At 40.3% G+C, this 1,153,433-nt stretch overlaps 10 protein-coding genes and 1 long non-coding RNA gene across 24 annotated transcripts; 5 read left to right on the top strand and 6 right to left on the bottom strand.

Moving 5' to 3' along the window:
- Positions 1–31,517: 31,517 nt before the first annotated feature.
- On the bottom strand, positions 31,518–42,120 carry c17h16orf87 (chromosome 17 C16orf87 homolog). The gene is made up of 4 exons (XM_073070082.1): positions 41,817–42,120; positions 40,522–40,621; positions 33,567–33,749; positions 31,518–32,388 (listed from the first exon to the last, which is right to left on the bottom strand). The coding sequence occupies exons 1-4, from the start codon at positions 41,883–41,885 to the stop codon at positions 32,270–32,272; spliced, it is 471 nt and encodes a 156-aa protein (XP_072926183.1). The 5' UTR covers positions 41,886–42,120; the 3' UTR covers positions 31,518–32,269.
- Positions 42,121–42,598: 478 nt separating this feature from the next.
- On the top strand, positions 42,599–58,688 carry LOC140740679 (uncharacterized). Its single transcript, XR_012101905.1, has 3 exons — positions 42,599–42,732; positions 44,028–44,954; positions 56,181–58,688. It is a non-coding gene; the product is annotated as an uncharacterized lncRNA (long non-coding RNA).
- Positions 58,689–70,203: 11,515 nt separating this feature from the next.
- On the top strand, positions 70,204–127,786 carry gpt2 (glutamic pyruvate transaminase (alanine aminotransferase) 2). Its single transcript, XM_073070081.1, has 11 exons — positions 70,204–70,623; positions 101,765–101,854; positions 110,051–110,159; positions 111,016–111,149; positions 111,303–111,546; positions 115,617–115,696; positions 115,807–115,943; positions 119,380–119,554; positions 122,070–122,225; positions 125,709–125,821; positions 126,982–127,786. The coding sequence occupies exons 1-11, from the start codon at positions 70,348–70,350 to the stop codon at positions 127,070–127,072; spliced, it is 1,605 nt and encodes a 534-aa protein (XP_072926182.1). The 5' UTR covers positions 70,204–70,347; the 3' UTR covers positions 127,073–127,786.
- A 20,323-nt stretch (positions 127,787–148,109) lies between these two features.
- Positions 148,110–164,257, top strand: LOC140740987 (borealin-2-like). Its single transcript, XM_073070624.1, has 10 exons — positions 148,110–148,683; positions 151,165–151,293; positions 153,796–153,836; positions 156,938–156,995; positions 157,077–157,159; positions 157,696–157,751; positions 157,882–157,956; positions 160,103–160,190; positions 161,785–161,871; positions 164,059–164,257. The coding sequence occupies exons 1-10, from the start codon at positions 148,557–148,559 to the stop codon at positions 164,119–164,121; spliced, it is 807 nt and encodes a 268-aa protein (XP_072926725.1). The 5' UTR covers positions 148,110–148,556; the 3' UTR covers positions 164,122–164,257.
- Positions 164,258–176,126: 11,869 nt separating this feature from the next.
- dnaja2a (DnaJ heat shock protein family (Hsp40) member A2a) lies at positions 176,127–201,176 on the bottom strand. The gene is made up of 9 exons (XM_073070079.1): positions 201,038–201,176; positions 197,417–197,476; positions 194,576–194,799; positions 194,417–194,497; positions 189,296–189,429; positions 187,881–188,077; positions 179,983–180,127; positions 177,315–177,442; positions 176,127–177,157 (listed from the first exon to the last, which is right to left on the bottom strand). Exons 1-9 carry the CDS (start codon positions 201,113–201,115, stop codon positions 176,966–176,968), a joined length of 1,239 nt encoding a protein of 412 aa, XP_072926180.1. The 5' UTR covers positions 201,116–201,176; the 3' UTR covers positions 176,127–176,965.
- Positions 201,177–239,717: 38,541 nt separating this feature from the next.
- On the bottom strand, positions 239,718–286,553 carry neto2a (neuropilin (NRP) and tolloid (TLL)-like 2a). Of its 3 annotated transcripts, none has more exons than XM_073070076.1 (9): positions 285,934–286,553; positions 281,863–281,916; positions 261,837–261,977; positions 261,318–261,566; positions 255,895–255,939; positions 255,658–255,785; positions 250,389–250,617; positions 249,314–249,427; positions 239,718–240,886 (listed from the first exon to the last, which is right to left on the bottom strand). In XM_073070076.1, exons 1-9 carry the CDS (start codon positions 285,968–285,970, stop codon positions 240,303–240,305), a joined length of 1,581 nt encoding a protein of 526 aa, XP_072926177.1. In that variant the 5' UTR covers positions 285,971–286,553; the 3' UTR covers positions 239,718–240,302. The 3 variants fall into 3 exon arrangements, with proteins under 3 accessions (XP_072926177.1, XP_072926179.1, XP_072926178.1); XM_073070078.1 differs by having other exon boundaries at positions 286,168–286,553; XM_073070077.1 differs by lacking the exon at positions 285,934–286,553 and adding an exon at positions 282,674–282,852.
- Positions 286,554–288,108: 1,555 nt separating this feature from the next.
- itfg1 (integrin alpha FG-GAP repeat containing 1) lies at positions 288,109–552,211 on the bottom strand. Of its 2 annotated transcripts, none has more exons than XM_073070074.1 (18): positions 551,958–552,211; positions 512,444–512,522; positions 512,227–512,354; positions 510,559–510,616; positions 504,593–504,673; positions 490,403–490,497; positions 472,997–473,055; positions 466,050–466,140; positions 447,567–447,661; positions 430,333–430,481; positions 387,633–387,783; positions 371,979–372,087; positions 352,424–352,467; positions 321,808–321,886; positions 301,066–301,190; positions 298,738–298,820; positions 296,376–296,493; positions 288,109–288,764 (listed from the first exon to the last, which is right to left on the bottom strand). In XM_073070074.1, exons 1-18 carry the CDS (start codon positions 552,139–552,141, stop codon positions 288,705–288,707), a joined length of 1,788 nt encoding a protein of 595 aa, XP_072926175.1. In that variant the 5' UTR covers positions 552,142–552,211; the 3' UTR covers positions 288,109–288,704. The 2 variants fall into 2 exon arrangements, with proteins under 2 accessions (XP_072926175.1, XP_072926176.1); XM_073070075.1 differs by having other exon boundaries at positions 512,227–512,351; positions 551,958–552,210.
- A 2-nt stretch (positions 552,212–552,213) lies between these two features.
- Positions 552,214–816,626, top strand: phkb (phosphorylase kinase, beta). Of its 3 annotated transcripts, none has more exons than XM_073070072.1 (32): positions 552,214–552,452; positions 553,545–553,631; positions 561,002–561,088; positions 568,408–568,546; positions 609,703–609,802; positions 619,583–619,690; positions 619,833–619,913; positions 633,355–633,470; positions 636,103–636,166; positions 639,274–639,369; positions 640,901–641,098; positions 646,976–647,033; positions 653,153–653,230; positions 674,775–674,933; positions 677,458–677,552; positions 730,410–730,465; positions 730,697–730,790; positions 748,114–748,197; positions 748,677–748,781; positions 750,758–750,840; positions 750,941–751,031; positions 765,489–765,550; positions 765,634–765,796; positions 770,441–770,522; positions 779,381–779,438; positions 797,750–797,840; positions 799,511–799,713; positions 802,905–803,039; positions 811,228–811,357; positions 812,303–812,410; positions 814,562–814,702; positions 816,120–816,626. In XM_073070072.1, exons 2-32 carry the CDS (start codon positions 553,574–553,576, stop codon positions 816,252–816,254), a joined length of 3,258 nt encoding a protein of 1,085 aa, XP_072926173.1. In that variant the 5' UTR covers positions 552,214–552,452; positions 553,545–553,573; the 3' UTR covers positions 816,255–816,626. The 3 variants fall into 3 exon arrangements, with proteins under 3 accessions (XP_072926173.1, XP_072926171.1, XP_072926174.1); XM_073070070.1 differs by lacking the exon at positions 797,750–797,840 and adding an exon at positions 783,301–783,391 and having other exon boundaries at positions 552,215–552,452; XM_073070073.1 differs by lacking the exons at positions 553,545–553,631; positions 797,750–797,840 and adding an exon at positions 783,301–783,391 and having other exon boundaries at positions 552,215–552,452.
- Positions 816,627–849,589: 32,963 nt separating this feature from the next.
- abcc12 (ATP-binding cassette, sub-family C (CFTR/MRP), member 12) lies at positions 849,590–1,031,098 on the bottom strand. 3 transcript variants are annotated; one of them, XM_073070064.1, is made up of 30 exons: positions 1,030,934–1,031,098; positions 952,795–952,934; positions 951,818–951,976; positions 951,581–951,728; positions 945,501–945,734; positions 943,500–943,673; positions 928,395–928,542; positions 927,888–928,036; positions 927,667–927,774; positions 927,284–927,547; positions 927,101–927,172; positions 925,839–925,963; positions 918,493–918,565; positions 917,392–917,595; positions 915,501–915,635; positions 911,577–911,676; positions 910,823–910,912; positions 901,464–901,553; positions 900,264–900,367; positions 884,235–884,435; positions 870,853–871,079; positions 868,012–868,149; positions 867,705–867,891; positions 860,369–860,458; positions 860,088–860,277; positions 857,197–857,356; positions 852,912–852,990; positions 851,005–851,118; positions 850,202–850,366; positions 849,590–849,928 (listed from the first exon to the last, which is right to left on the bottom strand). In XM_073070064.1, exons 2-30 carry the CDS (start codon positions 952,887–952,889, stop codon positions 849,836–849,838), a joined length of 4,116 nt encoding a protein of 1,371 aa, XP_072926165.1. In that variant the 5' UTR covers positions 952,890–952,934; positions 1,030,934–1,031,098; the 3' UTR covers positions 849,590–849,835. The 3 variants fall into 3 exon arrangements, with proteins under 3 accessions (XP_072926165.1, XP_072926164.1, XP_072926167.1); XM_073070063.1 differs by lacking the exon at positions 1,030,934–1,031,098 and adding an exon at positions 974,534–974,870; XM_073070066.1 differs by lacking the exons at positions 945,501–945,734; positions 1,030,934–1,031,098 and adding an exon at positions 974,534–974,867.
- Positions 1,031,099–1,031,472: 374 nt separating this feature from the next.
- lonp2 (lon peptidase 2, peroxisomal) lies at positions 1,031,473–1,102,161 on the top strand. The gene is made up of 15 exons (XM_073070067.1): positions 1,031,473–1,031,815; positions 1,035,167–1,035,392; positions 1,036,672–1,036,803; positions 1,038,720–1,038,842; positions 1,039,946–1,040,133; positions 1,042,455–1,042,549; positions 1,049,150–1,049,408; positions 1,055,248–1,055,389; positions 1,056,539–1,056,689; positions 1,060,244–1,060,370; positions 1,071,663–1,071,778; positions 1,088,217–1,088,356; positions 1,091,933–1,092,140; positions 1,093,388–1,093,578; positions 1,096,645–1,102,161. Exons 1-15 carry the CDS (start codon positions 1,031,586–1,031,588, stop codon positions 1,096,864–1,096,866), a joined length of 2,550 nt encoding a protein of 849 aa, XP_072926168.1. The 5' UTR covers positions 1,031,473–1,031,585; the 3' UTR covers positions 1,096,867–1,102,161.
- On the bottom strand, positions 1,070,283–1,146,196 carry LOC140740672 (E3 ubiquitin-protein ligase SIAH1). 7 transcript variants are annotated; one of them, XR_012101901.1, is made up of 8 exons: positions 1,146,017–1,146,196; positions 1,131,312–1,131,518; positions 1,113,903–1,114,715; positions 1,084,169–1,084,293; positions 1,083,460–1,083,535; positions 1,078,074–1,078,148; positions 1,077,431–1,077,491; positions 1,070,283–1,075,461 (listed from the first exon to the last, which is right to left on the bottom strand). XR_012101901.1 is itself a non-coding variant. In XM_073070068.1 (4 exons), exons 2-4 carry the CDS (start codon positions 1,131,382–1,131,384, stop codon positions 1,112,167–1,112,169), a joined length of 978 nt encoding a protein of 325 aa, XP_072926169.1. In that variant the 5' UTR covers positions 1,131,385–1,131,518; positions 1,146,017–1,146,196; the 3' UTR covers positions 1,111,123–1,112,166. The 7 variants fall into 7 exon arrangements, 2 of the variants coding, with proteins under 2 accessions (XP_072926169.1, XP_072926170.1); XR_012101900.1 differs by having other exon boundaries at positions 1,083,490–1,083,535; XR_012101902.1 differs by having other exon boundaries at positions 1,070,283–1,071,727; positions 1,083,490–1,083,535.
- Positions 1,146,197–1,153,433: the final 7,237 nt, after the last annotated feature.

The raw sequence follows: 1,153,433 nt of genomic DNA, 5'->3' as shown, positions 1-1,153,433 counted from the left end.
CATTTTCATGTTTTTCCACAATTCTATTTAGTCCTGCCGTACTAATTCTTGGAATTGGAGCAGATTTCAATTAATATAATTGAGAGAATAAACTTAAATTGAGAAAATATCATGAAATGGTTAGCTATCTGGAACAAAATATTCAAAGCTAATAAGCCATATATTTAAAATCTTTTAAACTGAGTGTTCCTTCATATCTTTCTTTAAACGGGCAATATATTCACTCTTCCTTTTCACCAGCGCCAAGGATTTGGTATTACGAAAGGCACCACCTGCTGGCCTACAGTTAGACAAGTTGAATTCATTCCAAGCAGCTTGAAACTGTATTCTGACGGCACAAGTGGTGGATGTGGGGCCCACTTCAATATTTAAGAGAAATTTGGAAAGGTGCATGGATGGGAGGGATATGCAGGGCTATGGTCCGGGTGCTGGTCGATGGGACTAGGAAGATCAATGGTTCAGCACAAGACAGATGGGCCGAAGGGCCTATTTTTGTGCTGTAGTGCTACATGACTCTATTCAGTTCTGCTGTAACAGAACATTTAGGATTAAAAATTCACTCATACAGTTCTCTATATTTTGGAACGACCTGATCTTAAAAAGCATTTTGGATGAAATGCTACTGACTATTTCCTAGTCATTTCACACCCTTCTGGAAATTCAGCTGGGTAATCCCCGGCACCTGTGCATCTGAAGCAAGCTCAGCATCGGGCTTGCATCAAATGACATCATCCCCTGTGCAATTGCCAGGGAAATGGTTAGTATTACTCCAAAGGGTGATCGTCGTTGGACACTTGGAAGAAAGCCTTATTTTTATTGCATAGCACCAGTTCTCAATGCCAGGAAGCCAAACACTCTATTGTAGGTAATGCTTCCCCCATTCCACTGATCAGCTCATTTCCTCACTCAAAGGAACATAAGAAATAGGTGCAGGAGTCGGCCATCTGGCTCGTCAAGCCTGCTCTGCCATTCAATAAGATCATGGCTGATCTGGCCATGGACTCATCTCCACCTACCTGCCTTTTCCCCATAACCTTTAATTCCTCTACTATACAAAAATCTATCTAACTTTGTCTTAAATATATTTACTGAGGTAGCCTCCACTGCTTCATTGGGCAGGGAATGCCACAGATTCACCACTTTCTGGGAAAAGCAGTTCCTCCTCATCTACGTCCTAAATCTTCTCCCCCAAATCTTGAGGCTATGTCCCACCACTAGCTCTTCTGTTGCTCATAACTTTAATTTCCAAACCTCCTTTTGACCAAAGCCTTTTATTGGCAATCAGCTCAGCCCCAGTTGCCCATATTGTCCAATCCCACCCTCTCCAAATGCACCAAGCATCCAAATTCCACAGGACAACTGTTTACCTGTGCTTTCACACCAATCAACACACACCTCTCACCCCTGCTAATCCTACAATTGGAGTCAACCCTAACTCCTGATCAGAATTTCCCCCAGTCACCACCACAAATGTGGCCAGTGGTATTGTCTGTAATCTAGACATTGGTTCGTGTCAGAGGACTGGTACACTGCCAGTGTTATATCCCCACACCACAAAAAAGGGGTTGCTGAATAACTGCAACCCACCTCGTTTAACATTGGTGAAAGAGAAACCTCTAGAAATGGTAATCAAGTACATGATTAGCAGTCACTTGAGCCGGTCTGGGTTGGTTTGGAAGATCCAGCAAAGATTTGTTAAAGCAAATTCATTTTTCATTAGCCTGTAAGCCTTTGTTTATAGACCTGTCACAAGAACCAGCAGCAAGAGCTCAATAATTATGCAAATTATAAATGTTAATTCAACCATGCTTAACAAAACTAAGCTTCAGCCTGCCTTACTTCCCTTCCCAATTATGCAGCCAAGCTATTCAACTTCATCCCCGTTTGCAGGTTCCTAAGAATCTTTTAATGCCAATTGTATACTTTGTGGGTGCATAGTTTACTTGGCTTGTCTAGTTGACAAAGAAACCTATAATAGACACATTAGCAATATTCAGACCTAAATTTCAAAGTAAATTTATTATGAAAGTCACCATATACTACCCTGAGATTCAATTTTTGCAGGCATTCACAGTAGAACAAAGAAGTACAATAGGATCAATGAAAAATACATACAAAGACTGACAAGCAACCAGCATGCAAATGAAGACAAAATGTGCAAATAAAAAAATAAATAATACTGAGAACATGAGTCACAGAGTCCTTGAAAGCGAGTCCATAGGTTGTGGAATCAGTTCAGTGTTGAGGTGAGTGAAGTTATCCACGCTGGTTCAGGAGCCTGATGGGTGAAGGGTAATAACTGTCACTGAACCTGTTGGTGTGAGATGTAGGAACCAATGGAATAAAAGACACAAACCGCATCAATAGAAAGAATCATACTGTAGGGCCTTGTTTTGAAATGGAAGAAAGTATTGGGCAGCTTCCCCCAACCACCCGGGGATCAATATTAAAACTAGTATTTAGATTAATGTATATTTTAAGGACATGGATTTGGGTTACCAGGGAAAATTTCCAAATTGCAGATGACAAACATTGGAAGCAAGGTCAGGAAGTTAATAATAGACTTCAATAATATTATGGAGAGATTTGTGAAATAGATGGACATGTGGCGAGTAAAACCGAGCAGAAAAAGACAAAGTGTTACATTTCAGAAGGAAGAATAATTGGAAGACAATTATAAAAGGATACAAGAACAAAGTGACTGGAGGTACGTGTACACACATAATTGAAAGTGGCATGACAGATTGAGAAAGTTGTTAAATAAAAACATGTGGAATTCTGGACTTTTTAAATAGTGGAAACAATGAACCTTCGTAAAACATTGGTTCAGACCCAACAGTGTGACACAGTTAGCTTACGGCTTTGCTATTTGGCAAAGATGTGAAGGGCTTAAAGTGCATGTAGTTTTACCAGAGTGATTCCAGGCATGAGGGACATCAATTATATGGATGGCTTGGATATTTCTTCTTGGAATGGAGGAAGCTAAGAAGGAAGCTGATAGAGTCATTTAAAGTCACGCAAGATCTAAACAGGGTAGGCAGAGAGAGACTGCTCCCCTCACTGAAAAGAGATTGGCTAAAGAAGTGAAAATTACAAGTTTTTTTTAAAAGAGGGAAAATGGTTCGTGTCTGTCATTCATGACCAGGGAAAGCTGGAAAGACCTGGATAAATGCTTAAATGGGAAAACAAAACTGTGGTGCTACAGAAAGAGGTTGAGAGAGTGGGACTGGTTGAATTACACATGCTTAGAACTGTCTTCCCAGAAAAACCGAGAGTACGGGTGGCAGAGGGCTGCGTTCCCAGAAAACCATCTCCCATAATGCAGAGCAGCATCCTCATTGGTCATGTACAAAGAAATGTGAGCTGCAAACAAAATAGAAAGTGAGGCAAGTTTTTTTCTGAGTGAATTTTACTGCGTATCTCAGATTTTCTGATAATGATTTGTGAATTCTGTGAAGAAAATTTTCCATTATTTGGACAACCATAATCTGAAGGTTGCCTATGTAAAGAATAGAAAATGTATTGGGCCATTTAGTCCTACCACTATTCAGTAAAACCATTGCTTTTTTTTCCTCTAATCTCCGTTTTCTAGTATTAACCCATTCAATTTTATTCCTTTAATATCTAAAATTTATTACAACTCTGGTCTCTCTTTGCCCACTGTAACCCTCCTCTGATTTATCAATATAACTGCAAGCTCAGCTCATTGGCTGGGAAGCTACTTTGTGTTGTGTTAGAAAGGGGTTGTTAAGTAAATTAACGTGCTAGTGCTCATCGTCTCACTTCCGCCTTGTCTATTAGATTGGGTTACAAATCAAGTTATGGCGCAGTGCGTACCATCGAGGTCAAAGGACGTGTGTTAATAACAAACCATAAAAAGTAAAGTTTTTTTTAAACATCAAGAACTATTCATTCAGGCAACACGCTCAAAATGCTTGAGGAACTGAGTAGGCCAGGCAGCATCTATGGAAAAGAATAAACAGATGACGTTTCAGGCTGAGAGCCTGAATCAGGACTGGAAAAAAAGACAAGAAGGTGGGGGTAGGGGAGGAAGAAGTTCAAGGTGGTAGGTTTAGGTGAAACCCGGAGGAGGGGGAGTGGTGAAGTAAAGAGCTGGGAATTTGAAAGGTGAAAAAGATAAAGGGTCGGAGGAGTGGGAATCTGATAGGAAAGGGTAGAAAACTATGGAAGAAAGGGAGGGGGAGGAGCACCAGAGGGAGGTGATGTGCAGGTAAGGAGATGAGGTGAAAGAAGAAAATGGGAATGGTGACGTGGGAGTGCAATAAGTGGAAGCTCGAGAAATTGATATTCATGCCATCAGATTGGAGGCTACACAGATGGAATGTAAGGTGTATTATAATTATTCATTTATAATTTGCATTAACATTTACAATTACAATCATTTACTATCATTGCAATTATTCATTACTAGGGTGCTGTTCACCCTTGTACTTTGTAATAATCCGTAAATGGCTTAAATGCCTCTTGACTAGTTTCCTCTGCATATAAAAAATAGCTGTAGCTTGCAATCATCTTTACTAGGAAAAGGATGAGTTCATATTTCATAATACATTTGATATACCCTTGTTAGAAATTATTATCTTTGATTATTTTTAAGTCAAAGGCACAAGGATCCAACATCAAGGCAAGGCAAATAGATTTATGCTCCTTTTTTGTCTCCCCCTTTACAAGGCCTCTCTCTCTTGCAATTCCTTCTCTAAGGCAAAACATTTAAGATTGAATACTGCTGAAAAATGTTGTGTAATTTCAATTAATTTATGGACACCAGTCAAAAGAAATATTCCAAATCCAGTGAATTAATACTGAGAAAATTCAGGTAGGATTTTATGAGAAAACAGGAACACATTACTAAAATAAATTATGTCTTGCACAGTTCCTTCATTGGCCTCAGGCCATCGCAAGGCACTTTCAGCAATGAAAGACTTCTGAAGTGTAGTCACTGTTATAACACTGCTGAATCATCTCAATGTGGGTTTGATCACTGCGGAAGAATGGTGCGGAAGTGAGCTGCATTTTAACAGTGTTGGCTATAATAAAATATTTTTAAAATTAATTTTGAAGTATTTTTACCCACCACTTCCTATGGCAGCTCGTTTCACACTCACACCAGACCTCTGAGTGAAGAAGCTTCTCATCAGGTACCCCTTAAATATTTCACCTTTTACCCTTAACCTATGACCTCTAGTTCTGGTCTCACCCAGCCTCAGTGGAAAAAGCCTGTTTGCATTAACCCTATCTATATCGTTATAATTTTGTATACCTCTATTAAATCTTCTGTCATTCTCTTATGATCCAAGGAATAAACTCCTAACTTACTGAACTTTTCCCTATAACTTAGATCTTCAAGTCCTGGCAACATCCGAGTAAACTTTCTCTGTATTCTTTCAATCTTATTGATATCTTTCTGGTAGGTCAGTGACCAGAACTGCACACAATACTCCAACATCGTATACAGCTTCAACATAACATTCCAACTCCTGTACTCAGTACTCTAATTTATGATGCCCAATGCGACGTATTCTCTCTTTATGACCCTATCTATCTGTGACACCACGTTCAAAGAATTATGGATCTGTATTCCCAGATCTTTTTTGTTCTACCAAACTCCCCAGTGCTCTACCTTTCACTGTTTAAGTCCTACTCTGGTTTGTCCTCTTAAAGTTCAACACCTTACACTCGTCTGCATTGAATTCCATCTGCCATTTTTCAGCCCATCTTTCCAGCTGGTCCAGATCCTACTGCAAGCTTTGATAGCCTTCCTCACTGTCCACTGCGCCTCCATTCTTAGTTTCCTATTGAATGAAGTTAGGGCAAAATAACATGCAAATGTGGCTCCCATTCTCAAAACTCTGGTTCTTTAACTCTTCCTTGCTCCACGGGCACTACCTGACCTGCCAAGTATTTGCAACAGGTTTTGTATATAATCTCAGGTTTCCAAACTCTGTTTATGCTCCCATTGCCCTGCATTCATCTGCTATTTCTCTAAGTTTGGTACACAGCAAAGATACATTGACCCATTATCTTCCACTGCTCCGAGATACGGTACCTGCATACAGGAAAATGAAGTTTCTTCCCCTATGGTTTCAGGTGCTGCCCTCTGGTGGAAGATAGTGGTCAGTTAAGCCTAAGCTCAGGGCAGCATAGAGGCAAGAGGCCTGCTACATTGGCAGAACAGCTCTGATAGTCAGTACATTCCCATCTAAAAACTCACCAGCTATCAAAACTGCCCTTTAACATGAATATTTGTACATTTATAAACACACAAGACCTGCTAATTTTCAAAATAAAATTGTTTAATGACCGTTGAGTTAAAAACATAAAATTTCACTTCAAAACTAACCTAAATGCATTTACAGTACTTATCTTCTGTTAGTGATCCATCTACCCATTAAGCCACTGTAGTTATGTCCTCAGTTACCAGGCTGGCAAATCCACCTGGCATCCAATCACTTGGTGGAATTCTCAGCATGATAAAATGAGAGATCCAGGGAGGTCAGCACCATAAGACAATAAGGAGGCTGTTCAGCCCATCGAGTCTGCTCCGCCATTCTATCATGGTTGACTTAATTTTCCCCTCAGCCCCATCCTACTGGCTGCTACCCATAAACTTTGATGCCCTGACTAATCAAGAACCTATCAACCTCTACTTTAAATATACCCAATGACTTAGCCTCCACTGCTACCTGTGGCAATGAATTTCACATATTCACCACTCTCTGGGTAAAGAAATTCCTTATTTAACTCTATGGCAAGCCCGGCAGCTGAATGGAAAGTAACACTATAGCCTCTGCTTATCTGTGGCAGGTCTGGGCTGATCCTAGCAGGAGAGATGACCCAATGTAAAACCTCAAACCCTGACAGAAAATCTGTGGAACATGGAGATCTCTAAGAAGCAATGAGGAAACCTCATGTTGTCCATTATTTGGGTGGGTGGGTAGAGAGGGTGACAGCATCCTATATACTTACACCTTATTAAATATACAATCTCAAAAAGTGAAAATTACGTCCAGCAAACCAGCCCTCCCGAAAGATCTCCACTGATTTCCACTGCCCTAACAATGCCATCTAGAGACAAATGGATCAGTTCAGAGCCAGATCTAGGGCTCCAAGCTACTCAAGAGCATTTGCCATCTCCTCTGCTCAACACTATCAGGCTTTCATTATCCATCCCCAGTCACTAGGATGGCACTGCCCAGGATGACCAGGACTGGAAAAGATACAGAGACCTGGAGTGTTCCTTTCATGCCAGCTTTTATTGTTGAATTATGGCCAGTACCTAAGGAAAGAGTAGACAGGAAATCCGACATAGAGAGTTTCTAGGTAGCTGCAATCGTGCCCGTGGACTGTGCTAACGTGGGGAGTTTGCTGATCGGCCTTTCTGTAGGTTGGTGTATGGGCTCAACGAGATTGTCCAGGCAGCATATGCACCGTTTCAACACACCAATGGTCTGTTCTGTCTGTCCGTGGGTGAGAAGAGCACATGATGCGCTGAGGCATGCTAGTCGCAATCATGAGTCCGAGCCTGAATGTTCAGGGAACAGGATCCCCAGCAGTCTCAATGACAAGTGGTTCCCCCCATCTTCATCAAGTCAACTTTTATTGTCATTTCGACCATAACTGCTGGTACAGTGCATAGTAAAAATGAGACAACGTTTTTCAGGACCATGGTTTACATGACACAATACAAAAAACTAGATTGAACTACGTGATAAAAAAAAACAGAGAAAGCTATACTAGACTACAGACCTGCACTGGACTGCATAAAGTGCACAAAAACAGTGCAGGCATTACAATAAATAATAAACAGGACAGTAGGGCTAGGTGTCAGTCCAGGCTTTGGGTATTGAGGAGTCTGATAGCTTGAGGGAAGAAACTGTTATATAGTCTGGTCGTGAGAGCCCAAATGCTTCTGAGCCTTTTCCCAGACGGCAGGAGGGAGAAGAGATTGTATGAGGGGTGCATGGGGTCCTTCATAGTGCTGTTTCCTTTGCGGATGCAGCGTGTAGTGTAAATGTCCGTGATAGCGGGAAGAGAGACCCCGATGAACTTCTCAGCTGACCTCACTATCCGCTGCAGGGTCTTGCGATCCGAGATGGTGCAATTTCTGAACCAGGCAGTGATGCAGCTGTTCAGGATGCTCTCAATACAACCCCTATAGAATGTGATGAGGATGGGGGTGGGAGATGGACTTTTCTCAGCCTTCGCAAAAAGTAGAGATGCTGCTGGGCTTTCTTTGCTATGGAGCTGGTGTTAAGGGACCAGATGAGATTCTCCGTCAGGTGAACACCAAGAAATTTGGTGCTCTTTACGATCTCTACCAAGGAGCCGTCGATGTTCAGCGGGGAGTGATCAGTCTGTGCCCTCCTGAAGTCAACAACCATCTCTTTTGTTTTGTTCACATTAAGAGACAGGTTGTTGGCTCTGCACCAGTCTGTTAGCCGCTGCACCTCCTCTCTGTAAGCTGACTCGTCGTTCTTGCTGATGAGACCCACCACGGTCGTGTCATCGGTGAACTTGATGATGTGGTTTGAGCTGTGTGTTGCAGCACAGTCGTGGGTCAGCAGAGTGAACAACAGTGGACTGAGCACACAGCCCTGGGGAGCCCCCGTGCTCAGTGTGATGGTGTTGGAGATGCTGCTCCTGATCCGGACTGACTGAGGTCTCCCAGTCAGGAAGTCGAGGATCCAGTTGCAGAGGGAGGTGTTCAGGCCCAGTAGGCTCAGCTTTCCAATCAGTTTCTGAGGGATGATTGTGTTGAATGCTGAACTGAAGTCTATGAACAGCATCCGAACATATGTGTCTTTTTTATCCAGGTGGGTTAGGGCCAGGTCATGCAGACTTACAACCCATGCAGAGCTGTGTACTATCCCCTATCTGTCTGTCTCTGCAGGAGATATTGAGAAGTTACTTCTCTGTTTAGAAAGCACCATGGCTCCTCGTGTTCAACAGTGGACAGGGACCAAAGTACTGCAAATACCTCCAGCTCGATCCGCAAAGGAGCGTTCCACAACTGAGCAAATATTCAGTTGCCTTGAGCTTATTGTGCACTTGCATTGCCTCAAACCATTCTCGCGGGCGTGATTTCTGGTACAACCTTCTGCTCAACGTCCCAACCTGGGACTGGGAGCCAGTGCTGTTCAGTTTGCCACATCAGGCTCTGGGTCCACCAGTGAGGAACAGGAAACTGATTTCCACTGAGATTTCGAAGCAGTTCCCTACATTGTCACTGGCATGGAGTCGTCAGTTCTAGGCCATAAAATTCACTTCTGGTGGCCACCAGTACACTCCTTCCTCTGCTAGTTTGCAAGATTTCAGTTAAGATATCCTTTCTTACACGTTACCCCTCGTTGGCGTTTAGGTAGAAGAAATACACTCTAATATCATAGACAAATACAATGTTGGCCAGAGAGAAGATCAGTGAATCAAATGCAACAAGGACAGTGGAAGCAGACTGACCAATGGCCTTTGTTCTTGCTGTGCAAGAGGAGACAGAAGCTGCCATTTTATGAAGAAGACTGGGCTCTCCATTTTGAGAGTCAGTCGCTTTGCTTGATCAGTGTTTCGAAAGTAGACACAATGATGCTCCAGATAATCCGCTGGACTAGGGATCATCCAGAGACAGAGAAGCAGTTTCAGCGACAGGTTACTATTGATGCAATGCTCCTCAGACAGGATGAAGAGGTCAATACTCCCCAATGCCATTAGGCTTTACAATTCTACCGCCAGGACTTAAGAACTTTTTAAAAGCTATTATTAATGCTTTTTGAGATAGTGATTTAGATGCATATCATATTTTTTACTGAGTTAAGTATTGTATGTAATTAGTTTTGCTACAACAAGTGTATGGGACATTGGAAAAAAAAGTTGAATTTCCCCATGGGGATGAATAAAGTATCTATCTATCTATCTATCTATCTATCTATCTATCTATCTATCTATCTATCTATCTATCTATTTCCAAATCCGAAGCTATTTGTGAGGTGTTCTTTGTTTGGATATAACGTGCAGGTTTGTGAATGCTGGTCCGTGATTCAAGCTGGTGCCTGATTGAGAAAAAAGAGCCATAAATGACCAATTGTCACTTGCTGAGAAGAGGGCAGTTAATGGATGCAGAGCCAATAAAAAGATGTTAAAGGTCAGACACATGACCTACAGCCAATGACGCTGGAATGCAATATTTGAATTGGTAAGGAATGAATATAAAAGAAGATGCCCCAAGTGTGCTGGCAGTGGTAACTCTGTATGAGAACAACTATCGTAGATGTCAGGCACCCCAGAGACATGTGGAGATTTAAGTCGGGAGTACCAGCAGCAGAAACTCCTTTTTAACTGGTAATATCTTTTCTGTTCTTGGAAAGTCAGGAAAACTTTGTTGGTGTGCACACAAGATATTCAGTGTATGAATTCACATACTTGTTAGTTGAGACAATAAAGGTACTTGCCAGTAAATACAGATCTCTCTGTGCCTCTCTGATCATTATTACAAGGGGTGATTCTTGTAGCAACAAGAACCCTTATTCCCCTTCCCACAGACTCTCTCTTCCAATACATCGTCCTACTCTGCTTACGTTTAATTATTCAACCAGTCAAGCTTTGGTGCAAAGAAGAATGTGGGGGGATCTCATTGAAACCTGCTGAACGTTGAAAGGGTGAGTTGTCATTGGAGAGAGTCCACAGGAGGTTCACAAGGATGATTCCAGGAATGAAGGGGTTTACATATGAGGAGCATTCCACAGCTTTGGGCTTGTACTCACTAGAATTTAGAAGAACGCTGGGGGGAGGGGTGGGGATCTCATTGAAACCTACTGAATGTTGAAAGGACTAGACAGGGTAAATGTGGAGAAGATGTTTACTATAGTTGGGGTATCCAGAACTAGAGGGCAGCCTCAAAATTGAGAAGCGACCCTTTAGACAGAGGTAAGGAGGAAATATTTTAGCCAGAGAATAGAAGATCTGTGGAATGCTCTACCATAGACTATGGTGGAAGCCAAGTCCATGCATATATTTATGGCAGAAGTTGATTGTTTCCTGATCGATCAGGGCATCAAAGGATATGGTGAGAAGGCACTTGTATGGGATCCGGGATCAACCATGATGGAATGGCGGAGCAGACTCGTTGGACCGAATGGCCTAATTCTGCTCCTATGTCTTATGGTCTTAAAGAGGAGGCCTACAGGAAGCTATAGTCTGCATGGATGATCAATATCTTTCAGCACCTGTCATGTCAGTCTTTTTAAGGCACGAAATGGCTCAGGAAACCCGACACCTATAGACTCATGGTCTTAGCCTGAGGAAATTATTTTGTGGTTAACCAACTAATCCATTATTGATGTATAAGCATTTCAAATTAACACAGGCATTTAGGGTTGGGTGGACATTAGCTGGGGCGTTGAGCTGGCCTACTCGTTTGCCTGACCTCTGTACCACCACGGAAATTCCAGCGTGCATGTGTGAACAGCTTCACCAACGCAGCATATCATCCCATGAACGTGAGCACGCGGTACATGCTCCTTTCCCGCCAAAACACACCCAACAGAGCCAAACAATGTGCACTGCTAGTCCAGGCTTGGCAATGAAAGGCTTTTATTCAAGGAGAACAGGTAATTTTATCAGAAACATGTTTGTTCAGCAATCAGTACTCCCAAAGAATTGAACTGTCTTTGTGGAATTCTAACCATAAATCATAAACTGCTGAAAATACCAATACAAACAAGGCCATAAAATGTACTTCGTATATGAGTCATTGAGAGATTTGAAAGAATAAATACATCATTCAATTTCTCCTAATATTTCTTTCCAAACAAATAATTGTTCTTTATGAATCCAGGTGGATCCCATGCAACAAATATACCTTTCAGGATGTATCATGTGCCAGAGGAGATAAGGAATCGGGTTCTGCAAAGGCGGCATCTCTCTTGGGATGAAGGCAGGTCCATGACACAAGAACGTGAAACCTGCTCCTCCTCGTGATTACACATGACCACTTGTTGAAGACTATCTAAACCAAGAGCAAGAGAAATTTACAATTTACGCCCACGAGACATTTCAGCTTTTAATCATTTTTAGTTTACGTTACTTTGGAGGACTGAAAAAGGTTATTTTATATGTTGTCCATTTTTTTTTTCCATCAGAAGCTGACCACTCACATATGAGCATTACATTGTAGCGAGGATTCACATCTTTGCTTATTTTAATGATTTGCTGCTCCTCTCCGGGCCTTGTGGTGCATTGAGTGACAACCTTACCATTTCTTTAGCAACTTTTACAAGGCTGAATTGCCAGCTCAGCACTCAACCCAGCACAGATGGAAAGCGTGCAAGGAACCGACCGGATTTGGACCTGAGACCACTCGCATCAAAGTCCAGTGCAGATGCCACTACACCACCAGCCAGCCTTTAATAGTCTGGAATTAATCAAACCTGTGCAATTACTGATAAAACCACAATGTTTCTTCAAGTTCTTTTTCCTTTAGTGATGTTTCTCCAGATTTTAATATACTTCTCTACAACTGATATGTATATATTTTAATAATAATAGGTAGGTTATTAACCAGGGGAGAACAATTAGTTTCAATACCAGACTACAGTGTTTCTGCTTCCTACCCATTAGTGAGAGAATCCAATCTTCTTCCACAAGATATCAAATCATTTGTCAATGATTAGTTCAGTGATTGAGGGGGGAATTGAAAATCTTATGTAATTCCTGCCCTTTCATAAATTAATCTGTCTTTTTAATAGATTGTACAAACTCAGCCCAGTTTCAATCTGAAGTGGAGTGCAGGCTGCAAGCTTAAACCTGCAGAGAATAATGCAAGCCTGTCTGAGAATTAGATTTAGTAATGTTGAACACAGGGTAACGTCAATCAGCGTACAAAATGCCTGATGCACCATCAATAACTCTCGGAGACTGGAAGTGAACAATAGGCTTTTATTAGCAGCGGAGCACAGCATCTCGGAGACTGAGGGAGGAGCAGTGCCTCCAATCGCCTTTATACGGGGGTCTGTGGGAGGAGCCACAGGAGCAGTCAGCAGAGGGGCGTGTCCAGACAGGTATACATAGTTTACCACATTCACCCCCCCCCTTTGTTTTAAAAGAGAGTCCCCACGGGGCAAAGTTTCTTACAAGTATATTTACAGGTCAAGTCTATCAGGTGGTCGAGTCTGTCGCTGCGATCTACGTAACACCGGTGGTGATTGCACAGGTGCCGGTGGTGATTGCACCAGTGACGGTGGTTGTGCTGGCTCCGGCCTGACTTGAGGTGCCAGCCCGTTAGGCATCAGTAATCCCTCATGCGTGTGCGTGGCGCCCAGTATGGGAGTGTCGTGAGGAGACTGTGTAGGGCTTGGTGTGCGCGGTGTCTCGTGGGTATATACATCGGTGGGTACGGGGTTCATAATCACTGTGGAGTGTCCATGGTAGTGGTCTGCTGCTCCTGCGGGCGCCAGGTCGCGGACGGAGACCGTGTCCTCCCGCCCATCAGGTAAGACCACGTAGGCATACTGGGGGTTTGCATGAAGTAGGTGAACCCTCTCGACCATCGGGGAGTATTTATTGCTCCTCGCATGTTTCTGGAGCAGCACTGACCCTGGGGACGTCAGCCAAGCCGGTAGGGTGGTCCCAGTGGCAGACTTCCTGGGAAAAGAAAAGAGTCGCTCATGAGGGGTGGCATTGGTGGACGTGCATAACAGGGAGCGGATGGAGTGGAGTGCCTCGGGGAGGACCTCCTGCCAGCGAGAGACCAGCAATCCCTTTGACCTAAGGGCTAAGAGTGTGGCCTTCCACACTGTGGCATTCTCCCTCTCCACCTGTCCATTTCCCCGGGGATTATAGCTCGTGGTCCTACTAGTAGCAATACCCCAGCCAGCAGGTACTGGCGCAGCTCGTCACTCATAAAGGAGGACCCTCTATCACTGTGGATATAGCAGGGATATCCGAACAGAGTGAAGAGCTGGTGCAGGGCTTTTATGACAGATGTGGCAGTGGTATCGGGGCAGGGGATGGCAAAGGGGAACCGCGAGTACTCATCGATTATGTTGAGAAAGTAGACATTGCGGTTGGAGGGAAGGGGGCCCTTAAAGTCAACACTCAGTCGCTCAAAGGGGCGGGTGGCCTTGATAAGTTGTGCCTTTTCAGGACAGTAGAAGTGCAGTTTGCACTCAGCGCAGACTTGGCAGTCCCTGGTCATCGTCCTGATTTCCTCAAGGGAGTAAGGCAGGTTCCGGGCTTTCACGAAATGGTAAAGTCGGGTGACCCCCGGGTGGCAAAGATCTGCATGGTCAATATCTGCATATAGCTGGTCGAGCTGTGCGCTGGCACACGCTCCCTGGGATAGGGCATCAGGGGGCTCATTGAGCCTTCCAAGCCAGTACAGGATATCATAGTTGTAGGTGGAGAGTTCTATTCTCCACCGCAAAATTTTATCATTTTTGATTTTGCCCCACTGTTGGTTGCTGAACATGAACGCAACTGAGCGCTGGTCAGTCAGCAAGGCGAACCTTTTGCCGGCGAGATAGTGCCTCCAGTGCCTAATAGCTTCCACTATGGCCTGGACTTCTTTCTCCACCGCGGAGTGCCGAATTTCAGGGCCCTGAAGGGTACGAGAGAAGAATGCTACCAGCCTTCCTGCCTGATTGAGGGTAGCAGCAAGCGCGAAATCGGAGGCGTCACTCTCTACTTGGAAGGGAATGGTCACGTCCACCGCATGCATCGTTGCTTTGGCAATGTCCCCTTTAATGCGGCTGAAGGCCGCGCGGGCCTCGGGAGAGAGGGGAAATGTGGTGGACGACCAGGGGGCGGGCCTTGTCTGCGTAATCAGGGACACATTGGGCGTAATAGGAAAAGAAGCCCAGGCACCGTCTGAGGGCTCTGAGGGTGGTGGGAAGAGGGAGTTCTAACAGGGGGTGCATACAGTCGGGATCAGGGCCAATGATCCCGTTCTCGGGTGGTTCCGAACACACACTTGTCCCTGTTATAGGTGAGGTTAAGAGCTTTGGCCGCTTGGAAAAATCGTTGGAGGTTGGTGTCATGATCCTGCCAGTCGTGACCGCAGATGGTGATGTTATCCAGATATGGGAATGTGGCCTTCATTTGGCACTGGTCCACCATCCGGTCCATTTCCCTCTGGAAGACAGAGACACCATTTGTGACACCGAAGGGGAAGCGCAGGAAGTGATAGAGCCTGCCGCCTGTCTCGAAGGCGGTGTAGGGGCGGTCCTCCGGGCGGATGGGGAGCTGATGGTAAGCGGATTTCAGGTCTATGGTCGAGTACACCTTGTACTGAGCTATCTGGTTGACCATATCCGCGATGTGGGGTAGGGGGTACACGTCAAGCTGTGTGAACCTATTGATGGTCTGGCTATAGTCCACAACCATCCTATTTTTCTGCCCGGTCCGAACAACAACCACCTGGGCCCTCCAAGGACTTGTGCTTGGCTCAATGATCCCCTCCCTGAGCAGCCACTGCACTTCCGACTGAATGAAGGCCCTGCCCCCCGCGCTGTACCTCCTGCTTTTAGTTGCCACAGGTTTACAGTCGGGGGTCAGGTTGGCGAATAGCGGTGGGGGAGGGATCTTGAGGGTGGAGAGGCTGCAAGTGGTGTCAGTGGCGCAGCTGTCGGCATGGTGCTGGGCGGGATGTGTGGTTCGGTGTGTGTGTGTGGTCAGTAGCGGGGTATATGACAAAGCCCCACAAAACTGAGGATTTCTGACTAGTGATTGGTGGGAGGGGCCCGTCATACTCCATTGTCACACTTTTCAGGTGGCTCTGGAAGTTGAGCCCCAATAGCACAGGCGCGCACAGTTGAGGCGTGACCAGTAACGCAAAGTCCCGATATTCTGGGCCCTGCACCACTAGTGTCGCTACACAACCCCCCCGGATGTCTGTGGAATGCAACCCGGAAGCCATGGTGACCTTCTGGCTTACCGGCTGTGTCACGAGTCCGCAGCGTTGCACCGTGTCCAGGTCAATAAAACTCTCAGTGCTGCCCGTGTCAAACAGGCAGCTAGTCCTGTGCCCCTCCACCAGGATGTCTATCATTGACCTTGCGAGCTCGTGTGGGGCGCTTTGGTCGAGGGTCACAGAGGACAGAGTTGCATCGCTGTCTTGGTGCCTGGTAAGCACCCATGGGTCGGGGGTGGGGCGAGGTGGCGCCGACAAAGATGGCTGCCCCCATGCCTCGCATGCGGTGGGCAGGCAAGATGGCGGTGACCAAGATGGAGAACCCCATGCCTCGCATGTGGCGCTGCTTGACCCCGCTCATCATTTGGGCTTACGGGCCTTGGCGAAGTGGCCCTTCTTTCCGCAGCTGGAGCAGGTAGCTTCTCGGGCTGGCAGCGTTTTCGGGGGTGCTTTTCGAGTCTGCAGAAGTAACACTGCGCGGACTTGCGACTGGCAGCAGCCGTGGTCGACTCGCCGGCGGGTTGTGGGGAGTTCACGGACTCGCGACTGGCAGCAGCCGTGGTCGATTCGCCGGCGGGTTGCTGGGACTTCACGGACTCACGCCTGGCAGCAGCCGAGGTCGATTCGCCGGCGGGTTGCGTGGTCTACAGCGTCCATGAGGCCGGCGGGAGGTCGCGCACCTGGACAGCACAGCATCGTGCAGACCAGCCTCCAGCGTGTCGGCCATCTCGATCGCCGAGCGTAAGGTAAGATCGGCGTGTTCCAGCAGCCACTGGCGCACGTACACTGACCTGATCCCCATAACGAAGGTGTCTCTTACTAGCAGCTCTGCATGCTGTTCCGTCGTCAGTCTCCTGCAGTCGCAGGCCCGCACAAGTGTCTGTAGGGCCCGGACAAACTCAGTGCTCAACTCTCCGGCCCGCTGCCGCCATGTTGCTAAGCGATGTCTTGCGTAGACGGTGTTCACCGGCCGCAGGTATTGTGTTTTGAGGGCATCCAGTGCCCCTTGGTAGAACTCTGTGCATCGTGGCAGGCTCAGTCACTCGAATCTCATCCAGGTACGATTGGAAGCATACAAGCCAGAGTTCAAAAGCGATGCCGGCTTCTGGAGATTGAGGGTCAGTATCCAATCTGTCTGGTCGTAAAATGCTCTCCATGTTTTAAAATTGCTGCTAATAAAATTGATGCACCATCAATAACTCTCGGAGACGGGAGGCGAACGATAGGCTTTTATTAGCAACAAAACGGAGCACAGCATCTCGGAGACTGAGGGAGGAGCAGTGCATCCAGTCGCCTTTATACAGGGGTCGGTGGGAGGAGCCACAGGAGCAGTCGGCAGAGGGGCGTGTCCAGACAGGTATACATAGTTTACCACAATGCCTTAACACATAAAAAATTAAAACAGATAAGGAGATGAAATGCACTACAAGTGAAGCCTGAAAAATCCCAAAGGTAAAAATAAGTAAAGAATTAAAAACGATGTTAGATTAACACAAAATTTTAAAATGAAGATCTTATCTGATGGGCACAAGTCTAGAGATTGCTTGCTTTTAAGAACAATGATCATAGACTGTTCATTGTGGCTGGATGGAGCTCTAAAGAGCTTGCTAGGTAGGCCACACCACAACCTGTGCAGCCGCTTTGGACACAAATAAAATGAATTTGGCACCAAGGAAGTGGTTCCATTGAGGTGGCCAAGTGAATGGAGCCCAGAGGGGGAAATGGGAACAGGGCCGAACATTCACCCCGTGGAGGAAATAACTAGCAAACAAAGCTTCAGAATGAAGACAAATTCTTATTTATTACAATCTGTGAAGATTAATGTGTGTTTAATGATCTATTGGCATTAATTACCTTGCTTTAATAGACTGTATATCTTCAATGAGCTAATACTTTTAAAAATGTATTATAGGGAGTTCGCTATATGTTAATTACCGTACATGCAATTAGCAAGGGTTAATCATTTTGTGGCTTGTTCAAAAAAAGCAAGATCAAACAGCTTCAAATATTTGCAGGGCAGAAAATTAAAAACAGTATGTTTGTCTATTGTTGGGCAATATCTCCACAACTTCACAGAAACAAGGTTTTTTTGGTAGCAAAAACAAGCAGTTCAAATTATTAACAGAATTCCAGAACTTTATATTTGTCTTTCAAATGTTTACTTTCCCCACCCCCGGAAAAAATGGTGTAAATTTAATTTTCTTCTCCGCTGCAAGTGTTATCCAATATATTTATATCTCTCTCTCTCTCCCTGCAATCCAAAATGTTCCATTGAAAGATTTTTTCAAAAATATACCGTGAATGTGAGAGGAGCCCAGCCACATATGGACACTGAAGTTCTTTGTCGGCTAGGGCTAAAAGTTTATAGCAGTACCAGCAACGGTATAAATTGCTGGAGGAGACATTGTTAATCTGTTTTCAAGAATTAGGCCCCCATAACGAGCCCTGCAATTTTAATGCAAAACTCCCTTTCCCTAGAGATACAAACCAAGCTGACACAATACTCATGATTGTTTTTTGTTTTCATTCTTCGTAAAACTCCTAGTTTGAGGTGATTTCCACTTGGTAAACGAAACGTAATCATTAACCAAGTCATAACGTTGCAATGTGAAACTGGTAATGGCACAAATCGTAGCTAAATTACTTTCTGTTCTAACCAGTTGTAGAGTTGTTTATCCAATAGAGGTAATGTTACCTGTTTAAAAATGTATTATTTTATCCAACATTCTCTTCTCAAATTATAAAAATATTTGATCTTGCAAATGATGCAGTAGTTGGATATAGTCTTCAGATATCTCAAGGTAATTTGTGTGTTGGGAGAAGTCCTTTAGTTTATGACAATAGGTAAGTACAAAAGAAAACAAAATTAAAAGGAATTTAGCTCATGTATGGGGATACAATACTAAAGATCACAAACTAGGAATGTGGTTTATAGTTGCTAACAGTTTATTTTGTAAGTGAGCTGTGATTTAAGTGAACATGAAACGACTAGATTGCCATTAAAAACCCATCCATTGCACTAATCTCCCTTGGGAAAGGAAATATCATATTCACACTTGGGTTGACCTGTATGTGTTCCCAGACCTATTCACACTTGTGATTCGGAACTGCCATCAGTTCAGTGGACTATTAAGGACATAAAATGCTGTCTTTGCATGCACCATTGTTACCTTGTGAACAGCACGGTAGCACAGTGGTTAGCGCAATGTTATTACAGTTTTGGACGTCGGAGTCCAGAGTTCAACCCCGGCATCCTCTGTGAGGAGTCTGTACATACTTCCCATGGAATACGTAGGTTTTCTCCGGATCCCACAGACCAAAGACGTCCTGGGTAGGTTAATTGGTCATTGTAAATTGTCCCATGATTAGGTCAGGATCGAGGTTGTCAGGGGTCGTTGGGCAGTGCAGTGTTGGCCTATTCCACATTGTACCTCGAAATAAAATAAACAAATAAATTCAGAAATTCTGATAGCACTGGGCCCCAGTACTGACTTGAAATTGTTAAGAATGATTTCAGCTGAATCGAAGTTAAACCAGGAAATTGCTAAGATTCCTGGAATCATGTTTGAACAATGTATTAAAGATTTCCCGAATAGATTTGTTATACAGATCTTATTAAACCATTAATGTTATTATTTTTGATGGATTTTAAAACAGTTTAAATCCTATTTAAAAGGTTTTGAAGTGTAATACAATTAGACTGCCATTTGGATAATTCTGTTTTTGTGCAATTTGTTACAATGTGTTGCCTCTTTTTTGTACAACACAGACATTTACCTGAAATCAGCTATATTGAGAATACAAAGTAAACTATTATATAATAGCAGGCAACAGTAAATGAGCTTAATTTGTATTCATTGCAATACATTGTGCCAAAATTAACGTATTGTTGTCATAGAATTGTTCAAATACATTTCAAAACAACCTTCAACAACATAGCTGTCTTAATAAAGTAGGAATTTTGTTATAAATTAACAAGCATAAGAAACTATAGGGTTAAGCATAACTATACCCTCAGAGAGATGGTGTTTGTAAACTGCTTACAGCCACCGCAAAATGCTGGAAAAACCACGAAAACCATTTTTGAAAAAAAAAATCAAAGGAAATTGCCCCCTCCACAAGAAACTAAGTTACCAGAGCTCATTTTCTGGATTAAGTAAATGCTCGACCAGAACTTCTTTCCTCTGCTAAATCATAATGCTAAAATCATGATTACAGCTTGGCCTACTGAATTCACAGTCCAAGTTATCTTTAGATAAATAAAAATACGACTGTCAGCAATCTGAAATAAAACAGAAAATACTCCAAAAATGCAAGTCAATCTGCAGCTGCATTGTTTCTCCATATCTGCTGCCTGATTTGCTGAGCATTTCCAGCATTTTCTGCTTTTATTTGCAACTAATTCCATGTTCTGCTCATGATTTTTGGGGGTTCTCTTCAGATCTAAGTAATTGCAAACACTCCCAACATGTTATCACAATGCCCATTGGCTTAATTTGTTGCCTTTAATGCCCACCAGCACCAACCAATAATAAATACTGAGTGCACCCTCTATACCACATGCCTGACCCACAAAATAGCCTCAGTGGCATATCCTATAAGCTCCACCATCAGAATGCCCTCATGGTCTTTTGACAAATCATCTATGTCATTGGCATTTGAACTGTTTTTAAATTATTCTACCTTTCTTTTTAAAATAACAAAAATGTTAAAAGCAGCCTACAGAGTTTTAAGAGATCATTTAAAATCATAATAAAATGGAATACATATGTGGATTTACCGCTTAACTCTAGACCAGTGATTATTCAAATCTGTGAGCTCTGATTCATTTATCTGCTGGCACAAGACTAAAGGGGCAAGATGCAGAATGCACCCTACTCCTATGCTAAGTTAAGATGCTCTGTTACCAGGCTTATTGGTGAGCCCATTGGAGTGGCTGATGTTCTAGCATTTGATGCCTATGACATCTCCAGTCTTCAATGTATAGACAAAGATGTCGGTAGTTCTCCACAAAAATTCTGACCAAAGACAGACAAGATCCAACCCAATAACGCAATTTGACTTGTTCAGTTACTTCTAAATTTTGGCTCCGTCACAAGCCCCTAGACCAGAGGAACAAGTTTTCCTTTCCAGTTGTCTGATTTAAAGGATCTAACAGCTGTTTACTTTTTGCAAATTGGCATACATGATAGATACTGTAACTGTAAGCAGCTCCAGCCTGCAGATTAGTAAACTGGGCACAAACATCAGAAGAAAGTTAATAAAAAATACATACAAAGAATGGTTTAAACATGTGCTCTAAGCAGCCAAAGTGGCAAGGAAAAGATTTCCAAAGCCAACAATTCAGACCCTAGACTTGCAGTTTGCTGTCCCTAATCCCCACCACATCAGTTAAGAAAAGCTGCAACAGTATTCCCTCCTCACCAATTCTGGAGGTTGGCACAGGAATGCGAAGATTTAGATGAATTAGCTGCATTCACCTTCAGTCAGAAATGCTGAAAAAAATTATCCTTTGTTGCCACTTCCCAAAGTTCACACCATCAGAGGCCAGTCTGCAGCCAATTCCTTCCCTTATTAAGTTATGAAATTGCTGAGATCACTGAACTTAAGAAACTCAACTGGAACAGGAGTAAGCCATCATTCTCTTCAGCCTGTTTCGCAACTTAATATGGATACAGAGAAAGAGATTAAATCATCTCATTGTCAAGTTATGGAGCTGAAGCTTGTACTGTAGAAACAGCTCCTCATTAAACCAACTGTTCCAATATCACTGCAACAACATTAGAGCCTGATGTTATATACATAGGGGAAATATTAAGAGTTAATTACATTGCTGTGTGGCTGGAGTCTCACATGGACAAGACCATAAAGGTTATATAAGTGAATCAGATGGATAATCTACACAACAATGTGGTAAACTGTCCAGAGAATGTCTCCTATACAATAAGTACAAACTAACTTTTAGTTTATTTGTATTTGATCATGGAGTGTAAATGTCACTGGTAATTGCCACATTTATTGTCCATTCCTAAAGTCCTGTTAAGGTCAGGCGTGATTAAACGCAAGCCACATTGATGGGCCTTGAATCACATTCAGTCACACTGATCATGAACACATTTCTTTCTCAACAGGACATTAATGAGCCTGATGTTTTCCAGTTGAAAGAAATCTAAGTTTTGTAGTTATTGCAACCAGGACTAAATATTAAACTCCAAACCTATTTAATTCTAAATCTATCACAGTGGGTTTCAAACTTGTGCCTCTAGGTCAACAGCACGTAACTCTGGCTGCTAATAGGAATCAATTGGAAAAGTCCCCACTGGTTAAATTCATTTTTAGTATAGAGAGTGATTGAGATAGTTTGACAACTGCCTTGATGTCTTAGCTCCTGGATATCAATGCAGCAGTTCCTCAGAGTGATGCCCTAGGCTCAAATGCCTTCAGCTGCTTCACGAACGACCTTCATCTCCATCATTAAAAGGTAAGAAATATGAATGTTTGCTCAATTCCATTTTGATCTCCCAAGATCAATGACAGCAACACATCACTGCCTTCTCAGAGACAAGGAAGAACTGGGAAGGAAGTGCACAGTTCATAAATATATTAAAATAAATTCAAACGCTCACCAATCTTTAAATTTACACTTGTAAGTCAGAAAACAGAAAACTTATCTTTGAAAAGTAGAACATAGAAAGTACAGAGTAGACCCTTCAGCCTACAATATACTCAAAGATCAATCTAACCTTTCCCTTAGAGTGGCCCTTCATTTTCCTTTATTCCATGTGTCTATCTATAAGCCTCTCAAAAGTCTCCTTAATGTTTCTGCCTCTACCACCACTCCACACAGCACCTACCATTCTCTGTGCGAAAAAACTACCACCGACATTCCCCCTATAATGTATGTTCCTCCAATCACCGTAAAATTGTGCCTCTTCATATTAGCCATTTCTGCAATGAGAAAATGTCCACTCTATCTATGCCTCTTATCATCTTCCACAACTCTATCAAGTCATCTCTCATCCTCCTTCAACCAAAGACAAAGGCCTTAACTCATTCATTGCATCCTCATTAGTGATGCTCTCCAATCCAAGCAGCAACCTGGTAAATCTCCTCCACACCTTCTCTGAAGCTCCCAAATTCTTCCTATAATGAGGCAACCAAAACTGAACAGGATACCCTCTGCAGCACCAGAGGACCAAGAAGGCATGGACAAGAGAGGTGGAGGAGTGCTTACAGGACTGGACAATATTCAGAGAATCATTTTCGAGTCTGAATGAATATGCCACAGTTGCCACCAACTTCATCAAAACCTGTGTGGATGAGTGTGACTGGACTTGAGAACTTACCGGACATACCTAAATCAAAACTTGTGAATGAACCACGATTTTCATTGTCTGCTGAGGGCAAGATCTGTGGCATTCAAGACCAGTGAAGCAGAACTATATATCAAGTCTGGGCATGATCTACAGAAGGCTATCAAAAGAGCAAAAAAACAATTCTGATTGAGGTTAGAGATGGAACCAGATGGACGTTAGCTCTGGCAGAGTTTGCAGGCCCTTACTTCCTACAAAGCAAAACTTAATATGATTAGATTATGATCATCACAATGATTGTGATGCTTCACTCCCAAATGAGCTCAACATCTTATATGCACGAGAATAAAATCACTGGAGCATCCGGTGATCTCTGTCTCAGAGGCCTATGTCAGAAAATTTTTTAAGAGGGTGAACCCATGAAAGGCATCAGGCTCTAATGGTGTACCTGGTAGGACTCTGAGAAGCTGTTCCAACCAATTAATGGGACTATTCAAGGACAAACTCTCATTGCTGCAGCCAGAGCTTGCTTCAAAAGGGCGACAATCATATCAGTGCCCAAGAAGGGCAGGGAGAGCTGCCTCAATGACTACCGGCCAGGGGCACTCATATCTATAGTGATGAAGTGCTTTGAGAAGTTGGCCATGGCTACAATCAACGCCTGCTTAAGCAAGGACCTGGACACACTGCAATTTGCCTATCGCCACAATAGGTCTACAGTGTAAGCATTCTCACTGGCTCTGCACTCAGCCTGGGATCACCTGGACAATAGTAAAACTTATTGACTACAGCTCAGCGTTAAACACAATCTTACCCGCAGTTCTAATCAACAAACTCCAAAACCTGGGTCTCTGTACCTCCCTCTACAATTGGATCCTTGACTTCCTCACCGGGAGACCACAGTCTGTGCAGAATGGAAATAAGATCTCCATCTCACTGATAATCAACACTGGTGCACCTCAAAGATGTGTACTTAGTCCACTGCTCTACTCTCTCTATACCCACGACCGTGTAGCTAGGCACAACTAAAACGCCATCTACAAATTCACCAATGACACAACTGTTGCTGGCAGAATTTCGGACGCTGATGGTGTACAGGAATGAGATAGATCAGCTGGTTGAGCAGGGATGCAGCATCAACCTTGCACTCAACATCAGTAAGACCAAGGAATTGATTGCAGACTTTAGGAAGGGGAAATCCTCATCGCGTAATCACATGGATAGAGTGAGCAGTTTCAAGTTCCTAGGTGTCAGCGTGTCTGAGGATTGACCCTGAGCTGAACATATTGATGGAATTACAAACAAGGCATGAAGGCGGCTGAATTTCATTAGGACTTTGAGGAGAATTGGCATGTCACCAAAGATTCTCTCAAATTTCTACAGACATACTGTGGAAAGCATTCTAACTGGCTGCACCACCAATTGGTAATGGGGGGGGGGGGGGTGCACTGCACAGAATTGGGAAAAATTCCAGAAAGTTGTAAGCTCAGTCAGCTCCATCATGGGCAGTGGCCTCCCCAGCATCCAGGACACCTCCAAAAGGTGATGCCTCAAAAAGGCAGCATCCTTCATTAAGGAACCCCAGGACATACCCTTGTCTCTTTGCTACCATCAAGGTGGTGATACAGGAGCCTGAAAACACACACTCAACATTTCAGGAACAGCTTCTTCCCCTCCACTATCAGATTTCTGAATGGACAAAAAACCCATGAACACTAGCTCAGTATTTCCCCCCCTATTTTTGCATGACTAATTTAATTTATTATGTACGCCTACTTATTGTAATTTATAGTTTTTGTATTGGAATGTACTGCTGCTGCAAAACAACAAATTTCATGACATTTGCTGCGAACGTTAAATCTGATATTCCAAGGGTGGTCTAAGGAGAGTTTTATTGAGCTACATTACATTGTGGCTCTTGAATTTAATCTCCCAACTAAAGAAACCAACACACTAAATGCCTTCTTAACCATCCTACAACGTGCAAGTCAACTCTGAGGGATCGATGTATATGGACTCCAAGATCACTCTGTCTCTCCACACTGTTAAGAACTCTGCCATTAGCTCTGGTACTCTTCCTTCAAGTACAACCTTCTAAAGCGTATCACTTCATATTTTCCATCTGCCCCTTCTCAGCCCAGCTCTGCATCCTATCAATGCCCTGGCATAACCTATGATAACCTTCAACACAATCCACAACGTCACCAATCTTTGTGTCATCTGCAAACTTATTAACCCACCCTTTCACCCCCTCATCCAAGTCATTTCTAAAAATCACAAAGAGCACAGAACAGATCGGATCCCTGCAGAACATCACTGGTCACTGACCTCCAGGCAGAATACCATCACCCTCTGCTACCCCCTTCTGGCTTCAATGAGCAAGCCAATTTCAAATCTCACAGTCAAGTTTCCCTGGATTCCACAACTCCTGAATTTCTGAATGACCCTACCAGGGAAAACCTCGTCAAATGCCTCACTAAAATCCATGTACACCCCATCAAGAGCTTTTCCTGCATCAATTTGTTCAGTCACTTCCTCAAACAATTCAATCAGGCTTGTGAAGCATGACTTGCCCCTCACAAAGCCATGCTGAATATCCCTAATCAGACTTTGCTTCTCCAAAAGTCGGTAAGTCCTGTCTCTAAGAATCCTCTCCAATAGTTTGCCCACCTGGATCTTTAATTCCCATGGGTATGCCTATTACCTTTTTGAACAAAAGAATAACATTTGCCACCGTCCGATCTTCTGGTACTACTCCTGCGGCTAATACAAATACAAAGATCACCACCAAATGTGAAACAACCTCATCTTTAATTTTCTAAGGCATCACCCATCTGGTCCCAAAGACAGCTATTCTAATGTTTTTCATAATTTTCAGCACATCCTCTTTCTTAGTATGTTTTATGCTGTCCTCACATTCGTCATGGTTCCTCTCCCTTACCTCCTCTGACTCGAGGCAGATGTTTCTTTTTCAATCACTGATTGGTCCTACCCTCACTTTAGTCATCCGCCTGTCTTTTACTTACATGTAGAAGGCCTTGTGGTTTTCTTTAAATCCTATGTGCCAAGGCCTTCTCAAGTTCCTTCTAGGCTACTTTGTAATTAAATAGAGCCATATCTAATCCTTGAGTCTTAAGTATGCTTCTTTCTTTGTCTTGACTAGATGTTCTAATTTGTAATCTACCAATTCCCATGGATATCTTGACTGTCCTCACCTACCACCCCATGAGCCTCCACATGCCACATATCATTCTCCACAACATCAGCCATCTTCAGCGGGACCCTACATCTTTACCTCCTCCAACTCTCTGCTTTCTGCAAGGATCTCTCACTTCTATTTTCCCCTGTCTATTCATCCCTCCTGGCACACATCTCCACAAGCAGCAGAAGTGCTACATCTGCCCATTCACCTCCTCCTTCACCTTCATCCAGGGTACAACCAATCATTCCAGGTGAAACAACACTTCATCTGTGAATCTGTTGGAGTTGTCTACATTGGTGAGACCTGACATAAATTGGGAGACTGCTTTGTCAGATACCTCCACTCCATCTGCAAAAATCAGAATTACCCGGTGGCCAAACATTTTAATTCCCATCCATATTCCTGTCTCACATCTGCCCATGGCCTCCTATGATGAGGCAGATCTCACATTGGAGGAGGAACACCTCACATTCCATCATGGTAGCCTCCAACTTAAAGGCATGAACATCGATTTCTCCATCTTCCAGTAATTTTTTCACCCCTCCCCTCTTCAATTCTTCATTCTGGCCCCTTACTTCTTCTCACTTGCCTATCACTTCCCCTGGTGTCCCTTCTCTTTCCCTTTCTCACATGGTCCACGCTCCTCTCTTATATTATTTCTTCTCCAGCCCTTTAACTTTTCACCTCTCACCCCCCAGCTTCTTACTTCATCCTCCTCCCCCAAACACCTGGCTTCATCTATCACCTTCTAGCTTGTACTCCTTCCCCTTTTGCCCACCTTCTTATTCTGGCTTCTTCCCCCTTCCTTTCCAATTCTGATGAAGGGTCTCAGCCCAAGACACTGACTGTTTATTCATTTCCATAGATATATATATATAGATATATATATATATATATGTGTGTGTGTGTGTGTGTGTGTGTGTGTGTGTGTAGATGTTGCACATTGCTTGTCAACCATGGCACCTTAAGCTCTTTCCCTGCTTCAACGCGACAAACCTATCCAGAAACCTATACAACCTCCACATTTCTGTTGTGCACTCCCAAGTACATCGTTTCCCAAGTTCCTGCCTAATAAATATAATTCACTCCCAACTAAATACTTTCCCATGCTCTCTACTTTTATCCCTGTCCAAGGCTATGATAAAGGTCGAGGAGTTATAGTCACTGTCTGTGAAATGCCCACCCATTGAGAGGTTTGTCACCTGACCAGGTTGATTGCTGAACACCAGATCCAATAGGACCTCTCCTCTGGCCAACCTGTCTACGTAATGGGTTAGGAATCCTTCCTTGACACGTAACAAATTCTATCTAAAGCCTTTTGCACTAGGGAGAGCCAATCAATCTAGGGATGTTGATATAACCATTGACAACAGCCCTGTTATTTTTGCACTTTTTCAAAATCTGCTCCAAGCATCTCAGTTGCTATTTGGGGGGGGGGGGGGGGCGGGGTGGAGAGGGGAACACTACAGAATACTCCAATAGAGTGAGTGTTCCCTTCCCATTTCTGACATCCACCCACTCTGACTCAGTAGATGCTCCCTCCATAACACTCTCCCTTTCTACAGCTGAGAACTATCCCAGATTAGCAATGTTACTCCATCGATTTACCTCCTTCCCTTGTCCCTTTTGAAATATCTAAACCCCAGAACATTCAGTAGCCATTCCAGCCTTTTGTTAGTCAAGTCTCTGTAATGCCCACAATGTCACAGTTCCATATAGTGACCTATGCTCTACATTCATTACCCTTTCTGTGATACTCCTTCCAGCAAAACAAACACATTTCAACCCATCCAACGTGACTACTGTTATGTTTTATCCACTATCTATCCTTCCTCACAGTCTCTTTATGCATTGCATAAATTGCCCCATAATCTGCCCTATCACTCTGGTTTCCATCTGCCTAGCAAACTAGATTAATTGCTTCCCATCAGCTCTAGCAAACCTGCCTGCAAAGGCGTCCCCCCCATTTCAGGTGTAACCCATCCCTTTTGTGCAGGTCATACTTTTCTCAGAAGAGATCCCAGTGATACATGAATATGAAACCCTGTCCCCTGCACCAATACTTCAGCCATACAGTCAACTGCAAATCATTTTGTCCTTACACTCACTGGCACATCCAGAGATTACCACCCTTAAAGTCTCACTTTTCAACTTCCCACCTAGCTCTCCATATTCTCTCTTCAGGACCTTCACTCTTTTCCTACCCAAGTCATTGGTACCAGTGTGTACCACAAATTCTGGCTGCTCACCTTCTTCCTTAAGAACACTGTTGTCCCGATCTGTGACATCCCTGACATTGGCACCTGGCCAGGAGTCTCTCTCACATCCACAGAATCTCCTGTCCGTTCTCCTGTTATATTCCCTATCATCTCCGCTCTCCTCTTTTCCCTCCTTCTCGTCTGAGCCAGAGCCAGACTCAGCACCATAGACCTGGTCCCTGCACCAAGAACCTGATAGGTCTTACTCCCCAACAGTATCGAAAGCGGTATCCTTGCTATTGAGGTTAATGGCCACAGGGGTTCTCTGCACTGATTATTCCCATTCCTTTTCCTAACAATCTCCCTGTTACCTGGCCCCTGCAACCCTCCAGGTAACACCCATCACCTCCTCACCCTCTCAGAGGAGCCGAAGGTCATCCAAGCTCAGCGCCCTAACACGGTCTGCAGGGAGCTGCACCTCTCCCGGATATAGCAATCAGAGGTCGCCCTGATCTCCCACACCTTACGTATGGAGCTTATCACTGGCCTGGGATGAATTCTCACTACACTGGCTAGGCACTAGTTAAAGTCTCACTAATTAAAGAAAGAGAAACTTGATGGAAACCTCAACATAGTCTCTGCTTCTCCTTGACAAAATAACGAGCTCAGTTCCCCACTCTAACTCCGTCGCAATAAGCTAATTTTAGAGTTAATACAGAAAAAAATCAATACACTTTCAACTATGCAAGAATATAAAACAAAGGCCAGATAAAAGCAATACCTACACAACCTAAGTATCCTGACTGGCTGTGTCATCGCCTGGTACGGGACCTGTACTACCCTCCGTCGCAGGGCGCTGCAGAGTGTGGTGCGGACAGCCCAGGAAATCTGTGGATGTGAACTTCCCTCCATTCGGGACATTTATAGCAGCAGGTGCATAAAAGGACCTGGAGGATCATCAGGGGCTCCAGCCACCCCTACCACAAACTGCTTCTGTCTGGCAAAGAGTACCGCAGCATTAAGGCCAGGACCAACAGTCTCCGGGACAGCTTCCCTCACCAGGCCATCCGATTTATTAATACACATTTACCTGATTGCATAGCTGACTGTACATTGTATCAGACTGTATATATGTACTTTGTGTTTGGGCAATATCCTCCCACATTTCCCTTCCTTGTTGCTTGTACACAGCGATGGAGATGCAACATGAAGATTTTTACTCCTTGATATTGTGGGATGGAAGTAAGAAATAAAATTCTAAATTCTAATTATACGATGCATATTTATAACATGTTGGGTGTGCAGTTACTAATGTGTGTGGGATCCTGGGCTTTATAAACAGGCGGACAAAAACAAGTTAATAAATATTGAACCTTGGGCAACAGTAAGGCTCTGCTAGCTTTAGAAATCAGGCCAAAGTCCAGATGGATTGGAGAAAATTTTAGTTGCTAGGATAAGGCATTTACACCCAGAAAGCTGGAAGTGTTCTCCCTGGAATTAAATTTTCTAGGTGTACAAGATCAAGCACAAACTCTGTGACCATTTTACAGAACACCAACGTTCAGTCCATGGTGGACATCCTATGCTTCCAGCTGCCAACCATTTCAATTCCCCTTCCAAATCCCACACTGCTCCATGCTTCTCCTTCTCTTCTGCCGGGATGAAGCTCAACGCAGGGTGGAGGAGCATCATCTTAAATACCGCCTGGCTAATCTACAACTCAATATGACTATAGTATTTCCCAATTTTAGTTAACAACCCATCATTTTTCCTCTCTACCACCCCCACCCATGTATCTCCTTTTGATCCAACAGTCCTCCTATCTTTGTCACCCTCCCACTCCTCTATCTACCAACTTCACAGTTCCGTCCCCCCAACCTCCTGGTCATCTCCCACGAGCAGCTGTCTCCATCTTCACAGTTCCTCCCCCCCACCTTGCTCCATCTGTTGCTTTCTTCTTCCACTTTATTCATCTGCCTCCACCTACCATTCACCTGCCACAGTCTTTCACCTCCACTCGTACTCACCTGCCCTATCTGCCAATATCTTCCCGTCATCTTACACCCCTCCTCAGTCCACCAAACACCTCTAAGTCCTTTCTTGTCACTCCCCATCTCCCCTCGATGCTGGCCACCTTCACGTCTCCACTCTCAGTTCTGATGCAAGAGGGTTCAGCAGAAAATGTCAGTTATTTCTTTCCTCCTGACAATGCTGCTCCACCTGCTGAGTTCTTCCAACAGATTGGATGTTGTACAAAATCGCGACAGGTTCAAATAAAGAGAAGCTGCTCCCATCAGATATTTCGGGGAATGCAGATATGAAGCGACAGACAAAAGACAAGTCAGGGCATGGGGTGGGCAGAAGGAAGAAAGGTTACAGGACAAATTTGAGCAATAAGGTTTTTTGTGAAGACAAACTTATTGTGACAATACACTTGTGTCTACAGTGGGAGATGAAAGCAGGTCAATCAGGGCTTTTAATATTGATTTGAAGAGGATAATTTGCAAGTCATCAAGAGCAGGGTAATGAAACTGATGGACTTCTCTGCAGATGTATGATTTGAATAACCTCTTTCTGTTTTATAATGATCCTATAATTAAGGAATTCCCAACCTTTTCCATGCAAAGGACGCCTACCATTAACCAAGAGGTCGGTGGACTCCAGCACAGGGAGCCCTGTTATAATTGTATCATCTCTTGAAAACCATTTGGTTGGGCCCTGTTTTATGCTCTCAGAATCCCACTACATGTCTACTTCCCCCACTAGCAATATCCTCATATCTGTGATGTGAAATGAAATGAAATGAAAAAATTAAACATCAAGTAGTAAATTGACAATCAAGTTCTTAATTCAGCCTCAAGTCAAAAGTCTATTTATACCACACATTATTATATATAAATGCATTTATTACAGAGAAAATTATCAAAATAACTCCAAAAATTGTACGCAATACATTCCTGGGATTAATTTATGCTAGTGTCAAACCACAAAAGTTAAAATTCAGAAAGTTAACATTTAAAATTGAAAAGGATCAAAAGATGTATGAAACTTAAGACTTTATTATAGTATTTTATGATTCTTTGCAGTGTTTAGACTAATTACACCAATTGGAACAGAGAATACATCCAAGCATCCATGCACTCAATGTCATAAATAAGATAAAATACAGATAGAAACGTGCATCTGAAACAAGAATTAATCAGTTCTGGAATCTTCCAAATATACTACAGGAACAACTTATGTTTCCTTTCTTGGTTTTAACCTAACAACTGCTGAATCTGATTGAGGAAGATAATATTTCCTATAGTTCACCCGTTTCTTGGTCAATGCATCAAACCACGTTACTCTTCTAAATTCAATGTAGCATTATTTTTGTACAAAGTGAAACTGGAATTTAAAGAATTGCCTTCTTCTTTGGTGTACAAGTTCAAACTACTGCATGTCCACGTCCACGGCCTCTGAAAGTTCTGCTGTTAGATGCAGTCATCTGACAATTAAGCAAGCTAACAGAAGTTAACTTGACAGCAATGTTCGGGCTTCTCCAATATTGCTAGAAAATGCAAGGTCCATATTGGTGAAATAAACTGAGCAAGAGTGAGTCCTGAGTTGCAGTTATATCTCACTTTTGCATGCTTTGTCAAAGAATTAATTTCTGATTGATTATTTTTCTGTTTATTTCTGCCAACGCCACTGAAAATACAAAAGCTCTTTCATCTGAAAGAGTGGCATACACATCAACTTCTTTTTCTTGCCTTTCTGTAAAGGAAAAAGGAGAGAGCAATAATGAACCAGTGCAGTCTCCCCAAGGTCAAAAGCTTACGCATCAACTTTATCATTTAACCCCACAGTCTCCCAAAGAAATTATTCAGAATCACATGAAGAACCAGACATCCAGCACTCATTGCATTTCCTTTCATAACCACCATGGGACCAAAGGTTGTCGATGAAGAATTCAAAAACTGTGGGAAATTGCAAAATAAATACCCATTTGAAAAAATCTCCCTGGTTTTAATACGTGGATGTTTTAAAAAAATACATGATTTGCATGTGGTTAGAATTGTACATTTTCGTGGCATTGTTCAAAGAAAAACAATACTTTGTGTGCAACATTGCACAATCCTAGGGTTTACTAAACTATTCATACCGGTGGAATTCTGGTTTTGTTTAATGAGGTTTTCCTTACATTTTAGCTACAAAGCTATTGAATGTACCCTGAAATCTTTAGAAGAATGGCTAACACATGGCAATATGAGAACTAGATCCTTTCTATTCTATACGCATTCTTGTCCATTTTACTGACCGGCTGAAATCCCAAACTCCCAAAGAAATTCAACATTTTAAATCTGAAAACACAAGAGCGCTGTGTTACACATAGGCCAGCAGGGCAATGGTTATTTTTATAAAATGTAACCTTTCTGTTGCCCACTTGTTAACCACTTCACTGGTTGAATCAACATTCAAGAATAAGGAAAATGTAATCTCTAAGTAGCTGATAATTAGCTGATTAATAAAAGATATGCCTCAAGATGGAAACAAAAATAATTATCAACCAAGATTATCACTCTAATCTAGTTTTTTTTTGCAGCAAAATACAAGTTTGTGGACGTGTGAAGGCAGAACATTTGTTCCAGTACCTCTTGCCTTCTCATCACTAGCACTCAGTTCCTGTGTACATGTTGCAGATGAAACGAGCCACTTCAAGGAAGGAGAATGGTTAAACAAAAGCAAAAAAAAAAGTGCTATTCACAAAAGGCAGATGCACTAATGGTAAAAATATACTGAATGACAGTTCAAAGAATATTACGATTCCTCTGGTAGAGCTGGTTTTCTGCATGAGGGTAGGAAGAGCCCAGCTGAACCCATTTCCCTCGCTAACCGCAATCAGCAATGAATTTTAAAAAAGCGTGAAACTTCAATTCACTCCAGTGTTTTACCTTTATCATCGTCGTGCTTTTTGCTTGGGCCAGTTTTTGGACGCCCTCGCCGCCGTCGAATCTGCTCGGAATGACTCTCTGATCTAGAGCGCTTCCTGTTTTCCAAATCTTTGGTTAGAGGAGAATTGGCTTTCTCTCGACGTGCTCTCTCTGTTCTCCTTCTCTTAGCTGCTGACTTGTTGTCTATCCACAAAATAAGAGTTTGTTATTCTTATCAAGCGTATAAATCAAGTCTATGATCACATTCCACTGAAGTGGTACACAAAAGGAAACAGTCCATCATGAATAATAGCCCAAAGTCTTTTCCAAAACCAAAGTGTCCTGTTAAATGTCAATCTGGAACCCATGCCCATACTTTGGAAATGCAACTAAACTGGTGTTGATTTTTGTTTCAAAGTAGATGCGATTAAAACAAAATTCCCCCAGGAGTTCAAGTGCGGATTTGGAATAGGAAGTTCACTCACTATCATCTTGTAATAACAAAGCAGAAAATTTGTGAAGACAGGAGGAATGATTATTTAAACCCTGTTGTGTTTTTTTTGGAATCTTTACCTTTGTCAAATTTAAAACAATAAGTACCATCTTCTCTTGTTGAATGACTATTTTCAGTGGAGGTTTTTCATTAAAATGATTTTAAAACTTTGTCTATATAATTGAAAACTTCAATGCTCAATTCCTGTTACCTTTGCTAAATATAATCACAGACAAATTCTTGGTGGCACAACCTTTACAAACCCGCCAAGTTAGAAGAGATTCTGCAGATGCTAGAAATCTTCAGTAACACACACAAAATTATGGAGGAGCTCAGCAGGTCAGGCAGAATCTTTGGAAGAGAATAAACAGTCTATTCCCCTCCATAGGGGTGGGAAAACAGTTTATTCACATAAATGATGTGATAAATGTTAATAAATGAAGTTTATTCCCTTCCATAGATGCTGCCTGAATTGCTGAGTTCCTCGGGCATGTCCATCAAGATCAAATTTTCGTATGGAAGTGCTGAACACTAACACTGCTAGGAGCTTCTAATTACATGTCACCTTCCATTACACATGTGCATGCAAAAACTGAAAGGAAACACTATCATTCAAATACAATTAATAATAATTGCAAAACTGGTCCAAATATACAACGTCCTCTAACCTCATTTCACTTCAAGAGAACTAAGTTATGAATCATGTGCTACATCTTGCAGGCTCACAAAAAATCTCTAAAGAGGCAAAAGACACACAAGAACACGAGGATCTTAAAGCACGTCAACTTTTAATAAAATATTTCCACGAGGAATAAGCACATTTGCACTGTCATGTGAAAGGATGTTAGAGAGGATAGTGAAAATAGAAAACCAGTAAAGACTTGAGAGCCAGACTGTCAACAGTCAACAACTTAGACCAGAGGAAATTACAAAATATTGTTTTGGCTCACTGACCATGACTAATCAAGTTCAGTTTGAAGTTATGGCTTCTTGTCATCATCCTGAATAATCCAAATAGTCAATATCGTGTAGAATGAATAGCCTCTGCATGCAACAAATGGAACAGTGAATATAATTTTCTGATCATTGCCTGGTGGAAACTACAAATTAGCTGGTAAACATTGGCATCTTATTTGATAATACTGTACTACCATCCAAATTCTATATCAATGGTCACCTGCTGAATTTCAATATAGAACAAATCACTAATTGTTGTGCTACTGAAACAAAGACATCACAGGTTTACAGAATTGGATAGCATCATACCAGGCCCTTCGGCCCATCTAGTCTATGTGGACCATCATGCCTATCTATATCAATCCCACTTGCCAGTATGCCTTGCTTATACAAGAACCTGTCCAGAGGTCTTTGCCACCTCCTCTTGAGAGCTCATACCAGATATCAACTCCTCTTTATGCAAGCAAAAGATTTACTTCTCAGATCCCTTCAAAATGTCCTCCCTCTCACCCCAAACCTACAGTTTTAGACACCACTACCATGTGCTGGTTACCTTCCCTATCTATACTTTGTATAATTTTATGTTCCAGTGTCACATCATCCCTCAACCTCCTCTCTCCAGGAAAAACATATCCAAACTATCCAATCCCTCCATACAGGGCAAGCCCTCCAATCCAAGACTGACAAATCAAATCACATCAATTCACATAATTTTCATTCTAATTATGAAGTTTGGAAATCATCAAATTTTGTAACAATCCTCATTTATTTTCTGATCAAATCAACTATGAGTTATAGCAACTTCAGCAGTAGAATAGTAGATTTGCTTATCATGTTTCAACATTTACAGACTCATGAGGAATTAGAAATTCTTTCAGTCCATCACCATAAAATGCAAGTGTCCAGACATAGTGTAAAAGAAAATCTTAGCCAGCCTATTCAAGCACGATGGTGAAATGAAAACAGTAGAACTGAGCGTCCTGGCCTCTCAGGTCTACCTCACCATTGAATATGATCTAGGCTGATCTGCCCCAAGCATCAATTGTCCTGGTTTTTCATACCCCTCAAATCTACCTCTCTTTAAACACATCCAAAGGTCTAGCTTCCACAAATCTCTGAACATCAAAGGTTCAGATCAGAATCAGGTTTAGTATCGCCAGCATATGTTGTGACTTTACTGCAGCAGTACAATGGAATAAACAGAGAACTACACCTTGAAGAAGAGATTTTTGAGCATTTGAGTTGTATATCTGTCCCTTATATTGCAACTACATCTCCTCATTTAATGTCTGACTTCTCTGTACTGTCCCAGTACAATCGTTTCAGTAATATGATCCCTCAGCTGTCAGAACTCTGAAGAATACAAATCCAGCTTTTTTTTAAGCTACTCATGTGCCAGGAATAAGGTTAGCAAATCTTTTCTTAAATACTTGACCCAAAATCTGCCCCGCACTCTAGGTGTAATTTAGAAGCACCCTGCACAGTTTTTACAAAACTTCCCGACTTTTAAATTCCAACCTGCTTGCAATCAAGGCCATCATGACAGTTGCCTTCCTAACCACTTGATGCAAATGCTTGTTTTCTTTTGCGATTCAAACACTAGAAATGCTAGATCCCTCTGCATTCATTTGCAGTCTCCCTACATGGCCTATTTACAGTAACAAAAAAAAGGATGAAAAGAGAAGACTCATATAGCAAGTTAGATCAGCTTTTTTTCATTATTTTGTAATAGGAATAGGTGCAGTCGTTCATTGATTCTAATTTGGTTATTACTCTATAATGGATTTATTGACAATGCTCAGAAGAAAATGGATCGTAAGATTGTATATGTTGGCACATATGTACATTGATAATAAATTTACTTTGAACTTTGATATAGCCTTCATGGTATGACTTAGCAACCCAGAAGTCGTTAATTCAAATGCCAACATGGTGGACACACGTAGTTCGAGGAAGAATGCGAAGGCAAGAGATGAAACACTGCCAGTGCAGCAAGATACAGATGACGAGAGGAAATACCGAGAAAGCGTTAAAAATTAGAAATGCTTCAGTTGGAACTGAGAATCGAAAGGGATTATTTGATAGGAAGTGCTCAGTGTCAAATAAGAAATGGATAATTATATTTTTTTCTCCAAGCGATTAAGTAAGAGATTTAAAGCAACCAGGAAAATGTATTTTGCACCGAGGTTTGTGAAACTGTGGAAAGCAAGACTCAGTTTATGAAAACAAATTGCACAAATGGTTGAATAAGAGAAACATAGGATTAGATTTACTGCTGTGTGGAAGATGTGTCAATACACCAAACAGCCTTTTACCAAGACAAACAAACTTCCAGTTTTATTTTATTAGTCTTTAATAAGCATTTACTATAAAAATTCTTGCTGCACTAAGTAATACGTGGTGCAGCAGCTTTCCACTGCTACCTGTTTACTTTTTACTTGGTGTTATATTGTACCAGCCATAAACCAGGTCTACAGTTGGAAATGATTCTCCATTGCCACCAGGAGGAAAATTAGAATATTTACTTTCAAAGTGTTGTTGGTCAACCTTGTACACCATCTGCCTCAATTTCCATTCGTGATTAAAGAAGATACCGAGGAAATGAAAAACAGTATGCCACTGAAACAGAAGAATATGCAGGCGCAAATTCATGAATGTGAATAAACACATGCATGATGTTACACTTCACTATAAAGATAAAGCTACTTTTTTCCAGAAAAGGGGAAAAGCTGATTAATGCATCTAATCTGGAACTAAAACCTATCAGAAATCATTTGCAAAGTTTGATGATTACGCAACAAACTGACTTTAAAAAAAAAACAAGTATTTTATAAAAGGGCAACTATTTGAAACACTTCCACCTTGGCAGTAGAATAATATGCACATAACAAGTTTCATACAAGTCACCATTCTTTTCACCATGAGTAATACTGGAAAAGATCCATTAAAAATTAGTGTATCCTCACAGTGCATAATCAAACTTACTTCACAATTTCAGTGGATTCCAGTTAATTGGGCAATCGATTTATTGTACCATCTGCTTATTTGAGACAACTCAAAAATTAATCAAGAAAATAGTCAGGATTCCTGCTGTTCACTTGGGTCACTACGCTACTTAATTGGGATAGGAGACTGTTATTCAACAGTTTCTAACTAACATCAGATGTGTGCATTTGTGTGGCCATTAGACACTACACCACACTGATAGAGAACAGTTTTTAAAATAGCATCAGTACTTGTGCTCAAAAAGCAGCGATAGTTAGCGAGACATAAGCTGTAAGATGATTCAGAACTGTTTTGCTCACTGTGGTTTCAGGCATTTGGGCTTGGAGATTCCAGAAACAACTAAGAGTGAAAATGAAACCATTTCACTACTTCAACAAGTTAGGAATTACAAAGAATTTGAAAGTATCACAAATTATCTTGAATATTACAATGAAAATGAAGATTTGGAAGACGTAATCATTGAAAGCATTGTATGAAGGCAGTCCACCATCTCCACCAGGTGCCTGCACTGATTTTGTCAAGTTACAGTCAATCAAAAGAACATATCAGTGTGCACTGAATGAATTCCTCTGTCAATAACTATAAGGAACTAATTACACAGCTTTATCGTACTGTAGTAGTTTCGGTAGTGTTCTAATTTGTACTAGGTTTCATTTAAATACTTAATTTGTTACTCAGCTAAATGGTAGTATTTTTTATATATCTTTTTAACTATTTCCATTAAACTTTGTCTAATTGGGACAGCCCCTTAATTGGGCCAAGATGTACTGGTCTCGATGTGCTCCAATTAACTGGAATCCACGGTAACCTAGCGGTTAGTGCAATACTATTACAGCTCGGGGTGTTTCAGATTTCAATTCTGGTGCCGTCTTTAAGGAGTAGGCATGTCCTCCCCATGGAATAGGTGGGTTTTCCTTGGGTTCACCGCCCCCCCCCCCCCCAAACAGTCCAAAGACATACCGGGTAGGTTGACTGGTCATTGTAAATTGTCCCGTGATTAGGTTAGGGCCAGTCAGGTTTGTCCGGAGTTGCTGGGGCTGCACAGCTCAAAGCACAAGAAGGGCCTATGCCACACTGTCTCGCTAAATAACTAAAAAAATTATTTAAAGGGAAAACAAATGCCTGATAAATACCACACAAATTGAAACTGAGTAATTCTTCCCTGACAAGTCATTTACATAAGACCTTTAATGCAGATAATATTCAAAAGTGCTGCCAAGCAGGATAATCAGATGGAAACTGATACCAAGCCAAAACAGATAATACATTTGGTGACTAAAATCTTGGTTAAACAGAGAAGCTGGAAAGGAAAGTCTTGAGGAAAATGAGGATAGCAAAATCTAAGATGTTCAGCATGTAGAGCTTCACTGGACAAAGGCATGGATTCCAATGGCAAGACAAAATGGAACTGGATTTGCAAAGGGAGTCAGTATGTGAAAGTTTGACGGGTAGATTGAAATAGCCATATGCTAGAAGCTTGGAGACACAAGAGAATGCAGATACTGTGTCCTAGAGCAGCACTTTGTGCTAGAGAAACTCCGAATCAAACAGCAGTTATGGAGTGAAATGGATAGTTGACAATTTGACAGCAAAGGTTTAATTAAAGCAAGCTTTCCCTAATTCATAACTAAATTTTAGCCAGATTGTCTGACAATGGAAGGAATAAAATACAAAAGAGAACATTGAGAAACAGAACTATGTACAAGCCATCCCAAGGAAAGAAATGTGTTCCACTTCTACTAATGTCCATAAGTTGATTTTATCCATGTTGGAAAATACACACAAAAAAAACCACTCAACATGGTATCCGTACTTCTAATGTAATAATGAATGCCATCAAAACAATTTAAGTCTGATGAGAACAATTACTAAAAGTGGAGTGGGGAAACTAGACCATACGTATGTACATCATACTATTAATTTAATAACATTATGGGAGCTCATACGGGTATCCATAACGTGGGCATTCTTAATAGCACACATGGCCTGTACCCGTCTACATGTGATTGGTATTGCTGAGGGAGCATATAGATCAGACAACAATTGGACAATGAGAAGAAAATTCTTGTGCTTTATTAGACCTTGATGTTTAATTGATAATATATTCTTCATTATATGCTAAGCTATACCATTACAAAACAATACAGTGTGAGAAACACGACAGATCAATTTACAATATTACTTTGTTAATACAAAAGAAAATCAAAATGTCTTTCACATTAAGTACTCATTTTAATTCACAACTAAAAATTCAGATGTGGTCTAATATGCAAAATCATCAATAATTATACAATAATTAGTTCATTCAGCTCAAGAATCATTAAAGGAGGAAAAAAAAGACAATCTGTATCCCCATAAAACCACTGCTAAAGATTTTCGATCTATACACAAAGTAAAATTGCCAATACAGATACCAATTTGTATTCAAAAAATGGATGATAAATTTGTATTGCTTACTCATTTCATTTCTCCCCACTATAGTTATTTTGCTCCAGCTTGACAGATTTTATCATTATTTACCTAAATTAGGTGGCGGTGATTTTTCAGTCTGTTTAGCATTCAGCAGTCTTCTACTTATAAAAATGAATCCACAAGGGCATGATTTACAGGCAACAGGAATCTGAAAAATTAAACATTTGAAATTGGATGACGTTTTTTCTGTCCTACGTCTCGGTAAACATTTTAATCAAAGGATATGATTAAGTTCACATATGTAAAGTCTTTACTCTATAAAATATACATTTAAATTGTAAACACGCAGGCCAGCCGAAATCATTATAAATTGTGGCTTATTTTTAATATCCAAGTGGCACTTATAGGATTGCATAGTGCCGAATAAAATAATTAAATGAATCAGAATTTCCATTGTTTGAAAGATTATACATCAGACAAGGCAGTTTGCCAAGATTGCAGTATTTTGTATTTTCCGTTTCAACGATGAACTGACATAGCTTATGCAAATATTTTTAAGAATTGGCGTCCGTCCTACATTAAACTACTGTACAATGTCGACATAATCGAACTGCTTTAATAGCACCGAGTTAAAGCAGAAATTCACGGGCAATTGAATTTCAATATAAATGGCTGCGTGATTTGCAGCATGAACTCAACGCTTTAAAAAAGGACAAATGTGTATTTTGAAAGTACAGGCGTAAGCCCATGAATGTATTGATTGTGATTAAGCTTTTGGTAACTCGGTATCACTTCACCAGCATTCATATTTGTTAGAACTGCCCGCATTGCATACGCCACATGACAAAGCTTAAATTCTAAATTCAAAAATATCTTAAAGTGCTTAATTTCCTCACTAAAAGTTATTTACTTCTTTGTCGAATAGGAGACTTAAAATACGGCTGCTAAATCAACGAGGAAGTAATATGTAATTTTACAAATGTGCGGTATTCGGCTGACGCCAGAACAGTTTAATCACTTTCAGATGAAAGACATTTCAGTAAGGGCTGTATTCCAGTCATTAACAGTCTAAATACTATCATTTTATTATCTTACAAACCCAAATAGAATTCGTAACTAGATCGTAGTTAAGGGAGTGGAATCTGATATCATGCAATATTCCCCACGCTTAAAGCATGCAATAATCATCCTAGATGAAATTTCAAAAATAAAAAAAACATTTTTGTCAACTGCGAGGTCATGCAATAACCAAAAATATCAGGGCAAAGTTTCTGAACAATGTTTCAAAAATGTAACCTCAATAATATACCCTGTCAAAAGCGCACAAAGAAAGACTCGATCCTTGCTGATAAACCTGAAATGAATATGAAATGCACAAATATTTATAGTCTGATATTTCCCACCTGTTGGTCACAATCTGGACAGGCTTTCGTAGCCATTTTTGTAACTTTCTTCGCCTTATTAGCAGCCATTTTCCCAGTTTTGTTGCAGTTTCTGATCCACAAGGACCGTCGGTGATAAAAAGTTCGAATGGAACTTCATTACAACTTCAGAGTAACAATGTATCCGGCTGCCATCGCCCACGAGCCCTGCAGCGACCTGCGCGCGCCCCACACTGCGGGCAAGAGCACGTAACCCCGTGCTCAGTGACACGAAGACGTAACGCCGTCCGCAGGCACGGGCTCGTAACGCGACTCCTCCGCGTGCGCGCGCATTCTGCGCAGACTCCAGGAAGTATCTTGTAACCCCGTTGTTTTCTTTGGCAACAAATTTCTTCTGTGATTCTTCCTTTCCTGTTGAAGGCGCTGCTTTTCTACTCAAGTTGCTCCAGAGACTAGACCTGATGCATGAGCGATAAGTATAAAAACCATACTGCATCTGCTGGAAAAATCAGTGGAGAAAATAAGGCGTTATGGATGCAGATTTAAAGCCCATGGAAATGATATGCCACAGAAGGTACTCATTGAGCCAATTTCTGCTTTTGGTGGAACTAACCAATAAACCCTACTTCTCGTACCTCAAATCCTTGTATTTTCCTCCTCATCCGAAGATTAGTCGTGACCCAGATTCTGCATCACAAACTGAAGCGATGGCGCTTGACGCTGAACTCAAAAGTCCTTCCGAAGATCTTGCAGTTCCTACGATATGGAGGTTTCCTGTCCGAGCCAGTCTGGCTCCTGCTGGGGGAGTGGGGGAGACATCCAAGCACGTGATAAGCTCCCAGACGACAGACTAAGCAGCAAAGTGAAGCCCATGGGATCTAAGGGTGAGGTGCATCCAACATTCGTTCGAAGGCTGGATCAACAGTTTTTTTTAAAAGTGAGTGAAGTTCTTTAATTGGATTCTGGAGGACTCAATACCACGTCGAATACCCATTGCGGAGTATATTAATGTTTGCACCCACGTAAACATTTGATGAGGAAGTTTTCAAATAATCCGGAAATGGGTCATGTGGTTCAAAATGAGGTGGGGGTGGGAATAGTAGAAACAGTGAATAGACTAGTTTGATTGGCGGAAAATGGCAATTTAATTCAATCTCAAGAAATAATATGCAGTACTCGGAGAGATGTACGAGGATGCAGAGCTGGAGAAATTTATTATGAGGTAGTATTAATCAGGCAGGTATCAAAATTTCCCAATTCCCAGATGTGCGTAATGAGAAAGTTCTTTGTAAGATACTTCCAGAGATGCAATATGTCATCCAGATCAGACTGTTGAACATTTCCTCACAGATTATGGATTCAAGTTCTACCAGAAACTTAGCAACACTCCCATGTATATTACAGGAATACTGTATATTGTTGAAGGCATTATAGGGAATTAGAACACTACAGTATAGGAACAGGCCATTCAGCCTATCTAGTCTGTGCTGAACCGTTATGCTACTTAGTCCTGTCAACCCGCACCTGCACCGTAGTTCTCCATAACTTTCCTATCCATGTACCTATCCAAACTTCTCATAATTGTTGCAATCAAACCTACATCTACCACCTCCACTGGCAGCTCATTCCATACTCTTCACCACCCTTTGAGAGAAGTTCCCCCTTAGGTACCCCTTAAATATCTCACCTTTCATCCTGAATCTATCATCCAACCTCTGAGTTATAAAGCTTGCTTGCATTTACCTTATGTATACCCCTCATAATTTTGTGTACCTCCATCAAATCTCCCCTCTCACTCCAACACCCTAGGGAATAAAGTGCTAACCTATTCAACCTTTCCAGTTAACTTAGGTCCTCGAGTCCCAGCAATATCCTTGTAAATTTTCTCTGTGCACATTCAATCTTATTGAAAAAGTACAGAGAATTTGATTAAATCTTACTTATATTGTTCCTGTAGATAGTGGACCAGAATTGCACACAATATTCCAAATACGGCCTCATCAAAGTCTTATACAATTACAACATTACATCCCAACTCTTGTACTCTGCTTTTTAAAAGCTAATGTGCCAAATGCTCTCTTTATAGCCCTATCTACTTGTGAAGCCACTTCCAAGGAATTGTATATCTGTACTGCCAGATCCCTTTGTTCTATCACACTCCTCAGCACTCTACCATTCATGTGCAAGTCTGCATTAAATTTCATCTGCCATTTTTCAACCCATTTTTTCCAGCGGGTCCCAGATTCCACTGCAAGCTTTGCTGCAAGCCTTCCTCACTGTCCATTACTCCCCAATCTTGCTGTCATCTACAGATTTGCTGGTCCAATCTACCACATTACCATTCAAATCTTTAATATGGGAGACAAACAACAATGGACCCAGCGTCGATCCCTGTGGCACACCCCAAGTCACAGACCACCACCTCTCTGGCTTCTCCTGCTAAGCCATTGTTGAATCCAGTTTATCACTTCATCCTGAATCTCAAGCAACAGAATCTTCTGGACCAGCCTCCCATGTTGGACTTTGTCAAAGGCCTTACTAAAGTCCATGTAAACAACATCCGCCACTTTTCCTTGATCAACATTCCTGGTAACCCCCTCGAAAAACTCAGTAGGATTGGTTGGACTTTGTATTGACTTTAGATACGATGGCAAAATGAGATCTCAATTTCTCTCAGCACATGTTTTATCGATAAAATAGATTTGGCAAGTGATCGTTGGAATCGTGCGGAACTTTAATCATCAATGACTGAAAATTGTTCAATATCACATTGGTATTTGCGGGAAGTGGCTGCGTAGAAATTAATTCTTGCTACATTATAGCAGTAATTATCGAAATAAAAAGTACTTGACTGCAAAGTGCATTGGAAGAAACTGAGGGAGGAAAGTTGCTTTGTCGTTGTTAAAAGAAACTGAGCAAATGAATGATGATTTGGTGTTGTTCATCTGATGAGAACAAGGAAAATAAGCACCATATCCCTGACATTAATCAAGTTGGTGAATTTCCACATTTAAAATTATTGGGAATTTTAAATATATACATTGCAAAATGAATATTTATATTCATTATTATCACCTGGTTTCATGACTTGCATGTAGCTCATCTGTTAAAAAGAATCTTTGAACAAGTTTTAAGAACCATATGTTGGAGTTGATACTGGTGAGTGGCCATAATGTTGAAATTAACTGCCAAGGTCATATCTTTAGCTGAGCTTGTTAAACACCTTGACAACATTATAGATATGCTTTTAGGAGTTTTATTGTTTTAAATGTATGCATTTTTGTGAAACAATCTGGGATTCTCATTCTTCGGGCAGAGATAATTACATATATTTGCTTTCTTGCTGGTATCAATCTTTGCAAGTTATTTCAGATACCTCAGTAATGATTACAGATTTCTTTCTAAGCATGTTGAAAGTGGAATAGATTAGAATCAGGTTTAGTATCACTGGCATGTGTTGTGAAATTTGATAACTTAGCAGCAACAATTCGATGCAATACATAATATAGAAGAAAAAAATAATAATCATAAATCAATTACAGTATACGTATACTGAATAGACTAAAAATCGTGCAAAAAACATCAGAAATAATATATATTAACAAAGTGAGGTAGTGTTCACAGGTTCAATGTCCATTTAGGAGTCAGATGGCAGAGGGGAAGAAGCTGTTCCTGACTCACTGAGTGTGTACCTTCAAAATTCTGTATCTCCTACCTGTTGGTAACAGTGAGAAAAGGGCATACCCTGGGTGCTGGAGGTCCTTAATAATGAACGCAACACACACAAGATGCTGGTGGAATGCAACAGGCCAGGCAGCATCTATAGGGAGAAGCACTGTCGACGTTTCGGGCCGAGACCCTTCGTCAGGACTAACTGAAATAAAAGATAGTAAGAGATTTGAAAGTAGGAGGGGGAGGGGGAAATCCGAAATGATAGGAGAAGACCGGAGGGGGTGGGGTGAAGCCAAGAGCTGGAAAGGTGATTGGCAAAAGGGATACAGAGCTGGAGAAGGGAAAGGATCATGGCATGGGAGGCCTAGGGAGAAAGAACGGAGGAGGGGAGCACCAGAGGGAGATGGAGAACAAGCAAAGAGTGATGGGCAGAGAGAGAGGAAAAAAAAGGGGGAATAAATAAATCAGGGATGGGGTAAGAAGGGGAGGAGGGGCATTAATGGATGTTAAAGAAGTCAATGTTCATGCCATCAGGTTGGAGGCTACCCAAACGGTATATAAGGTGTTACGCTTAATAATGAATGCTGCCTTTCTGAGACACAGCTCCTTGAAGATGTCCTGGGTACTTTGTAGGCTAGTACCCAAGGTAGAGCCGACTAAATTTACAACATTCTGCAGCTTCTTTTTGTCCTGTGCAGTAGCAGTCCCCCCTTCCCCCATACCACACAGGGATGCAGCCTGTCAGAATGCTCTCCACGGTACATCTATCGAGGTTTTTGAGTGTATTTGTCGACATACAAAATCTCTTCAAACTCCTAATGAAGTATAGTTGCTGTCTTGCAACAGCAGCATGTTAATGTTACTAGTGTCCAGTGTCACCATGGTAGTAATGATAGAAATATCATTCATTACCTCTCACCTTTGATAATACTAGACTCAATAAAATGGACCTTACCCAAATGCCCTTCTCAACCTGTCTAGGTAAATTAACAGAAGACAAAAATCTTATGTTATAGAACGTAGAATAGTACAGCACATTTATCAACTGAAACAAAGTCAGGTTTTTATAACCACATACTATTGCGGTTCTAAATAATTTTACAAAATCCAGTCCGACCTTTATTTTATGAAATTTTAATTATCTTATTCATCTAAAGCAGTGCGAGTTTATCAAGCAGTAAAAATGATTTTTTTAAGTACACAATTTCAGGACTAGCAAGTTTATGCCCAGTTTAAGTAAGCAAAAATAAGATTGTAAGTTTACAATTTAATGTTAATTTTTTTAAAATTATTTTATCCAGTGAAATTTATTCCTTTTGAATTTTTAAACAAACACATTACGAATGACATCTCACTCTGGTCTCATGTTTTTGCAAAATAACGTTGCTACCACTAATAGATTTTGTTTCCATAACAACAGCACTCCAAGGTTAATAATTTATTGTTTCTGAAGCACTTTGAAATATTTCCTAGTAGTAACTCAGTATGAAACATATTATTAATTTAACTTCAGTTGCAGAACACAGTAAGCATTGGTTGCATATTTGGCAAAAGCCTAGAGAAACCAAATTAATAATTCTCTGACAGTAGGATTCTCTGGAGAAAAGATTTCAGTTATGCTTTTAAATAGAATGTGGGATAGATTTTGTTATTTTTTAAGAGTTTTTTCTAACAAGGATATGTATCTGGAATTCAGGCACTGATGTCATCAAGCCTAATTCATGGTTCACATGATTTGCCAGTTATTAGTTTTAATGGATGAAAACTGTGCATAAAATCACACAACCCTATAAAGTTAGAGCACAGAAGGAAACCATTACGTTCTTCAACTCCGTGCTGTACAGAAAAAGTAATTATGATAATCTGGCTTTAAAACTTATATTGTTTGTAAGTAACAACAGACCAAATATTCACCAAGGTGCTTGATAAACTCCCTGAGGGTTTCTGCCTCTATCATCCCTCATGTCCTTCTATCAATTACTTTAAACGTTTCCTTTTGAAATGGTGTGGCTGATGAAGTCCTTTTTGTTCACTGTGCATAAGTCTCCCTTCATTTTTGTGCCTCACAATTAAATCTCCATTTGTGCAAAGAAGCACCAAAGTAAACATCTCATGCTCGGTCAATCTTTTCTTAGAACCAAACTTTAGCATTCTCTATATTATGCTCAGAATTTTCCTCCAAACCTTCGCCTGTGGTATCACACCCTACCGGTAATGAGTTGACAAGGAAGGCATGCCCTACTGCAGTTGTGGTCAAAATCTCTCCTGTGGTATCACACCCTACCAGTAATGAGTTGTCAAGTAAGGCATGCTTTACTCCAGTTGCGGCCAAACTGATGTGTACGGATCAGCCACAACCTTCCTAGCTGTATATTATGTGTCTCACCTAAAAAATAAAAGTATCCTGGATGATTTTTTAAAAAATCATTCACCTAAAAAGACCAAGGTAACATGTCTGAATGACTGGCATCCTGTTGCACTCACCTCAATAACAAGCAAATGCTTTGTGAGGCTGGTCAAGGACTACATCTACAGCATGCTACCACCCACACTGGACCCCTTACAATTAGCCTACTGACACAACTGATCGACAGGTGACGCAATAGCCACAGCTCAATACATTATCTTTACACACCTGGAGAAGAAGGATGCTGTTCTTGGATTACAGTTTAGCATTCAACACCATAATTTCCTCCAGGCTTGACAAGAAGCTCAAAGACCTCAGCCTTCACCCTGCTTTGTGTAGCTGGATCCTGGACTTCCTGTCAGATCGCCGGCAGGTGGCTAAGAGTGGACTCCCTCACCTCTGACCCTCAACACAGGTACCCCTCGGGTATGTGTACTAAGCCCGCTCCTTTACTCTCTGTATACCCATGACTGTGTCGCCACCCACAGCTCCAATCTGCTAATTAAATTTGCTGATGACACTACACTGATTGGCTTAATCTCAAATATTAATGAGGCAGCCTACAGAGAAGTCATCACCCTGACACAGTGGTGTCAAGAAAACAACCTGTCCCTCAATGTTGCAAAAACAAAGGAGCTGGTTGTGGACTACAGGAGGAATGGAGACAGGCTGACCCCTATTGGCATCAATGGATCTGGAGTTGAGAGGGTGAACAGCTTTAAGTTCCTCAGCATAAACATCACCGAGGATCTCATGTGGTCTGTACATACAAGCTGAAAAAGGTTCAGCAGCATCTCTTGCACTTCAGGAGGTTGAAGAAGTTTGGTATGGGCCCCCAAATCCTAAGAACTTTCTATAGGGGCACAACTGAGAGATCACTGCCTGGTATGGGAACTGTACTTCCCTCAATCACAGGTCTCTGCAGAGAGTGGTGCAGACAGCCCAGCACATCTGTAGATGTGAACTTCCCACTATTCAGGACAGGTGTGTAAAAAGGACCCCAATCACCCCAACCACAAACTGTTCCAGCTGCTACCATCCGGGAAACAGTACACAGCATAAAAGCCAGGACCAACAGGCTCCAGGACAGCTTCTTCCACCAGGCCATCAGACTGATTAATTCACGCTGATACAGTTGTATTTCTATGCTATATTGACTGTCATTACAAATTACTATAAATTGCACATTGCACATTTAGACTGAGACGTAATGTAAAGGTTTTTACTCCTCATGTATATGAAGGATGTAAGTAATAAAGATAATTCAATTCAATTCAAATTCAACATCACAGAGAGCAACGAATCTGTTGGCCAAAGTTACATGTGGCAGCAGAAGCAGGATTGGCTGGTGTTACTGTAATCAGGGAGGTTGGTGAGGTCATGGACCAGGAAGGAGTAACCCGGTAAGAGAATGAACATAGGGAAGGGCGGTAGCAAATACTAAAGGGTTTTTTTTGTTATTAAAGCAGTCACCAGAGAGGGACGAGGGATTGCAGAAAGTGTTGAACAACTATGGGCCCTGGAATGAGGGGCTGTTAGTGTGTTTCATACTCTTTGCTCATTTCTAAATCTGGAAAGCCACATACAATTGGAGAAGAACTGATTCAGCCAGCAGTAAGAGGCTATGAGTGCAGTTTTGCATAAGTCACCAGAACAAATAATTAAAATGATTCTGCTCAGCATCAGCTCTGTTCAAAGACAAATAAATGAAATGTCTGAGACTGTGGAAGACACATTGTGCAACTTAGTTAGGACAACAAAATTGGATCTGCAGTTGATTGAGTCAGCTTTGCCAAATAACAAATCTTTCCTTCTTAGTTATGTTTGCTTCATAAAAGATGAAAGTATGGTTCAAGAGTTGTTATTTGCAAGGGTACTAGAAACAGATACAGAAGGGGAGTTAATATTCTGGGTTGGTAAGCAATTTTTCAAAGAGAAGGTTATTCTGTTCACGAACAGGCTTGCTTGTGTAACAGATGGGGCACCATCAATGACAGGATGCCACTGTGGGGTTATTAATTTCTTGAAAAAAGCTGTACTGAACATATTTACCATTCATTGTGTAATTCACAGACAACATATTGTTTGATAAAACCCAAGTGACTGGCTGTATAAATCATTAAATACTGTTATCGCAGCAGTTAATAAAATCGTCCAGTGCTCTTAATTGCCAACTATTTTGGGAGCTTTGTACTGAGAATGGTGAACAGTTTGAATGCTTATGTGTTTTTTGAAACTGTGATGAAATTCTTTGCTTCATTCAGTGATCAACTCCAGAATATTAGGCATAATATAGCTAATCTGACAGAATTATTCGCAAAGTTTAATGAAATCAATCTTCAAATGCAAAGAAATTATGTGAATCTTATCAAAATCAAATCATTCATCTCCACATTTCTGTCCAAGTTAACCGTATTTAAGTGCAACATTGGCCATTGCGACCTTTTCCAATTTCCGAGCCTCTCTGAGTTGAATGAATACTAGATGATGATCTTAAAAGTAAAATTTGCCCAACTGGGTGAGCTGCATAAAGACTTTAGAGAGATTTCAGGATCTTCTCAAGATCCAAATTCCAGATTGGGTATTAAATCCATTTCTGAACACTTGGAATGAGGAATTAACAGGAAGAATTGGGGAAGAATGGATTGAGCTACAAAATGACTTTGAGCTGAAGCCGAAGTTCAAAGAATTATGTCAAGACTTTTGGTTACAGAAAGAAATCTCTGAATGCTATCCTGCACTGTGGAAAATGGTCAAGGTATTATTTATTGTCTTTCCAATATCATATTTAGTGGAGCACAGTTTCATTGCAGTCACCCAACTTCTTTCAAAGCAATGAGCAGACTGTAAATTACTGATCTGAGGCTCCCTCTGAGTGATATACAACCTGATATTGAGAAGCTGATATCACTGCACCAAGCCCATCCATCTCATTGAAAGGTGATAAAAGCAATGAAGTTGTGAATAATTGAACTTCTAATGTACACCCTAAAATTGTTGAAGAAAATTGTTTTTACTATAATTAAAGAAATAATTTTATTTGTAGCTTTAAATAGATTTGAATAATTTTTGCAATTACTTGTCATTGTAACTTGTAATTCCTATTTTCTTTCACTATGCAATGTAAATCAAGGGATGTAGTCTGGGAGCCAAAGGGACATTAACCCAAAAAAGTTTGGGAACTACTGCTCCAATCCATTTCATTTTTGCTCCTAATTTTAATATCACTTAAAAGAGACAGGTAGGAGATGGAAGGTGCTGAACAGAGCATTGTAAAAAGCACGTTGAATACATACTGTCAGATATTAATGAAAGTTGTGGCAGATACTGCAATGTACTCTGAAAATTCTGGAGTTTTAAATCAACATTTAACCCTCTCCATTGACCATCTCTAGGTAGGAAGGTCTGCTTTAAAGACTGTCTTCCGATAATTCTCCATTGGCTGTTCCTCTTCTTGGACAAGATTGCACAGGACATGGGCCACTAAAAGAAAATATTGCAATGCTTATTAGACAGAGCTGCAGCATTCCCTTTGTTCAGACTAAGCACTGAAATTCTTGTTTTAACATGTTAATTCGTACTTGATTAAGACTGTGCCATAAATGCTACATTCTATTTCAACATCTCAGACTTTGTGTTGCCAAACAAGGCTATGTTGTTTACTTGAAGGCACAGGGGACTGCAGATGCTGGGAATCTAGAGCAACAAGCAATCTGCTGGAGGAATACAGAAAAAGGAGCCTCATAAAAAGAAGGGAAATGGTGAGACCACTTCCCCCTTCCTCTTTATACTCACCTCTCCACACTCAGTGCTGATGAGGGGTTTCAACCCAAAACATCGACAATTTCTTTCTTCCCACAGATACCACTTGACCTACTGAGCTCCTCCAGCAGATTGTTTGTTGTGTTATTTAATTAGTCCATTCCTATGTTCAAAGGACAAGGTCTCTATCCACAGGTTGATGGCCTCATTTTCTTGATTGGGGTAAGATTACCAAACTTGATTACTAAATAGATTGAGTTAAAGCTGAGGTTGTTACAAATGTTTTGTGCAGTCTAATTCCTGATACTTTGTGCTTTCCAAAGGTATAGTGGGGAATCCACTAACCTTAAAAGAATTCTTGTGAGTAACTCACTACTATGCACTGAAGCTTCCTTGGTTATTTGGGAGAACAAAATACCTACCCAATTAAACAAAAACACAAGATATTCTGCTGATGCTGGAAGTCCAGAGCAACACATACAAAATGCAGGAGGAACTTATTTGGCCAGAAAGTTCAATTCTTTATTCCTTTCCATAGATAATGTGCTCTGACAGTTCTTTTGGTTTGATTTTTGGAAAAAGTGAGGCGGCATGCAAAGCCTTAGCATATAGTTAGACTGATAGCTAGTATTTAATTATTTGGTTTAGTGGCTGGGCATGTTTGGAAATAATGATCCTCATCAATACGTCAAGTATCTTCAGATTTGGCCAGTAATGTTCTTTAATCAGTGCTTCATTTGCATTACCTGGACATCCCTTCATTTGCATAAAATAGAGATCCGGATGAGTCTAGTATAACTGGAATGTTATGAGGGTACAAAGATCATCTATATTCTAAATAGGATAATTCTTAAATTTGATTTCTAACCTTAAGTAATACCAAAGCACCTCTGATTTTTAGCGCTATGGACGCCAATGAGGAATATCAGTAATAATTGTGCATGCCCACGAAGACAAAGATAATCCATTTCTCCTTGTTCTTCTTGACACTTGTGCAGACTTTGATAGGGTTAATGTCCTCTTTCAACATTCCATCGGGATGGGATTGCACTAGCCTAGTTCTACACTTAATCTTCCAGTCACTAGTCACACTAGTGGATATTGTTAAAGACAAAGGGTTTCTCTTCTCACACCACACCACGATCTCCCTCATTCCCCCAAGAACCTAAACTTAGTCCCTATCTATTCTTGCATGTCAACAGAAAAATGTGAGAATGGTGATCTTCTACCTTAATATTACGTCCCTTTCCTCACCTCTTGATATATTTAATGTCTAGAAAATTGATTTCCTTTTTAAATATATTCAGCAACATAGCCTCTACAGCTTTCTGAAGTACAAAATTTTATTTTTACCACTTTTTGAATGAAGAAATTACTCCTCATCTAGGTCCTTAATACTTTACCCTATATTCTGAGACTGTCAACCTTGTTTTAGAGCATCGACCAAAGGACACTTCCTCCCTGCGTCCAGTGTGTCAGATTTTTATATGTTTCCATGAGATGTTTATAAGTTTCCATCTGTCTACTTTGACTATTTCCTCATTACCTTCTTTCTTGACCAAGTCTTTGGTCATTTACTCTAATAACTTTATTTTGTTAAGGTCGTTTAGGACATTTCACTAACTTAAATCATGATTAACGACTCTCTTAGGAGTTTTTCGAAGAAGTAATCAAGGGGATAGGTGATGATGATAGACTAGTGGATATTGTTAATAAGGACTTTAACAAGGCCATTAATAAGGTCTCAAGCGGCAGGCTGGCCTGGAAGATTAGATTGTGTAGCATCCAGAGAGAAATACCTAATTGGATTCATAATTGGCAAAATAGTAGGAAGCAGAGAGAGATTGTCAAAGGTTGTTTCTCAGAGTGGAGGCCCGTGATTAACAGTGTGCCACAGGGTTGGTGCTGGGATTTTGATGTTATTTATTTATACCTATAAACAATTAGGATGTAAATATACAAGGCATGGTTATTAATTTTCTAGCTAGCACTAAAATAGGCTTCATAAAGGTTCTCAAAAATTATAGGGGTGTCTTGATAAGCTAGGTAAGTGGGCTGAAGATTCAAGATTTAAAGCACATTTATTATCGAAGAATGCATAAATTATACAATCTTGAGATTTGTCTGCTTACAGGCAGCCTCAAAGCAAGTAACCTGAAAGAGCCCAATTTAAAAAAAATTAAAGACCAACACACAAAGCGCAGAGAAAGGGGGAAAAACACAAATTGTGCGAACAATAGAAGTGAACAACCACATTTCAGACCAAAATGAGTCCTTAGATCCAAACCCCGGAGCAGGCCCAAGCCTGAGTATCAGTCCATCATATTAGCGGGTATGGAGCACAGCAGCCGGGGCAGTCTTTATAGCCTCAGTGCCATAGAGAGAGCGATGGAGTGAACATTGTGGGACAGCAAACAAAATCGGCTCTCGTCTCTGATCTTGATGCCATGTCTTTCCCGTATATCGTTTTAAATTATCCAAACAGTGTATGGTACCTCACACTAGGACCTGGGCACCTCTGCAGCGAAAGGCTCCGGGCCTAGAACACGCCACCCAGTGACTTGCTTCAGGGTCAGATTTTCGCGCTCAGCCACTCTTGATTTCTCCATATTGGCTTGGTGCCCAGAGCGATCCAACCTTACACCAGGCCAATTGTACAGGCCTCAAAACTCCTGTGCCTCAACATTTCCTGTCCAAGTGGCTCACTCCATCTGTATCAATTCTGCAACATACCAACATGATTCATCCCTCGATTTCACTTTGCCTGCCTCTTCATTGTTTGCGGTGATAAATTACTACAATTTACTTCAGAAAAGGTGTTTTAGTTATATTTTTAGTCAAATTCTCTGCCTTTTGAACTGCTAGTGAGCTGTCACATGCATTCGGTGGTGCCATCTTTGATTGGTAGATTGGTAGATAGCTTTCAAATTGGATCAGTACAGTGTTGCATTTTGTGAACTCAGACCAAGGTAGGAGTTATATAGGTAATGTTGTTGAACAGAGGGGCTGAGGAGTACGAGTACATAGAGTAGTTGCTGGAAGCAGCATCACAGGTAAACAGGATGGTGAAGAAGTTGTTTGGTACACCAGCCTTCATCAAGTAGAGCATTGTGCGTAGGAATTAGAATATTATATTGCAGATGCAAAAGACATTGGTGAGACCACACTTGAAATACACAATTTTGAATGTACAGTTTTGGTTGGCCTGTTATAGGAAAAACATGATTAAACTGGAAGAAGTGCAGAGAAGATTTAAAAGGATAATGCCACACATCAAGGATTGACTTATAGGGAACAGTTGGCAGGCTAGGATTTTATTCCTCTTTATTCCTCGGAATGTAGCAGATTGAGGGGTGACCTTACAGAGGTGTAAAACATAGTGAGTAGCACAGATAGGGTGAACACACTTAATCTAGTTCCCAGTGAAGAGAGCTAAAAACCAGAGGGCACAGGTTTAAGGTGAGAGGGGAAAGATTTATAAGGAATCTGAGGGGCAACATCCTCATGCAGAAGTTGGTGCATATGTGGAATGAGCTGTCAGATAAAGTGATTAAGACGAGTACAATAATAGCCTTCAAAAGACATTTTGATAAGTACAGTATATGGATAGAAGGACTTTAGAGAGATATGGGGCAAACATGAGCAAATAGGGCTAGCTTAGTCAGCATCATGCTAATATGGACAGTTGTCCAAAGAGCATGTGCCAATGCTGTACTCTATGGCTAATAGAAATGGAAATGCTCAAAATGTTAGCAGATGGTTTATAGACTGTTATGTGCTGAAAGGATTACATGGTTTGTTTACTGAGTGAGAATAATATTGGATTAAGGTATGATGCAATGTACAATTTTATTGCCCTGTCAACATTCACTGTGTAGGCTCGCATGTGGAAAATAATCTTCAGTGGTATTTCCCAATCCTGTTGATGCCAGGAACTGGCTGGCTATGTTCCTAAGCTGATATGGGACTCTCTTAATATCCCAGCCACTTTTGCCCATATGTTGAAGTTAAATGAAATACATTCACTGGGGTGAATTTACATTGAGTAATCTGAAATTCAATCTATTTATTAGAGATAACAATTTTTCATTTTGAAATTTAACATTTTGGAGTGAACATGCTCATGCATTTTTAAAATTTAAGTCTTATCACTGCGGTTGAATTGGGGAGTGCACTTTAATTTTGGCACATATTCCATTCGGAAAGTAAACTTTAGATGTAAGTAGTGTATATCATTTTCATAAAACATGACTAAAGATCAACTTCCCTCCAAATTTCTCAATATTTCCACATTACAAATAGCCTAGTTTAAAAAATGATTCAGTCACCATTCCCTATTGAAATTTCTGAGCTTGACATGTGATACTAGCTTTTCAATCTGGATATAGGAACGTTAAGAGTGCAATACTCAAAGAATCTTTTCAGTGTTTCATCTTCCAGTAGTTTTAGTTGTATTCATTGGTGAAAATCTAGAGAAGTAGATTAAAATGATAATTTTTGACTGCAATTGCATTAACTTTTAAATATATTTGTCTTTAATCCAGAAAACAAGAAGTCAGGTTTTGAAATTGTGACATCAGGATCTTATCACTTGGCAACTGCAGCAACTTGACTTGGTTCCAGGATCTACCAGTTAAGAATAGGACATGAATCCAATGCTTTTTATTCCATGGATTAGAAAGAGGCAAGAAGTACTCGGAACTTTTGAAGAGTTAATTTCAAATAAAATGATGTTATTTTTCCTTTAGACTAGAGTGAGATTGACGACTTTGTTGTTATTAATAGCCATCTATTCAAAAGATGGGAACAAGTCTAGACAATCTTTATTTCTTGGAATTCTTTCTTTCTAGACTAAGCATTTTGTTAAATGCTGTGATTTTTGTTTGCCAGTTCAAATATGCTGATTATACATCACTGGAAGACATACTTAGTAGAATGAAGAGATCAAATGTATCTGTCTGATATGCAAGCTTGACAAGCCATTGTGAATCCTGAAAATATCCTATCAAAGGAGATTTGCTTAAAGTTTGCATTGTGTACACATAAGTATACAAAAGGAGATCATGATGAACTGCCCTCATTTCTTCACACAGTGATAAAGATGTGAGAGTTGCAGGCATTTAGCTTTAGAAAATTTACTATTTTAGTTATTAATAATGAGGACATTGTTAAGCTCTGTTAACAATTTCCTGGCTGCCAACACCAATGGATCAAACGACGTGTTAACTTGAGTATTTGCTGCAACTTCTATCACTCTTATTTTGCTACACCTAAGTGGCTGCCTATTTAGGCAGTGAAAGTATCAATGTTATGCCCTATCATGTATTTGCACAGATCTAATCTGCACTGGTTATATTTTGTGGCAATTCTTAAAAGTCAAGTAAATCTTTGTGGAAGGCTCCTTAGTTTGGTACATGTAAACAATAAGAACCTCAGCATTAAAAATGTCACCCAAATCATCCAACTGTATCACAAACCAGGTTGAGATTTTCCTCTCAACCAAGTGAGATTCAATGTCTTCTGCAATGTCAGTAATTCCACATGAGACTTTATCATTTCATATAGGAATGCTACTAATTTTCTTGTCATCTGGATTAATCAAAAGTGAATGACAATGAAAATCCTCACAAAATGGTGATTTGCATTTGGTATGTAGTGAACCAGGAGATAAAATACTTTTGACATTGTAGAATATAGTACGTTTTGTTTTATCCCCCTTCTAGTGGAAAGCATTCACTGAATTATTTTAAGCTCAGTTATGTAGTCTGAAGATGATGAATCAGGATCTAGTGCTTTCCCGACCTATAAACTCTTCTTGGGCTTCCTGTACCTGGCTAGAAGCCAGAGGAAAGTTTATTCATGATGAATCATTTTGGAAATTTTCACAACTGTTACTGAAAATCACACTGTACATAATATATTCAGGTTTAGGGGAGTTTTTCCTCTCCGCTTGGAATAAATTCATGCTTTATGATTGTAACATCATATTTTTGTTGAAAGCCAAACCCTTTCTTGACTTTTCCAGCTTCTCTTTATTGCATTGTTCATCACACACCTGTTAGATTTCTCCAAACCTTTACTTGTTCCAAAAATGTAACCTAACAATGCCTGCTTTGAAATACTGCAGGAGAAAATGTAAATCCTTGTTTAACTCGCTGGTACTCCCTGTTAACAGTTGTTGGAAGTTGTCTCTGCATACGAGGGGTGACTGATAAGTTTGTGGCCTAAGGTAGAAATTGAATTATTAACTTCAAACTTCTCTGCATAATCACTTAAAGAGTTGACCTGCATGTGCATGTAACGAGAGCTGTATAACTCATCTCCTTCTACCTTAGACCACAAACTTATCAATCACCCATCGCTGGACACTTTCTGGAGGTCCAAGATCCATATGCTCTACAACCATTGGACTAAGTGTGTACACGTAGGAGGGGACTATGTTGAAAAATATATGTGCTAGGTTTTCTAATATTGACTCCTTCTACTCTTAGGCCATGAACATATCAATCACCCCTCATAGTTCATTTTAACATTAGGTACTGCATGCACCTGACACATTGAGACCTTGATCCAGTGGCAAGGAGGGTGAAAAATCACTGGAGACAAAGTTCTGCTTCATGTGCTTAATGTTCACACAGAGGTACCATCCAGCATGCAGGTACTCTTTCACACACGATTCACACTCTACACAGGAGCCCTTGCTTGTTCCCTTCTTGTTTCTTATCCCACTCACTCACCCTCTCAACTATCCTTTGGTCTCCAGCTACTGACCCTGGGCTTAAAACTGTCCCACAATACTATACTGACTGTAACTCCAGCCACATAGCAGGTCCAGTTCCCAATTCCCGACTCTAGCCTCACTCTTTATGACCCTGGCTCCAGCCCCACTCCTGGTGCACGTTCGCACCTTGGTGTTTCTGTCCAATTATTCACGGAAGACCTGAAGCCGCAAAGCACCGGATTGCAGACTTGGAATGAGAAGTTGAGGATACTGGAAATTTTAGCTCCATTCAAAAATCTACAAACCCCATTTCCAGAAAAGTTGGGATATTTTCCAAAATGCAATAAAAACAAAAATCTGTGATATGTTAATTCACGTGAACCTTTATTTAACTGACAAAAGTACAAAGAAAAGATTTTCAATAGTTTTACTGACCATCTTAATTGTATTTTGTAAATATACACAAATTTAGAATTTGATGGCTGCAACACACTCAACAAAAGTTGGGACAGAGATAAAATAAGATTGAAAAGAGCACAGAATATTCAAGTAACACCGGTTTGGAAGACTCCACATTAAGCAGGCTAATTGGTAGCAGGTGAGGTATCATGACTGGGTATAAAAGTAGCGTCCATCAAAGGCTCAGTCTTTGCAAGCAAGGATGGGTCGTGGCTCACCCCTTTGTGCCAAAATTCGTGAGAGAATTGTTAGTCAGTTCAAAAGGAACATTTCCCAATGCAAGATTGCAGAGAATTTAGGTCTTTCAACATCTACAGTACATAATATTGTGAAAAGATTCAGAGAATTTAGAGACATCTCAGTGCGTAAAGGGCAAGGTCGGAAACCACTGTTGAATGCGCGTGATCTTCGAGCCCTCAGGCGGCACTGCCTAAGAAACCGTCATGCTACTATGACAATTATAGCCACCTGGGCTCGGGAGTACTTTGGAAAACCATTGTCGCTTAACACAGTCCGTCGTTGCATCCAGAAGTGCAACTTAAAACTGTATTACGCAAGGAGGAAGCCATACATCAACTCTATGCAGAAACGCCGGCGAGTTCTCTGGGCCCGAGCTCATCTCAGATGGACCTAAAGACCGTGGAACCGTGTGCTGTGGTCAGATGAGTCCACATTTCAGCTAGTTTTCGGAAAAAACGGGCATCGAGTTCTCCATGCCAAAGATGAAAACGACCATCCTGATTGTTATCAGCGAAAGGTGCAAAAGCCAGCATCAGTGCTCATGGTATGGGTGAGTTGCATGTATGTGAAGGTACCATTGACTTTGAGGCGTATATTAGGATTTTAGAGAGACATATGTTGCCATCAAGACGACGTCTCTTCCCGGGACGTCCATGCTTATTTCAGCAGGGGCAGAACCACGTTCTGCACGGGCTACAACAGCATGGCTTTGTAGACACAGAGTGCGTGTGCTTGACTGGCCTGCTGCCAGTCCAGATCTATCTCCTATTGAAAATGTATGGCGCATCATGAAGAGGAGAATCAGACAACGGAGACCATGGACTGTTGAGCAGCTGAAGTCTTATATCAAGCAAGAATGGACAAAATTTTCAATTGCAAATCTACTACAATTAGTATCCTCAGTTCCAAAATGATTAAAAAGTGTTATTAAAAGGAAAGGTGATGTAACACAATGGTAAACATGCCTCTGTCCCAACTTTTGTTGAGTGTGTTGCAGCCATCAAATTCTAAATTTGTGTATATTTACAAAATACAATTAAGTTGGTCAGTAAAACTATTGAAAATCTTTTCTTTGTACTTTTGTCGGTTAAATAAAGGTTCACGTGAATTAACATATCCCAGATTTTTATTTTTATTGCATTTTGGAAAATATCCCAACTTTTCTGGAAATGGGGTTTGTAAGTAGCTAATCATTTTCTTGGAAAAAGTATACATTTTTTATCTAAACTAGGTGCTGTTGCATGCCAGTATGAGTCCACCAGGTTGTTGAGAAACACTGACCTAGAGACTTATATTCTGTGTCGCTTCCCCCACCCCCAACATGAATAGTCAGACTTCAGAGCAAGTGTGAGAAAGATGGTGCGACAAAAAGAAAACAGTATTCAAAGAATTCAAGTCTTTGGGATATAGTTTTGCATGCAAGTACTTTTCACATGTCAAAACAAATGTATGCTTTTATTTCTTTATAATAATTATTAAGAAATTTTATACTCCACATGGGCAGAGCTGAAACAAGAAAAGAATTGCAGAATTCCAGTGAACTGGTAAAGTAATTCAAAAGTCCATATCCAGAAACACACTGCTGTATGAATAAATAATGAAATAATAACTAGGGAACATACAACTGAGATGTAAGTCATCAGGCATTTTGAACTGTGTTTGGAATGATCAATTACTCTTATAAACTGGCTGTGTCACATGTTATTCTTACATAACAAATATAACTAGATTTCAAGAGTACTTAGCACTTTGGTACATTCTTAAATTGTGGCGAGAGTTGTAGAAGTGCAGGTCTTTATAGGAGTTGAGTTACACTGGGTAATATTTATACAGTAGTTGGACTTTGCGATGGTTGGACATGCAGTACTATCTTTTCTTTCTAAGACCAGATCAAGCCTGCATGAAATAAGGCTTCAGTTTTATTCCAGAAAAATATGAACGCCTGGTTGAAATAGTTGTGATCAGATTCAGTTAGCTCAATTCCTACACAATAAAATGAAAATAAAGCTTTTGATCATCTGTTCTGTATAAGTGGGTCAACTTGCTTGATTTAATCAAATTAACTCCTCCACATCCTGTTCACCAGCCTAAGGCAGATTGTTGCAATTCTTTAAATCCCCTTCTTTTACTGTCAAGGTCTCTAGCATTCCCTTTCTAAAGGAAAGCTTACTGTTTGTGGCATTCAGCATTCTTTATTTAATGCCAATTCACTGTAAAAAAAAACTCCAAACAATTGATGTAGAAACAAACTATATATTTTCTGAATTTAATTTCAACCTACTATCTTAGACCTCTTTTCTGTTAAATACAATAATATTTTATTTCTAAAATGCAAAATTTAGTATTTCTTTCAAAAGCACTTAGAAATCATAAAACATGGCAAACAGTGAGTGCTCTGGAATAACTTGAGAGAGAACCAACCAAGAATGAATCTCTCAGTAATAACAACATTAAGAAGAATATATATATCTTTCTATTTATGCATTTCTCCACATAGTGTAACAAAGTATTTTAATTGTATTTTAATGAAGTTATTGTTTTATTTGTAGGCAATTGCAGTGAACAATTTATATATGGTTGAAGCCATGAATAGTACAAAGATTAAAAAACAAGTTGCTGTGTTTTGTAACTTCAAAACATTAAATTAATTCAAGGAAGACACAAGAGTCCGGGAGTATGAGTCTGGCTTCATCTTACCTTTCAGCAAGGCGCACATGTATGGTATGTGCAATTAACATATTTTTAAATATAACCCAAAATGAATTATTAAAACAAACAAAAATGCTTTATCAAGCAATACAAGATTACTGAAATATTAAATACACAACACAGGTAACTTCTCTTGTTGTTTGATGGATGATGGATGTTGTATGTCAGGAAAATTCCCCCAATCTTCAAAAAAAAAGCATTTTTATTTCTACTGAACATGTCTTTCAGGTGTATTATTAAACAAAGACAACATATTTGACAAAACTGCATTCTAGTATGGATTAATGTGGATTAAATGTTGAGGTTCTGGAATAGGACAAAAGAATATAGTGAAACTCTAGCCCTAATGTAAGATAAACAAACAGAAACAGGTTATCATCAAAAACTGATTTAAGATGGATGTTAACAAGTTATTAACAAAAGTGTGATTAATACCTGGGATATTCTTAATTGAAAATGGCAATTGAAATTTAAGATTCTTTGAAGAGGGAGTTGGATAATGTATTAATAGATTAAATAAAAGGGGCCCAATGATTTCCCTTTTTTGAATGTATCTGTGGCAATAGTACCCATTTAAAAACTAAAATTCATCAATATTATGTTTACTCTTTATACTGCTATGCTAATAGTGAGCAAAAGAGGGCACTAACAAGACAGGAACTCAGTCTTCCACCAACATCTCTTGAATGGGCCAGTTCTTCCAATATGTAAACAGGGAGTCGCTGCAGTAATTGTCTGTTCAGCAGTTACTTCAAGTTATAATGAGGGTAGATCAGTGCAGCACTTCAGTGATCTTTCTACAGCACAATTAGATCCCTCACCATGCTGCTTATTTATGTGAATTCATTGTTTTACTATGAATAGAAGTATAACAGACATTAAAATAAATGAAGCATTTTAGAAAACCTCAAAATTATTAATATTAATCTTTTAAAAAGAAAATCTAGAAATGACATTTCTAATAACATGTCATTTATACGGTAGACTTAAATTAACTCGCATGTAATTTGTGTAACAAATTAAACACAATGACATTAGTGCAAGTTGAGAGAAAAATAAACATATAGCTTGAGATAGTGATGGAATTTTCCAAATTGTTCAAGTACCTGATGGCAGTGGAGGAAATAGCTGTTGTGAACCCTGAGGTGTGAGTATTTGGGTTTCTGTATCTCCTGCCTGATAACAGCATCTAGAAGAGGGCATGGCCAGGATGGTGGGGTTTTTTGATGATTGCTGTCACCTTCCTGAGTATTGGCTCTTGTAAATATCCTCAATGGTGGGAAGAGCTGTTCCCATGATGGAACTGGCTGACTCACCACTCTCTATGGTCTCTTGTGTTCCTGTGCATTGGAGTTCCTGTACCAGACAAATACACCACCAATCAGAATGCTTTCCACTGTACATCTGTCGAAGTTTGTCAGTGTCTTTGAAGACATGCCAAATCAACCTAAACTTATAAGAATGTAGAGACACTGCACTGCCATCTTCATGGTTCCGTCTAAATGCTGGGTCCAGGATAGAGATGTTGGCATCCAACATCAGGAAGCCACTCACCCCTTCCACCTTTCATCAGAACTGGAAAGAGCAAATCTGTGTTTGATGTGTAACTGCAGCTCTAAAGGTACTGATCAGTTTACTAAATTGTTCTTGATTTTTAATGTATCATCAGATTGCTTCTATATACACTTATAAAATGATGCAGAATTCAGTATCTTATTCTATTGATCGTACCTGTGCAGTATCTTTGTAAAACTACCCAATACATTTTGCAAATATTTAACCTTCAAGACTTGACCAGCTTTTTGAAATATGCCATTGGAATTACAGCGGAGCACGTTAGAGATAACAAAAACTTACCTTGAGCCCCAATCCATTTGCCATGGGGAAATGTTTCTCTAAGAAAGGTATGTCATAGTTCTACAACAGTTATAACTGCTGTCTCCCAGCTCCAGGGGCCTGGGTTCGGTCCTGATCCCAGGTGTTGTTTGTGTAGAATTGCAGTTCACTCCATGTGTTTTCCTCCCACATCCCAAACATGCTGGTAGTTAATTCGTGGTCAGTTGCAGCTGGTGTACATATGTAACCAAAGAGTCAAAGGGGGGAGTTGATGGGGCATTTGAGAGAATATAAGTTGCAAGGTTACAGTGAAATGAAAACAAAGAATGAGACTGATGAGACTGCTCTGCTGAGAGCTGGCATGGATATGATGGGCTTTTTTGCTGAGCTTTAAATGATCTATTAAGGTAAATAATTGTTACTAATAAATTGATATATTCTGTAACACACTTATGCAATATGTATAAAATTTCATTCAAAAAATGTTTTCCCTGTTGTAGTGCCATAAAAGAACTTTCCAAACCATGGCCCCTCATTCAACTGTGTAATGCTCATGTTGCACATTTATCACTTTGGTTTGAGTTATCTTGTAGTTACATACTTTTCAAGACATATATAACAAGAAACATCCTGTGTTGTGATAAATAAGTTGGTAACACCTTAATATGACCATTTCTTAACTTCGTCTGCTCTCAGCTGCTTCAGTCTTCTCATATAATTGCAATACCTCGATCTTGGTGCCATCTGAGCAAAATCCCTTTAGCATCCTCTTTGTGACTGTGACATAAGACCATAATACAAAGGTCATTCAGCCCATTGAGTCTGCTCCTCAAATCAATCTTGGCTGATTTATTATCCCTCCCAACTCTCCTGCCTTCTCCCATAATGTTTGACATCCTTACTAATCAGGAACCTATCAATCACAGCTTTAAATATACAGGTAGTCCCCGAGTTACAAACGTCCGACTTACGGACAACTCGTACTTACAAACCAAGGAAGGAGAATGCCGTCCGCCATTTTAAGACATTGCTATTGACACTGTGTTGAGTGTTTAACTTTGTATTTGGCTTAAATTTTTTTTAGTAAGATTCACCCTGACCCCACCCCCTTTTCCGGTCGGCTGGTGGCACAGTGATATCAGTGCCGGGCTCGAGGTTCCCGAGTTCAATATAGTGACAGACCGCTCCCGTGCCGGGTTGATGTCGATCCAGTGACTCCTGTACCATCTGTGCCGGGTTGATGTCGAGCTCTCAACTAGACCTCGTAAAAAAAAAACACTGCCACCTCTAGTTTAAATTCCCACACAGAATATTGTGGAGGATCAAATACCCAAACCCAGCACAGCCCCCACTTGTCCCAGTTAGCCTGTCTCAGTGCGGTGGAGTTTCGGACCCGGGGAATTCAGTGTGGTGGTCCTTAGAACCCAGCAGACCTTGGGAGCCGGCGCAGCTTAGGACCCACCACTTGCAGTGTTTCTGTTCCATTGATGGGAAGCGATAACAATTGAAAATAAAATGGAAATAATAAAGCGTTTGGAAAGAGGTGAAACACCATCGGTCATTGGAAAAGCGTTAGGCTACAGTCGGTCAACGATCGGAACGTTAAAGGATAATGGATAAAGTGAGAATAATGGAGCATGTGAAAGGCCCTGCCCCGATGAAAGCTACAATTATTATAAGCAACGCAGTGGTTTAATTATTGGAATACATACATTTCTTAGGTGTTTTATATGCATAGAAAGGTAAAATATATACTATATACTAAGACAAACGTTTGACTAACTGACATTAAATAATACTGGATGTACTTGTTCTGACTTACGTACAAATCCGACTTAAAGACGGACTCAGGAACGGAACTCGTACGTAACCCGGGGACTGCCTGTACTCAATAGCTTGGCCTCCAAAGCCATCCATAGATTCACACCCTCTGGTAAAAGATATTCCTCATCATCTCTGTTCTAAAGGAATGTCCTCGTATTATAAAGCTGTGCCTTCTGGCCCTAAACTCCTCCACTATTGGAAACATACTCTCTACATCCACTCTATCTAGGCCTTTCAATATTCAATAGGTTTTAATGAGATTTCCCCCTCATTCTTATAAATTGCAGCAAGCACAAGTCCAGAGACATCAAACATTCCTCATACTCTAACTTTTCATTCCTGGAATCATTCTCATGAACCTCTTCTGAACCCCATTCAATGTCAGCACATCCTTTATTAGATAAGGGGCCAAAAAGTGCTCACAATACTCCATACGGTCTGACCGATGCCTTATAATATCTCAGCATCACATCCTTGCTTTTATATTCTAGTTTTCTGGAAATGAATGCCAACACTGAAACATAGAAAACCTACAGCACAATACAGGCCTTTCGGCCCACAAAGCTGTGCCGAACATGTCCTTAACTTAGAAATTACCTAGGGTTACCCATAGCCCTCTATTTTTCTAAACTCCATGTACCTATTCAGGAGTCTCCTAAAAGACCCCATCATATTCGCCTCCACCACCGTCGCTGGCAGCCCATTCTATGCACTCAACACTCTCTGCATAAAAAACTTACCCCAACATCTCCTGTGTACCTACTTCCAAGCACTGTGCCCTCTCATGCTAGCCATTTCAGTCCTGGGAAAAAACCTCTGATTATCCACATGATCAATGCCTCTCATCATCTTAAACACCTCTATCAGGTCACCTCTCATCTTCCATCGCTCCAAGGAGAAAAGGCCAAGTTTACTCAACCTATTTTCATAAGGTGTGCTCCCCAATCCAGACAACATCCTTGTAAATCTCCTCTGCAGCCTTTCTATGGTTTCCACATCCTTCCTGTAGTGAGGCGACCAGAACTGAACACAGTACTCCAAGTGGGGTGTGACCTGGGTCCTATATAGCTGCAACATTAGCTCTCGGCTCCTAAACTCAATCCCACAATTAATGAAGGCCAATGCACTGTATGCTTTCTTAACCACAGAGTCAACCTGCGCAGTAGCTTTGAGTGTCCTATGGACTCAGACCCCAAGATCCCTCTGATCCTTCACACTGCCAAGAGTCTTACCATTAATGCTATATTCTGCCGTCATTTTTGACCTACCAAAATGAACCACCTCACATTTATCTGGGTTGAACTCCATCTGTCACTTCTCAGCCCAGATTTGCAACCTATCAATGACCCACTGTAACCTCTGACAGCCTCCACACTATCCACAACACCCCCAACCTTTGTGTCAACAGGAAATTTAATAACCCATCCCTGCACTTCCTCATCCAATTCATTTATGAAAATCACAAAGAGAAGGGGTCCCAAAACAGATCCCTGAGTCACACCACTGGTCACCAGCCTCCATGCAGAATATGATCTGCCTATAACCACTCTTTGCCTTCTGTGGGCAAGCCAGTTCTGGATCCACAAAGCAATATCCCCTAGGATCCCATACCTCCTTACTTTCTCAATAAGCCTTGCATGGGGTACCTTATCAAATACCTTATCACAGCATTTGCCTTCCTGATCAACCTGCAAGTTACCTTTTAGGAATTCTGCATTAGGACTGCTAGGTCCCTTTGCACCTCTGATTTCTGAATTTGCTTTCCATTTAGAAATAGTCTATGCCTTTATTCCTTCTATCAAAGCGTATGACCATATATTTCCCTACACTGTATTGCATCTGCCACTTCTTTGCCCATTCTCCCAACCTAAGTCCTTCTGCAGACTCCCTGCTTCCTCAACACTACTTGCCCCTTCATCTATTGTTGTACTGTCCACAAACATAGCGAGAAAGCCATCCAGATCATTGACATATAAAGTGAAAAGAAATAATCCCTGCAGAACACAACTAGTCACTGGCAGCTACAGAAAAAGCCCCCTTTATTCCACTCTTTGCCTCCTGCCAATCAGCAAATCTTCTGTCCATGTTTTCTGTATCCTTCTGTAACATCTTGGGCTCTTGTTTAGGAGCCTCATGTGCAGCACCTTGTCAACGGCCTTTTGAAAATCTAACTAACAACATCCACTGACTCTCCTTTGTCTATCCTGCCAGTTCCTCAAAGAATTGCAAAAGATTTGTCAGGATTTGAAACCATCTGTTAGTCTTTGCTAGTTTTTGGTGACATTCCAAATCTTCTCAAACTCATAATGAAATACAACTGTTTTATCAATAATGTGTTCAGAAGAGATCATTTAAAAAAATCAAGCAACACACACAAAATGTTGGTGGAACGCAGCAGGCCAGGCAGCATCTATAGGAAGAAGTACAGTCGACGTTTCAGGCCGAGACCTTTCGTCAGGACTAACTGAAAGAAGAGATAGTAAGAGATTTGAAAGTGGGAGGGGGAGGGAAGATCCAAAATGCTAGGAGAAGACAGGAGAGAGATGAAGCTAAGAGCTGGAAAATTAATTGGCAAAAGGGATACACAGCTGGAGAAGGAAGAGGATCATGGGACGGGTGGCAAGGGAGAAAGAAAGGGGGAGGGATGCACCAGAGGGAGATGGAGAGCAGGCAAGGAGGGATTGTGAGAGGGGCAGAGAGAGAAAAGAAAAAGGGGGTGGGGGGGGGTTAATAAATAAATAAATAGGGAGTGGGGTAAGAAGGGGAGGAGGGGCATTAACGGAAGTTAGAGAAATCAATGTTCATGCCATCAGGTTGGAGGCTACCCAGACGGAATATAAGGTGGTGTTCCTCCAACCTGAGTGTGGCTTCATCTTGACACTAGAGGGGGCCGTGGATAGACATATCAGAATGGGAATGGGACGTGGAATTAAAATGTGTGGCCTTTGGGAGATCCTGCTTTCTCTAGCGGACAGAGCGTAGGTATTCAGCAAAACGGTCTCCCAGTCTGCGTCAGGTCAAATCAATATGGAAAATATTTTAAAAATTAAAAACCTGCAAGATGCAGGAAGTCTAAAATAAAACAGAAAATTCTAGAAATACTCTGTAGGCCAGGCTGCATGTGTGGGAAGAGAAATGTTTTTTTCCCCCAGTGTTAATTCTCTTCATCAGAATTCTAAAGAAACTTGTTAAGCTGTGGGTAAGTTGGAGGAGGGAGGATATTTCTGTTAAGACAAAAGCTGTGTAACTATATAGATAAGCTATAAACAAGGTTATATACTCAATTAGTTGATAGGAGCAAGTACATGGACTAAAGAAATATGGAACTTGTGAAATGCAGAGCAGTAAGACTACCGAGTAATTTGGTGTGAACATATTGTCCACTTCCAGGGGTGAGAAGAACAACAAATAAACAGAGCAATGTCACAAATGGATGACTGATACAGTGTCAACTTACCTGAAGCTGTAATGTTTAATATTAGCCTTTTGGACTTGCTATTGAACTTAGTTATTTTTCCCCTCTGGGATTTAAGTACATTATCAAAAATCAGAAATTCCTTTATAGAACTACCATTCTCCAAACCAATCTTCTATAAGAATGTGGTTCTATCCACCCAGTTTCTTACCCTCTATTGTTTCTGATCTTATGACACCTTCAGACTTGATACATTTAATATCACTTATCCTCAGCTAAGATTAATGGGCCAAGTGCTGCCATTGTCCCGTCCCTCTCAGAACTACAGTAGGGTTTCTCTAATCCATTTTATCAGTCTTAACTTGCAATAGATCTTCATACGTCATTTTCAGTTCTAAATCCACCCTTGTCTTCCTTTTAAGCCTTACAGAGAAAGTGTTCCTTCTGAGATAAGTTAGGTCGGATTAGGTTAGCAGAGCGAAGGGCGCTGAGTAGGCTACGGTCAATTATGGAAAACCCTGAACATCCTCTACATAGCACCATCCAGAGACAGAGAAGCAGTTTCAGCGACAGGTTGAAATTGATGCAATGCTCCTCAGACAGGATGAAGAGATCAATACTCCCCAATGCCATTCGGCTTTACAATTCAACCGCCAGGAGTAAGATATATTAAAGTGCCGGGGTTAGGACTCAATGTATTTAAGTAAACTACTTAAGAACTTTTTAAAAGCTGTTATTAATGCTTTTTGAGAGGGTGATTTTAGATGCATATCATATTTTTACTGAGTTAAGTATTGTATGTAATTAGTTTTGCTACAATAAGTGTATGGGACATTGGAAAAAATGTTGAATTTCCCCATGGGGATGAATAAAGTATCTATCTATATAGAATAAAATCCATCAACCAATGCAAAGAGCGTTTATTTTTTCTCATCACCCATAAGGACCCAATTAGGGAAGCGATTTATTTAACTTCTATCAATTTAATGTATGCTACTCTTTGCACGTGGCTTTATCTTCTCTACAGTTTGTGAAACATCCAGATCTCTGGCCTCCTTAATCCTCAGCCACTTTCACCTCTCGTGGTGGCTACTATACGCCTATGACACAGCGAAAACTTGAGGGAGGTCGCTCATTTCTCTTTTCAAACGACAGGAAACCAAATTATAGTCCTCAGTTTTCAGATCAGAAAACATTGTTCCCATTTTTTTATACACACAGCTATAAATAACCTTCCTGTTATTGGCACATCTCGAGAATCTTGTTTTTTACTGAATAGCTTCTGCGCATGTCTGTCCGCCAGATGGTCTCCGGGAGTAGTAGTCTTTTCGCGATAGGTACGCTGTGCTGGCCCGAGAGGTGGGAGAGGTTGGACTACTATACCCAGAGTAGCTTGCGCAAGGCTTTGGCGGTTGGACTGAAACCAACGGTTCTGTATGTTGGATGCGCCGATGTGAGGGGCAGCTGTGTCATGGTGGCCAAGTGGCATCCCGGCGTTTGAACAGCCATGTACCGGTTGAGTACGGTGGGGAGGCGGGCAGCAGCCGGCGGCTGTGCGCGGCATGTGGGCGCCGAGGTGCTGCTGGGTGGTAGCGGCTTCACTGCCAGGCTGACAACGGTGGGCACGGCCTCGGCTTTGCGGGACAACCGAGCCGCCCCAGTCAGGAACGGTGAGAGGGTCCTCAACATGGGCAGCCTGAACCCGCAGGTCCGCGCGACCGAGTACGCAGTCCGGGGACCCATTGTCATTAAAGCAGGAGAGATCGAGAAGGAGCTGCAACAGGTTAGTGTGGGGTGGTGACAGCGACTGGCACTGGTACAATTGTGATGAAGTTGTGTTTGAAAATAAAGGAACGGCTCGGGGAGCTTGTTCAGCCCAATGTCTCCTTCAAAGAGGCGTTTCATCAGTCCCTATCCTTTCCTTGTAGCCTTTACAATTGATCTTCACATAACGTGGCCGCATTTCTTTGGAAACCATCCATTCTTTGTTTGATTAAGACAAGTGCCAATCAGTCCCCCTTCCAGTGGTCATCGGCAGAAAGATAACTGAGGGCAGCTCTTTGACAATATGATTTTTTGTGAGGGTTACGAATGTAGAAAATGATCTGTGATCTTGACAACACCTTACTAATATTGGGGCTAGCTCAGTAGGCTTCGGCTAGGAAGAGGCGTCGGTTCTGTGTAAAGCGTCTGTTATTTCCGTTTTGTTTTCCCCCCTCTCTTACTGTACCATTTAAATGGTTGTGGTGAGCTCTTCGTCCTGGATGTTGGAGAACTGGGAGACCCAGAGTCTCCCGGGGAACTATATCTGCATGAAGTGCATCCGGCTGCAACTCCTTGAAGACCGTGTTAGGGATCTGGAGCAGCAACGGGATGACCTTCGGCTTGTACGGGAGAGTGAGGTTATAATTGATCAAAGTTACAGGGAAGTAGTCACCCCAAAGTTGTGGGGGGCGTATAGCTGGGTGACCGTCAGGAGAATTAGAAATAGGCAGTTAGAGCAGAGCACCCCTGTGGCCATTCCCCTCAAAGTAAGTATACTGCTTTGGATACTTTTGTGTGGGATGACTTCCCGGGAAAATGCCACAGCAACCAGGTTACAGGCACTGAGCACAGGTCCGTGGTGCAGAACGGAAAGAGAAAGAATGGAGCGGTCGTGATAGGGACTCGATAGTAAGGAGAACAGACAGGAGATTCTGTGGACATGAACGGGACACCCGGATGGTATGTTGCCTCCCAGGTGCCAGGGTCAGGGATGTCTCAGATCGCGTTCACAACATTTTGGAGAGGGAGGGGGAGCAGACACGTCTTCATACATATTGGTACCAATGACAACGGGAAGGGAAAGCAATGAGGTCCTGAAAAGAAAATTTAGACAGCCATGTAGAAAGCTGAGAAGCAGGACCTCCCGGGTAGTAATTTCTGGATTGCTACCTGTGCCACGCACCAGTGAGGGTAGAAACAGGATGATTTTGTAGATAAATGTGTGGCTGAGAAGCTGGTGCAGGGGCAGGGTTTCAGGTTTTTGGATAATTGGGATCTCTTCTGGGGGAGGTATGACCTGTTCAAAAGTGCCGGGTTGCACCTGAACCCGATGGGGACCAATATTCTCGCGGGCAGGTTTGTTAGAGCTGTTGGGGAGGGTTTAAGCTAACTTGGCAGGGGCATGGGAACTGGAGTGAAGGGACTCAGGAAAGGACAGATGGTAAAAAAATAAAGATAGCGTGCAGTCAGACTGTCAGGAAGGGCAGGCAGGTGATGGGACTTAGTTGCAGCCAATAGGTTAAGTATTCAAATCATTAGGGATGCAGAGTCAGAAAGGACAGCAAATACGTACTCAAGGTGTTGTATCTAAATGTGCCTAGTAGAAATAAGGTGAATGATCTCGTTGCAATATTACAGATGGCCAGGTATGATGTTGTGGCCATCACTGAATCGTGGCTGAAGGATGGTTGTAGTTGGGAGATGAATGTCCAAGGTACACGTTATATTGGAGGGATAGGAAGGTAGGCAGAGGGGGAGGTGTGGTTCTACTGGTAAAGAATCGCATCAAATCAGTAAAAAGATGTGACGTAGGATTGAAAGATGTTGAATCCTTGTAGACTGAGTTAAAGAAACTGCAAGGGTAAAAGGATGTTGATGGCAGTTATATACAGGTCTTCCAACAGTGGCTTTGGACTTTCAGAAGGCCTTTGACAAGGTGCCACACATGCGGCTGCTTACCAAGTTAAGAGCCAATAATATTACAGGAAAGTTACTAACATGGTTAGAGCATTGTCTGATTGGTAGAAAGCAACAAGTGGGAATAAAAGGATCCTTTTCTGGTTGGCTGCCAGTGACTAGTGGTGTTCCGCAGGGACTGGTGTTGGGACCACTTCTTTTTATGCTGTATATAAATGATTTAGATGATGGAATAGATGGCTTTGTTGCCAAGTTTGCAGATGATGCGAAGATTGGTGGTGGGGCAGGCAGTGTCGAGGAAACAGGTAGGATGCAGGACTTAGATTAGGAGAATGGGTAAGAAAGTGGCAAATGAAATACAATGTTGGAAAATGCATGGTCATGTGCTTTGGTAGTAGAAATAAATGTATTGACTATTTTCTAAACGGAGAGAAAATCCAGGCATCTGAGATGCAAATGAACTTGGGGGTCCTTGTGCAGACCATCACTGGAATATAGAAGAATGACAGAGGATCTTATAGAAACATATTCATCCCTTTCATAATTTTTATAAGGTAGAGGCAGGAAAGTTGTTTTCACTGGTAGGTGAGACTAAAAGGGATACAACCTCAAATTTTGGAAAAGTAGATTAAGGATGGAGATGAAGAGGAACTGCTTTTCCCAAAGAGTCACAAATTTGGAATTCTTTGCCCAGAGAAGCATTAGAGATCATAATGAGATTACAAATGTATCTACTCTTAACTTGTAATTAAAGAGATTTGAATTTTTGTTTGGCTGATTTTTAAAAAATTAATCTTGAGTTTTGGACAGGAAGGCTCTACAACAGGTAGTCAAAACTGCCCAACACATCACTGGCATTAGTTTACCTGCCATCAAGGACATATGTATAAAAAGGTGCTAAAAAAGGGTCAGTAACATCACAAAGGATCCCACCAGCCTGCTCATGGACTGTTTGTCCCACTCTTATCAGGGAGTAGGCTATGTAACATCCATGCCAGAACCACCAGACTCAAAAACAGTTACTTTCTCCTCTACACATGAACCCACCCCTCCATTCACCCCCACCCTCTCACCACCACTACTTTATCATTTCCTGTCAGCCACCTTATGTACAGGCACTCCTATGCTATCTTATGCACATACACTCCTGTGCTATCTTATGCATTTATATTCATTGTGGTTTTTATTATTATTGTGTTCTTTATCGTGTTTTTTTTTGTGCTGCATTGGATCTGGAGTAACACTTATTTCGTTCTCTATAGTAATGTACTGGAAATGACATTAAACAATTTTGAATCTTAACAGTATATTGTTTGTCCATTTTTTATTTTTATATATTTTTAAATTAGTTTAATATTGAAAGAATAATCACATTATCTTCCAACAGAGAATTAATTTGGACATTTTGTTTTGTAGAATAATTGTCAAGTGTCAGATTATAGTAGAGAATGCACAAATTCTTTGCTGGCAGTGGCAGGAATTGAACCCAGATCACTGGTACTGTAAGGTGTTGTACTAACCACTATTCTACTATGCCACACCCAATCATGGAAGACTCTGTCTTCAAGAAAGATATCTTGGAAATTATGTAAACCAAGTAAGCAGTAAAAGTGTGTTGGGTAAAATTATGGACTGTATGAGAGGTTCTCAACCCCTGGTAGCTATGGAGATGAAGTCATTGAATATATTTAAACTGCAAAAGAGCAAAGCAGTGGGGGAGGAGGTGGGGTAGTGGAAATGTGAAGCCTAGGTTGAATCAGCCATGATCTTACCTGTGGGTTGAAGAATCTTTGAAATATTGAGAGGCTCAGTATATTGAAAGTAGGGCTTGATAGATTTTTACATACCAATACAAGAAAACATTGCTGAGGTAGAAAATTATTCATGATTTTGTTGAACGACAAACCAGGTTGAAGGGACTGAATTGACAAACCCTGCTTCTGTTTCTTATATATATTGTGGAGGGAAAAATTGGTTGAACAAGAACTCAATTCACTGAGTATAGGTTGAGGATTAACCACGGCAGTCAATTGCTGGAAAGATTCACTGTTATTTTAGTAGATAATTTGGAGGAGGTGGTGTTGAATAGCGAGAAGAGCTTGGAGGGTCCTGCTGTTGAGGTATTTATTACCGTGGCTGTTTCAGCCACATTGTTGGCAGAACCTCAGATGGAGGCGAGGGCATACAGGAATGAGATATACCAGCTAGTTGAGTGGTGTCACAGCAATATCCTTGCTCTCAACATCAGTAGGACAAAAGAACTGATTGTAGACTTCAGAAAGAGTAAGATGAGGGAACACAAACAAACCCTCAGAGGGATCTGAAGTGGAGAGAGTGAGCAATTTCAAGTTGCTGGGTGTCAAGACTGCGACTGATGAAGCACCCGGGCAACAGTTGTTGTACGTGCAGTCTCTACATCTTGGGCACTGAGGCTTGTAACTCCTCCAGAGTTGTCATAGGTCTCGTGGTGGCCTCCTTCACTAGTCCCCTTCTTGTGCAGTCACTCAGTTTTTGAGTATGGCCTTCTCCAGTCAGATTTACAGCTATGCCATATTCTTGCCATTCCTTGATGATTAACTTATCTACTCCAAGGGATATTCAGTGACTTGGAAATTTTCTTGTATACATCTCCTGACTTTAGCCTTTCAAAAACCTTTTCATGGAGTTGCTAGGAGTGTTCTTTTATCTTCATGGTGTAGTTTTTGATAGGATACTGACCCACCAGAAGTTGGACCTTCCAGATACAGATGTACTTTTGCTCCAATCAATTGAAACACCTTGACTGCACACGGGTCTCCAAAAGCAGATTTTCATTTAACTAACAATGTGCCTTATAAAACCAATCAGCTGCACCTATGATTTGGTGTGTCATATTAAAGGGGATAGGTGAATACTTATCGATTATTGTGTGTTGTAGTGACTCCTTAATTTCTTTTGTCAGAATTCACCCAGACTGTTGAGGGTTAAGTTTGCCGTGTATGTTACGTTGTACATTATTGCATTTTGAGGTGGGGTTTTACATATATATATAACATCGCCATTTGTTTGCTGGGATAATAAAGTGTACGTTAGAAGTAATTATACTCGTATCGATTTTTGTTGAAATGCCTACATTGATGATCCCGACGTTCTGCTATTTGAATCTGGAGTGATTTTGTTTGTTTTATAATCATGACTGCAAACACCATTGCTCTCAAGCTCCCTGAATTCCGGCAGGAACATGCAGCAGTTTGGTTCACTCAAGCAGCGTCCCAGTTCACAAGTGCAGGGAACCTCGCAAGATGACAGAAAATATTACTACATCGTCCCAGCCTTAGACAGCTGTTTGGCAACCAGGGTGATGAGCACCCTGCTGCACCTGCTGTAAGTCAACAGGTAAGAGACTCTTAAACTACTCCTTCTAGAGACCTTCAAACTTTGAGTCTGAACGCGCCCATTGGCTCCTCTCACTGCCCGGCTTAGGCGACTCCAAGCCGTTGGAGTTGATGGACCACATGTTGTCCGTCCTTGGCAGACATCAGCCACCTTTCATTTTCAGAGAGCTTTTCTTGCGACAACTACCTGGCGAGGTACAGTTGGCTCTGGCTGGCTCTCCCCTCAAAGACCTCCGGGCTCTAGCGAGAGAGGCTGACGGAGTGTATTCTGACATAGTTTATTATTCGGCCAAGGAGTCAGAAAATGGAACAGCTGGTGCCATTAGCTGCTATGGGCATTGGTAGGTCAGGCAGTTTGTTGTTTGTTCCAGACTCTTGTTTCTGGGCCCTGTTCCTCTGTGATACAGGCGCTCAGGTGAGTGTCCTGTACACGCCTAAATTGGACATATGAACTGGGGAATGTGGACCAACCAGACTTTTGGTAAGCGTGAGATGGCATTGTGCTTTGGCGGGCAGAAGTTGTGCTGGGGGCAGTGTCTACACCCCTGTTGGGGGTCAACTTCCTCTGCACCAGCAGCCTTCACATTGATGTCCAGAACTGGCGCCTTGTCAACACAGAAACTTTCTACTCCCTCTCCAGTACACTCAGCACCACCAGCACTTCGAAGTTGCCCGCGCCCTTTCTGCTTCCAACGACTTCCTTCGCCTCCTTACTGAGTTCCTGAACCTGACCGAGCCCACTTTCTCCTCCTCCACTGCTAAACACAAGGTGGAGCACCACATCCTTGCCACGAGCCCGCCCATTCACGCCTATGCCAGGTGCTTCAACCTGGCGAAGCTATCTGTCACCAAGACTGAGTTTAATGCCATGGAGCGCCTGGGCATTGTCAAGCAGTCCAGCAGTCCATAGGCTTCCCCTCTCCAAATCGTGTGAAAACCAGGGGTGGGTATCCATGTGGCGATTACCACCAACTCAGTGATGCCACAAGCACTGGCCGATCACCCAATCCCACACCCCCAGGATCTCTCTGCCAGCCTGGCAGGAGAAATTACTTTCTCGAAGGTAGACTTTGCTTAAGGTTATCACCAGGTCCCTATCCACCTAAAGTGGCATTCAGTTGTTATTACACCATTTGGTTTGTTTGAGTTCCTTCGAATGCCATTCGGGCTGAAGAATGCAGCCCAGACCTTTCAGCACCTCATGGACAGTGTTCTTGGGGATTTGCCATTCCTGTCTGTTTACCTCGATGACGTTTTGGTAGCCAGCTTTTCTAGGGACTAACATCTTTTACACAATATCCATTTCGAATGCCTTAGTTAGCACAGCCTTATAGTCAACCCAGCAAAGTACCAGCTTGGACTGACTGTGGTCGATTTCCTCGGACACGCGTCAATGCAGCAGGGGCAGGTCCCCTGCCGGCTAAAGTTGAGGCCGTTAAGTGCTTCCCTTGGCCCGTCACTGTTAAGACCCTGCAGGAATTTTTGGGTGTGGTGAACTTTTATCACCATTTTGTCCCCAAGCAGCTCAGCTCATGCCTGCCCTCTACGAGGCCCTTAAAGGACAAAGCAGCGGACATTGTCAAATGCAACGATGCTGGCACAACACACCCCATCCCAGACTCGCTGATCACTCTCACCACGGACACATCGGATTGAACGGTGCATGAGCACTTGGTCAATGGCTTTTGGTAGCCTCTCACCTATTTTAGCCAACAGCTTCACACCAGTAAACTCAAGTACAGCATGTTTGTCCATGAGCTTCTCGGCCTGTACTTGGCAGTGTGACGTTTTCACTTTCTCCTAGAGGGCTTTTGGGGATCAGAAGCCCTTAACATTCGCTATGGCTAAGGTCTCTGAATCTTGGTCTGCTCAACAGCAGTGCTATCTTTTATTTCAGAGTTCACCACGGACATCCAGCATGTCACGGGGAAGTGTAACCTTGTGGCTGACTGCCTTTCCCGGTCCTTCACCGGTGCTGTCCATTCGGGCATGAACTATGTTCAGATGGCGGCAGACCAGGTTTCGGACCCGAGCGTGCAGGCACTGTGTTTGGCAGACACAGGGTTGAAATTGGTGGACGTTGCTTTTGGTGACAGCGATGTTTCACTACTGTGTGATGTGTCAACGGGGTGACCCAGGCTGGTTGTGCCAGCGAGCTGGCGGTGGTGTGTTGCAATGCGGTCCACGAGCTTTCTCACCCGGGCTAGATGGCATCACAGAAACTGGTGACAATAGTTTGGGACGTCAGGGACGTCAGTGTTTGGCGAGTTAACGCAAGAAGGTGCATCGACACGCCAAGGCTCCTTTGGCTCCTTTCGCGGCCTCTGAGCATCGTTTCAACCACGTGAACATGGATTTGATTGCTCCCATCTTATGGAGGACCACACGTTGGCCAGGGGCAGTGCTGCTGTTGTCCATTTCAGCTGCGGAGGTGGCGCATGCGTTTGTTGGCTCATGGATCACTCAGTTCAGTGTCGGTCAGATATCTCTTTAGACCAAGGAATGCAGTTTACATCCTAGCTTTGGTGTCCATTTGCCCGTGATCTGGGGAACAGATTACACTAGACCACGGCTTATCACCCTCGGACCAATGGTCTGAGAGAGTGGTTCCACCATTCAATGAAAGCTGCTCTCCGTGCATTCCTCAGTAATGGTTGTTGGGTGAACAGACTGCTGTGGGTCATGTTGGGCCTGAGGATGGCCCCTAAAGCGGACCTTCAGTTCTCTTCTGTGGAGCTCAATTTCAGGCAACCCCTGAGGCTGCTATGAGTGTTCTCACAATATCCACGGTCTCGTAGTCCGCTTCACAGCAGCGGTTGGCTTTTATGAGCAGCGCCAAAACTTTTTGCTCCACTGCCCAAGACGCAGCATGGCCTGTTGCCGGGTCTGCGAGAGACAAATTATGTGTTTGAGCCCCGTGATGGACATCAGGATCCCCTGCAGCCACCTTGTGATGGCCCGCTCCATGCATTGGAAGTAGAGGATAAGTTTTTTTACACTGGACTTTGGAGTTATCCCGGACAGTGTTTCTGTGGATTGTCTCAAGCCTTCCCATTTGGACCTGGACTCTCCAGTGTTACTGGCACAACCCCAGCAGAGGGGCTGGCCTCCCACTTCCAGACCTTCTGACATTGACTGTTCTTCCTCTCAGGCACCTACCCGTGTTTTGCTCATTAGAATTTGTCTGCTACGGTGAATTCTGGGGGTGGGGGAGGCACGGTATAAAATATGACGTTGCCATTTGTTTGCTGGGATAATAAAGTGTGTGTTAGAAGTAATCACACACGTGTTGATTTTTGTTGAGGCTCCTACAGTGTTTTATATTTGTAATTAAATTGGATCATTTTGTAGAGATCTGTTTCACTCTTACACGAAAATGTCTTTTTCTGTTGATCAAAAAGGCCAATTTAAATCCACTGTGATTTAATGTTGTAAAACAATAAAAAGTGAAAATTTCAAAGGGTGGGTGAATATTTTTTTATAGGTACTGTTTGTAGTTTTTCTATATTATCATGCATTGCATTGTACTGCTGCGGCTAAGTTAACAAATTTCACGACCTATGCTTGTGCTGCTAAGCCTGGTTCTGATTCTGATTTTGTCAAGTTTCTATTCAAGCATATCCAACATAGATATGCTTGAACCTTGAAGAGCATTATGCCCTTGAACCCTGTTTTAATATAGTCATGAGTGATCTGCACCTCAATCCAAACTGTCTTTGATTATGAGACCACGAGACATAGGAGCCAAATTAGTACATACAGCCTGTTAAGTCTGTTCCGCCATGCCATCATGGCTGATCCCAGATCTCACTCAACCCCATGCACCTGCCTTTTCACTATATCCTTTGATTCCCCTAACCGATCAGGAAACAACCAACTTCTGCCTTAAATATACGCATGTACTTTGCCTCTACCGCAGTCTGTGACAGAGCATTCCACAGATTTACTCATCTCTGGCTAAAAAAAATTCCTCCTTACCTTTGTTCCAAAGGATTGCCCCTCAATTTTTGAGGCTATGCCTTCTAGTTCTGAATACCCCCACCATAGGGTGGATGTGGAGGGGACGGTTCCTATCTAGTCCTTTCACCATTCAGTAGATTTAATGAGATCACCCCTCTCCCCCACATCTTCAAAATTCCAGTGAGTACGGGCGCAAAGCTACCAATCACTCCTTCATTCCCAGAATCATCCTGGTGATCTTCCTCTGGACTCTCTCCAATGACAACATATCCTTTCCGAGATATGGGGCCCAAAACTATTGACAGTACTTCAGGTGCAGCTAGCTAGTGTCTTATAACAGCTCAGCTTAATCTCCTTGCTTTTATATTCTATTCCCCTTGAATTAAATACCAACATTGCATTTACCACCTTTATCACAGACTCAACCTGTAAATTGACCTTCTGGGAGTCTTACACGAGGACTCCAAAGTCCCTCTGCACCTCTGATGTTTGAACCTTCTCTCCATTTAAATAATAGTCTGGACTATATTACTCATTTTATCAAAATGCATTATCATACATTTCCCAATACTGTGTTCCATCAGCCACTTTTTTGCACATTCTTCCAATTTGTGTAAGTCCTGCTACAATCTCATTGCTTCCTCAGCACTACGTACCCCTCCATCTATCTTCGTATCATATGCAAACTGTGCCACAAAGCCATCAGTTCTATTATCTAAATCACTGACAATGTGAAAAGCAGCAGTCCCAATACTGACCACTAGTCATTGGCAGCCAACCACTGGCTGCCCCCTGCCTGTCAGCCATTCTGCAATCCATGCCAGTAACTTTCCTGTAAAACCATAGGATTCTATCTTGTTAAGCAGCCTCATGTGTGGCACCTTATCAAACGCCTTCTGAAAATCCAAGTAATTGACATCCACTGCCTCTCCTTTGTCCACCCTGCCTGTAACTTGGTCGAGGAATTCTGACAGATTTGTCAGGCAAGGTTACCCTTTACCGAAAGTCAACGTCAGGATGATTATCATTTGTCTCCAAGTACCCTGAAACCTCCTCATTTATAATAGACTCCAACACTTTCCCAGCCACTGAGGTCAGGCTAACTGGCCTATAATTTCTGTTCTTTTGCCTTCCTCCCTCTTAAAGAGTTGAGTGACAGTTGCAATCTTCCAGTCCTCTGGGACCATACCAGAATCAAGTAATTCTTGAGAGATCATGACCAATGCATCAATTATCTCTTCAACAACCTCTCTCAGGACTGTGGAATGTAGTCCATCTGGCCCATGTGACTTATCTACCTTAAGACCTTTGAATGGCACACATTCCTGCTATCTGCCACTCACAGGCCTCTGGCATACTGCTAGTGTGTTCCAAAGTGAAGACTGCTGCAAAGTACCCATTAAGATCATCTACTGTTTCTTTGTCCCCCCATTAGTACTTCACCAGCATCATTTTCCAGTGGTTTGATATCAACTCTCACCTCCCAGTTATATAACTGGAAAAATCTTTTGGTATACTGCTTTATATTATTGGCTAGTCTGTCCTCGTATTTCATCTTTTCCCTTGTAGAATTTTTTTTAGTTGCCTTTTGTTGGATTTTAAAAGCTTCCCATTCATCCAACTTCCCACTCACTTTTGCTCCTTGTATGCCCTTACCTTGGCTTTTATGTAGTCCTTAACTTCCCTTGTCAGCCACAGTTGTCTAGCCCTGCCATTTGAGAACTACTTCCTCTGTGAGACATATCTGTCCTGTGCCTTGTGAACTATTCCCAGAAACTTCAGCCATCTCTGATCTGCCATCATCCCCACCAGTATCCTCCTCCAATCCATCTGGACAAGCTCCTCTCTCATGCCTCTGTAATTCCCCTTATTCCATTGTGATACTGATACATGTGATTTGTGCTTCTCCCTCTCAAATTGCAGTATGCATTCAATCATTTTATGATCACTGCCTCCTAAGGGTTCCTTTACGTTAAGCTTCCTAATGAGATTTGGATTATTACACAAAGCCTAAAGTTGGGCTTTCCCCAAGTAGCCTCAAGCACAAGGTGCTCTAAAAAGCCCTCATAGGCATTCAAAAAATTCCCTCTCTTGCGATCCAACACCAACCTGATCTTCCCAATCCCCTTGCATATTGAAGTTCTGCATTACAATTGTGACATTACCCTTATTACATGCCTTTTCCAGCTCCCTTTGCAATCTCAGCCCCATATTTTGGCTACTATTTGGAGTCCTATATATGATTCCCATAATGGTTCTTTTACCCTTGCAGTTTCTTAACACCACCCACAAAGATTTGACATTCTCTGACCTATGTTACCTCTTTCTGAAGATGTAATTCTATCTCTTACCAACAGAACTACACCACCGCTTATGCCTTCCTGCTTGTCCTTTCGATACAAATTATATCCTTTGATGTTAAACTCCCATCTATGACCTTCTTTCAGCCCGCAGCGTCATACTGAAGAACGTTTAATTTCACCACAAGTTCATCCAGCTTATTCCGAATGCTATGTGCATTGAAATACATCACCTTCTGTCCTGTATTCTTTGCCCTTTTGAATTTTGCCTTTCTGGTACAATTTAACTCTTTGCTCTGTCTGCATTTGTACCCAATCATTGGCTTGTCCTTCCTTATAATTATTTTACACCCATCATCTACTTGTAAACCTGCTGGCTCACCCTCAGCTCGATCATCCTGGTTCCCATCTCCAAAATTCTCAGCTGAAAAGCAGATGTGCCCCAGAATTCTCATCTGTAAAACAAAGATTCCAATCTTTAAAATTTCAGTCAAATCCACATCCACAGTATTTAAGAAGTCAGAGCATACCAGAATTTGACTAATATCTTGTGATCAATGTTTCCTGTTTTCATCCCCAAATGACATACTTTATCTTTTAGATTGTTTAATCTAGTTTCAGCTCCTGTCGTCAAAGACAAATGCTTCTCCATATCTGTCCTCTAAATCCCTGAATCTTTTTTAATGGCTCAATGAAATCAACCTTCGGTGGTCTAAAGTAAGGAATTACAAGATAGTAATTTAACATTTTCAACTAATTACCTGCTGAAATATTAGAGGAGAAAGATATAAATAAAATAGCATTATCAAAGCTACTATGCATAACAGAAGGGCAATGCACTGGATTTGGAGGTTAAAGCCTAGAAGCTTGACACATTGGATGAAGTAAAGGCTTCAACTTTGAAACTCATAACATAGATTGTAAGTTTTTTTTTTACCTGATTTATGAGAGCAGGCACAAAAAATTACTGATTTAATTTTATTTCCCTCTTAAGTAAAATGTATGGCTTGGAAAACAGTTTACTGAGGATGAGGATGTAATCTTTGTATCATCAGAGATCTGGTGGCTTCTGTGGAAGGAGAAACTGAAATAACATCTTCGGTTAATGACCTTTCTACAGAACTATAATGTTGCCTTTGTGTCTGTGGCATTTTCTGTTTTAATTTCACACTTGAGGTATCTGCAAGGTTTTTTGCTTTTATGTTTGTCTGTGTTACACAGAGGAGCAAGTCACCTGATTATATAATGTTTTAACTTGTTAACAGAAATTTTCTTCAACCAGAAGCAGCCTTGAACCATTCATGTTGCCAAAAACTGACTCATTTGCCCATCTTGTGAGAATAAGCTTTTCATTCCATAATGCTCAGGATTACAATTCAATTGTTCTTCAGTGATTAACACCATCAGAATTAAGAAACATTACCTCTGATTTTAAAATACACTTCCAGGTTTGATATTTTTCTCCCTATTAATCTCCTTTCTGTAATTTGGTCTCTTAAGGTAAACAGGGCTTCTCTAATTTCAAAAACAAATTCTTGAAAGGTAATGAGGTAATCTTATTATGTATATCATGTTTCCAGTGTGTGGTTCAGAAAGATTTGTGTAGCTTCAGGTATTGTTGGTGTGCTTTTAATAACTTGAATAAAGCCAAGATTAATGAGTAGTGTTTTCATTCAATTTCCAATCAGTGGACACTTATTGTATTAGACTATCTGACTTTAGTGAGTACTTTAAAGAGGCTTTGTAATTTCATTTTAATATGCATTTCTGACATTTTATCGCATTAAATCTAAATGAAAATCTAAATTAATGCAGATGGTATGAATCCGAAACAAAATGGTAGAACCATACCTCTATATTTATTCCTTCACCACCTCCCCCACACACACTACCTGTCATCAAACTTTGTTGTTAGTAATGCAGTTATTATCTACTGCTGCTGTCATTCTCAGTTTTTCAAATATGTAATCTCACCACTTTAAGTTGATGCATAATTGCCTTTCACCCTTGCTCTGTCAATTTTTCAATGGTCCTTCTCTATATACCCCCCTTGCCCTACTCCATTTCTCACCTTGTCTCTCCTTCCACTCTAGGCACATACTATTGTTCCATTTATACCTGCAGAATTCCTTTATGTAAGCAGGAATTTTAAAGCACTTTGAAATCATTGTTAGGCTTAATTCGATTGAGTTAGAAGCCACGAGATACTTGCATCCATCTGATTCAGAAGGAAAAGTACCATTAATCTCTTTATTTTTTCCCCCTTCTTTCTCCTTCTTCCTTATGCCAAGCCATAAACAACTGTAGGAATAAGTAGTTTCTGTTACTCTGCAGCCTAAACCTTCTCTTCGGCTTCCTCCCATTCTCCAGTTCAAAGTGAATTTATTATCAAAGTACATACAATTACCATATACAACGGGGAGATTCATTTTCTTGTAGGCATGCTCAGTAAATCCAAGAAACCTAATAGGATCAGTGAAAGACTGCGCCTAACGTGCAAAAGACAATGAATATGCAAATACAAAAGAGAAAAAAAAGCAATAAATATCGAGAACATGAGATGAGAAGCCCTTGAAAGTGAGCCCATAGATTTGTGGGAACAGTTCAGAGATGGGGGCAAGTAAAGTTATTCCTACTTGTTCAAGACACTAATGGTTGAGGAAACAAAGAATTCAGAGTAGCATGGGAAAGGAATATCATAGATCCACTAATGTCTCAGCTCTTGTATTCATTTGGGTTACACCCTTTCAAAGAACTGATGTTGCACATCAACCACTATGATTACAAAATGTTCATTACCCAAGTTCTTTGATTTGCATTTGTTATTGACCATAATGTGAGTATTGTGTGTCTTAACTGTTTGGTGCTCTGGTCCAAATTAACTCTCCCACTTTCTCTCATTTTTGTAAATTCAAATGTGTTTTGTGCTGTCATAAGTAGTACTGGTAGTCTGAAGCTCTTCAAACCATCTACATGGTGTGTCTCATCATCATGGCCAAATATTCCTACACTCCAGAAGTATTCTAGGCTATCACTCTCAATTGCTTAGTCTTTTCTAATATTTCCCCATTCTCATGCCTTCAAACTAGAATGCTGCAATTTTTAATATTAATGATTTATTACATTTATCTTACTATTGGGCCTGCCTTAATGATATTCCTTGGCTCTTCATCCATTTAAATACTTCTGCGTATTCAACCTTCCTTTCCTATATATATTCTTTAAGTAACTTTATGGAATAATTTACTAAACTAGTATAAATTCTATACTTAAGTACCTAATACTTAAATAATTTCAGAAACTTTCATCTAGTTTCTTCCTGTGAAGCACACTAGAATAAATGATAATGCTGTTGTTTTTTTTCTGCTGAACATCTGCATTTTTTAGCACAGATAAATATGCCTTTTTTTAGGAGCCACTCTTAGCTAGTTCATTTTCGAATTCAACCAAGCGATATGTTTCTCCTCACCGTTCCTCCTAACTACAGTCATTTCCTAGGTATTGCATGATTTCAATCTTTTAAGCAGTTTGTTAAGAGATTAACTATCAATCTGTGCCTTGCTTGAGCGATATATAGTTGCCTGTCACGCAATCTGCTTCTTTGTCACATAACACAATCTCCCTACCTATAACCTTAACATAACCTCTTGCAAATTACACATGCTGCATTGCTCAATCCGTAGGTTCCTGTATAGTTCCCTTGGCTTAAGGTTTTTTTTTTGGCAAAACTTGTAACTTTTCTAGTTTTAATATGTGGAGTTTTTTAAGTTAATTATCTTCTTCCTTGTTCCTTTTTTTGTGTAAATGCTTGTAAGTTCAGCCTCCTTTTCTAAACTCTCTGCTGCCTAGTCTACTATGATCTCTGTTAAAGCTTTTGGAGAGTGCTTTAACAATAATAGGCACAGTGAGACAAAATTTTAATACAAATATCACACAAACTGCTGGACAAACTCAGCAGGCCAGGCAGCATCTATGGAAAAAAAGTATAGTTGATGTTTCAGGCCAAAACCCTTCATCAGGACGGGAAAAAAATGATGAGGAGGTGGAGTTAGAAGGTGGGGAGAAGGAAGGAAGAAACACAAGGTGAAAGGTGAAACCAGGAGGGTGAAGTAAAGATCTGGGAAGTTGATTGGTGAAGGAGATACAGGGCTGGAGAAGAGGGAATTTAATAGGAGAGGACAGAAGACCATGGAAGTAAGAAAAGTGGGAGGGGAACCAAAGGGAGGTGATGGGCAGATGTGCAGGAAAGGTGAGAGCGGGAAAGGGAATGGAGAATGGTGAGGTTGGGGGGGGGGGCATTACCAGAAGTTAGAGAAATCGATGGTCATGCCATCAGGTTGGAGGCTACTGAGACGGAATACAAGGTGTTGTTCCTCCAACCTGAGTGTAGCCTCATCGTGACAGTAGCAGCCATGGACTGGCATGTCAGAATGGGAAGTGGAATCAAAATGGGTGGCCACTGGGAGATCCTGCTTTTTCTGATGGATAGAGTATAGGTACTCAGTGAAGCTGTTTCCCAATCTACATTGGGTCTCGCTGATATACAAGAGGGCACACCAGGAGCACCGGTTACAATAGGTGACCCCAACAGACTGTCAGGTGAAGTGTCACCTCACCTAGAAGGACTGTTTGTGGCCCTAAATGGTAGTGAGGGAGGAGATTTGGGGGTAGGTGTAGCACTCATTCCACTTGAAAGTGTAAGCGCCAGGAGAGTGATCAGTGGGGAAGGACGAATGGATAATGGAGTCGCATAGGGAGCTTTTTCTGCCAGAAAAAGCGGGGATCTCCCAGCGGCCACCCATCTTAATTCCAGTTCCCATTCCCATTCCAACTTGTCAGTCCATGGCCTCGTTGACTGTCACAATGAGGCTCATTCAGGTTGGAGGAGCAACACCTTATGTTCTGTCTGGGTAGCCTCCAATTGCCCCACCCCTTTTCACCATTCCTCATTCCCTTTACCCTCTCTCACCTTATCTCCTTACCTGCTCATCACCTCCCTCTAGTTCTCCTCCCCCTTTCCTTACTTCCATGACCTTCTGTCCTCTCCTATCAGATTGCCACTGGGAGATCCCACTTTTTCTGGCGGAAATAGCCCCCTACGTGACTCCCTTGTCCACTTGTCACTCCCTACTGATCTCTCTCCTGGCACTTATCCTTGCAAGCAGAACAAGTGCGATTGTGTGAGGGGATCCGTATAGGATTGGGAACTTGAGGCTTTGGCAGGGAGGCACAGGTAAGTAGCGAGTAAGGCTTTTGTAGTGGTTGAATAAAAGGTCACTAAGTTACAGCTACAGTCAGCCCTGCTTATCTGCGAGTTCTGCATGCGCGAATTCAACCAACTGCAAATCGAGAAAACCCGGAAGTGCTCTTCCAACACGTTGTTCGATCCTTCGATGGAACGAAGCTTCCGTGTCACCCGAGGGATAACAACATGCCTACAACCACTGCAAGATTTGTTTGATGATGCAAAGAAAAAGAGACAGCTTCCTATAACAATGTTTCTAACTAAAGCACCTGCAATTCTGAAGTCTCAATGTTCAACGCTTGAAGATCCTCAGCCCTCAACCTCCACAGTTCCTGACTTTAGTTTTATTGAGCCTCCTCCAAAGCGTCCTTATTCCTTAAACAAGACAGTGTAACAACTACTGTACAGGTATTACAAGTTTTACTCGTTGTTTGGTCATTGTTCACCTCGCGTCTCGTTCGTTTGCTGCTTGTGTTGTGAGCGAGAGGAACATGTACAGTTTTTTTTTGTTATTATTCCCTAAACATTACAGTATAACAACTATTTACATAGCACTTGCATTGTATTAGGTATGATAAGTAATCTAGAGATGATTTAAAGTGTACGGGAGGATGTGCGTAGGTTATTTGCAAATACTACGCCATTTTATATAAAGGACTTGAGCATCCGCGTTTTTTGGTATCTTCGGGGTGTCCTGGAACCAATCCCTCACGGATAAGGAGGGCCAACTGTAATTAAATAAGGGATGATGCAGGATCAGGTGACATCCTGTAGCTGCATGATGTGGGAGCTGGTGGACCCCATTGTGGTTCCTGGTGACCATATCTGTAGCAAGGGTTGGCTGTTCAAGGAACTTGGGCTCAAAGTTGATGACCTGGAATCTGAGCTTCAAACACTGTTGCAGATCAGAGAGGGGGAGAGTTACCTGGATTGTCTATTTCAGAATATAGTTACACCCATTAGACTAACTGCCTCAAATTCGGTCTGTGGTCAGGGACAAGAGGGTGTGACTATGAGGAGGCAGGTAGTGGGATCCAAGAGACAGTGCTGGAGGAGCCTCAGCCCTTGAGCCTGGCCGACAAGTCTGAGATTTTTGCTCCCTGTTTGGATGACAGTGGGGGTTATAGGAAGGATGAGCAACTTAACTGTGGCACCGTAATTCAGGGAGCCTTTCAAGAGGGGGTAAAGAAGAGAAATGTAGTGGTGATTGGTGATAGTATAGTCGGGGAATAGACAGTGTTCTCTGTCGTGAGAATAGAGCATTCCAAAGGCTGTGTTGCCTGCCTGGTACCCAGGTTTGGGACATCTTATGTGACCTGCAGAGGAATTTGCAGTGAGAGGGGAAAGATCCAGTTGTCATGGTCCATGTAAATAGAATGAGGAAATTTGAGCAGCTAGGGACTAAATTAAAAAGCAGAACCAAAAAGGTAGGAATCTCTGGATTACTACCTGAACCACGTGCAAATTGGCATAGGGTCAAGAAGATTAGAGAGTTAAATGCATGGCTCAAGGATTGGAGTGGGAGAAGTGGGTTTGAATTCATGAGAAATTGGCACCAATATTGGGGAAGGAGGGAGCTGTGCCAATGGGATGGGCTCCATCTGAACCATGATGGGACCTGGATCCTAGCGAATCACATAACTAGGGCTTTAAACTAAATGGTAGGGGGTTGGGTTCAACAGATTGGAGAAGTATGGATAAAGTAAAAAAGAAAAGTGTGGATGAGGATAAAGAAAAACAAAACAAAAGATAAAAAAGAAAAGTAAGGGTGAAGTAAAGAAAAATCAAGTGCACAGGTGTAAAATAGTGGTCACCAACCTTTTTAAGCCCAAGATCCCCTACCTCGGTCTCAGTGAAAGGCGAGATCAACCCCAAAGCAATTAGTTACACGCATGCGCACTGGGGCAGTAAAGACCGGAAGTAAAACCCCGCAACCCAGAAGTAGAAATAATGCATAAACACCATGGGTACCCACCGTTTTTTGCACTGGGTGGCCGGTTTAATATTGACAATATTCTTGCGGACCGGCCGACAGGTGGCGGGGGGTGGGAGGGGTGGGTGTTAAACACACAGGAATACAGTGAAACTCGAAGCAGGTTCCTTATGTCCAGTCTATTCCACAATTTAGTTTTTGCGGCTCTTGGCACTTAGCTGCTGTCCCGCGCTGCTCACGTTTTTTTCCACTTAAAAAAACTCAGCAGGTTCGTCTTTAAGTACAGGGTGCTTGGACTCATACTGAAGCAGTTTTGAGGGCTTCATTGCCTCATTAGGCAGCCTCCCGGCCTGAACTCCAGCCTCTGCCCGCCAGACACCCTGGCCAAGTGCGGCTGGTCGTGGGTGGGGTGAGAGGACAAGGTCAGGGCCAGAGGTCCCCGTACCGGGGCCGCGGCGGTCGCAGTCCAAAGAGAACGACCGAGCAAGCGAGGAGAGCAACAGGCCCACACCTGCCCCCCTCTTAGGATCTATCGGCCAACAAAAGTTTGTTTCAGTAGATCGCAGCGAGGCAGCTGCTCAGATGCTTATGAAACCTTGAGCCCGAATTAGATCGTCTGCAAATATTTTAGCACCGGGTTCCCCATGAACATTCGGTGTGCTAAACAGGTTCAGAGGCGGCACCCATCTGTCTGCGCTCCAGGCCAGTAGTGTCGGCACTTCCCGCCGGCTGCGCTCCGGGCCAGTAGCATCGGCACTTCCCGCCAGCCGATCTCCGGGCCAGTAGCATCGGCGGTTCTCGCCAGCCGCGGTCCGGGCCAATAGCATCGGCACTTCCTGCCGTCCACGCTCCGGGCCAGTAGCGTTGGCGGTTCCCGCCGGCTGCGCTCCAGGCCAGTAGCATCGGCATTTCTCGCCGACCGCGCGAGGCGAACACTGGCGCGAAGGTATCACTTCGTTTAGGCGACTGATGACCTCACGTGGGTTCAAGTTCAACAGCGAGCGTGACAGGGAGTGAGGAAAGGTGCAGCTGACTAATATTGTTACCTCGCGGCCCGGTGATTGGGGACCACTGAAATACACTGTGTAGTACAGGGGAGCTATGTGCATGCGCACTGGGCAGAAAGAACGGAACTAAAACCCCGCAACCCAGAAACAATCTCTCAACAGTATTTGTGTATTTTTTTGGGGGATCTACTGGGAAAGTCTCAAAGATAGACCAGTCGATCGCAATCGACGGGTTGGCGACCACTAAGATTACAAGATTTTAAAAGCTCAATGAGTGTAAGGGCACTTTATTTGAATGCCCTGGGTTTTCGAAACAATGTCAGTGAACTTGTGGCTCAAATCAGTACAAAGAGGTATGATTTAATGTCCATTTCAAAGATGTGGTTACAGGGTGGAGATTAATGGGATTTAAATATCCAAGGATATCAGGTAATATAGAAGGATAGGCAGGAAGGTGTAAGGGAGGTGGGGTAGCGTTCTTAATTAAACTTGAGATCAGGGCAATAGTGAGAGACGATATAAGATCCAAGGAGCAGAATGTTGAATCCATCTGGGTAGAGATTAGGAATAGTAAAGGAGAAAAAAAATCACTGGTGGCAGTTGTCTATCGCCCACCAAATAGATAGATAGATAGATAGATACTTTATTCATCCCCATGGGGAAATTCAACTTTTTTCCAATGTCCCATACACTTGTTGTAGCAAAACTAATTACATACAATACTTAACTCAGTAAAAAATATGAGATACATCTAAATCACTATCTCAAAAAGCATTAATAATAGCTTTTAAAAAGTTCTTAAGTCCTGGCGGTTGAATTGTAAAGCCTAATGGCATTGGGGAGTATTGACCTCTTCATCCTGTCTGAGGAGCATTGCATCGATAGTAACCTGTCGCTGAAACTGCTTCTCTGTCTCTGGATGGTGCTATGTAGAGGATGTTCAGAGTTATCCATAATTGACCGTAGCCTACTCAGCGCCCTTCGCTCAGCTACCGATGTAAAACTCTCCAGTACTTTGCCCACGACAGAGCCCGCCTTCCTTACCAGCTTATTAAGACGTGAGGCGTCCCTCTTCTTAATGCTTCCTCCCCAACACGCCACCACAAAGAAGAGGGCGCTCTCCACAACTGACCTATAGAACATCTTCAGCATCTCACTACAGACATTGAATGACGCCAACCTTCTTAGGAAGTACAGTCGACTCTGTGCCTTCCTGCACAAGGCATCTGTGTTGGCAGTCCAGTCTAGCTTCTCGTCTAACTGTACTCCCAGATACTTGTAGGTCTTAACCTGCTCCACACATTCTCCATTAATGATCACTGGCTCCATATGAGGCCTAGATCTCCTAAAGTCCACCACCATCTCCTTGGTCTTGGTGATATTGAGACGCAGGTAGTTTGAGTTGCACCATATCACAAAGTCCTGTATCAGTTTCCTATACTCCTCCTCCTGTCCATTCCTGACACACCCCACTATGGCCGTGTCATCAGCGAACTTCTGCACATGAATAATGACATTACAATGGCACAGGCAATAAACAGAGGAATATCTGAGGCATGTCAGAATGGAACAGCAGTTATCGTGGGGGAACCTTAATTTCCACATAGATTGGGTGAATCAAGCTGGTCAAGGCAGTCTTGAGGAGGACTTCATAGAATGCTTTCTTGAATGATGGCTTTCTTGAACAACATGCTACTGAATCTACAAGGGAACATGCTATCTTAGATCTGGTCCTGTTCAATGAGACAGGTAAAATTAGTGATCTTGTAGTTAGAGATCTTCTTGCAAAGACAGCATGATTGAGTTTCTCATATAAATGGAGAGTGCAATAGTTCGATCTAAAACCAGTGTATAATGTCTAAACAAGGGAGACTACAATGGGCTGAGGGAGGAGTTGGACTGGGAACACAGGCTATATGGTGAGAGACAGTGGAAGACTTTCAAACAGATTTTTCACGATGCTCAACAAAAGTATATTCCAGTTAAAACCAAGGACAATAAGTGTGGGGAGAGCCAGCGTTGGATAACTAAGGAAATAAGAGAAGACATCAAACTAAAAATTTGTGCATATAAAGTTGCCAAGAGTAGTGGGAAACTGGAAGATTGGGAAAACTTTAAAAAGCAACAAAGTACCATTAAGCGAACATTAGCTAGATTATGAAGATAAACTAGCACAAAATATAAAAATAGATAGTTTTTATAATTATACAAAGCAGAAAAGGGTGGCTAAAGTGAATGTAGGTCCCTTGGAGACGTGAAGGGGGAATTGATATTGGGTAATGAGGAAATGGCCGAGACTTTGAATGACTATTTTGTGTCGGTCTTCACGGTGGGGGACACATTTAACATGCCAAAGAGAGATGTTATGGATGCAGTGGGAGGTGAGGACCTTGATATAATAGCTATCACTAAAAATACAGGGCTATGGGTAATCCTAGGTAATTTCTAAAATAATTACATGTTCGGCACAGCATTGTGGACCAAAGGACCTGTATTGTGCTGTAGTTTTTCTGTGTTTCTAAAGAGGTAGTGCTGAGCAAATATGTGGGCCTAAAGATAGACAAGTCCCCTGGTTCTGATATATTGCATCCCAGGGTACTGAAAGAAATGGCAGAAGTTATAATAGAGGCTTTGGTGATAATTTACCAAAATTCTCTGGACTCTGAACAGGTCCTGGCTTATTGGAAGACGGCAAATGTCATGCCACGGTTCAAAAATAGTTGTAGGTGAAAGGCAGGTAACTATAGGCCAGTTAGTTTAACATCTGTAGTTGGGAAAATGCTTGAAGCTATCATTAAAGAAGAAATAGTGAGGCACCTGGAAAGAAATGGATCCATCAGGCAGACACAACATGGATTCTGCAAAGGCAGGTACTGTTTAATAAACTTACTGGAGTTCTTTGAGGATATAACAAGCGCAGTGGATTGTGAGGAACAGATGTATGTTATTTACTTGGATTTCCAGAAGGTGTTTGATAAGGTGCCACATAAAAGACTTATCCATAAAATAAGGATGCACAGAGATGCATAAAATAAGATGTATTAGCATGCATAGTGAATTGGTTAACCAATGGAAAGCAGAGAGTTGGGATACATGGGTGTTACTCTGGTTGGCAATCAGTGGTGAGCAGTGTGCCACAGGGGTCGGTGCTGGGCCCACAACTGTTCACGATATACATTAACATGCTGAAAGAGGGGGCCGAATCTAAGTTTGTTGATGATACTAAACTGAGGGGAAAAGCAAATTGTGCAGATGATAGGGAGAGTCTGCAGAGAGAAATAGATAGGTTAAGTGAGTGGGCATGGGTCTGGCAGATGGAGTACAATGATGGTAAATGCTAGGTCATCCACTTTGGAAGGAAACATGAAAGAGCAAATTATTATTTAAATGGCTAAAAAAAATTGCAGCATGCTGCTGTGCAGAGGGACTTGGGAGTGCTTGTACATGAATCACAAAAGGTTGGTTTGTAGATGCAGCAGGCTATCAAGAAAGCAAATGGAATGTTGGGCTTCATTGCTTGAGGGATTGAATTTAACAGCAGGGAGGTGATGCTGCAACTGTATAGTGTACTGGTAAGGCCTCATCCAGAGTACTGTGTATACTTCTGGTCTCCTTGCTTGAGGAGGAATATACTGACTTTGGAGGCAATGCAGAGGAGGTTTACCAGCTTGATTCCAGAGTTGAGGGGGTTAGACTATGAGAGGAGATTAAGTTGCCTGGGACTGTCCTCATTGGAATTCAGAAGAATGAGAGATCATCTTATATCATATCATATTATTACTGAGTTAAGTATTGTATGTAATGAGTTTTTGCTACAACAAGTGTATGGGACATTGGAAAAAAAATGTTGAATTTCCCCATGGGGATGAATAAAGTATCTATCTATCTATCTATCTATCTATCTTATAGAAACATATAAAATTCTGAAAGGGATAGATAAGATAGAGGCAGGGAAGTTGTTTCCACTGGTAGCTGAGATTAGAACTAGGGGACATAGCCTCAAGATTCGGGGAAGTAGATTTAGGATTGAGATGAGGAGGAACTGCTTTTCCCCAGAGAGTGGTGAATCTGTGGAATTCTCTGCCCAATGAAGCAGTGGAGGCTACCTCAATAAATTTATTTCGGATAAGGTTGGATAGATGTTTGCATAGTAAGGGAATTAAGGGTTATGTGGAAAAGGCAGGTAGGTGGAGATGAGTCCATGGCCAGATCAACCATGATCTTATTGAATGGCGGAGCAGGCTCGATGGGCCAGATGGCCTATTCCGGCTCCTATTTCTTATTATCAGATTCCTCCATCTCCAGCCCTGCCCTCCCCACCTTCCCGGTTTCACCTTTCACCTTATGTTTCTCCTTCCTCTCCCCCTACCTTCTAACTCTGACTCCTCATCTTTTTTTCTCCAGTCCTGCCGAAGGGTTTTGGCCCAAAATATCGACTATACTTTTTTCCACAGATGCTGCCTGGCCTGCTGAGTTCCTCCAGCATTTTGTGTGTGTTGCTTGGATTTCCAGCATCTGCAGATTTTCTCTTATTTGTGACTGAAAACAAATATCTCATTTTTCTAGAAGATTTAATAAAATTAACCACTGAGGATCCAGTTACATTTTAGAATTCACATAGTATTTCAATAAATGTTATCTTGTGCAAAGTTATTCACTGCTGTTTTTGTTTTTTAATTCTTTGCCACAGTTTAAATCTTATGAAGTTGCTAATCTTTTAAAGAATGTTTTTTGTAATGGACAAACAAAAGTGTGTCAAATGAGGAAAATAAATTCCTTGTAGAGTAATGTAACATGGAAACAGTCCCTTAGGTCCAACTCATCCATATTGACCAAGGTGTCTGCCTACCTAAGTACAGGCAGTCCCCGGGTTATGAACAAGTTCCGTTCCTAAGTCCGTCTTTAAGTCGGATTTGTACGCAAGTTGGAACAGGTACATCCGATATTATTTAGCATCAGTTAGTCAAACGCTTATCTTAGTATATAGTATATATTTTACCTTTCTATTCATATAAAACGCTTACGAAACATATATTTTAATAATTAAACCACTGCATTGCTTAGTAATAATTGTAGCTTTCATTAGGGCAGGGCCTTTCACATGCTCCATTATTCTCACTTTATCCTTTAAAATTGTTCTGATCCTTGACCGAATGTAACCTAACGCTCTTCCAATGACTGGCGTTTCACCTCTTTCCGATCGCTTTATTACTTCCACTTCGTTTTCAATCGTGATCGTTTTCTGTCAACAGAACAGAAAACTGCTGATTCAGCAGCAGCCACGGGTCCTCTGCTCCCCAGGTTCCTAAGTCCACCCACACTGAGACACGTTAAATGGGACAAGTGGGGGCGGTGCTGACTCAAAAGGGCGGGGGGGTCAGGGTGAATCTTGCTAAGAAATATTTAAGCCAAATACAAAGTTACACACTCAACACAGTGTTAACGGCAATGACTTAATGGTGGACAGCGTCATGATCCGACTTAAAATGGTGGACGGCGTTCTCTTCCCTCCGTTCATAAGGATGAGTTGTTCGTAAGTCGGACATTCGTAACTCGGGGACTGCCTGTAGTTCCATTTGCCTGAGTTTGGCTTGTATTCGCTAAACTCTGATTCTCCAAATGTCTCTTAAATGTCATGATTCTGCCTATCTCAACTACTTTCTCTGACGGCTCATTCCATATGTGCTCCACATTCGGCATGAAAAAGCTGCCTCTGAGGTCCTTCTTAAATCTTTCCCCTCTCACCTTAAATCTGTCTTTTAGCTTTAGGTTTCCTTTTCCTGGGGAGAAATAACACCATGTGCATTCACATTTTCTATCCCCTCTTATGATTTTGTACATCTTTATAAGGTCATATCTCAGCCGCCTCTATGCTCCAGGTAACAAAGTGTTAAGCTGTCCAACCACTCCCATCAAGTAGGAATGTTGAATCCTGGTAACATTCTCATATACCTTATTTGCTGCCTTTTTTGAGTTGAATGATGCGCTCCCTATACTAGGGTGACAAAAGCAATACACCATACTGCATGTGTGGCCTCACCAATCTCTTATACAACTGCAAAATAACATCCCAACTCTTGTATTTGATGCCCTGACTAATGAAGGCCAGCATGCTAAACACCTTCACCACCTTCCCTCTGATGTCACTTTCAGTACCTGTACTCCGAGGTCCCTCTGTTCCAAAATACTCCCCAAGGCCCTAACGTTCACAAAACAAGTCCTGCCCTGATCTGACTGCCCAAATGCAACAGCTCACGCTTAATTGGATTGAATGCCTTTTGTCAATCCTCAGTCCATTTACGTAGCTGATCAAGATAATCCTGTATTTTTTGATAACTTTTTTCACTTCCTTTGATGCCACCTATTTAAATATGAACCACGAATATAATAAAAGTGTAAATTCTCATCCAAATCATTTTTGAAGAGACTTGTGTTGCCTTTAAGGCATTTGTTTAGTTTATTATATTTTTGCTTTAGTAATTCGTTTGTAATCGTTTTCTAGTTAAAGTTGTTTAAAGTAAATTCGTTGTCTGTGATATAACACGGCATGCGATGACGTCACACCCGGGTTCTCCGTGTCTTGTGGGAAAATACCGGTTTGGAGAAACGGGAAGGAGGGGGCTTATGTGTGTGCAGGATCAGTGCGAGAAAAGTTTTCTTTCTACGCACTAGAAACATCAGAGAAGCAATGCCGCAAGTTCATAAGATAATCGATATGTTGAATTAAAAATGTTAATGCTGATTCTGTTAAAAGTAATGACGGTTGATAAGTTTATGTTTTTTGTTATTTAAAGAGTTGCGGATAGTTTGTGTTGATGTATTTAAAGCCAGTCGATGGCGTAGGTAGATTCTGACTGTACGTTGCACTTTAATGTAATATAGTTGTTGTAGTTTTACTTTTGCAAGTATTTATGATGTAAATGTGATGTCAAGAAGGAAACAAATACTGTATATATTTTGTATTGTTTTATCAACAGTTTTCACCATACGTTAATGTGGAAGAGTGAACAGTAAACAGTTAATCTTACTGGGACCGCCTCATTGACTGGTTTATGCTTGGTGTTTAGTTCAGAGTTCTTTTACACCTGTGCGAGAACACTACAAGACTATTTTCCATTTGATATTTATATTTCAGCTAACTCCTAATAATATTTATGAACAATGTTAAATGTTTGCCTCATTAGTGGTTCAAAGCCTAGAATACATTTTTTATACTTACTATAGTCCCATAATAGCTGAACCAAGTGAGTTTTACTGGGGTGATATGATTACTTTGTTAAAAATATAATGCATTTTAATAAAAATTGATAAACAATTGACCATTGATCTGTTACAGATTTCAAGTTTCAGGTTTCTGTCCTCTTCAACACACCTCTCAAATACTTGTTATTATTTTTGCTTTTAAATTGATGTCATCCTTCTCATTTACTGACTTCATTCGTAATGACAGTTTTCAGCTCCTCAATTTCTAGTAGATTTCAGCTCGGTTTACTGTTGTGGCATGGGGAGATTGATTTTGTTCTATCCTGAATGACCCACAACTTGATGTATACAGGATATCTTCTCCCTCTTGCTTCCCACGGTAATTTTTTGTTGCATTTAGAGGTGTGTTCCTGTTTTATTCAGATTGATCAAATTTAAATGTGATTTTTTTCCCAATGTGCACATTTGGTTGAGAAATACACTTTAGTAAAACTTAGTTTATATTGGGTATAAACATAATTTCCTGCATCTTGCCTCAAAGATGTCACAATTAGAATATTATTAATTTTGAACTTCTAAATGGAATAGAATTACCTTTATAGCAGCAGTGACATTCAAAGAGGAGCTTCACAGCAATAATTGTTTACATAAAAGGGATATGCTTGAAAATATCAAATTTTAATTATTGGCTGCTTTAGAAACTAGCCAAATTAAACTATCTCTTCTGCCTCTTAAATGCCAACATCCTATCTGCTTCCACCACTACTTGGCAGACTAATCCAAGCACCAATCACTCTGTGCAAAAAACAAAATTTAAAAAAAAAGGCTTGCCTTGCACATCTCCTTTGAACTTTCCCCTCTTAAGGATCAAGGATCAACTTTATTTGCAATATACACTTCATTAGGTACAGGAGTGGAATCCTGCGTGGTCTTTTGCTGCTGTTGCCAGTCCACTTCAAGATTTGATGTGTTGCGCATTCAGAGATGCTCTTCTGCACATCTCTTTTGTAACACAAGGTTATTTGTGGTGCTGTTGCCTTCCTGTCAGCTTGAACCTGTCTGGCCATTCTCATCAGTACTTTATTATTAACAAGGCATTTTCACCCTAGGAACTGCTAATCACTGGATTTTTTTTTAGTTTTCTACACCAATCTCCGTAAACTCTAGAGCCTGTGGTGCTTGAAAATCCCAGGAGATCGGCAGTTTCTGAGATACTCAAACAACCCCATCTGGCACCAACAAACATTCCACTGTCAAAATTGCTTAGATCACATTTCTTCCCAATTCTAATGTCTGGTCCAAATAGCAACTGAACCTCTTGACCAGCTGCCACATGATTGGCTGATTTAATAAGCAGATGTACCTAATAAAATGGCCACTGAGTTTTACATTTGCTTGTATTAAGAATTTGCTGTGGTGTTTTGGTGAAGGTGCAACATGCAAAAATAATAAAAAATTGCAAAAGACAACATTCAACAATTAAAAAGATTTATATTAAAAATAAAGGTAGAGCTTAAAATCTGGATATGGAATAAAAGGTGTTTAAATACATAAATACGAGCATGTGGTGGTTGTAGTTGTCCGTCATATCCAACAATGACAATGAAACATGTGTGGGAGAGTTTTTAAAGTGGAAAATCCATTGCAGTGGGGCAGTTTCACTCTCTTGACCTCAGAAGTCCATGTCCCGTCATCACAACTGAGGCCTTCTTTGATTGTAGTGGGTGACCATGACTATTTCTGTGCCTTGTCATGCTCTTCGCTCTCCACAAAGCATTGCAGAACTGTATTCCTGGCCATTGGATTGCACTGTTGATCTCATCCATCCAATGCAATGGAGCTGACTTCACAAATTAGGACAAGCATGTCCCTATCTCACTGGAGTACGAGGTCCACCAGCTACCCTCACCTAGTTTAGTTTGCTTGTCAATGCAGTGTACTGGGGTGTGGCCACTGATGCATGCAAACAGCTACTTGGAGCCACTACATTATCACTACATTATGGGCAGTGCATTGACAGGAGTAATAGATAGAGGGGAGTTGAGGGGTGCTAACTAGGATGGTTGGTTAGGTTAACTATCTGGGGGAATAAACTTCTAAGATGGCATTTTTCTTCTTTTAATAGCCCTATAGTGCTTTCCAGCAGAAAACTTTTGGAAAAGGCAGTTTGGAGGGTGGGTAGTGTTCGTAATGGCATTTCCTACCTACTGGAGAGTACTAGTATATTAGTCTAGTGGTAACAGAAGGTTAATGTAGGAGTTGAGGTTACCAGGATACCTGATGAATGCTGGATTGGGGGCTAACTCCTGTCAGTGCTGTGCTCCAGTGTTTGCTAGGTGGAAAACAAACTGGATTGCATGCATTCATCTGCAGACTGCTAAAGGCTTGTTATTGTCGCCAACACCCATGGGCTGTTAATTTACAGGACATAATACTCAGAGACTTGGGCTATATATATTTTTGTGTGACTGTATGTTTACTGGTACCTTGTGTGTGTAGTGCTGTGTATGATTATTGATAATGTTTTGCACCTTTGCCCCAGAGGAATACAGTTTCATTTGGCTGTATTCATGTATGGTTGAATAATAATTAAACTTGAATGTTAACGTGACTTGGCACACAGTGATGATTTGTAGATGCTGTGGTCCAGAGGAGTACAGTTAAAACTGGAATTGGTGTGCAGTACCTCTTTCATGCACAGTGGGTTCTGGAGGATGAAAGAGCATGTGTATTTTGCTTATTCTGTGCATGTGTGCAAAGGAAAATGCTTAAAAGATTATGTTTGTCTCTGTTACGAACCCCATAACTGGGTTACTTACCAGCAAAGATAGAGACGTCCGTTGGAGTCTGATGATACTATTTTTAACAGTATTTATTAGTAAAAATACACAAAAATAATATCAATGCAAATATACAGATAATATACGTCGTCAATACTAAACCTAAAAGTGCGGGTATAATAATAATCAATAAGAAATAAGCTCTATCGTTGTCTAGGGGATAATGAATTGTCCGATGGAAATATACAGTTCGCTGCAGTTCACACAGGCTGCCGCCGTTTGTTTGTCGCTGTGCTGCAATTGTTGGAGAGAGAGAGAGAGAGATAGGAGAATGGGAACATTTACCGCTACGGGTTTTTCCAACCTTCCTTTATGATTTTGGTCCGTCGGTGTCTCGTTGGTGTGGCCGTGCAAGTGTGACCTCTCCTTTAACTAAACCGTTCTTCTGTGATGAGCCCGCCAACCCAGGCAAGGGAGGACGCACACGAGCTCTCACCGGCTTTCGCTATAAAACGCTGTCACTGGATTTCTAGCGTTTCTCCTGGTGCGTCTGAGGGGTGTTTCCCCAGACCCTCCTTTTATCCTCACTCACAGGGTCTCAGATGTCAGTCAGGTTGGGATGATGCAATCCCTCAACCAGACCACTCTGGTTGTCCCCTGAGGGGTTTCAATGAATAGTACAGTACTCAATACACAATTCCTTCTCCAAGAGACAATAGCAGTAGTCAGTGGTTCCATTCCGCTTATGTCAGGAGGCATTCCCCTACCTTGTGTATTCTGCGTTGTCTATGGCAACTGCCTTTGCTGTGATCCTGCGTCTCGCTCTGTCATTATTGACATGATGTGTATCTCTCTCATTTCCTGGGTCTCATACCTGAAATACTAGCGATCTTGCGATTCTCAAAAAGGAGGGGGTGACTTTGTACCCTTCAGCCCCTCAGAGTTGCTCCACGTTCGTAACATCTCTAAATGTTAACATTGGGAAAGGAGAGTTTACTCTCCTTTCCCGTAAACTATTCATTTCATTTTTTCATTCAAGTTGTTTGGTTTTAGTGAATTGGCTTAATAATTTTCTTTCTCTTGCCCTTTGTTGCAGACATTATGAGATACAAGCATGTATTTGAGATCTGAGGGTATGGTCTTAAGCAACTTGGATTGACTGCACAGGATTATATTTTTTGGAAAAAAGTATCTACCTCATAAAGAGATACATCTGTAGTGGGTTTTACTGGGGTACTTAAAGATGCTATATAGCTGCAATCTCTTTTACTCATTCTAGTAGCATATTGGCAAACTTTTGGTTGAACCATCTGTTCAATTTATTTCCCTTGGATGATAGTTAAATTAAATTGCTAACATAATCGGTTTCTCTTCAGGAATGTATAACAGTAAATAGCTACACATGACTATAATTACATTCTTCTGTTTTCCTTTCACCCAGGGAGCTCAGAAGCCTTTCACAGAAATAATCAAAGCTAATATAGGTGATGCTCATGCTATGGGGCAGCAGCCAATCACATTTCTGAGACAGGTAGGTGTGGGCATGACATATTCTGCAGTACCTTCTAAAGGGAATTTTAATCTATCTTGTCTTCAAAGAGAAAGTTAATACCAAGTGAGTTTTACAAATGATTGTATTCTTTTGCTTCAGATTCCAGATCTGTAGTCTCTTGGTGTGCTATTGTCATTTAATTAACTGCATTCCACTATTATTGTTTTATTTATGGTAACAATTTTGTAGTATTGTATTCAGCAATGCAATATGTGTAACCCCACTTTCAATAGTTGAATGAAGGGACTGATATTTAGTATTTCATTGATTCATGGTGCAAACTGTTTTTCAGGAAGGTCAGATTTGGATTCCAAACCAATTTTGACAGTCATTTATAAGATTTATTTTTAATTTTAGAGACGTGCATAACTTTTCCACTCCTTATTTCCTGGCGGTTCAATTTACAGCCAATTAGCCCCTCCCTCTGTGAACCAATGAATAATATATTTTATAGCCCTTGCCCTCCCTCTACCCCCATCACCTTCTCTACATGTAGAACTCAGGAGCCGTCAGGAAAATGCAAATAATATCTGTTTGTATTAAATCATGAAGGCTCTTCACATTCTCTTGAACCATGGCTGCACCACCACCGTAAAATAGCAGCCTGTACATTGTCCTGTCTCCAATTATTGTAACTCAGAATTAGATTATGCCAGTCCACAGTGTGATGCAGGGATAGTCCAGTGCACACTGTTCAACACTGGCAGACTTAGCTCTGCCTGTATTGAACTTCCAATGTAGTACAAACTGTGTGTGCACTCATGACCCTGGGTTCAACTGCAATCCAGGTGGACAGTGGAGTGCGAGAAACAGCTAAATCCTACTGCCCTGTTTCGAGCTGCCTTGCCACTCGTCTTGGTACATACATGCTGTATAAGCATCTACAAGGTACTCCTTTAAAGAAATTGGGCTGTTCTGAGGAATTTTGCGAGCTGTCAGCAATCCCATGGCCAAAATTGGTGGTAAGGTAATTGGTGAGTCGATATGGAAGCTGAATCTGTGAGTCGTAATGTTATAGTGATGACATACCTTTTGCACCATGGAGCTGGGAGACGAAAGGCATTTGATCAGTCAAGGACAGGAGTCACACAACTCCATAAAGCACTACAACTCCTTAAAGCAAACAAGAGGTCCAGAGGAACATGTTGTAAACTCTGGATCTAAGTCATAAACAAAGATTGTGAATAGTTGAAGGGCCAGATTTAATCCTTGCAAATATTTTTTTTAAAAATAATAAAAATACAACTTAGTAATAAAATAAATTACACTAATTTTCCATAGCCTTCAGGCCAAAATTCCATTTCTTGTGATACAGTTATGAAGTGATTCACTTTGGAAGGTTGAACTTAAAGGCAAAATACAGGGCTAATGGCAGGATTCCTAGCAGTGTGGAAGAACAGAGGGATCTTGGGGTGAACATCTGTAGATTCCTCCAATTTGTAGTGCAAGGTGATAGGGTTGTTAAGAAGGGATGGCAGTTGAGGCAGATATGTTACAGACATTTAAGAAACACTTAGATGGGCATATGGATGATAGAAAAATTAGGGCTATGTAGGAGGAAAGGGTTAGATTGATCTTAGAATAGGCTAAGGTGTCAACACAACTTATAAACTGAAGAAAATAAAAACACAAAATGCTGGCAGAACTCAGCAGGCCAGACAGCATCTATGGGAGGAGGTAGTGACGACATTTCGGGCGGAAACCCTTCATCAGGAGTGAAGTAACACGGGATGGTGGAGAGGGGATAAGAAGTGGGGGGAGGGATGAAGTAGAGAGCTGGAAAGTGATAGGCTGGAGGGAAATGGGCTGGGGGAAGGTGGAGAATTATGGGAAATAAAAGAGCAAGAAAGGTAGGGCTGGGGGGGAGAATATAGTGAGGGGGGAAAAGAGAGAAAGAGAACCAGACTAAAATTATAGATAGGGATGGGGTAAGGGGGGGCAGGGGTATCAACGGAGGTCTGTGAGTTGGATGTTCATGCCGGCAGGTAGGAGGTTACCTAGGCGGGAGATAAGGTATTGCTCCATCGACCTGCGTGTGGCCTCATCTTGACGTTAGAGGAGGCCATGGACAGATATGTCGGAGTGGGAGTGGTCTGTGGAATTGAAGTGTGTGACCACAGGGAGAACCTGCCACTGCTGGCGGATTGAGCGCCGGTGTACGGCGAAACGGTCTCCCAGTCTGCGGCGGGTATCCCCAATGTATATATGACCCCATCGGGAGCACCGGCTACAGTATATCACTCCAGTTGACTCGCAGGTGAAGTGGTTCCTCACCTGAAAGGACTGTCTGGGGCCTGGGATGGTGGTGAGGGAAGAAGTGTGGGGGCAGGTGTAGCACTTCTTCCGTTTGCAGGGATGAATGCCCGAAGGGAGGTCGGTGGGGAGGGATAGGGGAGATGAATGGACAAGGGAGTTGCATAGGAAGCGATCCGTCATGAATGACTTCATCTCGGCAAAGAAGATTGAAGCATCGAGGTGAATGCAGAGAGGTCAGTGATAGCTTGGCCCGAGATGGTCAGCAGCGTTTGGACTTAGGTCGGTGGCATTGGTATCCAGGCCGGCGGTCAGTATACGGAAGGACTGAGTTTGCATGGCTGCTCTCCACGTATGGAGCAAAATGGGATTTCCCCATATCCTGAGATTCATGTGATTATCGGACTGTACTTTTTGTTAGTTTCCTTTAGCTTTTCGGTGTTTTCTTGTGGATGATTAGCGGGTGGGTGATTTGTTAATTTTTTTGTGTGTAAGAGGTAGTGGGGGCGGTTGGTGCTACTGTCACTTCTGTAAGTGAGGGGGCCAGGGATAGTTATGTGTAGACAGTCATTGATATTGTGGCTTTTTTGCTGTGGGTGAGGGGGGAATTTTGGGGTCTGCAAGTTTTGTTTCTTTTTCGTGCTGATTGGGGGAGGGGAGTTGATGTCCTTAATCCATACCCATGGTCTTTCTGTATTTAATGACTATCTGGAGTAGACAAATATCAAAGTTGTATCATAATGCATACTTTGACAGTAAAATGAACCTTTGAACTTAGCTGTGAGCAGCTGAAAGTTGGTAGTTCCCTTTGTTACTGAGAGTCACAGATAGCATGAGAAAAATCAGCTTTGATTTTTCTTTTTCCATAGGTGCTGTGACATCTAGTATTTCCTGTGTTTCATATTGCCCAGCTCTTCTTTGCAATGCTATTAACTGGCATTCTCTTGCCTAAAAAGTGGTAAATTGATGTTTTCTACTTATTGTTGCAGTTCTTCCTATTCTTCTTTCGCACTTCAAAGCAATAAGTTAAAGTTGCTGCATCATTAAACAGAGAGGACTAACCAAAGTTAAGACCGTAAGACATAGCAGAATTAGGCCAGTTGGCCTATCAAGTCTGTTCCGCCATTCAGTCATGACTGGAACATTTTTCCCCCACTCTCGGCCTTCTCCCCATAACCTTTGATGCTGTGGTGAATCAATAACCTATCAATCTCTGTCTTAAATACACCCAACGACCTGGCCTCCACAGCTGCCTGTGGTAACAAATTCCACAAATTCACCACCTTCTGACTAAAGAAATTTCTTTGCATCTCTGTCTTAAATGGATGCCTCTCTAGGACAAGAGGGCACAGCCTCAGGTAGACTCCCCCACCATGGGAAACATCCTTTCCACTTCTACTCTGTCTAGACCTTTTAATATTTGAAAGGTTTCATTGAGATCTTACCCCCGCCATCTATTCTAAATTCCATTGAGTACAGGCCGTGAGCCATCAAGCATTCCTCATTTGATAACCCATTCATTCCCACAATCATCTTTGTGAACCTCCTTTGAACCCTCTCCAGTGCCAGCACATCTCTTCTTAGATGAGGAGCCCAAAACTGTTCACAGTACTCAGGTAAGCACTCACTAGTGCTTTATAAAGCCTCAGCATCATATCTCTGCTCTTGTATTCTAGACCTCTTGAAATGAATGCTAACATTGCATTTGCATTCCTCACCACTGGCTTTACCGGCAAGTTAACCTTTTGGATGTTCTGGACAAAGATTCCCAATCCCTTTGTAACTCAGATTTTTGGATTTTCTTCCCATTTTAAAAAACAGGCAGCACATTTATTTCCACTACCAAAGTGCATGACAGTGTATTTTCCAACATTGTGTTTCATTTGCCACTTTATTGCCCATTCTCCTAATTTAAGTCCTTCTGCAACCTACCTGTTCCCTCAACACTACCTGCCCCTCCACCAATCTTCATATCATCTGCAAACTTGGCAACAAAGCATCCTCTTTATCTATCCTACTTGCAATCTTATCAAAAAATTCCATCAGGTTTGTCAGAAAAGATTTTTGCTTAAGGAAGCCATGCTGTGTCCTATCTTGCCCTGTGTCACCAAGTACTCCGTAACCCCATGCATGAGAATTGAATCCAACATCTTCCCAATTACTAAGGTCAAGCGAACTGGTCTATAATTTCCTTTCTGTTACCTCCCTTCTTTTCTTAAAGAGTGGACCGACATTTGCAATTTTCCAGTCATCCTGAACTATGCCAGAGTCCAATGATTCTTGAAAGATCATTACTAATGCCTTCATTATCTCTACCACTACATCTCTCAGAACCCTATGGTGCAGTTCATCTGGTCCAGGTGACTTGTGTACCTTTAAGTCTTTCAGCCTTTTTATCACCACCTCCTTTGTAATAGTAACTGCAGTCACTTTTCTTCCCTCACACCCTTCAGCACCTGGCATACTGCTAGTGTCTTCCTCAATGAAGACTAATGCAAAATACTCATTTAGTTCATCTACCATCTCCTTGTCCCCATTGTTATTATTTCTCTGGCCTCATTTTCAAGCGGTCCTATATCCACTCTCATCTCAAAGCTTTTTCTGCCCACCTTGATATTGTCTGCTAGCTTGCTTTCATATTTCATCTTTTCCCTGCTAATGATTATTTTAGTTGCTTTCTGTAAATTTTTAAAAGCTTCCCAATCCTCTATCTTTCCACTGATTTTTGCTTTGTTGTATACCCTATCTTTTGCTTTTACATTGGCTTTGACTTCTCTTGTGAGCCACAGTTGTACTATTTTGAGTATTTCTTTGTTCTTGGAATACATCTATCCTGCACCTTCCTCATTTTTCCCAGAAACTCACACCATTGCTGCTCTGCTGTCATCCCTGCCAGCATCACCTTCCAGTTTACTTTGGCCAACGCCTCTCTCATACCACTGTAATTTCATTTACACCACTGAAATACTGCTACATCAGACTTTACTTTCTCTTTATCAAGTTTCAAGTAGAACTCAATCATACTGTGATCACGGCCTCCTAAGGGTTTCTTTACTTTAATCTCCCTAATCACATAAAACCCAATCCAGTACAGCTGTTCACTGTCTTGAGATCCATTAACAACCTGATTTTCCCAGTCTACTGTACCTGTTTGTTAAAATCTCCTATGACTATGTGCCTTTTCTATTACCTAATCTGTAGTCCACATCCAGCTACTGTTTGGACGCCTGTATGTAACTGTCATTGCAGTCCTTATACCCTTGTAGTTATTTAACTCAACCCATAAGGATTCCACATCTTCCAATCCTATGTCTCATCTTTCTCATGATTTGATGCCATCCTTTACCAGCAGAGCCACGCCATGTCACTCCCTCTGCCTACCTTCCTATTCCTCCAATACAGTGTATAGCCTTGGATATTCAGCTCCCAACTACAACCATTCTTCAGCCACAATTCAGTGATGGCCCACAACATCATACCCAACAATCTGTAAAAGTGCAACGCGATCATCCACCTTATTTCTTGTACTCTGTGCATTGAGAAATGACATTTTGAGTGCTGTATTTTCTACCCTTTTTGATTCTGCATTCCTACAATTTTGTCCTGACATCTCCCTGCCTGTTGTGATGGAAAATAACTGGTTCTTTGAGTCTCAACAGTAGAGGCCTGGACACACACAGTTTTAATAATAAGGAATTTATTTACAAGGGGAAGTCGGGTCAACACAAGCAACTACAATACACAGGAAGCGGTGTGGGGACAGGGTACAGTTACACAAACAAAGAACAAGGGAAAAGCACTACAACAGCTATCCCCCTTGACCTTGGATAGCTGCGGCTCCCTCACCAGGACCAACGATAGACCTTCCCAAGCATAAATCAATGCACTTACCTCCAATGTGGTGGTCTGTAAGAGAGGGCAAGCCAAGGGCAAGTCTCACCTTTTAAAGCATGGGGGTGGGCGAGATAATCCAATTAAGGTGACCAATAATTTAGGTGTGCATTGATTAGTTGGGAGGGACCAAATGTTGATTGGTATGTGGTGTGCCCTCCGACCAGCCAGGTGGCAGTGCGTCTGTCACGTGGCCCGTATCTCTGGATACACTGCCCTTCTTGACAGTATGACTGCACATTGTCTTTGCTTTTTTTTAAACCATCCCTCATATCCTGAGGCCCTTCACTCCGGGTTCCACCCCCCTCCCAACAACTCTAACAAACCTGCCTGCGAGAATATTGGTCCTCCTCAGGTTCAGGTGCAACTCTTCTCTTTTGGACAGGTCATATTCCCCCAGAAGAGATCCTAATGATCCAAGAACTTGAAACCCTGTCCCCTCCACCAGCTTCTCAGCCACACATTTATCTGCCAAATCATCCTGTTTCTACCCTCACTGGTGCATGACACAGGTAGCAATCCAGAAATTACTACCCGGGAGGTCCTGCTTCTCAGCTTTCTACCTAGTTCTCTAAATTCTCTCTTCAGGACCTGTTTGCTTTTCCTTCCTATGTCATTGGTATCAATATGTACCAAGACATCTGGCTGCTCTCCCTCCCCCACCAAAATGCTGTGGACGCGATCCAAGACGTCCTTACACTGGCACCTGGGAGGCAACATACCATCCAGGTGTCCTGCTCACATCCACAGAATCTCCTGTCAGTTTCTCTGACTGTTGAGTCCTATATCACCACCGCTCCACTCTACTCTCTCTTTCCCTTCTGCACCACGGACCCATGGTCTGTGCCAGTAACCTGATCTCCATGGCATTCCCCTGGGAGGTCATCCCCTCACAAAAGTATCCAAAATGGTGTACTTAATATTGAGGGGAATGGCCACAGGGGTGCTTTGCACTAATTGCCGATTCACCTTGACATTCCTTCTCCTGACCCAGCTAGCCACCTCCTGAAACTTAGGGGTGACTACTTCCCTGTAACTCCAATCGGTGATCTCCTCACTCTCCCGAGGGTCATCTAGCAGCTGCTCCAGATCCCTAACACAGTCTTCAAGGAGCTGCGGCTGGATGCACTTCACACAGCTGTAGTTCCCTGGGAGACTCTAGGTCTCCCAGGACTCCAACATCCACATGAAGAACACATGACGGCCATTTAAACAGCGCTAAGTACCTCTGACATTTTTTTTTAAAAGGGAAACTGAACAGAAACTTACCCAGACAACCTACTCAGAGCCAATGCTTTCTATGAGCCAAAGTTTGATACTCCCACTCTCACCACTGGCCCACTCCCAACCCTGCTTGTCCCTTCTGTGCTTTTATTTACTTCTCTCTGTGCTGCTCCTGCCACTGATTGGGCCATTGGAATGATACTGATCACCTGCGAAGCTCTCCTTTTAAAGAAGCACTGCCAACCTGTGAGAAGCTTCCTCTCTGTGCTGCTCCTGCTGCTGATTGGGCCGCCGGAATTAATTTAGAGCTATTTCAAAATCTTGTGCATGTTATAAATATAAAATTTGAAAAATAATTGATTTGTTTTAAAGGATATAAATTTGGTTAAAACAGTGCCACCAAACTCAGCTAACAGATAAATTAATGACTACCATAATCAAAGAGACAAATGGGAATAGAAGACCAAGTTTAGGCATGTCAAAAAAAAATGTGTTTGATCTCCTTTTCAATCTTTGATCTCCTGCTTACGTAAAGTTGAAGGAATATCAAAAGCATCATTTTGTTCAACAAAAAAATAACACTTTGAGGCCTTTGAATGCCACATTTCTGAAATTCTAAATCAGTTTTGTCTTCAGTAAATTATTTTGTAGTTCCTGATAAGTATTCTTAAGAAATGACTGAAATGAGTGATTGTTTTGAAACCAGTGATTAGATTTGTAGCTGGTTGGTTATTAACATTTTTGGAAGTAGGAAAAATACTAACAAAATCCATTTGAATGTTTACTTATGTTTCTTTCCCGATTCAGGTTGTTGCTCTTTGTACTTGTCCTGAACTGATTGATAGTCCTGACTTTCCTGCTGATGCAAAAGAGAGAGCCCAACGTATCTTACAGGATTGTGGAGGACATAGTCTAGGTACATCTGCTTATCCCTATTTGTGCTACTGTATTCACATTTAGGCAAGTGATGTTCAGGAACCCTGAGGTCATCAGTGAATAATGAGTATGAAGATTTATGGCAAATCTGTAGTGGAACTTTGTATGCTATTAAAGATCCAATTCGGAGTCCAATTTATTCCAAAGATCTATTCATGGGACAAGGAACAATTCTGATAATGGCTGTGCCCAGCTTTCAGTGTGTGCTACGTGAGTTTGATAAAGCAGGAAGCATTTTCCTGAATTATTTTTTTATGAGTACTAAACTTCCTCGAATTGTAAACTGGGCAGATACTGGCGCACCTTGGATTGTGTGGATGAATAGTTTACCATAGATATGGTTATCAATTAGAATGAAAGCTAACAGATAAAATGCTAAAACAGGATAAGTGATTTCTGCAGATAATCATCACTCAGCTATCATTTACCCAGACTTTGACAATCTCTCACAAATGAGTGAGCAGCAAGTTGGAGTCTACAGCCAACCCACTAATGAATGGACAATTAAACAGATATTTTTTGAATTCTGGCCAATTGACAAACAGATCAGAGCTAAGTAAGCACTTGTACTCGTATATCACCCTTTGGTTGACCTTTGAAAATGCAGAGGAAAAACAATCAACTAAGATGGTACATTATGTTCTAAAACAAGCTGCTTCTGTAAGTTATAAGTATCTTAGATGTTATTTGTACTTGATCTGTGAGCACAGGTAGAGAAGGAATAGTCTTGGGGTCTGAGCTTCCTTAAATTTTATCTACCGGTAATTAAATTTATGATGTAATATTAAACACCAACATTGATCACATGGAACTTTTTTTGTAAAAAATAATTTCAGGTTCTTACAGTGCAAGCCAGGGTCTGAATTGTATAAGACAAGATGTTGCAAAATATGTAGAGTCAAGAGATGGAGGAATTCCTGTAGATCCTAATAATATTTATATTACCACTGGAGCAAGTGATGGAATAATGGTATGTATATCAGTAGTTTAATGACCAACTTCTTTATTCATTAAAAGCAACACTAAATTGTTGTAACTAATTTTGGAACTGTTCTTCAAGTAAACTATATATAAATCAGTGTAGTTTTAGACTTTCTGAATTGTATGTCTTTTTTCCCCCCAGTCTGTTTTGAAACTCCTTTTGTCTGGAGAAGGCAGAATGCGAACTGGAGTAATGATTCCAATTCCACAGTATCCCCTGTACTCTGCAGCCATCTCAGAGCTAGGTGCTGTCCAAGTCAACTATTACCTGGATGAAGAAAATAATTGGGCTCTGGATAAAAGTGAATTGAAGCGAAGCTTGAACGAGGCCAAAGAATATTGCTTACCTAAAGTTCTTTGCATTATTAACCCCGGAAACCCTACTGGTACTTTACTTAACTATTTCAAAAATAAAATGCATGCTTATGTTTGAATACACTTAGATGCTTCACTAATAATGAAGAGTGACATTAAAAGAGCCTACTTGTTTTTAAGTAGATCATATTTTATTCATGGTGTTAGGTCAGTTGTAGCTCTTGTACTTCATGAGAGAAGTCTGTGGGTTCAAGTTCAGTTTCAAAACTGGAGCATCTAATCTAGGAGGTCACTTCAGAGTTGTACCTAGGGTGCTGCAACTCAGCAGTTTCCCCTTTTTAAATGACATTTGAAATAACTATTTATTCAAGCCATTCACGTGTACATTTATAAATCCATCCCAAGTTAATGAAAGACTGCATATAATGATAACACTGTTTGCTTCTAGGACAGATGAGATATTTCATCTGCTCTTCTAGTTTAATGACCATGCTGTTGTGAATGAGATTTATATCAAGCAGCATAGTGATGCAGCCATTAGTGCTGTTGTCTCACAGCTGCAAGCACTTGGGTTCACTCATGATCCTGGTCCAGTTTGCATCTTTCCATGATTGTGTACATTTTTTTTGTGGGTGCTCTGCTTCCTCACCTATCCTAAAGACATGCTGGTAGGTTAATTGCTTTACCAGTTGCATCTTGGAATAGATTAATAAGGAAAGGAATCAAAGGAGAGCCAATTCATGTGTGTACTTAAATTAGGTGTGAGGGAATGTGTGGTTAATGGCCAGCATGGAGTTGATATCCATTCAGCACCTACACCTGCCCTCTCACCATATCCATGATGCTCCACCAATCGGGAATCTATCAACTTCCACTTTAAATATACCCACAGACTTGTCTTCCACCGCAGTCTGTGGCACAGCATTCCACAGATTCATGACTCTAGCTAAAAAAAAAAAGTTCCTCCTTACTTCTGTTTGAAAAGGCCACCCCTCAGTTTTGAGACTGTGCCCTCTAGTTCTGGATACCCCCACCAGGCGAAACATCCTCTCCATATCCATCTTATGTAGTCCTTTCAACATTCGGTAGGCTTCAATGAGGTCCCCACGCATTCTTCTAAATTTCAGTGAGTACAGGCCCAAAACTGCCGAATGTTCCTCGTATGTTAACCCCTTCATTTCCAGAATCATCCTCGTGAACCTCCTCTGGACTCTCTCCAATGATAACACATCCTTTCAGAGATGAGGCCCAAAACTGTTGATAATACTCGAAGTGCGGTTTGACTATTCCCATTGAAATAAATGCCACATAGCATTTGTCTTCTTTACCAAGACTCAACCTGTGAATTAACCTTCTGGGAGTCTTGCACGAGGACCTTTAAGTCCCTTAGTACTTCTGATGTTTGAATTTTCTCCCCATTTAGATCATCGTCATCATCAGGTGCCATGCCCAGTTTGAGCTTTGACTGCCATGGCCCACACACTCCTGTTTCGGGTCAAGTGTATCAATTCATTGGTATTCATTTCCAGTTCTCTGGCAGCTGTCACCATCATCAATTGTATTTGCCTTCCACTTGCTTTCTTCCCTTCAATCTTTCCCATAATTACCACACATTCTAACTCCTCTTTCCTAATCACATGTCCAGTGAAGTTACATTGCCCCTTTTCATGATCTCATACATTATTTCCCTTTTTGTGCTTGCTCTGTTCATGACATCCTCATTAGATAATCGTTTCATCCATGATATTCTTTGCATCCTCCTCAAAAACCACATTCAGTTTGCCTAGTGCTTCAATTCGTTTCCTCATGCTACTAGATACTGTCCAACATTCTGAGCCATATAACATAACTAGGTAAACGTAATACTTCAGTGCTCTGAGGCGGGTTGTCATGCCTAGTTTAGTATTGGTGAGTATACTCTTCATTCTCATAAAGATGTCTTTTGCCATCCCATTCTTCTTTTGATGTCCATGTCGCACCCGCCATCTGATGTCACCCAGCTTCCTAAGTAGCAAAAGTTCTGTACTTGTTTTATGTCTTCCCCATTTATTCTCAGCCTGCAGGTAGGATTCTCCTTTTTGGATATCACCATACATTCTGTCTTTTGGCAATTGATAGATAGACCCATTTTTGCACTTTCTTCAATAACTATATCAATTAAGTTTTGTAGTTCTTCCTCTGTACTTGCAATTAACAGTGTCATCTGCATATATGAAATTATAATAGTCTACACTATTACTCCTTTTATCCAAAAATGCATTATCATACATTTCCCAGTACTGTATTCCATGTGCCACTTTTTTGTCCGTTCTTCCAATTTGTTGAAGCCCTGCTGCAATCTCATTGCTTCCTCAGAACTACCTACACCGCCACCCATCTACAGATCATCCACAAACTTTCCCACAAAGTCTTCATTTCCATTATCTAAATCATTGACAAACAATGTGAAAACTAGGGGACCGAATACTGACCCCTGATGAACACCACTAGTCACTGGCAGCCAACCAGAAAAGGTCCCTTTTATTCCCACTCTGCCTCCAGCTGTCAGCCTTTCCTCTATCCTTGCTAGTAACTTTCCTGTAACACCATAGTATCTTATCTTGTTAAGCAGCCTCATGTGAGGCCATTTATCAAATGCCTTCTGAAAATCTAAACAACATCCACTGCCTCTCCTTTGTCCACCCTGCTTGTTACTTCCTCAAAGAACTCTTAACAGATTTGTCAGACAAGAATTCCCCTTACAGAAACTACGCTGACTTTGACTTATTTTATCATTAGTCTGCAAGTACCCTGAAACCTCATCCTTTAATAATGGACTCCAACGCTTTTTCAACCACTGAAGTTAGACTAACTGGCCTATAACTTCCTCTCTTTTGTCTTCCTCCCTTCTTAAAGAGTGGAGTGACATTTGCAATTTTCCAGTCTTCTGGGACCATGTCAGAATTAAGTAATACTTGTAAAATCATGACCAAAGCATCTTTACCTCTTCAGCAACCTCTTTCAGGACTCTGGAATGCAGCCCATCTGATTCAAGTGACTTAACTACCTTAACACCTTTCAGTTTGCCTAGCATATTTTTCCTTTGTAATAGCAATGGCAATCACTCCTGCTCCCTGACACTCACAGACCTCTGGTATACAGCTAGTGTCTTCCACAGAATAGGTTCATCTGCTTTTTTGTAATTGACTACAGTTCTACTTTTAATACTATTATTCCAAGCAAACTCCAGACCCTGAGAGTTAATGTCTCCCTTTAAGTTAGTGGTTGATGCTTTGTTGCCACTCTTATTGAAAATCTTGGTCATGTTTCTGACTGTCGTGTCCTAGCTGTCCTTCCTCCAACGAAAGGTAGGTGTTTATTACAATGTTTGTGACATTGACTGAAGTCTAAAATGTGGCAGACAATTTGTGCACAGCAAGGCCTGGTAAAGGACAAGGTAATACTGCTGCAATTTGTTTAGTGATAATGATTTAATGATAAGCATGTTCCAGGCCATAATGATAAGCACTTCTCCAAGCTTATGAGATGACATCCCTTCTAAAAGGCTACATTTTCATAAATGTAGGATACCATCAGTATTTCACAGCACCGATCTAGGTCTGAAGCACTCTGGAATTCTTTGTGAATTTGAAAGAGAGGCTCCTAGGATGAGCTAATTGATGTTCTCGCTCCTCCTCCACCCTCCAACCAACCTTTCATATTTTCTTCCCCCCACCCCCCCCCCCATTACTAGCAGTTCATCCCGCAGTTATCTTACAGTCAGTTTGTCAAATCTGGTTGGAAAACAGAATTGGAAATTGATTGATGTCCTGCTGTTAAATGTAAGCACAACACAGATTTTCTGGATTTAGCCCTCTGACCCAGTCCCTGTTCTTGCTCTATGTAATTATGCATGTTATTGCACAAAAGTCCATCTAGAGGCTTCTATACCAACTGCTGTAAATGTTCTAGGGAAGTAAACAAGTTCAGAAAATCTCTCCAATTAAATGATCAATTGGCTATTTATACAGTACCACTGTTTTAAAAATTAGCTTGAGATGGATGAGTGAATTTACCAAAAGGGTGTAAGAAAATTCAGAATTGAAATTGTTCAAAGAAAATTGAATTTTTAAACAACCCCTTTTTTTAAATAAACACACAGGCCAAGTACAAAGCAAAAAATGTATTGAGAATGTGATTCGTTTCGCTTATGAAGAAAAACTCTTCCTTCTGGCTGATGAGGTGAGGTTTACTTCCGGAAATTAAATGTAGCATTATAATTTTGAGAGTCTGGCATATTCTCCGTGTATTGTTCAACAGTAAAATTGTATGCTTTATTTTCTGTATTCTAGGTTTATCAGGAAAATATATATTCAGAAGAATGTACATTTCACTCATTCAAGAAAGTACTGTATGAGATGGGTGTTGAGTACTTCAATACAGTGGAATTGGCCTCTTTTCATTCCACATCTAAAGGATACACAGGGGAGTAAGTATATTATAAACTGACTTTGAATTTTCAAAACAAAGTACAGTTGCATTGGGGTTAAATGGGAGACATGGGGACCAGTACCTTTTGGTGTACTGCCCCGAATAGCTGAAGTTTCATACAAATAGTTAAAAAAGGTCTAAAAATTACAAACTACCATTTAACTGAGTCCCAAATTATGTACTTAAATTAAATACAAAATGAATTAGATCATTACCAATATTTTTACAGCAGTTGAAAACTGTATTACTTCCTAATAGTTTCTGATGGAGGAATTCATCCAGTCTACAGTGAATTTTTATTGACTGTAAATGAAAAAAACCAGCACAATAAGTGCAAATATTGTGCAAATAATGGGCAGCCTTCATTGCCTTGCTTCATGAGTAGTGTTGTATTCCAACAATAAATTTCAGGTTCAAAATGATCAAAAATCACTTCTTCTAGAATCGGTGGTCTTTTGGCCCAAATCGATAACATGAGCATACGCAAATTGCACTACAGGCAGTTCCCGGGTTACGTACGCGTTCTGTTCCTGAGTCCATCTTTAAGTCGGATTTGTACGTAAGTCAGAACAAGTACATCCAGTATTATTTAGCGTCAGTTAGTCAAACATTTGTCTTAGTATTTAGTATATATTTTACCATTCTATGCATATAAAACTCTTAAGAAATGTATGTATTCCAATAATTAAACCACTACGTTGCTTAGTAATAATTGTAGCTTTCATCAGGGCAGGGCTTTTCACATGCTCCATTATTCTCACTTTATCCTTTAAAATTGTTCCGATCGTTGACCGACTATAGTCTAACGCTTTTCCAATGACTGACGGCCTTTTACCTCTTTCCAAACATTTTATTATTTCCACTTTATTTTCAATCGCAATTGCTTCCCGTCAATGGAACAGAAACACTGCGGGCGGCGGGTCCCAACCTCCACTGGCTCCCGAGGTCCACTGGGTCCTAAGGACCACCACACTGAGGCAGGTTAAATGGGACAAGTGGGGTCTGTGCTGTGTTTGGGTACTGTATTTGATCCTCCACAATATTCCACGTGGGAATTTAAACTGGAGGTGGCAGTGTTTTTTTTACAAGGTTGAGTTGCGAGCTCGACATCAACCCGGCACGGGAGCAGTCTGTCACTGAATTTAACTCAGGAACCTCTGTTCTCCAGCCTGACGCTGATCTCACTGCGCCACCAGCCGACCAGAACAGTGGGGGGTGGGGTGGTGGTCAGGGTGAATCTTGCTAAGAAAAATTTAAGCCAAATACAAAGTTACACACTCAACACAGTGTCAACGGCAACAACTTAAAATGGCGGATGGCGTTCTCCTTCCTCAGTTTGTAAGTACGAGTTGTCCGTAAGTCAAACGTTCGTAACTCGGGGACTACCTGTATTTAAAAACTCTTCACTCTAAGCACGGTGTAGTTTCTAATAGCTACACATGTGCACATGACGGATGCTAATTAGAAACTCTTTGGCAATAGTCTCCCGTTTCATTTAAGTGGCATAGTATTCCATATAAACAGGGAATTCCAGTTATTTAAACAATTTTAGTGGCGAGGCAATCAAGAATAAGGGGTACAATTTTATGCACTCGGTGGCCACTTAATTAGGTACAGCAGTGGCATTCAGTGTGGTTTTCTGTTGCTGTAGCCCATCCATTTCAAAGTTCAACACATTGTATATTCAGAGATGCTCTTCTGCACACCACTGTTTTAATGTGTGGTTATTTGAGCTTCTGTCGCTTCCTATCAGCTTGAATCAGTCAGTCCGTTCTCCTCTGAACTCTCTCATTATCAAGGCATTTTCACCCAGAGAGCTACCACATCATTCTGTGTAAACTTGAAAACTGTGTATGAAAATCCCAGGAAATCAGCAGTTCCTGAGATGCTCAGACCACCCTATCTGACACCAGCAATTGTTCTACGATCAAAGTCATTTAGATCTTCTCCATTCTGATATTTGGTCTGAACAGATGAACCTCTTGACAATATCTGCTTGCTTTTATGCATTGAGTTGCTGCTACACTATTTGACTGATTAGATATTTACATTAATGAGCAAGTGCACCTAATAGAGTGGCCACTGAGTTGACAGCCAGTACCCTTTTCCCAGGGCAGAAATGGCTAATACGAGAGGGCATCATTTTAAGGTGATTGGAGGAAAGTATAGGGAGAATGTCAAATGTTGGTTTTTACACAATTAGTCGTAGGTACGTGGAATGCCCTGCCAGGGGTAGTGGTAGAAGCAGATACATTAGGGACTCTTAGGTGGACACATGGATAAAAGTAAATTGGAAGGCTATGAAGGAGGGAAGCTTTAGGTTAATCTTGGAGTAGGTTTAAAGGTCGGCACACCATTATGGGCCAAAGGGCCTGTATTGTGCTCTGCTGTACTGTTCCATGTTCTCCCTCTTCCCATTAAGTAGAACATATCACCAGACTCCAGCTTCTATCCCACTGTTCTAAGATGATGGAATGGTGCTCTAGTACAACAGGGCGAAGTCTTGACTTCACAATCTACTTTGTTACGGCCTTACACCTTATTGTTTACTTTCACTACACTTTCTCTGTAACTGTAACACTTTATTCTGCACTTTGTTATTGTTTGTGCATAAACTATCTCATTACACTGTTGTAATGAAGTGATCTGAATAGACTAAATGAAAAACCAGTTTTTCACTGCGCTTTGGTATAAATGACAATAATAAACCAATTTACGAACTTATACAGTTCTGCTTCATAATAACTGGGCTTTCCCCACCTTGATTTGAATTTAGTCATTAAAATAATTTTCTTGTCTAGCATACATATTTAGAGCAAATGTCCTGATTCATTTTCCTAATAATTAGCAAAGATTCTTTGGGAAACTAAGAGTAACATCTTTGTAGATCCCTTGTACTCACTCATTGGTTTATGTTTTGTATAATTCAATAAAAGCATGACAATACCTAGGAGTCACTGAACTATCGGGACATAGACATTACATTATCCTAATCTTACCAGACATTTGTATGATACTTAGCTTGTGAAACCTAATAAAATGCACAAAAGTGAAAAGTTAGTTGTTTTGACCTTCCAGAACCCTGAAAATGATGTGACTTTAGTACTCATTCTAACTCAGCATAAACTGATGATTGAATTAGTGGTGTCTGATATCTGACTCACTTTCACGTTGCATCACCAAGCTTTTTTTTCCTTATGAAGAATTTATCTTCTGTTTTTAACTTAAGTATTCTTTTTAAAAATATTTTGCCTTCCAAGGTTTTGAAATGTTTGTTGCTGATTTATCCTGAAGATTTGGTATCAAAATATGTTTTATGGTATGACTAATACCATTTGTGTCGAGAAAGTTAATTTTTTGTTTTGTGACTGTTTAGGTGTTTATATTATTTATCCTTAAAGTAAGCTTCTTACCAAACTTTTCTGTTTTTTTAGGTGTGGATTTAGAGGTGGCTATATGGAAGTTATCAACATGGACCCTGAGGTTAAGGCTCATTTTGAAAAACTGCTCTCAGTTCGTCTGTGTCCCCCTGTTCCAGGGCAAGTAGCCATGGATGTTGTGGTAAATCCTCCAAAGCCTGGAGAGGAATCTTACAAAACATTTAAAATGGTTCGTCTGCTTTATGACTATCCTTGCACTGCCTCTATTCTTTTCTATTATTAGTCATTTGCTTAAAATAACATGCACTTTTTCTATTTCAAAATGTTGAAGAAGTCACTACATGTTGAAAATGAGAAAATTTGCCAATAAATTTGGACTCCTATTAGCTATCATCCTTTAACATAATACCATGCAGGCTTTTATCTGTGTAATTTTTCAATCACTTAGCAAGATGCATGATTCAGTAGATCTTGTTGACATTGGCACTATTAAGGATATGCTCCATGATAAATGAGACTTTACTAGAATCCATAGATCTCAAACAATTTCTAATCACAATGTGCTTCAGCATCTTAAACTGCAAAGCAGAAAAACAATTATTTCAAGTTTTTCTTTCTCTCCATAAAATTGATTGTTCTGTTAGAAAACTATCTAAAGATACAGGATATGGTAGCATTGTGACTGAGTCAATGCATCAGCTAGAATTTTAAGACCATAAAACACAGGAGCAGAATTGGGCCATTTGGCCCATCGAGTGTGCTCCACCATTTCATTATGACTGATTTATTATCCCTCACAACCACATTCTCCTACCTTCTCCCCATAACCTTTGACACCCTACCAATTATGAACCTAGCAACCTCTGCCTGAAATACTCAATGACTTGGCTTCCGCTGTCATCCATTACAATGAATTCCACAGATTCACCATCCTCTGGCTAAAGAAATTCCTTCTCATCTCTGTTCTAAATGGATGTTCCTCTACTCTGAGGCTGTGCCTTCTGGTCCTAGATTCATCCATTATAGGAAACATACTTTCCACATCATTCTGTTGAAGCCTTTCAATATTGGATAGGTTTCGATGAGATCCCCACTAGTTCTTCTAAACTTAAGTAAGTACAGGCCTAGAGCCATCAAACACTTCATTCCTCCTATAGACCCTTTCCAACACCAGCACATCATTTCTTAGGTAAGGGGTCCAAAATTACTCAAGTGCAGTCTGACCAGTGCCTTATGAAGCCTCAGCATCACATCCTTGCTCTTGTATTCTAGTCGTCTCGAAATGAATGCCTACATTGCATTTGTCTTCCTTACCACCTATTCGACATGCAAGGTGGCCTCTAGGAAATCCTGCACGGGGACTTCCAAGTCCCTTTGCATCTCTGATATTTGAATTTTCTTCCCACTAAAAAAGTAGTGTATGACTTTATTCCTTCTACCAAATGCATGACCATACACTAGCTACTCTATATTCAGTCTACCACTTATTTGCCCATTCTTCCAGCCTAAGTCCTTCTGCAGACTCCCTGCTTCCTAAGCATACCTGCCCCTCTCCCTACCTTTGTATCATCTACAAACTTGGTCACAAAGCCTTCAATTCCGTCATCTAAATCATTGACATATAATGTGAAAAGAAGAGGTCCGAATTTCAACCCCTACAGGACACCACTAGTCACCAACAGCCTACTAGAAAAGGGTCCTATTTATTCCCGTATTTTGCCTCCTGCCAGTCAGCCAATCTTCTATCCATGCTAGAATCTTTCCTGTAATACCATGGGTTCTTAACTTGTTTGGCAGCCATGTGCAGCACCTTGTCAAAAGCCTTCTTTAAAAAAGAAACAGTTGTGTAGTGGCATCAGCACTGGACTTCGAGGTGAATGGTCCCAGGTTCGAATCTGGCACACTTACACACGATCCATCCATGTTGAGAATTGAGTTGGCAACTCGGCCTTGTTTTTTAAAAAAAGAGACAAATGCTAAGGAAACAGCAAAAAATTCCATCCAATGCATCACAAAGTGTGAAAAGGAACAACAAAAATCCAAGTAAATAGCACCCCTTGACTCTCCTTTGTCTATCCTGCCTGTTACTTCCTCAAAGAATTCCAATTCTTGTCAGGCAAGATTTCCCCTTAAGGGAAACCTTGCTTATTTTGGCCTACTTGATCATGTGTCTCCAAGTACCCTGAAACTTCATCCTTTAATAATGAACTCAACATCTTCCCAAGCACTGAAGTCAGGCAAACTGGTCTATAATTTCCTTTCTTCGGTCTCCCTCCCTTCTTAGAGTGGAGTGGCATTTGCAATTTTCCAGTCCTCTGGAATTGCTCCAGAATCTAGTGATTTTTGAAAGACTACTGTCTCCACAATCCCTTCAGCTTCCTCTTTCAGAACCCTAGGTTCTTGAGTTAATCAGGGATTTGAATTCTTCTATTACAAGGAAGATGTGTGTGCTCTCCAAGGCATCTGTCAGACAATCTGCACAGATTTAGTGCACAAAAATGAATAATATTTCTTTAGATTAAGTTAATGGATCCATACTAAAATAGCAGCTATAAATATTGGCCAAAATAAACCTCATAGGATGTAGAATCTAAGTAGATTGGATCTGTATAGCTTTTCCTTAAGAGGGGTATATATTTATTCCCATTTAATATTTGCAGAGGTCAGTGCTATTTTTTGTTGATTGAGTTAAAATGTAACAACTTACTTCAGCTATTAATTATGTGTATTTGTTCAATACATAGGAGAAGACGATGGTATTGCAAAATCTTGCTGAGAAAGCTAAGTTAACGGAAGAAGTCTTGAATACCATTCCTGGAATGCACTGCAACCCTTTGCAAGGTGCAATGTATGCATTTCCAAGAATTTTTATTCCTGCCAAAGCTATCAGAGAAGCCCAGGTTTGTGATTCTGGCAATAATGTGTAATTACTGTACTTGAATGGCTAAGTGACTCGTATAATTTTGGGGTAGATTATTGCTTTACATTTTTAAATGGAATATGGTAAAAACATGACCTACAATAGCCCCCACAAGATTACAAATTCCTATCACAATCCTGTATAATTTTCAAAGATGAAATTCCATTGACTTTACTGAGCTTTAGAACAGGGTTGAACTTGCAGTCATCCATGCTAAATGCCATTACACTATTTATCAAATATTCTTGTCAAATTATTTACAAAATAGAGATTGAAATCAGTGGCCACAATTATAGATTTGCTGTTTTCAAAAGCTTAGTAACTTGAGTGATGTTTCTTCTTTGCTATTACCTGTAGATTTATGTCTTTCTTTTCAGCCTTGGCAGTCCTTTGTCCTATTTGTTAACTTGCAAAGTTTCTCTTCACTTTTACTGTTGTGGTGCTTCATATGGAAGAATAAAAAAAACATTTAACCCATTGGAAATTATGTTTAATGACAATGCTCATCTGAAGATTGTTTGATAAGTTTTGGCAGAAATTTGATCCATTTTTCTTTTAAGAACAAGGGATAAGCAAATGCAGCCTTGGATAACCAGTACAATACAAATACCCACAGTATATTAGGATGCGGTTTGTTGACTACAGCTCAGCATTAACACCATCATTCCTACAGTTCTGATCAAAAAGCTCCAGAACCTGGGCTTATGTACCTCCCTCTGCAACTGGATCCTTGACTTCCTAACTGGAAGACCACATTCTGTGCAGATTGAAAATAACATCTCCACCTCACTGACAATCAACACTGGCACAGCTCAAGGATGTGTGCTTAGCCCACTGCTCTACTCTCTCTCTCTATACCCATGACTGTGTGTGGCTAGACACAGCTCAAATGTCAGCTATAAATTTGCTGACGATACTATCGTTGTTGGGAGAATTTCAGATGATGGCGAGGTGGCATATAGGAGCGAGATATACCAGCTAGTCACACAGCAGTCCTCATAGAAGGATCAGAAGTGGAGAGAGGGAGCAATTTGAAGTTCCTGTCGATATCTCCGAGGACCTAATCTGAACCCAACATATTGATGCAACTATAAAGAAGACAAGACAGAGGCTTCATTAGGAATTTGCGGAGATTTGGTATGTCATCAAAAACACTCAAATTTCTACAGATGTACTGTGGAGAGCATTCCAACTGGCTGCATCACCGTGTGGTATGGGGGTGGGGGGCAGCCACTGCACAGAATCAATATAAGCTGCAGAGAGTTCTTAATTTATTCAGCTCCATCAAAGGTACTAGCCTCCGTAGTATCCAGGACATCTTCAAGGAGCAGTGCTTCAAAAAAGTGGTATCCATCAGTAAGGACCCCCACCACCCAGGACATTCTCTCTTCTCATTGCTACCTTCAGGAAGGAGGTCCAGAATCATGAAGGCACACACTCAATGATTCAAAAACAGCTTCTACCCTCTGAACGGACATTGAACCCATGAACACTATGTTGCTACTTTTTTTTGCATTACTCACTGTAATACACGTTTCCCTCTGTTATCATGGATTGCATTATACTGTTGTTACAAAGTTAACAAATTTCATGACATATACTAGTAATATTAAATCTGATTCTGATAAATTGAGATCAATGAAGAAACAGGTTAAGAGTTTCTAAAGATAAGTAAAAAGGAAATGATTAATTAAAATGAGCATTTCAGACAGACGTGAAATTACATTGGGAAATAAGTAAGTAGCAGAGAATACTTCTGGTATTCTGAAGAGAATACCAAAAAATATCCTCCTAGAACTATTATAAACTACATTTAGAATGAATGAGGAATTGAAAGAAACAGGATTAGTTTAAAAAGAAACAGAATTGGAGAAGTGAACAAGATTGAAAATCAATTCTATTCCCAGATCTAAGTTCCTGCATTTTAGGAATCTGTAAGTGGTGGATGCAGTGGCTGTCATCTTCCAAAGTTCATTAGACTCTAGAATGGTTCTCTTCGATCAGAAAGTAGCACAGGTAACACCACTACTTAAGAAAGGAGTGTGAGAGGAAGAAAAGGGGTATAGATCAATTAGCATGGCAACACTTGTAGGGAAATTGCTAGAATCCATTATTAACAAAATGGTGACAGGTCTCTAAGAAGATTACATCAAGACTGGGCAGTCTATGGATTTTTGAAAGGAAAACTATGCTTGACAAATTTGTTAGTGTTTTGAGTTTGGGGCTTGATAACTCTGAGGATGAATCAGCTGGTGTATTTGAACTTTGTGAAAAGTCTTGATGTGGTTACCTACAAGAAAATATACACAATTACACAGTTCAGTATTGGGGGTTAATATACCAGCATTGACTAAGATAGCAACCAAAAAAATAGAGAAAGTGTAAATGAATCATTTTTGGATTTGGGGGGTGGTGGGGGGAGTTGTGGCCAGTGAGATGTCTCAGTGATCTGTGCACAATCTGTTTAAGTGATTTCAGTGAAGGAGATTAAAAGAATGATATCAAAGTTAGATGGTAATGTGAGCTGTGAGTAGGATGTATGAAGTTTTAGGAGGGATATGAATTGTGCATGAACTAGGACATGACATACATTTCTATATATAATGTGGTTACTTTTTGTGTGGGACATAGAAAGGGAGGTTTTTTAAATGCTGAGAAGTTGAATGTTGTAGGTGTTCAGAGGCACTGGCATGTCCTTGTATATGAATCTGTGAAAGTTAAATGCAGGTATGGCAAGCATTTTGGAAAACAAGACAGACAATTTTTTTTAATTACAAAAAGATTTGAGTCATAAGTAGAGAGATATTGCTCCAATTAGGAGGCCTATTGAGATAATCTCTAGAATATTATATACAGGTCTAGTCTCCCTACTTAAAATGTGATAGTGTTGCAAAGGTTCACCAGATGATTCCTGTAGTGGTCTGGTTCTTGTATAATTGGGATTAAACAGAGAGGGTCCATCTTCTCTTAAAATCAAAAGAATGGGATGTATTCTTGTCACAGCATATATTTGAAAGAGCATAGGTGTTGATATAATCCCATATTATACATTGGTCTTGTGGAATAAGTGAATTCAGGAATTTTGTCCAAGAGTGAAATAGACTTTCAAAAGCTTTAGAGGAAAAAAGAGAAACTACAAATGCTGGAAACCAGGAGCAACATATGCAAAACACTGGAATAACTTGGAAGGTTAGGCAGCACCCGTGAAGGGAAATAAACCGTGACCATTTCACACCAGGAATAAAGAGTCTTTGACTAGCAGCCTAGTTTTGTTTTTTTAAATAGGGCGTAGATACTTAATCTTAGCAAAATTACCAGTGTATTTCTAGATGGGTTGCTTTGTAAACATCTTGACTTTATTACAAGTGTAATTGCAACAACCTTTTCAACTGGCTTACAAAAAATGAGATTTATTAAGATTTACATAAGTTTGTTTTACCTGTCTTAAATTATTCTTGTTTAGGCCAGTGGCATGGCTCCAGATATGTTTTACTGCATGAAGCTCTTGGAGGAAACTGGAATCTGTGTGGTACCTGGCAGTGGATTTGGACAAAAGGAAGGAACTCACCATTTCAGGTAATTCCCGAGTTCTGGCAAGCATAGTAAAAGTGGTTTGTAAATAGATTTTATGTATAAGTGAATTTTATACCCTCTCCACGTATTCCCCTAATACTTCCTCTGTTCACTAAAATGTTACTGTGTAATATCTCTGTAAAACAAAAATAAAAAATGTGTGAGGGTATTTAGTAAGTAACATCTTTAAAATATGCTAGTGCTGCACTGTTAAAGCCCTAAATGTGTCAGATTAACAGTTCAAAATCCAAAGTCAATTTCATTGTCATATGCACAATATCACGTTTGCACAAATGTAGTGAAAGGTTTACTTGGAGCAGCATTGACTTCTACTCTATAGATATATATATATGAATATATAGTTTGAGACAGAAGATATTTCCAGTTGCAAGGAGAAATCAGTTTAGATGAGATAGGAAGTATGTGGAAGATACTTCCAAAAGGAGTTCAGGCAAAGACATGGGTGTAGCTCAAGAAAAATTAAATTGTAGATGATTAGGAGGGAGAAAGAAAATGAAGGATACACTGGTAAAGAGATCTTGTAGGATGGAGTGAGGTTTGAGGAACATAAACACTTGCAGAGATCATTTGAGCTAAATGACCCATGCTTGTATATATTTAAAATAATACAAAATTTAATAGAATTTTAAAAAATTCAATAAGTTGCTTGTCAACATAGTTTATTCTGTCCATGCCTTCCTTGCAGTTGTGAATATAAATCTGCTTGCTAACCCCCGGAAGCGTTGTTGTAGGGGGAAAAAATTGCCAGAATTTTGCCCCATTCTGCTCAGTGAAGAAATAGTGCTATGATTACCTCCAATATAGCACAGCTCTTCTATTTTAAGAGAACTTTAACTGCATAAATCTTGGCTGTTTATTTACTGTCTCTTTAATCTTGATTTTTTTTAATTTTCCCTTTGAACTGCGAGTAAAGTTTCCCCATTAATCATCCACAATCCTACAATTTTACTACTGATTCAGAATCCTCATATGATCAATCACTTTAAGCTCTTGATTTAAAGTAGAGGAATAAATTAAAAAGTATATACATGAGTGTAAAACCAAAGGAATTAATATAGCAATGTTAATGGTTGGAGTTTTAAATTTGGCAGTTACAGTTTTTATCAAATGTGCACTGATATTTGCATCTTGTCCTCCTCTAGAATGACTATTCTTCTTCCAATTGAGAAGCTAAAAGTGCTGTTGCAGAGTGTAAAGGATTTCCATGGTAAATTTCTTCAGAAATATGCATGAACACTGTTGATATTGTTTACTGGAGAAATCCACATTATTAATGTTAATCCATCCGTCAGTCCTACCAAAATGTCAAATTGACATTTACAAAAAAAAAGTAGAAATTGCTGCAACTGTTTGCCAGTTTGGTATTGTGAATACCATTATTTTGTATAACTCTTGCATTTTTGAGAATACTTCTGTTTACAGTGAAATAGTAATGCTGGAATTCTTTTGTACTTTTTGGTAGTTTTTTTTAATTGAACAAACTAACATCCTCATATCTGATACTAGAAATGTTGCAGAAATTCAAGCCTCTAATCTGGAATTGCCAGAAGTATTTACTGGTAGTGCCTTATTTTGTCATTCTCATATCTCAATACATTAAGTTGACTCATAAACAGATTTGCATTTGTACTGTATCCTCACCATATGTGAACTTTTTACTGTGTATGCTGTTGGATGTTCAGCAAAATATTTGCTAATAAAAATCTCTCCGGGTTGACTAACAGAATGTTAACTTTAACACTGCCAAGCAAATGGATTTTATCATAATTGAAAACATATGGCAGAAGATTCTGTCACAAACCCTTTGAATAATCAAGATGCAACGTTTACAGGGATGAGTATTTATAAGTGGCCAGTCTTTGTAAATTATGAAACTGAACTTATTTCTTTTCATGGCCTTTCATGTAGATAGATTCAGAAATATAAAATAAAGATTGGTTTCCCAAATATGACTGCTAAGATTCTTTTTTTTTAAATGTGATTTTGAAATGGCTTTCTCTCCACTATGGAAATATTTTCTATTTGCTTCAGTTAATATAGGTGTCAAAATGAGCTGCATATGTGCTGTGCTTCCAATTTAAGCAAAGTTGACTTTCCAAATTGTTAAACGTCTAAAGTTCTGTCTTTGATTTAATGTCAGACACATTATATCAGGGGTGACCAACCTTTTACATTCCATGTGTCCATTTTTTCACGCATGAGTTCAGATGTGCCATACAACTCTGGTACCGCCATTCAATTTTTGTAAAAATATGTTGATCTAGACATATTTAGCATTTTTACATGATATTTTGATTTAATATAAAAACAAGATAAACATTACTTAATTTAACAAATATATTTTGTCTTCCTTTGGTTTGTTCCTTTTTCTTAATCACATATTCTTTCCGTAACTCAGACCCAAGCACTAGCTTCAGTTTTCCTTTTATTTCAGTCTGATGTTGTGTTTTATAGTGTCTATTAAGATCATGTCTTCTGTTACGTGAGAAAGTGTTTTCACAAACAATGCACAACGGTTTTCCTGACAGACCCGCTATAAATAACTCATTTTCCCACTGTTCATTGAATTCACACTTACTATCACTTTCTGCTTTTCTTTTGCTCATTTTCTTTTGCACTGTGATGGGTAACTGAATGTAAAAACAAGGCTTAATTTTCAAAAAAGTACAAAATGCAAATGTTCACAAAGAACGAACAAAGCACAACTCCGTAGTGCACGAGTGTCAATTGTAAACTGACTGGCAAAGACCTGCAATGCACCGCTGGTGCCTCAGGATCAAACAAGTATCAAACGTGTAATGAACAGTTATGGAACGACTGCAGAACAAAAGTCCTTCTTTCCTAGTTTGACTCATTGAACTTTTTTTTGATTGGAAACAGATTAATGTGAAAGAAGATAACATTCGCCAAAAGATGTGCACGATATAATAAAATCGCTAAAACTAATTGCTAAGTTTTAGATTTATTCTCAGTGAAACTCATTTCTAGCTCTAAGCTACTTGAATTCCTGTTGTAGATTTTTTTTCTACAAATCGGTTTTTGGTTAATACTTTTTGCATGAGTAGTTTTACTTTTTTATTATTATCACTGGGTGCAATGCGTCACTTCTAATTATCCAGCTGAACGGATCCTGACCCAGATCTGGGCCGTACCTTCCAAATATCTAGACCTGACTTGCACTACCTTACTTTCCCTTTTCTATTTTCTAATTATGATTTATAATTTAAATTTTTATTATATTTACTTCGATTTGTACTTCAGGGAGCGTGAAGCGCAGAATCAAATATCGTTGTGATGATTGTATGCTCTAGTATCAATTGTTTGGTGACAATGAAGTAAATGGAGTTACTTGTAGTGCTAAACTGCAAGATGCATCAGGGTTTCTCTTAGATGACTGAGGATCATGAAGAATATGTTGATATCTTTACTATCCAATATTTAGTTACACAATAATATAACCTATCAAACTTGATTGTTAACTTTGCATGCAGTAGAATACCAATCTTGTTGGTGATCCATGTGCATATTTCATCTTCTAAGGCAAATAAAATAATTTGTGACAATCTTCATTCCTGATACAAAAACACTTAACACAAAAGATAATTGATCAAAATTATACACTGATTTTAAGAACACAGGTGAGATTTACCAATTTTGCAGTCGCCCTCATACTGAAAATTTGTATGTTATGTAAACTTTTAATCTTTTCTAATTATATCATGGGGTTAGAACTCAATTTAATATACTGAAAACTGTTAGCTAGATCCAGGAATTATGTTTAAAAAGAATCCCTGCTTTCCAGTAGAGATTCACTTATAAAAATGCCTATCAAAACTATTATATCATCTAGACTTCAATGGAACTGTTAATGTTTCATTAGGTATACCAATAAAAATAATTAATAGACTCAGCATAATCTACAATTTTTTGTATTGGAATAATTACAGCACATTAATTGGAATACAGCACAGTGTACTAGAGCACTCATTTTCCTTCAAGGTGGGTTGTATTACCTTTGGCACTTGTGGTGTATCCATCTCTTGACTTGATGACAAAAATCTGATGAACTAGAACTCTGGAAATTAACTACTTAAAACTGAGCCTCTAATGACTGCATTATGCAAACAATATTTGAAGTAGGTAATATGAAGTAAATGTGATAGGTCTTCCATGCATTTTTTTTGTAAGTGAATTGAGTTAATATATTTCATGCTCTGCTCTGCTGTGTTCATATGTTATCTCTTGGTTATTATTTTAAAGTTATTCACAAATAAAATGACAAATAAGATAAAAAATTTAATGACCCTATTTAACAGCCTTGAAAGAAAAAAAGACTCCATTGTGTAGATTTATTTTATATTCCTTATCAAGCTCCACGCTCCACTCATTTACAAATTGTTTCATACTAGCAACTAAAAGGAAATTTCTCTAAAATATAATTTGAAGAAGTTCCTGGATTTGAATAACCAACCCACAATGAAGAAAATCAGGAGTTGTTTCTCTGTCTGCTCCTGCAGAAAAATAACTAATTCTTTAAGTTTTACAAAGCATCATTCAAACTTGTAACATTTAAATTGTGATTAGCCAGATCTTTCTTTGAAATCAAGAGAGTCAAAGTTGTCTCTACAACTTTAGTTCTGTTCTCTTATTCTTCCATAAGTTAATAACCCAGCTCTCGTTACCACCATCAGGGAGGAGATTGAAAACCCACACTCAAAAAGTTCAGAAATGATTCTTCCTCTTTCCCCTCAGATTTCTAAATGATCCATGAACATAATTTTTTTTGTAATTTGTAGTAACTTTGTACTAGAAACATAGAAAACCTACAGCACAATACAGGCCCTTCAGCCCACAAAGATGTGCCGAACATGTCTTTACCTTAGAAATTACCTAGGGTTACCCATAGGCCTCTATTTTACTAATCTCCATGTACCTATCCAGGAGTCTCTTAAAAGACCCTATTGTATCCACAGCTGCGAAACCACTAATTTCACATCATAAGATAATGATAATAAATCTGATTCTTTGTGTACTAATTGACGCCGATTTGCTGTTACAATGCTGTGCCACTTCTTATGACATCCAAAAGAGTAGTCGAAATGCACAGGCTAGCCTAGTAGCTTAACCAACGTAAAGAGCAGTTTTGCTAGAGCTGTTGAGGCATTGATCATGTGGATAGTCAGAGGCTTTTTCCCAGGGCTGAAATGGCTAGCATGAGAGAGCACAGTTTTAAGGTGCTTGGAAGTAGACACAGAGGAGATGTCAGGAGTGAGTTTGTTTTGTTTTTTTATTCAGAGAGTGCTGAGTGTGTGGAATGGGCTGCTAACGACTGTGGTGGAGGTGAAAATGATAGGGTCTCTTATCTTGCTAAGCAGCCTCATGTGCAGCACCTTGTCAAAGGCCTTCTGAAAATCCAAGTACACCACATCTAGTGCATCTCCTTTGTCTACCCTGCTTGTAACTTCCTGCAGTAGGTTAGTAAGGATTTTCCTTTCAGGAAACCATTCTGGCTTTGGCCTATCTTGTCATGTGCCTCCAGGAACTCCATAATCTCATCCTTAACAATCGATTCCAACAACTTCCCAACCACTGATGTCAAGCTGACGGGTCTATAGATTCCTTTCTGCTGCCTCCCACCCTTCTTCTTAAATAGTAGAGTAACACTTGAAATTTTCCAGTCATCTGGTACAATGCCAGAATCTATCGATTCTTGAAAGATTGTTAATACCTCCTCAATCTCCCCAGCTACTTCCTTCAGAACCCAAGGGTGCATTCCATCAGTTCCAGGAGATTTATCCACCCTCAGACCACTAAGCTTCCCAAGCACCTTCTCAGTCATAATGTTCACTACACATACTTCACTTCTCTGACACTCTTGAATGTCCAGTATACTGCAGATGTCTTCCACTGTGAAGACTGATGCAAAATACACATTCAGTTCCTCTGCCATCTCTGCGTCTCTCATTACAATATCTCCAGCATCATTTTCTATTGGTCCTATATCTACCCTCAACTCTCTTTTTACCTGTTGTATACTTAAAAAGGCTTTTAGTATCTTCTTTAATATTAATCATCAGCTTCCTTTCATAATTCATCTTTTCCTTCTTAATGACCTTATTTTCCTCCTGCAAGTTTTTAAAAGTTTCCCAATCCTCTATCTTCCCACTCACTTTGGCTTCCTTGTATGCCCTCTCTTTTGCTTTTACTTTGGTTCTGACTTCATTTGTCAGCCACAGTAGTGTCCTCCTTCCATTCGTAAATTTCTTATTTGGAATATATGTCTTGCTCTTCTCTCATTTCTCGCAAAAACTCTAGCCATTGCTGCTCTGCTGTCCTTCCTGCCAGTTCCCCTCTCATGCCATTATAATTTCCTTTATTCCATTGAAAAACTGACACATTTAAATTTAATATCTCAAATTTCAGAGTGAACTCTATCATATTGTGATCAATGTTCCCTCAGGGTTCCTTGACCTTAAGCTCTCTTATCACCTCTGGATCATTGCACAACACCCAATCCAGCACAGCTGATCCCCAAATGGGCTCAACAACGAGCTGTTCTAAAAAGCCATCCCTTAGACATTCTGCAAATTCTCTTTCGAGGTCCAGTACTGGGCTGGTTTTCCCAATCCACTTTCATGTTAGAATCCCAGCAATTATCATGACCTTGACCTTCTGACACACCTTTTCTATCTCCTCCTGTAATTTGTAATCCTCATCCCAGCTGCTGTTTGGAGGCCTGTATTTAGCTACCATTAGGGTCCTTTTACCCTTGCCATTTCTTAACCCATAGAGACTACACCTGCTGATCCAATGTCATCCCTTTCTAATTATTTATTATTTCTTATACACAAGGCCACACCACCCCTTCTGCCTGCTAACTTATCTTTCCAATACACTGTATATCCTTGGACATTCAACTCCCAATGGCAGCCATCCTTTAGCCAAATTTCAGAGATGGCCACAATTTCATACTTGCCAATCTGTAGCTGAATTTCAAGATTGTCCATTTTATTTCTTATGCTGTGCACATTCAAATACAACACTTTCAGTCCAGAATTTATTGCTTTCTGTTTTAACTACACCATGCCGTCTATTGCCCTGTAACTCATCCTATTGGCTGTGATTATGCCTCATCTCCTGCCTTTCCTTTCTATCATCTCTATTGCACACCATCTCTGATTTATTTCAGTTTTCCCCTTCCTCTGACCTATCACTCCAGTTCCCATCCCCTTGCCAAATTAGTTTAAACCCTCCCTAACAGCTCTATTAAACCTGCCTGCTAGGATGTTGGACCCCTTTGGGTTCAGGGGTAACCCATCCTTTCTGTACAGGATGATTCTGGGAATGAAAGGGTTTACATAAGAGGAGTGTTTTGCAGCTTTGTGCCTGTATTTACTGGAATTTGGAAGAATGTGGGGGGTGGATCTCATTGAAACCTACTGAATGTTGTAAGAACTAGATGACTTGGATATGGAGAGGATGATTCCTCTGAAGGGGATATCCAGAACTGAAGGGCACAGCCTCAAAATTGAGGAGTGATCTTTTAGAACAGAGAGGAGAAATTTTTTAGCCAAAGAGTCACAAATCTGTGGAATGCTCTGCCACAGACTGCAGTGGAAGCCAAGTCCATCGGTATATTTAAAGTGGAAGTTGATGGATTCCTGATTGGTCAGGGCATCAAGGGATATGGTGAGAGGGCATGTGTATGGAGTTGAATGGGATCCGGGATCAGCCATGAAATGGCAGAGTGGATTCGATGGGCTGAATGGCCTAATTCTGCTCCTATGTCTTATGGTCTTAATTTCTTGCCTTGGGTTTGTTAATGAATGTTTATGTTTTTAATCAAAGTAGCTGTTGCATTCTCCATAGTACAATCAACTAACTCAGCAATGATCATTTGACACTGACCTCTCCCAAGTGCTCTTATCTACTGAAGACTTGAGGGAACATTGCTTATTCTTCAGACTTGCATTTGCATGCTGGTAACTGAACTAACTTTTCATTGAAGAAACATGAAGTTTGACTACTGTATAACTGTATTGAGCATACAGATATTTTCCTGGAGTTTCTGAATTTTTGTCAGATGATCAGGAGCCAGATCCAGCCTCCCTCCTATCGATGGGGAATTTTCAGGGCTCCAGTTACTCATATAATCATTACACATTGACAGATGAGAATGACTAATACAATATATTCAGAGATGGCCAACCTATGGCACAACTATTTAAACAACTATTTGTATTTATAAAACAACATTAACATGCAACATTCCTAGCCCTTATTGTAAAATACTTCACATAAATGTTCAGTAGGGCATAGTTTCTCAAAAATGTTGGAAGAGAAAAGATATTTGCTAAGACCAGCAATATTTTAGTAAGTTGTCAGTAGGAACCAAGGGTTACTGGTAGTGGTTAGAGCAGTGGTTCCCAACCTTTTTTTGGCCATGCCCCACCTAATCACCTCTAAAATCCTGATGCCCCCCTGTGGTGATATATAATTCTTATTATTCAAAAAGTGAACTCCTATTCACTTGGAGGAAGCCTAAAAGACCATTAACTTGGTTTAAACAAGCTTCCAAAGAACATGGCATTCATGAAAGAGAAAAATAAAAGAACCAAAGGACTGTTAAAGTTCCGAGGAAGAAATTACTAAGAAATTGTAAAAAAAAAGAACATTAAGTGATATTAAAATAATAATAATAAATAAATAAAACAATGCCGATTTGTTTCTACAGCATACAAAGACAGATACACCGTTTAAAAGAGATGACGCAATGTACACACCTTCACACCACCAAGAACCGAAAGCTACTGCAAAAAGCAGCATTGGCGCGACCTCGTACGAGTTTCTTATGCGTTTGGACTTGTTCATTCGTTCCTTCCTACATCAGTCAATTCATTAATTTAATTATGAAAGCCATTTGATGGTTGTAATGATGGTGATACACTATATATACAGTACATACGCAATTACACATGTACATACACAAGTATTTTATGTTTGCATACTGTATATACACATATGTATTAACACACACTCACTCATACTCACACAGACTTACTAGAAAAAATTCACTTAATAACTCATTCTCGAATTGCCCCCCCTTAAAAATCAAAGTACGCCCCACATTGGGAACCACTGGGTTAGAGTAAAATCTAAATGATAGAGACCAGAATTAGCACACATGATCAATGCTTCTCATCATACACCTCTACCAGGCCACCTTTCACCCATAATCTCTCCAAGGAGAAAAGACCAAGTTCAATTAACCTATTCTCATAAGACATGCTCTCTTATCCAGGCAACATCTTTATACAGTGGCATGCAAAAGTTTGGGCACCCCAAGAGATTTGAGCGCTCAGATAACTTTTACCAAGGTCACAGACCCTAATTAGCTTGTTAGGGCTATGGCTTGTCCACAGTCATTGTTAGGAAAGGCCAGGTGATGCAAATTTCAAAGCTTTATAAATACCCTGACTCCTCAAACCTTGTCCCAACAATCAGCAGCCATGGGCTCCTCTAAGCAGCTGCTGAGCACTCTGAAAGTTAAAACAAATGATGCCCACAAAGCAGGAGAAGGCTATAAGAAGATAGCAAAGCATTTTCAGATAGCCATTTCCTCAGTTTGTAATGCAATTAAGAAATGGCAGTTAACAGGAACGGTGGAGGTCAAGTTGAGGTCTGGAAGACCAAGAAAACTTTCCGAGAGGACTGCTTGTAGGATTGCTAGAAAGGCAAATCAAAACCTCTGTTTGACTGCAAAAGACCTTCAGGAAGATTTAGCAGACTCTGGAGTGGTGGTGCACTGTCGCATTTTGCAGCGACATGTGCACAAGTATGACCTTCATGAAAGAGTCAACAGAAGAAAACACTTCCTGTGTCCTCACCACAAAATTCAGCATCAGAAGTTTGCAAAGGAACATCTAAATAAGCTTGATGCATTTTGGAAACAAGTCCTGTGGACTGATGAAGTTAAAATAGAACTTCTTGGCCGCAATGAGCAAATGTATGTTTGGAGAAAAAAGGGTGCAAAATTTCATGAAAAGAACTCCTCTCCAACTGTTAAGCATGGGGGTGGATCGATCATGCTTTGGGCTTCTGTTGCAGCCAGTGGCATGGGGAACATTTCACTGGTAGAGGGAAGAATGAATTCAATTAAATACCAGCAAATTCTGGAAGCAAACATCACACCGTCTGTAAAAAAGCTAAAGATGAAAAGAGGATGGCTTCTACAACAGGATAACAATCCTAAACACACCTCAAAATCCACAATGGACTACCTCAAGAGGCGTAAGCTGAAGGTTTTGCCATGGCTCTCACAGTCCCCCGACCTAAGCATCATCGAAAATCTGTGGATAGACCTCAAAAGAGCAGTGCATGCAAGACGGCCCAAGAATCTCACAGAACCAGAAGAACTTCAAGAAGAAAAGAAAAGCTTACAAAAGGTTCAGAGAACTAGGTAATGTTAGAAATCTAGAAGATTATAAGACTACTGGGAAGGAGCTTAAGAAGGAAATTAGGAGAGCCAGAAGGGGCCATGAGAAGGCCTTGGCAGGCAGAATTAAGGAAAACCCCAAGGCTTTCTACAAGTATGTGAAAAACAAGAGGATAAGACGTGAAAGAATAGGACCTATCAAGTGTAACAGTGGGAAAGTGTGTATGGAACCGGAGGAAATAGCAGAGGTACTTAATGAATATTTTACTTCCGTATTCCCTATGGAAAAGGATCTAAGTGATTGTAGTGATGACCTGCAGCAGACTGTAAAGCTTGAGCACGTAGATATTAAGAAAGTGGATGTGCTGGAGCTTTTGGAAAGCATCAAGTTGGATAAGTCACCAGGACCGGGTAAGATGTACCCCAGGCTACTGTGGGAGGTGAGGGAGGAGATTGCCGTGCCTCTAGCGATGATCTTGGCATCATCAATGGGGACAGAAGAGGTTCCGGAGGATTGGAGGGTTGTGAATGTTGTTCCTTTATTCAAGAAAGGGAGTAGAGATAGCCCAGGAAATTATAGACCTGTGAATCTTACCTCAGTGGTTGGTAAGTTGATGGAGAAGATCCTGAGAGCAAGATTTGTGAACATTTGGAGAGGTGTAATATGATTAGGGGTAGTCAGCATGCCTTTGTCAAGGGCAGATCGTGCCTTATGAGCCTGATTGAATTTTTTGAGGATGTGACTAAACACATTGAAGGAAGAGCAGTAGATGTAGTAGATATGGATTTCAGCAAGGCATTTGATAAGGTACCCCATGCAAGGCTTATTGAGAAAGTAAGGAGGCATGGGATCCAAGGGGACATTGCTTTGTGGATCCAAACTGGCTTGCCCACAGAAGGCAAAGAGTGGTTGTACAGGTCATATTTTGTATGGAGGTCTGTCACCAGTGTTGTGCCTCAAGGATCTGTTCTGGGACCATTACTGTTCGTGATTTTTATGAATGACCTGGATGAGGAAGTGGGGGGATAGGTTAGTAAGTTTGCTGATGACACAAAGGTTGGGGGTGTTGTGGATAGTGTGGAGGGCTGTCAGAGTTTACAGCGGGACATCGATAGGATGCAAAACTGGGCTGAGAAGTGGCAGATGGAGTTCAACTGAGATAAGTGTGAGGTGGTTCATTTTGGTAGGTCAAATATGATGGCAGAATGTAGTATTAATAGCAGTGTGGAGGATCAGAGGGATTTTGGGGTCCGAGTCCATAGGACGCTCAAAGCAGCTGCGCAGGTTGACTGTGGTTAAGAAGGTGTATTGGCCTTCATCAATCGTGGAATTGAATTTAGGAGCCAAGGGGTAATGTTGCAGTTATATAGGACACTGGTCAGACCCCACTTGGAGTACTGTGCTCAGTTCTGGTCGCCTCATTACAGGAAGGATGTGGAAGCCATAGAAAGGGTGCAGAGGAAATTTACAAGGATGTTGTCTGGATTGGGGAGCATGCCTTATGAGAATAGGTTGAGTGAACTCAGCCTTTTGTCCTTGGAGTGATGAAGGATGAGAGGTGACCTGATAGAGGTGTACAAGATGATGAGAGGCATTGATCATGTGGATAGTCAGAGGCTTTTTCCCAAGGCTGAAATGGTTGCTCCAAGAGGACACAGGTTTAAGGTGCTGGGGAGTAGGTACAGAGGAGATGTCAGGGGTAAGTTTTTTACTCAGAGAGTGGTGAGTGCTTGAAATGGGCTGCCGGCAACGGTGGGAGGCGGATACGATAGGGTCTTTCAAGAGGCTTTTAGATAGGTACGTGGAGCTTAGTAAAATAGAGGGCTATAGGTAAACCTAGTAATTTCTGAGGTGGGGACATGTTTGGCACAATTTTGTGGGCCGAAGGGCCTGTACTGTATTGTGCTGTAGGTTTTCTATGTTTCTATGTAACTAGAAGCCTTTTGCAAGGAAGAATGGGTGAAAATCCCCCAAACAAGAATACATAGAATCTTAGCTGGCTACAGAAAGCATTTACAAGCTGTGATACTTGCCAAAATACTGACTGTGCAGGGTGCTGAACTTTTGCTTCAGGCCCTTTTCCTTTTTTGTTATTTTGAAACTGTAAAAGATGGAAATAAAAATCTTGCTTAAATGATTAAAGAAATGTGTCATCTTTAACTTTATGCCTTTTGGAAAATCAGGTCATCTTTTACTTGCTTAGCTATTCACAGTAACAGAAATTTTGACTGGGGTGCCCAAACTTTTGCATGCCACTGTAAATCTCTGCACTCTCTCTATAGTATCCACAAATGTCCTCATCTAAAAGCCTTTTAAATATCTCTCTTATTTGCCTTCATTACCACCCCAGCATTGCATTCCAAGTACCTACCATTGTGTACAAAAAACCTTGTTCTGCACGCCCACTTTGAACTTGGCTGCTCCAACCTTAAATGCATGCCTCTAGTATTAGATCTTGAGAAGAGATACTGGCCGTCTAACTTTGTAACTGATATTTTTATAATTTTTTAATTATGTCTCCCCTCAGTCTGCTACTCCAGGGAAAAAAACAACCTGAATTTATCCCATCTGTACTTGTAGCACATGCACTCTAATCCTCTTTTGTCCTTTCCAAAGCCTCCACATCAATCCTCTAATGGGCTGACCAAAACTGAATACAATATTCCAGATGTGGCCTAACCAGAGTTTCACCAAGTGCTGCACAACTTCCTGACTCTTGAATTCAGCGTTCAAAGATTCAGAATACTTGAAACAACAAAGGAGGGCATGAGTTGAAAACTGGAGCCTATTCGGGAATGGTTTGGAATGAAGTACAGAGGTAATAGAAGGATGGGTGATAGTTTTAACAGGTGGTGATATGAGGCAGTTATATGGATGGAAAACAGCATGGCGGTGGGGTGGCAGTCAAATAGAACACGCAGGCTGCCAAGAATCTGATTCAGCGTAAGTCAGGGAGTGGTACAAAAATCACATAAATGATGATAATACACAGAGCATCATGTCCATGCACGTTCTCTACCACAGCAATTCTGTTGCTCCATCCCCTGGCCCTTTTAGCAACCTTGCAAATGCTACCCCTCCAATCCCCTCATAATTGAACCTGCCCTCTCCACATTTTCAGGCAATATTCTTCTGATTCCAATCACAGATACTTCTAAAAATGTTTTGCTCGTTTCACTCTTAATTCTCTACCCCTTTATACTTTGTTCTCCAGTCCTCTGCCATAGATAACGGCCTCCCACTGTCTCTTTTGTCCTCGTTTTATATTCTTCTATGATGTCTCCCCTCACTCTTTTAATCTGTCCCTGTAACTAACATCTCATCCCAGGAAGCGTTCCATTTTTGTCTGGACCCTTTAATTTACATTCTTCTTTAATGTGGCAACAATGCTCAAGTTGAGGCTAGGCCAGCATTTGATAAAGATCCAGCATAATTTTGTTATTTTTATACTCAATGCCTCTAATCAATAAAGCCCAGAATTTTTGCATTCCTTGTTAACTATTTCATTTGCACTTCCAATGATTTGCACACATTTATCCCCAGTCCCTCTGTCCTGCACCTCCTTGAAACAGTATCCTTTCTTTCCTTTCCAATATTTTTATTAATTTACATATAATAGAGTACAAGAAAAAATATATATATCAATACATTATACTAAATCACATACAAAGACTCCTTACCCTATATTCATACAGATTGATTAATTCGTAACATTGAAATACAGTAATTTTATTATTTAAAAAGTTTCTAACTTGTAAATATCTGAAGAAATGGGATCTAGGTAAATTATATTTGTTAGATAATTGTTCAAGTGACATGAAACAATTATCCAAAAATAAATCACAAAATTGTGATATACCTTTAGTTTTCCAAGTCAAATAGGCTTGGTCCATAATAGAGGGATAGAAAAAAAATTAGATATAATAGGACTTGCTAGAATAAATTGATTTAACCCAAAAAATATCCAAAATTGAAACCATATTCGTAAAGTGTATTTAACTATTGGATTATCTAATTGTTTATATAATTTAGAAAGAGCAAAGGGAAGTGAAGTCCCTAAGATAGAACCCAGTGAAAACCCTTGTACTGATTTACAAACGTTTGTACATTCGAGATTTACCCAATGAGGGCTTGAAGTTATATCCAAGTCCCATAGCCAAAATTTCAAATAGCAGATATTAATTGCCCAATAATAAAATCTAAAATTCGGCAGCACCAGACCACCCTCCTTTTTAGACTTCTGTAAGTATCTTTTGCCTAGCCTTGGATTTTTATTCTGCCAAATATAAGAAGAAATTTTAGAATCAACACTATCAAAAAAAAGATTTCGGAATAAAAATTGGTACTGTTTGAAATAAATATAAAAATTTAGGTAATATAATCATCTTGATAGCATTGATCTGACCTATCAATGACAAAGACATTGGTGACCAATTAGTAAATAACTGTTTAATCTGATCAACTAAAGGAAAAAAGTTAGCCTTAAATAAATCCTTATGTTTTTTTTATAATTATAACCCCTAAATATATAAAATAGTCAGTAACCAATTTAAAAGATAAATGTCCATCAATTGGAACCTGCATATTTAGAGGAAACAGTTCGCTCTTATTAAGGTTCAGTTTATAACCCGAAAAATTACTAAACTGAGCCAACAAAGATAAAACTGCGGGAATGGATTCCTCAGGATTAGAAATAATAAATCATCTGCATATAATGGTAGTTTATGTATCTCATTCCCACGGGTAATACCAAAAATATTAGATGATTCTCAAATAGCAATTGCTAAAGGTTCCAGAGCAATATCAAATAGTAATGAACTAGGAGGACAACGTTGCCTGGTACCCTGAAATAAACGAAAAAAGGGAGATCTTTGATTATTAGTATTAACTGAAGCTACTGGGGTATTATATATCAATTTAATCCAAGATATAAATGTCGAACTAAAATTAAATTTCTCTAATACAGTGAATAAATATGGCCATTCAACTCTGTCAAATGCTTTCTCAGTGTCTAATGAAATGACACATTCTGGAGTACTACGTGAAGGAGTGTAAATGATATTCATTAATCTCCTAATGTTAAAAGAAGAGTAACGGTTTTTAATAAATCCAGTCTGATCCACAGATATAATCCGAGGTAACACTTTCTCCAACCTAGTCGCCAATATCTTAGAAAAAAATCTTAGAATCTACGTTCAACAAAGATATCGGTCGATATGATGCACAATCAGTAGGATCTTTATTCTTTTTCAAAATTAAGGAAATAAAAGCCCTGTAAAATGATTGTGGTAATTTACCCAATCTAATTGTTTCTTTAAGAACTCTACCTAACCAAGGAGAGAGAATGGAAGAGAAACATTTGAAAAATTCTACTGTATAACCGTCTGGACCTGATGATTTACCAGAATTCATTGAAAGAATGACACCTTTTATTTCTTCATCTGTAATGGGAGTTTCTAATATTAGATGTTCTTTGGGTGATGATTTCGAAAAATTCAATTTCCTTAAAAAGTCATACATGAAATTAGGATCATTGGGAAAATCAGAATTATATAAAGAGATATAAAACTCTTGAAAATATTTGTTTATTTCATCATGATTAACTGTCAAATTATCTTGTTTATGAATCTTAATGATTTGGCATTTAACCAAGGCAGTTTTCAATTGATTAGCTAATAATTTACCTGATTTATCACTATGTATGTAAAATTCACTTCTGGTTTTCATTAACTGATTTTCAACTGAGGATGTAAGTAATAAATTATCTTCCATTTGAAGCTTGACTCTCTGTTTATAAAGCTCCTTGCTAGGAGCGATGGAATATTTCTTATCAATTTCTTTGATCTTATCAACCAATAATAATGTTTCATTCTTAATACATTTCCTCATACCAACGAATAGGAAATAACCTGACCTCGGATATATACCTTAAAAGTGTCGCAAAGAGCCCCATTGGAAATTTCTTCTGTAAAATTAGTTGAAAAGAAGAAATCAATCTGTTCCTTCATAAACCTAACAAAATCCGAGTCTTGAAGCAGATTGGAATTAAATCGCCATTGTCTAATACTAGGAGCTGTATCTATTAATTTGATAGAAAGTTTCATTGGAACATGATCAGAAATGGCAATAATATCATAGTTACAGTCAATCACAGATGGAATGAAATGGGAGTCAATAAAAAAATAATCGATTCTAGAGTAAGAATGATAAACGTGTGAAACTTTATCCTTGGGGTGTGGAAATCTCCAAATATCCAAAATTCCAGAATCATTCATAAAAGAATTGATAAGAGTAGCTGACTTATTTGGTAAAGCTTGAGTAGATATGGATCCCAGCAAAAGGCCCCAGATTTAAATCCGGCCAGCTGCTTGCACGCTTTCTATCCGTGCTGGGCTGAGCATCAACCTAGCAATTCAACACCGTAAAAACAGACAAATTGAAGGGAAACGGCAAAAAAATGCCACCCGATGCGCCACAAGGTGCGAAAAGGAACAACAACAACACGAGCTTTCTGGAAGTCCGTGTACACAACATCAACTATTACCTCATCAAAAAGCACTCATTAAAAATGATTTACCCTTAAAGAACAAGCTAAACCAGTAAGGGAGTAACATCTGCTATTGTCTATTCCTCTTGTACCATTCCCTAATGGCCAATAACAAGTGACAACCTGACCACAGCAGGGACAGCCAGACTCTAGTATGCTGATACTTGATGTTTGTGCAGGCAGTGTCTATGCACAGCTTGATGTAGACATTGGGAGAGAGCCATGTTATGTACATTTCTCCCCTCTGAAGATCTGTGCATGATCGATCTCTAGGAGAAGGGGAAGATGGCATGGATGACAGCTGCAGCTCAGCAGTGGGCATCAGCCGTACAGACTCACAACGAAACACACCTTGCAGCTGATGGTCGATTTCCTTCCTGCAATTAAGAGGTAACATCCCTCCCCTCAATCCAAGTGTCTGCTTCAGCTTAACTGTGTGCTTCACCCAGTTCTTGGTCCATGTCCCAACTCCTCTGAGCTGGATTCCCAGCACGTTCAGCTCATTGGACTGGACCATGAAAGAGCTGGACGCTGCCTTAGAATCAGGGTTCATTTTTGCTTCAATTCACTCTGGCCCCGGGGAATGGCGCAAACTCATTACAGCTCTGGGTGGACAATCGATTCAAACACTGGACAGAGATGTCCATCTGGAGGCTGGGATTAGACTGCTGTTGCTGACTGGAATCATCATTCCTCGTATATTCACATTCTTTCCGATGGACTGTGCCATGAACAAGACAGGAGAGAGGGAGAGAAAGAGAAAACACCTCAGTCCAGCTCTAAGTCTGATCAGGAAGCTTTCAGTTTCCCATTGTTGGGCTTCCTCTTCTGTGTATGTGCAGATCAGATGGAGAGCACATCAGGTTAAAATGCCCAGTTTACACCCCCCTGTCACACAAGCAGTCGTACCCGAGTATTACGTGGCATCACAGATCAGTGCAGGTTAGATTCAAGTGATTTGCCAGCCCCAGAAAAGAACTGACTCAATTGGTAGAGACACGTTAAGCAGTAAGCTGGACCATCAATTATTGATCCCTTGCTTGGCTTGAAGTGAGGTTAAGTAATAACACCATTTTTTCCATGGGTTCTGATATCTATCCCTTCAGGCAGTTTCTGTCAAAACTTGTAGTAGAGGCTGCAGGTAGCCCAATGGCCTGAACGGTTAGATGGAAACAACTTATCTTCAATCAGATAGCAGCAGAAGTATGATAATAGTTGGATAAGTGCTTGAAGGGATTCTTTTCTTTTCATTGCAGGGGATGGTGAAGGAGAGTGTAAATTTGATAGCTCTAGCAAAGGAGCTTCATTAGCAGAGTACATCTGTGCTCCTTCGTCCTATGACACACATATCAATTTCACCCGGTATAAACAGCTCCCTAGTTGATGCCTTGACAGAGAACTAGCAGAAGTCCAGAGTCACCTGTTGGCAGATTCAAACATAGATTTACTGGCCTCAGAGATGGGCAAGACCGTAAGACATAGTAGCAGAATTAAGCTATTTGGCCCATCGAGACTGCACTACCATTCAATCATGGCTGATCCTTTTGTTCCCTTCGTAGGCCCACTCCCCAGCCTTGTCCCTGTAATCTTTGATGCCTTGTCCAATCAAAAACCTATCTATCTCTCCCTTAAGTACACTCAATGAACTGGCCTCCACAGCTGCCTGTGGTAACAAACTCCACAAATTCACCACCCTTTAGCTAAAGAAATGTCTCCACATCTGCTTTGAATGGACACCCCTCTACCCGAAGTCTGTGCCCTCTTGTCCTAAACACTCCCACCATGGGAAACATCCTTTTCACATCTACTCTGTCTAAGCCTTTCAACATTCGAAAGGTTTCAATGAGATCTGCTCTCATCCTTCTAAATTCCAGTGAGTACAGGCCCAGAGCCATCAAACATTCCTCATATGATAACCCATTTATTCCCACAATCATCCTTGTGAACATCCTCTGAACCCTCTCCAAAGCCAACACATCTTTTCTTAAATGCGGAGCCCAAAACTGTTCACAATACTTAGGTGAGGTCTCACCAGTGCCTTATAAAGCTTCAGAATCACATCCTTGCTCTTGTATTCTAGACCCCTTGAAATGAATGTAAACATTGCATTTGCCTTCCTCACCACCAACTTAACCTGCAAGTTAACCTTTAGAGTGTTCTTCACAAGGACTCCCAAGTCCCTTTGCATCTTACAGTCTGCACATTTATTTCTACTACCAAAGTGCATGAACGTGCATTTTCCAAAATTGTATTTCATTTGCCACTTTCTTACCCATTTTTCTAATCTAAGTTGTTCTGCAGCCTACCTGTTTCCCCAATACTACCTGCCCCTCCAGCAATCTTCATATTATCTGCAAACTTGGCAACAAAGCCATTTATTCCATCATCTAAATCACTGATATGCAGTATAAAAAGAAACGGTCCCAACACTGACCCCTGCGGAACACCACTAGTCACTAGCAGTCAACCAGAAAAGGATCCTTTTATTCCCACTTGCTGCCTCCTACCAATCGACCAGTGCTCTAACCATGCCAGTAATTTTCCTGTCATACCATGGGCTCTTAACTGGGTAAGCAGCCTCATGTGTGGCACCTTGTCAAAGGCCTTCTGAAAGTCCAAATATACAACATCCACTGCATCCCCTTCACCTCATCTATCTAATCTCCTCAAAAAATTTCAAAAGGTTCATCAGGCAAGATTTTTCCCTTAAGGAAACCATGCTGACTTTAACCTATTTTGCCCTGTGTCACCAAGTACGCCATAACCTCATCCTTAACAATTGACTCCAACATCTTCCCAACTACTGAAGTCAGGCTAATTGGACTATAATTGCCTTTCTGCTGCCCTCCTCCTTTCTTGCAGAGTGGAGTGACATTTGCTGCCTGGTAAGTAGTAACTTCAGATCGGCCTTCGAGACTGACATTTATCATAAAGTACAGATCATGTTGGTTGACGAGATATTAAATGAAAGGTCCAGATTGGGGGGTCAAAGTAATTTAAACTCAATTAAATAGAGAAAAAACTTCCATAAATTAAAAATTAGAGGCTCTACTTAAAAGGAAATTAGATATCTGCTTGAGAATCAGAATATTTAAGCAGAGGTTGATAGGTATTAATGACAAAGGTTATGGGGAGAAAGCAGGAAATGGGGTTGAGAGGAAATTGAAACAGCCATGTTTAGTCGGTGGAAAAAGCACGATAGACTGACTGGCCTAATTTGACTTTTTTGTCTTATGTTCTAATACACAAAGACTCTGAAACAGATGGGGGTAATTTTGTAAAAGATAGTAATTTTGCTTTTGCAAACAACAAATTACTGGTCATATAAGGCGATTAAAATGAACTTGATTTTGAACCCCACATTAAAGTCGAAAAAAAAACTAACAGAATTTCTGCATATGAGGCAGTAGCTGTCTTACTGCGGTTAGAGAAAGATCGTTCGTTGTCGCTGGTAAAGTTCTTCGCCTTTGATTGAATTTTAATTTTAATGAACACCATGTTCAAAAGTGTTGAGGTTCAGCTGCCCAAAATTAACGAAATTTACAGCTGCTACCTCCAGAGCCAATGAGGATACTCAGTCAATAACACTGTTTATTCCAATAAAGTGTCACATTATCGATATTAAATGGATTAAGTCAATTAAACAATTATTACAAACTGGAAGCGCATTAAATATGAATGTGGTTCGCTTCTATTTTCACGCCCCAATGACCATCACCACACATAGGACGCAATCTCCCATAGCTTTAAATCTACTATTTATATGGTTAATACACTAAATTGTGGCAGTTTTAAAAAATTTCACATTTGTTACATTTCTTTCAAAAGTTACTAATAGCATTTTTTTAAAAAGGTACTTGGCTCCCATTTTAAAATCTTAAGCGCCGCTGCCTTGCGTTCAAATTAGATAGTTTGTACAAACCGAAAACGTGTACTGGCAGACAGCGCGGAGTCGATAGAGTCAAGAGACTCCTGGAGAGGTACATGGAGCTTAGAAAATAGAGGGCTATGGGTAACCCTCGGTAATTTCGATAGTAAGGACATGTTCGGCACAGCTTTGTGGCCGAAGGGCCTGTATTGTGCTAACAACAACACACACAAAATGCTGGTGGAACACAGCAGGCCAGGCAGCATCTATAAGGAGAAGCGCTGTCGACGTTTCCGGCCGAGACCCTTCGTCAGTATTGTGCTGTAGGTTTTCTATGAGTCAGCTTCCAAATAAGTTTTACTCGAGACGGTCTTCCATTCCCAGCCTTTGGGCGCTCTTGGGATAGACAATTGTAAATAGTTCGTGACGAACATAGTCAAACCAATCTGTGTCAGCCTCTTAACTTCATCTTGGCAACAACCAAGCGATGTGGTAATCATAACCCAGGCAATTAAATTGGGCGGCTTCCTGTAACACTACTCCGGACCTTTTAAAATCAGTGAAGGACGCCCATTGTGACTGCGGTCGTTCACTGCCGTGGCCGGGGAGGCAATCGGCGAGGAATAAGAATACAGAAGTGCTCCCCGTTCACTTTTATACCATAGGGTTTTATATGATACGAGACGTTATACCCACAAAAGTAATTAGATGTCAAGAAGAAAAACTTTAATTGTTATTTAGCTGGAAATTCATCAGTCACACTGCTTCAAAAGTTAATGGCCTTGACGGAGCTTAGACCATTCTGCTATGCTGACCTGATACTCCGTTTAGACAGATCTGTCTGCGCATGGACTATATTCCTCCAAACCCTCTCCACCTATACATCTATCCAAATTTCTCGGTTGACCCAGTATCTACACCTGCCGTTGGCAGCTCGTTCCACCCCTCAGATTCCCCCTTAAATATTTCACCCCACACCCTCAGTCTATGGCCTCCAGTTCTCTGGTCTCGCCCAACCCGAGGAGGCAAAGCTCTGTCATAATTTTGTACCCCTCTGAGATCTTCCCTCATTCTCCCGCGCTCCAGAAAATAGAGATACACAGGCCTTTCCTAATCCTGCGAGGCAAGCCAGTTTTGAAAAAAAAACAATTTGCGTAATGTTGAAGATTTTGGAAACTTTTTTAAGGTTTGCATTCTGCACGGGGCCGATATTGAATATCAGATTTCTCTATACTGAATATGAATTCTCTCTGCAGCTGTTCTGCAGAAAATCGTAACTAATCACTGGCGACACCCTGAATTAGTTTGAGAGATGAATATGAAAACAGAAGCTTCCATTTTAAATTTGGTACCTCTAACACCGTCAGATTAGGTTTGGAGAGAGACAGCAGTTTATTGATTAATTAACAATGCTGATAACCTGCCGCTTGACTGGCCGTTAACCTGTTGAGCAAGACTACTCTGGAGATGTTCCCTTCACGATAGTTACCGCCAATCACATCAGTCCGAGAGGGAAATCGTGCAGGAGAATAATTCCCGCACACATATTCAGCAACAAAGCCCATTTTCATTTGAACTGACACACGTTCACGAATACTTTTCTGGTTACCTGACGAATCATCAATCCTAAACTGATCACAGGCCGCTGCCGAAGTCCCACGTAATTGTACGGATACATGGTGCCAATTAACACAAGAGCAGCTGACGTGACCTCTCACTCGTAACGGAGCACTAAGATATGTCACATTATCGATATTAAATGGATTAAGTCAATTAAACAATTATTACAAACTGGAAGCGCATTAAATATGAATGTGGTTCGCTTCTGTTTTCACGCCCCAATGTGAATTTTAGAAGGTGCGGATTATGGCCTCGGAAACCAGAGCAGAACAAGTCCACAGTTCGGATGGTGCAGACGCGGAGCAAGCTGTCCTCTCCCAAGAGGCAAAGGATGAAAAAATACAGCTGTTCATGAAGTATTTCGATGCAAAAGGTATGTTTGATTCTGGGGACGGAGAATCGTCTCTATTTCCCCCCATTTCAGGCTCCGCTCTATTTGTAGTTGGTATCTTTAATCTCGGAGTGGTAAACTTGATATTGGGAGCTGTTATTGGTGTGTTATATCCAGACTTGCTCTCCAAAGACTGAGAGCTTGCTTTCTCGCTAACTACGTGATTATTTTTAAGCAGGGGTTATTGCGGTTATTTCTGCCTTTGTCAGGTCCCTTCTTTATCCCTAGTAGAACGGCTATTATTAAACTCATTCGATTATACGTAATAATTAACCGGGACAATACGTTATGGAGGAAGGAGGCAAACGTGGCACAGAGAACTACTGTTTATCGGTGTAGTTATTTCCGATTCTTGATTGACAAGCGCATAACCCCGGAGTTGCATCTAAATTCTAAGAATGATTTTTTTCAATAAGGAAAGTGACATTTTTCAAAACATGTTAGAATGCAAGACTGAGTTCCTTTTTTTCCCCCATTGGAATTTAAACCTCCCAAACTGGGATCCTCCTGTTTTGTATGTATTTGATGATTGAAATTGCTTTTCCTCAGAACAACATAGAAATGAGGAGTAGGGCAAACCTGCTGTGATATTTAATTCTGGGTCCCGTTTTTCCTTCTCATATCTTCTGATTTTGCGAGAAGTTGGTGAAATATTGAGCTTGAATGTAGTGATTTTTTTCCCCCTCATATGCTTTCTGTGCTATAAAATTGCAGTGGTTCTCCACTCTGGAGTGAAAAATGCCAGTCCTTCCCATGTCTGCACTCTAAAGCCCAGCCCATTCTAATCACAGACAGTCAGAAGATCTTTGTTGCAGCTTGCTGTAGAGTTTTATCTTGATTGTAACATTCAGTGATGCTTTATTTCACTCTTCTAAAAGCCCAGTGACTATAATCACAATCTATCCTGCTGTGTGGAGGAGTTGGTCTGGTACACCCACACTGGCCTTCTTTCATTGCAAGAACATATTCCCTCTGATAAGGGATACAAAATGACACACGATACACAAACTGTGGTTTCACAAAGTCCCATCACAACTGCAGAAAGACAACCCTGTCTGTGTGTTTCATTCCACTTGCCACTAGGGCCAGCGGGCCATTTGCACCTTCACCATCTGCATGTTTGCTTTGCTCGACTGGTGTGCTTGCCTGCAGCATTTCTTGCATTCAAGTAGCCCACTTTCCTGTTTTGCCACCAAAGTAGTGAACCTCATTTATTTGACAATTGTTCAATTTAATATCAGAGAATGTATACAGTATACAACCTGAAATTCTCACTCTTTGCAGACATCCAGAAAACAGAGTGAATGACAGAAAATCATTAGAACCTCATAATGCCCCCTCCCACACACAAGCAGCAGCAAATCATCGGCCATCTCCCTCCCCCCACTTTACTCTAACTCATTTAGCCTCCTCATGCTATTGTATTTGCACAAAAAAAATCAATCTGTCGTTGAAGCCTTTGCATTCTCTGCTGATCTCAGTCCCAATCCCATGACACTTGCATTGGGGTTCTTCCAATTGTCTGCAATATCCCCTATGTAACATAAGGGAGCAGCTGTTATTCTTTGGGCATGAAGTCACCCACAAGTGGCTTCTGACAGTGCTATATTTGAAATCCGAATCCAATTCTGCAACTCAATGCCAATGTTAAGTTTGAAGTGCTTAAATATTTTTTTAAAGAACACCCTTCAGGCTGTGGTTGGTTTCTTTAAACTCGGATAATGCACTGATTTGCCCATCTTTATCCAGGGCAATATTATCTACTAAGTACAAACTTGTAGAATTGTTCCATAATATCTGCTGCTTCATCTGGGAGGCTTTGGTGTAGTGAATGTTTCTATGTCCAACACTTCACAGCATGTGATCAAAGGCATTTGCCAATGGAGTTAATAGGATACTATTAATTTTAACCTCATTTAGAAATCCACCCTATTTAGATCATTCTAGTATCTGCAGGCAAGCTCAGTAGGTAGAATCAGTTCAGAATACTTGTTTCCTCCCAAACCCAAAAGAATTGCTGCAATACTTTTTTTAAAATGAGATTTATTGGAATATTTATGCTGTAAGGTTACTTAATGTTAATAACCTCAGATTTCACAGTTCATTGACTAGGGATTTAGCAAGAACGTGGTGTTCACTTCTAGAAATGACCATTGTTTAATTGTGAAGTTAAACTGCTGATGGAACGACTTCCATTCTGAGTGCCATAGAAGGTGCCAGATGCATATTCTTCCAACTCCATCCTCCCTTTGCCCCTTCCTGATCGTACAGATAAATATTCTGTTATTTAAGTTGAATCTATTTGAGCACTTTCAATACTGTATTTGGGCTGACTGTACTTTGAGTTTGAGCTTTTAGTTAATTTAATCTGCTTCATTATTGCCGACTTGTGTCATGAAGCTCGTTTTGTGGCAGCAGTACCGTACCATCTTTGATACAATTAATTACTTTCCTCAATTGCAGCAAACGAGAAAATAAGGGAAATGGAACAGACTTTTGGAAAGCTGATAGACATGGTTGGAAGTGTCTCGGCTGTTCACCTCCTGAAGATGCCAGCAGCAATCAAAAGAATAAAGCTGAAAGATTTCCTTGGTAACACTTTTATTTAATGCCAATTTTAGACTCTTCATTGTAGGAAGAAAGCCCTCCCCAGGCAGGTGCATAGTAATGTGTGCATCACATAAGGTACTCAGTGCCCCTGTCTCATTCTTTTTGAATGTATCATACGCCTGGCCATTAGCTTCCTCCCTCATCTCCTTTCAGGGCTCCAAACAGTCCTTCCACATGAGGCAACACTTCACCTGTAAATCTGATGGGATCATATAGGTGTATCTGATCTTCCCAAAGCGGCCTCCTCTACTTTGGTGAGACCCAATGTATGTTGAGACACAGCTTTGTTGAGCACCTCTGCTCTCTGCGCAAAGAGCAGGATTTCCAGGTGGTCAACCACTAATTCCTATTCCCATTCTAACATGTTGGTCCATGGCCTTCTCTTCTGCCACAATGAGGCCACTCTCTGGATGGAGGAACAACCTCTTATTCCTTCTAAGTATCCAACCTGATGGCATAAACATTGATTTCTCCAACTTCTGGCAATATTTCACCCCCCCCCCTTCACTGTTTTTTCATTCTGGACTTGTCTCTTCTCACTTACCTTTCACGTCCCCTTGGAACCCCTTCTTCCCTTTCTCCCATGATCTACTCTCCTCCTATCAGAGTCCATCTTCTCCAGCTCTGTCTTTTCCACCTATCACCTCCCAGCCTCCAACTTCATTCCCACTCCTCCATCAAACTGGCTTCACCTATCATCTAGCGTGTCCTCCTTCCCCTTCCATGTTTTTATTCTGGCATTTTTCCTCTTCCTTTCCAGTCCTGATGAAGGGTCTTGGCCCAGAGCTTTCAAGTGTTTGTTCGTTTTCATAAATGCTCTTGACCTGCTGAATTTCTCCAGCATTTCATGTGTTGCTCTGGATTTCCAGCAGCTGCAGAATTTCTTGTGGGCAGTCACAGTACAACAAAGCAATGCAATAGAATTAATGGAAAACTACACATAAGCAAAGATTAACAATCAATGTGCAGAAGAAAAGAAACTGTAATTACAAAAAAAGTAAATAATATTGAGAACATGAGTTGTAGATTCCTTGAAAGCGAGTCAATAGGTCGTGGAATCAGTTCTGTGAGGTGAGTGAAGTTATCTACGCTGCTTCAGGAGCCTGAATGCTGGACAGTAATAACTTTTCCTGAACCTTGTGCTGAAGGGCTTGAGGTTCCTGTACCTCTTTCCTGACGGCAGCAGTGAGAAGAGAGCCTGGCCTGGATGGTGGCGGTTCCTGATGGATGCTGCTTTCTTATGGCAGTGCTCCTTGTAGCTGTGCTCAATGGTGGGGAGGGCTGCTTTCCTCTGTATTGGCTGTATACACTGCCACTTGGGTCTTTCTGTTCATGGGCTTTAGTGTTTCCATACCAGACTGTGATACAACCAGTTGGGACACGCTACACTGTGCATCCATCGAATCTGTCCAAGTTTTGGATGACGTGCTGAATCTGCTCAAACCTTTAAGAAAGTAGAGGTTCTGCCTGCTATACCCTCTTTGAAGAGATATTTGTGTACTGATCCCAGGACAGATCCTCTTGGTGAGGGAAGTTGGAAGTGTTTATTCTGCTTTTCCTTGCTGTTACTATAACTAAACTTGTGATGGCAATTTCATATTCTAGAAGCTTTGCAGTAAAGACATCTATCTGTTAATTCTGTTTTTCTCCCTGCAAGTGAAAAGATCCTCCATCGTCCCTCTATCTTGTCTCTTCCAAGTACTTGTGCTAACCAGGAATGGTTGAGATGTTTTCCCATTCAGTTTAATCCTTTATGCATTTAATTTCTTGGATTCCTTCGCCATGGAAATCAGCCGAGTTTTGTCGCTCACATTAAGCTGTCATCATTTGTGTATCTGTATATGAAATAGTTCATTCCAGCCCACTTCTCATTCTATCCCTACCTAAAATGCATTTTAGATGTTAGTTGAATTGTTTTAGTATGATGTGAGCAGCAATGTCACACTGATGGGGTTTCCTCAGTTCTAAGTTAACTGCTCACTGAGTTCAGCACCACAGTTAGATTCTGCGCCCTTGAAGTTGGGAAAAATTCTTTTCCCCAACAATTAATATGGTAAATGTTGCCAAGCGGCCGTGATTTCAATCACTTCTGGTCTTGCTGTTTGATTCGGGATCTCCAGTTGTCATTTCAGTTCACCTGAATTGTCGATTTGGACAGAAGTATCAATAGGATCTGTGTCGAGGACTGCGAAGCCACGTACCCCCTCCGGGTATGAGTCAATCCATGACAGAGGCTGAACAGGAGGAAAGATAACAAAGTAAAATAATAATTGATCTGAGTGGTGTTTTGGATAAAGAATACAGAATATGATGCAAGTAAATCCCCTTCATGCTAGTCAGCTTACAGACGAATGATCAGAAACGTGGGTTGATTCAGGAAGGTACTTAATGCAGTTTGATTTGTGCAACAGGAGTGAAGGCGACTACACTTCCATGTCTTTGATTTGTAATGCATTTGCTTTGCTCTTCCTCCTTATATTTTAGTTATTGGAGGAGCAGATCAGGTCCCGGTTGCTGCAGTGATGGTAAGAAAATTACTTGTGCGCTCGAAACTGCCAATGGTGTGCCATTTAGTTTAAAATGCATGTTTGCTCTAGATTTCATTTTACGTTGCCCTGGGTACTTGTAGGAGTTTGCTACCAGATTTTATTTCCTCCACAAGTGCCAGCTCCAGGGGGATGGTGCAGTTAATAAGTCTGAAGATCTTAGCTGTTATTCTTGGCATGCCTTTTACAGCCCTCATTAATGCTGAGGGATCTAATTATAGCAATGCGGTTTCCAGCTAAGCCTCCTACGTTAGCTGTTGTCTGTAATAATCGAGGGCAGGTGTACTTTTAGGTGATGTGTGGATGATGAGCCATCTTGCAGGAAGTCAAAACGCACACTCCCTGAAAGAGGAATGTTGTTGATCCAGTGGTATCTAAGGGGAGAAGCCAGGTTTGGGCTTTCTGGTTTATCATTTTGACTGAGGAGAATAATGCAAAATAAACTGGAGGAAAAGTGGTCAAAATGAAGGACCTGATTAAAGAAGTCATATCTTGAGGAAACACGAGATGTGGAGGGTGAAGAACTGGGTGATCTACAAAAGAGGGCAATGTGCGTGAGCTGCCAGTGATTCTTCAACCCAAGGTCAAATCTGTATTTTGTTAAGGAAGTGTATGCTGTGGTTTGGATTGCTTTCCATGTTGTTGGGAAACTGAGGCACAGAAGGTAGGTGGGCAATCACTTCCAAATCACACACTGACATATCTGTCCATGGCCGCCTCTACTGCCACATTGAGGCCAGACACAGACTGGAGGAGCTGCTCTTCATATTTGCTCTTCACTTCATATTTCATCTTATAACTCCCCTCTGTCTTCATCCCTGTGTGCTTTCCCTAACCCCTCTGGCACCTTTATATCTTCTCTTTCCCCACCTCTAACCCTCACGAGGCCTGTCAATCAACTTCATCTGACTCCCCCACCTCTTTATTTCTGTAATCTATTGCCTTCTATTAGAAATCTTCAGCTCTTCAACCTATCACTTGCCAGCTTCTCGGATTACTCCCTTCACGCTTTCCCCCTTCCCCATCTACCTCCAGTATCTTACACCTCGCCTCAATTCTCCCATCACCCCCCCTCCCCGCATGTGCACCTCCCCCTCCTAGTGTCACTTCAAATCTGATGAAGGGTCTCGACCCAAAACGTCAGCCAGAAACAATCCCTCTATGGATGCAGCCTGACCTGCTGAGTTCCTCCAGCAATTTGTTTGTGTTAATGCACAGCAAAGCAGTTGTGGTGAAATGTTGCAGCTTTATAAGACTTTGGTTAGGCCACACCCTCAGTTCTGGTTACTGCACTGTGGAAGGGATGTGACTGGGTGGGAAGGGGATTCACTGTCGTTTTGCTTATTGTTTGAAGCAGCACACTCTGAGGAAACACACACTCACACATTCCTGCAGGAACTCAGCAGGCCAGCCAGCATCTACTGAAAAGAGTATAGTGGACTTTTCGGGCCGAGATCCTTCATCAGAACTGGAGGGAAAGAAGGATGAGTTGGAGAAAGTGGGGTGGAGTAAAGAGCTGGGGAGTTGATTGGTGGAAGGGATACAGGGCTGTAGAAGCGGGGTAATCTGATAGAGGACAGAAGGTCATGGGGGAAAGAAAAGGGGGAGGAGCACCAGAGGGAAGGATGGGCAGGCAAGGAGATGAGGTGAGAGGAGGAGAGATTTGTTTGTGTACCCTGGAGCAGAAGAGCGTAAGGAGGTGTTAGAAATGTGTATAAGATTGGGGGGAAAATGGGAAGATGGTAAAATAATGTTCCTGTTTAAGACCAGATGGCATACAGCTAGGTGTAAAATGGCAGATCATTTGTTTAGATGGGATCTGAGAGGGAATTTGTTCAGAGTGGGATATGCTGCCTGAATTAGTCGAAGCAATAATGGTCATGACATTCTAGAATTTCCTAGACAAGTACTTGCCATGGCATAGAAGATTATGGACTAAATGTAATCTAATTAAATCAGTATAAATCCGTACAATAGTGTGGACATGATGGGCTGAACGGCCTGTTTCCCTGCTGTATGGCTCTGAAATGTTGGGTGCAGAAAGTAACTTGCGATATAGTGGCTACTTTATTTGGGTCCCTCCTGCACCTAATGAAGCAGCCACTGAGTGCATGTTTGTGTCTTCTGATGCTCTAGCCCATCCACTTCAAAGTTTGATGTGCTGTGCATTCAGTGATGCTCTTCTGCACAAAACTGTAACACATGGTAATTTGTGTTTCTGGCTCCTTCCTGATAGCTTTAACCAATATGGCCATTCTCCTCTGACCGTTCTCATATGAGTTGTTTTTGCCCATAGAACTGCCACTTACTGTTTTTCCACACTTTTCTCTGTAAACTCTGGAGCAGGGGCCTTCCCATCTTTTCTATGCCGTGGGTGCCTACCATTAAGGGCTCCATGGACCCAGGTTGGAAACCACTGCTCTTGAGGCGTGCATGAAAATACCAGAAGATCAGAAGTTCTGAGATACTTGATCCACCCCGTCTGGCACCAATAATCATTCCACGGTCAGTCACCTGGATCACATTTCTTCCCCATTCTGACGTTTGGCCTGAACAACAGCTGAACCTCTTGACCATGTCTGCATGCTCTTATGCGCTGAGTTGCTACAACACAATTGGCTGATTAGATATTTGCAGGTGTACCAAATAAAGTGGCCATTGAGTGTAACTGTTAGCTGGAGAATAAGAACAGGATAAGCACAAACTGCATGATGCAAAACTCCTTTTAATCCCTTAAGTGCTAATTGTGTCTGTGCCATTGATACTTTGCATAAGCAAGTACGTTGACCTGCAGTTGAAGGATAATTTGGGCATGTTCAGGGAGCAATGGAAGTGGAATGCTCCTAATTTCATCATGTGAAATGGAAAAGCATTGAATCAGTTGGGCTGGGTCTTCAGCCTTTGATTAACTCTTGAGCAATGTGGATCCAGGCACCATGATGGGAAAGAGGCACTTTCCCACTTGGAGGCACTTTTTTTTTGTTTGATAAACAAATGCAAGTATAGATTTTTTTAATATTTAAGTCGGTAATCTAAAACCCATCTGTTAAGGGTAACATGAAGTATTTTTGTGTTCAAAGGCTGATCTTCCAGATGAAGGAATAATAGCCGCACTTGCCAAAAAGGCAAATAAAAGGGGTAAGTTCGGAGTGGGGAAAAAACATGCAGTTTCTATATAATTATAGATTGTTTAATGCCAACAAAAGGTATCTTTTTCAGATAAAGCTCCAGTGATTTCAAGTACTACAGAACCGAAAGGTGGAACAAAGGCATTAACTGCAAAATCTCCTTCAGTTCCAAAAGTAAGTTCCCATGTACAAGTCTTGGGGCATGTTTATCTCAAGTAACCTGTTAATAAGGAAAGTGCTAATTTGCCTTGTGATAATTTATTGAATTAGTAGCTTGATGTGAGATTGTTGGTTTCCTTCATTGTTTTGAGACTTTCTGTGGTTTCAGGGTTTGGATTTGCTACCCACATTGACTTCTAAATGGTTGTATAGAGAAAGATAGGGTGGTGAAAGAAGTTTTCTGCCAAAACTTTTTTCTTTATTGAAAGGTTGCTGACATGTCGAGTTTTTAAGCTGTAGCCTTGTGAAGTTATCGTGGCTAGATGAGAACCCTTGAATTAAACCTACTATTTAGATTTCCTTAAAAGGACACTACACGTCATCCCAAATGTTCTTGGTTTTCACTTTGCAGGAACTTGTTTTTGTATGGTAACAAAAAGAGAAGAGTGGAACAAAATTCAGAAAGAATATTTGTTTGGGACTGAGCTATTGCCATTGCCATGGTTTGCAGTACGATCTATGCTAAACACTGCATCTAAACTTTATTGCAGGTACAGCAAACAAAAAGTTCATTCTTCAGCCACGACAAGGAAATGTGCATTAGAAGGTACTGGTATCTAACTGAGAAGTGCAACACTTTAAATGTCTGTCTTCAATGTCAAACATAAATACTGAATATAGGTTTGTCAACATTTTTATCTATTCAATATGCTTTTTTTTTTCTCACGTACATGCAGTAGTCCAAAACCAGGCAACAAAAAGGCTTGCACTCGTCAAGGAGCCTCAACAAAGAACCCTATGAGTGATAGAAGGTTAGTGTATTTACCATGTTTAAAATAAAATAAAATACCCATGTTTAGTGTATTTTTAAGGCAATTTTAGAAGTGACTTTTAACAAATTGTTTAATGATTTGTTAAGTCCTGATAAGTTTATTTTCTGAATTGATTTACTGTTTTGGTGCAACTTTGGAATGTTTTTACAAAACTGGTCAAATGTGGGCCCCTGACAACTGAATAAACCCAGCTACTTGTTTTCCATCCCCCTCCCTACTTCCCTTTTATCTAAGATAGTAAAATAATTTAGATTTGAAAGTTTTGTAGAGCAACTACACTCAGTTCACAGTGGCCATCTGGAGCTCCCACTTGCCAACCGTTTCAACTTCCCTCTCCTCTCCCCCTCTGACCTGTCCATCTTTGGTCTTCTCTACTGCTAGGATGAAACCCAACAGATATGGAGGAGCAGCACCTAATCTTTGCCTGAGTGGTTTACAACACTATAGCACAAGTAATTGACTTTTTCAATCTTACTCCTTTTTTTCTCCTCCTGCTCATCTGGTGCTGCCATTTCTGTTGCCCTTCCCCCTTCTCCATCCACCAGTTTCCCGTTCACAGGTTCTGGCCTCCTGCTTCTGACAGATGTTCACCTCTCCCTTCTCCTTGGATTCTCTTTTTCACCTTTACTTATCAGGATCCAGCACTGGTGTTCCTGCTTATCTCCCTCCAGAGCCGTATCACATTTTTGCATTCCCGTCCCCCTGACTTTGCTCTGCTCAACCTGCTGTTTTTTTTTAAACTTGTCTGCCTGAGTCTTCCAACTCCAGCCCCACTCATCACCTGTACCTGGCACCATCATCGCCTCATCGCCTCGGAGTCCTCTCTTGCCGCCCTCTCACCTCGGAGCTGATCATCTCGCCTTTCTACTCGGTTCTGAGGCAGGGTTTTGTCCTGAAACATCAATGATTTCTTTCCTCCTACTGATGCTGGAAGATCGTGCGTGCGCGTGTATTTAAAATATACACAAAGGAATAAAGTATTTTTAACCCTTACACTCACAGACATTGCATTCCACAGTATAAAATTTAAAGGAGAAAAAACAAGTGTAGCATCATTGCTGTTCATGTGACTCCTTGAATTGATGTCCCTTTCACTGTTTGTGATTTATTTTTTTTCCCTCTTTCTAACTCTGTCCCTCCATGTACAGTAGTAGAAGGAACCGAGCTATGATCCTTCCTCGAAGAGCTTTGGTGCTGGCTGCTTCAAGCTTCTGTGCATCCTTCAGCACTCAATCCTAAAGCCCAGACTGTGCCTGTCAGCAGCTTTTCCTTACAAACATCTCATTGTGCTGGAAGACCTGCGTTTTTCATGCAGACCAAAAGCTATCCCTAAATGAGTTGATGACCTTCCTACTGCACATGTCGTCTGTCTCAATATACATCCCTGGGCACAGCCTGTAGATCTGAGAGTCGGTCCTCTGTTAGACAGCTGTTACGGGTGAACTGGGACACAGTCCCTTGCATCTGTCTCCACACCCCCAGCATATAAGTGATGCGCTATCAATAACTCTAGGAGACTGGAAGTAGAGTACATCAGGATAGGCTTTTATTAACAGTGAAAATGGGCACAACCATGTTGAAGACTGTGGGTGGAGCAGTGCCCCAATCACCTTTATACAGGGGTCTGTGGGAGGAGCCACAGGAGCAGTCAGCAAAGGGGCGTGGTTTACCACAATAAGTGAGCGGCCATTTCTTTCCCATCATACTATCCTGAGGGCAGTGTATACTTGGGGGCGGGGGGAGGAGCTATGTTGTCTGTTTAGGAAAACTCTGACCAGGTGGGTACCTCTCATGCCAGCAAAATGCAGTCTAGCTTGTTGTCAGATATGGTGGTAAAGCATTGTCATATGGCTTGTACCATTTGTTCAGGAAGAAAGCTGATAGAATCTGTTGGTATCCCTGTCCCACAGTGTCTGCAGTATATTGAAGTCTTTCTTGAGATTCTTTTAGATTTCAACTTGATAGCTCTTTCCATTTTAATTGTAGATTATACACTTCAGGGTCATGATGGAAACAGTCATTTAACTCTGAGATTAGTCAGAATATTTACAACCTTAGCTGTTGTGTGTTTTTTTTTTAAAAAAATGTTTGTAGAAACTTCTGATCTGATTTCTTTTAAAATCAGAAGTGGACCAAAAACAAGCAAATGTTCGTATCCTTCACGTGTGAATAGGTCACTGCCAATTATCAAAATACATTTGGCTGATGGGCAGGTAAGTGTCTTTCAACTGTAGGGTGGGTTAATTTTTAAAGATGTCTTTAATTATACTCGTGCTTTATGCATCATCTCCAGAAATGTTTTGCCTTGAGCTTTCAAGATTTGGGAATGTTCTGGAATTTTCTATTCCATTCCCAATTCTCGAACAGGACCATTATTCCCAATTTCATGTTGGCTAACTTTATTGAGTAGCTCTAATCTACTGTATGATACCTAGAAATGCAGGTGTTACTGCATGTAGCCCCAAAGTCTACTACAAATTTGATATTTTGTATGCCAAGTTTATTGAATATCATTTTTCCCTGTCATGATTGAAATCTATATCCGCAGTCTTGATTTGGTGCTTCAACTCTGCAGAATCTTCAGGCTATAAACCCTTTCAAGGATTCTACAATTTGTCTTTGTGCTATTTCAATAACCTGTCCTCTATTCCTCATTTCTCTCTTCTGTTTTCCTGCACACTCAGCAGCATTATACCTAAAGAGTTCTTTCCATGAATGAGTAGCTCCAGGTTCCAGGGCTTAATTACTTCTATCTTGATATTCTGGGCCTTTATCAGCAAAGGTTTTTAAATAGACCAGCCACATACTGTGTCTCTGAGAAAGGCTTTTCTGTGGCAAGCAATTCATCTAACCATCTACAAGACGAATCAGGAATGTGAATCGATGCTTTCTATTATTGGAATGGCCCTTGAGGTTAGTTTTTTAATAATTCTCTTCCATCTTCCAGTCTAATGTTTTGTTGTGAGACCTTAAATGATGGGTAATTTGTCAAAGACTATCCATTTTAGTAATTAAAATCAGCATGTTTTTTTATTTTTTTTGCACCTTTCTTCTCTGTCCAAATACTCCATGCTTTGATTTATTCAGACAAATTTTGCCTTTGTTTCTGCAGCTGGACAGGTCATTCTTGACCTTGTTACGAGGTATTATAATTCTTCATCCCCACTGAAATGCTCGTATCAGAGTAATAATCTTTAGTCTGCATACTGTCTCAGTCCTGCACATCAATTTCTTCTGAGATCTCTCCAATTAACATCTATAAACTAATGAACTTGAATCCACTGAATACTTGCCAGTGAATTCCCTGTTTTAAAACCTTTTTTGCTATGGATGTAAATGCATGCATTTCAGACTCTTCCAATCAGAATATAGATGACAAAAATGTTTTTTATTTGCTCTGGCCACGTGAGCAAGTGCTGGAATAGAATCCATGCGGAAAGCTGTGTTTTGCTGTAAAATGGAACTTGTTCTGGGAGTGCTTTTCATTTTAAGGAAAGCTTTCTCTTTCTCTCCTCTTCTGTCTGAGATTTGACAACTTTACATCTGAGTGAGGATAATTTCACTTCCTCCCCCTGCACTGGTGGTATAACCAGTAACTTAGCTTCTGAGATTTCCGGAAGTAGCAACGTCTTGCATTTTCCTGTGCATGATTTAGGGAAAGGACTCTGGCACTTTGGAAGGGTGAAAGCCAGTAGATTATTTATTCGTCTTTTTGCATGTCTAAAGCAGCTACTCGGGTTATTTAATTACTCTGGATGTGCAAATGGATTTACTGACAGTTGTGATGTTTCAAACTTTACTACCTAGGCAATTAGTGCTGCTGGCGAGGAAGTAAATAATATTGATGTTCAGTCACTTGATCCACAAGCCCTTCAGGGGATCCAGTTGCTAGTGGTAAGCATCTTTCTTTGCTTCAAATTATTTTGTGAAAATTGATGCCCTGTTAAGGCTCTGAAAGAATTGTTTTAAATCATTTTTCTTTTAAATTAACTTGCTCACACAGCTTTCAAATAAGGTGGCAAGAATCATTTTCACCAACTCTTTGAATGATTAAATCTTTCACTTGAAGCTTTTGACCGAATCAGTGCAGTTTGAATATTGATTTTCATGCTGTCTGAGTGGTGATCAGTAAAGTTGGCTTCCACTAATAACAGCTGACAACATTTGGCTCCGTCCATCTCTCTCAGTTCCAACTGTCTCTGAATTGTTAGCTTGTCTGGCAATGATTTGCAGGAAAGGCAGAAATGTCCTCGCTGTAAGGGGAAAACAAGGGTGATGATAAATCCATGCTGACTGGAGTCAATAGTTCCAATTAGAGCCTTTGATTTCAACTATTTAAAACTGCATTAAGTTTTGGAGCCTTACTTTACTGCAGTTGGATGTGCAATGCCTGGAACTTGATGGTGCATCTGTCACAACAGTTTCATAGCCAGACTTTGGGTAGGAGTCCAAAAGTATGGTAGTGGAGCCCTGTCATTGTAGTGTCCTGAATTATGCCACAGACATAGAAATCAATGGGGGGGGGGGGGAAGGGTCAGTTATAAGACCCCCCATTCCTGGATGGGGTTCATAGAAAATTTTTTAATATTTTAAAGACAAAGCTATTTTATAATGAGCATCATTATAATTTTCAATGTTTCCGAATATTGGGGGCAAAGTTTTGACTACAGCACTTTTTTGCATAAAAAGGCATCTTGGAGTCGAAAATATTGAGGGTGGTGGGAAAGTTGCAACTGAAACTAGACCAGAACATGAATTTTCCTTAAGGAAAAATTGCAAGAAGTAGGCTGAAATTTTAGCTTGTCTAGTAATCTTACATTTTCATTGGTTTGGAAGGTGGTATGAACAATTCCACAATTATTACTGATTGAGAGATTTAGCTAGAAGTTCAATTGTAATGCCAGTAGTTGAGGACTAATGTCAATTGAATGGCAATAAGTTGTGTAAAGGAACAAAGGTGGTGATGGTTACCTGAAATCTGCCTGAAGGGAGAACAACTTCCAGATTTGTTATGTATTTGATCCATTTACAAGTTGGGCCTGTTTAAATTGTGCAGGAAATATTGGGCACAGTAAGTAAAGTTTCTGGAAATGTTTAATATATGCAATTAAACATCATGTTTCTAATTCCAACACTGCAGTTGGGTAAGAAGTGTAGGAACATGAGACTAATCCAAGAGCAGTGAGGGATCATGCAATCTGCAGGAAGGATGTTTTGTTCAAGGGCAGATGTAACAGAACAACCTATTTGTTTGAAAACTTGCTCTGTTATTCCAGTGATTTGCCTGATCAATGATTATTTGCAATCAAATCCTGTGATGAATGACATGTAAGGTTAAGGATCAATTATTCAAAGAACTTGTCGTGCTATGTGACACAGATATTCTCTCTTTGCTATAAACCTCAGAGGCAAAAAGACCCTGGAACCACAGAAAACTGCCTTCTGATGCCCAGCTTAAAGGCAATCAAAAACTGAAAGATGAGCAATCTTGTCAACCCATTTGTTCATGGGTCTTGGAACTCTCACAACTGTGCATATTGTCCACTGCACGGAACAATTATTTTAGATCTTTTTGGAAAGGAAGATCCCCAGCAAAGCCTGGATAATCTGAAAATGTCCTCCAGTTACCCCCAAACCAATCATTCCAAATCTATCCGCAAAGATTGGAAATTCTAACCAATTGTGGGTAACAGGCCTTTAACATACAGCCCTTATTTTAATATTTTTCTAGACTTTCTGCCTCTCCAAATCAGAAATGAAGAATTGGACACAAAATTAATTCCTGCCTAATCCAAAAACCAATCTCTATGCTGAATTTGTTAAAGTTTTTCCATAAACTGTTTGGACCAATGCTTTTAGCTGTATTCAAACTCTTGATTTGTGAACAAAGCATTGTTGCTCATCTAATAAGGCTTCAATTAGAACAAAACATTGTATTCCCGCTTGCATTTGACCCTAATTACATGTATGACTATACTTTTATCTAAAATAAAGATTTAATTCCTGAACTAGAAAAGATGTCGGTTTTTTTAAACAAAAAAGATGGATAACTTGATGAACTATTTTCTTTCTTCCCCGCAGACTCGACTATCAGCCTTGTGTGAAAAGGCTCAAAACAGTGCCAAGCATGCCAACAGAATATGAGTATTTACATCCATGACTTTTTAAATAATTTGCATTCCTCCAATAAATTTGGATGGAGTTTTGTTCTATTTATCTAATTGTGTTATTAGAAAACTTTTTAAAATTTTTTTAGACTTGGGAAGGAATTAAGCAGATATGGCAAATAAAATGAAGTGTTTTGGTTTATTTTCATTTTTTGGACCTTGTCCTTACAATATTGCAATAAACATCAAGCCAAAATATAGTATTGATCACCTGCTGTGGCCTGGAAGGTGTACGAGATGGTGACCTAATCTCTTGAGAAAGCAATCCAAGTAGATGGAGGGTCTGCTATAAATGCCTTGTGTTGTTGCTACTTTTCATCCTTGGCATACAGTCTGGAGGATTTCATTCTCTGCCCCTTTTTATAAATGACCCCTGTTCATTGGGTTGGATTTGTGTGTGAAGCCAGTATCTTACTAAATCTGTGTCCTTGAGCTCCAGGTAGCTTTGCTGTGGGAAAGATGCACAGATTTCTTGCGATGTCAATATGTGTCTGAGCAGTCACTATTCAAGTTAACTATTCCCAATACTTAGTCCATCAGACCATAATATTTGCAATTCATTTTATTTAATTTCATGTCCTTTTCTATAATGTAGTAAAATGTCCATGATATATAGAAGCAGAGTTGGAGCATTTGGCCCAACAAGTCTGCTCTGCCATTCTATCATGGTTGATATATGATCCCATTCATCTCCATTCTCCTTCCTGCTCCCTGAAACCTTGGATGCCCTTACTTATCAACCTCCACTTTAAATATACACAGTGACTTGGCCTCCACAGCAACTGTGGCGATGAATTCCACAGATTCACTATCCTCTAACCAAATAAATTCCTCTTCATCTCTGTTCTAAAGGGATGGCCTTGTATTCAGAGCCTGTTGCCCTCTGGTTCTAGACACTCCCTCTATTGGAAACATCCTCTCCAAGTTTACTCCTTCTAGGCCAACAATAGTCGATAGCTTTCAATGAGATCATTCCTCTTCTAACCTCGAGTATTTAAAGAACAATCAAACAATCCTCATCTAGAAACTCTTTTAATTCCTGGGATCATTCTAGTGAACCACCTCTGCTTTCTCTCCCCGCCCCCCACCCCCTTCACTGCCAACACATTCCTCCTTGGATTAGAGGCCAAAAGCTGCTTGGAAACAACCTGCAATATGTGGGTTCATTGATATCACAGTAACCCATGTCCAAGCAAGATGGGTATTGGAAACCCTGGACACGGTAGCTACCTGGGCTAGGATGACCTGCAAGGCCAGGAAGTCCAGGTGCATGGTGATCAAAAAGGGCAAGGTTACTAGCAAGTTCAGTCTTCAAATGTCATTCTTTCTATAGAGGACAACCCGTAAAGTGTCTTGGAAAGTGGTTTAATGCAGCAATGACGAACAGCGCCAACATCACTGACACTATAAAGCAGACTGGAGTGGCTGAAGAAGATAGAGAAAACCAGACTCACTCGTAAATTTAAGAGATTCAAGCCACAACATGGTCTCCTACCAAGGCTGCTCTTGTCATGGGAACTCGTCCACTGTGAAAAGCCGATGTAGAAGGCAGCGAGAGGAAAGTCAACAAGCACTTGCAAGGGGGCTGGGGATTTCTGTCCCCACCCCCACCAAGTTTTGCTTCAGTGGGGCTCTATGTAAGATCAGGCCAGCTATGGCTCCCATTGTCATCAATAGTGGAGGAGTTCAAGGTGGCAAAGTGTAGAGTTGTGTTAACACTGAAGGCAAGCTAATAAATCAAGTTGGAGTCACAACAAGATCAGGCTGAAAGTGAACTGCCAACTCGGCTGTAGACCAGGCAGTGAGCTCCCTGTAAATGAAACATCATTGGCAACCCATGCCTGGGATGGCAAGGCCTCGGCTCTGCACACTTCCAATGATGGAGTGTGACATGAGCAAGGGATAGGTGTGACATGGTCCAGGCAGCAGTACGAAGCCACAAGGACAAAAGGTGGTTATCGAAGGCAGTGCAGTGTGTTCACAGGGCACCTGGTCAAAATGGGGTCTTCCAAATACAAGATCACTTGGGCAGACTGTCGGTGACTGCAGACCTTCCACATTTCTTTCCTCCTGCAGTCTGTGTGTGACACTCTCCCTACACCATCACAACTTTACAAATGGGGCCTGAGAGAGGACTCTATCTGCACGCTTTGTGATCAGCGGGGTTCGCTGGCGCACTTGCGGTCAGAATGCAAAACAGCTTTAACACCAGGATGGAGTAGGTGGTCCCACAACAAGGTTCTGCTGTCGCTTCTGACACACTGGAGTGGGAGGGGGTAAAAAGAGACCAGCTGGCAGAGAGGCAAACAGGGCAGTCATTTTCATCAAGGAGAGGGCCATAACAGTCGGTCAAAGAGGCCTAAATCCAGCCTGCTGCAAACTACCAAATCATTGGAGATGAGGGTTAATGTGGGGAGGAAGCTGCAGTTCCCGGAGGTGGTGCAAACCACACTTTGACCAAACATCATACTGTGATCCACCGAAGACAAGAAAATCATCCTGGTGGAGCTCACAGTACCATGGGATGAAGGATGCAAGGAGGCTCATGAGAGGAAGGCCAGAAGTACTAGACCTTAGTCTAGGAGTGCAGGGACAAAGGGTGGCAGATGTGGCTAATCTCTATGGTGATCAGCTATAGAGGGTTCCCAGCAAGCTCAGCATGGAAGTTGCTGTCTGTGCTGAGCCTTGATGAAAAGAGCAAGAACCAAGCAGCTCACAGGATGGGGAAGGAAGCAGGAAGAGCCTCTTGCTGGATATGGAGCAGGCGAGAGGAGTTGAGCTGGAAGTCAGGAGCAGATGGACAGTGCCTTGGCCACCACTGCTGACCTGCCAGCTGGAGAGTGTAGTGGTTAAAGGTTGAACCACTCTGAAGCACTGCCTAACAACATCTGCTCCTGGCCAAAGGCTACAGTTACCTCATCAGGTAAGTGAAGAGAGCAACCCAGTGTATGATGCAAGTGCAGACTGACCAAATGCCTTGGAGCCTCACCATTACATCCTTGCATTTGTATTCTAGTTCTCTTGAAATGATTGCTAAAATTGCATTTGCCTTCACTAACTCTGTCTGCAAGTTAACCTGGAAGAAATCTTGCATGAGGACTCCCAATTCTCCTTTTACCTCTGATTTGTGAATTTGTTCCTGTGTTAGAAAATACTGTGCCTTTTTTTTTCTCTACCAAACTGTGTGGCCATACACTTCCCAACAATATCTTCCATCTGCAGTATTTCATTGCCCATTCTCCTAATCTTAAGTCTTTTTGCAGACTCCCTGTCCCTCCACCTATCTTTGTATCATCTGCAAACCTGGCCACAAAGCCATCAATTCTGTCATCCAGATTATTGACGTGTTGTACAGCAGGAAACAATGTGTTCCCAACACTGATCCCTGTGGATCACCACTAGTCACCGGCAGCCCACCAGAAAAGGCTCCCTTTATTCCCACTCTATCTCCTGCCAGTCAGTTGACCTATCCATGCTAGTATCTTTCCTGTAATACGATGCACTCTTGTTTAGCAACCTCATGTGTGGCACCTTCTGAAAATCCAAGTGAACAACATTCACTGACATTCCTTTGTCTATCCTGCTTGTAATTCCTTCAAAGAATTCCATCAGATGTGTCGGGCCAAATTTTCCTTTGAGAAACCATGCTGACTTCGGCTTATTTTATCAGTGCCTTAAGTACCCTGAAAATTCATCCTTAATAGACTCCAACATCTTTCCAATCACTGATGTCAGGCTAACTGGCCTATAATTTCCTTTCTTCCTCCATTCCTTTTAAAAAGTAGATTAACATTTGCAATTTTCCAGTCCTCTGGAACCACTCCAGAATCTAACGATTCTTGAAAGATCATTACTAATGTCTTCACAATACCTCCAGCTACCTCCTTCAGAAATCTGGGGTGTTAAACAATCTGGTCCAGGTGACTTGTCTACCTTCAGATCTTTCAGTTTCCCAAGCACCACCTCCTTTAGTAACAGCAACGATGCTCACTTCTGCCCCTGACACTCTTGCATCTCTAACATTCTGCTAGTGTCTTCCACAGTGAAGACTGACGCAAAATAGTTTGTTCCCCATTACTACCTTTCCAGCTTCATTTTCCAATAGTCTGATATCCACTCTTGCATCTCTTTTTCTATTTGTATATCTGGAAAAACTCTTGGTATCCTCTTTTATATTATTGGCTTGCTTACCTTTGTATTTAATTTTTTTCTCTCCTTATCGCTTTTTCTAGTTGCTCTGTCTTTTAAAAGCTTCCCAATCCACTAACTTCCCATTAATTCTTGCTTGTCCTTGTCTTAACTTGTCAGCCAGTGTTGCCCCATTCTTTAAAATACTTCCTTGTGATTAATCTATCCTGTGCTTTCCCAATTGCTCTCCAAAAAAAAGTTCCAGCCATTGTTGTCCGCTTGTTATCCCTGCTACTGTCCCCTTCCATTCAACTTTGGCCAGATCCCCTCTTGTGCCTCTGTGATTCCCTTTACTCACCTGTAATACAGATGCATCTGACTTGGCTTCTCTCTCTCAAATGACAGGGTGAATTCAACATTCTATGATCACTATCTCCTGAGAGTTCCTTTACCTCAAACTCCCTAATTGCTTTTTTTTTTTGCTGGTGTGCTAAAACACAATCTGCTTTAAAAAGCTATTTTGTAGGCATTCTACAATCTCTTGAGCCAATTTCTCTAGAAACAATTTCACACTATCAACCTCTGCAATAACATAGTGGTTGGAATTCCAGCAGGCAATAGTGCAGCGATTAATTAAGATGGTCAGCTGGGAAGGGCAGAAAAGGCAGAATTGTAAGTTGGAAAACATGTCTGATTCAGCTCACCACTGCCTTCACAATGGCAATAAGGAGTAAGTAACACATACTATCCTAGCTAAAAATACACGTTCTGCATAAAATTAAAGTGAAATTATCTAGGCACTGCTAACACTGGATGACAATTTTTTTTTGCATGTGTTGCTTCCTTATTTTTTTATAAACTGCTTGAAGCTGAACAGAAATATAATTTCAAACTACTTGCATCACAGGAATTTGGAGAAATAAGAAATTAACTTTCATTGAATATAATGCATTTCATTGCATAATGGTGCTGGCACTTTGCAGTAGTTCAACTAAGTTTAAAACATTTTGTTGATAATTTTCATTTGCACCCAGTATATGAGGCTTCTTGCTACAATACTCAGCCAGCATTAATACATTCCAGTTGCCTTGATACAGTTTCTCCATGACCGCAAAGTCCTGTGAAACCTTTCACCATGCTTGTCATTGATAGTGCCAAGATTGGCAGGGAAGAAGTCTAAATGTGAATACAGAAGATGAATCTTTAGTGACATGTTGTACTTCATGGTCTTGTATTCTTGAAGCACATTGTCGACCAGCTGCACGTAGTTCGGTGCTCTGTAAGTTGCCAAGAAAATTCCAACAACATCTTGCATGCCTTCCAAGTGATTTTTCTCCAGCCCCTCTAGAAGCTCTTTGAATTGCCTGTCATTCGAAAAACCTGTTTGATTTGTGGATCAACAAAATATCTTGGCATCAGTTATTCTGATTTGAATTATGAATTGAAATAACACATACAGGCAATTTCCAAAAAAAAATTGTGCCTGATGAGGAAATTTTATGCTGATTTCCATGATCAGCAGCCCAAAATCTACCAAAAAGTATTCAGAAAACAGAACTTTTGTTGTCCAGTGCAGGTTTGTATGAGCTACAACATTCCTTAGTTAATTAAGTTCTCCAAGATTCTTAGATGTGATTATGAATTTTGACTTGATCTAACTAATTACCAAAGGAGAAAGCTAATAGATTATTAGTCACATATACATTGAAACATAGTGAAATGTTGTCATTTGGTGCCAGGGATGTACCCTTCCCACTGCCCTATAGAGCCAAGGTACATTTAAAGCATGACTATATGTACAGTATTACTCTCCTTGTTTAAAGATTGATGCAACTCATTGGCTGCAGTTCAGAAGTTTACAAGACTGATGACTGTGATTAATGGACGAGAGTTTTTAAAATGAATTGCTAGGCATTTTAGTGAGGAGTGAAGTGGAAAATAATTGGAATATCATTATGCACTGGAGTTTATTCTGAGTGTACAGAAAATGGAAAAATAAAATTTTGATGGTACTGGGCTATAGTCAAATATTTGGATTATTCTTCAGTGAATGCAATTTCATATGTCAATAATATCATTAGTTGCCTTCCTTTACCAGGTTAGAACAATAACCACAAATTTAATGTTCAATTAGTACTTCAAATAATTGCATAAGCTTTATTAATTTTAAAGCTTGCTTCAAACTAGTTCATTTAGTCTAGTATGATTTAAATAGTTGGAACGATACTTCATTCCATTTGTATTTTTGACAGTACGGTGGCCTGTATGTCTTTTCAGGAAAATCCTTCTCTGACATGCTTTTGTGTGTTCATGGAACAGAAATTAAATTGTTACGAACCCCGTAACTGGGTCACTTACCAGCAAAGATAGAGAGGTCCGTTGAAGTCTGATGGTACTATTTTTAACAGTATTTATTGGTAAAAATACACAAGAATGACATCAATGCAAACATACAGATAATATACGTTGTCAATACTAACTCTAAAGGTGCGGGTATCATAATAAGAAATAAGCTCTATCGTTGTCTAGAGGATAATGTATTGTCCCACGGAAATATAAGTCACTCAAGTTCATTCAGTTCATGCAGGCTGCAGCCTTTGGTTGGAGTCAAGAGACAGATTTTAGGAACTTGCCAGCTTTTCCTTTTATGATTTCGATCCTTCCAGAGTTCCGTTGGTGTTGGTTCTCCTTTTAGCTAAAGCCGTTCTTCCGTGGTAAGGCCCCAATCCCGACAAAGGGAAAGGATGCACGCGAACCCCCACCGGCTATCGCTATTAAACACTGTCACGGGATTTCTAGCGTTTCTCCTGGTGCGTCTGAAGGGGTTGTTCCCCAGACCCTCTTTTATGCTTACTCACGGGGTCTCAGATGTCAATCAGGTCGGGATGATGAAATCCCTCAACCAGCCCACTCTGGTCATCCCCTGAAGGCTTCAATGAATAGTACAGTACTCAATACACAATTCCGTCTCCAAGAGACAATAGTCATTATCAATGGTTCTGCCTTTCTGGGGGCCAGGACACATTCCAAAGACTTGTGGATTCTGCGTGTCTCTCTCTCATAGCGATCTTGCGATTCTCAAAAAGGAGGGGGCTACTTTGTACCCTTCGGCCCCTCAGAGTTATGGCACATTCATAACAGAATCAAAAGTTTGTTTTGGACATTTGATTCCCATCTGAGCACAAGTACAAAATTAAAATGTCCTGAAGATACTTGAGTTGCATTCATGTTGCTGAACTGAGTTGCAGTACATGGTAAGGTATCCTACTTCTGCTTTCGCGTGTTGTATGTGTCCTCCATAAGTGCACTATGAGGGTATAACTCAAGTTGAGCAGATACCAATACAATGTGTGTATCAGAATAAGCAAATGACCATGGATATAGGGGCAGAATTAGGCCATTTTGCCCATTGAGTTTGCCCTGCCCTTTCATCATACCTGATCCATTTTTCCTTTTGGCCCCAGTCTCCTGCTTTCTCCTTGACTAATCAAGAATCTATCAACCTCTGCCTTATAAATACCCAATGATTTGGCCTCCACAGCCGCCTGTGGCAATGAATTCCACACATTCACCACTCTGATGAAAGAAATTCCTCTTCATCTCTGATCAGAAAGCAAGTCCCTCTATTCTGAGCCTGTGTCCTCTGATCTTAGACTCCCCACCATAGGAAACATCCTGTGCACACCCACTCTATTGAGGTCTTTCACCATTTGACAGGTTTCAGTGAGGTCACCCTCATTCTTTTAACTTCTAGTGAATACAGGCCCAGAGCCACCAGAAACTCTTCCTATGATAAGCCATTCAATTCTGGAATCATTTTTGTGAACCTCCTTTGAATCCTCTTCAGTTTCAACACATCCTTTCTAAGATCAGTGGCCCAAAACTGCTCACAATACTCCAAGTGACACCTCACCAGTACTTTATAAAGCCTCTATATTACATCCTTGTCTTTATAGTCTAATCCTTCAAAAATGAATGCTAACATTGCGTTCAGGAAATTCTGCTCAAGGACTACCAAGCCCCATTGCACCTCAGTTTTTTTAATTTCTTTTTACGTAGAAACCTAAGAAAACCTACAGCACAATACAGGCCCTTCAGCCCACAAAGTTGTGCCGAACATGTCCCCACCTTAGAAATTACTAGGCTTACCTATAGCTCTCTATTTTTTCTAAGCTCCATGTGCCTATCCAAAAGTCTCTTAAAAGACCCTCTTGTATCTGCCTCTACCTCTATCTGTAGTCATTACTATTTCAAAACTACTTGCCCCTGAACCTACCTTTGCATCATCCACAAAGCCATCAATATATTAACATGTAATGTAAACAGAAGCGGCCCCCAACACAACTTTGTGGAACACCAATAGTCACTGGCAGCCAGCCAAAATAGGCTCCCTTTATTCTGCTCTTTGCCTCCGTCAATCATCCAATGTTCTATCCATACTAGTATCTTCCCTGTGATACCATGGCTCTTAACTTGTTTAGCAGCCTCACGTGTGACACCTTGTCAGCCTTCTGAAAATCCAAGTGCCCAACATCAACCGGCACATTCCTCTGACTACATTTTGCCCTATCATCTACCTGTCAGAATTAGGATTAGGCCTAATATCACTGGCATGTGTCATGAAATTTGTTGTTTTGCGGCAGAACATTGCAATATATAGTAATGAAAACTAAATTACAATAAGCATATCCTGTACAAAGAAAATTAAAGTGCTACAAAAAGAGGAAAAAATAGTAACGTAGTGTTCTTGTTAACTCAGAAATCTGATGATGTGAGGGGCAGAAGCAGTTCCTGAAATGTTGAGTGTCTTGAGGCTCGTGTACTACCTACCTCCTTGGTGGTAGCAATGAGACTCCATCTGATTATCCGCGAATTCATTCAGATGGGAATTCAGCCGAGTGAATCGATCCTCAGTCTCATTATACACTGCATCGACTTGTATAGCAACTGCCTTCTCAGTCATGTTCCAATTCCCCTACCAAATTAGTTTATACCCTCCCCAGAAGCTGCAGCAAACCTGCCTGCAAGGATATTGTCCCCCCCGGGTTCAGGTGTTACTGAGAAATTGTTCCGTCTCCCACAAAGTACTTTCAAATAACAACACTATTAGTCACATACAGGTATACATTGTAACAGACATTTAAAAAATTAGATGTTTTAGTGAACACATTGACATTTCTAATTGACTTATTTTACATTTGTTATTTAAAAATAATGTTGGTAGTTTGTTTACATCGCTGGTCGTCACACAATGTACAGTGAACAACTACAAAGACCTTCAGGATCAATGTTATTTTCAAATCATTAACCTCATTTTGTACCCTTTCTCCACTTATTCTTTTCCAGGTATTTATTTTTGTAAAATACCATAACAATGCTCTATATTTTTGGGAATTGGTGCAATTTTAAAATGTACAACATGCTACAGCCACATGGTGGAGCAGTTCTAAAATGTAAAAACATGCTACAGCACCTTGGAGCCGTTAGGAGTACGAACAAAGTCACCATCATTCTGTATCATATATGGAGATACTATCCACTTAATGCAACGCATTGAGGCTCTGAATATAAACATCCGCTCAGGGGACGGAACCAGGTACAATGAGAACAGAAATCGCATTACACTGATTAATCCAACACTAATGCAAGTTTTCAGTAAAGCAAGAAGCAAACTACACCCAACAGTTACAAATGGAGGAATGCGAACTTGCCAATGAAATTTTTTTTGTAATTCCCCATATCCTACAAGAATACAGAATAGTAGAAATATTCAAAATATCAAGCTGCAACCTTGGAGACTAACTGCCTGCATTTCAAGTTGCTGAACCATCAGAACTAATTAAGAGTTGAAGCTGCAGAAAGGGAGCAGCTGGAGAGAAGAGGGGAGATTTGTAATTGAATGGATGGCTAGTGCATAACAAGATAAAGCTAGAGGATCTGGATCTTCCATTACCAATGTCACAGGAAGATATTTTTATTTCCCTTCACCTGTTCAAAGTAACTTTTGCTACGCAGTGGTTCAACTTCTTTCCTGTTCTGAGGCTATTCTTGTGGATGCAACATGACATCTTATTCAAGGTTCTAGTCTTTTCCACTGAAGCAGTATTTATATGCACTACCTTTAATTTGGTATAGTGTATTAGTTGCTCCGTAGAGACCAAATCCAGCTTGGGTGAATACTTTTTGCATCAAGCTGCACACTAACACTTTACCCACTGATGCCTAGTTTAATTAAAACTCAAGATCAGTGTCTCATCTTTCATTGACACAATAAAGCTGATTCATACAATTACCACAGCCTTTTTCTCTCCTGTTAATTTCAGATTTCATACACTGGCTCCTGTATAACATGACTTCAACCCACCTTTTGTTGCTTAATGAATTTGCCAACCTTACAGATGGAATAACTGTTATCATTCTGTTCCTTCAGCACATCCTCCCTTTATGCTGGGACCACAACAGGTTGTGCTCATCTTGTACCTCTCATGGTCCCAGAACAATCCAACATGATCAAAAAAGCTACTGAGTAGGCTGAAGAGAACTAGACCAAGGACATCAGCACTCATGCATACCCTTCTACAGAAACACAGTAAAGCATAGCATGGAAATTAATGTGGCAGACAGGAAGGCACTACAACGGGTAGTCAAAACTGACCGAAGCATCAGTGGCACCAGACATAAAAATAGTGGAAAAAGGTTAGCAATATCATTAAGGATCCTACCCACCCTGCCCGTGTACTGTTTGTCCCACTCCCTTTAGGAAGGAGGCTACATAGCATCAACATCAGGACCACCACTCTAGTTCCTTTCCCCAAGCACCAATTTTGATTATCCCCTCCACCTACTAACCCATCCCAACAATGAATGTGCACTCTTGTACCTAGCATCACTACATTCAATCATTCTACATATATAAGCCATCATATGTACTTATATTTGTGTTTTTATTGTGTTCACTACCTTACCTGAAGTGTTTTTTGTGCTGCATTGGATCCAGAGTAACTACTTCCTTCTCCTTTACACTTTTAAACAATCTTGAATCTACACTTCAACTTCTATTTTAAAAAAAGATTTCCCCAATTTAGCAACCTGAAATCCTAGCATGGTATCATTTATAGAGAGAAACAGCTAAATAATTTCCAGCACTTTGTTTTTATTTCAGATTTCCAGCATCTCGTGTATTTTGCTTTTGGATTACTCTCCAAAACAGGTTGCATTCAGTAACTCAACACAATCAATACTGGGTGACTGCAGCAGAAACCAAATTCCCTTTCTTTGCCCTCTGCACAGGTAAGCAAAAGTACAAGCCTCATGTCAACAGGTATATACAATAAACTTAAGGTTGAAAATCTCACATTTAAACACTTTCATAAGGCAAGCTTTCAAAATTTTCAATTAGGGTAGGTCATACGACTCTACAATTTCCCTTGTGGTCTCCAAGATCCTTTGGCAACTCCTTTGACTTGGTGTTAATTTTGCTTTTCTTTAAACTACTTGAACACAGTAAACACTTAAACAATGCAGGCAGATTGCTAGTGAGCAGAAGTAGGTGATGCAGACAATATTTACAGAGACCCAGAAGTGTTTCATTCAAGTTTAAAAAGAATGGATTCCGAGCAATATTAGAGTTCAAATGATATATTCACAATCTGCACGATACCAAAATAAATCCCCATTTATCTTTAATCAATTCCACCTATTTCTCTTGTTGCAGGCCCTGTTTCAAGTTTATAATTTGCTATATATATATTTTTTAAATCAGACCTCACAGCATTTCAGTAAATGTTTACATGTTTAACATGCCTGCTTCAGAATAGTTAAACCAGCCATATATTTAACAGTGCATACAAATGATTGTAACTTTTCCAAAACCTTTTAATTTGAACGAACAGTTTAACAAATTACTCAATTTTGGACTTCAGAAATAACAGCTTGAAAATGGAAATAAAACATTATCAGTGTTACAATATAGCATGGTCCAAAGACTTTGCCAGAATTTAAGGCAATGGGAGGGAAAGGAAAAAGAAAGCAAAATAAACACTGCCCAAGCTTTATAAAGCAAACAGAATGGGCCCTGCTCACAAGCACAGATTCAGAATAAAAAAAATGTTCCACTGTTGCCATTTAAATTTATTACTTAACCACAGAACTAAGATTCTAGAAAAGAATCTTATTACCACATTGTTTTTTTTTGAAGCTCTTAAACTTATGGATGAGGTTCCACTTGGGTTGACATGCAGCTATTTGGAGAAATGTGCATCACTAAATGCTTTACTATTTATGTTAGCAGCTCGTGTGATTACAGCCCATACATCAAGTGTACACAAATAAGGGCCTTAAAACATCAAAACTTTTTTTAAATGGCAGCAGAAAGCAAATGTACAGAAATTTGTTCCTTTAAAAAAAAGAGCAGAGATACAAGGACAAATTTGTGATATACGTTTAATTCTCACCAGCTGCTCCCCTGCATGGCCTCAAAAGAATTGAGCACCTCACACTGTGCCATGGTTAGTTGACTTTAAATTATACATTCAGTAAATATAATTAAAAGTTACATATACAGCGAAGAGATGTCCATCAGAGTTCCTCTGGATTGAGTTGTGACAAAGTCCAGTTTGGCTTAGCAAAATCAGATGAAACCTGAAAATATCCAAAACTGAACAGAACATGTTTTGCAAGTGTTTTATCAAAGTTTACTGGTGAGCACACTGTACACCAGGGCCAGTGTGATGGCCACTCTCCTCATCAGAGCTATCATTGTAGGCCTCCCGCCGGTGCCCTCCGGCCGAGCCACGTGTATTGTCAAACTCCTGCAGGTCAACCTCCTCAATGTCACCAATCGTCTCAGGGACATCCGGCCTAGCTGGGAGTAGATATTCCAGTTCCTGAAAACAAAAAGTATTAATTTTACACTTCATTTTTCATAAGTGGTTTAAAAAAGCTTCTCTAAATAAAACTTAGTGTTGTACAATATTAGATGCAGAAAATCTGACTGACTCACAGAATGAAACCACCAAATTAATTTTCAAACTTCCTACTTACAGCTATCTTGTCAGGGTTAATCCAATTATGCTCAGGGAATTGAACATCAAATTTGACAAACAAGTCTCCTTTTTCAAACGGATTACGATACTGCGGCATTCCTTCCCCTTTAATAACACGAACACAACCTACGGTTGAAAGAACATCCAAGTTTAACAGAATGATAAAAGGCATAAGAAATTTATTTGTATGACGAATGGAATACCACTAAGTGTTAAAAACTACAATGAATAACTAAACATGTCTAAAGATCAGTGAAAACAAATCATTCAGTCCTGCAAACACTTATACACAGATTTGAGTCAATTCGGTGACAAAGTGTTCATTTGCTATCAAGAATACAGAAAAGAAAACCTATTAGTCCCAATCCCATTTGGATACTAGAACAAATTTGATTTTTCAAGAGTTCAGTTTTCCCACTCAACCATGAATCAATTCATCTTTAAGGATGAATCCTACTATACAGCACAATTGATACCAAACCATTTTTTTCTTTACATGTCACTGGTCAAATAATAACTGAAGACATACTTCTCAAGCTTACAACTGCCCTTATTTTAACACTCACCCATCAGCGACAGTACCCCCAACAAAACAAAAAGCCAAATATACAACATCCAAACAGGGCGATTTAACAGGATCTAGATCTTATTAGATAATAACTTTCTAGCAGGGATTCATTAACGTAGTTCAAGATCAGTTTTAATTACTTAATGGTACCTCATCAAGGACTAGAATTGTGTCACATTCCTCTTTGCACAAGTTGATGTTATTTAAAGATACCTTGCAAACTCACTTAGTTGAGGATTTTCATCCTGTTGGTCATTCAATTTTATCTAATTCATATTCCACCACCCTGCATCCATTTCTCATGTCTATTCAGACAAAGAGTTCTGATTTTATGATAAGATTTTAGGGATTGCACAATAGCACAGTTAGTAGAGCTGTTGCTTGATCAATCCAGTGACCCACACCTGACCACTGGTAGAGATTACGTGCTTTCAAATTTGCAAAGGGGAATGTGGTGGAAGTATCAGAATCCACAGGTATCTGATGGAGATTAGTGTAATTGGTGCCCAATGGTCAGTACACACTTTATGGACACTAAGGGCTCCGTGTTTATGTTGCAAGAAATGAGATAATTTCTTCTGCAAATGCATTGAGTTCTGACTAAATGGTAAAACAAAGAAAGACAAATATACCAGTAGCAAGTATCCCCAGAGAAACTAAATACGTTGGCACCAAGAAACAAGGAAATCCCAAATACCATTATTCTGAAACTTATCATAGCACAAACTGAGCCATGATGTCACTGCATACAGTACTTTTAGCAGAGTCCAGATGACTAATGAAACAAAGCATACAAGTTTTATACCATATCCTCATGAACCCAAGGTAGACCAGCTATTTCTGCTATTGCATCAGAGTCTCAGTGAACCAGTTTATACATTTTAAATTTGACTTTATAGTCATAGGTTAAATTGTGACTGTAAATAGCTCCTTGTGTAGATGGATGATAGGATAAGTTGAGAACAGCTGATGAATACTTTGAGAGAGAACAGGGTGCAGGCAGAAAAACGGGGAAGATTGGACTGATGGGCAAGCTAAGTGCCACAGAGACCAGATCGGCTAAGTGACCTCCAGTGTTATGGGAACAAAGGAACAATCAGGACGGAAGCGGAGTTAAGATGGCGCTAAACAGCGACTCCTTTACTTGCATCTCTGGAAACAGTTCTATTTCCATCTTTAATATCTTTATTTTTCCTTTTCAGGGTTCTTTTGAAGACCGTGACATGGAGTTACACGCTGACTTGGTTCTTTGTGGTAATGGGACCCGTTCTCGGGGTTTCAGGACTGGTCGATGTCCGGCACACTAAGGAGTTGGCCTGAGAGGTGGCCTAGTGTTCGGAAGCCTAAGATCTCGAGGCTCTGGAGACAGGCGGATCGAGGGTCAATGTCATGGCAGGAGACTCATGTGTCATCAGGGAGGCTGGAAAATCTTTCACTGTGGGCCTGAAGACCTGAGATCTTTGTGAACTTTGGGCACAGAGCTTGTAAAAAAAAAAAGCGACAAAGCAGACTTTTTAACATCGTAAACCAGCGGGTTGTTGTTGTTCTGTCTCCAGCTCGCTGTGAAAATGGGGGACACCGCCCTCTCCCTTATTAGGGAGAGAGAGAAACCTGTGGGTTGCCAAATGCTGGATGAATTGCGATAGTCTTTGGGGCAACTGCAAGGTCTGTATCTTTGCTATTGCTTAGATCACGCTTGTGCTCAGTAGCAGGTGCACTTTTTGTTTTGCTAGTGGGGGAGGGATGATTGTTGCTTACCGCTGCTTACGCATGGGAGGGGAACTTTGGGGTTCTCACGTTTAACTGTCGTTCATTCTTTGGGGCACTTCTGTTTTCGTGGATGTTTTGCGAAGCAAAAGCATTTCAGGATGTGTATTGTATACATTTCTCTGACATTAAATTGAACCTTTGAAAACTTGTATGATTTCTCCTTAGATGTGGTCATCTCCACAGAAAAGGTGGTGTAAAAGTGACTATTTATATTGCAACTTTAACACAAGAATACTTACAATGGTCATTTCACAAATCATTCAATAAAAACCCATATACCAATTGAACATCAGTAAATATAAAATATCAGTAACTTTTGCACTGGTACCTGGCTCAATAACTTTTCCTGGAGGATACTTCACAACAATATGCCGACCATCCAAATGTTGGAATGTGAATTGAAAACCACAGAGTGCTTCAACAAGACCAATTTTGTGGGTCATGTGCAGGTCATTTCCCTCTCTCTGAAATACCTAGAAAAACAATAACTGTCTTTAGTGGTCCTATAAAGAAGCATCACCAGTTTAAGAGTGAAGTAAATGGTAACAGGTCAGGTATGATACAGTTTGATAAACAGTCTCCAGAAAAAAAGTGAAATGCTGGGTATACTCAAGTGGCAGATAGCATCTACAGGCAGAGAAGCAGACAATATATTCAAAGTTGACAAAATATTAATGCTGTTCTCCCTTTCTTTACAGAAACTTCCGGACCAGAATATTTCCAGCCTTTACTTATTTTATTTCATATCTCCAACATTTGTAGCTGTTCGCTTTTCATCAGTGCACCACAGCTGTGCTTTGTGTATTTTTGTGTATAATTTCAAATTTCAATTCATTATAAAAGAAACAAATATAGGATTTCATTTCATTTGATAAACCACCACTGCAGGCATCACTACTTTTGAGATATAATTCAATTGCCTTGGCTTTATCTTAAGCAATTTCAATATGAGAATAAATACTGCATGCATCAAATCAGTTTACAACACTGACATTGCAAGATTATTTACTTTTCTTTGAAAATTGTATTAAGGGAATGCATAGTTGCACACAAAACTAATGTTACAACAGCCACATGAACCAAGCTTTTTCAGCATTTTCTGATTCCTCCATAAACAGAAAATATAAAGCAATTATTCATGATAATTATACTTTGTCACTAATTGAATTGTGCTTGAGTAAAATCTGAGTTCATGTATCAATACTAATCAGAAGTGAATTGCTTCAGTATTTTTACATTTGCTTTAAATACAACACAAAATTCGTGGGAAATAAGCAAGTTATGACAGACTGCTTATCCACAATACAAGTTTTGGATGAGAACAGCGGGACAAGAATGAATAAAGCAATTTCAACATGATTCTGGATATTTTCCCCAGTATGGAATCTGTAAAGAAGGGCCTTGCGTAATAGCAGCATAACTGACTAAATTCTCTTCTAAAAGTGTTCTGACTTTTCAAGTTTTGCATCAAGCCAGAGGCCAAACACCACCCATCAAAAAATATTATAATAGGCTGAATGTCTAGATGGGGCAAATGCCTATCAGCTGATTATGGAGCCAGTAATAAAAAACTATGATGCTATTATGCAGGAACTTGGGAACATAAATTGGAAACAGATGAACGCATAAACGTACTACAGATGCATGGAGATTGCTTAGGGAGCACTTGCATGGGGTTCTGGATAAGTTTGTCCTCACGATGCAAGGAAAGATTGGAATGGTGAAGGAACCGTGGCTGACAAGAGACGATGAAAATTTAGTAGAGGAAGAAGGAATCTCACTTAACATTTAGGACGCAAGATCAGAGCTCCTTTGTTACAAGGTAGCCAGGGACTTAGGAGAGATAGAAGGGGATATGAGGATTTGGTTGAATAGGATTAAGGGAAACTCCAAGGCATTATACACATGTGAAGAATAGGAGGATGACTATGGTGAGGGTAGGACCAATCCATAGGGATAAAAGAGGAAATCTGGCTGTAGTCAGAGCAGGTAGGAGAGGTCCTTAAAGAATACTTAGCTTCATTCTTCACTAATGAGAGGGACAATGACGAATGTGAGAACAGTGAAGAGGTTAATATGCTGGAACATGTCAAAATTAAGAGGCTGTGCTGGAACTTTTGGGAAAAACAGTAGGGCAGATAAATCCCAAGGGTTGAATGGGCTATACCCCTTAATACAATGGAAGAGATTGCTGTACTTTTGGTGATAATTTTTGTATCTTCACTAGGCACAGTAGTACAAAAAGATTGAAGGGTGACAAATAAATAATAAGGACAACCATGGGAATTATAAACCAGCGAGTTTAAGTGGTGGGCAAACTTTTGGAAAGGATCCTCAGAGACAGGATATGAGAACATGTGGAGAAACATTATCTCATTAGGGATAGTTAGCATGGCCTTATGAGAGGAGAGAGCACCTCATGAGCATGATCGAAGGTAGTGACTAAACAAACTGACAAAGGTAAAGCAGTGGATGTGGAGTATATAGTGGCCACTTTATTACATACCTCCTGTACCTAATGAAGTGGCAACTGCGTGTATGTCCATGGTCTTTTGCTGCTGAGCCCAGTCACTTCAAGGTTTGTTTGACGTGTTGTGCATTCAGAAATGTTCTTCTGCACACCACTGATGACTTCTCTCATCTAAGACATTTTTGCCCACAGAACTGCCACTCACTGAATACTTTTTATTTTTCTCCACCATTCTCTGTAAACTCTAGAGACTTGTGTGTGAAAATCCCAGGAGATCAGCAGATTCTAAGATAATCAAGCCACCCTGTATAGTACCAACAATCATTCCACAGTAATTCACTTAGGAAAAGCCACAATCAATCAGGAAAGCTCACCAATACCTCCACTTTCTCAGGAGGCTGAAGAGATCTGGACTATACACGTGTCATTCTACAGATGTGCAGCAGAGAGCATCCTAACAAGCTGGATCACTGCATGGTATGGAAAATGCCAGAAAATGGCTAGTTAACAACATGAAGGATCCCACCCACCCTGCCTGTCTATCTCAGTCCCGTCACGTATGAGGCTACATAGCATCTGCACCGGAACCACAAGAATCAAAAGCAGTAAATTTCTCTAAGTAGTAAGGCTGATCAACACCTCCACCCACTAACCCACCCACCACAGCTTTATCATTTCCAATCTGTCACCTTATGTATAGACACTGGTGTACCCAGCGTCCCTTTATGGATGTACAATCAATGCATATATTATCTATGTATTTATATTTAATATGTTCTTCACGCTGCATCGAATCTGGAGTAAAATTAATTCATTCTCCTTTACACTGAAAATGACTAAACAATCTTGAATTACATACATCTTTCACTCTGATGTTTGCTCTGAACAACTGAACTTACAGCCACATGATTGGTTCAATTGATATTGCATTAATAAAGTGGCCATCAAGTGTTTATTTTAGTAGGGCATTCAACAAGGCTCTCCATATTAGGGCGGAGACATGGATCCAAGGAAACTTGGCCGTGGATTCAGAATGAGCTTGCCCACAGAAGGCAGAGTGTGGCAGTAGTTGCACAGTATTCTACCCGGAGATTGGCGATTACTGGTGTCCTGTAGGGATCTGTTCTAGGATCCACTGTGTTTTTCTTACCGTAACTATAAAAAGTATTCATCCCCCTTGAAGTTTTCATGCTTTATTGTTTTACAACATTGAACTGCAGTGGATTTAATTGGGCTTTTTTGACACTGAGCAACAGAAAATCTCTTTCATGTCAAAGTGAAAGCAAACCTCTACAAAGTGATCTAAATAAATTACAAATATAACAAAAAAAGAATTGGTTGCTTAAGTATTCACTCCCTTCAAGTTAATACTTAGTAGATACACCTTTGGCAGCAATTACAGCCTTAAGTCTGTGTGGATAGGTCTCTCTCCGCTTTGCACATCTGGACATTGCAATTCCTCCTCATTCTTCTTTACAAAACTGCTCAAGCTCTGTCAAACTGCATGGGGGATCGTGAGTGAACAGCCCTTTCCAAGTCCAGCCACAAATCCTCAATTGGATTGAGATCCAGACATTGACTTGGCCACTCCAAGACATCAACTTTTGTTTTTAAGCCATTACTGTGTAGCTTTGGCTTTATGCTTGGGGTTATTGTCTCGCAGGAAAACAAATCTTCTCCAAAGTTGCAGTTCTCTTGCAGACTGCACCAGGTTTTCCTCCAGGATTTCCCCATATTTTGCTGCATTTATTTTACCCTTTACCTTCACAAGCCTTCCAGGGCCAGCTGCCGTGAAGCATCCCCACAGCATGATGCAACCACCACAATGCTTCACGGCAGGGATGGCGTATTTTTGACAACATGTGGGGTGTGGCTTATGCCAAATTTAGCATTTAGTCTGTTGGCCAAAAAGCCCAATTTTGGTTTCATCAGATGATAAAACTTTCTTCCAGCTGACTTCAGAGCATCCCACATGCCTTCCAGCAAACTCTAGCCAAAATTTCATGAGAGTTTATTTCAACAGTGGCTTTCTCTTTGCCACTCACCCATGTGGGCAGCAGTTGCTATATGCACAACCTCTCCCATCTCAGCCACTAAAGCAGTGTTGTCATAGGTCTCTAGGTGGTCTCTCTCACGACTCAATTTCTTGCATGGCCACTCAGTTTTTGAGTATGGCCTGCTCTATGCAGATTTACAGCTGTGCCATAATCTTTTTATTTCTTGATGATTGATATAACTGTACTCCAAGGGATATTCAATGACTTGGAAATTTTCTTGTATCCATCTCTGGACTTTTCAGTAACCTTTTTTTGGAGTTGCTTAGAGTGTTATTTTGTCTTCAAGGTGTAGCTTTTGCCAGGATACTGACTCACCAGCAGCTGGACCTTCCAGATACAGGTATATTTTTACTACAATCAATTGAAACACCTTGACTGCACAGAGTCCCAATAACAGATCATTATGTAAATTCAGAAACCAATTGGCTGCACCAGTGATGATTTGGTGTGTCATATTATGGGGGGTGAGGTGAACACTTATGCAATCATTTTATGTTTTACAATTAATTTTGATCACTTTGTAGAGATCTGTTTCCACTTTGACACAAGAGTCTTTTTCCATTGATCAGTGTTAAAACAGCCAAATAAAATCTGTGATTCAATGTTGTAGAACAGTAACACAGGAAAGCTTCTGGAGAATGGGGGAAATACTTTTTATAGGCACTGTAAATGACTTAAATGGGGAAGTAAAGGTTGGCATGTTACATTAGGAGATTGACAGGGTGCAGAGCTGGGCAGAGAAGTGGCAAATGGAGTTCAATCTGGAAAAATGTGAAGTGATACACTTTGGAAGGTCAAACACAAAGGCAGAATACAGGTTAATGGTAGGATTCTTAGCAGAGTGGATGAACAGAGATCTTGGCATCAACTTCAATATATCCCTCAAAGTTGCTAAACAAATTGACAGGTTTGCAAAGCAGCATATGGAGTTCAAAAGCTGCTAGGCAATGCTGCAGCTCGATAAAAGTCTGGTTAGACTACATTTGGAGTATTTTAAACAACACACACAAAATGCTGGTGGAACACAGCAGGCCAGGCAGCATCTATAGGGAGAAGCACTGTCGACGTTTCGGGCCGAGACCCTTTGTCAGGACTAACTGAGAGACACTAAGACACTAAGAGATTTGAAAGTAGTGGGGGGGGGGGGGGGGGGGAGAATGCAAAATGATAGGAGAAGACCGGAGGGGGTGGGATGAAGCTAAGAGCTGGAAAGGTGATTGGCGAAAGTGATACAGAGCTGGAGAAGGGAAAGGATCATGGAATGGGAGGCCTCAGGAGAAAGAAAGGGGGAGGGGGAGAGCACCAGAGGGAGATGGAGAACAGGCAGGGTGATGGGCAGAGAGAAAAAAAAACAACTAAATATATCAGGGATGGGGTAAGAAGGGGAGGAGGGGCATTAACGGAAGTTAGAGAAGTCAATGTTCATGCCATCAGGTTGAAGGCTACCCAGCCGGTATACAAGGTTTTGTTCCTCCAACCTGAGTGTGGATTCATCTTGACAGTAGAGGAGACCATGGACAGACATATCAGAATGGGAATGGGACGTGGAATTAAAATGCGTGGCCACTGGGAGATCCTGCTTTCTCTGGCGGACCGAGCATAGGTGTTCAGCGAAACGGTCTCCCAGTCTGCGTCGGGTCTCACCAATATATAAAAGGCCACACCGGGAGCACCAGACGCAGTATACCACACCAGCCGACTCACAGGTGAAGTGTCGCCTCACCTGGAAGGACTGTCTGGGGCCCTGAATGGTGGTGAGGAAGGAAGTGTAAGGGCAGGTGTAGCACTTGTTTCGTTTACAAGGATAAGTGCCAGGAGGGAGATCGGTGGGAAGGGATGGGGGGAAAGAGACGAGTGGACAAGGGAGTTGCGTAGGGAGCCCTTCCCACCAGACAGGAATTTGGAATTTGTTGCAAAGGATGTAAAAATATAAGTAATATCTGAAAATGCTGCTTTCCATTTCTTAAATAACCTAAAGCTGGAGAAGAGTGACATAATTAACATGGCTTACAGATGTTACCGTAGATTCCGGATTTTAAGCCGCTACTTTTTTCCCACATTTTGAACAGCTTTGAACTTTGCGGCCAATAATCCGAAGCGGCTAATGCATGATTTTTTTCATGCCGCCTCGTAAACATTTTGCCTCATAACAGTAGACCAATAAAATTGATGAGTAGTTCACAGAGGTCCAATGAAATTGTACGATAAATCAAGCGCACTTTCACAATTAAATTATTGTAAATCAGTCATTTGTACTCACCCTCATCAACATGGAAAACACTCGAAGCATTGTGCTGCCTACTTAGTTTAAACTATATTTGTTTTCTGTACTACATCGCGGGATGCTATGACGTCACACCCGGTTTCGCGGTGTCTTGTGGGAAAATGCCGGTTTGCGATAAACGGAAAGGAGGGGGGGAGCGCATTACGCGAGCGGCTTTGGATCTGAGCGAACTCTGCTTTTAAGTTAAAGGTGATCAATAACTTTTCCTGGTAGGCTGCAATATATATATTTTTTTACCAGTCGTTAGGAGATATTGGAATGTTGTTCAGTAAAGAAGTATACGCAACGTATATTTAAAAGTAGCCGCGTACGGGCACGGTTCGAAAAAAAGCATTTGCAATATGTATTTGTTTTTGTTACCATATGGATTTAATTAAAAGTTAAAAAAATCCTCACGTGTAATATCTTTCTGTGTAAATATCTCATATTACAACGTGGGACACCTGCGGCCGAAAATCCGGTGCGGCCTAAAATCCGATGCGGCCTTTACAATTAAAAAATTGATTTTATTTCTAAAATTAGAGCCAGCGGCTTTTAATCAGGTGCGCTCTGTAGTCCGGAATCTACGGTAACTGCCTGGAACTCATGAGACAAAGTACCTCAATGATTTGAGGGCTTTGTCTATGTTAGACTTTTAACTCCACTTAAGAATTTAGAAAAAAAGCATGTTAAAATTTTGGACTGCAAGCTGATAGAGAAAGTTTGCAAAGCAAATGGGCACATTTATCTTCCAGTAGTTTATGAATTTGAGTTTTTTTTTTGTGTAACTAGCCCATTTAATTCCTGCACTGTGGATTTCTTCCAGAAATTACAACTTTGTGAGTTTGAAGCACAAATCATTTAAAAGTTTTCAAAAAACTATCAAGGGTGAATTAATTATTCAAAGCACACAAATGTGTTTCCTTGCCTTGTATCTTCAGGTTGTGGTACTTTACAGAGGGAAGAAAATTCTTATTTGATCACTTGATACAGGTAGAAATAACGAATGTAAGTCTTAATTCGGTCTTAGCCCAGCCAAGTATTGAAACAGTTTGGATAATAATGGCATTTCCAGTTGAAAATTTTACACTGTCTACATTTCCACATAATTTTTTCCTATCTATGCCTCTCATAATTTTATAAACTTCCATCAGGTCACTCCTCCACCCCAAAGCAATCCAATTTTGACAACACCCATCATGGCCAAACACCCCAATCCATGCAAAATTCAGGAGAACCTCTATTACACTCTCCAATATACTATAGAATACGGAATCAAATGATTTCTCCCTGATCCCAATAATGAACTGACTGTAAATTGTATCAGGATTTCTTTAGGCATTAGGTCAACTCTTTCAAAATCATTTGACCACAACATTAAGTTTTGACACAAAAATAAAAAGTAGCATCAAATCTTTCAACTTGCAGTCACACACCTCATGTTCTTTCTCCTGCAGTATAAGGATAATGTCACCAGGTTCCACTCCAGGAGATTGGTCTGCTTCTCCACTAAATGTAATACGTTGTCCATGCTTCATGCCTTTGTCTATATGAACTTCTAGAATCTTCACTTCCTTTATCACCTTCTTCCCCTCACATTTTTTGCATCGATCCTTTTCATTGATAACTTCACCTGTAATAGTCCCAAAATATAGCACAAGTTAGGAAACAGTCTCACAAAGCAACCTTTCAAAGGATTCAAATGTCATCAGATAACTGTTTACATTAAGAAAATATTGAAAATTAGACTTTGCAATATAAAAGATATACCACATATACATGCATATAAACTATTTCAAAGAACTTTATCAAACTAAGCTTGCTGCGTGCAGACAGTTCAAAGCACCTGAGTGGTGATATGGTTCCAATGGCACACTGAAGCTGTCCTCAGAAGATCTCTGAAAGCCAGCATTAACTTTGACAGCTATGAAGCTAACCAACAATTCTCAAGTGCTTCCACACACACTTACAAACCATTAGAAATGAAGTAATTTAAAAATAATTCTAAATCTAGATGCATCCACAAGGCCAAATACACGAACCTTTGGCTACTGGTTTCACAGAGTACCAATACTGTGTGGAGGGCCAGATGGAACTCTGCAGCCATGAGCTCAAGCCTATTCACTTGAAAATCACTCAAATTGACAAAAAAAATGGAAATGTAGACTGTTTCCTTTATTTTCATGGCTATAAGTAATATCTTGTAAATTTAAAAGTAGTAAGGCTAATTCCAATTGCCACTAAATGACATTGATCAGTCATCAAGGAAACAAAGAGCTTTGACAGCATTAAGCATGCTGTAAAGCTAGTGACTGGGAGATAGATCCACAGAACCCATCACTGAGGCTCAGATGTCTTATGGTTTGCTACAACTTACCGTTATTAGGCTCCTCAGTCACAAATACTAGAGTAAGCTTCGTTATTATGCATTCTTATCTGAAAACTCTGGCTGTTGTTGAATTAATAAGCACTGGACACAAGATAGTAAAGACAAAATAATTCAGATAACTAACAGTACCCTCCTGTGACATGCACTTTTCAAAATCTTGATTATCTGACCACTTTACTACATTAGCAAAAAGTCTATCCATCAGCCTAGTGTTTTTCCTGTTAAGCGTTATGGATGAGACAATCCAGCACAACAAATTATCTTTACATTTACAGCACTACAGTCAAGACCAAGTTCTCATGACCTAACAAATATATAATAAAATTAATTAAAATTGTTGTCTCCTCAATTATCAAATTCAGATGTTTTCAGTCTGGCAAATATATCACATCCTGCACATTTTAAAAAAAAGTGAAAGCCTGATCTCTACGTGGTATTTGTCAGCAGTAAAACTTGACTTACCTTCTCCATTACAATCAGTACACACAGACTGCATCTGCTGAACCATTCCTGGTGCTAACTGTCTAATCATGATCCGTATACCTCGACCCCTGCAAACATTGCACTTTTGAACAGCTCCTGCCTTGCCTCCTTGACTGTTTAGAAAAAATACAACAAATAAATGTTTTGTGTGTGATTTAGATAATGTGCTTATTGACAAAAAAATTCACAAAAATATAGGCAAATTTATTCCAGTTTAATTGTGAAGGAATAGCCCATGGCAATTAAGATCTAAAAAAGGATGCGAAGAATACTTGGGCATAAAAGATTAAATTTTTCATAACACTTTGTTGAACCAAAACAGAAACCTTGCTGAAAAATAAGCACCACATTAACATTGTGCTTGTATGTAATTAACAAATGGCCACTTTTACTAATTAGTTGAAAACTACCACCTTAGAAGTACATCTCATCACCAGTACATTTTAATGAGAATACTTCATCTTAAAACATATATCAGCGTGATCAAGAAACCGTTGCAACAGGAAGAGGAGGAGTGAAGGGCTTGTGAGAGCGCTGAGTGCTGGGAAGCAGCTGAGGTGAGCATGCTTTAAAAAGGTGCATGCAGCGGGTACTCGGGACAGTGTGATCGAGAAACCGTTGCAGCAAGAGGAGGAGGAGCAAAGGGCTCATGAAGTAATTGGCAGGGACAAATAAAAGGACAGTTAATTGAAGAGGAACGGCCAGTGGTGTGAGTGGCTCAGGGTAGGAGTGGAGCTTTGAGGCTTTGGCTTGAGAAGCTTCGGCGAGCAGAGGCTGAGGACGAGCTTGCTCCAAGTGAGGCGAAGCTGGGTAAGTTCCTTTAATTAATTTAATTAACTTAGGGAGTAGGTAATAGAGGCAGCAGTTAGGGCAGTCGAGTGCTCCATATGCAGGATGTGGGAAGTCAGGGGCAGCACAATTGTCCCTGATGACTACACCTGTAAAAGGTGCATCCAGCTGCAGCTCCTGACAAACCGAGTTAGGGAGCTGGAGCTGGATGAACTTCGGATCACTTGTGAGGCAGGTAGCTGGTTGACTGTCGGGAGAGGGAAGGGGAATAGGCAGGAAGAGCAATAAGTATACCGTTTTGGATACTGTTGGTGGGGACGACCTACCAGGGACAAGTTGTAGTGGTTGCGTCTCTGGCACGGAGATTAGACCCTCAGCTCAGAAAGGAAGGAAGGAAAAATGGAGAGCAGCAGTGATAGGGGATTCGATAGTTAGGGGGACAGATAAGAGGTTCAGTGGGAGAGATCAAGAATCTCAGATGGTCTGTTGCCTCCCTGGTGCCAGGGCCTGGGATATCTTGGATTGAGTTCTCAGTATTCTCAAGACAGAGGGTGAGCAGCCAGATGTCGTGGTCCATGCAGAGACCAATGACGTGGATAGGAACAAGGAGGTGGTCCTGCAAAGAGAGCTTAGGGAGTTAGGCGCAAAGTTGAAGGACAGGACCTCCAGGGTTGCAATCTCAGGATTGCGCCCTGTGCCATGTGCTAGTGAGGCTAGAAATAGGAAGATAATGCAGCTAAATACGTGACTAAGGAGATGGTACATCAGGGAGGGCTTCATGTTTCTGGACAATTGGGCTTTGTTCCAGGGAAGGTGGGACTTGTTCCGATGGGACGGCTTGCACCTGAACTGGAAGGGGACTAACATCCTTGCGGGTAGGTTAGCTAGTGCTGCTCCGGGGGGGTTAAACTAGATTTGCAGGGGGAGAGGAACCAGAGTGTTAGAGCAGATGTTGATGTAGAGGAGGATAAAGGTCATGCGAGGATTGCTTGTGAGGACAGAAATCAAAGGTTTGTATGTGATAGAAATGTTCTCAGGTACCAAGCAGAAGAGACTGGGGAAGAAGTGCCTGGCTCTCAAATAGAGAAATATAGGAGACAGAGTGTGAGGGAGGATAGGCAGATGATAGAGAAGGGATGCGCTCAGACCGAAGGTTTGAGATGTATCTATTTTAACGCAAGAAGTGTTGTGAACAAAGCAGATGAGCTTAGAGCATGGATCAGTACATGGTGATATGATGTGGTGGCCATTACAAAGACTTGGATGGCTCAGGGAGAGGGGCAAAAGAGGTGGGGGCGTGGCACTGTTGATCAGAGATAGTGTCACGGCTGCAGAAAAGGTGGACGTCATGGAGGGATTGTCTACGGAGTCTCTGTGAATGAAGATTAGGAACAGGAAGGGGACAATAACTTGACTGGATGTTTTTTATAGGCTGCCCAATAGTAACAGGGATACCAATGAGCAGGTAGGGAAAGATCCTGGAAAGGTGTAATAATAACAGAGTTGTCATGATGGGAGATTTTAATTTCCAAATATAGATTGGCATCTCCCTAGAGCAAAGGGTTTAAATGGGGTGGAGTTTGTTAGGTGTGTTCAGGAAGGTTTCTTGACACAATATGTAGATAAGCCTACAAGAGGAGAGGCTGTACTTGATTTGGTATTGGGAAATGAATCTGGTCAGGTGTCAGATCTCTCAGTGGGAGAGCATTTTGGAGACAGTGATCATAATTCTATCTCCTTTACCATAGCATTGGAGAGAGATAGGAACAGACAAGTTAGAAAAGTGTTTAATTGGAGTAAGGGGAATTATGAGGCCATCAGGCAGGAAATTGGAAGCTTAAATTGGAAATAGATGTTTCAAGGAAAAGAACGGAAGAAATGTGGCAAACGTTCAGGGAATATTTGTGTGAAGTTCTGCATAGGTACGTTCCAATGAGGCAGGGTAGTTATGGTAGGTTGCAGGAACCTTGGTGTACAAAGGATGTAATAAATCTGGTCAAGAAGAAAAGCTTACAAAAGGTTCAGAGAGCTAGGTAATGTTAGAGATCTAGAAGATTATAAGGCTAACAAGAAGGAGCTTAAGAAGGAAATTAGGAGAGCCAGAAGGGGCCATGAGAAGGTCTTGGTGGGCAGGATTAAGGAAAACCCCAAGGCATTCTACAAGTAACCAAAGAGCAGGAAGATAAGACGTGAAAGAATAGGACCTATTAAATGTGACAGTGGGAAAGTATGTATGGAACCTGAGGAAATAGCAGAGGTACTTAATGAATACTTCACTTCAGTATTCACTATGGAAAAGGCTCTTGGTGATAATAATGATGACTTGCAGCAGATTGAAAAGCTTGAGTATGTAGATATTAAGAAAGAAGATGTACTGGGAAGGAATCAAGTTGGCTAAGTCACCGGGCCCGGATGAGATGTACCCCAGGCTACTGTGGGAGGTGAGGGAGGAGATTGCTGAGCCTCTGGCGATGATCTTTGCATCATCAATAGGGACGGGAGAGGTTCCAGAGGATTGCAGGGTTGCGAATGTTGTTCCTTTGTTCAAGAAAGGGAGTAGAGACAGACTAGGAAAGTATAGACCAGTGAGTGGTCAGAAATTGGTAAGTTGATGGAGAAGATCCTGACAGGCAGGATTTATGAACATTTGGAGAGGTACAATATGATTAGGAATAGCTAGCACTGCTTTGTCAAGGGCAGGTCATGCCATATGAGCCTGATAGAATTTTCTGGGGATGTGACTTAACATATTGATGAAGGAAGAGCAGTAGATGTAGTGTATATAGATTTCAGCAAGGCATTTGATAAGATACCCCATGCAAGGCTTATTGAGAAAGTAAGGAGGCATGGGATCCAAGGGGACATTGCTTTGTGGATCCAGAACTGGCTCGCCCACAGGAGTCAAAGAGTGGTTGTAGACTGGTAATATTCTGCATGGATGTCTGTCACCAGTGGAGTGCCTCAGGGATCTGTTCTGAGACCCTTACTCTTCATGATTTTTATAAATGACCTGGATGAGGAAGTGGAGGGATGGGTTAGTAAGTTTGCTGATGACACTAAAGTTGGAGGTGTTGTGGATAGTGTGGAGGGTTATCAGAGGTTACAGCGGGACACTGACAGGATGCAAAACTGGGCTGAGAAGTGGCAGATGGAGTTCAACCCAGACAAGTGTGAAGTGGTTCATTTTGGTAGGTCAAATATGATGGCAGAATATAGTATTAATGGTAAGACTCCTGTCAGTATAGAGGATCAGAGGGATCTTGGGGTCCGAGTCCATAGGACGCTCAAAGCAGCTGCGCAGGTTGACTCAGTGGTTAAGAAGGCTTACGGTGTATTGGCCTTCATCAATCGTGGAATTGAATTTAGGAGCCGAGAGGTAATGTTGTAGCTATATAGGACCCTGGTCAGACACCATTTGGGAGTACTGTGCTCAGTTCTGGTCACTTCACTACAGGAAGGATGTGGAAGCCATAGAAAGGGTGCAGAAGAGATTTACAAGGATGTTGCCTGGATTGGGGAGCATGTCTTATGAGGATAGGTTGAGTGAACTCAGCCTTTTCTTCTTGGAGCGATGGAGGATAAGAGGTGGCCTGATAGGGGTGTATAAGATGTTGAGAGGCGTTGATCGTGTGGATAGTCAGAGGTTGTTTCCCAGGGCTGAAATGGTTGCCACAAGAGGACACAGGTTTAAGGTGCTGGGGAGTAGGTACAGAGATGTCAGGGGTAAGTTTTTTTTTAGTCAGAGTGGAGAATGTGTGGAATGGGCAGCCGGCAATAGTTGTGGAGGCGGATACGATAGGGTTTTTTAAGAGACTTTTGGATAGGTACATGAAGCTTAGAAAAATAGAGGGCTATAGGTAAGCCTAGTAATTTCTAGGGTAGGGACATGTTCGGCACCATCTTGTGGACCGAAGGGCCTGTATTGTGCTGTAGGTTTTCTATGTTTCTATGAAATTTTCTTTGAAAAGTATAAATGGGAAGTTTATTGCTGAAATTCAGAGCAGCAATTAAGTCTCCTTACAAACTTCATCGTGCTGCCTCATGTTTTGGTGCTATTGTAAAGAAATGCAATATAGACTTAATTCAAATTCAAAATTGTCAGATATCTACCTTCTTGTTCCCAGCATATTAAATAAAGAGCACCAAGCTCTGTCACCTTGACAATACTGTATCCCAGCCCTAAAACTGGCCAATTGCAGTTTGTGGTAAGGCTTTTCTGCCTTATTCTAATCAAAAACAGGCTTTAAAAATCCAAGATTTAAAACAGTTCTAGCTTAAACTTGCATATTTCTTAAATAATATACAACTTACCCACTACATGAACTACATAGGACATTTTTGCTCAGCTGTAGTTTTGTTGTCTTTGCATTATACAAGTCTTCTAAAGAAACCCTGTTAAATTGGAAAAAAAATTAGCATAGTAATAGATACACCAAGAGAGCTTTAAAAATAATTTAAAAATCCACTCACTTGAGGGGATGTACCATATCCTCTCCCCTTCGTCTGCTGTTGCGGTTTCTACCTTGACCGCCCATGAACCCGAAGAGACCTCCGCCAAAGATATGTGAGAAAATATCATCCATTCCACCTCCGCTACCACCACTCTCACGTAGACCTTGTTCACCATAGCGATCATAAAGTTCCCGTTTCTCTGGATTCGATAAAACTTCATAAGCAAAGCTTATTTCTTTAAACTGTAGATGACAAAAACATTTGAGTAATTATTTGAGTAATCTTAAAGCTAAAGCAATTTAAACATTCCCAAATAAACTTGAGCTTCACCATTTACTATTAAATGCTAAATTACAGTGAAAACGCTGCTAATAATATTACAAGTAATTGCGTTGGAAACTTTCACTCATGACAGTTTTCCCCAAAAACAAGCCCCGACTTCTGCCATCTTCCAAGAGGACTACAAGTTTGTTGTAGGGTCTGAAGGCTCATGTGCTTCAAGAACCAGGAGAACTATGTTGGCTGGAGTCAGGGCCATATGCTTCGAATCTTAGTACAGTCACCCATGCCAAACAGGTCAAAGGGTAGAGGCCAAACTAAGAGTGGTCCACCATTCCTCCAGGTTTGGGGGGGGGGTTCAAGCTCAGGGCTAAAACAACCTTGACTGGTAAAACAAAATTGTTATGGAAACAGCAATGAAGAATACTTCTATATCTGTGTGCGATGGCATTCCTGAGTCTCCACCTGGAACCTGCATGACAGTAGTGAAAACCAAGAGGAAGCTACTGACACAATAAAAGAAGCCCCAAATACCACCAAGACCAAAATTGGTTTTGATGACCAAAGACAGAGATGGAGGACCTTCACTGCTGCCCTGAATGCCAGCAGCGTAACTGGCACCCTCTCTGACCTCTGCTGTGACAAGGAACATTAATCAATTTACTCATGAAATAAATGCCCCAGCTAAAAACAAGATTTTATAAGTGACGAGTGCTCCAGCAAATGGTCTCATTAAAAGGCATGTTTTTAAGCACAAGTGTGGTTGCAAAAATACAGTAACCAACTTCCAAATGTATAACCAAAAACCCATGGGATAGAGTTCAATTAATCCATTGGACATCTGTATAACAGTAGCAGGAAAATACAAGGAATACCAAACAAACATGGAACAATAGAATCATTTCACACCAAATAAGCCTTTCGCTATGAAAATGTTAATTTTTACAGCATAGTATAAAAACCTGCTTTAAATAAGCCATGAAGCTAACACCAACAGCATTTTGTCCAGCACTTTTCTACCTAATTGCACTGTATAGCTACAGTAAAAATTAACTTAAAAGTGAATACACAGGCAGGTACAGTAGATTCTGGTTAATTGGGACACTTCAGGAACAGTCAAATCTGCCCCAATTAGCCAAAGTTTAATGGAAATAAACAAAAAAGGTATAAAAAGTTAACTGTTTAACTGAGTAACAAATTTTGTAGTTAAATGATATATTGAAAAAAAATCAGAACACTACCAAAATTACAATAGTAATATAAAACTACTAGTTCCTTAATAGTTATAGGAATTCATCCAACCTACGCTCACGTTCTTTTAACTGACTGTAAAATCAGCGCAGACGTCTGGTGCAGATAGTGGACTGCCTTTATACAACACATCCCCAGTAGTTGGGCAGACGTTGGATTTAATTGTTAAGGATGTAGTTTTGGGGTACTCGGAGGCACATGACAAAACAAGCCTACATCAGTATGGTTTTCTTAAAGGAAAACCTCGCCTGACATACCTGTTGGAACTCTGAAGAAATAAGAAGCAGGATAGACACAGGAATCGGTGGATACTGGGTACCTGGATTTTCAGAAGACCTTTGGCAAGGTCCCACACGAGGCTGCTTAACAAGTTATATTACAAGATAGTAGCATGGATAAAGCAGTGACTGATTGGCAGGAGGCAAAGAGTAGGAAGACAGGGAGCCTTTTCTAGTTGGCTGTCGGTGACTGGTGTTCCACGGGGGTCTGTGCTGGGACCATTTTGTTTTATATGTCGTCAATGGTTTGGATGATGGAATTGATGGCTTTGCGGATTATACAAAGGTAGGTGGAAGGGCAGGTAGTTTTAAAGAAGCGGGGTTACCGAAGGACTTGGACAGATTAGGAGAATGGCCAAAGAAGTGAGAGATGGATTAGTATCAAGAAGTGTATGGGCATGCACTTTGGTAAAAGAAATGAAAGGGTTGACTATTTTCTAAAGAGGGAATATTCAAAAATTTTAAGTGTGAAAGGACTTTGAGATGGTGGTGATGAAGGCAAATGCAATGTTAGCATTCATTTCAAGAGGACTAGAATATAAAAACAAGAAACTAATGTTGAGACTTTATAAGGTACTGGTCAGACCTCACTTGGTACCTTGGAGTATTGCGAACAGTTTTGGGCCGCTTATCTAAGGAAGAGTTCAAAGGAGATTCACAAAAATGATTCTGAGATTGAAAGGCTTATCATATGACGAGCATTTGTGGCTCTGGACCTGTACTCAATGGAATTCAGAAAGGGGAGGGTGGAGAGGATATTTCCTATGGTGAGAGGGTCCAGGACCAGAAGGCATAGCCTCAGAATAGAGGGGTGAACCTGTGGAATTCGTGCCACAGGTGGCTGGCTGTCAAGGCCAAGTAACTGGGTATATTTAAGGCAGAGTTTGATAGATACTTGATTAGTCAGGGCATGGAAAAAAGGTGGGAAATTGGGGTTGATAGGAAAATGGATCAGCTATGATGAAATGGCAGAAGACTCGATGGGCCAAATGGCTAATATTTCTCATCTTACCTTATCTTCAGTTAAAAAATAAATAATGCTGATCTTTACCTTATCACCAGCATTTGGGTTTTTATCTGGATGGTATTCCTTAGCCAACTTGCGGTATGCCTTAAAAATAAAGTACAGAACAAATAAATTGGTACAAAAATATTCAATTTAGTCAGTATCTTGCACATTAACTTGCTTGTTAAAAACATGCATGCAAACTTGTGTTCTTAATGTTCATTGTATATTAATAAAACTGACAATACTGCAAATATTGGAAAAATCCAATTCACAAAAAAACCCAAAGAATGTGTCAAATAGAGTATTAAAAATTACAATTTAAGACCACACCGCAACAATATGTACATATCAGTGCAATCATATACTAAAGCAACAAAATGGTGTTCTCTAAAAAAATTGTACATCAATGAGCATCTCTTTCCCTTCTGCATACTACTCCCAAAGGTATACAGGTCACATTAGCATACTGTATGATGGATAACCACATCTTGTCGAGATAGAGTCAAGACCAAATTCAGCCTTGAAAGAACATCTACAATACATGGAATATTGAATCTGGCCTGGTTGCTGCAGTAAACTTTCAAGCCAAAGGACGGACACTCCAAATTATCCACTCAGGTCCTTCTGCCACAGATTCTGCTATCTCAGCCTGCTAACACTTTTTTTTTTAACTTCCAATGCATACTCAATGCTGCCAACTCCACTTCATACAACATACACCACAAAGCTACAACTTAAAGTTTGGACCTTGGCTGAAAGGGACGAGATAGCAGATATCCTGTGTGAAGAGTGATGGAGAAGGAAGAGCAAATGACCCCTTTGAAAAGCTATTGGTACTGGTGGGGTGGGCTGATGTCATTAAATGGAAGATATTGTTTGAGAGGAAGTCTAAAGCTTTAATAGGACATGTAGAACTAAGTTAATATTTCCCATTATAACTTATCTACTGCTCCATGATAAAAAGTACCATTTTAAACAAAATGTCCCCTTCAAAGTGATCAAGTAGCTTGACTGTCAATTCAATGCTAGTAAAGTCATACAAATCATCAGAAAATAACCTACCAGATGCCTAGATGCACAGCTTGGAATAAAAGGATGCCCCGTTAAAACCTGGAGGAGGAAGTTGTTTGGCCAGAGAGTGGTACACCCGCAGAATTAATTTCTACAGAGTATTGTGGAGGCTAAGCTATTGAGTGTATACAAAGCAGAGATTGATGGGTCCTTGATTGGTAGAGGATTAGTGGTTATAGGTAGAAGAAAATCAGCAACAACTCAATGGCAGATCAGACTCAATGAGAGAAATGGCCTATTCCTGCTCATATTTTGTGGTCAAATGAAGATATCATTGGATGATATTTGTACCTTCTCATTTGTTAACTACAGGATTAGTTAACAGATGACTGAATAACAGCAACTGGAAGAGCATCAGGCAAACTAGAAAAAACTGGAAATGCATGGTAGATTTTGTCAGAGGATGGAATTTTCTCTGAGGTAATTCCTGAACTGCAGGAAAGGATATGACAGGATCTCACGTGGAAAACGGGTCCAAGGTAAATTACAATAGGATCCAAAGGAAGATGACAGATCAGATCCAAAATTCCAAAAATGACTTGGGAACAGGAAGCAGATTTCTTTTTTTGTAATTGGAAGCTTTAAACTAGTGATATCACAGAGATTGGTGCTGGGACTCTTACTACAACTATATATATAGCTGGGTGATCGAATCAGAGACTTACACAACATTAAAGGTATCTCAGATGAGTATTTGAATCACCAAGGCAAAGATTACGGACCAGTAAAGAATACCTTGGGTAATAAAGTAGGTAAAGAACCCAAGTGATAGACACCCAGATCTATGAGGTCAACGGTTATGAAGGATAAACAGTTGGCACGGGGTAGGATATGTGCAATTTTGGATTAATTAAACAAAGTTCAAAGTACTCGAAGATGGAGGTTGCCCAATTCTACTGCAATAATCAACAACAAACAGGAGAATTACAGGTGACAAGGAGAGAAACAATGTTTTGTTAGAAAAAAATGTTCTATCTGATGAAGAAAGGACACGGAATACCAGAGTGATAGTGTGGGAAGGAATGTCAAACCCCTGAATCACTACAAAACAGCGAAAATCTCTTCACCTGAAGGACTATATCAGCTGAAAATATTAGCTCACCACTGTGTCAAGGCATTAAGGAAAGGCAATGAATACTAGGCTTGTCAGTAGCACCTACATCCTGAACGTGTTAGGACTTGTATTTCCATCAGATAAAAGTTCATTTCTCATTAATTCCAGCTCACACAGTGAACCTTCAAACCTAACCAGACATTTTAGTGGTCTCCGATCTCCTTCCCAGAATATTTATACATAGTTCTTTCTCACTCTTCTATCAGAAAGGACACTTAGTTCATATTTAGTTCAGAAGTATGTTAAAACATCAATTAAAAAAAAACTACATGGTGTTTCTCCCAATTGTCTGCCTTACCAAAATTGCTAATTCACTATTGAAAAGACTGCAGCAATTGAAAAATAAGAACCATACCAATAAATGCTAACAGAATGGAAGATTCTACAAATGTTTCCATGCATGGATATCCAGGATCATCAAAAAAATAATTTCACACCACAAATTTCAGGTTCAAAAGAGATCTTGAAGATCAGCTAACTCAGCAAAGGATAATGACTGAAGCAGTAAATTACGTTCTGACAATCAGGAGAGGTAACAAGGGAACCCTTATTACACTTTCTTTCAGTCACCCAGCAATATATCAGTTCTGTAGAGAACATTCAATGATTGGACTAAAAACTTCAGAGTAAGGTGCAGTGGTGGGGAAATTACAAACATCAGCGTTTAGATTTTAATGGATTGTAGCTCCAACTACAATTACTAAATAGCATGCATTTTATAAGCCAGAAATTACGCTACATTGTTGTCTCGCATGTCATTCAGCTGTAGGCTTCTTTTCAGCAATCATTAAAGTGAAAATACGATGTCAGACGTTATGTTAATACTGTTTGTCATCGCATCAGACTTAAAACATAATGCCAGCAGAATATAATTTCAGTTTCCTTGTGTCCTTCCAGAACAGGCGTAACTTAGCTCCAGCGACCAATTGTGTCAGGTCTGGTGATCACGGCATCTCTGCAAATGGCCTCCGCAGTCACCGGTATTTCAGTGTGGGAGCCAACAGGATTCAACCTCTGCGGCGACAACGACACGAACAAAATGGTGTCGTGGTGTCGGGTTCAGCAGCGAGCCCGGCGGCCTTCCAAATCCGCACCAAGCGCTCTACTGCGAGGCCGGGCAGAGAGCTGCCACCTCTACCCCTCACTACTCCGTCAAGCCCCCATCACGGCCGCGACTGTCGACGGGAGCACCTCGCTCCTCCCGCCGACAGCGCCGGATTTATCGCATCCAGAGGGAAGTCTCTCCGGAGCGGGCAGCCCGCCTACCTGACGCCGGGGCCTCCATCGCGGCCTAGCCGGCGAGGCCTCTGCTTGTTCCCTCCCTCCCCTCGCCCAACCCCCCCCCCCCCCCTCCCGGCCAGTCATCGCCTCCCCTCCCCACCCCCACTAACTGACCGGCGCCGGCTCAGTCGGCCGCCCAGAGCTGCTGCATCCTCACCGCTTTCTCTGACTTCCCCTCCACCCTGATGGTTACCGACCTTCTTGAGCTCGTTCTCCGTGGCGCCAGGCTGAACCCCGAGAATATCATAGAGCTTTGTGTCAGCTACCGACGCCATCGTGACAGAGAGGATGGCGCTCGAGCACCGGTCACAAGTAGACAGGCTGCGGAAGTGACGTTGCTCCTTTCCTCACATAGAGCGCGTTTACGTCATCGGGGATCGGCGTGTCTTGGGAGGGGGAGGGGAGAGAAGCCGCTTCATGAATAGAGGGAGGTCATTGCGGAAGGACTCAAATCTGGTCATACCTGTTGTGGACATGCAAATAGATTACAGAAAAGTGGCAGATATGCATATTGTAACAGATGAGCAGGTACTCACGTTTATTAGGGGCACATGATGCTAATCCTGTATGTGTGTAATGAAAAATATCATGCGGTTGTTTTATATAATTATACACAAATATTGCATACAAGTATCGGTGCAAAAGGATAATACAACAAAAGTTATGGAGTTCACAGCAGAGAAACAGGCCCCTCAACCCACCATGTCCATTCTGACCATCAAGTACCCATCTGCACTAATCCTTTTTACCAGCATAGTAATCCCATATAAGTGACCAGTTGAAGGGACTCAACTCAAAACGTTGACTGTACATTTCCCTCCATAGATATTGCCTGAGCTGCTGAGTTCCTTCAGATTTTTGTGTCTTGTGATGCCATTTACCAACATTACCTTCTTTGGAGATACATAGAACGGCAGATGATTGAATCTGGAGCAAGAACCAAAAATGCTGGAGAAACTCAGGATCATGCAGCGTCCGTGGAAAGAAGTGAATGGTTGACACTTTGGTCAACACCTTTCATCTGGATTGGCCCTCCATGCCTTCACAATTCAAGTTGTACATCTATTGCACCTACAATATTGTGGCAAGCATTTGGTCCATGATGACAGACGAGAAAAGCTTGTTTAACTCAACAGCTGGTTTTAGATAGATAGATAGATAGATACTTTATTCATCCCCATGGGGAAATTCAACTTTTTTCCAATGTCCCATACACTTGTTGTAGCAAAACTAATTACATACAATACTTAACTCAGTAAAAAATATGATATGCATCTAAATCACTATCTCAAAAAGCATTAATAATAGCTTTTAAAAAGTTCTTAAGTCCTGGCGGTAGAATTGTAAAGCCTAATGGCATTGGGGAGTATTGACCTCTTCATCCTGTCTGAGGAGCATTGCATCGATAGTAACCTGTCGCTGAAACTGCTTCTCTGTCTCTGGATGGTGCTATGTAGAGGATGTTCAGAGTTTTCCATAATTGACCGTAGCCTACTCAGCGCCCTTCGCTCAGCTACCGATGTTAAACTCTCCAGTACTTTGCCCACGACAGAGCCCGCCTTCCTTACCAGCTTATTAAGACGTGAGGCGTCCCTCTTCTTAATGCTTCCTCCCCAACACGCCACCACAAAGAAGAGGGCGCTCTCCACAACTGACCTATAGAACATCCTCAGCATCTCACTACAGACATTGAATGACGCCAACCTTCTAAGGAAGTACAGTCGACTCTGTGCCTTCCTGCACAAGGCATCTGTGTTGGCAGTCCAGTCTAGCTTCTCGTCTAACTGTACTCCCAGATACTTGTAGGTCTTAACCTGCTCCACACATTCTCCATTAATGATCACTGGCTCCATATGAGGCCTAGATCTCCTAAAGTCCACCACCATCTCCTTGGTCTTGGTGATATTGAGACGCAGGTAGTTTGAGTTGCACCATATCACAAAGTCCTGTATCAGTTTCCTATACTCCTCCTCCTGTCCATTCCTGACATACCCCACTATGGCCGTGTCATCAGCGAACTTCTGCACATGGCAGGACTCCGAGTTATATTGGAAGTCTGATGTGTACAGGGTGAACAGGACCGGAGAGAGTACGGTTCCCTGCGGCGCTCCTGTGCTGCTGACCACCGTGTCAGACCTACAGTCTCCCAACCGCACATACTGAGGTCTATCTGTCAAGTAGTCCACTATCCAATCCACCATGTGAGAGTCTACTCCCATCTCCGTTAGTTTATTGCGAAGAGCAACAAAAACAGACCTGGCAAGGTGACCCAGGGAGAGAACTGCTCAGTTTCATACAGGTAGAGGAGCTGATTATCACACACCCTGATTACAGTCAGCATGACCCTCAAACACTCAAGCCAATAACTGTATAACCCCAGCTAAATGTTACAATGAGTGAATTTGAATGTCCCATCATAATCCCACAAAAGTATTTTGAAAACAGAACAATAGCGCTGGCGACCAGGAATGCTGGGGCAAGCTGTCGATCGCAGCTCCCCCGGAGCACCACAACATTATACACACTTGCTAAGGTTATCTTCTACATTTTTATTATTTGTTTATTTTCTAGATGATGCCTAGTAGATCAGCATTTATTGTCCATCCCTCTTTGAAGGATGGTGGTGAACTGCATTCTTAAATTATATTCCCAGAGTGTTGTGTTCCAGCATCCAGACTACATTTGTCCTCTGTAGCCTTTTCCCTTTTACATAATTACAGAATCTCTTATAATCTGTGACAGTGAAGGTCTGACAATCAAACCGGGACTGGCACTTTCAGTTTTAGCGCATGTCAGAGGAGCTGGTGAACCCAATGGATGGTGAGTTAGTCCTTATGAACAATTCAAATGAAAGAGTAAAAGCAATAAGCATTGAAATAACAAAACACTATAGCCACTCCCTTTGGTGCTCCCCCTTTTCTTTCTTCTATAGCCTTCTATCCTCTCCTATTAGATTCCCCCTTCTCCAGCCCTGCATCTCTTTCACCAAACAGCTTCCCAGCTCTTGTGGGCATCACTGAGTTGTGGGTGAAAGAAGATCATAGTTGGGAGCTTAACAATCAAGGATACACCTTTTTTCTAAAGCTCAGGCAGGTAGGCAGAGGCAATAGGGTGACATTGTTGATAACAAATGAAAAACGAATCGTTAAAAAGAGGTGACATAGATGTAGATGTAGAGAAAGGAAGATGTAGAACCTTTGTGGGCAGAGTTAAGGAAATGCAAAGGTAAAAAGACCCTAACGGGAGTTATATAAAGGCCGCTGAACAGTAGCAAGGATGTGGGCTACAAATTGCAATGGGGGATGGAAAACACATTTCAAAAACAGGTGAACTGGGAAAATCAGGTTGGTGCTGGATACTAAGAGAAAGAATTTGTAGAATGCGTACAAGATGTCTCTTTAGAGCAGCTTGTGGTTGATGTAGGAGAAAGGCTATTCTGGGTTGGTTGTTATGTAATGAACTGGATTTCATGAGTGAGCTTAAGGTAAAGGAACCCTTAGGAGGTAATGATCATAATATGGTAGACTTCACCCTGCAATTTGGGAAGGAGAAACTAAAGTCAAATGTATCTGTATTACAGTGGAGTAGAGTGAATTATGGAGGCATGAGAGAGGATCTGGCTGGCCAAAGTTGACTGAAAGGGGACACTAGCAGGGAAGATAGCAGAACAGCAATGGCTAGAATTTCTGGGAGCAATTCAGAAGGCATAGGATAGATACACCGCATAGAATTGGAAGTATTCTAAAGGCAGGATGACCCAACCTGAGTGGGAATAAACGGAGCCTTTTCTGGTGGGCTGTTCTGCAAGGGTCAGTGTTGGGACCGCTTCTTTTCACATTATATATCAATGATTTGGATGATGGAATTGATGACCCTGGCCAAGTTGATGGATAATATGAAGACAGGTAGAGGGGCAGGTAGTTTTGCAGAAGCAGGGAGTCCGTAGGAGGACTGAGACAGATCAGAAGAACAGACAAAGAAGTGGTAGATGGAATACAGTGCTGAGAAGTGTATAGTCATGCACTTTGATAGAAAGAACAAAAGCATAGACTATTTATTAAACTGGCAGAAGTTTTTAAAAACTGAGGTGCAAAGGCACTTGAGAGTCCCTTTGCAGGATTCCCTAAAGGTTACCTTGCAGGTTGAGTTGGTGGTGAGGAAGGCAAATACAATGTTAGCATTCATTTTGAGAGGACTAGAATATGAAAGCAAGGATGTCATGCTGAGGCTTTCTAAGACACTGGTGAGGCCTCACCTGGAATATTGTGAACAGTTTTGGGCCTATATCTAAGAAAGAATATGCTGACATTGGAGAGGGTTCAATGGAGGTTCACAAGATTGATTCCGGGAATGAAGGGATTATCGTATGAGGAGTGTTTGATGGGTCTGGGCCTATACTTACTGAATTTAAAAGAATGAGGGGGAATCTCATTGAAGCCTATCAAATATTGAAAGGCCTAGATAGAGTGAATGTGGAGAGCATGTTTCCTGTAGTAGGGGAATCTAGGGTCAGAGGGCACAGTCTCAGAATAGTGGGATGCCCATTGAAAATGGGAGGGATTTCTTTAACCAGAGGATGGTGAATCTGTGGAGTTCATTGCTACAAACAGCTGTGGTGGGCAGGTGATTGGGTGTATTTAAGGCAGAGGTTGACAGGTTCTTGATTAGTCAGGGCATGAAAGGTAGAGAGGCACAAAGTCTGCAGAGGATTTGGACAGACTGAAAGAATGGACAAAGAAGTGGAAGATCAAATATAGTGTAGGGAAGTGTATGGTCATGAACTTTGGTAAAAGAAATAAAGGAGTAGCCTATTATCTAAATAGGGAGAAAATTAAAAAATCAGAGGTATAAAGGGACTTAGGAGTCCTTGTGTAGTATTCCCTAAAAGTTAACTTGCAGGTTGAATCCATAAGACCACAAGACATAGGAGCAGAATTAGGCCATTTGACCCATCGAGTCTGTTCCGCCATTTTATCATGGCTGATCCATTTTTCTCTCAGCCCCAGTCTCCTGCCTTCTCCCCATATTCTTTCATGTCCTGACCAGTCAAGAATCTATCAATGTCTGCCTTAAATATACACAAAGACTTGGCCTACACAGCTGCCTGTGACAGAGAGTTCCACAGATACACCACTCTCTGGTTAAAGAAATTCCTCCTCAACTCTGTGCTAAAAGGACGCAAAATTCAAATTCAGTTCATCCACCATTTCATTGTCTCCCATTACTACCACTTCAGCATTGTTTCCAATGGTCTGATATCCACTCTCAACTCTTGACTCTCTTTTACACCTTATGTATCTGAAGAAACTCTTGGTATCCTCTTTAATATTATTGGCTAGCTTACTTTAGTATTCCATCTTTACCTTCTTAATGACTTTCTTGTTGCCTTCTGTTGGTTTTTAAAAGCTCCCCAGTCCTCTAACTTCCCACTAATTTTTCCTCTATTATATGCCCTTCCTTTGGCTCTTATGTTGCCTTTGACTTCTGTTGTTAGTCATGGTTATGTCATCTTTCCTTTAGAATATTTATTCCTCTTTGGGATGTATATATCCTGTGCCTTCCGAATTGCTTCCAGCAATTCCAGCCACTGCTGCTCTGCTATTATCCCTGCCAGTGTTCTTTTCCAATCAATTCTCACCAACTCCTCTCTCATGCCTCTGTAATTCCCTTTCCTCCACTGTAATACCGATACAAACTTCTGAGAATCTCCTTCTCAAATTTCAGGGTGAATTCGATCATATTATGATCACTTGTCTCCCAAGGGTTTCTTTTACCTTAAGCTCTTTAATCAATTCTGGTTCGTTGCACAAAACACAATGGTCGTTGGTAAGGAAGGCAAATGCAATATTCACATTGATTTCAAGTGGACTAGAATGTAAGAGCAAGGATGTAATGCTTTATAAGGCATTGGTCAGACTGCACTTGGAGTATACTGTGAGCAGTTTTCAGCCCCTTATCTAGGAAAAGATTGGCATTGAAGAAGTTCCAGAGGAGGTTCACAAGAATAATTCCAGGAATAAAAGCATAAATGTATGATGAGCATTTGATAGCTCTGAGCCTGAGCTTGCTGAAGTTTAGTGGAATGAGGGGGGAATCTTATTGAACCCTATTGAATATTGAAAGGCCTGGCTCGAGTGGATGTGGTGAGTATGTTTCTTATAGTGGGCGAGTCTACGACCAGCGAGCACTGCCTCATAATAGGAGGGGCATCCATTTAGAACAGAGATGAGGAGGAATTTCGTTAGCCAGGGAATAGTGAATCAGTTGAATTTATCACCATAGTGGCTGCAGAGACCAAGACATTGAGTATATTCAAAGGTTGATAAGTTTCCTGATTAGTCAGTGTATTAAAGGTTATGAGGAAATGTCAGAATGAGAGAGATAATGAATCAGCCATGATGGAATGGTGCAGCAGACTCAATGGACTAAATTCTGCTTCTATCTCTTATGGTCTTAAGATGTTGGAGTAAAGTTTAAAAGAAGGACTTTATTGGAATTCTGATATTATTTTGCCTTATTTTGCACATCAGACAATTTTGATTTCTATTACACAATGTGTATAAATCTTTAAAAAGGTGCATGAAAAGGGAAAATCAATTTGCTTCAATGTTTGCTAAATTTATCACCCTATGAACTGATGTCTTTTTAATCCTGGCAACTCTAAAACTGGCAATAGTATATATTTGTCTAGACTCTGGTTGATTTCAGTTTAATCTCTACCATGATTTAAGATTTATTAAGGATTATTTGGCTTGCACAGAATTGATCTACACTTTAAAATATACCAATTAAAAATGTAGCACATTTTTGTGAAACTGAAGAAAACAACCCTTCATTAAATTAATTCAGTGGGTACACTTAAATTGTCAATTTATATCAGTCGCACAAAAGTTCCATGCAAGATAATATTAGAATAATTGCCGTAACATTGAAGTGACTAAGTCATTTTTTGGTGGACTGCAGTCATCATGCAAAGTTGATTATTGGTGAGGCACAGCGAGGTTTAAAAGAGCTCGGGGCCTTTCAAAACTTTATGGCAGGTTGCAAACATCACGAGAAGTTGTTTGTTAGTGAGGCAGTGCGAGGTTTAAAAAGGGCTCGGCCTATTCAGAACTTTTCTGTGGGCTCCAATCATATTGATCTCTTAGGCACTCAGTAAGAGCCAATAAAAAGAAGTGAGGTGTAAGTGGAACAGCCATTGTTGAGTGGCCATTGCATGAGTAGACAGAGCAGCCAGGCTTTGGCTCAACAGGCTTCAGCGAGAACAGGCACAGGCTAGAACTTAACTTGAGAAGTTAGAGGTGTAAAAAGTGTAGGCAGAATGGCAGTTAAGGCAATGGAAAGATCATCCTGTGAGATATAGGATTTTATCTCCCTGATGACGAACTACATCTGCAGGAAGTGCATTCAACTTCAACTCCTGCCTGACAAGTTGAGCTAGTGCTGGATGGATTCAAGAACAGGTGAGACATTTATTGAAGTGGTCACACCCAGAGTGCAGGCTTCAGATAGTAGATGGGTGACCACCAGGAGAAGTAAGGGGAGTAAGCAGTCAGTGCAGGGTTCCCCTATGGGCATTCCCCTCAGCAAACAGTAAACCCCTTTGGATACTGCTGTGGAGGGGGGGGGGGGTGACCTATCAGGGCACAACAGCAGCAGCCAGGGCGGTGGCACTATGGCCCACACTGAGACTCAGCAGGGAAAGGTTAGGTCAGGCAGATCAATAGTGATAAGAGACTCAATAGTTGGGGGAACGGACAGGAGATTCTGTGGCCATGAAAGAGACACCAGGATCGGTGTGTTGCCTCCCAGGTGCTGGAGTCCAAAATGTCTCAGACCAGCTGCAGAAGATTCTCAAGGTGAGCAGCCAGAGGTCATAGTGTACATTGGCACCAATGACGTACAGTAGGTAGAAAGGGGTGAGAGGTCCTGTCAGTGAGTATAGGGATTTAGGGAAGATGTTGAAGAGCAGGACCTCCAAGGTGGTGATCTCTGGATTACTCCTTGTACCATGTGCTAATCAGGGCTGGAATAGGATGATAGTACAGTACAAATGAATGGGTGACTGAGGGAGTGGGTACAGGGTGCAGGGTTTCAGATCAGTGGGAGCTCTTCTGTGGAAAATATGACTGGTACAAAAAGGACAGATTATACCTGAGCGCAAGGGGGACTAATATCCTTGCAGTCAAGTTTGCTACGGCTGTTGGGAGGTATAAACTAATTTAGTGGGGGGATGGGAACTGGAGTGATAGGGCTGAGGATGGGGAGTTGAATTACACATTGGTGCATTGTGTAATGAGACTGTAACGAAGGACAGACAGATGACAGGGCAAAATTGCTATCAGTGGACTGAGTTGAAGTGTAACATGGGGGTAAAATTGAAAAGGGTCATGGATACAGGACCAAGATGCTACATTTAAATGCATTCAGCACATGGAATAAGGTGAAGCTTCTGGGGCAATTTGGAAGGTGCAGGCCAGCTACCGGTCATCCCAAAGAAGAAAAAGTATTCTAAAGGGAGGATGACATAACTGTGGCTGACAGGGGAAGTGAAGGAGCATAAAAAGAAAAGAGGAGGCATAAAATCAAACAGATATTAGTGGGAAGTTAGAGGATTGAGAAGCTTTGAAAAATCAAGACAAGGCAACTGAAAAAGCTGTAAGGAGAGAAAAGATGAAATATGAAGGTAAGCTCATCAATATTATAAAACAGGATACCAAAAGTTTTTTCAGATATATAAAGAGTAAAAGAAAGGCATGAGTGGATATTGGACCATTGGAAAGTGACACTGGAGAGGTAGTAATGGGGGACAAAGAAACGGCAGACAAACTTAGTAAGTAATTTGTGTCAGTCTTCATTGTGGAAGACAACAACTACATGCCAGAAATTCGAGAGTGTCAGGGGGCAGGAGTGAGTGTAGTTGCTACTACTAAGGAGAATGTGTTCAGGAAGCTACAAGACCTAAAGGTAGATAAGTTACTCAGACCAGATGGATTACACCCTAGGGTTCCGAAAGAGGTAAGTAAAGAGATTGTGAAGGCATTTGTAATGATGCCTCCATAATCCCTTCATAAATCACTAGATTCTGGAATGGTTCCAGAGGACTGGAAAATTACAAATGTTACTACACTCTTTAAGAAGCAATGGAGGCAGATGAAAGAAAATTAAAGACCAATTAGCCCTACTTAAATGCTCTTTGGAAAATGTTGGAGTCCATTATTAAGAACGAGTTTTCAGGGAACCAGGATGCACATGATAAAATAGACTGAAATCAGCATGGTTTCCTTAATGTCTTCCATCAACAGTAAGCTCTTTCTGAAACTGCAACTTGACGTTTTATTTTTTTTCTCTCTTCCCTGTTTAGTTCATTTATTTTGTCTGCCTGGCATACTCTTGTATGTGTCCTACATTGTTGCATTTTCTGCAAGTTTCACCTTTAAACCTGTATTAGTCTGGTGTGTATGAGCCTCGGCCACAATGGTGACACAATTTGTTCGGCCAGGCAGGTTTCTGTATAGACAATGCAATTTTTTTCATGCTAACTTTCATTCCTGACTGCAACTCAAAAGTTTCTCTGTCTGCTGTTTCCATAGATACAGCTATTTCAACTGTTCTTTTAAATGTAAGTTGTGGTTCCATTAGGAGCCATTTTTGAATGTTTGTAAGATTCCATAAGCTCTGTGATCTTTCAGTGTATCATTAAGCCCATCACTGAATTGACAAAGCTTAGACAATCTCTTAAATTCAGCCACGTATACTGAAATGGATTCCTCTTCCTTTTGATTCTGCTTATGGAACCTAAAGCGTTCTGCAATCAACAATGGTTTTGGTTCAAAATGTTAGTGCATTATGTTCATGATATCCTCAAAGCTCATTTCGGCTGGTTTGGTTGGAAGTCAAACTTCTAAGGAAATGGTATCTCTTTAAATCCAATGTACTCAGTAAAACTGGCACTTGTTTCTCATTGGCTATTCCATTTGCTTTAAAATACTGCTCAATCCATTCAATATACATATTCCAGTTATCTGTTTCGTAATCAAATGTGTGAACCTTTCAGATGCAGCCAGCCATTCCTGTTCTTTTGTTATGTTTATTATCACCCAGTACTCATTGTTTATGAACCTGTGAATTCTTCTGTTTTCTACCTTTTCTTTGTTTGATTGTATTTCTTTTGGTGAAGAAAACATGCTGTTTGAAGAATCAGACTATGTAACAGTTTCTTCCCCCAAGCTATCAGACTCCTCAATATCCAGAGCCTGGACTGACACCTTACTGCCCTATTGTCCTGTTTATTATTTATTGTAATGCCTGCACTGTTTTGTGCACTTTATGCAGTCCTGGGTAGGTCTGTAGTCTAGTGTAGTTTTTTTTTCTTTCTGTGCTGTTTTTTATACGTAGTTCAGTCTAGTTTTTGTACTGTGTCATGTAACACCCTGGTCCTGAAAACATTGTCTCATTTTTACTATGTACTGTACATAGCAGTTATGGTCAAAATGACAATAAAAGTGACTTGACTTGACTTACAAACAAGCTGGATGAACTCAGCAGGTCAGGCAGCATCCGTTGACTGCTCGTTTCAACGGATGCTGCCCGACCTGCTGAGTTCATCCAGCTTGTTTGTATGTGTTGGTTTGACCACAGCATCTGCAGTGTACGTTGTGTTTACTTGACTTGACTTGACTTGACTTGACTTGAAAAGGAATCTTTAAATATTCCATTTAGGACTACAGCTGAAATCCACAGCCACAGCCATGGGTACTTCAGTAAGCAACATCGTTTCAAGTCATTTAAAAAATCTATTGATCTTCAGAATCATAGAACCATAGAACATTACAGCACAGAAACAGGCCTTTTGGCCCTTCTTGGCTGTGCCAAACCATTTTTCTGCCTAGCCCCACTGACCTGCACCTGGGCCATATCCCTCCAAACCCCTCTCCAAGTTTTTCTTAAGACCTGTCCAAGTTTTTCTTAAATGTCAAAAGTGAGACCACATTCACCACTTCATCTGGCAGCTCATTCCACACTGCCACCACTCTCTGCTTGAAGAAGCCCCCCTAATGTTCCCTTTAAACTTTTCCCCCTTCACCCTTAACCTATGACCTCTGGTTTTTTTCTCCCCTAGCCTCAGTGGAAAAAGCCTGCTTGCATTCACTCTACCTATACCCATCATAATTTTATACACCTCTATCAGGTCACCCCTCAATCTCCTACGCTCCAGGGAATAAAGTCCTAACCTATTCAACCTTTCTCTGTAACTCAGTTTCTCAAGTCCCGACAACATCCTTGTAAACCTTCTCTGCACTCTTTCAACCTTATTAATATCCTTCCCGTAATTAGGTGACCAAAACTGCACACAATACTCCAAATTCGGTCTCACCTATGTCTTATACAACCTCACCATTACATTCCAACTCTTAGACTCAATACTTAGATTTATAAAGGCCAATGTACCAAAAGCTCTCTTTACAACCCTATCTACTTGTGACACCACTTTTAGGGAATTATGTATCTGTACTCCCAGATCCCTCTGTTCTACTGCACTCTTCAGTGTCCTACCATTTACCTTGTATGTTCTGCCTTGGTTTGACCTTCCAAAGTGCAATACCTCACACTTGTCTGCATTAAACTCCATCTGCCATTTCTCAGCCCATTCCTCCAACTGGTCCAAATCCCTCTGCAAGCTTTGAAAACCTTTCTCACTGTCCACTACACCTCCAATCTTTGTATCATCAGCAAATTTGCTGATCCAATTTGCCACATTATCATCCAGATCATTGATATAGATGACAAATAACAATGGACCCAGCACTGATCCCTGTGGCACACCACTAGTCACAGGCCTCCACTCAGAGTAGCAATCCTCCACTACCACTCTCTGGCTTCTTCCATTGAGCCAATGTCTAATCCAATTTACTACATCTCCATGTGTACCTAGCAACCGAATCTTCCTAACTAACCTCCCATGCGGGACCTTGTTAAAGGCCTTACTGAAGTCCATGTATATAACATCCACTGCCTTCCCTTCATCCACTTTTCTGGTAACTTCCTCGAAAAATTCTAATAGATTTGTTAAACATGACCTACCATGCACAAAGCCATGTAGACATTTTCTAATAATTCCCTACCTATCCAAACACTTGTAGATCCTATCTCTTAGTATTCCTTCCAATAATTTACCTACTACCGATGTCAAACATACTGGCCTATAATTTCCCAGCTTACTTTTTGAGCCTTTTTTAAACAATGGAACTACATGAGCTATCCTCCAATCCTCCGGCACCTGACCCGTGGATATTGACATTTTAAGTATTTCTGCCAGGGCCTCTGCAATTTCAACACTAGTCTCCTTCAAGGTCCGAGGGAATACCCTGTCGGGTCCTGGGGATTTATTTACTCTGATTTGCCTCAAGACAGCAAACACCTCCTCCTCTTTAATCTGTATAAGTTCCATGACCTCCCTACTTGTTTGCCTTGTTTCCATAGACTCCATTCCAGTTTCCTTAGTAAATACAGATGCAAAAAAACCCATTTAATATCTCTCCCATTTCTTATGGTTCCATACAGATCGACAGACATAGACTGCAGGCTCAGGTCACAAGTACATTTTCACTGTAATAAAAAAAGAAAACACATAAATCATGCTGGGCTACAAGTAAGATTGAAACATAGAGCCTTTGGACACACACCCCCTCCGCTCTCCCCCCCAGTCCTTATCATCCTATGAGTGAATGTACAGTCTCAGCTCAAGATTGCAGTACCAGAGGCACATCAGGGACTGTTATGTACTTTGCTTCATGGAAACATGGCTTACTCCCATTATTTCAGATGCAACACTGAAGCCTGATGGTTTCCCATCCACTGCAGACAGGACAACCTGAGTCTCTTAAAGGTAAAGGAGGTGTTTCATGATTAACCCATTGTGGTACACAGATGTGATGGTTTTGTCTCAGTCCTGCTCAGCCGATCTGGTACATCTAGCAGTCAAGTGTCGACGATTTTAACTGCCAAGGGTGTGTTGCCTTTAAGGCATTTGTTTAGTTTATTATATTTTCGCTTTGGTAATTTGTTTGTTATCATTTTCTAGTTAAAGTTAAGGTTGTTTAAAGTAAATTCGTTGTCTGTGATATATCGTGGCATGCGATGACGTCACATCCGGTTCAGCCGCGTCTTGTGGGAAAATACCGGTTTGGAGAAACGGGAAGGAGGGGGCTTATGTGTGCAGGATCAGCGCGAGAAAAGTTTTCTTTCTACGCACTAGAAACATCAGTGAAGCAACACCGTAAGTTCATGAGATAATCGATATGTTGAATTAAAAATGTCAACGCTGATTCCGTTAAAAGTAATGATGGTTGATAAAGTTGATGTTTTTTGTTATTTAAAGAGTTGTGGATAGTTTGTGTTGAAGTGTATTTAAAGCCAGTCAATGGTGTAGGTAGATTCTGACTGTATGTTGCACTCTAATGTAATATAGTTGTTGTAGTTTTACTTTTGCAAGTATTTATGATGTAAATGTGATGTCAAGAAGGAAACAAATACTGTATATATTTTGTATTGTTTTACCAACAGTTTTCACCATATGTTAATGTGGAAGAGTGAACAGTAAATGGTTAAGCTTACTGGGACCGCCTCATTGACTGGTTTATGCTTGGTGTTTAGTTCAGAGTTCTTTTACACCTGTGCGAGAACACTACAAAGGGATTTTTCTGCCATCATCATGGTAGTGACGTACAGTACCCTCTGGCCAACGTCAAACAGGCACTGGACATGTCATGAACACTTCCGACCAGAATCAGAATCAGGTTTATGCATGTGACGTGAAATTTGTTAACTTAGCAGCAGCAGTTCAATGCAATACATAATATAGAAGAAAAATATTAATAATAATAAATAATTAAATCTTATTCAGTATACTTTATACAGTATATGTATGTTGAAAAATCATGCAAAAAGCAGAAATACTATATATTTAAAAAAAGTGAGGTAGTGTTCAAGGGTTCAATGTCCAATTAGGAATCAGATGGCAGAAGGAAAAAGCTGTTCCTGAATCACTGAGTGTGTTCCTTCAGGCTTCTGTACCTCCTACCTGATGGTAACAATGAGAAAAGGGCATGCCCTGGGTGCTGGAGATCCTTAATAATGGATGCTGTCTTTCTGAGACACTGCTCCTTGAAGATGTCCTGGGTACTTTGCAGGCTAGTACCCAAGATGGAGCTGACTAGATTTACAACCTTCTGCAGCTTCTTTTGGTCCTGTGCAGTAGCCCCTCCATACCAGACAGTGATGCAGCCTGTCAGAGTGCTCTCCATGGTGCATCTGTATAAGTTTTTGAGTGTATTTGTTCACATACCAAATCTCTTCAAACTCCAAATAAAGTATAGCCACTGTCTTGCCTTCTTTATAACTGCATCAATATGTTGGGACCAGGTTAGATCCTCAGAGATCATGACACCCAGGAACTTGAAACTGCTCACTCTCTCCACTTCTGATCCTTCTCTGAGGATTAGTATGTGTTCCCTTGTCTTACCCTTCTGGAAGTCCACAATCAGCTCTTCTGTCTTACTGACTTTGAGTGCCAGGTTGTTGCTACAGCACCACTCCACCAGTTGGCATATCTTGGCATATCTCACTCCTGCATGCCCTCTCGTCACCACCTGAGATTCCACCAACAATGGTTGTATCATCAGCAAATTTATAGATGGTACTTGAGTTATGCCTAGCCACAGAGACGTGGGTATATAGGGAGTAGAGCAGTGGGGTAAACACACACCCCTGAGGTTCACAAGTGTTGATCGTTATTACCAATCCACACAGATTGTGGTCTTCTGGTTAGGAAGTTGAGGATCCAGTTGCAGAGGGAGGTATAGAGACCCAGGTTCTGCAACCACTCAATCAGGATTGTGGGAATGATGGTATTAAATGCTGAGCTATAGTCGATGAACAGTATCCTGACATTGGTGTTTGTGTTGTCTAGGTGGTCTAAAGCCGTGTGGAGAACCATTGAGTTGCGTCTGCCATTGACCTATTGTGGCAATAGGCAAATTGAAATGGGTCCAGGTCCTTCCTGACATAGGAGTTCAGTCTAGCCATGACCAACCTCTCAAAGCATTTCATCACTGTCGATGTGAGTGCTACTGGGCGTTAGTCATTAAGGCAGCTCACATTATTCTTCTTAGGTGCTGGTATAATTGTTGCCTTTTTGAAGCAAGTGGGAACTTCTGTCCATAGCAGGGAGAGGTTGGAAATGTCCTTGAATACTCCTGCCAGTTGGTTGGTATAGGTTTTCGGTGCCATACCAGGTACTCCATCGGGATCTTCTGACTTGCAAGGGTTCACCCTCTTTAAAGAAGGGCTAACATTGGCCTCTGAGACAGAGATCACAGGGTCATCAGGTGCAGCAGGGATCTTCACAGCTGTAGCTGTATTCTCCCTTTCAAAGCGGGAATAGAAGGTAGTGAAGCATCGCTGCCATTCATGCTATTGGGTTTTGCTTTGTAGGAAGTAATGTCTTGCAAACCCTGCCAGAGTTGTCGTGCATCCGATGTCTCTTCCAACCTCATTCAAAATTGTCTCTTCACCCTTGAAATACCCCTCCGCAAATCATACCTGGTTTTCTGGTACAGGCCTGGGTCGCCAGACTTGAGTGCCACAGATCTAGCCTTCAGCAGACAACGTACCTCCTGGTTCATACACGGGTTTTGGTTTGGGAATATGCAGTAAGTCTTTGTAGGCATACAGTCATCCACACAGGTTGGTAACAACTGCAGCCTACTCATCCAGGTTCAAAGATGAATCCATGAATACAGTCCGGTCCACCGATTCAAAGCAGTCCTGTATGCGCTCCTGTGCTTCCCTTGTCCATACCTTCTTGGTCCTCACTATTGGTGCTGCAGTCTTCAGTTTCTGCCTATACTCAGGGAGTAGAAGTACAGCCAGGTGATCAGACTTCCCGAAGTGAAGGCATGGACTAGCGTGGTAGGAATTTTTGATGGTGGTGTAGCAATGGTGCAGTGTGTTGTTTCCTCTAGTATTGCAAGTGATCTGTTGATGGTAGTTGCTTAGTGATTTTTTTAGACTGGCCTGGTTAAAATCTCCCAAAACATTGGTGAAGGCGTTAAGATGCACTGTTTTGTGCATGTTGACCCCATTGCTCAGGTCATCTAAAGCTTGATTGACATTGGCCTGAGGTGAAATGTATACTGCTACCAAAATGACCCCGGAAAACTCCCATGGAATTTAGGAAGGGCAGCACTTAACTGCTAGATATTCCAGGTCTGGTGAGCAGAATTGGAACAGCACTGATATATTTGTGCAACAAGAAGAGTTGATCATGAGGCATACTCCTCCACCTCTGCTTTTGAGAGAGGTTGCCAGGCAGCAGCAGGTTCTGTCGTTTTCATGACACTCGTTATGTGAATATAGAATACGTACACAACGCTGGAAGAACTCAGCAGGTCAGGCAGCATCCGTGAGAAAAGAGTAGCCAACGTTTCGGGCCGAGACCCTTCATCAGGAATGGGGGGGAAGAGAGGGCCGAAGCCCAGTAATAGAGATAGGGGAGGGGTAGGGCCTAGAGGCGCCAGGTGGAAAACCAATCAGAGGAAAGATAAAGGGGGGAGGGGGAGGGGATAAGCATGAAAGAACTGTAGAGATAAAGAAGCAGAAAGTTGAAAGGGGAGAGAGGCAGAGAGGGACCTGGGATAGGGGAAGGGGGACCTTCAACAGGACCCCACCACCAAGCACATCTTTCCCTCCCTACCCCTCTCAGCTTTTCGCAGGGATCGTTCCCTCCGCGACTACCTGGTCCACACGTCCCTCCCCACAGAACTCCCACCTGGCACTTATCCCTGCAAGCGCAAATGCTACACCTGTCCCCACACCTCCCCCCTTACCACCATTCCGTGCCCCAGACAGTCCTTCCAGGTGAGGCAACACTTCACCTGCGAGTCTGCTGGAGTTGACTATTGCATCCGGTGCTCCCGGTGCGGCCTCCTCTACATCGGCGAGACCCGACGCAGATTGGGGGAACCGCTTCGTTGAGCACCTACGCTCTGTCTGTCACAATAGACAGGACCTCCCGATTGCCACCCACTTCAACTCTGCCTCTCATTCCTATCTAGATATGTCCATACATGGCCTCCTCTACTGCCATGATGAGGCCAAACTCAGGTTGGAGGAGCAACACCTCATCTACCGACTGGGTAGCCTCCAGCCTGGTGGTATGAACATTGAATTCTCCAATTTCCGGTAATTCCTCCCCCTCCCCCTTCCCCTATCCTAGGTCCCTCTCTGCCTCTCTCCCCTTTCAACTTTCTGCTTCTTTATCTCTACAGTTCTTTCATGCTTATCCCCTCCCCCTCCCCCCTTTATCTTTCCTCTGATTGGTTTTCCACCTGGCGCCTCTAGGCCCTACCCCCTCCCCTATCTCTATTACTGGGCTTCGGCCCTCTCTTTCCCCCCCATTCCTGATGAAGGGTCTCGGCCCGAAACGTTGGCTACTCTTTTCTCACAGATGCTGACTAACCTGCTGAGTTCTTCCAGCGTTGTGTACGTATTCTTTGATCCACAGCATCTGCAGTTGTATTTTTGTGTTATGTGAATATAGTTTCCTTAAGCTTCTCGTTTTTAGTTTCTTATTTCGAATTGCAGGGATTTCCTGTGGTTAATGTTCTTCTGGACCAGCACTCATCGATGAGTCCTAGATTTGCATTCTGTGTGCTCATGTTCCAAGTAAGTGAGCTCTTGGTTTGAATATTCCTCGTATTATTCTCCATATAACTCTTCATAGTTAAGAATAACCCATGCAAATTGGAAAAGCCCGGGTTTCCCCAGCAGCCCTAGAGAGACGTATGAGACAGAGGTGTTGCCTCTACTCTGCCAAGGCTGGTCACTTCCAAGTCACCTGCCTCAATTTGTCGGGAAAACTCCCAGGACTGTTTAGTGAGGGAAGAACTGTAATGGTATCAAGTTTCACTCCTGCTTCATCGAGTCCCGGAGTGGTTTTACCATCCTTATTGTCATCAACATTCTGTGAGAGCCTTGGTAGATTCTGGTTTGGTGGGGAATTTTTTGGACATTAGACTGGCAGAGAGAATCCAAGTTCCTAAGGTACACTTGACTAGCTTAGCTACAGTTCCGGTTGGTAGACCACAGGGACACGGGCAAATCTTTTATCTTTCCACTGCTCTCAAGTTGACTATTGGAAGGCACGAAGAGATAATTCATTTCCATTTTATTCATTCTCCAGACATACCCTTAATCCATGATTACATCTTCATAATCCTTGGATTAAATTTTCTTTTTGCACCATTCAGGGTTGGTTGACCCTATGCCAGAATAAGTACCTTCCTAGAGGTTCTGAGGAGCCTTCCCAAGGTTCCAAGATGCCTGCCCGAGTTTCCAAATGATCTGCAGGGCATGATATTAAGTCATCAGTTGAGTTGCTTCCTGATTCCTCAAAACCGGACTTGAACTCAATGGAGTTGTCTGGAGTGCCTTCAGAGTATGGAGATGTTCAGTAAGAGGAGGGCCACTACACTTCCCCCATGTAAGGATGATGATTGTGCAATCAATTTACTACCTGGTACATGTCCTCCCCAGGGAAATCTCTAGTCTTGCCAACTCACTTGGGGCAAGCAATGGAGGATTATATTCAGGAGGCTTTGACATTTGGGGTTATCTGACCATCTACTGTGCCTGCGGAGCGGGATTCTTTTTCGTATCCAAGAAGGATAGCGAACTGAGACCATGTTGATCTCAGAGATCTAAATAGAGCTTAATTAAGAACTGGTACTCACTTACTCTAATGAATATGCATTTGACTATTACAAAGAACAATGGTCTTCTCTAACTAGGCCTCCAGAATGCCTACAGCCTGACATGGATTTGAGAGAGAGAAAAATGGAAGACAGCCTTCAACATTCCCACCAGACATTGTGAGTGCCTGGTGATTTCATTCAGTTAAGTTAATTCTCCAACAGTCTTTCAGAACTTCATCAATGACGCACACTGGGGGATACCTAACCACTTTGTGTTTATTTGGGCAATAAATTCAGTCGCTTCAGGAACATGTCCACCATGTACGGAGTGTTCTTGAACACCTGTTTGAGAACCAACTTTTTCTTAAACTTGAAAATAGTGAATTTCATATCTCTAAAGTTTCTTTTTTGGATTTGTCAATTCCAACGGGAACTTATAATGGACCCTGATAAGACCCAAGCGGTAGAAAATTGGCCAGGACCAACATCGGTCAAACAGCTCCAATACTTTTTAGGGTTCACCAATTTCTGTTAGAATTTAATTCACAATTACAGTGCAATTGCAGCTCCACTTACTAACCTCTCTAAAAGAACTACCGGGCCTTTACATTGGACTCCAGAAACAGATGTTAAGAACGTGTTTACCGAGGCTGCTGTACTTGTTTCCCCTGATGCAGACCTACCTTTTGTAGTGGAGGTTGATGCCTCAAACATTGGAGTAGGAGCTGTGCTATTTCAATGAACCACCTCAGATCTGAAGCTACACCCATGTGCTTTCTTCTCCAGATGTCTCTCTCCCGCCCAGATGAACTATGATGTTGGCAACGGAGTTGCTTGCTGTCAAGTTGGCACTTGAAGAATGGAGGCAATGGCCAGAGGGAGTCAAACACCCCTTTTTGGTTTGGACTGATCATAAGAACCTAGCTTATATCCAGGATGCCAAGAGACTGAACTCTCATCAGGCAAGCTGGTCATTGTTCTTCAATAGGTTCAAATTTATCATTACATACAGACCTGCTTCCAAGAATCAGAAACCGGACATGCTTTCTAGGCAGCTTGAAACACAGGTAAGGAGCAAGTCCCAGAGACCATTTTCCTCAATTCAATTAGATGGGGGATTGATTCCACAGTGTGGAAGGCCCAGTAACAACACGAGGCCGATCCTGGCAATGAGCCACTTTCTCATATCTTCACCTTTGAGGTCGTCTGCACTAAGGTATTGAATTGGGGGCATGGTCAGTCACCTGGGAGTTTCACGTACTCTGGAGTTTATAAAGAGGTGAATCTGGTGTCCAGGCATGACCAAAGATGTCAAAAACTATGCTTGGTCATGCAATGTGAGTGCCCAGAATAAAGAACCCAGAGCAATGCCCAAGGGCCCTTATAGCCTCTACCTATTCCCACTCATCCCTGGGCACAGATTTCAATGGATTTTATCACTGGCCTTCCTCCATCCCAAGGGAATACTGTTGCTATGGTTGAGGTGGACCAGTTCTCAAAGGCCTGACACTTTGTTCCTCTCCCCACGCTACCCATGACGGCAGAGCCAGCCAAGCTAATGATGCAAAATATCTTCCAGATTCACGGCTTCTCCCAGGATATCATCTCAGACCGTGGCCTGTGATTCACTTCCAACTTCCAAATTCTGGAGAGCCTTTTGTCTTCGCAGCGGGGCAACTGTTTGTTTACCTTTAGGATTCCACCCACAAACCAATGGGCAGACAGAAAGGGTGAATCAGGATATAGAGAGATATCGAAGCTGCGTGTTCTTGCAGTATCCATCCTATCTTTCATGACTCTGGCCTCAAGCCTGTACTTTCCAGTCCCTTACACCCTGCTCCCAAGGCTCCTCCCCCTCCTTGTTTTGTCAATGGACCGCAGGTTTACATAGTTAGGCAATTACTGGACTCTCGTTGTGTTTGTGGTGAAATACAATATCTCATAAACACAAGAAGATCTGCAGATGCTGGAAGTCCAAAGCAACACACACAAAATGCCAGAGAAACTCAGCAGGCCAGGCTGTATTTATGGAAAAGAATAACCAGTCAACATTTCAGGCTAAGACCCTTCATCGGGACTGGAAAAGAAGAGGAGAAGTTAAAACAAGAATGTGGGGGGAGGGGAGGAAGAAACTCAAGGTGATGGGTGAAACCAGGAGCGGGGAGGTAAAGAACTGGGAAGTTGATTGGTGAAAGAGATACAGGGCTAGAGAGGGGGAGTCTGATAGGAGGTATTGAAGACCAGGGAAGGGGGAAGAATAGCAGAAGGAGGTGATCGGCAGATAAGGTGAGAGAGGGAAACAGGAAAGGGGAATGGTGGGGGGTGGGGGGGGGATGTTCAAAAAAATCGATCTTCATTCCATCGAGTTGGAGGCTACCCAGATGGAATATAAGCTGTTGCTCCTCCAACACAACAGCAGAGGAGGCCATAGACTGACATATCTGAATGGGAATGGGAATAGGAAGTAGAATTGAAATGGGTGGCCACAGGGAAATCCCACTTTATTTGGCAGACGGAGCGAGGGTGCTTGGCGAAGATGGACAAGGACAGCAGGCACTTTGGAATACCATCTGCAGATTCCTCTCCCTGTTGGACAGCATCCAGACTTGGAAACATATTTTTGGTCCTTTATTGGGTCAAATTCCTGGAACACTTTACGGAACAGAAATGTTGGAGTACCTTCACCAGAAGAGCAGCTGTGGTTCAAGTAGGTGACTCACCACAACATTCTCAGGAGCAATAAGTGTTGACCTTGCTATTAGAGTTTAAGTCACCCAAAAATTAATTTAAAAAGTACATATGCATTTATTTATTTTGGAAATAAGGAGGCAAAGCTCCAATTCCCAACCACTATTTCCCAACCAAGATATGAAATGAAACAAAGCCTTCAAAATATAATTTAAAGAAAACAATTATAAATGCATATGAAATGGGTGATATTTTGTACACATGAATAAAAAAAATCTGCAAGTAGTATAAAGACAACTGTCAAAATTCTATGCATTCGTTTTTCAAAGAATATTCAGAGAATCAAGGAAGTGTTCAATGCATGCAAAGGTAATCTTTTTTTGTCACCTTTTTGCAGAATTAATCAAATTGCTTGCTTCTGTTTCAACTGTTTACCTTAAAAGATCTAATATTAGTTATTTTAACCACCCCCAGTGGAGAAGCATTCCCCAGTTGATCCTTGCCTTTTCTTCCCGCCTCTCACCTCACTTTGTAACAATTTAAAATTTATGATTCCCTTTTCAGTGATTCATCATCTTAAAAAAGTCTCTTTTCATCATCCTGTTGATAATTTAAACCCCCCATTAATCCTTGTCTATACATTTACTGCTTGAATGGAAATAGACAAAGTGTCTTACATTTCACACCAATGGCATTCTCATATCGGACAGTTTTGATTACTTACTATTCTTTATTGACATTAGTGCAGGAAGGCTAAGAAGTATTTTAACTAACCATTGACATGTCTTTAATTTGAAATATGTCATTTGTTAGAATGAGTTTATTTGCCAGTGATAACTATATTGATACAATGTTCCTGTAGCAGCATCCATCATCAAGGACCCCACCACCCAGGCTGTGCTCTCTTCTCACTGCTGTCATCGGAAAGGAGGTACAGGACCAGCCTTAGGTCCTACAGCACCGAGTTTAGGAACAGTTATTATCCTTCTACCATCAGGCCCTGAATCAGCATGGATGATCGCTTACCTCACTTACCTCAGCCTGAATCACTTACCTCAACACTGAATTGATTCCACAATCTGTGGACTCACTTTCAAAGACTCTACAGCGCATGCTCTCAGTACTATTTATTTATTTATTATTTGTATTTTTGTGTTTCCTCAGTTTTTCTTCTTTTGCACATTGGTTGTCAGTCTTTATTTGTGTGTAATTTTCATTGATTCTATTGTATTTCTCTGTTTTACTGTGAATGCCTGCAAGAAAATGAATCTCAGGGTAGCATACTGTGACATAAGTCTGTTGATAATAAATTTACTTTGATAAATTTACATTTATGTTTCCTAACAACTATAGATAACATATATACTCAGTAGATAATCACTTAGTTACTGTATATTATCAGGGAAAATGTTAAATAACTATGATGCTACAGTAAAACTGCTAATCTCAGAATCAAGATTACTATCACTGACATATGTCATAAGGTTTGTTATTTTGCGGCAGCAAATAAGTTTAAATTTTAATGGGATGGTTGTAAGTAAATACCTGGCAAAATAAATGCATGCACTTAGAACAAAATTGCACAATCCAAAAAGCAAATTTTTGAAAAGAACAACTGACTGAAATTGCCACTTCACACTAGGGAAGGTAATGTAAATAGGGTTATTTGAGCACACGTAATTTGGATTTGAAATTGCAAAAGTGGAATAATGAAACAGGATCAGATGAACCACAAAGAAATATGAAGCAGTGAAAGATAAATCAGTGTTTGTAATATTGTAACAGCTGCAATGAAGAAGCTAAAAGCATTTCGATTGTTATGACTTTTAATTTCTTGTTTCTTGTAACCAGAGACACACCGTGACCGTTCCCTTTGGTTGTTACGTGGTATGTAAGCTTCCAGTCTGTCAAGACATAGAAATTGCAGGAGTTCTGACATAAGTTTTGATTAGGTTAATGCTATTATCTGGTTTGAAGCTCCTCAAGTCAAAGCCATGAAGGTGTCAGGCTACTTTAATTAGCAACACAGCTCGGGGTAGGCCCTTCCGGCCCACTGGGCCATGTTGCCCCAGCAACCCCACAGTTCTGATTAAACCTAACCTAACCACAGGAGAATTTACAATGACCAATTAACCTACCCAGTATGTCTTTGGACTGTGGGAGGAAACCAGAGGATCCAGAGCAAACCCATGCATTCCACGGGAAGGACTCCTTACAGAATGCTACTAGAATTGAACTCCGAATCTGGAATGCCCTGAACTGTAATAGCAAAGTTCTAACTGCTACGCTACCATGTAGGACTTGTTTACAGTTTCACGCTAAATAGTCATTTCTAAAATTTTATCTGTAAAATGTTTGGCAAAAATACAGTTTTAAAATATATGCCTTCCCAATGGTCTCACCCTAAGTTAATGGTCCTGACAATGAATTATGCTTGAGATTATGTAACATTTCCATTCTTAATTGGATTTGACCAGAAGAAAGGGAGAACGTGTATGCAAAGATTCATAAAATGGAAGTCCACCATGTTAGAAGCTGAAACCATTCAACATTAAATATTATGAATTTGAAGTTTAGATATTTGGTGGGCGGGTGTTTGAAATGAATAGCAACCATGGAAGGCGAGGGATTGGTGGCAGTTTTGTTCAGATATTTGTTTTCCACTCCTGTTTATTTCCATCTTTTAGCCATATACAAGGGGTCATGGGATTTTGACATTAATATAATATATACACTGTGCATTCAGTGCAACGTATGCATACAGTGCACAATTTTTGATAATAATTGAAAGGAAGTGTTTGGATATTTTCATTATTCCTCTGTGCCATTTAAAATGATAACCACATGGTGTCACCAGAACACTGTTACTGTATTTGCTGAACTGTATACATGCAGCTAATGCAGCACTGTGCGGCCAATCAGAAAATAGACAACTAACAATATGTTTCTCTTCCGACACCTTGTGTGGAATAAAGAGACAGTAAATCTGGTACTAATGCCTATAATCCTTTATTCCCAGTTGAAGGAAGGTCAGCGAGCCCCTGGTAGGCAAATGAAATGTTGCAAAGACAGACATCAAAATCAGCCTGAAGAAATTCAACATCACATCTAAAAACTGAGAAGACATTACACTCCATAGATACACCTGGAGGAAATCTGCTCAAGCCCGAGCTTTGCTACTGGAGATTGAGCTCTGCTGTGCCGCAGAGAACAAGTGGCAGCTCCAAACACGGACTGAATAAAAGACCCAGTCACTAACCACAGCCACGCACTGTTGCCCACACTGCACCGGAATATATGGGTCCCTGATCAGCCTCTGCACCCACCTGAGCTCCCACCTATAGACAACTCCTTAGGAGAACATCGTACTTGACTTGAGTGATGGCACTACCTCAAAAGGTGATTTGTGTATTACAAAAATTACCAAATTAACATCTGTGAAAAGTCTGTGAATACTCTCATTTTGCTCACCAAAGTCTTGCTAATGAATCTTTAAAGAAAAATCTGCAGCTGGAGCGTCACCTATAAAAAGTAAAGAATTTTCTCAAGATTGGATCTGAGTAACATAGGGATAGTTTTGAACATATCACACCAGTTGGAAAAAAGAGTGATTTGTGAAGAGGACTCAATTTTTCTCCCTATTAATTTTGGGAAAGAGACAGGAGAATGAGGTTCCTTGGGACTGAAAAGTGTGGGATGAAGAACATACTGCACAGGTTGTGACCAAGAAATTTAAGCACGTGACACTGGTATTTTCAGCATAAGCTGCCGTTTCCAGTTCTTTCTGGAATATCAACAGGGGTTGCATGAGTGATGTTTTTCTCCAGGCATGCGCATGTTGGCTTAATCCTAATGCAATCATAATAAAATTCAATCATATTTTTCCTATGGTTACCGATTGCTGGCCATTCACAAACCAGACTGATCTTCATAACACTCTGGAAACTGCTCATTCTGAAACCCACTACGTGACACTTTTAACGAGTACATTGTCATGATAGAAATTAGCAAGTACTTAAATTGGGCATCTGTGAGGTGATACAGAAGTACCACATTTTAGGGCTTTGGACATGAATTCAGAGTGTGGTTTTATCAAATGTTCTTTATAGCTCACGTCCTTCCTCAGAATCAGTAATCTCTTGTGGGCAATTCTGCATTAGGTTGAGGTTGAAATGTGATTGATAACGGTTAATGCACAGGGTTACAGATGCTTGGGTCACCTTGCAAAATAATGTTACCTCCTTTTTTCTCTGAAGAGGACATTTGGTATTTATAAGTAAAATAAATATGTAAGTACATCTAGGTGTTATATCACAATTGTTATTGTATGCCCATATATAATCAAATTACATATGAATATGAATTAATAAATTAGCAGAGGAACATTTCTCAGCCTCTCAGGCCTTGATACTCCATTTAATAACAATTTAATATCTAACCTGACTGCAACCCCAACTCTGCATTCCCGTCTATCAATAGTAACCTTTCACTCTCCTGTTTATCAAATATTTCTCTACAAACACCCATAAGGATATTTATGGACTACTTTGACCATTCTTTAAAGAAGAGAATTCCAGAGAGTTACTATGTTCCTGTGTCTGGCATGCTAATTTACCATACTGGGCAAATCGATGAATGTATAATTCTCATATTGGTCCCACACTTTCTCTTTTCCTTAAAATTCCGCTATATTCCAAATTGCCCTTCCTAAAACATTGAAGTAGATCTGCTTGCGTAACGTGTATGCACTAATTAAATGATTAATCTCTGCCGGTGGCACAATTCTCTATGAAGTCTAAAAACAAGGCGCAGACATTCTTCCCAATTTTATCAAAGAAAAGACAGCTCCTTGTAGTTGTTACTCTGATGTAAATTAGGAAAGTGAGTTTTGAACCTTCACGTCAAAAAGAAAAAGGGTACCGGCTCATGAATTTGTTATCTTTCTGTTGATTTTCAGGGAAGTTTTGTGAACACCCATTAACTCCTCGGAATCCTTGGCCCATGATAGCTCAAGTTGGAGTATTTGGGGTGATTTTGAGTATCTCGTGTCTGTGCATCAGGGACACTCAGCAGCCTAGTGTAAGCAGCAGCATTGCATAAAATTCAAAGTAAATTTATTATCAAAGTACATATATGTCACCATAATAAAACCCTGAGATTCATTTTCTTATGGGCATTCACAGTAAATTCAAGAAGCACAATAGAATCAGCGAAAGACGGCACCCAACAGGACGGACAAACAACCCACGTGCAAAAGACAACAAACTGTGCAAATGCAAAAAGAAAAATAACAATATAATAAATAAATATCAAGAACATGAAATGAAGAATTGTAAGTGAGTCCATAGGTGTGGAAACAGTTCAATAATGCAGTAAGGTGAGGGTGATTTTAGATGCATATCATATTTATACTGAGTTAAGTATTGTATGTAATTAGTTTTGCTACAATAAGTGTATGGGACATTGGAAAAAATGTTGAATTTCCCCATGGGGATGAATAAAGTATCTATCTATCTAAGTGAAGTTGAGTGAAATTCTCCCCTCTGATTCAAGAGCTTGAAGGCTAGGAGTAATAATTATTCCTTAACTTGAAGGTGTGGGACCTAAGACTCATGTACCTTCTTCCTGGTGGCAGCAGTGGGAAGAGAGCATGGCCTGAATGGTGGGGTTCTTCGATGACGGATGCTGCTTTCCTGGGACAATGCTCCATATAGAAGTGCTCAATGGTGGGAGGGCTTTACCAGTGATGGACTGGGCTGTATCCACCACTTTTTGTAGGTTTTTCTGTTCAAGGGCATTGGTGTTTCCTGTCCAGGTGAAGATGCAACCAGTCAGTGTACTCTCCACCACACAGCAATAGAAATTTGTCAAAGTTTTAAACGACACGCTGAATCTAAGAAAATAGATGTGTTGCCATGCGTTCTTTGTAATGGTGCTTACATGCTGGACCCAGTCCCAAAGAGGTGGGTATTCTCACGATGCATCAACTGCCATTTGTCTCTCAGCCAGCAACATGAAGAAAGAATAATTTGCTATCATCGTTTTGCCATTTGTTGGATTTCGTGTGGAAAAATTAGCTGCAACATTTCCTACACTGCATTAGTGATCACATTTTAAATATATTTAATTAACTGTAAAGCACTTTGGAATATCCAGAGATTATAGAAAATTTAAGCACCACAAATTTCAACAAATAACAAGGCGCTGATGGCATGTTAATCTTTCTTTGTAATGTTGGCCAAGGAACAGATATCAGCTGTGATAGTGCAAGGACGCCCAATCTCTTTGAATTGTGCCATAGGATCTTTATATTCACTTCAGACAGCAGACCATTTATCTATTAGGACACCAGTCAAGTACTTCTCTATCAATGTATGAATGCAAACCTTTTATTCTTTAAAATAGAAATTTTTCATGAAGATGTCAGAAATCTGCTTATTTATTCAGATATGAGTATGTATTAAGTGTTGTTCACAGGCACGTAATATAAAAATTGATAATTGTTGGGCCAAGTCTCTATATCTACAGAGCAAACTATTTGATTACGTTACCAGCTGTTAATTTGTTAATAAAGTGGTATAACCATCACTTCTAAAAAATCAAAATAAACTTTATTCATAATAAATAGTAAACTGTGCAATGCCTTTTTGCTCTTTATGTTCATAGTCAATGCTTTCAGTCCTCTTCTATTGCATTCCTACACATCAGTAGCACTGCTGCCACTCCAGGGTGGTGTCCTACTACAATACCTCACCCAACATGGTCTCTCTCTCTCTCTCCAGTGGTGGAAGAACTCCTGTACCTCCTCCCTGCAGGCAGTAATGAGAAGAGGATATGTCTTGAGTGATGGAGGTCACCTTTTTGAGGCATTGCCTTTTGAAGATGTCCTGGATCCTGGGGAGGCTAGTGTCCATGCTGGAGCTGGCTGAGTTTACAACTTTCTGCAGCTTTTCCCGATCTTGTGCAGTGACCCCTCCCTATCAGAGGGTGATGCAACCAGTTAGAGTGCTCTGCACGATAATCTAGAAATTTGCGAGTGTCTTTGGTGACATTGCAATACTCTTCAAACTCCTAATGAAATATAGCCGCTGTTGTGTCTTCTTTGTAATTGCATCAATATGTTGGGCCCAGGATAGATCCTCAGAGATATTGACACCCAGGAATTTGAAACTGCTCACCTTTTCCACTTCTGATTCATTGATGAGAACTGATGCGCGTTCCCTCGACTTCCCCTTCCTGAAGTCTACAATAAATTCCTTACTCTTAATGATGTTGAGTACAAGGTTGTTGCTGCAATTACACTCATCCAGCTGATCTGTCTTGCTCCTGTATGTCTTCTTGTCACCATCTGAAATTCTGCCAACAACAGTTGTGTTGTTGGCATATTTATAGATGGCATTTGAGGTGTGCTGACCCACACAATCACACAATTTTGAGTGTTGAGTGAGTAGAGCAGTGAGATAAGCATGCATCCTTGAGATGCACCAGTATTGATTTTCGGCGAGGAGGAGATGTTATTTCCAATCCACACAGACTGACAAGGATCTAGTTGCAGAGGGAGGTCCAGAGGCCCATGTTTTGGAGCTTGCGGATGAGAACTGAGGATATGATTGTCGCTCTTTTAAAGCAGGTGGGAGCCTCCGACTGCAGCAGTGAGAGATTGAACATGTCCTTGAACAGTCCTGACAGTTGGTTGGCAGAGTTTTCAAAGCCCTATCAGGTAGACCATCAGGTCCTGATACCTTGTGAAGGTTGACCCTCTTGGAAGGCGTTCTGATGTCGGCCTCTGGGACAGAGATCACAGGGTCACCAGTGCTGCAGGGATCCTTGAAGCTGCAGTTTAATTCTCCCATTGAAAATGAGCATAAAAAGCATTGAGTTCATCTGGGAGTGAAGCGTCACAGCCATTCATGATGGTATATTTCACTTGTAGGAAGTAATGGCCTGCAAACCCTGCCAAAGCTGACATACATCCAATTCCATCTCTAACCTCATAGGAATTGTTTTTTTTCCACCCTTAAGCTAGCCTTTTGTAAGTCGTACCCGCAATTCTTGTTTAGTTCTAAATCATCAGTCTTGATTGCCACAGATCTAGCCCTCAGCAGACAACAGATCTCCTGGTTTGTCCATGGCTTTTTGTTTTGTGTATGTCTGGTATGTTCTCAAAAGCACACACTCATCCATACAGGTCTTGGTGAAATCAATGACAACTGTAGCATATTCATTCAGATTTGAAGACAAATCCTTGAATATTTTCCAGTCCAGTGAGTGAAAACAGTGCTGTAAGCTCTCCTCTGCCTCCCTTGACCAATCTTGGCCCTCATCACTGGTGCCGTTGGTTTTCAGTCTCTGCCTATACACTGGGAGTAGAAGTACAACCAGGTGAGTGGACTTTCCAAAGTGTTGCTGTGGGATGGCACGGTAAACATTCTTGATTGTTGTACAACAGTCGTCAAGTGTGTTGGCTTTGGTTCCACAGATGGGATGTTGGTGGTCATTGTTCAGAAACTTCTTCAAGATGGCCTGGTTGAAATCTCCTGCAATGACAGGGAAAGGCATCAGTGTGTGCAGTTCCATGCTTGCAGATTACGTTGCTCAGCACCTGCAGTGCCGGACTGATCTTGGCCTGAGGTGGAATGAACACCGCTACCAGGATGATGGCAGAAAACTTCCTCAGCAGATAAAGTGGAAAGCATTTGACTGCTAGGTGGTTCAGGTCGGGTAAGACAGAATCATGTTGAATTAATTGTAAAGCATGCTCCACCTCCTCTGTGTTTAAAAGATTGAGCAGTCCTGTCTTTGCAGAGAATGCTGTAGCCATCGGGCTGCATTGTTGCACCCAAAATTACTGCTGTGAGCTATGTTTCCGTAAAGCAGAGTACACAGCAGTCCCTGATGTCCATCTTGTACAACTCTGAGGTCTTCAATTTTATTTTCCTGATGTCATCAATTTTATTTGCCAGCCGGACAGTCGGGAGTGGAAATCTAAAGCTTCTTTGTTTCAATTGTACTTGTAGATTGGAGTGGCATCTCTGCTTCCGTTTTCTTAAAGGGGAACTGCAATCGCCTCTCAAGTCTACAGTCCAAGGTTCATCGATTTTGACTATCAATAGAGTTTTTAAACATCTTAAAACAATGCAGCTTACTGAAGTACCCATGGCTGTGACTGGGATTTCAGCTGTGGTAATCTTAAACTGGAATACTTGATGATGCCCATCGGAGCTGCACACGGAGTTGCCACTTAGTGACATCGTCGTATTGAGAGGCTTCTTCCCCCAGACTGGCCCCTCCCTCTCCAGTTGTTCAAAAGTTCAAAGTACATTTTATTATCAAAGTACATAAATTACACCATATACAACTCAGAGATTCATTTTTCCCTGTGGGCATACTCAGCAAATCTATAGAATAGTAACTCTAACAGGATCAATGAAAGATCAACTAAAGTGCAGAAGACAACAAACTGTGCAAATGCAGATATAAATAAATAGCAAGAATGTGTGATAACAAGATAAAGAGTCCTTAAAGTGAGATCGTTGGTTGTGGGGACATCTCAATGGATGGGCAAGTGAGTGTAGTTATTCCCTTTGTTCAAGAGCTTGATGGTTGCGGGGTAGTAACTGTCTTGAACCTGGTGGTGTGAGCCCTGAGGCCCTTGTACCATCTACCTGATGGTAGTAGCAAGTAAAGAGCATGGCCTGGGTGGTGAGCATCTCTAGTGATGGATGTCTCTTTCCTATGACAGCTTAATGTTTGGAAAGGCTTTACCTGTGGTCAGTGGTTGGAAGGGCTTTACCCATGATGTACGGGCCAAATCAACTACCTTTTGTTGGATTTTCCATTCAAAGGCATTGGTGTTTCCATACAAGGCCTTGATGCAATCAGTCAATACTGTCTCCACGGCATTTCTATAGAGGTTTCAGATATCATGCCAAATCTCTGCAGACTCCCAAGGAAGTAGAGACATGCTTTCATCACAATTGTACTTATGTGCTGGGTCCAGAGCAGATCCTCTTAAATAGAATAACCCAGAAATTTAAAGTTGCTAACCCCTCTCCTGGACTCAATGGCATTCAACAACAGCAACAATTCCCTCTGCACCTCTGATCGTCTAATGAGAACTGGCTCATGAACCTCTTGTTCCCTCTCTTGAGTCTGCAATCAATTCCTTAGTCTTACTGCCATTGTGTGAGTTTGTTGTTATGACACCACTCAGCCAAATTTTCAATCTTCCTCATGTATGCTGATTCATCACCACCTTTGATTCAGCCCAAAGCAGTGATGTCATCTGCAAATTTGAATATGGCATTGGATCTGTGCTAAGCCACACAGTCATAGGTGTAAAGCAAGTAGAGCAGGAGGCTAGGCACACATCCCTGTGATGCACCTGTGCTGATGGAAATCGTGGAGGAGATGTTGTTGCCAATCCAAACTGCCTGGGGTCTACAAGTGAGGAAATCCAGGATCCAATCGCACAAGGAGCTATTGAGGCCAAGGTGTTGGAGTTTATTGATTAGTTTTGAGGGGATAATGATATTAAATACTGAGCTGTAGTCAATAAAGAGCACACTTCAGGACCAGAAAAACCCTAAACCCTTTCCTCCCACTTTTGTGTTGGAATGTGATGGTCATGAAATCTTGGCCAACATTTCAATGGAATACTGCAGAAGTGCTGCACCGTCAGACCTACACCTGTTGGATGAAACGTGAAATCTGCACATTTGGAAGGAGAAGTGTAAAGAAAAGATGAGTTTTTTTGTGTGTGCTTGTGAGCTTTCAATCAACAGTGTCAAAAGCAGAGTGTTTGTACATTCAGAGCGTTACTGTTTGTGAGAGCTTGGGATGCATATATTAGACACCCATCTGTCTGCAAAACAGTCGTTCTACTTCAAAAGATAATTCAATGTCTCTGAAGTACTTTAAGGATATCTAGGAAGCTGAGAGGCTGCATATAAGTGTAGGTAGTGCTTCTTGACTCAGATTTCTTTAAATAAATGCATAGTTATGTGGAGCACATAATTTAGTAATTTTGAGCTTATGTTATTTATTTCCTTTGCAGTGCTCTGTTGAGGAGAATATGATTTTGATTTTTAGCTGATATTGCAAGGTCATATGTTTAGTATATAAAACATTAAATAAATAAAAGGAATTAGGGAGACGTAGAAGTGACGGAAACATTTGTGATAATTGACTTCCTCCTTGATAATCCTCTGGAGTTCTAGATTGGCAATGAAAAATGCACCTAAATTAGGCAATTAATATTAATTTGTCAACTGAAGGTATTACTTGGCACTGTGGATGAGACTAAAGCAAAATGCTGAATACAGGCTTCAGTACCTATTATTCCTACTCTGGATAAATGAGCTTCTTATATTCAAATAATTCATATTCAGCACATTTCACTATTTTTACTTATTTTCCATAGGCTTGGGATAATTACCTGCTGAAACAGGATGCATTTTAAAGACTAAAAATTACTTATCAAATCTATCAATAAAATTAACAAACATGTCATTTTTGGGAAAGCAGAGAGGAGTGGATGAAGTCTGAAGAGTACACTCAATTTTCTGCAGATCTGACAGCTCAAAAATGATATTGATTACACCTTGCAAAGATTTCTGTTGCATAAATACATGTTGTGTAATTTCCTTTGTTTCTCTTCCAGGTTCACCTTGATACCCTAGCAGGAGATCCAGCAATCTAAGAATTTATTAAACAAAGAAATAAACAAAGAAGATAATGCTAATGGTTAAAAAGCTAAGGAGGCATTTTAAATTTCTGTAACATCACTCACTCTTCACAAAATATAGCAATATATTTGAAGTTTGTGTTATTGATAGCACTTGAGTTGTTACTATTTTTCACATTGACAGCAATTATTACGGGATATAGACTTTACTGACATCCGGAATAAGAAACTGGGTAAGGAAATGAAATGCCAGAGTATAAAGAAAACATGGTTGAGATTAGATACTAAGTATAATAGGAAGTGATATTTTCCTGTCTGAGGCCTTCGCTGATGCCTTATAGCCTCTTCACACTCTGAAAACTATCACCGTTTTGCTGTTAGGCTTAGATCATAAGTAGCAGAACTAGAACACTGGGACCTCTGTCGTTCTATCAATGCTGCTGTACTATCCCTCTCAATCCTGTTCTCCTACCTTCTCTCCGTAAGCTTTGATGCCCTTACTCATCAAGAACTTGTCAACTTCGTCTTTAACTATGCTCAGTCACTTGGTCTGCGCGGCCATCTGTTATAATGGATTCCCCAGATTCACCACTCTCTGGCTAAAGGAGTTTCTCCTCATCTCTGTTCTAAATGGATACCCCTGCATTCTCAGCCTGTGCCCTCTGGTCCTAGACTTGCCCACTATGGGAAAGGGGCAAGTCTCCACATCTACTCTAGAGATTCCACCCCCTCCCCCCAACATTCATCTAGATAATTCTCATGAATCTCCTCTGGACCCTCTCCAATGCCAGCAAATCTTTTCTTAGATAAGGGGCCCAAAACTGCTGACAATACTTCATTTGCAGCCAAACCGTTGCCTCATAAAGTCTTAGCATTATATCCTTGCCTTTATATTCTAGTCCTCTTGAAATGAATGCTAACATTGCATTTGCTTTCCTTACCACCAACTCAACTTGCAAGTCAACCTTTAGGAAATCCTGCACAAAGTCTCCCAAGTCCCTTTGCACCACTGAATTCTGAATTTTCTCCCAGTTTAGAAAATAATCTAATCCTTTATTACTTCTACCAAAATGCATGGCCATACAATTCCTCACAATGTATTCCACCTGACCCTTCTTTGCTCGTTCTCCTAATCTGCCTAAACCCTTCTGCAGACGCCCTGCTTCCCCAACACTAACTATACCTAACTATATTGTCTGCAAACTTGACCACAAAGCTGTCAGTTCCATCATCAAAATCATTGACATATAACATGCAAAGAAGCAGTCCAAACACCAACACCTGCCAAGCACCACTAGTTACTGACAGCCAACCAGAAAAAACCTCCTTTATTCCCACTCTGCCCAACCTGTATCCATGCTATATCTTTACTGTAATACCACAGGCTCTTATCTTGTAGAGCAGTCTAATGTGTGGCACCTTGTCAAAGGCCTTCTGAAAACCCAAGCAAACAGCATTCACTGACTCTTCTCAGTATATTCTGCCTGTTATTTCCTCTAAGTTTCAGCATGGGTCCTTACCCTGGGGTGTATTGTGCCACCACAGGGAAACTCAAATCCAGCACTGCCCGTCTCATACACAAAGAATATTAATGACAACCACTTCTCCCTTCTTTAGTCATTATTTTCCAATGCTGCATGGTTATTTGCAGTGTGTCATAAAAACCCTAGGAAAGTTAGAATGCAAAAGGAGGCCATTTGGTCCTTTGTGTCTATGTTGGTAGACAAAGATTTGGCCAACTTAACTCCAGTTGTTTGGTCCTGAGCTCTGCAGGTCATTGCTCTTTAAGTACCATTTAGATACCCTTTAAATGCGATGTGTGTTTCTCCCTCTACCATTCTTTCACCACAGTGTATTCCAGATCTCTACCATCCTCTGAGTGAAATAATATTTCTCCAGCTCTACTCTAATCCTTCCAACAATTAATTAAACTGACACGTCTTGGTTTTTTTGCTAAGCAAAGTATTCCTTGTTACTCTATCCAGGCCCCTTTAATTTGGCACATAGAAATATCCACTTCAGCCTTAATTTTCTCTAAGAACACAACCCCAGCTTATCTTATCTTTCTCTACAGTCACAATTTTCCATTCCTGACAATATTCTTCAGATTTTTACTGCACCCTTTCCAGTGATTCACATTCTTCTTGTAATGTATTGGCCAGAACTGCATGCAGTGCTCAAGCTGTGATTTGGTTATTATTGTACACAGTTCTGGCATAACCCCTTGCTCTTACATCTTATACCTCAGCTAATAAAGGAAAATTTATCAGTCTTCACTACACTTGACACTTTCACCTTCACCTTGCCAAAGACTATGGTCTATCTGGAGGCAAAAGTCCAGAGAATATATTATTTGCTTTCTTGCAAACTCTTCCTGCTAAAAATTTTAAGAAGAGGATTTTCAAATTATTCACTAATGGGCAATGCTTGAGATACTCATCAGGTCTAGAAATATCAGTGAACATGAATGCAGAGTTGACATTTGAAGTTGATAACCTTTCATCAGAATGCTTTAAATTCCCTCCAAGTTTACATACAAATGAGTATTAGGCTTTCTAATTTTGAGTGACAAGTTGCCAAATTTCTACAAAAGCAGGTGCAGTGCCATTTTGCATTTGGTACATTTTTTGATATACAGGGACAAATCTGATTCATAATACACACAGTCCAGCAAACTATGCCAGCATTTGCAACTTCCTCAGCTTCTGATTCAAAACCTTCTTCCAAATACAAAGTGGGAACGGTTGACAGGGATCATATCCTAGTAGTACTTCAGTGGATTCTCACCGGCAGTTAATAATGAATCTGTTAGCCAATCTTAAGTGTTAGTGGGCTATTGTCTATTAACTACAGCTCAGCTCTTAACATAATCATTCCCACAGATCTGATCAAAATGCTCCAAAGCCTGGGTCTCTGTACCCCCTTCTGCAACTGGATCCTTGACTTCCTCAATGGAAGACCACAGTCTGTGCAAATCGGAAATAACGTCTCCATCTCGCTGACAATCAACACTGGTGCACCTCAAGGATGTGTGCTTAGCCCACTGCTCTACTGTCTCTACATCCATGACTGTGTGGCTAGACACAGCTCAAATGCCATTTATAAATTTGCTGATGACTATGTTGGCAGAATTTCAGATGGTGATGAGGAAGTGTACAGGAGTAAGATAGATCAGCTGGATGAGTGGTGTCACAGTAACAGCCCTGCACTCAACATCAATAAGACCAAAGAATTGATTGTGGACTTCAGAAAGGGTAAGATGAGGGAACACACGCCAGTCTTCATTGAGGGATCAAAAGTGGAAAGAGTAGCAATTTCAAGTTCCTGGGTGTCGACATTCTGGGTCCAACATATCCAAGCAGTTACAAAGAAGGCATGGCAGCGGCTATACTTCATTAGATGTTTGAGGAAATTTGGTGTGTCACCAACTTGCAAACTTCTACAGATATACTGTGGAGAACGTTCTAACTGCCTGCTGGTATGAGGGGACCACTGCACAGGATTGAAGCACCGTAAGTTGCGGAAAGTTGTGACCTCAGTCAGCTCCATCATGGGCACTAGCCTCCCCGGCATCCAGGACATCTTCAAGGAGCAATGCCTCAAAAAGGTGACATCCATCACCCAGGACATGTCCTCTTCTCATTGCTGCCATCAGGGAGGCTGAAGACACACACTCAATGATTCAGGAACAGTTTCTTCCCCACTGCTATCAGATTTCTGAATGGACCATGAGCACTGCCTCACTACTACTTTTTTTTTCTATTTTTACACTGCTTATTTAATTTAACTTTTTAAATATATATATACAGCAATTTACAGTTTTTATTATCATGTATTGCAATGTACTGCTGCCGCATAACAAGTTTCATGTCATATGCCAGTGATATTAATCCTGATTCTGATTCTGTTCACAAAGCTGGGAGCTTGGGCTGCAGACCCCAGCTGCTGGACCATGGCCAAACGTTCTTTAATCTACCTTGCTTTACGGTACCGGCACTGGCATCAATTAAAGCAGTGTTAGGATCCTGTCATCCTGAAAAGGCAAATAGTACGCCACTCCTGTGGAGTTACTGATATTCACACAAGGCTGGCCCTCAGTACTGCACTTTCTGTGCAAATCAAATGGGAATGACTGGATGATTTGGAGGTTCTGGATTCAAGATATGGGGAATGCTAGAGCCCAGGGAAATGGTTTAAAGTTCAAAATAATTTATTATCAAAGTACATATATGTCACCATATAAGACCCTGAGATTCATTTTTTGCAAGGATTCATCATGCTGTACAGAAAGGTGATCCTATGCTTTAAAGTTAACTACATGAAAATGATACACGATGCTTTGCATTTTCCTTCCTCGATCTTTTATAGCCATTGCTCCAAATGGCTTCATTCATACCTAAGATAAGTATCAGGTCACAAGTTATCCTGTGGTGAATTCATCCTTTGTCCTGCCCATGTTGCTTTGAACTCGAGCTTGGAGAACCTCCCAAAGTAGCCCTCTGTTGATTCAGGTGTCTTTGTAGAGTTTGCGTGTTCCCCCCTGACTGCATGACTTAACCCTCCAGTGCTCACGTCGCAAGATTTGCTGGTTGTTAGGTTAATTGTCCACTATAGACGATTATGGGCAAACATGAGAAAGCATGTTACAGGGAAATAAGCCGCATAATGAGATTGATAAAATTGTGCTTAGGGCCAGTATAGACTCAATGGATCAAATGGTCTGCCTCTGTGTTGTAGAGGTAATCAAAACATGATGATAAGTAATAATTCAGGATAGTACCAGGATTCTGTGCAGATCATTTTTGTATATTTTCATATAAAATAGGAGGCCACTCAGTCCGTCGAGCCAATACTGGCTCTTAGTGCATTCCAATCTGTCTTATTCTGCCATTTATTGCCCCATAACCTATTCTCTCTCACTTGTCCGTCAATTCCCTCCAATCCCGTGGCCACCAACTCACACTAGGGATTATTTTCAGTAGCTGGTAAACTGAGCAACCACCGTTCCCAGAGAAATCCTTGCAGTAATGGATCAAACGTGCAAATTCAATATAGACAAGACCTGAGTTCAGGATCGAATTCAGATCCCTAACTGAAGCACCACTCTGACGCCTCTTGTGCCCCTGAGCCACAAATGTGCGGAAGAATATTCAAAGGGAGGTGAAATGAGAAAAATGGCAACCAAACGCCATGGCAGAACATATTCTCCAATCTTGATATCTGAGTGAGTGGAGCTCTTAATTTAGCCATTCTGGGCAAAGCATCGATCTTCGCCAGGTTCTCAGAACAAAGTTTAAAAGTGGTCCTATTCTGTCTCCAGCGGCTATTCTCCAATCATCTAGAATCAGGACATGATTGTTCCCACTGTTTCTCCCTGCAAGAACTTTTAGAGTGTTCGCAGAAGATTTAAGGTATTTACAACTCAGAGGGTGAAGTTACTGTTCAAGTTTAAATTTATAACCCAGTGAGGTGCACCAGACCCAAGCCGTGATAGGATCATGTCCTTCCCCCTGCCTTGTTATCCACACAAGTATCTGGGACTTCTGATTGATCACTTATTTTTACCACTTAGATTAACATTTCACCTTCTCTCCAGCCATTGCTTGCGTACCACAGAGCTTTTAAAATATATCTCTTCTTTATCACAATAAGGTCACAGAAGTGGAATTTTGAAATGTTAAGCGAAAGTGTTAAATATTTACATGAAAATGGATAACCATGTTGTCAATAGTATACACAGAGAAATAATTTTACATTTGAACAAGCTTTTTTATTTGAACTGGTACTGACACAATTCCGTGAGTTCGCTAACGATAACTTTATTCACGTGGATTAAATGATCTAAATAATCTGATTAACTTGTTAAAAAACTAGCCATTACAAAGAGATTATGTTGCCATTCAAGACCATAGACTAGCAAGATCAAAATTTTATTCTTTCCTTTTAGGTAAAAAAAGGTTATTTTAAAGGAATTTTGATGTTAATGTAATGCTGTTTTCATACTTAAGTTGAAAAACTTCTCTCCAGTGAACTGGAGCAATTAATGGGCTAACAGCAGGAGATCAAAGAATTAAACCTTTAGCTTATTTACAGTAAGTAATTATAAACCAGCAATACAACATTAACAAGCTTCAGAACACAATTATAATTCTGATATTTAGAATTGTTCTTGACAGTTCATCTCACAGAAAGTCAATAAGAGTTAGGTGAGGATAATCCCTCTTCTGCGGACTGATACTCGGGGTATATTAAAATATCAAAGTGACAGAGCAGCAGTTTCAAGAGACAAGCAGACCAAACCAAAGTGCTCAGTAATGACACGGCAGTTCCATTTTAAAAGTCAATGGACATTGAACGCTGGACAGTGTCATTTCTGCCACGCACGTAAATCTCAGATGGAATCTCCTCCATCACTCTGTCTTCTATGACTCGCTCTGGACTATCCTGTGAGTGCTTTAAAGTGTAGCAGCTTTTCTTGAAGGTGCTGTTAAATGTTTTCATTGGCTGTGGCTGCGAGAAATCATTCCGAAATGGAAGATCCATTGTGCTTAAATTAGTCCTACTTTGTTTGATGCTCGGTGGCTGTGAGCCACAGTGGTGGTCGTGAATGCATCTGGAGGCACTGGAGGAGGAGCGCCTCAGTTTATGATAGTTCTCAAAGTCCTCGGATAAATCAGCTAAATCTGCCGTTATTTCTTTGTCTCTCAGGGAAAAGAGTTCATAATGAGGGGGATCGAATACTTCTTGAAATCCTGATTTGTTTATTGTCGTTTTGCGAGCTAAAACCTTTTTGCGAGGTTGTTTGACTTGGACCAGCACCGAAATGACAAGAAGAACTAGAACAATTCCTGATGAAATGCCAATGACTGTTCCATGAGTCTTGGTGATCCGGTGAAAGAGACCAGGTGTCTTCTTTTCTGTGAAGTACAAGTATCCCAAGGTGAAAACATCAGTAACCTAGACATATTCAAGCTTGTACCATATTAAAGAAAAATAAATCATCTTGAAAAAAATTAGACAACCGTTCTTGCCTTAACTACAGCTCAGCATATGAATCACATAATTGCTAGTAACAATCGTATCTCTTGACTATAAAAGAAATCTTGGCTTCCACTTTCACAGTTATTTTAAAATGAATCTGTTATCAAAATCTCAAAGCTTCATATGAATTCTGATGAGTTTGTAAGCTAGACTGACCTCACATAATTGTTCCATTTCAATGCGATGTTCCAATTTTCTACAATGATATCACTGCTATCTTCTAATTGACTTAATTTACAATTCTATTGTAAATTGTGATTTGAAAATATGTGGATTTACATCTCTTTGAGGATATAACATTGAAGTAAAGTGTCCACTTATATGTGCAAATCTTTAATTACATCAGGAATATTCAGTAAATTCCCCAATTTGAAGCTATATTATGAACATTCTCATGAACGTGCCCCTTTTTTATTTTATCCATGTTGTTCTCAGTTCCTGGGTCCTACAAAAGAAATAATCTTAGAAAAGAATTTATGTGGAATTTGCACTCTTCTCAAAAAAACTAACACTTCACTGCTCCTTCCTCAAAAGTGCCACTTGATTCCCAACCTCTTTCTTCTCCAAAGTTGTAGATTGGAAAACTCATGCTCATTTTTCCTCAATATTTTAATTGATACTTTTTGTTCCCATCTTATTACCAAGAAGGATCTGATCAAAGTCACGACTGACGTATCATGTTATGATGACAAATGTCTGCTCACCATCCTTATCATTCTTGGTGTCTGCAAACTTTAATGTACAGTAGTTGAGCATGCCATCCTCACCCAGTGCCTCTGTGTATGGTTCAAAGGGAGGAACTGCATTTGTCTGCTTATTATTGTCACAAGTACCAAGATACAGTGGAAGATTCTGTCTTGCATACATTCCATGAATTTCAAAACATAAGTATTTCAAGGTAGCAAACAGGGAAGAACAATAACAAAGTGCAGAATATATTTATCTAATTAGTTGAAACCAGTGAATCATCTTCAAAGGCCCCTCTTCTGTTTACACTATCACCACCAAAGTTCTGTCCTTGACTATGATTTTTATTCTTCTTCACGCCACACTCAGCAATGACATCTGAAAATCCAACATCAATCTTCACGTGATCGGTGATGACATCTAGATCTACCTCAACAGCACTTCTTTTGACCCTTCCACTACCCTTAAATTATCAGCTTACTTGACTTCCTCGACCAAATGATGAAAAATTCCATAAATCAATATTTAAGAATAAATGTACCATCTTTAGTCCCCATCATTACCTCTGCTCCCTTGTCACTAATTCCACCTGGCATCTGAAACTAACAATATAGAAACTCAGAGTCTGTTTAATCCAGGGTGCATTTTAATTACATATCCACATTTTCCACCTCTAAAACACTGCCTGAGAGACTGTGCCACAGCTTTTGCTGCTGCAATTTTCATCTATTCATTTATTTCATTTGATTTCCCCAAGGCACGCCTGCCTAGCTTTCTTTGCATTGTTCTCAGAAATCTTCAAACAATTCAAAACTCAGGGGTGTCAAACTCATTTTAGGTCACGGGCCGGATTGAGCAAAATGCAGCTTCATGTGGGCCGGATCAGTCGGACGCGTGCGAACGCAGCTTTCGTTGCCTCCGTTTTTTCAGCCTGCTCTCATGTGTCTCAGTCTCTGCTATAACTACAAAGTGTTTCACTTTACAAATTCCGTTTCTTATGAAGAAGACTGCCGAGCAAGACTGCCGAATAAACACTAAAAACCCTGAAAACCTGGTACCTGAATAAACTCAGCATTAGCCATATCATACGCCATAGGCGCTTCGATTACTGGGGCCAGCTTTAATAGTAATTAGATATTATCTCGCGGGCCAAAGATAATTCCACCGCGGGCCGGATTTGGCCCGCGGGCCTTGAGTTTGACATATATGCTCTACTGCATTATTGGGCCTATCCAATACCCTTCCACTCGCTGACCAGTGTTGGCTTCTGTTCAGCAAAGGCACTTCTATTAACATCTTATTCTTGTTTTTAAACATCTGCTTGATTTTAGTCAGCTCCATAGATACAGCCCTGAGATGTCTTTGTTGATCCAGTACTGTCTCTTGATCATTCATGAACTTTATTGTCACTCCATGCTATTACAAGTTGTCCTGGGTAACAAATGGGTTCCATTTTTCCAAACGTCTGTAATCAATTTTATCTGCAGGTCAGAAAATATCGACCTGGTTACTCTACCTACAATTTTGTAATGAATGACATCAAAAGCTCATAAAACTGATAAAGAATAACAATTAATTAAAGTGGTGAGAGGGAGAGGAAGCTAGCTCTGCTCTTCATAGCCTTAATTTTTGAAATACAGTATCTTTTGATCCACCGTTTATACTCTCCTCAAAACTTACTTCTTATTTTCTCTGTCCTTATTTAAACTTGCACAGGTCAGTATCAAACTTTCTTTAATAATGTAAATGCTTTAAGGTACTTTGCTATTATTTCAGTGGAAGCTGTTTATGCTTTTGCACCACCGCATATTTCATCCCTTAATGCATCAGTGGAAATATGGAAACTTTTTATTCAATAGGTTTAATAGACTAATACCTTGTATGGGTGGGTTGGCTGAGGAGAAAAGATTGGAGAGGAAAAACTTGAATTGGCTAGAGCAACATGCTAACCATTGATGGAAATCAATGGGTCAGGTAGCATCTAAGAGAGAAATGGACAGTCAGTGTTTCCCATTGAGACCCTTCATCTGGATTGCTCTTCATTTTAGAAGAGTTGGAGTTGCTGAGTAGGGGTTGAGAAATCCTTGCTGAAGAAGTTGGCTTGGATGTGTTAGTGACAAAAGAAGAGCTCGTCATCTTGGTGAGATTGCCTCAGCAACAACGTCTGAAAATCCAGCATCAGTCTTCATTTGTTGATCCAGAGCACTGTGTTGAGGTTGTGTGACACAGTGGAACAGCTGGTAGAGCTGCTGCTTCACACCTCTAGAGACCCAGGTTTGATCCTGACCTCCGGCACTATCTGTGTCCAGTTTGGAAACACCAAATGAAGGCTCTTGACCTTGAAGCATCGACTGACCATTTCTCACCATAGATGCTACCTGAACTCCAGATCCCAGCATCGGCAGTCTCCTTGTGTTTCTTCTGTTGGCTGGTGTTTATAAAGCTGAGAGAGCACGATTTAAACAGGTGGGGTCTTGAGAGGTCTTGTGAAATGTAGGAAGGATATTTCTGCTTGTGGGAGAATCTAGAACCAGAAGTTACTGTTTAAAAATATATGGGGGGTGGATTGGGGGGGGCGGTGGAGTAGTCAACCATTTAATAAAGAAATAGGTGGGTACCTGATAAGGAAGAGAGTGAAAAGTTAATGCAGGTAGATGGAAATGTAGAACTAAGGTTGCACTCAGATCAGCCATGATTTTGTAAAATGGCAGAACAGACTTTAGGGGCTAAGTGGTTTTAGTTAATATGTCCATAAACAATGTACTTTTCTGCCATTTTATTTTTCTTATATTAAAGAAAGCATGCAACACTACCGATAGCCCAAAAGCCACTTTAGGAAATGAACTGTGTGTTGGATCTAAGATTGTGAAAAATGAAACACTTGCATTGTAATGAATTCTCTACACAAGAGACCTGGAGATTTGCAGTTATTGAGTAGTAATTGTCAGATGATTTCATGATTAAGGGAATCATTGAAAATGGGACCACTGAAGGAAGGTGGTGCTGTTGTAAAAGATTAGGCATGAGGTTACTGAATAGCAGAGCAAGCACAGGGTGTTGTGCTATTCCACGTGTCACATTTTCTGCATTCCCTAAACCAACTGAAGTGATAAGGTCCAGGCCAACAGATCTGCATTTGGGTAGCTTTGATAAACCTGTTTCAGTAATCAGAGAGTGACTGCATATAAATGGAGAGATGGTCTACTTTATTCATGAATGTTATTGGCTGGCATCTTGATTCCCTGAGAGAAGTTGTGGATGAATCCCAGTGCACAGGAAACAGAAGGCCAATTGGCGAATGGTGTTTGACAGGATTGGAAGGCATAGGACTGTGAGAACTGTTCTACCTTCTATAGATCTGAAAAATATAACAACCATTTCATTGCTCTGACTTAATTTCCTGAGGATTTTCCAAACTAATAGAGAACTAGATCTTTTATTTTCTCTCCCTAATTTAAATGAATAAAAGTAGACGGTGTTATATTGATGGCAACTCTAGCTCAAGAACTACAGAACTCACCTGCCCTAGTTTACATTATTTAGATTAAATTCAGGCAAATCTTTTAAAAGGCATGGCATTCACACATCCAATTTTTCAACATGTACTGACCTACATAACATTTAATATTAAAATTGCAAATGTTATAAGTGCACCTCAGTCTCTCAGCTTGACAGTTGCAACTAAAAGTCTTCCTAAATGCATGAATTTTACCACAAAGTGTGAAAATTAAGTGTTGAAATTAAACATGGATAAGCTAAATACATCACCAGGATAACTTCCATTTTGTTACCAAAACATTTGATCTACATACAAAGAGAAGCTATTTATTATCTCATAATACAACAAAGAAATCTAGGACAAAACTACTATCTTTTTTCCTTTTTAAAAAATTGAGTGTCTATATACTTTATTGATGCAGAATGAACATTCATCAGCTTGAGTTTAATGAATCAGCAATAAAACCATACATGTAGTCAAGTGCGCGGAGTGACAGCAAGCAATTGCCATTCTTCAGAGAAAAATTGCATCCATTATTGGAAAAGCCATCAAATGCAATTTATTCTGATGCACTCGCATCTGCACTGCTCCAGTTTATAAAGAGATTTTAGAAAATCGAAGTAATGTAAAATAATGGAGTTGGTTAAACCTTAATAGTTCCTCCAATATATGCTTTCTGAGTTGATGCAATACATCCTCAGCAAATAACTCACAGTGCTTTTCCCAAGTACACACTTAAATTGGTATGACTCACATGAAGGTCTATGCCTTTCTTAATTTAATCAATCTCAAGAATATAATGAAAGTCCTGGGAATGACAGATTGCGGATTATAAATGCTTTATGACAATTACCAGTATTTTTTAAACTTGATGTCGCTTTGACAGGGAAAACCAAATGGAGGAATAATTGGGACCTATGAAGCCAAGTTTTTACCCTGTTTGTGGTGTCCCCAGATTTACCTGGAGACTGGGATGGAGAGTTTGTGTCTAGGACAAGTCATTATCCTATATGTTTATTCACTACCATTGACTCCCATGGTAGCAGATGGCAAAGTTACAAATGACTGGAAAGGTAAGTGGAAGCGTACTGGCTCCTTTGGCTTCTGTGGTTCTTCACCTGCTGTTTTTAGAGAATAACTCAAAGTTCTGGATGGCAATAACCACTTGTACCAGCACAGGACTCTTAACTCCTATTTCCATGGCTAATTTTAGAAACATAGGAACATGGAAAACCTACAGCACAATACAGGCCCTTCGGCCCAAAAACCTGTGCCGAACGTCCTTACTTTAGAAATTACCTAGGGTTACCCATATTTTTCTGAGCTCCATGTACCTATCCAAGAGCCTCTTAAAAGACCCTATCTTATCCGCCTCCACCACCATCACCGGCAGCCCATTCCATGCACTCACCACTCTCTGCATAAAAAACTTACCTCTGACATCTCCTCTGTACCTACTTCCAAGCACCTTAAAACTGTACCCTCTTGTATTAGCCATTTCAGCCCTGAGAAAAAGTCTCTGACTACCCACACAATCAATGCCTCTCATCATCTTGTACACCTCTACCAGGTCACTTCTCATCCTCCGCCGCTCCAAGGAGAAGAGGCTGAGTTCACTCAACCTATTCTCATAAGGCATGCTCCCCAATCTAGGCAACATCCTTATAAATCTCCTCAACACCCTTTCTATAGTTTCCATATCCCTCCTGTAGCGAGATGACCAGAACTGTGCGCAGAACTCCAAATGGGTTCTGACCAGTGTCCTATATAGCTGTAACATTACCTCTCGGCTCTTAAACTCAGTCCCACGATTGATGAGGGCCAATGCCCCGTATGCTTTCTTAACGACAGAGTCAACCTGCGCAGCAGCTTTGAGTTGAGCATTGCCTCAACTTTTAGGTTAAAGGTGCTGCTGCTGCCCTGAACCAAGTTGTTGTAAGTGAGTATACTTTGGATGCCCAGTTGTTTAGAGGACTAGAAATATTTCCTTTCCCTTTTCAATAGAAGTGTGGCATTGAAAACAGAAATGCAGTCAGACCAACATTACAAATTTCTATTGCAGAAAAAGCATCAATCTCATACCCCTGTCTCTACAAACTTGGCCGAATAGCCTGTGGGATAAAACAAGTCAGATTCCAGGGAGAGATGTGAGATAAAGTGAATGAAGCTGGATACTTGAGGGTTGTCATGGGTTTGGTGTGGTGAATATGAAAGGCTGCCCATGACTGCGGGAGGTTCAGGTGCATAAGAGGGTGTGAACAGGTTGTTGTGTGTATTCCAAAGTGGTGAATGGCTGCTGAAGGGTTGTTGGAGCATGACTGGGTTTGGAGGTAAGTGTTGCAATTGGTTAATGAGGATCACACTTGAGTAGGAACCATTGTGAAGTGTAAGTTCCTATATTAATGTGAACCAATCTATAGCGTGACTCTACAAACTAGTATCTGCTCAGAAAGGTATCCTTTAAACTACCAGGAAATGGATTTCACTTGTCTCTGCAGAAGTCTGAACATCATAGAAGAAGAGCTAGATGAACTCAGGACTCAAGTGAAAACTCAGGAACTTTGCAATTCATGCATTAAGTCTCCAATTTTTTTTAAAGTAACTTCAATTTCAGGCACTAACAAGGTAGACAAGCAATAGAATTTCTAGTATTGCAACATTTGATAGATGTTGATGGGGTTGTGTATCAATAAAGCCTGTTTGTCAGAGTGAGCTACCTATTTAAAACAATATACAGTATATGGTTCACTTCCACCATAGAGTTAGCTTAATCTTGCCATGAAATTAAATCATTAAATTCAGAATTGATGTATTGATATAGCATAGTTTGCATGAATGTTTGTGCTAAGCTTTTAATGGCGGAGTTTTATAGGACACCTGAACATTCAGAAACATCATCTCAACAGGCCTTTAGGGATCGGAGGGCAATCTGCAGTTTTAAATGGAAGCTCTATATCCAATCTTTGACAGCAATTTACCGCATATGTAGTGTCCATTAGGATACAATAGTTAATTTAGTTAATAATTAGATCTCTATGCACAGAGCTTATTTGCTTTTGAATTGAATGCTCTTAGCACAACTAGTGTAAGGATGATGGTGTAATACCTCCCCAAGGAGCCCGCAAAGTGGTTAATTTTTCCGCACTGCACAGCTGCTCTGATATCAGTTTGATTCAATCTCGGTAGTTTGGCAAGGGCCATCTCTTAGTATTTAGTTACTTTCTGTCTATATTCTATCATAATGGTAAATATACTGTTTGCTCAATGGCAGTATGTCTATATTGCTATTTGTTCATCTTACGTGTTTATTCGATGTACTGCATCAGAATAATATCACCCACCGAGTACTCTGATCCACAATTAGGCTAACCGATATCTTGGGAACTGACAACACGTTTAACATTCCAGGATTGTTTTCAGCAATCTGTGCTTCCACGTAATGAAAATGCCGGAAGATAATAACATTGGGTTTACATTTTGATTTAACTCCCTCGAAAGCACTCCTCCCACCCCTCCTCCAGCCCATATATACCTCCTCTGACCCCACAAACTCCGTGTTGGTGATACCTTTGTAACTTCATATTTGTGACAACAAGAAGGAACAAAATGCTGACTGTATAGATACACCAATGTTATTAATTGACCAACAGTGACAAAGAACAAGGAAAAGCTAAATATCTTCACGGTTAACTCTTAACATCAGCAGTTACACCACTATTGGCTATCTCAGAAGAGGAGCGACATAGGTTTCAATTTGCAAGAGTAGAATATTATTTAACAAATTTTATATCACATTCTAAGTAAGCCAAATGTCCTGCCCATTTTTACTTGGTGACAGACCACCATTTTGTAACTGAACTGAACTTTTCAGATTTTATTAGGGAATGAAATGAGCTATTAAATCAGACTTCTATATAATGGCTGTGGAAGTGTCAAAACTGGTTAAGATCTGTTAGGCCTGGCAAACCAGTGCTTAATGGAATCTTTGAATGAGATAAATAAACTGATTTAATCCATAAATACAACTGTCAGCAAGAAATGGCCTTTGTCAAGTCTGATGAAAGGAAGACTATTTTTCTTTACAAATGCTCTTACAATGCAAGAGAAACAATGTTACCTTTGCAATGATTTTCATCCCATGGGTACACACAGTTCTGGACTCCATTACAAACCAACGAATTATTGATGCACATGTTGCTGTGGCAAAAAAATGTGTTGTCTTGGCAGGGAGCTGTGAAACAAAGGTTAGTGTCACTATAAATTATAGCACAGCGACTGCCTTTTAGAATCTTATACAAGCGATGTGGCATAGTATTATGTATGGCCATTTAACCATGAACAAGTAAACACAGTAAATGGACACTTTGAAAAGGTCGTGTCTTTTATGTCCCATTTAGGTAAACTGGTCGTGGCTTCATTATTCACTGAGAGGGAGATTCATTAACCGAATCTCCCTCACATCACTTCAGTTAACAGCATTCTTAAATAGGGGAAATGAATCAGAAAATAGCAGAACTATAATGGAGTGATGTACCATTAAAGTGTGTTATGATACGGAATATTTTGTACCTTGAGATCCAATTTTTCATGGTGATCTTTACAGGAATTTATGTGAATAAATTACTTTTTTAGAATGCTGGGACGGAAAGTGTATCAAGACTATCTGGAATTGTTGATTACTCTGCAGGTGTTAAGTTGACAGAGTTAAAAGTACAAGTTTATCTTCATGCATGAATAATTTATAACATTAGTGTCTACAGGTATGTTGTAAAATACACCGAGACATGAACATAACATGAAAGGGTTTATGGGCTCAAATGTGCTCTTTATTGGTAATGAAAAAACCCTATTGGAGTATGCATTTTTATATACCTAATCTAAATCTGGAAGAGATGATATAACTCTATAAATATCACTGAAAATATTTATAAATGTGGTTTAATAGGTATTTTTGCATTCACTTGACTGCTTCTGGTTTGAGATGGCTGGGGAATCACGTTACACCCAATCATGCAAGTATCGCACTGCATAATTTCCAATTTTGCATTTTTGATATTGATATTAAAATTCTGCTGCCATAGTAGAATGCGGTTGATATTTTGTACAAAACATTACCACCTGAGACAATCTGTTGTGTGAGAATCTCGCAAGAAACTAAATCGTACTAACATCAGCAGGCTGCATTCACTTACGATCCACAAATGAAGTAAAGAGCATTCGGAATCTGCTGCGCCTACTGCCCTCGTCGGCCCACATGCGAACTACGCCCACCCCAGTTTGCAGCATTACGTCATTGGCTACAGTGCTACAGAACTTGGCCTTTAAGTTTTCAATGGCACTGCTCCCATCGTACACAGCGACAAAATTTCTCTTGCATTCGTTGGAGTGGTGCATTTGATAGTCGATAAAACGTAAATAAATCTGCCAACAGAAAGACGTTGAATTTCAGTAACAGATTTTTCTCTTTGTTGTTCTTTCAAGGTATATTGTTGTATATCTTCACAGCTAAAGAAAGAGTCAGCAAACAGCAGGCCCCTCGCAACCATGTATCGAGGAGGGTGATGATATCACTTCTCCAATGGTTAACCATTAATAAATACAGTGGATTCCAGTTAATTGGGCCATTGGTTAACCAGAACAGCTGCTTATTTAGGTCAGCTCTTAAAGAACAAAAACTAATTGAGAAAATGTTTATTTGGGACACTATGCTGCTTAATTGGGGAGGAGACCCTTGCTGAACATTTTCCAACTTGCGTCAGTCATGTGCACTTGTGTGGCCTTTACACAATACACTGTGCTTACAGTGAACAGTTTTTGTGTTGGTCTTGAAATATCCGTGATTTTTGTCACCGATAGCTGGTGAGCAATAAACAGTAAGACAATTCAGAACTGTTTTGCTCACTGCGGTTTCAAACATTCAGGCTTGGAGATGCCAGGGAGTTAAAATGAAACAATTTCACTACTTCAACCAGTTAGGAACTATGGGGAACATGAAGGTATCGACAATCATTTTGAATGTTACAATTAAAATAAAGATTTGGAGAATGCAGTTGTCGAAAGCACTGTTTGAAGGCAGTCCACTACCTGCACAAGGTTCTGCACTGATTTTCTCCATTTACAGCCAATCAAAAGAACTCTCAGCATAGGTGGAACGAATCCTCTGTCGATAATTATTCGGAACTAATATACTGTTTTATAGTACTGTCATAGTTCTGGTAATGTTCCAATTTATTCTCTATTTCATTTAAATACATAATTTGTTAAACGGTAGTTTGTCTTCTTTTATACCTGTTTAACTATTTCCATGAAGCTTCAGCTAATTGGGGCAGCCGCTTGATTGGGCCAAAATCTACTCGCCCCAATGTGTCCCTATTAAGCAGAATCCACAGTATTTTTGATTTTGAGTGAATTTTTAGACATTTTAAATTTTAGATTTCACATGTATCAACATGGGCATATTAGACTTGGAGATTCATGATCAAACTGGTATCTCTCAGATCAAACACGATGCTTCTTTTAGTCTGTGTCTGGGGAATAATCCCTCCTGTGCCAGTAAGCCATCAGTCTCCCACATTAAACCAACTTATTCACTGACGTACACAGAAATGGACAGATACGAAGACTAAGTATATACTGAACACTGAGCCTGAAAACTATTTCATTGTCAAGTGGTGGACTTTTTCTAAGATTGAAATATAAAGTTTTTGTTTATTACATGCTTGGAATGTTTGAGAACGCCTATCACTAAATGCAGGCAGCTACCTCATGCATTGGCTGTACACTTTGAGAAAGGGTGAAGAGCATCTGTATGCTTGATGTCTATATGCAGAGAGATTTACAGAAAACTTGGTGACAACGTTGGTCGTGGAGTCGTAAGGGAATCAGCTCCTCTGCCCTCTGAGTGCACACATATTGGAAACCACTCATTTCCACTGATCCTATGTGTTAAGCTTAGGTTTTAATCTCCTCACACTCTCTTCATCTCCCTCCTCAGACTCACACACAGAGCATTCACCTACACATTTTACAGTGGCAAATTAACACACCAACCCACACATCTTTCCGGTACGGAGGAAAGAGAAAGCAGCTGAAGTATATCCATGCAGTCACAGGTAGATCACGTAGACTCCATTTAGGCAGCACTGAATTGAACTTGGGTCTCTGGTGCTATTGCTTAGCAGTTCTGCTAACCGACCTACTATGCCACTAGTAGTACAATTTGAGTGTAATGACACTTTGGCACCACTTCACACCAAGGCAGACTGAAATGGGTAATTGAGACCTGTCTTGAATTGGTTAGAAGGTTCCAATCTTGCCTAGTCCACTGTTAAAGAGTGCAAGATACCTTCCAGGTGATGGCATCTCCCCCTCACCCCCAGCTTTCTGCTGATGTCTTAAAGATTGCAGCTCATCTCTTTAACTAAATTACATCACAGTCGGATTTCTCTGTTTGATCAACCGCTTTTGCCTGACCTCCATCAATAATTGCCTAACTGACCAACTTCCTGGTCACCTGGAGCTCAACCTCAACCTCAAATCATCTCTCCATCCTGTTCTGACATCCAACTCTGGTACAAACCTCTTATACACTCAACCTGGAGCCCATCTAATATCCTTCACTGAGTAACAAAAGGAAGTGTGCAGAGCACGTTCTGCATCAGATGGTATTCTAAATCACAAAATACTTTAAGCCTCATCCACAGCAAAATTTTGCAGCAGGGGTATCTCCTATAAAACTAGGGCAATTCCTGTTCCCATCTCTCCACAACATTACTTAAGACATTCCTTTTAGTGCCAATCTAATTTCTAGACCAGTGTCTCTGCACTGTTTGTTGTGTGCCACAGAAATTATTACCACAATCCAACATTGGTATAGGAAACTAAAACTGACAAAATATAATTTATCAACATAGATTATCCTGTGTAGCTTTGCAATATTAAGGTAGTTGAGTTACATAGAAATCTACAGCACATTACAGGTCCTTCGGCCAACAACGTTGTGCTGACCATGTAACCTATTCTAGAAACTACCTAGAATTTCCCTACCACAAAGCCCTCTATTTTTCTAAGCTCCATGTATACCTATCTAATAGCCTCTTAAAAGAGCCGATTGTATCCACCTCTACCTCCTTCGCTGGCAGTGCATTCCACGCACCCACCACAGGGTGTGAAAACTCACCTCTGACATCCCCCTGTACCTACTTCCAAGCACCTTAAAACTATGCCCCCTCGTGTTAGCCATTTCAGCCCTGGAAAAAGCCTCTGGCTATCCACACAATCAATGCCTCCCATCATCTTATACACCTCTATCAGGTCACCTCTCATCCTCCGTTGCTCCAAGGAGAAAAGGCCGAGTTTGCAACCTATTATTATAAGGCACACTCTCCAATCCAGGCAACATCCTTGTAAATCTCTTCTGCACTCTTTCAATTGTATCTACATCCTTCCTGTTCTTTTAATATTAGGTGTACAGTCTATATTGTATATTGACATTAAAGGGAGACCATTTGCATACAAATCTGTGATTGATGCCACTGTGGTTGCGTTCTTTTCAGTTCCCTTGTGACACAGAATTAAAGGCATTTGAGTTAAAGGAAGATACATACCCATTCATTTAAAGGTTTGGTAATATAACTATCAGTACACAATAATATTTATTTTTGATATTTTGTATAAAAGAAGTTTGAACACTAATGTTAAATATATATAGTATTAAATGGCCTTTTTATGTAAGACTATGGAACAGTCTCACATTACATATAATACACACTATTATATGCACTTGATTATCTTATATGTAGATATATTTTCCAGTGAAGCAAAACATGAAGAAACCTTAATGAAACTTTTAGAAAATGCATTTATATTCTGTAACATGTCTGTTGATTACAAAGAATAGTTTAGTCGTATTTTAATTATCTCTTCCAGCATTAATTGAAAATGTTTCTTAGTGTTAGCCTCTGAGTCTTATCTAATGCTAATCTGCATAAGACAAATTCCAGTAATCAATGTTGACTTGTGGATAAACTTAATCGTTCAATACTAAGTCTAAATGAACTAGCTTAGTCTCATGGGATCCCAGTGCCACCGAGTAATGAATTGTATCTATCATGCATGATGGAGTAAATTGTTTATCATACTTAGAAACAGCAGAGCTTTCAACGTCAATGACAATTAAAGTAATTCATGTAAGTTACTATATTGCCCAAGGTATAATTAGTTGTTCAAACTAGAAACTTTGGTACTGATTGTATTATTCTGTAGGACATGACAAGCATACTTGAAGAAAATATCAAATGGCTACCTGCCAAATAAGAAAGTAGAATGATTGAATATAAATTTTAAATAGTGGTTGGAGGTCAAATGACAGTTGACTTGCAAATTCCAATTTCCCTGCCTCAGGGAAAATTCCTATTAATCAGTAATGAAAACAAATGACTTTTAGTAGAGTAAGCAATCTTTTCAAAATTATATCAATGTATGGTTTCAAATGTATATTAGCCAGGTAGAAATTTTTCTCTCTGGCAGCATTGTTCTTTATGCTATTTATGTAATATCATTTTTCTGTAATAGGTTTCAGGCTGTAATATGTTGGGATGTTATTGGTATTCATTACGCTGAGGCTATAGATATTTTAATATTAAATATTAGCCTATTACATCACATTTGATGAAATTTCATGATAATCAAAGTAAACTGCATAGCTATATTTTGAGCTGTGAAATTAACTAACTTTCTCACATATTTTCACTAAAGCAAATCAGTCTGGAAAGTACTAGAGAAAGTGCACTAATACACTACTTCCAATATTGCATTTTAACTGAAGAAAAACTTTTAATAATAGATTGAGATTAATTTCAATTGATTCTTAAGAAGAACAGTGGCATAGTGCGTGGATTGCTACAATCCCATAGTCACAATATAAAATTGTAGAACAACCCATAAAACTAAATTATCCACCAATTAATAGCGTAAACTGAAGGAAACGTTACTTCCAGAATGTAATTTTCCTGTTAGCATTTATTATTTTAAGAAGTGTGCAAGTGAGAGAGATCTACAAATATTTTTCTATCTTTGATATTTTTTCTGGTATTAACAGAGGAAGCTTCTTTGGATTTTCTTAATGTGCCATTTGTGAGCACAGTTTAAAATCATTTCCAAGGAAGATCAATCAGAGTAAATTAAGCTTCCTTGCTATTGACTTTCAATCCTTGGAGATTTGAATTTATTGCAGAACTCGAAACAATGTGGATAACTCAGCAATGATTTCAGTATAATCTATGCCTCTCCATACTTATAACAAGACTAACAAATATACTCATAAACAGTATCCTCTTCATTTTGAACTAGCCTGGGCAAGAATTGCTATGATATTTTTGGTCTAAACATCTTATACCAAATGCTCTAGCATACAAGTCTCTCATTGAACATTGCCCTGTGTAAAGTGGAAGTGTAACATACTTTAGATTTTGCAGGGGCTCTAATTGTCCAGATGCAGTCAATGGCTTCTCCTGGTTTTATTTTCCCCTCCTTTTCCACTTGACTGGAGTATATGATCCCATCGGACCCTGATAACTGAAACTGGCAATCTGGAGAGACATATTGGTAAGAGTGGTTAGGAAAAAAATAAAACATTGAGATTTTATTCAATTAGGCTCATGTTAAAGAGTCAATTTGAACATGTAAAGGTTATCATACCTGGAATAGGATTCAGGATTCCACCAAGATAGATAAAGTCAGGATCTGCAAAAATAGGACCATTTGATTGTTTTGTCACCTTACAACTAACATTCAGATTTAAAATATTTTGCTTTATTTTGTTTGAAGAAACATGACACTAAGCAATATGATAGAGCAACACACACAAAATGTTGAAGGAACTCAGCAAGTGACCTATGGAAGGGAATAAACATTTCATGTTTTGTGCCGAGACTCACATCTGGACTAGAAATGAAAAATAGGAAGTCAAAATAGGAAGGTGGAGGGAAGGGAAGGGGTACAAAGTGGCAGGTGATAGCAGCAGAGATTACAGAGGGGCAGCAGAGTGAGAGGGTCTTGCTGAATTCCTATCAAATAGAAGATTCAATCTTCTTGATGCATACCTTAAAGAGACTTCGCAGTGGAGCAAGAAATCATAAACATAAGAGATTCTGCAGTTGCTGGAAATCTAGAGCAACACACACAAAGTGCTACAGAAACTCAGCAGAAGGCAATATCTAAAGAAGGGAAGTGGTCATGGTACTAAAAGACCAATCACCACATTCCTGGGACATTGATATTCTGGTTTCTTGGGAACAGAATTGGATACAGGGATAATTGGTCAACATTTGGATTAGGGTGCCATGATATAGAATATTAATATATATTCTTCCAGTAACATTTTGGGGTTATTTTTGATTAAACAGCCCAATGCTTAATCTATAACAGCAGATTTCATAAGGGGTAAACTTAACAAGTAACTTGCTCATTATCTCTCAAAAGATTCTCCTCCATCAAGTCAGCATTGCAAAACAATATTTACTTCTTGCTTGAATGGATGGGCTTGAACCACATAAAAAAGACTTGTGACCATCCAGGTCTCAGCAATACACTTGATTGTTATTGGTGCTCTGCACTCATGATTCAGTTACATCACTTCATCTTGAGAAAGATTCCTCTAAGATATCTCCCTTCTCCACAAATCCCTGTTGCAATATTGCAAAAACACAGGCTCCCCTTCAAGTTAGATTGCATCGTGGAAGGAACAACTAAGAGCTCCTTCTCTTTTGCTAGAACGAGTTACTTGACATCATTGTTGGTGGTTGATACATCCAGAAAAGAATAACTCTTTATTATCCACTAATCTCTTTACTACACTAATTCATCTTGTACTATCACCCCTTTTGTCACTTAAAATCTCCTGCATTTCACTAGATCATGGAGCATCCTTTTCCCCCCTCTTGTCTTTGCTCTTTCCTGTTTCTGGATCTGAAAGCATCTTTAATTTTGAACATTTTGGAAACATCTGTTTCTCTTCTCACCATGCTGCCTAGGCTGCTGAGAATTTCAGCATTTTCTGTTTTTATTTCATATTTCCATCATCTGCATGATTCTAGTTTTGTTTTATTGCTGGTGCATACACTCCATCTGGGGGCTGGGATGGCTGGAAGGTAGACATAGAGGTGAAGAAGATTTATAAGACGATGACGAGAATATAATTGGTACCTTCACCCTTTGACAATTATGAGGAGCTGCACATCACATTTGACAGTGTTTTAATCTTTTGCCAGAAAACGTCTCCAGATTTAGCCTGCTTTTGATGAATAGAATTTTGCTGACATCGTTGATGTACGTCTGACTACCAGTAACTGAAGTGTCACTAGCTGGATCAATGTTCATACAGATAGGCTGATCATTAACTTTACTTTAATATTAAAATTACCGCATTTCTCACTAATATGGTACCTATGCTATTTAGGTTTTATATCTCTTTAATCAGCTTAATTATGGACAAGTCAGAGTGCCTGTCAGGACACTGAGTATAGGAGCTGGGACATTATGTTGCAGTTATAGAAGCCGAAGGTGAAGCTGCACTTGGAATCCTGAGTTCAGTATTAGTCACCCTTTTATAGGAAGGAAGTGGTTAGACTGAAGAATGCAGAAAAGATCTGCAAGGATGATATTAAGAGAGGCTAGATCTTTATTCCTTGGAACATAGGAGAATGAGGGGGTGACCATAGAGAAATGTTTAAAATTATGAGAGGTGTGGGTAAAAGAGATAGCAACAATGTCTTCTGCAGGCGAGGAGAGTCCAAAACCAAATGGCATCAATTTAGGTTGAAGGGGGGAAAGATTTAAAAGGGACCTAAGGGTCAACCTTTCCATGCAGAGGTTAGCGAGTATCTGGAACGAGCTGCCAGAAGCAGTGGTTGAGGCAGGTACAATAGTATTACTTAAGAAGCACTTGAGCAGGTAGGTGGAGGGTTGGGGCTTAGACTGACATGGGCCAAACACAGGAAATTGGGACTAGCTGGGTGAGCACCCTGGCTGACATGCACTCATTGGGCTGAAGGGCCTGTACTCAAGCTATATCTCTCAATGAGTCTTATAACTCTAGGTCTCTCTTTTGTGGCTTCTCCCCCACCCCCCTTCAAATTAAGAACCTACTTGGGGACAGTCATTACTCTGGCTTGCAGGCTTGGGTCTGGTCTTACACGTGCTAAGTACCATTTCTTCTTGAAGTTTGGACTCCCTTACTGCTGTGAAGTGGCATACTCATCATGGACGATCTCCAGCATATTAGTAACTATGAGACCTCTCATTTGCACCAAAATCACTCACATCATTAACACTTCACCATGGCTGAAATCCTTTAGCGTGTTTGGAAATAACGTCTGTCAACGTGGTGATTTTATATGCGTGCTTAAACTATCATTCTTGTGCATTTAATTACTTAGCTAGACTTGTTTGCTGTAAAAGGGGACACAAATTTGCCTTGCAGTAGTCAATGCAGGTGAAAATGACAGTGAAAAGGCAAATTCTTCAGCACAACGGTAGTATGATCAATGGTCTCACCTGCCCTTTAGCTACTGGTTATGAATTTCTGCAGCCACCCATGGTGCCAGTTTACTAGAATTCTATAGTCTACAATCACGTCATTGAGCTAAAAAACGTTTGTGTTGTTTGCCATCAGAAATCCGCTGTTGTGGATTTCTCATTCTTCAGTCAGAATAAATACTCTCTCCTGTTCTCATACAGGAATGCTTCACCCTCTTTGTCACTTTCACCAGTATCACTTATCTCCATCTCTTCTACTTAAGTCTGATAAACACCAGAATTCCTGAGTTGGGTGTGTGAGCTCCAGCCTCGATTTGTTCCTGTCTTAATAGTTACAAAGCTTACACTTAACAATCAGTATGCCCTGCCCCTTATTTCTCCTGTGCTTGAGTATGAGGCCAAGTCTTGTCATTTCTGGTCTTCAGTGGTGGCAAACCTATGGCACGCACAAGAAATATGTTGGCGTGCAGCCCCTCAATTCTATAAGCTCCACCCATAAAAAATAATACATAATGATTATCTTTACTCCCAAATGAAGAAGAGAATGTTTTTTTTTTGACAGCAGTGAGATGTTTTCACAGGAGATATCTCGAGCTGGTTTGGCACAAGCTAGACTGTTGCAAGAACATGTGACATGATATGTTATGAAATCCTCACAGACCTGGTGTACACATCAGTATTTGGATTGTAAACAGTTGGGCTAGTTGGCATTGACTTCACTCTGCTTGTATGCTTTCCTTTTGTCATTTGTGAGTGAACGCTAGTTATTCAGTGATAATCATGGTAAATACTGCAGGTAGTTTAGCACTTCCATTTCTTTTGCAATGGCAATGTTACCAGTATTTTCATCAACATATTTCCGTGAGTCATTAGTTTCAATGATAAACTAGGTCAAATTAAATTATAGGAGTAGACTTACTGATGAAACTAGTGTGCAACTCTCAAAACAACCAAATATACACCAGATATAAAACATTTGTCATCATTGGTTCACCAACAAAAGTCTCATTGAGAGTAATGAGTGTTCATGTTTCTTTCCCTGATCTTTCATGAATGTGCACCAAAGCTGATAGTTTCACATTCACATTACTGATGTTATAGATTATATATTAATACTTTTTTAATGTTTTCTAAAATACTTCATTTATTTCAATCTGTCTCTATTATACTTTTATTAATAGTAAAACAATAAATACATGCAAACATGCAACAGGACTCATCCTTTTTCCTTATAAAAAGTCCATAATTATCGTTACAGGTTGAGTACCTCTTATCCTAAATGCTTGGGGCCAGAAGTGTTTCGCATTTTTGGATTTTAGAATACATAACGGGATAGCCTGGGATCGCCATCATTTCCAACTCTGAATTTACGTGCTAGCAGTAAGCAAGCTTTATCTTACACTTGTTCAACACACGTGTGTACTTAACAGTCAAGTTGTTACATACCATTAATAAAATGAAAATAAATGTGTGCAGGGGCAGCTCTGCAGCATCGGGAGAGAATACCTGAATCAGCTGCTGATCAACAACAAAGAACAGCAGGCTTTCAGTCTCCACCTATGATGCCATGATTTGATTAAAAGGTTACAGTACACTGTAGTTGTATTTTGCCTTTTTTTGGGTGTTTATGTAAGGTATAAAACAATTGGCATTGTAGACTTGCTCTGGTGTTAGATTTTCATCAGTGACGATCTTCATAAATTTATTAATACTTAGTGATCAGCAGACACTTTATCTTTTGATTATCTTCAAAATCCTTAATATCTTTAAAAATTCAATGCCGTGCCTTTTCTGAAATTTCTACAAGCTGTATGCCAAACATTCACAATTGCCTTCAATTTTCAGTTTGTCGTGATAGTTCTTTGCTTGTTTCATAAACAGCATACCATTAAGCAGCATGTGTTCACTCCAATGCTGACAAATCCATTCTTTCGAAACACGACTGAGATCTTAATTTCTCACTTTATGCAGTGTTTTTTTAAAAAAAATCATTAACTTCTGTTCATTACGTATGTGAGGTGGCTTCCCAGAACTGTCTGTGATGCCCAGAGACTAGTGCATCGCCTGGGAACCCAACCAGCGCCATGTGGCATTTTCCATTTGTCGGCACTCAAAAAAAAAATTGGATTTCAGATCTTTTCAGATTTTGGAATTTCAGATAAGGTGTACCCAGCCTGTTACCATGGTGCACAAGAGAACTTTTTTAGAAAATTAATACCAATTTGGGCACATACTCTCAGAAAGGTTCACCACCCCTACTGAAGATTTTAGATTTGCCCAACTTCTACGATGATACAGAAACTTGACGTATTCAAGAATATTTCCAAAGATTCCTAATTTTCTCTCTATCGCATCCTCATCACTTGTGTCAGGCATAAGCCATATGTGAAGTTTATTATATGTTTATATATATACAATTTTGTAGAAGTTACATGTGGAAAGCACAGAGAGCTCCAAAAGGTGTATCTGGTTACTTAAGGTCTTTCTCAGATGTGCATAATGATATACGTTTAACCAAATGTGTCATTCAATGATATTATACATATTTACTTAGACCACAGTGCACATTGTGGTAAATTAGTTACCTGGTACAAAAGTGTATTTGGCTCGAAATCCAAAGCCTTCTAATTCTTCATCTGAGGTAAATTTTACCCATAAGAATCTTCCAGATGATTTAATGAGTGATGGAGCTTGCTGACCACAGTAATGGTTTATGAGATGAGAGAATCCAAATGGTCCATCCCTGACTTCCAAGTTGTCAAATCGACAGTCCCAGGAAGGTTCAATGCTATAGGGCTCATCGAACGTGAGTTCAATTCTTTGACGAGGGGCCGCTGCAGATACAACAAAATGCTAATAAATGTATGTAGTTCTAACGAGGCTAGGATTGCCTCAGATATCAAGATTATCAGTGAACGAAGTAATCTTGTCATTTTCTGGAACATTTTGAACAAGAGTGGAAAAAACCAATTACAGTTTAGCAGTTGTAACAAATTATACGGAGTCACTCGTCAACTAAATACTGTAGTTAATCCCTTATATACTGTGAAAACATCTTTGTAGGGCACTGACACCAGGCTTCGAGCAAGTGGAAATTGCATTACCTTCCAGAATGTAGATGCATTCTCTGTTGGGAGGGTAGGCATTTGGGTAATTTGGTGAAGCAAAATATCCGCCATTGTCATTCCGGACCCAAACTCCGCATTGTTTTCCTGACTTATGATGCGGTATGAAGTTCTGTCCTTCTGTAAGAATGAAGCAAATACACTTTACTTTGTTTTAAACTCAAAGCTCAGTGTGTGGCAGGCTGGTATATGCTTGGGACATGGCTGTTGCTAAATGCATTGACTAGAGATTGATGCATTAGTTTGATAGCTGATATAACAATGTGTCTGAAACACAGTGCTGAATACATTGCAGTCAAAACACCAACTTCACGATTAACGTGACAGTAGCATGTACCCAGCAATGACCACACTACCTATAGAAACAAGGAGAGATGTGTTCTACTCACTGGCGATCAAGCAGTCATCTTAATAAACTCTCAAAAGCCATTAGACCAGATAATTACGTTAGTCAATGCTGGGACTTAAGCTTCAAGGACATTACTGTAGTGATCCAAAGAATCAATCAGTTCATTCATGCAGTTGTCAGGGAACACAATGTCAAATGTAACGGCCATTGAAACTGTCATATTTGTCCAATTTCCATATCAGCTGACCAGTCAGGACTCAATTCTAACTTCTGTGGTTCATTCCACTTTTCGAGACTCACCAATATAGCAGGACACACACTTATGTCTGACAGCCCACACAGGGCAAAACGTGTACATGTCTAAGACAGTTAGATCAGTGTGGCAAATACAAGGCTGAAGATGATGAACAATATCTGCCACCCACTTTGGAAAAGTACATCGTTTTATCACAGTCATAAGTAATCATTGATGTGGACCTCTTTTGTAGCTACATAGAATTAAATGTCAACAATGCTAACCAGCAACACACACTATCCTTTAACCTTGATATAAGGATTCTTCTCATATATTAGGTTTTCCAAAGGAATCACGTCTTTATCAAAGGTTTTCTAGTCACCTTGGTTAAAATACTTCGATGAGTGGATCATTGTTTGTGTTATAATTGATCTGTTGATTGTCAGGAGACTTCATGAGTACCATGTGAAGTCAAAGCAAAGGAAACATGTCTTTGAATTGAATTGACTTTATTACTTACATCCTTTACATACTTGAGGAGTAAAAACCTTTACATTATGTCTCCATCTAAATGTGCAATTTATAGTAATATGTAATAAATAGTATGCACAAAAGGACAGTCAATAAAACATGGAAATACAATTCTATCAGCGTGAATTAATCAGTCTGATGGCCTGGTGGAAGAAGCTGTCCCGGAGCCTGTTGGTCCTGGCTTTTATGCTGCGGTACCGTTTCCCGGATGGTAGCAGCTGGAACAGTTTGTGATTGGGGTGACTCGAGCCCCCAATGATCCTTCAGGCCCTTTTTATGCACCTGTCTCTGTAAATGTCCCGAATCATGGGAAGTGCACATCTACAGTTGTGTTGGGCTGCCTGCACCACTCTCTGCAGAGTCCTGCGATTAAGGGAGGTACAGTTCCCATGCCAGGCAGTGATGCAGCCAGTCAGAATGTTCTCAATTGTGCCCCTGTAGAAAGTCCTTCGGATTTAGGGTGTCATGCTAAACTTCCTCAACCGTCTGAGGTGAAAGAGACACTGTTGTGCTTTTTTCACCACACAGCCGGTATCTACAGACCACGTGAGATCCTCAGTGATGTTAATGCCAAAGAACTTAAAGCTGTTCACCCTTTCAACCCCAGATCCATTTATGTCAGTAGGGGTTAGCCTGTCTCCATTCCTTCTATAGTCCAGAACCAGCTCTTTTGTTTTCATGACATTGAGGGAGAGATTGTTTTCTTGACACCACTGTGTCAGGGTGATGACTTCTCTGTAAGCTGCCTCATTATTATTTGAGATAAGGCCAATCAATGTAGTAAATTTAACTAGCAGATTGGAGCTGTGGGTGGTGTCACAGTCATGTGTATACAGAGAGTAAAGGAAGGGGCTTAGGACACAGCTCTGGGGGGCTCCTGTGTTGAGGGTCAAAGGGGCAGAGATGAGGGGGCCCACTCTTACCACCTGCCGATGATCTGACAGGAAGTCCAGGATCCAGCTGCACAAGGTAGTGTGAAGGCCGAGGTCTCTGAGATTCTTGTCAAGTCTGAAGGGAATTATGGTGTTGAGTGCTGACCTGTAGTCCAAGAACAGCATTCTCATATAAGAATCCTTCTTCTCCAGATGTATAAGGGCGGTGTGTAGAGCAGTGGCTATTGTGTCATCTGTCAATCGGTTGTGTTGGTAGGCGAATTGTAAGGGGTCCAGTGTGGGTGGTAGCAAGCCGCAGATGTAGTCCTTGACCAGCCTTTCAAAACGTTTCCTTGTTATTGAGGCGAGTGCGACAGGACGCCAGTCATTCAGACATGTTACCTTGGCCTTTTTAGGTACCAGAACAACGGTGGATGTTTTGAAGCAAGAGAGCACTACACTGGGAGAGGGAGAGATTAAAAATGTCTGTAAACACACCTACCTGTTGCACCATGCACATCTTGAGTACCCGCCCTGGGATGCCATCAAATCACACAACAGGAGCTCTGATCGTTCCTGATCTTATGACAGTGCTCACACCAACACAGATGCAAAACGAAGGTGGAGCCAGGAGCAAGGAAAGTTCAAGCAAGTGTTAGCAAGTGAAGTTCTTTTTTCACTATGATATTCTGTGTGTGTTGAAATTGGCATGTGATGCTTATTATGAGGTAGGTGTACGAATATCTCTTTGGATCGGCAGAAGGTACCCATTTTGTTCTTATTCCCTCATAAGGTATAAGATAATTCATACACAACTTGAGAAAGAAGCACTTTTAATTGAGTTTGGAATCAAAAAATTCTGTCTCTGTTTACTACAGAAATCCTTTATGCCGACAACAGATCACAAGCCACAATTAGGAATATTAAGCCCCAAAGCAATGAAACTTAGTGTGATGAAGTCAAGACTATGAAGATGAGGAAATCCTTCAATAACACTGAGGACAAGAATCTCAAGTGAGTTGTCATTGTAAATACTCAGTCATGTCTACCATCTGAGAATGTTAATGTTGGAAATCTTGAGGATTTTCCAGTAACTGTCTGAAATCACAGCCAAGCCCAGAAAGTCCCAATGTTGGAGAAAGGTCTGTGTTGACAGGAGGTACAGAATGTAATCACTGCAATGGATTGTCATGTGAGCAGAGGTGCATCAGGTTGAGGTATTGAGTGGTAATATCCAATACACTAGGGAGGCAGCTTGGTCAAACTTCACACTGAACACATGTAAGCATGATGCGGCTGCAAGTAATATTGCTTACTGGCGTCATTTGGACAATGACCTCAAATCATTGATAGCCAAATGCAGATATTACCAAAATTCTGGTAAAAAAGAGCTCTTTTATAGTCATGGTCATGCCCTACCAAATCTTTTCACACTTCGGTATACAAGGAATGGTATGCAGACTTTTGTGTATAAAAGATGACTATTCCCTGGTGCTGATCTGCTAGTGAGTCAAAATAAAGTCAAATAAAGAAAAAATTGAGTTTGTGTATGAGTACTGACGTAATAATTGAACATCATTGCTTACTGGTGGAGTCTTTTTCTTATGATCTCACAGCTTCGAAAAACCCTTAAAATTTTATGAAATTGAATGCTTTCAAACATCTTGTTTCTTCATATCATTAAGATGGAGCACAAGACAGAATAATCAAAATAGCTAGAGAAGGATTCAAGTAAGGATATTTATATCAGCGTAAAACATTGCTTGGTCAGTGCTCCGTTAAGATCAGGACAACTCTTGAGAGTACCATGAGGTACCTATTGCAAAACTGTCGATGAGATGCAGATTGATAATATGCTTGAACTTTGTTCCACCAAATGTAGTTTCATTGAACAAAATTTTAAAATATTGCCAAATTTTGTTTCAAGAACAGAAGTGATTGAGTCAGAGATGTTGCTATGACACTTATCAGAGAAATACTGTTTCATGAACAACTGCATTAATTTTCCCAGCCTCGTCACCAGGACAAACATATACAAGTGGTAGGTAACAGGTCTAGCAGTGGTTTGCCAAAACAAATAATGACCAAAATGTTAATATGGAGCAAATGATCTGAGAGTTGAACCACTTAATCATTTCTAGAAATGAACTATGAAATCCGAGGAAGCCCGACAAAGAAGAAGGAATATCTTATAGTGTAAATCCAAGCCAGTTGAATGGTTAATATGATATCAAAACTTGTAAGAAGATCTGGAAGACTTCAAAAGCAATCAATACATGAGCTTTATTTAAAATGGGTGTCCTTTACTTATGCAGAATTTCTATATTGATAATTTTTGTTATTGTTTGATCTGTAAGGAATGGACTCATCAAAGTAAGTGTAAAGAGGTACAGATTAAAAAAAAAGATTAGTAGGAGAGTGTATCTAGATGCAGAGACAAACTATGATCCCATTGGAGAGTAGAGTCACGTGGTATTTATACTTTGCAACAATAAGCAGTCCAAGGTATAAACTTCAAAAATCAACAGACTGGAAGATTAACTGACCTGTACTCACTTATTATGCAGTGCATTGTCAAAATCAGTTTAAATTGGTGTAGAACTCACTAGCAATCTTTTTTCTGTGAAATAGATTGAGAACATAAGACCAGCATCTGCATTTGGGGACTTGCTGTTTATTGATTAACATGTGCTACCAATGACAATATTGTTAGTCAACATCAAGTTTAATGTCATGTACACATGTACATGTATGCACAGATGCATTGAATTTTTTTTGCAGCAGACACACATAGCATCATATGAGCAACATTTGTTTAATGTCCAATTTATTTGCTAACAGGCTGTAAACAATTACTGAAAACATTTAGGAGAATTTGGCCATTTATTAACGTAGAATGGCACGCCAGAAAACAAGGAATGAGAATGAAAGCCCAGGTGAATGTACGAGTAAGCAGGCAAGGAATAGCTTATCCCTTTGTACTGGTTGAAGTTGTTCTTCTCACGCCTTCTGGCACCTCGGGCAGCAACCACTGTCATTTTCTTAGCATTTGTCTGTTTTTTTGTGTTAGCGCGACAATCAACCCAGCATGGATGGAAAGGAGCCAGCCGGATTCGAACCCAGGACCACTCGCTTTGAAGTCCGGAGCGGATGCCACTGTTTGTACTGGTTAACTCGGAGATTCTTCCTAGTCACATTGAAGCATGCCAGTGAGGAGAAGGGACCAAATCCCAGACTGCAGCTTACCATTATCATCTCTATGTGCAGGGATAGCATTGCTTTGGTGCTGGGTCTCTGATAGCTAGATTCTGTGAAAATAGGTCAGCATGGCCACTGTCAGGCTTTTGCTTCTGACTGACAATACCACGCTGAGTATAGGCTGTCAGGATATTCAGGCGGTTCATCATGTAGTTTACTTCCTCTCATGCAGCTCTGCTCCAGAGAGTAAGATACAGTGCCTGGGCATGCATTCAGAGTTGTGGTTAGTCAGGCGTTCAGCTGTTATACTGGTGCCAATCCGTCCACTAGAATGATTCAATCCAGAAGGAGAATTTATGACTCATCTTGTCTTTAAATAAAACATCTAATTAGTGCTATTCCTTTACTCTTATTTTTCACTTCAAATAATCATCTGACTTCCATTGAATCATCATCATGTTTCCATTGAATTTGCTTCCCACCATCATTTCAAAGAGTGCATCCCAAGTCACAACAATTTCCTGCATACGTTTTATTGGATGTCCATGCTCAACATTTTATCAGTTACATTAATCTGTGTTCCCTGGTTACTGTCCTCTCTGCCACAGAAACAATTGCTCATGACTTACTCTATCAAAACCATTCATGATTAATGACTGACTAGGGGTCCATGGTGCAGAAGTGAAAGAGGGAGAAGAGGGTGCAGTAGTGATAGGGGACTCAATAGTCAGAGAAACAGACAGGAGATTCTGTGGACATGAATGGGACACCTGGATGGTACGTTGCTTCCCAGAGGTGCCCGGGTCAGGGACATCTTGGATCGCGTCCACAGCATTTTAGAGAGGGAGGGAGAACAGTCAGATGTCTTGGTACATATTGGTACCAATGACATAGGAAGGAAAAGTAAAGAGGCCCTGAAGAGAGAATTTAGAGAGCTAGGTAGAAAGGTGAGAGGCAGAATCCCCCAGGTAGTAATTTCTGGATTGTTGCCTGTGCCACATGCCACCGAGGGTAGAAGCAGGATGATTTGCCAGATAAATGCGTGACTGAGAAGCTGGTGCAGGGAGCAGGGCTTCAGGTTCTTGAATCATTGGGATCTCTTCTGGGGGGAGGTTTGACCTGCACAAAAGGGGCAGGTTGCACCCGAACCCAAGGGGGACCACTATTCTCGCGGGCAGGTTTGTTAGAGCTGTTGGGGAGGGTTTAAACTAACTTGGTAGTGGGGTGTAGGAACTGGAATGAAGGGACTCGGGATATGACAGATGGTAAAACAGCAAAGATAGCCTGCAGTCAGACTGTCAGGAAGGGCAGGCAGGTGATAGGACCCTGGCACGGTGCCAGAGGACTGGAAAATTGCAAATGTCGCTCCACTCTTTAAGGATGAAAGCAGCAGAAAGGAAATTATAGACCAGTTAGCCTGACCTCAGTGTTTGGGAAGATGTTGGAGTCACTTGTTAAGGATGAGGTTATGGAGTACTTGGTGACACAGAACAAGGTAGGACAAAGTCAGCATGCTTTCCTTAAGGGAAAATCTTGCCTGACAAACCTGTTGGAATTCTTTAAGGAGTTTACAAGTAGGATAGATGAAGGATGCAGTGGATGTTGTATATTTGGATTTTCAGAAACCCTTTGACAAGGTGCCACACATGAGGCTGCTTACCAAGTATTACAGGAAAGTTACTAACATGGTTAGAGCATTGGCTGATTGGTAGCAGGCAGAGAGTGGAAATAAAAGGATCCTTGTCTAGTTGGCTGCCAGTGACTAGTGGTGTTGTGACTGCTTCTTTTTATGCTGTATATCAATGATTTAGACAATGGAATAGATGGTTTTGTTGCCAAGTTTGCAGATGATACGAAGATTGGTGGAGGAGCAGGTAGTGTTAATGAAACAGGTAGGCTGCAGAAGGACTTAGATAAATTAGGAGAATGGACAAAGAAGTGGCAAATGAAATACAATGTTGGAAAATGCACAGTCATGCACTTTGGTAGTAGAAACAAAAGTCCAGACTATTTTCTAAACGAGGAGCAAATCCAAAAATCTGAGATGCAAAGGGACTTGGGAGTCCTTGTGCAGTACACCCTGAAGGTTAACTCACGGTTTGAGTCAGTGGTGAGGAAGGCAAATGCAATGTTATTATTCATTTCAAGAGGTCTAGAATACAGGAACAGGGATGTGATGCTGAGGCTTTATAAGGCACTGGAGAGGCTTCACCTTGAGTATTGTGAACAGTTTTGGGCTCCTCATCTAAGAAAAGATGTGCTGGCATTGGAGAGGATCCAAAGAAGGTTCACAAGGATGATTTTGGGAATAAAAGGGTTACCATATGAGAAACGTTTGATGGCTCTGAGTCTGTACTCACTGGAATTTAGAAGGAAGAGAGGGGATCTCATTGAAATCCTTTGAATGTTAAAAGGCTTAGACAATGTGGAAAAGGCATTTCCCATGGTTTGGGAGTCTAAGACAAGAGGGCACAGCCTCAGAATAGAGGGGCATCCATTTAAAACAGAGATGCAGAGAAATTTCTTTAGCTAGAGGGTGGTGAATTTGTGAAATTGGTTACTACATGAAATTGTGGAGGACAGGTCGTTGGGTGTATTTAAGGGAGAACATGATAGGTTCTTGATTGGACTCAGCATCGGTTTATGAGGGGAAGGCCAGGAAATGGGGTTGAGGAGGGGAAAAAAAGGATGAGTCATGATTGATTGATGGAGCTGACTCAATGGGCCAAATGGCTAAATTCTGCTCCTATGTCTTATGGTCTTATTGTCTTAATGAAGTTGCTCATAACATGTTTGTTGTAAGAAGCATGATCTTTCTTATTATGAAGAAACTTTAAAACTATTAATGAAAAGTGACATGGTAAGTAGGAAGAACCTATTAGGTAGTTGGGGAAATCTAAGATAGTGAGTAAGTATTATCTTACTTCAGAGCCAGGGATGTCAGAACTGATGTCGGACAACACTTCCATTGCCTGAGCACAAATGGCAATTAATGCTCAGACAATTCTAACTACGAGGGTGTTAGTTTTTTATTGAATTGTATCAATGATTAAAGGAAACAGACTGATAGATCTATGATTTAATAAAAGACACAACAGGAGAGATTAGCAGTAAGGCTGCTTCAATTAGGTTTATATCCTGTTGTTCTACACAACTAATGTCTTTCAGTTTTGGCACAATTTCAATAAATATCTTAGATATCCTCACTAAGCTTTCACATCTTTTGAAAAATTCGGTACTTTAATTTTCAATTTCCCCTTGTTCCTGGACCTTTGAGTTAATATTGAGTCTCTCATTCTCCCAGAATGCAAACATTTTGGTAGAATGTGGCAAAAGCTCATCTGATACATTGGTGCAATATCATCATAGTCTGCCATCCTGAAAACTATTACTGTGCACTGCCCTTCGCTGTATTTCAGGGTTTGCTGATATCTGTAAATTTGAAATCATGCCCTGTGTACTTAAACACAGATCATTAATGATTAAGAAAAATTGAACATGCATACACAGAAACTGACAATCCTAATAGATCCTTCCTCTGACTTCATTGAGAATCTCAAACAAATCAATGAAAACAGTTTTGCTTAACAAATGATATGTGAAATCCATATTTTTCTAAGTGTTCATTAATTTTGACTTAAGTAGTCAATCACAAAATTTAAGCCAACCGACTTGTATTTGACCTGTAACTACCTCTCCCGTTCCAATAAAAGATAATAATTTGTCATAAACAAATATCTTCCCACTCCTACTTTCTTCAGCATTCTAGGCTCGTTGGACAAAGTGACTTTCTACACCAAGTGCCGTCATTTTTTTAAGTAGCTTGTCATTATCTAGAGTCACAAAGTCACAGACAGATACAACAGAGAAAAAGGCCTGTTAACCCACTGAATTGGTGTTGACCACCAATCATTCTGATTAAACAAGCTCTACCCTAACCCATAATATTCTCTCACATTCCTCTCAACTCCTCACTAGATTATACCACTCATCTACACACTAGGGACAACTTAGACAGGACAATTAACTTACACTTGCAATTTCTTTGGATTTAGCAGGAAACTGGAAGAGCTGGAGGAACCAACATGATAATAGGGAGTTAGTGCAAATTCCCCACAGACAGCATCAGAGATAAGGAACGAAATTAGGTCCCCTGGAACTGTGAGGCAGCTAGTCTACTAGTTACACCACCATGCCGTCCAGATTTCCTACTATCAATTTTTGGAATAGAAGCTTCAGAATAAAGTGATATATAAGCTGTTCATGCTCACTACTGACCCAAGGGTTACAGGGTTACCTAGTTTCTTTCCTATTCATGCAAGGGGATGTGTGCTTTCCAAATTGAGATGGCATTTAATTGTCCATCCCTAACTGCCCTTGAGAAGGTGAAGGTCATTTGCCTTCTTGAATTGTTGCAATCCTTGAGATATGGGGGGGGGGGTTCCAGGATTATGATCTAGTGACAACGGACAGCAATATACTGTACTTCCATGTCAGGATGGTGTGTGGCTTGTGTTCCTGGTGGTGGTGTTCTCGTGCTTTGTTCTTCCAGCTGGCAGAGACCATAGGCTTGTAAGGTGCTGTCTAAAGTGTCTTGGTGAGATGCTGCAGTACATTCTGTAGATGGTACAGACAATGTTTACTGTGAGTATCTGAAGGGTGGTGAGTGTGTGCCCTGTTCTGTATGGCGTCTCACTTCTGGACTGTTATTGAAGCTGCATTCAGGCAGTCAGGTACTTCATCACACTGCTTTCTGGTGGTGGACAGGTGTTGGGAAGTCAGGGGGCGGGTTAGTTACTCACTGCAGAATGCAACACCTCTGATCTGCTCTTGAAGCCACATTCTATATATGGCTACATCCACTGAGTTTCTGAATCCTTTGGTATCTACTTACTTCCTGAATTGGTACCAACCCATGTGCACCACCCCAGAGCATGGCACTGCACAGCAGTGTGACCTTGAACAATGTAATGCCATCTTACATGAACAACATATCAAGCCAAAACAAAGCACAAACTATCTTTCTAAAAAAAAAAGCAATGAATAAGTTAGCAAATGAAAGTATATAAAGTTCTAAACCATCAAAACATTATGGAAGGTTCAATGAATCCAAACAATTATGTAAGTAACCTCGTACTTACCAAGACTCTTTGCAACCATTGCTTTCTCTTCAAATGAATGGGCTTACTGTTTCTGCGGCGAGTCTGATGAAGACACAGTTTGCAGACTTCACAGCATAACATCAGAGTTCAGCATTGGAATGAAGTTGGAAAAGTGCCAGTGGAAACCGACTAGTAAGTCCGAGATTGTTTGAGAGACCCATGTTTGGACTTACACCAAGTGCTGAAACTGCCAGAATTTCCCAATAATCTCTGGCTAATGGTCATTTCTGCCCAAAGATAAAGGTTTATCAAAACTGACAGTGAACCTTAAGTGCATCCAATGCAGCCTGACTTTACTGGCATTCCTCTATTTATTCTCTTTTTAAAATAAATAGTTCAATTAGGAGATTTTATTGGAACAGTTCTGGCAAAAAAATATAATAATTTTCAATAAAAATTCACGAGGATCTATGGCAGTGTTGCATTTGTTATATTGATTGTGATAAAAAGCAAAGTTGGTTGTAAAAGGACCTTGCATGATTGTCTACTCTGATATTCTCCGGTATAAAATTGAGTAGAAATAATATGCAAATCCAAAAGCTTCCTCAGGAGCATTTAAAAAATTCCAAAATCACTGCCTTGACAATGGCAAAACTTCAGGTGAAATTCATCTAATATTTGAAAGAGGATTATGCAAAGGGAGGTGAATTATGAACCAGCTAGAAGTATTAAGGGATTTAGCTGTTGTCAAATCTCTTGCTTGTATCACCTGTTTCTGTTGGCATGGTGGATAATGTAAGTACACAATATGATAGAGGGTCCAATAATCTCTGCCAGTTACAAAAGAATACTGGATTTATAAACAATACTTTCAATTTGAGAAATTGTAAAATGTGATTGACAGAGCAGCCCATAACTGTAAACAATCCTGCACAGCCTGTAATTCTGGCAAGAATAGAAACTACAGTTTTATGGTAAAGTCACGAAATACTGTCATAAGCACAAGTACATACATGCAAAGTGCAATGAAAAACTTACTTGTAGAAGTATCACAGGCACATGGCATCATATAAGCAGCATTCACAAGAAAAAATACTTATATACAACTTTTACAATTAGAACAAAACAAAACTGAAGTCCCTTTTAGTGCAAAATATTTAAAGTAGTCATAATGTTGCTAAACTGCAAAGATCAGTATTGCTTTGGTTGGTTCAGGGACTGAGTGGCTGAACAGAAGGGGCTGTTCTTGAACTCGATGACATGGAGTTTCCTGCTCAACGATAGCTGGGAAAAGATGGCATGGCTCAGATGGTTGGAAGCTTAGATGATCGAGTTGCCTGCTTGAAGTAGCACTACCTGTAGAGGCTGCCAGTAATGGGGAGGGAAGTCCCCTTGATGTATTGGCAGAGACCACTACTCTTTCATCTTCTTACAAGTATCAAGTCCAAAGAAGAAACATATAAATTAGCAAAAAAAAAAGCGGCACACCTGAGGACTGGGAGAAATTCAGAGACCAGCAGAGGAGGACAAAGGGCTTAATTAGGAAAGGGAAAAAAGATTATGAGAGAAAGCTGGCAGGGAACATAAAAACTGACTGTAAAAGCTTTTATAGATACATGGAAAGAAAAAGATTGGTCAAGACAAATGTAGGTCCTTTACAGTCAGAAACAGGTGAATTGATCATAGGGAACAAAGGCGTGGCAGACCAATTGAATAACTACTTTGGTTCTGTCTTCACTAAGGAGGACATAAATAATCTTCCGGAAATAGTAAGGGACCGAGGGTCTAGTGAGATGAAGGAACTGAGGGAAATACATGTTAGTAGGAAAGTGGTGTTAGGTAAATTGAAGGGATTAAAGGCAGATAAATCCCCAGGGCCAGATGGTCTGCATCCTAGAGTGCTTAAGGAAGTAGCCCAAGAAATAGTGGATGCATTAGTGACAATTTTTCAAAACTCCTTAGATTCTGGATTAGTTCCTGAGGATTGGAGTATGGCTAATGTAACCCCACTTTTTAAAAAAGTAGGGAGAGAGAAACCAGGGAATTATAGATCGGTTAGTCTGACATCGGTCGTGGGGAAAATGCTAGAGTCGGTTATCAAAGATGTGATAACAGCACATTTGGAAAGAGGTGAAATCATCGGACAAAGTCAGCATGGATTTGTGAAAGGAAGATCATGTCTGACGAATCTTACAGAATTTTTTGAAGATGTAATTAGTAGAGTGGATAGGGGAGAGCCAGTGGATGTGGTATATTTAGATTTTCAAAAGGCTTTTGACAAGGTCCCACACAGGAGATTAGTGTGCAAACTTAAAGCACATGGCATTGGGGGTATGGTATTGATGTGGATAGAGAATTACCGGTAGTTGACAGACAGGAAGCAAAGAGTGGGAGTAAACGGGACCTTTTCAGAATGACAGGCAGTGACTAGTGGGGTACCGCAAGGCTCAGTGCTGGGATCCCTGTTGTTTACAATATATATTAATGATTTAGACGAGGGAATTAAATGCAGCATCTCCAAGTTTGCGGATGACACGAAGCTGGGCGGCGGTGTTAGCTGTGAGGAGGATGCTAGGAGGATGCAGGGTGACTTGGATAGGTTAGGTGAGTGGGCAAATTCATGGCAGATGCAATTCAATGTGGATAAATGTGAGGTTATCCACTTTGGTTGCAAGAACAGGAAAACAGATTATTATCTGAATGGTGGCCGATTAGGAAAAGGGGAGATGCAGCGAGACCTGGGTGTCATTGTACACCAGTCATTGAAAGTGGGCATGCAGGTACAGCAGGAGGTGAAAAAGGCAAATGGTATGTTGGCATTCATAGCAAAAGGATTTAAGTACAGGAGCAGGGAGGTTCTACTACAGTTGTACAAGGCCTTGGTGAGACCGCACCTAGAATATTGTGTGCAGTTTTGGTCCCCTAATCTGAGGAAAGACATTCTTGCCATAGAGGGAGTACAGAGAAGGTTCACCACATTGATTCCTGGGATGGCAGGAATCATATGAAGAAAGACTGGATCGACTAGGCTTATACTCACTGGAATTTAGAAGATTGAGGGGGGATCTTATTGAAACGTATAAAATTCTAAAAGGATTGGACAGGCTAGATGCAGGAAGATCATTTCCGATGTTGGGGAAGTCCAGAACGAGGGGTCACAGTTTAAGGATAAAGGGGAAGCCTTTTAGGACTGAGATGAGGAAAAACTTCTTCACTCAGAGAGTGGTGAATATGCGGAATTCTCTGCCACAGGAAACAGTTGAGGCCGGTTCATTGGCTATATTTAAGAGGAAGTTAGATATGGCCCTTGTGGCTAAAAGGATCAGGGGGTATGGAGAGAAAGCAGGTACAGGGTTCTGAGTTGGATGATCAGCCATGATCATACCGAATGGTGGTGCAGGCTCGAAGGGCCGAATGGCCTACTCCTGCACCTATTTTCTATGTTTCTATGTTTCTACATTCCTGTGCATTTTGAATTGCCATACCAGACCATATTGCAACCAGTCAGGATACTTCCAACAGTACATGTGTAGAAATTTGTCAGAGTGTACAATAACAAGACGGACCTCTTTAAGCTCCTAAGAAAATATTTGTGATTTCATCTACGTGCTGGGCCCAGGACAGGTCATCAAGTAACACTCAGATATTTAAAGCTTCTGATTCTTTCCACTGCCAACCCCCCAATGTAAACTGGCATATGTTCACCCTCCTTCTCCTTTCAAAGTCAACAATCTGCTCTTTAGTTTGGCAGACTTTGAGCGAGAGAGTGGTGTAGCACCACTCAACCAGGTATCCTATCTCACTCGGGTAACTTGACTCATCACCGGCTATGAGTTGTCCAACAGCAACAGCCTTGCCAGCAAATTTGAAGATGGCACGGAAGCTGTGCTTACCCACACAGTCTTGTGTGCATGGAGAGTAGAGCAGAGGGGCTATGCATGTAGCCTCGAGGTGCACCTGTGTTGATAATCAGAGAGGAGGAGATGTTGTAACCAGCTCTCACTGATTGAGGTAAGTTTGTGCTTGGAGTCAGGACAGATGAACTGGAAGATTGGAAGACCATTCTTCAGCCATCAGACAGATGGTCAAAGTCCGTGTATACTAAGTCAAAGTGGTGCAACTATTTTTTATTTACCCATTCCTAGATGTCAATGTCACCAGCATGATCAGCATTTAGTGTCCGTAGAAAAACCTCCAACAAAAATTGGTAAATTAAAGTCCTAGTTGTCTAGGAATGAATTATCTCATATCTGGGAAGAGAATCACTCAAAGTCACAGAGCCCAACAATTTAGAGAGACCAGACCCTCTCAGTTCACCATGTCCACACCAATGTTTCTGCCCGATATACTTCAGTGCATTGATTAACTAATTTCTTTACCCTTAGCCCTTTTGGCTTGTGCATGTTTATCGTATATTGAAAAGATGGAAGACAAAACGACAAGCGGTGCAGCAGAAAATTGAAAAAAAGTCTATTTCAAATGTAACAAGCTAATGTTCACCTGCTGTTCAGTCACCAATCTACCTCCCAACATAAAACTTATCTTTGTGATGGGAAATAGAAAAATATCCATCATCTCCAAATGTATCATACTGGGTCAAAATAGCCTGATAGAGACAACAGAAAATGCTTCACTAGAGAAGGAATCACACCCAGTCTGGAACTTCATTCTAGATGAATGTATTATGCAGCAGTCTAAGATTCTATGCATACTGCAGAATATACATGCAGTTACTATGTGGTTTAGGCAGTACATACACAGTTAACTTAAACTACTGACTCGAGGCATTATAAACTTACTTTACTGTAGACCTACAGCATACTGTATATATGGGGGTGCCTAAGACATTTACGCTGTACTGTATTTGTCAACGTGGAGTGGAGAGCGAGTTTGTGAATCTGGCGGGAACTAAGGATGTTGGGAATGATGAGGGTGGAGCACCGCAGGCGGGATGTAGGATGGATAGCAGAGAAGGGGTGCCAGGGGAGGGGGTGGCACAAGTGCAGACACACCCAGCCCTGACATGCCAGGCAAGGTCATTTGATTCCAAACAGTTGGTTTATTAGTCATTATAAGATGTCTTTCTGGTGCTTCCTGCCCCCTCCCCTCCCCTTTTCCCAACCACAATTCCCCTTTCCCTGAACCCTTCCTACTCTCAGACCACAATAGAGACTCATATCAGAATCACGCTTCTTACCACTCACATAACTCATGAAATTTGTTTTTTTTTTGCGACTGCAGCACAGTGTGCCTAAGATTTTTGCACAGTACTGTGCGCATTAATGAAATATTAGGTCTAAGCTGCCTATACTACACACTAAAAAGTCATTTGGGTAAAATCAGTGTTGAAGTTGCTAACACAAGTATCCTACTGGGTTGAAGAAAGCTGCTGATTAACTTAAGGTCATTATATAAACCCAAGGATTGCACACCATGCATGCAGAAAGTGGTGCTACCACTAAGGTCACTGGTTATTAAACAGACTGTTGTAGAATTCTTTGTTGGCAACTTCCAAGCCATCAATCTCTAGAAAGCAAGGAAACCAGGTGCACACCATTCACTGTCTACAAGTTTTTCTTTCAACTCACACCTTTCCTCTATTTTTGCAGGCTCAGAACTTTGGAACGCTCTACTTGACAGCAGCATGGGCATCGCTTCACCAGACAGAAGGAACCATTTCATCTCTACTTTCTCAGGGGCAAATAGGGCTGGATAACAAAGGTCGGCCTTCCAAGTGTGTTTTAGAGGGCATGCACGATGTCTGTTTTGCACCAGAATTGTAGCAATAGTTTATGAATAAAAATGATCAGGCTTCTGGGGATCAGAATTAGCTGCAAATGTGCTTTTGTAAACAAAAATTAAAAATGTTGCCACGTATTACAACCGCAATCGTTGAAGCTTTCCTTGGAACAGATCACAGGGACGGCTTACAGAAAAGAAACAAATAGACAATTAAATTGAGGCTTACTTAAGCACAATTTTTTGGAATGGAAACCCCACTAAAATAAAAATTATAGTTATACTAAATCCACTAAAATATTAATTCATATGAGAATATGATCTGTCACCTTTGTTGATCCGTTTATCTTTATATCAATTCAGGGAATGGTGGTGATTTCAGACTCATAACCTGTAAGTGAATTTAAATCATTTAGTTCCTCTGTAATTTGATGAGAAGAAAGGGCAACAGTACATTGTGATGCAAGAATGTTAGTTCTTTGAGCTGCTCAGATGTAAAGGGCAGAGGAACGTAGTCTAATGCAGTCACTCCAGAGCAAGGCAGTAAATCTGCACTGCAGAACTGATCTCCTCACTGTGTATGAAACAACAGTGAGAAATACCCCGAGCCACATCATCTGAAATTGAAACAAAAGCAAGAAGACACTTCCACTGTGAATTGACATGGGCACAGAAAGTCTGTGATTATGCAGTACTGCGAAACAACTTGAAGATGAGTAGAATCACAAATAAGAGAAAATCTGCAGATGCTGGAAATCCAAAGCAACACACACAAAATGCTGGAGGATCTCAGCAGGCCAGGTAGCATCTATGGAAAAGAGTAAACAGTCGATGTTTTGGGCCAAAACCCTTCTGTCCTGCTGAAGGGTCTTGGCCCAAAACATCAACTGTTTACTCTTTTCCATAGATGCTACCTGGCCTGCTGAGCTCCTCCAGCATCTTGTGTGTGTTGCTTGGAAGATGAATCATATCCCTCAGGAGCTTAGCAGGATGGAAGTGATAAGTTCATTTCATCATGGAGAAAATTAGAAATGTTAAACACAAAAAGATGCCTATTTAATAGGTAGAGATGAAATGTTTTTTTCCTCTTTCAGAGAGCTGTGAGTCTTTTGAAAACTCTTCCTTAAAGGGAAATGGAGGCAGAGTCTTTCAGTATTTTTAACAGACGTCTAGACAGATTCTTGATACAAAGTCGGGTGAAAGGCTATCCAGAGTAGGAAGGAATATAAAGCTCAGTATACAATCATATCCAACATGACATTATTGCAGAGCTACTGAGCAGCTGTATCCTGTTCCCCATTCGAATGTTTGTGTACTATCCAAAGCATTAACATGGGATGTCACTGTAGTTTTATCATTTGTTAAGAAAACTAACTCAAAATGCACTATTTTGAATAAATGCCTAAAATGGTAAAACAAAACATTTTGCCTTAGAATGAGGCAGTTATATTTTGAATGTGAATTCTCTGGCTCTGCATATCATGTTGAAGGAAATTTGCATTTCCAGAGCTGTTAAAGTACAGGGTGCTGAAAATAATCCATTATCTGTGATTGCAAGATATTGATGTGAAGTCAGAGATGATATAGACTGACGCTCAATGAATAATGTACTCAATCTCTACATATCTTCATGTGATTCTTGTAATAATTCTCCAGTAACAAACTAATAAGTATTTTACATAATATGCCCATGGTGGAAACAGGAATATATATTTGGGTTTGGCCTTGAAAAGCTTAATTTACTGTGTAAACATATGCAATATGAACATCAACAAACACAACACACTGCCTTGACCATGGAACATTGACACCTGTAACAAACACATTGTTTCGAACCATCACAATTTCAGATATAAAGGGTACCTTCTGTACCTAACAAAGCAGCCACTGAGTGTATGTTTCTGGTTGTCCGCTGCTGGAGCCCATCCACTTCAAGGTTTGATGTGTTGTGCATTCAGAAATGCTCTTCTGCACACCACCATTGGAACGCATGGTTACTTGAGTTACCGTCACCTTCCAGTCAGTTGAATCAGTCTGGCCAATCTCCTCTGACCTCTCCCATTAACAAGGCATTTTCACAAACACAACTGCTACTCACTGGATTTTTTTTATTTTATTTTGCACCATTCTCTGTAAACTCTAGAGACTGTTGTGCGTGAAAATCCCAGGAGATCAGCAGATTCTGAGATACTCCAACCACCCCATCTGGCACCAACAATCATTCCATGGCCAAAGCCACCTAGCTCACATTTCTTCCCCATTCTGATGTTTGATCTGAACAACAACTGGACCTCTTGACCATGTCTGCATGCTTTTATGCATTGAGTTGCTGCCACATGATCAGCTGATTACATACTTGCATTAATGAGCAGATGTACAGACATACTTAACAAGTGACCACTACCTGTAAATAAATCGGCTTTATTCTAACCAGTCTAATGATTGGTTTGTGAGAAGTGGCAACTCTGAATACTGAAGCATCTAGCAGGTGAGCCATATGATTCATGTTACATGCCGTATGAATAGTGGACAGGGTTTACTCTGCACTTTACAGCAGATGTCTTGGCAACCCTTCAAATTTTAATCAACATGTAATTATTCCGAACGGAGTTGCAGATGTATGAGACCACTTGAACTGATTGCACACACAGATGCTACAAAGCCTACATAATTTCTGCCTAAATTTGAGTACAGACTTACTGAAAACTTCATGCTGCTGCCCATTTGGTGATTAATTACCTTTCCTTCATTTGAAAACTTTGACTTGCATCAACAAATATTCTACAAATGCAGATAAAAGTCATAATTTTCTGCGAGCACCAAGGGTTCCCCGTTGTTGTGTTCCAGGATATTCAACACTTCGAGTGAAGTTAAAGAATTACTTTTTTAAATAACTGGTTTCCAAAGCACAAGATTAATTCTAACAAATAATTTTAGGTTAGGTTTCTCTTAAATACTTGTTAATAAATGTACACTCAGAAACATTTCTATTCGCTGCAGGAATTAGTTTACTTAGAAACAAGCTCTTTTTAAGAAAAAAAATGGAAAATTGGTAGAATCCACTGCCCCTTGTTTTACAGAACTCTGGAAGTGACATTTCATCGACAAGGTTTTCCAGACGCAATAATTACATTTTAAAAACTACATAGCATGATTGTATTCATGGAAAATTCCACCTGCCTCCCTTGGATTACATTGGGTTCAAGATCTTATGGGCTATTGGACCAATTTTAAAAGGGAATAAAAGGTCTTTGTAACTTTAATCATTGTTTTCGGTGTAATATTTTCTCCTGGTTTCTAGATTCCCGCCGTCAGTTATTATTTAAAGGATTTAAATTGCCATTGTTAGAGTAACCACAAAAGTGAAATTTGAAAGTCATTAACACAACTGCTTGCCTCATATGGCTTCTTACAACAGCACCGCTCTGAAAGGGATTGGGGACAACGATACTGGCGTGAAGCCAGAGCGCAGTGCAGGGGGCTTGGGGTCACCGGACTCAGCACTCGACGCCACAACAGTCGCAGATAATAAATATATCACTGGTGGCGATTGAGTGAAAAATAATGCGGTGAGTAAATGGTTAATGGCTGATACACAGACAATAAGTGGCTGTCGTGTTTTCCTCCTGGCACTAACGCACACGTATTTAGTAGCGGCATGTATATTTCTGAATATATTAGGGTAATGATGTGCGTTAAGTGTAGGCGCGGAAAGGCAGTGCTAACATTAAGGTGGTAAACGCCAGATCGATATACAGTATAAACTGGGTTCTAACGCCGGACAGCAATAATCGGAGTGCCGATATATTTCCGGCTGCTCCAGTCAAATTGAATTGTCCTCACCAACCGGGGAAAAAGAGGCGCCTCTTATTTTGCCTTTTCTCATTCAGATGGCTGCCGGTATACTCGCCGAAGGATTCTAACCAGATCAATGCGATCAGGTGAATTACTAGCAGAAAGAACAGAATTAGAAACTCACCTTCCGCCTTTTGTATAGAAGCGATCCCTCCTGTCAGAACAATGATCGACCACACTGAAAAAGAAAATTAGGTTTCAATGTCTGGATGTCACATAACACTGCCGCTCAAACGTAGAAAACTGAGCAGAATTTACAGAGAATATGAAGTTTGAACATAACATTAATTTGCAAACATGGGATACAAAATTTTGTATTTATTGCATAAAGTATTCCCAGTAAATACTAAACAAGGAAGAAATCTAACATGCAGGATTTGTGCTCTAGATACGCCGTGCAGAACATCTCCATACTCAGTAAATAAGAAGGGTTGCGGGAAAATGTTTCAGGGCAGTTCGCATCTTGCCGTCGATAAGGACACTGCATTGTGTCTGGAACGGGTGGTGAAGCATCAGCCCCGGGATACTTATACAATGTCTCCCTGAACTCACTGCACAACTTACGTGATTTTATTTCTTATCGAGCGTGAAAATGGATAAGAAAAATGAGAGGTTATGATGGTCAAATAGTAGTGTCTGTAAGAATTCTTAAAATTAGGATTCTGTGTCAGCCAAGAGGGAGGTTTATCTCGCCTCTTCAGTAAGGTGCAATTAGAAATCATGCCCCAAAAGTCTGGACCTCAACTATTTTTTCAGGAAATAGTTGGAATTCTGATGAGGAACTAAATACGGTATTGTTAGAGGACATGTTCTCAACAATTCATCGGATGATCAATAGGAGTTTAGATAAATCCGCCGACAACCCCCCCCCCCCCACCTGCCCCCCTTGGAAATGAATGGTCAGGCTGTGGTCGAGTCATTGAAATTCCAATTACCAATACATTGAATTGGGAGAAACATGTTCCACTCGTCACTAGGAAAGCTCTTCCTACGCCACCTTCTCAGGAGGTAACCTGACGAATTTTTACTCAGTGTTGTGAGCACCTCTATCTCCTCCCCTCTCCCTCTTCAAGTCCAGGCTGCTGCGAACAGTCCGCTCGGCGGAAAAGATCATCGTCCGTCAGCTGCCCACATTAAATGGCCTGTTCATCGCCAGAGCGAAGAAAAGAGCTGGAAAAAAAAACAGTAGAGCTGACTCCACCCACCCTAGCAATCACCTATTCACCAAATTGCCATCAGGGAGACACTACAAGTCCATCACGTCCAGGACTGCACATAATTTACTGAGGCTATCCAGTTTCTCAGTAAACCTCACTGCGGTGTAATACCCTCTCTGTCCCTGCACAAACCCATTTAATAGCCTTTTCCCGCTCTCCTTTTTTCTGTTGATAACTATTGAGAATGTTCATTTGTGCACATTTATTTAAATTTGATTATTGACGTTTGCAAAGTGATCGTTCTGCTAATTGTTGATTGCTCTTGGCTGTTTGCACTGTTGTCTTGTAAATTGTTGGTTGTTGTTGCGTTGAATGTTATGAAATTGTCTTGTGTTTAATGCTTGGTATCGAGCCATACTCAATTCTGATATGTTTCACATACTAGCAATAAAGTTCTGATTAACGAAGCTACCACACAATAAGTGCCCGGCCGGTCACATTTCCTGCATGAAACGGTTGGTTAAGGATTATGTATTGGGGCATGTATTATTACAGAGCTTATCAGACACTCTAAAACCATTGTAAGGAGATTAGAAAACCACTGTAGAATAATGAGAAAAGTCTTCGCATATTTGCCCATAAACGAAGGTTTATTTTATCAGAGCCAATTGTCAGTGTCACAGATTTCCACCAATCTGTTACTATTTTAAAGAATTGCGGTCACAAATAATAAAATCGCGGTTGTTATGCTTAGTGCTTGAGATTCATAAGATGTCCGAGTAGATAAGCATATTATAGCATAAACAGCGAATAATTGCGAGCCAAGAGAAGTTACAGCATGTAATTGGATTAACAGACTCCGTGACACCAGAAACGAAGTTTCTCCAACTTAGAAATTCTACTTGATCCGCCAAGAATTAAAATCTTAAAATATTTAATGTAAATTTAAATTAATATTTACCCGTTTTCGCGCGGATGGGTCTAGCTTTGCTGGTTCCAAATATCAGATTGGACGTCACTAAATACGCTTTTAATTCCGATACATAAACAGAATATCTTACTGAAAGAGCTGGCTGAACTTTCTAAATAAATGATAAAATTTAGCTAATTCTCCTTGATATATTGGAACTGAGATTGTACTATAACCACATAGTTCTTTCCATTAAAGTTGAAAGCCTTGGTTTGTACCAGGGGGTGGATGCGTGTTTTTCAGAATTAGCAACACTTTGCTGCGTGGTGAGCTTCATTAGTCATCAGCTCGCCTGTATTAAAAGTTTGTGTCCAACACATGAAATCATCAGTGCCTTCTAATTCACTGCACAGTTCCCTGCTGTCCTGGGATCTGGCTGGAAATCCTGGGTCAGCAGGAATAGTTCCTTATTTTCAGACAGAAGTGAATGTTACGTGGCACCGGAGAGACGCTGCATAAATCGGAGGGAAATGCACGATATCTATTCCAATGTTAAGCGACTGATTGACTTTCACGAGGCAATCGCAGACGTTCAGTGCAACGCGATGGAGCCAATAGACGCGAGGATTCTCTGGACAGTGTGAAGATGGACCATACAGGCTCTGGCGCTGGGCGCAACGTCCGCATCCAGCAGCACCCCCAACCTAGCCCAGTCCCCATATCCCTTTATTCCACGTTCTACCGTTTGGAGTACCGACTCCTCAGGATTCACAGAGATTCCTGGCTGAAGTGGCCCTTCCTGATGATTCGGAAACATTTTCTGAGATCGTATGAGGAAACAACTTCCAAAACAACTGATTTCCCCTAATTTGAGTCTAATTCGTTTGGAATTTGCCCAGTTTTAATGTGGGCGACTTCAAGCCTGTAACGTGTACACACATTCAACCCATTAATTATTTACCAAGGAAAACATGAAAGTGCATTCGTCCATTTTTAAAATGTTCGGACAGCGCAAAAAAATACACGCCAACACTTGAGCAGATGGCGGGAGTTACTGTGCTTTATGTTTAGTGCTTTGCAATAACCTCCAATATTAACCGTTTAATCCAGCCAAGAAATAGGACGCTACTAATCGTGGTGAACGTCTCTGACATTTTGCCGGTGAAGTGTAAGCGATTGTATTTTATCCTCGGCAATATGCCGTAGGGTATTAGTTCGAGCGTAAATTCAGCGCTTTCTCCTCTCGCTCTTTACTAGTACACCTGGTCCAATAGCACAGATCGAATAATTTTCTGAATTCGTTGTACACGAAGACATTTGGTATCGGTAGAACGAGAACGGGGTTGGTGACAGGGAAAAGTAGACCGTTAAGCCGGCGCTTTTCATCTGGGGGCAGAAATGGGGCGAGAAGGCTGCGGCGGGCAGCGTGCGGAGGGGCGGAAGGACAGAGCCGCAGCACCACGTGGAGCTGTTCAGCACTTCCCGCAAAGCTGCAGACACCGGGAAAGAAACATAAACCGGCTTCCATTTAGATCCTCACTCATCTTCAGTATCAAGATATATTAGATAGTTCCTTTCCAATCTTATCCGCCACTAATTAAGACAGCCGCGTTTGGACTCGCCTCACCATTTTTGTCGTGTTTTTCCAAACCTCAGTATCTGAGCTCCGGCGGTTCCACAATTACATCTCAGCGGGGCTGAGATCTTTGCTCAGGAGCGGTCGAACCGCTCCATTTTATAATCCGCTTCACTTTCCCTGTGCCCGCATTGCTTTATCGAATTGAAAAGGCTTTCTGATGTTTACGCTTTTACACCGTTATGTACATTTGTGCAAACTTGTTGGTTTAAATCGTTCGGGAAAACAACCACGTTGGGCATGATCTTGTGTGGATTTGTTTCAAATAGTTTGAACACAACCGAGCCGAAATATACTCGTTCTCAGTCAGTTTAAAACGGATATACACGGCCCGTGGGAAAACCGCTAATGCACTGAGACAAAAGCCTTTACAATGAAACAGAAGGGCAGGCAAGTTTTCAAGAGCCGTTATTTTCGCCAAGACTGGTTGTCTTACGAAGCACAACAGTCCTGTAGATGGCGACGTTATTTTATATTTTATTTGTGACTCACCTTTGAACATGAGGAAAAAGCGTCTTTCCAGCACCATTCTCTCTCGATCAGGAAGATGCCGGCTTTCCTCGATGCCTCTTCGGGTCTATTGACGAGGCAGTCTGCAAAGCCCAGTAGACTCAGTCGCTAAGTTCACAGCATTTCGTAGTCGGTGTCGTGTGCTCAAAGAATCCACGTTATCCGAATTAAGCAAACGGGATTTCTTTTCAGTTGCTTTTCTCCCCCGATACTTACCTACATTCATTGATCAATTTCACATCCAATTCCTTGATGTCCATTACACAAGCCATCCTTTTCCCCTGCCGGAGGATGGACTTCTCTCCTGGAAAACAAACTTTCCGCACTGGGTTAATCCCATCTTTTGTCCCTCGGGTAATTCCTCCACGGAGACCGCGATAGTCCTTCGCAAATGTTCGGTAGCTGTATTATTTACAATGACTTTTCAAGTGCTTTTAACGCAGGACAGGACATCTAGGAAAAATATGAATTGTTCCTGAAGATGCCGAAGTCCATTCCAGGGTGCAAAGCAGCAGGAAGGTCTATCGCTCTTTAGAGAGCCTGCGAGAGCCACTCCAGCTCCCAGCTGGATGGAACAACTGTTTAGCGAATGAATGAGTCTCATTTTCGGATCGACGTGCTGTGCTTCAGCGAGCAGCTTGTACGCATGCACCCACTCCACAATACACATCCAAGCTGCAGCCTGCTGTTTCCAATTCCACACACACACCCCTTCAAACACCATGGCAGCAACCAAGAACAGATCGTTAATGAAGCCGCTCTAAGTTCTCTATTGTTTTGAGGGTCACAATAATGAAGACTATTTAAGACATTTCAGGGTTCTAAACTCCATGGTCGTTTGGCAGATCTTGCGGGGCAGATATAATAATATATACAAATCGGTGCATCCATAGATTTTGCTTTACAGTGTGCAGTGTTGAGTGTCCAAGTGTTTTCAGAGAAACTATTGATCGGGAAGAATAGGTACTTGAAAAACACATGCCGTTCATTCGTTTTTACTGTATATTCATATGCCGAGGTGTTAAAATAGATCTTCAGAAAAAAAGTGTTAATATACTACAGATTTATGAAAGATAAATCTGCTAGAATATTTGAGGTTATAATTAGCAGAATAGACGAGAATGATGAATTCGAACTTCGACAGAGTACCGTACAAGAGGTTATTAAAACGACTCATGGCATTAGGGAAAACATATTGACAAGGACTGAAAATTGATCAACAAAAGGTGCAAGAACAAACGGGACACCTTTGTATAAGGAGGCTGTAAACAGTGGTGTGCTGCTGGGATTAAAGCTATCCGCAATTTACATCCTTTCCATGAGGAATAACACAGACGTATGCTGATGGTACAAAGCTAAGTGGCTGTACAGGGTGAGGAAGAGGCCAACAACAGAACACAGTACCGGCCCTTCGGCCCACGATGTTGTGCTGACCTTTTAACCTACTCCAAGATTAATCTAACAAATAAGGGGTAAACAAATGGCTATAACATGACAAACAGAACATAATGTGTAACAAACATAAGGCCATCAACACCAAAGTGTCCATTTTGGTACTTAAAACCCCCCAAAAGGCAGAGTATCTTTACGAAATAAGAGACTGAAAGGTATCCAAAGGGATCAAGGAATTTATTTACACGAATCAGTGAAAGTTAACAGTGAACAATTAGTACAGGTGTCTTGCTCCAGTTGTGTAGGGCCCTGATAAACTGACACCTGGAATATTGTGTGATTGGTCTCTGCTTCCGAGGAAAATAACATGAAAAATAGCAGGAAGAAGTTGTTCAGCTCCTGTGTTGGCTTTGCCATTTAATAAGCTCATGGCTTTACCTTTAGCACTACCTTCCTATACTAACTTCAACTGAGTTCTTTTGTATAACTGCAATGGAGAGAGTGCACTGAAGGTTCTTCAGACTGAATCCTAGTATGGGCTGGGGGAGGATTGCCTTAGAAAGTGAAATTATGCAGAAATTACTTGTCTTTTGAAGAAAGGTATAACATGTCAATGAAATGTACAAAATTGTTTCAGACCTGGGAAGATAGAGTAAGTTTTATATCTGGAAACCAGTTGATACCAAATGAAACAAGGGATGCAGGTTTATTGCTTTTTATAAAAGCTTTGTAACATTCTGAAATAAAACTAGTTGTCGTCACTGGTTCAATCAACCTGCTGTCTATTTATTGTGAAGTACATTAACCATCCATATGCATGCGTAATTTAAAGTTATGGATCTTGCCAGAAAGTAGTTAGCAGTGTATGTATTTAATTATCGGATCTCAAGGGTCATCCAATCTCACAAAAAGGTGTATTACAGTACTGTATTACAGTAGTATAAAAATAATTTAAAACATAGGTTATTTTAAATCATTAAAGTTTAATATATGATTTTTAGCAACCAGAATTAATAAACATGCATTCCACAAAGATCATTTAAGTAAACATTTGAAGATGTTAATAACAGAACAATTCACCATATTCAAACAACACAAATACACATTTTTAAATATTCAGTATTACAACAAAATGCATAATTTAGCTTTAAATTATTCTTAATTCCCAAAATATACATCTTGAGTAATTTGCAACCCCTGCCCAGAAAACCAGAAAAAATGCATTTAATTAATAAAAAATGAGGAAGCAGTTAAACTATGTACAATTCAACATTAAACATTCACCATTTACTGCACTACTTATTGGAAGTAATATTTTAGATCTAGCATTTTAACAATTGCCCCTCAGGAACCACTGTATTTCACATGGCATCAAAATGGAATCTGTGTGCTTCCTGGCGCTTTTCCCGGTCATCTGCTTTCTGGAATTAAAGGAAAATGATCATTAAAAACAAATACCATTTATCACACAGCACAGTATGAGAATAATAGTTTGCTCTAACTTATTTTTTGAAATCCTAGATTGAACTTGCTCTGTAGGTACTTAACCAGGCTGAAGCAAGTTTTTGAATAAAGACCTGTGCTGTCATTAAACATTGAGAATACATGAAAGGAGACAGGGTTTTGGTCTTTCTCTGCAGAATCTCTAACAGCCAGATGACAATGCAATGAGATTACAAGTGGATTAAAGGGAGAATGTCCTGTTGAACACAGGAGAATATCTTTCCACAGAGGAGAATCCGTCATATTAAGCAATAAGTGCTTCAAAAGGCTAACATGATGGTGCTCATTTAGATAACCAAGACAATGAAGGCAATTCAGACTGGAAGCACACCGTCTATAGAAAGTATTCATCCCTCTTGGAAGTTTTCACATTTTATCGTTTTACAACATTGAATCACAGTGGACGTAATTTGGCTTTTTTGACACTGATCAACAGAAAAAGACCCTTTTGTGTCAAAGTGAAAACAGGTCTCTACAAAGTGATCTAAATTAATTACAAAAATAAAACACAAAATAATTGATTGCATAAGTATTCACCATCTTTAATATGACACACTAAATCATCACTGATTCAGCCAACTGGATTCAGAAGTCACAAAATTAGTTAAATAAAATCTGTTTTTGGAAACCTGTGCGCAGTCAAGGTGTTTCAACTGATTGTAGTAAAAATACACCTGTATCTGGAAGGTCCAACTGCTGGTGAGTCAGTATCCTAGCTCACTCCAAAAGAACACTCCAAGCAACTCCACGAAAAGGTTATTGAAAAGCACAAGTCAGGAGACGGATAGAAGAAAATTTCCAAGTTAAGTACAGATAGTTAATCATCAAGAAATGGAAAGAAAATGGAAACAAATTTGTTGAGAGCAAGCCGTCCTCAAAAACTGAGTGACAATGAAAGAAGGGGACTAGTGAGGGAGGCCACCAAGAGCTCTATGACAACTTTGGAGGAGTTACAAGGTTCAGTGGCTGAGATGGGAGAGACTGCGCATACAACAACTGGTGCCATGGGTGCTTCACCAGCTACAGCTCTATGAGAGAGTGGCAAAGAGAAAGCCACTGCTGAAAAAAATTCACATGAAAACTCAGCTAGAGTTTGTCAGAAGGCATGTGGGAGATTCTGAAGTCAGCTGGAAGGTTCTGTGGTTTGATGAAGCCAAAATTGAGCTTTTTGGCCATCAGACTAAACACTGCACATCATCAAAAATACACCATCCCTACTGTGAAGCATGGTGGCGGCTGCATCATGCTGTGGGGATGCTTCACTGCAGCAGGCCCTGGAAGCCTTCTGAAGGTAGAGGGTAAAATGAATGCAGCAAAATACAGGGAAATCCTGGAGGAAAACCTGATGCAGTCTGCAAGAGAACTGCAAGTTAGGAGAAGATCTGTTTTCCAGTAAGGCAATGACCCCAAGCATAAAGCCGAAGCTACACAGGAATGGCTTATAAACAACAAAGTTAATGCCCTGGAATGGCCAAGTCAGAGTCCAGACCTCAATCCAATTGAGAATTTGTGGCTGGACTTGAAAAGGGCTGTTCAGTCATGATCCCCATGCAATCTGACAGAGCTTGAGCAGTTTTATAAAGAGAAATGTGGAAAAATTGCAGTGTCCAGATGTGCAAAGCTGAGAGAGACCTATCCACATAGACTCAATGCTGTAATTGCTGCCAAAGATGCATCTACTAAACACTAGGTATTGAAGGAGGTGAATACTTGTACAATCAATTATTTTGCATTGTATATTTGTAATTAATTTAGATCACTTCGTAGAGATCTGTTTTCACTTTGACATAAAAGGGTCTTTTTCTGTTGATCAGCATCAAAGAAGCCAAATTAAATCCATTGTGATTCAATGTTGTAAACAATAAAACACAAAACCTCCAAAGGTCGGGGAGGGGTGAATACATTTTATAGGCACTGTAGTTTGCATTTGTATTTGCAAAGAAAAATCAACAAAGTAAACTTCTGTTAAAATCTATCTTCCCCAACCGACACTTGGTGTCACTGTTGGTATTCTTTCACTTGCAACATCTTGATGCTATTGGCAGAACACCACACAGCACCAAATAGAATTCACAAGGGGCAAGGCCTTGGAAATCCCTTCCCTTAACTACACCAGGACATAAAATAAAATCCTTCACATGGAAAACAGAGAGGAATAGGCACAATGAACCAAAGTTTCTCATATGTTTAGTAATGATAATAGAGAAAAAGATAATCTCTACACCTCTGTGTTGTATAAAATCCCAGATCTGACCAAGTATTGGGGGTGTTGCACAAAGATCTCATTTTATATGCAACCATTTTCTGTCATGAGGCAGCGTTGAACCGTACAAGCCCCCAAATCCACAAAGTATTCTTCCTAACTACTTTGTTCGTTAAAACAAAGGAAGCACACAGAAGCAAACTTTGATGGCTCCTGAAAATAGATGCAGATATGCAACCAATTAACCCATGTCGGTCAATTGCAATGCAGGCAGTACACCACCTTGGCATTGTGTGCTCATTACAATGATTTTACTACCCAGACAGCACTAACTGATTAGTTGGATGACTGGATACAACAATGGTGGTAAGCTCTAGTTAAAACCATTGTGCACTTCTCAGAGGGAGTGGGACTGCATGCTGACAGTTTTTCAGCAAGTATGTCTTAGCTGAGAAAAAATGATGTGTGGTATGTTGTGAGAGAATAAGTGCTAAGGTTTAGGGACACATTGCACAGAAGATGGAAGATATTTGTACAGGTCCCGAAATTTTTCAGATGCACGCTTAGATGGTAGTAGGTACAGAGAACCACATTACCAATTTAAGAAATAAAGCTCAACAGATCTCGATGCTGTGTCAAAAGGGGTTCAGTAACGTCTCATGAGTGGTCAAGGCTAGTGAATGAATCTTCAAATACCTTATTTTACTGCAACAAGAGCCCAAGCTGTGCTCAATATAACAACACCAACAACTTACCAATATTCTATATAAATCTGAAATTTAAAAATCCTTGTTCTCACTGCATTCTCGCACTGGAAGAATTGCTACAATCTCATGTCATAGCTTACACTTTCAACACACTGATAGTCACATAATTTCAATGATTTACACACTGTGTGAAGCATTTGTATATGCGTAAAGCAAATTTAGCTAAAGACCCAGACAAAGGGGAATGCAAAGAATGGTGCTGGCCACATTTATAGACATTTTAAATTAGAATGGGACATCAGATTAAATACCAGGATCTAAAATGACGTGGATTATTGATGTAGCATTATTGTATTATGCACGGCATGGTCTATCTATTTGCAATGGATGCTTCCACCAATATGCCATACTGCACAATTCACTCCAGAACAGTGAACTACCTTGGAACTCTAGGATTACAAGCAGTGTCCAAAAATCAGATCTCTTGACTCTAATTTCTCTACAGTGGAATGATCTGCCTAGGAAAGGACAAACACTTGCAAGATCCTGCTGGTCACTAGCAGCTCACCTGGTAATGATGATGTGGAAGAAATAAATGAGCTTTTGTGATGGGCCTACAGGGTTCCAAATTTTTAAAAAAGCCTTGATATCAGGAAGAGGAAACTGGAGGTCCATGAGCCAGTCCACATTGTGGGATCAGAGTTGGAGAGGGTCAGTAGCTTTAAGTCCTCTGGTGTTATCATTTCAGAGGATCTGTCCTGGCCCAGCATGTAAGTGCAATTATGAAGAAAGCATGGCAGTGGCTGTACATACTTAGGAGTTTGCGAAGATTTGGCATGACATCTAAAGCTCTGACAGACTTCTACAGATGTGTGGTGGAGAGCATATTGACTAGCTGCATCATAGTCTGGTACGGAAGCACTAATGCCCATTAACAGAAAATCCTACAAAAAGTAGTGGTTACAGCCCAGTCCATCATGGGTAGAACCTTCCATACCACTGAGCACATCTACACAGAGTGCTTTTGCAGGAAAGAAGCATCCATCATCCGGGATTCTCCTACCCACGTTATCCTCTCTTCTCACTACTGCCATCAGGTAGATGGTACAGGAGCCTCAGGTCTCACACCACCAGGTTCAGGAACAGTTATTATGCATGAAGCATCAGGTTCTTGAACCACTGGGGATCACTTCACTCACCCCATCATTGAACTGTTCCCATAACCTATGGACTCAGTTCCAAGGACTCTTCATCTCATGTTCTTGATATTTATTACTTATTCACCTATTATTATTATTATTTCTTTTTTCTTTTGTATTTGCACAATTTTGTTGTCTTTTGCACATTGGTTGTTTGTCTGCCCTGCTGACTGCAGTCTTTCATTGATTCTATTATGGTTCTTGGATTTTACTGAGTATGCCCGCAAGGAAACAAACCTCAGGGTTGTATGTGGTGACATTTATGTACTTTGAAATACTGTAGTGCTGAAATATCTGCACCGTACTTTCTGGATAAAATTCTACATTTCATAGTGAGAGCGTGAATAATTTGCTTACTTTGTCTTTTAACGCTGAGAATTATATTGCTGATGGTGGAATGAACCTGAAGCAGAGGCAGAGATTGTTTGACAGATTCCAGCAGGTGACAAAACACGGCTATTGCTTTTTCTGTGATATGAAATCTCTGAAGATCTTCTGGTAATTATAGATCTGGCAAAAACTGATACAGACAGCTAGCTTCTGTGTGAAATAAGTATGCTTACCACACCCTTCATCTGTGTCTCTCTATCAGTATTTAAATTAATATCTATTTGAAGAATTTAAGTCGCAGCAGTGAAAAAACTATACATCTTTAAGAACTCTCAATTGTTCAGAACATGCTTCCCTTCACTGCTGATTTCATATGGGTTCACTGAGCTCATGAATTTGAGAATACATTTCAGATTGGCGAGAAGATTTAGCACTGCATGATTTGGGTGGAGTAGCAGCAATATAAATCTTTGCCCAATCTCAGTCCCCACTTGCTTGTGCTATGCTGGGACTAATCATTTTGCTAACCAGAACATTTTCCTGACTGTTCTACACAGTGTTGCACTAAATCAATCATCATTTTCATTTCAAATAACTATTGCAAAAAAATTAAAACAGCCCAAAAATATGATTCCTAAAAACTGTAAATCAATAAACAAGACACATTGCTTCAACCTATGAGAAAATAAGGTCTGCTAACTAGTTGAAAAACCAAAGGTAATAGTTTAATTAATATTCATCTGCCTTCATTGCTTTGAAGATATGAATTTCTTTAAATGTTCTGAAGGGCATTGCTTCTGGAGGGATTACACTGTGTTGTCAGTGTGATGTGCAGAAAAGTAGACTGCACTATCAGGCTAGCAATGAACCATTTTGAAAAAATGTCCCATTTTATCCCTGAACAACGAAATGCAGTTTTACTGACACTAATAGTTCCCAGTACCTCTTCTAAATAGTGATTCCATATGGATATGTCTAATGATAATGTAAAGGGGTTTCAATCAATTCCTCGGGCAATACACAAAGACAGGTCTCAATGTGGGCTCAGGAGGAGGTACTTCGACTGATTTGAAGTTTGTGAGAGCAGGGATGTCAAATACAATCAGCCTATGTCACTGCATGGGCTTAGATCTTGGAACATTCTCATTGGTGAATTCTAATACCCTACTAGTGAAATATAAGTCTAGACAAGCTTATGACTTTGAACACAGATTAATAAAAGTTCATTTGGATAGTTGAGTTGAGCTTGTGGGGTGCCTGTGTTTAATACCTTCATAAGATCGGATTCCAGGCACTGAAAGCAGCAGAGCATTACATCAGTTCTATGCAACAAATTTAACATAGAAAATTACTTCAAAAAAATGAACAAACACATATGTAGAGTCACAACAGTAGGTTGTAATCCAACAACTTTGATACTGGACCAATAACCCAATGATAGAGGGTTCAAATCTCACTATGGCAAGTTGTAAAATTTAATTCAATTAATCTGGTTCCATTGATTCAAAGGATGTTTCTGTAAACCAGATTGCCTTTATCTGGAGCTCGAGAAGAGACCTGGTGGGCAGGAAGTTAGGGTGGAACCTGTTGCCTTCTTTGTTGATTACCTAGTTAAGCATTAGGCAGAGGCTTCATTAGCAACCACTTCTAATATTTGTAGTGAAGTCCCACTACTATATTGGTGTCATTTGTACTCGTGGCTAACCCAAGGATATGTGTGGCCTGTCTGATGTTGCCCAAGCTGCCAAAGCTTTTAATGGTTATTTCAATGATTTGTGTTTTTTTTCAATTGTTTAATATTCCCTCTTTGGTATTTGTATACTTCCCAACATTGATCAATCCAACATTGTTAAAGCTTTACGGAAATCTTAATGAATTGTCTTTCATCATGATGCATTTATCTTGGCCAAATTAGAACTGTGAAATTTAACAAAAATACCATTGAAAGACACAAAGTTAACACAAATACCTAACTGAAGGTATGCTATACTTCCACTATCACTTGTAAACAGAGAACCTCTGAATCATAGAATCCGTCAATAGACAGTGTATTTCTATGTTGCAATAATTCACTGTAACTAACAAAAATTCTCACTTTGTATCTGGTGCGTTTGTCACTCATCCCTACCTAGTACTTCTGGTTATCAATTTATTGCCACTTTATTAAAACACAATGAATTTCAACTCTTCGACAAGTTTAACTTTCTCCCCTTGCCTCCAGCCTATCCACAAAACTGCAACATTGGCACTTTTAATGATGTTAAGGCACTGGGAAATTTACTGCAGTTGCTGTTCCTGCATTGTTGTAAATTGTATCATTTAGTTAATGCTACCGCATTCAAATACTATTTGGAAGAATCTGTAGTTATTAAGGGAAGGTATAAAAGGTAACAATAGATATTTTCAAGTCTTCAATTAAACATTTATTTGAGCATTTTAAGCATTAAACTAACTTTCTGTGCTTTTGTGGGAATTTCTGACCCACAGTAATATGCCTAGACTTGTTCTCCTAGGTACAACTTTTTCAGATTTGTAGAAATATAAATTTGTGTGATCAATAATTATCTACCCTGAACGCCTCTTTCACACACCACATAATAAGAATGTTTACTTCCAGTCCTTCTATGATTTTTTTTTGTATATAGTTGCTTGCGTAGTTACTGTGTGCTTTCACAGTTTTTGCCTACTAATGCCTCTTTTCTAAGAAGAGCAAAGAAGATACTCCTGATGTCTTGGTCACTACTTATCCCTCCTCAATTAATACACTAAAAGAGATACCATGGTCATTATTATGTTCCTGATCACGGGTGCTTTATGGGCAAAATTTAGCTGCAATAGTTTCCAGATTACAAAAGTGAGCTGATTTAAAAAAGATATTTCATTGGTTGTTAAAGCCTCTTGGATATCCTGAGGATGAGAAAGGACCATATTCCTTACATTGATGTATATCAATTTGCTAAAGGCATTGATTCATATGTAAATATTATATTTGAATAGTTTTGATATTTGTTCCAATATTGTTTAATAAGACACAAAATCTCACTACTTGTGCATATTGCAGAACTACCAATTGAAATCTGAGAGAAATACCTTTTCCTGCCAGTGTAAAATACCGATTATAGCCAAAATGAAAAGGCAGACTCCAATTAAGGCTATGGCGGTGAGCAGTACAATGTTACTGGGAGTAAGATATAATTTGGCACTCCAGCTGTGAAAAGAAAAGCAGAAAAAAATTAATAAAAAGTTTATAGTTCAGTAACTATTTTGTGCTCAATACTATCCTCCTATTTCAAATAATTTATGGCTGATATTTCCTTCAATAAATAAATACCTTATAATAGAAAGTGTTCAAAATATTTACATTTTAAGTGTAGTATGTGTTATAATTTAAGAAAATCAGAATCATACTATCATATGGTTTATTTGGAGGCCATTTGATCATGGTGTACTGACTCAGAAATTGCTCTCCAATGAGCTGCAATCTCTTGTTCTTTTCCTACAACACTCACATTGTTTCTTTTCACGGACATACTAAATTCCATTTAAAGTTCTATTGAATCTACTTCTGTTATCCTTTCAAGCAATACATTATAGATCATAGAAGCAATAACACTGTGAAAATCAAAATTTGGCATGATATTGACATTTTCTATTACAGCTCCTCTTAACCCTGTTTATTCTGAGAGAAATTCTTCAATTTCTTGTTATTTTACACAACCAAAATCCTCCATCTCCTAACCAATTCTCTTAAATAGACTCTGCACAAAATGCAAGTATTGACCCATTTCATTGATTCATGAAAATTGGGGATCATATGCAGATAAAGCTTAAATAATATTTGTACAGATTTAGTATTAGGTTTTGTCATCAACCAGGAATGTAAATTACCAACAATGTTTATCATATGTGTTAGTTATAAAGAAAAGATTGTGCCAGGCTTGTCTTTTCTTCCTTGAAGGTACCAACTCATAAGATGACATTGTCAATGTCTCCCTTTTCATACTTCAGTGGCTATATTTCCTGTGTTCTCTGACAATAGCAGAACCTTTTCATTCATATCAAGATGTGTCACTGGATTTTAGCCAGCAAAGTAACAACAGTTTGTCACCCACCATAATATAGTTGACAATACTGTCTAAAGGTTCCCATCACTATCACACCTAACACAGCATAGAACCGAGAATAAATCCGCAAGATGCCTGGTTGGTAGCTCCCATCATCACCCCATTTTGGGGTTTAAACCACCTTGTTTCTTTGTTCTGCTTTCAGTATGTTACCTAGCATGGATACATTGGTTGGAAGGGTGAACAAAACAAGGTGACTTCAGGAAGACTTGGGGAAAGTACGCTGCAAAGACAATAGTCTAATGAAAATACTAAAATAATAAGGCTTTATAGGGTAAGAAAGAATGACACCACACACCAGTAAAATAATTTAGTGACTGAAATACAAGAGTCTTCAGAGAGAATAATTTTTAAGGTTGTTAATTCCTACCCTAGAACCAATGTTTATGTAATGCACTAAAGCAGAAGTATTGTAAATCTATACAATAATTACTCTACACTTGGAATGGCAATCTCAGTTTTTGGGTACAGCTGAGCTGCCTGGATTGGACGGTAGTTTGAGCGAGCTAGGGCTTTTCTCTTTAGAGTGAACAAAGACGCGAGCTGACTTGATAGAGGTGTACAACATGAAAAGAAATATTTAGCACTTTAAAAGAGAGAATGCTTGATAGACTCAGTTTCAGTACTTAATTATTTATCTCAGATCACACTATTGCTGTCAGAAGGTCACAAAATAGAATGAGAAGCCTGGGGAAGAGCTCTATAAGTCAGCCATTTGCTGTGCGTGTACAGGACATGGAAAGCTCCTCTTTGGTTTACCCCTTCAACAAACAGACTTACTTTAAGCCTACTGCTAAAAATTAGACCAACATGAGACAGCTGCCTTGGGTCTCAAGAATGACTTTCAAATGGACCAGGTAACTGTTGCTCAATCAGAGCAAAGGTCTGAGTGATAACAGTTAAAGTCAGATTACAGGGATGTATTTTGCCATTTCTTCTTAACATACCCTAACACACTAACTGCAAATGCACAATGAGATTCTCCATGAAATATATAAGAGCTCTTCCTTGTGCAGAATTAAAAGAGAAACACTGTGTACAATATTCAGCAAAGCTCCACATACAAAATCGTTGACTGGTAAATTAGGCAATGTACTTGCTGACACAGAAATTATCATTGTTATGAAATAAGATTCAAAAGAATCTTAGCATTAATGACTACATGGATATTAATTTAAAATTGGATTATTGCACAGTAATTTTAAAGTAATATGCACAGTTATTAGGAGGAATAACCCAATATTTTGGGAGCTTAGTCAGGTGAACAACTTATTTTCACATGCACCATTAGATTGACTACTATTGCAGAGAAATAAAATTACTTTTACCTTTTTGGTGAGTTGTGAGGATATGGAATTACTATAAGCTGAGAATTTGGAATGATAGCTGTCCATTCTTGTTTTCTTACAGACTATTAAGGTGAAAACAGAGCAGAAAATAATTAGGCAGAGTATCACTTCAAAATGCTGTTAAATATCTAAAATAAATGAAATCATTAGACAGCACAGCACATTGAATTGATGCAGCACTAACAGTAACATGAATTTTTGCTGGCAGCTTTACAGTAATGTTAATAATACAAGGTTGATATGTCCCTAAAACTTTGAAGTCTATGGACAATTATATTCAAACTGCAAACACAGGCGAAGTGCAGGCATTTTAATTGAAATAGAGAGTAGTAGAAAAAAAGTCTGTGGAAGTTACTGGGCTTTAATCAGAATCCTGGTCAATGGATCTGAAACATAAGCTTGAATGCCACCACTGGAGATGGGAGTTTAAATTTCAATAAACAATTATGTCCAAAAAAAAAATCACACTGGGAGCTATTGGATATTTGAGGAAGAATATCTGGTCTAGTCTATATATGACAACAGACCCACCACAATGTAATCAACTCTTAAATGTCCAGAAGTTCAAAAGCAATAAAGGCAGTTCTTGCCAGTGACACAGACTTCAGGAGAACAAAGAAATTAAGTTGTTTAAAATAGAACACTTAATACCAAGTATCAGTCAATATCTACTATTATTTGACAGATTATGGCTGTGTAAAAAACTAAATGTAAATATTTAAACAGCCTATCTTTTGATACAATATAGTGGCTTTCTATCTACAGTATGTCCTACTGAGTTACTTCTCTAAACAAATGGAGCACAAAATAACCTACATTTCTGGGCTTCCAAACAGTTGTCAACTGCAATATAGAATTGACAAAGGCTTGAGGAAAAAAGCACCACACATTCTCCCAGCACCAGATTTATGCCTAAAGCAATAGAACTAAAAAAAAATCAATAACTTAACATTTTAAACTGTAAAGGCCTTTCATTTTAAAGCTAATATAATGCAGCGATCATCCTAGAAAGCATAGAAATGATTGGGTACCATGAATCATGTCTGAAGTTTGTAATGCCCTGGTGCATAGAGTTGATTTTACTCTTGATCTGTAGTACTAAACTATTCCTCATTCTTGCTTTTCTATCAGGAAAGAGCTCTGGTTTTACTTTGCTGCAACTTAATCATGAGTTCTGTTTGTTGCAGCTTACTGAAGCTCTGATTAAATGTTCTCAGTATTAATTTCATTGATGTTTGTCAATCTTTGCTTTTTGTATAACTATATTCTATTTCTTTTTTTCCTTTAAATTACTTCAAGAAAATAAATCTCAAGGTAGTATATGCACTTTGATAAAAAAAAATTACTTGAACTCTGAAAGAAACTGTTTCTGAATTTATGTCAAACAGAAGCCCATTGACATCTCTAACTCAGTGACTGAGGGGATGCATCACTGTGGCTGAGGAAAGCAGCTCAAGAGGAAAATTTACTCAATTTTTTCCATTCTTACCACTTTGTACCAAGAATCTTTGAAATTGCTAACACATATTTGAATTTGCATTAAACTCAAATAATTTAGTAATAAACATTCAGTGGCCACTTTATTAGGTACCTCACGGTCTTCTGCTGCTGTAGCTCATCCATTTCAAGGTTTGATGAGTTGTGGGTTCAGAGATGCTTTTCTGCATACCACTGTTATAATGTGTGGTTATCTGAGTCATTGTCACCTTCCTGTCAGCATAAACCAGCTGGCCATTCTCCTCTGACCTCTCTCATGAATAACAGGCAACAAACGCAAAATGCTGGTGGAACGCAGCAGGCCAAGCAGAAGGGTCTCAGCCCGAAACATCGACTGTACTTCTTCCTATAGATGCTGCTTGGCCTGCGGTGTTCCACCAGCATTTTGTGTGTGTTGCTTGAATTTCCAGCATCTGTAGATTTCCTCATATTTGCGCTCTCTCATGAATAAGGTGTTTTCACCTACAGAACTGCTGACCGCTAGACATTTTTTTTGCACTATTCTCTGTACACTCTAGTGACTGCTGTGTGTTAAAATCCCAAGAGATCAATAGCTTCTGAGTTACTCAAACCGCTTTGTCTGGCAAAAACAATCATTCCACGGTAAAAGACACTTTGATCACATTTGTTTAGTCTGAACAACAATTGACCATACTTGCATGCTTTTACGCACTGAGATGCCGTCACATGATTGGGCGATTAGATATTTGCATTAATGAGCAAGTGTACAGGTGTACCTAATAAAGTGGCCACTGAGCATGCATATATCAGAATGAAAATAATAACAACAGTTTCCAGCTGTGATGTTACCTTTTCTCCAATAGGACGAGGAATCCCAACAAAAAGATGGTCTAGAAAGTTTGCACTACGTCCTAGACCAAGGACCACATAGGGAAGCTGTAGAGCAAAATGTGCTGACTGGCTAAGCTGTCCAGCTGCAGAGAGATCAGATCAAAAACAAAAGCATAAAAATACAAAAAGGCAGCGATACATGATGGAAGTGAAATTTCAAAGGGTCTAGATATAGGTGTCTCACATAACACAAACAAAGCGTTTCATATTTGAGCTTAGGTCTACTATGACTTTAAAAACTGAAGTTTTCTCTGCATTTTTTTTCCTGTCATAAGCACAAATCATCAAGATCAGGGGTCACCAACCTTTTTTTGCACCACGGACCAGTTTAATATTGACAATATTCTTGTGGACCAACTGACGGAAGTCACTTATAAGTGGCTAATACACTCAATTTCGATTCTAAAAGGGTTTATCTAACAAATTTCATATTAAGCACATATAAGCGCATATTTTCCTCGCATGAATATAGTGATAAGTCAATTATAACTCACTTCTAAGTCAATAGCATCATAACATTAAAGTAATGTTTGGATATTAAATATACAGCGCATATTTTCCTTGTATGAACATATAAAATCATTGCAACACACCAGTGAGAGGACAAAGTAAGGGCCAGAGGTCCCCGTGCCGGGGTGGCGGCGGTCGCAGTCCGGAGAAAGCAACTGAGCGAGGAGTGCAACAGGGAGCGTGTCTGCCTCCCTTTGTAGGTAGGTAGGATCTAACGGCCGACAAGTTTGGCTCGAGGGATGACTTTCAGTAGATCGCAGTGAGGTAGCTGCTCTGCTACTTACGAAACCCTGAGCCCGAATTAAGTCGTCTGCGAATATTTTGGCACCGGTTTCCTTATGAACATTCGGTGTGGTGAACAGGTTTAGAGATGGCGCCCATCTGTCTGCACTCCAGGCCAGTACCAACGGCACTTCTCGCCAGCCACATGAGGCTGCCGGTTTCCTGAGGCCAACCAGTGATCCCTGGCACAAGAGTATCACTGCATTTAGGCGACTGATGACCACGCATGCATTCAAGTTCAACAGTGGGCATGACAGGGAATGAGGAAAGGTGCAGCTGACTCATATAATTTTATATCCCTAAATCATATTGTTTCCTCGCGGCCAGGTAGCACATATTCTGCGGCCCGGTACCGGTCCGTGGCCCAGTGGTTGGGGACCACTGATCAAGTTCGTAAATTAAATAATTCTTATGCATAAAAATAAGAACAAGAGTTAACCATATAATGCTTTATGTTGGCTCAACTATTCATCAATGTCATGATTTTCCACATTAACACTTCTCCTACACTATTCCCACATCCCCCGATTCTTTGATATGCAGAAACCTGCCAGTTTCTGTTTTGATTTAACCAATAATTGAGTCTCTATTGTCCTCTGCTGCAAAAAAAGCTTAAGTATTTACCAGCTCCTCTGTGACACTCATTCCTAAATAATCTAGCCCTTTACTGAGATTGCAACCCCTGGATTTAGGTTGTTCAGCCAGGAAAACAAGCTAATTCAAGCCCTATAAAAACTACATTCTCGAGATTACAGGTCTAGTCGACTTAATCACTCCTCAGACAGCAAACCTGGCATTCCTGCACCCAGATTATTGAACCATTGCTGCACCCTCTCTATGGCTAGACTATCATTTTTAGATAAGGAGACCTAAATTGTGCCACCTTTACCAGGCCTAATAAAGAAATCTTTAGTTCTATACTTAAAAATTCCCATGTAATAAAGGCCTTAATAGAAATTGCCTTAATTATTGCTTGCTGTATTTGTATGTTGGATTTCAGGGAGTTGTGAGAATTCACATTTGCTTCCTTTCAATCTTCGATCTATGACATTTTAGAAGATGACTAGAGCTTTCACTGTTTCTGTAGCCACCTGTCAGACCTTTGGGATACTGATCTGATCTGTGGATCAGTTGGCTTTAATGCTCACCAATATCTAAATTTTGTTTACTAGTATCTACTGTATTTTCTTTGATTTCTTGTTCTTATTAGTCCCTTGAGTCTCTGATACTTCTAAGTGTTTTGGGCCTTGCTCTGTGAAGATAGGCACACAGTAGTTTAATTCCTCCGCCATTTCCTTGTTTTCCTATTCTATATTTTCCTATTTCTGTCTATAGGGGATCCATATATTTACAATAAACTCATATTTTATTTGGTACATACTACTATAATTTAATCTAATATTCTATCTTAGTTTTCTTTACTAGTTTCCTGATCCTTTGCTAATTTTCAAAATGCTTTGAATCATCAGGCCCACAGCTATTTCTGGCCATTTTATATGCCTCTTCTGTGGATTTAATATGACGTTAAAGCTTTCTGTCAGCCATGGATGTACGGCTAATAGATCAGATTTTGCTGTAGAAATAGTGATGAGATCGACAGTGATCAATCATTAAAGTTTAAGTAGATCAGGGATTTCTGGCCTAGTTAAATGTGAAAACCTGCTGTCCACTTTGTACTGCTTCTTTAAAAACTATAACATTACTCTACTGACAGATGTCACATTTAAATATATTGAAAAGTATGAACTTGCTCTCTTAGACAAAACAGCATGTGCCCATTGAACTCACCAGGAAATATTAGGCATAATTTATTTCAATGTAAGCAACTTTTTAAAATGTATGTAAGTCTTAATTACCAAACAACTTCTTGCCTTGGAAATTAATTTTCATGGGTGTTGAGATTACAATTTTGTAACTTTGTCTCCAGTCCCTTTTATCTGTTTTTCTCTCAAAATCACATTCCATTGATTTTTTTTCCTGCAGCTGATTTGAAAATTAAACATTTTCCAAGATACTACTGCTTCAGATTTTGCACCTTTTATTTACGATTCTTTGATCAGATTGTTCAAAGAGATACCGAATTGCTCAAACTGCATCATCAGTTTTGCTGAGGATACAATGGTGGTTGGCCTCATAAGCACCAATGAGTTGGCTTACAGAGGAGGTAGAGAGGCTTAGCAAATGGTGTGAGAACAACAACTAGAATCTCAACATGGACAAAATAAAAGAGATGATTGTGGACTTCAGGAAAGCACAGGTTGATCACACTCCATTGCACATCAATAGTTCTGCCGGTCCTTCGTGTGCACATCATGGGTGATCTAACCTGGACCCATGTCACCTCTTCATTAGTCAAGGAGTCTATGCATTCTGGAGAGATTGAGGCGTACAAGGCTCCTGCCCCCATTTTAACAACTTTCTACAGAATACCTGAGTATCCTGATCAATGCATCATTGTGTGGTATGGAAGCTGCAAGACATCGGATTGCAAGACCTACAGAGTATAGGAAAAACCTCCGAGAGGACCAATGGGGTTTTCCTCCCCACCCCCCCTCCACATTTGAGACGTTTACTGGAAACACTGTTGAGGATCCCTAATGCCCATCCCACAATCTCTTTGACCCACCACCACCAAGAAGGAGGTAGAGGGGCACCAGGACTAGGACTGCCAACTGGGTAACATCTTCCCCCCTCAGGCTGTGAGACTAATGAATACCCTGCCACCACTGACGTCTCGTCATCAGGACAGTGAGCTACTTACTGTATTATTTACCGTTTACCTGTGCTGTGTATTTATTATATGCATTTTGAATTAGATCTTATTAAGTTATTTGTGGTAATATCTTGTTTGATGTGCTGAGTCCGATATGTTTTGTGGGTGCACGTGGCTTGGAGGAACGCCGTTTCATTTGGTTATACAGTATGTACTGTCAGATAATAATAAAGTTGAGCCTGATCTTGAATTCTTAATCTTTTCAAGGGGATGGTGCACAATCTCATAGAAATTATACAGCTATTTGAATTCACTGAAAACCAAAACCAGCAAAGGTAAATTATTTTACTCTTTACCCAAATAAATTTGAAATAATTAGCAGTTTACAGCTACAAACCACATTAATTTATTATTTTGTTTCAAAATAACTTTGTAATCTTATAAAGTTATTTTATACTGCCTTAAAAAGGAATCTCCTCCCAGCAGCAACCAATATATTGGTCTCACAGAGATGAATGCAACCTCTGCACATTACCTTCACCTTCCCAACTTGAACTTCCCTCAATTTCTCAGTCATGCCTTTGTTACCACCAACTTGATTTACCTGTCCACCTTTGGTGCACTCGTAGTTTTGACCTTATAATATATAATTCACTGTCAACTCTAAAACTTTACCCTGTTCTATTTGTTTATCAATCTTATCCTTGTGATCATCTCCTTATTCGCACTTAATGCATTTAATTATGATTCTTAATTCTTCCTCTGTTCTGTACTTTTCTTTTATGAACCATTTACCACAGGTCTTGTTGTCAAAGAGATGATGCAACACAAAATAATTGAGGTGGTTTCCAGGAGAATTAGGGGTAATAAAGTGGGGAGAATGGGATTGATGGTTGCTCCAAGAGGTGGCACAGACTTGATTGCTGAATAGCTTTCTTCTATGTTATGAGAAAATATGAAATTAATGTGAGATGTGAAATATGTTAGAAGATGCACTGAAGATTTTACTTGGCCTAAAACTGCAACTTTCCTCTTTATTACTATCAGCATGATTTAAGGAAGACCTTTATTATAATTGAGTCCTGAGATGTCACATGAGTTTAATTGTGAACTCACAAGTATATTTGCAGAAGGTACAAACATTTTCTCATAGGCCAGGGATCTACTAGCAACAATTCTTTCCCTCTAGGCCAGAGGATTTCTCCTCACAACAGGCCATTGCTTAATGTAGCTTATGGTACTGGTACCACTGAGGATGAGACGTGTACAATATCTACATCTGTTTTTTTTTCAGCATTCATTTCAAAAATAACCATGTCCTCTGACCATCCAAGAACCTTGGGGCAAATTGGGCATAGAATAATGTAGGAATGGCATCTGAATTACAGACCTGGAAATTAGTGTGCTTTAGCACTTTACGTTTAGCAAACACCAGAAGTTTTGTGCACCAGATTTTGTGTGGCATCTCAATGTCAGCATCATCACTCTGAAAAAGGGGCCTATCAGATATTGGTCATGCCCAATTGCCTCCAAGCTCTTCACTTGGTAATGATTTGTGATGGGACGTGATTAAATCCTGAGGCAGGTTATGTGCTGTGTTAAGTAGGCTAGGTTAACTTTGTGAAAAGAATTCAATTTGACTGATGTAACATACTGTAGGGTTTCACTGCTGTGTAACATGCTGTAAGGTTTCACTGATAATGCAATGGTTTCTCTGTAGCAGCAATGTTTGGGTTACGACTAGAAATAACGGGGTTTGAAATGCTGTTATTCTTTCTTCTGAGTCCGGAAGAGAGTTTCACGGTCTTTTGCCAGGGAAAGATGAGGAGAGAAGACGCGAATGGAGAGAGTTGGTAGACCGCTGGCCAGGGTGGACTTGGAGCAAGGGTCCAAAGGACAGCAATGATCAGAGGAGGTCGATGGTGGACAATCAGCTTATCAGTGAGCTCCAACATTGTGCAATAGACTGTTTCATAAGATTGGGCCTTTTTTTTTTGTTTTCTTTACTAACCATATAGTCAAAGTAAGAATTATAAAGCTCAATCGTTTAATCGCATATTGTGTACTGTTTGTTATTTCGGGGTACTGATTTGTAATAGGGAACACATCACACAGCATCCACCCAAACGAGATTTCTTAAGTTTGGCTGGGCTTGGGGCTATCACCCCCTATATTAAGCCGCTAGCTGAAGTGAGAGTTACACTGAAGATCATTCTCATTTGTACACAATGATCAGTAATGGATTATTTAGTGGTGCTTGTCATTGGGCAAAGAGAACAAAGATTTAAAAGCCGTAGTGGAAGTCAATTCGAGTACAGAGGAATTCTTCAGAGTAAAGTAAGAATGAGTGACAAGGTGTTGGAGCAATGTTGGTCTTTGGGCAATGATGCAACTGGACAACCCCAAACGTTGGTGGCAAACATCTAATTGTAAAATAGCCTGAGAAATTTATAAATTTTAAAGGGCACTCATATCTGGCCAGAATTTTCCAGAAAGCTTTGCAACTGAAGGAATAAAAAATGTTGTCAAAGCAATGGAGGACGTGTGACAGACATTTATCATGAAGACTGTTTGAATCATCAATGATATTCCAGTATGTTCACTGTAGCAAGGGGAATTCCACTATAGAAGATACAGGCAAGACTTTTGTAGAAAGTAATGATTCAGTAATTACCAGACTCTGATTTAATTACTAACTTAAAGATTGCAAACATTTTATTCTCATCCTCTGGAATCTTCTCATTGCACCACAATTAAGGAAAGTGTACTATTTCTGTAATGACTGTTCAACTCTGATTTTGCACACTTCAGCTGTTATGTAATCTGGCTCTGCTCCCTTATGGTTCTTGGTTTGCATGGTAGTGCATCTGGCTTCTTCGTGGATGTGGTGGGCAGTGCCTGGGATTAGCGGGAATTAGATAAATGGATTTGATAGCAGTATTTATCAAGATGATTCAAGGTATGGGAGGGAGTTAATATATTCCTTTCATCTGGTTTTCTTAAAGATGAGCTGACCAAACTTTGGCTCAGACAACTGTGGCACCATGAGAGATTCAATATTATAGTATGTGAAAAACTCCTAAACATCTTATTTATAAGCATAAAATACAATCTCCTTGGCCTTTACTTGCCACTACTTATCTTCCATGACAAAGCTTCCCTTTGGTTTCAATCTTGAATTGCTGGTAATACTCTTACTTTTGCAGGCACGAACTGTCATTTTGCCCATTTGTGATGGGCTTTGCTCTTCTGTTTGAATATTCCCCAAATATCGATGCTATTCTCATCATACTATGATAGAGCAAAAAAATTACTCACACTTTCCCTTCAAGTTTAAACAAAAGCTTATTTATGATGATCAATTTTAAACTTGCAAGTGGATGAAAGGTCCTTTCATACTACTCAGTAAGGCCCTTACTCTTGCCCTGATAATAGAAAGCATGGCTTTATTTTATATACACAATCGCTAGACATTACACAACATCAGATGACATCTTCATCCAATGAACAAATAGTCTGTTATCAGCTCAGAGCCAATAACATGAAGATGAACTTGTGATCAGTCATTGCTGATATTATTGACCCCTTATAGCCCTACTTGATCATGCTGTACTGGGTTAATTGAATATTCTGAACAGCCATAACTGAAACATATACCAAGAACTTTCTCTACACTATCATTCTATCCAGGTACATGGTGCTCTTTGCTATAATTCCTCACAAGCACAGGACACTGCATAATCTCAGGCATTACCATTTTCTGTTTTCTAATGATCTTGGACAATATACACTGATCTCAGTTGTGGCTAGCACCAGCCAAAAACCCATCTGTCCCAAGTGTATCAGAAGATTCATTTGACCTCCCATTCTCCAATCTATATAACCACTCACTCTTACTACACATCCTGAAAGATTTGATAGATTAAAAACAGCAAGCACATGCCATTGCTGCCATATGCCAGCAGAATTTAACATTCTGCTAATTTGTTCTTATACCTTTATTATTTTCTTCCTTCAAAATCAATCTTGGTATGGCAGAACATTTAGCATATGGATTCAGCATATGCCATGAAAATCGCAAGTTTTAAATGCTTCCAGCAATTCTCCATCATATTAGATACTTCATGAATATCCTGATTGCCGTGAGGTGTTGTCAACAGGCAAATTCAATGTGAAAGAAATATAACAGTACTCCCTTCAAGACATTCTGACTCATGAGGATCTGCAGAAGAGTCTACTGGAAAAATGCTCTACTGTGCTTGCAGACTATGATAACAGACTACGGCATCACTTAAATGTTAAACAACTGAATTTCATATTTTAATGAAGGATATGTTGTCTAACAAATTACAGAGGAGTCCTCATACAGAATTTCTGTACATAAAAGCAACCATATTTCATTTTATCGTTATTCACAACTAAATTTTTTGACATTGAAGTATATATTAAGTATTGAGGAATTGTTATCGACAAGTCTGCAGCTACTACTGATATAAATAAAGAAGATAGTTTGTTGCAGCAAAACACTGCAGTATTGTCAATGGTTAGTGAACAGGAGATAATGAGCTTTATTAAGAACGGCATTCCAAGAAGACTCCATTAGAATGAATCTTTTATATAAGGAGTCTACTTAACCATTTTGAAAATTTTTAACAAATACGTTTTGATAGATGTAAAAAGGATAAATCTCTCATTGCAAAGTTTTAATTGAACTCCCATGAAAATTTTTAAAAAACAATGAAAAGATTATCTTGATCAGCTGCATTTTTTTTAGTATTTCACCATCTCATGTTTTACATGTTGGTGCTGCCGTCTCTGTTATGCAGTTGCTGTCTGACAAATGGCTTTGAGTAGGTGTTCTTACAACCCAGCCTCATCTGAAAATCTACAGTTATCCCTGCTGGTGCAGCTTTATTGCAGCAGCTTTTGTGCACAATTGGAGATCAACGACTGTTCTGCAGAATGAATCATCACACAGCAATCCTAGATTTTGAAAAAACAAGTGTGTTCATCTCCAGAGCTGGTGACACAAACTAACAGCACTGTATACTATAGATCAGAGGGAAGGCAGACAATTGTTACACTATAGATATACATTTAGTTTTACTCATTGAGCCAATACTTCCCACTAATCCTCTATGATACTGATATATACATCTTGTACAGATAATCACCTTGTGGTCATAGGCAGTCTGATAATAACCTACACATTACATGGCGCTGTAAGAGTCTAGTTATATAACTAGCAACCTAAAGACCTGGATGAAGGACTTGGAGCTTGAGCTCAAACTCTAACAAAGCATCTGGTGAATTTAAATTCAGATAATTAAATCAACTTGGAACAAAAAGAAGCTTGTGCTGGCTTTGTGACCATGAAACTATAGGATTATTATAAAATTTAGCTAGTTCACTGATGTCCTTTTGGAAAGGTAACCAGCCTTCCTTACCAAGTCTGCTTTAAATGTGACACTAAGTTTATGTGGAGGACTCTTAATTGGTTCAGTAAGTCACTCTGTTACCTAAACATAACTGTAAGCCAATTAGATCACTTACATTGATCTATCATGACAAATTTCAAACGCTCTGTACAACCTTACAAAACCCTCACCAGTAACATCTAAGGAGCTGTGCCAAAAAGGGATAGCTAGATTATTCATGCTTGATTAATATTAAATTTAATGGGAATCAGGGAAAATTCTCCACTAGTAACTAGCAGAAAGAGGACAGTTTCAGTTATTGGAAACCAGTCATCTCAGCCTGGACATCACTGTGAGTATGCTTAAGGGCATCTTCACATGTTTCAGATAATCGCACTGTTTCTCCTTAGATAATGTACTTCATAAACTTACCTGTAGAAGACGACAATAAACAGAAACAAGCTGGTAATTGGCAAATAAAACTTGTAATATGAAAGTGCAAATGAAAGAGACACTAAGCATCTCCACCATAATAGACAATTACAAATTCTCAGGTTTTGAATATCCCTCCATCAATATCCTGATTCACCTTTCAGCAGAAGGCTAACTCACACTCCTATTCTCCAAAATCTTTCCATTATCTACAAGGTATTAATCAGAAGTGTATGGGAATATTCCTAACTAGACGGGATGAGTGCAGCTACAAAAAGTCTGGATTTCAATATCAGAATTAAACCTTTTGCTCATATTCAACTGTTTTAATTGCTGATTTTTTAATTCCATATTGTTAAATATTTACCAAGTGACTTGTCATTTCAAAGTTATTCATGAAGTAAATTTACTCCTTTTATCTATTATTATGTAGAGTAACTTTGGCAATTAAATAGTTCACTGATTTACCCAAACACTTGTGTCTTAGATGATAGAATAGTAAAATCAGTTGGGAGTTAAGAAATAGGACAGCAGCCTCAGGGGTTGGGCAAGAAAACATACAGAACTGGAAGGAAACTATGAGAGACTGATAGTTAGGTCATAATGGAAAACAGCTGTGGTAAGGATGAGCAACTGAGGGCTTTTGTACCAGTTCAAGAAACTTCAAGAAATCAAGTTAACCCAGCTGACAAACTAACTGTGTCCTAGAATGAACTTATCATCACCTTGCGCTTCCACCAACACTGGACATTTAAAGAATCATAAAATTAAGTATGGATTTTTACCAACACTAAGCTTTTAAATATTACTTTCTTAAATTTATTGTCCACTGCACTCTAATAATAATAATAACAGCAACCTTATTTATCGAGCACTTTTCATGACAATGTGGCTCATTGTGTTTTACAATGCAGCAAAAGTGCAAACATCAGAATAAAAATAAACACAAAAATAAAGGACAAAAAGATGTTGGTTAAAAGGAAGGTTAAATAAATAGGTTTTGATCTGGCATTTTGAACTGTCAACTGAGTCTGCATTCCTTACAGTTTTGGGTACTGAAATCCACAGTTTAGGTGCATAGTTGAAAAAAAAGCTGACCTGCTAATTATCTTTTGAGGGACATTGTTTAAATTTAAGTGACCAGCGGAATAATATCTGAGAGCATTTTATAAAATGCAAACGATTCTGTGATGTACTCCAGTCCCAGACATTTAAGAGCTTTTTAAATAAGTACGAGAATGTTAAAATCAAGATAGAGGAAGCCAATGCAGAGTAGCTGGGATGGGAATGATATGTTCCTTTATTCTGGTTTTGGTTAAAAGTCTAGCATTAGCTTTCTGAATGAGTTGATGTCTGTCAATAGATTGCTTTGGAAGGCCAATAAAAAGTTCATTGCAGGAATGTAGTCTATTTGATAGAAAGATGTGAATTAGTTTTCCAGCGTCACTACATGACGGAAATGTGCATACATTTGCAATATTACTTAAGTATAGAATTGCTGCTCTGGTCTTTGTGTGGGATTTAAAATTCAAATCTGAATCAGGGATAACGCCCAGGCTAGTTATTTCTGATTTTACAAGGGAAGCCAAGTTCCCAAGTACCCAAGTTTATCAAGAAGTTGATCTCTTTTGGCTTTGGGACCAAACAAAAGCATTTTAGTGATGAAACTGATGAATACATAAATATTTAAAGGCATGTCCATTATTTAAAATCAGCGTATGCATAAAGAGTGTACCAAATATTGACAAAAATGCACCTCTTTCTAGAATCTGGTGTGCTAGAATTTTTAGCTACTAATAAAATTCTACCAGAATTCCACCTTTCGATATGTGGTAGATTTTGTTCTTAATGTAGAAATTAGAAACACATTCATTAATACTGCACAACTCTAGGGGTAAATAATAAACACGATAAAACCTGCAGATGTTGGAAATCCAAAGCAACACACACAAAATGATAAGGAATTCAGCAGATCGGATACCATCCACGGAAGTGAACAAACAGTTGACATTTTGGCCCAAAACATCGACTGTTCATTTCTACGGGTAAATGGCATATTTTGACAGTGACATATATATATAGGTTTGCAAAGAAGCAGCTATTAACCTCAAATCTCACAAGCCACATTCACTGGCCAAAGAAAATACCTTTGAGCACATGTTGTACTGGTTTATCTACTACTTTTAAATTGGAAACTCAACAATATCTTTTGCAATTGCTGAAGGTGTATCCAATTTCATGAGTATGGTGACAATAACAGATTCATTCCTTTTCATCTCTCTATACCAGTTCGTCACTTTTAGCAAAGAAATGTGAAGTATTTACAACACAAAAATAGTTTATTTAGCTCACATGATTCAGTTTGATGCTTGTGCGCCACAAAAACAAATGGTTAATCATATTTATGCAATTACACACTTTTACACCCTTCTCTCACTTCTTCACTGTCATTTTTAAGGCTGACCTACTTTCTGCCTCAATCACAAAGCCCAGCAGCAAATTTCATAGTCTCACGATTCTCTGTCAAAAGAAGATAGTCTTATGCTTCATTGCAAATCTGCATCAGTGCTCTTCATTTCTGATGCTCAAATACAGAAAACAGCTGGCTTCCAGTTACTCTGATCAATCACTTCTTAATTTTAAATAACTTTGTTATATTGTCTTATAATTCACACACATTTCAATCTTTTAATACCAAGTAGCATTCTACTGTGTGTGGTACTCAATGCTTCCTCCGGTGTGGAACTGAATACCAAGTCATATTAAGTTCCGTAAAAAATTATCAGAGTTTGTTTGCTGCATGATCCGACCTAGAATTCCTATAGTATTTTTAAACTAAACATTTCCCATAGATGCTGTCTTTACTGATTTGCATACCCCTCCCCCCAGTCCATCTGTGCTTTCTACAGCACTAAGCTTCTATCTATTCATAGTACATCAGTATGGCTGCTAGTTCTGCCACCATATTGCAACTACTCTAACAATACCACCCTTAGGCCCATTGGCCTATCATGCCACAATTTATTTGCAACTTACTTTTGACTTCTGAAAAATTAAATGTACCCTTACTTTGCCATAATCTGCAATTTTTTCATCACTCTTCCTTAGCTTGTATCTAGAAGGATTATGTTGTTTCATATGGCAGGTATTTTTCTCTTTACACTTCTAACTGGTTTCTGTCAAGCCACTCCTCCAGCTCCTGGCTGCATCGATGAACCGCAGCAAAACCATCTCGGACCATGGTGAGAGGGCATGTTTGGACAAAGTGGAGGACTCCCTGGGTTGGGGCATCACAGCTGTGTGCTGGGGTTTGTTGGGTGCCCCAGTGATGTAGTGCTTGTGTTGTTTTGGCATGTGGACTTACAAGTCTATTTGTGGCTCTCCAGCTTTTTCTGGTAGCTGTAGTAAAGCCTGGGAGGAGTGAGGTGGGGCCGTCGATCAGATCTCTGTCGGGTAGGGGTGGTGGGGTGGGTTAGTGTGCCAGTATTGGCGCCTTTCAGTGTGTTTGTCATAGGAGTCGAGGCTTTTCAAGTTGTAGAAAGGTTTTCGGGTTTTGAGTTGGGAAGCTGGATGAGCATTTTCAATGAGTTTATGAACTGGAATGTTGTTGGTCATATTTGGATATGTTTGTAGAATTTTGCTGAAGCCGCTCTTCTACAGATCTCTGGGGGTGCTATTCTGCTCATTGTTGGGGGCCATTGGACAGGTGTGGATCTTAGGGCTCCTGAGATTATTCCCATATTAGTATGAAGCTGTGTACTGATGATGTTTGTGTGAGCACTTCTCTCCTAGGTGGGTGTGCAATATTCGGCGACTGAGAAATATAGTGCTAGGCTAGAAGTTCGTAGGACTGATTGGTAAAACCCATTTGTTTCTTGCTATATTCCTGATCGCAGCCATTCTGGATTTTAGTTTCTTTGCAACATTTGCATGAGAAGGTGTATCTTGTATGAGAAGGTTCGATCTAGTGTGACTCCTAAGTACTTTGGGTGTGGATCGTTGGGTAGCAGTTCGTCATTTAGTTTGATATTAAGAATAAGTTTGGTTAGTCGGTTGTTCAGTTGAAATATGGAAGTTACTGTTTTGTTGACATTCATATTTAGGCACCACTTTGAGAAGTAGTTGGATAGGGAGTTGATAACTTGGGTAAGGTTTTCTTTCAATGGATTTGACATTGTTCAATTGGAAGGCTTTGGCCCATTCACCAACGCATCCAAATTTAAGATTTGGTTTCAGGGAGGTCAGTGAGATACAGACTTTACAAGGTTGGAGCCAGACTAACCCTGTGGGGACACCATTGTGAAATTTCATAATGTGACTGGTGTCACTTCCTAGGCAGGTGAAGAAAGAACGGCTGCCTGTCATTCTGTGGACACGACGTAGGATCTTTTGACATAGGATGGTCTGGGCTAGTTTTAACATTAAGCTTTGGCTCCAAATGGTGTCATATGCAGCCGATAAATCAATAAAAAATGCTCCAGTTTTCCTTTTGAGTTCAAAGCCTGATTTGATGTACGATGTGAATGAGAACTCGTTCACTGGTATTGTGGTGCTGTCTGAAGCCAGCTTGCTTTATCGGTATGTAAGGACCTATCAGAGGTAATATTCTGGATAAAATAATATGCTCTAGAAGTTTGTAGGTACAGCAGAGGAGAGAAATTTAGTGGCAACGACGGATCATCTGTAGGCTTTCCTGGTTGAGCTATTGCAATGACTTTGGCATGTTCCCAAGTGTCGGGGTATTTTACTTTTGTTACGATGTCAGTGATACCACTTGATACCCTCCTCTCCGAGATGTTTCAACATTTCTAGATAGATATCTTCGATGCTGGCGGCTTTTGCTGATTTAGTGCTTTGCAAGGTGGATTTTACTTCGGCTGATGTTATTGGAAGTATAAGTGCGCCATCATCTTCTGGCGCGCTATTGTAAAGTTTCTGGTATTCGTGTCTGATGTGTTTTAAATTTATGATTAGGACTATGCATTCCTCTTTGTCTGATGTGTTTTGCTACTGTGTCTGCACTGAATGGCTTGTTGCTTTGGTGCTGTGTTGGGAACTAGTTTTTTTGGGGAGGGTCCATGCTGATTTGCTGGAATGAGTGAAGTCCATGTTTTGACAGTCTCCATCCTTTTATTTTGCCTGGCGTTGTGGGGCAATTTGAGGAAATCATTAGCTGCAGTCATATTGCCTGCTGTTTTAAACTCTTGAAATAGTTCTTTGCCCTCTTTAGACCAACAAGGAATATATTCTTGTCGATGGCCTCTCGGTATTGCCTCTTTCACGCATTTTAGCATGAGTCTATGAAATCGGTGGAAATTTTCGGTGCTGAGTGGTATTCTTCTATGTATTGTCGAATTGTGAAGTGAAATTTTCCCAGTTTGCTTTTCTGAAGTTCCATCTGGTTTTTGGGATAGAGAGGTGAGTGGGTATTTGGGATTATTAGCATGGGACTGTGCTGGCTGTGAGGAAAACTAGCAAGGATTTCTCAGATAGCTGGTGGGGGTTCAAGCTGATTATATATTGTTACAAAACAGAGGTCTGGCGTGTAATTTTGTTGCCATCTAGCTGAGAAGAGTGTCTCTTTATCTTTAGGATCGTATAGTAGTTGGAAGTCGTTATTAGATACCCAATGACTGATCGCTTCTCTGGCTGTGCTGTTTTCTGATTATCCCCAATCTTTATGATGGCTGTCGAAGTCTCCAAGGAATATTGCTGGGTCTTTGATTTTTGGTAACAGTGGATTTGGTCATTCCTCATTTAGAGGATTAAAGACATTTACTAGCGTTAGATTTTCACCTATTTGAATAGTAGTGTTGTTGATATTGTTATCTGGTGTGATGTTAGAGCTAGTAACTGAAATGGAAGTAAAAGAGTTTTCACAACCACTCTGTTAAACTGCTGTACTTTCTTTTCTAACTAAATTTAACTTTCTTCAAATTCTATACCCTGTTAATTTTCTCAAGGAATTTTTCCTGTGATACCTCCAGATTCAGGGAAGAGCTGGATTGAAAAAGTAATTGGTTCAGGAGAATACTCAGATCGGTTATCAATCTGAGTGCCTACTGCTGTTAACAGTGATCTGAATGATGTTAGTAACCAGGGATAATGAGGTGGGAGCAAAAATTAAGTAAAAACCTAAAAAGAGGATCTGTCTACCAGAGAATCCACATGTCTGACTCGGTGGTGACAGAGGGTACAGTACAAGCAACAAAATTGCAAATTTCAGTCCTTTTAAAAGTTCTTCTCTGTCAAGCACATTTCTACTCCTGGGCCAGAGATGCAAATAAATTTTGAGTAAATATTGACAGTCCCTTAATATCTAATCTGCAAACCTACCCAAACTTACTTTGCAAACTACATTATGTGCAATTTCCTGATGCATCAGCATTGAAGCTTGAGATCAGGCAGTTAGTTAGAAATGTTTAGACCTCAGGTGACTGTCAAAAGCCAGAAATCAGGTGCTAGGAGTGAAAACCATCTTTACTCTTATGGCACTGCAAGTAACTGACAATAGTCATACTAACAGAATCATAACTTTCAGCCAACATCCTGAACTACTTCATCACAATCTTTGCATACATCTTGATAATACAAACCTACTAGAATTAGCAGCATAGTGAGATATATATATATAGGCAAGAAGGAGTGGTACTGAGTATTGAAACATTTACCCTTTACCTCAGATTGCTGTACATCTAGCTCAAATACATGTAAGGAAACTTTTTGATGATTCTGAATATTGTTCTTCAACAATGTCTTATTTCTCCATGTTGAAGATGCTTGGAAGAAGCATACATTAGAAAGGGCATGGAATGTATTCCAGGTAGGGGACTTCTGAGTCCAGCACCAAATTTTGCTCTGAACCATTACCACTGACCGGTCATGACTACAGTTTTGAGTATGGGCAGCCGGTAAGTGAACATTATCTTGAAGGTCTTGGTGCCCAATGGACTATATAGTAGTTTTGTCTACTTGTCAATCTAGTTCAATGTGTGTCCCAAAATACATTACAATTAGTGATGAGTATAGCTATTTTTCAGTGCCTCTTCCTATCTAAAACCAAACCCCATCCCACCTTATCCCACATGGATATCACGCATCATTATCCAAGGAGTGGTAGCTTTGGCCAAATCCATGAATAGATTGTTATTTGGGGATTACTCAAGATCAGGCAAATTGGATAAATTTGACTGGACAAATGGTGTTCCAAAAATCCAGAAGAAAGAGATGATTCCAAGTTGTTTGGTGAGGGCAGATACTGCAAAGTAACTGGAACCCTGATAATTCAGATCCTGGTGTGTGGTATTCTAAATGCTTATGATATCTCTAAACTGCAGAGCTTCAATAGTTGACACAATTAGTTTATCTTGCATTATAGCCTACAGGTATATTGACAGAGTATTTGACAACTTGCTAAGCCCTGCAGCTTACAATGTAGGAACTTGATATCTATTCCCTCAACAAGTTAGTGTTATTCAGACTATTCATGATTTGGAGAAACTTAGACTTCAAAGTGGCAAGCTATAACTTACTGTACTGCCAAACTTGTGGTAACTACGAATGACATAATTAAAATGCGCAAGAAATAATTTAGGACACTTTCCAGATGGAATCATAATGTAGGTAATATATTTTAGAACAATGTTGCCACATGGCCTTTTACCCATCCTGGAATTTTTACAGACGAGACATGTAGGCAATTATATCAAATTTATTCTCAAAGGTAGCAGAATCTTCAATTCAATCATTTGAGTGAAAGTTCAGCTGGCTGAGCCCTTTCACCACTGAATAAATTAAGTACCAGTACAGCCAAAGTATTTTTCACTAAATAATAGTAATTTTTAAATATTTGAAGCTGCATGGAATAATGGATTAATAAGTCATTTGGCTCAATTTAATTATGTTCCACACCATCATATCAGCATATAATTCTAATCTTTCTCCCTCATATTTATTGAGCTGCCTTTGAATGTATCAAATCTTTTCACCTCAACTATCGAATATGGTTGTGACATTTATGTGATAGGTACTTTATGACTACATTGATGTTTTCATCATTCATGAAGATGAAATGAAAATTGGATATTCACTGCTCACCTCAATACTTCTTTTAGTTTAAAACTAATTTAACTATCCCTAAGGTACTGACGGAAAATGATAATTGCTGAAATTTTATAGTCACTGGCAACTGAACATTCCTTTATTCAGATTTACAGCAGTCCACAGAACTTCTGTGAATTTATGAGCAGCAACTTATTATTGTAAATTAGAAAAGCAGAGCACAACAGATATTCATACATGATATCGCTTGTCTTCTTAACCAATTAAATTTTAACTCTCAGGATTACTTGCCACACTATAGTAAGAATATGGTAGAGCATGGGTTCTCAGCCATTTTTTATGTCACAGACCCCTACCATTAACAGAGGGGTCCATGGACCCCAAGTTGGGAACCCCTGCTATAGAGAAGGTACAGAAGAGATTCACCAAGATGGAGGGCTGTAGATATAAGTAGAAACTGGATAGGCTGAGTTTAGTTTCACCAGAATGTAGGAGGTTGTCAAATGCTCTTAAAGGTCTATAAAATTATTACGGTCATAGACATAGCAGATAGTCAGAGTCTTTTCCCGGAGAAGGGTGTCTACAAATGGATGGCACAGTTTTCACCTGAGAGGGGGAAATTTAAAGGACAATTGAGGGGCAATTTTTTCCATACAGAAGATGGTAGTTATCAGGAACTAGCAGCCAGAGGAGGTGGCAGAGGCCAATACAATTACAATATTTAAAAGACATTTGGATAGGCATGTATATGGGAGAGATGTTGAGGGATAGAAGTCTAACACAGGAAAATAGGCTCAGTGTAAATTGGCATCATGGTCGGCAATGGTGAGCAGAAAAGACCCATTCCTATGCTATAAGGTTCTATTATGAGCAGAGGCTGAACTTGAAAGCCTAAGCTATAATATTTGAAGTCATTTGAATCAAAATCATAAAGCAAAATTAAAGAAATAGAAAGAGAAATAAAATAGGGTTAAGAGAAACATTAGAGACTAATTTAAACTTTATACATCTCCAACAATAATTATCATCTGAGGAACAGAGAAGGAATATTCCTTGTACTCAAGTTGGGGAAGACCCAAAATTTTGTAGATGTTCAGTACTTAGTAAGATATTAACTTTTCTTACACTTATTTCAATGACAAGTAGTTAGTGCTGTGCAAGAGTGGCAACATTTCAGGAGAAGCACAACATATCGGGTAGTCAGCTTCTGGATATCTGGATTTACCCCTGGCATATGTCAAATTGGTGCTTCATTTATGCCCCAACAGCAGTAAGCTATATTATTACCACCATAATTATTCATACCATTAAGTACTGTGTGTGTAAACAATTATGGTGGCATTGTAATATATGTTGTTAGCCTTCTTAATTTAAATTAGGTTAGATGCCTAACAATGCTGTATATTGATGCACATTTGTCCTGTAACATTTTTATTATATCAGAAACAGAATCAGGTTTACTATCACTGGTGTATGTTGTGAAATTTGTTAACTTAGTGGCAGCAGGATAATGCAATACATGATAATATAAAAAAAAGTAAATCAATTACTGTACAATATACATATGTATATTAAATAGTTAAATTAATAATAGCGCAAAAACATAAATAATAAAAGTAAGAAAGTGTTCATCGGTTTAATGTCCATTTGGAAAGCAGATAGCAGAGGGGAAGAAAATGTTCCTGAATCACTGAGTGTGTGCCTTCAAGCTTCAGTACCTCCTTCACTATAGTAACAATGACAAGAGGGCATGTCCTGGATAATGGGAGTCCTTAATGATAGGCACTGCCTTCCTAAGACACCGCTCCTTGAAAATGTCTTGGATACTACGGAGGCCAGTACCCAAGATGGAGCTGACTAATTTTATAACTTTCTCTTGCTTATGGATGAACACTTATGATCAAAGTGTGAAGAATGGAAACTTAAACATGTCAATACTATCACTAAGTTTAACAATTTAAATGCTTTTTGAAGCAGATGGATTGATACACCACTGAGCATAGGTTTCAGAGGTAGCAGTTAAAAAGAACTAAGCAATATGGTGTGAGCTGAAAGCATTGTGGTTTAGTTCATTGAACATCAGATGATTAAAGTATTTGGTGAAATGTGCAGGCCGACACAGGCAATTAGGAAGAAATTAACTGTATACAGACAGACAACAGACTCAAATTGAATTATATGACTTAAATTTATGATATGTAAGGGGGGCTGGTTTCCTAAAGAAAGAAAAGTATTGCAGAAAGTTACTGAGAAATGCAGGATGATTTTAAAAAATTTATTCAGTTATGGCATGCGGGCATCACCAGCTAAGCCAGTGTTTATTGCCTGTCCATAGTCTCCCTTGAGAAGGTGGTGACGAGCTACCTTCTTGAACTGCTGCAGTCCCTGAGGTGTAGGTACACCCACAGTGCTGTAGGGAGGGAATTCCATGACTTTGACCCAGCGACAATGAAGGAATAGTGATATGTTTCCAAGTCAGGATGGTGAGTGACTTGGAGGGGGATTTCCAAGTGGTGGTGTTCCCAGGTATCTGCTGTTCTCGTCCTTCTGGTAGTGGTTGTGGGTCTGGAAGGTGCTGCCTTAGGAACTTTGGTGTGTCGTTGCAGTGTATCTTGTAGATAGTACGCACTACTGCAGCTCTTCGTCGAAGAATTTTTGTAGCAATGTTTTGGGCTGATAAGATTGATCTCTAATAACAACAAACATCTTTCTTTATACTTGGTATAACTTCAGCATTCATGTATCTTTCCCTTATTTGCTACATAAGTTTTACCAAGGTTCTTTGATGTCACAGTTATTCAAACACTACCTCTACAGGAAAAGGAATTACTCCAACCTCATTACTGGGATTCATCTTTTATATCCAAGTCTGAATCAGTGCCTGAACTTGATGGTTCTACTAGAAACAAAACTGAGCATTGCCAACAGCACCTTTGTCATTTTGCTTATGGGTAAGAATAGAATAATGGAGTAGTATTGAGCTGGATTGGATTTGCCTTGCTTTTTCTTTGCAGGTAGTACTTAGGTCATTTTTATAGTTTTTGGCAAATGTCATTGTAGTTTTGGAACAGGCTGGCTTAGAGTAGCAACAAGTTCTGGCATTACAACAGCCAGGATGTTATAAGACCTATATCTAGAATTCTCTTACAGAGTTATCACCTGGTATATTGGTTCAATTCACCCGTACTCATTTCTTTTCATTTTCCCACTAATTTGCATTATTAAAATTACTTCAAACCATGCTCACAATTTAACTTACATTAGGTTTAAGCTTCAAGTACCCACCTGATGCATTCTTCAGATATCCATTGGCATCTGCTGTTGTGTACATGATATAAGGCCCAGGCTGGTTCACACCAAATGGCTATAGAAAGAGAGAAGATTTGATTACATAATAATGAACTGAGCAAAACAAGATAATTAAAGAAGGTTTTTAAAGTGAGGTTTTATTTTACCTGCAACTGAAATTAAAAGCAATTTGCGTTCATTTGCCTGTAAATGTTCAGGCAGGTGGGGAGAGTGGGGGGATTGAACTAAAACTGAGCAATGATCAAATGGCAGAGCAGATACAAGGGCTTAATGGCCTAATTCTTCTCCCATATCTTATGATTTTAAGTTCCTATATAGACTGTTTCAAATATTTTCATAATTTTTCTTTCATTTGCTGTAGTGGTCTTCACTTTATACTTGCAATTTACTTTCAATAGTTTTGAAATTTGCAGGCCATCTTTATTTCAGCCGGAGTACTTCTTTTTGATAACACAATTCTGAAATTACTAAATATCGTCTCAGAATTCATTTTTCTAATGAAAAATACAATGACACCATCTCAACTTCCAAGTAGTTGCATAGTATGGGAATGAAGGGTTATGGAGAAAAGGCAGGCAGGTGCAGATGAGTCCATAGCCAGGTCAGCCAAGATCTTAATGAATAGTAGAGAAGGCTCAATGGGCCATATGGCCTACTCCTGCTTCAATGTCTCATGTTCTCCCTTCCCACTGTTTCAACATCTTAGCGTAATCACTGTTTCACAGTTTAAGTGAACTGAAACTTAAACCCAGGTAGAAAATTAAATTAATTTAAAAATAAATTACAAGAGGAATTATCCATGCATTAAGAGAACCAGTCAGTACAGGTAATCTTTCACTATCATGTGTTAACTCTTCCATGGAAACTAGCTCTGGCAGTATCCTATCTGAGATGAAGATAATATCAGCTGCATCCTCGGTAACACATTCACAATGCATAGTCTGCATTCTAGTTGTGCTGGAAGCTCCCAGCTCAACGTGGTTTAGGGTTGTGCGCCAAGCAGAGTTAGGAAAAACAATCATGTTTAATTGATCTTAAATTGAAATTTGTTATCTTAAAATACAGAACAATAAAGTCAATGTGGGCTCAATATTTTTGGAACAAAGATCACTAAGTAGAACCCTCAAAATAAAAATCCATTTAACCTCATTACATTAGAGGCTTAAAATACATAATTCAGTAATGCCGAGATTCCAGTCTAGACTATCTGTACAAAAACAGAGGCTAGTGAGTAAGATAAACTTCTCTAGCTGGCAAAAATTATGAAGAAGCTTTCCATCAACATCAATGTGTTAATTACACAAATAATCTAAACTCAGAAATCAAACGCTTTAGTGTGGATCAAACCATAAACACGAGAAAATCTGCAGATGCTGGAAATCAGAGCAATCTTTAGTGTTGAAATTAGGAAATAACAGCAACCTTTGAGATTGATGGTGATGGGGAATGTGGAGTAACTGACAATGAAGAGGATTACATTAAAAAAAGAGGAAGACTTAAGCAAACCTGAAGAATGGACACATAAATGACATAATTAATTCAATCCAACAAAGTGTGGTTTATTTTGGCTGGAGTCCCTCACCAATGGAAGAGAAAAAAGCTAAATGTGGCAGAGAAGCTAAGATCTGGAAATAGGAAAAGAGAAGAGCAATATTAAATTCATATAGAAAGTCTGTTAGACCACACTTAGGAATAGCTTTCATTTGCCTATTCAAAAAAAAAGTTCTGGAGTAAAGGCAAAGAGAAATCACAAAAATGCTACCAGAATCAGGGGTATTCAATTACAGGAAAGACTAAAATTGTCTTCTTGGGGTACAAGAACACGTGATATTGGAGAAGGAGTAAGCCAAACATCCCTTTGAGCTGCTCCGTCATTCAACAAGAGTGAAGTTGCTTTTCCACCTCGACACCATCCTCTTGTCTGATCCTCATATCCCTCAATTCCCCTAGACATGATTTCCATGGAATCATGATTTCCAAAAATCTGCAATAATAGTGACCTGGGGTAGAGTATTCCAAATATTCATTGTTCTCTAGGTAAAGGCCTAGAGAACAGGAATGAGATTTCTTCCCATCTTGTTCCTGAATGGAAGTCTTATTTTGAGACAATGCCCCATCTTTTAACCCTGCAGCCAATCGCTTATGCCGACCCTGACAAGTTCATCCTGAAATGCTCTTTCTAACTCGTGTCATGATCACCTGGTATTTTTTGAATGCCAGAAAATCTTAGTCCATTCTACACAATCTATCCTCATAGGGCAAGCTGCTTCCTAAGAACTAAACCAGTCAAATCAGTGAATCTTCAGCAAATACAAGCTCAATCTCGAAGTATACAAGACTGCTGAAATCTGGAGTAAAAAAAAAACTGCTGGAGGAACCAAACGGGTCATCCAGCATGTCTGGAAAGAAATGAACAGTTGACATTTCAGATCAAGGTTCTTCATCTGGACTGAAAGAATACAGGGGAAGTAGCCAGTATAAAGAGCTGATGAGAAGGGATAGAACAATGATAGATGAATTCAGGTAAGGAGGAATGGTAGGTAAATGGACAAATAGCAAAAAGAAATGAAATAGCAACAGAGGCTGGGAGAAAAGATGGAGGCAACAATGGACTGCAGATGATGGAAGCTGGTAGGAAAGGAAAGTGAAGCAAATAGGGAGATGGGTTGGGCAGATGGAACAGTGGAGGGGAAGAGAATCAGTGTGATTGGGGACTGGAGGGAATTAGCTGAGAGCAAGAGGAACTGAATAGATGAACATGAGAGAAAAAATTGGACAAATAGGGAGCAGGTCATGTTCATGCCATTGGGATTATAGAATACCCTGATGTAGTATGAGCAGCCATTCCTCCCAATTTGCATTTGGTCTCATCCTGGTAGCGGAGGAAGACAACAACAGACAGATCCATTTGGGAATGGGGAGGGGGATTAAAGTGGTTTGCAACTAGGAGCTCCAAACGGCTAGGGCAGACAGTGCAGGTGCTCGATAAAATAGTTGCTTAGTCTTCGCTTGGTCTCACTGATTAGAAGAGGCCAAGTCAGGAGCACCAGATGCAATAAACAAGATTGGGGTAGGTTAATGCAATCCTCTGTCTCACCTGGAAGGGTTCTTCAGGTCCCTGTACGGTGGTGAGGGAGCAGGGCGTTAAACCCCACTGTTTCAGGGGAAAGTCCCTGGGGAAGTAGAGGGGTGGGTGGGGAAGAATGACCGATATAAGTTGTCACAGAGAGAGCGGACCCAGAGGAAAGCAGAAAAGGTTGGGATAAAGCAAAATGTGGCTGCTGGTGGGATCCTGTTGCAGATATGACCAAGAATGATAAAGTAGGTAGTGAAAGTCATGAAAGTGCCATTCCACATGGGTGCAGGAGGTAACACCAATGCAGTCACCGATGAGGTGGAGAAAAATAACTGGGGAGTGTTGGCAAAGTAGGTTTGTAATACAGAGTCCTCGGAAAGGTAACAAGGCAGAGTCGCATTATGTGGAGATAAGTTCAATGATGCAAGAGCAAGCAGAAATAATGGCTCTACCAAGACACTAATGGTCTGCAAAACGTGGGTAAAAGGTAGAAATGTGCGGTATAGGGTTGTGGAAACTCTCACTTTCTGTGATTGAGAAACACATGTGGTTTAGCATGCTTTGAATCTATACTAATTCAGTAATTATAATGAAAATCTAAATTCTAAATTAACTAAGATCTGTACTATTCTGTAGCAATTAACCTACAAATTTTTTTGATCTCAGTCAACAGTGATCTAAATTAACAGTGGTTATAGACAGTACTCAAAGCTCTTATGTGACCCAGGGAGGGTCTACTCTTTAAAAGAATAGTTCTCCTCCTCAGAGGAATGTGACAACGGCAATTTCCATGCCCTGATTGCATCTTGAGAAATCTGATCACTTGGCTGTCTTCCTACCTGCATACTAGCTGAGGCTAAAGAGCATGGCTCCAGAGAATAGGCCAACAAAGAGGTGGTCGCTGGAGGCAGAGGAGCGATTATGGGATTGCTTCGAGTTGGTGGACTGTGCCGTGTTCAAGAACTCATCTGTGCATCTAAATGAATACACCATAGTCGTCACTTTATAAAAATGGTTGTCGACGAGGGTGTCCCTACATAATCATTCAACATCTTCCCCTGGATGAACCATGAGATCCACAATTTGCTGAGGACCAGATACAATCTCCGGAAAATCATCTCACATGTGAAGTGACAAATCCACTCAGAACTTGAATCGATGAATGATGCACGACAGCTGTGGCAGGGTTTAAATGCTAAACTAGGTGACAACAAGGTTTTGCTTCCATATCAACTCAATGCCTTCTATGCTTGCTTTGACTGACAAAACATGGAGGATCCATCACAAATTCCAAAGCCCCCGATGATCCTGTGATTTCAGTCTCTGAGACCAACTTGTGAACATCCTTCACGAGGGTGAACCCACAGAAAGCACCCAGCCCACATGGGGTATCTGGCTGAGTATTAAAGACCTGTGCTGATAAATTAGCACAGGTTCACTGAAATCTTTAACTTCTTGCTTTGGCAGTCTAAGGAACCCAAGTGCTTCAAGCAAGCTTCAATCATACCTGTATCTAAGAAGAATATGGTAGCCTGCCTCAATGATTATCATCCAGTAGTGATGATGTGTTTTGAGAGGATGGCGATGAAACATATCAACTCCTGCCTAAGAAGTGACTTGGATCTGCTCCAATTTGCCAACCATTACAACAGACTGACAACAGATTACATCTCATTGGCCTTCACTCAACCCTGGAATATCTAAACAGCAAAGGTGCATACGCCAGTATGCTGTTTAGCAACTCCAGCTCATCATTCAATTCTATCATCCCCTCAAAACTAATAAATAAGCTTCAAGACCTTGGCCTCGATACCTCCTTGTGTAATTGGTTCCTCCATTTCTCCACTGGCAGACCCCAGTCTGTTCAGATTGGCAACAGCATCTCCATCAGCACAGGTGCATCACAAGGGTGTGTGCTTGGACCTTTGTTTTACTCACTCTACACTTATGACTGTGTGGCTAAGCAGAGCTCTGATGCCATATTCAAGTTTGCTGATGAATCAGCAGATAGGAGGGAGATTGAAAATCTGGCTGAGTAGTGCTACAACAACAGCCTCTTAATCAATGCTAGCAAGACCAAGGAGATGATTATTGACTTCAGGAGGAGGAAACCAGAGGTCTATCAGCCAGTCCTCATTGGGGAATTGGGGATGGAGAGTGACAGCAACTTTAAATTCCTAGGTGTTTTATTTTGGAGGATCTGTCCTGGGCCCAACGCAAGTGCAATTATGAGAAAAGCACGGCAGTGTGTCTACTTCCTTAGAAGTTTATGAAGATTTGGTATGACATCTAAAATTCACAAACCTCTATAGATGTGTGGTGGAGAGTATATTGACTGGCTGCACTACAGCCTGGTATGGAAATACCAATGCCGTTGAATAGAAAATCCTACAGAAGTAGTGGATATGGCCCAGTTCATCACAGGTAAAGTCCTTTCCACCACTGAGTACATCTACATGGAGTGTTTTTGCAGGAAAGCAGCATCCATCTTCAGGGAACCCTGCCATCCAGGTCATGCTCTCTTCCTGTTGCTGCCATCAAGAAGAAGGTACTGGAGCCTCAGGACTCAAAAACAGGTTCAGGAACAGTCATTACCCCTCAATCATCAGGCTCAAGAACTAAAGAGGATAACTTTACTTGCCCCATCATTCAAATAATCCCACAACCTATGGACTAAATTTCAAGGATTCTTCATCTTACGTTCTCAATGCCTATTGCATACTTGTTTATCTATTCAGTTATTTATTTATGCATTAATTAATTAATTGATTAATTATTTCTTTCCTTTTTTATTTGAACAGTTTGTAGTCTTTTGCACACAGGTTGTACACCCATTGGTTCTGTTATGGTTAATGGACTTACTGAGTGTGTCTGCAAGAAAATGAATTTCGGGGTTGTATATGGTGACATATCCAGTATGTACTTTGATAATAATTTACTTTGAACTTTGAACTGAATTTTCTGTGGCCAATTACAATTCAGGTCCCGAGGGTGACAGACAAGAGAATTTCGACTTGTACGTCTCCCAAACTAGAGACTAAAACAGCAACATTCTGTGATCTCAGCAAAGCTCTCTGAACTTGAAGCGAGACTTTCAGTATCAAGCACCCCAAACTCCTCATAAAAAAGAACATACTGCTTGCTTTCCTGATAGCTTGTTTGCTGTACCTAGATACTAAACTTTTGTTGCTTGTACAAGCATATCCAGATTTCTCAGACAGAACAAGAAAATTTAATAACTGCTTACCATTTTTTAACTTTTTAATAAAAGTGTATCTTAGATTTGCATACACCTCTTGCCCATTCATTTAATGTTTCAAGTACCCTCCCCCCGCCACCTCCAAGCTTACTGTCCCCATTTAGCTTTTGTATTATAAGAAAAATTAAATACATTATAACTGGCCATCAGGTTACAAACAGCTGAGACTTAGAACAAACTTTTGTGCCACATCTTTTTCTGCCCATTAACCAATCCTTCCCTTGCTAATACACACATACCTCCATGAGACTGTAGGTTAAGCAAAATCTTGTTAAAGCTCTATAGAAAAATCTAAATATATTATGAGAAAATTATTTATTACTTACATTCTCAAACAAAAAAAAAATCAAAAATAATTTCCCTTTCATAGACCACAAGACATAGGAGCAGTAGTATTAGGGCATTCAGCCCATCGAATTTTGATGCTCTGACCAATCGGGAAACTATCAACTTCAGCTTTAAATATACACACGGACTTGGCTTCTACCGCAGTCTGTGGCAGAGCATTCCACAGATTCACTACTCTCTGGGTAAAAAAGAAACTCCTCCTTACCTCTGTTATAAACAGTCGCCCCTCAATTTTGAAGCTGTGTCCTCTAGTTCTGGATACCCCCACCATAGGGATCAGCCTCTCCACATCCACTTTAGCTAGTCCTTTCAACATCCGTTACATTTCAATGAGATGCACCCGCATTCTTCTAAATTTCACTGAGTACAGGACTAAAGCTGCCAAATGCTCCTCGTATGTTAACCCATTCATTCCTGGAATCATGCTTATGTTGGCTCTAATCATGTTAAGCTGTTCAGGAAACTGCTCTGGCTTATCTTTCTTCACAGCTACATTTCTTCTCCTTTGGCAGTGTCTTTCTAAATCTCTTTTGCATGTTCTATCATTTCTTTTCTATACTCTGAACAAACTGCACCACAGTTTATTATTTATAAACACCATTTCCAGAAAAGTTGGGATATTTTCCAAAATGCAATAAAAACAAAAATCTGTGATATGTTAATTCATGTGAACCTTTATTTAACTGACAAAAGTACAAAGAAAAGATTTTCAATAGTTTTACTGACCAACTTAATTGTATTTTGTAAATATACACAAATTTAGAATTTGATGGCTGCAACACACTCAACAAAAGTTGGGACAGAGTTAAAATAAGATTGAAAAGTGCACAGAATATTCATGTAACACCGGTTTGGAAGACTCCACATTAAGCAGGCTAATTGGTAGCAGGTGAGGTATCATGACTGGGTATAAAAGTAGCGTCCATCAAAGGCTCAGTCTTTGTGCCAAAATTTGTGAGAGAATTGTTAGTCAATTCAAAAGGAACATTTTCCAACACAAGATTGCAGAGAATTTAGGTCTTTCAACATCTACAGTACATAATATTGTGAAAAGATTCAGAGAATTCAGAGACATCTCAGTGCGTAAAGGGCAAGGTCGGAAACCACTGTTGAATGCGCGTGATCTTCGAGCCTTCAGGCAACACTGCCTAAGAAACCGTCATGCTACTGTGACAATTATAGCCACCTGGGCTCGGAAGTATTTCGGAAAACCATTGTCACTTCGTTGCTGCATCCAGAAATGCAACTTGAAACTGTATTACGCAAGGAGGAAGCCATACATCAACTCTATGCAGAAACACTGGCGAGTTCTCTGGGCCCGAGCTCATCTCAGATGGACCGAAAGACTGTGGAACCGTATGCTGTGGTCAGATGAGTCCACATTTCAGCTACTTTTTGGAAAAAACGGGCGTCGAGTTCTCCGTGCCAAAGATGAAAAGGACCATCCTGATTGTTATCAGCGAAAGGTGCAAAAGCCAGCATCTGTGATGGTATGGGGGTGCATCAATGCCCACGGCATGGGTGAGTTGCATGTATGTGAAGGTACCATTGACTCTGAGGCGTATATTAGGATTTTAGAGAGACATATGCTGCCATCAAGGCGACGTCTCTTCCCGGCACGTCCATGCTTATTTCAGCAGGACAATGCCAGACCACATTCTGCACGGGCTACAGCAGCGTGGCTTTGTAGACACAGAGTGCGTGTGCTTGACTAGCCTGCTGCCAGTCCAGATCTATCTCCTATTGAAAATGTATGGCGCATCATGAAGAGGAGAATCAGACAACGGAGACCACGGACTATTGAGCAGCTGCAGTCTTATATCAAGCAAGAATGGGCAAAATTTCCAATTGCAAATCTACTATAATTAGTATCCTCAGTTCCAAGACGATTAAAAAGTGTTATTAAAAGGAAAGGTGATGTAACACAATGGTAAACATGCCTCTGTCCCAACTTTTGTTGAGTGTGTTGCAGCCATCAAATTCTAAATTTGTGTATATTTACAAAATACAACTAAGTTGGTCAGTAAAACTATTGAAAATCTTTTCTTTGTACTTTTGTCAGTTAAATAAAGGTTCACGTGAATTAACATATCACATATTTTTGCTTTTATTGCATTTTGGAAAATATCCCAACTTTTCTGGAAATGGGGTTTGTATAAATACAAAGATAAATCTAAGCATGTTCATCTTTCAAAGAAATTAAGATCTTGACAGGATTAAACTGCATGTACAATTTACATAAATCAACTTCTTAAAATGTGCTGATTTAGCCACAAGTCTGCATTTCTGAATTTATTGCGATTGAAAAGCAAGTGCTTCAGCTGGCAGCATGAGATGCAGAAATTTATAGCGATATGATGACAAAAGATCAAACTACAAATCACTTGGATGCCCAAGTATAATCAAAAATGGTGAAGTACAGCATTTCTTTTGTAGTGTAACATCCACCCTGCTGTCACTTCTCCTGAAAGCTGCTTGACTTACTATTATCCTTATTATATATATACATTTATGAAACCAGAAGGACCATGCCAGTATTTAGTGTAGTCTGATTGACAGCCAAACCACTCTTCCTGGAAGCCACCACAGAACAATATGATGTGTGATGTGTACCCTCAATGTCTTTGAAGGTCCAGCACCCAAGATTTTCTGGGACTCTGCTCCATGGTTAGAGCCCGAAGGGTTCAGACTCTGGGTAAATGGGACAATGAAAATTAGAGATCGGTATCAAAGTAGGGGGACTATCACCAGGTAGAGGAAGTCTTTGCTAGCAAAATATTTAAAGTGTTTATGTTCAGCAAGTTTTATATTAAATGGAAAAAACATGCTCAGCCAGCCATAATTATTGATAAATGAAAAAAATTTGAGAATTTATTCTTTACACATGAAAAGATTTGAACACAGACTAATCTTGTGAGAGTCTACCATCAGTTAATAATGGAAGATTAAATTATTTTTTTTTTAGCTTTTCACTGAGAGTACAACCCACAGAAATAGTATTTTGTTTCTACATTTTTCACAGTTTGCTTCCCTCATGGTTACAGCTAGTTGAAATAATAATGCGGAATTAAATAGTTTCCACCTTAATACTATAAACTGCATTATAAATGGCAATCTCGATGGGTCAAATTGCCACCTTCATGCCAGGAATTATGAAAAATCTGCTTTACAATGGTTGAATATGGTTATAGAAAAAGAATTTTCTAGATTGTACTCTTTAAATCATCTGATGCAGAGAACACTCAAAGATAAGGGGAGATGAAACACACACCTGCTGAAGAACTTGCTTGATGCTATCCCAGTTAGATAAATAAAGAGAAAAGTGATCGGTTCCTTTAACTATAGTGCACTCTGCCTTGCCTGATTTTACAGCATTTGATCAGGGAATCCAGAGCAGTTAGCTGTAGATCCAGAAAAAATTCCTTTTCCATCTTCCTCTCAATTTTTTGAAAAGTAACATCCAATAATCATTTTATTCTATTTCAAGGTCTTTACTTGAACTAGAGACAATTTTCTGCTTATAAAATGACAGCATGTCTTCACAATAAAGTCTAGCTGGTTTTCAAATTACCACTTCAAGTAGAAACTGAATAATACTTGCTTTTTGTTACAATGTGCTATTTATTTTAGCAACCTGTCACATCCAGGTTGTATTTCTGGAGCCAAACTGGATCAGACAGCAGCAGAAATCTACTCCTTACTTTTTGAAAATGCTTTTCACTGCTTTCAAAAAGTTTTTGAAATCCATTTGTTTATTACTTCTGTTCAATAAAGTCAAAACAAATAGAATTTAATAAATTAAACACCTCCTGAAAGGCAATGTGTGAAGGTCCTTCTTGTTAATTATAATCAGAATGGCACAGAAATGGGCCCTTTGGCCTTTTAGCCCATCTACACAAATTCCATTTGCCAGTATTATCTGTATCCTTTTATTCAAATACCTAATATTACTTAAATATAACATTCATTTGTTCATGTGCCGTGTCGTATGATGTAAGTGATCATGATCTCCATGACCATGATTGTTCCTGGCAAATTTTTCTGCAGAAGCGGTTTGCGATTGCCTTCTTCTGGACAGCACCTTTACAAGACAGGTGACCCTGGCCATTATCAATACTCTTCAGACATCATCTGCCTGGTGTCTGTGGTCGTTTAACCAGGAATTGTGATATGCACCACCTGCTCCCATGGCTGCACATGACCCTGATTTGGGGGGGGGGGGGGGCTAAGCAGGTGCTTCACCTTGCCCAAAGGTGACCTGCAGGCTACACTTCCTTTGGTAGAGATGCATCTCCGTCCTGCCAATTTTAAATATAATACTGCATTTGATTTCTTTTCCTGAGATCCAGGTACTGACTACTCCGGAAAAAAAACAACTTTCTCCTCAAATCCTCTTCCTACCATCTTAAACTTATGCCCTCTTGAAAAAGGATCTAGTGCTTTCCTAACATATATGATGAATAAACTTCTCTCGGGCTTCAAGCTAGGCACAGGTATTGATTATAACTGATGTTTCGATGAAAACCCTGTCATCTTTTTCAGGGATGATGTCTGTGCCAATGGCTTTTGGAACCACCTGGTAAAGAAAGCCATTGAAATAAGTCTAGAGGAAAATAATTTTAACAAAGGCAAGGGTCTTGCTCTAAGTAAGAAATTGAATTTGATTGTAAACAAACTGGAAAAGCAGAAACCTTGCTAGATGAGTACTAACCAATCAGGAGGGATGGACTGTGGACGTATAAATAATACTGGACTAGATTTACCCAGCCATCATCCTTGAAGAAGATGGCAGAGTTGTTGTTGAAATGTTGGTGATAATTAATAACCAGTACTCAGCTTGAAGCCTGAGAAGAGTTTATTCATTGAGTCCTCTTGCTTATCATATCCTTACCATGAGAAAAAGATTCTGACGTCTAAACCCTTAATAATTTTATAGAAGTCTATCAGGTTATCCCTCAGCTTCCCTCCTTCCAGGGAAAAGCACACCCAGCCTACCCAGTTTCTCCTCTTAGCTGAAGTCCTCTAGTGCAGGCAATTTTCACACCAAAATGTATTGCAACTAGGTGCCCTTCATTGAGAAAGTATCCACTGCTGAATTATGCAATGTAACAATAGTGTGTGAGATGGCTTTTTTTCATATGAAGAATAATTTCCAAATGCCTTTTTTCTGCTAGGAGGCTGACAATAGCTATAGACTTAATTTCAGTGAGAGCACTGCTGTCTGGATGATGAACAGTGAGCTGCTGGGGACTTCTCTGCTTTTGGTGTCTTTTTTTAATAGTCTGACACTCAACAGTTATAAAAAATCTAGTAGAGTACGATCTTCCAGCTTATTAATATTTATGATTATTTATAACATTTTATAATAAGTGTAAGATAGTTAAAAATCCTGCAACATTTTGGGATGATGCTTTCAATCCAGAATTTTGTGGTTAAAAACTCAGTGCTCAGTGATGCAGAAAAGTGAACAGGACAAAACAAGCAGCCTTTATTGAGTTAGATGGATGTTGCTGTCCAAGTGTCCTTACTCATCTGGAAGCGTTGTATTACCAAACGACTCAGCAAAAAATATATTTAACACAGGAACTTGCAAGAACCCACCAAGAAATGCTAGGCTGTGTGCCATAAAGTGTAAATAAAATTTCAAATAGCGTGGTATTAATTATTGTCAAACAACCATTCTTGTGCTGAGATTATTTATATTTTTCTATATCTTAAAAATTATTTCTGAAAGTTCTAGACACAAAAATACTTCTGGGTATATGGGCAAAAGAGCAGGAATATGGAAGTACTGAGATAGACGATCATCCGTGATTGTATCGAATAGCAGGGCAGACTGGGGAGCGGGGAGGTGGTGTGAAGGGCCTACTCAGACAAAGAGCATGGAACCAGGCCCTTCCGCTCAGGGAATGATTAGAGATAGTCAACATGGCTATGTCCATGATGAAGGAAAGGCGGTGGATGTTGTCTGCCTAGATATTAGCAAGGCCTTCGACAAGGACTCGCATGGGAGATTGGTCAAGAGAGTTCAGTCGCTTGGCATTCAAATAAGGTATTAAATTGGATTCAACATGGTTTTGTGAGAGAAGCCAGAGGGTGGCAGTAGACGGTTGCTTCCTTAACTGGTGGCCTGTGACTAGTAGGTGTGCTGCAGGGATTGGTGCTGGGTCCACTGTTGTTCATCAGAGAAGATTTACCAGGATGCTGCCTGGTTTAGAGAGTATGGATTATGATCAGAGATTAAGGGAGCTAGGGCTTTATTCTTTGGAGAGGAGGAGGATGAGAGGAGACATGATAGAGGTGTACAAGATATTAGGAGGAATAGACAGAGTGGACAGCCAGCGCCTCTTCCCCAGGGCACTACTGCTCAGTACAAGAGGACATGGCTTTAAGGGGAGGGAAGTTCAAGGGAGATATTAGAGGAAGGTTTTTCACTCAGAGAGTGGTTGGTGTGTGGAATGCACTGCCTGAGTCAGTGGTGGAGGCAGATACACTAGTGAAGTTTAAGAGGCTACTAGACAGGTATATGGAGGAATTTAAGGTGGGGGGTTATATGGGAGGCAGGGTTTGAGGGTCGGCACAACATTGTGGGCCGAAGGGCCTGTAATGTGCTGTACTATTCTATGTTCTATGTTCATCTATACCACCAATCTGGGTGATAATCTGGTAAACTGGATCAGCATATTTGCAGATGACACTAAGATTGGGAGTACAGTGAACAAACAGGAAGACTTTCAAAGCTTCTGGCAGGAGCTGGAAAGATGGCACATGGATACAAGTGTTATACAAGTGTGTCACACACAAAATGCTGATGGAACTCAGCAGGCCAGGCAGCATCTATGGAAAAGAATAAACAATTAACGTTTAGGGCAGAGACCCTCCTGTTTACTCTTTTCCTTAAATGCTGCCTGGACTGTTGAGTTCCTCCAGCATTTTGTGTTTTCCTTCGGATTTCCAGTATCTGCAGATTTTCTCTTGTTTGTCATACAAGTGCACAGTACTGTATTTGTCAATGTGGAGTGGAGAGCAAGTTTGTAAATCTACTGGGAGCAAAGTATATTGGGAATGGCAAGAGTAGAGCGCTGTGGGAGGGGTGGAGGTGTGGGTGCAGACACACCTACAACTGAGACACCAGGCAAGGTCATTTGATTCCAAACAACTGGTTTATTGATTTTCATGGAATTTTTCTCTGGTGCTTCCTGCTTCCCCTCCTCTCCTGCCCCCTTCCCACTTTAAGTCCACAATATTCATATTAGAATTAGGTTTATCATCAGTCACATATGTCATGAAATACCTTCCACTGTTCTCAACCTCTTTGCATAACTCAGTCCCTTGATCCCAACTACATCCTAGTAAATCTCCTTTGCATTCTTTCCAGCTTAATGGCATCTTTCCTACAAACTCTGAGCAGAAGTATTCAATCAAGATCTTGCCCTTCTCCTGAGGCTCCACATAAAGAAGTCCACTTTGGTCTTTGAAGGACCCTGTTCACTCTCTAGTTACTCATTTTTGCTTAATATAAGTTCTTAGGATTCGCTTGATTTCAGCTGCCTGTGCCTGATCCATGCTTCCTTCTTTTAACTGACCAGAGCCTTAATACCCTTCATCATTCAGAGGGTTCCCTACTCCTGCCAGCCCTGCCCTTCACTCTAACAGAACCTGTCCTGTCCTATCTCCCAAGAGAAGGTTAATCTTTGCCGCCTCCTTTCAGGGTCTTCCATATATTGCCTGAGGAAACACTCCTGAACACACTTAACAAATTCTACTATGGCAGTCCTGCTCCTATTTTTCTTTCCATCTTGAAACTTTTAAAAAATCTGTTTTAATATTCATTTTTTTATGTTACATGATCTAGCCCTGATATAGAACTGTTTGGTTCAAATCCTGTTCAATTCAAAAAGTCGTCTTCAATCTAAATGGTTAAAAATCTAGGTCACAAGTAGAAGACTGTGAGGTACAAGATTTCTAATGATACAAAATACCTAGATCAGAAAGTTTAAGAGAATATGTTACCCAATCTTTGTGATGAACTGATGTTTATTTTATTATTAATTATTAATTTTTAGGATCTGGGAGTCACTGGCATAACTGCCATTTATTACCTGTTTCTGATTACTGTCATCTTGACCACTGTAATCACTTTGGTGAAGGCACTTCCACAATGAGGTTGGAAAGGGAGTTCCACTATTTAGATACAGCAATGATGAAAGATAACCAATGTGCTTCCAAGTTAGGATTGGGTGCAACTTGGAGAGCAATTTTCAAGATGTTCCTATGTGCCTGGTCTCTTTGTCTTTCTTGAGATCATAGCTGCACTTCTTCTAGCTTTCCCTTCATGTTCCCTTTAAACTTTTCTCCTTTCACTCTTGAATTGAATTATTACTTACATCCTTCATATACACGAGGAGCAAAAATCTTTACGTTACATCTCCATCTACATGTGCAATATGCAATTTATAGTAATTTAAAATAAATAGTATGTACAACAGGACAATCAATATAACATAGAAATACGGTTGTGTCAGCATGAATTAAGCAGACTGATGGCCTGGAGGAAGAAGCTATCCCAGAGCCTGTTGGCCCTGGCTTTTATGCTGTGGTACCACTTCCCGGATGGTAGCAGCTAGAACAGTTCGTGGTTGGCGTGGCTCGGTTCCCTAATGATCCTTTGAGCCCCTTTTACACACCTATCTTTGTAAGTGTCCTGAATAGTGGGAAGTTCACATCTACAGCTGTACTGGGCTGTCCACAACACTCTCTGCAGAGTCCCATGATTGAGGGAAGTACAGTTCCCATACCAGGCAGTGATGCAGCCAGTCAGGATGCTCTCAATTGTGCCTCTATAGAAAGTTCTTAGGATTTGGGGGACCATACCAAACTCCTTCAACTGTCTGAAGTGAAAGAGGTGCTGTTGTGCCTTTTTCACCACATAGCCAGTATCTACAGACCACATGAGATCCTTGGTGATGTTTATGCCAAGGAACATAAAGTTGTTCACCCTCTCAACTCCAGATCCATTGATGACAATAGGGGTCAGCCTGTCTCCATTCCTCCTGTAGTCCACAACCAGCTCTTTTGTTTTACGACATTGAGGGACCTACCTATGTCTTAACCCATGACCTTTATTTGTAATCCTACTCAAACTCAGTGGGAAAAACCTGCTGGCATTACCCATCAATATCCCTCATAACACTGTCTACGTGTATCAAATCTCCCCTGAATCTTCTACGTTCCAAGGAATAGAGTCCTAGCCTATTAAATCTTTCCTTCTAACATAGGTCCTCCAGTCCTGGCAACATCCTTATAAATTTTCTCAACTTTTTCAAGCTTATTTACATCTTTCCTGTAGGTAGGTGGCCAAAACTGCATGCAATACTTCAAATTAGGGCTAACCAAATTAGGTCTTATATAACTTCAATATAACATCCCATCTCCTGTACTCACAATGCTGATTTATAAAGGTCAATGTGCCAAAAACTTTACAACCCTATCTAGCTGTGCTGCCACTTTCAATGAATTATGGACTTGCATTCCTAGATCTCTTTGGTCTCCTCAGTGCCTAACCATTCAATGTGTAAGACTTACCCTGGTTGGTCCTACTGAAGTGCAACACCTTGCAACTGTCTGCGTTAAATTCCATCTGCCATTTTTCAGTCCATTTTCCCAGCTGGTCCAGATCCCTCTGCTAGCTCTGAAAGTCTTCCTCACTGTCCACTATAACCCCAGTCTTGGTGTCATCTGCAAATTTGCTGAATCAGTTAACTGTACCATCATCCAGATTATAGATACAAGTGACAAACAACAATGGGCCCAGCACCAATCCCTGTGGCACTCCACTAGTCACATGCCACCAGTCAGAGGCAACTACTCCACAAAGCCAACATCTAACCCAATTTACTACCTCATCTTGAATGCTGAACGACTGAACTTCCCTGATCAACCTCCCATGCGGGACCTTATCAAATGCCTTGCTAAAGTCCAAGTAGACCCCTCATCCTTTTCGATCTGGTATGGTGCTTAAGTCAACCAGACCTTGTTCTTGGACCCAGACCATGCCGCTTTGCTATGCTCTTGGGCCAGTGCCCTGCCACCTCTATTCAGCCTGTACCCAACTTTTCCAATTTGGCTTGGTGCTCAAATCGATCAAACCATGGATCTTTCCTTACTCTCAGGTGCAGGTCTGGGCTCCACTGCTTTGACTCTGCATTGCTTCCACTCTCCTCGCCTCAGATCTGCCAAATTGAATTGCCTCCAAGTCCGCACCAGCCAAACACTGGCTCATTCCCTGCTCTCCAACCTGGACCCCACTGCCTCGATTCAGCTTGTACATGCCACACCGCAACCGTTCTGCACTTTTGAGACTTCAGTTCCCACCATAAAAATGGCAGGTCATACAGGTGATTCAAAATCTCAAGTCCGACAGGGAAGCTCCAGGCTCAGTTTCACCCATAAAGCCTCCCAAGTCTGCAATGACTGAGCACTGCTGTGACATTTTCCATGACTAGTAATGCCATCCCTCCCTCTTTAATCCCTCCTGCTCTGTCTCGTCTAAAACAACGGAATCCTGGAACACTGAGCTGCCAGTCCTGCCATTCCTGAAACCAAGTCTCACAAGAGGCTACAATATCATAATTCCACATGTTGGTCTGTGTCCCGAGCACATCATCTGCCTTTCCTATGATACTTTTTGCACTGAAATATATGCAGCTCAGGACATCAGTTGCACCATGCTCAACCTTCCAATTTCTGACTTTCTCTCAGATCTTAACAACATCAATCTCCACAACCTCTCCATTATCTGTTCCTGCACCCTGGTTGCCATCTACATGCATCTCTAGTTTAAACCATCCCCTGTGCAGCACTACCAAACCTTCCCACTTGTATATTAGTGCCCCTCCATTTCAGGTGCAAAATGTCCCTTCTGTACAAGTCCCACCTTCCCTGGAAGAGAGCTCAATGATCCAAAATGTGATGCTCTTCCTCCTACACCAACTCCTTAGCCATGTGTTAAACTGTGTAATCATCATTTCGCTTTCCTTTATACAAAATCTGTGCCAATAACAAATTATGAGCAGAGCTAGTATGAAAACTGAAGACGCTGGCAAACAATTTAATTTATTTTGGAGAAATAGCAGGCTATCAAGGACGTGTACCATCACTCTCTGGTGTTCAATCTGATTGCTGTGTTTTACAATTGTTCATTAAATCCCTGCTGCCTTTTCCAATTTAAAAAGCCACTCTATTTCTCCTTATCCATATCGTACTGCACAATTCTTCTAGCTCATGCAGTTTTCCCCCCTTCTTCTCATTTCTCATGTTCACTGAACCAGTGATAATTCTCTCCTGCACTGCAGCTCCAGCTCCCATTCCAATCTTGTGTTGCCGTTGCACACTGCAGATGGGAATTCTTGATCATGCATAATTACTGCAACATCAAAAAATTCCCATCACACAGCTGTATGACCCCCTTAGGCAACAGTTGTACCAGATAGCAACTTGGATTGGAGTGAAAGAGAAACAACAAAGAGCAGCATATCTTTTGCAGATTTTCCACTGAGTGGTTGTTACTTGGCAATATATTGTTTTAAAAAGATGTAATTTGATTCTCTACAGATTTGATTCCTAATTAGGCATTAATTCAACTCACAGAATTGATCATGATGACTTACTGGACTAAGATAGAGCAACACAGTATTATGCAGAGGGAAGAAAAATCATCAACAATTATAAAAAAAATAATTAATTGTCAAGTGTCTTAAGAAGATTGTTAGATGTCCATTAAACTTTGTGTAAAAGTGCTTTCTAATTTTGTTTCTGAATGGTGAACTCAGTTTATTATATTGCATTCTTCATCCATTCACAAGCTATATTAGACATGAAATTCTTTGAACATTTTAAAAATCTTGTCTATTTTCTGGTCAAGGGAATACATATGTAGTCCTCTTCATAAGTTCGATTCTTCATAGTCTCCCTGCACCAATTCCTTAGCCACATACTGAGTAACTGAGTGACAAAGCACGATTGAGGAGTTAGTTAGTATAGGGGGAAGGCTCAGATTTCTGGATCATTGGGATCTCTTTAGGGAAGGTATGACCTGTACAAAAAGGATGGGTTACACCCAAACTTGAAGGTTCCAACATCCTTGCAGGTGAGCTTACTAGAGCTGTTGGGGAGGGTTTACACTACCTTTGGCAGGTGGATGGGAACTGAAATGATAGGGCTGGGGATGAGGCAGTAGGTATACAAGTTGATGCAGTGCGTAGTGTGATTGTATGGAAGGACAGACAAATGAAAGGGCAAAATTGTAGTCAGTGGGATGAGTTGAGGTGTACCATGTGGGTAAAATTAAAAAGGATGATGAATGTTTGACTGAAGTTGTTATATTTGAATACATGCAGTATACAGAATAAGGCAGATGATCTTGTAGCAGTTAGAGACTGGTAAGTACAGCATGAGCATCAGAAGATGTAGAATCCTTGCAGGTTGAGTTAAATAACCTCAAGGGTGAAAAAACTCTGATGGGAGTTATATATAGGCCTCTGGAATAGTAGCCAGTATGTGGGGCACCAATTAAAATGTGAGATAGAAAAGGCATGCAAGAAAGGCAATGATACAATACTTGTGGGGGATTTCAATATGCAGGTTGATTGGGAAAATCAGACTGGTGCTGGATCCCAAGAGAGGGAATGCCTATGAAATAGCTCTTTAGAACAGCTTGTGGTGGAGCCCAATAGGAGAAAGGCAATTCTGGATTGGGGATTGTGTAATGAACTAGATTTGATTAGGGAGCTTTTGGTAAAGGAATCCTTAGGAAACAGTGATGATAAAATAATAGAATTGCCCCTGTAGTTTGAGGGAGAAGCTAAAGTCAGATGTATCAGTATTACAGTGGAGTAAAGGGAATTACAAGGGCATGAAGAGCAGCTAGCCAAAGTTGATTGGAAGGGGACATTGTTAGGGATGACAGCAGAATAGCAAAGGCTGGAGTTTCAGGGGGCAATTCAGAAGGCGCAGGACAGATACCTCCCAAAGTGAAGACGTATTCTAAAGGGAGGATGAGGCAACCATGGCCGAGAAGGGAAGCCAAACAGCATAAAAACAAAAGAGGGCATATAATATAGCAAAAATTAGTGGGAAGTTAGAGAAATGCGAAGCTTTTAAAAACCAACAGAAGGCAATTAAAAAAGCCTTAAGAAGAGAGAAGATGAAATATGAAGGCAAGCTAACCAATAACAAAAAAGAGAATAATGAAACTTTTTTCAGATATATAAAGAGTAAAAGAGAGGCGGGGATGGATATTGGACTGCTGGAAAATGACACTGGAGTAGTAATGGGGGACAAAAAATGGCAGATGAAGTTAGTAAGTATTCTGTTTCAGTGTTCATTGCAGATGACACTAGCAGTATGTCAGAAATTTGCATCAGGGAGCAGAAATGAATGTAATTACTATTACTATGGAGGTGGTGCTTGGGAAACTGAAAGGTCTGAAGGAAGATAAGTCTAGAGGACTGGAAAATTGCAAATGTCACTGCACTCTTTAAGAATGGAGGGAGGCAGAAGAAAGGAAATTATAGGCATGTTAGCCTGACTTCAGTAAATGCGAAGATGTTTGAGTCCATTATTATGGATGAATTTTCGGGTTACTTGGAGGCACATGATACAATAGGCCAAAGTCAGCATAATTGCCTTAAAGGGTAATCTTAACTGACAAATCTGTTGAAATTCATTGAAGAAATAACAGGCAGGACAGGCAAAGGAGAGTCAGTGGATATTGTTTACTTGGATTTTCAGAAAGCCTTTGACAAGGTGCTGTACGTGAGGCTGCTTAATAAGATAAGAGCCCATGGTATCACAGGAAAGATAGTGAAAGGTTTCGGATCAAAACACTGACTGTACCTTTTTTCATGGATGCTGTCTGGCTTGCTGAGTTCCTCTAGCATTTTATGCGTGTCGCTCGGATTTCCAGCAAGTGCAGATTATCTCTTGTTGTGATACATAGAAGTCTGACTGACTGGCAGGAGGCAAAGAGTGAGAATAAAGGGGGCCTTTTCAGCTTGGCTGCTGGTGAATAGTAGTGTTCTGCAGGGATCAGTGTTGCGGCTGCTTCTTTTCACATTATACATCAGTAATTTGGATGACAGAATTGATGGCTCTGTAGCCAAGTTTGCTGATGATATGAAGACAGGTGGAGGGGCAGGTAGCCTGCAGAGGACTCAGACAGACTGGGAGAATGGGCAAAGAAGTGGCAGATGGAATATAGTGTAGGGAAGTGTATAGTCATGCACTTAGGTCAAGGAATAAATGCACAATTTTCTAAATGGGGAGAAAATTCAAAAATCAGAGCTGCAAAGAGCCTTGGGATTTCAAGTGGACTAGAATACAAGAACAAGGATGTAATACTGAGGCTTTATAAAGCATTGCTCATACTGCACTTAGAACATTGTGAGCAGCTTTGGGCCCTTTTTCTAAGAAAGGATTGGCATTGGAGAACGTCCAGAGGAGATACACAAGAACAATCTGGGAACGAAAGTGTTAACATATAATGAGCATTTGATGGGTCAGGACCTGTACTCGTTGGGGTTTAGAAGAATGGGGTGGGGGGAGAGATCTCTTTGAAACCTACTGAATATTGAAAGGCCTGAATAGAGTGGATATGGGGAGGATGTTTCCTATAGTGAGTGAGTTTAGGAATCTGTCTGTTATTTCTTAGACTCAAAATGTCTTTCCCGCTACATGATTCCTAATTTATAAGCATTAAGAAAATATTTTGAATTTTCTCTGTTTTGTGTGGAATAAATAAACTTTGCTGTTGTTTTGTTGACTTAGTGCAATTATATCATCTCTTAACTTCTTGCTTTCATCTATGTTATTTACTGTGACTTGTAACTTTGATTTCCATGAAATCTAGCATATGCTATTCCTTTTCCAACCACCAAAAATATCTAAAAGTGACCAAAAATGAAGTGGCAATAATTGTCATTAAAAAGCCAACTGTTTCACATCAATTAGAAAAAAATTAAGTATGTTAAAGGGTTTGGAAAATAAATAAGGTCGATTTCTGTAATGCAACGTATCAAAAAGAGCGAAACAGCTTTTAGGTAATTTCATTCAAAGCATACTGCCTAAACATTAAGCTTGCGGTGTTTTTCAACATTTCAATGACTTTAAAACATTTATGAATTGATCTTACTTCAATTTCCTTTACAAATCTATGCTGACATTATTGAAATAATCTTTGGAATTTTTAAACTGGTGGCCTCGCTTTCTAGAAACATGAAGGTTTCTAGATGCATTCTCAACCAGGAATAATCTCACTCAATAAATGAAAAGAACTGGCTCTGCTGAGCTTTCCTGTCTTATAACAAAAGACAAAGATTCTATTACATTAATATACCAGTACATACTTCTTTACTGTTCTCTTTTTCCTTCTGTGAAACATACAGATCACCGAGTGTAATTTCTCTCCTCATGAAGGGAAACAGTTACAGGCTGTCCTTTCATTTTGATGCATGAGCAGCCACGCCGCTAACATAAGGTACATGCAGAAGGATTCATGATGATCAGAACACCACATTTTAACAACTGAAAAGTACTGCATGATGAGAGGCCAAGAACTGGCTGAGCTAAATGTACATATGGTTGACAAATTTAAATGCTAACATACGAGGCATTCAAACCCTCCACATGGCCTTTGGTCTTTGCCAGTTGATGTAAATATTAATCTACAAGGAGAGATTGAATAGAACAAAGATGTTCAAAGACTTTACAGATTGCATATTAATCCTAATTTAGTACTGTTATTTAAAAGATTTTCAAGAACTGAAAACATGATTTTTCATAATGTACAATACTTTCTAGTGCAAGACTTCTGTGAGCATGAAACTAAATGCTGAATGAATACAGAGCAAAGAGAGGTCAACTTATCCAGAGTAAGTCAAATGTTTACACTTGCTCAAAAAAGATATCAACCATTTACACAGAACACGAGAAAACAGGGGCAGGCCTTCAGACCCTGAAGCCAGTCCCAGCATTCAACATAACCATGCTGCTCTATGCTGGCCTAATTCATTTCAATGTCCGTTCCCCTGAACCCTTAATTCTTCATTCAAATAATTACCATGTCCTCTTTAAATATGTTAAATGATCAGGCCCCCACCACTCTTGGTGGCTGAACATTTCAGAGATTCACTATACTTAGAAAAATTACCATGAATCTCAGTTTTAATTGACTAGCCCCTTACTTCGTAGTTACGAACTCTTGTTCATGATTTTCCCACTAGCGAAAACATTTTAACATTTTGTCAAGCCACTTCATGATCTAAAGTTTGTATTTCTTTTTTAGTTCCTTGTGGTAAGTTAGAATATACTGTCTGACAAAGGTAGCAGTGTTTACAGCAGATAATGCAATTTAATCTTCAAAATTGTGAAGTGGGTTCAAGGCAAGTAAGTAAACCATAAAAGCTGAATATACATCAATAAACAAAGTACTAAAATAGGCTAACAACAACACACACAAAATGCTGGTAGAACACAGCAGGCTAGGCCCGAAACGTCGACAGCGCTTCTCCCTATAGATACTGCCTAGCATTTTGTGTGTGTTGTTGTTTGAATTTCCAGCATCTGCAGATTTCCTCGTGTTTGCTACTAAAATAGGCTGGCAGGAAGCATACAAAAATCCCATTTCATGATATATCAGAATATACTGAAAGGCCTGAAGAGAGTGGATGTGGAGGGTATATTTCCCTTAGTAGGGGAGCCTAGGATCTGAGGGCACAACCTCAGAATAAAAAGATATCTGTTTAGAACTGAGCTGAAGAGTACGGGGTAATTTTTTCAGTCAGTGGGTGATAAATTGGTGGGGCTTGTCACAGAGGACTGCAGAGGCCAAGTTAATGCGTGCACTTAAGCAAAGATTGGTAACTTCCTGATTACATAAGAACATAAGAGATAGGAGCAGGAGTAGGCCAATCGGCCCCTCAAGCCTGCTCCGCCATTCAACAAGATCATGGCTGATCCAATCTTAACTCTAGTTTTCACCGAATCCCACAAGGCAACAGTGCCAACCAACAGGGCACCATGCCGCCCATTTTATTTTATTATTCATCCCGTCCAAACCCATGTGATCACCCGGGGAAAAAAAACCGAGTTGCCAATTGAGGAGAAAAAATCTGGAAAATTCCTCTCCGACCCATCCAGGCTATCGAAAACTGGTCCAGGAGATCACATGGCTGATCTAAACCTAGCCTCATGTCCACTTACCTGCTCGCTCACCGTATCCCCTAATGCCATTTTTATCCAGGAAAATGTCTATCTCCGTTTTGAATTTATTGAGTGTAGTAGCTTCCACAGCTCTCTGGGGCAGTAAATTCCACAGCCCCACTACCCTCTGAGTGAAGAAATTTCTCCGCATCTCAGTCCTGGAACGGCATCCCCTTATTTTAAGATTATGCCCCCTAGTCCTAGTTTCACCCATCATTGGGAACATTCTCCCCGCATCCATCCGATCAAGCCCCTTCACAATCTTATATGTTTCAATAAGATCGCCTCTCATTCTTCGGAACTCCAATGAGTAGAGTCCCAATCTACTCAACCTCTCATCATACATCAACCCACCCATCCCCGGAATTAACCTAGTGAACCTCCTCTGCACTGCCTCGAGAGCCAGTTTGTCCTTTCTTAAATATGGACACCAGAACTGCACGCAGTACTCCAGGTGTGGTCTCACCAATACCAGGTTACAGGAAGAAAGTGCGAAAATGGGATTAAGGAGAAACACTCAGACATGATTGAATGCTAGAGAAGATTTGTTAGGCTGAATAACTTAATTCTGCTTATATATGAAAATAAAGCAATTGTTCAGTAAAAATAGCATTAAGGATAGGAGTTCAAATCATTTTTGGATGTTGAAATGAGCACAAGGAATAAATGAGGCAAAAGACAAAACAGACTTGAAAGATGAGGAAACAAAATGCTTACAGCTGCAGAAAAGGAGTTCTTTTCTGCTAATTTCATGTTTACCTTGAAGGCACATCAACTGTGCCCACATGGATTCCCAAAAGAATCATTTTCAGCCCCATCCCCTCCTCATTATTTATGTGAATGACATTCTTGACACAGCTTCACCAAATTCACACACCTTGCTGACATGGGATAAAATGCATGGTCATGGATAATGCACAAGAAAGTGCTCCACTAATTAAAAATGAGAATTGCAGAAGCACTTACTTTGTTGAAAATTATGCCCGGATCTGTCCAAATCAAAATAACAGTATTTTATCTCCATCATAAAACTGCTGCTTAGAAGCCAGACATCAACTTCCACAGGGGGCAGTGATGGAAAATGTACTCTCCATGAAGTAGCTGCATTACATCTTTATCTTCAAGCAATACTCATTAAAGACGCAAAGAAAAGAGAAGAGGTATCAGGCTCTTGTGGGGATTGCAGCACCTGTCATTCCTGGGAGTTTTCTCACTTTTGAAAACCCAAGAACAAGTACTACAAGACAAACAAAAATATCCTCTCAGCCTCCAATTTGACCGTGATGTACTCCACTATGGAGTATAGTGCTCCTTCCTTAATCAATAGTCACAGCACCAAAGTGTTAGATTTACAACCAAGGAGGACAATTTATTTTATTACTGGAGCACTTAGTCAGTTCTTGTTGCACTGGCTTTGATACTAGTAAATATCACTTTCCCTGACAGCGAAACCTCCATTAACTATTTTGCCAATTGCATCTTTGCAAGCTCATCACATATGATCCACTACCAGTCAAAAAACATACTAAGATCACATTTCAAATTGAAGAAATCCTCATGGGATTAACTACAATGATACACCTTCTTTAACAGTAAAGACCAATGGAAGTACAAAGTCACAGACAAAGGTCTATCATTGACCCTACAGAATCACACCCAGAATAGCTCTTCATTACTCCTGGACGACCTGAACAAAACCCAAATCAAAGATGACGTGGCCACCTTTGCTGGTACAATGTGGCAAACACAATAAACAGCTAATTGTGAAAGATGAAGATCCAATGAATTGTGAGAGGAGAAGACGACTGTCCGACACACAATCACAGACTGGTCATTCCCATAATTTTCAAGGCACATAGGCAAAACACTTATGCAGTCACTTCAGACGTCACATCCATCTTTTGCTTTGATTACATCTTCTGAAAGTGAATTACCAGGCTTAAAAATAAGGTTCCTACCATATGAGTTCAGCAGACAACTATACCAGTATTAATGAGGTTGGAAAAAGCTATCACTTATGTGAAAAATGTCATTACTACTTAGCCTGCATCTACCATTTTGATTAATTTAGGGAAGCTCCTAGATATCATAGACCATTTGTAAAGCAAATGAACACTTTCACAGACACAATTTTATATTTTGAGTTCCATATAAGCATCTATGATGTTTTCAATTATTGGGATTACTAATGACTAATCCTGCACTGCTACCATCCAGATTCTTACTTCCTTTTAACTTTCTGGGAAGATGAGATTTTAAGTGTTATTAATGAAAGAAAGATGTTTGTGTATTAGGTTCTGGCATAATAATAATAATGTGTTATTTGGGTGTCAGACAATGGAGGCAGATTGCTTGAGTCGGGGAGCTGAACTGCAGTTATTTCCCTATTTGTCTTATATTTTTGAAAGAGTTTAAATCTCACAGTTAATTTGCTTCAGTATGTTCTCTTTTAAGATCCATTACTGAAACAATTGCTACTTCATTCAACAAAACTATATGAACGCTGTTGTACACTTACATTGGTTTTCACTGTGCTGCTCTCAAATTGCATTATTTTGTCACTATTTTCAAACTCTGTTCATTCATATTCTCTGGCGGAATACTGAACATTACAGGTCAAAATGAATCTTTGATACCCACACTCTCATCATTGTAGATAATTTAGAACATTGCTTCATTGATCATACAGAGACATATATCTTATAGTGCTGGCACTGATATTTCTCTACACGAATACTATGTACAGAAGTACAATTCTCCTCATTCATGTTTTCTTTACTTTAAATTTATTGTCATAGAGTCATACAGCAAAAAGGGAATTTCTAAAACAACTTGCCACACTTCTTGTCAAGTATTATTTATATTTACTGAGTTAATGTAAACAACTTCTAGCAAATCATCAAATGCATTCATTGGCTCCTTCACTGCAAAAGAACTGTAATCTTATTAGTTATTCATTAGGATCAAATTTAAACAGACACATTTGCAAACCTTTTAGACTTGTATTTTCAACATGTTGAAACACACAGAACATTGATTGAAGTGAATAGACTGGCTGTGGCAATCTCAAGTCCCTTTACAAGGAACTGATAACAATCAGTGCTACTGTTAATTTCTAAACAGTTACAAGTACACGTAGACAACTGTGGCATAGGTGCAAAAACTGCAAACTGTCAAAATAGAACAGGTATAAAGAAATTGCCTGTACCTTTAAGTCCTTTTTGTTTGTAAAACTTAACCATAATAGCAAAGTGAGAAATGAAGCTTTTAATGCAATGCATATTACTAGGTGTAGGCTGTCAGATGAAATCAATTGTAGATTATAATCTGATTAACATGAATATAAGAAAATTAGCTTGGAGTAAAGGAAAATAATATAGACAATAGACAATAGGTGCAGAAGTAGACCATTCGGCCCTTCGAGCCTGCACCACCATTTTGAGATCATGGCTGATCATCTCCTATCAATACCCGGTTCCTGCCTTGTCCCCATATCCCTTGATTCCCCTATCCATAAGATACCTATCTAGCTCCTTCTTGAAAGCATCCAGAGAATTGGTCTCCACTGCCTTCCGAGGCAGTGCATTCCAGACCCCGACAACTCTCTGGGAGAAGAAGTTTTTCCTTAACTCTGTCCTAAATGACCTACCCCTTATTCTCTAACCATGCCATCTGGTACTGGACTCTCCCAGCATCTGGAACATATTTCCTGCCTCTATCTTGTCCAATCCCTTAATAATCTTACATGTTGCAATCAGATCCCCTCTCAATCTCCTTAATTCCAGCATGTACAAGCCCAGTCTCTCTAACCTCTCTGCGTAAAACAGTCCGGACATCCCAGGAATTAACCTTGTGAATCTACGCTGCACTTCCACTACAGCCAGGATGTCCTTCCTTAACCCTGGAAACCAAAACTGTACACAATACTCCAGGTGTGGTCTCACCAGGGCCCTGTACAAATGCAAGAGGATTTCTTTGCTCTTGTACTCAATTCCCTTTGTAATACAGGCCAACATTCCATTAGCCTTCTTCACTGCCTGCTGCACTTGCTCATTCACCTTCAGTGACTGATGAACAAGGACTCCGAGATCTCTTTGTATTTCTCCCTTACCTAACTTTACACCGTTCAGATAATAATCTGCCTTCCTGTTCTTACTCTCAAAGTGGATAACCTCATACTTATTCACATTAAATGTCATCTGCCAAGTATCTGCCCACTCACCCAGCCTATCCAAGTCACCCTGAATTCTCCTAACATCCTCATCACATGTCACACTGCCACCCAGCTTAGTATCATCAGCAAACTTGCTGATGTTATTCTCAATGCCATCATCTAAATCGTTGACGTAAATCGTAAACAACTGTGGTCCCAATACCGAGCCCTGTGGCACCCCACTAGTCACCACCTACCATTCCGAGAAACACCCATTCACCGCTACCCTTTGCTTTCTATCTGCCAACCAGTTTTCTATCCTTGTCAATATCTTCCCCCCAATGCCATGAGCTCTGATTTTACCCACCAATCTCCTATGTGGGACCTTATCAAATGCCTTCTGAAAATCGAGGTACACTACATCCACTGGATCTCCCTTGTCTAACTTCCTGGTTACATCCTCGAAAAACTCCAACAGATTAGTCAAGCATGATTTACCCTTGGTAAATCCATGCTGGCTCGGCCCAATCCTATCACTGCTATCTAGATATGCCACTATTTCATCTTTAATAATGGACTCTAGCATCTTCCCCACTACTAGTGTTAGGCTGACACAGGGGTGTCAAACTTATTTTAGGTCACGGGCCGGATTGAGCAAAATGCAGCTTCATGCGGGCCGGATCAGTCGGACGCGTGCGAACGCAGCTTTCGTTGCCTCCGTTTTTTCAGCCTGCTCTCATGTGTCTCAGTCTCTGCTATAACTACAAAGTGTTTCACTTTTCAAATTCCGTTTCTTATGAAGAAGACTGCCGAATAAACAGTAAAAACCCTGAAAACCTGGTACCTGAATAAACTCAGCATTAGCCATATCATACGCCATAGGCACTTCGATTACTGGGGCCAGCTTTAATAGTAATTAGATATTATCTCGCGGGCCAAAGATAATTCCACTGCGGGCCGGATTTGGCCTGCGGGCCTTGAGTTTGACATATATGGGCTGACAGGTCGATAGTTCTCTGTTTTCTCCCTCCCTCCCTTCTTTCTTAAAAAGTGAGATAACATTAGCCATTCTCCAATCCTCAGGAACTGATCCTGAATCTAAGGAACATTGGAAAATGATTACCAATGCATCCGCAATTTCCAGGGCCACCTCCTTTAGTACCCTAGGATGCAGACCATCTGGACCTGGGGATTTGTCAGCCTTCAGTCCCATATCTCAGGGAAGAAGTAAAAATTAGCTTATTAAATATCACATAAGCACTGAAATGAGTTAGAGGAAAGTAAAATAGAGCGGATTACATAAAACCTGTAATACACTATCAGCAAGTTTGGAAACTTAAATTACATGTAATTTGTGAACTACTAAAATGATCACACCTACAATGAATCACTTTAGTTTGTGATATCTTGAAAATACAGACAGCAAATAAAATAATATATAGAGGTTCAATTTTAATGTAGAACTATACTGTATTTCTCTTAGTCCAGGCTTGGAGACTTTGAAATGTATTGAGTTTCCTCACATACTGTAAGCTTGCAAAGCAGGATTTAAATGTTCCCCTGTCATTAATCACACCTGTGTGTTGTAAAACATTTAAGTCTTTGAGGATGATAAGGTTAGCCTAAAATGTTATGGTCATATTCATCACAATACAATCTTAAAGATGCCTGACTAGCTTTGCAATCCCAGGGAACAAGGATGGCAACACAACACAGAATGCTGGTGGAACGCAGCAGGCCAGGCAGCATCTATAGGAAGTACAGTTGATGTTTCAGGCCGAGACCCTTCATCAATATTTGTAGTTCTAACCCTCAAAGTGTAAATTAATTATTATACAAAGAATTCATATCTGCTACAGAGTAGAGAAAGATTGCTATTGCCATATTTCAGTCCAAGAAAACAAAGTCACTCATTTATTAGGTAGAACATCTATGAGAAATGGAACCATTTTTGAAACTATCTCATATTATTTTGATTACATTATTGTGAGAAGCACACCAACATATTAGATTCTTCCTCCATGTTCAAATGCACTAAACTTTGATTATTTGAGCAAAAACAATTCAGATTTGGGAAAACAATCTAATCTATTCAATTTATTATTTTTGCATGGCTATTCTTATCGTATTAGATAACTTTAACACATAAACCTTTTTTGTAATTATTGGCCATTTCTATATTGGGTTCATTTTAACTATCTTTAATCAATAACTGTTCAAATGACCTGTATCAATTTAACATGTAAAGCACTAGTGCTGTGGTCAAAAGAACACTTAATAACTTGAGTTGTGTTATTTTCTAATCGAACTTCAACTTTGTAATTTCATGGTGTCTTGTAAAAGGGAAGCTTTCACAACATGTTGCAAAGCAAAATACTTAGTAATGATATGGATCAAACATTTTTCAAAAAGCATTTCCATCCTGTTTCAAGGTTTTGAATTTGCAAGAAGAGTGAAACATTGCTTTATTTAGATATAGTAACAAAGCATTACTTACTGTTACTTTGTGAGGACAATCACTGGAACACAGTCCACTGAGAACTAAAGACAAAATGAAACAATTGATGTTAAAAACAAGGCTTAAAATTGACATCAATGAACTAGATTTTGAGAGTTTGTACATGGAGAATGAAGTACAAATGTATTCCAGTGAAGCCTGGACAGAGGACAAGTAAGATATACAAGTCATTAGATCTACATTTTTAGTTTGGAAATTCCAGTTTTAAATTTAGTTAAATAATGAAACAAAGTGAATTGAAAAGTAGCAAGCTAAGAGTGCAGGCTTCTCTGCAGTAAAAATTGAAGTTTGAAATCCACTACGAGCTAGTAAGTGAAATCATGCAACAATAAACTCCACGAGCAACTACATTATAAATCCAATTACTAATAATGGAAATAGCTGATATAAAAGAATGACAAAAACACCAGTAATGTTTTATAGCAGAAGATACATATTGAATATAATAATTCAAATATTATTTTTTTGTATTTTGATAACAAAATGCTTAAACAATTCCAAAATATTTCTTTAAATTTCAATTAACACAAAAATGATAAAAAAACATTAAAGATTGTCCAATGGAAGACTATATTGCACTACTAGCTCTAATAATTGAAGGTTTGTAAATGCTAGGTTGATGTTGTATTCCAGTGTGGACAATTTATATTGTTAAGTAATTCCCCTCATCTAGTATTGCACATGGAGCTTCAAAAGTATTTTTTTCTTAAGCAATATACATTTCTTTGGTTTCAATTTAGATTCTTTCTACCACCCACACCACCACAGAATTAAGATATGCATATTACCTTTTATATTTTTATCCTGAATGCTCACATTTTCTGAACATTAATCTGATATTCCACCAAATAAACTTTCAATGAAATTCTATTACAGGTCTCTAATCAATCAGTAAAAACAAATGCACATTTACATATACATGCTGCAAAATTACTATTAATTCTTCCTAAGATCCAGTGTCGCTTCTAAAAATCTTGAGTACATTAATTAATGTTCAATTTAAGATAGGATTAAGATTTTGATCAGCAATTTAGCATGAGAGACTTCAATCAACAATTGATTTGACAAGCCAAACTGGCAAGGGTATCGTAGAAAAGTAACTTATGGAGTTTGCCAGTGATTGCTTCTTAGAGCAGTATATTATATAACCTACCTGGGAAAAGTTTTATTTTAGATTGGGTCTGTTGTAAAGAGGAAGATTAATAGAGATTTTGTGGTTAAGGATCCCTTCAGAAGTAGAGACTACAGCATGGTATATTGTTCCAGATTATAGTCTGAAGGTGAACTATCCAGGTCCATATAAGTGCTTTCAACTTAAATAAGGGCAATTACAGCGGTATGATGACGGAATTGTCAGAGACTTTTGAGCAGTGGTAGATAATTAAACAACACAGCATAAAAGCTGGAGGAATTCAGCAGGTCAGGTAGCATCTATGGAAAAGAGTACAGACCCATCATCTGGACTGGAGAAAAAAAGATGAGGAGTCAGAGTTAGAAGGTGGGGGAGGGGATGAAGAAACACAAGGTGATAGATGAAATTGGGTGGGGGGGGGGGGAAGAAGGGAAGTAAAGAGCTGGAAAGTTGATTGGTGAAAAGGATACAGGGCTGAATCTGATTAAGAGAGTTCAGAAGGCCATGGAAGAAAGAAAGCATTTTGTGCATGTTGCTTGGATCCCCTGCATCTGCAGATTTTTCTCGTTTGAATATAATTAAACATTTAGTTCATAAGATAGGATCATAATAGATCAGCAATAATGATACTAAATAACCCAGAAGGCTTGAGGGGGCAGGCAACACTTACTTGCTATCGAAGGTATATTGTGATTTCCTTATAACTAGATCAGCAACATTTAATAGGTCTTAAAAATGTTCACCTTTATAAACTGGATGAATAGAGTATGAAGAAAAGGAAATCATTTGCAGCTATGATGTAAAACCCATCTACAGGACCTTAGAAGGAATACAACATAGATTCACCAGAATATTAGAAAAACTCTGAGTGATGAATGGATGGATTATGGAAGTAAGTTTTCATAAACTTGGCCATATTCCTCAAATAAAAAATTCTGTAGGATGAATTGCTTTAGGCTTTTAGGGCTGAATAGACATTAGTCATTCAGGAGAAAAGATGCATTTTTTTACCCAAAAGTATAGAAAATGGAAAAAATGCCTGCATAATTAATAATTCAAAACCTGAGGCTGATAGTTCGTTGCATGTTGGGAACATAAAAAGATAAAACAGCCAAAGTAGATGAATGGAACCAAGCTATACGGTAAATCAGCTGTGATCTCACTCATTGGCAAAATAACCTTAAGCAGTGGAAAGACAAAAGAGGCTGCAGATGTCACAATGTGCATCTATCAATAGAAAGGTGGAAGAATACAGCCAGTCAGGCAGCATCTGTGGAGGCAAAAGGATCAAATTAACACATCCAGAATGCCAGAGGAACTCAGCAGGTCAGGCAGCATCCACTTAAATGAATAAACAGTTGATGCTTCAGGCTGAGGCTCTTCTTCAGGACTGGAAAGAAAGGGGGAAGATGGCAAAATAAGGTCAGGGAGGGAACAGAGGATAGCTTGAAGGTGATAGGTGAAGGCAGGTGGGCAATGGGTAGGAAAGAAAAGATTGTAAAAGGAGAGAAGAGTGTCCATAGACAAAAGAGGAGGGGACCCAGAAGAGATGATAGGCAGGTGAGAAGAGGCAAGCAGCTAGAGTGAGGAATAGAAGAAGGGAGGTGGGAGGGTATTTTTTTTATCGGAAGGAGAAATTGATATTCATGCCATCAGGTTGGAGGGCCTGATGGAATACAAGGTGTTGCTCCTCCACCCTAAGGGTGGCCTCATCTTGGCACAAGAGAAGGCCATGGAATGACACAGTGGAACGGGAATGGGAATGGGAATTGAAATGTTTGGCCACTGGGAAGCTCTGTTTTTGGCGGATAGGGCAGAGGTGTATGATGAAATGCTCCTCCAACTTTTGAAGGGTCACACAAATGTCAAGGAGGTTGCATTGGGAGGGCCACACATAAAAGACGACTCCAGCAGATTCGCAGGTGAAGTGTCTTCTCACCTGGAAGGATTATTTGGGGTTCTGAGTGGAGGTGAAGGAGGAGGTGAACGGGTAGGTGTAGCACTTTGACTGCTAGCAGGGATAAGTGTGGGGAGGGACAAATGGACAAAGGAATTACAGAAGTGGCGATCCCAGTGGAAAGGGGGTGGAGAGGTAAAGATATTTTTGGAGGTAAGATCCTTTAGGAGATGGAGGAAGTTGCGGTGGATGATATTTTGGATGCCGAGGCTCATGGGGTGATAGGTAAAGACACGAGGAACTACTGCTATTAAAGAGGCTGGAAAATGCTCAGGAAATGCAGGTCAGGGCAACATCTATGGTGGAGGAAGGAAAACCCTGTTCTTTGAAGGAGGAGGACATCTATGATGTCCTTGAAAGGAAAGCTGCATACTGGGAGCAGATGTGGTGGAGAGAAAGGGATTGAGAAAAGGGAAGAGCATTTTTTTAATAGGAGACAGGGTGGGAAAAGGTATAGCCAAGATAACTGTAAGGATCAGTAGTTTTATAAAAGATGTTGGTCAACCATTTGTCTCCAGAGATAGAGACAGAGACATTAAGAAAGGAGAGGCTGGTGTCAGAAATGGTCCAAGTTAATTTAAGGTCAGAGTGGAAGTTAGAGGCAAAGTTAATGAAATTGACAAGCTCAGCATGGGTGCATGAAGCAACAGTAATGCAGTTATCAACGTAGTGGAGAAAGAGTTGGGTAGCATTACCAGGGAAGGTTTGAACCATGGACTGGTCTGAACAGCCAACAGAGAGGCACGCATAGTTAGGGCCCATGCAGGTGCCCAAGGCTACCCCACCGAGTCTGGAGAAAATGGGTGGAGTGAAAGGAAAATTTGTTGAGGGTGAGTACCAATTCTGCTAGATTGAGAGGTTCGTGGTAGAGGGTAACTAGTTAGTTATTTTATTGAGAAAGAAACAGTTCAAGTTATTTTTTTTAGATCCAGATGCTGCATCAGGACTGAGAGGATTAGAGGAAAGATTGCTAGCATATACAGTATCGCAATGGAATAAAGGGGATTACAGAGGCATGAGAAAGGCGCTTGCCCAGGTGGACTGGATGAGGATACTGGCGGGGATGACAGCAGAACAGAGACACATGAAGTTTCTGGGAATAGTTCACAACTTGCAGGATAGATATGTCCCACAGAGGAAGAAGTTTGCAAATGGCAGGGGTAGGCAACCATGGCTGACAAAGGAAGTTAAGGACTGCATAAAACCCAAGGAAAGGGCTGAGAAGTTAGCAAAAGTGAGTGGGAAGTTGGATGATTGGGAAGCTTTTAAAATCTAATAAAATGTAACTAAAAAAGCTATAAGGAGGGAAAAGATGAAATATGAGGGCAGACTAGTTAATAATATAATGCAGGATACCTAAAGTTTTTCAGTTATATAAAGAAAAAAGGGAGGTGAGAGTTGATTTTGGACCACTGGAAAATTATGCTGGTGAGGTAGTAATGAAGGACAAAGAAATGGCAGATGAACTTAATGGGCACTTTATATCTGTCTTCACTGTGGAAGACATTAGTAGTGTGCCAGAGGTCCGTGAGTGTCAGGGAGCGGAGTGAGTGTCATTGCTATTACAGAGGAAAACGTGCTAGGCAAACTCAAAGGTCTTAAAGTGGATAAGTCACGTAAGCCTGATGGACTGCATCCTAGGATCCTGAGAGAGATTGCTGAAACGATAACGGATGCATTGGTCATGATCATTCAAGAATCACTTGATTCTGGCATGGTTCTGGAGGACTGGAAGGTTGCAAATGTCACTCCTCTCTTTAAGAAAGGAGGAAGGCAAAAGAAAGGAAATTATAGGCCAGTTAGCCAAATCTCAATGGTTGGGAAAGTGTTGGAGTCTATTATTAAGGATGAGGTTTTGAGGTACTTGAAGACTACTGATAAAATTAGTCAAACTCAGCATGGTCTCTGTCAAGGGAAATCTTGCCTGACAAATCTGTTAAAGAGTTCTTCGAGGAAGTAACAAGCAGGGTGGATAAAGGAGAGGCAGTGGATGTCATTTACTTGGATTTTCAGAAGGCATTTGATAAGGTGCCATACATGAGGCTGCTTAAGAAGATATAATCCTATTGGAAAGATATTGGCATGGATAGCAGAATGGCTGATAGGCAGGATGCAGATAGTGGGAATAAAAGGGCCCTTTTCTGGTTGACTGCCAGTGACTAGTGGTGTTCCTCAGGGGTCAGTATTAGGACTGCTACCCTTCACATTGTCAGTGATTTAGATAACAGAATTGATGGTTTTGTGGCAAAGTTTGTGGATGATATGAAGATAGGTAGAGGGGTATGTAGTGCTGAGGAAGCAATGCAATTGCAGTAAGATTTAAACAAATTGGAAGAAAGGGCAAAAAAGTGGCAGATGGAACTCAGTATTGCAAAATGTGGGATAGTGCACTTTGGTAACAGGAACAATAACATGGACTATCATCTAAATGGGGAGAAGCTTCAAACATCAGGGTTGCAAAGGGACTTCCCAGTAGGTTAATTTACAGGTTGAGACTGTGGTAAAGAAGACAAATGCAATGTTGGCATTTATTTCAAGGGGAATACAATATCAAAGCAAGGAGGCCACGCTGAACCTCTATAAGACACTAGTCAGGCTGCAATTGGAGTACTGTCAACAGTTTTGGGCCCCATATCTCTGAAAGGATGCATTGTCATTGGAGAGTCCAGAGGAGGTTCATGAGGATGATTCCAGCAATGAAGGGGTTTACCAATGAGGAGCGTTTGGCAGCTTTGAACCTCTACTAACTGGAATTTCGAAGAATGTGGGGGAATCTCACTGAATCCTCCCAAATGTTGAAAGGACGGGGTAAGGTGGATGTGAAGAGGGCATTTTTCTGGTGGGGGTATCCAGAACTAGAGGACACAGCCTCAAAATTGAGGGGTGACCCTTTAGAACTGAGGTAAGGAGGAATTCTTTCAGCCAGAGTGTAGTAAATCTGCGGAATGCAGACTGTGGGAGGTCAAGTCCGTGGGTACATTTAAAGCAGAATTTGAATGTTTCTTGATTAGTAATCAAAGGATATGGCAAGAGGGCAAGTGTATGGAGTTGAGTGGGATCCCAGATCAGCCATGATACAATAGTTGAGCAGACTTGATGGGCTGAATGGCCCAATTTTGCTCACATATCTTATGGTCAATATGAGGCAATGGAACTGAGGTGGGACAGAGGCTGATAGGTGGAACCAGGTGGGGGAGGGTAATGGATGGGAAAGGAGAACAAAAGGAGAAGAAAGCTAACTGGACAGATGAGTGTGTGTGGGAGAAGAACAGTAGTAGGTGTGGGTTCCTGAGTTTGAAACTTTCAATGCTCATACCACTGGGTTGAAAGCTACCTGTAGAATACAAACTGTTCTTTTGTATTGCAACTCTTCTTAGCAACTCAGATTTGTTTATTTATCACATGTACGTCAAAACATACAGTGAAATGTGTTGTTTGCATTAACAACTAACATAACCAAGAATGTGCTGGGGGTAGCCTGGAAGTATTGTCACACATTCTGGTGCCATATAGCTGCCCACCTTGTTAGCAATGAAGAGCTGAATGGCCTTTTGTCTGCCAATGGACCTTTTCAAAAAAGTCACTTGATGGTTTGATCTTTCTTAACCTATAGTAGTTGAAACCAATTGTAGAATCTCTACTTAATCATAATCCAGGATGTGATGTTTGTACATGGCATACAATGAATCATATAAAGACCCGCCAGATTATGAAGTCTAACTAAAACTATAAAAGAAATAAAACAAGTGCAGCCTGTTCAAAATAGTTGGCTGAAGGTCTCTTAATCAGATCCACATCAGGAATAAACACTAAGGGCAGTGCCTTTCACCGGTCTATAATTTTGATTAATCATAACTGACTGTTCAAAATAAATTCAATAGTTCTTTTTTTATCAGAAAGCACTTAGAAGGTAATTTGTCATAGGTAGTCCATTACGGTATCTATGCTCTACATTGTCTCCTCTAATTCTGCCTAGCATATTTCAGGTTTTCCTCACATCTTTCTCTTAGGTCCTTATTTGCTCTCTAAAGGAAATTATTTAAGACATTTGCCTCAACCATTTCCTGACATGACAATTTTTTATATTCCAACCACTGATGGAAGAAACCTTCTCTTATTTTTGTTTTGAATTTATCAGTAACAATTTATGAAATCTTTTTTTGTATTCTCACCATATATACTTGTCCAACATTATAAATTTTAAATGCTCTATCAGGCCATGTCTAATTCATCTCCTTTTTTGAGGCATCAACTTCAACCTACCAGATTTATCTTGATAGTTATGATCTGTCAGTTCTGGTATTGTATTTATAATTTTGTTTTTCACTTTCTTCAGAACATCTATGCTTTTTCTATAACAATGAACAGAACTGGTTTCAGTACCTGCATGTTCAAGTAACCTTCATTGTTTCTGACTTCTAGAGCCCAAGGATTAAATACTTGTGCGTTATTAGCATTTTAATTGCTTTGTTGACTTGCGACGCCAGTATTGATTCATTTGTCTATTCCTGGCTCCCTTTACTTATCCTGCAGCACAAGCTTCCTAGTTAAACAGGTAGTATTACTATTTTTCTAAACCAAAATATATCACACCTCATGTTTAACTGTGTTAAAGTACCAATTCTACAAGTTTTCCAATTCTTGTATTCATAACATTCTTAAACATTAGCACATTCGGCTACCACAAATTCCACGCCACCACAATTTGGCATAATTTGCAAATCTTGACACGTTTTCATATTACCGACATAAACTTATAAAGAAAATAGTTCCTAAAATCTCTTCTAGTATGTTAAGCTACTGTACAACTTACAGCCTTATGATTAAAGATTCAAACTATCATGGTATAAGTTGTGAAAATAATATATAAATTTTGATGGCTATTACAAGGAAATTATCATGAAACCTACAAACTAACTAGGACTTCATTTAAGGTCCACTCTTCAAACTCTAAAAAAAAATGTTTTACACCATAAGACGTAGGAGCAGAATTAGGCCATTCAGCCCATCGAGTCTGCTCCACCATTCAATCATGGATGATTTATTTTCCTCTCAACCAGATTCACCTAAATTTTCCCCGCAACCTTTGACACCCTTACTAATCAAGAACCTATCAAATCTCTGCTTTAAAAATGCCCAATGACTTGGTCTCCATAGGCATCAGTGGCAATGAATTCCTCAGGTTCTCCATCCTCTGACTAAAGAAATTCCTCTTCACTTCTGTTCTAATGGGATGCCTTTCTGTTCTGAGGCTCTGCTCTCTGGTTCTAGACTTTCTCGCTATTGAAGACATTTCCTCTTTATGTCCACTCTGTCTAGGTCTTTCAATATTTGGTAGGTTTTAATGAAAGCTCAACTGAATCTTCTGAACTCCAGTGATTATAGGGGCAGAGCCATCAAATAGGGGCTTCCGCGCAAGGGGACTTTGGTGAGAGGAAATCAGTGAGCCTGAGTACGTGCTTGCTGAGGTAAAAAAAGGTAAGGTCAGTAGGTACTTTTTTCATTTATTCTGACTAATCTGGGATCAGGTAATGGGGGAGACAGTTAGAGCAGTGGTGTGCTCCGTATGCAGTATGTGGGAGGTCAGAGTCAACACAGTTGTCCCTGATGACCACATCTGCAAAAGGTGCATCCAGCTGCAGCTCCTATCAGACCGAGTTAGGGAATTGGAGCAGGAGCTGGATGAACTACGGATCATTCGGGAGGCAGAGACAGAGATAGATAAGAGTTATCGGGAGGTAGTCACACCGAAAAGACAGGAGGTAGGCAAATGGGTGACAGTCAAGAGACGCAGGGGGAGCAGACAGGGGGAGCAGAGCACCCCTGTGGCCATTCCCATCAACAATAAGTATACCGTTTTGGATACTGTTGGTGGGGATGACCTACCAGGAACAAGTTGCAGTGGTCCTGTCTCTGGCACTGAGGTTGGACCCTCGACTAGGAAGGGGAGGAGGGAAGAGAAGAGAGCGGTAGTGATAGGGGATTCTATAGTCGGGGGGCAGACAGGAGATTTTGTGGGGAAGATCGGGAGTCTCGGATGGTATGTTGCCTCCCTGGTGCCGGGGTTCGGGACATCTCAGATCGGGTGCAGGTTATTCTCGAGAGGGAGGGCATTTAGGACAGAGTTAAGGAAAAACTTCTTCTCCCAGAGAGTTGTGGGGGTGTGGAATTCACTGCCTCAGAAGACAGTGGAGGCCAGTTCATGGGTGATTTCAAGAAGGAGCTAGATAAGTATCTTATGGATAGGGGAATCAAGGGATATGGGGACAAGGCAGGAACCGGGTATTGATAGGAGATGATCAGCCATGATCTCAAAATGGCGGTGCAGGCTCGAAGGGCCGAATGGTCTACTTCTGCACCTATTGTCTATTGTCTATAAATGTTCCTCACACGTAAACCCTTTCATTCCTGGGATTATTCCTGTAAACCTCTTCTGGATCTTCTCCAACGTCAACACATCCTTAAAAGTTTCCCAGTTCTCTGGCTTCCCACTAATGTTTGTTATATTGAAAGCCTCTTTTTTAGCTTTTATGCTATCTTTGACTTATCTTGTTAGCCACAATTACCTTATCCTCCTTTTAAAATGCTTCTTCTTTTTTGGGATGAACTGATCCTGCATCTTCCTAATTACTCCCAGAAACTCCAACATCACTGCTCTTCCAACATCCCAACTAGTGTCCCATTCCAATCAACTTTGTTTTACAGAAGCTAATTTAATTTAGTGAAAATCTAAGAATATGGATAAGAAGCAAACCATAATAGAAAGAAATACATTAATGTTTATAACTACTCAGCTGTACCATAGGCAGCATGTAGCGTAGTGGTTAGTGCAACACTTTACAGTACCCGCAATCAGGGTTCAATTCCCACCACTGTCTGTAAGGAGTTTGTACGTTCTCCCTGTGACTGTGTGTGTTTCCTTTGGGTGCTCCAGCTTACTCCCTCATTCTAAAGACATACTGTTAACATTAGTGAGTTGTGGCCATTCTATGCTGGCTTTGGAACTGTAATGACACCTGTGGGCTGCCTCCAGCGCAATCCTCAGATTGTTGGTCATTGACGCAAATGATGCATTTCACTGTATGTTTCAATGTACATTTGACAAATAAAGCTAATCTTTAATCTTTAAATTAATGGTTATACATAAATTGACTCAACAATAGTATAGGTGGGATAATTAAAGAGAATTAAATTTGCAGAACAATTTCCAGTAAAGATAATAACTGCACCACTTTAACAATTACATTTTACTTGAAACATATTTTGATATTCAGTTACTGAACCTTCATTGTTCTTAGGATGCGGGCAACTCTGCATGGTAATGTTTATTGCTTATGCTAAGTTATCTCAAAGGCACTAACAGTGAATGCAATGGTTTGGGAAAGAAATAATGCACAAATTATGCAAAGTAGATTCTCTACATTGCAGGACATTAATGAGCTATTTAGATTCTTATAACAATTTAAAAACTTTCTATCTCATTTTCAGTTGTGATCCCAAAATTGTACTGAATTCACTTTCAAAACATACACAATGAGATTTGAATCTTCTACATCTTCTAGTACAGAAGTCACTGTCATCTGTTGTACAAAATAAACTATCGTATCATATTATACCTACATGAAGATACGAAATTAAATAACTATTTTAAGTTAATGTCTTCCAAATATAGATTTTCTTAATAATGAAGATCTGTCCCAACAGCCGTGATCTCTAAGTTATGGTATTGTGTTTATTATAGCACAGAGACAGGTCATCTGTGACTATGGGCATTTTTTCATTCAAAACAATCAACTTTGAGAAATAAATGTTTCTATTAACTTTGGAACTATTAAACTCAATGATATACAGTTGGCCCTCCTTATCCGCGAGGGATTGGTTCCAGGACCCCTCGCGGATACCAAAAAACACGGATGCTCAAGTCCCTTATTCAACCTATCGCAATGTGGTGGACCTTAGGACCCAGTGGAACCCCAGACCTTATTCAACCTGTCTCAGTGCAGTGGACATTAGGACCTGGCGGTGGAGCTCTGAATCCGCAGTGTTTCTGTTCATGAAAATAATCACGATCACGATTGAAAATTAAGTGGAAATAATAAAGTGATCAGAAAGAGGTGAAATGCCGTCGGTCATTGGTAAAGCGTTAGGCTACAGTCGGTCAACGATCGGAACAATTTTAAAGGATAAAGTGAGAAAGGCCCTGCCCCGACGAAAGCTACAATTATTACTAAGCAACGCAGTGGTTTAATTATTGGGTTTTGGGATTTTGGGTTTTTGATCCTTCACATCAACCAGGCACGGATGAAGAGCGTGCTTGGGAGCGATTTGTCACTGGATCTAACTTGGCTACTTCCGTTCCTGAGCCCGGTGCTGAAACATACGTTCTTAAGTGTTTTATATGCATAGAAAGGCAAAATATATACTATATACTAAGACAAACGTTTGACTAACTGACACTAAATAATACCGGATGTAGCTGTTCCGACTTACTCAGTAAGAGAAATTCCAATTTTTTTCGATCCCGATCCATGATATACCATGCACATCCTCCCGTATACTTTAAATCATCTCTAGATTACTTATAATACCTAATACAATGTAAATGTTATGCTATGTAAAATGAAAACTCTGGCAATTCTGGACAATGTTTCTCACCCTCTGCATGCTAACAGAGGAGCACTTTTAGTGGTTGACTAAGACAACTGCACTGCTCCAAAGAGCACTACATGTGGTCATTCTACCCTCGGCCATTAGGCTCTATAATGAGTCAACCTATAGCCGGGGAAGTGATGACCCCCCTCCAGTTAGACTGTTTGAGGTAACTTATTTCTTTATTCTTTCTTTCTTCTCTTCTAAAATTTGTAAATTTGTATACCTGTGCACTTGTAATGTTACTGTGATGCTTTGGAATTGACAAAGCATCTATCGGTCTACACTAGCTGCTGTCTCATAGCTCTGGAGGCAGGCATTCAAACCTGATCTCGAAGCTTCTGGGTGGTTTGCAGGGTCTCCATCTGATTTCTATGCGTTTTCCTGGGTGTTACTGAAGATGCTCTAACTGTTAATTACCCCCAATGTAACGAGGTGGCAGAACAATTAAGGGGGGGTAGGGAAGGGTGGAGTTAACGGATAAATAAGACAATAGAGGTCAATTAAATAAGTGAAGAAATAAGATAACTCAAAGCTGACATAGACTTAATGAGCCATCTAGCCTCTTTCTTTGTCATAAGGGAAAATGAGAAATATAAAATATGAGAATGACTACATTCATTCAGTTGTGTTAAGTTAATTGTTAAAATGAAAATCAGAATGTGCTTTTTGGATAATTAGGTATTAGCGTAATTATTTCACATGTTAGTAAAATACAAGGGATGCAATTTACTCAAAATGCACATTTGAAATATATATACCTTGTTTTGTGTTGGTCTCAGTTTCATTTTACCAAAATTTGGCCATATGATTAAACCCTATTACCAGTGTTACTGATGTGGGTAGTCAATAAATATTACTCAACAACACCAAACTAAGATTTTAGTTATTTAAAAGATTCATACACTGGGTATAAAGATAGCAAGAATGAAGAATGGTTGTAAATCATTTACAATTATAGCTGTGGTATATTGTGGTATATATTTAGGTCTCTTGCCTAAAGGCCCCTTTACTACAAGATTATCAGCTTCTTCTCATTGCACTCCAAGAGGATCACAACAATGTCACTGTTTGGAGGTTTGCGTGCCTCAATGACCAGAAGAGCTATGTTGGCTGTAGTCAGGGCTTTGAGCAAAGGGTCATCCATACCAAACAGATCAAAGAGCAGTCACTGGACTAAGAGTGGTTAACCAGTGCTCCAGGTTTTGGGGTTCAGCTCAGGGCTAACAACCCTGACTGGTAAAACAAAACTGTTACAGAAACAGCAATGAAGAATCCTTCTACATCTGAATGCAATGATGTTCTTGAATCTCCACCCAGGACCTGCATGACTGACAGTAGTGAAAGCTGAGAGGAAGCTACTGGCATGATGAAGGAAGCCCTGAACACTGCCAGAGATAGAGGATCTTCATTACTGCCCTAAATACCAACATCATAACAGGCACTAAATAAGTAAGTCTTCCCATTGCACAATTTAGCCCTTTTCCTGATCCCTCAACACTCATATAGAAAACCATCTCTGCTACATTCCATTAATGCGTCCCCTCTCTTATTACTACTAATTTGAATTATCAATCTACATGCAGATCAGGTTTCCATATTTATTCAAGTTCCCACAGTAATACTCTATCATGGACTCAACTAATCTCCTGTGTATACCTTGCCACTAAAAACAACAACTATCCATGCTCTTTGATCTTTGTGGTTTCTTAGCTTGATCCAAATTGTCTAATAAGGCACCTAAACTGTTGGCAAGTGCAACTAGTAGAGCCATAGAATCAGAATATTACAGCACAGAAACAGGACCTTCAGTCTAATTAGTCCATGCTGACCTGATATTCTCTGCCTTGTCCCATCTACCTGCACCTGGGCCATATCCCTCCAAATCCCACCCATCCATCTACCCATGCAAACTTCTCTTATTACAGCTGAACCAGCCTCTACCACTTCTGCTCTCAGCTCATTCCACACTTGCACCATCCTCTGTGAGGAAGTTTCTCCTCTAATTCCTTTAAATATTTCTTTCACCCCAAATTTATCACCTCTGCTTCTAGCCTCACCCCGTTTGATGGGAAAACCCTGTATGCATTCATCCTATCTCTACCCCTCATAATTTTGTATACCTATATGAAATCTTCCCTCATTCTCCAGCACTCCAGGGAACAAAATCCTAACCTAATCAACATCTACCTATATCTCAGGTCCTCAAGGCCTGGCAACATCCTTGCAAATTTCCAACTGTGCTCTTTCAAGCTTATTTACATCTTTCCAGTAGGTGGGTGACTAGAATTGTAAACCATACTCTAAATTCAGTCTCATCAACATCTTGTAGAGCTTCAGATTAAAATCCCAACTCTTGTAGCCAATGCCCTGATTAAAGTTCTCTTTATGATCAGTCTTAAAATAGCTATAATTGTAAATAACTATTTACAACAATCTACCCATGATTCAGCTTTCAAAGAATTATGGATCTGCAATCCCAGATCTGTTCGTTCCACAGCACATCACAGAGCCCTACCATTTACTGTACCAATAGTATGAATGGCAGCGATGCTTCACTAGTAGATGAATTCAGTGCTTTCTATGCATGGTTTGAAAGGGAGAACACAACTACAGCTGTGAAGATCCCTGCTGCACCTGATGACCCTGTGATATCCGTCTCAGAGGCCAAAGTTAGACTGTTGTTAAAGAGAGTGAACCCTCTCAAGTCAGAAGGTCCCAATGGAGTACCTGGTAAGGCTCTGAAAACCTGTGCCAACCAACTAGTGGGAGTATTCAAGGACATTTTCAACCTCTCATTGCTATGGGCGGAAGTTCCCACTTGCTTCAAAAATGCAACAATTATACCAATGCCCAAGAAGAATAAAGTGAGCTGCCTCAATGACTATCGCCCAGTAGCACTCATGTCGACGGTGATGAAATGTTTGAGAGGTTGATCATGAGTAGATTGAACTCATGTCTAAACAAGGACCTGAACCCATTGCAATTTGCCTATCACCACAATAGGTCAATGGCAGATGCAATCTCAATGGCTCTCCACATGGCTTTAGACCACCTGGACAACACAAACACCTACGTCAGGATGCTGTTCATTGACTATAGCTCAGCATTTAATACCATCATTTCCACAATCCTGACTGAGAAGTTGGAGGACCTGGGTCTCTGTACATCCCCCTGCAATTGGATCTTTGACTTCCTAACTGGAAGACCACAGTTTATATGGGCTGGTGATAACATATCCTCCTCACTGACGATCAATACTGGCACACCTCAGAGGTGTGTGCTTAGCCCACTGCTCTACTCTCTCTATACCCATGACTGTGTGGCTAGGCATAGCTCAAATACCATCTATAAACTTGCTGACAATACAACCACTGTTGGTAGAATCTCAGGTGGTGATGAGAGGGTAGACAGGAGTGAGATATGCCAACTAGTGGAACAACCTGACACTCAACGTCAGTAAGACTAAAGAGCTGATTGTGGACTTCAGGAAGGGTAAGACAAAGAAACACATACCAATCCTCAGAGAGGGGTCAGAAGTGGATAGAGTGAGCAGCTTCAAGTTCCTGGGTGTCAAGATCTCTGAGGATCTAACCTAGTCCCAACATATTGATGTAGTCATAAAGAAAGCAAGACAGCAGCTATACTTTATTAGGAGTTTGAAGAGATTTGGCATGTCAACAAATACGCTCAAAAACTTCTATAGATATACCGTGGAGAGCATTCTGACAGGTTGCATCACTGTCTGGTATGGAGGGGCTACTGCACAAGACCAAAAGAAGCTGCAGAAGGTTGTAAATCTAGTCAGTGTCCTTTATTAAGGACCTCCAACACCCAGGGCATGCCCCATTTTCACTGTTACCATCAGGTAGGAGGTACAAAAGCCTGAAGGCACACACTCAGTGATTTAGGAATAGCTTCTTCCCCTCTGCCATCTGATTCCTAAATGTACATTGAAGCTTTGGACACTACCTCACTTTTAAAAAAAATATACAGTATTTGTTTATGCATGGGTTTTTAAATCTATTCAATATACGTAATTGATTTACTTGTTGATTTATTATTATTTTTATTTTATTTATTATTATTGTAATTTTTTTCTCTCTGCTAGATTATGCACTGCATTGAACTGCTGCTGCTATGTTTAACAAATTTCACGTCACATGCCAGTGATAATAAACGTGATTCTGATTCCTCCCAAAGTGCAATACCTCATACTTGTCAACATTAAATTCCATCTGCTTTTTTTCAGCCCACTTTCCCAGCTAGTCAAGATCATACTGCAAGTTTTGATCTGAAAATTTGCTGACCCAGTTTACCATACCATCATCTAAATCATTAATACAGAAGTAACAAAGGATCTAGCCCCACACCCTGTAACACACAAGCCAGACACCTCCAGTCAGAGAGACAATCATCTAGTACCACTCTCTAATTTCTCCTGCTGAGCCAATGGATCCAGTTGACTACTTCATTCTCAATGCTAAGTGACTTAACCTGCCAGAGCAGCCTCTCATGCAGGACTTGTCAAAGGCTTTGCTAAAGTCCATGCAGACAATGTCCACTGCCTTTCCTACATCAACCGTCTTGGTAAGAAAGAAGCTTGGGTCATGATGTTTCAATGTTTCTGGAAGTGAAACTGAATATATTAAATCAACTTTGTTGACTCGAATAACTCAGAAGAATATATAAAAAGACAGCAGTAGGCTGTTCAGTCATTTGAGCCAACTCTGCCATTAAACGAGATCACTCTTGTTCTGCCTCAAACACCATTTCTCAGCACTACCCCAGATTATTTTTATGTGCAGAATAGCATTGATCTTTGTTTTAACGATTGAGCATTAATGATCAAAGATTGATCCTCCATAACCCCCAGGGGTAAAGGATCCCAATGATTCACCTCCTATTCAGTGAAAAATAAATACAAGTTAAAATACCTTTTACTTTGATACTGTAACTGTCTGATTCTAAACTCAAACAGGAGTAACACTTTACTCTATAAATTTTATATTGTCTCAAGAAGTCACCATCCATTCTTCTAAACTTTAGAGAATAGAAACATAGCCTACAAAGTCTCTTTTATATAACAAATCTGCCATCCCAGAATGATTCTATTAAAACTTTGCCGTAGCAAGTACAATTTTCTTTAACTAAAGTGATGAAAATTGTACACAGTGCCCAAGAGGTACTGACAGAATTGTTTTAAAAGCTTCTGGCAATAAAAGGCAACATATCATTTATCTTTCTTACTGAATTTGCACTTGCATGTTAGCTTTCAGTAATGTGTACAAAGACACCCATGTACTTTTGAATATCAATAATTTTATAATCTCTATTTGAAAACAAAAAAAGCAGAGTTTTTCAAGATTTGCTTTTGACGGAAATAAACCATTTTTTCACATTTTACTAAATTTGCTGTATTTTTAACCATTTATTCAGATTATTCATATCCCTGGGAAGCGCCTTTTATCCATGACAATCTATGCAATGCTAGGGAGGGCCTAATCACTAATCCTTGCAATTCAATGGCATTATAGTCACTACTGACCAGAAACTCAACTGCATAAACTATATACCCTAAGTATCATGGCAACTAAGGCAGGCCAGAGGCTGGGTATGCAGTAGCAAATGACTAATCTCCTTATACCCAAAAACCCTCTATCAGGAACAAACCAGAAGTGTGATGGAATACTCAATACTTGACTGAATGAGTACAGTACCATCACACTCTAAAAGGCTTAACAATATCCATAACAAAGGACCATGTTTGATTGGCATTCCATCAACCACCACAATCAGTTCCTCAACCATCTGTAAACAATAGTTGCAATTGTACCATCTGCATAAAGTACCATAATCATAAGTCTACAATAATTAAACATCTCCCAAAACCTGTAACCTTTACCCCAACAAGGACAAAGATACCAGGGAGGTATGAACATTATCACATGGAGATTTTCTTCCAAGTTCTGACTTGGAAATATGTCACTAGTCTTTCACTGTCACCAGTCAGTTGTGGAACTCTCTTCCTTTGAGCACAATGGGAGCACCTTCTCTAGAATGATGTAGCGGTTTAAGAAGGCAGCTCACCAGATCATTGTCAAGGATAATTAGGGATGCGCTGCAACTGCTGGCCTTGCTCAAGACCCCACAAATGAATAAAAAAAACAACAAATGGTAATTTTCTGTGTTGCATCAGATTGAAATCATCAACAAAGCCGGAATCAGATATTTTCAAAGTGCTGCCTACAAATAATGCAAACACAAAGCATATTCACGAATAGCAGTTTAAAAAAAAGTACATAATATTCCCATCAGGCCACATCAAGGATTCAGGAATTGCTACAGCCTGAAACTACCAATTAATTTGTTCTCCAATTTCTTTGCAGTTTCTTTGACATACATGCAATGACTATTGTGAATTTACATAAATCTTCAAGAGCGTTGTTAAGGTATCACAAACATTTTAAATTGAAATAAAACTCCATACTATTTCCTTATGAGATGTTCTGAGGATCAAAAACTTGTGTGGCAAGGAAAATTATCTACTGTGAATGTTTTGTTCTCATGAGCCTCTTACTGACTTGTCATAGAGTAATACTATTCAGCGCACGTAAATGGAGGGAAAAATCTTAAAGACAACCTGCATTACAGTCGGCCCTCCATATCCTCGGGTTCCACATCTGCGGATTCAACCAACTGCAGATCGAAATTAGTCAAAAAAAATTCCAGAACGTTCCAAAAAGCAAAACTTGAATTTGCCGCGCACTGAGCACTATGCTGAATCCAAGCGAATGAAGTGATGTGTAGGCATACCCTGCTGCAGCCTCCTGCCATTTCACAGATCCTCAGTCTCTCTCCAGCACTTGTTGTTTGAGCATTGTTTGCCTCGTGTCTCGTTTGTTCGCTACTTGTGTTGTGAGCGAGAGGAAGGAGTTGGAGGCTAGTAAGAGATGTCTGCCTAGCTATGTAAAGCGCTACAGCCTCAAGAACTTAAAGATCATGGGAGAATTGGCATCGGCTGATGCCAAGGCAGCATCAGTGTTCCCAGAAGAGCTACAATGGTTACGTCCGTACTGAATATGTACAGACTTTTTTTTCTTGTCATTATTCTCTAAATAATACAGTATAACAGCTATTTACAAAGCATTTACATTGTATTAGGTATTATAAGTAATCTAGAGATGATTTAAAGTATACAGGAGGATGTATGTAGCTTATATGCAAACACTATGCCATTTTATATAAGGGGATTGAGCATCCGCAGATTTTGGTATCTGCAGGGGGTCCTAGAACCAATCCACCACGGATACCGAGGGACGACTGTATTAGAATTGGAGAAGGGTAACACCAGCTAATAGTTTATACTTATGGAAATTAGCCAAGATTTTACTAGAATGAATGTGATATATTTTAAAGGTTCCCGAAGAATTTGTTAATATCTTAATTCTTAGGTCTATTACAGGGTTTGTAATTTTGAAGTACAGAGTTAGAAATCAGTCTTTCAAAAAATGTTACCATGGTATTTCAATATGCCCCATAAGTGAAAACAGAAAAATGATTATATTTCAGCATTGCAATAATAAATCTCAGTGAAAAGCAGCCCTGGGAATTGAAGATAACAACTTCATTATTTCAGTAAAACTACTTCTATGCTCCCTGGTTTCATTTGATTGCAAAACTGATTGATCAACAATACTGAAATAAACTTTTAATTATCTATGAGCAGTTTCATTTTAATTTGATAACAACCAGTATGATTTCAAAATTGTGCTGATGTGATCATTCTCACTTACCAATGACTTTAACAAAGTAAGCGTCAGCATCAAAGTTATTTCGCAAAGCATGGATGGTGAATTCTGAATTTTCCTTATTTTCATTTAATACAAGCACATCCAAGATACCCTGCAATTAAAAAAACAGAAAATATTTGTATTGCAGAAATTATGTCTTCTGACTGTATTGTTTACAGTGTAAGCCATGGCACACCATGTAGCATTTCTATGTGGTCTGAGCTCAAGGTGGTGAGTTCCAAATTCCATCCCAAGTGAACACAAACTACCCTGTTGCATTATTTCTCATGCGGGCAGTAAGAAAGAATAAGAAATAAGTTACCTCAAACATTCTAACAGGAGGAGTTTATCACTTCCTTGGCTATAGGTTGACTCATTATAAAGCCTAATGGCCAAGAGTAAGAATGACCTTGTAGCGATGTACAACATACAGAGCTAGAGACGACACGCAGTCGGTAAGTCATTTCGAGACTAGTTTATTCAAACTTCGTGGCGCTGGCATTTAATCCCTAGCGCCCACCCTCTCCGGGCGGAAATGTTGTCAGAGGTGCATTACCAAAGTCTCTCCCCGCGCGCTGGCTATCTGTGAGCCGGTTCGCCTGCGCAGAACGTGGGTCGCCACATAACCACACCCCCCCTCCCAAGAACCGGCGATACACCCCCAATGACCACACACTGGATCAGCCTCTGTTTGGGAGGTCTGCCTCTGCGCCGTGGTGCCTGAACCTCGACCGGCTGCGCCAAATCCACATGGGCTGGTTTGAGTCGGTCCACCGTGAAAACCTCCTCTTTCCCCCCAATGTCCAGAACGTACGTGGACCCGTTGTTGTTGATCACCTTGAACGGCCCCTCGTACGGCCGCTGTAGCGGTGCCCGGTGTCCGCCCCTTCGTACAAACACAAACTTACAGTTCTGCAGGTCTTTGGGTACATGGGTCGGGGTCCGTCCGTGCTGTGAAGTCGGTACGGGGGCCAGGTTGCCGAGCCTTTCACGTAGTCTGTCCAGGACTGCTGCGGGTTCTTCCTCTTGCACCCTTGGGGCTGGTATGAATTCTCCTGGGACGGCCAGTGGTGCACTGTATACCAACTCGGTCGACGAGGCGTGCAGATCCTCTTTGGGCGCTGTGCGAATTCCAAGCAGGACCCAGGGAAGCTCGTCCACCCAGTTAGGTCCTCTCAGGCGGGCCATGAGAGCCGATTTCAAGTGCCGGTGGAAAAATGCTCTACTAGTCCGTTCAACTGTGGGTGGTAGGCAGTAGTGTGGTGTAGCTGTGTTCCCAACAGGCTGGCCACAGCCGACCACAGGCTGGAGGTGAACTGGGCGCCTCTGTCGGAGGTAATGTGGGCCGGTACCCTGAAACGTGCTACCCCGGTTGCAATCAGTGCTCGGGCGCAGGAATCGGCAGATGTGTCGGTGAGCGGGACTGCCTCTGGCCACCTTGTGAGCCGGTCTACCATAGTTAGGAGATACCGTGCTCTTCGGGACACTGGTAGGGGGCCCACGATATCCAGATGAATGTGGTCGAACCTCCAGTGGGTGGGTTCGAACTGCTGCGGCGGGGCTTTAGTGTGCCGCTGCACCTTGGCTGTTTGGCACTGCGCGCATGTTCTGGCCCATTCACTGACCTGCTTGCAAAGTCCGTGCCACGCGAACTTGCTGGAGACCAGCCAGATGGTTGGCCTGATACAAACCCCACTTCCAGAAAAGTTGGGATATTTTCCAAAATGCAATAAAAACAAAAATTTGTGGTATGTTCATTCACGTGAACCCTTATTTAACTGTCAAAAGTACAAAGAAAAGATTTTCAATAGTTTTACTGACCAACTTAATTGTATTTTGTAAATATACACACATTTAGAATTTGATGGCTGCAACACACTCAACAAAAGTTGGGACAGAGTTAAAATAAGATTGAAAAGTGCACAGAATATTCATGTAACACTAGTTTGGAAGACTCCTCATTAGGCAAGCTAATTGGTAGCAGGTAAGGTATCATGACTGGGTATAAAAGTAGCGTCCATCAAAGGCTCAGTCTTTGCAAGCAAGGATGGGTCGTGGCTCACCCCTTTGTGCCAAAATTCGTGAGAATTGTTAGTCAGTTCAAAAGAAACATTTCCCAACGCAAGATTGCAGAGAATTTAGATCTTCCAACATCTACAGTACATAATATTGTGAAAAGATTCAGAGAATTCAGAGACATCTCAGTGCGTAAAGGGCAAGGTCGGAAACCACTGTTGAATGCGCGTGATCTTCGAGCCCTCAGGCGGCACTGCCTAAGAAACCGTCATGCTACTGTGACAATTATAGCCACCTGGGCTCGGGAGTACTTCGGAAAACCATTGTCACTTAACACAGTCCGTCACTGCATCCAGAAATGCAACTTGAAACTGTATTACGCAAGGAGGAAGCCATACATCAACTCTATGCAGAAACGCCGGTGAGTTCTCTGGGCCCGAGCTCATCTCAGATGGACCGAAAGACTGTGGAACCGTGTGCTGTGGTCAGATGAGTCCATATTTCAGCTAGTTTTCGGAAAAAACAGGCGTCGAGTTCTCCGTGCCAAAGATGAAAACGACCATCCTGATTGTTATTAGCGAAAGGTGCAAAAGCCTGCATCTGTGATGGTATGGGGGAGCATCAGTGCCCACGGCACGGGTGAGTTGCATGTATGTGAAGGTACCATTGACTCTGAGGTGTATATTAGGATTTTAGAGAGACATATGTTGCCATCAAGGTGACGTCTCTTCCCGGGACGTCCATGCTTATTTCAGCAGGACAATGCCAGACCACATACTGCACGGGATACAACAGCGTGGCTTTGTAGACACAGAGTGCTTGACTGGCCTGCTGCCAGTCCAGATCTATCTCCTATTGAAAATGAATGGCGCATCATGAAGAGGAGAATCAGACAACGGAGACCACGGACTGTTGAGCAGCTGAAGTCTTATATCAAGCAAGAATGGACAAAATTTCCAATTGCAAATCTACTACAATTAGTATCTTCAGTTCCAAAATGATTAAAAAGTGTTATTAAAAGGAAAGGTGATGTAACACAATGGTAAATATGCCTCTGTCCCAACTTTTGTTGAGTGCGTTGCAGCCATCAAATTCTAAATTTGTGTATATTTACAAAATACAATTAAGTTGGTCAGTAAAACTATTGAAAATCTTTTCTTTGTACTTTTGTCAGTTAAATAAAGGTTCACGTGAATTAACATATCACAGATTTTTGTTTTTATTGCATTTTGGAAAATATTCCAACTTTTCTGGAAATGGGGTTTGTAGATGGGTGTGCCAAACCGTGTATGGAGTTGAAAACTCACGGCCTCCAGGCTGCCGGGACGATGGGGTGAGGTTGGCCGGTAGCCACGTCGCACAGGAGGGTCCTCTCACCTGGGCCTGCGAGAAAGTCCTGCAGCTGCAAACCCGAGACTGCGGTCCTGTAGCTGGGCATCTTGTTGTCTGCCTGCAGTGCCTCCGCCAGTGCTGCATAGTCCACCCCCAGGGACAGGGCCTGGACAGCTGGTCTGAAGAGTGCGTCCGCCATGACGTTGTCCTTTTCCAAGACATTCTGGATGTCCGTCGTGTACTTGGAGATGTAGGAGAGATGTCGCTGCTGCCGAGCCGACCAGGGATCGGACACCTTCGTAAACGCGAAGGTCAACGGTTTGTGGTCCGTGTACGCGGTGAACAGCCTGCCTTCTAAGAAGTACCTGAAATGCCGGATTACCAGATACAGTGCCAACAGCTCCCGGTCGAAAGCACTGTACTTGAGTTCGGGTGGTCGCAGGTGCTTGCTGAAGAATGCCAGGGGTTGCCAGCGCCCCTCGATGAGCTGCTCCAGCACCCCACCAACTGCGATGTCGGATGTGTCCACTGTGAGGGCGGTCGGAACATCCGTTCTGGGGTGCACCAGCATTGCGGCATCTGCCAAGGCTTCCTTGGCTTTAACAAAAGCGGCCGTGGCCTCCTCGTCCCAAGTAATGTCCTTGCCTTTACCCGACATCAGGGTGTACAAAGGGCGCGTGATACGGGCTGCGGAGGGGAGGAAACGGTGGTAGAAGTTCACCATACCAACGAACTTCTGCAGGCCTTTGACCGTGTTGGGCCGGACAAAGTGCGGATCGCGTCTACCTTAGCGGGCAGAGGTGTTGCCCCGTCTTTGGTAATCCTGTGGCCCAGGAAGTCGATGGTATCGAGACCGAACTGGCATTTGGCCGGGTTGATCGTAAGGCCGAAATCACTCAGGCAGGAGTAGAGCTGGCGGAGGTGGGACAGATGCTCCTGGCGACTACTGCTGGCTATAAGGATGTCATCCAAATAGATGAACGCAAAGTTCAGGTCGCATCCCACCGCATCCATTAGCCGCTGGAACGCCTGTGCGGCATTCTTCAGGCCGAACGGCATTCGGAGGAACTCGAACAGCCTGAACGGGGTGATGAGTGTCGTTTTGGAGATGTCTTTAGGGTGCACTGGGATTTGATGGTATCCCCGGACGAGGTCTACTTTGGAAAAGATTCTTGCCCCGTGCAGGTTTGCTGCAAAGTCCTGTATGTGCGGCATGGGGTAGCGGCCTGGAGTTGTAGCCTCATTCAGTCTGCGGTAGTCGCCGCATGGTCTCCAACCCCTGGCAGGTTGAGCACCATGTGCAGGGGCTGTCGAACCTCCGTACGATCCCCAATTCCTCCATCCTCTTGAACTCCTCCTTCGCCAGGCGGAGCTTTTCCGGGGAGAGACTTCGTGCGCGGGCATGGAGGGGTGGTCCCTGGGTTGGGATGTGGTGTTGTACCCCATGTCTGGGCATGGCTGCCGTGAACTGCGGTGCCAGAATCGATGTAAAGTCCGCCAGGATTCTGGTGAATTCATTGTCCGACAGCGTGATGGAGTCCAGGTGTGGGGCCGGCAACGTCTGGAAAGTCTCAGCATGTACCATTCTTTTCCCTTGCAAGTCGACCAGCAGGCTGTGAGCTCGCAAGAAGTCCGACCCAGGAGTGGTTGAGCCACCCCGGCCAGTGTGAAGTCCCACGTGAACCGGCTGGCGCCGAACTGCAGCTGCACTGTGCGGGTGCCGTAGGTCCGTATCGTCCTGCCGTTTGCGGCCCTCAGGGTAGGTCCTGGCTTCTTGTTGCAGGTGTTGTACCCCGTCCGGGGCAAGATGCTGATTTCCGCTCCAGTGTTGACCAAGAAGCGGCGTCCCGACTGTTTGTCCCAGACGTACAAGAGGCTGTCCTGGCGGCCAACCGCCATAGTCATTAGCGGCAGCTGGCCCTGGCCCTTGCAGGGAGGGCGACAACGGCGGGATTTGGTGCCCCACCGCTGGTGGTACTGTTCACTGTCCTCCTCACTCCTGCCTCTGTGTTGTGTGCGCCCCCCTGCCGGGTCTGGTCTGGTCCGCTGTTGGGCTTGTGGCCTGGTAATCTGACCGACGGACGCCACGCTCTCCCTCTTGGCTTTCCACAGCACGTCTGCTGGGGCTGCCACCTTCCGGGGGTCGCTGAAATCTGCGTCAGCCAGCAGCAGATGTATGTCCTTGGGCAGTTGCTCTAGGAATGCTTGCTCGAACATGAGGCAGGGCTTGTGTCTGTCAACCAGGGACAGCATCTCGTTTATCAATGCTGACGGCAGTCTGTCTCCCAAACCGTCCAGGTGAAGCAGGCGGGCACCCCACTCACGCCGTGAGAGGCCAAAGGTCTCAATGAGCAGCGCTTTGAATGCTTCATATTTGCCTTCTTCCGGGGGCGACTGTATGAAATCCTCAACCTGGGTGGCCGTCTCCTGGTCAAGGGCGCTCACCACATGGTAGTAACGCGTGGAATCAGAGGATATCTGCTGAATCTGGAACTGGGCTTCTGCTTGGCTAAACCACACGCGTGGTCGCAGCGTCCAGAAAGTCGGCAGTTTTAGCAAAACTGCATGAACAGATGAAGAGTCAGTCATCTTTGGCCCAAATCCCGTTTGGACCGTCGGGGTCACCAATGTAGTGATGTACTACATACAGAGCAAGAGACGACACGCAGTCGGTAAGTCGTTTCGAGACTAGTTTATTCAAACTTCGTGGTGCTGGCATTTAATCTCTAGCGCCCGCCCTCTCCGGGCGGAAATGACATCAGAGGTGCATTACCAAAGTCTCTCCCCGCACGCTGGCTATCTGTGAGCCGGTTCACCTGCGCAGAAAGTGGGTCGCCACAACCTCATATAGCGCTCTTTGAAGCAGCGCAGTTATCTTAGTCTATTACTAAAATTGCTCCCCTCTTCAGCCAAGGTGGCATGCAGAAACTGAGAAACATTGTCCAGAGTTGCAAGATTTTTCATAGAGTCCTTTATTCTACCACAGCCTCCAGTGCCTCCAGTTTGACTGCTATAACAGAGCCAGCCAGCCTTTCTAATCAGTTTATTTAGCCAGGTGGCATCAACCATATTGATGCTTTTGCCCCAGCACACCACCACATTGAAGATTGTACTGGTGACAACAGACTGGTAGAACATGTGAAGGAGAGGCTTGCAAAGGACCTCAGTCTCCTCAGGAAGCAGAGGAGACGTTAGCCCTTCTTATATACAGTCTCTGTGTTAGTGCTCCATTCAAGTCTGTCACCCAGTTACACCTCCAGGTACCTGAAAGTCCTCACCATCAATAGCAAGGAGCAGTGCAGCTTAGTCTTCATAAAGTCTATCACCATCTCCTTTGTCTTACTGATATTGAGCTGCAGATGATTCAGCTTGATCATTTGACAAAATCTGCTACCAGGGCCCTGTATTTATCCTCCCGTCCTTCCTTTATACACCCAACCACTATTATCCAGGATACAATGGAAGTGCCAACCTGCATTGAACAGAGCTTTTTCCCCAATGAGGGCGGTATGATATTGAAGGCACTTGAGAAAAACAAAAACATGCTCCTCACAGTGCTGTCCTGCTTATCCAAGTGGGAGTAGGCTCTGTTCCGCAGGTAGATGACAACATCATTGACTCCAATGTGCTCCTGGTTGGCAAACTGCAGGGGATTGAGGGCTGATCAGACCCGGGGTCAGAGGTGAGTCAGGACCAATCTCTTTATGGTCTTCAATGTTTGAGGTCAAGGCCACTGGACGGAAGTCATTCAATACTTTCAGCTGTCCCTTTTTGGATACTGGGACCACACATAATGTTTTCCAAACAGACAGGACCCTTTCAGGCTGAGACTCAAACTGAAAATGCACTGGAGAATTCCACAAGAGGAGCAACGTAAATGAAATTCTTCCTTTCTCTTGTTACTAAATGCCTCCAGTATAAATGTGGTTTTAACGTCTCTCAGTTCAAAGAAGAAATTATACTTTATAATATACATATTCAAATTCTTTTATAAATTATCCTTGGTCAACAATGAAGATTTATACTTTGAAGCTGAATAAACCAATCTATTCAAATGAAATATTTGAATATACTTCAAAATTTGGTACTATTGCTACTAACACTTGCTTTCACTGGCCATGCCTTATTGTAATGGTTGTGAACTGCCTCCTGAATCATTGCAGTCCTTTTGGTGAAGCACAGTGCTGTCAAGTATGCCATGTTGTTTTCCTCTCTCTGTTTGAAGGCAGTGGTAATGGCACAGCTGAGTGGCTTGCTATTGGTATGGTTTGCTGACAATTTCATTTAACTTCATTAATACTTCTGTAGTGGAATATACACTAGGTACTTTTCTGTCCTGAAATGCCCATTCCCCCAAGATAGAAATAGAACTCAAAACGTTTGTGAACACAGCTGTACAGTTTTAATGCATTTGAAGCACTTGTAAATATTAAAGACAAATATTTTGTGATCTGAGGACTGTTACGAACCCCGTAACTGGGTGTTTTACCAGCAAAGATAGAGGCATCCGTTGGAGTCTGATGATACTATTTTTAACAGTATTTATTAGTAAAAATACACAAAAATAATATCAATGCAAATATACAGATAATATACGTCATCAATATTAAACCTAAAAGTGTGGGTATAATAATCATCAATAAGAAATAAGCTCTATTGTTGTCTAGGGGATAATGAATTGTTCGATGGAAATATAAAGTTTGTTTCAGTTCACACAGGCTCCAGTGTTTGTTTGTCGCTGTGTAGATAGATAGATAGATAGATACTTTATTCATCCCCATGGGGAAATTCAACTTTTTTTCCAATGTCCCATACACTTGTTGTAGCAAAACTAATTACATACAATACTTAACTCAGTAAAAAATATGATATGCATCTAAATCACTATCTCAAAAAGCATTAATAATAGCTTTTAAAAAGTTCTTAAGTCCTGGCGGTAGAATTGTAAAGCCTAATGGCATTGGGGAGTATTGACCTCTTCATCCTGTCTGAGGAGCATTGCATCGATAGTAACCTGTCGCTGAAACTGCTTCTCTGTCTCTGGATGGTGCTATGTAGAGGATGTTCAGAGTTATCCATAATTGACCGTAGCCTACTCAGCGCCCTTCGCTCAAGCTACCGATGTTAAACTCTCCAGTACTTTGCCCACGACAGAGCCCACCTTCCTTACCAGCTTATTAAGACGTGAGGCGCCCCTCTTCTTAATGCTTCCTCCCCAACACACCACCACAAAGAAGAGGGCGCTCTCCACAACTGACCTATAGAACATCTTCAGCATCTCACTACAGACATTGAATGACGCCAACCTTCTTAGGAAGTACAGTCGACTCTGTGCCTTCCTGCACAAGGCATCTGTGTTGGCAGTCCAGTCTAGCTTCTCGTCTAACTGTACTCCCAGATACTTGTAGGTCTTAACCTGCTGCACACATTCTCCATTAATGATCACTGGCTCCATATGAGGCCTAGATCTCCTAAAGTCCACCACCATCTCCTTGGTCTTGGTGATATTGAGACGCAGGATGGAATTGTTGGAGAGAGAGAGAGAGATAGAAGAATGGGAACAGTTACTGCTATTGTTTTTGCCAACCGTCCTTTATGACTTCGATCCGTCGGTGTCTCGTTGTTGTGGCCGTTCTAGTATGACCTCTCCTTTAGCTAAACCGTTCTTCCGTGATGAGCCCGCCACCCAGGCAAGGGAGGACGCACACGAGCTCTCACCAGCTTTTGCTATATAATGCTGTCACTGGATTTCTAGCGTTTCTCCTGGTGCGTCTGAGGGGTGTTCCCCAGACCCTCCTTTTATCCTCACTCACGGGGTCTCAGATGTCAATCAGGTTGGGATGATGCAATCCCTCAACCAGACCACTCTGGTTGTCCCTGAGGGGTTTCAATGAATAGTACAGTACTCAATACACAATTCCTTCTCCAAGAGACAATAGCAGTAATCAGTGGTTCCGTTCCGCTTCTGTTAGGAGACATTCCACCTTGTTGTGTATTCTGCGTTGTCTATAACAACTGCCTTTGCTGTGATCCTGCGTCTCTCTCTCTCATTTCCTGACATGCTGTGTATCTCTCTCATTTCCTGGGTCTCAGACCCAAAATAATAGCGATCTTGCGATTCTCAAAAAGGGGGGGGGGGGGGGGGCGACTTAGCTCCCTTCATTCGTAACAGGACAAATATGCTTTTTACCATGAGGAATCAAAAACAATTACTTAATGTCTGGTACAGCTGTCTTTAATTTTATCAGTGCTAACAGAGTCTGAAATATGTTTCACTGAGAAACATAATGGCCTTAACTTCCTGGTTGCAATGGCTTGAAAACTGTTCACACCTTTTAATATTCTACAAAAGTGCAACTTTTGATGTTCACACATGTACAGTGAAACACATAAACCCAGAGACTGCTGAAGGTGAGATTCTGTTCCTCCTCAAAGTATGCTGCTGCATTACTTACTGAGGCAAAGTTTGATGTAAACTTTACACAATATTTTTCTTATATTAAAAAAATCAATGTTGCTTGCACAATACCTCTGGTCCTGAAAAACTGACTTTGCAGGAATGGGTCTAATTTCCCACAATTATTATTTTTAATATTATTCAGAAAAAAGTACATATTAATTTACACTTTCTAACTGAACCCAAGAGAATGTTGCAAAAACTTTCAACTTTTATAAGATCCTTAATAACATTAAAACATGAAAGATTGTTTTTTCCCTCTGGTTTGTGATCAGATTGCAATCTGATTGTTTGCTTAGTCACTAGAATCAGATTTAACATCACCGGCTTATGTTGTAAAATTTGTTAACTCTCCGGCAGCAGTAGAATGCAATACTTGATGAATACAGAAAAAAAGAATTACAGCAAGCATACATATCTATATTAAATAGACAAATTATGATAAGTAGTGCAAAAAAATCCAAAAGAAATTTAAAAATAGCAGTGAGGTAGTGTTCATAGATTCAATGTCCACTTAGAAATTGGATGGCAAAGGGGAAGAAGATATTCCTGAATTGCTGAGTGTGTGCCTTCAAGCTTCTGTACCTCCTTCCTAAGGGTAACAATAAGAAGAGGGCATGTCCTTGGTAGGGGGGGGGGGGGGGGTGGTCCTTGATCATGGAAGCCACTTTTCTGAGGCACTGTTCCTTGAAGATGTCTTGGATACTATGCAGGCTAGTACCATAGATAGATAAACACTCTGCAGCTTTCTATGATTCAATGCAGTAGCCCCCCAATACCAGACGGTAATGCAGCCTGTCAGAATACACTCCACGGTACATCTGGAGAAGTTTTTGAGTGTTTTAAGTGACAAACCAAATCTTCTCGAATTCCTGATGAAATATAGCCACTGCCTTGCCTTCTTTATAACTGCATGGATATGTTAGAACCAGGTTAGATCCTCAGAGATATTATCACCCAGGAAGTTGAAATTGCTCACTCTCTCTATTTCTGATCACTCTTTGAGAATTGGTTTGTGTTCCCTTGTCTTACCCTTGCAGAAGTCCAGAATCAGCTCGTTGGTCTTACTGACATTGAGTGTAAGGTTGTTATTGTGACACCACTCAACTAGCTGGTATATCTTGCTCCTGTATACCCTCTTGTCACCATTTGAGTTTCTGCCAACTGCAGTTGTATCATCAGCAAACTTATAGGTGGCATTTGAGCTAATGACTAGCCAGATATTGGTATAAAGAGAGTAAAGCAATGGGCTAAGTACACATCCCTGAGGTTCACCAGTGTTGACCGTCAGCGAGGTGGGGCCGTTATTACCAATTCGCACAAATTGTGGTCTTCCAGTTAGGAAGTTGAGGATCTAGTTGCAGAGGGAGGTACAGAGGCCTAAGTTCTGTAGCTTTTTGATTAGGACTGTAGAAATGATGGTGTTAAATGTTGAGCTATAGTCAATGAACAGATTCCTGAAATAGGTATTTGTACTGTTCAAGTGGTCCTAGGCCCCGTGGAGAAGTACTGATATCTCACTTGCTGTTGACCTATTGGGGCGACAGGCAAATTGCAGTGGGTCCAGGTCTTTGCTGTTGATTCTAGCCATGGCCAACCTCTCAAAGCATTTCATCACCATAGATGTAGTGCTATTGGCCTAGATTCATTAAGGCAGGCTACATTGCTCTTAGAAACATAGAAAACCTACCGCACAATACAGGCCCTTCGTCCCACATTTCTGTGCCAAACATGTACTTACTTCAGAAATTACTTAGGGTTACTCATAGTCCTCTATTTTTCTATACTCCATGCACCTATCCAGGAGCCTCTTAAAAGACCCTATCGTGTCTGCCTCCACCACTGTTGCTGGCAGCCCATTCCACGTACTAACCACTCTCTGTGTAAAAAACTTACCCCTGACATCTCCTCTGTACCTATTTCCAAGCACCCTAAAACTGTGCCTTCTCATGTTAACCATTTCAGCCCTGGGGAAAAAGCCTCTAACTATCCACACTATCAATGCCTCTCATCATCTTATACACCTCTATCAGGGTCACCTCTCATCCTCTGTCACTCCAAGGAGAAAAGTTCACGCAACCTATTCTCATAAGGCATGCTCCCCACTCCCGGCAACATCCTTGTAAATCTCTTCTGCACCCTTTCCATAGTTTCCACATCCTTCCAGTAGTGAGGTGCTCTTCTTGGGAACTGGTATAATTGTTGCCCTTTTGAAGCAGGAGAGTACTTCTGACCACAGCAGCGAGAGATTGAAAATGTTTTTGAAAACCCTGCCAGTTGGTTGGCACAAGTTTTCAGAGCATTACTAGGTATTCTATCAGGGCCTGCTGCCTTGCAAGGGTTCACCCTCCTGAAAGACAGCCTGGCGCCGGTCTCCAAGACAAAGATTACAAGGTCACTGGGTGCAGCAGGGATCCTCACAGCTATAGTTTTATTCTCCCTCTCAAAGTGAGCATAAAAGGCATTGAGCTCATCTGATGGTGAAGCATTGCTGCTATTCATGATGTTGGGTTTTGCATTGTAGGAAGTAATGTCCTGCAAACCCTGCCTCGAATGTCACCTCCAACCTTGCTTGGAATTGTTTCTTGGCTCTTGAAATAGTCCCCTGCAAGTCATACCTGGTTTTCTTGTACAGAAATGGATAGCCAGATTTAAATGGCACAGATCTAACCCTCAACAGACCACAAGCACTCTGGTTCATCCATGGCTTTTAGTTTGTGAATGTACATACAGCAAGTTTTCGTAGGCTCACACTCATCCACACAGGGTTTAATGAAGTCGGTGACAACTGCACTGTACTCATGTAGACTCAAAGATGAATCGCTGAATACAGTCCAGTCCACTGATTCAAAGCAGTCCTGTAAGCACTCCTGTGCTTCCCTTGTCCATACCTTCTTGGACCTCACTACTGGTATGGCAGACTTCAGTCTCTGCCTGTACTCAGGAGTAGAGTACAGCAGGTGAACAGACTTCCCAAAGTGTGAGTGTGCAATAGCTCTTGATGGTGGTGTAACAGTGGTCCAGTGTGATGTTTCCTCTGGTATACAAGTGAATTGTTGATAATAATTATTTAGTTACTTTTTTAAGCTGGTTGGTTAAAATCCCCAAAATGATGAGAAAGGCATCAGGATGTGTTGTCTCATGCCCATTGATCACATCGTTCAGTTCGTCTAGAACCTGTTTTACACTGGCCCCTGGTGGGATGTACACTGTTACCAAAATGATCGCTGAATTCTCCCATGGCAGGTAAAATGGTCGGCACTTAATCGCGAGGTGTTCCAAATCTGGTCAACTGGATTGGGAGAGCACCGCCATGTTTTTACACCACGAGGAATTGATCATGAAGCATATCCACTCCTGTTCCGCCTCTGGCTTTAAAAGACTCAGCAGTCTTATCTTGACAGTGTATTGTGAACCTGTCAATAAGAATCGCTGCATCCAGAGGTTAAACAACATCCCATGAAACAAAAGACGCAAGCGGTGCTAATGTCCCATTGATACAATACCCTGGCTCTGATATCTTCAAATTTATTTACTAGGGATTGCATGTTTGCCAGCAAGATAATTGGTATTGGGAGTTGAAAACCTTGTTTTTTTTAAAAAAATACCTCATTAGCCCACTGTGAAAGGGGCAGTCTGCTGGCCACAGACCGGTCATCTTGTTAAGACAGTGGATTCTAATTAATTGGGCCAGTGGTTAATCGGAACAGCCGCTTACTTGGGAGAACTCTTATAGAACAAAAACTAGTTCTGAAAGTAGCCAGGATTTCCTTTGTTTATTTGGGACACTATGCCACTTAATTGGGACAGGAGATTGCTGTCAAACAGCTTCTAACTGGTGTCAATCGCATGCACTTCTGTGGCCATTAGACACTACACCGTGCTTTGAGTGAACAATTTTTAAATGGCATTAGTTGCGTGTGTTTGTGTTCAAAAAGCAGTGATTTTTGTCACTGATAGTTGGTGACAAGTAAGCAGTAAAACTATACAGAATTATTTAGCTCACTGTGCTTTCAAACATTCATGCTCGGAATGGCCAGGAGTGAAAATGAAATTATTTCACTATTTCAACAAGTTAGAAACTACGAAGAATTTGAAGGATGCAAACAAATGCATTGTATGAAAACAGTACATTATCTATCCAAGGAGGAGAGCATCTCTGGTGATGAGACTAGTCATGAGCATCATGGGGCATCACTCACCTTTAGTCCTCACCCTGACACTTAGCACTCACCTGCGGCTCCAAGTAGCTGCATGTGACAGCAACAATACCCTGGTACACTTTTTCACTGGAGCACCCACATAACTGGGCCAAAATGTACTGTCCTGATGCGTGCCAATTAACCAGAATCCACGTAATCAAACTGTCTGAATGTCACAAATCTTGATAAAGATGACACTAGGTAGTAACTTGGGTCAGGAAATAAGTAGACCAGGCCATAGAGCCTACGAAATATTTGTGGGAAGTATTTATGAGGTCTACACAAGACCAGAAAATTTGGGCCACTGAAGAGTTAAATATTCACATGGATAATATTTTTTGGTTGATTATACACTTCAATAATTAAAATTATTGGAGCAATGCTAATTTTCATACCAAGACTTGAATCAATAGGTAAGGTGCTTGAAACCATCTTAAATGGGAAGAACATAAAGTTTTATAGCAGATGAAGTATTTGTTTCTTAGCTTCACAACTACCAGTTGCAATAACTACATTAATAAACTATGGCTGTGATGTCTAGTTGCTATTTAAGGTACCCATAAACCATGCGATAGAGTACTGCTAAAATTGAAAATGTCCCTTTTCACCGCTATAGACTTAACATCCATCACATTTTATATGTAGAGGTTGCTTATGTGCTGCTGACAGAGCAAATATTCATCCTTTTCAATGGCCTTTTTATTGCTTGCTTAAAATTTTGATAGCATTGTGCATTTAAAAGTTGGTATAAATTCCCACCTTTTATTAATAGTGGAAATCACATGGGTTATATTAGCGATTGCCAAAATTTCTAACATTATATTTCAAAGGAATTCATGAATAAGAAAATGGTTTATCTCTGAATAATCAATTGTTGCCTGCAATCTCAATGAATTTTGACTCTCACACGTATCTCCAGTATTAGTTACCTTACCTAAGTGAGTAATGTTTCAAATTTATTCAGCTGCAAGTTTATAAATTACGCTTTAAAAAAAATTTCTGCAAATTAGCTTTCTTTTCTCACAATAATTAACTACTAAACTAAATTAATGAACATAAAGTGTACAAGATTATCAAGGTGACAGCATAATATATATGGAGAAGATTTATTCATGCCCCATGTTAAGATGTCAGCTACCAACACAAAATAGATATGACAGGAAATAATCACATTTCCCCAATTAATCTCCTATAAGTTCCACAGATGTTGGCTATACCTTCTGTAAAAGCTCTAGTAAAGAACCCATTTAAATGAAAATAAAGTGCAGGATTTTTCAAAAATCATTTTACATTAAAGTACCAGAACAGGTAAATCAGATGTAAATAACATTAAAGCTAAATCTAATTTTGTCTTTGCCAGCAGAACAATATATGTATTTTCTAGCAAGCACCAGCAGACAATACTCTGCAGCTTGGCTGACTTTTCCAGTTTGCCAGCTGACTTTATCTGGCTATGCTTGCAAAGAACTGCACAAAACATACCATCAGGGATTGAATCCAAACAATTCTTTAGCCTGTAGAAACCATTAATAGATGGGGACATGAACCAAACATCTGTGAAATTCCCAAACCAAGCACTCGTGGAAAGCTTGATGAGAATTCAAATTAACAATGAGTAAAAATTTTTTATAAACACAGTAATGAACTTACATCTTCATAAATGTCAAAGAAGGTCGCCATAACAGCATTCTTGATATGGTTTAAATCAGACAATTCCCAGAGGACCCTGAACATTCGGCCTACCGGCTTGCAACTTGCATCACTGCATGGAACATTTTCCAGAAGAAAAGCTTGTTTGTTGCTGTAAAAAGAATTGAGATCTTTAGAGGGTTTTATTTAAAGCAAAGCACAATTTGTTAGTTGAACGTAGAATTTACAGAGGCAATGTAACTCTGAATTAAGCATTATTAATTTAGTTGGAGTACTACAAATGCAACTCACCTGATTTTTCTTTCTTGACAAAGCAAAATCAGTCCCTCTAATTTGATCTAAGTTGTACTGGTGAGCTCCATAAGTAACTATCTGTTATACAGCAGCAGGTAGTGATCCAGGAGTTAAATTACTTTGCATTGTTGATTTCAGAAGAGAACTAGCTGTTGAACAGTGTGACATCTTTTTTTATTCCCAAATCAGAAACGCTGCTCTCCCAGTGACCTTACTAGCTTTGCTGAATTTGAGGTAGCTTTCTGTTGTAGATTCCTACCTACCTGGATTTAATTTTAGATTGCTCAAACTGTTTGATGCATCACCCAATGAAACTTCAAAATCAGTTATTTTGCTACTCTGGGTTATCTTGAATACAGCTCCAAAGATGAAATGTCGTCGCCAAAGACTGCATCGTTTTTAAAAAAAATGTATAATAATTCAACTACCAAAATAAAAAAAGTGCAATCTTACCATCATTCCCATAGCACCTGTGTTTTTTTTTCTGTATTGGTATCTAATATAGTCTGTTAATATTGTCGGATATTGGCTGAAGCATGATGAATTAGGCATGTTCTTTGTCTACGATGTTATCAGTTCTGTTGAATACCATTTTAAACATTGATTTAAATAACAGGTGTAGAAATTATTGGAAGTTTGGAGGCAACTTTAGCAGATTATTACATCTTTACCTTTCAATTTTGTTTTTCTAGTTAACTCTTAAGCCACCAAATTCTTCAAAGAAAAATAGATTAACATAAAGAAAGCAGATCAAAAGCTGCACTTTCATTTTATACATGCAAGCTTGTTTACAACCTACTGCACAATTTCAAAGAGATAACAATCCATCTGTTCCTAATCACTGAAGCTTTCAAAATGCAAATGCATTTCCAATGAAGGATTACAGATTACTTATTACTTCCTTTCAGATAAACCATAGATCCAAACAGAATTCTTCCAAAATCTGTAATTTCCTGAAAAATCTAAATTGACATTACAGCCTTCCTAACCTTTCATAATGTATTTCTGTCAAGAGTGACCAGTTTGTATCATGATGAAGATATGCAAAAATATCTCATCACTGATAAGCAAATCACTAGGAGGGGGTCCTAACCTTTTAATTGCTTTTAAAACACATTTTGGAGGACTAACTATAATCACACACCATCTGGCTTTTTCATTTCTGTCAGTGACAACTTCAAGGTACAGGATGATGTCACACAGTACGCCTAATAATTAAAGTGTTTGGGCTATAATTACAAACACTGTTATTAACCCTTCATAAACTCTAGATGCCCAGAAAGCCAGCTTAGACCTTGTTAGAAATACAATATGATTTACAGAACATCAATAATTAATACTTTTAGCAAAATTTATATTACTCTGCAAGATCTATTTATTTAAAAAGGTTGGAACTAAACCTGATTAAAAATACTATTACATAGCACTTAGTACAAGAGTATATTTTATTAACTTCTTATCATATTATTAATTTGCCAAATCTAGAGACATTAGAATTGTACTCTGCATTCTACAAAATGCTGTAACACCAGCAACCTGTGACAATTCACTCATTTCTCTTCCTCCCCGACTGAAGTTTGCCAAGAATTGAATGTTGCTTTTCAGAAAATAGCATGATTATGACTGAGACAATGACAAGTTCAGAATGCAAATTTAAATTATTTAAGATTTCAAGAGACTGACTGGGGGATGGGAGGGGGTGAACAAAAATGTAACATAATTTATTGTGAAAATTTCACCTGAACTATGACATGAAGTAGAAGAGAAAGCTCTATATTCAAAGCATCAGTATTAAAGATTTATGTAACTGCAACATTGTTATGATTATAACATGGACTAGAGACTTTTTCGGTCTTAAAGTTTTTATATTCTGTGCTTTCGCCTGTTCTTTCTCGTTTTTTTGTTCGGGGAGGGGTGGTTTGAGAGTTGATGTTCCTGTTGCATTTTGTGCAGGAGAGGTGGGTTAATGTTCTTGTGTTTTGTGCAGGGAGGGACTTTGGGGGGGGGATCGATGTTCTTGATGCATTTTATACAGGGGTGGGGGGTTTGGGTCGCTTTTCTTGCTGTGTTTTTGTTAGTTTTTTTGAATGGGGAGAAGGGTTTGGGAGTTGATGTTCTTGTTGCGATTTTGTTAATTTTTTTGTATGGGGAGGGGTGGTTTGGGGGTCAATGTTCTTCACGTGTTTGCGCGAGGGAGGGGTGTCTGGAAGTCAATGCTCTTGTTGAGTTTTGTGCAGGGGAGGGAGGTTGGGGGGCAATGTTCTTGATGCATTTTGTGCGGAGGGAAGGGATTTGAGGGCCAATATTCTTGCTGCGTTTTGTGTGTGTGTGTAGGGTTGATGATTGGGTTGCCATTCTATTTGTTTGCACGGGGAACTACATACATAATTTGATAATAAATGAACCTCTGAAACTTTTTGAAACTTTGATTTATATTAGTAACTTTTCCTTTATGATATTTCTTTAAAATAAAATTTCCTCAAGTGATCCACGTATCAATTTTATAGACTTAGACATAAATGATTTCTTCATGAATAATACCTCCTCAAACAATCCAATTTGACTCTCAACTGCAGTGCTAAAACTTAAAAATGAAAGTTAATGGAATCAACCCTTTCTTGGATGTATTCATTTCTCACAGCCCAATCCTTCAAGATTTAAAGCTATCAATATATTTGCAAAAAAATCCTCAGGGGTTGGGGTTGGAGGGAGAAACAAGCTTTTACCAACTCTGAATCCAGTTCCTTACAAAGTAACAAACTACCTTTAAAAAATAAGAGTTATAAACATAATGATGAAATGCCAATTGGCCCAACCACTCCTTTAATCTTCAGTCATTCATGATTGGTCCTTATCCTGTGTGTATATACCACATCTCTTTTAACCCCTTTCCGTTATTCAAAATTTGTACATGTAATCAAAAGTTTCTCCTGATTATTGCTTGAAATGTCTTGGATTTCGCTTTATAAATACACATCTCTTCCTCAAAGTTCCTTCAATGGCTGGAAACGGTGCATCATCCACTTTTACTCTATGGGTAATTTTGAAATGAAATGAAACATTTAACACTGCAGACAAAGAACTCCATTTGCTACATTTTTGCTCATTCTATCAAACCCTGGTAGATGTTACTTTGGTTCTTCAAATGATTTATGACCTACTCTTTTTGCTGAATTCTGCAAGCTTTGACTGTACTTCCCAGTTAAAATTAATCATGTATAACAGTAACAAAAATGATTCCCTACAGAACACTGTATAGCAATACTGCCCATTTCCATTACTCTGAAACAGTCATGGTTCCTCTGTTTAAACTACCTCTATAAACTTCTGTAAAATCCCTTTAAAGGTTTTTAAAAAGTAAATAAATACAGCATTGAAATGTAAATTTTTATTCAATCAATCTCTGCATTTCTCCTTAAACTAGTTTATAAGCTCTATCCCACCACAGTGCAGGAATTTTGCAATTCCTTTTCTTCATTATTTCCACCATGGTGATTTCCTCTGGCTTCCCCTACTGCATTAATATTCCTTTCAATCCTAACAGATTATTCTTCTGTACCACCAGCATAATATCCCCAATTTATGACAGCGTTTCCTTTTAGTGCTCACTACCTAATTCATTCTGATTGTTTTTTTCTTCTCTGACTCAACCAAAATCCATATTCCTCTTCCATCTGATGTTTCTTTTTCCTATATCTTTTCAATTGTGATGCACACCATCATCATTTACCTCAAAGAATCAGTCAAATCTTCTCTAGCACCAAAACAATCGCCTGTATGTGTATTTCTACCCAAAACACAATTTCTAGCTCTCACCTTTCTTGGTTTCTTCACATTCTGCCCTAAATTTGCTGCCAACAGTCTTTGCCCAACTTGCTTTCTCAAAGATATCCATATATTTTTGAGCTGCTCATACCTTGGGTTTATATATCTTGAATGGGAATTCTGGAAATCCCTATTTCGCCAACAATTCTCATCTATAGATCAAATAAAACTAAATATGGCATGCAGCCAAACAATTAAGTTGATTGCACAAAATGTTTGATTGAGAGACTTTGGACAAATAGATATGATTAATGTTAGATATTAAAAGAGTTTTTAAAAAGTGGAGTTTTAATGGCTAAATATTAGTTCTTAAATCACTGAGGCTAGATTTATTGATATCACCAACTGTCAATATAAGAACATCAGAACATTACCAGTTGCCATGGTCCACTCAATTCAGACTGATTACCAGCTAAATTTAGAAATTACTGTTATGACTGAACCTTCTGTATTATATAATCACAAATCAAACAATTCCATCAAACCAGTTTCCAGTAGTGCAGATTAGGCAACTTCACACTGAAATACCTCAACCAACTCTAACTGGCTGCAGACAAATTGGAGCAGTTAAACAGCTGGAACTTGTAAACAGTAATGCCGTAATCTTGTGTTTAATTTATTGAAGGACAGTCTTTCTTCTCTTCAAAATGTATTTTTTAAATGCTCAGATGGGGGAGAAGTGCCATTGGCTTATCATTTCACCTCTGACAAAGTACCACTTTCTCAATTGCTAACTGGTTCATCAATCTAAATTTCTATAATCAAGTCTCTGGATTAGACTTGAACCCTGCACCTTATTTTCAACTAACAGCTGATTAACTATGTCTAGTTATTTAATATTAATTATATTACAGAACTAAAATGCATATTTAACTCACAAATGAGAGAAAATCTGCAGATGCTGGAAATCCAAACAACACACACAAAATGTTGGAGGAACTCAGCAGGCCAGGCAGCATATATGGTAAAAGAGTACAGTTGATGCTTCAGGCCGAGACCCTTCAGCATTTTGTGTGCGATGTATATTTAACTGACTATTTAAACTAGCCAAGCTGTTGATGGATGGTCAAGCTGGTACTTAGAGGACGATGTTAAACAATGATCGCTAAACCCCGGGTGAGTAATTAACTCTTTTCCCTCATCCTCCTCTCATGAAGCATGTATATGAAATCAAAACATAGGAGTACTGGCAAAGCTGACACTTATTTGCCGAACTACACAGTCAGGCTTTCAATTTCTGAGATGTTATAATTTTATCCAGTTTCTGACTCTTGACCTAGTATCAGGGAATTCACGTATTTTTCAGTGGATTAGAAACAGGATTATAGTACCAATTAGAACTGTGAAAATGACTGATGGTCTGTCAACGCTTTTCCTTTGTTTGTACAATTGGCATTTAATTGATTTATAGGCATCATATGAGCTGAATAATTTTCAGCATGTTGGTGGATTTTAAAATTCTGATATGCAATTGTGAACTCTAAACACAGAAGCCCATATCCCCTGATATGACCTGGAGCAGTATGTATATGAAAATTCAGAAGACTGAATGTAACAACGACGGCACTAGAATAGAAGCCTTTATTTCTGATTCTCTGGTACAGACCATAAAGGTAAGAATAGAGCAAGGCAAACATGCTTTCACTGACTGAATGCCAATTGGGTGTATCGCAGAAAGATCTTGTAGTTGAATACAGGCAGCAAAAACAGGAGAAATTACTTATCTTTTGTTTTTACAATTACTTAGATGTTATTAGTGACTTCAATCAGAACAATTTTGTTTCTGTGTTAGGGCTGGAACCTTGCAAGAAAGATTCAAAACATTGTTGAGAGAAAGAAGGGCAGGAATTTGCAAGAACATAAATGTTGAAAAACTTTGGAAAGATATCCAGTCACGTGGGTCAAGGATTTTTTTGGAGTCAAGGGCTGATGATAATGATGATAATGAAAGATTTGGAGCAGAAGTACCAAGTACTATTGAATAAATATAGAATGATTAGAGCAGAAAATTTTCATCGTTTTGAGATTTTGAGATCTGAATAAGCTTAAAGTTGTTTTAGGAGGCAGAAAAGATCTAAGATTTTCCTTGCGATAAGGTCTTTTAAGAGATTCCTGGATACGTATTAGAGGTTAGGAAAATTAGAGGGCTATGAGCAACCCTTGGTAATTTTCAAAGTAAGTCCATGTTCGGCACAGCATTGTGGGCCAAAGGGCCTGCATTGTGCTGTAGTTTTTCTATGTTTCTATTTCCATCTCAGCAATGGATTATTATAATGTGTGATTCTTTTTGACATCTGAGAACACCAAAAAAAAGGGTGCAAGGAGGCAAAATGGAACTGATTTTTAAGAACTACCATTTCTGAAGTTAGTAGTCCCAGCACAAGAGCTTACTGTCTTCTTTCTAATATTACAACCAAGCCAAATGCAAAAAAAAAGCCTGGTTGATTAATTTTACTGCACTGATATTGCTTGTGGCAAGAAGGTTGAACGACTTGCTTCAATTAATAGAAGCTTTGCAAAAACAGCTAACCAGTTCTCAGCTATGATCATTTGACATGCTGCTATGATTCCTGGGGAGAAACATCTTCACTTCAATCTGTTTCTTAGATATGCTTCCTATTCTGGCAAGGAAGCATTGGAAATTTGTGAAACAGGCAGCAATCATTGTAGCTCAGTGCCTTTCAAGACACAGTCTATGAATCCAATGAATACATTAAATCATATATAAAGCTTTTTAATTCAACAGCACAGTAAAAAAAAAAGTAGGTAAAGGAAGTAATATATCTTTAGTAGATTTCGCATTATTAAACTGTAATGCACTTGGATCTAATTGATCAATTAAAAACAGAACATTATTTTTGAAAATTCTTTCCGTTACTAGTAACTAAAACTTAAGACAATAATTTAATTAAAGCAAAGTATTAAATTCATAACTACTTTGTTACTATGAGTTATGTATAATGTTGGAAACTACTGTAATCTCAAATTTCTAAACAGTTTTCAAATAAAATTTATAATCATTAAGTGACTTCTTTAATCACAAGATGTAACCTTGTATTCAGATAGGAAGTCAAATACCTAGCTAAGAATCCACCAAATTATTTTTAAAAACAGGTCAAAAATTAAGGACAATAGGTCAACAGCACACCTTCCTTGAGGAGGAGAAGGGAGGAAGAGTTTGGATTGTAGAGAGGAAAACATGCTTCATTATCCAACATATTTTGCTCTGAAGGTAGCCATGCTTTTACTTACACAAAAAGTGAGAAAACTACTAAAAAAATCTGCATAAAGTGATGCCACATTTTCTCAGGTATTCTTTCACTTCTAACTGGTGTATAATTCAGAATAAATTATAATTAACAATGACAATGTCCCTTTGAGACCAATGGGAAAAATTGTGGGTATGCAAATTTATATAAAGCTAGCAAAAGATACAAAATAGGGGATTGAGATTTACAGGCAAAATTAAAGAATGACAAAGATTCATCCCATGCTGCATCAGTTAACATGCTCCCTAACCCAATCCTTTAACACATTATTTCAAAGTCATACAAGTATCAGATACACACATTCTATTACCATATCTGACTTAACCTTATCATCCCTAACATAGCATAATTGAACTATATAGCAGTCTTGCTTCAGTTGTCCTGATATCCCTGGTGTGTTGCATTTATAAGCCTACCTTGTATAAGGACATGTACGATTTGGAGGTGTATTCATACCAGGTTTTCCATTTTTCATGTTAAGCATGAGTAATTTCACAATTGCAAAAATTAAGCAGAGATGACCATCCTTAAAGAGTGGAGTGAGCTCCAAATCCAGTTGCTGCTAGCAATTATTCTGCAGTAAGATCAATGCAGACAAGAATAACCATACAGTACAAGCAAAGGAATGGTTCACTGTGTTTTTAGCATTGCACTGCTTTTTATGCTCCTAATTTCTAAACTGGAAAAGGACACCAACATTTGTTACAGTGCTCCAGGTGTAGCCTCACCAATTGGAACAAAACTTAAATGTTCCGAATGTATCAGTCTCTACTATCACTTGGCAGTGCATTCCAAGCACTTACCACTGACATCTCCCCTAAACTTTCCTCCATTCATCTTGAAAGGATGCCTTTAGATATTGACCATTGACACCCAGAGAAAAAAGCCCTGGGTGTCCATTCTATCCATGCCTCTTGTAATCTTGTGCACTTCCATCAAGTCACCTCTCATCCTCCTTTTCTCCAAATGACAAAGCTCGCTAAATCTTTCCTCATAAGATGTTCCCTAATCCAAGCAACATCCTGGTAAATCTCCTCTGCGCCTTCGAAGGTAAAGCTTGCACATCGTTTCTATAATGAGGCAACCAGAACTGAACATAATACTCCAAGTTTAGATAATAGTCTTCCTTTTGATTTCTCCCACCAATGAACAGGACCTCAATCTCATACTTTCAAAGATTAATTTCCTTTGTCAAGTTTCCACCTATCACTCACCCTATCTTCATCAGTTGCACTTCAATAGGACCAAACAGGGTAGGTCTCACACAGTGAATGGTAAGGCACTGAGGAGTGTGGTAGAACAAAGGGACATGGGAACACAGGCACATAATTCACAGGTAGATAGGGTTGTAAAGAAATCTTTTAGCACATTGGCCTTCATAAATCAAAGTATTATGTTGAAGTTGTATAAGACATTGGTGAGGCCTAATTTGGAGTATTGTGTGCAGTTTTGGTCACCAACCTACAGGAAAGGCGTAAATAAGGTTGAAAGGGTACAGAGTAAATTTACAAGGACGTTGCCAGGTCTGGAAGACCTGAGTTATAAGGAAAGATCAAATAGGTTAGGACTTTATTCCTTGGAATGTAGAGGAGTGAGAGGAGATTTGATAGAGGTTTACAAATTTATGAAGGGTATAGAGGTTTACAAATTTATAGGGTAAATGCTAGCAGATTTTTTTCCACTGAGGTTGGGAAGGACTACTAACTAGGTCATAGGTAAAAGGTGAAAAGTTTAAGGGGAATGTGAGGGGAAACTTCTTCACTCAGAGGGTCATGACAGTGTGGAATGAGTGGCCAACAGAAGTGGTGCATGCAAGCTTGATTTCAATGTTTAAGAGAAGTTTGGATATGTACATGGATGGTCAGGGTATGGAGGGCTATGGCACCAAGGCAGACTGATGGGAGTAGGCAGTTTGGATTGACTAGTTGGGCTGAAGGGCCTATTTCTGTGCTGTACTTTTCTATGACTCTAGCTCTAGGTACATAAGACTATAGACATAGGAGCAGAATTAGGCCATTCGCTCCAGCGATTCTGCACCACCATTTTATCATGGCTAATTTATTATCTCCCTCAACCCCATTCTTCTGCTTTTTTCTCATAACCTTTTTTTAAATTTTTTTTTATTAGTTTTTCAAAACATTTTACAAATTAAAAACCCCAAATCCCAATGAGGAACATTAATACAGTGCAAAATTAAGCATACAATAACAATATGCTACAAAGGAAGAGAATTTAACAAAAAAGCACCTAAATTAAAGACAAGTAAGCTTAGTATCCTCCCCAAGCCCCACAACGCAAGAAAAAACAACAACTCCAGACCGACCACAACACAATATAGAGAGTATAAGTCAGGACAGTCAAACTCCCAGACTGTGAATACACTTAGCAACAGAGGATAATAATGCCTACTACCAGAAACAAAAAGGGAGCTGAAAGCAAGGGACCGAAAAGAAAAAAAACCCTAGTCAAGAGGAAGGTTATGAAAGTACTCGATAAAAGGTCCCCAGACCTTATGGAACGTTAGATCCGACTTAAGAACTGAATAATGAATTTTTTCGAGGTCCAAGCAGGCCATAATGTTGTTAAGCCATTGCGCATGAGTGGGCGGGGCAACATCTCTCCATCTAAGGAGGATCAAGCGTCTAGCCAGGAGAGAGGCAAAGGATAATATTCGGCATTTGGTCGGACCCAGACATAAATCTGTCTCACCCCAAAAACCGAACAGAGCAATTAAGGGGTTTGGTTTTAGGTGCTGATTCAGAATACACGATAACGTAGTGAAGACATCTTCCCAGAATTTCTCCAAGCTAGGACAGAACCAGTACATATGGATGAGAGAGGCCACGCCCCTGTTGCATTTATCACAGAGCGGACTAATGCTAGGGTAGAATCGAGATAGTTTAGATTTAGACATATGGGCTCTATGAACAATCTTAAACTGTAAAAGGCAATGGCGAGCACAAAGAGAGGTTGAGTTAACCGATTTGAGAACTGAGTCCCAGCTCTCCTCGGATAAGGAGATATTTAAATCCTGCTCCCAGGCCATTTTAATTTTATCCACAGGGGCCCGTCGTAAGGCTGCTAGTTTATCTCGGATAATTGATATTAAACCTTTACCTAGTGGATTAATGGAAAGAAATAGGTCCATAGCATTTTTTGCAGGCATTTCAGGAAAGTTAAAAATTAAAGGAGCAATAAAGTGTCAGATTTGGAGATATCTGAAAAAATGAGCGTTAGGCAGATTGAACTTAATAGAGAGCTGCTGAAAAGCGAAGCGATTATCAATGAAAAGATCTTCAAAATGTCTAATGCCCTTCCTATACCAAACATGGAATGCTGAATCATACGTAGTAGGTAAAAAAAGGTGATTATGTGCGACAGGGCTGGAAACGGAAAACCCCTGGAAACCATAGCATTTCCTGAACTGAGCCCATATACGCAAAGTGTGTCTAACAAGAGGATTAGCTATTGATCTGGGTAGACTACTAGGGAGTGCAGAGCCAAGAAGTGCAGAGATAGATAAATCTTTAGTGGAGCTCAACTCCACTGCCACCCAGTTAGGGCACTCGGGTTGGCCGTGGAAGAAAGACCAAAAGGTAGCACAACGTATATTAGCTGCCCAATAATATAAACGAAAGTTAGGTAAAGCCATGCCACCCTCTTTTTTAGATTTTTGGAGATGGATTTTATTAATTCTAGAGCGCTTATTCTGCCACAAATATGACAAAATAATAGAGTCTAAGGAATCAAAAAAAGATTTAGGAATAAAAATTGGGATAGATTGAAATAAGTATAAAAATTTGGGGAGAACATACATTTTAACAACATTAATACGACCTACCAAAGACATAGATAGAGGTGACCATTGTACCAGACTCCGTTTTATAGCATATGAAAGATTGGCAAAGTTTTCCCGAAAGAGATCCTTAAATTTCCTTGTGACTGTAATTCCAAGATAAGTAAATTGATTATGGACTACTTTAAAAGGGAGATCACGATATGTTAGTTCTTGTGCTTCTTTATTAATTGGGAAAAGTTCACTCTTATGTAAATTAAGTTTATAGCCAGAGATCTGGCTAAACTGGTCAAGAAGTGAAAACATTAGAGGTAAGGATATAGACGGATTTGAGAGAAAGAGTAATAAGTCATCAGCATAGAGAGAAACTTTATGCTCAACACCCCCTCTCCAAATCCCGGTCAATTCAGGACAGTTTTGAAATGCTATCGCCAGAGGTTCTATAGCCAAATCAAAGAGAAAGGGACTTAAGGGACATCCCTGACGGGTGCCACGTTTGAGATTAAATACTTGGGATTTCTGAAAATTAGTTAAAACAGAAGCAGTAGGACACAGGTACAGCAATTGGATCCAAGAGATGAAACTTTGGCCGAGGTCAAATTTTTCTAAGACTGCAAAAAGGTAGTTCTGTAGCGGTGTGCTACGCGCAGCGCTGAAATTACGACACGGAGTCGGTAAACTGCAACCACGGAATAAGTTTATTTCACAAACACAGTCTTGCTTAAAAGCCTGTCTCCCCCCACTCGAAACTTGGAGAGGCACGTAACTGAAACTCCCTGAGGCTATGTATCTTTGTCTCTGGCTCTGGCTAATTGTCAGCCGGTTCGAGTGTGCTAGTAATTGGGTCGCCACATAACCCCCCCCCAGAACCGGCGGTACACCCCCCAATGTCCACAGTCTGGGCCGGGCCCTGTTTGGGAGATCGGCCTCTGCGCCGCGGTGCTGGAAACTCAACCGGTTGCGCCAAGTCCACGTGGGCCGGTTTGAGTCGGTCCACCGTGAAAACCTCCTCTCTCCCTCCAACGTCCAGCACGAACGTGGACCCGTCGTTTCTGATCACCGTAAACGGCCCCTCGTAGGGCCGTTGCAGCGGTGGCCGATGCCCGCCCCGGCGTACAAACACAAACTTACAGTTCTGCAGATCTTTGGGTACGCAGGTCGGGTGCCGCCCATGCTGCGAAGTGGGCACGGGGGCCAGGGCACCGAGTCTCTCGCATAGTCTGCCCAGGACCGCTGCGGATTCTTCCTCTCGCCCCCTTGGGGCTGGTATGAACTCCCCGGGAACGACCAGGGGCGTGCCGTACACCAACTCGGCCGACGAAGCGTGCAGATCGTCTTTGGGCGCCGTGCGGACGCCGAGCAGGACCCAGGGAAGCTCGTCCGCCCAGTTAGCTCCTCGCAGGCGGGCCATGACAGCCGACTTCAGGTGGCGGTGGAAACGCTCCACCAGTCCGTTCGACTGTGGGTGGTAGGCAGTGGTGTGGTGCAGCTGAGTCCCCAACAGGTTGGCCATCGCTGACCAGAGGCTGGAGGTGAACTGGGCGCCTCTGTCGGAGGTAATGTGGGCCGGGACACCAAAGCGGGACACCCAGGTGGCGATCAGCGCCCGGGCGCAAGATTCGGAGGTGGTGTCGGTGAGCGGGACCGCCTCTGGCCATCTTGTGAACCTGTCCACGATAGTCAGGAGGTGCCGCGCCCCGCGTGACACAGGCAGGGGGCCCACGATATCCACATGAATGTGGTCGAAACGCCGGTGGGTGGGGTGGAACTGCTGCGGCGGGGCCTTGGTGTGTCGCTGCACCTTGGCCGTCTGGCAGTGCAGGCACGTTCTGGCCCAGTCACGGACCTGCTTGCGGAGTCCGTGCCAAACGAACCTGCTGGAGACCATCCGGACGGTAGTGCGGATGGAGGGGTGGGCCAAGTTATGAATGGAGTCGAACACGCGTCGTCGCCAAGGTTCCGGGACGACGGGACGGGGCTGGCCGGTGGCGACGTCACAGAGTAGGGTCCTCTCACCTGGGCCTACGGGGAGGTCCTGGAGCTGCAAACCGGAGACTGCGGTTCTGTAACACGGGATCTCCTCATCTGCCAACTGTGCCTCAGCCAGTGCCTCAAAGTCTACCCCTTGGGAAAGGGCGTGAATGTTAGGGCGAGAGAGCGCATCCGCCACGACATTGTCCTTACCCGAGACGTGCCGGACGTCCGTCGTGTATTCAGAGATGTAGGACAGATGGCGCTGCTGGCGGGACGACCAGGGATCGGACACCTTTGTGAATGTAAAGGTAAGCGGTTTGTGGTCCGTGAACGCGGTGAAGGGCCTACCTTCTAAGAAGTACCTGAAATGCCGGATTGCCAGGTATAGCGCCAACAGTTCCCGGTCGAAAGCACTGTACTTGAGCTCGGGTGGCCGCAGGTGTTTGCTGAAAAACGCCAGGGGTTGCCAGCGGCCCGCGATGAGCTGCTCCAGTACCCCACCGACTGCGGTGTTAGAGGCGTCCACCGTGAGGGCGGTAGGGACGTCCATTCTGGGGTGCACTAGCATCGTGGCATTCGCCAAGGCATCCTTCGTTTGAATGAAAGCGGCGGCGGACACCTCGTCCCAGGTAATGTCCTTGCCCGGACCGGACAGCAAGGCGAACAAGGGGCGCATGATCCGGGCAGCTGAAGGGAGGAAGCGGTGGTAGAAATTGACCATACCGACGAATTCCTGGAGGCCTTTGACCGTGGTGGGTCGGGGGAAATGACGGACCGCATCTACCTTAGCGGGCAGAGGGGTTGCCCCGTCTTTAGTAATCCTGTGGCCCAGGAAGTCAATGGTGTCGAGCCCGAACTGGCATTTGGCCAGGTTGATCGTTAGACCGTAGTCACGCAGCCGGGCAAAGAGCTGTCGGAGGTGGGACAGATGCTCCTGACGACTGCTGCTGGCTATGAGGATGTCGTCCAAATAGATGAATGCGAAGTCCAGGTCGCGTCCCACCGCGTCCATCAACCGCTGGAACGTCTGTGTGGCATTCTTCAGGCCGAACGGCATGCGGAGGAACTCGAAAAGGCCGAACGGGGTGATGAGAGCCGTTTTGGGGATGTCGTCTGGATGCATCGGGATTTGATGGTGTCCGCGGATTAGGTCTACCTTGGAGAAGATCTGCGCGCCGTGCAGGTTGGCTGCAAAGTCCTGAATGTGCGGCACAGGGTAGCGGTCCGGTGTTGTAGCTTCGTTCAGCCTGCGGTAGTCGCCGCACGGTCTCCAGCCCCCTGTCGCCTTGGGCACCATGTGCAGGGGGGAGGCCCAGGGGCTGTCGGACCGCCGAATTATCCCCAATTCCTCCATCCGCGTAAACTCCTCCTTCGCCAGTCGGAGCTTGTCCGGGGGAAGCCGCCGAGCGCGGGCATGGAGGGGTGGTCCCTGGGTCAGGATGTGGTGCTGTACACCGTGTCGGGGCATGGCTGCCGTGAACTGTGGTGCCAGAACCGATGGGAAATCCGCCAGGACCCTGGTGAAGTCGTTGCCGGACAGCGTGATGGAGCCGAGGTGAGGGGCTGGCAACTGGGCTGCACCCAGGGGGAATGTCTGAAAGGTCTCGGCGTGAACCAGTCTCTTCCTGGGCAGGTTGACCAGTAGGCTGTGAGCCCGCAAGAAATCCGCACCCAGAAGCGGTTGGGCTACGGCGGCCAGTGTGAAGTCCCACGTAAACTTGCTGGAGTCGAGCCGTAGCTGCACCGGACGGGTGCCATAAGTCCTTATGGTGCTGCCGTTCGCGGCCCGTAGGGGGGGACCCGGCGCCCTGCTGCGGGTGTCGTAACTCGTCGGAGGTAAGACGCTGATCTCAGCACCGGTGTCGACCAAAAACCGGCGTCCCGACTGTTTGTCCCAGACATACAGGAGGCTATCCCGAAGGCCAGCCGTCGTAGCCATCAGCGACGGCTGGCCCTGGCGTTTCCCGTGGAATTGGCAGGGCGGGCGACAGCGGCGGGCATCTGCGCCCCACCGCTGGTGGTAGAAACACCAGTGTTCGTTGGGCTCCACAACCCGGCCTCTGGGTTTAACGGGCTCTGCGGCCGGGCCTGGACTGGTTTGCTGCTGAGAGTGTGGCCTGTTGATCTGTGCGATGGACGCCCCACTCACCTTCTTGGCGTTCCACAGCGCGTCCGCCCGGGCTGCCACCTTCCGGGGGTCGCTGAAATCCGCGTCGGACAGCAGCAGGCGTATGTCCTCGGGCAGCTGCTCCAGGAATGCCTGCTCAAACATGAGGCAGGGCGAGTGTCCGTCGGCCAGAGACAACATCTCATTCATCAAAGCCGATGGAGGCCTGTCTCCCAAGCCATCCAGGTGCAGTAAGCGGGCAGCTCGCTCGCGGCGGGAGAGCCCGAAAGTCCTTATGAGCAGGGCTTTGAATTCCGTGTACTTGCCGTCTGCCGGGGGAGACTGTACGAACTCTGCGACCTGGGCCGCTGTGTCCTGGTCGAGGGAGCTCACCACGTAGTAGTAACGGGTGTCCTCTGAGGTTATTTGCCGAACATGGAATTGGGCTTCTGCTTGCTGAAACCATAGGTGAGGTTGTAGCGTCCAGAAGCTTGGCAGCTTCAAGGAAACCGCGTTAACAAACGCAGCGTCTGCCATCTCCGGTCCAAAAAAACGGTTGGACCGTCGGGGTCACCAATGTAGCGGTGTGCTACGCGCAGCGCTGAAATTACGACACGGAGTCGGTAAACTGCAACCACGGAATAAGTTTATTTCACAAACACAGTCTTGCTTAAAAGCCTGTCTCCCCCCACTCGAAACTTGGAAAGGCACGTAACTGAAACTCCCTGAGGCTATGTATCTTTGTCTCTGGCTCTGGCTAATTGTCAGCCGGTTCGAGTGTGCTAGTAATTGGGTCGCCACAGTTCCACTTTATACGATCAAATGCTTTCTCCGCATTGAGGGAAATAACACATTCAGGAATCCCAGTTGGAGGTGAGTATAAGATATTAAATAAACGCCGAATGTTGAAAAAAGGGAGACGGTTTTTAATAAAGCCTGTTTGGTCATCAGAGATAATGGAGGGAATAACGGTTTCTAATCTATGAGCCAAAACTTTAGCTAAGATCTTTACATCAACATTGAGCAGAGAGATTGGCCTATACGAGGAACACTCTGTTGGGTCTTTGCCCTTTTTTAAAAGAAGAATAATAGATGCCTCATTGAAAGAGGGTGGCAATTTGCCGTAATTAAACGAGTCAGATAATACTGAAAGTAACTGAGGAAAAAGAAGTGAAGAGAATGATTTATAAAATTCTACAGGGAACCCATCAGGTCCAGGAGATTTCCCTGAGGACAGTGCAGAAATTGCAAAAGATATTTCTTCTGATGATATAGGCGCATTGAGTTTGGCTTTGAAATCAGATGAAAGTGAGGGGATATTCAGATTCTGTAAAAATTGATCAACAGAGATATTGTCATTCAGAGATTCAGAGGAAAAAAGCTGAGAATAAAAATTTTTAAATGCGTCATTAATTTCTAAATGATCCGATGTAAAGTCTCCGTTCTCCTTCCGGATCTTTGTAATATGTTGTTTGGCTTTGGAACGCCTCAGCTGATTGGCTAAGAATTTACCAGACATATCCCCATGAATGTAAAAGCGACTCTTGCTTTCGAGAAGTTGGCGTTCGACAGGTTGAGTGGACAGAAGGTTAAATTTAGTTTGGAGTTCAACGCGCTTCTTGTATAATTCAGGGTTCTTAGTTTGGGCATATATTTGATCCAATTCTTTAATCTGGTTAATGAGGTCTAATCGATCTGCATGGGATCTTCTGTTGAGATTTACTGTGTAAGACATTATTTGACCCCTCAGATATGCTTTCATGGCATCCCAGACAATCTGGGATGGCACTTCAGGTGATGTATTAGTGTTAAAATAAAAGGTTATCTGATCCTTAATAAATTTTTAAAAATCATCATCCGATAATAAAGTTGAATCAAACCGCCAGTGTTTATTCCTCTGAGGGAGACCAGGAAAGTTCAGAGAGAGAGTAATTGGGGCATGGTCAGAAATCAGTATAGTCTGATAGTCACAAGAGTGGGCAAATGGAATAAGTTGGTTATCGTGTAAGAAATAGTCAATTCTAGTGAAGGTATGGTGAACATGTGAGAAAAAATAATAATCTCTCTCCGTAGGATGGAGGAAACGCCATATATCAGAGATATCAAAATTAGAGAGAAACGATTGGATAGCTAAGGCAGATTTAGTAGGTGATCTGGTAACAGAGGACGATCGATCCAGATTAGGATCCAACCAACAGTTGAAGTCACCACCCAGTATAAGAGAGTATGAGTTTAAGTCTGGAAGTGAGGGAAAAAACCGTTCAAAAAAGTTAACATCATCAAAGTTGGGGGCATACAGGTTTGCTAGTGCAACTTTAGTGTTATATAGTTTACCAGAAACAATAATAAAACGGCCATTTGTATCAGATATTTTATTATGGAGTTCAAAAGGAATATTTGAGTTAATAAGAATGGAGACTCCCCTAGCTTTAGCGGCAAAGAATGAATGAAAATGCTGACCCGCCCACTTTGACAGAAGCCGGGAGTTATCAAAACAATGAATATGAGTTTCTTGAAGGAAAGAAATGTCAGCTTTGAGTTGTTTGATATGTGAGAATACCTTCCTCCTTTTAACAGGGTGATTCAGTCCCTTTACATTCCAGCTCACAAATTTAAGTGCACTAGCCATTATCAATTACTAATGCATAAAAGGCAGCAGGCATATAAAAAGTCAAGCAGTACAATAGCAGTCTGGGAGCAGAGATGTAAACATAGATTCGTAAAATCAAAACATATACATTTCCTGAGCAATAAAGAGAAACAATAAATACAGTGAGTGATGTTGGAACTGGAAAAGCCACCCCACCCACACAACCCAAAACTAGACGGCTACCAAAACAAGTAGCTAGCTCTACCAAAAAAATTAACCCAAATACAACTTCCAGATCTGTGTCATTAACAGCAGTTCCTTATAAATACTATAGCAAATAGTAACTAGATTATGCACTAGAAAACATAACTACAGTTTAGAACACCTTCTGCAGAAATATAAAACTTAATACAGAGAAAATCGGAAGAAAACCAAAACTAACCTACCCGCGAAAAATTATAGAAGAACAAAGTAAGAGAAAGGGAGAGGAAAAAAAAGTTAAAAAAAAGAGGAAGGGGAAAATTATAAATTCAAGACGAGTATTTATCAACCATTTACAGAGAGGAGAGAAAAAATTCAGAGATTAGAAAAAAGGAGTGAAGAAAAGAATAAATAAATAAATATAAAAAAAGGGAAAAATAAATCAGCAGTTAAACTGTGAACCAACAAACAGGGAGGCCTTCACTAAAGACTTCAAACCTCCAAAACAAGTTAGAGTCAGTTGTAGAACTCTGTAGATAAAGTTATACAAGAATAAAAAATAGATTACACACACACCAAATCCAGGGAGAAATTGTCAACAGCCCTTAGAGTTTCAATGAATAATGTCTGAGTGATTCAAGTAAAGTCTGAGTCCAGAAAAAGTAATTTTACTACGAGAAGTACTTATCCACCATTCTAGGAGGTCCGATCGGGTTCCAAAGATGACTGGATAGCCGGAAGACTTGCTACAAATGCTTCAGCTTCCTTCACTGATTTGAACCACTTGTATTTTCCAGTATTAAGCTTGATTCGTAGATCGGCAGGAGTATGAAGAGAGGGTTTAAAACCACGATCAAAAAGTACTTCCATTGTGCCTTTAAACTCAGCGTGAATCTTTAAGGTCTGAGGTGCAAAATCTTCCACAAAGCGAATGGTTGTATCCTGGAAAGTAAAAGAACCTCTGTGACGTGCCTCCACAATCAGACTGTGTTTTACCTGGTATTGATGGAAGCACAAGATTACTGGTCGCGGGCGGGAGCCCAGAATTCCGAGGGGAACGTAAATCCTGTGTGCCCATTCGAGCTCAGGCGGGTTCGGAAGTAAATCTTTCCCGAATATCTCACAGAGAAACTCGGCAAAAAACTTCACTGTTGATCCCTGTTCGGTGGCCTCTGGCAATCCAAGAATTCTAAGATTGCAGTGTCTGCTGCGATTTTCGAGATCCACCATTTTGGAAAGGAGTTTGTTACATTTTTCCTCTAAGCTGGAACAGAGAGTCTCCAAGTATCGAACACGACTTTCTAAATCTTCAGAAGTCGAATCGATGCGAGATAGGTATTCAGCATGTTTGTCCACTTTATCGTTGATCCGATCCAGTTTGTCTTCCAACTGTTTGAAAGCGGTTTTAAATTCCTTTAAAATTTCGTCTCGGAGCTGTCCGAGCGCAGCCAGGGTCTCGTCTGAGAGAGCCGTAGCTTCCTTTCTCCTGGATTTAGAACTCTTGCTAGACATTGTAAGTTAGATATGTTCACAGGCAAGTAAGAGATACCGAAAAAGTTCCTAACTAAGGTTTAAAAAATGGAGACATTTAGTGCAAAGATAGCGACAGTAACGGAACAAAAGTTCGGAGCAGCTAAGCGATCGCCATCTTACCAGAAGTCCCTTTTCTCATAACCTTTAATGTCCTGACTAATCATGAACTTATCAACCTCTGCTTTAAATATACTCAATAACTTGGCCTCCACAGCCATCCATGGCAATGAATCCACAAATTCACCCCCTTCTGATTAAAGAAATTCCTCATCATCTCTGTTCTAAATGGACAGCTCTCTATTCTGAAGCCATGCCCTCTGATTCTGGACTCAGCTACTATAGGAAACAACCTCTCCACATCAGCTCTATTTGGGCCTTTCAATATTCAAGAGGTTTCAGTGAGAATCCCCCTCATTCCTCTAAACTCCAGCAAGAGCCCAGAGCCATTAAATGCTCCTCATACATTAACCCTTTCATTCCCAGAAACATTCGCATAACGAGTGTCATAACTCAAAAGAAAGGAGATTCTAAGACTCAGTTACAACAAAGTCAGAACATAAGAAATCGGAGCAGTAGTAGTCATATGGGCCCCTACAGTGTGTACTGGCATTCAATAAGATCATGACTTTAGCTCTACCTCCCTGCTTAAACCCACAATTATTGACTTCCTGCTAAACATCTTGCTGTGGCATAGAAATCTAAGAATTCATCACTAGCTAAGGGAAAAAAAATCCCATTCATCACCGTCCTATGTAATCCCTTATTTTGAAAATGTCTGCTTCGTTCTGATACACTGATGAAGTGACATATTCTCATTGTATCTCCCTGGTCAAGGCCCCTCATAATCTTATATTTCAGTATCAACTATACTTCACCTGTTCCAATTAGTGTAGAATCAATCTTCCTCATGAGATACATTGAACATTCTCTGAACTACCTCCAATTTTATATCTTGATCTATTAAACCAAGATAATTTTTCAGTAAAGTAGATCTCATTTCTCTTAAGTGACTGAATTCTTCTCCTTTCTGCCAACCCTCTCAAATGTTAAGAATCAATAATTAGTTCACAATTTTGATCACCTTACAATTCTAACTCTGAAAAGGTTACACAATAATATCATTTATTTCTATTTCATCTCATTCCAATCACTACTTTCTTCTGATAGGAGGCTTTAATTTTATTCTTTTAGCATTTTCCTCTTTTGGAATTCTATTTTCAGATGTATTTTATGTGTGTAAGCTCCGTTCCTCCCTGCAACAGTTTAGTTATTGTAATCTCTTTTACTGTCATGCACAACTAACTTGTGTTTTCCTTTCATCTTTCTTAATTGCCATTCATCATAACCTCCCTTCCCACTTAAACTTCCTCCAACATCCTCCCACTTACCCCACATCCTCTAGCTTCACTGATACCTAGCATCTTCCATAACTCACCAAAAGCCTTCATTCTGCACATTAGTTTAAAGTCATATCTGCAACCATAGCTGCTGCATTTGCAAAAACACTGATCCCAGCCTAATTCAAATGCTTGTTTTGCCTGTGCTACTTATCATCAATAAATAAAGTTAGACTCTCTTTGCAACTGTTATACAAAGTGGAATCTACCTTATTAAATAATTATCAGCTTAAGACTATAATACACAGCAGAAGAATTAGGCCATTTGGCCTACCAAGACTGCTCCATCATTCAATTATGGTTGATATATTTTCCCTCTCAACCCCATTCTCCTGTTTACGCCCCGTAACCTGTAATGTCCTTACTAATCAAGAATCTATCAACCTGTGCTTTAAAGATACCCAATGACAGCCTCCGCAGTCATCTGTAGTAACAAATTCCATAGATTCATCATTTTCTGTCTAAAGAAATTCCTCCTTATCTCTGTTCTAAAGGTATGTCCTTCTGTTCTGAGGCTGTGTCCTCTGATTCTTGAGTCTTCCACTATTGGAACCATCTCTCTATGTTCACTCTAAGATTTTCAATATTCCATAGGTTTCAATGACATCTCTTCTCCTTCTTCTACACTCCAGTGAATATAGGCCCAGAGTCATAAAATGGTCCTCATATATTAACCCTTTCATTTACAGGATCATTCTTATTAACCTTTTCTGGACTCTCTCCAATGTCACCATATCACTTATTGGATATGGAGCCCAAAATTGTTCACAAAACTCTAAATGTTTTTCTTCTTCTTCTTGTAAAGTTTAATGGCAGTTGGCAGACCAACATAGAGTGCATTACCACCACCTACGGAGTTGGAGGCTGAGAGACAGGAAATATACTCACCAAATCCCCCTCCCAAGAAAACCTCAAATAATATCAAAAAGTTCAATGCATTTCAGAAAGTCAAATGCCCTATACATTACAATGGCAGTGATATTCTAACTAAATTTCCATGTTAAACTGCGACCATCCCAGAGATCAGAATGCAAGATTCAAGAATGTTTAATGTCATTTCTTGCACACAAATGTAAAGGAGAATGAAATAATTGTCACTCTAGATTGGACGCAGCACAAAAAAACGCACAAAAGATAAAGAACACAACAATAAAAAAACACAATAAACATAAATGCATAAGATGGTTTATATACTGTACACAGATTAATTGTTTGTCCATAAATTAATGGCAGGCACAGAAATATCTGTACATAAGGTGACTGATATGGAGGGGTGGGTTAGTGGTGGAAGAGTCAATCAGCCATTACTGCTTGAAGAAATAAACTGTTTTTGAGTCTGGTGGTCCTAGTGTGGATGGTACATAGCCTCCTCCCTGAAGGGAGTGTGACAAACAGTTCATGAGCGGGTGGGTGGGATTCTTCATGATGTTACTGGCCCTTTTCAGACACCTTTCTGTATATATGTCCTTGATGGCGGTTAAACTGGTGCTGGAGATGCACAAGGCAGCTTTGACTACTTGTTGTAGAGCCTTCCTGTTAGTCACAGTGCAGTTTCTGTACCATTCAGTGATGCAGCTTGTTAGGATCCTCTCTACAGTGCATCTGTAGAATGATGTGAGTAGGGATGTGCATAGTCCAGCTCTCTTCAGCCTCGTCATAAAGTAGAGGCATTGGTGAGCTGTTCTGATCTTGTAGGATGTGTTCTAGGACTGAGAGGTTTTGTGTGATGTACACTCCCAGGAGTTTGAAACTGCTTCTAGCTTTCACTGCTGCACTGTTGATGTAAAGGTTGATAACCATTTTGTCTTGTTGACATTAAGGAGGAGGTTATTTGTCTGGTACCAGCCCTCTAGCTTTTCCACTTCCTCTATGTGGGCCGTTTCATCGTTACTACTGGTGTGTCATTGGCTAACTTGACAAGGTGATTACTCAAATTTTTGGCCATGCAATCATGTGTGAGCAGAGTACACAGCAATGGGCTCAGCACATAGTCCTGGGGAGCACTTGTGTTGAGAATGATGGGGAGGGAGGAGCATTGTGTATCCTGACTATGAGGTCCGTTGATTAGGAAGTCCAACATCCAGTTGCACAGTGGTGTATTTAGACTGAAGAGTAGGAGTTTGCTCACCAGGGTCTGTGGGACAATAGTCTTGAATGCCAACTGAAATCCAGAAATGGCATTCTGACATAAGTGTCCTTGTTTTCTAGGTGTGTCAATTTAGCAATCAGATGTTTCCTTTGCACCTCATAGGATCTGCATTTGAACCATATATACTGTACAGTTATTTAATAGATTTTTAAAATATGGCTTTTGCCTCTCCTTTATGCAAAGGCACCACTACACTTACATCCTTAATTTTAAATGATTGCTTGGCTAGAATGTCTGCCACCTCATTTCCTTCAATCTCAACATGGACAAGGACCCATAAGAACTGGATACACAAGCCTATACCCTGCAGCCTCAACAGAGGTTGTCCAATCTCAAGTAAAATGTCACCTCTACAATTTGAAATGCCCATTTTAATAGATGTGAAAATCAAAAATGAATCAGAGCACGTAAGTACATAGTCAGGGAGCACTTCTTTGACTCATTCCAAGGCTAAAATAATGGCAACCATCTCAGATGTGAACACTGATAATCTTTTCTTAATAGTTATCTGAAACTTCGGAATGTAAATAGAAACACCAGAAAGACCTGTCAATGGATCTTTTGACCCATCTGTATGGAGATGCAAGAAACCATAATATCTGCCTTGCGTATATTGCTGAACTACCTATACCACTGATATACAATAAATCTTCATCTTGATCTTTTCTTGAAGGCTTAAATCAACCACAATCAAAGGGGAAAACTATAGAGAAGTGACAGAAGGGGGTACACTGGGATCATATTCCACATTAAAGAACCAAGATTTTGTGCCCATGCATTTCCCATCTACCCAAAACTGAAGACCTTACAAATACAGTGTTCACGACACTCGACTAATGTTGCCAATATTGGATGAACAACTTTATGTTCTCTTAGATTAACCCAATGGACCATTGCTTACTGTCACCTGAATAGATGTAAAGGTACTTCACCCATTTCTACCATTAATGCCTGCATTGGGGATGACTTAGCTTAAACTTTATCTAGGGGCTTTATTCCGGACCTCTGGTGAGGCTGACCCATAACCAACACCTCCATAATGAAAGACAGATCTGATTAAAGCAATATACATTTGTTTAAGTGACCTCCTACTCACACCCCAATTACAACCACCTAAGCACCTGAGCACAGTGAGGGTTTTTTATTTACATTTCTCTAGAATTTTATTCACATGCACCTTCCATGCTAGCCTTGTGTCCATCTACATTCCTAGAAATGTTACTACCGACTCTTATTTAAGATATTCACTGTAAAACTCAAGATCAATTGTGGCTATAAATGTTTCTTTTAGAAAAACAAATAATTTGAATCTTTGCAACAGAAAATTTAACACATGCTGGTGGACAACCTCCGTTGAGGCTGCAGGGTATAGGTTTGTGTATCCAGTTCTGATGGGTCCTTGCCCATGTTGAGATTGAAGGAAAAGAGGTGGCAGACATTCTAGCCATGCAATCGCTTAAAATTAAGCATGTAACTGTAGTGTAGAACTGTAGCCTTTGCATAAAAGGGAGGTGAAAGCTAACATCTGCTTTCAATTAATGTTTACCAAGATAAAGGAGCATTGGAAAATTTAAAGAACATACAGCACTGTGCAAATGTCTTAGGCACATATATACAGCTAGGGTGCCTAACGCTTTTGCATAGTGCTGTATATTGGTTAAAATAGGAACGTAGCTAAGAAACAGACATAAGAATACTTAGCTCAGTGATATTAAGTGTTTTTTGATAACTAGAAAAAAATAATATACGGTACAGTGCAAAAGTCCTAGGCACCGTAGCTATACAATATAGCTGTCTAAGACTTTTGCACGGTACCGTAACCCAAAAAAATAACCTGCCACTTTCAGAAGTACCGTAGATTTCGCACTACAGAGCGCACCTGATTAAAAGCCACTGGCTCTAATTTTAGAAAGAAAATCAATTTTGTACTTGTACAAGCCGCACCGGATTTTCGGCCGCAGGTGTCCCACGTTGTAATATGAGATACTTACACAGAAAGATATTACACGTGAGGATTTTTTAACTTTTAATTAAATCCATATGGTATCATAAACAAATACATATTGCAAATGCTTTTTTTCGAACCGTGCCTGTAACGCGGCTACTTTTAAATATACATACGTATCGGTAACACACAAATTACGTTGCGTATACTTTTTTACTGAACAACATTCCAATATCTCCTAACGACTGGTAAAAAATATATATACTGCAGCCTACCAGGAAAAGTTATTGTCACCTTTAACTTAAAAGCAGCGTTCGCTCAGATCTAATGCCGCTCGCCCCCACCTTCCCGTTTATCACAAACCGGTATTTCCCACAAGACGCGGCGAAACCGGGTGTGACGTCATAGCATCCCGGGATGTAGTACAGAAAACAAATATAGTTAAAACACTTCTAACTTTAACTAGAAATTACTAACAAATGAATTACTAAGCGAAAATATTATAAACTAAATAACTGCCATAAAGGCAGCACAATGCTTTTCTTCGAGTGTTTTCCATGTTGATGAGGGTGAGTACAATTGACTGATTTACAATAATTTAATTGTGAAAGTGCGCTTGATTTATCGTACAATTTCATTGGACCTCTGTGAACTACTCATCAATTTTATTGGTCTACTGTTACGAGGCAAAATGTTTTTGGCGGCATGAAAAAAAATCATGCATTAGCCGCACCGTAGTAAAGGCCGCAGTGTTCAAAGCTGTTCAAAATGTGGGAGAAAAGTAGCGGCTTATAATCCGACATCTACGGTAATCATCTGCTGAATTTGGGGACAAAATTTAACTGTTCTGGGTAACTAATAAACTAATAATGTCCATTGCATATTGTATCTCTAACATTCACAGTACAGCAAATTCAAAGGAATTGAAGACCAAGTTTCTAAAATACTTTTAAAATACCATATACCATTGAAGCACACACCAAAACAATGACTTCGGAGGCAAAAAATCATTCAGGAGTTACAAGAACATGCACCAGCTGCTGTGCTGTATGTGATTTATGTCTTTGCATATTCAGGATTTTCTACATACTCAGGAAATAAATGTATTTACTTTTCCTCATTTATGATCTGATAACCAGATATATTAAATATCAAGCTGTTTTATCCTGGAGTGAAGGTGCTTCCACCTTTCCAGGTAGTTGTTCTACTTATTGAGTATGAATAATTTTGAATGAATGGAATACATTGAGAAAGAACAGGGAAGCAAATGATACATTGCATTAAGTTCCTCCTGCCTTTGTTTCTAGGCTAGTGAAGATTTAGCCAATTTCTAGCTTGTTAATTCCAAAAGAAATTTGCTTTTTCTAAAAAATTCATCCTAGCAGCCAAATCTGGAGGATACTGACTACAGCAATGAAAAAGATTGTGAACCTAAAGTCAATAACAGGCAGGAATAATTCCTAAGTACACACATATGTGCCTCTGGTATGAGTTTTCTTGCAACTATGCAATTAACAGTAATCTGTGGTCTTTCACAGTTGAGGACAGTCTTCTCCAAGGATCCAGTTGAAAGTTGTGGGGGATTGTTTTGATTAATCAAATGCCTGATTTTCAAGCCAGAAGGTCTAATGGATGTTACAAAAAGTCATAATATGGCTGTCCAGGTCTTTCATCATTTCTTTTCTCTTCTCTGTAAAGGCTAATGCATACGAGTTCATAATGCTAGGAGAAATGTATTGGCATGGATAAAAGACTAGTTATCACATAAAAAAGAGAGTTGGAATAAATTTCTAATATTCAGATGGGAAAGATGTTACTTGTAGACCGCCCCGAGAATCAGTCTAAAAGGTTTTCAATTCATCATGTGCTTGATACTGACGACATGCTGATGAGAACAAGAAAGATGGTACTGAATTTCTATTTCAGTTAAACTTCAGTCAGGTTTTCCATTGGGCTATATGGTTATCCAGAAGGTCATATCTGATGTTGTTCTTTACAATTTTCCTGCACCTGTTTAGCCATGAAAATCATGACCTTAATGCCTTTATACAATGCAAAGAACAATGTTTCTCTGTGAGTAATTATTAAATAATATGGATAAGTTGTTTGTGAATGACTTGAACAAGATCCTTCCAGCAATGCAGAGAGGATGGCGATACTTAGATAGCAATCAAAGCCAGAACTAGTTCCTTTTTTTTTGAAAATGTTGGCTTTCCTGGTGAGATTGCAATTTCTGTAGTTTTCCAGATTTTAAGAAAAATTATATAATTTGTCAGCCAAATTTCAACAGGCAAGCTATCAGTTCCAAGTACTTTGTTGTGACTCATCTGCTTTATTGCTCATCAGTTTTCTTGGGACTACATAAAGCATCCCAAACACGATGCTGTGAATGGACTTGACTGTGTCACCACTGCTTCCTGGTTCAGAAATTTATGATAGTGCTCTTTCTAGCACTCTCCAGTGCATGTCTTTCAACAGCACTCTGCCATCTTCAAAGATTCTGACATGGCGAATCCACGAGATCTTGGTTGCACTTAAGCAAACTGTTTAAATTCTTTTGCCTTGTCCAATGATGATTTGTTTCTGATTACTTAAAACTTCCCATGGACTTCAACTTCAAGCCTTTGATAGGTTACATGTTTTTGGTTTGATACAAAGTGATTTTGCCAGTCACAGAGTACTTCTTCAAATCATGAAGTCATTTAATCCTGCATCAATTATATCAAACTAATCCAAAAATGGCAGAAGATAAAGTCACATGCACAAAATGCTGAAGGAGCTCAGCAGACCAGGCAGCATATATGGAAAAGAGTACAGTTAAAGTTTCAGGCCAGGACCTTTTATAAGGACTGGAGAGAAAAAAGTGAGGAGTAGAGTTAAAAGGTGGGGGAAAGTGAGGGAGAAACACAAGGTGGTAGGTGAAACCGGGAGGGGTGAAGTAAAGAGCTGGGAAGTTGATTGGTGAAAGAGATACAGAGCTGGAGAAGGGGGGATCTAATAGGAGAGAATAGAAGGCCATGGAAGAAAGAAAAGGGGGAGGAGCACTATTGGGAGGCAATGGGCAGGCAAAGAAATGTGAGAGAGGGAAAAGGGAATGGGAAATGGTGAAGGGGGAGGGGGCATTACCACAAGTTTGAGAAATTGATGTTCATGCCATCAGGTTGGAGGTTATCTGGACAGAATACAAGGCGCTGTTCCTCCAATCTGAGTGTTGCAACAGTAGAGGAGGCCATGGATAGACATTGGAATGGGAATGAGAAGTGAAATTAAAATAGGTGGCTATTTAATTCCACTCCTCCTGGCAGACGGAGTGTAGGTACTCAGTGAAGCTGTCACCCAAGCTACGTCGGATCTCACCAGTATACAGGAGCTCACACCAGGAACACAGGACACAGTATATGACCCCAACAGACTCACAGGTAAAATGTTGCCTCATGTGGAACAACTGTTTGGGACCCTGAATGGTAGTGAGGGAGGAGGTGTAAGGGCAGGTGCAGCACTTGTTCTGCTTGCAAGATTAAGCGCTAGGAGGGAGATCAGTGGGGAGGGACAAATGGAGAAGAGAGTTGCGTAGGAAGTGATCCCTGCGAAAGCAGAAAGTGGGGAGGAGAGAAAGATGTGCTCACGAGTGGGATCCCGCTGGAGATGGTGTAAGTTGCAAAGAAGATAAAGCCTATTGCTTCCGTGTAAGCCTCACTGGCATTTTTCAACAATTTTAAATTCTACAACTTAGTCACTGAGTTGTGCTTGGATGCCTTCACGAGTATCAGCACTTACTTTTGTACTGCCTTCAAAACAATTTAGGTTGCTTTTTGAGCTTTACTACAACTCTGAATAAATATGTAAGGAAATTTCTTTGGAAAGGAAAGATGTCAAGAATATCATTGGAAAAATTGACATGTAAATTTGATTTAGGAGGGTTACAACTTCCAAACTTTAAGAATTATTATAAAGCAAATCAACTTAGATTTATTGCGTCTTTTTTTGATGAAGAAAAACTGGCATGGATTAGAATAGAATTAGATAAGATAGGAGAAAATACACCAGAAGATTTTATATATAAATGGGAATCCAAATGGATACGGGAAAAAAAAGAATCTCCTATATTAAGACATTTGATTGATTTATGGAATAAGGTAAATATGGATGATGAGATAAAGAAATCTTTATTAGCAAAAAGAACTTTAATTCAAAATAGGCTTATTCCTTTTACAATGGATAATAAACTTTTACATAATTGGTTTCAAAAGGGGATTAAATATATAGGTGACTGTTTTGAAGGAGGTATATTGATGTCGTTTGATCAATTAAAAAATAAATATAAAATATCAAATAACACTCTTTTCTGTTATTTTCAATTAAAAGCTTATTTACTACAACTCTGGTGGATGCCGCTAATATTATTGTGATTGCCAGTTTAGCAGCTATCTGTTTTTCTGGAGAAATGTGTACTTTGAATGCCTTTTATATCTCAAAGTCTTCTGACAATGGGAGAGATTTTTGGGAGGTGGCAAGAGGTATGCTGGTGTATGTCTTATGGTTTTGTGTCAACACATTGATTAAGCAAAGTATTTGTAAAGACAAGCCCATGGTTTGTTAATTTGTTGAATAATTTAGGAAATGGCCTTTTCAGCACCATTCTTCCCAATGATATCAGTCCATGAGTTCAAATCTCACCCAACACTGGCAGTCACATCTCCAGATAATGATTTAAATCTTGTTTTGAAAATTAACCGCTCTACTGCTGGGGACTTTTGTTTTGCTGCTCTGCTTTCAGCACTAATCTCTCACGCTTCTGTCACTGGTGATCCTACCAGGTGCGTAGGATTACCCGTCATCACCTGATGGTGTCAGTCTAAGGGTAATCAGTATAGTACACCACCCATTTTACCAGAAAGCTTTGCAGTTTCCTCACACAGTCCAAAGACATACCGGGTAGGTTAATTGATTATTGTAAATTGTCCCATGATTAGGTCAGGGTTAAATCTGGGTCGTTGGGGATTGCTGGGTGCTACAGCTCAAAGGGTCAGAAGGGCCTATTCTACGCGATATCCCTAAATAAATAACTGGACACCAGCCAAAAGGCTGCTGATTTCCAGGTTTTTGCAGGCAAGGCCATCATCTATTTTCTATTCAATGATGAGATGCTAGCATGCAGCACATTTAGATAAAGCCATGCCTCAGATATTATGGTTTTCCTGATTTAGTTGCAGTAACCATGCAGGTATGACTATATATTTACAGGTCAAGATACACAGTTGTGCTTTCTGGGTGTCCTTGCCGTTCTATTCAATGGACACCGTATCTTTGCAAGATGCTGTCAGTGCTGTTTGGTGAGAAAAAACAGTGCACTTTGTAGCCAGCCTATACTGCAGCTGGTGGTTACAGTATCTGTTTTTACTTAGAGGGAGAGAGCAGAAATTGAGTACATTCAAGAATGTAAAACAAGTGCTAAAGGCAGAGTGTTGTCATTATCCTTCTATTTGTACAAACTTGTACATCTCCAGATAAAATCGGCATTCACACCTATCATTGCTCTTTCTGCCTCTGACTGGTTGTGATCAGTTGTATTCTGGATGGTGTGACATCGTCAATAAAGAAGAGTTTAAATTAGAGTAAGTTGCAAGAAATGGATTAAGATGTATTGCCAATAAGGAAGAATTTGGCAGAGTTTCATTGTTTGCTAATGAGTTACGTTAAAATACATCACTTCATTCAAGTTGCTACAAGTGAAAGAAATGCATGGGTCAACTTGCATTTGAATTTGCAGTCATTTTCTGCTACTGATCAATAAAGTTAATTGCGTGCTTATTGACAATAGGAATTCACGTAATTTGTCATTTTTTCTCATTTGACACTCCAGCTGTAAAATTTACAGAAGACAGTGACTTTCTTTATAAAAAAAGTCAATATACAATAGGTCCTGACATTTTAATTACACTTGTACTATTGCCATGTAAGAAATGAAGCCATGGAAAACATTGTTTGGAACAAATACTCCATGCATTAAATGTGGATTATAGCCTGCATCAGCTATAAAAGGTAGAAGCAGTTATAATCTGTTACCATGGTAATCAACATTTCATTGTTATAATGTAAAGCAATCAACTTTTAATTTTGTTTTACATTGCTTTAAAATGATTTATTTCATTAGAAAATTTACTGCTATACTTTATATTAATTTAGATTAAAGCAAATTTCAAGGCATTCAAGAAAATATATAACTCTAAAATTAAATAATAAAAAAATCCTTATTATTTAAATGAAACTATATAAATTAGAGATTTTAATTTAAAAGAATTTCAATATAATCATTAATCAATATATAAACATTGAGATTAGTTTAGAATTTATTAATCATGTGATAATTTGGAAGATGCAATTTTGTTTATTTTTATTCATGTAGTGGAGGCAAGAAACTACTTATTCTAAACGGCTTAGTATCACAATTAAAGTAAATGGAAGGTTTGAAGTCTTTTCTAAACCAACTTCTCATTTGCACATGTTCAAAATTGTTTAATGTCATTTCCAGTACACAAATGTAAAGAATAAAATAATTGTTTTCCAGATCTGATGTAGCACAAAAAACACAATAAGATAAAGAACACAATAATAAAAAACACAATAAATATAAATGCACAAGATAGCCTGTATACATAGATTGTACTTTCTACGCGTCACATTTTATACGTACTCATAGAAAACTATTCAGCCCAACTGACTTATGCGAGCTGTCTCTCAGAGCAATCCCAAAAATCCCATCGCCCCTTATTTCTCTTTACCAATTTTCTCTGCCACCCTCATTAACTCCATCCTGCTTCTCCTACACAAGTTGTCATTCACAGTACTGTGCAAAAGTCTTAGGCACATATCTATAGCTATGGCACCTAAGACTTTTGCACGGTACTGCATATTGGTTAATAGGGAAATGGTTAGAAATAAGAGTAGCTCAGTAGTATTAAGTGTTTTTTGATAACTGACAAGATATAATATACAGTACAGTGCAATAGGCAATTCATTCTCTTTGGAATGTAGGAGCAATTCGAGCACCAAAAGTCATTTTAAAAAGTCATTAAGAAAAAAAAGATGGAACACGAAAGTAAGTTAGCCAATAATATTAGAGAGCATACCAAAAGTTTTTCAGATACATAAAGTGTAAAGCAGAAGCAAGAGTGGATATCAGGCTACTGGAAAATGATGCTGGAGAGGTAGTAATGGGGGACAAGGAAATGGCAGACAAACTGAGTAAGTATTTTGTATCAGTCTTCACTGTTGAAAACTCAGGTAGTATGGTGGAAGTCCAGCGCTTCAAGGGTCAGTAGTGACTGCTGGTACGAACCCGCAGGTTTCATTTACTGTGCACTGTCATTTTAAAAGAGCGCTTCAGTGAGGCAGGACTATGATGTTGTTCACTGACTGACTCGCAGCTTGTTTACCTTTAAAACAAGGACACAGACAGTCACAGTCAGAAGTCAGAAGAAGAGAGAGAGAGAGGAGCGAACCTGGAAAAGGGTAGCAGCTCCAGCTTGTCGAAGCTGGGAATTTGAAACTCTGCTATACCCACAATGGTGGGTTGATCAGTGATCCAGTGCACATCCAATGTGTGGCTTCGTATAATAGGAGTGGATTAAGGAATGTCCTGTGGGACCACTCGAAGTTAACCCTTGCCTGGGTATGTTATGTGGTAACCCCCTGAAGACGACATCCCTGTGACAGATCACTTTGGTGGTGACTTGTATGTGGATTTGGAACGGCTTGATGGAGAATCTTCAACAACTGATATTTATTAATTACCATCATGGAACCTGTGGAATTCAATGTAACTGCCTTCTCTCTACGTTTTATCTTGGATTACAAATATCTCTCTCCCATCATTTATTCCGTGGACGAACTGTATGCTGGGATTAGCATAACAGAGATGTAGTCTGAATAACCGAGGTGGGTGCGGGGCTTCGTCTGGTGTGCGTCGGGAATGTTTGTGTAAACAAGGTCCAACGCATTTGCCCCTCTCATTGCAAAGTCCACATGCTGATGGAATTTGGGGAGCCCTGAATTGAGGTTTGCATGGTTAAAATCTCCGGCGACAATAAGCAGTCCATCAGGGTGTGCATTCTGCAGTTTGCTAATAGCCCTGTACAGTTCACAGAGCACCTCCTTAGCATTAGCGCTGGGGGGAATGTACACACCGACTATAAGGACAATGGTGAATTCCTGTGATAAATAAAATGGTCTGCATCTAACAGTGACAAATTCCACTAGCGATGAGCAGTAACTAGAGACCAGCACAGAGTTCTTCCACCATTCTGTGTTGATGTATACATACAAACCACCACCGCGAGCCTTACTGCACAGAGTTGCATCTCTGTTGGCCCGAAACAAGGCGAGCCCGTCTAGCTGAATGACGGCGTCCAGAACTCTGTCGCTAAGCAACATTTCCATGAAAACAAAAGTGCAGAAGACTCTGAACTCCAGCCAAGTAGTCCGCTGGTGTCGGAAGTAGTCCAATTTATTGTCCAGGGAGCAGACATTGGAGAGCAGAATGGACGGGAGAGCCGGCCGGCTAAGATTTGTTTCTGGCCTAGCACGGACCCCTGCCCACTTGCTGCGCTTCTGCTTCCTTGCACACCGCTTACGACGTCCCCACCCCCAGCCACTGGCATCAGGCAGCACTGAGGACTGTAGGCCTGGTCGCTGAAGCAAACCGAGGTAGTGTAGCTTCTGCAGCAGATCCTCATGAAGGTTTGTTGTTGGGCAATTTCTGTACTGTAGCAGTGTCTGGCAGTGGTAGATACGAACACCAGTTGCTCTGTTGTCCATGTGCAATTAAAAAATTGTGCCCTAGTTTTAAAAAAATTAAATTAAAATAACACCAGGTCCGGATAGGCCACTGCTGCCGCCTGCCGCTCCGCCTCAAATAAGGCTTTAACATATTTATATGCACCACCTGTGTTGATTTGCGACGATTGGGTGTTTTGACAACATAATTTACATCATTAATTTTAGAGATTATCTGATACGGTCCATTGTATTTCGCTGCAAGTGGGTTTGTCAATATCGGAAATAAAACAAGCACTTTATCTCCTACTTGGAAATTCCTTTCACAAGCTTGTTTATCAAAATAACGCTTCATTTTGTCTTGAGAAGCCTTCAAGTTTTGTCTCACTAGACTACAGGCTCGGTGTAGTTTATTTTTGAGCTTCAAAACATTGTCTAGCAAGTTAACATGTACGTCCCCATCAATTCACTGTTCCTTTAACAAGGTCAAAGGTCCCCTCACTCTATGAACAAATACAAGTTCAAAAGGGCTAAAGCCCAGTGATTCCTATACCAATTCTCTTACTGCAAATAAAAGCAAATATACACCTTCATCCCAGTCCTTTTCATTTTCAACACAGTATGTCTTAATCATTGTTTTAAGGGTAGAATGAAATCTTTCTAAAGCTCCTTGTGACTCCAGATGGTAGGCAGATGACGTAATTTGCTTAGCTCCCAATTCATAAACTACCTGCTGAAATAATCTAGATGTAAAATTATTTACTTGATCAGACTGGATTTCTTCAGGCAAACTAAATAAAGTAAAAAGTTTTGTGAGAGCCTTTTGACACAGTTTTAACCTTGATATTTCAAAGAGGTATGGCTTCTGGAAATCTGGATGCAGTACACATGATAGTAAATACTGATGGCTAGCTTTAGTCTTTGGCAACGGACCAACACAAAAAGGTTCACCGAATGCAGGTATAGGCCAGAGTGCGGCCACTGGGGTGACCTGATTAGGTTTACCCACAAATTGACAAGTGTGACAAGTCCTGCAAAAGGTCACAGCATCTTTCCTCAAATTAGGCCAGAAATTTTTTTCATAATCCTGTTTACAGTTTTATTCACACTAAAATGGCCACCTAAGGCATACTGTGGGCCAAAGTTAAAATCTCGTTCCTATAAACTTTAGGAACTACAACTTGGTGAACAGTCGCCCATTCCTCACTTGCAGATATAGCAGGTGGTCTCCACTTCCTTATTAACACCCTATCCTTGATATAATACCCTACTGGCACTTTCTTAATCTCATCATCTGAGAGAGCTGTTTCTTTTAAAGCTTCAGTCTCAGGGTCTTGGTTCTGTCCTGCTATAAACTCTTTCCTAGACAAAGATAAATCATTTTCATCAGATTTACTACCTGAATCCTGTTGAAACAATGAAGGCAGAAAAGTCCCTGACAAGTCAACACACCCTGAAACCTGATTTTGGCTATCATGGGTAGCAGAATTATGCTGCACAGAACTATCTGCATTGACTGACTTCTTAGCCATACTTCGAGTTACTGCGCAGGAAGGATAAACGTTAGAATCCAGTTTGGAATCATCAGTGATTGGCTTAGCTGTCAGCTGTACTGCTGGAACAACTTTACTGTCTGCTAGGTCATTTCCTAACAACAAAGAAACACCATCAACTGGGGTCCTATTTTAACAGGTCTTGTCACTAACTCCGACTGCAAAACTACTTTGTGCAGAGGTACAGGAACAACGTCACTCCCAGTGCCTTTAATAAGATTTACCTCACCAGTGTCAGTCTCATCCTTAAACTTTGGAACACTGTCTAATATAAGTGACTGAGAAGACCCAGTATCTCGAAGAATTTTCACTGGTACCGGGGTTGACCCTTCCTTTACTGATACAAGCCCATCTGACATAAAATGATCAAATCCCTTCTTAACTCGGTCAGACCTCTCAATCCTTAACTGAGCCTCATCAGAATGTTCAGAACCCTGTGGGTTTATCAGTGTTTCACCCTGCTGAATACAAGCATTTGGGACTGCCTCCTTTTCCTTTTCCTTCTTCAGGACAGAACAATTAGCCATAACATGACCAGCTTTCCTACAGTAGTAACAAGTAAGACCAGAATATTTCTCCTTCACTTGCTTCCCTTCATCCTTACTTAAGTCACTAGCCCCAGATTTAATTTCTGGTTTACCCTGGTTATCCCTGCTACTCTTTTGGAAGCTCTTACTCAGGGTAAACTTAACCTTGTGGGTTAAAGCAAACTCATCTGCTAATTTAGCAGACTCCTGCAAAGTGGCAGCACCCTTTTCAGCTAAATAGGTCTTTATGTCATCAGGGACGCACCTTTTAAATTCTTCAATTAAAACCAACTCTTTCAAGCTGTTTAAAATCATCATTCACATTTTTAGATGTGCACCATCTTTCAAAACAAACAAACTCTCAAAAGCAAATTCCACATAAGTCTGGCTCACAGTTTTCCTCAAGCTTCTAAACCTTTGTCTGTAGGCTTTGAATACAGCCCGTTTCACTGTCTCATAATTAGCTGCATCTCTTAAGCAGAGTAAGCTTGTTGAGCCTTACCCCTAAATACAGTCTGTAACGAGAGACCAGCTTCCTTCCGGCCACTTTTGACCTGAGCCACATTCTCAAAATGCTGGAAGTATTTATCAACCTTAGCTTCATTAAATGGAAGGACCAGTTTAACTTCCCAACTGGCCACAAACTTTTCACCACAGTCAATCGCTAAACCCCTCTGCTGCATTTTCTCTATCTTCTCCAACTCAAACAGCCTCTGTCTTTCTGCTTCTTCAGCCTCAAACTGCCTTGGACTATCCTCATAGTGCCTTTGTCTTTCCTCAGCCTCTAACTTACATTGTTCTAACTTTATTTGTTCCAACTGTAACTACTGCTCAGGGGTAACTGGTTTACTTTCAGGAAACACCTCCAACTCCTCCACTTTAAACACATCCGTAGATACATAATGCTCAGCTATTATCCTCTGAATCTGTGCCCTCCTCATTGTCAATTCCACCTTAGTGAGTTTCAATAACTCAAACCTTTTGGCATCCTCAAATGCCTCAGAGGTTGGCTCTTCCAGAAATTTATCAAACATCCATTGCTATTGATTTTCACACACAAGTAAATCAAAATCAAAAAAGTAGCCAATCAGATTGAACATCAATCAGCTCCAAAATTTGTTCACATGCCGGAAGAGGCCCCAATTTTGTTACAAACTAACAATTTAGAAATGAACCATCAGCAATAGAGTTCACACTTGGAGTCTGGTTTTGATGTTAAAACCACCATCTTTATTAGTATCTACTTATAATATAGCAACTTAACCAAACTCCAGACCAAACGTCAGACGCTCCAGACCAGATCTGAAGCAGGTAAAAACCTGGCCAGCAGGAGCCATCTCTGCTCTTCAAGACTGCTTTGAGCAGACTGACTGGCACATGTTCAGGGAGGCTGCAACTGATGGCGACTCCATCAAGTTAAAGGTGTACACGGCATCAGTGACTAGCTACATCAGCAAGTATATTGATGACCTCACTGTGTCCAAGACCATCACTACATGCTCATCCGGTGCTGCTGGCAGATCATCAACTCAGTCAAAGACGCTCTTTGGTCGGCCCGAAACTTGATGGTCTATCAGCACGCGGAGATGTCCATGAGGGAATGCTGCAGACTGGCACATTCTCGCCAGCAGGAGTACGTGCTGAGGGACGCACTCAAACTCGGTGCAGCCACCGCAAAGGCCCGGTGGGGAAGGACCACAGTCTAGGGTCCTTCTCCCGTGGGAGTTGAGGGGTGGGTGGCGGGGAGTATACCCCTAAACCACTGTATGTAAATATGGAATAACAGAGTGCCACTTGGGTGGCAAAAGGGTGGGAATGTAAAGACTGTAATGGAAACATTTGTAAAGGACTGAGAGTCATGGAATGGTTTATTGTACTTAATTTTATTTTTGAATAAAGTATATTTTGATTAATAAAAAAAAAGCAGAAGCCATGGATGACCGTGGAGATGCGTGTGCTGCTGAGGACCGGTGACTCCACCTTCAGATCAGGTGACAAAGCAGCTCTAACAACAGCAAGGGCCAAACTGTCCCGGGCCATCAGAGAGGCAAAGTGTGCACACGCCCAGCGAATCCACAGCCACTTCCAGGACAGTGGTGACACACGGCGCATGTGGAAGGGCATTCAGGAAATCACCAACTACACCAACATGCCTGTGCTGTTGATGCCTCCCTCCCAGATGCATTGAAGAACTTCTACGCTCGTTTCAAGGTAGAAAATGATGTGGTGGCAAGGAAGACCACTCCTCCTCCCAATGACCAGGTGTCGTGTCTTACCGCAGCTGATGTGAGGAAAACTCTATGCAGAATCAACCCACGGAAGGCTGCTCGACCAGGCAATATTCCTGGCAGAGTGCTCAGGGTGTGCAGGCCAGCTGGCAGATGTTCTCACTGGCATCTTCAACCTCTCCCTGAGTAGCGCCATCATTCCAACGTGCTTCAAGGCTGCCACCATCATCCCTGTGCCGAAAAGGTCTTCAGTGTCCTGCCTCAATGACTACTGTACCAATGCACTCACATCCATCATCATGAAGTGTTTCGAGAGGCTCGTCATGAGGCACATCAAGACCCTGCTACCCCCCTCACTGGACCCCCTGCAGTGCACATATCATCTCAACCACTCAACAGACGATGCCATCGCCACCACCCTCCACCTGGCCCTCACCCACCTGGACAAAAAAGTCACGTATGTTTGAATGCTGTTCATAGACTTCAGTTCAGCATTCAACACAATTATTCCTCAGCACCTGATTGGAAAACTGAAAGTCCTGGGCCTGAACACCTCCCTCTGCAGCTGGATCCTAGACTTCCTGACTGGGAGACCTCAGTCAGTCTGGATCAGGAGCAGCATCTCCAACACCATCACACTGAGCACGGGGGCCCTCCAGGACTGTGTGCTCAGTCCACTGTTGTTCACTCTGCTGACCCACGACTGTGCAGCAATACACAGTTTGAATCACATCAATAAAAACACAAAATGCTGGTAGAACTCAGCAGGCCAGACAGCATCTATGGGAGGAGGTAGTGACGACGTTTCGGGCCGAAACCCTTCATCAGGAGGGTTGAATCACATCAAGTTCACCGATGACATGAATGTGGTGGGTCTCTTCAGCAAGAATGACGAGTCAGCATACAGAGGGGAGTCGCAGCGACTAGCGGTCTGGTGCAGAGCCAACAACCTGTCTCTTAATGTAAACAGAACAAAAGAGATGGTTGTTGACTTCAGAAGAGCACGGAGTGACCACTCTCCGCTGAACACTGATGGCTCCTCCATTGAGATCGTTAAGAGCACCAAATTTCTTGGTGTTCAACTGGCCCCTCATCACCAGCTCCATAGCCAAGAAAGCCCAGTAGCATCTCTACTTTCTGCGAAGGCTGAGAAAAGTCCATCTCCCACTCCCCATTCTCACCACATTCTACAGAGGATGTATCGAGAGCATCCTGAGCAGCTGCATCACTGCCTGGTTCGGGAATTGCACTGTCTCAGATCGCAAGATTCTGCAGCGGATAGCGAGGTCAGCTCAGAAGATCATTGGGGTCTCTCTTCCCACCATTACAGACATTTACACCCACGCTGCACTCGCAAAGCTAACAGCATTGTGAATAACCCCACACACCCCTCATATAAACTCTTCTCCCTCCTGCCATCTGGCAAAAGTTACCGAAGCATTCAGGCTCTCATGACCAGACTGTGCAAGTTTCTTCCCCCAAGCCATCAGACTCCTCAATACCCAGAGTCTATACTGACATCTACATCATTCATTATTATATTGAAATTTGTCTTCTACTGTGCCTATTGTCTTGTTTGTTATTTATTTATGAATTATTGTACTGCCCTGTACCGTTTTGTGCACTTTATGTAGTCCTGGGTAGGTCTGTAGTCTAGTGTAGTTTTTGTGTTGTTTCATGTAGCACCATGGCCCTGGAGGAACGTTGTTTCATTTTTACTGTGTACTGTACCAGCAGTTCATGGTCGAAATGACAATAAAAAGTGACTTGACGTGACTTGATTTTGACAATCAAGCACCATCTGTGAGTGTTGTTGTCAAAACATATGAATCTGGCAACCCTGGGAATGAGACAATTGACTCGTCTGAGACTTTTCATAAGCCAAACATGGCCCCAGTTAGGCTATTGAACTCGGTTGTTCTAGAAAACATTGATAACAAGTTAGCTCATCTGCAGCCAAAGCAACAACAACAGCTGAAGGAGTTAATTCTGAAGTTTAAAGATTTATTTTCCGATGCTCCCAGGCAAACCATGGTCGCAGTACATGACGTAGATACTGGTCTAGCGAAACCGATTAAACAACACCCATATTGCATGATCATAGAAAAGTGTAAATTGGCTGAACAAGAGATATGCTGAAAAATGATATTATCAGGCCTTCAACATCAAATTGGAGCTCACCTTGTGTTACAGTACCTAAACCTGATGGTAATATTAGGTTTTGCACTGATTATAGGAAGGTAAGTGCAGTAACAAAAGCAGATGTTTATCCCATTCCCTGGGTGGATGTTTGCATATACATGGTTAAAGAAAATGGTTAATCAGACTTCAGTTCAACCACACATTCTGATTTTGCAAGAATATGATTTTACGACAATTCACATTAAAGGCAAGGACAATATAATTGCAGATTGTCTTTCCAGATGTTAAGCTTGCAATGTATGGAGTAGAATCTGTTTTTTTAAAATACGCTTTTCAAATACATTATGTAGTAGTTGCACCTATATTGGTTTATATATTGTAGTTTGCAGTTAAAATTTTGCTCCTCTAGATCAAAATTTTCCTTTTTGGGGGGGGGGAAGTGTTATGAACCCTCAGGTTTTGTTTACTGTGGATTGTCACTTTAAAAGAGCGCTTCAGTGAGGCAGGACTATGATGTTGTTCACTGACTGACTCGCAGCTTGTTTACCTTTAAAACAAGGACACAGACAGTCACAGTCAGAAGTCAGAAGAAGAGAGAGAGAGAGGAGCGAACCTGGAAAAGGTAGCAGCTCCAGCTTGTCGAAGCTGGGAATTTGAAACTCTGCTATACCCACAATGGTGGGTTGATTAGCGATCCAGTGCACATCCAATGTGTGGCTTCGTATAATAGGAGTGGATTAAGGAATGTCCTGTGGGACCACTCGAAGTTAACCCTTGCCTGGGTATGTTATGTGGTAACCCCTTGAAGACGACATCCCTGTGACAGATCACTTTGGTGGTAATTCGAATGTGGATTTGGAACGGCTCAACGGAGGATCTTTGACAACCGATACTTATTAATTATCATCGTGGAACCTGTGGAATTCGACGTTATCACCTTCTCTCTACATTTTACCTTGGATTACAAATATCTCTCTCCCATCATTTATTCCGTGGATGAACTGAACTTTCATGCTTTACCATCTGAAGACTCTAAGCCTTGTTCTCCCAAGCTCAATAGTTTGAGAGTTATATTTACACGTACATACACATAATACTGTTAACTTTTGCGAAGTTTGGTTAAATTGCTATATTATAAGTAGATACTAATAAAGATGGTGGTTTTAACATCAAAACCAGACTCCAAGTGTGAACTCTATTGCTGATGGCTTGTTTCTAAATTGTTACAATTCGTAACACTGCAGTTGCCTAAATGCCCTAATTCTGCTCATATATCTTAGGTTTTATGGTGAAAGGAAACTAATGTCACAGGGAGATCATGCAAATTCGACAATGAAAACACTTGAAGTTAGCCTCGAAGTCTCTAATATCAATTTAGAATATGTGGAATACACGGGCCCTTTGCATACTTGCGAAATAGTACCATTTCATGATAATATTAAGAATTTGTGGATTTGGTTAATGAATTAAGTCAATACTGAGTGAAACTTTTACCTAGTCTGTATAGCAGCTGGGTCACCTGGACATCCTGGATTAATGTGTTCAGAACCTTAATTCATATTGTAGCTGGGGAATTTATATTCAATTGATATTATGAAACTTGGATATCAGCAATGATGGCCATAAAACTATAGGGCTATTAGTCAAGATTATCTTGTTCACTTCAGAGAAGGAAACGCAGCATTTTTCATTCTTATCTATATGTGACAGCCAGGTTGACCACTGATTTCAGATTCAGATTCAGATTTGGTCCAACAGATACTTAGATCAAGGGAGATTTAGGATGATTTTGCCTTTCGACGAAAGAATGCAATAACATCAGATACCCAACCTCAGAAGACAAATCAAAACAACTGGAAAGCACCATTAATCAAACATACCACGGGACAATTCTCAAAATAAATATACTATATGTTCTGAAGCATTAGAGTGCAGCTCTTAAAATTTTAAATGAGAAATTGAACATTTGTATTCTTCTGAACTCCCAAACCTCTTTTCATGCAAGCAAAGGAAATATGAGGTAGAACAGTAATAAGTCAGGACAAGTCTGCTTTCACTGATGTATGATTGCAATTTCTAAGCCACACTTGAGGTTGTAGGGTTTTTCTGTTTGCAGAGAAAGAAAAACATGATTGCAGAAAGAAAAACATGCAATCCCCAGAAATGCCATATATTAAAAATGAGTTAAAATTATCAAGTCACTTGGAAGCAATTCCCTCCTACATTTATTAAGAGCAACCTTTCTGCTGCACATTGATGTTTTGAAATATGCATATTTTAAGATTTGCATTTTTGGACATGCATTGCATTTTTTAATAAACCTAGTAATTCAGAGAGCACTTAACCACCCTTAGAAAGGTTATTCAAAAGAAGAAGAAAAAATATATCAGCCTACCTGCCTGAAGTATTCTTCAGTATGGCCAATGCATCAGGAAATCCATCCATATTATAGTCCCCTAAATGAATTGAGACTGGAAATGGGTCTTGTGAGGCAAATCCCCAAAGGGTATCCCCATTCTTCAGATTTGACAAAATAGGTATCCACTGTTAAAATTAAGAATATATATATTTTTAGGAAAAGTCTACCAAGACCAAATATAAATTAACTCTTCATATCATTTCTTGTTCCCCTTTCTCACAAATAATGCATCAATAAGAATGAATCCATAAACCCTCTCTACATGTCCTCTAACTCCGATCACCATGTTGACTACATAACTTTATCCCACTATGCCTCCTGTAAGGGCTCTATTCCATTCTCGCAGCTCCCGTCACTGTAGTACTTGATCCATTGAAGATGATGACACCAGCGAACAATGCAACCAAGGGCCACATCTTCCAGGTGGTTCACGAAACAACTTCTTTTTCTTTCAAATGTGGTTCTACTACTGTTGCATCCTGTGATCTACATTTTGTTGGTGTACTTTCAGGTCGATTGAGCGATCTGGTGCTTTGCTGATTCTGAGGGAGTTCGATGAGGTTTCAAGTTAAATGTATGGCTTGGAGACAGGGCGCAAGCCCATGATTGACTACATTTCTTGCCGATTGAAGTGTTGAGGAAGACTGAAATCAACAAGGACGAGAGTGGAAGGCAGGCAGGCGTTCAGTGCCAACTACCTGCAGATGACTAGTCTCTGTCTCCCTGTTTCCAGAGGAAGGAGCTGGTGTACGAATGTCCCCCCCCCCCCTCTCTCTCTCTCTCCCTCTTGCTCAATTGATGCTGTCGGGGTCCTGGGTCCTGAGTCTTGGGCAAAGTTTAATAGACACGATTTGTGAACTGGACTCAATAGTGTATGTTATGTTGTGTTCCTAGTTGAATCTTTTTTTGTTGCCATTTCTGACTCAGCAGAAAGCAGAAAGATTGGGTCATCGAAAATTGAAAAGCTCAACAAATAAAAAGAGGGGTAGCTGAAACAGAGTGGGCCAGTGAAGGAGTGGAGCTTTCAGGCTTTGGCTTGAGCGGTTTCGGCGAGAAGCGGTGGAGGACAAGCTTGCTCCCAGTGAGGTAAGGCTGGGTAAGTTTCTTTCATTAACTTAGGAGTTGGTAATGGAGGCAGTAGATAGGGCAGTCCAGAGGTCTGGACATCCCAGATGATCTGTTACCCCCCCCCTGATGCCAGGGTCCGTGATATCTCGGATCAAGTTCTCGGTATTCTCAGGAGAGGTGAGCAGCCAGATGTCGTGGTCAACATGGGGACCAATGACCTAGACAGGAGTAGGGATGAGGTCCTGAAGAAGGAATATAGGGAGTTAGGAAAGAAGTTAAAAAGCAGGACCTCAAGGGTGGTAATCTCGGGATTGCTGCCTGTGCCACGAGACAGTGAGAGTAGGAACAGGAAGTTATGGCAGATGAATGCGTGGCTGAAGAGTTGGTGCAGGGGGCAAGGGTTCAGATTTCTGGATCATTGGGATCTCTTCTGGGTAAGGTCTGACCTGTACAAAAAGGACAGGCTGCACCTGAACTGGAAAGGGACCAATATCCTGGCGGGCAGGTTTGCTAGAGCTGTTGGGGAGGGTTTAAACTAGTTTGGTGGGAGGTGGGAATCAGAATGTGAGTGCAGAGATTAGGGTAGAAGGACAAGGGCATGATGCTGTGTGTTTTGAGTTGGTGAGGAAGGACAGGCAGGGGCCAAAACATAAATGTAGTCAATTAGAGGGGTTGAAATGTGTCTATTTCAATGCTAGGAGTATTAGGAATAAAGGGGATGAACTTAGAGCATGTATCAGTACATGGAACTACGATGTAGCCATTACTAAAACTTGGCTGGAGGAAGGGCAGGATTGGCTGATGCAGGTACTGGGGTTTAGGTGTTTTAAAAGGAATAGGGTGGGAGGTAGAAGCATTACTGGTCAGGGATAGTATTACGACTACAGAAAGGGAGGATGCTGCACAGGGAGTGTCCACTGAGTTGGTGTGGGTGGAAGTCAGAAATAGGAAGGGATTAATCACTGTGCTGAGAGTAGTCTATAGGCCCCCAATTAGCTCTCGGGACACTGAGGAGCAGATAAGCAGGCAAATTTTAGAATGGTGCAAGAAATACAAGGTTGTAGTTATGGGTGATTTCAACTTCCCTCATATTGACTGGCACCTCCTGACTTCAAGGGGGATAGATGGGGCTGAATATGTCAGATGTGTTCCAGAAGGATTCCTGACATAGTATGTGGACTGGTCGACAAGAGGAGAGGCCATACTGGATCTAGTTCTGGGTAATGAACCTGGTCAGGTGACAGACCTCTTGGTGGGGGAGCATTTTGGTGAGAGTGACCACAACTCCCTTAGCTTCAGCATTGCTATGGAAAAGGATAAAAACAGACAAAATGTGAAAGTGTTTAACTGGGGAAGGGCTAACCATGAAGGGATGAGGCAGGAACTAGCGAGAGTAAATTGGAAACAGATGTTCAAAGGTGAAAGCACAGAAGTAATGTGGAGGAAGTTTAGGGACCACTTGTGCTGGATTCAGGATAGGTCTGTCCCACTGAAAAAAATGGTAGGAAAAGGGAACCGTGGCTGATGAAACATGTGAGGCAATTCGTCAAGAGGAAGAAGGAAGCATATGTTAGATATAAGAAGCAGGAGAGGTTCATGAGAAATATAGGGTAGCCAGGAAGGAGCTTAAGAAAGGACTGAGGAGAGCCCGAAGGGGGCATGAGATAGCCTTGGCATGTAGGATTAAGCAGAACCCCAAGGCGTTCTATGCGTATGTGAAGAACAGAAGGGTATTCACAAGTGAAAAGGACCTTGATCAGGGTGACATTGAAATAGAACAGACTTGCGTCCTGGACAATGTGGAGATTAAGGAAGAAGTGTTGGATCTTCTTAAAAACATCAAGGTTGGTAAGTCCCCAGGGCCGGATGTGATATACCCCAGGCTGCTGTGGGAAGTGAGAGAAGAGATCGCTGGAGCAGTAGCTATGATCTTTGAGTCATTGGAGAATGGCAAATGTAGTTCCCTTGTTTAAAAAAAGGTAATAGGGAGAATCCTAGGAACTATAGACCGGTGAGTCTTATGTCTGTGGTCTGCAAACTATTGGAAAAGATTCTTAAGGATAGGATTTACGAGCATTTGGAGAAGTACAGTCTACTCAAGGGTAGTCAACATAGCTTTGTGAAGGGAAGGCCATGCCTCACGAGCCTAATTGAGTTTTTTGAAGAGGTAACAAAAGAAATTGATGAGGGTAGGGTGGTAGATGTGGTCTACATGGATTTTAGCAAGACATTTGACAAGGTCTCCCACAACAGACTCATCCAGAAAGTCTTGAGGCATGGGAACAGTGGAATCTTGGCTGCTTGGATAAAGAAATTGGCTTAGAAGAAGAAAGCAGAGGGTTGTAATGGAAGGAAAGTATTCTGCCAGGAGGTCAGTGACTAGTGGAGTGCCTCAAGGATCTGTCCTGGGACCCCTGCTCTTTGTGATTTTTATAAATGACCTGGATGAAGAGGCGGAAGTTAATGACTCTTTTATATACTTAGGGATTAAAATTACAAAAAATTATAAGGAGTTATTTCAGGTTAATTTTTTACCCTTAATTGATCAGATTAAATGTTTGTTCACTAAATGGTCACCATTATCTTTATCTCTGATAGGTCGGATTAATGCTATTAAGATGATTATTTTACCCAAGTTCTTATATATATTTCAAGCGGTACCAATTTTTATTCGGAAATCTTTTTTTGCTAATGTTGATTCAGAAATTTCCTCATATATATGGCAAAATAAAAATCCTAGATTAGGTAAAAAATATTTACAGAAGGCAAGGAAGGAAGGTGGATTGGCATTGCCTAATTTTTGATTTTATTATTGGGCAGTTAATATCCAATATTTGATATGTTGGTTAAAAGATTGGGATTTATCTTTTAGCCCTCATTGGGTGAACCTGGAAACTAAATCTGTACAAGGATTTTCATTGGGTTCTATTTTAGGGTCTTCCCTTCCCTTTACTCTTTCTAAATTGCAGAAACGAATTGACAATCCGATAGTTAAACATACTTTACGTATATGGTTTCAATTTCAGAAATTTTTTGGGTTGAATCAGTTTGTTTTAACTATTCCTATTGTATCCAATTTCTTTTTTTATCCTTCTATTATAGACCAAGCTTATTCAGCTTGGAAGACTAAAGGATTACTATGATTTTCCAATTTATTTTTGGATAATTGTTTTATGTCTTTTGAACAATTATCTAATAAATATAATTTGCCTAGATTTCATTTTTCTAGATATTTACAGATTAGGAATTTCTTAAATACTGTACTTCCTACCTTTCCAAATCTTGAGTCTTCGGGTATTTTGGAGAATTTGTTAGAACTAAATCCTTCTCAGAAAGGTGTAATATCAAAACTCTACAATATAATTATGAAAATACGTTCAGAGCCCTTCTATAAGATTAAAAATGATTGGGAAAGAGAACTTAACCTTACTATCCCTACTGAGAATTGGGATAAAATTCTTCAATTAGTCAATTTATCATCTATATGTGCTAAACATTCATTAATACAGTTTAAAGTTGTGCACAGGGCTCATATGTCCAAGGATAAATTGGCTCGTTTTTATTCCTATATAAATCCTATTTGTGACAGATGTCATTCTGAGATAGCATCTTTAACTCATATGTTTTGGTCATGTCCGCTTTTGAAAAAATATTGTAAAGACATTTTTGATATTATTTCCATGGTATTGAACATTGATTTACAACCTCATCCTATTACTGCAATTTTTGGTTTACCAATGATGGACTCAATCCATTTATCTTCTTCTGCTTGTCGAATGATTGCATTTCTTACATTAATGGCTATTAAGATCTATTTTGTTGAATTGGAAAGAAATTAATCCCCCTACCGTATTTCATTGGCTTTCTCAATCTATGTTATGTCTAAATTTGGAGAAAATTAGAAGTGTTGTATTTGACCCTTCTATTAAATTTGAAAAGACATGGAGACCATTTATTCAATATTTTCATATGATGTAATGTGACCCTGTTCCAAACCTATTCGTTTTTCCAGTTTTAATTATACATATGTTGAGAGGATTGGAGTTGGCAACACTGATGATTTTGTATTTTTTTATATAGATATTATAAACAGCCCATTTTTCATTATTATTTTTTTCTCTCTTTTTTTCCTTCTTTTTTTCTCTTTATTAATTATTAGGTTGTTAGATTAGTTTTTCTAGCATAATTTTTTTTTCTTTTTCTCTTTTCTGTTTTTTTTTAATATATATTATGATATAACCTAGTTTTGCTTTGTTTATATGTTATTTGTATCTTTCATGATTTGGGAAGACTTAATTATATTGTAACTATTGCTTGTGTATCCTTTCATGTTGTTTAAATTTGTAAGTTTGTAATCCCACTATCTATGTATTAATCTTATTATGTTGATATTAATAATAATAATATTAAAAAGATTGAAAAAGAAAAGAAGAGGCAGAAGGATGGGTGAGTAAGTTTGCAGTTGATATAAAGATTGGAGGAGTTGTGGATGGAGCTGTAGGTTGTTGAAGGTTACAAGAGGATATAGACAGAATGCAGAGTTGGGCAGAAAAGTGGTAGATGGAGTTCAATTTGGATAAGTGTGAAGTGATGCATTTTAGAAGGACAAACCAGAAGGCTGAGTACAGGGTTAATGGTCGGTTACTTAAGAGTGTGGATGAACAGAGGGACCTTGGGGGGTTGAAATCCATATATCCCTCAAGGTCCCTGCACAGGTTGTTAGGATAGTTAAGAAGGCCCAAGGGATGAAAGGCTTCATTAGTAGGGGGATTGAGTTCAAAAATAGAGAGGTCATGTTGCAACTCTACAAATTCCTGGTGAGACCACACTTACAGTATTATGTTCAGTTCTGGTCACCTCATTATAGGAAAGATGTGGAAGCTATGGAGAGAGCGCAGAGGAGATTTACCAGGATGTTGCCTGGATTGGAAAAGGGGAGAGGGGACTTGATAGAGGTCTACAAGATTATGAGAGGCATAGATAGGGTGGATAGCCAGCACCTGTTTCCCAGGGCACGAATAGCAAACACCAGAGGGCATATGTACAAAGTTAAGGGAGAGAAGTTTAGGGGAGACATCAGGGGTAAGCTTTTTTTACACAGAAGGTTGTGAGTGCCTGGAATGACTTGCTAGGGATGGTGGTGGAGGCCAAAACATTAGGGGTATTTAAGAGCCTCCTGGACAGGCACATGGATGAAAGAAAAATAGTGGGTTACGGGGTAGTGTGGGTTTAGTACTTTTTTAAGGAATATAGGGGTTGGCACAACAGCGAGGGCTGAAGGGCCTGTACTGTGCTGTAGTATTCAAGTGTTTTAGTATTTGGTGGGATTTTGATCAGGGTGGACTGGTTCTGTGGTTCGCAGATACTGAAGATACAGCACTGGGTTGGACTGAACTGAGCTGGTTGAATAAACTTGAAGTCTTTCGCTGACTTTATGGTTTGTTGTTTTTATATTCTGTGTTTTTTGCTGTATGCATGATTTCTTCTTTTTACGTGTGTTGGGGGTTTGATGTTTTTCTTTGAGTGGGTTCCTTGGTTTTCTTTGTTTCGTAGCTGTCTGTGGAAGATGAATCTCAGGGTTGTACACTGCATACATACGTTGGTAATAAATGTACTTTAAATCTTTGATGATGAGACTGATGATTAGATGCTTCCGAGACATCTCTTTCTTCCTGAACCAGAACTTCCCCTTTACCATTGTTAATAAAGCCTTTGTACACATCTCATCCATTTCCATTGCAGAAGGATTCTCATCTGATTTCCTCCAGGGTAGAACAAAGATAGGGTTATCCTGGTCCTCACCTTCCAACCCAAAAGCCTTGGCATTCAACAGACCTTTCTGTGCAATTTCTGCCTCCTTTGAAGAAATACCATGAGCAGGTTCATCTTCCCTACTCCTCTGCACAACTCCTGGTCAATTCTTCCATACCCTAAAGCCAGCTTCCTTCTTACGACACTCCATGGTTCATTCTTCCCTTCACACAATCCTAGGAGTTCACTTCCAACGTAGCGTATTAACTTTGCTGTTCACCAAGTGATCTCTGACAATGGAGACATCAATCTCAGGTTGGTTGACTGCTGTCCGTCAATAGGGGTGAATTTGTGATTCCTTTTGCCAGCCACTAGTTCTACATCCCACTCAGACCTGTTTGTTCTGTGGCTTCCTACATTGCTACAATGATGATCAACAGAAGACTGAGGAATACCATCTAATCTTCTGTCTGGCAATTTGTAACCTTCTAGACTTCAATATTAATAATATTTTACAACTTCAGTTAACTTGATTTCTCTGACTATATCAGATGACCATCTGCCGCTCAGCTTGTTTAGCTTGTTTCCGTTTTTTCATCAGCTGGGCATGATTTTGCAGCTCCTACACTGTTATATCAATGCTTTTTTTGCCTATGTTTTCACTCTCCAGCTGCTCTCATTTACTCAATGGACAGATAACTTTGTTAAACAGCTTACTCCCAAAGGTAAACTTGGCTTCACCCTATCAGACAATGTCCCTCCCCCAACTTCTCTGTAGCAAAGGTAACTTCTTTTGTTTTCCTTCAAGTACTGCTGAAGAGTTTTTAAACCAAAACATCAACTGTTTCTTCCACTGCTGGCTGAGTATTTCCGACATTTTTGTTTTCATTTTACTTTTCTATTACACAATGACAAAATAATGACACAATGCTCTGCTAACTGTATAGTTAGAAGAATGATATATTACTATTTTAAATTTCTCTCAAGTACTTTCTTGTATTTAATCAGGTTTGAATAAAGATTATCTCAGTTGAAGGTAGCAACACTTGGCAACAAAATAAATTATTTTCTCTAAATCATATGAATAAAAATGTGCAATGAAATCCTGCAAGGTAACTAGGTATCAATACTGTGTAACTGTGGGCTGCTTTACCTAGATAATTCAAAGAATACCAAACACTAGGGTATGTGTGACTAATCAGTTATCTACTTATCTAACCATAGATCCTCATTTGTGTTCTCTTGACTATTTTAAACTTGCTTCATTTCTAGCTTTTCCTTCTATTGACAAAAGGTCATCCCTTGAAAGGTTCTTTATCTTTTCACAGATCCTGCCTGACATTCCGAGTATTTCCAACATTTTATGTTTTGATCTGATAGACTGAATCTGCAACACATTTTATATTGCAACATGGACTTTCAAACTGAAGGCAATAAATTAGGTTGTAATGTCTGGTAAAGATTCGAGAAACAATCACAAACAAGTTGTAATAGACAGAAAGTCAAAAATAATGTAAATCAATAATCAGGGAACAGAAATTCCTCGTGAATTGCAAATCTACTCATAGTGCAAATCAATCCACCCCAGAAACTCTAGAAGTAGATTCCATCACATGCCTAATTGAAAGTAACTTGCTATAGATTAGTGATAATCAAATTAAATTATTTAGTGATAGTACTTTTCACCTATTTTCTTCTGATAGTGTCCTTCGGTTCAGGGTTTCTCTCTAAAGTAGATAAGAACAGATGAAATAGTTCATAACAAGATATTGGCCTATATTTTTGCAGTAATGATGATGGTAAAATGATCGGCAATCACCATCCTTGTACCATGTAAAGAAGAATAGTTTTTGGATTTCTGCAAGCATGAAATTTAAAGCAAAAGCCCTAGTGCTGTTAGTGCTTCAGTGGGATAAGTCTACAACAATTTTTATGCTTTGTAGTAATTTATCACAATATGAATGATTATTCTTTTGAATGAGATGTTAAGAGCATACAAAGGCATAATTTTTTCTTATTAGATTCTTTGTGAACCATAACTATTATTTTTAGAATTATTATTACCACTGTGGCATATCACTTAAAACATAGCCAATAGAAGAGGAACACAGGAACGGATCCTTTGGCCCACAATGTGCTGAACCAGTTAAAAAGTAAATCAAAAAATCTTCAAAAACTAATCCCTCCTACCTACACAATGTCCCTTTTCCTCTATCTAAACGTCACTTAAAAGCCTCTAATGTATTTGTCTCTACCACCATACCAGGCAGTGCATTCCAGGCATCCACCACTCTCTGTGTAAAAAAATACTTACCCCCACGTCCTTTTGAACCTAACCCCACTCACCTTCACTGCATGCCCTCTGGTATTAGACATTTCTACCCTGGGAAAAAGATACTCCCTGCCTCATCTATCTATGCATCACAGAATCTTATAAACATCTATCAGATCTCCTCTCAGTCACTCCGAAGAAAACAATCCAAATCTATCCAGCCTCTCATGCTCTCTAAATCAGGCAGCATCCTAATAAACCTCTACTGCACCCTCTCCAAAGCCTCAACCAACATCCTTCCTGTAGTGGGGCAACTAGAACTGTATGCAATACTCCAGACATGACCTAACTAGAGTTTTATAAAGTTGCAACATAACCTCCTGATCTTTGAACTCATTGCCTCGACTAATAAAAGCAAGCATTCCATAAGCCTTCTTAAGCACCTTATTGACCTGTATAAGCTACTTTCATGGAGCTATGAACTTGGATCCCAAGATCTCTCTGCTCAGCAACACTGTTAAGGATCTTGCCCTTAGCAATGTACTGTCCACTTGCATTTGTCCTACCAAGGTGCAACATTTATCTGGGTTAAACTCCATCTGTCATTTCTCTGTCCATATTTGCAACTGATTTATAGTGCACTGTATTCTTTGTCAGTCTTCTACAATATCCGCAACTCCACCAATCTTTGTATTATCTGCAAACTTACCCACTTATATTTTCATCCAAGTAACTTACATACATCACAAACAGCAGAGGTACCAGCACAGATCCCTGTGGAACATGAGGAAATCTGCAGATGCTGGAAATTCAAGCAACACACTCAAAATGCTGGTGGAACACAACAGGCCAGGCAGCATCTATAGGAAGAAGTACAGTCGATGTTTTGGGTCGAGACCCTTCGTCAGGACTGATGGAAAAAAGAGACAGTAAGAGATTTGAAAGTGGGAGGGGGAGGGGGAGACCCGAAATGAAAGGAGAAGACAGGAGGGGGAGGGATGAAGCTAAGAGCTGGGAAGTTGATTGGCAAAAGGGATACAAGGCTAGAGAAGGGGGAGTATTATAGGACGGAAGGCCTTGGAAGAAAGAAAGGGGGAGGGGAGCACCGGTGGAAGATGGAGAACAGGCGAGGGAAAGGGAAAGAGAGAGAACAAAAGAAAAAAAAACATAAATAAATAAATAGGAATGGGGTAAGAAGGGGAGGAGGGGCATTAATGGAAGTTACAAAAATCAATGTTCATGCCATCAGGTTGGAGGCTACCCAGACGGAATATAAAGTGTTGTTCCTTCAACCTGAGTGTGGCTTCATCTCGACAGTACAGGAGACCATGGATTGACATTGACAGTAGAGGAGGCCTGTGGAACACCACTAATTACAGACCTCCAGCTCAACTAAGTCCTTCAACCACTACCATTTGTCTTCTATGGGCGCCAGTTCTGACATCAAACAGCCAATTCGCTGTGTACCCCTTGCTGGATTAGCCTCCCATGAGGGATTTTGTCAAACACCTTACTAAAATCCATATAGACAATATCCACTGTCCTACCTTCATCAATCTCTCGTCACTTTGTCAAAAAACTCAGTCAAGTTGGTAAGACACAACCTGCCCCACACAAAGCCATGCTGGCTCCCCCTAATTAGGTCATATATCCTCTCCCTAAGAATTTTTTCCAGTAATTTCCCTACAACTGACTTGAGAGACTCTCTGGTCTATAGTTCCCAGGATTTTCTTAAACAGAGGTACAAATCAGCCACTCGCCATTCTTCCAGGACCTTGTCTGTGCCTAGAGAGGACACGTAGATACTGGTAAAGGCCCCAGCAATCTCGTCCCTTGCCTTCTTCAATAATCTGTAGTAAATCCCATCAAACCCTAGGGACTTATCCACCATAATTCTCATTAGGAGACCCAACACTTCCTCCTCCCTGACCTCTAAATGCCCTAACATACTTACAGGCTCAGCACTGATCTCCTGTAAATTGCTCTACGCATAGACTGGTAGTCATTCTGGGCCAGATGTATTGTTTTAAAATCTGACTTTTTAGCCTGGTTCATCTTCCAGCTGTAAAATCCAAGCAAGCCATTATTTATCACCATTGTGTGCTGATCAGCTGCATGATCTGTTCCTGTTCTGCTGCTGAATCCATGCCCTCCTTGTTTTCTGGACACCAGCACCATGTTTCTTCCTTGTTATCATGTCACCTAAGTTCAAATGTGAGCCAATTAGCCTTAGATAAGTCAGCTATGCCAAGGTTTGGGTCTAAAGGTGCACCAATTACCCTTAGACAAGCCAGCTATGCCAAAGTTTATCCATCTGCAGCTGCCTGTGAACTTGAAATGGTCTTTCATCTATCAGCATTTTCCCACTTGAACAGATTCTGTGGGCTTCATGTAACAGCAAAAAAAAAGCCAATACAAAATCCTGGTCCTGTATTTTATAGCTGTATTATTTACCATGATGATTTTGATTTCCTCCAACTACAAGGATATCAGGAACATAATATCAAGCTACCTTCACATGCTACATAGTTTGCTGCCTTCAACAGTGCCAAGAGAAATCAACTTAACTTGAAATGAGCTTAAGGTATTTACAAAGGAAAATATGCTGAAAATAGTGTGCTTTGTTGCATGAGCTCTGAATGAGATTTTAATGGTATACAAACACATTTTTTGTTCTTAATAGATTCCTTGGGTCCCTAGAGTAATCTTTTAATACGAACTATTTTACATAATTATAATTTGTTCACATAAACATTTCAATTATAGTAGATTTTAAAATAAAATAACTTTGCAAAGAATTTATATTTCATTTCCTATCTCAATCAGTTCTTCCAATTTTTTTTACTGATCTGTAAAATATTTTATAATATTAGATCAAAAATGCTTTAAGCTCTTAATTGCCTGTGGCAGTTCCTTCACAGAATTGATTGTCATGTTCATGATATCAACAGCTGCCGGATGCCAGAGATCCAAATGAGTAGATGCCTGTCAATAATCAACACTGGAAGTTCATGCATCAGTGTCTGCCCGATCTTTGTGGCAAGCCCTTTCAGTGAGATGTACAACACGCTGGAGGAACTCAGCAGGTATGTTGTGTTTACCTTTTTCAGTGAGGATAGCAGTAAGTACCATAGTTACCCTGCTGCTGGTGGAATCCAAACCATTGCACAATATTTATAGGTCAGTCTACAAAACACTTCTTAGCTTTAGAATTCTAATACTTGTTAAATTTACCAAGTTGGTGTTATAATGTTTCCCTTAACTTTGAAGATGATCTTGAACATACAGGTCCATATTGAGAAACCAATTTCATTAAGCTAATTTAAGTTCATGTTAACTTTTGTTCATGTTTGTTTTGTTTATAATATTGCTGCAAAAAGCTAATTATATCTTGTGTATTCGTGCTTACGAAAACAGATTTGAACTGGAACACATCGTCAAAAAGCATTAAAAACAAGCCAAACTCCATACCACATTGATAAGGAATGGACCTTAAACTGATATACGGTTTTATGGAAATTATACTCAGCATTCTAATGACAGATGCAGAAAAAAATTGTTACAATTTAATAAACCAGGCTTTGCTACCCAGGATTACATGCAATCGAACATGTTTTAATTCACCAGATACCGCTGACAACAGGTTGTTTCATAACTGCTTAAATCTGGGTAAGAAGTAGGAGCATTCTTTTCATCTCCTGAGTAATAGTACTTGAGAAAGAACAAATGAAGACAATGTAATATAGAAAAAAATTGGAGAGAGGAAATTTTTTATATGCAGCTGCCAAGGGATTCATCAATCATACCTGTTTAAAAATACTACAGCTGAAATCTGCAGCTGTCAACACCACAGTAAGTACATCATTTCCAGTCATTGAAAAGAACAATCTTCAGAACTGACAGATTAGGGACACCAGAACACCTAGGAGCTAGTGCAGAAAACATGGCTGCTGGGGAAAAACATGCTGCAGGTAAAACTGAAACACAAGGGCCCACCTCCTTCCCCCCTCCCCACTATTTTCCTGGCTCATATGTAGACTCTGTACAATAAAACTGAAGACCTCAGGGCAAAGTTGCAGTACCAGAGGAACATCAGTGACTGTGTGTACTCTACTTTATGGAGACATATGTCACTCCTAGCAATCCAGACAGAACACTCCATTATGAGGGCTGCTCAATCCACCATATGGACTGGATGGTGACATCAGATAAAAGCAGAGCTGGTTCCGTTTGCTTCATGATTAACTCATAGTGGTTCTCAGAAGTAGCAGTCTGTCTCAGTCCTGATCTCTGACCTGGAACATCTGGTGATCAAGTGTTGTACGTTCTATCTTCCAAGGGAGTTCTTCTGCTATCATCCTAGATATGGTGTACATTCCACCCCTGACAAGTGTCAGGATGGAACTGGAGGAGCTGAGCACCGTGATCAACAGCTATGAGATAGTGCAATCCGATGCCTTTGAAATCATTGCAGGTGACTTCAACCAGCACGGCTTGAAGTCCCTGATGAAGTAACACCAACATGAATCAAGGAGCCAAGAGACTCTATCACTGATACACCTCCATCAAGTACCCTTACTGTACCTTCCCATGTCTGCACCTTGGCAAGTCCAATCACTTGGGTGTACTTCTACTCCAGGCAGATAGGTAAAGACCAAGGACCGTAGCACCAGTAGTGAGGACTGTAAAGGTACGGTCATAGGACTGCATTGAATTGGTGGACAGGATCATGTCAGTGATTAATCTTTGGATCTGAAAGCATATGCAGCAGCCAACAATGATTTCTACAAGACCTGCTTAGTTAAGTATGCACTTTTGAGGTCATACCAGTTTTCCCAGACCAAAAGCCCTGGATGAACTAGGAGATTTGCAGCTTGCTGAGGGATAGATCTGTAGTGATCAATTCTGACGATCCAGAACCCTACAGGAGGTCCAGGTACAACTTATGGAAGGACATCTTGAGAATGAAAAGGCAATTTCATATGAAATTATAGAGACAATTGGCTATACAAGGCTTTGCATGCCATTACTTCCTATAAGGTGAAACCAAACAGCATAAGCAGCAGTTATGCTTAACTCCCCAATAAATCAATGCCTTTTATACAAGCTTTGAAAGAGAAAATAACACTACACGCATGCAAAATACGAGTGACTGTGTGATCTCTATCTCTGAGGCTGATGCCCAAGAGGGTGGACTTGTGCAAGGTGTCAGGTCACGACATTAGTGTATTTGGCAGTGTACTGAAAACCTGTGCCAACCAAAAGGCCGGAGTGTTCAAGGGCATCTTCAACCATGTTGTGATCTGAGATTCTCTCCTGCTTCAAATGGCAACAATCATTCTGGTGACTAAGAAGAGTAGTGCAAGCTGCCACAACGACTACTGACCAGCAGCACGCACATCTACTGTAATCAAATACTTCAATAAGTTGGTTATGGCTAGAATTAACCCTTGTCTGAGCAAGGATCTGGCCTCATTGAAGGGTCAGTGATGGAAAGGTTGAGCAGCTTTAAATTCCTGGGTGTCAACATTTCTGAGGATCTGTCCTAGGCTCATTGATGCAATCACATGGAAATCATGCCATTGACTGTACTGTGTTAGGATTTTGAACATATTTGGTATAGCACCAAAGACTCTTACAAATTTCTATAGATAGAGAACATTCTAACCGGCTGCATGACAGCTTGAAACAAGTCCTCCAATGCCCAGGATCACAAGAGGCTGCAGAGGAATGTAGGCTCAGACAGCTCCATCATGAGCGCAACTCTCCCCACAATGGAGGATACATTCAAGAGGCAGTGCCTCAAGAAAGCAGTATCTATCATTAAGGACCTTCACCATCTGAGACATGAACTCTTCTTATTAACATCAGGGAGGAGTTCAAAGAACTTGAAGATACACACTCAATGATTCAGGAACAACTTTTCACCCTTTATCATCAGATTTCTGAATGGTCTATGAATCCATGAATACTACTTCATTATTCCCTCCATAGATGCTGCCTGACTTGCTTTGTTCCTCCAGCAATGTGTGTTACTCATTAATCCTTTTGCACTATTTATTTTGTAATATGTAGTAGTCTTATGTTTTTGTATTCAGTGTACAACAAATTTCATGTCATATATGACAGTGTAAATAAACTTGCTTCTGATTGAGGTAGCAATGCTGTGCCTTCAGTTCAACAATTTCTTGTAGTCTTGGCCATCAGTGTTGCATCTGCCATATTACAAGAGAACAAAGAACTGGAATGTTATTAAATTATCTTTCTTCTTGTAGTCATTACCTTTGGAGTGCATCTGCTACATAAGGGAATATAGCAGAACATGGCTTTTAAATTAGACATATCCTGTTAAAAATGAGTACAGGAATCTCTGGAAGACTGCAAAGGTCATTTAGAGGTCTGCAAAGCGCAGAATCTAAGTGACTTTACTACTCTTTTCCCTCAGTTTTATAGTCTCTGTGTCTGTCTCCAGAGTAAAGACAATGTAAAAAATTCATTTAAGATCTCCCTCCTCTTTCAGCTACATGCATAGATGACCATGCTGATCTTCACAAAGACCAGTTTTGTTCCTTGCTATCCCTTATACAGCTATAGAAATCCTTAGGATCCTCTTTCAGTTTGTCTGCAAGAGCAGCCTCATGTCCTCTTTTAACCCTCCTGGTTTCTCTTAAGTGTTCTCTTGCATTTCTTATACTCAGCATCTTATTTGAACGTAACTGTCTGTATGTGCCACCTTCTATTTTGTTACCAGGGCATTAATATCCCTCATGACGAAGGCTCCCTAAAGCTTCTAGCCTTGCCTTTTATTCTAACAGCAGCATACAGATGCTGCACTCTCAATGTTTCACTTTTGAAAGCCTCCACTTATCAAGTATCTTTTTGCCGAAAAAAAAACCTATCCCAAATTCATACCTGATGCCATCAAAATTGGCATTACTTGAATTTAGAATCTCAACCTGACCAGTCCTGTCCTTCTCCAGAATTATCTTGAAATTAGTAGAATTATGATGGCTTGATCCAAAGTGTTCCCCCTACACACACTTCTGTCACCTGCCCCAAGAGAAGTCCAATACTGCACTCTCTAGTTGGTATCTCTACATAATGAATAAGGAAAATTTTCTGAACACATTTCACTAAAGTCCCTGTACAATCCCAGTTTATATGTGGAAAGTTAAAATCACCTACTATCATAACCTTATATCTCTTTCAATATGTCTGCTATCTCTCTACAAATTTGGACCTCTAAATCCCATAACTATTGGGAAGTTTATAAGATTCTACCACCACCTTCTGATTTCCACTGTAGTACAAGGAGTTTTGTTAAACACTGCTTATTTTTAATAAAGATGTATTTAAATTTTAACCAATTATAACAGTAGGCATCATTTCCCTCCAAAGATGCTGCTTAACCCATTCAATTCTTCTAACATTTTGTTTTTTTGTTCTGTTATTAGTGTAATTGGTACCTTAATCTATTTGGTAATTGATGAGAAAATCCTAAGCACATTTAAAAAATCTATTTTATATTGTAACACCCTAACACCCTGGGAAAGGTTTCACTGCTAACGTAATGGTCTTTCTGTAGACGCAGTGTTTGAGTTATGGTTAGAGATAATGGGTGCTTTGGAATAAGAGTTGGGGCTGTTCAGTGGGAGATGAAGAGAGAAGACACCGGAGAGAACCAGTCATAGGATATGACCCAGTGGGGAGATGGTGTTTCGATGGAACCAGGCGCTGGGATCAACTAAGGATCAGCGAATTGAGCTCCAACTGGTGCACATTTGACTGTTTAATTATAATGGGACCTTTTTGTTTTTCCTTTCTTTTCTTTACTAACCTTTCAGTTAAGATTCACAAATATAATTCCTTTAATCGTATGCTGTGTGCTCTCTGTTGTTTCTTGGCACTGAGTTTTAGCAGTGTAGCAAATTACAGAGCATCTACACAAACCGTGGTTTGGGGTAGAAGAGCAGTCTCAATCTCACAGGTTTGGCAGGACCAGAGAGTGTATTCTCTAGACTTGCGCAGCCAAGGAAACCAGCGGGGTTTCAATATTATAATATCAAAATATACTACTACTCTTTAAAATTAATGTCAGGCATTAATATGCTGGCCATACCTGTTCAGAACCTGGCACAGTCCGATAAATGGCACTTTCATGGCAGTTCTCATCTGTGCACACCGGCAATAGATGTTCCTGCTGTCCATCTCCATCTGCAAGAGAGATAAATCTTCAACTTACTGAAGTGTTTGAAATAATTGTCATGAAAGTAAATTATATATCAATGTAAACAACAAGGGAAGTAATCATAATGATAAATCATAATAAATACATAATATTTATTTTTATTTATGCAATGCCAGAACAGAAAGTGATTGGAAAGCTGAGCCTATTTGGGCCTGAACACCTCCCTCTGCAACTGGATCCCAGACTTCCTGACTGGGAGACCTCAGTCAGTCCAGATCAGGAGCAGCATCTCCAACACCATCACACTGAGCACGGGGCCCCCCCAGGGCTGTGTGCTCAGTCCACTGCTGTTCACTCTGCTGACCCATGACTGTGCTGCAACACACAGCTCGAACCACATCATCAAGTTTGCCAATGACACGACTGTGGTGGGTCTCCTCAACAAAAACGATGAGTCAGCATATAGAGAGGAGATCCAGCGGCTAATGGATTAGTGCAGAGCCAACAACCTGTCTCTGAATGTGAACAAAAGAGATGGTTGTTGACTTCAGGAGGGCACGGAGCAACCACTCTCCACTGAACATCAATGGCTCCTCGGTAGAGATCGTTAAGAGCGCCAAGTTTCTTGGTGTTCACCTGGCAGAGAATCTCACTTGGTCCCTCAACACCAGCTCCATAGCAAAGAAAGCCCAGCAGCATCTCTACTTTTTGCGAAGGCTGAGGAAAGTCCATTTCCCACCCCCCATCCTCATCACATTCTACAGGGGTTGTATTGAGAGCATCCTTAGCAGCTGCATCACTGCCTGGTACGGAAATTGCATCATCTCGAATTGCAAGACCCTGCAGCGGATAGTGAGGTCAGCTGAGCAGATCATCAGGGTCTCTCTTCCCGCCATTACAGACATTTACACCACACGCTGCATCCGCAAGGCAAACAGCAGTATGAAGGACCCCATGCACCCCTCGTATAAACTCTTTTCTCTCCTGCCATCTGGGAAAAGGCACTCAAGCATTCGGGCTCTCACGATCAGACTATGTAACAGTTTCTTCCCCCAAGCTATCAGACTCAATACCTAGAGACTGGACTGACACCAACTTACTGCCCTCTACTGTGCCTATTGTCTTGTCTATTATTTATTGTAATGCCTGCACTGTTTTGTGCACTTTATGCAGTCCTGGGTGGGTCTGTAGTCTAGAGTAGCTTTTTTTTCCTGTTTTGTTCTCACATTGTTCAGTGTAGTTTTTGTATTGTTTCATGTAGCACCATGGTCCTGAAAAACATTGCCTCGTTTTTACTGTGTACTGTACCAGCAGTTATGGTCGAAATGACAATAAAATGTGACTTGACTGGACTTGAACTTCAAAGAGCGACTAAGGGACCCCTGAAATAGGTTATTGGGTTGTCTGGTAGTTACCGTTTCACTCAGCTCCTTTTAAAGTGAATTGAACTGCTTCTTGGAAGTTAGACTTAATCTCCTAAAAGCAAAAGGTAGTTACTGCAATAGACTCATTGAAATCATATAAGAATATTTTTCTCCACACATTTCTCCCCTTGAGGTTTTTTTTGAACTTTTTTCATTAAATTATATGGCTTTCACATTTGTTGGAGAATGTAGATATTGTGATGCAAAAAGCATGGAGAATAAGAATTTTAAACTCTACAAAATTGAATGCACAATGGCTTACTAAGCAGATTAAATATGGCACTTAATTAAAAGAAGCTTATAATGCTGCCAAAAGAGTATTAAAAAAGTAGTAAGTCTAAGGAGTATAAGATTTTGAAGAAGCAGCAATTGTGATCAAAAATTATTTGGAGAAAACTTCAACAACAAAAAAAGCCAGAAAAGGTGGGTGTACAGGGTTGGTAACATGAGAGAATACAGTGCAGAATAAAGAAGCAGTTGAGGCACTTAACAAATATTTTGTACCTATCATCATCACTTCAGAAGACATAATAGATACAATTGAAATGGAGGAAACCAAGCTTCTTTTAAGTAACCGAGCATCACTGAAGAGAAAGGATGAAATAAACTGGAGAGTCTTAAATATTTCAAATGTAATAATCCATCCTTGCAAAATACTGCCACTCTCTTATCCTCAAATCCCTTTCTAAGTTCCTTTAATAGGCTGACACAAGAGACTTGGAGGTATCAAAGAGTAAGGAGAGTGTTAGTGGCCTGAGACGGAGTGGTGAGCAGTCCTGATGCAGGTTGTCACCTCAAAACATTGACAATGGAGTAGGTTGATAAAGGTCAAGACAATATCTTAGGCCAAGGGCCTGCACTGTGTTATACTATATTCTAATTCATCTCCCACTCACCCCCACAACCCTGACAAATATTGCTTCATCTGCTGAGTTTCTCAAGTGGACTGTTTGTAACCTATCAATAATCGGTGTTTTGGTTGAGAGCATGAGCTTGAGGCAGCAAGCACAGTGGTGCAGCTAGTAGTGCTGCCTCATAGCGCCAGTGAGTCATCTTCAATCCTAACCTCCAATGCTGTCTGTCTGGAGTTTGTACATTCTCCCTGCGACTGCCTGGGTTAATTCGCACATCACAAAGATGATGGATCAGCAGGTTGATTGGGCCCACTGTGGAAACTAGAGGTTGTCAACGGGAAAATGGGGAGAATCAAATGAGATTAGTGAGATGGGTACATAATAATTAGTGTGGATTTGGAGGACTGAAGGCCTATTTCCTTACTGTGCTAATCCATGACCATTTACCTTGAACATTCATAAAGTTATCCAAATGAGTGGATCATATTTCACATGGTTCCATTCTTATCCATCTATTACTAATCTCTATTTGAAAACAGAATGCAAAATAAAAACTTGAAATTTTGAGTTGGATCTCAGTGGGAAACACCCAATTTCAATTTTGCAACGATCATTCTGCTCCAGTCCACTTAGTACAAAGACAACAGTTGAACTTTAAAGATAAGGTAGTATTTACCTGAATGAGGCTTTAAGGGACATTAGTTAAGTATATCAAAGAGAAGTCTTTCCAATGGCTAGCTCAAACCTTGAACAAAGGAAGATGGTTTTAGAGGTCCATCACCCTTGTTATTACTGCAGAGACTACTTAGGGGAGTTCCTAGACCTTATCACCTTCAGCTGTGTTGTTACCTACTTTTCATCATTAGGTCAGAAGTAGCGTATTCACCATTATTCTGTAATAATTAATTTTATTTTTTGAAACTGTTCAGCAATTGAAGATCAAACACGAGGAAATCTGCAGATGCTGGAAATTCAAACAACATACACAAAATGCTGGTGGAACACAGCAGGTCAGGCAGCATCTATAAGGAGAAGCACTGTCGACGTTTCGGGCCGAGACCCTTCGTCAGGACTAACTGAAAGGAAAGATAATAAGGGATTTGAAAGTAGTGGGGGGGAGGGGGAAATGCGAAATGATAGGAGAAGACCGGAGGGGGTGGGATGAAGCTAAGAGCTGGAAAGGTGATTGGCGAAAGTGATACAGAGCTGGAGAAGGGAAAGGATCATGGGATGGGAGGCCTCGGGAGAAAGAAAGGGGGAGGGGGGAGCACCAGAGGGAGATGGAGAACAGGCAGGGTGATGGGCAGAGAGAGAGAAAAAAAAACAAACAACTAAATTTCTCAGGGATGGGGTAAGAAGGTAAGGAGGGGCATTAACGGAAGCTAGGAAAGTCAATGTTCATGCCATCAGGTTGGAGGCTACCCAGCCGGTATATAAGGTGTTGTTCCTCCAACCTGAGTGTGGATTCATCTTGACAGTAGAGGAGGCCATGGATAGACATATCAGAATGGGAATGGGATGTGGAATTAAAATGTGTGGCCACTGGGAGATCCTGCTTTCTCTGGCGGACCGAGCGTAGGTGTTCAGCGAAACAGTCTCCCAGTCTGTGTCGGGGAGGGAGATCGGTGGGAAGGGCTCCCTACGCAACTCCCTTGTCCACTCGTCCCCCCCCATCCCTTCCCACCGAACTCCCTCCTGGCACTTATCCTTGTAAGCGAAACAAGTGCTACACCTGCCCTTACACTTCCTCCCTCACCACCATTCAGGGCCCCAGACCGTCCTTCCAGGTGAGGCGACACTTCACCTGTGAGTCGGCTGGTGTGGTATACTGTGTCCGGTGCTCCCGGTGTGGCCTTTTATATATTGGTGAGACCCGACGCAGACTGGGAGACCGTTTCGCTGAACACCTACGCTTGGTCCGCCAGAGAAAGCAGGATCTCCCAGTGGCCACACATTTTAATTCCACGTCCCATTCCCATTCTGATATGTCTATCCATGGCCTCCTCTACTGTCAAGATGAATCCACACTCAGGTTGGAGGAACAACACCTTATATACCGGCTGGGTAGCCTCCAACCTGATGGCATGAACACTGACTTCTCTAACTTCCGTTAATACCCCTCCTTACCTTCTTAACCCATCCCTGACATATTTAGTTGTTTGTTTTTTATTCTCTCTCTCTGCCCATCACCCTGCCTGTTCTCCATCTCCCTCTGGTGCTCCCCCACTCCCCCTTTCTTTCTCCTGAGGCCTCCCGTCCCATGATCCTTTCCCTTCTCCAGCTCTGTATCACTTTCGCCAATCACCTTTCCAGCTCTTAGCTTCATCCCACCCCCTCTGGTCTTCTCCTATCATTTCGCATTTCCCCCTCCCCCCACTACTTTCAAATCTCTTAGTATCTCTCCTTTCAGTTAGTCCTGACGAAGGGTCTCGGCCTGAAACGTTGACAGTGCTTCTCCTTATAGATGCTGCCTGGCCTGCTGTGTTCCACCAGCATTTTGTGTGAGGAATTGAAGATGCTCTACCACCAAAGACAAAGGTAGCATGTGTTTGAAAACACCACTATCTTCCTGCTCTTTTCCAAAATACACATCATCCCGATGTGCAAATATATCGGAGCTCCTTCATATTCATTGAATCTAAAGTCTGGAACTCTCATCCCAGCAGCGCTCTTTATAATAAGGAATGTAGCTGTTCAAGAGGTGACTCTTCACTATGTTTTAAAGCAGGGGTTCCCAACCTTTTTCATGCCATGGACCCCTACTATTAACCGAGGACTGCTGGTTGGCAACCCCTGTTTTAAAGGCAGCATTGAATGAACAATAAAGTCAGCAAATGTTTTTAAAAAGTTGATTTTTATATTTACCAGCAAAACAGATTAAAATGGTATTTTGGTGTACTGGGATGGCCAGGAACAATAGTACACACTTATACTGAACAGTTAAGAGTTAATTTTCACCAAAATAAACATACTTGAATTGAGCCAATCACTAGTGAAGATCACAAAGATCTGTTATATGCTCAATACCGTGACTATTTTACAATCACTTCAGTCTGACAATAGACAGTAGGTGCAGGAGTAGGCGATTCGGCCCTTCTAGCCAGCACCGTCATTCACTGTGATCATGGCTGATCATACACAATCAGTACCCCGTTCCTGCCCTCTCCCCATATCCCTTGACCCCGCTATCTATAAGAGCTCTATCTAACTTTCTCTTGAATGCATCCAGAGACTTGGCCTCCACTGCCTTCTGGGGCAGAGCATTCCACAGATCCACCACTCTCTGGGTGAAAAAGTTTTTCCGCATCGCTGTTCTAAATGGCCTACCCCTTATTCTTAAACTGTGGCCTCTAGTTCTGGACTCACCCATCAGCGGGAACATGCTTCCTGCCTCCAGTGTGTCCATTCCCTTAATAATCTTATATGTTTCAATCAGATCCCCTCTCATCCTTCTAAATTCCAGTGTATTCAAGCCCAATCGCTCCAATCTTTTAACATATGACAGTCCCGCCATTCCGGGAATTAACCTTGTGAACCTACGCTGCACTCCCTCAATAGCAAGAATGTCCTTCCTCAAATTTGGAGACCAAAACTGCACACAATACTCCAGGTGGGGTCTCACCAGGGCCCTGTACAGCTGCAGAAGGACCTCTTTACTCCTATACTCAATTCCTCTTGTTATAAAGGCCAGCATGCCATTAGCTTTCTTCACTGCCTGCTGTACCTGCATGCTTGCCTTCATTGACTGATGCACAAGAACACCTAGATTTCGTTGTACTTCCCCTTTTCCTAACTTGACTCCATTTAGATAGTAATCTGCCTTCCTGTTCTTGCCACCAAAGTGGATAACCTCACATTTATCCACATTAAACTGCATCTGCCATACATTCCCCCACTCACCTAGCCTGTCCAAGTCACCCTGCATTCTCATAACATCCTCCTGACATTTCACACTGCCACCCAGCTTTGTGTCATCGGCAAATTTGCTAATGTTACTTTTAATCCCTTCATCTAAATCATTAATGTATATTGTAAACAGCTGCAGTCCCAGCACTGAACCTTGCGGTACCCCACTGGTCACAGCCTGCCATTCCGAAAGGGACCAGTTAATCGCTACTCTTTGTTTCCTGTCAGCCAGCCAATTTTCAATCCATGTCAGTACTCTGCCCCCAATACCATGTGCCCTAATTTTGCCCACTAATCTCCTATGCGGGACTTTATCGAAAGCTTTCTGAAAGTCCAGGTACACTACATCCACTGGCTCTCCCTTGTCCATTTTCATAGTTACAACCTCAAAAAACTCCAGAAGATTAGTCAAGCATTATTTTCTCTTCATAAATCCATGCTGACTCGGACTGATCCTTCTACTGCTATCCAAATGTGTCGTAATTTCCTCTTTTATAATTGACTCCAGCATCTTTCCCACCACTGACGTCAGATGGTCTATAATTCCGTTTTCTCTCTCCCTCCTTTCTTGAAAAGTGGGACAACATTAGCCACCCTCCAATCAGCAGGAACTGTTCCTGAATCTATAGAACATTGGAAAATGATTACCAATGCGTCCACGATTTTTAGAGCCACCTCTTTAAGTACCCTGGGATGCAGACCATCAGGTCCTGGGGACTTCTCAGCCTTCAGACTCAACAGTCTATCCAACACCGTTTCTTGCCTAATATAAATTTCCTTCAGTTCATCCTTTACCCTAGTTCCTTTGGCCACTATTACACCTGGGAGATGGTTTGTGTCTTCCCTAGTGAAAACAGATCCAAAGTACCTGTTCAACTTGTCTGCCATTTCCTTGTTCCCCATAATAAATTCACCCGTTTCTGTCTTCAATGGCCCAGTTTTGGTCTTAACTATTTTTTTTGCTATTCACATACCTAAAGAAGCTTTTACTATCCTCCTTTATATTCTTGGCTAGTTTACTTTCGTACCTCATTTTTTCTTGGCGTATTGCCTTTTTTGTTACCTTCTGTTGCTCTTTAAAAGCTTCCCAGTCCTCCGGTTTTCCGCTCCTCTTTGCTATGTTATACTTCTCTTTTATGTTTATACTGCCCTTTACTTCCCTCGTCAGCCACGGCCGCCCCTTACTCCCCTTAGGATCTTTCTTCCTCTTTGGAATGAACCGATCCTGCACCTTCTGCATTATTCCCAGAAATACCTGCCACTGTTGTTCCACTGTCTTCCTTGCTAGGGTATTGTTCCATTGAACTTTGACCAGCTCATCCCTCATAGCTCCATAGTTCCCTTTGTTCAACTGTAATACTGACACATCCGATTTTCCCTTCTCCTTCTCAAATTGTAGGTTAAAACATATCATATTATGGTCACTACCTCCTAATGGTTCCTTTACCTTGAGGTCCCTGATCAAATCTGGTTCATTGCACAACACTAAATCTAGAATTGTCTTCTCCCTGGCAGGCTCCAGAACAAGCTGTTCCAAGAATCCATCTCAGAGGCACTCCACAAACTCCCTTTCTTGGGGTCCAGTACCATCCTGATTCTCCCAGTCTACCTGCATGTTGAAATCCCCCATGACAACTGTATCATTACCTTTGCGACATGCCAATTTTAACTCTTCATTCAGCTTACACCCTACATCCAGACTGCTGTCTGGGGGCCTGCAGATAACTCCCATTAGGGTCTTTCTACCCCTAGAATTTCTCAGTTCTATCCATACTGACTCTACATCCCCTGATTCTATGTCCCCCCTCACAAGGGACTGAATATCATTCCTCACCAACACAGCCACCCCACCCCCTCTGCCAGTCAGTCTGTCCTTTCGATAAGATGTATATCCTTGAATATTCATTTCCGAGGCCCTGTCCGCTTGAAGCCATGTCTCTGTTATTCCCACAACATCGTACTTGCCAATTTCCAACTGAGCCTGAAGCTCATCTACTTTATTCCTTATACTTCGTGCATTCACGTATAATACTTTTAATTTGTTACTCCCCTCTCCTTTCATATCAATTCCTATTTCACTTGGCCATACTATATGATCTCTTCTTGAGCTTTCTACTCCATTGATCCTGTTGTCCTTTTTAACTTTTCTTATTTTCACTTTCCCTTTAACTCCATCCTTATACTTCCAGTTCATCCCCCCCCCCACCCCCCCACTACTTAGTTTAAACACATCTGTGTTGCAGTGGCAAACCTGTCTGCCAGAATGCTGGTCCCCCGCCTATTAAGGTGCAACCCGTCCCTTTTGTACAATTCATCCCTACCCCTAAACAGAACCCAGTGGTCCAAGAATGTAAATCCTTGCTTCCTGCACCAGTTCCTCAGCCACACATTCAGATCCATTATCTCCATGTTCCTGCCGTCTCCAGCACAAGGAACTGGAAGCAAACCAGAGATAACCACCCTGGAAGTCCTGCTTTTTGGCCTTCTTCCGAATTATCTGAAGTCCCGCTGCAGAATGTCCTTCCTCTTCTTCCTGATGTCATTTGTGCCGACATGCACTACCACTTCCGGCTGTTCACCTTCACCCTTGAAGATTCCCTGCAATCAGTCCATGATGTCCTGGATCCTAGCACCATGGAGGCAACACACCATCCTTAAATCTCGCCTGTTGCCGCAGAAACCCCTTTCCGTACCTCTTACTATGGAGTCCCCTACTACCACGGCTCTTCCTGATGTCTGACTCCTCGGCTCTGCTTCTGCACCAATTTTCGGCTCGCAGACCTGTCCGCCTCTCAGACTGGCAGTATCTTCTGTCCTGACAGCTTCCAAGAGGGTGAACCTGTTTACGAGAGGTACATCCCCTGGGGTCTCCTGTACTTCAAGCATCCTTTCCTTCCTCATCGTCGCCCCCTTTCTCTCTTCCGGTATCCTCGGTGTAACGAGCTCACTGTAGGTCCTGTCCAGAAAACTCTCGTTTTCGCGGATAAACCTGAGGTCATCCAGTTCTTTCTTCAGTGCTACAAAATGCTCCTTCAGAAGCTGAATCTGGACACACTTTCCACAGCTGTAGCAGCCGGGGGGCACCATCAGTGTCCCTGACCTCCCACATCATGCACGTAGCACACTGAATCAGCTTAGCGGTCATCTCTTCACCCTCTCCAATTGTGCCTGGCGTAGTCTCCTCCCTCAGCCTCCTCACCGAAGACTCTCGAGCCAAAGACTAGCACTTTTCACACCAGGCACTTCCCTTGAACAGTCTGAACAAATGATTTTCTGACCACTTTAGACTGTTCTCAACAACAGAAACTGATGTCCTATTTGGTTTACAAAGGAACTATCTATTTTCTGTGAAGTAATTTCTGTTAATTTTCAGATGAGCTTCTGTGCTGACTTGGTCATTCAGGTCACTGGAGTTCCAAAGCTATTTACTGTCTAGAATTATGCTTAAGCCATTCAATATGCAGTTGTTGTGCCAAGTCTGTTCCCAGGAAATTAGGTTTCCTAATTAAATGCAAATAAAGCCTCAGGGACAAGCACTTGCAGATGAACAGAGACCTGCTCAGTGGGACCAATAATTAGCACAAAAAATGTCACGCTTAAATTGCCTAAATAAGCAAGTGGAGCAGAAAGCTCACCGGCTAGCAACAAAACAACATATCTATTTAATGTTGAATTCGTATTCGTTTTTGTATCTTAGTTGTTTTTTTTTGCAGAATCTCGACTTTAGTAAAACATAAAAGAAGTAGTCACATGTCTTCACCAGCATCTTGCTGTTTCACAGCAGGTTTACAATTCCATATCTATTACCAGAACAGAATCCACACTTCCAATTGCGGAATGTTTGTTTCATCTTCCAAAAATAATTCTAATTCTAAGTGCTGCTTCTTGGGTCTGCATTGCTTAAAAGAGCTAACTTAGCATTTTCATACATGAATGCAGTTATTTTTGCCATACAGTAACTAGAATTGTTGAATATTCTAGCATTTTTTCTTTTAATTTCAGATTTCCATGATTTCCAGTATTTTCTTTTTTGGAAATTGAAATGCAATTTGTAAATTAATAAAAAATTACCCATTAGTAGAATTTCTTTCTGGATAAATTGGTTAAGAAACACTAATTTAAATTAACTGTTCACATTAAAAGTCAATTTCAAGTCTGACTTCTAGGTCTGATCGTTTAACCTGTAGTATGTGGTGCCTTTAATTTTTCATTACATCATGTTTTTTCTATATTCCTCTATGGGTTCCTGGCAGGTATCGTAAGCAATGTGATCTAAGGTTTTTTTTTGTTCCCAAGAATCATCCTGCAAGTCTACATGTGCTGAAAATCTAGTGTGGAGTGAGAACTGGCAAAGTGCAACAATCTTCGTTAAAAAGGCTTGGCACAGCTTGCATTGTGGACCATGAAAGAACAGCTGCATTTTTATTTATGATGTGGGTAATAAGGATAGGACAGCAAGATTGGAAGGGAGAAGTCTGCCCAATTAGTGAAAATAAAAAATTTAGTCTTCCTCTTCTTCTGGCTACAAGATCCCAAATATCTTTTGCCCATCTTCCAGTATTCCCTAAAGTGCATATTGTGGTGTCTGCATGAGTAGAAAATTCAATTTTCCCACCTCTTCTCTTTCCATAATTCCCATTAAACAGCGTAAGCTTAGCAACTTCTTTACTCAAGCTCTTTGATAGATCACCAAAAAAAGCAATCACTGGCCCATAGTTACATATCCCAAAAATCACTTGCAAACATTTAGCAATTGACCTAATTTCAGATAACTTCGTCAATGTAACGCCCTGAGAAAGGGCTCATTGCTAACTTAATGGCTTTTGTCGGCGAGAGATGAAGAGAGAGAAGATGCGAGTGAAGAGAGATGGTAGACCGCAGGACAGAGTGGACTTGGAGTGAAGGTTCGGGAATCGATAATGTTTGGAGGAGGTTGATGGGGAACGAATGGGACGGAAAATCGTGAGCCCCAATGTGCACATTAGACTGTTTCATTAAAATGTGCCCTTTTTCTTTTTGTTTTAGTTACATATGGTGTACTGTCTGAAATTTTGTAGTATGGATTTGTAACTGGGCAACACATCATGCAGCATCCACACAAACAAGATTTCTCAAGTTTGGCTGGGCCAGAGGCCGTCTTTCCTTAGACAAACACGCATGCTGGCTGAACCTGAAGATTACAATTGTGGGGGTATTGTTCGGGATTGATTTTGTTGGATGACTTGTGATTGCCCTGAGCATTGAACCAGTGGGTTGTGCATTTAAGTATGTGCTGGTATGGATGCTGCCGGGGTGGAGCGGTAGTGTACCTGCATGGGGTTACCAGTAACTAATGCATGTGTGTTGAGTGGGGTGGATATTCGGCCCTGGGATGAATTGTTAATTTGAATTTTGAGTACCATTAAAGTTGCTGGCAAAGTTACGATTGCAGGGCAGAAGTTTGATAAATTGGCGGGCTCAGACTAGTGCTGACGTAACAGCAGTGGAACTGCCCGCTTCTATCAGTGCCCCAGGTGAGGCGGGGCCATGGCTTGTCCATACTGTCATGGAGGAGGGAAGTGTAGCGGAGCGGGCTGAGTCAAAAGTCAAGCATCCTGTAGCTGGGGGCAGAGACTTCAAAGACAGGGTTCTATTGTTTGAGGAGTGAGGGGAAAGAGTGGTCAGATTTGGAATGTCTAATTAGACCCCATCCCCCAGTGAGGAGTGAGAGTTCTGAGTTGGCATCAGACCTTACCTCTCTGGCAAATAAGTGGCCCAGTGCACAGGCATAGGGTCCCCACCGGAAGCTAAGAATATTCTTTGGAATAACATCCATCCCCCGAGGGGGGAAGAGGAGAATGAAACTTGGGCAGAGCAGACCTCTCAGTTGCTAGATGAGTGGCAGTGCTCTGATGACATAAAGCAACAGAGATCGATTGAGAGTTTGAGGGGGCAGGCTGCTGACGTGGTGAGAGCTGTGAAAACTCAGTACCACTTAGCCAACACTGCCGATATCCTTGGAAGCATTAGAAAACGTATTTGGCACGACAGGGAGCCCAATGGGGTTTCAGAACATGTGGCAGGAGAAGGGGGGAGAAGCTTTCTGCCTACATTTTTCGGCCAGAAAGGCAGCTAAATTGCTTGCGGCACAGAGGTGGATCAGTTAAGAATGGACCAGATAGCCAGGGGTGCCCAGTCCCAGGACCTGATTGCTCGGGGTCTCTGGCTGTCTCGTTAGATGTGCCCCCTCCCTCTTTTGTTGAGCTGATCAAAGAGGTACGGGAGGAGAACATGTCGGAGGCACAGGAAGGCTCTGTCAGCAGGGTACAGTCCTCGGTAGTAGCCCCTTGTGGTGAAGTGACCACAGCTAGCCCAAACTGGGGGGGGGGGGTAAAGAAGATTGTGGCAGAGCCGAGAACTGAGATGTCCCAGGTGTTAACAGCGGGTCTGGACCCTGCGTATGATAGGTCTGGTAGAGGGGAGAACCCCTAAGGGGACCGACTTCGCAGAGGGCTGCCGGTGGCCGGGGTTCCGTGAGGAGGTGGGGAGAGTGGCCGGTATTGTCTGTTAAGCTGTGGTGAAGAGGAACAATTCAGGCAGGAGTGAGAGTAGTGGGAAGCCCCTTGGAGAGTGAGCCCTCGGGTACCCAAGCAGAGAGAGACATCGGGAAACTTAGAGAAGACCTAGTGAGGGAACGGTCTGGTGTCTCAGGGGGAACATGTTCCCAGCAATATATCAAGAAAACCCTGAGAGTGGAAGACCCTATTCCTGAAGGCTTAGTGGGACCATGCTCCAGTGTATTGCTTTAGTCGGCATTTATGCTAAAGCCACACTCGACATTGGGTCGCAGGTCACATTGTTGTACTGTTCGTTTTACAACCAGTATCTGAAGCATTTACCATTGACAACATTCAACATCTGGGGTCCTAGCTCGTGATTATCCATAAGGAGGTTATTTGTCAGTGAAACTGGAGTTCTCGAAGGCCGATATGGGAGTGTCTGAGGTCCTTGATACATTGGTGCTGGTTTGTCCAAACCCTGTTGAGAAGGGTGGCGTTTCATTTCTGGTGGGGAACAACACCCCTCTTGTGAGGAGGCTCATGGGGGCCTGAGAGAAGGCTTGGGAGAGTTGTCTAGGAACATTGTCTGCATACCTGGTGTTACAAGCTGCATTTGAGGAAAAGACTCCCAACCCTTCTCCCACTGAGTCAGGTGAAATCAGGGGGGGCTGTCTGTGGACAACCTGGGTTGCTGTGGGACTCTGCAAGGGATGAAGCAGGGCTTGGCCAAGGGACAGAGGGGTCAAAGATACAGGTAGACATGAGTGATAGGCCAGGGTAGGCCTCCCCCAGTAGACTAGAAGTACCCCCCAGTAGTGTCGGAACCTGAAGAGTTAGTTGACAGGGAACAGAGGTCTCAGAGAATTAGGAGACCACCAAATAGCAGCGGGAGAACGGAGTGTGGTCCCTACCGCTTTGGGAGCTATGTCACTGACTTTTACACCTGGGTTGGACTTTGTGTTTTGCAGGAAGGGTTGGCGAATTACCTCAAAGTCATGAGGACATGACTAAATATGGTGGAAAAGGGTTCACTGCTAACGTGATGGTTTCTCTGTATCTGTAGTGTTTGGGTTATGACTAGAGATAACGGGCTGTGGAATGTGCGCTGGCCAATGATGGGAGGTGTTTTTCTTTCTTATGTGCCCAAGAGAAGGAATTTCGCAGGCTTTTGTTGGTGAGAGAAGATGCAAGTGGAGAGAGTTGGTAGACCGAGGACGGAGTTGACTTGGAGTGAGGGTCCGGGAGTCAACGATGCTCGGAGGAGATCGATGGGGAACGAATGGACAGAAAATCAAGAGCTCCAACGTGCACATTAGACTGTTTCATTAAAAAGGACCTTTTTCCTCTTTCCTCTTTTCTTTACTAACCCTATGGTCAAATTAAGAATTATAAAGCTCAATTGTTTAACTGCATATGGTGTATTGTCTGATATTTTGTGGTATGGATTTGTAACTGAGCAACACGTCACGCAGCATCCACATGAACAAAATTTCTCAAATTTAGCTGGACTGAAGGCTGTCTTCCCCTAGAAAAACACATGCTGGCTGAACCTGAGGGTTACATCAGTAACGCAAACATGAGGAAATCTGCAGACACTTGAAATTCAAGCAACACCCACAAAATGCTGGTGGAACACAGCAGGCCAGGCAGCATCTATGAAGCACTGTTGACGTTTTGGGCCGAGACCCTTCGTCAGGACTAACTGAAAGAAAAGGACAGTTAGTCCTTTTTCAGTTTCTTAAACTTTCTTTCAGTTAGTGCTAATGAAGGGTCTCGGCCTGAAACGTCGACAGTGCTTCTTCCTGTAGATGCTGCCCGGCCTGCTACGTTCCACCAGCATTTTGTGTGGGTTGGTTACATCAATAATCTGGCTCAGGGATAAGTTACTGTCAAAGAGCACATTATACTCTGCTTGAAAGAGGCATGCGCCATAAATTGCCTAATGTTCCTTTATGTCACATTTTGGAATTTAGCGTTGCCCTCAGTTTTGAGCAATGAAATATGTGATGTAGTGATGGATTCAATCACTATAGCAGAAGGCAGTATAGCTTCATTGTAAAAAAGAACTATAAGATTGCTGTTCCATGCATAACTTATGCTGTCCACATTATTTCAATGGAACAAGGCATGCCCTAGACTAGATTTTTTTAATCCTATTCCAGCACTTGCATGCATCTTCAAATCCTTGTTATTTATTTTTCTCACCTCTAGTCCCACATCTTGCTTTTGCTACAAGAAATTTGTGGGGAATGCCCAATGGCTGGAATCTTTTCTTGGATTCAACAAGTAAAAGTGCAAATTTTACAGCTGAACACAGCAGCTAAAGCAGCAGAAATGGGACAAGAAACACACTGCCAGACTAATCATATGCTCCACTTTCGGCATCCTTTCTACATATGACTGGTCTTGCCCAGGAATGAGAGAAGAATTTAGTAAAACTAAACTAGCGCTAAAGACAAATAAAATGACAGCTGATTTCTGAAGAGGTAAATTACATTCACTCACTGATTTTGCACACGCTCACCTGAATGTCTTAAAATGCATTGAATATACTTTCAAAATAAATCAGATGAATGACCCAGAGTTAATCAGTACAAAATTTATTATAAACTGGGAGACAGTATTTAGAGTTATAGAGAAAAACAGCATGGCTACAATTCCTTCTGCCCAAAGAGTCCACGCTAACCATGGAGAAACTGCAAATTTAAATTACAGATCTATTCAATTATTTTTTAGCTGCTTTGGAGCAACTTCTGTTGCACTAAATAATGTGACCTTATATCTTTCTTTAAAATAAAACTGCCTTACAAGTTAACATGTTTTCCATACAATGTAAAATGGTCCCTCTACGTCATACCTCTTCTGTCAGTTTCATAGAAGACTGAAGGTTATAAAGGTTATATTTTCAGTTTCCAGATATAGTTTTAATTCCAAATTAGTTGGGAGAAAAATGGGTTAAATGCATTATGTAACCCAGGTTAATTAAACCCAAAAATGTAATGTTAGAAAGCTCCACCTGTGGAGGGATGAAAACAAGGTTTATTAAATTTTAAAATAAAAGAGAGAAATTGGGGAGAAAAGCTACGCGAGAACGAGGCTTGGCTGATGCACGCACGGATAAGCAAGAGTAATGTAGCAAACTATTAAAAACTAACTAAAGATATAAACTGTTAAAAGTAGAATTAGTAGTGAGTATCTCTACCTACTTACTTGAAAACCTCAGGGTGAAACCCCTAGGGGGAGACGATATCGATAAAAGATTTATTAAAGCTATGGCTATAACAAACAGCTATAGCAAGACAATTTTGGCAGAGACGAGTGTCCAAGATCTCTACCATGTAATGGAGAATTAGTTATGTTAAATCATACCAAAAGATTTGGAAAATTAAAACACTTTTATGGTTCCGAGTGTATAATTTGTGCGTGAAATACGTTCAGTAGCGTTGCAACTGACAAAAATTTGGAACTGAGAATGTGATATTGAGTTATTTGGATTAGAAATAGAATGCATTAGAATGCATATAAGAACTTACAGATTGCAATCCTGTTGTATATAGGTCATTTATTTTGTATAGATTTTGTGAATCAACTTTCCATGGATGACCAACTATTTCATCCAACGACCTAAGAAACAAGATGGCAAGCCACCCAAGACCGAAGAACCAGCGTGGAAACAAAATGTTTCAAGACATAGAGAATTTAATAGGGTTGGATGTATAAGTTTATTTTTCATTTGAAGGATCTGAATTTAATGAGATTTACGCTGTTTAAAGTTGTGATGATGGAGAATTAATCATGAAAGGAGTAAAGATATATATAAATTTTAAAAAACTCTTGGTTCAGCTTGCAGCTTAATCTAGGGGAAGACAGTCCTTGGCCCTACCAAACTTAAGAAATCTTGTCTGGGTGGATGCTGTGCAATGTGTCCCCAGTTACAAATCAGTACCATGAAATAACAAACAGTACACAATATGCAATTAAACAATTGAGCTTTATAATTCTTAATTTGACTATATGGTTGATAAAGAAAGCAAAAAAAGAGAAAGGCCCATTCTCACGAAACAGTCTAATGTACAACATTGGAGCTCACTGATAACGGTGTTTGTCCACCATTGACCTCTTCTGAGCGTTGCAGACCTTTGGACCCTTGCTCCAAGTCCACTCTGTCCAGTGGTCTACCAACTCTTTCCATTCATGTCTTCTCTCCTCATCTCTCCCTGGCAAAAAACTGTGAAATCCCTGCGCCCAGACCCACAAGAAAGAACAAAATCCCTCTCATTGGATAGCCCCACATTCCAAAGCATCGTTATCTCTAGTCATAACAAAAACATTGCTGCTACAGAGAAATCATTACATTAGCAATGAAAACTTACCTTTTAGGTTTGAATTTGTAGACATCCTGACCTGAAGTGAAACTGAAACTAACCATAATACTTGAGATTAGGAATTCAATTAGTTTCCTAACTAACTAGGGATAAGTAAAAAGGTTAGTCTGTAAACCTTTAAGTAGGGAATAACATAGATCTACTGAGAGAAATTGGAGTAATAAAGGTTATTCTAATAAAGCTCACTGATTCTAACTAAATAGAAATTTGTTTGTTGTTTAATATCTGAGATTTGGAACCTAAACAGAATGCTGAAATTTTGAATTGTTCTTACTCATGTAAATATTTTGTATATAGTGCTATTTTTATAAAATTTTACCCCCAGAAGTGTGTGTTTTCTATCCGCTGCCTGCTTCTGGTACCTAGAGCTTCTGATGGACTACTAGCACCTAGTGTAGTACTATCCAAATAGATTTTCTGATAAAGAGTGTGGCTGCCATTCACACAAAATAAGAAAAGCGCTATACAGGTGTTACACATACACGACTATAAATTATCACTTAAGTTTGGAATTCAGTTTAGTGGCCTAGTATAATGATCACCATGACTCTTGTTGAGGAAAGTATCAGGGACCTGATAAAACAGAACACAACTTTTCACCACAAAAAAAATCACCTAACTGCAGCATAGCAGCAGATTCTGCAACTGAGTGGTTGGATAATAAGGAGATCTAGAAATATTATAAAAGAAAGGGATATTTATTAAAAGAAACTTACAAGCTAAAAATATTAGATCTGCTATCTCAATTAGAAATTGGCATTTTGTAAAAATTTAGTCACAAGATGCAACCTTTGCTGACAAGGTCAGCATTTTCCTTGAACTGAATTAACTTCCTGACTATTTCAAAAGGCAGCTGATATTCACATTATGGGCTAGGTTGGGTAAGGGTAGTAATTTACTTTTTTTACAAATGGGCATCAGTGCAGTGGTTAGCCACCATTTGTAGTATTCGCATTATTTATTTTGATACACTGAATTTATTTTTATTGATTTCAAGCTAACAGCATGCTTCCAAAACCTATATGAATGTATTATATCACATTACATGACCTCTAAAAAAAATCAAAGTAGCTTCATGATTTTACAAGATCAAAAAACAGAAAATTCTTCAGTCGTTTAGTAAAGGTAATTGAATAACAAGAACAATAGGGAAGGTCAACATTTAATGCAATTACTTCTTATAGCAACAAAATGCAAAATATTAACTGCAGTGTAAGAACTTACACTTTTCTGTATTTAGTACTTGAGAAGCATACTGTATGTTCAATCACTGTTTATTAAAATGCATTAAAAAACCAAATCATACCAAAATCTGCAAAAGTAGATTGGCCAGTTTTCTTGGCATTTGGGGGTTGATTCACGGCATATGGATCAGAAGCTTTGGAAAAATTTCCATCCTGTTAGCAAGAAAATTTTTGAACAATTATTGAATTTCATGACACAGATGTGAAGCAATATTTAACTATGAGCAGTGTAGGAGTCAAATATCTGTTTTGCTACTGTATCCTGTGTTGTGTTTTTGTTATGTGCATTATGGTTATTTGCCATGTGGGTAGGGGCGTGGTAAAAGCAAAGATTTTAGTCACATACTCCTGCTTTGTTTGGGGCACTCAGAGCTAGAGACTGCTGGGTGTGATATCTTTCTGCTGACCGCTTAACTTTGCTTAATTCTGCTTAAATATATTTAATCTCATTAGTTTTAGTCTCATTAGTTTTATCATGTCAAGACTGCTTGATTTGCTAGCTTCTTAATAAAGGATCTAATACAATTCTTCAATTTGAACATTTTATTATTGGATTCTATGGAAGATGCATCAATCAGGATTAACCGCCCCCACCCCTGTGCCTAATCTCTATGCAGTATTGGTTTGTTCAAATAGTCGTTACGTTTTGTCAACTAAAAGATTTTGACAGTTACCCAAATGAACATCAGCATTTGAACATGTCAGTGAAATTAGAAGCAACATTGATAAGCCAGGAGCAGCTTGCCTCAAGTAATGAACTTTTGTTGATTTCATACTGGGTGTTTGAGGTTGGAACACAGTTCATCAATGGTCATTACTGACTGTATCCTCTATAGTGTGATGTTTGCCTAAGAGTTCATCACTTGGATCTATTGAAACGCTGAAATATTTTGATTGCTGACTTTTGAATTGAACGCTGTTTAAGCTGTTCATGCACTTGGAAAGCATCATGAGTCCCACAGCAAGGATATCTAAAGGCCAAAGCTTTACTGGAGGAGCATTTTGGTAATGAGCAGCAAATTGCAGCGGCCTATATGGAAAGGGCTTTTTCTTGGCCACATATCAAATCTGAAGATGTGAAAGCTCTTCAAGACCACAGTCTTTTCCATAGAGACTGTTGCAATGCCATGGAAGGAGTGCAGTACATGAGTGAGAGCTGCATATGCCTGCTAATATGTCAATTGTTGTAAAGGAATTGCCAATTATGAAAACCCTGAACATCCTCTACATAGCACCATCCAGAGACAGAGAAGCAGTTTCAGCGACAGGTTACTGTCGATGCAATGCTCCTCAGACAGGATGAAGAGGTCAATACTCCCCAATGCCATTAGGCTTTACAATTCAACTGCCAGGACTTAAGAACTTTTTTTTTAAAGCTATTATTAATGCTTTTTGAGTTAGTGATTTAGATGCATATCATATTATTACTGAGTTAAGTATTGTATGTAATGAGTTTTTGCTACAACAAGTGTATGGGACATTGGAAAAAATGTTGAATTTCCCCATGGGGATGAATAAAGTATCTATCTATCTATCTATATGTTTAGGGATAAATGGAGAATAGTGGCCTGTAAATTGCAAAAAAAAAGCACAACCATAAGATTACTTTCACGAACAGTACTGATTTTATTGAAAGGCAAGTAAAGATTGCTACACACCAAATATTTGGGAATATACAAAATGCTACATCACCGGCAGTAAGCAAAGGTGCAAACAAAACTAGTCACAAATTCATTCTAAAGCTAAAGAAGCAGCTTTGCCACCACGGTAACTACTGTGATAAGGAAAGCTAAAACTGAGCCGAGGACTACTGAAAGTGGTCTCATCAGCCAAATTGGCTTGTCAATTTTTCTAGGATGAACATACTTTGGATTCGTGTTCTCAGCTGGAGAAAAAGGTTCAAAATGAGAAGATTGCCTTCCTAAAAGCAAATGATGTCTGACGAAGGGTCTCGGCCCGAAACGTCAACAGTGCTTCTCCTTATAGATGCTGCCTGGCCTGCTGTGTTCCACCAGCATTTTGTGTGTGTTGTTTGAATTTCCAGCATCTGCAGATTTCCTTGTGTGATGTCTGCTTTGGTTATTTGGGTAGGATTGCAGGAAGTACCTTTCATGCAAGGTATAGGGTGGCAAGCATCCCAGCGTACTTTATATTCACTCTAACGGAATGGGTACAGAATCAAACACAGCAGTGAGTAACCCCCTGGTATTTAATGGTCTAATGGGGGCTGGTGATCATGATTGTAAACTTCCTACAATTCCAGTTCAGGTGAAGTCTAAAAAAGGTAGCAAAACAGTGTTGACTTATGCTTTCCTAGATCAAGTAAGTATAGCAGTGTTCTGTACAGAGAGCCTCATGAACAAGCTCAACCTGACAGAAAAAAGAGCACGCATTCTCTTATGCACTATGGGTCAAGGGAAGGTTGTGAGGATTGCTGTGGTTTCAGGATTTTAAGTGGCTGGCTTAGTGTAAACCACTGTGACCTACCTAGCATCTATATGCAGACAAGTATACTTGTCCACAAAGGGAACACTCCTCATCAGAGGGATCTTCAGGAATGGTCTCACCTGAAGCATACTCATTTGCCAGAAATTGAGCTGCTGATAGGGATGAATCTGCCTAAACCACTGAAGCCATTGCCAGTGATTTACAGTGTTAATGAGGGACTCTATGCAGTCAGAACAATATTGGGTAGGACTGCAAATGGACCATTGAAAGGAATCAGAATCAGCTTTAATATCACTGGCATGTCACTTAATTTGTTAACTTTGCAGCAGGAGTATAATGCAACCAGTGATAATATATAAAAACTAAATGTCAATTATAGTAAATATATTAAATAGATAAATCAAAAATAGTGCAAAAACAGAAATAATAAAGTGTGGTGGTGTTCATGGGTTCAATGTCCAGTTAGGAACTGGATGGTAGAGGAGAAGAGACTATGCTCTGCCAGAGCTAACAGTTAACAGGACTTCAGCTTTAAACTTGGATCAGCTTTGGCAGCAGCATTTCAATGTAGATTTCCCTGAATGCAGTCAGATTGAACAACCTGGCTTGTCAAGAGAAGATCACAAGTTCAAGGAGCTGGTAGCAAGTTGTGCAAAACTGGTGGATGGTCACTACCAGATCAGTTTACCTCTGATAAAGAAGGATATTAACATACTTAATAACAGAAAGATTTCTGAGTTACATAAATCTAAGGAAGAAGTACAAGAAAGATTTGTCATTTCACACTGACTACATAGCTTTCATAAAGGATGTAATCTCCAAAGGTTATGCTGAAGGACTGCCAGTAGAGGATATGGAACATAGTGATGGGAAAGTCTGGTCACAATGTTTATCATCCCAGAAAAGGGAAACTTCGTGTTGTGTTTGACTGTGAAGCATCTTTTCAAGGAACATCACTTGATGTTCAGTTGTTACAGGGACCTGATCTGACTAGTTCTTCGAATGCCAGATTCAGAAAAAACCCCATTAGTGATCATGGTGGATATTGAATCAATGCTACATCCATTTAAGGTGACAGTGGAAGATGCAGACCTACTCGGGTTTCTTTGGTGGCCTGATGATGATCTCAAACAAGATATGGTGCACTTTAGAATGGTGGTACATTTCTCTGCAACAAATTCATCACTGAATTGTGCCAATTTTGCTCTTAGGAAATGTGCAGAAGACAATGAAGAACAAATCAGCAGTGAAATGGTGAAAAAGGTTTTTCATTGCTTCTATCTTGATTACTGCCTGGTGTCAATGTCTTTTGACACCTTCTAGTCAAGATGGTGCCTGCATACAACACTCCTTCGGTCAACATCTTCTGGATAGAACATGAAACCATATGTTTCATGTCTTTTACGTTTGTTTTTCATCTTGAATGTGATTCTGGAACTGGTGGAGCCTGTGATTTGCAGTTTTGAGATAATTTAGGTGATCAGAACTAGTCAGATCAGGCCCCTGTAACAACTGAGTGATACTCCTTGAGAAGATGTTCCACATTTAAACACAACACAAAGCTTCACTTTTATGGGGTGATAAACATCGTGATGTGGAATATACCAGACCTTCCCATCACTATGTTCCAGATTCTCTGCTGGCACTCCTTCGGGATAACCTTTGGAGATGATGTCCTTCATGTAGCTAGTGTGAAATGACATATCTTTCTTGAACATCTTCCTTAGCTAGATTGAATTTAGGAGCAAGGAGGTTATGCTGCAACTTTACAGGGACTGGTGAGGCTGCACCTGGAGTTCTGCATGCAGTTCTGGTTTCCTTACTTGAGGAGAAAGTACTGGATTTGGAGGTGGTGCAGAGGAGGTTCACCAAGTTGATTCCAGAGATGAGGGGGTTAGACTATGAGGAGAGATTGAGTCGCCTGAGACTGATCTTCCTGGAGTTTAGAAGATTGAGGGGAGATCTTATAGAAACATAAAAATTATGAAAGGAATAGATAAGATATAGGCTGGAAAGTTGTTTCCATTGCTGGGTGAGACGAGAACTAGGGAATGTAGCCTCAAGATTCGAGGGAGTAAATTTAGGATGGAGATGAGGAGAAACTGGTTTTCCTAGAGGGTGGTGAATCTATGGAATTCTCTGCTCAATGAAGCAGTGGAGGCTACCTTAGTAAATATATTTAAGAGAAGGTTGGATAGATTTTTGCATAGTAGGGGAATTAAGTGTTATAGAGAAAAGGCAGGTCGGTGGAGGTAAGACCATGGTCAGATTAGCCACGATCTTATTGAATGGCGGAACAGGGTTGACAGGACAGATGGACTACTCTTGCTCCTATTTCTTAAGTTTAATGCTCTGCAGTTTCCAAGAGGATTCCGGGAGGCAGAGGCAGTATGCGGGAACCTTGTAGCAAGATGTTCAACTCCATTTCACTGACTAAAGCTTCCATTGTTCATAGATTAAAGAAACAAGAGAGACTGAAATGTCAGTTGCCTGCCAATTGTTCTGAAGAACTTCTGCTAGATAATCCAGAAGAATGTCATGCAGATTGAAAAGGAGTTGGAACCAGTGATGTGTAGTATCCATCACTTCTCATCTTGGACCAGTTTGAGGAAGACAGAGGTCTGTCTTAGATTCTTAGGAATAAGAACTTGCGCTTACTTCTTAGTCAGAAGAGGAAGCAATTGAATATTTCTGACTTGGATGGCAAACAACAAGGGCATTCTTTGGAGAGGAGATGGAGTTGGCCAAAGGTCAGATTGGCTGAGATTTTCTCTCAGTGGAGCAGCTCAGAAAGCCTAAATTGGAGATTGTTGGTTTTAGTCAAAAAAAAAGATTTCCAGATGAATTCTTGAGTTTGCAAAGGGGAGAAAATGTGAAAAGGAACAGTAATATTTTCAAACTTAATCCAGTACTTGAAAATGGTATCTTGAGAGCTGGTGGAAGTGGAATCATTTACAAATCAGTGATGTACTTCTTCAGAAAGAAACTAAGTGGAATTTTACCCTCTTCCATCTGGCTCACATCATGGAGGGGCATTGAAGAGATTGATCAGGTCAATAAGGAAGGTTCTCAATTCTACCATGAAGGTGCAGAATCTTGATGATGAGGGTCTTCACACATTCCTTTGTGAATTGGAGCCTATTATCAATGTTGTCTGATTACTAAAGAACCATCTAATTCCAATGATTTCGAATCATCTGTTGCTTCTGAAAATCTCACCATCCTTACCACCAGGAGAGTTCCAAGAGGAAGGCGTTTAGGCTTGTCATATATGGACTAACTTGTTTTGGAAATGGTGGATCAAGGAATATTTAACCCAGCTACAAGAACGTCAGAAGTTGTCAAATATACGTCACAATTTCCTCCCTGGAGATATTGTTCTTATAGTTGATGACACAGCACTTTGAAACTTGTGGATTGGGGAAGAATAGTTCAAGTTTTCCCAGACAGAAAAGTATTTGTGCAATTGGTATGAATCAAGACCAGGTGTTTGGATCAACTTATAACCAAGATTTATCTTCTAAAGGAGACAGAAGTCAGAGGAGTTACAGCTCTAGAAGCTTCATGATTCTATCTTGTCAGAGAGAGGCAGAAGATCACTCTGTTCCTGGCTAAGTGCTGGGAACCTCTGGCCTAGATGAGTACTGTATAACTTGTTTGGAAGAAGAAAGAGGACATTTGTGTGAATGTTACGATTCCATGTCTCCTGTGTTTTTGGTAGTATGTAGTTGCAATTATTATAGTATAATAATTAGGGGGCTGGGATGTAGGAGCCATGCATCTGTCTTCTATCTGCATTGTATTCTGGGTTGCGCGTTTTATTATGCTTATCACGGTAGCTAGTCGCATGGGTGGGGGCATGGTAAAAGCAGAGTTCAATTATGCATTCATGCTTTGTTTGGGACAGTTAGAGCTAGACACTGCCGGGTGTGATATCTTTTTTGTTGAATGCTTAACTTCGCTAATTCTGATTAAGAACATTTATTTTTGTTAGTTTTATTATTTCAAGATTGTTTTGCTAGTTCTTAAGAAAGAATCAAATACTTAGAACATTATTAATTACTAATAATTAATGATTAATGTTCTGACTTAGAACATTATTATTGGACTCTATGAAAGTCGCATCAACCAGGATTAATCTCCCCCGTGTCTAGTTTCTAAGTGGAGTTAGTTTATTCGAATAGCTGCTACAAGCAGTTTACATACTGCTTTATTGTTTAAACCATTACTCGTCTTAAATTAACTAAATCATAGGCAAAACACACAAAATGTTGGAGGAACTCAGCAGGTCAGACAGCATCTATGGAGAGGAATAAACAGTCGATGTTTTGGTCCAAGACTCTTCATCAGGACACTAAATCATAAAATTGCTTATGTTTTGTCTACTAATTCAGTGCATACGATTTTTTTTAAAATCTTGTAATAATAGCTTTTGCAGTTATCATTCTGACCAGTTTATTTGACAATCTTGTCATGTGAGTCATGAACCAATGATTTTAAGTGTCACTTATTCCACTGGTCAATCACTTCATTTAAGAGAGTCAAAACCATTATGGAATACCTTGTTTAACCATATCTCAAAGTGAATAACACCAGCGTCCACGGTGGTAAGAAACAAATCTAGAATAAAATATAAATATGTTTAGACAAAACAGAATTACTAACTTGCTCAAACATGAATACATACTTAAAAATAATATTTATCAAGGTTTTATATAAAAAGTATTAGTCATTAAATTACAATGGATACAATACCAAATACAAAAGTTCTGAAAGGGGGAAGGAAGGACATATCTGAGAGAGAATGAATTGCAGGGGTAATGGGGAATCTGACTTTTTGCTTTGCTTCCCAGGTATCATCATGGACTCAATGGACTGATTGGTCTCTTTCAGCATCATCATAACCATAATGTGCAGTACTGCAACAATTTAGCTCAGCATAAACACGATAAAGTGTCAAGGCTGGAAATCCTAAGCAACATACACAAAATACTGGAGGAATTCAGCAGGTCAGGCAACACCAATGGAAATGAGTAAAAAGTCGACATTTTGAGCCAAAACCCTTCTTCAGGACTGGAATGGAAGGGGAAAGATGCCAAAATAAAAAGGTAGGGGGTGGGGAAGGAGGATAGCTAGAAGGTGGGTTGGAGAAGATGGAAAGATGAAGGGCAGGAGAAGGAATCTGAAAGACAGTAGCGTGGACCATAGAATAAAGAGAAGGAGGAGAGGACCCAGGGGGAAGTGATAGGCAGGCAGCAAAAGGTCAGAGTGGGGAATAGAAGAAGAGGGTCTGGAAAAGGGAAGATTTTTGACAGACAGACATACTTTATTGATCCTGAGGGAAATTGGGTTTCGTTACAGCTGCACCAATCAAGAATAGTGAAGAAATATAGCAATATAAAACCATAAATAATTAAATAATAAGTTAATCATGCCAAGTGGAAATAAGTCCAGGACCAGCCTATTGGTCTGACACTCCCAAGGGAGGAGTTGTAAAGTTTGATGGCCACAGGTAGGAATGACTTCCTATGAGGCCCAGTGTTACATCTCGGTGGAATGAGTCTCTGGCTGAATGTACTCCTGTGCCTAACCAGTACATTATGCAGTGGATGGGAGTCATTGTCCAAGATGGCATGTAACTTTTTGAACCAGAAAGAGAAATCAGCATTCATGCCATCAGCTTGGAGGCTACACAGATGGGATATAAGATGATACTCGTCCACCCTGAGAAGAGACTCATCTGGGAACGAGAAACAGCCATGGATGAACAGGACAGAACAAGGATTGGATTTAAAATAAAAAACACAAAATGCTAGCAGAACTCAGCACAGGCCAGACAGCATCTAGTGGGAGGAGGTAATAACGACGTTTCGGGACGAAACCCTTCATCAGGAGTGAAGTAACATGGGATGGTCAAGGGGGGATAAGAAGTGGGGGGAGGGATAAAGTAGAGAGCTGGGAAGTGATAGGCTGGAGGGAAATGGGCTGGGGGGAGATTATAGTGAGGGGGGAAAAAGAGAGAGAAAGAGAACCAGACTAAAATAATAGATAGGGATGGGGGCAGGGGTATCAACGGAGGTCAGTGAGTTGGATGTTCATGCCGGCAGGAAGGAGGCTACCTAGGCGGGAGATAAGGTATTGCTCCATCGACCTGCGTGTGGCTTCATCTTGACGGTAGAGGATTTAAAATGTTTGGCCACAGGGAAGTTTAGCTTGTGGCGGGTGGAGCAGAGGTGCTCAATGAAGTAGTCCCCCAATTTACAACAGATCTCACCAATGTAGAGGCCGCATTGGGAGCACTGGACACAACAGAAGACCCCAGCAGATTTGCAGGTGAAGTGTTTCCTCATCTGCAAGGACTGTTTGAGGCCCTGAAGGGAGGTGAGGGAAGAGATAAAAGGACAGGTGTAGCACTAAGTGCTAGGAGGAACAAAGGGACAAATGGAGGGAGCGATCTCTGCAGAAATGGTGGTGGGGGGGGGGGAAGGGTGTGAGAGAGGTTAAAATATGTTTTGTGGTAGGATCCCTTGGAGAAGGGCAAGTTGCAGAGTATGTTTGGATAAGGAGGCTCATGGGGTGGTAGGCAAAGACAAGGGGAACTATCACTGAAATGTAGGTAAGTGTGCTTTAATATGGAAACTTTATCACTTTTTGTAATACTAGATGTCTACAACCATTAGAGTATTCTGGGTGTGTGCCACTCTTACGTCTGAACCAATCTTGGTAGTCAACTCAGGTATCTATCCCCATCAACAGCATTTAAATTCTGATCAGTTATTATACTTTTGTCTTTTGTGGGGTAAACTGTATATTGGTATTGTTTTTTGATATTATTGTCACATGTACCAAGGTACAGTGAAAAGCTTGTTTTGCACACTGTTCATGCAGATCAAATCATTGATCTGGAATAAGGTAAAAAATAAACAATGCAGAATAAAGTGTAAAAACTAGCCAAAAAAAGTGCCGTACAGATAAACAGTAAAGTGCAAGATCCGCACCAAATATCACACAATAAAGGTCTACATGTGTATAAAAAAATAAATAAATAGTACTGACTTCCCTTATAGAAATCAGAAATATGATAAAGCAATATTATCTTGGATAATATTCTTTGTCAAATTGGAACAAAAATCATTTCACATCTCCAACTGATTCTTAATTTACTGTCCATAACAAGGAATTTACAGTTGTAATATCTTTTAGGGCCTCAATGCTGTGGATGTTGGCCTGAAGAGAGGATACAGATGTTTGTTTGCCCGTTTTAATGAACTTGAAGTATTTTGCAGAGAATTTTAGTGACTTTTATTGGTTGTGAGATCTGCTGCCTAAAAGGCTGGAAGTTTTCTCCCAGGTTTCAGACTGTTTCTATCAAATAAATTTTTCCTGACTTGCCCAAAAAGGCATTTTCATTAATCAGATATATTAATTATTTTCAAAGCCAGAGCAGTTCACCCAATATCAATAATTGACAAAATGTTAGAATCTATCAAGGAAAATAACCTAGAGAATAATGGAGATTTCAGAGATTGCAGGTGCTGGAATCTAGAGAAATGAACAAATCATTGGAGTAACAAACAACCTGCTACTGCAACTCAGTGGATTAAGCAGCATCTTTGGAATTGAAAAAAGAATTGCCAACATTTTGTATTGAAACCCTTCATCAGATCAGGAAAAATTATATCAGGATTAAGTCTCTACTTTGTAAAAGCTCAGGTACTGTACAAGAAAACAACATACTAAATTGATAGCTTGGCTGATCCATTACTACTAAATTTTAGTTTGTTTTTCCATTTGAACTGATTGACAGAATAAGAAAACTTCTACTTTGCAATTTCCAAATGGTGGTATTAGAAAGCTTTAGGCTTTCAATCATTCAAACTGTCAATCTGGAATGACATCAGTTCAATCTCTGCTGAGACAGTTTATTTGGCATGCTTGTTATATAGCGACAAGAACAATATCTATCGCATGATCACAAGACTGATTGTGCTAGTGAAGTTGATGGATGATTTTCCCACCTTCTCAGAAAGATATTAAAATGAGGAGGAGGAGGAAGTGAAAGGAAACATCATTTAATGGCCCTGTGCTTAAGAAAGATGAAATTTGAAAAGTTAATTGTGCAGGTAGTAAGAAAGACTATATATATGTATCAAGTTCTTCTTAAAGAACTAAGTCATGCTTCTAACACCATTGAGGAAAAATATTCTAAGAAAAAAATGTTGTTAGCTGTTTTCAAAGAAATACAGGCATGCCAATTTTTCGAACTACACAAGTAGTTCCCATTTAACTGATAATCTTCCAAGTGAACTTTCTGCTTCTTAGACTGTATGATAAACATTATAGCATTATCAACATCAAATATAGTCTACAATTAAAGAATCTTTGGCCTTAACTTTCAGAAAAAAATGATTTAAATTACTGCAAATTGTGCCACATAAACTGATAAGTTAAATTTGTGGTTAATAGCAAGTTTTAAAGTTTTATTTTCTGTTACTTGTAAGTTTCAAGGGAAAGAATGTTACCAAAATACCCGAAGAGATTAGAAAATTGATGGGATGAAAACTAATGAGGTACTAGAATGACTGGCAATGTTTAAAGCACATGGACCCATTTTCCTGGTGGATTGAGTTTCTTGAGGGAGATGAGGTTGAGGTGGCTTCCTGTAAACTTGTAATCCTCTCTAGATATAGAAGTGCTGCCAGAGGACTACAAAATCCAACAGCCTTGTTCAAATAAAAGCTGTAAGGACATCTGCACCAACTATAGGCTGGTCAATTTAAGCATAGTTGTGTGGATCAATGATAATCAGGGAAAAGCTAAGCACCTGGAAAAATCTGAGTTGATAAAGGAGAACCAGAATAGATTTATTAAAAGACAAATTGTTTTATTAACATTCAGTATGACTAAACTGATAGAATTCTTTGATGAGATAACTTGGAGCTCTGGTCACCAAAATATAGGAAGAATGTGGTTAAGCTAGAAAGGAGGCAGAATAGATTTACAAGGATATTTGACTGAATTGGATGATTTGAGTTATCAGGAGAAATTGTACAGGGTATGTCAGTTTTCCCTGGAGGGAAGGAGGCTGAGAGGTGGCATGAGAGAAGTATACAAAATTATGAGAGGCATAAATAGGGTAGTTAGCCAATCTTGTTTCCCATGGTAGAGTTATCTATAATTAGACTGCTTGGGTTTAAGGTACAGAGAAGAAATTTGGAAGAATCTGAGGATAGGTGGTATTTGGAATAAGCTGCCAGAGAAGGCGGTGGAGGGAGGAGAGGAGAGGCATCATGCCAGGTACTTAAATAAGCAAGGCATAGAGCAATCTGGAATTAATGCAGGCAAGAGACATTAGTGTAAATAGGCATGATGATCAGCATAGATGTGGTGGGTCAAAAGCTCTGTTTCTATGCTATACAACTTTATCAGATTGATTAGGGATATAGTAGATGAATTGTAGATACATACTTACTAAAGTGCCAGAGTAGAGAGAGTAGAAAGAAAGGGCCACCAGCATGCATAGCAAGTTATTTTAAAAGGTTTAAAGCTAAGAGTAAATGTACTTTCTTTTGTTAGACTGGAGGTCGGATATTTGTAGACTCCAGGAGTCAGCACTGTGGCCATTGATATTTTATTCCAATCAAGTACACAAGTAAAATATATAATAACAAATGGGGCTGTGGAGCAAATTTGCCAGAAGTGAGAAGGATAGTTTTGCACAACAAGGAGACATAGATAAGCTACTTGAAATGGCAGACAAATAACAGATGAAATGTAATATTTGGAAATTGAATTAGTACACTTTGGCAGAAAAAAACAAGGGGTGTTTCACAGCATTCTGTAGCAATCACATATGATCTATTGCATTAAAAAGTCATGGCTACTGAATATGTTCCTGTTGGCCTCCTCACAGTGTTGCAGCAAAACATTTTGATAACACCATTTGAAATTTTGACATTAACTACATAAACATAGTGAGACTTGGCAGAAACATGAAAATGAATCCAAAGCTCTTCTATAAACAAACAAAAATGTAGAATAGTGTTTATTAAGTGGTATAAACAATGTTTCCCTTACCGCCCAGAATGGATAGTAGCTATAAAGAACAAAAATGTATTCAATACGTTAGCACTGATGTTTATTTATTCAGGTCATTCATGCCATAGAATATATCGTTTAGTTAATTTTGGACAAATTAAAAGACTATTAAGTAAATAGGAGCAGATTGATATGCTCCTCAAGCCTGCCCTATTGTTTAATATAATCATGATTAATCAATACCAGCCTTAACTCCTCTTCTGTACAAAATCCCTGTAACTCAATTCCTCAATCTTTCAAATATTTATAAATCGCCATCTTAAATACCTTCTTGAGAGAAAAAAAAATGTTGGTCTTGAAAAGACTGGCACTTTATAGATGTTTTCCCTTGTTTTGATTCTCTTCCTATGAAAGCATTGCAACATATACCCTGTCAAACCCCTGTAAGATAGTGCATATCTAAATAAATTCACCCTTTATTCCTCTAAACTCCAAGGAATGCAGACCAAAACTGCTTAGCCTCTCAACACTGCACAACCATCTGATATTAGTCAGGTGAATTTCCTGCTGTGGTTTATAAGCAGATTGAGTCATTGGCAAAAACCTGGTAAACGTGGTTTAAAGTGCAGAAATGTGAGGTCATACACTGTGGCAAGAGAGACCAAAAGGCAAATTATCTAAATGGAAAGACACTGCAAATGAGTGAAGATCAGTGAGAGCCAGGTATTCTAGTGCATGAATCACAATAATTTAGCAGGCAGGTCCAACCAGAGATTAAGAAGGTACAATATATGTTAACCTTTAGTGCAAAAGGGTTTAAGAGTTCAAGAATAGGGCAGTTTTGTATTGTCTATAATGCCACTTTATCCTTTTTACATAAGGGAACCAAATTTGTGCACAGTATTCCAATATAGTCTCCCCAACACTTTGTAGAACTGCAACAAAACCTCCCTTGTAGTTCTGTTACAAAACTTGCTTGGGGTGGCACAGTAGTGTAGTGGTTAGCACAATGCTTTATAGTACCAATAATCCTGCTGCTGTCTGTTAGAGTTTGTACATTCTCCTTGTGATTGGGTGCTCCAGTTCTCTCCCACAGTCTGAAGACCAATCAGTTTGTAAATTGTCCTGTGACTAGGCTAGGGTTAAATCGGGCTCGCTGAGCAGTACGGCTCGAAGGGCCTGTTCCGCACTGTGCCTCAAGAAATACATAAGTAAACAATCACTCTATCTATATCCTAATGCAAAATCACTGTACTCACCACATGTCCTTTCGCCTAACTTCCTATGATCGGCAAACTTGGAAAACTTATGATTCTGTTCTTTCCTCCTATCATAAAATGTAAATAATAAACAGCTAAGGGACAAGAACTGATCCTGGGGTCCTCCATTACTTATACCCCTCCAGCTTGAAAAGGACATATTTATTTCAAATTCCGTTGGCAGCCAGTTTTTAGTTTTTAAATCACAATGCTGGACTACAAAACATGTATCATCTGATTCTTTGAGCTTAACATTCTTTAACATCGCTACAGAATGTACCATCCACAGCAGATTTTAATCATTCCCAAATACGTCACCATAGTCCACACTTTCTTCCAATCTCTCATCTCTCTCTTTATTTTTGGTTACTGAACTGAAATGGAACAGACTTCATTTCTCCACAATTGTTGAATGACTTGTCCTTATTAACTTGATTACTTTGATAATGTGATGAAGATGATTGAACAAGATAGAACAGCAGATACTGTAAGACACTGGCAGATTTCAGTACGGCTTTCAACAAGATCCCTCATCGTAGGGTCATCAGAAGATCAGAATGCATGGATCTGTGCTGGGACCTCTGATGTCTGTGAAACATATAAATGACTTGGATGAAAACATAGGTGGGCCAGCTTACAGATGACACAAAGGTTGGCAGCATTGTGGATCGTATGGACAGTGAGGATAGGCAAAGGATACAGCAGGATATAGATCAGTTGCAGACACGTGTGGAGAAATGGCAGGTGGGGTGCTACACTTTCATAAATCAAATGTAAAAGGAAAATAACAATTAATGGCAGAACCTTTAACTTGGGGTCCAGATCCAAAGCTCCCTAATATTGGTTGCACACTGACAAAGTGGTTAAAGAAGGTATTTTGTATGCTTGCAGTTATGAGGTAAAGCACTGACTTCAAGAGTTAGGAAGCTTTATAAAATTCTGGCTAGGCAACATCTAGAGTATCAAATTTAATTCTGGTTGTCCTGTTTTGAGAAGGATGTGGAAGCTTTGGAAATGCCTAGATTAGAGAGCAGGTGCTATAAGAAGTTGAACAAACTAGGGCTGTTTTCTCTGGAAAGGCAGAGGGGAGATTTCATAAAGATTTTTAAGATTATGAGAGGCACAGATAGAGTATACAGCCAGTTTAATCCCTTTCCCCAAGGTCTAATACTTGCATTTAAGGTGGGGTGGGGGCAATTCAAAGTAGACGTGCTTGACAATTTTCCTTTACACAGAATGGGTGTGTGGGATGCGCTGACTGGGACGGTGGTGGAAGCAGATGTGATAGTGGTGTTTAAGAATCTCTTGGATAGACACATAAATATGTAGAGAATGGAGCAATATGGACCATGTGCAAGCAGAAGGGATTAGTTTAATTAGGCATCATTTACTTAATAAGTGCAGCATAGCATAGTGGACTTAAGGGCCAGAGCTGTAATGTTCTATGTTCTTTATGTCATGCTGATTATTTGTTTATCTTTGTTAGCAAACTGAAAGATGTCACTGTGGATTGTTAAGCATTACTTAATACTAACCCCTTAACATTGAACCCCTTAACCTCTTAACACTGAAAACAAGTTACAGGACCAAGATCAGCCACATTAATGAACTGCTCTTGTACATTACTTAGAGTGTGTGTAATAAGTGCCTCAAATTAATCTGAGTAAATACAAAGGTACCCATCAGTTAAATCATTGAAAACTGTTAGATTAAAAAAAATATTTTGTTGCATTCAATTAACATAAAACGCAAAAAAATCTGCAGCAGCCAACTATGTTGAAATGCAAAGTGTGTCTTTGTATTTGGCTCAATTAATTGCCAATTTCCAACAGGTTTCTTAAGGTTGTCAAAGTCGTGGAAGGTAAGCTCCCACTACCTATTAAATGATCCCAAAGGCACGCATTGCAAAAAGCCTCTCACAACCAAGTCCAGCTCCTGGCCTTTATGTGTGGCTCAGTTATTAAGTCTTTGCAGAATCATTTCTACTAACATAAAGCTTTGACCAGCAACCAATCAGGACATCAGACGTCTGAGAGGAGGGAATTTCACTCAGGTCCACTTCCCAAGTAGAAAGCGGCAGCAGCAGGGTCGAAACAACGTAATAGAGCTTTGACCACCGACCAAACCGTGTTTGAGATCGATTAGCAAGAGCAAATTAAAGTAGGGCAAGGGCTAGTGCAGCGGCCATCGTCTGAGTGGACAGAGTCAGAGTGGTGATCTTGAGGCTTCAGTCAGAGAAAGCAAAGCAAGGTTAAGTTTTTTTTTCCCCTTCTTTATAGAAGCTAGGACAGTAGAGATGTCAGGAAGGATACTGAAATCCTCCTCTTGCTAGAAGTGAGAAGGCAGGGAGACCTCCAGTGTCCCTGACAGAGTACAATGACAAGAAGTACATCCAGATGCAGTTTATAATAATCTGCATTAAGAAGTTGGGGAGTTGGAACTGGATGAACTCCGGATCATTCAGAAGGCTGAAGGGGAGATAAATAGGGCAGACAAACAGGTAGTTACACCCAACTTTCAGGACACAGGAAACTGGGTGACAGCCAGGCAGGAGTTAAGGAGCAACTGCAGAGTACTCCTGTGGCCATCCCTTTCAACAACAGGTATATTACTCTGGATTCTGTTTCTTTTTTGGGGGGTGGGGTGGTTGACCTAGCAGAGGAAAGTCACAGTGGTTGGGTTTTTGACAGCGAGTCTGGCTCTATGACTCAAAAGGGAAGAGGGTGGTGGGGGGGTGGGGGGGGGGGGGAAGAAAAGGCATGTTGTATTGACGGGAAATTGTTAGAGGAACAGACAGGAGGTTTTGTGGGCAAGAACAAGATTCACTGATGGTATGCTCTCTCCTAGGTGCCAGGGCCTGGAACATCTCAAATCAAGTCTTCAGCATTAAGCATTCTCTGGGTGAACAGCCAGAGGTCATGGTCCGTGTAGGTACCAATGACATAGGTAGCTTGAGTGACGAGGTTCTGCATAGGGAGTTAGGTGCTAAGTTAAAGGGTAGGACCCCCATGGTTGTGATGTCAGTATTGCTACTTGTACCACATGCTGCTGAGGCCAGATCAAGGAAGATTATACAGTTTAATATGTGGCTGAGGAGTTGGTGTAGGAGGGAGGACATAAGGTTTTTGGATCATTGGGCTCTCTTCCAGGTAAGATGGGACCTGTACTGAAGGGACAGTTTACATCTGAACTGGAGGAGGACTAATATCCCAACGGGAAGATTTGTTAATGCTACATGACGGGGTTTAAACTAGAGTAGCAGGGGTATGGGAACCAGAGTGCCAGAACAGTTAGTGGATAGATTGTGCTGAAAGTTGTTGGTAAAGTGAGAATTTGAAAGGTTGAGCATGGTGCAACTAGTGTCCTGAGCTGCTAATTCAGGCAACAAGAATCATAAGAAAGGTAGATGACAGTGCTGAAGCCGAGGTTGCTGGTTGACAAACAGAGGCAATGTGCAGGGAAGAGAGGCTGCTGACAGGGCAAAATTGCAGTCAATGTGATGAGTTGCAATGTAAAAGGCAGAAAAATCGAAAAGGGGGAATACAAGACTGAAGGTGCTATATTTGAATGCACGCAGTATACAGAATAAGGTCGACGGACTTGTAGCGTAGTTACAGATTGGCACGTATGATGTTGTAGGGATCACTGAATCTTGGCTGAAAGAAGATTATAGCTAGGAGCTTAACATCCAAGGATACACATTGTATCAAAAGGATAGGCAGGAAGGCAGAGGGGGCAAAATGGTAAAAAATGAAATGCAATCATTTGAAAGAGGTGACATAGGCTTGGAAGGTGCTAAGAAACAGCAAGGGTAAAAAGACCCTGATGGGAGTTGTATACACCCCCCCACCCCCCAAACAGTAGCAAGGAAGTGGTCAGCAAATTACACCAGGAGATAGAAACTGCATGCCAAAAGGACAATCTTACAATAGTCAAAGGGGATTTCAATATGCAGGTAGATTGAGAAAATCAGGTTAGAGGGGAACTTTCTAGAATGCCTACAAGATGGCTTTTTAAAGAAGCTCGTGATTGAGCCTATGAGGGGATCTGCTATTGTGGATTGTGTGTTGTGCAGTGAACCAGAATTAATTAGAGGGCTTAAGATAAAAGAACCCTATGGGGCAAGTGATCATAATGGTGATCGAATTTACACTGAAATTTTAGAGGGAGAAGTTAAAAGTCAGATGTTTCAGTGTTACAGTGGAGTCAAGAGAATTACAGAGACATGAGAAAGGAGCTGGTCAGAATTGTTTGGAAAAGGACACTGGCAGGGATGACGGCAGAACAGCAACGGCTGGAAATGCTGGAATTTCTGGAAGCAATTCGCAAGGCACAGGATATAATATACATCCCAAAGAGGAAGAAGTATTCTAAAGGCAAGATAACACAACCTTGGCTAACAAGAGAAGTCAAAGTCAATATAAAAGACAAAGAAAGGGCATATAATGGTGCAAAATTAGTGGGAAGTTAGTAGATTGGGAAGCTTTTAAAAATCAACAGAAGGCAACTAAAAAGTCATCAAGAAGGAAAAGATGGAATACAAGGTAAACTACCCAAGAATATTACAGAGGATACCAAAAGTTTCTTCAGATACAGAAAGTGTAAAAGAGGGTCAAGAGTTGAGAGTGGATATTAGACTGCTGGAAAATGATGTTAGAGAGGTAGTAAAGGGGGACAAGGAAATTGGGGGGGGGGGGGGCAAACTGAATAAAGTAGGCCGTAGTCAGCATGGTTTCATCAAGGGAAAATCTTGCCCGTTGCAATTCTCTGAAGAAGTAACAAATAGGATTGACAAAGGAGAATCAATTCATGTTGTAGATTTAGATTTCCTGAAGGCCCTTGACAAGATGCTTGACACATGTGGCTGATAAACAAGCTATGAGCCCATGGTATTACAGGAAAGATTCTAGCATGGATATAGCATTGGCTGATTGGCACAGACCAAGTGTAGGAATACTATCCCCTTCTCACAATTCCTCCGTCTCCGCCGCATCTGCTCTCAGGATGAGGCTTTTCATTCCAGGATGAAGGAGATGTCTTCCTTTTTTAAACAAAGGGGCTTCTCTTCGTCCACAATCAACTCTGCTCTCAAACGCATCTCTCCCATTTCCCGCACATCTACCCTCACCCCATCCACCCGCCACCCCACTTGGGATAGGGTTCCCCTTGTCCTCACCTACCACCCCAGCAGCCTCCAGGTCCAACGTATAATTCTCTGTAACTTCTGCCACCTTCAACGGGATCCCACTACCAAGCACATCTTTCCCTCCCCCCCCTTCTGCTTTTCGCAGGGATTGCTCCCTACGTGACTCCCTTGTCCACTCGTCCCCCCCATCCCTTCCCACCGATCTCCCTCCTGGCACTTATCCTTGTAAACGGAACAAGTGCTACACCTGCCCTTACACTTCCTCCCTCACCACCATTCAGGGCCCCAGACAGTCTTTCCAGGTGAGGCGACACTTCACCTGTGAGTCGGCTGGTGTGGTATACTGCATTCGGTGCTCCCCGTGTGACCTTTTATATATTGGTGAGACCCGACGCAGACTGGGAGACCATTTCGCTGAACACCTATGCTCGGTCCGCCAGAAAAAGCAGGATCTCCCAGTGGCCACACATTTTAATTCCACGTCCCATTCCCATTCTGATATGTCTATCCATGGCCTCCTCTATTGTCAAAATGAATCCAAACTCAAGTTGGAGGAACAACACCTTATATACCGGTTGGGTAGCCTCCAACCTGATGGCATGAACATTGACTTCTCTAACTTCCGTTAATGCCCCTCCTCCCCTTCTTACCCCATCCCTGACATATTTAGTTGTTTGCCTATTCTCCATCTCCCTCTGGTGCTTCCCCCCCCCCCCCCGTCTTTCTCCTGAGGCCTCCCGTCCCATGATCCTTTCCCTTCTCCAGCTCTGTATCACTTTCGCCAATCACCTTTTCAGCTCTTAGCTTCATCCCACCCCCTCCGGTCTTCTCCTATCAATTCGCATTTCCCCCTCCCCCCACTACTTTCAAATCTCTTACTATCTTTCCTTCCAGTTAGTCCTGACGAAGGGTCTTGGCCCGAAATGTCGACAGTACGTCTCCTATAGATGCTGCCTGGCCTGCTGTGTTCCACCAGCATTTTGTGTGTGTTGTTGTTTGAATTTCCAGCATCTGCAGATTTCCTCGTGTTTGTTGTAGGAATAAAGGGAGCCTTTTCTGGCTGGCTGCTGGTAACTAGTGGTGTTCCACGGGGGTCTGTGTTGGGACTGATTATTTTTACATTACATGTCAATGATTTGGATGTTGGAATTGACCGCTTTGTGGCAAAATTTGCAGATGACATTAAGTTAGGTGGAGGGCAGATAGTTTTGGGGCAATAGAGAGGCTTCAGAAGGACAGACAGATTAGAAGAATGGGCAAAAAAGTGGCAGATGGAATAGTGTTGGGAAGCAGTATGGTTATGCACTTCACTAGAAGAAATGAAAGGGTTGACTATTTTCAAAATGGAGAGAAAAAAACAAAAATTTGAGGCACAAAGGGATTTGGGAGCCCTTGTGCAGGATTCCCTAAAGGTTAATTTGCAGGTTGAGTATGTGATGAGGAAGGGAAATATGATATTAGCATTCATTTAGACCATAAGACATAAGAGCAGAACAAGGCCATCTGGCCCATCGAGTCTGCTCCACTATTCAATCACGGCTGATCCATTTTTTCTATCTCCTCCTCAACCCCAGTTCCCAGCCTTTACCTCGTAACCTTTGATGCCATGTCAGATCGAGAACCTATTAATCTTTGCCTTAAATACCACCCAACGACCTGGCCTCCACAGCTGGATGTGGCAACAAATTCCACAAATTCACCACCTTCTGGGTAAAGAAATATTTTCGCATCTGTTTTGAAAGGGCGCCCCTCTATCCTGAGGCTATACCCTCTTGTCCTAGACTCTCCCACCATGGAAAACCTCCTCTCCACATCTACTCTGTCTAGGCCTTTCAACATTCAAAAGGTTTCAATGAGATCCTCCCCCATCCTAAATCCCATCGAGTACAGATGCAGAGCCATCAAATGTTCCTCATATGATAACCCTTTCATTCCTGGAATCTTCCTTGTGAACTTTCTCTGGACCCTCTCCATGGTAGACCCTGACCAATGAAGGATCTCAATTGCCAATTACCTTTTTGCTCTTTATTGTGATTTTAAAACTCAATACATGTTTTTCAAATACTCAAGGTTTTCAAATACCGTACATGCTAACTAACTTGTTTTGCAGCCACACCTACAAATCGTCAAAATATACTTGCAAAATTGATCTATACCCGTAACCCCTAATTCTTTGCAGACTTTGCTATTCTAATCAACTAGTATGAATTCAAAGATTACTTTTGCTGGTAGGATTGAAGTAATTTACTTTGTGACTCCAAAGTTTGGTCACTGTTTCGGAGTGAAACTTAAACTGGTAAAATAAACATGCATAAGGCTTAATAGCAGAAACTACTCAAGTCTAGCAATTCTTCACAAAATTAATTTGTCACATATTTCTAGTTTAAAAAAATCATAATTCTATTAAAAACTGGAATTCTAGGAATGGAAAGAATAGAATTATTTGAAAACAATATCCACATTGAATTGATAAATCAAGTATATAGATGCAAACTTGCAAATGTGTTAAAAGGCCAAATTATGATGATCATAATTTGCTGAAATGAAGCTGAATTAAGCAACATTAAAGATGGGTAGAAGGAGTGAATACTTGGAAATGTGATCCCAAACTTCACAAGTGATCATATCTGGCTGTTAGCCCACAATAGTTAGTGTAAAAATTTTCTCCTCATCCTGTATTGACTGCCAAACAGTCTATGGTTTAGAAACAGTAAATGAGAAATGTGGTAGTGAAAAGCAACTGGGTGTCAACAGATTATTTGTGAAAAATAACATTTCTGAAGGGCAACACTTAAGCAGAAATATATCAGCAATAATTATCATATACAGATATAGACTGGAATGAACAATATTTAACATCAGTGTCAATTTTAGTTTTTATCTATACTGGTCAAAAAAATTGAATGCATCTTGGCAACTTCTGTAATTTTTGGCACACTTTCCTGAAGCGGCTGTTTCATTTACCATAATCAGAAAAAGCACCATTTCATTGAATTTTTTCCATCTAGAATTGAGTTACCAATAAGTAATAGTAATCAGTTGTTGATTTTGTAATATTTTCAAGGACATACCTTCCCAGATCAGCATGCAGTTACACAAAAACAGTGTGATAACTTGTTTGTCTCTGCATAGGTAATTTTGGAGTGCAGAATTTAAAGATTGTATCTGATTTTGAAAGATGATGCCAAATACCCACTAACCTGATATGTATTATTTTTAATTAATTGCTAATAGATATAGTTTGAGCAGAAACTTCAGATCTCAATAACACAGGACTAAGAAAGCAACTGGAATTCAAGCTGCTAATGAAGAATAATATTTATATAGAAGTAATTTCCTACATTTGGGGAGAGGCTGCACTGTCTAGCAAAGAGGCAGATGGAGGTCCCACTTCTGGTGGGGATCATGTAGAGGAGAGAGAGCAAGCATGAAAGCTGGAGGCTCATTCCAGGATGGAACATAAGACCAGGTTTTGTTGTTGAGGCTGGCAGAGGTTTGCTCAAGGTGCCTGGGTGAACGGAGGTGCAAGGCGTTGGGAATAATTAGATCAGTTTTTTATCTTACATTGATGAGGAAGTGGAAACATTTCCTCGCGTAAGTGAACCACAACATAGAATTCTTGCAATTTTGCACTGCTATTCAGTGGAAACCAAGGAGACACAACAATATTGTGCAAAATATTTTCTTCCAACATTGACTTGGAGGCAAACCAGTTATTCCACCATATGGCCTAATAATGAGTCCATTATGTGTAATTATATTCATGTTAAAATTGTTGTCTGCAGCTAAACATATACTAATACTTAAATAACAATGATATACTTAATTCTCTGAGCACATTCAAGCAAGGTGACATGCTTTCAATCTCTCTAAAATAATTCCAGCTGAGCACCATGCAGTGACAGGAAAATAAATGCTTTTAAAACCATCTGGAAAAGGAAACAGCTGTGGCGAATATAAATTCAAGGCCTTTGGAAAAAAATTCTTGCTAAATGATATATTTTGTTTTGTGCCTTTCATATAAATATGAACTACGTCAGCTTTATCCTGAAAATAAAATATAAAGATGCAAAACAATCAACATAGTTTTGCTGCTGATTTGTTTGAACAAATGATCATTCGTTTGATTTTGCTTGAAAAAAGCAAGTCACAGTAAGCGAGTCAACCGGGTATTAATAATTCAGTGCTATTTGCTCAACAAATATCCATTACCTGTAGATAACACAACAGAAGTTGGTATGTGTTTCTTTTTCAAAAATGTCTTTCGTCCCTTATCTGCTAATTTTCTTTTTCAGGTACGATTGTTACCTGTTTACATTTCCTTTGGGAGTGGTGCTTTTAGAAAATTTGTTTAATCAAGATACTTGCTATCAAGTGCTAATACTGTTCTCAACTTGAAAGTAGCCAAATTTTATTTAATCTTTTATCTAATAATTTTGATGAAGATTAAAATATTACATTTAAGAACAGGGAGCTTGATTAGTTAATCATTTCCTAATACAGTGCATTGCAACCAACTGTAGAGACTGATTTTGTCATCGTGCTTTAAATAACATTAAAACAAAACATGAAAAAATAATGACAAACTATAAAACTTTACATTGAGTGCATGAGTGTCAATTGATACTGATCAGGAAAAACATTTCATCTAGTAAAGACAGCATTATATGTTGGTAGAGTTATCACGGAAGCTTAATACTGATTTATGTGGCTATACGGCTTCAAACCTGCACATCTGTGTAACAAATTTGGAATTGAGATGCTAAATGGTTAGTATTAACAGAAATTTTCAATATTATATATCATGTTATTTGTATAAAGTAGTCCAACCACTCCAGTTCCTCTTTAACACCATAGTAATATGGGCTCTTCCAACTCAAATCTATGACAAAGGCACAATGGTGTAGTTTGAACTGGAATCTCCAGTATCACTTTTTCACTATCCCTACTTGTCTTTGTAATGCTAATACTTATGATGCCAGAGTTGTGTTGTGGGTTGGTTCTGCCTTACAAAACTTTAAGAGTATAACTCCAGTGGATCAAAAAAATCTAATTCAGCCATCTGCAATCTCCCTCCCAAAAAAACCAAAAATGCTATACTTTTGATCATAAGAAAAATAAACTTAATTATGTTTATGATTTTCAGCACATGCATAAGCAGCCTGCTTTGTCTCTGGGAATTAAATTCAGTGCAGTTCTTTTGAGAGCAGAGTTGCCTCAGCTTCATTGACCCCTTGTGTGGATAAATATCAGAACAGAGAGGAGAGAAAAAGAAAACAAATGTTTTTATCTGTTGGAAGCAAATTTAGAGATTTCCATAGGTATACTGACAACATTACATAAATTCTAATACAAAATGTCCGTTGTATTATAGACAATGCACTTATTTAACAGATTTCATGCAGAACGATAATGCTTATGTCATTAAAGACACACATTAAGCTTAGTATCTTTATTGCCATGAAATGACAACACATATTAATTTTATTTTAGTTTATCTGGAAAATTTAATGAATTTATTTACCTGCAGTAAAATCTTTGTTCAGGTCAATGAAGGCATGAGAATGAGGTACATACATTTTTGCAGTAGAATCCAAGGCAGTGAAGCAGGTTTGATTTCTGAAAGTAAAAAATACTAATGTATTTAAGGTCACAACAACTTCATCAGATAAAACACATTTGAAAATCAGCAATATGCAAAGAGTTCAAACCATGTTAGTAAATTAAAATTTTAAGCTTCAGTTGTCAGTTTTACTTTTCAATAGAGTTTGAGCAAATAAGAGAGAAAACATTTTATGGCTATGCCAAGGATACAAAATAGACAATTCTCCTGAAATCACTGAAGCGAAAGCAAGAATTCAGCAACTTCACATAATTACCGGTAGTCAATGAAGACACATTTTTGACAATGAGACACACCTTGGGTTCAAGCTTATTGCTTTGGGCATATATACCCAGGGTACAAATACAACAGAATTTTTTTTTTTGCAAAACAGTGCATTACAAAGAGAAATTATATGAACATAAATTGACCTAAATTTGACATAATTTATATGACATAAACAAAAATGAAGTGGCATCTGCATTGGACCTCGAGGCAAGTGGTCCTGGGTTCAAATCCAGCCGGCTCCTTGCACATTTTCCACCCATGCTGGATCGAGCACCAAGCTAGCAACTTCTAAAAAGCTAGCACCGCCTCGTAAAAACCAGACAACTGCTAAAGAAACAGCAAGGTTGCCACCCGATACATCACAAGGCGCAGTGAGGAACAAAACATGCAATTTGAAGGAAATATACTTCAAGGTAGAAATTAGTTTTTCCAGGTTTGTTTGAGACCAGAGAAATTATTGTTGTTGTACCTTGAGGTGTGTGTGTGTGTAGGCTCCTATACATCCAATGAGAAGAATGCTTGTCCAGGATGTTGAGGTCCTTAATGAGATATCATATCTTGCAAATATCCTCAATAATAGGGAGAGCTATTTCTAAATCGGAATTGACCAATTCCAGTGCTCTCTGTAGCCTCTTCAAACGTGTGTCTTGCAGTTCTTAAACCAGATCATTAGGTAACTAGTCAGAATGGTACAGTTGTAAAGATTGTCAGAGTCTTCAATGTGCCTTAAATTTCTAAGAAAGCTGAGGCACTGGTAAGCCCTCTTCCTGGTTGCATCTATGTACTGGGCCTGGATAGATCACTCCAAGATGTCAGTACCAAGGAACTTTAAGTTGCTCACCCTTTCATCACAGACCATTCAAAGAGGACTGGTGTTGGTTTGCCTGATTTCTCCTTCCTAAAGTCCATAATCAGTTCCTTAGTTTTGCCTATGTTAAGCACAAGGCTGTTGTTATGCCAACACTCAACCAGCTAACCTTTGTTCACTCCTGATTCTTGGGTCAACAGTGGAACCTCTGGTGAATTTGTGGAAGTTATTGCAACTATGCATAGCCAAAAAATCATAGGTATAGGGAGTAGAACAGGGGTTAAGCACTTAGCCCTGAGCTGTGCTTGTGTTGATGGCTAGTGAGGAGGAGATAAGGTTTCTAGTCTGTACTGATGGTCATCTCTCAGTGAAGAAATTGAGGATCCAATTGAAGAGATGCCCATGACCACAATGGTTCCAGATTGTAAAACATTTCAGGATTTCACATAAGGACTTCTTACAATGGGGACTTAGCATTATGCAAATATGAATATAGGAAAATCCAAGGATCCAAGAATGGCAGAATTGAATTGCTGAATTTCCTCACTAGAGAAAAAAATAATCACAGGATTTTTTACATGCCACTGATCCGCTGAAAGTTGTATAGAAAATCTCTCTGTTACACAGTATTTAACTGTCAGAGATTTGAAACATTAGAGTGCTCCACAGGATATGTCCAGGCATTTGAAAGAAGCGATTTTTGGTAGTTTGGTCAGCAGGAACTGAAGGTGAAGAGAGGCTGTAGAGAACATAACCCATTTGACATTATTTAGTAATTAATAGTGAAGATTTTTCCACATATATGGAAGCAGGTCCTTTGTGATTAACTCTGGTCATTAGAAAATATTGGTGAAAGTGTAGTGGACTAAGGATAAATGATTATCAATAATTCAATTAAACGTTTGGAAAAAGTAGCTTTCCAATTGCTGGCTTTGAATAGTGGTTTGTAGTGAATAATAAATTAAAAGAGACAACAGTGTAAATGAGCATGGTATTTATAATGATCTGCAAACTATCAAATTCCTGTAGCTACAATTATATTGTACTATAGTTTCCAATAATTACACTTCAGCAATAGAGAATTTAAGTAGCAATGACAGAAATTACACGTCTACAACATGGGCCTATATAATACATTCTGAAGTAAACTGTAATTCATTGCAATTGTTCTAAGATCAGTTTGATAGGCTACTTTGCAAAATAGTCCATGCAGAAGAAATTGTGATGGACACTACATAATTTAGTTCATAAATCAATGAGTTTTGCTATCATGAACCTTCCCAGACGATTTAACATCAGGCAGGATGTTGGTGAGAACAGGTTGATGACTGGTTGACAGTTATGAAAGGAACTCCCGGCTGTTGCAATGCGCCTGACAGCACGTTCTGGATTTTTGCACCTGCCCATTGTCAAAGTAGTACAGAATGCAATGACGGCCAAATATAAGCATGTCTGATCTCTCACGTCCCCTTGGAATTACCATTTTATCCTGTGAAAATCAAAACAGAAAATGCTGGAAACATTCAGCAGACCTTCCTATGGATCTTCAACCTAAAAATTTAACTCTGCTTCGCTTGTTAAAGTAGTATTTACAACCTTTTCTGTTTTTATTTTGGGACATTCTGTGACTTACTCTGCCAGAGCCTATTAACTTTATATAAACCAAAGATGGTAGAGTTAGCATGGATTCATTAATGTGAATGGATTCATCATTTTGTTTTTATTACTTCATTTTGATTTACATCTCAACTAATTTGTCAGTTGAATGTTATAAATTTTAATTTTAATTTGAAAATGGTCCTTCAACTGTTTATACTATGGCATTATAGTAACATATGCTGACTAAAGTGTTTTAATTGGTATACAGTATCAACAGCTGGAAAGACTATTTGCTTCCCAGATGAAAGCTAACTCAAAAATGCTTTAACACTCTCAGCAAATACCAAAAGTGAAAACCAGATTTTAAAATATTTTATTCCAGATGTTAATTTAAGTTAGGGCCCGGATCCAATTTCACAAGCAATTAAGGTGACATTTCCTTATGACTCAGAAGCGTGTTCAGTAGGCTGAAAAGAATCACATTGACAGCTGCATTATAATGAAAACATTCAATACATTTTTAAATGCTCTGAGATGTGTTTTTTTTTACCTCTGGATCTAGTATTTTTAAATAGGAATATTTCTTCTGAAAAGGTCTGCTGCAGAAAGTAGTAATTAATTTTATATGGAAATCTCTTATAAACTGTAACCTTCAAAGGAACTCATCTACTTCTTAAACTACTCTTTCCTTCGCTCTTTCCCTTGGTTTACACCATACAATGCTGTACTCTTAAACTAACTGCCACACATAGCCTCAAATGTTAAGAACATTAAGAATTAAAACTTTTTCCCTTAATTCTCACCACTTTTTCTTCTATTGTATTCTTTTTTTTTGTTATCTACCCTGGGGAGCCAGAGAAGTGGCGACCGGCAAGTGAATACTCAAACTGTTAAACTCCTTGTCTAATCCCAAGTGTATTCATTAGATTTAGTATTTTTCTGCCAAGATTAAGAAATTCTGCAAGGCCAGAACAAAAATTCATTTATCCCTTCCAAATAGAAAGCAGAACAGAGACAAAGACCAAAAAGAAAGGAACCTCTACTCAAGGTTTATTTTTTAACTGTTAACGTAAGGGATTCTGCAGATGCTGGGCATGTTTAGCTTGAAAACCATTCTCTATTTGGCCTCAAAATAGAAGATATCAAAAGCATTAACACACATTTTGAATTTGCAGATTAATGAAATAATCTATTTTAGGTTTAGGAAAACTGCGGCACCATGTTTGAATCATTACTGCTCTTTGAGGTAAAGCAGCCTAGATTAGACTAGTCATTTATGTATTTGCAGAATTAGCTTTATTATTACTGACATTGTCCTGGATGGTGACAATTCTCAATAAACAACGCCGCTTTCTCGAGGCACTGCTTTTTGAAGATGTTCCTTTGACATCTTCAAAAACTCAGAAGTGAGTTCAGCAAGTCAAAAAGTTATACTGACAGCTGCATCATAATGAAAACATTCAATCCATTTCAAATGCTTTGAGAAGTGTTCCCTTTTCTCTGGATCTAGTATTACTAAGAATATTTCTTCTGAAAAAGACTACTGCAGGGAGTAGTGATGAATTTTATACCAAAACCTTTTATGAAATGTAATCTTCAGGGGAACTCATCTACTACTTCATAGCTTCTTTTGAACATCTACATTATTTGGATATTTTAAAACTTGTCCACTTCTCTCCATGGAAGTCTCCAACTTGGTATGACAATGCTGCAAAATCTAATAATAAAAGCCATTGCCCTGGCCTGAGAGGGATCACCAAGTACAAGAGAAGCAAAACCTAGAGTTACTTATGGGACCAGAAACACATGCAAAGTTGAAAAAGGCAAGATATAAAAAGAGCACTAGTAGGAGCAGGCGCAGCCACCTTGTGAAGGGTTGAGAGGGTTGAAGTGTTGAGATCAGAGTGGGCTTGATAACCAGTGAGGCTAGCAACTGGGTAATGATTTTCTAATCGTCTTTCTTAGTTAAAGGGACTGCGATAACAAATACGAGAGCAGGGGTAGTGTTATGCTCCTTCTGAAGAATGTGGGAGATCCAGGATCAATGTCCCTGTATGAAGTACATCTACGCCTGGCTGATAGCATAAAAGAGCTGGTGCTGTTAGTAGAATCCCTATGGAGTATCTGGGATGTGGAAATTATGGTAGACTATGTTTATTGAGTTGGACACTGTAAGAACTGAATGAGGGGATTGGAAATAGAAGGATAAGACAGATGAATAGGTGGCTGATAAAATGGTGCATTGGGTTGGGCTTTACATTTCTGATCACTGATATCAGTTCTGGGGAAAATGAGATGGCAGGATGGTGTATACCTTAATCAGAATGGCACCAATATCCTTATGTGGTGGTTTGCTGGTGATGTTGGAGTGGCTTTAAACTGAGTTGGCAGGGGAATGGGACTCAAAGTAAATGCTCAGATGGAGTGTACAATCAGTAAGAGGAGAAAAAAACCCAGCAAACAGAAAAAGAGCACAAGTATATGTCAGGGGAGTTCAAAGCTAAGTTGGGTCTCTTTTAGTGCTAGGAGTGAGTAGGTGAACTTAAAAGTTGTAATTTACATGGGGGAAGACAGCTGGGCAGATATCAGAGAAAATGAAAAATAGCATTCATAGTTCAAGGGGATTTAATTTCCTTATTATTAACCAGGATAGCTTTAGTATTAAATGCTCAGAGAGAAGTGTTTAAGAAAATTTTTTGACTCAGTATAAAGGCCAACAAGTGATGGAGCATTACTGAACCTTACGTTGGGGAACGAAGCTGGTCAAGTGGATGTTGTGTCAGAGAGAGGAGCATTTTGCGAGTAGTGATCATAATTTCAAATATTTCTAAGTGATTATGGAAAAAGATACGCTAAGCATGATATAACATCTTAAAATAGGGAATGGCAATTACATTAGAATAAGACAAGACCTGGCTAAGGCTGACTAAGAGCATTTACTTTCAGATATCTAATCTGTACAGTCGGAAGAAACCAAAGGAAAATGAAGATGGGTGGAACAGGATTTAGCATAAGTGGGAAGGGATCCAAAGTATACCTTATTCGCCCAGAGAATGGGGAGTACTTGGAATGTACTACCCAAGACAGCAATGGGGGCAGCATCATTTAAAACTCTGGATGAGCACTTCAAATTATTCAGGCATAGAAAAGGAATGGGCTAAATGCTGGGATTTGGGATTAATTGAAATGGATGCCCTACGTTTGGCTTGGATATGGTAGATCTCTAGGACTTCCCAGTATATTCCTCTCCTATCAAATCTAGTTGGAAGCCTAAATGTCAAGAATCTCAAACTGACTTCCTAATCTTCTTAGGGAGCATCAATGCCAGAATAGCAAAGTATGGCAAAAGAACAGCATCATACTTTTCAAATGGGGAAATTCATAATGCTCTAGCAGCTGTTCATCAAGTTTGTGCAATTTTTCAAACATAATTTTTATACTGGCTTACCATCTTTCATATTTCTCCCCTGTTCATTACCACTCCTATTCTAATTTTCAAACAGGTGGATTCAAAATAGTTACTCCAAAGACGAGAACACCTAATTTGTTGTCTACTTAGATAACAGAACATAGTAAGTCAATTGATGAACATTCAGTAACGAAGAACAGTTCTTGACCAGATTTTCTTTTCACAGATCCTGATGATCTGCTGAGCATATATTGTGTTTTCTGTCAGTACTTCATTCTGCAGTTTTCATTGATCCAAGAGTAATGATATTGTTTTGCACCTGAGTTTTGAAATACTTAATTTCCAAAAAACTGTCCTGACTCTCACCCTAAATCCTAATATATAATGTAAGACAGAAAGACAGGAATACTATTACAATTACAATTTTGCTTCTATCTATTGTTTAGAACATGTATTTGATACATGACTTCCAAGAACACAAATCAATTATATGAAAATATCAAATTCTAGTATGGATGCCATTGACCAGTTTGCCACAGAATTTGCCATTTGCCAATGCCACAGAATGCACTAAAGAATGGGCTGCCCATCATTAATGAGAGGATCATAACAAGTGATTTTTCTCTCCCCAGCTAATGCATTATGTCCATTATTCATTTCTTGATCTATTTTTCTTGCAGTTGTAGGGTTCTCTCTCATTAAAAGTGTCCTGAGTTATAATCAATAACTCATGCAAACAGGGAATTATAAAACTAATATTACTAAGTGTTGTGTATTTAATATTTCAGCAATATTGGAGAAATATTATAGTTTGATTAAGCATTCTTTGTTCTTTACATAATTCATTATGGGTTACATGTAAAAGTACAAGATTGGGAAATGCCATCATGCTACCATGTCATAACTGAGCACGCCACTAAAATAAAAATGAAACCATGTACACATGTTATCCATGGTCTCTCGTGTTTTTCTTTTGATTAATTTTGGGAGTTACAAAACACAACCGTGGCGATAAGTGAATTTTAAAACTATCTCGAGATGACTACCTACCTGTCCAAGTACAGAGCTTAAACAAAAGCTTTCTTGCAAGAGGAGACAGAGATGGTCAAGTAAAAAAAAAGGAGGCAGAAAATGGATGAAATTCATGGGTTCATAAACATTGAGTACTGGGTGATAATAATCATACATTTAAAAGAAAGCAAGCAGAAATGGCAGGCTACATCTGAAAGATAAACAAGTTTGATTGCACGAGCTAACTGGATACTGTATACAGAGCAAATTCCCCAGTATTCTGAAGCAAATGAAAAGCGAGTGCCAGTTTTGCTGCGTGCATTAAGAGTTTGCTTACAATCTCCAACCAATCCAGTCAAAATGAGCTTTTATGAAATCTTGAAGGTAATGCAGGCATGCTTAGAACCAAAACCATTGTTGATTGCAGAATGCTTTAGGTTTTACAAGCAGAATCAAGGAGAAGGGGAATGTTCCATATAGTTTATGTCATAGTAACACATTATTGAGCATGCGTTATTAGGTACGTATTGATCTGTATATATGTGTTCAGTTCGGGTTCCGTAAGTAAAAAGCCCTGTTAACTTAGCTCCAGTCTCTAGCGTTTTTATTTATAGTTTTGTTGTGTAACCCGGCCACATACACAACAAATTGGCGACAAGGTTAATGAACTTGCTTTGTATCGGAACGTCATGTATTAATTGATAACGGCACTCAGAAGAGGCAGAGTGAGGCCGTGAGTCTGTAAAGAAGCAGGAGTTCAGCTGGAGTCAGGAGACCGAAAGACACAGTTGGAGCCGCAGCGCATCCAGGCGAGACCACAGCCGGCGCTGAACCCCAGGGCTGAGGGTCTGCCTGTCTCAGAAGGGAGATTTTTAAAAAAAGGAGTGACACACACATCAAGCCAGAGTACGCGTGCAACGCTAGCAAAAAAAAAGTCACGTGAGTCAAAAAGAAAACAAGGGACCGGGGCTAAATTCACCTAACAAGGATGGCGTTAACTGGAACCATTACAGCATTTGATACACTTGGGCATTGAAGACTGGGCAACTTATATTGAAAGAATAGAGTTATATTGTGATGCTGACGATGTCAATGAAGAAAAGAAAGCCAACGTCTTACTTAGTGTAACGGGCGCGAAAACATACGGCCTGCTAAGAAGCTTGTTAACTCACGAAAAGCCAGCTGACAAAACATCCAAGCAAATAGTAGACACTCTCCAACAGCATTTAAACCCCAAACTGCTGGTCATTGCTGAAAGACTTAAATTCCATAAATGGAATCAGAGCAAAAATGAAAGCATTTCTGAATATTGTGCTGAATTGCGCAAATTATTAAAACATTGTCGATTTGGAGCTGGTCTATCAGATGCATTGAGGGATAGGTTAATGTGTGGCATGTACTGTGAAACCACACAGAAGAAGCTCCTGCGTGAAAAAGACCTTACATTCGAGAAAGCGTTAAACATTTCAGTATCATTAGAAACAGCTGCAAGTGGTGCTTACACCACAGAAAGAATGAGCATAGCAACAAGACACAAGGTGGTCATCCTGTATCAGCAAGGTCTCTCCTAAGCAAAAATTTTGCAGCAGACAGGAATTGCAAGATATGCTATCCTAGCTTTTCTGAAGAGGTGCAAAGAAACTGGAAAGGCTGAGGACCGGAAACACAGTAGTCGGCAATTGAAACTGAGTACACCCAACTGACGCCCATTCTGAATCAGAAGTCGTCCAGCACTGCAATCAGCTTTGAACTCTCAGAAACCACTGGAACCCAAATACACCAAATTCATTAGAAGCACATGGACTAAATGAAAGCTTACTGACTTCATTCTTTTACTCTGTCTCACAAGTAGAAAAAAGTTGTTCAAAGACCATTCAATACTACAACAGACTGAGCGCCAGATAGCCTCTCTACACATCACCTGCTCTTCAAGATATTCAAATTTCTGCTTCTGTTTCCCATGATACTGAAACAAATACTGTTGCAAAAAAAGTTTGTGAACCTTTTGCAAATACCTGGTTTTCTGCAATAATTAGTCATAAAAAGTTGTCTGATCTTCATCCAAGTTACAATAATAGACAAATACAATCTGTCTAAACTAATAACACACTGGCTATTATACTTTTCATGTCTTTATCGAACTCATTATTAAATCATTCACAGTCCAGGCTGGAAAAAAATGAACACTTGTATTTAATAACTGGTAGAACCTTAACCAGGCATTTTAGCTGAGATAATTCTCGCAAAAATAGTAAAGACCTTTTGAAATATACATTATTGGAGGAACATGGGAGGATAAAAATGTGTAATGACAATATGTTCTTGCAATTGGGCATCCAATTCCTCTTTAATAGCACCATGGGTCTCAGTATTCTTCCTACACTTCCAACAAATCATAAAATATGATTTTAATTCCTTTGCAGCATTTATAGCCTGTGCTACATCATTTCAGAGCACAATTAAGATCAATCTCATTTCTAGAGACAAAGTGGAGCAGAATTTTCTATCCCTAAAAGGCATGAGTGAAGAAGAGGATGGCAAGTTCATATCCATCATAATCAAAACACTTAACAACTCCTTACTTATTTAACTTTCCCATATACAATGCAGGGATTTGAACACACATCCCATTTTGTTATTCCAAGCTTTGGTATCACTGAGCATTTCAAAGTTCGAAGTAAATTTACACTCAAAGTACATTTTACATCACCATATACTACACTGAAATTCATTTTCTTGTGGGCACACTCAATAAATCCACAATAGAATAATAACCATAATAGAATCAATGAAAGACAACACCAATATGAACATTCAGCCAGTGTGAGAGAGAGCGAGAAAGAGAGAGAGTGAGAGAGAGAAAGAAAGAGAGAGAGAAAAAGAAGAGAAGCAAGCAAGCAATAAATAGAGAATGAGAGGTGAAGAGTCCTTGAAAATAAGTCCATAGGTTGTGGGAATATTTCAGTGAAGGAGAAAGTGAAGTTGAGTGAAGATATCCCCTTTGGTTCAAAAGCCTGATGGTTGAGGGATAATACCTATTCAGGAACCTGTTGGTGTGAGTCCTGATGCTCCTGTACCTGCTTCCTGATGGCAGCAGCGAGAAGACAAATACCCTGGATGCTAGGGGTCCCTGATGATGGATGCTGCTAGATGTGCTTAATGGTGGGGAGTGCTTTACCTGTGATGGACTGGGTCATAACCATTACTTTTTGTAGGATTTTCCATTCAAAGGCATTGATGTTTCCATACCAGGCTCTGATGTAGCCAGTCAATATACTATCCACCACAAATTTATAGAAGTTTGTCAAAGTTTTAGATGTCATGACAAATCTTTGCAAACTATTAAGAAAGTAGAGGTGCTGCTGTTCTTTCTTCCTAATTGCACTTACAGGACTGGACAATGCGTCTTAACAGCAATTTCTTTGCTTGCATCTTCGGAAACCGCTCTATTTCCATCTTTAATATCTCTATTTTTCCCTTTCAGGGTTCTTTTGAAGACACCGACCTGGAGTTACATGCTCACTTCGGTTCTTTGCAGGAATGGGACCCACTCTCGGGGTTTCACGACTGGCCGTTATAGGATATGCCAAAGATGCAGCCCAAGAGATTAGCTCTCCTTCGGAGTTCCAGGATCTTGTGGCCCTGGAGACAGGCGGACCAAAGGACCAAACATTCAAGCCCCGCTACAAATGACTAGCATCTTTCGTTGATACAAGTTTAGTCTGGAATTGCCACTTCACATGAGAAGCGACTTTCCAGGGACAGTACATGGATCTTGTATTTTACTTGGTCACCAGACCTGAATGCCACCAATCTAGCCCTCAACAGATTGCGCATCTCATGGTTCATCCAGGGCTTTTGGTTGTGGAAGACTCTGAATAATTTTGTTGGGGCACACTTGTCTACAACAGTTTTTATAAAGTCCATGACAACCATGCTGTATTCATTCAGATCCACTAATGCTTTCTTGAATATGGCCTAGTCCACTGACTCAAAGGAATCCCATAGCTGCTCCTTTGCTTCCCACGACCACCTCTTTGTTGTCTTAATCTCTAGAGCTTTGTCTTTAGCCTCTGCCTGTATGCAGGTAGGAGAAGGACAGCCAAGTGATCAGATTTCCCAAAAGATGCTCAGGGCATGGAATGGCAGGCATTCCTTATCTTAGTATAACAGTGGTCTAGTGTGTTGGGATCTCTGGTGCTATAGGTTATATGCTGAAGGCAATTGGGCAGGGATTCCTTCAAAAAAGCCTGGTTGAAGTTCCCAAATATGATTTGAAATGCATTACGATGGATTGTCTCTTGTTTGGAGATGCCATCATGCAGAACCTCAAGCACTTGGTATGTAAATTGTGGTCAGAATTATGGAGGACAACTCCTAGGTAAATAGAACGGATTGCATTTGATCATTAGGTGTTCCAAGATTGGGGAAACATGAGTTTGACAAAACGGCCACATCAGAGAGTTTATCGTGAAACACACAACTCCACCCTTTGCCTTCTCCGAATCAGCAGTTTGGTCCACCCTGTGAATGGAGAAACTTTTGGGTCTCATCACCGTATCTGGCATGCTGGGAGTAAGCCATGTCTTGATTTTACGTATTATACAAACTCTCATTTCCCACCAATACAGCAATCTTGCTCTCACTTCTTCAATTTTGTTCTCTAGTGATTGCACATTTTCTAACCAGGTACTGGGTAGAGACAGCCTCATCCCTCTGCATTTTGGCCTGGCTTGGAGTCTCTGCCTCGCTTCTGTCCATGGTGATGAACCTTCATCCACTTAAAGCTGTCATACCTACTTGCTTGAGAGTTAAGTTCACTGTCCTTCAGAAAATCGTGAAACCTGTAGTTCATTAAGTCGATTTAAAAGTAGATTGCTTAAAAGGAAATTACACACTGCTAATTGTAGTGAGAGTAATTCAAAAGAGGTACATTTAGAAGCATTTGTACTCAGCCTGCAGAATGTCGCCACGGTTCACTGGCACCACCTTGCCTTGCTATTATTATGTCACCAACTCAACATGTCATTAAAAATTCCATGTAAAAAAACTGCACGTTTTATTTTGAGGTAATCACCATGGCACATCTCCTGGTGTAGCAAATTTGCTTCATGTAGTAGCTGAGATTACGAGTTGATTGAAACTGCTAACAGTTCAATTGATATTCAAATCATAAGAATTAATTACCTTTTAAAGGAGGTATGTGAAAAAGGAATAGTCACTATTTTGTGATTCTTAGAAGAGTAATATCCTATCAAAATGCATCCATTTATAATGAATCAGCAATACTGATACTAAGGCAATCAATCCCTCCCGTATTTCCAACATTATGAGGCTCCAACCTCAGAGAGGTTTTTGAAAAGATGTCAGAATATAGCTTGGTATTTAATTACAAAAAACATTGAGAAAGGGATTGGAAAAAAAGTTCCATTGTAGTTCAGTACTAGGCACAGAACATGATATGGTTCATCTGCTTATGCTCTCAAGGAAGGAAGGATTGGTGTTCAAAGAAGAATAAAAAATGGGAGACTGATTAAGCTATGTTGACAATTCAGTGTAATCCTACAGATATACAAATACTTCAAATAGAAGTTTCCCACTGAATTCAAAATTAAGTTTTAATTCAATGTCCATTTACAAACTGATGTTTAATCTTAATTTGTAGTCCAATTCACTGCAAAGGCATAATGATTTTAATAATAATAATAATTTTAGTAGTAAGGGTAAGTTAATTAAAAGTGCATAATAACCTTCCCTAAAGGAGAACCACTTTTTTAATTATCTCTTCATTTCAAACATATTAAAATAGTTGTGAGATGCATCCACACTATAATGTGAAAATTAAGATTCGATCTTCTGTTTTATGAATTGGGTCAAGGGCTAAAATGATCAAATGATCAGTGCATAGAACAGAAGATGAGCTTGGAAAGGAAGGTCGAAATGGAGAGGCTTAGGGAAGGTGATTCAGAGTAGAGCATCTTGGTAGCAGAAGGAAGAGCAAACAAAGAATTAATCCAGGTCTCCACAACAGGCAAAATTCTGAACAGAACAGATATCTAGGAGGGCTGTAAAGAATGTTAATTTAAGAATGAAACCAGTAAGCACAAGGATAATGAGTGAACAGAACTCAGGAATAAAGATGCAATCTGAGTGGCTTCAAGTTTATGGAGAGTAGAATAAGAAATAACCTGGGAGTATGTACAATAGTAAAATCTGAAAGATAACAAAAATGTGGACAAGAATTCCAGAAGTAGAAAAATTCACTTGTATTTGCCTGCAGGTTATGTCACAACATAACAGAAATCTAATGCACCCAAGCAATAATCAATTTGTCATTAATTACATCAAGAATATCTTGCAATATTTATATCCTGAAACAACTTGTAGCTAATCTCCATATGGGAAGCAATGTAATTTTGAGAGTCATTGTCCAATCCTTCCAAGCAATGTTATGTAATCAGATATTCTATGTTCCGAATTTTGAGTAAGAGATCAATGCTAACAGTGAAATGCACTCTGTAGACAAGCTCACAATTGGTTCTGCTAACAAAAGCACTATACATTGATAAATGAGAACACACCACAGCAGGTTTTCATCCAAAGTACTCAGAAATAATTTAATTTTCTAACCAAACTGCTCATGGCTATTGCTGTGATGTATTAGATCATGATGGATTTAAAGTGGAAAAAATATATTTCTTTTATAATATATAGTTATTACCTGTACAAAACATGGAACCAGCTTTACACAAATAATTTCATATATTAAATTTCATAACATGTCCCAATAATGAAATTCTTAAATTCAATAATTAATGTTTCAACATGGAATTTAATTGCTTGTTTGATTTAATATTCAGGAGTGTAATTAAATATTTATTCAAATAATGAGAACAATAAATATGCAAACCAGTTATCTCATTTGATAAATAAAATTCCTTCAGGTAGTTTAGGATTCATAAATTTATTCAACAGAATACAACATGAATATTCCTACCTTCCAATCAGGGAACATATCTGTGGCTTTGAATTTCCCTGGACAGTTCCAAAAATATCAGGTATCATATCTCCATTAAAACTGAAATGGAATACATATAGGTTTTGATAAAAAAAAGATTTAAAATATCAGCTAACAATTGCAATGAAATTGCACTATCAATTTCAAGTTTTTATGCCTCTTCTTCCTTCCCTTCTTTGCATTCCTTAAGTCTGCAACAATATTTTTCTATTCCCAAGATTGTAACGTTGAAAAGTAAATTTTCTTTCTCTGCTGATGATTTCTGACCTGCTGAGTATTGCAGCCTTTCCAATTATTCTATATCAATATTTGTTATGCAGATCACTCATGAAGAATACCAATTTAATAAGCTGGTGAAAGAAAGATAATGTAAAGCCAAGAAAAAAAGAGCACAAATAGAAAATTCTGATTGTTTCACTGTAAAGATGTTAGATATTTATCAACTTCCCAAGCTACCATTTTGTTTTGCTTTCAATAGTTACTATTATTGATCTTACTAGCAAATAGTTTTTTGATAAATTTTCAATTGATAAATCTGTCTAATAGATCCCTCTTCCCCCCACACAGACTAATCATCTACATCAGCTTTTTTGCTGAGATTGTGCTACAACATTTATTTCAGATGACCCATCTGAGGTGAAAACAATCAAGTCAGAAGAAATAAAGTTTATGTTTAGAAGGGATAGCTTTTTAGCTATCATCGTGAACCTTGTCTGGACTCTCTCCAATGAGAACAAACCTTTGAGATTTGGGGCCCAAAACTGTTGAAAGCTCTCCAAGTGTGGCCTGACTACTATCTTATAAAGCCTCAGCATTATCTTCTTGTTTTTGTCTTCTATTCCCCTTGAGGTAAATGCCAACATTTCATTTGCATTCTCTACCACAGACTCAACCTGTAAATTAACTTTCTGGGAGTCTTGCATGAGGGCTTCTAAGTTCCTTTGCACCTTTGATGTTTGAATTTTCTCCCCATTTAGATAATAATCTGTGCCTTTGTTCCTTTTACCAAAATGTATTATCGTACTTTTCCTATCACTGTATTCCATCTGCCACTTTTTTGCCCATTTTCCAATGTCTAAGTCCCGCTGTAATCGCATTGCTTCCTCAGCACTAACAACTCCTCCACCTATCTTCGTATCATTTGCATAAATTGCCACAAAGCCAACAATTCCATTATCTTAATCATTGACAAACAATGTGAAAAGTAGTGGTCTCAACACTGACCCCTGAGGAACACCACTAGTCACTGGCAGCTAACCAGAAAAGACCCCTTTTATTCCCACTCACTGCCTTCTGCCTGTCAGCCATTCCTTTATCCATGCTAGTATTTTTCCTGTAACACCATAGAATTTATATCTTGTTAAGCAGCTTCATGTGTGGCACCTTATCAAATGCCTTCTGAAAATTCAAGTAAATGACGTCCACTACCACCCTGCTTGTTACTTCCTAAAAGGACTCTTAACAGATTTGTCAGGTGTTACGTACACGCAACGGTTTAAATAAACCAGTAGCAATAGACCACGCCTGGAGTCTGGTTTTGATGCTAAAAACCACTATTTATTAAACAAGGTAAATCACAAGTTAGCAGTGTTATGCATATATGCGGGTGAATATAATTCCCAAACTCATTCAAGCTCGGGTGGCAAGGTTTAAAGTCTTGCTACGATGGTACTATAAAGAAAGTTCAGTTCAATGCACTGAGTTGGTGGGGGGGTGGGGAAGAGAGAGGTATCTGTAAGCCAACGTGAAATCCACAATAGGAGAACGAATAAACGAAGATGATGGTCTTCCGCCATCGGACTCTGAATTCACTTTCCAGTTAACCAAATGTAGCTCATCACAAAGGGTACCGTCTTCAAGGGAAAACTACCACCCAGGCAAGGGTAAACACACCGGTAGCCTCCAAAGGGTCAGCCCTTCTACACACCGTGATAGCTACTGATCAATCCTCAACCCACCCTTGTGAGCACTCGGAAGTTCCATCCAGTGACTCTTCTGTCACTGGTGTCCCTCCATGGTTGATTCCATCTGCGACTCTGACTGTGTGCGAATGTGTCCTTGTATAAGTCCAAACACGCTGTAAGCTTATATAAACATCAACTGTCCATCATATAACTCCCCCTCTTTCCATAGCAACCTAGCAGGCAACAGTACTGTAGTCAGTTTCTCTCTTTCTCCCTTTAAAGGCACAGTCCATGTCCGTCACACAGGCAAGATTTCCCTTTACAGAAACCATGCTGATTTTGGCTTATTTTTATCACTAGTCTTCAAGTACCCTGAAACCTCATCCTTAATAATGCACTCCAAAACTTTCCCAACCACTGAGGTTAGGCTAACTGGCCTAGAATTCCCTATCATTTGTCTTCCTCCTTTCTTAAAGAGTGGAGTGACTTTGCAATTTTCCAGTCCTCCGGAACCATGCCAGAATCAAATGATTCTTGAAAGATCATACCTATCTCTTCAGAAACCTCTTTCAGGTAGTCCATCTGGTCCAAGTCACTTATCCACCTTAAGACCTTTCAGTTTGCCTTGCACTCTGTCCTTATATCCGGTGTGTACATTCACCCCCCCCCCCCCCGCGCTAATGCTAAGGAGGCGCTCTGTGAACTGTACAGGGTTATTAGCGAACTGCAGAACGCACATCCTGATGGACTGTTTATTGTTGCCGGTGATTTTAACCACGCGAACCGTAAGTCAGTGCTCCCCAAATTCCATCAGTATGTGGACCTTGCAACGGGGGTGGGGGGAGAGAACGCGTTGGACCTGGTTCACACAAATATCCCCGACACGTACCGGCCGGAGTCCCGCCCCCACCTCGGTTACTCAGACCTCTGTTATGCTAATCCCAGCATACAGACCGCTCGTCAGGCGCTGCAGACCAGTTCAGAAGCAGGTGAAAACCTGGCCAGCAGGAGCCATCTCTGCTCTTCAAGACTGCTTTGAGCCCACTGACTGGCACATGTTCAGGAAGGCTGCAACCAATGACGACTCTACCAACTTAGAGTACACAGCATCAGTGACCAGCTACATCAGCAAGTGCACTGATGATGTTACTCTGTCCAAGACCATCACTATACGTGCTAACCAGAAACCATGGATGACCGCGGAGGTGTGTGCGTTGCTGAGGACCTGCGACTCCACCTTCAGAGCAAGCAACAAGGCAGCCCTAACAACAGCAAGGGCCAAACTGTCCCGGGTCATCAGAGGGGCAAAGCGTGCAGATGCCCAGCGAATCCACAGCCACCTCCAGGACAGCAGTGACATATGGCACATGTGGAAGGGCATCTAGAACATCACCAATTACAGGACATCACCTGACAGTGCGGGAGATGCCTCCTTCCCAAATGCGCTGAGTAACTTCTATGCCCGTTTTGAGGTGGAAAGTGACGTGGCGGCGAGGAAGTCCACCCCTCCTACAAATGACCAGGTGCTGTGTCTCGCCATGGCCAATGTGAGAACCACCCTCTGCAGGGTCAACCCACAGAAGGCTGTTGGACCAGACAACATTCCTGGTAGAGTGCTCAGAGGATGTGCAGACCAGCCAGCAGACGTTCTTACTGATATCTTCAACATCTGCCTGAGCAGTGCCACCATTCCAACTTGCTTCAAGGCCGCCACCATTGTCCCTGTGCCGAAGAAGTCTTCAGTGTCTTGCCTAAATGACTACCTTCCCGTTGCACTCACATCCATCATCATGAAATGCTTTGAGAAGCTCGTTATGAGGCATATCAAGACCCTGCTGTTCCCCTCACTGGACCCCCTCTAGTTTGCGTACCGTCCCAACCATTCAACAGATGACACCATTGCCATCACCCTCCACCTGGCCCTAACCCATCTGGACAAAAAAGACACATACGTTCGAATGCTGTTCATAGACTTCAGTTCAGCATTCAACACAGTCATCCCTCAGAAACTGATTGGAAAGCTGAGCCTACTGGGCCTGAACACCTCCCTCTGCAACTGGATCCTCGACTTCCTGACTTGGCGACCTCAGTCTGGATCGGGAGCAGCCATCTCCAACACCATCACACTGAGCACGGGGGCCTCCCAGGGTTGTGTGCTCAGTCCACTGCTGTTCACTCTGCTGACCCATGACTGTGCTGCAACACACAACTCAAACCACATCATCAAGTTTGCTGATGACACGACTGTGGTGGGTCTCATCAGTAAGAACGACAAGTCAGCTTACAGAGAGGAGGTGCAGCAGCTAATGGATTGGTACAGAGCCAACAACCTGTCTCTTAATGTGAACAAAAGAGATGGTTGTTGACTTTAGGAGGGCACGGAGCAACAACTCCCCGCTGAACATTGACGGCTCCTCGGTAGAAATTGTTAAGAGCACCAAATTTCTTGGTGTTCACCTGGTGGAGAATCTCACCTGGTCCCTCAACACCAGCTCCATAGCAAAGAAAGCCCAGCAGTGTCTCTACTTTCTGCGAAGCCTGAGGAAAGTCCATCTCCCACCCCCCCATCTTCATCACATTCTACAGGGGTTGTATTGAGAGCATCCTGAGCAACTGCATCACTGCCTGGTTCGGAAATTGCACCATCTTGGATCGCAAGACCCTGCAGCGGACAGTGAGGTCAGCTGAGCAGATCATCGGGGTCTCCCTTCCCGCCATCATGGACACTTACACTACACTCTGCATCCGCAAAGCAAACAGCATTATGAAGGACCCCATGCACCTCTCATATGAACTTTTCTCCCTCCTGACGTCTGGGAAAAGGCACCGAAGCATTTGGGCTCTCACGACCAGACTATGTAACAGTTTCTTCCCTCAAGCTATCAGACTCCTCAATACCCGAAGCCTGGGCTGACACCTTGCTGCCCTATTGTCTTGTTTATTATTTATTGTAATGCCTGCACTGTTTTGTGCACTTTATGTAGTCATTCCACCGAGATGTAACACTGAGCGTCATAGGAAGTCATTCCTACCTGTGGCCATCAAACTTTACAACTGCTCTCTCGGAGTATCAGACACCCTGTGCCAGTAGGCTGGTCCTGCACTTATTTCCACTTGGAGTGATTAACTTATTATTTAATTATTTATGGTTTTATATTTCTATATTTCTTCACTATTCTTGGTTGGTGCGGCTGTAATGAAACCCAATTTCCCTTGAGATCAATAAAATATGTCTGTCTGTCTGTAGTCTAGTGTAGTTTTTTTTTCTGTTTTTTTTTACGTAGTTCAGTCTAGTTTTTGTACTGTGTCATGTAATACCATGGTCCTGAAAAATGTCATCTCATTTTTATTATGTACTGTACCAGCAGTTATGGTCGAAAGGACAATAAAAGTGACTTGACTTGACTTGACACTTTTTCCTTTGTAATAACAATGACACTCATTCCTGCTCCCTGACACTCACAGACTTCTGGTGCACTGCTAATGTCTTCCACAGTGAAGACTGATATAAAGTACTTATTAAATTCATCCGGCATTACTACTTTTGAACTTCCACCTTTCAACTGGAAAATATACCTTCTGGTATTTGACATTTCTACCCTGGGAAAATGATTCTGACTCTCTATTTCTGCCTCTCATAACTTTATAAACTTCTATCTGGTCTCCCCTCAGTCTTCAGCACTTAAGAGAAAATAGTACAAGTTCATCCAATCTCTTGTTGAAACAAAAAACAGTATACTCTTTTAAGCCTCTTTTACACGCTTTCCAAAGCCTCTGTAACGGGTGCAGAATTACACACAATAAGCCAAGTTTGGCATTACAAAAGTTTATACAGCTACAGTGTGACTTCTTGACTCTCATACTGAATGGCCCAAGTGTTTGGTTCTTATTTTTCCTACAAGGCAAACGAGAAAGACTTAAAGCAACAAATAATTTTTCTCAGTTTTGGGGTTGAACAAGCTAACTATAGCGATGAAATAACATTGACCGCCGAATAGTTATTTATGCTCAAGAATAGATTAAAATATGTACAGTACTTACTCCAGTACTAGTGGCTCATCCAAAAACTTCTGACTTAAAGAGGTGAAAAGCTTTGGATCTAAGAAAAAATAAATAACATACAAGTAAATGATAACTAGTACAGCACTAGGTACAGGCAGCCCCTAGGTTACAAATGAGTTCCGTTCCTGAGTCCATCTTTAAGTCGGATTTGTACGTAAGTCAGAACAAGTACATCCAGTATTACTTAGCATTAGTTAGTCAAATGTTTGTCTTAGTATATAGTATATATTTTACCTTTCTATGCATATAAAACACTTAACTTTTATTCTGTAACTATTTGAAAACACAATAAAAAGTTTTTTTAAAAAAATGTATGTATTCCAATAATTAAACCACTGTGTTGCTTAGTAATAATTGTAGCTTTCATCGGGACAGGGCCTTTCACATGCTCCATTACTCTCACTTTATCCTTTAAAATTGTTCCGACTGTAGCCTAACACTGTAGACAGTTGACCGACTGTAGCCTAACACTTTTCCAATGACATTTCACCTCTTTCCAAACGCTTTATTATTTCCACTTTATTTTCAATCACGATCACTTCCCATCAACGGAACATAAACACTGTGGGCAGCGGATCCCGAGGTCCGTTGGGTCCTAAGGACCACCGCACTGAATTTCCCCAGGTCCGAAAGTCTACCGCACTGAGACTGGTTAAATGGGACAAGTGGGGGCTGTGCTGGGTTTGGGTATTTGATCCTTCACAATATTCTGCGTGGGAATTTAAATTGGAGGTGACATCAACCAGCATGGATGGTATGGGAGTCAGTGGATTGACATCAACCCAGCACGGGAGCGGTCTGTCACTGGATTGAACTTGGGAACCTCCGTTCTTGAGCCCGGTGCTGATCTCACTGCGCCACCAGCCGACTGGAATGGGGGTGGGGGAGGCAGGGTCAGGGTGAATCTTGCTAAGAAAAATTTAAGCCAAATACAAAGTTACACACTCAACACAGCGTCAACGGCAACGACTTAAATTGGCGGACGGCATCACGATCCGACTTAAAATGGCACACGGCATTCTCCTTCCTCGGTTCATAAGTACGAGTTGTCTATAAGTCAGATGTTGGTAACTTGGGGACTACTTGTACAGTTTTGTCATTAAATTAACAATTTTTAAAATACATTTTCCTTTTTCCTCTGTGCTCCTCCATTTCACCATGAATTGAAACATAATAAAATCAAAATATGCTAGAAACAATCAGTGAGGGCAGCAACAACAGTGGAAGAGCAAAAAGGTAATTTTCAGGTTAAAGATCTTTCATAAGATTTTAAAATCCAAATTTTTCCTGACCCACTGAATATCTCCAGCTTTTTCAAGTTTTAATTATTGAATTAGATTTGAGATTTCACATCTTGACAGAAACTGAAATCAGTTTAAAATAAATAAGTCTACCATAAAATCAGGATACATAATTCTAATTGTGATTAATTAAATTTTAATAAGTAAATTCTTGATAATATTTACATTACTTAACATGAAATAACATTGGAATAATTTTGCACTAATATACATATACTATAATACAATGAAGAGAAAATTTCTAAAGTAGTTCAATTTTGTAAAAACCTTTTGTCTCAGTGACAGAAAACTGAAAGAACTATTTTGGTAGAATGTTTTTTTTAATATAAAGAAAACCCAAACTTACCTAATGTTTGATTATTTCCCCAGAAAATAACAACAGTGATGGCTGAAGTAGACTGGAGAGTGAGGAGGACATCCATTTGTGAATCCCCATCATAGTCTCCTGGTACCACACTGGTAATCACTTGACTACTCAAAGAAAAAAAGTACAACAATTATTTGACAATCTGTTCTTCCCCACCACTATAAAAATATAAAAGCAAGAGAGACACAATACTCACTTCCATGGTATCTCCACTTTTGGTTTTGGCTTGAAATAGGGTGCCTTTAAATCAGCCAACAAGATTACCAATTGCTTTTCTAAAATTGCAAAAATAAAATTTAGGATCGAGTAACAGAATTCTGTTGTATGCAATATTTAATACATCAAGAATTTAAATTCTCTTTTAATACTATATGATGGGCAAATCTTTAAAGAATTGTTTAAAATAGGAAGACAATAAAAAATCATTTTCCCCTTCTAATGAACTCAAAGTATAAGATCAACTCAAAGTGATGAATGAGAGTTCAACCAAGAATTGCAAATTGAACAATTGATTGCCTCTGAGAATCTGGGGCCAGCAAAGATATCTGAAGACTGAACTTGAACAACATCTAAAGGATGACCCTTTTCATTGCCTCTACTACTGTCAGAGGTTCCAATTTGCTTCAGAAGGGCATCAATTATATTGGTGCCCAAAAAGAGCAGAGTGAGCTCTATTAATGAATGATTCTCACCCAGCAGCACTCACATCTGGTGCTTTGAGAGGTTGGTCATGGTTAGAATTAACTCTTGCCAGAGCAAGGACCTGAACACACTGTACTTTGCCAAGTACAACAGGGCTACAGTGGACTCGTGCTGTCGCTCTCCTCTTGGCTTTGGAACACCTGGGTAATAGCATTACATGTATCAGGGTGCCATTTATTGATTACAACTCAGCGTTCAAAACCATTGTCAACTCAGTACTAATCAAAAAGCTTCAAAATGCGAGCCTCTATATCTCCCTCTGCAACTGGATCCTTGACTTCCTCAATCAGGCGATGCCGTTAGTAATAATAGCTCAACATTGTTGACAATCAATTCTCAGCAAATCTCCCCCTCTCCCTCTCTGGTGAGGGTGAGTCTGTTGGTGATTCTCAAGTTGGAGAATTCGAGAAAAAAAGTGACACAGCAGACTTTAACATTGGAAATCAGCAAGTGTTTTTTTTTGTCTTTTTTGTCACCCCTCTTGTTGTGTGACTGCTCTCTGCCCCTTTATTAGGGGGAGAGAGAGCTTGTGGTATGTCAAATTCTCGGGTGAACTATTAGTTTTTGTTGTACTGCAGATCACGGCCTTTCTTGGGGGGCTTTGTTACTGTTTACTTGGGTGGAGGGTGCTGATGCACAAGCAGCAGCAAAGCGTGGGAGGGGGCAATAGAGGGCGCTTTGGGGTTCTAACATTTTTACTGTCACTCATTCTTTGGGATACTCTTCTGTTTTCATGGATCTCTGATAAGAACAAGGATTTCAGGTTGTATATTGTACACATTCTCTGATAATAAATGGAACTGCTGAACTATTCTAGGCATGGAATACACAACTGCCAAACGATTCAATGGTCCACCAATAGCTGCATTTTTTTTGCAGACCTCACTTTTCCAGATGACAGTTTGAAATGAACGATTTCTCTCATCATTAGTTCAATGACCAATAACAGTCTATCAAAAGACTTCAAAATTGTTGAAACTTGAATATTCTATTAGGATTTACCTACTTCAGAGGTAAATATTACTATTTCAAATTTCTTCATCGTAAGTATGCTCTTACACAATTTGTATAATCTATGTAACGCTTATGATTATATTTATGTGTGTATCAAATGATTCATTCGAGATCCTCTATCTTGCTGTTCATTTTCTTATTGATGTTCTCATTTTCATTTAACATCTTTACAATCACTATATACTCGTAAAATGTATTAACTCATAGGCATTCACAACAAACTCGTGCATGCACCTCCTCATTCATTCTGTGAGAACATCAGTGCTTTCCTGAAATATTTAAAAAACATTCTCACTTGTTATGTTTTCTCATAATGAAAATACATAACCTTTTTACTTAGTAACTTGATCCAAATGATTTTAACTAATTTTTAACAACAACTCTGTTCTGTGGTGCTGTCACTCTGTGCCTTAGTTTATTTCCACTAATCTATTAAATCTATTTCATAACTTGTCCATCACATCAGTGATCTTCGTCTTTTTACAGTTCAGGGTCCTTATTTGCTCATTATCCTTTGCATATACTTTACCCTTCTTATATGAAGAGAATTTTTGAACTATTCTCACCTCAATTATCTCCCTCGAATCCATTTTCCTAACTGAATCCATGCTTTCTTTTTTTTGACCAGTAACGCAACTGATAATATTTTAAAGAGTACTTTCAAATGAGGAATGGAGTAATGGCTTTCCCCTTTCTGTTTCTTAATTTTAGCCACAAAGATTCTTAATGTTAGGACTTCATCAAATATAATCACCACCATCATCTTTTATATATAATATAGCCCTCTACTGCCAGTTTTTCCTTATATTAAATTCCAATTCTTATTCAATTCCAAGTGACATCTGCATTATAGTTATCTCAATCATTAATTTCCAATTTCCTTCTTTTATTCTAATGTGTATTTACAATCTTTGCTCCCCTTTAATTACTCTTGGCAAGTTTCTTGTTTATATTCCTTCCTTGCTCTTTCCTTCAAAGCAAGCTGTTTTACCTAAATATTTTTCTGTACAAATGGTATTAGCTACCCTCTCTCAAACTTAGACTGCTAAAAAACTTTCATATCATGTTTATTTGAATCAACTCTTATGACCCTGTTCACCATCGGCGATACTGTTTCGATGGTATTCTGATTCAATTAAAAGTCACCCCCTTTAATCTTACTCTTCTTAAATTTAATTTTTGTTCCAATGACACAGAAACATGAATTATTCCCTCTTGCCTCAGCCATATGGTTATGCAATATGCAATTTCTTTAGCCTACCAATGAATGATGAACGGAATTTGCATGCTTGGCTGCATTTGACATATTAGATAGCATGGGGAATAAAAATGCAAAGATGCAGTCTTCTACATCAGCTGGGCTGTATTATTCTTGGCCTTTGTAAATATAGGTGATTTTGATTTGTGTATACTGAATACAATCTCAAAAGTTGGTAGCTTGGTAACCAGCAGGGAGAACTATAGAAGGTCATGGGAAGACAGTTAAATCAGGATAAGTATGGAGTTAGAAAATTTAATTTACTGCTATGATTAGGCAATTATATACTTCATAAATGTCAAAGAAAGAATAGAATACAGATTTGTAAACATTTTAAGGGAAATTTATAGCACAATGGTATATTGTGCTCACACCAGACAATAAAGATCTACCTTACTTCTCAACATTTGTTCCATAACCCAGGGGTGTAAAGCATATCAAATTCTTATGTAAGTTTTTTAAAAATATGTTGTGAATTTCTCCTGTTAGAAGTTTATGGTGAAAGGCGGGGTAAACAGATTCTAGAAGGTTCAATATGGTGAAAGTGTGATGAAAACCAATAAGGTCACTCAAAAAAAAACTAGTAGTAGAGTACGTGCAGTTGCAAGAAAAAAAATTGTGAACCCTTTGCAATTACCTGGTTACTGCATGAATTACTCATAAAATGTGGTTTGATCTTCATCTAAGTTACAATAATAGACTGTCTAATGCCCAACAGCAGAGAATAAAAACCACACCAAGCCATAAAAAAAAACCCATAAAAAGATGCCATCATCCCTGTGAGTAACACCTTCCAATCAACTTTGGCCAGTTCCTCTCTTGTGCCTCTGTAATTCCCTTTATTCCATTGTAATACTGATACATTTTTAGCTTCTCCTATTCAAAATGCAGGACAAATTCTATCATATGATGATCACTGCCTCCTAAGGATTTCTTTACCTTGTGCTCCCTAATCAATTCTAGGTCATTACATAGCACTCAATACAACTTAGTGTGCTCAATCACAAACTGCTCTTAAAAGCCATCCTGTAGGCCTCCCTCTCATGGGATCCAGCACCAACCTGATTTTCCGAATCTACTTGCACATTGAAATCCCCTATGACTATTATAACATTGCCTTTTCAAATGCCTTTTCTGTCTCCCATTGTAACTTGTAGCCCACATCTTGGCTACTGTTCAGAGACCTGTAAACAACTTCAATCACATTCTATTTCCCCTTACAGTTCTTAACTCCACACACAAGGATGCAACATCTTCCGATCCTATGTCATCTCTTTCTAAGGATTTTATTTCATTTTTTTTTTAAACCAACAGAGCCACCCTGACCTCTCTGCCTACCTGCCTGTTCTTTCCATACAATATGCATCCTTGAATATTAAGCTTCCAAGTAAATGATCATCTTTCAGTCATGACTGAAAAATAACCACATCATACCTGCTAAACATTTAACTGTGCTACAAGATCACCCACCTTATTCTGTATACTGTGTGCAATCAAATATAACACCTCTAGTTCTATATTTCTCATCCTTTTCAATTTTGCCGGCATGTTACACTTCAACTCATCACACTAACTGCAATTTTGGCCTATCATCTGCCTTATCCTTCCTTACCCTCTTACTACACGCTGCATCTAGCTATATACCAACTGCCCCATCCTCAGCTCTAGCACTGGTTCCCAACCTTTTGTCAAATTAGCTTAAACTCTCCCTAACAGCTCTAGTGAACTTGCCCACAAGGATATTAGTCTGCCTTGGGTTTAGGTGTAACCCATCACTTTTGCACAGGTCATAATTTCCCCAAAGGAAATCACAATGATCCAAGAATGTAAAATCCTGCCCCCTGCACCAATTCTTCAGCTATGCATTCATCTGCTAAGTTATCCTAATCCTCAGTAACACATGGCACAGGTAGCAATCCAGAGATTACTACCCTAGAGGTCCTGTTTTTCAGCTTTCTACCTAACTGCCTATATTCTCTCTTCAGGACCTCCGTCCTTTTTCTACTATGTTGTTGATACCAATATGCACCACGACTTTCAGCTGTTCAACCGCCTCTTCTAGAAAGCTGTGAACTTGATCTGAGACATCCTTCACCCTGGCACCTATCATTGGGGTGTCTCTTTCACACCTACACAATCTCCTGTCTGTGCCTCTAACTGTGGAATCCTCTATCACTATTGTAGCTGCAGTCCTCTGCTCCCCCCTTCCTTTCTGAGCTCAGACAGTGCCAGAGATCAGGTTGTTGTGTTCCCCCTGTAGGTTGTCCCCCTGAACAGTATCTAAAGCAATGTACTTATTATTGAGAGGAATAGCCACATAGGTAATCTACACTGGCTGCCTATTCCCTTTCCCTCTCCTGACAGTCAACCAGGTACCTGCCTCCTGCAACTTAATATTGATTTTCTTCCTGTAGCTCCTATCACCTCATTTACCCTTACTAAAGCTCCAGTTCCTCAACATGTTTCTAAGGATTTGTAGCTCAGTGCACCTCCTCGGGCAAACGTAGTTATCAGGGAGACTGGAGATCTCCCAATATTCCCACACCTCACACAAAAAACCTATCACAATCTCTGGACCCACTCTCTGTGCACTAGCTGTGTACTAACAGGGAAAAAAAGCTTACTGGAAACTTAGAACCTTTGCTGCACTTGCCCAAGCCTGTACTTGCCTAATATGGTAACCATACATTCAACAGTATGGTAATGAATAGAATAAGAAACACATGACCAAGAGAGAAAGAAAAAATACAAATGGAGAGGAAGAGCTGGAGGGGAGGGGTTACAGGGAGGGGTACGCATAAATTGGATGACCTGCAGACAAAATATGCAAATGAAGTTTCTACGATCAGGTAACTTCTAAGTAACTTTCATTTTATATTCTCTGCCCTCATATCACAAGACCAACGACACTAATCGTACCATGGCCTTCTAATGCACTAAAATCTAAACAGGGGTTCCCAACCAGGGGTCCACAGACTTCTTGCCTTCTGGTACTCTCCTCATGGCTTAAAAAAAAGGTTGGAAAACCTGATCTATAGGTTTGAAAGATTATGGAAAGTGCAATGCAAGTTACAATGGACACTTTTCAGTGCACACTTTGAAGCATATCACAACCATTGTTGCATTTTTTCATCTTGTGTATAACTTCTTCCAACCCTTAAATTAAAACTTTTGACATTACATAAAACAGATTTCAAAGTGACATTATTTCTCAAGTAATCAAAATTGTTGCATTATACACGTTTAGGAGATAATGCAGCAGGATGCTTTTATTCAATTTCTAGCTATATAGATTGCAATTTGATTAAGTTATGAAGTGTACATTATGGAGTATGATAATCTGAAGATTTAAGTACAGCGAAATAGCAAGTGACTACTGAAGTTGTATCAGAGGGATAGGAAGGTAGGCAGAGGGGGAGGTGTGGCTCTACTGGTAAAGAATGGCATCAAGTCAGTAGAAAGGATGTGACACAAGATCAGAAGATGCTGAATCCTTGTGGGTTGAGTTAAGAAACTGCAAGGGCAAAAGGACACTGATGGCAGTTATATACAGGCCTCCCAATTGTGGCTGGGATGTGGACCACAGATTACAACAGGAAATTGAAAAGGCATGTCAAAAGGGCAATATTATGATAGGCATGGGAGATTTTAACATGCAGGTCAATTGGGAAAATCAGGTTGGTAATGTATCTCATGACAGTGAGTTTGTTAAATGCCTAAGAAATGGCTTTTTGGAGCAGTTTGTCGTTAAGCCTACTAGGGATCAGCTATACTGGATTATGTGTTATGTAATGAATTATAGGTGATTAGGGAGCTTAAAGTAAAGGAACCCTCAGGATGTGGTGATCACAATATGATTGAGTTCTACTTGAAATTTGATAAGGAGAAAGTAAAGTCTGACATAGCAGTATTTCAGTGGAGTAAGGGAAATTACAATGGTATGAGAGAGGAGTTGGCCAAAGTAAATTGGAAGGAGCTGCTGGCAGGGACGACAGCAGAGCAGCAATGGTGTGCATTTCTGGGAAAAATGAGGAAGGTGCCGGACATGTGTATTCCAAAAATTAAGAAATATTCAAATGGCAAAATAGTACAACTGTGGCTGACAAGGAAAAAGCTAATATAAAAACAAAAGAGAGATAATACAACAAAGCAAAAATTAGTGGGAAGATAAAGGATTGGGAAGTTTGTAAAAACCTGGAGAGCAACTAAAAGAATCATTAGAAGGGAAAAGATGAAATATCAAAGCAACCTAGCAAATAATATAAAAGTGGATAGTAAAATCTTTTTCAAATACATAAAGAAATAAAAGTGAGATGAGAGTGGATATAGGGCTGCTAGAAAATGAGGCCATGAAAATAATAACGAGGGACAAGGAGATGGCAAATGAACTAAACGAGTATTTAGCATCAGTCTTCACTGTGGAAGACACTAGCTGTGTGCCAGATGTTGTAGTGTGTGAAGGAAAAGAAGTGGGTGCAGTTACAATTATACGGGAGAAGGTGTTCAAAAAGCTGAAAGACCTAAAGGTATACAAGTCACCCAGACCAGTTGAACTGCACCCTAGGTTTCTGAAAGAAGTAGCATTAGAGATTGTGGTGGCATTAGCAATGACCTTTCTAAAACCATTAGAGGACTGGAAAATTGCAAATGTCATTTCACTTGTTAAGAAATGAGGAAGGTAGCAGAAAGGAAATTATAGGCCAGTTAGCCTGACCTCAGTGGTTGGGACGATGTTGGAGTCAATTGTTAAGGATGAAGCTATGGAGTACTTGGTGACACAGGACAAGACAGGACAAAGTCAGCATGATTTCCTTAGGGGGACTTCCAGTAAGATGGCGATTGTTTAGTCGCTTCAAACTTTTGCTCCGTTATACTTCCTATTTTTGCACTATGTGTCTCCCTTTTTAAACCTTAGTTCGTTATTTTATTTGTTTTCTTTTATCTATCTGTGAATACATCTATCTCATAATGGCTACAAAAGGTACTAAACTCGGGAAAAAAGAAACTACCACGGCTGTCGGCTGAGATTCTCTCGATCCTGGAACAGCATCGACAAGATACTCTAACGGATATCAAGACTGAATTTAGAACTTCTATCAGTCAGCTGGAGTCAAAATTGGATCAGATTAATGCCAGAGTGGATGACCATGCTGAACATTTATCTCGCATCGACCAAACCTCTGAAGATTTAGAACACCGTGTTCAACATCTGGAAACTCTCTGCTCTAACCTAACGGAGAAGAACAGTAAACTTACTTCCAAAATGGCGGATCTCAAAAATCGGAGCAGGCGCTGCAATCTGCGAATTCTCGGTTTGCCAGAGGCCACCGAAAAGGGCTCTTCCGTTGAATTTTTCTCTTCTTTTCTCTGTGAGATTTTCGGGAAAGAATTTCTTCCGACTCCACCTGAGCTAGAAAGGGCTCGCAGGATTTATGTTCCTCGTGCAATTTTGGGTTCCCGACCACGGCCAATTATTTTATGCTTTCATCAATATCAGGTGAAAAACCATTTGATTATGGAGGCACGTCGTAGATGTACTTTTGCTTTTCAAAATACTACTATTCATTTCGTGGAAGATTATGCCCCCCAGGTGCTGAAGATGCGTGCTGAGTTCAAAGGCGTAATGAAAGTGCTTTTTGATCGTGGATTTAAACCTTCTCTTCGTAACCCAGCTGATCTTCGAATTACGCTTACTACTGGAGAATATAAGTGGTTTAAATCAGTGAAGGAGGCTGAGTTGTTTGTTGGAAATCTTCCAGCCATTTTGGCTTCTTCGGACCCGATCTGACTTTCTAAAATGGCTGATAAGTACTTCTTGAATTAAAGTTCTGTTTTGCGAACTCAGACTCTACTTGAATATGTCATGACCTCAGCCCCCTCCTTCAAGAGAATCACAAGATCGCTATTAATTCGGGTTTTGGACCCAGGAAATGAGGGACAATGCCACAGAGTTGACTATTGTTCTTAGAGGCACCTGTGTGAATTGCAACTCTCTAGTACGTGCCAGATATCAGGGACATGGACACCCTTGGGCAATGTGGTGTGGGGATGGCCTCACCCTACCTTGATTGACATCTACAACCCTGCCAGTCCGGATAAAAGGTCGGCTGCCGAGGCGGGGCCTCAGACGCACCAAGGAGACACACGAAGAAGACACGATAGTGCTTCCCGTCGGAGCGGGACGCCATTCTGAAGGAAGCCACGTGCGTTAGATTCCGGATCGGGAGTCTGTGGCTGGAATCACGGACAATCGCTTTTAACTAACAACCGGGAAGCCTGCTCTTCTGATTCCACGGCGGTGCTCCGTAGGGACCCGGGCAGGTGAAGCTGTTTAATGACATCTCTCTCTCTTTCTAACAAAAGTGCACCAACGCGAGACCACAACCGACGGCAGCTGGTGGAACTGCAGTGATCTAAAAGACTTTTAGATATCCAGCAAACGATATATATCTACATTACCCCTAGACAACGATAGAGCTTATTTCTGATTGATTATTACTATACCTGTGCTTTAGATTGAGTTGTGACGACGTATATGATCTGAATGTTTTGTATTAACCATACGTTTGTGCCCCTTTATAAATAAAAACGTTTGAAAATAGTAGCACCAGGCTCAGCGGACCCATCTATCTTTGCAGGTAAATTACCCGGTTACTGGGGAACGTAACAAATAATTCAGATATTAACTATTGAGATTCTAAGAACTCTAGTTAGTCTCTCCCTGGACTTGGTGCGTTTTTCTTAAATAGATGATTTAAATTTAATGTTTCCCTGTGGACTTTTAGATTTTACTTGTGTAATTTATTCTACTTCTGAATAACTTTAACTATGCAGGGGTGTCAAACTCATTTTAGGTCACGGGCCGGATTGAGCAAAATGCAGCTTCATGCGGGCCAGATCAGTCGGACGCGTGCGAAAGCAGCTTTCGTTGCCTCCGTTTTTTCAGCCTGCTCTCATGTGTCTCAGTCTCTGCTATAACTACAAAGTGTTTCACTTTACAAATTCCGTTTCTTATGAAGAAGATTGCCGAATAAACACTAAAAACCCTGAAAACCTGGTACCTGAATAAACTCAGTATTAGCCATATCATACGCCATAGGCGCTTCGATTACTGGGGCCAGCTTTAATAGTAATTACCGTAGATTTCGCACTACAGAGCACACCTGATTAAAAGCCGCTGGCTCTAATTTTAGAAAGAAAATCAATTTTGTACTTGTACAAGCCGCACCGGATTTTAGGCCGCAGGTGTCCCACGTTGTAATATGAGATATTTACACAGAAAGATATTACACGTGAGGATTTTTTAACTTTTAATTAAATCCATATGGTAACATAAACAAATACATATTGCAAATGCTTTTTTTCAAACCGTGCCTGTAACGCGGCTACTTTTAAATATACATACGTATCGGTAACACACAAATTACCTTGCATATACTTTTTTACTGAACAACATTCCAATATCTCCTAACGACTGGTAAAAAATATATATACTGCAGCCTACCAGGAAAAGTTATTGATCGCCTTTAACTTAAAAGCAGCGTTTTTGCTCGGGTCTGATGCGCTCCTCACCTCCTTCCCGTTTATCGCAAACCGGTATTTCCCACAAGACGCGGCGAAACCGGATGTGACGTCATAGCATCCCGGGATGTAGTACAGAAAACAAATATACTTAAAACACTTCTAACTTTAACTAGAAAATACTAACAAATGAATTACTAAGCGAAAATATTATAAACTAAATAACTGCCATAAAGGCAGCAGAATGCTTTTCTTCGAGTGTTTTCCATGTTGATGAGGGTGAGTACAAATGACTGATTTACAATAATTAAATTGTGAAAGTGCGCTTGATTTATCGTACAATTTCATTGGACCTCTGTGAACTTCTCATCAATTTTATTGGTCTACTGTTACGAGGCAAAATGTTTTTGGCGGCATGAAAAAAAATCATGCATTAGCCGCACCGTAGTAAAGGCCGCAGTGTTCAAAGCTGTTCAAAATGTGGGAAAAAAGTAGCAGCTTATAATCCGACATCTACGGTAGATATTATCTCGCGGGCCAAAGATAATTCCACCGCGGGCCGGATTTGGCCCACGGGCCTTGAGTTTGACATATATGAACTATGGAGAACTACAATTGATCTTAACTTGTTTTGGAGGCTTGGAGTTTTTTTATTGAAGGCCTCCCTGTTGATTTATGGTATAAGATTTGCTTTTTTTTTAAAAAAAACGGCTGATATGTACTCTTTTTAAAATTATAATTTCCTCCTTTTCCCCCTTCTCCCTTTTTAATTTTTTTTCTTTCAATTTTTCATAGTTTCTCGCGGGTAGGTTAGTTTTTTTTCTGATTTTTTTTGTAATAAGTTTTATACCTTTTCTGAAGAAGTTGTTCCTATTTGTAATTTTGCTCTCTAGTGCATAAATTAGCTACTATTTGTTATATTATATATACGGAGCCTATGCCAATGATACGGAACTGAAAGTTATTTTTGGGGTAACTTTTTTTTGTAGAGCTAGCTGCTTTTTTGGGTAGCCATCTAGTTTTGGGTTGCGAGGGTGGGGTGGGTTCTCCAGTTCCAACACTATTCACTGTTTTTTCTGTTTTCCTTTGTTATTCAGGACATGTCTCTGCCCTGATTCTACTGATTTATGTTTACATTTTTGCTCCCAGACTGTTATTGCAATGTTTGATTTTATATATGCCTACTACCTTTTATGTACTAACAATTGATAATGGTTAATACACTTAAATTTGTGAGCTGGAATGTAAGGGGATTGAATCATCCTGTTAAAAGAAGGAAGGTCTCTCATATTAAGCAACTCAAAGCTGACATTGTTTTCCTTCAAGAAACTCATATTCGTAGTTTTGATAATTCTCGGCTTTTGTCAAAGTGGGTGGGTCAACATTTTCATTCATCCTTCGCCGCCAAAGCTAGGGGGGGTGGTTTCCATCCTTATTAATTCAAATATTCCTTTTGAACTCCATAAGAAGATATCTGACACAAATGGCCGTTTTATTATCGTTTCTGGTAAATTATATAATACTAAAGTTGCACTAGCAAACCTGTATGCTCCCAATTTTGATGATGTTAATTTTTTTGAACGTTTTTTCTCCTCACTACCAGATTTAAATTCATATTCTCTTATACTGGGTGGCGACTTTAATTGTTGGTTAGATCTCAATTTGGATCAATTGTCCTCTGTTACTAGATCACCTACTAAATCTGCTTTAGGTATTCACTCTTTTCTTTCTAATTATGGTGTCTCTAATATATGGCGTTTCCTTCATCCTACTGAGAGAGATTATTCCTTTTTTTCCACATGTTCACCATACCTTTACTAGAATTGACCATTTTTTAATTGATAATCAACTTATTTCATTTGTCCATTCTTGTGATTATCAGAGTATACTGATTTCTGATCATGCTCCAATTACTTTGTCTCTAAATTTTCCTGGTCTCCCTCAGAGGAATAAACACTGGCATTTTAACCCGACTTTATTATCGGATGATGATTTTCTAAAATTTATTAAGGATCAGATCACTTTTTATTTTAACACTAAAACATCATCTGAAATGTCATCGCAGATTGTCTGGGATGCCATGAAAGCATATTTGAGGGGTCAAATAATCTCATATACAGCAAATCTTAATAGGAAGTTCCGTATAGATCGATTAGACCTAATTAATCAGATTAAAGAATTAGATCAATTGTATGCTCAAACTAATAACCCTGAATTATATAAGAAGCGTATAGAACTTCAAACTAAATTTGACCTTCTTTCTACTCAACCTGTTGAACGCCAACTTCTTGAAAGTAAGAATTGCTTTTATATTCACGGTGACAAATCTGGTAAATTTCTAGTTAATCAGTTGAGGTGTTCTAAAGCTAAACGACATATCACAAAGATCCGGAAGGAGAACAGAGATATTACATCGGATCATTTAGAAATCAATGACGTATTTAAAAATTTTTACTCTCGGCTTTATTCCTCTGAATCTCTGAATGAGAATATTTCTGTTGATCTTTTCTTAAATAATCTGAATATTCCTTCGCTTTCATCTCATTTTAAAGCAAAACTTAATGAGCCTATATCATCAGAAGAAATATTTTTTGCAATTTCTGAAAACTGTCTTCAGGCAAATCTCCTGGACCTGATGGATTCCCCGTAGAATTTTATAAATCATTCTCTTCACTCCTTTCTCCTCAGTTACTCTCAGTACTGTTATGAATGAGGAGCAAATCTGATGGACAGAAGGGTCCAGAATTGCCAATGCCCGCCCCCCCCCCCCCCCCCTTTTTGAGAATCGCAAGATCGCTATTATTTAGGCTCTGAGACCCAGGAAATGAGAGAGATACACATCATGTCAGTAATGAGAGAGAGACGCAGGAATACACAAAAAGTGGAATGTCTCCTAACAAAAAGCGGAACGGAACCACTGATTACTGCTATTGTCTCTTGGAGAAGGAATCGTGTATTGAATACTGTACTATTCATTGAAACCCCTCAGGGGACAGCCAGAGTGGTCTGGTTGAGGGATTGCATCATCCCAACCTGATTGACATCTGAGACCCCGTGAGTGAGGATAAAAGTCGGGTCTGGGAAACACCCCTCAGACACACCAGGAGAAACGTACGAGACCGGTGGGGGGCTTGTGTGTGTGTCCATCCTTGCCTGGGTGGCGAGTCCTCCACGGAACGGACTAGCTAAAGGACAGATACGGATCAAGATCGTAACAAGTCGGCAAGTTTTTCTCTTTCTCTCTCTCTCTCCAACAATTGCAACACAGCGATCAACAACGGCTGCGGCCTGTATGAACTGAAATGAACTTTAGATTTCCATCGGACAATTCATTATCCCCTAGACAACGATAGAGCTTATTTCTTATTGATTATTATTATACCCGCACTTTTAGGATTAGTATTAACGACGTATATTATCTGTATATTTGCATTGATATTATTTTTGTGTATTTTTACTAATAAATACTGTTAAAAATAGTATCATCAGACTTCAACGGCTACTCCTATCTTTGCTGGTAAGACACCCAGTTACGGGGTTCGTAACAACTTGGGGGCTCGTCCGGGATTTGATACCAAATTGGAGGGCCAGTAAATCGGGCTTTTAAGTCCAGACTTGGATCTGGTTGCACGGGTAACCAGACGGGAAACCAGCAAAGATGGACGTAGACGAATTTATAAAAAACCCGACTCCGGAGGAGCTACAGGCTGCCACCAAGTCGGACTTGATAAATATTGCGAAAGGACTAAATCTCGCAGAGGTGAGGTTGTCAATGAAAAAGTGGGAGATGCGGAGGGCCGTAACTGAGCATTATATTGAGAAGAATGTGTTTTCGGCTGAGGTAGTGGAACAGATCCCTGAAAAGGTACCAGCTAGTGGGACGGCTCAGTTAGAGTTGGAAAAATTAAGGTTGGAACATGAAATTAAGTTAAAACAGCTGGAAGCAGCTGTAAAGGAAAAGGAAAGAGCTGAAAAGCAGAGGGAGTAAGAGGAGAAGGAGAAACGGAGGCAGCATGAGCTGGACATGGAAGTTAAGGCAAAATCGAAGAGCTCAAGGGCCAGACCGAGAGGAGAGGTTTAATGTTAGTAGGGAGTTTAGGTTAGTACCTCCGTTCGAGGAGATGGATGTTGATAGTTATTTCTTGCATTTTGAAAAGGTGGCAGTGAATCAGAAGTGGCCCAGAGATCAGTGGGTGGCGTTGTTACAAAGTGTGTTAAAAGGGAAGGCATAACGGGCATATGTGGCGTTATCTGTGGAGGAGGAGGAGGAGGAGTATGAGAATTACGAGGAAGTAAAACAGGCCATTCTTCGGGCCTACGAATTGGTACCTGAGGCCTATAGACAAAAGTTCAGAAATTTAAAGAAAGTGTGGAATCAGATGTATGCAGAGTTTGCCTATGAGAAGGGTGTGCTCTTGGATCGCTGGTGTGCAGCAGAAATTGTGGAAGAAGATTTTCAGCATCTCAGGGAGTTAATTCTGATTGAGGAATTTAAAGGTTCTGTTTCAGATGATATCCGGATGTATTTGAACGAGAAGCCGAATAAGTCCATATCCGAATTTGCCAGGTTCGCAGTTGAGTATGCCCTAACCCACAAGACAAAGTTTTCCTCGAATAAGAGTTACCAGAAAGACCGTAGGAACGGTAGAGAAAGCCCACCAGCTGAGGCAGAGATTCAGCCGGGAGCTAGTGGTAAAAATAAGGAGGAAGAAAGACAAGATGGCAGGAGGGGTCCTGGCTTGACCTGTTTTAATTGTGAAAAGGTGGGTCATATTGCATCTAAGTGCTTTGCTCCGAGGAAGGAGACAGGAAAAGGGAAAGCAGCAGTCCCTACAGGGTGTATTGTGTTGATCAGTAAATCGACGAGAAAGCCCCAGGTAGATAGAATACGAGAGGGGCGTGAGAAATTTATTTCAGAAGGGACCGTGTCTGTGAAAGAGGGAGAAACACCAATTCCAGTGTGGATCTGGAGAGACACTGGAGCTGAGCAGTCATTGATTCTCAGTAAGGTACTAGATTTTGGTCCTGAGATGGGAGAGGTAGCTTTGAGAGGCATAGGAAAAGGGATAGAAGCTGTGCCTTTGCATAGGATCATTATAAATTGTGATCTGGTATCTGGACCAGTTGAAATAGGGGTGCGATCAGAATTCCCGAGAGAAGGTGTGGACGTCCATCTGGGTAATGATTTAGCAGGTGGTGAGGTTTGGTCAGCAATGAAGCTGACGAGCCAGCCTGTAAGTGTTGAGGACCTGCCCCTAGATTCCAAGATCTATCTCGCATGCGTGATCACTCGCAGCATTTCGAGAAAGGCAGCTGAGAAAGAGACCAGTTTAAATCAGTCCAGTGTTGATTTGGCTGAGATGTTTTTACCGACCCTGTACCAAGAGGGGTTAGAGGGTGGTAAAACGGAGAATAGGGAGGTGAAAGAGAGTAAAGGAGAGGAGGTAGACCTACCCTTAGCCAGGAGGAAATTTATAGAGGCACGGAGTAAAAATGAGAAACAGATAAGGCTGTTAGAAGGTCCAGGGTTGAACATGGATGATCTGTCTGGCTTGACAGAACTGTTTGAAGAAGTTGAAAATTTTAAATGTGTTCCCGATAATAAAATAAGGGCAGTCCTAGATGAAAAGGATGCCGTTACGTTGAAGGAGTCTGCTGGGTTAGCAGATGAGGTTGTTTCAGCCCGCAGGGGTTTTTTTTTTTAAAAAACTTTTTTTTTATTGAGTTTTCAGATAATTACAGAAAGAAGAAAAAAAAAGAATACCCTTCCCCCCTCTCCCTAACATCTAGATAGATAGGAAGGAAGGAAGGAAGGAAGGAGTGCCTGGATATCGGAAGATTCCCACATGCTCCACGGAGTTCGTAATAACTTTAGTATATATATTTATTTCTTTCCCCAAATAACCAATTATTTTATCTTCAGAGCACCTATATATTTAATCCTGTCTTTTGTAAATAAGGGCGCCAAATTTTCAAAAATGTTTCATATTTATCTCTTAAAATATAAGTAATTTTTTCAAGTGGAATACAGCTGGAAATTTCATTCTTCCAACGTTCTATACTTAAGTATGCATCCGATTTCCAAGTAACTGCAATAGCCTTTTTGGTTACTGCCAGTGCAATTTTTATAAATTCTTTCTGATATTTATTCAATTTGGGTTTTGATTTTATCCCTTCAATATTGCCTAATAAAAATAATATTGGATTATGTGGAAGTTGTGTTCCAATAAAACTCTTAAATTTGTCCAAAAAGGTTGAATTTTTAGAACAAGACCAAGTAGAATGTAAAAAAGTACCAATTTCTTGGTTACATCGGAAACACTGATCAGATAAATTTGGATTTAATTTATTTATTTTTTGTGGTGTAATATATAATTGATGTAAAAAATTATATTGCACTAATCTTAACCGGACATTTATTGTATTTGTCATACTATCAAGACATAGTCTTGACCAATTTGTTTCTTCAATTTTAATATTCAAGTCACTTTCCCATTTTTGTCTTGACTTATGGACTCCTTGTTTAATTGCCTGTTTTTGAATCAAGCTATACATACAAGAAATAAATTTTTTAGTTTTTCCTTTTTGAATTAAAGTTTCTATTTCATTAGATTTCGGCAATAACATTGTTTGACCTAATTTTCCTCTTAAATAAGCCCTTAATTGGAAGTAACAAAAAAGAGTGTTGTTTGATACTTTATATTTATTCTTTAATTGATCAAATGACATTAATATACCTCCTTCAAAACAATCTCCTATATATCTAATCCCTTTTTGAAACCAATTATATAAAAGTTGATTATCGATTGTAAAAGGAATGTCTATTTTGAATTAAAGATCTCTTTGCTAATAAAGATTTCTTTGTCTCATCATCAACATTTATCTTATTTCATAAGTCAATCAAATGTTTTAATATAGGAGATTCTTTCTTTTTCCATATCCATTTAGATTCCCATTTATATATAAAATCTTCTGGTGTATTTTCTCCTATTTTATCTAGTTCTATTCTAATCCATGCCGGTCTATCTTTCTCAAAAAAAGATGCAATAAATCTAAGTTGATTTGCTTTATAATAATTCTTAAAATTTGGAAGTTGTAACCCTCCTAGATCAAATTTCCATGTCAATTTTTCCAACAATATTCTTGACATCTTACCTTTCCAAAGAAACTTCCTCACATATTTATTTAACTCTTGAAAAAACTTCTGGGGTAATTATTATAAGTATTGTAGTCTAGGGAATATATTCATTTTTACAGTACCGTAGATTCCGGACTACAGAGCGCACCTGATTAAAAGCCACAGGCTCTAATTTTAGAAAGAAAATCAATTTTGTACTTGTACAAGCCGCACCGGATTTTAAGCCGCAGGTGTCCCACGTTGTAATATGAGATATTTACACAGAAAGATATTACACGTGAGGATTTTTTAACTTTTAATTAAATCCGTATGGTAACATAAACAAATACATATTGCAAATGCTTTTTTTCGAACCGTGCCTGTAACACGGCTACTTTTAAATATACATACGTATCGGTAACACACAAATTACGTTGCGTATACTTTTTTACTGAACAGTGCACGAACAACATTCCAATATCTCCTAACGACTGGTAAAAAAATATATACTGCAGCCTACCAGGAAAAGTTATTGATCGCCTTTAACTTAAAAGCTGCATCATATGCGTGCAGCGGGTCTAATGCGCTCGCCCCCTCCTTCCCGTTTATCGCAAACCGGTATTTTCCCCACAAGACGCGGCGAAACCGGATGTGACGTCATAGCATCCCGGGATGTAGTACAGAAAACAAATATACTTAAAACACTTCTAACTTTAACTAGAAAATACTAACAAATGAATTACTAAGCGAAAATATTATAAACTAAATAACTGCCATAAAGGCAGCACAATGCTTTTCTTTGAGTGTTTTCCATGTTGATGAGGGTGAGTACAAATGACTGATTTACAATAATTTAATTGTGAAAGTGCGCTTGATTTATCGTACAATTTCATTGGACCTCTGTGAACTACTCATCAATTTTATTGGTCTACTGTTACGAGGCAAAATGTTTTTGGCGGCATGAAAAAAAACCATGCATTAGCCGCACCGTAGTAAAGGCCGCAGTGTTCAAAGCTGTTCAAAGCGTGGGAAAAAAGTAGCGGCTTATAATCCGGAATCTACGGTATTTACTCTACCTACTAATGTTATTGTATGTATGTATTGTATGTAATTAGTTTTGCTACAATAAGTGTATGGGACATTGGAAAAAATGTTGAATTTCCCCATGGGGATGAATAAAGTATCTATCTATCTATCTATTGGTAATATCATCCATTTATCAAGATCTTCTTGAATTTTTTTCAATAATGGTAAGTAATTTAATTTGTATAAGTTCTTTATATCATTATTGACTCTTATACCTAAATATTTTATACCATTTGCCGGCCATCTAAATTGAGTTATTAATCGACATTGACTATAATCTCCTTTAGTAAGAGGTAAAATTTCACTTATATCCCAATTTATTTTGTAACCTGATATTTTCAAATATTCTTCTAATCTATAGGATAATTTACGCAACGAGTGCAATGGGTTTGTTAAATAAAGCAGAACATCATCAGCAAATAAGGTAATCTTGTATTCTTCCTGATTAACTCTGAAACCCTTAATATCTGGGTCCATTCTAATTAATTCAGCTAATGGTTCTATCGCGAACACAAATAAAGCAGGTGATAATGGATAACCTTGCCTAGTTGACCTTGTTAACTGAAATGGTGTTGAAATTTGACCATTTGTCACTACTTTAGCTTTGGGATTAATATTTAAGTTTTTAATCCATTTTATAAAAGATACCCCTAATCCATATTTTTCCAATACCTTAAATAAAAAATCCCATTCCAATCAATCAATTGCTTTTTCTGCATCTAAAGCAACTGCCACACTCATTTCCTCCCTCTTTTGAGCCAATGAATTATACTAAATAACCGAGTTACATTATCTGCCGATTGTCTATTTTTAATAAATCCTGTTTGATCCATGTGTATTAATTTTGGTAAGTATTTAGATAGTCTGTTAGGTAAGATTTTTGCTATTATTTTATAATCAGTATTTAACAAAGAAATAGGTCTATATGATGTTGGCTTTAAAAGATCTCTATCTTTTTTTGGCAATACTATTAAAATAGCTGTCGAAAAAGATTCTGGAAGTTTATGCGTTCTTTCCGCTTGATGTATTAACTCCATAAAAGGAGGAATTAATAAATCTTTAAACTTTTTATAAAATTCAGGCGGAAACCCATCTTCTCCTGGAGATTTATTACTTTGAAATGATCCTAGAGCTTTTTCGACCTCTTTCAATGTAAAAGGCATATCTAATCCCTTCTGTTCTTCCATATTTAATTTTGGAAGAGTTATTTGTGATAAAAACCTTTCTATCTTGACATTATCATTTTGTGATTCTGATTTATACAATTCAGAATAAAAATTCTTGAAAGTTTCATTAATTTCTAAAGGTTTATAAGTAATTCTATTTACTCTTGTTCGAATTGCATTTATCGTTTTAGAAGTCTGGTCTGCTTTTAACTGCCATGCAAGGACCCTATGTGATCTTTCACCTAGTTCATAATATCTCTGTTTAGTTCTCATAATTGCTTTTTCTGTTCGATATGTCTGAAGTGTATTATATTGTAACTTATTAATAAGTTGTCTTCGTTTTTCTTCTGTCATATATCTGAGATTCTTTTTCTAATTTTGTAATCTCTTTTTCCAATTGATCTATTTCTATCATATATTCCTTCTTAATTTTAGAAGTATAACTTATTATCTGACCTCTCAAATATGCCTTCATTGCTTCCCACAATATAAATTTATCAACTGAATGTGAATTTGTATCTAAAAAAACTGAATCTTCTTTTTCATAAAATCACAAAAATCTTGACGTTTTAGTAATATTGAATTAAATCTCCATCTATAAATTGATTCCTCTTTATCTATCATTATCATTGTCATTATCAAATGTTACGTACCCCGTAACTGGGTCACTTACCAGCAAAGATAGAGAGGTCTGTTGAAGTCTGATGGTACTATTTTTAACAGTATTTATTGATAAAAATACACAAAAAATAATATCAATGCAAACATACAGATAATATACGCCATCAATACTAAATCTAAAAGCACGGGTATAATAATAATCAATAAGAAATAGCTCTATTGTTGTCTAGGGGATAATGCATTGTCCGATGGAAATATAAGTCACTCAAGTTCATTCAAGCTGCAGTTTTTTGGTTGGAGAGAAAGACGGATGTTTAACTTGCCCACTCCTTTTATGATGTCAATCCTTCGAGAGTCGTTGGGGGCTGATTTCCCCTTTGTGGTTAGCTAAAGCCGGGCTTCCGTGGTAAAGGCCCACCAATTCCGAGGCAAATGGAAAAGGACGCACGTGGGCTTTTGCACCGGCTTTCACTATTACGCTGTTACAGGAGTTCTAGCATTTCTTCTGGTGTGTCTAAAGGGGCAGTTCCCCAGACCCTCTTTTATCCTGACTCACAGGGTCTCAGATGTCAATCAGGTTGGGATGATGCAATCCCTCCACCAACCCCCCTCGGTTCATTGCCTGGGGACTTCGATGAATCGTCCAGCACTCAATACACAACTCCGTCTCCAAGAGATAATGGCCGTTAACGGTGGCTTTGTCTCTCGGAGGCCCAGGACACATTCCAAACATTGAGGAATCTGCGTGTGTCTCTCTCATTTCCTGGGTCTCTTGACCCGAATCAATAGCGATCCAGCGATTCTCAAAAAGGAGGGGGCCACGGGCGTAACACAAAGGAGAATGATCTGACAATATTCTCGCTTTATATTCCATATTTTTCACTCTATCTTGCATATTCGTTGATAATAAGAAAAAATCTATCCTTGAATATGTTTTATGTCTATTTGAATAAAATGAATAATCTCTTTCTTTTGGGTTAATTCTTCTCCATATATCAATCAAATTTAAGTCTTTCATCAATGATAGAGTTAATTTTACTGCTTTTGATTTTGTAACAACCTTTGTTGATCTATCTAAAACTGGATCAAGACAAAAGTTAAAATCTCCACCTATTAATATTTTGTCATGTGCGTTAGCCAAATTCAAAAAGACCTTTTGTATAAATTTTACATCATTTTCATTTGGTGCATAAATATTCATAAGAGTCCATAATTCTGAAAAAATTTGACAATGCATAATTACATATCTCCCCGCCGAATCAATTAATAAGTTTTGTATTTTAATTGGTAAATTTTTATTAACCAAAATTGCAACTCCTCTCGCCTTTGAATTAAATGAAGCTGCAATAACATTTCCAACCCAGTCTCTTTTTAATTTCTGATGTTCTATCTCTGTTAAGTGTGTTTCTTGTAAAAAAGCTATATCTATTTTCATTTTTTAAATGTATGTTAAAATTCTTTTTCTTTTCACCGGTCCATTAAGCCCATTAACATTAAAACTTAAAAAATTCAGTAAATTAGTCATTACTTTCAATTATGTTACTCCAATCTATAATAATACCTAATCTTTCAACTTTCGTGGTATCTTGGAAAATCTTTCTAAAATTCTCCATGTTGCTATGTGTGTCCCCACCATCCAGGCAGAAAGATAGAAAAATAGAGTATAAAGAAAAAAACAAAATATCCCCCTACTAATGTTGTGAAAAAAACACAACATTACCCCCCTCTGTTGTACGGGTCATGGCGATCGCCATGATTACACACATGAATCCGGTAGTAATCGATCCAAAGCTCCCCAGCCCCCCCGCAACATAAAAAAGTATATATGTAAGAAGAAAAAAATACTATTCTCAATTAGTATTTCTGAAATTTTGCTTTTCTCCCCTATGTCATCCTTAAATGCCCATCACTTCCATTCACTGTCTCTGTCTTCATCTTTAATCCATTACACTTGGAAATTTCTATGTGTAATTAGTGAGTAGTTGTAAGTTTTTGTGCGAACTCCTCCGCTTCTCGATAATCGGTAAAAAATCTTCTTTTTCCCTCCTCCAAAAAAATTATCAGTGTTGCTGGGTGACGCATTATAAATTTATAACCCTTTTCCCATAAAACTTTTTTCGCTGGGTTAAATTGCATCTTTCTCTTCAAAAGGTTATACCGTAGATGTCGGATTATAAGCCGCTACTTTTTTCCCACGCTTTGAACAGCTTTGAACACTGCGGCCTTTACTATGGTGCGGCTAATGCATGATTTTTTTTCATGCCGCCAAAAACATTTTGCCTCGTAACAGTAGACCAATAAAATTGATGAGTAGTTCACAGAGGTCCAATGAAATTGTACAATAAATCAAGCGCACTTTCACAATTAAATTATTGTAAATCAGTCATTTGTACTCACCCTCATCAACATGGAAAACACTCGAAGAAAAGCATTGCGCTGCCTTTATGGCAGTTATTTAGTTTATAATATTTTCGCTTAGTAATTCATTTGTTAGTATTTTCTAGTTAAAGTTAGAAGTACTACATCCTGGGATACTATGACGTCACATCCGGTTTCGCCGCGCCTTGTGGGAAATACCGGTTTGCGATAAACGGGAAGGTGGGGGGGAGCGGCATTAGACCCGATCGAAAACGCTGCTTTTAAGTTAAAGGCGATCAATAACTTTTCCTGGTAGGCTGCAGTATATATTTTTTTTTACCAGTCCTAAGGAGATATTGGAATGTTGTTCGTGCACTGTTCAGTAAAAAAGTATACGCAACGTAATTTGTGTGTTACCGATACGTATGTATATTTAAAAGTAGCCGTGTTAGAGGCACGGTTCGAAAAAAAGCATTTGCAATATGTATTTGTTTATGTTACCATATGGATTTAATTAAAAGTTAAAAAATCCTCACGTGTAGTATCTTTCTGTGTAAATATCTCATATTACAACGTGGGACACCTGCGGCCTAAAATCCGGTGCGGCTTGTACAAGTACAAAATTGATTTTCATTCTAAAATTAGAGCCAGTGGCTTTTAATCAGGTGCGCTCTGTAGTGCAAAATCTACGGTAACTTATATCAGGATAGAAAAGAACTGCCTTCCCTGCTATCATCAATGGCTCGTTTCTCTTTTTGGCACATTGGGCAGCTGCCTTCAGGATCTTTTCTTTATCTTGTTATCTTAAGCATTTTATCAAAATTGATCGTGGATTTTGGTCAGCTTGAGATCTTGACCTTAAGGCTCTATGAGCCCTTTCAATTTCAATTAGTTTCTCCTTCCATTTCCAATTATTCAGGAATCCATTTTTGAAAAAAATTTATTGGATCTTCACCTTCTATATCTTCTTTAAGTCCAACAATTTTAATATTGTTTCGTCTACTAAAATTTTCAAGCTTATCAATTTTTTCCAACATTTGTTTTCTTTCTGATGTCCAGGCAGTAATATCATCTTCCATTTTATTCATTCTTTCAACCATGTCTTCCGTTGTAGTTTCCAAATCTATAATTCTCTTTTCCATTTTTTCCTGTCTTTTTGTCATTTTCTCAAACATAATCTCCACATTTATCATTTTTTAAATTACTTTTAATGCATCTAATTTATGCATTATTTGCATCAAAGTCTTTTCTATATTTCCAGAAGAACTTTTACCTCCATCTTCGTCTGATTTTTCCAGAGAATCTGAATCTACCTCAGATTCACTTTCACTTTCGGTTTCAATCGTAACTGGGATTTGTAGTTCAGGTTGTTCTCGCTTGCGCATGCTCCTTCCTTCACGTTTGCGCAGTTCTCGATGGTCTTTTTCTTTAGAAATGGTCGATGTTGCTGCAGTTTCCTGTTCTGTATCGCCGGTGGTAAAATGTACCTGAGCCCGCGGTTCTTTGGCAGAGGTGGGCCTTGATTCTGTTCCAACTTGCGTTGTCTTCACAGTAGTAGTTTTCTTCATCTTCTGTTTGTGAGGCATAACTTGAAACAATCCGTAGTAGTTTATAAGTAACTTTTAGAAAGTATTGACTAACTTTTCTTCACTTAAACATTAATTTACTGATTTTTTACAGGAGAGCTGGGTTCCAGCGTCTCGATCCTACGTCATCACGTGACGTCCCCCTGCCCGCAGGGTTGAGTTTACTCCGGAAGGGAGTTGCCCAGAGAGTAACTGGGAGGATCAGGGGAACTTAGAATTTGAAAAGGGGACGGGTATTGAAAGCCTGGAAGAGGCAGAGGTCCCGTTTGAGTGTGTTCAAGATGTGGATGCACGTGGTACTGAACCTAGTAATGAAACTCAGGAAAAGTCTGAGGTATCTGATTCAGTTAAAAAGGAATACAGTCCTTGTGGGTCAGATGGACTTGGTTCAGTGAAGAAAGGATTAACCTTGGTAATAGTGGGAAGTGAGAATTCCCAGTTGTTTGTGTTCGAAGGTGTGTTAAAAGTTAGTGAGGAGATAAAAGGTGGTGATGTGGATATTATTATTGAAGGAGAAGGGAGAAGTGTAGTTCCTAAGTTGAATGAAGAAAATTTAAAGTCTGGATTGGTGTCAGAAGCAGTAACCAGGCTGAAGGAACAATGGCTTTTTAACAAGGTGCCTGTGAATCAATTACAGCTTGATTTGGAATGTAAAGGTGCCCCACTCGATAATGTTATTCAAGGGTGTGCTGTGAAGAGGCAGAATTTGAAATGTTGTTTGGACAAAGAGGGATTGCTTGCAGATATTAAACTGAAAACTAATAGAATGAAGGGTCCTGAAGATAAAACTAACGACTTGCTTAAAAATAAAGAATTGTGTGGAAGTTCAAAAAAATGGGCTAAGTTTGGAAAACATTGTTGATAAAATAACTCCTATGAAAGGAGCATGCAAAAGCCCATTCAACACTGGTAAGCAAGCTAACCACGTGAGAGTTAACTGGAAAAGGGGCGAGGGTTGACGGGATGCCACTTTAAATAACAGGATCTGGTTTTAAGGGATTTCAACAAAGCATGTAAATAATAAAGACAACACCATGGAAGATTGACTGTCAAGTTTGAAAGTAAAATAAAAACTAGTATTTGCATAAACTTTTGTAATATACACGTAAGCTAAGATCACAACTCTTTAGTTTTGTTTTGCTGAAGAAAAGGAATAAAAATAGGTGGTTATTAAATTGGAGTCTGATGCTACAGGAATTTATTAAGGTACAAGATATTAAGATATTAAAGTAAGTGATAATGTGCTCGCTGTTTATCTAGATGCTGAATTGAATGTATAACTGTATTACTCTGTAGTGAATAAAACTCTTTTGTATTGTGTTAGATTCTGAAATTCTGTAAGACTCTGTAGTAGTTAATTTTTCCCTGTGGTAAAAATCCTTAGAAGGATGGGGGTGTTACGAATGAGGAGCAAATCTGATGGACAGAAGGGTCCAGAATCGCCAATGCCCGCCCCCCCCCCCCTTTTTGAGAATCGCAAGATCGCTATTATTTAGGGTCTGAGACCCAGGAAATGAGAGAGATACACATCATGTCAGTAATGAGAGAGAGACGCAGGAATACACAAAAAGTGGAATGTCTCCTAACAAAAAGAGGAACGGAACCACTGATTACTGCTATTGTCTCTTGGAGAAGGAATTGTGTATTGAGTACTGTACTATTCATTGAAACCCCTCAGGGGACAGCCAGAGTGGTCTGGTTGAGGGATTGCATCATCCCAACCTGATTGACATTTGAGACCCCTTGAGTGAGGATAAAAGTCGGTCTGGGGAACACCCCTCAGACACACCAGGAGAAACGTACGAGACTGGTGGGGGGCTTGTGTGTGTGTCCATCCTTGCCTGGGTGGTGAGTCCTCCACGGAACGGTCTAGCTAAAGGACAGATACGGATCAAGATCGTAACAAGGAAAGTTGGCAAGTTTTTCTTTCTCTCTCTCTCTCTCTCCAACAATTGCAACACAGCGATCAACAACAGCTGCGGCCTGTATGAACTGAAATGAACTTTAGATTTCCATCGGACAATTCATTATCCCCTAGACAACGATAGAGCTTATTTCTTATTGATTATTATTATACCCGCACTTTTAGGTTTAGTATTGACGAATTATATTATCTGTATATTTGCATTGATATTATTTTTGTGTATTTTTACTAATAAATACTGTTAAAAATAGTAGCATCAGACTTCAACGGCTACTCCCATCTTTGCTGGTAAGACACCCAGTTACGGGGTTCGTAAGAGTACTATCTGACTCTTTTAACTATGGTAAATTGCCACCCTCATTTAATGAGGCATGTATTATTCTTCTATTAAAAAAGGGTAAAGACCCAACAGAGTGTTCTTCGTACAGGCCGATCTCTTTGCTTAATGTTGATGTTAAAATCTTGGCCAAACTTTTGGCTCATAGATTAGAAACTGTTATTCCCTCTATTATTTCTGATGATCAAACTGGTTTTATTAAAAACCGTCTTTCTTTTTTTAACATACGGCGTTTATTTAATATTTTATATTCACCTTCAACTGGGATTCCTGAATGCGTTATTTCTCTCGATACGGAGAAAGCATTTGATCGTATAGAGTGGAACTACGGTTTTAGAAAAATTTGACTTTGGTCAAAGTTTTATCTCTTGGATCACATTGCTGTATCTATGTCCTACCGCCTCTGTTTTGACTAATTCTCAGCAATCCCAGTTATTTAACCTCAAACGTGGCACCCGTCAGGGATGCCCTTTAAGTCCCTTTCTCTTTGATTTGGCTGTAGAACCTCTGGCGATAGCATTCCGAAGCTGTCCTGAATTGACTTGGATTTGGAGGTGGGGGGGGGGGTGTTGAGCATAAAGTTTCTCTTTATGCTGATGATCTATTACTTTTTCTTTCAAATCCATCCACATCCTTACCTCCAATGTTTTCACTTCTTGATCAATTTAGCCAGTTTTCTAGCTATAAACTTAATTTACATAAGAGTGAACTTTTCCCAATTAATAAAGAAGCACAAATACTAGCATTTCGTGACCTCCCTTTTAAAGTAGTTCATAATCAATTTACTTACCTTGGGATTACAGTTACAAGGAAGTTTAAAGATCTTTTTCGTGAAAATTTTACCAATCTTTTATACACTACAAAACAGAGTTTGTCACAATGGTCACCTCTATCTATGTCCTTGGTAGGTCGCATCAATGTTGTTAAAATGTATGTTCTCCCTAAATTTTTATATTTATTTCAATCTATCCCAATTTTTATTTCTAAAACCTTTTTTGATTCCTTAGACTATTATTTTGTCCTATCTGCGGAAGAATAAGCGTTCTAGAATTAATAAAGTTTATCCTCAAAAATCTAAAAAAGAGGGTGGCATGGCCTTACCTAACTTTCGTTTATACTACTGGGCAGCTAACATACGTTGCACTACCTTTTGGTCTTTTTTTCATAGCCAATCTGAGTGCCCTAATTGGGTAGCAATGGAGCTGAATTCCACTAAAGATCTATCTATTTTTGTACTTCTTGGTTCTGCACTCCCTAGTAGTTTGTCTAGACTAATTGTTAATCCTCTTGTTAGACATACTTTGCGAATATGGGCCTAGTTTAGGAAATTTTATGGTTTCTCCCTTTCTAGTCCTATCTTACATAATCATCTTTTTTTACCTACTGTGTATGACTCAACATTCTATGATTGGTATAGGAAGGGCATTAGACATTTTGAAGATCTTTTTATCGATAATCGCTTCGCATCCTTTCAACAGCTCTCTGCTAAGTTCAATCTGCCTAATACTCATTTTTTTAGATATCTCCAAATCAGACACTTTATCAATCCTTTAATTCCTAACTTCCCTGAAATGCCCGAGAAAAATGCTATGGATTTCTTTCTTTCTATCAATCCACTGGGTAAAGGCTTAATATCATTCATTCGTGATAAATTAGTATTCTTATGGCGTGCCCCTGTGGATAAAATTAGAATGGCTTGGGAGCATGATTTAAATATCTCTTTATCTGATGAGATTTGGGACTCGATTCTCAAATCGGTTAATTCAACCTCTCTTTGTGCTCACCATTGCCTTTTACAGTTTAAGATTGTTCATAGAGCCCATATGTCCAAATCTAAATTATCTCGATTTTACCCTAATATTAGTTCTCTTTGTGATAAATGCAAAAGTGGCGAGGCTTCTCTTATTCATATGTACTGGACCTGTCCTAGTTTTGAGAAATTTTGGAAAGATGTTTTTATAACTTTATCCTGTATTCTGAATAACCACTTAGAACCTAACCCTTTAATTGCTGTGTTTGGTTTCTTGAGTGAGACAGATATACATTTGAGTTTGACTAAATGTCGAATATTATCTTTTGCTTCTCTCCTGGCTAGATGTCTAATCCTCCTTAGATGGAGAGATGTTGCCCCGCCCACGCATGCTCAATGGCTTAACGATATCATGTCCTGCTTAGACCTTGAAAAAATCCATTATTCAATTTTTAATTCGGATATAAAGTTTCATAAGGTCTGGGGACCTTTTATTGAGTATTTTCATAATTTTCCTCAAGTTTTTTTTTCAGTCCCTTGCTTTCAGCTCTTTTTTTTGTTAGTAGGCATTATTATCTTCTGTTTTCAAGTGTATTTACAGATTTGGGGGTTTGAATGTCCTGATTTATATTCTCTACATTTTGTCTTGGTTGGTCTGGAGTTTTTTTTGTTGTGGGGCTTGGGGAGGATACTAACTTTACATGACTTCAATTTGGGTGCTTTCTCAATTATCTTTTTTTGTATTATATTATTATTGTATGTTTATCTTGCACTGTATTAATTTTCTACTTTGTTTTGGGTTTTTTTTATTTGTAGTGTTGTAGAAAATGCATTAAAAAACAATAATAATAAAAAAAATGATTTCCTTAGGGGAAAATCCTGCCTGACGAACCTGTTGAAATTCTTTGAGAAGATTACAAGTAGGATAGATAAAGGTGATGCAGTGGATGTGGTATATTTGGACTTTCAGAAGGCCTTTGACAAGGTGCCACATGAGGCTGCTTACCAAGTTAAGAGCCCGTGGTATTCCAGGAAAGTTACTAACATGGTTACAGCATTGGCTGATTGGAAGAAGGCAGCGAGTGGGAATTAAAAGGATCCTCATCTGGTTGCCTGCCACTGACTAGTGGTGCTCCGCAGGAGTCAGTGTTGGGACTGCTTCTTTTTATGATGTATGTAAATGATTTACATGAAATAGATTGCTTTTTATCAAGTTTGCAGATGATACAAAGGTTGGTGGAGGGGCAGGTAGTGTTGAGAAAACAGGTAGGAAGCAGAAGGACTTGGACAGATTAGGAGAATGGCAAGAAAGCGGGAAATGAATTATAATGTTGGAAAATGCATGGTCATGCACTTTGCTAGTAGAAATAAATGTGAGGACTATTTTCTAAATGGGGTGAAAATCCAAAAATCTGAGATGCAAACGAACTTGGGGGTCCTTGTGCAGACCACCCTAAAGGTTAACTTGCAGGTTGAATCAGTGATGAGGAAGGCAAATGCAATGTTAGCATTCATGTCAAGAGCTCTAGAATACAAGAGCAGGCATGTGATGCTGAGGCTTTATAAGGCACTGGTGAGGCCTCACCTTGAGTATTGTGAACAGTTTTGGGCCCCTCATCTAAGAAAAGATGTGCTGGCATTAGAGAGGGTCCAGAGGAGGTTCACAAGGATGATTCCGGAAATGAAATGGTTATCATATGAGGAACATTTGATGTCTCTGGATTTGTACTCGCTGGAATTCAAAAGGATAAAGGGGGATCTCATTGAAACCTTTCAAATGTTGAAAGACCTAGACAGAGTAGATATGGAAGGATGTTTCCTATGGTGGGAAAGTCTAGGACAAGGAGGTACAGCCTCAGGATAGAGGGGCATCCATTCAAAACAGATGCCGAGAGATTTATTTAGCCAGAAGGTGGTGAATTTGTGGAACTTGTTGCCACGTACAGCTGTGGAGGCCAGGTCGTTGGGTGTATTTAAGGCAAAGATTGATAGATTCTTGATTGGACATGGCATCAAAGGTTACAGAGAAAAGGTTAGGAGGTGGGGTCGAGGAGGAGAAAAATAAAGGATCAGCCATGATTAAATGGCGGCGCAGACTCGATGGGCCAAATGGCCTAATTCTGCTCCTATGTCTTATGGTCTTAAGAAGTAATGACCAAGGTCTACAGTACTGCAAAGCATCTAATGCACAAGGATTGGGTCATGTTGAATATGAGCAACACAGATGTACACTTTGTTAATTGAAGTACACTATTTATTTTCCAATTAAACAAATAACCAAGTGCCTTTTAATCTGACAAAACTCTTAGTAGACATACAGTAGCAAACATGTAGGTGTAGTTTAAAACTACCAGAATTTGAAATTTTAAGTTGATCACCAATTTTTGGCTGAACAACAATGTTTGATAAATTATTCAAAGCCAAGGCAAATACATAATAATTTGACTGGATGCAATTTATTCAGTGACTATTCATTCCCCATACTCAAAATTATATTACTGATAATTTTTTTACAGTACAAGTTACTATATGCCAGTAAGATGGCTATGTGCTCAAATGCAATGGCCTCTCTGGATCCAATCAAAGTTGTGATCATTCATCCTTTACTTATTTTTTCATGACCGCAAGACACTTCTGGTTATCAAGGACATCAAATACTGTAGGTCAACCCCATCAACAATTTGCAGGATGGTGATGAAGCTGGAACGGCTGCATACGGTGTTGCAGCCTGCTTCTTCCTTTATTTATTCATTTTATGGGATGTGGGCATCGCCAGCTAGCCCAGCATTTATTACCCTTGAGGAGGTGGTGATGAGCCGCTGCACTCCCTGAGGTGTAGGTACGCCCACAGTGCTGTTAGGGAGGGAATTCCATGATTTTGACCTTGAACATTGAAGGAACGGCAATGTTTCCAAGTCAGGATGGCGAGTGACTTGGAGGGGGATTTCCAAGTGGTGGTGATCTCAGGTAACTGCTGTTCTTATCCTTCTAGATGGTAGTGGTCGTGGGTCTGGAAGGTGCTGCCTTAGGAACTTCAATGTGTTGTTGCAATGCATCTTGTTAATAGTACACACTGTAGCAACTGTTTGTCAATGGTGGAGGGATTAGATGCTTGTGGAAGGGATACCAATCAAGTAGGCTGCTTTGTACTGAATGGTGTCAATCTTCTTAAGTGCTGATGGAGCTGCACTCATCAGGCGAGTAGTGAGTATTCCATTACACTTCTGACCTGAGCCTTGTATATGGTGGACAGGCTTTGGGGAGTCAGGAGGTGAGTTACAGACCGCAGGATTCCTAGCTTTTGACCTGCTCTGGTAGCCACAGTGTTTAGATGGCTAGACCAGTTCAGTTTCCTGTCAATGGAAACCCCCAGGATGTTGATACAAGGGGATTCAGTGATGGTGATGCCACTAAATGTCAAGGGACGACGGTTAGAGCCTCTCTTGTTGGAGATGGTCATTGCCTGGCACATGCATGGCTTGAATGTTATTTGCCACCTGTCAGACCAAGCCTGGATATTGTCCATGTCCTGCTGCATTTGGGAATGAACTGTTTCATTATCTGAGGAGTAACAAGTGGTGCAGAAGGTTGTGCAGCCACCTGCGAACATCCCCACTTCTGACATTATGATGGAAGGAAGATCATTGATGAAGCAGCTGAAGATGGTTGTTCCTTAGCAACCCAGGAAAGAAGGTATAAGCAGTGGGGCACGAAGCGCTGTCTATTGGACAGAGGTGATTGTCTTAAGGAATTTTTGTTGTAACCGCAACACACTGTTGGACATTGGTAACTTAGAATGCTTTGAGTCTGATTCACTGGTGCATCGGCGAGACCAATGGTGGGGGAGCTGGACCTCGGTAGTAGAGCAGACCAGGCCTCATTCATGACTTGGTGTCACCTGTTGTGGTTGCCGAGGAAGGAGATGCCAGAAGCGGCTGTGTGCCGCTGCATTCCGCGCAGGGTTGGAGGCTGGACCCTCCTGTCGGTGGTGTCATCCAGTGTTCGGTCGGTGGAAAACAAACTGGATTGTGTTCCAATGTGTGATATGAAGAATTGCAATGGGCTGTTCTTCCAGGAATGTGGTGCCGGGACAACATCCATGCACAATCAATCTGCAGACCATGACTCTCAGGGACTTGGGCTATATTATCTATTGTATACATATTTTTTGTAACCATACGTTTTTCTGAAATCGTAATTATATGCACTGTGTGTGGCCGTGGTTTTGTTTTGTGCCTTGACCCCAGAGGAATGCTGTTTTGTTTGGCTGTATTTATGTGTCTGGTTGAATGACAATTAAATTTGAACTTGAATCATGTGCAAGAGCAACAGCAATAGATTTCTGGCTCATTTCACGCTGTGTGCCACAAACATAAAGATAATCTCTGTTGGAACCCATGAGACCAGGATCATCCATTATTAATATTAATATTGTCAATTGCCATTTTTTAAATACACTTTTGTAATTATTTTAAATTTTCACCCTAGTTCAAAAAAGGATGCAAGGATAAACACAGTAAACAGTCAGTTAACTGTCAACAGAAGGGAAACGTCTGGAAATGATAATTCGGGATAGGATTATTAACCAATTGGACAAATGCAGATTAGTTAGGGAAAGACAGCATTGTTTTTGCCAAGTTATGTTTGTCTAACTTTATAAGAGTTTTTGATGAGGGGTTAATAGAGAAGTCTAGTTGATCTGATCTATGTGAATTTGAAAAGGAACATTGCAGTTATATAGAAATCTGTTTAGAATGTACTTGGAGTACCATGAACAGTTCTCTCCACCTCATTATAGGAAGGATGTGGAAGCATTAGATAGGGCACAATGAAATACACCAGAATGCTACCTGGATGAGAGAGCAAGTCTTATGAAGAAAGGTTAAGCAAGCTAAGGGTTTTCTTTTTGGAGTTAGGAAGGTGAAAGGTGATTTGATAGTGGTGTATTACACCCTAAGACATGGAAGCAGAATTAGGCCATTTAGTTCATTGAGTCTGCTCCACCATTCAATCATAGCTGATTTATTTTCCTTCCCAACCCCATTTTCCTGCCTTCTCCTCATAATCTTTGGCACCTTTGTTAATCAAAAATCTATCAACCTCAACTTTAAGGAGAGACAATAGAATTATGAGGCATAGATAGAGTGGACAGCCAGTGTCTCTTATCCAGGACAGCAATGACCAGTAACAGAGAGCATTAGTTTAAGATGAGTTAAGGAAAGTTTAGGGGAGATATCAAAGGTAGTTTTTCAGAAAAAAATAACCACAGTGATAGGTGCTAGCTGTGGAGTGAGATAGAGACTGATACAATACGGACATTTAAAAGATTCTTAGATGGGAGCATGGATGTAGGAGGAATGGAGGGTTTTGGGTTGTGTAGGAGGGAAGGGATAGATTGATTGTGGAATAGGCTTATATGGGTCAGCACAATATCATACGGAGGCCAAAGGGCCTATACTGTGCTGTTCTAGGAAATTATTAAAGGGAAATATCAAAGACTGATCATCAAAATTAAAGCTGATGGAGATAAGGGCTCAGAACAATGTGGCTAAATGATGAAAGAGGATAATTATGAATAGTTGCTTTATAAGACTGGTGAGAAGTTTATAACGTTCTTTCCTGGCAATTGGGACCATGACTATCGTTGTCACTAATTACTTGGACATACAGGGCACAAGTTCCAAATTCGTATGCAAAAAAAACCTGGAGATATTGTAAGCTCTGGACAAAGTAATAATGCTAAATAATATAAACTAGCTAGTAGGTTCAAAATCAGAATCATAATCAGGTTTAATATCATAGGCATATGTCATGAAATTTGTTTTGTGGCAACAGTACATGGCAATACATAATAAAAACTATAAATTACAATATATATATAAAAATTAAATAGCGCAAAAAGAGCAAAAAAAAGTGTTCAAGGGTTCACTGTCCATTCAGAAATTTGACAGCAGAAGAGAAAACGCTCCTGAACCATTGAGTGCATGTCTTTAGGCTCCTGCTTCTCCTTCTTGATGGTAGCAATGAAAAGAGGACATATCCTAGTTTTGGATTCTGGTGTTCAAATCCAATGTTCGTTTAGAAGTCAAGAATGAGGCATAAGACTTGTTGTTTCAGTATGATTTTATTAGAAGTTCACAGAATGAAGTGAACTGGAACAGAACATTGACAGAGGGTCTTACTAATTGAAAAAGAGAGAAACTAAACAAGGTGCCAAGCATAAAACTGCTACTTTTATACTCAGAAATAAGGAAATTCCATTCAAATCCATAGACAAGAGACAACCAATTAGAAAATATGTATTCAATGTTGCAGTAAAATTAACCAAAATATTCATTCACTTAATGAACGTACAAATATGCTTCAGAATTACACTTTGTATAGCCAGAAGAGGCATATAAAACTGTTATGCATATAAAAACCACTTAAAATACAAGCAGATAATTAACTGTTAAATTGCAAAGGAAATGACAATTAAAATTAGACAGTCGGATCAAACATGGATGCTGGGGAGCCTTGATGGAGTTGACTGAGCAGTGGTCCCTCCTCACCAGACGACAATACAACCAGTTAGAATGCTCTCCGTGTACATCTCTAGAAATTTGCGAGACTCTTTGGTGACATTCTACAAGAAGGTGGAGCTTAGGAGAGACAATGGCACCTAACGGCGACTCCTTTGCTTGCATCTTCAGAAACAGCTCTATTTCCATCATTAATATTTCTATTTTTCCCTTTCAGGGTTCTCTCATCTTTTTTGTCCCGACTCTTTGATCCTGGAGTTGTGTGGCCATGGCCTTATCTGGCTCTTGTTCTCTCCCTCCTTGCCACTTCCCGATGACGTTTGGCGTCATCTCTTGACCATAATGTCCTCCTTTTCTTTCCACGCGGCATAATTAGGCTGACCATTTTTTTTTACCCTAATGCTGGATAGAAGATACGAAGCAGTAACACCAAAGCCTCCAGGATGCTGATTATTCTTGATGACATGGTTGGCGCTCTCCTAAATGGAGGTGATATAGTCACTGCTGTCCATTGGCTGCAGCAAAGGATTTGATGGGTGCCTCGAAGAACGTCATTACAATAAGAGTTAATTATCTCTTATTGATGGGTGGCAGTTAGATCTGTCTCAATCCTGCACTTGCTGATGGTGATTAGCAGAATGTGACCGCTCGAAATAGAGCCGCCCTATCCTTTTGCTCTGGTTGGTGTCACTGCTGTGAGCATCGTGAGTCACTTCTGTGGCTGGCCGCGCGCATGTGTCGTGGTGTTGCGTCGCGGTTTACATCATGGCGGACTTCAGCTCTTGGGTGAAAGCAGGGCTGTTGATTTTGCCAAGTGAGCAATTTTATACAAATATATAACTCTGAACTTTGCCTGCATTCTGTAAGTTAGCGCGCTTTAAGTCGATTTAGCCAAAAATAGTGCCGCTGTAATGCACCGTTTGTGCTAATTGGAGGTCACAAACTGACAAACAGAGTATGAGAGTTTTAGTAGTATATAGATACTTCATGCATCAACATGTGTGGCAGGGAAAGTGGTTTAAGAAAGCACACACTAGCTTATAAACAGAAACTTTGAAAAGGGGAGCAAAGAAATTGTGATGAACATTTATAAGACACCGGTTTCCAAAATTATACCGGCAATCAATGGTGGCATTTTGCATGAAGCTCATAAAACTACTAGATACTTTAGTAAATATACTTCCATCTTCTGAACTGCAATTGCTTCAGTCTGCAGACTGTAATTTCCCTTTTAAAAATGTACTTTAGAACAAAATGATCTGGCACTTTTGCCATCTCCTAGGGGTTTCAGCGAACTAGATTCGAGAGTGCAGGTACAGCTGGGGTGTCCATCACTGGGTTTGGACAATACATCAAGGCCTGATAGTGGAAGACAAACCAGTGGTCGGCTCCATTACTCCATACTGATTAAAGCATCAAGCAAGATGAAAATTGGTGAGGTCAAGAGTGGAACACAAACAGGTGATCGGCACCATCTGCCTGCATTTGACCTGGCTCCCTCTCTTCTCACTACTATCGTCAGGTGGGAGGTGCAGGGGCCTTGGTCCCATGCTGCTAGGTTCGGGAGCAGTTGTAGCCCTGCAACCATCAGGGTCTGAGATGGGCTACACTCACCTTGTACTGAATGGGCTCCACAGCTGTGGACTCACTTTTGGGGACTCTGCAGTTCATGTTCCATACGTTTTTTGTCTACTTATTTTTAAAATCACTATTTGCTCAATTTGTCCTCTTTTGCAAATTGGATAAGTGGAAGGCGTGCGTGCGTGTGCATGTGTGCGCGCGCTTTAGTGTATTCTATTGTGTTTGTTCTGTGAGTGCCAGTAAAAAGATGGACCTTAATGTTATACATGATACAAATAGTTAGTTTGATAATAACTTTGAACTTTAGGCATTGGAGTTGGGTTTGGCTAAAAATCAGAATATTGCTTTCAGATCTGATATCATACTTTAGAGAAAAATGGGGGTGTAAATTTACTGGAAGACTTAGAGATGAAGGACCAGTTATCCGGACAAATGAGAGAAAAAGATTGTTCTCCTTGTGAGGGGAGTTCTCCTTGTGAGGGGAATATCAATCAAACAGTACAGAACAGGCCTTTCAGCCTGACTCATTCATACCAACTACTTAATGCTATCCCATTTTCCTGCATTAGGTTCATATCCCTCTATTCCTTCCCTGTCCATGTATCTGTTGAAATGCCTTTTAAATACTATGATACTTGCCTCCACTACTTCCTCTGATAGCCCATTCTAGATACTAATTATGTTTTTTTATGAGAAATTTATCCTTCAAATAGTCTTTAAATATTTTTCTTCTAACTTTAAACCTTATTTAAGTTTTATTTTAGTTTTAAGTTTCCCTACCCTTGGACAAAGACTGACTTTCTATCCTATGCTCCTCGCAATAGTATGAACTTCTTTAAGGTCAACTCTCTGCCTCCTACATGCCAGTAAGAACAATACTAGCCTATCCAATCCTTGCTTAACTGAAGTCCTCCAGTCCAAGCTGAATCTCTTAATTTGGTTTGTCAGGATATTGCCTGGTTTATAGGGCATGTGCTATCACAAGAGGATGGATAAACTTGAATTGTTTTCTCTGGAGCATTGGAGGCTGAGGAGAGCTCTGACAGAGGTTTCCAAAATTATGAGAGGCGTAGATAAAGTGGACAGGGAGTATCTGTTTCCCAGGGCTGAAATGTCTAATACCAGAGGGCGTGCATCAAAGGTGAGAGATGGTAGGTTCAAGAAGGATGTGAGAGGTAAGTTTTTTACTCGTAGAGTTGTGGATACCTAGAATGTGCTGCCTGGTATGGTGGTGAAGGCAAATACATTAGAGGCTTTTAAGAGATCTTTGGATATGGCACATGGATATAAGGAAGATGGAGGGATATGGACATGGTTCAGGTAGGATGAATTAGTGTTTGGGTGTTTTTGATTTGCTTTTCATCTGGTTTGGCACAACATTGTGGGTGAAATGGCCTGTTCCTGTGTCTGTTCTATGAAATATTTAAAATTCTGCTTAGAATTGCAGGAAACTGCAGGAACCAAAAGACTAAGTGACAAGAAGATAATTTAAGATAAAACACATCCGATACCTTGGATCCAAATGCACTGCACAGATGGTTTGTGGAGATTGATTCAATTGTGGCATTCAAAAGAGAAATGGTTAAGTAAAAAGGAAAAGAAAAAAAATAGACAGAGAAAGGGACAAACTAATTACTCTTAAACAGGCCCTGTATGTACTCAATAGGCCATTTAGCTTGCTCCTGTGCTGTAACTATTCTGTGATTCCTGACATTGTTTACAACTGGTAACTGAACCATCACAGATATTTACATTGTCATAAAGCATGGAAGCAGGGTCTTCAGCTAACCAGATGCTTACCAAACATTCAGCACTCATACTAATCCAATTTTACTCTCTCCTCGTTCCCATCAGCCCATCGATTCTACCATTTGTTTATACACAAGGGGGAACTTACAAGGTCAATTTACCTATTAATCCATGTCTTTGAGATACAAGAGGAAACTTTGAGCACCTGGAGAGAATTCACATGGTTTGAGAGAAAATAAAAACTCCAGAAACAGGATCCAAGTTTCCGTACTGGATCCAGTGTGCTGTAATTGTGAAGCCACAGTTCTATCCATTGTGACATGATACCAACCTTTGTGCTCAAGGCATTAAGCAAACTATCGAACCTACTCGTAATCTGTATATTTCTGCATGAATCGAAGTTTATAACTAAGAGATTGGCTTTTTGTTCAGAGTGCCCGCAGAATTACAACATCAAAACATAAGTTTTGGAATCATCTTCAGAATTTACTTCTTCCTGTTATAATAAATTAGATATTATCCAACAGCATACTGAAAAAGTTACTTATTTGCAAACATCTTTTTCCCATTTTTTCCTGGATCACTTAGTCACTGAGCATTTCCTGTTATTTATCCAGCATTGTCCACTATTGTTAAAGCCAGAATTAAACTCCAATGTTGCACCTTGAAATGAGCAGCTCATTGGTCATATCAGAGGTGAGTCAGGAATCTCAGAAACCAGAATAACAAATTCCCTCCTGAGAAAAAAAAATGGTGGGATTCAAACTCGCATCTGTAGGAAACAGACTCAAACTCAGTACACTGCTCCAGTGTTTGTACTAAAACATACCATATTTAGTATGGATTTAAACTTATGTGCAAGCTAAAGATTCTCCAAGACATTGCATGATGCTTCTCATTACCTGAAATTGCTGAATTTAGATGCTTGGCTATATAACCACATTTACTTACAGTAAATAAATAATTTTGAAATATTAGTTTAAAAATATTCAACAAAATACTAATAAGCCAGTCAAATTTGGATCAATTTACAGAGGCAGGAAGGAATCTGATGCCATCACTTTGGGGGACCGGGTCATGATCATAGCAGGTTAGTATCAGGGCTCAGAGTTGAACAATGCTTACACTATTCACCTATCACAATTGAAATAAACAAAAATATACTTCAACTATTTCACAGAAGTACTTTTAACTACAATGTAGCCTCTACATTCCTTCTTTGAATATTGTAACGCAGACAATGCTTAAACCACACCTTGTTAATTAATAAATCAACAAGAAATACAATCAGCCTTGGAATTTCTGTAGAACTCAAGAGATTTTACGGTAACAATAGATATAAATGAACATGAGTATACCCTATTAACCTGGCATCTTTAGTACAACAATAAGATGCAGAGGCTGCTTAGAACTACTCACTTTCTCTGATTAGAAAGATGTCGGTTTGTTTATCCGAGTTAAAGTCTCCGAAAGCAGCCACGGTTCCCCTTGCCTCCGATCCGAAAAGCTCATCAGTGACCTCCTGCAACGCGGAGACCGCGGAATGTCGGAGAAGAAAGCCGGCAGTAGAGAAGAAAACGCCGAGGATGAAGGTAGGACCCATGGCCGGGCAGAGGCAGAGCAGCCCCGCCGCAGACACCTAGCAACGCGCAAACTGCTTTACGGCCGGAAACCAACCTTGCTGTGAACCGGGCTGCACTACGACAGTCGCCCAATCAAACTGGGTTAATACCGCGTCACGAAACTAAAACTCAAAAAGATGCCACCTAAACGCGAAACTTAACTCGGATCCTTGGGAAAACTTTATAGCACTGTATACACTTTGCGACAGTGCCGTCAGAGAGAAATTTTAAATCAGTATGGATGATCTGCGTTGGATATTGACAGATTTCAGAAAACGAGCAAAACGTTCAGGTTTGCAATAAATAAGTTGATTGAGAAAATATTCATGGCGATGTCTTGTTTGCAGCTTTGTATGATTTGTGTTTGGCTTGTCTCGTCATATGGTGTTGTCTTTGCCCAAGTTTTAGTTCCCGTTTTAACACAATTTGATTGCAAACACATAAAAAGCATGTCCAGTGCGTGAATGCTTATGCATATATCCATTTAGGGAAAGTAGTTGTTTTTGCATTATTGTACAAATCATGTTTGTATTCTGGGCCTCTGTTAGATTGCGGGACGACTGTGGATTAGTTCCGTTGTTATTTTCAGGTTTTGCATGCAGTTTCCAAATGCACATTTTATTCTCAAGTAATCTAACCCTTTACTAAAATCGGGAAGCAGCCATTGAAGCATAATTGAGCACACTAATCTTCTTGAGTAGTCTAAATATAAATGTATCACATTATTTTGGTGATAATTTCATCTACTATTACTACCTGAAATATAACCTTCTCTGAGAGGGCGACACAACTTCTAAAACGTTTAGGCTTTGCTGTTAAAACTATTTAATCTGAAAATTTAATCGGCATGAATGTACAACAGGCTGCATTTGCGATGTGTAAAGAAAACTGAAATATTCACGTAGCCATGTACCAGTTGAGAGAGTAACATTTACTTTGAATATGTTAAAAAATACAGATTTCCTAGTTCGACCAATCAAACTATATTTAAATTTGCTTATTTGAAGCAATCCCAAGTTCTATTACAAAATGCATATGGCTTCTACCCTTGTACTAAACAAGTTTAATTCTCTCCATTTCAATCTATAACTTACATTTTGCTACACTTTCCATAGTCACTCATTGTTACTGCTTTCACCTTGTACAATACTGTTCAAAAATGGAATACCGGTATATGAAAATAATGCTAAAAGAACAAGTTGACTTCAAATTCACAATTAAGGCCTGATTTTAATTACAAATGTGTACATTGTGATCAGTTGGAGTGTTGCAAAATGTAATGGGAATTGTATGTATGTTTATTGATAACAGTGCAAAAGAATTACTAACTTGGCATGTGTGAGTTAATTATTTAACCTGTGTGCATTGCTGTAATGTACTGCAGCAAGAGAAGGCTGTTTTTGAAAGTTGAAAATGGAGATAACCAACTTTGATGACAACACCACCTACATTCATAATTACACATCACTAGGTAAGTTGCTGCTGCTTAATTCATATTTATTTTGCAATGGGCATCCTGGAAAAGTTCTTGTCGTCTGAAAATGTTTGTAAATTTGTTTGGAAGAATACATTTACTGGTATTAAGCATTATCTTAAAAATTCCAGTAACTTCTCTTCAATTTCCAACAACGTAAGTCTGAAATGTTTTACCTAGTGTCTTTAACATCTCCTGATCCCACAAAGCATTTAGATTTTGATCACAATGGTAAATTGCTTCTTTTCTAGTCCCTGAAGACTACTCCATTTAACAAAAATGAAGCTCAGTATTGGGCAGAATCTCATTGATTAGCACCAGCTTTGTATCACCCTGAGAGGAGAAAAAGCACTGCATGTTTAATGTAGGTCTTACAGTTGCTTATGGATTTCAGTCTTGTAAGCAATGCTTTCATGATTTACCATTTTATTCTGCAAATAGTACAACTGAACTGTTCTCCAGATAAATTCTTAACTCTAATTCATGTTTGAACTTGGTATGTTTTCATTTGTCTCCCATTTGTAAGTCTAAGGAAGCATGACTAGCGGCAATATTTCTAATAATTCTATTTTGTAGCTTAGGCATGTTTTATTGAAGATAGAGAACTGATCATGATAGTTAGTGTACAAAGTCATAGGTATCACATCAAGAAAGATGGGACATTGACCTGATTTCACCTTAGAAGTGTTTGACGAGCTCTCTAGTAGACAGTTAATGTTCATTTAACAAGGATTATGAAGCATGTACTTACATTCCATCATACTGTTAATGTATTGAAAAATAATAAATGAACATGGCTGTAGAAGATAGAGGATTGTGGTGGAGGGGCATGATTTTGACTGGTGGTCAGTGACCAGTGGTGTCTGGCAAGGACAGGCGTGTTTTATGTAACAAGTAAAGAATAGTTGTTGCCTTAGAGCTGGAAGAGAGGAAATAATAATAGCATTTCTGTGCTATATTGTTACAAATTTGAGCTATGTTTCCATGAGGAAGTATTCTTCTTTTGAGAAGTTGTCAGAACATATTCTTCTGGCTTCAGTTGTATGACTCTTACCTTGACCTAGGAACATGTAGAGGAAATGAAGTTAAAACATATGATGAACTTATCAAGTACAAGGAGAAGACTGATCTTTGGGATCAAAATAATGGTATTCTTTTATATGTGCTGGTTGATCTACCAAGTATGATTCACAATGGTCTGATGTTTAGTATTTGACTGCCTTATGGGGAGGAGAGGAGACATGATAGAGGTGTACAGGATATTAAGAGGAATAGACAGAGTGGACAGCCAGCACCTCTTCCCCAGGGCACCACTGCTCAGTACAAGAGGACATGGCTTTAAGGTAAGGGGAGGGAAGTTCAAGGGGGATATTAGAGGAAGGTTTTTCACTCAGAGAGTGGTTGGTGCGTGGAATGCACTGCCTGAGTCAGTGGTGGAGGCAGATACACTAGTGAAGTTTAAGAGACTACTAGACAGGTATATGGAGGAATTTAAGGTGGGGGGGTTACATGGGAGGCAGGGTTTGCGGGTCGGCACAACATTGTGGGCCGAAGGGCCTGTAATGTGCTGTACTGTTCTGTGTTCTTATTTGTTTCTACTTGGCCAAAGCTCAGCAAAATCAAATAAACTGCAGATGCTAGAAATCTGAAATAAAAGCAGAAAATGCTGGAAATATTCAGCAGGTCAGGCTGCAGCTGCAGAACGAGAAACAGTGAACATATTGGGCTAAACCGCTGGGAATGAGACAGACAAAGGTTGTTGTGCTCCAGAGAGGGAGGGTGGCTTTGGAGGGAATAGCCACGATGGGGCACAGCCAGGGTAATCATGAAGATGACCCCTAAACAATGTTATCTGTTCAATGACTGACTGAGAGCAGTTAGTGACATACATAAAAGAACCTCGATAAGAAACAGGAGATGTAAGGAAACATGCCCAGCAGCTTGGGCTTGGTATGTCTGTTATTTCATGAGGGGGAAAGTTGAGGAGTAAAACAAAAACAATAAACAAGTTGAGCTGAAATCACAGATAGATGACTAATACAGATAGAAATCAAGTGTCTTGATGTTGCAGAATTCTATATTTAAGTGCGGAAAGTAGCAATGCTCTTCGATGGAAGGTGAGTTGTTGTTCCCTATGATTACATTGGGCCTCTCTAACAGTACCAAGGCAGCAGCGGGGTAGAGAACTAATGTGGCAGGCAATTGGAGCTAAATTTGCTGATGACACTAAACTGAGTGGAAAAGCAAATTGTATAGAGGATGTGGAGAGTCTACAGAGGGATATAGATAGGTTAAGTGAGTGGGCCAAGGTCTGGCAGATGGAATACAACGCTGGTAAATGTGAGATCATTCACTTGGGAAGGAATAATAGAAGAGCAGGTTATTACTTATATAGTGAAAGATTGCATCATGCTGTTGTGCAGAGGGACTTGGGAGTGCTTGTTCATGAATCGCAAAAAGTTGGCTTGCAGGTACAACAGTTTATTAAGAAAGCAAATGGAATGTTGGCCTTCATTGCTAGAGGGATCGAATTCATGCTGCAACCATACAGGGTACAGGTGAGGCCGCACCTGGAGCACTGTGTGCAGTTCTGGTCTCCATATTTGAGGAAGGATATACTGGCTTTGGAGGCAGTGCAGAGGAGGTTCACCAGGTTGATTCCAGGGATGAAGGGGTTAACCTGTGAGGAGAGATTGAGTCGCTTCTCTCGGGAATTCAGAAGAATGAGAGGGGATCTTATAGAAACATTCAAAATTTTGAAAGGGATAGATAAGATAGAAGTAGGAAAGTTGTTTCCATTGGTAGGTGAGACTAGAACTGGGGGACATTGCCTCAAGATTCAGTGGAAAAGATTTAGGACTGAGATGAGGAGAAACTGTTTTTCCCAGAGAGTGGTCGCAAAGAGAGCTTTTGGTACATCGGCTTTTATAAATCAAAGTATTGAGTATAAGAGTTGGAATGTTATGGTGAGGTGGTATAAGACATTGGTGAGGCCAAATTTGGAGTGTTGTGTGCAGTTTTGGTCACCAAATTACAGGAAAGATATTAATAGGGTTGAAAGAGTGCAGAGAAGGTTTACAAGGATGTTGCTAGGACTTGATAAACTGAGTTACAGAGAAAGGTTGAATAGGTTAGGACTTTATTCCCTGGAGCGTAGAAGAATGGGGGGGGGAGACTTGATAGAGGTATATAAAATTATGATGGGTATAGATAGAGTGAATGCAAGCAGGCTTTTTCCACTGAGGCTAGGGGAGAAAAAAACCAGAGGACATGGGTTAAGGGTGAAGGGGGAAAAGTTTAAAGGGAACATTGAGGGGGCGTCTACTTCACAGAGGGAGTGGTGGGAGTGTGGCATGAGCTGCCAGATGAAGTGGTAAATGCGGGCTTGCTTTTAACATTTAAGAAAAACTTGGACAGGTACATGGATGAGAGGGGTTTGGAGGGATATGGTCCAGGTGCAGGTCAGTGGGACTGGGCAGAAAAATGGTTTGGCACAGCCAAGAAGGGTCAATAGGCCTGTTTCTGTGCTGTAATTTTCTATGGTTCCAAGGTGAATCTGGAATTCTCTGCCCAGGGAAGCAGTTGAGGCTTCCTCACTAAATATATTTAAGAAACAGATAGCTTTTTACATAGTAAGGGAATTAAGGGTTATAGGGAAAAGGCAGGTAGATGGAGCTGAGTTTACGGACAGATCAGCCATGATCTTATTGAATGGTGGGGCAGGCTTGATGGGCCAGATGGCCTAGCAGCAGTTCAATGCAGTACATAATAAGAAGATAAAAATAATAAATAAAATAAAAGTAATAATAATAATAAGTAAATTACAGTTCCTATATTGAATAGATTTTTAAAATGTGCAAAAAACACAACACTGTATATTAAAAGAAGTGAGGTAGTGTCCAAGGGTTCAATGTCCATTTAGGAATCGGATGGCAGAGGGGAAGAAGCTTCCTGAATTGCTGAGTGTGTGCCTTCAGGCTTCTGTACTTCCTACCTAATGGTAACAGTGAGAAAAGGTCACGTCCTGGGTGCTGGAAGTCCTTAATAATGGATGCTGACTTTCTGAGACATTCCTCCCTGAAGGTGTCCTAGGTACCTTGTCGGCTAGTACCCAAGATGGAGCTGACTAGTTTTACAACCCTCTGCAGCTTCTTTCGGTCCTCTGCAGTAGCTCACTTCTCCCCCCATTCTAGACAGTGACGCAGCTTGTCATGTAGTTATGAAAATTATATTAATAAGTTTAAACATAAATTAGCTGTAAGTATGCAGGAGTTTTGATGCTTTTGGGAGAGAGAGATGGGTCATTATGCCATTGAATTGGGAGAACAAAGCTTGGCCTGCTGAGTTCCTCCAGCAATCTGTGTGTGTGAATTGGTGAACAAGTTTGAAGGACTAATTGGCTGCTTTTACTCCTTTCAAAACCCATGTGTATTTCAGGCGCAGCCAAACTGATGATTATTTTTTCAGATGTAAAAACTAATGGGGTACTTTTCCCTGTGGAAAATCAAATTTGTTTAGAGAATTTTAAGTAAGCCTATTCCAGCTCCAGGCCTGTTTAATTCAGGAGATCAAAGCTCCATTCTTCTCTCTTGCCTTTAGTTTTCTTATGAGGTTGATTAATTTCATTTGCTGCTTTGGATTAATTGCAGCCACTGCTGCTTTTACCTCGCCTCAACCTTGGGAGGATAGACCTTCGGACTGGACATTTACGGTTCATTTGTACAGAGTAACTCACTCTTAGATGCATTGCCATACAGTGATAAATGATGTATAGCACACCACTGAAATACAGTATTTTGAAATAGAGGCATTTCAAAACCTGGTTGGCATTCAGTTCACACAACCTGTAGAACACCACAAAACAAGTAGTTGTTTCCTGTAGTGTGCTGGACAAGCCAGTGACAATGATGCTGTTGAGAAAGTGACACAAGCTTTAAAATATTTCTCAAAAGGTGTCTTCCATCAATTGTCAGACTGCTTATATGTTATGTGTTTGTACAAGAGTGATCATTTACTACTCGAGTTGAGCAAAGACTTTCCAAAATACACACCTGCAAGTGAAAAGAAGCACCCTTTGGAAAATTATATGAAAGATGTATTTTAGATTTTGAAATAATATTTGAGAGGTTTTGGCTTTATCAACCACATTAGGACAAACTAGATTTCCTTTTTAATAGAGGTGTGGGGGATAAAAGGAATAAAATAAATGTGTCAATGATTGATATTCGAGGAAATATAGGTGGAAAGTTAATTTTTAAGTGTGAACATTTTTCTTAAAAAGCTGAGCTAAAATATTTATCTTTCACAAAGAAGAAGATTAAAAAATCTCTCACAAATGGTGGAGGATAACAGAGCTACAGTAATGAGAAGAGAAAAGAAACTTAGGAAAGTGTAAAAAATCTATTGCCAAGACCAATGGGACTGGAAGCTGATACATTCCATGCAGCTGATCACCTGCATCTCAAAGTTTTGAAACAATTGGCTATGAATGTGAATCATGCATTGATCATCGTTTTTAAAAACCAATTTTAGAAATATTGCAGCAGGTTGGAAATTAGCTCCTGAGCCCCAATTTGGGGAAAGAAGAAGACTTGAATCCATGGATGTCTGATGTCAGTAGTAGGGGAAATACTGGAACCAGATTAATTTAGCAGTAGCTGGGCACATAGAAAACAGGGTTGATTGGAGCTTCACATTGATATGACTGGGAGATCACTTGTGACAGATGTGTTTTTTGACATTATTCTAAGCATTGTGGATAAGGGGTGATCAGTGGATGTGTTGTATTTGTACTTTTAAAAGGTCATCAAAAAGTGCCATTGACAAGGTTGCTAACAAAATTAGAGCCATGGAATTGGAGGTAATGTACGGATGTGGTATGAAGATGTGTTGCTAACAGAAACCGAGCCGGGATAAACTGGGAGGTTCTGACTAGTGGTATATTACTGTCGGATTAGAGCTTGCTAATAACACTCACAATCCATATCAATGATTTAGGTGTGGTGACCAGATAATTTATATCTAAGTTTTCTGGATGGGTCTTGAGACAATTCAGAGATGGAAGTATGGGCAAGCTATTTGAATTGCCAAGGACATAGCAGATGAAATATGGGAAGTTGTGAAGTCAGTTACGTTGATAACAAAAAAAAAGCACAGTAATTTGTAAATTGTGAGAGACTCAAAGTTGTTGGTGTTGAGAGGGATCTTGGTTGCCATGTGCGCAAATCACTGGAAGATAATTTGTTGGTAGGGCAAGCAGTTAAGTACAAATGGTATGCAGTTGCCTTGTTTTTCAAGAGGATTTGTGTAGAAGAGGAAAAGTTTCTTACTATAATTGTATAGGACTCAGTGAATTCTGGAAAATTGTGTACAGGTCTGAGGTAGGATATGTTTATGATACAAGGTGAGAAGTTAAAGTTCAGCAGATTAATTAATGGATTAGATGCGTTGTCGCATGGCAGATTAAGCAAACTTTACTGATAGCTTCTAGAATTTGGAAGAATGTTGATTGAAAGTATTGAAATATCCAGAATTCCAATGGGACTTTACAGAGCAGATGTAGGGTTGATCTGGCTGGCTTAATCGCCATGTTTAGGATAGAAAATGTCAGCTTTTTTGAATAATAATGGAGTCCATGGAAATGGAACAAGTGCAAAAAGTTAGTGCTATGATCTTACTGAATGGAGGAGCAGGAACAAGGCACTGAATGGATTTCCTTTGTCTCTTGGCTTTCAAAGTAAGCCCCAAGATTCTGATTTCAGGAGGAGTCTACAGTTACCAGGCCTTGTCCTGCTACTAACCGTTTGCTTTCAAAAATCTTATCCTTAAATTTGCTGTTGCAATTTTGTACTATTTCCATGCACCTTTGGATTACTTCCCATCAAATTTATAATGTTCCTCAGCATTATCTCATAAACAGGTGAAAACTTCTGGTATTTCCAAATTATTCAGTCTAGGCTTGCCATCAAATCATTATTTGTATGGGTTTTACAAATTTGCATTTAAAGGTCTCTTTTATTGGAATTGTTGCAGATTAATGCTAATTCTATTTCTGAAGTAGATATTGAAGACAAATGAGACTTTAAAGAGTGTATATTGGAATTAGAATTTCGGTACCTTCATTTTCTCCAAGCTTTTAGTATTGGACAGGTGCAACAATGAATTTATTGCTTAACTCCAGGGTATTTAATTTAGTTAGCCAGACAATTAAACACTCCTTTTTTTTCCAAGATTAGTTAAGGGTATGCAATGTTAACGGTTGTCATTTTTTGATATGCATTAAATTATTTCTGCAATATGATACTAACTTGCAATGATACATTTTGGCACTTTATTTTATACTCTAATATGATTTTGTTTCTCTTTAGATTCTGTATATGAACCTGCTAAAACTGTAATCCAGGTATTGGAGTCTGAAAATTTGTCAGACAAACTTGACAGATATTACAGATATGGTAAGATCTTACAATGCAAATTTTATACCACTGACCTGTTAATTGTAATATTTATAAATTTCTGCAAAATAGTGGGCGATTAGTGAATAAACTCAATGGTCTATTTTGTCACAGTTGTGTTACATGTGATTGTGTAAATATTGAAGAGACCTAATGGATTTGTAACTTTTGTTCTCAATGTTTAGTGAACTTAATTCCCTTTGCTACTATTTTATAATATGAATTTCACAGAGTGTATTCATTTAGTTTCTTACATAACTGAAACTGAATGAACGAAGGTAGAATTCGAAGAAGACCAACAAGTTCTGTGCCGTTTTCAGCTGTTTTGAGGACTGACAACAGACTAGAAGTCAAGGATTATATCTCAACAGTTGAAACAGGGAAAAAATTGATTTCTCTTCCTCAACCTCCCCCAGCCCCTCTTCCAAATCTCCAAGAGTCTTGTATAGAATATTTCCATGAGACATTTGTTCTCTGTACAGATTAATACATTTGCATTTCAGGTCCAGGCATGGGACTTGTGCTAGAATTACAGGCAGTCCCCGGGTTATGTACGAGTTCCGTTCCTGAGTCCGTATTTAAGTCGGATTTGTACGTACGTCGGAACAAGTACATCCAGTATTATTTAGCGTCAGTCAAACGTTTGTCTTAGTATATATTTTACCTTTCTATGCATATAAAACACTTAAGAAATGTATGTATTCCAATAATTAAACCACTGTGTTGCTTAGTAATAATTGTAGTTTTCATCGGGGCAGGGCCTTTCAAATGCTCCATTATTCTCACTTTATCCATTATCCTTTAAAATTGTTCCGATCGTTGACTGACTGTAGCCTAATGCTTTTCTGATGACTGATGGTGTTTCACCTCTTTCCAAACGCTTTATTATTTCCACTTTATTTTCAATCGCGATCGCTTCCCGTCAATGGAACAGAAACACTGTGGGCGGCGGGTCCCAACCTCCACTGGCTCCTGAGATCCGCTGGGTCTTAAGGACCACCGCACATCGTCAATGGAACAGAAACACTGCGGGCGTCAGGTCCCGACCTCCGCTGGCTCTCGAGGTCCGCTGGGTCTTAAGGACCTCCGCACACTGTCAACGGAACAGAAACACTGCGGACGTCGGGTCCCGACCTCTGCCAGCTCCCGAGGTCCGCTGGGTCTTAAGGACCACCGCACACCATCAACGGAACAGAAACACTGCGGGCGTCAGGTCCCGACCTCCGCCGGCTCTCGAGGTCTGCTGGGTCTTAAGGACCTCCGCACACTGTCAACGGAACAGAAACACTACAGGCGTCGGGTCCCGACCTCTGCCAGCTCCCGAGGTCCGCTGGGTCTTAAGGACCACCGCACACCGTCAACGGAACAGAAACACTGCGGGCGTCAGGTCCCGACCTCCGCCGGCTCTCGAGGTCCGCTGGGTCTTAAGGACCACCGCACACCGTCAACGGAATAGAAGCACTGCAGGCAGCGGGTCCTGAGGTCTGCTGGGTCCTAATGACCACCTCATTGAGACAGGCTGAATGGGACAAGTGGGGGCTGTGCTGGGTTTGCGTATTTGATCATCCACAATATTCCACGTGGGAATTTAAACTGGAGGTGGCAGTGTTTTTTTTACGAGGTCGAGTTGCGAGCTCGATATCAACCCGGCACGGATGGTATGGGAGTCACTGGATCGACATCAACCTGGCACGGAAACTTCCGTTCTCCAGCCCGGCGCTGATCTCACTGCGCCACCAGCCGACTGGAATGGCAGGGGGTGGGTTCAGGGTGAATCTTACTAAGAAAATTTTAAGCCAAATACAAAGTTAAACACTCAACACAGTGTCAATGGCAACGATTTAAAATGGCAGACGGCGTCGTGATCCGACTTAAAATGGCGGACGGCGTTCTCCTTCCTCGGTTCGTAAGTACGAGTTGTCAGTAAGTCGGATGTTCGTAACTCGGGGACTACCTATACTATGAAAAATGCTGAGGACCAAGGGAAGATTAAAATAATTATTAATATGAGTATCTCACTATTCAGTATTCTTAAATCCCAACAGTCCCTTGGGCATTTTTATCAAAAAACATATTCAATTTTATTTTGCGCTAAATTAATTAATTTACTTAATTTAAATATAGGTAGTTTTGTTTTGGGGAAAACGTTTATTCTACTTTTCAATTAATTTGTAACTTTTCTAATATCTAAAACTTAAAATGCAACCCTATCCATGTCCTTCATAATTTTATATAGTTTTAGCCTGTAACATCTGTCTCCTTAGCTTCAGAGCCAGTTTATCCAAGCTCTCCTGATAACTTGGGCAACTTCCTTGTGAATCTTTACTACACCTTCTCTGGATTAATTACACCTTTCCTGACGTGTGCCTAACCAATGTCTTGTGCAACTGGAATGCGACGTTGTCACCTCTTGTACTGGGAGCCTCTGTTGATGAAGGCAAGCATGCCTTTTACCTCCTTTACTGCCCTGATAACCTTGTCTGCCACCTTCAGGTCTCTGTTCAACAGCATTCCCCAGTACACTGGCACCCATTGTGTATTTCCTAGCCTGGTTTAACTTCTCAGAATGCATCTCTTCAGACTAGCCTGAGCTAGTTCCAAGTACCTTTCCCAGTCAATCTATACCCCTTTGTAACCTTGGATAACGTTCTTCACTGAATACTATACCACCTACTTTATGTCACTTGTGTACTTACTAATCATCCACAAATATTTGCACTCCATCATTAATATACAGTGAATTCTGGTTAATTAATCAGGGCAGCTGCTTATTTGGGACAACTCTCAAAGAACAGAAACTAATCGAAAAAATAGCCAGGATTCCCCTTGTTTATTTGGGACACTATGTCACTTAATTGGGATAGGAGACAGCTACCGTAGATTCCGGACTACAGAGCGCACCTGATTAAAAGCCACTGGCTCTAATTTTAGAAATAAAATCAATTTTTTACTTGTAAAGGCCGCACCGGATTTTAGGCCGCACCGGATTTTCGGCCGCAGGTGTCCCACGTTGTAATATGAGATATTTACACAGAAAGATATTACACGTGAGGATTTTTTTAACTTTTAATTAAATCCATATGGTAACAAAAACAAATACATATTGCAAATGCTTTTTTTCGAACCGTGCCTGTAACGCGGCTACTTTTAAATATACGTTGCGTATACTTCTTTACTGAACAACATTCCAATATCTCCTAACGACTGGTAAAAAATATATATACTGCAGCCTACCAGGAAAAGTTATTGATCGCCTTTAACTTAAAAGCAGCATTTTGGCTCCGCCGCTCGACCCCCTCCTTTCCGTTTATCGCAAACGGCATTTTTCCTACAAGACGCGGCGAAACCGGGTGTGACGTCATAGCATCCCGCGATGTAGTACAGAAAACAAATATAGTTAAAACTCTTCTAACTTTAACTAGAAAATGAATTACTAAGCGAAAATATTATAAACTAAATAACTGCCATAAAGGCAGCACAATGCTTTTCTTCAAGTGTTTTCCATGTTGATGAGGGTGAGTACAAATGACTGATTTACAATAATTTAATTGTGAAAGTGCGCTTGATTTATCGTACAATTTCATTGGACCTCTGTGAACTACTCATCAATTTTATTGGTCTACTGTTACGAGGCAAAATGTTTACGAGGCGGCATGAAAAAAAATAATGCATTAGCTGCACCGTAGTAAAGGCCGCAAAGTTCAAAGCTGTTCAAAATGTGGGAAAAAAGTAGCGGCTTAAAATCCGGAATCTACGGTAGTTCTTTTCTAAGTATCATCAGTCTCATGGACTTGTGTGGCTGTTAGACATTGCACCATGCTTAGAGCGAACAGTTTTAAATATTGTAATTTGCATGTATTTGTGCTCAAAAACAGTGGTTTTTGTCAGTGATAGTTGGCAAGAAATAAGCGGTAAGGCATTTTGGAATAGTTTTGCTCACTGCAGTTTCAAGCATTCAACCTTGGAGATGCCAGAAAAGGCCAGGAATGAAAATGAAAGGTTTTCACTCCTTCAAGTTAGGAACTATGAAGAATTTGAAGATATCGACAATCATCTTGAATGTTGTAATAAAAATGAAGATTTGGAAGATGTAATTATCAAAAGCATTGTATGAGGGAAATCTGTTAACTGCATAAGGCTGATTTTGTTTATCTACAGTCAATCAAAAAAGCATGGCGGTGCATTACAAAAATGAGAAAATCTGCAGATGTTGGAAATCCAAAGCAACACACACAAAATGCTGGAGGAACTCAGCAGTTCAGGCAGTAACTATGGAAAAAAGTAAACAGTCGATGTTTCAGGTTGAGACCCTTCATCAGGACTGGAAAAGAAGGGGAAAAGTCAGAATAAGAAGGTGGGAGGAGGGGAGGAAGAAATATAAGGTGGCAGGTGATGGCTGGACAACAAACACAAGAAAACCAGCAGTTTTGTACCAAAGCCTTTGACTGTTCTGGAGAAATCCATGCACTGACATGTTGGAATGGGGATGGAAAGTAGAATTGAAATAGGTGGCCTCTGAGAAATCCAACTTTATGTGGTGGATGGAGTGAAGGCACTTAGCAAAGTGGTCTATACCTAGTCTCACCAATGTACAGGAGGCCACACTTGGGAGCACCAGATAACCCCAACGGACTTGCAGTTGAAGTGTCGCTTCACCTAGGAGAACTGTTTGGGGCCCTGAATGGTAGTAAGGGAGGAATTATAGAGATAGATGTGCACTTGTTCCACTTGCAAGGGTAAGTACCGGGAGGGAGATCAGTGCGGAGGGTCGAATGGGCAAGGGCATCATGTTGGGCGCAATCCCTGTGGAAAGTTGGATGGGTGGTGGGGAGGGAAAGATGTGCTTGGTCCTGGGTTGTCCAGTGTGTTGGTTGTCCATCGTATCTGATGATGACAGTGAGACCTGTGTGGGAGAGCTTTAAAGTGGAAAAGCCGTTGACTGAGACAGTTCTACTCTCTCAACCTCAAGGTCCAGGTCCAGTGATACGAGTAAATATCACAAATGGGGGAGGGGGGTCTTCTTTGGTTGCAGTGGATAATAATGATTTCTATGCCTTCTCATGCCCTTCACTCTCCATGAAACATTGCAGAACCATCTTCTTGGCCATTGCTTCTCACTTGATCTCATCCAGCCAGTCTGCCAGAACTGACATCCCATGCTAGGACAAGTGTGTCCCTATTTCACTAGGGGTTGAGGCCCACTGGTTTAGCCCACCTGTCGAAACAGTGTACTGGGGTGTGACTGCTGTCCACATTGTTATGAACCCCGTAACTGGGTCACTTACCAGCAAAGATAGAGAGGTCCATTGAAGTCTGATGATCCGATTTTTAACAGTATTTATTAGTAAAAATACACAAAAATAATATCAATGCAAATATACAGATAATATACGTCGTCAATACTAAATCTAAAAGTGCGGGTATAATAATAATCAATAAGAAGTAAGCTCTATCGTTGTCTAGGGGATAATGTATTGTCCGATGGAAATATAAAAGTCACTCAGTTCATGCAGGCTGCAGCCTTTGGGGACGCTGTATTTCAATGGTTGGAGAGAGAGAGAGTTTTGGGAGAAAAACTTGCCGGCTTTCCTTTTATGATTTCGATCCGTCGGGAGTCCCGTTGGTGTGTCCGTTCACTCGTAGCCTCTCCTTTAGCTAAAGCTGTTCTTCCGTGGCGAGTCCGCCAATCCCAGGCAAGGGAAGGACGCACACGAGCCCCCCACCGGCTGTCGCTATTAAACGCTGTCACGGGATTTCTAGCATTTCTCCTGGTGCGTCTAAAGGGGTTGCTCCCCAGACCCTCTTTTATCCTCACTCACGGGGTCTCAGATGTCAGTCAGGTTGGTTGATGCAATCCCTCAACCAGCCCACTCTGGTCGTCCCCTGAGGGGCTTCAATGAATAGTACAGTACTCAATACACAATTCCGTCTCCAAGAGATAATAGCCGTTATCAATAGTTTTGTTTCGCTGAGGCCAGGACACATTCCAAACCTTGTGGATTCTCTCTCATTTCCTGGGTCCCAGACCCGAATTAATAGCGATCTTGCGATTCTCGAAAAGGAGGGGGGCGATTTTGTACCCTTCGGCCCCTCAGAGTTGCGGCACATTCGTAACAACATGCAAATAGCTACTTGAAGCCACAGGTGAGAGCTTAGTGTCAGTGGGGACCAAAGGCCCCCTTCTAGACTTCATAGACTTCTAGTTTACTCCTTCAATAGTCAATAATCAGCTCCTTGGTCTTTCTGCATTGTTGTGGCACCACTCTGCCAGATTTTCAGTCTTTGTCCTATATGCTGATTTATGATCACCTTTAATTCAGTCAACCTAATGGTGTTATTAGCAAACTTTATAGCATTAGAACAGTGCTTAGCTTCACTGTTATAAGTGTAAAGCAAGGGGGCTAAGCTCACAGTCTTGTGATGCACCTGTGCTGATGATGATTGTGGAGGAGATGTTGTTGCTAATCCAAACTGACTGGGATCTGCAAGTGAGGAATTCAAGGATCCAGTTGCACAAGGAGATATTGAGGGCTAGGTCTTGGAGCTCACTGATTAGTTTTGCGGCGATGATGGTATTGAATGCTGAGCTGTAGTCAGTGACGTTGATGAATGCGTCTTTGCTGTTCAGATTTTCTGGGGTTGAGTGAAGACTCAATGAAATGGCATCTGCTGTTGAATGGTAAGCAAATCACTTCTCAGGCAGGAGTTGATGTGTTTCATCACCAACTTCTCAAAGCACTTCATCACAGTGATAGTCATTGAGGTACTGGTATAATTGAAGCAGCTGGGTACCTCAGACTGCTGAAGCGAGAGGTTAAAGATGCCCAGCCAGTGGATCAGCGCAAGTGTTCAGTATTCGGCCAGGAACCCCATCTGGGCTGGATGCTGGCCATGGGTTCACCCCCTTGAAGGATGCTTTCATGTTGACCTCAGAGACTGAAATCACAGGGTCTTTGGGATTTCATGAATGTGCTTCCTTGTTTTAACAGTCAAGTTGAGCATAAGAAGCATTGACCTCATCTGAGCTTATGTCGCTTCCAGTCTTTTTTTTTACATGAAATTTACATGAATTTTTTTACATGAAAATTATAGTTTGTATAAATATCAAATTTGTCTTCGAGGCAGTAGGCTGATTTTTGTTTTTCCCCTTGCTATGCTTCTCAAATTTTTGTGCTGATAAATTCATTGTTTGCTAATGGATAATATATATTTTAAATTTTTAACGAGTGTTCTTGTATTATACTTATTTTTTGATCATCTACAGAGTATAGACCCACATTTGCTGAGCTAATTTTGAATCTGTTTCTGCTTTCTTTCAGTAAAATCGACTGTGTTGAACTATCAGAGTGCTGCCACAGGCCTATTCCCCACCAAAACAGTTGGCAATTGTAATAAAGCAAAAGTTCGAGATTGCCTTTATTGTGCTGCTGGTGTTTGGGCTGTTGCTCTAGCTTATAGGTAAGTGCATTTCTTCTGTATTTTTTGATTTAATATCAAATTTTATAGATTTTGTCTCTGTACAGCTTGGCCATTGAAGCTCAGACATCATGTCAGATAAATAGATTCTGGTAATTAAGTTACTGAATCTGTTTCTAGAGCTGAACTGCAGGTCCAGGATCAGTACGTCAAATGGAAGTAATTAATAAAATCTGCTAAAAACATTACTTTAAAAAGACAAAAATTGAAAGCAGGCTATAAGTCAGTTTGACTTCTATTGTTTCAAGATGTTGCAGTCAACGATCAAAGAAAACTATCCAGTCACTGAGTAAAGCTGAATATAATTAAACTTAGTCAATGTAGTTTAAGAATGGTAAATTGTATTTGTCAGACTTGCTTGAATTTGAGAATGTGACAGGAAGAGTTGATTGTACGGAGGTTGTTAATGGAATATGTTTAGATCAAGTCAAATCAAGTCATTTTATTGTCATTTCGACCATAATTGCTGGTACAGTACACAGTAAAAATGAGACAACGTGCTACATGAAACAGTACCAAAACTACACTGAACTAAGTAAAATCAACACAGAAAAAAAACCTACACTAGACTACAGACCTACCCAGGACTGCGTAAAGTGCACAAAACAGTGCAGGCATTTACAATAAATAATAAACAAGACAATAGGCACAGTAGAGGGCAGTAAGTTGGTGTCAGTCCAGGCTCTGGGTATTGAGGAGTCTGATGGCTTGGGGGAAGAAACTGTTACACAGTCTGGTCGTGAGAGCCTGAATGCTTCGGTGCCTTTTCCCAGACGGCAGGAAGGAGAAGAGTTTGTATGAGGGGTGCATGGGGTCCTTCATAATGCTGTTTGCTGTGCGGACGCAGCGTGTAGTGTAGATGTCTGTAATGGCGGGAAGAGAGACCCCGATGATCTTCTCGGCTGACCTCACTATCCGCTGCAGGGTCTTGCGATCCGAGATGGTGCAATTTCCGAATCAGGCAGTGATGCAGTTGCTCAGGATGCTCTCAATACAGCCCCTGTAGAATGTGATGAGGATGGGGGGTGGGAGATAGACTTTCCTCAGCCCTTGCAGAAAGTAGAGACACTGCTGGGCTTTCTTTGCTATGGAGCTGGTGTTGAGGGATCAGGTGAGATTCTCCACCAGGTGAACACCAAGAAATTTGTTGCTCTTAACGATCTCTAACAAGGAGCAGTTGATGTTCAGCGGGGAGTGGTTGCTCTGTGCCCTCTTGAAGTCAACAAACATCTCTTTTGTTCACATTCAGAGACAGGTTGTTGGCTCTGCACCAGTCTGTTAGCCGCTGCACTTCTTCTCTGTAAGCTGACTCGTCATTCTTGCTGATGAGACCCACCACGGTCGTGTCATTGGCAAACTTAATGTTGTGGTTCGAGCTGTGTGTTGCAGTACAGTCATGGGTCAGCAGAGTGAACAGCAGTGGACTGAGCACACAGCCCTGGGGGGCCCCCCGTGCTCAGTGTGATGGTGTTGGAGATGCTGTCTCCGATCCAGACTGACTGAGGTCTCCCAGTCAGGAAGTCTAGGATCCAGTTGCAGAGGGAGGTGTTCAGGCCCAGTAGGCTCAGCTTTCCAATCAGTTTCTGAGGGGTGATTGTGTTGAATGCTGAACTGATCTATGAACAGCATTTGAATGTATGTGTCTTTTTTTGTCCAGGTGGGTTAGGGCCAGGTGGAGGGTGGTGGTAATGGCATCATCTGTTGAACAGTTGGGAGGGTACACAAACTGCAGGGGGTCCAGTGAGGGGAGCAGCAGGGTCTTGATGTGCCTCATGACGAGCCTCTCGAAACACTTCATGATGATGGGTGTGAGTGCAACGGGACGGAAGTCATTGAGGCAGGACATTGAAGACTTCTTCGGCACATTAGAGACTGTGTTTGAGTCCAAGGGACTCGTATGCTGGGGCGAGTGTTTTAGCATGGATTGAAAACTGTCTGTTACATGAAACAGAGTTGGATTAAATGAGTTATTTTCAGGCTCGAATGATGTAACTGGATAAAAAAAAAACCCAGGTATTGGTTTTTGGCTTTCAATTATTTACACTAATGGCCTGAAGGAAGGAACAAAATGTAGGATTTGCCACTGATAGGAAATTAATTGGAAGGGCATATTTGATTTGGGCATTGTGATTTTTGCAGTGGGTTATATTTAGCTGAGTGATTGGGCAAAATTCTGGCAAGTTTAAAGTGGAAAGTATACATGTTTAAAGTGTAGTTTAAAGTGGAAAGTGCAAGGTCAGGTGCTGTGATTTAAGAGAAATTTGGAGGGAGCATAGATGTTTGTGTGTATGAATTACAAAAAATTAGTCTACAGGTCCAATTGTGGTTTAGAAGGCAAACAGCATGTTGACCTTTATTGCAAAGGGATTGGAGTTAGGTGTGGTGGTGGGAGTGGTTTGTAACAGTAGTACAGGGTGTTATTGAAGCCACATGTTATGCATGCTTTTAGTTCCCTTATCCACGAAAAGAATATAGTAGCATTGGAAGCAGTTGAAAGGAAATTCACCATGTGAATTCTTGTGTTGAGATTGTTGTCCTGCCAAGAGAGTCTGGAAAGTCCTTGGAGTTTACAAAAATGAGTGATGACCTTATTTAAACATACAAAATCCTAAGGAACTTGACAGGTTAGATGTTGATATTTTCACTCATGGGAGAGTCACAAACTAGAGAACATAACTAAAATATACTGGTCATTTTAAACCGAGTTGCGTAGAAATTTCTGCTTTCCAGAGGGTAGAGACGCTGCAATTCTGTCACTGAGGTTAGTGGAAGCCAGATCACTAGATAAATTTGATGTGCAGATGGTTGACTATTTCAAAGATTTAAGGAATTAAGTGTTACAGGGAATTGGAACATAAGGGGAGTTGGAAGTCATCATCGATCAGCCATGTTCATTTTGAATGGCAGGACAGACTTGGGGAGGCCTACAAGTGCTTCTATTTTCATGTGTTCTTTTGTAAAAGCAAGTGTTCCTGATATTATTAATGCTTGTGCTGCAGCCAGTTTATTGCTGTAAAATCTTAGTGTTCATCTGATGCATGTACATGTGTGACTCTGCATCCCCCAATGCAATTGGCCTGAAAAGGTCTTGCTCAGGTGGAATTAGAAATTAATTATTCTCTTTTGAGTATTGATTTAATAAAAAATATTTGGTCCCATGCCACTGGGCACATCTACTTTTGTCAGTACTGTGAGGTTCACATTCTTTCTCTATGTGCTTCAGAAATGTCTATTCACAATGGGGATGATTGCTGATGGTTGCATCATCTTCTGAAGAGCTGCCAATGAAAATTGGCATTTTCTGAATGTAGTTAAACTTAAGTCAACATTAAGCCATAGATTTAAAGCAATAAATAACATAGTGTTAACTTTTTGAAGTGCAAATGACCATTTCCTGTAACAGAGTTAAGCTATTTACCCTTGTGTCAATGTCATTGTAAAATTTTGGCCATCAGCACCTTTGAAATTGGTGGGCCGTCAACAATCAAACCTAACTGGACAAACTGCACATACTACGATTACAGAGTTGAACAGAGGCTGGCTTTTCTGCACTGTAATTCCATATCATGACTCTTCAAAGCTTTCCCAGCACTATAGGGCATATCAGGAGTTGGATGCAATACTATCCACCTATCTATGAAGTATTTTCACAACATGAGTTAAGCAATGATCGCCTTCTCCAGAGAAATCAAGAATAATTCCCTGATCCTGTGAATGAGTAAATAACTTGTATTAAAAAAATCTCCTTTACTCCACATGCCAATACTTCCCTGTATTACTGGCCTTTTCCACCTGTACTTTCTCATTAATTATTTCCTCATTGTAAATTATGCGCTCCTGCACTATGTTTCATGAGATGTTCAATTAAAGATAAAGATTAAATATTAGTTTTAATTGTCACATGTATACTGAAACATACGGTGAAATGTGTCATATGTATCAATGACCAACATATCCGAATATGTGCTCTGAGTAATCCGCAAGTGTTGAATTTCTGTCCTTTGTATTATGCTTGTGTGCTGAGCTGAATATGAATGCTTATTGTTGGACTACTCTTTGAAGACCATTTTTTTGGGAGGAGGAACTATAAACTGACCAAATGTTATTCGAGAAGCATAACTTTCTATCACATAGTGCAATTCTACAACTTTCTGGATGTTGTCACGTTGATGATCTGTATAAAGTATTCCGTACAATAAGCAAATTGACACGTGGGCTTTATCAATTCCTGCTTTGTGCTTGAGGTGTTTTTCATCAACATGAAAGTGGTATAGTTTAATCTTCAAATTGAGAGAAGACCTCTTCTGGAGCACAGCTTTTTAGTATTTCCTTGATTTGTCAAGCTGAGGTTCAGGAGTCTGGGTTGAACCCACAAACAAATAACTCAATCTCAGTTAGGCCAGTTACCATTGATCTAAAGCTGATGCTCCATTATTCATTTATGAATAATTTTACTTGTAGTGTCATATTGGAGATGTGTAACTGGTAGTGTGCCACAGAATTTGGTGTTAATCGTTGGAAAGTTGCATAAAGTGTTGCCTCGACTGGAGGTCCAAGGCTGCGAGCATACCACCTAGTTGAGATTTAAATATTTGGCAATATATATTTATTTTACCACCTGAAGTCGTATCAGATATGAGTAAATGTAAATTTAAAGCATTTTGCTTAACTTGTAACAGTTAAATTCAAGTTAAAGCAAATTCAAGACTAACTACTCCTTTTAAGTATGATGATGTGTGAGTCTTGCTTTACCACCTCACAAAATTCATGTTATTGCTGTGATAAAATGTTATAGTTAAATACCTGCTGGGACACCATTTTGGACAGTCCATTTTGGTATTGTTTACATAACGCTTGGCAATAGTGTCTCTACTACAACTTTATTGTGTTAAAAATATAATTGTACAGAACTGTCCTTCCTATTGTATATGTAAATTTGAAATGGTATATGTTCTTAAACATTTTAGGCATTCAGTGGTTACTTAAGGTTACCAATTATTATGTACCATTGTAGTTGAAGCGAAATGAACAGCAGTTTTTTTCTTTTGTGCCATCTTTTTTTCTGGTCAAGATTGTGCCAGTGAACAATGCTACCTCGAGTGACATCTATCAGATAGTCCACGAAACTGTTTCAGTCTTTTTGTGTCTTTTTCTTTTAAATCTATTTCTGGTACTGTTGAAGCCTATGATCTATGGTTTGTAGGTGTGTTTTCAGAATTGATATGTGCTTTGCTGTCTCTGAGGAGGTGGGCTCGAGGCTGTTATGACCAAGCCCCCTCCTTTGTGAGATTCGCAAGAGCCCTAGTCAAGGGGGGGTCAAATGACCCAAGAGAGAGAGGGAGACATGCTGAAGACCATGTTCCCCAGGAAAGCAGAATAAAGCGACTCTTTGACTATTGTCTCATGAAAACCATGTGTAAAGCCCTCGGGCAAAGTGGGCTGGTCGCTCAACAAGACAAAAGCCTCGGACATAGCCATTGTCTTGGGAGACACCTTTGTGGGATAAGGAATTGGCCTACGTGCAAAATCTCAGGGCAATGTGAGTTGGGTGATGGGGGAAGGATTGCCTCGCCCCCCTACCCTGATGGACACCTACAACCCTGACAGTCCAGATAAAAAGGTGGACTGCCGAGGCGGGGCCTCAGACGCACCAAGGAGACACACGAAGAAGACACAGTAGTGCTTCCCGTCGGAGCGGGACGCCATTCTGAAGGAAACCACGTGCGTTAGACTCTGGATTGGGAGTCTGTGGATGGAATCACGGACAATCGCTTTTAACTAACAACCGGGAAGCCTGCTCTTCTGATTCCACGGCGGTGCTCCGTAGGGACCCGGGCAGGTGAAGCTGTTTAATGACATCTCTCTCTCTCTCTCTCTCTCTCTCTTTCTAACAAAAGTGCACCAACGCGACACCACAACCAACGGCGGCCGGTGGAACTGCAGTGACCGCAAAAAGACTTTTAAATATCCAGTAAACAATATATATCTACATTACCCCTAGACAACTGTAGAGCTTATTTCTGATTGATTATTTCTATACCTGTGCTTTAGATTGAGTTGTGACGACGTATATGATCTGAATGTTTTGTATTAACCATACGTTTGTGCCCCTTTATAAATAAAAACGTTTGAAAATAGTAGCATCCGGCTTCGGTGGCTCCATCTATCTTTGCTGGAAAATTACCCGGTTACTGGGGAACGTAACAAGTGGGTTGCTCGTCCCGGATTTGAAACCAAAGGGGAGGGTCAGTGAATCGGGCTGTAAGTCCAAACTTAAATCTGGTTACGCAGGTAGCCAGACAGGAAACCAGCAAAGATGGATGTGGGTGAATTTATGAGAAATCCGACTGTAGAGGCGCTAGGGACGGCTACCAAATCAGACTTGGTAAATCTGGCAAAGGGGTTAGGCCTCGCAGAGGTGAGGTCATCAATGAAAAAGCAGGAAGTGCGAGGGGTCATAAATCAGTATTACATTGAAAAGGAGGTGTTTGCAGCTGAGGATTTGGAAAATATCCCCGAAAAGAGATTAGCGAGTGGGACAGATCAGGTAGAGTTGGAGAAAATGAGGTTGGACCATGATCTTAAAGTAAAGCAGCTAGAAGCAGCTGCAAAGGAAAAGGCTGAGGAATGAGCTGCAAAGGAATTAGAGATGAAACGGGGTCATGAGCTCCAGCTAAAGCAGCTAGAAGCAGAAGCAGAAGAGAAAGAGAAACAAAGGAGCCATGAATTGGAGCTGGACAGGCGAAAGCAAGAGCGAAGAGCTCAAGGGCAAGAGAGAGAGGAGGGGTTTGATGTTAAACAGGCGTTGAGGTTGGTCCCCCCGTTCGAGGAGACGGATGTTGATAGTTATTTCTTGCTTTTTGAAAAGGTGGCAGTGAATCAGAAGTGGCCCAGAGAGCAGTGGGTGGCATTGTTACAAAGTGTGTTACGAGGGAAAGCACAGCGGGCATATGCTGCGTTGCCCCCAGAAGGGGAAGGGAATTATGATCAAGTAAAGGAGGCCATTCTCCAAGGTTACGAGTTAGTACCTGAGGCGTATAGACAAAGGTTCCGAAATTTAAGAAAAGGATGGAATCAAACGTATACCGAGCTAGCCCACGAGAAGGGTGTGCTCTTGGATCGTTGGTGCACCGCGGAAAAGGTGGCCGAGAATTATGGGCGTCGCAGGGAGTTATTTTTGATTGAGGAATTTAAAGGTTGTGTTCCGGAAGAGATCCGAATGTATTTAAATGAGAGGACGAATCAGTCCATCTCAGAGATGGCTAGGTTTGCAGATGAATATGCCCTAACCCACAAGACAAAGTTTTCCTTGCCAAAAAGTTACCAGAGAGACCGTGGGAACGGTAGAGAAAGTCCGCTGGCGGAGGCGGAGATCCTGCTGGGAGCTAGTGCTAAAATTGAGGAGGAGAGGCAAGACGGCAGGAGAGGTCCTGGCTTGACCTGTTTTAACTGTGGAAAGGTGGGTCATATTGCATCTAAATGCTTTGCTCCGAGAAAGGAGCCAGAGAGAGGGAAAGCAGCGATCCCTATCGGGTGTGCAGTGGTAATCAGAAAATCGGCAAGAGGGTCCCAGGGGAGCAGAGAGCGCGAGGGGTCGGAGATTTATATGTCACACGGAACCATGTCTGTGAGGAAGGGGGACCCGCCAATTCCCGTACGGATTTGGAGAGGCACAGGGGCGGAGCTATCATTAATTAGCCGTAACGTATTACAATTCGGACCTCCGACGGGCGAGGTAGCCCTGAGAGGAATAGGAAAAGGGACAGAAAGGGTGTCTTTGCGTAGGGTCATTTTGGATTGTGAGCTGGTGTATGGATCAGTTGAAATGGGGGTGCCATCAGAATTCCCGAGAACGGACGTGGATGTCCTCCTTGGGAACGATTTAGCAGGAGGAAAAGTTTGGTCGGCCATGACTATGACCCGCCGACCGGTGCGTGTTGAGGCCCCGCCCATAGAGTCCCCGAGCTGTCCCGCATGCGCGGACACTCGCAGCCTGTCGAGAACAGCAGCTGAGAACGGGAGCAGTTTAAAATTGGCCAGTTTTGATTTGGCCCAGACGTCTTTACCGACCCTGTGCCACGAGGGTTTCGAGGGTGGTAAAACGAGGAATAGTAACGTAAAAGGGGGTAAGGGAGAGAAGGTAGCTCTTCCCTTAGCGAAGAAAAAGGTCCTAGAGGTAGGAAATAAAGATGAGAAACAGATAAAGCTGTTAAAAGGTCCAGGGTTGGACATGGATGATCTGTCTGGTTTGGCAGGTCTGTTTGAAGAAGTTGAAAATTCTAAAGGTGTTCCCGATAATGAAATGAGGGCAGTCCTAGATGAAAAGGATGCCATTACCTTGAAGAAGTCTGCTGGGTTGGCAGATGGGGTTGAGTTTACTCCGGAAGTGAGTTGCCCAGAGAGTAACTGGGAGGATCAGGGGAATTTAGAATTTGAAAAGGGTACGGGTATTGAAAGCCTGGAAGAGGCCAATGCCCCGTTTGAGTGTGTCCAAGATGGGGATGCACGTGGTCCTGAACCTAGTCACGGAGCTCAGAAAAAGTCTTAGGTATTTGACTCAGCTGGACAAGACGGTCGTCCTTTTGGAGCAGATAGACTTGGTTCGAAAAAAGAAGGGTTAACCTTGGGAAGTGTGAGTTCCCAGATGGTTGTGCTGAAGGGGGTGTTCAGAGTTAATGTGGAGTTTACGAATGGGGAGATAACTGTTGTTGTGGAGGAGAATGGTAAATCTGTAGTTCCCAAATCGAATGAAAAAAAGTTAGTCTAGATTGATGCCTGCGCATTGATTTCAGATTGATTTGGAATGTAAGGGTGCCTCACACGCTATTGTTATTCAAGAAAGCGCTGTGAGGAAGCCAAGATTTAAATGCGGCCGGAGAAAAAGGTTTGAACTGAAACACATCAGCCTGCATGGTCCTGACAAAAGGGTTAACTACCTGTGTAGCATTAAAGAATTGGGTGGAAATTCCCATGATGGACTAGGTTGGGGATACGGAGTTAAGAGAATAACCCTCGTGGAAAGGAAAGGCGGGAGAGTACCTCGCCAAATTACTCAAGTTCCCCACGGGGAGACTCTCTGGAAAAGAGGCGATGGTTAATAGAAAATGACATTTTTAAACAGCAAACGCCAGTTGTACGGGTTTGCGCCAAAGCCTGTGACTAATAAACACAACCCCTTTGGAGACCTGCCGGTGAAATAACACGACCGAAACGATTAGTATTTGTATAAACTTTTGTAGATGCACCTAAGCTAAGATCACACCTCCTTAGTTTTGTTGCTGAAGAAAATAAATAAATAGGTGGTTATTGAGCTGAAGTTTGATGCTACCAGACTTTAGTACGGTACGCGATGTTAAGATATTAAAGAAAGGGACACTGTAATTGTTACCTGTTTAGACACTGACTTGAATGTATAACGGTAGTACTCTGTGAAGAGAGGAGCTTGTGTATTGTGTTAGAAAAAAAATCCTATAAGTCTCTGTACCAAATTGTTTTTAACCGCTGGTAAAAAAACTTTTAAGAGGGGAGGTGTTATGACCCCAGCCCCCTCCTTTGTGAGATTCGCAAGAGCCCTAGTCAAGGGGGGGTCAAATGACCCAAGAGAGAGAGGGAGACGTGCTGAAGACCATGTTCCCCAGGAAAGCAGAATAAAGCGACTCTTTGACTATTGTCTCATGAAAACCATGTGTAAAGCCCTCGGGCAAAGTGGGCTGGTCGCTCAACAAGACAAAAGCCTCGGACATAGCCATTGTCTTGGGAGACACCTTTGTGGGATAAGGAATTGGCCTACGTGCAAAATCTCAGGGCAATGTGAGTTGGGTGATGGGGGAAGGATTGCCTCACCCCCCTACCCTGATGGACACCTACAACCCTGCCAGTCCAGATAAAAAGGTGGGCTGTCGAGGCGGGGCCTCAGACGCACCAAGGAGACACACGAAGAAGACACAGTAGTGCTTCCCGTCGGAGCGGGACGCCATTCTGAAGGAAACCACGTGTGTTAGACTCCGGATCGGGAGTCCGTGGATGGAATCACGGACAATCGCTTTTAACTAACAACCGGGAAGCCTGCTCTTCTGATTCCACGGCGGTGCTCCGTAGGGACCCGGGCAGGTGAAGCTGTTTAATGACATCTCTCTCTCTCTCTCTCTCTCTTTCTAACAAAAGTGCACCAACGCGACACCACAACCGACGGCGGCTGGTGGAACTGCAGTGACCGCAAAAAGACTTTTAAATATCCAGTAAACAATATATATCTATATTACCCCTAGACAACTGTAGAGCTTATTTCTGATTGATTATTACTATACCTGTGCTTTAGATTGAGTTGTGACGACGTATATGATCTGAATGTTTTGTATTAACCATACGTTTGTGCCCCTTTATAAATAAAAACGTTTGAAAATAGTAGCATCCGGCTTCGGTGGCTCCATCTATCTTTGCTGGAAAATTACCCGGTTACTGGGGAACGTAACAAGGCAAAGAGGCTTAGCGAGCCTATGATCGACTCTATTTCTTGCTGATCTCTCCGATTAAAGCATTGAGGAAGATTGAGACATCAAGGCGAGTGTGGAAGGCGAGCAAGCGTTCAGCTCTGTCTACCAGCCTCTCACTCGCTGCCTTTGGAGGAAGGTGTATGCATATGAAAATCTCTCTCTGTCCCTCGATGCTGTATGAAGATGGTACCGAAGTTCTGGGTCTGCAGTTTATGGATTAGCCTGTAGTTCAATTAGACCACAATTGATGTTTTTCTTTAAATGGCTTCCATGGTTTTCATTGTTATGTGGCTGCTCGGAGAAGCCAAATATCAGAGTTGTATACTGCATGCATACTTCGATAGTAAATGTATCTTGAACCTTTGTTTTGCAGAAGTATATGAATTGCTATTTCAGGTTCAGCATCCCTTATCCGAAGTGCTTGGGGCTGCAAGTGTTTTGGATTTCAGATTTTATCTAATGTTGGAATATTGCATCTTTGGAAGTGGGACACAAGTCTAATCATGAAATCCATTTACACTGCATATACAGCTTATGCACAGCTCGGAGTGAGCAGTCTGACATGATGGAGCTGAGTCCTCCACAGACTGCTGGAGTTGAATAAACACCCCCGACTACGTCTAAAACCAGGTTCCAGTGCAGCAATTCTCTTCGTATCCCCAACGAATTCAACAGCTGCCCGTTCCACAGCAACTACAAAGCGGGGGGGGGCTAGTTCTATATAATATTTCTAACAATGTTGTGCACCTTTCAATTTTCATTTTGTTGAGATAGATCTTTGCTTGTTTCATGAGCAGCATACCTTTAGGCCATATATGTTCACTCCGCTGACGATTGCACTCTTTCAATGCTTGATTGAGATCTTTATTTTGTGCTTCATGCATGAATTTCTATTTTTCATTAATTTTGGTTCATTACATATGGGAGGTCACTTCTTAGTCTGTAGTGTGCAGAGAACCGTGCATCACCTGGGAACCTTCCCCGGTATCTTGTGGAAATTTCTATTTGTGATGTCATGTCAGAGCTCAAAAAAATGTTCTGATTTCGAAGGTTTTCGGATTTTGCAATTTTGGATAAGGGGTACTCAACCTGTAATAATTGCCATTACATTTAGTATTGTCTTGTTCCTCCACTGGTCCTCCCAGGCAAATTATTATACTTAGAAATAAAATTTATTCTGAAGAAAAATCGGTGTATTAACTCTGCAAGTTGCTCGTTGTTTCGTTTCCATATATTAAAATTCCAGGAGTAAGTAGCTATATTCTGGGATGCCTTAATCAAGGGATTAGGTGAAAAATTAGTTGTATTGAATTATTGTTTGAGTTGCTCTGATTACATTGTCACGGTATGTGGGTTACTTCAACTTCGCAAGATTTCTACAATGGTTTGTTGATATTGCTGCAGCCCCAGCAACTTGTGTTTGATGCTGACCTCCGAGTCTGTGTACAGTTTGTGCACCCTCTCTCCCCCCCACTCCATTCTCTCTCCCCCCCCCATCTCTCTTGCTCCCCCTACCCATGCGCTATGGCATTATGTTAGGTTCTAATTTATTGTAGAGCACTATAAATCCTTCTGCCTTAAGGCTGCATTTTGAGTCCAAGTGTACAGGAAATCTGATGGATTTACTGTTTTGTGGCCTGTGCCGATTTTGTAAGACTAGTAGATCAAACACCCTATCTTGGTGGTGGTGGTGGGATCATTTTGGGTAGTAACTGCTATCTGCCATTGCCTACATAAGACCAAAATAAAGGTGCAGAATTAGGCCATTCAGCTCATGGTTGATCCATCATTCAGTCGTGGTTGAATGCCATTCTCCTGCCCTTTCTCTGTAACCTTTGCTTTGACACCCTTATTCATCAAGAACCTACCAGCCTCCCGGGGGGGGGGGGGGGGGGGTGTATACGTACACATATCCTTCACAGCCATCTGTTGTACTGAATTCCAAGTACTAGTTCTGCACACACCCTGCTTCTTCAACAATACTTGCCTCTCTACCTCTTTGTTAAATCTACATACATAAAAGAATATGTAGCAGCTTGTGAACTTTTTGCATGAATGTACTATAGTATTTCCACCCGGTCTTTCTCAGAGGAAGAAGGATAAATAATGTTTTTTTATCTTTTTAATGTATTTTACCAATTTTATATCTCTTTGTATCTCTAAATTGTATGTGTATTCTATGAATATCAGTAATGTGGAGAAAATCTGAGAAACATAGCCAATTATTTCTCCACTTTTCACCACATTTCTCATTTTCCTGGAGTACTCAATTTATTTTCTTTTAGAAATGTTAGTGCCAACCTATGGCTTGTGGTGAGCCTTATATTTGTTAACTAGGCTTGAGGTTTTTAAAAGAAATAATGAGCATTTTTACTGAATTGCTAAATCAATGGCAGCAGGAACAGAGATATAACTTGCTTTATAAGTGTCGGTGGGTGTATGCCATCAGCTTCAGCCCAGCTATTTTGTTAAATATCTACTTCCGAAACCAACAATTTTGGTGGCAGAAGGTTTTTTTTACCCCACCTCCTTGCCTGTAAGCAGTGACTCATGCTGTGCTTATGTGCGAGAGGTTTGTTTGATCCTAAAGTTGGGGACTAATATAGCCATATATTAATGTGCCCTTGAATACTTATGGGTCACTAAGGTCAAAAAAACTTCTAAATCAACATTTATCTTTGGTTTGATTACTGTGGAGCGAATTCAGATACTTTCTATCTACTCAGAAGGTACTGGAAGATCAGTTATTGTTTTCTCCCACCCACTGACCCAGCCTGTTATGCATTTCATACTTTTGGTAATGAGCATAATGATGTCATCTAGTGGCACTGATTAGGGTGAGATCAACTTGTGCATTGCTGTTCAAGGATTGAACCATGTGCTTTCACACTGTCTTAAAGATATAACAAGTTAAGCAGCTTTAACCTACTTTTCTCTTGCTATTATTTGAATAAATTTCAGGTAGGGTAGGTGGTAGGCAAATTTCTTTACAATTCAGCATTACACTTACAAGGGAGATAATTGAAATCCAGCCTAGTTTCGGTACTTTCCTGCTGCACTATTTTTTCAAAAAAATTTTTTTTTTTTGTAGCTCAGGAAGTCATATTCAGAAGGATTTAAGTATTTTACATAAAACATTAATAAGGTAAAGAAAATTACTAAAATTACAATGTAATAATTAAAAACACTAAGATCAAATAAAATAAATAAACCAAATTGTTACAAACCCCGTAACTGGGTTACTTACCAGCAAAGATAGAGACGTCCGTTGGAGTCTGGTGATATTATTTTTAACAGTATTTATTAGTAAAAATACACAAAAATAATATCAATGCAAATATACAGATAATATACGTCGTCAATACTAAACCTAAAAGTGCGGGTATAATAATAATCAATAAGAAATAAGCTCTATCGTTGTCTAGGGGATAATGAATTGTCTGATGGAAATATACAGTTCACTGCAGTTCACACAGGCTGCCGCCGTTTGTTTGTCGCTGTGCTGCAATTGTTGGAGAGAGAGAGCAATAGGAGAATAGGAACAGTTACCGCTACGGGTTTTTCCAACCTTCCTTTATGATTTTGGTCTGTCGGTGTCTCGTTGGTGTGGCCGTGCAAGTGTGACCGCTCCTTTAGCTAAACCGTTCTTCGGTGATGAGCCCGCCAACCCAGGCAAGGGAGGACGCACACGAGCTCTCACCGGCTTTTGCTATAAAACGCTGTCCCTGGATCTCTAGCGTTTCTCCTGGTGCGTCTAAAGGGGTTGTTCCCCAGACCCCTCTTTTATCCTCACTCACGGGGTCTCAGATGTCAATCAGGTTGGGATGATGCAATCCCTCAACCAGACCACTCTGGTTGTCCCCTGAGGGGTTTCAATGAATAGTACAGTACTCAATACACAATTCCTTCTCCAAGAGACAATGGCAGTAATCAGTGGTTCCGTTCCGCTTATGTCAGGAGACATTCCACCTGGTTGTGTATTCTGTGTCTCTCCCTCTCATTTCCTGGGTCTCAGACCCGAAATAATAGCGATCTTGCGATTCTCAAAAAGGAGGGGCCAACTTTGTACCCTTCGGCCCCTCAGAGTTGCTCCACCTTCGTAACAAAATGAACAAGTTACAGAGTCAGTCCACTAAGTCTGAGCCAGCTATCAACCATTTAAACAATGTCTATGTTAATCCGTTTTTTTAAATTCTCTCCCAACATTCTCATCACATCTTTCCCCACCCCTCCCCAATCCGATTCTGACATTTACCTGTACATTGGGGGCATTTTCGCAGTGGTCCTATCAACCTGCCCAGCTTTGGATGTGGAAGGAAACTGAGGCTCCTGGACAAAATCCCCTGCATCACAGGGAGTACATGCAAGCTCTACATGACAGTGTCCAAGGTCAGAATTGAACCTGGGGTTCTGGAACTGTGAGGCGACAGCTGTACTGGTCGCACTGCAGTCATTTCTTCAATCCAGAGTTATATGTTTGATGCATGTCAGTGACTCCATTCAAATAAATGCAGTCGTGCTATTGTTGTTGTGAAAGTGAGTACCTAGATGCAGAGTGCAGCTCCTATTCTCGGGCTGTTTGTTCACTGTCACTAGACTCCATTCTGAGTCAGCGGTGGAGTTGCAAGTCTGACATATGATGTTTGACTTCAGTTTAATTGGTATCAAATTATGGAAATCAGAGATGACCTGACACAGGAGGAGCACCATATACACTGTTTTACATAAGAACATAAGAAATAGGAACAGGAGTAGGCCATCCGGCTCATCAAGCCTGCCCCACCATTCAATAAGACCATGGCTGATCTGTCTGTAAACTCAGCTCCATCTACCTGCCTTTTCCTCATAACCCTTAACTCCCTTACTATGTATAAATCTATCTAACTGTATCTTAAATATTTTTAGTGAAGAAGCCTCAACTGCTTCCTTGGGCAGAGAATTCCACAGATTCACCACTCTCTGGGAAAAACAGTTTCTCCTCATTTCCATCCTAAATCTTCTCCCTTGAATCTTGAGGCAATGTCCCCTAGTTCTAGTCTCACCTACCAATAGAAACAACTTTCCTACTTCTATCTTATCCATCCCTTTCAAAATTTTGAATGTTTCTATAAGATCCCCTCTCATTCTTCGGAATTCCAGAGAGAATAGTCCCAGGCAACTCGATCTCTCCTCATAGGTTAACCTCTTCATCTCTGGAATCAACCTGGTGAACCTCCTCTGCACTGCCTCCAAAGCCAATACATCCTTCCTCAAGTATGGAGACCAGAACTGCACACAGTACTCCAGATGCATCCTCACCAGTACCCTGTATAGTTGCAGCATGACCTCCCTGCTCTTGAATTCAATCCCCCTAGTGAAGAAGGCCAACATTCCATTTGCCTTCTTAATAATCTGTTGTACCTGCAAGCCAACTTTTTGAGATTTATGCACAAGCACTCCTAAGTCCCTCTGCACAACAGCATGCTGCAATCTTTCACCATTTAAATAATAATCTACTCTTCTATTATTCCTTCCAAAGTGGATGATCTCGCATTTACCAATGTTGTATTCCATCTGCCAGACCTTGGCCCACTCAGTTAACCTATCTATATCCCTCTGTGCAGACTCTCCACATCCTCTGTACAATTTGCTTTCCACTCAGTTTAGTGTCATTAGCAAACGTTGCTATACTACACTTAGTTCCCTCTTTCATATCATCAATCTAAATGGTAAACAGCTGCGGGCCCAGCACTGACCCCTGCAGCACCCCACTCACCACTGACTGCCAACAGGAGAAACACCCATATATACTACTGAACTATAAGCAAAAGGCAAGTACATTTTGGGCCATTAGGAATAATCAATAGGTACAGATTGTTGTAGTTTTGTATGAGTTTATTTGCATTTTTCTGTACTTTAGTAGCCTTCAGCTAAAAATGTAAAGTTTTTGATCATGAACCCAAAAGAAGCCCTCTCAATTCAGATTGTAATAAAGTTGAGCAAGAGCAAACAACCTGTGCTGATATTTTTAAAGATACTGCATTTTAATTTCATTTTAGTTGTAGCCTTACTACCAAGATTGCTGAGCTCTATAAGACCATGTGTTTGCTGAAAAGTAAAAGCAGCAACCTGTAAGTAGCTAAATGCTTATAATCAATCAACCAAGTTGGAGTTTGCAGCCTTGCTCATCTTGCCATATCCAGAATTAAGCATTAAATAGAAAACCCATACTGTTGCCTGTCTATGAGTCAATATTTATGATATGAAATAGTTTGTGGAAATTTGCAATGTGATAAATTTGTAAAATTATTATTTCAATGACAAAAGACTCCTCAGAAGGATAGTTTTCCCCAACCCCTTTTTCAAAAAAACCTTTTACAATCCAATTAATATGCTGCTCACCTTAAGTTGCACTATAAGTATAAAATTTGATACAGCAAGATAGTTACTTTCTGCAAATATTTTTAATTTATGTACTGTGACAATCTCGTTCCATTAAAATTTAGTTGTAAGAACACCAATAATGGTATTGTTATCAGCTGACCGGTTTATTAGTAATAGTTTTAATGTATTTGAAGTGGAATGGTTGATTGAGATTGATGTTTGTATCTGTGTAATTTATCATGTTTTGAACTGTACAGTATTCTTGATTGGAGCAATTTTTACATCAGGCCTAATTTGGAGTGCTGTGTGCAATTTTAGTCACCTAACTACAAGAAAGATGTAAATAAGATTGAAAGAGTAGAGAGAAAATTTACAAGAATGTGGCTGAGGCCGGAGGACCTGAATTATAAGGAAAGATTAAATAGGCTCGTAGTTTATTCCCTAGGATATAGAAGATTGGGGGGAGATTTAATAGAAGTATACAAAATTGAGGGGTATAGGTAGGATAAATGCAAGCAGGCTTTTCCCACTAAGGTTGGGTGAGAATACAACTAGAGGTAATGGGTTAAGGGTGAAAGGTGAAATATTTAAGGGGGTACAGGAAGAGGAGGAACTACTTCACTCAGAGGATGGTGTGAATTGAACGAGCTGCCAGTGCAAGCACCGATGATGGTTAGATTTCAGCATTTAAGAGAAGTTTTTATAGGTAAATAGATGGGAGGGTTATTAAGGGCTTTGGTCTTGGTGTAGGTCAATGGGACTAGACAGATTACAGACAGACAGACATACTTTATTGATCCTGAGGGAAATTGGGTTTCATTACAGTCGCACCAACCAAGAATAGTGTAGAAATATAGCAATATAAAACCATAAATAAATAATAATAAGTAAATTTTTCCAAGTGGAAGTAAGTCCAGGACCAGCCTGTTGGCTCAGGGTGTCTGACACTCCGAGGAAGGAGTTGTAAAGTTTGATGGCCACAGGCAGGAATGACTTCCTATGACGCTCAGTGTTGCATCTCGGTGGAATGAGTCTCTGGCTGAACGTACTCCTGTGCCTAACCAGTACATTATAGAGTGGATGGGAGACATTGTCCGAGATGGCATGCAACTTAGACAGCATCCTCTTTTCAGACACCACCGTCAGAGAGTCCAGTTCCACCCCCACAACATCACTGGCCTTATGAATGTGTTTGTTGATTCTGTTGGTGTTTGCTACCCTCAGCCTGCTGCCCCAGCACACAACAGCAAACATGATAGCACTGGCCACCACAGACTCATAGAACATCCTCAGCATCGTCCGGCAGATGTTAGAGGACCTCAGTCTCCTCAGGAAATAGAGACGGCTCTGACCCTTCTTGTCGACAGCCTCAGTGTTCTTTGACCAGTCTAGTTTATTGTCAATTCGTATCCCCAGGTATTTGTAATCCTCCATCATGTCCACACTGACCCCTCGGATAGAAACAGGTGTCTCCGGTGCCTTGGCCCTCCTCAGGTCCACCACCAGCTCCTTAGTCTTTTTCACATTAAGCTGCAGATGATTCTGCTCACACCATGTGACAAAGTTTCCCACCGTAGCCCTGTACTCAGCCTCATCTCCCTTGTTGATGCATCCAACTATGGCAGAGTCATCAGAGAACTTCTGAAGATGGCAAGACTCTGTGCAGTAGTTGAAATCCAACATTAGTAGTTCAACATGGACTAGTTGGGACAAAGAGTCTATTTTTGTGCTGCAGTGTTTTATAACTCTATGATAATTGGAGAGATATCAAAGGTAAATCATAGAGCTCTACTTCCAGGAACTAACCTGGTTGCCCACCACACATATGCTAACCTTTTTCCCTGTATCCAATTTGCCTGCATTTGGTCTGTATCCTTCTGTTCCTTATTTAAATGCCTTTCTAAATGTAATGATTTTTACTGACTACTACTTTCTTTGATACCAAGTTTCAAATGTTAACCACTCACCATATGAAACAAAAAGTTCCTCTTGCGTCCCATCTAAACCTCTTTCATCTCTACTTAAAGCTTGGGCTTTCAATTCTTGTTTGGGGGATTTTCACCCATTCTTCCTTGCAAAAAGCTTCTAGTTCTGTGAGATTCTTGGGCTGTTTTGCATGCACTGCTCTTTTGAGGTCTATCCACAGATTTTCGATGATGTTTAGGTCGGGGAACTGTGAGGGCCATGGCAAAACCTTCAGTTTGCGCCTCTTGAGGTAGTCCATTGTCAATTTTGAGGTGTGTTTAGGATTATTATCCTGTTTAGCCATCCTTTCATCTTTTTTTTTACAGATGGTGTGATGTTTGCTTTCAGAATTTGCTGGTATTTAATTGAATTCATGCTTTCCTCTACCTGTGAAATGTTCCCTGTGCCACTGGCTGCAACACAAGCCCAAAGCATGATCGATCCACCCCCATGCTTAACAGTTGGAGAGGTGTTCTTTTCATGAAATTCTGCACCCTTTTTCTCCAAACATACCTTTCATTGCTCATTGCAGCCAAAAAGTTCTATTTTAACTTCATCAGTCCACAGGACTTGTTTCCAAAATGCATCAGACTTGTTTAGATGCCCCTTTGCAAACTTCTGACGCTGAATTTTGTGGTGAGGATGCAGGAAAGATTTTCTTCTGATGACTCTTCCATGAAGGTCATATTTGTGCAGGTGTTGCTGCACAGTAGAACAGTGCACCACCACTCCAGAGTCTGCTAAGTCTTCCTGAAGGTCTTTTGCTGTCAAATGGGGGTTTTGATTTGCCTTTCTAGCAATCCTACGAGCAGTCCTCATGAAGGGTCTTGGCTAGAAACGTCGACAGCGCTTCTCCCTATAGATGCTGCCTGGCTTGCTGTGTACCACCAGCATTTTGTGTGTGGAGCAGTTTTCTTGGTCTTGCAGACCTCAAATGGCTACCTGAAAATGCTTTGCTATCTTCTTATAGCCTTCTCCTGCCTTGTGGGCATCATTTATTTTAATTTTCAGAGTGCTAGGCAGCTGCTTAGGGGAGCCTATGGCTGTTGATTGTTGGGACAAGGTTTGAGGAGTCAGGATATTTATAAAGCTTTGAAATTTGCATCACCTTGCCTTTCCTAATGATGATTGTGAGCAAGTCAAGCCCTAACAAGCTAATTAAGGTCTGAGACCTTGGTAAAAAATTATCTGAGAGCTCAAATCTCTTGGGTTGCCCAAAGTTTTGCATGGTGCTCCTTTCCCTTTTTTTCCACTCTAAATTGTACAAAACAGAAAATAATAATCTTGCTTTAAAATGTTGAAAAGAATGTTTCATCTTTAACTTTATGACTTTTGGAGATCAGTTCATCTTCTACTCACTTACCTATTCACAGTAACAGAAATTTTGACCAGGGGTGCCCAAACTTTTGCATTCCACTGTATTTGGGACATGTCTTAAAGAACAAAATTGTTCAAGAAAATACCTGGGATTCCCTTTGTTTATTTGGGACACTATGCCACTTAATGGGACAGGAGACTTGCCGAACAGTTTCTGACAACCATCAGACATGCATTTGTGTGGCCATTAGACACTGTTACGGAGTATTCTGGAGTTGTGTGAATATAGCATGTATTAATTAAAACAAAAACTGGGCTGCAGTTCTTATTGTAAATGTAAGTGAGTCGAGGAAGCTTACAATTAGCCTGATTTTGTTTTGCTGTTTACAGGCAGTAAATAGAAGTTTAAAAGCACAGGCTGCTCCTTAGACTGAGATTACTTATGAAAGAGCTAAATATTAAACAATGGGATTGTGTTAATTGGCTTGCATCAAACCTGGCAACATGGCTAAGGTACTCGCACCATTTTGACTTGAGTGCAAGCTGCCAGATCCGATGGATGCTGTCTCTTAACATATCAAACATGGCCACAGGCAGAGACAATCGAGAGTTTTTGTGTACTTAACATATTTGTGTACTCGGAGACAGCCCTGACAACATTAATTTTGTATATCTGGCTCTCTGTTGTTTCAGAATATTTGTGTTAATTAGTTTCTCCCAAAGGTGTCTGGACCTTCAGATGTGTCTTCTCAGTTACAATGTGCTTCTGCTGTGTATCTCGAAGGAACCATTTGTCATTATGATGCTATTTGTAACTATTGAAATTGTATTGAATTATCTGTTGTCGGCTTTGATCTTAAGAGTATAAAAATGCAATGTACTTTTGGCTTTGTGAGCCTCTACCAAGAGTGTCTCCAGAATGATGCCTGCATGCTGTGATGAATAAAGACTTGCATATCACCGGCTTCAGTGACTTCGATCACAAGAGAGTAAATATTCTTTAAATAGCAACCGTTGTGTGGGCTTGTGTTCAAAAAGCAATGATTTTTGTCTCTAGTAATTGGTGAGAAGTAAGCACTAAGACAATTCAGAACTGTTTTGCTCACTGCAGTTTCAAGCATTCAGACTTGGTGATGCCATAAACAGACAGCAGTGAAAATGGAACTGTTTTACTACTTCAGCAAGTTAGGAACTACAAAGAAGTTGAAGGTGCAAAGAATCATTTTGAATATTACAATGAAAATGAAGATTTGGAGGATGTAGTCATCAAAAATTGTATCAAGGCAGTCCATTATCTATACTAGGTGTCTGCCCTGGTTTTGTGCATTTATAGTCAATCAAAAGTACTATACACTTGATCTGTCGATAATTGTTAGGAACTAATACAGTTTTATAGTACCGTAGGAGTATTGATATTGTTCTAATTTATTCTGTATTTCATTTAAGCACATAATTTGTTACTCACTTAAATGGTAGTTTGCCGGGGTAGTCACTTAATTGGGCCAAATGTACTGGTCCCAATGTAGCTCAATTAACAGGAATCCACTGTATCTGTGCAATAGTTGCAACATTATTAAGATGTAGGTCAAATCATTGTACATTTAAACCCTGAGGAAATGATTGGATGAGCAACTAAACCCATAAGATTGAAATGTCTTGGATTTAATCCATAAATATACAACTTAATTGGTCTCAGCTGTAATAGTTTATAGTGCTGGCTGTGAAAGAGAAAAGTCAGTTCACTTTCATTATTGCTGTTTAGAACCCATTAAAGAGCACACATGTAAAAGTATGATCGGATATAGATAGGATCAAGCTACATTGCTTTTTTTTTATGGCAGTCCTGATCCGCAACTAGCCAAGCACAAATACATGACCAAGCTAAAATTTAACTAGAGTCGTACAGCATAGAAGCAGACCCTACAGCTGCACTTGTCTTTGCCAACTGTGTTAGCCAGTTCCATCTGCCTGCGTTTGGCCCATACCCCTCTAAACCTCTTATGTCCGTGGACTTATCAGATGGCTTTTAAATGTTGCTATTGTGCTTTCTTCAACCACTGCTTCTCACAGCTCATTCCAAATATGCGCCGCCCTTTGCTTGAAGAAGCTGGCTTGGAGTACCATGCCCTTTTGTTTTTCTCTGGACAACTTTGTCTACGCCTCTCATGAACTTGTATACCTATATCAGGTCACCCCTTCATCTCCTTCTGTCCTAGTTTAAACAACCTCTCCTTGTAAATCAAGCCCCCACGTCAAGACAACAACCTAATCAGTCTTTTCTGCACTTTTTCAGGTTTAGTAACATCTTTCCAAGAACAGTGTGATCAAAACACAATACTCACTCTGACCTTACCAATATCTTGTATACCCGCATCATTACTTTCCAACTCCTTTTCTCATTATCCCGGAAGTGCAACATGCCAAATGCCTTCTTTGCTACCTTATCTCTATGTGATGCCACTTTCAGTGAACTATGCACTTGTACTACTCAAGTCCATCTGTACCACATCGCTCCCCAGGGCCTACCGTTCACTGTGTACGTCATCCTGGGTTGATGTCCCCAAATCTTTCTTTGTTTAGATTGAAAGCCTATTGCCAATCCTCAGCTCACATAACAGCTGATCTAGATCTCCTTGTAACTTCTCATATCTTTGTACACTACCTACAACACCACCTTGTCTTAGTGTTGTGTACAAACTTACTAACCAAAATTACTGACCTAAAGTCTGTATAGGAGCAGTTGCAATGTGACAGAGAAACGGATTGTGGACCAGCATTTTATTTTGGAACTAGCATTGGGTTCATATTTATAATTAGTTTGAAGATTGAGATGAGAAAATTAATATTACATATTTTAAACCATGTCATAGGGTAGCCACATACCATGTTTTTTTAAAAAAATAGTCTGCTACTTAGATTACCAAATTCCATTATCTGCAGCACTGTTGCCAAATTCTCAAGAGTGAAGAATTGGAGATAAATATATCAGAATATATCAGTTCATATTAGTGTCAACAGGCAAGTGATATTTTGAGCCTAAGATGTTATTGTAAGGTATATTATTTTGGAGAACTCATTAAATATTAACTAATTTTGCAATATCTTACCTATGAAGTTATGCCAATTTCTTTTTACTGTTACTTCATCTACTCTCCAAGAGTTCCAGGAATTTTTGGACAGGAATCATTCTCAAATAAAGTGCCAGATTTGTGGGAAGATAAACTTCCGCTTAAATTATAACTTGCAGCTGGCAATATAGAGTTACTTCAAACCTTTAGAAATCATAAATCCTGATGACTTCAGATTGACTGAAATCACTGATTTGTTTTTTTATTGTATTTTCCATCGTAGCTGCTTTATTAATTTAGTTACACCTTTTTGATATGGGCACCATTTTGCAGGTCTAATGCTCAACAGCAACATTGCCTTTCTCCTTGATCACTGATAACACTTCACACCCAAACAGAAGTTTTAAGGTTGTTGCAGGTTATGAAGAACAAGGTTAACTGCAGGGACAAAAATGGTGAGGGGAGTGAAAAAAGAAGAGGTTGAAGGATAGGAGATCTAGGATGAAGGAAAATAAGAAAGTGTGCAGAAACGAAGAAAAGCAGAGGGTGAAGGTGGGAATGTGAGAGAGAATGAGGGTATGGGAGGGAGATAGAAAGGAGAAATGGAACCGGAAGAAGAATATGTAACATAGGAAACTAAAAACAGACAACCAGATGAGAGAGGAATGTACTAGGAGTAGAAGAGTAGATGAGCTGGATAGAAAAATCTTTTCTTTTCCATCATTTTTGACTGTATTAGCATTGACTGTCCCCTTCCTCCTTCAGAGTTTTGCTAGATATGTCAATCCATTTTCTTCCTAATTTTAATTACCTCCCGTAACGACTTTGCCAATTAATACTGGGCTTTTCAGCAAAGATAAAGATTAGCTTTATTTGTCACATGCACATTGACATATAGTTAAATTAGTTATTTGCCTCATGATTAACACAGTTGGAGGATGTGTTGGGGCAGCCCACAAGTGTTGCTATGTCTCTGGCATATTATAGTAGGACTACAACTTGTGAACTGTAGGAGGAAATCCTAATGCTCTTCCCCTTGCTCTCCTACCCTCGGCTTCTTACGCCTGCGTGCTCCTCCCCTCGGCCTCTTACACCTGCGTGCTCCTCCCCTCGGCCTCTTACACCTGCGTGCTCCTCCCCTCGGCCTCTTACGCCTGCGTGCTCCTCCCCTCGGCCTCTTATGACCGGGCGCTCCTCCCCTCGGCCTCTTACTCTGTGTACTCTTCCTTTTATTCCCCCATGTCATTACACCTGGGCCACAGGTAGTTCCCTCAATATAACAACTTCAAGTGACACCACCCCCACCCCCCAATCATCCCATCATCCTTTCCATAACTAGACAATAATACTGTCTCCCGGGCACCTTCCTCTCATACCGTCTAGACAGTACACATCCCATGTGACCCCACATACACTACCATGCATTCCACCTCCTCACCCCAAAACCCTTCCATCCCGGCCCTAACATACCCAAATATACACCCCAACTAGTCCAATGCAGAACCCCAAACAATCAGGCAGTACAACCCTAATCCTAAGCATCACTTAACCCTAATCAGCACCTCCTTAACCTAAGCACAAGCCCTAAATGTAAACATCCCCACCAGCCCTAATCAACACAATACACCACCATCGACCCCACTAGATACCCCTGATCCTAATCAACACCCCTGACTCCCAGCCCCTTCCACTTCCACACCATATACATAATTCTAGCAAGCCCAAACCCCAAAACCCTCTCATTTTCAGAGTCCAATAACACTGAATCTCCAATAATGAGATCAATAAATATGAGGGATAATATTCTGACTGTCCACATATCCGTAGGCCTAATAAAGTTGAACCAGGAGGAGACAAATAGGTGCCATAATGTCTGGGTGTACATGAAAATGTTTGGTGTCTGTTTTTCATTTTAATCACATATTTTGCTGTTTTGCATGGTAGAGTCATGGAAATTTATGCCATGGGAGGAGTTCCCTTGGTTCATTTCAGGCAGCGAGTTCCATGCTTCCATTGTTTTTGGATGAAAGTACCTTTCTCAACTAACTCTATTCCTTACGTGTAATAATCTGAAACTTGTATTCCCAAATCATTGACCTCTCTGCCAAGGGAAGTTGGTCTTCCTGTTCCATCTTAACTTGCCTTGTTTTAAGTACTTCAATGAAACTTTCTTTCAATCTCCTTTTGTTCCAAAGAAGAAAATGCCAGCCTAGTCATTCTTTTCACCCTTGCATCATCCTTGTAAATATTGCTCTTTCTGGTACTATTTTATTCTTTTTGAATGTTGTCACTTGTCCGTTCTTCGTAGCCCTTTGGCATCCCTGGCAGTAATGTGCTTGATTGATGTTGCATACCATCCTTCCTTCTGCCAGCTTCCCTCATACACATTGTAAACACATTGCACATTCTGTACATAAGACTCACTACTATGCATTATTATCTACTGAAGGCCTGGACACCCTGTCTAATAAGTCCTGAGAATGTCTTGACACAAATAATGTGTTGTAAGCCTGGTAATAGGTTGGTTAATCATACTCTAGTGGATATATTGTCATTGCCGATTAACTAGACACTGAAAACTCACACTCGTTCTTCAGCCACACTTTATTTTACTTGTACATAAGGGGAACAGCATGGCCTCATTCACCATGCTGATTTGAATTCTGAACAGAGAAATGCCATTTTTATAGTGAATTGACTAGCAGTTACAGATATTGGCCATTTGATAAATTGTGGATGTTTAAATTCCTTACTTGCAAGATCAATCACCATTCACAATACTGGTGTTAAAAATGATCGAAACTACAAGCAAACAACTGATGATACTTTGAAGTTGGTAAAGTAATCGTCTCTTAGTGTGCATCCTTGCATCCTTCTGAATCTTGTCTCTAGCAAGTCAAAATAGCTCTGGGAATGTGTTATGCACAGGAGAGCTATGCTTTTCAAAGATCTTTCTTGCCTGGATCTATCTGCAATCAATCCGTGTCTGGACATTATATCCAGCCTTGCTTTACAGCAGGTGTTCCCAACCTGGGATCCATGGACTCCTCAGTTAATGGTAGGGGTCCATGGCTTAAAAAAGGTCACAAACCATTGCCTTATAGCAACTTCCACAATATGATAGTCATTTATGATAGATTTGTGGAGTTATGTTCTGATGGATATTGCCACATGGATTTAAAGTGGATATCGCCTGTCATCTGGTAAATACCCCAAGTACACTTGAAAATTCCTAGGTATCAGGGAGGTTTGCCAGTAGGCTGAAAGCATAAAGGTTTGAGAACCTTTTGCAGGTCTACAATTTTATTTGTGGCATTTTCTATAAATTTGCTGATGGCACACCTGTTGTTGGCATATTTTCAGATGGTGATGAGGAGGTGTACAGGACTGAAATAGATGAGCAGGTTGAGTGGTGTCAAAGCAACAACCTTGCACTCAACATCACTAAAACCAAGGGATTGATTGTTGACTTTAGAAAAGGAAAGTTGAGGGAGCACACACTAGTCCTCATTGAAGGATCGGTAGTGGAAAGGGTGAGCAGTTTTTCATTCCTGGATGTCAACATCTCTGAAGATCTATCCTAGGTCCAACATACTGATGAAATTACGAAGATGGTATGACAAAGACTGTGTTTCATTTGGAGTTTGTGGAGACTTGGTATATCACCAAGGAATCACAAATTTCTACAGATGTATTGGGGAAAGCCCAACTGTTTGCATCATTGTCTTGTATTGGGGACCACTGCATAGGATTGAAAAAGTTTCAGAAAGTTGTAAACTCAGCCAGCTGTAGTAGGGGCATGAGTCTCCCCAGCATTGAGGACACCTTCAAAAGGTGATGCCTCAAGATGATGGCGTCCATCCTTTAGGACCCCCATCACCCAGCACATGTCCTCTTCTCATTGTTACTATCAAGGAGGAGCCTGAAGACCCACACTGAACATTTTAGGAACAGTTTCTTTTCCGCCAATTTCTGAATAGACAATGAATCCATGTCCACTACCTCGCCACTTTTTTTTGCTCCCTTTTTGCACTAATTTAATTTAATTTTTACATATAAACAAATTTTTATATTTTTAGGTTTATATTTCTTATTATGATTTGTAGTTTTTTATATATTGCAATGTACCTCTGCTGCAAAACAACATATTTCATGATAAATGCCAGTGATATTAAACCAGTGATTCTGATTAGTAGAGTGGAATTGTAGTCAATTAATACCCTAGAAGATCTGAACTTGACAATCTGTCCAGAATGTCACATCTGTAGTCAGAGCTACCCTGAAAGTGTAAGAAGCCATTGAGTTATACATTTAATATCTGTTCCTTCTAACATCACAGTCAAATTTCATATAATTTTGGGCTCTGTTAAACAACATATCGGTCACCTTTGTAATGAAACTGTCAACTAAAATATCCTGTATATATATCTGCAGAGCCTTGGAAGGTGTCTGAAGCAAAGATGTTAAATAAAAGCAATTTGATGGCCTGTGTAGTCCAGTATACCAGGTAGCTGACTGATTGTCTCCAACTCTTGATAAAACCTCAGTGCTCATCTTAAGAACTGCGGTTATAACTGGTCAAGAGAATTTGGGCACTCTGGTTTACACTCTGAACAGTGTCTTTAATAAGCTGCATCTCTCTGCTGATTTTCCCTCTGAAGCACAAGGCCATCCTCATCCAATGTACATTCTCAGGTAGCCAGGACCAAGGAATTGATTGTGGATTTCAGGAAGGGAATGTTGGGAGATCATGCATCTATCTTCATTGAGGGGTCAGCAGTGGAAAGGGTGAGCAGCTTTAAGTTCCTGGTGTCAGCATCTCAGAGGATCTGTCCTGCACCCAACACGTTGACACAATCATGAAGAAGGCATACTTGTAGCTCTGGTTCATTAGAGATTTACAAAGAACTCTGGAAACTTCAATATGTTTACGGTGGAGATCATTCTGACAGGTTGCATCACAGCCCAGTATGGACACTCCACTACACAGGATTGCAAGAGGCTACAGATGGTTGTAGGCTCAACTGGTTCCATCACGGGCACAACCCTCCCCAGCAATGAGGATGTCTTCAAAGGGCAGTGCCTCAGGAAGGTGGCTTCCAGGATTAAGGCTTCCCACCATCAGGGATATGCATAAGGGTGAAGGTACAGCAGCCTGAATACCCCCACTCAACAAATTAGGATAAGCTTCTTTCCCTTCATTACTAGATTTTTAAATGGCTGATTAACACTACCTCCTTATTCCTTTTCTTTTGCCCTGTATTGTAATTTGTAGTAATTTTGCCTTTGCACTGTACTGTGGCTGCAAACAACAAATTTAATATCATATAAAGTAATGATAAAGCTGATTCAGAGCCAAAAGTGTTTCCAGATAATTGCTCTGCGAAGAGGCTCTTTCCCTACAACTTTTTAAAACATGCTTGTGAATTGCAACTATTTTGTGTTACTTCCAGGAGTTTGAATCAATACTTCTCAATTGTCAATATATTTTTGCCCTTTTTTCACTTGAATGTTATAAAGGCATTGTGGTACCCAGAGAGTTAAAGCAGTCACCACAGAATAGAATAAGGTACAGTGTGTACAGCTTTAAGGCAGTTGGAGATTGCTACCTGTATTTGTAATTGATAGGCAGCTTACTTTTATAAGAATGTTAAGAAAGTATAATTTTGGAAATTAATAACAACTTAATTGATGGAATTAATCTCCAGGTTTGATTACCAGATGAATGAAACCAGCAGGAATTCCATTTGATTGTAATGAGACAGACTTCATCTCATCTCCATTGGTATCTAAAGCCTCAACAGTAGGAACTGTTATTTTTGGGGAAAAGAGATATTTGAAGGCCTAAGTTGCAACAACAAAATAACTAAATAATAAGGCCTGGCTTTGAGAATGAAGACCTGGTGTGAATTGTCAGAAACTTCCATGTTCCGTGACAAGGTGTCAGTGTAACACCCAGGCTATTGGCTTATGGATGTCTAAGGGAAAATCCGTCCACCCGCCAAACCGTGTCTCCCATTTGCATAGATGCTGTGAAATGCACACTGATACAAACTCGCACATACAATATCAGACCGCACACCATGTACGTTTACAGAGTACAATTTATAAATCTTACTAGAACTAGGTAATTAATAGTGATACAATATAAAAAGAAGAGAAAAGGCGCCAAAACTTATCAGAGCTCAATCTATTCATGCACAACCGTTGGAGCTCAATTATCAAAGTCTTCGGTCTACTATTCGATCTTCTCCGACCTCCTCGACCCGCCGCCCGGGACCAGTCTTGGTGGTCGACTAGAGCACATCCAGCATGTCCTTCCTCTTTGGTTCTTCTCCCGAAAAACCTGCGCCACTCACTCCAGGTTCCCACATGTACAGATAGAACAACATTGCTACCATTAGTTAGTTGCTCCGTTATCAATAATTATAACCCAAACATTCCAACTAAACAGAGCATTACCTCATCAGTTACCCACAAAGAAGCCATTTTATATATGCAGTTAACAGTTAACATACAGTTAATAATCTGAGAACCCTACATCAGTTACAGGGATACAGCACAATTGGCAAAGTAAAATATGGGGGTGATTGTGTGAACATAGAACAGTATAGCACTGAACATTCACTCCATAATGTTGTGCTGATTATTATGCCAATCTGTATTAAATGTCCTCTTGTGTATCATCTATATTCCTCCCTATTCATGTTTCCTCCTTTCGTATTCATGTTTCCTCGTATCTAAAGGTCTTTTGAATTCCACCAAACTTCCTGCTCCCACTGCTAGCCCTGGTGACCCATTCCAGACTCTACCATCATCTCTGTTTTCAAAAATAAACTTGTTGCTCATGTTGCTTCTAAAGGTCCCCCCTCTAACCTTAAAAGCATGCCTACTGATATTTGACATTTTGACCCTGAGGGAAAGATTTTGACTGTAACTATGCATACCTTTCATAATGTTAAATATTTCTATCAGGTGTCCCTTCAGTCTCCAACACTCTAAGGAGAACCATCCAAGTTTGTCCAATCTTTCCTTGTAGCTCAGACCCTGTAATTCAGGTAGCAACCTGGTAAGCTTCTTTTGCGCTCTCTCTACAGTCTGCACATTCTGCTGGTACTGTAATGGAATGACCAGCAACTCACTCGGTACTCCAGGTACAGTCTAATTAAAGCTTTATTTACAGCCCTGAGCATGTCTTCCTGACTTTTATACTTAAACCCACCCCCCAACCAATGAAGGCAAGCATGCCATTGTAAGTCTTTTTCACCACCTTATCCACTTGCAAAGCTATTTTCAGTAAACTTGGACCCTGGACTCTCAAGATCCTTCTGTACCTCAATGCTATTATGGGGTCTCCCTAAGTACAATACCTCACACTGGTTCAGATTAAACTCCATCTTCTCTGCCCATTCCTGTAATTAGCTTAATCCGACTATATCCTTATAGACCAGTCACAGAAATGTGAATCAGTTATAGAAAGGTGACATCCAATAGTTATGTCAAAGTTAAATTTATTGTCATGCGCATGAGTACTTTTTTGCACACGTGGGATCAAAAACCTGCAGCAGCATCACAGGTATTTACCATCAAATAAGTGGCATTCGTAAGAAAAAAATAAGTTAAACAATTATACACAAGTTTTCCATGAAAAGTCAAAATTCTGTAGAACGAAAAACCAGAAGTCTATTGTAATGCAAAGTGATCGAATTGTTGTTATACTGGGGTAGTGATTAGGGTTTGCTGGTTAGTTTAAGAATCAAATAATTGAAGGGACGTAGCTGCTATTGAACCTATGGTGTGGGTCTTTGGGCTTGTGTACCTCCTGCCTGATATTTCCTGCAAAAAGATGGCATTGGCCCAGGTGGTGGGGATCTTTGTTGATGGATATTGTCTCCTGGAGGCAGAGTCTTATGTAAATACGATCTGTGGTAGGGTGGGATGTGCTTGTGGAATATTGGGTGCAGTCTACGTCTCTCTGCCGCTTCTTGTCTTTGTGCACATGTGAATTGCTATAACAGACCAGTCATTGGGTTTTGGAAAGAAGGTTTTGCTCATCAGTCAGCCTTGAGAGACTCTAAGACTAGAACTCAGGAAAACAAATGGAAGCCTTAACTATGATCCAGACTTATCACCTCTTGTCTAGACTAGTTTACTGTATAAGATTTGAATACATGTAGTTGCCTTTACAGTTAGCAGTTTAAATATAGCCAGGTATACCATTCACGTATTGTCAGTAATAGGGCAATTTTATGGCAAAATTACTAATCAGATTTTACACGTTTCCATCCAGATTGCATATTATGAACAATAGACATCCTAGCATGCATACTTCCACTTATCTGAGACCGCCAGTCAAAAAAATCCTCTTCACCATTACCCTTTGTCTTCTATGACCAAGCCAATCTTGTGTCTAATTTGCTGTTGATCACATGTAGCTTAACCTTCTGGATTAAGTTTACCATGAAAGACTTCATCAAATACTTACCTCCTGTCGGTGTAGATAATATCCACTGTCTGATCTTCATTAATTACCTTTGTCAACATATGAAAATAAATCAAATTTGAAATTTAGTGGATGTGACTTTCCCTGCACAAAGACATGTTGACAATTCTTAATAAATCCATATTTTTGCAATTGTGAGTAAATCCTATCTTGAAAAACCTTGTCCAATAATTTTTCTACCACTGGTGTAAGGCCTACTGGCCTTTAAATACTTAGATTATTCCTGTTACCCTTTGGTTGAATCTTCTAAGGGTTTATGAACAAGTAATTTAACATTCTGGAGATATATGTAAGTTGGTTTGAAATCAATTTCTTGAGGAACTTGCAATTTTGTACCCTACCAGCACTCAAATCTATAAATTTCTCAAAGTTAGAATTTCCCTGATGACATAATGGATATGTGTATTCTTTTGAAAGCCCACAAGGACTTTGTTGATCTCTTTAAAAATTATTCTAATTAGAAATATATCGAACAATGTATATGAAATGAGCTGTGGTTACATTTTTACTATGTACATGGTAGTTCATTAGCATGTCAATAAATGTTAGGTGGCTGTAATAATTAAAATTACAGTTGGTAAGTATATAATTAACTATGACAGTAAATATATTGCTTTTGTTAAAAAGCCTTGAGCTTTTTTAAGTCTTTTTCTAGCCCTCATTTATGATTACTCTTCATTGCATACCCGAAAAGTTTGTTATTAGCATTCCTTAGATTAATAAATGCTCCAAATTAGTTTAGTCTTTTGTTTAATATATTACAATTAATTTACTTATCCTTATCAAGAGCTTCACTAATGATTATTAGTGAGATGAGCCATTTAAAATTTTGAATTTAACTTGATTTTCTGGATCATTATGCAACATTCATTTAAGTTTTATGTAAAGCTTTCTCTGAAAGGTTATATTTGCAAAATAAATGCTTCATTTGACAATTCTAAGGTAAATTTTTAAAAATATTGGACAGAGAATATTTTAAATTAAAACTTCCCATAAATTAAAACACGCTTTTCCTAATATTATTCATCAATTTATTTAACAGTTAGCTTCCCCATTTTATTATTATTAATTGAGCTTGGAGAAACAAGTCACAAAGGACGTGCATGAACTGTTCCTAATTAAGAAAAAAATCTAAATGAGAACATATTTAAGAGCTCATACAGAAAATATGTATAGTAGGCATGAATTTTCTCATTCCAACCTACAGCAATGATTTCCATGCTAATTATTCCACCGAAAATTGAAATTACTTAATAATTAGGTTAGTGTATGTGAAAATTAGCATAAAACAGAGAGGTTAATAGAAGTGAGCAGTGGAAAACAGATCTCTTTTCTTGTTTCCTTCTTTGAACAGAATTTATTTCTGAAATCTTCAAAATGCCTTTATCATATATTAAACACAAGTACTAGTTGTGGTTCAGTTGCATTATGTTAAACAATTTGGTCGCATAGGTAATCATTACTTTACCTGCAAAAACAAGTTTAGTAAAAAGTTTGAAGAGGGAAAATCAGTCTTGTTCCAAAAAGAACTTTGATTTCAAGAATAAACCTATCGAAGCACTGATACAACATCTAAAATTGGGTGCATTTTGTAGATAGTAGGGATGATTAAGGCATCCTGGATTGTATGTTCCAGGATTTTTTGATTGAATTGTGAAAAATGGGAAACTTTTAAAACTGAGTGTATTTTGTGTACTGATTTGACATCAAAAAATGTTAAATTATCTGAAAATTATGTTTCAATCCTACTTTTCTTCTTTTCCTCCTCCAGTGGTATCTAGAAATTGAATTGAATTGACTTTATTTCTTTCATCCTTCACATACGTGAGGAGTAAAAACCTTTACGTTATGTCTCCATCTAAATGTGCAATATGCAATCATAGTAATTGAAATAGAACCATCAGTGTAATGTAGAGTACACGCAAATCAGCGTGAGTTCGTCAGTCTGATAGCCTGGTGGAAGAGCCTGTTGGTCCTGGCTTTTATGCTGCGGTACTGCATCCCAGATGGAAGCAGCTGGAATAGATTGTGGTTAGGATGGCTTGGGTCCCCAGTGGATCCTGCAGGCCCTTTTTACACACCTGTCCTTATAAATATCCTGAATCATGGGAAGTTCACTACTACAGATGTGCTGGGCTGTCTGCACCACTCTCTGCAGAGTCCTGCGATTAAGGGAGGTACAGTTTCCATACCAGGCAGTAATGCAGCCAGTCAGGCTGTTCTCAATTGTGCCCCTGTAGAAAATTCTTAGGATTTGGGGGCCCATTCCAAACTTACTCAACCGTCTGAGGTGAAAGAGGCGCTCATGTGCCTTTTTCACCACACAGCTGGTGTGTATAGACTATATGAGGTCATCGGTGATATGGATGCCGAGGAACTCAATCACAGATCCATTGATGTCAGTAAGGGTTAGCCCGTCACCATTCCTCCTGTAATTCACAAGCAGCTCCTTTGTTTTTGTGACATTGAGGGAGATGTTGTTTTCATGACTCCACTGTGTCAGAGAAATCACTTGACTGTAGGCCACCTCAGTATTGTTTGAGATAAGACCATCAATGAAGTGTCATCGGCAAATTTTATTAGCAGATTGGAGCATAATATTAGTATGGAAGTCATATAGAGCCTGATAATGTTAGGAAGCTATGAACCAACTTTTATAGTTAAAAACCTGAAGTGATTGCAAATGATCTTGATGAATGATCTTGTAAAGATTCAAAAACTTTTATAAGACTTCAGGAAAACCAGTGGGTGAAATACAAAGATCAACTTTTGGTGGTGCATTGTCACATGAATCCTTTTTACTCTGTAATGATTAAAATGATTCTGACTGTACAGTGGCATGCAAAAGTTTGGGCACCCTGGTCAAAATTTCTGTTACTGTGAATAGTTAACTGGGTAGAAGTTGAACTGATCTCCAAAAGTCACAAAGTTAAAGATGAAACGTTCTTTTCAACATTTTAATCAAGATTAGTGTATTATTTTTGTTTTGTACAATTTTAGAGTGAAAAAGAGGAAAGGAGCACCATGCAAAAGTTTGGGCACTCCAAGAGATTTGAGCTCTCAGATAACTTTTACCAAGGTCTTAGACCTTAATTAGCTTGTTAGGGCTATGGCTTGTTCACATTCATCGTTAGGAAAGGCCAGGTGATGCAAATTTCAAAGCTTTCTAACTACCCTGACTCCTCAAACCTTGTCCCAACAATCAGCAACCATGAACTCCTCTAAGCAGCTGCCTAGAACTGTGAAAATTAAAATAAATGATGCCCACAAAATAAGAAGATAGCAAAGTGTTTTCAGGTAGTCGTTTCCTCAGTTCGTAATGTAATTAAGAAATGACAATTAACAGGAACCATGGAGGTCAATTGAGGTCTGGAAGACCAAGAAAACTTTCCGAGAGAAATGCTCGTAAGATTATTAGAAAGACAAATCAAATCCCCATTTGACTGCAAAAGACCTTCAGGAAGATTTAGCAGACTCTGGAGTGGTGGTGCATTGTTCTACTGTACAACGGCACCTGCACAAGTATGACCTTCATGGAAGAGTCATCAGAAGAAAACCTTTCCTGCATCCTCACCACAAAATTCAGCGTCAGAAGTTTGCAAAGGAATATCTAAACAAGTCTGATGCATTTTGGAAGCAAGTCCTGTGGACTGATGAGGTTAAAATAGAACTTTTCGGCCGCAATGAGCAAAGAAATGTTTGGAGAAAAAAGGGTGCAGAATTTCATGAAAAGAACACCACTCCAACTGTTAAGCACGGGGTGGATTGATCATGCTTTGGGCTTGTCTTGCAGCCACTGGCACGGGGAACATTTCACTGGTAGAGGGAAGAATGAATTCAATTAAATACCAGCAAATCCTGAAAGCAAACATCACATCATCTGTAAAAAAAGATGAAGGGATGGCTTCTACAACAGGATAATAATCCTAAACACACCTCAAAATCCACAATGGACTACCTCAAGAGGCGCAAGCTGAAGGTTTTGCCATGGCTTTCACAGTCCCCCGACCTAAACATCGAAAATCTGTGGATCGACCTCAAAAGAGCAGTGCATGCAAAACAGCCCAAGAATCTTACAGAACTAGAAGCCTTTTGCAAGGAAGAATGGGCGAAAATCCCCCAAACAAGAATTGAAAGACTCTTAGCTGGCTACAGAAAACGTTTACAAGCTGTGATACTTGCCAAAGGGGGTGTTACTAAGTACTGACCATGCAGGGTGCCCAAACTTTTGCTTCAGGCCCTTTTGCATTTTTGTTCTTTTGAAAATGTAAAAGATGGAAATAAAAAAGTAATCTTACTTAAAATATTAAAGAAATCTTTAACTTTGCGCCTTTTGGAAATCAGGTCATCTTTTACTCGCTTAGCTATTCACAGTAACGGAAATTCTAACCAGGGGTGCCCCAAACTTTTGCATACCACTGTATTGCATTTTGTTCAAAGGAATTGATTTTACTAAAATGAAGTGTGTTTTAGCAGTCTTTATACATCCTTTGAAAATACAGAAAATCTTGCTTGTATTTGTTTTTGGGAACAAATAGAGTTGAAATACATTTTCTTTTAATTTTGGCTACAGCAGAAGACAGCAAGTCTATTAAAACTATTGCGATGTTTTTGAAGATGATGTCAGTTTATAATTTGAACATTATTTTACATATTTCTTTTATTTTGAATGGCTTGTATCAAATGGCAGAATTCATTAATCATTTTAAAAGTACCACTAAGCTTGACATATTATTTTACTATTGAGTTTGCATGTGAAAAGTATTCTTTTGATCTAGATAATTTATGTGTATGAGGGTCACAGAATCAATGTAAATGTCACTCAAATTTTCATTTTTATTGTTATCAATCATACCATTTAATTAAGGTAATGTGCTTGAAAACATACGTAGACATGAAATTATTGAACGTTACTTGTATTCTGCAGATATTTTCTGATATAGTAACGATAGGTGTAATCCTGTAAAAGAAAATTGCTTACAAAATTTCTTTAATCCTCCTCCTCTTCTTGGACACCCCACTCTGGTTCTTTGCCTGCTCTGGATCTTTCCATCTCGAACTGCTGACAAGACATCAACTGTCTCAACTTCAGCACTCATCTCTCCTTACCCCCTTTGAACACACTCCCCTGCACTCTTTCTGTACCAATCCCAATTTTACAAGTACAGGGGTGCTTTTGTAGTGTGGCGCTGTAACCTCTATCTTGCTGCAGCCAGGTGGCAACTCTTAAATACCTCCTCATACTTACCCCTTGAAGAGGACCCCACTCCGGACCATCAGTAAGCTGTCTCCAACACCATCACTGACCTCATTAACTCTGGAGAACTCCCATCCATTGCCACCAAACTCATAGTTCCCTTACCATGCGCTACTCGCATCTACCTCCTGCCCAAGATCCACAAACTGGGCCATCTAGCTAGGCCTATTGTCTCTGCCTGCTCCTGTCCTACTGAATCCATGTCCACATTCCTTGATTCCATTTTCTCCCCCTTGGTTCAGTCTCTTCCCATCTACATCCATGACACTTCTCATGCTCTCAATCTCCTCCGTACCGTTCAATTCCCTGGCCCTGACTGCTTCATTTTCACTATGGATGTTCAGTCCCTATACACATCAAGCTCTCCACCTCTTTCTTAACAAAAGAACAAACCAATTCCCTTCCACTACCACCCTCCTCTGTCTGGTAGAACTGGTCCTCACTCTCAGCAACCTTGCCTTCATCTTTTCTCACTTTTTCCAGACTCAGGGTAGCCGCATGCGCCCCCAGCTATGCCTGCCACCTCGTTGGCTGCATAGAACACTCCATGTTCAAAGACTTCCTTGATAATACTCCCCAATTTTTTCTCCGCAGCATTGACGACTGCATTGGTGCTGTTTCATGGACCCGTGCTGAGTTTGTCAATTTCAACTTTCACTCTAGCTTCCACCCTGCCCTTAAATTCACACGGTCCAAATCTGACACTTCCCTCTCCTTTCTCGATAATCTCTGTCTCCATCTCTGGAGACAAAATGCCAACCAGCCTCCTTTACAAACCTACCGATTCTCATGATTATCTTGACTATATCTCTTCCCACCTTATCTCCTCTGAAAATGCCATTCCCTATTTTCAATTCCTTCGTCTCCACCGTATCCAAGGTATCAGAGATATCCTCCTATTTCAAAGAACCAGGTTTCCCTTCCTCCACTATTGAGGCTGTCCTCACCCACATCTCCTCCACTTTCTCAACATTTGCACTCACTCCATCTTCCTGCCACCTTAGCGGTGATAGAGTTCCTCTTGTCCTTGCCTACCACCTATGTGCTTTGCATCTAACATATCATTCTCTGCAACTACTGCCATATCCAAAGGGATCCTACCATGAAACATATCTTTACGTCCCCCTATTCGCCACTTTCTGCAGGGATCACTCCCTTTGTGATTCCCTTGTACATTTGTCCTTCCTGACACTTATCCTTGCAAAAGGACTAATGTTACACCTGCCCATTCACCTCCTCCCACACCTCCATTCAGAGTGTCAAACAGTCCTTCCAAGTGAGACAAAGCTCCACCTGCAAATCTGCTGGGGTTGGTTATTGTGTCAGGTGCTCCCAATGCAGCCTCCTCTACATTAGTGAGAATCATCGTAAATTGGGAGACTATTCCATTGAGCACCTCCACTCCATCCACTAAAAGTGGTAGCTCCCAGTGACCAAACATTTTAATTCTGATTCCCATTCCAGTTACAACACGTCAATCCATGGTCTCCTCATGTGCCAAGATGAGGCCCTTCTATTCCATCTGGGTAGCCTCCAACCAGATGGCATGAATATCGATTTCTCCTCCTGGTAAAAATAATTCCCTTCCTCTCCTCTCTTAACTGTTCCCCACTCTGGCCTTTGACCTCTTCTCACCTGCCTATGGCTTCCTCCGGGTCCCCTACTCTTTTTCTTTTTCCTTCTCCTATAGTCCACTCTCCTCTCCTGTCAGAGTCCTTCTTCTCCAGCCCTCCAGCAGGATATCAGAGATAGCTAGCTTTCTTTTACACATAAAGTGGTAAGTGCATGACATAGTCTGCCAGGGATAGGCAGATACATCAAGCACAAGATAGGTACATGGTTGGAACAAAGATTGAGGTCTCTGTAGGAGGAGTGGGTTACATAAATTTTGCAGTGGGCTATAAGGTCAGCAAAAAATTATGGGCCAAAGGGCCTGCGCTGTACTGTTCTATGTTCATAAACTACCCATTAAAGTAGTTAGGTAATTTGGCAATTTTGCTACAAATTAATGAAGAAGCACTTTGGTTGAGTTCTGTGGAAAGCCAGTAGACAAAATATGACAGATGATTTTTAAAGATTACTTTCTTAGTTACGATCATTAGTAGCTCCAGTTCTAATTCATTTGACAACCACATGCTCAATGGCTTAAGTGACCCCTCTACATTCTTCATTTTTTTACAAATCACTTTGAGTATTAAGAACTTTTGGTTTTTAATACTTATTGTAGTGTTGAGTCCAAATATAAGCAGAAACACAGATAGAACATCTCAGTCTGTCTCAGTGTTCATTTAACGTGAGAGCAAAAAACATTCGATGTTTATTTATTCTGTCCGATTCTTTCAAAATTGTAAAACATCTGTCAGTAATATGTTTGTTTTAAATGGGGGGGGAAAAAAGATGGTAGTTCCATGAGTTAGAGACCATAAGACCATAAGACAAAGGAGCTGAAATCGGCCATTCGGCCCATCGAGTCTGCTCCACCATTTCATCATGAGCTGATCCAATCTCCCCTTTAGTCCCGTTCCCCCGCCTTCTCACCATAACCTTTGATGCCCTGACTACTCAGATACCTATCAATCTCTGCCTTAAATACATCCAATGACTTGGCCTCCACTGCCGCCCGTGGCAACAAATTCCATAGATTCACCACCCTCTGGCTAAAAAAATATTTTTGCGTCTCTGTTCTGAATGGGCGCCCTGCAATTCTCAAGTCATGTCCTCTCGTACTAGACTCCCCCACCATGGGAAGCAACTTTGCCACATCCACTCTGTCCATGCCTTTCAATATTTGAAATGTTTCTATGAAGTCCCCCCTCATTCTTCTAAACTCCAAGAAGTACAGTCCAAGAGTGGTCAAACGTTCCTCATATGTTAACCCTCTCATTCCCAGAATCATTCTAGTGAATCTTCTCTGAACCCTCTCCAATGTCAGCACATCCTTTCTTAAATAAGGAGGCCAAAACTGCACACAGTATTCCAAGTGAGGTCTTACCAGTGCCTTATAGAGCCTCAACATCACATCCCTGCTCCTATACTCTATTCCTCTAAGAATTAATGCCAACATTGCATTCGCCTTCTTCACCACCGACTCAACCTGGAGGTTAACCTTAAGGGTATCCTGCACGAGGACTCCCAAGTCCCGTTGCATCTCAGAACTTTGAATTTTCTTCCCATTTAAATAATAGTCTGCCCGTTTATTTCTTCTACCAAAGTGCATGACCATACACTTTCTGACATTGTAATTCATTTGCCACTTCTTTGCCCATTCCCCCAATCTATCCAAGTCTCTCTGCAGACTCTCTGTTTCCTCAGCACTACCGGCCCCTCCACCTATCTTTGTATCATTAGCAAACTTAGCCACAAAGCCATCTATTCCATAATCCAAATCGTTGATATACAACGTAAAAAGAAGCGGCCCCAACACGGACCCCTGTGGAACACCACTGGTAACAGGCAACCAACCAGAAATGGGATCCCTTTTTTCCCACTCTCTGTTTCCTGCCAATCAACCAACGCTCTATCCATGTATGTAACTTTCCCATAATTCCATGGGCTCTTGTTTAGCAGCCTCATGTGCGACACCTTGTCAAAGGCCTTCTGAAAATCCAAATACACAATATCCACTGCATCTCCCTTGTCTAGCCTACTTGTAATTTCCTCAAAAAATTGCACTAGGTTTGTCAGGCAGGATTTTTCTTTTAAGGAAGCCATGCTGAGTTCGGCCTATCTTGTCATATGCCTCCAGGTACTCCGTAACCTCATCCTTGACAATCGACTCCAACAGTTATTTGCTGTCTTGCATTTTTTTAAAGCTTGGGAACCTTGTATTGTTTAAAATCTCATGAATAATTTTATTTATATTATAAAGAAAATTAACAGCACAGACGAAATAATGTATGTGAAGACCAACTTGCTCATTATATTTTCATGGTCTTGCTGCTTTGTCATATTTATGGTACAATACAAATTTTAAATCATCATGATCTGTTCAGTTTATATGGAGATACAGAGGAGGTTTGTTTTAGTCAATGTGAATTTATCAGTTTTAATATCGATTTAGAATGATATTACTGCCCATAATTCACAAATTTAGTTGACTTTGGATTGGGAAGATTAATAAAAGTAATCCATCTTTATTTTAATAAACTTCTGTTTTGTCTTGTCTTACATAGGCGCATTGACGATGATAAGGGAAGGACTTATGAGTTGGAATATTCTGCTATAAAATGCATGCGTGGAATTCTTTACTGCTACATGCGTCAAGCTGATAAGGTAACCTCAATGTGTGGGCATGAATATTTACACTTTTGCTTAAATTTCATTTATTTGCAGTCCTTAAAAATACTTTTAAAAGCTTGTAATATCCAGAAGATCCCATCAATTTGCAAAGTAAAAATGAATTCCCTTTTAATATCTGTGAGTAGTCTTTGGTTGTGGATGTTGTGACAAGGCAAGGGCTAAGATAATGTGCAGGCAGGAACAGTGAACAGATAGAGTGCAGTCAACCCAGGCAAAAGAAGTCTTTGAAGAACTTTGCTTCCCTTTGCACAACAGGGTACTGGAGCTATTTGTGATACTGAGCCAAGCCAAGGATGCAAACAAAGGATGCAAGCCACACACCAGTTACTGGATAATTCTTTTACTCTATCATTGGCTGTTAGCTTGTAGTTTGTATTGGCTATTAATGCCTATATCATTGTAGTGAGATTGATGTTTGACGATGCACATAAGGAATCTGAACATCTACAAGGTTATATATTGGTCAATATCTGTATCCACTAGTCAATTTTTGTAGAAAAATGACATTTCTTTGTCCAACTATGAACTGTTTGGTGACTTGAACCATGTTCTCCTTTACAAGGAGCTCTACCACAAGAAATAAACATCCATTATCAAGGACTTCCATCATCCAGATCATGCTCAGTTCTTGCTACTACCATTGCTGGGGCCAGGGGTGTGGTTGTAGGTACAGGACCCTTAAGTTCTATTTCACCATGTTCAGTAACAGTTATTATCCTACAACCATCAAGCTCCTGCACCAACATAGATAACCGCTCACCTCAATGCTGAATTGACTCCACAACCCACAGACTCACTTTCAAGGATGCTACAACTATATGATCGCAGTGTTATTTCTTTACTTTTTTATTATTTGCATTTGTCTGTTATTTATTGGCTGTTGGTTGTCTTTGTTATTCATACTTTTTTTCAGAAATTCTATTGTATTTCTTTTGTTCCTGTAAATACATGCAAGGAAATCAATCAAGGTAGTATATGGTGAGATAAGACCATAAGCAGACATAGGAGCAGAATTAGGGAATCTGGCCCATGGAGTCTGCTCCGCCATTCAATCAAGTCTGGTCTTCCTCCTCAGCCCCAGTTCCCGGCCTTCTCCCCCGACCTTCGATGCCATGTCCAATCAAGAACTTATCAATGTCTGCCTTAGGTACACCCAACAACCTGGCCTCCACAGCTGCATAGATATATGAACTTTGAAATTAAATTTATTTTGAACTTTGTGCACAAGTACGTAAAGCTTGCTTGAGGAATGAGAACAAGTTTTCAGAGTCCAGTTATCGGCAATGGCAGCTGATCACGTTACAGTAAAAATGTGAATTCACTGATAAGGCTGTGGAATCTACATAGATTTTGCTGGGAATGCAAATTGTATTTATGATTAGATAACTTACTACAATTTTCTTTGGAGACCAATACTTAATTGTGATATATAAAATTATGAGGGGCTTAAGCAAAGAAAATTAAAAGGACCCATTGCCCATAGAGGAAAGGGAAAAAGCCAGGGGGCATAAATATGAAGCAATTTGTAGAAAAGTTAGCAAGTGGAAAGGGTCTAGAACTTACTGTTTGAAAGGGTGATGATACTGGAAACCATATGTTGTAAAATGTATAACTGGTGATTTTCATCTTTCTAAAGAAGTGCACCTCATTTGAACTATGTACAGGTATTATTAATGTTTTTTTCATAAATCTGCCTAATAAGGTGGAATTAGTAGCGATCTTCGAAAATCCATGATAGATAGATCTGTCCTCTGAGCTAATGGATACAATTGAGGAAAGAATGACAAATAGATTTTTCTCTATTTAGGAAATTAGTTATATAGCGTCTTTCACAATAATAGGTCTTCACAAAGTGCTGTACAGTTAGTAAAGTGTTTGATGTGTAATCACAGTTATAATGTGGGGAATTGTGCCAGGTGTTAACCTATGATCCATACCCAAATCTGATAAATGACACCCACACTCTGGATACTTTCTGCATGCATTCCATCCAAACAACTTGTGATCTGCAACCTTGCACTTGTGTCAGATATCTTCCCGAACCAGTTTAACCACTGTATCCAAATTAGGCTGTGATTCTTTATTTCTTATCTTCCATCCAAAAAGAACAGAGGATATCAGAAAGAAAGGAATAGATGAATGAAGATAGAGGTGAGAAAGAAAGGAAACCAAGCTCACAAGGGAAAGATAAAAAGAAATAGAAAAGTTGTGAAATAAAGCTAATCAAAATTTGTGAGGAACAGCAGCGTTCTGCGGACAGTGTCATTGTGAATTCATTAGACAAATGTGATAGATATCTCACAAATAGACCACACATTCTATGCTTACGGATGTAATTATCTCTCATTAATTGTTAAACACCTTAAGAATGTGAATGAGATAAGTGTTTATCAATTACATATATATATGTGACCATTATAGGCAGTGAGTCACACACTGCTTTTTCCAGGCAGATTCATTGCTTGATACGTTCTCAAGCAAATAATTTTGGGGAAGAAAAATACGTCTTTATTGTAGTGTCTGTTCTTGGTATGATTAAATTAGTAGCAATAGTAAGATACTCCATCACAAAGAAATGAAAACTAAATCAACCTGTGAATAATAGTTTTATAAATGCTTAATGATGTGAAATATAAGGTATATTGATTACAACAATTCATAAAAAAATGGCTAATGTCTAATGTTTTATATTGCAAGTGGTAATATTAAAAATAAAGAAGATAATAAAAGAATTGAGTCAAGATTCACAACGAATAACACACATGACTTGTGGCAAGGGCTGCATACCATCACAGACTTCAAGACCAAACATTGTGGGGCCACCAACATCGCGGCCTCTCTCACAGATGAGCTCAATCGCGTTTATACTCGGTTCAATGTAGCTAACTCTGAGCCTCTGAAGGAAGACGCTGCTACAACCTGCAACCTGATCGTCTCTGAGGATGAGGTACGCAGATGTTCCAAGGAGTGGACAGTCTCAAGGCTGTGGGACTGGACGGTATCTCAGGACAAGTACTCAGGATGTGCACAGCATACTGGCAGGTGTGTTTACTGACCTTTTTAATTTCTCCCTCTCCCAGTGTAGAGTGCCCTCCTGCTTCAAAACGTCCACCATTGTCTCTGTACCAAAAATATCCAAGGTAACATGCCTGAACGACTGTCACACTCACATCAATAATAAACAAATACTTTGAGAGGCTGGTCAAGGATTACATCTGCAGCTTGCTACCACTCAAACTGGACCCGCTACAATTCACCTACCGACGCAACTGATTGACAGACGACGCAATAGCCCTTGCTCTACGTACCGTTCCTGCACATCTGGAGAAGAAGGATGCTTATGTGAAAATGCTGTTCTTGGACTTCAGTTCAGCATTCAACACCATAGTTCCATCCAAGCTTAACATGAAGCTCAGAGACCTCGGCCTTCACCCTGCCCTGTGCAGCTGGATCCTGGACTTCCTGTCAGATCGCCGGCAGGAGGGAAGAGTGGGCTCCCTCACCTCCACCTCTCTGACTCTCAACAGAGGAGCCCCTCAGGGCTGTGATCTGAGTCCCTTCCTTTAGTCCCTGTGTCCCATGACTATGTCGCCACCCACATAGCAGTTCTAATCTGCTAATTAAATTTGCCAACGACGCTACATTGGTTGGTCTTATCTCAAACAATACTGAGGTGGCCTACAGTCAAGTGATTTCTCTGACACTGTGGTGTCAAGAAAACAACCTCTCCCTCAATGTCGCAAAAACAAAGGAGCTGGTTGTGGATTACAGGAGGAATGGAGATGGGCTAAGCCTTATTGACATCAATTGATCTGGGGTTGAGAGAGTGAATAGCTTTAAGTTCCTTGGCATTCACATCACCAAGGTCCTCACGTGGTCTGTACACAACGGCTGTGTGGTGAAAAAGGCACAACAGCACCTCTTTCACCTTAGATGGTTGAGGAACTTTGGAATGAGCCCCCAGATCCTAAGAACTTTCTACAGGGGCACAATTGAGAGCATCCTGACTGGCAGCATCACTGCCTGGTATGAGAACTGTACCTCCCTTAATTGCAGGATTCTGCAGAGAGTGGTGTGGACAGCCCAACACATCTGTAGTTGTGAACTTCCCACTATTCAGGACATTTACAGAGATAGGTGTGTAAAAAAGGCCCAGAGGATCATTGGGGACCCGAGTCAGCCCAACCACAAACTGTTCCAGCTGCTACCATCCGGGAAACGGTACCGCAGCATAAAAGCCAGGACCAACAGGCTCCGGGACAGCTTCTTCCACCAGGCCATCAGACTGATTAACTCATGTTGATTTGTGTGTACTCTATATTACATTGACTGTTCTATTTATTGTAAATTATTATAAATTACTATGATTGTATATTGCACATTTAGACGGAGACGTAGCATAAAGATTTTTACTTATGTATGTGAAGGATGTAAGAAATAAAAACAATTCAAATCCGATTAAGTACAGCAGTATTGGAATTAATTCTGTAGATTTCTTTGAGTTCTTTGAGACTTCTGGGATATAAAGTTAATCTTGAAACAGCTAATAGTTTCTCCAGAAACCATTAACACAAAAGAATTCCTTGCTGTTGACCTGTCATTTGCTGAACAATGACATTTTGATGTAAGGGTCAGGGTTAGTAAATTGTAGGCATGCTATTGTTACCCACAGGTTCGGCCAGCATGCGTTTGTCTAGGGGAAGACAGCCTCTGGCCCAGCCAAACTAAGAAATCTCATTTGTGTGGATGCTGCATGATGTGTTGCCTGGTTACAATACTGAACCACAGAATATCAGACAGAACACCATATCCAATTAAATGATTGAACTTTATAAATCTTAATCTGACTATAGGGTTAGTAAAGAAAAGAAAATAGGGCCCATTTTAATGAAACAGTCTAATGTGCACGTTAGAGCTCACGGATTCGTCCATTTGTTCCCCATCGACTGCCTCAAAGCATCGCTGTCCGCTGGACCCTTGCTCCGAGTCTACTCCGTTCGCCAGTCTACCAACTCTCTCCACTCGTGTCTTCTCTCTTCATCTCTCGCTGAGAAAAGATCGTGAAATCCCTGCTCCCAGACCCACAAGAGAAAACAACATTCTTCTCATTGGCAAACATGAGGAAATCTGCAGATGCTGGAAATTCAAGCAACACACACAAAATGCTGGTGGAACGCAGCAGGCCAGGCAGCATCTATAGGAAGAAGCACTGTCAACATTTCGGGCTGAGACCCTTCGTCACTTAGTCCTGACGAAGGGACTCGGCCTGAAACGTCGACAGTGCTTCTTCCTATAGATGCTGCCTGGCCTGCTGCGTTCCACCAGCATTTTGTGTGTGTTGCCTCTCATTGGCTAGCACACATTCCAAAGCCACCATTATCTCTAGTCATAACCCAAACATTGCTGCTAGCAGTGCCTTAGCAGTGAAACTTTACAGAAAGGCCATTACATTTACAGTAAAACATTACAGAGAGGTCATTACATTAGCAGTAAAACCTTACAACGCATTACACTATGTTGGCACCAGAAGCTTATGACACTTGCCCCAGGAATCCTCAGATTGTGTTGGCCATTGACACAAATGATGCATTTCGCTATATGGTTTGATGTACGTATGGCAAATAAAGCTGATCATGCAATCTTATTTTTTGTATTATGGTTCACCTTGCAAGATTAGTGCAGTCACAATACCTACAATGTTCCAAATCAGTTAACAGTGCATATTCTTTGCATTTACTTTCCTTTGTCAAATTTCATTTTCTCAGCAGACTTTCTTCCACCTGTTTGAACAGTTATAATTAGCGCCAGATCTCTCACTATGGAGGTGCTGCAAGCAAGGTGTAAAGATATTGTTTTGTTATGAACAATATAACTTCAACTATAACATTCTGAATGTGCAAATGTTAGGAAGTGGCTATTTCTGAACACCTAGTCCCGATATTCAAAGGCACTACCATTGCCAATTTCCCATAAATTATACCCTGGGTGTCACTACTGATACTAAACTCATTTGTCCCAGCCTCATTAATGTCATGGCTCCATGAGCATCCAGCAGAAACTGACTTGCCTTCTGTCACAGAAAAACTGTTTTGTCATTCTTAAGACATATTATGAGTGTGTTGAGTACTCTCCATTTTCTTGAGTGTTGTCCAACAGCACTGTTTAAAAAAAAAGTTGAAGATCATCCAAAATAAGGAAACCCGCTTAAATGGCATACCTAACCACCTAAACACTCATTCCCTTCACCAGCAGTTCACCCGAGTTGCAGAGTTCTCAATTAACAAAATGCACTGCAGTTACTTGCCGGATTCTTCTGTGACTTCTGCAGTAAGAAAGGTGAGGACAAACTGGTGCTTGGAAAACTTCTCAATCCAGTTTTCCGTCAGAGTTCAAACATGACGGGGATGTGAGAAAGGGTCAAAGGGATCATTATACTTTAATGTTATTGGGATCCTGGAGTAAGTTCTGGAACAAGAAGATTACATTAAGAACCAACAGCCTAAACCAAGCTAGAGTGAATTTACATGCAGAGTAAATTGAGTATTAGAGTATTAGGTGAGCAGTCACAGCCAAGATTAATGGAAAGATAGAGAGTAAAGAAGGGTGAAGTAAAATCAAGATAAGGAATAGGTGTGCCTGACATGAGCAGAAATGCTTTTCTCAGAAGTCTTTAGAACTTTCAGCCACAGAATGCTGTGCGTGATCCATCATTGTATTTTAGATGTTAAAAGGTAATGGATAATAAATACTGCAATCACAGCATTTAATGTTTTCTTAGATATGCAAATTTTGTTGTTAGAATGGAAAGTAGCATTCATGCTTTTTCATTTAAGAAAAATTATAAAGTATGAAAGAGCTTTAAATATATAATGACACACCAGATGGACTATCGCCAATTCTACTACAGGTAAAGCCATGATGAAAGATTTGTGAAGGGTGGCCCTATATACATTAATTGAAAGCAAGTTTGTTTTGTTATTTTATAACCAGTTAGATTGAAAGAAGGGGATCCTGCATTAATGTACATTTTCAGAAATACTGTAGTTCAATAAGGTATCTTGCAGATTATTTGTTAGAAAATTATTGCATTATATTACGCAAGACAGTGTAATAAATTAGCCAAGAGGAGGGAATTTTGCAATTACCACACATGAGGTCTTTAATTTCAGCGTGTTCTGTATCTTGATTTTTTTCTGCTTTGCTATAACATTGCTCTTTCATTTCTAAATGATTTCTACTTAGTTTGGAAATTATGGCATTCTCTTTCTGTAAATTCCTTTTTTGTGCATTGTCAAGTTCCTAAACGAAGGATTCTATGAACACAGTTATACATCTGAAAATGCCACCTATAATCAAATGGCTTGCTGCTGCCACCAAGTATACCTTCTTGCCTTCATGAATAACCTCTTCAACCAACACACACAAACTGCTGGAGGAACTCAGCAGACCAGGCAGCATCTATGGAAAAGAGTATAGTCAACATTACGGGCCGAGACCCTTCGGCATGACTGGGGAGAAAAGATGGGTAAATTTAAAAGGTGGGGGAAAGGGAGAGAGAAACACAAGGTGATGGATGAAACTGGGAGGGGGGCAAAATAAAGAGCAGGGAAGTTGATTGGTGGAAGAGATACAGAGCTGGAGAAGGGGGAGTCTAATAGGAGAGGACAGAAGGCCATGGAAAAAAGAAAAGGGAGAAGTGGCACCAGAGGAATGCGATGATCAGGCAAGGAGATAATGTGAGCAGGACGCCCCCCCCCCCCCTTTTTTCTTTCTTCCATGGCCTTCTTTCCTCTCCTGTTAGATTTCCCCTTCTCCAGCCCTGTATCTCTTTCACCAATCAACTTCCCTGGTCTTTACTTCATCGCCTCCCTCCCCACCAGGTTTCACATATACTCCGACTCCTCACCTGTTCTCTCTAGGCAGCGCTGCTGCAGGGTCTTGGTCCGAAACACCGACTGTACTCTTGCATAGATTCTGCCTGGCCTGCTGAGTTTCTCCAGCATTTTGTGTGTGTTGCTTGGATTTCCAGCATCTGCAGATTTTCTCTTGTTTGAATAATCTCTTGTTTTGCAGTGAAGTAGGATTACTTACAATTTTATTAGCCTGTATCTGGAGCCTTGCCTTCATCATAATAGATACTTGGATCTAAATAAAAATCACATTTGTTTGATTTTTATACTATTTTAGCACATGTGAGTTGTAGGACCGTGGATCTGGTATAATGTTGGTTACGTTAATAAAGCCAGTGGTGCTTGCATAGGGATTGTAAGGATTTGTGATTTACAGCTGTTACAGGGGTGGGAGGAACAGAGAGTAGTTTGGACAAGGAAAGCATTGCAAATTTGGGGTTGTAATGGCTATTTAAGGGTTTTGTTTTGATCTGAAAAGACTTGAGGATATTGAGGACATTGTAGATGACATTTCACAAAAATCGAGCAGCGAGTATTCAAGTAATTGGAATGGATTTGAAAATTTGGATTGTAGTCTGGGCAATATAGTATGTTGAGAGTTAATATTTAAGATTTGAGCCTGGAATTGGTGAGGACTTTTATAAGATTTTGGCCGCCATTCCTCGAAGTGTAAACCCTTGTTTGGTTCAGTTTCTATATAACTGACTGCTACTCTTTGAGTTTGAAGAGGTCAGATTTTCGAAATCCAGTAATCCCTTTGAAGCTGCTTTTCAATGAGAGAGATTGAAGTCAAAAACAGTAGTTTCCTTAAGCTATCAAAAAGCCTCTCTAATGATATTTTGCAACCAATAGGAACGTGTAATGGCTCTGGGCCTGTACTCACTGGAATTTAGATAACTATTAGGAACTAATACAGTTTAATATTACAGTAAAGGTATTAATAGTGTTCCTATTTGTTCTGTATTTCATTTAAATGCATAAATTGTTACTCAGTTAAATGGTAGTTTGTCTTTATTATTACCTTTTAACTATTTCCATGAAACTGGCTAAATAATTGGGGCAGCCACTTAATTGGGTCAAAATGTACTCTTCCTGATGCGTCCCAGTTAACTGGAATCTACTGTGTAAGCTTCTTAATGTACAAAATCAAGCGTTTATGAAAGGATTTAAAATTTAGATTCTAAATTAACGTGTTGACAACTGAAATATAACTTCCCTACAATTTCCAGATTCTTTAAGGTGATTTCTGACAGTGATAAGCATTTTGATCACTTTGCATTTGATTGCTATACTGGGCATCCAAGCTCTTTTAGTTCTCCATGCTTTCTTCTTTCCTGCCATTGATAAAGTATATTTTCCATTTTCAGTTCTAAAGGTTGTAGCATGTTGCACAGCATATATCACCCACTCAAACCATCTATGTTCCGTTGTAATTTTGGTGTGCGCATCAGCAATTTATTGCTCCTTTTACCTTGTTGCTCCTGTCAATGTGAATATGCAGTTTATTCATTCATGTTATTGATATATATGTTGAAAAGATTAAGCACCACTACAAATCCCTGGACAATGCTGTCTTCACAATGCCAATCAGATTTTCTTCCTTTCAGCTTTCTTTCAGCACGTTCTATGAGATTTCACCCTTTACTGTTGTTTCTCAAATAATTACTTATATGCAACTTTATAAAATGCTTCTGGTAATCACAATATGCAACATCTACATGTACTCTCTTATCCATTATATTACTGGTTTCTTGGGAGTGTTGTGGGGGGGGGGGGAAGGTCAGCCAATTTAATCAACTTTTATTCAATCCAAATGCTCATTTAATCAAATTGCTTTAAATAGGTGGAAAGTTTCAAGAACAACCCAAGTCCATCAAACTGCCTGCATTCTGTGTTCAATGTCCACACAGGTGATGAACTGTTATCTTACGATGCCTACGGGCATCTTCAGGTAAGCTGATGCTATCTCACAATTCTGATTCTTTTTACAAATAAGTAAACATTGTTATTAGAGTGTTTGCCCCAGCTGTAAGATAGTTGACTGACTGATATTGTAAAATGTCATAGATCTTGTTTGTTGCTTTTCCCTCCAGATTGATGCTGTGTCTTTGTTCTTGCTGTATTTGGTGGAGATGATTTCCTCAGGATTACAGATTATCTACAATACAGATGAGGTACTGTTAAGAGACAAATACATTAAGACAAATGACCAACTTGATTTTCAAAAAATGTTGAAGTTAGTTTGAAGTACTATTGAAAATATATTCACTATGGGGCTCCCAACATACAGTTTGGTGTAGTAGTTAGAATGAAGGAATGTGAAGAAGCTGTGGGGTTGTAGCCTTGCAGAGAGAGGAATATGGGTCCATTAATGTGCTAGGCACTAAGGGTCTCAGCATGATCAGGATGTCAGGGTGGGTCAAATTGTGGGAAAATCAAAGAGTTGGGAAAGGTAATATATTAGAGAGATATTGTCCATAGGCCTAAATGGCTTGTATATGTGGAATAGCTGGCACTTTAAAAGCAAGGTTGTCTCAACAGTAACCAGTAATGGTCATTGTGATCTGATATCCAGAGTAATCCCGGAAATTGAAACTTACTGCATTTATGCTATTGAATTCTCTATGAATTTCAAAATTTTCGAACAACTCTCAAGCCAGGAGTTGCTGGTTTGAATTTTTTGGTGTTATGAACTAGTGTTTTCATAAGGAAAGAGTTAAGTGTGATTCCTACTTGATATGTGCTGAAATATAAGATACCAAATAGTGCTTTATTATTGGAAAGTGCTGGGGTAGGAGCTATTTTCGAGTTTTGAAGGGACCTCAAAATGAATAAGTAAGAGCACTTTCTTTGCACAAGGAGGATTTGTCTCGCAGGCTGGGTCATGATTAGTGCTACGCTAAGAATTGGAGATAGAAACAAGAACATCAAGAGAGAGAGAGAGAGAAGGCTGTGTGAAAGTTTGTTGGATCTCTGGTTCCCTCCAGCAATGCACAGATCATAACCGTGTCGCCATAGAGCTGACAACTTTGAAATTAATCCTTGATCTGCAATGAATGTTACCCTAGAAAGGATTGCTGCTGCATTTGAAGATGGCCCTTCTCACAATTTTATTATATTGAATAGAACTAAAATGAGTAAAAAATCTGTTTTGATTGTTGATAATTAAATGTCTTTTAAGAGTTATTAGTGTATCTGCGTAAAAAAAATTGAGCGGGATAAATAGAGCATTAATAGAAGATGTTTGGTTCATTATGCCTGAGTATTCTTTGATGGACATAAGTAACAAACTCTATTCCTTTTCTCTTTCTCTGCAGTCTTACAGTGTTTGGCAGTTATATCCATAAAATAGAAAGTATTTACAGTAACTCTTTTTAAAGTACCTGATAAACCTGTGGGCATCAGCTTGTCAGCCATACATTCCAAATTTTAACCTCTCATTACATCAAAAAAAATCTTTCCTTCTGTTTGAACCTTACAGATCACTTAAAATGTTGCTTGCGTGATCATCTGAACAGAGAGACCTTCCATTTTTATTTCAGCTTTAACGTGGAACAAATGTATATTAAAAAGGGTGATATAGATGCAAAAGGTATTCCTCACAGAAGAATATATCTGGACAATTTGTCCACATTCTTGGTGAACTAGATGGGTTTAAAGATGAATAGAAGCTGGAAGATGGAATTTCAGAGTTTAGGGCTTGATAGTTGTATCCATGGTAGTCAGTAGCAGAGTAATTAACGTCAGCAATGTACAGAATACTGAAGTAATAGTAATGCAGTGTTCTTGTGGTTTGTAGAGTTGGAGGTGGTTCTAGAAATTAGAAGTTCAAAAGTTCAAAGTACATTTATTATCAAAGCATGTATACCAAATGCAACCTTGAGGTTCCTCTCCTTATAGGCAGCCACAAAATAAAGAAACCCAAGAGCCTCAGTTCAGTTCAGAGACAAGTAAACCTTGTGAAGTAGCGAGCTGAACCAGCCCGTCTCTCACCTCCAGCCCCGACATCAGGAAGTGAGAATTGAGGTCATTAAGTAATACGAAACAAGATGTTGAGGGACCAAGTGACAGTATAGCCCAACAACTGCAAGATGACTAGAGAAGACACTTTACTGCAAGTTTAGATATCGACAGCAGCACTTTGGATTACTATGGGCTTATGTTAGGTAGAACGTTGAAAATTGACCAGATGAACAATGGCATAGTCAAGTCTAGAGGTTACTAAAATATGAGTGTTTAACGCATGGCTGGAATGGGGTGAGTTTGTGGGGACAGAGCTACATAATTTTGTTAATGGAGCTGCATAAAAATTTAAGAATAGGACCAGGAGGTTGTTTATTTAGACCCACAAGCCCATTCTGTTATTCACCAAGATAATACCAGATCTATGCACCACCATATTCCCTATTGGGGAGAGAATTTCAAAGATCTGCTATCCTCTGAATGAAAAAAAAAATCCTTTCAGTTTTAGATGGTCATTTCCTTGCTTTGATACTTCTACTATTTTTGAATTTATCTTGATAGCATTTTGAATAGCCGTACACACTATTTCCTTGTTTAACAGACTTGGCATCTAAGAACTAGTTGGGTAAATCTTCACTCACTCCCTCTGTAGCAAAGAGACCAAAATTGCACATAGTAGGCTACCCAGGGCCTAGACCTCAATACCTCTTTGTGTAGCTGGAACCTTGATTTCTTCTATTACAAACTCCATTCAGTTTGGATTGGAAATAGCACTTCCTCCACAATAACCATCAGCACAAGTGCACCACAGGGCTGTATGCTTAGCCCCCTGCTCTACTCACTTAATACTTAGGACTCTGAGGGTAAGTACAGCTCCAATGCTGTATTTAAGTTTGCTGATGACACCATTGGAATCGGCATATAGGAGGGTGATTGAAAATGTGGCTGTGTGATACCACAATAACAACTTCTCACTCCATATCCGCAAGACCAAGGACCAGATTATTGACTACAGCAGGAGGAAACTGGAGGTTCATGAGCCTTCCTCATCAGGATCAGAGACAGGGTGCTATTACAAAGTAAGCACAGCAGTGCCTCTACCTCTTTTAGAAGTTTGTGAAGATTCCTAATATCATCTAAAAATTTAACATACTTCCATAGATGTGCAGTGAAGAGATAATTGGCTGGTTACACTTGTGCTTGGTATGGAAACACCAATGTCCTTGAATAGAAAAATCTACAGAAGTACTGGATACTGCCCAATCCATCAAGGGTAACGCCCTCCCCACAATTTACTACATCCACACAAACTGCTGTCACAGGAAAGCAGCATCCATCATCAAGGACTCCCACCATCCAAGCTATGCTCTCTTCTCAGTGCTGCCATCAAGAAGGAAGTACAAGAGCCTCAAGACCCACACCACCAGGAACAGTTATTACCCCTCAACTACCATTCTCTTGAACCAGAAGGGATAGCTTCACCCAACTTCACTCACCCCAATGCTGATCTCTTTCCACAACCTATGGACTCTCTTTCAATGACACCACAGAGGAAACCACTGCTCTCCAAAAAAAAATTGTTGTACATCTCAAGTTAAAGTCACCTGGATGTTCCACAATGCTTCTGGGACAATGTTTTATGGACAGATGAGACAGAAGTTGAACTTTATGGCTGAAATGCACACCACTATGTTTGGAAAAAAAAAGGGCACTGCACACCAACACCAAAACCTGATCCCAACTGTAAAACACAGTGGAAGGAGCATTATGGTTTTGGGCTGCTTTGCTGCCTCCAGGCCAGGACAGCTTGCAATTGTTAAGGAAATGAATTCAAAATTTTGTTAAGCCATTTTACAGGAGAATGTCAGGGTAGCGTTCAGTCACCTGAAGCTTAATATAAGTTGGATAATGCAAAAAGACAATGATCTGAAACAGAAGAGTTAATCAACAACAGAATGTTTTTTTTTTAAAAAAAGAAAATTTGTGTTTTGGAATGGTTAGTTCAGCAGAGTCCTGACCTTAACCCAATTGAGATGCTGTGGCAGGACCTGAAGAAGGCTGTTCCTGCAAGATATCCCAGAAATATTGATGAACTAAAACAGTTTTGTATGGAGGAATGGTCTAAAATTCATCCTTGCTGTCATGCAAGTCTGATCAGTAGCTGCAGGAAATGTTTGGTGGAGGTTATTGCTGCTATAGGAGGTTCTACCAGTTATCAAATACAAGGGTTCACATACTTTTTCCAGCCTGGACTATGAATGACTAAATAATGATTTCAATCAAGACATGAAAAGTACGATTGTTCATGTGTTATTATTTTCGGGAGATTGTGTTTGTCTATTATTGTGACTGAGATGAAGATCAGACCACTTTTTATGAGTAATTACTGCAGAAAACCAGGTCATTGTAAAGGGTTCACGAGCTTTTTCTTGCAACTGTAACTACCATATAAATTTTATGGAAAGAGCAATCATTCTTTCACTATGCTCGTTCTTCCCAAGAGTCTGTTTTACAATAAGGTTATAAATTAATCCATCCACATTGAATAAAATATTTTCCCTTTTCTTCCTCTATATATTTATTATGTTTTTCTGACTTCCACTTCAAGCTTTCTTTTTAACACTCTCTTCTGACTCTCTTTTCAGATTCCCATTCCCAACTAAGCTAATTTAAACCTGCTCCTAAAGTGGTCATAAGCTTATCTTGGTGAAACATAACACCATGGCTGAAAATAGTCTGGCTCAATTTCAGATATCTGGCAGGGAGAGGAATGGAAATGTTGGTCAGAGTATTGATTTTCCTGCAGAGTCAAAAGACAATGGTCAAAAAATTCAATTGGAGGAATATTTTGCTGCTATAGTCTTAGATCTCTGCCAGCAGTGGAAGGTCAAACGCAGTATTGAGAGATGGAGCCAAGTGTCATCAGTGTTACTTGGAAGCATAAATTAAGCAGAAAGCTTTTGTATTATAGACAGGTCAGGCAATATCTGTAGAGAGGTGCAGATTTCCAGCACCTGCAGTAATTGTCTTGTAAAAATATGACCCCTGATATGTTGTTGGATGATATTACCAAAGATACTGACATAGAGGGGCCAAAGAAACAATGCTTGCAGACATCAGACCTCTATTGCAGGTATGGGAAGGGAAATCATTGCAAATAATTTGCTGTCGGAGAATTGTTTCAATATTGTGGTGGGAGCAGAAGATACCTGAATATGCAATGTGAAAAAAGCAAGTAGGCCTCAAAATGTTGATGGATTTCCAACAGAAAAAGGAGGTTACAGTATGCAAGATTAAAGGAATCAAGAATATAATTTTTGTTGAGCCAAAAGCTGAATGCAGATTTGAAGGAAATTCAATCCAGTGGAAATAATTTCCCTTGTTAACACCATTAAAACTCTTCATTGTTTTAAATAATTCCATCTAATGTCCTGTTAATCTTCTCTCATGTATATAGAGAACAATTCCAACTTACTTAGTCTCCGTGATTTAATCTTATTCCTGGAACTATCCTAGTAAATCAGTTCTGTATCCTGTCCAAAGTCTTCATGACTTGCCTAAGTTGTGAAACACTGTATTGAACATCATAATCCAGTTTAGGCTGAAATCTGAAAACTTTGAAGTCATGTTCTGTATTCCAATGCCAATGGTGAAGTGAACAGTAATACTGAGATCATTTGTATTTTCATGTCCATGAAATATTCATATTTGCTTCCTTAAGAGCTGGACTCAAGGAAATCTCTGATTTCTTTCCTTACGTTAACAACTCCATCAATTATATGTAGTGGTGCAGAGCAATATACCTAATTGGATGAGTTTTTCTTAAAGCAGAGTAATTATAGTTTTGAAATAGAAGCATTATTAGATATTTTATGTATGTGTGTATATATGCATGTATGTATGTGTGTATGTGTGTGTGTGTATATATATGGGTAGTGCATATGTGTATTTTTCCCTCAATCTTGGGTCCTCTACCGGTGGTCTGGGAGCCTGAGGGTTCAGCGCAGTATCTTTGCTGTTCCTAGTAGTGCTTTCTTCTGGACTGAGATCTCAGATGGTGTTCCAGGATTTGTTGGAGTCACTCTCTCAGTCCAGGTGTCACAGCTCCAAGTGCTTCTGTCACTACTGGGATTACTGTGGCTTTAACCTTCCACGTCTGTTTTATCTGCTCTTTCAAGTCCTGGTATTTCTCCAGCTTCTTATATTCTTTCATCCTGATGTTACTGTCATTTGGGATTGTCACATCTTTTGCTATTGCTTTCTTCTGTTCCTTGTCCAATATTGCTGTCTGGTTGGTTGGCCAGTTCCTGTTGATCAGTCTGTATTTGGAAGCCCTATAGATGCTCAACTACCTTCTCAGGTGTTTTCTTTTTGGAGGTGGATGTGCAAATATGTACAAAAGAAAATGAAAAAGGACATTCACCATGGTAAAATAGATACCTCTGAATTTATAGATAACAAGTAATTAATAAAATTCGACAGTCTGTAAGTAGTAAAAATATAGATAACAAAATTAGGAGCAGAAGGCTAAATGGACCCTTGACCCCTTATTTGCCCTTTAATGAATAGCTAGTTGAATTTGTGCTTCGCCATCTGTATTACAGATCTCAAATTTGTGTGTATATAATGACTGAACCAACACTCCCTCTTTTTTTTTACAGCTGCATGAACCAACTATAGTTCTGAGCAGGAAATTTTTACACTGCCTGAAAACTGCATGGCGCTTTAAATGTTTTTTTGTATTATGCATATACTGAATATTTAGAATGAAAATTGAAAAATTGCATACTTTTGATTTTATTTAGTAATTGAAGGGTATAATGACTGCAATACACATAGAAAGTCTGTAACATTTTGTAAACTTTTTGTAGCTGCATCCCGTTCCAGGTGCGTGACAACAAAGGCTATGTGCGTCGGAGCATTTCAGTTACTGTGTGGCCGTGCGCCCATTCAGCTTGGACTGCACTTACACTTCTTCTGGCATAAAAATTCTTTGAGTGGAGAAGTATTTCTTCATCTCAGTCCCAAATGCCTTTCATTCTGATATTGTAGATGCTGGATGATTCAGACAGGGAAAACAGCAAATCCATTATCCATCCTGTTAACACCTCCAGAAAAAAAATCATTTTATAAGCTGTAGTCTCCTAGTACACTCTATTTATATTCTTTTTCTTAATGTTCTCAATGTACAAGTTAATGTACTGAATTTTTGTTCCTAATGGTGAGTACAGATTTAGGTTCAGATTCAAAAGCTGTGTAGGTATAACAGCCCAAAAGTTCCTTTATAATAGGAATAAAATTATATGGTTTCAGACACAAAACTTTTTTCTTTTCTGATTTCTTGCCTGTATCCAGAATTAACATTCAATTATTTTTAAACAGGAATTCTCAGTTCATTCTGAATATCAGCAATCACTCTCACCTTTTAGAAAAGATAGCAGCTTTTCCAAATTTCCTACGCAGAAATATAGAAATCTACAGCACATTACAGGCCCTTCGACCCAAAATGTTGTGCCAGCTGCCTAGAATATCCGTACCGCATAGCCCTCTCTTTTTCTAATCTTAATGTACCTATCTAAGAGTCTCTTAAAAAAACCCTATTGTATCCACCTCTACCACCTTCGCTGGCAGTGCATTCCTGGCACCCACCACTCTGTGTGAAAAATTTACCCCTGACATCCCCCTTGTATACTTCCAAGCACCTTAAAACTATGCCCTCTTGTGTTAGCCATTTCAGCCCTGGGACAAAGCCTCTGACTATCCACACGATCAATGCCTCTCATCATCTTATACAACTCTATCAGGTTGCCTCTCATCCTCCATCGCTCCAAGGAGAAAAGGCCAAGTTCATCTCAATCTATTCTCATAAGGCGTGCTCTCCAATCCAGGAAACATTCTTGTAACTCTCCTGTGCACTGTCTCTATAGTATCCACATCCTTACTGTGGCGAGATGAACTCAGTACTCCAAGTGGGGTTTAACTAAGATCTTATATAGCTGTAACAATGTAGATAATTGCAAACTTCCCCAAAATAGCTCACACAGGCAGCCCCCAAGTTACGAACGTCTGACTTACAAACAACTCGTACTTACTAACGGCCTGCCATAAAGCCTATTATATTAAAAATTCGTCGGTGTCCACTATTTTAAGTCGGATCATGTTGCCGTTAACACTGTGTTGAGTGTGTAACTTTGTATTTGTCTTAAAGTTTTCTTAGCAAGATTCACCCTGACCCCCCTTTTCCAGTCAGCAACGCCCCCACTTGTCCCATTTAATTTGTCCCCAGTGCGGGTGGATTTTAGGACCCGGGGGAGCTCAGGACCCGCCGCCCAGGGCTGCTGCTGAATCCACAGTGTTTCTGTTCCGTTGACGGAAAGCGATAACAATTGAAAATAGAGTGGAAGTGATAAAGCGATCGGAAAGAGGTGAAACGCCATCAGTCATTGGAAAAGCATTAGGCTACAGTCGGTCAACGATTGGAACAATTTTAAAGCATAAAGTGAGAATAATGGAGCATGTGAAAGGCCCTGCCCTGATGAAAGCTACAATTATTACTAAGCAACGCAGTGGTTTAATTATTGAAATACATACGTTTCTTAAGTGTTTTATATGCATAGAAAGTTAAAATATATACTAAGACAAATGTTTGACTAACTGAAGTTAAATAATACCAGATGTATCTGTTCTGACTTATGTACAAATACGACTTAAGGACGGACTCAGGAACAGAACTCGTTCGTAACCCGGGGACTGCCTGTACAACAATTCTTTGACTTTCTTTTTTTATACTTACCTGTTTTGATGCATTTCAGGTGATCTGACCTTGTTCTATTCTTTATTACCTTGAGTTTATCCAAAACTCCTTTGAGTATATCCAGACAACCATGAAAAGCCAGTTCCCCATCACGTGTCTGCTTGTGGATCTGTATGAGGCCTCGTTTAGTTAATTGTTTTTAATATTTTGACTGTTTTCAAATCACTACTGTTTGCTGTATTTTTTCTGAGTTCTCAGTGTCTTACCTAATTTTGATTTCTTACTCATACCATGAGTTGCTTGATACAACTTTGGTGGCTATGCCTTCATTTACCAAGGACCTAATCTCTGGAATTCTTTAAATCTCCCCTTCCTTATTCCTTGACCAAACACTTCAATAATTGTCCTAATGTTATGTGGGTCAGCATTAATTCTTTTTTGATAAAGCTCTAGTGATATGTCTTAGGGTGCTTTTTTTAACTCAATGTACTATGGAAAGGTAAGATTTTGTTGTTGTATTCAATGTGCCATTTTTATATCCTGCATCCTCCTCACTACCTACATAGCAATTGAACTTTATACCGCATGAATCTTGGATATATTACACAGTCCTTGTTTCATTGTAAAAGGCAGTAAATAATTATTTTCTATTTTGGGACAGTGCAGAAGTGTAGCAGTTAGTTAAGTGCTTTGCAGCAGCTAACTAAGATCGGGGTTTGATTCCCACTTCTGTCTATAAGGAGTTAGTACATTCTGTCTGTGACCACTTGGACTTCTTCCAGCTGCTCTGGTTTCTTCCCACAGTTCAAAGGCATACTGTTAGGGTTAATGAATTGTGAGCATGGTAAGTTGGTGCCTGAAGTGTGGCGATACTTGCGGGTTCCCCAGCGCTGTGTGCTCAATGATTTGCCACAAATGAAGCGTTTCACTGTACGTTTTGATGTATATATGACAAATAAAGGCACAAATATTTGCATCCTTTCACTGGCTACACAATGCTGCTATTTATTCCTTTTTCGTTTCTGATTCATTAATGAGTTTTCTTTGCTTATTATTTTGTGTCATTTTTAAAAAAATTGACTCCCTATCAAATTTGTTTGAAAATCTAAAATGCACTGGATTTTGCAGACTGCAGTAAACAATAGTACTTGCTACTGACCTTGACTAGATACAGCAATCTCTGTGTTATGGACTTTCCCTTAAGCTATTAGACAGTAGTGAAAGAGATTCCTTACATTCTGCAGCTGTAAACCATTAAACTGGTTGAGTAGCTTTTCAAAAGATTATCACAAACAACAAACCAGGAAAAAGAATCCTTATTTCCAATTAGTATTTTATTTCATGCTCTGTAAAATGTTTATAGATTGGAACATATACATATTAATATTGAAGCTGAAATATCATGAATAAACATTATTAGTTATCTGATGGGATAATAATACATATTCATAACATTTAATTTTAAGGACCAAAGATTTTTCTATAAAGTATTTATGACTTAGCGTGTCATTAAAATGTCATCCAGACATAATTTAAGGGGACAAAGCATTTTCAGGGTATTTTACAATTAAGCTAGTTCATAAATACCGCAATTTTCTATAACTGGACAGTCTCAAGTCTGCTGAATTATTTTTTTAAACTTTCTTTTGCCGAGTTGCATATTAATAATAGTAGATTTTAGCTGTTTACACACCACAGATGTCTGCTACTGTTCATTGTTCTCTCTCTGTCTTATTCTTGAATGTTACCTTAGTTTTACTGTCTTCGTTCATATGGGATTGCTCTGAAATCTAAATCCATGGATTCAATATTTCCACACCCTAGGATTTAGATCATCAGATATTGGTATAATTAATATTTTTCAGTATACTTTCTTAAACAACAAATTTCACGACATAGGTCAGTGAAAATAATCCTGATTCTGATTTGGATTTATCAGGGTATGTTTAAAAGTTCTCATTTGAGGTCTCCCAAGACCTAACAATTTTTAGTTCATTCTTTATGGTTTATACTGTAAAAGCACTTGCAAAATAGCTATTAGTAATTTTGCTATTCCCTCATTCAGAAGCAGAATCAGGTTTATTATCACTGGTATGTGTCGTGAAATTTGTTAACTTAGCAGCAATACATGATAAATTTAGAAAGAAAAAAAACAAATAAGTAAATCAATTACAGGAAGTATATAAACAAGAGAAAATCTGCAGATACTGGAAATTCAAGCAATGCACAAAAAATTCTGCAGGAACTCCGCAGGTCAGGCTGATCTTTGTGATCCTTCCTTTCACTGTGTGCTTGATTTTACGCAATAATTTACACACTTCATGGAAATACAAAGCTATCATTCCTTGAATTTTCCTTCATTATCACTTTAAACCATTGTCTACTGCTGGTTACTTAGGTAGGTCATTGGTCTGAAAAATCCATCAACACAGAACACCTCCTTTCCTCAGAACTGTTGCCCTTACCAGTTTATCTTGATTGACTTGATGTTGTTGCTTTTCATTGGGTCCTGCACTTACCACTTTATCACAAATGAACGCTGTAGGATTTTTGCTCTCAGTCATGTCATTTTTCCTTACATAAGAATTATACTATTTCACAATGCTAAGAAATGATAACCATCAACTGATCGCGCAAGGCTCGAGCTACCTCCACTCCCACTGCAGCACCTACCCTCATGTGTCCCACATGTGGGCGAGCTTTCAGGGCCCGGATTGGCCTCACCGGTCACCTCCGGACCCACAGTCACAAACCCTCCACCTGACAGAAGTCATGGTCATCTTCGACTCCGAAGGACGAACAACAACAACAACAAGTTGCTGACTATATCTTATTCAGTAGGTGTTTGGTTTATATTTCAAGGTATTATATTGTTCAGTCGCATGTTAAACACTAAGACAAATGTTTTGTTCTATTGATGGTTAATAGGATATTAACTCAAATGGAAATGTACAGGCTCTTGTCCATTTAACAAAGTCACCTCATTAGCAATGCTGAAGATACAATTTTGTTTGAGTGAGAAAGAGCATGTAATACATAGAATAGAAAATTATGCATAAGAGAAATCTGAAGAGGCATAAGCTCTGGAGAGTTACAATAGAGGGAAAAAGATTTAAAGGCATCAGAGGGACTAATGAGGCATCTCAAATCTTAATCAGAATTGTCTGTAGCCAGAAATACAAGACACTAAGATTAGGTGAAGTGAATTTGAGTGTACACATTTGAACAGACATTGGCCTTTTATCATCTGATAACAGAGATAGTTGATACAATTATGATGGACATGGTGAATTTGTCAATTTTTGATACACACAATATGCAGTATGGTCGGCCCTCCTTATCCGCGAGTTTCGCAAGCGCAAATTCAACCAACCGTGAATCGAGAAAACCTGGAAGTGCTGTTCCAGCACTTGTTGTTCGAGCATGTACAGACTTTTTTTCTTGTCATTATTCCCTAAACAATGCAGTATAGCAACTATTTACATAGCATTTACATTGTATTAGGTATTATAAGTAATGTGGAGATGATTTAAAGTATACAGGAGGACGTGCGTAGGTTATCGTGGATTGGGATCGGAAAAAATCAGAAGTTCTCTTACTAAGTAAGTCGGAACAGCTACATTCAGTATTATTTAGCGTCAGTTAGTCAAACGTTTGTCTTAGAAAATAGTATATATTTTACCTTTCTTTGCATATAAAACACTTAAGAAACGTATGTATTTCAATAATTAAACCACTGCGTTGCTTATTAATAATTGTAGCTTTCATCGGGGCAGGGCCTTTCTCACTTTATCCTTTAAAATTGTTCCAATTGTTGACGGACTGTAGCCTAACGCTTTTCCAATGACCAATGGCGTTTCACCTCTTTCCGATCACTTTATTATTTCTACTTTATTTTCAATCGTGATCATGATTATTTTCGTGAACAGAAACACTGCGGATTCAGGGCTCCTCCGGGTCCTAAAGACCACCACTCTGAGACAGGTTAAGTAAGGTTGGGGGTTCCGCTGGGTCCTAAAGTCCACTGCACTAAAACAGGTTTAATAAGGGACTTGAGCATCTGTGTTTTTTGGTATCCGCGAGGGATTGGTTCCGGGACCCCTCGCGGATAAGGAGGGCCGACTGTATTAAACACAACTACATAAGGTATGGTGCTTACTGAATCATGTGCTTCAATATTAACATCTGACTGAAAAGCTAGCTCAGTATTTGACTATTATAAGTGACATTTGAATTCAGATTTTTTTTATTTTTTGTATGCAATATAGGCATCATGGTGGAGCTAGCATTTTCTATTCATTTGTAAATTGCTATTGGAAAGATGGTGATGAGATGTTGCCTAGAACCGGTAAAGTTTATAATACTGGGTTGGTTATTCTAGTATGTAAACTCACTACTGCTGAAGAAATGGTGATGTGGTTTGGAATCCTGGTGTTTTTATGAACCTGCTTCTCTTCTTCTGGGTGGTAGAAGTTGCAGGTTTGGGAGATGTATTAATTGTCTGACAAATTAAGATGCTCTACACTGTTTGCAATTGCAGATTGTTTTTGTTGTGATGTATATAGGCAAGTGCAGAATGATTTGCCTCTTAAATTTCAATTTTCCTTTGTGGGTGTTTGAATGGAAACTGGAGACAAAATAAAAATATCTGTAAACAATTTATGGAAAGACTTTGCATAAAAGTGCCAGTATCAAGCACAAAATGAAGGAAAAAATAATCCAAGTTATGGTATCATGATATTTAACTTTGTTTGCTTGATTAAGCAAAATAGGCAAGTGAGTTAGGAAGGATTTCTCTTAAATATTTAAGGGGGGCAAAAAGCATTGTGGTGTAGTCAGATCTAAAATAATTATTGAATGTTGTCAGCCTATGCTCAGTTGTGTTTTTTTTAAAATAGGTATCTTTCATTCAAAATCTTGTTTTCTGTGTGGAAAGAAGTTACCGTAGACCAGATTATGGTATGTGGGAAAGAGGAAGCAAGTACAACAATGGGAGCACTGAACTACACTCAAGGTAGGGCTTTGCACTTGATTGCTATTGCACAGTAATTTTTAATAACTGTAATATGTTGACCAAATGCAAAACTAAAATAGTAAATTACTCAACCTACTATAATGAACAATTACAATTTTATAAGCAGCATTAAGTATGTAATTTTGTTTTCATTGGTAACTCCAGTTTTGTTTCTATTGTAAAAATCTTAATTTCATTCTGTGGTTTTAAGAATATTAGGGAGCCCTGGTAAAACCTAAGTCTGTAGGCATCGATGCAGATACCTGGAGATAGGTATGAATTCAGAAATCAGTCATTTCAGCTCCAGGATATTGCTGTGGAGTTTCTTTAGGACAGTGCCATTGACTAAGTTGTCTTCAACTTCTTCATCAATGAACTTCCCTACATGAGGTCAGAAATGAGAATGCACAAAATGTTCACTTCTCATAACTTCTCAGAAAATGACACAGTCCGTGCTATGGAAGTGCTGGTCAAAAGCCATATTCATGAAAATAGATTCTGATTACCTGCCCTTAGTAATGGTGACACCATAAAATTTTAAAACAATAACACCCTGTATGATTACTCTTCACTAGAGTCTCAACTGTACTGGACATACAAATTCTGTTCATAAGATGGACTTCCCAAATCATTTCTACTTTCTATAGGGTACAAATTAGGACAATGGAATATTGTCCATATGTGTTTGTGAGGACAGCTATAACAATATTCAAGAAGCTCAGCATCATGCAGAATCCCCATGAAAGGTGTTAATTCCTTTCAGCACCTTTTAAACCCATCCAGAAGGATAGAGAAAGCAGGTACATGAGAAAACCACCATGATGTTTCCCTTTCAATTTGCCTCCCATCTGACTTGAAAGTATGTTGCCATTTCTTCTTTACTACTAGCTCCAAATAATGAAACTCCTCACCCAAGAACACGATTGGAGTTCTTTTATCATCCACATCCTAATACAGTGAATTTTAAAGTAGCATTACTAACAAATTCTGCGGAGAAAACAGCATGCAATGCAAAGTAAGGTGAAAATGTAATTACTTATTGCACATATGACGCGTGTTACACAACCACTTGGACAACAATGTTCAGGAACTGCAATGTATTGATCTTGACTTTCAAAATAAATTGGACAGGCAAACAAGGTTAAAAGAAAAAATGCAGGATGTGGGGGGGGAAAGGTGAGGCAATTTAGCCATCTGCACGATACTCCATATAATAGACCATATGACCACAAGACATAGAAGCAGAAGTTGGTCAGTGAACACATTGAGTCTGTTCCACCATCCCATTATGGCTGATTTACTATCCCCTTCAACCCCATTCTCCCCATAACTTTAGTACTCTGACTAATCCAGAAAATATCAGCTTCCTCTTAAACGATCCCCAATGACTTCCATTGAATTCCACTGGTTCACTACCCTCTGGCTAAAGAAATGCCTCCGTATCTCTGTACTAAATGGACATCCCTCTATTTTGATGCTGTACCTTCAGGTCCTAGACTCCCCTACTATAGCAAACATCCTCCCCACATTCACTCTATCCAGACAGTTCAATATTCCATATTCAGTAGGTTTCAATGAGATCCCCACTCATTCTTCTAAACTCCAGTGAATACAGGCCCAGAACCATCAAACACTCCGCATACTTTAATCTGCAGACACGAGGAAATCTGCAGATGCTGGAAATTCAAACAACACACACAAAATGCTGGTGGAATGCAGCAGGCCGGGCAGCATCTATAGGGAGAAGCACTGTTGACGTTTCGGGCCGACCCTTCGTCAGGACTAACTGCAAGGAAAGATAGTAAGAGATTTGAAAGTAGGAGGGGGAGGGGAAATGCGAAATGAGGAGGTGGGGTGAAGCTGAGAGCCAGAAAGGTGATTGACAAAAGGGATACAGAGCTGGAGAAGGGAAAGGATCATGGGACGGGAGGCCTGGGGAGAAAGAAAGAGGGAAGGGAGCACCAGAGGGAGATGGAGAACAGGCAGAGTGATGGGCAGAAAGAGAGGGAAAAAAAAGGGGGGGGGGAAACTAAATATATCAGGGATGGGGTAAGAAGGGGAGGAGGGGCATTAATGGAAGTTAGAGAAGTCAATGTTCATGCCATCAGGTTGGAGGCTACCCAGCTGGTATATTTCTGATATGGCAAGCACAGAAATCGTACATTGCTTTTCCACACCTATAATGAGTTTCAAGCAAAGTTTAAGAGAACAGTGGGCTAGCAAAAAATGAGGTGATTACTTGATCATTATAATCAGTTATGAGGATCAAATGCTTATAATATGTAAATTCATTTCTTGCATAAAGCTTGTAATCTCTCAGCTTGCTACCAAGCACGCAAACCGCCCCCCCGCCCCCCCCCCCCCCGAACAACCACTTTTATCTTTATTGGCCTCTTTGGGAACCACTGCTTAACATGCATTAATTTATAATGCTGGGATTTGTTAGCATTTCTCTGAATTTCTCTGCACTCTTCCCCTTGCCACAACCATTCAGCAATGTGTAATGCCTCTGTATTTGCCACATCAGCAGAAAAACCTATCGAGCGTCATTCATTTCTAAAATGTTTGTATTATATTGATTTTGTACTTGTATTGATTTTGAGATTTCAAGCATGTTTTTTTATTTCAATAGTTCTGTTGGTATGGCCAAAGCTGCTTTGGAAGCAATCAATGGATTTAATCTCTTTGGAAATCAGGTATTCTTAATTAAATATGTCAGTTTTCAATTTTAATATCTTAATTTGTAACTGTTAGTAATCCATTTACAAATGCAAAATAAGAAATCATGCAAGGTCACAATAGTACATTATTTTCTACCATCTAATGTTTATGCAGGATGCTATTTATAATTTAAGTGAAGAGCTAATTAATAAGCATCACCCAGCAAGGAAACTTAATTTACTGAAGTTAGCAATTGCATTTTCATTGTTTTTCATGATCCTTGGTGAAGAAATCTAATCTACAAATGATTTGCAGGAAGATACAAAATACAAATTAGATCTTTTTTTCAACACATGAGGGAAATGTATTCATTCTTTGATGGTTAAATAATTATTTGACTATGTTTGTAAATCTAATTAAATTTGCTAGTTGCAAAGGCAATTAACTTGTGTGTAAAATATTTTTGAATGATAATGTAATAAAATTTTAATAAAATAATAGAAATATTTATGGTGGAATAGTGTTAGATGTTATATTTGTTTAACCTGATTCTAATGAAATTTAGAAGTATGTTCTAAATTTACATTACTTTTGTAAGGTGAGCAAGGATGACAATTTCTACTTGAAACCTCAAACCAGAACTGAGGGAAGAATTTGTGCCACAGTTGCACAGTTGTTGAAAACATGAACAATAGACATCCTCATGCATATATTTTTAGAGATTTCAGAACCACTGAGATGAAATATAACAGGAGTTATAATTTTTGGTTAACTTAAGTGGTGTGAAAACATGGGACCATTATCAATGTCACCAAAATTTCACTTAATACACGAAACAACAGAAGCTTCTTTTAATGGTTTATTATTATTAAAGAGACTTATTATTGTATGAACATAAATCCAGTGCAAATACCAATAAGTGTATGCATAAAATATCAACTTGAGACACTTTATTAAAATTGTATTTATTACTTAACAGCAAATCTATTTCTAAATTAAACTCTACATAATATTTAATAGATGCTCATTTTTGTTGAGTTACTAACTATGGACCCTCAAGGATGACCTTCCATAAACATTTTGGTGTAAATGGATTTGAAATTGTACTTTGATTATCTCAATAGAGCTTTGCATAAATACAGAATTTTTCAGTTTATGAAGGGAAAAATGTATCACATAGCTGACTTCTCAAATTAGTTTCGTATCTAGTTCAGGGCAGCGTCAGAAGATTCCAAAGGGCACTGTACCTCTTGTGTTGTACTATTTTTTCAGTATTTCAGAAAGTTATTTCAGGTGTGCATCACAATTACTGAACTCATTTTGGAGAACTGTTGTATTCAATCTCCTCTATTTACTTTACCTAAATACATTTTGAGCAATAAAGAAGAGAAAATCTGCAGATGTTGGAAGTCTAAGCACCACACACAAAATACCGGAGGAACAAAATGCTGTCCTGCTGAGTTCCTCCAGCATTTTGTGTTGCTTGAGCAATAAAGAGACCTTCTAAATCAGTGTTCGATCTTCTGGGATTGAATGCCTGTGGATCTGTCTAACTCAACAGAAAGCAGAGGTAAAACTTGAAATGTTTGGCCTGAGTGTAGTTGAAATGAACCAACAAAGAAGGAACATTAATTCAGATAAAAGTCAATTTTTATAATTAAAAAAATGTTTAAATAGTAGAGACCTCTTTCTGAGCAATTTAACTGAAAAAAGTATAAAATAACAGTGAACCATTCAATGGAATTTTGTATTTATTTGGGACCTATTAAGTAGATTTTACATGGATCAGATGCCAAAATGCTTGTAGTGGGTAGAAAGGGAAAATAAAAAGTTAATACTATCCAAAGAAGAAGCGAGCAGTCTGGAATCCTGTCAAAAAGTGATGTTTTAAACAAATACCTAAAGTGGGGTGGGAGGAGTACTGGCTGAAGAAGGCTGTAAAAGGTCTAGAGACATAAATACCTTCAGTGGGGTGAAGGGAAGGGGCATATTGAAATAAACATTCAGGAGTAACACGAGGGGGAATTTCTTTACTCAGAGAGTGGTAGCTGTGTGGAATGAGCTTCCAGTAGAAGTGGTAGAGGCAGGTTCGGTATTGTCATTTAAAGTAAAATTGGATAGGTATATGGATAGGAAAGGAATGGAGGGTTATGGGCTGAGTGCGGGCCAATGGGACTACGTGAGAGTAAGCGTTCAGCACAGACTAGAAGGGCCGAGATGGCCTGTTTCCGTGCTGTAATTGTTATATGGTTATAACAATAATAAATATAACAAATTCATAATAAATATATCTTGATTTACAAAAATATCCTTTGAGTTTCATAGGTTAAGAATGTAATACTTATATACAGCTTTTTAATACTCACTTCTGGCCATTGGTAATGGCTGTGTGGTACTGAAAGCATTGGACCCACAAGTTCCATCAAATACTAAATTCTTTAATTTAAGATTATCTTTAGTCATACTTACAACTGGTATATTTTCCTATTTCAACATTCATTTCTTAAATATCTACAGTCCAGATCACTAATATGCTGTTTTGCAGCATAGATCAATTTTTAACCTTTTCTCTGCAATATATCAATCCTAATTTGAAGTTTATAACGTCAAACTTGTGCAATGTTATTCTGTTACTTTGATAAACCAGTACATTTTGAGTTTATTTCATCTAGCAACCTAATAAAATTTAGTTCTGAGAGATATCTATTAAGTCATGCCTTCGATACTGAAGAGGATAGGATTACAAATCACTTCTCAGAACTATTGTGGTTAATACCAGAGATCAGCTATGCTCTTTTAAATGCATTAGAAAGTTATTTTCCCCAATTATTTAAAGATTGTTCTTGCTCCTGCATCATTATCTTATAAAGCTTCGGTTAAAGAAACACCTAAGCAATTATTTGATGTAAAATTCTCATTTTGATCCCGAGTGTTAATGTTTTGATTGTAAATCAGTGTTGTGAAATCAGTAGAAATGCTTTTTTATGTTTAATACAATATATAAATGCAAGTTACTGCAATCATCATTATTTTCAAAATAATTGTGAGAAAGAGATAATTACTGGTTTGTGCATATTGTGTACATACGGTCTATCCATGTGTTTAATAATCATAAAATATATATCCTTTTGACCTTATTTAGGGTTGCTCTTGGTCTGTCATTTTTGTTGATTTTGATGCACACAATCGAAACAGACAAACGCTTTGTTCACTCCTTCCACGGGAATCTAGATCCCATGTAAGTATTTCTGAAGATGATAAGCATTTCATGAAAAGAATTAACTGTTCTGCATAACTCACCTCACTGTTTAAAATCATGCATTGGTTTGGAGGGCTAGAAATTACCTTCTAATTTTTATATTTAAACATATATTGGTCACTGCTAGTACCTGTGGATCAACAGTTTTCAACTGGAGTTAGCATTTTGGCATAATAATAGATCCTTTGAAGAATTTACTTAGTCTAATGCTACATGAGCAAAACCATGTTAAGCCCAACACCAAACTTTTTTGTATAAATTTTGCAAACATTTGCTAATCCTTATTTGCAAAGTTCAACAGTGTCTTTATATAGAGCTTGTCAACAAGAATTTTAATTATATGTAGGTACCCTAAAATCTCTGGGAATATTCAAATGAGTGCTTCAATGTGAATAAAGTATTAGTACCTTGAAATGCCATCTTGCAGTGAAGACTTGAATTAGACCAATTCAAAGACCTAAAATGCTTGAGTTATATTATTTTGAGACTGATGAGAATTATCAAAAATCTTAGTTATTGGGGTTATAAATGTGAATATTTCAATATAATTATTTTCATTCATATATTATGTTCTACTATTTGTAAATTGCATTTATTGTTTGTAGAGGCTGGACCCACAGAAACATGGTTCAAAAACTATAGTTTGTTTTATTCATTTTATAAAGCAATAAGTCCATGGTGAAAATAAAACAGCTTCAGTTCCTTGTTATTTAGCCCTTTTAACGCGAACTGCTGACCATCTTTGTTTCTTAATAGAGGAACAATAAATAGAAACAACAGACTTTATTCATACAACATCTTTCTTTGTTTCTGTGTGACCCTTCAAACACCTTACTGCCATTGAAGTCACTGTGATATTGTGGGAAATGTACTGCTCCTACAAAGCAACACATTTCACAACATCTGCTAGTGTTATTAAACCTGATTCTGGTTCATAGCAAGCTACCATAAGCAGGAAAGTATAGTGTCCTGATTTTCTGTTTTAATGTTGATCCAGATATAAATCTTACCAGATGTGAGAGATACTGCCTGTATTGGTGAGAGGCTGGCAGATTTATTAACTTATTTATCCTTGGTTTATCATCTCATCCAACAGACAGAACTTCTGACAGTGTAGTATTTTCTCAATACTGCGCTGGAACATTGGATTTCTAAGCATAAGGAGTGCAACTTGGATATTGTGACTTGGTGCTAGTGGTAGAGCATAGAGTCTTCTGCTGAGCTTAATCCACAAGTAACCCCCCAAGGCAAAATGCAGTTTAAGGACTAATATAGTATAAGTACACACTTTTCCCAATTTATTGTTGATTTCTATAGGATTAAGTTGTTTGGCCCAGTTTCTATACCTATATAAATATTCTGTAATTTTATACAACCATTTTTCTGTGAATATATATTGAATAAAATATTAAATATCATTTAATAAACTATGAGGAGGTTAAATCAATGAAAACATTTTGTTGTTAATCACAGCAAGAACATTAACTGCATTCTCTAATATTTTCTTCAGAATACTGATGCTGCCCTGCTGCCATGTATAACTTACCCTGCATTTGCAGTGGACGATGATGCCTTGCTTGATCAAACTCTTGAGAAAGTTATTCGCAAACTGAAAGGAAGATATGGATTGAAACGCTTCTCAAGAGATGGATACAGAACTGGATTGGAGGACCATTCACGACGTTATTACAAACCAGCCGAAATCAAGGTAGCTTGGGCAGATTTAAATTTTCATAAATCCACTCTTGCCTTTCTTTTACTCTTTATGTACCTGAAAAAAATTTTTGTATCCCCTTTGATATTATTGGATAGCTTACCTTTGTATTTCAATTTTTTTCTCCGTATGGTTTTTTTTGTAGCCTTCTGTTGGTTTTTAAAAGCTTCCCAGTCCTCTAACTTCCCACTGATTTTTGCTGCATTATATGCTCTCTCTTTTCTATTTATGCTGTCTTTGACTTCCCATATCAGCCATGATGTGTAATCTTCCATTTAGAATACTTCTTCATTTTTGCAATGTATCTATCCAGTGCCTTCTAAACTGCCCCCAGAAACTCCAGCCATTTCTGTTCTGCTATCATCCCTGATAATGTTCCGTTCCAATCATCTTTGTCCAACTGCTCTCTCATGCCCGTGTAATGTCCTTCACTCTATTGTAATACTGATACATCTGACTTTAGCTTCTCTCTCAAGCTACAGGGAAAGTTCCTTTACCTTAAGCTCCCTAATCAAATCTGGTTCATTACACAACACCCACTCTATAATTGCCTTTCCCTAGTGTGCTCAATCAGATGCTTTAAAAAGCCAACTCTTAAGCATTCTACAAATTCCCTCTCTTGGGATCCAGCACCAACCTGATTTTCCCAGTCTACTTGCAGATTGAAATCCCCTACGATTATCATAACACTACCGTTTTTACATGCCTTTTCTATCTCACATTTAATTGGTATCCCACATGCTGGCTACTGTTCAGAGGCCTGTCTATAGCTCAGGGTCTTTTACCTTTGCAGTTTTTTAACTCAGCTTGCAAGGATTCTACATCTTCTGATCCTATTTCACCTCTTTCTAAGAATTTGATTTCATTTCCTGCCAACAAAATCCCCTTGACCCCTGCCTACCTGCCTGTCCTTTCAATGCAATATTGAATGTTAAGCTCCCAACTGTGATCTACTTTCAGCTACAACTCAGTGATGCTCACAGTACCTGCCAATCTCTAGCTGCACTACAAGATCATCTATCTTACTCCATAAATTGTGTGCATTCAAATATAACACCTCCAGTCCTATTTCCTTCATCAATTTTGGTTTTGCCCCCATATTACACTTGAACTCGTCCCACTGACTGCAGTTTTGCCCTGTCATCTGCCTGTCGCTCCTCACAGTTTCAATACACATTGCATTGACTTGTATACCAACTGCCCAGTCTGCTCTGTCACTCCGGTTCCCAACCCCTTGCATATTACTTTAAATCCCTAGCCAACAACTCTAGCAAACTTGCAGCAAGGATATTAAGAAGTTCTTTTTCAGAAAATTACACTATAAAATACTGTATAGAGGTGACTTGGGATATGCCACTTGGTAAGTATAGTATAATTGAGGAACAGGTGACTATATTTGCAATTCTGGATTTTTTTTTCACTGCAACGATATTTCTTCTTGATGAAGTGGTTATAATTGATTGCAACAATTAATTAGCCACTGCACTATCAATATTATCAGAAAACCAGCAAAATGAAAAAAACAGTCCAATTATTCTTATGTTCCTGGGATTGATTTATTTATATTTTAACAATATTATGCCACAGCATAAATTAGACTAGAAGGTCTCTCCTGGGGCAATTTACTTCAAGCTAAAATTTGGCTAAATCAGAGAAAAGAAAGGATACCTTTAAATATAGTGGCTTGGCATACGTTCGCTGCTGGTGCCATTAATTCTATATAAACAATGCAAGTTGAGAACAGAAGCAAAGTTGGTTAACTTCACATTTATTACAAACTTTGGGTGAGAGAGGCTACTGGAATACATTGGGAAGGTAGGCTGATCAGTATTTCCAGTTCACTTTTTGCCAGACTGCAATTTCATTTGTCACTTCTGATGTGACCTATCCTTATGCCTCTAAGTAACTTCAGCTATGTTGTACCAGAAATAATTTTATTTGGTACGTTAGTGTGGATAGTGATCCCTTAGTGACTGCTTACATAGTATTATCATCACACCTTAAGAGTAATCACTGTGTATGTTTCATTCCAATGTTAAGGTAGACCCGCCAAAATTGGTGGTACAGTAACGCACAAATGGATAAATGTTACCAGAATGTTTTCAGCATCAGTTGTAGACCCCATGACATCTCCTGGCTTCAAGTCAAATGTGAATAAGGAAGCTACCTTCAAAATTAAAGTGCAAATTGGCAAAGCAATGATATAGGGCTAGATGAATTTGAACAATAGATACAAGCAATTGGACTTGCTGAGTGATCACACAATTAATGGATCAGATCAAAGTTCAGCGTATCTGCCGCATCTATTTATAAGTGGACAACTGCATGTGTACGGGAAGAGGACTTCCAGAATATCCTGTTATCCACGATGTCAAGGCCTTCCACATTGTTACTAAAGAGGAGGCTAAAACATTTGTAACCCTGTGTATCCAAAAGTGCTGAGTTCATGATCCATCTTGCCTACCTTCTGAGATCCTCACTGTTGCAGGAGTCAGTCTTCAACCAATTAAATTCACTCCATGTGATATCAAGAAATACCTGAGAGGACTGGATAGAATATGGCCTTGTGACTAAATCATTTCCCAGTTGCACTGCTGAAGTCTTATAGTCCAGAACTAACTACTCTACATCTCTAGCCAACTTACTGCAATGCAATTACAACAATTCACTCAAATGTTTGGAAAGTCACCTTGGTATGTTCATACATAAAAAGGCATTATCCTATCCAGCTAACTACTGCCTAGTCAATCTAATGGGAGATCTCATCACAGTCATAATGTACTCTTTAATAATCTCTCTAACAACCAAAGAGCTGAATTCTAGATGTGAGGTGAAATTGATTGTTCTTGACATCAGAGTAGCATTTGACCAAGTCAAGTTTATTGTCATTTAACTGTATACATGTATATAATGTATATAGACACAAGACAACGTTTCTCCAAACCAGGGTCCAAAACACAGTGGTACACATAACACACAATAACTTATGAAGGTAAGGATAAAATCTACAGATCAGATGAATCATGCATAAATAACAAACTAAAGTACATAAACATGAAGTATGGTACTGGAACAGATTAACCAGTGACACTTTGCATATAATGAGGCAAGGAATTCAGAAGCCTGATGGCCTGGGGGAAGAAACTGTTTCTCATCCAGACTGTTCTTGTTTTAATGCTTCGGAGTCTCCTGCCTGATGGTAGAAAGTCAAAGAGGTTGTTGGATGGATGGGTAGGATATTTAATAATACTCAGGGCCCTGCGTATGCAGTGCTCCTGATATTTGTCCCCGGTAAATGGTAGGGAAACCCCTATGATCCTCTCAGCTGTTCTCACAGTCCTTTGTAGGGACTTCTGGTCCAATGCTCGACTGCTCCCATACCAGATGGAGATGCAACTTGTCAGGATGCTCTCAATGGTGCTCTTGTGAAACGCAGTTAAGATGGTGGGGAGAGGAGCCTTGCTTGCCTCAATCTTCTTAGGAAGTGGAGGCACTGCTGTGCCTTCTTGTTCAGGGAGGTGATATTAAGGGACCAGGTGAAGTCAACTGTGATGTGAACTCTCAGGAACCTAGTGCACTTAACTCTCTCTGGTGAAGCCATGTATTCACATAGGGGTTTGTTCGTCTGCATCTTCCTGAAGGCACAATGATTTCTTTTGTCTTCTCTTCGTTCGGGCTTAGGTTGTTCTTCTCACACTAACCCAACAGCCACTCCACTTCCTCTCTCCACTCCATCTTGTCATTGTTCTTGATGACCACTGTTGTATCATCCACAAACTTGATGACATAGTTTGAGCTGGATCCTGTGACACGGTCATGCGTCAGCAGTGAGCTGAGCACACAGCCTTGAGGAGCACCAGTGCTCGGTATAATGGGACAAGAGGCATTACTTCCCATGGACTGGCTAGCCTTTCTGTTAAGAAGTCCAGTATTCAATTGCAGAGGAAGGTGTTGAGACCCAGCAAGGACAGTTTCCCACTAGTTTCTGGGGAATGATGGTGCTGAATGCCGAACTGAAGTCTATAAACCTGGCATATGAGACCCCATTTTCCAGTTGGGACAGGACAGAATGGAGGGCGGAGACTATTGCATCGTCAGGGAATCGATTTGAGTGATAAGCGAACTGGAAAGGGTCCAATATAGCCAGGAGAAAGGCTTTAATGTTCTCCATGACCAACAGCTCAAAGCATTTCATAATGGTTGACGTTAATGCCACCAGATGAAAGTCACTCAGGCAGGTTACTGTTGCCTCCTTTGGCACTGGAATGATGGTTGCTGCCTTGAAAACCCATTAAACCTTTCGGCAGGATTGGAGAGAAAATGTATTATGTAAACAAAAAGTTTCTCTTGTTCATTCTTTTTCTGGTGTTCGCACAACTGATGGTCTTATTTTAAGAACTCTTTATATTGTTATTTCATACTCGTTATTTATTACTATTTATATTTGCATTTGCACAGTTTGTTGTTCATTGATCCTGTTTACATTTACTGTTCTGTAGATTAGCTAAGAATGCCTGCAGGTAAAAGAATCTGAGGGTTGTGTGTGGTGGCATAGATGTACTCTGATAATAACTTTTACTTTGTTTTAACAGCAACAGCCATACATACCGTAGACTATTGCCAACAGGAATGTGATAAGCAATAAACATAAGGACACGTCACCCACTGCATCTTCACCCCAAAGTGCATACCATCCTGACTTGGAAATATATTGCAGTTCCTTCATTGTCACTGATTTAAGTCCCAGAACTCTTGCCTTACAGTGTTGTGGAATACATCCTGTGGAAGAACTCTGTTTAAAATATGGCCAATCACAATTTGCACAAGGGAAATTAAAGTTGGATTAGAGTTGGACAATATATGTTTACTTGTCAGTGGTGTCTAGATCTCTTTCCCACCCACTAAATAGTTGTTCACTTAACTGCATGTACAACATCCCACTGTCCTGAGCTGCCTAGTGTATCGTGTGAGTGACCACCTGATGCTCAATTAGGCCAGCTGTCCATGGTCACTACACCATGTTTTCCCTGGCCTTCAATAATCTCTCATGAATGCATATAGTATGTCCAGTGGTTTCCCTTTTCCAATCCCACACTCTGACCTCATTGGGCAAATCATTCACCCCTTCATCCTTGGGTTCTCCTGATGATTCGTAATGGAAGCCAAAACCTTGACTGTTGTCCAAGTCGCCAAGACAATATTGGAGCTCTTAAGTGCCTCTGATATATGAAGGTTGAGATGTTCTTTCTAATGGTGGTATTCAAAAATACAGGTCTTGGTTTCAACATAAGGAAACATAATTCAGATGGAGATTTGAAAAGAAATTCTTCACTCGGTGGTTCATGACTCTTTAGAAATCTGTTTTCCAGCAAGCTGTAGATATGGAGTAATTGAAAATTTAGTCAAGTTGGAAATTGAGAGATATTTAATCTATAAGAGAGTGAATGGGTCTGAGGTGAGTGCAGGAAAGCGATATAAACAACAGGTTTGGAACAAAGACTTCAAGTACCAAGTTCTTAGTGAATAATAGAGCAGACCATTGGCCCCCTCCTTCTCATGTTACTCATGTCTTTAGTAAACAGAGTCATCATACAGTTGTTACTTATACTGGTGTTTCCTATTGCTGGTTGCAAGATGCCAAAAGGTTTGTATGTTGTTACATTGAAAAAGCTTTTATTGAACTCTCCATGTTTTTTTATTAAAAACTTCATAAATCTTTATTGCTCAAAATTATGTCAAATTTGAATTTCAAATTCTAATTGCTTCTTTAAGAATAGAATCTCTTTTACTCAACTTGCTGTTGCATTTTCTATAATTCTTATTTGCTTAATTAACTATTATAAATAATTTTATTAAATGTTTCTTTTCCAGCTGTTTGATGGCATTGAATGTGAATTTCCTCTGTTTTACATTTATTTAGCAATTGATGGTAAGTAAAATATACAAATTGCTTGATTTGAAAAGTAATTATATTTTAGATATATTGATTAGCATTACTTCTGGGTTCATTTTGAATTGGAGGCAAATATTTACATCAGATTACCTGGCTAGTTTTCAAAGTCACTGAGTTTAGTTTATTACTCAGTGATAGAATTATTCTCATGGTGCGTGACATTTATCCTCTCAGAAATCAATTTATTCAAAGTGGATTGAAAGGCAGGATGAGAATAAAGAGAAAGTGCTGATAACTGGAAGGCACAGATATACCATGATTAACCAAAAAGAAACCCAATTAAATTGAAAAAGAGTGTTACTACGCTGTACCAGGTGAGCATATAGAATACATCACCTCATATGATAGTAGATAAGTATTTAATATTAACTTTCAAAAGTAAGATTAACGGAATCACTCTTCAAAAAAAAATCAGCACATTAACTACTAGGGTATCATTCTGAAGTGTAATATTCTATTATCCTCAGGTTCACTGAATTTAATTGGTTGCACTGCAATCACCTTGAAAGGAGAGTGAATTTCTGTTATTAAATTACCTGACAGGTTCCATTACATCAGGATGGTGTTTACTTTCTTCTCTGTGCTGGAAGGGGCACCTCACTTCTTAGCTTACTGCTAATGAAACATCATGCACCTCATATTTTTGTGGGAAAAGAAGAATTCCTTAAAATTTCTCTTTTTAAAATAAACTTGTACATACCTTCCATTATGTATTACAATATACAGTAGCATGCAAAAGTTTGGGCACCCCTGGTCAAAATTTCTGTTACTGTGAATAGTTAAGTGAGTAGAAGATGAATTGATCTCCAAAAGTCATAAAGTTAAAGATGAAACATTCTTTTCAACATTCCAAGCAAGATCAGTGTATTATTTTTGTTTTGTACAATTTTAGAATGAAATAAAGGAAAGGAGCACCATGCAAAAGTTTGGGCACCCCAAGAGATTTGAGCTCTCAGATAACTTTTACCAAGGTCTCAGACCTTAATTAGCTTGTTAGGGCTATGGCTTGTTCACAGTCATCATTAGGAAAAGCAAGCTGATGCAAATTTCAAAGCTTTATAAATACCCTGACTCCTCAAACCTTGTCCCAACAATTAGCAGCCATGGGCTCCTCTAAGCAGCTGCCTAGCACTCTGAAAATTAAAATAAATGATGCCCGCAAAGCAGGAGAAGGCTATAAGAAGATAGCAAAGCATTTTCAGATAGCCGTTTCCTCAGTTCGTAATGTAATTAAGTAATGGCAGTTAACAGGAATGTTGGAGGTCAAGTTGAGGTCTGGAAGACCAAGAAAACTTTCTGAGAGAAGTGCTCGTAGGATTGCTAGAAAGGCAAATCAAAACCCCCGTTTGACTGCAAAAGACCTTCAGGAAGATTTAGCAGACTCTGAAGTGGTGGTGCACTGTTCTACTGTGCAGCGACACTTGCACAAATATGGCCTTCATGGAAGAGTCATCAGAAAAAAACCTTTCCCGCATCCTCACCACAAAATTCAGAGTCAGAAGTTTGCAAAGGAACATCTAAGCAAGCCAGGTGTATTTTGGAAATAAGTCCTGTGGACTGATGAAATTAAAGTAGAACTTCTTGGCCGCAATGAGCAAAGGTACGTTCGGAGAAAAAAGGGTGCAGAATTTCATGAAAAGAACACCTCTTCAACTGTTAAACACGGGGGTAGATCAATCATGCTTTGGGCTTGTGTTGTAGCCAGTGGCACGGGGAACATTTCACTGGTAAAGAGAAGAATGAATTCAATTAAATACCAGCAAATTCTGGAAGCAAACATCACACCGTCTGTAAAAAAGCTGAAGATGAAAACAGGATGGCTTCTACAACAGGATAATGATCCTAAACACACCTCAAAATCCACAATAGACTACCTCAAGAGGCGCAAGCTGAAGAAGTTGCCATGGCCCTCACAGTCCCCTGACTAAACGTCATTGAAAATCTGTGGATAGACCTCAAAAGAGCAGTGCATGCAAGATGGCCCAAGAATCTCACAGAACTAGAAGCCTTTTGCAAGGAAGAATGGGTGAAAATCCCCCGAACAAGAATTGAAAGACTCTTATCTGGCTACAGAAAGTGTTTACAAGCTGTGATACTTGCCAAATGGGGTGTTAGTAAGTATTGACCATGTAGGGTGCCCAAACTTTTGCTTCGGGCCCTTTTCCCTTATTGTTATTTTGAAACTGTGAAAAATGGAAATAAAAAAGTTAATCTTTCTTAAAATATTAAGGAAATCTGTCATCTTTAACTTTATGCCTTTTGGAAATCAGGTCATCTTTTACTTGCTTAGCCATTCACAGTAACAGAAATTTTGACCGGGGTGCCCAAACTTTTGCATGCCACTGTAGGTATTTGGTTATTAAGGTATTTAAGCTACTGCAGTTTGTGGTGTTAGTAAATCAGTGGCATAACTTTGGACTGATTGTGAATTCAGATTTAATCTTGAAAGTTTATAGACTCACAACAATTAAATAACCAAAACACCCCCCTGATTTATTAATATCTGCAACTCATCTGGTTTAGACAAAATTAAGTGCAACCCCATTACCTGATGTTGATTCTTTATCCTTAATGATCCAAAAATTAGTTAGTGAAATAGAGTGGAAAACTTTGAAAGCAGTGAAAAGCTTGCCTTGCCTGCTGTTCATGCAGATCAAATCATTACACAGTGCATTGAGGTAGAACAAGGTAAAACATTAACAGTTTAAAGTAAAGTGTAACAGTTTATTAGTGTATTGCTCAAAGCACTTTCGCAGGAACAAGCAGTGGATTCAATCTGAAGAGAGGTGATTTGTAAATATTATTATAGAGAGAGAGATGTTTTACTGATGGTTCTGCTATGATAAAAACCTGATGTAAGAATGTACACTTCCTGGTTCAGTTGCAGCATGGAATCAGCACTGAGTTGGTGTGGAGTAGGTGTGGGTCAGGCTGTGGTAAACGGTGCTGCTACTTAGCACCAAGATTTACTTATTTAGGAATGCAGCATGGAACAGGTCCTACAGGCCCAATGAGCCGCACTGCTCAGCAACCTGTCTACTTAACCTTAGCCTAACCATAGTACAATTTACAGCGACCAATTAGCCTACTAGTTGGTACATCTTTGGGCTCTGGGAGGAAACCCGAGCACCCAGAGGAAACCCACACGGTCACAGGAGGGACATACAAACTCCTTACAGTTTGTGTCAGAATTGAATTTGAAACTCCACTCCGAGCTTTAATAGCGTTGCGCTAGCCACTTTAGCACCAAAGATGTGGGGCTTGGAGCTGCGTCTTGGCCAGCACAGCAAGTGTGGATCATTGCTGGAGACTGGCGGTGGCTGCTCCATGAGCTGACTGACTGCATGATCCTCTAGTCTCTTTCATCACCTACTGTTCTACCTGCCCCCCTCAGCACCTCATTCCCTACCTTTTCTTTGGATACACGTCTCTCCCTGTCCTGTTGAGTCTGTTAACATAGAGAAATGCCTGGGCTGCAACTGGGGAAAAAAACAAACAAACTATAAAGTAATACTTGGGGAAAAAAGAAATAATTTTAGGTAATCATTAGTTTGTGGCAACTAATATGTATCAGGAAGAGGATGCCACCTAGGTTATAATGGAAGGTTACACTTGGACCCCACTTAGTCCTTTCCCACAGAATGCTGCTCCATTAATCCTCCAGTCTAAGCATTCATAGGTATGTAATCTTGTACTCTGTCTGCTGGTTGCCATGTCAACATCTTGGTACTAACACCATTCCTTTTTATTGCCGCCTGTTACTCGGACAAGAACCTGGTACAAAGCCAACAACAAATTGCCCCGCAGCTCAGTGTGGCAAGACTGCCTTTGAGGGCTGCTGTTTGATGGGCTCTGACATGATACTCAGGGCTGCAGTACCGTCAGTGCAGTGATCCAGAGTCATTACTGGGGACTGGTGGCATCTGTTCCGTATGTTAACAGCCTGCCAGGATCCTACAGTTTCTCTCATCACCACTTGTTACCTGCACTTCTTTTGTAGCTTTCCGACTCAGAAATGAACAAGGTGCTGTTTTGAGCTAGCGGGCTAAATTTTCATAGCTGAGTACTCTGATTTCCCACATACCTGGGCATTTTGGATATGAAAGTTTCATTGAAATGATAAGATGGTGGAAATGAACTTGTACTGCACAAGAAACAGAGTTGGCAAGTATCCTTAGGAATTTTAATTTTTGTCTGTATAGACCATGTTAGAGATGTTAACCATGTTAACCATTTTACAGTTAAGTACCCCTTATCCGAAATTTAAAAATCCAGAAACCTCCGAAACCTGAAATTTATTTTGAGGACTCACTTGATGTCACAATGGAAAATTTCACAAGGCACTGGGAAGGTTCCCAGGTGATGTGCAGATCTCTTCAGACCACAGACAATTCTGAGAAGTGATCTCACATATGTAATGAACATAAGTTAATGAAAAATAGAAAAACATTGCATAAAGGAAGAAATAAAAATCTCGACCGTCTGTTCAAAGTGAGGATTCGTCAGCATCAGAGGGAACATATGCCGCTTACTGGTGTGTTGATCATAAAACAAGCAAATATCCATCATGACAAACTGACAATTGAAGGTAATTGAATATTCATTAGGCTGGTGACAGATATTTAAATAAAGGCACAGCATTAAATTTTTAAAGATTTGTGGTGTTAAAGCATCTGCTGATCACGAAGCAGCAGAGGAATTCATTGATGTGTTTGCCAAGATCGGCGCCGATGAAAATCGAACACGCTCAATGACTGCATCAGTACTTCTGTGTGATGAGCTATTGTAAGACAAAGACCACTTACTGGTAGCACATAAGTTCAGTAGGAAATTATGGCGATCCCAAGCTATCTCATTATGTATTCCAAAATCTGAAACACTTCCAGCCCCAGGCATTTTGGATAAGGGGTACTCAACATTTTTACAGTGTTTTGCCCAAAACCTGCAGAACAGGCAAGCCATGACATTAGTTATTATTGAACACTGATTTGACACCAATCTTGTCATTTTGGAACTCAGCTAATTCCCTCTATTAATTTTGCATGGTTAAACATTGCAAAAAGCACACTTGACCACCTAAAACTGTTTAAAGGGGTAATTATAAAAATAGAATATGGTATAAACCCTTTAGCAGTTCTCGATGCACCTGTGAAGAGAGAAACATTTAATATTTTATGGTTTTCTTCCCTAAAAGTTACCACATGTAAAACCCTGGCATCATGCAATACAATTTCTATCCTCATTGAGTCTTTATTGCTCTGTGTGACATTTCTATGAATTTTCTCTGGCACAATGATGAAATTTTATTCTATCATAAAATTACTAAAATTTGAATAATCTCACTGTGCTTCTTGGTAAGTAATAGGGACTTGGTATCTTTCCACATTATCTGTACTATGGTGAACTATATTTAACAGATGTAGTTGCCACAACTAATGTTTATATTTATGAATGTATAAAATTTCTATAAATAATGCAGTCTGCAATATATTGTGATATTATAAATTATAAATTGAAAATGGCTTAGAAATTGGACCAAGCAGTTTCTGCTGTATTCACTTAATGCCAATGTTATTTCCAAAGTCATCAATACATTGCCAGTATAAATTAGATCAAATTACTGCTACTAATGATCCTTGTTATTATTTCATATTTCAACAAGGAGCAAAAAAGCATGATTTAAAATATATTCCTTGTGATTCCATTTGTGCATGTGGAAGATTATTATAATATTTATTATTATAATATCTAATGCTGGCAGGTCTTGGTACAGAATAATGTAAGCTGATAGTGCAGTTCATTTATTACTTGATATATGAAGACAATGGTGCAACTATTTGCAGGGACCTGTTTCTCTGAGGCACTTTCAGCACACTCAGTGCTTAGGTGGATCTTGGTCCATTACCCGCCTTCATGTCCCACTCTCCCTCCCCTTCTAATGTTTGAATTCAGTGTTTAACTGATGCACTCACCACATTAATGATTTCTTAAAATTTTAGTCCACTAAAATTTAAGAGTAAATTCAACTTTGAGGCAAGTAGGAGATTTTTGAAAAATATTTTTTAAAATGTAATAATGGCTTGGGGCTTTTTTAGGTGTGTTTAGAGGAAAACCTGATGAAGTGAAAAAATACATGAAACTCCTTGAGCCATTGGTGCATCAATCATATGAAGGTAAGGGAAATTCTCACGATTATACTGAAGCAAGATACAGATCTTTGTTTTAGACCTGTAATTTTCAGACATACTTGTTGTGGCAATTTTGCAAAATTTTGAGCCAATATATTTGTTGCATTACTTTATAAGTAGGTCATTGGTTATATTTATAATCCATAATTTGAGAGTTCATTCAAAATGTCATTTTGTGTACTGCAGGATCTCTTTACAATGCAAAAACAGCTCATTTACAAGTCCAACCTGAAGCTGAGCTTTCATCCTTGCAGCTTCAGCTTCAACAAGTTGGGCAACTGATTTATAAATGGAATATGAACATTGTGTGGTGGAGTGGGGAGCTCATATTAAAAATATGAGCCTAAAACCAATCAGCACAATTTGGAGTTCAGTAGAAATGTGATCACCTAATAACGGAAGTCTGATTTTGTTCAATAGAGCCTGCAAAGCCAAATGGGGTTGGCAAAGTCCACACTTTCCTTTTCGGGTCTTCTATATATCTAACCCACCAGCACATAAATATCCCTTAGCTTCTGCAGTGGTATACAACATGTGTTTGGACATAATTTCTGTAGTTTTGATGGCCTATTCATAACATTGACTAGAAATGTAACTGGTAACCAGTATTTCAGGTTATATACTGTATACATTCTCTGATAATAAATGAACCATTTGAACCATTTGGTCAGACATATAAACTGGCGATAAGACCAGGTCAGATACACATTATAATAATTACACTCCTGATAACAGTACCCCACCCCCCTCTCCCACCAAAGCCTATTCATCATCTGTAAAGTGCAATGTGACACATTTTAGGGCTAAACAGCCACTGGAGTGGCATACAGTTGAACACACTCAATATTCATCATCTCTGCAATTTATGCATCATGACAGGAGTGTGCATCATCTGCAAACCACACTACAAGAGCTCACTTAGACTACTTTGAAAGCAGCTGCCAAATCAAAGAATTTGACCATGAACACTATTACTTGCTGGTTCCCCAGCAAGCTCACACACACCATTCTGATCAGGAAGTATATCACTAATCCATAATTGTCACTGTGTATGAGTCCTGAAAGTCCTTACCGTTGAGCTCCTTCACGAGATTGCAGAAGGATGTTTCAGAGTCACCTTCTGCTGGGATATTAAGAACTTACAGTAAGTACTGACCTTGCCAGTAATGCCCTCATCCTGTGAATAAATAGAAGAAAGCAAGATGGATTTAGTGTTACCATAATGTTCTTTCAAAGATTTATCTTTTTGTAGCAATTTACTTGCATGACTAAGCTGTTCTATTGGAGGGAACATGTCAAAGAAAAAATGTAGGCAAATGTTTAGGTTCCATTTATTAGCAGAACTAGGTTAAAGAGACTTCCGAAGAAGCAAATGGAGTAAGACCACTACTGCATAGTTCAGCTCTTTTTTGTGCAGCTTTTGATTTGCTAAATTACCATTCCAAAAACCTAAACTTTCTGCCAGTGATTGTACTGTCAGTGAAGCACTCCATCTCACCAGGGGAAGAGGCTGAACAACCGTTCCTCTACTGTATTTATCAGAACCCCAGACACACTTAAATTTTGCTTGCTGGGAGAATTATGACATATAAGAAGTTGATCTGACAGTTCTGTGTTCCAGCTCATTTCTGCTAGGGCATTCATGTATCATGTTTCTCACAGAGTACCCAGCAGGGTTATTCTGTACAACTCTTTCACAGTGGATGAAAAGAAACCAGCCACTGACTAATATGAAGCAATTAATACAGCATGTTTTAATTCTCCCGTGTACAGACTTGGCAGATGCATTATTTAGTAGTAAACTGGCTTAAAGCTGTGATAAAATTTCACACATTAATTTTTGACCATGTGCCAGTGCAGTATTGAGGGTATTTCTCTGGAACTGTTGTGTGTGTTAGATAATCTCAAAGGACGACATGGCTAAAAGTGACACATATATAATTTGACGTCTTAAAAATGCTACATTTTTAATGTGAAGATCACATTTATCTTGAAGGTTTGTTTTCATTTTGGCAAAAGCTGTACAGATTTTTGCAGGGCAAATATATTATTTCTTAATCAAGCTAATAATGCATTATTTCTCTAAATCTTTTGTCCCAAGGAGTACAGTAATAAAAGTTGACTTTGATTCCTAGAACTTAATTTATTAAGAAAGCAATGTTCAAAGTAAATTTAAGTCCAAGATAAATTTATTATCAATGTACATATACGTCACCATGTACTACCCTGAGAGTATTTGCAGTAAGTACGAAGAAACACAAAAGAATCAATGACAGGTTGCACACAAACAAAGACAGACAACTAAATTGCAAACAACAACAAATTGTGTAAGTATAAAAAAAACAGAAAAAAACAAAATAATAATAATACATAATATTGAGAACAGGAGTTGTAGTGTCTTTGCAAGTGAGTCCATCGGTTGTGGAATCAGTTCAGGGTTGGGGTGAGTGAAGTTATCCACTTTGGTTCAGGAGCCTGGTAGCGTGAGGCCTAATACTTTAGCTCCTTCCTGATGGGAACAGCAAGAAGAGAGCATGGCTTAGATGGTGGGGGTCTTTAATGATGAATGCTACTTTCCTGTGACAGCGCTGTTTGTATATGCATTTAGTGGTGTGGAGAGCTTTACCTGTGATGGACTGGGCTGTATCCACTACTTTTTGTAATCTTGATGGAAAGTGATATTGATTTATTTAATCCGTCTATCTGTTTATGGGGATCCAGTTTCTTGCTGTTAGATCTATCTTGCCCCTGGTAATCTGGTAAACTACTGTATCACATTCTGAACTTTTACCCTGTCATTCCATGCTGTTTACTCAGGTAACTGTTGCTTCCAGGTTTTGCCCTTATAAACCGTTATATTTGGGGTAGTGTACGATCTATTGAATTTTACTGCTACAGCTAAGCAAAGGGAAGAATGTTATTTGGTAATGTCAATTAAAATGCCTAATTTGAGACATGATGAGGAGAGAGCTTCCTGTCTCACTGTCAAACGAGCAAGATGGCAATAGTGGCTTATATTCCAGAAAATAACTCATGCATTGTTTGCGATTGACTGGTAAATAATACCACTTTTTGAAAGTCGAAAATGCATATAAAATGTTTTCTTGTATGATGCTTGAAATACATTTCAATTAAAATATTTATTTGAAATCACCTGGCTACTTCTCCCTTATCCACACAGCCATCATTCCTTTTACCAGTTCCCTACAATAGAGAAGTAAGAGCATACTATTCACCATGGGTTGTCTTGTCCTCTTGCATGATGCATTAAGTCTGGGAAACTCCCAGAGTCCCTGATGACTACATCAGCAAGAAGAGCATCTGGCTGCAGCTCCTTATGGACCATGTTAGGGAATGGACCTAAATAAGCGACAGATCATTCAGGAGAATGAAGAGTCGATAGGAGCAACAGGGAGGCAGTCACACCTAAGCTGCAGGAGGTAGGTAGCTGGGTGACTATCAGGACAGAGAAAGGAAGTAAGCAGACAGGATAGAGTCTGTGGCCAATCCCTTCAATAACAAATATACTCCTTTGGATACTTTTGGGGGGGGGGGGGGGCAACCTACTGGGGAAAAGTTCAGCATCTGGTACTGAGTCTGGCTCCATGACTCAGAAGGGAAATGGGGATAAGAGTGAATAGTGTTGACAGGTAATTCAGTAGTTAGGGGAAGAGAGATTATGTGGCTGTGAAAGAGACTCCCAGATACCAGGGTCAGGGATGGCTTAGATCAGATCCATACATCCCAAAAATTTGCTGTGCATGTTGAAAGGTTGGTTAAGAAGACGTGTGGTATGCTGGCCTTCTTTAGTTGGGAGATTGAATTCAAGAGTCACAAGGTAATGTTGCAGCTCTAAATAAAAAAATAGCTGGTTCAACTACACTTGGCCTATTGTGTTCAGTGCTGGTTGCCTCATTATTGGAAGGATGTGGAAGCATTAGAAAGGGTGCAGAAGAGATTTTATCACGTTTTCTGGATGAAAGAGCATGACTTATAAAGAAAGATTAAGCGAACTAGAGCTTTTTTCATTGGAATGAAGGAGAATGAGAGGTGACTTGATAGATCTTGATAGGTAATAAGAGACATAGATGGAGGGAACAGCCAGGGTGGCAATGACTAATATGAATAGATGTACTTTAAAGCAGATTGGAGGAAAGTATAGAGGGGATGTTGAGGTAGATTTTTTATATAGAGAGTTTTAAGAATATAAAATGCACTGCTGGGGGTAGTGCTAGAGCCAGATACATTAGAGACTCTGAGAAGACTCTTGGATATATGGATGAAAGGAAAATGGAGAGCTGTGTGCGAGGAAAGGTTTAGATTGATCTCAGAGTAGATTAAAAGTTCAGCACAATATCATGGATTGGAGGGCTTGTACTATGCCATATGCTACAAGTATCTGGGAGTACAATTAGACGAGAAGCTAGACTGGACTGCCAACACAGATGCCTTGTGCAGGAAGGCACAGAGTCGACTGTACTTCCTAAGAAGGTTGGCGTCATTCAATGTCTGTAGTGAGATGCTGAAGATGTTCTATAGGTCAGTTGTGGAGAGCGCCCTCTTCTTTGTGGTGGCGTGTTGGGGAGGAAGCATTAAGAAGAGGGACGCCTCACGTCTTAATAAGCTGGTAAGGAAGGCGGGCTCTGTCGTGGGCAAAGTACTGGAGGGTTTAACATCGGTAGCTGAGCGAAGGGCGCTGAGTAGGCTACGGTCAATTATGGATAACTCTGAACATCCTCTACATAGCACCATCCAGAGACAGAGAAGCAGTTTCAGCGACAGGTTACTATCGATGCAATGCTCCTCAGACAGGATGAAGAGGTCAATACTCCCCAATGCCATTAGGCTTTACAATTCTACCGCCAGGACTTAAGAACTTTTTAAAAGCTATTATTAATGCTTTTTGAGATAGTGATTTAGATGCATATCATATTTTTTTACTGAGTTAAGTATTGTATGTAATTAGTTTTGCTACAACAAGTGTATGGGACATTGGAAAAAAAGTTGAATTTCCCCATGGGGATGAATAAAGTATCTATCTATCTATCTATCTATCTATCTATTCTTCTATGTATTTCCACACTTGCAGGACCCAGTCAGTATGGATTGGCAATGGCATCACCACAATCACTATCAGCACAGATGCACCACAAGGCTGTGGCTCAGCCTCCTGTTCTACTCTTTTTATACTTATGACTGTGAGGCTAACCACAGCTCCAATACCATTTGTAAGTTTGCTGATGACACCACAGTCATTGGCTGAACCAAAAATGGTGATGAATCAGCATATAGGAAGGAGGTTAAAAATCTGGTTAAGTGGTGCCACAACATTTCACTCAATGTCAGCAAGACCAAGGAGTTGATTATTGACTTAAGGAGGAAGAAATCAGAGGTCCATGAGCCAGTCCTCATCGGGGGATCAGAGGTGGAGAGGGTCAATGAGTTTATTTATTTATTGAGTTACAGCACTGCAATCCCCATTTTTAATCCTAGCCTAATTACGCAACAATTAACCTACCAATCAGTATGTCTTTGGACTGTGGGAGGAAACTTGAGCACCTGGAGCGAACCCATGCGGTCACGAGGAGAACATACTCCTTACAGGCAGCGGAAGGAAATTATCCAGATCATTGGTATTGTAAAGTGTTATGCTACTGTATACCGTGCCGCCTTTAAATTCCTCAGGTGTTATCATTTCAGAGGATCTGTCCTGGATCCAGCACGCAAGTATCATTACGAAGAAAGCACACGCTGTCTCTACTTTCTTAAATGTTTGCATAGATTCAGCATGTCATTTAAAACTTCAGAAACAACTTCTATAGATATGCAGTGGGGACTATGTTCACTAGCTGCTTCACGGCCTGGTATGTAAACACCAATACCCTTGTATGGAAAAACCTACAAAAAGTGCTGTATACAGCCCTCCCCATCACTGAGCACATCTACATGGAGTACTGTCTCAGGAAAGTAGCACCAATCATCAAGAACCTCACCTTGTAGGCCAAGCTCCCTTCCCACTGCTGCCACCAGGAAGGAGCTACAGGAACCTCAGGACGCACACCACCGGGTTCGGGAGCAATTATTATCCCTCTTGTATCAGAGTGGATAACTTCACTGACCCTATAACTGAAATTGTTCCAACAATCTATCGCTCACTTCATCTCATGTTCTCGATATTTTTTGCTAATTTAATTATCATTGTTACTTTTTTTTGGATTTGCACAATTTGTTGTTGTTTGCACATTGGTTGCTTGTCCATCCCGTTGGGTGCGGTCTTTCATTGATTCTATTATGGTTCTTCTATTTACTTTGAACTTGGATGTTCAACGGAAAAGAACTTTTATAAAATTGAATACCTAGCTCAGAATGATGTGGATAGGAGAGTTTTGATTCATAGGGTACTTGCGCCAACTTGCGCTGTTCTTTTCAGATGGGTTTGAATCAGGGTCCTTGTAAATTGAGTACCTAGAGTGTTATACAGGGCTTTGAAATAATGAGAATTATTTGAGGATATGAATCAAGAAAGAATAAATTTAAAATAAGTAAGAGAAATGTTAAAAGCTTACAACAGAATAAGGTTTGGGGTAATAAAAATAAGCAGAGAAGGTCAACAAGTGACAGTTTATCAGTAACTAATATGGCATCAGGAAAAAGCAGAAAGCATTAAACTTCAAGTTGTTGTGTGTGAATATACAAAGCATTTGCAAAAAAAATGAATGCATTAATATAAATTTGATTACAGAGCCATGGTTACAGGCTAGTGAGCTTCAAACAGTGAAATTCCAGGAAAAATAGAATTCAATTAAATCTAAAGGCAGTATATCTGTGCAAAGCAACAAAATAGATTAATTAATAACACAAAAAATAATAGTTTTAAGAATCGTAGCCATCACATAGAAAGGTACATAATGACATTGTTGTGAACTAAACACGCAATTTAGGTATATAGCTTTTCAAAGAGAGAGGTTAAATGCACAAGAAATTAGGGTGTGTAGAACTGTGAACATAGTTCTTTGCATTTGTATGTAATGAGACAAACTAGGGAGCTTGCTCATATTCAGTAAATCAAGATTAATGAAACCTCACTGAAAATGTGTCAAGGTAGAAAAATGCATTGAATTTTATACAAGTGTTTGAAAGAGATATTGTTACATTCACAACTAAAATCTGAACAAAGCCAGCTCTGTAAGTGTAAGGGAGAAAATTGGCTAGGGTAGATTTGGGCACAAGGTTAAAAATTATGATTTTATAGAACATAGAATATTACAGTACAGTACAGGCCCTTCGGCCCATATGTTGTGCCGACCCTTAAGCCCTGCCTCCCATATATCCCCCCACCTTAAATTCCTCCATATACCTGTCTAGTAGTCTCTTAAACTTCACTAGTGTATCTGCCTCCACCACTGACTCAGGTAGTGTACTCCACGCACCAACCACTCTCTGAGTGAAAAACCTTCCTCTAATATCCCCCTTGAACTTCCCACCCCTTACCTTAAAGCCATGTCCTCTTGTATTGAGCTCTGGGGAAGAGGCGCTGGCTGTCCACTCGATCTATTCCTCTTATATTGTCCAGGTCCTGCTACATTTGGGTATGGACTGCTTCACTATCTGAGGAGTCATGAATGGTGCAGAACATTGTGCAGTCATCTGCGAACATCCCAACTTCTGATCTTATGACGGAAGGAAGTTCATTGATGAAGCAGCTAAAGATGGTTGGCCCTAGGATATTTCCTTGAGGAACCCCTGCAGTGATGTTCTGTGAATAAGATGGTTGACCTCCAACCACCACAACCATCTTCCTTTATGTCAGGTATGATTCCAACCAGCGGTGGTTCTCCCCCTAATTCCCATTGACTCCATTTTAGCCAGGGCACCTTGATGACATACTTGATCAAATGCCGCCTCGATGTCAAGGGTATCACTCTCACCTCTGGTACTTAGCTCTTTGGTCCATGTTTGGACCAAGGAGGTGATGAGGTCAGAAGCAGAGTGGCCTTGATAGAACCCAGGTTATTGCCGAGTAGGTGTTGCATGATAGCACCGTTGATGACCCCTTCCATTAATTTGCTGATGATTGAGAGTAGGCTGACAGGGCAGTAATTGGCTGGGTTAGACTTGTCCTGTTTCTTGTGTACAGAACATACCTGGGCAATTTTCCACATTGCCTTTGTCTTTCTCACTGGTCAGTCTCAAAAGAGGTATTGTTAAAGAAACATTTGAGAGTTGCGCAGAGCAACTTGAGAACATACAAATTACAGCAAATTACCTTAAAGCCATGTCCTCTCGTACTGAGCAGTGGTGCCCTGGGGAAGAGGTGCTGGCTGTCCACTCTATCCTCTTAATATCTTGTATACCTCTATCATGTCTCCTCTCATCCTCCTTCTCTCCAAAGAGTAAAGCCCTATCTCCCTTAATCTCTGATCATAATCCATACTCTCTAAACCAGGCAGCATCCTGGTAAATCTCCTCTGTACCCTTTCCAATGCTTCCACATCTTTCCTATAGTGAGGCGACCAAAACTGAACACAGTACTCCAAGTGTGACCTAACCAGAGTTTTATAGAGCTGCATCATTACCTCGCAACTCTTAAACTCTGTCCCTCGACTTATGAAAGCTAACACCCCATAAGCTTTCTTAACTACCCTATCTACCTGCAAGACAACTTTCAGGGATCTGTGGACATGTACCCCCCAGATCCCTCTGCTTCTCCACACTACTAAGTATCCTGCCATTTACTTTGTACTCTGCCTTGGAGTTTGTCCTTCCAAAGTGTACCACCTCACGCTTCTCCGGGTTGAACTCCATCTGCCACTTCTCAGCCCACTCCTGCATCCTATCAATATCTCTTTGCAATCTTCGACAAGCCTCTACACTATCCACAACACCACCAACCTTTGTGTTATCTGCAAACTTGCCATCTCACCCTTCTACCCCCACATTCAGGTCATTAATAAAAATCACGAAAAGTAGGGGTCCCAGAACCAGTCCTTGTGGGACACCACTAGTCACAACCCTCCAATCCGAATGTACTCCCTCCACCATGACCCTCTGCTTTTTGCAGGCAAGCCAGTTCTGAATCCACCTGGCCAAACTTCACTGGATCCCATGCCTTCTGACTTTCTGAATAAGCCTACCATGTGGACCCTTATCAAATGCCTTACTAAAATCCATGTAGATCACATCCACTGCACTACCCTCATCTATATGCCTGGTCACCTCCTCAAAGAACTCTAACAGGCTTGTTAGACATGATCTGCCCTTCACAAAGCCATGCTGACTGTCCCTGATCAGACCATGATTCTGTAAATGCCCATAAATCCTATCTCTAAGAATCTTTTCCAACAGCTTTCCCACCACAGACGTAAGGCTCACTGGTCTATAATTACCCGGACTATCCCTACTACCTTTTTTGAACAAGGGGACAACATTCGCCTCCCTCTAATCTACCGGTACCATTCTTGTGGACAACAAGGACATAAAGATCCTAGCCAGAGGCTCAGCAATCTCTTTACTCACCTTGTGGAGCAGCCTGGGGAATATTCCATCAGGCCCCGGGGACTTATCCATCCTAATGAACTTCAACCTCACTCATATTGTCCTCACAGTCATCAAGTTCCCTCTCATTGGTGAATACCAAAGAGAAGTATTCATTGAGGACCTCGCTCACTTCCACAGCCTCCAGGCATATCTTCCCAACTTCAACTCTAATCAGTCCTACCTTCACTCCTGTTATCCTTTTGTTCTTCACATAATTGAAGAATGCCTTGGGATTTTCCTTTACCCTACTTGCCACAAGAAGGGCTGTCCATCCCTCATTAAACGAAAGACTAATGAATTTGTAAACTAAATATTACTAGCTTTTTCACTATATTTTCTATTCAGAAATAGAGTGAGCAAAAGTAGCACATGTGAAAGTAAGCTAAAAGCAAAAAGCTGGAAATGTGAAATTAAAAGAGAAAATGATGGAAGTACCGAATTGTGGATTGCCAGCAGAGAGAAGGCATCAAGGCATGTCCATTGCATTTGGCCTGAAGGAGGAGACTTTTACAGAGATTAATCAATGAGAACAGAAGAGGGAGGAAAAAATGATTTTATAAGTCACTGCAGTTGCAGGAAATCTGAAATAGGATTCTGGAAATACTCAGCCTTGCAGTCAGCATCTGCATTGAAAGAAAAGCAGTTAATGCTACAGATAGGTGATCTACAAGAACAGATACTGAAAAGGTTAGTTATCTGAAATTGTTGATTTCATTGTGCAGTCTTGAAGGTTGTCATCAGGAGATCAGAAGTTGTTCCTAGGGCTTGTGTTATATTGTTTTGGAAGAGCATAAAATGCCAAGCATTGAGAGACCAAGACTGAGTGGGAGGGAAAATTTATGTGGCAGGCAAATAGAAGCATGGGATCTATATTTATCATTGCTGTGTTTATTAAAGAAAAATAACATTAGAGTAGTGACATTTTGCATGCAGCTTCTCTTAAAAGCACCCTCCTAGGATGGATTTTCTCTAATATCAATCAGATCCAGTTTGAGGAAGTCATTTGGTGCTGAAAGTTTTCTGCCAGCTATTGCTGATGCAAAGGAAATATCTGCATTACCTATATCTATCGCAGTAAATTCTCCCTAAACAGCTGTGAGTATAAACAAGCTTCGGAATCATGGCAGGATGGGGAGTCTCCATGTGGGGATTTTGGCTCCCCTCACCAGCCTACTTCTACTAACATTCAGTCCTTGAAGAAATCCGAGCAAGTCTGCTACTTCAAAGGGAGATTGGTAATGGCTTCTTTCTCTGTTATGCAGTAGACACTGCACATTAGCCTGAGGGTTTCCTCATCTTTCATTTAAATCTCAGAAAGCAGCTGGCACATATGGAGCCGCTGGTTGGGTTGTGAAATCGTGTGCTAATCAACTAGCCTCTGTACTCACCAACATCTTCAACCTCTCACTCTAACTGTCTGTTGTCTCCATCTGCTTCAAAGAAACTTCCATCATCCCAGTCCCTTACAAAAGTAAAATGTCATCTTGTACTTTAATCCGCTGCAATCAGAATACAGGAAAATGATTTTCTTGAGCACACCATTCTTCTTGCACTACCATCACCTTGATAATCAGAATACTTATGCCAATATATTTTGCATTAATTACAGCTCAGCCTTCTGCACCATAATACCTAATATGCATATCATTAAGCTTTTGCAGCCGGTTCCTTGGGACCTCATATATTACTGGCTTCTGGAATTTCTGTTGCTTAGGATTAGCTATTAACATTTCATCCTCAGTGATTTTTAATGCAGGTGCTCCCAGATTGTATGCTCAGTCCCCTGCTCTGCTCCATCGACACCCATGACTGTGTAGCCATTTACAATATCAATTCACTGTTCCCATTCACTGAGGACGCCACTGTTATAGGTCAGCTCAGCAGCTGTTTTTATTACTACCATGTACGCTATTTATTCTCTGAGCTTCACGTAAGCAACAAATTTCGTCAAACCTGGTGTATATGGCACTAACTAATTTCATAGCTAGGATCACCCTTGTGAACTGAGCAAAAGTATTGTGCAAAATTGCAATCCAATCTGCATTTAGTTTCTCCAATGTGGAGACCATATTGTTAGAACCTAATGCAGTACACTAGACTGGAAGAAGAGCACATGAATAGCTGCTTCATTTGAAAGGAATGTTGAAATTGCTGGATGATGTAAAAGGATGATATGAAAGAGGTGCTACATTGAACCTCTGTTAGGTTCACAAGGATGAAAGGAGGGGAAGAGAGAAAACAGTGAATCATAAGCCTATTAGCCTGACATCTGTCATAGGGAAAATGCTACAACCTATTATTAGGGCATGGCATGATGGTATTTATAAAATCACAATAAGACTGGATAAATTAAACAGAATCCTGAAAGTAAAATTATGTTTGACAAATCTTTTATCACCAGAAGCATGCAGAAAGGGAAATGGTAGTGAAAAATATGCAGTAAGGTATGAGTAGAGAGGTTATTGCTCAAAATTAGGAATGGGATTTCAGTAACATATTATCAACACTTCTTCCCACTCCTTTCCAGTCCTGATGAAGCACCTCGGTTTAAAACTTTGGCTGTTTATCCCTCTCCAGATGCCTGCCTGATCTGCTGAGTCCCTTCACCATTTTGTGTGTACTACTCTGGATTTCCAGCATCTGCAGAATCCCTTGTGTTTATCACTATCATTTAGTACTGATTAATGGCCAGATTGTAGCAACTACACTAACTAGTTGAATGTTGCAGGGAGTAGTGTTTGAACCTCAGGTATATACTTATAATGTATATCACTTATTTAAAAGAGGGGGAATTTGATAATTGTATAAAGTTTAGAGGGAAAGTATATTCTTAAGCAAACGCCTCATGGTTATAAAGGACCAGAGATGAGATGCATTGAGAAAAGGATGTGGAACACTGTATATCACATAGCATTTTGGTAGGAAAAATAGAAAACCACCATGTATTTTAGATACTGAGCGACAAGGAAATATTAATATTCGGAGGAATCTGTGTGTCCTTGTGAATGAATCACTGAAAGTTAGCATATAGATACCATAAACAATGTGGGAAACATGGCGTCCTAAGCACTGGAATTGGAGTAGAACAATCTTGAGCCATTTGTCCTTATAAGGCCATGGATGTAAGGTGTTTAATATTTCAGTAATATTTGAGTAATATTGTAAATATATTGTTTTATTTTTGCATTGAGAACATTGTCCCTGTACCTAAAAAGACCAGGGTAACATGTCTGAATAAACTGGTGTCCTGTTACACTCACCTTCATAATAAGCAAATGCTTTGAGAGGCTGGTCAAGGATTGCATCTGCAGTATGCTACCTCTCACACTGGACCCACTGCAATTCGCCTACCGATACAACCGATCAACATATGATTCAATAGCCACAGCTCTACACACTGTCCTTATGCACCTGGCGAAGAAGGACGCTTATATGAGAATGCTGTTCTTGGATTAGAGTTCAGCATTCAACACCATAGTACCCTCCAGACTTGACAAGAAGCTCACAGACCTTGGCCTTCACCCTGCCTTGTGTAGCTGGATCCTGGACTTCCTGTCTGCCCCTCAACCCAGGTACCCCTTAGGGCTGTGTTCTTAGGCCCCTCCTTTACTGTCTGTATACCCATGACTGTGTTGCCACCCACATCTCCAATCTGCTAATTAAATTTGCTGACAATATCACATTGATTGACCTAATCTGAAATAATAACAAGGCAGCCTGTAGAAGTCATTACCCTGACACAGTGGTGTCAAGTAAACAACCTCTCCCTCAATGTCGCAAAAACAAAGGAGCTGCTTGTGGATTGCAGGAGGAATGGAGACAGGCTGACCCCTATTGACATCAATAGATCTGGGGTTGAGAGGGTGAACAGCTTTAAGTTTCTCGGCATACACATCACTGAGGATGTCACGTGGTCTGTACACACCAGCTTTGTCGTGAAAAAAGCACAACAGTGCCTCTTTCAGCTCCGATGGTTGAAGAAGTTTGGTATGGGTCCCCAAATCCTAAGAACGTTCTATAGGGGCACAATTAAGAGCACCCTGCCTGGCTGCATCACTGCTTGGTATGGGAACTGTACTTAACTCAATCGCAGGACTCCGCAAAGAGTAGTCTGGATAGCCCAGCACATCTGTAGATGTGAACTTCCCACTATTCAGGACATTTACAGAGACAGGTGTGTAAAAAGGGCCTGATGGATCATTGGGGACCTGAGTCACCCCGACCACAAACTGGTCCAGCTGCTACCATCTGGGAAACTGTACTGCAGCATAAAAGCCAGAACCAACAAGCTCTGGGACAGCTTCTTCCACCAGGCCATCAGACTGATTAATTCGTGCTGATACAGTTGTATTTCTATGTTATATTGACTGTCCTGTTGTACATACTACTTATTACAAATTACTGTAAATTGCACATTACACATTTAGACAGAGGTGTAAAGTAAAGGTTTTTACTCTTCATGTATGTGAAGGATGTAAGTAATAAAGTCAATTCATTCTTTGTTTACATAATTCATTATGTGTTATGTATAAAAGTGCATAAGTAGCATACGTCATTATGCTACCATGTCATGTGTGAGCACCTCACTAAAAAAAAACTAAGCAGACAAGTTTCCAGGCCTTCTATGTTTTTCTTTCAGTTAGTTTCTGGGATTACAATATATATCACAGTGACGTTGGAGATGTTTTAAAATGACCCCAAGACTACCTACCTATTGAAGTGCAACACATTTTTCTTCAGAAGGGGAGAGAGGCATTCAAGTTTTTAAAAAAAACACCATGTTTATTTTTGGAAAGGGATAGAGATGTTCGAATTTAAAAAAAAGGCAGAACATGGACAAAATTCGCAGGTTCATAAACAATGAGTTCTGGGTGATAATAAATAAAAGGCAGAAGCGGGTGGCGAAAATCAAAATAAAAGACATGTTCAATTACACAACAGATAACTGGGTGATGTATATTGAAGTAATTGAGCAGTATTTCAAAGCAAATGGAGTAGCCGATAGGAAAATGAATGCCAATTTTGCTGAGTGCAGTAGTTGGAAAATCATACAGTTTGCTTTGAGGATTAACTGCTCCAAGCAAACCATCCAAAATTACCTTTGCTGATACTGTGAACGTAACTCAGGAATGTTTAGAACTGAAATCATTGTTGATTGCAGAACTCTTTAGGGATCAAAAGGAAAGGGAGTGTATTTCAGTGTACGTGGCTGAATAGAAGAAATTGACAGAGCTTTGTCAGTTTAGTGATGGGCTTAATAGTGCATTGAAAAATATGAGTAGTTTCGTTTGTAGAATCTTACAACAAAGCATTCAAAAGTGGCTCCTCACTGAAGCATAACTCACATTTAAAAGAACAGTTGAAGATTGCTGTATTAATGGAAACAGCAGCCAGAGACGCAACTGAGTTGCTGTCAGGGATGAAAGTGTGCGCAAAAACATGCAATGTCTAACTGGAAACCTGCCTGGACAAAATAATTGTATTTCCATTGTGGCAGGGATTCACATACATCAGGCCAGTGCAGGTTTAAAGGCAAACCTCGCAGAAATGCAACAAAGTAAAACACATACAAAAAGCCTGTCGGGCAGACACAAAACAAATGTACAGCACAGGAAAAAGAAAAAGTTAAAAAGTTAAGTTGCAGTTTCAGAAAGCACTAATCTGATGCTCATGATGAAAAATCTGATAATAATGAGAGTGATACAGGATTGAATAGCCTTGAGATTTACAGTGTGAAAACGAACGAGACAAGCAATATGGCTTACACCAGAAGTGAATGGCAAATTAAGTAAAATGCAATCGGACACTGGCTCGGCTATTTCAGACATTCCACAAAATGAGTTTGAACAGCATTTCAAAGATACTGAACTGAAACCAACTAATAATATATACTGTAAAAAAGTATGGGAATGAAATTTGTAGCAGTGAAATACTACAAGCAACAAGCCACATTGGGCTTGATGTGGTTGAAAAAAAATAGAAGGGCTAGCATTGTGGAGCCTTGATCGGCTGAGACAACTAAAACTTGATTGGAGATCATCCATTATTTGCATGCCACGTCCCCTGCAAAAGAGTCAACTGAAAGTGAATTAAGAAAGGTACTGGATGATACCACAGCAGTGTTCAGGGATGGCACTGGAAAACCCAAACATATCAAGAGTAAAATTGGGTTAAATGTAAGTACCACGCCCAAGTTTTACAAAGCCCTTTGGGTTCATTATACCATCTGTGATAGAGTAACCAGCAAGCAAAATCATAAGGAATTCTTTCCAGGGTTGAGTAAAGCCTATGGGCAATGCCAGTCGTCCCAGTAGCCTATATGGATGGATAGGTCTGTCAGGATCTGTGGTGGTTTTAAGGTCACCATCAACCCAGTACTGAAAGTAGATCAATACCCTCTGCTGAGGATAGAGGATATCTTTGCAAACCTTTCTGTAGGAAGGCACTTCAGCAAAGTGGACTTAGCTGTTGTCTACCTACAGATGAAAGAAGAGTCTAATGTATTTCTCACCATAAACACTACAAAGGACCTTGTCACTACAGTAGGCTTATTTTTGGAGTAGCATCTGGCAGAAAGCTATCAGCTAAGTGCTGCAAGGCTGCCCAAGCACTCATTGTTACCTGGTTGACATCATTGGTACTGGTGAGGATGACAAGGAACTTTTCCAAAATCTCAATACAGTTAAAAAGATTAGAAGATTATGGGCTTAGAGCATCACAGGACAAGTGTGAAATCTTTAAACCAAGCATTACTTACTGTGGTCACATCATTGATACACAAGGATTATGCAAGTGTGCTTAGAAAATTCAAACATTGTAGATACTCCAAGACCAAAGGACATGTTACAATTGCAGTCCTTTATAGGATTTGTCATTTATTATAACAGGTTCCTTCCAAATCTGGCTACTGTGCTCTACACCTGGAACTCATTATTACAGATTGGGAAGAAATCGCAATGGACAAAGCAGTGTAGAGAAGGAAAATAGTGATGTCAGACACTGTACCTGAGAAGGTACAGGTGCAGTCATATGTGTCATAGAAGTGAATACCCCGTAGACATTGCATCCACTGCAGACAAAAATTAGAAACAGATTGGCAGAGAGGCCTTGAGTCTGGTTTGGAGTGTAAAACATCTCAACCAGTACTTGTACAAGAAAGAGGTTGGTCTCGTTACTGATCATCAACCACCAATATCCATTTTCCATCCGTAGAAAGATGTTCCACTAACAGCAGCAGCACGAATGCAGAGATGGACTCTGTTTTTTGGAGGACACAATTACAATTCAAGAGGATGACTAAGTAAAGAAATGTAAATAGATTGACCTGTTTACCTTTGGAAAAGGAAATATGTGAAAAATTTACAAAAGGGCATACTCTTCTTGACATGCTTTCACTAATGCAAATCAAAAGTCACTCTATTATAGCAGAGATTATCTAAAGGGATACCAGAAAAGACCACACCCCGTTTCAGGTCTACGTGGCCACCCAAAATGGCTGGAATGTGGTGCAGAAATTCCAGTTACCCCATTTTTTACCGGCACCAAGATGAACTTGCCCTTGATGCCAGTTGCCTTATGTGGGGTTAAGAGTTGTGCATTGTATAAAAACAACAAGTTGTGCAAGTACAAAATGAAAAAAAAGAAATAATAGTAAATGAGCAATAAATAGCAAGAGCATGAGATAATGCCAGTTCAAACTGGTTACTGGGAAATGCTAGTGAGGAAATCGAGGATCCGGATGCACGAGTGAATTGATTCTAAGCTTCGCCCCTCAAGGTCTAGTTTTAATTGTTAGGAAATCCCTCCAGTCACAGCCTCTCCATTCAACTGAAAGAGTTTCCCTCTACGTATCTTATCAATTCATTTGATGTTTTGAAATTTTCGATCAAATTACCCTTTCCTATCACAGTGCAACACACTAAACAACCAACAATTCACCAGCAATGCTGCTCCTCCGTCACCTCTTGCACTCATCCTTGGATCTTCTCAAACCCAATCTCAGAAGGATTACGCGGGACAAGTAGCTGAGACAAATTGAGGGCTTCTCAAACAAGGAGGTTCGATGTTTCACTCCTGGACAAGCAGTTCTGTCGAGGGACTACTGAGGTGATCAAAAGTGGATACTTAGAAATATTAAAGACAGAACTGGACCACTCTCCTACACAGTGGGGATTGCATCTAATGTCATCTGGAGATGACACATCAATCAGTTGAGGAGAGCATGTGCAATTGTTGGAGAAGAAATGTTTACAGAACTATCAGACCAACTCCTTGCAGTCCCAGAATCAACTCCTACAACCACCACAAAGAAGGTCCCAGAACTCTGGATTGTTTCACTACCCCAAGTCTCACCTACCAAGCAGAGTGGCCCCCTCTTGACGGGAAAGATGTCATCTCACAAGAGTAAGAAATCGTCCTCCACAGCAATTAAATCTTTAGGCCTGAATAGGACAATTAAAAATTTACTATTCTGTGGATGTGTATTTAGTAGTTGTATTCTATAGTATAATGTGTATATAAGACAGAGCAATATGATAATGTACTTTATTTGAGTTACAATGTATTCTATATTGTGTTGGGAGTTTATAGCTTTACAGGGAGGAGTGTTGTGCACTTAATATTTCAGTAATATTGTAAATATATTGTTTGATTAAGCATCCTTTATTTGTTTGCATAATTTGTTATGGTTATATGTAAAAGTCTGTGAATGGTATACATCATAACACCATCATGTCATATGTGAGTGTTTCACTAAAGAAAAACTAAGTAGACAAGTTTCCTGGGCTCCTGTGTTTTTCTTTCAATTAGTTTCTGGAGTTACAAAACTTAACAATGAAAAGACTAGTTCTAGAGTACAGGATAAAGTTTTCATATCCTTACCTAAAGGGAGAGTAGAGGGAAAGTACATAGATTCCTGAGATGAACAGGTTGTCTTATGAGGGAAGATAAGTCCATATTTGGAAGAATGAGAAGTTATCCCTTTGAAGCATAAGATAGCTCAAAGTTCAAATTACATTTATAATCAAAGAATGTTTATACTCACATGAGATTTGTTTGCTTACAGTGGCAAAGCATGGAACCTGAAAGAACCCAATTAAAAACAATAAAGACCAACCCCCAATGCGCACAGAGAAAGAGAGAAATCAAATCATGCAAGCAATAGCAACAGCATTCTGAACCAAATTGAGTCCTTAGAGCCTAATCCCTGGAACAATCTAGAGTAGGCCCAAAGCCTCAGTATTCAGTTCATCAGATTAGCGGGACAAATCACCACTAAGTTCACGGACACAAAGTACAGCAGCCGGGGGCTGACTCACTGCCTTAGCATCGCGGAGAGAGGAGCCCCCAGCCTATTTGGGCATATTGTAGCACTGAATTTTTAATAAAGATATTTTGTAAAAAAAAGTCTATCTGAGCTGGTGTTTAAATTCTCTGAACAGCGGATCGCACCTCACACTGGAGCCTGGGGGCCATGCCGCGTAGAATTATCCTGGGCCTAGATATGCCGCCCGGCAATTTGCTTCAGGCCTAGATTTCGCTGCCGAAGAGCAACCTCTCCAAATCGGCTCGGCTCCCAGAGCAATCCAACCTTGCCCAACTCTCAATATCCTGCCTTTCCAGTCTATATGAGCCAGCATTTAGATGGTCCAAACAACAGATTGTATCTCACATTACAGGCCTAAGCATTTTTGTAGGGTAGAATCTTGGCTGGAGAGTATAATACCATTTGACCTTGTGTCAGAATGAGGGCCAGGCATTCAACGTCTAAATCATTCCACTCAAAACTATGTATCAGCAGAGGCTATGAATTTTCATAACTTATGTGTCTGATCCTTTTGCAATTTTAAGTATTTCCTCACAGTTAAAAAGATCCAATTTTTGATGTCCCTCTTTATGTTTGTGTTGTTTCACACCAACCAGCATTCTTACGTAACAATGTGCTGTAGAAGCTCAGCAGGTCATGCAGCATCTGTAGTAGGAAAGAACTTGTTGACCCAAAATATTATAATTTGCTCCCAAAGGTGCAGTATGACCTGCTGAATTCCTCAGCACATTGTTTGTGATCCAGGTTCCAGTATCTGCAGTGTTTTGTGTCTAATCCAGATTCCAACAGCTGCAGTGTTTTGTGTCCAATCCAGATTCCAACCTCTGTATTCTCTTGTGTCAATATTCTTAAGTATATGCAGTTTATTCTTGCAAATGATTCATAATTCTTTGGAAAACATATAATCCAGAATTTGCAGTAGCATAACTGTCATCTTATAATGCTGCTATGGTCTTACCATTATGCCTTGACTTGGATAGTTAATCATACAGACTTCTACCTAACCACCTGTATTCAACTTTTTTTTAAACACGGCTGTCTGAACAGATTTTGCATGTCATGCTGTCAGCAGGGAACCATATAAAATTCTATCTGCTGTAAGACACTGTAATAAAATCAATCTCAAAGTGAAGTAAAAATGTGAAATGCATTTCTAGGGGGATTACATTTGATAGGTGTGAATATTTTGTAGATTTCATTCAATTACTTGAATCCATGGAGAAGGAATCTCCTTGTTTTCTCTGCTGATGATTGATGAGGTCATCACCTGCATTATGTAACAAAAGGTTTTTAAACTGTATTTTGAGAGAACACTTGTTCCATTGTCGCTTACAAAAGCATTGATAATTCTTCTGCACAGATATATAAATTTTGTTACAAAGATAGTTGTTGAAAAAGATAAGTCATGAGTTTTGCACCAGTTTTGAGGTGAAAAAATTGTTTATTTTAATGTAGAGTTTAGTCATGTATGCTACTAATATAATTCACATAATTATTAATATTGTAGATGCTTGCAACACATTCTTTATATAACACACTGAATTTGCGATAATTAAATAATCACTATGCTGGTGTTTCAAACAATAAAATTGTACCTATTTTAATCTATGTAACTGTCAACAATCTCTTTTAATGTTCATAATGTGTGGTAGTATGGAAGTGTTTAAACAAAACTGCTTTAGGACAGTTTCAGATAGTTCAGTCTTTTAAACTAAGAATCTGGAGCCTGATTCACTATGTCTTACAGCCTTAGCCTTCCCAAAACATAATATGTTTTGATTTTAAATTAAGAAGAACTGAAATGAATTAACACAAGGCACTGAGTAAATTTCCAGCTATAATTCAGACTTTGGTTTCCAAGGACTTTCACAAACATGATCCGGATTCTTTGGTTTGAATGATGATCTGATATCATCGGCTTGTAGTTATATTGCATTTTTGTTGCACACTACCATGGTTCTGTTCAATATGTGTTTCAAAGTACCTAATAAAGACTTTAAATATGAGCATTGCTTGATTATTTGCCAGACAAGTTGGCAAACCGTGATTAACTCACTCTCTTTCCTAGCTCAGGTTTTGCTGGGATTTCCAAACTTAATTGGCCAAGCCCATTCAGTGATTTCCCAGCTGGATTCTGTTACTGTATTCCCCATAGACTAGTGTAGTGGCAAAGCAAAAGCGTGCAGAGATTCCCAGACGTTTACCCTGGACTGTGTCTTGTGTTATGATCCAGATGAAACCTATCATAGGATCTATGAAATTAATTAAGTGTTTCTCAGTGTCAATGACTTTAAGAAATATTGTAAAACTTTGACATCTTTCTCAGACAGCAGTACTACTTGTTGAATGAGATTGGGTAACAGTATTGAACCTAACAAAAAATTTTAAGGAGAAAACAGCATTTAGAATTCTAAATTATAATAGTTTTCAGTGTCACTCTATTTTGAAACTATAATTGTAAATTCAGTACAATTTGCATCAATCTTGTTAGCAGAGGTAATTGCAGGAAGAATGACAAAATAAATATGGAAATCAGTTTAAATTTTGCCATCACACTCTCACATGGCAGGTTCTTCAAAGCTAGCTTACCTATTTCCATTCTAACTTTAAATTTCTTCAGATTATTCAGAAGTGCTAACCTTTAATACGTGTTCTTTATTTGTATAGGGTTTGCTCTCGTACCGAAGTACTATTATGTGCCAGCTGACTTTATTGAATTAGAAAGAGAATCACCTGGCAGTCAAAAGCGTTTTCCTAGCAGCTCTGGGCGTGATGGAAATCTTTTCTTGTGGGGACAGGCTTTGTACATAATTGCAAAGTTGCTTGGTAAGTAACTTATTAAGTCTGCAGCTAGCAACCTGAACTTATAAGGATAGCAACTTTTAGGTACAAAAGCATCCCATTGTTCATCGGGAGACTGGCGCAGAGTGAGGCAATGCAGCAGTGAAGTTGTGGACCATATATAGATTGCAGACGAGAAGGCGTTAAACTGTCTAGCCGCAAATTCAGGTGGATAAATCCTCAGGACCTGTCAAGGTGTTCCCTCAAGCCCAGTGAGAGACTAGTCCAGAAATTGCAAGTGGCCCTAGCAGAGGTATTTAAAACATCTTTAATCCTCGGGTGAGGTGCTGGAGGATTGAAGGATAACTAATGTTGTTATGTTGTTTAAGGAAGGCTCTAAGAATAAGAAAGGAAACTATAAGGCGGTGGGTCCGGATGAAGTGTCTCGGCCCGAAACGTCGACTGTTTACCCTTTTCCATAGATGCCCCTGGCCTGCTGAGTTCTAGCATTTTGTGTGTATTACCTTGACTTCCAGCATCTGCAGATTTTCTCTTGTTTATGAGCCTGACATCAGTACTGAGTAAGTTATTGGAAGGTATTCTAAAGAACTCAGGTACTGTTGTTTCGGTTAATCAGAATACGTCAGGACTAGTACATTTTGGCCCATTTAAGTGGTTGTCCCAATTAGCTGAAGTTTCATGGAAGTAGTTAAAAAGGTATAAAAGGACAAACTTAATAGTGAGGGGTATAGACAGTGTAAATACATGTAGGCTTTTTGCACTGAGTTTGGGTGAGACTAGAACTGCAGGTCTTGGGTTAAGGTTGAAAGGGTTATATGTTTAAAGGGTACAGGTGGGAGAATGTCTTCACTCAGTGATGAGAGTGTGGAATGAGCTACCAGCGGAAGTGGTAGATAGGGTTCAATAACAACACTTAAAAGAAATTTGGGTAGGTGCATGGCTGAGAGGGATATGGAGGGCTGTGTTCCAGGTGCAGGTTGATGGGACTCGACAGATCTATATTTCAGCATGGACTAGATGGGCTGAAGGGCCTGTTTCTATAACTATATCTGTGTATTTTATATATCTGTGTCAATAAAGCCAAAGCAGTGACAGGGATTAAGAAGTGTAATCGAAATGTAGTCTAATAGGTATATTTTAAGGAGATTGTTATAAGAAGTAAAGGGGACAGAACATGGAGAAACTTCAACAGCATTTCACTTGGATAACTTAAAGCACAGCTATAACTGATGGAACAAAAGTTGGGGAGTTATTCAAAACGATAGAATCTGATAAAGAGAGGGGGTTTTTTTAAACATAAAGAAGTTTCTGTAACAGGCTTGGGTAAGATTTTAATACAATTAGGATGCTATTTTCAAATGTGAGGTATTGATCGATCATGTAGTCAGTAGGGTCACGAATAATGGCTGAACCAGACTTGACACAGAGCAGGATGAAATGTGCAGTGGTTCGAATATAGAGCATTGGAAATTAAGAAGGAGCAAAGTAACCAAATGTAGAACTAATAAAGACATGGTTTCACAGGAAGTTAACCAAGGCTAGATTGCACAATGTTGCTTACATGTGGCCTTTTGTCATGGAATACAGCAGTGTTGAGCATAATGCCAAAATTGGAAAAATTATGGCTCATTTCAAGTCATAAACTGGGAAATGGAATGGAATGGAATCCCTGTGACCTGAAGATGTAGACAAATTCTTTCTCGTGGAGGAATTTACTAACTGTCCTGAAATTGAGTAATTAGTCTATGAGTAAAGACAGTGAATAGTTGAGAAAGATGGTGGAAAATGAGAATTTGATGAAGCAAAATGTTGATGTGAAAAGGAAACAAATAAATGCAGATAGGGAAAGAGGGGCAGATCAGGAGTAGATTTTTGAAGGATATTGAGTTAATTTTTATTTTTCATATTTCAAAGGCATTGCTGCCAATGTCATAATGTTCTGTCTTTCCTGTATTATCTCTGATTAGAGGAACGAGTCAGGAGTCAATTTTTGGATTGATGGGATAATAAGTGCTGGTTTGCAGGTGAATTGGGTACTATTGGTGAAAAATGTTGAACGTAATTGAAAAATTGGATGGTATGGGGACTTGACTTGATAGATTTAATCAAAGGCTATAAAACACTCCAATGAATAAGGAGGCTTAATGCGTTACAGTCACAGGATAGATTATCTAATGACCTTGATTCAGACCATTATTTACAGCCCATTTTATGAAGTTTGAATTTGTGGGAAAACAGCATTTTTAGAAGTGTAAGGCATATCATTTTTTGAGTAATGTTGTTGCCAAGCAACTCATGAATTCTCAGATACTACGAACTTTGGCTATGATATCCACACAATAATTTGTTGATTCTAGTTGTCTAGCCTCTAATTAGTCACTCTCACTTACAATCCGATCTATATCTCTGAACACCCACGAATTGTGTCCAATGATAAAGACTCTTTATTTTTCAAAATGAATAGATGATAGTTTATGGATTAGCAAAATAAAATATTCTTAATTTTAAGTAAAAATTAAACTACTTTCTTATGTGTTGTCCATAATAGTGGATGAACTGATCAGCCCACAGGATGTGGATCCATGTAGGCGTTACATTCCTCCTAAGGAGCAAAGGAATATAAGCTTGAGGTATTCCAATCAGGTTAGTTCAAAGATAATTCTCTTCAATTTTGTTTTTTTTTTTATTACAAGTGATGAAAAGTGTAAGAAAAGACAAGAAAATGAAGCTTGAAAGAAAAAAAGATGCTTCAGCAAGATATTGTACCTCAAATTATTTATTAATTTTGGTAATCATACTGAAACTGCTTTGCATGACAAAATTACTGTCTTAAGAGACAACTATGGTGCTTCTGTGAAGTTGAACATCCAATATAGAATTGTCTTATTTGGACCAGTTAAGAAAGATGATCAATATGTACGTGTTACCCTGGTTTAAGATGTTATTAACACACATCCAATATAGAATTGTCTTATTTGGACCAGTTAAGAAAGATGATCAATATGTACGTGTTACCCTGGTTTAAGATGTTATTAACACAGATATGCTGTGGAGTATTTTATTTTCTGCAGATTTTCTAAAAATGCACTGTGTTCCTTTAATTACATTATCCAATTGTGTGTTCCTTTTTTTCATTTGATGAAATTAGGCCTGTTGTATTGGCCAACAGGATTTGCCTTGTTAATATATTTTATTGCGAGAGTGCGGGGAAAGAAAGAGACAAGGTAGACATTTTTCTGGGATCCAAGGATGGGAAAGAAAGAAACTGGAAGCAGACAACAAAAATTGTAGAAGAACATGGTGAAATGCTCACAGAACCCATTTGGAAACATAGATACTGACGTCGGAAAAATCCACATGCAAACTTTGGTCTCACAGAGAGTGTGCAGATAACTTTTAATTAACTAGTTAGCATACGACCTTGGAGAACGTTCAACACCTTTTCTTGAGCATTGCATGGATATGTATGTTTCGTTTGGATTGGGTTTTCAGCGCACAGCCATTTCGGTACCGTGAGTAAATGAAGCGAAGCAAACTGGATTGATTATGCAGCAATGAGCTCCAACAATTATGTGCACACTATAGACTAATATATATGTAATAGGCCCTTTTCCTTTACTTTGTTTGTTATAGTTTAAAATATGTTGTCAATACAATTTCGATCTAAGTTTATACTGGTGTGAGTTAAATTATTGCTTCCTGCTGAATGGTAAATTTGCTTGGATGTATCAGTATTCATACAAGTAATTGCCTATATTTTCTCATGGAAGGAACATTCAGACTTTTATGTTTTTATTTTCCCGAATCATATTTACCCTAGACGTTTATTTATTGGAAATGTCCTTTCATCGTTATTCCTATGCATTGTCGAGTCATGTTGCTGTTAGTTTGTATTCAGAGTAACAGCTAACTCATTATGAGCTTACGATGAGAGGGTTACATGTAACATTGGAAGTACACATCATTGGCTGCAGTAAGGTGGAATGAAATGGACTGAATTGCAATAGGCAGTAGATTATTACTGGATCACAGATTAACATTCCAAAACATTCATCAATAGAAACCCAAACTGCCTCAAACCTGCTGACACATTAATGTAAATTGGGCAAGAAACAGGCAACTATTTTGCTCATGGGAAGCAGGATGGCCACCTGCATATTTTCATTTCATATTTTCAGGTGTCTCATTTTTATTTTAACCAACCTTCTGATTATTAGCTTCTGGTACCTGGGAATTATAGGCCCTTGGAAGCAAGTCAACTCAAAGGAGGGCAGAAAGGCTGAATTCCAAGTAAGTGTCCCTACAGCACTACTTGTGCTTCAGCCAGAGTAGGAATACATCAGAAAGCTCAAACTAGATGCCAAACAAATCATTTACTTGCCATGACATATCTATTAGGCTCCCTGGCCACCAGCTGCTCGGTCCAACTACCATTATATAGTCCCCTCCTATTCTCAAGCAAGTGGGACAACCTGAGCATGAACATTGTGTTAGAAAGAAACGTAAAGAATACTGTTTAGCAAAAATATAAGTCAGTATCATTGGCAGAAAACAATCTCTTTCAAACAGGATGAAAAAATTGTGTTTTATTAGGGACGCTCTTATCATTTATTTTAATTGTTTTATGAGCAGGGCTCCTCAAGACCAGTTTATTTTATCAGTGGTAGTTCATTTAGCAAAAGAATAAACTGTGAATATGATGAATATTACTGCTAACATGCATATCAAAGACTTTTAGATCTAGTGCAATGTAGAATGAAATAGTGAAATATCCAGTAGTGCTGTTCAAAGTTTAGACATCAACTTACAAATAGGTACTGTGTAGTAAGTATGATTAGGAAAAAAATAAGATAATGAGGATATATTTTGTACTTTAAAATTGCCACTTTTGTACATCTTTAGTTAATTCCTTTCCTAGTTAGTCAGGGCATGACATGTGGCATGTGTTAGTGAGAAGCCCTTTGATCTTCAAAGTACTATTTATAAAACATACAGTATCATTTTCCAGACCTAACCAAATCCCCTCTACCACCACTCTCCTCCTTCTGGCGGAATTAGTTCTTACTCTCAACAATTTCTCCTTTGGCTCCTCCCACTTCCTCCAAAGCAAGGGTGTAGCCATGGACACCCATATGGGTCCCAGTTATGCCTGCCTTTTTGTTGGCTTTGTGGAACAGTTCATGTTCCAAGGCTATACCGGTATCCATCCCACTCTTTTCCTTCGCTACATCGACAACTGCATTGGCGCTGCCTCTTGCACGCGTGCTGAGCTCGTCGACTTCATTAACTTTGCCTCCAACTTTCACGCTGCCCTCAAATTTACCTGGTCCATTTCCAACACCTCCCTCCCCTTTCTTGATCTTTTTGTCTCCATCTCTGGAGACGGCCTATCTACTGATATCTACTATAAGCCTACAGACTCTCACAGCAACCTGGACTATTCCTCTTCCCACCTTGTCTCTTGCAAAAAGGCTATCCCCTTCTCACAATTCCTCCGTCTCTGCCGCATCTGCTCTCAGGATGAGGCTTTTCTTTCCAGGACGAAGGAGTTGTCTTCCTTTTTTAAACAAAAGGGCTTCCCTTCGTCCACCATCAACTCTGCTCTCAAACGCATCTCTCTCATTTCCCACACATCTGCCCTCACCCCATCCACCCGCCATCCCACTCGGGATAGGGTTCCCGTTGTTCTTACCTACCACCCCACCAGCCTCCAGGTCCAACATATAATTCTTCGTAACTTCCGCCACCTCCAACGGGATCCCACTACCAAACACATTTTTCCCTCCCCCCCCCCTTCTGCTTTTCGCAGGGATTGCTCCCTACGCGACTCCCTTGTCCACTCGTCCCCCCCATCCCTTCCCACCGATCTCCCTCCTGGCACTTATCCTTGTAAGCTGAACAAGTGCTCAACCTGCCCTTACACTTCCTCCCTCACCACCATTCAGAGCCCCAGACAGTCCTTCCAGGTGAGGCGACACTTCACCTGTGAGTCGGCTGGTGTGGTATACTGCGTCCGGTGCTCCCGGTGTGGCCTTTTATATATTGGTGAGACCCGATGCAGACTGGGAGACCATTTCGCAGAACACCTACGCTCGGTCTGCCAGAAAAAGCAGGATCTCCCAGTTGTCACACATTTTAATTCCATGTCCCATTCGCATTCTGATATGTCTATCCATGGCCTCCTCTATTGTCAAAATGAATCCGAACTCAGGTTGGAGGAACAACACCTTATATACCGGCTGGGTAGCCTCCAACCTGATGGCATGAACATTGACATCTAACTTCCGTTAATGCCCCTCCTCCCCTTCTTACCCCATCCCTGACATAATTAGTTGTTTGCCTGTTCTCTGGTGCTCCCCCCCCCTTTCTTTCTCCTGAGGCCTCCCGTCCCATGATCCTTTCCCTCCTCCAGCTCTGTGTCACTTTCGCCAATCACCTTTCTAGCTCTTAGCTTCATCCCAACCCCTCCGGTCTTCTCCTATCATTTCACATTTCCCCCTCCCCCCACTACTTTCAAATCTCTTACTATCTTTCCTTTCAGCTAGTCCTGATAGAGGGTCTCGGCCCAAAACATTGACAGTGCTTCTCCCTACAGAGGCTGCCTAGCCTGCTGTGTTCTACCAGCATTTTGGGTGTGTTGTTTGAATTTCCAGCATCTGCAGATTTCTTCGTGTTTACAGTATCATTTTCTAACACTTTACCTTATTTTACTAATTATTTTCAAAAAATATATTTTTTTCTCTTCTAAAAGTATTGAATTAACTTTTGAAGAAGCATTTTTATGTTTCTTATGTCCTCTTCAAACATTGTGCTTTTCTATGTTACATCAATGAGCACTACTTACAATATATTCCTTTGCTTAGTATTTGGTCTTAGAACATCCCTAGGACTGCATCTTTTGTTGGATAGGTTGTGTTTTAAACCAGTGGAAGATCTAGGGCAGCACATCCTTTGTGGTTGTGGCAATGGCATTACCAAGAAAGATTGGCTTGTCTGTTATTGGAGGTAAGGCCAGTGATTGTTTAAGGTTAGAGACCAATTCCTTAATGGCCTCATTCATTGCTTGAAAACTTGGATATCCACTGATCAACATAATGTTTAATCCACCTTAGAGGGAACTAAAGCGTCACAATTTTATTTTTATTTACAAATACAGCACGGAACATGCCCTTCCTGCCCAATGAGCTGCACCACCCAACTACCCACCTAATCACAGGACAATTTACAATGACTAATTAATCTATTACTAACTTCAAGGAAGAATCACAAAGCAGCCTCAGAATCTTGACCTTGATGGTGAAACCTATGATGAGAGGGTTCTCTTCCTCCAAAAGATAGTACATCCACTTATACGTGTTGTGTCTCACCTGCAAGGGGCCAGTCTGTTTCAGTGTCCAAAGTTCCTTGGCTTTGATACTGTTGCAGTGTTCAGGTCTATCACTGTGAAGGTTCTGTATGAGATGTCTGTTATTCCAAGTTTAGGAATTATTTTTGAAGAATGAAAGGTACATGTGTGTGTATTTGTTCAATGTGGGACACCATCACATACCAGTTGTGACATATTCTTGGCTGAACTTGGTTGTAACAATAGTAAGGAGTAAAAGCTGACCAGAAAACCTGCTCTGCTCAATTGACAGAATAGGCACAAAGTGGATGATAGGCATAAAAGTCCACATATGCTAATCCACCTGCACACGCACTTGCTTCTTGTGAACATAGAAATTATGCAAAACACTTGAATGTTTTCCCATAATCTCTTAACTTCCCTATACATCTCCTCCCTGTTCACCTTTGTTCCTCAGTATTCTCTCACGTACTCTATTTCAGATCCCTCTCCCACTCTCTCCAATCTCCTCCTGTATGACAAAAAAAATCCTTTCGTCAGCTTTAGTTCTCTCCAGATAAATAACGATATTAAACAGCTTTGTCCTCGATACCAAGTGACTTATGGCTTTCACATCACAAAAGTGCCACACTCTAATGAAAATAACTACTACCCTCCCAATCATGTCATTGCCATTGCCATCAATGGGTTCATCTCCTCCTTGTTCACCTTTGTTCCTCAGTATTCTCTCACATACTCTATTTCAGATCCCTCTCCCACTCTCTCCAATCTCCTCCTCCTTCCATTCTATTCCCCATTTGACTCTCCATTGACTCTTCTCATTGATCACAGATATCTAGATGCACTCCTGAAGCTAATTCCTGGCTGTACTATAACAATCACAGTCAACAGGTTGCTCACAGATCAACACCTGTTTCCTCTGCGTCCACCACAATCAGGCCCTGCTCCAGTCCTGCCACTGACCTCCCAATCTGAACCTCTTTGCATTGCCTTCTGACTACAAGAGATACTAACTATTTTCAGCTTGGGCACTGCTGGCTTATGTGTCAAATAAACTTTTGCTTGATGCAATATCAGCAGTCAGCTACCTTGACTTGCCCAGCCATGATTCTGATGTAGGCTAATACTGCCACACCTGATGGTGTGGTTGTAATTTTTCTGAAACATGGGTGATGGTGGAAATGCTAGCATTTACTGCCCATCCTTAATTGGACTTGATGGTAGTGGTGAGTCACTATATTGAACTCCTGCAGTGATGAAAGACTGGAGATCTTCAGTGGATACTGGTAAATTGGGCCATCAGTTAATCAAGGCAGCTCCTTATTCGGGCCAACTCTTAAAGAACAAAAACTAATCAAGAAATCATCTAGGAATCCCTTCATTTAGTTGAGATTCTATGCCATTTAATTGGAGTAGGAGACTGTTGCCGAAAAGTTTCTAACTCGTGTCAGTCACTTGAACTTGTGTGGCTGTTAGGCACTACACTGTACACCTGTGTTCGAGTGCTAGTGATGTGGATGGGGTACAAAAGACACCTTGAGTCCAGGCCTCTATTCCGCAATCAAAAGGTCAGCGACACGGATGTGTGATGAAGGACATCCATGATTGTTGGGCTGTTTCAGGTCAATGAATCCTGGAATTAGGTGTCTATATGACCAGGAGGCATCAGGGCCAGTGAGTCATCAAGCCTGGTGTTTAAAGCCTGGAGTTTGGGGTCTCATGATCAGATAGTCCAGGGGTCGATCAAAGATCAAAGCCTGAATGTTAATTGGAAGTCCGGTTCTCCTTCGTTTGGAGACTGGAGACTAGAAGCCCGGAGACCTGTCCTTGGGTTGGAGGATTGTCCTTGTGTGTAGGTGGGTAGGAGAGAGGAAAGGGCTTATTTTGCTGTTGTTTTGTTGCTTGTTGTATTCTGTTTTGTTGTATTTTGTGTTGGGCTGCCCACAGAACACCCTTAAACTTTGTTGGTTGTTAATGCAAACAATGCATTTAAATGTATGTTTCAATGTACACATGATGCTTAAATGAATCTGAATCTGAATACTGTTTTCAGAATCCTACCATAGACATTTTCTATGTCCCAAGCATCTATTCTCATGCTTGTTATAATGAAACGAACTTGTATTCTCACTTTACCAATTCTTCAGTCTGAAACGTTAACCATTTTTCTTTACACAGATGCTGTCTGACTGATTTGAGTATTTTGGTCAACTTGTGATTTTATATTAATGCTGTCTTTCCTAGGTTCAATAGAATGATAATATAATGAGTTACAGCTCAGGCTTACACAACACAATGCAAGATTGGAGTGTTGTGAAGTAAACTATCTAAACCAAGACTGCTTGCTTAATTGGCACCCCATTCACCACCCTGTATCTACCACCAGTATATTGTACTTTTGCTGCAGTGCGCATTATTTACCTAATACAATGCTTTTTATTTACTGAGGCTAATCTGACTGTCAGCTCCCAAACCCACAACCTCTACTACCAGTGACCAGGGCAGCAGGAATATGGCAACACTCACATGCAGGTTCACCTACAACATCCTGATTTGGACATACAGTGGATTCCGGTTAATTAGGACACATCAGGACCTGTACATTTTGGCCCAATTAAATGGCTGCCCCAATTAGCCAAAGTTTCATGGAAATAGTTAAAAAGATATAAAAAAGACAAATTACTGTTTAACTGAGTAACAAATTATGTATTTAAATGAAAAATAGAACAAATTAGAGCATTATAAAAACTACTACAATGCTATAAAATTGTGTATTAGTTCCTAATGGTTGTTAACGGAGGAATTAATCCAGTGTTCTTTTGATTGACTGTAAATGAACAAAATCAGTACAGTAGTCTGACCAATTCCTTATAAAGCTTCAGCAATACATCTTTGCTTTTATGTTCTAATTCTCTCAAAATGAATGCTAATATTATATTTACCTTCCTTACTACCACTCAACCTGCAAGTCAACCTTTCAGGAATCCTGCACTAGAACTCCCAACTTCTTTTGCACCTTCAGTTTCTGAATTTGCTCCCCATTTAAAATATAGTCGACCTTTGTTCCTTCTACCAAAATGCATGACCATACACTTCCAACTGAGTATTTCTGTAATCCATCTGCCGCTTCTTTGCTCATTATCCCAATCCATCCAAGTCCTTCTGCAGACTCCCTGCTTCCTCAATATTACTTACCCCTTCACTTATCTTTATCTCATCCCCAAACTTGGCCACAAAGCCATCAATTCCATCATCCAGGTGATGAATGTATAATGTGTAAAGTAGTGTTCCCAGCACCAATCCCTGCAGAACACCACTAGTCACCAGCATCCAACCAGTAAAGGCCCCCTTTATTCCCACTCTTCACCTTCTGCCTGTCAGCTGATCTTCTGTCTATGCCAGCATCTTTCCTGTGATACCATGTGCTCTTGTTGAGCAACCACATGTGTGGCACCTTTACATAGTCCTTCTGAAAATCCAATTACACATCCACTGACTCTTCTTTGTCTATCCTGCCTATTATTTCCTCAAAGAATTTCAACAGATTTGTTAGGCAAAATTTCCACTAAGGAATCCAAGCTGACTTTGGCCTACTTTACTATGTGCCTCAAAGTAACCCTAAAACTTGATCCTTAATAATTGTCTCCAACATCTTCCCAACCACTGAAGTCAGGTTAAGTGGCCCATAATTTCCTGTCTTTTACACCTTTTCCAAAAGGGTGGAGTGACATTTGCAATTTTCCAGTCCTCTAAAACCATTCCAGAATGATTTTAAAAGATCATTACTAAGGCCTCCACAATTTCTTCAGCTACCTCTTTCGGAACCCTGGGGTGTAGTCCATCTGGTCCAGGAGACTTCAAGCCTTTAAGCTTCCCAAGCACCTACTCCTTAGTAATTGCAACTGCACTCATTTCTGCCGACATTTATACCTCTGACATACTGCTGATGTCTTCCATGGTGAAGACTAATGTAAAATACTTATTACTGAGTTCATCTGTCATTCCTGTGATCCCCTTTACTACTCCTCTCATGTCATTTTCCAGCAGTCTGATGTCCACTCTTGTGTCTCTTTTACTCTTTGCATGTCTGAAAAAAGCTTTTGGTATCCATTTTTTATATTATTGGCTAGCTTACCTTCATATTTGATCTTTTCTCTCCTTATTACTCTTTAGTTGCCTTCTGTTGGTTTTTAAAAGCTTCCCAATCCTCTAGCTGCCCACTAATTTTGGTTATATTGTATACCCTCTGTTCTGCTTTTATGTTGTTGCCTTTGACTTCCTTTGTCAGCCACAGCTACTTCATCCTCCCTTTAGAATGTTTTGTCTTCTTTGGGAAGAACTGATACTGTGTCTTCCAAATTACTCTCAAAATCTCCAGGCATTACTGTGCTACAATCCTCCCAGCTTGTGTCCCCTCACAATCAACTTTGATTGAGAGCTCCTCTTTCTTGCCTCTGTAATTACCTTTACTCAAATATAATAACAATATTTCTGTTAATAGCATCTCAGTCTCAAACAGTTAATGTTTGTTAATGTTAACTGTTAAACTCAATGTTATCATATTATCATCAACTCCTCTTCAGGGTTTCTTTACCTTAAGCTCCCTAATCAAATCTGGTATTGTACTCAGCATCCAGTCTTGAATTGCCTTTCCCCTAGTGGGCTCACTGACAAGCTGCTCTAAAATGCCATCTTGTAGGCAATTGTGCAAATTCCCTCTCTTGGGATCCAGCACCAAGTTGATTTTCCTAGTCTATCTGCTTTTTTGGGAATTCCCCACTTCCATCGTAACATTGCCCTTTTAGCCATTTCTTTCCTCACATTGTAATTTGTATCCAGCATCTTGGCTACTTTTAGAAGGCCTATATATAATCCCGTCAAGGGCTCTTTACCCTTACTGTTTCTTAACTATACCCACAAAGATTCTATATTTGATCATATGTTACTTCTTTCTATGTATTGGATTTCCTTTTTTTATCAACAAAGCTACCCCACTCCCTGTCCACCTGCCTGTTCCTTGAATAAAATGTGTATACTGGACATTAAGCCTCCAGCTGAGATTTTCCTTCAACCACGATTCTGTTGCCAAAACATCGCACCTGCCAATTTCTAACTGTGCTGCAAGATCATCTATTTTATTTTGTATGCTGAAGGAATTCAAGTATAACACCAGTCCTGTATTCACCACCCTTCTTTTCATTTTTTCTTTATTCTGGAGATTTCAGTAACCTCCCCTGCACCCTTCTTCCCTTTTTCCTTAACAATACTTTTCCAAGCTTTTGTGCCTACCCATCTGGGAAAAGCCCTATCCTCCTTTAGCATGGTAAAATTTACTTCACGGAAACAACAAAACATTTCCTATTCCACGGTACAACTTCCCCAGCTTACGAATGATAAAGTGTATGTTAAATATTTTCACTGACAGTTAATTGCCCATGAATGGTTTTGAGTTGCAAAAGTTCTAACATTAACCAGTAAACAAATGCTATGTCATAAGTGAAAGCTTAATGTAAGTGAGAAGGGATTTTGCTAAACTTTCAAGATTTTGTATGTGATGTTAAAATAAATTAAACACTTCTATGTTACAAAAGGAAGAATAAAGAGCATATGCTTATAAATGATAGAATTACAAAAAAGAGTTGTTCGACTCTCAGAAGCTTTAGGTGAATAAACAGTGGCCTAATACAGGTTGAACACCCCTTATCCAAAATTCCAAGATGTGAAAACCTCTGAAATCCAAACTTTTTCTGAACACTGACATAACATCACAAATGGAAAATTCCATAAGAACTGGGAGTGTTCCCAGGCAATACACAGGTCTCTTGTACTCCACAGACCTTTCTGAAAAGTGACCTCATACGCATTGAACAGAAGTTAATGAAAAATAGACAGACACTGCATAAAGCTAAAAATGAAAATCTTGTTCATGTATTTATAGAGTGTATTCATCAGCATCGGAGTGAACATATGTCACTTAATTGCTGATCATGAAACATGCAAAGATCTATCATGATGAATTGAAAATTGAAGGTAATTGTGAATATTCAGCAGGCTGTTTTCAGAAATTTAAGAAAAATCACAGCATTAAATTTTTAAAGATTTATGCTGGTAAAGCATCTGTTGATCACAAAGCAGTAGGGAAATTCATTGATGAGTTTGCCAAAATCGTCACTGATGACAATCTAACGCACTGAATGGTTGCATCGGTACGTGCTAGATGTGTGATGAACAAGTGTAAGACAAAGGCTGCTTACCAGTCTTACATAAATTCAGAGTTTGGACTGATGGTGATGCCAAACAGCCACTGACTGTCCACCTGGGTGGCTGAGGTAGTGATAGCTATTAAAAATATTGTATAAAACTACATTCAGGGTATGTGTACAAGCTATACATGTAATGTAAATGGATTTAGTATTTAGAGTTTGGTCCCATCCCCAAGGTACCTCATTATATAGTTACAAATATTCCAAAATTCAAAAGAATCTGGAACACCTGGCCCCAAGCATTTCAAATAAGGGGTGCTCAACCTATAATACTTTAAGATATCTCTAAAGGGAATCAGTCGTCTGCATGAAATGCTAACATAGAAAAGAGACTTTAGAAGCTGTTAGATTAATAAGTCCTCAAAGATGCAGACTCCAGAAGGAGCAGAATTAGGCCATTCAGCCATCGAGTCCACTCTGCTATTCCATTATGGCTCATCCCGGATCCCACTCAACCGCATATACCTGCCTTCTCGCCATATCCTTTGATTCCCTGACCAATCCGGAAACTATCAACTTCCGCTTTAAATACAGATTCACTATTGTCTGGCTAAAACAATTCCTCCTTACCTCTGTTCTGAAAGGTCACCCATCAATTTTGAGGCTGTGTCCTCTAGTTCTGGATACCCCTACTAAAAGAAACATGCTCTCCACATCCACCATATCTAGTCCTTTCAATATTCAATGAGATCACCCCCCCCCCCACTTGCATTCTACTAAACTCCAGTATTTACTCAAGCTCTGCCCTTGAGCTTGTCCAATAGGTCTGAGATTTTTGCTCCCTGTATGGATGACAGTGGGGGCTGAAGGAAGGATGAGCAACCAACCTCAGATGGGTGATTTTAACTTTCCTAATATTGATCGGCTTCTCCTTAGCACAAGGGGTTTAGATGGGGTGGAGTTTGTTGGATGTGTTCAGGAAGGTGTCCTGATGCAAAATGTAGATAAGTCAAGTCGAGGAGAGGTTGTACTTGATCAGCTATTGGGAAATGAACCTGGTCAGGTGTCAGATTTCTCAGTGGGAGAGTATTTTGGAGATAGTGACCACAACTCTTATCTCCTTCACCGTAGCACTGGAGAGTGATAGGAGCAGACAATTTGGGAAAACATTTAACTTGGGTAGGGGGAAATATGATGCTATTAGGCAGGAACTTGGGAGCAGATGTTCTTAAGGAAGTGTACGGCAGAAATGTGGCAGGTGTTCAGGGAACGTTTGCATGGCATTTTGCATAGGTGTGTTCCATTGAGGCAGGGGGAAACGATGGTAGGGTAAAAGAACCATGGTGTACAAAGTATATAGAAAATCTAGTTAAGAAAAGAAAAGCTTACAAAAGGTTCAAGAACTAGGTACTGTTAGAGCTCTAGAAAATTACAAGGTTGCTAGGAAGGAGCTTAATAATGGAATAAGGAGAGGCAGAAGGGGCCATGAGAAGCCTTGGTGAACAGGAGTAAGAAAAGCCCCAAGGCATTCTACAAGTATGTGGAGAGCAAGAGGATGAGCCATGTGAGAACAGGTCCAATCAGGTGCGATAGTGGAAACGTGTGCATGGAGTTGAAGGAGGTACTGGAGGTACTTAATAAACATTTTGCTTCAGTATTCACCAGGGAAAAAGACCTTGGCAGTTGTGGGGATGACTTACAGCGGACTGAAACACTTGAGCATATAGACATTAAGAAAGAGGATGTGATGGAGCTTTTGAAAAGCATTAAATTAAATAAGTCGCTGGGACTGTATGAGGTATACCCCAGGCTACTGTGGGAAGAGAAGGAGGAGATTGCTGAGCCTCTTGCGATGGTCTTTGCATCATCAATTGGGACAGGAGAAACACTGGAGGATTGGAGGGTTGTCAAGGGTTGTCCTTTTTCAAGAAAGGAAGTAGAGATAACCCAGGAAATAATAGACCAGAGAGTCTGACTTCAGTGGTGGGCAAGTTGTTGAAGAAGATCCTGAGAGGCAGTATTTATGAGCATTTGGAGAGACATAATCTGATTAGGGATAGTCAGCATGGCTTTGCCAAGGACAGGTTGTGCCTTACGAGGATATAACAAAACATATGAAGGTAGAGCAGTGGATGCAGTGTATATGGATTTCAGTAAGGCATTTGATAAGGTTCCCCGTGCAAGCCTCCTTCACAAAGTAAGGAGGCATGAGATCCAAGGACACCTTGCTTTGTGGATCCAGAATTGACTTGCCAACAGAAGGCAAAGGGTGGTTGTAGATGGTTCGTATTCTGCATGGAGGTCAGTGACCAGTGGTGTTCTGCAGAGATCTGTTCTAGGACTCCTCCTCTTTGTGATTTTTATAAATGACCTGGATGAAGAAGTAGAAGGGTGGGTTAGTAAGTTTGCTGATGACACAAAGGTTGGGGATGTTATGGATAGTCTGGAGGGTTGTCAGAGGTTACAGCAGGACATCGATAGGATGCAGAACTGGGCTAAAAAGTTGCAGATGGGTTTCAACACAAATAAGTGTGAAGTGGTTCATTTTGGTAGGTCCAATTTGAAGACGAATATAATATAAATGCTAAGACTCTTGGCATTGTGGAGGATCTAAGAGATCTTGGGGTCCGTATCGATAGGACACTCAGAGCTGCTGCGTGGGTTGACAGTGTTGTTAAGAAAGGCATATGGTGTGTTGGCCTTCATCAACCGTGGGATTGAGTTCAAGAGCCGTGAGGTAATGTTACAGCTATATGAGACCTTGATCAAACCACACTTGGAGTACTGTGTTCAGTTCTGGTCACTTCCCTACAGAAAGGATGTGGATACTATAGGGAGAGTGAAGAGGAGATTTAGAAGGATGTTGCCTGGATTGGACAGCGTACCTTATGATAATAGGTTGAGTGTACTTGGCCTTTTCTCCTTGGAGTGGCGGAGGATGAGAGATGACCTGATAGAGGAGTATAAGATGATGAGGGGCATTGATCTTGTGGATAGCCTGGAGCTTTTTCCCAGGGCTGAAGTGGCTAACACGAGGGGGCAAAGTTTTAAGGTGCTTGGAAATAGGTACCAAGGGGTGTCAGGCGTAAGTTTTTCACACAGATAATGGTAGGTGCATGGAATGCACTGCCAGCAGCAGTGGTGGAAGCAGATATAATAGGGTACTGTAAGATCCTCTTAGATAGGTAGATGGAGCTTAGAAAAATGGAGGGCTATACGCTAGGGAAATTCTAGGGAGTTTCTAAAGTAGGTTACATGGTCGGCACAATACTATGAGCCAAAGAGTCTGTAATGTGCTGTAAATTTCTATGTTCTATGTAACTGTGGCACTATCGTTCAGGGAGGCATTCAAGAGGTGGGAAAGAAGGGAAATGTGGTAATTGGGGACAGTATAGTCAGGGTAATAGACAGAGTTCTCTGTCGCGAGGATAGAGCGTCCCCCAGGCTATATTGCCTGCTCTATGCCCAGGTTCGGGACATCTTACATGAGAGGCAGAGGAATTTGCAGTGGGAGGGGAAAGATCCAGTTGTCGTGGTCCATCTGGGTACCACCGATACGGGTAGAACGAAGAAGGAGGTTCTCTGAGGGAAATTGAGCAGCTAGGGACTAAATTAAAGAGCAGAACCAAAAAGGTAGTAATATCTAGGTTATTACCTGAGCCATGTGCAAATTGGCATAGGGTCAAGAGTATTAGAGAGTTAGCACAAGGATTGGTGTGGGCTAAGTGGGTTTGAATTCATGAGAAATTGGCACCAGTATTGGGGAAGGAGGGAGCTGTACCAATGGGACAGGCTCCACCTGAACCGTGATGGGACCTGGATCCTAGCGAATCACATAACTAGGGCTTTAAACTAAATAGTAGGGGGTTGGGTTCAACAGATTGGAGAAGTATGGATAAAGTAAAAAAGAAAAGTGTGGATAAAGATAAAGAAAAAACAAAAGATAAAAAAGGGAAAAGTAAGAGTTGAGTGAAGAAAACTCGTGCAGAAGAGTGAAATATTACAGGATTTTAAAAGCACAATGAATATAAGGGCACTTTATTTGAATGCCCGTAGTATTCGAAACAAGGTCAGTGAACTCATGGCACAAATCAGTAGAAAGAGATATGATTTATTGGCCATTACAGAGATGTGGTTGCAGGGTGGAGAGGATTGGAAATTAAATATCCAAGGATACTAGGTAATCAGGTGGGGTAGCGCTCTGAATTAAGAATGACATCAGGGCAATAGTGAGAGACGATATAAGATCTAAGGAGCAGAATGTTGAATCCATCTGGGTAGAGATTAGGAACAGTAAAGGAAAAAAGGTCACTACTGGGATTTGTCTATCGGCCACCAAATAACAACATGACAGTGACACAGGCAATAAACAAATCTCTGAGGCATGTAAGAATGGAACAGCGGTTATCTTGGGGGACTTTAACTTGCACATAGATTGGGTGAATCAAGTTGGTCGAGGCAGTCTTGAGGAGGACTTCATAGAATGCGTACGTGATAGCTTTCTTGAACAACATGTTACTGAACCTACAAGGGAACGTGCTATCTTAGATCAGGTCCTGTCCAATGAGACAGGTAAAATTAGTGATCTTGTAGTTAGGGATCCTCTTGGAAAGAGTGATCACAGCACTTTGCTCTGTCTGCATTTGTACCCAATCACTGGCTTATTCTTCCTTACATTCATGCTACACCCATCACCTACTTGTAAACCTGTTGGCTCATCCTCAGCTCTATCATACTGGTACCATCCCCCTGCCATATTAGTTTAAACCATTCCCAACAGCTCTAGTAACCTACTCACAAGAATAATTTTCCCCCGTGGATTCAAGTGCAACCAGTCCCTTTTGTACAGGTCACACCTGCCCCAGAAGTAGTCACAATTATCCAGAAATCTGAATCCCTGCCCCCTGCTCCAATTCTTCAGCCACACATTTATCTGTGACTTCACTCTATTCCTATCCTCACTGTGTGGCACAGGCAGCAATCCCGAGATTACTACTCTTGAGGTCCTGCTTCTCAGCTTCCTCTCTAACTCCCTGTATTCTGTTTTCTGGACCTCCTCCCTTTTTTTCTGTCATTGGTACCAATATGTAGCATGACCTCTGGCTGCTCAGGATATTGTGGACGTGTTCAGAAATATCGTGGATCCTGGCACGTGGGAGGCAAACTGGAATCCGTGTTTCTTTTTTGTGACAAACAGAATCGTCTATCTGTCCCCCGACTATAGAGTCCCCTATTTTTGCTGCCATCCTCCTCAGTTCCCTGCCCTTCTGAGCCACAGGGCCAGATGCAGTGCCAGAGGCACGACCGCTGTTGCTTCCCCCAGGTAGGTTGTCACCCCAGCAGTACTCAAAATGGAGTTCTTATTGGGGTGCTTTCCACTATCTGACGTTCTTCCTTCCCTGTCCTGACAGTCACCCATTTATCTGTCTCCTGCAGCCTTGGGGTGATTACCTGCCTGTAGCTCCTGTCTAGCACTTCTTCTAAACTGAAATGTACAAAGCAGAATAATTAATTGCAAAATAATGCACATAAACCTAATAATAAGTATAATGAAAGATTACATTCATAGTACTGAAAGATAAAACAAAATTATCATCTTTATTTAAAAATTTAAAAGCCTCTGGCAATAATGATATTCTAAAAAAAATACCATGTCATGTTTGTGTAAAATGAATTTCATGCCAGAAAGGTTGCTTGGCACTAATTAAAGTTTTTACAACATTGAAATACATGTGCACTTTTGATTTATTTATAGAATACGGTTAGTGACTTGTGGGAAAACTAATACTCTTAAAATTATATTTTTCTTCAACAGTAATCATTATTAGAGTGTTTTTCTTAGCTAATGGATGTTTAACAATAAGTGTTTTCACTTCCTGTGTGATAGTTTAAGCAAGGTCAAGTGGTAGCAGTTGTATACAATAACACGAGAATGTAGTAAATAAGATTATTTGAAGTCTGTTCTGCCATTCAGTGTGTTTATTCATCTCAGTATCATAGAGTCATGGAGTCTACAGCATAGAAACAGACTTTTTGGCCAAGGCCAAAAATGACATGATATTTCTTTAGAATAATCCCACTTGCCTGCTTTATTTCCATATCTGCCCGTGACTAGCTCATTCAAGTACCTATCAAGATGCCTCTTTGATGTTGTTAATGTTCCTGAATCCACCAACTCCTCTGGCAGTTCATTCCATATAAACATATAACCATATAACAATTACAGCACGGAAACAGGCCATCTTGGCCCTTCTAGTCCGTGCCAAACGCTTACACTCACCTAGTCCCACCTACCTGCACTCAGCCCATAAGCCTCCATTCCTTTTCTGTCCATATACCTATCTAATTTGTTTTTAAATGACAAAATCGAACCTGCCTGTACCACTTCTACTGGAAGCTCGTTCCACACAGCTACCACTCTCTGAGTAAAGAAGTTCCCCCTCGTGTTACCCCTAAACTTTTGTCCCTTAACTCTCAACTCATGTCCTCTTGTTTGAATTTCCCCTACTCTCAATGGAAAGAGCCTATCCACGTCAACTCTATCTATCCCCCTCATAATTTTAAATACCTCTATCAAGTTCCCCCTCAACCTTCTACGCTCCAAAGAATAAAGACCTAACTTGCTCAACCTTTCTCTGTAACTTGGGTGCTGAAACCCAGGTAACATTCTAGTAAATCTCCTCTGTACTCTCTCTATTTTATTGACATCTTTCCTATAATTCGGTGACCAGAACTGGACACAATACTCCAAATTTAGCCTCACCAATGTCTTGTACAATTTTAACATTGCATCCCAACTCCTATACTCAATGCTCTGATTTATAAAGGCCAGCATACCAAAAGCTTTCTTCACCACCCTATCCACATGAGATTCCACCTTCAGGAAACTATGCACCATTATTCCTAGATCACTCTGTTCTACTGCATTCCTCAATGCCCTACCATTTACCAAGTATGTCCTATTTTGATTAGTCCTACCAAAATGTAGCACCCCACACTTATCAGCATTAAACTCCATCTGCCATCTTTCAACCCTCTCTTCTAACTGGCCTAAATCTCTCTGCAAGCTTTGAAAACCTACTTCATTATCCACAATGCCACCTATCTTAGTATCATCTGCATACTTACTAATCCAATTTACCACCCCATCATCCAGATCATTAATGTATATAACAAACAACATTGGACCCAGTACAGATCCCTGAGGCACACCACTAATCACCGGCCTCCAACCTGACAAACAGTTATCCACCACTATTCTCTGGCATCTCCCATCCAGCCACTGTTGAATCCATTTTACTACTTCAATATTAATACCTAATGATTGAACCTTCCTAACTAACCTTCAGTATAGAACCTTGTCAAAGGCCTTACTGAAGTCCATATAGACAATATTCACTGCTTTACCCTTGTCAACTTTGCTAGTAATCTCTTCAAAAAATTCAATAAGATTTGTCAAACATGACCTTCCACGCACAAATCCATGTTGACTGTTCCTAATCAGACCCTGTCTATCCAGGTAATTATATATACCATCTCTAAGAATATGTTCCATTAATTTACCCATCACTGACATCAAACTTACAGGCCAATAATTGCTAGGTTTACTCTTAGAACCCTTTTTAAACAATGGAATCATATGAGCAATACGCCAATCCTCTGGCACAATCCCCGTTTCTAATGACATTTGAAATATTTCTGTCAGAGCCCCTGCTATTTCTACACTAACTTCCATCAAGACCTTAGGGAACATCCTGTCAGGATCTGGAGATTTATCCACTTTTATATTCCTTAAATGCGCCAGTACTTCCTCTTCTTTAATCATCATAGTTTCCATAACTACCCTACTTGTTTCCTTTACCGTATACAATTCAATATCCTTCTCCTTAGTGAATACCGAAGAAAAGAAATTGTTCAAAATCTCCCCCATCTCTTTTGGCTCCGCACATAGCTGTCCACTCTGATTCTCTAAGGGACCAATTTTATCCCTCACTATCCTTTTGCTATTAATATAACTGTAGAAACCCTTTGGATTTATTTTCACCCTACTTGCCAAAGCAACCTCATATCTTCTTTTAGCTTTTCTAATTTCTTTCTTAAGATTCTTTTTACATTCTTTATATTCCTTAAGCACCTCATTTACTCCATGCTTACAATATTTATTGTAGATCTCTCTCTTTTTCCGAACTCAACCTAACAGGAACATAAAGATTCTGTACCCTCAAAATTTCACCTTTAAATGACCTCCATTTCTCCATTACATCCTTCCCATAAAAGAAATTGTCCCAATCCACTCCTTCTAAATCCTTTCGCATCTCCTCAAAGTTAGCCTTTCTCCAATCAAAAATCTCAACCCTGGGTCCAGTCCTATCCATCTCCATAATTATATTGAAACTAATGGTCACTGGACCCAAAGTGCTGCCCTACACATACCTCCGTCACCTGACCTATCTCATTCCCTAACAGGAGATCCAACACTGCCCCTTCTCTAGTTGGTACCTCTATGTATTGCTGCAAAAAACGGTCCTGCACACATTTTACAAACTCCAACCTATCCAGCCCTTTTACAGAATGAGCTTCCCAGTCTATGTGTGGAAAATTAAAATCTCCCACAATCACAACCTTATGCTTACTACAAATATCTGCTATCTCCTTACAAATTTGCTCCTCCAATTCTCACTCCCCATTAGGTGGTCTATAATACACCCCTATAAGTGTTACTACACCTTTCCCATTCCTCAATTCCACCCAAATAGTTTCCCTAGAAGAGCCCTCTAATCTATCCTGCCAAAGCACCGCTGTAATATTTTCTCTGACAAGCAATGCAACATCTCCCCCTCTTGCTCCTCTGATTCTATCACATCTGAAGCAACGAAATCCAGGAATATTTAGTTGCCAATCACACCCTTCCTGCAACCATGTTTCACTAATAGCTACAACATCATATTTCCAGGTATCAATCCATGCTCTGAGCTCATCCACCTTTCTTACAATACTCCTAGCATTAAAATAGATGCATTTAAGAAACTCTGCACCTCTTACTCTCTGTTTATCCCTAACGGTGCAAACAACTTTATTATCTTTTTCTTCCTTCTCCCCTACATCTTCGGTCTGAGTGCTCCCCTTCTCTATCACCTGCCTGTCCTCCCTCACACACTGTCTACTAGCTTTCTCTATTTGTGAAATAACCTCTTCTTTCCTAGTCTCTTCAATTTGATTCCCACCCCCCCCCAACCATTCTAGTTTAAAGTCTCTCCAGTAGCCTTCGCAAATCTCCCCGCCAGGATATTAGTTCCCCTAGGATTCAAGTGCAACCCGTCCTCTTTGTACAGGTCACACCTGCCCCAAAAGAGGTCCCAATGATCCAGAAGCTTGAATCCCTGCCCCCTGCTCCAATCCCTCAGCCACGCATTTATCCTCCACCTCATTCCATTCCTACTCTCACTGTCGCGTGGCACAAGCAGTAATCTCAAGATTACTACCTTTGCGGTCCTTCTTCTCAACTCCCTTCCTTACTCCCTATATTCTCCTTTCAGGACCTCTTCCCTTTTCCTACCTATGTCATTGGTACCTATATGTACCACGACCTCTGGTTCCTCACCCTCCCACTTCAGGATATCTTGGATGCGATCAGAAACATCTTGGACTCTGGCACCAGGGAGGCAAACTGCCATCCAGGTCTCCTGACTACATCCACAGAATCGCCTATCTGATCCCCTAACTATCGAGTCCCCTATTACTACTGCCTTCCTCTTCCTTTCCCTACCCTTCTGAGCTACAGGGCCGGACTGTGTGCCGGAGGCACGGCCACTGTTGCTTCCCGCAGTTAGGCTGTTCCTCCCCCCAACAGTACTCAAACAGGAGTACTTATTGTCAAGGGGTACAGCCACTGGGGTACTCTCTAGTACCTGACTCTTCCCCTCCCCTTTCCTAACCGTGACTCACTTGTCTGCCTCCTATGGCCCCAGTGTGACCAGCTGCCTGTAACTCCTCTCTATCAACTCCTCACTCTCCCTGACCAGACGAAGATCATCGAGCTTCAGCTCCAGTTCCCTAGCACGGTCCCTTAGGAGCTGCAGCTTGGCACACCTGGCGCAGATGTGGACGTCCGGGAGGCTAGAAGAGTTCAGGACCTCCCACGTCCGACACCGAGAACAACAAGCTGCCCTCACACTCATACTTCCCCCTTTCCTCAAATAACAGGAAAAACTGAAACCTAAACCTAACTTGCCTCGCCTGTTTCCGCCTAAGCCCATTGAGCCCAAGCCCTTAAGCCTTCACTCTGCTCCTGGCTCACTCCGCTGCCCACAAAACAACACTGCCCATTTTATAAGGCTGTGTTCCTTTTAAATCTTCCGCGCTTCACTGTCCGACGTCACATGCCTGCGCAGTCCCGCCTCTCTTAACTCCGATGAGAAGAAGAAAAAATCAAAATGGCTCCCGCCGCACTCCCGTTCTGATTCTCAGACTTCCTTCTCCAAATTAAGCCCGAATCAGGATTTCTGACCTTTTTCCAGAGATTAACTGTTCTCTGTATGGAAAAATTTACTCCTCAGATTCCCTTTTAATTTCCTGTCTCTCACATTAAGCTTGTGTACTCTACTTTGAAATACCTCTACCTCTACCATGTAAACTGACATTCACTATAAATCTTGTATGAGCCACACATAAATCTATATGTCACCTCTCAGTTTCTTTGGTTCTAGGGAGAATGGATCCAGTCTATCGAAACTTTTCCGATAACCCAAGCCCTCCAGACCCAAGTAAAATCTGAATGAATCCTTTCTGCACCCTCTGGCTTAATCACAGCTTTCCAAGAGTGCAGTGACCAGAGCTGCACACAATGCTCTATGTGCAACTTAATCATCATTTAGTAAAACTGTAGTGTGATGTCCCAATTCTCGTACTCAGTGTGTCTCCCGATGAAGGGAAGCCTTCCTCACCATCCTGTCTCTCAGTGTTCCATTTTCTCTGTTCAACAACATTTCCTGGAGCCCTGCCAGGCACTGTGAGTGTCCTACCCTATGATAATTTCCCTAAGTGCATCACTCCATATGTATTTGAGTTAAATTTCACCTGCCATTCCCTTGCTCACTGTCCCAGTTGATCTGTTGATCTTCAACAGCTTTCCTTGCTGCTCCCATGCCACTAAAGTGTCACTTGCCTTCTCATTATAATCATTAATATGTATGCAAACAACAGGAGCCCAGCACCCAATCCTGTGGCACTGCATTAATCAGAGGTCTCTAATATGGAAAACAGCCCGCCATTACCCACTTCAACTTCCTACCACAAAGCTAATTTTGTATCCAGTTTGCTAACTCACACTGGATCCCATGTGTTCTAACTTTCTGGACCAGCCTACCATGTGGGACCTTGTAAAAGGCAATGCTGAAGTCCACATAGATAATGTTTTTTGCTCTGTCTTTGTCAATCTTTTTGGTCACCTCTTCAAAAGAAAGCCATGTTGACCTTGTATTATCTTCCTGCTCTCTCCTTATGCTCTTTGATGTTTTTCTTATCCTGAAATTTATCTTTCTTCTTAAAACTCTCCAGCAACTTAGCTTCTTCACCATTCTTGGTAAATAATTCCATAGGTTCACCACCCTCTAAGAGAAGAAATTTCTCCTCGTCTCAGTAACAAATTTCTTGCACCGTAATCTGATTCTCTGAAACATGGAAATTCATTGCTGCTGTTCTGTCTACTATTTGACATGAATAAATTTCTATGTGACATGAGGATATAACTTCATACAAAATTGAAATGCACTCTTGGTTGAAAGAGAGAGAAAATAATCTGCACGTAAGTTAATGGTTAGTTTAGTCTTACATACAGGCTGAAAATCTGCAATAACGATTTAATAAAGATAAGTTAGAAAAATAAGCAGTACTAGAAATACAAATCACATAAAATTCATGGGTCAGATGGTTATGGGAAAATATTGGCTGATAACTATGTAATTGTCATTTACGAACTTAAGTGACTATAAATTTGGATTTCTATGCTCTTGTGGAAGTCCTTAAGTTGCTGTCAGCTGTTCACATTTGTTTTCAAGGAAAGTATGCACCCCAGGCATTGAAGGCTCATACTGTCCAGAGGCAGTTCCTGAGCACTATGTAGGAGAATCCACCCAACTAATCTCTGCCAGTAAGACCTCAAACTTCAAACTAAATTTTAAGTAAAAGTAAAAGGAGACCTTGTGTGGAAATAGTATCTAAGTGGAGGATATTGGTGACAAGGGATAAGGTGAACTGAATGAACCAATTGATCTTTCTGATTTTTATTGGTCTTATCTCCTGTGCTGGTACATTCATGGATTCAAAGGTATTTGTGTGTGTCGACTTACCAGAGCTAGACTCAAGGAACTTTATTTGACCAAATTCAATGGAAGTCAGAAAGTGATGTGAATTGTGTGAACAACGAGGCAAGAGGATGTTAGAAAATTTAACTTGGGAAGTTCAATATAAAAGAAGTAAAAAGAAAATCAGAGAAGGATGCATAAAAAAAGACTTAACAGGAAATCTGCTCAGCAGAATCTGAATCATGATTGTAAATTCTTTCTGTAAGTGAAGGTTGCCACAGAATAAGAGGGCATTTTATTGAAAACATGCCATATTGTTGATCTTGAATGAATGGTGTTTCCTATCACTGAACTATATTCACGGCCCCATAAACAGAGTGAGCCAGGCAGGGTATTTAAGAGTAGTGCCTTCATAGGAGGTTCAATCAAGAGATTAAGATGCATGGGATACATGACGAATTGGCTGTTTGGACTCAGAATTGCCCATAAAAGACAGAGGATAATGGTTGATAGGACTTATTCTAGCTGAAGGTCTGTGTCTAGTGGTCTTGATAGGGTAATAAACAAGGTATATTTGATGAGGAATGAAGTTCAGGAGTCAGCAACTCATATTGCAGCTTCATAAAACTTTAGTAAGGCCACATCTAGAGTATTCATTCAGTTCTAGTCACCCCATTACAGGAAGGATGTTGAGCTTTTGGAGAGGATGCAGAAGAAGTTTGCCAGGAGGCTGCATGGATTGGAGGGTGCATGCTAAGTGGAGAGTTCAGAAACACTTAGGTTGTTTTCCCAGGCACAGCAGAGGCTAAGGAAAGATTTCATAAAGGGTTATAAAATTATGAGAAGCTCGGATAGAGTAGACAGCCAGTATCTTTTTTTTTCCAGGGTTGAAATCAATGGCTAAAGACCTTTTCATATTAGCAGAAATGGCTAATATGAAGGGGCATAATTTTGGTGATTTGAATGAAGTATAGAGGAGATGTCAGAGGTAAGTTTTTTACACAGTGGTGAATGCGTGGAACATCCTGCCAGCGGTGGTGGCTGAGGCAGATGCATAAGGAGCATTTAAGAAGCTCTTAGATAGGCACAAGGATATTGAATAATAGAGGAATATGTTGAAAGGAAGGGCTAGCTTGACCTTAGAGTTGGTTATTAGGTCGCTACAACATCATGGGTTGAAGGGCCTGTATTGTGCTATAATGCTCTGTGTTCTAAATGTCTAATACCAGAGGGCATGCATTTACAGTGAGAGGGATAAGTTCAAAAGTACTTTTACAGAGAATGGTGGGCTCCTGGACTGTGCAGTCTGGGGTGGTACTGGTGAAGACAAATATGATAGATAGGCACATGAATGTGCAGGAACTGTCAGGGTATAGACAGAAGGGAATGGTTTAGTTGAGCATTTTAATTACCGTAGATTCCGGACTACAGAGCGCACCTGATTAAAAGCCGCTGGCTCTAATTTTAGAAATAAAATCAATTTTTTAATTGTACAGGCCGCACCGGATTTTAGGCCGCACCGAATTTCCGGCGGACCGGATTTCCGGCGCACCGGATTTTCGGCATACCGGATTTTCGGCGCAGGTGTCCCACGTTGTAATATGAGATATTTACACAGAAAGATATTACACGTGTTGGGCTTCAAATTCTGCCCTGTGTTCGTTTTGGAAGAGAGACAACCAACACCGGATTATAGTGCAGCGTGGCTTTATTGCAGAACGCGTTTTGCCTTCCCCTTACATTCTGCTCTTATTTATACCCCTTTTTCCCCCAAACCAAACCCTCGCTACACATATTTGGTAAGGCTAAACTTTGTTATACCTACTGGTATTTGGTAACATCGGACACTTGTGTCCTTATTGGCCCGATACCATTCACTCACGAGTTTTCCTGTTTTTTTGTTTACTGAATCGCTAGCAGTTTTGGTGCAGCGGAATCCTCAGTTTCGCTCCCTCCCTCCCTTGTACTGCTGTCTAATATCACGTGAGCCACTCCTGACCTGAAGCAGCAGTCCCAAATTAATCCTAACACACGTGAGGATTTTTTAAACTTTTAATTAAATCCGTATGGTAACATAAACAAATACATATTGCAAATGCTTTTTTTCGAACCGTGCCTGTAACACGGCTACTTTTAAAATACATACCTATCGGTAACACACAAATTACGTTGGGTATACTTTTTTACTGAACAGTGCATGAACAACATTCCAACATCTCCTAACGACTGGTTAAAAAAAATATATATACTGCAGCCTACCAGGAAAAGTTATTGATCGCCTTCTTCATCTTCCTCCTGCGCACTAAAACCATCAAAGTCCTCTTCTTCAGTGTCCGAATTGAACAACCTCAGGATCTCATCACTCACTTCAGTCTCTTCGTTGTCGCTCTCACTTGAGCGCACGCGATCCTCTTCATCACGCAGCATTCCAGCCTTTCGAAACCCGTTGGTGATGGTGGATGTTGTGACATGGCTCCAAGCATTTAGGATCCACTGGCAGACTTGAGTTAAAGATGCTCTTCGCATGTGGCCTGTTTTGGTAAAGGATTTCTTGCCGCTCGTCATCCAAGTCTCCCACTCAATGCGTAGTGCCACTTTAAATGCCCGGTTCACGCTGATGTCCAGTGGCTGCAAATACTTCGTGGTGCCCCCAGGAATCACAGCTGGAATTGAGTTTGTACTCTTGATGGCAGCTTTCACTGAATCTGTTATATGAGCCCTCATGCTGTCCATAACGAGCAACGCTTTTTTTATGTGAAAAAATCCCCCCGGTCGCTTGGCGTAGCACTCTCTGAGCCAATCCTTCATTAGACTCTCCATCATCCAACCTTTCTTATTGACTTTCACCATGATTTCTTTTGGGAATTTTTCCTTTGGCATTGTCAGCCGCTTAAAAATCACCATCGGTGGAAGCTTTAGTCCGGATGCTGTGCAGCTCAGAACACAAGTAAAATGCGTTCTCTCATGGCCACTTGTTTTCAGTATGATGGATGAGTCACCTTTTTTTATTAACAGTCCGAGTGAGAGGCAGGTCAAACGTCAAAGGTACTTCATCCATATTTATGATTTCATCTGGCCCGATGGAATTCTCCGCTATCTTTGTTTGAGTGAATGTGCGGAAGTTAGCAAGTTTTTCCTCATGGTCGGGAGGGAGCTGCTGACAGAGAGTCGTGCGTACCCTGATGGACAGGCCTTTTCGTCTCATAAATCTAAAACACCACGATGGCCCACCTCTAAAATCTTCGATTTTCATTTTGGTGGCGATTGCTTTAGCCTTCAGTCTGATCTGCACGGTGGAAACACCGCGGCCGCCTGCTCTCTGTGTGTTAACCCAGTCTTCAAGAAAGTTTTCAAGTTCGGGCCATCTGCTGTGATTACCTCTGAAAGCTTTTGTCGTCTTTTTGCATTGATTCAGTTCATCGCGCTGGCGTCTCCACTGTCTGACCATCGATTCATGTATGCCAAGATTACGCGCAGCAGCTCGATTTCCTTCTTCAACCGCCAGATTGATTGCCTTTAACTTAAAAGCTGCATCATATGCTTTTCTTTGAGTGTTTTCCATGTTGATGAGGGTGAGTACAAATGGCTGATTTACAATAATTTGTGAAGTGCGCTTGATTTATCGTACAATTTCATTGGACCTCTGTGAACTACTCATCAATTTTATTGGTCTACTGTTACGAGGTAAAATGTTTTGGCGGCATGAAAAAAACCCATCTATTAGCCGCACCGTATTAAAAGCCGCTGTGTTCAATGCTGTTCAAAGCATGGGAAAAAAGTAGCGGCTTATAATCCGACATCTACGGTAGTTTAATTAGTTTAGCACAACATTTTAGGCCGAAGAGCCTACTTCTATGTTGAACCGTTCTAAGTTCTTCACATGGACAGTAGTGAACCTTTTGGAATTAGCTATTAATGGAATGAAGCAGTAAGACATTTGTGAGGGAATGTGTTGCTGAGGTAACGGGAGTAGGTGAGAAAGGCCAAACTCTTAAACATTATTGTTACAGTCATGCATTATAGCATGAGTTCTGATCTTCATTTCTGTTACGATTGGTACCATAATTTTAGCCATAGAGACAAGGCACAACTTTTATTTCCAATGATACAAATGTCCCATATGCCAAATTTAATGTATATTTAGTTAATTTGTAGGTTTATGAACACAGCTTAACAGTTTCAATGCTTCCAAATGGAATGTAACAGCAATTATTGTTGAGAGGGGCAGAGATAAATATGTGCAATGCAATGTTATTAATTTGTAACCCTGCTGTGTGCAAAGCAATACAATATATTAAATGTAACTTCAACATTTACTTCTACATTTTGTATTTTATTTTAGATAAAATCAGTGCAGAAGCTGTCAGTGTGCTGCATGGAAGGTGATAATGATGAATTATTTGGTACTCCAGAGGGACTTCTTTAAACTGATTTGTGTTAATTATAGCAGTCAGCAGGGATAGCAGTTTTGCAAGAGCATTTTGCTGAGTGAAATTCATAATAAGGCATCCGTATTTCTGATCAGTGAAGCTGTCAGAAGATTAATGGCTGTCATGAATGTTCACATCAAAGTAAATGATATCGTTATATGTGCTTCAAGTGTATTGTTAGGATTAACAAAAGTTCATTTGTGTTCTTAAGAATTTTATGCAATATATTGCACTTTTTAAAATGTTTATTTCTAATCATCTCCTTTCTTGGTTCTTATGTAATACACAGCTAGGCTGTTCTCTGCCAAAACCAACTTGCTGCTGCTAAGAGGGTTCTGAACTGCAACACCTTCCCAGTTTCTTTGCTGCCCTACTTAATCTGTTTCCTCCATAAGACAGCCAACTTTTGCACAACACTTCTGATGATTCAGCTGTATATTTGGCATTTAGCTAATAACTTACCTTGTATTGTTCTCATAAGTGAATATGAACACTTCAAGCCGCCTAGTTTTAACCCTTACAACACACCAGACTTCAGTTTTTCCTCTGTTGCAAGAGATATGTACCAACCTGTAGGCTCTTGTTGGATGGTGATCAGGTTATCATTAGGAGGTATTTGTTTCTTTGATGAAATGGGATTGCATTCTAAAAGACGCAATTGAATGATAGTAACAAGGTAGATGCAAACTTAAGCTAACTTCTATTGAAATATTGAAAAATACAAAAGTTACTCTTCTTAGTATGTAGGAGCAGAATTAGGCCATTTTGCCCATCAAGTCTGCTTCACCATTTCAGCCCAATCTCCTGCCTTCTCCCTGTATCCCTTCATGCCCTGACCAATCAAGAATCTATTAACTTCTTAAGTATACATAAAGACCTGGCCTTCATAGCTGCCTGTGGCAAAGAATTTCACAGATTCACCACTCTGGCTAAAGGAATTACTCCTTATCTCTGTTCTAAAAGGATGTCCCTTTATTCTGAGGCTGTGTCCTCTGGTCTTAGACTCTCCCACCATAGGAAACATACTCTCCACATTCACCCTATCAAGTCCTTTCACTATTCAATAGGTTTCAATGAGGTCATCCATCATTCTTCTGAATTCTAGTGAATACAGGCTCAGAGCCATTAAAAACTCTTCATATGACAAGCAATTCAATCCTGGAATCATTTTCATGAACCTCCTTGGAAACCTCTCCAGTTTCAGCACATCCTTTCTAAGATAAGGGACCCAAACCTGCTCACAGTACTCCAAGTGAGGCCTCTCCAGTGCTTTATAAAGTTTAAACATTACTTCCTCGCTTTTATGTTCTAGTCCTCTTGAATGAATGCTAACATTGCATTTGCCTTCTTCACCACAGACTCAACCTGCAAATTAACCTTTAGGGAATCCTGCAGAAGGGCTCCCAAGTCCCTTTGCATCTCAATTTGTTGTATTTTCTCTTCATTTAGAAAATAGTCAACCCTTCCATTTCTTCTACCAAAGTGCATGACAGTACACTTCCTGACACTGTATTCCATCTGCTGTTCCTTTGCCCATTCTCCTAATCTGTCTATGTCCTTCTGTAGACTCTCTATTTTCTCAATACTACCTGTCCCCCCCACCTATCTTCATATCGTCTGCAAACCTTGCAACAAAGCCATCAATTCCATCAGCCAAATCCTTGACATAAAATGTAAAAAGAATCTGTCCCAACACAGCCCCGGTGAAACACCACTAGTCACCAGCAGCCAGTCAGAAAAGGCTCCCTTTATCCCCACTCTTTGCCTCCTGCCAATCAGCCACTGCTTTATCCATGCTAGTATCTTTCCTGTCATACCATGGGCTTATAGCTTGTTAAGCAGCCTCATGTGGCACCTTGTCAAAGGCTTTCAGAAAATCCCAAGTACACAACATCAACTAATTCTCCTTAGTCTATGCTGCTTGTTACTTCTTCAAAGAATTCCAAAAGGTTTTTCAGGCAAGATTTTCCCTCGACAAAACCATGCTGACTACGGCCTATTTTATCATGTGCCTCCAAGTACCCTGAGGCCTCATCCTTAATCCATAATGTTGTGGTACATGATTTACATAGGCACAAAATTTACACTGTAATGGGCTAAGTGTTCTGTCCTACTTTTTTTTTTAGCAGGACTGAAAGAAAAAGTTCTTCTGTAAGGCATTTTGACTGTTGACCCTTGTGTCCAAAAAACCTTAAGGAAGATCTGAATCTGCATAAAATGCATTTATCCTTAGGGAGCACAATCCTTCCCACCCTCGAAATGAATCCTACCTGAGTATCTCTGTACTGGCAATTTTCAGTTTATGCTGCATGAAAGTTACATGTGCAGCCTAAGGTCATTATACCATTGTCTTTATCATTGCAGTACCATCCTTACCTCAGTTCAAGCACAAACACAGGATGATGAGGAGTTGGAGGAGGCTGAGGAGGATGTAGAGTGGAAGGATAGTTTGCTTCCTTGCTGATTACTGGATTCAATACTTGCACAGCAAAGGAAAAATAAGGATGCTTTGAATGAGGAAGCACACTTGTCACTAGTGGGAAACTATCAGTAAAAATGTGAGGGGAATCTAACGTGCTGCCTGTCTGAAGGCAGAGTCCATGCCATCAGTACTGACCTGGAGGACTGATGGTAGAAAAGCATTTAAAGAAAGCTGGTGCAGATAAAAATGATTTTAAAAATTACATTTTCCAAGATGTGAGCATTACTGGCAAGTTTGGGTGTTATTGCTCATTCCTTATTGCCCTTGGAAAGTAAAGGGCAGGCCGCCCTCTTGAACCACTGCCATTTTTTCCAATGAAGGTACACCTACCATGTTGTCAGTTAGATAGCCCCAGGATTTAGACTGTCACCCATGGAGGGAATGTGATATTTTTCTAAGCCAGACTGATATACAACTTGAAGGGAATAAGCAATGGTAATGTTTACTCTACACCTGCTCCTATTGGACTTTTTACTAACATACATCCTGGACTTGGGAGCTTTATCAGAGTAGGCTGGTCAAGTCATTGCAGTGCATATTGTAGATGGTACAAAACAACTGGTTGTTTTAGATGGTGTGAAACTTTTTGAATGTTTTTGGACCTGTATTCAGTAGGCATGTGGTGAGTATTTTGTACTGGACTGATCCATGCCTTGTAGCTGTTGGAAGACTTCACTATGTCATGAACTGAATCACTCAACTCAGGATGCTCAATCTCCGATCTGCTTTGGTGGACATCTAATCTATGTGACTGATTCAGTTAGGTTTAGATTTATTATTGTCATATATACTGTGGAGCAGTGAAAAGGTTGTCTTGCTTTCTGTTCATTATGATCAATTCGTTACACAGTACAGTGAGGTAGTACAAATTCAAACAAGAACAGAATGCAAAATAAACGGTGACAGCTACAGGGAAAAGAGCAGTGCAGGTAGACAGTAAGGTGCAAGTCATAATGAGATAGAGTGTGGTGTCAAGCGCCTATATTATTGTACTAGGGGACAAATAGCAGGGTAGAAGCTGTCCTTGAGCCTGGTGGTACGTGCTTTAAAACTTTTGTATCTTTTACCCGATGAGAGAGGGAAGAAAGAGAGTATCTGGAATGGGTGGAGTCTTTGATGGCTGCTTGACTAAGGCAGCGGGAAGTGTGGACAAAGTCCATGGAAGGGAAGCTATGACTCCGGGGAACGATCATCAGGGTGATGGTAATCACATTAAATATCACTGCCAGGTCGGTAGACTGTTAGTTTACACATGATATTTTCTTGGTCAACCACTATTGGCTTAGGCCTTGCATTTATACATTCTGGGTCTCTATGTTCCAGTGGCAGTGCTGACCTTGAATATGCTGCCCTTTCTCAGGATGTCAGTATGTTTTCTTTCCTGCCTCTAGCTCTTAGGCATTCCCCTTGCAGATCCCCACAGCCATCCAGGGTGGATCTGTACAGCTTTGAAGTGAGTACTTGCAGTAGAAAAGCTCATCATAGATTTCCAGCATGGGCATCTGAAGGTGATAATCTGGTGACAGCCACAAGAAAATCACTTGCACTCACCAAGGAAAGCACCAGGATATTTATTAACTTACTAATTTTAAGTCATTCATCTGTGTTTCAGGCAAATTCCTTTGATTCAAACAGTCTGTCAGTAATCTAATAAAACAGCCTAAGAAAAATGAATGTGCATTTTTATTGCAGTCCTCATTGCAATTAGAATTCTCAATCAACTCTGATAACATGGAAGGAATTCAGAAATCATTGTGACACCGATGCAATTCACTTTTCCACTCTCCATCATAAAAGAGAAGGTAGTCTAACAGCTTTAAAGAGAATAATAGTAACAATATATTCAATGTACATATAAAGCTGTAACATCATAACCTCCTCATATGTTAGTGATTCTAAAATTGGTGTGAAGTGTTAAACAATGAAAATTAATTCAGAATAGCATATTCATTGCAAGGTAATTGATGAATGTAGTACAGTCTAAGCATTTTTACCTTTTAACCACAGGGGCCAAAATAATCTATTGCTTCAAACAACTACCGTAGATTCCGGACTACAGAGCGCACCTGATTAAAAGCCGCTGGCTCTAATTTTAGAAATAAAATCAATTTTTTAATTGTACAGGCCGCATCGGATTTTAGGCCGCACCGAATTTCCGGCGGACCGGATTTTCGGCGCACTGGATTTCCGGCGGACCGGATTTTCGGCGCACTGGATTTCCGGCGGACCGGATTTTCGGCCGCTTGTAATATGAGATATTTACACAGAAAGATATTACACGTGTTGGGCTTCAAATTCTGCCCTGTGTTCGTTTTGGAAGAGAGACAACCAACACCGGATTACAGTGCAGCGTGGCTTTATTGCAGAACGCGTTTTGCCTTCCCCTTACATTCTGCTCTTATTTATACTCCTTTTTCCCCCAAACCAAACCCTCGCTACACATATTTGGTAAGGCTAAACTTTGTTATACCTACCGGTATTTGGTAACATCGGACACTTGTGTCCTTATTGGCCCGATACCATTCACACACGAGTTTTACTGTTTTTTTGTTTACTGAATCGCTAGCAGTTTCGGTGCAGCGGAATCCTCAGTTTCGCTCCCTCCCTCCCTTGTACTGCTGTCTAATATCATGTGAGCCATTCCTGACCTGAAGCGGCAGTCCCAAATTAAATCTCCACCGTCTCACCATCGATTCATGTATGCCAAGATTACGCGCAGCAGCTCGATTTCCTTGTTCAACCGCCAGATTGATTGCCTTTAACTTAAAAGCTGCATCATATGCTTTTCTTCGAGTGTTTTCCATGTTGATGAGGGTGAGTACAAATGGCTGATTTACAATAATTTGTGAAGTGCGCTTGATTTATCGTACAATTTCATTGGACCTCTGTGAACTACTCATCAATTTTATTGGTCTACTGTTACGAGGCAAAATGTTTTGGCGGCATGGGAAAAAACCTTCTATTAGCCGCACCTCGTTATAAGCCGCTATGTTCAATGCTGTTCAAAGCATGGGGAAAAAGTAGCGGCTTATAATCCGACATCTACGGTAATTAACTATATTACTATGTAGTGCTTTGCACAACACAATTGCAGCTTGGGGCATCAGAGTTCAGAGTTCAATTCAATGTCATCTGTAAGAAGTCTGTATGATATTCCCATGATTTTCTCCTGGTGTTCCGTTTTCCTCCTACCATCCAATGACGTACCAAGGCAAAACATACAAAATGCTGGAGGAACTCAGTAAGTCAGGTAGCATCTGTGGAAATGAATAAACATTCGACGTTTCAGGTGAGACCCTTTAGCAATCCTGATGACTGTTGACTATTTATTCATTTCCATAGATGCTGCTTGACTTGCTGAGTTTCTCCAGCATTTTTTGTGTTTTACCTTGGATTTCCAGCATCTGCAGATTTTCTCATGTCTGTGGTCCAAAGGAGTACCATTTATTTTGAATTAATTGGTTATTGTAAATTATCCTATGATTAAACTAGGGTTAGGGGTTGTTGAGGCAGTATGGCTCGAAGAGCTGGGCCTACTATGCACTGTATCTTTAAATAAATAAATAAGGACTGTGTTGTTATCGTACCATCTCCCTGACAATTAGCAGAGCCTGTTAATTTTGAGACCAAAGTTAATGGAAAAATGGTACCTGATTCCTGTAATTTGCCATAATTGATGTAAAATATGGTTATTGTACATTGGATCAATGGTCAAAGTAGCCAGCCACAACAAGCTTTGAGGCTGTGGAGACAGTTCCAGTTGGAAATGAAACCAGATTCAAGTTTGGAGGTTAAAAAGCATGGTGGCTTGTGTAATGCACAGTGTCCAGCCAACTCTTAATGACAAAGACTTGCTTGGTCATTGAAGCTTGAGGGCCTCATGTCACAGATGTGGTCTTGGAAGAAAAGGGCTTATCAATTTAAATATTCAAAAGCCTGGGTAGTGAGGGTCCTTGAGGATGGACACAGTTTTCCTGTGACAGTGCTCTGTAAGGATGTGCTCAATGGTATGGAGGGCTTTACCTGTGAAGAACTGGGCCATATCCACTACATTTTGTAGGATTTTCCATTCCAGGCTGTGATGCAACCAGTCAGTATACTCTCTTCCACACATCTATAGAAGTTTGTCAAGCTTTTATATGTCATGCCGAATCTTTATAAACTTCTAAGGAGCTGGAGGCTTTGCCATGCTTTCTTCATAATTGCACTTCAGGCTGGGCCCAGGACAGATCCTCTGAAATAATAACACTAAGGAACTTAAAGTTGCTGACCCTCTCCACCTCTGATCCCCTGGTGAGTACTGGCTATTGGACTCTGGTTTCCTCCTCCTGACGTCAGTAATCAGCTCCTTGGTCTTGCTAACATTGAGTCAGAGGTTGTTTGTGTGCACCACTCAGCCAGATCTTCAATTTCTGTCCTATATGCTGATTTGTCACCACCTTTTATTCAGCCAACAACAATGGTGTCATCAGCAAACTTAAGTATAGCAAGTATAGCATTGGAACTGTGCTTATCCTCACATTCATAAGTATAAAGCGAGTATATCAGGGGCTAAGCACACAGCCTTGAATTGAATTGACTTTATTACTTACATTCTTCAGTACATGAAGAGTAAAGATCTTTACGTTACATCTCCATCTAAATGGACAATGTTGAACTTATAGTAATTTATAATAAATAGTATGTACAACAGGACAGTCAATATAACATAGAAATAAAATTGTATCAGCATGAATTAATCCATCTGATGGCCTGGTGGAAGAAGCTGCCCGGAGCCTATTGGTCCTGTCTTTTATGCTACGGTACCGTTTCCCGGTTGATAGCAGCTGAACAGTTTGTGTTTGGGGTGACTTAGGTCCCTGATGATGGAGATTGTGGAGGAGATGGTGCCAATCTGAACTGACTGGGGTCTGAACGTGAGGAAATCAAGGATCCAGTTGTACAATGAGATATAGAGACTAAAGTCTTGAAGCTTATTGAATAGCTTTGAAGAGATGATGGTATTGAATGCTGAGCTGTAGTTGATAAAGAACATCCTGATGTATACATCTTTGCTGTACTGATGTTCCAGGGTTGAGTGAAGAGCCAATGAAATGCATCTGTTGTGCTGGTAGGAAAATTGAAATGGATCCAAGTCACTTCTCAGGCAGTAGTTGATATGCTTTATCACCAACCTCTCAAAGCACTTCATCACAGTGGATGTAAGTGCTACTTGATGATATTCATTGAGGCAGGTTACCACATTCTTAGCATTGGTAGCAGTTCCATTTGTTCTGTTCGCCCACATTATTTCCCTGTAGCCATACAGATTATTCAGTTAGAAATTGACCACATAAATGTCTCATCATCTACCTATTATAGTTAGTAATGGGATTACTTCTAACAACTTCTAACGTATTACAGAGATCTTATAATTCATCTACTGGTCATAATGCTATTGCAGACAAATTTGTCAAAGTAGATACCTCCCAGGCTCTTTGTTGGATTATTTAAAGTGAAGTGAGATGCAATACTTGTTGGTTAGTAATGGTAGTAAAGACCGCAGCACCAGTGATGAGGATCAAGAAAGTATGGTCAAGGGAGTTGGAGAAGCATTAAGGACTGCTTTGAATCAGTGAACTGGACAATACTCAGGAACTCATCTTCAAATCTGAAAGAATATGCCACAGTTGTTACCAACTTCATCAAAACCTATGTGGATAAGGGTGTGCCTTCAACAACATACCACACATACCCAAACCAAAAGCTGCTGATGAACCAGGAGATTCGTAGTCTGCTAATAATTCAGTGGCAAATTCAAGACCGGTGACGCCCTCGATACAGGAAGTCTAGGTACAACCTACATAAGGCTATTTTAAGCTTGAGAAAAAAAATTCAGATTGAAGTTAGAGACTGGCTCGGATGTACGTCAGCTCAAGCAGGGTTTGCAAGCCATTATTTCCTCCAAGGCAAAACCAAACATCATGAATGGTTGTGATGCTTCACTTCCAGACAAGCTTAATGCCTTTTATACACGCTTTGAATGGGAGAATAAAACTACACCTGTACAAATCCCTGCAGCATCTGGTGACCCTGTTGTGATCTCTGTATTGGCCAATGTCACAACATATTCCAAGAGGATGAACCCTCACAAGCATAAGATGGTGTACCTTTTAGGGTATTGAAAAACTGTGCCAGCCAACTGGCGGGAGTTTCAAGGACAACTTCAATCTCTTCCTGCTGCTGTCTCAGGTCCCCACCTGCTTCATATGGGTGACAATCATTGTGCCCAAGAAGAGCATAGTGACTTCCTCTGATCAACAAACTCCAAATCCCGGGCCCCTGTGCTTCCCTCTGCAACTGGATCCTTGACCTCCTCAATAGGAAACCACAGTCTGTACAGATCAGAAGTAACATCTCATCCTTGCTGACAATCAACACTGGTGCACCTCAAGGATGCATGCTTAGCCCTCTGCTCTACTCTCTCTACACCCAGGACTGCATGGCTAGGCACAGATCAAATGCCATCTATAAGTTTGCCAATGACACAACTATTGTTGGCAGAATTTCAGATGGTGACGAGGAGGCGCACAGGAGTGAGATAGATCAGTTGGCTGAGTAGTGTCACAACAACAATCTTGTTCTCAACATCAGTAAGACCAAGGAATTGATTGTGGACCTCAGGAATAGGAAGTCGAGGCTACACACACCAGTAATCATCAAGGAATCAGCAGTGAAAAGGGTGATCAGTTTCGAGTTCCAGGGTGTCAACATCTCGGAAGATCTATCCTAGGTCCAGCTCATTGATGTAATTACAAAGAAGGTATGGCAGTGGCTATACATCATTAGCAGTTGAGGAGACTTGGTATGTGTCCAAAGACTCGTAAATTTTCACAGGTGAACCATGGAGAGCATTCTAACTGGCTGTATTACTCTATGGTATGAAGGGGCCACAAAACAGGTTCAGAAAAAGCTGCAGAAAGTTGTAAACTCAGCCAGCTCTATCATGGGCATTGGCCTGTCCAGAACCAGGACACATTCAAAAGGTGATACCTCAAAAGAGCGACATCTGTCATCAAGGACACCCATCACCCAGGACATGCCTTCTTCTCATTGCTGCTTTCAAGGAGGAGATACAGAAGCCTAAAAGCTCACACTCAACATTTCAGCAACAACTTTTTCCCCTCTGCCATCAGATATCTGAATAGACAATGAACCCTGAACACCATTTCACTATTCCTTTTTGTTGGTTTTATGAGTAATTAATGCAGAAAACCAGATAATTGCAAAGGGTTCACACACTTTTTCTTACAACTGTATATACTGTATATATTTCTTTTTGTAATAGATTGATTTTTATTATTATGTATTGCAATGTATTGCTACTATGAAACAATGAATTTCACGGCAAATGTCAGTGATATTAAACCTGACCCTGATTCTCCGAAGCAAATATGCTATAGTACTGAATTAAGAAGTCTTCACTGGTGAGTCGACTGAAACTTCAAAGAATATAAATATAAAGTGGCTGATTATGCATCTGACTTTTTGGGGATTATCGTTCCACGAACAATGCAGCAAATACTATGCGGTTCTGAGCTGAAGCTCTCCTTGGACACTTGTGTGTGTTGTTCCTATGTATGAAGTTCGCTGAAGGTTAAGGTAACTTGTTGGCTCTGCTCTTCCCAACAAACCCTTCATTACACATTGGAGGATTTACCCTACCACTGATGCTAAACTAAAAAGTAGGAACTTCTGTTTACTTTCTCTTTCCTTTCTGGATTTGGTGTGTGGGAGAAGTGATGGGTTGTTTGTAAGGGGTGGTCACATTGCTACAATTCCAGATATTACACTACCTTTAAAAGGTTATCAGGACATATTTTAAAGCCATTTGTTTCAAAACTTGGATTGTAAATAATCAGGCATCTTGGATTTGTCAGCCTTCAAGCTCAACAACTTCTTCAATACTATATCTTGAATGATGCTTTGTCCCTTATGCTCCCCACTCTTAATGGGCCCTCTAAAACATCCAGTAAATATTGTATCTCTGCTGTGAAGATTGATGCAATTTTCTCTTAATGAGTTAGTTCTCCTTAAGATTGGAACCTCAGTGACTCCAAATGCTGTATTGAGTAACAAACCACAATATCAGGAACAGCCACCTGGAAAGAACAAAAATGGTGCCTAGCTATTCTATGCTGACGGGCTGGATATTTCTTGTATTTAGCCGTTAAGCTTGCAAAGGTAGCACAGATCCATTAACTTGAATGAGATCAGTGCTTTGGATGGAAAAGATAAACAGTGTAAAATTTATTAATTAATTTGTCTTCATCAAATACTGAATTTTAATTTTAAATGTTATTTAATTATTCAAATTTATTGCAACTGCTCTGTTACTGATTACAGATTCATTTTTTGAAACAGTTGAAAAGGCGTTACAGCAAAGACAGATCATTATGCAGAACAGGGTGGATCTTGAGATCAGCCATCTGAGTCCTGGTTACTGCTTGCAATCAGCTCTGATTCACATGGTGGCCGTGGCATCATTGCCTCCTGTTCAGTTGAATCCATGGGCTCCAATAGATTAGCATGATTACATGTGGAGGAGATGCTATCTGTGGTGAAACCCTAGCAGTACTCATATTAGGAAGTTCCAAGCTTTGGGATGGCAACAGATCAATGGAAATAAGATTCAGAATGAACATTCAGACAGCTGAAAGCTCAAGTTGCAGACTGCAGAAGGTAGAACAGAAAGTGAGTATTACAAAGTGACAACACAATAAAAATCAAAATGTGTTGAGAATGCAAACAATAGAGGCGCAGTAGAACATAAAATATCTAAAACAGTTTTGTGTGAGGATTGAAATCATTACATGTACACCACAAATAGAAAATAGATCGTTGATGTGTGATTTACACAGGAAGTGCCACAACAAATTCTCTTTAGGACACGGATACCCTGACAACCATTGTTAATGTGTTATATTCTGGGTACAGTCATTATACTCAGAATACTCAAAATTTTCTTGTTTAGTCAGGGTGTCAAAGATTATGGGGAGAAAGCAGGAGAATATAGTTGAGAGGGATAATAAATCAACCATGATAGAATGGCAGAGCAGATTTGATGGGCTGAATGGCCTAATTCTGCTCCTGTGTCTTATTGTCTAATCAGAATCAGGTTTATTATTGTCTTAAATAACAAGAAATTTCTTGTGTGGCAGCAAACAGAAAATTATAAATTACCAAGTAAGTAAATAGGGCAAAAGAAAGGAATAATGAGCTCCTGCTTATAGACTGTTTGGTAGTCAGATGGCAGGGAGGAAGAAGCTGTTTCTGATTCATGGAGCGTGGGTCTTCAAGCTCCTGTGCTTCCTCTCTGATGTAGCCAACAAGAAAAGGTCATGTTCTGAATGGCGAGGGTCCTTACTGATGGATGCCATCTTGAAGCACCGTCTCTTGAAGATGTCCTCGATGGTAGGGAGGGTTGTCACTGTGTTGCAGCTGGCTGAGTCCAGAATCCTGTCCATTGGAGCATCCATAACTGGCTGTGACCATATGTCTATGACATCTGCCAAGTCCAAACATCTGGTTGTACTTCTATTCCTGACATCTAAGCATTCTAGGCCATAGTATTTTATGAGTATGTTAGAAATATATCTCCAGTTTAAAATAATTTCATGGTATTGCTCATTTTAACAGGAAATTATTGTGATGACTGGTATTTTTATGGGAGATAATGTTGGTCTTACTAGCATTCCCCACATTTCTCAAGGGAATTTTAAAAAATGTTTTAATTCCTCCAAGTGGGATAGCAGCTCAGCCAATGTTCAAATCTGAAGCTTGAAAAATGTGATGGTGTAACACAATCATTTTGTGTAGTGTGAAACTTGTGAATACTATTATTAGTGAAATGCCTATTTTAGATCTCTGGGTCTCATGAAGGAAACCTAACTATCCATACAAATTCTAAATATAGTCTTTTGAAATGTCAATTTTATTTTTATTGTCATTCACCTTGCGCATTTTGGTAGCTAATCGCATTGAATAAATTTACCGATGGAATACTGAGGTTCTGATTCTGGCACATCCTTGAGATCTTGTGCAGTTATCAGCTGATTAACTTTAACCTTTTCACTGGTACAGACCTATATTTAGTTTGTACATGCTGCACCCTAGTCAATATCTACTTATATTTCTGCTAGCACTGCTCTTTTTTCACACAACATTTACAGCTGTACAACATGCAGTGCCTGGAACAATCACAGTCCATGTAAAATTCATTGAAAAACATTCAAGAAATCTTACCTACTGCAATGAGCAAATTGCCTAAAAATACAAGAGAATTGTAGTTAAAATAGAAGCAGATGCTTATGTTTTGCAATCGATTCTCTTACATTTCAATTTTTCTGCTAATGCAACTTTTGACAATAAAGGACGTGCATTTTGATTAGAATAAGGCATTTATCTGTAGGCTGAATTCATCTCCATTCCAAAAATAGGCCACATTACTTTTGTTTACATGGTATATGAGTCATTTAGGCTCTAGGGTACTCATTTAAATAAGTGGAACCTGTGTCAATGTCACTGTGAAACTTTTTTTAATGTTCATGTTATAACAGTGCATATTTATTTGGTTGTTTGTTCTGTAATGATCCATTTTCTCAGCGTCTTGATTAAGGCTTGAGGTATTGAAAGCTACAAATTATCTTGTTTTTTTTATTATGAAATGTATAGTAAAATGAATGCTTTGGGAGAAGTAAGTAGAAAAAGTTAACGAGTTTATTGTCATATGCACAGGTGCAATGAAAAAGGTCCATCAGAGGCACAGACATCATATAAGCAGCATTCACAAAGAAACAATAAATTCTTGTTTTTCCCACCACTGTCTGTTAGGAGTTTGTATGTTCTCCCCATGACCACATGAGTTTCTTCCAGGGGCTCTGGTTTACTCACGTCTTCTGAAGACTTACGAATTGGGTGGTTAATTGATCGCATCGGTGTAATTGGACAGTGCTGGCTCACTAGGACAGAACAGCCTGTTACTGTATCTCTGAATAATAGTTTACTTTTACAAGAAACCACCATTAGAACAAAGAAGACCATTTTAGTGCAAAGTGACCAAAATGATCAAATTTGAGTTAAAAGACAGGGAGGAATGAAATGCCTACTAAAGGATTAAATCAAGATAATTAAAGGGATATAATAATAAAGCATTACATACAAAAATAACACCTGAGTCAGAGCAGGGCGGGTTCAAATCAAAACCTGAAGTATGAAAGTCCCACAGTCAAGTATAGCAGCTGCAAAATGTAATATTGTATTTTAACAAAACTCAACAGCAACCTCTACTGTCATCTGAACTTGAAAGGAAATAGTGAGTTTATGAAAGTCACGTATTTCCAGTAAAATACAGTACTTTGCTGATGGCAGTTATGCAATATAGTTTGTAGATCACCCCTTAATTTGAAGACTATCTGATCAAGTAAATTTAAAGTATATTTATAGAGTTGCATCCAAGTACATCAAAACACTGCTCTAAGAGTACACGGATCATTATATTAGCCTAAATTTTTAAATTTGTGTGTTGGTATATACATCAGAAGACACCTATCTCTAAAGATATCAGTTGGCAAAACCTCAAGATAATCACTTATCAGATTAACTTCACTTGGATGCCTCACTAAATTCAACTCTTTAAACAAAATAGGCTGATACATAAACACATGAGATTTTACTGATGTTGGAAATCCAGAGAAACATACAAAATGCTGAAAGATCTCAACAGGTCAGGCAACACCTTTGGAAAGAAATAAAAGAATATTGCTTTCCTTACTCCAAGTAAGGCCGCACTTGGAGTATTATCAACAGCTTTGGGCCCCATATCTCAAAAAGGATGTGTTGCCATTGGAGAGAATCCAAAGGAGGTTCACGAGGATGATTCCGGGAATGACGAGGTTAACATATGAGGAGTGTTTCACAGCTTTGGGCCTGTACTCACTGGAATTCAGAAGAATGCGGGGGGATCTCATTGAAACCTGCCGAATGTTGAAAGGACTAGACAGGGTGGATGTGTAGAGAATGTTTTCTATGGTGGGGGTATCCAGAGCTCAAAGGCACAGCCTCAAAGTTGAGGGGCGACCTTTTAGAACAAAGGTAAGGGAGACATTTTTAGCCAGAGAGTAGTGAATCTGTGGAATGCTCTGCCACAGACTGTGGTGGAGGCCAAGTCTATGAGTATATTTCAGGTGGAAGTGATAGTTTCCTGATTGGTCAGTGCAACAAAGGATATGGCGAGAAGGCGGGTGTATATGGTTGAGTGGAATCCGAGATCAGCCATGATGGATTGACAGAACAGACTTGATGGGCTGAATGGCCTAATTCTGTTCCAATGTCTTATGGTCTTATATGCCACCTGGCCTGCTGAGTTCTTCCTACATTTTGATGTGTTGCTGTGGACTGGTACATGGTGCACCCAATGTACATTTTATTATCTTAATTTACTTACGGTTAATTCTGAATGAAGTATTCCCTTTACGTAATGGAACTTATGTTATTTTGTGCTCCACTGCAACTCTCAATCCCATGTCAGAATCAGAATCAGATTTATTATCACTGACATACTGTATGTTGTGAGATTTATGATTTGCGGTAGCAGTACAATACATAAACATTTCTATAAATTACATTAAGAAATATTTTAAAAAAGCTAATGCATAAAGAATACAAAAGAACGTGGTAATTAATGTTCATGGACTGTTCTTAGATCTAATGGTAGAAGAGAGGAAGCTGTAGGCATTGTCAATTTCTCATAACATGAAGAAATTTTTGAATACAATTAACATGTATTTTTGAAGCAGAGAAATATACTTTAAAGAAGGGCAGACCTTGTTTCCTGTTTCTGCAGAATAATTTACTTTAAATTTATGAATTGGTATTGCAGAGGCATGTTTTTTTCAGTATTTAAGCAGTATGTTATTTTTGTTTTGGCTGTGCTCTCTGGTAAAGATGACCTTGATCAGCAAATGCAGTATACTGAATTGAAGGAGTGCAAGAGGCTCAACATTTCACCTAGAAAGGCTGTTAGGAATACAGATATTAGGAAGAGAAGAAATAGGATGATATTTGTACTTAATGAAATTGAGTGAGGAAGTGTGTTTGGTGGATTTTGATGCTACAGGTGGCCCTCCGTTTTTCGAATGTTCGCTTTACGACAGCTCACTGTTACGAAAGACCTACATCGTACCTGATTTCGCTAACCAAAGAGGTTTCTCGCTTTTACAAAAAAAAAGATGCCCGCTTTATGCGTGTGTTTACCCCGAGAAAGACTGCCATGACCATGAAGCCTTGTGCGGGCAGTTGTGTGCACATGCGTGTACGTGCATATGTGTGTACGTGCGCATGCGTGTACATGACGATTTTTTTCTCCAAATTGATTTTGGCTCGCTGTCTTCTCAATTCTGACAAGTGAAACTACACCGTACATACAATATTTCTACTTTATATAGGCTGTGTGTCATATCATTCCTGCTTTTACTATATGTTCGTGTTATTTTAGGTTTTATGTGTTATTTGATGTGATTTGGTAGGTTATTTTTTAGGTCTGGAAACGCTCAAAAATTTTTCCCATATAAATGAATGGTAATTGCTTCTTCACTTTACGACATTTCGGCTTACAAACAGTTTCATGGGAATGCTCTACCTTCGGATAGCAGGGGAAACCTGTATTTCAATTGTGAAGGGAAAAATAATTCTGATAGTGGCATCACACTTGAGGATCTAGAAATAGCAAAGGATGATCCGTTTTATCTGGCAGTTCTGCGAATGGAAAATGAGATCAAACAGAATTCCAGAAATCTATTTGACATATCCATATTCCTAATCCACATTTCTGAGATATTTTTAGGGAGAGAATAGAATTTTTGATGTCCTAGAATCTTTTTGACTGCAGCATATGAATGGTCCTTGTGGGTTCAGTTAAGGAAGTGCAAGAGTAAAAGGATCCTGATGGCAGTTATATGCAGGCCTGCAACAGTAGCTGGGACGTGCACCACAGATTACAACGGGAAATAGAAAAGGTGTGTCAATAGGATATGATAGTCATGGGAGATTTCAACATACAGGTCGATTGGGAAAATCAGGTTGGTAATGGATTTCAAGAGAGTGAGTTTATTGAATGCCTACAAGATGGCTTTTTAGAGCAATTTGTCATTTAGCCTACTAGGGGATCGGCTATACTGGATTGGATGTTATGTAATGAACTGGAAGTGATTGGAGAGCCTAAAGTAAAAGAACCCTTTGGAGGCAGTGATCACAATATGATTGAGTTCAACTTGAAATTTGATAGGCAGAAAGTAGTCTGATGTAGCAGTAAAGGAAATAAAGGAGCAAAGGAAATTACGGTGGTATGAGAGAGGAGCTGACCAAAGTAAAATGGAAGAAGATGCTGGCAGGGATGACAGCAGAGCAGCAATGGCATGAGTTTCTGGGAAAAATGAGGAAGGTGCAGGATAGATGTAGTCCAAAAATGAAGAAATATTCAAATGGCAAAATAGTACAACCATGGCTGACAAGGGAAGTCAAAGCTATTGTAAAAGCAAAAGAGAGGTCATACATCAGAGCAAAAATTTTAAAACTTTTAATAACCTACAGAAAGCAACTAAAACAATCATTAGGAGGGAAAAAGATGAAATGTGAAAGGAAGCTAACAAACAATATCAAAATGGATAGATGAACTGCACCCTAGGGTTCTAAAAGAGGTAGCGGTAGAAATTATGGTGGCATTAGTAATGATCTTTCAAAAAAATCATTGGACTCTGGCATGGTGCCAGAGGACTGAAAAATTGCAAATGTCACTCCACTCTTTAAGAAAGAAGGAAGACAGGAGCAAGAAAGTTATAGACAAGTTAGCCTGACCTCAGTGGTTGGGAAGATGTTGGAGTCAATTGTTAAGGACGAGGTTATGGAGTACTTGGTGACACAGAACAAGGTAGGACAAAGTCTGCATGGTTTCCTTAAGGGAAAATATTGCCTGACAAACCTACTGGAATTCTTTGAGGAGATTACAAGTAGGATAGATAAAGGGGGAGGCAGTGGATATTGTATATTTGGACTTTCAGAAGGCCTTTGACGAGTTGCCACACATGAGGCTGCTTACCAAGTTAAGAGCCCATGGTATTACAAGAAAGTTACTGGTATGGTTAGAGCATTGGCTGATTGGTAGGAGGCAACGAGTGGGAATAAAAGGATCCTTTTCTGGTTGGCTGCCAGAGACTAGTGGTGTTGCAGAGTGGTCAGTGTTGGGACCTCTTCTTTTTATGCTGTATATCAATGATTTGGATGATCGAGTAGATGGCTTTGTTGCCAAGTTTGCAGATGATATGAAGATTGATGGAGGGGCAGCTAGTGTTGGGGAAACAAGTACGCTGCGAAGGACTTAGACAGATTAGGAGAATAGGCAAGAAAGTGGCAAAAGAAATACAGTGTTGGTAAATGCATGGTCATGTACTTTGGTAGTAGAAATAAATTTGCAGACATTTTCTTCAGGGAGAAAATCCAAAAATCTGAAATGCAGAAGTACTTAGGAGTCCTTGTGCAGAAGACCTTAAAGGTTATCTTGCAAATAGAGTCAGTGGTGAGGAAGGCAAATGCAGTGTTAGTATTCATTTCAAGAGGTCTAGAATGCCATAAGACCATAAGACATTGGAGCAGAATCTGGCTATTCAACCCATTGAGACAGCTCTGCCATTCCGTTATGGCTGATCCCACATTCCACTAAACCCCATATGTCTGTCTTCTTCCTATTTCCTTTGATACCCTGACCGATCAGAAAACGATCAACATTTACCTTAAATGTACGCATGGACTTGACCTCCACTGAGTCTGTGACAGAGCATTCCACAGATTTATTACTCTCTGGCTAAAAAAATCCTCCTTAACTTTGTTCTAAAGGGTCGCCCCTCAATTTTGAGGCTGTGTCGACATTGCATTTGCCTTCTTTACCAGAGATGGAACCTGTAAATCAAATACAAGATTTAAATTAAAAATTTAACACAAGAGCAGGGATGTGATTCTGAGGCTTCATAAGGCACTTGTGAGACTTCATTTTGAGTAATGTTAACAGTTTTGGGCTCCTCATCTAAGAAAAGATGAGCTGGCATTGGAGAGAATTCAGAAGAGATTCACAAGGATGATTCTGGGAATTAAAGGATTATCATACGAGGAACGTTTGATTGCTCTGGGTCTGTACTCGCTGGAATTTAGAAGGATGAGGGGGGTGGATCTCATTGAAACTTTTTGAATGTTGAAAGGCCTAGACAGAGTAGATATGGAAAGGATGTTTCCCATGGTGGGAGAGTCTGGGACAAGAAGGCACAGCCTCAGGATAGAGGGGCATACATTTAAGACAGAGATATGGAGAAATTTCTTTTGCCAGAGGGTGGTGACCTCATGGAATTTGTTACCATAGGCGGCTGGGGAAGCCAGGTCGTTGGGTGTATTTAAGGCAGAGTTTGATAGGTTCTTGATTGGACACAGCATAAAAGGTTATAGGACGATGGCTGGGGAATGGGGCTGAGGAGGGGAAAAAAGGATCAGCCATGATTGAATGGTGGAGCAGATTAGATGGGCCAAATGGCCTATTTCTGCTCCTATGTCTTATGGTCTTATGGTCCTAAGTTCTCAACATTCTATATTAATAATTCATATTGCGCTTCTCAGAACCTTTTTTAGAAGGAAGAGTTTATTGATGTAAATGAAAATAGCTATTTTATGATTTGAAACTTGGCTCAAGTGCATAAAAGAATGTTTAGTCTGAGTTTAATTCTCATAATAAAATCTTCAGCTACCAACATTTCTTTTGCATATGATTGTCTGTCTAGCCCGTTTGGTATGGTCTTTCATTGATTCCATTGTGTTTCTTATACCCACAAAAAAATGAATCTCAGGGTTGTATGTGGTGACATACATGTACTTTGATAATAAATTTACTTTGAACTTTGTTGCTCACATAAAAATAGAAAAAATACTTAATATCATTTCAGTTCCTCCCACTTTCTCCAAACCCAAGTTGGTCCTCAACTATAAGACCCAGTTATATCTGCCTTTACATTAGTCTACATTCCAAGCCTATGCTGGTAACACTTCCCATCTCTTACTCTACATTGATGACTGCATCAGGGCTGATTCAAATACCCATGCTGAGCTTGTCAATATCATCAACTTTGCCTCTGATTTCCACTCTGCCCTTCAATTGACTTGCTCCATCTCTGATACCTCTGTCCCCTTTCTTGTTTTCTTTGACTCTACCTCTGGAGACAGACTATCTACTAATATATTTTACAAATCTACTGACTCTCACAGTCACCTTGACTTATACCTCTTCCCAACCTGTCACTTGTAAAAATTTTATTCCTTTTTCTCAGTTCCTCCGTCTCTGTTCTCAGGATGAGGCTTTCCATCCTAGAACTTCTGAAATGTCCTCTTTCTTTTTTCAATGAATGGGGTTTCCCCTTCTATCCCCTGAATCTCCTCCATTTCTTGCATATCTGCCCTCACCCCATCCTTTCACCACCATAATAGGGATAAGGTTCTCTTTGTCCTTACCAACCACCCCATGAGCCTCCATATGGAGCATCTCATTCTCTGTAATTTCCACCATCTATAATGGACTCTGCTACTTAACCTTTCTTTCCCTGCCCTCTAATTCTCCACTTTCAGTAAAGGTTGTTCTCTGCGTAACTCCCTTAGCCACGTCTTTCGCTGCTGATCTCCCTCCTGCCACTTATCCCTGCAAGTTTGACAAGTGCTAAACGTGCCCCTTCACCTCTTCCCTCACTACTATTCTCAGCCCCAAACAATCCTCCAAGTCAGGTGACACTTCGTGTGTGAGTCTGGCAGAATCATTTACCAATCTCGTGTTTCGAGCGTGAGCTCCTCTTTAATGGTGAGACCTGATGTGGATTGGGGACCGCTTGGTCAAGCACCTTTGCTTCATCTGCCACAGAAGGCAGGATTTTCTGATAGCCACCTATTTCAATTTGACTTCCCATTTCCTTTCTGACATGTCAGTCCATGGCCCCAAAACCTGCAACAATGAAGGCACACTCAGGGTGAAGAAGCAACACCTGGTATTCCATCAAGGTAGCCTGATGGCATGAACATCGGTTTCCCTAACTTCCAGTAATTTCTCTTCCCTTCCTCTTTCTCTCTTATTCCATTCCCAGTTCTGGTTCCCCTCTCACTATTTCTCCTCACCTGTCCATAACCTCCCTTTGATGCCCCTTCTTGTCGTCTTACTTCCATAGTCCACTGTTCTCTCTTATCAGATTGCTTCTTCAACCCTTTAATTCTTCTACCTATCACCTCCCAGCTTTCACTCTATTCCCCCCACCCAACACTTTCCCCCCTCACCTGCTCTCACCTGCCACCTGCCAGCTTGAACACCTACTCCTCCCACCACTTTCTTATGTTAGCTTCTGCATCCTTCCTTCCCAGACCTGATAAAGGATCTTGACCCGAAAGGTCAACTGTTAGTTACAATTGTTAAACACAAAATAATTTATTGCAAAGTCGGTATTTAGTAGATGCAGCTTTGGCAGCAATTACAGCCTTGAGTCTGTGTGGATAGGTCTCTATCAGCTTTGCACATCTGGACACTGCAATTTTTCCCCATTCTTCTTTAGAAAACTGCTCAAGCTCTGTCAGATTGCATGGGGATTGTGAGTGAACAGCCCTTTCCAAGTCCAACCATAAATTCTCAATTGGATTGAAGTTTGGACTCTGACTTGGCCACTCCAGGACATTAAGTTTGTTGTTTTTAAGCCATTCCTGTATAGCTTCGGGTTTATGCTTGGGGTCATTGTCTTGCTGGAAAACAGTTCTCAGAAGTCACAATTCTCTTGCAGACTGCATCAGGATTTCCCTGTATTTTGCGGCATTCATTTTACCCTCTACCTTCACAAGCCTTCCAGGGCCTGCTGCAGTGAAGCATCCCCACAGCACGATACAGCCACCACCATGCTTCATGGTGGGGATGGTGTGTTTTTGATGATTTGCTTATTTTGGAGTTATGCCAAACATAGTGTTTAGTCTGATGGTCAAAAAGCTCAATTTTGGGTTTCATCAGACCATAGAACCTTCTTCCAGCTGACTTCAGTCTCTCACATGCCTTCCAGCAAACTCTAGCCAAAATTTCATGTGAGTTTTGTTCAACAGTAGCTTTCTCTTTGCTGCTGTCCCATAAAGCTGTGGCTGATGAAGCACTCGGGCAACAGTTGTGTATGCTCAGTCTCTCCCATCTCAGCCACTGACGCTTGTAACTCCTCCAGAGTTGTCATAGGTCTCTTGGTGGCGTCCCTCACCAGCTCCCTTCTTGCACGGTCACTCAGTTTTTGAGGACAGCCTTCTCTAGGCAAATTTGTAGCGGTGTTACATTCTTTCCATTTCTTGATGATTGACTTAACTGTACCCCAAGAGGTCACAAGGTGGGGACACAGGTGCTGGGAGAGGACCCACAAGCAGGACACAAACACGTCTTTCAATAAAATAGCGTTTATTACTCGCTACACAGAAAATCGGGAAATCAAGGAGAACAAAGAGGAACACAAACCTCGGACTAGGGTACTAGGGACTTGGATCGCCATGGACCTGGGACTTGGAAGCAGGGAACTGGCATCGCCGCGGCCATGACTTGGACAGCGGGAACATGGACAGCCGCGGACCTTGGACTTGGACAATGGGAACATGGACAGCCGCGGCCCTTGGACTTGGACAATGGGAACATGGACAGCCGCGGCCCTTGGACTTGGACAGTGGGAACATGGACAGCCACGGACCTTGGACTTGGACAGTGGGAACATGGATCGTCGCGGCCATGACTGGGACCCTGGGGACTGGGACCGCCATGGCCCTTGGACTTGGAGACTGGGATCCATGGATCGCCGCAGCTGGGAACGTGGAACCTGGATCGTCGTGGACACTGGAATAGGAGACTAGGACCTTGATTCACCGCAGCCAGAAACGTGGACACCATGGATTGCCGCAGCCAGAAACGTGGACACCAAAAACACAGGACAGGAACATTGAGCCAGGATTCCTCCTTCAGATCAGGCATCGAGCCGGGACTCTTCTTCAAGGGGACAGATGCGGACACAGGGCATGAACATCGAACCAGGACTCTGCCTTCCACTCAGGCAATGAGCCAGGACTCTTCTTCGAGGGGTAGACACAGACAATGGGCAAGAACATCGAGCCAGGACTCCGCCTTCCACTCAGGCACCGAGCCAGGACTCTTCTTCGAGGGGTAGACACGGACAAGGGGCAGGAACATCGAGTCAGGACTCCGCCTTCAACTCGCCCCTGGTAGATTGACCTTGCCCGGACCCACTCTGGCGAAGGAAGGCGAATTGCTGGTACTCCGATGCGGGCTGGATAACTTTGGCTTGTGGTAGCGACAGCGACTTGCTAAGGCTTGTTAACACTCTTGCCCCGAACGGCTCAAGCCAGGGGCTTATAAGCTGCCGGTTTGGGTCAAGAGTAGATCACCTTAATTGCCAAGCTCAAGGGACACGTGAAACAGAATTAGAAGGGAACAAAGAGTCAATGGTCCGGATCATAATGCAACCTAACTAAATTTAAAGGGGAACCGATCCGGACCATGACACAAGAGATATTCAGTGACTTGGAAATGTTCATGTATCCATCTCCTGACTTGTGCTTTCAATAACTTTTTCGCAGAGTTGCTTGAAGTGTTCTTTTGTCTTCAGGTTGTAGTTTTTGCCAGGATACAGCTTCACCATCAGTTGGACCTTCCAGATACAGGTGTATTTTTACTATAATCAATTAAAGCACCTTGACTACACAGCAGTGATCTCTATTTAACTAATGATGTGCCTTTGAAAGCTAATTGACTGCACCAGTGATGATTTGGTGTGTCATATTAAAGGTAGTGAATACTTATGCAATCTTTTTTTTGTGTTTTATATTTGTATTTAATTTAGATCCCTTTGTAGAGATCTATTTTCACTTTGACACAAAAGAGTTTTTCTTTCTGTTGATCAGTGTCCAAAAAGCCACTGTGATTCAATGTTATGAAACAAGAAAGCATGAAAACTTCCAAGGGGGTGAATGTTTTTTCAGGCACTGTATATAGTTCAGGAATTAGTATTGCAGTATGAGAGAATACGTACACAACGCTGGAAGGACTCAGCAGGTCAGGCAGCATCCGTGAGAAAAGAGTAGCCAACGTTTTGGGCCGAGAGGACCTGCTGAGTCCTTCCAGCGTTGTGTACGTATTCTTTGATCCACAGCATCTGCAGTTGTATTTTTGAGTATTGCAGTATGCAAAGGAGGAATGTTAATGAAGCTGGTATAAGTATAACATGAACAGTAAATCAAAGATCGCCTGTTATATTTATATTATCCTGCTTTATTTTTGATGTGCTTAGAGAGTATACAATATAACAATTTTGGATTTCTCACTCAGCTTTTATATTTATGCAAGACATTCTCCTTATGTTTTAATTCATGATGCAGATGTTATTAACAAACCAGCATCTAATCCCCAATCTTAATTCCCCTTGTGGAGCAGCATTCTTGAACTACTCTCTCTGTGCTGGTGAGGAGGAGTTTGGGATTTTGACTCAGTTATTACTCAGAAATGACCTTGGTAATTTAAAGTCTTTCAGCAAGTTTAGTCATAGATGTTCACGTAGAGTCTGTGAATCTATTTGTTATTTTCAAGGGTACTGAATTCTTTGAATACAATTCAAAGAGATGTAAGAGAGAATTTGCATGAATATGCCATTTCTAAACTCCCACCTGAGGTTTTGCTTTTCATTTTACGGTATTTAACTGAAACAAAAATATGTCATACATAATTAGGGCAATTAAAACTTAATTAGCCAAGGTTATAAGTATAAACATGACAGAAATTTACAATACTTTTCTTTTTGGAAATACAGTGTTTGGATTTGAAGGATCTAACAAGAAGTTCCCAACATAGTTTTTACAGTAAACAGTTCAAAAATAATTTAAAAGTGCTATTTTCTCTATTGGCAGCATAAAATTGCTCGGAGCATTCTGGAGTTCGGAGTTCAATTCCGACACCATTCTGTAAGGAGTCTCTGCACGTTCTCCCTGTGGAGTGCGTTTGTTTTCTCCGAGTCCTTTGATTTCCTCCCACTGTCTAAAGATAAGTTAATTGGTCATTGTAAGTTGTCCCATGGTCAGGTTACGGTTAATCGGGTTTGTTGAGGCGGTGTGGCTCAAAGAGCTACAAGGGCATACTTCGTGCTATCTTGCTAAAGCAAATAATCCAGTAAAACGTTGTATTTTCAGGCAACCAATTACAGCAATATATCTTCAATATAAGGCATTTTCAATGTACTGTAATCCCGCGGCTTCGTGTTTACGACTACGGAAATAAACTGGTTAATAATATACAGTGTATCACAAATGGTTTATGCTTTGCACCATTACATTCAGAGCTTTGAAATGACATTCTGTTGATAGCATAGGAGAATGTATGTCACCAAACACCAGATTGTGCATCACACAAAATAACATTGACAATAAACCCCTATGGATGGTGCTAGATTAATAAATTTTAGCTACAGTTTTGCAATGCTCTGTCAGCACTAAAGCGGCAGAGTAATCAATATATGTTGTTCCTTTTTACTTTTCTGTTTCTGTTTCTAAGTTAGTATAATAATTTTATTATTTGCTTGATGCATGATATTTATTTACTATTATTGTCTTTCAGGGTCTTTCAGAAAATGATGTGGTTGTTCATGTGTCCCTGATTGCTGAAAGCCAGCGGTATGTAATGCATAGCCCATGAGATAGGCTATTATAAGCCTCTGCCTTATCTATATTTGTTCGTTCTTTAGCCAAATGATTATACAACTACCGCACTGAGAATACTAATTTAGTTATAAATTGTGCCCATAGGCATTAATAACCTGCATTGATAAATCAGTTGATGAATTTTACAAGGTTTTCATTACTATGTGTTACGTTATTATGAAAGTTATTGTGCTCTGTTTGTAGCCTTCAAGTATTTCTCAGCACATACGGAATACAAACACAGACACCTCAGCAGGTGGAGCCCATCCAAATATGGCCTCAACAGGAGCTTGTGAAGGTAAATGGTAGAATCTGCTCTTTGCATGTTGCAGTCAAAGTGTTTGTAGCTATTAGACAGAAATACTTCACTGAGAATCCTCAGTTAATGCTTTGTAAATAGCATATGATTACATTGCTATGCAACCAACGTTGTGCTTATAACCTAACCTATTAAGTATTGTGATAAATGGCTGCAGTCCTTGGACTGAACAGAAACTGTGCTGCAATAACAGCTTCTCAGTTTCATAGAAAGTTGATTACAACAAATACTCCTATCAAATACTCCTATCATTTCAAATGTCTGACCTACTATTCCCCAATATATGTGTTAGTGTTTCATCTTTCTGCCTTGAATGCCAATGAGCAGTATGATCACCTGCATAAAAAAATGTAGTCACAACATTGTAAAATTAATTTACATGTCAGAGTTTTTTCCCTTAGAAAGATTTGCCTAAATGTTGTGATGTATAAAATTATAGAATGAATAAAATCTAACTCAATTATAAATGGTCATTACATCAGACAATTCTGTTTGTTATGATGCCTTATGTATAAAGTGAGCATCTCAAAGTATGTGTATACTTTTCCTTACAAGTGAATTAAGGACTTAATTTAGGCCTGTCTCTCAAGGCAAAAGAAATGTTGTACTGAATTGGAGGATGAAAAGATATTATCCTGGACCAAAATACTTAAATCCTGAAGAGAAGATACTGTATATTCTGGAGTATAAGCCAACCTCACATTTTCAAGGTTAAAAAAGTGACTTTTTCATGTTACCTTTGTATAAGCTGACCTCTTTTGTAAAGGTTTTTGATTTAACCAGAAAAGATCACAAGATCTCACATGCCAGTACTCAGCTTTGCCGGATCCGGACCCTGGAAATTTTGTGAACCAGCACCTGCTAAGAAAACAGGCCTACAGATGTAGAACGTTATAGGTGAATTCTTAATAAATAAATCAGGGAGAGAAATTTTGGATTAGGTTTCAAATGGAAAAGAATCCTCTGAAATGTAACCCCCGTGAAACCATCGTAATCTCGTTAAAACATAATACTGGGTGGCGGGATCAGTACGTGTATTCAGTATTGAGTTTGGGACCACCATGTACAAAAGATTAAAACAAATACAATATGATGCTGGCTTCAAGCTGAAGGTTGTTGATTTTGCTAAAGGAACGAATAATTCTGAAGCTGCTAAGAAGTTTGGTGTAAATGAGAGAGAGTGGAGAAAGGCAGAGGACACGCTGAGGGAAATGCCAAAAGACGAAATGTGCAAACTGCGGGAAAACATGCCAGTGGCCAGAACTGGAAGAAAATGTTTTAGACTGGGTGAATCACCAGCGATCATCTGGATACATTGTTACCAGAGAAATGATTAGAGTTCAAGCATTGAAATGGGATGAAAAACACCGTGAGGTCAGCGAAAATTTCAAAACTACGCGATGCTGGTGCACCCGATTTATGAATAGACGTGATCTTGTGTTGAGACAAAAAACAAAGATTGCTCAGAAAATTCCCGCGGGGTGTTGTTTACATTCAAGAACGCTGCTGGATGGACAAAGTGGGTTGCTTGAAGTGGGTTAAAGAAGTGTGGTGTCGACGTCCCGAAGGTGTCAGAAAGGAAAAGTCGCTACTTGTCTGGGACATGTTCAAAGCGCACTTGTCAGGTGAGACAAAAGCAGCACTGAAAGCTGAAAATATGGACATTACAGTCTTCTCCGGTGGTTTGATGTCCGTGGTCCAGCCACTAGGTGTGAGTTTAAACAAACCAAAGAATTCATGCGTCGACAGTGGAACCAATTTGACTCAAAAACAGCCAATAAATACGACCTGTCTTCCGTGTATTTGTTTTTCCAAAGTTAGCACCCTCTGTATAAGCTGACACCCTAATTTTAGGACCAAAATTTAGGGCAAATTCTCGGCTTATACACCGGAATTTACAGTAGCTACCTTGATTTTTCTGTTTATAGGAACGGAAGTTAGAATACAATATAGCATAGTACAGCACATTACAGATTATTTGACCCACAATATTACGCTGACCATTTAACCTACTCGAAGATCAATCTAACGCTTCCCTCTATTTTCGTTTCATCCACGTGCCTACCTACAGGTCTCTGAAATGTTTCTAATGTGTCCATCTCTACCCCTAATCCATGTACCTACTATTCACTGTGTAAAAAATACTTATCTCTGATATGTCCTTGTACTTTCCTAAAATTATACCCTCTCCTAATAGTCATTTCTGCCCTGGGTAAAAGGCACTGGCTGTCCACTCATTGAGTCATAGAATAGAATCAGAGTTATACAGCATGGTAACGAGCCCTTTGGTATGTGTTCCATGCTGCCCAAGGTGCACCCTCCAAATTAGTCCTATTTGCCAATGTTTGACAGATGACTTTCTAAAACTTTCAAGACCACGTATTAGCCCAGTTGTCTTTTAGAAGTTATTGTTGTACTTGCCTCAACCACTTCTTTTGGCAGCTGGTTCCTTACACGTAGCACACTTTGTGTCCAAAAAAAAGTTACCTGCACTATTACCTCTCACTGTTTATATTCAATGTTCTGATCTATGAAGGCAGGTGTACTAAATGTTACTTTCACCAGCCAAGTTATCCATGACTTCAATGAACCATGTTATAGTACCCCAACAACCCTCTCTTCTACCACACTCCCCAGGGCCCTGATGTGCACTGTGAAAGTCCTAGCTGGATTTGATTTTCCTTGTAATTATGTGAATTAAGACCCTAGACCACAAAATGCAAGAGTAGAAATGGGCCATTTGGCCCATCAAGTCTGCTCTGCCATTTCATAATGGCTAATCCATTTTCCTTCTCAGCCCCAATCTCCTGTCTTCTCCCTTTATCCCCTCATGCCCTGTTTAATCAAGAACCTATCAATTTCTACCTTAAATATATCCAATGACTTCCCTCCACAACCATCTGTGGCAACAAATTCCACAGATTCACGACTCTCTGTCTAAAGAAATTTCTCCTCATCGCCATTCTAATATGATGGCCCTCTATTTTGATGCTGTGTCCTCTGGTCTTAGCCTCCCCCACCATAGGAAACATCCTGTCCGCATCCATTCTACTGAGGCCTTCCAATGTTCAACAGGTTTCAATGAGGTCACCTCTCATTCTTCTGAATTCAAGGGAGCAGAGGATCAGAGCCATCAAACGTTCCCCATATGATAAACCTTTCAATCCTGGAATCATTTTTATGAACCTCCTTTGAACCTTCTCCAATGACAGTACATCCTTTCTTAGATAAAGAGCCCAAAAATGCTCACAGTATTCCAAGTGAGGCCTCATCAGTGCTTTATAAAGTCCCAACATTACACCCTTACTTTTACATCCTTACTGTTTCAACCTGTAAATTAACCTTAGGGAACCCATTACTGCCTTCCAGCAGTGCAATATCTACTCTTGCCTCTCTTTTGCACTTTATATATCAGAAGAAACTTCTGGTATGCAAGTATGTTTACAGTTAGCCAGATCTCCCTGAATTCCCTGCAGTCAAAACTTCCAGAGCAGCCTACTTGTGGAATCTTATCAAAGGCTTTACTGAAGTCCATATAAACCACATCTACAACCTTGCCCTCATCAGCCTTCTTGGTCATCTCATCAAAGCTCAATCAAGTTGATAAAACATGATCTCCAATGCACAAAGCCCTATTGACTGCTTCTGATGAACCCCTGTTTTCTAGATGGACACAAATCTTATCCCTCAGAATCCTCTCCAGTAACTTACCTACCATAAATATTAGACTTAGCAGCCCAGAGCTCCCAAGATTTTCCTTTGTTACCCTCCAGTCTAACACCACGTCCCCATGTCTAATGATGACACAAATACCATAACCACGGCTCCTGCAATTTCTTCTCTAGTCTCCCACTGTGTTCTAGGACATACCTAGTTAGGCCCTGAACAATTGTCAACCTTCATGCTTTTTATGTATCAAGCAGCTCATCTACTATAATGCAGTATATCTTCACAACTTCTCCATTTACTTTTCTTAGTTCAGAGGTTTCATGTTTTTCTCCATGGTAAAAACAGAGAACTATTCATGAAAATGGCATCTCCTGCAGATGGTCTTTGAATGGTCCTATTCTCTTTGTAGCTAGTCTTTCTCCCTTAACATCCTTATGAAATCTCTTTGGATTTTCCTTGAGCTTCTCTGTCGAAGTTAACTCATGACACCTTTTGTTGTGGAAACACTAACTAAGAACACCAGAGTGAGTTCAAGTTTCGTTTTAAGAGTTTATTAACATGATATCATGCAGAGTCTGCAGCAGTCTTCACCTCCACCAGAGCTCTGATGTTTAGGTTATACAGCAAGACAAGCTCCACATAATTTTGTTCAGCATCCCATAGTCAGTACATGATCAATCATTTCAAAGACATGTCAATTATCTTCCAGCGTGAGCCTGATTCCCTGTTATCAGGACTCATGATTTACCTCTGAATGCAAGTCTAACAGTTTCTTTGCTCCCTGTTATCGGGACTCATAATTTACCCCCAGACACGTTCTCCCTCCTGGTTCCAAGGGCTTAGTATATTGTTTATTGGAGTTCCTGGTACTGCACTTATCATCCAAGGTTTTTCTTGACTCGCATCAGCAGTCTTAAATCCAGCTGTTCCAGAATGGTCAAGTATCCCATCATACACTAGTTTTAACCATTTCCACCACACCTTTCTGCTCGCCTGATTCTTGAATGCATTCCTGCATCTCTTACACTGCTGCAGAGAATCAATTGATAACAGCTGCTTGTATCTGACCCATTACTCCTCCTTTTTCCTGGTCAGGGCCTCAATATCCCTCACTACTTATGCTTTGCTTTTTGCACTACTTATTGAATTTATTTTTATATCCATGTCTTATTGTAGTTTATAGTATTTTTATGTATGTCACTGTACTGTTGCTGCAAAATGACAAATTTCACAAAATATATTAATGATAATAAATCTAATTCTGATGGTCATCTCTGATTTCACCAGTTTTCTAGCCACAGATTAATTTGCCATATTCTGCTATTCTTACCCTTAATAGCATGTTGACCATCAAGGTCCTGCTTTTTAACATCTTCCCTAGCTCCCTATGTTCACTCCGTAGGACCTCAACCCTCACTTCTCTTTGTCATTTGTGCCAATATGCACAACTTCTGGAAGCTACTCCTCTCCTTTGAAAATGCTCTGCAGCCACCCTGTATCATCAAGGACCCTGGCACCAGGGAGGCAACACCCCATTTTGGAATCCCTTTTGCGCCACAGTTTGTGCCCCCTAACCAATGAGCCGCCTTCACTGGAACTTAATTCCACATTCTGTTTTGGAGGCATTGAATTATCTGCATGATTAAATGTTTAATGTTATACAAATCCTATTAAATTGAAAATATAAGTGCTAGTATAGTGAGTGAGTGGTGATTTAGAACATGCTAAAAAAAAAACATTTAAACATAGTGCAGCATTGATCGGTGCAAATTGGCCAATGACCTGTGGTCAAGGAACAACTTTGGTGGGATTACTGAATTGATGGTATTATTAAAGTGAAGGATATTCTGTTTTGTTTTACCCTCAGTGGTAATTAACTTAGAGGAATATAGATTTGAAGGAAGTGAAGGCTATAGATGGTAGTAAGCATAAATTTGACCTGAAGCTTTGAGAATTTATTAGTTCTGGAATTAATGATTGTCTACTCCTCGGGTGACTCCTGCTGACTATACATCAGTAAGTTGGCATTGCTGGTAGGTCCGTACTGCCTATGGGACAGCTCAATCTGAAGTACTGGTTGTAAGCTATTATTCACTGAGTATGTTTGATGGTTCATTTATTTTCTTGCAGTTTTGAATTTAGTCAAATTGGTTTTCATTCGGTCTAGTTTCAGATTTTATACAATGCTATCAGGGATACTGCTTGACTGGACTGGGATAGGTTCCTCACATTTGGTAGTGAAGAAAAATTTACTGAATTGACTTACCTCAGTTGTCCTACCTAGTTTTATTCATTGTACTTGAAGTAGTTTTCTGTAACTGAAAATTGTTTAATACTTAAGTTTTGTTTGTTAAGAAGTACACTATACTGTAGGTCCCAAATGTCTGATTGCACCGTCCTTGCTATTAATCAGCTTGCATAACCAGTAACTGCCAGTGCTGAAGGCTGCATACAAAGAAAAATCAATATTAGAATGAAACATCATCTTTGTTTCATGCACAAATTGGAACTACTTTATCGATCCTTTTTTAAAGCAGAGAAATTCCAGTCTTTATTATATTTCATATATTTGTAATGTTGATACTGCTTGCCACCATTTTCTGAAAATATCACAAGGATTTGTAATAATACAAAGGCCTCTCTCTTGTCCAGTTCTTCTTTAGCCCCTGACACAGAAGTAGCAGGAAGCAGATAACAAGAGCTGGACGGTCCATGCTTAGAACCATTATTTTCTTTATAGTTATTTTATTTTTGAATCTGAACTCTTTCAATAGGTACATTTAATGTCTGAGAAATGTATACAGAATACGTCCTGAAATTCTTTGTCTTTGCAAACATCCCCGACAGAGGAGTGCCCCAGAATGAGTGACAGTTAAATTTTAGAACCCCAAAGCCCCCCTCCAACTCCCACACACAAGCAGCAGCAAAGCAATGACCCCCCCCCACCAACTAAAGAGCATCAGCACCCCCTACCGAGCACTCAAATGTGCAGCAAAGCATCAATAAAGACAGACTACTCATTCACCCAGTAATTTGACATACCACAGGCATGTTCTCTCCCTAATAAGGGAAAAAGAGATATCCCCATTTCACAGCGAGAGGGGAGACATAACAACTGGCTGATTTATGGAGTTAAAAGTCTTGCGTTGCTTTTTCCAACCTCTGTGCCCAAAGAACTCGTGTCTCTGGGCACACAGACAGCAGCCAGTTTGCTGCTTTCGATCTTTCGTGTATGCCACAACATATCAGACAGCAGCACTGGCCTCAAATCAGCCCGTCTCTAGAGCCATGAAAATCCGGCACCCTGAAGGTGTGCTTGTCTTCCAGACTGTGTCCTTAGCATACCAAAAAGTGACTGGTCGTGAAGCCCTGAGAGCTGGTCCCATTTCTGCAAAGAACCGGAGTCAGCGTGTATCTGCAGGTCAGGGTCTTCAAAAGAACCTTGAAAGGGAAAAAAGGAGATACCAAAGATAGAAATAGAGCTGTTTCCGAAGATGCAAGCAAAGGAGTTGCCGTTAGGCGTCATTATCTTCCTCAGCTTCACCCACTTCAACAAGGTCATCTTCAAATATAACTCTCAAGATTGAGGTTCATTTATTTTCTTGCAGTTTTGAATTCAGCCAAAATAGTTTAGTTGCATATTTTATACAGTGTGTCAGCAGCTTATTTTTCTACAGTCTTCCTGAAGACAGATTCACCTATTTGAGTAAAATAGAGTTGTAGGAAATTCAGCTTGGGAAGATGGAGACGGTGGAGAAATGGTGGTCCACACCACCATTTATTGAAGAATGCATGCTAAGTGCTTAAAGGAAGTATGTTGAGCATTTTAGTGTCTCTTTTAAGAACCATAAATGAGGCCACAAATCTCAGAAATGTTTCTCTAAGCATGCCTGTTATAAGCTCTGTCCAAGATAAAGTTCTTGATGAATTAAGCATTGGCCCAAAGTCTTTTATAGATCAGAGATACTCAGTAATTAATTCTGAAGTGTTTTATTTGTCTGCAGTAATTGCAACAGTTTAAATTTAGTTTCCTTATTGTGTATATTGGATGGTTCATCGATTTATAATTTCATGGATTTCTTGCTGTGCAAAAATTCTAATGCTGAAATACATCTGCCAAGTAGTCTTGAGTGAAAACTGGGATTTTGTATTTGTTTCCAGTTTTCAAAAATTGCAGTCACGTGTAGCAAGATATATTTAAATGAAATGTATAATTTTGGTTTTGCGTAACACAGAATGTTTTAAAACAAAATTTCCATAGTTAGTCATCAAGTCCTGACTTTATATGTCAATGTACATGGCCCATCAGTGGCATCAGCAGAGCTCTACCAGGAGGTATTTCTCGCAGGTTGGCGGTGGTTATTTAAAAAGGGAACCTCAAGGGTGTTTGTCCATTGTACGTAGCCCATCAGCAGTGTCAACAGAGCTCTCTGAACTAAATAAAAGTACAGAAGGGATAAGCAGTGCAGCCATTGTCGGGAGTAGGCCAATGGTGAGAGTAGAAGCGACAGGCTTTGGCTCAAACCAGTCTTCGACTCGGAGGAAGCGTTGGCTCTGTGTAAAGCGTCTGTTACAGTTTCCTTTTTATCTTTTCCCCTCTCTTACTGTACCATTTAAATGGCTGTGGTGTGTTCTTCATGCCAGAACTTGGAGCCTTGGGAGACCCAGAGTCTCCCGGGGAACTATATCTGCGTGAAGTGCATCCGGCTGCAACTCCTTGAAGACCGTGTTAGGGATCTGGAGCAGCAACTGGATGACCTTCAGCTTGTACGGGAGAGTGAGGTTATAATTGATCAAAGTTACAGGGAAGTAGTCACCCCAAAGTTGTGGGAGGCGTGTAGCTGGGTGACCGTCAAGAGAAATGGAAATAGGCAGTTAGAGCAGAGCAGCCCTGTGGCCATCCCCCTCAAAAACAAGTATACCATTTTGGATAGTTTTGTGGGGGATGACCTCCCAGGAGAATACCACAGTGACCGAGTTACAGACATCGAACATGGGTCTGTGGTGCAGAAGGGAAAGAGAGAGAAGAAGGGAGCGGTAGTGATAGGGAACTCGATAGTGAAGGGAACTGACAGGAGATTCTGTAGACGTGAACGGGACACGCGGGAGGTATGTTGCCTCCCAGATGCCAGGGTCAGGGATGTCTCAGATCACATTCGCAACATTTCGGAGAGGGAGGGGGAGCAGCCAGATGTCTTGGTACATACTGGTACCAATGACATAGGAAGGAAAAGCAAAGAGGTCCTGAAAAGAAAATTTAGAGAGCTAGGTAGAAAGCTGAGAAGCAGGACCTCCCGGGTAGTAATTTCTGGATTGCTACCCGTGCCACATGCCAATGAGGGTAGAAATCGGATGATTTGACAGTGCATGGCTGAGAAGCTGCTGCAGGGGCAGGGTTTCAGGTTTTTGGATAATTGGGATCTCTTCTGGGGGAGGTATGACCTGTTCAAAAGTGACGGGTTGCACCTGAACCCGAGGGGGACCAATGTTCTCACGGGCAGGTTTGTTAGAGCTGTTGGGGAGGGTTTAAACTGACTCGGGAGCGGGGTGGGAACCGGAGTGAAGGGACTCAGGAAAGGACAGATGGTAAAAAATGAAGATAGTGTGCAGTCAGACTGTCAGGAAGGGCAGGCAGGTGATGAGACTTAGTTGCAGCCAACAGGCTGAGTATCATATCGTTAGCGATGCAGAATCAGAAAGGATAGCAAATACAGTACTCAAGGTGTTGTAGTTAATTGAGCTTAGTATAAGAAATAAGGTGGATGATCTTGTTGCAATATTACAGATTGCCAGGTTGTGGCCATCACTGAATCGTGGCTGAAGGATGGTTGTAGATGGGAGCTGAATGTCCAACATTACACGTTATATTGGAGGAATAGGAAGGTAGGCAGAGGGAGTGGTGTGGCTGTACTAGTAAAGAATGGCATCAAATCAGTAAAAAGATATGTCATTGGATCGGAAGATGTTGAATCCTTGTGGGTTGAGTTAAGAAACTGCAAGGGTAAAAGGACATTGATGACAATTATATACAGGCCTCCCAACAGTGGCTGAGAGCTGGACCACAGGTTACAACAGGAAATAGAAAAGGTGAGTCAAAAGAGCAACATTATGGTGGTCATGGGAGATTTTAACGTGCAGGTCGCTTGGGAAAATCAGGTTGGTAATGGATCTCAAGAGAGTGAGTTTGTTGAATGCCTAAGAGATGGCTTTTTAGAGCAGTTAGTCGTTGCGCCTACTAGGCTATACTGGATTGGGTGATATGTAATGAACCAGAGGCGATTAGGGAGCTTAAGGTAAAAGAACCTAAGGGACCAGTGATCACAATATGATTGTATTCAACTTGAAAATTGATCGGGAGAAAGTAAAGTGTGATGTAGCGGTATTTCAGTGGAGTAAGGGAAATTACAGTGGTACGAGAGAGGAGTTGACCAAAGTAAATTGGAAGGAGCTACCGGCAGGGATGACAGCAGAGCAGCAATGGCCCGCGTTTCTGGGAAAAATGAGGAAGGTGCAGGACGTGTATTCCAAAGATGAAGAAACACTCAAATGGTAAACTAGTACAACCTGGCTGACAAGGGAAGTCAAAGCTTTTGTAAAAGCAAAAGAGAGGGCATACAACAAAGCAAAAATTAGTGGGACGATAGAGGATTGGGAAGTTTTTAAAAACCTACAGAGAGCAACTAAAAAAATCCTGAGAAGGGAAAAGATGAAATCTGAAAGCAAACTAGCAAATAATATCAAAGTGGATAGTAAAAGTTTTTTCAAGTATGTTAAAAATAAAAGGGAAATGTGAGTGGATAAAGGACTGCTAGAAAATGAGGCAGGAGAAATAATGTGTAGTCGCACGCAAAGCACTACAAAAGGAACGCACGAAGGCAGAGAGAGCTGAACTTGGAATGACTTTACTGATTCAAACTCACGCGCTTAAATCTCCCCTCCCATGGGTCCCTGCGACCAGCGGGGCTCCCGATGGCAGTTCAAGTCCGATGTGTGCGAACCATCACACCCTCCCCCCCCCCCCCCCCCAGAAACGTCCATTGGGGGAGTGGAGCCCCCAGTCTGGGTGGCGGGCCTCGCCAGCGCGGTGCGGTGCCGGTACCCTCACTGGTTGCTCAATGTCCAAGTGCTCCGGTTTGAGGCGGTCCGCTGTAAAAGTCTCTTCCCGGCCACCCGCCTCCACGACACACATGGTTCCGTTGTACCGGATCACCCTAAAGAGTCCCTCATATGGCTACTGTAAAGGTGACCTGTGCATGCCCCTGCGAATAAAAGCATACTCACAGTCTCGGAGGTCTTTAAGGGTGAAGAATGGCATGGGAACATGCCTGGAGGTCGGGACCGGCGCTATGGTCCCTACCTTGTCCCACAGCCTCATGAGCACTGCTGCTGGACTTTCGTCTGAACCTCGGGTCTCTGGTACGAACTCGCTTGGGACCGTCAGGGGGCGCTGTAGACCAATTCCGCCGAAAGGTGCCCAGGTCCTCCTTGGGGGCTGTGCGGATGCCCAGTAGGACCCAGGGAAGCTCATCTGTCCAGTTGGGGCCCCTGAGGTGCTATCAGGGCTGACTTGAGATACCGGTGGAATCGCTCTACCAAACCGTTGGACTGGGGATGGTACGCTGTGGTGTGATGCAGCTGGGTGCCCAGGAGCTGTGCCAGTGCTGTCCACAAACCAGACATGAACTGCGCCCCTCTGTCGGAGGTGATGTCCATTGGGAGGCCGAACCTGGCGATCCAGTTTGCAATGAGCGTCCTGGCGCAGGACTCAGTGGACGTGTCTGCGAGCGGTATGGCTTCCGGCCATCTGGTGAACTTGTCTACCATGGTAAAGATATACCTGGTGCCCCGGGAGACTGGCAGGGGGCCGACGACATCCACGTGGATGTGTTGGAACCTCCTTTGCGTCAGCTGGAACTGCTGGAGGGGAGCCTTCATGAGCCGCTGGACTTTGGCAGTCTGGCAGTGTACGCAAGTCCTGGCCCAGTGTCCGACTTGTTTGCACAAACAGTGCCAGATGAATCTGTCCACTACCAGCTTAATGGATGGACAGGTGGGCCAGGTCGTGCAGCTTGTCGAACACCTGGCGCCTCCATGCGGCTGGAACCACGGGTCGGGGTTTGCCGGTAGACACGTCACACAGGAGTCGATCCGCTGCCGGGCCGATGGAGATGTACTCCAACCGGAGCCCCAAAATGGCGGTGCGGTAAGCCGGGATCTCGGTGTCGGACCGTTGTGCTTCTGCCAGTGCTGCGTAGTCTATTCCTGTGGACGATATGCCTACTGAGTGGAGGCAGGGGCGAGACAGTGTGTCGGTGACGACGTTGTTCTTCCCTGAAATGTGGCGGACGTCCGTGGTGAATTCTGAAATAAAGGACAGGTGCCTCTGCTGCCGAGCCGACCATGGGTCCGATACCTTGGCCAGTGCGAAGGTGAGGGGCTTGTGGTCCGTACACACGGTGAACTCCCTTCTCTCGAGGAAGTACCGGAAATGCCGGACAGCCAGGTAGAACGCTAGCAACTCCCTGTCGAAGGCACTGTACTTCACCTCTGGTGGCCGTAGATGCTGGCTGAAGAAAGCGAGTGGTCACCGCTGGTCCTCAACAAGCTGCTCCAGGACTCCGCCAACTGCCGTGCTGGAAGCGTTGTCTGTGAGTGCCGTGGGTACATCGACTCTCGGGTGCACTAGGAGGGCCGCCTTCGCCAGCGCCTCCTTGGTCTGCTCGAACGCCTCCGTGGACTCCGCATCCCATGCCACTTCTTTGGCCTTGCCGGCCATCAGGCAGGACAAGGGTCTCATGATGCGGGCAGCTGCTGGCACGAAATGATGATAAAAGTTGACCATCCCTACGAACTCCTGCTGGCCTTTGACCGTGCTGGGCTTGGGGAACTGGCGGATGGCCTGGACCTCGTCCGGTAGGGGAACTGCGCCATGTCGGTTGACTCTGTGGCCCAAGAAGTCGATCTCTGTCAGCCCGAACTGGCACTTCGCAGATTGATTGCCAGTCCGTGGTCGCTCAGGCGTTGGCAGAGCTGGCGCAAATGTGCCACGTGCTCTTGGTGCAAACTGCTGGCCACCAGGATATCGTCCAAGTAAATGAAAACAAAATTCAGGCCGCGTCCCACCGAGTCCATGAGCCTTTGGAAAGTTTGGGCTGCATTCTTGAGACTGAAAGGCATCCTCAGGAATTCGAACAAGCCGAACGGGGTGATGAGGGCTGTCTTGGGCACATCATCGGGGTGCACTGGGATCTGATGGTATCCCCTGACCAGGTCGATTTTGGAGAAGATGGTCGCTCCGTGCAGGTTAGCCGTGAAGTCCTGGGTGTGGGGTATCGGGTATCTTTCGGCGGTTGTGGCATTGTTGAGCCCTCTGTAGTCTCCGCAGGGCCTCCATCCTCCTGCGGACTTGGGCACCATGTGCAGCGGGGATGCCCACGGGCTGTCTGAGCGGCGTACGATTCCCAGCTCTTCCATTTTGCGGAACTCCTCCTTGGCGAGGTGGAGCTTGTTGGGTGGGAGCCTGCGAGCTCGGGCGTGCAGCAGCGGTCCTTGCGTGGGGATGTGGTGCTGCACGCCATGCTTGGGGTCGGTCGTGGAGAACTGCGGAGTGACTATGGAGGGGAATTCCGCCAACACCCTTGCGAATTCGTTTCCCGAGAGGGTCACGGAATCCGGGTGGAGGGCCGGTAGCTTGGCTTCTCCAAACTGGAAAGTCTGGACCAAACGCCGGCCTTTCAAGTTGACCAGGAGGCAGTTGGCTCCTAGGAAGTCTGCCCCTCTGCCCCTAGTAGTGGCTGTGACACTGCTGCCAACGTGAAAGTCTAAGTGAAATGGCTGGACCTGAAATGCAGTGCAATAGTTCGCAGGCCATACGTCCGAATACTGGTGCTATTTGCAGTGGTGAGTCTGGGGCCTGGGACTGTGTTACGAGTGTCCATGTTTGAGGGGAGGAGTACGCTGACTTTGGCCCTGGTGTCTACCAGGAAGTGCCGCCCGGAGTGTTGGTCCCAGAGGTACAGGAGGCTGTCTCAGTGGCCAACCGTCGTAGCCATTAGTGACGGCTGGCCCCAGCATTTCCCGGAAAAGCACATGGTGGACCCCATCTTTGGTGATAGAAACATCATTGTTCTGAACTTTCTTCTTTTCCCCCCCCGTGGGTCTCGGCAGCCTCGGTTGCAGGGCCTGGGCTTTGAGGCACACGATCGTGGCTAGGCCCATGGAGGCTGCTCCACGTTGCTTGCTCTGCCAAAGGACGTCTGCTTTAGCCGTAACCCTGCGTGGGTCGCTGAAATCCTCACTCGCGAGGAGGACGTGAATGTCCTCTGGCATTTGCTCGGGAAACAACTATTCAAATAAAAGGCTCGGCTTATGGTCGTCCATGAGCACCAGTGTATCATTCATGAGCTTGGATGGCGTGCGGTCGTCCAGGCCATCCATGTGTAGGAGCCGCGCGACCCGTTTGCGGCGGGAGAGACCGAAGGCACGGATCAGGAGCGCCTTAAGCTTAGTGTACCTGTCCTCCGTTAGTGGCTGGCATAGGAAGTTGATGATCCGGCCTGCCGTCTCCTGGTTGAGCGCACTGACCATGTAGCAATACCGCGTAGCGTTGGCTGTAATGTCTCTGATATTGAACTGGGCCTCAGCCTGCTCGAACCGAATGTGGGGCTGAGTGGCCCAGAAAGTAGGAAGCTTCAGAGAGACCACGTTGTGCAAATTGCTCGAATTCATGGCTGGTTGCAGAGTCGCTGGTTCCAGATGCCATCTGGAACGTCAGGGTCACCAATGTAGTCGCGCGCAAAGCGCTACGGAAGGAATGCACGGAGGCAGAGAGAACTGAACTCAGAATGACTTTACTGATTCAAACTCATGCGCTTAAATCTCATGTTGTCCTTGTAATTGTCAGAAGATTGATTCAAAAAATTATTGACTTCCAGTGGTCACAACTAGTTTCATCAGGATCATTTGACTCCAGAGTTTATCAAAGCCTTGGAATAAATTTCGAGGAAAGAGATGAATTCCAGAGGGGAAATGGGACTGACGTTAATGATATCAAGGAAGCACTTAACCAAGTGCAACATCAAAGTTCAAAGTAAATTTTATTATCAAAGTATATATATTTCACCATCTACAACCCTGAGATTCATTTTCTTTTGGTGTACTCAGAAAATCTACAGAATAGTACGTATAACAGGATTAATGAAAGATCAACCAGAGTGCAGAAATCGACAAACTATGCAAGTTAAATGAATAACAGTAAATAACAAGAACTAGGGACAATGAGGTAAAGAGTCCTTGAAAGTGAGATCATTGGTTGTGGGAACATTTAAGTAATGGGATACGTGAAGTTGAGTGTAGTTATCCCCTTTTATTCAAGAGCTAGATTATTGAGGGTAGTAACTGTTCTGAGGGGTATTGGAAGAGGAAAACAAGACCAACATAACGCTGGGGTTGGATTTGCAATGAAGATGGAGATTACTGACAAGATTGCTAGACCTTCAATGGGCATGAATGACTGGCTCACGACTATGAAACTCCTTTTGTCACATGGTGGGAAGCATGGCACCATTGACAGCACTTATGCCCCAACCATGGCAAACACAAGTGTTGTTAAGGATAAGTTCTATGAAGAACTGCACTCAATTATAGTCATTGCTCCTAAAGCGGACAAGTTGCCATCCCTGGTGACTTCACTGCAAGAGTAGGCTCTAACAACACCTCCTGGGATTGGGTCTTTGAGAAATACGGCACTGGCCACAGCAACAGCAACGGTCTTCCACTATTCCACCAGCACTATCTTCCGCCTTCCCACCCGTAACAGAACTTTGTGGATGCATCCTCGCTCTCAGTACTGACATCTAATTGACGAGGTCATTGTCAGGAAGAGAGATAGGCAGGATGTAAGAGTGACAGAATCTATGTACAGTGCTGACTGCTGGACAGACCACCATCTCATTGTTTCTAAACTGAACAGTCAAATCCAGCCCAAGAGGTGCCCACATGGAAAGAAAACCCCAAGGCATCTGTACGTCTCTAGGATGAAAAGCAGGAACACAAAGCAGTCTTTTGTTGACATTCTAGAAGACCATCTTGGTGGCAGCACCATTCACCCTGATGTTTTCTGCCATATTAACTGATGCCTTTAGAGATGTGACGTGGGCATCGGCATCAGACTCTGCACTGATGAGAAGCTGTTCCACCTCAGGAGGCTCCAAGAAAAAATTAAGATTATGACACCATCATCAGAGACTTCCTTTTTGCTGTAGACTATTCTCTCATTGCTAGTTCAAAAGAAGTTATGTAGCATTGTGTCGACAAGTTTTCTGATGTGTGTACTAACTTTGAACTTTCAATCAACACCAAGAAGACTGAAGTAATGCATCAGCCATTTCCAGGGATTCGTACATTGAGCCAAACACCACAGTCAACGGTCAAAGACTAAACCCAGTGAACAAGTTCACGTTTCTTGGCAGCATACTGTACCAGAATATAGTCATTGGTGTTGAAGTAAATGCCAGGATCGCCAAAGCAAGTGTAACCTTCGGCAAGCTTTATACCAACATCTGGAATAGAAGAAGCAAAAGTCTAGTGACAAAACTGAAGGTGTATAGGGCCATAGTACTTCCCTCTCTGCTTTACTCCTGTGAAACATGGACAATGTAGCAACAGCGTGCCAAGAAACTGAACCATTTCCATTCAGTGCCTCAGTATTAAATGGCAAGACAGAATCCCTGACACTGAGGTACTTACCAAGGTGGGCCTGCCCAGTATCCACACTATCCTGATGTAGTCCCAGTTACGCTGCACAAGCCACTGCACAGATCTGCCAGATCTTCGGCTCCCTAAGAGACTGCTTAATGGCGAACTACAGAAAGGGACATATTCCCGGGAATGCGAGATGAAATGCTGTAAAGGCACTGTGAAAACTTCACTAAGAGCCTTTGGCATCAATCCAGACTCATAGGAATGTAACGGCTGTTATCAGGTTGAGTAGCAGTCCTCCCTCCACAAGGATGCAGTGACATACAAGACAGTAAAGACAATTGCAATGGAGAGATGTAGGCTGGCCATGAAAGCCTGAGTCAGCAACCCGCCGACTCAACATGGCTGCCATCTTCTGTCCACACTGCCAAAGAACATTTTGAGCGTGGATTGGACTCCCCAGTTATCTGCGTACCCACAGACCAGTCCTGCCCCTACAAATCGCAGATAACTAGAGTGGTTATCATCACTGCATGATGAATGAACTACTGCTACTAATATAATGAATATTCTCTATGTCTAATAAAATTAAGAACAGTGGGAACTGGAAGGGAAAGATTATGTGGAACCACAATAATTATTTGAAATGTTGCCAGACTTAATAATGTGCATTCTAGCTTACTTATATGTTGCTTATGAAGCATTATGTATATTTTGGCTTTGTGTATTATTATGAATATAATGATTAGTTTTTCAATTTTGATTATGCACAGTTTAAAATTATAATGACTGCTTATTTTAATGCTATGAATTGCACATAATAGATTTGAAATTTTTAGATGCAGTTGTTGCTGTTCAACAATATTTTTATTTGTTACTTTTGTATTTTTAATATTTTGAGAAAAATAATATTTCTTCATTACTGTACTTGTAGGCCTATCTCCATCTGGGTGTTAATAAAAAACTTAAATTGTCTGGAAGACCAAACAGACCCATTGGATGCATTGGAACATCAAAGGTCAGTACAGTAATCCAATAACCATGAAATAGCAAAATTATTTTCTTTGCTAGTTCAGGTAGTGATTGAACACTGAAAATGAAATGTACGTTAATGTATTTTAATGTAATTAGTTGACGGGTAAATATGAAAAATAGCTTAGTTACGATGAATATATTTTGATTTACTTTTATAGTAGAATCCATTACTTAATATTAATGATGAGATTTCATGATGTAAGTAAATTAATTGTATTTCGTATGTTTTGATGAATTTTAAAATGCAATCTTAATTTCAAATAAATTTTAAGAGTATGTTAATGTCCAAGTATAACTATCACTCATCATGGTTAATATATTCACTGAGATTTATGATCTAACACTAATCCATTCATAGAGCAAAAGCTTTCATATAATACAAATGCCACAAATGTATTAAATTTTTGTCATTCATCTATGTTCTGAAATACAAATAACATTTAAGTTCTGTTTTATCCACAGCTTTATAGAATTCTGGGAAAAACGATTGTTTGTTATCCCATTGTTTTTGATTTGAGTGACTTTTACATGGCTCAAGATGTCATGCTGCTGATAGATGACATTAAGGTATTGTGTTTAAGCTCTGTAGATATCTGAACTGCAGATCAAGGATAAACACCTTAAAGTTTGCTTCACCTAAAGTACAAACAACAAATGTATCAATATGCAAACAGCTGATGGGGGTAATACAAATGATGTACTTAATCCTGCATCAATTAGTTTAATGGCTTTACTTCTGGGGAAAATAGCAAATGTCAATGACATCAAGATTGAGAGTGTTATTTTTCTGGGCTTTCGGTGCTCATAAAATGTAGCAATTACATTGAAATTAAGTCATACCTAAATTAAAGTCAAAAAAGCAAATTCCTGGTGGAAGTTGTGTGAAGTTAGCAATAATTTATATTGTAGGTGTAGACAAAATTATGAAACTACGCTGCAAAGAAAGTCAGTTTATTAATAATACCTTGCATTACTCCACCTTGTATATTTTCTCTGTGAACCAGTTCTCAATTTATACTTATGGTGATTCATTAGATTGTAATTATGGACTGCATTGGTTTAACTTAATAATCATGACAATTTTTGGGAGTAATTTTACATTTTTAGAATTGATAGAGTTAGTTAAAATGTGATCATTGAAGTGTTGTTTGGTAAATTTGTGTTTTAGGTTGAAAATTTTTATTATATTTTAACTTTTAATATTTTGTATATTTCTCAAAATGGGTAAAATTCACAATAGCCAGGCACTTGACAGCCAGTTTAATCTAGAAATATACAGTAGTAATTAAATTTGGTTTCATTCATCCTTGTGATGTCTATAGGTAGTAATTTGAGGACTTCTAGCATGAGTGGTTTGAAAATCAGCAAGTATCAGTAAGGTATCCACGGCTAGTGTTAGGTTTCTTACATAGCCAATAAAATTCATGGCCAAAGGTATAGGGAACACATAAATTCAACTAATTTATTATATTTCAAACATTGTATGTAACACTCTAATCATTTATTATGTTACAAACATCACCTCCAATGATATTTACTTAGATTAGGGAAGAAGATAAGATTGCACATAAGAATATTGAAAAAAATAAATGATCAGTTTGATTTAATTAATCACTTTAGTTGATAGCCTGTAGTTTCTAGAGTTTTATGATTTCTGTAGATTGGGTATTCGATAGACATTTAGTTGTGTTGTGTTTTTGCTGTTTTATAAAAGATATATAGCATTCTGAGAAGTAGAGCTAAGGTGCATGCTTATAGTTTCTGCCAACCCCTATGGAAGAAAAGTGTAAAACTAGAGAGTATAGGTTTAAGATGAGAGGAGAAAGATTTAAAAGGGACCTGCGGACAACTTTTTCGCAAGGAGAGAGGTGGGTATATGGAATCAGCTGTCAGAGGAAGCTGTAGAGGTGGCTACAATACATTTAGACTGGTACACAGCTGGAAATGTTTTAGAGGGATGATGGCCAAAACCAGGAAAATGGGACTAGCTCAAGGTCAACAATTAGGTCAGTGTGCAGTGTGCAAGTCACGTTTCTGTGCTGTCTAACTTCATAATTCTGTGATGAAATTTGAGATAGTTGTATAATACAGTTTTGCATGTACAAAAGTTCCACAGTGTGGTCAGATCACATAGATCATATGATGCTCACTATTCATAAATAGTTGGGGGTACCATGGAAGCATAGCAGTTAGCATGACACTATTACAGCTTGTTGTGTTGGAGTTCAGAGCTCATTTTTGGTGTATTCTATAAGGAGTGTCTACATTTTACCCATGATGGCATGGGTTTCCCCGGGTTCTCCAGCTTCCTCCCACAGTTCAAAGATGTACTAGTTAGTAAGTTAATTGGTCATTGTAAACTTTCCTGTGATTGGGCAAGTGTTATAATAGGTGTGTTGCTGGACAGCATGGCTCATTGGGCTAGGAGGCCTGTTCTAATCTCTAAAGAACAAATAAATAACTGTGTGTATATACATATTCAGTAAATTGGTATTCCTTGCAATGTACCTAATCCTTGTAATATTTATCAATTTGATCCCCAGAACTTACTACTATTTATTAAGCAATATTGGAAAATGAATCGGCGTCCTCTATTCCTTGTTCTGATCCGTGAAGATAACATAAAGTAAGAAGCTCTTCAGTTAGGATTACATTTGTCACATTCCTTTATGACTATTAATTTAATATTCAGAGGTCTAAATTAGTTAAAAACTTTTCTCATTTAGGGGGAGTCGACTCAATCCCATTTTGGACATGTTGGCAGCTTTTAAAAATGGCAATGTTGGAGGAGTAAAAGTTCATGTTGATAGACTTCAGGTATGTTGAGATCAACATCTAAACTTTGTATGTGTTGTATATTAAATCATCATGAATAAAATCTATGGCTATCGGTAATGTACAAATAAGCAATAATTAATGACTGGTTGAACCAAAACATCTGCCCACCTTATGTTTGTCCAAATGGTATAAAAACAATACATTTCAGAAACATATCATCATGGAATCTAGTTGGCCTAATTATTTTATTGGTCCTTAAACACTTAATTAATTTGTTAATATATTTTGAGATTTGTTAAATTATATACACTTTATTGAGCAAATAAGTTTATGTCCTGGCTAGTATTTATACTGCAGTCAATGTCATTTTCCTTTTGGCAATTTTCTGTGCACAAGTTGACTTTTGTGTCTCCGACATTACAACTAAGTATGTTGGCAGTTTCCATAATATACTTCAGGTAATGGGAAGTGATGGAATGTGCTACATAGATCTTCTTTTCTGTTTCATGATATTGCAGCTGTAGGTGCTTTAAGTGAAAACATCCAAATAAAAATATGATGATTTGTCCTAACGGAATAGTTTCCTATATTACTATGAAAAAAAGTACATACTGTATGTATCACAATTTTGTTTTATTTTCCTCTTGGGAAATTCTGTTCTTCTGCTTGCTCTCCGAATCTAAAATATTGCCAAGCATAGGAAATTTTCTAGATAATCAGCTTTTACTTCTATGCTGGTTGGGTCAGATGATTTGTTTTACTAGCTCATTGAATAGATAGGGATGTAGAAAATGCTGAGCCTAGAAGAAAATGAAGGCCCATCCAGTTGTGTATAACAATAACATTTCTTGAAGTGTCTTTTGTATGTCCAAAGCTACTTAGTGACTTCAGATCACGTAAGGACATATTAGGACAGATAACTGAAAGTCTTGATCAAAATGACAGATTTTCACAATTGTTTTTTCATCTTTTTGGATCAGTATATCACAGGGAAGGGCAGTATTTATTGCCCATCTTCATCACCCATGATAAATGACAGATTTTCATAATTGTTTATTTGTCTTTTTGGATCACCATATCACAAGGAAGGGCAGTATTTATTGCCCATCCTTCATCACCCATGAAAATAGTGGTGAGCAGACTTCTTGAACCGCGTAAGTCATTTTTGTGACCTCCACAGCGCAGTTTGGGAGTAAAATTCCAGGGCAGACCACTTAACTGGAAGTAGTAAGGGAGTGATGTTCAGAGAAAATATTCCAGAGCCTAGACACATGAAAACACAGACACAGGAAGAAAGAATGAAATCAAGAAGGCAGAAATGGAAGTGAAAAGAGATCTCAATGGTTGAGGAGGTTATCAAAATGGGGGGGGGGGGGGGGCGGGGGAGCATGACCTTGAAGAACTTGAAAGTAAAGCTTAGCTTTTGTTGGATCAAGAGCAGTGTTGGCCAGCAAGCACAATGGGTGAGTGAGACTTTATGTAAATTGGGGATGGGCCGCAAGGTTTTGAATGAGCAGTTTTATTAGAGAGTAACATTTAGGAACATAAGCCTGGAGAAAATTGGGATAGTGATGTATGCCATGAATCTGGTTACAGTGCTGATGAAATAAGACCAGAAGGGACTTGGAATTAGAAAATGATGGAAGTAATTAGCACACCAAAATAATTGAACCCACTGATACAGTCAGTGTGGTTGAAACTCACCTTAGTGACACAAAGGGAACAAATGACAAGATTCAGTTTCTAACAAATGAGAAATGAGGGAAGCCCAAAGATAAATCCCTGGAGGAACCCAGAAATAATGACACAATAGCAGGAAGAGAAGGTAGAGGAACTCTCAAGATGGCGCTCATGGTGTGAAGCTGAATTAGGCTTCACTCCAATCCTTTTACTTCTTTTATCTGCAATCACCCCCTAACAGGCTTATTTATACCTATACTAAAGGGGTTGATATTTAAGATACACTTTTCAACTTTTTGAGTTGTATTTTCAACTTGTTAAAATGGCTGGGAGACCATGAGAAACTAAAGAAGCGAGAGCAACTAAAGAACCGTTAACTCTGGACGCCATCGGGAAACTTATGGATGCGAGACTGGAGGATAAACGTAGCCCAAAATTTTCCCTACTTGATGAAACTTTAAAGACGGTTGACGTAAGTCTTCAATCACTTAAATTGGGAATTCAACAACAACAAGCAAGAATTTCAGCTCTTGAAGAAGCTGCTCGTCAGAGGGATCATAAAATTGAAACTGTGGAACAAAAGCTGTCTTCGACTTCTCAAGTGCTGGAATGCTACAAATCCAAAATTATTGATCTTGAAAATCGATCTTGAAGACAGAACCTGCGGATAATTGGGCACCTAGAAAATGTGGAGAAGGGAAATCCGGTTGAATTTTTCTCTAAGTTCTTAATGGATGTGTTCGGCTCAAATGTTCTGGATCCCCCTCCAGTGATTGACCGTGCACACTGCATTTCTCGCTTAAAACCAGTTCCAGGTGAAAAACCACGGCCAGTAATCCTCCGGCTTCACTATGCTCGTATTAAAGATCACCTGATTCGAGCTGCCCGACAGAAGGGCATGATCAACTTCCAAGATTTCAAATTTCATGTCGTGGAAGATTTTAGCCCTGAAGTTTTGAGGGAAAGAATGGCTTTTAAACCGGTGATTTTGGGATTCTATTGGAAAGGATTCAAACAAGTGCTGTTATTCCCAGCGCATCTGAGAGTCGTTCTTCCCAATAATTCTCGTCAGCTGTTTAAATCTCCAGCTGATGCCCAAAGATTTCTTGAGGAACATCATCTTTCTGCTACGAGTTGATTAACGTATTGTATTTTTATTATCCGTTTTTAATGGTTTTTTATTGTCTCTGCTTTTTCTTTTAAGCTAACAATTAGCTTATAGATTCGGACCTTTTATAATTTGAAGATTCGTATGTGATGACTGATAGTGTAATTACTTTTTGCATGTTCAAGTAAAGGTTTGTTTTCGGTTTCTTTCGAGAATTTTTTAAATTATTATTCGTTTGATTTCAAAAGCTACTAATTAAATGTTCTTAAGTTTGAATATATTTTTGTTTTTTATCTTTTATGCTGAAGCATTCAGTTTTTTAAAAAATTTCTTTTATCAAGATGTCGTTTCTTCTTCCCATAAGACCTTAATTTCTTGGACACGTCACATCTGTTCGGGTGTGTCTGAACAAGAGTGCTGGTGTCTTATCGAAATATTAGTATGATGCTATCCTGTTTTAGGTTTTAACGGTTTAGTTTTTTTTCTCTCTTAATCTTGTCTATTGTAATATTAGTTTTGTAGTCTTCTTCCTGTTATACTAACCCTTTGTCTTTTTTGAGTATGGGTGGTTTGTGTCTTTTTTTCTTTTTTTTGAGCTGCCGTCTTGAGAGATGGGGGTAAAATTGGTGTTAGCTTGCCTGCTGGCCTTCCTCTGGCTTTTTCTTGGGTTTTCGCGGGTGGGGGAGAGGGTTTCTCTTTTGCTTTTGCTTTTCGCTTAGATTTTCCTTCATGGGCTGACTTGAAACTACCAAAATGGCTGAAGTGTCGTAACTTCTGGTTCCTCTTTGAACCTGCTCTCCTCTTCCAGATTCATGAGTTTATCTTCTGCTTAACCTTGTGCATTTACTACGCTAAATATTAGCAATATGGATAAGACTATTAACTTTGTTTCTTTGAATACAAATGGTTTCAACCATCCGATTAAACGGAAAAAAATATTTAAAGTATTCCATAGAATGAATGCTAATATTATTTTTGCACTAGAGACTCATGTGCGGAAGGAGGATAGTCAACGTTTTTTTAGGTTTTAGGAGGGCCAACAGTACCATTTGAATTCTAAGCTAAAGTAAGAGGCGTTTCTATTTTTATAGACTCCTCAACCTCTTTCATACATTATGAAACAATTTCAGACCCACAAGGTAGATTTTTGCTCCTCACTGGTTTACCTATTAACCAAAAAGTTGTTTTGCTTAATGTTTATGCTCCGAATATTGACTGTCCCGAAATTTTTAAGTGTTTAGTCACATCCCTTCCTAATTTAAATGAGTATATGCTGATAATGGGTGGGGACTTTACCTGTTGTTTAAATCCCTCGATGGATACATCTAAGTCTATTCAGGTTCTTCTGAATAAATCGGCCTCTCTCATTAACTCCTTTATGGTTGATTCTGGAATTTCTGAAATTTGCCAATTTCTACATCCTAAGGATAAAGAATTTTCATATTTCTCTCATGTTTATCATAATTACTCAAGAATTGACTATTTCTTTATTGATCATCGTTTACTTAAAGATGTTATTGACTGTAATTATGATTCTATTACTCTCTCTGACCATGCGCCTTTGAAACTATTAAGACAACGGATTCATCCTCAAGTGTTAAATCATGGCAGTTCAACTCTACTTCAGGATTCAGACTTTCTCAACTTTATTAAACAACAAATTGATTTGTTCTTTTCAACAAACTTTACAGAAGAGATTTCTAGTGAAATATTATGGGACACTTTTAAAGCATTTATCCATGGACAAATTATTTCATGCTCTGCTAGAGTCAGAAAACGATTTAACGCTGAAATACTTAAGTTGGTTGATAAGATTAAAGAAATTGATAAGACTTACTCTGTGACTCCTAGTAAAGAGCTTTATAAAAAGAGTGTTGAACTTCAAATGGAGCACAGTTTGCTAATATCCTCTTTGATTGAAAATCAATTAATTAAATCTAGGACTCAGTTTTATATACATGGGGATAAATCTGGTAAATTATTGGCTAATCAATTGAAAACTGCTTCGGTTAAGCGTCAGATCATTAAGATCCATAAACGAGATGGTACTCTGATGATTGATCATAAAGAGATAAATAAAGTCTTTCAAGAATTGTATAACTCTTTATATCAATCAGAATTTTCTGATGATTCTTCCATAATGGATGAATTTTTAAGGAAACTGAATATCCCGAAATTAACAGCCAAGGATTGTGTATCATTAGATGCACCCATTACGGAAACCAAAATAAAAGAGGCTATTTTTTTCAATGAATTCAGGTAAAGCCCCTGGTCCAGATGGTTATACTGCGGAATTTTTAAAATCTTTTTCTTCTATACTCTCTCTTTGGTTATTTAAAATTTTTAAGGATGCATTAACTGTAGGTAAATTACCTCAATCTTTTTATGAAGCCTCCATTTCTCTAATTCTTAAAAAAGACAAAGACCATATTGAATGTGCATCATATATATCTTTGCTGAATGTGGATTCCAAGATTTTTACCAAAATTTTGGCCACTAGATTGGAAAATATACTACCTCAAATCATTTCTGAGGACCAGACCGGATTTATTAAAAATCGTTATTCATCTTTCAACATTAGAAAATTAATTAATATAGCTTATACTCCTTCATCTAGAATCCCAGAATGTGTCATTTCCTTAGATGCTGAGAAAGCGTTTGGCAGAGTTGAATGGCCATATTTATTTAATACGCTTCAGAATTTTAACTTTAGCCGGACATTTATATCACAGATTAAATTAATATACTATAAGCCTTTGGCTTCGGTTCTCACCAATAATCAAAGATCTCCCTTTTTTCAGCTGTTTCGTGGCACGAGGAAAGGCTGTCCTTTAAGTCCTCTACTATTTGACATTGCTTTGGAACCCTTAGCCATTACTATTCATGATTCACCTAACATTTTTGTATTACCCTTGGGGAAGGGACATATAAGCTATCACTATATGCTGATGATTTGTTACCATATATCTCTGATCCTGAGAGATCTATTCCTGTTGTTTTATCTTTGCTTGCTCAGTTTAGTAGCTTTTCTGGCTATAAACTGAATTTTAATAAGAGTGAATTATTCCCATCAAATACGCAAGTTCCAATTTATAGACATCTACCATTTAAAGTGGTTACAGATAACTTTACTTATTTGGGTATTAAAATTACCAAGAAACATAAGGATTTATTTAAAGTTAACTTTTTACCTTTAATTGACCAGATTTAGCAACTCGTTACTAGATGGTCCCCATTGTCTTTGTCATTGGTTGGTCGAATCAATGCTATTAAGATGATAGTTTTACCTAAATTTTTATACTTATTTCAAGCATTACCAATTTTTATTCCTAAATCCTTCTTTGATATTATTGACTCCAAAATATCCTTATATGTATGGCAGAATAAAAATCCTAGATTAAGTAAAAAATATTTACAGAAGCCTAAGAAGGAAGGTGGTTTGGCTTTGCCAAACCTAAGATTTTATTACTGGGCAGTTAACATCCGATATTTAATATTTTGGACACAGGACTCAGTGGCAATACAAAGCCCACAATGGGTAAATTTGGAGTGTAAATATGTACAAGGTTTTTCATTGTTCTCTATTTTAGGATTTTCGCTTCCCTTTGTCCTCTCTAAACTGAATAAACAAATGACTAACCCTATAGTTAAATATACGTTACCAATATGGTTTCAATTCCGTAAGTTTTTTGGTTTGAATAGGTTCATCTTATCAAGCCCTATTATACCTAGCTTACTTTTTCAGCCCTCTCTTCTGGACCAAGCCTTTGTGCTATGGAAAACGAGAGGTATAACATGTTTTCATGACTTACTTTCAGATAATTGTTTTATGTCCTTTGAACAGTTGTCTAATAAATATAAGTTGTCTAGAGCCCATTTTTTTAGATACTTACAAATTGGAAATTTTTTGAATAATATGTTAAAGTCCTTTCTGAATTTATGCTCAATTGATATTACGAAAAAAATTCTAGGTATCAGAAGGGTTTAGTAGCCATCATTTATAATATGATCATGAAAATACAACCAGGGATGTCAGATAAAATTAAGAATGAATGGGAAAAAGAACTGCAATGTCCCTTATCTACAGAGCAAAGGGAGGCAATTTTACAGTTAGTTAACTCCTCTTCTATTTGTGCCAAACATGCCCTAATACAATTCAAGGTGGTACATAGGGCTCATATGTCCAAGGACAAACTCGCTAGATTTTATTCTCATGTTAATCCAATCTGTGACAGATGCCATTCTGAAGTAGCCTTATTGGCTCACACGTTTTGGTCTTGCCCTTGCTTGCAAAAATACTGGAATGATATTTTTGGTATACCGTAATTTCAACAGTTCTGAGTATTAACTTATAACCTCATCCTATTACTGCAATTTTTGGCTTACCAATGGTGGATAACAGTTGTTTATCCCCCTCAGCTCAGCAGATGATTACATTTGCCACACTAATGGCTAGAAGATCTATTCTACTGAACTGGAAAAAAGTTAATTCCCCAACTACACTTCAGTGGTTTTCCCAAACTATATCTTGTTTGAGTTTAGAAAAAATCAGAAGTGTCATTTTTGACCCTTCGGTCAAATTTGAAGAAACTTGGAGACCATTTATTCAACATTTTCATATGAGTTAAACTGACTTTTCCTGAACCTTTTTCTTATCACCTTTAGCTATTTGGATATAGGTGTAGAGTTATTGACACTACTATGTATACCTGATATGATACAATAGCCCATGTCGGTTAGGTTAGCTGTTTTTTTGGGGGTTTTTTTTTCCATTTTTCCATTTTTGTAATACACTATGAGTTTGGGAGGTTATTATATTTGGGTTATTAACTGTTTGTATTTGCATTCCAGCTTTATTAATTATGTACTCTCAAGCTCTCTGTATTTGCTGTTTTTCTTACGTTTGTTTGAAAATTAATAAAAAGATTTAAAAAGAAAAGAGAAGGTAATGTAAATGATACTCTGGCTGCAACTGTTTAAGATAATAGAAACTGACAAGGATGGGGATGCAAAAGGCTGCAGGCAAGTTGAGAAGTATGGGGAAAGACAGTTTTATCAGCATCACAACCTTTGGTATGGGTGAAAACTGCAGCTAAAGGTTCAGACATGGAGTTGTGTGAGTGAATAAGATGTATTTTGGAAGCTGTGATGTACACAGGTACTCTGCAGAGAAACAGGAGATCGGTCTTGTCATTAACAAAGACAGAGAGCTCAAGATTTGGTTTGTTGAGGACTGTGTTGATGATGACCAACCTAATGAGGGTGAGGATGGATCTCATTAGGGTCAATTATGGTATCAGGAAAGAAATTGGTCAGTAGTTTGAAATGAAAATCGTGGAATCTTTCAGCATGTCAAATTGCACCTATGGAGAGAGAAACAATTAATGTTTCAGATTGGAGATCGTTCATCTGATCTATTTGTCTCTGATCTGCAACATTAATTCTGTTTCTTTCTGTCTTGCCTGACCTAAGTGTTTTCACCATTTTTTAAATTTCAGATTTGCAAAATCTTCAAGTTTTGATTTCACTTGCTCTATAGTGTCGTAGTGGAAGTAAGTTATAGGATTAAAAAGGGCAGAAAATGGGTCCTTAAAGTTTGCAAAATTGCAATAGCAATGGGAAGATTATTTTGGGGATGTTTGACCTGGATAACTAGAAAAAGAGTAGAGGTCACAGAAAGGGTGATATTATTCATTGTGATAAGGAGATTAATTAACTTCTTGTTTCAACAATACAGCCTGGAAACAGGCTCCTTGGCCAAATGGTGCATGCGGCACCTGCATCCTCCCTGCAGGTCCCAGATACTTGCATTCAGCTCATAACCCTCCAAGCTCGTTGTACTTATCAAAATGCTTCCTAAGTATTACAATTGTACCTGCCTCTGGCAGCACATTCCACGTACTCAATGCCCTCTATGTAAAGAAGTTACCTCTCACACCTCTTTTAATTTTCTGTTTTCTTATCTTGTATCTATGACCTCTACCCTATGGAAAAGATTATACCCGCCACTTTATCAATACACTTCATGATTTTAAAAGCTTCTTTGAAGTCACTTCTCATTCTCCTATGCTGTAAGGGATACAGATCCAGCGTGGCCAACTGCTGCCTTTCATTCACGCCCTTTAATCATGTTAGCATCCTTGTAAATCTCTTCAGTTTGACAATGTCTTGCTTATAACAGGGTGGTCAAAACTGTCCACAACACCCCAAGTGCAGTGTCACCAGTGACTTGTATAACTGCAACATAATATTCCTACTCCTAAATCCATTGCCTTGACTGATGAAGGCCAGTGTCCTAAATGCCACCTTTGCCACCCTGTCTATTTGTGTGCCCACTTTCAACAAATGCTGCACTAATACTCCCAGGTTCCTCCATTCCATAATACTCATCAGTGTCCTGCCATTCACCATGTAAGGCCTGTTATGGTTTGAATATCCAAAATGCATTATCTCACACTTTACTAAGTTGAAAACCATTTGCCATTCCTCAAACCATCTCCCTAAATGATCCAGATCTCTTTGTAGTTCATTATAACTTGTTTCATTATCAACCAGACCCAGTATTTTAGCAAACTTGCTATTCGTGCTGTGTACATTCCCATACAATTACGTAAATTGTGTATAACAGATGTCCCGACACTGAACCCTGGAGCACTTCACTAGTCACACACCTGGAGACTGAGAATCAGCCTTTAACCACCCTCTATTTCCTATCATCGAGCCAGTTCTGAATTCTCCTTGTTTGCTCCGCCAGACTCCATGCAAGCTAACCTCCTGGATCACTATGCCAAATGGGATCTTGTCAAAGGCCTTACTAAAGTTCTAATAGACAGCATCTGCTGCCTTCACCCTGAGTTAGCTCTTTCAAAAGCTCCAAAATTTTCTTTGGACATAACCTCCTGCACACAAAAAAAACATGCTGACTACTCCTGTTCAGGCCTTGACTATCTACGTGATGGCAGATCTTATGTCTTAGAATTCCCTCCAATAACTTTCCTACAATTGAAGTCAGGCTCACCTGCGTGTAGTTCCCTGGTCTGTCCCAGATACCCTCAACATAAATGACCCAATGTTAGCCATCCTCCAGTTTTCTGCAATTTTCCCAGTAGCTAATGATGAAGTGATGTCAAGATTCAAGATTCATGTTTATTTATCACATGTATATCGAAACATGCAATGAAATGCATTGTTTACATCAACAACCCACACATATAAGGGTATGCTGGGGCAGCCTGCAAGTTTTGCCACACTTTCCAGCGCCAGCAGAGCATGGTCGTAATGCTCAGTAGAAGAACACAGAACACAACAAGCAACAATTAAACAACCCCCCTTTACCCACACACATCCACAATCCTTTAACCCCAAGTCAGGTCTACAGATCCCAGTGGACTCAGGCCTGCAGACACCAGGCTTCAACTTTCCCAGCAGACCCGCAGAAATTTGCAGGCTCAGCTCTGGCCAACAGGCTCTGACTTCCAAGCTTCTGATTTGACCCTCATCACTGATCCCAGGGCATGCTAATCACTGAAAACTAGGCCTCCAACTCAGATCACGCCAGTGACGGGACAGTCAACACCAGGCCTTGAACTCCGGTCACACAAATGCTGCTCGACCCGCTGAGAGTTTCCAGCACTCTCTGCTTTTAGCTCAGATTTCCAGCAACTGCTGCATTTTATTTTTACTTTCGGGGGAAACCACTCTCCCTGCAACCAGTCCTGTTGGATTTTGAAAAGTGACCTAATCAACCTAATCGTTTCTCATGCTACAGTCCCATATCCCCAGGACTGAGACTGATGAATCTTTGTGACAAGAATATCTATTCTCAAGTAAGGGGACCAGACCTGCGCACGAAGGCCAGCAACGTGAACGTGAGACCTATCTCTACCAGAATCTCTGTGGGGGTTTCCCCACCCCTAATATGCTTATCACTATTTATTTGGCAGCCACGATATTCTCCTTAGTACACGTTAAGGAGATATAGACATTAAAAATGTTGACTGAAGAACTTTGAGATTATCTTTAACCCTGATTGCCAAATCCATCTCATTCCCTCTTTTTGCCCTCCAGGTTCCCTTTTAAGCCTGCTCTGAGACATTTTATATTCATTGTGAGATTAATTTCTGCCTAGCTGGCTAAAAGTGCAGAACTGTATAGAAACACAGAAAACCTACAGCACAATACAGGCCCTTTGACCCACAATGCTGTGCCGAATATTTACTTACTTTAGAAATTACCTAGGGTTGCCCATAGCCCTCTATTTTCCTAAGCTTCATGTATCTATCCAAGAGTCTCTTAAAAGACCCTATTGTATCCGCCTCTACCACCGTTGCCGGCAGCCCATTCCACACACTCACCACTCTCTGCGTAAAATACTTACCCCTGACATCTCCTCTGTACCTACTTCCAAGCACCTTAAAACTGTGCCCTCTCGTGTTAACCATTTCAGCCCTGGGAAGAAGCCTCTGACTATCCATCAATGCCTCTCATCATCTTATACTTTGTTCTTTTCCCTGAGTAGAGCTTTGATATCTCTTGTCAGCCAGTGTTCCCTCAACTTGGTATGTCTACCCTTCATCCTAATTGGAACATACTTCCCCTATACTTTTGAGATGACCCTTTTAAAATCCTCTCACTTGCTATCTGCTACTTTGCCTTTCAATAGAGTCACCCAGTTGACCCTAACTAGATCCTGCCTAAAGCCTTCAGTTATCCCTACTGCAATTCAGGACTTTAACCTGTGGTCCTGTTCTATCTCTTTCCATAACTGTTTTAAAGCTAATAGAATTGTGGTCACTGGACCCAAAGTGTTTATGTTGAAGGTTTTGCAGAGTACTGAATGAAGAATTAACTGCTTTCCCAGTGTTATTTTTTTAAATGTATTGTTTATTTAGATGTATGAGATCAGTAAAAGACTGGAGAGGATAAATGATATTCTTAAATTGTTCGGGCATCTCTGCCAATGGACTCTTCCTTTTCTCATAGCTGAGTGACCTCTGTTGCAGTATTGAATGGAATTATGCAATAATTCTTCAGAGCACCCACGGAAATGAGGCCATTCTATTGGGCATGATTGCTTCTTGATTGCATAAACTCATAACACTGATTAGATTAATGCTCAGCAAAGCTTCCACTGATTCTGAAATATGTACATAGAATAAGGTAATATTTCCACTTTAGATGTACCCAGTCATTCCATAGATGTACAAGGATGACAAAGAGGAGCCCCATAACTTACCCATTATGGTTATTGTTCCATGATAAACTGCGGCAAATTAATCAGATTGTGGATAAACTGATAGCAAATAATCTTAATTATCAGAAATAGACCCCTTTAAAAATGTTCTAACAGCAATTTATTACATTGATACATGGGGTCCAAAGTTAAATAATTCATTATCAAGACTTCTCCTTAGCTTGAGTCACAAAAAACCACAATTGCTTATGTGATAATGATTTGGTGCTATAAGCAAAGCAACATCTCTATACTAGAAATGTGAGCTCTTCGCTTTGATGGAGGTTTTTTCTTGTCACAGGTTTGACTGATATAGAGCTCAGTGGCTCTGAGTTGTGCCCAGAAGGGATGTTGGTTATGAGAAATGTACAGATCAATTTCCCAGAGGTTCCCCCCCCACCATTACTCAATGTTCCATCTAATTGGTTTGAAAACTGTATTCATTGCAGAGGTTGGACCTTTAATTGGGTCAGTTGTTGGTCATTATGTTTCTACCTGACACTAACTCAAACAATTACGTTAAGGGAATGTCATGATCAACCTATTAAGAATGATTGTAATGGTTCTTTACTCTAAAGCAGACATTTATCTGGTGTAGTGCCTCCAGGAATGATTAATTAACACAACTATTGAAATAGTAAAGAATACTGAATGACAATAATTTATACCTTAGAGGCAACACTCCTTACTTGATATGGGGTGCCTATAACCACAGGTGCTATGAGTCAAAGCTGATGTGATTTTATGATAATTCTTTTAAAGAACCCCCTCAGCCAAAATACACAGTATATAAATTTAACTATAAAACTTTGCTGGTTGTTTCCACCTATAAAGAATTTTGTTGGCATCAGGGACACAATGATATAAGATACATGACTGAAATTTTCCTGCAGCCATTTTTCTCATGCAGTTTTTTTATTAGTTTGTTTAATGTATAAAACCTGCTGTGATTTAAGAGAATAGGCAAAGATAGCAAAAAATTACCAGGAATAAAAATTCAGAGCTGGCTCAGAAGACCGAGTGACCCCTCCTGTTCCTGATCTGTAGTTTATATGTAGTCCCATAAGTAAGTATCTCTCCTGCTGGGCGTGTTACATAATTTGCAGCAGATGATCATGAAGTATCAAGGCTTTGTTGATCTGTACAGATTCTGTACTGTACAGTCGGTGCACTTTATTTTGAGTAGGCCATGCAGTTATTGTAGCAATACTGACTAAAATTTAATGCTACACACGCAGGAAACAGAAGGCAATGAAGTAAAAGGTCACATTCATTTCCTAAGGTTCGCTGCTCAGGGAAAACATTTCCCAGCATTTGTTTGGCAAAGATGATTTATTCTGAATGAAGAAGTCAGGAGCTTCCAGGATAAAATTCCTCTCATAATCCACCACAACTCCAAAAATTTGTGAAAAGCTCTGTGAATCAGAGTGTCACAAAACAGCAGTTTATCACTTCCTGAATTTCGGAGAAGCTGGCAATGCCAGGCAATCCTCATTTTCTTCGCTAACAAAGAAATCAAAGAAGGGTCCTTTCCTGGAGCAGAGAGCGCTAATGACCTTACCTTTTTGACGAGTAGCAAACTGTAAAGTATGGCTGTGGTGACCTGATAGAAAGCCAGGTGTATGACGTTGAGTGTGATAATGTCCTTATGCTTTATGGCAGCACGAGTGAATCTGCAGATGCTGGAAATAAATTTTTAAAAAACACAAAATAACGACGTTTCGGGCCGAAACCCTTCATTAGGAGGGTTTCTGACTTCATCTTGATGAAGGGTTTCGGCCCGAAATGTCGTTATTACCTCCTCCCATAGATGCTGTCTGGCCTGCTGAGTTCTGCCAGCATCCTGTGTTTTTTTTATTTTTTCCTTATGCTTTATGACTGCTTAACCACAGTTCGCTGTCAGCTAATGTTGCCTGTTACCTAACGGCAAAAGGATGCTATGTGACTGATGTATTCACTTTCCAGAATGATGTCATACAGCCTAGGAGTGTTACAGTCGGGTGTTACTCCAGGCAAAATGCTTCCAGGAAATTATCTTTTAAGTTAAGATCTCTTGTATTTTCTAGTCATAAATAAATGGTGATATAATATTTAGTATATGATGGTGAATGAAGTATTGCATGAGAAATGTTACATGTGTAGCCATCCCTCCCATGTGAGTATCGTTGACATAGAAATGACAATGTTTTGTAAATCTTGCATCTATTCAGGATTTCATCATCAATTGAATTTTAAACTGTTACCTTTTTCTGTATTGCTGCAGTGTTCCTATTATATGTAATAGAATTTATAAAGAAATATCCCATTGTGCATTTTACAGCATTTGTTTTGATGAGCTTTGATACAAATGAATTGATTTAATTTCCTTGCTAATTGTAACTAGATTGTGCTAGCATAATGTTCACAACATAAAAACAGATTGTTGATATTACATTGCTTTTTATTTAGCAAACTGTTCTTTATGTTTGTATTGCAGACATTAATATCCGGAGCAATGGTAGAACAGCTTGATTTCCTTCGGATAAGTGATGAGGAAGAGTATGTTCCAACTAGTGCTTTTCAAGATTTTCTTTTGTTTTCTGTTTCCTCGGCATGACTTACAAAAGTAAACTATTTTTCAGAATTCCACAATTTATAAGTCTAGAGGAGCTGGAATTCCCAAAGCATTCAAGAGTGAAGCGTAAGCCAAGTTTAGCAGCTGATACTGACCTGGTGGAACATTTGGAGATAAATCTGGATGATTGGATGTTTTCCTCCACATCGGACATTCTCCATAAACTATCTGTAAGAAAATAGGTTACGCTAATACTGTAAATTTTATATTGAAATATACTGTATAGTCTTCTTACAATCACATATCTGCTTTATGCCATTGAGAATTGTTGAGTTGCTGTAGAATATCAAAACAAACAAAACACCTTTTCCTCCTCTTTTAATTGATTACTTTTCCCAACAATCATTAATTCTCCTATCACCTTGTGGTAGTTTGCAGTCTAACAGTTGTCATATTTTACTTTATCATGTTATGAAAGTATTATCCATCTGTCATTCCAGATCTGTAAACTTTTTAATGCTTTTCTTATTTGCAACTGCCTGTATATTTTGTAGGTAACTTTATTTTTAAATCTAGTTTTTTTTTCATCCATACAAAAAATACAAAAGTTAATGCTCACCAACAGGCTGCATTGATACAATTTTCATCATGTTTTTAAAAAAATAAAGATTTGTGGATAACAGACAATGAAAGGAGAAAATATGGAGTAGATGAGGATAGCTTAAGACAGGTCTGGAACACTTGTAAGGAAGTGAATGATGACAGAGCAAATATATTTAGGGAAAATATTACTAAGTACAAGACTAAAGTCATTGATGACAAAAGTTGGACCAAAAAGGGAAAGAGAATTTCAGTGAATCAAACTGATGGGGATTTTTCTGAGGTAGGGGTAGGTAGAAACATGTACATATGTTTGATGTGCATGAGGTTGTTGCAGCATAGAAATTTGTTGGGGAAAAGGGACAAAGAAAATAAGGAGTTATTCTTAATCAGCTATATTTTCTCCAGATTCTAATTTAGGAAACTGTCGAAGAGAACATTGGGAGAGGTTCAGCATTATGGTTATGGAACAGAGGCAGAAGATGCTGAGTTTAGTAATTGTGCCACGGAGTCACATGGGAGTTGAAGCATAACAGATGTTCTTAGGTCAAAATGAGTACTGATAATAAGTCCTGAAGAAGGGTCTCGGCCCGAAACATCAACTATTTATTCTTTTCCATAGTTGCTGCCTGACCTGCTGAGTTTCTCCAGCATTTAGTGTGTATTTCTACTGATAATAGTGGCTGTTTGCAATAAGCCTAAAATTAATCTACCTGATCAGCTACCTGAGAGCCAGCTTCTCGATCACTGTAGGCTGGGAGATGTGAATTGAATCAGCTGGACCTAACGTAATCTGTGAACCACTGAGTTTTTATGAAAGCATTGTCATTTTAATTTCCAGATATTGTTCAACTGAGTGTATATTTCCAGATGAATGTTGGAAAGAGCGTAGGGGAGGGAGCTGGAGCTGAGAAAATTCAGGGAGATTTGAGAAAGACAGGACAAAGAAGACACAAAGGGAAAAGTGGAAATGATCTGAGGTGTCTCAGCGATTTATGGCTGACAAAGAGTAGCATGTGAGGTCATTTTTCAATGAACAGAAATGTTAGGGGGTAGGGTTGAATACTGATTAAAGAATGCAAAAAATAGTTGGATTGGTGGATTGTTGAATTTAATTGAAAACTAAAATTGCTGCGGATGAAGATTCCATTAACACTTGACACCACATATGAATAAGGAAAGGAATTAGCCAAAGGAATTGCTAATGGACAGAGCCAGTAGGAAATAATGCTTTTGGAAGGGAAATGAAATAGATTGGAAAAGCATTATAAATAAAATGTCCAGAGGTGGAGGGACTGCAGAAGTAAAAGGACATATATCGAAAAGGAGAAAAAGTGCAGGTGTTGGAATCTGAAACAAAAACAGAAAATACCATAAGACGATAAGATATGGGAGCAGAATTAGGCCATTCAACACATCAAGTTTGCTCTGCCATTTGAAATCTGTTGAAATATCTTCCCTCTCACCCCCATTCTCCTGCCTTCTCCTCACCCTTACTAATCAAGAAACATGAACCTCAGTTTTAAAAATACCCAATGACCTGGCCTCCACAGCTGTGAGAATGAATTCTACAGATTCACCAATCTCTGGTGAAAGAAATTCCTCATCTTCTCTGTTTTAGCGAGGGGTCCTTCTATTCTGAGGCTCTTCCCTCTGATCCTAGACTTTCACTGTTGAAAACATCTTCTCCACCTCTATTCTATCTAGTAGTTTCAATGAGATCTCCCCCCTCCTCATTTTTCTAAACTCCAATGAGTACAGGCACAGAGCCATCAAACGTTACTCGTTATACTCCCAGGATCATTCGTATAAACCTCCTTTGGACCCACTGTTTCACAACCTATCTTAGATATGCGGCCCAAAACTGTTTACAATATTCCAAATGCAGTCTGACCAATATCTTATGAAACTTCAGCATTACATATTTGCTTTTATATTTTTGTCCTCTCGAAATGAATCTTAGCATTGTATTTGCCTTCCTTGCTACTGACTCAAACTGCAAGTTAAGTCTTAGGGAATCCTGCACAAGGGCTTCCAAGTCCCTTTGCGCCCATAATTTTGAATTCGCTCCCCATTTAGAACATAGTCTTCACCTTTATTCCTTCTGCCAGCTCGCATGACCACTTATTTGCTCATTCTCCTAATCTGCCCATATCCATCTGCAGACTCCCTGCTTCCTCAACGCGATCTGCCCTCCACCTATCTTTGAATCATTCTCAAACCTGGCCACAAAATTTCATCATCCAGATCATGAACATATAAAGGCCTCCTTTACTCCCTCTCTTTGCCTTTTGTTACTCAGCCATAATTATTTTAAAAACAACCAAGAGAAAATCTGCAAATGTTGGAAATCCAAGCAACACACACAAAATGCTGGAGGAACTCAGCAGGCCAGGTAGCATCAATGGAAAAGAGGACTGCTGGAGGGTTTTGGCCCGAAATGTTGACTGTATTCTTTTCCATAGATTATTTTAAAAAGGTAGTTTTTCACTTGATTTTATTTATAAAACCCCATTTTTTTGTTTATTTTTCATGTTTTGAAATTGAAAAGTCATTATAATTTTAACCAAAGGCAATGATGGTTGCTATGCTTTGCTGTCACTTACCTGCTTTTAGAGGAATTTAATGGGTATGGTACATTCAAGCCCATGCACACCTCTCTCCTATATCATTCACAGTCCTGCCACTGCTCAGGGCCTGGGCAGTAAGCTTCAGGACTGTACCTCCTCCGGAAACAAGCCACAGAATGATAAAAAATAAATGACAGCACGAAATAAATAGGTTATCAGTGTTAGACCTTAGCAGCGTGTTAACAGGATGTATCTGACTGAATTAGATACTTTATTCATCCCAAAGGAAATTAAAGTGTCACAGTAGCATTACAAGTGCACAGATATACAAATATTAGAAGAGAAGTAGAAAAGAATAAAAAATAAGTTACCTCAAGCAGTCTAACAGGAGGAGGTCATTGCTTCCCCGGCTATAGGTTAACTCATTATCGAGCCTAATGGTCAAGGGTAAGAATGACCTCATATAGCGCTCTGTGGAGCAGTGCAGTTGTCTTAGTCTATTACTAAAAGTGCTCCTCTGTTCAGCCAAGGATGCATGCAGAGGGTGAGAAATATAGTTCAGAATTGCCAGAATTTTCCATAGGGTTCTTTGTTCTTTTCCATAGTGTACAGTTTGACTCCTGTAACAGAGCCAGCCTTTCTAATCAGTCTATTGAGCCTGTTGGCATCACCCATGTTGATGTCATTCCCCCAGCACAGCATCATATAGAAGATTGTACTAGCAATAACAGACTGGTAGAACATCTGAAGGAGAAGCCTTCATACTCCAAAGGTCTTCAGTCTCCTCAGGAAGTAGAGGTGACTCTGGCCCTTCTTCTACATAGTCTCTATGTTGGTGCTCCACTCAAGTCTGTCATCCATGTGCACCCCCATGTACTTGCAGATCCCCATCACATCCACATCCTCACCATCAATAGTAACAGGAAGCAGTGCAGCTTAGTCTTCCTAAAGTCCATCACCATCTCCTTTGTCTTACTGATGTTCAGCTGCAGATGATTCAGCTTGCACCATTTGACAAAGTCCTCCACCAAGGCCCTGCATTCATTCTCCCATCCTCCCTTTGTACACCTCACTTTTGCTGAGTCATTAGAGAAGTTTTGCAGATGACATGACTCAGTGTTGTATTTAAAGTCTAAGGTGTACAAGGTAAAACAGGAAGGGAGCCAATGCAGTCCCCTGTAGGACCCCAGGGCTGCTTATAGCCATGTCTGACACACAGGTCTGAAGCCACACAAGCTATGATCTGCCAGTCAGGTAGTCCATTATCTAGGATACAATGTAAGTGCCGACCTGCATTAAATGGAGCTTTTCCCCCAGCAATGAGGGCTGTATGGTATTGAAGGAACTTGAGAAATCAAAAAGCAGGATCCTCACAGTGCTGCCCTGCTTATCCAAATGGGAATTATTTAAATGTACCAACCAGTTTGTATTTGTTCTCTTATGCTGTGTAAATGAACTGTCAATATATATTTCCAAGAAACATGCTAATAAGCGTATTTTAACATGTTTATATTGCTATTGAATATGTTTATATCACTGTTGTTAATAACCAATAGTGATGTAATTCTACTCAGACCTTGGATTGATGAACTGAAAGTAAATTCCACTGTTGATAATTAAAAATATTAATCTAAAATTATTTTAGATCACTGGATTACTCAAAGAGGTGCAGTGTTTCAGCAAAGTTTTACTGTGTTTATTTAGGAATCCAGCTCTCTAACCTCCCAAGCTATGCTCTTGAGTATTTTACTGAAGCGAGAAGGACCTAATTTCATAACTGGAGAAGGTGAGTTGTTCAGATATAATGATATTAATTACGCTTATTTTATGTGTTTGTGTGGTTTACAGTGCAATGTTTCACACTGTTGAATTTATTTTACTGACAGTCTAAATGCTAATCCTAAAACTGCATGAAGAAATTATATTTTTGCAAGGGATTGATCTATTTGATGCAGCGTTTATTTGGAGCGGAAGTGGTTTGAGACCATTGGGAAAGAACTTCAGACCTGGCATTGAGTGGATCAGTTCAAAACCAGGAGGAAAAATGTGCACCTGACAATATCAAGTAAAACTTAGGTCTATAAACCTAACAATGAGACAATGCGGTCATTTAAATAGTACAGCATCAAGATTTGTAAATAATTCCAGCGTTTTTTGTTAACAGTTGAAAATTTTAGACATTTCATGATGTTGTTTCGGTTTCAATAACCTTGCATATTGTGAAGGGAACTAGTTCTACAATAGGGAAGCACCATATCAGCAGTCTTCCATGGAAAACAATTTCCAGCTGATATCCTATCTTAGCCTGCAGTGTTGAGAAGCACACATCAAATCAGTGGCAATCATTTACTTGGTAGTTTAGTTGGAATGTTATTTTACCAAACTTTGGGAACCATGTTACATTGAGACCATTTGATAAATTTATTATTTTTTCAAATTTATGATTTTATTCAGCTTTATATTTATAAAACACTAGATTTTAGTCTGATGGCGAAAGGCTTAACAGCTGTAGAAATCACTGCGGCCGCTTCAGTGACTAGAATCCCTTTGAAGAGTACCCCTACCTTTTAAATATATTGGAGCAAATCTCCCTGTAACTTTTTTCCCAAGCTAAATTGAGTCACAATCTTGTCTATCCTGATATAAGGCCCTGGTCCTGAGCAATTTTAAGTGCCTTTTTATCTTTTTTTTGGATTTATGTGTTGCTTTTAACAATAAAAAAATCACTTGTTATCAGGAATTAAGAAATAAATGGATTGTAGGGAGTTAGGACAGGAAACTAAAAGCTTTGTCAGAAATAGAGATTTCAGAGATGCTATTAGTATATGTAAATAGGAAATGAAAGATAGGAGGCAGATGTTTTAAGCATTTTTCTGCTAATGGTGGATAAGTGGAGATGCACAGAAGCCATAATCAGATATATCCTGATGATTCACAAACTGAACATTTTTCTGATACTCTGCTGTTGTAGATGTTCATGACCTCCAGGATTAACAATAAATTTATGCTTTTCTATCTGTTTCCTGATTAACTGAAGTTTCAAGCTCCTCTTAACATCAACAAATGGCTGAAAGCACTGGATACACAAAAGCTACAGACTCAAAAAAACATCCTTGTTGTCATTAAGAAATTATGTTCTGAAATAGCCAAGCTGTTCACAAAAAAAGCCAATACATTCACCAAAAAAGGGAATATTGCCCAGTATTTTGTATCTATAAAAGGAAGCATAAATACTAGACACCATCTTCAAAAAGAATGGTAGGAAGTGTTGTCAATAAGTGAATTAGTTTCAAGGTTTCTACTCTCCTATAACCTACACGCTGATACTAAGTGTGATTTTCTCGGGACCATTCAGCTCCAGACCTCGTTTCAAACATGAACTAAAGAACTGAATTCTAAATATGAGGGGAGAGTGACTTGCTTGACCTCAAAGCACTAATTAACCAAGTGTGGCTTCGGGTCGCGCTGGTGAAATTGAACTCAATGAGAAATCAAAAAGAAAATGTTGGATGGACTACATAGAACAGCTTAAGGAGTGAGTAACAGTATTCACAGAATTAGCAATTATAATGAAGGATCGTCAGTTAGCAATATGAACGCTCTCCTTATAGTTCTGCCCAGCTGGATATTTTCAGCATTTTCTGTTTGCTTTCTATTAGCTGGCATCATATCTTACGTAAGATATGATGCTTCTGATTGTTGAAACCCAATCATCCAATTTCAGGATCTAATTGCAGGTGATCTTAAAGATATTGCCCAAGGGTCAACTGTCTTTGTATATTTTATAATGATCTTCTATCATCATGTTAAAAATTATGTTGTTTACTGATGATTACACAGTGTTCAATTCATTGTCAGCTCCTCAGTAAGTGATGCATAATGCTGGCATACAGTGAGGCTTAAAATAATATTCAGATGACGACAAAAGCAGTAAGTAACATTTACAAGTGGATGAATCATTGTGTCTACATTAGCTGGTCAGAGGTCGGATATCCAGCAGCAATTGAAGCTCCTCCTGACACTCCAAAACCTTTCCACTAAACAACAGTTGTGTATTGTAGCTGGAATTGTTTAATCAGTGACTCATCCCCTGATCCACAGAGTCTCTTTACCATTTACAAGACATGAGGCAGGAATTAGATGGAAATTCGTGAATATAGCTGTTCCAGATGTAGCACTTCTTGAGGGCTTTCAGGGACAGGCATTTAATGCCAGTCCTGTAAATGCTTTAGAAATGCATAGTATGATTGGTAATCTGTTGACAACACTTGTAAGAAGCAACAAAAGTAATAAGGCACATGATGGATTTCAATTTCTCATCACCAAAGGCAGCTAGGTGGTACTATCACTCACTGGGTTGCTCAAATCTTAAATGGTTTTGACTGCATCCATTAAAGAGAGAGCCAACATGAGGCGTAAATATGCCTGGCCTCTTTCTTATACGTCTCCTATTTCGAATGCATGGCTTTAAAGGTAAAAGTGGGTACTGACATTGATCCAGCATTATGAAAAGATGCCCAGGTGCGCCTGTTTGGAAGATCCAGTCAAGATGATTACCACTTAATTTCTCAATCATTAGCAGAGAACAACACAATCAAATGCCACTTATTTTCCAATAACCAGTCTCGGTTTTGCCAGATCCGTTTGGATGTAGTCCTAATCACAACCATGCTTCAGACGTGAACAAAAAGGTGAGCTGAAGGTAATGCCCTAGACATCAAGACTACATTTGACAGAGCCTTGCCACCCAAAACAAAGCTCGAAGTAAATTTATTATCAAAGTACATGTATGTCACCACATACAGCCCTGAGATTCATTTTCTTGTGGTAATTCACAGTAAATACAAGAAACACAATAAAATCAATGAAAGACCATACCAGATATGACAAATGACCAGTGTTCAAAAGACAACAAACCGCAAGCACAAAAAGAAATACAGGAATAACGGTTAATTAATTAACAATAAATATTGAGAACATGAGATGCAGAGTCTTTCAAAGTGACTCCATAAGTTGTGGGAACAGCTTAGTGATGGGGTAATTGAAGTTGAGTAATGGTGTCCACTCTGATTAAACAGCCTGATGGTTGTGGGTAATGACTGTTCCTGAACCCAGTGGTGTAGGCCCTGAGGCTCCTGTATCTCATTTCTGATGGCAGCAGTGAGAAGAGAGCATGACCTATAACATAGGGGTCCTTGATGACAGCACTCCATGTGGATGTGCTCAATGATGGGGAGGCCTTTACCCATGATGAACAGTGGGTGCAAGTGCTACTGAACAATAGTCATTGATGCTGATTACCTCATTCTTAGGCTCCGGTATAATTGAAGACTGCTTGAAGCAGGTGTCTACCTCAGTCTGCCGAAGCAAGAGGTTAAAGTTATCAGTGAGCCCTCCAGCCCGTTAATCAGCACAGATCTTTAGTACTCATTTCAGGTACCTCGTCTGGGCCGGATGATTTCCATGTGTTCACCCTCCTGAATGATGGTCTTATGTCAGCCTCAGAGACTGAAATCACAGGGTTGTTGTGAAGGTGCCTCCATGTTTTGAAGGTTAGAGCAAGCATACAAGGCTTTGCGCTCATCTGGAAGCAAACCCTGGTTGTCACCTATGTCACTTAGTTTCACTTAGCAGGAGGTGATAGCATTCAAGCCCTGCACAAGCTGTCGAGCATCCTTCAGAGATTCATTTTGGTCTAGAATTGCAGTTTCACTTGTGAGGTGGCTTTCTGGAGATTGTACCTGGAACTCTTGTCGTCAGGCCTGAAAGCCAGTGATCTAGCCTTCAGCAGATTGGAGATTTCATGGTTAATGTTGGACTTCCAGTTGGGGGAAACTCTGCATGATTTTGTGGGGACACACGCTTCTAGAACATTTTTTTTATATATAAGTCTGTGATAACTGTGGTGTCTTCATTCCGATCCTCGAGTCCTTGAACACAGCCAAATCCACTGACTCAAAACAATCCCGTAGCCACTCCTCTGACTCCCGTGATCACCTCTTCATCGTTGTTAACTCTGGAAGTAAGGACTAAAGTTGCTGTTTAGTCTCTGCCTCTAGGCAGGTAGGAGGAGGGCAGCCAAATGATCAGATTTCCCAAAATTGGTCTAAGGATCAAATGGTAGGCATTTTAATAGTGGTCGAGTGTGTTGGGACCCCTGATCCTACAGGTGAAACATTGATGATAATTGGGCAGAGAGTTCTTCAAACATTGATTGAAGTCCCCAGCAATGATTTGAAAGGCATTGTGGTAGGCTGTTTATTGTCCGTTAATGGCAGCACTCAGTTGCTCAAGTGCCTGCTTAATTTTGGCCATTGGCGCCATGTAGACTATGGTCAGGATCAGTTAAATATGGCCCTTGTGGCTAAAGTGTTCAGGGGGTATGTAGAGAAAGCAGGTACAGGGTTCTGAGTTGGATGATCAACCATGATCATACTGAATGGCGGTGCAGGCTCGAAGGGCTGAATGGCCTACTCCTGCACCTATTTTCTATGTTTCTAGAGGAGGACTCCCTTGGTACTTAATCATTAGATGTTCCAGGTCTGGGCAACAAGAGTATTGCTTCTGATCTTTAATAATAATTAATAAAAAAGATTTTAAAAATGAAAAAAAGAGTGTTGCATCTGAGAACCTGTAAGAGATTATTAAGAAACACAGATCCCCACCTTTTGCCTTCTCTGAATCAGCAGTCCACTCCATTTTAGGTATCAAGAAGCCCTCAGGTCTGATCGCTGAATGCATCATGTGTGAGCCATGTTTCCATGAAACAGGGAATGCAGCAATCACTTATTTCTTTCCTATACAGCAATCTTGCCTGTAGGTCTTCAATCTTACTTTCCAGCGACTGTACCTTTGCTAGCAAGATACTGGGTAAAGGAAGTTTCATACACTGGTGTTTTAGTCTAGCTTGGAATCCTCTCCACTTCCCTCCCTTTCGGTCATGGTGATATACCTTTGTCTGCTTAAATGTGTCATACCTACATTCTTGAGAGTTAAGTCCATCAAGTCCTTCAGAGGATTGTGAAATCACTAGTTTGCTAAGACAGTTTAAAAATGTGTTACTTAAAGGGAAATTACAGCCTGCAGATTGCAATGAGAATAGTTCAGAAGAAGTATATTTCAATGTTTTGTAAGCTGCCCACAATGCATTGCTGTGTTTCACGAGTGCCATCTTGCAGTCATTCATTCCATCTTTCAGCATTGCACAGTGGCTGCAGTGCATACTATTTTGGGGAGAAAAAAGAATTGCAATTACGTGGTTACTCTATACTGACAGCAATTCCTAAACCTACAGACTTTACCCTCAAGAGGACAAGGTAATCACGAACACCTATCGTACATGTTCCTCCAAGCTGCAAGCCATCCTGAATTAGAAACAGATGGGAAGAACAACACCTTATATACCTGCTGGGTAGCCTCCAACCTGATGACATGAACATTGACTTCTCTAACTTCTGTTAATGCCCCTCCTCCCCTTCTTACCCAATCCCTGACATATTTAGTTGTTTGCCTGTTCTCCATCTCCCTCTGGTGCTTCCCCCCCACTTTCTTTCTCCTGAGTCCTCCCGTCCCATGATCCTTTCCCTTCTCCAGCTCTGTATCACTTCCGCCAATCACCTTTCCAGCTCTTAGCTTCATCCCACCCCCTCCGGTCTTCTCCTATCATTTCGCATTTCCCCCTCCCCCCACTACTTTCAAATCTCTTACTATCTTTCCTTTTGGTTAGTCCTGACGAAGGGTCTTGGCCCGAAACGTCGACAGCGCTTCTCCTTATAGATGCTGCCTGGCCTGCTGTGTTCCCCCAGCATTTTGTGTGTGTTGTTGGCACTTCTTTTATGCTTGCTGGGTCTAAGTTGTGAAATTTCCCCATTCAATAGCATAGTGGGGATGCCTTCACTTAAAGGGCCTTCAGCTATATAAGAAGATAACTCACGAACACATTCTCTAAAGCAGTTTGAGAAGGGCAGTAAGTGCTGGCTTTGCCAGTGATGCACAGGTTCCAAAAAAAATTATTTATTTTAATGTAACGTAGTCTCAGGCAACATAGCAAAGTTCGTATTTATACATAATTAAGGGTATATTTACATCAGCTTGTAGCTCAACAAGAGTTTATATTATGTCATTAGATCCTTATCACCACTGAAAACCTCCATTTCTATCTCCATGAGTTTGTTAAAATACAAAGGAGCACTGGGAGAGAAAATCACTTTGTCATTGTCAATACTGCACTAGATCCTCTAAGCAAGATCCCATGTAAATTAGTTTAAATTAATTGAATTTTATGTAGAGAGGAAATTTCTTTTACCTGAAGATAGATTATTACCATTATTAAATAAAATTATTTTGTCATTTAGGACTTAATGGTATTGGTCTGTCAGTCTAAATTTCTCATTGCTTGTTACTTACAAGCAATGCTGGTATGGTTCTCTTGTTTTACATGACCACAATATGTTTCTGATACTGATGAAGTCTTGGGCCAGAAAATACTGAACAGGCCCATCCCTGTAAATGGCATCAGTTACACTGCCCTTCCTTCTCATTAGATTTCACTTTTGAGTTGGGAACTGAAAATGTTTTTTTTTGCTTTTGCAGCTCATCCTCATGGGCATCATAAACAATGGTCTTTTATTCTTAACTGTTTTTGATTTGGAATATTGAGTTCGGTAAAGATGGAGGTTTTTAGAGATTCGCCAGGGTGGTGACTGTTTTATAAAGAGAAACTGAACAAACTTGGATTGTTTTCTCGGCAGCTTTGCAGGATAAAACTAAACGATGTATATAAGATTAAGAGAGGTATAAATAGAATCTTTTTTCCTAGGGTTGATATATCAAATACCGTAAGCTTAAGGTGAAAGGGGGAAGGTTCAGACAAGCTTTGCAAGGCAAGGTTTTTTTTAACAGAAAGTAGTAGGTGCTTGGAGTGCACATCCAGGCGACGTGGTAGAAGCTGATTATAATTGCAATGTTTAAGAGGCGTTTTAAAAGACAGAAAATAGTGACCCAGACTATAACAAGCTGGTGTGATCACTTAGAATGGCAAAATGGTCACTGCAGATATGATGGGCTAAGGTTCCAGTTCTCTGCTATACTTTTCTATGTTCTTTGTTCTGTGATTAAAGATAGAGAAAGAAATGGAGAAATAACAAAGAAGGAAGAAGGACAAACTAGAAACTAATTGAATGAAAAATAATGAGGGGAGGGGACTGAGTGGCTACATTTGGTTCAAATTCCATCTACCATTGTTGGTAGAATCTTGGACAGAGACAAGGGGACCTACAGGAGCGAGATATACCATCTAGTTGGGTGGTATCACAGCAATAACGTTGCACTCAATATCAGCAAGACTAAAGAGCTGATTGTGGACTCTAGGAAGGGTAAGACCAGGTAACATGAACGTGGAGAGCATGAGCCATTTCAAGTTGCTGGATGCCACAATCTCTGTGGATCTAACCTGGACCCAACATTTCGATGCAGCTATAAAGAAGGCAAGACAGTCGCTATATTTCATTAGGAGTTTGAGGAGATTTGATTTGTCACATAAGACACTTCTGCTTGTACTGTGGAGAGCATTCTGGGGTGGGGGGGGTCTGCTGCACAGGATCGAAAGATGCTACAGAAAGTTGTAAAAGTAGTCAGCTCTGTTTTCAAGGAGTGATGCCTCAGAAAGGCAGCGTCGATTTTAAGGACCCCATCACCCAGGACATGCCGCCTTCTCATTGTTACCTTTAGGAAGGAGGTACAGAAGCCTGAAGGTGCACACTCAACAATTCAGGAGCAGCTTCTTCACCTCTGCCATCTGATTCCTAAATGGGCATTGAACCCATAAACACTACCTCACCTTTTTATTATTGCTGTTTTTGCACTATTTGTAATTTAACTATTTAATCTATATATATACACACACACACACTCACTGTAATTGATTTACTTATTTATTTTTTCTTTGTTATCATGTATTGCATTATACTGCTGCCGTTAACAAATTTCATGATATTTGCTGGTGATATTAAACCTGATTCTGTTTCCGAATATATGGGAAAGAAGGAAAGGAAAGGAAAGCAAAGTTGATGATAACCTCCCCAGAAATTTAAGATTAAGATTTTGCAGGTTTATTGCTTCTTTGGGGATACTTTCTGTTCAGAAAAGGGTGTGTGTGGGGGGCAGGGGGGGGGGATTTGTGGAATTTCATACTCACCAGTGTAAACTCAAGATGAATATCATAAATATTAAGTAATATTTGTGGCATGTTTCCAACAAAAATTAGAGTGAATATTTTTACATTTAAACCGACTCAGTTAAAAACAATTAAACCATTGAAATTCCCGACAACTAGTTCCTCCCATTTGTTTTGATTGCACTGCTATTCTGCAAAAGCTTAAGCTGTTATGTTGACATGAGGAGTCCCCTGGTGTAAGGCCAGCAGTACCACAGGCATGGGATTTAAAGATCTGTCTAATTTTTAACTAGCACAACAATTCCATAGTGGCACTTGCAAGGCTATCCTGAATGCCATGCTATTCCATGTACTAGTCATTTAATCCCAGGTCAGTTCCATGAACAATGTAATTGGTGATAGATTATTGTAGATTTTGATAGTTTATTTAATATTTCTATTTTTTCTAATGTCCAGTGATTCATTTGCAGGGACTGTTATTGATCGTTTGGAAAAGATTTATCAACGCTCAGGCAGCAGGAAACACTGGTCTGTATGGCACTATGTGTTTATACATAATGTTAAATGTCTATGTTTTCCATATGAGATGATTAAAATAAAAATCTTACAGTATTACTGGAATCATGCGCTCCACCACAGATCTGTATGCATTAAACCATGCTGCCAAAAATTGTTTAGATTTGACAACTGCACTATACAACTCCCATTTATTTTATGAATGTTCTTTTGCAGTTTGTCTTGTCAAATTCTTATCCATCTAACTTATCAATTATGTTTTATTTCCATCACAGTTCCATCTTTAGCAAAACAATAGTGTGCAAATAGATTTTTTTCTACCACTTCCCCTTTATTTTACTAGTAATAATTCTGCACCTGTTCATCAACTCTCCACCCCACCATCACTCCAGTTACTGATTTTATAGAAATAAAACCTTTTGTTCATTCTCACAATCTTATAAATTGCTAGGCCCACCCTATGGTGGCCTACGGAATATCTTAAGTGTAGTCTAATAAATCTTACACATATTTGCTTCTTTATACCTGTGTAAAGTCTATGAATTTAACTTTTATTAAATCACATTTGACCTAGCCAACTTTTGTGAACCTATGCTGCTAAATGCCTTTGTTCCCTTCACATTTATTTTTTATTGAATTGGGTTGCATGGGAAACCTATCCAGGACTTAATGCAAGAACCACTTATTTTCCATATGAAATTTGGTGCTTATTTCAAGGCACTGAACCTTTAGAAGAATGTTGAGACTTGAGAGAGAATAGAAAGGGGGATTCTATCATAAACTTCAGTTATCTCACAAGACGAGAAATTGACTCTCTTCTCCTTAGCCTGCCAATTGTTAACGGGATTTTTATTGTCATAATCAATTCGATTGAAGGATTTTGATAGAATCAGAAACCTATGATTGCTGGCAGTGACAAAATGGCCAGAAAGAGGTCACAAATTTAAGATAACAAGTGAAAGCACTGTAGGTGAGATGACCTTCTTTTAATGCAGTACATTGTTATGATATATAGGGATGTTGTTCCACTCAGAAGCCTGGATTTGCTTCAGCAGAGTTTAAAAAAAGGGTATCTGTCATTGACTTTCCACTGACTGCATAATCATAGTATGTGGTGACAAAGGCTTTGAAATTGCATAGTAAGGTAAAGTAGTCATCGAGGAACTGAGTGAACAGGGCTTGAATTGCAGTTATTAGCACAAACATTGACAAATAACTCCACATTTGAATAGATGCTCTCAATGTCAAATCCAGTAGTAAAAGAGAAATAGAGAAAGAGAGATATTGGATTGAAATTACATTTTCCATTATGTAAAAAAGACATAATGGAAAAATAACAATGGATTAATATTAAATGTAGTACTTCTTCAAACTTACAACAAAAAAAGCCACAGGTAATGCTTCCCTGCTTGAAGTAGTGTGCTTTCAGTGCAGAGGTACTTTGTAGAATTGTCATATTGAAATGTTACCTTGATTGTATTGGACAAATCTGAACTTTAAGAGCCAATGCAGTTTGAATTTACTCTACCAATACGACCTCATGTTAATCAATGATTTTCCAGTGGTGAAACAGACTACAAGATGATCATGAAATAGTAGAGTTGTACATAACAACTTTAAATCACTCCGTTTAACTGTTTGTCTGCTCTATTTATGCAATATCCACACATAAATAAAAGCAAACCATTTATCTTGCTGTAATTTTCAACATCAAAGTGTGACTTAGTAACTTCTAAGAAATATTAGATAAATGGATGAAAGGAGTAAGGTTTGGTTAGTTGTATGCAAGGAGTATGAGATCGGGAATATGTAGGTAACTGTTTCAAAGAGCAGACAGTGGCTTAATGGACTGTATGGCTTCAGTCTGTGCATATCATTTTGGGATTGTATGATACCAAGAGCTGCCTCCCTTCCCAGAAATGAGGTCAAATTATAATTTCCATCTGTGCCTTTCCAGTATCTTTAACAGAAGTATAACAATCCTACAATCCTAAACTTCCAGTCCTTTGCTGCAATTTCCATTTACAGATAGCTTTGGAAAATTCTAAGCACTCACCGTCTGAGGTAGGTGGTTTTTAAAAGTTAGCTTCTAATTACTTTTGGACCCAAGCCACAATTTATCTTGTATAAATAAAGTTAACTGAGTCCGTAGAATTGATGTACTGGAGACATTTGACAAGGAGTACTAAAAAGGCATGTGGTAATAGAGCAAACACGAGGAAATCTGCAGATGCTGGAAATTCAAACAACAACACACACAAAATGCTGGTGAAACACAGCAGGCCAGGCAGCATCTATAGGGAGACACAGGAATAAGGCCGTTGGCCCACAAACTAATTGAACTAATGCCATCATGCTCCATATCCTGCTATTTTCTGCATGTTCACACACTAATCTAAGGGCCTCCTAAATGCCTCTATCATACTTCCTGTCTCTCGAACTTATCGTCCTATCAAATTGTATGGCCTTTTTCAGGATTTGGATCCCAAAACCCTTCTGTACTTAAAAACTGTTAAGTATTGATGGTGTAATTTCTCTTTACTTTTGATTTCCCAAAGTGAAAAACTCATAGTTGCCCAGATTAATCTCCATCTGCTATTTTTCCACCCATGTCTGAAACTGATTTATATCCCTCTGCATCCTTTGGCACCCTTCCAAACAGTCCACAACACCACCAATCTTTGTGTCATCTGCAACTTACAAATCCATCAATCCACATTTTCACCCAAGTTAGTTGCATCTATCCCAAACAGCAGAGATCCCATTATGGATCACTGCGGATCACTACTAATCACAGAATAAAACCCATCAACTTGAAGTGGCTGTCTCACTGTAGATCCCATTCATCTTAATCTTCTGGATGAGTATACCATGAAGGACTATGTTGAATATTTTACCAAAATCCATGTAGACAACAGTCTCATCTATCACCTTCATCACCTTCTTGAAAAACTCAATCAAGTTTGACCTGCCCCTCACAAAACTTTGCCGACTGACCCTAATTGGGCTATGCTTTTCCAAACGCCCAATATTCTATTCCTGAGAATCCTCTCCAGTATCTTCCCTATCACTGACATGTGATTTATCCCTGTTTCCTTTCTTCTTTCACTTATAATCTTTTATTTTTCAGTATTAATCACCTTAAAATTGTGAGGATATATAAAACAGAAAGTAATTTATTATTTTCTTTTAACATTGTTTTGATATTTGCCAGTTTTCATCTCCATTAACTCTCTGATAATTATCACAAGTTTTAATTTCAGGTATTCATCATCTCCTTCCTGTGGCATATCCTTTTACTCATTATTGGAATGGTTTTAATTTATGTCATTACTATTTCTCAATTATTTATTTCCTACTGCTTTCCTTACAGTGAATTACTGTTGCTTGTTAAAATGTTTACATTTCAGCTAACTTTTGCTATTTATATTGTATTTAAGTTGTTATACTGAATACTTCTTGTATTTAAATAATGATTAATGAACTGGCTACCTGCTTTAACAGTTTACACTAAAGTCATGATTTTATTAACAAGGAACTCAAAGATCTTTCTGTGTTAATTAAAATTCAATGTATTGTTCGGGATATTAACCGCTGCTGGATCAACTTTGATGAGATTGAGGGGTCCCTCCACACTGATGCAAATAGACGTTTTAATCTTTAATTGTAATCTCAAATGTGTTAGCAGTACTTCGTGATGTGTTGTCCTCTGCAAATACAACTTTATTTCTGTATATGACAAAATGATAGGGCTGTTAAACTGAACTAGTCAGAAATTTATAAATCTAATCTTTACATAGTAACATGTTTGCAGATCTGATAATATTTTCTGTAATACCCATGTCCTTATATAATGATTATGCAATATATTTAGGTTGGCTGTACGTTACAGTGCTGCATTTTTAGAACTGGTTGCTGCCTCTATAGCCCCAAATATTACCTCACTGCTGGTACATGGGAAGCAGGTAATTAGGACAGCATATGTAAGATTTGGTGCCTTTGTCAGACTGTAACAGTATCACCCAAATTTGTTTAATGGATGTCTTGCACTGCATAATTTGGCTTTAGTGCTTTTCTAACAACCACTACAGGAAATGTATACTCTAATTATTAACAGCTTCTCACTAGTTTTGTGCTAGATTTTGAGCATGCATTGATTTATTTTGACTGTATGGATAGCTTGCTTTCATTGGGAAAAAAATCTTCCCATTTAATAATATTTATTAGTTTTAATGAGTATACATCCAGTTGTGGTTCTCATGTATAAATGCCTTGCAAAAATGTGAGCTGTGAGTGTGCATCATCTTTTGCGAATGCTTCATTGCCTTCATATCATGACATCTCTTGCATTGTCACATTGTCTCATGATGTACTGTATAGGTCAGCATGTTTGATCAAAGCTCTTTTTCAGTTATTTCATCCAGCAGATTATTTAAAAACTTTGGAATTTAATTTTCTGTGAGTATTATGTCAGAAAAACAATAGCTGATGTTGAGATTTAGTTTTATCTCCATGATGATGTCAAGTAGAAATATATTTGTGCTAAAGTATTGTGATGCTGAAAATTTGAATTTAAAACTATGTAAATAATAAGTGGTTAGGCAGTATCTCTGGAGATGAAAATACAAATGACACTTCATGTCAGTGTTTTTTTTCTCAGACCAGGATAGATACAATATATTTTAAGTGGCAGGGAAAAATTGGGGGTTGTGTGGAGAGAAATTAGACAAGGTTGAAGATAGGAGAGATTAAACAACAAAGGGAAGTTGGTAGAAAACAAAAAAATATGTTAAGAGGACAAATTCTGGTCTTCTGCAGGTGTCTGAAGTTACTGAACGTGTGTTGGGTCAGTAGACTGATTCTTGCCTTGAAACAAAGTTGAAAGGCAAGGAAAGAGAGGGAAGAATCCGTGTATGATGGACAATTGAAATGATGGAGGTCAGAAGCTCAGGATCACCTTTGTAGATTAAATGAGGTGTTCCAAAACCAGACACCCAGTCTGTTTTTCATTTCCATATTGCCATCTAGGCCATCATAATTTTATATGCCTCAGTTAAAGTTTTTGTAAATCTCCTCTTTTCAAAGTAAGCAGTCATAACCTGATCAATCATTACTCAGTATTAAAATTTCCCAGGCCTGGAATGATCTTCATAAATTTTGTATATGTTCCTGTGCAATTGCATCTTTCCTGTGACTAGAACTTCAGGCTGTACTTTATCTGTTGACTTGATCTGTGTTAAATACAGTTCTAGCGTGACCTTCCTGCTCTTACATTCTGTGACTTGGCTAATGAAGGAAAGCATCCTATTTGCCTTTTTATACATTTTGTTGAGCTATCTGACTTAAATGTAAGTATACAAGTAAAATGTCCAAATTTAGAACTGATACAAAGCTAAACATTTGACAAATAGTAAGGGAAGTAGTAATAGACTGGCAGAAAACTTGGGTAGGTTAGCTGAATGGCAGACAAATGACAAGTGAAATTTAATGCAACGAGCGTGAATTGATGCACTCTGACAAGAAGAACAGAGAGGAGTAATGTAGTTTAAATGTACAGTCCTAAGGGTGAGAAGGAACAGATTGATCTAAGTTTATACGTGCATACTGTAAACTATAATGAGTGGAAAGGCATGTTTAGCAAATGATAATCAAGTACTGTATATGTATCATAGAGTGCAGAAAAAAAGACATTATGGTGAAGTGATATAGAACACTGTTAAGGCCACGATTAGGAACAATGCAGAGATCCTGAAAAGAGTGCAGAAAGATCTACTAGGATGTTTTCAGCTGTACATTTGGTCTAGAGAAACTCAGATTGTGCTCCTTGGAACAAGGAGGGGTAATTTGACAGATCGTGTTTGGTTTAGATATGGTAAATAGAGGGCAGCTGTTTCCACTAGCAAATATTGTAAGAAACAGAAGGCAAAAAGAAATTTTTATGATCTAGAAGCTGCCTGTAAGGAGTTGGCACTTCTTCCCCATGACCATGGGTTTTACTCTCCCACATTCCAAAGAATGCCAACTGGTAGGTTAATTGGTCATTGTAAACCGTCCCATGATTAGGCAAGGATTAAATCGGTGCAACACTAGGCAACGTGGCCCGAAGGACTGAAAGGGCCTATTCCACATTGTATCTCAATAAATAAATAAGTTCACTGTTCATAGGAGTTCATAACATTCAGTAAGTACCTTCCAAAGGCAAGTCATCAGACACTTGAGAAAGAATAATTTACAGTCCCCTAGGGAATAAGCAAAAAATGGAGCTAAGGAAGTTGCTTATCAGTAGCTAGCATGAACTCAGGGCCAAATGGCCTCTTCTGTTATTCAGTGATTTTAGATTTCTTTTCACTTAGTTATACACAGAGTACTTCACCATTTTTAACTCTTTTACTTTTCTTGATTTTTTTTTATGTGTGATTTTCATTCTTTAAACTTCATGCTATAGTGTCTTGTACCAGAGTATCAAATGTGCATCGTGAAAACCGCTCCCTACAGAGTACACGTATGGATCATGCTTTACTGTTTCAAGTATCATAGGTGCTACTATTTGCTATCCTACTTTAAAAGGGCAATCATAACTGAAGCTTCATAATATAAATTCTGCATAATTAGAATGAATAAGAGGGTGGAGACATGAATGATCAAGGAAGTGTGGATGTTGCTAGATGTTTGAAAATAAATGTGGGAACATTTATAATGCATATACACTGAGGTGCACATTCCACAGTAATACCGTGTGATAATGAAAAGGAGGAGCTGAGCTTGTTGGCAGTAGTTGTTAAGCAGTTTATGTATTGTAACATATTCTGTGCTGTGAAATGTGGGTCATGAGCTAATTTTAACTTCTAGAGGGGATTTATGGAACTGATTTGCCAAGCTGAAAGCTGGTAATGCTTGATTTCCTTTTAACCCTTAAAGAGCAGCAGTTGTCAAATACAAAAATCTTTTTTTTGCTTGTTGTTCCCAAAATAGCTGCACCAGTTTTGCTGATATTTCTCGTTCAAGTTGGTGAAGTAAAGTTTGTAGTAAGTTGGGTTTATTCATGTGGTGGTTAGATGAAAAAAAAACAGTCCCTAGTATGTTGAGTTTGCACATGAAGCAAGCATGCTGTTCCCAATTCTGCAGCTGGGCTCCTGGGCAGTGAAGTAAAAGTTGTAATTTGTGGAAAATATATATGCCACCAAGCTTCTCATGCATCTTGACATATTGGAGCAGAGTTTCATTAGAGTACTTTAGTAATCCAATATCATTTCTCAAAATTATCCAAACGGTAAAAGAGCAAGCAAATGTTACGCACATATCAAATTGTCTGCAAATCAAGATTCCAATATGGTTTTTTTTGTAATAGAAATGGTCTCTGGCCATAAAAACAGATCAAATTGATATTGAGGTTCTGCTAATTGCCATCTGTTTGTAACCTCTTGAGAGGATTTTTCTTCTCCTGCAAGACCATTAATGACCATCTTTTAAAGTCTAATTAAATTTGAAAATTGAATAAAAAATTATTTTAAAAAAGTCTACTGAAAATAGTGATTTTAATGTTAATTGGTAAATAATTCTGTATTTTTTCATTGTTATTTGAAATCGGGTAACTCAAAATTAGATTTTTAAATTAAAATGTTATTTATTTCTCTGATGAAACAATTTTCAAGTCTATGAATAAAATTTCAACAGTTTAATGACTTCATGCATCCAGCAACATTTTTGATGTCAACTGATTTTATTTTCAAATTGCCTGCAAAACAGTTCAGTTATGCTGGCTTATAGGAGGTAGTTTGTTTACAATAATGTAACTAATTTTTGGTGAAAACTTGCATGAGAATTTTGTAAATCTAACATAATTTTGAATAAAATTTGTGTCTTAATTGTTGACTGCCCTCATACCCATTGAATGCAAATCTCTTAATATTATGTCCTCACCAGAAACATCCAGCGCATGACATCTCTCATATGTTAGAGGCACTTAATAAATATAACATAGTGGGACACTTAATTTAAAAAAAGTAATGAGTCAAGGTCAAAGGGAAATCTTATTTGACCAATTTGTTAGCATTCTGTGAAGAACTACTATGTGCTATGGGTGAAGGTCTATCACTACATTTAGATTTCTAGAATGCCTGTAAGAGGCCTCATTAAGGATTGCAGGAACTAAAAATTCCTTTTGTAATGACTAACATAAACATGGAAAGAGAAATTGGCTGGCTAAGGTTAAAGGTAATCCAAATGTATTGGAAAGTTAATACATTTTATCAGTTATTGCAGGGAGAGTTCAATGCAAAAGTAACAAGGATATCCATCAGTTTCATAGGGCACTGGTGAGACCACATCTGGAGTACGGTGGGTATTATTTTCCATGTGCACTTGTAAGCAGTTTGGTGGAGGTTTATTCGATTAAAACCTGGAATTAAATTGCGGTCTTATGAGGATAGGCTAGGTTTTTATCTGCAGAGATTCAAAGCGGGATAAGTGGCTTGATATGAGATATCTTAAGGGCTTTGATCAGATCATCTTCTTATGGGAAAGTCTTAGGGGTCACTGTTCAAAGATTAGAGGTTACCTATTTTTGGATAGATGAGATGAAATAATTTATTCTAGAGTTGTAATCTTCAAATCCTCATCCTCAAAGGACTGTGAAGCAGTGTCTTTGAAAGTTTTTAAGGTAGAGGTTGATAGTTGATAAATACAGAGGTATTTCCATGTATATATATATGGAATGTTGAATTCAGGCTTCATTTGGGTCAGACAAGGTGAAGCAGATTTGAGATCCCGAATATTCTACCTGTGCTTCTAACTTATAAGTTAATAGTTAAAGATCTTGGGGCAAAAATTGTTTTGTTCTGAAAACCTAGCATCTCTGACAACAGGTAGCTTAGGGCTCATGTAGAATACTGTCAATTGCAGTACTTTAAGATCTGAATCAGATTAACTGCTTCAAGAAGTTGGTTATGGCTAGAAATAATTCCCTGACTGAACCTGCTGCAATTTGCCTACCAACACAACAGATCTACAGCAGATACAATCTCACTGGTTCTCCACTCTGCTTTGGAGCACTAGTCAGCAGCAAAATATATGTCAGGCTGACACAAGAGAGACAGCACCTGATGGAAATCTGGATCAATGCACACAAAATGCTAGAGGAACTCAGCAGGTCAAGCAGTATCTATGGAGGAAAATGAATAGTCAACATTATATTTATTTCTTTTATTTATTGAAATTAGCGCTTAATAGGCCCTTCAAGCCACACCACCCAGCAGTCCCCCAATTTTATCCTAGCCTGATCACAGGGCAATTCACAATGGCCAATTAACCTATCAACCACTATGTCTTTGGACTCTGGGAGGAAATCGGAGCATCCTGTGACAGAGAGAACGTACAAACTCCTTACAGGCAGTGGTGGTCTGTACTGTAAAGTGTGTAACCATTTTGGACAGGCTACAGTTTATTGATTACAGCTTGGCATTCAATACCATCGTTCGTTCAGTGCCAGTAAACAAGCTTCAAGACCTGGGCCTTTGTACCTCCCTCTTACCTCTGCAATTGGATCCTCAATTAGAGACCACAGTCAGTGCAAATCGGTCATAATATCTCCTCGCCAATACGCAACACAGGTGTAACCTGTGGAGGTGTGGTAGCCCACTGTTCTACTCTATACTCATGACTGAGTGGTTGAGCACAGCTCAAACACCATCTATTAGTTTACTGAGGACCCCATTGATGTTGATATAATCTCAAATAATGATGAGGAGATTTACAAGAGCAAGATAGATCAGCTGATTGAGTGCTTTTGCAACAACAATCTCACACTGAGCATCAACAAGACCAAGGGCTGATTGCGGACCTTAGGAAGGGAAGTCTGGAGAAGACACAGCAGTCCTCAGTTGACAAGTCAGTGGTGGAAGGATGAGCAGCTTCAAGTTCCTGGGTTTCAATACCTCAGAGGATCTATCCTGGGCTCTACATATTGATGTAATCAGGAAAATGGCACAATTGATGGCTCTGTTAGGAATTTGAGATTTGGTAATCAAAGATTCTTTCAAATGGAGAGCATTCTATCTGGTTGCATTGGGCTCTGATACATAGGATCACAAAGAGCTATAGAATCAGCCGGTTCCATCACAGGCACAACCCCCCCCCCCCTCCCCCCCACTATCGTGTACATAGAAATGGTGTCTTAAGGTGACAGCAGTCACTAAGATAGGTCCTCATGTTGTTACTATCATCGGGAACAAGGTACAGGAGCCTTAAGGCTCACATTCAAAGATTTAAGATCAGCTTTCTCTCTTCTACCATCAGATTTCTGAAGGGTGCATGAGCTTTATAGTAATTTATAGTAATTTTTATGGCTTTTCAATGTGTTGCTGTCAGAAAGCAAAAAATTTCACATCATATGTCAGTAATAATAAATCCAATTCTGATTCTGCTTCTCTGGTTGTTCCTGAGAAGAAGTATTCATTGAAAATCTGAAAATTGAATTTAAAGAACATTTCAAATGGTGGTGTAAGATACTGTCAATGCTAAAGTAAATTAGACCATTGACCTTAAGACAGATTAGCAGAATTAAGCCACTTGACCCATTGAGTCTGCTCACTATTCCATCATGGCTGATTTATTATTCCCCCTAAACCCCATTCTCCTGCTTCTCTCCATAATCTTTGGTATTCTTATTAATCAAGAATGTATCAACTTCCATTTTAAGTACACCCAATGACTCGGACTCCACAGCCGTCTGTGGCAATGAATTCCACAGATTCACCACCCTTTGGCCAAAGAAATTCCACCTCATCTCTGTGAGATGCTGAAGATGTTCTATAGGTCAGTTGTGGAGAGCGCCCTCTTCTTTGTGGTGGCGTGTTGGGGAGGAAGCATTAAGAAGAGGGATGCCTCACGTCTTAATAAGCTGGTAAGGAAGGCGGGCTCTGTCGTGGGCAAAGTACTGGAGAGTTTAACATTGGTAGCTGAGCGAAGGGCGCTGAGTAGGCTACGGTCAATTATGGATAACTTTGAACATCCTCTACATAGCACCATCCAGAGACAGAGAAGCAGTTTCAGCGACAGGTTACTATCGATACAATGCTCCTCAGACAGGATGAAGAGGTCAATACTCCCCAATGCCATTAGGCTTTACAATTCTACCGCCAGGACTTAAGAACTTTTTAAAAGCTATTATTAATGCTTTTTGAGATAGTGATTTAGATGCATATCATATTTTTTACTGAGTTAAGTATTGTATGTAATTAGTTTTGCTACAACAAGTGTATGGGACATTGGAAAAAAAGTTGAATTTCCCCATGGGGATGAATAAAGTATCTATCTATCTATCTATCTATCTATCTATCTATCTATCTATCTAGGGGGATTTCTTTCCATTCTGAGGCTGTGCCCTCTGGTCCTAGACACCCCACTATAGGAAGCATACTGTCCACATCATTTCTAACTCAGCCTTTCAATATTCAATAGCCTTCAGTGAGATCCCTCCTCATTCTTCTAAACAGCAGCAAGTACAGGCCCAGAGTCATCAAACAATCCTTGTACATTAACCCTTTCATCCCCGGGGTTGCTCTCCTATGCCAGCACATCCGTACATAGACAGGGCCCAAAACTGCCCACAATACTCCAAGTGCTGTCTTATGAATGCCTTATATCTGCACTATATTTTCACTTTTATATTCTAGTCCTCTCGAAATGAATGCTAACATTGCATTTAATTTCCTTACCACTGACTCAAACAGCAAATTAACCTTTAGGGAATTCTGCATGAGAACTCCCAAGTACCTTTGCACCTCTGATTTCTAAATTTTCTCCCCAATTAGAAAATAGTTTGCACTTTTACTTCTTCTACCAAAGTGCATGACCAAATATTTACTTACACTATATTCCATTCACCACTTCTTTGCCCATTCCCCAATCTGTCCAAGACCCTCTTCAAATTCCCTGCTTCCGCAACACTACCTGTCCCTTCACCTATCGTCCACAAACTTTGCCACAAAGCCATCAATCCCATCATCCAGATTATCAACATATAACATGAAAGGAAGTAGTCCCAAAACCAACCCCTACAGAGTGCCACTGGTTTCCGACAGCCAACCAGAAAAGGCACTCTTTATTCCCACTCCTACCAGTCAGCCAATCTTCTATCTATGCTCATATCTTTCCTGTATTACATTGGCTTTTATCTTGCTAAGCAGCCTTATGTGCAGCACCTTCTCAAAGGTCTTCTGAAGGTCCATGTAAACAACACCCACCGACTCTCTTTTGTCTATCCTGCCTCTTAATACCTCAAAAAATTCCAACAGATTTGTCAAGCAACATTTCCCCTTAAGGAAACCATGTTAACTTTGGCCTATTGCCTCCAAGTACCCTGGAACCTCATCCTTTATAATAGACACCAGCATCTTCCCAACCACTAAAGTCAGGCTAACTGGCCTGTAATTTCCTGTTTTTTGCCTTTCTCCCTTCTTAAAGTGTGGAGTGACATTGACAATTTTGCAGTTCCCTAGAATCATTCTAGGTCCTTGAAAGATCATTACTAATACCTCTACAATCTCTTCAGCCACCTCTTTCAAAACCCTGGGGTGTAGTTCATCTGGTCCAGTGATTTATCTACCTTCAGATCTTTCAGCTTCCCAAGTCTCTTCTCCTTAGTAATAGCAATTACACTCACTTCCATCCTCTGATGGTCTTGAATGTGTGGCATACTCAGTGAAGACAAGACACAGCTCTGGTACAGCTTCACCTTGTTGTGGACACTATACTTGGTTGATCCCCATATGTTGCTCATTGATCTGAAGACGTTGCTAGCTTTGCTGAGTCTGCACTGGATGTCATTCTTAGTCCCACCATCTTGCCAAATGATGCTGCCCGTGTAGGCACATCTACCAGTGCTGTGTAAGTCAATGCCATATGCCTTGACGGGAAAAGGAGACACTACATTGAGAGTCATGGTCTCAGTATTTCTCCGGCTGACTCTGAGTCTAATCTGTCCAGCAGAGGTACTCAGGCGCTGAGTTTTCTCTTGTTTGTGCTAGTGTGAATGTGATAGTAATGCAAGATTATCCACAAAGTCAAGGTCTTCTAATGTAGAGAATAGGGTTCACTTCATGCCTCTCTAATTATCTTTTGTTGTTTGCCTCATAACCTAGTCAATCATCAGCTTTGCTGACATCGCACAGCCTTGCCTGTCTCCTGTCTTGACTTCAAAGGTCAAATTACAGTCCCCAACTGTGCGGGTGAAATTAGCATAGAAACTCTGGATAAGCTGGACAAGTTTGGAAGGGATCCTCTACGATCTGAGAATTTGCCAGAGGCTCCCCTGTGGATGCTATCAAAAGCCTTTTCAAAATCCACAACATTCACATACAGTTGTCTCTGCCACGCTGTGCACTGTTGTTTGATGTTGTACAGCGTGAAGATCTGGTCAACACAGCCTCTGTTCTTCCTCAGGCACATATCGACAGCATCTGTAATCCGTCGGGCAGTGACTTTGGCGAGAATCTTGCTGGCCACTAACAAAAGTGCAATGCCACGCCAGTTGTTACAATCACTTAACACTCCTTCCTTGGAGATCCTAGCAATAACTCCCTTGGTCCAATTCATGGTTTACTTGTCCCCCTTCCCAGATTATAGTAAATAGTGGTTGCAGAATGGCTGCTACGACTTTTGGTTCAGCTTTAAACAGCTCAGCGTAAAAAATTGTCATGTCTTGGATCTTTGCTGTTCTTTAATTATTTAATTGCAGCAACAATCTCTTCTTTCTTGTGTGGATCTGTGTTGATGTCATGGTCTTCTACTTCTTGTATGTCAGGTTCTTGTATCAGCTGATGGTGGTCTGTTCAGTAGCTTCCTGACCATTGTGCTTCTTGCTCTTTCTCAGCTGTCAAAAGCAGACCATTGTTATCTCTCATGAGACCACTGGATCTGGCCTGGAACTTTCCACATACCAATTTTGAAATCTGGTCTATGTTTCCTGATTACCTTGACTGGCTACTGCTTCAGCCTCCACTGCAAGATCTTCATGTACGCTCTCTTATCCTTCCTTACAAGTCTCTTCACTTTTAGCTTTAGTGTATGCTAGTTGAAGTTTCACCTTAATTTGTGTTGACTTTGCATGTAACACTTTAATTTTCCTTCTTTCTTCTAAAGGCTGTCCTTGTTTCCTGCTATAACCATATAATAGTGCATAGATAAAGTCAACATTAAATGAATTTATCTGAACGCACTCCTGGCACAGTTTGTAGGACATTACATCAGACTATTAAAAAACTTCATGAATTTTAATGCACATCAGTAGCAAGATTTACAGTGAGGTGCAACTCTCACGAGGCTGGTGTCAGTGTAGCACTACTTGAACAGCAACTTTTAGATGGTCACATTTGGTTAAGCATCTTTTGTCAGAATTGCTGTATGTTTTTCATAAATAACAGAGAGTTTAGTTTTCGCTCAGTGAATCTTAAAACAAAAGAGTGTGTCAGATACCCGTAATGGGAAGTAAAAATATTAGTCATGATTGAAACCAAAACATGCAGTCTTTGAGTTCTACACCTCAGAAGTAGGCTCTTTGGCCCAATATGTGTATACCATTCTTTTGTACCTGCCTACAGTAATCCCATTTACCTGATTCAGTCTTTATGTCTTGGCAATTCAAGTAATTGTCTAAAAGCTTCTTAAATGTCATGTGATGTGTGCCTTCACCATCTCTTCAGAGAGTGCATTTCAGATCCCTACTACCCTCTGAGTGCAAAAAATGTTCTTATTAGATTCCCTGGAAACCTTCTACCTCTCGCCTTAAAACTATGCCTTCTTATCTTTGACATCTCCAGCTTGAGAAAAGAATTTTTGCAATGTACCCTAACTCTCTATCCTTTCTAGTCCCCTCATGTCACTCCTCTGCACCCTCCACTCCAGGAGAATCAAACACAGCCCATCTGGTATCTCCTTCCAATTAAAATGCTCTAATCCAGGTAGTATCCTCCTCTGCACCCTGTCCAGCATAATTACCTCCTCCTTTTAATGTAACAACCAGAACTGCATAATTGTAATAATGTCAATGCAGCTTTTCATATTTTAGCCAAAGCGCTGCTCTTACCTTCCATGTTCTTTGTCAATGCCTTTAGGTTGTACAGTTGATGTCCTTTACTGCAAGTTTACACTGCTTTCACTTTTAATAAGCTGTTACTTGGATACAGTTATTATTCTTAACAAATGAACAATATTGATCTTGTATTCTGGAGCAAATAAACTGCTGGAGAAACTCAGCAAGCTGAGAAGCATCTGTGCCGCTGGGGGGTGGGGGGGTCAAATTGTCTGCATCAGGACAATGCCTTCTCCCTCATTTCCCACCCCACCCACCCCAACCCCAATGATAGTGCCTGACCTGCTGAATTCCTTGAACGTTTTATATTTCACTTCAGGTTCATCATGGCGTAGGTTTGTATTGGTCAGTGTGTCCATGGATCCCTTGTACTGTACTGTTCTATGTTCTGTATTCTGGATTCATGTAACTCCGTTGCTATTCTGACTCTATTGCAGTTTTACACTTGTCTTTGCTGACCTTCACTAATAATCAAAGGCAGTATTTTGGTATGTTTCACTGCTGCTGTTGGTGTCTTTTCTGATATTTTGTACCCTGATAAGAAGTTCAAAGTTAAATATCCTACTGAAAGGATGTCTTCATTAAACCAGAAGATCCCTTAGAATAATCTCTAGTCTTTTTGTCCAATTTTGATATAAATTGAAAGAGATTCATTAAAAAAAATAGTTTTTGTATATTATGTATGCAGTAAATGATTTATTCAAAAAAGCATGATTCTACAGATACCAGAAACCTAAGTAAAGGCAGGACAGCATATGAAGAAGGAAACATTCTTAAGTTAATCCATCATTATAATTGAGAAAAGTTGGTATACAAATAGATCCAGTGACAGGTAGAAGGGAGGTGGGGAAGAAAGCAAACAAAAAATGGGAAAAGCACCATAGAGTAGAAGGTGGGATACTAACTGAGAAAAGGGACAAAAGATGAACGTTACCAGCAAGAAAACACACTGAAGATGAATACAACACATGCACAATGCTGGAGAAACTCAGCAGGTCAGGCAGCATCTGTGGAAATGCGTAGATAGTCGACATTTCAAGCTGAGACTGAGAAGGAAGGTAAAAAACACCAGAATAAAAAGTGGGGAGGGGGGTGAGGAGGCTAGCTGGAAGGTGATAGGGGAACCAATTTCTCCTTTCAGTAAACAAAATCCCCCTCTCTCCACTTCCTCTATTCCCTGTCTGCAAATTAACCTTAAGGGAATCCTGCACAGGGACTCCCAAATCCCTTGGCACCTCAGATGTTTGAATTTTCTCACTTACAAAATAGTCTACCTTTTACCTCTTCTACCATAGTGCATAACCATACACTTCCCGACACTGTATTCCATCTGCCACTTGGGTTCTTCTAGCATTTTGCGTGTGTTGCTTTGGATTTCCAGCACCTGCAGACTTTCTCGTGTTTATGAAAATGAATGATAGTGAAATGTTAAGTGGGATAGGCAGTTTAATGCATTTTTCTCAACTCACTCATGTGAAGGTGGATTGAAAGATAAGGCTTTTGCACTTTATTAAACTTTGCAGAAATCAGGGAAGGAGAGGTTGTATTATTGTCCCTATTCATCCTAGAGGAAATAGAATTGCAAGCTTCCAGAACATTATCCTAAATTGAGTGTAAGTTGGTTCCTCCTGATACATGTGTATAGCTGTGTGATGATGGGAAAGGTGAAGATACATGGAGTGCTGTCCTGACCATACATGGAAAGGAAAGTAATACTTCAGTGGTTCACTTGCTGTGATCAAAAGAAGAAGGAAATGATCAAAAATTAACCATCCAAAGGTGCGAGATGGTACAAGTTGATCACTTTCTTCAAATCTGATAAAGAGAATGCAAATGCATTGACACAGTTATCGGAGGAGATGAAGGAGGGGATGTCTGGGTAAGCACAGAATAAAGAGGCTTCTAGATATATACCACTGAAAAGCAGGCACAGCTCACCCCTATGTGATTCCTTTTTTGGTAGATGAGTGTAAGATGATGTTATTCAAAATGACAGTGGTCAGCCAAGCAGAGGAGACTGTTGGTAGGAAACATTTAAAAAAACGCAAATTCAAGAAATCTGAAACAAAAACAGAAAATGCTGAGCACAGTTCAGAACCCCACCTGTGGAAAAGAAACAGTTAAGCATCCAGGAATAAGTTGCCTTGACAGAATAGAGAGTGGTGGTAATGGATAGAGATTAGATTGGCCTCCCTTCGAAGAAGAAGCAAAGGCTGTCTTGATCAAAACTTGAGATGTCGGGGGATTTGGTGAAGCATAGTAAAAATTGAAATGCATAGGACCAAAGTTAGGAAACTTAGGTGACAGAAATTATCATAAGAGCCACAGACATTGGTCAGAAAGGACAAGAATACAAAACAAGGATGTAATGCTGAGGCTTTATAAGACATTGGTCAGAGCAGTTTTGGGCTCCTTATCTAAGAAAAGGTGTGCTAATATTGGAGAGCATCCAGAGGAAGTTCATGAGAATCATCCTGGGAATGAGAGGGTTACCATATGAGGAGTGTTTGATGGCTCTAGGTCTGTACTCAATGAAGTTTAGAAGAATTTGGGGGCGGGGGGGGGGAGGATCTCATTGAAATCTATAGAATATTGAAAGGCCTAGAGTGGAGATGTTTCCACTATAGATGTGGAGATGTTTCCTATAGTGGGAAGTCTAGGACCAGAAGGCCCAGACTCAGAGTAGAAGGATATTCATTTAGAACAGAGTTGGGGAGAAATTCATTTAGACAGAGTGTAGTGAATCTGTGGAATTCATTGCCACAGTCGCTGTGGAGACCAAATCATCTGGTATATTTAAAGTGGAGCTTGATGTATTCTTGATTAGTCAGAGTGTCCAAAGTTTCAGGGTGAAGGCAGGGATAATAAGTCAGCCACGATGAAATAGCAGAGCCAGCTCAATGGGCTGAATAGCTGAATTCTGCTCCTATGTTGTAAGGTCTTATGGTCTGACTGCATGGGGGGGAGCAATGGTTAATAGATACCACTTTTCTGATTACAAGTATTTAGCTATTTGGTTATGCAGTGTTGGAAAATGTGGTTGTGATTACCCTTTGCGGAGTAGCATTTACAATATTTAATTGGTTTGTTCATTTGTTCAGCTTTTTAAAAGTTTATGCTGTATGAGAGTCTTAATTGTCTCATGAAGTATATATTTGAAAACGTTAGGGTTAGTTGCCTGTAAATTACTTTATGCAACCAATATCTAGTAGAATTATGTTTTTTTGTTTACCAGGTCTAATGTACGCTTCACAGCAAGTATTTTAGGTAAACAAGTGGACAGCCTTGCTCCATCAATTACTAGGGTTTTAGTTCAGGGTAAACAAGTAAGTATACACCTTGCTCAACTGTTTAACAGCAATGTAATTTGATTATTTACAATTTGTTTCTGAGCTTCTTTCATATTATGGTTTATGTATCTTGGGTAAGTCATGTAAAATCACAGTGTTTTCAAATTTGAACCACCAAATATGGTTTTTCTTGACCTTGTAAAGTATTCCACACACATAATCAATTTCATGCCCTATTTTGTTGATATTGTCACCACAGAAGTCACTTTTCCCTTAACATTAGACAGAAAGCCAAAATATTCTGCAGTTCAAAACCATCTTTCCTTTTGAAGAATAACTAGAATCTTTAGTTTGGACCAGCCTCCTCTTTTAGTTTTATACTCTCCAGTAAAAATTAGAGATGATAATAATGTATAATTTTTGTTTTGAAGTTTGATCATGTCCTCTGTCCAAAAGGTCACTGAAATATTCACAGCCTGAAATGTTCCTGTCACCCATTGATAGGCTGTAGCTGTTTCTATACACATAGGCTATACTTATTATGGTGGTTTATCATCCGATCCACAGCACATTTGACTTCCCAGGAAATGTGCATCCTTTCGGCTCTTATTGACTGAATTTTTCAAATCAAGGAGAAAATTATGGAGAGTTTTCTGCTGTGCACTCATAACTACTGGATACAAGAGCAATTTAGTTAAACTTCATTGTGCTTAGTACTTCCAGAGTAATTAGATGTCCATTGCAAAAGTAGTTATTTCTCTTTAACTGCAAGAGCTGGATTCAGGCCCAGGTCGCATTGATGAAAGCTCATGTGTTCTAATTCACATTGACATACCAGCACCCATATTAAAAAATTGCATGTTTATGCTTGAATTACCCATGATTTATGGAGACAGTTATGCAAAATTGAAGAATAAGACTTCTGAAGCAAAGAATTTTTTGTGTAAGTTTCTAGCTTGTTAAAGCTCACTAATTAAGAAGACTTTTTGTAGTGCAACTGGACTGCAAAATAACAAATGCTTTCATTAGGTTTAGAACATTTTTAAAAGGAGTTGTAATCTGATTATTGAATTTTTAAACAACTGGCCTTCACTATATTAGGTACGGAAACGATTTTTAGTTTCCACAAATATTCTCACGTTTCTGCTGTGGGATATTTTGACAATGCACATCGAAATATATATTTTAAACAAAATGAAAGTCTAGAGGAAACCAGTAGAGAGTCTGTGAAGTGTTTTCATCACATTCAACATGCATCTTGAGTGAATGGATAATGTGCATGGTATGCTGCAGTGTGCTAAAAGCTTTTAGCTGCCACCATTTAGCTGCCGTCATTGTTGAAATAGTCACTCGCACACATAGAGATGTGCACAATTTCTTAAACTCATAAAATGATTCTGAAAACAAAAATGAAAAATTATTTGGTATATTTAAACTTGCCCTAGTAGTTTTAGTGTTTGTAGCCTTTAAGTGTGTAAAATTTAGTTCATTTTCTGTGTGTTACAGATGAATTTTCTGTATAAATATTACAAAAGAAATGCTTATTTTTCTTGTTGGTGTGAGCTTGTATCATTTGAAAAAGATCTACAAATGCTATTGTACTAGATTTTAAAATATTATAAGATATTATATTCTAAAACTCAGTTCACTGTATTATACTTCCACGCTACTCCGTCCACTTTCTTCACTGATTTTGTTCATAACAGGTGACGATTGGGGTATTTGGTCAAGAGGAAGAGGTTATTTCAAACCCATTATCGCCAGCAGAAATAAAGAACATTGTCTTTAATAAATGCGCCAAACATGATGTGAGGGATGCAGTGCTTCAACAAGAGCTTGTCATTCATATTGGTTGGCTTATCTCTAATTCTCCAGAACTCTTCTATGGCATGCTGAAATTGAGAATTGGGTATGTGATTGTGTATTATTTATCTTTGAAGCAAATCACTTTTGAGATTGAAGCTGATTTTATTTTAAAGCGTAGGCATCAAAGATTCATGAACAATAGTTGGCCATAGTTTGCTTTGGATTGAATACTGTTAAACTTGCCGAGTTTGTCACTTAATCTCAATATTTTGCAGTGTAATTGTTGAAAATATGGGCTGATAACACCACAGACACTTAGGAACTAAAAGTACAGGGGAAGCAACAGTGTATCATTCAGGATTAATTCATTTTGTGCAAATTTAACTGGATTCAAACAAGCTGTCTTGTATTGCTGGAGACCAACTTCAACTTTCTGAGACTATTGTAGTTAATCTCTACTGTTTTCAAACTCTGTATTGTTACCTTGCCAAATCTAATTCATGTATTTAAAATCCCAGTGAACCAATCCCAATGGAAGTTATACTTGGTGTTTTTCCAAAGTTGCTGAGTCCTTCTAAGTAGGACTTGCATCAGCAAGGTAACTCATGGTGGAACCATAAGGGTAGATGATTACACTTTCATTTCGTAAGACCAAGACTAGAAAGCATTTCAGGAAGGACTCATGGAAAATCTGCATTTGAGTTCATGGGAAGACAACAGTGCCATGGTATTATCACTGGATTAATAATCTAGGTACCCAGGGCAATGCAGATGGGTTTGAATTTCACCATGCAGATGGTGATGAATTCAAATTGGATTTCTGAAATTGACCATGAAAATGATTGCCGATTATTGTGAAGATCCATCTGGTTCACTAAAGTCCTGTAGAGAATGCAATCGGCCATTTTTCCCTGGTATAGCATACACATAACTCCAAACCTACAGCTATGTGATTCACCCTCAACTGCCCTGTGAAATGGCCTAGACAGTTATTCAGTTGTAACAAACTACTAGATAGCCACAAAAAAATGGAACCGAATGGATCTCCTTGGAATTTACCCTGGCACTAGAAACAATGGCAAAACTATCTTGTCAACTTGTGCAGTTCTCCTTACCAATATATGGCCAAAATTGGGAGATCCATCTAACAAACATGTCAAGCAACAGCCTGATATTGTCACACTCACAGAATTATTCCTTACAGTCAGTGTCCCAGATACCACCATCACCATCCCTGGTTATGCCCTGTCCCACCATCAGAGCCGGCTCAACAGAGGTAGCAGCGCAGTGGTATATAGTAGAGAGGAAAAGTTCTCAGAATCCTCGCCATTGACTTTTAGATCCCACAAAATCTCATAGCATCAGGTTAAACTCAAGCAAGAAAACCTGCTGACTACCATCCATCCTATTTCCTTCCACCTCAGTGCATCCCCTGGAGTAAAGTGGAAACGCTCAGAACAGAGAGATGAATGTACTCAGGGTGTCCATCACCAAGAGCACAATTACTGATCAAGCTGGCTGAGTGTTGACTGACATTACTGTTATATTGCAGTGGTGAGAGACCCAACAAAAGGGAAAACCTTCTTGATCTCATCCTCGCCAATCTACCTATCATGAATGCATCCACAGTATCTGTAGGAGTGACCACCACCCAGTCATGGAGACAAAATATTGTCTTCATAGTGTTACGCACTTCATTATGTTGTGGGGCACAACTGCCATGCTAAATGGGCCATACTGCAAACAGATGGGCATCCATGAGGTGCTGTGGGCCATCAGCTGCAGCAAAACTGTTCTCACCCGCAGTCTGTAATCTGTACCCCCAGTCAACCATCACCATCAAACCGGGTGGTCAGTATACAGAACTGGACTGACAGGTAGCAAGTAATACCCATGCCACGCAGCCACTAGGCAATAAGAATGGCCAACTTGAGGAAACAGTGGCGCTGTCATCACTGAATTCCCCACTATCAATATCCAGGGTGTTACCATCAAGCAGAAACTGAACTGGAGTAGTCCTACTCACCATGCCTGAAAGCCACACGCCATCTGACTTGGACATATATTGCTGTTCATCCACTGTCACTGGTAAAAATTCTGGAATTCTCTCCCTAACAGTATTATGGGTCAACAAGTGCAGCAGTTTAAGAATTGAGCACACCACCACCTTCTCAAATGCTATCTGAGCATATGAAGCACTCATCCTTTGAATGAATAAATTCAAGGAGACTGACTGATATAAACTGCTCAGCTGCACATTGATGCTATATTTTAAAACTTTGACAAAGAGCATTACCATACAATGTAGCATGGATTGACAGGCCTTATAAATTAATTTACCATAGGTGCAGAGGTATCGGTCCTCTCCAAGCATAGAAGGGTTGAAGGTACAAAATGATCAGATGATATGTCCTTCAATGAGGAGAGCGAGTTCTATTGATCATCAAATGCCCATATGCAATATATCAACTGGTGCACAACCACCCACAGCCTTTATAGTAGGGCTATGAGGTGTAATACTCACTTTAAGTAGATAAAGTGGTTGATGCACATCTTTAATAGATTGGCAAAAAACCTCAGCCCTGGCCTGATTTGTATCACTGATTTGTCCAAAATGTTCTCCATCACAGTAGTATGATGTGGAAAGAAATGAAAGCAAAGTGCATTAAATATTCCCTTGCTCCACTGCAATTCTTCACAGTTTCTCCTTGTATCTAAAATTCTAACATCAGCCAAGAATTTTGAATTGGTAAGTTTTGAATTGTCATATTTGCTGCCCTCAAGCAACCGTTCATCAATACTTTGCCACCTTATTCCGATCCCCAGCCAAGTCCTCGGATTGAGGGTATTGATGACCTTGGCATAATACAGTAAAGATAATCAACATAATCCTGTTGACTATTACAGGTTTTCAATATGTAACTAAGGTAGTGTCAAATAATGTGTTGTTAAGTAATGTTTACAAATGATGACAGAAAGATATATGATGATTTAAGATAATGTCAAAGATTGAAAGATCTTAATAAATTCCAAATGGCATAATTTCTCATCATTTTATTATTCCCACTTCAAGTTCTGGTAACATCAAAGTAGTTCAATGTAGTGGGTATTAACAAAGCTGCCAGTAAAAGTACATAGAGTTGATCTATAATCGTAGCACAGGTCAATGTTCTTTGAATTTTAAAATCTGCTTCATTTTGATGTTTAGATACAGTTGCTCAATTCAATGCCATGTTCTTTTATCTATATGGTGGTGAGTAATATCAGAAGTCTGAGTTTTCTCATCTATTTCAGATGGATCATCCATGCCATGAAACATGCTCTTAAGGTTCGAGGTGAGGATCTACCCACAGATTATCTGTACCAGATGTCACCAAGTGATGTTAAAAAGCTTTTACTGGATGTTCTGCAGTCTGATGAAATGGAAAGGTAATCTGAAACAGCAAAGTAATATTGTAGACTGAATGTCATCAGAGATACTAATCTAAATATTATATTGCTACGCTTTAATGACATTAAACCAAAATTGAGGATTGTGCAATCTTTTTCAGAAGTGACTGAAAGTCAAGATCTCCATTTCCAAGGTACACAGGAAAACATTACTGGGTTTCCCTGTGTAACGCTGTCTTGAAATTGATATTGTCAGTCCCTAATGGTGTGTTCTAAGTTCATGCAGCTGTCAGCATTTAGCTTCACAAATGCAATCTTTGCAGACAGCCCTTAATGGGGCATACCACGAAACAGGCATCACTCGCAGCTTCAGAGGAGTATTGTTTCTGAATGAATAATGCTGTTTTGATGCAGGGAGGCGGTGATTTTTTCTGAAGGGGTCAGAAGATCTCAATAGGTTAATGTAAAACATTAAATGGAAATTGAAAAATTGCATTACTTCAAATGCAAATTATTTATTTCATACGAAGTTTTGAATTAAAAGGAAATTAATTTTGTCCATTATGGTTATAATTACTGGGTTCATCAGCAAAAAGAGCCTATCAAATACACTTTAGAACTACATTATCAGTTTATCATCAATATGAACTACTTTTAGCTACCAGTCTCCTCCTTCATTGAGTGACTTGTAGCTGTCCTGGATCCACATGGGAAATAATTGACTGGCAAATTGAATACGGAATCATAGCACAAGAAAAAGATCGACCATGTTCATGCTGATTACAGAGTATTTGTCTATACTATATCTATCAACATAAGGCCCAGAGCCCTCTATCCACTAGTGGTACCAGCTTCCTTGGATGTCTCATCAAGTCCTGGGGATTCCTATTTAATTTCACTAAAGCTTCTAATATGTCCTTTTTAATGATAACCTTTTCTAGAATTTCTCTGCCCATTGTATATCCTCAGAAAAGTGATCACCCTCTTTTTTTTGTTCCTAACTCTACCCATAGGGCTTAATTTAAAGACCATTCTTGGGTATTTATTTATTGAGATACAGTGCGGAGTAGACCCTTCCGGCCATTTGAGCTATGCTGTCCAGCAGTCCCCCAATCACATGCGTTGGCACGTGGCCAAGAGGGTAAAGTGTTGGTCTAGTGATCTGAAGGTCGCTAGTAAGGCAGTGTGTTGTGTCCTTCAGGAGCAAGGCACTTAACCACACATTGCTTTGCGACGACACTGGTGCCAAGCTGTATCGGCCCTTGCCCTTCCTTGGACAACATCGGTGGCGTGGAGAGGGGAGACTTGCAGCATGAGCAACTGCCGGTCTCCCATGCAACCCTGCCCAGGCCTGCGCCCTGGAGACTTTCCAAGGCGCAAATCCATGGTGTCTCGAGACTAACAGATGCCTATTTATTTAATCACAGGACAATTTACAGTGACCAATTAACCTACCAACCGGTACATCTTTAGACTGTAGGAGGAAACCAGAGCACCCGGAGGAAACCCACGCGATCATGAGAAGAACATGCAAGCTCCTTACAGGCAGCGACAGGAATCCTTCCTCAGTATCTCATTGATGGTTTCCTGAATCAATAGTGCAATGCCACCTCTCTTTTACATCTCCCCAAGTGGCACCTGAATGTTCGATGTTGTTGCTGGTCCTGCGCTTTTTTCAACAAAGTGTCTTTAACAGAAACAAAATCATCTTCATGTATGTACTGATCATGTATGGATCAGTATTCTTAATTTCACATACCTTACCGGTCAAACTTCTTGCATTGAAGCAGACGCATTTTAACCTTGTGTTCCTCCCGTGTGTCTTCACATACACATGCCTAGAGAGGGGGCACAGTAGCATAGTGGCTAACACAACGCTTTTACAGTACCAGTGACCCAGGTTCAATTCTTGCCATTGTCTGTAAGGAGTTTGTAGATCTTCCCTGTGACTTCCGTGTCCTCCTATCTCCTCCCACAGTCCAAAGGTGTACCAGTTAATTGATCATTGTCATTTGTCCCGTGATTACTCTAGGGTTAAACTGGGGGAATGCTGGGTGGCGTGGTTCGAAGGGCTGTAAGGACCGATTCCACACTGCATGTCATGTTAGTAAGTAAATAAATATTCAGGCTTATTAGACAGGCTTAGTTTTCCTTCAACATTCAAATGCATCAAGGCTCTCCCCCTGCCCCACATCATGTCTGCATCTTCTCTGTGTCCCATTCCCTCCCTTGCCAAATGAGTTTAAACCCCTCAGCCCCACCCCAGCAGCAATGGCAAACCTCCCATATATACAAATCCACTTTCCACAGAAATAGAACCAGTGGCCCAGTGATACAAAGCTCTCTCTCCCATAGAATCACTTTAGCTACATATTCATTCAACTTATCCAAATGTCCCTAAACGCATGTGAGTATATGGCACTGAAGCTCAATAACTAACTACCTGGTTAACAAAGATAATTAGATTAATTTTGATTATATCAGCAATCTGTATGTCAGTATTAGGTGAAAGAATGAACTCAGAAGTTATAAAATAATGCTGGGATTTGTAGAGATGTAAAATGAAAATCACCCCTTTAACACCTTGAAAATGATAGCATGTAGATCACTAAAGTAAACCAACATGTATTTATTTTAGATAAGTCTACATAAGATTGTTTTCTGAAAGCTTTTACTTGAACGGTTTTTGTGGCTGGAAAGGTAAGATAACAAATGTTATTACAAAAAACCTCCCCTTAAGCTTAAAATACTTATGCTGAGACTGTAAACCTCTCAGTTGTTCAATCAGAAAGTACAAAAGTACCTCAGCTTCTGCTTGAATAACAGTGCTGATGACTGCTTCATGTTGATTAGTCAGATATTTTTACTCTCACAAATGAAATTATTGGCTAAAATTTTGTGGTCAATGTTGAAAGGATTGCTTGCCACTAACTTTAGTACAAGCTAGTTTAGTGGGCTCGCTAACAGTGATTCCCTCTATTTCTACATGACAGGAATTAAACACTTGTTCCTCAAACATAGCAAAATCAACAGTCAAGCTAAACAGACAATCAGATTGAAGAGTTCTGAAAGCCAGAAAACCAGCAACTGAAAAACACAGATTAAACTTTAATTTTTAATTGGAATATATGCAAAAGATTATGTTGCAAATTCACACAGCAACAGAACTTTAAAAGTGATTGCCACCAACTTGGGAGTCGCTTTTGACCAGAACTTTAATTGCTAGATAAATATTGTGCATGCAAGGCATATTGTTCTATGGTGGGTTATCAAACCCGTGATTTCCACCCCCTCCCCAAGTCTTTCTACTATCTATAATGTTGATGGAATATCTTTCTTTTATCAGATGGATAAATTGCCAGATATTCTGACAACACATAGAATGAAAACAGCCCATTCATCCCTTCTTCTACCTGTATGCCACGTCCACATTATATATATAATGTCCACCTAATGCAATGTAACAAGTATGGTAGCATAGTCCAAAGTAACTGGATCCAAAGACTTAAGTGCAAACTTCACTATGGCAGTTGGCAAATTTTTCTTAAATGAAGCAAGCTTATTTTTTAATGCTGCATGGTAACCGTGGAACTATTAGATTGTTACTGAAACAACAGGGCTTTTATAACATCCATCAGAGATTACCTGGTCTGGCCGGTGTATGACTCGAAACCTGTGAATGTGTCTTCTCAGTTCAAGTACCAGAAGGATTGGACAATAAATGTTTTAGAGCAGCTGGTAGTTGAGCCCACTAGGGGACTAGCTATTCTGTATTGGGTGTTCTGCAATGAACCAGAATTGATTAAAGAGTGTAAGGTAAAAGAACCCTTAGGCACAAGTGATAATATGATAGAATTCACCCTGAAATTTGAGAAGGAGAAGCTAAAGTCAGATGTATCCGTTTTTAGTGGAGTAAAGGGAATTACAGAGGCATGAGAGAGGAGTTAGCCAAAATTGATTGGAAAAGAACACTGGCAAGGATGAAGTTAGAGCAGCAATAGCTGGAATTTCTCAAAGCAATTCGGAAGGCATAGGATATATGCATCCCATTGAGGAATGAGTACTCTAAAGGCAAGATGACATGACCATGGCTAACAAGAGAAGTCAGAGCCAACATAAAAGCCAAAGAGAGGACATATAATAGAGCAAAAATTAGTAGGAAGTTAGGGGACTGGGATGCTTTTAAAAAGCATTAGAAGGCAACTAAGAAAGTCATTAAGAAAAGATGGAATATGCAATTAAGCTAGCCAATAGTAAAGTGGATACCAAAAGTTTCTTCAGATGCATAAAGTGTAAAAGAGAGTCGAGAATGAATACTGGACTGTTGGAAAACAATGTTGCAGAGGTAGTAATAGGGGACAAGAAATTGGCAGATGAGCTGAATAAGTATTTTGTATCAATCTTCACTGTGGAAGACGCTAGCAGTATGGTGAAGATCCAGAATGTCAGGCATCAGAAGTGTGTGAAGTTGCCATTACTGGAGAGAAGATTCTTGGGAAAATGAATGATCTGAAGGTAGATAAGTCACCTGGACCATTTTGTGTACACCGCAGAGTTTTGAAAAAGGTGGCTGAAAAGGTTGTGGAGGCATTAGTAATGGTCTTTCAAGAATCACTAAATTCTGGAATGGTTCTGTAAGACTGAAAAATTGCAAAGGTCACTCTGACCTTCCAGAAGGGAGCGTGGCAGAAGGAAAGAAACTATAGGCCAGTTAGTCTGACCTCATTGGTTGAGAAGATATTGGAGTCGATTGTTAAGGATGTGGTTTCAGGGTACTTGGAGGTACATGATAAAATAGGCTATAGTTAGCATAGTTAACTCAAGAGAAAACCTTGCCTGACAAATCTGTTGGAATTCTTTGACAAAATAACAAGCAGGATAGACAAAAGTGAATCGGTGAATGGTGTGTACTTGGATTTTCAAAAGGCCTTTGACAAGGTGCTACACAAGGCTACTTAACAAGTTAAGAGCCCATGGTATTACAGGAAAGATACTAACATGGATAAAGCAGTGGCTGATTGGCAGGAGGCAAAGAGTGGGAATAAAGGGAGCCTTTTCTGACTAGCTGCTGGCGACGAGTGGTGTTCCACAGGATCTCTGTTGGGACCAGTTCTTTTTACGTTATAATGACTTGGATGATGGAATTGCTGTCTTTGTTGCAAAGTTTGTGGGTGATACAAAGATAGGTGGAGGGACAGATAGTTTTGAGGAAGTAGAGCAGCTACAGAAGGACTTAGACAGATTAGGAGAATGGGCAAAAAAGTGGCAGAAGTGTCTGGTCATGCACTTTGGTAGAAAAAATAAAAGCATAAACTATTTCTTAAGTGGAGAGAAAATTTTAAAAATTGGAGTTGCAAAGGGACTTGGGAGTCATGTGCAGGATTCCCTAAAGGTTAATTAGCAAGTTGAGTCAGTGGTGAGGAAGGCAAATGCAATATTAGCATTCATTTCAAGAGGACTAAAAAATAAAAGAAAGGATGTAATGTTGAGGATTGATAAAGCATTGGTGAGACCTTTCTTGGAGTATTGTGAGCAGTTTTGGGCCCCTTATCTTAGAAAGGATATGCTAACACTAGAGAGGGTTCAGAAGAGTTTCATGAAAATTATTCCAGAATTGAACGGTCTGTGATATGAAGAGCATTTGATGGCTCTGGGCTTGTACTCATTGGAATTCAGAAGAATGCAAGGTGACCTAATTGAAAGCTATCAAATGTTGAAGGGCCTCAATAGCGTGGATGTAGAGAGGATGTTTCCTGTGGTGGGAGAGTCTAAGACCAGAGGACACAGCCTCAAAACAGAGGAGCATCCTTTTAAAATGCAGATGAGGATGAATTTCTTTAGCCAGATAGTGCTGAATCTGTGGAATTCTTTACTACAGGCAGCTGTGGAGGCCAAGTCTTTATGTATATTTAAGGCAGAGTTTGATAGATTCTTGATTGGTCAGGGCATGAAGGGATACGGGGAGAAAGCAGGAGACTGGGGCTGAGAGGGAAAGTGATGAAACGGCGGAGCAGACTCAATGGGCCAAATGACCTAATTCTGCTCCAGTGTCTTATGGTCTTATCAGCTACAATAATTTTGTCTATGTTGGATACCATCTTGGTTTGGGAATATTATTAGCATTATTTCATCATCAAAATACTGGAATTCCATTCCTAGTAGCTATTCTTTAGTTCTGCCAAAGCAAAGGCTGTTGCATTTCAGGGACCACCTTCTCAAAGGGGCCCATAGATGGCTAGTTAATGCTGCTCATATCCTACAAGTGAATTTTACTCCGTACTCATGCAGCAACTATAGCTTAAAATGTTAAATGTTTTTATTGTGAACATACTGTGTAAAAGTTGTAGTTCACACAACTGATTGTGTCTAGCATGCTACAATTATGCACTGTAGAGGAACAGCCAGTTGATAACAGAAACATCTGGATATTTTTGTTTGAACATATATGCAGACACCAGACAGTGCTGTCAGATTTACAGGGGGATGGCAGAGAGCACTGTCATTCTTGCCAAGATTACAACTACAGTTCCAGGCTGGTGGTTCAGTTGATAAAGAATAGGAATAAGATTAGAGTCCTGCATCAATCCTGCAGCTAGGTGCTCCCGACTACTGAATAACACTTTATATGTCTGTTCATTGTTTAGTCGGAATGATAGTTATTTGACCATTCTGCTCTCTAATTAGGCATTTGATGTCTTGCTTCCTCAACTTGGGTTCTGCTTCATTTAGGAGAAATAAAATATAGAAATTTAAACATACATTAACTATATGTATCATTAAACAACTTGCTGTTTGAAATTACACCCATACTTCATACTTGTACTTTTATGATATTTTGTAACAATAATTAATCTAGCAAGTATTATAGGAAAGAACCTTTTCTATTTTAAGTAACTTGTGAAGGATTTCCAATTCAGAGAGCAAAATTAATAAAGTTCTGTTTTATCCAACTATTGGACTGGGTGCAGCCTGCAGTTCTGAAAGGCTGCTGACATGCAAGTCTTGGAGATTAGAGCCCCACCAGACGAGTGACAGATGATGATGTACATGTCACTTTGCTGTCAGCTTACTCCAGAAGTAGCTGATTATGATTCCATTTTCCTCATGGGATTGCAGTTCTCTCCACATAAATTGCAGAATTAAAGTGAAATATTTTGTCTGTGAAAGCTCCCTGAATGTTATGTCTCGACAATGGAGGTATCAGCAGCTTTGTAAATCATAATTATTCTCCAACAGCCTTTCTGGCCCTATAGTACTAGTCTTATATGTGGAGTCTGACTTTCAAAGAAACTTGTTTCAAAATTCCACAATCCCTTCATTTAAAAAGTTTTAAAATATGTTATTGTTAACTTTTCAGCATCTATTTTAATGCCATGTATGTCCAATCTTAATGTTGACCTTGGTAAAATATCTGTCAAATTAGTTTAAAATTCTTGGATTGCGCAGTGAGTACCCTATTGTACATTAACTGACCAATCTGCTTAAAGATGTCTTTCTTCCTGGGTGCCAAAGATGCCCTTCAGTTAGCATACGATTGCAACTGATGCCAGGAAAGGAATCGCGGAGATTAGCTGATATTTATGGGCCGCATTCTTTAATTTTGAGTAATGACATTTCACCATTGAAGGTGAAGTTTATATCCTTGTTATATCTTCATTGGAATATCACCTTTGTTTTACTTTCCAGCTGCCCTTTAACCACCTTGAGTAAAATTACTAAGTAATGTGCATCTGTACTGAAACTAGCTGTTAAAACTCTCATCATGAAGGGCCCTTACATCTAGAAAAGAACAAAAGGCTTCATCCTACTCAGCTCGAGTAAATGCAATACCAAGTTAAAGCGAAGAAATAAAAACACAAAACCCTGTTCCAAACATATTTTATTTTGCGTTGTTGGATTTTCAAAATTGATAAAATTTGTGATAAAATTGATGTATGTGCAAATATAACAATGACTTATATTTTTATTTAGTTACTTTTCTTTTAGTTACAGTTCTTTTGATTCATGTGAAAGAAATTGGTATTTCTTTACGTTAGCACTGTGAATGGCTTTTCTGTCCTGAGTTTTATTTTATACATTTCATTCATAGCGTTTGTGAATCATCCTGGATTAAAAATGCAATGAAGTATGAAATTCATATTCTTATGAATTATGTAGTAATTTCACATATGGATGTTAAATATCAATGGGCGTACATAATAATTAGAGAGCATTTTTTCTCCTTTAGGTCATGGCTGAACAGGCGTCATCTTGATGGCTCCTTAAACCGTACTCCAAAGGGTTTTTACGACAGAGTATGGCAGATTCTGGAAAGAACACCAGAGGGCATCAAAGTGACTGGAAAACACCTGCCCCAAGTAATTGTTTAAATGAAACAAATATTATTTTCATGTAGTTTCAAACCATCTTCAAATGCAGCATATTGATGAAGAAAACAAGTTCCAAATGACAAGGCTGGAAATTTTCATTATTGCAATTAGGACAGTGTGTATCTATGTATTTGCCTTTTAAACCACATTACTGGTGATGGCCTGTTTTTCAGGAGGAGTCAAACTATGTGGCCCATTTTTAGTAGATTTCTACTTCCATCATCGATTCCATTTGAAGAGCAAGAACAAGCAAACTATACGGGCTGCAGCAGATCTCAGAACCCACACCTGACGTGATATTGGTGCCAGTCCCCAAACATGTTTTGTAAAATGGCAGCTTGATGTATAATATGCATTACCTCCTGATAAATTACAGAATAAGCCTTTAAATTCTAAAAAAAAGTCTACGTGCAGACATAGCAACGGAACACCAAAAATATACCTGCATTTCCAATACGTATTACTTGTTGCTATGGCACAAATGACAGGAAACATATGTAACTTAATGCTGTAATTTGCATCCAATTAGAATACATCTCCATATTTTAGGGACATTTACTCTCTGGCTCTGTCTAGTCATTTCTTGTGAAGAATCTTGGAAGAGCATGGTGAAGCGTTTAAAATCTAAAGGATGGCTTAAAACGTTTGACTTATTGCCTATCTGCTGAAATTACACTGAGACGGATGAGTAGCTACAAAGGAAAATCTGCCGTATTTTGTCTTTTTTAGAACAATCCACAAATACTGAAAGAGTTACACTGCAATGTATGATCATTTTAATTAGAAAATAACAAACTGAAAGTTTAGTACAGTTTGTGAAAACTGAGTTGATAGCTTACCAAAATGATAAATGAATATTAATCTCTATAAGTGCTAGAGAAATTATGTTGTTTTCCATCAGGAGAAATGTTTCTCTCTGCTTCCTTTCTGCAGCAACCAACTTTGTCAGATATGACCATGTACGAGATGAACTTTTCTCTCCTCGTGGAAGACACGTTACAAGACATCGTACAGCCTGAATATCGACAGATCATTGTTGAGGTACTGATCAGTGTCTCATTTTAGCCCATCCAAAATTGCCAACATCTCAGCATCTGTATATATATTTAAGCTGTGATAAGGAAGCATGTTTTGCATAAATTTATAAAATAAATCCTTAATGATCTACTTGGCTGTAAATCTCAAACCTGACTTGACCACAGCCAAACCAAGCCTGGAGACTAATAGTTTATTGCACATCTGACCTTGTCTTTGTCATAAATACTTGATTCTGGAAAAATCCCATTTCAAGCATGCGACCCAGCATTCAGGCAGAGAAATTTTTTTTATTAAAATATGGCTACTGCATTTAAATAAAGCACTGAGGTAGCCCACACTGCCATAGTCCAATCAAGAACACAAACTTATTTCTTTCTTCCCCAGCTCACAGTTTCATCAGACTCAAACTGAGCAGACCATGCTTTACTACAGATCAAATTAAATAATAATGGTAGGATGCTGAAAATGTTAGTCTGGAATTGAGTGTTATTGAATGTTAGATAGTGGCAAAGTTCACAGAATGAAATTCTTTGGCCTATTATCCATATGCCAAGTCATTGATAGAACTGTTATAGTCCTGTATTTTATTTTTCAATTCACTTTCAAATGTTATTACTGAGTCTGCTTTGGCCACCTTTTTAGTGTATTTGAGATAACAGCAGTTCACTGTGTAAAAAGAAATGTTTCCCTGGTTTTGTCAGTAATCACATTGAATCCAAGCCTTTGTTCTTCTGTATGCACCCAGCCAAAGCCATTCCTGGCTCTGAATGCCTCTGTCAAATCTCCTCTTAACCTTGCCTGCTGTAAAGAGAACAGTAGCTTCTTGTGTCATAATTGATAATTCATCATCTCTCTCTAAAACTTTACCTTCCTTCCCGAAATATGGTGGCTAGGCTGAACTCTAATTGAGGCCGAACCCGAATTTCATAAAAGGTTATCCTAACTTTTGAGGTTCCGTATCTCTGTTCCTCTATTGATTTTGGGCACTTCTGTCAAATCTCCTCATAATGCATAACCAAACCTTTCTATCCTTTCCATTTGTTCTTATAACTTCAAAGATGCTTGCAGCTACTTCTGTTCCATCATCTCATAGACCATTTAATTCCTATTGTCTCCTTGTCTTCCTATCAAAATTGCTTCGCTATTTCATATCTGTTTATTCCACCAGTCTGTGCCTACTGGAAGGGATCTACGAGCTAAGACTCCACATGAGAATAAACTTGATGTATCATCCACATTAAGCTCATCTAATTGATTAATTTCATTATTCATAATCAGATTTAGCAACAGCTCTGCTAATGAAATGAAATGAGGCCAGACATGAATGATTAAGATACTTTTTTTCCACAGTACTGTGTAAGGAACAGCATTCAATCCACATGAAAACTTTGCATAATTGTACAAAATAGGAATCACTCCATTCTACAATTGCATAAGATAAAGCTAAATGCAAATTATTGCTCGGCTTTATTTCACACAATAATAGAGTAATAAGCTCCAATCATATAGTTAGCTGACACAATCAATTTTCAAGGCATAATAAAGGACATGCTGTGCTAGCCTGGATCAGTAGGTCACCTTGACTCACTTTTGCTTCAAATAGTCAGGCACTGGAAGTAACTGAAAGCTCAAGAGCCAGTCCAAAAGGCTTCCTTCTGTGCTGCATGTAAAACAGAGACTAGAATTTTAAAATGCTGTATCGTTTCTGCAGTATTTTGTTTTTGGATATCCAGTGATTTACTAACTCACATCCAATCTGATTCAGTCATTTCTGTTTGAAAATAGAGATCAGTTCACTCCCTTTGAATATTCAATTAGCATTCAGTAGGGGTACTTGAATCTAATGACATCCTTCCCAAACCCTCACCCAGTTCCCATCTGATCCCACCCATTCCTTGTGAAAGGTAGGTGTCATAAAGCTACACCTTTGTGTCACTTCTACAATGGAAGTGATGTAGAAAATATGTGTGGTGATTACAGTCAACTTAAATGGACAGGTACTCTTCTCCACCTCATTCCCCCCTCTGCCTCACCACCGTCACCACCAGCGAAGGTTTGATAACACATGTTGGAGTGAAGTAATTTGAATATATATTTTCTTTGAGGATTTTATAATGGTGTTTTGGAAATAATATTCAGTTATTTTTGATGCAGTTGCTTATGGTAGTTTCTGCTGTGTTGGAACGCAATCCCGAACTTGAGTTTGCTGCTGAAGTTAATTTGGACAATCTGGTCAAAAGCGCTTTTGACAATTTTAAGGATGACAAAAGAAGGCTGGAGCATGTTGAAATTAAAGTAAGTACACTTCACATTTAAATTGTAAATGTTGTGAGTTTTTGCTAAATTGTGCTATTTTTCTGTTGGTATAATTTGCCTAAAGTAGGCAGATAGCCCGTACAAAGGAAGACAAATTCAATTCTAAATTACTTTTGGTACAGCTCAAGTTATCATTGGACCCAAATATGCTAATTACTGACAAGTTGCTGAAACCACCAATCACCTGCCTTCAAACCCTCTTCTGTCTAGGATGGGTGTGCTCCTCAGCTCAAGCGAACAGTGGTCAAGTGGCTGTTGACTTCCACTCAAGAGTCACAAACTTCCACACAGTTAGATACATAAAAGTCAGCAAATTTAATTGGAGCATCGTCCGTGATTATTTCTCCTAATCAGAAATGTATTGGACAACATGCTGGACCCACCTGCAAGTAGTCTCAGTCTAGACAGCCACTTCTACAGTCTATCAATCTAGAACTCTGAGGTTGTGTAGGGGTTGAATGAGAACAGATTATATTTGGACACTTCAATTTACTTATGCTTTTCTGCAGAAAATATTAATGAGCAAACAAAATGTACACCAACAATTTACTATTACAGATCAAATAACTATATCGTGCAGAAGAAATTATGACTATACACCTTCACCACTCTTTCAAAAGAGACAACAAAAGCACTATACATGGGTTGTGACCCCACTTAAAGTCCAAATTTTAGTTTCAACCTGAGACCAAATTCTGTCACACCAATCTCAACCTCATCATTAACCCGCAGACAAAGGGGATGCTGTTATGATGTGGCAGACTGACTTCTACCTAGCTGAGGCCAGGCAGCAGTTCTCAGACATCTCCTCTTACCTTTCCCACCTATCACCTCCCAGCTACTTACTTCATTCCCCTCCCCCACCCACCGTGATTCACCTATCACCTTCTAGCTTGTCTCCCTTCCACTCCCCCCACCACCTTATTCTGGCATCTTTCCCCTTCATTTCCAGTCCTGATGAATGGTCTTGTCCCAAAACGTCGACTATCTACTCATTTCCGTGGATACTGCCTGACCCGCTGAGTCCCTCCAGCATTTTGTGTGTGTTGCTCTGGATCTCCAGCATCTCTTTCGTCTGTGTACATGCATCCTGATGAGTGTAATGAGGTAAAGGATCCTCATTATACCCTGTTCCTTTACCTCATTATAGTCAGCAGGTAGAGAAGAACAGAGTTAAAGTGTTCAGTTCATCAGAGAGGTTTTGAATTTCTTTTGTTTCCTTGACTCCTGCACGTGCAGTAGGCAAGGAACCCCGATATATTTCAAGGTCTCTTGAGATGTCTAAGCTAGAGCTGCCAAACATTGGTTGCTCCATTTCTGAATCTTATCTCCATTAGAATGAAAGAAAAGGTAGTATTGGGTCTTGTTACCTTATTTATATTGTATTTATTCACAGGACATGACCAATTTCTACAATACTCCTCCATTGGGTATAAGAGGAACAGCCAGCTACTTGATGAAGGCTGTGATGAACACATTACTTGAGGGTGAGGTTAGATCAGGCCCAGATGATCCCTGTGTGATAAGTTAAAGAAAATGAAGTAGAAGAGTATGCACGTACAGATGATTTATGTGTGTGAATGCATGTTCATACCATGATATCTCTCAATGTAATTCGAGACACATACATCAGTTTGCCAGGTTTCAGCTGTTTTTGTGCAATAAGAATGATTTCATTAAACTGATGATATATTCTCTAGAGACAAGAAAGTGAGCTAATTTAAATGTTGTTGCATGTGTATGAAAGAAATTATACTTGATAAATGAAACATTATTTTACACTGTTTAGTGAGTGTGGTGCTTTATATAAAGTTAAGCTATTTGCTGTAAAATGTTTAGAATTTGCATGTGCACCAATGTGACATGCTATAATTGTTCAATAAAAATGGGTTGTTTAAAACTAGATATTATAAATCTATATTTGAAAATCTTGTGTGTCAATTTATGATTTGTTGTCATAAGACATTCTCTGATTTAAAAATCTGAAGTGTTTTATAAATGCTTCATTCACAAAAATACATAGCAAGTGAGCAGAAAATTTGAGAGTACTTTTTTCTTTTTTATTCACTGGTCTTATTTTCAGAATTTCTCCTGATTCTCTCTGTAGGTGAACAACTGCATCTCAGTTTATTTCCAGGTCTCTGTGATGGCTGAGCTAAACAGCGCACCCTGCTGGAAAGCAGTGGTTCTTCCTCTTTAGAAAAGATCCAAGATTCAAAGCATATTCATTATCAAGGAATGTATAAATTATACACCTTGAAATTTGTCTGCGTACAGGCAGCCACAAAGCAAGAAACCCAAATCTGAAACCCACAAAAAACCCACAAATCATGTAAACAATAGAAGCAAGTCAACAGATTCCAAACCAGACAGAGTCCCCAGATCTGCTCCTAGAGCAGCTGGAATAATACCAAGCTTCAGTCCCAGATCATCATATCAGCAGGGTAAAAGCACAGAGCAGCTAGGTCAGTTCACAGTCCCGGTGCCACGGAGAAAGGAATGAACGTTCGCAGAAGAGCGCGCAAAATCAGCCTGGTCCTTGGATACTATCTGAACACATGATCAGAGTGGCAGGAACATGTACCCAGATACAGTGAAATGCTTGCCTTGCATTGTTTATATAGATCAAACCTTTACATAGAGCATTGAGCTAGAATAAGGTGAAACTGCAGAATAAGTTATATCTGCATCTCTTGCTCATCGGTGAGTGTGGTGCAATATATCACCATCCTAGTACACTGGACAACAAAGATTTTGCTTCCTAAATACTGTTGGGTGCATCTTATGGATTTTGAGTTGCTGATCATGAAAATCACCGTGAAATTTCCTTATCACGCACCGTTGTTTAAAATTGCCTATGTTTACAATTTCAATTTATAATTCAAGTTAATTGAAATGTTGCCCGCAATGTAAGCTGAAAAGTTTTCTACTTTGTCCAGGCATGCCTGGGCATGCTTAGGCAGGATGGATACTGCATGGCTTTAGAAAGGCTTTAAATTTCTGAGAAAGATTTCGATTTTAAGGCAGATGTTTCCCAGAATAAATTATGCCAAGATTAAGGAAAACACTTTTGTTAGTCCATAAATCAAACAGGTCATCAAGACAGACAATTTGAAGAACTTCTAGTGGAACTGGAGAAAATCACATGGAAGGTATTCAAGGATGTTGTTGAAAATTTTCTTGGCAACCACAGAGCACCAAACTACGTGCAGCTGGTTGACAACATGTCACTAAATATTAATTTACTACATTCCCATGTAGACTTCTTCCCTGCAAATCTTGGAACTGTCAGTGACGAGCATGATAAAAAGTTTCACCAGGACATTGCGGGAATGGATAGACAGGATCAGGGCAACTGGAATCCATGAGTGCTGGGTGATTATTCTTGGGACACTTAAGCGAGAAGACACAGAGTACAAATGAAAATCATTAACAAAACATTTTTAACTTAGTTGAACTACTGCGAAGTGTCAGTGCAGTTATGCAATTAAACACATTATATTCAATAAAAGTTAGTTTCTTATTTCACCAAATTCCTATGTGATACAAGTAGTCTGAAATTATATTTGTGTTCAGCTTCATGGTCTGTCATGAGCAATTTCAGAGGAAGCAACACTTTCAAAAACACTTATTCTGTGTTATCAGTAACCATATATTTTTTAAAATTTATTCATTTTGTGAGATTAAACTTTCCTGGCAAGGTAAACATTCATTGCTTATCCCTATTTGTATTTCTGAAGGTGGTGTAGGGGCTCCCATCTGATGTTGGGCAGGGAATTCCATAATTTAGAGCCAACAATGATGCTGTGCTGGTGATATATTTCTATTGCAAGATAGCATACAACTTAGGGTACCTGCAAGAGGTACCACCTTATGTACCTGGTGTAAGTCAACGCAGATCCCAAGGTACTGAAGAGTTCTTCATGCAAGTAACTGCAATGAAATTTTTATCTGGAGCACTGCAACCATTTCGTGACTCCACTGTGTGGAGTGACTGAATATTTAGGGTAGTTGATGTGTCAATCAAGTGGAATGAAATGTTTTATAATCATCAAGGATTGCCCTCACTTCTGACCTTGTGATGGAAGCAGCTCAAGATGTTGCTCCAACGTACTGACTTGAGTAGATCCTACAGTAATGCTCAAAGGCTGCATTGATTGACTTTCAACAACCACAGTCATTAAATAAGGCATGACTCCAACTATTGGACATCATGGATCCTCAAGTCCACACCTGGACAAATGCTACCTTCATGTCAACTCTTCTATACTGAAAAAAATGAAATAAAAGACTGCAGCCAATTTTAGAAAGACATTTGAATTATTCTCTCTTTGCTGTCTGAGACTTTGATCAAGATCTAGAAGAGCACACTATCCATCCTTTATCAGTAAATCACTCATTCTTCCCATCAACGTACAGGTACTCTGTTACTGGAAATGCAGAAAAGTTGAATACCTGCAAAAACATTCCATTCATCAGATACTCTTAAGTGATAAAGACTTCCAACTGCACTTTAATTATCATATCCTTCTATTTTTATGACTGTAAAATTCTATTTATATTCCAATAGTAATATATTCCATCAGATTGCAGTCTCAAGGTAAACTATTACAATAAAATTGTACCTTAACTGTTTTGTCATCTAAACTTGAATCAAGACTCCTTTGCTCTAGTGATTTATTGTTTCTATGGAATTCAACTGCATATATATCCATCAAAACCTTAATAAGATCATTTCTAAACTGCCTTCCTTTACTTTGTTTCTTAAGTATGTTATATCCTGCAATATCAAGTTGCCAGTTCCATTCTCTTTATTCCATATTTCACTCTTTCTTTCCATTTACAGATTATTGCCTCCGGTTCATCCTTTGCTATATCAAGTTCATATTTATTACTTTTGCATTTAGATTTTTTTAATCTTTATGTAGCCAAGAACTTATCTAAGTTCTGTCCATTCATATTAACCTTCCTTTAGTTTCTCCTTTATTCCCGTGTACTGATTCCTTTATTATGAAATTTCTCTCCCTTCTCGCAGCAGCCTTTCCATAATTTAAAATGTTATTTACTGCTCTACTTCTCTTTTCTACGAGGACCATGACCTCTGTATACTTAATGATAAAACTTTCTTCTGTCCCAGGGCCCATTACAGTGCTTTAAAAAAATATATCCCCTTCGTCTGAAGCATTTCTTTCAGTCACATGTTGGTTTCTTTATTTTTTCTGTCACAATGTGAATTTACACGTGACCTCAATCATCACTTTAAATTCAAGTAAAGGCCTGCTTTTCAACTTAGTTCTGAAACCCGAATACTTCTTTAGTGCGATTGACTATATCTTTGGTTAGAAAGCAAAAATACAGTAAATCCTGGAAATCTGAAATAGAAATTGAAGATTTTGGTCAGAAGGTGTGTATGGGGAGAGAAATGTGTTAAAGGTTTAGATCAGATGTCTTAATTCGGAATTGATATGAATGTGGAGGCTGGTGACCTCTCAGAAAAAAGAATAGCACAGGAACAGGCCCTTCAGCCCACAATGTCTGTACCTGCATATGATCTACGTCTCTTCATTCTGTATGTTCGTACCCCTGTCTAAATGTCTGGTAATCAGTAAGTGGGAACCCTTGCTCCAAGTGGAAGGGCAGAAAGCAGCAGAGCAGGAAATGGGACTGTGGCATTTCAGTGCTTTGCTAGCAGTGGTGGAGATGAAACCATATTTAAGGAAAAACAAAGGTGTGTCTGGTGTACCAGCAGGGAAAGAATCATGAGAACAGGTGCCAGAGAAGTTGGTAGAATGTATGGAGTCTAATATATGAGACAAGATGGTGGGACATAAACATAGAAAACCTACAGCACAATACAGGCCCTTCGGCCCATAATGCTGTGCCAAATGCACTTACTATAGAAATTACCTAGGGTTACCCATAACCCTCTATTCTTCTCAGCTCCATGTACCTATCCAGGAGTCGCTTAAAAGACCCTATCGTATCCACCTCCACCACCGTCACCAGCAGCCCATTCCACGCACTCACCACTCTCTGCATAAAAAATTTGCCCCCGACATCTCCTCTGTACCAACTTCCAAGCACCTTTAAACTGTATCCTCTGGTGTTAGCCATTTCAGCCTTGGGGGAAAAGCTTCTGACTATCAATGTCTTTCATCATTTTATGCACCTCTATCAGGTCACCTTTCATCCTCTGCCACTCCAAGGGGAAAAGGCCAAGTTCACTCAACCTATTCTCATAAGGCATGCTCCCCAATCCAGGAAATGTCCTTGTAAATCTCCTCTGCACCCTTTCTATAGTTTCCACATCCTTCCTGTCATGAGGTGACCAGAACTGAGCACAATACTCCAAGTGGGGTCTGACCAGGGTCCTATATAACTGCAACATTACCTCTCGGCTCTTAAACTCAAACCCACAATTGATGAAAGCCAATACACCATATGCCTTCTTAACCACAGAGTGAACCTGCGCAGCAACTTTGAGTGTACTAAGGACTCAGACCCCAAGATCCCTCTGATCCTCCACCCTGCCAAGAGTCTTACCGTTAATACTATATTCTGCCATCATGTTTGACCTACCAAAATGAACCACCTCACACTTATCAGGGTTAAACTCCATCTGGCACTTCTCAGCCCAGTCTTGCAACCTATCAATGTTCCTTTGTAACCTCTGACAGCCCTCCACACTATCCACAACACCTCCAACCTTTGTGTCATCAGCAAATTTACTAACCCATCCCTCCACTTCCTCAACCAGGTCATTTATAAACATCACAAAGAGTAGGGGTCCCAGAACAGATCCCTGAGACACACCACTGGTCACCGACCTCCATGCACAATATGACCCATCTAGAACCACTCTTTGCCTTCTGTGAGCAAGCCAATTCTGGATCCACAAAGCAATGTCCCCTTGGATCCCATGCCTCTATACTTTCTCAATAAGCCTAGCATGGGGTACCTTATCAAATGCCTTGCTGAAATCCATATACACTACATCTACTGCTCTTCCTTCATCAATGTGTTTAGTCACATCTTCAAAAAATTCAATCAGGCTCATAAGGCATGACCTGCCTTTGACAAAGCCATGCTGACTATCCCTAATCATATTAAGCCTCTCCAAATGTTCATAAATCTTTTCCATCAACTTACCAACTACTGAAGAAAGACTCACTGGTCTATAATTTCATGGGCTATCTCTACTCTTTTTTTTGAATAAGAGAACAACATCTGCAACCCTCCAATCCCCCGGAACCTCTCCCGTCCCCATTGATGATGCAAAGCTCATTCCCAGAGGCTCAGCAATCTCCTCCCTCCCCTCCCACGGTAGCCTGAGGTAAATCTCATTCGGTCCCAGTGACTTATCCAACTTGATGCTTTCCAAAAGCTCCAGCACATCCTCTTTCTTATATGCTTAAGCTTTTAAATCCACTGTAAGTCATCCCTACAATCGCCAAGATCCTTTTCCATAGTGAATACTGAAGCAAAATATTCATTAATTATCTCTGCTATCTCTTCCGGTTCCATACACACTTTTCCACTGTCACACTTGATTGACCTCTGTCACTACCTAGATTTTTTAACTTTTCTCAAGCTTTTCTTCTTAACTAGATTTCCAATGGCCTTTGTATCCCATGGTTCCTGTCCCCTACCATCCTTTCCCTGTCTCATTGGGACGTACCTATGCAGAACACCACACAAATATCCCCTGAATATTTGCCACATTTTTGCCATACATTTCCCTGAATACATCTGTTCCCAATTTATGCTTCCAAGTTCCTGCCTGATAGCTTCATATTTCCCCTTACTCCAATTAAACGTTTTCCTAACTTGTCTGTTCCTATCCCTCTCCAATGCTTTGGTAAAGGAGATAGAATTGTGATCACTATCTCCAAAATGCTCTGCCACTGAGAGACCTGTCCCTGTTACTATTGAGTGGTCTATAAAAGACGCCCAGTAGAGATATTGACCTCACTTCCACCCACAGAGACTCTGTAGACAATCCCTCCATGACTTCCTCCTTTTCTGCAGATGTGACACTATCTCTGATCAGCAGTGCCACGCCCCCACCTCTTTTGCCTCCCTCCCTGTCCTTTCTGAAACATCTAGAGCCTGGCATTCAAAGTAATCATTCCTGCCCCGAGCCATCCAAGTCTCTGTAATGGCCACAACATTATAGCTTCAAGTGCTGATCCACGCTCTAAGCTCATCTGCTTTGTTCATAATACTCCTTTGCATTAAAATAGACACATCTCAAACCAACAGTCTGAACGCATCCCTTCTCTATCACCTGCCTATCCTCCCTCTCACACTGTCTCCAAGCTTTCTCTATTTGTGAGAGAACGGCCTCTTCTTCCGTCTCTTCAATTTGGTTCCCACCCACCCCCAGCAATTCTAGTTTAAACTCTCTCCAATAGCCTTAGCAAACCTCCTTGCCAGGATATTGGTCCCCTTCAGATTCAAGTGCAACCCGTCCTTTTTTGTACAGGTCACTCCTGCCGCAAAAGAGGTCCCAATGATCCAGAAACCTGAATCCCTGCCCCCTGCTCCAATCCCTCAGCCACACATTTATCCTCCACCTCATTCTATTCCTTTACTCATTGTCACGTGGCACAGGCAATAATCCTGAGATTACTATCTTTGAGGTCCTGCTTCTCAACTTCCTTCCTAACTCCCTGTAGTCTGCTCTCAGGACCTCCTCCCTATGCAGTTCATACCAATATGTACCATGACCTCTGGCTGTTCACCTTCCCACTTCAGGATAAAAGTGGACACGATCAGAAACATCCTGGACCCTGACACCTGGGAGGCAATCTACCATCTGTATTTCTTTCCTGTGTCCACAGAATCGCCTGTCTGACCCCCTAACTATAGAGTCCCCTATCATTGCTGCCATCCTCATCCTTTCCCTAACCTTCTGAGCCACAGGACCAGACTCTGTGCCAGAGGCGCGGCCGCTGTTGCTTCCCCAGGTAGGTCATCCCCCCCCAACAGTACTCAAACTGGAGTACTTATTGTTAAGGGGGACAGCCATAGGGGTATTCTCTGGTATCTGACTCTTGCCCTTCCCTCTCCTGACTGTTACCCACTTAGCTGTCTCCCAAGGCCCCGGTGTGACTACTTGCCTATAGCTCCTCTCTATCACCTCCTCATTTTCACTGACCAGACAAAGGTCATTGAGCTGCATCTCCAGATCCCTCATGTGGTCCTAAGGAGCTGCAGCTCGACGCACCTAGCACAGATGTGGCTGTCCGGGAGGCTGGGAGTCTCCTAGACATCCCACATCCAACATCCAGTACAGAACACAGGCTTCACAGACATACTTCCTATTCCTATTCTTCACAAGTAACTTACTTTGCCTGGACCCATTATCGCCAAAGCCCCATTGAGCCAAAGCCCTCCTACTCAGATTCCCTCTACTCTGTTGCCCACTCTATAAAGCTGTCTTCTATTTAAAATTCTTCCTGCCGGTCTAACTCGCTGACATCCACGTGCCTGCGCAGTCGTTCCTCGATCCAAGTCGTTGTAATTGATGCAGCTGTGGAAGTCATTGGCTTGCATTGATTATTCATTGATAACCTCTCCCCTTTATCATTCATTCTGATATGCTAAGCAATAACTGAAGTCCACAATTTCTTTTCTGGATTCTTATCAGGTCTGAAACCTGCCTAATGCAGGGTTCAGGTAAGCAACACATCTTTAGTTACTCTTTCTTCCTTGACAGCAAATAATATTAGCCTTGGCATTAGAGCCCCAAAAACTGCAATGCAGCTTCATCCTCAGTTATCCTCTATTACAGTCTTTGTCACAACCAGATCTATTAATGACGGATCTAGAACTGCCTAAACCTGGGATTTGTTGCTTCATATAGGAAACATGCAAAATTTTGAAGCTGTTGGCAAGTTGAAGGTCATGAAAGCACAAAACAAATGGGCAAGTCTACAGGAAATAATTCAGTAGAGGATCCAGGATTATTAATATGGTGCACCAACAATATATGGTGTTGGTGCAAAAAGGTAAGAAAAATATAGGTAAAAATTTTAAAAAACCTACATTGACTAAACATTACTTCCTCTACATCTAAAATAGAGTCATACAGCATAGAAACAGGCCCTTTGGCCTACTGTGTCCATGACAACCATCAAGTACCCATTCACATTAATCATATTTCTATGTCTCCACATCCTCATCAACTCATCCAGGTTCTACATGCTAGGAGCATTCACAGTTGTCATTTAACCTCGCTACCCATTGGGATGTAGAAGGAAACCAGGGCACCCTGAGGAAAATATGCCAACTGCTCAGCTCAAGTGTTAGTGTTGAACATTGAACCTAGGGCAATGGAGATGTGAATTCTACCAGCTGTAGCACAAAGTAATCTCTTAAGGATTTTTAAAAAGCCATTTTAATCATTTCAAAAATATCAGGAGATGTAAAGCTCTCCTAAAATCTGTATCAATAGGACAGACTTTAACTTGATCCGCTATGAAAACAAAGGAACGGCAAGCCAAATGAGCTGCGTTGAAGTTACTGTCTTCTGAGTGCTCAGATCCCACCTGCTGCCATACTTCCTGGAGCTTTCCTCATCACAACCACATGAACATTCCTCACCTCACAGCTGGCAAATCCAAGGGTGTGAGGTACAAAAGAACTAGATTCAGCTTTAGACAAAAGCCGGATGGAGCTAGAGCCACTTACTACTGCAGAAGTAAAGCAGGAAAAGGCCACTGTAGGTGGGTTGTTAATGTTTTGTCTCTGGTAGTTCAGCTTTATGTTATGAATGAGAACAGATTGAAATTACTGTTGTTTCTGCTGTCTCATTTCTTCGAGACTAATCTTTTTGAGATTGTATATCTGATTGCTCTCATTTCTGTAATCTGGATAACAGTTAATGAAATCACCTTGCTGTCGGGAATGCTTAAGATGTGCACAACCTTCTCTACCTTTTCAATCATTCCAATCATGCATGTATTTAATTTACAAGCTCTGGCTCCAGAAAACTTTAGCTTTACCTATTTATATCAGAGCTGATTTGAATTGTCCAAACAACTTTTCCGCTACTCCGCTCCTCCACTCCTCTTGTGTTTCCATAGAGTGACATAGAGCTGAGTAACTTTGTCCTGTTCCCTTATCCCTGATAGCACAATGCCTTCCAGATTCAGCGTATAGTAAGTGCCCAACTATTGGTGTTTTTTTTTCTCTAAATACACAGTTGCATGATTCTGTGTTGCAGAAGATTAAAAAGTATAAGTGAAATGTAACTCTTGTAAAACTGGGAAAATAAAGTTCACTGTTGCTTGCCTTGATGAATCTTAACAGGATTTTTCTTCTCCTTTAATTTGCCATATTAATATTTTCCCTGTCAGATTATGCAGCATGATGCTCTCGTCCACACCAAATGGCGCTGAGATGAGAGACCCAAGTTATTTCATTGTGCCATAAGATCTCTTTGAGAATGGAGAATTGTTATGCACTTTTCCTTGAGGTGATGAAGTGAAAGGATAATACTGAGAGTGTGCTGCACAAGAGGAATTGTTGCCACTCAGATGAGATGATAAACTGTGGCCATGTCTGTTTACTTCTATGGTCATTAGAGATCCCTTGCCACTATGAAGAGAAGCAGTGGAATTATTCCCAGTCCTGATCAATAATTATCCGCTGTAGTCAAAATTTATCCATTGACGATCAGTATTAAAGCAGATTATCTGCCTCGGTGAAGGGGCCAACATAATCATAGACCTCACCCCAGACTTTCCCTCTTCTCCTCTTTCCTATCTCTATGAACTCTGTTTCTCTCCACAGTTACTACTATTGACAATATATATATATGGCTTTTGGACTATCAAAGCAACTCCATCTGCCTCCTCCAGCTGTTTGGCCTCTTCTGCATGCCCTGTGCTTATTCATCTCCTCTTATGGCAAAGAATCTCCTGTAGTCAATACCATGAGGAACTGTGGTTGCAAATAAATTTCTTCAGCCTGGCCTAACACCTTGTGGACTTCTCAAACTTCAGCCAACTTTGGAAAGTCAGTGAGGTTTGTGGAATTAATGCAATATATAGAACAATTCATCCAGCCATCCTATTTAAAGAGCAATGGTGCCGTGACCTTTTGAAACTTACGGCCAATTAACGTTTGGACCAGGTTGATATTTGAAGTGAGAAAGCAAAATGCTGGAGGAACTCAGCAGGTCATGCAGCATCAGTGGATGAAAATGAACAGTCGACATTTTGTGTCGAGTCCCTTCATTTGACCCCAAACACTGATTGTCCATTTCACTCCACAGATGCTGCCTGACCCACTGAGTTCCTCCAGCAGTTTGTTTTTCTTTTCGCTCCAGAGTCCAGTATTTGCAGTCCCTTGTACTTGAAGTACTGAATTACAAAACATGTCATGAAATGCCTAAGCTGCACTCTTTCAGAGCTTATAGTCTGATCACTTCAACAACTAGGCATCTTACTATGGATGACACCATGACACAAGCTCTTAAAGCTCCAAAATGGTGCCCTTGCAGCACCTCGCATTAAAAAAAGCCATTAACTAGTTCAATTTTGCATGCATTCTGCTTCAGAGATAATACTTATTAGATGGAATATCAAGGCATATAGTTGTTTGAAAGCTTGACTTTTCATACACTAAGCATTTTCATTTGTTCCTCCAATGGCTAAAGCACATTAGTATAATGCTGCAAACATAGAAGACTAGTTGTACAGTAAAGTGAAAGAACCAGTAAATCTGTCATCTTGGCGAACTTATTTTTCTCTGACATAATATTTGCTGATGAGATTGTTTAAATATGGTGAAAAACTATAATCATGTCTAATCTTTTGAATCTATTTCATTTTAACAAAGTGAATAGGATATTTTATGCGTGAGCTGTTCAGGTTGGTTAGTTGACTCATTTTCAAAGGTTTCCAAGATTATTTTCAAGATAATTCCACTGTATTTTGGAAATATAACTTTTTTTGTTGCAGTCAGATGTTTTTGAGATAAATATTTCTGACATGGAAATTAAGTTGAAACCAGATGCATGCCATGAAAGTATTTCTATTTTGCAAACAGTAAGTGAATTTACAAGGTATCAGTAAATCAAATTCGGTTCAATTTAACTTCTTTTAAATAATTAGGAAAAGTAATAGATCACATCCCATGGCCTTTGCGTGGATTAACGTGATTGTTTTGGCATGTCTCTCTCTAGCCAATTTACAATTACAAGTCCTGATCTCTGACTTCATTAGCTTCTTGCACTGAGCCAGGAGCTGTGTCTCCTGTTTTAGTTCAAAATTTGATTGCTTTCCAGAAGCTATATTTTGATTTTGACCGCAGAAAGCTGAGGGTCAATGTCTCCAGCATGTTACCATGCAGAGATTTGCTTCAGGCCTGTCATCGAAACTGAATATCCCCTCTCAGGGGACACGCGCTTACTGCAGGCATCTCTTGCCACGAATTGCATCGCCTTTGCCACAGTGGCTGTGAATGTTGGTCGACTCTATGGAGCACGATTATGAATCATTCAACGTCCTTGCTCATCCTTGTAAAGGAATCATACATGAGCTCTAAAAGAAATCACTAATATAATTCAATCTGTGAATCTTTTACATTGAAAGTGTAAACCAAAATATTAAGATCTAAAGAGGTTTTGCACCCTTGATATATTGCAGGGTGTCACAGCATTACAGAGGAAGAGAAATCCACAACAATACACTCAGTCTGCCACTGGCCATGTTCATACTAACTGCTCTAAATTGAGTTCCCAACTGCTTCCATCCACAACCTACACGATTTAAATGCACAATTACCATAATTAAAATATGATTATAAATAAGAAGACATAAAATCTGTAACAGATGGAACAACTGCACTTGAAGAGACTCTCAATGTTTTAGGAACAGCTTCTTCCCCTCCGCCAGTAGTTTTCTGAACAGACAATGAACACTGCCTCACTAATTTTTGGCTCTCTTTTTGCTTTACTTATTTAATGCTTTATATAAACGTAGTGCAAAATGACATATATATAGAGAGAGACATACAATATATAATACTTCTTGGAATTAATGATTTTTACATATTGCACTGTACTGTCGCCACAAAACAATAAATTTCACATCATACGCCAGTGATATTAAACCTGTTTGTGATTCTGAACATGGCTAAGAAGCAGCGGTGTGTCTTCATTTTACCAGTGGATTTTTCTTGCTCATTCTCTTGAGCTGGTGAAAATGCCAAGTCAAAGCTGGCTTGGATTTAGCTAAAATCACTTTCGCTTTAATTCCATCTTGCTCTTCTTCTACATCTCGGCTCTCTCACTCTACTTCACAATCCTTGGGTTATCTAAGCCTCTACAGCACCTTAAGAGACTGTGATTTAATCAGTTAGTGGCACCTTGCACTGCAGCCATACAATAATTCAATTTACAATCTCAGCCAGACATTGGGCTTTCCCAGATCTATTTAACGTAGCTGACTAAGTCCATTTGTCACCAACATCCAGCCTTTCATAAATAAAATGAATGTGCCGCGCATTCACCTTCCATGCCTAATAACTCTGCATCTTGTACTAATCTTAGAGGTTTAATAACTGCATAGCAAACTGATCTTCATTTTTGGAACCCTTGCCGTTGCTCACCAAATGACTTGCTTAAGAGCACTGCAGTCAAATACAGTAATGGGCACTTGGGATTGGAATGATACAAATTAAGAGTATTCAACAAACACATAAGGCACTTATCTTGCCTCTGTTCACTGGAATACTTGAGCAACAGATGGAAATGATTATCATTTCACTCCATCAGAACGTATAGGCAGTAGCCTCATAGTTTCACTTGAAATGACAACAATAGCATCCGTCTCCTTGGTTACAGGCTTAGGTTCAGAATTTGACAGCACACTCAGGTCCTCTTCCTCTGAAAGAAACGTGCACAATATGTTTCAGTCAGATAACTCTACTGCCACCCTTCCATGAACCCTCAAACAACATAAACAATATCATTTTTCAATGTAAACAACCCTCAAAAGAGAAAGAAACCTCTAAGGTTTTGTATTGGTCAGTAGAACCATTAACTTGAAGTTAGGGATCCAAAGGCTCCATTAGAGCACTTGCTACTTGCTCTGCCACTGGGATTATTTTTGTCATACTGTAATACTGTAAAATATGTGAAGAAATCCTGCCTCCTGTAGTTGATTATCATTGAGCCATCTGCACAAGTTCACTGTAATTGCTGTAATAAAAACATAATGCTGTAAGGGAAACTAACAATAGCAGCCCCACAGGGAGCTTTGTTTGCTGAACAACCTCCATTGTCTGGGTAACTTCACAAGATGTTATGTTTGGCACCCTAAATTGCTCTCACGCTGCTAAACACACTATCCTTCTCTTAGAATAATCTGTTGACAATTTTTTTGTGGAATGCTCAAACATCATACCAGAAGGACAGAAAAATAGTGGGGGAAGGTGGACTTCTTTACCCTCCTAGCCAATCATGTAGTGCCAACCTGAAGAGCTGAATTCTGCATCAGAGTGCTTACCCAAGGCTCTTCTAGGATTTACTCAACCCTCCAAAACCAGCAGTACTGACTGGACTATGCCCATACGGAGCAGAAGCAACTGCTCTCTTTCCCCTTCTGCCAAACTACGGGTCAGGTGACTGCACTTGTGAGATGCACTCTTGTAATCTATCCTCTCCCCGCTGCCACCCCACCCTGCTGTCATTCTCTGAGTTGGTGCACTGCAAGGTGAGTGCAAGCATTGCTTTCCCACTACATCTTCCGCTCTTCAGCTGATTCTGGTGGCTCCTCTGCAGAAGCAGACTGTAGCTCAGGCCGGCCCTTCCTCTTTGAGGAAATCCGGAAAAGATGCATGTTGGGTGCTCCAGCAGCTGGTTGACCCAAAAGTATAATATACCATCACCAACCATGCCTTACAGCTGCATTTAGAACACTTGGTTGTGTATGTCAGCATGCAGCCTTTTGCAAGTAATGACTTTAAAATCATTTGCTAATTGTGCCAGAGAACTGAGCCCGTCGGTTTGCTTATCATTCCAGTGAACATGGAGGATTGATGATCTATTGACATGGCTCAGTTGAGAAGTTAGCGCAAATATTCCAACTTTGCAATGCATAACTTATTATTCCATGGTGGGGTCTGCTTATCCAACACATCTCAGTGATGTGTGTGATATGGGATGTTGTTTGCTTCTGGCTAATGTACTGACTTAATGTCCTACTGATGTACAGTATGAGGTTCTGCCAATTAAGGGTGATTAAAAATTAATCCCCTTAATTATGGATCATCCCTCAGGTGACAGAACACGTACTACTGAGGGAGGTTTCGCTAAGTGCAATGATTTCACACCCATGGGAGCTCGTGGTAGCTTTGCCTTTCCTACTGCCATCAGCTTCACCATTCCATCTACAAAGAGTGATGAGGTGCCTGTCAGTCTAGAGTGACAGGTGTCTGTTCCTGGTCTTTGCCTTCAACAGAGAATAATTGTGAAGAAAGAGTTAATTAAATTTGACGTTGTGGCTTTCCATTTTTGAATCCAAGGAAGGAGGTCAAGATTGTCAGGGGATGAATAGGGTGATGGATGAAATATACTGCCGAGTCCATGTGTGGGAGTGTAACTTGGTGTGATGAGAGATCTTGGATTGGCGTGGTGGGAAGGCTGGTTGAGGGAGAAGTAGCTATATATGTGTGGGTGTTGGTATATGTATGTGTGTACGTGAAAGTGTGTGTGTGAGAGAGAGAGAGAGGTAGAATGGGAGAATGTTGGACGTAGAACTTCACAGTACAGAACATGTTTCGCAGACATGTTGTCCCAAATGATTAAACTTCTAACTGAACTAAACCTTTCTGCCAATGCAATATCTATATTCCTCCATTCTCTGCACATACACATGCCTATCTAAATTTGTTAAAAACACCTCTATTGTACTTGCCTTCACCACCAACCCAGGCAGCCCACATTCCAGCCATTTACAACTTTCTGTGGGGAAAAAATGCCCTGCACATCTCCATTGAACTTGTCCCTCTCAGCTTGTGCATACCCCCTAGTATTAGACATTTCATTCCTTGAAAGAACGTGCCAGCTCTTACGTTATGCTTCTCACAATCTTATAAATAACGGGTCTCTCCTCAGCTTCTGTTGCTGAAGGGAAAATAACACAATTGTGTGTGCAGCCTCCCTTTAACATGCCTGCTAATCCAGGCAGCATCCTGGTAAATGTTTTCTGCATCTTTTCCAAAGCTTTGACATCCTTTTTGTAATGGAGTGGTCAGAATTGAATGCAATACCCCAGATGTAAGCCTAACTTGTTGTATAAAGTTGCAACATAACTTCGCGACTCTGAATGTCTTGACTATTAATGGCAAGCATGCCATATGCCTTCTTGAGCACCATATCAACCCATGCAGCCACTTTCAGAGAACTATAGTCTTGAACCCCAAGATCCTTCTGTCCATCCACACTTTTAAAGGTCTTGCCATTCACAGTATACTTACCCTTTACATTTGATCTTCCAAAGTGCAACTTCTCACACCTGCTCAGATTAAACTCCATCTGCCATTTCTCTGCCCATATCTGCAACTGACACAGTATACTTTGGCAATCTTCTACACTAGCCATAACACTAATTTTTGTATCATCTGCAAAATGACTAACCCAGCCATCTTTATTTTCATTCAGGTAATTTAAAAATATCACAAGCAGCAGAGGTCTCAGTATAGAACACAGATCTCCAGCCTAAATAAATCCTAACAATGACCACCCTCTCTTCTATGAGCAAGCCAATTCTGAATCCAAACAACCAAATTACATTAGAATTCTACATCAGAGTGCTTACCCAATGGGAAAAGGCTCCGAAGCATTCGGGCTCTCATGGCCAGACTATGTAACAGTTTCTTCCCCCAAGCTATCAGACTCTTCAATACCCAAAGCCTGGACTGACACCTTGCCCTACTGTCCTGTTTATCATTTATTGTAATGCCTGCACTGTTTTTGTGCACTTTATGCAGTCCAGTGTAAGTCTGTAGTCTAGTGTAGCTTTCTCTGTGTTGTTTGTTTTTTACGTAGTTCAATCTAGTTTTTGTACTGTGTCATGTAACACCATGATCCTGAAAAACATTATCTCATTTTTATTATGTACTGTACCAGCAGTTATGGTTGAAATGACAATAAAAGTGAATTGACTTGACTTGATTGACTTGAGTTGCCATTATATTGTTTTTAGACCGCCTATTTCGTGATAGCGCTGATTTTAGTTTTGTTAGATTTTTTTATCGCTACACGATTGTTCATCTTTACTGGCTTCTTAATAAAGGATCAAAAGTGCTCTTGCGAACTTTGAAACTTTGTTATTGTGGATAGCATGTCCTACAGTGTCAACCCCTCTGTTTAGTCTCTGACTGGTTGGTATTTGTTTTCACGTAACTGCTACACCACTGTTACAATTTGCAACTCCAAAAACACAAAAAACTAAACGAAATAAAACAAGGGAGTCCGTAATAGCAGATCTAACTCCATGTTTACTCTAAGCAAAGCGCATACATATCATGTGGTAGCGTCATGACATATGCAATTCACTCATTTTAGCATATAACTGATAATGAATTATTTAAACTAACAAGAACGCTTAATCAAACAATATATGTACAATATCACTCAAATACTACTGAAATAGTAAATACACAACAGTGGCCACCTCTCTAAAATTCTTATCAATGAAACTCTCAGCATCCAGAATGATTGTAAGTACATCCAGCCCCAGCTCTAGTTCCTTCACATGGTCAGCCAGGAGCTTCAGCGGGCACACTTCCTGCAGGTGAAGTCATCAGGGATATTGGCAAGCCTCACTGATCTCCTGCCAGAGGAGCACGCCAGCACTCTAAATGCCATCACATCTACTTTCATAAGGAGACTAACAGTAAGGAAGACCTTGCCTGCACTTACCCACTCAGCTGCCTCTCATTGATGACTCCTCAACTAAAGCTTTGGTATTTGTACACAACCTCTTGAACCTGCTTCCCTTACATACTTACAAAATACAACTTTTAAGAAGCTGCAGGCATTTCCCTTCTGTTGCTTTGGCTGTTGCAGCTGAAAACACGAGAGAGCGGGGCTGGATATTGGGAGGGGGCTGGGTCTTATTCAAATGAGGGCTTCTGTCGGTCAGAGGTGATGATGGATATTGCGTCCTAGGTGTCTAGATACGTAAGGCTGGGGCTCATATGATAGAGACCATAGAGGCTCATAGAGACCGATAGGTTTGGTTCCAGCCTCGTCGCAGGAGTTGCCAGTCAGTATCGAACTCAATGTAGGACTGCCTTAGGGGCTGCAGCTCCATATTTTTTCTTTCAGGGTTTACGCCCGAAGACTTCCCCATGAGTGGGTATCGCCGCAAGGCAGCGGAGGTTTGTGATCAGAGTTTTCCTTCTCCTAGATGAGCCTCCAACCATGGCTGACGAAGCCCATTTGCCCGAAGCAAGTGGTCTTAAGGCACCAGTCACTCGTTTTTGCCCCTTCTCCTGTCAGTAGAAATGGTTCTGCTGGACTTGGTAGCTAAGCCACACATGAAGGCCAGGAGCTGGACCATTTGAAAATCATGTCATAGGAAACGGAAACCATGTTAGGGTAAACAGTTACCACATTGTATGATACAGAGTACAGAACTGATAAATAGATAACTGGCAAACAGAACATGAGAAAGCGAGTACAGATTAAACTTCAGACAGAGGGTAATTTGAATACGTGGAACAATTATGTGATGGGATGTGAAGTACAGTGATGAAGGCCATTCTTACAAATGAAGAATGAAAAATAGTTTATAGTATATATAATAAAAGCTTAATATTTTCAGCAATGTTTTCCCTGACAATGTAGAGTTTTTAAAAAAAGCAGAGTAAATGCAACAAAGATTGGGATATGCTCTTCCTTATATAGGAAAGCAACAATTCTCACTGAATTCAATTTACACAGGAATTTTTCACTTCCTCATCGCTAAAATGAAAGCAGCTTTTCTTTTTTTTCTGGAGCAACTTTTCATTTCATAGCTGCCGCTGAGTTTTACAAGCCCTCCATTTATATCGCTGGTTGAATACGAGTCCCAGTGGCATTTTCAATTCAATATGTCAGCTTTAAATTCAGATGCCAGCTTGCGGCCGCCATTAAGGAATTCCCACATGTACTCTGTGAGATGGGTATTTTCAGTATTTGTATTTTTATTAAATAGAAACCAATTTATTTCTGCTTGATGAAAAGGCTCAAGGGAGTCACAATTGTTATTTGTTTTAAGAAAGAAATCAGGACTAATCAGGATGGAGCGCTAGTGGAAGGAAGTGAGTGCAGGTGGAAACATTTGTCAAGAAAATTTGGGAACTAGAATGGCACTGTGGAATCAACATAGCTGCAGCTGGAATCACCTCCTTTCATTCCTAATAAACCCATCTCCCATTGCTATGATTTCTTAGCCCAGGTCCAAACCCTACTGCTTAAGGGTTGAAGATGTGCTGAAATCCTTAGTTGTGTGGATTCATCCTGACAAATTTTGTGAAGTCATGTTATTTTTTTGCAACACAGGCCAGCTGTGCAGGGAGTATTGCCTCTAACAAAAGCAACCTGCCAGTATCACCCACATGTAGACCTGTAGCATCTGTTAGTATCACCTACATATAGACCTGGACATTCTGCAAAGACCCCTTACACACATTGCTTCATTCCTTTGAGTAATACGGCCTACCAATCTCTCAATCCCACTCTGTACACCCAGGAACATGCATCTGTGGTGATGTGAGCTATGAGGAGGATATAGTGAGGCTTCAAGGGATTCCAGACAATCCAAATTGCTGAATGGCTGAGGATGTGACAGATGGATTAAATGTCGAGAAATGAGAGGTGTTTGATATAAAGATAATAGAAAAGTAAAGTCATTTTTTGATGGAACTAGGTTTCCTTGACCTTTAAAGTTATGTAGGTACAGCAAGCAATAATGAAGGCAAACAGCACGTTGGTCTTTATTGCAAGATGTTTTGGATATGAAAGTAAAGTCTTTACACTGCTGCTGTGCAGAGCCTGCTGAGAATGAGCAGTGCCTGGTCTCCCTTCCTAAGGATGGATGCACTTGTTAAAAAAGAGAAAATGACGGAAACATTCAGCAGGTCAGGTAGGGCCCATGGTTAGAGAAACTGAACCTCTGCTTCAGGTCAGAGATTTTCCGATCTTCCGTGAGAGTTGAGTTCTGCTTGTTTCCAGCTCCTTCTGTTTTTTTTTATTATTGAGGCTCTGCAAGATTTTTGATTTTCAAGGAAATTCTAGTGATGGAGGGATTACAATGAAGGATCAATCACCAGAGGATGAAAGCGGGTGTGTCCGATTTAAGCAGATGAGCTCACCACCTTTCTTCAGCAGCTGAGATGTGTCTGCGCTCTCCAAACTGTGTCCCTCGCACACCCTTCATTCTGAATATTGTTAATCCAATGAAAAAAGCAGAGCCACAGGTGCAAAGATTCCAGTGACTGGTGTAGTCCTTCATAAGCCATAGAGTCATAGAAAAGTACAGTGCAGAAGCAGCCCTTCGTCCCGCCTAGTCCATGCCAAAGCCATTTAAACTACCTACTCCCACCAACCTGCACTGGGACCATAGCCCACCATACCCCTACCATCCATGTACCTATCCAAACTTTGCTTGCAGGCACCACTTGTGCTGGCAGCTCATTCCACACTCTCACAACCCTCTGAGTGAAGGAATTTACCCTCTGTTCCTTTTAAACTTTTCACCTGTCACCCTTAACCCATAACTTCTGGTTGTAGCCCCATCCAACCTCAGTGGAAAAAGCTTGCTTGCCTTTTTTTCTATCTATACCCCTCATAATTAATCTCCCCTCTATCTTCTACATTCTGAGGAATAAAGTCCTTACATATTCAACCTTTTCTTACAACTCAGGTCCTCCAGACCCGGCAACATCCTTGCAATTTTTCTCCGTACTCTTTCAACCTTATTTACATATTTCCTGTAGGTAGGTGACCAAAGAGGCACACAATACTCTAAATTAGACCTCACCAATATCTTATACAACTGCAACATAACGTCCCATCTCCTGTACTCAATACTTTGATTTATGAAGGCCGATGTGCCAAAAGCTTTCTTTATGACCCTATCTACAAACGTTTGTACATGTTATGCCACTTTCAAAGAATTATGGCCCTGTACTCCCAGATTCCTTTGTTCTACCAGTGCCCTACTGTTCGCTGGATGGCCCTACCAAAGTGCAACACTTCGCATTTGTCTGCATTAAATTCCATCTGCTATTTTTCAGCCCATTTTTCCAGCTGATCCAGATCCCACTGCAAGCCATGATGGCCTTCCTTGCTGTCCACTACACCCCCAATCGTGGTGCTATACGCAAATTTTCTGATCCAGTTAACTACATTGTTATCCAGACCGCTAATATAAATGACAAACAAAACTGGACCCAGCACCAATCCCTGTGGCATTCCACTAGTCACAGGCCTCCAGTCAGAGAAGCAAGACCACTCTCTGGCTACTTCCACAAAGCCAATCGCTAATCCAATTTACTATTTCATTTTGAATGCCGAGTGACTGAAACTTCTTGACCAACCTTCCATGTAGGACTTTGTCAAATGGCTTGCTAAAGTCCACGTAGACAATATCCACTGCGTTGCCTTCATCCATTTTTCCTGGTAACTTCTTCGAAAAACTCCATTAAGATCGATTAAGCTTGACCTACCACACACAAAACCATACTGACAATCCTTAAAATGACTATGCCTATACAAATACCTATAAATCCAGTCTCTCAGAATACCTTCCAGTAACTTTCCCACTACTGATGTCAGAATCACGGGTCTATTATTTCCTGGTTTACATTTAGAGCCTTTCTTAAACAGCGGAACAACATTGGCTATCCTCCAATCCTCTGTTATTTCTCCAGTTGCTAAGGATGATTTAAATATCTCTGCTAGAGCCCCGGCAGTTTCCGGTCGGGTCCGAGAGAACACCTTATCAGGCCCTGGGAATTTATCCTCCCTGACACCAATCACCTCCTGCTCTGTACGCTGTCTATGGTCCATGAATTTAATGCTGTTTTGCCTCACTTCTATAGACTGTATGTCCATTTCTGAGTAAATACAAATGCAAAAAAAATATTTAAGATCAACCCCATCTCTTTTGGCTTCTCTTACAGATTACAAATCTGATCATCCAGAGGACCAATTTTTTTCCTTACAATCTTTTTGCAGTTAACATATCTGTAGAATCCCTTAGGATTCTCCTTCACCTTGTCTGCTAGGGGAACCTCATGTCTTCTTTTAGCCCTCCTGATTTCTTTTTTAAGTGTTCTCTTGCATTTCTTCTACTCCATAAGCACCTCATTTGTTCCTACCTCCCTATACCTGCTATGCACCTCTTTTTTTTCTTAACCAGGGCCTCAATAACTCTTGCAAACCAAAGTTTCCTACTCTTGTTAGCTATACCTTGTATTCTGACAGACACATACAAGCTTTGTTCTCTCAAAGTTTTACTTTTGAAGGCCTCCCACTTATCAAGTACTCCTTTGCTGGATAGCAGCCTGTCCCAATCCACATTCGCCAGATTACTTCCGATATCTTTGAAATTGGCCTTTATCCAGTTTAGAATCTCAACCTGCGGACCAGACCTACTTTCTACATATTTACTTTGAAACTAATGGCATTGTGATCACTAGATGCACAGTGCTTCCCTCCACAAATTTCTGTCACCTGCCCTGTCTTATTGCCTAGTAGCAGATCAAGTATCGCGCACTCTTATTGTTCGGACTTCTATGTACTGATTAAGGAAACTTTCCTGAATGCATTTGACGAACTCCATCCCATCCAGCCCTTTTACAGTATGGGAGTCCCAGTCAATATGTGGAAAGTTAAAATCACCTGCTATCACAACCTTATGTTTCTTGGAACACTCTGCGATTTCTCAACAAATTTGTTCCTTTAATTCCTACGGACCATTCAGTAGCCTGTAATATAGTCCCATTAACGTGGTCATACATTTCTTGTTTCTCAGTTCCACCCATAAAGCCTCACTAGATGAGTTCTCCAGTCTGTCCTGACTGAGTACTGCTGTGGTACTTTCCTTGACTGGTAATGCCACCCCTCCTCCTTTAATCCCTCCTGTTGTGTTGCGTCTAAAGCAACAGAACACCAGAACACTGAGCTGCCAGAAATGCTCCTCCTGCAATCAAGTCTCACTAATGGCTACAATATTGTAATTCTAGGTGTTGATCCATGCCCTGAGCTCATCTGCCTTTCCGATGATCGTTCTTGCATTGAAATATACGCTGCTCAAGTCCACAAGTCATACCATGTTCATTCACCCTTTTGGTTCCTGTTTTTGTCTGAAGTCTTACCAACGTCTATCTCCACAACATGTGTATACTCTGTTCCCATCTCCCTGCAGCTCTAGCTTAAACCCCACTGTGCAGCAATTAGCATACCTTCTTGCAAGGATATTAGTTCCCTTCCAGTTCAGGTGCAAACCATCTCTTCCATACAGGTCCCACCTTCCCTGGAAGAGCCCAATGATCCAAAAATCTTATGTCTTCCCTCCTATTACAACTCCTTAACCATGTGTTATAACCACTGTATAACCTATCTATTTCTGGTCTCACTAGCATGTTGCAAGGGTAGCAATCCTGAGACCATAACACTAGAGCTCCTAAGGTCCTAACTTCTTGGACTCCTTTTGCAGAACCTCATCACTCTTCCTACCCATGTCATTGGTACCTACTTGAACCAAGACCTCTGGCTGTTCACCATCCACTTCTGAATGCTAAGTATGTGATCTGAGATATAACAGAACCCTGCATACAGGAGGGACCATTTCAGCTGGGAATCTCATTCTTGTCAGCAGAACCTCATTTCTGTACCCCTAACTAAATAATCCCTTATCACCCCAACTCACCTCTTCTCCCCACTTCCCTTCTGTATTGCAGAGTTAGACTCAGTGCCAGAGCCCTGACTTTACTCAGCTTCGTCATCCGCCCCAAGCGTCATCCAAAGTGATATACCTGTTGTTGAGGGGGGTCACCACAAGGGTTTTCTGCACTGGCTCCTTAACCCCTTTCTCCTTCCTGACTGACATCTAGTCTGCAGTGGCCTGCACCTTGGGTGTCTCTATATGTCCTGTCTATCACACCCTCAGCCTCCCAAATGATCCGGAGCTCATCCATTTCCAGCTCCAACTCCTTTGCATGGCGTGAAAGAAGCTGCAGCTGGATGCACTTCCCACAAGTGTAGTGGTCACGGATGCTGGAGGTCTTCCTGCAAAAGGAGCATTCCAGTAACCTGCCTAGCCTCTCTACATCTCTGCTGTTCTAATGGAACAAATGTAAAGGGAGAAGGGAGCTCCACCTACAGCTTTTGTTTTTTGCCTTCTCTGACTGAAGACTCAGAGAACTAAACCCTCAAAATCTCCGCTCTAATTCCATGTACTCCAACAATGGCCACTGCGACAATGGCCATTAACCTCAAGTTCAACCATTTGCCTTCTGCAATGGTTCTTCAAGCAGAAATATCCAACCTTTGCAGTTTGCGTCAGAAGTGGCCAGCTCTAACAAAAGCAGAGTCAATGAAAACTAAAATCAACTGAAAAATCAGTAACCACTCTTTGTAGACTGAAGAGAAGTGATTAACGTAGTGGTGTTCTGTGTTTGGTTTCTCCAATGCGGAGAGCATGTTGCAAATTGTCAAACACTATGCCAAACCACCTTACCTAAAATAAGCGCTTGAGAAAAGGGTTAGATGGGGTGGTGTTGCAAATCCTGCAGTCACTGGCATGAGAAATAAAGGCCATTGGTAGAAATGGAAGAGTGAACGAAAGGGTGCTGAGAGGGATGGAGCAGAGGGTCTGGTGGCACCATGCTGGTGGTGGATGACCCTTTGGATTAGGAGGCAGGTGAGTTGAAGGTAAAATATCCTTGTTTTGGGTGTTACAAACAAATGGAGATCAGAAGTGTAAGGTTTAGATCAGCTGTGGTTGAGAGCAATTGAGAAAAAAAAATAGGTATCTCAGAAATATTGGTAGGGAAGTGTTATCTTTATTCCAGTGGAAGAATGGAGACAAAGAAGCACAGAGAATGGGAGAGTAATTATCATAAGGCAGGTGGGAGGGTAGTTTTAGGAATATTTCAATACTCAAGATATCTCCTTCTCCTCAAAGAAATCAGAAGTAGTTGAGAAATATAGCATGGATTTTCCATTGTTGCTAGGAAGCTGAGAGTCACCATCACCTTGACCTCTATAAGGGGAGATAGAAAGGTATAGTGAATATTCATCCTGCAGACTGTCACTTCTCTCTGCGATTTCAAACTTTGGAAACATGAGCCCATGAATTCCTTGCTCACTAGACAGGTCACGATGTTTGGGTGTTGACTTTGATGGCTCTCTGGAAACCAGGCTCTTCACTGAGATGCACCAATTTGCCTCCTGTCCTTAGGCTGTTGACCCTTCTAGGGAGCTTTGCAACTTTCTCATAGCCACCAGTAAAGGAGTGCTGCTTACAGTGACATCCAATCAATAACTCAGCAATGAAAAGCCTTAAAAATAAAAGCTGTTTGCTGTAGTGCATCTTGTGGACTTCTAGAACCGGCTCTGAGCAGATCTAAGCCATTTCTGAAGCTGTCAGGTCTTCCCACAGTGTTACCAGAGGATCCCTTATTATTGTGAGGAAAACAAGATCCTAGCACGATAAATTCCATTTCAAGTGAAACTATTTCACACCAGATATTGCATGGAGGTTTGAACTCCAATTGATGCTGCATGGAGCTTTGAACCCTTGTTTGATGCTGGTGGAAAGGTGTATTGACTGTTGTCATTAGAGTGCATCTGTTGCCAGGAAGAACATGGATCTTGACAGGAAATGCATAGTCTAGTTTTGTGATTGGGCCAACTCCATCCAGAAGTTATTGCTGATACAATCTGCTGTGAGTAAAATCAATTTTGGATTGCACCCTCCAATTCAGTCTCACCACTCATCTTTCCATCTAGATTTCAAGGCTTTCAGGATAATTATAATTCACTTGGACCTGTGCTATACCTAACTCACTGCTGCTGATGGAATTTGTGGCCATCAAACCAGCAAAACATCATGGTAAGTTTTCATCCTGAAAAAAGCAGCTTACATCACTGAAACACTAAAACTAAAGTCTATACAGTAATTTACAGAAATACAATAAACAGATTGCCTGCATACAAGGGAATGACCTGGTTAGTTTAGCTGAAGCCGAGACAAATTATCCCCCAACCTAAAGTTAACCTTCTAAATTGCTGAAATTGTGTTTCCAGCAACTCAGAATTGGCATTCGCCTTGCTTTGCACAGCTTAGGAAATGATGCAGTCATTGATGTTTCAGCTCACTGCCCTCCAGGTTCAACTTTGAGTTCAGCTATTTCAGATCATAATCACTACCACTATTTTTATGGACAGCAGACGTGGTTTATGTGGCTTCTGAAAGATTTATGTAGCTCCTGCTATTCTTCAGTGTTCCACTAGAAATACTTGTTGTTTCCTTGCTTGTCCCAGTGCAGGGAGTAGTTACATAAAGCTCACATTACTGGATGATTAAGTCCATAAGACCATAAGACAAAGGAGCAGAAGTCGGCCATTCAGCCCATTGAGTCTGCTCTGCCATTTCATCATGAGCTGATCCAAACTCCCCTTTAGTCCCATTCCCCCACCTTCTCACCATAACCTTTGATGCCCTGACTACTCTGATACCTATCAATCTCTGCCTTAAGTACACCCAATGACTTGGCCTCCACTGCCGCCTGTGGCAACAAATTCCATAGATTCACCACCCTCTGGCTAAAAAATTATTCACATCTCTGTTCTAAATGGGCGCCCTGCAATCCTCAAGTCATGTCCTCTCATACTAGACTCCCCCACCATGGGAAGCAACTTTGCCACATCCACTCTGTCCATGCCTTTCAACATTCAAAATGTTTCTATGAGGTCCCCCTCATTCTTCTAAACTCCAAGAAGTACAGTCCAAGAGCGGTCAAACGTTCCTCATATGTTAACCCTCTCATTCCCGGAATCATTCTAGTGAATCTTCTCTGAACCCTCTCCAATGTCAGCACATCCTTTCTTAAATAAGGAGCCCAAAACTGCACACTGTACTCCAAGTGAGGTCTTACCAGTGTCTTATAGAGCCTCAACATCACATCCCTGCTCCTATACTCTATTCTTCTAGAAATGAATGCCAACATTGCATTCGCCTTCTTCACCACCGACTCAACCTGGAGATTAACCTTAAGGGTATCCTGCACGAGGACTCCCAAGTCCTGTTACATCTCAGAACTTTGAATTCTCTCCCATTTAAATAATAGTCTACCCGTTTATTTCTTCTACCAAAGTGCATGACCATACACTTTACAACATTGTAATTCATTTGTCACTTCTTTGCCCATTCCCCCAATCTATCCAAGTCTCTCTGCAGACTCTCTGTTTCCTCAGCACTACCAGCCCCTCCACCTGTCTTTGTATCATCAGCAAACTTAGCCACAAAGCCATCTATTCCATAATCCAAATTGTTGATATACAACATAAACAGAAGTGGCCCCAACACGGATCCCTGTGGAACACTACTGGTAACCGGCAGCCAACCAGAATGGGATCCCTTTATTCCCCCTCTCTGTTTCCTGCCAATCAACCAATGCTCTATCCACGTATGTAACTTTCCCGTAATTCCATGGGCTCTTATCTTGTTTAGCAGCCTTATGTGCGGCACTTTGTCAAAGGCCTTCTGAAAATCCAAATACACAATATCCACTGCATCTCCCTTGTCTAGCCTACTTGTAATTTCCTCAAAAAATTGCACTAGGGTTGTCAGGCAGGATTTTCCTTTAAGGAAACCATGCTGAATTCTGCCTATCTTGTCATATGCCTCCAGGTACTCTGTAACCTCATCCTTGACAATCGACTCCAACAACTTCCCAACCACCGACGTCAAGCTAACAGGTCTATAATTTCCTTTTTGCTTCCTTGCCCCCTTCTTAAAAAGTGGAGTGACATTTGCAATCTTCCAGTCCTCCGGAACCAGGCCAGAGTCTATGCCAGATGAATCCCTCCCTCAGATGCTGCTGAATCTGCCAATTTCCTCCAGCAGATTGTTTATTTCAGCAGACAGATAAATTGTGAGTTAAATAATCTGGCAAACGTCAATGCTGGTTATTGTTAAACCACTCGACTATCTGCAAAACCCATCCTATAAGGAAATAAATATTTCATTTTCACCCATAATTTTAAAAAAGGAAAATGCTGGAAACACGCAATAGCTCAGGTATCATCTGTGGAAAGTGAAACAAGGCTAATGGTTCAGGTCCAAGACCCCGTATCAGAAGAAGTTAAGAAATAGCAGCAAGAATGTGCTCCATAACCTCTTGAGCCAGCTTCAGGGTTTAATTAGATAATACCTGATCTAATCTTGGCCTTAACTCCACTTTCAGGCCTTGATTCATATATAAATTGAAAATATATCTATTTTGGGCTTGACTGTATTGAATGACACAGTCTCTATATCTTCTTAGGTAGTGAATTAAAAAGTTCATAATGCTCTCAAATGGATAACTCCTCATTCCTAAATTATGGCCATGGTTCCAGGTTTCCTCCATCCACCCAGAATCTTCACTGTCAACCCTTCTCAGAATCTCTTTGATTAGGGCAGTTATAATGCCATTCTACCCAATGGAACATACCATTGGTGTGAAGACAGTACTTAGTCTTCACAAAACTATGTAGTAGTTACTTCTACCAATACTATCATGGACAGATTTATCAGCCGCAGCTTGAATTATGAGGACAAGTAGTTCATCCCACTAACCACCTGCTGCAGACCCAATCAGCTAGCCACGTGCCAACTTGGTCAGTTAGGTGTTACATTTTGTGCTCTTATTAGTTTCAGTGGTTCTTCCAAGTTTTGTTAAGCAGCTGAGGGAAGAATGTTGCTGATACTTGGGAGGAGGTTTCCTTGCCTGGGTTTAACCTGATACTAGAAAATTTCATGATTCCCAGTGCATTCCTTGACTGTACACCATTGTTCCACCCCTTATGGTCTATCTATACTGCTAATGGGATAGAACATACCCAAATATTGCGACTGAAGGATCCATCACATTTTCTGTGAGGTATGATTCTGTAAGGATAATTGTGCCAGGCAGTTGCTTAACAAGTCTGCAGGACAATCTTCCCAATTTAGGTACTAGACTCCTGGAGTCTCTGAGAACTTTACAAGGCCAATTGGGTTGGAAGTGGTTTTGCAGTTCCTGGGTAATCTTTAGATCTGGGGTCCTAAATGGCATGAATCACACGAAAGCCACATAAAGTATCAGACAATAATAAATTCCCAACAGGAGATCTAATCGGTGACTCTTGACTCTCAAGGTAGTTCCCATTGTTGAGATTCTGCTCAGTCAAATTCATAGAGCTTAGTATTGAACAGAAATTTAATGAGATTTAATGAGATCAATAAGTACCCCGACGGCAACAGCAAGTCAAGAGTTGAGTAACCTCTACAATGTGTCCCGTTGCTGAAGCACGTCAGGAGTACAATGGAATGCTCTCCAATTCAATGGATGACTGTAGGTGCAATGATAGTCAAGTTATTGAACTGTGTGTGTACCCTCAGGACCGGTACACTATCCACTACTCAAAACATTTCTACTCTCTAGAAGTAGTGATATTTGGACACTTGATATTTGTATCATTCTTATGAAATACTCTGTTCCATCAGCTGTGTAAGTCTAGGGAAGACAATCCCTGGCCAAACATGTGAGATTGAGGCGCATGCCAACCCCCAAACCCCCTGTTTGTGTGGATGCTGCGTGATTCATTACCCTGTTACAAATAAGTGCCATGAAATAACAGATAGTACACTGCATATAATTAAAAGATTTAACTTTATAATTCTTAATTTGAGTAAAGGGTTAATAAAGAAAGAACAAAGAAAGAAAAGAGCAAACACGAGGAAATCTGCAGATGCTGGAAATTCAAACAACACACACAAAATGCTGGTGGAACACAGCAGGCCAGGCAGCATCTATAGGAGAAGCATTGTCGATGTTTTGGGCCGAGACCCTTCGTCAGGAAAGAAAGAAAAGGTCCCATTTTAACGAAACAGTCTAAGGTGCACAAGTTGTAGCTCACAGTTTCCCCTTCGCTGATCCTCTTTCGATCTCACCCCAGGCTTCGTTGAGTCATGGCCCCACTCCGGGTTGACTCCTATGATCTCTTTCCTCCTCTCGCCCAACAGTAGCCCCAAGCCCAACCTTAGTGCCCCTCACCAGAGGCACCTTCCCTTAATCCGGTCATCCTAATTGGATGGCTCACAATTCTCCGATCTCTTATCTTCAACAGTACCCCAAACAAGCAGCTTGCAGAGTAAACAAAAATCAAATACAGAACAGCATAACAGTAAAAAATATGAACCAGGGCATTACACTTAATATTGTAGTAGCAGCAATTTAAGGTGCTTCTTCAACAGCTCCTCCTAAACCCACCATCTTCTGCAAATTAATGAAGATGCTTCACCAACAAAATTCCCATTTCATTTCAGGGGGCCATGTGAAATAGATTTAAGTTCAGCCATGCAAAGCCAGAGTCTAAAATTTTTAGTCATGTTTATAAGGTAATGGTACAGAATTCATCAGTAGTGTGGTTTCTGTTCCAACTTCTACGACAAATCAATAATCAATTCCTTGTGTAAAATGCAGACAATAAATCCTCATGGTTTTTTTTGAGAAAATAAGCCGCCTGAACAATTTTTAGTTCTTATCTGTACAGAAATTATGTCAAATACCCATTGATGAACAAATTAAATTAAACTTTATTTACACCCTTCTCTACCCATCCTAGAAGTTAGTTGTGTTTCTCTAACCACAAGAAATGTTATAATATCTAAGTGTTTCAAATCAAGCTGCTGAAAAGCTTGGATTTTCAGAATTGTTCTTTACCCAGTGTACTGTTAGTATCCTTTCTATCTCTATAAAGTCTTGGTCCTGAAAACTTGCTAGATTAACATCAGAAAACATAATCTTGGGTTTGCAATTATTCTGAAATAAGAAAACAAGTCTGCTGGTGTGGTATACTGCGTCTGGTGCTCCCGGTGTGGCCTTTTATATATTGGTGAGACCCGATGCAGACTGGGAGACCGATTCGCTGAACACCTACGCTCGGTCCGCCAGAAAAAGCAGGATCTCCCAGTGGCCACACATTTTAATTCCACATCCCATTCCCATTCTGATATGTCTATCCATGGCCTCCTCTATTGTCAAAATGAATCCAAACTCAGGTTGGAGGAACAACACCTTATATACCGGCTGGGTAGCCTCCAACCTGACGGCATGAACATTGACTTCTCTAACTTCCGTTAATGCCCCTCCTCCCCTTCTTACCCCATCCCTGACATATTTAGTTGTTTGCCTGTTCTCCATCTCCCTCTGGTGCTCCCCCACTTTCTTTCTCCTGAGGCCTCCCGTCCCATGATCCTTTCCCTTCTCCAGCTCTGTATCACTTACGCCAATCACCTTTCCAGCTCTTAGCTTCATCCCACCCCATCTGGTCTTCTCCTATCATTTCGCATTTCCCCCTCCCCCCACTACTTTCAAATCTCTTACTAGCTTTCCTTTTGGTTAGTCCTGACGAAGGGTCTTGGCTCGAAACGTCGACAGCGCTTCTCCCTAGAGATGCTGCCTGGCCTGCTGTGTTCCACCAGCATTTTTGTGTGTGTTGTTGTTTGAATTTCCAGCATCTGCAGATTTCCTTGTGTTGGGTCCAAAATTAAAATGGTTTTAACTAAGATCATTTAACTCAGTACAACACATGTACACTTGTAGATCCATTGGTCAAATTTACCTTAGAAATGTATTAAATTGTTCTAAATTTGAAACAAACCATTAATTCCCACTGCACTTCTCTTTGGATGCACTGTAGAACTGGAATTTCTCCCGCAGTGAGGATGATTTCAATAAAATGATCTTTAATAGGGATCCATCAAATATCAGAGTATAGTTCCGCGCCCTATTCCCCACAATAAGAAATTCTAATGCAGATATGGCCATTTATTGAAATTCATTCTTGTGCTTTTAGCAGAAATAAAGTTCTTTAACCCATCTTCGTTGAATAACACTCTTACAGGCCATCCTGGCTGTAGCAAAGCCAATATTTGATCAATGCAATGCAATTGTGAAGTAGGTCTGTTTTGTAAAGCTCCTTGCCTTTAGATGGTTTTGGTCTTTTTCCTTAACTAAGTGTTTGTTCACCGTGGAACAGATTAGAAAGGTTTTTGGAAATAGGACTGATACTCAACCACTTTATATAAAAGAATTATATTCCATGAGTTGGGATGATATCAAGGTTACATGCATCTGTTCTGAATCATCCACCTATAAGTGTTCATGGTGCAACTTACTGTATTATAATTGATTGGACATTTCCCTCATCTCGGGAGCTTGGTTACTCTTTCCATAAGATGCTGCTAAATTCTGCTGCCTAACTCAGCCCAGATAGCTAATGCACAAACAGAAAGATATCTTGTTCTAGTGTACTAGATATCAGAAAAATCAGGCCAACATGCTATTTTATAGTGCTATATTTAGTTACAGGTCAGAAAACGTGCAGAAATAAAGAGGCAAAGGCAGAAAGCTGAGCAAGCCAATAGAAACAGTAATCGGTACAAAAGAACTCCGGGTGTGTGCGTTTGGTTACACGTCCTTCTTCTGAAGTATGAGCAACACAGTGCTCAATTCTTGGCGGATCATTGGAAGAAGAGATTGGAGCTGGAGATTTAGTTCCCAGTGGCATAGAAAGGAACTATTTCACCAACGAGCAGGCATCTGGAAGTTCAGCAGCAGGCTGATGATCACCAGGAGGTTCAGCTGATCTCCGCCCCAGCCACCCCCTTCCTGATCTAAGCTATCTGTAAGTACAGGCAACAGTGACAGTTGGATATCCAGCCCATTGTTTTGTACTTTGCTGAGGCATAATGCTAGATCTCTGCTTATGAGAATATGGAGAATGTTTCTTTTACTCTACTACTGGTAATTATCTGTTGACAAGGAACAAGCTACAAGCATTATTTAGTTACTGTATTGTTGAAGAATGCGAATGTCAATGATTCTGAATGGTTATAGTGTTTTCAGTTGGCACTGACATCAGAGTTGCAAGCAGCCAACTGAAGGATTAATTAATTGTAAAACGTGTTCGTTCATGATGTCGACATTGTCAAATTTCATAATGGAACAGTTGTGTTTCTAAGATAGTTAGATTGGAAATTTAGAAGAATGGCATCCATGTGGCAGAGCTTCACGTCTACCTGATGTTTGCTGTCACGCCAAAGCCTCCAAGGTATTCTGGAAAGAAAGATCTCACTGATTTTGTCTGCTGTGCAACAATGTGCTTTTCCAAACGGGCCTTTAGAAGTAAGCTTTGCCACAAGGACTGCTATAGTTCAGGCAGGTGCCTCAGCGCCACCTTTTCGAGTTCAGTTAATGTTAGGAAACTATTGGTGGACGAAACAGTGATTTCCAAACTAATTTCCTTCTCCTCATCCTCCTCTTTCCCCGTGAATAAATGAATGAGAACCTCTATCGGGCAAATTGCATGGGTTCCTTACAGTTCAAAACTGTAACAATCTGAGCATTCAATAATCTGCAAATTCTGCTTTGCTTTGAAAATTGATCAGGCAGCCATATAAGTACTTGAGAGGATTAATGGCAGGTGATGGGTACATCTGACAGCATTGAGGAAACCCCAATTAATAAACTAAAAAATACAAACACATATTTTTACAGTAAGTCTCTAATATTTTAACTCCTGAAATAAATTACCTCAGAAACCAGTAATGTATAACTTTAATAATATGACTGTTATAATTCTATGAAGCAGTTTATTTTTTTCACCTTACAATAGTTGAAACATGAGATTATCTAAGGTGTTTGCTTATTACATTAATTGATTTATACAAATTAATGGCTTCAGCTCCAAAAGAACAGTCATTTTCAGAGTCAACCTTTTTCTGATCTAATCAAAATATCTTTCAGTAGAAATTAGGACCAACAATTTGAATTATCTCTGCACATTTATGATTCCATTTTGTTGGATGCAGCCAGCATCGATGTAAAAACTGAATTCTGATTCTGTACCAGCACGGCTGGTGTGTCAAATTCCACCACCTGAAAATTAATAGCAGAATATTACTATTGTGATATTAATTTTCCAAACCAGATGAATTTTAAATAATGGTCTGTGTCAACTAATATCCCATTACCTCATTTTCCTGTTCTTCCAAATGTAGTCATAAGTTAGTATTATATTCACTAATGTTTCATATTATTTGGAGATTTGCATTCAGTTTTGCAAATATATGCTATCCCATGGCAACTGTCAACAGTTTTAATAATAAAGCGTGTAATATTAAAAATATTACTCTATAGGATAATCCTCACCTCTCCGTTATCCATAACCAGAATTCTGTTGGATTCCAGAACTGTGTTTATTCGATGTGCAATTGTTAGTATCGTGCAGTCCTTGAATGCTTCTCTGATGGTGTGCTGAACCAAAGAATCTGTTTCTGAATCAATAGAGGCTGTAGCTTCATCCAGAACTATTATCTAATGGATAGATTTCACGATAGATTAGTCAGAAGACAGGTAAAAATAGACATTTACATACTCTGGATACCCCAGTTCAGCTCACAGGCAGTGCATTACTTTGAAGTGGAGACAGTCAGAAGATGGAAAAATACAGCACTGGACTGTGTGGGCTGAGTCTGTAAAGAAATTAAAGGAGCCAATAATAAAAAAATACCTTGAATACCTGACTATATTTGCAGTAATTTGATTCACTTGTATACGTGAAATAATTGGATCCTTGCAGGAGCCTTGATGTTGCATTCGACATTACTCAGTTTATTTCATTTAATTTTTACAAACTATTTTTTCTGGGTAACAACAGGAACTAGTGGAAATACAATTCACTTTATTGCAAAGCAAGTTTTGAAAAGTATATTGTACGGTCAATATGAGTAAGTGTTTTTTTTTGCCTTATGAGATTAATACCACCCATGCTTCAAGTTTTGGTGCCTTAAAACATTTACATTGTGGCAGATCCAATTACCTGAAATCGGTGCACTGGTATAAGGACAAAGGATTCCCAAATTAATGTAACAGTTTGTCAACTACAAGACTTTTCTTGGGAATTTCCAGTTCTTTCTCTCGTTTAGTCTAATTCTCGGGCTGTTTTTTCCTACCTTTGAATTCCTCAGGAGTGCTCGTGCCATGCAAAGTAACTGGCGCTCACCAACAGAGAAATTTTCTCCATTTTCCGTCACCTCTGATTCCAGTTTCTTTGGGAGCTTTGATACCTTCAAAACAGTCAGTGGTTTGCAATGAGCATGCAGCAATAACTTTTTACTTAGATAACAATTCTGTTTATCCCATAAATGTCAATAACAATCATTAACCGGTGTTTGTCAGGAATATATTAGATGCCTTATTCGTACACATTTGCCATACAGAATGAAAATAGCCTTTCAACTTTAGGAGCCAGACCAAGTACCATTCACACTGATCTGATCTTACTCTCCTCATACTCCTTTCAGCTCTCCCCCAGATTCTATTGCTCACCTACATGTTAGGGGCAACTTGCCAATTGACCCAGCAACCTGCAGGTTTTTGGGATGTGAGAGGGAACTGGAGCACTGAGGAAACACGTCCAAGTCAGAAGAACATGCAGACTCAACACATGGAGCTGCTGAGGTCAGGATTAAATCCAGGTCACTGGAGCTGTAAAATAGTGATTCTAATGGCTATACCACTGTACTGTGCTGCTGGTTTGATGATTAGATTTGCTGATGCTACTCAGGAGTGTTTAAACTAGCTTTTCAGAGGGCTGGGAACTGGAGCCCCAGGTCAGTAAGGGAAGGATTGGACCAGAAGATAAATGTTAGGGAAGCTGTTGAAAGGCAAAATCAAAATAACAGGTATAATGGGTTGGACAGTTTGAAGCGTGTATATGTTAATGCTAGGAATATTATGGGTAAGGGCAATACACTTAGAGGATGGATCAGTACATGGAACTACAATGTTGTGGCCATTACTCAAACTAGGTTGAGAGAGGGGCAGGAATGAGGGAATAATGTACAAGGTTTTCAAAGTTTTAGAAAAGATAGAGGAGAACGCAAAAGAGGGGTGGGTGGAGTTGCACTAAAAATCAGGGACAATATCAGAGCTGCACACAGGGGGGACATAATGGAGGGTTCAGACCCACATTTGGGTGGAACTCAGGAATGGGAAGTGTGCAATCATACTGATGGGACTGTACTACAGACCCCCCAATAGCCACTGGGACATTGAGGAACAGATAAGTAATCAGATTAAAGAAATGTGTGAAAATAGTAGGGCTGTTGTCATGAGGGATTTCAACTTCCCTAATATAAACTGGGACCTTCTTAGTGTAAGGGCTTTAGATGAGGCAGAATTTGTTAAGTGTATCCAGGAAGGTTTGTTAAATCAATACGTGAACAGTCCAACAAGAAGAGGTGCCGTACTGGACCTGGTGTTGGGTAATGAGCCTGGCCAGGAGACTGACCTTTCAGTGGGTGAACAGTTAGGGGGACAGTGACCACAACTCTTTAACTTTCAGCATAGCTGTAGATAGGGATAGTTATGGTCCTTGCAGAGTTTTACATTGGAGTAGGGCAAATTACATGGGCATTAGGCAGGAACTACGAAGCATTAATTGGGAACACCTGTTTTTTAGACATTACATAGTATGGGGACTGGGCTGAATGGTGGCAAGTATTTAAGTAGTCATGGTTAGATAATAAACAGATGGCGTAGCAATATGATTTTTCTCGCAAAAAAACATTATTGCACTTTCATTTGCAAGCTGCTCTGTCAAGAAATTATATAATAACATCCAAACTACCAATTCACTGAAGTAAATAGTAAACCTGGTAACTAAACCATGACTGAACACATCATCCATAATACTTACCAAAATAATTTATAAATCAACACCTACTGTGATTATGAGAAAAATATATTGGAGCAATTAAACATTTTAGACAGTCCAGTGTTATTACTAAAATGTGTAATCATCTGCTTTGTTAATATTAATGAGAATTAATGTTGTTTTGGATTGTTTTAAGCATACCATATCCTTCATGTAAGTCTGTTCAAGAGCATCCCAAATTGCATCTTCTTTGTACTTCCCGAAAGGGTCTAAATTGTACCTATTGAAAGAATGCAGAATTTATTCAGCGCTAGATAAATTCAGTTCATTGACTAGATTTGAATAACTACTTAAGGGACTATAGTAAGGCAGGTTATTTTAAAACAGCCAATGATTATTTTTATCGCAATGCTGAATCCATTGAGATTTAGATGAGATATTGCAAGGTTTAGCGAAGAATTGTAAAACATTTGGAACAAGAAATAGGACAGGATATAGTACAATGTAATTGCTTAAAACAGCTTGATAATTAACTAATCTCTGTCTTTGATAAGACACTATCACGTTTAATACATAGCCTGATCGATAAAATTTTATGAAAGTAGTTACAAGTACTTTAGATTTATCCAGTGCTTTCTACTTATAGTAAATTCCAATTCATAGATTAGAATCTTGACGTTAGTCAATTCAGCAAAAGATCCATTACAAAAGAATTGGTGAATAGTAGTTTATGTTATCTACTGAGGCAAATGGACAATCAAAGTTTTGATGCTTAGACTTGCTCCAGTGACGTCTGAAATATCTCCGGGGGGAAAAAAATTAGCCGTGCGTATAATAGTGCCAATGAAACGGAGGTCATCACCCATGAAATTTTGGCCCATAATAATAATAAGAATATACCTGGCTTTCATACTATAATAACTCTTTAATGTTGACTAAATTATGAATTAGTTTCTTGACTTTTCCTGCAGATTATTTTCTACTACCTTGTTTTTCAAGTGTTATAAAGACTTCTGAACATTAAGTGAGAGATTTGGGAGGAATTTCATTGGTTTCACATGGAAAGCTCCTAAATCTAGACCACACATTTTTTATACAGAATGTGGGAAGTACAAAGATCAAGTCCATAGATTTTCATCTGCTAGATGCTCTATATGAGAGCAGCTATGTGTTTTATATTGAAGTCAATGGAATTGAATTTCAGCAGAGGATTAAATGCATGACTATGCTTCTTCTTAGAAATCTCTTTACAATGAAAATGACTTTCTCCAGATCTGTGAGTTCTCAGCTGTTTGATGAGGTCAGAATGGAATCTACTGCCGGCAAGAAATGATCGACAGGCAGGTGGGTAGGTCTTTTGAGGGGGTGCAATCTTTCTACTATTTATGCTGTGTATGTGTGCATACGTTATGTGAATGGATCCCAGCTTCTCAGTGCCACCTCAAATACTTATTTGTATTGAGCCAGGGACTTCCACAAGTCAATAGGATGTCAACTAAAGGAGGCATTGAGAATATCCTTGAGTCATTTGCTCTGTCTACCTGGAACTCTCTTGCTATGATGAAGCTCAGAGTAGAATATCTAATTTGAGAGTCTGGCTTCAGTCATGTAAACAACTTGGCCTATCCGTCAGAAGTGACTGAGTATAATAGTGCTAGGAGTGTTGACCTGGAAGAGGGTGCAGGTTCATTTATACTGCAAGTAGATTGGGAAGATTTTGGTATCTAAACATGTTCTTTCTGATGCTTTACAGATTGTTTATATCTCAGAAGCAGGGAAAGGATAAGTATCACTGCTGCCCATTACATTTTTGCCAGGTTTCATACCTTTCATCTTCAAGCACTCCTTTCATCAAACAATCAAATTGACAAGGTTGCATTATTGATACGCACACCAAGCTGGAGGAACTCAGCAGGTCAAGCAGCATCCGTGGAAATGAGCAGTCAACGTTTCGGGCCGAGACCCTTCCCGAGACATTGACTGCTCGTTTCCATGGAGGCTGCCCGACCTGCTGAGTTCCTCCAGCTTGTTGTGTGTATTGCTTTGACCACAGCATCTGCAGTGTACTTTGTGTTTGCATTATTGATGTCTGCCTTCACTGAGAAGTTGGTTCCAATTAAGTGCAGTGGCTCACATACTCCCCTCTGTTATTGTTATCATTTATTATGAAGAGACAATATTGTACAGTAGAAGCAGGTTGGGAGAAGATTTTGTTCTGTGGGTGTTAATTAAGTATAACAAGCATTTGCTCATCCGCCTTAGTGAACAGATTGGTTTCGGTTTATTATTGTTAAATGTAACAAGATACAGTGAAAAGCTTGCCTTGCATACCGTTCATACAGATTAAATCATTACACAGTGCATCGAGTCAGAACAAGATAAAAAAAATAACAATGCAGAGTAAAGCGTAAAAGTTACCAAAACGGTGCAGTGCAGGTAAACCATGTACAAGATCATAACAAAGTAGATTGTGAGGTCAAGAGTCCATCTTATTGTACAAGGGGTCCATTCAAGAGTCTGATAGCAGTTGGATAGAAGCAGTCCTTGACCCTGAAGGTATGTATGTTCAGGCTTTTGAATCTGCTGCCCATTAGGAGAGAGGCGAAGAGAGAATAACCAGGGTAGGTGGGGATGTTGATTATGCTGGCTAATCTACAATGCAGATTGGAAACCATTCAACCTGCATCACCTCCACTACAGAACCAAGGTCACCTCTACTTTAGTAGCAGGGCAACAATACAATGTCTAAGAAAGCTCAGCTATGCCTCTACTTCCTGAGGATTTGATTATGCTGGCTGCTTTAGTAATTGCAGTAATTCTTTAGCCTCCTGATGAAGTAGAGGCAATGGTGCACTTTCTTGGCCATGACATCAGTATGGTTGGATTAGGACAGGCCATTGGTGATGCTCGCATCTAGGAACTTGAACTTCTCAACCCTCACAACCTCAACACCCTTGATGTAGACAGGTTAACTCTGACTTAAAGCTCGGTCTCTGAATTCATGCTTATGCGATTGTGGTCTGTGTATTGCTGCCCAACTACTGAAGTTGAGGTGACCTTTGTTCTGCAGTGGAGGTGATGTAGATTGAATGGTTTCCAATTGTTTTACTCTAGTGGGAAATTTGTCAGCGATGAGGTGCAGCAAAATGATGTTGTCTTTCTTGACAACATTCTGCACCTTGATTGTATTTATCAGGATCTGTTCATTTAAATAAAAATTGCATGCCATATAGCAGTAGACAGAGAGGAATTTTTGCATGTAGCCAAATTTGGGAAGGGTGTCACAATCCTTTACAAATGTTGGAGAAAGGCTTTAGTGAGGTATAGTGCTGATCTTGCAGATATTTTGGAACTTATGCATGGTGAAAATCACATCTACTCCTTCTGGACAGACGGAATCTGTACAGAGATTCAAGGAGCAGCCCCCTCTGCCACTGGGAGAAGGTGGTGGCAGCAAGAAGACTCTTGTGTAGTCACTCAAATCAAATTTGCCCCTTTCCTTGAAAATTGTTGTGATTAGTGCATCTAGAGGTCCTCTACCATATCCTGAATTACAGTTGTGAGAGATGAGGCTGTGAATTCTGAGGCCATGAATGTGTATGTTATTGCAGAGCACATTAATGAATGACGAAGTGTTTTTGCAAAAGAGAGCTTTAACTCACACCCAAATAGCTAGTTATGTGCCCTATAATATTCTACATTATTTTCTATGTGAACTCTCCAGAGTCACAGAATCATAGGACTGTACGGCATTAAAAAAAGGTGCATCCCACAACCATTTGGGCTGCTTTGCCTATCTACACTAATCCCTTTCACATGCACCAGATTTCTATCTCTCTGGCTTGCTATTCAACTGCCTGTGATCATGTCCCTTAACCTAGAGAAAGTGCAGGTGAGAGGCAGTGGTGTTGTGCTGACTATAAGAAATCAGAGACTTTGGATGGTTCTCTTGGTAGCAAAATTGTGTTGTTTGAAATCTTGAAGCAGATGGTTAAAGTGAGTTCAAAGGAACTGGTCCCATTAGCAGAAAATATAAGAACCAAAGGACACTGAATTCAAATGATTAATGAAAGAGTATTGGATGGGTGAGATGAGAATTTATTTTTCATTAGACTATTTTAAATCTATAATTCACTACCTAGAGGAGTGTTGTAAGGAGATTCAATTATCACTCTCAAAGTAGAATAGAGTATAATTTGCAGGACTCCAGAATAAGAGCTGGCGAATGGGAGTAATTCATTCTTCCAGTGCAGGTATGATGGGACAAGTGAGCACTCATGCTGTAACCATTCTTATACTTCTATAACTCAAACTGACATGATTGAAAATCTGTGAATAATTCTCTGCAAATCAAAAGGAAATGCATATATACAAAAATTCCACTATTTTACTTCAAAAAGTCATGAAGAAAATTAAAAGTAAAGCAAAACTACATTATACCATCAATATCTAGCAATTAGTGTGGAATATATGGAAGAGTTCCTACCTCACTGTACCAGCAAACAGAACTGGATCTTGTGGAATGATTGAGAGTTTACTTCGGAGATTTTCCAGATCAACAGTGCAAATATCAACGTTGTCAATTAGGATTGTTCCTGTAACTGGTTCAACCAGTCTGAACAATGCAACACTCAATGATGACTTCCCTGCAAAAAAAATTTTTTATTAGTTTGTATCTTATCTAAATTACCCCCACACACACACACACACCTATATATATATAAAGTGCTCAGCCAAGACTTCAAGTGTATCATAAAACACGAGGGTCTGTGCTGGGACCACTTGCTACATTATATGTCAATGATTTGGATGATGGAATTGATTGTTTTTTTGCAAAGTTTGCAGATGATATGAAGATAGGTGGAGGGGCAGGTAGTGTTGTTGAAACAGAAAGGCTAAACAATGACTAAGACAGATTGGGAGAATGGGCAAAGAAGTGGCAGATGGAATATAATGTCAGGAAATGTATGGTGATGCACTTTGTTAGAAGAAGCAGAAGCATAGATTATTTTCTAAATGGAGAGAAAATTCAAAAATCTGAGGTACAAGGGTATTTTTGAGTTCTCGTGCAGGATTCCCTAAAGGTTAATTTGCAGGTTGAGTCAGTGATGAGGAAGGCAAATGTGATGTTGGCATCCATTTTGGGAGGACTAGAATATAAAAGCAAGAATGTAATGTTGAGGCTCTAAAAAGCACTGGTGAGGCCTCATTTGGAATATTGTGCGAAGTTTTGGGCCCCTTATCTAAGAAAGGTTGTGCTGACATTGGAGAGGGTTCAAAGGAGGTCACAAAAATGATTACAGGGTTGAAAGGTTTATCATATGAGGAGCATTTGATGGCTCTGGGCCTGTAATCACTGGAATCAGAAGAATGAGCAGGGATCTCATTGAAACCTATCGAATGTTGAAAGGCCTTGAAAGAGTGGATGTGGAGAGGATGTTTCCTGTGGTGGGTGAGTCTAAGTCCAGAAGACGTAACCTCAAAATAGAGGGATGTCCATTTAGAATGGAGAAGAGGAGGAATGTTGTTAGCCGGAGTGGTGGATCTGTGGAATTTGTTGCCACAGACAGCTATGGAGGCCAAGTCATTGTGCATATTTAAGGGAGAGGCTGATAGATTCTTGATTAGTCAGGGAATGAAAGGATACGGGGAGAAAGCAGGAGATTGGGCTGAGAGGAAATGGATCAGCCATGATGAAATGGTGGAACGGACTCAATGAGCCAAATGGCCTAATTCTTCTCCTATAGCTTAATGTTTTATGAAAGAACTTGCAGTTACTGTATGTATTCTCTTTCATATCTTTGATATGTCCAAAATGCTTTATAGCTAGGGCATGATTTTTAAACCAACAAAAACAGAAAAATTACCACTGAAGGACCATTTGCAAAGTCATTTTGAAATGTTTTTTCTTCCCCTCACAGGTAACATTCCAAGCAGGCTATTAATGTGAACAGTACATAAATTATACATCTATTCCTTTTGCTTTAAATGCATCTCAGTTGGCTTTCGAAATGCTCATTAATCTCATTTGTTCATTGCATGTGCTGGTCAGTGACCTGTAAAGCCTGAACAGTTTTCTAATTGCTGCTCCTACTGTGTCTGAGTTAATTGTACCTTGTAGGGCTCAAAAGATGATGCATCACTTGAGTGACATTACCTTAATAAGCACGACATCCTCTTTAATGCTAAAAAAGACTTACTTCCCTTTCATCTGATAATCAACCCTAAAACATTGAATTCCTTAAGATTTTAGTTCAGCTCTGCAAATGTATTAACCCTTATACATTTTCCCCACCATATTAACTTCTATTAAATTAAGTATATATGCTTTACATTTGGAAACATGGGGAAGTTTTAATGCTTAATTTTGTTCTGCATTGAGTACATCATTAAAGTTATTATAATATAATGTATGAGGATATAACTGGCATAGAAATACTGCCATTTTTAAGTGTTTGGATATTTTTATGAGTTTTCATTCATAATTTAAGAACATCTCCACAAAAACTTTCATTACATATTTTGGTAATGGTGTTAATCACATTGGGATTGTTTAATATTTTCCTGACCAAGACTATAGCAGCTCCTGTACACTTGTTCTTGTCTCATCTAGAATCTGGAGCATACGTTTGAAATTTAGTGTCTTAATTTGCATCCTTAAACTCTAGTTGCCTTTTTTTTTGCTTTCAGTGACTCCACTAAATAGAAAATTGAAACAATATAGAATTCTGAGATCAATGAAAGAGTGCTTGCTAATGTCTCAAGGTTTCTCATTTTATGTCAGTGATGACTGTTATCCTTTTTTAAATCAGGTTTTATTTTTCATCTGCTAGAATACAGGATTTAATAACACAGAACTGTGGTTGAGAAGCCAAAAGTCAGAGCTGAGCAAGTCTGGTTATAATTTAACAGAAAATTATAAATGTGGAACTATTGCATTTGATAGCAAAGCTAGGTCAGGGGAATGAAATAGGGATCTTGGAAAATCTGAATCCCCTTCGTGGCATGAAGTTATATATTACTGAACAATATAAATTAAATAAGGAAATGTTAATGGAGATACATTAGAAAAAATGCCAGAATCTTCACAATCTGTTCAATTAGTTAACGATAGATTGAGATTAGATTTAGCAACATCACAGTGCATCAGAGCTGTTCCTAGATTGACAAGGAAGGAAGCAGTGAAGCATCTAATTTCAAAAGTAATTTAAGAAAGGACATTTAGAAAAGGGTGACAATATACTGGTCCCATAGTGGTGCCACTGATAGTCATTGCTTTTGTTAAAGGCTAGGAATAAAGAAAGCCTTTAGTTTGCGACATTATTTTTATGTACATAAATGGTAATAAAGAGAAGCTATAGTTTTAAAATATCTTACCAGATCCTGTTCTTCCAACAATTCCAATTTTTTCCCGAGGATCTATATTTATATTCAATCCCTTTAGAACAATTGGAGTATTTTCTCTGTATTTCATCCGATAATTCTTAAATGTGATTGCACCACAAGTTGGCCAGTTCTTTGGAATATCTGACTCTACAGCAGGAAGTGGACTTTCTGAAACACCAGTCTGATGAAGATATATAATCGTAAATAACAGGGAAACAGTAGTATTTGAATGAACTGGAATTCAGAATTGAATTCTGTTGTTATGTACTCACCAGTATATATTCCATTATTCGTTCTACAGATAAGAATCTGGATTCTGTTTCAATTCCCATTCGTACGCACATTTGGAGCAATCCCGTCAGCTATGAGCAGAGAACATATGAAATTCGATAGTACATCTTTGTAAAATTATCAATATTAATAAGAAAAGAGTGAATAAACCTACTAGCCTTGAAATTCATCAAATAAAAATCGGAGGTTCAGAGAAAATTTACAGAACACCTGCTTTATCTTGGTGGTTGAAAAGACGCATTCATCCTACCGACTCTGGGCCAATAAAATCCTGCAGATCATTGTTCATCAAATATACATCCATTGCAATGAAGGGTTCTACATCGACTTGACTTTTAGGCAATGTGACCCAGACTCCTAATGAGCTCTGTGTGATTTTTTTTTTTTGCAAGACCCTTGATTGGATATTTTGAGCCTCTTCAAGTTGCCAAGGTCCTTGTTTGAGTGAAATCTACTTACATATTCCTTCGAAAGTCCCTGAAATTCGTGGGCACTGATGCTATCAAGATGACTTTTGTTTGATAATAATTGAGTATTGACTAGCATGAATCACAGAATGCAAACAGCACAGAAATAGACCATTCAGGCTGTCATGGTCATACCTGCTCTGTGGCCTGTATCTCGTCTGAAGTTTTTACATCTTTTGTAAAGTGCAGTACTCATAACTTGGTATAACACTTCCAACTATGGCTGAACCACATTTAATCACAAGTGTTGAATGAATGATCCATCAGAGCTTCCTCCTTAGAACTCCACTATCACAAAAGCCAACCTCCAGTCAATTTGATTCTCTTCATGTGATAATCAAGAAATGTTCAAAGGCCACCAGATACAACAAAGGCAATATTCCAACTGAGCTTATGAAGGACTGTGCTCCTAAACCAGCTGTGCCTTAAGTCAACCTGTCCCAGGACAAATGCAGCATTGGTATTTGCCTGACAATATAGTAAATTGTCCAGTTGTTCACTGTTAATGAAAAGAAAAGGACAAATCCAATCCAGCTAATTACTGTACAATCAGTCTACTTTGATTGTCAGTGGTGCTATCTCACCAATGGTCAATTTAGGGCTACTGTTCCCCAGATATCATCAACATCTTGCTCTAAACATGGACTGAAGAATGGAGTTCGGGGGGAGAGAGGGTGACTGCCCTTCTCACCAAGGTAGAATTGTTGAATTTGGTCAATATGCACCAAAGAGAAAACTCTCCAATGGTTGAAGTCATACTTCACGAAAAGAAACACGATTCCGGTTGTTATAATTCAATCACTTCAACCTCAGGACATCACTACAAGACTAACACATGTCAGTGCCCTACTTCCAACCATTTTCAGTTGCTTTACAATTGAACTTCCCACCATCATATGGCAGAGGTGAAGATTTTCTTTGATTACTGCACATGGCTCAATGATGCTCATGACTCCTTAAAAGAAACAGCCTCCCTAGCCAGAAACACAACTGGAAAACAGACATAAAATGCTGGAAATACTCAGCAGGTTAAGCAGCACCTGTAGAATTCACCTATCATGTTGATGATCCTATCAAGGGTTATACCTTGGGTGTGGGATGACTGATACGTTGGTTTATTATTTTCACATATGCTGAAGTACAATGAAAATTTATCTTGCATACTGCTCCTACAAATCAATTGATTAAAACAGTGCACTGAGGTAGAATGGGCAGAAATATTAGAGGGCAGAATAAAATGTTTCAGAGAGAAGTGTAGTGCAAGGCCATAATGAGGTGAGAGGGCAGGAACAGGGAGATAATGGATCTGAATGTGTGGCTGAGGAACTGGTGCAGGAAGCAAGGATTTACATTCTTGGACCACTGGGTTCTGTTTAGGGGTAGGGATGAATTGTACAAAAGGGACGGGTTGCACCTTAATAGGCGGCGGACCAGCATTCTGGCAGGCAGGTTTGTCACTGCAACATGGATGTGTTTAAACTAAGTAGTGGGGGGGGGAAGGGGATGAACTGGAAATATAAAGATGGAGTTAAAGGGAAAGTGAAAATAGGAAAAATTAAAAAGGCCAACAGAATCAATGGAGCAGAAAGTTCAAGAAGAGATCATATAGTATGGCCAAGTGAAAGAGGAATTGATATGAAAGGTGAGGGGAGTAACAAATTAAAAGTATTATATACGGATCCACGAAGTATAAGGAATAAAGTAGATGAGCTTGAGGCTCAGTTGGAAATTGGCAAGTACGATGTTGTGGGAATAACAGAGACATGGCTTCAAGTGGACAGGGCCAGGGAAATGAATATTCAAGGATATACGTCTTATCGAAAGGACGGACTGACGGGCAGAGGGGGTGGGGTGGCTCTTTTGGTGAGGAATGATATTCAGTCTCTTGTGAGGGGGGACATAGAATCAGGGGACGTAGAGTCAATATGGATAGAACTGAGAAATTCTAAGGGTAGAAAGACCCTAATGGGAGTTATCTACAGGCCCCCAAACAGTAGTCTGGATGTAGGGTGTAAGTTGAATGAAGAGTTAAAATTGGCATGTCGCAAAGGTAATGATACAGTTGTCATGGGGGGTTTCAACATGCAGGTAGACTGGGAGAATCAGGATGGTACTGGACCCCAAGAAAGGGAGTTTGTGGAGTGCCTCCGAGATGGATTCTTAGAACAGCTTGTACTGGAGCCTACCAGGGAGAAGGCAATTCTAGATTTAGTGTTGTGCAATGAACCAGATTTGATCAGGGACCTTGAGGTAAAGGAGCCATTAGGAGGTAGTGACCATAATATGATAAGTTTTAACCTACAATTTGAGAAGGAGAAGGGAAAATCAGATGTGTCAGTACTACAGTTGAACAAAGGGAACTATGGAGCTATGAGGGAGGAGCTGGCCAAAGTTCAATGGAACAAAACCCTAGCAGGGAAGACAGTGGAACAACAATGGCAGGTATTTCTGGTAATAATGCAGAAGGTGCAGGATTGGTTCATTCCAAAGAGGAAGAAAGATCCTAAGGGGAGTAAGGGGAGGCCATGGCTGATGAGGGAAGTAAAGGACACTGTAAAAATAAAAGAGAAGAAGTATAACATAGCAAAGATGAGCAGGAAACTGGAGGACTGGGAAGCTTTTAAAGAGCAACAGAAGATAGCAAAAAAGGCAATACGCCAAGAAAAAATGAGGTATTAAGGTAAACTAGCCAAGAATATAAAGGAGGATAGTAAAAGCTTCTTTAGGTATGTGAATAGCAAAAAAATAGTTAAGACCAAAATTGGGCCATTGAAGACAGAAACGGGTGAATTTATTATGGGGAACAAGGAAATGGCAGATGAGTTGAACAGGTACTTCGGATCTGTCTTCACTAGGGAAGACACAAACGATCTCCCAGACGTAATAGTGGCCAAAGGAACTAGGGTAATGGATGAACTGAAGGAAATTTATATTAGGCAAGAAACGGTGTTGGATAGACTGTTGAGTCTGAAGGCTGATAAGTCTCCAGGACCTGATGGTCTGTATCCCAGGGTACTTAAGGAGGTGGCTCTAGAAATCGTGGACGCATTGGTAATCATTTTCCAATGTTCGATAGATTCAGGAAGAGTTCCTGCTGATTGGAGGGTGGCTAATGTTGTCCCACTTTTCAAGAAAGGAGGGAGAGAGAAAACAGGGAATTATAGACCGGTTAGCCTGACGTCAGTGGTGGGAAAAATGCTGGAGTCAATTATAAAAGAGGAAATTACGACACATTTGGATAGCAGTAGAAGGATCAGTCTGAGTCAGCATGGATTTATGAAGGAAAAATCATGCTTGACTAATCTTCTGGAATTTTTTGAGGATGTAACTATGAAAATGGACAAGGGAGAGCCAGTGGATGTAGTGTACCTGGACTTTCAGAAAGCCTTTGATAAAGTCCCACATAAGAGATTAGTGGGCAAAATTAAGGCACATGGTATTGGGGGCAGAGTACTGACATGGATTGAAAATTGGCTGGCTGACAGGAAAACAAAGAGTAGCGATTAACAGGTCCCTTTCGGAATGGCAGGCTGTGACCAGTGGGGTACCACAAGGTTCGGTGCTGGGACCGCAGCTGTTTACAATATACATTAATGATTTAGATGATGCGATTAAAAGTAACATTAGCAAATTTGCTGATGGCACAAAGCTGGGTGGCAGTGTGAAATGTCAGGAGGATGTTATGAGAATGCAGGGTGACTTGGACAGGCTAGGTGAGTGGGCGAATGTATGGCAGATGCAGTTTAATGTGGATAAGTGTGAGGTTATCCACTTCGGTGGCAGGAACAGGAAGGCAGATTACTATCTAAATGGAGTCAAGTTAGGAAAAGGGGAAGTACAACGAGATCTAGGTGTTCTTGTACATCAGTCAATGAAAGCAAGCATGCAGGTACAGCAGGCAGTGAAGAAAGCTAATGGCATGCTGGCCTGTATAACAAGAGGAATTGAGTATAGGAGTAAAGAGGTCCTTCTGCAGCTGTACAGGGCCCTGGTGAGACCCCACCTGGAGTATTGTGTACAGTTTTGGGTCTCCAATTTTGAGGAAGGACATCCTTGCTATTGAGGGAGTGCAGCGCAGGTTCACAAGGTTAATTTCTGGAATGGCGGGACTGTCATATGTTGAAAGATTGGAGCGACTGGGCTTGTATACACAGGAATTTAGAAGAATGAGAGGGGATCTGATTGAAACATATAAGATTATTAAGGGATTGGACACGCTGGAGGCAGGAAGCATATTCCTGCTGATGGGTGAGTCCAGAACTAGAGGCCACAGTTTAAGAATAAGGGGTAGGCCGTTTAGAACAGAGATGCGGAAAAACTTTTTCACCCAGAGAGTGGTGGATATATGGAATGCTCTGCCCCAGAAGGCAGTGGAGGCCAAGTCTCTGGATGCTTTCAAGAGAGAGTTAGATAGAGCTCTTATAGATAGCGGGGTCAAGGGATATGGGGAGAGGGCAGGAACGGGGTACTGATTGTGTATGATCAGCCATGATCACAGTGAATGGCTAGAAGGGCCGAATGGTCTACTCCTGCACCTACTGTCTATTGAGGTGGATTGTGAGGTCAAGGGTTTATCTTATCATACTAGGGAATGACTCAGTAGTCAAAACAGCAGGAGGGAAGCTGTTACTGAGCCTGGTGGTTGGTGCATTCAGGTTTTTGTATCTCTGCTCGATGGGATGAGAAGGACGGGGTCTTTGATTGCTGACTACTTTACTAAAGCAGTGAGAAGTAGAGAAGGTTCACAAGCATGTTGCTGGGACTTGAGAAACTGAGTTACAGAGAAAGGTTGAATAGGTTAGGACTTTAGAAGAATGAGGGGAGACTTGATAGAGGTATATAAAATTATGACGGGTATAGAGTGAATGCAAGCAGGTTTTTTCCACTGAGGTTAGGGAAGAAAAAAAACAGAGGACATGGGTTAAGGGTGAAGGGGGAAAAGTTTAAAGGGAACATGGGGGGGGCACCTTCACACAGAGAGTGGTGGGAGTGTGGAATGAGCTGCCAGATGAAGTGGTAAATGCAGGCTCACTTTTAACATTTAAGAAAAACTTGAACAGGTACATGGATGAGAGGTGTTTGGAGGGATATGGTTCAGGTGCAGGTCAGTGGGACTAGGCAGAAAAATGGTTTGGCACAGCCAAGAAGGACCAGAAGGCCTGTTTCTGTGCTGTAATGTTCTATGGTTCCATGGTTCTAAGTGTAAACAGAGTCCAAAGAGGGGAGGCTGGTTTCCAAGATATGCTGAGCTATGGCCACAATTGGCTGCAGTTACTTGCAGTCATTGTGCTGACCAGTTGCCATAACAGGCTATGGTATATCCGGATAGGATGCTTTCTATGGTGCATCAGTAAAATTGGTGAGTGGAAGTACCAAATTTTTTCTTTATTCATTTGAAGAAGCAGAGGCCCTGGTGAGTTTTCTTGGCTGTTGTTGGACCAGGACAGGTTGTTGTCATGACACCATGTCTCTAAGCTCTCTATCTCCTTCTTGTGCTCTGTAAACAGCTGGAGCATCTAGGAGTTTAGAGATGAGTTTGCTTTGAATTATAGCATTAAAGGAAGAGCTGTAGTTCATAAATAAAATAACATAGGCGTCTTTACTGTGCAGTTGATCCAGAGATGAGAGTAGGGCCAGGGAGATGGTATCTGCCATTGATCAGTTTAAGCTGTAGGTGAATTGCAGTGGATTAACGTGTTCTGGGAGGCCAGAGCTGACACGTGCCATAACCAACTCCTGGAAGCATGTTATGATAGAGGATGTTAGAGCCACTAGGTGGTAGTCATTAACACACTTATCTTGTTTTTTTAGGTACCAGCATGCTAGTGGCCTTCTTAAAGCAGGGAAACTTAGACTAAAGCAGAAAGAGGTTAGAAGTGTCTGCAGAAATGCCCGCCAACTGATCTGCAAAAGATGTAAGGACACAGTGAGGAATACTATCTGGGCCTTGAGTTCACTCTCTAGGAGACAGATCTTACATCAGTAACAGACTTCCACTGACTGACCTCCAACAATGACTTTCTACCTTTGTGTGAAATACTGCTCCAAAGAATGGAGTGTTTTCCCTGAGATGCACATTGACTTGAGATTTACCAAAGCACCTTGATTCCACCATTGGTCAATATAATTTAAATTGCTGCATGGAATGTCAGTGTATACCCTCGAGAAGTTTATATTCACTAATTCTGTCAGAGGGGAGCACTCAAGAGCACAGATCAGGAAACTAGAATGTCAATGACTTGATCTTATTTCTGTCACCCCTGTATACAAACCTGGCTGCCTACATGAAATATGATGCTATTGACCCTCAGGATTTCAATACAATTGAGTTAGATTTATATATGATCAATTAATTAAAAGATAAAATGAAAGGTTTCCAGTTAACTCCATTGATCAAATATGAAACTTATTTTTTATTAAAGACTCAAGAGATACTTTGCTTGTATTAATAGACCTTAAAACACTTTGTATTTTAAGTGTTCTTTCATTCTAAGGATTCAACAGCATACTGCTTTAAATTTAAAAGAGTTGGACTGGACTTCGCTCCATTTGTGTGAATGTGATTTCAAATCTATAAATTAATTCTTCAACAAAAACACTATTAAATGTGAAATGTTTGTAATACATCACAGATAATTCTTTTTTACAGTCTTGTCATGTGGTCAGGGTAGAATCTTTATTATCAATCTATTCTTGTCAAGTCCAATAACTTTTCAGTGAATAGTAAAAACGTGTTGAAATTGCTTTTGTAGGGAATTCTATTGACTTTTATTACCCCTGAAACAATTTTGTTGTCCTTCAAGAGATAACAGGATAAATAAGACCAGTAAAATTGAATTAGTTTCCTCACCTGAATAGCATATGATAAAGCAAGACCCTTATTTGATGCAGGAATAGAGTCGGGACTTAAGATGACAAAGAGAGCCACAGTGAGGGTTGTAAGAGCTGTGAAGAAATCGATTCTCACGGCAAACCAACGCATGGAACAATGGAACAGTAACAAATGGCTAGAATTTCTATCAGCTAAGTCTTTAAATCTGTAAAAAGGATAATGCACACTTTTTAACAAGTTTAGATTGAAAAAAATATTTTGCCTGTCAAAAATCAATCAGCCTCTTACGCTAAGCATGATATCAAAGATATAAATGTCGACTTACCGTTCAATAAAATCGTTTGTTTTATTGTAGGCATGTATTGTGCTCAGACCTTGAATACTTGAAGTGATATGACAGAACCAAGGGGATGCGCTCATGTTTTCTATTCTTTTCAATTCTCTGACACTATTTTGAAAAAGCCTAGAAAATAAAAGTGATATTCAGAATTTCTTTTTGTAGATTTCCTACTGATCTATGAATTACTTTCTCTTGCATCATTAGTTTTCAAAATAAGGACTGAAAGGACAGATGTCTGAATTGCATCTTATGTTAATATAACTAGCTTCTAGAAACGTAACATTTACAAAGATCTCAACATGTATGCACATGCTTTGATAACCTTTGGCCTTGAGTGATTGAATCTATTCCGTATCACTGTGTATATTTACCTGTATTCTATTGTGTTTAGCAATCATCTTGATTTCTTTAAGTTGCACATGGTGATTTAAAAGTCCTTCTCATCAGTTAAACTATTTTAGCAATATGCTCAGCAAGATAGGTAAGTTCGGAAAGCATGTTGTATGTTGCTATTTTTCTTGCAAATTCTCATCATAGGAATCTGATTATAATATCCTTAAGATTTATTATGTTCTTTCGCGATGCATAAAAAAAATCAAAAAGAACAAGTTTGATAATTTGCTAATTTGCAGACTGACACAGAATGCAGACCCATGATGAGGACCAGCAGTATTATTTTGACATTGAATTTAACTCATAAATGAAAAATACCAATCAGTGAAAAATTATGACAGCACTTTATTCAGTGCATCATAAATTGTGTGCAAGATCAAAAAAAAGCTGCTTATGCTTGAATCTTGAAACAAAAAAGGGAAATTGATGCAAAAGCTGCACAAATCAGGCAGCATCTGTGAAAAGAGAAGCAGCTGACATTTCTAGTCTGAGACCCTTCATTGATTGTTTCTCTTTCCGATAATTGTGTAAATTCGCCTTTCCTATTTTCAAACACCAGTTTTAAAAGATCTGTTGAAGATTTCTTGTGATTGCACCAATGATAAAATAAATGGAATACTTCCAGCATAAACTCCAAATAAAGCATACACCAGATTGTGGATTTGTTGCAAATTGTTATTTTTAAATTATTTTCATCTGTTCATCTTAAGAGGATTGTCATTAGAATACATTGGGAAGTACCTGGGAATATTGATTAGCAGAGTGAATGTTTAATGAATCATTTGGGCTACTTATCCTGATTCACTTGGAATTACATTTTAGTCTATGTTTCATGTGCAGAGTACTGAAGTATGTTTTGCTTATTGCTTTCATTAACAGAGCAAAGCCTACTTAAGGACCAAGTGGTGTCACGTTCTGCATTTTGTACCAGTGTGATTGACAATCTATTTTAACTGTCTTCTGAAGAGAAGAATTGGCCCATTGTTTTTGTAAATAAGTTATATTTGTATGGATCATTTTATAGTCAGTTTATTTTCATATTTTTGACTGCCTGGAATCTCAGTTTAGATTTTGATAATTTTTTTTCTATTTATAGGGGAACTTTTTCCATGAGCCATGCCTTATGGTGCTTTACACTTCAATGGCTGTCTGGTCCATCAACATACCTAACCCATTCTGAATGACATTACAGGTAAAGGGAAAGCAGCACACAGCATTTTATCACCTTACATTCTAATAAATGCTTTGGCTATGATTTTTATGATATGTTTGCCTGAAATGGCAGGTGAGTCTAAATTTTATTTTCCTCCGGAAGGGAATCACAAATATCAGTGCTGTATTGAAGTGTCAGCCTGGATTATGTGCCGAAATTCTGCGATGAAACTTGGATGTTTGGCATGTTGATTCAGACATAAGTACTCAACCATTGTTAAAATGATTATCATAATGAAGTGACATGAAAAACTACAACTGGAAAGTTTCCCTGGAAAAAATCCAACTGCTGTAGCATTCTAATGAGACCAGGGTAGGAAAACCTCTATCACAAGTGGTAGGACACTTTCAGCAGAAGGAGAATGACAGACATGAATTATGACTTCACAACAGGAGTACACAGTAAGGCTGTTCGTACATGAAAAGAGAAGAGATTGCTTATCTTTTCAAGTACACAGGCTTTCATCAGAATACTTAAATACTTAAGGTGGTAAATGTTCAAAGTATGAATTCAAAATATGTAAATCTAGCTCTTCAAATATAGGTAAAGCTTTCATGTGTTCTTGGAATTTACAGCTTTCATTTTCAACCCTGATGTATAGTTATAACTTACTCAAATATAACCTCAATTTGTCATTTAAGTATTTCAAATATCTTAGATTTTCAATTTACCAACTTAAACTTTTAAATGTTGTTCTCCATGGGATATTTTGTATGATTTTCTGACTCTCATGCAGAACTTCATCTGCCAAGATTGTACATTGGGAATTCTGACATTAGTACTAGTAAATCTTATGTAAAAAAGAACTGAATTTATCCAGAATTTGTCATTGCTAGGACTTCCCTTTAAGCCTCCACCCAATTTTGTTACATGTACTCAATGGCCATGTTATGGACAATTGATCAAAAGTTGTGAGTTCAAATCCCACTGTGGCAGCTGAGGAATTTAAAGTCTAGTAATTAATTAAATCTGGAATTTAACAAAGATCTTGACTTGGTAACAGTAACAGTTGAATTGTTGAAAACACCCACCTAATTCAATAATACACTTCAGAAAAAGTTATCCTCAATCCCCAATGTCAAAGCAATCCTCAGTCAACCAACCAACCAATGTGGTTGACTCTGGATTGCTTTATCCACAAGGCAACAAGTAGGTGGACACTAGGTGCCCATTTTCAATATGTTCACATCCCACAAATCAACAAAACTTGGGGAACTAACCTGAAAAATACAACAAATACTATGGCAATGATTGCCACTGCGATGAGCAGGTATGGAAAAACTGCTGCCAAAGTTATTAATGTGCAGATTATTATCAACACCTGTTGGATGAAATTCTCAGCTTGAAAAGGTAGTCTAACATCCACTTCATCCATGTCCTTAGAGAAACGGTTGATAATCCTTCCAAGTGGGGTAGTGTCAAAGAACGTCATTGGGCAGTGTAAAACCTTTGGATTAAAGAGAAAGAAGGAAATGCCATTTCTAGATGAAGTTTTCATGATCCAGTTGAGAAACTTTTATGAGTATTTTTCAAAGCTTTTGCACACTGTATTTCTCTATATTGCTTAACTGACCATTCACTGAAAATATTCATATAAATACTGTATTTGTCAATGTTCACACAAGGACAATACACAAACAAGAGAAAATCTTCAGATGCTGGAAATCCAAGCCACACACACAAAATGCTGGAGGAACCCAGCAGGCCAGGAAGCATCTTTGGAAAAAAGCACAGTTGATGTTTTGGCCTCCTCCTGCTCTAGTTAAAACTGGGAGTTAAGTACAACTACATGTCTACAGAAATAACACTGAAACATATGCTCTTCAATACAAAATCACAATACAACATCAGGTAATACAAAACTAACACGTTCTTTTCCAGTTCCTAGCAAAAAAAAAAGAAATAGCTTACTTCCAGTTATTTTGAGCCGTGGAAGATGCCTGTCCATGTACGCCCACCAGCAACCACACAGACCTGATGGATTTGCCGAATTTACATAATTCAATAGACATGGTGACAGCTACCTTCCCTCTAGAATCTCCTCTCTCTCATCCAAATGTTAACTAGTTCCCTGCTTGGTTTCTGAAGTCTGCTAAGACTAACAAGGTGAGTGGATGGAATTTCCAGACACCCATGGGAAATGCCCACAAGCACATTTCCAATGTTGTCCTTTGACCAATTGTTAGGGGAGGGTGGAATTTTCTTTTTGGAGCAACATTGCACATGTCTACTAAAAAATGGAAAAAGCACTAATATAAATAAAATCTATACTAGGGGTCCAATCTGTGAACTGTAAAATAAAAAAATAAATATCTAAGCAACAGAAGTTGACCCTTGCACATGAACAAATGATATTTGATGATAAAATACAGCAAGTCAAACTTAGCATCTATTATTATAAATATAATGTCAGATCTTTGGTATGAACTATATTGATTAATTTAGGAGAATATTGGATTCAAGACAAACTTCTGGTTTAAGAGGGCGCAGGTGAAGCACAGTGACGACTTGCTGGCAGCAAACAAAACTACTGATTACTTCATTAACACACTTTCTTCTGGTAAACTATCACTGCAATCAATAACTTGTGCCTTCCCTTTCGGAGTTGAGCTTTTGAACTGCCTGTACTGCCTACCGATTTTGCAGTATGAACTGAAGTCTCAAAGGTGCAGGCTGGCTGTGGTGTTGTAAGTATGGGCTGAATCGAGGCAGTGACTCACAACTCATGGGATCCTGGATTGGCTGGATGGATGTGAAATCATTTTCCTGAACTTCAGTACTGACTGCTATTTGTTTACGGTACTTTTATTGTTTGCACGATTTTTTCTTCCTGCAGATTGGTTGTTTGACAGTCTTTTTTTAATGGCTTCTATTGTGTTCCTCTGTTTTGTGGCTGACTGTAGGGAGACGAATCATAAGGTTGTATGTTGTAAGCATACGTGGATAATACATGTACTTTGAACTTTCAACTTTGAATATTGAAAATAAGCAATTGATTATTAGTTAGATAATTACAATGGGAGCAAAACAGAGCAGGACATCAATGATAAAATATAAACTGACACAATTAATTAGTTGCTGTTTTTGCTGTGTACAGGCCAAGAGGGTTGGTGGACAGGATAGTAGAGTAGTAAGTGCAGTTCCTTCATGGCTTCATGGATTTGGGTTTGATATTGATTTCAGGAGCTCTTTGTTCTCCTAGTGACTGCATGGATTTCTGCCAGATGCTCCATTATCTACACCCCACCATGTCTCAAAGCTGTGTGGTAGGTTATTTGGCTGATACAGATTGTAAAAGGAATGGTGCAAGCTGAAACATCTGCAGCTCAACATCAGTAAGACAAAGGAGATGGTGATGGGCTTTAGGAAAACTAGGCCTGCACTAGTCCCTGTTACTATTGATGGTGAGGACCTACAAATCTCTGGGGGTGCACCAACACAGAGGCCGTGTACAAGAAGGGCCAGAGTTGCTTCTACCTCCCGAGGAGACTGAGGTTCTTTGGAGTGTGCAGGCTTCTCCTTCAGATGTTCTGCCAGTCTGTTGTTGCCAGTACAATCTTCTCTGTGGTGGTGTGCTGAGGCAATGGCATCAACAGGGGTGATGCCAACAGGCTCAGTAAACTAATTAGAGAGGCAGACTCTGTCATAGGAGTCAAACTGGACAAACTGGAGGCTGTGGTAGAACAAAGGACCCTACAGAAAATCCTGGCAATTCTGAACAATGTTTCTCACCCTCTGCATGCCACCTTGGCTGAACAGAGGAGCACTTTTAGTAATAGACTAAGACAATTGTGCTACTCCAAAGAGCACTATACAAAGTCATTCTTACCCTTGACCATTAGGCTCTATAATGAGTTAACGGATAGATGGGGAAGTGATGACCACCTCCCGTTAGACTGTTTGAGGTAACTTATTTTTTCATTCTTTCTACTTCTCATCTAATATTTTGATCTGTGCACTTGTAATGCTACTGAAACATTAATTTCCTCGGGGATCAATAAAGTATCTATCTATCTATCTAAAAAAGGAGTTAATGGCCATTTGAGAGCAAATAAGTTGTAGGGCTCCAGAGAAAGGAGAAAGGAGAATAGGGTGATGGGAATGTTCTCCTTGGAGTCCCAATCGGCTGACTGACTTCATATAATGAGTAAGTGAATTATGATTCTGTATATGAAAGCAAAAAAGTGTTAAATGGAATAAATGGAATATTGCTAATCAATGAATGTGGTGAAATGATATGTTCAATATTTCGTCCTCTCTGGTATTTGTACTTGTATTTACAAGCAATTGGATAAGTAATTCCGGATGTACAGAAGTCCCTCATAGTTCTGGAGTCACTTATTATGCAGCAGTTAAATGCCAGTCTCTTTCATTAGAACTGTTGGCCATATCCAGCGCATTTCAATCTAATGGTTCAGTATTTGCCAGACTATGATGTCATAATATTAATAATTGCTGGCTTGACACTTTTATACTGAAAGCAACTCTGTGATCTGTGCAAAGCAGAGATCTAGTATACACTGAATGGTTCAAACCTCTCCAATGACTGCAATATTTTAAATCTTCTTCAAAGGAATCAAACAAATCACTTGAAGTGACACGCACTTAAATCTTATTTAGATTCAAATGCTCTGAATATTTGACACTTTGTTGCATGTTATTTAAGTAAGGTTCTTCTAAATGGCCATAATTCTATCTAAATTTTGTGTCTGCACTTTGAGCTGCCACCTAAATAATTCAAGGTATTTTGTTTCAGATTTACATTAAACTTTCATGAAACTTCCATATTAATGAACGAGAGTCGCTGTACCCAACTTCTAAAGTTTGTCCCTGTTAATGTCCATTATAATCAAACTGGAATATAAAGTATACCACTTAGCTTTGTGCTATACTGTGCATAAATTTATAATCCCAATAGTTTACTTTTAGTATCTGAACTTCTAACTTAGACATATCAATATATTCTCACCATATCAGAATGTTTAAAACATTATTTAACATTAACTTTTTCTTCTTTTGCGTTTATAGGCAGTGGTTTGATGTGATCAGCCATCCTGATGATGTCACGGTTTCTCGACATTAGGTATCCCATGAGGAAAGCAGAAGCCCCACCCACAGTGATCTCTAACTTGTTATAGATACTTCTCATCAAGGTCACAGTTGAAATTATTGCTTCTGTGTCACATGTGTACTCCGGCCAATGCCACGACACTTCCTATCCCTGTGTCTAGGACAGAATGAAATAGCAAAACAAAATTTTAAAAACTCTCTGATGAAAGACTATAAGCAAAAAAACTTTTCTTTTGCTCTTCTCTTCTGTCTCATTAAGTAGTAAATGAAATACATGTGCTTATCTCAGACAGGTGGTCACCCTACCTTTCAGAAACCAATGTCAACAAATCTTTGTGGTGTTCTTGGTTTCCAGCAAAACAGTGACTGATTCAAACTTATCCCATAGCTGGGAGAGAAATTAAATGTGTAGCTTCATTTGTTTTGCACAGTTACACATTAGGTAAGAAGCCAAACATGAGAACATCTGCAGATGCAGGAAATCTAAGCAACATACACAAAATGCAGGAGGAACTCAGTATATCAGACACCATCCATGGAAAAGAGTAAATAGTTGACATTTTGAGCTGAGACGCTTCATCAAGACTGGTCTTTATAGTCCTTAAGAGTCCTTAGAAGTCATTTCTTCTAGCCACAAAATTGCTGTAAAAATATCTCGCTTCGTATCCTACTGGTGACTGGATTCAGGCTCCTTAGAACACAGGGTGGCTAGAGTACACACATTATTCCCAGCTCCATACAAAATATAACAGTGGCAACAAGTAAGTTTTAAAATGACTAACTACTTGTTGAAGCACAGCAAGATGGTCAAGTTAAAAAAAAAGTGCAGCACATTTTTTTATGCTTCAGAGCAACATATATTCTTCACATGAGGAGAGAGACGGCTGAGTTAAATAAACGGAAGGAAACCGACATAATTCACAAGTTCATAAACAGTGAGTACAGGGTGATAATAGTCATAAATAAAAGAAAGCTGAAATGAGCTTTGCTGACATTATGAAAGTAATGCAGGAACTTATAGAACCAAAACCATTCTTGATTGCAGAATGCTTTTAGTTTGCGGAATCTTACAAAAAAGCATTCAAAAAACAGCTCCTAACAGAAGCAAAATTCAAATTTAAAAGAAAAATTGAAATCACTGTATCAATGGGAACAGCAAACAGACGCAGTTGAGTTGCAGTCAGGAATTAAAGTGTGAACAAAATTGCAACGTCGAAACAGAAACTAGCCCGACCGAACAAATCAAATTACCATTGTGGCAGGGGCTTACATATACCAGACCAATGCAGGTTTCAGGGCAAAGTCTATGGAAGATGCAACAAAGTAGGACATATACAAAGAGCATGCTGACAGACAAAAACAAATGGATTGCACAGGGAAGAGAAAAAGATAAAAAGTCAAGTTGCTGTTTTAAAAAGAGCATGCTGTTGCTGAAAAATCTGACAATGATAAAAGTGACACAGGACTGGGTAGCCTTTGCTATTTACAATGTGAAAAATAACCATAGATAAGCAATATTGAAGTGATCAGCAAATTATTTAAAATAGAAATGGACACTGGCTCAGCTGTTGCAGTCATTCCACAAAATGATTTTGAACGGCATTTCAAAGGTACTGAAATGAAGCCTGTAGATATCCAACTAAGAACTTATACTCAAGAAAGGATAACTTCTGTGGGAATAACATTTGTAAGAGTGAAAGACAACAACCAACAAGCCACATTGAGCTTGTATGGGGTAAAAGCAGAATGGCCGGTATTGTGGGAGGGTGAGTGACTGAGACAAGTACAAATTGATTGGATATCCATCCACAATTTGCATTTGCCTTGAAGTAGAGTCAACTGAAAGCAAATTAAGAAAGGCATTGGATGATGCCACAGCAGTGTTCAAGTATGGTACTGGAAAATTCAAACATATCAAGGGTAAAATAGTGTTAACTGAAAATGCCACACCCAAGTTTTGCGAAGTCTTTCCGGTTCCTTATACCATCTGTGATATAAAGTGGCCAGTGAGCTAGATTGCATGGAGGGTGAAGGAATTCGTTTCGAGGTTAAGTGGAGCCCATGGTCAATGCCAGTGGTCCCAGTGGCCTAGAAGGATGGGTCTGTCAGGATCTGTGGTGATTTTAAGGTCACCATTAACCCAGAGGGTAGATCAATACCCTCTGCCCAGGATACAAAACTTTATTTATTTATGGATTGATTGATTGATTGACTGATTGAGAGACAGCATGGGATAGGCCTTCTGGCCCTTTGAGCTGCACCACCTAGCACTCCCCCACCCCCCACCCCCGATTTAACCCAAGCCTAATCATGGGAAAAGTTACAAAGATGAATTAACCTACCAACTGGTACGTCTTTGGAATGTGGGAGGAAACCCACGCAGTCACGGGGAGAACATACAAACTCCTTACAGAGAGCAGCAGGAAACGAACCCAGGTCACTGACACTGTAAAATGTTGTGCTAAGCACTATGCTACTATGATGAACTTAGTTGAGGCCTGCCTACAGATTGAGATGGTAAGAGAGTCCAAAGTGTTTCTCACCATCAATTTTATCGCTATGATAGGCTTATTTTTGGAGTAGGACCTGACAAGAAGCTACGGAGCAGGTGCTGTAAGGTTGCTGTCAAGTTGTCCAGGATCCAAGTTTTACCTGGATGACATCATTGTTACCAGTAAGAACGGCATGGACCATCTCCAACATCTCAAGATTCTGTTAAAAAGGTTAGATTATCTGCACAGAGCATGATGCAACAAGTGTGAATTCTTCAAACCAAACATCACCTACTGTGGTCAGACCATTGATACATGGGCATTACACCAGCGTGCTGAGAAAATTGAAGCAGCAGTGGATGCCCAAGTCCAGAGGATGTGTCGCAGTTGTGGTCCTTTTTAGGATTTGTTAACTACTGTAACAGGTTCCTGCCAAACCGCACAACTGTCCTCCACCTCTTGAGCTCATTACTACAGATCAGGAAGAAATGGAAGTGGACAAAGCAGTGTGAGGTGGCTTTCCAAAAGGCAAAGGAACTGGTGACGTCAAATGCTGTACTCACACATTATGAACCACATCATCCGGTGAAGCTTGCCCGTGACACTTTGCCTTGTGCTATAGGTGCAGTCATATCACACGTTATGAGTGATAGAAGTGAACACCCCATAGACTTTGCATCATGTTCTCTTGCTGCTGAAGAGAAAAATTATGCACAGATCGACAGAGAGGCCTTGACTCTGGTTTAGGGTGTAAAACATTTCAACCAGTACCTGTACAGGAGAGTTTACCCTCATTACTGATCATCAATCACTAGTGTCCACTTTCAATCCACAGAAGGGTATTCCACTGACAGAATAAGCAGCACAACTGCAGAGTTGGGCTCTGTTTCTAGGAGGACACAATTACAATGTGTTGAATTCAAGAGGACAGCTAGTTAAGGAAATGCTGATGAATTGCCCCATTTATGCTCGGAAAAGGAAATACCTGAAAAATTTACAAGACAAGACACTCCTTTTGATGTATTACCCCTAATGAAAATTAAAAGTCTCCCTAGTTTGGCAGAAATGATCCAAAGGGAAACCAGAAAAAAACCCCACTATGTCTCAGGTCTTCGTGGCAACACAAAATGGCGGGGATGTGCAGCAGAAATTCCAGTTCCCTCATTCTTACCAGCAATAGGATGAGGAGGAGGAGAAGATGGTGGTGCGACGCAGTGCGCGCAGCCTCTCTGGAGAATGGATATCTGTTACATGTTAAGTAGGGATCCGTGCACAATCCTGATTTGATGAAGGCAGACGTGAGAGCGTGGAGGAACATCTGGAGAAAATTCTGAAATGCCCGCTTCATTGCCTCTGCTACTGTGCGGTCTGGAATCTCTGGAGGAGAAGGCCTCCGAGACCTCGGCTTTGCTTGTTTCGGCGGCCGGGACGAGGTCGAAGGCGCTCGGCAGAGGATGGCACTCGGGAGGCTGTATCGGAGGGGCTGGTCGGAGGTTCGAAGTTTTCGGACGGATTCAGAGTCTGCCGTCGTCGGGTACTTTCCAAGGCATTAATTGTCAGTGCCTGGAAGTTTATAACAGGGAGAGTTTCTCCCTTTTGCTGCCTGATATCGGACTATTGGAGTCGATCGGGACTTTGAGACTTTTTTCTAAACCGTATCCATGGTCTGTGTCTATCGAATTACGGTATTGCTTTGCACTGCTGTAACTATATGCTATAATTATGTGGTTTTGTCAGTGTGAGTCTTGGTTTGTCCTTTTTTTATTTTGTGATATCACTCCAGAGGAACATTGTATCATTTCTTAATGCATGCATGCATTTCTAAGTGACAATAAATGAGGACTGAGTGTCCTCATAATCTAAAAAAAAACTTGCTCTTGACGGGGTTGCCTTACGGGGGGATTGAGAGTTGTTGTACCATCTAGGCTGAGAGCTGAAGTGTTGGAGAAGCTACATGCCAGTCATCTCGCTGTAGTCAAAATGAAAATGTCGGCTTGAAACCTTGTGTGTTGGCCTGTGACTGGTCAGCAGACCAAATGGCTTGCCATGCACTGGTCAGGATGCCAGCACATCCAGATGATGCCAAGAGCAGCACCTCTCCATCCCTGGAAATGGCCTGCATTGTCCTGGCGGAGAATCCATGTGCATTTTGCCAGACAATTGATGGGCAGAAATTTCTTGCTATTAGTGGATGCAGCTACAAAGTGGCCAGAAATGTTCCCAGTAGCCTCTGCTACAGTCTCACACACTTTTGATGTGTTGAGAAGCCATTGACACTGACTAAGTGTTCCAGACACTTAGACGGTGATATTGGACCAGAATTCATTGCAGAACAGTTTCAGTCATTCCTGAAAAGGAATGGTATGCACCATACCACAGGGCTACAAAAGGTTTGTCCAGAGTCTAAAGCATGCACAATGTCAGCCGGACACATTACACTATCACTGAATCAGAAGCTCACCAATTTCCTCCTTGCATATCACAATACAGCACACTCCACAATCAACATCTCACCAGCTATGCTCTTCCTGGGTCATCCTTTGCACTCATGTTTGGATCTCTTCAATCCCAATCTCAGAAGGGGTAAGCAGGACAAACTGCTGAGACCAATTGAGGGCTTCTCAAACAAGGCGGTTTGATGTTTCACTCCTGGACATGCAGTCCTCATGAGGCACTACAGAGGTGATCAAAAAATGGGTTCTTGGAAAGATTAAGGACAGAAGTGGACCACTATCCTACACAGAGGAGATTGTGTTTGATATCATCTGGAGACAACACATCGATCATTTCAGGAGAGCAGAGTCAATAGTTGGAGAAGAAAGGTATCAAGAGCTGTCAAAGCCACTTCCTGCAGTCCCAGAATCATCTCCTGGAACCACCAGTGATGAGACCCCTGAACCTGAGATTGTTTCACAGACACGATTTTCACCTGCCAAGGAGAGTGACCATGCCCACCCCCCCACTGTCAGGAAGATGTTATCCCACAAGAGTAAGAAATCCTCCATAGTGATTAAATCTTCAGGTGTGAATGGGACAATTTAAAGTTTACTATACTGTGGATGTTTATAGAGTAGTTCTATTATGTAGTATACTGCTTATACAGTATATAAAAGTAGAGATGCATTGAATATTGAGTTGGAGTTTGAACAGGGAGGCGTGTTGTGGATTTAATTTTTCAATTATTTATATTTACATAATAGCATAAATATATTGTTTGATTAAGCATTATTTTATTTACATAATTCATTACTGGTTATATGAAAAAGTATGTGAATGGCATACGTCATTATGCCATTATGTCATAAGTGCTTCACTAAAGTAAAAACAAATCTAGAGTACATGCATTATTCTTCCATCTGCATTTTTCTTTTACTTAATTTTATGTTTTGGAGTTAGAAAACAAAATACTGGTGTTGATTGGATTCGGGCTTCTTGGAGCTCAGGGTGCATCCATTGTGAATGTGATTGGTTTAATACTTTGGGGTAACGCGATTGTGTGCTCACATGTTTGAATATATAGAAAGTTTGATATCACAGAAAAAGTAAAGATGATTATATTATAGAGTCCAATGCCATGCTTGCTGACTTAAACAAAGTATCTGCTGACTTAACTGATAACTGGAAACAGTAATGTTTAATCTCTTGCTTTGGTGGAATCATGTGACAGACTGTCACATAATTCCATAAACATTCCTTCAGGACAAAACATTGAATAGCTTTACCTAGAAATTAAATACAAAGAAGCAAGGGGAAACATTCAAAAATAACATGCATTTGTGTCATGTTATTAAAATAATGAAGTATTTCTGATACTTCAAAAGAACAAAAGCTTAGAAAATTTCTTAACAATCCATGTTATGAGATAATTTGATAATTTAATAGAATAATGTCAGGTATTTTAAATGAACCCATTAATGGGGGAGAGAGTATTCGGAAAACAGGAAGAGATTCTAGGTCTAGGGCCAGGGCAGAACAGGACACACATGCCAAAGGTGAGTAAATGAATTCAGGGTTAACAAGAAGCCAAAACTAAATGAATGCAGAGATCTCCACCATTATAAAGATAAAGAGGATTTAGAGATAAGGGGGGGAATAATAAATATGAGAATTTTAATATTGAGAGATTGACAGGGATTGAGGACTGTACATTCCGACTGTGTGGCGATAAAAGCACAACAGCACCTCTTTCACCTCAGACGGCTGAAGAGGTTAGTCTACAAATCCTTAGGACTTTCTACAGGGGAACAACTGAGAGCATCCTGACTGGCTACATCACTGCTTGGATTGGGAACTGTACATCCCTCAATCTCAGGACTCTGCAGCGAGTGGTGCAGGCAGCCCAGCACATCTGGAGATGTGAACTTCCCACCATTCAGGTGTGTAAAATGGGCCCGAAGGATCATTGGGGACCTGAGACACCCCAACCACAAACTGTTCCAGCTGCTACCATCCAGGAAACCGTTCCACAGCATAAAAGCCAGGACCAACAGGCTCCAGGACAGCTTCTTCCACCAGGCTATCAGCCTAATTAATTCATGCTGATACAGGTGTATTTCTATGCTATATTGACTGTCCTGTTGTATAAATTATTTATTACAAATTACTGTAAATTGCTCATTGCACATTCATACAGAGGTGTAATGTAAAGATCTTTAATCCTCATGTATGTGAAGGATGTAAGAAATAAAGTCAATTCGATTCAATTGAGAGTCAATAGACACAGAGATGACTGGTAAATGGGCCAATGCAAGTTGGGATAAATACTGCAGAGTTTTTGCAGATCTCTAGTTATTGAGGAATATAAGGTGGAAGTAATCAAACCCAGAAGTAAAATCTTTGACAAAAGATTGCAAATATGTTACCCAGTTCCAAACAATATCAATTTTACCTGAACCTAATTGTTATCCGGAATATTGTATGTATAATGGAGCAATATTTATAAAGTTAAATATATGGGTTAAGTTGACAGTTTGCTCGTCTGTGCAGTTCTGACTAGTCATAGCTGTGCTGAATTGCTGCACTGGCAGAAGCTTACCACCCATAACTACTGTACTTTCTGGTAATCGGGCCACTAATCAATCTGTCATCAGAGGTTCCAGTGAGGGCTCCTGCATATAGACCATCAATCACATAACTAAAATATAGGCCATTGCATGGTGTGGGCAGCTTATTAGAATCAGACACTGCCTTCAATTTTCCGTCCATTGATTTTAATGTGGCTGTGGTATTTTACAATACAGACTACCGCAATCAATGGGTCGCCATTACTGTCACACTGGCTCTTGATAAATGAACACGATACAGGACTAATGTATCTTGCAAACAGTGGAAAAAATATTGATCGATTGGATTTAATTGACAGGAAGGTTTATGCAATCAATAGAAGGAATACTTCCATTAAAGTACATAACTACTTTGTGATTAAGGTGCTGGGACATTAAAGATGCTCAATATAATTTCTGCAAGAGTTCTCCCACCAGAGCTAGACATTTTGATGAAATTAATAGCGGCCAAATCCCCGTCTGCCACTCTTCAATGAAGATATTTCTCCTAATCTTCATTCTCAAACCTAGTTTTTACTATGAGTTTCTGATGCCTGACACTATTCACCCCAAACAGGAAGCACCTGCTGCAAATCCTTGTCAATTCCTTCAGAATGCCATCTGTTTCTATGAGATACCTCTGATTCCTTTAAACTCTCGTGTGTGTTGGCCTGGCCCACATAGTCTCTCATTTGACCAGCCTGCCATCCTGATAATTCTTTGCAGCACTCCCTCTGCTGGAGTATATTTTTTCTGATATAGGAAAACGAAGCTCTAAACAATATTCCGGGTGCGATCTGACAGAATCCTAAGTAATTAGAGGGAGGTGTCTCTATTCTTGCATTCAAATCGTCTTGGAATAAATGTAACACATGGCCTGATTTCTGCAGGGGCCCAAGCACAGATATTTAAAATGCCCACGGGTGAGGTGTTTGAATACTGGAGGATTGCTAATTTTGTTCTGTTGTTTAAGAAGGGCTTTAAAAACTGAGTAATCATAGACTTGCGAACCTGATGTCAGCCATGGGTAAATTATTGGAAGGTATTCTAAGGAACAGGACATATAAGTATTTGGTGAGACAGGGTCTGATTAGGAATGTTAAATATGGTTTTGTGCATGATAGATCAGGTGCAACCTATCTTATAGAGCTATTTTGAGGAAATTAGCGAGAAGGATGAAAATTAACAAGAAGGTTGAAAAGTTTAAGGGGGTTTTGAGGGGAAGCTTCTTCACTCAGAGAGTGGTGCAAGTGTGGAATGAACTCCTAGTGGAAGTGGTAGATGTGTAGCCACTTAAGAGAAGTTAGGATGGGTAGATAGATAGGATGGGTTTGTAGGGATATGGTCCAGGTGCAGATAAATAAGACTAGGCAGAAGATCAGGTCAGCACTGACCAGCTGGGTCAAAGGGTCTGTTTCCGCACCGTTATGCTCTGTGACTCTCCAACTATTTAATTAATTGTTGAGCCTAGTAATTAGTATAGAAATTCACCATTGTTTCTTCTGAACATAAAAAAGAAAAAACAGCCATGTTTCCCAATCACCCAACTAATTCTTGATGACTATAGTACACCCAAACAGCCTGCAAGTTTCCTGCTGATCAGAGAGACAGAAAGGACTTGGAAAGGTTGCCTCATGCCTGACAACCATGATAGAAATATTTTCCGAGAGTTGACTAAAGGAGTGGACATGACCTGAACAGCCTATTCTTATTCATTTGATCCCATGAAAACTCCCCGATGAACCACTGCATCCTTAAGAGATCTTATTTTCAACATGGTAAATATCATGAAGTACAGAAAATTGATCTATAAATAAAATATCTGAACCTTTTGCCACAATGGCCAAAACTTTGAAGTCTGTCACACACTTTACAGTTTATTGCCTTTTAACCACAATAGTTTCTCATATTTTTAGACAAAAGATTGCAATTCGTTGCATGAACTTAAAATCCTAACATAGTATTGGAAATAACTGAGATATAATAACATAATCTTACCTTATAAAAGACATTATTGTGTAGGGTAGAAGATGCCTTCAAAACAAATTTAGTGAAGAAAATTCCTTTAATTATGCCCAGAATGATTACACCAACAATGAACATTCCATAGATCAGTTGATAGAATTCAAGGTTTGGGTTGTTGGTGATACTGGTGCAGTCCCATGCAGTGGTGTTATTCCTTTGTGCAAGACAGTCAGGCTTTAACAGATAAATACATGGCAATGTCAGAACTAAGTAAATGTGAGACAAACAGACAAAAGAACTTACTCTCCTGAAGCAAAATAGAGCTAGTGCAGGATATCACTGAATTCTGCCCACAGAAAACATCGTATCCCAATGCACCCCAGCTTGACATGGCAACTGCGCTGCCCAAGATCACAAGAAATTGCAGAGAGCTGTGCAATACAGGTCAGAATATCCCAACAGCCAGGCTCTCCTCCATACATTTTCCTCACTTCTACGTTTTTCAGTGTCTCAGAAAAGCAGCCACCTTTATCAAAGACCCCGGACATTCTCTCTTCACCCCACTCCCAACCACCTTCCCACCAGACACAAGATACAAAGGCTTGAAAAGATTCACCACCAGGCTTAAAGACAACTTCTATTGTACGGCAATAGATGCCTCAACAGATTCTTGTATGATAAACATGAACTCTTCACCTCACCATCTACCTCTTCATGGACCTTGTACCTGATTTCTATCTGCACTGCTCTCTCTCTGTAACCATACATGTAACACTCTATTCTGCATTCTGTTATTGCTTTTTTCCCTTTTAACTACCTCTTCTTGAAATGATTGGTATGGATGGAACCTAAAACAATGTTTTTCATTATGACAACAATAAACCAATGACCACTTATCCTTATTTTGATCTCGTCCAACATTCTAGGGACATGTTTGAGACAGTATGGGCAGATGCTTGGCTAGCAACATTTTACTAATCTGTTTCAATCCAGCAAATCAATAAATAAAACAGAATCAGAGAATCTTTGTACTCTACACCTATATTTTAGTGGCATTTTTGATCCTTCCCTATGTAATTCCCCAAACTGCGACCTTTGGATTAAAAAATAACTCTCTTAATATTGACTATTCGTTGCTGACCCTGGAGCATATATTTATCCATGAAATATCTCTGAACCTTTTCCCTGATATAAATTCTCCTGGCTTTGTTTAGTGCTTGGTGAACTGGATGGACATCCATCATCATTACAACTGCCTCAGGCTCCATGCTTTTATTTACTGCAAACATTTTAACCTATTTTTTCACATTTGTTACAGCGACCAATGGAGACACTAAACTGTAATTGCAGAAATTATTCCCAGTGTTATCATACGGAGGCTTTTCTGTTGTCAAAAAACATGAAATATCTTTGTTTGCAGTACACAGAATATTCTAATTAAAGGGTGTGTTTTCATTTATATGCCCTTCTATTCATCCTAAGAATTGTGGAACAATAAAATAAGGTGGGAGCATTTAGCCCAAAAGTCCAGTTATCAGGAAGCTTATAGAATCAGTGGCCACTTTATAAGGTACCTCCTGTGTCTAATAAAGTGGTCACTGAGTGTAAGTTCACAGTTTCCTGCTATTGTAGCTGACCTACTTCAAGGTCCGACGTGTTGGGTGTTCGAAGATGCTTTTCTGCACGTTACTGTTGTCACTCAAGGTTATTTGAGTTACTGTTGCCCTCATTTTCCGCTGTCCTCTCTCATTAACAAACCGTTTTTGCCTACTGAACTGTTGCACACTGGATTTTTTCCGTACTATTCTCTGTAAACTTTAAAGACTCGTGTCCATAAAAATCCCAAGATAACAGCAGTTTCAAAGGTACTCAAGTCACCCCATCTGGCACCAACAATCATTCCAAAGTCAAAGTCACTTAGTTCACATTTCTTTCCTATTCTGAACAACAATTGAACCTCTTGACCATGTCTGCATGCTTTTACGCACGGGTCGCTGGCACGTGATTGGCTGAATAGATATTGGCATTAATGAGCAGGTATATAGATGTGCCTAATAAAGTGCCCACTGTATATACTAATCAGATCCATGCCCCTGTTTTCTTCCTAATACTATAGAGGGAAATATCTCAAGTTTAAAAGTAGGTCCATGCTTTTAGCAGCTTGTGTCTCTGCTGATTGAGCTGTAGATTCCATATGTTTTTTGAACACCTTGACCTGCCTCCACTTTCACAGATTTGTGTACATGCACTCCAGGATAACTTGGTTCCTGTAGTTCTTTTTTAGCATTGTGGCATGGACTAGATGAGCCAAAGGACCTGTTTCTGTGCTATAGCGCTCTATGACTGTATTGCACAATGTAATTTATATTGGCTCTCTTCATTCCTGCAATCATTGGTACAATTTCACACACTTAAATGCATTAAATTGCATCACATTTTGTATCACATTTTATGAGTACTGAAAATGAAGAAATGGATATTTCTGCAAACCTATTTATGGGGCTTTATAGTCAACTCCCCTCGACAAACTGGATCAAAAAGGAATAAATGAGTAGCAGGGCATTGGTTGTCATCGAGTTCCCAAGAGTTGCTGCTATCTTGAATCCATTCTTGTATCAGGCAGCCAAGAAGAAAATTTTTAACCATTTAAATAAGCTGCAAAACTAATTTACTTTTCAATTCTGCCCTTCTGGAAGTAACCCCAGAAGCTTTTCATGGTTTTCCTCATGTGGTGCAAATTTGAGTAACTGGTGTACATCATATGTATTCCCAACATCTTTTTGTTCCCATTCCTTGCCCAGACTCGTATGTTCCAGGTAATGCAGTCTCCCTATTCTTCCCACCAAAACAGAGCACCTTACGCTTATCTGTATTTAACTTCACTTGTCAATTACTTGGCCATTTTGCAATATGGTATATTCATCTTATTTGTTTCTGTCATGTATTGACTAGCCCTCAGCTGGTTACAAGGTTATGTCCCATGTTTTTGAGTCCAGACTCAAATCATTGTTGCTAACTGTGAATGCATCTCCTCTTAACTTATAGGAGCCATTTCTGCTTCTTTTATTACCTGTTCAAAAATTCAATAATTTCGGTCAAACAGATTTTCCCATTTGAAATAGATAGATAGATAGATAGATACTGACTCCTTATTATTCTAACTTCTGCTTCTGAACATTTTTCTCTCACTCAAAAATGATTCCATAATTCTTCCTCCCACTGCTATTAAGACCGCTCGAATATTCCAGGAAATGTTTCTATTCCTATTCTTAAATTACATGTATCTCATTTGTATTTCTACCTATCATGCAAATCACAGTTGGAGACAGCTGTGGCTCATGGCATCGCCATCTGCACAGGATTGGAAGAAGCTGCAGAGGGTTGTAATTTCAGCCAACTCCATCATGAGCTTAGCCTATGCACTTCTGAGGGCATCTTCAAAAGACAATGCCTCAAAATGCGGCATCCATCACGAAGGCCCCCACCACGCAGGACATGCCTTCTTCTCATTACTACCATCAGAGAGGAGGTTCAGGAGCCTGAAAACACATACTCAACACTTTAGGACAGCTTATTCTCCTCTGCCATCAAATTTATGAACAGTCAGTGAGCACCACCTCACTAATTTTTATACAAATTTCTTATTGGAATTTATAGTATATTTCATGTATTGCCCTGTACTGCAGCCATAAAGCAGCACATTTCACAACATACTGTCAGTAGTAATAAACCTGATTCTGACCCTGATTCAAAATATGTTTATTACACATGTCTTCCGTGTGGTCCTGATACATAGCCACAAGGTTCTCAATACCATCCCAAATACTTCTTGACCGTGAATGTCACGAGCTTGAACTTCCCAGCAGGTAGTAGGGACACTAGACCTCTGCAATGGAGATTTGATTATATGCTTGAATGTTTATTTCTGTCTAGGACATAGCTCAGAATAAAGTACCTGTCTGGGGAGTGTTGTGCTGGGCATGTGAACAACATAGTGGACTGAATGCAAGTAGGGACTCTTGCCTGGCAGACCCCCGACTTACGAACATTGGCTCACGTACTCTTCCCATGATTTTGAAGACTTTTATCGTTTCATTATTCACCAAGCAATATCATGTCTACATGCTCGGTGGTTCCAATAAATACCGAAGCAAAAAGAAAGCAATTTAATGATTTAATCCATCCTCCATTTCCCCATCAGTGCCTCATGTTTTGTCAGGTGTGTCCCCATAATGGTCTTATTCCCATTCCAATATATCTTTAAAATACCTTTCTGTTTATGCCCCCTGATAATTCATAGTCTTCATATTTAAAGTGGGAGTTACAGATAAGCAACAAGGACATAATATCAGAAATGTTGTTTCCTCCACAAAAATACTTTAGTGAGGGAGAAGCTTTATCTGGATTTTAGCAGCCTCTAAGAAGAAAGAAAGGTTGAGTTTTTTCTACCCCTATGTGGTGGGGCAGGAGGAAGAAGGGTGGCTACAATAACATCACATCTTGTTATACATAGGTCATGACAGAGTTCAGCCTCTGTTGTTAGTAAGTGCCCTGTTAATAATCTACAATTTGTGGATAGTTCATCTGCTATTCGCTAATAAGGCAGAGCAGTGGAATGGTTTAACCTTCTTATGCTTTTCATGGGATCAATTGTTTAATCAATTTACTGTACAGAAGATACAGTGAAAGTACATTCTTGTGTTATTGCTATACAAAGATGAAATCCCATACTTTACAAATACATTTAATTTTAGGAGAATAACTAGTTTTAGTACAACAAGCAGAAATGAAATTTCTGTGTTTTCCAATAAAGTTATTCAATTAATATGTTGGCTGGATCTTTTTGGCTCTATATTGTTTAAAGTAAAATTCACAGAATAGAGTCGGAGAGTTCTGCAGCTCTTTGGCCCATTTGGTCTGAGCTAAGCTGGTCTTCTGCCTGGTACTATCTCCTTGCACCAAGTCCACAGGTGTCCATACTCCTCTCTTCCATGAACCTATCAACCTTCCTTAAATGTTACAATTGAACCCACATCTATCATTTTCATTAGCAGCTTGTTCCACACTCATACTTTAAATGAAAATGTCCCCCCCAGATTCTTTATAAATATTCCACCTTTCACCCTAAAACTATCACATTTAGATGTTGTCTCCACCAACCTGAGGGGGGAAGGTCTTCATGTATTTACCCTATCTTCACTTCAATCAGTCCGCTGTCTAAGGATAAAAGGCAGGAGCGGGTTGCGGCAGCATAATGGACCTTTGACCAGATGCTAATTGCCGTTTGGGATTGATTGGTAAGAGAAAATTAAAGAAAGGCAGGAGCAAGCACAATGGCTGTCATCTGAGTGGACAGAGTCAGTGTCGTGATCTTAAGGCATTAGCTCTTCGAGGCTTCAGAGAAGAGAGGCTTCACTCAGAGAAAGCAAAGGAAAAAAAGCTCTAGTTTTTTTTCTTTTTTTCTTTATATCTGCTCAGCTAGGACAGTAGAGATGCCAGGTAGGTTAGTGAAATGCTCCTCTTGCAGGATGTGGGAAGGCAGGGGGACTTCCACTGTCCCTGACCACTAGAACTGCGAGAAGTGCATCCACATGCAGCTAACAAACCATGTTAAGGAGTTGGAGCTGGAACTGGATGAACTCCGGATCATTTGGGAGGCTGAAGGGGTGATAGACAGGACACATAGAGAGGTAGTTTTACCCAAGGTGCAAGACACAGGAAAATGGGTGACAGTCAGGAAGGGGAAAGGGATGAAGGAGCCAGTGCAGAGTGACCCTATGGCCGTGTGGTAAACTATGTATACCTGCATGGACATGCCCCTCTGCTGACTGCTCCTGTGGCTCCTCCCACAGACCCCTGTATAAAGGCGATTAGGGCACTGCTCCTCCCTCAGTCTTCAACATGGTCGTGCTCCCTTTTTACTGTTAATAAAAGCCTATTGTTCACTTCCAGTCTCCTAGAGTTATTGACGCTGCATCAGGCCATCCCCCCAATAACAGTTATATAACATTGAATACTGTCGGGGGGATGACCTAACAGAGGAACGTCACTGTGGTGAACTAGATATACCTGTCTGACTGCTCCTGTGGCTCCTCCCACAGACCCTGCTGACTGCTCCTGTGGCTCCTCCCACAGACCCCTGTATAAAGGCGACTGTGGGCTGCTGCTCTCCCTCATTTTCCCCAGGATGTAGCGTTGTTTATTCTTCCAGTCAATAAAAGCCGATATCTCGCTTCCTAAGTCTCAGCGTGAGTTATTGATGGTGCATCAGTCACAGTGGTTGGGTCTCTGGCACTAAATCTAACTCTGTGACTCAGAAGGGAAGATAGGGAGAAGAGACATGCTCTGGCGATAGGGGATCTGTTAGTTAGGGGAACAGACAGGAGGTTTTTTGGGCAAGAACGAGATTCCCATATGGTATGTTTCCTCCTAGGTGCCACGGTCTGGGATATCTCAGATCAAATCCTCAGCATTCATAAGTTGGAGGGTGAACATCCAGAAGTCGTGGTCCATGTACATAAACAGAGGCAGTGTGTAGTGATGAGAGGCTGTTGATAGGGCAAAATTGCAGTCAACAGGATAAGTTGCAATGTAAAAGGCAGACAAAGTGGAAAAGGGTGAATACAGGACTGAAGGTGTTGTATCTGAATGTGCAGAGTATACGGGATAAGATAGATGAACTTGTAGCGCAGTTGCAGATTGGCAGGTATGCTGTTGTAGGCATCATGAAATCATGGCTGAAAGATTATAGCTGGGAGCTTAATGTCCAAGGATACATGTTGTATCAAAAGGCAGGAAGGCAGAGGGGGCAGCATTACTCTGTTGGTAAGTATGAAATCAAATCATTAGAAAGAGGTGACATAGGGTTGGAAGATGTTGAATCGTTATGGATAGAGCTGAGGAACTGCAAGGGTAAAAAGACCTTGATGGGAGATGTATACAGACCCCAAGCAGTTGTAAGGATGTGGTCTACAAATTACGATGGGTGATGGAAAATGCCTGCCGAAAGGGTAATGTTAGAATAGTGACATGGGATTTCAATATGCAGGAAGATTGGGAAATTCAGATTGGTGGTGGATTACAGGAAGGGGAATTTCTAGGGTGCTTGTGGTTGAGCCCACTAGGGGATCAGCTATTCTGGATTGAGTGTTGTGCAATGAACCAGTATTGATTAGAGACCTTAAGGTAAAGGAATCCTTAAGGGTAGGTGATCATAAGATGATCAAATTCACCCTGAAATTTGAGAAGAAGAAGCTAAAGTCAGATACGTCAGTATTACAGTGGAGTAAAGGCGAATTACAGAGGCATGAGAGAGGAGTTGGGCAGAATTGATTGTAAAAGAACACTGGCAGGGATGGTGACAGAACAACAATCGCTGGAATTTCTGGAAGCAATTCAGAAGGCACAGGATATATACATCCCAAAAAGGAAGATATATTCTAAAGGAAAGATGACACAACCATGGCTAGCAAGAGAAGTCAAAGCCAACATAAAAGCCAAAAAGAGGGCATATAATAGAGCAAAAATTAGTGGGAATTTAGAGGATTGGGAAGTTTTTAAAAACCAACAGAAGGCAACTAATAAAGTCATTAATAAGGTAAAGATGGAATACAAAATTAAGCTAGCCAATAATATTAAAGAGAATAGCAAAAGTTTCTTCAGATATATAAAGTGCAAAAGAGAGTCAAGGGTGAAGAGTGGATATCTGACCGTTGGAAACAATGCTGGAGAACCAGTAATGGGGGACAATGAAATAAGTATTTTGCATCAGTCTTCACTGTAGAAGACACCAGCTGTATGGTGGAAGTTCCAGGTGTCAGGGGGCATGAAGTGTGTGAAGTTACCATAACTAGAGAGAAGGTTCTTCAGAAACTGAAAGGTCTGAAGGTTGATAAGTCACCTGGACCAGAATTCTGAAAGAGTTGACTGATGAGATCGTGGAGGCATTAGTAATGATCTTTCAAGAATCACTAGAGCCTGAAATCATTCTGAAAGACTGGAAAAATGCAAATGTCACTCCACTCTTCCAAAAGGGAGAGAAACAGAAGAAAGGAGACTAAAGGCCAGTTAGTCTGGCCTCAGTGGGAAAATGTTGGAATCTATTATTAAGGATGAGGTCTCAGGGTACTTGGAAGAACATGATAAAATAGGCCATAGTCAGCATGGTTTCCTCAAGGAAAAACCTTGCCTGACAAATCTGTTGGAATTCTTTGAAGTAACAAACAGGATAGACAAAGAAGAATTGGTTGATGTCGCATACTTGAATAGTCAGAAGGCATTTGACAAGACGCCACGCATAAGGCTACTAAACAAGCTACGAGCCCATGGTATTACAGGAAAGATTCTAGCATGGATAAAGCAGTGTCTAATTGGCAGGGGGCAAAGAGTGGAAGTAAAGGGAGCCTTTTCTGACTGGCTTCAGGTGACTAGTGCTATTTCACAGGGGCCTGTGTTGGGACCACTGCTTTTTATGTTATATGTCGATGATTTGGATAATGGAATTGATGGCTTTGTTGCAAAGTTTACAGATGATATGAAGCTAGGTGGAGGGGTGGTACTTAGACAGAGTAGGTGAATGGGCAAAGAAATGGTAGATGGAATATAGTATCAGGAAGTGTATGGTCATGCACTTTGGTGGAATAAATTAAAGGGTTGTCAATTTTCTAAATTGAGAGAAAATACAAAAACCTGAGGTACAAAAGGACTTGGGAGTCCTTGTGCAGGTTTCCTTAAAGGTTAATTTGCAGGTTGAGATCTGTGGTGACGAAGACAAATGCAATGTTAGAATTCATTTCAAGAGGACGAGAATATAAAAGCAAGGATGTAATGTTGAAACTTTATAAAGCACTGGTGAGGCCTCACTTGGAGTATTGTGAGCAGGTTTGAGCTCCTTATCTTAGAAAGGATGTGCTGAAACTGGAGAGGGTTCAAAGGAGGTTCACGAAAATGATTCCAGGATTGAATGGCTTGTCATATGAAGAGTGGTTGATGGCTCCAGCCTGCAGTCACTAGAATTTGGAGGAATGAAGCCGGTTGAATAGTGAAAGGCCTTGATACAGTGGATATGGAGAGGATGTTTCCAATGGTGGGGGAGTCTAAGAGCAGAGGACATAGCCTCAGAATAGAGAGACATCCTTTTAGAATGGAGATGAGGAGAAATTGCTTTAGCCAGAGAGTGCTGAATCAGTGGAATACTTTGCCACAGGCAGTTGTGGAGGCAAAGTCTTCATGCGCATTTAAGGCAGAGGTTGATAGATTTTTCATTGGTCAGGGCATGAAGGGATACAGGGAAAAGGCAAGAGATTGGGGCTGAGAGGTAAATTGGATCAGTCATGATGAAATGGCGGGCCAAATGGCCTAATTCTGCTCCTATATCTTATGGTATTATGGACTATCTATACCCCTCATAATTTTGTATACCTCTATAAGATCTATCCTCATTCTCCTGCGCTCCAGGGAATAATGTCCTAATCTATACAACCTTTCCCTGTGATGCAAGCCCTCAAATTCCACAACAACTTTGTAATCTTTTTCTGCACTGTTTCAAAATTATTGATGTTTTCCTGTAGGTGGGTGACCAGAACTGCACACCATATGCCAAATATTTTAGTGGAAATTACAGATGCAAAGATACTTCCTAAACAGTGAAATTCTTTAAATAATTCCAAATAATCCTGTTCAATCAGTGGTACAAAGTTTAAGCATTGTTCATGTCCTTAAATGGGTTATGTACAGTGCAGAGAAAAGGAAGATGGGAGTGGAAAATAATTCTTCCAGAGTACTGCAGAACTTTTTTTTTTCAGATATTTACCATTATATTATCTTCTAACAGTGGGAAATTGCAGATATATTATAGCAGATGCATAATAGAAAATAATTTGCTATCCTGCAGTGAACAAAATTATAACACAATAAAACACCAAGAGCTTCGAGCCTGCCCCGTCATTCAATATGATCGTACTTGATCTATGCTGGTCACAACATCTCTTCTATGTCAGTTCCCCATAATCCTCAATTCCTCCATCTTAAATGCATTTTATTATCTGACCTCCACCACCTTTGGGGAAGAGAATGCCAGCGATTCACTGTCTATGGGAGAGAAGCAATTGCTATAAACCTGAATTTTAAATGACCAGCTCTTGCTTGGAGCTATGATTCATTGTTCACAACTCCCCCATTGCTGAAAACATCTCAGCATCTACCCTGTCAAGTACTCTTGGGATCTTGCTTGTCTGAATGAGGTCATCCTTCATTCTCTAATCTCCAGGGAATATAGACCCAAATTGTCTCGTCTATTTTAATAGTCGAACACTCTCATGCCTGCTCACTTTTTGTGATTCATGCATTAGAATATCTGGCACACTCTGAATTTTGTTTACAGACCCTCTCTATTTAGATAATGATAACCCTGTTGATTTATCTTACCCAGGATATTCCTTCAGCGGTTTGAACGGGGCACGACTGCGCAAGCGTGTGGAGGTCGGCCAGTGAGAACAGCGGGAAGAGTTTAAAAGGAAGACGGATTTACAGAGTGGGCATCAGGGGAGCGGGCGACAGAGTAGAGGGAGACAGAGTAGGATGGCTTTGGCTCAACGGGACTTCAGCGATAAAGAGTTGAGGCCAGGTAGGTTATCTGTTTAGAATACAGACAAGGTATGTGTTTGAGGTCAGTTTTCTGTGCATGGTGTTATGTGGGAGATCCTGGAGACTCCCGGCCTCCCAGACGACTGCATCTGCACCAGGAGTGTCCAAGTTGCAGCTCCTTAGGGACCATGTTAGGGAACTGGAGCTGCAGCTCGATGACCTTTGTCTGGTCAGGGAGAGTGAGGAGGTGATAGAGAGGAGCTATAAGTAGGTAGTCACCCCAGGACCACAGGAGACAGACAAGTGGGTAACAGTCAGGAGAGGAAAGGACAAGAAGCAGGTGCTAGAGAGTACACAAGTGGTTGTCCCCCTTAACAATAAGTACTCCTGTTTGAGTACTGTTGGGGGGGGGGGGCGGCCTACTTGGGGGAAGCAGCACTGGCTGTGCCTCTGGCACAAAGTCTGGCCCTGTGGCTCAGAAGGGTAGGGAAAGGAAGAAGATGGCAGCAGTGATAGGGGACTCCATAGTTAGGGGGTCGGATAGGTGATTCTGTGGATGCAGGAAAGAAATGCGGATGGTAGTTTGCCTCCCAGGTGCCAGGGTCCAGGATGTTTCTGATCGTGTCCATAATACCTTGAAGCGGGAGGGAGAACAGCCAGAGGTCATGGTACATATTGGTACCAATGACATAGGTAGGAAAAGGGAGGAGGTCCTGAAAGCAGACTACAGGGAGTTAGGAAAGAAGTTGAGAAGCAGGACCGCAAAGGTAGTAATCTCGGGATTACTGCCTGTGCCACGTGACAATGAGTAAAGGAATAGAATGAGGTGGAGGATAAATGTGTGGCTGAGGGATTGGAGCAGGGGGCAGGGATTCAGATTTCTGGATCATTGGGACCTCTTCTGGGCAGGTGTGACCTGTACAAAAAGGACGGGTTGCACTTGAATCCCAGGGGGACCAATATGCTGGCAGGAAGGTTTGCTAAGGATATTGGGCAGAGTTTAAATTAGAATTGCTGGGGGGTGGAAACCGAACTGAAATGATGGAGGAAAGGGAGGTTGGCTCACAAACAGAGAAAGCTTGGAGACAGTGCGAGAGGGAGGAAAGGCAGGTGATAGAGAAGGGACGCGCTGAGACCAATGGTTTGAGATGTGTCTATTTTAATGCGAGAAGTATTATGAATAAAGCGTATGAGCTTAGAGTGTGGATCAGCGCTTGGAGCTATGATGTTGTGGCCACTACAGAAACTTGGATGGTGCAGGGGCAGGGATGGCTACTTCAAGTGCCAGGCTTTAGATGTTTCAGAAAGGACAGGGAGGGAGGCAGAAGAGGTGAGGGTGTGGCACTGTTGATCAGAGATAGTGTCACGGCTGCAGAAAAGGAAGAAATCATGGAGTGGTTGCCTACGGAGTCTCTGTAGGTTGAAGTTAGAAATAGGAAGGGGTTAATAACTCTACTGGGTGTTTTTTATAGACCACCCACCAGTAACAGGGACATCGAAGAGCAGATAGAGAGACAGATTCTGGAAAGAAGCAATAATAACAGGGATGTTGTGGTGGGAGATTTTAATTTCCCAAATATTGATTGGCATCTCCCTAGAGTGAGTGGTTTAGATGGGGTGAAGTTTGTTAGGTGTTTTCAAGAAAGTTTCTTGACACAATATGTAGATAAGCCTACAAGAGGAGAGGCTGTTCTTGATCTGGTATTGGGAAATGAACTGGGTCAGGTGTCAGGTCTCTCATTGGGAGAGCATTTTGGAGATAGTGGTCACAATTCTATATTATAGCATTGGAGAGGCATAGGAACAGACAAGTTAGGGAAACACTTAATTGGAGTAAGGGGATATATGAGGCTATCAGGCAGGAACTTGGAAGCATAAATTGGAAACAGATGTTCTCAGAGAAATGTTCAGAAGAAATGTGGCAAGTGTTCAGGGGATATCTGCATGGGGTTCTGAGTAGGTAAGTTCCAATGAGACAGGGAAAGGATGGTAGGGTACAAGATCCGTGGTGTACAAAAGCTGTTGTAAATCTAGTCAAGAAGAAAAGAAGTGCTTACGAAAGGTTCAAAAAACTAGATAAAGATAGGAATCTAGAAGATTATCTGGTTAGCAGGAAGGAGCTTAAGAATGAAATTAGGAGAGCCAGAAGGGGCCATTAGAAGGCGTTGGTGGATAGGATTAAGGAAAACCCCAAGGCATTCTACAAGTATGTGAAGAGCAAGAGGATAAGATGTGAGAGAATAGGACCAATCAAGTGTGACAGTGGAGAAGTGTGAATGGAACCAGAGGAAATAGCGGAGGTACTTAATGAATACATTACTTCAGTTTTCACTATGGAAAAGGATCTTGCCGATTGTAGGGATGACTTGCAATGGACTAAAAAGCTAGAGCATGTAGATATTAAGGAAGAGGATGTGCTGGATGTTTTGGAAAGCATCAATTTGGATAAGTCACTGGGACTGGACGGGATGTACCCCAGGCTACTGTGGGAAGCGAGGGAGGAGATTGCTGAGCCTCCGGCAATGAACTTTGCATCATCAATGAGGATGGGAGAGGTTCCAGAGGATTGGAGAGTTGCAGATGTTGTTCCCTTATTCAAGAAAGGGAGTAGGGATAGCCCAGGAAATTATAGGCCAGTGAGTCTTACTTCAGTGGTTGGTAAGTTGATGGAGAAGATCCTGAGAGGCAGGACTTATGAACATTTAGAGAGACATTATATGATTAGGAATAGTCAGCATGACTTTGTCAAAGGCAGGTCGTGCCTTACAAGCCTGACTGAATTTTTTGAGGATGAGACAAAACACATTGATGAGGGTAGAGCCGTAGATGTAGTGTATATGGATTTTAGCAAGGCATTTGATAAGGTACCCCTTGCAAGGCTTACTGCAAGAAAGTAAGGAGGCATGGGATCCAACAGGACATTGCTTTGTGGATCCAGACTGGCTTGCCCACAGAAGGCAAAGAGTGGTTGTAGATGGGTTATATTCTGCATGGACGTCAGTAACCAGTGTTGTGCCTCAGGGATCTGTTCTGGGACCCCTACTTTTTGTGATTTTTATAAATGACCTGGATGAGGAAGTGGAGGGATGGGTTAGTAAATTTGCTGATGACACAAAGGTTGGGGGTGTTGTGGATAGTGTGGAGAGGTTACAACAGTACATTGATAGGATGCAAGACTGGGCCGAGAAGTGGCAGATGGAGTTTAATCCAGATAAGTGTGAGGTGGTTCATTTTGGTAGGTCAAATATGATGTCAGAATATAGCATTAATGGTAAGACTCTTGGCAGTGTGGAGGATCAGAGGGATCTTGGGGTCTTGAGTTTTAGAGCTGAGAGGTAATGTTACAGCTATATATGATCCTGCTCAGATCCCACTTGGAATACTGTGCTCAAATCTGGTCGCCTCACTACAGGAAGGACTTGGAAACTATCGAAAGGGTGCAGAGGAGATATACAAGGATGTTGCCTGGATTGGGGAGCATGCATTATGAGAATAGGTTGAGTGAACTCAGCCTTTTCTCCTTGGAATGACAGAGGATGAGAGGTGACCTGATAAAGGTGTTCAAGATAATGAGATGCATTGATTGTGTGGATAGTCAGAGGCTTTTCCCCAGGGCTGAAATGGCTAGTACAAGAGGTCATAGTTTTTAGGTGCTTGGAAGTAGGTACAGAGGAGATGTCAGGGGTAAATTTTTTTACACAGAGAGCGGTGAGTGCATGGAATAGGCTGCTGGCAACGGTGGTGGAGGCGGAAACGATAGGGTCTTTTAGGAGACTCCTGGATGGCTACATGGAGCTTAGAAAAATAGAGGGCTATGGGTAAAGCCTAGGTAGTTCTAAGGTAGGGACCTGTCCGGGACAGTTTTGTGGGCCGAAGGGCCTGTATTGTGCTGTAGGTTTTCTATGTTTCTATGTTTTCTATGTTCCTGTGTTACCTCACACGTCCCTGCTTTAAACCGTTTTTGCCAGGTTTTTGCCTAGTCACTGGAAGTACCTATATCCCAATGACTTTATCATATACTCTCCTACATCTATTTTCATATCATCAGTGAACTTGGAAACCTCACATTTCATTCCCTCTTCCAGTACTGTAAATTGTAAACTTAGAGAGGCATGAACTGTTCCCTGTGATACTCCACTAATTACATCCTCCCAACCAAGACAGGGATTCTTTATTCCAAATCTCTGTTTTCTGTGTGACAGACAGTTATTGATCTACACTAATGCAGTTCCTCCAAACTTCTATAGATGTGTGGTGGAAAGAGTGCTAACTGGCTGGATTATGGCCTGGTATGGGAATACCAATGCCTTTGAGCAGAAAATCCTACAAAAAGTAGTGGATTTGGTCATTGGTAAAGCCGTCCCAACCATTGAAAACATCTACATAAAGCATTGCCATAGAAAAGAAGCATTCATCATCAAAGATCCTCACCACACAGGCTGTGCTCTTTTTTCACTGCTGTCATCAGGCAGAAGGTAGAAGAGCCTCTGGACTCTCACCACCAGGTTCGAGAACAGTTAGTACCCCTCAACCATCAGGCTCTTGAACAAAAGGGATAACTACGCTCATTCTGTTTCTGGGGTTTCCATAATTGATGATCCCACTTTAAAGACTCTTTTTCTTGTTATTTCATGCTCTCATTATTTATTGCTATTTACTTAAATTTGCATTTACACAGTTTGTTGTTGATTGATCCTGTTTAGAGTTACTAATCCATAGGTTTGTTAAGTATACCAACAGGAAAGAGAATCTCAGGGTTGTATGTGGTTGCATGCATATACTCTGATAATAACTTTTACTACTGCTTTTGGATGAGTTCTTGTGTTGGCAGATGACTAAATTTAGGTGAGAAAACTCTGCTGAATCAGTTGCTGGTTCTGTCAGAAAATGTAGAGGAAGGTTGACCCAAATGCAGAGCAGTGGAGAAGATTTTACAGTGAGCAATCACTTTAAAATTAAACTGCAAAATAACAAGCCATGAGCGACCATGAAACAAGAGAGAAATGGATACGTCACACACCAGGATAACAAAGGCTAGGATCAATTTCTTGGGGCTGGCTGGTTGGGTGAACAAGGACTGTAGATGTGAGCTGTGTTTAAATAGGCTGCAGGTGATGAGTTGGCAACGAATGGCAGGTGGCTCCTTTTAGCTGGGTGGAGACGAGGAAATGCCTCACTGTGTAAGCCTGACACTTCTCTTTCTAAGGTGGTCACATTGGCTGTTTTCCAATGTACTGTTACCCTCCAGAAATTTGCTGAGTATTGAAAAATCGCTCCCATGGGGTCCACTATCACTGCAGTCATAGGGGAGTTTTAATTTTTCACCATTCAATGCTCTATCCATGCAAAGGCTATTTTTATATATAGATATACACACTTTCAATATATTTATATGAAGATTTATATGATTCTTTTATGATGATTTTTTCATAACTTTACAGATGAATGCTTGCATTGATTTTATACAGAGGAACTTACCCCGGATCCCTCTGATATCCAATAACTTAACCACCATGCATTGAAAGTTGTACAGCCAATCATAAGGATGAACAGGAAGAGAACAAATAGGAAGAAAACATATCCTGGAAAATAAATTAAATTCAATGGGTTATCTGAAAAGAAATTTCAATTTATAAAGCTCAGGCAAGCAGCAATAGTAATTAAACTAAATTAAAATGAAAATATGCATTTCCATCAATGAGTCTGCAATTACTGGTTTATTTTTTTATCTCTAAAATATAATATATGGTGATAGTGTTTGATATTTCATAAATAACTTCTGCAAATCATTCTGGTGGATCATTATGGTTGAACACAAGCATAGATTGGGGGTCTAAAGTGACTTTGGGGAATATCAACACAGCATTCAATGTATAAAAATACCTGAAGTTGGGAAATTCAAAAGGAAAACATCTACACAAAAATAAACTTCCCTCTTTTGTCATTTGATTGTACAAAAAAAAACTAAGTTATTGACAGGGCGATAACTGTGAAGTAAGAACAATGCCTCTAGTAGGGAAGTTTGACTCTAGATACAAATCTTTCCTTATCCTGTACAAGTGACATGAAAGATATGTCTGCTGTTATTTGTTTATTGGAGAAATGCAATGATTGATTTTGTTTTCAGTTCTCTAAAACAAAAAAATAGCCAGCTCTGGGAATCTTGAAGCATATGTCAAGCATCCAACAGCAGATCTTTCACTGGTTGCAGTCCTGAGAAAAAAACTCTCTGTCCAGTTTTGGACTACTTGAAAAGAGCTGATGTGACTTTGAAACAGTCCAGGCACCAAGTTTATCAGTGCTTGACAAGGATTTGAACTATGGTAACAAGTCTTGCTGCAACACTGGAGGGATTTTAAAATAACTTAGTAGTAATGAGTAATATATTTTCTCATGTTTTGGATCCTTTGCACAATTAGAAATGATTGGAAACGTACTCCTTCAAAGCCCTTCATTATCTAAGTAGTTCTAAATTAAGAAACTTTAAACAAAATGGTTGTTATGTTTTTAATGGTAGATGACAATCATTTAGTTCAAAGTTATAAATGACTTTGATAAGTTTAACTAAGTCATTGATTACTTTAAGAATAAGTTATCAATAAGTGAAAACTGAAATACTGTAGAACATAACCTTCTGGAAAGAGTATAATGTAAAACTGTACTCATCGTTCTTCTTACCTCCCCCTGCCATGATATAACGGTGGTAGGTTTTCCCAGCTACTGAGCCCATTTGTTTTTCTTCTTCCTGTACAAGCTGTGCTATTGGTACTATAGAAAAAAACATAAGACAGTTATTCAGCATGAAATGGATATCATAAAATACTTACAGAAATTTCTAGCAATTTTTAAAAGTCTGAGTAAGATATTTTGGATGTGTTGAATGTTACCATCATTGTTTAGTTTGGTTCTAACTCACCATGACAGAATGAAAATATCCTGCTCTGCTGATAATAAGGGTCAAAAATGAAATGAATTTTTACAGTGTCTGGTCATTTTACTGTCACAGAGTCATACAGTTATACAGCACAGAGACTGGCCCTTTGGCCCAACTGGTCCATGCCAACAACTTGATCAAAGTTCAAAGTAAATTTATTATCAAAGTACGTATATTTCACCACATACAATCCTGTGATACATTTTCTTGCAGGCATACTCAGAATCCAAGAACCATAATAGAGTCAATGAAAGATCACATCCAATAGGACAGACAAGCAAGCAATTTGCAAAAGGCAACAAACTGGGCAAATACAAAAGGAAAAAGGAATAATAATAAATAAATAACCAACAAAAATATCAAGAACAGGAGATGAAATGTCCTTGAAAGTGAGCCTATAGTTTATGGGACAGTTCAGTGATGGGGCAAGTGAAGTTGAATGAAGAGCCCAAGGGGATAATAAGAGCCTGATGGTTGAGGGGTAATAACTGTTCCTGAATCTGGTGGTGTGGGTCCTGAGGTTCCTGTACCTTCTTCCTGACTGCAGCGGTGAGATGAGAACATGGCCTGGAATGTGGGATCCCTGCAAATGGACTTTCCTATGACAGCACTCCATGTAGATGTGCTCAATGGTGGGAGGGCTTTACCTGTGATGGACTGGGCTGTATCCACTTCTTTTCATTGGATTTTCCAAAGTTCAAAGTTCGAAGTACCTTTCTTATCCAGTATGTATACTATATACAAACTTGAGGCTTGTCTATTTACAGGCATCCACCAAACCCAAGAGAACCCATTAAAAAAGATGGCCAAACACCCAATGTGCAGAAAAAAAACAAATAGTGCATAGAATAAAGTAAGCAAATAACATTCAGAACTGAAGTTCAAGAAAGTGAGTTCACAGCCATGAAACCAGTCAGAGCTGATTCAGGAGCTTGTTAGTTGCAGGCCGCAGCCTCAGTTCAGCACAGAGATGAGTAAACCTTGAGGAGCAGTGAGCTGAACACCATCCTGGCCCTCACTCTGAATTTTTCAGTCTGGCCCAGCACTTAAATCGGCCAGGCAACGGTCTTTCCTTGCACTTGGACATAGGCCATGCAGCTGTGATACACTTTTGGGCCTGGAACCCACCCCCTTGATTTGGCCCAGACCTGACCTTTCCAATTTAGCCTGTTACTTAAATTGGTCAAAGCACAGCTCACTCCTTACTCTCGGGCCTCGGGCCCGCCACCTCAACTGTGCCTTGCCTTAATTCTGCCACTTCGAATTACTTCCAAGTCCACTCCAGCAGCCAAACATTGGCTTGTTCCCCTCTCTTGGGCCCAGGCCCACCACCTCAATTTAGCCCGTACACGTCATGCCACAACTTTCCTGCACCTTCAAGACTTCAGTTCACACTGCAAAAATGCTAGGTTGTACTAGGTTCAGAAAATGCTAGGTTCAGAGCTCGATTCCAAAAGGCATTAGTGTTTCCATACCAGGCTGTGATACAACTGGTCAGTATACACTCCACCACACATCCATAGCAGTTTGTCAAAGTTTTAGATGTCAAAGGCTGAGTGAACTCGGCCTTTTCTCCTTGGAGCGACGGAGGATGAGAGGTGACCTGATAGAGGTGTATAAGATGATGAAAGGCATTGATCGTGTGGATAGTCAGAGGCTTTTTCCCAGGGCTGAAAAGGCTAGCACAAGAGGGCACAGTTTTAAGGTGCTGGGGAGTAGGTACAGAGGAGATGTCAGGAGTAAGTTTTTTACTCCGAGAGTGGTGAGTGCTTGGAATGGGCTGCCGGCGATGGTGGTGGAGGCAGATACGATAGGGTCTTTTAAGAGACTCCTGGATAGGTACATGAAGCTTAGAAAAATAGAGGCCTATGGGTAACCTTAGTTAATTTCTAAGGTAAGGACATGTTCAGCACAGCTTTGTGGGCCGATAGGCCTGAATTGTTTTCTATGTTCTACGTTTCTATGTCATGCCCAATCTTAGCAAACTTTTCAGGATCCCTGTTAGTCCCAGTTGTCCACATTTGGCCATAATCCTCCAAACCCTTCCATCCATGTACCTTTCTAAAGATCTCTTCAAAGTTGTAATTGTATTTGCCTCAACTGCTTCCTCTACCAGCTTATTCCAGGTGCTCACTCCACTCTGTGTAAAGAAGTTACTTTTCAGGTCTCTTCTAAACCTCTCCCCTCTTGTGTCTGTGCCTCTAGCTTTGGACTGCCCATCCCTGGGTAAAAGACTATGACCAACCACCTTATCCTCATGATTTTATTAACTTTTATGAGGTCACCTCCCATTTTCCTATGCACCGAGGAAAAAAGATCTAGTGTGGCCAACCTCTCCCTATAATCCAGCACTCCAGTTCAGACAACATCCTCATAAATCTCTTCTATACCCTTTCAAGCTTGACAATGTCTGTGCTAGAACAGGGTGACCAAAACTGTACGCAATGCTCCAAATGCCACCTCACCACTGCGGCCTACAGGCACACTTTCAGGGGCTCTTTACAACTCATGTTCTCAGTATTATTTTTGTTTGTACAACTTGTCCTTTTTTTTTCAAATTAGTGTTGTCAGCCTTTGTCTGTTTATGCATAGTTTTTATAAAATTCAGTTGTGTTTCTTTTTCCCTATTCATGCCTGCAGGAAAATGAATTTCAAGGTAACATATACTCTATGTACTTTGACAATAAATTTACTTTGAACTTTGACTTGTATAACTGTAACATAATACCCGTACTTCTAAACTTGATGCCCAGACTGATGAAGGTCAACGTGCTGCTTTCAGTGAACTGTGCACTTGAACTTCCACAAGTCATGCCCTGACATTCACGGGATAAGTTCTATCCTGGTTTGACTATCCAAAATGCATCACCTCACAGTTATCTTCATGGAAATCCTTTTGCCGTTCCTTGGCCTATCTTCCTAACTGATTAAGATCTCCTGTAACCTGCTTCACAATCTACAAGACCACCTAATTTGGTATCATCACAAATTTTTCAATCATACATTCGTATTCAATATTTTACATAAATAAGAAATAAGAGAGGTCCCAACACTGATCCCTGGTGCAGCCCTCTAGTCACAGGCCTTTAGCCAGAGAATCAACCTTGAGCCATTACCCTCTTTTGGAGCCAATTCTGAATCTACCTCACACCTTGAATCAAGGTTTCCCTGGAAACATGTGGCCTAACCTTCCAGATCAGCCTGCTATGTGGGACCTTGTCAAGGTCCTACTAAAGTCCATACAGACAATATTCACTGACCTATTTCCATCTATTCCCTTAGTTACCTCTTAGAAAACTCCAAAAGATTTGTCAGACATGACCTCTGACACACAAATCCATGCTAACTATTCATGATCTGGCCTTGACTATCCACTGATGGTAGATTTTGTCCCTACAGTACAACTGAAGTCAGGCTCACCAGCCTGTAGTTACCTGGCCTGTCCTTATTACCCTTCTTCAACAATGGAACAACATTAGCCACCTTCCAGTCTTCTGGAACTTTGCCAGTGACTAACAATGAAGCAATATCTCTGCAAGGGCCTCCAGTAAGGTTCAGAGGTTCATTCAGTCAGGTTGTAGGGATTTGCCTTGACCCTGCCTTGTGCAGCTAGATCCTGGACTTCCTGTCAGATCACTAGCAGGTTGTAAGAGTGGGCTCCTTCACCTCCAACCCTCTGACTCTCAATACAGGAGCCCCTCAGGGCTGCTCACTGAGTCCCCTCCTTTACTCCCTGTACACCCATAACTGTATCGTCACCCACAGCTCCAATCTGCTAATTAAATTTGCCGACAACACAACATTGATTGGCCTTATCTCAAACAATAATGAGGTGGCCTACAGGGAAGAGGTTATCTCTCTGACACAGTGGAGTCAAGAAAACAACCTCTCCCTTAACACCGCAAAAACAAAGGAGCTGGTTGTGGATTACAGGAAGAATGGAGGTGGGCTATCCCCTATTGACATTAATGGATCTGGGGTTGAGAGGGTAAACAGCTTTAAGTTCCTCGGCATCCACATCATCGAGGACCTCACGTGATCTGTACACACCAGCGGTGTGGTGAAAAAGGCACAACAGCGCCTTTTTCACCTCAGACGGTTGAGGAAGTTTGGTATGGACACCCAAATCCTAAGAACTTTCTACAGGGGCACAATTGAGAGCATCCTGACTGGCTGCATCACTGCCTGGTATGGGAACTGTACCTCCCTTAATCGCAGGTCTCTGCAGAGAGTGGTGCAGACAGCCCAGCACATCTGTTGTTGTGAACTTCCTATGATTCAGGACATTTACAAGGACAGGTGTGTGAAAAAGGCCTGTAGGATCATTGGGGACCCAAGCCATCCCAACCACAATCTATTCCAGCTGCTACCATCCGGGAAGCGGTACCGCAGCATAAAAGCCAGGACCAACAGGCTCCAGGACAGCTTCTTCCACCAGGCCATCAGACTGATGAACTCATGCTGCTTTGTGTGTACTCTACATTACATTGACTGTTCTGCTTATTATAAATTACTATGAAGGCAGAGTTTAGGAGGGATGATGGCGCCTACTGGTGACCCCTTTGCTTGCGTCTTTGGAAACAGCTCTATTTCTACCTTTAATATCTTTAATTTTCCCTTTCAGGGTTCTTTTGAAGACCCTGACCTGGAGTTACACAAGGCTTCAGTTCTTTGTGGGAATGGGACCTGTCCTCGGGGTTCCACGACTGACAGTTATTCGACATGCCAAGGGTTTGGCTTGAGAATCTCGATTGTGTTTAGAAGCCTAAGATCTCAGGGCTCTGGAGACAGGTGGATCGCGGTTCGGTGTCACGGTAGGAGACCCTGTGTGTCGTAGTGGAGGCTGAAAAACTCTTCGCTGCGGGCCCGAAGACCCGAGGTCTTTGCGATCTTGAAAAAGTGACGAAACGGACTTTTACCATTGTAAACCAGCGGGTTGTTGTTATGTCTCCCGCTCGCTGTGAAAATGGGGGACATCTCCCTTTCCCTTACCAGGGAGAGAGAGAACCTGTGGGTAAATGTGAAGCTTTTGGGGTAACCTTGGTCTGTGTCTTTGCTATTGCTTAGCACAGCTTGGGCTCAGTGATGGTACCGATGCACGTTATTTTTTGCTAGTGGGGGGAGGGTGGATCATTGCTTGCTGCTGCTTATGCGTGGGAGGGGGGAACTGGGGGGGGACCTTGGGCCTCTCACGTTTAACTGTTGTTCATTCTTTGGGGCACCTCTCTGTTTTTGAAGTTTGTGAAGAAAAAGCATTTCTGGATGTATATTGTATACATTTCTCTGACATTAAATTTGACCTTTGAACCCTTAATTGCACATGGCACATTTAGATGGAGACGGAAGGTAAAGATTTTTACTCCTCATGTATGTGAAGGATGTAAGAAATAAAGTCAATTCCATTAATGTGTTTCAAAATTGCAAATATCTCCTTCCTTGTTATGTGAATATGATCCAAGACCTCAGTGCTTATTACCCTCACTTCTTCCACATCCATGATATTCTCCTTACTAAACACTGAGGAGAAGTATACATTAAGAATATCAGTCATCTCCTGTGACTCCACAACTAAGTCCTGAAGGTCTTTAAGAGGACTTAGACTCTCCCTAGTCAGCCTTTTTCTGTTAATATAATTGAAGAATAGGGATTATCTTGACAAACTCATCTCATACCCCTTTTTTGACCTCTTGATTTCCCTCTAAACCCTGCTCTTAAACTTTTTATATTAATTGAGGGATTAATTCATAACTGCAATGTATACTTTCTTGTCTTTACCAGAGCCTTGACAAGGCTTCCCTTGTCAGCCAAGGCTCCCTGGACTTGGAATGCCTACCCTTCACCCTAGCTGGAACATGCTGCCCCTGGGCTTTAAGATAACACACAACAATGCTCAAAATTTGTAATTAAACCAGCCAGCTCAATTGTAATAGACAGCTGGTTGAGTCAAAAATGGGTACACAGGGCACAGAAGGAAGTCATGGAATTTTATTAATATCTCAAGTTCAATTATGTTAGCCACTGTCATTAGTGAATTTATCTTAAAGCATTGTGACTTATCATAGAAGTGCAACCTGGAGGTGGGGAACAGGTGACCTAAACCACCACACTTTGTATGAGTAACACACTGTGCCTTTAAGATGGCACCTCTGAAGATGGGTGAGAGCTTACTGGTGGATCATAAAGCAAGAAATACAACTGTACCACTTAACAACACTTCTTCTGTGGAAAAGCTGAGGCTTGTGTCCTGCTCCAGCTGCTCTGGGCCTCATGCCTGCAAGCTTCACAACGATTTGCCACGCTGTGTGACGAACTGAGGCTGGGGTTACGGGCCTACTCCAGCTGCACCAGGCTTCATGTCTGCAAACTCACTTTCATTCTGAATGCTGTTGCTTGCTTGTGTTTACATGATTTATGTTTATTTCTCTCACTGTGCATTGGGCTTTGATCTTTTTTTAATTGGGTTCTTTTGTGTTTTTTGTTTCGTGGCTGCCTGTAAGCAGATGAATCTCAAGGTTGAATAATTTATAAATACTTTGATAATAAACGTAGTTTGTGTTTTGAACTCTTCGAACTTTGTTCTCATCTGCTACTCCATAAACTTGCAGGCTGTACTAATTTAAAATGTTTTAATAAGGTAGTGCTAGATATGAATTATTAAAAAGTATTTTACAGAGAACAACAGACTTCATAATCAGCAGTGAAATGACTGACTTTAAATAAAGCTGCCAAAAAGATTTAGTGAGCTGTAATATATGAGTTTTCTCTACCTTGGTCTGATATTCGATTGGATATTATTTATGCTTTCCAGCAATAGACATGAAACAGGTGGATTGATCGACCAATCATATTGAAAATGCTCAGAGGCAGTCAGGAGAAGTTAAAAGTCAAAATTTCGAATTCATATTTTAATCTTTGTGTCGAAAACAATATCATGGTTTGCACATATGAATTAAAGTAAAGTTAAAATGCTCTCTGATGGAATGTGGTCCGTGTTAGCAAATGAATTTATTTAATTAAGACTTATTATATGATCATTCAATATTATTAAACAAGTGCTATTATTTTTCATGTTTTTTGATAACGAGGATAATATGTTGCAAGTCACATCATCATTGATTCTGTGTTGATTACATTTGCAAAGACCATAGCAGTGTAACCTGGGAAACAGGGAAATGGGTGATTCCAGTTTTGAGATTGTCATAGCTAATTGTGTTGATGTCAGTTACACAGAGTAATGACAGAAAATGCTGACAATTTCTCCCTAATTACAACCACAAATAGTTGTCAAATTTAACACCTCACTTAACTTGAAACTTTTTCTTGTATAAAAAGAAACTCATGACTATGTTTTATGTTAATGAGTGAAGTGATTCGAACTGAGATTAAAGTAGAAATTGAAAGATAAACTTTAAAACTATAATTTTGTTATTTTAGGAATCTTAGTTTTTAAAATGTTCTTCTAAAAGAATGCAGACCCACATCTGTAAAATTATACAGGGTGGGAGAAATAAACATTATGTAATTATGATGCATACAGTTAAAAACAGTTCAGTATGACTTGTTTAGCAACATTGAAATGAGATTTTAACCATATAGTAAGTGTATTGATCCGCCTGCTGATTCTAACCTTGAACTTAAATTTAGTAAGACATTCTTTAGTAAGGCATGAGAGAAAGAAGGTGAAAGATTCTTGAAATCTCCTCAGACATTCTATGCTGCATCCAAATGATTATAAACATGAGCAGAAATAAATTTGGATGTATTAAGAGAGTGATTTACAACCTTTTAATTACCCTACATGAAACTGGGATCATCAGAGTTCTTTTGGTGGGTGCTGAGGGACACTAAGATGGCATTTGCGTTGTCTTTACTCACTAATGGATTCATTGTGAACTCTTTGTGAAAGAATGCGAGATTACGACACAAATCTGTGCAACATGGTTCTGCATTAACCCCAACATATTGAAGTATTATACTGCAGCTAATGCCACTCTTACTTTCACATTTATTTGGCAGCAAGATGATGTGTCAAGTCCACCATCTTCAGCACTATTAAAGGGATCAATAGTGTCTTAAGGACTAGTTATTACTTGATTATTTCTGTTCTGATGCTACGATTTTCCAATGGTCTCTACTTTCTAAAGCTGTTTTGTGTTGCTTAGGAGTGGTTTGTCAAAGGCTGTAGGAGCTTCAGCCAATTTCTGGATGTTGGTACTTCGAAAGGAAACAACTTATTTGGCCTCATGCTTTTAATGAAATCTTGTGCCAAGCCAGTGTTGAACTCTTGAATGATGATTGAATTGAAGACTATTTTTGGTAGGCATGCCAATGCATTGGGCATCCCAAGAAGAAAGCCCATCCTTTTTACACACACAAACTGCTGGTGGATCTCACCAGGCCAGGCAGCATCTATGAAAAAGAGTACAGTCGGCTTTTCGGACTGAGACCCTCCAGCAGGATTCCAGCATCTACAGATTTTCTCCTTTTTTTTTGCAGCTCATTCATTGTTCCTACTACCTTCTCATGCACCCAGTGGTCCTCTTGACACCTTGAGAGAAAAGGCATCTCCCTTCCCTTCCACTTTCTCCACCATGCAGAAGTTAAGAACACGAGTAACTGCATCCTTCCCATGCCAGCCATTCTTCACTATTTCCAGAATAAGTTCCCTGGCAGAGTAACTCTCTGCAGCTAACTCTGCCATCCCAACTCCACTCCCCTAATTATTGAGGGTCAGCTTTACATAGATCAAATTAGTTGGCAAATTGGGTCATCATTGCTGAATACACCAAGGAGCAGTGTGAGTGAGGGCTTCTGGCTGCAGACAGGAATCATCGCAGTGAAAAAGCAGTGTGCAGCCTGCATTGTCATCAGTGGTTGAGGTGATGCATGCTTCACACAATGCACTTTTTGTGGGGCCGCTAAATTTAATCTAATTGATATGAGAAAAAAACCCAGCAAGATTTGTTTCAGAAAACATCTTGTGCAACTTGGGGAAAAAAAATGTATCATATAAGGTGACTACTGATTCTTTAAAATTTCCCATGGGAAATATCAACATCTTTTAGTGAAACTCGTAAGAATACGATAATTCTAAGTACCTTACCTTTATCAGGATTTCCTTCTTGCTGTACTGCCTTTGCATTCTCAATCTTTTCTTCTAATGCAACATTTTTCTCATCATTCATATCAAATGCTAAAATATTACAAGACAATTTTATACAAGCTTTATATTTAAAATATTTCACAGGAAATTATTTTCATGTTAAACATGCAATATATTAGTATCAATAGAACTGGATTTTAGAAGGCTGTAATGCCCTGATGTTACTGCGTTGTGCACTCGATGCCCTCTTTTAGGTGAAAATTTGCCTCATGTAAAAAAAATCTAAACTCTGATTATAATTAGAATAACTTAGATTTGGACATACACAAACTGAGTCAAGAAGTTATGAAAATATCTAATGGTGTTTTTCTTAACAGGAGTGTAATACAAAGAGGACTCCATTTCAGCTGAGCCTTGTTATACGCCATCTGCTGTACTTCCTGCAATGATAGGAAACAAACTTCCAGGAAGAGGTGTTAGTCCTGTAGTGAGTGATGGTGGTCAAAGGGATGGGGCTGCTAATGGGGTCAATAGTAAAAATTGCACGGAATAGTGAGAATGTGCAATATTGTCATCCAAGATACTATGGTTCTGGGATAATTAAAATTCTCCAGACTGAGATCAGTAGCTTTTGGTTTGGTGAGAGTTCTAAGAATATAAAACAAAGTTAGGTCAAGCTGATCTACACATTAACCATTCTGAACTACCCCTGTTTCGTTTTGTAACATTTTTAAGTAAAATAGCCTGCCCTTACCAGCATTGTCCACGCCTTGCATACTTATTTTGGGGAGATAAGTTCCATCTAGGTTTCCTTTCTCTGAACTTAATGATATCGTTTTGTTATCTTCTGGTTCCTACAAAAGAGATACTGAACTGTAAACTCTCAGTAATGTATTCTAGCAGTACAAGTATTTCTAACACGAGTCCTAAAAGACCTGTTTTAAAAATAATCTCGCTCCACTACAGGAAGATGGTCAGTTCTGAGCTCACAGCCGGGTCTTAGGATCAATTTTGTAATTTGAACCATATTGTGTAATTTGCAATTATGATATTTATGCAATATCTATTTCCCTCCCAGCTTTTCAATGTTTCTGCTGGGTCTCAGTTTGTCTATTTGTCTCTATTTAAGCCAATACAAGGAAGAGCAAGAAACATGTTTAAGGAGATAGGCATGACAGAAAGATGCTGAAAGATTTCAGCCTTTTAAACCGCATTAAGAAAAAAAGGTGTTCTTTTTCTTCACAGTCACAAACATGTGCAAAATCAAAACAGAAAAGTTGAAGAATGGGTGCAATTGTTAGGTAATACTAAAGCAGTCAATATTTCTGTCCTTTGACTGCTACACTAAGGGTTTCATCTGGAGACCAAGCACCTGGACTTTGCGACATGGTATCTTAGAACATTATCATATTCAAAGGTCAATGTCATGCATTGAATACTGAACATGTACTATCAGTAGAGACAGAATGGCAACTGCTGAAATTGATCTGGGAATTCCTCAATCACATCTTTAATTCCACGATGTCTGCTTGTGTTTTATTGCCAAGACAGCTAATCACCTATTCTCTCAATTAAAAAAATAGGTTATTACTTGTTTGCTGAGAATTGTATAATCATTGTCCACACCACAAATGCTCAGTCAAAAGGCACACTGTCAAAAGCTTACAACTTCATTGAGAAGGAAAACTACATTGGTAACATATAAAAGGGGATATGAAGTATTTGCCTGGAAAAGGACCCTGGGCCCAATAAGACTACTCTGTAACTGGTAAGGGTCTGGGGGAATTCAACTAGTCAAGCAGTATCAATGGAAGGAGTTTCAGACCAAGTCCTTTCATTTGTAGTGGGAGAGTCTGGGAAAATCTGTACTGGGACTAGTCTAGATGAAGGGTCTCAATCTAAAATGCCAGAGTTACATTTCCCTCCATTGATGCTGCCTGATCTGCTGAATTCCTCCAGCACTTCCTGTTTTGATTCCAAATGATTCCAGCATTTGCAGTTTCTTGTGTCTTCTCGTGACTGATAATTCTTGTTTAGATCATTTTCGAGCCAAAACTGATAGTTGAACTGTTGATTATCTCATTCTTCATCAGACAAAATCCTGCTCAAATTGAGATTGTCAGATTATTGAATAAATGAGAGATGACTATATAAAAATAATTAACAGTGTGGGTTCAATTATCTCAGCTGAATGACTAATGAGCTGTTACTCATTTGAAGAATGTGGGAATCACTAGCAAGACCAGTAATTACTGAGAACCGAATATGCAAGGAAGGTGTTTACTTGAAGGTGCTTTAGTTCAACAAAGCACTGTCGCAGTTGTTGGATTAGAATGTAAAATTGTTATTTTTCTTGTAGTTCAACTTTTCCGATGCTTGCTTTTATTTTAATAGAATCACCTATACATCCATGTAATTGTTCAGTGAATTTTGCAGTAATTGTAGTGTAGCTGATCCTGTATTTTCCTAGAAGCTTCTCTGCAGCAGGCATCGCACCACTTGAATAGGTTATTCTTATGTCTTGTTTTTATCTATTCTGAGCCAGTTCTCAGTACAAAGACTTCTTTGTTCCTTGTATTTTTTTCTGTTTGTTCTGCACTCTCAGAACACTTAATAAATGGCTGTAACTAACAAATTTTATGCCTCATTCTTGACTTCCAAAGAACCTTTGGATCACAAAATCACCAGGATACAACACAGTCTGTGAGGTAAAGGTACCTCCTAGGGCTGTTGATTTAAACCCAGTGCTACTGAATGGAGCCATGATATATTTCTAAGTAATTTTGGGGACTGTGAAGTTGGTGATGGTCTTGAGTATCTACTGCCCTTCTCTTTTCTGCCCTTCTAAAGTTATTGGTTTGGAGCTGCTGTCAAACAGGCCAGAGCTGGCTACTGTGCTGTTGGAACATAGTGCCAAAGTAGTGGTGGGAATCTATATTAAAGATGATGGTTGATGTGCTGAGCTTGGATGCTATTCAAGCATTTTTGTGCTCTTTCAGTTACACCCATTTACACGAGTGAAGGCCATTTCATCAGACTTCTACATTGTATTTTGCTGATTCTGCTAGGATGCACTGGGACACATCATCAGTGACTGTTACGGGTCTTTCAACATCAGGCACTCTCACCAAGTGACCCAGCCAAGGTTGATCAGTCCTTGGCTTGTGCCCCAGAAGTACTGTCTATGGGTCACGCCACTTGACTCAGAGCCATCTGGGAGCTCGTTCAGCAGCCTCGGTGACAGTCGTGATGGCTCCATTCGTTCCAGCAGCCCCCATAATGCCAAGGACAGGGCAGTCGGCAAAACCTCTCCGCCCCTGTTGCTCTGCCAGTTCCTGATATTTGGCTTTCTTATTCTGTAGATGGTGTGAAGCTTTGAAGAGTCAACAAGTGAGCCAACTGCTGAAAAATACTCCAACTTGATTTTGTGACCCCACTCCATCTTTTAGCTAACGTCTGTCCATGGTGATTGCCAAGGTGTCAGTTGCAGCTGATGGTTGATTGTAGAAGGGAAATGATTAGATTCCTTCTTGTTGCAGATTATCATTAACTGTCATTTAACTGGTGTGAAAATAACTTGTGATTTATTAGCTGAAGCATGAATTTTATTATCTGTCAAGCACCAAATAGGATTGAACACTAGTGATGTTTGGTGACTCAGAATATGTGAAGTGTTTCGTTTGGCATGTTTTTCTACATTTCACAATCTCCCCACAACAGCTAAGTGAGAAATATGGCAAATTAAAACTATTCCTCTAATATATGTGCACAATTTCAGAGAAGAATTGAAATTTCCTACCTTCTCTTGAAAATATAATTGCAAAGAAAGTATGACAGAGCCTCTGCTTCCTCAGGAGTCTGTGGAGATTCAGCTTGTCATCAAAAACTTTAGCAAGTTTCTGTAGGTGTGCGGTGGAAAGTGTGCTGACTGGCTGCATTATGCCTGGTATGGGAACACCAATGTCTTTGTGCAGAAAATCCTACAAAAGGCAGTGGATTCAGCCCAGTAACTCACGGTAAAGCTCTCCCAACTATTGAGCACATCTACATGAAACATTGCAGTAGAGAAGCAGCATCTGTCATCAAAGATTTTTGCCACAGAGGCCATACCATTTTCCTGCTACTGCCAACAGGTAGAAGGTAAAAGAGCCTCAGGACTTGCACCATCAGGTTCAAGAACAGATACTACCCCTCAACCATCAGGCTCTTGAACAAAGGGGGGAAACTACACTCATTTTACTTCTGGTGTTCCCACAACCGATGGTCTCACATTAAGGCTCTTTATCTTGTTATTTCATGCTCGTTATTTATTGCTATTTATTTATATTTGCATTTGCACAGTTTGTTGTTCATTGATCCTGTTTACAGTTACTAATCTGTAGATTTGCTAAGCATGCCCGCAGAAAAAGTACCTCAGGGCAATATGCGGTGACATGTCTGTACTCTGATAATAAATTTTACTCGAAATTTATTAAGGAATTTCAATGAATACTTCTGATGTACATTTGTAAAATTAAACCTGGATATATACTTTAAACAATTAAACAGAAAAGAATTTTCACAAGCCTGCAAATAAGGGACAACTTACTTTCATGCTAAATTAGGCCGCTACAAGGAAAAAAAACTGGTTAGAGTGTGAACGTATATTGCAAAGTGAAGTTTCTCTGACTTTGCTTACATTTGGTTGGTTCGTTTGATAATTGTTGATCAGGTTGGCATAATGTCCGTTTTCTTTCATTAGCGTCTCGTGCTTTCCTTTTTCCTTAATTTTTCCATCTTCCAATAAAAGGATTTCATCACAGTGCTCCAAATACTAAAGATTATTTTTAAAAAAACAGACATCAACTATCTGGTGTGTTTGCAAACCACTACAAGCTTCTAGTTATGAACTTTCACATACTTAGGATCAAAACATACACCAATATCATAATGGACTTAATGACAAGAGATGGTATATTATACTTTAACAGGCAACAGATTAATCAGAAATGAGTAATAAATGAATTTAAGCAGGAAATTTATCTCAGTTGCCTCAGTAAACAGGATTTTATTTTGGAGCTAATTGTCTATAGAGAAAATTGGTAGATTTAAAGGAATGTACAGTATATCTACCCAGGATTCAGTATTAAAAGTCACTGATAATGGTGTTTTGTTTTTAATTCATTTTCAGAATCTGAGTGTTAGTGGCAATGCCAGAATTTATTGTTCATCCCCAAGTGCTCTAGAGAAGGTTGCAATATTCATCAATTGCACTCCTTCTCAGGAAGGTGTTCCCACGTTGCTGTTGGCTACGGAAGCCCAGGAATTGAACCCAGTGATAATAAAGCATTGATGATATATTTCCATGAGAGGGTGGTGGGCATCTTGAAAGGGGACATGGGGGTGATTGAAGTCCGAGGCGCTTGTTGCGCTAGTTGTTCTTGTGGTGTAAACGTAGGTTTAGGAGGTGTTTTCAAAATTGCCAGAGCAAGTAACTAGAGTGTATTTTATACTGTTTGCTGGTGGTGAAGGGACCAAGTTTCTAGGGTGATAAAGGGGCTGATAATCAAACAGATTGTTTACCCCATTTGAGAGTTGTTGGAGCTGCATTACCCAGGCAATTGGAGAATATTTCCTTATTCTCCTGAACCTTGGAGTGTCAGGAGGTGAGACATACACGGCAGGAAATCCAGACTCCAACCCGCTCTTGTAAATATTTAACTCTTGTAATCTATTTAACTGGTTGACTGTGTTTCCAGTTGGTAATGATATTCCAGGATATTGATGGTGGATGACTCAGAGATGTAGGGTTATTGAACACAGACTTTCCCTTGTTGGAAATAGCACTTCTATGCTGCATGTGTTATTTACCATGTATTGTCCAAGACTAGTCTACAATGTGGACGAAATCATGCTGTGGTCGGACTCTATTTGCTGAGGAGTTGCAAAGGAATTGAACGTAGTATAATTGTTGGTACAATAAATCGATCTCTTAACCTCTCGATCTACCTCAGTATGATCTTGCACCTTATTGGTTACCCGCACTGCCCTTTCTCTGTAGCTGCTACACTTTACTCTGCATTGTAACTGTTTTACCTTGATCTGCATCATGCACTGTGTAATTATCTGATCTGAATGAGCAGAATGCAAGACAAGCTTCTCACTGTACCTTGGTACATGCAACAATAATAAACCAATAGCAATAATTGTCAGTGAACCTCTCCACTTCTGACCTTATCATGAAGGAAGGGCATTGAGATTTCAGCCATAGATGGCTGCAACATTGCCTGAAGAACTTGTGTAGCAGTGCCCTGGAGTTGGGTGAGTAACCTTCAAGAACCACAACATCTTCTTTTGGGAATGACTTTAACTGTGTTCCTTTTATTGCTCATTGACTTCAATTTTACCAGAGCACCTTGGCTCTACACTCAGTCAAATACTGTACTAAAGTAAAGGGTAGTCACTCGCGGCTGTGATGAGGTCTAGAGCCGAGGAGTTCTGATGATTCTGAGAGCCCTGCAGGCACCCGCCCACCCCCTCAATATTTCATCCTCTTAGCCCAGAACAAATACAAGCTTTAAATGGATCACCTGCAGCTGGTGAGTGACTAGAATCACAGTTTTCTCTCTGAGTGCCTTTTTGACACAGTGCTCAAAGATGTGCTTCCCGACATGGGCATCCACAGCTGACAAGGGATCGTCCAGTAAATAAATATCTTGATCCGAGTACACAGCCCGAGCAATGCTGATTCGCTGTTTCTGTCCGCCGGACAGGTTGATGCCCCTTTCTCCCACCTTTGTTTGAAATTAGAAAGCTTAATTAACATTTTTATTTATTGCAATGCCCCTGAGGAGTGTCTGTGAAATTTCTGGAATTGCTGGAGTGAAATTTAAATATATCGCAATATGTATATTAATAAATAATATCTTAAAATAGTGAAGACGGTTGTAAGAGGATACATTGCAATGTAGATCATTTGCGTGGAGCGTTAGTAGTTGAAATTTAATCCAGGCAAGTGTAAGAAATGGAGTGTGGGCGGAAACACTGATATGACATATACAGTAAATGATGGAGGCCACAGATCCTTAAAAATAGTGAGACCAAAGGATGGGGTAGAGAGACATGCGGCCAAGGCATTGAGTATTAGAGTTGGGAAGCCATTGGTCAGAGTGCACTTGGAACGCCATGTACATTTCTGGGTGCCACACTATGTAAGGATCGATGTGGTAGCATTAGAAAGAATGCAGAAGAGACTCACCAGAACATTGCCTGGAATGGAGGGCTTTACTTATAAGGAGAGAATGAATAGGCTGGGTGACTTTGTACAGCTTTATTAAATAATGAGGGACATATGCAGGGTTGATAGTCAAACTCTTCTTCCTAATGTGGGAGAGTTTAGAATCGGGGGCGCTGTTTTAAGTTGAGAGAGGAAAAGTTTAAAGGAGATCTGAGGGTCAGGTTTCTTCACACAGAATGTGGTGGTTATATGGAACGAAGAGCCAGAGGAGGTAGAAGAAGGCAATAGAGGTCCAATATTAAAAAAGGAACTTAGTTTCTTGGAAAGGAGTTGAGAGATATGTGCCTAATAAAGCAGATGGAATTTAGTACAGATTGCCATCACAGTCAGCATCAATGAGTTGGGCTTTAGTGCATTGTATGGGAATTTCTATGGGAATTTGAGCGTTCCTTACTTCAGTTAGATCTCCAAAGGGGAGTATGGACAAGTCCTGTTCAAGACTGCAGACTTCAATCGTCTTCTTGTACCTGTAGCATTTGTAAAGCAGTGAAATTATCACAATGCAATTTTACAACCACCCAACTCACAGTGGGATTTACCCCGTCATCCACGGTGCAGTACTGTTCAGCTCTGCTTCTCCCCTTGGGTTGCAAGGTTATTTTCTATACCAACACCCCCATCCCCACCGACACCTGGTGAAGTCCTACACTACGTCTCCCAACTTTCCCCAAGTTATATAGTATAACTCATCCTTTACTTGCAATACAGCTTTTTGTCAGTGGCTTAAGTTACATTCATTTGATGAATGGAATGCTTCCACAAAATTAACTTGTGCCCGATGTATTGCTAATGTCTAATCACAAACAGGAACTGGCTGAGGAGCTCCATAAAGAAATGGTTATGTTTACAATATAATAATATAGGGACTAAACATATAACCATATAACAATTACAGCACGGAAACAGGCCATCTTGGCCCTTCTAGTCCGTGCTGAACGCTTACTCACCTAGTCCCACTGACCCGCACTCAGCCCATAACCCTCCATACCTTTCCTGTCCGTATACCTATCCAATTTTACTTCAAATGACAATTAAATTAACATCATAACAAGGTGCATCAAAATCATGATTTGATCTCTCACAAATCTAGTTATTGTTAGTAAGGCACTTCTGAAGAAAGGTTATTTACATCAGCTGATTTAAGCACAAAGAGCTCCCATAAATAACAACACATGAGGTTGAAATTCTTTTGTTCATTTAGAGATACAGTGAAGATTTATTTAGAGATACAACCTTTCAGCCCATCGAGCTACGCCGCCCAGTAACCCTTCGATTTTAACCTTAGCCTAATCACAGGACAACTTACAATGACCAATTAATCTACTAACTGGTAGACCTTTGGACTGTGAGAGGAAACTGGAGCACCCGGAGGAAACCCACACACACAGACACGGGAAGGGACATACAAACTTTCTTAGAGAGGATGCCAGAATTGAACTCTGAACTCTGATGTCTCAAGCTGTAATAGCGTCACTTTAACCACTATCGATGAGCCCCACTTTTATCATTCAGGACACCAAGAATAGCTTTTCTGCTCTTGGTTAAAATTATTCTCGGGTATCCTTAGTATAATGTCAAATCCAACTCTTTATTTGTTCTTCACCATTGAATGAAAAATTCTCTGTATTATTTCCATTTTATTTTCAGTATCAAGTTATACTTCCTTTGTTACCTCAGTCGCAAAAATGTCGGCATACAATTCAGTGAAGTACTAGGGAAATTGTGTGCAGAACCGCCACTTGTTGGATGAAATATTTCATTAAGGCTACCTGAGACTAATTATGACCAAGAGATTAAATCAGCTGCTACAAATGACCTGACCTTGGAAGACTTTAGAAGTGCCTGGTTAACAGTATAGTATTTTGAGAGCAACTAAAGCATACCACATACTATAGATGTTAATGTGTCTTGTTAACCTACTCAAAGCTCAAAATAAAATGCTCATTGTTTTCCATAGTCAAAAAAGATACTAATGCGTGTCTTACAGGAGAAGTTCCAAGTAGAATCATGACTAAATTGGCTACTCATTTAAACTACATATTTGTTCTTCAGTTCAGGATTAATTTTATATTCTTTAATCCAAATATCAAATGTTTCGAATATTTTATGTCTCTTCTCTTTCTCTATTTCACACTCTGCTCAGTTTGAATTCATTCTGATTAGAAACCAGAGACCAGAGCACAAATTTGGGAAAAAAAAAGTAGTGTTAGATTCTTTCCCTTTCAAAGCCTGGGTTTTAATTATGCTAGGCCATGACAGATGGACCATATACCTAAATGATAGATCATTTCTTTTTAATTCCTATTCCTACTGGGGTCCAGCTGCATTTTATCTGCATTTTGTGCCTCTTGTTAATTATTTGTCTCTGCATGATTTTTAAAATGATATCTTATCCCATTGAATTCAATTTCAAGGGTCTTAGATGAAGTGGGATGATTTGGATTGATAACATTTAATTTACAATGTAAATGAATAAAGTAACATTTCTAACATAAAAAATACAAATAATGGCAGTTTGAGTACTTGGATTTTGCATGCCATCACGGGGATACAATGCATTGCTCACAGCTCAGAGGAAATCAAGCCTACAGTCATAGACCAATCTTCGTCAGAGTGCTGACTTCCATATAATTACATTTTTCATTTTAACTTCCCTGTAGGATACAGTTTCAAGAGTGCAAGCAGTTTTTTGGAGTTAAATTATCACCTGAAGCAAGGCAATTAATAATATCTTTGGTTTGTAGAATTACTGAATCACTTTTTCAGGAGACACGAGTTTTAAGTAGAACCGACAGCTTGCTATATCTGAGCTTGGACTTCTGGCATTTCATTAAACTTTCAATCAGCAAAGTGTTGTCAGAATATCCAAGTATAACGTAAGGTACAGATGGTGATGGTTAATTTTTCTGATAATCTGGCTTGATTGAACTGACAAAATTGTCTGAGGGGACTACATTTATCTTTTGTACCCAATTCCTTTCACATGCAATTTTACGTTTATCTACATTTTTGGTGGTCGTCTATACTTCATATTTACATAACGTGCCACAGCTTCGTTCAGGTTTCAGAATATTATATAAAATGACTATGACACCATTTATGACATGAATTTCCAAATCATCGATCATTACATTGACAGAAGATTCATGAAATCCCTGTGGAAACAACATGTCTGCAGCAAGCCAAACTTTTCTGCACAGTTTGTATAGAAGTAACAGTGGGGAATCAGAAGTATCCCTGTAGATGTTCAACACTTGCATTAGCCCACCTCCCCCATCTTCATAATGAGTTTGCTTTTCAAATGCAAGCAAAGGAAACTAACTTAAGTTAAATCTGACTAACTGCTGACATGTCCCTGCATAATTGTGAGCAAATTTTTTCTGGGAAGTTGCAGTCAGTGGTCTTCCAAGGTTTTTTTGGAATTCTCCTTGATGTCAGACTCCTCTTGAAGGAACCCTCTGAAGGAGTCCAGACTTGAAACAATATGCCAACTCCCGTGCCAAGTTGAACCTGGCATCAGATTGTTTGACCATAGATTTGGTTGTAGGGAAAAGCACTGAAAGGAACTGAGGTAAATACCAGATAACTGAGATACTTATATCCAAATATTTTTAACTGGTTTACTTTTTGAATGTTTCTCTGTCTTTTAGAGGATTGGTACATTCACTAACAGGTAAGCGGTTTGACATATCTGGTATTTCTCTTATAGCATGCCTACGAACTCTGCCATAGCTAAGCATCACTAAGTGAAACACAAAGGCTAGATAGGAGGGGAACATTTCACATACTCAGCCAACTAGCTCCAGTGGGCTGCAGTTAGGACAGAGGACCAGGAGAACTATTATGGTAACTCCCCAGAGGAGAGGTAAATACCAGCACTGCTCAGGATTATTTGTAGGAGACAAAAATAAAACAGAATACATGAGAAGATTGAATATGCTTTGTGCATTGAATCACCTGCCTGAGAATCTTCAACAAACAACAAGAAATGTTCTCCAACCTCTCTTGACTTTCATTGTGTCTAAATCTGCCTACAGAGTTTGGGTATAAATCTATTTACTTATGTAGAGATACAGCACAGAATAGGCCCTTCTGGCCCTTTGAGATGTGCCGCCCAGCAACACAAAACAACCCTGATTTAACCCTACCTAATTATGAGACAATTCACTCAATGACCAGTTAAACCTACTTGGCAGTTTAGGTCTTCGAACTGTGGGAGGAAGCTGGAGCACCCAGAGGTGCTTTCGTTTGGAAAGAAGCACCTTTGAGGAGGACTTACAGACATCCCTTATAGAGGTCGTCGGGATTGAACCCCAAATCCCGACATTCCGAACTGTAACTGTGTCATGCTAACCACTATGCTACCATGGCAGGTCGCTGGTGTTGCCAGCATTTATAACAGCAAGAAATGACACTTTCATAGTGCAATGGCTGTTGAACCAATTTTCTGTTTTCATTGGGAAAAAAGTGGAGCCTATCTAAAATGAAAATCTTTGAGGAGTCTCAATATACTCCCTTCAAAGTTCTGCTGTTGAAACCCAGGAGCACAAGCAGACATGAGGGAGTCGCTATTGTGTGTTAATATGTGTCTGGAGGCAGTGACAACCGCAGTGGACATCAAAAAGAGCACTCAGAATCAAATTCTGTTTATATCATGATGATTAAGGAGGTAATAAAAATAATGAAATACACAAAACTGAAGTTAACCAAAATATAGATTATTCATTGTTACAAAATATATCGTAAGTGCTCAGGAAAGTAATTTCTAAATTTCTTAAAAGCAAAGTAATTTGAGACTTTTTGTGCACTGGTATCTCATTGTGCGATCTATGAGTTTGCAGTTGCAGTGGGGTAACCACTGTATTTTACATTCAGTGTGGAGCGAATAAAGACAGTGATTGCCGCAAAGCTTCAGGTCAAATATTTGCTGGAATGTGAAAGCCAAATGACTTCAAAGTGACACATGTGTCAACATACAGCAATCTTTTGAATTGGCAGTTGCAATAACCTGGAAACGATATCATTAAAAAATCTTCTGCATCCTCCAACAAATTTTAGCACTGTTCTGATCAACAGAGTATATTGTTGCCAGCAGGTGTCCTTAAAATTGACCCTATATGCAATGACACAATTCTCCATCCTACATTTCCTTATTTGATGACCGAAAGTTTAGTGCTAGGCTGAAAATATGGGAAACTTTTCATTATATCCAATTTAAAGCAATGAGGTTCATAGCAGGCAGATGTATTTTAAGTCACCTATTTACAGTCATCTATTTTGCTGATTATTATGCTAGAAAATGATTCTTTGTTTGGTATTGAATCTGATATTAAACAATCACGGTTGTATTTTAGTTTGCAAACTGAAGGAGAAGATCAGACTCCATCCAGTTGGAACCAAGAACTTGGGGCTTCCATACTCATATATTTTGGTGATAGTAAAACAGTGACTGGACTTGACCTAGACAGGAGCTGAAAATCAACAGGAAGCACTTCAATTTTTTAAATACAATGACAATAGGTGCCTGCACTCTTATAGGATTGGCTTGGTTCCGTTGTATTTTCCCAGACTCTTGGCTCACTGCAGCCCACTAAACAGCAGGCACCTTTGATACCAGACTTGCGTAAGAATCACAAGGATTGAATCATCAGAGAATGTTCACCATTCAAAATTTCCAGGTTACTCAAAATGAGCTGGAAATGGTCATCATGTTTCCCAAAAAAGACAAGTCAATGTTTAAACAGTGTAACCTTGATAAAAGGATAATGCAAGAGAGTGTGAAAAGTTGATGTGGTGGGATGAGGATTAACAAAGCACCACATAAAAATTGATGAAGTGTAGCTGGGCTGCAGCTGTGGCACTGTATCAGCTCTGATTCAAGAACCTGAGGTCCTCACAAGTCAGATGATTTTTGAGCAACAATCACGCTTATGCATCCGTTTCATTCTCGACTCCTGCACCTCTCACTTTTACCTAAAGCCTTCGGTTGTTTCGTTAATGCCACTTCTGCCACTGTGCCTTGTTTTCAACTTCTCCCGCTGTTCTACTTCTCTTCCTGCGAGCTTCTGCCTTCATGTCTGTTTGTGTCCAAGTGTCTGTGGGCTGACATGTCTGTGCAAGTTTGTGTGCTTTTAAAACACTTCAATCCTTCTCGGCTCTATATTATTTTAGCTTCTCATTATGTGATTGGGGTGATCAGCTCAACTATTCCATTTACAATTCCTCTCAGAATTGATTGCATTTTCCATTACATTGTCTCCTTTTCATGCTATATTAATGTATCTGTTCACAGCATGATATTCAGTTCTGAAGAGTAAGTGCAGATCAGGCTCATAACTTGTTCTGGTCTCAATATTCATGCTACCTAATCCGTACATCTACTGAAAACTGGTACAAAACCACCTAATGGCCTAGAAATATATAACAATATTAAATATTAAGTAAAATTATTAGGGTCCTGGCAGCATCTTGCGATACCTCGCTTTTACATCTCAGAGTGATTTATTGATGGTGCATCAATTTTATTGACTGGAAGAAGGAACAAGCAGTGAGTGGCCACCATACTACATCCTGGAGACTGAGAGGCCAGGCACAGGCCTCAATCGCCTTTATACCGGGGTCTGTGGGAGGAGCCACAGGAGCAGTCAGCAGGGGGCGTGTCCAGACAGGTATATGTAGTTCACCACAACTGGTTAGTAAGTTAATTGGTCATTGTAGATTGTGCTGTGAATAGGCTGGAGTTAAATCAGGGGTTGCTGGGTGCTGTGGCTCGAAGGGCCAGGACAGCCTCTCCGCACTGTATCTCTGAATAAAATCTTAGTACTGTAACCCTTTGAGGAGTGATTTTTTTTTCAACTTATATGAAATAGATTAGGCCAATGTGATGGAAGATACACTTGTACAGAACCAAGATACTTTTTCATTCACAAGTTTACAACCAATGGTTGGCTGTGACTCGTTTAGTAGTAGTCTTGTCTCTGATTCAGAACTTAAAGCCTCACATCTCCGTCAAAAAGTATGAGTACAGCTGAGGGACTGCTGCACTGTCAGATGGGTTACCTTAAGCTGCCCTCTCAAGTAGGCAGTACCTCAGCACTACTTTAAGGAAAGATGGGAGAGCTATCTCTGGTCTGCTGGCCCACAGTTACCACTGTGGTGAACTACATATACCTGTCTGGACACGCCCCCCAGGCTGACTGCTCCTGTGGCTCCTCCCACAGACCCCTGTATAAAGGTGATGGAGGTCTGAGCCCGGCCCTCATTCTCCAGGATGTAGTATGGTGGTCAACTACTGCTTGTTCTTTCTTCCAGTCAATAAAAGCCGATATCTCGACTTCACGTCTCAGAGAGAGTTATTGATGGTGCATCAACCACTCAATAAACATTTCATAAATAGACCATCTGAATATTGCAGTGATCTGTCGTCTAAGAATAAAAAAGGCAGCATGGTTTCTTATATAATATCAGTGATCATTTTAACATATCCTCAAAGCACTCTAAGGATCTCAAAATTGTTATTAAGGTATATATTTCCTTTCTGGAAATTTAGTTATAATTTTGACCTGAGGAAACCACTTCAGAGAGCATTAGTTGACTAAAGGAAAACAAGGACAAAGGGGTGTATTTGAAATGTTTGTGATTATTTTGCAATATCACAACAGTTTTAAAATTTATGCTATTAAATCAATCAAATACACCTGTATTACCCATATACTTTTACACACATCAATGCATACATACCTTTCCTCATTAAACACCCTTCCAAATAAAATGTTTTCTCTGATAGTCCCATGAAATATCCAAGCTTGTTGAGATACAAAGGCCAGCGATCCATTGATGGCTACAGTTCCATGATGCAATTTCATCTGCAGCAAGGAAAATAAATGTTTAACATTGATCATACAGTGCAGCACTTTCAACATTGTCCTGATGTTGTAATACCCTCCTTAATGTTTGGTGATTAGTGCAATTAAGATTTAATGAGTAAATCCAGTGTCATCCTGAAGCTGGTTGGGAGTGTGGCATGTTAATGGCACATTTGTTGCAGTTCTCAATTAATCTCTTCCTTACACAATTAACTGGAATTTTTGCACAGATTGCTGGAATGGTGGGGGAGTTTATATCATCTTTATTTTGGCAGTAGATTCTGGCCTTTTATTTTTGATTATTCTTCCATATTGGGATAATTTTGCTGGTTTAATTCATGTGAAATGAACTTTATTGAGAAGGATTTCAATACATAGGATTATCCCACGTGTATCAGATTATTAAAGAATTCTTCAAGCAATATCATAATAAGAGACTCTATCAAAGTAGTCAAGAGCAGATCCATTTTATCTGCCAAAGTTCAGGTGTACTTCCAGAACAATGTACTTTACTGATGAAAAACAGCATTCACTAGGTCAGACATAACAAATGTGTCCATCACTCATGTTTCACTTGTTGTTGCTGAGCTACAGATCGTGTTATTTCACCTAGAAGCAGCTTGTTGGTTGAACAGGGAGAGAGAGCATAGTTGTCTCACACAGGTAGAATGAGTAGTTAGCCTTTCCTGCTCTTGTAGCTATCTACCCATTGGCCGCCAACCCCTTTCCCCCTTCCTTAGGGATGCTCACCCAGTTTCATTTCTGTTTTAATAACAACCTTCTATCTCATTTTCCTCCCATCTTTGGATATTTTCCTCCCCTAAAGGCTGGCTTTTCGTTTATATGAATCCCAATTTCAGTGCAGGGAAATAAAAATGCTTTGTTATACAACAAGCAGTAGTGATTCCAGCTGTGTCCCTGGAGACTTAGCAGAATGCAATCTCCCAGCAGCATGAAGCACAAATAATAAGGGAATATTGTGGGAATGGATTCCAGAAAAATAAGTGCAACTTTATTTCCTAGCCCTTTAATGTAGATTGAACTGGTTAAAGTATGCAAATACATCCACACATACTTTATTTTTAACACAACTCAAGCGGAATGTTTTGTTGTTAGATGGTTAAAAGAAATACATACCAGTCCTAGCACAGCAGATATTAAAGAGCTTTTTCCACTTCCTACATTTCCACAAATGCCTAAAAGCAAACCCTAAACAAAAAGTTCATAAATTATTTCATTAACCTCTTGGATATTTCCCAAAAACAAGATAAATGTTCATAAGTAATACAATTTAACAGCTGAAATGCGTGTAATATATACCTTTTCCAAAGAGAAGCTAAGGTTATGAAGAGTCATTAATGTTTTAGGGGTATCTTCTGGCACTTGACCATTAACATTGGCCTCATTTACTTTGTTGTTATTACGAACATTTTTTCTTTTTGAGACCTTGTTAACAGGTTCAGATATTTCTTCACTTTCATTTACATTTCTCCATGAAAGAGATGCATTTTCCATCAGCACCGCATAAGGTGAGTCTTGCAGAGTTTTCACATAGACTTCAGGAAGATCCATGACCAAAATTTTCTAATAAATAAGTAAATTATTGAATGTAAATGAAATGTACAAATACTAATGGGGATAATCAGATTTGTTAAACTGTGCTTTTTAAATAGCAAAATCAGTGAAACAAAACTTTCTTTTACCCTTAATCTCTTCAAAGAAATTCTGGCCTCTCCAAATCCTTTAACTGAATAGGGCACCACAGCCAAAGTAAATTTCATTGCGTTGAAAATTGCAATCACAGTGAATGCCTTGAACGATAAGAGAAATGAGATGTAAACATTAATGAAATTAATTTACGACTATGCAGCTAACCAGGATTACTTGTATTTCCCTTAGCAACACTGCTTCTATTTGTTCTTACCACAGACGCAGTCAACTCATACCCCAAGAGTGTGTGCACAACGAATGTGAGGACAGTGGCCAATGTTGGGACAATTGGAACAAGTGAAGAATTTACACTCTGTACATATCCTGCTTTTTCCAATATCTTCTTTTCATTTTTCCGCACATCTATATTAGAAAATGAACAATTGCTGAGATCAGGGCCAAGTTTTAAGTAGAAAAAGGAGCACGACATTAATATTGTTTAAAATGTGCTTTATCAAAGGCTTTGTACTGGCAAATCTTGCTATTTCACATCTTGACTTTTAAAACAACTTTAAAAGCATTCTCCTTTAACTTTTCTATCTAAACCAAGGACATTTTAGCAACTTACACAAAGACTTAAAAGAATAGTGTGCACTTTGAAATAACTATTTATGTAGAACAAGTTTGTATTTTTAAGATATTATTATATATAAATTTTATGTCCAGATCATGCATGCAGATATTTTTTATCTCATTTAACTGATAAAATGCTGCACCTTACCACTTATAGAGCGTCCAAATGATTTTTCCCATGCATACATTTTTATTAGTTTCATGTGAGTCAATACTTCATTCATTAATCTCACACGAGTATCAGTCTGCTTGATGGCTTTACTTCGAAATGCCATGGTTAATCGTGCCATTAACATCTGAAATCAATAAAAGTTATATTTATCATCCTTTTGTGTACGGGGAATTCAGAATGCAATTTCTGAATGAGATGCTTGGTCACAGGAGATCACTCAAGAAAATGTATCAAAGACAAATGGAACACTTTAGGGCGCAGAATAAATATCATTAACCAGCAAAGATTAATATTAGTTAATGTATCAGACCTGCAGCAAAAAACATGTGTAACTCAAAATAAATCATCATTAGGGAGGTCAGGCAACGGTATTGTCACAAACACAAGAAAATCTGCAGATGCTGGAAATCCAAAGCAACACACACACCATGCTGAAGGAACTCATCGGATCAGGCAGCATCTGTGGAAGCGAGTTTCGGGCCGAGGCCCTTCATCAGGACTGGAAGAAAAGATGAGGAGTCAGAGCAAGAAGGTGGGGGGAGGGGAGGAAGAAGTACAAGGTGGTGGGTGATAAGGGAAACTAGGAGAGGGGTAGGGCGAAGTAAAGAGCTGGGAAGTCAATCGATGAAAGACATAATGGGCTGGAGAAGGTGGGATCAGACAGGAAAGGATAGAAGGTTGTGGAAGAAAGGGAAAGAAGGGGAGCACCAGAGGGAGATGATGGACAGGTAAGGAGATGAGGTGAGAGAGGGAAATGGGAATGGGGACTGGTGAAGGGGGGGGGGGGGCAATTACCGGAAGTTAGAGAAATCGATGTTCAAGCCATCAGGTTGGAAGCTACCCAGATGGAATATGAGATGTTGCTCCTCCAGTCTGAGTGTGGCCTCATTGCGGCAGCAGAGGAGGCCATGGACTGACATGTCAGAATGGGAATGGGAAGTAGAATTAAAGTGGGTGGCCACTGGGAGATCCTGTGTTTTCTGGCTGTAAGTGTTTGGCGAAGCAGTCTCCCAGTCTATGTCGGGTCTCACCAATTGGCAGGAGGCCACACTGGGAGCACCAGATACAGGAGATGATCCCAACAGGCTCGCAGGTGAAGTGTTGCCTCACCTGGAAGGACTGTTTGGGGTCATGAATGGTAGTGAGGGAGGAGGTGTAGGGGCAGGTATGGCATTTGTTCCATTTGCAAGGATAAGTACAAGGAGGGAGATCGGTGGGGAGGGATGAACAGGCAAATGAGTCGCATAGGGAGCAATCCCTGTGGAAAGTGGAGAGTGAGGGGAGAGGAAGATGTGCTTGGTCATGGGATCTCTTTGGAGGTGGCACAAGTTATGGAGAATTATGTGCTGGATGCGGAGGCTAGTGGGGTGGTAGGTGAGGACAAGAGGAACCCTATCCCTTATGGGGTGGCAGGAGGATGGGGTGAGGGTAAACGTGTGCGAATAGGAAGAAATGTGTGTGAGGACACCTTTGATGGTGAAGAAAAGAAAGCCCATTTTTTTTAAAAAGGAGGACATCTCATTAGTTTTTGAATGAAAATCCTCATCCTGAGAGCAGATGCAGTGGAGATGGAGGAACTGAGAGAAGGGGGGTGGCATAGTCACAAGTGACAAGGTGGGAGGAGGTATAGTCCAGGTAGCTGTGGGAATCAGTAGGTTTATAACACACACCAAATGCACCTCAAATAGCCTCTGACTACCAAGTCTAACTCCTGGCCTTCTTGTGTGGCTTAGCCTCTAAGCCCAGCAGAACTGTTTCTACTGACAGGAGAAGGGGCGAAGGCGGGTCCTGGCACCTTAAAACCAGTGCTTTGGATAAATGGAGCTCATCAGCCTGGGAAGGCAGTCCATCTAAGAGAGGGAAAACTCTGATTTCAAACCTCCGCTGCCTTGCGGCCATACCCACTCATGGGAAAGGCTTCGGGAGTGAAACCCTGAGGACAAATCTGGAGCTGGAGTCCTTAAGGCAGTCCGACGTTGCCTTCAAACTCGCTCCGGCAACTCCTGCGACGTCACTGGTGCCAAGCTGTATCGGCCCTTGCCCTTCCCTTGGACAACATCGGTGGCATGGAGAGGGGAGACTTGCATGGGCAGCTGCCGGTCTCCCATACAACCCTGCCCAGGCCTGCACCCTGGAGAGGACACTCACAAGGCTTTCCAGGCACAGATCCATGGTCTCGCGAGACTAACGGATGCTATCCAATAATGTACACCAGTAGACAAGCTGACTCCAGAGACAGAGACAGGGAAATCGAGAAAGGGGAGGGAGGTGTCGGAAACGGACCAAGTAAATTTGAGGGCAGGATGGAAGTTGGAGGCAAGGTTAGAATACCTCCCAATAACCAACCCACTACAAATGTCAGGCTCATCAGCCTATAATTTCCTAGCTTATTTTTCAGGCCTTTCTTAAGCAATAGAACACCATTAGATTTCCTTCAGCCCCCTGGCACCTCACTTGTGTTTTAAAGATGTTTCAAATATCTCTGCCAGGGCCCCTGCGGTTTCTGCATTAGCCTCCCTCAGGGTCTATGGAACACAATGTCAGGCCTGGGGGATTTATCCGCCCTAATTTGCTTCCTCTGAAATCTGTATATGACCTCACTGCTGCTTTGCCTCATTTCTACAGACTCTGTGTCCACCTCCTGAGTAAATACAGATGCAAAAATCTGTTTACGATCTCCCCTGTTTCTTTCAGCTTCATGCATAGATTTTCACTCTGAACTTCCAGAAGATCAATTTTATCCAGGCTATCCTTTTGCTCTTAACATATCTGTAGGAGCCCTTAGAATTCTCCTTCACTTTGGCTACTAAAGCAAACTTATGTCTTAGTTTACTTGTCTTCATTTCCTTCCTATTTTATCTTGCATTTCCTATACACCTCAAGTACCTCATTTGTTCCTGTCTACCTATACCTGCTGTACACCTCCTTCTTTTTCTTAATCAGGGCCTCTATAAAACCAAGGTTCCCTAAACCTGTTATCCTTGCCTTTTATTTTGACAGGAACATATGAACTTTGCACTCTCAAAATTTCAATTTTCAAGGACTCCCACTTACCAAGTCCCAACCCACACTTAACAGATCCTTTCTGATACCATACCAATTGGCCTTTCTCTAATTTAGAAACCCAAGCCAAGGACCAAACACTCATAGAACAGAGAGAATAGAAGCATAGAAATCTACAGAACAATATAGGCCCTTCGGCCCACAATGTTGTACTAACCATATAACCTACTCTAGAAACTGCCTAGAATTTCCCTAGCGCACAGCCCTCTATTTTTCTAAGCTCCATCTACCTATCCAAGAGTCTCTTAAAAGATTCTATTGCATCTGCTTCCACCACAGCCACCAGTAGTGCATTCCAAGCACCCACCACTCTGTGTGTGAAAAACTTACCTCCGATATCCCCGCTGTAGCTATTTCCAAGCACCTTAACACTATGCCCCCTCATGTTAGCCATTTCAGCCCTGGGAAAAGCCTCTGGTTATCCACACAATCAATACGTTTCATCATCTTATACACCCCTATCAGGTCACCTCTCATCCTCTGTCGCTCAAAGGAGAAAAGGCCAAGTTCATGCATCCTATTCCCATAAAGCATGCTCTGAAATCCAGGCAAAATCCTTGTAAATCTCCTCTGCACTCTCTCTATAGTATCCACACCCTACCTGTAATGAGGTGACTGGAACTCAACACAGTACTCCAAGTGGGGTCTAACTAAGGTCTTATATAGCTGTAACATTACCTCATGACTCTTGAACTCAATCCCACGGCTGATGAAGGCCAACACAATATATGCCTTCCTAACAAAACTGTCAACCTGCTTTGAGTGTCCTATCAACACGGACCTCAAGATCTCTCGGTTCCTCCACGCTGCCAAGGGTCATATCATTAATATTATATTCTGTCTTCAAATTTGACCTACTAGAATGTACTACTTCACACTTATCTGGGGTGAACTCCATCTGTGATTTCTCAGCCCAGTTCTGCATCGTATCGATGTGCCACTGTAACCGCTGACACCCCTCCAGACTATCCACAACATCCCCAGCTTTTGTGTCATCAGCAAACTTATTAACCCACCCTTCTACTTCTTCATCCAGGTTAATTTATAAAAATCACAAAGAGGAGGGGTCCCAGAACAGATCCCCGAGGCACACCACTGGTTGCCGTCCTTCATGCAGAATACAAACCATCTACAACCACCCTTTGCCTTTTGGATCCGCAAAGCAAGGTGTCCTTGGATCTCATGCCTCCTTACTTTCTGAATGAGCCTTGCATGGGGAACCTTATCAAATGTGTTACTGAAATTCATATACACTACATCCACTGCTCTACATTCATCAGTGTGTTTTGTTACATCCACAAAGAATTCAATCAGGTTGGTAAGGCATGACCTGCCCTTGACAAAGCCATGCTTACTATCCCTAATCAGATTATGTTTCTCCAAATTCTCATAATCCTGCCTCTCAGGATCTTCTCCAACAACTTGCCCACACTGAAGTAAGGCTCAGTGGTCTATAATTTCCATGGTTATCTCTACTCCCTTTTTTGAACAAGGGAACGACATTTACAACCTTCCAAACCTCTGGTACTTCTCCCGTCCCGATTGATAATGCAAAGATTATTGCCAGGGGCTCAATGTTCTCCACCCTCACTTCCCGCAGTAGCCTGGGGTATATCTCATCAGGACCTGGTGACTTTTTTAACTTAATGCTTTTCAAAAGCTCCAGTACATCCTTTTTCTTAATGGCTATATGCTCAAGTGTTTCATTCCACTGTAAGTCATCCCCACAATTGCCAAGGTCCTTTTCCCTGGTGAATACTTAAGTATTCATTAAGTACTTCCGCTACCTCCTCTGACTCCTTGCACACGTTTCCACTATCACACGATTGGTCCTGTTCTCACACGGCTCCTCCACTTGCTCTTCACATACTCATAGAATACCTTGGGGTTTCCTTAATCCTGCTTGCCAAGGACTTCTCATGACCCCTTCTGGCTCTCCTAATTTCATCCTTGAGCTCCTTCCTTGTGCCCTTGTAATTTTCTAGAGCTCTAACAGTGCCTAGTTTCTTGAATCTGTTGTATGCTTTTATTTTCTTCTTAACTAGATTTCCTACATCATTCGTACACCATGGTTCTTTTACCCTACCATCCTTTCCCTGCCTGAATGGAACATACCTATGCAGAATGCCATGCATATGTTCCCTGAACATTTGCCACATTTCTACCATGCTTTTCCCTGAGAACATCTGCTCCCAATTTATACTCCTAAGTTTCTGCCTGATAGCATCATATTTCCCTACCCCAATTAAATGTTTTCCCAAATTGTCTGCTCCTATCCCTCTGTTTTGTAACTCCAGAAACTGATAAAAAGAAAAACAAGGGATCTGGGAAAATGTGTGTACTTAGTTTATTTTCTTTAGTGAGGCGCTCACATATGGCATTGTAATGTAATGACGAATGCCATTCACATACTTTTACATATAACCCCTAATGAATTATGTAAACAAAGAATGCTTGATCAAACAATATAGTCACTATATTACTCAAATATTACTGACATATTAAATACACTATACAGAATTATCATTTACAATAATTACCTTGAAACTAATGGCATTATGATCACTAGGTGTGAAATGCATGAACTACACAAACTTCTGTCACCTGCCCTGTCTCATTCCCTGATAGAAGCTTTAGTATCACTCTCTATCTAGTTGGGACTTCTATGTACTGATCACTTTCCTGAACATATTTGACAAACTCTTTCCCATCCATCCTCTTTACAGTCAATTTGTGGAAAATTAAAATTACCTAATATCTCAATCTTTTATTTCTTGCAACAGTCTGTGATCTCTCCACAAATTTGCTCCTCTAAATCCAGCAGACTGTTGGCTGTTCAATAATATACCTTTCTTATTCTTCGTTTCTATCCATAAAGCCTCACTAAATGAGCTTTCCAGTCTATCCAGACTGAGCACTGCCGAGACATTTTCCTTGACTTCCAGTGCAATCCCTTCCCTTTTGATCTCTCCTGCTCTTTCACGTCTGAAACAGCTGAAACCCAGATCCCAGATCTGCCAGTCCCATCCCTCCTGCAACCAAGTCTCCCTAGTGGCTACACAATCATTATTTCATGTGAAATTATGCCCTGAACTCATCCGCCTTTCCTTGCATTGAAAGAAACACAGCTCACAACGTTAGTCCCACCAGACCCCAGTACTTGATCATTTGATTCCTGACTTTGTATGTAGGTTAACAACATCTTTCTCCAACCCACTATTTGTTCTGGAATTCTGGTTCCCATCCCCCTGAAACTCTAGTTTAACCATTACCACCTCCACCCCCACACCCAGAGCACTAGCAAACATTCTGACTGGTATATTAGTCTCCCTCCAGTTCAAGTGCAAACCATCCCTTCTATACAGGTCCCACCTTCCCTGGAAAAGAGCCCAAATGATCCAAAAATCTGAAGTCCTCCCTCCAGCACCATCTCCTTAGCCATGTGTTAGACTGTATGATCTCCCTATATCTGGTCTCAATAGTGTTACGTACTCGTGACACGTGACAGTGGTACCCTTGTCACGTGACTGGGGTTGAAGTTATACTGGACTTGAGGTAATGGTCTTGTGATGGTGGAGTGACGTCATTTTCCCGCCAGTAGAGGTCATGTGACAGGTTTTTTTTTACAGGATATAAAAGGAGGACCCCACCCTGTGGGGAGGGGCAGTTCGTGGCTGGATTTGCCAAGCTGACTTCATGCCACTGCGTGATTTAATGTTATGACGCAGTTTAGTTGAAAAATAAAGTTTTATCTAATGCCTAAAGTTTAAAAGGTCATTGCCAGCAGTTTCTTTACAATACCGCTAGTTAAGAATTAGTGGAGAGTGAAGATTGAAGTTCGGGAGTTAAACATCGAGGAGAATCGAATTTCGACGGTGGATTGGGTTCGAGCTTGTGTGATCCTCATTCGGAAGGATTTCGTTGACTGTTCTCGTGTTAATCTCTGCGGGATAGCAGGAGATTGAGGACAGTGTGGAAGGAAAGGTCGGTGCCTTTAAACCGTTACATTTCATAAAATTCTACGTGGCAAGAGTTCGACGCTGGGGATCGAAGGAAAACAACGTGGAAGAGAATTTAAATCGCCTTAAAAAGTCTCTCCTTTTAAATGGACCGTGAGCATTTTGAACTTTTGGCAATATCGCTTTAAACAACTGTTTTTGCAATATCGCTTTAAGAACTGTTTAAGTTGCCGCACAGCAGCTGTTTTCCGGTTACGTTAGTGTTTGTTTACTTTTGGGGGGTTTGTTTTCAGTGTTTAATAAACGTGTTATTTGTTATAAAAACCCTTGCCTAACTCACATATATTTATTGTTGTCTGAATACATAACATAAATATGGGGGCTGCGTCCGGATTGGATCGTTTGAGTTTAAATGCTTGTTAACTTTTGAGTCGGTGTTTTGGAAACTGGGAATACTCGATTCTTTTGTTTGATTGGCTTGTGAGTGGTATTCGGCAACGATGAATATTGATGAGTTTCTGGATTCGCCAGGCGCGGATTTGTTAGTGAAGGCGAAAAAGACTGAGGTGACTGAGATAGCTAGTAGATTGCAACTTAAAGGTATTTTGACGACTACATCAAAAGCTGTTATACAGAGAAAAATCGCGTCTCACTTTGTGGATTCGGGTGTTTTTGATGATTCGATTTTAGAATCGTTTCCAATAAGTAATTTGGAAATGCAGTTGCAAATCGAACAAATGATGTTAGAGCATTGTAAATTAGAGGCTGCACAAAAACAGAGAGAGTTTGAATATGCAATGGAGAAATTAAGGTCTGGGAATCAGTCTTCTGGTTCTAAAAAACCGTTTGTTGCTAGTCAAGAAATTAAATTGGTCCCTCCATTTAGTGAAACAGAAGTGGAAAGATATTTTCAACATTTTGAAACTATTGCTCGGATGTCAGAGTGGCTGAGAGATAAATGGTCAGTGTTGTTACAGAGTGTAATTAAAGGCAAAGCACAACAAGTTTACACAGCTTTAACTGCTGTGCAAGCACTTGATTATAATATTGTAAAAACGCATATTCTCAAAGCGTACGAATTAGTCCCAGAAGCATATAGAGAAAGATTCAGGAGTTTGAAAAAGTCTGTGGAAAAGACTTATGTGGAATTTGCCTATGATAAAGCTATGTGTTTTGAGAGATGGGTTTCTTCTAAAAATGTAAATGAGGACTATGATACATTGAAAGAGCTGATTTTAATGGAGGAATTTAAAAGAAGCATTCCTGTTGAAGTAAGGACCTACTTAAATGAGAGGGATACTGATAAATTGCAGGACTGTGCTAGATTAGCTGATGAGTATGTTTTAATCCATAAGAATAAATTTCCTCAAGGCAGAATTTTTAAGAGGAAAAATAATATGGAGACTCAAGGTAAATCAGAAATTAAATCAGAGGTTAATGAGAAAGGTAAGGAGGAAAGAAAACCTGTGAAGGAAAGACAGTTTGGTCTTATTTGTAACTATTGTAAGAAGCCTGGCCATGTAATAGCTAACTGTTTCAAATTGAAAAAGAAAGAGAAGGAAGCAGTTCCAGATGCTTGTGTGCAACATATTGAAGCACCTGTAAAGTTACAGGGTTTGGTAAACACAAATGAGGCTTTGTTAGAGTCTGACCAAGTTAGAAAGGGATATGATCATTTTATAACTGAAGGGTTTGTATCCTTGAAAGAAGGATCTACTCTAGTGCCAATAAAAATCCTTAGGGATACTGGAGCTTCTCAATCACTGATGTTGGACAGTGTGTTGAAGTTTAATGAAGAGAGTGATACTGGTGAGGTAAATTACATAAGAGGTGTTGGGAGTGATTTTATGCCTGAACATTTACATAAAGTAAATTTAAAGTCAGGGTTCGTTACAGGATTTGTTAAAGTAGGATTACAGCATAGCTTACCTGTGAAAGGTATTTCTTTATTGTTAGGTAATGACTTGGCATGTGGACAAGTTTTTCCTGAAGTGCATTTGACAATGGAGTCAGAGGAGCCAGAGATGAATTCTAACACAGATTTTTCCTGTGTTGTGACTAGAGCTATAGCTAAAAAGATTGATGTGCAGAATGAGGTTGTTACTCATGACTGTTCAACTCAGGATTCGAGTTTTGAGGATGTGTCAGAGACTTTCTTACCTTCGTTGTTTGAACAAGATTCTGGGAGTAAGTCTGACTATGAAGATTTATCTCTGTCTCGGAAGGAGATGATAGCAGAGCAGAATAGAGATCCTGAGATTATAAAATTAAGAGAACAAGCTTTACTAGGTAGTGAAATTGAGAAGGTGTCAGTAGGATATTACTTGGAAAAAGGAGTATTGATGAGGAAGTGGAGGTCGCCTACAATTCCTGCAAGTGAGGAATGGAATGTTGTTTACCAGGTAGTTGTTCCTAAAGTTTATCGAAATGAGATTTTGACTTTAGCTCATAGTGTGCCTTTAGGTGGACATCAAGGGGTAAGGAAAACTGTGGACAAGATTTTAAAACATTTTTACTGGTCTGGTCTAAGAAAAGATGTGGCGATGTTTTGTAAAACGTGCCATATTTGTCAAATTGTGGGTAAACCAAATCAAGTTACACCAGTGGCTCCATTACAACCTATTCCAGCATTTGGTGAACCATTTTCTAAAGTTATTGTAGATTGTGTTGGTCCATTACCAAAGACAAAAACTGGTTATCAGTATTTGTTGACTATCATGTGTACTTCGTCTAGGTTTCCAGAGGCAGTACCACTTAGGAATATAAAAGCTAAAACTGTGACAAAGGCTCTTATAAAATTCTTTACTTATTTTGGATTACCTAAGGAAATACAAACTGATCAAGGCAGTAATTTTATGTCTGGATTGTTTCAACAGATAGTTCATAAATTGAGAGCTAAGCAAGTCACTTCATCTGCATACCATCCAGAGTCGCAAGGTGCCTTGGAGAGGTTTCATTCTACCCTCAAAAATATGATTAGGACATATTGTGTGGAAAATGAAAGTGACTGGGATGAGGGTATGGCTTACTTTTATTTGTAGTAAGGGAATCGGTACAGGAATCTTTAGGTTTTAGTCCATTTGAACTTGTGTTTGGGCATAGAGTTAGAGGACCTTTAGCTTTATTGAAAGAACAGTGGATTAGTAAGGAAGTGCACACTAATTTGTTGGACTATGTTTTGAAATTTAAGGACAGGTTACATAAAGCTTGTAGCTTAGCCAAGGAAAATTTAAAGTTGGCTCAGGAGAAAATGAAAACTTGGTATGATAAAGAAGCTAGGATGAGGATGTTCAAGCCTGGAGATATGGTGTTGGTTCTTTTCCCAGTGCAGACAAATCCTTTACAAGCTAGATTTCATGGTCCTTATGAAATTGTGTCTAGAATCAATGATGTGGATTACGTAATAAAAACTCCAGATCGTAGAAGGTCAACACAACTTTGCCATATAAATATGATTAAACTGTATTTTGAGAAACAATCTGATACTGTGACTGTTGTGGTTAGTGAGAATGAGTTTGATTTAACTAGGAACATGATAGATGATTCATCTGACTTTCATTCTAAATCCAACATTGTTTCTGTTAGGTTACCAAATTTAACCATTCTGGAAAATATGGATGAGAAATTAGCACATTTACAGCTAGAGCAGAAACAACAGATGAAGGAATTAATTTTTAAATGTAAGGATTTGTTTCCAGATGTTCCGAGAAGGACTACTATAGCTTCACATGATGTAGATGTTGGAGATGCCAAACCTATTAAACAACATCCATATAGGATGAACATGGAAAAATGTGAACGTGCTGAGAAAGAAATTGAATACATGTTAGAGAATGATATTATTAGACATTCTAACTCGAATTGGAGTTCGCCATGTGTTATGGTGCCAAAACCAGATGGTAGTATTAGGTTTTGTATGGACTATAGGAAGGTGAATGCTGTAACGAAAACAGATGCATATCCAATTCCTAGAGTAGATGATTGTGTAGATAAAGTTGGAAAAGCAAAGTTCCTTACAAAGATTGATTTATTGAAAGGGTATTGGTGTGTTCCATTAACGGACAGAGGTAGAGAGATTTCTGCATTTGTAACTCCATCTGGGTTATATGAGTATAATGTTCTTCCATTTGGGATGAAGAATGCCCCAGGTACTTTCCAGAGGATGATTAATTCTGTGATTCAGGGATTGAAAGATACTGATGCTTGTATTGATGATTTAGTGACAGGAAATAATACTTGAGAAGCACACATTATTGCGGTGGAGAAATTGTTTGAAAGGCTTTCAAAAGCTAACTTAACTATTAATTTAGCTAAGAGTGAATTTGGACATGCCACTGTGACTTACCTTGGTTATGTTGTGGGTCAAGGTAAGGTAGCTCCTGTTCAGGCAAAAGTTTGGGCAATTTTAGAGATTCCCACTCCAACGGGGAAAAAAACTCTTAGAAGATTTTTGGGAATGGTAGGATATTATCGGAAATTTTGTAAGAATTTTGCTAATGTTGCCCTTCCATTAACTAACCTTCTGCAGAAGAATGTGAAGTTTGTGTGGACAGTGCCTTGTCAAGAAGCATTTGAAAAATTGAAAACAATGATATGTGAACAACCTGTGCTTAACGCACCTGACTTTGAAAAACCTTTTTCATTAGCTGTAGATGCTAGTGATGAGGCTGCGGGAGCAGTATTAATGCAGAGGAATGAGGGTGATGAGGTTGATCATCCAGTAGCTTACTTTTCTAAGAAATTTAATAAGCATCAAAGAAACTATTCGACAATAGAGAAAGAATTGTTATCTCTTGTTTTAGCTTTAGAATATTTTGAGGTATATGTTGGTACAACTCAAAAACCACTTATTGTTTACACTGATCATAATCCGTTAGTTTTTCTGAGTAAGATGAAAAACAAAAACAGAAGATTATTAAATTGGAGTTTGATGTTACAAGAGTACAATATTGTGATAACTCATGTTAAAGGTAAAGATAATGTGGTTGCTGATTGTCTATCTCAATGTTGAATGTACAATGTAATTTTTTTTGGAGTGGTTTTTTTAATTGTAACACTCCTACTGTATTGTGAGTTGTAAGATGTTATGTGATGGTATTGTATATTGTGTGTTATAATATTTACACTTTTGTTTTTCTTGTAAATAATTTTTGAAATTTTTGTTCTTGTCAGACCAAAAATGTTTTTTTGGAGGGAGGTGTTACGTACTCGTGACACGTGACAGTGGTACCCTTGTCATGTGACTGGGGTTGAAGTTATACTGGACTTGAGGTAATGGTCTTGTGATGGTGGAGTGACGTCATTTTCCCGCCAGTAGAGGTCATGTGACAGGTTTTTTTTTACAGGATATAAAAGGAGGACCCCACCCTGTGGGGAGGGGCAGTTCGTGGCTGGATTTGCCAAGCTGACTTCATGCCACTGCGTGATTTAATTTTTATCTAATGCCTAAAGTTTAAAAGGTCATTGCCAGCAGTTTCTTTACAATACTGCTAGTTAAGAATTAGTGGAGAGTGAAGATTGAAGTTCGGGAGTTAAACATCGAGGAGAATCGAATTTCGACGGTGGATTGGGTTCGACCTTGTGTGATCCTCATTCGGAAGGATTTCGTTGACTGTTCTCGTGTTAATCTCTGCGGGATAGCAGGAGATTGAGGACAGTGTGGAAGGAAAGGTCGGTGCCTTTAAACCGTTACGTTTCATAAAATTCTACGTGGCAAGAGTTCAACGCCGGGGATCGAAGGAAAACGACGTGGAAGAGAATTTAAATCGCCTTAAAAAGTCTCTCCTTTTAAATGGACTGTGAGCATTTTGAACTTTTGGCAGTATCGCTTTAAACAACTGTTTTTGCAATATCGCTTTAAGAACTGTTTAAGTTGCCGCACAGCAGCTGTTTTCCGGTTACGTTAGTGTTTGTTTACTTTTGGGGGGTTTGTTTTCAGTGTTTAATAAACGTGTTATTTGTTATAAAAACCCTTGCCTAACTCACATATATTTATTGTTGCCTGAATACGTAACAATAGCACGTGGCACGAGTAGCAATCCTGACATCACAACCCCTGGAGGTCTTGTCTTTTAATTTAGCACTTAACTCCCTGACTCACTTTGCAGGACCTCGTCACCCCTCATTGGTACCGATTTGGACCAAGTGTGGCTGCTCACACTCCCAATTAAGAATGCTATGGACTCGATCCAGATGTCCCTGACAGTGACACCCGGAAGGCAACAAGCCATCTGGGAATCCAGTTCTTGTCCACAGACCCTCCTTTTGGTTCCACTAACTAGCAAATCCCCTGTTATTACAGCTCACCTCTTCTCCCTACTTCCCTTCTGAGCCACAGAGCTCAGTGCTGGAGATTTGACTGCTAAGGCCATTCCTCTGCTGGATTATGCCCCCAACATTATCCAAAGCAATATACCTGTTGTTGAGGGGAATGGCCACAGTGGTACTTGGTACTGGCTGCCTATCCCCTATTCTCCTCCTGATGGTCTCCCAGTTACCGGTGTCCTGTACTTTGGGTGTAACTACCTTCCTACATGTTCTGTCTAGCAACTCCTCAGCCTCCTGAATGTTCCAGACTACATCCAGTTCCAGCTCCAACTCCTTAACACAGTCTGCTGGAAGCTACAGTTGGATTCGCTTCTTGTCCCCCACAGTTGTCTGTGGCAATGAATTCCATAGAATTCTCTGACTAAAGAAATTCCTCCCATCTCCATTCTAAAAGGACTCTCCTCTATTCTGAAGCTGTGCCCTCTGGTCTTAGACTCTCCCACCATTGAAATCATCCTCTCCACATCCACTCTATCAAGGCCTTTCATCATTCAATAGGTTTCATTGAGGTCACCCCTCATTCCTCTGAATTCTGGCAAATACAGGCCATCCTTTTGGAACAGAGTTGAGGAGGAATTTCTTGAGCCAGAGAGTGGTGAATCTGTGGAATTCATTGCCACAGGCAGGTGTGGAGGTCAAGTCTTTATGTATACTTAAGGCAGAGGTTGATAGATTCTTGTTTGGTCAAATCATGAAGGGATGCAGGGAGAAGGCAGGAGATTTAGGGATGAGAGGCAAAATGGATCAGTCATGATTAAATTGTGGAGCAGATGGACCAAATGTCCTAACTCTGCTCCTACATCTTATGTTTTTTTGGTAGATCAGTGAAGGAAACTGCTGCTAATATAAAGAAATAACTAAGAAAGGGAAGAAATTTTAATGGAGAACCTGTCATAGATATAGAATTCAATTACGAGAGCATGAAATACTGCAGATTTTAATAGCAATATGAATGAAAAGAGCAAAATAATTATTTTTCTGGTGGCATTCATTAAAAATACTAATTGCATGCCATCCATTGCTAGTTGTCCTACAGCTAAAATTAAATTAACATTGATAGCACCCTAGATGTAACAGGATTCCATAATCTTAGAAGTGAGAGAAAGTATGACAGGAAAAGGGCATTTAAATTTACACCACATCACAAACGATAGGTGTGATATCTGTGTTGGGGTATGATACAAAGCAGACTGGTGTACAGCCGTTTGTTTTGAACTCTGGAAATTAGAAGCAGACAGAATGTAAAATGTTTCCAATATGACACAATTTTTTTTTGTAGAATCACAAAATGATTTTAGCACAGTAGGAGGCCATTCAACATGTTAAGCCTGTCCTGGCTCTATTAAGAGCAATCCAAGTATTCCCACATCTCTACTTCTCACCAAACCCGGCAATAATTTTGTGAACTTCATGATCATTACAGCAACACTGGCCTCTCGCTACGTTCCCCTTCTCCAATCTATACTCCCACCATCCACTCTCCAATTTAAAACTAATTTATCTCTGTTTCCTGATTTAACCTGAAACATTAACTCTGTTTCTCTTTCCAAAGTTACTGTCTGAACTGCTGAGTGTCTCTAACCTTTCCTGACTTTTTTTCAGATTTCCAGCATCTTCAGGTTTTTTTACTTTTGCCTTAAAAATTAAGATTATTTTATTTGAGGTAACACATATAAATTGTCTTATGCTTTATAAATTATAAGATGTTTTACATATTACTTCAGTACTATACCTGAAAGGGCAATAATAAGATATAAACAACAATTCCCAATAGCGATGTAGGTCCAAGTAAAATATAAGCATATACTATGCAACTGAGCAGCAACACTGGTGTACCAAATAAAAGAGGACAAAACAAAGCAGCTTCAAATATTCGATGGCTGTCATTTGATAGGATGTTTATAACCTGTGTAAACAAAATAAAATGTATAAGCTTAATTTCAAAGAATTTGATCACCCTTTTAGCCTGATTTCATATAGTTCCTAATTATTATAAAATTCCAGTAGACAACATCATTTCAATCCCAAGTTTTGTCACAGATTGTTGTTGCTTTGGGGAGAGATTTTCAGACCTTAAGTCCTAGAAAAAAATCATAAAGGGTCAGAATTCTGGCCCAATAATTGAATTACCATCACAGTTTGGCAGACTGACTCCAGGATGGTAATACGGCAAGTATAATGCAGCAGGTCCGGAACATTTAGAGATGAGGTGAAGCTGACTGAGCTCCTGGTATCTAGCAGACTGAAAGGGAGACACTGCAGTGATGAATGCTGGTGGAATGTACCTTGATATTGGAAGAGGTTCCATGGATCTGGTATTAGAGAAGAAATTTAGTCTAGAAGTGATAGACTAGGGGTTAGAAGCACTGTTCAGGTTCTTAGCAACTTGATGCACCAAGGAAGTATTTTTTCATTCTAGGGCATTCAAATTCCAAAGTCATTTAGAGTTCTGTGTTGTGGTTGAGAAGGTAGGTCAGATATTGCTCCAATCTGTATCCAGATTGTATAGTAGGCATCTTTCATGGCTTTAGATTTTCCAAAGGACTCTAATACCATGAAATGCATTGGAAGTGATTTGAGAAAATGCCATTACACTCCTTCTTTGGCCCAAAGTCACATGGCAATCACTAACTTTACTCATATCAAGGTCACACAGGTCTAGGTTGCTGCAAAATGGCAATAAAATTCAGGATTCAAGATCATTTAATGTCATTTCCTGTACACAATTATAAGGAGAATGAAATAATTGTTACTCTGGATCCGATGCAGAACAAAACAAACACACAACAAAATAAAGAACACAATAATAATAATAATCATCATCATCATCATCATCATCAATATCGTCATCATCATCATCACTATCATCACCAACACCATCACTATCATCATAACTTACCAAAATCTTGCTTTAACATAAAAGAAACAATACCTTACTATAAATATAAGCCTGATCCAGTTCTAGAATCAGAGTCCCATATATTATATTACAACTGATCCATTATTACAGATAAAACAATGCATAATAACCATCTGGATATAATAATATGGGATAAACAAGCAAGAATAACTTGCTTAATAGATAGAGCCATTCCAACACACAAAACATACAGCAACCAAAAGTGAAAAGCACCAGAACTTTGTTAAATTAAAAGAGGAAATTGAAAGACTTTGGAACATTAACAGCACATACTGATAGTAATATCTACAACTGGTAACACACTACACAATTGAACAATTAGGCCTACACAGCAATATTTATGTAAATCTTCAGAAAGTCACAATACTAAACACCACTAGAATAGCCTGAAAGTTCCTTGCAATTGACAAATGAGTGTGCTTAGTTAAGCCTGTACCTTAGGTTTTACCAGCTTGAGCTGAGAAAAAGTAAAAGTACAATAATAATAAGAATAATGGTAAAACACATAATAATTTTTAAAATTATTAACACACAAGAGTGCACTAGACTTGGCTGAGTGCAAAGCCAACGTGCAAATGGATTATTTATAACCATATAGCTTGAACCAATATTTCAGCTAACTATGTATGAACAGTTTTAGTTGTATCTGATATTGGGACTCATGGAAGAGATGACTGACACCTTTCCAGAAGAAATAAACAGGAAAAATCTATGTGACATTTATCATCAGGCTGCCAACATGCTTTCTCACAGCTTTAATGTACAGTGATTAAAATTAACAGAGCACATCTTACGTTGCTGATCAGTGCCTACCTCACCAATGGAACTGTTGCTTAAGCTTTTAAGATGAACCAGCTTACTGAAAGCTGATGTGGAGATGGCAACTTTTAATCGGATAGCTGTGTGATAGTTGATAGCCCACGATGCTGAGAAGGACAATATTTTAGAGAGCTCTGTTGTAAATATTGCAAAGCACAGACCAATTCCATAAACAAGATTTTCAGACTTCTCTTCCACGTGTTGGAGGATAGCATGAATCAGCACTGCCTATATATTAAGAAAGAGAAGTAGCAATTATACAGTAAAAACGTGGTGCCTTTTTTTGTACTCGTTATGTTGAAACATTTTGATGGGTCAGGAATGGGAAGATCTGTTTTGTGACTATACAACAATAAGAACCAAAACCTGAATCCATGCTGTTTTTTTTGTGCAGGGAGAAAAATAGAGCAACCTTATAGTTAAAGGAAAATGAAGAGGAAACAAGGCAAAAAAAAAAGTGAGAGTTAGAGGTGTGAACATAAAACTGGACTTGAGGTAAGTTCCTGGGGTCTCAAAGAAAACAAAAAATAAACTTAAATTTGAAATTTCAGGGACCAAGTCCAAATGACTACAGTTAAAGATAAAGGTGAGGTTTATTTGTTATATTTATATCTCTTTTACATGGCAACATTTGAGAGGAAACCAGAGCATTCAGCAAAACCCACTGGTCACAGGAAGATCAGTGAACAGGTCAGGATCAAACCCAGGCCACATGATCAATGGGACAACTGCAGGACTATAGCACCAGTGTTGTGGTGAACTACATATACCTGTCTGGACACGCCCCCCCCCCCCCCCCCGCTGACTGCTCCTGTGGCTCCTCCCACTGACCGTGGCTCCTCCCACAGACCCCGGTATAAAGGCGATTGGAGCCTGAGCCCTGCCCTCAGTCTCCAGGATGTAGTATGGTGGTCAATTGCTGCTTGTTCTTTCTTCCAGTCAATAAAAGCCTATATCTCGCCTCACGTCTCCGAGAGTTATTGATGGTGCATCAATTTTATTGGCTGGAAGTTTAAAGCATGGACAGCATTTTACGTCCGGAAAAATTAGACCTTGATCCTCAAGACTCCGAAGCAGCTCTTGCCTTTGAACTCTGGCTTGCATGCTTCCAATCATACTTGGAACAGATTCCAGTGATTGAGCCTGCCACGAAGTACAAAATATTACTATCTAGAGTAAGTCCGAAAGTATTCTCCCTTATCAGGGACCTACTGACCTACCAAGGGGCATTGGACGCCCTCAAAAGACAGTACCTGCGGCTGGTGAACACCGTCTATGCAAGACATTGCTTAGCGACGCGACGACAGCAACCTGGCGAGTCGAGCGGGCAGTTTCTCCGGGCCCTACAGACACTCGTGCGAACTTGCGACTGCAAAGGTCTGACGGCGGAACAACATGCGGAGCTGCTAGTACGAGACGCCTTCGTTACAGGGATCAGGTCAGTGTACGTGCGCCAGCGGCTGCTGGAAAATGCCGATCTTACCTTACGCTCGGCGATCGAGATGGCCGACACGCTGGAGGCTGCTCTGCACAACATTGACGCTGTCCAGCCGTGCAATCCCCCGCCGGTTCCGTGGACACTGCAGACCCTGCCGCCGCTAGTTCCCGCAAACGAATTCACCACCGCCGCTGCCAGTCGTGAGTCCACGAACTCCCCAAACACGACCACAGCTGCTGCCAGTCGCAAGTCCACACAGTGTTACTTCTGCGGATTCGAAAAGCACCCCTGAAAACGCTGCCCGGCCCGAGAAGCAACCTGCTCCAGCTGCAGGAAGAAGGGCCATTTCGCCAAGGTCTGTAAGTCTGAACCACGAGCGGGGTCGGGCAGCGCTGCATGTGAGGCATGGGGGCCGCCATCTTGGTCGCCGCGATCTTGCCTGCCCACCTCGTGCGAGGCATGGGGGCCGCCATCTTGCCTGCCTGCCTCGTGCGAGGCATGGGGGCCGCCATCTTGCCTGCCCGCCTCGTGCGAGACATGGGAGCGGCCATCTTTGTCGGCGCCACCTCGCCCCGCCCCCGACCCACGGGTGCTTACCGGGCACCAAGACGGCAGTTCAACTCTGGCCTCCGTAACCCTCGACCAAAGTGCCTCACACCAGCTTGCAAGGTCAATGATGGACATCCTGGTGGAGGGGCACAGGACTAGCTGCCTGTTTGACACGGGCAGCACTGAGAGTTTTATTGACCCAGACACTGTGCAACGCTGCGGACCTGTGACACGGCCGGTAAGCCAGAGGGTCACCTTGGCTTCTGGGTCGCATTCCACAGACATCCGGGTGGGTTGTGTAGCGACATTGGTGGTGCAGGGCACAGAATATCGGAACTTGGCGCTACTGGTCATGCCTCAACTGTGCGCGCCTGTGCTATTGGGGCTCGACTTCCAGAGCCACCTGAAAAGCGGGCCCCTCCCACCAATCACTGTCAGAAATCCTCAGTTTTGTGGGGCTTCGTCATATACCCCGCTACTGACCACACACACACACCAAACCACACATCCCACCCAACACCATGCCGACAGCTGCACTACCGACACCACTTGCAGCCTCTCCACCCTCAAGATCCCTCCCCCACCGCTGTTCGCCAACCTGACCCCCGATTGTAAACCTGTGGCAACTAAAAGCAGGAGGTACAGCGCGGGGGACAGGGCCTTCATTAAGTCGGAGGTGCAGTGGCTGCTCAGGGAGGGGATCATTGAGCCAAGCACATGTCCTTGGAGGTCCCAGGTGGTTGTTGTTCGGACCGGGCAGAAAAATAGGATGGTCGTGGACTATAGTCAAACCATCAATAGGTTCACGCAGCTTGACGCGTACCCCCTACCCCACATCGCGGATATGGTCAACCAGATAGCTCAGTACAAGGTGTACTCGACAATAGATCTGAAATCCGCTATCACCAGCTCCCCATCCGCCCAGAGGACCACCCCTACACTGCCTTCGAGGCGGGCGGCAGGCTCTATCACTTCCTGCGCGTCCCATTCGGTGTCACAAATGGTGTCTCTGTCTTCCAGAGGGAAACGGAACGGATGGTGGACCAGTGCCAACTGAAGGCCACATTTCCCTATCTGGATAACATCACCATCTGTGGTCACGACTGGCCGGATCACAACGCCAACCTCCAACGATTTTTCCAAGTGGCCAAAGCCCTGAACCTTACTTATAACAGGGACAAGTGTGTGTTCGGAACCACCCGACTCGCTATCCTTGGGTATGTTGTGGAAAACGGGGTCATTGGCCCTGATCCCGACCGTATGCGCCCCCGTTAGAACTCCCTCTTCCCACCACCCTCAAATCCCTCAGACGGTGCCTGGGCTTCTTTTCCTATTACGCCCAATGGGTCCCCCATTACGCAGACAAGGCCCGCCCCCTGGTCAAGTCTACCACTTTTCCCCTCTCTGCTGAGGCCCGCGCGGCCTTCAGCCGCATTAAAGGGGACATTGCCAAAGCAACGATGCATGCGGTGGACGAGACCATTCCCTTCCAAGTAGAGAGTGACGCCTCCGATTTCACACTGGCTGCTACCTTCAATCAGGCAGGAAGGCCGGTAGCATTCTTCTCTCGTATCCTTCAAGGCCCTGAAATTCGGCACTTCGCGGTGGAGAAAGAAGCCCAGGCCATAGTGGAAGCTATTAGGCACTGGAGGCACTATCTCGCCGGCAAAAGGTTCACCTTGCTGACCGACCAGCACTCGGTTGCGTTCATGTTCAGCAACCAACAGCGGGGCAAAATCAAAAATGATAAAATTTTGCGGTGGAGAATAGAACTCTCCACCTACAACTATGATATCCTGTACCAGCCTGGAAGGCTCAATGAGCCCCCTGATGCCCTATCCCGGGGAGCGTGTGCCAGCGCATAGCTCTACCAGCTATACGCCCTTCATGCACATCTTTGCCATCCGGGGGTCACCCGATTTTACCATTTCGTGAAAGCCCGGAACCTGCTGTACTCCCTTGAGGACATCAGGACGATGACCAGGGACTACCAAGTCTGCGCTGAGTGCAAACCGCACTTCTACCATCCTGAAAAGGCGCAACTTATCAAGGCAACCCGCCCCTTTGAACGACTGAGTGTTGACTTTAAGGGCCCCCTTCCCTCCACTGACCGCAATGTCTACTTTCTCAACATTATCGACGAGTACTCGCAGTTCCCCTTTGCCATCCCCTGCCCCGACACCACTGCCACGTCCGTCATAAAAGCCCTGCGCCAGCTCTTCACTCTGTTCGGATATCCCTGCTATATCCACAGTGATAGAGGGTCCTCCTTTATGAGTGACAAGCTGCGCCAGTACCTGCTGGCTAGGGGCATTGCTACTAGTCGGACCACGAGCTATAATCCCCGGGGAAATGGACAGGTGGAGAGGGAGAATGCCACAGTGTGGAAGGCCACACTTTTAGCCCTTAAGTCAAAAGGGTTGCCGGTCTCTCAATGGCAGGAGGTCCTCCCCGAGGCACTCCACTCTATCTGCTCCCTGTTACGTACGTCCACCAATGCCACCCCTCACGAGCGCCTATTCTCTTTTCTCTGGATGTCTGCCACTGGGACCACCCTACCAGCTTGGCTGACATCCCCAGGGCCAGTGCTGCTCTGGAAACATGTGAGGAGCAATAAATACTCCCCGCTGGTCGAGAGGGTTCACCTTCTACATGTGAACCCCCAGTATGCCTACGTGGTCTTACCTGATGGGCGGGAGGACACAGTCTCCGTCCGCGACCTGGCGCCTGCAGGAGCAGCAGACCACTACCCCGAACACTCCACAGTAACTATGAACTCTGTACCCGAGGTGACACCGCGCACACTGAGCTCTACACAGACTCCTCACGACACTCCTATACCGGGCGTTTCGCACGCACATATACCAGTCGCCTCGCTCACGCATGAGGGGTCACTGACGCCTAGTGGGCTGACACCTCCAGTTAGGCCGGAACCAGCACAACCACCGTCTCCAGTGCAATCACCACCGGCACCTGTGCAATCACAGCCGGTGCTACGTAGATCGCAGCGACAGATTCGACCACCTGATAGACTTAACCTGTAAATATACTTGTCAGAAACTTCAGCCCATGGGGACTCTCTTTTAAAACAAAGGGGGGGGTGAATGTGGTGAACTACATATACCTGTCTGGACACGCCCCCCCCCCCCCCTAGTTGACTGCTCCTGTGGCTCCTCCCACAGACCCCGGTATAAAGGCGATTGGAGCCTGAGCCCTGGCCTCAGTCTCCAGGATGTAGCATGGTGGTCAATTGCTGCTTGTTCTTTCTTCCAGCCAATAAAAGCCTATATCTCGCCTCACGTCTCGGAGAGTTATTGATGGTGCATCAAGTGTACCACGCAGTATAAATTCCTACTGGCAATGGCTGGGAAAGGAAAATTAAAACCAAGACAGAGATCTGGTGCAAGCTTACATATCCCCATGTTTCAACTGTTTCTGCCACCCGCCCACCCATTCTGGCTTTGCTAGGTTGGTGCCAAATAGCGGCAGCTCCTTTCTCTGATTCTCCAACCTCCAACCAATTGTGTTTGTGTTTATTTTATGAATGCTTGCTAAAACCAGCAAAAACATTTTTCCTGTCCATGTGATTTGCACAATGTTGCTGATATAAAATTTCAGAAAATTTAATATCCAACAGGAAACACTGATCCAATAATTCTATTAATGAAAATATAAAAATGTCATTGTGCTTTTAGGTTTAAAGTATGTTTGATTTTTATGTGTATTTTGTTTCCAATAGTTTTGAATAATTTCAAACCATTATATTGCAATGAGATTGAAAAAAATGATGAACTCCATAAAAGTAATTTTAAGAAATCTCAGTGACAGGGAAGATGTTTCAAATAGTTTTATTAAATGGTGGTGATATAGTAATCGCATCAATTTTCATAAGGTGGGATTCATAAAGTTAAGGTTTATTTAATATAAGTTAAGTTTATTTATAATTAACTTATATTCTTTTAGGCATTAACTTCTATTTAAATACCGTTAGGTATTATATACTTAAAACCCATGTTAGCTAAAGGTATTTGACTAAAGGAAAGACGAAAATAATGGATAAGCTCATTTCCATTCAATGTCTACTTACCGGTCCCAAAAAACCACATATCATACAAATAATTGTGCATATTAGATTCATGAGAAGCCTCGTTCGTTGAAACTGTACAGCAACTTTTTCCAAAGAAGCTTTTTTACTGCCAACTCTTTCCACTTCCTTCTCCCAAAGATGCATAAATCTGTAAAAATTCATAAGGTGATGTCAAAATCCATTTTGTATTTTGTTTTTAATTGCAAGTGACTGAAATATATTTCTGTATTTACATACCTTTTGGCGTTGACATCTGAACAGTTGAACTTGGAGAGAGGGGGAATTGTATCTTGAGTTAGTACCTGTTTAGATGCCTTTAACATTATTGGTGTCAGCCATTGGAATGTGATGAATGAAAGTAGTCCAGCATCATCTACTGCAACAGGAGAGGGGTTCCTGGAAGATATTTTATTTTACAAAATATGGTGTAATTAATTCTGAAAATTCCAATGGTCTTTACATTGCAGAATAGATATGTAAGGGGTTTCTTCTTTATGTTACTGCATATGTTAATAAAAATGGCTTCATTTGTTTGTTAAAAGTAAGAATGCTTCTTTGTTATGATAACTGGAGAGGGAGTGCTTTATCTCGAAGCTTGTTTGGGTTAAAATTACTGATAATGAGAATTGTATTCATTTATTAACCAATTGGGATAGATGTTATTCTCTCTTCTGGGTCTGTAAGCTATTGTTGGCGGGCTTTTGGGGAATCGGCGTGAGGGGGTGAGAGAGAGAGGATGCGATGCTGTAAGCTGGGCAATGGAACGGACCCCGAGTGGGGGTCCGAGGCCAGGGTTTTTGGTGAGGAGAGGAGACGAAGACAGATGAGCCGGGGGTGCTTGGTTGATCACTTCAGGTGGTCCTGAGCTACGAGTTGAGGAGGTCTGAGGGGATCGAATGGTGGCAAGAAGACTTCGTTAATTGAGCTCCAACGGTTGTGCACGAAGTGGTTTGGACTTTGATAAGTTTGGCGCCTTTTACTTTTCCTTTTATATTGTATCTCTATTAAGTACATAGTTCTAGTAAGATCTATAAAGTGTAATCATTTAATCGCATATGGTGTACTGTCTGTTATTTGGCGTGGTGGGGACATCACACAGCATCCACACAAGCTGATTACCCAGTTTGGCGAGGCCAACTGCTGCTCCCCCCTAGACGGAAGCAAGCTGAGTGAGCCTGAGGCTTACCGGGGGTTACAGATATCTTGTCACTTACTTTGGTTTTGGACGAATTGGAAGCAGTGTTTTCAAACTTTGAAAGTATTTGTGATGCTTCTTTGGAACCTCTTCATTTTTCTCTGCGAATTCCATTCGGTTGACTTGTAGCAATGTAAATCAATATTGGGAAAGATTCACCTGAAATTAGGTAAGTTACTGATATAAACAGAGGTAGAGCACTGGAACAGGCCTATCAAACCATTTCATTCACAATGATTATTATCCGTTCTTTGACACTAATTCTATTTTAGTTTCATTATTTATTCTCTCCACATTCACATTTTAGACATGGGAAGAAATAGAAGCACAGAGAGGAACCGCATACAGTCAGGGAGAATATACAAACTCAACACTGATAGTACCAGAGATAAGCATTGAATCTGGATATCTGGCACTGTGAGACGGCAGCCAGCCTAACTATGCCCACTGTGCCGCCAGTGCAAAGTAAGAGGAGTTCTTCCCATTTTAATTGCTATGCCAGAGATCTTAATCTGTCTTTTTCATGGTTATGCTAAATATTGCACATACTTTGAAAATGTCAATTACTGTGCCCATGATCTGTTTTTTTTTATCAGTTATGGTATTGTCTGCACTGTTGTAACTGTATGTTAACTATAACTATATGTAACTATGTGGTTTTGTGTAGGTCTTGCAGCTTTAGTTTTTGGTTTGTTGGGTGGCAGAGTTAGTGTCCTGACTTGGTGTGTCTGGTAGGTTTGGAGCTCCTTTCCGGGGAACGCGCTAAGATGGTAGCGCGATATTAATACGCAGCAGCCTCTCCGGACTCTGGATTTGGGGATTGCCAAACGTTATGTGGATTTTCTGGTGTAGTCTGGTTTGTCACATGCTTTTGTGATATCATTCTGGAGGAACGTTGTCTCATTTTTTTAACTGCATTGCACTTGTGGTTTCTAAATGACAATAAACTGAAATTCAATTCAATACTTGTTGGACTGAAAGGTGTAAAAATCATAGAACTGACAAGTAATGTTGAGGTTGACAGGGCATTAGAAAGCATCTTGAAAAGTAGCTTCAGGGACCAGCAGAGAAACCCCTCCACAGCACTGAAGCCCGTGTCTGGCAGAGATTCCTCCTGGGCCACCTCAGAAATTTTGGACAGTAAGGAGTCAGCTGGCTCACATTTGGTGTTTTCCAGGACTAGCATCTTGAGGACTCCAGGTGGGCTGACAATTTCTCGACAAGGACTCTCTTGGCAGGCAGCAACTTCAATCACTTCTCGATAGTAGCAAATGTCAATGATGAAATTCACCATCATCTCAATGTACCAATACTGTTTTTGGCCATGTAAACAAAACAAGATCAAGTCCTTAAACCTGGCAAAAGCTCAAAGTCACCCAGGCAGCAGCAATCCTTGAATTCCTTTACATTTCTTAGTCATGGACAGTCTAGTGGAGGGTCGGGAAAGCTATAATAAATCTATTTCCATAAAATCTTTTCAACTCACTGGTAAGATAAGCAAATAACTCTAAATTTTGAAAGTCTGTATGCTCCTGTCAGAATAGCAGGCAAGGATAACAGGATTAAGAAACCTTGGTTTTTGAGAGCTGTTGATTGCCTAGTTAAGAAGGAGGAGTTGTACAGCAGGTATAGGCATCTTAAGGGACATGAGGAGTAGAAGATGCAATCTCCCTTCTGACTTGTGAAAACCCCTAGCCCATGAATACACAAAAGGGGGAAGCAAAAAGCATTGGGGTTGATATTGCTGGCTGCAAACCCCTTTTTCAGGAGTATAGATGAGCCAAACCCAATGTAAATAGGGGAAGGATTGCATACATTAGAAACTACCCTATGACACATGTGACAGAATCTTTGGGCCCACGTTGTCTTGATCAGCTCCTCAGGGTCAAAGAACTGGAGTGAAAGAAGTCATCACTGATCCCGAGGGAATGCTGAAGAAAAAGGAGAAGTCCATTTCACATATCCCTGCAACAACGAATTGAGATCAGGGCTGTGTGAGGCCGAAACAAGAGCTTTTCTCAGGTATTCCAACATGCATCTTTAAAAACATGTAAGTGTTGGCTCACTTTCCAGAGCTATGAACCCTGGTCCCGTCCTTCCTACGTAATAATGGAATGTATCTCCTAAGTTGAAATGTGGCAGACTTTGTTGGATTGTGTACACCCAGGAGTTTCTTGAATCAGTATGTCTAGCAAGAGGATGTTCCATACTACATCTGTTTTTTGGGATATGAGCCTGGCCAGTGACTGAACTTTCACTGAGAGACCAGCTATTAACCACAACTATTAACAAGGCATCAGGGGCCATTCAGCCTTCTACTGATTCCATTAATATTTATATGCTCTTAACCCCAGTTGCTGACATGTGCAAAGAAATGGAAATAGAGTTTAACCTGACAGAAAGTAAAGACACAGAGCACTGGTAATGGCAGACCTTTAACAGTGCTGATGAGCAGAGGGTTCTTGAAAATCATGTCCATAGTTCTCTGAAAGTGGCTGCACAGGTTAATATGGCAATAAAGAAGGCATCTGGTATGCCTGCCTTTAGGTGTTGAGGCATTGAGTTCAACAGTTGGAAACTTACATTATATTTTTATAAAACTCAATCTAAGCCACATGGAGTTCTCGTTGCTCCATTATGGAGGGTTTGGAGAGGGTGCCGATCTGGTTTACGAAGATACTGCTTGGATTAGAGGGCATGTGCTATAATGAGTTTGTACAATCTTTATTTTCTCTTTAGTGTCAAAGGCTGAAGGGAGACGCAATAGAGGTTTACAAGAGGCATAGATAGAGTAGACAGTATTTCCTTCCCAGGTCACAATGTCTAATTCTGGAGAGCATGCATTTAAGATTAGTGGATGTAATTTCAAAGGAGATGTGTAGGGTAATTTTTTTTCAGAGAGGGTGGTTTGTGCCAGAGGTGATGTGATGGTGGTAGCAAACACAACAGAGGTATTTAAGAGACTCAGAGATAGGGACATGATCATGTATGGAATCGAGGGATATGGATCTTGTGTGGGCAGAAGAGATTAGTTTATTTAGACATTTAATTAGTCTGGCACAACACTGTGGGCAGAAGGGCCTGTGCCTGTGCTATGTCCCAGCGTAACATACTTTAAATTGGAACTTAACCATTAGATGCTTTATGACATAATCACTGGGTTTGCAGCATAAAATCTGTTCTATGCTCTAGAATATCAACAAGAAAAAAAAATCACACGTTACACGAACCAGTTTCAAAATCAAATGATTGGCTTTAATTTCTGTCACAGATAAAAGTGCTTGCAGAGAGTACAATGAAGTTTGAATTCAATGCGAATGGTGAAGTGAATGGAGCACACGGGAAGCACATTTGGAGAAAGGGATTAGGCGAGAAATGTCCCTGAGAGGAAAATATAATGAAAAGTGATCAGCATGCAGAAAATGGGCACGTTATTCCAATCTGCAAAATCCCTTTCCTTACTTATACAGGCATTCCCTGCAGGCAACTGAATTATCTTCCAGATATGCATCACCCTCCAGGAAAGAGAATTTCTGCTAGTCGTATATAAACTGAGCCGCTTAGTCACAGTTCGACACAAACAGTTAATTTAATTGCATCCCCAAAGGCCTAAATCATCTCTTAGCTGATGCCTGAATTTTTGACAGCTGCCAACGTGAGAGATGTCACTCTGTATTAAAATTTGATGACTGGTGAAAGCTGAATAGCAGTTCAGTAAAGACTCGATGGGCTGAAGGGCTATTTCAGCGCTGTAGTGCTCTATGATTATATGAGTCTATAATTGAGTTTTGAATTGTTTATTCATTGAAATGGCAGCACTGATGACTTGGAGATATTAACTCTAACACTCCTATTATGCTAGTTGTGAATTTTACACAGTTAGTTACTGCATAAAGGGAGAACAATGGTAGTCTTGTGTATATTAAAGGCTTTAATAAAGTTTTCTATGTTTTCCAAATGAATGAACGTGGCACAATTTTCTCACAGCAGAAATGAGAACACATTTCTTCATTCAAAGAAGGAGGATATTGTCATTCAAGGTAAAATTGGATAGGTATATGGACAGGAAATGAATGGAGGGTTATGGGTTGAGTGCAGGTCGATGGGTGGGACTAGGTGAGAGTAAGCTTTCAGCACGGACTAGAAGGGCCGAGATGGCCTGTTTCTGTGCTGTAGTTGTTATATGGTTATGTAAAGGCTGGTGTACCTTTGTCCAAGAAGATTGTAAACTCTCAGTCATTGAATATATTCGAGACAAAGATTGATAGGCTGTTAGATATTTAGGGAATAAAGAGTAATGAGGTCAGTACACAAAGAGGTGCTGAAGTAAATGGTTGGGAGATAAGGCATAAAGCAGTCATAGAGCCATAGAAAAGTACAGCACAGAAGCAGGCCCTTTGGCCCATCTAGTCCATGCTGAAACCATTAAAACTGCCTACTCCCATTGAGCTGCATATCCCTCCATATCCCTACTATCCATGTACCTATCCAAACTTCTCTTAAACATTGAAATCAAGCTTGCATGGGACACTTGTGCTAGCAACTCGTTCCACACTCTGAAGAAGTTTTCCCTCATGTTCTCCTTAAACATTTCAACTTTCACCCTTAAGCCATGTCTTCTGGTGTAGTACATTCAGCCAGCGACTCATTCCACTGAGATGCAACAGTGAACGTCATAGGAAGTCATTCCTGCCTGTGGCCATCAAACTTTACAACTCCTCCCTTGGAGTGTCAGACACCTTGAGCCAATAGTCTGGTCCTGGACTTATTTCCACTTGGCATGATTAACTTATTATTATTTAATTATTTATGGTTTTATATTGCTATATTTCTACACTATTCTTGGTTGGTGCAACTGTAACGAAACCCAATTTCCCTCGGGATCAATAAAGTATGTCTGTCTGTCTGTCGGTCTAACCTCAGTGGAATAAGCCTGCATGCATTTACTCTATTTGTACTCTTCCTAATTCTGTATACTTCTATCAAATCTCCTCTCAGTCACCTACATTCTAAAGAATACAGTCCTAACCTATTCAATCTTTCCTTATAACTCAGGTCCTCCAGATCCAGCAAGATCCTTGTAAATTTTTGCTGTACTCTTTCAACCTTGTTTTCATCTTTCCTATAGGTAGATGACCAAAAGTACACTCAATACTCCAAATTAGTCCTCACCAATGTCTTATACAACTTCAACATAACATCCCATATTCTGTACTCAATACATTGGTTTATGAAAGCCAATGTGCCAATAGCTTTCTTTACAACCCTGTCTACCTGTGACACCAATTTCAATGAATTATGGACCTGTATTCCCAGATCCTTTTGTTTTACCATACACCTCAGTGCCCTGGGTAAGACCTACCCTGGGTGGTCCTACCAAAGAGCAAAACCTCGCACGTCTGCATTAAATTCCATCTGCCATCTTTCAACCCATTTTTCCAGCTGATCCAGATCCCTCTGCAAGCCATGCTGGCCTTCCTCACTGTCCACTACATCCCCAATCTTGGTGTCATCCAGTTAACTACAGTATTATCCAGATCATTGATGTAGATGACAAACAACGACAGACCCAGCACCAATCCCTGTGGCATGCCATTACTCACCGGCCTCCAGTCAGAGAGGCAACCCTCTACTACCAACTTCTGATTCTCCTACAAGGCCAATGTCTAATCCAATTTACTACCTCATCTTGATTGCCGAGCAACTGAACCTTCTTGTCCAGCCTCCCATGTGGGACCTTGTTAAGTGCCTTACTGAGTCCATGTAGAAAGCATCCACCGCCTTGCCTTCATCAACCTTCCTAGTAACTTCCTCAAAAAACTCTATGAGATTGGTTAGAGATGACCTACCATGCATGAAGCCTCGCCAACTATCCTTAATCAGTCCATGTCTAGCCAGATACTTATATATCTGGTCCCTTAGGATCCCACAACTTATGTCTGACTCCCCAGCCTATAAAGTTTTAAATATCTTTGCTAGGCCCTTGCATTTTCTGCACTTGCCTCCCATAGGGTCTGAGGGAACACCTTGTCAGGCCCTGAGGGCTTATCCACCTTGATTTGCTTCAGGATAGCAAACACCTCCTCCTTTGTATTCTGTACAGGGTACATGAAGTTGATGCCGCTTTACCTCATTTCTATAGACTCCGTATCCATCTCCCGAGTAAATACAGATGCCAAGAATTCATTGAACTTCTGCTACATCACACCCATCCACGTTTTGACTCCATACATGGATTACCATTCTGGTCTTCCAGAGGACCAATTTTGTCCATTATGATCATTTTGCTCTTAACATGCCTGTAGAATCCCTTAGGATTCTTCTTCACTTCATCTGCTAGAGCAATTTCATGCCTTCTTTTAACCTTCCTGATTTCTTTCTGAAGGGCACTCTTTCTTTTCTTGTACACCATAAGCACCTCATTTGTGACTGCCTGCCTATACTTGCTATGCATCTCCTCTGTACTTTTAACCAGGACCTCAATATCTCTTGAAAACCAGGGCTCCCTGCCTTTGTTATTTATACCTCTCATTCTGACAGGCACATACAAGCTTTGTACTCTCAAAATGTTGCTTTTGAAGGTCTCCCACTTTTCAAGTCAAGGTAACATGCCTAAACAGCTATAGTCCAGCGGCTCAGATAGCCACCATCATGAAGTGCTTTGAGAGGCTGGGTGACTGAATGCATTAATTCCAACTTTCCAAGCAACATTCATCCTCTCCACTTCACCTACTGCTGAAACAAGCTTTCAATGGATGTCATCTTTCTGGCCCTGCACTCATCTCTGCAGCATCTGGATGATAAAGACACCAATGTCAGACTATTGCTTATTGACTGCAGTTCTGGCTTCAGTGCTATAATTCCAAGCTAATGCATTACCAAATTCTAGACCCTGGGGTCTTCCTGACTTCCTGGCTGTAATGGGTAAGGATGAGCTGTGATACCTCTGCCATGCTTATTCCAAACACTGGGGTTCCACAAGGCTCCATCCACAAACCCCTAATCTACTCTCTGTACACTCACGACTGCATGGATAGATTCTGCAGCAAAAGTTTATAGATGGCACCACTGTAGTGGGGCATTTCTCAAATAATGATGAATGATAGTACAGGACGGATGTAGAGAGCTTAGTAACATGATGTCTTGACAACAACCTTTCTCTCAATGTCAGCGAAACAAAAGAGCTGGTCATTGACTTCAGGAGGGGGGGATCAGCACATGTTCCTGTCTACATCACATTCTGAGGAGTGTGCATTAACAAAAGCCTGTCATAGTCCAATCACAAGAAAGCTCAGCAGCACATCTATTTCCTCAGGAGGCTTAAAAAAACTTGGCACACACCCGCAATTTTTATTGATGCACCACAAAAAGCATCCCATCTGGATATATATCGGCTTAGTACGGTACCTGCTCTGCAAGAACTGCAGGAAGTTGTAGACACAGCTCAGCATATCACGGAAGCTAGTCTCACCTCTGCGGACTCTGTCTACTTGCTGCATCAACATAATCAAAGACGCCACCCGTGGACATTCCCTCTTCTCTGCTTTTCCATTGCACAGAAAATACAAAAACTGGAAAGCATTACCACCAGGTTCAAGGATAGCTATCATAAGACTATTAAATGTTCCCTAATAGGACAAAATGAACTCTTGACTCACAATCTACCTCATTATGAGGTTGCACCTGTTGATTACCTGCACTTCACTTTCTCAGTAGCTGATACACTTTGTTCTGAATTGTAATTGTTTAGCTTGTTCCACCTCAATGCATTGTGCAATGATTCGATCTGTATGAACGGTATGCAAGGCAGGCTTTTCACAGTATGTTGATACATGTGACAATAATAAACCAGTTCCAATTCCAATTCCAAGATAGTTGTGAACATACTGCAGTTATTGATACTGCCTGCAGAAGATGTGAACTTCTCTATAACATTTCCATTCAGCACCTGTGTGCACTGAGAAACAACTGAGTGGTCCTTCATGAATACTTACCTCCTCCCAGTTGCAGCTTTGAATCCATTTGCAAGACCTACAATATGCAGAATGCCATGCAGAGGTTAAAAAGCTGCAGAGAAAAAATAATACTGCATGCCAGTGAAGTTTGTTTCCAGTTTGGTCTCAGTTGGTGATAAGGCAACCATACAGAACTGGGAGACATGAGACTCGGAGTAACTGAATCAGAGAACAGAATACACGACTAATGATGAAGTTTCTCAAGAAGTGTATTATTTTCATAATTTTTTAATATCTTTTCAGAATCTGGGTATCTCTGAGAAGCTTAGGGTTTACTTGCCCATCCTTAACTGTTGATACTAGTCATTGCCTGTTACTTGGCACTTAATAGCTCATTGTCTCACTTCTAGCTATCCTGATCTTGCTGGATGCAGGCAGAGGCTACGACATTTGCTGAGGCGATGTGAATGTTATGCAATCACCATCAAAAATCCTTACTTCTGACATTAAAGGCAAGTCGATCGTTGATGAAACAGCTAACCCTGCCGCTGGACACCGCCCTTGGACTGAGGTGATTGCGCTCCAACAGCCACAGCCATCTTCCTTTGTGTATGGTATTGGATCCTGATACTTTTACAATCCAGAGCTTCTTCAGGGGTTAAGAATGAGGCATAAAACTTGCTGCTTATGATCGTTTTATCAAGTGCTACAGGAAGCAAGGTGGCAGGTCCCATTGGATTAACTGGTAAGGCTCTGAAAACTTGTGCCAACCAACTGGTGGGTATTTTCAAGGACATTTTCAAACTTTCACTTCTACGGTTGGAAGTTCTCACCAGCTTCAAAAGGGCAACATTATACCAATGCCCAAGTAGAGTAGTGTGGGCTACCTTAATGACTATCATCCAGTAGTACTCACATCTACAGTGATGAAATGCTTTGAGAGGTTGGTCATGGCTAGAATCAACTCCTACCTCAGCAAGGACCTGGACCCACTGCAATTTGCCTATCACCATAGCAGAAAAAAACTCAATGGCACTTCACACGGTCTTAATGCACCTGGACAATGCAAACATCTATGTCAGGATACTGTTTGTTGCCTATAGCTCAACCTTAAACACCTTCGTTCCCACAGTCCTGATTGATAAGCTACAGAACCTGGGCCTCTGTACCTCCCTCTACAGATGGATCCTCAACTTGACTGTGTGGCTAGGTATAAATCAAATGCTATCTATAAATTTGCTGATGACACAACCATTGTTGGTAGAATCTCAGATGGAAATGAAAGGGCATGCAAAAATGAAATATGCCAGCTAGTTGAGTGGTGTCACAGCAACAAGCTTGCACTCAATGTCAGTAAGACCAAAGAACTGATTGTGGATTTCAGGAAGTGTAAGACGAAGGAACATGTACCAATCCTCACAGAGGAATCAGAAGTGGAGAGAGTGAGCAGTTTCAAGTTCCTGGGTGTCAAGATCTCTGAGGATCTAACCTGGTCTCAATATAAATGCAGCTATAAAGAAGGCACGATAGCAGTTATATTTCATTAAGAATTTTAGGAGATTTGGGTTGTCACCTAAAACACTCAAAAATGTCTGCAGGTGGACTGTGGAAAGCATTCAGACAGGGTGTTTCACTGTCTGGTTTGGTGGGGGGGGGGGGGGGGGGGGTAGCTACTGCACAGGATCAAACGAAACGACAAAGGTTGTAAAACCAGACAGTTCCATCTTGGGTACTAGTCTCCATAGTATCCAAGACATTTTTAAGGAGCAGTGCCTCAGAAAGGTGGCATCCATTATTAAAGACCCCATCACCCAGGATATGCCCTCTTCTCATTGTTACCATCAGGAAGGAGGTAGAGGAGCGTAAAGACAATTCAGCAATTCAGAAACAGCCTCTTCCCCTCTGCCATACAATTCCTAATGGATATTAAACCCACGAACACTACTTCACTTTTTTGTTTATATTATTTCTGTTTTGCACTATTTTTAATTTAACTATTTAATATACATATATACTTACTGTAATGGACTTATTTATTTACCTATTTCTATATTATCATGTATTGCATTGCACTGCTGCTGCTAAGTTAACAAATTTCACAACGTTTGCCTCTGATATTAAACCTGATTCTGAATTCAGAATAGAAAGGAGAAGAATGCTGAAAGAGGGAATGAAGAAAGAGAGTAAACAAAAGAGAGAAGAGATGAGACAAAGGTGCTATGGTCTTCTTACTCCAGCCTATAGATAACAGTAAATTCCACTGAAATTCCAATCAATAATGGTTAACCAATTAAGTAACCAGATTCAAGTCATGTGACATCCACCACTGACATTAACAAGTTTCTGCAAAATACAATATCAGCTGTAACCACTGAAAAACTCACTGAACAAGCACATGAATATGGGTGAAAATATAAAAATACAGACAGCCATAAGGAAGTTAAACTACAAAAAAGCTATTCTACAACCCAATCCAGCAATGATATGCCTCTAACTATTAGAGTGGTTCTCATTGATATTCATTTGGTTTTCTGTTTTACCAGATCTCCTTGACACCACACATGGTCAATTGATTCATCAACATCAAGGACAGTAACTCTAACTCTCCTCTTTAGTCAGTGTTTGAGCCAAGGCTGTGTTGAGGTCTGGGACCACAAGAGTCCTGGCAAAACGTAGATGGGCCATGTAGGCTATTGGTGAGTAAATGGTACTTGGATGCATTGCCAGTGAATTTCCATTACTTTACTGATGATTGACAACAGATTTACACACTGATAATTAGCTGGAATCAATTTGACCCACTCATGTTTTACATTATTCACACCTATTAAATGTGATAACTCTGTTCATGCCATCCTAGGCAAGGAGTCAGTTTTGACTGGCATAATCTGACTTATTCACACAGCATTTACAAAAACACAGACATGAAACCTCATAAAATATGGACAACGATAAGTAAATACCTATCTATTCAATCAAGCCCATTAGAATTCTTTGTTTGAATGACATTACGTCTCATTTATTTTTGCATATCTTATGCACATCCCAGATAAGAGTAGCCTGGGACTGATTCATGTTTGTTTTGGGGACAAAGTCAAAGTAAATTTATTATCAAATTCCATGCATGTCACCATATATAACCTTGAGATTCATTTTCTTGTGGACATACTCAATAAATCCATAATAGAATAATGACCATAACAGAATCAATGAAAGACCGCACCAACTTGTGTGTTCAACCAGTGTTCAGAACACAACAAACTGCAATTGCAAAAAAGAAAAACATTATAAGAATTAACAAATAAGCAATAAATATTGAGAACATGTGATGAAGCGCCCTTGAAAGTGATTCCATAGGTTGTGGGAACATTTCAATGATGGGGGAAAGGTGAAGTTGAGTGAAGTTATCCCCTTTGGTTCAAGAGCCTAATGGCTGAGGGATAGTAACTGTTCCTGAAACTAGTGGGGTGAGTCCTGAGGCTCCTTCCCTTTTTTTCAGATGGCAGCAGCAAGAAGAGAGCGTATCCTAGATGGTGGTTTCTCTGATGATGGATACTACTTTCCTGCAACAATGCTTTGCATAGATGTGCATAATGGTGGGGAGGGCTTCACTCATGATGGACTGCTACTTTTTGTAGGATTTTCCATTCAAGACTATTGGTGTTTCTCTATCAGGCTGTGATGCAGCCAGTCAATATACTCTCCACTGCACACCTATAGAGATTTGTCAAAGTTTTAGATGTATTGCCAAATCTTCACAAACTCCTAAGGAAGTAGAAGCGCTGCCATGCTTTTTTTTTGTAATTGCTCTTATGTGTTGGGCCCAAGGCACTTCCTCTGAAATAACAACACCGAGGAATGTAAAGGACTTGTTCATGAACATCTTGTTTCCTTTTCCCGAAATCAATAGTCAGCTTCTTGGTCTTGCTGACATTGAGTAAGAGGTTGTTGTTATGGCACCACTCAGCCAGATCTTCAAACTCTCTCCTATATACTGATTCATCACCACCTTTAATTCAGCCTAAGACAGGGACATCATCAGCAAACCTGTACAGGGTGTCGGAGTTGTGCATAGCCACACAGTCATTAGTGTAAAGTGGGTAGAACAGGGGGCTAAACATACAGCTTTGTGGTGCCCCTTTGCTGATGAAGATCATGGAGGAGATGTTGTTGCCAATCCAAACTGACTGGGGTCTGCAAGTGAGGAAATTCAGGATCTAATTACACAAGGCATATTGAGGCCAAAGTCTTGGAGTTTATTGGTTAGTTTTGAGGGAATGATGGTATTGAATTCTGAGCTATAATTGATAAAGAGCATCCTGATGCATCTTTGCTGTCCAAATGTTCCAAGGTTAAGTGAAGAGCCAATGAGATGGCATCTGCCGTCAACCTGTTGTTCCGGTCGGCGGACTGGAGTGGCTCCAAGTTGCTTCTCCGGGAGGAGTTAATTTGTTTCATCACCAACCTCTCAAAACACTTCATCACTGTGGATCAAAGTGCTACTAGGCGATAGTCATTGAGGCAGGTTACCAGGTTCTTCTTAGTCACCGGTATGATTGCAGCCTGCTTGAAGCAGGTGGTTTCCTTAGACTGCCGAAGCAAGAAGTTAAAGATCTCAGAGTACACGCAAGCTAGTTAATCATCACAGGTTTCTAGGTGCTCTGTCTGGGCTGGGTGCTTTCTGTGGGTTCACCGTCCTGTAGGCTGCTTGGTCATCAGCTTCAGAGACTGAAATCTCAGGATAAGATGTGTATTGAGAGTCAGGAACAGGTAAAAGTGTATGGAGAGTGGATAGGAAAGGGCACAGATGTGTGGAGAGATGGTGGCTGGAAATTAAGTCAGGTTTGATTTATTTTTAAATCTGATATGATTCTTCCTAGTCATATTGATTTTCTAAATACTTTGGTACCAGATGCACAAGAGAAGACTCAGTATCTGCTCTCATATTGGCATCAAGCTAACTAGTGCATAGTTCCGATTCCTCCTCACCCAGCTTTCTTGAATGACAAGGACACATTTGTCTCTTGTCAGTTGAGGGGACCATTCCTAAACCTGTGAAAATTTGGGGGAAAAAGAAGGACTCTCTCTCCTGAGAATTATTTGAATTCCCAGGAAACAGAATGGGAAATCCAGTAGTTTTATTGTTTTTATCTTACAAGCCCTAATTTCTAATAATACTGCAATCTGAATAACTCTTTGTTTGCTATTCATTCCAAACATTTTTTTTACTTTTCCTAGAATGATTGATCCAAAGTATGTATTTCATTTTACTACAATTTTCATCTTTCTCTTATAATTTTCCTGCCTTTGCTATAAGGGACTAAAATTTACTGTTTCCTATCTCTACATTTCACATCCCTTTAGATCTGTTTATAGTCTGTTTCATCTCTTAGTGATTTATCATCATATTGCATTTTATCTCTCTATTGATCCTTTGCCCATACTTGGTATGTTTCCAACATCTTCCCATTTTTTTTAAGATTATCACTGTCTTTTATTAATATTATCATTGTCTCCATTCAATTTTTTTTTCTGATTGCAGCATTTCCCAAAAGTTATTAAAATAAGAGTCAGAGATTTTGTGTGTGTCAGAGACAAAGAAAAAAAGAGAGAGACATAGATAGCGAGGGAATATGCAAGTACAGAAGTATACTGTACATGCCCACTCATATTCTGTAAGACAGGGCCTGAGACCCTCTGAGAGACAGATAAGCAGAATGGAAGCAGAAAAATCAATAGATACGGATGCAGGAGAAACGGAGAAGCAGCGAGCCAGAGAAAAGGATTAACTAAAGGGGCGAGAAAGTTTGGAGACAATATCAATGTGATTGGATAAAACACAAGAACAGAAAGGAACGGGAACGAGAAAAAAGAGGAGAAAGAGAAGGCAAGATCTGAGATGGAGAGAAATGAGAACGAGGATGTGAAGGAAGAAAGAGGAATAGAGAGAATGAGATCGAGGAAGAAGATAATATTAAGAAAAGTGTTGTCATAATATCAGCTAAAGTGAGATAGAATTAAATAAAAGAAATTTTAAAAGTATAGGGGTAAAGCAACCCCCATAAAAAGGAGTATAGATTCTTTTACTAAAGGCTTTTTGTCAAAATTGTCCAGTTGTAAAAATAATGAAGATCACTGTTCTAGTGAGTAATTGATAGAAACCCTCTCAGATGAGTCAGATAATATGGTTGTGGTAAACCAAATAAGATTCTTTGCTGGAAAATTTAGTAAAGTTGAACAAAGTTGCTCTGTGCTACAAAGTAGACCTTGTACAATCAAAGGCCTGCTCAGTAGTTCTAGGGCTGGTCCCAGATCCAGAATGGGAAGTGTAGACCAGGGATAATTACAAAGTTAGACAGTGACGTGGGATTCAGGGTTGACCAGCTTTAGAAAAGTCAGGGTCAAGGGGTAAGTAGAAGTGTGGGGGGGGGGGGGGCGCGCTGAGATAGGTAAAGCAATGCTGGTAAAGAGCTCAAAGCAAGGAATGGGAGAAGATGGTTAACATAGGGTCAACTGACATGGACAGTGAGGGAAAGGATGGTAGCTGGTGATGCTGGAACAGAAACTCGAGGGGGTTTGAAAGTCAGGTGAATTAATCATCAGAGAGTGGTAAGTGCTGAGAAGAGTTCGGGTCAGAATGCAGCTGGATGGTGGAGGTCAGATCAACCAATAGGTTGTTAGTTGGATAGGCTCAACTCACCATCTCTGTAATGGGTGGGGCTGAGCAAGATTGTGGGGGAAGGTTACGAATCATTATCTTAGGAGAAAGAGAGACAGGTCCATATGTAAAGGAAAGCCACTTGAGGTAAGTTCCATGGCAGGGATCTTTTCCGAGACATTGAAGCAAGCCCAGAGAGCACCTTGCGAGCCTTCCACTGCATGTGTGGGCTGCTCACTGATGGGCTTTACAGAAGTGGTATCCATGAGTGCATTGGGTAGATTAAGGCAGACATTGGACGTCACTCAGTGTGCCCTGGTATCCACACCTTTGTGCTTAGTGAGCAGAATAAATTTAAACCATGCAGTATGCAGTGGGAAAATGATTTTTAACTATTTTTCATTCTACATTGGAACCAAATCACACGACATTCAAAAACATATTGCTATACGATCCAATTACCAGGCAGGTGTTCTTACCACCTCTTTCTCCTCAATGCACCTATCCCCCTCCCCTGCCTAATAAACATAGATTATGTAAATACATCTATGAAAATGAAACGTAACAAAGAGACAGTTTTCCACGCTTTATTAACAGAAATTATATTTCAGAATGGTATTCCAGTTAAAATTGAAGTTGTGTTGGACATGTTGTTAACATACTGAATTTATATCAGTAATACTGACTAAATAATAATTAAATAATAAAACCATTATAGAGATTGTATCTTCAATCATTTTGAAAAGGGAAGGTACAGTTAGTTAGGAAGGTTCAATCGTTGGGTATTAATATTGAAGTAGTAAAATGGATTCAACAGTGGCTGGATGGGAGATGCCAGAGAGTAGTGGTGGATAACTATTTGTCAGGTTGGAGGCCGATGTCTAGTGGTGTGCCTCAGGGATCTGTATTGGGTCCAATGTTGTTTGTCATATACATTAATGCTCTGGATGATGGGGTGGTAAATTGGATTAGTAAGTATGCAGATGATACTAAGGTAGGAGGCTTTGTGGATAATGAAGTAGGTTTTCAAAGCTTGCAGAGAGATTTAGGCCAATTAGAAGAGTGGGCTGAATGATGGCAGATGGAGTTTAATGCTGATAAGTGTGAGGTGCTACATTTTGGTAGGAATAATCCAAATAGGACATACATGGTAAATGGTAGGGCATTGAAGAATGCAGTAGAACAGAGTGATCTAGGAATAATGGTGCTTAGTTCCCTGAAGGTGGAAACTCATGTGGATAGGGTGGTGAAGAAAGCTTTTGGTATGCTGGCCTTTGTAAATCAGAGCATTGAGTATAGGAGTTGGGATGTAATGTTAAAATTGTACAAGGCATTGGTAAGGCCAAATTTGGAGTTTTGTGTACAGTTCTGGTCACCGAATTATAGGAACGATATCAACAAAATAGAGAGAGTACAGAAAAGGTTTACTAGAATGTTACCTGGGTTTCAGCACCTAAGTTACAAGGAAAGGTTGAACAAGTTAGGTCTTTATTCTTTGGAGCGTAGAAGGTTGAGGGGGACCTGACAGAGGTATTTACAATAATGAGGGGGATAGATTGAGTTGACGTGGATAGGCTTTTTCCATTGAGAGTAGGGGAGATTCAAACAAGAAGACATGATTTGAGAGTTAGGAGGCAAAAGTTTAAGGGTAGCATGAGGGGGAATTTCTTTACTCAGAGAGTGGTAGCTGTGTGGAATGAGCTTCCAGTAGAAGTGGTAGAGGCAGGTTCGGTATTGTCATTTAAAGTAAAATTGGATAGGTATATGGATAGGAAAGGAATGGAGGGTTATGGGCTGAGTGTGGGACAGTGGGACTAGGTGAGTGTAAGCATCGGCACAGACTAGAAGGGCCGAGGTGGCCAGCTTCCGTGCTGTAATTGTTATATGGTTATATTACACACTTCAGAAACATACTGCAGTGATTAAGTGCTTTGAGAGGTTGATGATAAAACATATCAACTCCTGCCTAAGATGCAATTTGGATCTGCTCCAGTTTGCCTACCAGCACAACTGTTCCACAGCAGATGCCATTTGATTGGCTTTTCACTAAACCCTGGAACATCTGGGCAGCAAAGATATATACATCAGGATGCTCTTTATAAAATACAGCTACCGGTATTCAATACTATTATCCCTTCAAAACTGTTGTATATTTATTATATCAGTAATATTCAAAATATATTGTTTGATTAAGCATATTTTGTTGTCTAAATAATTAATTATGGTTAAGAAGTACGTGAATGGCATATGCCATCACACCACCATGTGATACGCTCACACCCCGCTGAAAGTAAAGAACAAATTTAAGACTCACATCTCTTGAGCTCTCATCTTTTTCTTCAAAGTAATTTTATGGTGTGGAGTTACAAAGCATAATAGTGCTGATGAGAAAGTTTAAGATGAACTTGGAACGGCTACCTACCTGTTCAAGTGCAGAGAGTTGTTCAGTTAAAAAAAGGGCAGGAAATGGAAGAATTCACAGGTTTATAAAACCGGGTGATAATACCATAAGGAAAGAACAGAAATGGCTGGCTGCATCAGAAAGATTGATCCATTTGATTGCACAACGGATAACTGGATTTTGCACTCTGAATGGATTGAGTAGTATTTTGAAGCAGATGAAATAGCCAATGAGAAGGAAGTACCAGTTCTGCTGAGTGCATTGATCTAAAGGCATACAGTTTGATTAGAAATTTAACTACTCCAACCAAACCAGCTAAGATGCACCTTGCTGATATCATGAAAGTACTGGAGGAATGTTAAGAACTCAAGCCTTAGTTAATCGCAGAAGGCTTTAGGTTTCTTAAGCAGAATCAAAAGCAAGGGATGTCCATTTCAACAAATGTGGTTGAATTGAAGAGATTGTCTGCGCATTGTCAGTTCAGTGATGGGGATAATGATGCACTGCGAGACCATTTAGTTTGTGTAATTACAAGAAGGCATTAAAAAAAACATTTCCTAAATGAAGCACAACTCACATTTAAAAGAGCAGTTGAAATAGCTGTATCAATGGAAACAGCAGGCAGAGACACGACAGAGATGCAGTCAGGAATGAAAGTGGACATGAGAAAAATTGCAGCACCTAAAACAGAAAACGACCTGGCTGAACAATTTGTGCTACCATTGTGGCAGGGGCTCACATAGATCAGACCAGAGCAGGTTTAAAGGCAAAACTTCCAGAAAATGCAACAAAGTAGGACACATACAAAGAGCATGTCGAGCAGACTTAGATAAATGGACTGCATAGAGAAAAGAAAACAATAAAAGACAAGTTGCTGTGGCAAAAAGAGCAGTAATCTGCATGCTGCTAATGAGAAATCTGATAATGATGAGAGTGATGCAGGACTGCGTAGCCTTGAGATTTATAATGTGCCAACTAACAACAGACAAGCAATATGACCAGAATTGAACAGCCAATTATTTAAAATGAAATTAGAGACTGGCTCAGTTGCTTTAATCATTCCACAAAATGAGTTTGAATGGCACTTCAAAGATATCCAACGTAGAAATTATACCGGAGAAAAGATAACACCGGTGGGAATGACATACGTAACATTGAAATGAAAAAACCTGCATGACACTTTGAGCTCGTATGTGATAAAAACAGGAGTGCCAGCGTTGTGCGGCCATAATTGCCTGAGACAACTACAACTTGATTAGCGACACATCCACCATCTGCAAGCCACATCCTCTGTATAAGAGTCAACTGAAAGTGAATTGAGAAAGGTACTAGATGATGCCACAACTGTCTCCATGCTGTATGCCATGAACTGCTGTTCAACAAAGGGCAAAACAGGTGTTGATGCCAGTCTCTGTGCCTCTGGATGGAGAGCATATTGCAGCAAGGAAGGACCATGCTGCTCAGCGGAAACGTGAAAGTGCCAAAAGCACTGGTCTGACAACAACATTATTTTTTTAGGCAGCATATCTGAGAAAGTTACTTGTGGAATGTGGTTTGATTTTCAGCTGGAAGAGAGTTCAAGGAGTTTCAGGAAAGTTGCAAGCATTCAGCTTTTGAGAGTATAAAGAAGCCTATAATATTCTGGTTTACTCTTAAAGACTTCCTTAAACAATGAAACAACATGTTATCCTTCAGACCATCAGCACCTCCCCTGTGGCAAAGAATATGTTAAATATCTCTGCTTGGACCCCTGTAATATCTGCAACAGCCTCCCACAGGGTCTAAGGGAACACCTTGTCATGTCCTATGTATTTATCCATTCTAATTTGCCTCAAGGCAGCAAACACCTCCTCCTCTATATACAGTCCAAGAACTCATTGCTGCTTTTTATCACTTCTATAGACTCTATGTCCATTTCCTAAGTAAACACAAAATCTATCTGAGGTCTTTCCATCTCTTTCAGCCCCATGCATAGATGACCACTCTGATCCGCCAGAGGACCAATTTTGTTCCTTGCTATTTTTTTGCTTTTAATATATCTGTAAAAGCCTTTGGGATTCTCCTTCACCTTGTCTGCTAAAGCAGCCTCCTGCCTCCTTTTTGCTTTCATGATTACCTTCTTAAATGTTCTCTTGCATTTCTTATACTCCTCAAGTACCTCATTTGCTCTTTACTGACAATGCCTGCTATGTATCTCCTTCTTCTTAATCAGGGCCTCAATATCTCTCAAACATCAAGGTTCCCCAAACCTGTAATCGTTGATTTTTATTCTGATAGGAACATACAAACTCTGTACTCTCAAAATTTCACTTTTGAAGGCCTCCTACCTACTAAGTACCTCTTTGCCAGAAAACAATCTGTCCTAGACAACATTTGCCAGATCCTTCCTGCTACCATTAAAATCAGTCTTTCTCCAATTCAGAATCTCAACCCCAGGACCATACTTATTCTTCTCCATAATCGTCCTGAAACTAACGGCATTATGATCACTAGATGAAAATTGCTTCCCTACACTAATTTCTGTCTTCTGCCCTGTTTCATTCCATAATAATAGATCTAGTATCACACTCTCTCTGGTTGGGAACTCTGTTTATTGATTAAAGAAACTTTCCTGACAAACTCTATCTCATCCAGGCTTTTTACATTTTGGGAGTCCCAGTCAATATGTGGAAAGTTAAAATCAACTGCTACCACAATCTTATATTTCTTGCAAGTCTGCAATCTCGCTAGAAATAAAAAAACCCATTGCTGAAGCTTCACTTGCCGCATGTTGTAGCATGGAGAAAGACGAGTGTTCGTTCCATAGTAGGTGAACACTGACAGTTGACTCATATGTTACGTAAAGGTATTGAAAACAGGAGCAGAAATAGAGCTTTCAGCCTTTTGTGACTGAGCCATTGGACACCATCATAGCTAATCCATCCATTTCACAAGTTCTTGCTCTTTCTCCAGATCTCTAACCCCTTTTAGCTTTCAGAACTTCATCTGTTTCCTCCCTGAATATACGTAGTGACTTGCCTCCAATGTCTTCCGTGATTAATACATTGTACTGTTGCCAATAAGGAGCCCCTGCTTCCCATTGATAAGAATGGGAGGCCCTAATAATTCTTATGATCAAATTCTGATTAAATTTGAGTAATGATGTACATATAAGGTGTTGTATGGGAAAGAGCCATCTTCAGAGGGCAAGTGTTGTTTTGATACTTTGACAGGTTAGGGTAGACCAACATACACGTAGGCAACAGACATGGTGTCCTGGCTTTCAGACACTGTAACAGGAGAGCTTTTAAGATAACAGAGCTTGGAAATGTGGCTTCCATGAAAAGTAAGTCGGCGTGTAAGGAGAGTAGTGGAAGAGAGATTAGTGCCTCCAGGTTCGTTCACAGAACCAGGCTTCAGAGCTTATAGAAGTTTACTGACATGATAAAACCTTCTCTCCTATCTCTCTTACTGTGAGCACGACCTGGCAGGCTGCCCTGCAAATTGGAGGCTTTCCAATTCATAAAAGCAATGGGCTTATTTGCAGGAATAACGATAGGTAATACTGCACCAAATTCTGAGTGAGCGCCGCTACTATCTGTAAAGCATTAAATTATAGCCGGTGAATTTGCTTCAAGTACTGCAGAAGCTGACTATTTCTTTCACTGTTCAACCCATGATTTGTGATTGAATTTCAGTTAGAAATTACGGCAGCGTAGACTGATATGAAACATGTTTAAACTGTAATTGCATCAACAGAAAATACATTTTTTAATTACTTGTTTTTTTTTGTGTTTCTGAGCAGTACGATAACGTTTCATTTTGTAGCGCCTGCTGTAAGATAGGAGTTCAATTCCCGTTGCTGTCTATAAGGAGATTGTACCTTCTCCCCATGACCCTGTGGGTTTCCTCTGGGTACTTCAGTTTCCTCCTGCACACCAAAAGAGATATACGGCTATGGTTAGTGAGTTGTGTGCATGCTATGATGGTGTTGGAAGTGTGGTGACAATGTCAGGCTGTCCAATCCTACCAAATCCTCACTAATTTGATTTGATGCGAAAATGTATTTCACTGTATGTTTTGACGTGCATGGGACATTAATCCCTAATCTCTTTATCTTTGTTTTTGGTTGAAAAATCATAAAAGTAGACATCTATCATTAACTTAGTGATTTTCTATTCACAATACTTAGCACACTATTGCTCAGTTCTGAGCAAAAGTCTTAGATCTGAGATGCTGAGATTTTCTCCTTCCACATCTGCTCCTTGACCTCCTGAGCGTTTCTAGCATTTTCTGTTTTATTTCACATATCCAGCAGCTGTAGATAATTTTTTGATATTCTCTCACTATCACCCTGTTTAGACAAAAAGCCCTGACTAATATGAACAACAATACTATACAATAAGATTCTAAAAATTGACCCCTAACATCAAATAGGTTAAAGTATATAAAATAAATTAGATCAGTATTGCCAGTAGGAAATAGCCAGCATGCACACATTCTAAATGTTACTTTTTGTCATTTGTTATTTCTTTTCTTCAGAGTCCTGTATGAAAAAAATCATGTCTGGATTTATATACTTTCTGAAGGTTATGGAGAAATTTCCATTATGTACAAGTTTCTTTCACTCAAACAATTTAATTTTGCTTTCTTGCTCAATTTCATTCAGCATTGTTTCTGCAAACTACTGCTCATAAAAAATACACGCTTATTGTTCCAGTGACAGCCAACATGACACTAATAGTTTAGCCACTGTCAAACTCACCACTTCTGCTTGGTTTGCTCTGTGTAGACCTCTTCTTTGTCTTTTGATCTCTGCTTGAATCACCACTGAAATAATCAGTACTTTCTTGGCTTGAGAGATTCCCTTTTAAATAACAATCTGCAAGGGTCATGCATCCAAAAGGAGCCTCATTTTCAATCTACTCATTTCAAAGTTCATTTTGGGCAATAACTATTCTGTACAAAGGTGTGAAGCTCATGAAAACAAGAATTGACATCCTCAGATTTAAAGGAGTATTGTCATCAGTAAAAACTATTTCAAAGTGATTTTTGTCACTCCTTATGTCTGTCAAAGTAGGAATTCTTTTCACAGAGGCTTTAGTTTTGAATCCTCTTTCTTTACAATATGATTTCTGACATGGTGAATGTGACGTTTTTTCCTGTTATTCTTTCACTGGTTTCAAGAGGCCCAGTGTAAATGTTCAATAATTGGTTGGCAAATGATCAGGGAGCAGCACGAGCTAATTTGCTGACAAAAAGGAAGGACACAGGCAGAGTGCCAACAGGGTAATCAGTCATGTTTCTGAACTCTTCATACTATGAGACCCATTGCCAGAACCCTGGGCCAGCAAATCCAGTGGAGTGTTGGCTGACTGATTACTGCAATGCTGTTACACAAAGCCTCTTGAATACCGTTATCCAAATCCATGACTGCTTCAGTATATTTCTTTGACTGAGATTTTGCTCCAGGCATTCGTTTATTTTTGTACATTTTATTTTATCTCCACCAATTCTTCATGAAGTACCAAGTATGCATTCTTTTGGGAATCCAAAACATTCTGGAGTATGGAAGTGACAAAGAAGAATTGAGAGGGGCTAACTAAGGTGCAAAAATTCCTGAAACATTCTGGTTACGAGAGTCGCCATCTTAGGAGCTGTACTCAGACATGTCTAGGGGATCTGGATCTGCCAGCACTGCCATATAATCTCCTTCATGATATTTCTTCATTCATGTGGTATTTTCTGGATTAGATCTAACTCACTTGGAGATAAAGGTAAGCAATGCCTCTTCCAAGCTGCATCTTCAGCTGTTTACTTGTGGAAAGAGCTGTGAATGGTATTATATGCACACCTTCCATTAAAAATTGGATACCCTAGGGCTAAAGATGAAAGATCTGTTTTATTTGTCACTTGAACATCAAAACATCGACGCACACAGTGAAATTCACCATTTGCAATAAAATCAAATCAGCAAGGATTGTGCCAGGCAGCACACAAGTGTTGTCACGCAACGTAGCATACCCACAACTCACTACCCCAACCTGCACAGCTTTAGAATGTGGGAGGTAACCGGGGCACCCAGAGAAAACCTACGCAGTCACAGGCAGAACGTACAAACTCCTTGCAAGCATACGAGCAGCAGCAGAAATTGAACCTCCCCCTCCACCCCCCGATCAGTGATCGTTGACTGGCACTGGAAGCAATATGCTAACCACTATGCTACCATATTGTCCTACGGTGTAAATGCTCCAGCATACACCTTTAAGCAGTACAGCAGTGTAACTAGTAGATCTGTGGTTTATCTTCTCCTATGTCAGTGGAATTTGCATGCTCTCCCAGTGATTGTACACATCACCCTGGGTGCTCTCGTTTCTTCCTGCATCCCACAGAGCTATGTGTTGGCAGGTTAGATGCTTTCTGTAGGATGAAGATGAGTGGCCGCCTCTGGGAGAGTTGATAGGAATCTGGGGAGATAAATGAGATTACTATAGAGTTAGTATAGATGGATGGCTGATGGTCAGCATGCGCTCAGTGGACCAAAGGGCCTGTTTCAAGTGCAATATCCCTTCACTATCAACCTCAGACATCTTGAGATGCCACACACTAGATACCATTTAAAGTGCCATGGAGAAAAGAAACATACTACTGAAGCAGTGTCTTCCCTATCCTGCCCTGTTTTTGTTTGCTGTTTTCAGTTACCTGCATTATCTTTTGATTTCCATGTACAATTTGGTTGGAAAGATAGATTCATGTGGTTCAGTGGTGTTGGTGCTGTGCTATGTGTGTAAGTCAGGTTATATCATCTTAAACTCCCTTGGTTTTGGAAGAATGATCTCATTGAAACAATGAGATTCAACGAGAGTTGATCTGGCTGGAGAATTCACACAAGGTGTGCAGGCTCAGGATAAAACATAGAAACATAGAAATCTACAGCACATTACAGGCCCTTCAGCCCACAATGTTGTGCTGACCATGTAATATACTCTAGAAACTGTCTAGAATTTCCCGACCACATAGCCCTTTATTTTTCTAAGCTCCATGTACTAGCTAAGAGTCTCTTAAAAGACCCTAATGCATCCGCCTCCATCACCTTTGCTGGCAGTGCAAATATAAAACCACATAATCTGTCCACTTCCGGTTGCGATGAGAACAGTTAGAGTTGTCAGTCTTTGGAAAATCTCTTCTAATAGAGCTGAGATTCTTCTGGCCTGAGATCATAGGGTTTTGGAAATTGGTATCAGGTGAGACTGTGAACAAGGATCAGCCATGATCTGATCAAATGGCAGTGCAGGACTGAGAGCCTTTACAGCGCATCCCTGCACCTTTTCTAATATGATTGTGTTCCTAAGCTGTATTAATGAAATAAGTGAGCACTGAACTCCAGTGAGCACATGAAGTATTTTGCTGGTTTATAGAGGTGAGGTGAGGTGTAAGCAGTTAACTGACCTGCTGTGAAGAAAAGAAATTAAGTAAGAGGAACCATGCATATAGTGTTTGATTCTAAGCCTTCCCAGCCAAAATTAATCAAGCTAACCTTGAGTTATACTTCATATAAAATGACTCAATGACAATAACAAACTTTATTAATTATTTTCTTATAAGTTAAAGATGTAATCTTAAGTTCTTTCACTGCCAGATTAGAGTGATTTGAAAAACCAAAGATTCACAACCATGTTCTTTCCAAATTAATGGTCATGCATGTCAGTCTGCAGCATTTAGGTGTGAATTAGTAACAGATAAACTTTAATATTATAAGTGTGCTTGGAAAATCACCCTATCATGTTATGAGTAAATTATTTACTTCAAAATTAAAACAAAGTTGTAGGAAATTCAATGAAATTGAGCAACAAGTTGGATACTATTGACCTGCTGAATTCTTCTCTTCACAACATTGACATAGGTAGAAAGGGGGAAGAGGTCCTGTGCAGTTAGTAGAGGAAATTGGAGAAGAGGATGAAGAGCAGGACCTCCAAGGTTGTAATTTCTGGATTACTCCCAGCAGCACGTGCTAGTCAGGAAAAGGATGATTTGGCAGGTGAATGAATGGCTGAGGATGGGGTGCAGGGGGAAAGGTTTCAGATTTCTGGATCATCGGGATCTCTTCTGGGAAAGGGTTTAAATTAATTTGGCAGGGGAATGGGAACTGGAGTGATAGGGCTGAGAGTGGTGCAGTTGATTTACAATTAGATGCAGTGTGCAGTGAGACTCTGAGGAAGCAAAGACAAGCGATAGGGCAAAATTGCAGTCAGTGCAATGAGTTGAAATGTAACATGGGAGCAAAATTGAGACAGGCGATGAATGCAAGACTAAAGGTGTTATATTTGAATGCACATAATAGGCTAGATTGTGGCATAGTTAGAGTTTGGCAGGTAAGAAGTTGTGAGCATCAATGAGTCACGGCTGAAAGAAGATCATAGCAGGGGGCTAAACATCTAAAGATACACATTGCATCAAAAGGACAGACAGGTAGGCAGATAGGGTGGGGTGGTTCTGTTGCTAAAAAATGAAAGTAAATCCTTAGAAAGAGGTGATAAGGGTAACAGCAAGGGTAAAAAGACTCTGATGGGAGTTATATACAGGCCTCAAGACAGTAGCCAGGGTGTGGGATACAAATTACAACATGTAAAAATTCATACTACAATTTGAGAGGGAGAAGCTGAAGTCAGATGTATCAGTATTACAGTGGAGTAAAGTATCAGTATTACAGTGGCATGAGAGAGAAGCTGGCCAATGTTAATTCTAAGGTGGCACTAAATGGCAGAATGATGGCAGAACAGCATTGGCCGGAGTTTTTGGGGACAATTTGGAAAGCAGAGGATTGATACATCACAAAGATGAAGATGTTTTTGAAAGGGAGGATGAGGCAACCGTGGGTGACAAGGGAAATCAAAGTTAGCATTTAAGCAAAAAAGGGGGCATATAATACAGCAAAAATTGGTGTGAAGTTAGAGGATTGGGAAGCTTTTAAAAACTAACAGGCAATTAAATAAACCACAAGGAGAGAAAATACGAAATATGAAGATAAATCAGTCAAAAATATCAGAGGGGATACCAAAAGTTTTCTCAGATATTGGATGTAAAGAGTAAAACAGAGGCAAGAATGGATACAGGACAGCTGGAAAATGATGCTGGAGAGGTAGTAATGGGGTACAAAAAATGGCAGATGAATTTATTAAGTATTCTGCATCAGTCTTCATTGTGAAAGAGACCAACAGTATGTCAGAAATTCAAGAATGTCAGGGAGCAAAAGTGAATGTAGTTGCTATTACTAAGGAGAACGTGCTTGGGAAATTAAAAGGTCGATAAGTCATCTGAACCAGATGGACACCACCCCAGGGTTCTGAACTAGGTTGCTGAAGAGACTATAAAGGAATTAGCAATGATCTTCCCAGAATTACCAGATTCTGGAATGGTCTTGGAGGACTGGAAAATTGCAAATGTCACTCCACTCTTTAAGATGGGAGCGAGGCAAAAGAAAGGAAATTATAAGGCAGTTAGCCTGACATCAGTGGTTGGAAAAACATTGGAATCCATTACTAAGCATGAAGTTTTGGGGTACTTGGAGGTGCATGATAAAGCAAGCCAATGTAGGAATGGTTTCCTCAAAGGGAAACTTTGCCTGACAAATTTGTTGCAATTCTTTGAGGAAATAATAGGCAGGATAGACAAAGAGAGTGGGTGGATGTTGCTTCCTTGGATTTTCAGAAGGTCTTTGACAAGAAGGTGCACATGAGGCTGCTTAACAAGATAAGGGTCCGTGGTATTACAGGAAAAATTCTAGCATGGTTAGAAGATTGGCTGACTGACAGGAAACAGAGTTGTAATAAATGGGGACTATTCTGTTTACTCTTTTCTGTAGATGCTGCCTGGCCTGCTGAGTTCCTCCAGCATTTTGTGTGTGTTGCTTGGATTTCCAGCATCTGCAGATTTCCTCTTGCTTGGGGTTTATTCCAGTTAGCTATTTAGTGGAGTTGCACAGTAGTCAATAATGGGATTCCTTCTTTTCATGTTATATGATCTGTTTGGTGGAATTGATGGCTTTGTGGACAAGTTTGCTGACAATGCAAAGATAGGTGGATGGCCAGGTAGTGTTGCAGTATCAGGGAGTCTGCAGAAGGACTTGGGCAGGTTGGGAGAATGGGCAAAGAAGTAGCTGATAGAATACCATGTAGGGAAGTGTATGGTCATGCACTTTGGAAGAAGGCAAAGACCATTTTCTAAATGGGGAGAAATTTCAAAAATCAGTGATCCAAAGGGAGATCTTGTGCAGGATTCTCTAAAGGCTAACTTGCCGATTGAATCAGTGGTAAGGAAGGCAAATGCAATGTTAGTATTCATTTTGAGAGGACTAGAATATAGAAACATAGAAACATAGAATATAGAAACATAGAAACTCACTGGAGTTTAGAAGATTGAGGGGGGATCTTATTGAAACGTATAAAATTCTAAAGGGATTGGACAGGCTAGATGCAGGAAGATTGTTTCCGACGTTGGGGAAGTCCAGAACGAGGGGTCACAGTTTAAGGATAAAGGGGAAGCCTTTTACGACCGAGATGAGGAAAAACTTCTTCACACAGAGAGTGGTGAATCTGTGGAATTCTCTGCCACAGGAAACAGTTGAGGCCGGTTCATTGGCTATATTTAAGAGGAAGTTAGATATGGCCCTTGTGGCTAAAGTGATCAGGGGGTATGGAGAGAAAGCAGGTACAGGGTTCTGAGTTGGATGATCAGCCATGATCATACTGAATGGTGGTGCAGGCTCGAAGGGCCGAATGGCCTACTCCTGCACCTATTTTCTATGTTTCTATAAAAGCAAGGAAGTCATGCTGAAGCTTTATAAGGCACTTGTGAGACCATACTTGGAGTATTGTAAGTGGTTTTGGACTCCTTAACTAAGAAAAGGTGTGCGAGCGTTGGAGAGGGTCCAGAGGAGGTTCACAAAAATGATTCCAGGAATGGTAAGGTTAATGTATGAGGATCATTTGGTGGCTCTGGGCCTGGGGCTGTATTTACTGCAGTTTGGAAGAATATGGGGGGGGGGGGCAGGGATCTCTTTGAAACCTATTAAATAATGAAAGGGTAGATAGAATAAATGTGCAGAGGATGTTTCCTAAAGTGGGTGCATAGCCTCAGAATAGAGGGGTGTCCATTTAGAACAGAAATGAGAAGGAATTACATTAGCCAGAGGGTGGTAAATCTGTGGAATCCATTGCCATGGACAGCTGTAGAGGCCATGGTTATTGAGTATATTTGAAGTGGAGGTTGATAGGTTCTTGGTTAGTCTGCGTGTCAAAGGTTATGGGAAGAAGGCAGGAGAATGGGGTTGAGAGGTATGATAATCAGAAATGATGGAATGGCATAGCAGGCCAGATTGGTCGTGGCCTAATTCTGGTCTCATTAGATATGTATAAATCAATAAACATTTCAATGGCTTTATCAGTTACGTATTAATCCAGCTAGAGCAAGGGTTATAGCAGAGATAAACTGTAAGTTGATTGACAATGATTACACAACTTAGAAAGTTTAGAAAGTGAAGTCATCCAAAGATTAAAACTGCTTTGTCATTGTCATATGCAAGTCACAGTTTTCAATGCGCAGAAGAGAGGCTATTTACTAATTTGCTGATTCTCATCCAGTCCTGTGATTGTGATCTGGATATTGCAGGAAACCTTACTGAAGGCATCTGCAGGTGGTGATGTTGGAGCACATCACACTTGCAGTCAAGTTAACCTTATGGAGATTGGAGGCTGTATTGTTGGCCAGTGCAAATTTTATTTTAATATCTAAGTTTTTATAAAGCAAGTTTCATGGGAAACTTTATGTTCTTATGGTAAGCTTTCTCCCAGCACTTGTTCCATATAAAGTGATCAGTCCATTGATTTGGCTAAGGTTACTTAACTTCTGGGAGTCGAGTATATAAATGTGTTTAAATTGCTAAGGCTTGCACTACAGAAGGGACAGGTGGCTCACTGCCACCTACTCTAACACACCCACTCACATTAAACTTGAGCCTGAAGTTAAAATTCACCTTACCACCTATCAGATTTCATTTCTTCTCATTTCCAGAAACTTGTGGATGCTTATTCACTGAGTAAATTGAGAAAGTGGCTTTGGAACTAAGATCTTACTGAATGTCAACAGGCTTGAAGGGCTATATGATATTATTTCTTGTCAACTACTATATCCATGCTGTTTTATGTTGCATAGTTCATAATAAGGGAGCATAGTAATACATTTAGTGGAGCTTTTTTTAATTATTAACAAAATATATTATCTATAAATTCAATTACATAAGAATTTGATTCCCCAGAGCGAAGGTTGTTTGCTAGTAACTAGAAATTTAAGATTTCCTTGCACGTCAAGGTACAGAGATGTTATTTATAGAACTCCTTTAGAAGCATTGCAATGGATCCTTGCCCATGCCATCTGGATCGGAGCAAAAAGAAACTCATACAAGTCTGTTCTTGGGTCAAACAGAATTGTATTAATTCAATGGATCTTTCTTTTGCAGGAACGAGAAGGCCCCAGTCTCCTTATACACATGATCTGCATGTCCTCCCTAATTGTACAAGATGTAGCATTTTTATACACACTTTGGAGGTGAGATACCACAAACAGGCCAATTCATAGATGTTCAACTACACCTCTTATATAATCCAAAGCAAGAAGGTGCATAACTAACAATTTCTGGCATTATTTTCCATCGTAGCATTTGGAGACCCAGGTCAATATCCAGTCATATCAAGATATTCTTCCGCTTCAATAAGTATTTGGTTATTAACCAGTTTCTTGTTGTTTAATTATTCCCAGCTGCCTGAAATTATGGGATCATAAAGATGTATGGGATCCAAGGAGAATTGGGCATTTTAATTTAGAAGTGGTTTTCCCATAGAAGACAGAAGATAGTGGCTAAAGAGACTTATTTTAGCTGGGGATCTGCGACTTGTGGTGCTCCATTTGGATCCGTAATAGGACCTCGGATGTTTGTGATGTATGTGCGTAAATGACCTGGATGAAAAAGTATATAGGTGATACGAAGATTGGTAGTGTTGCGGATAGCATAGAAGACTGGCAAAGAATACAACGGGATATAGATCAGTTGCAGAGATGGGCGGAGAAATGGCAGATGGAGCTTAACCCAGCCAAATAGGAAGTGTTACAAGTGATAGGTCAAATGTAAAGAGTTAGTACATGAGCTTAAGGGCAAGTCTCTTAAGAATACTGATGAGCAGAAGAGTCTTGGGGTCCAGGTTTATAGCTCCCTGAAAGTGGTTGATAGGGTGGTTAGTAAGGCATATAGCATATGGCATAGTCCAAGCATTGACTTAAATGTCGGGAAGTTATGTTGCAGCTTTATAAAACTCTAGTTAGGCTGTATCTGGGGTATTGCATACAGATCTGGTTGGTCAATTATAGAAATATTGTCGAAGCTTTGGAGAGGGTGCAGAAGAGATTTACCAGGATGCTGCCTGGATTAGAGTGCATGTGCTATAACGAGAGTAGACAGAGTATCTTTTTTCCAGTGTTGAAATGACTAATACTGGAGAGCATGCATTTGAGGTGAGAGAAATCATTTGAAAGGAGATGTGAGGGACAACTTATTTTACATAGAGAGAGGTGGATGCCTGTGATGCACTGCCTGAGGTGGTGGTAGGGGCAGAAACTTTCGGGACTCATAAGAGACATTTAGATGGGCACATGAATGGGAGAGAAATGGAAGGATATGGACATTGTGTAGGCCTTAGTTTAGTTTAGTTAGCCATTTGATTACTAATTTAATTGGTTTGGGTCAAGACTATGCTGTACTGTTCCACATTCTATGCCTCTGATAACCATTATATTTTATAGATTTGTCAATCTGCAGAAATTAAATGTCCCTGCGACAAGCCTACAATGGCTGGGTATTTCCAGAGAGACCCATGTCTTCTTTTCTACACTGCTTCAGGGACCTACTATTTCCAGAGCCTGCATACACTCAATGGCCAATTTATTAAGTACACCTGTATACCTGCTCATTAATGCAAATATCTAATCAGCCAATCATGTAGCGACAACTCACTGCATAAAAGCATGCAGACATGGTCAAGAGGTTCAGTTAATATTGGAGAATCATCATTTGTGGATGATGGAGCTACCTGGCTCAACAAGGCTTTGGCAAGAACAGGTGGAGGCAAGGTAAGTTCATTCCTTATTTCTTATTTTGTTCTTTTCTGAATTTACTCTTGAGAGAAGAAGGGGCACATCTGCAGAGCCAGTGTTCTGTTTGAGTGTCCGATGTGGGATTTCCAGGAGACCATCCCCAATGGCCAAATCTGCACCAGGTGCATTGAGATGCTGCTCCTTAGAGACCGAGTTTGGGAACTGGAGCTGTAGCTTGATGATCTTTGCCTTGCTAGGGAAAGTGATGAGGTGATCGACAGAAGCTACAGGGAGGCATTCATCCAAGGCTACAGGAGACAGATAACTGGGTGACTGTCAGGAGAGGGAAGAGCATCAGATTGTGGAGAGCACCCCTGTGGTTGTCCCGCTCAACAATAAGTACACCATTTTGAGTACTGGGGGGGGGGGGGGGCATGGGATTTACCTGAGGGAAATAACAGTGGTCTTACCCCTGGCATCGAGTCTGGCCCTGTGGCTCAGAAGGAACTGAAGAGGTTGGCAGCGGTTATAGGGGATTCTATAGTCAGGGGAGCACATAAACTATTCTGTGGATGCAAAAAGGAAACACAGATGGTACTTTGCCTCCCAGGTGCCAGGGTCCGTGATTTTTCTGCTTGTCTACAATATCCTGAATAGCCAGAAGTCGTGGTACATATTGATACCAACAATATAGGTAGAAAAAGGGAGGAGGTTCTGAAAACTGAATACAGGGAGTTAGGAAGGAAGCTATGAAGCAGGACCTCGGGGGGTAGTTATCTTGGGACCTCTTCTGGGGCAGGCGTGACTTGTACAAAAGGGATAGGTTGCACTTGAGTCTGAGGGAGACCTATATTCTTGCAGGCAGGCTTGCTAGAGCTGTTGGGAGTGGCTTAAACTAATATGGCAGGGGGATGGGAACCACAATGATCGAGCTGTGGATGAACCAGCAGGTTTACAAGTAGATGATGTAATATGTAATATGAATGTAAGGAAGGACAAGCCAATGATTGGCTACATATGCAGACAGAGTAAAGAGTTAAATTGTGCCAGAGAGGCAAAATTCATAAAGGCAAAGAATGCAGGACTGAAGATGCTGAATTTAAATGCACATAGCATTCGGGATAAGGTGGACATAATTTAACACAATTAGAGATTGGTCGGTATGGTGTTATAGGCGTCACTGAGTCATGGTCGAAAGAAAGTCATAGCTGGGAGTTCAATATCAAAGGATATACTTTGGGCAGGAAGGCATAGGCAGTGGTGTAGCTCTGTTGGTAAGAGATGGAATTACATCTTTAGAAAGAGGTGACATAGGGTCAAAGAATGTCAAGTCTTCATAGGTGGAGTTAAGAATCTGAAGGGGTAAACAAAAAACATTGTGGGAATCATATATAGGCCTCCAAATAGTAGCCAAGATGTGGGGTTGCGATTGCAAAGGGAACTGGAAAAGGCATGTAATAAGGTTAATGTCACAATTGTAATGGGGGACTTTAATATGCAAGGGGATCGGGAAAATCAGGTTGGTGTCAAATCACAAGAGAGGGAATTTGTTGAATGCCTACGAGATGGCTTTATAGAGCAGCTTGTGCTCGAACCTACTAGGGGAAAGTCTATTTGAGATTGGGTGTTGTTTAATAACCCTGATTTTATTAGTCAGCTTAAGAGAAAGGAACCCTTAGTAGGCAGTGATCATAATATGATTGAATTCATACTGTAATTTGAGAAGGCATAGCACAAGTCACATGTATCAGTGTCATAAAGGAATAAAGTGATTTACAGAGAGGAGATTGCCTAGTTGGATTGTAGGGGAATACTGGCACGGATGACAGTAGAATAAAGGTGGCTGAAGTTTCTGGGAATAGTTCGCAAGGCCCAGGATAGATACGTCCCACAGAAGAGGTAGATCTCAGATGGTAGGTTTAGGCAATTGTGGCTAACAAGGGAGAATAAGAACTGCATAAAAGCCAATATGCAATAAAAGGCATATAAGGTAGCAAAAGTGAATGGAAAGTTGGATGATTGGAAAGCTTTTAAAATCCAACAAAGGACAACTAAAAAAGCTATAAGAAGGGAAAAGATGAAATATGAGGGCAAACTAGCCAAGAATATCAAGCAGGATACTAGAAGTTTTTTCAGTTATATAAAGAATAGTAGGGAGGTGAGAGTTGATATTGGGCCATTGGAAAATGATGCTGGTGAGGTAGTAATAGGGGACAAAAAATGACAGGTGAATTTATAAGTACTTTGCTTCAGACTTCACTGTGGAAGACACTAGGTGTGTGCCAGAGGTCCGTGAGAGTCAGGAAGCAGGAGTGAGTGCTATTGCTATTACAAAGGAAAAAGGGCTAGACAAACTCAAAGATCTTAAGGTGGACATCACCTGGACCAGATAGACTACATCCCAGAGTCCTGAAAGAGGTTGCTAAAGAGATAACAGATGCATTGGTCATGATCTTTCAGAATAACTTGATCCTGACATGGTCTCAAATGACTGGAAAATTGCAAATGTCTCTCCACTCTTTAAGAAGAGAGGAAGACAAAAGAGAGGAAGTTCAAGGCCAGTTAGCCCAACCTCAGTGGTTGGGAGAGTGTTGGAGTCCAATGTTAAGGATGAGTTTTCGGGGTACTTGGAGACTAATGATAAAATAAGTCAAAGTCAGCATGGTTTCTGTAAAGGGGAATCTTGCCTGACAAATCTCTTAGAGTTCTTTGAGGAAGTAACAAGCAAGGTGTACAAAGGAGAGGGATGGATGCCATTTACTTGGATTTTCAGAAGACATTTGATAAAGTACCTCACATGAGGCATCTTAACAAGGTAAAATCCTATGGAAAGATACTGGCATGGATAGAGGAATGGCTGACAGGCAGGGGGCAGCGAGTGGGAATAAAAGGGGCCTTTTCTGGTTGGCTGCCAGTGACTAGTGGTGTTCCTCAGGGGTCAGTTTTGGGAACACTACTTTTCAAATTGTTTGTCAATGATTTAGATAGTGGAATTGATAGCTTTGTGGCAAAGTTTGCAAATGATACGAAGATAGGTGGAGGGATAGATCATGCTGAGGAAGCAATGCAATTTCAGCATGACTTACACAAATTGGAAGAATGGGCCAAAAAGTAGCAGATGGAATACAGTGTTGGGAAATGTATGATAATGCATTTTGGTAAAAGGAGTAATAGTGCAGACTATTTATCTAAATGGGAAGAGAATTCAAACGTCAGAGGTGCAAAGGGACTTGGGACTCCTCGTGCAAGACTCCCAGAAGGTTTATTCACAGGTTGAGTCTGTGTTAAAGAAGGTAAATTTAATGTTGGCATTTAATTCAAGGGGAATAGAATATAAAAACAAGGAGATAATGCTGAAGCTTTCTAAGATGATAGTCAGGCCGCTTTGAGTAATGTCAACACTTTTCAGCCCCTTACCTCAGGGAGGATGTATTGTCATTGGAGAGAATCCAGAGGAGGTTCACAAGGATGATTCTGGGAATGAAGGAATTAAGATATGAGGAGTATTTTGGCAGCTTTGGGCTTGTACTCACTTGAACTTAGAAGAATGCTTGGGGATCTCATCGAGACCTGCCAACTGTTGAAAGGACTATATAAGGTGGATGTGGAGAGGATGTTCCCTCTGGTGGGGGTTTCCAGAATGAGAAGGCACAGCCTCAAAATTGAGGGGCAACCTTTTAGAACAGAAATAAGGAGGAATTTTTTTAGCCAAGGAGTGGGTGAATCTGTGGAATGCTCTGCCACAGACTGCAGTGGAGGCCAAGTCTGTGGGTATATTTAAAATGGAAGTTGACAGGTTCCTGATTGGTCACTGCATCAAGGGATATGGTGAAAGGGCAGGTATATGGGGTCAAATGGGATCTGGGATAGGAAAAAATGGGGAACTGATGGGAAATCTTTGAGAGCACCATACACAGAAATAATTAAATCAATACTGGACAACAGAAGTATGGTATATGGATCAGCATCACACAGTATGCCCAGGAAACTGGATATAATTCAAAGTCGAGCATTAAGGTTCAGTGGGGCAATAAGGACAATACCAGTGGTGGCAATGCAGGTGGAATTGAGAGTGACACCTCTGGAACTGAGAACAGCTTGAATTAACATATTGGGTAAGCCTACAAGGCTTGGAAAAAATCATCTGACTAAACAGATTTTAGATGCAGGCCGGAAAAGGCAAGAAAGAAGATCAGAAGTTTGCATGGATTATTGAAGGAAAAGCAGAAAGGACAGGAATTTGTAAAAAGGCAGTGAGTACAACAGTGCATTTTCCTGGGCAACCTCCATGGTAGTGTGAAGCACCAGGGGAGAATCTTAAATTATTCAAAAGGGGACAGAAAAATAAAGAATTTTTTAAAATCAAGATATTGTTGAATCTCATGTAAATAATAATTATTATGGATATTTACCAATATACACAGATACTCCAAATTGGTAATAGTAGATTCGGCGCAGGATTGGTAGTGCCTGATTTTAACACTAAAAAGGAAGTGAGGATAAATGATGGTTTCTCAGTATATATGGGTGAATGACAGCTGGACTATTCACTTTGCAGTGGGTGGGGGAAGTGAAGCTGATGCGAGTTGTAATATTGTCTGATTCCAGCACAACAATCAGGAGTCTGAAAGATTTCCATTCAGAGGCCAGAGCAGATATTATGCGTGAGATAATACAAACCTTATTTAGACTGAAAATGATGGGACTCTGTACATGTTTTATGTGGATCCCAGCACATGTTGATATTAGAGGGAACGAGCAAGTGGATAAATTAACAAAGGGGAGAACTAAATGAGCAGATGTAGACATTCAAATAAATTACAGTAAAGGAGAAATGAAAAACATTATTAAAAGTGAAATCAAAAAATTGTGGAGAAAAGAATTGGATCAAGAGAAAACAGGAAGATATTTTTATAATATCCAGAAAGAAGTTGGATAGTCAAGGAATGCAGGAAAGGGCAGGAGGGAGAAGGCAATAATATTGAGATTGAGGTTTGGGCTTATGGTTACAGATTCCACAACCTGTCTGGGTCATAGGGGCGCAGGACAGATGATCGCTGCCCAAGTCGTCTCAATCTCTCATGATTCTGGGCGAGTGCCTGGGTTGTGGCAATGCTCTCTCTAGTCCACCCTGCAATGTTGTCTGCCCACTTTTTCCTTTGTCTGCCCCTTTTTCTTTCCCCTGCACCATTCCCTGAAGAATAGTCTTTGAGAGTCCTCTTGATCCTGTTGTGTGGCCTTACCATCTCAGTTGCCTATTTTTTCACGGTGGACAGTAGATCATTATAGTCTCTCACATGTTGGATGATGGTTCTTTATACTTCATCATTTGAGACATGATCTATATAGGAGATGCTGAGGATCCTTCTGAATCATCACAATTCTACTCCTTGGATCTTCTTTTGCAGTTCTGCTGTCAAAGTCCATGAACTGCATACATACAAGATGGAGAGCACAAGCCCACGCAGGAGTTTCAACTTGGATCAGAGAGCAATGTTATTGCCTGTCCTGATTGGTTTTAGTTTAGCCAGAGTCACTGTTGTTTGGGCTGTCCTTGCAGGGACTTCAGGGTTTGATTGTTCCTGGTTGATGTTGGCAACAAGATACTTGAAGTTTAGGCACACAAGGTTAAATAGTACATTGTTTTTAATGAAGAAACAAATAGTGGGAGGTGTGAGTATTGTAATTAGAAAGAAACGGTTGAGCATGTGCAGAACTGGTGAGGAGTTCATAATATAATCAGAAGCTGAATCAGAATGAGGTTTGTTATCACCAGCAGGTGTTGTGAAATGTGTTAACGTAGCAGCAACGGGTCAATACAATACATGATATAGAAGAAGAAGAAATAAAATAAGTAAATTGAATAGATTAGGTACATTGAATAGATTAAAAATTGTGCAAAAACAGAAATAATATATATTTTAAAAAGTGAGGTAGTGTTCATGGGTTCAATGTCCATTAAGGAGTTAGATGGCGGAGGGGAAGAAGCTGTTCCTGAATTGCTGAGTGTGTGCCTTCAGACGTCTGTATCCCCTACCTGATGGTAACAGTGAGAAAAGGGCATGCCCTGAGTGCTGGAGGTCCTTAATAATGGACACTGCCTTTCTGAGACACCGCTCCTTGAAGATGTCCTGGGTACTTTGTAGGCTAGTACCCAAGATGGTGACTATTAAATTTACAACCCTCTGCAGCTTCTTTCAGTCCTGTGATACCGCCTGTCAGAATGCTCTCCACAGTACAACTATACAAGTTTTTGAGTGTATTTGTTGACATACCAAATCTCTTCAAACTCCTAATGAAGTATAACACTTCATTAGGATGAAAGATGCTGGGGTGAAAGCAACACGTACAACAAGCTGGAGGAACTCAGCAAGTCGGGCAGCATCCGTGGAAACAAACAGTCAACGTTTCGGGCCGAGACCCTTCATCAGGATTGAAGAGGGAGGGGGCAGGGGCTCTATAAAGAAGGTGGGGGGAGGGTGGGAAGGAGAAGGCTAGTAGGTGCCAGGTGAAAAACCAGTAAGGGGAAAGATCAAGGGGTAGGGGAGGGGAAGCAGGGAGGGGATAGGCAAGAAAGGTGAAGAAGGAATGTAAAGGGAAAGCACAGTGGATAGTAGAAGAAGGCGGAACCATGAGGGAGGTGATAGGCAGCTGGAGGAGGAGGCAGAGTGAAACTGGGATGGGGGAAGGGAGGGGGAGGGAATTACCAGAAGTTGGAGAATTCAATGTTCATACCAAGGGGCTGGAGACTATCCAGATGGTATATGAGGTGTTGCTTCTCCAACTACCTGAGTTGGGCCTCATCATGGCAGTAGAGGAGGCCATGTATGGACATATTCGAATGGGAATGTGAAGCAGAGTTGAAGTGGGTGGCAATCAGGAGATCCTGTCTGTTGTAGCGGACAGAGCGGAGGTGCTCGACGAAGCGGTCCCCCAATCTGTGTCGGGTCTTGCCGATGTAGAGGAGGCCACACCAGGAGCACTGGATGCAATCGATGACCCCAGAAGACTCACAAGTGAAGTGTTACCTCACCTGGAAGGACTGTTTGGGGCCCTGAATGGTGGTAAGAGAGGAGGTGTAGCACTCCTGGTGTAGTGCCAGGTGGGAGATCTGTGGGGAGGGACGTATGGACCAGGGAATTGTGGAGGGAATGATCCCTGCGGAAAGCAGAGAGGGGTAGAGAGGGAAAGATGTCCTTAGTTGTGGGGTCCTGTTGAAGGTGGCGGAAGTTGCAGAGATTAATATGCTGGAGCCAGAGGCTGGTGGGGTGATAGGTGAGGACAAGGGGAACACGGTCCCTGTTGTGGTGACAGGAGGATGAAGTGAGGGCCAAAGTGCAGGAAATGGAGGAGCTGCGGGTGAGGCGTTGATGACGGCAGAAGGGAAACCATGATCCTTAAAGAAAGAGGACATTTTAGATGAAATATAGTTGCTGTCTTTCCTTCTTTATGACTGCACTGATATGTTGGGTCCAGGTTAGGTCCTCAGAGATTTTGACACCCAGGAACTTGAAAGTGCTCACTGTCTCCACTTCTGATCCCTCTTTGTGAAACAGCTCTTTCATTGCTGCAACACCAATCCACTCGTTGGCTTAACTCACTCCTGTATGCCCGTTTGTTTCCATCTGAGATTCTACCAACAATGATTGTATCATCAGCAAATTTGCAGGTGATATTTGAGCTATGCCTAGCCACACAATCATGGGTATAGACAGAGTAGAGCAGTGGGCTAAGCACACACCCCTGAGGTGCACAAGTGTTGATTGTCAGCGAGGAGGCGATATTATCACCAATCCTCACAGAACGTGGTCTTCCGGTTAGGAAGTCGAGGATCCTGTTGCAGAGGGAGGTATAGAGGCCCAGGTTCTGTAACTTCTCAAAAGAGGGGATGGTTGATTTTAAAATTATCATGGAATAAAATAAAATTTAACATTAACAATATTAATGGACCCACATTCCAGTTTGGAAGCTGGTGGTAATGCATCTTAAAGCTGTTTGCCAACCAGCATAAAACCTCTGAAGATGATGAAGAAGAACAGGTTCAATTGTTGTTCAGACCAAACATCAAAATAGGGAAGAAATGTGATCTAAATGACTTTGACTGTGGAATAATTGTTGATGCCATACAGGGTGGGTTGACTATCTCAGAAACTCCTGATCTCCTGGGATTCTCACACAGTACGGTCTCTAAAAATTACAGATAATGATGTGGAAAACAAAAAAAAAATCCAGTGAGCAGCACATTATTAATGAAGGAAGTCAGAGTAGAGTGACCAGATTAGTTCAAGGTGACAGTATCTTAAATAACCATGCATTACAACAGTGTTGTGAAGAAGAGCATCTCTGAATGCGTAACAAGTCGAATCTTGAATTGCTTGGGCTGCAGCAGTAAAAGACCCGCTAACACACACAGTTGCCACTTTATTAGGTGTAGGAAGTACCTAACAGAGTGGGCGCTGAGCGTCTGTTGATAAATTGTGGCACAGACCATTAACGCCAAACATGTACATTAAGTCTTCATCTGAGTTGCTAACATGACCTTGTGCTAATCTGGGCTAGTTTTTAACCATGGAATTACCACAAAAATGGGATTAATACCATGATCTCTGAAATAGAAAGGTCACATTTAAAATAATATTTCAATGGAGGGGTTATTTTTTTATTTCTAAGTTGAGCTTTCTACCTCAGTCGTACAGCAGTTACTTTTTACAGGTGAGAAAAACATCTTTGTCTTCCTATGTATTTTAATATTGTGTTATTCAAGATGATTTTGTAGGCTACTCCACCAGCACTGAGCACTCCCAGAATAGCCGGGTCCTTCCAACACTCTGCTGGACTGGCGCCTCTTATAGCTTGCTCCTTCAATAGCCTTCAATCGTTCTGGTCCCATCTTGCTCACCTATTCCTATACCGTACTGACCGTCCTCCCAATTAAAGCATAATTCTACTGCAAATCCCCCAAATTCCAATTGCTGGCAATGCTCATGGAAACTGAGCTTCAAGGCAATGGATGTTTGTCTACTAAAACGTTCAAGAGAATGGGTTTTCAGGAACAGGTTTAATATCACTGGAATATGTCATGAAATTTGTTGTTATGTGGCAATAGTACATTGCAATGCATAATACAAAAACTATAAATTACAGTAAGTACATATTTTAAAAAGTTCAATTGAATATGTAATGCAAAAAGAGAAAAAAATAGCAAAGTAATGTTCTGACGAAGGGTCTCGGCCCGAAACGTCGACAGCGCTTCTCCCTATCGATGCTGCCTGGCCTGCTGTGTTCCACAGGCATTTTGTGTGTGTTGTTGTTTGAATTTCCAGCATCTGCAGATTTCCTCGTGATTGCGAAGTAATATTCCTGGGTTCAATGTCCATTTAGAAATCTGAGGGAAAGAAGCCATTCCTGAATCATTGAGTGTGTGCCTTCAGGCACCTGAACCTCCTCCCTGATGGTAACAATGAGAAGAGGGCTTGTCCTATGTGATTGGGTTTTTAATGATTGATGCTGCTGTTTTGAGGTATTGCTCTTTGAATATCCTGGATACTGTGGAGGCTAGTGCCCATGATGCAGCTGACAGAGTTTACAACTTTTTGCAGCTTATTTAGATCCTCTGCACTGTCCACCCCCTCCCCACATAAGAAATGACGATGCAGGCAGATAGAATGCTCTCCATGGTACATCTGTAGAAAATTGTGAGCGTCTTGGGTGACATATCAATTCTCCTCAGACTCCTAGTGAACTATAGCTACTGTTGTGCCTTCTTGGTAACTTCATTGATATGTTGGGCCCAGGATAGATCCTCAGGGATGTAGATACCCAGGAACCTGAAATTTCTCACTCTCTCCACTTCTGAGTCCTCGATGAGGACTGGTGTGTGTTCCCTCATCTTACCCTTTCTGAGGTCCACAATCAGTTCTTTGGCCTTAATGACGATGAGTGCAAGGTTGTTGCTGTGACACCACTCAACCAGCTCAACTCCCTCACTCCTGTACACCTTCCCGTCACCATCTGAAATTTGGCCAACAAATTTACAGATGGCTTTTGAGCTTTGCCTAGCCATGCAGTCATGGGTGTAGAGAGAGCAGAGCAGTGGGCTAAGCACACATCCTTGAGGTGCACCAGTGTTGATTGTCAGCGAGGTGGAGATGCTATTTCTGATCCCCACAGGCTGTGGTCTTCTGGTGAGGAAGTTGACGATCACAGAGGAAGGTACAAATCTCAGGTTTTGGAGATTTTTGATCAAAATTGTAGGAATGATGGTGTTAAACACTGAGCTGTAGTCAATAAACAGCATACTGATCTAAGTATTACTATTGCCCAGATGATCCAAGGCCGCGTGAATAGCAAATGAGATCACATCCATGGTAGCCCTACTGTGGTGATAAGAAAATTGCAGTGCATCCAGGTCCTTACTTAGACAGCAGTTGATTGCAGCCATAAGCAACCTTTCAAAGCACGTCATCACTGTAGATGTGAATGCTAGTTGTTAGTCGTTAAGGCAGTTCACACTGCTCCTCTTGAGTACAGGTATGATTGTTGCCATTTTTAAGTAGATGGGAACTTCAGACTGTAGCTAATTGAGATTGAAAAATGCCTTTGAACAGCCCCGCCAGGTGGTTGGCACAGGTTTACAGAGCCCTACCAGGTACACCATTGGGAGCCTCTTGAAAGACGTTAGCCTCCGCAACTGAGGTCACAGGGTCACCGGATGCTGCAGAGATCCTCAAGCCTGTAGTTCTATTCTCTCTTTCAAAGCATGCATTAAAAGCATTGAGCTTGTCTGACAGTGAAGCATCACAGCCATTCGTGATGTTGGGTTTCAATTTGTAGGAAGTAATGGCCTGCAAACTCTGCCAGACTTGATTGTATCTAATTCTGCCTCTAACGTCAATTGTAATTGTTATTTTGCTCTTGACATAGCCCTCCATTAGTTGTACCTGATCTTTTTGTATAGTCCTGGGACACCAGACCTGAATGCCGCAGATCTGGCCCTCAGCAGGTTACAAATCGCCTGGTTCATACACAGCTTCTGATTCAGGTATGCATGGTATGTCCTTGTAGGCACACTCTCATCCACACAGGTTTTAATGAAGTCAGTGTGGTGTAGTCAATCAGGCTCGAAGATGAATCCCTGAATCCCTGTCCAGTCCACTGACTCAAAGCAATCCTGTGGATGCTCCTGTGCCTCTCTTGTCCATACCTTCTTGGTCCTCTCTACTGGTGCTGAAGTCTTCAGCCTCTACCTATACTCAGGGAGCTGAAGTACAGCCAGGTGATCAGACTTCCCAACGTGTGAACGTGGGATGGCACGGTAAGCATTCTTAATGGTAGTAAAGCAGTGGTCCAGTGTGTTGTCTCCTCTGGTTCCACAAGTGATATGTTGGTGATAATTATCTAGAGACTTTTGCAGGCTGGCCTGGTTAAAATCCCTAAAATGATGGGGGCGGTATCAGGGTGCATTGTTTCATGCCTGCCGACTGCATTGCTCTGTTTGTTCAGACTAGAGCCTGTTTGACACGGGGCAGAGGTGGAATGTACACCACTAACAAGATGATGGCTGAAAACTCCCATGGCAGATAAAATGGATGACACTTGATTGCCAGATGTTCTGGGTTGGGTGAGCAGGACTGGGACAGCACCACCACATTTGTGTGCCGCAAGAAGTCTATCATAAAACATAGTCCACCTCCTCTGCCCTTGTAAGACTCATCAGTCCTACCTTGGTGTTGAATCGTGAAACTAGTGAACTATATCGCTGCGTCCAGAATGGCAGGGGAATGGCCAAGATTCCGTGAGACAAAAAACATGGAAGTTTACAATTAACTTTCACAAGATGAAGGTCCTCATCAAACTGTTCCCGTTTTTCTCTCATAACAAAGGTTCAGTCAAGACTCGGGAAAACGTGAACCACTTCCCAAATCTTGGGAGCCACCTCTTGGCAAATGCGAATATTGATGATGAAGTTCACTTTTGCCTTCAATGTTTAGTTGAGAGAAAATTGACTTTGAAGATCGGACCTCAGACCTGGCTCAATCCTTGACGTCCGCCAAGTAGAAGTGATCCCTCCTTCCATGAGTTTCTGAGGTCTGGACTATCTTGAGTAAGCACCTCAAGGTATTAGAGTAAAACCATCCACACCATCTCTTCTAAAGTCACTGGAAGTTTAAGTGAACCAATATCAGCATCCTCCACCAAGACAATATCCCTACTCTTGAGGCCCTATGGCATCCATTCACTTGGGCAGCTCTCATCACTCACATGCTTGAAACTGAATTCCCAATACAGGCACTTTGCACTGAGCTCTATCATAGGAGGAAGTTACCAGGGCAACAGAGAAAACAATTCAAGGATGGGCACAAGGAATTCTTGAGGAATTGCAACCTGCTGGGAACTGCTGGCCTATGACTGCTCATTCAGGGTGATATTCTGAAGTTTGAGGCTGTGCATCAGGTGAACACGGAGATCCTGGGTAAGCAACAGAGCGAGAGAACAAGCCGTAAACAAGCCGGACTGTCAGCAACCATCTGCCTCACAGCCCATACTTTTCCACACAGAATTCATAAAACTGGAGAAGATGCTGGTAAATCCCAAAAGACTGTCTAAGAAGATAGCCAACTGGGAAGATGGGTGGCTGTTTTGTGAAGTGCTGTGCTTTTTGCAAAGGTTACACAGAGCCTTTGTGTACTGCTGGTGTGTGGCTTTACCACCTTCTCCCCTTTCAGCTGTCATGGGCCAGAGATGTCCAGGAAACACTGGGGATATTACATTTCTTCAAGAGTGTTTTGAGTTCACTCTATTCTCAGTTCAATACTGGGAAGAATTGCTTCCATCTGCCTTGTAATCTCTTCCCAGAATTTAGCTCTGAATGGAGCGTCTGCTTGGGAGTCTGCAGTGCAGCGTGTGATCTCCCCAGTGTTTCTAACTAATTAGTGTCACAGTGCTAAGGATAGCAGCCAAGGAAAGGTTCACCTTTTGGTGAGCTTGGACCATTTAGAAGATTTTGCGAAGACAGCATTGTTGGTATATTTTCTGGGAATGGAATTAGGTGTGTGTCTGGAGTCAGAAGTTAGAACAAACATTTAGAGATAATGAATCTGTACATCTGCCATCTCCTTCTGATGCCCCAGATCTCCTATCCCACTTTAATATTCATTAAAGATTAACTTCCATTGAAACATTTATGCCCCTCAAAGCAGCATTTCTACAAAACACAGCTGCATTGAACTCTGTCCCGTTGTTCAGTTACGGATCACAAACGACCCAAAGCCTTAAAACTCTAACATGGCTGAATATTAAGTTATCATCAATTCTTTCTGCTTTTAACATTTGCTTTCCTTACAATTCAACTCACATTGTGGGAAATTCTTAGAAGTGGAATATCTTGCAACCTTCTAAGCAAACTCTTCTGATTTTGTAACATAGAACATAGAACATAGAATAGTACAGCACATTACTGGCCCTTCGGCCCACAATGTTGTGCCAACCCTCAAACCTGGCCTCCCATATAACCCCCCACCTTAAATTCCTCGATATACCTGTCTAGTAGTCTCTTAAACTTCACCAGTGTATCTGCTTCACTAGTATAACTATCTCTGCTTTATGATCCCTCAGCTAATTATCAGGTAGCGTATAAAATCATTTGGCATAATTCCTCATATTGGTTCTGCCTTTGCTGCCTGGAGGTTTTATTGTCTTTTTCCATCATGGATGCACAGTTACTTTATGGCATAGAAATAAATTTACATCTTTTAGTTGTTACCTGCTCTTATTAAAAATTAAACAGCTTTTTCCAGACTGAGATGTTAAGCAAAGAACTTCTGTTCATAACAAGAAAGCCTGAAATATTTCTGTATTTTAGAATCAACAGTGACCAGACTTTAAACAGAGTTCCTTTATTTTCCATTTTAGCTGCCGAGAGACCAGTACTCGTATCCTCACAAAGTTGAGTTTAGTGTCATGTGATGGGTATGGTGACACACAGAACAATTGAAAGCTTGCTTACAGCAGCATCACTGGCACATAGGTACAGAAAACACATTGAATATAAATTATATATAAAAAGATACCATACTGTGAAAAGACGCTCCACAAAAGCAGGACTTCAGTGAAATGAAAAACGAAGACACAAGTCATCATAGTGCAAGACGTGGTCTGTGGTGTCCATTGCAGAGGTAGGGTTAGGGTGATGAAGATTGGTTCAAAAACTCTATGGTTGCAGGAAAATAGCTGTTGTGAAGCCTGGTGCCAGGCAGGTAACCTTTCCTCGATGTCAACAGGACAAAGGAGATGGTTGCTGACTTCAGCAAAACTTGCACCACTCACACCACTCACACTCACATTGGCAGCACAGCAGTGGAAACTGCGAGCGGTTTCAAACTCTGGGAAGTACGCATCTCACACAACCTCTCACGGTCCCAGAACGCACTCGACATGATCAACAGAGCTCACCAGTGCCTCTACATTCTGGGGAGGCTGAAGGAAGCTGGACTATGCACATCTATACTCTTGTCCTTCTACAGATGCAAAGTAGAGAGCATCCTAACATGCTGCATCGCTGCTTGGCACGGAGCATTGCGCCAGATAGAAAGGCTCAGCGACGGGTAGGCAAAACTGCCCAACGGGTCACCAGCTGCAGCCTACCCAGCATCAAAGACACGGATGCAGAAAGGTGCCGGAAAAAGGCCAGCAGCATCACGGAAGCCACTTGTCCCACTCCCATCGGGGAGGAGGCTACGTAACATCTACGCCAGGACCACCAGACTCAAAAACAGTTACTTTCTCCAAACTGTAAGGCTGATCAACACCTCCACCCAATAATTCACCCCACCCTCAACTCGCTTCCTGTCAGTCACCTTAGGTACAGACACTCCTGTGCCTAGCATCACTGTATGGATATATGTTACAATCAATTTATGTATAAAAGCTATCTGATGTATTTACATCTATTTTGTACTGCTTATTGTGTGTTTTATCTTATTGTGTTTATTTTTGTGTTGCACCAGATCTTGAGTAACAATTAGTTCATTCTCCTTTACAATTGTGTACTGGAAATGACATTAAATAATCCTGACTCTTGGTGGTTAGGACTTCAGGCTTCTGTACTTCTTGCCTGACCATTGAATGTGTGTATGCTGCAGCATTTCCTGAATGATGTATTGCTCTCTTTACTGAATTAACCTTACAATGATAGCAGATATTGATCAAACTCAATCTAAAATTAGCCCTGATTACCCAGATTATGCCTAATTTCTGTGAAAAAGGGAATAGTTATTCAAACTCTCTGCCCTCTGAAATCTAATACCTCCTCTGTCCCCAAGCCGTACCCCTGCTCTGGCCATTTATCTGTGTCAGCTGCAATTCTCGTCACAATCCTGAGCTAATTCTCACACCAGCAACAGCACTTCCAATCCCTCTCCCCCAGCTCAGCCGACCTAAGGGACAAACCAGATCAGGCCTACAGTCACTGGCAAATGTGCCTCTGAGGAATCCAGCCCAGAAAAACATACAGCACCCATTAAGATATGCCTGATACTATGGCAACTCATGAAACACATCCAGTAGAATTTCTGGACCGATTTCTCTGAGGAAGGGAGCCAATATCTGGGAACCATCAATTTAAAAATTATCACTGAAACCAATAGATATTAAGGAGAGAGATTAGGAATAGTGGCTTTGCTGGTTTGGAGCGTACAATATACTTCAAATGAAAACTGAATAAATATTCAGAGCAGAAAATAAAATGGAGACATGGAGCAAGCGCAAAGATCTGTACCGGTAATTAGAATTTACTGTCTTAACCTATGAGTTAACACAGGCATGATGGGCCAATATACCAACTGTACATTTAATACTGTCAACTCCCATGAGCTGCCCCGGTTGTTTATTATGCATGTATACCTTGTAATGTTGCAAATCAGTGAAAACAACAGAGAACATCTTAATGCTGACAAGAAATGAATAAGGATGGAGAACAAATTTAGGTGAAATTCATGGCAATGGGAGAGCTGCATCATTTTTACTTCAGTGCTCAGCTCTGATTAAATATTGAAAGCTATCTCTGAAGCAGAACATTCCAAAATTGCTCAGCAGTTTGATAGTATCTGTAAAAACGGAAATAAAGTTAATGATGACCTGAAGTTCAGGATCTCCTCCGCACTCTCCCTCAGCACAGGTGCACCACAGGGCTGTGTGCCTAGTCCTCTGTTCTACTTGCTTTATACTTATGAGGCGAAGCACAGCTCCAATGCCATATTTAGCTCAGCTGATGACACCACTCTCATTGCTGAATCAAAGGTGGTGACATATCAGCACATAGGAGGGAGATTGAAATTCTGGCTGGGTGGTGTCACAACAACAACCTCGTACTCCATGTCAGCAAGACCAAGGAGCTGATTATTGACTTCAGGAGGAGGAAATCAGAGGTTCATGAGCCAGTCCTCATCGGGGGATCAGAGGTGGAGACGGTCGGCAACTTTAAATTCCTCAGTGTTATCATTTCAGAGGATCTGTCCTGGGTCCAGCATGTTAGTGTCATTATGAGGAAAGCATGAGAGTGATTCTAATTCTTTACATGTTTACAAAGATTCAGCATGACATCTAAAACTTTGACAAGTTTCTATAGATATATGGGGGGGAGTATATTGACAGATTGTATCACGGCCTTGAATGGAAGCATCAATGCCTTTGTACACAAAAAGTAGTCGATACAGCCCAGTTATCATGGGTAACCCCTCCCCACCATTAAGTACATCTACATGGAGCACTGTCACAGGAAAGCAGCATCCATCATCAAGGACCCCCACCCCCACTTAGGCCATGTTCTCGTCTCACTGCTGCCATCAGAAAAAGGTACAGGAGCCTCAAGACCCACACCACCAGGTTCAGGAGCAGTTATTACCTCACACCCATTAGTCCTGATAGCTTCACTCGCTCCATCACTGAACTGTTCCCATAACTTATGGACTCACTTTCAAAGACTCTTCATCTCATATTCTCGATCTTTATTGCTTATTAATTTACCATTATTTCTTATTTTCTTTTTCTTTTTGTATTTGCACAGTTTGGTTTTTTTTTTGCAATTTGATTGTAGTCTGTCCTGTTGGGTGTGGTCTGTCATTGATTCTATTGATTCTTGTATTTACCGTGATTGCCTGCAAAAAAAGTGAATTTCAGTGTTGTATATGGTGACATATAGGTACCTTGATAGCAAATTTACTTTGAACTTTGAACTTTTGAGGATTTCCCCAACAGCCTCATTTTTATATTAGTTAAACAAATCTGCCCCCTTGTGGTTTGTATCTGCATTGACCAATAAGTCAGACTGCAGAATTTAGAGGTTTGTTCAGCTATAAAATTAAAACACAGGCAATCTGCACCCCAATCTGAACTTCATGCTTATAAGCACTTCTATCCCAGACCCAGCCTAAAGGAAAAAAGACTTGCTAGGCTACATATAAATTGTTAGTGATCAAGAGCACAGATCTTATGCAATAATACCACGTAAAACACTGACACATATAAAGTACTGAATCAGGCTGATATAGCACAGTCATATGACCATAAGACATAGGAGCAGAATTGGGCCATTCAGTCCATCGAGTTCTGCTCCGCCATTTCATCATGGCGCTGATCCATTCCCTGCTCACTCCCATTCTCCTACCTTCTACCCTTATCCCTTCATGCCCTGAATAATTAAAAGTCTATCAACCACTGTCTTAAATATACCCAGTGATTTGATCTCCACAGATTCACCACTCCCTGGTTAAAGAAAGTCCTCCTCATCTCTGTTCTAAATGGACGTTCCTCTTTTCTGAGGCTGTGCTCTCTGGTCCTAGACTCTCCCACTATAGGAATCATCTTCCCCACATCCACTCTATCCAGGCCTTTCAATATTCAAGAGGTTTCAATGAGATCCCCCTTCATTCTTCTAAATTCCAGCAAATGAAGGCCCAGAGCCATGAATTGCTCCTCATGTGACAAGCCTTTCATATTCGTGATCCTCCTTAGACCCAACTCCAAAGTCAGCACATCCTTTCTTAAATAAGGGGCCCAAAGTTATTCAATATACCCCACAGTCAAACCTGACCCAGCATTCAAGTGTTTAGTGGAATGTTCATTCGATCTAAAGTGTAGTCAGGTCCTGTCAGGATCAGGATGAGCAGCCCGGTTCTAGCTCAGTTTAGCTAAATATGACTTTCCATTGTTCTTTTTGCTCAAGTAGACTGTGTCCCAGAAATTGTTAAGTTGTTTGAATAAATACGATGCTGCTGGAATTTTAGAACTTGAATGTTAAGTGAAAATAATCTATATTATTACAGAGTGTTGTCATGCTTTCAATCAATGGGATGGATTTTCAGGGAAATGCCAGCAGATCGATGATAACTGTGCAGGCTGGCACAAGAATGTGTTGCCTGCTGAGTAGTAGGAGAAATAAAAGCAGGTGATGCTGTATTTAAGATAGTTCAATAATTAATGTTCCCATATGTCAGAATCAAGGGTATCCCTAGGTTATGTAACTCGTGCCAGGATGAGGCATAGCTCATATCACCTTAAAAGAAGGGCAGGTTCTATTCTTTATTACTTACATGAGAAACTCTGCAGATGCTGGAAATCCACAGCAACAGGTACAAAATGCTGGAGTGACTTTGCAGGTCAGGCAACATCTATGGAAATAAATGTCAATGCTTCAGGGCAAGACCCTTCTTCAAGACTGAAACTGAAAGGGGAAGGTGCTAAAATAAAAAGATCCGTTCTTTATCATCCATGTTAGCAGCATGACAGAGAAGTGGGGGAAGGGGACATGGGGGCCAACTATAGATAATGCCAGGATCTATGATTTCAGTAAAGAGTATGAAGAAAGGGGTATGATCTTTGATCTCTTTCCTCATTATTTGCAAAGCGGCAGTGAAAATATTGGACATTTTAGGTAAATAGGAGGCTTTGGCTGTGGAATGGGAAATCAGCAGCAGTGAGACAGAAATAAATATCTGCTGATACAGCCTCTACCCCGACCAGTCTGGGAGTAAGGTCCCAAGTTAAAATATCTGCGCAAAGGAACTTAACAACAAGTACGATAAATGGCAGAGAGGATGCAAGGGGCAAATGAAGGGTAGATAATAGTCTTTTAGTAAATGTCACGGAAGAAAGTCAATTAATATTATGTTTTAGGTGCAACTACGTAGTAGATGGAAAACCAGAAAGGTACAAAGTAATGAAACTCAGGGAAAAAGCATGTCAGTAAATCATGAAGCACCATTTTGGCCAATTAAGTTCTTTTATATCAGCTCATAAACTAAAAGCAAAAACAAACTGTAGGCTCAAATTCAATTTAGAAGATACGTGATTATAGCTATTTTTAAGATGTGGCTACAGGGTGGTCATGACTGGGAACTAAGTGTACCAGGTCACAAAAATTACAGTAAAATGTGAAAACATTCAAGGAGGAGGAGATTGGTGATTGAACATGAGGTACCGTAGATGTCGGATTATAAGCCGCTACTTTTTTCCCATGCTTTGAACAGCATTGAACATAGCGGCTTATAATAAGGTGCGGCTAATATAAGGTTTTTTCCCATGCCGCCAAAACATTTTGCCTCGTAACAGTAGACCAATAAAATTGATGAGTAGTTCACAGAGGTCCAATGAAATTGTACGATAAATCAAGCGCATTTCACAAATTATTGTAAATCAGCCATTTGTACTCACCCTCATCAACATGGAAAACACTCGAAGAAAAGCATATGATGCAGCTTTTAAGTTAAAGGCAATCAATCTGGCGGTTGAACAAGGAAATCGAGCTGCTGCGCGTAATCTTGGCATACATGAATCGATGGTGAGACGGTGGAGATTTAATTTGGGACTGCCGCTTCAGGTCAGGAATGGCTCACGTGATATTAGACAGCAGTACAATGGAGGGAGAGAGCGAAACTGAGGATTCCGCTGCACCGAAACTGCTAGCGATTCAGTAAACAAAAAAACAGTAAAACTCGTGTGTGAATGGTATCGGGCCAATAAGGACACAAGTGTCCGATGTTACCAAATACCGGTAGGTATAACAAAGTTTAGCCTTACCAAATATGTGTAGCGAGGGTTTGGTTTGGGGGAAAAAGGAGTATAAATAAGAGCAGAATGTAAGGGGAAGGCAAAACGCGTTCTGCAATAAAGCCACGCTGCACTGTAATCCGGTGTTGGTTGTCTCTCTTCCAAAACGAACACAGGGCAGAATTTGAAGCCCAACACGTGTAATATCTTTCTGTGTAAATATCTCATATTACAAGCGGCCGAAAATCCGGTCCGCCGAAAATCCGGTGCGCCGAAAATCCGGTCCGCCGGAAATCCAGTGCGCCGAAAATCCGTTCCGCCAGAAATTCGGTGCGGCCTAAAATCCGGTGCGGCCTGTACATTTATAAAATAGATTTTATTTCTAAAATTAGAGCCAGCGGCTTTTAATCAGGTGCGCTTTGTAGTCCGGAATCTACGGTAATTTCAGTGATAAAACAGAGAATATCACAAGAGTTAAATGGGCAGTCAAGGTTAATGAATAGATTTAAGAAATAGAAAGGGGTTTAAAATAGGAACAAAACATCTCTGATCTGGAAATGGACAGATCATATTAGATTTTGTAATGAGCTAGATTTAATGAACTTAGTGATGTGTGAACATTTATCTAACTGCAGTCAAGAAAAGACTAAATTTAATGTCTGAAAAGGAGAATCATGAATCATGAATAACTACCAAGATTCTAGATTTTGGCCAGTTTAATTTCAATTCACGAGAAAATCTGCAGATGCTGGAAATCCAAAACAACATGCACAAAACGCTGGAGGAACTCAGCGGACCCAAAATTTTCAATTCAATGTGACAGTTAATTCAACAATAAACCTGGTTCATCTGCAACTGAGTGAAAAAAAAATCGCAAGATTCATGGCAGATATTAACAATAAATATAATGTGATATGGAAGTAGTTTAACTCCAAAGGGGAAGAGTTCCACTTGTTAAATAAAATACCAATAGATGCTTGAAGAAGTGAGAAGAAACATAAACATATAAGACAAAAACCACAAGAAGTCAAAGGCACACATCCTGATGTTAAAAGGAAAGCAAAGAATTACTAAAGATGTCAATGGAGTTAAAAGAAATACAAAAGGGAGAGTATGAAAAATCAACACAAAATAATTTTCTAAGCATGTTTTGAAAGGGGCTCAGGAACATTTTAGAAGCTCTGTGGACTAAAAAAGGCGACTCGATATGTTAGTTGAAATTCTTGTACAATGTCATATGTGCTCTAAGTGATCAAGGCAACTAAACCATAATGGACATTTTAGGAAGCGTTGGGCCACCACCATTAAGTTCAGTGGTGCCACCATCAAGAAGGCCTCAAAGCCCTCCACTACTTTCTGGACAATAGACCTGATCAGTTCCCCAACACCACCACACTCCTCAGGTTGGCAGAACTGGTACTCACACTTAATAACTTCTCTTTCAGCACTTCCCACTTTCTCCAGACCAAGGGTGTAGCTATGGGCACTCGCATGGGCCCCAGCTATGCCTTCCTCTTCGTGGGTTATGTGGAACAGTCTATGCTCCAAACCTATACTGTTACTGCTCCCCAACTTTTCCTTCGATACATTGACGACTACATTGGTGCTGCTTCCTGCACCCATGCTGAGCTCGGCAATTTCATCGACTTTGCCTCTAACTTTCACCCAGCCCTCAAATTCACTTGGTCCATCTCAGACACTTCTCTCTCCTATCTCAATCTCTCGGTCTCCATCTCTGGAGATAGACTGTCCACTGACATCTTCTATAAACCCACTGACTCCCATAACTACCTTGATTATACCTCTTCCCACCCTGCCAAATGCAAAAATTCTATTCCCTATTCCCAGTTCCTCCATCTCCGCCACATCTGCTCCAAGGATGAGGCTTTCCATTCCAGGACATCCCAAATGTCCTCTTTCATTAAGAATCGTGGTTTCCCTTCTGCCATCATCAATGATGCCCTTACCCGCATCTCCTCCATTTCCCGCACTTCAGCCCTCACCCCATCCTCCCGTCACCACAACAGGGACCGTGTCCCCCTTGTCCTCACCTATCACTCCACCAGCCTCTGGATCCAGCAAATTAATCTCCGCAACTTCCACCACCTTCAACAGGACCACACCACTAAGGACATCTTTCCCTCTCTACCCCTCTCCACTTTCCGCAGGGATCGTTCCCTCCGCGACTGCCTGGTCCATACGTCCCTCCCCACAGATCTCCCACCTGGCACTTATCCCTGCAAGCGTAAGTGCTACACCTGTCCCTACGCCTCCTCTCTTACCACCATTCAGGGCCCCAAACAGTCCTTCCAAGTGAAGCAACACTTCACTTGAGCGTCTGTTGGGGTCATCTATTGCATCCGGTGCTCCCGGTGCGGCCTCCTCTACATCGGCGAGACTCAACACAGATTGGGGGACCGCTTCGTCGAGCACCTACGCTCCGTCTGCCACAACAGACAGGATCTCCCGGTTGCCACTCACTTCAACTCTCCTTCACATTCCCATTCGGATATGTCCATACATGGCCTCCTCTACTGCCATGATGAGGCCAAACTCTGGTTGGAGGAACAACATCTCATATACCGTCTGAGTAGGCTCCAGCCCCTTGGTATGAACATCGAATTCTCCAACTTCTGGTAATTCCCTCCCTCTCCTTTCCCCCATCCCACTTTCACTCTGTCTCCTCTTCTAGCCGTCTATCACCTCTCATGATTCTACCTTCTTCTACTACCCATAGTGCTTTCCCCTTGGATTCCTTCTTCACCTTTCCTGCCTATCCCCTCCCTGCTTCCCCTCCCCCACCCCTTGATCTTTCCTCTGATTGGTTTTACACCTGGCACATTCCACCCTCCCCTCACATTCTTTATAGGGCCCCTGCCCCTCCTTCTTTAGTCCTGACGAAGGGTCTCGGCCCGAAACGTTGACTGCTCCTTTCAACGGATGCTGCCCGACCTGCTGAGTTCATCCAGCTTTTTTGTACGTCTGCACTTTTTTTGAGATGTATTTTGTGGAGCAGAACAAACAATGAGGGTAGGGGGAAAGACAGGCTGATCACAAGATGCCTGATTAGGTCAGTTTGACAATCGCATATACCATGTGGAACATGGGGTGAGGTAGAGTTAGAAAGGGAGGTGTGCAAATAAATGGCTGGAAGGAGGGTTGGTAGTAGGCATCTGTGGGGCCATTGGAGATTGCAGGGTCAGATGCCTCAAGATATGGGAGGGGTGATACAAGGTACAGAGATTAGTGGGAGGGATTTGAACTAATCGGGAGGGTGGGGAGGAGATGGATATGTGGGAGGCTTTAGTACTGCTGGAGAGCGGCAACCGAAGGATAAATAATATGTATAGAATTTACTTAGTGGTTCCCCAACAGTTTTGGTCATGGGACAACCTGAGATAACTGAAATAATTTTCTCTGCAGATGTTCCCAAATGATCATGCACGAGGACTGATGTACGCTGACATGCTTCTCGTGCCAGGAAGTTCTCAGTCAAACTTCCGGAATGGTGCAAGATGGTCCTGAAATTTTTTTCCCCACAATTTGTAACTTGAAGGAAACCACGTGAGGCATCCTTAGGAAACCAAAATGGGAATGCAGCATATTCTCATTATTCAGGGATGAGAGCACAAACAAAATAGCAGTAATTAAGAAAATAATGGCACTTAAGATTAACAAATCCCATGACCAGATGGTTTCCATCCCAGGGTTTTAGTAGTGCTAAGTGAGAACATTTTAATGCACTAAATACAGTCTTCCACAGTTCTATTAATTTGGGAACCATTCAGTCACATAAGGAAACCGTACTTGCTACTCAGTTATTTAAAGAAGGTGACAGAGAGAAACAGGAGAATTATAAACCATGTCATTTAACATCTGCTGTCAAGAAAATTGCCATCTGTTGTTGGGAAATGACCAGAATTTGTAATTAGGAAACTGTGACAGAAAACATTGAAAATTTTCAGCTGGTCAAAGAGGACCAGCATGGGAGTGTAAAGGTTAGGACGGGTCTAACAACACTGGATTAATTTTTGATGGGGAATACCTACAAGTGTTATTTGTGTGGATTTGCAGTAAGTGAACTTGCTGGAAATGAAGTCAATTTGCTGACTTTGGGTGAGAGGGGAAGAGGTGGAGAGTGCGATAAAGAGAGACTGACAGACAGACAGAATTTGATTATGAACATAATATGCATAGGACATGAAGATAATATGCACTGTTATCTGATTAAATAGAGAAATAAAATTATAAACAATTGTCGTGATTAAAAATATGATTTCAATTAATCTTACAGTTTAAAAAGTATAGTGCTGTGATTGTATTACTTATCAATGCAATGTGTTTTGCTTTAGTATGGAAAAGTGCTTTGTATTAAATTAAATTGACAAATAAAAATAGTTTTGCCCTTCTTAATGCTCAAATGAATAAATCATGACAAACTAGGAATAAGGAAAGCAAGTGTATGAGTGAGGTGAAGGAGCTTAAGACAACATTGGCATCAAGACTCTGAAGACCTTTGTTAAGATGAATTTTACTCACCAGAGGGTTTCCAAAGTTTTATTGAAAAAAATAAGCAAATAAAATGAACTACAGCACATGGATTTCAATGTACATACAGCACTGTTACAACAGAGTGCTTTCCAAATGAAGAAATGACATCACAGTATAGATGCAAAGAGAGGAAGCAGCCATGTGAATCAAATGTTAATATATCATCAGCAAACCTAGGAAATAGCTATAAAGATGAATGGAATGCTGGTTTTAAATGGAGAGGTTTAGAATTAAAAGTTGTGTTGAAATTACACAAACCTCTGTTTAGACCATACATAGTGCATAGAACATGGAAGAGTACACACAGAAACATTCAGCCCACAATGTTGTGCCGAACCAGTTAAGCAAATCAAAAACACTAATCCCTCCTACCTACACAATGTCCATATCTCTCCATCTTCCTTACATCCACGTGCCTATCCAAACCTCTCTTAAAAGCCCCCAATGTATTTGCCTCTACCACCATACCAGGCAATACATTCCAGGAATTCATGACTCCCTGAGTAAATACTTCCCCCTCACATCCCCTTTAATCCTACCCCCTCTCACCTTCAATGCATGCCCTCTGGTATTAGACTTTTCAACCCTGGAAAACAGGTACCTCTGTCCACTCTATGTCTGCTTCTCACAATCTTGTAAACTTCTAACAGCCTGTCCTCAGCCTCCGACGCTCCGGGGGAGACAACCCAGGTTTATCTAGCTTCTCATGATAGCACATGCCCGCTAAACCTGGTAAGCCTCTTCTGCACTCTCTCCAAATCCTCAACATCCGTCCTTTAGTGGAGTGACCCGAACTGTATGCAATACCTCAGATGTGGCCTAACCAGATTTTATAAAGTTAACAATCTGATTTTTGAACTCAATGCCTCAACAAATAAAGCCTTCGTAACCACCTTATCAACCCGTGTAGCCACTTTCAAGGAACCATGAACTTGGATCTCAAGATCTCTCTGCTCAGCAACACTGTTAAGGATCTTGCCCTTAACAGTGTATGGTCTTTGTGCATTCGCCCTATCGAGGTGTAACACCTCACATGTATCTGGGTTAAACTCCATCTGCCATTACTCTGCCCATATCTGCAACTGATCTATATCACGATGCATTCTTTGCCAGTCTTCTACACTATCCACAACTCCACCAATCATGGTAACATCTGCAAACTTACTCACCCACCCATCTGCATTTTCATCCAGGTCATTTATATACATCACATGCAGCAAAGGTTCCAGCACTCCACTACAGGATGAATGTTGAGGCTTTGGAACTCCACTAATTACAGACTCCAGCTAGAATAAGTCCTTTCAACCACTGCCTTCTGCCTTCTATGCAAGCCAGTTCTGAATCCAAACAGCCAATTCACCATGGACCCCATGAATCTTCTGGATTAGCCTCCCATGAGGGACGTTGTCAAACACCTTACTAAAATCCATGTAGGCAACATCTTTAGGAGATGTAAACATGTAGGAGTTTTTCTTCCTTCTACCGTCTGCGTGAGATGATGGGCTGTCGGGACTTTGAGACTTTAAACCGTGCCATGGACTGCTCTTTATCAGGTTACGGTATTGCTTTGCACTGTTGAAACTATGTGTTATAATTATGTGGTCTTTGTCAGTTAGTCTTTTATCAATTATCGTATTGTCTGCACTGTTGAAACTATATGTTAACTATAACTATATGTAACTATGTGGTTTTGTGTAGGTCTTTTAGCTTTAGGTTTGTCTGATGGGTTTGTAGTTCCTTTCCGGGGAACATGCTAAGACGGTAGCGTGATATCGATATGCAGCAGCCTCTCCAGACTCTGGATTGGGGATTACCAAACGTTATGTGGTTTTTCTGGTGTGGTCTGTTTTGTGCTTTTTCGTGCTATCATTCCGGAGAACGTTGTCTCATTTTTTAACTGCATTGTATTTGTGGTTCTGTGCTGCAAGCAATTTAGCTGCCTCTTGCCAAAATATGTAGTAGAAACCTTCTCGCTCTCCTCCTGACTCATGTTCTGAAACCGTGTCATGAGCTCCATTGGGCTTCCTGTTGCACCAAACACCTTTTCTAGTGCTCGTATGTAGGCCACAGAAGTGTGCCTTTACTGCTCTCACTGCATCAGCAGCCTGCCTCTCAAACTTTCAAACAATCGCTGTTGTTTTACATCATCAGAGCAAATCTACTCATCTAACAACTGAGAGGTCTGCTCCGCCCAAGTCTCATACTCCACTTCCCCTTTAGAGGTGGGCTTCGTTCCTGAGAACAGGCGGAGTCCACAACAGCTGGGACTTTGTACCTGGGCATTTTGGAGGTAAGGGAGGTAAGGGCCGCTCCCAACGCAGAATTCCTACTCCTCGCTGGGGGACTCAATGGACATTTCAAATCAGTCCACTCCTTCCCTTTGCTCCTTAGAAACAAGAGCACCCTGTTTTTGAAGTCCCCACTGTTATGATACCAGCCCCCTCCTTTGTGAGAATTGCAAGAGCCCTAGAAAAGGGGGGTCAATGACCCAAAAGAGAGAGAGAGAGACAGGCTGAATGGACACAGGAAATGGAAAGACATTCCACTGGGACAAAAGCTGGTGACTGTGGCATTGTTCTCAGGAGACACCTGGGAACTGCAGACGTGCCAACTCGCAGGGACATTGTAAAGCCCTCGGGCAAAGTGGGCTGGTTGAGAGAGAGAGGTTGCATCACCTGCAACCTGATTGACACCTGAGATCCTGTGAGGCAGTATAAAGAAGGGTCTGAAAGAGGACGACCCTCAGACGCACCAAGGAGACACCAAGAAGCACGATACCGCTTCCCATGGGAACGGGAAGCCATTTTGAAATAAGCCACGTGCGTTAAATTCCGAATGCGGGGTTTGTGGCTGGAACCAACGGAAGATCGCTTTTAACTAACAACGGGGAAGATCGCTCCCCTGATTCCATGGATGTTTTGGGCAAGTTTTACCGTTTTATCTCTCTCTCTCTCCAACACGTGAAACCAAAAGAGAAAAGCCTGCAGACTTCAGAGTGACTCTTTATATTTCCAATTGGACTCAGTATTATACCCTAGACAACGAAAGAGCTTATTTCTGATTGATTATGGTTACACCGGTGTTTTAGATTGAGTTTTGACGATTTGAATGTTTTGTATTAACCATACGTTTGTGCCCTTATTGAATAAAACGTTTGAAAATAGTAGCATCCGACTCAGCTGATCCATCTATCTTTGCTGGTAAGTTACCTGGTTACGGGGTTTTCGTAACACCACCCTCAGCTATTCTCGACTTGCAATTTGGCCCGCGTCCCTACACTATCCTCCACCCGGAAGATATGGACAGGCATGGCCCCCCCTCTCCTGGGGCTCCATTAGTACCAGGCAGTTCCACTGCCATATGTCAGCACAAGTCTGAACTAAAACAAGGTCTTTGCGCGCCATTTTAACAAACCTCCACCCCACAATCGTAACTTTTCCTTCAGTTTTAACAGTACTTAACATTCAAGTTAACAATTTATCACGGATACGAATGTCTACCCCACTCAACACTCATGCATTCATTACCAGTAACCCTGTGGATTCCATTGCTCAACTCTGGCAGCATCCATAACCACGTCCTATAATCACTTTATCACACAATAGCTTAGCACAGACTTAAGCACACAACCCACTGGATCAATGTTCAGGGCAATCACACAGCATCCAATGAAATCGATCCCAGACTAGCTCCCGCAATGAAACACTCTGGTTCCATCAGTTGTTTAAGTCTAGAGAAGACAATCTCTGGCCCCGCCGAATGTGCGAGATTAAGGTGCAAAACCCCGAAACCCTCTGTTTGTGTGGATGCTGTGTGATTCGTTACCCTGTTACAAGTAAGTACCACGAAAAAACAGACAGTACACTGCATACTATTAAATGATTTAGCTTTACAATTCTTAATTTGACTAAACGGTTAGTAAAGGAAAAGCAAAAAAAAGAAAAGGGCCTATTTTAATGAAACAGTCTAACATGCACAAGTTGGAGCTCACGGTTTTCCCTTCACCGATTCTCCTTCAGTCTCTCCGGACTACATTGAATCACAGCCCCATTCCGGGTCAACTCCCCCTCTCTGCCATCTTCCCTCTCCAAAGCCCCAAGCCCAATCTTAGTGTCCCTCACCAGAGAAACCTCCCGGAACCCGTTCATCCCCGTTGGATGGCACACACTTCTCCTATCTCTCATCTTCAACAGTAACCCAAACAAGCAGCTTACACGGAGAACAGAAAAGCATAACAGAGAAAAAATATGAACCAAGTGAACCAGGGCATTACAAAGAGGTAGAACATTAGCCACTCCCCAATCCTCAGGGACCCCACCTGTGGCTAAAGAGGAGATGAAGATACTGGTCAAGGGCCCAGCAATCTCATCTCTTGCCTCCTTCAGTAACCTGGGGTAAATCCCATCAGGCCCTGGGGACTTATCACCTTAATACTCATTAGGAGGTCCAACACTTCCTTCTCCTTGACCTCCAAATGCCCTAATGTATTTATACACTCAACACTGATCTCCTGGTCCTTCATATCCTTTTCCTTGGTAAATACTGAAGCAACATACTCATTAAATACCTCACTCACATTCTCTGCATCCAAGCAAATGTTGCCTTCTTTATCCATGAGTGGTCCTATCCTCTCCTTAGTTATCCTTTAACTCTCGAGGTATGCATAGAATGGCTTGGGATTCACCTTAATCCTACTTGCCAAGAGCTTTTCATATCCCTTCCTGGTTTTCCTAATTCCCTTTCTGTGAGGACTGTGATATTTCTGAGCTCCACATTTTGGAAAAGGATACGTCAACCTTGTAAGAATGAGGTGTTCTTATATCAGAAACATGTCTGAACTCCAGGTTTTAAATTGAGAAGGGAATGTATATACTAAGTTTGAACTTTTGGAATTTGAAGTGTTAAGAACTGATTTGACTCATTCAATGAACTGATTAGAGAAGCTTTAGAGGAAATATTTCTTTTGGTCAGCATGTTTAGTAGTGGGGAGTACTGCTCAAATTCACGTTCAAGTTTAACTCTCATTCAACCAAATAGCTAAACAAAACAGTGTTCCTCTAGGACCAAGGAGCAGAACACTGTACATACAGGTATGATAGCACATACAGTCACAAAATAAAAGTAGCACAAATCCTAAAGATGCACGGTGCATGGTATGTTACCCTGGAGCCATGTTTCTACAAGAACAAGCACACAGCACTTCCCTATTTTGCACTGGGTCAGCCACAGATGAAGGCAATCCAGCTTGTCTTCCTGGGAGCAAACACAGGAATGGACTGCAGGGGCCATACCCCAACCCAGCACAGACTCTAGCTTGCCCACCGCACCTCCTTCCCTGGGTGACTGTAACAGGTGACGCTGCGACATGAAGACCTAGACCATGCTGTAACCAGGGCCACGCAACTGCTGCGTCATCGATTTTGCCGATGAACCGGACTCGCAGTTGTTTCTATTACCGGTGTTCAACAGGGCTTTGTGATCACAAGAAAAATGTTTAAGACACACTTTTTTTTTATTAGTTTTTTCTATACATTTTACAAATTAAAAAACCCCAAATCACAATAAGGAACATTGATACAGTGCAAAATTAAGCATACAATGACAATATGCTACAAAGGAAGAGAATTTAACAAAAAAGCACCTAAAATTAAAAACAAGTAAACTTAGTATCCTCCCCAAGCCCCACAACACAATAAAAAAAACTCCAGACCAACCACAACACAATATAGAGAATATAAATCAGGACAATCTGTTATGACCCCAGCCCCCTCCTTTGTGAGAATCGCAAGAGCCTAGTGAAGGGGGGGTCAATGACCCAAGAGAGAGAGCAACGTGCTGAAATTGGACTCAGGAAAATAAGAGAGAAGCCTTAAGGTTTGGAATGTGGTCTGGCCTCTCAGCCAGACAAAAGCCACGGACATGGCCATTGTCTCTTGGAGACACCTTTGTGGAATGGGGACTGGACTACGTGCAAACCCTCAGGGCAACGTGGGCTGGGTGATGGGGAAAGATTGCCTCACCCCACCCTGATTGACAGATACAACCCTGCAAGTCCCGATAAAAGGTGGGCTGCCGAGGCGGCCCCTCAGACGCACCAAGGAGACACACTAAGAAGACACGATAGCGCTTCCCGTCGGAGCGGGAAGCCATTTTGAAGGAAGCCACGTGTGTTAGATTCCGGATCGGGAGTCTGTGGCTGAAACCAAAGGAAAAACCGTTTTTAACTAACAACAGGAATTTGCTTCGCAAAGACAACGGGCAAGTGTTCCTTTCTCTCACCAATCCCTCTCTCCAACACGTGAAATGCCAGCGGTTTCCAAACGGAAAAGCCTGCAGACTTCTGAGTGACTTTTATATTTTCCATTGGACTCAGTATTATCCCTTAGACAACGATAGAGCTTATTTCTGATTGATTATTACTATACCTGTGCTTTAGATTGAGTATTGACGACGTATATGATCTGAATGTTTTGTATTAACCATACGTTTGTGCCCCTTTATAAATAAAAAACGTTTGAAAATAGTACCATCAGACTTCAGCGGACCTCTCTATCTTTGCTGGTAAGCCACCCAGTTACGGGGTACGTAACAAGTGGGGTACTCGTCTCGGGATTTGAAACCAAAGGGGAGGGTCAGTGAATCGGGCTGTAAGTCCAAACTTGAATCTGGTTACGCAGGTAGCCAGACAGGAAACCAGCAAAGATGGACGTGGATGAATTTATGAGAAACCCGACTCCGGGGGCGCTAGGGAAGGCTACCAAATTATACTTGGTAAATCTGGCGAAGGGGTTAGACCTCACAGAGGTGAGGTCATCAATGAAAAAGCGGGAAGTGCGAAGGGTCATAACTCAGTATTATATTGGGAAGAAGGTGTTTGCAGCTGAGGATTTGGAAAATATCTCCGAAAAGATATTAGTGAGTGGGACAGATCAGTTAGAGTTGGAGAAAGTAAGGTTGGAACATGAATTTAAAGTAAAGCAGCTAGAAGCAGCCGAGAAGGAAAAGGAACGGGCTGAGAGAGAAAGGGAGCAGGCGTTCAAACTAAAGGAATTAGAGGTGAAACGGGTTCATGAGCTCCAGTTAAAAGAGCTAGAAGCAGCCGAGAAAGAGAAACAAAGGAGCCATGAATTGGAGCTGGACAGGCGAAGGCAAGAGCGAAGAGCTCAAGGGGTAGAGAGAGAGGAGGGGTTTGATGTTAGTCGGGCGTTGAGGTTGGTCCCCCCGTTCGAGGAGACGGATGTTGATAGTTATTTCTTGCTTTTTGAAAAGGTGGCAGCGAATCAGAAGTGGCCCAGAGAGCAGTGGGTGGCGTTGTTACAAAGTGTGTTACAAGGGAAAGCACAGCAGGCATATGCAGCGTTGCCCCCGGAAGGGGAAGGGAATTATGACCAAGTAAAGGAGGCCATTCTCCAGGGTTACGAGTTAGTACCTGAAGCGTATAGACAAAGGTTCAGAAATTTAAGGAAAGGGTGGAATCAAACGTACACCGAGCTAGCCCATGAGAAGGGTGTGCTCTTGGACCATTGGTGCACCGCGGAAAAGGTGGCCGAGAATTATGGGCGTCTCAGGGAGTTATTTTTGATTGAGGAATTTAAAGGTTGTGTTCCGGAAGAGATCCGGATGTATTTGAATGAGAGGCCGAATCAGTCCATCTCAGAAATTGCTAGGTTCGCAGATGAATATGCCCTAACCCACAAGACAAAGTTTTCCTCGCCAAAAAGTTCCCAGAGAGACCGTGGGAACGATCGAGGAAGTCCGCCAAGTGAGGCAGAGGTCCCGCCGGGAGCTAGTGGTAAGGTTAAGGGGGAAAGGCAAGAAAGCTGGAGATTTCCTGGTTTAACCTGTTTTAATTGTGGAAAGGTGGAACATATTGCATCAAAATGCTTTGCTCCGAGAAAGGAGCCAGAGAGAGGGAATGCAGCGGTCCCTATCGGGTGTGCAGTGGTAATCAGAAAATCGGCAAGAGGGTCCCAGGTAAGCAGAGAGCGCGAGGGGTCGGAGATTTATCTGTCACACGGAACCGTGTCTGTGAGGAAGGGGGACCCACCAATTCCCGTACGGATTTGGAGAGACACGGGGGCGGAGCTATCATTAATTAGCCGTAACGTATTACAATTCGGACCTCCGACGGGTGAGGTAGCCCTGAGAGGAATAGGAAAATGGACAGAAAGGGTGTCTTTACGTAGGGTCATTTTGGATTGTGAGCTGGTGTATGGATCAGTTGAAATGGGGGTGCCATCAGAATTCCCGAGAACTGACGTGGATGTCCTCCTTGGAAACGATTTAGCAGGAGGAAAAGTTTGGTCAGCCATAACTATGACCCGCCGACCGGTGCGTGTTGAGGCCCCGCCCATAGAGTCCCCGAGCTATCCCGCATGTGCGGACACTCGCAGCCTGTCGAGAGCGGCAGCTGAGAACGGGAGCAGTTTAAAATTGGCCCGTTTTGATTTGGCCCAGACATCTTTACCGACCCTGTGCCACGAGGGTTTCGAGGGTGGTAAAACGAGGAATAGTAACGTAAAATGGGGTAAGGGAGAGAAGGTAGATCTGCCCTTAGCGAAGAAAAAGGTCCTAGAGGTAGGAAATAAAGATGAGAAACAGATAAAGCTGTTAAAAGGTCCAGGGTTGGACATGGATGATCTGTCTGGTTTGGCAGGACTGTTTGAAGAAGTTGAAAATTCTAAAGGTGTTCCCGATAATGAAATGAGGGCAGTCCTAGATGAAAAGGATGCCATTACCTTGAAGAGGTCTGCTGGGTTGGCAGATGAGGTTGTTTCAGCCCGCGGGGTTGAGTTTACTCCGGAAGTGAGTTGCCCAGAGAGTAACTGGGAGGATCAGGGGAATTTAGAATTTGAAAAGGGTACGGGTATTGAAAGCCTGGAAGAGGCCAATGCCCCGTTTGAGTGTGTCCAAGATGGGGATGCACGTGGTCCTGAACCTAGTCACGGAGCTCAGAAAAAGTCTTAGGTATTTGACTCAGCTGGACGAGACGGCCATCCTTTTGGATCAGATAGACTTGGTTCGGGGAAGAAAGGGTTAACCTTGGGAAGTGTGAGTTCCCCGATGGTTGTGTTGAAGGGGCTGTTCAGAGTTAATGTGGAGTTTACGAATGGGGAGATAACTGTTGTTGTGGAGGAGAACGGTAAATCTGTAGTTCCCAAATCGAATGAAAAAAAATTAAAGTCTAGATTGATGCCTGCGCATCGATTACAGGTTGATTTGGAATGTAAAGGTGCCCCACACGCTATTGTTATTCAAGAAAGCGCTGTGAGGAAGCCGAAATTTAAATGCGGCCGGAGAAAAAGGTTCGAACTGAAACACATCAGCCTGCATGGTCCTGACAAAAGGGTTAACTACCTGTGTAGCATTAAAGAATTGGGTGGAAATTCCCATGATGGACTAGGTTGGGGACACGGAGTTAAGAGAATAACCCTTGTGGAAAGGAAAGGCGGGAGAGTACCTCGCCAAATTACTCAAGTTCCCCACGGGGGGACTCACCGGAAAAGAGGCGATGGTTAATAGAAAATGCCATTTTTAAACAGCAACGCCGGTTGTACGGGTTCGCGCCAAAGCCTGTGAATAATAAAGACCACCCCTTTGGAGACCTGCCGGTGAAGTAACACGACCGAAACGATTAGTATTTGCATAAACTTTTGTAGATGCACCTAAGCTAAGATCACACCTCCTGAGTTTTGTTGCTGAAGAAAATAAATAAATAGGTGGTTATTGAGCTGAAGTTTGATGCTACAAGACTTTAGTACGGTACGTGATGTTAAGATATTAAAGAAAGGGACACTGTAATTGTTACCTGTTTAGATACTGACTTGAATGTATAACGGTAGTACTCTGTGAAAAGAAAAGCTTGTGTATTGTGTTAGATTCAAAAATCCTGTGAGACTCTGTACCAACTTGTTTTTAACCGCTGGTAAAAAACTTTTAAGAGGGGAGGTGTTATGACCCCAGCCCCCTCCTTTGTGAGAATCGCAAGAGCCTAGTGAAGGGGGGGTCAATGACCCAAGAGAGAGAGCAATGTGCTGAAATTGGACTCAGGAAAATAAGAGAGAAGCCTTAAGGTTTGGAATGTGCTCTGGCCTCTCAGCCAGACAAAAGCCACGGACATGGCCATTGTCTCTTGGAGACACCTTTGTGCAAACCCTCAGGGCAACGTGGGCTGGGTGATGGGGAAAGATTGCCTCACCCCACCCTGATTGACAGCTACAACCCTGCAAGTCCCGATAAAAGGTGGGCTGCCGAGGCGGCCCCTCAGACGCACCAAGGAGACACACTAAGAAGACACGATAGCGCTTCCCGTCGGAGCGGGAAGCCATTTTGAAGGAAGCCACGTGCGTTAGATTCCGGATCAGGAGTCTGTGGCTGAAACCAAAGGAAAAACCGTTTTTAACTAACAACAGGGATTTGCTTCGCAAAGACAACGGGCAAGTGTTCCTTTCTCTCACCAATCCCTCTCTCCAACACGTGAAATGCCAGCGGTTTCCAAACGGAAAAGCCTGCAGACTTCTGAGTGACTTTTATATTTTCCATTGGACTCAGTATTATCCCCTAGACAACGATAGAGCTTATTTCTGATTGATTATTACTATACCTGTGCTTTAGATTGAGTATTGACGACATATATGATCTGAATGTTTTGTATTAACCATACGTTTGTGCCCCTTTATAAATAAAAAACGTTTGAAAATAGTACCATCAGACTTCAGCGGACCTCTCTATCTTTGCTGGTAAGCCACCCAGTTACGGGGTACGTAACAAATCAAACTCCCAGACTGTGAATACACTTAACAACAGAGGATAATAATGCCTACTACCAGAAAAAAAAAGGGAGCTGAAAGCAAGGGACCGAAAAGGAAAAAAAAACCCTAGTCAAGAGGAAGGTTATGAAAGTACTCGATAAAAGGTCCCCAGACCTTATGGAACTTTAGATCCGAATTAAGAACTGAATAATGAATTTTTTCGAGGTCCCAGCAGGCCATAATGTCGTTAAGCCATTGAGCATGAGTGGGCGGGGCAACATCTCTCCATCTAAGGAGGATCAAGCGTCTAGCCAGGAGAGAGGCAAAGGATAATATTCGGCATTTGGTCGGACTCAGACGTAAATCTGTCTCGCCCCAGGAACCGAACAAAGCAATTAAGGGGTTTGGTTCTAGGTGCTGATTCAGAATATACGATAACGTAGTGAAGACATCACAGAGCGGACTAATGTTAGGGTAGAATCAAGATAGTTTAGATTTAGACATATGGGCTCTATGAACAATCTTAAACTGTAAAAGGCAATGGCACGCACAAACAGAGGTTGAGTTAACCGATTTGAGAATCGAGTCCCAGCTCTCATCAGATAAGGAGGTATTTAAATCCTGCTCCCAGGCCATTTTAATTTTATCCACAGGGGCCCGTCGTAAGGCTGCTAATTTATCTCGAATAATTGATATTAAAACTTTACCTAGTGGGTTAATGGAAAGAAATAAGTCCATAGCATTTTTCGCAGGCATTTCGGGAAGTTAGGAATTAGAGGAGCAATAAAGTGTCTAATTTGGAGATATCTAAAAAAATGAGCATTGGGCAGATTGAACTTTACAGAGAGCTGCTGAAAGGAAGCGAAGCGATTATCAATGAAAAGATCTTCAAAATGTCTAATGCCCTTCCTATACCAAAAATGGAATGCTGAATCGTACGTAGTAGGTAAGAAAAGGTGATTATGTACTGGAAACGGAAAACCATAGCATTTCCTAAACTGAGCCCATATACGCAAAGTGTGTCTAACAAGAGGATTAGCTATTAATCTGGACAGACTACTAGGGAGTGCAGAGCCAAGAAGTGCAGAGATAGATAATTCTTTAGTGGAGCTCAACTCCATTGCCACTCAATTAGGGCACTCGGGTTGGCCATGGAAGAAAAACCAAAAGGTAGCACAACGTATATTAGCTGCCCAATAATATAAACGAAAGTCAGGTAAAGCCATGCCACCCTCTTTTTTAGATTTTTGGAGATGGATTTTATTAATTCTAGAGCGCTTATTCTTCCACAGATATGACAAAATAATAGTCTAAGGAATCAAAAAAAGATTTAGGAATAAAAATTGGGATAGATTGAAATAAGTATAAAAATTTGGGGAGAACATACATTTTAACAACATTAATACAACCTACCAAAGACATAGATAGAGGTGACCATTGTACCAGACTCTGTTTAATAGTATATGAAAGATTGGCAAAGTTTTCACGAAAGAGATCTTTAAACTTCCTTGTGACTGTAATTCCAAGATAAGTAAATTGATTATGGACTACTTTAAAAGGGAGATCACGAAATGTTAGTTCTTGTGCTTCTTTATTAATTGGGAAAAGTTCACTCTTATGTAAATTAAGTTTATAGCCAGAGATCTAGCTAAACTGGTCAAGAAGTGAAAACATTAGAGGTAAGGATGTAGACGGATTTGAGAGAAAGAGTAATAAGTCATCAGCATAGAGAGAAACTATATGCTCAACACCCCCTCTCCAAATCCCGGTCAATTCAGGACAGTTTTGAAATGCTATCGCCAAAGGTTCTATAGCCAAATCAAAGAGAAAGGGACTTAAGGGTGCCACGTTTGAGATTAAATACCTGGGATTTCTGAAAATTAGTTAAAACAGAAGCAGTAGGACACAGGTACAGCAATTTGATCCAAGAGATGAAACTTTGACCGAGGTCAAATTTTTCTAAGACTGCAAAAAGGTAGTTCCACTCTATACGATCAAATGCTTTCTCCGCATCGAGGGAAATAACACATTCAGGAATCCCAGTTGGAGGTGAGTATAAGATATTAAATAAATGCCGAATGTTAAAAAAAGGGAGATGGTTTTTGATAAAACCTGATTGGTCATCAGAGATAATGGAGGGAATGACGGTTTCTAATCTATGAGCCAAAACTTTAGCTAAGATCTTTACATCAACATTGAGCAAAGAAATCGGCCTATACGAGGAACACTCTGATGGGTCTTTGCCCTTTTTTAATAGAAGAATAATAGATGCCTCATTGAAAGAGGGTGGCAATTTGCCGTAATTAAACGAGTCAGATAATACTGAAAGTAACTGAGGAGAGAGAAGTGAAGAGAATGATTTATAAAATTCTACAGGGAACCCATCAGGTCCAGGAGATTTCCCTGAGGACAGTGCAGAGATTGCAAAAGATATTTCTTCTGATGATATAGGTGCATTAAGTTTGGCTTTAAAATCAGATGAAAGTGAGGGAATATTCAGATTCTTTAAAATTTGATCAACAGAGATATTGTCATTCAAAGATTCAGAGGAATAAAGCCGAGAATAAAAATTTTTAAATGCGTCATTAATTTCTAAATGATCCGACGTAAAGTCTCCGTTCTCCTTCCGGATCTTTGTAATATGTTGTTTGGCTTTGGAACGCCTCAGCTGATTGGCTAGAAATTTACCAGACTTATCCCCATGAATGTAAAAGTGACTCTTGCTTTCGAGAAGTTGGCGTTTGACAGGTTGAGTAGACAGAAGATTAAATTTAGTTTGGAGTTCAACACGTTAAGACACACATTTGCTGGACCTGGAGAGGTCACTGTGACCATGTGCACCGCCATCTTACCAGAAAGTTAGGCCTACACCCCACCAGTGTGAATTCTGGATTTGCAAAGGAAGGTGTCAGTTTGGAATTCTGCCACATTTCATCATTTCTGCTCCCTGCTGTATAAGGAAGGAATTCTGTTTCCAGAGTCAGAGAGAGAACTTTACTTCCTTTGCCCTTCAGTCAACATGAGCAGGGAGAGCAGTCACAGCAACCTTGCTTGTATTGGAAGTCTTCCCATAGAGCAGGCATTCAAAACTTCACTCGTGTCATAATCAAAAGCTTTTTCTGACAATATCTCCTGTCAAGAATGCTCTGTGAAGAACCATAGCCCCACTTGTACAAAGAACACGTTTCTTTCTGATCCCTTGGGAACACACTCCCCTGCCTCTATTTCCAATTGTTCAGTTGTGACTTCTCTCTGTGGCTGGAAGAGCTGTGTGATGAATCTCATTAAAAAAATGACAGATAAGATGGCACTAGTCAGGCATTTATCAGAGAATAAATGTGAAATTGATGGCAAAAGATGACAAAAAGAATCTGTTTATGAAGGCTCTCAGTAATCGAGATTATTGTATATCAAACGGTAGTAAATCAAGGCAACTGGATTTGCTGTGTTGTCACAAAGTAATTTCACCACACATCCAAGAAACTTCTTCAGTTCTGATAGGTTTCCAGACTATAGACTCTGTGAGTTGTTTAAAGGTATAGCATTCACGTGAGGGTCATTAGGAGTCGCAAAGGTAACGAGAGAATCGCTAGTCTTATCTTTGCAAGAACGGAGGTGTGAACTGTCATGGGCAGAGATGTTAGGACTGCATTGTAAGTGGCTGAGGGGTGGTGTCATACCCCACCCCCTCTGTTCATCTCTATCCCACAGCACAAAATGTGGAGGAACAAAGCCGGTCAGGTGGCTAAATGGAGAGGAATGATAAACAGTCAATGTTTCGGGCTGTGACCCTTCATCAGGACTATAAAGACTATAGGGGCTATAAGGAGAAGTTGAATACAGTGCAGTTGTTTTATCTGGAGCATTGGAGGATGGAGGGAGATGTGACAAGGTTTATAAGATTATGAGAGACATGGATAGAATAACCAGACAGTACCTTTTCCCCATGGTGAAAATGTCTAACCTAGAGCACGTGCATTTGAGGTGAGTGGGTGTGTAGTGATAGATAGATAGATACTTTATTCATCCCCATGGGGAAATTCAACTTTTTTTCCAATGTCCCATACACTTGTTGTAGCAAAACTAATTACATACAATACTTAACTCAGTAAAAAATATGATATGCATCTAAATCACTATCTCAAAAAGCATTAATAATAGCTTTTAAAAAGTTCTTAAGTCCTGGCGGTAGAATTGTAAAGCCTAATGGCATTGGGGAGTATTGACCTCTTCATCCTGTCTGAGGAGCATTGCATCGATAGTAACCTGTCGCTGAAACTGCTTCTCTGTCTCTGGATGGTGCTATGTAGAGGATGTTCAGAGTTATCCATAATTGACCGTAGCCTACTCAGCGCCCTTCGCTCAGCTACCGATGTTAAACTCTCCAGTACTTTGCCCACGACAGAGCCCGCCTTCCTTACCAGCTTATTAAGACGTGAGGCGTCCCTCTTCTTAATGCTTCCTCCCCAACACGCCACCACAAAGAAGAGGGCGCTCTCCACAACTGACCTATAGAACATCTTCAGCATCTCACTACAGACATTGAATGACGCCAACCTTCTTAGGAAGTACAGTCGACTCTGTGCCTTCCTGCACAAGGCATCTGTGTTGGCAGTCCAGTCTAGCTTCTCGTCTAACTGTACTCCCAGATACTTGTAGGTCTTAACCTGCTCCACACATTCTCCATTAATGATCACTGGCTCCATATGAGGCCTAGATCTCCTAAAGTCCACCACCATCTCCTTGGTCTTGGTGATATTGAGACGCAGGTAGTTTGAGTTGCACCATATCACAAAGTCCTGTATCAGTTTCCTATACTCCTCCTCCTGTCCATTCCTGACACACCCCACTATGGCCGTGTCATCAGCGAACTTCTGCACATGGCAGGACTCCAAGTTATATTGGAAGTCTGATGTGTACAGGGTGAACAGGACCGGAGAGAGTACGGTTCCCTGCAGCACCCCTGTGCTGCTGACCACCGTGTCAGACCTACAGTCTCCCAACCGCACATACTGAGGCCTATCTGTCAAGTAGTCCACTATCCAATCCACCATGTGAGAGTCTACTCCCATCTCCGTTAGTTTGTGCGTAGTGGATGCGTAGGGCAAGTTTTTTTACACAGAGAATTGTAGATACTTCAAAAGTGCTACCAGTGGTGGTTTTGTGGCCAGATGCAAATGGAAGTTTTCGAGAGGCTCTTGGATAGGCACACAGATATGCTCTCTTCTCATTGCTACCATCAGGGAGGAGGTACAGGAGCCTGAAGACACACACTTAGTATTTCAGGAACAGATTCTTTGCCTTGGCCATTAGATTTCTGAATGGACACTGAACCCATGAACACTACCTCAGTGTTCTCTTTTTGCACTACTTATTTGATTTTCTTATTTTATGTACTGTATACTCGTTGCAATTTATAGTTTTTATTATTATGTATTACAATGTACTGCAGAAGCAAAACAACAAATTTCATGAAAAACATATGCCAGAGGGGATTAGTGTAATTAAGCATCTTTATCTTAATTAGATTGGAACAACACCATGGGCCAAAGGGCTGTTCCTGTGCCGTATTATTGATTGCTCTTGCTCCTTCTCTGTTTTAATAAACCCACCACACTATTTTAAGGGCATTGGAAGACAAAAGTAATCCCCAGCTCCAGACTTTGTCTCATTATCTAGCACTTTCATATGACCAATTGTTCAGTACAATTAAAATCTGCATAGAGTGGATACATTTCTTGGTGTGCACATGATAGCCAGTCTAATCTGGACTCACAACACTTCCTCACTAGTCAAGAAGGCACAGCAACATCCATGCTATCCGAGATTGAAGGCATGCCCCCATTCTAACAACTGTTTACAGGAGTACCATCAAGTGTCACAACCATGGATTCGGCAGCGCATCAGATTCGGCAATTGCGCTCGTGAATATGCATGTGTTGGCTAATTATTATTTTATTGTGATAGTATTTAACTCCATTCATTCCATTGTAGTACTTGTTGAGACTTGGACATAGCTATGCTTCGCTATCTGCATTCCACCTTACCTGAGAAATTGGACTCTTGAGTCAACTGACTCTGAAGACTAGCGGTATTCTTTTTATTCCTAGTTCTTTTCAGCTGCAGTGAGGGATTCATTTTCCATTTGAGAGTTTTGGTCAATGGCCCTGTTTGGCCTAGTGTTTATTGTTTTCGTTTTCCCTTTAACACTGTTCGCATTGAAGTCTGTGAAATATCGACCCACTTCAGTGTCTCTCACTCCGCGCTTGGGCCATGTCCGAACCCGGTGACATTGAGAGTGTCCTGTCTGACTGCATCATTGTGCTTTATGGAAGCTGCAAGAGATTGGACTGCAAGACCCAACAGAGGACAGTAAAAACCACCGAGAGGATCACCAGGGTCACCCTCCCCCCGTTGGTTGTCATTTACCAGGAGCATTGCAGACAAAGGGCATGAAGCATTATTGACGATCCCTATCATGCACTCCACAACCTCTTTGACCTACTACCATCAGGGAGAAGGTACAGAAGCATCAGGTCTAGGGCTTCCCTCAAGCTGTGGAACTGCCACCACCAAGGTCTCATCACTAGGGCCTCAAATTGTCTACTATTTACTTGTGCTATGCAATATATGCATTCTGAATGTATAGTTTCTTAACTTATTTTTGGTAATATTTTGGTTTATGTGCAGTGTGTGATATATACATTTTTGTATGTGCATCATGGGCTGGAGGAGCTTTGTTTCATTTGGTTGTACAGTCAGATGACAATAAACTTGAACCTGAATTTTCATATGGCTGAAATTGTTGCACGTATTACTGTGTCTATAGGCTCTTTTATCTTGCAGAAGAATAGAGCAACCAACAAAACATATATTAAATGATGAACTCAGTAGTCAGCCTATGTTTTGGATTATATAAAGTACCAAGCATCAAACACATGGTATGCTTTTCCTACAAGTACACTCCTATTTCTATATACTGCACTGCAAGATCACCTGGAGAGGCTGGATATTTTGTCCACTTAACTTCTGATTCAATGAAGCCTTTCTATCATTCAAATAGCACAAGTTTATAAAATTATAGTCATAGAACACTACAGCACAGAAACAGGCCCTTCAGCCTATCTACTCCTTACTGAACCATTAATCTGTCTTGTCCCATCAGCCTGCATTCTCCATACCAATCCTATCTATATACTTATTCAAATTTCTCTAAAATGTTGAAATTGATCCCAAATCCACCCCATTCCACACATTCACCACCCCCTGAGTGAAGAAGTTCCTCCTCATGTTCCCCTTAAACAATTCACCTTTCACCCTTAAACCATGGCCTCTAGTTCTAGTCTCGCCCCACCTCAATGGAAAAAAGCCTACTTGCATTTACCCTATCTATACCCCTCATAATTTTGTATGCCTCAATTAAAACTCCCATTCTCTAGGTGACTCGACCCTTCCTTATAACCATAAGACACAGGAGCAGAATTAGGCCATTCAGCCCATCGAGTCTTCTCTGCCATTCTATTATGGTGGATTTATTATCCTTCTCAACTCCATTCTCCTGCCTTCTCCCTGTAACCTTTGACACCCTGATTTATCAAGAACCTATCAACCTCTGCTTTAAATATACTCAATGACTTGGTTTCCTCTGCCATCTGTGATAATGAATTCTACAGATTCACTGACTTCTTGCTAAAGAAATTCCACCTCATCTCTGTTCTAAATGGATGTCCTTCTATTCTGAGGCTGTGTCCTCTGTCCCTAATCTCCCCGACTAGAGGAAATAGTGGATTCCTCTCCACACGCACTCTATCTTGGCCTTTCAGTATTTGATAGGTTTCAATGAGATTTCAACCCCACACCCAACTTCATTCTTCAGAACTCCAGTGAGTAGAGGCCCAGAGCCATCAAAAGCTCCTCAAATGTTAATCCTATCATTCCCAGGATCATTCTCATGAACCTCCTCTGGACCCTCTCCAAAACCAGCACATTTTTTTCTTAGATAAGGGCACAAAACTGCTCACAGTGTTTCAAATGTGGTTTCACAAATGCTTCATAAAGCCTCAGCATTATATCATTGCTTTTAGATTCTAGTCTACTGGAAATAAATCCTAACATTGCATTGGTCTTCATTACCATTGACTCAACCTGCAAGATAGCCTTTAGGGAATCCTGCACAAGGCTTCCAAAGTCCCTTTCGATCTCTGATTTTTGAATTTTTCTCCCCATTTAAAAACAATCTATGCCTTTATTCCTTCTACCACATTGCATGCCCATACACTTCCCAACACTATATTCTACCTGCTACTTATCCCAATCTGTCCAGGGCCTTCTGCAGACTCCATGATTCCTCAACACTCCCCGCCCCTCCACTTATCTTCATATTATTCACAAACTTGGCCATAAAGGCATCAATTCTGTCATCCAAATAATTGACAAATAATGTGAAAAGAAGCAGTCCCAACACTGGCACCAGTGGAACATCACTTATCATCAGCAGCCAACCAGAAAAGGTCTCCTTTATTCCCATGGTATGCCTCCTGACAACCAGCCAATCTTCTATTCATGCTAGTATCTTTCCTGGATACCGAGGGCTCTTATCTTCTTAAGCAGCCTCACATGTGGCACTTTGTCAAAAGCCTTCTGAAAATCCAAGGATACAACATTCACTGACTCTCCTTTGCTTATCCTGCTTGTTTTCTCCACAGAGAATTCCAACAGATTTGTCAGGCAAGGTCTCCCTTTAAAGAAACCATGCAGACTTTGGCCAATTTTGTCACATGCTTCCATATACCCTGAAACTTCATCCTTAATAATTGACTCCAACATCTTCCCAACCATTGTAGTCAGGCTAACTGGCCTTTCTTCTGCCTCCCTCCCTTCTTAAAGAGTGGAGTGACATTTGCAAATTTCCAGTCCATTCTAGAATCCGGTGATTCTTGAAACATCATTACTAATACCTTTCCAATCTCTTCAGCTACCTCGTTCAGAACCTTGGGGTGTGGTTCATCTGGTCGAGGTGACCTATCTACCAAGATGACACTGCGACACCTGGTGACGCTTTGCAAGCCGCACACAAAACTTCCAGGCGTGCCTCTTCAGAACTATCATTGCAATCTGCAGCCTGCATTTTCACTTTAAGTAACATACTCTTAAACCAGCTTAATGAACTAGTGATTTTACGATCTTCTGAAGTACTCAGCGGACTTAACTCTGAAGAATGTAGGGTTGGTACCTTTAAGCAGATGAAGGAACATCTGTCTGCTTTAAATTCCATCTGCCATTTCTCAGCCCATTTTTCCAACCGGTCCAGATCCCACTGTAAGCTTTAATAGCCTTTCTCACAGTCCACTATACCCCCAATCCTGGTGTCATATGCTGATCCAGTTTACCATATTGTCATCCAGATCATTGATGTAGATGACAAACAACAATGGACCCAGCACCAATTCCTGCAGAATATCATTAGTCATAGGCCTCCAGTCAGAGAGGCAACAATCAATTACCATTCTCTGACTTCTCCCGTGACGTCAATATCTAATCCAATGCACTACCTCAGTCTGAAGGCCAAGTGGCTGATTCTGTTGTCACAATCAACTTATGTCTCTGAGTCCAAGTCTAACACCCATTTTGGTGGAGAATATCATCTATGCTAATACAGCTGACTGATAGTATAAAATCCCACCTTTCAGCCACATTGGACCCTTTCTAGATCATCTGCCTCTCAAACGAGTGCATTGATGATGCCATAGCCTCACTTTCCACTCCATCCTGTCCCACCTAGAAACTATGCCTCATATTGTGGGTCAGAGTGCTGTTCATCTACTTCATCTTGGTGTTTAACACAATCACCCCTCAGAGGCTGGTGGGTAAACTGCTCTCGTTGGCACTCAGCACCCCTCCCCATAACTGGATCTTGGACCTCTTGAGGGAACGACCTCAGTCGGAATGAGTTGGCAGCAACATCGAGTTCGCTGATGATACAACAGTGGTTGGCCTCATCACCAACAATGATGAGGAGGCTTGCATACAGAGGGGAGACTTGCTAAATGGTGGAGATCTGAGTCTCAACATGGACAATTCAGAAGAGATGGTTGTGGATTTTAGGAAGGAGCAGGTTGACCACTATCCATTGTACATCAATGGCTCTGCCTAGGGTGAATGAAGAGCACAATGTTCCTTGATCTAACCCTAGACCCACAACACTTCCTCACTAGTCAGGATTACACAGCAGCAGCCATGTTATTTGAGGAGACTGAGGCATGCAAGGCCCCCTAACAGTTCTCTAACAACTTTCTGCAGGAGCATCATTGAGAGTGCCCTGTCTGGTAGTAGACTGCTAGACCCTACAGAGGACAGAAAAAACTGCCGTGAGGATCACTGGGGGTCTCTCTCCCCCTTCTTTGTGACACTTACCAAGAGTGTTGTATAATGTTGAGGCATTGTTGAGGATCCCTATCACCTGGTGTAGGCCTTCGTTAGTCTCGAGAGACCATGGATTTGCACCTTGGAAAGTTTCCAGGGTGCAAGCCTGGGCAAGGTTGTATGGAAGACCGGCAGTTGCCCAAGCTGCAAGTCTCCCCTCTCCACGCCACCAATGTTGTCCAAGGAAAGGGCATTAGGACCCATACAGCTTGGCACCGCTGTCGTCGCAGAGCATTGTGTAGTTAAGTACCTTGCTCAAGGACACACATGCAAGTCTCAGCCAAGGCTCGAACTAACAACCTTCAGATAACTAGACGAACGCCTTAACCATTTGGCCACACACCAACACTGCCTATCACCTATTCCACAATCTATTCAAAAAACTATGGTCAGGAAGGAGGTACAGGAGCATCAGTACTAGGACTGCCAGTCTGGGTAACAGCTTCTTCCCTCAGGCTGTGAGACTAATGAATACCCTGCCACCACTGAGTTCTTGTCACTGGGACAGTGGGTTGTTTACTGTTCACCATTTACCTGTGCTGCACACTACATGGACTTTGAATTATATTTTATTTAACTCATTTGTAGTAATATTTTATATGCTGTGTGTGATATATGTTTCATGGGTGCACCATGGTCCAGCGGAACATTGTTTCGTTTGGTTGCATATATGTACAGTTAGATGACAATAAACTTGAAATTGAACTTGGAAGCACTTCCACCATGTTAAAGGTTCACTCACTCAACTACCAGTGTGTACAGCAGCAACTCGTCCCAAACCAATCTCCTCTCTGGCCCAAAGCTTTGTAATCTGCAAGCTGCCATCCCTGACATATTCCATCTCTCTGTTGGCCCCCATCACAAATTCTGCATTTTCCTGACATAATATTTTGCTGATCTTTCATCACCTATCCTGGAGATTCTTCGATACGTGGACTGCAGTGTCACTTCACCACTGAATTCTCAAGAACACAGGAATATAGAAAGTAGAGAGACAGTGATGGCAGCATCCCGGGAAGGAATGAATTCGCAGAAATTGCAAAGCGTTCTGCCATGGTTCAGTGGTGACTCCATGTGGTGAACTACATATACCTGTCTGGACACCCCCCTCTCCCCCACCTGCTGACTGCTCCTGTGGCTCCTCCCACAGACCCTGGTATAAAGGTGATTGAGGCCTGAGCCCTGCCCTCAGTCTCCAGGATGTTGTGTGATGGTCACTTGCTGCTTGTGCTTTCTTCCAGCCAATAAAAGCCTACCTTAACCCACGTCTCAGAGTTATTGATGGTGCATCAATCCACAATCTCTGTCTCGGAAGACTCGAGCCCTGGCCAGGAGGCTTGGCCACATCACCGGCAGTGATTCTCTGGTTTGCACTGAAAGGCTGCTTATAGGTGAGATGGCACAGTTTGAAGAACACAATTGGCACTATTCCTGGTGGCCTGGTCAATATTTAGCTCTCAGCTCACGTCACTAAAATAAAAAAAATCATCCAAGCATACATCTCATCGCTGTTCACATAAGCTTGCACTGTGCCAGAATGTACAGAACATATTGGAGATACAGTTCACGGCAAAACAGAACATCGGATAATTTTAAATCGTCCCTATTGTATCAGCATAAAACTAGCAGAGAGAGAAAACTAAGTAATAGTGCAAGATTAATTCTGGTCGGAGGAACTAAGCTGCGGTTCCGTGTCAATAACCTTTAATCAGTTTAATGTTAGTTTTTGTTGTATTTTGAACCATTGGGCAACGCTTGGGCGGCTCGACTTGGGAGCGCATGCGCTTTGTCCCGATTGTCGTGGCCGCGGCGGGGACCCGTAGGTGTGGGAGGGCAAAGCGAGGTGAAGTGGGTAGGCGGTCCGGGATCTCGGGGACAGCACCGAGTGAGGGACGGAAGGCCATCGCCATGGGCTCGAGTGTTATCCAGATCCCAAGCCGGCTTCCGCTGTTGCTGAGCAACGACGGCGTTTTGCTCCCTGGCTCTACGATACGCATCAGTGTGGAGACCCCCCGAAACGTCCAACTAGTGAAGAGCAGACTTCTCAGGGGCACTTCGGTCCGGAGCACCATCATCGGGGTCATCCCCAGCACCAGAGACCCCGACAGCGAGGCCGAGGACCTGCCCCGCTTGCACAGGTAGGCCTCGGCAGCAGACGCTTGGGCAAGGGACTTTGATGTTGTCCTCTTTAAATGTTTTCAGTGTTTGCAATTTGTGATTAAAAAGCAGTTCTGTCTTCGTTTACAGTTTTCATACTTTCTGCTGGTCATGGTTAAAACCTGTAGACTTAATGTTTTGCCGGTAGTTGATGAACGCAGAAAACGTCTGCAATAATTTGTGTTCAAAAAGCAGCTCAAACTTATGTAGAATTAATTTAAATAACAGCTTTTTGCTTCATTATTTCATCTGGCATTTCTAGATTTTTCTGGCAACTGAGATGAATATAATGGTTCATTCAGTCAGTTTATTATTTTGCCCAAGTTGTGGGTCGTATTGCAAACTTCTGATTGTCTGTCCCATTCCGTATCTGACTCATCTCTGGCCTCTCACACTGTTCTAGTGAAACTCTGTATTTAGCTTAAGCAACAGCATTTGATCACACACTTCATTGACACTTGGACTCGAATTGTTCTGTTATTTTGACGTATTGTTCTGCGTGGCCCTTTATTAATCCATTACCATTCCTTTTTGCACAGCACGGTAAATGTGTTTGTTGACTTTCACCCATTCCATTTTCCCTTTTGTTCTTTCTGCTTGTTCTCTGTCTGATCTCTTAGAGTTTTCTCAGTGTTTATCATTTTCCAAATGTAATGGTCATTAAGCTGAAAAGCTCTTCACAAGTGCTGCCTGCTCTGCTAAGAATCCCCAGCATTTTCTGTTTTAGTGTTCAGTTTTGTAGAGCTTTGCAAGAGTTTGCTTTCATTTTGTTTCTTTTGAAACTACATTGAACTCTGCTGGAGCTGTGCTGTCTTCTGATACTGAGATAAGAGTGCTAACACAAATAGCAATGAAATAACCAAACATAAATCAGATGGACCAGTTGTGGTGCAGGAAAGGAGCTAAGATGTTAATGAGAGGAAAAATTTGTTGATGAACCAGTCGATATGCTCAAGAAGAGAACAGATTCAAATGAAATAAATACTTACACTGTTATAACAGTTAACTGTTACATTGACATGAGTATCAGTGGACTTCACTCTGTGAGTTTTGGAGTGAACTTTGTTTTGCCTAATGCAAATAACCTAACTGGCTTTCTAAATAATCCATTTCATCTGCTTTGATTTAAATTTATGTAAGAAATTACTTTTTCAGAAAATAAATTACCCCTGGCTTAGGAAAAAATGTAATTTGCAACCAAAGGGGGAAAAAGTATAAGATATAATTGAATATTTCTATATATGTTTGCAAATGTATTCTTCTACTCCAATTTGGGTATAGCTGTAATTTTTGTGTACCATGGATTCCAGCTAATTGGGACAAATCAGGACCAGTATGCTTTGGCCCAATTAAACGGCAGCCACAATTAGCTGAAGTTCAAAAGGTATAAAAAAAGACAAACTACCATTTAACTGAGTAACAAATTATGTTACTTTTTTATTCAGTCTCTTCCCCACCCCACCCCCCCCCCCCATCCCAGTCCTGAAGAAGGGTCTCGGCCTGAAATGTTGACTGTTTACTCTTTTCCACAGATGCTGCCTGACTTGCTGAGTTCCTCCAGCATTTTCTGTATTTTTGCGAATAAGTTTTATATTTCATTGAAATACAGAACAAGGAACATTATTAATGATACTGCAGTACTGTAAAATTGTGTATTAGTTCCTAATAGTTATTGAAGGAGGAATTCATCCAGTATACACGTTTTTTTGCTTGACGTAAATGAACAAAATCAGCACAGACACCTGGTGTTGATAATCTACTGCGTTCATACAATCCTATCAATAATTGCATCCTCCAAATCTTCAGTTTCACTGTAGCATTCAAGATGATTATCAATACTTTCAAATTCTTCCTAGTTCCTAACTTGTTGAAGTAGTGAAGTCATCTCATTTTCACTCCCGGCTGTTTCTGGCATCTCGAAGCCTGAATGCTTGAAACCACAGTGAACGACAGTTCTGAATTGTCTTGCTGCTTATTTCTTGCCAACTATCAGTGACAAAAATCACTGGTTTTTGAACGCATGCTGCTGACTCCATTTTAAAAAACTGTTTGCTGTAAGCACAGTGTAGTGTCTAACAGTAGCATGAGTGCAAGCGTGAGACTGTTTGTCAACCATTTCCTGCCCCCATTAAGCGGCATCGTGTCCCAAATAAATGAAGGCTATTTTCTCGATTAGTTTTTGCTCTTAAGAACTGTCCCAATAAGTGGCTGTCCCGATTAACTGATGGCCCAGTTAACCAGAATCAACACTATTTGAAAATTCTCTTCATTTCTTTTTTTAAACAGTTCAATCAGAAAATTGCATACTTTTTGTTTATTGCCAAGATAATTGCCAAGGCAATTGGCAAGATAATCATTCGTATCATGTATGTTATTTATTGTGATTCTAGTATTATTACATCCTTTAATTTAAAAAAAAAATTTGGATAAGGTATTCGCAAGTATTACACAAACTTTTTTACATATAAAACTTTTTCCATTTTTTATATATGTGTAAATCTATATATATACATTCACAAGTACACACTGAAAAGATATTATGTAACATAGTGGGCTTTTAAAAATTTATAATTAGGCACTTAAATAGGTATTTATGTACAATTGTAATTCCACACTGTTAAACTTAATAGTTGCTTAAAAAATAGTTTTTAAAAAATTCCTCATCAACGTAGTAATAGTGTTAACGTAAGCTCCCTTGGTTCGAATGTTCACTGTTTTATTTCTGGAAAAAGTGGAATTAACACAAGTAAAGAAAAGGATTTGGGGGAAAAAAGATAAAATGAAGTAAGTAAGTGCACAGGGATTGGATACGTATGTCAGTGGGTAGGAGCAGACATGAATGTATTGGATACTAATGCCTACACTGGAAGTTACATAGGGTTGCACACAATATCTTAGACTAGAAATAAATGTATTGGATACTAATGCCTACACTGGAAGTTACATAGGGTTGCACACAATATCTTAGACTAGAAATAAATGTATTGGATACTAATGCCTACACTGGAAGTTACATAGGGTTGCACACAATATCTTAGACTAGAAATAAATGTATTGGATACTAATGCCTACACTGGAAGTTGCATAGGGTTACACACAATATCTTAGACTAGAAATAAATGTATTGGATACTAATGCCTACACTGGAAGTTACATAGGGTTACACACAATATCTTAGACTAGAAATAAATGGACCAGAAGAGATACATGGGAATTATTATTCAACCACTATTATTTCATCCTTTAATTTATCTTTTGTGTATTCTGCATTTCTTCAAAACAAACAGTAACTTTTTTGCTTTGCTGATTTGTCTTTCTTACGTTGTGATTAGGATTGGAACAGCTGGTATTGCAGTGCAGATAGTAGGCAGTAATTGGCCGAAGCCACACTATACTCTGTTGATCACGGGCCTTTGTCGGTTTAACATACTTGAGGTTGTGAAGGAGAAGCCATTCCCAGTGGCTAAAGTGGAACAGCTTGATCGGTTGGAGCAATACACAGACGGTATTGGGGAGTTGAATGACCTTTCACAGCAGTTCTACAAATATGCAGTTCAGGTCTGTGTAAAGTGTTTTCTTTATAATTGTAATTTATGTTGATCAGTTTTGGGTGATTAAGCTGCAATGTAGTGGGTCAAACTACTACTAATTAGAGTGCATATATTACCCCCATAGTAAATCTTGGCTGTGCAACAAGATATGAATACCAGAATGGGATTTGTTTTAAAGAAAAACATTTTGGAATTCAAAAACTTGCATTTTTTAAATCAAGAAAATGTATTTTAATGGAATACTTCATAACTTACAAAAATAAATTTATTCTGTATGAAAATCAAAGCAAAGGCTGTGGATGCTAGAAATAACAATTAGTTAACAGTTCTGATGAAGGGCTCTTCACTGAAAAGTTAAGTTTTTCATACACAGATGCAAGTTCATTCGTTGAGTGTCTCCAGAATTGTCTGAATGTATCTCCTACTTTGAGTATAATATTTTATTTCCAACTGTGGTATATTTTTGAAGTTTGATTTATATGAAAATATAGTACTTCAATTTTGAGTAAGAGTTTGGGAATAATTTAGTTAAGCCTGAAACAAGTATACCTGTTTAACCTGAATTAAACAAACTTGAGGGGTGGCGGTCGGTGAGTTTCTAGCTGATGATTGTTGTTTAAAGTAAAAATGTTCGTCGATTTTGTAATTTTATGTTCATAGATTTTGTAATTTTTTTGTAAGTCTTTTTTTTTAAATCTTCCCAGTTATGGAATTATCTTCATTTATCTTAAGTTCTTTGAGAGGTTGGAAAAATGTGAGGCAGAGTATCAAAGCATCAACATATGTCACTGTTTTGCTAATTTTAAACTCAAAGATGACTTAGTTTTGGCAGTTGTGAAGATAAAATTACTGAAATTCACTTTTCTGTTATTGGGCCACCAAATTAGAGTCACTGAAATCTGTTGAAGGTAGTGTACATGTCGCCATTAACACCATCCTTTTTAACCTAATGAAACTGGAGTTGAAGACCATCACTCCCCCATCTCTCTGGCAGGCCAGTCTGGCTGGCAATCATGCAGGAATCTTGTTAAAATTATCCACTTTCAAATTCAGCAGGATATGTATTTAAATCTCTTACCTGCTTGATTGTTTCCAAGTGGCTCCAGTTTGATATTAGGATGAATTAGTTTGAAAGCTTTTAAAATTTCCTGCTGCTCTATAAACATTTTTTAAAAAGTGCTGATGGAGAATTCTTTAATCTTTTCAGAGCGTGAAAGCATTGCATAATATGTGACCCATGGCACTTGGTAAAAATTGTGCAGTAATGGGTAATTTAATGTTTGCAGCTGGTGGAGATGTTGGATATGTCAGTACCAGTGGTTGCCAAGCTGAGACACTTGCTGGATAGCCTTCCTAGAGAAACATTGCCTGACATCCTAGCATCAATTATCCGGACTAGTGCTAATGAAAAGCTGCAGGTACGGAGGATTATAAATGCACATTCATAGAGCATAAAATTTAAAAATTCATGTAGGATGTTGAATAACTAACTGAAAAGTAAAATAATTTCATCAAAATTCTCATTGTCTTTTTTTTGTTTGTTCATAAGAAATGTAGTTTACAATTTTACCTGAGAGGAAAAAATTGGGCTAGAAATTAACCAGACAGTTAAACTGTTCATCTGTAGTAAGCTGACCTCTGGAAAATTCCAAAGTTTATGAAGCCCAAGACTAAATTGGCTTACCACTAGCAAAAATTCTTTTCTTCATGATAGTGCAGGATGCAGAAAAGGATTCAGAAGTTCAGTTTTGGGGTTCGTGTTTGGGTATTTACAAGGAAATGGTGCTAACTATCCTACAAAAGTGAGTAGAGTCTATCTATGGATATATTTTATAAACCCACTGACCCTCACAGCTATCTGGGCCCTACCTCTTCCCACCCTATCACTTGTAAAAAATCTCATTCCGTTCTCTCAGTTCCTCCATTTCTGCCGCATCTGCTTTTCATTCCAGAGCAACTGAGATGCCCTTCCTCAAAGGAGGGGGCTTCCCTTCTTCCACCATCCTCCTGCTGCCACACAGGGATAGAGTTCCTCTTAACCTCACCTACCACCCCGCTAGTCTCCATGTCCAGCACATAATTCTCTGTAAATTCCCCCATCTCCAAAGGGATCCCACCACCAAACATATCTCCCCCTCCCCAACTTTCCGCTTTCCGTAGGGATCACTCCTTTGTCACCTCATCCCTCACCACTGATCTCCCTCCTCCTGGTACTTATTCATGCAAGCAGAACAGGTGCCATACCTGCCCATATACCCTCTCCCTCACTACCATTCAGGGCCCCAAACAGTCTTTCCAGGTGAGGTGACACTTCACCTGCAAGTCTGTTGGAGTCATCTACTTTATCCGGTGCTCCTGATGTGGCCTTGCGTATATCAGTGAGACCCGATTATAGATTGGGAGACTGCTTTGTCGAGCACCTTCACTCTATCCACCACAAAATATGGGATCTCCCAGTGGCCACCCATTTCAATTCTACTTCCCATTCCCATTCTGACATGTCATTCATCGCCGCCTCTAGTGCTGCGATGAGGCCATGCTCAGGTTGGAGGAGCAGCACCTTATATTCCATCTGGGTAGCCTCCAACCTGATGGTATGAACAACAATTTCTCAAACTTCTGGTAATTGCATCACCCACCCCCACCCCCTTCACCATTCCTGTTTCCCCCCTCTCACCTTATCTCCTTAACCTGCTCATTGTCTCCTCCTGGTGCTCCTCCCCCTTTCCTTCCTTCAGTGGTCTTCTGTCCTCTCCTATCAGATTCCCCCTTTTCAGGTCTTGGCCCGAAACGTCGACTGTTTACTCGTTTCCACAGATGCTGCCTGGCCTCCTGAGTTCCTCCAGCATTTGGTGTGTGTTGCAGTCAGTAGAGAGATTGAGTTTAGGTTTGGTCAGAGTTCTGGAGCAAGAGATGGCTGTGAGAGATCATTGGGAAAGTGGTGATAGTTGTTGAGATGTTATATTTAACTGTTGAGGGTTAGGGATCTTTAGTTGAGTAGCCACAGGGAGGTGTGGTGGTGAAGTTTGGGAAATAGATGCGGAAAAATAAAATAAATAATTATTTTATAAATAATTCCTCTGAATTATTGGTTTAAAATGCATGGCATCAGATACTTTACGTAACTGCAAGCAGAGAGCAGTATTACCAATTCTGAATTTAATTTTTAAATATTGGAGAGGTTGCTTTTTATTGCAAAACCTGGTTGTATTATAATTTTGCAATAAAGGGTATGCATTTTATTTACATATTGCATATGGAAAATTGTAGTTAGGGATCTACAGATATAACTCAGACCAATTCAGTAATACCTAGTTTGTGCTTTGATACTTAGGTACTGGATGCTGTTGGTTTAGAAGAAAGATTTAAGAAGACCATTCCATTGCTTGTTCGGCAAATTGAAGGACTAAAATTACTTCAAAAAGCTCATAAATCAAAGCCAAGTGATGAAAAGAAGGTAGGTGTGATTTATTGTACCGCAATGACATCATCATCAGTTATTTAATCCATTAAATTTTGATGCAGCGGACTGCAAAATCACAAGTTATACTTTTTTATGATCTATTAACTGCTGGCTGAAGGCTGTTCAAAGGTCTTTTCAGTGTTGAACTTCACAAGAAAGTTGCTGCATCCAGAGGAAATCCGCATGGTCACTGGGGGAATGTACAATCTCCTTACAGTCAGCACCAGAAATTGAACCCTGTATGCCCTTCTATGGCCAAATGTTGGGTTTTTACATTTGTTATGATGCATAGGAAAGATTTGTTATGTAAAGAGAATAATATAAATTCATAATGGAATTATGTATTTTTTATCTCTAATTTTTATTGCAACACCAACAAATTACATTCAATACAACCAGTCGCCGATTACATTTTGACTGTTTAACCTAGCCACCCCCAACCCTCATCACTATTTAACCCCCTCATCCTCAACCCCCTCTCCACCCCTCTCCCCTCCACTAACCAACTGAATAGTAGTGCATACACAGACAGAGCATTCCTATTTTAACAGAAGATCTTTTAAGTTAGATATCAAATTTGTCCACATTAAGGTTGTGTTTGGTTGTGCATCATTTACTCTTGCTGATGATAATTCCAGGTACAAAATGTCCAAAAAGCTCCGAAGACAGTGAGTACTTGAAATATCATGAGGAGGTTTCCAACGCTGGACTACAATCATCTTAGCTGCAGTCAGGCCTGCCAGCCAGACTTTGCGGTTTTTTTTCCGTAAGGGAGAGGTGGGAGTTACCATTTAGAAAATGTACAGCGGGCTCCATTGGTAATTGTACCCCCGTTAGTTCTGTAAGAGTACTGATACCCTTCCCCCACAAACCAAAAACTCCTGGATATTCCCATACAACATGTATGGAGGGGAATAAATAGTTAACTCAAGTCCTGATGGAGAGTCTTGGTAAGAAACATTGACTGCTGATTTCCCTCCTTAGATGCTTCCTGACCTTCTGAGTTCCACTGGCATTTTTGTGTGATAATCAGTTAAGTGTAGTAACCAATGTTAGAGTCCCTGCTGTACTTATCAAGAATTTTTTGTATTTGTTAGATTGTGACCATCCGACCTATTAGAAAAAACAATCAAATTCTAGGACGACAATTGCATTTAGAGGCACTTGAGCAGGAAGATGACGATGATGGCGATGATGGTGATGATATTGTTATACTGGAGAAGAAGATTAAAAGTACAAATATGCCTGAACAAGCAATGAAAGTTTGCATTAAGGAGATCAAAAGGTATATAATCTTCTTTGAGCAGTAATGTACATCATTCTTTTAGCAGTATTGAAAGCTTGATGAGCTAGGTACAATTTTTTTTAATGGATTTTTTTGAAGTAGTCATTTGGATTGATTCTAATTTATGCAATATGAAAGCATTTGAGATTTTGGATGAATCTTAGATAACCGGTACTGTTCCAAAATATACTCTATGTCCTAGAAAGAATAAATATGGTAATATTTCCTAGTGTCCTTGCTCTGCCTCTGTAAAAATCAGCCAAATTAAGTCATTTAGCTCACTTTGTACTTGCTTTGCTACTCATTATTATCACCATTGATCTGCCTTACTTTCACTAATCTGCTCTATTCTGATTCTGTTTTGTTTCCAAAACTATGTTGATCTCCATTTTGAATATACACAGTGATTATGCATTCACTGTCTTTGTGGTAGAGAATCCCAAAAAAGAAAATATTCATCTCCTTTCCAGGTGGGGCACTTAGTTTTTTTGAGACGAAACCCTGATCGCAGTCTACCCAGCTGGAGACAGGATCATTTTAGTATTTGCTTGCAAATTTCATGTTATGATCAGAGCAGCTTTTATTGTTCTAAACCCAATACAATGAAAGCCCTGTCTACTGAGTGTTGCCTGCAGGAATATCGCCTCATCCTTGAAATATAGATTCTGTGTAGTCTGAAGATCTTATTTAACAGCAGTAAGATTGCTGTACTCGTGCTGCAGTACATTTATTATAAATACTAATGTACCATCTGCCTTTCTAATTTCTTTATGATTTTGCATGTTAATTTATAAAAGGAGTTGCAACAAGGACACCCAGATCCATTGGATTCCTACATAACTTTATATTTCTGTACTTGAAAATGCCAAATGTTACATTCCTGCACACTCAATTAACTTATCCTGCTAATTAAAAGCTATTAATAGGTCTGTCAAATGTGATTTTTTTCCCCTCTTTTTTTTAATAATCTTGTTTTATATTGGATCAGGTTTTTTGTTGTGATATGCCTGGCTCTACCAGCAGATATTTCTGAGCATAAGCTGAAACATAGTCTTTCTCTCAAGAAGGCACCTCTGCCAGAGGATGAGTGGATTCCTTCTCCAGAGCAGTGCAGCTTTTGCAGGTGTCCCAGTGTTCAAGCTGAGAGATCTGTCAGTTGCAGCCCGGTGCAGATACTGCTGTCCCATCAAATGAATGAGGGAAATGGTCAGCTTCATGTGTTCATGTTCTTACCCGTGTGTATGTCTTTCAGCACTTAGTCCTGAATGGTTTTAAATGTCTATAAGTGTCACACATTCATAAACTTCACAATTTGACAGCTGGTATATCTGTGGTTGGGCCCACTGCTACCACATGAGCTCTATAACGGAACACTTCCCTAAACTAGATCACGTGCTGGAGGAAACAATGTAGTGCAAGGGCAGGAGATTGTGGGGCATTAAAAAAATTGCCCCATTATTAATTTTCTTATTGCTCTGCTACTATGCATCAAATGATAGATTCTAGCATTTTCTGAGCATGTAGCTCCAGAATATTTCCTTGTTCCTTATGTTTTCATTCTCTTGTTTAATATTTTCATTTTAAAATCTAGAGAATTCATAGAAAATGTGTCTATTACCTGCTTAACATTAAATTTAAGTTATTCATGAGTTTTCTCAACTTGACTACCTGTAGGTAAACATATCTCAAGGTTGTATAATTTGTACATTCTTTGAAAATAATTACACTTTGAAACTGATCTCTTAATTTCATGACTGTTACTTTCTGTCAATAAATGAAATTGATCCAAATAGCAAAGAGTACTTTGTTAATATTTAATACCTTTTTTGGTTTAAAAAGTTCACTCTCGAGCTCGATATAAAATCAGCCATATTACATTCATTCTCACACAAAAATTTCTTTGACAAATTTCTTTAGTCTTGATAATATTAGATACAATCTGTCATACAGTTCCATAACACATACTCTAGTGAATAATAATGTACATTCAAACATAACAATTGGCAATGATAGAAAAAATTCTAGAATTCCAATTTGGAACACTTTAATTAGTAGATCAACAGGAATCTGACTCAGCAACACTACTGTTACAAATTAATTTTATCAACCTGAAGATCTGGGCATAATGTCATAGTGATTTTGTAAGTCTTCTAGATTTCATTTTCAATGAAATCTTTCAAAGGCACTATTATTCCTGCAAATAAATGTGACCTCCAGCTCAGTTGATAAAGGAAGTGTAAAAAAAATTCTTTCAAAGAACTGCCTTAAAACTCTACAAACCACGTTGCCTAATTTTTTTTAATGGGTTTTGTCATTTACAGGTTAAAAAAGATGCCTCAGTCAATGCCAGAGTTTGCTTTGACCCGAAATTATCTGGAACTAATGGTGGAACTGCCATGGGACAAAAGCACAACAGGTAAGAAATTATTACCGCAATCTGGAAACAAAAAAGCAATATGAATACCGTAGTTTCCGGTCAATTAGGCCATCGATTAATCAGGGCAGCCGCTTATTTGGGACAACTCTTAAGGAACAAAAGCTAATCAAGAAAACAGCTGAGATTCCCTTTGTTTATTTGGAAAGCTATGCCACTTAACTGGAACAGGATACTGTTGCTGAACAATTGCTAACTAGCGGCAGTCACGTGAACTTGTGTGGCCGTTAGAAACTATGCTGTGTTCAGAGCGAACGGATTTTAAATAATGTCATTTGCATATGCTTGTGTTGAAAAAGCAGTGACTTTTTGTCACTGATAGTTGGTGAAAGTAAGTCGAAAGAAAATTTAGAATTGTTTAGTTCACTGTGGTTTCAAGCCTTTAGGCTAGGGGATGCCTGAAACAGCCAGGAGTAAAAGTGAGATGATTTCACTACTTAAACAAGTTGGGAACTATGAAGAATTTGAAGGTATTGACAATCATCTTGAATGCTACAATGAAAAGGAAGATTTTGAGGATGCGATCATTGAAAGCATTGTATGTCCATTATCTGCACTATGTGTCTCTACCTATTTTGGTGATTTATAGTTAATGGGGGAAAAAAGCAGCAGTGTGTTGGTTGTCTGTCATATCCAATGATAACCATGAAATTTGAGTGGGAGAGTTTGAAAAGTGGAAAAGCCATTGTACTGGGATGGGTCCACTCTCAGTCTTGGAAGTCTGGGTCCAGTGGTTCAAGTAGTCGTCACAAACTGGGATCTTCCTTGGTTGCAGTGGATAACCAGGGCTACTTCTGTGCCTTATCATGCCCTTTTCTCTCCACGAAGATTTGCAGAACTGCTTTGGCTGTTGAATCTCACTTGATCTCATCTGCCGAAGCTGACTTCACCTGTTTGATCAAGGTACAAGGCCTGCTAGCTACACTTACAGTGGAATGGAAAAGTTTGGGCACCCCTGGTCAAAATTTCTGTTACTGTGAATAGTTAAGTGAGTAGAAGATGAACTGATCTCCAAAAGTCATAAAGTTAAAGATGAAACATTCTTTTCAACATTTTAAGCAAAGTTAGTGTATTATTTTTGTTTTGTACAATTTTAGAGTGAAAAAAAGGGAAGGAGCACCATGCAAAAATTATGGCACACCAAGAGATTTGAGCTCTCAAATAACTTTTACCAAAGTCTCAGACCTTAATTAGCTTGTTAGGGCTATGGCTTGTTCACAGTCATCATTAGGAAAGGCCAGGTGATGCAAATTTCAAAGCTTTATAAATACCCTGACTCCTCAAACCTTGTCCCAACAATCAGCAGCCATGGGCTCCTCTAAGCAGCTGCCTAGCACTCTTAAAATTAAAATAAATGGTGCCCACAAAGCAGGAGAAGGCTATAAGAAGATAGCAAGGTATTTTCAGGTAGCCGTTCCCTCAGTTTGTAATGTAATTAAGAAATGGCAGTTAACAGGAACGATGGAGGTCAAGTTGAGGTCTGGAAGACCAAGAAAACTTTCCAAGAGAACTGCTCGTAGGATTGCTAGAAAGGCAAATCAAAACCCCTGTTTGACTGCAAAAGACCTTCAGGAAGATTTTGCAGACTCTGGAGTGGTGGTGCACTGTTCCACTGTGCAGCGACACCTGTACAAATATGATCTTCATTGAAGAGTCATCAGAAGAAAATCTTTCCTGCATCCTCACCACAAAATTCAGCGTCAGAAGTTTGCAAAGGAACATCTAAACAAGCCTGATGTATTTTGGAAACAAGTCCTGTGGACTGATGAAGAAAAAATAGAACTTTTTGGCTGCAATGAGCAAAGGTATGTTTGGAGAAAAAAGGGTGCAGAATTTCATGAAAAGAACACCTCTCCAACTGTTAAGCATGTGGGGGTGGATCGATCATGCTTTGGGCTTGTGTTGTAGCCAGTGGCACGGGGAACATTTCACTGGTAGAGGTAAGAATGAATTCAATTAAATACCAGCAACTTCTGGAAGCAAACATCACACTGTCTGTAAAAAAAAAAAAAGCTGAAGGTGAAAAGAGTATGGCTTCTACAACAGGATATTGATCCTAAACACACCACAAAATCCACAGTGGACTACCTCAAGAGGCGCAAGCTGAATGTTTTGCCATGACCCTCACAGTCCCTTACCTAAAAATCATTGAAAATCTGTGGATGGACCTCGAGCAGTGCATGCAAGACGGCCAAAGAATCTCACAGAACTAGAAGCCTTTTGCAAAGAAGAATGGGTGAAAATCCCCAATCGAGAATTGAAAGACTCATAGCTGGCTACAGAAAGTGTTTACAAGCTGTAAGTACTGACCATGCAGGGTGCCCAAACTTCTGCTTTGGGCCCTTTTTATGTTATTTTGAAACTGTAAAACATGGAAATAAAAAGTAATCTTGCTTAAAATACTAAAGAAATGTGTCATGTTTAACTTTATGGCTTTTGAAAGTCAGATCATCTTTTACTCGCTTAGCTATTCATAGTAACAGAAATTTTGACTGGGGTGCTCATACTTCTGCATGGCACTGTACCTGGCTTAGCTGTGTATTTTTTTTCTTCTGTCCTCTGAACAAAATATATTTGTGTAAGTTGTTAAAACCAGAGTGTGTTTGTTACCTAGCGATGGCACATACTGAATAAACGTTGGGAGGATCAGAGAATGAAGTGGAATTTTTTAACATCTGTATTTTCTACTGATTTTAATATTTGTTCAGTTTCCTGTAATTATTCTAGTTCATTCAGTAGGAACCCTCTATAAGGGTGTGACAATGGTGTACATTCCTTCTTTCATTACTGTGTCTCAGATTTCTGCAGCATTGTCTAGTTAGTGTCTCCTGCATTAGGGAATCATCCTTCATGTTGTACAAATTTGTCTGAAATGGTCTTTAACCAAAGCACTGGAGTAGGAACGCATACAGCAGTGGAATATTTTTATTATTCCTCATGCTTATATATCTTCTCAAGCTCTGCATGCACTCATTGAAAAGTGGAAATCATTTGATAAGGGCTATGGTGGCAATGTTTCTTCTCACTCTTGAAAACTTGTTTTATTTTCTTCCAAATTCTGATTGCCTTCTGGCATTATCTATTTCAATGTTTAGTTCAGTGCCACGTATGTGGAATCTCCTAGTCTGGTAGTTAGTAAGAGAAATTGAATGATGGTGCTTGTGATAAGGTGAAATAAGGTAAGAAATAAGAATGGATTATAAATTGTCACGGGTAATTGCTGTGTTGACCTGAGGGTGCAGTGGGGATTACATTCCTTCAAAACTGTCCGTATTGCAATTTTGTTTTTGTTACATGAAACCGAGTTGTGTATTTTTTATGTGGTAAATTTTGTGTTTTATTTTGTAGCTCAGATTCTTTGGGTAATTATGAATTTATCAATTCTGTGACTTTTTGTTATCAGAAAGGCCAAGCAGAATCTATGAAAAAGAGTAAACCGTCACAAGAGTAAGAAGGTGGGGTGAGGGGAGAGAGAAGTACAAGACGGCAGGTGAATCTGGGAGGAGTGAAGTAAAGGGAAGCCATGTGGCATAAGATGGCGGTGGAGACATCTTCCTAAGAAGGATACATGACTGTGGTAGCAGGTCTGAGTGAGCGAAGAGTTGGAGGGAATCGGAGATCACAGGGGTGGGGGGGGGGAGGTTGTGCAGTGAGAGTATTGCCTTGTGCTGTTGAAAAAGATTAGAATGAAGTTTTAGGATAGACGTTTGTGCTGGGTTTAGAATGCGGAACCACATGAAAATGTCATAATTGGTTTTGTTAAAATACAATGTAGGCCTTAAAAAGTCAATCAAAATGTCTTCAGCATTCTCTAGCTTCTTCTCTCCTCTTGTGTATTGGGAAGTACTTCTTTTTAGTGTTTCACTCAGGGAATTTGTTGCCCTTTTAAGACATGATGAGTGTGCTGTGTAGTCTTTATGAAATGCAGTTGGAATCAAGTGGGAGCAGTTAGAATATAATGGGCTGGTAAATCCAGCATGCTCTTAATATAAGACACTTTTTATGTGCCCATGCAAAGCCATTAATGAAGGAACATTTATGGCTTATAGATGAAAGTGTACAGGGGTTTGTAGTCCCTGCAGAGAATTTAAAAAGAACTATTAGAAAATTATTAATGTAATAAAAGGGAGAATTGCATAAATGATAGGCATGATTAGTCCTCTGCACTTTGTAGGAAATTAAGTAGATTTTGTTATGTGTGTATGGAGCCAGGAATAACACTCTGTGCCTGCAAAAATTTCATTTTGGGATATGTGTGTTGAGTGGAATGAGGTCAGGAGTCCTAAGGGTGTTTTTCCTGAATATCATCAGTCTAACTGTAGAGCTCTATTAACCATTTTCGTAGGCACCGGAATTGTGATTGATGGGTGTAAGTGGGATGTCTTCACGTTGTTCTGTTGAAAAGGTTACAGAGATTGGGCAGTTAGGTTGCTGGCCAGATGGAGTTGGGTGGTGTCGCTTGAAACAGTGATCAGCGGTGCAAGTTGGGAAATTGATTAATGATGATGCTTGTGAACATCTGGAAGAAATGCCTGGCATTAGATAAGTCACTTAAAAAATACTCTTTGCCATTTCCTTTAAAACTATAAATAGGTGGATTTAATTAAACCTGTTCCAGTCAGCTGTTTATTCACTTTTATTTCAGTTTGGCTCAATCTCAATCCACCTGCTGCCCTGTCCTTCCTATTGTACTATATTTCAATTCATTCAAATAGCTTTGGTTACAAAGCAAAATTAATTGTGTTCATGGACTGCATCTCTGAATAAGTGGTGAAGCACATGTCCCACTTGGGATCTGCCTACACCGATCAGTGTGTGTGCGGGAACTTCTTCCTTCCGTCACGTTTCAAGGCAAGTGTCAAGACTCCTGTTACTGCCCTGGCTTGAAAGAAGCAAACCATGTGGAAGTTGAACCTTCTGGTTTTGTGCTTTATCTCCTAATGATACTGGCAAAATTGTAAAATCTGTACTTGTGATCTCTAATTTTGGCCTTTACAGTGTAGGATCATCACCAGAACATGTTCATTCATAGTTGCTCTTTTGAGAAATCTTCAATAGCACTATTTTTCATTGCCAAATTTCCAACTTCCCTTAGCAACAGCATTCTGCCAGAGGAACTCAGTGGGTCAAGCACCATCTGTAGGAGGAAAGGGATTGTCGACATTTCAGGTCAAGATTCTGAATGCATACCCACTGGGTTCTTCCAGCAGATAGTTATTTGCTTCAGACTCCAGCATCTGCTGTCTTTTGTGTTTCCAGTTTTCCCTGCCTGCTTGATCTTTTCTTCCCTCTCAATCTTTCCTTTTTTCTGCACATTTTTCCCTTGTTCTTTTAGGGTCTTGACCTGAAGTGTCAACAATTCCTTTTCTTGCACACATCTTGCCCACATCTTGCCCATACAGAGTTTCTCCAGCAGTTTGACTTTGCTTCAAGTTCCATCACACGTAGTATCTTGTCTCCATTGGTACTCTTTTGATGCATTGTAGTCTTTTATTGCAGTAACCAACATTCCAAGTCATTCAGATTTGAAATGGTTAAACTTTCACAAAGCCTGTTGTAAAAATTACTTGCAATTTAAGCACTACCTTTTGAATGAGGATTTGCTATGAATAAGGGGAAAAACTACTGATTGCGGTTGTTGGCCTCATGGAGCGCTCTGCATATATTCATGCAGGCTCTGCAATTCACACTAGATAAATGTGATTGCATGCAAATTTGCTGGTGTAATTTATTAAATGGCAGCATCTGTTGACGGGTAACAAGAAGATGATATGAAATGCTGTGTATTGGAAGTCTGTATTTGTGCAATGGGCTGAAAAGCAGCAACCATTTGTTGTTTTACATTATTCTAGGTATGGATGACCAGCTAGCAATAATTTCCATTGGCTGATTTCAAAATGTCCACATTTTTTGTTACTGGCTTTTGAAGAGAATTATTATAAATATATTTCCAAACACATCATTCATATTTGTTGGTAGATTTTTGTCAAGTGAAATTGTTTTATTGATGCTCCTAATTGTTGACTGCCGTTAATTTCTTTGCCTTCTAATTTGGAAGCTGTAGTATTTTTGATAATCATCTTGTACAAGCTGTTACTCCTGTTGTGGTAATCTTCTTACCAAATTTAATTTGGGTTTAGACCTCTTTAATAAATTCTCTTCAAAATGTTAAACATGATGTAAATAAACAGGTCATGAAAGCAAAAAAAATTATATTTACAAATCTCAATTAAAAAGCATAATAAATGGCAAATGCTGGAAGTAGATTATATGAAGGCCATAGCCCTTCAGAGGATGTCAGGAAAAATATAATCCATCATTACCAGACTTGTTCAGATCATGTACAACACATTATCTTTGTCACATATTTTCTTTTTGGTGCAGTAAATAAAGCCATTTCCACAAAACAAGAGAAGATGCATTCAGTATTTGGTGATTTAATATGTCACGTCACCCCATCCTAAGTTTAAGTGCAACTGAGACATGTGTATCAGCTATATTAAAAACAATTCTACGAGGCAAGCTGCTCTGATGGAATTAAAAGGAATATTACTGAGTATATTAATTGTCATTGGTTTCCAGATCACCTGGACCTTTGTGCTGCAAGAGTTCTACTTGACAGTGACCATTATGCAATGCAGAAGCTCAAACAAAGGGTGTTGGAGTATCTTGCTGTTAGACAACTTAAAAACAATTTGAAAGGACCCATCCTGTGCTTTGTGGGACCTCCAGGTGTTGGTAAGACCAGCGTGGGCAGATCCATAGCAAAGACCCTTGGCAGAGAGTTTTACAGGATAGCATTAGGTGGAGTATGTGATCAGTCTGACATTCGTGGTCACAGGTAATGCACAATTACTAATATATAAAAATGCATTTATATAAAAGTAATGTTTTGTAACGTTGTATTTCTGTAACAGGCTTTAACAATGTTTTGTAACAATGTAATTGTCTGTAACAATGTTTTGTAACGTTGTAACCAGGCACGCCCGGGATCCGCTTCAGTTTGCGTATAAGGAGAAGGTGGGAGTGGAGGATGCTATCACGTATTTGCTGCACAAATCACTCTCTCACCTAGATGGGGTCAGTTGTGCTGTGAGGATTACATTCCTTGACTTCTCTAGTGCCTTTAACACCATCCAGCCCAAGATCTTAAAGCACAAACTAACGGAGATGGGAGTAGACTCTCACATGGTGGATTGGATAGTGGACTACTTGACAGATAGACCTCAGTATGTGCGGTTGGGAGACTGTAGGTCTGACACAGTGGTCAGCAGCACAGGAGCGCCACAGGGAACCGTACTCTCTCCGGTCCTGTTCACCCTGTACACATCTGACTTCCAATATAACTCGGAGTCCTGCCATGTGCAGAAGTTCGCTGATGACATGGCCATAGTGGGGTGTGTCAGGAATGGACAGGAGGAGGAGTATAGGAAACTGATACAGGACTTTGTGATATGGTGCAACTCAAACTACCTGCGTCTCAATGTCACCAAGACCAAGGAGATGGTGGTGGACTTTAGGAGATCTAGGCCTCATATGGAGCCAGTGATCATTAATGGAGAATGTGTGGAGCAGGTTAAGACCTACAAGTATCTGGGAGTACAGTTGGACGAGAAGCTAGACTGGACTGCCAACACAGATGCCTTGTGCAGGAAGGCACAGAGTCGACTGTACTTCCTTAGAAGGTTGGCGTCATTCAATGTCTGCAGTGAGATGCTGAAGATGTTCTATAGGTCAGTTGTTGAGAGCGCCCTCTTCTTTGTGGTGGCGTGTTGGGGAGGAAGCATTAAGAAGAAGGACGCCTCACGTCTTAATAAGCTGATAAGGAAGGCGGGCTCTGTCGTGGGCAAAGTACTGGAGAGTTTAACATCGGTAGCTGAGCGAAGGGCGCTGAGTAGGCTACGGTCAATTATGGAAAACCCTGAACATCCTCTACATAGCACCATCCAGAGACAGAGAAGCAGTTTCAGCGACAGGTTACTGTCGATGCAATGCTCCTCAGACAGGATGAAGAGGTCAATACTCCCCAATGCCATTAGGCTTTACAATTCAACTGCCAGGACTTAAGAACTTTTTTAAAGCTATTATTAATGCTTTTTGAGTTAGTGATTTAGATGCATATCATATTATTACTGAGTTAAGTATTGTATGTAATGAGTTTTTGCTACAACAAGTGTATGGGACATTGGAAAAAATGTTGAATTTCCCCATGGGGATGAATAAAGTATCTATCTATCTATCTAAACTTGATATTATCAACAACCAGTCATTCACTTGCTCCCTTTTACACATTTAGGTCTCTTTTGTTTTAAATTGTCTTATACAATTGCCCCCCAAAAAATGTTAGGAAGGTAGGTGAACAATTTTTCCCTCTCCCCACATCCTGAAATAGTTGATCCCATAATAGGTTATAGCTATGTGTAACTAATATTATTTGTATATTCATTAGAATTTTAAAGCATTTTAAGAAAGGCCAATGGTGTCCTTAAGTGTATTAGTACTTCACTGTTTACTTGAAGACAATAGTAATCACTAATGGTTCACACTTACCTTCTAGTATTACATTGTACAGACCTAGAAATGTTTCACTATTGTTCTGAGCACAACTGAACCTACAAAAGATCCAAAAAAGTAAGAGGCGGTTGAGGTGACCAATTTTAATAAACTCACGTGCTCCTCAAGACCTATTGGTAATCCTGTATTTGAGATGTTTCTACAGCCACCTTCCAAATTGCTGCATTTGTTTCAGATCTTTAATATGCATGCTGCTTCTTGTCTACATTTTTCTCACTTATAAAATTTTTGTCAGTTCATGAATACTTAAGTGAAATTATTATAGATTCCTAGTCACACAATATGAAATGAGGCTCTTTGGCCCATCAAATCTAAGACTATAAGGCCATTCAGCCCAGTAAGTCTGCTCTACCATTTAATCTCGACAGATTTATTTTCCTTCTCAACCCCATTCTCCTGCCAGATTATGCTTCTGCAAATGAAATCCTCTATCCAATAATCTTCCCAAATAGGTTGCCCATCACTGATGTAAGGATCACTGGTCGATAATTCCCAGGATTAACCCTTTTGCCACTCTTGAACAAAGGAATAGCATTTGCCATCCCCAAACCTTGTCCAGTAAGAATGCAAAGATCATCGCCAAATGTGCATCAATCTCTTCCCTTGGTTCCTCTAGTATCCTAGATTATATCCCATCTAGCCCAGGCGACTTGGCTATCATAATATTTCTCAAAAGCTCCAACACATCCTGTTTCTTAACCTTGACATATTCCAATCTATTAGCCCGCTCTATATGGACCTCACATTCGTCAAAGTCCCTCGCACTAGTGAATACTAAAGCAAAATATTCATTATGGACTTCTACTTCCTCTGACTCCAGGCAGGTTTCCTCTTTTATCCTTGATCAGTCCTACCCTCACTCTAGGGATCCCCCTGTTTTTCATATACATGTAGAATGCCTTAATCCTACTGTACACCAACCACTAAAGTACCCATTTACACCAATCCCACATTAATTGCATTCTATTCTTTCCACATCCCATTGCCTCCCTACAGATACTATCACCCAACTGGAGGCAATTTGCAGCAGTCAATTAACCTATTGGCCTGGATGTCTTTAGACTGTGGGAATAAACCAGATCAGCTAGAGGAAAAGCATGTCATCAGCTCTGCAAATCTCACCTCTAAAGTAACTTCCTAGAGTGGAGAATAAAAGGTGTTCCACTTTTGGGATTCGCTTCTGTTTTTGTTTGTCCCATGCAAATGTTTTTCAAGTTTGCTGGCAAAACTAAGGTGAATGAGACTGTGAGTACAAAGAGGATGTTAATAAGCAGTCTTTTATTTTGAGATTAATGAATTCAGTTGGAGCAAGAATAATTTGAACCAAGTCACTGATCTGGGTAGAATTAATTTAAATGTTTACATTTTCAATCAGCAAAACAAGTGATTCCAAAACCTTTGTACTTAAACTCAGAACTTTCCAGAGTTCAATCCCCTCCAGCTAAGGTATCTGAACTACTTTTTTTAAAAATTACAGATTTAGTCTAGAAGACTTTGAATACCATTTCAAAGCCATTTAACACTCAAATGAATTTTCACTTGCCGTCTTGTTTCTTGCAATGATAGAAACCTAAATATGTCATGAAAATAGGATTAAGCCACATAACTGCAAGAATCTGTTCACCATTCAATTAAATGGCTGTTGCCTTTCCACAGGAAAAATCTAGTGACGCTTGTTTTCAGTTGATCTTGCTCCCATTGTCATTTGCAGGAATTACAGATTTCTAGCTCCCTCTCTGTGAGGAAAAGTATTCCTTCATTTCATACTATAATGTGCTAGTTTTTAGTTTTAATACTTTTTTCGGGATCTCTTCCTTGTTCTGGATTTTGCCACAGGAACAAGTGGTTTATTTTTTTGCTAGTCATGTTTACTATTTTGATTTTGATTCAAGCACTCCTCAATCACCTCAATTTACTGCAAACTAAATTTGTGCAGTTCTTTGTAATCTAACCTGTTAAAAATCAGATATTCTGTGAATCCATACCGATCCAGAGTGAATAATCTCAAATTTCCCCATATTAAAGTGCATAATTTTGCCTGGGAATTAAATCTATCTATAATTTCCTTTTCTATTAAGAGTATAACATCTCTAACATTAACAGCTTTAAGTTGACTAGGTGTTCATGTTTTTGTCTCTCCTTTTGGTCTGGCTTGTGAACATTTTTATATTGTGTAAGGTAAAAATCTCCAAATGTCGACTGTACTTCTTCCTATAGCTGCTGCCTGGCCTGCTGCATTCCACCAGCATTTTGAGTGTAATTGAAATCAATGTGATCATGTATATCTGTGGCTTTTATTAGCAACAGCTTTCATTTACATGGTACAAAGCAAAGTTCTCTGATGTGCTTCACAGAATTATTAAACTAAACTGAGTTACGTAAGTGCATTCTGGTACATACACTTGAATAAGCAGTTAGTTTGAGCACCATGTTAAAGGAGAAAAGATATACAGATATTGGGAGAGAATTCCACTCTCTAAGCAATTGACACAATGTCCCGCCAATGGTAGAAAATTTAATATCAGAGATATACAAGCAGGCAAATTGGAGGAGCACAGAACTAGCATTGTAATGATGGAGGAGGCTACAATGATGGGAAGGGTTAAACTCAATTTGAAAATGTGGCTGAGAATATTAAAATTGTGACTTCCCTGAAACAGTAGCTTACACTGGTGAGCAAATATGAGTGTTAGGTGCAAATTAGGAGTAGAGTAATATAATTTCTAATAATGTAGAATGAAAGATGTGAAGTTGGTTTGAAATTATTGGAATAGCTGAAATGATACATGATCAGCAAAATTGAGAATGGGGGTAGGAGATTGTTATTACTGAGAGGAGGTTTGTGGGAAATCTCTTGGAAAAGTAACATTACTACATACACATGAGTTCTTTTGAAACACAGGCAACCGCATATGTTGTAATGTGGAACAAAAAACGAACAGTTGGAGGAAGCAGGTTCTTGTACTGAAACATTGACCATCCCTTGACTCCAAAGATGCTTTCTGACATGCTAAGTTGCTCCAGCAATCTGCATTTTGCGTGTGTTTGTTCAAATTTGTTTTGTCACCATATTCTGAACCGATTTTCTCCTAGACCAACTCTAGTTGCAAACAGTTTCACATGAACAAAGCATCTTTTAGAACATCTTTCTCAAAAGCTTAAGTAAATCTGACCTAATAGTTAAGTTCATGTAGATTTTGTTTGTTATTTTCAGTCGCTAAGATTCTTTGGGAAAGATGATGGAAACAATTCCTAAAGCAAGTGTTGAAGTAACAAAACAAGAAAAACTTTATCTTGTTACTATGGTTGGTGCCTCACTTCAGTTGGTGCCACTCATTATTACCCCCAAGTATACCTATATCTACATGTACGGTTATGGATCCCACAACCCAGTTGGGTCAACAGGGCTGCTGTGCAGATGAGCACTACACCAGTTGCCTTCATCCCTCACAGTTCTGGGTGAGTGGCTGGATTGTGGTCCACTCTGCAGTGTTGTCTCTCTGTTTCTTCCTTTGTTTGCTCCTTTTTCTTTTTCCCTCCTCTGTTCCCTGAAGAATGGTCCACTTGATCTTGTTATGTGGCCTTACCATCTCAGTTTCCTCTCCTTTACTGTGGACAGTAGATCATAATAGAGTCTCACATGTTAGATAATGGCTCTTCATACTTCATTGTTTGAGATGTGGTCTGTATAGGAGATGCTGAGGAGCGTTCTGAAGCATCTCATTTCTACTGCCTGGATCTTCTTTTGCAGTTCTACTGTCAAAGTCCATGAATTGCATACAAGAAGAGGAGAGCACAAGTGCATGCAGGAGTTTCAATTTGGATTTTAGAGCGATGTTATTGTCTCTCCAGATTGGTTTTAGTTTAGTCGGCATTGCTGTTGTTTGGGCTAACCTTGCAAGGATTTTAGGCTTTCATCCTTCTTGGTTGATGATGGCACCAAGATACTTGAACTGTTTGGCAGTCCCTAATTCTTGTCTACTGACTGATTTTTGTCATGATTAGCTCTTCATTTTCTATATAAAAATATATATATATATATATAACTATATACTTTTAAACTGCTTCCTAATTTCTAAAATACTTGTGTGTGTTTTTTCTTTCAGGAGAACGTATGTGGGTAGTATGCCTGGCAGAATTGTCAATGGCTTAAGAACTGTTGGAGTGAATAACCCAGTGTTCCTGCTGGATGAAATAGATAAATTAGGGAAAAGTCTACAAGGAGACCCTGCGGCAGCTCTTTTGGAGGTACAAAACAGAATATTTCAATGTTTAAATTCATGGTGGGGTTGAATTGGGCAACTAGTGGATTTGCCCCATTGCTCTCTATTGAGTTAATAATTTTAAAAAACTGGTAAATAAGTTTTTTCATGATTTTTTTTTCTTGACAGGAGGAAACAAAGCTCCAATGAATTTTTGATCAAAAGGATTCTTATTTTGTCTCAAACTATATTCTTAGTGATGGCTGATTAGGGTTTGAAAAGATTGTGGGATCATGGTGTATAATCAAGGGGAAAGTTTCCAGTTCACCTAGTCCTTTATTTGTCCAGCACAGAAATTTTACCATTGCAATTCTAATGTGCTTGAATAAAAAACCTAGTTTAATGGGATCAAAGAAGGCATGAGAGATATTAGTGATAAGGCATCGTAACAGATTTAAGTATCCCAAAACATTTATATTTTAATCCTCATGGGACCTATTTTTTTTTTTAAAAAAGAGCAAATTAAGAGACATATACTTTAGTCTAATAGTTTAAAAATACCCCACTAGTTATTTAGCTCTCAATTACACTACTTAGACAATTACTTAAACCATTAATTCCATTTGGGTCTCCATCATAGACATTTCTCCTTACCTGCTCCAGTCTATTATTTGGAAATATTACATATCGTTGAAAGTTCTCTGTAACCGCATGGGTTTCCTCTGGGTGCTCAGGTTTCTTCCCACAGTCCACATTGTAAAATGTCCCATGGTTCAGCTAGGGTTAAATTGGTTTGCTGGGCCGTGCGACTCGAAGGGCTGGAAGTGCCTATTCCATGCTGCATCTCAATAAGAGTGTTTTCTATACATTCTCAGTTCTGAGAAACTGAGCATTTTATATGAGATATATCGACAACTCTGTGCTTTGAGGATGAGTACAAAGTTCATTTGATGGTTTAGTGTTTGTTATTGGGGATCTATTAGATTCCCTACAAAGAAGTGCAATAAATCCCCTATAATTAACATAAAGTATCAGTGAGACCCTAAAAGTAGGATTTTAGGAGCAATAGCATCATAAAAAGTTTCATAATATTTTTGGTCTTTTTGCACTGTACATCTTTTATATTAGATGTCAATATTATATTCTTCCTGGTTGTATTTTAATAGAATAATTTGATTTCCTCATTTATTTTCAGGTGTTAGATCCTGAGCAGAATCATAGTTTCACTGACCACTATTTGAATGTCCCCTTTGACCTATCCCAAGTACTTTTCATAGCTACTGCCAACACTACTGCTACTATCCCTCCAGCTTTACTTGATAGAATGGAACTCATCCAAGTGCCAGGTAAACACATGACAGTTACATGTTACAAGCTTTAAAGCCAGAGTTGTAAACTTTTTATAGGGATTGGTGCTGCATTGCCAACAGGGCCTGGGCAGTGAGGAATTAATTTGAAACATGATGACCATTGATTTCTACCAATTAAAATGATTAGATATGCTACCAACCACAATGTACGTCATGAGAAATTAATTATGTATAGAGGCTGAGGATGCGAAGGTATTGTCAAGGGAGTCAGAGGAGTATTTACACAACTGCCAGAATTTATCTCAAGATCTGAATCAATATGCTACCACCATCACCAACTTTATCGAGACCAGCGCAAATAAGTTCAAAATAAACTTTATTATCAAAGTACATACCGTATATGTCACCATATACACGCCTGGGATTCACTTTCCTTTGGGCATACTCAACAAATCTATAGACTAGTAACTGCTGTATAACAGGGTCAGTGAAAGACTGCCCAGCCAGGGCATTCAAACAGAGTGCAGAAGATAACATACTGTGCAAATGGTATTTATTGTTTCTCATTTATATTTAGATTTTTTAGATTAGATTATGAGGACACTCAGTCCTCATTTATTGTCATTTAGAAATGCATGCATGCATTAAGAAATGATACAATGTTCCTCCCGAGTGATATCACAAAATGAAAGGACAAACCAAGACTCACGCTGACAAAACCAAATAATTATAGCATATAGTTATAGCAGTGCAAAACAATACTGTAATTCGATAGACGCAGACCATGGACGCGGTTTAGAAAGTCTCAAGTCCCGATCGACTCCAATCATCTCGATATCAGGCAGCAAACGGGAGAACTCTCCCTGCCATAAACTTCCAGGCACTGACAATGCCTCGGAAGCACCCGACGACAGCAGACTCTGAGTCCGTCCGAAAACTTCGAGTCTCCAACCAGCCCCTCCGATACAGCCTCCCGAGCTCTGTAGCTACCTCCTCTGTAGCTCCTTTAAAATCTTGCACATTGGAGCCTCTATATCAAACTGTGACACAACTAGTCAGAATACTCTCTATGGTACATCTGTAGAAATTAGCAAGAATCTTTAGTGACATACCAAATCTTCCCAAACTCCTGATGAAATAGAGTAGCTGGTGCACCTTCATCACGATGGCATCAATGTGTTAGGCTTAAGGTTGATACTCCAAGATGTTGGCACCAACAATCAGTTCCTTGTTCTTATTGATATTTTCCGGTAGCAATGCAGAGCAAGGCATGAAAATTACTTTAAGGCACAAAAATTACATAGTGCATAGATGAACAATGAGGTAGTGTTCATGGACCATTCAGAAATCTGACAGCAGAGAGGAACAAGCTCTTAAAATGTTGAGTTTGAGTCTTTGGGCTTCTGCATGTACCTCTGCCCTAGTGGTAGTAATGCTCCAGATGGTGAGGGTCCATAATGATGGATGCTACTTAATTACTAGCTAAGTGTGCCAAAGAACTTTTTATGACTTGGAGTTCTGTCCTTGATAAAGGGCATTCTTGCATATTTAGATCTAAGTTATCTTTGACATCTCCTGCTCTGGTAGGCCTGAAGCGTAGGTTTTTCCCTGCACCGTCATGTGTATTGGATGGCAATCTTTCAATTTCTTTAACATTTGCCTGTGTTACGAGATCGAGTTGCTAGCTTGATGCTAAGGCCTGAAGTGTGTCTTACTCTATTTTCAGCTGCAGCGATTGCTTGTGAATCCCAATATCCCAAGTTCTATTTATCATACACACCAGTATATAATAAATTGCGCTGAGTATTTCCCACACAAAATGCTGTAGGAAATCAGCAGGTCAGAGAGCATCTGTGGAAATTAATAGACGGGCATTGTTTTGGGCCAAGACCCTTCATCAGGGTTGGAAAGGAAAAGGGAAGAAGCCAGGATAAAAAGGTGGGAGGAGGGAAGAGTACAAGCTGGAAGGTATTAGGTGAAGCCAGATGGGCGGGGGGGCGGGCTGGATTATGTCAGAAACTGGTAGGTGGAAAAGGTAAAGTGCTGAAGAAGGAAGAATCAGATAGAATAGGAGAGTGGCCCATGGGGAAAATAAGGAGGAGCACTAAGGGGAGTTTATAGGCAGGTGAGAAGTGATGAGGTAAGGGGGGGGGGCAAAGTGGGAAAATTGAAGAAGAGGAAAGGGGGAGGAGAGAAAATTACCAGAAGTTGGAGAAATTAATGTTCATCCTGTCAGGTTGGAGGCTACCCAGAGGTGTTTCTCCAACTTGAGAGTGGCATTAGAGGAGGCCATGAACCAACAAATGGGAATTAGGATTGGAATTATAATGGTTCAGCAAGATTCTTTCTTCTCCACCCCTTTGCCTTTTCCACCTATCATCTCCCAACTTCTAACCTCATCCCACCCACCTAGCTTCATCTATCATCTTCTAGCTTGTTCTCCTTCCCGCCCCCTCACTATCTTATTCTGGCTTCTCCCCACCTTCCACCTTTTCTATCCTGATGCAGGGTCTAGGCCCAAAATGTTGACTGTTCATTCATCTCCATTGATGATGCCTGACCTGCTAAGTTTCTCCAGCACCAGATTCTCAGCCGCTGCAGAATATCCCGTGTTTGGATTATTATAGTACTGTGCAGAGTTTTGGTCACCTGTTATAGGAAAGATGCTCGCCGGAAAGAGTGCAGAGAAGATTTATCAGAATGTTGCCTGGATTTGGGGGCCCGAGTTCACAAAGAGTAATTGCATAGACTAGGACTTTGTTGCCTGGAAAATAGGAGCTTGAGGTGGACCTGATGGAAGTATATAAAGGGGAGAAATAGGTTGAAAGCAAGAGGATGTAGGCTTAAGATTAGAGGTGAGAGACCTGAAAGGGACATCGGGGCTAGCTTCGCGCAAAGCATGGTGCGTATTTGGAATAAATTGCAAGAGATAGTGATTGAGTGATGGGGGGAGCACGAGCAACCAATAAAAACTACCTGAATAAGTGCAGAGGTTTGAAAGTAGTGGGCCAAGATGGGACTAGCTCACTGGGCAACATAGTTGTTAAGGATGAGTTGGACTGCAGGACTTACTTCCATGCTGTATGACTCCAGGAATCAACAATGTGGAGAAAACTGTTGTGAACATAGTATGTCAAATGAAATAAATACGTGAACTTTTCTCCCTTCTGGAAGGACCATTTGCATCATGTGCAGTGGGAAGGAAAGAATCAGACAAGTGTTGTATCTCTTGTTTGGTAACTTGGGAAATGAGTAGGTATAAGATGTAATTTATCTGAATGTTGGGTTGGAAATATAGATTCAAAATGTAGTCATATAATTTTCCATGGTTATATTTTAATTTCTTTTGGTATTTATTTAATTCTGTTCAATGTCATGCTTGCAGTGGTGGCTTTGCATTATAGGATTGATTTCCATTCTGCTCGCAATGAATATTGTACAGTTATACATTACAAATTAATGTGACATAACGCTTAATTTAAAGGCACTTGCGAATTGAATGGAGGATTCTGAAATGTTCCCTTCTCTGAGGAGAAGCAAGAGATTTTCTATTCATGTGTAATTTAATTCATCTGTTCTTTAAATATTAGGCTATATTCAAGAGGAGAAGATGGAAATTGCTCACAGGCATTTGATTCCTAAACAATTGGAGCTACATGGCCTAACACCCCAACAAATTCAAATTCAACATGAAGCAACTGAAGGTATCATTAGCAGGTCAGTAATGTTTATAGCAATGCACCTACTTGCAAAATACAGATTTTATTGGTAGTTAGTTTTCCAGACCAAATTGAGCATTATAGCTTTATTACATGAGAAACTGAAATGATAAATCATATGCAAACACAAGGAAATCTGCAGATGCTGGAAATTCAAGCAACACACACAAAATGCTGGTGGAATGCAGCAGGCCAGGCAGCATCTATAGGAAGAAGTACAGTCGACGTTTCAGACTGAGACCCTTCATCAGGACTAACTGAAAGAAAAGATAGTAAGATATACAAAATTGAGGATACAAGTTCTGATGATTCATTTGCTTGTGCTGGGGAAAATTCAGTTAGTGGGAAAAATATCAGTTCCCATATATGATTCTGCAGACAAATGTTAAAGCAATTACATGGTTTGAATATTTTGTAATAGGCATAATGAATTTAAAGTAATGCTTTTGGAATTATTATCCGAATTACCAGTACATCAGTAACTACCATACTACCTTATCATAAATTTTGAACTCCTCCAGTTGTGTACAATTATTTTACAATTTCTCAATCAGATGTGTTAAGTGCAGTTGTGTTATGAGGGAGAGAAGGAATGGCAGAGAAAAGTGGAAGGGGAGCAGTAATGCGAGGCTGTAAAGTAAAAATAGAAGATAAAGGACGGCAGAAATCTAGTGAAAGTCAAATTAAGGAAGGAGGGTATTATTGAATTGGTAAGGTGTGTGTTGATCTGGTGAACGTATTTGTGGATTGAGAATTCCACATGCTTTAAATATGTCTCATTATTATCTCCTGAACATTGTCCAGCAGCAGAAGTGTCCTTGGAATGACAGTTTATCTGTGCTTAGACAAAACTTGCTCAGCAGAGAGGCTGCTTTAGAATAAGTAACTTGCTCAAAAGGTTTTCATTCATATTCATTGTTCAAAAGCATGTTGTAGGGCTTTCATAATAAAATTGCATATTGAAGACTGTTCAAAGTTAAAACTACTTAATCATTGTAAATTGTAACCAAGAAACAAAATAGTAAATGGTGTATTATGAGCAACACACACAAAATGCTGGAGGAACTCAGCAGTCCGGGCAGCATCTAGGAAAAGAGTACAGTCAATGTTTTGTTAACTGTACTCTTTTCCTAGATGCTGCCTGGCCTGCTGAGTTCCTCCAGCATTTTGTGTGTTGCTTGGATTTCCAGCATTTGCAGATTTCCTCTTGTTTATGAATGGTGTATTCAGTGATAATTGACGTTGTATCAAATTCACCACCCAGTGTTAAATGAGATCCTGATTTAAGATACAGGCAACAGATATTTGATTGGGCAAGAGTAACATTTCATAGCAAAATAGTAGACTTTAAGGTGCCAATTTCCAGTGTGGATCTGAGGAACTGATGCTTCAGTTGTTGGTAATCCATGAAAACAGCTGACACACACAAAATGCTGGTGGAATGCAGCAGGCCAGGCAGCATCTATAGGGAGAAGCAATGTCGACGTTTTGGGCCGAGACCCTTCGTCAGGACCATATGTGGTGGTTCTGTCCTGAAGGGGATAATTCTGAATGGAATTTTATCTTTGAGTCAGGATTTTTTCTCAACTTTGAAAGATTTATGTCCTCGTCCAATACAGATTAAAGGAGTTTATTAACATTTTTCATGTTAGATATGGCAGAGGGAAATGTGTCTGGCTTTTATGGTAACTGTTAGGCTGAAAGCAGTTGTTTATTGTACATTTAAAATTTGTAAAACCAATCCCTGGTTGTAAAACAGGAAAAAGGATATCCTATTAAACAGTTGTTATTGGGAGGTCTTTTTAAAATTACAGGGATTCTCTGGATTATGGAAGAGTTGGTTTACGGAATCTGACTTTACACAAATTTTCCCATAGAGTTTTAAAGAATCTTTCAAGGTAGTGATAATAAAATGATAAAAATAGATAAAGCACATTCAATTCCATTATAATTACGATTTCCAATAGATATTCCATGAAATATCAGGTAAAGGATACTTTATCGGTCAAGGAATTCAGTAAGAAAGTCACGTGCAGCTATATAAAACTTTGGTTAATTTGGAATAACGTGTGTAATTTTGGTAGCCCCATTGTAGGAAGGATGTGGAGCATCAGGAAAGGGTGCAGAACAAATACCAGGGTTCTGTCTGGATTAGAGAGTATGAACTATAAGGAGAGGTTGGACAAACTTGGTTTATTTTTTTCTGGAGCATAGGAGGCCAAGGGGCAACCTGATATGTTTATAGTATTGCTAGATGTATAGGTAAAATAGACGATCAGATTTTTTTTTGCCTAGGGTAAAATAGTCAAATACTTAAAGACATGCATTTAGGGTAAGAGGGAGAAAGTTCAAAGGATGTGTGTAGGGCAAGTCTTTTTTTACAGAGTGCCTGATGGGTGCTGACAGGGACTGTGGCGGGAGCATATACAACAGTGGCTTTTGATAGGAGTTTAGATGGACATTCAGATGTGCAACGAATGGATGGATGTTGGTCATGTACAGGTGTCGTGGTTTCTCGTGCCCCACAAACGACCAGGAGACGCAGAAGATTCTTCAAAAAGTATTAAACTTTAATTTGCAAATCAAAGCTGAGACAGTCATTGAGCTAGTGGCTGATTGCCCACTGATCCTTGTACATAGCATTTTTTTATAGCAATCTCCTGGTTTAGTTGCATTAGCATATCCAATCGGTCTGTAGTTGCGTATCACTAGTACATCCACCACTATTGTTTCTACCCATGTTCTTAGTCATGTTCTTAGCTCTTAGCTACCTCTCATTAACACACCATTATCTTCTACATTCTTAAGATTTCATTCTCCTACTAAATTGGATACATGCCTAGCAAATAGCAAGCTCAAAACTGACTACATAGTTTTGGTTACACAGCAAACAATGCAACTTTTATACTCCAATATATCCCCCCTTTGAGACCCATAGAAAGAAGACTAAGAGTCCACGCACAAAAGCCCCAATAAACTCAAGCACTTATTCCCAAATCTTGGGTTAAACTATAATTTTCTGCGGCAAGACCTCAAAGTATTCTCTCCCTGTTACCCTGGGCCGCTGAGCCAAAAACCTGTCCCTCTGTACCTGAGACAGGGGGAAAAAAACTCAGAAGCCCTTACAATCTACTCCCACACTGTCGTTTTGCTCTTGTTCATCCTACAGGTGTTGTAGGCTGTAACGATACATTTTCGGTGTTTCTTTTTCCACTAAGCTTGCTTCAGTAATTGCCACGAGCATCGGAAATTGTTTGGTTGCAGCACGCACTACAAGAGACTTGAGACAAGGAAGAAAACAGCACAGCACAAGCGCACAGCTCAACAATACAATACTGACAGTTATTGCCATTTTAGTCAGCCATGCTCCCCATCCTCCGAGTCTACTTTCTAACCAATCAAATAACTGATGTCCGAACCCTGCATTCTGTGCTCATACCTCGCACTGTGACAAGACAAAGTCCACTGAAGCCTGTAAATAAGGTGACCAAAAACCATCCTTTATTTTCTTTATCACTTCCCCTCTTGCACAATGGTCAATCCCATGCACTTCTGAAATCAGAATCGTCAGTAGAGGGGTGGGCGCTACCAACAAACCGTCTTCCATGCTCCACAAGCCTTCCGGGTTCTGTTTGGCCCCCCTTCGTCTCCACATTGTCTGTTCTGCCAAAGTTGCCTTACCTTGTATTTCAATTAGGTCCTCTACCACAGGTTCTGGAGCTAGGCCTACATGGGGGTGGCAATGACAGCTGATGTACATCCAGACGCTTTTCTGGCTGCCTCGTCCGCAGCTTGATTTCCCTTTGTTAGTACTTCATTTCCCTTTTTATGTGCCTGGCATTTTACTATAGCCAATGTTTTAGGTTTCATCATGGCTTTTATTAAATCTAGAATTTGCTGACAATGTTGTATGGGATCTCCACTACTTTTTTTAAAACCTCTCTGTTTCCACACTGCCCCAAACAAATGGCATACTCCATGAGCATATGCCGAATCAGTATAGATGTCTACTTTCTCACCTTCCATCATTTCACACGCAGCTGTCAGGGCTTTGATTTCCGCTAGTTGGGCGGAACACGGTTGGGGACAGGACTACATCCTAATAATCTTATAGCTCGACTGATCCTGCTGCACTACTGAGAACCCTGCATGATTTCCATCATAATCCCTGTAACAAGAGCCATCTATGAACAGAACCTTTTTATCTGCATCCTCTAGTGGTTCTGACTGTAAATCTGCTCTCAATTTGGCAAATGCCATCGTCTTCCCTACACAATCATGTGGTTCTCCTTCATAGTCCAAAGGGACAAAATCGGCTATATTACTGGTAGTGCATCTCTGTATAGTTATGTCTGGAAATGTCAATAGCATCTGATACACTGCTATCCTGGCTGGCGTCAGCACAAATTTCCCTCTTTCCAGCAATTCTGCTACTTTGTGGTGTGTGTACAGAGTCACAGGATAGCCCAGGGTTACAGATGATGCCTTTTCATATGCATAGTACAGCGCCGCCAATCCCTGATAACAGGGTGGATACCCCTGAGCCACCTCATCTAGTGTTGTACTGTAGTATGCTATCGGCTGCTTTGCTTTTCCTGTGCCTGTCTCTTGTGTTAGAACCGCTGTGACATAACCCTCCTGTCGGTTGGATACATACAAATGAAAAACCTTCTCGTAGTCAGGCAAAGCTAATGCTGGTGCTGACTGCAATTCCTGCTTAATAGTATTGAAAGCTATCTCCGCCTCTCCATTCCACTGTAAGCCGTTATTCAAATTTGTATGTCCTGCTTCTTTCATTATCTTTCTCAAAGGTGCCACAATCTCAGCATATTCTCCTATCCAATCTGAGCTGTACCCTGCCATTCCCAAAAACCTCGTCATCTGCCCTACAGTCTGGGGTTTTGGGGCCTTAGTTATTGCCTCAATCTGATCTGGTGCTATCGCCTTCACTCCCTTGGATATTACCCTGCCTAAGTATTCCACTTGCTGCGTGCAAAATTGCAGTTTCTTTTTGGATACTTTATGTCCTCCGTGCGCCAGCTTCTCTAACAGAGTTATAGTGTCCTGCTCACACTGTTCCTCGCTGTGGGAGCAAATCAACAGGTCATCCACATACTGTAACAATGTACTTCCCAATGGTATGCCCTCTAGGTCTGCCTTCAACACCTGATTAAAAACATGTGGTGAATGTTTAAACCCTTGCAGCATTCTGGTATAGGTATACTGAGCACCTCTGTAAGTAAATGCAAACAGATACTGACACTGGTCGGCCAGAGGAATGCTGAAGAAAGCCGAACACAAATCAACCACTGAAAAGTAACTTGCTTCTGGTGGAACATTAGTCAAAAGCGTGTGTGGGTTGGGGACTACCGCTGGCCAGTCCTCTACCACATCATTTACTGCTCGCAAATCATGCACCAATCTCCACTTAGATTTATCTGCTTTTAAGACCGGCAGCAACGGGGTATTGCATGGACTGTTTGTTCTTTTAAGCACTCCTATTTCAAGCAACCTCTGCACTGTCGATGCTATTCCCTCTTCTGCTTCTGGTGTTAGAGGGTATTGTGGTCTCCTGGGTGGAATTGCTCCTTTTTTCAGCCTTATTTCCACCGGACTAGCTGTTTTTATTTTCCCTACGTCCGTGTCATGCTGTGACCACAGAATAGATGGCAACTCATCTAACCTTCTATCTTTCTGCTGGCCTTTTTCCTTTCCCAGCAATGGCATGTGTGGTTGGGGAGTTATTTCGACCTCTCTCACTGTCCCTACCATATCTACACTTACCATTATTTTAATGCAATTGTTGTCTTCTGATATCCACACCTCTGGCGTGATTTTCCTCCACACTGTTACGGTTTCAGCACTCTTAACTAAAGGTCCTAAGTCTTTAGACTGATATCCCTTGTTTACCAACAACGTTACGTGGGGCGCAGCCTCCGGTATCCTGTACCATTTTTCTAAAAAGGTGTTCCACTTAACTTGTAAAGCTGCCCCTTGCTTTCCAATTATCACAGCCTCCCCTTCCAGGTGCTGTTGGGTACATGCCTCCAGGTGCCATCTCTCCTCTAACTCCCTGTTCTGAGTCTCGTCAAAAATCACTGTACAATGTAGCTCAGATTTGGGCATTATAACCCTGGGTAATATAGATTGCACGCCCTTTTTCCATTTTTCCCAGGTTTCCTGAATCTGATCTGCGATGTCTCCTATCCAAAAGACATTAGCCTTCTTGTCTTCTCGCACTATCAATTGAGCCCCTGCTCTTTCCACACTCAGCCCATTTCTGGTGCATTCTAATTTTAATTCCAGTTTCAATAAGGCATCTCTGCCTAACAAATTAATCGGAGTTCCTTTAGATACTAGCACCAGCAAAACAATTCCTTTACTTCCCATTCTCAACTGCACTGGAGCTGTGCACTGTGTCAACTGTGTTTTCCCCGAGAACCCTACCGTCTTAATAAACTTTACTGACATGGGAAGGTGAAAGGCATACTGTGGCTGTACACAAGTGTACGTGGCTCCAGTGTCTATCATCATTGTTGTCAGTTGCCCTTCTAACATAACCTGAACAATGGGTTCCTCGTCTGCCTCCCTTGTTATCATTGGGTAATGTCTCTTCCCACTCGAGTTCTCGGGGCACCCCTAATACCTCGCATAGGGGTTCACAGGTCCACTTGGGCCTGTGGGGGCTGGTCCTTGGCTAAAGTTTAGTTCCCTTCTTATCGGTTCCTGCTGGTGTGTGATAGGCCATGGTGTAAATGGACAATCTCTTCTCATGTGACCTGGCTGATTACATCCCCAGCACAGTCTCTCTACCTCTCTTTCCCCCTGTTTCCTCACTGGTCCCTTCTGCCCATAGCTCCTCTGTCCCACTCCTTGGGACTTCCAGTGCTGTCTGGGCTGTTTGAATTTAGTCTGTTCCTGATAGGGCATTTGTGGGAATGCTCCTCCAAAGACGATTATTGGCGTGGGGTTTTCCGGCCCTTGTCTTACAGTATGATCGGTTCCTCCATATAGCGGTGCTTCATCCGAACTGGATGGCTGTACTCGGACCGGTGGTTGCTGGCAGCATCTTTTTGCTTTTCTCTTTTTCCTTTTTGAGTTCTTCGAGCTGCATTTGTATTAACTTTCTTTGCACCTCTTCCTGCTGCTCAGCCAACCTTCGTTTGTCTTTCCGGTATTTCTCAACCGCATGGACTAGGTGGTCTCTAAATTCTTGTGGGGTCATTGACGCCAGCCCAACCACTTCCTCCAGTTTGGATTTTACTTGCGGAGGCATTGCATCCAAAATGCTATGTCAGAATAGTGTGGTGATAAATAAGCTATTTTCCACCTCTTGCTCAGTCGCCAGTCTTCACCTTTTCAACTGGTTTTCTACGTAGGCTGCTGGGTTTTCAGTGTCTCCCAGTGGATCCCCCTTTAAGGCTTTGGGGTCCACTTTGGGTGGATAAAGCTTCCTGAGGGCCTGCCATACCCTCTGCCTCACTCTATCAAACCCGTCTCCATCAGTTCTCGGGTCGTTCGAGTTTACTATGCCAGCCATTTCCATTAGTTCATTAAATTTGGAGGTTCCCATCAACCTTATCAATAGTGTCTTCAAATCTCCCATAGCCAATAATCGTCCCGCCGTTTCTTCTTCAAAGGCTCTAATCCATTTCCCTGCTCCTTCATGTAGATTGGGCAGAGTGTTTTTCAGCCCTTCTAGGTCCTGGGATCCCCAAGGGATATACTGCACTTGTCCTGATCCTTTAACTAACAACGGCATCATTCTTCCTCCTTCTTCCCACCTGCCCTGGCTCTCCTCCTCGCCTGACTCCCCATCTGTCTCAGGGTATATCTTTACTGCCTCCCACACAAATGTCTCCGGGGTCCTCTTCTTCCCTCGGTCTCCCTGTGGAGTCCTTCCTTTCTGTCTTGATTCAATACTTGGTTGGCCCCTGGAGTATTTTTCGCATCTCCTCTGGCAATCCCCTCTCAGTAACTTATCTAGCTCTGTCTCTCTCTACTTCCACAAGTCGCTCCCCTACCGCCTCCTTCTGCTCTTCTAGGCTTCTGCCTCCTACCTCTTCCCCACAAATACGCGCATCCTCTCTCTCTCCACTTAACTCTTGCTCCTCCAATGAGTCACCTTCTCTTTCTTCCTGTCCGTGTCTGTACACCTGTGGCAGGGACTCCTCATGATCCTTACTCGTGCTTGATTCCCTTCTCTCTTGTGTTTCTCCAAGACTCTCATCTCCTATCTTTTTTCCACTTCCTCTTGAATGCCTCATCTCTTCCTGCCCTGATGAGCCACTTTCTTTTCTAGTCTGTTTATTTCTATGGTATAACCGATACTCATCATACTCCTTTTCCTCTCTCAAGTATTTCATCCGTTCAATCTCTTCTTTCATTTCTCTCTTTGCCTGTTCCACCTTTATCCTTTCTGCCTGTATCTCCTTCCATATCGCCGCTTTTTCCTTCTCGTATTGTCTTTTTTCCTCCTCATTATCCAAACTTGTACTTCTCCCTGCATGTTTACTGTTCCTGTCAGCAGGGGGCACTGCTTAGGGGTTCCTTCCTTATTATAGGGATGGGGCTTTACTGTTTCTTTCACATCCGGGTACGAAGCTGAAGCCAGCTTCTCACTGTACTTTCCTCTCTTTCTAACAGGCTGTTTCTCCAGCACCTTAGTGTCTTCCTCGCTTGTAATCAATATTCTACCTGTCCTCCTCAGCCTTTCTCCCTCCGTTCTGAAGAGTTTTAGCACTTCCATTTCTCGTTCTCTTTTTTGCCCTCTTTTCTTAGATTTATCTTTTGGTTTGTAATTTTTAATTAGTGTCTCCATTTCCTTACACAAGCTTACATCAAACGTTCCTTCTCTTGGCCATTTTGTGACCAGGTTTTTGGTTCTCTTTTCCCATTTTTCTGAAGTTTTTGTGATCTCATATTTATTTACCGGGATTTTTTTGCTCAGAATCTCTACTGCCGTTCCTTTACCTGTCATGTTGTTCTCTCTTTTTAAGGTATTTCAGAGATTCACAGTTTGTTTACTGGATAATATTATTTACTCTAAATCTATGCCTAGTCTATCGTCTATCTACCAGCACTTTAAACTATATATTGGACTGTCCTTGTTTCCTATTCTGTTCTGCCTGTACAGACCTCTATTTAGAGCGGTATCCACAGAACTTTCTCTTTGCACCTCGTCTATTCAGACCCTTATTTCTTAAGGCGGTATCCACGAGGATTTTCTCTATTTTCCTTTCCCTGCCCGTTCAGACCTTCATTTCATATGAAGCGGTATCCACAGGGATTTTCTCTATTTTCCCTTTCCCTGCCCATTCAGACCTTCGTTTCATACGAAGCGATATCCACAGGGATTTTCTCTATGCACCTCATCTATTCAGACCCTTATCTCTTAAGGCGGTATCCACGAGGATTTTCTCTATTTTCCCTTTCCCTGCCCATTCAGACCTTCGTTTTATACGAAGCGGTATCCACAGGGACTTACCAACACCACGTGGAATTTTTCTTCACTTAACTTCTTATTAGCTTATTTGTACTTACCCTCACTGCAGTGTTCTTGATCAATCCTCTGAGCCTCCTGTTAACCCCCAATTCTGCCAGATTCTTTGGACCGGAGAGACCCTTCGGCAGTGGTTCCACACTTCTGAGACTCCAAGACGTCCCCAAAACCAACAGAATTCTTAGTCCAAATTGTCGCAAAAAGCGCTTACCTTTTGTTTGGGTGCACCCTTAATTCTGTTAGCCTTGTGGGGGCTCCTAGAGGACTGGGAAGCGTCCCCAATCTGCCGTTTCCTTTCCGCGGGTCTCTTTCTGGTCCTGCCGCGGTCGCCAATTTTGTCGTGGTTTCTCGTGCCCCACAAATGACCAGGAGACGCAGAAGATTCTTCAAGAAGTATTAAACTTTAATTTGCAATATAGGCAGAAGAGATTTAGTTTAATTTGGCAAAGACATTGTGGCCCAAAGCACCTGTTCCAATGCTGTATTATTCTATGAAAAGACAAAAATTATCATAAGTGTATGCAGAGCAATACAATATAGATATCTGTAGAAAACTGAATTTTCTTATGGGGAAAATGGTTTATCTACAGTCTGCCTGTACTTATTAAGACGTACAAACAAGCTGGATGAACTCAGCAGGTCAGGCAGCATCCGTTGAAGTGAGCAGTCAACGTTTTGGGCCGAGACCCTTCGTCAGGAATGAAGAAGGAGGGGGGGTAGGGGCCCTATGAAAGAAGGTGGGGGGAGGGTGGAAGGCGAAGAGAGGCGGAGATCACAGAGGGTGAGCAGTGAGAAATGGTCTCACTGAACTCCCATCGAAGAGAAGATTTAAACTTCTTCAGGGTAGGCATACCTCGAAGAGACTTTGCAGCAGAGTAAACTTATTAGTTGATATATTTTTGTAAATTAAAGAGTTTGTCACCTTATCTATTCTCCTCACCTCATTGGTAGATCTCCTCTTAATCTCTCTTTTTCCATATATCTCTGAGAATGCTGATAATGAGGGTTTTAATTTTTTTTAATGGTTGGAATTAATATTTTGTATAATTCTACCATTTCCAAATCTTTTTCAAGGAATAAGATCTGTTTTTGGTTTTAAGATTCCCAGCTTGGATTCCAAGAGCTTGCCATTAATTGAACAGTTTTTAGCATCTCCAGTGTGTTGTCCTACTTTCTGCAGTATTCACAAATCAATTTGCAAATTAAGTTTTGAGGTAATTTGTTAATTGCACCACTGAGGCAAATTTCTAACAAATATTACATGATTCATAATAAACACTTTGCTTTTAAGGAATCTTTGGAGGCATGAGCTAGGGTGGAGAAGATGAAACTATATTTAATGATAAAGACAGAGGACGACTGCATTATTTATTTCTGGTCATTTTATTCAGAAAGCCAGAATTCCTCTATAGCACATATTTTTGAAGCTTTGGGAATAAAGGGGAAATGTCTGTCAGAAAAGCAAGGATTGTTTTTAGATGAGATTTGATATTTAAACAAACTTGACAATCAGTGTAATGCATTTGCCAGTGGACCATTTACTTCAGTGCTTCTCGATCTGATTTGTATTTTGATGCCGTTAAGTTTCTTATCAACCAAAGGAGTGAAGTGATTACCTATATTCAAACAAACCTATAAAAATAGAACATTGGAAATAGACCCACGGTTAATAATGGATCATGTTACATTATGCTGATAGTATCAACTGCATTGTTAAATTTCATGGAAGATTTTCTTTCAAAACCAAGTTAACATGGAGGGGATCAACAGTCTCTCTGTTCCTTTCAGATATACCAGGGAAGCAGGAGTACGCTCTCTGGAGCGGAAGATAGGTGCCATTTGTCGTGCTGTGGCTGTAAAAGTGGCAGAAAGTCAACATAAGGTTACAAAATCTCCGAAAGAAGGTGAGAAAGCAAAGAATATTCTGTTCTGGGGAAACAGTCATTTGATATTTAGAAGTTAGGATACAAACAAGATCGTTCCTTCTAACAGAATTATTCACAAGATGCATTTTCATAATGTAGGTAGATTAGCATGATGTTGAAAGATATTTATTAAATAGTAAAGTGGGTGAAGAGATGTTATAATTGATATGCCTGTCCCACTGGTTAGAAATTGTTTTTTCTTAAGAAATATCTTGGCATATTGTCCAAGATGGCATGATAGTAATTGAAACCAAAATGGTTAATACTAATCAAAATAAAATAGACTAAAGGCAAACAGGTAAGTTAAATCAATCAAATAAAGGTTGCAAAATTGAGCTCTGTATAAATAGAATTATAATAGAAGGGGAAAGGGTATCAGTTTAAAAAGTAAACTAAATGTACATGCACATGATGGAATGGATCTTAAATGGATAAAGTTATTGGTTTTGAGTTTAAGATGATGTTGACGATGTGATTTTCATGGTGCCCCTCAGGAATACTGTGATTAGTCTTAGTCATGGGAAGTACAGTGGATTCCGTCTAACTTGGCCATCAGTTAAATGAGACAGCTGCTTATTTGGGACAACTATTACAACACAAAAAACTAATGGAGGTTACCTTTGTTTACTTAGGACACAATCCTGCTTAATTGGAGACTGTTGCTGAACAGTTTCTAACTAGAGTCACTTGTATGCATTGTGTGGCTGTTAGAAACCACACCATGTTTAGAGCAGTTTTTAAATAGCATCAGTTGCGAGTGTTTGTGTTTTCCATTTGGGCCAAAAGATACCAATTCAAAGAGCAGCAATTGATTGATTTATTTTGATCATTTTGTGCCAGGAGGATTATTGTTAGATTACGACGCTACTTTATGCAGAAGATCAATTCAGGCACTAGGTGACTGCGCTGATTTTGTTCATTGCAGTCAATCAAAAGATCATGACACTGGAGGAATTCCTCCATCGATAACTGAGGAACTAATACCAAGTTTTATAGTACCGTAGATTCCGGACTACAGAGCGCACCTGATTAAAAGCCGCTGGCTCTAATTTTAGAAATAAAATCAATTTTTTACTTGTACAGGCCGCACCGGATTTTCGGCCGCAGGTGTCCCACGTTGTAATATGAGATATTTACACAGAAAGATATTACACGTGAGGATTTTTTAACTTTTAATTAAATCCATATGGTAACATAAACAAATACATATTGCAAATGCTTTTTTTCGAACCGTGCCTGTAACGCGGCTACTTTCAAATATACGTTGCGTATACTTCTTTACTGAACAACATTCCAATATCTCCTAACGACTGGTAAAAAATATATATACTGCAGCCTACCAGGAAAAGTTATTGATCGCCTTTAACTTAAAAGCAGCGTTTTCGCTCCGCCGCTCGCCCCCCTCCTTCCCGTTTATCGCAAACTGGTATCCCACAAGACGCGGCGAAACCGGGTGTGACGTCATAGCATCCCGCGATGTAGTACAGAAAACAAATATAGTTAAAACACTTCTAACTTTAACTAGAAAATGAATTACTAAGCGAAAATATTATAAACTAAATAACTGCCATAAAGGCAGCACAATGCTTTTCTTCGAGTGTTTTCCATGTTGATGAGGGTGAGTACAAATGACTGATTTACAATAATTTAATTGTGAAAGTGCGCTTGATTTATCGTACAATTTCATTGGACCTCTGTGAACTACTCATCAATTTTATTGGTCTACTGTTACGAGGCAAAATGTTTTTGGCGGCATGAAAAAAATAATGCATTAGCCGCTTCGTATTAAAGGCCGCAAAGTTCAAAGCTGTTCAAAATGTGGGAAAAAAGTAGCGGCTTAAAATCCGGAATCTACGGTACTATATTAGTAGTGTTCTAATTTGTTCTGTATTTCATTTAAGTACATAATTTGTTACTCAGTTAAATGGTAGTTTGTATTTTTTTGTACCCTTTTAATTACTTCCACGAAACTTTGGTTAATTCAGGTAGCCGCTTTGTTGCGCTAAATTGCACTAGTCCCGATGTGTCCCAGTTAACCAAACTCTGCTATACCTGTGTCTGTACCTGAAATGTACCCTTTTTAGTCATGATAATGAGGAGTGGTGCAATGAACGTACAACAAATCAGAAGGTTCACAGACAAAACAGACTTGTTCTGAACTGGCTAATAGCAATAACAATAGAAGGGACAATCCTTGTCATCCCCTAAGTTGTTTTAATGGGACAGAATCAGAAAGTTTCATTAAATTGTGTACAGTCTTATTTCTGGAAGAGCAGTTCTTATTTTAGCTAATCCATAATTATGCTCTCCATAACGTCATAACTCCAGAATGAAGGTTAAAAAATCCAGTTTTGACCGGTTCAATCCGGTTTTGGCAGACTCCAGCCTTTTATAAAGAGTCTTTTTTGAAAGATGAGTGGATATCAGACTGTTGGAAAAAGACATTTGAGACACAGAAATGGCAGACAAACTCCATAAGTGTTTTGCTTTAATCTTCATTGTGTAAGACAGCAACCGTTTGCCAGAAACTCGAGTGTTGGGGCAGTGGTGCATGTAGTCGCGATTCCCAAGATGTTGCTTGGGAAGCCTAAAGGTCTGAAGGTAGATAAGTGACCTGAACCAGATTAACTTACACCCAGGGTTCTGAAAGGGGTAGCTGAGGATATCGTGAAGGCAACAGACATGATCTTTCAAGAATCACTAGATTCTGGAATGGTTCCAGAGGACTAGAAAATTTCAAATGCCACTCCACTCTTTAGAAGAGTTAATCTGATTTCAGTGTTTGGTAAGATGTTGGAGTTTATTATTAAGGATGAGATTTCAGGGTACTTGGAGGCACATGATAAAATAGGCCAAATATAACATGGTTTCCTTAAGGGAAAATCTTGCCTGACAAATCTAGTGGAATTCTTTGAGGAAATAATAGGCAGGATAGACAAGGAAAGTCGGTGGATGTTGTTTACTTCGACTTTAAGAAGGCCTTTGACAAGGCTGCTAATTAAGATAAGAGCCCGTGGCATTACAGTAAGGATACTAACATGAATAGAAAATTAGCTGACTGACGGGAGACAAAGAGTGGGAATAAAGGATTCTTTTCTGGTTGGCTGCCAGTGACTAGTGACTTTCTGGGGGGGTGGCACAGTGGTGTTGGGACAACTTCCTTTCATGTGTTATGTCAACAACTTGGATGACGGAATTGACGACTTTGTGGACAATACAAAGGTTGATGGAAGGGCAGGTAGTGGTGAGGAATCAGGGAATCTGCAGAAGGATGGTTGTGGAGAAGGGACAAAGGGGTGGCAGACAGAAAATAGTGTAGGGAAGTAGACCATAGAAGTAATGAAGGCATAGACTGTTTTTTAAACGGGGAGCAAATTTAGAAATCAGAGGAGCAAGGGACTTGGGAGTCCTTGTGCATGATTTCCCTAAAGATTAACTTGCAGTTTGATTTGTTGGTAAGGAAGGTAAAATGCAATGTTAGCATTCATTTTGAGAGAACTAGAATATAAAAGCAAGGATATGAAGTAATGCCGAGGCTTTGTAAGGAATTGGTCAGACCACGTTTACTGTATTGTTGGAGCCTTTATTTGCACAGTGAACCTTCAGGAGAGCGAGAGAGAGTCCAAGAGAAATTTTCTCTTCTGACATGATGTTTTCTACCTCTTCAACACAAAGGTAACAATAAATGATTAATAATAGTTTCAGTTATAATCAGCAGCTTCAACATTTTGAATATAGTCAGAATGTGCAGAATTTTATATACACACACACACACACACACACACACACACCACCACCCCCCCCCCCCCCCCCATCCCAACTTTGAATTTTCAATACAGTGCAAATATTCCGGTTATTTGAGCCATCAGTTAATTGGGGCAATCATGTACTTGGGACAACACTTATAGAACAAAATCTAGTCAAGCAAATAGCCCGGATTCCCTTTGTTTATTTGGGACAATATTGTACTTAACTGGATCAGGAGACTCTTGCCAAACAGTTTCTAATTAGCTCCAGTCACTTGCAGTTGTGTGGCCATTAGAAACTACATCATGCTTAGAGCGCAAAGTTTTTAAATTGTGTCAGTTGCATGTGCTTGTGTTATCCATTTGGGCTGAAAGATGCAGATTCAAAAAGAAGTAATTTTTGATAATTTCTTGCCAGGAAATGTAATTAGGTTAGACACTAGATCTTGTAGAAAGGCAATGAGGCAGGCCGTTGTCTGTACTAGGTGTCTGCACCGATTTTGTTCATTTACAGTCAACCAAGTGAACATGTAGTGTATTCTGGATGACTTCCTTCATTGATTATTGTTAGGAACTAATACACCTTTTTGGTGTACTTTAGTAGCATTGGGAGTGTTCTAATTTGTTCTGTATTTCATTTAAATATATAAATGTTTAACTTGTTACAGTGAAGTGGTAGTTTGTCCTTTTTATACCTTTTTAATTATTTTCATGAAATTTGAGTTAATTGGCTTCAGTTAGGTTTTGAGCTGCTTCCTAAGAGAAGGATGAATGATGTGAATTAAGCATTGTTCTTTTGTGCATAAGGTTTGAGATCTCAAAATATAGTTCTATATTTTGTGGTTGTGATAAGCACTCATCATTATGTTGTGGAAAGTTGATTTCCAGATGGGTGCAGTTAAGCGTGGTATTCTAGTGATTTTCTGCTTCATGGCGAATGCTTTTGAATTTCTGACAGATGGAAATCTTCATCAAGTCATTTAATTGATGATAACTGCAACATGTTCAGGATTATTCTTGTATTTCTTTTTATATAAAGAAAATCAAGATTGGTCTTATTCCCAAATTTCAAAAATGATTTCGTTACTCTTTATACATTTATGATTTTGCAGTTTTTATCTTAATTTCACGTGCTGAATGTGTTTTCCTTTCTGTAAATGTTTAAGATCATAGAAATTAGTGCTATTTACTTTGTAGATTGGTGTCTTGGTGTTTCATTATGATTGGTTGTCCAGTTGATAACAGCATGTTTCTGGCTGCCAAAGGTCATGATCAACTACTTAATGAAATTAATGTTAGGAAAGAGAAAATCCAGGCAGTAAAAATTGTTGGATCGTTGTGGAAGCTTTCTTTAAGGTCATCATTAGAATTATTAGTGTTGTTTCTGTGTAATTGTTAACAATACTTTAATAGATGTAAATCTTTAATGATTGTGACCAAGATTTGAACAGTGGATGTACATTAATGATGACTTGAAAATTTTACTTCCCATAACACAAGTGATTGTTGAGATAATGGGTTCCTTCTGCAATGAGAGATCTTTGGAAATGATCAACTCCTCTTGCGCAGATTTGGTCAGTAATTGTTCACTTAGACACCCAGATTTCAACTTGTTTCTGCTTGGACTTCAAAATCAATACTCCTGTCTTGTATATGCTTGTGTTTGGTATTTGCGTCATTTGTTTTTTTTCTCTGCATATTAGGTGGTTGATGTTCTAATTTTAAAACTCCTATGGGTTTTATTTTATTTGTGGCTTCCTCTTAGGCAACATAACTTAAGGTTGTATAATGTATACATATTTTGATAATAAATAAATGTACTTTGAATACTTTAGCTGCCACATTAATCCTTTGTGTATTTCAGATAATAACTAATTTTTATTACCCAACATAAATTGAAGTAACTGGCCTTCATCAATATTCACTGATTCTTCTGCCATGCAAGGCTATAAAAAGAATAAAGTAAGAATTAACATGGTGCATTTCCAGAAATTAAATATGCCCTTCTGGTAAAAAAAAAATTTAAAAGCAAAACGTGGTGAGACCCCTCAGCAGGTCAGAATTTGTCCAAAGAAACAGTTGATGTTGACCTTTTCAACAGAACTAAATATCCAAAAAGAATCTTCAACCTTAAATGTTAACTCTGTGAATCTTTCCACAATTAATGACTTGTTGATTTTTTTTTTAACAGCATTTTTTGTTTGAATTTTTTCATGTTATAGATTGTCCATAGAGAATATTGTTTTTGCATTTTTGGTGAAGTTAACTCCCCAGATTCCTCCAGAGGTGGGTGCTTTATGGTATGTAGCTTGGGAGATGTGTCTATAGAAGTCATAACTTAAGAAATAGAGGTAGCTCATATGGCTTTACATATTTGCTCTGTTACTTAAGATCGTAGCGAGTACAATATCAACAAGTAGATAATTTGTAGCAACTAATAACTAAAGGATCAGAGGGACCTTTGTTTGATCCTTGACATTAGAAAGATGGAGAGAAGAGCTGATTAGGGAGTCATCTAGAATACTTGCCTTTATGAGATCAGAGAGCCATGTTGGAATCTCCATTTTAATCAGGCCTCAGCTGGAGCATCGTATATAGATTTGCTGACCAGAAAGATATTACAGAGAGGACAGTTAGAACAATGTTGCCATCACTGGAGAATTTTGTTTGTGGAAGCAGTGGATCATTAGGCTGTGATTGTTTTCTTTGAGCCATAAGAACCTTAGCAATGATTTAATTGATGCATACAAAATACCTCGACAGGCTTTCGATGTACTATACCCTACAGGCTACAGACCAATGAGAGTGAGATTAATTTAAACAGATTTTTTCAGTTTACAGTAACATAACAGGCGAATATTACACTTCTGTGAAATGTGAAATAAGAATGCATAGATATTTCATCCAATCAAATGACTTTAATATTATGGTTAGCATTTTCAGTTTAAATGCCATGTTATTATTTTCTGCATTCCACTGAGTGACAGAGATAGTTGGGTAGAGATCATTGTTCCTAAGTCCCTTGAGTCCTGTTGAAGGGTTTTGGCCCAAAGCATCCACTGTTTATTTCCCTCCATAGATTCTGGGTGGCCTGCTGAGTTTTTTCAGCAGGCCAGTGTGTGTGATGGACATTTCCAGAATCTGCAGAATTTCTTGTGTCCCTTATTATTCTGTGCTGCTTGTGAAGCTCCAGTTAACTCTTGGATTTCCATGGAAAATTGCTGGAGAAAACTTGTATATTTAAGTTTATATACACAAGATTCTGCAGATGCTGGAAATCCAGAGTTACACACACAAAATGCCGGAGGAACTCAGCAGGCCAGGAAGCATCTATGGAAATGAATAAACAGTCGACGTTTCAGATCAAGACTCTTCATCGGGTCTGGAAAAGAAGAGGGAAAATGCCAGAAAAAAGTAGTGTGGGGGGTGGGGGAGCGCAGAGGTGTTGGGTGAAGCCAGGTCTTGGTTTTGGTCTTGTTTGTCTGGGGATTTGGAGCTCCTTTCCAGGGAACGCGCTAAGACGGTAGCGCGATATTAATATGCAGCAGCCTCTCCGGACTCTGGATTGGGGATTGCCAAACGTTATGTGGATTTTCTAGTGTAGTCTGTTTTGTCATTTACTTTTGTGATATAATTCTGGAGGAACGTTGTCTAATTTTTTAACTGCATTACATTTGTGGTTTCTAAATGACAATAAACTGAATCTGATTCTGAGGTGTGTGGGGAAAAGTAGAGGCATGGAGAAGAGGAGATCTGAAAGGAGAGGAGAGTGGACCATGGGAGAAGGGGAATGAGGGGAGGCAACATAGAGAGGTGATAGGCAGCTGAGGAGAAGAGGTAAGAGGGCCAGAATGGGGTATAGTAGAAGAGGGAAGGGGGAGGAGAAAAGAAAAAAGATACTGCAAGGAGAAATCAAAGTCCATGACATCAGTTTGGAGGCTACCTAGATGAAACATGAGGGTTTGCTCCTCCACCCTGAAAGTGGCCTCATAGTGGCAGAAAAGGAGGCTGTGGGCTGACATGTTGGAATAGGAATTAAAATGGTTGGCACCGGAAAATCCTTTTTGTGGTTGGAGCAGAGCCACTCAACAAAGCAGTCCCACAATTTCTGGCAGTCTCACCAGTGTAGAGGAGGCCTCGTTGGGAGCACCGGATTCAATAGATGACCCAAACAGATTTGCAAGTCAAGTGCTGCCTCGCATGGAAGGTCTGTTTGGTCCTTCAAGTTCATGTGTTTTACAGTAGAAATCAGTTCCCTGGGTTTGCTATATAAAAAATGTCTGTGGTGACAGCATGTCCTTGCTTGATAGTCAGCATTTTCCTGAAGGAAAATAACTTGCTGTTTATTTTTAGATCAGAATTGCAAGATATTGTATACTCTATCAGGCTATTTTTGTAAGATTTTTTAAAAAAAAGTTTAAGCCTCAGATTTTGTAGTTGTAGTTGTTGCTAGCTGCAGTGCTGTTTGAAAAGTAAGAGAAATCAGAAGCTGTATAAAAATATACGTGATAGGCAGTATTGCTTCAGAGACTGGCGTTTCTTGCTGATACTTGGTTGTGACCTTGTATATAAATTTAGAGGCACAAGTACTTGAACATGTTGAGGAAAACATCCTTTGTGAGCACTACTTCCAGACAGAATCCTGGGAACTGAATATTGGAACGTTCATATTTGTTGTTTAACTTCAATTATGCAGCATGGTGTTCCACTCACTTATAAGGCTGAAGAATTTTACTTTCTACAAGTTTTTAACTCCTAATGGCAATTGTATCTGATATAACACTTGGCTCAGTTCACTCTATTACTGTTCAAGTATTACTAAGTATTTGTCTTAATCCGAAGCTCTTTCAATTTCAGCACTTGCATTTGTTTCTATTTCAGTCCTTCATGTTTTTCCACAGATTTTGAAGAATATAATTCATTTGTTACAGTTATCTAATACTGTGTGGATGCTTAGCCAACACTGTTGATGTTCACTATTTGATCAGTACTGCTATGAGGTCTCCAATCAATGCAGGACTGATTTAATATTCTCTCTAATTCATTGTGTGAAAGGATTAGACAGGTTTAGAAGCAATACATGATGGGTAAATACAAAAAATACTGCAAACGCTTAACAGATTTGGCCGCATTTATGAAAGGACAAACAGTTAATGTCAGGTCATAGGGATTCCAAAGAAAGAGGGGAAAAAAGCTAGTGTTAGACACCAGAAAGGTGGAAGGTGAATGGCTATAACATAGGGAAACTGTAATAGAGTGAGAGCAGATGAGTTAATGTAGTAGTAGTAGGAGTAACAGTTGAGCTCAAATTAAGTTTCCTTGTCTCTATTATGTTGCTTATAATAAAGCTATAGAACATCTCAATAGAGTAGAGAGTACTAAAACAGGAAAACACTGAGTCAAAATGATAACAGCCAGGATAACCAGTTGTGATAGAAATAGAGATAACAAGTTAGGTAAAGTTGGAGAACATGTTAATAAATATTTTTCTTCATACAACTACTGTTGAAAGCATTGCAACAAATGTGATTCATCTCAGCACGATGATGTTTCTCTCTAATTTTTGGTTAATATATTTGTTTTCTCCTTTCCCTGCCTTAACTATATTTATACGTTTTTGTTCTTGCATGTTATGCCATGTCTAACATGTTAGGTTTCATGGATGACATTTACTGTGTGTTTCTAATGTGCATCTTATGGCACCCCATTTAGCTCAACTTCTGTCTGAGCATTTATTTAGTGCTCATTCAATTATATTGTTGTATAGGTTTGTATTGTCCTACTTATGAATTATTTCAGAATTCCTCTTATTTTTTTCTGTTTTTTTTTAAACTTAATTTTCAATTTTGTCCCTTTTCCTAACTCACAATGTATCATTAATGGTTAGCTTGTTCCTTCCAGCAAAATAAATTTAATTTTCCTGTTCATTTTAATATTCCAGTCTGCAAGCCTATTTCTTTGAGCAAATATTTCTCTGGTTTCACTTAACTGCCTTTTAATATATTTTTTTAGCAACTCGTTACTTTGGTCTTCCTCCAACTGTGTCCATGTCAACTTTGCCTTAACTTTTATTGTGTTGTGATTATTGCTGCATATCTGTTTGCTATACTGCTCTTGCCTGTTTTGGTTCATTTCCTATTACTAGACCCAGCAATATACCTTCTCTTGGAGTTTTTACTTGCATGCTAATTCTAATTCCTTCTGGCCAAATTATTTCAAAATACAGTACTGTGCAAAAGTCTTGGGCACATATAGATAGCCTAAGACCTTTGCACAATGTCTTAGTAATTTTTATGTATTGCATTGTACTACTGCTGCAAAAAAAAAAACAAATTTCATGACGTGAGGTGATGATAAACCTGATTCTGATATGAGTCTCTATTGTGGACTGAGAATGGGAATGGTGCAGGGAGAAGGGAAATTGTGGTTGAGAAAAAGGGGAGGGGAGTGGGAAGTACCATAGAGACATTCTGTAATGATTAGTAAACCAGTTGCTTGGAATCAAGTGACCTTGCCCAGTGTCAAACTGGTTTACTAATCATAAACATAAAAAGATAAACATTTCTTAAGAAACTTATACTGGACCAGTCAGCATCCATCAGAATAGAAGGAGAAGTGAGTATCATGTGAATATCATGAGAGGAGTCAAGGTTGTGTCTTTTCACCCGACTTATTCAACCTGTATGGTGAAAATATCTTGAAGTATTAAACACATCGAAGGATTCACAATTGGAGGCCATAATGTAAATAACATCAGATATGCTGATGACATCGTACTGACAGCTGACTCCAGAAACAAAACTTCAAGAAATACTCACTATAGTGGCAGCAGAAAGTAATCACAGAGGCCTCTCAATCAACACCAAGAAGACAGAAAGCATGGTCATCTCCAGAGAGACAAACATCCCACAATGTGTGATCAAGATTGGAAATACAAACATCAAACAAATCAACACATTCAGTTATCTTGGCAGCCTAATAACAAGAGATGGCAGGTGCGACACAGATATCAAATGCAGAATAGCAATGGGAAAAGAAGCTTTCCAAAAAATGAAGACCGTATTAACAGACAGAAAGATGAGCATGTACACTAAAAACAGAATACTGCAGTGCTACATTTATTCTATCCTGACTCATGGAAGTGAATGCTGGATCATATCCCCAGCAATGGAAAAGAGACTAGAAGCAGCTGAATTATGGTTCTACAGGAGAATGTTAAAAATACCATGGACCACACACACATCAAATGAAAAAGTTCTCAGAAGAGGCCAAGCAGGTAGATCACTTGTACCAACAATAAGAGAAAGACAACTCAGATTCCTAGGACACATTATGGAGAAAGAAGAACTAGGAAAACTCATACTCTCTGGAAAGATCGAGGGGAGCAAACCGAGAGGAAGACATGTACATCGAAAGCCTAGCCAGGTGGCTACACATCAAGGAAATGGAAGTCATCCAAAGAACGAGGGATAGATCTGTATGGAAAACCATGGTTGTGGTGGCTGCAATTTCCAGCCGCACCATCAACCGGCCATATTAAAGTGTCCTGTAGCTGACCATCCTCCTGATAATCTGGTAAACGACTGAGCTGTTGCATTACACCAGCCTAAGTAGATGGGGCTGGATAATTGGATTGTGCCATTCTGCTATAGACAGAGGGGTGTTGGAGCTGCTTCATTTATGCCGTATCTTTTTAAGGAGACAAATGTTTTCTCTCCCCTGCAATTTACTATGGACTTGCCAGCATTGAATATAAACCCGCAGTCAGGAGACAAGTGGTGTCCCTTGGTTTGAGGAGTATTTAATATGTTGTTGTAACACAATTCTGTTCTGTTTAGCTGATTCAAGTTTGGACTCTAGAACAGTTCTGTTGAGTTTGTAAATATTTTGGATAAATAAAACCCCTTTTTTCACCTTAATCTGCTCTCCCAGTTTTATGCTCACCCTGGTCCTTCACAATGGTCACCAACGTCCGCATCAGATATGGTACCTAGACAGACACATGATTGTTTTCTGTTACACCAGATAAGTAGAAGTGGAGGAATTCAGGTCAGAGTGAGTGGAATTCAGGTCAGGAATAGGGATGCCAATGTGATGTGTCAAACCACCAGTATTTCCAACTCAGCAGATGCTGGATTATTAATATACACACACATGTATATTCAGAATCCATTTGCTGGGTGATGAATTATCAGCTATAAAATCATTAGTATTTTCATATACTTCAGATGTTCTGCAATTAATTTTGAAAATATTTTGAATATTAATGAAACAGAATTTCCAGAAAGTAGTTTAGGCTTCATATCATATTCATAAGCACATTTTAATAGATTAAGTATATTTCAAACTTTAAGTGGAAATTTTGTAGGAATTTATTTGTGTCTTTGTCCAAAGCCGGGTATTAAAACTGTGACTTCCTAATGTCCCTTTCTCATTAATTGAACCGAATATTCGGTGAAACATCATGAAAACTAATGTGATAGTAAGTATATATTAGGGTAATTTGAACACAGAATTTGTTTCTGTAACTGTAACTTCCCTTCCAGTAAAAATCTGATAATGTAGAGGAGTGAGCCAGTTATAATTAATAATTTTCTTTTATTAATATTTTGATGTTACTAACCTGATTCAGTTTAGTGACAGGTTTTCATAATACTGATTTGTACCATTTATTCCATCCCTTGCATCCACTGGAAAGGGCCACAGTGTACACAATCATAGTCCATCTTGCATGAATAAGTGTAACTTCTGTGGAAAAAAATGTAGTTCAATGGTTTTAATATGCAGTCTCTAATAACTATATTACATTGACCTGGATTTTAATGTTAAAATTTGTACTTGTGGCAGCATTTGTATAGCTAGAAAAAATAGTAAAATTTGATTTTTTTATATAATCATGTCTAATCCTTATACTATAGATAAATAATGTGCTAATATTGTCATTGCATCAACAGGTATTAAAAGTTATCCAAACATATTTAAATAATTTGTTAATAAAAAGCACAAAATGCTGGCAGAACTCAGCAAGCCAGACAGCATCTATGGGAGGAGGTAATAATGACGTTTCGGGCCAAAACCCTTCATCAGGAAACCCTTCACCTCCTGATGAAGGGTTTCAGCCCGAAACGTCGTTATTACCTCCTCCCATAGATGCTGTCTGGCCTGCTGAGTTCTGCCAGCATTTTGTGTTTTTTATTTATTTCCAGCATCTGCAGATTCATTCATGTTGCCTTTAAATAATTTGTTGCTCAGTTTGTTTGTTTTTTATATCTTTTTAACTATTTCCATGAAACTTTAGCTAATTGGGGAAGCCGCTTAATTGGGTCAAAATATAATGGTCCCAATTAACTGGAATCCATTGTACATACAACTGAGTATTGCTCGACACTATTATCAGTGTAGTACATTATTCAGTTTCATCCAAACAGTAGCTGTTTGTTGCATTTGTCCTTGTGTTCTGTTAAATTTCTTGTGTATATTTGGTATACGGAGCATTTATTAATGTGAGAAAATAAGGTTAACCCTGGGAATTATAGACCAATGACACTTACTTCAGTGTAGGCAAAATATTGGAGAAGAGATAGAAAATCTACAGCACAATACAGGCCCTTTGGCCCACAATGCTGTGCCAAACATGTACTTACTAGAAATTACCTCGGGTTACCCATAGCCCTCTATTTTTCTAAGCTCCATGTACCTATCCAGGAATCTCTTAAAAGACCCTACTGTATCTGCCTCCACCACAGTTGCTAGCAGCCCATTCCACGCTTTCACCACTCCCTGCGTTTTTAAAAAAAAAACTTACCCCTGACATCTCCTCTGTACCTACTTCCAGGAACCTTAAAACTGTGCCCTCGCGTTTTAGCCATTTCAGCCCTGGGAAAAAGCCTCTGACTAACCACATGATCAATGCCTCTCATCATCTCATACACCTCTATCAGGTCACTTCTTATCCTCCTCCGCTCCAAGGAGAAAAGACCGAGTTCATTCAACCTATTTTCTTAAGGCATGCTCCTCAATCCAGGCAACATATGATTTGTGAGCATTTGGAAAAGCATAATCTGATTGGGGATAGTCAGCAGGGCTTTGTGAGGGGCAGGTCATGCCTCAAGAGCCTGATTGGATTCTTTGAAGATGTGAAAAAATGTATTGATGGATGAAGGTAGAGCAGTGGATGTGGTGTATATGGATTTTAGTAAGGTGTTTGATAAGGCTCAATCAGAAAGTCAGGAGGCATGGGATCCAGGAAACTTCACTGTGTGGATTCAGAATTGCCCATAGAAGGCAGAGGATGGTTGTAGATGGAGTGTATTCTGCCTGGAGGTTGATGACCAATGGTATGTGGCCATAGTTAAAACAAGACATTGATAGGTGCAGAGCTGTGCTAAAACGTGGCAGATGGAGTTCAACCTGGAATAGTGTAGTGGTTCACTTTGGAAGGTTGAATTTGAAAGCAGAATTCTCGACTGTGAAGGAACAGAGGAATCTTGCAGTTCACATCCATAGAGGGGACTGGAAAGTAGTTCAAAAGTAAAAGGTCACCAGTTAAAGGCAAGAACAAGTTGAAGAGTCCATTCTTGCTTCTATTTCTTACCTTTTATAGACGGTTATTATTTTGAAATTTATACTGGTGTCCTAATTGTGCCCAAATAGTTGCTTTACCTGACCCAATTTAATTTCCCCACCTACATGTTCTCACACCTCTCAGCCCAATCCTCCCGGTCTTCATTTCATAAAAAAGCACAGAAATCCAGAAATGGTGTTCGTATTCAAGTGCACTTCTAAGGCTACATGTGATGTGTGGTAAATGGGATTAGTAAAGATGGGTGCTTGATGGCTTGTGTGGGCTAAAGGGCCATTTTGTGCTGTATAACTCTATATTAGGCATTGTTCAAAATAAGGACCACAAAATGTGACTGATTAGCAACTCTCCAACCATGTAACAAGAATTATGAATCTAATTTTATCATTCAGTTGCTTTAGTGAGATCATGGAAAATTACAATTGTGCTCTTTCTCAGTACATTTTTAATAAATGTTGGAGTCTGACAGGAGCCAGCATTAATCTAATCATGTGCTGCGTGGAAAGCTTCAAAAAGCTATTGAAGACAAACAGCAATTGGCTTGTTTATAATTTATTTGCATGTTTTCTCTTGAAAGTGACACATATGCAGAGAGATCTAGGTATTCATAGATAGCCTCCAGGAACTCGGTGGGGGGGGGGGGGGGAATAAATACCAAGGCTATACAGTGTTAAAGCTCCTTGGAAAACTATGGGTGTACATTTGGGTAAATAAAAGGAACATGTTTCAGCTTGTGGAGGAGTTCTAAACTGGGGGAAATAATTATGAGAGAGCGCAACATTACTAAATTCAACAAAGGTTTGAAGGAAATTTTCTTGCCTGGGTAAGATTGTATGAGGTGATCTATTCACCTGAATAAATATAACATCCATGATTTTTGAATCCCACCAAGGGAGTTTTAAGTTGGTTAAATAAATAAATTTGGTATCGGTAATGTTAACTATGAAACAATGAATTACTGTTTGAAAACCCATCTGATCTACTCTTAGCCTTAGGGAAGGAAAATCTGCAGTCAGATCTCAGGCTCCACCCTGATAACAATGTATATGTAGAAGCCAGTTACTTCAACGGAAATGTAAGATGGCCTGAAAGAAACCTTACAGTTTCAGGCAACTAGCTTTGTGAACAGCAAAAGAAAAGGAAACCAGATTTAGTTTGAATTTGTATTTATTTTGGACTTTATCAAATCCATCAAAATGCAAATCCAGTAACAAAATGTCATGAACAATGAAATAATGCCCACTTAGGCTTGTTTTTGGAGTTCAGTTGAAAGAAAAGTATTAACTAAAATTGAGGGACAACTCCATAGGCTTTAAATAATGCTGTAGGGCTTTAACAGCCACCTGAAGTTATAGACACTATGTAATTCATAGCATAGCATGTCTGACAATGCAACACAGCTTTGTTATTGCACTGAATTTCCTCTTCATTCAAAGCATCTAAATCGCTTAAACTTAGACACAGAATTAAGTTTCCTAACAAATATGAAAGTATGACTTTGACAAAGGGAATAAAGGTTGTTTAAAGAAAATCTTTGTAATTCATATGGTGTCTGCATACATTGGATAGACTAAAATTGTTTCTTTTGGATGTAGCTTGATAGCTTATATATGTCATATTTAACTAGTTATGCTCAGCAGGTACAGATTTATACTCTCTATTGAGCTGAATCCCATATATTCTGAAAGTGACTGGGAAAGATCCTGCATTTTCATTTCGAGGTTTGTGAGATATGAACCATTAATAACATATTGCCAAAAACTATATTATAACTAGGTCATAGAAAAATATGTTTAAAGATATGAATAGCATAATTGCTTATATATTGTACTATGTTTATTTAAGAGGTAGGTCAATATTGGAAATGCATTCCTTCCCCATGGCAATGTCCTTTTTACGGAACTTCCACCGCAGTGTTGTTGTTTGAAATGTTCAGATGTTTCTGAGTTTATTCTTAACTCTTGATTCCTCCCTAAGTTCATGATTTATTTTTCTATTTTCTATACAATATATGAATTTTCATTGTCAAAAGTGCATAGTAAAATGAAGCCTTTATAAATAAGCTAACTTAATTTTTCCTATGTTAAAGACAAAGAATGTGTCCCCGAGGAGACCAAAGATGAATCTATTGCTGGTGTAACAGATCTTGCATTGCCACCTGAAATGCCAATTGTGATAGATAGGCATGCATTGAAAGACATTCTGGGACCTCCCATTTATGAAATGGAGGTAGGATTGAGTTTATAGTTTTACTACTTTGCCATGTTAGGAGAATATTTCTATTGCAGTTACCTGAATATTCATAAAATGGTGATATGTTTGTTTTACACAATAGTTTCAGCTTGATGCTAATTAAATGCAAATATAATATCACAGTTTAAAAAGCTATGCAGCTTGAACATGTGCTTAGATTTTAAATAGGCAATTTTTTTCTGAAGCATTAAGGTGAAAGTAGACACTCTCAAGGTTAGGGTTAAAATGGCTGAGAAATTGACAAGGAGTGAAAATAGATGATCTATTTTTCTTCCTATGATGCTCTTCTGCTTCTGTCAAGTTCAGATTTTGAGGCATAAGTATCTGTTCAGAAGATTCTTGTTAATATGATTAAGTTGGCACAAAAGTCAGACTTTAGCAAAATTATAAATTGCTGAGGAATAAGATTTTTCAGTATAGCTTTTTTTTAAACGGTTTCATTTTTTAAAAAAAAATCAATTTCACTATTAATTCAGACTGGGTTAATTTCATTGAAAACTCTCCTAAGCAGATTTTTTTCATTGTGTGGGTGTTGTAATTAACATTTGGACGAGGTTTCTATCAGAGGTGTGAATTGGAATGTCATGACTTCCTCAACTATTAGGTTATTTAGGATGCTTAATGCTTAAAATGCTCACAAGAATCACAGCAGTTGATTTCAGTGCTACATGAAAGTAATGGAATTTTACTTTAAATTGGTGCAAAGTGAAGGCCAGCTACTCTTTCAAATATAATCAAGCATCCAGTAAACATTACTGTTGTGCTCCTAATTATGGCATTGCTTCCACCAGCTGCTGTGTTGTATAGTGTTATTACTTACAATATGCAGCATTCTATTATTTGAATTGGTTTAACCACCAGATAACATTCATAGAAATGTTGTGTTAAACCAAAGGGAAGAGCTATTAATCTGGAGTCATTCTTCCATATTTAGACATGAACCAAAGTTTTGCATTTTTTTTAACAGTCTAGGTTAAGCAAAATAAACCATTCATTTAATCAAATGTTTGATCATTTCCGATACATTGATTATTTATCTAATTAGTAACAAATGTTTGGGAAAGTATAAAAACCTGAATAAAGATACTTAAGCACTGAAGCAATAAATTGCTTTCTCTTGATTTCTCTTAAATCCTGATATTATGTAATGCTAAAAATAAAGATGGACAAAGATTTGTTACTTTAAGGATTAATCTTGTAATAAGAATTAAGGATTTGAGTAAGATAATTCATTGAAGTAACAATTGTTCTGGGCTTAAATGTTTGCTAAAGACGTTGAAATTTTGTCTTAACTTTCTTTAGTTGGAGGTTAAATGAACATTTAGTTAAATAATCCATTTAGCTCAGACAGTATTTATGTATTTGACTGATTACTCATTAGTTAATACTAGGGCACTAGAATACCCAATCTAGAATAAAAATAGGTAAAGCTTCAAAATAACTTCGAATTGCATCATCCAGAAATTCAAGAATGATTCCAACTTAATAGCCGTTTCCTTTGGTTCAACACATTTCTGGTAAACTTGACTTTTGTTTACTTAGTGACCCTTACCTCATCAGTGTAGCTACTTCATTCAGAATATGTTCAGTAAGGTGCACAGAACAGCAAGAAAGCCATAGTAAATTCAAATAGATTAAGACTTCAGGAAATAGCACTGAACTTGAGCTTCCTGATTCTATGATCAGTCCAACATTTACAGAAAACTTTGCTCCTTTTCCTTTTTATCTCTTTAACAGCATTTGTAGTTTATTTTTCTTCTTTAAATTCTTTAAATTTATGTCACAATATTAGTTTCTCCTGTCTCCTGCCTTTCAATATGTCACAGGTTTTCCCTTTTTGGATTCCCCCCCCCCCCCCCTTTCGTATAACTTAATCTTCAGGTTTTCTAGTTCTGATGACATGTCACATAACAAAAGCAGAAAATGCTGGAAAAACTCAGCAGTCTAGGCAATATCTGTGAAAAGAGAAACATTGTTTTGGGCCAGGCACCTTCATCAGTGCGGGGGTGTGCGGGAGAAAGCAGGGTGTATTAAATTTTCCTCTATGGATACTGCCTGACCTGATGCATTTGCAGACTTTTATCTTCATTTCAGATTTCGGATCATGTAACACCATGGTCCTGAAAAACATTGTCTCATTTTTACTATGTACTGTACACAGCAGTTATGGTCGAAATGACAATAAAAGTGACGAGACTTGATTTTTCACAAGTGGAACATTTCCTGATGCTTTTTTAAAAATGTAGCTTGGGATACTTTATATGTAGCCCCTAAATCATTTTGGTTGATTTGAATTTGCGTAAGTATCAACATACTGTTTGTGCTGCTAGTTCACCCAGATTGCCCTTATTTAGAAAGGAAATTTGATCCCTATAGATGCCATGGCCATTTTAGTATTTCTGTCAGTGGTGACCAACATTTCCATCTGAGAGCAGGAATTACCAAGTTATTTTATCAGCTGATTTTTCTTCTACCTGTCCAAATACTATGTACCTACCATATCCTAAAATAGCATGTTAGATCTGAGAATTCTACCTTGTATTGTGCATAACTCCAGAAAAGGCAATGCTTTGAATTTTTAGAAGACTGCTCATAAATTTTAAGTAGTTGTTTCTTGATGATCAATTTAAATACCGTAGATTCCGGACTACAGAGCGCACCTGATTAAAAGCCGCTGGCTCTAATTTTAGAAATAAAATCAATTTTTTAATTGTAAAGGCCGCACCGGATTTTAGGCCGCACCGGATTTTCGGCCGCAGGTGTCCCATGTTGTAATATGAGATATTTACACAGAAAGATATTACACGTGAGGATTTTTTAACTTTTAATTAAATCCATATGGTAACAAAAACAAATACATATTGCAAATGCTTTTTTTTGAACCGTGCCCGTAACGCGGCTACTTTTAAATACGTTGCGTATACTTCTTTACTGAACAACATTCCAATATCTCCTAACGACTGGTAAAAAATATATATACTACAGCCTACCAGGAAAAGTTATTGATCACCTTTAACTTAAAAGCAGCGTTCGCTCAGATCCAAAGCCGCTCGCGTAATGCGCTCCCCCCCTCCTTTCCGTTTATCGCAAACCGGCATTTTCCCACAAGACACCGCGAAACCGGGTGTGACGTCATAGCATCCCGCGATGTAGTACAGAAAACAAATATAGTTAAAACTCTTCTAACTTTAACTAGAAAATGAATTACTAAGCGAAAATATTATAAACTAAGTATGCCATAAGGCAGCACAATGCTTCGAGTGTTTTCCATGTTGATGAGGGTGAGTACAAATGACTGATTTACAATAATTTAATTGTGAAAGTGCGCTTGATTTATCGTACAATTTCATTGGACCTCTGTGAACTACTCATCAATTTTATTGGTCTACTGTTATGAGGCAAAATGTTTACGAGGCGGCATGAAAAAAATCATGCATTAGCCGCTTCGGATTAAAGGCCGCAAAGTTCAAAGCTGTTCAAAATGTGGGAAAAAAGTAGCGGCTTAAAATCCAGAATCTATAGTAGCTTAATTATTTTTCTTTTACAATGCAGGTATCCCAGCGTCTTAGTCAGCCTGGGGTGGCAATAGGCTTGGCTTGGACCCCATTGGGTGGTGAGATTATGTTTGTGGAAGCGAGTCGAATGGAAGGAGAGGGTCAGCTCACTTTAACAGGACAGTTAGGAGATGTTATGAAGGAATCAGCCCATCTCGCAATAAGTTGGTTACGCAGTAATGCTAAGAAATATCACTTAACAAATGGTACGTATAGAAAATTTGAGTTTCAGCAACCACTTATTGACAATGTTAGATACGTAGGTTAAGACCTAAGGAAAAGTGGTTGGAGTCGCTTAGCACTTTAGTGCCAGGGTGTTTAGTAGATGCGCCAAAAATCAAACTTACAAAATTGGCGAAAATAGTGGAAACTGTCAATATTTACAGAGATATTTACCAGAAAGCACAATGATAGCTTCGTACTTATTCTTGTTCAATGTAAATTCCTGGTAGTCCCTTTTCTCTCTCCTACTAAGGGCAAACAGTTTTTAAATTACACTAGAACAAAACGTCTTTAAATGGACTATTCTGCCGTGTATGGCGGGAAAGGCTAACCCGAGTGCATCAACTCGGCTTAGGACCCATTATGAGAGTGTACTGGGGAAGACATTGAAGTGCACACACTCAGTGCAATGACAATAGAATGACAAGGCAATGTTTATGTGTGTGTTTACCTTGTGCTCTCCATCACACAATCAAAACTGTAAACTCAAGTTTTACAAGATGGAATGTAAATCTCAATTAAGTATACAACAAATAGTTTCATCAAACCTGAAATTAAGCAGTAACATTTACTATGCAAAAATTAGCAGCAAAATCAAAATTGGTATCCAGTAATAAATGCTGATCATCCCAGAAGAAACTATGGTCAATTATTTAAGCAACACACACAATCAATGTTCATACCATCAAGCCATGAGGCCTCAGTCAGGTTGGAGGAGCAACATCTTGTATTCTATCTGGATAGCCTCCAACTTGACGGTATGAACATTGATTTCTCAAACTTCCGGTAATATACCCACCCTCACCATTCTCCATTTCTTTTTTTCCTCTCACATTATCTCCTTGGGTCCCCATCACTTCCCTCTGGTGCTCCTCCCCCAGTTTCATGTTTGAGAGAATGTTTGGGAACTGTTTAGAAAATGTAATTCATCTATATTACCCACCTAATTATTCAAAATAAATTTTCTGACAAATTTGAATTATCTAAGTGGGAATTGAGAAGCTCAATTTAATTGTTAAATTATCAAGAAGATACTGCACAACATTCCTATTTTTAATTCACTAAATACATAGGCACCCCAAACAGAGAACTCAAAGCTTATGAAAACTTCACGCTGGCTTCTTACTTGATCTGCAGAAGCATACTTTTAGGAAAAGTATATTCAAATTTATGTATAGAAATGTGTTTCTATAATCTGGACAGTAACAAATTTTCTTCTCTTTACACTTAGCTGCTGGAAGCTTCGATCTCCTTGACAACACAGACATACATCTGCACTTTCCAGCTGGAGCCGTCACAAAAGATGGACCATCTGCTGGAGTTACTATAGTAACCTGCCTTGCTTCTCTGTTCAGTGGCCACTTAGTACGCTCTGATGTAGCCATGACAGGCGAAATAACGCTCCGAGGCCTTGTTCTGCCAGTAAGTGTTCAGTACACTATACTATGCACACTATAGGACTATTTAATCAACTTTTAATTGACAAACTAGATAAAATATTTAAAAGCATATTGTTCAATCTCCATACTAACATTACTTTAAAAAATCAGAATTAAGACCACATCACTATCATGTGAGTCTGGATAGAACAGATGCTAATAGGTTAGGACAAGCAGAACCTTTATTTAAGGAAGGGAATAAGGATAATTCCAGCAGTACAGCATGTTAGTTTCATTTGTTGTGCAAAAGCTTTCAGAAACATTTATCTGGGACAGCCAACTGGAGGAAGATTAAGGCAAAGCAGGCCGATTCATTGATAAATTATACTAACCAATTTGATAGAATCTTTTGATGTAACAGTTAATGTAGACAATACAATTGAATGTGGTATACTTCTAGAAGGTCTTGTTAAAATGTCACAATGGCCTATCAGAAAAGTTAAGTCATAATAACTGTAGGAGCCATGCATCTGTTTTCTATCTGCATTGCATTCTGTGTTGCACATTTATTATGGTGGTGTCATAGCTGGGATGGTAGTGTAAGCTCACACTACCTATAAAGTGCTCCAAATGGTGTGCGACTCTAACAGCCTCTGACAACCAAGTCCAACTCTTGGCCTTCATGTGTGGCTTAGCTACTAGGCCTGGCGGAACTGTTTCTACTGATGAGAAGGGGCAAAGCCAGACCACTAGTGCCTCAAAACCAGATGCTTTGGGCAGGTGGGGCTCGTCAGCTTTGGACTGCGGCCCGCCTAGGAGAAGGAAAGCTCGGATTTTAAATCTCCACTGCCTTGCAGCCATACTCACCCATGGGAAAGGCTTAGGCAGTATACCCCGACGAAGAAATCCAGAGCTGGGGTCCCTAAGGCAGTTTGATGCTGTTTACAACTTCACTCTGCCAATTTCTGCAACGGCACTTGTGCCAAGCTGTATCGGCACTTGCCCTTCCCTTAGACCACATCAGTGACGTGCTTGAGCCCTGGAGGGGACACAGTCCACCAGAGGTGCTAATCCATGGTCCCCTGGGATCGATGGCTGCCTGCTACTACTATGGTAGTTAGTCACATGGGTGGGGGTGTGGTAAAAGAGAAGGGAGTAAGTGTTAAGACCACTTAAGTCATGTATTCATACTTTTTTTCTGAATAGTTTTAGAGCTGGGTATCTCCAGGTGACACATCTTTTGGAGACCACTTCGATTCAGTATGTTTAATATTGCTAGTTTTGATTTCATTAGTTTTATTCGCTTCAAGATTGTATATTTTGGTAGTTGCTAATAAAAGATCGAATACATGTCTTCAGCTTTTTTGAACATTATTATTGGATTGATCAGAGGGGACATCTTACAAGGTTAACTACCCGTGGAGTCACCAACAGCGGCACTGGTTTGTTCGAGTTTGTGCTACAATAGCTAAATGGGATATTGATAACTTGGGAAGGAGGGAAATTGGATAAGTAATAGTAGATTGTGCTGGTTTGTATTTTTGATTGGAGTAAAGTGAATATTTCTACTTCATGATCAATATGAGGGCCATTAGTTTTCTTTATCAATATTAATGATATGGACATTAATATAAACTAATTATGAACTACAAAGGGAATAGTGACAGACTCATTAAAATGTGGTTTAATGTGGAGAAGACCATTTGGTAGGATGAATAAGGAGAGACTTTGTAGAATAAAAGAGGTGGGGGAACAGAGACCATCTACAAATTATTTAAAATGGCAGGGTGGATTGAGAAAGCATTTAATAAGGCATAAAATTCTGGTACTTATTGATGCTTTTATAGAACTGCCGTGGTCTCAGCTAGAGCTTTATTTAATTCTGATTTGTACTTTATAGGAAGAATGATAACATCATTAGAAAAGATTCAGGAAGAAAATAACATTGCTTTCTAGCATAGGGACTCTATTTAAAATGATAGGATAGAAAGGCTGAGAAGATTTAGACAAGTGTATAAATGAGGGAGGGTCAATAATAGGAGGCTACTCCATTTGGTGAAGGATGAATACTTGCATCATGTATATACTCAAGCAAAGAGACAGGTGATTAGAATCTGGAATGCATTTGTGGTGAAGGCAGGTTCCATTGTGGTTTTCCTGGGGAATTAAATATGGTGTAGATAGGACCAGAAGGTGGAACAAGAGTAGCAGCTCCATTGGAGAACTGATACACATTAGAATTTGCCAAACGGGTCTCCTGTGATAACCATTTTATAACTGAGTATTTTAGCAAAAATAAAAGAATTCTTGAATATTTAAGTTTAATCTGGTTTGATATTTAAATCACCTTTTAGTTAATTCCTGGCCAGTAATGCTAAATATCTGGTATGTTCTACTCTACACCTGATATTCAATTTTATTAAACCCAATGGAATGTGACAGACCAGAACACACTTCCATTCATACAAAGCTATTTTATTTTACTTGTGGAAGTATGCTTGGCTAAAATTCACTTCCTGTATGTACGTAATGCATTCAATCAACTGGAAATTCAAGAGTGAAGTAGGTTTGAATGAAAGTGGATGTAATCTTGTGAGTGAACCCACCACGTTGAAGGTATCAGTGGCAAGTTATTTGTGAGAATGACATGGCAGAGGAATGCCAGTTGGTAAACAATTATGGTTGTTGTTTTCATTGTCCAAGAGGTTTCTTGTCAACTTCAATATTGATTTAGAAAATACTTTCATTAACCTCCACTTTGCATCTTCAACTTCTGCTCAAGTATTTTTCCATTTTGCTGAATCTGCTGATTTCTCATCCACCTTAATTCTTGCAGAAATCTTAGATGCAAGACAGTCTTTGCACCCAGCTCTAATAACTCAAGGTGAACAGTGGCTGACATCTTGCTGCTGTACCAGTCAGCCTAATCTTGTTTGTGCAGTATAGCAGTATCAGTAGCTGCTTAATAGATACTAGATTTGAAAACCAATTCTCCTTCATTGAGGGAAGTGATTCTTGTAGTTTAAACAGTGTTTATTATTGTTTGTTTTATTGTCTATTATTTAAATCAGTAATTCTACTGAAAATAATTATATTTGTTTTACAATAGGTGGGTGGAATAAAAGATAAAGTTTTAGCTGCACATAGAGCCGGTCTGAAGCGAGTCATACTACCGAAGAGAAATGAGAAGGACCTTGATGAGATTCCAGCCAACATGAGAGAAGATCTAGATTTTATAACTGCTTTTTGCTTAGATGATGTACTTAATGCTGCATTTGATGGAGGATTTCCAGCAGAGTCAAGGCATAGTATTTTAAATAGTAAACTCTAAGATGATTGCTGCTTAAAATTGTTGTCTTAACAGCTGATAAACAATTATTTTGTTTTAAACTACTGTATAGTGGTGGTTTTCCAGCCTCTCAGTGGGGTGTAGTGTGGAGGCCAAATACTTACTATGAACAATACATACTTGTGGTTAACTTTGACCATTTTGGTGTATGGTCTAGAGATTAAGAATATAAAATGGTTAAAGTTCAATTGTGCATTACATGATTTTGGCAAAATACCTAAACATAGTGTTATATTCTGATATCTGATTCCTTAGAAGTTGTATAATTAGGAAATGTATTTTGATTTGTTTTCAGTTACACTGATGCTTCAAGAAATCATTGTACTTGTCTGTTATTCAAGATCGCTAATTTATGCAGTGCTAGTTCCAACTGTTGATTACTATAATGTCTATAAAATCTAATCCTAGTTATGCCATATTTTTCTCCAATATATTTGCATCTCTTAACATATTTCCTTCTGAATGTATGTTTAGCGGTACCATGCAGAGCAGGTCCTTAAATTCCTGAACTGTACAAACTAGTCTTTCTCCTCAATTGTGAGGAATGGAGTGGATTGGATTTGTCCACCTGTGACTGATCATATTAACCATGTCATAATTGTAAAACCTGCTCTTTTACATGACATGCAGAAACTAGGTCTGTGGAAAGATGTTATGAACCCGCAGGAAATAGCGAAGCTATGCAAGCAGGTAGCAGCTGTTATGAAGACATTATGCCACAAGGTTTATGAAATTAATTCCAGAGTATGACCTACCTTAAAGTCCTTGTTGAATATGATACAAACAGCAGTGCAAATATCCACTTACTTCCCACATACTTTTTATTCTGTCCATTGCAGCCTAGCCTGCTACTTGACCCTACTATTAGTGGTACTTAAAGTACAATATAATTCTAACTGCCATTAGTACACATTTAGTCTCACTCTGCGGAAGATACTCCCTTTGTTGTCTTCATCCCTCCCTTTTCTCTTGACATTTTCTGACAAATGCTTTCAGACCTAAAACCTGAAAATCTGGATAAATCACCACCATTGTAATGATACTGATTGTCAGTGATTTGGCAGTCAGGATTTGCCAATATGGTATTTATTGCCCAGTCTGGGTGTCATTAGAATAATTTATTTCCAGCTTTTATCACAGTTGACTGAAATATTGACAGCTGAATTCCAAACGGGGCAAAAATGAAAGTATTTGATGTAGTGTAGCTACAAGGAACTTAGATAATAAATTAACCTTTGACTTTAACTTTTAACTAAGTACAGTGGCATGCAAAAGTTTGGGCGCCCCTGGTCAACATTTGTTACTGTGAATTATTAAGCAAGTAGAAGATGAACTGATCTCCAAAAGTCAAAGTTAAAGATGAAACATTCTTTTCAACATTTTAAGCAAGATTAGTGTATTATTTTTGTTTTGTACAATTTTAGAGTGGGGCAAAAAAAGGAAAGGAGCACCATGCAAAAGTTTGGGCACCCCAAGAGATTTGAGCTCTCAGGTAACTTTTACCAAGGTCTCAGACTTTAATTAGCTTGTTAGGGCTATGACTTGTTCACAGTCATCATTAGGAAAGGCCAGGTGATGCAAATTTCAAAGCTTTATAAATACCCCGACTCCTCAAACCTTGTCCCAACAATCAGCAGCCATGGGATCCTCTAAGCAGCTGCCTAGTACTCTGAAAATTTAAATAAATTATGTCCACAAAGCAGGAGAAGGCTATAAGAAGATAGCAAAATGTTTTCAGGTAGCCTTTTCCCCAGTTTGTAATGTAATTAAGAAATGGCAGTTAACAGGAATGGTGGAGGTCAAGTTGAGGTCTGGAAGACCAAGAAAACTTTCCGAGAGAACTACTCGTAGGATTGCTAGAAAGGCAAAGCAAAACCCCCGTTTACTGCAAAAGACCTTCAGGAAGATTTAGCAGATTCTGGAGCAACACCTGCACAAATATGATCTTCATGGAAGAGTCTTCAGACGAAAACCTTTCCTGTGTCCTCACCACAAAATTCAGCGTCAGAAGCTTGCAAAGGAACATCTAAACAAGCCTGATCCATTTTGGAAACAAGTCCTGTGGACTGATGAAGTTAAAATAGAACTTCTTGGCCGCAATGAGCAAAGGTATGTTTGGAGAAAAAAGGGTGCAGAATTTCATGAAAAGAACTCTTAGCCAACTGTTAAGCACAGGGGGATCGATCATGCTTTGAGCTTGTGTTACAGCCAGTGGCATGGGGACATTTCACTGATAGAGGGAAGAATGAATTCAATTAAATACCAGCAAATTCTGGAAGCAAACATCACATCTGTAAAAAAAAAGCTGAAGATGAAAAGAGGATGGCTTCTACAACAGGATAATGATCAAAAACACAGCTCAAAATCCACAATGGACTGCCTCAAGAGGCACAAGCTGAAGGTTTTGCCATGGCCCTCACAGTCCCCTGAACTAAACATCATCGAGAATCTGTGGACAGACCTCAAAAGAGTAGTGCATGCAAGACAGCCCAAGTATCTCACAGAACTGGAAGCCGTTTGCAAGGAAGAATTCCCCCAAAGAAGAATTGAAAGACTCTTAACTGGCTACAGAAAGCATTTACAGCTGTGATACTTGCCAAAGGGGGTGTTACTAAGTATTGACCATGTAGGGTGCCCAAACTTTTGCTTTGGGCTCTTTTCCTTTTATGCTATTTTGAAACTGTAAAAGATGGAAATAAAAATGTAATCTTGCTTAAAATATTACAGAAATGTGTCATCTTCAACTTATGGCTTTTGGAAATCAGGTCATCTTTTACTTGCTTAGCTATTCACAGTAACAGAAATTTTGACTGGGGTGCCCAAACCTTTGCATGCCACTGTATATACACAGTAGACAACTGAGATAACTTCTCCAGATAGCCACAAAACACGGATGCTGTTCATAAATCACAGAACTTAGGTAACATCCTCTGAAGACAAAAGACCACTCAAGTGTAGAGGGAGATCAAAGAGGAAATAGGTGGTCACAAACAGACACCTTATCCTGCACCAGTGAGCTATAGGCCATCACCCACAGACAGCGTATCCGGTAGTGATCCGTCACAGCATGCAAGAAGCAGTTAGGTGGTGCTGAACCCTCACTCGCCTTCCGCATTCACTTCACCATTTCAATCTTCCTCGACACTTTAATTGGTTCATGGGCTCTAAGCTTCACCACAAGGTTGGTGCTCATCTCCTGGAATGTTCTCTGAGACAGCTGAGTACTAGATCACTCAGTCGATCTTCAAACTGCATTTAAGGTGAAGTGAAGATGTGCGAGAAGTGAAATCAACAGTTTTGTGGACTATCTGGAGGACCTCACCTGAGGAATTGATGTTCGCTGGTGCCATCTTGACCACAAGACTTGTTTTCCATTTGATGTGCAATGGTTAAATCATATCTTACAAAATTAATTTTGTTAAAGGTCAATGGTCCCAGCTGCAGGGTAGTATCTGGGGCTCATTCACCATGACCTTAATTTAGGCATTGAGGTCAGCAATGTTGTATGATATTCTCAGCAACTGATAGTTCACGTCTGCAATCAGTAAAACTAGACAGTATTCAGGCATGGGCAGATAATATAAAATACTTATCCTAACACTACAATGACCACCTTCAAAAAGCAACTACAACTACATATCCAGAAACTGGACCAACTAGAGTGTGTATGCTGTAGCGAGCGACTCATTGGTACCCATTCATATTTATTGTAAATGATATATACACTAATAATAGTACTTCATTTTCCCCCCTATTTTACACAAATACATTTTCAAATTTGAACAGAATCCAAATCCAGAAACCACTGTAATACCATTTATTTTTGCTGCTGCAGAAATAGGGTAGGTGGGGAAAAGTGAAGGGATAACAAACAATGTTTATTCTGGAAACAACCTTTCACTACAATATTTGTGTCTGTTAATTTAGGATCCAACCCGTGCTCCAAATGTAATTCTATATGCTTTTTCTGTTTAGAAAAAACATTGTAAAAAAAACAAATACATAGAAATTGTCTTGCTATGCCAATAGCCTTTCAAAGTTGTTTTTTTAAGAAAGCAGTATACTATGAAATGATCAATTTTACCTTGATTGAAGTTCTGAGTAAAATAAAGTTTTACTTGGTACTTCAGGGCATAATCCATATCAGGGAAAAGTCTGAAGCACTAATGTCAGGTGTGCACCTTGTAGTGTTAATTATTATACAATAAAATATCAATCCTAAACCTCAAGAAAATGGCCATCATTCAACAGAAAATTAAATGTCATAACCTGCTATATTCTTCATTTAAACCCCAATTAAAATGGTAATGAGGCTCCTCAGTCTATCACCAATACCAAATGACATTACAAAAACATCTGTCAACATCTTGCATGTTCAAACTAGCTTTCTCTAGCACTCAGTGGACACCTTAGGGACCATACCACTGGAACAACAATTTTCATTAACCACAGGAGTCACACTGTAATATCTCCGGTGATCCAAGAGTAGGAATGATTGAAAAGCCCATGTGTGAAGACCCTCTGCAGAGGTTTCAGGAACAAAAGATTGTACTTACAATATAGAGCAAGCCAGCTGAGATTTTAACAAGGTTAAAAAATGCATTTTTTGGTACACAGCGACTTGCTATTTTTACCAACTTCTCCAAAGTGTAACTTGTCAAGTGATATTTATGCTCATGAATTGCCACATTGAAAAATCCATGCTGAAAAGTAAGTTTCTGAATTTGTAAATATGGAGGTAGCAGAAAAGTTTCTCATGGCCAGTGCCAAGCTACCTAAAAGGACTGGAGCTTGGAGGCCTGAGCGTCTGAGCCAAGGACTGGAAGCCTGGAGGTAGGCTGTCCTGGAGTTTGAGGCCTATGTATTTGCAAGAAGGGGTGGGAAAAGGGCTTATTTTGCTGCTGTTCTGTTGTCATTGTAGATTCTTGTGTTGTGTATTGTGGGATTATGCTATGTTGGCACCAGAGTATGTGGTGACACCTGTGGTCTGTCCCCAGCAATCCTTGGGTGTCACACACAAAATGCTGGTGGAACACAGCAGGCCAGGCAGCATCTATAGGAAGAAGCACTGTTGACGCTTCAGGCCAAGACCCATCGTCCAGCATTTAGTGTGTTGCTTGAATTTCCAGCATCTGTAAATTTCCTCAAGTTTGCTTTTTAAATCCTTGGGTCTGTTCTGATGCATGTGTGATAAATAAATCTGAACTCAAAGGTATTCCATGCTGGAGATGGCATATACAAGCATTCAGACAATGCATTAAAGACCTATTATTTCAAGCCGATTAAGTATACATTCCTTCAGCAATGAGAGCACCTTCCTTGAGTTCAAAGTTCATCTAAGCTACTGAACGAAACAGCCCAGATAGACATTGAGAAGCTACAGATGAAATCTAGACATTTCAGTTCAACCTAGTCAGCTGTGTTGGTGCAGTGCCTTGCTATCCATACCAAAGAATCAAATATCTTTAGAAGAGAAGGCAGCCCTGAGTGGATATTTCACCTGCTACCTTGGTCAGTTAGTCATAGAATTTTTCTGGGGAAAAAAGCCCTAAGACTTGATCAGTTTGAAAACACTCACCCCCAGATTAAGTGACAGGAATAACTTCAGTTGTACTTCACAGGTACCACATCATAAAATGAGCCTATTTATTTAAGGAGCATCTCAACAGCTAATAGGAATAATTCTTGTTAAGTGAGGAAGTGAAGACATCACAGGAGAGAGTGTAAATCTGGCAGGAGTAAAGCATATTGGGAAAGGCAAGGCTAGAGCTCTAAGACACTGGGCAAGATCATTTGATTCTAAATAATTGGTTTATTGACAGAGTTGAGAGTCAAGGCTTCACTCAGAAAGCAAAGTTCTTTTTTTCCTTCCCTTTTTTATATCTGCTCAGGTAGGACATTGCCCCTCCCGCAAGGTTGGGAAGGCAGGGAGACCCCCAGCATCCCTGACCACGACTACTGCAAGAAGTGCATCCAGCTACATCTTCTAATAAACTGCGTTAAGGAGATGAAGCTGGAAATTGACGAACTCCGGATCATTCGGGAGGCTGAAGGGGTGATAGATAGGGTATATAGAGTGGTAGTTACACTAATGGTGCAGTATACTGGGTGACAATCAGTAAGGTGGAGTACCCCTGTGGTCATACCCCTCAACAACAGGTACTGTCACTTTATCTGTCAGGGGGAATGAACTAACAGGAAACGCACAGTGGTCCGGTCTCTGGCACTGACTCTGCCTCTGTAACTCGGGAAGGGGGTGGGGGGGGTAAGAAGCCACTGTGGCAATAGGGGATTTGTTAATTAGGGGATCGGACGGGTGTTTCTGTGGGTGAGAACTATATTCCCGGATGTTATTTGCCTACTGGGTGCTAGGGGCCAGGATGTCTCGGATAGAGTCCTCAGCATTTCTAAGTGGAAGGGTGAACATCCAGAAGTCGTGGTCCATGTAGGCACCAATGACATGGGTAGGACGAGTGATGTAGTTCTGCATAGGGAGTTAGGTGCCAAGTTAAAGGGCAGGACCTCTAGGGTTGTGACCTCAGGTTTGCTACTCATGCCACATGCTAGTAAAGATTATACAATTTAATACATGGCCAAGGAGTTGGTATCGGACGAAGGGCAGAAGATTTTTGGATCATTGGGCTCTCTTCCACTGAAGGTAGGATCTGTACAGAAGGGACCGTTAGCACCTAGAGGGGGACTAATCTACCAAAATGGTTTGTTAATACTGCACTGTGAGGCTTAAACCAGAGTTGGAGGGAGATGGGAATCGGAGTGACAGAACAGTTAGTGGAGAGGTTGCGGAGGCAGATGTTGGTAAGACCTCAAAGTTAAGAATCAAAAAGTTGAGCATGGTGCAACAAAATCGAGAAGAGTGAATACAGGACTGAAGGTGTTGGATCTGAATGGGAGCAGTATACGGTATAAGGTGAGTGAATTTGCAGATTGGCAGATATAACGTAGACATCATGACTGAAAGATCATAGCTAGGAGCTTAGTCCAAGGATAGCCATTGTACCAAAAGGATAGGCAGGAAGGCAGAGGGGATGATATTGATCTGTTGTTAAAAAAAGTAATCAAATCATTAAAGAGGTGACAGGGCCAGTTGTTGAATCATTGTGGATAGAGCTAAGGAACTGCAAGGGTAAAAATACCCTGATGGGAGCTGTATTAAGGATGTGGCCTACAAATTACAACGGGTGATAGAAAAGACATGCCACAGGAGCAATGCTACAAAAGTCACATGGGATTTATCTACCAAAATGGTTTATTAATTGTGGATTAAAAGTAGATTGGATTACAGTGGGGTTAATTCTAGAGTGCCTACGAGCAACGTGATTGAGCCTATTGAACCCACTAATAGATCAGCTAGTAAATCACCTGGACCAGGTGGTGTACACCCCAGAGATCAGAAAGATGTGGCTGAAGAGATCATGGCAGCATTAATAATAATCTTTAAAGAATCAAATTTCTTGAGTGGTTCTGGAAGATTGGAAAATTGTAAATGTCACTAAGAAGGGCGAGAGGCAAAAGAAACTATAGGCCAGTTAGCCTGACCTCAGTGATTGGGAAGACATTGGAGTCAATTATTAAGGTTGAGGTCTCAGGGTACTTGGAGGCACATGATAAAATAGGTTGTAGTCAGCATGGTTTCCTCAAGGGAAAAATCTTGCCTGACAAATCTGTTGGAGTAACAAGCAGGATAGATAAATGAGAACTGGTTGATGTATACTTGGACTTTTGGGAGGCCTTTGACAAGGTGCCACATGAGGCTGCTTGACAAGCTACAAGCTCATGGTATTACAGTAAAGATTCTAGCATGGATAAAGCAGTGGTTGATGGGCAGGAGGCAAAGAGTGGGAATAAAGGGAGCCTTTTCTGACTGGCTGCCGGTGACTAGTGGTGTCCCACAGGAGCCTGTGTTGGGACTGATTCTTTTTACATTGTATGTCAATGTTTTGTATGTTTGAATTGATTACTTTGTTGAAGATATGAAGGTATGTGGAGGGGTTAGAGGCTACAGAAAGATTTAGATTTTTAGAATACAGTGTCTGGAAATGTATGGCATGCACATTGGTAGATGAAAGGAATATTGAGAAAGTAAGGAGGCATGGGATCCAAGGGGACATTGCTTTGTGGATCCAGAACTGGCTTGCCCACAGAAAGCAAGGAGTGGTTGTAGACAGGTCATATTCTGCATGGAGGTTAGTGACCAGTGGTGTGCCTCAGGGATCTGTTCCGGGACCCTTAGTCTGTGATTTATATAAATGACCTGGATGAGGAAGTGAGGGATGGGTTAGTAAGTTTGCTGGGGAGTAGATACAGGGGAGATGTCAAGGGTAAGTTTAAAAAAAAAAGTGGTGAGTGCAGATACGATAGGGCCTTTTAAGATACTTTCGAATAGGTACACAGAGCTTAGAAAAATAGAGGGCTATGGGTAAGCCTAGTACAGTAATTGCTAAGGTAGGGACATGTTCGGCACAATTTTGTGGGCCAAAGGGCCTGTATTGTGCTGTGGGTTTTCTGTTTCTATGAATTATCATTTTCTAAATAGAGAATACAAAAACTGAGTCCTTGTGCAGGATTTTCAAGTTGAGTCTGTGGGGAGGAAGACAAATGCAGTGTTAGCATCCATTTCAAAAGGACTAGAATATAAAAGCAAGGCTGTATTGTGTTGAAGCCCCTTATCTTAGAAAGGATGTGCTGAAATGGAGACGGTTCAAATTAGGTTCACAAAAATGATTCCAGGATTGAGTGGCTTGTCATAGTAAGATGGCTCTGGGCCTGTATTCACTGGGATTCTGAGAGTGAGGGTGACCTCATTGAAACCTATCAAATGGTGAAAGGTCTTGATAGTGTGGATGTAAAGAGCAATATAGCCTCAGAATAAAGGTGCATCCTTTCAGAACAGAAATGAATTAGAATTGCTTTAGCTAGAGTGCGATTTGTTGCCACTGGGAAACGTGGAGGTCAAGTCTGGCTGAAAATGAATCAACCATGATTAACTGGTGGAGCAGACTCAAATGGGCCAAATGGCCTAATTCTGCTACTATATGGCATGGTCTTATTATAGATCTCATACTTCCCACTCTTCCCCAACCATGATTCTTCTCTCCCTGGTCCCCTTCCCACTTAGTCCACAATAGAAACCCATATCAAGATTAGGTTTATCATCACTCATGAAATGTTTGTTTTTGTTTGCTAGTACAGTGCAATACAAAATTACTATAGTACTATGCAAAAGATGCACTAAAGGGAAACATAGTTACAGTATTATATTTATCATGATAAATGATAAAGCAATTCCATTTTGACCACTTAGGCTGGCATATGACGGTCTAGCATTAAAGCTGTGGCTGCATTCTGGTTAGTAGATAACTACTTCCTCTCCCTTAAAAATCAGCATATCTCTAGCATTCCAGAAACACCTGCTCTGAAGCCAATTTTATTGTGTTGTCCTGGCCTTGGAGGCACACTGGTTTGGGCCATTAATTAGCTTGCTGGCCAAGAGATATTAAGGGAATTATAGAAGCAAGTGGTGGATGAGTGAGGAAAGGAAGGTGATGACCTCATTACAACACACTCATTCCCACATTTCAACCTAGAGATCAATTTGAAATGTATTTAACTCCCATTCCGGCAATGTGTTTTCTATGGTACAATGCTCATATTTAACTGGTGAAAGCAAAATAATTGTGAAGACATCTCTGCTCTTGGCAAATAGCATCTTTCATGCAAGAGCACATTATTGTGTGTAGCACAAATGGATAAAATTGACTTTTTTTTTGCATTATAGTTTCTGATGAGTGACCTATCCATTAAGTAGTGTTGATTTGCATTGCTGCTTAATGAAAGCATTAAAGCTTCTCCTTGGTGGCATATGTGTTCCTAACAAGGCTCCAACTACACAATCCATTTGGCAAATCAACGCATCAGTCCAATCCGTAGAAGACCAGACACATTCTGAAGCTGGATTGTTACAAGTTGCCGGTTCTGCATAAAACTCCAAGCTCTTCAGAATATCTCCAGCATGCCAGACAAAACATTAACATCTTGCTGCATCATTTTATTTAGTTTAGTCCTCATCCAAGTTTATCTGGAGCAGGGAAGAATGTCAGGTGAAAAGTTTAGCCCAGTGGTACTCAACGTTTGCTTCTCTTCCCCCAATTAGTTTTCATCAATTGCTAGTTTTCTTTGGTCAATAGAAATAATTATTCTAATATGCATGTTTTAGCAGTTTATAAGATACATGTTAAATATATTACAGGCGTATATTAAAAATAGAACCATATCCGAGCTCTGAATAGGATACTTCATCTATTCCTCCAATCAGCAATGAAAAAGTGTGCAATATTGTTACAAAGATGAGGAAATCTGGAGATGCTGGAAATCCAAGCCACTAAACACAAAATGCTGTAGGAATTATGGCAGCATCACTGGGGGTGGGGGGGGGGGGGGGGAAGTACAACTCAACATTTCAGGACAAGACCCTTCAGCAGGACCTCATGAATCCTGATGAAGGGTCTTGGCCCGAAATGTCAATTGTTTAGTTAGTTCCTCCAGCATTTTGTGCCTGTGTTGCTTAATATTATTACTTCGGGTATTTAGTGAGATCCTTGCAACTGATGCAAACTACCAAGTTTTTGAATAACTGGTTGCAACGTGGTTAAAAATAATTGATCATCTCTTTTCACATCATCAAAATGATTACAAGCTTTTGATAGCAGGTGAAGAGCTCAAATAAGACCACATTCAATCAGGTAAGAGGTGGGAAATCCAGTTAAAAACAATTTTGCTTTCTCCCCGAGCTGTGAAAACTTATTTTGAATATCACTAGCTATCCAGAAATCTTGCTTACGACACTTTGCTTAAGCTGTTATATCATTGGGCTCAGTAAGACATTTTTGCAAGGTGATGTTAACACAGATTCACCCCAAGTGAATTCACCACTGAATCTGAAACACATCTCCAACAGGTCTCTGAACTGAAATTCCATATCATTTTGCATATCTTGATCATTTGAAACAACTGCAATCAGCTCATCATCTTGCAATCCCATTTTAAGAGTGCCAGTGAAGGAAATCACAAACTTTCAACATCCAATATTTCTGCTGCAAAGTGAACTTTCAAAAGGAAAGCAGTAATTTCAATACAAGATTGCATTTTTTCCTTGCAACTGCTTGTTTAATAAATTCAGTTTTTCAAATATTTCTGACAAATAAAATAAGCCAGACTTAGCAACAACAATTTACCAAACTGCTTATCACTTAGAAAAAGCTACAATACTATCCAAAAGGGCAACAAAGTAACAGAAATTTACCTTTTAATACCCATTGGACCTCTAGGCATCAGTACCATTCAACACCTTTAGCTTTCCTCATTTATCAAGAAGGACAATCTTGAAGTACATTTGATTTGATGAAGTCAATAGTCATTATTACAGCAGCAAGATGTGCAAACACTCTCCCAATTCTTTTGCAACCAAATGCTGGTTGTGGATGACACAGTATATGCAAAGTACATCAGACACAGTATGTTTAAATGAGCAATGTTCCTACCACAGAAGTACCATCAGTTGCACAATTCATTATACTTTCCAGCAGAATATTGCTTTCCAAGAAATAGTTGAACTTTCTCAAATAGTTTCACCTTTCATATCTGTGTTACACATTTTTGGGCAGAAAGTATTTCCTCACTGGCCTGGTCATCATTGAAATACCTAACATGTCAACAGAAGGGCTTTAATCATCCTGTAATGTACTTTCATTGATTTGCAAAGCAAACTTAACTTGCAGTTGTGTAACTAGTTTTTCCATATCATCTGACATTTCATCAATACACTTTGATAATGATGAGCAGCTCAAGGGAATAGCTTGAAGGGTTTCATAAGCTCCGATTCATAACAGTAGAAATTATAACAGAAGAAATTATAACAGAAACTGCAGACAGAATCAATGACTAACCTATATTGTGACTTGCAGAATTTTGCAATTAAGTTTGAAATCTTATAGGTTGCCAATCTTCATCTATCTTGGAATATTGCTAAAAAAGATAAAATTAAAAATATGCTTGCATCCATATGCACATATACACAAAATATTTATATATACACAATTATATGAGTAGCCTCTACAGAAAATTAGTAAAAGAATTATGAGCAAAATCCCATGTGAAAAAGTATCAGTGTTGATTATACATGTACACATAAAACTAGTTTTAGGCAGTACGTTTTAAAGTAAATTTTTAGGCAAGCTTTAAAAATGCTATTATATATACACAAGTTCTATGTGGCAAACAAAGTGTGTACTCACCAAGAAATGTGAATTGAATTCCTTTTCAAAATACAAGTATCAGGGATTTAATGGAAGTTGTAGTGGTAGTGATGCATTGATAGACTTCACATGTACATGCCACTCTGCACTTAGCCTTTTCTGGTAGATGACCCCACTGCAGCCTTCATGTCACATTTTATAACTAAAACACTGGCTAGCCTCCTGCTGCATACTTGTTGATTGGGTGGGGCAGTCTGCAATTTGTGACTTGGGGTGGATGCAGAATGGTCTCAGCAGGGTGTGAACGGTAATTTGTGCATGGTGAAGCAGAAGCAGAGATAACGATTGATGTACTGCACCCTATATTTTCCCCCATTCATTTCATTCAGGGATTCAATTATGTAGAAATAAATTTTATTGATTCTAGTAATATTTCAAAGCAGTGAACTTATGGCCCATTCAGAAACTCCAGCAATCCTCCTCCCCCCCCCCTCCCAAACACTTATGGTCCATACAAAATTCAACATGGCTTGGGGGGGGGGGGGGGGGGAAGAGAGTGGGTCCATATTACCCAACCAATTCCCCTTCATGGTGCCACAACAGTATAAGTGGTAAACTTATTGTTGATGGACTCAAAGGATATAACTAAAAGGGTCCATTCTCCAATGCACGGTCTTGTCCCTATTCTTCAAATACTAGAGAGACATAGGCAGTTCTGTGTGGGGCTGAAATACAGATGCAGTTCAAGAGCTGCATAGCTGGCTAAGACAGTATGAAAAGGACTGTTTCTGGCCAAGTGGCAACTGTCAAGTTAAGTTCAATAGAGCTCATTTGCATATCTACAAAAATCACGAACTTCAACCCAATGTTTATTCTTGCCTGTGGACGAGACTATACCACCAGCAATTTCAAACTGGTCTCAAAGCTCTGGTGTCTTAGTTATGAGCATTCCTTTGCATGCCTTTGAGCTCTCAAGCTCTTCAGGCAGCTTTCAATGCTGTCATCTGGTTATCAAAAAAGCATGCATCTTTAAAAACTTGCATCCTTTTGATTTGTTGAACAGCAAAGAGGCAGTAGCTAAATCGAATTTAAATGTGATCCCATTTTTTCCTGATGGAAAATATACCAACACTACCTCATTTATTATTGATCAATTTCACAATTTCCTGGCAGAAGAATACCATCTTATTTGGCACAAGTACAATAAAATTGAAATCTATTTTCTCAAAAAGCACATAACTAGTGCCCTTTATGCATTTTAAAGATAGAAATGTATAGGTGAAAAACCTTAAGGAAACTTCGGACACACTTCTGAAATTTCTGGTTAAACTGGCAGTGGCTACTAGGTTTTATTTTATTGAGTACTGGTACAACATTAAATTCATAAAACATCTTATGGAAAATGGCATAAGTTTAAGTTTTCTTTTAGCTGGAGAACACTCATGAAAAGTCAAAATTCTCAATCTGCTATGGTTCCCTTAAAAAGGTGAAACTATTAAGCTTGAAATTCCACTTTAATTGGAATGCTTAAGACTATCCACCACCACAGTCCAAAAGTTTAATTTTCATGTTGTTTTGATCCAGTTTGCCAAAATTTACTGGAGGAAAAACTACTGCAGCAGTCTTTCGTCATCTGATTTACTGCTCCACCTAGAAAGTTGCACCTTAATGCCCAAATCCTTCATATTGATGATACTCAATATACTTCATGCAAGTATCAAATTTGGACCACAAATGAGTGCCGTAAAAGATTTCACCTAGCAATTGCAATTACAGGAAGTATCTTCAAATCATGCTCCACAGTCCTATCTGACTTGCACCATCAAGTTAACAGACTACAAGGAATTTTAAGAATATTTAGGTTAACAAAATCCCAAAGTTATTGCAAGAGAACACACATTTCTGGCATTTTTCCTTAATCTTAAATACCATTGTTCCAATTGCTAGAAGAAGCTGACCATTTAAAAACAGGGTGATATCAACTTTTATTGGAGTTTAAAATGCAAATAAGCATAAACACACAATAAATCAAGTTTCAGGCAGAACAGTATTGAAAGGGTTTAACCGTAACTCTTACACAGTATTTACTGTACAACAGCATGGTTAAAGTGAATGGGCCACCTACTATAAAGATATATCTGTGTAATACAAGTGGTTTTGGATAAAATGTCACTTGTAAATGTTTGAGGAAGAAAGTAACCTTAAAGAACCAGTACATTGCACAATAGGTGGCTCAATTCCACAGACTTTTACAAAAAGATCTGCATGACTGAATTACTGCTGGATAGTTGCAGGTAAGTTCTATTCATTTTGGAAGGATTTTAAAAAGGGAATGCTTCTTTCTTCAAGTGTAAATTATTACAATTTCTGCAAAAAAAGTTGCAGCCAAACTCAAAATTAGTTGCAAACTGAAAGAAATTAATCTTGAGCAAATTAATTACAATTTACAACAGGCCAATCTAGGATCTATTTTTAAAAACTGCCATTATTGTGCATTTAGGCATCTGGTAGCAGTATTTACTCTTTGCTCTGTACTTTGAATAAATTCTGGATCAATAGTTTTATTACACAAATTCAAAAGTTCACATGAAATTTATGAATAATGCAATAGATGCCCATCATTGCATCATTTCTCATACATGTATAAAGCCATCCCCACCTGTAGTTTGACATTTTAAAATCAGTGGACAGTTGTATTTTTTGAAGATATGCAAGTTATAGATTTAGTCAAGTGTAGTATCAAATAATCCAGTTGCTCCTAGCATACTAGACGCCACACACTTTAGCTGCAGAGTTCAGCCTTTATTAGTTAACATAAGCATTAAATACTGTTAATGTACTATGTGGTTGTCAATGTAACACTGTAAATAATGGCAATTGAATCAAGGCCGCTTTCCTTAAAATAGGATTTGGAAAAAAATTAAATTCCTGTCTTTACAACTTACAAAAACTGGTTTAACATTCCAAACAATTAGCTTTTAGATTTCCGAGTTAAACTCAGTCTCCCATATTACATCACCTTGTAATGTAATACTGCCAACGAAAGGCAAGCATTGTCCACATTACTAATGACTGCATCAAAATTAGTTCTAGTCAAGACTCCTGCAAAATAAATACAAAAAGCATCTTTAAACATAAATGATAGGATTATTCTGTATAATTTTGGTGCAGTTGGGAATGTTAGATTACTTTTTCAAAACTGCAGACATTTGAAATATTAAATGTTTCCAAAGTACTTAAACTCAGTGGTTTTTTTTGTAGGATCTGAGGAAAGATTAGGTTATAATAAAAATTAGGTCATAGATCTTGTACATTGTTACCTGAATAGTTCTGATTACTGGAAGCCATTTGATAGATAACTAATCTAGATGTCAGAGACTAAAGACAATTATGACCACAACTGAACCATCACTTACACTATAAAATGACTGTTTGTTGAAAACATTTAGGCAAGAACCTGCATATCATTAAAACATGATCACAAAAATTAAGCAGGATTAAATGAAAGGATCAATTTATCTTGTACAATTTTTTTTTAAAGTGTGCAACTTCTGTACTTCAGCAAAAATGCTGAACTGCAGAACACTTGGATAGAATAGACTGGCTTGGCAATTCTTAAATCAGCTATTCACAGTTAACTACAAATAAAACATGTTTTAAGCAGGCTTGTCTTAACCAATAGTGTTCTCTTCCAAAAAGGGATATGTACTCAAGTTTACATTCATGCAATAACACCAGCTTACTTTCACCACAGCAAAAAGGATATGAACATTTTTTTAAATATTCCATTTTATACAATTAGTTATTCCCATCCGAAAAAAGGGGGGAGCAAGATAGCACCACTGAGGAAACTTTGTTGGAATAGCAAAGATGATGTTTGGAGTAGCAATGTTGGAGGAAAAGCAGGAGGCCAAGTGTCTTTTTGTATTAGATTTGAATAAACTTTGGAAAGTTTAAAACACTAATTTTCAGATACATATGCACCTTTTCTAAATAACTAAAATGTATAATGTTAGTTCAGTTATCCACTGTACAGTGACAATAGATACAAGTTTTTTTTAAATGGAGTTAAAAGTACTTGCCACTTAAACCAATTTGAAATGTCAAGAGCTCAATTGCAGATGCTAAAAAAACTCATTATTAGGACAGATTATCAGCTCCTAGCTTGTAAACCAATAGATATTAAATGAACTTAAATAGCTCCAAGTGGCTTCTTGTACAAAGAAAAGGGAAATTTATTGATGAAAATCTACCAAGTTTATAAAAATAGCCATACACAGAAAATTTACACAAAACAGCAGCAATTCTATGTAGTGACAAGTGAGAAAAGCAGCAACTTAAAACTGCACAACATGGCTTGTCAGTGAAGACGATCAGAACACAACAGTTTAACACCTTTAGCCAAGTACAGTCAAAAACTAACAAGATTGTAGCACTTGCAAGTGTTTATGCCCATATTCTTTAGGCTCCTAGCACTATTTTCTACAAAAAATGTGTCTGTTCAGTGGTTTACTGCATTTACAATTAGTGTTAACTTTGCTGTAAGCCAGTTCTACATGTTAGAATCAAGACCCAAACTGAACAATCCACAAAGTCAGTCTGATAAATGCTTGGCAGCAAGAAAATGTTGCACAATGTTCAGCTCGATGTACAGCATTTACTGCCCCATTACTGGCCCCTAGCAAGAGATTTATGAAATGCAATGGTTTCAACACATTGATATTGTTACATTAATTCCCAAATTACCATTTTCCGCAAAGAGCTGTGCAATGCTAGTGTCGAAAACTAGGCAGTCACTATTCATAATTGCTGTGGCAATGCCCTCGTGAATCGATCGAGGAGTTGCTTCCCAAGTCAATCGCCGTCTGTGGCCATTCAGCTCAAGTCTGTAAGCAAAGTTTTCAGCTTGTTTGCGTGTTCCAATTAACTGTACTATGGCAAAAAACTGCTGGTGGCCATCGTACTTCTCTTGTTTTTCCAAGACCAACATAAAATGGAAGCCAAAACAGGACTGCATCATAACCCAATCTACTGCACCTGGAAGGTTTATGTCTGTGGCCAGGAAAACTATGTCCTCACCCTGCAAGGTTGTAATTGATTTGTGTTGATGCATCAAGTGTGGCATTACAGCATCCAGAGAACCCTGCCATTTACAGGAGGCACCAGGGCAAGGACACGAGTATGGTCTGAACTCACAGAGTTCCTCATGGTCTGCTTTCTCTGTATGTGGTAGTGTTATTTCACAACCTGAAGAGGCATACTTACAGGGAAACATTACAGAGTTAGCCACTTTTTCCATGGCCAAGTTACGAATGGAGCCCAAAGGGCCCCTGCAGGTGGGACAGCATGTAAGCTTAGGACGACAGTTGCTGCAGACAAGGTGGCCACTCTGGCACTGAAGAATTGGTGGGAGCACATAGTCAAAGCAAACTGGACACTCAAAAAGACTTGCTAAATCACTATTGGAAGCTGTGGTTCCTGTCAATGCAGGTACTCTCTGGGCAGGTGTACACTTTGATGTACCTGTTGGGAGTGCTGTGGCAGTCTGACGACTCATTTCTGAAAATAAAAGGAAAGGAAAAATATTAGAAAACAATATTTACTTAACCATAAAGAAATGACAACTTTCAGTCAATCAAGGATCTTTCATTTTCTATCTTGATACTGTACCAACATAGGCCAATATCTGCATCCTGATTGTCACCAACATTACAGAGCCGACTCCTGATATTCTCCCATTTGAAAGTATGCATACATGTCCCTGCAGGGAGACAATATCCTGATCTTATAAATGATCAAATTCATTGTAATCATACACACTTCACAAATATAGCTGGTCACACAGTTCATGTATGGCAGTTGTAACATTGATCAATTCAGAAATAAATCCAGTTTCCTGCCACTTCAGAATTTCCTAGTGTTCATGGAACTATGCTTTTGATCAGTCACATTATAGGCTTCGGTACTACAGCCTCATTTCCTGTATCTCCTGGTGTTTCAGATTTTCTCCTATATTCCAGTAACACACTTTATTCATTGGCCTTTACCAACCTTTCTGTAGAATGTTCTATTCAATGTTCTATTGTGGATGAACACTTCCATCTCAAGTGTTCACTTGTTTACTCCAATGTTCATCCTTCCCAACTTTTTTTTTATTAAAAGTTCTACAGAAGATCAAAGCATTCTGATGTTGTCTAATATGCGGACTATTTCCAGCATAATTTACAATTCTTTGTTATAAAAATTATTGTAACTTTAGGATGTGAATTTACTCTTCACCATACTGAATGGCATACACCTCAGCCCACAGGAATATACTATTTTTAAAAAATCTATTATGCATTCAACTGAACCGTGCCAATTTATGAAATTACACTTATTTTCCAGGATTGATTGATTTTTTTTTTTTTTTTTTTTTTAAACGATTGGTGCATTTCACATTAGCCTTGAAGTGGAAATGACAAGTGTTAAACTGGCCATAATAATCCAAGCAATGTGAATCACTCCACTAACCAGTCACATGCTGAAAATGGGAGAGTTTAAGTGGTAGCAATTTCCTCCTTGCAAGAAGCAAATTTCCACAAAGCAGTAAAACACTAATGTCAGTTTTAGTTATGATCTTTTAAACAAGCTACCAGCTGGGGTTACACCTCACTGAACAGTGGTCAAGTTGAGAGTTTCCTTTGACTTTGTGATACTTAGCATCCAATCTTTCTGAATTAGTTCAGCAACCAAGAAACTAAACCTCAAAAGCAAAAATACTGCTGATACCCAGCATGTTGAGATCCACTACAGGGAGGACAATAACTCTGGGATAGAAATCCAGATCACTGAAAGACAGAACCTAGTACACTGGGAAATGACAACAGATCAGGAGAGAGCTTGTTATTAAAATGGAAGAGAATTTTTTTTTTTATAAATGAAAGGGCAAAGTGGTTTTGCACAGATAAATGCCAAGACTAGCCAAATTGACTTTTGATCAGATATCAATATCCAAATTTGTAAGTGCTTAAGGAAAGTACAGTTAAGTCAAAGAATTTGAGAACAGAAAGCTGTGGATTTGCCAATAAACATGCAACAAATTTTCCACATAGATATGCAATTTTAATAGAATACACAAATGAAAAAAGGATTAGGGCCCCATTATGTTAATGATGCAAGCCAACAAGCTGTCCTTCTATACACAAGCACTGGTAACTCATTTTGGTTATACTGAACACAAAAGCAGTACCTCCTACAGGTGGTACTGAAGAACATAAAATACAATATCAGAACTGATTTACTTAACATAATAGACCAGAACTTTCAAAGGGAAAGCAAAACATGTCCATTTAATGCAGATAACTTGACCAAAGCTGTGCAATTACCAAGGCAATGGATCAGAATCTCTAGTCTCATCTGCCCCTCAAGGAGCCCTCAACCAAGCTCACCACATTTAGATGTCACAATTCCAATGCAGTCTTGGCTAGATTCCCATGCATCATTCTTCATAATATTAACACACCATGCAAAACTTGCTCCTCTCAGCTCTACTTGGATCTAGGCATCACCTCAGCTTGACAACCTCATTAAGCAATCCTTCAAAATTTAAAAAAAAAATGCTGAAAATTTAATATTTTCAAGTCAATGCTTTGACCATCAGCAATATTAACTGCCTTGAAAGAGATCTAGACTTTCCTTTAAAACTAAGGTACTACTTTTGTAGAATAGAGCAATGTTAGAAAACAACCTGATTTGGCCACTTTTCTTTTTGGGGGGAAAAAATACAACTGGCAAGACCAGTAATCACTGGCCAAGTGATTAAAGCATACTGGTTAAAAGTGCAAAATATTATGCACTCACGTCTATGGAGTATTGTGAAAGAGCACACAACTGGTTGCAATTAAAAATAAGGCTCTTTAGAGCAAATGCTTGAAATGACAGTACCAATTGTGTAATATTATCTAATCTATATATCTTAAGTGTTCCTGAAGTTTAGGTGACAGATTTTACTTGTCAACACATGCAACATTATAGAGCTACTAAATGAACACAAATTGCACCCAACCCCTTCAAGAAATCTATTGGTCATGATTTACGAGTGCAAAGGCAGGAGGCCTACCATTCAATTTTAAAAATCACCAAAACCAAAAACCTAGCAAACTATACATGCAAAAAAGGTATTAGAAATTGTTGAGGGCAAACAACCACCTAACTAACCCTTTTCCACACAATAATTTCTAGTGAATAATTTAGCAAAGCATACTTCAATCCAACCATTCACTGTAAACCAGGTTAAATAGTTAGATGCATTTACAAATGAAACACTCACTATATAAATGAAATAAACTAATCTCTTCAATTTTGACATTATAAATATTTTCCATACCGATCAGACCAAATAGAACAAACTGAATAAATCTTTGCCCAAATCCTCTTACGAGGAAGCGAACTTTCAGCTCAGCATTAGGGAAAGTATTAACCCCAATCCCTCTAGCCTATCACTAAAAACACCAGTCATCTACTGAATGTTCTAGATCAGGCATGGGCAAACTATGGCCCGTTAAGCTTTTTAATCCGGCCCGCAGAACTTGATGAAATTATATTAATAAACCTTGTTAACGTTTTTTTCCCCGCAATTCTGGCGTTTTTGCCACAACAAAACTAAATCCAGACTTTGATGCGCTGGCTAAAAAGGGAGACCAACAACACTGTTCCCACTAAAATTAAAAATAAGTTTCTTCGTTGTGTTATGTAAAAAATGCATTTGAAAATATTTTTTTCAATAAGCCTTACATGTTACATGTCATTTCTGTTAAGTGATGGACATGAGTAGTGCGCAGGTGCACGTACGTTCTCAAAATAAAAAATGCGCTCCAGATCAAATAACGCGCTCCGCATACTGGCGCGCTGTCACTGTTCTGTCCTTGTGTTGGTCGTTGTTGAGTTTTGGCACAGGGGACAATTGAATAAGAAGGAGCAGGACAAGTAGACCTGCATCTCCTACCGTTTTTGAAATAAAGAGTCAGGAGGAGAGTGATGATGATAATATCTTGAAGGATAACAGAATTTTCAGTGCTTTAAAATAATAACTGTTACTATTTAAAAAAAAGCTGTATTTCATTCATTTAATTTTCAGTGTTTTAAAAGTCATTTCAATAAATAGCTAAATACCATGGGACTTCAAAGACATTTTGTTGTAATGCATTTGTTCATTTTCAATTGAAATTAAAGCACATGTTTTCTACATATCCCATGATATTTTATTTTCTCTTATGAGGTGTAATACCAAAACACTCCATCCATCTGCTCCTGGTCCAGCCCCCCTGTCAAATTTTAGAACCCTTTGTGGCCCACAAGTCAAAAAGTTTGCCCACCCCTGTTCTAGATCAATCAGGGCTGTTAGGAAGACTGAAAGAACCTTTGGATGTACACTAGATTACCAGTAGCCCCTGAAATACCATTTATGAATAATATTTACACATCTTGGACTTCATACAAGTAGCCATACATTTCCACAAACATTCCCAAATATGCTGCAATTTCCAATTCTCTTGTGAAGAATACCGTAGATTCCGGACTACAGAGCACACCTGATTAAAAGCCGCAGGCTCTAATTTTAGAAAGAAAATCAATTTTGTACTTGTACAAGCCGCACCGGATTTTAAGCCGCAGGTGTCCCACGTTGTAATATGAGATATTTACACAGAAAGATATTACATGTGAGGATTTTTTAAACTTTTAATTAAATCCGTATAGTAACATAAACAAATACATATTGCAAATGCTTTTTTTCGAACCGTGCCTGTAACACGGCTACTTTTAAATATACATACGTATCGGTAACACACAAATTACGTTGCGTATACTTTTTTACTGAACAGTGCACGAACAACATTCCAATATCTCCTAACGACTGGTAAAAAAATATATACTGCAGCCTACCAGGAAAAGTTATTGATTGCCTTTAACTTAAAAGCTGCATCATATGCTTTGCAGCGTTCTCGTGCGGGTCTAATGTGCTCGCCCCCTCCTTTCCGTTTATCGCAAACCGGTATTTTCCCCACAAGACGCGGCGAAACCGGATGTGACGTCATAGCATCCCGGGATGTAGTACAGTAAACAAATATACTTAAAACACTTCTAACTTTAACTAGAAAATACTAACAAATGAATTACTAAGCAAAAATATTATAAACTAAATAACTGCCATAAAGGCAGCACAATGCTTTTCTTCGAGTGTTTTCCATGTTGATGAGGGTGAGTACAAATGACTGATATACAATAATTTAATTGTGAAAGTGCGCTTGATTTATCGTACAATTTCATTGGACCTCTGTGAACTACTCATCAATTTTATTGATCTACTGTTACGAGGCAAAATGTTTTTGGTGGCATGAAAAAAAAAACCATGTATTAGCCGCACCGTAGTAAAGGCTGCAGTGTTCAAAGCTGTTCAAAGCGTGGGAAAAAAGTAGCGGCTTATAATCCGGAATCTACGGTACTTAGACCATCTCTGAAATATTCAACACAATTATGGTTAAATCTTCTAGATGAAATTGTTTCTGCCAATCCCAGTTCTAAATGGCACACCTCATTTGAGGCTGTGACCTCTGGTTCTGGACTCGCTAGCAATCAGGGAATACTGTGCAAGTAGTCTAAATATACCCATCTTGTCATCCAAAACGATTCTGAAAAACCTTCATGATAGAAGAACTTTTTAAACCCTAAAGCCTAACCAATTGTTGCATATTAAAAAGACTTTCGTGTTTCCTTACTTACAGCTACTGAAGTTTAATTACAAAGCCTTTTTTAAAAAATATAATGGCAAATCAAGTTCACACCAGAAATCACAGGCAATTCAATTTTCAAAAAGGAATTGATCATAATCCTCAAAGGAGAGCTAAATTTATACTCTCACATACACACAACTTCTGTTAACTCATCTTACTATAAAGATATCTACAAAATTTCAAAGTGTTGGTTTCTGCCCATTAGAATTGTAGCACTTGGCTTACATCTGTCTTTTCAATCTAGATCACTTGACATTTACTTCAATTTTAATTTACCTAGATATTCCATCAACCTATGTCCTTGAGGCAAGTTTCACTGCACCTTACACTCAAGACATGCTTTTCATATTTTGTAGTTCCAATTTTTAAAAAAACTCAAAACTACTAAAGATTTATGTTGACCAGCTGGCTGGTGTGTTCACTGAGATCCTTAACCTGTTTCGGCAATGTGTGGTACCCATCTACTTCAAGGAGGCTACAATTATACTAATGCTCAAGAGGAGCATGGTGACCTGCCTTAATAAACATCGTCCAGTTGCACTTCCAACCACAGTGAAGTAGTGTTTTGAGAGTTTGTGATGAAACTTCTCATCTGATTGAGAGGCAACTTAGATCTGCTCCAATATGCCTACCAGAGCAACAGGTAGCTATATTCAAGTTTGCAGATGACACTGTTGTGGGCTGAATCAACGTTGGTGATGAATCAGTATATAGGAGGGAGATTGAAAATTTGGCCGAACAACCTTTCAGTCAATGTCAGCAAGACCAAGGAACTGATTATAGACTTAAAGAGAAAGAAACCAGAGGTCCGTGAGCCAGTCTCAAAGGATCAGAGGTGGAGAGTTAACAACTTTAAATTCCTACATGTTACTATTTCACAGGACCTGTTCTGGGTCCAGCATGCAAGTGCAATTATAAAGAAAGCATGGCAGCACCTCTACTTCCTTAGGAGTCTGCAGAGATTTGGCATGACATCTAAAACTTCTATACGCAAGAGACTAAACTTTTATAGATGAGTGGTGGAAACTGTATTGGCTGGCTGCATAGAAATACCAATGCCTTTGAATGGAAAATCCTACAAAAAAGGTAGTGGATTGGCCTAGTACATATTGGTAAAGTCCTCAACTACTGAGCACATCTACATGAAATACTGTCATAGGAAAGTAGCATCCATTAGAGATCCCCACCACCCAGGTCATGCTGTCTTCTCACTGCCATCAGGTAGAAGGTACAGAGCCTCAGGACTCTCACCACTGGTTCAAGACAGTTACTATCCCTCAACTACCAGACTCTTGAACAGAAGGGGGATAACTACATTCACTTGCCCCATCATTGAAATGTTCCCACAATCAATGATCTCACTTTAAGGGCTCTTTCATTAACCTCATGTCCTCATTATTTATACAGGTGCCCCCCCCCCCCTTTTTACAAAGGTAGAGCATTCCTATGAAACCTTTCTTAAGCCGAAATGGCGTAAAGCGAAGAACCATTAATTTATATGGGAAAAATTTTTGTAAAAGTGAAAATCCTCTTCGTAATGTGAAAACAGGTTACTAATGTAGATCTTTTGTAAAAGCGAAGTGACGTAAAGCAAACATTCATTAAGCGGGGGACACCTGTATTAGCATTTGCACTTTGTCATCTTCCGCACTCTGGTTGATCTTTTATCGATCCAGTTAGTTACTATTCTAGATTTGCTGAACATGTCCACAGGAAAATGAATGTTGTATACGATGACCATGTACCGTAGATTCCGGACTACAGAGCGCACCTGATTAAAAGCCGCTGGCTCTAATTTTAGAAATAAAATCAATTTTTTACTTGTACAGGCCGCACCGGATTTTAGGCCGCACCGGATTTTCGGCCGCAGGTGTCCCACGTTGTAATATGAGATATTTACACAGAAAGATATTACACGTGAGGATTTTTTAACTTTTAATTAAATCCATATGGTAACAAACAAATATATATTGCAAATGCTTTTTTTCGAACCGTGCCTGTAATACGGCTACTTTTAAATATACATACGTATCGGTAACACAAATTACGTTGCATATACCGTAGATTCCGGATTTTAAGCCGCTACTTTTTTCCCACATTTTGAACAGCTTTGAACTTTGCGGCCTTTAATCCGAAGCGGCTAATGCATGATTTTTTTCATGCCGCCTCGTAAACATTTTGCCTCATAACAGTAGACCAATAAAATTGATGAGTAGTTCACAGAGGTCCAATGAAATAGTACGATAAATCAAGCGCACTTTCACAATTAAATTATTGTAAATCAGTCATTTGTACTCACCCTCATCAACATGGAAAACACTCGAAGCATTGTGCTGCCTTATGGCTGTTATTTAGTTTATAATATTTTCGCTTAGTAATTCATTTTCTAGTTAAAGTTAGAAGAGTTTTAACTATATTTGTTTTCTGTACTACATCACGGGATGCTATGACGTCACACCCGGTTTCGCCGCGTCTTGTGGGAAATATACCAGTTTGCGATAAACGGGAAGGAGGGGGCATTAGACCCGAGCGAAACGCTGCTTTTAAGTTAAAGGCGATCAATAACTTTTCCTGGTAGGCTGCAGTATATATATTTTTTACCAGTCGTTAGGAGATATTGGAATGTTGTTCAGTAAAGAAGTATACGCAACGTATATTTAAAAGTAGCCGCGTTACGGGCACGGTTCGAAAAAAAGCATTTGCAATATGTATTTGTTTTTGTTACCATATGGATTTAATTAAAAGTTAAAAAATCCTCACGTGTAATATCTTTCTGTGTAAATATCTCATATTACAACGTGGGACACCTGCGGCCGAAAATCCGGTGCGGCCTAAAATCCGGTGCGGCCTTTACAATTAAAAAATTGATTTTATTTCTAAAATTAGAGCCAGCGGCTTTTAATCAGGTGCGCTCTGTAGTCCAGAATCTACAGTACTTTTTTACTGAACAGCACGAACAACATTCCAATATCTCCTAGCGACTGGTAAAAATATATATACTGCAGCCTACCAGGAAAAGTTATTGATCGCCTTTAACTTAAAAGCAGCGTTTTCGCTCGGGTCTGATGTGCTCGGGTCTGATGTGCTTTTCTTCGAGTGTTTTCCATGTTGATGAGGGTGAGTACAAATGACTGGTTTACAATAATTTAATTGTGAAAGTGCGCTTGATTTATCGTACAATTTCATTGGAGCTCTGTGAACTACTCATCAATTTTATTGGTCTACTGTTACGAGGCAAAATGTTTACGAGGCGGCATGAAAAAAAACCATGTATTAGCCGCTCTGGATTAAAGGCCGCAGAGTTCAAAGCTGTTCAAAATGTGGGGAAAAAGTAGCGGCTTTTAATCCAGAATCTACGGTACTTTGAACTTTATACCAAATCCTATTTCCAGCATTTGGCTCATAGCCTTACATGCCTTAAAGTGATCATCTATAAACAATGTTGACTGTCTTCACCAACACTCATGCAACATATTCCAGATTCTAACTGCCTCTTATATTTATGAAGAGTGACAATTCCACCCCATCCCCCATTTATCACCTTACCATGAAGTTCCTTCTGGTTTTGTATACATCTGCTACAGTGTAAAATGGCTTATTATCCAACTCATCCATTCCCTTTAGTTTCATAAACTTCAATCAGGTGTTTCTCCCCCCCTCCTCACCCCGGTCCTTAGTCTATTTCATTTCAATAAAAACAAATTTTGAATATTCAGACTATCCTTGTAAATGAAAGACTCCACCCCAGGCAATATCTCAAAGGATGTCCTCTTCAATCATGTAATTACAAAAGTTTGTGAACCCTTTGTAATTACCTTGTTTTCTACATTAATTACTCATAAAATGTGGACTGATCATGCAAGTCCCAATTAAAGAGAAACACATTCCACCTAAAGTAACAACACATACAATTGTACTTTTCATGTCTTTATTGAACACATTGTTTAATCATTCACAGTCCAGACTGGGAAAAAGAATGTGAATTCTTATAATAACTAGTAGAATCTCCTTCAGCAGCAAAAACCTCCAAACATTTCCTGTAGCTGATTAGACTTGCACAACAGCAGGGAAGAACTTTAGACCATTTCTCCATACAAAAATGTTCAAGATAATCAATTATTTCTGGGATACCTTACACAAACAGTTTGAGGAGCAGAGAGCTAAATGGAGAGCACAGCAGACAACAACTCCACAATGCCCTACAAATGCAGCAACTGTGGCAGAGCCTACCGTTCCAATCGGCCTCAAGCCACAGTCGACACAGTTTGACAACAGTGATTACCAGAGGCACAGTACCTGTGGTCGACCACGACTGATGGAGGCCACATACACACACCTTGCATGAACAAGCTCTCTTCAGGTCACACCACAACATCTCAATGGAGTTAAGGTCTGGACTCTGACTTGGTCATTCCAAAACAAATTTTCTTCATTCTAAACCACATTGTAGTTGATTTACTCATGTCAGATTGTCTTGTTGCATCATCCAACTTCTGTTCAGCTTCAGGTGACAAATCCTACCCTGATATTCTCCTGTAAAATGCCTTTAAAACAATTTTCAATTCATTGTCCCTCAACTATTGCAAGCTGTCCATGCCGAGGCAGCCCAAAACCATGATGTGCTTTCTAACATACTTCCCAGTTGGGATGAGGTTGTGTGTGCATTTTTCCCTCCAAGCACAGCAGTGTGCACTTCTACCAAAAGTGGACAGGTGAGACAGAAGTTTAACAAGACATTGTCCCAGAAGCATTGTAGAACACTGAGGTGGTCATTTGCAAACTTGAGATATCCTACAATGTTTTTTGTTTTTAATTATTTGAAGATCAGTGGTTTCCTCCATGGTGTCTTTCCACGAGCCAACCATTCCTGTTCAATGTTTTTCCTTATAGTGGCCACATGAACAGAGACTTCAGAAAATTCTAGAAATTTCTGCAGGTCTTTTGCTATTGCCTTTGTTTTTTTTTATATAAAAAAAACCTACTACAGCATTGTACATTGTGCTTAGTGCATCTAGACAATTCTTCCAAGGTCCTTTGAAAGTCGTTTTGACAGAGGCATGGTAGAAGAAATAGGAGCAGGAATTGCCCATCGAGCCTGCTCCGACATTCAATCAGATCGTGGCTGATCTAGCCATGGATTCACTTCCACTTACCTGCTTTTTCTCCATAACCCTCAATTCCCCCACTATGTAAAAATCTATCCAACCTAGTCTTGTTTAGTGAGGTAGCCTCCACTGCTTCACTGGGCAGAGAATTCCACAGAGTCACCATTCTGAGAAAAGTAGTTCCTCCTCATCTCCATCCCAAATTTACTCCCTTGGATCTTGAGGCTATGTCCCCTAATTTCAGTCTCAACTACCAGTGGAAACCACTTTCCTGCCTCCATCTTACCTATCCCTTCCATAATTTTATATGTTTCTATAAGATCTCCTCTCATTCTTCTGAATTCCAGTGAGTACAGTCCCAGGCGACTCAATCTCTCCTCATAGGCTAACCCCCTCATCTCTAGAATCAACCTGGTGAACCTCCTCTGCACCACCTCCAAAGCCAGTATATACTTCAAGTCAGGAGACCGCAACTGCACGCAGCACTCCAGGTCCAGCCTCACCGGTACTTCTGTATGGTTGCACCATAACCTCCCTGATCTTAAATTCAATTTCTCTAGCAATGAAGGCCAACATTCCACTGGCCTCTTGATAGCCTCCTACACCTGCAAACCAGCATGCTGCAATGTTTTACCATTTAAATAATAATCTGCTTTCATTTTTCCTTCCAAAGTGGATGACCTCACATTTACCAATGTTGTATTCCAATCTGCCAGACCCTTGCCCACTCACTTAACCCATCTCTCTGCAGACTTAGTACCTTCTGCACAGTCTGCTTTTCCACTCAACTTAGTAGCATCAGCAAGTTTAGATACACTACACTTTGTCCCCTCTTCGAGACTGTTAATGTATACTATGAACAGTTGCAGGCCCAGGACCGATTCCTGTGGTATACCACTCACCACTGATTGCCAGAGTCACACTCGTATACCCCAACTCTGCTTTCTGTTAGAAAAGCTATCCTCTATCCATGCTAATACATCACCCCCAACTCTATATACCCTTATCTTATGGACAAGTCTTTTAAGCAGCACCTAATCAAATGCCTTCTTGAAAGGCAAGTAAATAACATCCACCTGTTCCCCTCTATCCACTGCACTCGTTATATCCTCAAATGACTCCAGTACCAGTAAGTTTGTCAAACATGCCAAATCCATGCTACATCTGCTTGATTGATCCATTCCTTTCCAGATTTGCTATTTCTTCTTTAATGATAGCTTCAAGCATTCCCTCCCCCCGCCAACAACAAATTGGCCTATAGTTACCTGCCTTTTGTGACATTCACTGTCTTTCAAATCCCCCAGGGCCTGCCCAGAGTACAGAGGATTCTGGTAAATCACCACCAAAGCCTGTATCTAGTATAACTTCTGCCATTTCTTTCAGTACCCTGGGATGCATTCCATCAGGACCAGGGGCCTCAACTACCTCTTTAGTGCTAGCTAAACCGTCTTTAATATATAGGGCAGAGCACCTCTACAACAATGGATGAGACCATATTTTGAGTGATTAATGCAGAAAACCAAAAAATTGCAAAGGGTTCACAAACTTCCTATGGTGTGGTGCAACACAGTCTGACCATTATGAAACGCTTTGAGCGGCTAGTTATGAAACACATAAAGCCTTTCTCCCAGCTATATCACACCCTTTCCAGTTTGCTTATTGCTCAAATCGATCCACTGACAATGCAATAGCCTCTGCCCTCCACTCTGTCCTGTCCCACCTGGGGTCACATTCGTCAGATTGCTGTTTATAAACTTCAGTTCAATATTCAACACCATCTTACCCTAGAAAGTGGTGGGGAAACTATCTTCGTTGGGACCTAACACTTTCCTCTGCAGTTTGAAATTGGACTTAACAGCAATGCCACAGTCAGTCTCTAGCAGACCCATTACTCAAAGATTCACAGTACATTATCAATATATAAATTATACAACCTTGAGATTTGTTTGCTTACAGTTAGTCATAAGAAACAGAAAATAACCCAATTAAAAGGGGAAAAAAAATAAGTCCAACACCCAATGCACAAGGAAAAAATAAATCACATAACAATTGAAGTGAACATTCCAAGCCAAATCAAGTTCTCAGACCTGAACCCCAGAGCGGCATGGAATAAGCCCAAAACCTCATTTATCAGTTCATATTAGTGGGCAGAGAACAGCAGCTGTGTAGTTGACTTGAGATGAATATAACAGAGCAAGCAAAATGGGCTCTTGCCTTGGTTCCCAACACCCTGTCTTTTCAGTCTCCGTGCCAGCAGTTAAACTGACCAAACAGAACAGCAAAATGCTCCGCTGCCCTGGAGAGGAGAGGGACATTGTGGAGAGTGAGTGAAATCAGCTGTCGCTTCTGATCTGAGTCTATGTTTAAACTGTCTAAACAGCAGATTAACCTTGCACTAGGACCCAGCTACTGCGAAGGGCTCAGGAGCTAAACCATGCCATCTAGTGACTCGCTCTGGGCCCAGATTTCACCACCCAGCTTGAAGTCACTCTCAAGCTCTACAAATCAGCTTGGCATCCAGTGATCCAATCTTGCACCTTGGCCAGCTGTATGGGCATTGAATCTCCTCTGCCCCAACTTCTCTCTGAATGCTTTAAGAATCATGTTATGAATTCTAGTCTGTGACTAAAACCAAAGTTTCATTGATAACTCTTTAATGTGCACAAAAAAATGTGCAATTTTTTTGCCCAGTGACAACATGCAGACACTGAATAATTTCTATTAAAAACACTACAAATAAGCCAATTCTAAAATCTGCAGACAAATCATCACCAACTCCATGTTGTCAACATTGCTCGCATCAGAAATGTGATTGTGAAATCATGAAATATATCCAACAGGATAGAGGGCAACAACCTTTTGTGTGTAGTTTAAATCCCTTTGTGCATTAGTAACAAAGATGTGCATGAACACCTTAGACAGAACATTGCCAATAGTGGACCAAAGTATAATGTCCTCTGCATTTAATTAGGTCTAAGCTCTATGGGGGGGGGGGGGGGAGAGAAAAACAGCATCCACTACTCAAAGGCCTTGGACTCTGCATTTAAATCCAAGACAAATTTTACGTAAACTCCAATGCTCAAATTGAGGCGTATATTGCTTCATGTAGTACTAAATTGACAGAAGAACCGCAATCACCCCCTCCCTCACCAGACCAACACTTGGGTTGTAGGGAAGACTGATGTCAGAGCCAGCATGGTGTATACTGATGAGCACACTTTACAGTGCCAACATACCTCACTGCATGTTTTGATGAACATTGACAAATAAAGCCAATTTTATGAATCATTCGCTCCAGTTTAAAAAAAAGCTTTCACAAATTGCAATCAAAATCAATACAAAATGTAAAAACCTGATAATTTTAGGTCCTATATAGCTACAAATACAATCCAGATATACCGCATCTCCCCGATTCTAGGCTCTCCAGCCACTAGAAATACCTGAACTGCAATGTTATAAGCATCACCAAGAACCCCTTATTCTCCTGGTTTAATCAACTCTTGTGAAAGAATCTTGGAATTTCATGATCAACTCTAGTGAATGTCTGCTAGCTCAATCGCTCGCAGACAAAAAGTGCACAAAATTCCAGATGGAGGATGAAAGCGACAGGACAAGTAATGATGGCAAAATGGGAGGTAATGAAACATCAAACATTGCAAAATCCTAATTAACATACAAATACTTGTACTATGTAAAACGTTAGTCAGCCAGAGGTTATTTGGAATTACACAAAACAACTAGTCTGCAAGCCAACTCAAAGGCTGACCCTCAAAGCACCATTTATTCCAGGAATCTTGATGTACCCATTCTTCACTGCAGCACCTGTGAAGAAATTAAAGGGGTTAAAGAGTAATTTCAAGGTTGCTGACACACCAGAAGATGCGGTGTTAATTATACACTGTTTTCTGAACATGAGACATTGTTCTCGAAATTGCTAGACCAAGGTTTAAATAAAGAACTGCCTGATGAGACAATGTCCTAATGCAGTTTCTTAGAAGTAAACGGGAACTATCCATGCAGGAACAATGATTCGCTAAATGACCAATTACCTTATAAGTACCTTACGTTACTGTTGCTAGGTAAGTAAAGAAATTGCACAATTGCTTAACAAGTGTATGCGACTGCATGTGTATATAAGAGCCATGCTTGTACGAGTAATTGGGAGACCCTGATGCAGACTCCAAGAGAGTGCTGAAGGAAGGTTGCTGTGGGTTCTTCTATCGGGTCAAAGTCAAAGTCCTGGCTCATCAGGCCAGTTTCTGTGGCATGAAGCGACTGAGAGTATGAGACAGCCCCCGGATAGGATGCCAGTCTATCACAAGGTTGACCCTCAGCATTGTCTGGTTAAGTGCCTTGCTCAAGGACACACGCTGCCTTCAGGTTGCTAGTTGAACACCCTAACCACTTGGCCACTCGCCACTCTCTTGTAACAGGTAATAATTAGAAGGTTTAACACCTGTTGTTCATGTGGATAAACTGTTGAAATGGAGATCAGTAAAGCCATCTTACTTTAGCACCTTTTCTTTCTACAAGCTATATTAAAAAGTTTTATCCCATAAACTTACAATAGAATAGCACAGGAGACAATGGCACCTTACTTGAAAGAAATCATTTGAAACAGAAAAAGCTCAGCATAAATGCTCATACTTTACTTTTGGATGCCAAGTGATAGAGTGTTGGATAAAGAACTATATTCCCTGGAGTATGGGAGGCTAGGGGTGACCGTATTATGAGGGGCATGAGTAAGGTGGATGGTCAAGCAATCTCCCACTCCAGTGCAAGAGAGTCCAAGATCAGAGGCACAAATACAAAAAGATGAAAGATTAAAATAAGAGACTTTAGAGGTAAATTTGTTGTACCGAGATACAGCACAGATAGGCCCTTATGGCCCTTCAAGCCACCCAGCCCAGCAACCCCGGATATAACCCTAGCTTAATCATGAGGCAATTTACAATGGCCAATTAACCTACCAACCTTCACATCTTTGGACTGAAAAAGGAAACCTGAGCACCCAGAGGAAACCCATGCAGTCATGGGGAAAACGAACTCCTTACAGACAACAGCAGGAATTCTTTACAAAAAACCTGGAATGAGCTGTCAGAAAAAGATCAAGGCAAGTACATTGCAACATTTAAGAGGCATAGGGATAGCTACATGGAGGGATAAGTACACATTGGTTGTAAGCTAAACATAGGCAGCTAGGATTAGCAGTGAGGATGCTGTGGTTTGTCTGGACCAGTTGAGCCAAAGGGTCTGTTTCCATGCTGTATGTATATTGCTTATTGAAAAAGGTGGATAAATCCTGTGGAAACAGCCCTGAAGTCTTTATGAATTTGTAACTTTTGTAAGATACATAATGAAATTGAGTCTATGAAATCCTAAGCTGATTTGCTGGTTTGGGTGAGAAAACTTACAAGTATATTTGTGTTACATGGGAATAAACTTTGTTTTCTTTGATGACAGGCAGCGAGAGAATAGTTTTCTCAATTATAACACTCCAGAAGAGGATGATGGACAACTATCCCACATTATGATATAACCATTGGTATAATAATAGTTGTTATTCTTTTGTGATTGCGTAGTATAGGACTAAGAGTACATTGAAAATGGGTAGCTGGTGACCTGGACTAGAAAAATAGAATTTTGTTTAACTGAAATTCTGAAAATATTATTGGAATATTCAAAATCATTGATTACTGTACTCATACCTTAATATTTGATGATTATGGTGTTGTCATGAAATGACAAAAGGAAGGAAAGTAGAAATACATCTGTAACACTGAAGGCTTATGAATTTCTAACTTCTGTAAATTATGTAATAAAATGGGATCTACGAAATCTTAAGGTGCTGGCTTGAGTGAGAAGGTTTACAAATATGTTTGTGTTACATGGGAACAAAACTATTTTCTTTAATATTTTATGACCAGAGGGGTTGCTTGATAATGGGGGGAAATAGGATGGAACTTCTAAAGATCAAATATGTGAACAAGGATGAAGATAACAGAGGAATGTTACAGAATGGAGCAACCTAAGCACTGTTCTGTAGCAGTGAGGCAGGGTGTGTGTCCGTCGGCCAGAGACAACATCTCATTCATTAAAGCTGATGGAGGCCTGTCTCCCAAGCCATCCAGGTGCAGTAAACGTGCAGCTCGCTCGCGGCGGGAGAGCCCGAAAGTCCTTATGAGCAGGGCTTTGAATTCCGTATACTTGCCGTCCGCCGGGGGAGACTGTACGAACTCCGCGACCTGGGCCGCTGTGTCCTGGTTGAGGGAGCTCACCATGTAGTAGTAACGTGTGTCCTCTGAGGTTATCCGCCGAACGTGGAATTGGGCTTCTGCTTGCTGAAACCATAGGTGAGGTTGTAGCGTCCAGAAGCTTGGCAGTTTCAAGGAAACCGCATGAACAGATGCGGCGTCGTTCATCTCCGGTCCAAAAACGTTTGGACCATCGGGGTCACCAAATGTAGCGGTGTGCTACACGCAGCGCTAAAATAACGACACGGAGTCGGTAAACTGCAGTCAAAGATAAAGTTTATTCCAACTTCACAGTCTTGCTTTAAAACCTCCCTCCCCCGCCGGATGCCTCGAGAGGCACGTACAGACACCGCCTCAGGCTTTCTCCCTTTGTTCCGGACCTAGCCTTTGTGCCTGCACGCTGGCTAATTGTCAGCCGGTTCGAGTGTGCTGGTAATTGGGTCACCACATTTAAACATTTCTTTATTTAAAGTGTAAAAGTACTTGATTGAAACAGAAGATTGGAGCTGTATTTCCAGACGAAACTTGGATGGATGTACATCTCCCCTTGCAAGTAAAACAATAAACGCAATAATAATGTGATCCACTGAATTTATTTAGCTTGCTTCTTTATTATTATTGATCTCCTTTATATTGACTGAACTCTTGCCTCAGCAAGGACCCCGACCCATTGCAATTTGCCTTATCACAACGGCAGGCGCAATCTCAATGGCTCTTCACACAGCTTTAGACCCGCTAGACAGCACAAACACCTACATCAAGATGCTGTTCATCAACTATAGCTCAGCATTTAATACCATCATTCCCACAATCCTGATTTGAGAAGTTGCAGAACCTGGACCTCTGTACCACCCTCTGCAATTGGATCCTCAGCTTCCTAACCAGAAGACTGTAGTCTGTGCAGATCGGTGATAACATATCCTCCTCACTGACAATCAACACTGGTGCAGCTCAGGGGTGTGTGCTTAGCCCACTGCTCTACTCCCTGCTCTACATGACTGTATGGCTAGGCATAGCTCAAATGCCATCAACAAATCTGCTGACGATACAACCATTATTGGTAGAATCTCAGGTACTGACAAGGGCATACAGGAGTGAGATATGCCAACCAGTGGAATGGTGCTGCAGCAACAACCTGGCACTCAATGTCAGTAACACGAAAGAGCTGACTGTGGACTTCAGGAAGGGCAAGATGAAGGAGTACATACCAATCCTCAGAGGGATCAGAAGTGGAGACAGTGAGCAGCTTCAAATTCCTCGGTGTCAAGGTCTCTGATGATCTAACCTAGTCCTAACATATCGATGTAGTCATAAAGAAGGCAAGAGAGCAGCTATACTTCATTAGGAGTTCAAAGCGATTTAGCACGTCAACAAATACACTCAAAACCTTCCATTGTTGTACCGTGGAGAGCATCAGGTTACATCACTGTCTGGTATGGAGGGGCTACTGCACAGGACCGAAAGAAGCTGCAGAAGGTTGTAAATCTAGTCAGCACCATCTTGGGCACTAGCCTACACAGTACCCAGGACATCTTTAGGGAGCAGAAAGGCAGCGTCCATTATTAAGAACCTCCAGCACTCAGGGCATGCCCTTTTCTCACTGTTACCATCAGGTAGGAGATACAGAAGCGTGAAGGCACACACTCAGCAATTCAGGAACAGCTTCTTCCCCTTTGGACACTACCTCACTTTTTAAAAAATATACAGTATTTGTTTGCACATTTAAAAAAATCTAGTCAATATATGTAATTGATTTACTTGTTTATTATTTTTTCCTCTCTGCTAGATCATGTATTGCATTGAACTGCTGCTGCCAAGTTAACAAATTTCACGTCATGTGCTGGTGATAATAAACCTGATTCTGATAGACCTAGCTGAATGGCACATGACAATCTGAAAGGTGGATAAATCCAAAATTTCATATTGTTATGTGAGGCAAGGGAGGATTGTCAGGAGAACATTTTCATATTTTCTCTGGTCACAGGATGTGTATAGATGTCTGGAGGACAAGAATTGCAGTACCTTTACTTGAAGGGAAAAACTGGTTTACCAAAAGGTAATTACAGCAAGTGCAATATCTGGTGGTGAAATTATTGACAGAATACTGATAGACAAGATTAATCTGCACTTAGAGGGGCTGGAATTAACCAAGGTCAGTACACACGGCTTTCAAGGAGAAAAAACAACTTGACTAAACTTGATCAAGTTTTTCAAAGCAGATACCACAGGTTTTGACTGCTAGTGTAATTGACAGAATTCATTAAGGCCTTTAACAGCATACTAAAGGGAACCTGGCTCAATCTAGGGCCCCCACCGTCCAGGCCATCTTGATGCCACCATCAGGGAAGAGGTAAAGCAGCCCGAGGTCCCACATCACCAGGTTCAGAAACAGTTTATTACCCCTCAACCATCAGGTTCCTGAAGTAGAGTGGATAACTTCACCCACTCCAACACTGAACTGATTCCACAACCCAACAACTCATTTTCAAGGACTCTAGAACTTATGCTCTCAATATTAATTAAATTTGTTATTTTGTTTTACTTTTTGTATTTGCACAGTTTGTCTTTTGTACATTGGTTGCTAGTCAGTTTTGTTTCAATGATTCTATTGTGTTTCATTGTATTTGCCGTGAATGCCTGCAAGAAAATTCTCAGTTTTATATGGTGACATATGTAGTATAATAAATTTACTTTGAACTGTAAAGGCAAGAATCCAAGGAATCCAGAATTGCTTTGATAAAAGACAGATAATCATTTTTGCAATTGGAAACCAGCAACTAGTTGAGTACACAACAGATAAGTGTAGAGGCTTGCTGCTGGTTATGTACATCAAGGATCTAGAAGTGAACACAGGAGTATGCAATAGCAAGTATGCAGATGGCCAAGTTATTTGTGTAGCTGTTAATGGGAGGTGGGGGGTAGTCTTCAGACAGAAAGATATTGATGAGTTGGTAAGAGGAGTGTAACAATGGCAGATTATATCCTAAAAAATGCAAGATGGTGACTGCAATAACAAAGCGAGGATAAAAATGAACAGTAGAGCCTAGGAAATACCAGGCAAGGACCTTGGTGTAATGTCTACAAATTCCAGCCAGGACATAAAAACAAGAGCAGGGAAGCCAAAGTACAAATACATAATTAGTATGTAGTTAGGGTCATCAATTAGAGGAAGAAAGTCACTGCACTGGAGAGTGTGCATATGTGAGTTTCACAAGGTATATTACCTATAGCATTTCAGCTACAGAAGAGCTAATGAATTGGGTCAAATTTTCTTGGGGCAACAATAGATTGTGAGAAGACAACTGACATTCAGAATTGAGAGGGGTACATGCAGGATCATTAATTCCCCCCCAAAGCAAAAATATTTATGACCAGATGGCACAGGCTGAGGCAAGGGACAGAATTCACTCCCACAGAGGACAGTTAAAATCAGGAATGCAGTGTCTGAATGAGTGGTGAAAGCAAAAACTCTATTTAGGTGTTCAGATAAACAGACAAGACCACAAGACATAGCAAAATTAGTCCACTCAGCCTATCGAATCTGCTCTGCCATTCCATCATGGCTGATTTATTACCCCCCCCCCCCAATTCTTCTGCCTTCTCCCCTAACCTTTGACACCCTTACTAACATCTGCTTTAAATGACTTGGCCCCCACAGCTGTCTGTGGCAATGAATTCCAGATTTGCCATCCTCTGGTTAAAGAAGTTCCTGCTCACCGTTCTACAGGGATGTCACTGTATTCTAATGTGCCCTCAGATTCACTACAGAAAACATCTTCTCCACATCTTTTAATGATACCCCCCCCCCCAGTCTTCCAAATTCCAACATGTACATGCCCAGAGCCAAAAGCTCCTCATACATTAACCCTTTCATTTCCAGAATCATTCTCAAACCTCCTCTGGAACTTCTCCAATGCCAACACATCCATTCTTAGATAACAGGCCCAAAACTGCTCACAATACTCCAAGTCTCCATTTTCTGAGGAGGCTGAAGAGCTGGAATTTGCACATCATTCAAGTCATTCTACAGATGAACAGTAGAGAGCATCCCGACAAGCCACATCACTAACAAGAGAAAGTCTGCACATGCTGGAAACCCAAGCAATGCACACAAAATGCTGAGGAACTCAGCCAGGCCAGGCAGCACCAATGGGGAAAAAAAGTAGTCGACGTTTCAGGCCGAAACCCTTCAACAGGACTGAAGGTTTTCCCTCAAGCAGGAAGACTGATCAACACCTCCACCCACTAACACCAGCTTTATTTCATGTCACTATATGTACCACCTAGCATCATTTCATGGACATGCAGTCAAGTTATACAAGCCATCTTATGTATTTATATTTATTGTGATTTTATTATTTTGTTCTTTACCTTTCCTTTTTTCTGCTGCATTGGATTTAGTGCAAGTTAATGCATTCTCATCTACACTTGTGTACAGGAAATGTTGTTAAACAATCTCAAATCCTAAGTACAGGATGACCAATGCCTTGTGCCTCAGCATTACAGTTACAGTCGGCCCTCCTTATCCACGGATTCAACCAACCGCAGATCGGGAAAACCCGGAAGTTCTCTCTCAAGCACTCGTTGTTTGAGCATGTACAGACTATTTTCTCTTGTCATTATTCCCTAAACATTACAGTACAACTATTTACATAGCATTTACATTGTATTAGGTATTATAAATAATCTAGAAATGACGTAAAAGTACGGGCAGTCCCGTACTGCCCGTTATGAATTAGTTCCGTTCCCAAGTCCGTCTTTAAGTCAGATTTGAAGTCGGAACAGGTACATCCAGTATTATTTAGCGTCAGTTAGTCAAACGTTTTTCTTAGTATAGTACATATTTTACCTTTCTATGCATATAAAACACTTAAGGAACATACGTATTTCAATAATTAAACCACTGCATTGCTTAGTAATAATTGTAGCTTTCATCGGCGCAGGGCCTTTCACATGCTCCATTAAAATTGTTCACATCATTGACCGACTGTAGCCTAACACTTTTCCAAAGACCAATGGCGTTTCACCTCTTTCCAATCGCTTTATTACTTCCACTTTATTTTCCAAACGTGATTGTGATTATTTTCGTGAACAGAAACACCGCGGATTCAAAGCTGCACTGCCAGGTCCTAATGTCCACCACTCTGAACATGTTAAATAAAGTCCGGGGTTCCGTGGTCCTAAAGACCAGCGCACTAAGCCAGATTAAATAAGTGCTTTTTTGATATCTGCAGGGGGGTCTCAGAACCAATCCCCATGGATAAGGAGGGCCAACTGTACTTTTATATCCTAGTCCTCTCAAAATGAATTCTAACATTGCATTTGCCTTTCTTACAACTGACTCAACCTGCAAGTTAATTTGTTTTTAAAAAGGGAATCTTGCATGAGGACTCCCAAGTCCCCTTGCATCTCTGATTTCTGAATTTGCACCCCATTTGACAAATAGTCTACATCTTTACACCTTCTACCAAAAAGTGTATGGCCATACACTTCCCAATTCAGTATTCCCTCTGCTACTTCTCTGCCCATTCTCCCAATCTGTCCAAGTTCTTCCACGGACTCCTTGCTTCCTCAACACTACCTGCCCTCAAACTTGGCCACAAAGCCATAACTCCGTTATCCAAATCCCTGACAATGTGAAAAGAAGCAGTCTGAACACTGATCCCTGTGGAACACCACTACTCACCAGCATCCAATCATAAAGGTGCTTTTATTCGCACTCTTTACCTCCCACCAATCTTCTATCCATGCTAGAGGGCTCATCTTGTTTAGTATCCTCATTGACCTTGTTTACTTAAGATTTTTTAGAAGACCTTTGACAACATCCACTGACACCTTTGTTATTTCCTCAAAAAAATTCCAACAGATTTGTCAGGCAAGATTTTCTCTTAATGAAGCCATGCTGATTTCAGCATTTTTTATCATGTGCCCTCCCATGCCTTGAAACCTCATCCTTAATGATTTCAACATCTTCCCAACCACTTAATTCAGGATAACTAGCCTATAATTTCTTGAAAGATCACAAATGTATCCACAATTTATTCCGCTCCTGCTCTCACTGAAGAGAGAAACTTATGGAGTTCGTCTACCATTTCTTTGCCTCCCCCAATTACCACCTCTTCCAACACCATTTTCCAGCTGTCCAATATTCATTCTTGCCCTTTTTATTCTGTATATCGGGAAAAAAATCTACCTTCATATTTCAGCTTTTCTCTCGTTTCTTTTTTTAAAAAAGTTGCCTTCTGCTGGTTTTTTGAACCTTCGGAATCAGAATGTTTATTATCATCAACATGTGACAAGCAATTTGCAAACTTAGCAGCAGCAGTTCAATGCAATACATAATCTAGCAGAGAGAAAAAATAGACAAGTAAATTATGTACCGGTATATTGGAATAGATTAAAAACATGCAAAAACAAAAATACTGCATATTAAAAGTGAGGTGGTGTCCATAGATTCAAAGTCCATTTAGAAATCGGATGGCAGAGGGGAAGAAGCTGTTCCTGAATCGCTGAGTGTACACCATCAGGCTTCTTTACCCGATAGTAACAGCGAGAAAAATGCATGCCCTGGGTGCTGGAAGTCCTTAATAATGGATGCCGCCTTTCTGAGACACTGCTCCCTGAAGATGTCCTGGGCACTCTGTAGGCTCGTACCCAAGATAGAGCTGATTAGAGTTACAACTCTCTGCAGCTTCTTTTGGTCCTGTGCAGTGGCCCCTCCTACCAGACAGTGATGCAACCTGCCAGAATGCACTTCACGGTACAACTATAGAAGTTTTTGAGTGTATTTGTTTACATGCCAATTCTCTTCAAACTCCTAATAAAGTATAGCCGTTGCCTTGCCTTCTTTAAAACTACATCGATATGTTGGGACCAGGTTAGATCCTCAGAGATCTTGACATCCAGGAAGTTGAAGCAGCTCACTCTATCCACTTCTGATCTCTAAGAATTGGTATGTGTTCCGTCATACCCTTCCTGAAGTCCACAATCAGATTCCCACTAATTTTTGCTAAACTGTATGCCCTTTTTGCTGTTTTGACTTCCTTTATTAGACTCAGTTGCCTCATCCTCCCTGTAAATTACTTTAGGGATGAATTAATCTTGTGCCATCCAAACTGCTCGCAGAAACTCCAGCCACTGCTGTTATTCCAGCAAGTCAATCAACTTTGACCAGCTCCTCTGTCATGCCTTTGTAGCTCCCTTTACTCCACTGTAATATTGATACATCTGATTTTAGCTTCTCCCTCACGCAACAAATGGGGTTAGTCTTGGCCCTCCTTTCCCTTTCCCTCTGGCTCTCTGATCAGCGATTTGCTGCTGTTGTTTTGCTCGGTCGTCCTTCAACACTTTTAAGTTGGTTACAAAGGTCTTTCACATATTGCGTCATTCTACCCCTGCAAGCCCCAGGCTCCCCGCAATCCATAATTAACCCATAGGGGAATCACATTGCTCACTCCATTAATAATTCATAGGGGCTGAGACCTAACATGCGATTCGGGGTTGCGTGCAATTTCATCAGGATTCCTGGTAATACATCAGCCCATGTCTTTCTTGTCTCAGCTATCGCTTTGACTAACGCATTCTTCATTGTTCGGTTCATCCTTTCTACCATCGCTGAACTTCGGCTGGTAGGGTACGTGGAACTGTTGTCGAATCCCTAGCAGTCAGCAAATTTCCTTCATCACTTTCCCTATGAAATGTGCTCCCCGATCTGAATCCACCTAGACTGGGGTTCCCCACATTGGGAGGATCCATGCAGTGGTGCTGGCAGTGCAGTCCCTTGTTGGGAAAGCCTCTACCCACTGGGTGAAATGATCCATAATTACTAGACAGTAGCTTTTCCCCCTTTTTGGCAGGGGCCCTGTGAAGTATATCTGGATGTTTTCCCAGGGTCCCCTTGGCCAAGGCTGATTTGCCAACTGTAGCTTTCTGCCCTTACCAGGGCTGGGCACAAATGATACAACGGCAGCAGAATTTATCAACATCCCTGCCCATCCCTGGCCACACCAGCCCTGCCGGAGGGTTGTGATCATGCTGTGCCTTCCCTGATGCATCACCCCATGATATAACTTCAGTAGTATCTGGTGGGGCCATTCAGTATATGGTGGGGCCACTGCGACTCTTTCCTTCCCATGTGTCCAGCACCCATCTGGTCCCTCCTTTGCCCCTTTTGTCTGCCACCTCTCCTCTTCTGCCTCCACCTCTTCATATAATTTTACTAAACTGGCTTCTGTTGTTTCTTCCTGCGCACTCACAATTTCAATTACCTTCTGTTCCTCTGCGGCCTTATTCGCAATAATGTCTGCCCTCAGAGGGACTGGAAATACTTTATGTTCTGGAGACAAGCCATTCAGGATTGTTGCAGGGCCCGTCACTATGGGATGCAATTTCAACTTGATCTTAAGGGTGGTATAGCCTGTTAATGGATATGATCCACTGGGTTTTACTGGCCGCCTAGGCATTTTAGTAGTGGCCACAGTCTCTGACTATCCCTGGGTGTTTTTGTTCCTTCACTATACCCTAGACAGCTGTCAGTGCATCAGTTTTTATAGGGTACTGCTTATGGGGATAATACAGACTCTTCTACTTTAACTGGGTTTATCTTTACTTGACTACAATCTTGCTTGTGTCTAGCCCACACTGCTGGGAACCACTGATGAAGTAACCCATAGACACCATCCTGGCTCCATTCTCTAGTGATCGGGGCAACTGCAACTATGCTAACCAGGCTGTGTATGCTGTTGGTTGTACGCGCTCGCTGCCCCTAACTTGACCATATTATTTCCTCCCTTTCCCTAATCTATAACAGCTCCTGCTTCCCTTAGGATGTCTATTCCAAGGATAGTGCCCTCGATATTTGGACATACCCAGAAATACACTGGAAGCTGCACTCCCCCAATTTCAAGCATTTGTGACTCGCTTCTTTCTGCTTTCACCACTTTCCTTCCTACACCCCTAATATAAATGGCCTGTCCGGTTGCTGGCAAGGGTGGGTCTGTTATCCATGTCAATGCCCGTGTTCACTAACATTGCATTGCCGTCCCTCTAACGATGCTGTTGTGTACATCCACGGGTCACCAGTGCTGGCAGCGGGGCCTGCCACCCCACCCTTTTCTGACCTAGGAGCCGTCTTTACTAGCTCTATGATCCGATCGACAGTCAGATTGGTCAGACTAGGCACTGATGGATTGAGAGACTGTGTGTCTGCTGTGACGTTTACCTGTTTTCCTTTCCTCTGTTTTGGACACTGCCTCCAACCATGTCCCAATAGGCCACACCTGTAGCGTATCAACTCTTTTACCCTCCCAAGTTTAATCTGGCAATTCCTTACTTCGTGCCCTGGCTGCCGGCAAGCAAAACAAACTCTCTGGGACATCACAGCAGTTGCATCTACTATAGCCACTCTTTTGCACTTTCTTCGGTCTATCTCACAGGTCCACGTAACTATCGCAGATTAGGTCGACCCCACTGTTATGCGTAAATCTAAAACTTCCTGGTGAGCTGAGCTCAGGCCTTCCTTCAGAATTTTCAGGAAGACTTGGTCGTCCCTCCCTGGATTATCCAACCCAGACTACTCCTTATATGCTTGATATTTACATTCTGCATAATCCATGGCTGTCTTATCAGCTTTTTGAATCTCTGCCATTATCCCTCCCCAGTTACTCTCACCTTTCCCCAGTTGCTGCCTCACCTCCCCTTTAAAAAAAGCAACATCTTTCTTCATTGCAGGCATTCCCAATAGTTGCACATGTACCATCCTGCACTCCCTGGGCCATCCTGTCCCACGTATTCCTCGGGCACTTCACTTTTACCAACACGTGTCTGTCTATCTTTAGGGAGCTTCTAGTGAATTTCAACAACTTTCTCAAACTTACGCCAGAATTCTGAATTCTCACAGGCTGCTTTAAGTGAGGGCAACTCAGACAAAATGGTCTGTTTCTCCCGGGGGTGAGAAGAAGAGTGGGGGTGAAGGGCTTATGAATAGTCGTAATCAAGTTCAAGGGCTGGCTCGGATCATCAGGGTTCTCAACCTGATGTTGCCTGACCTCAATAGGTGCCATTCTGGTAGATCTATCTGGGTAAAACCTCTCCCTGAGATATCCCCACACTACACAATATATAAAAGATGTGTACTAGTTAAACAGCACATACTTAAAACCACAGTATGTATTCCACAATCTGCCACTTCTGAGCATCTGAACTCATGATGCCTGTCGTATTCCTTTGCATCACAGTTGCAAATGTAAACACTAAAATGCAGCTCCGCAAACGAATATACACGCCCCTTCTCTGGCGTCTCGAACCATCAGTAACCACCTTTCGCAATTGGTCGCTCTGCCTCACCAAATTAACATGCAAAGTTTCCTCAACTTACATAAACACACATGCACGCACACACTCCACTTTTATATCTATCAGTTCAGCTCTCCACGCTCATGATACCTCATGTTCCCGTGTACCACCGACCCAAACAGATCCAAGTGTGAGTGGTATCCCACTCCTGACACAAATGTTGTTAGAATGAAATCACCAGAGAGAGTTACTGGTAGATACAAAGCAGCTTCTTTATTTGAAAAAACCAGGTACAGCAGGCATCATCATACCAAGATGCTTTCATTGGAAAGGTCTGCTGGTACAGTGTGGGGCTCTATTTATTTGCTAAACACGAAGGGCAATCCATATTTACGAAGTACAGTCGGCCCTCCTTATCCGTGAGGGATTGGTTCCAGGACCCCTCTCGGATACCAAAAAATGCAGATGCTCAAGTTCCTTATTCAAACGGTGGACCTTAGGATCCAGCGAAACCCCAGACCTTATTTAACCTGTCTCAGTGCAGCAGACATTGGGACTTGGCAGCGGAGCTCTGAATCCATAGTGTTTCTGTTCACGAAAATAATCGTAATTGAAAATAAAGTGGAATAATAAAGTGATCAGAAAGAGGTGAAACACCATTGGTCATTGGAAAAGCGTTAGGCTACAGTCTGTCAACCATCAGGACAATTTTAAAGGATAAAGTGAGAAAGGCCCTGCCCTGATGAAAGCTACAATTATTACTAAGCAATGCAGTGGTTTAATTATTGGGTTTTGAGTTTTTGATCATCGACATCAACCAGGCATGAATGGAGAGCGCGCTCAGGAGCGATCTGTCACTGGATCGAACTCCGGAATGGGAAGCCAAGCCCAGTGCTGAAACATACGTTCTTAAGTATTTTATATGCATAGAAAGGTAAAATATATACCATATACTAAGACAAACGTTTGACTAGCTGACACCAAATAATACCAGATGTACCTGTTCCAACTTACTTAGAGAACTTACAATTTTCGATCCCGATCCACGATAACCTATGCACATCCTCCTGTATACTTTTAAATCATCTCTAGGTTACTTATAATACCCAATACAATTTAAATGCTATGTAAAATGGTTGTTGCACTGCATTGTTTAGGGAATAATGACAAGAAAAAGTCTGTACATGCTCGAACAAGTGCTGGAACAGCACTTCCGGGTTTTCTCGATTCGTAGTTGGTTGAATTCACACATGCTGAACTTGCGGATAAGCAGGGCTGACTGTATGGACAATAATTTGTTTTGAGGCTACATACAAAGTTCACACCTTCTGATTACATCCATCCCATGGGTGCCAGCAGTGTCTGGACTGGTATTCACAGCTTCTAGGAAATGCATTGTTACAAATGGACTGGGGTTCTGGTATTCACAGTACATTGTCAAGGAACAGAAGACTGGTGGCCAAAGCCATTTGTTAAGTGTAAATGACCTAAACAAAAAAATTACTCACAATTAGTATGACGTGATAATCAGCCCTCCCAAAACAGGGAAAGTGTTAAAACAGTTTATTTCCTCAGTGGAAAAGCATACACCCTATCCTCATTATATGCGTTTTCAGACAATGCGGATTCACTGTCGAACCTATTTCTACCAACCTCTCCTTGTGTAGAGAATTGCCTACGCCGCAACTGATTTTCATTTCTGTGTCACTCTAGGCCATAGCGAGCATGCGCTGGTGTGCGCCAAAACGCTAGTTGGCGGTGGGGTTTCTATGCCACTGTGTTGAGTTTCTTCGTGAGAGACATGGAGGAGGAAATGCATTTCAAACATTTTCACATGTTGGCAGGTAGATTTGACGATTTGGTTCATCTATTTTGTATCTGTGTACACACAGCCTACAAACATGGCAGAGAAGAAGCAACCGGAAATGCGTAAGAAATACGATGCTACCAAGCAGACCAATCACAGCTGTTGCAGTCTGCATCGCTGCAACACGCGAGTAACTTCAGCGTAGGGTACACAAATGGTACGCGATACCTACGGCGTAGATGCAATGCACAAGTATAAATCAGCCTTTAGGCATCACACCAAAGCAGGTGTTTAATGCAGACGAAACTGGGCTTTTTTGGAAGCGTATGCCGAAATGCACTTGCATAAGGATGAAAAGACTGCACCAGATTTCAAAGCCGCAAAGGATAGGTTGATTCTGCTTATGTGTTCCAATGCCGAAATACAATATGAATGTTGCCTTGTGGTACTGCTTTTGTGTCATATTGGTATGAAAATGTGAATAGCTTACATTTGAATAGATTACAGATAAAACATATTTAGGAAGCCCTCCAGAACACATCCCTATTTTCTCTATTTAAATAATTATTCACAGTATGTATTTTCCATACTATGCGTCAACTGCGAGGATGGTATCCTCTGCATATAACGAGGATAGGGTGTACTTCTGTTCCACCCAACTCTATTTGGAATAATGAACACTAAATGTATAACATTTACAACACTTGTCTAGAAAATATGCCATGGGAACAAATCTATGCATTAGAAACAATGGAATAAATCAGTATACTAGATAGAACAGCTTCAGCATAACAAAAGGACCAAGGAAGATAGCCTCACACCTTGGAATACCAAGACCAAAGGTGAAATGGGAAAGACCAATCCACAAACAGCAGATACTGGTGGGAAAATACTCCTATTTCTAAAAAGAAATAGAGGAAAATGACACATATGTAAGACATGGTAAAAATTAAGTCACAAAAGAATTCAACTGGGGAAGTAGATTAAGATTTTTGCCATGAAGTGTCTCCTTGCAAATGTTAGCTGCTTCCCCACTCCCTTCAGTCATCAATAATCTAGTCCATCCTTTAGTAAAGTATCAAGAACCATTGTCATGAACACATAGCTAGTGTCTATATTTTAACTTGAACCTAGACACTGATAGAGGAACACACACAAAATGCTGGTGGAACGCAGCAGGCCAGGCAGCATCTATAGGGAGAAGCACTGTCGACGTTTCAGGCCGAGACCCTTCGTCAGGACCAATAAAGGAGCCAAGTAACTATTTTACACTTAGAATTAGAATTACAATTAGAATTGGGACAACTTAGAAAAGGATCCTTTAGCACTAGGCCTAATTTGCACCTGCTGCTTCTGAATATTATGTAGTGCTGCATGTATTAACCCCTGTAAGTAAATGTAATACTTATCAGCAATGGTTTTAAAAGCCACTAGGCCAAGCCCCGTAAATTCAAATCAAAATCAAGTTTAATTGTCATTCAAACCATACATGGATATAAGCGAATGAGACGGCGTTCCTCTAGGGCCAAGGGGCAAATACACGGACATTGAGACTAACGAGAAAGGGTAAAAAGAGAGAACACAGTCGCAACAGAAAACACATTTTAAGTCCAAGTCCCGCTTGTTGAAGGTTCCCGGCAGTCCAGTCTGTAATTCCACCGACCCAACACTGGAGGGCATCACCGTCCAAGAGAGGCCACCACCCCCCACCCCACAAACCGAGCCCGGACGCCTCTCTACAACGCAAGCCCGAGGACTGAGGCCTAGTTCTAGCTACAACCTAGGCGACATTGCTGCCTCGACACCGGTCTCACCACAAAGCAAAGGAAAGCAGGCCCAATCAGGGTCTAACAGGGTCTAGCGATCGCAAAAGAAACGTCCAAGTCTGTCACTCACGATTCCACTATATTCCACTATAGAGTCAAGAATAGTCTTACTATATATAAAAACACATTTAACAAGGAGGGGGAATGCTCCTTGGGTTGGCCCCCGAGAGGCCGCTGTGTGTATACGCAAAATAAGCCATGCAAATATCAATAAGAAACAAAGAGCCCACTCATCGTGCATCTTTCGCCTATACACAAAACCGCCGGGAGAGTCCTATATCAAGATTACTTTATACTCCACAGGGTGGATAAATAATCAGGGCATATTACTGCTTCCATATCACCGCTGCAGAACCGAAGCGTTAGACACACAGTCAGACTTCACTGTCCTTCAGCACAGGGTGTCGCACCACCACCACGTTTCCCGATTATGTGAGGCCGGAGAGGAAAAATAAAACACGCCAGGCCAACCCAGATGGAGCAAGTGTTTACAAAGAGACCAAACTGCAGAAGCCCGCGGCCTAGCCGAGCTCCGCCATGCTGGCCGTCAGCCTTTCGGCACAATAAATAACCCGGTGCAACATACCGCTGCTTCACTCCCGACAAAAGCGGCGGCGCAATAGCCAAGTGTGCAAGCTCCTCAGCGTACATTAGAAACAACAAACACAACACGGCCGGGCCAGAGGTCGGACAACGGGCTCACCCAGCTCCCTTTACCAATAGCCGTTGCTCCGACCTCCTTACACACATAATAAATAAAACGTGTCCTTTGTACTTTCAGGTCCGATTCGCAATGGCCTTACCTGCACCACAATGCAAAGTGAAAAGCTTTAGGAATGCCCTGTGGATCGCCCTCACCAAGCAGAGCAGGCTCGCACCCTCAGCGGCTCCCCTCCGCTCCGCTCGGCTCGGCGCCTTTTGTCCGGAGAGAAAACAACCACGGCGCTCGAGCCAACACCAGCAGCACGCGTTCACCTGCCCGGCATGACGCGTGTAAGTTATTCTCGGCCTCCACCAATCAGTGCAGGCCGATAAACCCCGCCCTCTCCGCAGGGCGCGCGGACACCCGCCCGCGCTCGTTCCCGGGGAAATCCGAGATTTCCCTCTGGTTCGCTTTGTTGCATCGGGGCGCCTGACGGAATCGCAGATAAGCTAGGTTTTCTGATGATATCGAAGGAGGGACTAATATAATATCGTCAAAATCATAATTGTTTTCTCTTTTGTTATGGAATATTGATATTCATCTTAAAGACCCCTGGTTTATCTAATACTGTCATGGCATAGCGCTGCTCAGGACTCTTGACCAGTGACTGTAGTGGAATATGAAGCCACAACAGCCCAATAGTTTTCAGAGGCAAGAATGCAATCAACTGATTAAAAGTAAATATATCAACAAATTACTTGGAATGCTGAGGGAAATGGACAGTTGATAGGAAGGGTTTCCACCCAAAACGTCAGCTGTCCATCTCCATCCATATATTCAAGATTGAAGATTGTTTATTGGCATTCTTCAGTACAAAAGTGTAAAGGAGAGTGAAATGATCGCTACTCCAGGTCCGATGCTGCATAACAAAACACAATACACATGAAGAGCAAGATTTTAAAAAAACACAATAAATATGTATAAAAACAATCCAATAAAACACAATGTACAAGTAACTTTTACAAACATGGACTGCTTGTATGTACATAAAGTGATGCTAGTTGATACGTATGTATGTAGTGGAGGTATTGGTCATCCAGATGGCTTTGGGGCAAGTAAAGGATTTTGACTCTAGAGATCCTGGCGTGGATACTTGTAGCCTCTTCATGGGGGTGGCATAAACAGTCCTTAAACAGGATGGGTGGGATCCTTCATGATTCTGCTGGCCTCTTTCTGGCATCGTTCAGTATATATGTTCTTGATGGTGGGTAGACTGGTGCCAGTGCTGTGTTGGGCAGTTTTGACTACCTGTTGTAGAGCCTTCCTGTGTGCCAAGGTGCAGTTTCTGTACCATGGAGTGAAACAACTTGTTAGGATGTTCTCTACTTTGCATCTGTGGGGGGAGGGGGGGGAGTCAAATAGGATTGCTCTCCCAGAAGCTAGCATGGTCTTACTGGCTGAATAGCTTCCTTGTAAATAACATAGGAGTGCCAAATATTCAGTCAGGTTGGCAGATACTCTATTCCATGCATTCTATAAAATTTAATCTAACTTTTTCATCATGTAACCCTCAACATAACTGAGAAAGTAAACATAATAACATTCTGCATTTTATAGTGGTAGATTTTTAATATCCATTTCTTTGTTCTACTGTGAATGCCTGCAAGAAAATCAATCTCAGGGTATTATACAGTGACATTTGTGTACTTAGATAATAAATTTTGAACTTTGAACTTTGAAATTGGTTTATTGTTGTCATATGCGCAGTGAAGAACGTTGTTTTGCTTGCCATCCATACAGATCATATCATCACGTCGGTACACTGAGGTAGTACAAGGGAAAAGTAATAACAGAACACGGGATGTAGTGTTACAGAGAAAGTGGCATACAGATGGACAGTAAGGTGCAAGGTCATAACAAGATAGATTGTGAGATCAAGTGCCCATCTAGGGAACTGCTCAATAATCATAATTGTGGGACAGAAGCTACTTTTGAGGCTGGTATGTGCTTTCATGCTTTTATATTTTTTGCCTGATGGGAGGGGAGTAGAAAAGAGGATGTCAGGGCTGGGTGGGGTCTTTGATTATGTTGGCTGATTTACCAAAACAGAGTCTGTGGAGGGGAGGCTGGTTTCTGTGATGTGGTGTGCTGAGCTGTGTCTACCACTCAGTTTCGTGCAAAAACTAGGAGAGCAGTTGTCACAGCTGTGATGCATCCAGAAAGGCTACTTTCTAAGGAGCATGGATAAAAATTAGTGAGGATCAAGGGCAACATGCAAAATTTCTTTAACTTCCTGAGGAATTAGTGGCATTGGTGAGCTTTCTTACCCATGGCATCGATATGATTGGGCCAGGGCAGGCTATTGGTGATGTTCGCTCAATATAGCAAAATATTCCAAATGAAACAAGAGCAGTAATAAAAGCAATCATTTTGGACTGTGGCCACAGATGAAGACATAAGACCAAATGATTGAAAGTCTGGTCAACGAGCTATAAGAAGTATCATGATGTTACAATGGACCACTGGAAGCAGATCCAAGTGCAGGTAGCATTAACAGAAGTGAGTTTATTAATAGTTGCAAGGAATGCCGGGGAACGAGCATTAGATGCTTACGTGGACGTGAACGTTGGACAACAACCCAGAGAACCTGGACCCGAAGCTTGGTCATGGAGCCTGGTGTCACAGTCCGGTCCGTGGATCCCGCAGTGTGGTTGTTTCTATTTTCCCTTGTTCCGTTGGGCACCTTAATTGAGGCACCTGATTCTCGTTTCGGGCTGGCAACACAAATAGCTCCGGGGTCCAGCTATTCCTTTGCTGGACTGTCCCATTAGAAACCCACACAAAGAAGCTCGGCATCAGAAACCCACACCAAGAAGCTCGTTACCAGAAACCAGTTACCAGAAACACGTGACCTCAGTCAGTGCGGGAAGTCTGGACCATTATCGGGGCTACCAAGTATCGCGGACTCTCGGTTGCTTCTGTGCCTGTGGCTGTTTATCAAATTCAGTCACTTTTGTGTCCAGCTGAGTTGCCGGCTGTCTGCCACTGCTCTGAGTAAAGTACGATTTCTGACATTTTCATGGCCAGCTGAGAATTGCTGGTGGTTTGCAGTAAGAAGAGTCCCGGCTCTGTGTCCCAGAGGAGTGCCAGTCTAGTCAAGCTGAGCCCGAGTTCCAGGTCAAGACCCAGGTACCGAGTACCTGCCAAGACCCGAGTTCCGAGTCATGACCTGAGTTTCCAGTCAAGTCAGTGTCCAAGCCAAAGCAAGTCTGAGTTCCAACTCAAGCCAAGTCTGAGTTCTAGTCAAGAGCCAAGTCAAGATGCAGGTACCGATTCCCTGCCAAGACCCAAGTTCCCAGTCAAGTCCAAGTCCCAAGTCCTGGCGCAGGTTGTATCCTTCGTCATCTTGTCTTCGCTCCTTGGCTTCCCTAGTATTCTTAATAAACATTGTCTTGTTCATACTACTTCAGTGTCTGTGTCTTGCATTTGGGTCTGCTCCCCAGCACCCCCTTGTGACACCTGGACTTGAACTTGCACATGGAATTTGGACTTGGAGCCGGGACTCGGACACGGAGCCGGGAGCCGGGACACGGAGCCGGGAGCCGGGACACGGAGCCGGGACTCGGACACGGAGCCGGGACTCAGACATGGACTCGGACACGGAGCTGGGACTTGGACTCAGACTTGAACACGGAGTCTGGAATTGAATCTGGACAAGAGACGACAAAACCAAACAACGACAGACAATTCGTATCTTGGCTCGGAGTAGCGGCAAACAGCTTGTAATACTCAGCTAAACACCAGACAAAAAAATCAACGACAGACAACTCGTATCTTGGCTCGGGGTGGCAGCAAACAGCCAGCAGTTCTCAGCTGCCCACAAAAATGACAGAATTCGTATCCTGACTCGGAGTGGTGGCAAACGGCCGGCAAAACTCAGCTGGACAGGAAATTGCAGAATTCCCGAAGCAACTTCGAGTCCACTATTCTTGACAGCCCGGAACGTGCATTGCCACACTGGCTAAGTAGATGTAAGCCAGAGTCTTTATGCTGCCAATTCAGATGGGAATCAGGTGCCCTAATCAAGGAGCCCGGTAGAACATGGGGAAAAGGGAATTAACAGAAAATGAGGAGTCAACAGACTGTACCGTGACACATAAGGAAGAAACAGAAAGGAAGTGAGGCAAATATTTAAGGGGAAGAGGAATTCTCAGCCAAAATTATAGTTGCAAAAGGCAGAAAGATTGAAAGAAGGATGTAAAAGGTGTCAAGACTGGAAAATTGCAGAGAACTCTAATAGAGAGTCTAATGGAAAGACATTGATCTGGAATAATAACACAGTATGTGTCCTACAGATGTTGTTAAACCTGCTGAGTATTTCAAGCATTCTCTGATTTTATTGCAGAGATCGCAAACGTTTTTATAGCTTGAAACAAAAATAAACAGAAAAACATAGAAAAATAGGAGCAGATGAAAGAAGTTCAATTCTTTGAGCATGCCCCTTCATTCAGCATAATTATGGCTGGTAATTTAACTCAAACCCATATTCCCACTCTCCTCCCATTCCTCTCGATGCTTTTTTGTGTCTAGGAATCTATCTCCTCAAACATATTCAATGTCAGTGACTCCACAGCCTTCTGTGTTAGAGAATTTCACAAGTTCACAGTTTCTCATCATCAAAGTTATAAATGTCTTACCCTCTAAGCCTGAGACTTTGTTTCCTGGCTCTACTCCTTCAGTTAGGGTAATAGTTTTCATTTTATCCAGTCTTTCTACCCCTTTTATAATTTTGTATGTTTTAATGAGATCTTACTCTCATCTTTTAAACTCTAGTGTATGCAGGCCCTTTCAACCCATCCTCTCTGAATATGACTGCTCCGCCATCCTAGTAAATAACATGTGAATCCTTATTGCACTCCCTCAATGGCAGTAATACTGTTTATTTGATAAGGACACGAATAATCAAAGTGAGATTTCTTCCTGTATAATTTTGCATGAAGACATCCTTGGTCCTGTACTCCAAGCCTCTTGCAATAAAAGCCAATATACTATTTACCTTCTTAAATGTTTGCTATACGTGGATGATTGCAGATTTAATCTCACTATCTGGCGTACAATGATTTTCAGATCCCTTTGTACATCCACATTCTATTTTTATTGTCAAAGTGTATAACTTCACATTTGTCTGCCATGCATTTACCTGCCCACCCTGTATATCCAAATTGTCTTCAGCCATCTTTGGATCTTCCTCATAACTCACAACCCCATCCAGTTTTGTGTTGTCTACCAATTTAAGAATAATTAAAAAGCTACATATTGTGGATAAAAGGGATCCAAGTGCTGATTCTTGAGGACCTCCCTTGGAGATAGCCGGCTACATTGAAAAAAATTAGAGTTTACTTTATCCATATTCTTTGTTTCCTGAAGAAAATCCATTTTCCAACCTATACCAGTTGCAATCTCAAATCTGTGTGCTTTAATTTTACTTAGTGATCTTTTACGTAGGACTTTGTTGGAGGCTGTCTGTTGTGATGGAAAATAACTGGTTCTTTGAGTCTCAACAGTAGAGGCCTGGACACACACAGTTTTGATAATAAGGAATTTATTTACAAGGGGAAGTCAGGTCAACACAAGCAACTACAATATTCTAACAAAAAAATGTTTAGGGTTAACACGTGTGGGGAAGGTCGGGTCGGCTGTACAATACACAGAAAGAGGTGTGGGGACAGAGTACAGTTACACATACAAAGAACAAGGGAAAAGCACTATGACAGCTATCCCCCTTGACCTTGGATAGCTGCGGCTCCCTTACCAGGACCAACGATAAACCTTCCCAAACATAAACCAATGCACTTACCTTCAATGAGGTGGTCTGTAAGAGAGACCGAGCCAGGCACATGTCTCACTTTTTATAGCATGGGGCTGGTCGAGATAATCCAGTTAAGGTGACCAATAATTTAGGTGTGCATTGATTAGTTGGGAGGGACCAAATGTTGATTGGCATGTGGTGTGTCCTCCGACCAGCCAGTTGGCAGTGCGTCTGTCACGTGGCTGGTATCTGTGGATACACCATCTAAGAACATAAAATATACCACAACCACTGGTTTTGCTTATCTATTTTACTAGCTGCATCCTGAAAAACTCCAGTAGGTTTATCAATCATGATCTCCCTTTAATACATCAGTGTTAACTTTTCTAATCCTGCTGATATTTTCTAAATGAAACTACCAAGCTAGTCATACAGGCAGGTTCTGGACCTCTTTAAGGCAGGCAGTCCAACAAGGTAGCTTAAAGTTATAACAAGTTTTACTAACAAACAGAAGTTTTGTTAAAAACCTTGTAAATAGAGTGGCATTTCAGATTTCAAATAAAATACAGCTCTTGAGTTATCATCAGGAAGAATAAAATGTGTTAGGTGAAGTTACTACACCAGTATAATAAGGCGCAACAGTGCTTCAAGTTCACATGGAGATTTAAGACTAGCCATACAAACACCATAAGCTCAAGTTAAGCAAAAGGCATTAATTAAAATGCTAAAGCAGTGACTCTCACAAAGACCTACACCATCCCGCAATGTACAAAAAGAGCTGCATGAGTAACACGTCTCATATGGGTACACATGGTTGCTAGAATAAATCGACCAAAAGGATTAGCAATGCTGCCACTTATCTCTCCTTATGGACTAGACATTGGCCCAAGTTTGTGTGGGAGCACATTTTCAACACCACCTGGGGAGGGTCCCACACTATTTTCCCTCCTGCCAGAAACAACAGGCAAAATTCTCTGTTACACCTAGGTACATTCAACACCCCTCCAAAAAAAACTAATCAGTGTCCCACTGATACTCATTCACACTTCTGACTGCAACTCTTATGAAGCCCTCCCTATAGGTACTACAAAGGCCCCTATGCACTACCTAATGCAGTCCCACTCTCTCCACTTTGGTGACGGACGACGGACCTCGGTAAGCTGAATGGGTTAGAATGCACAGCAGCAATGGTCCGCGTCAATTTCTAGGGGGCACTGGGGAGCCTTTTCTGCCTCAGTCCCCTTCAGACCCTGAGGAGCACTGCTCTTCCTGCCTAGAGCTCTCATATTCTTCCAATTGATCTAGCACTGAGCTGTTACCTGCCATATATTCTTCTGGTCCACAGGGAGCCTGGAGGCCCACCACACTCTTAGAGTCTGTCTCCTCTTCATTGCTCTCTGGATCAGTAGCGACCTGCTCAGGTGCAAGATTCTCTAGTTGCCCTTTGTCCGTAACACCAGGGTCGCATGTTGGAAGTTCAGAGCTGTGGAGGTATCTAGGGGCTGTGCGGAATCCACTGGTACTACTGTATACACTGGTGTATCAGGGCTCAGTTGTGTAATTACACAGGGGAGGGGGAATGGAAAGCCAGAGGTCCAGGAATCTTGTGGTGGCTCATGGATTCCGCACTTACACTAACTGTCCTGGGTGCAGCTCTGCATCTGATGTGGGATGCCCCGAGCGCTGACACCAGGACTCTGCTGCTTTAGTCCAGCTGTTACACTGCCTGGCCATAGGCCACCATAGTCAGCTCTGGCACTGCTGAGTC

The sequence above is a fragment of the Hemitrygon akajei genome, chromosome 17 (genome assembly GCF_048418815.1).
Source record: "Hemitrygon akajei chromosome 17, sHemAka1.3, whole genome shotgun sequence".
NCBI classification, from domain to species: Eukaryota; Metazoa; Chordata; class Chondrichthyes; order Myliobatiformes; family Dasyatidae; genus Hemitrygon; species Hemitrygon akajei.
Note: the sequence above shows the minus strand (reverse complement) of the source record. Positions and strands in the feature narration are given on the sequence as shown.

What these genes read in the sequence shown, in the direction of transcription:
- lonp2 (XM_073070067.1), top strand. Translation starts at nt 1,031,586, where the DNA reads ATGGGCTCGAGTGTTATCCAGATCCCAAGCCGGCTTCCGCTGTTGCTG. An exon ending in TCTACAAATATGCAGTTCAG is followed by an intron (nt 1,035,393 to 1,036,671) that starts GTCTGTGTAAAG and finishes TAATGTTTGCAG; the next exon opens with CTGGTGGAGATGTTGGATAT. An exon ending in TGCATTAAGGAGATCAAAAG is followed by an intron (nt 1,040,134 to 1,042,454) that starts GTATATAATCTT and finishes TGTCATTTACAG; the next exon opens with GTTAAAAAAGATGCCTCAGT.
- LOC140740672 (XM_073070068.1), bottom strand. Translation starts at nt 1,131,384, where the DNA reads ATGGTTTCAGCAAGCAGAAGCCCAATTCCACGTTCGGCGGATAACCTC. An exon ending in ACACACGTTACTACTACATG is followed by an intron (nt 1,114,716 to 1,131,311) that starts GTGAGCTCCCTC and finishes TTTTATTTTCAG; the next exon opens with AAATGAGTCGTCAGACTGCC. An exon ending in ACAGCTCTTTGCGGAAAATG is followed by an intron (nt 1,112,259 to 1,113,902) that starts GTAATTTGGGAA and finishes TTTATTTTGCAG; the next exon opens with GAGTCTTGACTAGAACTAAT.
- phkb (XM_073070072.1), top strand. Translation starts at nt 553,574, where the DNA reads ATGGAGATAACCAACTTTGATGACAACACCACCTACATTCATAATTAC. An exon ending in TTAATCTCTTTGGAAATCAG is followed by an intron (nt 636,167 to 639,273) that starts GTATTCTTAATT and finishes GACCTTATTTAG; the next exon opens with GGTTGCTCTTGGTCTGTCAT. An exon ending in CACGGGAATCTAGATCCCAT is followed by an intron (nt 639,370 to 640,900) that starts GTAAGTATTTCT and finishes TATTTTCTTCAG; the next exon opens with AATACTGATGCTGCCCTGCT.
- c17h16orf87 (XM_073070082.1), bottom strand. Translation starts at nt 41,885, where the DNA reads ATGGCTGCTAATAAGGCGAAGAAAGTTACAAAAATGGCTACGAAAGCC. An exon ending in GTCCAGATTGTGACCAACAG is followed by an intron (nt 40,622 to 41,816) that starts GTGGGAAATATC and finishes TTAATTTTTCAG; the next exon opens with ATTCCTGTTGCCTGTAAATC. An exon ending in AAAGCACGACGATGATAAAG is followed by an intron (nt 32,389 to 33,566) that starts GTAAAACACTGG and finishes TTTCCTTTACAG; the next exon opens with AAAGGCAAGAAAAAGAAGTT.
- LOC140740987 (XM_073070624.1), top strand. Translation starts at nt 148,557, where the DNA reads ATGGCCTCGGAAACCAGAGCAGAACAAGTCCACAGTTCGGATGGTGCA. An exon ending in GAAGTATTTCGATGCAAAAG is followed by an intron (nt 148,684 to 151,164) that starts GTATGTTTGATT and finishes CCTCAATTGCAG; the next exon opens with CAAACGAGAAAATAAGGGAA. An exon ending in AACCCTATGAGTGATAGAAG is followed by an intron (nt 157,957 to 160,102) that starts GTTAGTGTATTT and finishes TTTTAAAATCAG; the next exon opens with AAGTGGACCAAAAACAAGCA.
- neto2a (XM_073070076.1), bottom strand. Translation starts at nt 285,970, where the DNA reads ATGGTGCTGGAAAGACGCTTTTTCCTCATGTTCAAAG. An exon ending in TTCTATACAAAAGGCGGAAG is followed by an intron (nt 261,978 to 281,862) that starts GTGAGTTTCTAA and finishes TCATTCTTACAG; the next exon opens with AAGGACAGAACTTCATACCG. An exon ending in CAAATACACTTTTGTACCAG is followed by an intron (nt 255,940 to 261,317) that starts GTAACTAATTTA and finishes CTATTTTTGCAG; the next exon opens with ATCCTGACTTTATCTATCTT.
- dnaja2a (XM_073070079.1), bottom strand. Translation starts at nt 201,115, where the DNA reads ATGGCGTCGGTAGCTGACACAAAGCTCTATGATATTCTCGGGGTTCAG. An exon ending in TACTGATTGTAATGGAGAAG is followed by an intron (nt 188,078 to 189,295) that starts GTAAGTCAAGTT and finishes GGACTATTACAG; the next exon opens with GTGAAGTTATCAATGAAAAG. An exon ending in AGGAAAAGTTATTGAGCCAG is followed by an intron (nt 177,443 to 179,982) that starts GTACCAGTGCAA and finishes TTTCAACCGTAG; the next exon opens with GTTGTGTTCGTGTTATTAAA.
- itfg1 (XM_073070074.1), bottom strand. Translation starts at nt 552,141, where the DNA reads ATGGGTCCTACCTTCATCCTCGGCGTTTTCTTCTCTACTGCCGGCTTT. An exon ending in CTCGTCCTATTGGAGAAAAG is followed by an intron (nt 298,821 to 301,065) that starts GTAACATCACAG and finishes TCACCTTAATAG; the next exon opens with TCTGTAAGAAAACAAGAATG. An exon ending in TTTTACACTGGCAGGAAAAG is followed by an intron (nt 288,765 to 296,375) that starts GTATTTCTCTCA and finishes CTTTAATTCCAG; the next exon opens with AAAGCAGATGACCGGGAAAA.
- gpt2 (XM_073070081.1), top strand. Translation starts at nt 70,348, where the DNA reads ATGTACCGGTTGAGTACGGTGGGGAGGCGGGCAGCAGCCGGCGGCTGT. An exon ending in TTGTGGAGGACATAGTCTAG is followed by an intron (nt 110,160 to 111,015) that starts GTACATCTGCTT and finishes AAATAATTTCAG; the next exon opens with GTTCTTACAGTGCAAGCCAG. An exon ending in CTTACAAAACATTTAAAATG is followed by an intron (nt 119,555 to 122,069) that starts GTTCGTCTGCTT and finishes TTCAATACATAG; the next exon opens with GAGAAGACGATGGTATTGCA.
- abcc12 (XM_073070064.1), bottom strand. Translation starts at nt 952,889, where the DNA reads ATGGAATTCGCAGAGAAAAATGAAGAGGTTCCAAAGAAGCATCACAAA. An exon ending in TATCTGCTGTGCTAGGACTG is followed by an intron (nt 925,964 to 927,100) that starts GTATGTATTTCT and finishes TCCTTGCTGCAG; the next exon opens with ATGAAATTGCATCATGGAAC. An exon ending in CTTTATCATATGCTATTCAG is followed by an intron (nt 860,459 to 867,704) that starts GTGAGGAAACTA and finishes CTCTGCTCATAG; the next exon opens with CTGACGGGATTGCTCCAAAT.